The 1,119,880-nt window shown below is 40.9% G+C and overlaps 4 protein-coding genes, 3 long non-coding RNA genes and 1 other non-coding gene across 14 annotated transcripts; 4 read left to right on the plus strand and 4 right to left on the minus strand.

The window, feature by feature from the left end:
- Positions 1-45,828: 45,828 nt before the first annotated feature.
- DIPK2A (divergent protein kinase domain 2A) lies at positions 45,829-67,987 on the minus strand. Of its 2 annotated transcripts, none has more exons than XM_061419268.1 (3): positions 67,119-67,987; positions 51,435-51,738; positions 45,829-48,747 (listed from the first exon to the last, which is right to left on the minus strand). In XM_061419268.1, the coding sequence occupies exons 1-3, from the start codon at positions 67,773-67,775 to the stop codon at positions 48,416-48,418; spliced, it is 1,293 nt and encodes a 430-aa protein (XP_061275252.1). In that variant the 5' UTR covers positions 67,776-67,987; the 3' UTR covers positions 45,829-48,415. The 2 variants fall into 2 exon arrangements, with proteins under 2 accessions (XP_061275252.1, XP_061275259.1); XM_061419275.1 differs by lacking the exon at positions 67,119-67,987 and adding an exon at positions 66,927-67,017.
- LOC133249211 (uncharacterized) lies at positions 57,443-67,144 on the plus strand. The gene is made up of 2 exons (XM_061419289.1): positions 57,443-57,840; positions 65,141-67,144. Exon 2 carries the CDS (start codon positions 66,734-66,736, stop codon positions 67,142-67,144), a length of 411 nt encoding a protein of 136 aa, XP_061275273.1. The 5' UTR covers positions 57,443-57,840; positions 65,141-66,733.
- A 208-nt stretch (positions 67,988-68,195) lies between the features above and the next one.
- On the plus strand, positions 68,196-77,861 carry LOC133249222 (uncharacterized). 2 transcript variants are annotated; one of them, XR_009736876.1, is made up of 3 exons: positions 68,196-68,285; positions 75,822-75,914; positions 76,080-77,861. It is a non-coding gene; the product is annotated as an uncharacterized LOC133249222 (long non-coding RNA). The 2 variants fall into 2 exon arrangements; XR_009736878.1 differs by lacking the exon at positions 68,196-68,285 and adding an exon at positions 71,342-72,169.
- Positions 77,862-127,268: 49,407 nt separating this feature from the next.
- On the minus strand, positions 127,269-181,318 carry LOC133249237 (uncharacterized). Of its 4 annotated transcripts, XR_009736887.1 has the most exons (7): positions 180,730-181,311; positions 170,468-170,713; positions 159,129-159,287; positions 158,379-158,448; positions 158,207-158,263; positions 156,565-156,717; positions 127,269-128,979 (listed from the first exon to the last, which is right to left on the minus strand). It is a non-coding gene; the product is annotated as an uncharacterized LOC133249237 (long non-coding RNA). The 4 variants fall into 4 exon arrangements; XR_009736883.1 differs by having other exon boundaries at positions 158,379-159,287; positions 180,730-181,318; XR_009736885.1 differs by lacking the exon at positions 127,269-128,979 and adding an exon at positions 144,303-144,381 and having other exon boundaries at positions 158,379-159,287; positions 180,730-181,318.
- Positions 181,319-224,323: 43,005 nt separating this feature from the next.
- SLC9A9 (solute carrier family 9 member A9) lies at positions 224,324-893,461 on the plus strand. Of its 2 annotated transcripts, none has more exons than XM_061419306.1 (16): positions 224,324-224,681; positions 245,563-245,765; positions 278,510-278,587; positions 280,072-280,148; positions 410,010-410,125; positions 464,521-464,626; positions 543,584-543,727; positions 548,618-548,718; positions 570,103-570,191; positions 629,399-629,512; positions 631,075-631,186; positions 672,403-672,556; positions 758,148-758,203; positions 775,120-775,195; positions 890,382-890,487; positions 891,797-893,461. In XM_061419306.1, exons 1-16 carry the CDS (start codon positions 224,507-224,509, stop codon positions 892,010-892,012), a joined length of 1,923 nt encoding a protein of 640 aa, XP_061275290.1. In that variant the 5' UTR covers positions 224,324-224,506; the 3' UTR covers positions 892,013-893,461. The 2 variants fall into 2 exon arrangements, with proteins under 2 accessions (XP_061275290.1, XP_061275300.1); XM_061419316.1 differs by lacking the exon at positions 224,324-224,681 and adding an exon at positions 224,964-225,133.
- TRNAK-UUU (transfer RNA lysine (anticodon UUU)) lies at positions 516,666-516,738 on the minus strand. The gene has a single exon. It is a non-coding gene; the product is annotated as a tRNA-Lys (tRNA).
- Positions 893,462-965,001: 71,540 nt separating the features above from the next.
- LOC133249240 (uncharacterized) lies at positions 965,002-974,200 on the plus strand. The gene is made up of 3 exons (XR_009736890.1): positions 965,002-965,447; positions 967,089-967,208; positions 970,111-974,200. It is a non-coding gene; the product is annotated as an uncharacterized LOC133249240 (long non-coding RNA).
- An 83,102-nt stretch (positions 974,201-1,057,302) lies between these two features.
- Positions 1,057,303-1,061,431, minus strand: CHST2 (carbohydrate sulfotransferase 2). The gene is made up of 2 exons (XM_061419364.1): positions 1,061,342-1,061,431; positions 1,057,303-1,061,236 (listed from the first exon to the last, which is right to left on the minus strand). Exon 2 carries the CDS (start codon positions 1,061,052-1,061,054, stop codon positions 1,059,471-1,059,473), a length of 1,584 nt encoding a protein of 527 aa, XP_061275348.1. The 5' UTR covers positions 1,061,055-1,061,236; positions 1,061,342-1,061,431; the 3' UTR covers positions 1,057,303-1,059,470.
- Between the last annotated feature and the right edge of the window lie 58,449 nt (positions 1,061,432-1,119,880).

Consider the following 1,119,880-nt stretch of genomic DNA (forward strand, 5'->3'; position numbering starts at 1 on the left):
CCCAAATTTCCTTCAAGGTTGTTGCTAAAAAAGAAAAAGAACAAACTTCTGGGACTTCTCTGGCAGTCTAGTGGTTAAGAATTTACCTTCCAGTGCAGGGGACTCAGTTCAATCCTTGGTCAGGGAACTCATATCCCACATACCACAGAGCAACTAAGCCCTTGCTCTGCAACTAGAGAGAAGCCCACAACCACAGCTAAGATCCTGTCTGCTGCAACTAAGACCTGATACAGCCAAAAGTAAATAAATAATTAATATTTTAAAAGGATAAATAAGTTGGCAAGCTTGGGGTCTTAAAAAAGAAAAAGAAAAAAATTCTGTCCCTATCACATGTGTTCTCCCTGGTCTTCCACTTGGTTTTCCTTGACCTTCAGGTTCACATTCCCGTGTACACCCTGGGATCTGTACCGTCACTGGGCAAAAAGGCCAAGCCTGACTCAGAGCACACCATATTCTTACATGCTTCAAAACTAAGTCTTTGTCTCTAAGCTCATATGAGAAAGAAGTATTCTCCCTCTCAGGACATTATTTTTATACCATCAATGCCCCGGACAAATATCAGGTTAGTAAAATCCCGTTACCATACATCCCAATGGATAGAAACAAAAGCATCTTTGTACATGATCCTATCCTGGGTAGACTGAAGGAATGCTCTCGGCTCAGTCTGACTACATTCATTGCTCCCCAGCAAATCCAAGTTGGGGCAGAACAGAAAAGCCCCAAGTGTTAACTTTATGATCAACAGGTTTCAAGAACAAGCAATTTTACAAAGCACCCTTAGGCAGCAGTATATACAACTGTGTATAAAAACAATGGGCAATTTTAAAATAAAACCCAAATGCCAGGCATAAAAATGCATTTTTCTTACTTTACTCTGAAAGAATCCACCAGGGAGAAATTCAGCAAATAAAACCTGTTGAAAATATGAGCATTCCTGCAGGCTTATTTCCAGTGGGACATTAACACAGGCTTGCAGTAATACCTCTATTAATGAAGAAAATGTGTTTCAATGACACACAACTATTTCATAAGCAAGACAGAAAAAAAAATCAAAAAATCAAAAGACCTAGGTGTTAGCTTCAGACCTTCAAGTTGAAAGGTAAAAATATGACAAATAATATAGAAATATGACAAAATACTAAAGAAAATAGCATCAAATCTGCTGGAAAACATAAAATAGTCCTCCTACAAGTCAATGTTGAAGTAAATGATGAGAAATCATGTTAAGGAGTTTAAGAAAGAAACCTAGTATTAACCCTGTAGTTAAAAGCAGAAGGTTTAGGGGAAATTTGATTGGAAAAGATTCACCAGGTGATGTGTTAAAGGGCAAGACAGTCCGGGTTTCAGTAAGACCCTGTAGCAAAGGACAAAACTTCATCCAGCTCCAGATATCCCAGTAAATACCAGTGCTGACCCAGAAGAATAGAGGGATGAGAAGAGACAGCGAAGAGTAGTCTAGGGAAAACAATGAAGTATCATTCTTCCCCCTTCATTTGAATTTTTTTCATTTTTTTCTGACTTTTATTCAGATATAATTGACATACAGCACTATATACATTTAAGGGTGTCCCAGGTGGTGCTGTCTATGAGGTCGCACAGAGTCGGACATGACTGAAGTGACTTAGCAGCAGCAGCAGCAGGTGATGCAGTGGTAAAGAACCCACCTGCCAATGTAAGAGATGCAAGAGACGTGGGTTCAATCCCTGGGTTGGGATGATCCCCTGGAAAAGGACATGGCAACCCACTCCAGTATTCTTGCCTGGAACACCCCACGGACAGAGGAGCCTGGCAGGCTACAGTCCATGAGGTCACAAAGAGTCGGACGTGATTGAGCACATTACTATGACAACTATATACATTTAAGGTGCCCAGCATAATGATTTGAATTACACAAATCATTAAAGAACTGTCATAATGAGTTTAGTGAGAATCAATCATCTCATATAGATACAAAATTAAAGAAATAGAAAAAAAAACTTTTTCTGTGATGAGACCTATTAGTATTTGCTAAGAGTTAACAACTTTCATATGTAACATTCAGCAGTGTTAATCTGTCATGTTGTATCCCTAGTTCCTATCTATCTATAACTGGGAGTTTGTACCTTTTGACTATCTTCATCCAATTCCCCTTCCTCCGACTCCTTCATTTCTGATAACAATAAATCTGATCTCTGTTTCTATGGCTTTGTTTGTTTTTGAAGTATAATTGACCTTCTAGACTATGTTAGCTCCTGTTACACAATATGAAAATGAAAGCAAAAGTCACCAAGTCATGTCCAACTCTTTGCAACCCCATGGACTCTACAGGCCATGGAATTCTGCAGGCCAGAATACTAGAGTGGGTAGCCTTTCCCTTCTCCAGGGGATCTTCCCAACCCAGGGAAAGAACCCAGGTCTCCTGCATTGTAGGTGGATTCTTTACCAGCTGAACCACAAGGGAAGCCCATTACACCATATAGTGATTCAATATTTCTACACAATATGTCTAGTTGACATGTGTGACATGTCACACAAAGATATTACATACTTACCAACTACAGTCCCCATACAGTACACTTCATACCCAAAACTTGTTTATTTTGCTAGGGGAAGTTTGTACCTTTTAATCTCCTTCATCTATTTCTTTCCTCCACCCACACCCACCATGCTATCTTTAATAGAAGTGACAACTTTACTTTAATGGTCTACAGACCATATGACTTGAGTCTTTTACATACCTGCTTCCCAAGGTCTAATACTCTTTTAAGAGGAAACCAAATATTCCCCTTCATAATTTCAATGTTTAGGTATAAAACTTAAGTTTGTAAAACATTAAGTGCTATTCAGGGTAGGCACTCGTGAGTGCGTGCTCAGTCATGTCCGACTCTTTGCGACCCCATGGACTGTAGCCAGCCAGGCTCCTCTGTCCATGGCATTTCCCAGGCAAGAATACTGAAGTGGATTGCTATTTCCTACTCCAGGGGATTTTTCCCAACCCAGGGATTGAACTTGTGTTTCCTGCCTTGGCAAGCGGATTCTTCACCACTGCATCACCTGGGAATTCTGTTAAGGGTAAAATAGTCATGAAATACAAGAATCAAAACAAATGTCCAGGGACTTCTTTGGTGGTCCAGTGGTTAAGAATCTGTGTTCCAATGCAGGAGATGGGGGTTCAATCCCTGGCCAGGGAACTAAGATCCCAATTGCCACAGGGCAACCAAGGCAATGCACAGCAATGAGAGGAAGATCCTGCATTTGCAACGAAGCTCTCGTGGGCCACAATTAAGACCTGACACAGTCAAGTAAATGAATAAACATTCAACAACAAAACATAAAAATCAAAATGTCCACAAGGGCAAGCAGGGGACATAAATGAGTGAAGCAACTGAGGAGGGGGAATGATGAGTTTCCCATAAAGGGCACACTCCATCTGCAGAGGCCAGACACCCGCCAGCTTCAAGTTTGGGTGGTCAGGGGAAAGTCTGCATGGTTACAAATGTTGCAAGAGCTTCTGGTATTTCAAGACAGATGCTGACCCCTACTTTTATGTAAAATGTTTGTATTTTCAGAACATTGACAACTAATTCATTCCCATAAACAAAACAAAATATTCTGGGGCAAACAAAAGTTTCATGCCAAATTCAGGATATAGACTGCCATTTTATAATTTGCTCATCAAAAGGCATTCAGTCAACAAGGAAAGCTGATGGAAGTGAGAGTTATTAGGGTTTCTTCTCCTGGGAAAGTTGAGAGTAAAGAGCATAGGAGGGCATTGGTTTCACAGGATGAGGCATATTTTGACAGCCTCACCATTTTGTTCCTTGTAACCTTGGCCTTCTGTATTTAGATGGGACAAGTGGAAGCCAAGCGGTGCCATTTGTCAAGCCGGTTAACCACATACAAACTTTTACTTCCCACAGTTTTAATACTGCCAGTTTCATCATAAAGGAGACCAGTTCCTAGAGCTTTCACTAATCAAGGTATCACATTATGGTTTTTGACACAAAGTGTATTTATGAATCTCATGAGTTCCATCTAAATGGATGATTTTTTCCAAGATGTAGTGGACTGAGTATGGTTTTGGATCCTGCAGCCCAAACATCAATGAGGCTTTTTTTTTTTTTTAAGGAATTAAACTGTAATCTGCAATGCAGCAATAACTCACTACAGAGCTTTGGGCAAGAAGCCTGCCACAAATCGTCAGTCTGAAATGTTATTAACACATCAGCTACTAAGGTCACTGAAAGACCCTGTAGAAGTTTCTTTTACAGTTCTTAGATGGTGAAATATATAAATCATTTAACTGGGGCATAGAACTTGCCTTAAACAAATAAACTCAACATTTGTTATTAATCAATTTCCAGGAAAGCAGCAATCTGATAAATAGTTCTTAGGATAGTAAGAATCCTAGAGCTTAAGTTATACAGCAAGAGTCATCCTCTATGATACCCCAAGGTACCCATGTACTGCTGAGTAAAAGGAATATATACATACACACACACACACAGGCTTCCCTGATGGTTCAGATGGTAAAGAATCTGCCTGCAATGTGGGTGACCTGGGTTCGATCCCTGAGTTGGGAAAATCCCCTGGAACGGCTACCCACTGCAATATTATTCATGGGATTCTCCATGGACAGAGGAGCCTGGTGGGCTACAGTCCATAGGGTTGCAAAGAGTTGGACAGGACTGAGCAACTAATACACACACACACACACACACACACGAACACAAGGCAGCTAAATTATGTGTGTAGAGAAACGGTTCTCTTGGAAAAAACTAGAAACATTCATATGGTCTCACTATGAATTTTTTAAAGCTGGTACTGCTTGCTTACACACTTTTTGCACTCTGTTGTAAATTTATTTTATATATAAATAAGTATTTTCTCATTACCAACCATCTCCATTAGGATCTAGCAGACCATGAAATAGGCTTTGCAAGATCAAGCAATGCACTTAGGCCCAAAAAAACATTGTTTTGGCTTCTAGCTTAGGAACTCACGGAGAAATAAAATTTTACATAATAGCTTGAAGAACATATACGATATAATCCTTTCCAGTCAAAGGCATTTCTAAAATGGAAAGCAGATTATTTATAACTGTGAAAAAATAAATGTTTCTATCTACTTCTTCATCTACCTTTCTCATATTTCTAACTTACATTTTTTCCCAACAATCCATATTTAAAGGAGTGGTTTTTTCTGTAATCTAAAAATAACCCAAGGACAAAGCATCTTGAGATTTAAATCTTCTAGATTAAAGACCAAGTTAGTAATTAATTCACTCCTCCACTTGTTTTGAGCACATAACTTCCAACGATAATGTCACTAAGAATATTATGAAGTGCATGAGCAAGTTTGTGGCCACATCCTAGACACCATTCAGAAATGTCAATGAATCAAGTGTATATTCCATTAATTAGGTAAATGATGCCCTATAATAACCACAGCAAATATACACAGTCAATTATGGTTACAGGCATTCATTTAAATTTTTATTTAAATTGCATAAATATTTAGCACCTTTCACACAAGTGCATGTGCCGAGTGCCCAAAGTTCAAAAGGGGTATTTAAGTACTCTCCCAAAGAAACACTGGGGAGTTATATTTTTGCCTAGAATTTAAAGTGAGCTGTAAATGTAGTAACACAAACTTTTGCAGCACAAGTTCTCATGCCAAGTTTAAAAACTGGCAAAAACCCAGGGACCGATGTGAGAGGTTGACACAGTGGGAACAGCCAGTTTTGACTGGCAGAAGGCGTGCCTTGGGAAGCACAGTGAAGCACACACAGGGCACTTGTGTTCCGGCTCCTGTGAGCCCCAGAAAAGAGGCAGCGTAAGGGCCCTGGGATGCCTACACAGCAGAAGCCAGCAGTTCTGCAGCATGCATGACACATATCGATATGTTTATTTAACAGAATGTGAAAGAGAGTTTTAAAAGAACCGAGCTAACACTTGCAGAGACATTACTTTGCCAACAAAGGTTCGTCTAGTCGAGGCTATGGTTTTTCCTGTGGTCATGTATGGATGTGAGAGTTGGACTGTGAAGAAGGCTGAGCGCCAAAGAACTGATGCTTTTGAACTGTGGTGTTGGAGAAGACTCTTGAGAGTCCCTTGGACTGCAAGGAGATCCAATCAGTCCATTCTAAAGGAGATCAGTCCTGGGTGTTCTTTGGATGGACTGATGCTAAAGCTGAAACTCCAGTACTTTGGCCACCTCATGCGAAGAGCTGACTCATTGGAAAAGACTCTGATGCTGGGAGGGATTGGGGGCAGGAGGAGAAGGGGACGACAGAGGATGAGATGGCTGGATGGCATCACCGATCCAATGGACGTGAGTTTGAGTGGTCTCTGGGAGTTGATGATGGACAGGGAGGCCTAGCGTGCTGCGATTCAAGGGGTCACAAAGAGTCGGACACAACCGAGCGACTGAACTGAACTGAACACTTGAAGAAAAATGAATTAACCTGCTAAGTCATTTGGTTTAATACAGTATTTATGTTTGGAAGACCATATTTCAGAGTCAAAGATATTTTTCACATACTCCAAGGGATTTCTAAAATTTAAGTGTATTTAAATGTTAACTACTAATTTAATTAGAGGATTTCATTTTCAGAAAACTAATCAATCTTAAATTGATGCTGAGGCATCACTGGAGAGACTTGGCTGGAGGAGAGGAATGCGGCTTTGTGGGAAAAGATCTGGCTGGGGCCTCTCGGACTCAGGGATTAGTGTCAGCGCGATAGTGGAAGAGAGTTAGTTGGATGCATTAGGAACTAGGTGACATTACTAATAAAGTATCTGTGTCGAAATGTACTTGATGGAAGCACTCCTGAAGATCAAACTTCTGGTTTATAGAAAAACAGGAGCTGGATGAACAAGTTAAAGCAGCATTACAAAGGAAGCAATTAAACAAATTCAAGAAGCAGGGGTTTTTACAAGGCAACTAGCTCATCCACAGAAGGCAAGGGCACCCCACTCCAGTATTCTTGCCTGGAAAATCCCATGGACCGAGGAGCCTGGTGGGCCGCAGTCCATGGGGTCGCAAAGAGTTGGACACGACTGAGCGACTTCACTTTCACTTTTCACTTTCATGCATTGGAGAAGGAAATGGCAACCCATTCCAGTGTTCTTGCCTGGAGAATCCCAGGGAACAGGGGAGCCTGGTGGGCTGCCGTCTATGGGGTTACACAGAGTTAGACACGACTGAAGTGACTTAGCAGCAGCAGCAGCAGCAGCTCATCCACAAGTTAATACCATGGAGAAGCAAGGAAGGAAGGGAGGGAAGGAGGAAAACCTGGATGTTGTAAATAAAAACAAACAAGAAACATCACAGCCAATACACTGTGTGTTCCTGGTTAGGATCTTGGGTTCAGTAACTAGCTATAAAAGACATGTTAGGGACAAAACAGAAAATTGGAATATTGGCTCAGTACAAGATAGCGTAAGGCAATCATTATTCTATTTTTAGTTGTGATAACAGAATTGTAATTAAGTAGAAAACTGCAATCATTTTCTAAGAAATTCATTCTGAACTATTTAGGGATAAAATGTTAGGATGCTTATAATTTATTTTATAAGATTTCATATAAAATAGAAATATAGCAAAAGTTTCAATAATTGTAAAATCCCAGTAAGAGATATAGAGGTGTTTATATATAGTATTCTCTATACTTTTCAGTATGTTTTAAATTTTTAGTAATAAAAAATATAAACAAAACAAAAATTAGTGTTAAAGTAACGTCTTTTACTTTCCTTTTTTTTTATGTTTAAGGTGTACATTGTAATGGTTTGACTTACAAATATTGTGAAATGATTCCCCATATAAATTTTGTTAACATCCATCATCTCACATACATACCATGCTGCTGCTGCTTAAGTCGCTTCAGTCGTGTCTGACTCTGTGTGACCCCATAGAAGGCAGCCCACCAGGCTCCCCCTCCCTGGGATTCTCCAGGCAAGAACACTGGAGTGGCTTGCCATTTCCTTCTCCAGTGCATGAAATTGGAAAGTGAAAGTGAAGTCGCTTAGTCCTGTCCGACTCTTTTCGACCCCATGGACTGCAGCCTACCAGGCTCCTCCGTCCATGGGATTTTCCAGGCAAGAGTACTGGAGTGGGGGTGCCATTGCCTTCTCCGTTTTACTTTCTTAATTTTAGAAATTCAAAGCAGAATAGTTACTATATTGCATTTAACTATCTTTGTGTCCTGTAAGCCCTAATAAATAATTTTTGAACTTCTATTTATTCATACTCCTTAATGCTTTTCAAAAAATGCAGCACATATCTGGACTTTACCTGCTTAAACAGTATCTTCTATAGACTACTTGAACTATGTATTACTGTACTTCTCTGAAACACAAGTTTAAAAAATAAAGTATTTTAAAAGATAGCGAGTCATTCAATAACCATCATCCAAAATGGCCACTGCTAATAATAATATTCCAGTATTTTTTGGAGTACATAAATTTTGATATACTAAGATAAAAATATATCCAATTTTTTATTATGCTTTTTTACCTATATTGATACAAGTCCAATCATTAGGGTCTTTTTTTTTCTAAATATTATTTTAAATCATTTTAAAGCATTCTCCCAACACAGGGTAGATTTTATAACTACAGTGTGCCTACGCATAAGGAAAGAATTTTTAAAGTCAACACTGAATTATCTTTTCCATAGAAGAAATTCCTATTAAGGAAGCCACAAAGAGGAAAACCACAGTTAGTAGATAACCACCAAGCTATATTATGACTAGAATCTTGGCTCCAGGGCTTGTCACTCCCTACATCCAGCCAGAAATGGGAGCAGAGGCTTGGCTGTGTGTGTGTGTGTGTGTGTGTGTGTGTGTGTGTGTTAAGTTGATTCAGTCATGAATGACTCTATGTGACCATATGGACTGTAGCCTGCCAGGCTCTTTGTCCAGTGGGATTCTCCAGGCAAGAATACTGGAGTGGGCTGCCATGCTCTCGTCTTAGGGATCTTCCCAACCCAGGCACTGAACCCAGGTGTCTCATGTCTTCTGCATTGTCAAGTGGGGATCTTCACCACTAGCGCCACCCGGGAGGCCTCCATTCAAAGCTGCATAGTACTGACCATCCAATTTTATAACTTTAAACAACTTGAGGCAATTTAGTCTTGGGAATATGCTCCTTCAGGATGAAGTAACTGAACTGAGATAGTCACAAATATTTCTCAGGTGACTCAATGGTAAAGAATTCACCTTCCAATGCAGGAGACACAGCGTTCGACCCCTGGGTCAGGAAGATCCCCTGGAGAAGGAAATGGCAACCCACTCCAATATTCTTGCCTGAAAAATCCTATGGACAGAGGAGTGTGGTGGGCTACAGTCCCTGGGATCGCAAAGAGTCAAATATAACTTAGCAACTGAGTATATCACACAAACTTAGTAGAAGTAAGATTTAGCTCAACTTGAAGAAAGCATTGCATAGATATTTGAATTGAGAGTCAGGTATGAAGGCAAAAAAGCAAGGGAAGGGATTGAATTGGATAAGGATTTGAAAATGGGCATTTCTGGCAGAAACAACATAAGCAATGTTGTGGGGTTGTGCCAAGTTTGTACCAGAAACCAAACTATAGCAGAGAGTTTAGTCTGAGGAGATTTAAAAGACAACTTCTATCAGTAATATTAGACTGATAATAAAAGACCTTGAATGATAGTCAAGTTCAATTGGATTTCAAACTTCAAGTCACATACAGTTGCTTTGAGTTCTCAAGACAAAGAGAGCTACAATGAAAGCAATGTTTTAGTTAGATTAATCTGGCCAAAATGTGAGGTGTGATTTGACTTGGAGGTAAATAGAGACTAGGAAAGAGTGACATGCCTATAACAACGAGTCAGTGAAGGGCTGTAGCCATGGCACTAGGAAGAAAGGGACATTCCAAAGGAAGAGTAAACACGACTCCATAATTAAATAAGAGAGACAGTGGAGAGAAAAAAGTGAATGGTGCCTTGTGGACGTTTCCCTTAGTGACTGGGAGAGAGGCAAGTCACCAGTTGAAAAGAGGGGTGGGGAGATGAGAAGATCCAGATAAGATATGAAAGTTTGAACTGATAGTAGAACATGCATATGAAAATGTTCTATAGGCATCTGGAAAGATGAATCTGGATCTAAAACAAGTAATATCTAACAATAACGCAATGTGAAGAGTTTTGTGAGTGGTTTGTAGCATTCAGCATCTTAACTCTATAGGATTATTCTACAAGCCATGTGCTTAAGTGGTAACTAAAACAAAAGTGAAAAAGTCTTCATTCATTGATTGATTTAATAAATACACATTTATTTTCATCATGAATGACATACTACATTTACTCATCATCAATGACATTCTAGTTCCATTCCCATTAAGAAGATTTACAAGTGAAATGCAAAGTACATGAAAGTCAATCCAAGATAACTAGGGAAAATGTGCTGTCCTTCTATATGTTGCTAATTACTTGTATATTGAAAAATCATGACAGGTTATTTTCATATCATAGAAAGCATCAGTGTGATTCTATCTCCACAATCTGATAACACATTCATCCTTTAAACCTGTTAGCAAACCTAGTCTTAAAAGGCTATTACATCTTTAGTTACAGTTATATTAAATCCAGTTACAAAAAAATCCCCTGCCATCATCTTTGCTATAACTGTCAGTATTACTCAGCTTCCATTATTCACGATATGATTAAGTCCCATGAATCTATTCCAATTCTGTTACACAGATATTCATGGTGTTTCTGCTGTCTGTAACCCAGATAGGTCTTATAATTCACAAAATTGTCAAAAAAAAAGTGAATCAAAAGGACATTAGCATAAGGGCTTAATCATTCAAAAATGAGTGGTGTGGTAGCTCCAGACAGTCAAATCAATCACCTTTTCAGAGCTCTTTTCCAAGGGTATCAAATTCCTGATTTTCTTTATTCTGTGTGTGTGTGTGTGTATGCTCTGTCATGTCAGACTCTTGCAACTCCATGGACTGTAGTCTGCCAGGCTTCTCTGTCCATGGGGATTTTCCAAACAAGAATACTGGAGTAGGTTGTCATTTCCTACTCCAGGGGATCTTCCCAACCCAGGGATCAAACCCAGGTCTCCTGACTTGCAGGTGAATTCTTTACCACTATGCCACCTGGCAAACTCTTTATCCTATGCCTTGACCTAAAAGTCTTACCATATCTTTGTTAACATTTTTGTGTACAATGTTAATAAAAACCAACACATCAGAAATAACCATTTCTAATAGTTCATTAGTCAGCAGATATTAGCTGGATGCTTTCAGCTGCAAATTAAACTACGATTTAAGCTATCTCGGATAAGGATATGTATAGGTTCATACCCAGAATTCCAGAGGAAGGCATAGTGTAGGTCTGGAACAAGCCAGTAACTCCAGTCCTATTTCTCTGTAACTCACTAAGTCCTCCACTGTGAATTCATTTCATCCTTAGATTAGCTTCTGCATGGTGGAAAAAGAGCTGTGGCAGTTCTGAGCTTTTTATCTGCACCTCTGTGATGACCAGAGAAAGGGAGAATAACCCTTTTGAGTGGCTCTTTCTTAAGAGCAAGAAAATGTCTTTCCCTGAAGCACTTAGCAAACCTTTCTTTACATCTCATTGGCACAAACTGGGCCACATCACATGCTCATTTCTGCAGCAATCACTGACAAAGAAAAGGGATTATGAGCAGTCAGTGATCCCAGTCCCTAGAACGAGGGAAAGTTTTCTTACCTGAAGCCCATGGGCTTCAGGGGGACAAGGGGAGATATTAACAAAAAGGAGGGATAGGGGATTTTTAGGAAGAAAAAAGGAAGGAATGGATGCTGTGGCAGACCAATAGTTCTGCCACCAGACATAATTTTGTTTTCTTAAGTAAGGATTTTTGGTGTTGGGTAAAAGAGAAAATGAAAAAGAAGCTATCCGACAGTTCTCATAGTTACCTACTTCTCCTAATTGCCTTCAGTTTTCCTTTTTGTATTTTTCAAGATATTTGTCCTGTCATTACTCCCCATTTATCAGCCCAACTGCAAGTTTAATTTCTCAATAAGATTACTGACTAGGATACAATATACTGTTACTACTTCTTCCTAGCAATTTTTTTCAGGTATGTATTTTCCTTTCTTCTATTTTTAGAAATGGGGCTTCCCTGGTGGTTCAGTGGTAAAGAATTCGACTGCCAATGCAGGAAACTTGGTTTCGATCCCTGGGTCAAGAAGATGCCCTGGAGAAGGAAATGGCAACCCTCTCCAGCATTACTGCCTGGGAAATCCCATGGATAGAGGAGCCCGTCAGGCTACAGTCGATGGGGTTACAAAGAGTCAGACGTGACTGAGCGACTAAACGACAATAATTTTTTAGAAATGTTAGTCATTTCTAATATTTGGAGGGCAAATTCATCAAGAAATAATGACTTTCTATGCACCATTTCCAATACTAGATCATTTGAATACCTTTTCTAGGGGGAGTATGCATGATATTTTTTAAGATACAAACAATTTATCAAAAGAGATCTCACATTATCACTGCTAGAGTAAAAGGGGAAAAAATTTAAATACAATATACTTGAGCCTGGTCAAATTTAATCTTTTCTCTGTCTCCCATAAACTGCTTCTGAAAGGGTGTAGTTTTATCTATTGCCTTTCTTGTTCTCCCACTAGTATGAAGGATGAGTTCCCTTGGTTCCAAATCTGAAATATATTATATTACAAATGATAGCTACTATTTATTGAGCATGTAGAGAGTTATCTAAGTTCCTCCTCATATAAATTCTACATGATAAATATTATTCACTTAACTTATTCTCAAGAAAACTGAGTCCTAGAGAAGTTAAACTTCACAAAGTTTTCAGACTAATGATCATAAAATTTCAAATAATGCTTGTCAGATTCAAGGGCCTTCATGTTATTTTCATTGCATCAAATGGAATCTCAGCTCCAAATGCCCACCAACAATTTTTTTTAATTAAAAGTTGGTTTGTTCATTTTAAAAAAGAACAATTTTAGATTCACAGTGAAACTGAATAGAAACTGAACTAAAAGTACAGAGTTCTTGTATAACCTCTGTCCTCTCATATGCATAGCCTCCCCCACTATCAATATTCCCCATCAGAGCAGTATGTTTCTATCGATTCACACTTTTTAAAAATTATTTATTTATTGGTTTTGGCTGCACTGAGTTTTTCCTGATGCACACAGACTTTCTCTACTTGCAGCAAGAAGGGCTACTCTTCACTGCAATACACAGGCTTCTCATTGTGGTGGCTTCTAGTTTCAAAGCCTGGGCTCTAGGTGTGCAGGCTCATGATTTGTGGCACAGAGTGCTTAGCTGATCCTTCCCGGACCAGGGGTCAAACCTGCATCCTCTGCATTGACTGGTGGATTCTTAACCATCGGACAACCAGGGAAGTCCTTCATTCACTCTTTTTTTTTTTTTTCAATTTTATTTAATTTTTAAACTTTACATAATTGTATTAGTTTTGCCAAATACACTCTTGATGTTATACATTTCATGTGTTTTGGTATACATGCAGTTCAAGCACAGGGCTCTCCAGGTGGCGCTAGTCGTAAAGAACCTGCCTGCCAATGAGGGAGACTTAAGAGAGTAGGGTTCCATCGCTGGGTCCAGAAGATCCCCTGGAGGAGAGCACAGCAACCCACTCCAGTATTCTTGCCTGGAGAATCTCATGGACAGAGGAGCCTGATGGGCTACGGTCCATAGGGTCGCCAAGAGTCGGAATGACTTACGGGACTTAGCACACATGCACACACGCAATTCAAGTACACATCACTACAGCATACAGAATGGTTTCACTGCCTTAGAAATCCCCTGTGCTTTACCTATTCATTACTGCACCCTTGTACCCATGGCAACCACTGTTATTTTTACTGTCTCCAAATAGTTTTGCCTTTTCCAAAGTGTCATATAGTTGGGATCATACAGTATATAGCCTTTTCAGATTGTCTTCTTTTACTTAGTAATATGCAAAAAAGCAAAATGGCTGTCTGGGGAGGCCTTACAAATAGCTGTGAAAAGAAGAGAAGCAAAAAGCAAAGGAGAAAAGGAAAGATATAAGCATCTGAATGCAGAGTTCCAAAGAATAGCAAGAAGAGATAAGAAAGCCTTCCTCAGTGATCAATGCAAAGAAACAGAGGAAAACAACAGAATGGGAAAGACTAGAGATCTCTTCAAGAAAATTAGAGATACCAAGGTGACATTTCATGCAAAGATGGGCTCGATAAAGGACAGAAATGGTATGGACCTAACAGAAGCAGAAGATATTAAAAAGAGGTGGCAAGAATACACAAAAGAACTGTACAAAAGAGATCTTCATGACCCAGATAATCATGATGGTGTGATCACTCACCTAGAGCCAGACATCCTGGAATGTGAAGTCAAGTGAGCCTTAGAAAGCATCACTAAGAACAAAGCTAGTGGAGGTGATGGAATTCCAGTGGAGCTATTCCAAATCCTGAAAGATGATGCTGTGAAAGTGCTGCACTCAATATGCCAGCAAATTTGGAAAAGTCAGCAGTGGCCACAGGACTGGAAAACGGCAGTTTTCATTCCAATCCCAAAGAAAGGCAATGCCAAAGAATGCTCAAACTACCACACAATTGCACTCATCTCACAGCACACGCTAGTAAAGTAATGCTCAAAATTCTCCAAGCCAGGCTTCAGCAATACGTGAGCTGTGAACTTCCAGATGTTCAAGCTGGTTTTAGAAAAGGCAGAGGAACCAGAGATCAAATTGCCAACATCCGCTGGATCATGGAAAAAGCAAGAGAGTTCCAGAAAAACGTCTATTTCTGCTTTATTGACTATGCCAAAGCCTTTGACTGTGTGGATCACAATAAACTGTGGAAAATTCTGAAAGAGATGGGAATACCAGACCACCTGACCTGCCTCTTGAGAAATCTGTATGTAGGTCAGAAAGCAACAGTTAGAACTGGACATGAAACAACAGACTGGTTCCAAATAGGAAAAGGAGTACGTCAAGGCTGTATATTGTCACCCTGCTTATTTAACTTACATGCAGAGTACATCATGAGAAAAGCTGGACTGGAAGAAACACAAGCTGGAATCAAGATTGCCGGGAGAAATATCAATAACCTCAGATATGCAGATGACACCACCCTTATGGCAGAAAGTGAAGAGGAACTAAAAAGCCTCTTGATGAAAGTGAAAGTGGAGAGTGAAAAAGTTGACTTAAAGCTCAACATTCAGAAAACGAAGATAATGGCATCCAGTCCCATTACTTCATGGGAAATAGATGGGGAAACAGTGGAAACAGTGTCAGGCTCCAAAATCACTGCAAATGGTGATTGCAGCCATGAAATTAAAAGACGCTTACTCCTCGAAGGAAAGTTATGACCAACCTAGATAGCATATTCAAAAGCAGAGACATTACTTTGCCAACAAAGATCCATCTAGTCAAGGCTATGGTTTTTCCTGTGGTCATGTATGGATGTGAGAGTTGGACTGTGAAGAAGGCTGAGCGCCGAAGAATTGATGCCTTTTAACTGTGGTGTTGGAGAAGACTCTTGAGAGTCCCTTGGACTGCAAGGAGATCCAACCAGTCCATTCTGAAGGAGATCAGCCCTGGGGTTTCTTTGGAGGGAATGATGCTGAAGCTGAAACTCCAGTACTTTGGCCACCTCATGAGAAGAGTTGACTCATTGGAAAAGACTCTGATGCTGGGAGGGATTGGGGGCAGGAGGAGAAGGGGACGACAGAGGATGAGATGGCTGGATGGCATCACTGACTCGATGGACATGAGTGTGAGTGAACTCCGGGAGTTGGTGATGGACAGGGAGGCCTGGCGTGCTGCAATTTATGGGGCCGCGAAGAGTCGGACACGACTGAGCAACTGAACTGAACTGAACTGATGCATTTAAGTTTATCCCATTTTTTTAATGACTTTATAGTTAATTTATTTTTAGCACTAAAGAATATTCCGTTGTCTGGTGGTACCACAGTTTATTCATTCATTCACCTACTGAAGGACATCCTTAGTTGCTTCCAAGCTTGGGCAGATATGAATAAAGCTGCTATAAACATCTGTATGCAGCTTTTCATGTGATATGCTGTCAATCCCACCAACAATCTTCAGTCACTCCCAATCCCTACAAATCCATTTAAATTATACCAATTGTCACAAAAATTACCTGCAGACTTGTCCTCTGAGTGGAGTTTCTCAGGGATATAAAGAATTCTCTACATCCAAAAGAAAATGTTTCAGAAACACAGATGAGCAGTTAAGGATATTTTATGAGAGTTTATATTAAAATTATAAAAATGCTTAACATGTACTTCTTAACACAAATGACACTCCTGAAATATTGTAAAAATGCAATTTGAAGAATATTATTAATAAAGATTAGTTTTTACTGTTCTCCAGTCAGTAGAAATGAAAGTCACAATGCCAAAGGAAAAAGACAAAGAGGAATTATTTTACAGGAATTACTATTCCATCCCTCCTTGGCACATATTTGTGAGTGAACATATAAAGAAAAAAGAGAAGTCTATGCAAGAAAACACAAGAACCTTGTCCTCAGAGGCTTTATGTCTTGTGCTTCCATGGGAAAGCCAAATCATGTGATGTCTGTAGCACTAGAGGGCAATATAATTAATTCCAAATCATAAATCTCATTGAGGGTTAATGTCCAATATGGGCCAAAAAAATCATTTTAAAACAAGGACACATAAAATAAATTACATTTTCAGGACAATTTTAGGAGTTGAATATGAATCTGACTGATCATGTTTAACACATGTAAAATTTTATTGATAGAGTTCACATTATTTCAGATCATTATTTTTTTAAAGTATACAGACACATCTCAAGGATATTGTGAGTTTGGTGGCAGACCATTGCAATAAAGTGAATACTGTAATAACAAGTCACGTGAATTTTTTGGTTTCCCAGTGCATATAAAACTATGTTTACACTATAGTCCAGTAAGTGTCCAATAACATTATGTCTAAAAAAATGTGTATACCTTAATTAAGAAATAACACTGTTGGAAAAATGGCACAGAGAAACTTGCTCACAACATAGGGGTGACACAAACTTTCAAAGTGGAGCGGGCAGGCTAAACAAGGGACCCAGCCTCATGAGGCTATAATGCGATGCCCCAAACCCTCTCTGTGACAGTGTCAAAGAAAGTGGGAAGCAAAAACCTCCACACCAGTGTGGACATCCTTGTCTTGCATCATTTCTGATAAATCTGTTGTCAATTTTACCTTTATTCATCTATAGTTTTCTTTTTACTTTTCTCCTTTAGCTGTTTTTAAAATTTCCTTTTCATCACTCCTTCTAAATAATTCAACCTTGATATGACAATATAGTTTCTTCATGTTTCTTGTGAATGGGATTCATTGAGCTCTAGGATCCGCGGGTTTAAAATTTCAACAACTGTGAAAACTATTCAGCCGTTACTTATTTAAATATTTTTCTACGCCCCACTCCCTTTCTCCAGAAACTCCAAAGACAATCTTATTAGGCTGCCTGAAGTTGTCCCAAAGCTCACTAATGCACTTTTCTTTTATGTCCTTTTGTCTCTCAATGGTTCATTTTAGATATATTTTATTGTTATGTCTCCAAGTATACTAATCTTTTTCTTTCTTGTAATGTCTTATCTGTTGTTTATTCTATTCATCATATTTAAAAATCTCAGTCCTTCTGGCTTTCATCTCCAGAAGTTTGAGTCTTTTAAAGATATTCTATTTAGCTTTTTGAATATAGTTTAATGTCCTTATCTTAATCCAGTTCTGGGTCAGCTTCAACTGATGGATTTTTCACATCATAATGGGTCATGTATCTCTGCTTCATTAAGTGCCTGATAATCTTTGATTGGATGCCAGACGTTGTGATTTTTATATCATTGAAGGCTGCATGTTTTTTGTATGTTCTCGAATTTTCTTCTTCAACGCAGTTACTTGGGGAAATTTTGATATTTTTAGACTTTGCTTTTAAGATATGTTAAGTAGAACTAGAGTAACATTTAGTTTAGAGCCGATTAATTACTCTCCATTATTGAGAATTTCTGAGTAGTCAGTGCCCTGAATTGTGAGGTTTTATCCAGTGTGGCTAGTAAAAGCAGGCTCTCTTCTTAGCAGTGTGTGAATACCAGGTTCTATCACCTCTAATCTTCTTTTTTTTTTTTTTAATAGTTCTTTCCTTGAACTTCTTGGATGGCTTAGTGGTAAAGTATCTGCCTGCAATGCAGGAGACAAAGAAGATGTGGGTTTCATCCCTGGATTAGGAAGATACCCTGGAGCAGGAAATGGCAATTCACTCCAGTATTCTTGCCTGGGAAATTCTCTGGACAGAGGAGCCTGGTGCGCTACAGTTCATGAAGTTGAAAGGAGTTGGACATGACTGAACACAGCACACACATTTGTTCCGTGACCTTAGAATGTGTTGATTAGTACTCTTGAATACCAGAGAATTCTGCTGATTTCCGAGACTCTCGCTCTATGCAGTTTTCTCCTTTCAATACTGTGAACTCTTCCTGTTAACCCTACCTACCATAATCTCTCTGGACTCAGGGCAGCATCTCCTTAACTCAGAGAGTCCACTGTTCTCTGCCTCAGTCTCCTTTTTCTTCACCAAGGCCTAGAAACTCTCTCAGGGAATAAAAGTGCAGTTATGGCTACCTTCACATGCTTCAAATCTTTCAAAGATCTTTGCTTATCTGTCTTTGCTTATGTCAGTGTCTTGAAAACTATTTTTCATTTATTTTTGTCTTGTTTTCTTATTTGTTTAAAGCAGGAGATTAAATTCAATCTCTGTATTCTCTCTTGGCTAGAAGTAGAAGTTTGGTGAAAAGATCTTGAAAGAAACTAGATTTGGAAATTGTACAGACAGAAGAAAAAGAACCAATATCTGCCTACTCCAGTCTACCCTTCAGTGGGATTTGGCATTCTGATAGTCACCATTAACTAAATGTTCTTGTCTCCCTGTACCCCACTTCACCAGTTCTCAGAATACCTCAGCCTAAGGGAATGTGCTCTTAGGAAAGGTGCATATACTGGACCTAGATCCTACTCCTCTGTATAGGAGCTGGGTTTTTCTGAAAAGCCAGTGGAGATTCACTCAGCAGTTTCAACAGAACTTGGAACAGAGGATGCAGACTTAAGATTAGGACCTGGCATTTAACCTGTGAGGGCGTGAACTTCTTGAATGTGTTTTCACACCCACCCTGAGAAGCGCAGATGATCCATAGGTGCAAATTCCTCTAAGGGGAGAATTCAGGAGAGATTAAGCTAAAGTATCCCTTTTTCTAACACATTCTAGAATAAGCAAATCTTAACTGTGTTACTTAATTTCCTCCAGAAAGAACATAAATCAGAGATTCATAAATATAGGGAGAAGAGACTGTGGTAAAAGCCATGAGTTACTAAAGTTAGACTCTTTTGTTTAGTCTGAGATTGCTGAAATTGACATTCAGAGAACACAGTTTCCTGGTGGTGCAAAAACAAGTTTATTCTTAGAGAAAATCAATTAAAGAAGTGACCAGTATATAAAAAAGATTTTTAAAATAGATTTTCAGGCTATAATATAGACAAACTTGCAACATATTTTCAACGCAATGTTACCAAAATCTGCCATTTGAGTCGAAGTTCTAGTTGGGCTCAATAAAGGACAGAAATGGTATAGACCTAAGAGAAGCAGAAGATACTAAGAAGAAAGAATACACAGAAGATCTACACAAAAAAGATCTACACGACCCAAATAATCATGATGGTGTGATCACTGACCTAGAGCCAGACATTCTGGAATGTGAAGTCAAGTGAGCCTTAGAAAGCATCACTACGAACAAAGCTAGTGGAGGTGATGGAATTCCAGTGGAGCTATTCCAAATCCTGAAAGATGATGCTGTGAAAGTGCTGCACTCAATATGCCAGCAAATTTGGAAAAGTCAGCAGTGGCCACAGGACTGGAAAACGGCAGTTTTCATTCCAATCCCAAAGAAAGACAATGCCAAAGAATGCTCAAACTACCGCACAATTGTACTCATCTCACACGCTAGTAAAGTAATGCTCAAAATTCTCCAAGACAGGCTTCAGCAATACATGAACCGTGAACTTCCAGATGTTCAAGCTAGTTTTAGAAAAGGCAGAGGAACCAGAGATCAAATTGCCAACATCCGCTGAATCATGGAAAAAGCAAAAGAGTTCCAGAAAAACATCTATTTCTGCTTTATTGACTATGCCAAAGCCTTTGACTGTGTGGATCACAATAAACTGTGGAAAATTCTGAAAGAGATGGGAATACCAGACCACCTGATCTGCCTCTTGAGAAATTTGTATGCAGATCAGGAAGCAACAGTTAGAACTGGACATGAAACAACAGACTGGTTCCAAATAGGAAAAGGAGTATGTCAAGGCTGTTTATTGTCACCCTGCTTATTTAACTTACATGCAGAGTACATCATGAGAAATCCTGGGCTGGAAGAAGCACAAGCTGGAATCAAGATTGCCAGGAGAAATATCAATAACCTCAGATATGCAGATGACACCACCCTTATGGCAGAAAGTGAAGAGGAACTAAAAAGCCTCTTGATGAAAGTGAAAGTGGAGAGTGAAAAAGTTGGCTTAAAGCTCAACATTCAGAAAACAAAGATAATGGCATCTGGTCCCATCACTTCATGGCAAATAGATGGGGAAACAGTGGAAACAGTGTCAGAATTTATTTTTCTGGGCTCCAAAATCACTGCAGATGGTGATTGCAGAGACACATGTACCCCAGTGTTCATCGCAGCACTGTTTATAATAGCCAGGACGTGGAAGCAACCTAGATGTCCATCAGCAGATGAATGGATAAGAAAGCTGTGGTACATATACACAATGGAGTATTACTCAGCCATTAAAAAGAATACATTTGAATCAGTTCTAATGAGGTGGATGAAACTGGAGCCTATTATACAGAGTGAAGTAAGCCAGAAAGAAAAACACCAATGCAGTATACTAACACATATATATGGAATTTAGAAAGATGGTAACAATAACCCTGTATATGAGACAGCAAAAGAGACACTGATGTATAGAACAGTCTTTTGGACTCTGTGGGAGAGGGAGAGGCTGGGATGATTTGGGAGAATGGCATTGAAATACGTATAATATCATATATGGAACGAGTCACCAATCCAGGTTCGATGCACGATACTGGATGCTTGGGGCTGGTGCACTGGGACAACCCAGAGGGATGGTATGGGGAGGGAGGAGGGAGGAGGGTTCAGGATGGGGAACACATGTATACCTGTGGTGGATTCATTTTGATATTTGGCCAAACCAATACAATATTGTAAAGTTTAAAAATAAAATTAAATTAAAAAAAAAAACACTCAGTACTGTCATTGCAGAATGAAAGCAGCCATAGACAATATGTAAATAGATGAGTGGGGGGGGGGGTGTTCACAGAAAACTGTGTTTACAAAAACAAAGGGAAGAGTGTGTCAGCCCCCAGTCTAGAGCTGTGGTTGTCAGAGTGTGGTTCTGCACCAGCAGCATTAGTATCACCTGGGAATTGTTGGAAATGCAAATTCTGGCCCCACCCTAGACTTACTGAATCAGAAACTCGGGGGATGGAGGTCCAGCAATCAGCATGAAAATGAACCCTCCAGGTGATGCATGCTAAAGTTTGAGACCCTCCAGTCAAGAAAACAAACATACTTGTATCCTGCTGTTGTGTGAAAACTGTATACATCTTAATTATGTTGAATTGGGTCACAGTGATTTTCAGGTCTACTATACCTCCTACTTTTCTGTTCATTCTATTAATTTTTGAATTTTATATTGAAACTCCAACTAAAAAAATTTTAATTTGTCTACTTAAAAAAATAATTGTATTATATAGTGGAACTATATGTAACTTTGCTTTGTATTTTCCAAGTCTCCCATTAAATGTGCTATCATACTTTCACAATTTAAAAAATAAAAAGAAAGGAAAAAAAAGAAAAAAAATACGCTTACTCCTTGGAAGGAAAGTTATGACCAACCTAGATAGCATATTCAAAAGCAGAGACATTACTTTGCCAACAAAGGTCCTTCTAGTCAAGGCTATGGTTTTTCCTGTGGTTATGTATGGATGTGAGAGTTGGACTGTGATGAAAGCTGAGCGCCGAAGAATTGATACTTTTGAACTGTGGTGTTGGAGAAGACTCTTGAGAGTCCCTTGGATTACAAGGAGATCCAACCAGTCCATTCTAAAGGAGATCAATCCTGGGTGTTCTTTGGAAGGACTGATGCTAAAGCTGAAACTCCAATACTTTGACCACCCCATGCGAAGAGTTGACTCATTGGAAAAGACTCTGATGCTGGGAGGGATTGGGGGCAGGAGGAGAAATGAACGACAGAGGATGAGATGGCTGGATGGCATCACTGACTCGATGGACGTGAGTCTGAGTGAACTCTGGGAGTTGGTGATGGACAGGGAGGCCTGGCATGCTGCAATTCATGGGGTCGCAGAAAGTCAGACATGACTAAGCAACAGAACTGAATTGATCAGATCAGATCAGATCAGTCGCTCAGTCCTGTCCAACTCTTTGCGACCCCATGAATCGCAGCACGCCAGGCCTCCCTGTCCATCACCAACTCCCGCAGTTCACCCAAACTCATGTCTATTGAGTCGGTGATGCCATCCAGCCATCTCATCAGCATCATTCCTTTCAAAGAAATCCCAGGGCTGAGCTCCTTCAGAATGGACTAGTTGGATATCCTTGCAGTCCAAGGCAGTCTCAAGAGTCTTCGCCAACACCACAGTTCAAAAGCATCAATTTTTCGGCACTCAGCCTTCTTCACAGTCCAACTCTCACATCCATACATGACCACTGGAGAAACCATAGCCTTGACTAGACGAACCTTTGTTGGCAAAGTAATGTCTCTGCTTTTGAATATGCTATCTAGGTTGGTAATAACTTTCCTTCCAAGGAGTAAGCGTCTTTTAATTTCATGGCTGCAATCACCATTTGCAGTGATTCTGGAGCCCAGAAAAATAAAGTCTGACACTGTTTCCACTGTTTGCCCATCTATTTCCAATGAAGTGATCGGACGGGATGCCATGATCTTTACGGGATGCCATGATCTTTGTTTTCTGAATGTTGAGCTTTAAGCCAACTTTTTCACTCTCCACTTTCACTTTCATCAAGAGGCTTTTGAGTTCCTCTTCACTTTCTGCCATAAGGGTGGTGTCATGTGCATATCTGAGGTTATTGATATTTCTCCTGGCAATCTTGATTCCAGCTTGTGTTTCTTCCAGTCCAGCGTTTCTCATGATGTACTCTGCATATAAGTTAAACAAGCAGGGTGAAAATAAACAGCCTTGACATACTCCTTTTCCTATTTGGAACCAGTCTGTTGTTTCATGTCCAGTTCTAACTGTTGCTTCCTGACCTGCATACAGATTTCTCAAGAGGCAGATCAGGTGGTCTGGGATTCCCATCTCTTGAAGAATTTTCCATAGTTTATTGTGATCCACACAGTCAAAGGCTTTGGCATAGTCAATAAAGCAGAAATAGATGTTTTTCTCGAACTCTCTTGCTTTTTCCATGATTCAGCGGATGTTGGCAATTTGATCTCTGGTTCCTCTGCCTTTTCTAAAACCAGCTTGAACATCAGGAAGTTCACAGTTCACATATTGCTGAAGCCTGGCTTGGAGAATTTTGAGCATTACTTTACTAGCGTGTGAGATGAGTGCAATTGTGCGGTAGTTTGAGCATTCTTTGGCATTGCCTTTCTTTGGGATTGGAATGAAATCTGCCCTTTTCCAGTCCTGTGGCCACTGCTGAGTTTTCCAAATTTGCTGGCATATTGAGTGCAGCACTTTCACAGCATCATCTTTCAGGATTTGGAATAGCTCAACTGGAATTCCATCACCTCCACTAGCTTTGTTTGTAGTGATGCTTTCTAAGGCCCACTTGACTTCACATTCTAGGATGTCTAGCTCTAGGTCAGTGATCACACCATCGTGATTATCTGGGTCGTAACTCTAGTGAAAAAGTTAACCGTTGAGATTCACCAACTTCCCTACCTTCATCCAAATTTTACTCCAACTTCCCTCTCAGGGAAAATCCTCTTCTTAAATGGACATACATTTTTTCCTTTCATGAAATGCATTCCTCAGGAAGACTATTCAAAGGAAGACTAAAGAAAGAAAACTGTACAATTATGTTACCTTGTTTGAGTCCTATGATATTAAAGACATTAATAAACTTTATGAGGAAAACCATCATATCCTAACACAAAAATTCAAGCTTACCTACAGATATCCTACCTTTTCTTAGACTATAATTCAAGTATTTCAAATGTATAGATATGACTTAAAATAAATTCTTGTTTCATTAACACCCTCCAAGGTCTCTATTAGAAATTAAGTGTAATAGCCCCAAGCACTTCTTTGTTTCTCGAAACCAGCATTTCTCTTTCCCTGAATCTTGGAGATAGAGCACAGAGGTGTCTGATGTGCCTGAGGCCCCTTTACACTCTGAGCACATAATGTCCTCTCCTACACTATGACTGAGCCCCAACTCAGCTAATAAGTCTTGATTTCCCAACCATGCCAAAGCATAGGTATAATAAATAAGTACTTTAAGGCTCCAATAATGTGCAAGGGCAGATCCTCCTCTTACTGGACCAGAGAAATCTTCACTCTGCTGCAGAATCAAGATACTATACATCCCCAGCTCCTAGTACCACATACTACTCCTAGCTCCAACTCTAGAGCAGCAAATATGCTCCTAGTCATTTATGGAACACATATCTATTGTGCACCTGTTATGTGCTAGGCATCACACTAGACGATAGAGATACAAAGGAGAACAACTCAGAAAAGGCCTCAGATGTCACAAAGAGAGGAAGAAGGTGAGAACAGATAAAAGATGAGTAAACATATATGACAATTTCAAAAAAATAAAGCTTTAAAGGAGAAGAAACACAGTAATTATGGAAGAGTATCATAAATGTGGAATCGGGGTTTCATTAAATAGAATGGACAGGGAAGGCCTCTCTGAGTAGGTGACATTTGTGCTGAGGCAGAAGGAGGCAAGCCATGCGAGGAGTCCAGGGAAGAATCTTCTCTCAGGTAAAAGGACAGGAAGGACAAGCCAAGTCCCTGGTCCTTTTCTAGAGCCTCCAGATACCAGATCTCATGAACATTGACTTTCTAATCTGCCCTACTATGACACACTAGTTCTAACCCCAGGTTCCCTTCACATTGCTCATAAGCCTGAAGGATTCTCAAATTTATTGGAAGAATCACCATCGCAGGTCCAACCTTCTGTTCATGATCAACACTACAAGAACCACATTAGCTTTATCCTATCAGTTTATGTATACATAGTCTTTGAATGTCCTCCTAGCCAAGAGTTAGATCTGCACTCAAAGCACACTTACAGGAAGGAGAGACAAGAAATGGGGAGAAACTGATGTTTCCCAGTTCCTGGAGTTACTCCCTTTCTGAAGCCTAGCCACAGTCATGTCATCAGCATATGAGCCACTTACAATCAAAACTTTAAAAAAACGCACACAAGCTAGCTTGAATTACTTACAATCAAAGGATATTAACCATAATATCCCCTCCACTTTTCCCTCTGGCAGGCAAGAATTTCTATTTAATGCCAGTTCTGAACTCTACACCTAGTGATTTAACATAATGATGTGTGACCACACTTTCTCATTCATGTATTTTCTTCCTGATGGTAGAGAAGTTTCACTAGACAGTCTGTCATTTCTTAGATGCTGGTGGTTTGTACTATTTTCCAAATATAATACTGGAAGCATTTAGCCTTCAAATTTCCCAGCTGCTGTTTATTTCATATCTTTCATCTGATGGCTATGCACTTTGATAATAATGTGTCATTTTCCTGATTCTGTCATGTTTATATGTTTTTCTTAATGTTCATTTTGACATTAGAGTCATTTTTTTCCTATAAATATTTTAACAAATCTTATTATGTTTGCCTTGATAGCACTGAAAGTTTTGAAATGGGTTCTGTTGGAGCAAAATACCAATGCTCTATTCTTCAATCAGTAATTATGTGTAAAATAAATGTCACATTTTCCTTCTCACTTTTTAATTTAGTTCAGTATATTAGGGATCTAAGGGCTTCCTTGGTGGCTTAGATGGTAAAGAATCCACCGGCAATACAGGAGACCTGGGTTCAATCCCCGGGTTGGAAAGATCCCCTGGAGGAGGGCATGGCAACCCACTCAGTATTCTTGCCTGGAGAATCCCCATGGACAGAGGAGCCTGACAGGCTACAGTCCATGGGGTTGCAAAGAGTCGAACATGACTGAGCACAGAGACTGTATCAGTTTTAATCTCACATAGACCCCGGTTCGATTCCTGGGTTGGGAAGATCCTCTGGAGAAGGAATAGGCTACCCACTCCAGTATTCTTGGGCTTCCCTGGTGGCTCAGATGGTAAAGAATCTGCCTGCAGTGTAGGAGACCTGGGTTTGATCCCTGAGATGGGAAGGATCCCCTGGAGAAGGGCATGGCAATCCACTCCAGTATTCTTGCCTGGAGAATCCCCATGGACAGAGGAGCCTGGTGGGCTGCAGTCATGGGGTCACTAAGAGCCGGACAAGACTGAGCAACTAAGCACAGCACAGCACAAATACATAATCAAAGTAAAATAAGGAACAGATGCTAAACTTTACAGGGAAAGAAGCACTAGAAACTATTTCACAAATAATAATAATAATAATTTGGAATTTGTTCCTAATAACAAGTTTTCCTGAGAATACAAATCCTGCTTTTTAGTAGCCATCACCACTTTTACTTATAAGGAATAATTTCAATAGAAGAATTGTTGGAAACAAATAATTACTGGAAAGATTCAGACAGTTAAGTCACTTTCTTAGTATAAACAAATGATCCTTAGGTACTATTTCTAAGATGATTTTAGTAATCCATCTACAGTTGATTTAATTATACCAATAAATATTTTAATTAAAAGGTAAATCACATTTAGATAAGTGATGTTTAATGGAAACTCTAAAAGGAGATATTGGAGATGTAATGTGTTCATATTTTGGTATTCAAAGCCCGTAGATGGTGTATAATAGAATAGTCTAGTAAATAGGCAATTTCATCCAGATATACGTATTTTCAAAGCATCAGACCAGCCCATTTACCCCATTCTCTTTGAGATGTCCCCTGACACACTGGGCTGAGATGCTGGCAGCCAGTTTTGCAAGTGAAAATAAGAAAATAAGCAACTAAAATATATACTACTTATAAAAATTGTCATTGAGAAAAATAAACCAAGGAAGGGGGCTCAGTCATATTTAATGCATCTTTTCTACAGGGGAACATTCATGTTCTATTTTAAATAGGAGTATGATTTTATTTTATAAATATTTGAAAGAAATCTGATGAGACTTTTAATATTCAGGATCTAATAGAACACATAGCTATTTAGAGACTTAAAAAATGTGTAAAGGAAAAACAATGTTATAATGCTTTAAAACAGTTCCTGTATGGGACAAATTGAGAGAGTATCACTGATATGATCATGTACACTATTATGTGTAAAATAGATAGCTAGTGGGAAGTTGCTGTATAGCCCAGGGAGCTCATCTTGGTGCTCTGTGATGACCTAGAAGGGTGGGATGGGGAGTGGGTGGGAGGGAGACTCAAGAAGGGAGTGGATGTATGTGTATTTACAGATGATTCACGCTGTTGTACAGCAGAAACCACCACAACATTCTAATGCAATTATCCTCCAATTAAAAATAAATAAAAATTTAAAAACAGTTCCTATAAATAAAAAAAGCTTTACCAAATTATAGGGAATAGCATTTATTTGGCAACAAGATCATCCACATTCATCTCCATCAACACCACACCTCCTCCAACAAAGCACACATCACACACACATGAATGTTTATGAAAGCAAATATATTTCATTAAGTTAGTAAAATTACTCACAGGAAAACATGGAAAAATAGATCTGAAAAGAACTTTATCCCTTGGTCTTATCTTTCTGCACCAACCTGTTTCTCACACGAAGTCTGCTATGACCCACTGAAGTTTACAAAACACATCTAATTCTCCAGAAAGCTTTTAATACAACCATTTTGCCTCACACTCTAGTTATGCATGCTTACTTCCCATCGTGCTGATAGACTTCCAGTTCCTTAAAGGTGTAATGTTTATCAAAAGAGTATTGTAAAATATTTAACAACCTTTTAGTAACTTGTTCAATATGACTTATCCAATGATATAGAGATATTATTTCAGAACACAGAGTAGTTATTATGTTTAAAACAGGACTTCTAGAGAATTCTTAAGATATGATGCTTAAGTGTATCATAAAGACCACAGTCAGCTCATAAGAACTTGAAATTATAAAAAACTGCAGCTGAAAATATCCCTAGGAATAATTTAATCCTATTTCCTTGTAAGAGGAAAAAGATGAAAATCAATGAGAAGAAGTGATTTTCCCATGATTATTCAGCTCAGTAGTGATAAAGAGAGGCCTCACTCATAAATATTCAGGCATCTAAATCTTCTCTCTCAAAAGCTTGGCAAATGCTCTCAATTTTAAAATTTAATATTCTGAACTATTACAATTCAATGGACAAACTACATTTTTTAAAAGAATTGGATAGATTATCCTTAAAATACTGAAGTATGCTCTGAGAATGTATATCCTTAAATTTACCCATAGACGTCACAGGCTTTGTCATAGCTAAACAGCAGCGTTCAAGTCTTCTCTGCCAAATGATGTTTAACAGAAATAAAAACAGCCTTCACCCTGAGGTTGCAGCCATCCTGATCTTGGTGCCCCACTGTCTAAGATGAAGACATTCAGGTAGACATTGCAGTAGCTCTCAGCAAAGAACATCTGTTCTCAAACCCAAAGAGCTAATTCAACCTCAAGGATGAGGCATTTTGTTATGTCATCCTCCAGGTCTGACCTAACCTGAGAGATGAAGAGATTATTCACGGTGTCTCAGCTCTGGAGTGACAGGAAAAAAAACTAAAAATCGAGTACAGAAGGAATTCAAATCTGGAACCTTATAAGACAGTTCTTTTAGGGTCACAGCTTCCCTATGGAAATTACATTGGAGGTTTTGTCAAGGACTGCCTCCTGGCATCCTACAGAGTAAAGCACACAACTGAATTTTGTTTTTCCTCAGTAGAGAGCAAAGAAAATGTCCTAAACATTCTCTTTCCTTCCACCAGCATCACTGTTGGCCAGGCATGCACATATATATACAAGGCAGCTGCTCAGAGGGAAAAGGGGAAACTCAGCATTTTCCAAAAATGTTAACTTACAGTAAACTAAGGTGTGTGTGTGTGTGTGTGTGTGTGTGTGTGTGTGTGAGCTCAACCGTGTCCAACTCTTTGTGACTCCATGGACTGTAGCCCACCATGCTCCTCTGTCCATTTTATTTTCCAGGCAAGAATACTGGAGTGGGTTGCCATTTTCTGTCCTGCTCCAAGGGATCTTCCCGACCCAGAGAAGATGGAACTTGCATCTCTTGCATCTCTGCATTGGTAGGCAAGTGCTACACCACTGTGCCACCTGGGAAACCCAGTAAACTGGGGTACTAATGGTTTACTATGATGAGACAGCCCATTCTGATGGCCCTTTAAATCACTTGAAAGTGGTAAGGATGAACTTGCCCTTCTACAGATTTCAAATGTAAACAGACAGAAAAACAATAAAATAATGAACGTGTCCTACTTCTTCAGATTAAGCTTTTTCTGTCTTTAAGAATGATTTTTCAACAGCCTTCTTTTTGGAAACAGGCTGAAAACTGTTCCATCATTTCTTCCTGGTTTTGTTGAAGACATGTGGCGGGTAGGTGAAGGATGAGTTCCCTGGTCCACAACTCTTCTTTTTCCCAGTTTCTCATATATGTAACTCTCTGCACATTCATCCACAAACAGAAATGCCCTCCAAAGAAAGGACAACCTCTTAAAATGTGGCAACACATATGACCATATATTTTGTTGAGCTCAAGGCCTGGTACAAACTAACTTTTTAGTGTCAAAATATAAAATGGTGCAAGGCAAGTATTGAAGATCACATCACAGACATATATTTTTAAAGGCATCAAGTTGTCAGAAACTTGCCAAGAGGAAACAAATATCACACACAGAAAAAAATGTTGCCAAAAACTTGAACAAAGTTGAAAGATCTGCAGACCCATAAAATCATTTGCCAGTAGCACTAAATATAATCTGAGGTGGCATGTAAACTCAAAAGCTAATCTCAACTGATGGGTTATTTCCTAACAAGTGACTTGAAAGTATTTTAAAAGGAAACACAAAACAGATATGAACATTACTTTGTAGCAATGGCCAAAACTCAGAATTTTTATTAAAACCAGGCAGGAAGGGTAAATGAAAAACGAATGACTTGAATTCATAGTTTTTTTAATCACTCTTTATCCCTCTATAACACACCAAAAAGACAGTAAGTAAATGCTTCTTAATTAGTAAAAACACTTAAGGGGAAAGAATTGCTAGGAGTTTCTAAAGGGACCCAAAATACTATAATGTTTTCTTAAGGAATTTATTCATCCAAAAGTATGACTGCTGCTGCTGCTGCTAAGTCGCTTCAGTCGTGTCCGACTCTGTGCGACCCCATAGACGGCAGCCCACCAGGCTCCCCCGTCCCTGGGATTCTCCAGGCAAGAACACTGGAGTGGGTTGCCATTTCCTTCTCCAGTGCATGAAAGTGAAAAGTGAAAGTGAAGTTGCTCAGTCTTGTCCAACTTAGCGACCCCATGGACTGCAGCCCACCAGGCTCCCCCGTCCATGGGACTTTCCAGGCAAGAGTACTGGAGTGGGGTGCCGTTGCCTTCTCCGAAAAGTATGACATAAATACATTTTTCTTCAGGGACTGAATCACCTAGATATGTTTTTGACAGTCTGGACAGCTTGTCAGAATAATGAAAGTATTGCTAAAGATCTAGAGAGATTAACTATTTTCCCCATGATTGCCAAGATTCATCTAGATTTTAGAGATGGTAACAGCATACTTAAAATTGAGAACTTAGCTTTATGAATTCAGTTAAGAGTGAACAGATCATTTTCTCAAAATCATACTGAAATACCTGTACTTGAAAAAGTATACATCACAAGAAAAAAATTAAAATTGAGAGAGAAATTTAACGATGCTTCTATACCTTTTTACCTTAAATTTTTATTGTGGCTACCATTAAAAATGAGATAAATATTTTTTTAAACAACATTGCATCATGCCTTTTTATTTTCTACTCCTTTTTAATATTCATCACCCTAGTACTATGTGCATCAAAAGAAAATCCATTTTAAACATATCTTAACAGAATAATATGAGTAAGAGACCCTCAAATATTGGTAATATGGACTTAAATATGGAAGTTTATTGAGTGGGAACAGATCAAATGAGAAGTAGGCTATGAATTGCAGGGGCCAAGGTGCTTAGTCACTCAGTCATGTCCCACTCTTTAAGACCACATGGACTGTGACCCACCAGGCTCCTCCGTCCATGGAATTTCCCAGGCAATAATACTGGAATGGGTTGCATTTCCTCCTCTGTCCTCCTCCAAAGGATCTTTCTGACCCAAGGATCAAACTGACATATCCTATGTCTCCTGCATCAGCAGGCAGTCTTTACCACTGAGCCACCTGGAAAGCCACGCCCTATGCCATGAAAGAAGACTCAAACCAAGGCAGTGTTACAGGGAAGAGACAATTCTGACTCCACATTGGATCTGTTTCTTTTACTTTAACCTTTCCTTCCCGCTGCTTTTGTTCATGAAAAGGATACTGTCCACACATAATGGCCTGCCTCAGGGAACCCTGCCCCTCTGTCTGAATATTAAACCAAAATGCCTTTGTTCAGGACCCTGTCTACCTGTGGATGGCAGGAAGAAAGAAGTTAACACAGCCTCTCCCAAAGGCTGGGCTTCCCAGGTGGCGCTAGTGGTAAAGAACCCGCCTGCCAATGCAGGAAACCTAAGAGGTGCAAGTTCGATCCCTGGGCTGGCAAGATCCCCTGGAGGAGGGCATGGCAACCCACTCCAGTATGCTTGCCTGGGAAATCCCATGGACAAAGAAGCCTGGCAGGCTACAGTCCATCAGGGTCACAAGAACATGGATATGACTTAGAAACTAAACGACAACAACACATGTATGTTAATAAACATACATACATTTCCTAGCTCTGTGCACTGAAAAGGCTTAGAAGGAATGACACTCCAGTAGCAACAGTCACACTGAGGGCTCACTTGTTGCTTTCTGTATCATCCTCCAATTAAGGAACCAGGGGTCTTTGGAAAAATGGCTGTTTCTACGGCTGGGGCAGGGAATACAAGAGATGAACCTGGAGGGCTTTGTAGTGCCAGCAAGTAAGGAAATGCTGAAAAAACAAATGATCCAATCGTGTCAAAAAGACACAGGAGCCCATCTGAAGAGCTCTCAATGGCCAAAGCTAAAACAATTTAAACAATACAATAAATAATATAGCATTGGGTTGTCACTAAAATATAAAATAAATACCCAGAAGTCTGTACTGATATAAATAAATGATTAAATAAACAAATGGGGGAGAAGAGACAAATCTCTCACATGATAGAATTCCAAATAATTTATGAAGATACTTCTCTAAAAGATGCAGCTTAACTCCCTGCTGCTCCAGTAGTCTGTACTTAGTGACCTGCTTTCAAAGAATAGAATAGGAAAGCGAAAAAAGGTAACTTTACAGTGGAAAAACCTGGTAAAAACTACCTAAAACAGGTGATCAAGGTTGACATTCATCAGTGATAAGTCATGCTGGTAACATGAACTCTTGGTACGAACATCAGCCTTAATGCGACAAGAATGGTACTACACCTGTCTGGTCATCCTCCCCAGATCCCAAAACCCTCGTCTAACCATGAGGAAAACATCAGACAGTACCCTTCAAAATTGCCAAGGACATTAAAATCAAGGGAAGTTTGAGAAATTGTCATAGACAAGAGGAGGTTGGGGAGATGAGGACTAAAAGTAATGTGACATTCTGGAACAGAAATGGGACATTAAGCAAAAACTAGTGAAATCTAAATAAAGTATGGAACCAAGTTAACAATATACCAACATTGGGTCCTTGGGCTTCCCAGATGGCTCAGTGGTAAATAATTCACCTGCCAATGCAGGAGACACGGCTTCAATTCCTGGGTCAGGAAGATTCCCTGAAGGAGGGATGGAAACCCACTCCAGTATTCATGCTTAGAAAGTTCCATGGACAGAGGAGCTTGGCAGGCTACAGTCCATGGGGTTGCAAAGAGCTGGACACGACTGAGCACCTAGCACCTAGTGGGCACCTACTGGGTCTTTAGTTCTGACAAAATTACCACTGAGATGAAAAATGCTGATGATAGGGGAAAGCAGATGAGGGTTACACAGGAACTATCTTGTACTATCTTTGCAACTTTTCTGTAACTCTAGAAAGCTTAATAAAGCTTACTGATGTTTTGCAGAAACCCATACAATTCTGTAAAGCAATTACCCTTCAATTTAAAAATAAATAAAAACATACCTGGAAACCAATTCTTGGAGAATTCCTCTGGCTCCCACTCTCTGGCTTAAACCTTACTTACATCTGCTTTCCCAACCTTCTATCCTACAATCTGGAGTCTCTTAATTTGCCTAGCCCTTTGGACTAGAGAAGTCTGGATGACTCATGGTCTTCTAGTGAAAAACAATACACTATATTTGTTTTGTTTTTATTTGTTTGTTTGTTTTGGCCACACCACGCAGCAAGTGGGATCTTTGTTCCCCACCAGGGATCAAACCCAGGACCCTTGCAGTGGAAGCAGAGTTTTAACCACTGGACAGCCAGGGAATCCTGTATATATATATCACATATACATTTGAAATGCACACATATATGTATATGCATATACACACATATATAATCACATTACAAGTATACAAAATGAAAATATACTAAAAGTAAAAATACAACAGATAATGACTGCTAGCAACCCTCTACATTGCCAATTAGGCTTTTCTGAAATAAGAACCAAGTTTCACATGCTATTCAGAAACCTGTTTTTTTCCCCTAAGTGTATTTATGAAACTTAAGCTATAGGTATCTGAATCTATCTTCTTAAAGAAATTCTGTAAACTTCAGGCCCTACATATCTGTATTCACCCACTTCCATGTGAATAAATGTATCTCTGCATTATCATTTTAAGTGCCAGAAGGCATCAATATTTGACTGCATAGATGGACCATCCTTTTTTCAATTAATCCCTTAAAGAAATATCTAGCTTTCTAAATTCTTTACAATATCACCCAGTACTTGCCCTTGGGTGTTGAGTTAGGACCTCTAATCAGCTTCCTTTGTGCCCTGAAGCCCCACACTAACTTAAGGTTCCTAGTAGGACCTCTGCTCTTGGTGCTCCTGTCCCCTATAGGTCTTGAGGAGAGAACTGGGAGGAAATTTTGGAAAACAGAAAATAAGTGCAAATTCTTGAGCAGGATTCCCTGGTGGCTCAGATGGTAAACAATCTGCCTGCCAATGCAGGAGATATGGGTGTGATCCCTGGGTCCGAAAGATCCTCTGGAGAAGGAAATGGCAACCCACTCCAATATTCTTGCCTGGAGAATCCCATGGACAGAAAACCTGGTGGCAAAAGCAGGACATAGGGTGGCAAAAGCAGGACATGACTTAGTGACTAAATCACTTGAGGAGGAAATCAGTGAGAGGACGTTGTGTTTTGGAGAATATTATTATGACAATCATTTAATCACCAAATTAGTATAGCATGTGTGTGCTTTGTAAATATAATGCTCAGAGTAACAGGGAAAAGAAACTATGACAAATCTGAGACCGACCCCCTGAAGTGACAGATATAACCCAGGGACATGCTGCTAAGTCGCTTCAGTAGTGTCCGACTCTGTGCGACCCCAGAGACGACAGCCTGCCAGGCTTCCCCGTCCCTGGGATTCTCCAGGTAAGAACACTGGAGTGGGTTGCCATTTCCTTCTCCAAACCCCAGGGACATAAGATCCCTTAATATGGCTCTTAGGAGAGACAGTCTTTGAAATATAAATAAATAAATTGGAAATAGAGGGTCTCCTGAGAGGGCAGGGATAGAACATATGGGTAGGTACACTTCAAAGGGTAGTGCATAAATTATCTTTTCTCCTGTGAAAATAGGTGGCCCCAACATGCAGGAAGAGATAGGACTTTGAAGTATGCAAAATCAACAGAGGAAGTTAAAATAAAGCAAATTCATACCAGCAGCACATGGGATGGTTTAAGAGTTTAGGAATGAAGTTTTGTATGTCACTAACCAGACACCAGGGGCTTCCCTGGTGGCTACTCAGTGGTAAAGAGTCCTCCTGCCAATGCAGGTGATGTGGGCTTGATCCCTGGATTGGAAAGATCCCCTGGAGTAGGAAATGGCAACCTACTCCAGTATTCTTGCCTGGGAAATTCCATGCACAGAGGCGCTTGGCAGGCTGCAGACCGTGGGGTCGCAGAGAGCCGGACACAGCCGAGCAAACACACAGCATGCAACCAGATGCCAGACACGCTGAAGGAGCCGCACAGCTCCCGGCAGGGTCTCAGCAGAGCCCCCCGAGGCCGTGAAGGGCAAGACAAGGGAAAGAGGCCTTGTTCTTTCTACAACGGTAGGCAGGAAAGAGTGGTTGTGAAAGAAAGACTCTCAAATATGTAACTTATAGGGCCAGAGTGGCAGGGTGAAAAGGGCTGCGGGAGAGGGACAAATCCCATTTTTGCAGTTCACTAGCTCTGCGGCCTTGGGCAGGCACTTAACTTCTAAGGCCATAGTTTCCAGTGTGTAAAAAGGAAACCTTCTGGTACCTTTTTTCCGCAAGCTCCACGTCATCTCTGTGGTTTCTGTCTCTTTCTTTTCTTAGGCAGAGCCATTTAGCTCTTTTCACCTGCTGCTCCAAATTTTCAAAAGATGAATTATTCAGTAACTCTGGGTATAGGCTCATTCCTTAGATTTATTTACAATGGCTAATCCCTTTGTTTCTAAAGATATAATTAAGGAACCTCTGGGCACTCTTGCACTTAGTAAGACATACACCTCTGTGGACACTGTTGACGTTGCTCCTGGTTTCCTCACAGCAATTGCTGCACCCTTACCAACTCTGGGACAACAATGAAAAACTTTCTGTTCATCTCCTTAGTGCCAACCAGATATTAGAATTAAAAGATGTGTGACAGTTTGGCGATCTCTGAGCAAGTTAAAAATAAAAATCCCATGTTATCCAGCAATTCTACTCCTGTATATAACCTCCAACGGAGAAGGCGATGGCACCCCACTCCAGTACTCTTGCCTGGAAAATCCCATGGATGGAGGAGCCTGGTAGGCTGCAGTCATGGGGTCGCAAAGAGTCGGACAGGACTGAGCGATTTCACTTTCACTTTTCACTTTCATTCATTGGAGAAGGAAATGGCAACACACTCCAGGGTTCTTGCCTGGAGAATCCCAGGGACAGGGGAGCCTGGTGGGCTACCGTCTATGGGGTCGCACAGGGTCGGACACGACTGAAGTGACTTAGCAGCAGCAGCAGCAGCATATAACCTCCAAAATTGAAAACAGGGACTCAACCAGTCACCTGTAGGCCAACGTTCCATTCAGTATTATTTACAACAGCCAAGAGATAGAAATTATCCAAGCATTCATCAAGATATATAGATAATGTTGTAGAGACAAACAATAGAATGTTATTCATTCATAATAGGAATAAAAGTCTGCTATACACTACAACACGAGCCTTAAAAATATTATGCCAAGCTAAGGAAGCCAGACACAAAACGACAAATGTTGTATGACTCCACTTACATGAAATATCTAGAATAGACAAATTCATAGAGATAGGAAGTAAATTAGAAGCCTGGGGTTGGGGAAAGGGATAATGTGCAGCTGTTGCTTAATTATGTACAGAGTTCTGCTTGAGATGATGTAACATTTTTGAAATTTTGGTGATGGCTGCACAATATTGTGAATGTAATTAATAGCGACTGAATTGTACACTTAAAATACTTAAATGACAAATGTTTTATATATTTTACCGTAGAAAGAAAAAAAAAAGTCATGACACATTGGAAAAAAAGCAGTCTAATTCACCAGTTAGAACACAAGCATGTCTTTAAATGTTAATGTATCTGAATCAACATTCGTTTTACCACCTCTGTGTCTTACATTTGCTGTCTACCAGGCTGTGGTTGTGAAGTGGAGCCACTGCCTGCACATGTTCAAATGTGGTTGATACTCTGCTTATCATTGGAAAGGCTCAATCTCTTAACACTTCGGTTGACACACTATTCAAGAACCATTTAAGGAGAAAAATATGAGTGTTTTTCTTTTTTGTCTGAAATCCCATTACTTCTACTGGTAAGCTCAAGAAAGTTCCAGTATCAAAACCTAAAGAATTGGTGGCTATGACTTGGAAAAAAGTTCTGGACCCAGCACCAAAGCACTCTTTGGAGAAATGTGGCTGTACCAATGTACTTGATGACACAAAGGATAACATATAGTGTGGAAAAACACATACAGGGAGGGTGCTGTAGAGAAAAGTAAGTCAAGACAGTAGATGAATTTTGACTACAAAATGTTTTGCAAATCCCTTAGCCAATCAATTTTGCTTATATTTTCCCTTTTAAGTACACACTCAAAACGTCTAAACAAGCTCTTTCAGTACATAGAAAACAAAAATTCTAAGTGATAATATTCACTGGGACATAGCTTCATCAGCAATATTTTTTTAACCTCCCTCCCTTTAGGAATATATAAAATAAAGGCATCTTACAAGCAATGGCAGCTTAAATTTGATAAATGCAGTCATTGTGGCTAATAGCCAAAGATTAATATCCTTAATAAGATGAGGCACTCCTATAAATCAATAGAAAAATATGAACCAGCTTTTAAAAATGGTCAAAGGATAACAGCAATCAGTTCACAAAACAATTACATGGACATCAAAAATACTGGAAAGATGGTCGACCTCACAAGGGTTAGTGTTAGAGCAAGACATTGATTGACTCATTTCCAAGAGGAAGGACTGACTGAGAGGGACACTCCTGGCCTGTCTTCTCCCCTTCCCCAGTGACTCATCTAACTGGTGAGTTAGGAAAGGGAACTGGATATGTGTGGTTCAGACACTTTCTCTTTCTCCTTCCTTATGGGGTATGACTATCTTATGAATCGCAAACTCTCTGAGATGTTTTCCAAGGACAGACTAGAAGGTCTGTCATTTTCAAACTCTTCTAAAAGTGGGGAAGATTCATTATAGGATATAGCATTCAGAAAGCTGTTGTTATGAGGGATATAGGTCATGCTGTCCAAGAGCTTTCTCAATAGCACAGGCAATATTCTCTATCTTTTTGATTGCAGCATCTGTCTCTCAATTTACTCTAAATCAGGTAGGAAGGTAAAAGAGTATTATTAGGTCTCTCAAGCTTCATCAGCTAAGTATCAGTAGTAAGGGAAATAGTATTTTGCACATAATACTCATAAAAATAAAAATAAACCATTAACCTCCTTTGAAAAGTGAAAGTGTTATTCATTCAGTTGTGTCCCACTCTGCAATACCATAGACTGTAGCCCTCCAGGCTCCTCTGTCCATGAATTTCTGCAGGCAAGAATACTGGAGTGGGTAGCCTTTCTTTTCTCCAGGGAATCTTCCTGACCCAGTGATCAAACCCGTGTCTCCTGCCTTGCAGGCAGATTCTCTGCCATCTGAGCCACAAAATGGGGCTCCCCAACCTCGAAGGCACAGAGGTAAACGTTATCTTGGCCCATCACTCCTTACAGCATTTACAACAGTGTTTTATGAAATGGAATATAGTGACATAAACACAATTTCTTTTTCTTTTTTTCCAGAGGAGAATAATGAACTCTGGACAATGAACTTGGTACATTATACTTACAAATTATTCCTGGGTGTTATGAGATCAGGTCCTGCTCTTGGGCCCATGATACATTATTTTCCTTCCTTAAATTCAACTTATTTTCATGGATATGTATAGATATATTCACAAATAATTTAGGATAGGTCAGATAAAAGTGATAATGTTGAGGGCTAGGATGATAATTTGAAGCAGTGGACGCTAGGAATTCCCTGGTAGTTCAATAGTTAGGACTCAGCACTTTCACAGCTGGGGCCCAGGTCTGATCTCTGGTTGGGGAGCTAAGATACTGAAAGCTGTGTGGTACAGCCAAAAATATACATAAATATAAAAGTAATAGTGTTGGCAGGCAGTACGAAGCCCATTCTCATACAGTTTTGGGGAGTGTAAGTCGGTAAGTCTTCGGAGAGTTTGGAAGCTATGTTTTCATATTTAAATACAAATATCTTTGAGCTGGTATTCACTTTCTACAGAAGTACTTAAATATGTACAGTGTTATTTGTATAAAGATATTCAAAACAGTTGCGTTTAATAGAGAAAAATTGGATATGATTTCAGAAGAATGGTTATTTTTAGCAGAAGTACTATATAACAATTTAGAACAGAGGTTGGCAAACTCCTCCCATGGGCCAAACTTGGCCTGTTTTTGCAAATAAAGCTTTATTGAACACAACCATCACAAGTTTTTGTATTGTCTACAGCTGCTTTTGTGCTATAGGATAGAATTCAGGAATTGTAACAAAGACCACATGCCCTACAAAGCATCAAAGAAAATGTTTGCCAACCTCTGATTTAGAAAAATGAAGTAGATTTAGACTGATAGGTTCTGATTTTCACACACACACACACACACACACACAATCCAGTTGAAGACTAGTGTAATGCCTATTACATAGTATGATCTTCATTATATAAAAATCTGTATGTATGGTTACATCAATACAATTCAACACAGGTAGCATAAATAGCCATTGCTTATTTGAAGGAGAGAAGAGCTGAGGTAGGGGGAGAGAGGTGATTTCAGTGGGTGTATATTCTTGTATTACTTTTGGAAATTCTTACACAGGCATCCAAAAGGGTAAACAAAATGTCTGGATCTATCAAGCAATTTCTCTTTGCCTTCCAGCATCCCTAACCCTTTACTAAATCCCTAGTCTAGACTCATGTTGTGCCAAGCCAAGTAGAAAAACTCATCTGATTCTGTCCCATTTTTACTGGTACTATAGGGATGAAGTGTCCATTATTTATTAGTAGTAAATTTGCATATTTTTTCATATCAGCACCACTGTATTTCTTTTGAAAACTGTAAGGCTCAAGTTATAGATACTATACTGGTTTTATTTAATTTTGATCAGATAAAGAAAATTCTAAGTAAAACCATGAGCTGAAAACAAGTGGCTATACCTTTAAGTATCATTTTTTTCTGTAACTGAGATTTATTTAAGTAACTGACATTTTTAAGTAACTGACATTTTTCTTTAGATATTTCAAGGAAAGATGCAAAAATTAAGCTTCAAAAGTGATAATTTAACAAATAGTCTTGAAACAATTCCCCTCCCCCTGAGAGTTGGTGATTTTTCTTTCCCTTTTGATTATAATTATCCTATGAAACACAAGAGGGCTTCCCAGCTGGATCAGTGGTAAAGAATCCACTTGCCAATGTAAGAGACTCAAGTTTGATCCCTGCCTTGGGAAGATCCCCTGGAGGAGGAAATGGCAACCCACTCCAGGATCCTTGCCTAAAAAATCCCATGGACAGAGGAGCCTGACAGGCTATGGCCCATGGGGTCACAAAGAGTCGGACATGACTGAGTAACCAAGGACACACACATGAAGCCTAAGAACCTGGAAACTTAAATTTCTCATGCTGAATCATATACTTGGCAATTTCATCTAACCCACAGGATGTTTTCTAAAAATATCTGCTTCCTCTCCCCCTGCTAAAACTAGTTTAGAGCCTTACATTATAAAGACGTAAAAGGCATGGGTGCCTGTGCCATTGCCAGCTAGCAAGAAGTCAATTATTTAATCCTTGAATGAAGTCTCATCTTTCTCTCTGGGCAAACCATCAATGATTGTTATTACCATGTACTTGTATAGAACTTTACAGCTTACAAAGTGTTTTCCCATACATTACTGCATCTGGCCAGTAAACTTGTAGAAAGGGTCGGAGAGGACATTCTGTGTTTCTTTAATGTGAACGCTATCTCATAGATGTTAAATAATCTGTCCAGGGGAACAACTGGCAAAGTGTCAAGGAAGATATTCAAACTCTCTGAGAAACATCTAAGTATACATTTTTAGCAGTTCAAAGATGTCTATCTTTCTTTTTCATGGCCTTTTCTCAGATGACATCAGAGAAATTATTTTTCCACGGGGGACATGTGTTAAGTGTTTGAGATTTCTATTTGTGGCTTTAGTAACAGCAAATGTCTTTTTAAATGAGAATATTAATTTCAGAGGAAGACAAGAAAGAATTATACTCAAAACTTCATTACATCTAGGAGTACACCCGTATCGTTAACTAGTTTAAGACCAAAATCTGCCAGTAACTTCTCCTAATTGCTACCTTATTCTACTTCCCCAATATTTGAAAATTTGTCTGAAAAATATAAAAGAAACACAATAATACACTGTCCCAGTAACAGTAGAAAAAAATCAAAGTAACTCAAAAATATTGGCATTGATTTAAAAAAATTCTAAAAGATTGAAATTTAAAATTGTTGATGAGACAACTGAAAACACACCTTTCAAAGTTACCAAGTGATTATTTTAAAAAATGTAGATAACCTACATGGGAAGTCCTTAGAAGACTGTAAGTATAATTAAGTCATCCGGGTAGCTAAAAAAAGGGAAAAAACAAAGAATACATTTTACAAAAAACTAAAACCAATAATCAATGTCTTTAAGTATAAAAATTAAAAAATGTAAAAACAGTGAGACCACTCAATGTCATCGGAGGGCCACTGACTTTGTTCCAGGATTAACGTGAAATAAGCAGAGTATTGGAGAAGGCAATGGCAGCCCACTCCAGTACTCTTGCCTGGAAAATCCCATGGATGGAGGAGCCTGGTGGACTGCAGTCCATGGAGTCACTAAGAGTCGGACACGACTGAGTGACTTCTCTTTCACTTTTCACTTTCATGCATTGAGAAGGAAATGGCAACCCACTCCAGTGTTCTTGCCTGGAGAATCCCAGGGACGGGGGAGCCTGGTGGGCTGCGGTCTATGGGGTCGCACACAGTCGAACACAACTCAAGTGACTTAGCGGCAGCAGCAGCAAGCAGAGTATTGCTTCTGCTTGTTCTGTCTTCATCTAAAAGCCTACAGGTGACCCCTCAGGATTTTGTTACCTAAACACCTGAGATAAACATCTAAAAGGAAAGCTAAAATTAACTCCCAGGCCTGACTGAATAAGGTTGAGCTTACTTTAATGGTTTGTCACCTTACAAGGCAGACCTTATATAGTCTTAGAACCTGGAGTATAAGACATGATGTACAGTTTCAAGTTATCTATAGGATAAATAAAAGTGGAAAAAAAAAAATAACCCTGAAAGGCTGAGGTAGGTCCCAGAAAACAGAATGTTGTCAGCTTAAAGAAAAAAAAAAGCATAACAAGAGAGTTGCAAGTTGTTTTATTTGGGGTAAAATAGAGACTATAGGCCAGGAGACTGCATTTCAGATAGCTCTGAGAAACTGCTCCAAAGAGGCAGGGAGGAGGTCAGTATATATGTTGATTTGCTGAAGCAGAAATACATCAATAGAGTACGTATTTTTTGCGGGTTTCTGTCAGTCACAATGGACAACTGTCATCATGAAGGACTTCAGTGCTTTTCTAGATATGAGGTGATATAAGAATTAGGCTCATAAAATGGGCTCCTAAAATATCTGAAGAGCTGTCCTGACAGTTTTCTCCTCAGCACAGAGTACCTCATTTCTGCTTTCTACTCTGAACTCCTTTCAGAGGTTGTTGAATCACATGATTTAATCGTTGTAGAGGTAGATGGCAAGTACCAGTTTATAGTTGACAATATATCGGTAAACTCTTGTTGGCAAGAGTAATCTAAGTAATCTATATAGATCTATGAGAGGTCTAACATTTCAAGGTCAAAGCAAAAAAGATCTTACCCTTTTCTCTTTCTACTCTTCTCCCTAAGTCTCTCTCTTAACCCTAACTTCCTCTTTTTTAAACCTTGCATCTTAACTTGGATTTCTCTACTTCTCCTTGCCATCACAAAACTTTCCTTCCACTCATTTGTTAAAAATTGAGAATGCATGTAAATGTTCTATGCAATTATATTTATATGGTCATCTTCAACTATACGCTTCGGTTCTTAAAAGTTGCAACATGGTATAGAAGGGATTCCTAGGTGGCTCAGTGGTAAACAACCCACCTGCCAATGAAAAGAGACGCCAGAGATGCAGGTTTGATCCTTGGGTCAGGAAGATCCCCTGGAAGAGAAAATAGCAGCCCACTAAGTTTGCCTGGGAGAAGGCAATAGCACCCCACTCCAGTACTCTTGCCTGGAAAATCCCATGGACAGAAGAGCCTGGTAGGCTGTAGTCCATGGGGTCACTAAGAGTCTGACATGACTGAGCGACTTCACTTTCACTTTTCACTTTCATGCACTGGAGAAGGGAATGACAACCTACTCCAGCATTCTTGCCTGGAGAATCCCAGGGACTGGGGAGCCTGGTGGGCTGCCGTCTGTGGGGTCACACAGAGTCGGACACGACTGAAGTGACTTAGCAGCAGCAACAGTTTGCCTAGACTTCCCAGGTAGCCCAGCTGGTAAAAGAATCCACCTGCAATGCAGGAGACCCCAGTTTGATTCCTGAGTTGGGAAGATCCCCTGGAGAAGGGATAGGCTACCCACTCCAGTATTCATGGGCTTCCCTGGTAGCTCATATGGTGAAGAATCCGCCTGCAATGTGGAAGACCTGGATTCAATCCCTGGATTGGGAAGATCCCCTAGAGAAGGACATGGCAACCGACTTCAGTATTCTTGCCTGGAGAATCCCCATGGACAGAGGAGCCTACCAGGCTACAGTCCGTAGGGTCACAAAGTCAGACATGACTGAGAAACCAACAATTTGCCTGGAAAAGTCCATGAGCAGAGGAGCCTAGTGGGCTGTGGTCCACGGGTCACAAGAGTCAGACACAACTAAGCAAATGAGCACACACATTGCAGAGAGAACACTGAAGTCAACCAGAAAGTCAACGGTGAGCCATAGGTCTGCCACTATTTTTGTGACCAGTGGCAAATAACTTCAAAAGAAAGAGAACTAAAATGTCTTTATTCAAAATTTAGATATACAGCTCACTTAGCATAGTTACGGAAAAGGCAATGGCACCCCACTCCAGTACTCTTGCCTGGAAAATCCCATGGACGGAGGAGCCTGGTGGGCTGCAGTCCACGGGGTCGCTAAGAGTCAGACACGACTGAGCGACTTCACTTTCACTTTTCACTTTCATGCATTGGAGAAGGAAATGGCAGCCCACTCCAGTGTTCTTGCCTGGAGAATCCCAGGGACGGGGGAGCCTTGTGGGCTGCCGTCTGTGGGGTCGCACAGAGTCGGACACGACTGAAGCGATTTAGCAGCAGCAGCAGCATAGTTTCATGGTTCTTCCACATAATAAAGCCAGCACGAAATTAAAAGTGGATGAGATTACTCAAGACATCCACCTTATTTTTCAGTTGTTCAAATTTATGTTTCCACTTGGTTTTAAAATAGATTTGTTCAAATCAGGATACAAAGGTGCTATCTGCATTTTAACTTAAGTCTCTTTTAAGTTAAAGGGTCTCCCTCCCTTTTCTTGCAATTGGTTAACAATGCCAAGACATTTATCCTGTAGAATTATCCCTATTCTGGATTTTGTTGATCATATTCCTATGGTATTCTGTAACATGTCCCTTTGTGCTGTGTATTTCCTATTAATGGACAGATCTGGAGGCTTGATCAGATTCAGGCTTTCCGCCCCCTGTCAAGACACTTCATAGGTGGTGCTGGGCACTTTTATTTGAATTGTATTATAAGGCACATCATGAAGATTAACCAATGAGTTCATCAGGTGCTGCCATTTCATCCAAAGTTCCTCATCAGCTTTTTAATTAATATCTTCAGCAGCCATTGATAAGCACTGCCTAGCTCTTGTCAATTTATTAGGAATTTTAAAATGGTGATATTCTAACACTTATCTCCACATATTAACTACAATAATTCTATAAATTCTTCCCCTCAATTATTTAATTATCCTGGGATAAGGCAGGATAAATTCTTCTTTCTCTTCAGATTTCCAGTTTTCAGAATAATTCCTCAACATCTTTCCAAAGGTAACGGAGTTGGTTTGTTTTTGCCCTCTTTTATCATTTTGAATGCATAAGTTATATACTCAATGCATTGCATTTCATTTCAGTTTTTACTGAACATCAAAGTACTCCACATATATCACTAGTTGTTTAGAATCCCTCATTGGATCTTGAGCTTCTGAGAAAACATCTTCACGTTTCTGAAAGCTCTCTTGCTTTGGCAATACTTAGGTATTAATTTTTCCGATGTGAAATTTTTGTTGGAAGGAGAAAGTGCCTAATGTGCACGTATGAATCGAATGATCTCTCTCAAAATAAGCTGGGGCAAGCAGGCTGGAGTATAGATAAAACAAGTTTGGCCACCCATTGCTAACTTCTGAAGTTAGTATAAGCACAGTTTACTATTGTTCCTTGTATCATTCTCTTGTATACATTTGAAAAATTCCATAATGAAGCTTATAATTTCATTTTAGTAGTAAAACTGTAAAAAGTCATCAACTACTACAGAAAAACAGAAGACAAACATACCCTAAGTCTAGCTCACACCCAGTCAGATAGTTTCTCAAAATTATATGCAAGAGAAAAAAAAAAAACTTATCTATTTTATCTCACTTTACATTCAAGAAAAAGTTGTACATCTGAAGTTAAGAGATAGTCTGAAAAGTGTGGTTCTTAAAGTATTCTTTATTAAGATTATTAAAAGTTGTAGAAACAACTTTATATTATAAAGGCACAGGGAGACAGTTCTGGTAAAATATTCAAATTAAACAGTAACTTACAGTACAAAAGACAATTTTAATGCACATACAAACCCCAAATGTCTGATTCAAAAATATTTTACTGTGTCTATTAATGGGCAATGATTAAAAATATAAATTGCTACTGTATAATAAATATCTGATAGTGAACATCTTGATAGCAAAGTGAACAAAATATTTATTGCTTTTCATATATATATTTTTCCCTGTAATTTAAAATTCCTAATTCTTTTATTATCTTCTCAACTTTTCCAAAGATAAAAGAAATTCCACATAATCTCACAGGGGAAATGGTAGTTATCAAAAACTACCTCAAGAAGCAATCACTGCTGGCAGTGTTTTCTCACTTCCTGTTCTGCAATCACAGTCGCCCTTCCAAAAAGTAAGATAAATGTTTGCTAAACAGTAAGACAACTGCTCTAATGACTGGCATTCTAAGGTTTGTAATGAATACTTATACAAATATAAAAGGTGCTCCATTTTGAAATGTGTATTTTATTCGAAGTTTTGGGCAAGAGGCGAATGTCTGACAAGTAATTTTACCTACTCTCCTCAAAAGTTTTCCAAAGCTGTAAAAAGTCAGCTTAGTAAAATTTCCAGCACTTGAATATTTCTTTGAGGGCTAGTTGGCATATGTAATGTACTAATGTATTAAAATTAACATAATGCAATGTATTTTATAAGGAAGAGATCTTACCCTTCTTCCAGTTTTTAAACTGGGATTAATTTTATTGATTTCCTCCTGCTCTTTCTTTAGCAACTGTTATAGATAGTACAGGTAGAACGTCCATCACAACAGTAAAAGAACATGAAAGCAACATCCTAATGAACGCTATTTCAACTTAAGAAATACCCACATGAAAGTCTTTGATAATCACTGTAAAGTTACTTAACCATATGTCATGTTCAGACAGTGCGTAGCAGCTAGTAATGTACCTGGCACAGAGTTGATGCTCAATAAATAGTTGCTGAATGAAGGAAAAAGAAAAACTTGGCTTTGGTTGTGCATACTTTAATCACGTTCTGATTAGAATAAGATCAGTCTAGAACTAAATACTGCACACTACATCAAACTTTGCTGTAAACAAAAGTTACGATTTCAAACAGAAAAATATCACCTACATTAGCTTTAGCCAATTTATATATACATATATTTTAACTTTAAAAAACACCCGAGAGAAATTTCACACATTTGTTAATTTTTATCCACATACTTAAATTTGATGTTGTTGATGGTTAACAATTAGGTAATGGAGACCAAGTTGGACAGACTGGCTAATAAACCTGTCTGCTTTATAGTTAGAATTACTAGTCCATCAATAAATTAAAAAGTTATGATGCCAGATTAAACTCAAACAATGACTACCACGCCGATTTTTGCAAAACTACCACACTGAAGTTACAGAAATGTAACTGAAGTTACATACGTTTGGAAGCAGTAGCACAATTTTTCAACATTAAAGAATAACCAGGAAGATATGAATTTAATAATGACAGACTCAAAATATTGGAAGTAGGACAGTAAGAATAAGTAGGTGACCAATTTTAAAATCGAGGACTAGGTCTAATATTTCTTTGGCATATGCTTACTATCCTGGACAAGTTAGCATTTAAAAAATACTGGGTTTTTTTTCCTCTCAATTAAATTAACATTAAGGTATAGATTGCTAGTATACTCTTAAAGCATTTTAAGGGACAAAAATGACATTTTGCAACATATGCCAAAGTTCATATTTAGTGTACAGTTATAATTTATTGGCATAGAGGGATGTAACTGTTAAATAACCTTAAATGATCTCATGCAATGGTGAAGCCACAGAAAGTGGGAAGAAATATAAGTATTTACACAATAAAATATTCAGTTTTCTGAAAACTGAATTCTGTTTTTTCGGAAAAACACAGTAAACCTAGGAATCCTAACGGTAAATATGTACCGCATAGCACTGAATGAAAACTAGCCCAACTGTAAATGAACACCTATAGTAACCTGAATGTGTAAAATTTAATAAAAAACATAAAAATGGAAGAGAAAAAAAAAAAACCTACACATCAGAAGGAAAAAGTAGCCTATAAAACAGGCCATAATCTAACTTGATAATCAAAGTAAATAAAAGAGATTCACAAAATCATGACAGTAATGCAAACTAAGTCAAGTACCAAGTACCCTTTGATACACAAGCCAATGTAACTATCAGACTCATTTCCAATAGCTTAACAATACTCATTAATCCAGTCAGGCATTCAGGGGCTGAAGCGGTCAACAAGAGCTCAAGCCTCCAAAGTTTAAGAACAAACCCATCTGCAGAAGCAGCGCGTGATTTCTGAAATCATGTCTTATTTTGGTGGATGTTAACGTAAGATCTGTCAGTGCAAGTTTATCAGCCATTTGGAAGTATTACTTCCAAATGTCATTTTTCCGCATAGGTTTTGGTAGTTTTCGTTTTTAGCCAGTGCTATGTAAATGAAGAAAAGCAAAGACAAGTTCACCGTAGACTACCTCACATTGTTACTTAATTGTGCTAGATATTCACGCAGTTCTTTCGAAGCCTGGAATCTGCCGTAGCGCTTCTTTGGGTTTGCGCACTCATCCAGCAAGGCCTCGAGGCGGCCGTCTTTGGCAATTTCACTTGGTGGATCATGGAGGAGTCCTCCAGAAGTGCCACGCCACGTGGCGTGTCTGGATAAGAGGTTCTGACAAACAGCATAATAATTGTGGTCCACAGTGGCACGAGCACAAAGAATTTCTTTTGAAAATGATAAGCAAGCCTCCTTATCACAGTCATCAAATTTGCTTTCATACCATACATCCCAATTTTCAGGCTTATCTGTGAAAAGGGAAAGAAGGAGAAAGAGAAAAATACATTTTAGAAGGCTTTTCATTGTTTCCCAAAATGTAACATTTGACTAATGAACACAGTAATGTTGGTTCTTAAAACTATATTAAACATTTAAATATATTAATTTCTACACAGACATTTATAAGGAGTCCACCAAGGCAGGGGAGAAGGATCAGACAAGGGTCTCTCCATACTAAAGGCCAAAGGGTTCAGCTTAGAGTGAAATTCTCCATGATACAGAGAAAGTGCCACATGCAAGTCTGACATAGTGCTACATGAGTACAGAGTAAGCAGTTCCAGTGCCTTAGACTACAGAAAGCCACACAGGGAACAACTGATTGAGGCTTTGAAAGATAAACACGTCTGAAAAGAGGGAAAACAGCATGCTAGGCCCAGAGTACAGTATGTACCAAGGCATGGATCTAAGGGGTTGGTACAGATGGTACATTAAGGAAATAATAAATTCACTGTCGCTAGAGCACGAGACAGGTGACTGGGGAGGAGGCACAGGCAATGCTAGAGAAGAAGGCTGCACGTCCTGTGGTCATGACCACGATCTAATAGAAATGTACTCTGGGCTGAAGACTGGAGGTGCTAGGATGATGACAACAACTAAAGAAGGTCCAGGGGAAAAGGTCAGACTGCACAAACACTTGATACAAAAATTAACAGTAAAGTCAAAGGTTCTAATTGGATGACGAAGTAGACACTATTAAGATAATATTAATATTTTATACATACAGAATAATATAAAGTAGCTGTGAGGTGTTCAGTAGAAAGATCCATTCAAGAAACTAAAAGGCCACTATAGCGGAAGCATTAAGGGCACTGGAGTTATGTTAAAAATGAAGCAGAACAAGGCCAAGTCACATAGATTATTCTCTGGTAAAGTGTACGAATTTTAGTCGACAAACCACTGGAAGTCATTACAAGCGTTAAGGAAGGGAGTGCTAAGATCAGATTTATGTTTTGAAAAAGGAACTACCTGAGTAGGAGGAAACCAAAGGAGGAAATAATTTCAGAAAGCTGTTACTAATCAGTCACTTCACAAATTTGCCAATTGGGTGACTGCAAATAGTAACATGATCTTCTAAGTCAGGTTTAATGGGCTGAGAAATGAATGGACACTGAGGAAGTAGAGAAAGGCAGTAAGCAACTTTTAAAAATAGAGGGAAAGCAGCAGAGAATCTTATGCATACTTGTTTATGGGAAAGTAAGAAAAACTAGATTTTAAGAAGGAGGGTGGGAAATGAAGAAACTAACTGATGCAACAAGTTCTCAATGAAAGATCTATTTTCTCTGGAAGAAAATGTGTATTGCTTTTACTAGTTTAGATGATAAAGGGAAGGACATTAGGGAGTTGCCACAACAAAAACACAATCTCCCTGTAAAGGTCATTTACTAGAAAGAGGTAAGAAAAGAGGGTGAATAAATAAATACAGCCTTTTGCAAAGTTTCTATTTAGCCAGCTCTACCATGAGACATTTGAAAAGAATTAGCCAGAGCTAAAAAAGCACTGGAGCAATGCTCACTGTATGAAATGCCAAAGTACAGAAACTATATTGTATTCATCCAAGGTCAGGAATTAGTTGGTACAAAATTGTAACATGTATTCCAGGAATGCCCATGGTTAAAAAAAAAAAAATTTACAAAAAAATTATTTTTACAAATACTGGAATAATAATGTTGTAGAGTTTAGGCAAGTTGCACAACTCTGTGAATATATATATTAAAAAAAAAAAACTGAATACTTGAAAAAAAAGCACAGTTTAAGCTGCTGTAACTTCCACAAATGTATAAAGGGGTTAAGTGGGGAATGATGTACTCAGAGCAGGGCATCCACTCCCTGTGAAAGGATCTGCATGGCAGATAAGAAAGAATCAGAAAGTAGTTTTGTGAGTATGGAATCAGAACAAGGCATTGAGAAAAATCAAGTATTTAACAAGATAAGCTGAGATAATGTAAAATGTGTCAACCTAATACATTGCTGTTACACTCACTGCATTCCACAGGCGCCACAAACTTTTGGTCTCTTCATCAACAGACCCACATGACAGGAGGGGGTTAAAAATACAAGGCTTTTTACCGTGGAACAACAACCCTGCGGTTTCTTTTACTAAGTACATTAGTTACAGAACCACAGGCTTTGTCCTTGAAACTAAAATTCCTATGACACTTAATTTTCAAAACACTTTAGACATTCTGCCCACCTATCCAGTGAAGAGCTCATAAATAAATGAAAGCAAAGTTTAATGTCAAACCAGAGTTAGAGATTTGCAGTGCTAGGAATCATCTACATGGTTAAAAAGGAAAAAAAGAATCACTGGAGAGACCTCACAGAAAAATGAAACACAGAATATTACTGTAAGAGAATCCACAGAAAAACAGACTCTACAAAAGCAGTATAGTCTCTCTGGTAGCCTTTAACTAAATAAAAACTTAATACTGCATTAGAGTCCTAAACCACAGCACGCAGCAGACAGTATGGAAGAGACGTGTATGCACACACACCCCACACACAGTGTATCTGGGTCCATTTGAACCTGAAGTATATTTTACTATATATGGACAAACTGTGACTAAGAGTTGCTTTTTAAGGAGGAAGTTTTAAAAATCTGCATCATATAATGTAAACATTTGACATAGGAAAAAAAACCTACAAGTTATATACTTACTTTGTCTGATTAACCTTTTGTCAGCAACCAAAACGTTTTCAGCGTCCACAATGATTACCTTCCCATCTCTAGGACCAACTGCAAAATTGTCAAAGCTGACGTCCAGGAGGTAGAGTGCAAATTCAAAGTCATTGTTTGTGAGCTGCTCTGCTATTTCCATTAACTGCCAAGCGAGGTCAACTCGTTTCTCCCATGGTGCATTAAAGTAACTCCACAGTTCTTCTCCAACATAATTTACAGCCACCATTCTTCCACAAGCTCCAAGATATTTTGCAAATGGCCAACCTTCATCAGATGGAAAACTCTACGAAAGAATTATCTTCATTACAAGACATTCTGATGAGGATATCCTAGGTCTATCCCCAGATCCTCGCAGTAGAGATTTCTGCTAGGCATGAGCTTGGATTTTCTTGTTATATTCAATAGTTCAAAAGACATAAACATTTTTTTAATTGAGGTATAATTAATTTAAGATGTGATGTTAATCTCTGTTAAACAGCAAAGTGATTCAGTTATATGTATATATACACATTCTTTTAAAAAAAAATTCTTTTCCATTATGGTTTATCTCAGGATATTGAATACAGTTTCCTGTGCTACACAGTCGGATCTTGTTATTTATCCAATTCTATATGTAATAGTTGCATCTGCTAAGTCCAAGTTCACCCCCCCCCACCCCTCCCCTTCCCTTTGGCAAACACAAGTCTGTTCTCTAGGTCTGTGAGTAACTTTATTTCTTTTTTAACTCATACCATTACTACGGACTTGAAATTTTTTTAATAGAGCACCTCACATTATAAAGCTAAAATAAGTCTTGCTTATTGAAATCTCAGAATCAAATTGATCAACAAAACACAAGACACTTTATTACCAGATCTAAAAGTAGAGATGTTTTCCTTTATCTTTTTGATTCATGTACATACAATCAACCAAAACTTTCTTTTGAATGAACAGGACTGCACACCTATTAGCCAGCAAGTGTTACCAGGCATCAGGCACTCTGTTATGCTGGCAATAAGAGTGAACTGCACTGTCTCTAAAATAAAAATTTTAGAAGACAAATACCAAACAAATAACTATGAGTGTAATTAAGTATTAGTTACAAAAAAAATGGTTCTGGTCCTAAGAGTCTTTAATAGGGACCTAATCTAGTCCAGAAGCAGGCAGGAGAGGAATGCAGAGAAAGATTCTTGGGAAATGTCTTCTAATCTGTACCCACAGGTTGGTAAAGAGCAGTCTGATAACCTACAATGCAATCGCCACTCCAAGTATCTCTGATGCCAAGTTAGCTTTGTTTCCCTTTCCAATGTCACCCCATGTCTAATCACCTTAAATCCAACTTCAAAATTATTTATTCTCCTGATCTTGCCAAGATTTTCTAATGGATTTTTTAACTACTAGTAAGATTAACGGAGAAGGCAATGGCACCCCACTCCAGTACTGTTGCCCAGAAAATCCCATGGATGGAGGAGCCTGATGGGCTGCAGTCCATGGGGTCGCTAAGAGTCAGACACGACTGAGTGACTTCACTTTCACTTTCCACTTTCATGCATTGGAGAAGGAAATGGCAACCCACTCCAGTGTTCTTGCCTGGAGAATTCCATGGACGGAGAAGCCTGGTAGGCTGCAGTCCATGGGGTCCCACAGACCATGGGGTCGCACAGAGTCGGACATGACTGAAGCAACTTGGCAGCAGCAGTAAGATTAACATCCTAAAATAAAAGTCTTCCAGGATTATGAACAAGTTATTTTCAACCTAAGTAAAATGGCAGGCTTATTCTAAAGTACTCTGCAGTATTGTAACACCCAGCTACAAGTTGAAAAAAGAGCAAAAGGGTGGGAAGTAATACTTTCAACAACTGTTGGAAGATCACGTGACCAGAGGCATTTTTAAAGAGCTATTTTTCAGAATAGTGAAGTGAAAGTCACTCAGTCATGTCCAATTCTTTGTGACCCCCATGAACTATACAAGTCCATGGAATTCTCCTGGCCAGAACACTGGAGTGGGTAGCCGTTTCCTTCTCCAGGGGATCTTCCCAGCCCAGGAATGGAACCCAGGTCTCCTGCATTGCAGGCGATTCTTTCCCAGCTGAGCCACTAGGGAAGCCCTTTCAGTACAGTCCTTTCCTTAAATTAGAGGCAGATGATATTTACAGATTGCAGGGCAAACAAAGCAAAACACTACAGAATATAAATATAGCCTACTTCTACTGCTAAAAATTGAACAATCTACATAAGAGCCAGAGATGAGGCTCTTCTGGGAACTCAAGAAAGTAGGTGGATGATATTAATTTTACTCTGAGCTTTTATAAAATTGACAAAACTCAGTAACACTCTTAACTTTAAAATTTGTATCAACTTTAAAACAAAAGATTTATAGAGTCATACTCCATCCACAATTGCCTATTTTAATGTGTGCTTCCTTTTAACTATCAAATGTACAATAACTGTATTTGTTCTTTGTATATATACCTTTTCTGTTTAAATTTCAATATCTGCAGTTTTGTAATATAATACTAATTATGTAAATTAAAAATTTAGAGGTTAGTATGAATCTTTAAATATAGTAAATGAATTAATTCAATTTTGTTCACAGACAGTATCTACTGATTCTTTAGTAATTAGAGGAAAGCACATTTTTAATCTTACCTGAGATTTTAAAACTTCTTGTGGGCACTAGGGAAAGTGACAGATTGCTCATTTCCAATGTGACATGCGAAAATTGCTAACCACACATATTTTCAGCTTTTCCTCCCAACTTAAAATACCTCCATAATCTTGAAAATTTATAGGTAAAATGATTACAAAAGATTTAACTATTTCTCAGAAGTATTCATGTATAAAATCTGATATATAAAACAAAAGCACTGAAAATAACTAAGTATGTGAGATTATACAGTTTTGCAGTGCAAAAAATAAAAAACTCCTCCACATACACTATTGGCATATTATTCACATGCCATATTGTCAAACAGATACAAACATATCTTTGTGAAACTAAAATGGTCTTTGACAACAGGAGAAAAGGGAACCCTGCCAACATCTGCACATGTACAAATGCCTCCTTGTTTTTGGAGCCTTTCCAAGTGAACGACAGTCAAATATATACCTCATTACTCAAGTCCCTCATGGAAGAGAATAAAATATATGAACAAGTGTCATATTGAGCAACTTTATATTCATATAGCAATTTCTGACAATGTTAGCTGAAATCCTGTTCTGCCTCATTTTAGGAAGAGCACAACAATTCTTTCATATAATTTGCTACCAAATCTTTTGGAAGAACTTTAACAAATGAATTCACATCACTTGCTCATATGAAAAGAATTTTTCATTGAATAATCAAAAGTCATACTTCATTAATAAGAACAGAATTCTACTGAGCATTCTATTGAAAATGCTCCAAGGAAGCCAAAATATTTATAATTTGTATTTAAAACAATTCTGGCTTAGAACCAAATGTACCATGATCAAGCAGAGTTTGAGAGACAAAAATTTTAAGATGTTACCACTTGGATTTATTAAATACATCAAGCAGTAAGAAAGAAAACATCTTACTTCCTGATTACCAAACTTCCACAGTGCATAAAACACAGTAGCTAGGATAAGAAGTATACTGCTGAGGCTCACTTTTTTTTTTTTTTCTTTAAACAAAATCTTAAAAATCTGCCCATTATGCTGGGCAGATTTTCAAACTGCCTAACACAACAGGCACACAATTTCAAGTAACTTGAAATAAAATGTGTGTTTCATTTTTTACTTGTATTTTTACTTTACTTTTTATTAATGTATAGGTGATTTACAATATTATGTTAGTTTCTATTGTACAGCACAGCAATTGAGTTTTTATTCTTTTCCCTTATAGGTTATTTCAAAATATTGAGTATAATTCCCTATGCTAGAGTAGATTCTTGTTGGTTATCTATTTTATATATAGTAGTGAGTATATGTTAATCCCAATCTAATTTATCCCTCACCCACTTCTCTTTTGGTAACCATAAATTTGTTTTCAAAAGTGTGCAAGTCTCTGTTTTTGAAATAAGTTCATTTGTATCCTTTTAAGATTCCACATATAAACAACAATATTAATATATTTGACTTTGTCTTGCTTAGTTCACTTAGTATGATAATCTCTGGGTCCATCCATGTCGCTGCAAATGCCATTACTTCACTCTTTTTATGGCTGAGTAATATCACATTGTGTATATATACCACATCTTCTTGATCCATTCATCTGTAGGTGGATATTTAGGTTGCTTCCATATCTTGGTTATTCTAAATAGTGCTGCAAGGAACCATAGGACACATGTATATTTTAGAATTATGGTTTTCTCTGGATATATGCCTTGGAGCAGGATTGCAGAACCATATGGTAACTCTTCCCTGGTAGCTTCCCATATGGGCTTCCCTGGTGGCTCAGTCAGTAGAGAATCTGCCTGCAATGCAGGAGACCCGGGTTTCATCCCTGGGTCAGGAAGATCCCTTGGAAAAAGGAATGGCAACCCATTCCAGTGTTCTTGCCTGGAGAACTCCACAGACAGAAGAGCCTGGTGGGCTACAGTCCATGGGGTCTCAAAGAATCAGACATGACTGAGCGACTAACACTTTTACTTTCTTTCATGGCAACTCTATTTTAGTTTTTTGAGGAACCTCCATACTGTCCTCCATAGTGGCTGCACCAATTTATATTCCCACCAACAGTGTAGGACGGTTCCCTACTCTTCTCACACTCTCCAGCATTTATTACTTGTGGACTATCTGATGACAGTCATTCTGACTAGTGTGAGGTGGTAAGTCATTACAGCTGTGATTTGATTTTCCTAGTAGTGGTGCTGAGCATCTTTTCATGTGCCTTTGGCCATCGGTACGTCTTCTTTGGAGAAATGTCTGCTTAGATCTTCTATTTTTTGATGGGGCTGTTTGCTGAGCTGTCTGAGAAAATGTGTGTATTTTACAGGATTATTTACTAGTGGAAAAATGCATAAATACTTTTCATCTGAAAGAGAGTCTTTAAACCTGGAATGGTTTAAATTCTAACTGGATTGGAGGCACTCCAATTAATTGTTCAGGGTTTTTCATCAGGTTTGAATATGTCATACAGTATGCAAAGTTATAACCAAGTATTAGTTTAAGATTATACAAAGACACAAAATGGTTAAAAAACATATTACTCTATTACTGCTTTTTTTTTTTTTTTTTACATTAAGTGGGTGACCACCCGAAGAAAAAGTCTGAGTATTACTACCAATGTAATAATTTAAAATGGAAATTTAAGTATCAAGTCAAAAATGCTTAACTCTAAGATTTAAAGCAAAATTAAATGCTTTCACTGTTAATTGACACAGTATTTTGAATATGAAACCTAAGATATCATCATGTCTAGGTACCTTTTAGCTTAAAAATCAAGGTTTCAGAAACTACTAGGATCATCTTCATTTTATGAGAAAATAAAATATATACAATCAATATAGTAAAGAGACAATTCAGATATTTTATATTTTTTAAGATACATAATATTTTATAAACTTTCTATATTTAAAGGGTAAAACAGTATATAAGCAGAAAATGGACTTGAAATCACTAGTCTAGCTTCTAAGTTTCACCTTTACCTCTGAATCTCACTAGCTGTGTGATGGTGGCAAAGTCAAAACTTTTTAGCGCTTTAGTCTCTTCTCTGTAAAACTGGAATAATACTTGTCCCATATTCATCAGGGCCATCAAAGGGAAAAAAGTATGAAATGCTAAACTGTAAAAAGGCTCGGTGCTATGAGAGATGTCTAGTGCATCTACAAGCAGTAAATACACAGATTTAAAACTTGGTAATATGTATATATATAAACACAGCACTGTAATTTGATTTTCATTTATAATAGGTAAGTATCACAAAGTAAATTCTAAATGCTGACATATCTATCACATCTATTGATCAAAACCAAAAGTCACAATGCTTTGTGGACCCTTCATGTGACCAAATGGGATGTGCAATCTAAAAATTCTAGAGTTGGAGGGTACTCAAGTTTTAAATACAGTTCAACTTTATCAGCATATAACTTAAGTGAGTTGCCTCAAGTCACAAAGGTAGCAGGGCTTCCCTAGTGGCTCAGTGGTAAAGAATCCTCCTGCCAATGCAGGAGCCACAAAACACATGGGGAGCCGCAAGTTTGATCCCTGGGTCAGGAAGAACCCCCAGAGGAGGAAATGGTAACCCACTCCAGGATTCTTGCTGGGATAATCCCATGGACAGAGAAGCCTGGCAGGCTATAGTCTATGAGGTCACAAAGAGTTGGACATGACTGAGCATGCATACACACACACACGCAAGTATTAAGAGGTGAAGTCAGGCTAATACAATCCCTCAATCCCAACATTCCTGTTTCAGAAGTTTTCAAATTTTGGAAAGGTGACAGTACGTATGTTTCACATTCATATTATGCAATGCTTCAAGGACTTTGGGATAGCACCTTACAAGAAAACATTTTGCTGCAAAAATACCATAAGCTTATTCATCCCAAGTTGGATAAAGCACATGAATTACCTCATGTGTTTTCACATTTGTTTTTTAACTTGGCAAGGCCTATTTTTCTTCACTTTTTAAATCTAGAATTGCAGATAAGGTCAACTCACATTTCACTGACTACTATAAGAAGCTGGACTAAAAGGCAAAGAGAGTTACTGTGGAATGAAAATCCTGAATTAAAAAAATCCTATATCAAGCCTAACTCCATTGGAAATGCTAAGAGTTGCAAACAAAACATAATCCTGTTCTTAGCAAGGCTTTTTAGTCTGAGTTGGGAAGATGATTATAAACATATATAAATGATAAATTCTGGAATTTGTTACAAATCACAGAAAAGTACAGAAGATGCTGAGAAAGAAAAACAGGGACCTATTTTAAACTGTGTAGTAAAAGACAGCCTCCAAGTGCTACTTAGGGAGAACTCTAAATGCTGAGCATAATATTACACAGATTGGGGATGAGGCAGGAAGAATGTTGCAGGAATATGTTAGAGCCAGAAACTGTCTTCTCAGAACTGAAATTCAGAAAAAAAAAAAAAAAGGCCAAAGAAGCTGCAGTGAAATGAGGAGGGAATGGCTTGAGGTAATGGGGTCTGGACAAGGAGGTAGAGATTAGATCACAATCATGTTGGGAATTACAGAATAAAACACAAACTCCCCAACACGGTCTACATGCTATGAAAACACCAAACAAGTGTCAAATCTTTAACATTCAGAAACATATTACTTACTAGAGTTAATCAATATCCTGTGGTATATAACCTTTAATCAACAGCCACTGTCCTACCATATTAATTACATCATTTTATTCTATTATATAAGAATACAGTCCTGAAAAAAGGAGACATGGGATGTGTAAGTAAAACTGACAAAAAAAACTAAAGTCAACTCTAAAATGTTCATGTTCTATTATCTTTTACTCTCTTTACATGACCAAAAGTGGGGTTTGCATACTAAGTTTAAAAGATAGTAATTCCTCTAATACAAAAAATATGAAATATTTTATAGCCATTTATTATCTCACAACATGCCATTAAAAAGAACATAACTTTGCAGTTTGCCTAAAAAAGAAATGTGTTACACAACTGCAAGACTGATTTTTTTTTAAAGGAGAAAATTTCTAGTAAAAAGATAATGACTTGAAAAAAAACTCATAAATAATCAAACATATAGTCTAAAAATCTAGTTACAGGTTTTCCAAAGAACTGGCATTTCTACTCATACACACAATTTAAACTTGAGATCATTTCTAGAGAGTAAATTACCAAAAGCATACAAAATGCTTAGAGGTTCAATCTGAGCTTCAAAATTATTTTTAAAAGCCAAAATTTGAACAAAATCCCATTGTAGTAACGCATGTTATAACAGCTGTTCATAGAGATTAGTCAAATGTTCTGGTGACAGACTAATGTGTTCACAGTTTTGTGAACTGTCTAGAGGGGGAATACAGTAAAATTACTGGAATGATTTAATGGTTACCTAATTTTTGCTAAAATTTCTTTAAGACCTCAGCTTCTTAATTTATACTGCCAAATAGTAGCCAAAGTCCATTGCAAAGACTGTAGCATCTTAATAATCTCAAGATTTTCAAGTCACAGGATATGTTCCATTTGTTTCACTAAGTAATTTTCTGAATGCCATTTCCACCCACCTAGAATTCCAACAATATTAAGCAATGTCTTGAAAATAGCAAGGTTGTGTTATTTCACTGAATATCGTGTCCAACAGCTAGCTGTATCTAAAATAGGAAACTAATGTCAAAACACATCAATAACAAAAAAACCTACCAAGTTTAATAGAAACAACTCATCTTTGAGAACAAATATCTTAAGAAATATTCTTCCATACCACCAAAAAAAAAAAGAAACAAAAATTGCTTGGCCAATAAAATTTTAAATATATATTTCCTAGTCTCAACTGACCTCATGAGAACTAGCAACTGTGATTCATGTTTTTAAGTTGAAAGATATACCTAGAAACACTATACTCAAGTATTTCTAATAAACTGTCAAATGGGGGAAAATAGGTATAAGCAGCTTCTTTTAGACCCAATAACCTAAGAATGCTACTTCATACTTTCTTTAGTCAAGATCTGACTTCTTTAATCTGCAAATAGAATAGTACTAACTTCCCCTCTTCCCTTTAAGACACAAACTGAATTAATACAGCCCTTCAGAAGTATAACACAGTATCTGCTAGGAGCATAGTATCTCTCTGCATTAAATACCTGGTGCCTGGTTTTGAATGTGTATTCCTTTGTCTTAAATTTAATACGACCACAACAAAACTCTTGGTTCTCCCTCCCCCAAAGCCATTCCTTCTCTGGGCTTCCTCAGCAGTAGTTGCTTAGACCAAAAACCCTGGTGATATCCTTTATGTTTCTTTCTCTCATACAGTAACCCATTCCCATCATCAAGTCCTATCAGGTATTTCTCCAAAACATACCATATCTAACTGCAACCACCTTAATACATACCAAGCTTTCTCCCACAAACCAGGGCAAAAGCCTTTGATGCCTTAAACCATTCTCCACAAAGCACGCACTGCTAAAAACACATTTATTGTTTCCCACTGCTCTGAAAACAAAATTCTAAACTCATGAAGCATGTTTACAAGGTCACACACAATATGGACCTTGCCTACTTCTATGATCCTGTGTTCTACCAGGCTTTTCTACTCCCATGCTTGATCCTGCTTTGGAACCTCTGAATTTGCCCTCAGAATTCTGTACCACTGGCTTTTTCTCATCATTCACATCTCAGCTAAAATGTCACTCTTAAATTCTGACCACTGAATTTAAAATTGTATCTCCAATCCAATTCTCCATTAGAGGAATCTGCTTTGTTCTTTTTACAGTATGTAAAATCTAAGATTACCTTGCTCTTTATTTGTTTGCTGCCTATATCTAATGCCCCAGAAAGCAAAGAATCCACAACTGTGCCCTGGCCTGTCATCTTTACTACACCCTAAGGGCACAGAGGTCAGTTCCCAGTACTATTTGTCAATGCCGCACAATTCCTGTCAGATCTCCCTCAGATAACACATCTTTTAAGATTCCATCTCGGAGTCTATGAATGCCAAGAAAAACCTTGACTTAACCTCTATTTTTAAAATTATTATTTACTAATGTACTAAACAGAATTATTAACTTTATGACTTACAGAGAAAAATTAAACTATTTGGTTTATATTACTGAATCCTTATGAAACCTATGTTTATACAATAGTCATCATCATATGGGACAAATCCTTAATGCCCTTTTAATTACTATTCCAAAAAAACTACGGCCTGAAGTAGCATCTACATAGGTATTTATGATGTATGTATATATATGTAAAGAGGATGACATTTAAACATTTGCCATAGGAAGAGTAAAATTTATATATTTCTAAGACGGATGTCATGGTGTACTAAGGAACTTTCAGATCAGATCAGATCAGTCGCTCAGTCATGTCCGACTCTTTGCGACCCCATGAATCACAGCACGCCAGGCCTCCCTGTCCATCACCAACTCCCGGAGTTCACTCAGACTCATGTCCACCGAGTCAGTGATGCCATCCAGCCATCTCATCCTCTGTCGTCCCGTTCTCCTCTTGCCCCCAATCCCTCCCTTTACTCATGTCTAAAAGTGAAATAAGCTGATTTGCAAAGTAATAATATACTGTAAAAAACTTTACAATTAAGGATATTTTACATATATTATCTGAATAATTCTCTCCTTTAAAACAATTCATTGGATAAGTATTAACATTCCCATTTTACCCATTTAAAAACTCAGGGTATGAACCATCAAGTGACTTCGTGGTGGTCTAGAATGCTATTTCAATACTGCCATCACCACACCTCCTAGTCCCTGTGAGCATAACCCCATTTATCCTCAGAACTCAATTCCTCTGTGAAATCCTCCCTGGTATTTACTCCAATGAAGGTACACTTAGATGTCCCTCCCTAAATGAGTCATCTGACAGGATGCAAAGTATCTTTATTGGTAGGGCTAATTATACTATACTGATTTTAATTAGTCATTTATATACCTGCCAGCTACACACAGCTAAGCTACTTGCTGCCTGGAAAAGCCTTTTCAATCCAAATACCTTCTAACAGACTATTTACCAAACAAGCAAACAAACAAAATTCAGTTCTTCTAAGTCCAGGGCTATAAGTCCAAAGAGTTTCCAGCTGCTTCACAGATAAACTCCTGTAATCTATAAAAAAGACATAAAATGTGGATAAAAAATTTGATTACATAATTTAAAATCTTCCAAAGTCTATGATCAGGGTGAATAACTATCCTAATTTTATGCCAAGAATTTACTGTTTTAAGACAGTTTACAATCATTTACTAAAGTTCATTATGTATAGGGCTTATATTCTAAGGACATATTAGTTTTAGTGTGAAAAGTAAAGAAAGAAAACATGCCAGCATTCTGTGAAGAATAAGCAGCAATAACAGCAATATAGGAAGGAGCCAGAGACCAGAAGCCAGGAAATCAGAATAAAAACCAGTCTGATGATTCCCTGAAAAACTGACTCCCTATTAATGTATGAGAGGAATACGTGCTGACCCATGCAATGGAAATACGAGGGAAAATAGTTCAAATATTAGACGAAAAAAATATTTCTGCACTTTCAGAACTAACAATGGCCAAAAGATAGGAATATAAACAGAAAATAGGCCAGGGTATCAAATGATTTTGCTCCATTGATCTGGAAGTGTTTTCCTATGGATGATCATCTGTTTCTACAATCTTTCCAAAATAAAAGTCTTTTTTTTGAGACCTGGGTTATACACAGATGTTATTTTTTTGTTTGCTCTGTCACTAAGCTCAATCAAGTGTCAATAAAACCTCTATTAAAAAGAAGAAAAACAGAAGGAAAAAAAAACCCTCTAGATATAAGCTTATTCATTTATTAGATTAAAAAGTAATCTATTCAGTACTACCTAGTCAGAAACATCTCTGAAGCCTAAATCTGAGAGTGTGGTTACCACAGCAGCAATCATTGGTAGAGAAGCAGGTGGCCCCTTAAACTCTGGTTTGAAAAGAAACTCCTGAGACAAAGTCTGGAACATCCTTTCTAGGTGCCACTGCCCCACAAGAACCTTAGCTACCCTTAGCTCCAGACTATTTTCCTTTAAAGGTAGTCTCAAATTTTGATTTGTTTTAACCTGATTTCATCTGTGTAAAAACTGGGGCTAGGAAGACAAGCTTGAAACAGGGCTAGCTAATCTGGCCTCTGACCCGTATACGCTATCAGGAATCAAGTACCAAACCTGTGACTCCCTTCTAGAAGAGCTTAATCCCACCAGTTAAACTCAAGTTCAGAAGCAAAGTGACAACTTCAGGTTGAGAGTGTAAGAGTCACAGGGTGTTGAGGCTGAAAAGGAAAGGATCTAATCCAATAGTGTCATTTTATAGATAAGTAAAGGGGGTCCGACAAGAAGTTCACCAACAGTCCAAAGTAAAAAAATCAGCTAAATGGTCATAATCTGTTTACGTCAAAAAGTGCATCTTAGTACATCTTAAAGATATATTCTTCACCTACAGAAATTATTCTTAAGGGCAGACACAACATTCACTCCAAGTTTAATTGTAAAAATTCATCTTGTAATGCAGGAGTGGACTAAACTAGTGAAGTAAAGGCACGGTTAATATTCAAAAACATAACTATTTTTAAAGTGATCCATATTCCAGACAAGCTTCAAAACTGTTAACCAAGTGCATTAGATAATTAAGTTACTTTTACTTATTTAATATCTAAGCACTTTCTAATTATTGAGTGCTTACTATGCATCAAGCACTATATAAAATGCTTTCCATGTATTATGTCATTTACAAGAACTGAAGGTTTAAAATCTATAGCTTAAACAATGATAGTTACATACTTTAAAAATTAAAGAAATCCTATTAAAAACATGATTTAGAAAACAAGACAAAATTCTGCAAATAAGACAAATTCCCACATTCTTGCCCTTAAACAACAAAGAGCTTTCTTATTTCTATAGATAAGACCATCTTCACTATCTCTGAGTTATAAAGTCAGAGATAACATTTTGAGCTTCAGGAAATCCAGACAGCATTTTTCTCCCTCACACACTCACAATGTTTATAAATTCAAGAATAGGTTAAGTACAAATACTGGTAAAAATTTTATCAGTAACAGAAAATATCTTGCTATCTCGCGAAATACTTCATTTTTAACTATTCCAAGAATGCTGCTATACGTTGTATTACAAAGTCCCTCTCTGCATTTTTCCCCATAGAATTTATGGCAAACTTGTTATGAAATATACCTCTAGGTAAAGTAAAACTGTGAAGAGGAAAAGAAGGTATCGGTTCTAGCATTATCCTGCTGATGCTTATAATTTTTCCTTAGAGCTAGATAAACTGCTGTAAGCTAGTAAAACTATTCAACAATGGGCAAAGAGTCATACTTCTGTATCATTTCACATTGGGAAATCTACACAACAAATCTGTACAGCTTTACATAGATAAGTTAGGTCCATATCATATCTTGCAGACATTTAATACCATTCATGTCTCCTTTCAAGGCATAATAGAACCTTAGGTTTTTTACTGTTTCTTAAAATCTGAAGAGGCAAATTGAATGGGCTAAATTCACACATACTTTTCAGTTCTTTAGTACTGTATCAAGAGATTTTTAAATGTTTATTTTTGGAAGCATGTTTACTATATGGAAACTCTTGTTAAGAACAGCTTGATGAATTCAGTTTAAAATACTTTTTCTCCCAAGTAGTTAATTTGGGGGCAATATAAAAAAAACTAGTTTTTCACCAACTGTCCAAAAATTCAATAAGTAGCTCCCTCTCCTGGAAAGAGAAAAAAAAAAAAAAAGGGAGTTCCTCGTTAAGCTGTAAAACACACACTTGTACTTTTAAAAATATTTTTAAGAAACCCATGAACCCCAAAATATGTATAGAGTCAAAAAAATAAACATTCCTATGACTGACTGGTACTAAAGGCCTCAAATCTGTATTTCACACCACATGTAACTATAAAACTAAATTAACATTTCAATTTACAAACAGCCGTCAATAATGTTGATACATGTATTTTCTCATTTGCTAAAAACAAACTCTTATCCTATAATCCACCTAGCCACATGGTCAAGTGATTGTGTCCGTAAGTTTAAATTACAAAAATATAACTGAACTTTTTTTTTTTTTCAAGTTGTCTATCACTAAAGATGAAAAGAAGAAAAAGTTTAAGGGAAGAGTTAATCAGAAAACATACTTGACAATCTCAACTGTAAAGTAAATTGAAAATGGCAAGACAACTTCAAGCTTCAAAAACATGTATTTCCTAAATAAAGCATTTATCTCAGTGCAAACCAAATGTCAATATTTCTCATATTAAAGTGACATACATTTATAGAACTACATGTACAACATTCTTAAAGTGTTAGTTCTAACATCAGCAGAATCATCTGATAAAAACCTTTTAATATGCAGCTATTACTATAGGTGCAGAAAACGTGTATTATTAAGGAAGATCTTTACTAAATTTTTGGATCCCAGAGAATTTGACAGACTACTCAGCAAACTATATTGCTAGAGCTGTCTCCAGAGACCAAACTTGCTAACATAAACATCTATTTCTCAAAGAGAAAAGGCAGCTTAAATGGAAAAAAAAAAGTTTTAAATCAAAATGTACGCATTAAAAATGGACTTAGACTTTAGAGGCTGACTAATTTTGCAACTACCAAATAAAGTAATTTCTTCAAGTTTAACCAGTTTTATATCCTATTCACTGATAAGAGAGCAACATTTAATATACAATCTGTATTTTAAATAACCCATTACATACATCCTATGACTCCTTAAAATTTACTACAGTTTTATTTGAGGCAAAATACTTATTTTGTGTTAAAATTATTTGGCTACACTAATCAAACAATGCTGGTTTCTTTTGGCTAAGTTGGGCAGCGAAAAACTTGAGAAAAGCAAGCCATATAAATGAATAATGGACATTTCTATACATGCACTTTAGATTAAAAAAAAAAAAAATGCAACCCTGTACAAACCTCCTAGCCACTGGTGACATTCTTAGCAGCGCAGACAGGGCGTGAAGTATATCTAAATTACTTGGGATTAGTTTTATGTCATGTTCCCCCTGCCCCCACCCTTTGTATTTGAAATACAGCACAATTGGTATGGGGAAGGAGCAAGGTAACTTTCCCTGAGGTTATCAGGACAGATCACACCCCCACAGTTGCAACAACTGTCCAAGGACACCGCACTAAAGGCCAATGGGAATGTGTATAAACTCAATAACTTTCCCCAAGGTAAACAGTTTTGAGGGATTCTGTTTTCTTTTTTGGCTGTCACCGCCAGCAGAAAGATCAAAGCCTATTCCCTAAGTCATGAGAGAGCCAATACGTCAACCAGGAGAGGTGACTCTTCTGGCCCTGGCCTAACAGTTCACCTCCTCCCTGCGGCCAAATTACCAAACGAACAGAGAAGGTCACCGGATCAGCATGAAAATGTCCGTCCTGACACCCTCGCAGCCTCAACTCCAACGTGCCTTATTTTTCCTCTTCTTAATCCCACCCAAAGCACACGACTCAAGGATGAACCCCACCCCAACCACGATCCCCATTTTCCAACCTCATCCTCCCAGTCTGGCTGCCCTGATGATGTGCCAGGTGAATGAGCTAAGGAATAAAACAAAGACAGACTTCGGGGCCGAAGTTAGGGCAGCCGGCGCGGGGTACTAAAGAGGAGAGCAAAAAACACTTGACAAGAGTACTAAGAAAAAGGTCCAATGGTTCTTGAGCTCGCCGCGGAAGCGCAAGCCCGGGCGGATCAAAGCAGAAAGGCAGGGAGGGAGAAGAGCCCCGGGAAACTGGCCGAAGAGACATTTTGGGAGCGAACGAGAGACAAGCTCCCTCTGGCGTTGAAGGATCCGCAGTCGGATCGGAGATGCGCCCGCGTCCAGCTGACCAGAGCCGACTCACCCTTAGGCGGGTCGCCCTTCGCAACCCCGCACTGCGCCCCGGGTCCCCCTGCGCCGCCGCCTTCCCACGCCCGCCGCCGCGCCGCGCCGGGTCCAGACAGGGCGACCAGCGCGGGCGGGGCCGTTTCTCCCGACTCCCGTTCCCCGGCCGGCCCTCCCGGCAGGACGCTCCCAACCGGAACCCCGCGCCTACCTGTAGCACCAGAGGCTCGGGGTTGAAGGCCAGGGTCAGCAGCAGCTGCATGCGCTCCGAGTCCTTGAGGTTGCGGAGCAGGAAGCTGCCCGAGTCCTTGGTCTCGGCATAGCGGCGCACCAGGCGGTCGAGCAGGCGCTGCGAGGGGCAGTGCACCAGGTCGGACCAGCCCTCCACCGCCTCCGGCGTGAGCAGCCGCACGTCGCCGTTGAGGCGCGCGAACTCGGTGCGGGGCATGGCCTGGAGCAGGTCGCAGCGGGGCCGGCCGGTGGCCCGCTTGCAGATGCTCTGGTCGAGCTGCGCCAGCTCGCGCTGCGAGCCGAGGCGCTTGAGCACCACTCGGCGGCGGCCGCCCTCGCGGGGCTCGCCGTACTGCGCGAAGTAGACGTTCTTCACGTTGAGGAAGTCCAGCAGGCGCAGGCGGCCCCACGCCTCGAACACCACCTGCCCGTTGAGGAAGCGGCGGCACCAGCTAGTTCCGAAACACGCCGGGCACTTATTGAGCTGCAGGAAGCGCCGGTCGGCCAGCTCGTTGCGCTGCCAGGAGGCGAGCAGCGACGGCGAGTGCAGCACCATCAGCACCAACAGGCTGCCCAGCGCCGCCAGCTTCAGCGAGCGGGACAGGCGGCCCAGCTTCGGGGGCACCAGGCGCCACATCCCGCCCGCCGCCCGTCCGCCAGCACCCGGAGGGCGAGGGCACCCCCGGGGCGCCCCCGCCGCGCCGAAACCCGGAGAGCGACCGGCAGGGGCCCCCGGGCGAGAGGAGGAGCAAGGCGCGCGGGCTGGGGCGGGAAGCGGAGTAGGTGTGTAAGAGAGAGACGGAGAGCGGGAACCAGCCGAGCCGAGCAGGCTGCGACTTCTCCCAGTCACTAGTCTCCACAACTCTCGAGCTCCCTCCTCCGAGCTCCCCGCCCTCCGACTCCGGCGGCGCCTCCTCCAAGCCAGTCAAGTTATACAGCAACGGGAGGAGGGAGGGAGCGCAGGGACTCGACGGCCGCGCGCCCGCGTGCGCCGTGCGCGCACGCGCACTACTCGCTGGGGGCGCGAGAGCTGCGGCGGAGGTGGCCGCCTGCGGGACGAGCGAGGTCTCTGAGAAGAGAAAAGGAGGAACTCACGGAAGAGGAAGCTGGAATGACTCACACCGAAAAGTAGCAACAGTGTAGGAAGGTGGGAAGGATGAGGTGCCCGCGCGTCCCTGACGCCTCACGCCCCGGTTCGTGCGCGCTGACTCTCCAGAGGGAGAGCGAGGGGGCAGGGGGGCGGGGCTGGCGGGGCGGAGCTAGCGCGCCGCCGAGAGAGCGTCTGCGTGGGCTCCCGGGGGCAGCTTTGGGGTGGGGGGAGGGTTGCTCCACGGGGCGGAGCTCGAGCTTTTGGAGGCTGGGTAAACTCGCAAGCTCCTGTAGTGAAATTATTTAATACTTTTAGTAACAGTTACTCTTTTCTGATTGTTGCCTTTTACTGGGACCTGTTTTTTGCCGTTGTGCAAACAGTCAGCTTAGGGGGAAAAAATAAAGGAGCCGCAGAAGCCTATTGCAAGCCCCTGCCCTCCGCACGGCGCGCCGGGGGTGGAGGCCGAGTAGGCGGGGCGGCGTGCTCTCCGGGCCTTATGCGAGTGGGGGCGCGCGCCCGGGGGCGGGGCGAGGCGAGGCCGCGGCGGGAGCTCGCCTCCCCCCGGTCCCGCCCGCCGCTCACTCCGGGGGCGGGCCTGAGAGGAAAACGTGGGAGAAGGCGTGAGTTGTGGCGGGACTATTTAGGGGCTTCACCTTCGGCATCTGTCACGTCTGTGAAGACATCTTAAATTAAAGCTGAGTGGGCACCAGGAAAGAGAAGTCTGCGAGGCAGCGTGATAAAAAATGGCAAAGCAGGATGAAGAGAGAACAGACGCGGCCTGGCGTCGCCGGGAAATCTGCCCTAGCCACTGCGAAGGAGCTGGAACTAGCAGCTAATTTGCTCCCGCCAGCTTTCCCAGCCGGTTTCCTTCAACTGAAGGCGTTTTCTTCAACTCCGGGGAGTCTGTCCCAGGGCCTCCCTTGAGGCGCGGGCGGGCCCTTACTTCCCGTCTCGGACTCAAGCCTGCCCCAAGAGCCCCAACGCGTTGCTGTGACAGTAGCCTTGGGGACCCGGGCTGCCTGGTGCTCCACACCTGCACCTTGGTTCAGCTTCACGCCACGACTACAAAAATAACTCGGAAATCTGTAGCTCCAGCGCCTTATTTTGGTAGAAGTTTAAGGGAACCCAGACTCTACAGTAGCTGAAATATGCAGTTATAATGCTTTTCAGTTTTAGCGCTAAAGTGATTAAAATGAGCAGTTTTTCTGATGCACAAGTGATTCCTCATGCGGTGTTAAAATATCTGGGTTTTAACCGAGTTAATAATAGGGGTTGAACAATGATGTTTAGGAAACCCATTCACTGGCATGTAGAAATCAACTCTAGAAGGGCTTAATGAAAAAAGCCTGTACTGGTTTCTGTGTGGTGGTCTCAACATTGTTTACTTGTAAAAGGAAGAGCTATACTCGAGAAGTACTGTTGTAGTCAGCATTTTGACCTTCGTGATAAAAGAATTCAAACTTTGGGGGAAAAAAACATACTTGTACAACTAATAAATATATTCAGCGTAGAAGTGACTTTTAAATGATGTTACATTGACTCCAGACAAATTGGGCGGTTTTAGTTTTTCCAGTTTGTACAAAGTGACTTGAAGTTTGATAATGCTAAGGATTTTTTGAAGCCTTCGGCAGTAACTTGATTTAACTTACTTTCAGAGCATCCTATAACTTCATGAAATGTAGAATTATGAACAATATCTCCATTGAGAGTTTGGTGTGATTGGTCTGGAGATGTCAGCTCTGCTTCTGTCTCTGCTGATTTGTAAACTGGGCTGCTACTGCTGCTGCTAAGTCGCTTCAGTCCTGTCCAACTCTGTGTGACTCCATAGACGGAAGCCCACCAGGCTCCCCCGTCCCTGGGATTCTCCAGGCAAGAACACTGGAGTGGGTTGCCATTTCCTTCTCCAGTGCATGAAAGTGAAAAGTGAAAGGGAAGTCGCTCAGTCATGTCTGACTCTTAGCGACTCCATGGATTACAGCCTACCAGGCTCTTCCATCCATGGGATTTTCCAGGCAGGAGTACTGGAGTGGGGTGCCATTGCCTTCTCCAAGTAAACTGGGCTAGTTATTACTAAACTGCAAAATTCTTATCCCTAACATCCTTTCTTCCTGTCATTTAGATATGTTCAATCAATACTAGAGGATTTATGTGGAATTGCTTTAAAACAAAAGCACTACATGCATTTCAATATTTTTATTTAGAGTGAATGATTCCATTGGAATTATTGCCAGTGATAAAGCTGAGAGAATTGAGATATAATGCAAGACTATTCCTGGAGGAGGGCATGGAAACCCACGCCAGTATTCTTGCCTGGAGAATCCTATGGACAGAGGAACCTGGTACAGTACAGTCCACAGGGTCGAAAAGAGTCAGACTTGACTGAAGCAACTGAGCAGGCACCCAAGACTATCTAAAGGATTCAGCTCAGCTCAGCCGCTCAGTCGTGTCCGACTCTTTTGCGACCCCATGAATCGCAGCACGCCAGGCCTCCCTGTCCATCACCAACTCCCAGAGTTCACTCAAACTCATATCCATAGAGTCGGTGATGCCATCCAGCCATCTCATCCTCTGTTGTCCCCTTCTCCTCCTGCTCCCAATCGCGCCCAGCATCAGTCTTTTCCAGTGAGTCAACTCTTCGCATGAGGTGGCCAAAGTATTGGAATTTCAGTTTCAGCATCAGTCCTTCCAATGAACACCCAGGACTGATCTCTTTAGAATGGACTGGTTGGATCTCCTTGCATCCAAGGGACTCTCAAGAGTCTTCTCCAACACCACAGTTCAAAAGCATCAATTCTTCAACCCTCAGCTTTCTTCACAGTCCAACTCTCACATCCATACATGACCACTGAAAAAACCATAGCATTGACTAGACAGACCTTTGTTGGCAAAGTAATGGGTGCTTTTGAATATGGTATCTAGGTTGCTCATAACTTTCCTTCCAAGGAGTAAGCGTCTTTTAATTTCATGGCTGCAATCACCATCTGCAGTGATTTTGGAGCCCCCCAAAATAAAGTCTGACACTGTTTCCACTGTTTCCCCATCTACTTCCCATGAAGTGGTGGGACCAGATGCCATGATCTAAGTTTTCTGAATGTTGAGCTTTAAGCCAACTTTTTCACTCTCCTCTTTCACTTTCATCAAGAAGCTCTTTAGTTCCTCTTCACTTTCTGCCATAAGGGTGGTATCATCTGTATATCTGCATATCTGATACTTCTCCCAGCAATCTTGATTTCACCTTGTACTTCTTCCAGCCCAGTGTTTCTCATGATGTACTCTGCATATGAGTTAAATAAGCAGGGTGACAATATACAGCCTTGACATACTCCTTTTCCTATTTGGAACCAGTCTGTTGTTCCATGTCCAGTTCTAACTCTTGCTTCCTGACTTGCATATAGGTTTCTCAAGAGGCAGGTCAGGTGGTCTGGGATTCCCATCTCTTTCAGAATTTTCCACAGTTTATTGTGATCCACACAGTCAAAGGCTTTGGCATAGTCAATAAAGCAGAAATAGATGTTTTTCTGGAACTCTCTTGCTTTTTCCATGATCCAAAGGATGTTGGCAATTTGATCTCTGGTTCCTCTGCCTTTTCTAAAACCACCTTGAACATCTGGAAGTTCACGGTTCATGTGTTGCTGAAGCCTGGCTTGGAGAATTTTGAGCATTACTTTACTAGCATGTGAAATCAGTGCAATTGTGCAGTAGTTTGAGCATTCTTTGGCATTGCCTTTCTTTGGAATTGGAATGAAAACTGACCTTTTCCAGTCCTGTGGCCACTGCTGAGTTTTCCAAATTTGCTAGCATATTGAGTGCAGCACTTTAACAGCATCGTCTTTCAGGATCTGAAATAGCTCAACTGGAATTCCATCACCTCCACTAGCTTTGTTCCTGGTGATGCTTTCTAAGGCCCACTTGACTTCACATTCCAGGATGTCTGGCTCTAGGTAAGTGATCACACCATCATGATTATCTTGGTCGTAAAGATCTTTTTTGTACAGTTTTTCTGTGTATTCCTGCCACCTCTTCTTAATATCTTCTGCTTCTGTTAGGTCCATACTATTTCTGTCCGTTATGGTGCCCATGTTTGGATGAAATGTTCCCTTGGTATCTCATTTTCTTGAAAAAATCTCTTAGTCTTTCCATTCTATTGTTTTCTGTTGTTTTAAAAGAAGCTTAAGGCAAAGGAGAAAAGGAAAGATACACCTATTTGAATGTGGAGTTCCACAGAATAGCAGGGCGAGATAGGAAAGCCTTCCTCAATGATCAATGTAAAGAAATAGAGGAAAACAATTTAATGGAATACCCATCATATATTTTTTTAAAAAATGAACTTGCTCTTAGAAAATTAAAGTTTTACATTATGTCGTTATTATATCCCCTGTAGCTGTTGTTGTAGTTGTTCAGTCACTAAGTTGTGGCTGACTCTGTGACCTCATGGACTGCAGTACACTGGGTTCCTCTGTCTTCCACTATCTTCTGGAAGTGAAAGTGAAAGTTTCTCTGTCATGTCTAACTCTTAGCAACCCCATGGACTATATAGTACATGGAGTTCTCCAGGCCAGAATACTGAAGTGGGTAACCTTCCCTTCTCCAGGGGATCTTCCCAACCCAAGGATCGAACCCAGGTCTCTCACATTGCAGGCAGATTCTTTACCAGCTGAGCCACAAGGGAAGCCCACTATCTCACAGTCTGCTCAAATTTATGTCCATTGAATACCTAACATTCCAGGTTCCTATACAATATTGTTCTTTACAGCATCGGACTTTGGTTTCAGCACCAGACACATCCACAACTGACCATCGTTTCTGCTTTGGCCCAACCTCTACATTCTTTCTGGAGCTATTAGTAATTGCCCTCTACTCTTTCCCAGTAGCATATTGTACACCTCTGGCCTGGGGACTCATCTTTCAGTTTTGTATCTTTTTGCCTTTTCATACTGTTCATGGAGTTCTCATGGCAAGAATACTGGAGCGGGTTGCAGTTCCCTCCCCTAGTGGCCAAGTTTTGTCAGAACTCTTCATTATGATCCATCTGTATTCGGTGGCCCTGCGTGGCATGGCTCATAGCTTCATTGAGTTACTCAGGCCCCTTCACCATGACAAGGCTGTGATCCATCAATGGGTCCCCTGCAGCAGTGGTACTCAATTAGGGAATATTGCCTCTTGGTGGGGAAAGGGTACATTGGACAACCTCTGAAAACATTTTTGGTGTCATAACCAAGGAGTAGGGATTGGTATCTAGTGGGAAGAGGCCAGGAATATTGCAAAACATCCTACACTGTACAAGGCAATTCCAACAACAAAGAATTAACCAGCCCAAAATGTCAATAGTGATATACTATTGAGAAATTCTGACCTACAAAATTCTGCTGTTAGGTAGTAAGGTTTTAGGTATGAAAGCTTTATTGTTTAGCATTCTTTTCTACAGCATAAAAAGTGTGTGTATTTACACTTATTGCATATCTTGTGATTATAATGTTATGAACATTGTCAATTCAAAGAAACTTTGTATCATTACAGCTGTTACTAGTATACATCTGCTGAAAGTATAAATGTCACATTTTGAGCATTATAAAAATAATACTTCATTGAAATACATTTCTTAAGAGATTGGATTTTTTTATCATTTAGGTAAAGTTTTTACAGATGAGTATTATTTATTGCTGTAATCTGACAGAGTTCAACATAATTCTTTTTCTCATTTTCAACTTAAGAGATGTAAAGGCCAAAATGTCTGTTGATTTGAGAGGAGTTAAAAAATGTTACACAGTAATGTCCTTTAATAATTTTTATTCCTTCAATGTTGTATGCCAAAAATCATTACTTACAGTGGTTTATCAGAATATTTTTAATGGACATATCAGTTCGGTTTTCCAGTTTAGAAGCAAAGCATTGGAATCTTGATTTAGAAAATGATTCCTTACCGAGTCACTAATTTTCTCATTATTGACTGTTTAGTCCCCTCATCGTTATGTCCTAAAACAATATATCATAATAAATTTAGGATGCGTAAGAGGCATTCCTTTTGGAAAGGCCAAAGAGATAATTCTGTGTACTTAAGTACCTAAAATAGTGTCTGATTTAAGTGATTGTTTATTAGTAGTTGTTGTATAGGTGGATGGACGAACAACTGAAGTAATTAACACTTTAGGATTAAATACTATTGTAATAGTCCAAAGCTGGAAATGACAGCTGATAGCAAGGCTCAGACAAGTCTGCCTGCAATGCAGGAGACCCAGGTTAAAGTTGATGAGAATATTCTGAATATATTCCAAAGATAGATCTAACAGAATTTACTCAAGGTTTGGGTGAGAGTAAGAACAGCATCAGCTATCAATGCATAGTTTTTGTCCTAAACTACTAAAAGAGTTACCACTTTACTGAGGTGAAGAAGGTTGAGAGGAAAAGAATGAGAAAGATATTGCATTGGCCAAAAAGTTTGTTTGGGTTTTTCTGTAACATCTTGTGGAAAAACCTGATTGTCCTCCAGTTAAAAATAAATACAAAAAGAAAAACCTGAGCAAACTTTTTGGCCAATGCAATACAAGTAAGAGAAGGCAATGGCACCCCACTCCAGTACTCCTGCCTGGAAAATCCCATGGATGGAGGAGCCTGGTGGGCTGCAGTCCATGGGGTCGCTACAAGTCGGATACGACTGAGCGACTTCACTTTCATTTTTCATTTTCATGCATTGGAGAAGGAGGTGGCAACCCACTCCAGTGTTCTTGCCTGGAGAATCCCAGGGACGGGGGAGCCTGGTGGGCTGCTGTCTCTGGGGTCACACAGAGTCAGACACAACTGAAGTGACTTAGCAGCAGCAATACAAGTAAAATTTTCCATGTCCATTTACTTCAGTGCCACGTTTGTGTTTCTAAGCTTGATTTAGCTATTGAGACATACAGTTATCTATCAATGTATGAATAATTATTACTTTTAGTCTAATTGAAAGACCTGTGTCATCACAAAATGATGGGGTCTTTTCCCTGTTTTCAGTTCTGACACCTAAAATTGAAATGCTTGACAATGTTAACTGTAAGTCTTCCACTAACTAATGTTAATTATCTGATTTATGTATATTGTTAAAAGCTGTTCAGTGTTTCAATAACGTTTTAATCTCATTTTACTATATTTTAAATCAATGACATTATACACAGGTATTTTTTAGGATGGATTTAATATCAAACAGTTGGCTCTGTTGGATAAAAATAGACTTCTCAAATTCATAAACATCAAAACCATGATTTTGCTTGAGAACATTGAATCATAGTTTTTCTGACATGGTCAGAATAATTCAAATTAGCTCAAGTGGAACTGTAATTTATAATTCTTGATTTATATTAATTCTGATTAACATGCAATATTACATAAGTGTTTTCTGCCTTAACTAGACTAGTCCAGAGAGGCACATTTTCTCTTAGTAAATTTTTATTACTTCTGGTTTTTATTCCCCCAGTTTGTTTCAGCAGAGAAAGTAAGATATGCAAAGACAAAAAAATTAACAGCATTTCAATGAGAGATCACTTACTACCCTGTATTAAGATCTGTTGAAAAATTAAACCAAAGCCTATGTAAATTAATATTATTTTCTATTTTTAGGAGTTGGCGTACGTACTGGAAATGCCCCTTATCCAATTTCACCAAGTACAAGATTCTGAGGTTTGGGGTTCTTAGAGTCCTGTGGAGAGACAGGTACATACATATTAACTTTAACATGTTTGTGAGAAATGTGATGTAAGCAAATATTAAAGGATCATAAACAAGAAATTGTTATAGCTATAGACATTACCTTTGCATTGATAGCACTCCTTTTAGGAGCGTTCACTAATATAATTTTGCTTCTTTTTTCCTTCATAGTCTGTTTTCCTCATAAGCCTCACATTCTGTGACTCCTACCTCCCTGAATTTACTGATGATGTTCCTGCCATCTCTGCTGGATGATAATAACTACAGCCCAATGCTCACTCTTAAGCAAGCAAGCAAAAAGTTGGGAGAACCACAGCTGCCCTTTTCAGAGCAACAGCATCTTCTGGGTAGCTAATGCTTGGACTTCTAAGTAAAGATCCCTTCATGGAAACCACACGTATAGGTAAAATATCTGAGTAGTCTCCAGCCTAATTGTTGTGCTCATTTTATAAAAATCAGCCACAGCTGAGGAAGCCTATTTATGTCTTGTGTTTGAGTATCATAGTGTGTATTTAGTATTCAAAATTATGTGGTTGATATATGTTTTTGTTTTTTTCCTTATAAAAGAGTTTATAAACCCTTTAGGCAAATAAGTCCCATTTTGGGGACCTAAAGATTCTGTCACTAATTCCTGTGTGTGGGGTGTATATATGTGGGAGGGCATTCCCCACATCAGCAATTCTCTGACATCAGCTGGGTGTCCTACAATTTGACTCGATTCTAACATTATGTATTTGGAGACAGTATTAGATTCCACAGGTTAAGGACTCAGTCCCACAAGACCACCCTATAGTTCAGAAGAAAATTGTGAGCCCAGGTTATTACCTGTGCTTCTGATGACCAGCTACAAATCAGAGGTTCCTAGGACCCACTCCTTGGGTTATAGGTTAAGGAGTCAGTCCCCATAAGACTCCCACTCCCACTTCAGAAGCCAGTTGTGAGTCTAGGTTATCACCTATGCTTCTCACCATATGCCATCCTTGGATTTGGTTAATTTGCTAAAGTGGCTCAAAAAACTCATTTTATGTACTAGATTACTGTTTTATTATAAAAGGATATTACTCAGGAACTGCAAAATAGAAGAGATGCATAGGGCAAGGTATCAGAAAAGGACTCAAAGTTTCCATGCCCTCTCCGAGTGTGCCACTGTCCTAACTCTCTACCTGTTCGCCAACCCAGGAGTTCTCTGACCCATCCTGTTAAAATTTTGTGGAGACTTCATTCATAGGCAAAACTGATTAAACTTTTGGTCGGCCATAGGTGATTGATTCAACATCCAGTCCCTTCTTTCCTCTCCCCTAGGACAGAGTGGGACTGAAAAGTTCTCTGTTTGAATTGGTTCCCCTGGCAACCAGCAGCATCTTTAGGTGCTCTGCAAAAGTCACCTCATTAACATAGAACCAGCTGTAGGGGAACGGGGCTTGTTATGAATAAGATATCTTCACCTTGATGGCTCTGGAGTGATTTAAGGAACTGAGGACAAGAGATCAAGTATTGTAACAAAAGGTGCACACATTGCTGGCTGCTCAGGAAATTCCAAGTGTTTAGAACTTTGGGCCAGGAACCAAAGGCCAAATATGTATTTCTTACTATGTCCTATGACGTCTCTTATATGCAGAATCTAAAAAGAAATGACACAAATGAACTTATTAATTTAACAGAAACAGTCTCACAAACTTACAGTTGCCCAGGGGAAGGATGGGGGACTGGGATAGTTACAGAGTTTGGGATGGACATGTACACACTGCTATATTTAAAACCAACAGGACCTACTGTCCTACAGGGAACTCTGCTCAATGTTATGTGGCAGCCTGGATGGGAGGGGAGTTTGGGGGGAATGAATGCATGTATATATATGGCTGAGTCCCTTTGCTGTCCACCTGAAACTATCACAACATTCTTAAGTGGCTGTACTTCCATATAAAATAAAAATAACTATATCACAGAAACTAACTGAAGAGATGTCTTATCATCCAGTATAATCTAATTGTATAGTATGGCCAGTAGAACTGTGAGTTCTGAATAGAAATATAACTGATTGACCTGTCTATCCAATTTGACAGATTGAGAGGCTTTTTTCTTTCTCTTGTCTTCTAGGAGATAGTAAAGCTCTAGTAATTTTTTGAGAAGTTGTTACTGAACCGAATTTGGGTCCACTTGCCTGCCTTGTAGCAAAGCCAACCTACTGGCACTAGGTTGTAGGAAAGGAAAGTACAGTATTTATTTGCAGGGCCCCAACCCCTGTGGCTCACACAGTAAAGAATCTGCCTGCAGTGTGGGAGACCTGGGTTCGATCCCTGGGTTGGGAAGATCCCTTGGAGAAGGGAATGGCAACCCACTCCAGTATTCTTGCCTAGAGAATTCCATGGACAGATGAGCCTGGCAGGGCTACAGTCCATGGGGTTGCAAAGGGTTGGACACGACTGAGCAACTAACAAGCGAGGAGAAGGGCTTCCCTGATGGCTCCGCAGGTAAAGAATCCTCCTGCAATGCAGGAGACACAGGAGACATGGGTTTAATCCCTGTGTTGGGAAGATCCCCTGAAGGAGGAAAATGGCAACCCACTCCAGTATTCTTGCCTGAAAAATCCTGTGGACAGAGGAGCCTGGCAGGCTATAGTCCATGGGGTCGCAAAGAGTGGAACATGACTGAGCACACATTTCCTTGACACAAGCAAGGAAAAAGGGCTGTTTGTGTTCAAAAGACCCAACCCCCAGTGGCTTTCCTGGAAGGGTTTTTAAAGGCAACATTTGGGATGAGGGTTTCAACTCATGGACTTTCTTCTAATTGGTTAGTGGTGAGGTAACAGCATGACCTTTCAGGAATCTCAACCATCAGCTTTGTGGTTCCAACCAGGCAGGGGTCTGTGTACTTGTGGTCAGCATGTAGTCACCTTCTTCCATTTGGGTTGCTGCTAAGTCGCTTGAGTCGTGTCCGACTCTGTGCAACCCCAGGGACAGCAGCCCACTAGGCTCCTCCGTCCCTGGGATTCTCCAGGCAAGAACACTGGAGTGGGTTGCCATTTCCTTCTCCAATGCATGAAAGTGAAAAAGTGAAAGTGAAAGTGAAATCCTGCCGACTCTTAGCAACCCCATGGACTGCAGCCTACCAGGCTCATCCGCCCATGGGATTTTCCAGGCAAGAGTACTGGAGTGGCTTGCCATTGCCTTCTCCGTAGGGGGATCTTAATTTCTATAGACCAACAGGGAGATATTCATCAGATTGTTAGGTGTATCTCTTGAGGAAAAACTAGGTCTCTTTTTTTTCCACTATCATTACTTTTCTTGCTTTACTGCTTTTCCTTTGTTTCTGTATCCTCTCACTTCCCTAATTAGTAACAGTTTGACCCTGCTCTTTGGAACTCCGGGAAGGCCTAGGAGATTAAAGCCTTTTTTTGCAAACAAGAAACAGGAGACATGGAGGGGCTTTTGTACCCAGGAGGGCTCAGCAGGATCCTGCTCAATTTCAAAGTCAAGAATTAAAATTTTAAATCACATCAAAGGGATTAGAAATATTACATATTCCTTTATTATAAATAAGCTTCCTTGAAGATTTGCCTCCTTCTTAGAAAATACAAGTTTAATAATTGTAGATAAGTAAAATATATATATTTTTTAAAGTGATCTAATTAATGATAACAGGATTGCTAGAACTTATTGACCAACTGAAAATAGCAACTTAGTGGATTAAACTGAAATGTCAAAATAAAGTATGTTTTTATAGGTGTTACATTATTCTAACATAAGTGAAATTCACTCAGTCATGTCTGACTCTTTGCAACCCCATGGACTGTAGCCTGCTGGGCTCCTCTGTCCATGGAATTTTCCAGGCAAGAATACTGGAGTGGGTAGCCATTCCCTTCTTCAGGAGATCTTCCCAACCCAGGGACTGAACCCAGGACTCCCACACTGCAGGCGGATTCTTTACCATCTGAGCCACCATGGAAGCCCGTTCTAACATAAGGTAGCACTTAATTACAGCTATCAGTTTGCAGACCTAGTGGCAAATACAGTAATTGAAGTTCTAGAATTTATTTTAAAAGAAGCTTTAAACTCTACATAAGGGCAGATTTGATTTTATTTTATTTTTGGCTGTGCTGCATGGCTTGCAGGGTCTTAGTTCCCGTACCAGGGATCAAACCCAGACCCTAGGAGTGAAAGCCTCCAGTCTGACCATTAGACAGTCAGGAAGTTGCCAAGGGAAGATTTTAACTCTTTCTTTGGGTAAGGTTTTGATTCCCAAGTCTTTAAGACACTAGCACTTAGTATGGAACTGTAGATAATGAACAATAATTTAGAAAACAGTAATCTCCAATATTAGGAGAGAAAAACTAGCTCACTGTCAGTCTTAAAGCAATGGCCAATAGTAAATAGTAAACATTTTGCAGTAAAAATCATTAAATCATAACATGAATAATCATTTATTAATTGTTGGGAATGTTTGTCCCTTCTAAATTGACTACAAACTTGAAGTAATTGCAAAGGAAATTTCAGAGAAAATACTAAGAAAAAAATTATCTTAAAAAATTGCTTTAAAATTCCACAGGTGTTTTTAAAAGTCACAGCTTAATATGCAGGTTAATCCTCAGGAATACTATAGGTCAGCTTTCTAGAGATCTCCGAAGTGCTTTCTATTCATTATTATTTCTCCTCAGCATCATTATATCTTGCAAATTATAGAATACTTGACATCCTTAAACACCAAACTCTGTTTCCTCACTTACAGTGACTGCTAATTTCTGTTTCGGTACCCTTTCATATGATGCAGCCTGGAAACTCCAGAAATAAGCTTGGGCAAAATGGGGATTATCGTCCATATATTCTTTTTAACAGGGACATTGACCATTGTCCTGTGCTGACATTGTCCATAATCTGAAACAATTGATTCATATATTTTGTCCAGTTTTCTATTCATTATGTATGCATGTGCTCAGTTGCTCAGTCATGTCTGACTCTTTGTGACTCCATGGAGTGTAGCCCGCCAGGCTTCTCTGCCCATGGGATTATCTTGGCAAGAATTCTGGAGTGGGTTGCCATTTTCTCCTTCAGAGGATCTTCCCAATCGGGGATCAAACCTGCGTTTCCTGCATTAGCAGATGGATTCTTTGTCACTGAGCCACCTGGGAAGCCCTATTTTTTATGGCAGGAGGTTAAAATCTGGTTCCTCTTATTCCACCATAGCTGGAAACTAAACTTCAGAGTGTTTAAAAGAATTTTTTTTGAAATTACATTCCTGGAGAAGGCACAAACTTTCCAGCTTTACTACTAAATTATTTACCACTAAATTCAGTTTTAGAATGAACAGTTTCACACACATTTATGTCACTTGCTTGGTCCCTAAAGTTGGCTGAGTTTGCACTGATTTCTAGTGTCACCTTTCCAGTCAGCTTTCTATACTTAGACTTTTCCCTTTTACAACACGAGAGTTCCTACAACTGTTCAAGAAAAAATGACAAAATTAATACATGGGGCAATCCAAATCCAAACAGCAAAGGACATTTTCCCCAAAGAAGCCAAAAAAACCTGTAGAAACGTGATACCTAGGTACACTTGCTTCACAAAACAAAACTGAGCTGCTCTAAGATATTTACATTCAAGATTCTTGAGCTTTGCCCAGGAACAATAGATTGATGACTTGATTTACATTTACTTTACAGGCCACTTTGTGTCTTTCTTAGAGCAAAGAAATAATCTAAAGGTATATTTAACCTCTTAAAAGGTAGACATATTATAATATTTAGATGGCATTTTCCCCAGTTTGTATTCATCAGTGATTCAGAAGCATCTTGTAGTCCAGTCTGTTACCTTTTTGCATAAATGTAGTGAAATAGACAAATATTTGGTCTTTGTCTCTAGTTCCTCACACAAAACTAAAATTTCTTGAACTTCTTTAGTGATAAGCAGGCCTTTAGATCACTTCAGAATAGGGTCTGGTCACCAGAAAGGCCAATCTGTTGTCAGGGTAGTGTGTAATTTTCTTGGTTCTGTCTCACATCAGCAAAGATTTGAAATGGCAAACCAGTATTACAGCTTGGTTACAGCTCAGTTTTATTTGGCAAGCAAAGGATAGTACACCCTTGAGGCATGAAAGTGGGCTGACCCAAAAGGAGAGGCTTCAATCCATCCTGGCTTCCTCTTTTTATCAGTTGTCTCCCCCCCACCCCACCCCCGCCCCCGCCAGCCCTATGTAAATTGGGCTAGCCAAGAAGGGGAGTGTTTGTTTGACCTGAAGTTCTCACTCAGGTCCATGGGTTTTCTTTTGTTCCATTTTCATAGACTTTTCCCTTTCTTTGTCTTTTAGCCCCTGCTATTTTGGATTCCTTTTTCCTATTCTAACTACCTAGCACCATGATTAGAAGCTTGGAAGTTTTGTTGCCTGAAAACTACATAGATTTGCCTCTTGGAGAGTGCAAAAGACATAACCAAGCCAAAGAGCAGAGGAAGGATTTATTCCTTGCAGCAAGTGAGGAGGATAACAGGGATTTCTCCCAAAGCCTTCTCTCCCCATACAGCAAAATTGAGGAAGTTTTAAGCTAAGAGTATATTCATATTCATGAAAGGGCTTGAGTAGTGTATGCATATTCCTGAAGGGGCTTAAGCAGAGGAGAATTTCACACTGTATTGGGGCAGAGGTTGACCAGGTCCAGGCTTTAGTTGATTAAAAGACACAAATATCAGGAAAGGTCAGCATCATCTTTCCTTAGGTTCCACTACTCTGACATCTCAGCGTGTAGGTAGTTCACTGTCCTTCACCTGAATGGATAGTTCCTGTGAAACTCAAAGATATGTATCAGAGTGTTATGTATATCCCTTGAGGAGGAACTATAAATCTGTTTTATCACTGAACTGTTGCTCCTTGACCGCTTTTGCTTTGTTCCTACATTTCCTCACTTCTTTTAAGATTATTAATTACTGAGACCTGTTAGCAGAAACACACTGACTAAAACTGTCCACCCTGGCCAGGCACCGTAGTAACCATTTGCAAGGGTTGTTTTATGACTGGAGGTCCTGGTAAGGAACAAGAACTAATAAGCCACCACCAACTGGTAGAGTTCAGGAAAAGTCCAAAGGAGACACCATGTATCTGAGCACCTCCCAGAATCCTCCTCGCTGGCATCCATCTTGGCTGAGCAATGCGTGTACCACCAGGAAGGACTCTTGAGTCAAAACAATTAGTCAGAGACAACCTGGAAGCTAATCCTATTACCATAGAACCCGAGCCCTACTGCTCTTTGCCTGGGGTCCCCTTCCCAATTAACTCTCTTGCGTTGTCAGCAAGTGTATCTCCTCAGATGATTCATTTCCAAGTGTTAGACAAGAGCCCCGTTTGGGGCCTGGAAAGGGTCTCCCTTCCTGCAATAGACTTTGTGAAGAGCAAGTATTGTGGCCAGGCTTAGATCACAAAATGATTTAGGACAAAAATGGCTTCTCACATGTTTACAAAGCCACGCCTGGTTCTCTTTCGCTGGGACCCCTTACCCTATCCACTTACACTTTCAGTCCTACCCTCCAGCCTTCAGGAAGGGGGGAGGGGCTGGTGACTGGGTATTTACAAGTTTTCAGTAACTTAGTCATCATGCCCATATAATGATACCTCCTTAAAAACCCCTAATGGATGGAATCTGGAGAGTTTTTCATTTGATAAACTCATTGAGGTGCTGGGGTTAATGCATCCAAAAAAGGCACTGAAGTTTCCCATCACTGCCGCCATACGTTGCCCTACATACCTCTTCCATTTGACTGTTGCTGAGGTATATCTTCTATAATAGACCAGTTCAGTTCAGTTCAGTCCCTCAGTCATGTCCGACTCTTTGCAACCCCATGAATCGCAGCATGCCAGGCCTCCCTGTCCATCACCAACTCCCAGAGTTCACTCAAACTCACGTCCATCAAGTTGGTGATGCCATCCAGCCATCTCATCCTCTGTTGTCCCCTTTTCCTCCTGCCCCCAATCCCTCCCAGCATCAGAGTCTTTTCCAATGAATCAACTCTTCACATGAGGTGGCCAAAGTACCGGAGCTTCAGCTTTAGCATCATTCCCTCCAAAGAACACCCAGGGCTGATCTCCTTCAGAAAGGACTGGTTGGATCTCCTTGCATTCCAAGGGACTTGCAGGAGTCTTCTCCAACACCACAGTTCAAAAGCATCAATTTTTCGGCACTCAGCTTTCTTCACTGTCCAACTCTCACATCCATACATGACCACTGGAAAAACCATAGCCTTGACTAGACAGACCTTTGTTGCAAAGTAATGTCTCTGCTTTTCAATAGACCAGTAGTCATAAGTAAATGGTTTTGTTTTTTTTTTTGATTCTGTGAGTTGTTCTGGTGAGCTACCAAATCTATGGAGAGGGTTGAGGGAACCCTTGATATTTAATCTGCTGAGCAGAGATATGAGTAGCTTTTGCACACCATTTTTGGCCAGAATTTCAAGAGGGGGTGTCTTTTGTGAAACTGAGACACTTGTAGATCCTGATGCTAACTCTGGGAGTTGGTGTCAGAATTTAATTATTGGAAACCTAGGTGATACAAGAGTTAGTTGATATGAATAAACAACAAATATCTACTTTTAACAATGATAGTTGTTATGGGCTGAATTGTGTTTCCCAGAAGTTTATATGTTGAAATCCTAATCCCCAGTACCTCAAAGTATAATCGTAGTTGGAAATAAGGTCTTTAAAGCAATAATTAACTTAAAATTAGGCATTAGCATGGTCCTAAGCTAATCTGACTGGTGTTCTGGGAGTGGTTCTGACAAAGTGAAGCAGTTAGGGTAGGGGTTCCCTGGAGAAAGAGAACCAGGCATGATTTTCTGGACATAAGAGATGCCATTTGGGGCCTAAGTCATTTACTCTTATAGAAGAAGAAACTTGGACACAAAAACTGACACAAGGGAGCGTGCACACAGAGACAAGATCATGTGAAGAGGCAGTGAGAGTTCTGCCATCTGCAAACCAAGGAGATAGGCCTCAGAGGAAATCAATACTGCTGGCACCTTGATCTTAAACATCCAGCCTCCAGAACTTTGAGAAAATAAATGTCTGTTGTTTAAGCCACCCAGTCTGTGGTATTTTGTTATGGCAGTCCCAGAAAACTAACACAGTTTATTATTCCTTCTTCATTTCTATTGACATATGCTCATTTCAGGCCTGCATCTTCAGCCAGAAAATTGTAGGAGCACATTAACTGGTATCCCTGTTTCACTGTATCCCAGCGTGAAGATTTGAATTGTGATTTTCAAACTTTAAAGCTCAGTACATAAAAAAGACAAACAAACAAACAAAAAAACCTCAGCATGTAAAGCATATATCAGAATTAGTGGTATAAAAGGTCAAATGGAGGAAAATTGAGCACAGAACAAAAATACAAGTGGATAGAAAGTGTAAAAGACAAGATCAGAAAACTGAAAGACATAGATGACCCGACAGTGAGTAACAGGAGTTCCAAAGGGAGGAAGCAAAAAGATGGAGAAGTACTTCATATAAAAAAATTTTATATAGAAAAAATAAAAAGTTCCTGAACTAGAGAAAGATCTGCAGAATAAAAGGTCCCACTCAGCCATGACTGATGAAGGAAGACATTGTTGTAGAAAATTCGACTATAGACTTAAAATTTTAAATAAGACTTTGTCATTTACTAAGAATGACATTGCAGAAAAGGAGAGGAGTTCCCATCAGCTATAGCAAAGCAATCATAACTAATTTCTTAATACATAAAATTATCATGGTTTACTTTAAACACAATGAAAGCCCAATTCCAGGAAGTACATTACAGGCAAAAGGGAAGAAAGGACTTCACTGACCCTGAGAAAGGAAATATTGCCAGTCAGAAATTAGCAAACAAACTGTCTCCCTGAAAAATGTGCCAATATCATACAATTAGGAAGGATCATAGAATCTACTCATTAGTATCTTAAGGATCTATCATTTTGTTGAAATTTCAACTTCCTTTACATTCTGACTTTTAATAGTATCTTGCTATGGACATATTAGAAATAATGTAGTTAAATTTCTAAGTTCCAAGGATAAAGAAAAAGTCTGCCTTCTTTGGAGAAAGAGTAAATCTTGAAGGCAAAAGAATCAGATCACCTTTTAATTACGCCATTAGAAGCAAGAGAAAAATTAAGTATCATTTATATGGAGAAAAAGGACTGATCAAATAACTAATTCAGATATCATTTAATTGTCAATTTCAAAGAAAGTTATTTGGAAATACTTGAAGACAGTAGTACAATTAAAGAAACAGTAAAGGAAAGGACTGTAAATAAGCAACAAACAAAAAAATGTAGATCTCAGGACAGGAAGATGGACTAAATGAAAGAGTGATGAGCTCTAACATGTCTGTAACCTGAAGAGAATTCTAAACAGAAATGCAGGCTGGGTACGTATAATATGAGTCCTAATGGTCAGTTCTTGAAATAGACGTGGCATACAGCAAGACTACACTAATAATAGACTCTGAAAGTGAAAAGTGAAAGTGTTAGTCACTCAGTCATGTCTAACTCTTTGCAACCCCATGCACTGTAGCCCGCCAGGCTCCTCTGTCTGAGGAATTCTCCAGGCAAGAATACTGGAATAGTTAGCCATTCCCTTCTCCAGAGGATCTTCCTGACTCAAGGACTGAACCCAGGTCTCCTGCATTGCAGGCAGATTCTTTATTGTCTGAGCCAGGGAAGATAAGACTCTAGCTAAAAGTAATTAAAATAGGGCAATAAATCCTAGGAGTTTGGAGGTGAGGAGAGGAGAAATAAAAGTGTTTTAAATAGTTCACCGAGTGAAGGAACTGAGCACCTAAAAAGAGAATTAATTGTTGTTTTTTTTATTTTCATAAAGCCCTTACTTTTCATATGGATTTTGAGTAAATGAAAATTATAATCACCAGTTGAATGGAAAAGTATAGTAAAATTTCCAAATTAAAAAGAGGAAAAAGATAAGTAATGGTAATGATCAGACAGGAAAACTAATAAGGGAAATATTTAGAAGGAAATAAGGAAAAAGTTAAAAAATGCAAACAAGGTAAGGTGAAAGCAATAAATGACACAAATGGTTAAAGTCCCCAACATATAAAACAGAATCTCAGATTGAGTTGATAAAAACAAATCTACCCATGTATTCCTAAACACATACACACACATTTAAGCAAAGCAATGAAGAAATGTTTGAAATAAGAAATAGGATAAGAGAAAAGCAACTGCATACAAATGGAGGAAAGGCAACATTAATAGATAAAATAAAAATTAAAAGTATTAAGATAAAGATTATTCAATGATAAAAGGCTCAGTTTACAAAGAGATTATAACAATTATAAGCCAGTTTTTAAGTTACTATCTCTCAGCTTCATATTTACCCTTGTATATTTTGTTTTGTGATGTTAGCACTAGAGCTCTGGAAATTGCATTTCTGATTTGTCTACTTGCTCCCTGTTAAGCTCTGGCAATAGGAGAAATAAAGGGTGATCACAAAACAGAGGAGGAGGAAAGAAACTCTTTTTTCTTATACCATTTGCTTCTTGTTCCTATTCAGTTCAGTCGCTCAGTCGTGTCTGACTCTTTGTGACCCCATGAATCGCAGCACGCCAGGCCTCCCTGTCCATCACCATCTCCTGGAGTTCACTAAAACTCAGGTCCATCGAGTCAGTGATGCCATCCAGCCATCTCATCCTCTGTCGTCCCCTTCTCCTCCTGCCCCCAATCGCGCCCAGCATCAGGGTCTTTTCCAATGAGTCAACTCTTCGCATGCAGTGGCCAAAGTACTGGAGTTTCAGCTTTAGCATCATTCCTTCCAAAGAAATCCCAGGGCTGATCTCCTTCAGAATGGACTGGTTGGATCTCCTTACAGTCCAAGGGACTCTCAAGAGTCGTCTCCAACACCACAGTTCAAAAGCATCAGTTCTTCGACCCTCAGCTTTCTTCACAGTCCAACTCTCGAATCCATACATGACCACTGGAAAAACAATAGCCTTGACTAGACGGACCTTTGTTGGCAAAGTAATGTCTCTGCTTTTCAATGTGCTATCTAGGTTGGTCATAACTTTTCTTCCAAGGAGTAAGTGTCTTTTAATTTCATGGCTGCAGTCACCATCTGCAGTAATTTTGGAGCCCCCAAAAATAAAGTCTGACACTGTTTCCACTGTTTCCCCATCTATTTCCCATGAAGTGATGGGACCAGATGCCATGATCTTTGTTTTCTGAATGTTGAGCTTTAAGCCAACTTTTTCACTCTCCTCTTTCACTCTCATCAAGAGGCTTTTTAGCTCCTCTTCACTTTCTGCCATAAGGGTGGTGTTATCTGCATATCTGAGGTTATTGATATTTCTCCCGGCAATCTTGATTCCAGCTTCTGCTTCTTCCAGCCCAGAGTTTCTCATGATGTACTTTTTCCTATTAGCATGACTTTAATAAAGCTTCGGGGCTTCTCTGGAAGCTCAGCTGGTAAAGAATCTACCTGCAATGCAGAAAACCCTAGTTCAGTTCCTGGGTCAGGAAGATCCACTGGAAAAGGGATAGGCTAGTCACTCCAGTATTCATAGGTTCCTTGGTGGCTCAGATGGTAAAGAATCAACCTATAATATGGGAAATCTGGATTTGATGCCTGGGCTGGGAAGATCCCCTGGAGGAGGGCATGGCAACCCATTCCAGTATTCTTGCCTGGAGAATCCCCATGGACAGAGGAGCATGGTAGGCTACAGTCCATGGGGTGGTAAACAGTCGGACATGACTGAGTAAGCACAAGCACAATAAAGCTTCACTTGTTAGTAACATTTCCTCATCACAGCAGCAGTTGACTGTAGTTTTGCAGTCTTTCAAATACCATGCTGAATATGCCCACTCAGGGGAACCAACACCACTGTAGCTCTGGCTTCTCTTAGGGCTGGATCCCAATTCCATGAGTCCCTTCATTTGAACTCAGAATTGCCAGCACCAGCCAAGTACTAAACACTTCTTTAGTTTTCCAGATCTAGATATGGTAGTTACTTCCTACAGTTTTTAGCCCTGTAATGGTCAAGAATTTTTCTTTTGCCTTTTGGTACTTTAATGAACTTTTTATATTAAGGAATCTCACTTAAATAACTGTAGGATTCTGAGAAAGTGGTAGTGGAGACGTAACATGTTTGAGATCTTTGGAATTCCCACATTAAAAGACACTGCAGCTAGATTAACAAAGCTAAAAACAATATTTACAAAAAAGATAACAGACTATCCTCACAAACCTGAGAATACAAGCAGGTGAGAAAAGCCACCAGTAGCCACAAGACCCATGTCTGATCAGTGTCTATGTAGGGGGAAGCAATGTGAAGCCATGGGGCATCTGATGGACCTGAGGAGAAAAACTCCACATAAACTAAAACTTACTCACTGGGAATCATGGCAGTTCAATTTGAGAACAGCAGCTAAAACTGGGAGAGGTCTAGCATGTTCCAGTAGTCAGAACTAAGTCTTATTGCTGGCCCATTTTCATAAATTCTCATAACTGACAGGCACTAGAGTTCCCTTCAAGTACATGTCTCATACTGAAGAGAAACTGCTGAACTGAAAAAAAAAAAATTGTTCAGCATAGGAACAACTAGGACAAAGGGAAAAAAAGATTCAGATAAAATAGAGAAGGAAACAGAGCTGCCAACTACACCAAGAAAGCAATTATAGTTTTACTGCTATAGAAAAGCATAGAAAAGGGAGCTTGTGAGAAGTTAGAAAGCTATCTGGACCAAATCCAAGAAGTCATGCAAGTTAAATCCATGTAAAAATGAGCACTGGAAAGCTATTGATGTCAAATAACATACAAGTAACTATAAGATGACAGAAGCAGAATAACCCTGCAGTCAAAGAAAACACTAGAAACACATGCTCATCTTGTATGCAAATTGAAATGTTACATTTCAAAATGAAACAATGTTGCATAGTGAAAAGAACAAGATATGAAAAAACAGTAAAAAATCAGAAAAATTCAGAAACTAGCAAATAGAACTCATAAAAGAAAAAATATTTCAGAACTGAAGAATAAATTAGAAGAAAAAACACATAACACACGTACACACACAAAACCAAATACAACAAGTAATGGCTTACAGGAAATAGATCCAAGGGAGGAAATCTTTAAAAATAAATGAAGAAATAAAAAGGATTTGAAGGATAATGACAAATATTAAAGTTATAAAAAGAAGATATATCATACAGTTACAGGAATACCTAAAAAAAGAAAGAAAAAAGATCTAGGAAATAGAACAAATATTAAACGCTTGCTAAAAAATATTACTGTGAAGTATACATTAAAAGAACACCCTGTTACCTGAGAATATCAACCCAAAGCAACTAGACCAAGAAGTATTCTTATAAAGGTATTGGACTTAAACAAACAAACAAACAAATCATTGGGAATCTAACCAAAAGAACACGTATTTCATAAGGGCATCAAAATTATCATCAGATTTTTTAATAAAAATGCTTTATGCCGGAAGACATGGAACAACATATATAAGATGTGGGATAAAGTAAGTAGGATAAAACAAATGAGCAATTATGATATATTCTAAATCTATCATTACTTGTGACCTTGAGAGAAGATTCTCAGTGTGGAAAGGTGTAAAATAAAAAAGGTTAAGTAAAAACCCTGTAGTCCTGAATTTGAAAATTCCCAGGAGAAAATAAATCACCAGTGCAAATAGAAACCCTAGCTTCCAGACTATTCTTTAGAAACACTATTTTCTCTTAAAGGAAACCATAAAACTTTTTCAAGATATGACTGATCCCAGATCTACAGTAGAAAATATACTAGAATATCTTGAAGCATTTATAACAGAAAAACAATTTAAAAAAAAAAAAAACTACAAAGGTCATGTCACAAGGATTCAGAAATCAAATTGAGGCTCTAATTCACCACAGTTTGTAGAAAAATTACAATGAATTGAAGCCAATCAAGTATGTTTAAACCTCCAAGTTCATAGTAATATTAAATAACATTTTTAAAAGATTTTATTGTCACTGTGGTAAACCTCCAAAGATATACAGTTTTTAACTGTATGTGGAAAAAGGGTCTTTGTAGATGTAACTAAGAATAGTGGGATGGGGAGATTATCCTCAGTTATCCAGGTGGGTCTTAAACTTATCATAAGTATTCTCTTATGGAAGGCAGAGGAAGATTTGACTACAGAGAGAAATAAGAAAGCCATGTGATGGAAACATTGTCAACGAGAGAAGATGGAGGTAGGACCTGGACATGGGATTTTCACTGAAAGCCTTTGAAGTGAATGTGAAACCCTGCTGAAACCTTGATTTTAGTCCCCTAAGATTCATTTCAGCCTTCTGGCCTCCAGCATTGTAAGGGAATAAATATATGTTGTTTTAAAGCATCAGGTTTGTGGTAATTTGTTACAGCAGCCGTAGGAGACTATTATAGTGCCAAATCACTGTCTTAAAAGCAGATGAAAGGAAAGCAACATTCTTGTCACCCTGTCTAAATGAACCGTGAAAGTGAAAAGTGAAAGTGAAGTCGCTCAGTCGTGTCCAATTCTTTGCGACCCCATGGACTGTAGCCTACCAGGCTTCTTTGTCCATGGGATTCTCCAGGTAAGAGTACTGGATTGGGTTACCATTTCCTTCTCCAGGGATCAAACCCGGGTCTCCCGCATTGGAGGCAGACACTTTAACATCTAAGCCACCTGGGAAATGAACCATACCATTCACTATTTACCATACTTGGTAAATAGTAATGAGGTTGTGTCTTCTTATAAACTTATTTCAGTTAATAAAAATATTGAAGTGAAGTAGCTCAGTCGTGTCAGACTCTTTGCGACCCCATGGACTGTAGCCTACCGGGCTTCTCCATCCATGGGATTTTCCAGGCAGGAATACTGGAGTGGGTTGCCATTTCCGTCTCCCTGGGAACTTCCCGACCCAGGGATCGAACCCGGGTATCCCGCATTGTAGGCAGATGCCTTACCGCCTGAGCCACAAGGGAAGGTATGGATATCACTATTTTGCAAACATGAATGAATTAGTGAATTCAGACGTTGAACACAAATGGCTGCCAGCATCAAAACTGAATGAAAAGAGCTATAAGGGCCTTCAGATTAAAATTATAGTCTTACCAAAGGGATAAAAAGATAGTTTTATCAACTTCTGTATCCTGAAGAGAATTTGCAAGAAATAGAAAAAATAGAACATTTGAATAACACCATGAATACAGAATCAGCAAAATTCAGTCAGTGAGAAACTGGACAGGACAAGCAGCTTGTCTCTCCAGCAGGTAAGTAGTAAAGAAAAGAAAGCAATGAATGAAATACCTGTGTATAAAGAGACTTAGACAATTCAAGTTAACATAAATGGGTGAGTATTTACGGGTGCCCACTTTGGTGACTGAAAAACCATAATAACTCCAAGGATACAAATATTATAAAACTTGGGATACTGGATATGGGTGAGAGGGGGATGTGAGAGGGAAAGAGCACACAGAGAGACTTTGAGAATGGCTAGCCGATTTCTGTTTCTTGACCAGAGTGATGGTTACAAAAGTCTGCTGTAACATAATACCACAACTGGGTAGTTTATAAACAATAGAACCTTATTTTGCACTGTATTGGAGGCTCAAGTCCATGATCACAGTGCTGACATAGCTGGCTGAGGGCCTTCTTCCAGGTCACAAACTTTCCCTTGTATTCTCAGTAGGCAGAAAGGGCTAGGGAGCTCTCTGTTGCCTCCTTTGCTATGCTGTCACTTCAGTCGTTTCCGACTCTGTGCGACCCCATAGACGGCAGCCCACCAGGCTCCCCCATCCCTGGGATTCTCCAGGCAAGAACACTGGAGTGGGCTGCCATTTCCTTCTCCAATGCATGAAAGTGAAAAGTGAAAGTGAAGTCTCTCAGTCATGTCCGACTCTTAGTGACCCCATGGATTGAAGCCTAACAGGCTCCTCCGCCCATGGGATTTTCCAAGCAAGAGTACTGGAGTGGGGTACCATTGCCTTCTCCATGCCTCCTTTATAAAGCACTAATCAAATACCATTTGTGAAGGTTCCACCCTCCTGACTGAAGTAACTCTCAAAGACACTGCTTACTAATATCTTCACCTTTAGGAGTTAGAATTTCAACATATAAATTTTGGTGAGTACACAAAACTTGAAACCATAGCAGTTGTTTAACCTTATAGTATTATAATTCATAAGCTTCATTTTTTTTCTGTAACTTTATTTTATTTTACAACAAAAAGACAAAAAATAAAGCAAGTTTTATTTCAGACTGGCACACCATAAACAACTAAAAAATTGGAGAATATATAGGAACAATTATTTTCAGACTTTGGCAGCACGAAGCTGTGATCCTAAAGAGTAGGGAAAGCACCTAAGTGAGTCTTGCAATCATTCTACCTTTCTAACTGGAGGCATTTTTCAGAATGAAAAGCAAGAAGGGAGAGCATGGATAGGCCTGGGATATATTTGAGATCAGACCAGCCAAAGGTAGAAACATTAGTAAACAGTCAAGGCATTCAGCAGGGACCCCAAAAGGATGCTACCTTAGTAACAGGCTAAATTATGTCCATATTAAGGCTACTCTGTGCTGTGCTGTGTGCTCAGTCACGTCTGACTCTTTGCAACCTATAGACTGTAGCCAGCCAGACTCCCTCCGTCCATGGGATTCTTCAGGTGAGAATGCTAGAGTGGGTTGCCATGCCCTCCAGGAGATCTTCCTGACCCAGGAACTGAACCCATACCTCTGGTGTCTCCTGCATTGTAAGCAGGTTGTTTACCAGTGAGCCACCTGGGAAGCCCTAAGGCTAGACTAGTATCTCATAAACAAAACTACTTAAACTCAAATGGATGAATAATTGAGCCACACAAAAAAGCCAGCATTCTTTAGAGGAGAACTAAAACCCCCAATAACATGAAAATAAAATAAAAATTACTAGGAATGTAATTAATAAAAATAAACTCATGAAATAGATAATAATATTAGCAGAAACATTCCTTAAAATAGCAATTAGAAATACTTTAAGGAATTTTAAAGAGAGGAAAGAAAGATACAAAAGAAGAACTAAAAAGAACATCTAGACCTGAAAAATATGTCCAAAATGAAAAAAATAAAAGAACTTAATGGGAGATTTAATTTTAAAATAAAGGATCGGTGAACTTAAAGATATAGCAATTAACAATTGTTCAAGCTAAAATATAGAAAGCAAAAGGTCTGAGTATAAATGAAAACATTCACTCTGTGAGCTATAAGACAATATCAAGTGATCCAGCTTAAGTACAAATGGTGTTTCAAAGGAGGGGAACAGAAATATATTTGATAAAATAATGGTCAAATATTTTTCAAACTTCAAGGAAATTATCAACTCACAACCCCACAAAGCTCAGTAAGTCCCAAGGAGAGCAAGCTCAAGAAAACTATACCAAGGGGCATAAAATCAAACTGTTGAAAATCAGTGATAAAGACAAAAATTTAAATTAACCAAAGGGGAAATAAAGGCATGTTGTATGCTTTGGAATTAATGAGATGAGTTAGAATTGGTTTTTCTTTAAAAATACTGTCAGCTTGAGGGTGATGGAAACACATCTTCAAAGGACTGAAAGGAAAAAAAAAGGAAACTATTAATCAAATTCCATATCTAGTTCAAATATCCTTCAAATATAAAGGCAAAATAAAGACATTTTCAGACAAAACTAAGAAAATATGTCATTAACAGTGAAGCACTACAATGATAAAGGAAATTAATTTGGCTATTGGCCAAATTATTGGCTATATAGCAATAATGCTGCTGTTCTGCTGTTCAGTTGCTAAGTTGTGTCTGACTGTTTGCAACCCTATGGACGGTAGCCCATCAGGCTCCTCTGTTCATTCGATTTTCCAGGCAGAATACTAGAGTGGGTTGCCATTTCCTTCCCCGGGGGGATCTTCCTGACCAGGAATTGAAGCCAAGTCTCCTGTGTATTCTGCATTAGTAGTTGGATTCTTTACCACTGAGCCACCCAGGAAGCTCCCCCCACCAAAAATAATACCGGGTGGAAATCTGGATCTATACAAATATTCTAACAATCCATCAAAATGCAGAGATTTTCAGACTAGATGAAAAAGCAAGGCCAAACTTCATAGTTTCCTCAATAACCATTTATTTTTTAATTTAAATTTATTTTAATTAGAGGCTAATTACTTTACAATATTGTATTGGTTTTGCCATACATCAACATGAATCTGCCACGGGTGTACACATGTTCCCGATCCTGAACCCCCCTTCCACCTCCCTCCCCATACCATCCCTCTGGGTCATCCCAGTGCACCAGCCCCAAGCATTATGTATCCTGCATCGAACCTGGACAGGTGATTCATTTCTTATATGATATTATACATGTTTCAATGCCATTCTCCCAAATCATCTCCCCCCCTCCCACAGAGTCCAAAAGACTGTTCTAAACATCTGTGTCTCTTTTGCTATCTTGTATACAGGGTTATCGTTACCATCTTTCTAAATTCCATATATATGCATTAGTATACTGTATTGGTGTTTTTCTTTCTGGCTTACCTCACTCTGTATGATAGGCTCCAGTTTCATCCACCTCATTAGAACTGATTCAAATGTATTCTTTTTAATGGCTGAGTAATACTCCATTGTGTATATGTACCACTGCTTTCTTATCCATTTGTCTGCTGATGGACGTCTAGGTTGCTTCCATGTCCTGGCTATTATAAACAGTGCTGCGATGAACATTGGGGTACATGTGTCTCTTTCAATTCTGGTTTCCTTGGTGTGTATGCTCAGCAGTGGGATTGCTGGGTCGTATGACAGTTCTATTTCCAGTTTTTTAAGGAATCTCCACACTGTTCTCCATAGTGGCTGTACTAGTTTGCATTCCCAGCAACAGTGTAAGAGGGCTCCCTTTTCTCCATACCCTCTCCAGCATTTATTGCTTGTAGACTTTTGGATAGCAGCCATTCTGACTGGCATGAAATGGTACTTCGTTGTGGTTTTGATTTGCATTTCTCTGATAATGAGTGATGTTGAGCATCTTTTCATATGTTTGTTAGCCATCTGTATGTCTTCTTTGGAGAAATGTCTATTTAGTTCTTTGGCCCATTTTTTGATTTGTTCATTTATTTTTCTGGAATTGAGCTGCAGGAGTTGCTTGTATATTTTTGAGATTAGTTGTTTGTCAGTAACCGTTTAAATATAAAGACAATGATAGATCTTTAGTCATAAAAAAGATAAAATGGCTGTATTAATAAAGGACAAAATAAACTTCAGGTCAAACAATATTACTGAAGTAAATGATCCCATCTCAAAATAATTAAAGAATCATTTAATTAAGAGAACATAATTTTAAATATATATGTGTCTAATAACAGAGCTTCAAAAGATAGAAAGCAAAAGCTAAGAGAACTGAAAGGAAAAATAAATTAATCCACAAATGTTGCTGAACATTTCAACACAATTTACTAATTGATCAAATAATTTGACAGAAAATTTATCTAAGATTATAGAAGACATGAATAACAATATCACCCTGATTGTCCTAACTAAAATTATAGAAAATTATGCCCAACATGAGATATATCTTATTTGTGAATGCACAAGAAATGTTCCTCAAGATAGGTCATATGTTGAGTCACAAAAGAAGTTCCAATAAATGTGAAATAATCAAAGTCATATGGCATGTAATTTATGGACACAATTAAATTAATTTAGAAAGCAGACAAAATGTATCCAGAAGTAAATTCCTAAATATTGAGAATTAAATTACATCGTTCTACATAAACCATGATCTGATGAATAAATAACATGGTAAATTAGAAAAAAATGTTGAGCTGAATGAAATTAAATTATCTTTGAACTATAAAAAAAAAAAAAAACACATCAAAATTTGTAGGGTGCACCTAAAATAACTTACAGGGAAATCTGTACCGTTAAGTGCTAATGTTAGAAAAGAGGAAACATTTAAAAACCAAGGATAAGCTTCTATTTTAAAAAGTTAAAGAAATTAAACCCAACATAAGTAGGAGGAATGGAATAAGGACTGGAATAATAAATAGAAAATAAACAATAGAGAAAATCCATTGAACAAAGAACTGGTTCTTTGAAAAGGTCAATAAAATTGATAAACTTCTTTCCAGACTTATCAAAAAAAATGAAGGAAAACAAAAATTGCCAAAGACAGGAATGAAAGAGGACAAAACTCTATGGGGCTTACATACATTAAAAGAGTAATAAAGACATGTTTTGTTGAAATCTATGACTATTTATATAAAATAGCAATAGAAAATTTCCTCCTGAAAGGCTAAATTAACAAGATTAGCACAGGGGGAAAAAAATGTCCGTTTCCCATATTAAAAACATGAAATTGATTATTTTAAACTTTACACAAAGAAAATACCAGTCCCATGCTGTTGGACTGGTATATCCAAACAAATATTAAAAGGAGGACATCACTAATCGTATACAGACTTCTGCAGAAAATAGTGGTAATAAACACTTCCAATTCATTTTATGATGCCAACACTATTCTAATACCCAAAAACCAGATAGAAACATTATAAGTAAATAGAACTACAGACCAATATCACTTAGAACACAGATGCAAACATTTATATCAAATCCAGCAATATACAAAAATAATACATCATTACTAAGTGGAATTTATTCTAGGAATACAAAATTAATTTAATTTTCAAAAACTATAGATATTTAATTTTAAATGGGTCATTGATCTACCATAACAGTTAAAGCATCACAGAACTTCTGGAAGAAAACCTAGGAGAAAATCTCCATAGAGTTGGAGTAGAAAAAAGTTTTTGAGCTAAAACAACAGAAGTTCTCCCCATGGTATCAAATTTTAAAAATTGATAAATTTGGGGAATCCCCTAGTAGTCCAGTTATTAGGATTGGGCGCTTTCACTGCTGTGGCCGTGGGTTCAATCCCTAGTCAGGGAACTAAGCGCTCTCATGCTGTGTGGCCAAAAAGGAAAAAAAAAAAAAAAAAGATCATTTTATCAAAATTAACTCTTTTTCTTTTTAAAATGCTTTTATTGTAAATTTTATAGTTTAATAAATTATTTAATAAAATATTAAAAAAGTATTTTATGAGGTAAGCAATTAAAGAAACTGGGGAACTGGATACAAAGATTATTGAAAGTGGGCATGTGGGATCTGAAGTATAATTTTTTGAAGATAAATTGCAGGCATGAATGAGGAGAACATCCTGACTCCATTAACAGCTTGAAGTAATGCTCAATGTCAGGAAATTACTGCAGCTTTTAAAACTCTACTTGGCAGGGTAAGACCACACTTCATCCCAAGGTAGAATATGAGAGCAAGCTATATGTCTTAAACTACTTTGAAATCTACTAATTTTTTTACATTTATTTTCTGATTCTGACTTTCCTACTCATTCTCTCTTTTCCAGTTTCTTCTAAATTACTAGCTGTTGGTTTACAATGTTCACCCAGTTTATTCTTACTTAATTGTTTTTCCTTGCTTGATGTTTTTTTCTTGCTTGAAGCAGCTGTAGAGATACTCAAAAATCTTATGGTGATAACTGCCCCTTTTCTTTTCTTCTGAGCTTCCCACTCAGAATTGTTTTATTATCCATTTTCTAGGTGTAAACCTGTATTAAAATGTTTTTTTATTATGACACAGTCACAGTCTTGGTTTCTTTTGGAGTGGTTTTAATAAATGAGTTATTATTGTTTTTAGGTTTTGCAAATGTATCTTTTTTCCAGTTTATTGATATATAATGGACATACAGCACTGTATCAGTTTAAGGTGTACAGTGTAATGTTTGACTTAATATTTGTGAAATGATTATAATAATGAATTTAGTTAACATTCATCAACTTGTATAGATATAAAAAAGGAAAAAAATTGTGCATGTTTGTGTGACAAAAATTCTTAGGATTTACTCTCAACAACCTTCAAATGTGCCATATAGCAATGTTAACCACAGTCATCATATTGCGTATTATGTCCCTTGTTGTTCGGTCGCCCAGTCATGTCCAGCTCTTTTGCCACCCCATGGACTGAAGCACGCCAGGCCTCTCTGTCCCTCACCATCTCCTGAAGTTTGTCCCTGTCCCTCACCATCTCCTGAAGTTTGTCCAGATTCATGTCCATTGCATCAGTGATGCCATTCAGTCATCTCATCCTCTGACACCCTCTTCTCCTTCCGCCCTCAATCTTTCTCAGCATCAGAGACTTTTCACATCAGATGACCAAAATACTGGAGCTTCAGCTTCAGTGTCAGTCCTTCCAATGAGTATTCAGGGTTGATTTCCCTTAAGATTAACTGGTTTGATCTTGCTGTGCAAGGGACTTTCAGGAGTCTTCCCCAGCATGACAGTTCAAAGGCATTGATTCTTTGGCATTCTACCTTCTTTACGGTCCAGCTCTCACAATTATACATGACCACTGGGAAGACCATAGCCTTGACTATACAAACCTTTGTTGACAAAGTAATGTCTCTTTGTCAACACACTGTCTATGTTTGTCATAGCTTTCCTACCAAAAAGTAAATCATCTTTTGATTTCATGGCTGCAGTCACCATCCGCAGTGATCTTAGAGCCCGAGAGAGTAAATCTGTCACTATTTCCACCTTTTCCCCCTCTATTTGCCATGAAGTAATGGGGCCAGATGCCATGATTTTTTATTTATTTATTTTTTTAATTTTAAGCCGGCTCTTTCACTCTCCTCCTTCACATTCATCAAGAGGCTCTTTAGTTCCTCTTTGCTTTCTGCCATTAGAATAGTATCATCCATGTATCTGAGGTTGTTGATGTTTCTCTCACCTATCTTGATTCCAGCTTGTAACTCATCCAGCCTGGCATCTCTCATGATGTGCTCCACATATAGGTTAAACAAACAGGGTGAGAGCAGACAGCCCTGTTGTACTCCTCTCAATCTTGAGCCAATCAGTTGTTCCATACAGGGTTCTAACTGTTGCTTCTTGACCTACAAGTTTCTCAGGAGACAGGTGAAATGGTCTGGTATGCCCATTTCTTTAAGAGCTTTCCACAGTTTGTTATGATCCACACAGTCAAAGGCTTTAGTGAAGTCAGCGAAATAGAGGTAGATATTTTTCTGAAATTTCCTTGCTTTCTCTGTGATCCAGTGAATGTTGGCATTTTGATCTCTGCTTCCTCTTCCTTTTCCAAACCTAGCTTGCTAGGACATCTGGAAGTTCTTGGTTCATATAATGCTGAACCCAAGCATGCAAGGTTTTAACCATGACCTTACTAGCATGGGAGATGAGTGCAATTGTCCTAAGTATTATGTCCCTAGTACTTACCTAGCTTATAACTGAAAGTTTGTATCTTGACTGCTAACATCCAATTACCCCCCACCACACACTCCTTTGGTAACCATAGATTTGATCTCTTTTACTATGAATTTGGGTTTTTGGGTTTTTTTTGGTTCTATATATAAATAAGATCGTACTGTATTTGTCTTTCTCTGTCTGAATTATTTTACTTAGTATAAATGCTCTCAAGGTCCATCCATGTTGCTGCAAATGGCAGGATTTCCTTTTTTTTAATGGGTGAAAAAATATTCCATCATGCACATACATACATATCATATATATATATAACTTCATAACTTCTTTATCCATTCATCTGTCAGTGGATGCTTTGGTGGTTATCATGTCTGACTCTTTGTGACCCTATGGACTGTAGCTCGCCAGGATCCTCTGTCCATGGAATTCTCCAGGCAAGACTATTGGAGTAGGTAGCCATTCCCCTCTCCAGGGGATCTTCTTGACCCAGGGATCATGTGTTTCATGTTGCAGGCAGATATTTTAACATCTGAGCCACCAGGGAAACCCCTATCATGTCTTAGCTATTGTAAATAATGTTTCTCTGAACATCAGGGTGCATATATCTTTTAGAATTAATATTTTCATTTCCTTTGGATGTATTTCCAGAAGTGGAATCACTAGATCATATGATCAGTTCAGTTCAGTTCAATTGCTTAGTCTTGTCGGACTCTTTGTGACCCCATGAATTGCAGCACGCCAGGCCCCTCTGTCCATCACCAACTCCCAGAGTTCACTCAAACTCATGTCTGAGTCAGTGATGCCATCCAGCCATCTCATCCTCTGTCATCCCCTTTGCCTCCTGCTCCCAATCCCTCCCAGCATCAGGGTCTTTTCCAATGAATCAACTCTTCACATGAGGTGGCCAAAGTACTGGAGTTTCAGCTTTAGCATCAGTCCTTCCAAAGAACACCCAGGACTGATCTCCTTTAGAATGGACCGATTGGATCTCCTTGCAGTCCATGGGACTCTCAAGAGTCTTCTCCAACACCACAGTTCAAAAGCATCAATTCTTTGGCACTCAGCTTTCTTCACAGTCCAACTCTCACATCCATACATGACCACTGGAAAAACCGTAGCCTTGACTAGACGGACCTTTGTTGGCAAAGTAATGTCTCTGATTTTGAATATGCTAACTAGGTTGGTCATAACTTTCCTTCCAAGGAGTGTCTTTTAATTTCATGACTGCAATCAACATCTGCAGTGATTTTGGAGCCCCGGCCCCCTGCCCCCAGAAAAAACCAGTATGAACAGTATGAAAAGGCAAAATGATAGGATACTGAAAGAGGAACTCCCCAGGTAGGTAGATGCCCAGTATGCTACTGGAGATCAGTGGAGAAATAACTCCAAAAAGAATGAAGGGATGGAGCCAAAGCAAAAACAATACCCAGTTGTGAATGTGACTGGTGATAGAAGCAAGGTCCAATGCTGTAAAGAGCAATGTTGGATAGGAACCTGGAATGTTAAGTCCACGAATCAAGGCAAATTGAAAGTGGTCAAACAGGAGATGGCAAGAGTAAACATCGACATTCTAGGAATCAGTGAACTCAAATGGACTGGAATGGGTGAATTTAACTCAGATGACCATTGTATCTACTACTGTGGGCAGGAATCCCTTAGAAGAAATGGAGTAGCCATCATGGTCAACAAAAGAGTCCAAAATGCAGTACTTGGATGCAATCTCAAAAATGACAGAATGATCTCTGTTCCTTTCCAAGGCAAACCATTCAATATTACAGTAATCCAAGTCTGTGCCCCAACCAGTAATGCTGAAGAAGTTGAAGTTGAACGGTTGTATGAAGACCTACAAGACCTTTTAGAACTAACACCCAAAAAAGATGTCCTTTTCATTATAAGGGACTGGAATACAAAAGTAGGAAGTCAAGAAACACCTGGAGTAACAGGCAAATTTGGCCTTGGAGTATGGAATGAAGCAGGGCAAAGGCTAATGGAATTTTGCCAAGAGAACACACTGGTCATAGCAAACACCCCCTTCCAACAACACAAGAGAAGACTCTACACATGGACATCACCAGATGGCCAACAGCAAAATCAGATTGATTATATTCTTTGCAGCCAAAGATGGAGAAGCTCTATACAGTCAGCAAAAACAAGACCAGGAGCTGGCTGTGGCCCAGATCATGAATTCCTTATTGACAAATTCAGACTGAAATTGAAGAAAGTAGGGAAAACTACTAGACCATTCAGGTATGACCTAAATCAAATCCCTTATGATTATACAGTGGAAGTGAGAAATAGATTTAAGGGACTATATCTGATAGATAGAGTGCCTGATGAACTATGGACTGAAGTTCGTGACATTGTACAGGAGACAGGGATCAAGACCATCCCCATGGAAAGATCATATAATAGTGCTATACTATTTTTAATTTTTGAAGGAACCTCTATACTGTTTTCCATAGTGGCTGTACCAGTTTACAATCCCTCTAATAGTGCACATGGGTTTCTTTTTCTCTGCATCCTCACCAGCATTTGTTATCTTTTTTGATGATAGTCATTCTAACAGGCCTGACATATTATTTTTGGTTTTGATTTGCATTTCCCTAATAATTAGCCATGTTGAGCACCTTTACATGGACCTGTTGGCCATTTGTAAATCTTCTTTAGAAAAGTGTCTATTCTGATCTGTTGACCATTTTTTATTGGATTATTTGCTTTTTTTCGTTGAATTGTATGAGTTTTTTAAGTATTTTGGATATTAGCCCCTTATCAAATATCCAGTTTGCAAATATTTTTCCCCATTCTATAGGCTGTCCTTGCACTTTGTTGATCATTTCTTTTACCACACAGAAGCTTTTTAGTGATGTACCCTCTTATTTATCTTTGATTTTGTTGCTTGTGCTTTAGATACTTCTAAGGTAGTGCAGTGGTAAAGAATCTACCTGCTAATGCAGAAGACACAGGAGACACAGTTTCAATCCCTGGGGTGGGAAGATCCCCTAGAGTAGGAAATGGCAACCCACTCTAATATTATCGCCTGGAAAATTCCATGGACAGAGAAGCCTTGTGGGCTGCAATCCATGGGATCGCCAAGGGTCAGACATGACTGAGCACACATGAGCAGGCTTTACATGTCACATCCGAAAAATTTTTGCCAAGGATCTATTTCAAGAATTTTTTTTTAATGTTTTTTTCTAGAAGTTACATGGATTCTGGTCTTATATTGAAGTCTTTGGTCCATTTTGAGTTAATTTTTGTGAGCTGTAAGAGAGGGGTCTAATTTAGTTCTTTTAGTGAATATCCAATTTTCCCAGCACCTATTATTGAAAAGACTGTCTTCTCCATTGAGTATTCTTGACTCCCTTGTCAAATATTTGTTGCCATATATACACAGATTTATTTCTGGTCTCTCAATTCTGTTCCTCTGATAAGTGTGTCATTTTTATGCCAGTATCATACTATTTTACTTACTTAAGCTTTATAGCATAGCTTGAAATCAGGAAGTGATACCTCCCACTTTATTATTCTTTCTCAGAATAACTTCTGCTGTTTAATACACACCATTAGGAAAATGAAAAGGCAAGCCATACATTGGGATAAAATGTTATTAAATTTCATATGTATATATATGTGTGTGCATATAATTATACATGTGTAATACACATATTTATATTATAAATATATTTTATATAAAACTATAGGTATATACATAATATGTAAAATATGAGTAGTCATTGAACGCATGAAAGAATGTTCAGTATCAAAAGTTGTCAGAAAAATACAAACTGAAATGCAAATGAGTTATTACTACACATGTTTTCATATGGCTAAGATTAAAATAACTAGAAATAACAAGAGTTGGTACAGATGTGGAACAACAGAAACTCATACACTGCTGGAGATTGTGACACAGTACAAATTTGGAAAAGTATTTAGCAGTTTAAACAACATCCTGTTGTAGAACACATTTTTGCAAATAAGACAATGTCAATACACAGTCTAAAATTTTATCTTATTCCAAAAATAAAGAAACATTATATAGAAATTCATCCCAGTTACAATCAGTGCTAGAAGATGATGCAATATTATTTACTTTTTTCTCAGGAAAAGAAAGAACATCAGAAGAATTTAATAAAAAATCAAATTATTATATATATTTAAAGCCAACAGATAGTTTTCAAGCCTATAAAAATCAGAGGATAAATTATATTAACATTAGAAATAAAGCCACTGAAATCATTAGGAAGAAAATAAGCTTAAAACTAAACCAAAGACAAAACAAAACCTTAGAGTAAACAGTAAAAAGTTAAAATAAGAAAACAAAACAATTTGACAAAACAAAGAACAAACATATCTATCAGATCAATAAATTTAGAAAGAATAAACTCACCTACTGAAAGAAGAATCTCTTACATCAAATCATGGAGCTAAACCCAAATATAAATTGTAGGTTCCAGAGATTAATCTAAAGTCAATCTAATCCAGAAAGGGTGAAAATTAATAGCTGGGCACAGACATACATGTAGATGCCAATACAACAAAAATAGGTGATATTTGTGCATGTTTGTATGTGTTAGTTTTATTTTTTATAGAAATTGTTAGGTGGTAATCAATCCCATTTCTCTTTCCACATAGGAAGACTAAATTTCCTGGCCCAGACTGCGGTATGAATACAGTCTTGTGTCTGGATTCTAGACAATGTAGTGTGATAGATGAGATACATCCTCTTCCAGGGTTGACAGTAAAATGTTTCATGTGGTCTTCTCACTTTTTCTCTTGGTTAGCTAGCAGCAAAAGATCCAGCATAAAATTCTGAGAGGTTCATAGAAGCTGGCCTGAATTAATTTACTATTTTCTAAATAAAAGTATTTATAGAAGATAGTTTATACTTATTCTTCTAGAAAACATGGTCTTCCACACCAGAAGATAGCATCTTTGGAAGTGATTTCCTAGTTCTGGGGCCTTGATCTGCTTAAATCCCAACTATCAGACATCCTTAAGCTTCACGGGAAAGTAACATTGAAATATTGCTCAGTAGTGTAATATAAAAACAGTTTTTGTTTTTGTTTTTTTTAATGGAAGTATAGTTGATTTACAATGTTTCAGGTATATGATGAAGTAAGTCTGTTACACATATATATGTATACATATTACATATACATATATAATTAGAGAAAGAAATGGCAACCCACTCCAGTTTTCTTGCCTGGAGAATCCCATGGACAGAGGCGCCTGGTGGGCTACAGTCCATGGGGTTGAAAAGAGTCAGACATGACTGAACAACTAATACACACACACATACATATATAATATATATACTTTTTTCAGATTCTTTTCCATTATATGTTACTACCAAATACTGAATATAGATCCCTGTGACACAGTAGACCATTGTTTATCTATTTTATATGTAATAGTGTGCATCTCTTAATCCCAAATTCCCAATGCATCCCTTCCCCCTGCCATTTCCCCATATGTATAAAAAGCATTTTACTCACCTATTTTCCACCATGTAAAGTTTCTGAATCATCAAAGTCTTCTCCAACTATTAATATTTTCAAGGCAGCCCAACACTTTCATGAGAACGATCTAATCCCCATCATGTCCCTTTGTCTAATTTCTTTTTTTATATTGTGTACTTACTCTTGACATTTGGTTATGATTTTTGGTTCTTCCTGCAGCTTATTTCGGAGAAGGCAATGACACCCCACTCCAGTTCTCCTGCCTGGAAAATCCCATGGATGGAGGAGCCTGGAAGGCTGCAGTCTATGGGGTCGCTAAGAGTCGGACACGACTGAGCGACTTCACTTTCACTTTTCACTTTCATGCACTGGAGAAGGAAATGGCAACCCACTCCAGTGTTCTTGCCTGGAGAATCCCAGGGATGGGGGAGCCTGGTGGGCTGCCGTCTATGGGGTCACACAGAGTCAGACACGACTGAAGTGACTTAGCAGCAGTAGCAGCAGCAGCTTATTTCTGCCTAATTATGATCTTTTACATTAAAAATTAGTTGCTAACTTCTGATTACCACTTTTGTTACTGAATATATCTTTCTTGTTACTATCTCCTGGAACCACTTTTCAAATCTTTTAACCAGACACCATGATTTTCTCTCTCACAAAATGGAATTTCCTGTTTTTCCCTCTTAAAGTTTTAAAGAATTCCTAACTATGACATTTATAGATTTTTTGGTAGATTTTCTGGTGGTTGTAACTAGTGATAAAGTGATGAATTATATCAATGTATTAAATGGGTTTTGAGCAACAAAGTAACACCACATTTTAGATTTCAAAGTCCTATTGAACTGTTCTAAATTCTCAGCCTTAACCAAATCACTGTTGACAAAATGATGGATGTTATACTCCTTTAAAAGTTTCCTTATGGTATTATTTAAAGTTTCCTTGTCCTCCTCCCCCCATCTCTCTGAAGTGTCTGTATTCTTTGGCCCAAATCAAATATTGCTCTAGGAGTTTGGCAGCATAAATGACCTCTCCTGTCTTTTGACCCTTGGCTTGCATGAGGTTTAAAAGTACATCACTGGATGTTAAATCATCCTCTGTTACTTATAAAGCTGGCTCGTATTCTCCAAGTCTACTTGGCAGTATCTAGAATCTCCTAATGTTGTCTTAAAGTGAAAAACACAAAGCGTGCTTTATTGTGGCAAGCATAAACATTTTTTTTTTCACTTAAGAGTTGTACTACCGGATTCAATTTACCTTCTTGTTCCTTCTTAACTGCTTCAGAAAGATAGGAGACACAACCCCTTAGCCAATAGTTCCTAGAAAATAGTAAATCTTTCTAAAGTGCTGTGCCTTGTTAAATCTAGAAGATTTATTAAAAGTGGCTGTCTCACTTTTCTAAGGCTGCCATAATAAAGTACCATAAACTAGGTGGCTTAAAAAAAATTACCCCAAAAATCTATTGGATCACAGCTCTAGAAGCTAGAAGCCCAAAATCAAGGTGTCTGCAGGCCTATACTCTCTCTGAAACATACAGGGAGATCCCCCCCTTGCCTCCTCCTAGCTTCTGGTAGTTTGCAGCAGTTTTTGGCATTCTTTGGCTTGTCTATTTGTTACTCCCGTTCTCTGTCTTCATGTAGTGTTCTAACTGTGTCTCCTGTTGGAAGCATTCCTCCATTTAAAACTCAGACCTGTAGATTAAAAGATAAGGTTGTAGGTACAGGGAACAAAAATTTTGCTAGTGGATCAATATGAGTAATAATAAATGATGCCACTTCCATATTCTTCAGGAGACTGCTGCTGCTGCTGCTGCTAAGTCGCTTCAGTCGTGTCCAACTCTGTGCAACCCCATAGATGGCAGCCCACGAGGCTCCCCTGTCCCTGGGATTCTCCAGGCAAGAACACTGGAATGGGTTGCCATTTCCTTCTCCAATGCATGAAAGTGAAAAGTGAAAGTGAAGACGCTCAGTCGTATCCGACTCTTAGCGACCCCATGGACTGCAGCCTTCCAGGCTCCTCTGTCCATGGGATTTTCCAGGCAAGAGTACTGGAGTGGGGTGCCATTGCCTTCTCCATTCAGGAGACTGTTTATGTCTAAATCAGCATCCAATACATGGTATTGTTTCTTCCATAGACAGTATTCATAGGTCCAGGTATCTGGGGTATAAATGGGAATGAATCCTATTGCTATTTAATACAACTATTTCCATACTCTAAAAGCTGAACAATAATAGCTTTATTGATGATGAATTAAAATTAACTTCCTTTAAAAAGCTTTTAGTAATATATTTCAGAAAAAAACATCTACTTCTGCTTCATTGGCTACACTAAAGTCTTTGACTGTTATGAATCACAAAAAATTGTGGAAAACTGAAGTGATGGGAGTACCAGACCACCTTACCTGTCTCCTGAGAAATCTATACGCAAGTCAAGAAGCAACAGTTAGAACCGAACATGGAACAATGGACTGGTTCAAAATTGGGAAAGGAGTACATCAAGGCTGTATATTGTCACCCTGCTTATTTAACTTCTATGCAGAGTACATCATGAGAAATGCCAGGCTGGATAAATCGCAAGCTGGAATCAAGATTGGTGGGAGAAATAGCAACACTGCAGATATGCAGATGATACCATTCCTGTGGCAAAAAGTGAAGAGGAACTAAAGAGACTCTTGATGAGGTTGAGAGAGGAGAGTGAAAACCTGGCTTGAAACTCAACATTCAAAAAACAAAGACTATGGCACCCAGTCCCATCACTTCATGGCAAATAGAAATTGGAAACAGTGACAGATTTTATTTTCCTGGGCTGTGAAACCACTGCAGACAGTGACTGCAGCCATGATATTAAAAGACACTTGCTCCTTGGAAGGAAAGCTATGACAAACCTAGATAGCATATTGAAAAGCAGAGACATCATTTTGCCAATAAAGGTCCGTAGAGCCAAAGCTGTGGTTTTTCCAGTAGTCATGAATGGATGTGAGATGAAGAAGGCTGAGCACTGGAAGAATTGATGCTTTTGAATTGCAGTGCCAGAGAATACTCTTGAGAGTCCCTTGAACTGCAAGGAGATCAAACCAGTCAATCCTAAAGGAAATCAACCTTGAATATTCATTGGTAAGGACTGTTGCTGGAGCTGAAGCTTCAGTACTTTGGCCACCTGATGCGAACAGCTGATTCATTGGAAAAGATCCTGATGACAGGAAAGATTGAAGGCAAAAGGAGAAAAGGGTGGCAGAGGATAAGATGGTTAGATAGCATCACTGACTCAATGGACATGAATATGAGCAAGTCTGGGAGATAGAGGAGGACAGAGGAACCTGGCATACTACAATCCACGGGGTCTCAAAGAGTCAGACACTACTTAACAACAACAATAATCACTAATGTAAACACGTATAATACTTATACTGTAAATGTTGAAGGAGAGCTGAGTTCCAGTCTATTGTGTGCCTTATCTGAATTCTTTATAGTTCTTTTCTTTACCCATCTATCAGTGGTTACTCCTTAATTTCACCATCTCAAATACCTCATTTATCCTTATCAAGGATAGAGGGGAGAAAAAGATAAACTCAGTCACCTTAACAACTCAAGGAAAAGAAATAAACTAATACCATCAGAAAAGCAAGTTTAAAAATAAAAATTTTAGACTTTTAATTTTTGAGTTTAAAATACTTTGTGACTAATTTATCATAACAAGGTTATCATCATTGCCATCTGCCTTGAGTTCTTAAGTACTAGATATATATGGTATCTGCTAATAGACAAGAAAGTGGACAATAGTCCATGATTTATTTATAATTTCTTTCATGTACAATTTTATATTTATAAAATATTTTTACATACACTATTTCATTTAATCAAAAGACTTTAGAAATATATTTAGAAGTAGGCTTCTTCAAATGTGAAAACAAAGTTCCCAGGCAGCTAAACAACTTGTATTCAGTCATATAACTAGTTTATTGGCAAATATGAAACTCATAATCCTTTCTTTTCTAATATAACTCAGCTTTCTAATAACTTAGCTAACTGAATATTCCCTAGTAAATATTATAATAAAGATTAGTTGATGTATTACAATTCTCATTTTAACCTATCAAAAAATAATGCTACTTATATGAAATTCTTTCTAAAATATGTAATTGTATAAAACATCTAATTTTTGTGTATAATTTACTTATTATTTAAAGATACTTCTGGATTGTTTGAATATTAAAATATATGAAAAAACAATTTTAAGAAAAAAGGTAGTTACAGCTGAAAATTATCACTTCTTAGTCATCAGAAAGTTTTTTTAGTCATACTCTAAAATGGCCTCATGCATCATCCAATATAATTTGCACAATTACTCTTGTGTTCATCCCAGGGAAATTTAAAAAGTTGCAGGGGCAACGTTTCCTTTTATACATATTTTCTGTAGTAAAAGATTACAAGTCATCAGGTTCCAGTGTAGTTGAGAAGGTCAAGGTATAACTCCTAAAGAAAGTAGGAAAGGAAATGACCAAACCACTTTGTTTAAAAACAGTTAAACTTGAGGGGAAAAAAAGTACACTTCCATGTACTAGTGATGATCTCATTTATATCTGCAGCCTTGATTGTTCTTCTAAGCTCCAAATACACATATATGCCATTATTACCTATCCATTGGGATGACCTTTAAGTGCCTTAAACTTAACCTGGTCCTAACAGAACTCTTGTGTCAGTCTTTTAGTCCCATCTTAGTAGATGGCTAAAATCTCAGACATTCTTATTTCCTCTTTCCTTTACTCCTTACATCCAACCTATCTGCAAGAGCCGTTTGATTACTTTCAAAATACATACTGCATCCAACTATGTCCTGAAACCTCTACAGCTACCACCCTGGTCTAAGTCACCATCATAGTCTCCTAAATGTCTGCCTACTTCTACCAGACCATTATCCTACCATCCAGTCTCTACATGGAAGCCACGGTGATATTGTTCCAATGTAAATTAGACTGTGAATGTTGCCCCACAGCCCAGAATATGGCCCAGTATCTTTACCTTGGCCTAAGGACCTACATACCCTTGTCTAGTCCCATCTTATATCACTCACCCCACTACCATTGCTCCAGTCACACTCTCCTTCCAACTCTTCCTAAAAATACACCAAGTTTGCTCTGGCTTCAGGGCCTTCCTATTGGAGAAGGAAATGGCAACCCACTCCAGTGTTCTTGCCTGGAGAATCCCAGGGTTGGGGGAGCCTGGTGGGCTGCTGTCTATGGGGTCGCACAGAGTTGGACACGACTGAAGTGACTTAGCAGCAGCAGGGCCTTCCTACATGCTATTTCTTTTACCAATCACTGGATATCTTTGCAGATTCAGTCCTTCATCTCATAAAATGTCCCAGGGGAAGGTTTTCATGATTGCTGTATCTATAATGCTATCCTTTTACACTACTTAATATTTTTTTGATTCTTTGTCTCTTTTTCTTCATAGAAAGTATTTATTTTTTGTTTTCATATTGTCTGTCCTCCTGCAAGAAAAGCTTTGTCTTTTTCATGACTCCATCCCATGCCTTGTACAATGCCCAGTGCTTAGGCAGAAATAAATATTTTTGAATGAATGCAGAGATGTATTTATTTAAATATTCATAGTTTTATAATCAAGGCAAATAGTTTAATAGAAAAACACATAATACTTTCTTTAAAAGTTATCTTGCTTTGGAAAAATCTCAATTAGTTAAAATTGAATGCAGTTTGCATGTATGAAGAGAGTTGATATGCTGAGTGAATCAAGCATTAATGGGCACACCTGGTGGCAGATGTAGGTGTTGCAAAAATGAAGACTAAGAAACAGTTTGTCTCCATCTATAGCAGTGATTCTCAACCTTGGCCATACATTAGAATCAGCTGGGGAGGTGACAAAAATTTAATATCCAGGTCATACCCCAGAACAAGTAATTCAAAATCTTAGATGGTTGTATCCAGGGCTCTATTAACATATTTGAAAAAGCTCCCCCGCTGATTACAATGACAACTACAAATGAGAACCACTGATGTATAAGTTAGGGGATGTTTGCAAAACTATTCCTCATGTTGACAATAGTATAGAAAGTACTCAAATATTTATTAAATGAATTTATGAGTGAGTGAATGAATGAATGCTGCTGCTGCTGCTAAGTTGCATCAGTCGTGTCTGACTCTGTGTGACCCCATAGATGGCAGCCCACCAGGCTCCTCTGTCCCTGGGATTCTCCAGGCAAGAATACTGGAGTGGGTCGCCATTTCCTTCTCCAATGCAAGAAAGTGAAAAGTGAAAGTGAAGTCGCTCAGTCATGTCCAACTCTTCAGGACCCCATGGACTATAGCCCACCAGGCACCTCTGTCCATGTCCATGGGATTTTCCAGGCAAGAGTACTGGAGTGGGTTGCCATTGCCTTCTCCAGAATGAATAAATGGGTGAATGTAAAGGGTGTTGATAGTCAACTGAATTCTTGAAAATCATTCAAAGCTAGATTTAGCAAATAAAAGTACAGGATTCCCATTTACTTATAAGATTTAAATAAACAGAAGCTTTTTTCAGTAATCCATGTCCCAAATATTGCAGGGGGCATACTTATACTAAAAAATTTATTATATGCCTGAAATTGAAGTTTAATTGGCATCCTGTATTTTATGTTGCAACCTATCTACTGATTAGGGAACAGTTAAGGTTCTCTTGTAAAAATCAGCATGTTATTAAAATATTTAAAACAATTCACTGTTAAAGTGGTAATTTAATCTCTTCTATCATCAGCTATAAAAAGCTCCCATAAAACAGTCTATTATCCTTAAGAATAAATTTAATTTTGCATTTAAGCTATTAGTAATCATAAAAATTAGGTGAGTTATTGTGCATTATAGATTTTCCAAACGAAGTTAGAATTTAAATTCTTCAGTATCTATTTTTTGGAGAAGGCAATGGCACCCCACTCCAGTACTCTTGCCTAGAAAATCCCATGGACGGAGGGGCTTGGTAGGCTACAGTCCATGGGGTCCTGAAGAGTCGGACACGACTGAGAGACTTCACTTTCATTTTTCACTTCATGCACTGGAGAAGGAAATGGCAACCCACTCCAGTATTCTTGCCCGGAGAATCCCAGGGACAGAGGAGCCTGGTGGGCTGCTATCTCTGGGGTCACACAGAGTTGGACACAACTGATGCGACTTAGCAGCAGCAGCAGCAGTATCTATTTTTAAGCTATCAAATCTTGTACCAAGAGTAAGAAAAGCAAAATTCAGACTGTTTTTAAGGCCTATGAAGTACATTCTCAGCTTGACTTCTGAATAAGTGGCTGCATTAGGGTGCTGTGTCTTGAGTTCTCCACAGGTCCCGAAAGTGGAGAAAGACAGGAATCCTTCAGGGTCTAGACCTTTATTTCTCTCTAGCTATTTTCTGCTAGGGGGCGACAGAGGATGAGATGGTTGGATGGCTGTACCAACTCAATGGAATGGAGTTTGAGCAGACTCTGGGAGATAGTGAAGGACAGGGAAGCCTGGCGTTTTGCAGTCCATGGGGTAGCAGGACACAACTGAACAACGATTTTCTGCTCATTATACTGACCAGCTAAAACTAAGATTAAATAATAGTAAGGAACAATACTTGACTTTAATTCTAATTGAAACAAATAAGTTGAATACTTGGTCATGTAAGCAGAAGTATCAAAGGCACTGTCTTTTTCTTAAAGGATCCAGGAAAGTTCCAATTCTTTGTAAATGGCTGATAAACACCTTTCACCACCAGGTGGCGTACTCATTTGTTCAGAAATTCTCCAGTGAGTGAGTACCCCAAAAAAAGAATCGAATTCGAGGTTAAACACAAGTGGAAAAAATCGAATGATGAAAAAACAAAACTGAAGAAGCTGTTCACATTTCTAACGTTTTCTGTCCCCAGCTGAAGTGCAGAGTATGGAACGGTTTCTTTGCAGAATTTGCAGGAAATAGCTTGTTGAAAGTTGGTAGATGAAAATTTTGATTTTATTGGAGCACTTTAACTGTTTGAAGACATCTTCTTCAAAACTTGTCCAAATGTTGCAATAAAAGCCAAACTTTTGAAGCAGTTTTTTTGTTGTTGGTTATATGCCATTTCTTTGCAGAAATTCAAACCATCCTTAAATCTGATGATGGATTAAAAACAAACAAAAAAAGTAGGAGGGGAGAAGGTCTATTCAGATAGGAGTTTTAATCCCTAGTCTGAGACTGTTTCTGTTCAGTCCAGTTCAATCACTCAGTCATGTCCGACTCTTTGCAACCTCGTGAATTGCAGCGCTCCAGGCCTCCATGTCCATCACCAACTCCCGGGGTCACCCAAACTCATGTGCATCGAGTTGGTGATGCCATACAGCCATCTCATCCTCTGTCATCCCCTCTCCTCCTGCCCCCAATCCCTCCCAGCTTCAGGGTCTTTTCCAGTGAGTCAACTCTTCCCATGAGGTGGCCAAAGTATTGGAGTTTCAGCCTCAGCATCAGTCCTTCCAATGAACACCCAGGATTGGTCTCTTTAGGATGGACTGGTTAGATCTCCTTGCAATCCAAGAGACTCGTAAGAGTCTTCTCCAGCACCACAGTTCAAAAGCATCAATTCTTCGGCACTCAGCTTTCTTCACAGTCCAACTCTCACATCCATACATGACCACTGGCAAAACCATAACTTTGACTAGATGGACCTTTGTTGGCAAAGTAATATCTCTGCTTTTCAATATGCTATCTAGGTTGGTCATAACTTTCCTTCCAAGGAGTAAGTGTCTTTTAATTTCATGGCTGCAATGACCATCTGCAGTGATTTTGGAGCCCAAAATAATAAAGTCTGACACTGTTTCCACTGTTTCCCCATCTATTTCCCATGAAGTGATGGGACCAGATGCCATGATCTTCATTTTCTGAATGTTGAGCTTTAAGCCAACTTTTTCACTCTCTTTCACTTTCATCAAGAGGCTTTTTGGTTCCTCTTCGCTTTCTGCCATAAGGGTGGTGTCATCTGCATATCTGAGGTTATTGATATTTCTCCTGGCAGTCTTATTCCAGCTTGTGCTTCTTCCAGTCCAGCATTTCTCATGATGTACTCTGCATATAAGTTCAATAAGCAGGGTGACAATATACAGCCTTGACGTACTCCTTTTCCTATTTGGAACCAGTCTGTTGTTTCATGTTCAGTTCTAACTCTTGCTTCCTGACCTGCATATAGGTTTCTCAAGAGGCAGGTCAGGTGTTCTGGTATTCCCATCTCTTTCAGAATTTTCCACAGTTTATTGTGATCCACACAGTCAAAGGCTTTGGCATAGTCAGTAAACAGAAATAGAGATGTTTTTCTGGAACTCTCTTGCTTTTTCCATGATCCAGCGGATGTTGGCAATTTGATCTCTGGTTCCTCTGCCTTTCCTAAAACCAGCTTGAACATCTGGAAGTTCACAGTTCACATATTGCTGAAGCCTGCCTTGGAGAATTTTGAACATTACTTTACTAGCGTGTGAGATGAGTGCAATTGTGCGGTAGTTTGAGCATTCTTTGGTATTGCCTTTCTTTGGGATTGGAATGAAATCTGCCCTTTTCCAGTCCTGTGGCCACTGCTGAGTTTTCCAAATTTGCTGGCATATTGAGTGCAGCACTTTCACAGCATCATCTTCCAGGATTTGAAATATCTCAACTGGAATTCCATTAGCTTTGTTCGTAGTGATGCTTTCTAAGGCCCACTTGACTTCACATTCCAGGATGTCTGGCTCTAGGTGAGTGATCACACCATCGTGATTATCTGGGTCATGAAGATCTTTTTTGTACAGTTCTTCTGTGTATTCTTGCCACCTCTTCTTAATATCTTCTGCTTCTGTTAGGTCCATACCATTTCTGTCCTTTATTGAGCCCATCTTTGCATGAAATGTTCCCTTGGTATCTCTAACTTTCTTGAAGAGACCTCTAGTCTTTCCCATTTTGTTGTTTTCCCCTATTTCTTTGCATTGATTGCTAAAGAAGGCTTTCTTATCTCTCCTTGCTATTCTTTGGAACTCTGCATTCAGATGCTTATATCGTTCCTTTTCTCCTTTGCTTTTCGCTTCTCTTCCTTTCACAGCTATTTGTAAGGCCTCCTCAGACAGTCATTTTGCTTTTTTTGCATTTCTTTTCCACGGGGATGGTCTTGCTCCCGGTCTCCTGTACAATGTCACAAACCTCAGTCCATAGTTCATCAGGTACTTTGTCTATCAGATCTAATCCCTTAAATCTATTTCTCACTTTCACTGTATAATCATAAGGGATTTGATTTAGGTCATATCTGAATGGTCTAGTGGTTTTCCCTACTTTCTTCAATTTCAGTCTCAATTTGGCAATAAGGTGTTCATGATCTGAGCCCCAGTCAGCTCCCAGTCTTGTTTTTGATGACTGTATAGAGCTTCTCCATCTTTGGTTGCAAAGAATATAATCAATCTGATTTCGATGTTGACCGAGACTGTTTAGGCAAGGGCAAAGCCAGGCAAGCTACATTTTTATGCATATCGCTCTGACTGACATTTAGAAGTGAGGATATAAAAACCAGGAACTCAAATTGATTTTTTCTGGCATAGAGTGCATATGTCACTATGCTTTTTCACAAATATTACTGCACCTTTCTTTCTTAGAACTTGGATATGATATAATTGCAGACTTTGTCACTTTTCGGCAACACACATTATTTAAGATATCTACTGCAAATGTGAATGCAACTTTGGAATACAAAATTTCAGATTCTGTTCTATAGAAAGATTGCTGTAGGAAAGTGGATTCAGATGTGGAGTGCTTGGCTCTATTTTAACTTTTAGAAGTTGTCCTCATATTTACTTTGCAATTCAGTATAAAGGTTCAGTTCAGTTCAGTCACTCAGTCGTGTCCGACTCTTTGCGACCCCATGAATCACAGCACGCCAGGCCTCCCAGTCCATCACCAACTCTCGGAGTTCACTCAAACTCATGTCCATCGAGTCAGTGATGCCATCCAGCCAATTTATCCTCTGTCGTCCCTTTCTCCTCCTGCCCCCAATCCCTCCCAGCATTAGGGTCTTTTCCAATGAGTCAACTCTTCGCATGAGGTGGCCAAAGTATTGGAGTTTCAGCCTCAGCATCAGTCCTTCCAATGAACACCCAGAGCTGATCTCCTTTAGGACAGACTGGTTGGATCTCCTTGCAGTCCAAGGGACTCTCAAGAGTCTTCTCCAACACCACTTTTCAAAAGCATCAATTCTTTGGCACTCAGCTTTCTTCACAGTCCAACTCTCACATCCATATATGACCATTGGAAAAACCATAGCCTTGACTAGACAGACCTTTGTTAGCAAAATAATATCTCTGCTTTTCAATATGCTATCTAGGTTGGTCATAACTTTCCTTCCAAGGAGTAAGTGTCTTTTAATTTCATGGCTGCAATGACCATCTGCAGTGATTTTGGAGCCCAAAATAATAAAGTCTGACACTGTTTCCACTGTTTCCCCATCTATTTCCCATGAAGTGATGGGACCAGATGCCATGATCTTCATTTTCTGAATGTTGAGCTTTAAGACAACTTTTTCACTGTCTTTCACTTTCATCAAGAAGCTTTTTAGTTCCTCTTCACTTTCTGCCATAAGGGTGCAAAGTGAAGTACAAAGGTAGATGCTCTCAATTCAAAAGGTTATACATGAAACTGTTAGATTCCCTAATTACATTTGTGAAGTTTCTAACATATGCATATTTTTAGTGTATTAATTTTTTATTTTCTTAAACTAATGTCCATGGTAATACTAATAATAGCTACTTTTTGCTGAGGTAGTATAGTAAAGGTTAAAGTCAATGGCCCTGGGAAGTAGTGGGGGGTTCTTCCTAGTCTCTGACCCCAGCTCCGCCTCTTATCAAGTGTGTAACTTTGCAAACGATTTAAACTGGCCTGCCACGCTTCTCTTCATTGGATTCTTTAGGCAAGAGTACTGGAGTGGGTTGTCATGCCCTCCCCCAGGGGATCTTCCCCACCCAGCGATTGAATTCATGTCTCCTGCATTCCAGGCAGATTCTTTACCTGTGAGCCACTAGGTAAGCCCCTCTGAACCTTAAGAGAAGACAATGTCAAGTCTCCAGGCAGTAAATGTTTGGTAACTACCCTTCTCAGGGTAGAATTTGAAAATTAGAAGTTAATACTTCAGTTAACTCATCTCTGAATGACAGATAATAATAGTACTTACTTTTATGGCATTTGTAAGGATTACATCATGTAAAGTATATGACATACTGAGTTGAGTGACCTGCACATAGTAAGTCAATAAATGGGAGCCACTGTTTTATTGTTATTATTATTCTTTTTCAGGCACCGTATATACTATTTCATCAATAAAATTTTTATCCTCATTTTTTTAAGTAGAAACTTAGGCCCTAACAGCCTAAAAGGAATTTGAGCCAGCAATAAAACCTCAGTCTGGCTCCAAAGCCCCAGACCCTTTAATGACAATCTATCTGGCTCTAACCGGTAGCAATTCTGACATCAAAAGAGCTGACACTGAGCAACCAAGGAACAAGTTTTATTTCAGTTTAATTGTTCAGAGAAGGGAAATTTCTCATACCTTTTGCTGATATTCTACTACATAGTTACTGAAAAATACATTGTTTAAGTTTTGAGGCCTTTTAAAAAACTCATGATGATATCTTCTATCATTCAGACAATGAGATTATAGAGAATCCATGATCGAATAAAAAAGACAATATCATATTCTTTAAATACTCCAAAGTCTCTGGCAGATTTATAGACTTTATACTTCTTGGTGCATTTTAAGAAAACAAGAAAGCCGATATGAAGTATTTTGTACAAAAATGTTACATGAAATTATTATTTTTACCTATAATGCTTAATTTTTACTGCTAGTGTTTACAAAATGCACCTGGCTAAATATAAATGAGCCAATCAGTTGGTGTTCCAGATGTCTTGGGAAATATCCAGATGTTTTGATCTTAAAAAAGGATATTTTCAAAACAAACATTTTATTTTCCCACTTTTCAGCTGCATATGCTAGCCTAGCTATTACACAGGCTTAACTATAATTTACTTTTTAGTATGAAATAACCTGAATCTTTTCACAGAGAAAATCTGATTTTAAGAATATAAACTTAAAGTCACTTTGGAAACATTTTTGAAAATTTGAAAAGTAAAAGGACTATCTATACCAGGGATTGGTAAACCTTTTCTATCAAAGGCCAGATAGTAAATATTTTAGGCTTTCCCAGCCTAAAGTCTCTCCTGAAAATACTTAATGCTGCCTTTGTAGAGTTGGTGTGCATGGTTGGATTCCAATAAAGCTTTGTTTGCCAAAGCAGGCAACAGTGTGCTGTATTTGTCTGGCCTAGGTCTACACACTCTGAAGATACTAGATGTATTCTGTTTTGGGTAATACATAAACATCTGTCAACATAAATTAGGGAGAAGAAATTTCAAAAATGGCAGCCTCTGTCACTGTTTAGTTGGCCCTGAAGGTGTGCTGATTATTCTTTGTGGGCCCTCACTTCCTTGTTCTCCATTCTCTGTCCCTGGGGAGGCTGACCTTAACAGACTACATCATCACTGGACATTTGGGTAACACCAGTAAGGAGATAAGAAGCTAGAAGGAGGGAGAAATTCTTCCAACTCTGGAGTGTCTCACACAGACACAGATAAGTCACTGCCTACCAAACCTGGACTGCTCTGTTCCGAGTGAAATCCAAACAGTGCACAGGTCTTTCCCCTCTTCTCCAAACACAAGTGTTTTGCTTCTATATATATTCTCTCAGGACAACTTCCTGCTGATTCTCACTGAGAAAATAGCTGATACATCTGCTATGGCTTGAGTAACCCTGGGAATGGGTGGGTGGTGGATTTTTTATTAGAGGACTCCAAGTGTCTTTCCTGAACACTTGGTCAGTAAAGAGGCTGCCGGCAATGTGGGAGACCTGGGTTTGATCCCTGGGTCGGGAAGATCCCCTGGAGAAGGAAATGGCAACCCACTCCAGTATTCTTGCCTGGAGAATCCCATGAACAGTGGAGCCTGGTGGGCTACAGTCCATGGGGTCACAAAGAGTTGGACACAAATAAATGACTAACTTTCACTTTCAAGAAATACCTTAAAAAGTAAATAAGGAAGGAATTTATAAAGATAATACCAAAAGCTGCCCCATGGAAAATGAGAGTAAAAGAACCATTATGGAAATTCCTACCATAGAAAAAACTCATTATTCATAAGTTCAACCTTGATACTGGCAATGGACCAAGATTTAAAGCCACAGGTTTGTTATATTACCTCACCAAATGCCATTAGGGCTTAACAAGTGATGTTGTGTTTATTCATGCTTGATACCACATTTACTACTATTCTAGAAATATTTTAAATTACTCTCAGTTGTCAGGTGTTATACTGCCCATGATATAATTGTGAGATGGTGAAGTAGAACTAAAGCAGTGATTTTTTTCATGCCATCTTAATGACAATTAGAGAGATTACTAGCTTGAATAGCTATGTGTCTACAAAGGATCGGTTGTTGAAAAAAAAATCCCTTTAAAACTCTTTTAATGTGTCGTTTGTACTTTAATATACCCCGAAGTCCAGTTCTTGGAACACTAATCATGTGAATCTCAGTAAAAGAGTCATACTATGTGTGGGAGGTGCTTTCCTCGTGGTTCAGGTGATAAAGAATCTACCTGCAATGTAGGAGATCTGAGTTCAACCCTTGGGTTGGGAATATCCCCTGGAGAAATGAGTCATATTTTAACCTGCTCCTAAAGGATCACAATACACAGAAGCAGATTAAAGCCACTGGGAAGTACTGCAATAACTAACCAGCTTAACTTCCTGCATTAAATTTTTCCCAAGTTTACTTAATCATGAAATTTTATTTTGAACATGATTTATTAACACTCCGTGGAACTTATTTTAAGAAGTGCTGGTAAAAGTATTAAAATATTTGGTTTCAATCACTAGGAAAATTGCTACTATCAAGTGAACTTGATTATTTTTGGCATCTATCTGTTGATATGAATATTTAAAATTCTTACCTTTGGCCAGATTTATAAGGAAAAATTAAAAAGGGTTTTCCCCAAGTAATCTGGTAAATAACTTTTGCCCACCTCGAACTGTTAGACCTGCTGAGATCAGGTCACCAGTAGTGCTTGAAAATAAGTACTTCCTGCCTAAAACCAACATTTGACTCAAGTATTACCTCCACTTGGAAGCATTCCTGGCCCATGATCCAATTGCTTGCTCCCTCCTTTACATTTCCCTTACCATAATATTTAATCATTGTATGTGTTTATAGCCAGTGGTTTACTTATATAACTCCACTCCCATGGATTATAAAATCCTTGAGGGCAAAGACTATAATTAGTCATCTTTGTTCCTAATATCTAACGCAGTACTTGATTTTTAGTAGATATTTAATAAAGTGAGTTTCTTTGACAATTCTACAAGGTTTGAAGCTTCTACAGAAATAATTTGCATTCTCACTAGATACTGAAGCAGACATGTACCAGAATTGGTGTATACCAATTCATGACAGCAGATGGTCAAAATTGGAGAAATTTTGCCAGCCAGTTGATTTCACATTAGTACCTTGATATCAGGCCATGGTGAGAATATTTACAGGATAGAAATTGGCAAAAGCTGCAAATGAAGGCTTTTTTTATTTTCCTGGACAGCCAGTTGCTAAATATTTACCAGCACACCACTATATATGATATATTTTTATAATTTTTTGTTAAATGGTAATAATGATAAAATAAATTTTAAATGTTTTTTGATAGTAATATTTTTAAAATGAGCTGTTCTATCTCCTCATTTAGATTGTAAATTCTCTGGGGAAAGTGCCATTACTTTCTTTTCCTTTATTGCCCCAGTGCCTAGGAACTTACTACTACTGCTGCTGCTGCTAAGTCGTTGCAGTCGTGTCCGACTCTGTGCGACCCCAGAGACGGCAGCCCACCAGGCTCCCCCGTCCCTGGGATTCTCCAGGTAAGAACACTGGAGTGGGTTTCCATTTCCTTCTCCAGTGCATGAAAGTGAAAAGTAAAAGTGAAGTCGCTCAGTCGTGCCCAACTCCTAGCAACCCTATGGACTGCAGCCTACCAGGCTCCTCCACCCATGGGATTTTCCAGGCAAGAGTACTGGAGTGGGGTGCCATTGCCTTCTACTAGCACTGAATAAATAACTGTATGTGGAGGGGTTTATGTCCTAAGATTTTGTGTTTTGAGTAAACTGGCGTAGGGGAGGACAGGATTAAGAGTGAATGAAAAAAAAATGAAATGTTTTGAGTTGATCCTAACACTGAATTTTGTGTTTAAAATTTTGGGTGTAGCATATATTATTTTTCTCTTCTAATTTTAGATTTATTCTCAAAATCTAAATATATTGAAAGCATTATATTAAAACCAGTGACATAATCATAGCCACAGGATTATAATCTTAGGGATGTAGGATTTTATGGTGTTTGGACTACAGACAAAAACATATTTTAACTGCCACAGAACTGCAGCAAAATTAGCTGGAGTTGCAGAATTTCCTTAGATTTCCATTAAAAAAGAAAAAAAAAGAAAACTTACCTTAAAAGACTATTACTTTCCAGGGATATTAATCAACCTCATGAATTAATTTACTGTGTAGAATGTGATGAGAATTTCAATATAAGTTTTTGACCATGTGTGAAGAAAATGCTGCCTCCAAAATGTACCATGTAGTACTCATGCTTATGCTGTTACAAATAAAATAAATTTTTGAAACCAAAAGCATCTACATCTAGGATTTCACCTAAGCAAAATATGTATTTTTAAAATATTTTAAATTAAGGTATCTTTTACATGCAGTAAAATACACAAATCTTAAAGGGAAAGCTTGATGACCTTTTACAAACATATAAACCTCTGTAACCATCACCAGATCAAGGTATAGACATTTCTACCCTGCCAGAAATTTCTCTTCTGCTCCTTTCCTGTTGTTACCCATCTTTCTCATATTATCATTCTGATTTCTACCACCATATATTAATCTTGCCTGTTAAAGACATTTTTTTGTCTATTTTTGTTGTTGTTAACAAATATATAAAATGGAATGATTGCTGTCTGGGGACTAGTCTGAGGCAAAGGAATATAAAACAGACTGCTGCTGCTGCTAAGTCACTTCAGTCGTGTCTGACTCTGTGCGACCCCAGAGACGGCAGCCCACCTGGCTCCGCCGTCCCTGGGATTCTCCAGGCAGGAACACTGGAGTGGGTTGCTATTTCCTTCTCCAATGCATTAAAGTGAAAAGTGAAAGTGAAGTTGCTCAGTCGTGTCCAACTCTTTGCGACCCCATGGACTGCAGCCTACCAGGTTCCTCCGTCCATGGGATTTTCCAGGCAAGAGTACTGGAGTGGGTTGCCATTGCCTTCTCCAATAAAACAGACTATTTGATAATAATAATATCGATAAAATATCACTTTCAGGCATCTAGCAATGATTTCTTAAAGTGATTTTTAAAAATATCTTCCAACACTTTAGGAACACCTCAGGACTTGTTAGTTATTATGATATTATTTACTCTTTGCCTAGAGTTCACTTGAACAGCATAGCTGTTCTGCATGAAGAACTTTTTAATAAAAAGAAACTTTATATTCTCTGAGTTCATTGTTAGCGGACCAAGAGACCAAATTAGAAAGATACTTTTGTCAAGATATTTAGAATCTAATGTCTGTAGAACTTACACACCTTTCACCATTCATCACTGTTTGCTTTATTAGGCTTTCTCTCCTAAGTAGTATGTTTAAGGCCAGCCTAGGATTGAATCTGGATCTCCACAACACTTCCCTATGGTTAGCTCAGTCTAGTCAAAGAAAATGAATGATGTTTCCTTTGACAGTGGGCCACAGGGCTGTAGCCACCAAGCCACGTGCTCTTGCTCAAGTGGAACATTGTATTCCCTGAACAGATGGTTTCTGGGAAAAGCCCGAAGGGTATGATTTTTTGTAATGTATCTGCACAGGCAAGATGGACTTCAGAGTCTGGAAGGATAATAATTATACTTTGTATGGTCTAGGGTTTTTTTGCTTTCCAAGTTGCTTTTGAGAAGGGACAGAATGTGAATGGAATAAGTTCCTCAAGACAGCATTCTGATGGAGCTGCTTTCCTGACCTGCTCTCCAACTCGGAAAACCACAATTCTGTCTGTAATTGTCATCTGGGGTCTGGGCTAGAGGTGGACTATACCCTCTGTAACTTTAATCCCTTCATCAAATATTCCATACTGCCTATTGCTGTTGGCAATCAGCATCCTACCCAACCATTCCCCTAGTAGAGTATAACAAAAGCCTCATGAAAGAAAGAAATGATAATGATATCTGTTTCTTCCCTCTAATTATTTTTAATTATTAATCTATCCAAGAGACTCCTGTTTTCCTTCACAGATATTTGATTTAGCCTAGTCCTCCAATATCCAAAGATAAAATTGAAGCTAAAAAATTTAACCTGAAATTTTGCTTAAATATGATTTCCCTTTTGTCCTAATTATTCTTTTCAAACTTAATTTAAATGAATTCAATAAAGCAAATTCTTCTTGAGTTCTACTGTGTTCCTGGCACTATCCAAGTCCTGGGGAAGTCACAACAGATAAGAAGTTCACAATTTATTAGGCAGAGGTTCTCAGAGAGGTAGGAGTTACCAAGAAGGATCAGACCTGGGGATATTTTTCCTTTTTTTTTTTTTTTTTAATTCACAGTGAATGAGAATTTTGAGAGTCACATGTAATGAATATAGTGGTGTGACTTTCTCTCCAGCCTGCATTTTTCTTTTCTTAAAAACCTACCTGAATCTTTATTTTGGTAGAGACAACTACAATACCCCATACACCCCCGGCTCGAGGGAGAGACATGAAGTTCAGGTTCAAAGTAGATTTTATATTCTCTTGCTTGAATTTCAGTGATTGGCTGATGATTGTATCACCATGGGAGAGCCATGCTCAGTTTTAGGCTAGTGCATAGAAGATGGAGACCTAGAAAGGAATGACTCCTTGATCAAAACAATCTTGAAGCCCACAGAAACCCTAGACTTTCTAGTTACATTAATCAATACATCCCTTTTATTTTTAAATTTGTTCTTAGAGTAAAGCCACTATAATAAAGAGACTAAAAAAAAAGAAAAAAAAAACACAAAAATTTGTTGCTAAAATAGGATGGTAGTTTATTTCTTTCTTGTGTTATATTTTGATTTCACCACCTAAGGCTGACGAAGCAGTTCTGTTCCATGAGGCTATTTAAGGACCAGGAAAGAACTCCCCATCTATTCCTTTGCTATCACTAGCATTACATTATTTTGGGGGGGATAGCTGAAGCTGGGTCACTGCCATGTCTATACCCCACCCTATATGAAGAGGTGAAGGAGAAGCTGGAGAACATATCCCCAGTGTTTTTAAGGCCAAAGCCTAGAAATGGCAAACATTATTTCTATTCGCGTATTATTGGGCTAAATTTAATCACATGGCCCTACCAAACTGCAAAGCAGACTAGGCAATGTAGTCTCTAGCTGCCTGCCTAACTAGAACTTGATTACTAACAAAGAAGGGGGAAATAGATTTAGGAGACAACTAGCAGTATGTCACACAATTTACTTTTAATTTTCTGTTATTACATCAAAAGTTCTGAGATATCATGGACTTCCCTGGCAGTACAGTGGATAGGAATCCACCTGCCAATGCACATGGGTTCAATCCCTGATCTGGGAAGATCCCACATGTCATGGGGTCACTAAGCCTGTGTGCCGCAACCACTGAGCCCTCACAGTAGAGCCCACAAGCCACAGCTACTGAAGCTTGTGTGCCTAGAGCCTGTGCTCCACAAGTGAAGCCACCCAATGAGAAACCCGCACACTGCAGTGAAGAAGAGGTCCTGCTCACCACTCTACAGTCCATGTGCAACAATAAAGATTCAGTGGAGCCAAAAATAAATACATTCATTTTTGAAAAGTTCTGAGACATCATTATCATAGCATGAAAAATTCATGTTAACATTTTTATGTAATGAAGTAAATATTATAGAAACATAAAAGGCAAAGCATTTCCCCCACTTCGATCTTGCCTTAAGGATAAAAATTACAATTTTATGAAACTATTTGTAGGGTACACTTAAGCTATTAGAAGGTTCTTGGGGATATCCAATAATTTTTATTTGATCCATTGTCTCACAATTTCCTCTAACCTGGTCCATTATCAGCTTTCATTCAGTCTTTTGCTTTATTTCAAAGTACAGAGTCCAAAATGGTCTTTTATTGAATATTTTGAGTTGTCTTGCTGAGCACATACAACACTAAAATTTTTTTGCATTAATCATTGCTTTTATTTGTTCAAATAAGGGTACAGGAAAAGTTAATGGAATTTATAGAAAGGTGCATCAACCAACCAAAACTTGTCAATATTTTTTACGCTCTGGGCCATCTATGTATAAGGGGCTCATTTTAGTCATATAACTTCACTTTAAAATTTCAATAGTGGAATGTTTTAGTTAAAACCTGAGGAAACAATATTACAATTTTACTTGAAAAACATTTACTTCCTTTTAAAAAATGGCAGCATCCAAAGGTTTAAAGTGGACTTTATTTTTTAAGTTTATATATTTTTTAGAGTACTTTAGATTTACAGCAAATTTGAGAGGAAAGTACAGAGTTCCCATATACCCCTTGCTCCCACAAGTGCATGGCCTCCGTCTTTATCAATATCCCCCACCAAAGTGGTATATATGCTACAGTTGATTAATCTGCGTTTGACACATCATAGGCACCCAAAGTCCATGGTTTATATTAGGATTCACTCTTGGTGTTGTACATTCTGTGGGTTTCAGCATATGTGTAATGACGAGTATCTACTATTACAATATCATACAGAATAGTTCCACTGCCCTAAAAATCCTTTAAGCTCCTCTTGTTCATCTCTACCAACCTCCTGCTACTGGCAGCCAGTGATCTTTTTACTGTCTACATAATTTTGCCTTTTCCAGAATGTCATATAACTGGCATCATACAGTATGTAAGCCCTTTTCAAGCTTCTTTCACGTAGTAACGTGAATTTCAGTTTCCTTGACATCAGGAGATCTCAAATATAGCATCGTTCTTCTTTAATAGTCCAGCTAAAAGTTTTCATATTAAGAAACTTTTGTTTTCCCATTTAAAATATTCTGATTTCACATTAGATCTAAAGTGAGACTGTTAAAAGCTTTGGTTATTGATTACTGAAGTTTCCCAAGTAGCCTGTTTTTACCCTATTGACCTCCAATATTTTGTTTTCATAACTAGTATCAAAAATTTATTTTCCTACTAATGGGATTTCCCATGTAACATCACTTCTTTCCCTTTTCAAATCCTATGGTTTGTAGATACAAACATACACTTATATTTATTTACAAATATGTATACGTTTTGAAATTTTAAGATTTTAGTGTATTTAAAAGTGACAAGATGTTTTCTTTTACCCAACACCTCTTTAACAATTAGGTCTATGGCTATTACCTTTTTTAGTCATCTTCTGAAAAGTTCTTTTTAAAAAGAATTATTAGTGTACCAATAAGATGAATTATGGCAATAAGCAATACTTATATTATTTGTTAAAGAAAATTTTAATAAAGAATCATAATTATAAATCAATTAATCTTTTATTTGTTTAACACATACCATTTAATGATTGTATTGTATATTGTACTGGCATGTCACTAAATTTAATTCATACTGATTAACATAAAGGTAAAGAAGTAGAACTATAAAAGAAAATATTTATATTCTTTGTCTGAATTCCAGGTTGAGACATCCATTGCATGTCATGTATTATTTAAGTTTCCAATCTGAAATCATAACATAACATAATTTTATGTCTGGGAAATTGCGGAGGTTTGAAGAAAAATATATTTCTTTTTCAGTTGTTTTCCTACATTGACATGTGATTCTTAAATTCTTATTACATTCTGAAAGAGATTTATTCATCTGTAAAATAGTTCAAAAATACACTTGCATTTTACAAATTCTCTATTGCGATATTAGTGACAGATACATTAAACATTGGTCAACAGGTTCAGTGGTCTTCAGAGTAGGGCACCTGCACACCTTAATCACTATGCAAATTGACCCAGTGGTGTTAGGGAAGAAAATGTTAGAACATACATTCTTGTTACCTTTTGAAAATCTGATCCATTTAACATGGCTATTTTTATGAATGATTATATATAATATTTGTACAGGAACACATGTATGTTATTTATAAATAAATAATAGATTTAGCACTTCTTTTTTTCCTAATAGTATTGCCCAACTTAAAAATTTTGTAGATGCTGACTCTAGATATAAACATTATTGTTCTCTTTTGTATGGCTCATACCTCATATAGTGCTTGACACAGAGTAGAGATGCTCAGTAAACATTTGTAAATGCATAATTAATCAGAATGGGTAGAGAAGAGCTCCATGCATTATTTAAACCTGGGAGTGCCATGGAAACAGGCCCAATATATAAATAGGCAGAGTAAATGTTTTCCAGACTCTTTTTAGGACACACAGACTGAGTGGTTGCTGTGATACTGGATTGTTCCGGGAAGCACAGAGCCTTCTGAAATACATTCCTCCCTTTTTTTTAAACTTTCTGTAGAATTAGAACAAAAGCAAATCAACATAAGTGGTTGATAGGCTAGAATTCCATTTGAACTTAATGAAGAGGGGATTAGGGAAGAATTTACTATTGACTCTAAAAATATGGAATGGGAGCAAAATGAGGTACTGATACAGATACTTACAAAGCCATAACTTCTGCTAATGTTCAAAGCCCAAACTTTAAGAAGGAATATAATTTAAATTTGTCATGTATTTATATCTTTAAGTTTACATAGGTTTCTTAGAGTCTTTAAAATTAAGGAGAAACAGAAATTCAGGAGAGGATTCTTTTCAAAAAGGAATGAGTGCTTAGCTTCTCATACAGAAATGATAGCCCTATTGTTTAGGAGGGAATGGTAGTATTTCTGCAGTGTGGGCCTCAGCAAGGTGTAGGAAAGGAAGAAAATAAGATTACTTTTGTACAGTTGAACTTGGCGATCAAAGCAGACTATGTATGCAAAGTAACTAGAAAGATAAGAGTCTTGGCTGCATGAATTACCATGTCCAAAGGAAGACTTGCCGATAAGGTGGGGGATACTCAGTCAACGAGCACCTCCCTACCTAGTAGCTGGGCTTTATAGTATTTGATCTCCAATGAGTCTTGGTGTAGTTATGGATGCAGAGAATGTAAAGGGGATTTTTTGCTTTTGTTTTTTTAAAGCAAGACCATATTCCTTCTGAAGTTCAAGTTAGTGTTTCTGCTTGATCTGATTTCATCCCAACAAAGGGCCTTCTGAACAAATGGCCTTTTTCTGATTTGGCTGCTCACAAGGGCTCACCTACAAGGAGAAAAATATACTGATGATATGAATTTGGGTTTTTCCTGATTCTTATGACAGTGGTTTCTTAAAGTGAACCAATTAAGCAGTTTATGATGATGTTGGGGGTCCAAGCTGAGAAGGTGACCATGCTGAAGAGGCTGGCACTCCAATCTATGAGAGTTTTTGTCATGCATGAACTGGTGTTTTCTTCTAGTTCAAATATTACCTTAGGAACCATGAACCTTGCCCAGGTCTTATCATTCTTGATGAGGATAAAAGTGAAGTAATTGGCATTACAAAATGGCCTGAATCATTGGCAGTCCAATGAACTAGCCTTTGCTTAAAGAACTTAGTTTGGCTACTTCTTCTGTGTTCTCTCTCCTATACCCAAAAAGGAATTTGAACACAAAGCACAGAGTCCTTTCACTTCTGTGTAAGAGAACAAAGAAACTACAAAAATAGAATTATTGAATAACTTGGACATTTTTTTGAATTTTCTTAAAAGGGCTGCACAGTAATTTTTCACTATTCAGCATACAGCAAACAACCCTCCCTACCCCCCAACATCCCTCCCCCAAACACAAAGACACAAATATTAGCAGCTCTTCTTCTCCAGGCTTTCATTGTTGAGCAGCTATTTAAAAATGAGTCTCTTTCCCCATACCTTCTCTTTCCAAGTAGTTCTCTCTATCACCCACATACCCTGCACTTAACCCTCTGCCTAGACCCCTCCAAAATCCTGCTTGACATCTGGTTTGCCGTCCCCCCAAAATAAGGGATAATTTCTTATTTTAGCATAGGCATAAATTCTTTAAAAATATGAAAATAGCATATTGGGAGAAAATGATTACTCAGACCTTTGAATTAGGTAATAAATGACCTTATCACAGCTATAAAAGAAAGAGTTTTGAAAAGAATTCCAGGAATATTTGAAAGTATCTACTAATGAAGAAATAAAAGAAATGCATTTATTTTTAATATTACAGAGCCAATTGCTAGAAAAACCTTCTTCCTAATCTCAAACTATTATCCAGGTTACTGTATTTAAAAAAAATAAATTGGTGGTCTTTTATTTTTCTGTTATTATAACCATACTATAAATTCATTGTATGGATTTCTTTTTTCCCCAGCTTTATTGAGATATGATTGACATCTGTATTGATTTGATACATGTATATATATTGCAAAATTATTATCCCATAGCATTAGCTAACACCATCACATTACATAATTGCTACTTCTTTTTTTGTGGTGAGAATATTTGAGATTTACTCCCTTGAAAGAAAATTGAAAGTGTTAATCACTCAGTTGTGTCCAACCTTTTGCAAACCCACAGACTATAGCCCACCAGGCTCCTCTGTCCATGAAATTCTCTAGGCAAAAATATTGGGATGGTAGCTATTCTCTTCTCCAGGGGATCTTCCTGACCCAGGAACTGAATTCAGGTCTCCTGCATTGCAGGCAGATTTTTAAAGGTCCTTGTATGTTGTTTTTATTGTATTTTAAGGAAAACCACTTGGCTAGACTTGGCCCTATGTCAAGCCATGTGATGTTACTTTTCTTTGAACTTAATTTTCTTCATCTGTAATGCAGAATTAATATTTGCCCTGCTACAAGATTATATTATAAATATCTGTGTAATGAGGAAAATTTTAACAACTGGCACCATGGTCCTTCCTAGGGAGAAAGTTAGGGGACAATTGTATATATGCTGGAACGTAAGGTGAGAGTTTTGTTTTTTTTGCCTTTGAGACTGTTTATCCCTCCCATAGAGATAACAAATCTTAAATTCAAATCTTATGAGACATTATTTCAGAAGTTTCATGTTGGACGACTAACAATTGTTTGGGGAAGACCTGCCTGATACTGCTTCAATCAATGTTAATTTCAGTTGTTTATCAAGGTCACTCAAGAGACTCAGTTACAAAAAAAAAGGCAAAGAAATTTAACCCAGCTGTAATCATTATTCCCCAGTACAATCTCTCAATTGCAAGTGTTGAATGTCATTGTGAATAAGACTTAAAGGTCACTTTAAAAAGCAATAAATTAAGTGGTTACATTATGGAGAACACAAATAACAGGTTGATTCTTATGGTTTGGGATAAAATTTCAGTGCAAGCAGGCTGACTGGGTTAAATATGGTGTGTTTGTTGGCCACTCAGTTGTGTCCAACTCTTTGCACCCTGTGTCCTTCAAATTAGTTAGAAAGAAATGAGCTTAGTGAGTTTTAGAAAGCTGTGTTGGGTGACTCAACAATGGTTCTATTGGTGGCAAAGACACCATGTCAAATATGAAGAACTTGTCTCCCCAAGTCCTGTGGAGCTCCTGTACTTAAGTCCCATGGGCCTTCAAAGCCAACAGCTTTGGGGATTCCTCCTCCTGATGCCAGACCTTCAGGTTGGGGAACCTGACAGTCTCGGAACTCTCACTTTGGTGGGAGAAACTCTGCAATCTGTTCAATAAGTGGTGCCAGGAAAACTGTACAACTACATGTAAAAGGATGAAATTAGAACACCCCCTAACACCATATGCAAAAATATACTTGAAATGGATCAAAGAACTAAATATAAAGCTGGGTACTATAAACCTTAGAGGAAAAAGTAGGCAGAACAGTCTTCAACATAAATCCTAGCAATATCTTTTTGGATCCATCTCCTAGAGTAATAAAAATAAAAGCAAAAATAAATAAGTGTAACCTAATTAAACTTAAAAGCTCCTGCACAGCAAAGGAAGCCATAAACAAAATGAAAAGATGGCACACAGGATGGGAGAAAATATGTGCAAATGAAGCAAATGACAAGGGATTAATCTCCAAAATATAGAATCAGCTCATGCAGATCTACATCAAAAAATAAATAAATAAATAAAGGTCAATCAAAAAATGGGCAGGAGATCTAAATAGATATTTCTCCAAAGAGGACATTCAGACAGCCATAAAGCACATTAAAAGATGCCCAACATCACTAATTATCAGAGAATGCAAATCAAAGTTGCAAAGACATATCACCTCACACTGGTTAGAATGGCCATCATCAAAAAGTCTACAAACAAGAAATGCTGGAGAAGATATGGAGAAAAAAGAGAACCCTCCTACACAATGGGAGCAAATGTCAATTGGTTCAACCACAATGGAGAACAGTATGGAGATTCCTAAAAAAACAAAAATAGAACTACCATATGATCTAGCTGGGCATATATCCAGAGAGAATCATACTTTGAAAAGGTACATGCATCCCAATGTTCATTGCAGCACTATTTACAATAACCAGGACATGGAGGCAATGTAAATGTCCATTGACAGATGAATGGTTGAAGAAGGTGTGGAACATATATGCTATGGAATATTACTCAGCCATGAAAAGAATGAGATAATGTCCTTTGTAGCAACATGGATAGACCTAGAAATTATCATACCAAGTGAAATAAGTTAGAGAAAGAATCATGTTATTACTCATATGTAGAATCTAATTTTAAAAAACAAGCTTATTTACAAAACAGAAATAGATTTGCAGATATCAAAAACAAACATCGTTATGAAAGGAGAAACACTGGTGGGAGGGATAAATCAGAAGTTTGGAATGAATATACACGCTACTGTAGATAAGATAGATAACCAACAAGGACCAAGTGTGTAGTACAGGGGATTCTACTAAATATTATGTGATAAGCTGTATGAGAAAATAGTCTGAAAAATAATGAATATATGTACATGTATAACTGAATCACTTTGCTGTACACCTGAAACTAACCCAACACTGTAAATCAACTATACTCCAATTTTAAAAAGCAATATAGGTCTCTATAATGGATTCTTTTAAGTATGATTGTGTGATTAAATTGATAAGCTCAAAACTGTAAGTAGACATTTGACTATTTGTTCTATATCAATAATTTATATACATGTTTAAGTTGGCTAAAACTTCTTAAAGAGGATCTTCTCTTTTGGAAAATACATTCTTGGTCTCTTATATTCAGGCATATTTAGTATATTGATGAGCATCTTGTTGTAGAAATTGTGACTCTAGAGATGGAGAGACAAATTTGTTTACCCCTGAGGCAGGTAGAGATAGAACCTTCTGAAAGTATGGGCCAAGAATCTCCATGGGGAGAAGGGCCAGAGCACATTCCCCATGATGGAGAGACTGAAGGATAGGGAAAAAGCAGAGAGGAATATGTTCATCTGAAATTACCTGTGTGCTGAAAGATAAGCCCTTCCAAGTCTTCCATCAGACATAATCTTCAGAAAATTCTGTATACTTTGACAAGCTTTTGGAGAGCAGAATTTTCTGGGGAACTTGAGAAGGGAGATGTTTTGCATCTGAGTTAACACTGGAGCTAGGTCAGAAGGAGCCTGGTGGCCAAACTGACCTTAAGAATACATAATATTCTCTATCCTCTCACCTTGTACTTGTGTAAAACTTGAGGAAGGCTCAGAGACTTCACCAAGCTGAAGTCAGTTCAGCCTCTCCCAGACTACATGGGGACCCAGATGATATGTAGGCCATAAGCATGAGAGTTGGCAACACTAATTCACTTCATAAAGTTAAGAGCATATTATTATCTAATGTAATTACTATTGCCTTCTACCCAGTAACTTGTAATTACTCAGCCATAAAAAAGGAAAAATTTGAGTCAGTTGAAATGAAGTGGGTGAACCTAGAACTTATTATACAGAATGAAGTAAGAATGAGAAAAATAAATATAGTATATTAACACTATTAACAGACTATTAATCTGTTAGTATTAACAGATTCTATATATCTGGAATCTACAAAAATGGTACTGATGAACCTATTGGCAGGGCAGGAATAGACATAGATGTGGAAGAAGCTCTTGTGAACACAGAAGGGGAAGAAGAGGGTGGGATGAATCGAGAGAGTAGCACTGACATATATACACCATCATGTATAAAGTAGATAGCTAATGGGAACTTGCTATATAACAGAAGGAGCCCTGTGCTCTGTGATGTGCTAGAGAGCTGTGATGGGGTGGAGGTGGGAGGGAGGCTCAAGAGGGAGGAGCTTTACATATATATATGGCTTATTAGCATTGTCCTATAGCAGAAACCAACACAGCAGGGCAAAGCAATTACCCTGCAATTAAAAAAAAATTAACTATGTTTGATAAAAATACAGTGCAATATGTTCAATATGTTAACTTTGTGTAATTTTATAACTCATATTAATTTTATCTTATCTCATTTGAGCCCTATTTTTTAAAAAGAATATTTGAGTAATTATTAATTTGGAAATAAGTACTTTATGAAATAAATTATGGACCTAACAGAAGCAGAGATATTAAGAAGATGTGGCAAAATAAACAGAAGAACTATACAAAAAAGATCTTCATGACCCAGAAAACAATGATGGTGTGATTGCTTATCTAGAGCCAGACATTCTGGAATGCAAAGTCAAGTGGGTCCAGTTGAGCTATTTCAAATTCTAAATGCTATGAAAGTGCTGCACTTAATATGCAAGCAAATTTGGAAAAATCAGCAGTGGCCACAGGACTGGAAAAGGTCAGTTTTCATTCCAATCTCAAAGAATGTTCAAACTACCACACAGTTGCACTCATCTCACATGCTAGCAAAGTAATGCTCAAAATTCTCCAAGCCAGGCTTCAATAGTACATGAGCCGTGAACTTCCAGATATTCAAGCTGGGTTTAGAAAAGGCAGAGGAGCCAGAGATCAAATTGCCAACATCTGTTGGATCATCGAAAAAGCATGAGAGTTCCAGAAAAATATCTATTTCTACTTTATTGACTACACCAAATCCTTTGACTGTGTGGATCACAACAAACTGTGGAAAATTCTGAAAGAGATGGAAATACCAGACCACCTGACCTGCCTCCTGAGAAATCTATATGCAGGTCAGGAAGCAACAGCTAGAACTGGACATGGAACAACAGACTGGTTCCAAATCAGTAAAGGAGTATGTTAAGGCTGTATACTGTCACCGTGCTTATTTAATTTATATGCAGAGTACATCATGTGAAATGCCTTGCTGGATGAAACACAAGGTGGAATCAAGATTGCCGGGAGAAATATCAATAAACTCAGATATGCAGATGACACCACCCGTATGGCAGAAAGCAAAGAAGAACTAAAGAGCCTCTTGATGAAAGTAAAAGAGGAGAATGAAAAACTTGGCTTAAAACTCAACATTTGGAAAACTAAGATCATGGCATCTGGTCCCATCACTTCATGGCAAATAGATGGGGAAACAATGGAAGCAGTGAGAGACTTTATTTTGGGGGACTCCAAAATCACTGCAAATGGTGATTGAAGCCATGAAATTTAAAGACGCTTGCTCCTTGGAAGAAAAGCTATGGCAAACTTAGACAGCATATTCAAAAGCAGAGACATTACTCTGCCAACAAAGGTCCCTCTAGTCAAAACTATGGTTTTTTCAGTAGTCATGTATGGATGTGAGTGTTGGACCATAAAGAAAGCTGAGTACCAAAGAATTGATGCCTTTGAAATGTGGTGTTCGAGAAGACTCTTACGAGTCCCTTGGACTGCAAGGAAATCCAACCAATCAATCCTAAAGGAAATCAGTCCTTAATATTCATTGGAAGGATTGATGCTAAAGCTGAAACTCCAGTACTTTGGCCACCTGATTTGAATAACTGACTCATTTGAAAAGACCCTGATGCTGGGAAAGATAGAAGGCAGGAGGAGACAGGGACAACAGAGGATGAGATGGTTGGATGGCATCATCGACTCAAAGGACATGAGTTTGAGTAAGCTCCCGGAGTTGGTGATGAACAGGGAGGCCTGACATGCTGCAGTCCATGGGGTCGCAAAGAGTTGGACATGATTGAGCAACTGAACTGAACTGAATGAAGCAACTTTATTCAAAACCTTGATTGATGACTGTGTCTTGAATTTCAGACTTTTTATCTATTGCTATTAAAAAGAGTTTATTATTTGAGGCCTTGGCACAGAGAAGGGACTCTTCCCTAATCTTTAGCCAAATATCGCCTTAAGAGATTCTGGGGGAAAGAGAAGAAGTTGGGGCAGAGAAGGAAAGTGGAGAAAGAGAATAGAAAGAAGAAGAGGGGACAGAGAAAAGGAAGGGTGGGGAATAAAAAATTTGGGGGGAAATTTTCCAGCTCTTTGGGACTAATGGGCTAAACTGCTTCAGTTGCCTGTTAGAGGTGAGTGGCCTGCTTGACTACAACTCTACTTTATAATGTCAGCTGTGCTTTGTTAAAGGAAGCCCTACCCAACTAAGACAAAAAAGGGCAAAACATATGCCTGTTTCAGTTTTCCAAAGAAAACATAAGAATAACATTGACTTCCATGCACGTATCATCAGACATTTCGCAAAGGTCATCACAACCAGTATAAAATTAGATCCTAACTGAAGACTTACCTGGTACATCATGATAGTCATTTTTACAAACTGGGAAAGCAGAAGAAGGAAGGTGATTTGTGCAGTGTGACACGGGGTGATTTTGTGTGCATGTGTGTGTGTGTGTGTGTGTGTGTGTGGTTTAACACAATAAAAATTAATTTCTTGTTCCTACAAAGTCCATTATAGGTTGAGGGACTCTCTAGAACAGATACCTCTCCCCAGTGTGGGGGCTTGACATTGCAGACTGTTCAGACTTGTGGCTTCTCTCTCTGTATGTGTAAGTTCAGATGTTTGAACTTGAACCCAGACCACTGTTCCTTGTAAAACCCTAAACTTCTCTCATAACAGCCAGTCTTCACACCATGATGTCATTTGAAAATCTAATAAGGTTTTAATATCTTCATGAAAAATCAATAAAAGTATTTAAAGGGCAATTGTTAGACATATCTTCTAAAGATGACATATGGATTTCATCTTGCAAGCCAACTATGATCGTTTGGGAGGGGCTGCCAATCCTGTGTATTGACGAGGATTCTGAAGTCATATTAGGAAAGAAAACCAAAATTAACAATGTTAGCTACAGGCACAGGAAGTGGGGTGTACAGCATGTGAACTCAGGATGACAAATGCTACTCCAGCCCTGAGAACAGTATGGGGTCCTCTTGGTTGAACAAAAGAGTTTTCCAGTGGGAAGAACGAAAATATAAACAAGGTTAGCCAAAGACATTTTTAAAAATTCTGCTTTGAGTTGCTTCTCTCTGGTTGCCTCTCTCTGACCTTATTCTCTGTCAGTATGGAAAGTTGGAACCTCAAAATTAAATTCTAAAATATATTCCTCACATGAAGCTTTATGTATGTGGAAGATAATGAGTATCTGAAGGATAAGGTCTTCAAGATTTTACAGTAAATGCATAAGGATTGATAAGGAGAAGCAAAATTTGTTCAAGAACATTCCTAGCAACTGTTTCACGGTTGGTAGAACAACTGGATATATAATCAGGGAGTATACAACTTTGATTATAGTGGATTACACCAAGAGACATAATAATACTGCTATAATTACATATCAGTAGTTAGGCCTCAAATTCTTTTTTTAGAAAATAGCTATGAGTTTTGTAAAGCTACAAGTTTTACATAAATAGATCCAAGATAACAAGAAACAAAAGGATCAGAGTAAAAATCCTTTGTGACTAAGAATGTGGCATACGGTCCCTCCCCACTCCTCCATCTTAAACCTCCTCAAAAATAAGTCCTTCCTACACAGGACAGTAAACAGCAAAGCATATTTAGTTTTTAACTTAATTGTTTTTCAAGCATAAGATAGATGTCTGCTTTCAAAACAGATACATGCTTAAAATGATTTAAGAAGTTAAATAGCTCAAAAGAGACTGACCAATTTAGCAATATTTACTAACAAATAACTTCATATAACTGCTTTCCTTATGGAAGCTTATAAAATGCCACTTTATAAGAATGATGGAAGTTTTTTATTGCTATGGAAATAAGAAACATATAAAGATCACTTTAGAATAAAATCAGAATATGTTTTAATTCAATATTATTAACTTTTAAAAAGTTATGATTCTTAAAGCTAAAGTTTTTTCCAATTTTAAAGTGATTTTTCTTTTCTTTTTTTTTTTTTTTTTAACATCATTAGAGTTGAGATCTGTGTACTTGCCCTCCAAAGCTTGCACATAGGCTTCATACTGTTTCCACCTTAGAATTAATTCATCTCGTGCCATAACTTTGAAGTCTGTTTCACTCAGTCGAACCTTTTTGGGAAGAGGTTCTTCGTTGGTCATCTTGAATCCTCTCCAGACGGAGGCCGCGCCGGCGCCCGCCCAGTCACATAGGCCGACCCCACGCTGTCCTCTCGCCGCCCAGGCCGCCCGACCGCGCCGCCGCCGCCGGCCCCCGCGCTCCTCCTCCTAAAGTGATTTTTCTAAAGATATCTGAGCTATGGGCGAGATGATTGCTTCTTCTAGTATTTATGTTTCTTAGAAAACCTCTCTAGTAACATAAATAATAAAGTCGACTTCTAACATGGTTCTTTGTAAAATAAAGTTAATAACTAAATTATAAAATTATATACAGAAAAATTGAGCAACTATGTGACTCTAGCAAAAACAGTCACATTTCATGTAAAGATGAAGGGAGGAGGATTCAGACTGACTCAGTGACAGGCCTGACTCACTAAAAACATGGAACTTTCCTTTTTCACAAAGTTCAGTTCAGTTCAGTCACTCGGTCATGCCCGACTCTTTGAGACCCCAAGGACTGCAGATCGCCAGGCCTCCCTGTCCATCACCAACTCCTGGAGCTTACTCAAACTCATGTCCATTGATTCGGTGATGCCATCCAATCATCTCATCCTCCGATGTCCCCTTTTCCTCCCACCTTCAATCTTTCCCAGCATCAGGGTCTTTTCAAATAAGTCAGTTTTTTTAATCAGGTGGCCAAAGTATTGGAGTTTCAGCTTCAGCCTTCCAATGAATCAGTCCTTCCAATGAATATTCAGGACTGATTTCCTTTAGGATGGACTGGTTGGATCTCCTTCCTGTCCAAGGGACTCTCAAGAGTCTTCTCCAACACCACAGTTCAAAACATCAATTCTTCAGTGCTCAGCGTTCTTTATAGTCCAACTCTCACATCCATACATGACTACTGGAAAAATCATAGCTTTGACTAACTATGTAATATCTCTGCTTTTAAAGTAATGTCTCTGCTTTTTAATATGCTGTCCAGGTTGGTTACAACTTTTCTTCCAAGGAGCAAGCATCTTTTAAATTACATGGCTGCAGTCACCATCTGCAGTGATTCTGGAGCCAAAAAGAATAAATTCTGCCACTGTTTTCACTGTTTCCCCATCTATTTGCCATGAAGTGATGGGACCAGATGCCATGATCTTAGTTTTCTGAATGTTGAGTTTTAAGCCAACTTTTTCACTCTCTTCTTTCACTTTCATCAAGAGGCTCTTTAGTGTCTCTTTCTTTGAGTTCTGCCATAAGTGTGGTGTCATCTGAATATCTGAGGTTACTGATATTCATCTACTGAAAAAAAAAAAGTGAGGTAATAGTCAGATGTTACCTGCACTGGTTTAAATGCAAAGTCCCCCACTGCAAGGTTAGTGCCAGTTCTGGCCACAGAAATTTATCAGTACTAACACTCAAAAGCTATCTACTGTCAGTAAGAGTCACCTTAGCTTTCCAGCCCGTATTTGGTCAGGCTAATCTGCGTATATCCAATAATACCAAGAGTGTGAAGAACAATAAATTCTGGTGAAATAGTCATAGAATAGGAGCACTTTACTGCAGAGAGCAGAACCCCAGGCTTCTATGGCTGGATGGCCTTGCTCCCACAGCAGGGAGCCATTGCTCTCTTTTCTCCACACAAAAGTTGAGGCTCTAGCCAGAGATGTGGATTCCACTTGACTCGCACAATGCAATTTTCTCTCTAACAGCAGCCCAGACAGTTTCATGGGAGAGAGGAAGCTTTCATACCTACAAGGCAACCAATGGAACAATGCAGGTATCCACCTAGAGACCTCACCCGTCAGGAATATATGTATGAGGGAGGAAGTTGCATGTATTAATGGAAATGGCTCTACATTTGTAATTCTGTAACAACTGTAAGAGAATTATATTCCACTTAGTACATCAAGGTCGTGGATGTTGTACTGCCACTGTCTATCTGACCCACCAGAAGCTTTTAGGCAATAGTTTCAATCTCTCAGTACTTTGGAGTTCTTTTCCAGAAAGTCCCCCACTCCAAGGTTAGACTCTTCTGGAAATGAGAAGATCCCCAGTGATTATATTAACTATGGCAAGTCCTGCTCACCCCAAGTCCCAGTCCTGTGAGGCAAACAGGCCCACACTGATGGATCTGGGGAGACCCACTCTGGCTGATTCTGACAACTGTAGGACTGAACAGGGGCATTAGGAACTTTCATCTTGCCTGTGGTGGGCGGAGTAGGAATAGACATAGTTTTCGGTTTAGTATTCAGCAAATCTTGGGCCTCCATATATTGAAAGCGCTGGTCTTCCATGCTGATCAGTCCCTGCAGTGAGGGTCTGGTCAGTCTACTACTTCTGCCTCAATTTTCTGTCCAGCATTCCAATTCTCTGGAGAATTATTTACTCTAGTACAGCCCTTAAACCTGAGCAGAAAAGGCCCCCATCCTGAGCCTTGAACTTTGGGTAGCCTGCGTATCAGAAATATCAAATTGCAAAGATTATGAGAATGTTATTTTGGATGCTTGGTGATGATAGAACAAATGGGAATTATAAGAGAGGAATTTATGAACTGAACTGGGCATTCATCCAGCCCAGAAGATACAGCGCTGAGAACCCTCATTTGTGAATGTGATGGTGAGAGTGGGAAGGGGTGGATAGAATAAGATCACAGCCTCTGCCCTGGGGAAGCAGGGAGAGGGAGTAGTTGCTCTTATTTGAAGCTGGCCACTATTTATTCAAAGTTACACCTATGCAAACTGGATTCCAAAGATAACAGTTCTCCCTTCTTTTTTGGGAAATGTTAAAAATTCTACGAAGGAAAAAGTTCATTTGGGAAGGAGAACTTACTCCCTTCAATATTTTGGGGATTTTTTCTGTATCTTTGGGCTAAGGCTCAGTTTCTGCCCTGCCCTGCCTCACCCCAGCTAATCTGTGCTTGACCAGGAGACAGGCTTTATCCTTCAGCCATCAAGGCTTCAAGGCATTACCTGGGATACCAGTGGGAGAGGAGGTGCCTTGGAAAAGAATGTGGGCCACACACTACACTTTTGCCAGGCCCTCGTGCTGGGTAACATGATGGGGATTGAAATCTGCTTCTGAGAATCAGGTCATGGTCTGGAGTCTGACTCAATAAACTGACTACCTGGAAGAACAATGCTACTGCCTGGTCTTCTGGGTTTGAGTTGTTGCTGCCTAGGGACTTCTGTTGCTATGCCCGTCCTCCCTAGAAACCTCAGTATCTCAACATCAGCAGCACAACTATCTTGGATAACTTAGCCTGAGCTAATCCCCAGTTTGCCTTGGGATGTTGGATATTAAGCAAAATCAATTCTCCCTTAATCCTATTTCCTTCTAGGCCTGACTCCCTGGTAAACAAGATTTCAGGCCATGTGAAAAAAGATTTCAAAAACTGTGGGTTAGTCACTGTGGTTCATTTTCTAGGGCTGCCATAGCAAACTACCACAGACTGGGTAGCTTAAAAAAGAGAGATTTATTTTCTCACAATTTTGGAGGCTAACAGTTCAAGTTAAAGGAATTGGCAGGGTTGGTTTTTTCCTGAGCCCTCTCTCCTTGACTTGCAGGTTACTGTCTTCTCACAATGTCTTTCCTCTGTGGGCACATGTACCTGGTAGCTCTCTTCTCTTACAAAGACAGCAGTCAGATTGGATTAGCATCCACCCTAATGATTTAATTTTCACTTAATTATTTCTTTAAATTACTCCTTTTTTTCTGCCTCACTATTGCAGCTGGGACATCTCATTTCATCTCTTGCCCTCAGATTGAGATTTATACCATTGGCTTCCCTGCTTCTTAAGTCTTCAGACTCAGACTAAACTATACTGCCAGCTTAGGTCTCTAGCTTTCGAACAGCAGACATGGGATTTCTCATCCTCTATAATCACATGAGCCAGTTCCTCTTAATAAATCTCTCTCTGTGTGTATATATATAGGAAATATATATTGAAAATTGATTCTATGAAATCAGAGTGTTTCAAATACCTTAAAGTGTGGACACAGCTTTGGAACTGCATAGTGGGTACAGGCTGAAAGAGTTTTGAAGTTCATGTTATATAATGGCTACATTTTGAATGGATCATTAAAGGTCATTTTGGTGAGAGCTTAGAAAGGAAAGAATAGAGCTGTAAAGAAAACTTCAGTCATCTTAGAGAATACCTGAGTAATGCTTAACAAAATATTGGCAGAGACATGGATGGTAAAGACCATTGTGGTGAGATATCAGATGGACATGAAGAACATGTTATTAGAAACTGGAGAAAAGATAATCCTTATTATAAAATGGCAAAGAACTTGACTGATTTGTATTCATGTTGTAGTGTTTTATAGAATATAGAACTTGTGAACAGTGAAACTTGATATTTTGCTGAGGAGATCTCTAAGGAAAATGTTAAAGGTTCTTTCCGTCTGCTTACAGGAAGATGTGACAAGAGATAAATCTTTTATTTAAAAAATAGAATTGTTAAGCAAAAAAGAATTGGAACTTAAAGACTTGGAAAATTCTCAGCCTATCAATACTGCAAAAATGAGAACGTGTATTCTAAAGAGAACATTAAGGGCACAGCCAAGAGATAATTTGATAAGCAGATTAATGTGGATGTGAATCATGGACCTAAAGGACCATCTCAGCAGAAGCCAGACACTCTTGTCCAAGACAGGGGAAGAATGATACCCTGTCTTCCCAAAGTGATGCAGATATCATCAGGATTGTCACTTCCACCACAGGCCCAGAGTGAAAGGGGCTGCGGGGCAGAATGGTTTCAAAAGGTGAGTCTGCCTCTCCAGTTCAGATGGTCTAGAGTGTCCTTGTCCAGAGCCTCTGTGATAGGGCCCCAGTAGAACTGCAGCAGGGGCAGGGCCACTGCAGACAGCATGGCGTGAACAGCACCCCACTGAGTCATGGGGTGATATTGTTACCGCAGTGGGACCAGAGGGCAGAACCTTGAGCCAAAGAGGATTATTCCTGAGCCTCAAGGCTTAATATTACTGCCAGGTTAGGTTTTGGATTTGAAACCACTAGTCCTTAAGGTCCATGTAGTCAAAGCTATGGTTTTTCCAGTAGTCATGTACAAATGTGAAAGTTGGACCATAAAGAAGGCTGAGTGTCAAATAATTGATGTTTTCAAACTGTGATGCTGGAGAAGACTCTTGAGAGTCCCTTGGACAGCAGAGAGATCAAACCAGTCAATTGTATTTAGGAAGTCAATCCTGAATATTCATTGGAAGGGCTGATGCTGAAGCTGAAACTTTAATACTTTGGCCTCCTGATGCAAACAGCTGACTCACTGGAAAAGACCCTGATGCTGGGAAAGATTGAAGGCAGGAGGAGAAGCGGATGTCAGAGGATGAGATAGTTAGATGGCATAACCAATTCAATGGACATGAATTTGAGCAAAATATGGGAGATAGTGAAGAACAGGGAAGCCTGGCTTGCTGCAGTCCATGGGGTTACAAAGAGTCAGACACAACTTAGCAACTGAACTGCAAAAAGTTCATTTTTCTTTCTTACTTCTCTCTTTTGGAATGGCAATGTTCACCCTACCATTGTATTTTGGAAGCTCGCAACTTGTTTGATTTGAGAAGTTTAAAGTTGTAGAGGAATATACTTCAGGATAAATTTTACCTTCTGTCTCATCCATATCTGATTTAGATGATAAATTAGATAAGACTTTGGATTTAGACTTTAGTGTTGATACTGCAACAAATTAAGACATTTTGAGTTGTTGGGATGAAATACATGTATTTTGCACATAAGAACATTAATTTGGGGAGCTCAGGAATGGAAAGCTACCTACTGAATATTTGTGTTTCCTCAAAACTTGTATGTTGAATCCTAATTCCTAATATGATGGTATTCAAGGTGGGGACTTTGGAAGGTTATTAGGGTCGTAAGATTATTGCCTTTACAAATGAGAACTCAGAGAGCTCTCCTGCCCTTTCTTACTGTGTATGGACTTAGCAAGAAGACAGTCATCTATGAACCAGGTGGTAGACTCTCACCAGACAATAAATCTGCTGGTGCCATGATCTTGGTCTTTCTCTAGAATTGTTAGAAATAAATGTTTGTTTGTTTAAGTCACATAGTTTATGATAATTTTGGTATAGGAGCCAAAACTGACCTTTGTCACATTGATTTGGGGGGCAATGTTTTACCCTATAACCTCACTGCTGTGATAGATCGAGTCATTAATTTGTTCAAGTTCATACTTTTTATTAGAAAAGAGAAATAACTTCTAGGATCCTTTCATGCTGGGCTGGATACCAGAAGTCCCTGCTGAAATTATTTTTTCAGAAACACATTTTTGATTAGGGCTGAAAAGCAAGATTAAAGGTTATATTACCAGGTTAGTATGAGATTAATAGTATCCAAAGCACTAAATATTTATTCAACATGTATTTATTTGGTCCACTAAGTTGTGTATTAAGGCTCTAAAATTGTACTAGCTACTGAGAATATAACAGGAACCAGATACAATTATCATCCTCAAAAAGTTAGAGGCAAGCAAGATAGGAAAAACGTAATTACATTTTGAAAAAGAAAAAAATTGTTCCAAATCTGATCTGAAAAAGAACATGCTTTGAGTGATATACGTCATATTGTCCTTTTGGGAGAAATTATTACTTCTGATTAACTTTTAAATAATTTCCATACAAACTTTAATAGCTAAAATGTTGCTCTGAGGAATCAAGTAACTCACCATCCAGATGACTCTCAGTTGAAAGTCTGATGAACTTCTACCAAATATTCTTTCCTTCTTTCTCTGATTCAACAATGACTATCTAATCATTCTTTTGACTATAAAATCTCTCACCAAGAAAGAATCTTTAGCATATTCATAGGCCTTTTCCTCACAGCAAAGTTGTAATGAAACTTTGACACATGTTCATAACTAAATTGGCTGAAAAGCAGCACCAAGTGGCCCTCAACAGATAACTAGATGAAGAAGATGTGGTGTATATGCACAATGAAATATTACCCAGACATAAAAAGAGTGAAATATTGCCCTTTGCAGCAATGTGGATGAATCTGGAGAATACTATGCTTAGTAAATGAGTTAGACAGAGAAAAATAAATACTATATAATATCACTTTTATGTGGAATCTAAAAAATAATACAAATGAGATATATGTACAAAATGGAAACGGACTCACAGATATAGAAAACAAACTTGTGGGCTTCCCTGGTGGTGCTGTGGATAGGAACCCACCTACCAGTGCAGCGGCAAGGGTTAGGTCACTGCTTGGAAAGATTCTACGTACTGTGGAACAACATGCCCCGCAACTGCTGAGCCCACGCTCTAGAGCCCACAAGCCACAACCACTGGGCCTGTGTGCTGGAGCTACTGAAGCCCGAGAACTTAGAGCCTGTGCTCCACAACAAGGAAGCCACCACAATGTGACGCCCATGCACTGCAGCTAGAGAAAGCCCATGTGCAGTAACAAAGACTGACTGCAACCAAAAATGAAATTAACTCATTCATTAAAAAATCTTTAAAAGAAAAGAAAAGCCTAGGGTTACGAAAGGAGAGATAAATTAGAGGTATGGTACTAACAGATCCAAACTACTATGTATAAAATAGATAAGCAACAAGGATATACTATATAGCACAAGAAATTATAGCCATTCTCTTATAATAACCTATAATGGAGTGTAATCTACAAAAATACTGAATCATTATGCTGTATATCTGAAACTAACACAGTATTGTAAATCAGCTATACTTCAGTTTAAAAAAATAGAAAGAAAATTACTAAGCATTATAATAAAAGCACACAGATAGGGGAGGCATTTGAATTTGGGTTGTAAGAGTGGGTGAGGTTAGGGATGGGGAAAATTTTTCCAGAAGTGACATCTAAATTAAATACTACAGAGTGAATAGAACAAAGGGCTGTGGGGAGATAAGAGGAATCTAAGAGTAGTAAAGACAAGAAACCTAGAAGAGGGAAAACATTATCTGTATAGCAGGCCTGTCAGATAGGGCAGGCCTGCCCTATCTATGTCCCTTGGCTTGAAAACATCCTTGTTCTCAGGGCACTCCCACCTCTTTGTACCTGCATCTCCACCTGAGACTTTTCCCCAGGACAGCAGAAGGCCATTCTTTCCTCTTTTGGGAAATGCTGGTAAAAAAAACTTGAGGACTGACATCTCCAATAGCAGCCCTGAACCAATGACAGAGTGGTGCAGTTAATATGAAAACACCCTAGTTCCTTCTCCTCCTATCTCCTTCAAGTGGGATAATTCTGATAAGTTTCCCAGAATTTCCCCAGGGATTTAGTTCCAGTCCCCGCTTGTGGGTCTGGCTTCCTTTTCCTGTGCTGTTTTACTCAGCTCCCTACCAATGTTTTCCCTACTTTTCAAAATGCTTTCCCTCTAGCCCTTGTCACATGGTCTGCTCTGGGGAATCCAGACTATGCAGTCTTATTGAGTGAGTTGCAAGTGGCTGGACAACAGAGAAAATTTGTAATATCCAAAGAGGTTTAAGCAAGGTTTGGCCAGAGCATACAGGGCCCTAATTTACCAATTTAACATATAAAACAACAGAATGCTTGGGTAAGCTTTAATTTCAGATAAATACTAAGTAACATTATAGTATAAGTATGTCCCACCTATTGAAAAACTACTTATTATTTATCTGAAGTTTAACTAGGCATCCTGCATTTTATCTGGCATTGCTACACAATCTAGAAAGGATTTGGAGTGTTATCTATAGGGTACTTTGATTACAGCTTGAAACATGGATTTGGGAAAGGCTGGGGAGACCAGTGAGGAGGCCTGGGCCTGGAAAGGTCAGGGAGATGGGAAGAGTGAATAGAAAGCATAAGGGCATTTGGAAAGCTATCTGCACATCTCAGACTAGCTGCCAGGGCAACAGAACTCTCTCGCTGGACAGAATGGGAAAAGACTTCCAAAAAATGAGTTCAAGATGTCTGAAAATACCCCCCTAACTGTTTAGACAAAGATATCAAAGTAGCAGTAGAGGCCTCCTTCCCCTGCCTCACCTGTGCGCTGATGCCCATACAGTGAAGCACTCCTCTTTGGACCCAAACACCCAGCCCTCTAAATCAGACTGCAGGGACCCTTTGGGCCTAGACCACTTGTCCTAAGCTGTTCTGAAGACCTGCATTAGAATGGACTCGGCTCAGCCTTGTCCCCAGACAAGCCTCTGACCAGATCTTCTGGGAATTACCAGCTGTGCATGGCAAAGAGCACTAAGGAAAAGCAAATTCTCTTGTTGGTCATTTTCTCTTTGTTACTGTGGCTTTACCCCGAGATGGACCTTGCCCTATCTGATAATTCCAGCCATAAAGCCCACATGTCTCAGTGATCTCGCTGAAAATTCAACCTCATTATGGAGATGAATGGAGAGCATACTTTGCTTTATCATATGGCTTTCTCTGTGTAAAGAATTCTTCAGTTTCATTTCAACTTTCATGAAGGAAATTCTACTCCTGTGGGAATCTACTTCAAAAACAATATATTAAAAAAGAAGAAAAATGAAACCCATTTTACCAATGGTAGATTCTTTATCTGTTTCATACTGTTTCTTCAATTTGTAAAATGCGCACCAAAGACCATTAGGGAACATAATTTGAATTTCTTTATAGGAAAGTTAAACTGTTGAAAGATTAAAAAAAGAGAAAAAACTGCATCAAAATGAAAACAGGCCTTCATCATTTTCTAACACCTGAATTTGATTATAACTTTCATTTCTGGAATTGCATAAGGCTATTTCTTCAAACTAAATTGTGAATACTTGTGTCAGACATTAGAAAGGCATATGCATGAATGGTTATCTAGAAGTCATCTGTTTTCTACCCACATTCACATACACACAGACACCACTGTATGAGTGATTTGAGTTAGCATGTAACTGGGAAGGGTTAATTTTGATCCCATATTGTATCTGTGTCTGTAAGTTTAACCCTTGTTTTGCCGCTTTTGTAATTATAGCAAATATAATGATCTACCTCAAGGAACTCTGCCCCCCTCCGCCTGACCCTTAAACTAAAGTGCCTTTGTTTAGCTCACAGGGAGATAACCTGACCCTGCCCACCTGTGAAGGACTGTGACATTCAGGCGTGGCTCAAAAATTCACATTTGGGGGGCCAGAATACAGATAGCTGTGGCATCCTTATTTATTAATATGGCATGAGATATTCCATTCCACACCACCTATGAAATGGCTATCAGGAAGTGAAACTAGCACATTCTCCTACCTGAGCCTTGCCATTTTAGGAGATATTTGCAAGAATTAAATGGTCTTTTTACTTTGTTTCCCCTCCTCTCATCTCTGATCCATAAAAGAACCTGGCATCCAGGCCCCAACAAGATGGTTATTTTAAGACATTAGTCTGCTGTCTTCTTGGTGAGCCAGCTTTTCAAATAAAATCACATTCCTTGCCTCAACAACTCATCTCTCAGATCTATTGGCCTATCATGGGGTGAGCAACATGAGCTTGGATTCAGTAACAAGCAGAGCTGTTAATCACATTAAGCCATCCCACAGTAATCTTGGTTCCCTAGGGTCTCTGATCTACTCTGTGCCAAGGATCATTTTTATTATTTACATATAGTATATGTTTAATTCTCATAATAACTTCATTCTCTCAGAAAACCTTCTCTACTTTACAGCTGTAGAAACTGAGACTTAAAAAACTGAATAATTTTCCCAAGGTCACATAGTCAATAAATGACAGCTTTGTGCTGAATTTTGTCCCCTCTAAAATGTATGTATATTTAGGTCCTAACCTCTAATATGTCAGAATATAACTGTACTCCTTCCTCTGCCTTTTATTCTATTCAGGCCTTCACTGGATTGGATGATGCCCACCAACATTGAAGAAGGCAATCTACTTTACTAAACCCACAGATTCAAGTGCAAATCTCATTCAGAAATTCTGTCAAATTTACCCAGAAATAATATTTATTCATTCCTCAGGTACTCTATGGCTAGACAAGTTGATACATAAATGTAATCATCTCAATTGAAGAGACAAATAGACACAGAGAATCAAAACTAGCTAGATCAGCAACCCATGAGAGCCTGTGCCAAGGTTGGAAAATTTAAGCTATAATTGATGAATTGTCAGAGGCTTAGTGTGGACAAATTTGAGAATTAAAAACTCCAAAGAGACCCAATCATAGAGAGAACACACAGTATTGTGAGAGTTACCTCCAGGAGTTTCTACCAGGCCCTCATAGTGAATATCAGAGACAAATCTCATCATGCTTCCAGCAGTGGGAGGGGAAAAGGATTTTTCTGTATTTTCAAATACACCAGAGCATTCTGTTCTTTTTTTTATTTTAAGTGTTATTGGAGTATAGTTGATTTACAATTAGTTTCTGCTGTACAGCAAGGTGAATCAGTTATCAGTTCAATTCACTTCAGTCGCTCAGTCATGTCCAACTCTCTGCGACCCCATGAATAGCAGCACGCCAGGCCTCCCTGTCCATCGCTAACACCCAGAATTCACTCAGACTCACGTCCATCGAGTCAGTGATGCCATCCAGCCATCTCATCCTCTGTCATCCCCTTCTCCTCCTGCCCCCAATCCCTCCCAGCATCAGAGTCTTTTCCAACGAGTCAACAGTTTACATGAGGTGGCCAAAGTACTGGAGTTTCAGCTTTAGCATCATTCCTTCCAAAGAAATCCATTCAGAATGGACTGGTTGGATCTTCTTGCAGTCCAAAGGACTCTCAAGAGTCTTCTCCAACACCACAGTTCAAAAGCATCAATTCTTCAGCGCTCAGTTTTCTTCACAGTTCAGCTCTCACATCCATACATGACCACTGGAAAAAACAGTTATAAGTATATATATATCCACTCTTTTTATGATTCTATTCCCATATAGGTCATTAGAGAGTATTGGGTAGAGTTCCCTGTGCTATACAGTAGGTTCTTATTAGTTATCTATTTTATATATAGTAGTGTATATCTGTTAATCCCAATCTCCCAATTTACCCCTCCCTCCCACCTTCCCCCTTGGAGAGCATTCTGTTCCTAATGAATTTTGCCCTCAGGAGAAATTATTTTACCAGAACCTAACTTGCTCGGATTTGGTCAGAGCTTAATCTACTTGAAGGAAGGGAAAAACCAAATCCTACTGATTTAGCCTTGCATGTGGGAGAAACAGGAACATATGACTTCCCAGGTAAACTTCACCAAACATTTAAAGAAGAGTTGATACCTATTCTTCTCAAATATTCTGAAAAATTCAAGGTTAAGGAACACTTCCAAGCTTATTCTATGAGGCTAGTGTTACTGTGATACCAAAATCCAACAAAACACTCCAAAAAGAACAAAAACTTATAGGTCAATGTCTCTGATAAGCATAGATGCAAACTACCCCGCCCCAAATATTAGCAAACCAAATTCAACAATACATTAAAAAGATCATATGCCATGATTATTTGGAATATATTTCAAGGATGTAAGGATGCTTCAATACACACAAATCAGTCAATCTGATGCACAGCATTAATGAAATGAAGGATGGAACTCACATGGTAACTTCCATAGATGCTTAAAAAGCATTTGACAAAATCCAACATCCATGTACAACAAAACTCTTAACAAAGTGTGTGTAGAGGAAATATCTCAACATAGCAACAGTCATATACAACAAACCCACAGCTAACATTATACTTGATGATGAAAAGCTGAAAGCTTTTCCTCTAAGATCAGAAATAGGACGAGAATGTGATCTCACTGAGGCAGAAGATCAATGTTGGAAGTCTTAGCTACAGAAATAAGCAAGGAAAAGAAATAAGAGCATCCAAACGGAAAGGGAAGAAGTTTCACTATAGAAATATAACTATTTGCAGACAACATGATATGATATATAGAAAATCATAAAGATATCAAAAGACTGTTAGAACTAATAAATGAATTCAGTAAAGTTGCAAGATAAAATTAATATATAGAAATCTGTTACATTCTATACACTCATAACAAGCTATCAGAAAAATAAGAAAACAATCCCGTTTACAATTTTACTAAAAAGAGTGAAGTACCTAGGAACAAATTTAACTGAGAAGGTGAAAGACCTGTACCCTGAAAACTGTAAGACATTGATGAAAGAAACTGATAATGACACAAATAAATGGAAGAATATGTCATGCTCATGGATTGGAAGAACTAATATTGTTAAAAATATCCATACTACCAAAAGCAATCTATAGATTCAATGCAATTATTAAAATAATATCTTTCACAAAACTAGAACAAATAATTCTAAAATTTGTATGGAACTGCAAAAGACCCCAAATATCCAAAGCAAACTTAAGAACAAGGATGGAGGTATCATACTCCTTGATTTCAAAGTATACTACAAAATTATAGTAATCAAAGCATAATGGTACTGGCACAAAAACAGACATAAAAATCAGTGGAACAACAACAAAAAAATCAGTGGAACAGAATAGAGAGCCAGAAATAAACCCACACTTATATGACTAATTAATCTATGACAAAAGAGGCAAGAATATGCAATGAGGTAAAAATTAAGCTCTTGAATAAATAGTGCTGGGAAAATTACACACAAAAGAATCAAATCAGACTACCTTCTCACACTACACACAAAAATAAACTCAAAATCAATTAACAATTTAAACATAAGACCTCTGCAACCATAAAACTTCTGGAAGTAAACATAGGCAGTATGCTGTTTGACATTAGTTTTACCAATAATTTCAAGGGTTTTTTTCCCAAAGGCAAGGGAAACAAAAGGATGGGACTACATCAAACTAAAAAGTCTTTGCATAACAAAAGAAACTATCAAGAAAACAAGAAAGCAGCCTTCTGAATGGAAGAAGATATTTGCAAATAACATATCTGATAAGGGATTATAAAATCCATTTGTAATATGCAAAATATACAAAGAACTCATAATGCAATATCCAAAACAAAACCTGATTAAAAAATAGGCAAAGGATCTGAATAGATATCTTTCCAAAAAACAAACACAAATGGCCAACAGACACATGAAAAGATGCTGAACATTGCTAATCATCAGAAAAATGCAAATCAAAACCACAATGAGATATCACCACACCTGTCAGAATAGTAATTATAAAAAATATAATCAATAACAAGTGTTGGTGAGGATATAGAAAAAAGAAAACCCACGTGCACTATAGACAGAATGTAAATTGGCACAACCACTATGGAAAACAATATATAGATTTTTCAAAATATTAAGTTTAAAAATACCATACAATCCAGCAGTTCTACTCCTTGGTATTTTTCTGAAAGAAAACAAACCATTAATTTGAAAAGATATATGCACTCCTATGTTCACTGCAGCATTCTTTGCAAAAGTTAAGACATGAATATGGCCTAGGTGTCCATAAATTGTTGACTAGATAAAGAAGATATAGTATATATATATCTATAATGGAACGTTACTCAGCATTAAAAAAGAATGAAATCTTACCATTAGCAGCAATCTGGATGAACCTATAGGGTATTATGCTATGTGAAATGTCACTTATATATGAAATCTAACAAAACAAATGAACACACACACACACAAAACAGAAACACACATACCAATAAAGGAAATAAACTAGTTGTTGTCAGAGGGCAGGGAAGTGGGATAAATGAGCAAAATAGGTGAAAGGGATTAAGAAGTACAACTTCTAGTTATAGAATAAAAAAGTCATGAGGATGTAATGTACAGCACAAAGAATAGTATTGTGATAACTTTTACAGTGACAGATGGGAACTATACTCATAATGGTGATTACTTCATAATGTATAAAAGTGTTGAATTACTAGAACTGAAACAAATATTACTTCGTAAGTCAACAAAACTCCAATAAAAATTGAAATAATAGTTGTGAGATTTAAAAGGAAAAAGAAAAACCAGAGCTGAATAGCCAAGAACTGTGAGACAACTATAAAATGTAACATCTAGAAAGATTAGGAAGAGATAAAGAAACAGAAAAGAACATTGAAGCAGTTATGGCCGAGAATTCCCCAAATTATTGTCAGACACCAAACCAGATTCAATAAGCATAAAGAACATGAAACAGAATAAATGTCAAAAACACCTACACTTAGACATAGCATACTCAAGTTTCAGAAAATGAAAGAGCAAGAAAAATCTTGAGAGAAGCCAGAAACAAAAAAAAACCTTACCTTTAGAGGAGCAAAGAAACCTTGCAAGGAAGAAGAGCATGGAGTAAAACATTTGAAGTCTAGACAAAAACAAAATGAAAGAACTACCCAGAATCCTGTACACTGGAAGACTAGGCTTCAAATAAAGGAGAAATACTTTCTCACACAAACAAAAGTTGAAGGAATTTGTTTCCAGTAGACCTACCTTGCATGAAATATTACAAGAAGTTCTTTAGAGAGAAGGAAAATGATAAAGATCAGAAATTCAGATCTGCATAAAGGAACACCATTGAAGAATGAATTTGGGAAGATAAAATAATTTCACTTTTATTTTTAGTCTAACCATTTGTTCAAAATAATAAAAGCAACAATGTATTGAATTATAACTTTACATATCAGTCAGTTCAGTCGCTCAGTAGTGTCCAACTCTGCGACCCCATGAACCTCAGCACACCGGGCCTCCCTGTCCATCACTGACTCCCAGAGTCCAACCAAACCCATGTCCATTGAGTCTGTGATGCCATCCAACCATCTCATCCTCTGTCATCGCCTTCTCCTCCTGCCCTCAATGTTTCCCAGCATCAGGGTCTTTTCAAATGAGTCAGCTCTTCACGTCAGGTGGCCAAAGTATTGGAGTTTCAGCTTCAACATCAGTCCTACCAGTGAACAACCAGGACTGATCTCCTTTAGGATGGACTGGTTGGATCTCCTTGCAATCCAAGGGACTCTCAAGAGTCTTCTCCAACACCACAATTCAAAACATCAATTCTTCAGTGCTCAGCTTTCTTTATAGTCCAACTCTCACATCCATACATGACCACTGGAAAAACAATAGCCTTGACTAGATGGATCTTTGTTGACAAAGTAATATCTCTGTTTTTTAATATGCTGTCTAGGTTGGTCATAACTTTCCCTCCAAGGAGTAAGCGTCTTTTAATTTCATGGCTGCAATCACCATCTGCAGTGATTTTGGAGCCCAGAAAAATAAATTCTGCCACTGTTTCCACTGTTTCCCCATCTATTTGCCATGAAGTGTTGGGACCAGATGCCATGATCTTAGTTTATGTATAGATTTTATGAATTATGGCAATGACACAATGAATTGGAAAGAGAAATTAGAAATATTTTATTATTATAAGGTCATACACTATCTGTGAATTGCTACAGTGTTATTTGAAAGTGGATTTGGACTAATTGTAAATGTATCTTCACCAAAGAAGATATACAGATGATGAAAAGCATATGGAATGATGTTCCGCATCATATGTCACCAGGAAATTGCAAATTAAAGCAATGATGAGATATCCCTACAGACCTATTATAAAGGCCAGAATTTAAAACACTGACAACACCAACTGCCTGTGAGGATGTGGAGTAAGAGAGACTCTCACTCATTGTTGGTGGGAATGCAAAGCGGTACAGCCACTTTGGAAGACAGTTCGGTAGTTTCTTATAAAACTGAACATACTCTTACCATAATCATACTCTTTGGTATTTATTGAAAACATTTTTGTTGTTTACTTGATAAGTTGTGTCCAACTTTTCTGCAACCCTATGGACTGTAGCTTATGTCTACACAAAAAACCTGCTTAAAGAGGTTTAAAACAGCTTTATTCATAATTGCCAAGACTTTCAAGAAACTAGGATATCCTTCAGTAAGTGAATGGATAAATAAACTGTGGTACATCTAAACAACACAATATTATTCAATGCTAAAAAGAAATAAGATACTAAACCACAGAAAGACATGGAAAAACCTTAAATACATATTAGTAAATTAAAGAAGACAAACTGAAAGCTACATATTACATGATTCCAACAGTATGATACTCTGAATAAGGCAAAAATATGGAAACAGTAAAAGATCAGTGATTGCCAGGGACTGGCGGTAGTGGGGTGGGATGAATAGGCAGAGCCTATCCCAGAGGAATTTTAGGATAGAGCAATGATTCTGTGTGATACCACAATGGTGGATAGATGTTATACATTTGTCAAAACTCACAGACTATACACCACAACAAATGAAACAATGTGAACTACAGACTTTGAGTGACAATCCCTGGTGGCTCAATGGTAATGAATTTGCCTGCAATGAAGGACCTGCGGGAGACGCTGGTTGGATCCGTGAGTTGGGAGGTTCCCCTGGAGCAGGAAATGGCTACCTACTCCAGTATTCTTGTCTGGGAAATCTCACAGATAGAGGAGCCTGGCTGGCTACAGTCCATGGGGTTGCAAAAATTCGGATGTGTTTGAGTGTGCATGCATGCATATGTAGCCTAGGTTCATCGTTTGTAAATAATGTACCTCTCTAGTGTGGGAGGTTCATAATGGATGTGGTTGTACATGTGTTAGAACAGGAGGTATATGAGAGCTCTCTGTACTTTCTACTCAATTGTACTATGAATCTAAAATTGCTCTAAAAAAGGAGTTTATTAATTAAGAAATTTATTTGTACAGAGATTTTCTTTTTCCCCCCTTTTGTCTCCAAAAGCCTCATCAGATCCAGTCATTTCCCAAGGTGAGAATAATGGAAAAGGCCTTTTAGTAAAGCTGACTAAAAGAGCTGCTAAAAAGATCTTAACCAGGTAGTGTTTACCTTGCAGTTACTTCCTAATACAGGATTAGAATCTCTTTCCGTCCCTAGCTCTGTCTAGCTAGGAACAATCTAACTCAAGAGGTTAAACCTTTGGTTTAACCTTTGATTAAAGAAGAGAGTGGATTCTGAAAGATAGTGAAGAAAATATTGCATGATCCCATCTGTGTGCAATGTCCAGAATAGGCAAATCCATAGTGACAAAAAATAGATTAGTGGTAGTCAGGGTCTGTGGGAAAAGGGCCACAGCTAAGGAATGTGGGTTTTTGGAGGGAGTGATGAATATGTCCTAAAATTGATTTTTGTGATGGTTGCACAAATCTGTGACTATACTAAAAACCATAGAAGTATATTATATGGTTTATAATTTATATTCCAATAAAATTGTTTTTGAAAAAGGAAGGCAAGGCAAACAAGAGCTAAAATGACCAAGGAGTGGGAAAAAGGAGAGGGACAGGAAAGATAAAATCAAAAGGGGCAAAGTTTCCTGGTCATCCTGCAATGTCCAGCCTCAGAGGAATGACCACATGGGTATGCCTTAGCATTTTAAATTTTGAGCTTCAAGTTTTTAAGGAAATACAGACAAGAGTGAAGAAGTCAACTCTGAATCTCAGTGCTTCTGTGAGCCATGTAGAGACTGCAATAATCAACTTGAACCCAAGAGACAGTTTTGCACATGCTTCTGGAGTCTCTCTGTGTGCCTGTCTATCTAACGGTGGTTGTTTGGGATCCATCTGTTTTTACTACAAAGGGAAACTCACAGTAGAGAGTTACTTACTTTTGAATTCCTCTTGATGTTTTAAATTTTAAGGTAGGATCAAACATAAACCTCAGAGAACTGTGTACTCATATTGTATTCTTTAGTCATCATAAATTGCTTGTAGTTAGTTGGGTTTTGTTGTTTTGCCATCTGCCTCCATTGAAGAATGCACTGAAAAAACAATCTTTAAAATTCAGCATCATCTTTATTGAGTCCACAAGACCTGATACCAAAAGCACCTGAAGCTCTTATCAAATGCACAGATGCAAAGATAGTGAATTATAATCCTGAGACTGCAACCAGAATTATGATTCTATATGTTAACATATAATTCTATGTTAACAAAGGCTTCTTCTGTTGCATTTCCCAGCTGAAAACTACTGTGGTACATCACCTTTTCCTTCTTTATAACACCCCAGAAATGTTTTTGAGAAAAAAGTTGAAGTCCAGAAATAAAGTTATTTAGAGAGTGAGAAGGCTTGGATAAGATGGCAGATCTCTTGAGTCTTCACTCAGTGTTTTTCTTACCACACCATATCCATGTCACTTACTGATCTGCTAATTTTTAGGGATCAATAAAGGAGAGTCAGTGCTTCTCATTCCATGTAAATACTAACCTGAGGGAAATACTATGGCTTACCCAAGACTTTAGAATTAGGAAGACCTTACCAACTGAGATTAGCACATGAAAGGAGTTGGGAACTGCAGGGCCTTGAGTCATCAGGTGTGAAACAGTCCAGAAGTTCACAGGCCTTTGCTTCATTGCCTGCTGGGTTAGTCTGACCTTCCTCCAATCTATCCCTAAAATTCCAATCTCTCCACCTTTCAATGGGAGCACCTCTTAGAAATATGAGATGCCTTATATTTCTGTGGAGAAGCTCCATATGATATAAGCATTTTCAAAGAAAAGACAGTTCTTTGAAGAACATTTTATTGATGGGATTTTTCCCCCTAAGAAATAAAAGGTTTAATTTGAAAAGCCCAGATATTAGATGGAATTATTCATACTTTGGGGCTTCCAGGGACCAAAAAATGTGCAAAATCACAATACTCAGAAGGGTAATTTATTTATATTATATGTCAATTAGCAATATGTAGATGTCCCAAAATTGGTTATAGTTATATACTGCAATGGGAATTCCCTGGCCACTCAGTGGTAAAGAATCTGCATACAATACAGGAGACAGGGGTTTGATCCATGGGTCGGGAAAATCCTCTGGAGAAGGAAATGCCAACCCACTCCAGTATTCTTGCCTGGGAAATCCCAGAGACAGAGGAACCTGGCAGGCTACAGTCCATGGGGTCACAAGAGTTGGAAACGATTTAGCGACTAAACAGCAACAACAGATATACTGCAATAACTTCTAATCTGTTACTCATGTAATGACAATGACAAATTGCAAATTACAAAATGCAACAACAACAAACCTGATTCTTCTTGACTGAGACTGCTTCCATTCTGGTTCACTTATTCATTTTTTTCTCTCTACGCACACACTTGCACACACAAACAGGGCATTTCAGTCACTCAAAGCTACAGCAGTTTGGAGATCAAAGTCTCTACATGTTCAGGTTAGAAGTTCTCTTGAATAGTTAAAACTAGTGTGAAATCACTTAAATTTCCATAAATTTCATTTGCTTTTTTCAAGACACATCTTACCTGGCTCATCAAGATGGAGTGGTAAGGAAATTGCTTGAGATTAATATTCAAATGGTCCTAGAAATAAACCAACAAGTTGAATTAAAGGTAATATGCATTTGTAGCAATTGTTCAACTACTTAGATTCAGTTTTTTTGATTCCAGAATTTATGCAACTGAATATAGGGCCCACCTTACAGTTTGTGGTCTGCTCCTTAGATTGATAATGCTTTGGGTTGTATCATCGGTTTAAATTCTTGAGCCTTAAAGGGAAATAATGCAAATGTGACCAAGTTAGACAAGTTACCTTACTTCTCAGAACCTGTTCCCCACCTATTAATTTCTCATCTTTTAAGTTTGTAGTGAGAAATGGAGATCATTGATGTGAATCACTAAGTATAGTGACTGGCATATTAGAGAAAGTTATTGTTATTGTTATTAATGATACTAACAAAGAAACTTTTGCTCAGCCATGATAATAAAAAAAAATCAACTGGTTTTATAGCACAAATAGAACAATTTTAATTAGAAATTACTTTCCATTTCGTTCTACAAGCAGCACCTCTATTTTCCTTGAAATCCCTAAGAATTATCAAACAGTTCTGAGTATTTACAGTCCAAAATTTTCTGTAAAATTATGTATTGATAATATAGCATATTGACACAGCTTTTTTCAACATAATAGTGCCTCATTTCTGCACAAATAAAGTAATGTTATATTGACTGACACCTTTTGTAGAAGCAAATGTAGGAGCCAATGAATAAGCTGATCCATAACCTCTTTATTAGCAAAACTTGTTTTGATATCCTTTACTTTAACACATTTTGTAATGTGCCAAAATTTTCTTCTTCCTTTCTGGTTGTGTATGGTCACTTTTTGATATTCTTCTGGCATTTTTTGTACTAGAACACCTGTCACTAGCAATATATTTTTTTAATAGACCTTATTTTTTTTTAAGCAGTTTTAGCTCTTTTGACATCAGTCCTGAGGAAACTTTGATGCTATAGTTGCTTCCTTACTCCACCCGAGTTGGCACAGATGAGAAGATCACTGTTGTTGGTTGTAAGCTGCTTAGTTTTACAGCCAATGATGGTGACACAACTGCAAAAACCAAAATAAAAGAAATATTTCTTCCAGGTTCTCATGAGTGGATTATAGTATATATAAAGATAAAGATAATTGCACATTTTAAAATATTTTGTTGAAAATAAAAAAGCTGTAACCATAACAAAAGATCACAAAAATGGCAGTCAATGTTGTTATCTTTTTCTTCTGGTTCATCTAGTATTCAAAAATGAAATACTGGGTTGTCAGAGGTTACCGTGCCGGGTGGGGGTAGTCAGCCCAGAGGGCTGTGCCATGGCCTTCCGGAACATCGTCCCTCTGTCCCTGGATAGCCCAACCCACGCTGTGTGTGTGCTGGGCATAAAGTAAAAAAAAAAAAAAAAAAAAAATACTGATAATGCATATTGTGATATTCTATAACTTCTTATTAGGATGTATTTCCAGAAATTGATGTCTCTAAAATCAAAAGCTTTTAACAAGATCTACAAACATTAATATTGAAGTATTGTACTAGTTCTGACTGCCATAACAAGTACCAGAGACTGGATGGCTTAAATAACAGAAATTAACTTCTCACATTCTGGAGGTTGGGAAGTCCAAGAACAAGATGCAGGTAAAGTCAGTCCCTGGTTATGGCTTCCTGGATTGCAGGCAGCTGCCTTCTTGCTGTACCCTCACATGGTAGAGAGACAGACAAAGAAGGATCTAGCTTCCTCTTCTTATAGGACTACCAATCCTATTGGATTAGAACCTCAGTCCTACAACCTCATTTAACCTTGGTTACCTCCTAAAATCTCTATCTCCAAGTACAGTCACATTGCAGATTAGCACTCAATTCTATGAATTCTGTGGGAACACAATTCAATCCATAGCAGGTATGTTCCCTGGTAGTTCAGCTGGTAAAGAATCCACCTGCAATGCAGGAGACCCCGGTTCGACTCCTGGGTCAGGAAGATCCCCTGGAGAAGGGATAGGCTACCCACTCCAGTATTCTGTCCTGGAGAATTCCATGGATTGTATAGTCCATGGGGTTGCAAAGAGTTGGACATGACTGAGCAACTTTCACTTTTACTTTCTAAAATAGAATAGGAAGGGAGGGCAAAAAATGAGGGAAGGGAGAGAAATTTTTCAGGGTGTGAAGATATAACTGTTGGTGTCTTGGTCTTTTAAGCTTCTGAATGAGCTGCCCTTAAGTTTATGGCCTTAAGTTTTACCACTACAAGCAGCCATTAGCTGTAAGAAACATTTCCTGGCAGTCTGTCCCACACAAAGGTGTAAGCTAGCATCTTCTAGCAAGTTTCCACAGAATTCTCTGTTAGCTGGCATTGTTATAGCAACCGGAGTGCCAATGGAGGCAGTCATGGTCTTCATCATCAAGTATCACTATGGCAACAGGAGTCTCTGGAAAGTAAAAGTAAAGAAAAAAAAAAAAAAAACACCTTAAACTGTCATCTGGAATCAAAGAGGTTTGTGAAGGAAAAAAGGTGGAGGCTGAAATGAACATGAGGCTGGAGCAAGGGGCAGAGCAAAGAGAAATGATTGTACAGAAGCTGAACAAACAAGAGAGAAAGGAAACAATAAACAAAACAGAGGGCAGAGACGTGGCTCACATAAGAAATAAGGCAGGAAAAAACATATTCACACAAAATGGTGAAAAGTGTTCCCCAGTGAAGGATTTGTAATATTTATTGATTTAATAAACATAGGATAGTAAGGTCTATGTTGTTGGAACTATCCAGTATGTTACTATTGCTATTTTTTCATGTATTTATTTTTTAATTGAAGGATAATTGTTTTACAGAATTTTGTTATTTTCTGTCAAACATCAACATGATGTCACTATTACTATTAAAGAAATATTTAGAATGAGGCCACAAGATAGTAAGAAAGGATAAACCAATTTATGGAGTACTTTTGGCATAGCATCCTGCTGACTAGGAATTCTTGTAATACTTGATGTTCAGAGGCACCACACTTAAATGTGCTTCTTTCTTTATTGGACAATGTGATTGCTTCAGACGAGGGCATATTGCCATTTGGTCCATTACAAATATATATTTCCTTCATTAGAGGTTCTAAATGGATGTTGTTTTCCAAGAGAGAATTAAGGTAATTACTCTAATACTATTAAAAAGTAAGTGGTAATGTCATTGGGCATAAAACATTTTTCACTTAATATTTTCTATTTTATTAGTGCTCAGACATTGAAGTTTTTCATGGCCCAATATTAATTTTTGTAAAGGGAAAAAGATCTACGTTATGAAAATGTGTCACTAAATGTTGATACATTTTTTTTTAGAATTAAGATGATTTTGAGAAATGAGAGATTAAAGAATAAAAATAGAGACAGGAAAAGATGTGAGATGGTGCAATCATAAAGAAATAAAACAAAAGAAAAATAACAAAAGCTTGAGATTAAAACAGAAAAAAACCAGCAGTCTTGGTGCTTTGCAGAACTCTGTTCTCAAGAATTTTTGTTGTTGTTGTTCAGTTGCTGAGTCATGTCTGACTCTTTGTGACCCATGGATTGCAGCTCGCCAGGCTTCTCTGTCCTTCACCATCTCCCAGAGTTTGCTCAGACTCATGTCCATTGAGTCAGTGATGCTTTCTAACTAAGAATTTTAATAGGATTTTAATTTTTCCTGATTTTTACTTTAACGACAACTATTTCTTTCAAGCACCTGTATTTCATGTATCATTTGCTAACTTGATAAGGAGTGGTTTGTGGCCATTTCTCTTCTGCTCAGAAAAATGTCAGCTGCTTAACACTAGAGAGGAGCAAACCTCATCAGGAAGGCCCACATTTTAGTAGCCATTGGCCCCCATGACCTGTTCCCACTGGAAGTACAGACCAAGCTCCTGAGCAGATCATAGGAGAGATGCCCATCTGGTCTCTCAGATCCTTCCCCAAAGCTTGGATGACAGCAGTGATAATGCCTTTTTGTCAAAGTTCATGATTAGAAAACCAATGCAAAGTTTTTACTAGATGACACACACTTTCAAACAAAGTTTATTTTTCTTTTGAATATTAGTTATGTTTTAATTTTTCCCTATTTTTCTAACAACACATACACCAAGCATCATCATTTATAGAAAATGTATAAAGTTTTATGAAAAGCATAAATTAAATAGCCAATTTTTAAAATTCCAGATACTTAAGAAATGAAACAAAAGTGAGATAGCATGCAAACAGAAGTCAAATTATGGATTATAACTTAAAAAAAGAAACCTTTTTTGTGAAGTATAATATATAAGCACAAACTACCTAAAAATCATAAATGCATTGTTTGATGAATTATCACATAGTGAACATACCTGTTTAATCACCCAAATCATGCTGTGGAACATTATACTTTTCTAGTGGTTTTCTGATTGTGTCAGAAAAGAATTTTGACATATTTTAAAACCACATCCATTTACATTATAAGATGGATAAGCAAAATGAAAATATTCTATTCCATCTTCTAAGAATTTATTGTACCATGTGCAGAGAGAGACCCCTGCTGGAACAATTTTTTTTTAAAGACAATGTCTGAACCAACCCAAGGAAATTATTTTTTTGGGGAAAAAAAAGCTGCCACCAGTTCTTATAGCACCCTTGTAAAAATTAGAAGGTGCCCATTTTTTAGTACCCCTTACTTATCTCTGCCAGGAGATTGATTTACTATACTTATGTTAACAAATTAACATTTGTTAAGAGCAGCCCAGAGTACTGAACGGTGAGCCACAGTTCAGCAACAGATCCAAGAGAAACTGAAATAAAGAAGTTATTGTTCACAAATCCTGGAGGAAATGCCCAGTACATCTCAACGGGCCACATACAAGGGTCAAGTCAGAAAGAGAGAGGCAAGATCTTGGCACATACCTTGATTAAGCACTGGTGAAGTGCTTTGGGATTTCCAAACAAGGGCTAGATTGACCAATTCAAACCAAAAGAGCTGGGTTTTGGTAGGTCCCATGAGGGTCTTACCTAAGGGGCACATAAGGCTAACCAGGCTCTGGGAGGCAGGGGAAATCTGATCACAAGGGCTGTTGGAGAAGTCATGTGAGGAACTGTTTTTTGCTTCTGATTCTATTGTCTGCTGCTGTCTGGGGCAAATACTTGTATGGCAGATCTAGTGTCCATTTAAAGTTACAGTAGGCTTCTTGGGTGAACAAAATGGATGTGGAAGCAAGAATACTATAGAGTAGCTTAGCAAAATTCTCAATACCTTAGTTGAAACAAAACACATTTCTTCTATCTGCCAGAAAAAAGTGTTGCAATAACTCTAGGATGTCTGCAGTGGTAATGATGCCCCTTTATATGTGGTTCCCCTAAGGATTGCAGACCTGCATAATGGTATACAGGGTCTATGGTCATGAGAAAAAGATGCAATATGTTAGCATGCCTTGGAAATCCCCAGAAGTATTTGAGTGCGAGAAACTGCTAATGGAAGTAAGTTAGGACTGGCTAAAGAGAACATTACTACTTTTGTTTGCATGCATGAATGATGTTTTTAAACAGTCACACGGAATGTATATTAATGCCAGACTAGGCATTAATATAGATGACTACATAGACGCTATAGTCCAGTGCATCTACAGTCATCAGAAAGTCCCCTGTGAAAACAGTCTAAGACTTTTCCCCAGACACTTCTTTAAAAAAGAAAGACCAGATGTCTGGTCACCTTGTTCAAATCCAAAGAACTGGATCCTTGTTGACTCTGGCTTAATCTTCCTCTGTCCTGAAAGATGTAAGATGTCTAGCATTTTCTGTTTATTTCTGAAATCATCTATTCTTACTTTTCAGGCAGCAAAGAATTGGAACGCTAACTGAGGTGACCAATGCCAGGGCTAGATGTGAGAGCTGTCTGGTTGGCCTGTGGACTATGAAATGCAAAGAGATATGAATTCTGCTTTGGCGAATGGGGGTAGCTAGTAAGATTGGATTGATATGGAATATTTGATCTCATGGGGAAAATGGGAACAACAAGCATATGAGAAGCAGAGAGTCTAGAACAGATGAAAACTGATTTGGCAGGGTCAGGAGGTGAAAGTGGAGAAGATACCTTGGGTTGATGCTGCAAGAGAAGACAACCCACATGGAGAAACCCAAGGGAGAGGAGGGTACTACAAGGTTAAGCTGGTTCAGAGGGGAAATTTGTCACCTCTGTGATTGTTCAGAATCCAAACAGCATTTTTAAAAATTCATTTGGCTGCTCCACATCTTAATTGTGGCACATGGGATCTAGTTCCCTGATCAGGGGTTGAATCCTGGCCCCCTGCACTGGAAGCAAAGAGTCTTAACAACCAGACCACCAGGGAAGTCCCCAGAATCCAAACACTTTTCCTAGCTGAGGTTAATTCCAAATAGATGAGAGACAGGACTCCCCTTCTCACCAGAGGATCATAAATGAGGCAGGGGCACTCTCCAGCTTACTGACGTGGGACATGAGCATTGCAACCCAATATCAACCATCTGACTGCTCCAGCCTGGAAATGTGAAAGTTAAGGGTATGACACTGACATAGCACTGGTTCCCTAGACAAAAGGGCCTAGAAGAAAATCTTGGATGCCAAGTTGTTGTTGTTGTTTTAATTTGCCAGGGAAACAAGAGTGAGGAGAAAAGAAGAAGTGGAGTAGAGCAGGAGGAAAGAAAATACAAAGTGGTGGATTACAGATCTGGCCACAGCTTCTCAAGAAGATACCATTGGTAGCTTCGTTATGTGAGACACAACCACAGTGTGTGCCCAGAGGTCAGTCTCAGAACAGCCCAACAGGGGCAGAGAAGAGGAAGAACTACCAAAGTCCTCCTCATTTGGGTGTTAACTCTCCTGCACTTTAGGCTGTGTTAACCTGCTCTCAGGAGCAACTCTGGGAAAAGCTCAGCATTTGTGGACAGATTGGACCAGCCCTGGACCTGCTTTGGCCATGCAAAACCTAACCCCGTCTCCAGGGAGACTGATAAAGTAGATGGTAGTAGAGATGTGTTGACATTTGCAACAAAGTGTTTAGCACCACAGAAAGAGCATGAACCCTCTTTGGAGCTGGGTAGGCTGCAGTCCATGGGGTCGCTAAGAGTTGGACACGACTGAGCGACTTCACTTTCACTTTTCACTTTCATGCATTGGAGAAAGAAATGGCAACCCACTCCAGTGTTCTTGCCTGGAGAATCCCAGGGACGGGGGAGCCTGGTGGCTCCCATCTGTGGGGTCGCACAGAGTCGGACACGACTGAAGTGACTTAGCAGCAGCAGCAGCAGCAAGCCAGGCAAGTGGCTCAGGCCTGAGGGCATGAGGGCTCAGTAGCTCTGGGGTGGCACCAGGAGACAGTCAAGGAAACCAGTGAAGATTATTTAAGGACACATCTAGTGTCTCAAGGTGGCCATGCCAATAGCAATATGGTAACAACTGTCCCCATGACCGCAGAAAAATGTAAATGAGCAAACATTTTTTTAGTTTTCTGTGGTTGCTTTAGCTACTAGATTTCATTCCAATAAATCAGCTGTCAGCATGAATAACCAAAGTGGAGCTTTCTTGCTTACATCAGAATCCCCAGATATCCATCATGGCCATTTACCCTTTGGTTTGCTAAATGCATTACTCTCTACTTGCTCTGGATGGAGCGTGTGTGTGAACATTAGCATATATGCTGGGCTTGAGACAGGAAAAACTGTTTTTATGGCTCTAGAACAAATCACCAGTGAAATATTTTGGAAATTATTTCAAGTTTGTGAGATACTATATTAAAGAGTATGAAGAAAGGAATTACCATTTGCTGGGGGCTCATTCAATTCACCATATACATTATGTATGTTATTTAAGTATCAGAACAATTTTTGTGATAGGCATAAACCAAGATCCCACAGAAAGTTTCAACATAGAGTGGGCAGGCAGTCCTTAATTGCCATTTCTTAGACATCTAAACCTCTGTTTTATATAACACTCTCCTCCTTAGATATCTTTATTAATGTTTTTGCTGATATCTTTGAATTCTTTGCAATACTTCTAACATAGTAGGCCTTCAAAACATTCAGCAAATGGAGTTGGACTTATATGCCATATACTAACAAAAGCTGCCTTTACAGAGTACATAAAAAGCTACTTTGTATTCACTCTGCATGTTGTAGCAATGGATTTACATTTCCTTAGGGACCCTGATCAGCATAGCAATTGATGTCTCATCAAACCTGTTAAGAGAAGAATTTACCTGTCTGTAGATGTCTGTGCATGTATAAATCTTTTGTTTTGGAAAATGACAGTGACTGTGGTTACTACCTGCAAATCACTTAAATGACTGCTGTATAATTAGCAAGCATTTCTACATTGTGCACACACACAGTCTCGTTTGGTTTTAACCCATTGTTGCTATTTGTGTGCTGTTTGCACTTCTGTTTATGATTGCAAGCCATTACTTAGATTTACTTTCAGGCTTTATGAGACAGACAGGCATCTCTTGCCCCAACAGCTCCTGATGGTGCCACATATGTTCACTTAGTGACTATTTATGAAGCAGCTGCTGTGAGGGCTTTGGTACTATTGGCTCAAATGGATTCTAAACATTAACTTGATTTTTCACGGGGGACCTAGATTTTTCTAGTCTAAATTGCTGTAACAAGGAGCCCAATAAGCCAGGGGATTAAGGAAGATTATTTCTCTCATCTAATAGTGATCCAGGGTGGGTTGGTGAGCTGGTCCCCAGCTATTCAGGGACCCAGCTTCCTTCTCTCTGGCTTCCACTGGAGGTTGTCACCCTCATTCATGTGGTCAGAGGTGGGTCATAAGCACCAACCTGTTCCATTTCACAGAAGGGAAAAGTGGAAAGGAGGCTATATATAAAGGCTCAGGCCTGGAGTGAAGCACATCACTTCTGTTCACAGGGCATGGTCACACCTGGATGCAAAGAGGCCTGCCACATAGTAGTCCCCGGATAAGTGATCACATATGTAGGTACAACTGTGCTCATGTGCAGAAAGGGAAAGTGGAAATTTGTCTGTCACAGACACAGGACATTTGGAACTTCTTATGTTTTACAGCTGATTTTTTTGAGCAGCATCAATCACTCCCTTTTTATAATTACCATCACAGAGCCATTCTGAGGCCTCACTTTTGGAAATGAAGGTTTTGATGGCCAACTTCTCTAGAATTTTATGCTGGTCCAGGAAAATGACATTTTTCTTCCCGGTTTTGAGGCAGCACCTTCCCTTCATCTATTATTTCACTTTCCTAGATTCATTCCTAAGCCCAGATCACCCCACCTCTACCATATCTCATTGTTCGTGGAACTTGCTTGCTCAGAAATCTGTTATTGTTAAAGTTAATTCTTGTGGCCAGGTAATTTATTAAAATACCTACTGAGATATTAATTGGTGTCTTTATTTTCTGTTTTCAGAAAAATCAGAGAGATACTTATGTTTTTTTATTCTCTAAATATTTATTGCACACCTATTTAATTGAGATATAATTGATATATAATATTATTTTAGTTTTAGATGTATGGCACCATTCAATATTTGTAGATATTGTGAAATGATCACCATAATTAGTCTAGTTAACTTCCTTTACCATACATTGTTACAAAGGTTTTTTTTATCTTGTGATGAGAACTTTTGATTTACTCTCTTAGCAACTTTCAAATATGTAAAACAGTATATCTAACTATAGTTACCATATTTGATGTTACATAGCCATGACTTTCTAATTTTATAATTGGAAGCTTAAACTTTTTAACTCCCTTCACCAATTTTGCCCACTTCCCATCCCCTACATCTGGTAACCATCAATCTGAAACCTGTAGGTACGTGCTCATTTTTTTTTTTTTAATGTTCCACATATAAGTGAGATCATACAGTATTTGCCTTTGTCTGACTTATCTTACTTAATATAATGCCCTCAGGGTAAGATCTTATTCTTTTTTATGCTTGAATACTGTTCTTTTTTATATATACCACACTTTTTTTAATCTATTCATCCACTGATGGATGAACAGTTTGCTTTTATATCTTGGCTACTATAAATAATGCTGCAATGAATGCGGGGGTGCATATATTTCTCTGAGTTAGTATTTTCGATTTTTTTAGATAGATAAACAGAAGTGGAATTGCTGGATCGTATGGTAATCACTGCAGATGGTGATTGCAGCCATGAAATTTTAAAAGACGCTTACTCCTTGGAAGGAAAGTTATGACCAACCTAGATAGCATATTCAAAAGCAGAGACATTACTTTGCCAACAAAGGTCCGTCTAGTCAAGGCTATGGTTTTTCCAGTGGTCATATATGGATGTGAGAGTTGGACTGTGAACAAAGCTGAGCGCCGAAGAATTGATGCTTTTGAACTGTGGTGTTTGAGAAGACTCTTGAGAGTACCATACCATCTGCAAGGAGATCCAATCGGTCCATTCTAAAGGAGATCAGTCCTGGGTTTTCTATGGAAGGAATGATGTTGAAGCTGAAACTCCAGTACTTTGGCCACCTCATGCGAAGAGTTGACTCATTGGAAAAGACTCTGATGCTAGGAGGGAATGGGGGCAGGAGGAAAAGGGGATGACAGAGGATGAGAAGACTGGATGGCATCACTGACTCAATGGACATGAGTTTGAATAAACTCTGGGAGTTGGTGATGGGCAGGGAGGCCTGATGTGCTGCAGTTCATGGTGTCGCAAAGAGTCAGACATGATTGAGCAACTGAACTGAAGTGAACTGAACTGATGGTAATTTTATTTCTAATTTTTTGAGAGGCCTCCATATGTTTCCCATAGTGGCTGCGTTAATTTACATTCCTACCAACAGTGCACAAAGATTCCTTGTTTTCCACATCCTTGCCAACACTTGCTACCTTTTGTCTTTTTAGTAATAGTCATTTTAATAAGAGTGAGGTGAAGTCTTACTGTGGCTTTGATTTGCGTTCACTGAAGATTTGTAATGTTGAGCGTCTTTTCATGTGTCTGTTGGCCATCTGTATGCCTTCTTTGGAAAAATATCTGTTCAGATCCTTTGCTGTGCAAGATGCTTATGTGTTGTGTTAAGTGTTTATTTATTTATTTATTTTTGTTACATCCAGGCTTCTTCCTTCCTTGTCCTCAAGTTGGGGTGGAGTGCTATTTTTGAAAGCTAAAAACAAAAATTACCTAAGTTCTTGCTTTCAAAACTAAGTTATTGAATGCATTGTGCTAAGGTCAGTCATTCTTAAAATGTACCCTAGAATCAGAGTCATGTGGAGGATTTGTTAAAACACTTCTTTCTGGCCCTCTACATCAAGACTCTAATAATTTACATTTCTGACAATCTGCCTCTAGTACTGCTGCTGCTGATCTTAAGATCACAGAGAACCCGGGGAGAGAGGGAAGGCGGGGAGGAGAGTGGCCCAAGAGTACTTCAGAAACAGCATAAGAAAGGAAAGCAATTTCCTCAGGCTGAGAAGGGGTCAGAGTTCCCAGGGACCTGAGGCCTACTAGGTGTCCTGGGGAGATCCTTCTCCCTAAGAGAAGCAGTGCCCCTGACTTCAAAGGAAATGTGGGCTTTGCTAACGTGCATAACGAAGAAGGACTGAACTTCTGGCTGCTTCTCATCCTTTGAACTATTCTTTGCCGTGCAAGATCCCCAGGACTTTCCCATGACCCTGGCGAGTGGGCCTAATAATCCTGACACTGAATTTCCCAACAGCTCTGATCCATCAAGACTGAGATTGAATTTGAATAAATAAAATGCCATTCTTGCACATCTAGGGCTATAGGGTAAAATTCCTACATGTTTCATTGACTAAGTTACTATTGGCTTAAGGGACTAACTTTTCTCTTTGTCCCTGTACATCTTTCCAAGGCCACAGGGAGAGTACTTCAGAAGGTCACTTATAAGCTCTGTGACTTAGATCTAGAAGAGGAAGGAGCAAGAGAAAACTTCCTAAGCTCATGTCCATGACCATGATCCTCTGTCCATCCAGCACAGCCAATACAAGTGTTCTGAGGTTAAGAGGGAGGAGACCTGGAACCGCAAGACAGTTGACCTTCATTTAATCTAGACCTCAGGGCTACACTCTACTGCTACACTTCTATAAACTCTTTCTCATTAAAGTAGCACTGAAAATGTTTTGCAAAATTTATTACAGTTCCCCAATTATCCCAAACAAAAGGCTATTTTGTATACACCAAGATGTTTAAACATTTGTCTTAATGTTCTAAGTCAGAAATGTTTACTATCCAGACATTATAAACAAAGGAACTTTTTTTTCATACACTTACCCAAACAAAGTGTTTACTGGGACCAAGTTTCTTCTGAGCTTCTAATGAGGGAAATCTTCAAGGTATCTGGAATATTTCTTATAATGCTTTTCTCTGTCCATTCAAAATTATCCTTCATTTTAACTTTAGCCTGTTCTTTATTGACTGAAGTTCTAAGCATAGCCAAGAATAATATTTGTTTTCTGAATTATTTTCTGGCCATTTTCACAGAAACATGGAAGGAGATTGTCATTATACTTAAAGGACCTGACAGTAGAAAGAGAAGATGACATAAATAAGGCTTAAATACTTATCAGGTATTGATAGTGAGATAAATATTCATGAAAGAAAGCAGAAAATATCCCTATTATAAAAGCATGATGTTCACACTGGATCATTAATTCATATCCTGCTCTGTATAGATCACACAACTATTTGACACAGAACTTGCCAAGTTTAGTCTCAGACTTTTGGGACTTGAGTATGGCTCAATGGTTCATACAGTAAAGAATCTGCCTGCAATGCAGGACACCAGGGTTTGATCCCTGGGTCAGGAAGATCCCCTAGAGGAGGGTATGGCAACCTCCTCCAGTATTCTTGCCTGGAGAACCCCATCAGCAGAGAAACCTGGCTGGCAACAATCCATGGGGTTGCAAAGAGTCAGACACAACTGAGTGATTAACACTTTCACTTTTCACTTTCAAGCTCTACATTGTTTGCACAGAGGCCCTAACTCCTCACTTTCTGCACAAAGATGAACTCTGTCAAGTTGTATAATATATGGCTCTATTTAGTACTCTATTGGATGTGGCATAAATGGAATACAACATGCAGCACCCCTTCAAAAGGCAACAATGGATTATTATTTATATATTGTTATAGATTGGGCCTGATATGTTTGGTAGTTGCAGAAATTGATGACTATAAAAATAAACAAATTGCACATTGGGACCTCTATTGCTTCACAGTTCTAATTTCAAAATAAATTAGTCAAAAAATATCAACTTCTGCTATTGTAAATGTATCATTGGATCCAAAACAGGAAAGAGATATTGTGTATAGAGGGTAATTCCAAGTCAACCTCTATCCACTGTCATTTCAAGCTCTCTTTTTTGGTTAAAATGTAGAGAGCTCTTATATTTGCCATTTGAATAAGATATAGAGAATTCTTATATACTGTGCTAGGAAATGTGCATATATTTCTCATTTAATCTTCACAATAACTCTATGAGGTTGACACTTGTTTTAACTCTGACTGCCATAACAAAATACAATAGACTGGGTGCCTTAAACAAGAAAATATTTCTCACAGTTCTAGATGCTGTAGGTACAGACTCAAGGTGCTATCAGGGTTGTTGTCTGATGAGAGTTCTCTCCTTAGGTTGCAGACAGCCACCATCTCCCTCTGTCCTCACTTCACCTTTCTTTGGTACATTTGGATAGGGAGGACAAGCAAGTTCTCTGGTATCTCTTCTTTAAGGGCACTAATCCCACCATAAGGGCCTCACCCTTATGACATCATCTAAGCCTTAGTATCTCCTAAAGGCCTTATCTTCTAATATAATCATATTGGGCATGATGATTTCAACATATAACTTTTGAAGGAAATAATTCATGTCATAGCAGTACTATTATTATTTCCATTTCATGCATAGAGAAATCAAGCACTGAGAGGCTTAGTCAATCAGTGGAGGATCCAGGAATTATACCCATTGTGTCTCCAAATTCTGATCCCTGGAAGACCATACGACCTTCATAGAGCTATCCCTGGGACCTAATCTCCTAGCCTTAACAACTTGTTTCTGTAAATGAAACTGCACTTCCAATTGGACTTTTCAGCTTATTCAGGAGCTCATCCCTTTTCAGATTGCAGCCCTCCTGTCTTTTCAGGAAATGACAGTCAGATATCTCCTGTGGGCAATAATAATGAGCCTCAGTAAGACTGTCTCTCCACAGGTACCTGTCCTCTCCATCCGCAAATACTATGCTTCACCTCAGGCTGAGATCCTGGAACCTTCAAACCTCAGACTTCCTACTGGAAATGTTTATTGAATGTCTTCTGTGTTCTTGGCACTGTGCTTCATTTACCACCATGGGTGAAACAGCATATAACTAGTGAAGTATTATGTATGTATGTAACTACAAATTTTGATACATGTTTGAAGGTTTCAAACACACGTTTTTCAAAGGGAAAAGTACATCTTTCTCTTTTTACGAATGTATAAAGAAAAAAAATCCAAAACTTAGAAATAAAGGCAAAAACATAACTGTGTGCTCTTTCAAAATCATACTAGACTAGTGATTCTCAACCATGGAAATTTTGTCCCCAAGTGTCATTTGGCAATATCTGGAAACATTTTTAATTTTAGAAGAACTAAAGAGCCTCTTGATGCAAGTGAAAGAGGAGAGTGAAAAAACTGGATTAAAATTCAGCATTCAGATAACTAAGATCATGGCATCTGGTCCCATCACTTCATGGCAAATAGATGAGGAAACAGTGACAGACTTTATTTTTTTTGGCCTCCAAAATTACTGCAGATGGTGACTTCAGCCATGTAATTAAAAGATGCTTGTTCCTTGGAAGAAAAGCTATGACCAACCTAGACAGCATATTAAAAAGCAGAGACATCACATTGCCAAAAAAGGTCCGTCTAGTCAAAGCTATGGTTTTTCCAGTAGTCAAGTATAGATGTGAGAGTTGGACTATAAAGACCACTGAGCACCAAAGAATTGATGCTTTTGAACTGTGGTATTGGAGAAGACTCTTGAGAGTCCCTTGGACAGCAAGGAAATCCAACCAGTCCATCCTAAAGGAAATCAGCCCTGAATATTCATTGGAAGGACGGATGCTGAATCTGGAACTCCAATACTTTGGCCATCTGATGCAAAGAATTGACTCATTTGAAAAGACCCCGAGGCTAGGAAAGATTGAAGGCAGGAGGAGAAGGGGATGATAGAGGATGAGATGGTTGGATGGCATCACCGACTCAATGGTCATGAGCTTGAGTAAACTCCAGGAATTGGTGATGGACAGGGAGGCTGGCGTGCTGCAGTCCATGGGGTTGCAAAGAGTCGGGTATGACTGAGCAACTGAACTGATCTGAAGATTGGGAGTGGAGGTGCTATTGTTTACAGAGGGTAGAGGCAAAAGTTCTGCAGAACATCACACAGCATACAGCATCATACATCATACAGAATAACCCCCCACAACAGTTATCCAAATTTTCTGGCCCAGCGTGTCAACTGTGCTGAGACTGAGAAACCCCGTACTCTAGAGTATTGTCTACCAAGCCTGATTAAGGGTCACCTGGTGCTCCAGGGACTATAACTTTGATTTCCTTTTTACTGTTGATTAAGTCTTAGACAATGTAAAGTTGGTTGTTAACATATAGAAGATTGATAAGCTGCCAGTGATTTCTGTCTAGTAGAAAAGTTGTATTGCCCTGGTAGTCATTGACTAGTTTTTTTAAATCTAACTTTGCAGTTTATTCCAGCATTCTTTTTCTCTGAGTCTATATATACAGTTCATGCTCATTGTTTGTAGTAGTTATATTCTATAAAGTCACTGTGAATTCTGAATTAGTGAATACTAAACCATTGCTCCTAGAGGAAATATGGGGTTAGGTTCCTTCAAGCTTCTGGTCACATTTAATCAATTAAATCAGTATTTAATCTTGATTTGTATCAAAGTGTTTCTTTTTAAAGGCAACTTATTTAATGTATGCTCTTGATTCTTTTGGAGAAGGCAACAGCAACCCACTCCAGTACTCTTGCCTGGAAAATCCCATGGATGGAGGAGCCTGGTAGGCTGCAGTCCATGGGGTCGCTAAGAGTCAGACAGGACTGAACGACTTCACTCTCACTTTTCACTTTCCTGCTTTGGAGAAGGAAATGGCAACCCACTCAAGTGTTCTTGCCTGGAGAATCCCAGGGACGGGGGAGCCTGGTGGGCTGCCATCTATGGGGTCGCACAGAGTCGGACACGACTGAAGTGACTTAGCAGCAGCAGCAGCAGCAGCTTGATTCTTTAGCATTGAACTCTCACTCAACAGCACTACAACTCATGCCCCATCAAAACTTTATGTAACAAACAAAATTTCTCTGTGAGGTGTATCACAGCTTTCTTGAGTTTAGAAGTAATAGACAGAATCCTAACAACATATGTGGGACTTAATCTGAACAATAAAGTCACCAAGAAAAATACAAAAATGGAAAAAATGTGGCAATAAGTAGACCTCAAAAAAGACATTTGTTTACAATATGAGAACTGAAACAAGAAGGCAGAGTATGTGTTTGACCTTGGCTAGGAACTTATGTGTTGGGAGACTGGAATTTTTTGCCTCTCCTAAAATGACCTCTGCATGTCTCTGAACACTCTGCAAATGATGACAAAAGTAGTGCAAGTATTGATTTGGGGATTACAAATCAATTTAGTGAGCAGACAAATTTGCAACTATGGAATCTGTGAGTAGTGAGGATCTACTATATTAGTTTGTAACGTTCTATTTTGAAACAGCTTTTCAAAATGGATGTTAGTTCCTTCATAACTGAATTAAAAATTTGACACATGCTCATTATATTGGCATGAGTTATGTTTCTAGCTTTTTGAAAATTAAAATAGAAAATTTAACCCTTTTCAGGTGTCACAATTTGTTATTTAGATACAAATGCCCAGTGTTTTATGATGATTTAGCCTCTTGATGAAAGTGAAAGAGGAGAGTGAAAAAGTTGGCTTAAAGCTCAACATTCAGAAAACTAAGATCATGGCATCTGGTCCCATCACTTCATGGCAAATAGATGGGGAAACAGTGGAAACAGTGTCAGACTTTATTTTGGGGGCTCCAAAATCACTGCAAATGGTGATTGCAGCCATGAAATTCAAAGATGCTTACTCCTTGGAAGGAAAGTTATGACCAACCTAGATAGCATAATCAAAAGCAGAGACATTACTTTGCCAACAAAGGTCCGTCTAGTCAAGGCTATGGTTTTTCCAGTGGTCATGTATGAATGTGAGAGTTGGACTGTGAAGAAAGCTGAGCGCCAAAGAATTGGTGCTTTTGAACTGTGGTGTTGGAGAAGACTCCTGAGAGTCCCTTGGACAGCAAGGAGATCCAACCAGTCCATTCTGAAGGAGATCAGCCCTGGGATTTCTTTGGAAGGAATGATGCTAAAGCTGAAGCTCCAGTACTTTGGCCATCTCATGTGAAGAGTTGACTCATTGGAAAAGACTCTGATGCTGGGAGGGATTGGGGGCAGGAGGAGAAGGGGACGACAGAGGATGAGATGGCTGGATGGCATCACTGACTGGATGGACATGAGTCTGAGTGAACTCCGGGAGTTGATGATGGATAGGGAGGCCTGGCGTGCTGCAATTCATGGGGTCGCAAAGAGTCGGACATGACTGAGCAGCTGAACCAAACCGAACTGAGGGCAGTAGCTCTTCCAGGTGTATTTTAGGGACATAAGTCAAGTGGGACTGGACTCAGAAACAAATGTACATGGTAGACAGCTTGCTGTGTTCACAGTCTTCTGTCCCTTCAGGTGTTCCTGGCTAAGCCCCCTGTGTCTGACACCTATTTTCCTCAGTGTGAGTTCTCCCTCAGGAGGCTCTTAGCCGTCAGGGAAACAGGTTGCTACTGAGCCCACTGGATGCTTTCCAGAAATGCCAGGCTAAATTCAATCTGGGACTTTTAGGAAGAGGTGGTAAGCTAGTCTTTGAGGTCACAGCAAGGGTAAAGTCCAGAGGCTAAAGTCATGAAAGTTTCAACAAGGTTAAACCAAAAATAATTCTGAGGAAAAAGGCTCTCCACAGAGTGAATTTTCATTTTAGGGACCAAAGAAATTCTCTTTCATCATAGAACTTTCTGGAACCTAAAGAAATAAGGCCCAGGTAAATAAGGCCCTATAGTAAAATAAGTGTGCAGCATCTTCAGTATGCAATTGAAAGTTTATCAGAAGATTAACATGCAAATAGTCTTTTCCAGTAGGAAATGCTACATTATATGGTATAATGGGGCTGCTAAAGGAAGGCTGATATCTTGAGAATAAAAAGTAGCTTTATAATCACTACATAACTAGAATCCATATGAGTTTTATCTTTAAATACTATTATACATTTTTTTTGCTTGAGAAGTTTTAAAATTAAAAATAGTATTGAGGGCTTCCCTGGTGGCTCAGTGCTAAAGAATCTATCTGCCAATGCAATAGACGTGGGTTTGATCCCTGGTCCAGGGAGATCCCACATGCTGAGGAGCAAGTAAGACTGTGTGCCACAACTGTTGAGCCTGTGCTCTAGAGCTTGGGACCCACAACTACTGAGCTCATGCTCCACAACTGCTGAAGCCCATGCATTGTAGAACCTGTGTTCCAAAACAAGAGAAGCCTTGCAAAGAGAAGCCTGGGCACCACAGCTAGAGAGTTGCCCCAACTCGATGCAACCAGAGAGAAGCCAACACAACAACAAAGACCCAACACGGCCAAGAATAAATAAATGAATAAAGTGATTTTTAAAATAGTATTTTAAAAGTTCAGCAAGGGATAAAGTAACATCTTTTTTCTTTCCCTTCCCTTCCTCCTTCTTGTCTTTTCACAATCTTCCTTTTAGGCTTGTGATGATTCCTGGGTTGGTGTTTTCATCACTTTAAGCAGTGGTTCTGTTACTGACCTGTCTGGGTCTGCATTGGACCCCAACAAGGGTTCTTCTGCCCAGTGTCAATCGAGAAAATAGAATGAGACCAAGCTCCTTTCAGAAGCAAAGGAAAGCTATGTCTGATTCATGTTAATATTTGGCAGAAAACAACAAAATTCTGTAAAGCAATTAGCCTTCAATTTAAAAAAAATAAAAGAATGGAGAGGTACGAGCTTGGCTCTGGAGTACACTCTGTCCCTTACTGGATTTTGGAGGAGCTTCTGCATAAGGTTCTCCACTACAGAGGGGGGTTCTCCACTACAGAAGGGGGTTCTCCACTATGGATGGAGTGCTTACGGGTCCTTGTAGTTGTGTTGGTCACAGTGCTTCAAACTGAAGTGCTGGGCATCGCTTCTCTGTACCCAGTGTGCTATTGCCATCTTGAATTGCAGTGCTGTGGGCAGCACTTCTGCACACAATCTGCCAAGTTGGGGTGTGGTGCCTCTGAGCTGGGAGCTCTAATCCACAAGGTAGGTGCAAGACTTTGTCACCAAGATTCCATCTTATTCCCTTCACCCCAGTCCCCAGTGAGCTTCGCCCATGACAATTTTCAACCAGGAAAGATTTTTGCCCCTCAGTGAACATTTGGTGATGTCTAGAGATGTTTTTTGATAAAGGATGGAAGGGTGGTTAGGGAGTGGTTCAAAATATCAATAGTGCTGAGGTTTTGAAACTAGTCTAATCAGGGATCAGAAAACTGCTTCTGTAAAGGACCAGATAAGCATTTTAGGCCATACTCTGTTGTAACAACTCAACTCTGTTTGTAATTTGAAACTAGCCATGGGCAATGTGTAAATAAATGGGCAGCTGTGTTACAATAAAATTGTATTTATGGACACTGTTAAATTAATTAAGCAAGGAGGCCATTAGGCTGAGGTAGGTCTAATGCTGGGACTGCCTACATAAGCAAACCAAAATCTAAGCCTATAAATGCCACAAACATAGGAAATTGAAACCTAAAGCCAATCAACCACAAACAGCCAACTAGCCTTCAAGCTGTACCAATCAATAATTTCCTTTCTTTGCTTCCGCATTGCTCTATAAAAGTCTCTCCTGAGTTCCTGTCAGCAAAGCTGTCCTAACCACTTCTGGTTTGGCAATGCCCCATTTAAATCAATTTTTACTCCCAAATAAACTCTTAGAATTTTTAATATGAATCAGTTTATCTTTTAATAACATCAAAATTTGAATTTCATATAATTTTCACATATCATAAAATATGATTCTTCATTTGATTTTTTTCTTTTTCAACAATTAAAAAATATAAATGAAAAACCAATTCTAGCCTGCAACCATACAACAAGAGGTTGTGGGCTTGATTTGGTCACAATGATCCCAGTGAATAGACAGACTTTTCCTTCTTTTTTAAAGGAAGCACAGTGTTTTCATTCAGCAAAACCATTTATTCTTTTCTTTTTTTTTTTTTGCTTGCAGCATTTTAATGTATGATTTGTGTCGTGTGATTCAGTGATTCAGCTAAGAAGAGCTGTGGATGAAGAATAGCCCTTTTTATGTAAGCAGTTCTGTTGTGTTCTGGTCATTAAGAACTGAATTTTTAACAGACTCATAGACTGAGGAAACTTATTCTTTTTCTTAAGGGTTTATGATTTGCTTATTTAATCTTTGTCCCCTTTTCAGTTTTCTTGGCTTCTTTTGGCTCAGCACTGGATATTCCGAGTGAAGCAGACTCAATTTTCTGTGGGTCTGAAATTTCACCAGGGGTAAGTTCATTCAGATTCGGGGTCATTTACATTTCAAGTCTGCAATTTGATCTGATTATCACTGGCTGAAAAGAAACACCAAGGGCCTTTTAATGTGGGTTGAACTGGATAACCCATTCCAAGGGTTAGGTAAAACAGGGAAACTGGGAAGTCTGGAAGGTACTTGCTTTTTATTTCTCAGCAGGGGGATATCATGGGAGAGTCTTATAAACACTAATTTCCAAAGAACAACTGAGAAAAACTTGAGATTTTTAGTGAAGAACCAGGGACAGAGAAATGCTTCCTGCCGGGTTGAAAAAGAAGAATGGAAAAGGAACAAAAACGGGTTATTGTGGAACAGGCTGAAATGTGCCTGAGGGTGAAGGGTATAGTTATCATACTTCCAGTACTTTCTCTTTTCCTAAGTGATGTAAAGAGTACCTGAAAAAACTTCTAGAACTGATAAGAGTTTGTGAAAGTGCCTAGATACCATATAAAATATACAAAATTCATTAATTTCTCTGTTTACCTATTAGAAGACAGGATATGGAAAACAAAGGATCCCATTCTCAGTGTCAACAAAAGACATACAATAGCTAAGAATAAGCCTACCAGTAAGTGTGTAAAGCATACATAATGAAAACTATATTTTACTGAGAGGTATTAAAGAAAAATTGAATAAATGGAGAGCCGGTTCTCTGGCAGTGAGGCAGAACCATTAAGAGTAAAGAGAGTAAGGGATTTTTTTCAAAGATTAGACCTTACACGACTGTGGTAACCAGTTGAGAAATCCGTGTAGAATAGTTGGCTTTATGCATCTGGTGCTGACCTCATGTCAGCAGAGTTGGCAAATGGGAAAGAAAGGTGGTCTAAGGTGGGGAGAGCAGGGAAAGACTGGAAGTTGCTATTTTTTTCTTTTTCTTATCACCTCCAGCCTTAGTGACATGGGTGATCTGGAGGGTAACTGGGACCCTTCACCGTGGTGACCCTGGCACATGAAGCTCATTCTGAGAGCTGGAGGAGGAGATCTAGCGTTAACTGGTGGAACTTAGGTCCGGATGCTCTTCATTTCTTCCCTTCAGATATTTCTCTTAGTCAGTCCCAAGAGAAACAAAGTGCTGTGCTAAGTCACTTCAGTGGTGTCCTATGGACAACTCTTTGCAATCCTATGGACTGTAGCCCACCAGGCTCCTCTGTCCATGGGATTCTCCAGGCAAGAATACTGGAGTGGGTTGCCATGCCTTCCTCCAGGGGAGCTTTGCAACCTAGGGATCAAACCCAAGTCTCTTGTGTCTCCTGCATTGCAGGCAGATTCTTTACCCACTGAGTCACTTGGGAAGCCCATATAGGGGAGGAAAGTAAAGCATAGTTCCAGCTTAGCTAAGGTGACACTGCATAAAATGACCATACAGACTTTGTCTCTTGATGACGATGATGATGATATAGCAAATATGACATTAACTACATGTTACACACTTTTCTAGGTTTTTTACATTAACTCATTTTAACTCTCACCACAACTCTCTGAGGTAGGGATGATTAGTAGCCTTATTTTGTAAATGAGGAAACAGCCTTGAGCGGTTAACAGCCTGCTGGTGGCCACATAACTTACAAGTGGCAAAGTCATCATTCAAACCCAGACAGTCTGGAAAGACTGCACTTCTTAAAATGTTAAGTCTCCTCAGGTTAATGTATTTTAATACAAGCTGTTAAAATCCCAATGGGCTGGGTATTGAGAATTTGTAAGAATTTTTCTAAAGCACTTCTTAAAGCCTACATGTGAATACATGTGTATGTGAATACATACAATAAAACTCCAGTAACTGAAACAGCATATTTCCATATAAATCAGCAAAGAATCGAAGATAGCTCTAAACAGAGCTTAGTATACAAACCTAGAAAAGAAGAGCTGCTGCTGCTGCTAAGTCACTTCAGTTGTGTCTGACTCTGTGCGACCCCATAGACGGCAGCCCACCAGGTGCTAGAACATGACAAATGCATCCTTGAACAACTGGCTTCTGGAGAAGAATGCAATGAGACCCTCCTCTCCCTGTGACTCACTGTGACTGTGACATCACAGAGGGGAGGCAACATCACTTTCATACTTTCTCATGCCATCCTGGCAAACCTGCACATCAGCCCTGTTTCTTTCTTTCTTTTTTTTTTTTCCCCTGTGCACTTGAGAACTGTCCTGGGCAGATAGGTCCTACCATTTTTCAGCCATATTTAGATAATAAGTCTCTCTAGTCACATCAGTCATAATAGTAGGAGTGAAAGGGGGCAGAAAGTTTTGACAGGGAGAGCTCCTCTGCTATTCACTCCCCGGGGCTGTTGAATATGTTTAAAGTTGGCTCCTTATTATGCAAAAGTTTTCCGAAGATGAGGAGGGGTTTTCCCTAAAATACTTCTGCTGGATCGCTTTCACAGCAGATCCCAGGAGAGGCAGTGTCTCCTGACTTGGTTCTTCTACCTTAGCCTCTTCTGAGGTCTGTTTTGCCTCTTTTTTCATAACTTCTTGAGCAGTTGTGCAAGGTGACCAACCACCTTGGTTAGGCTGGGACTAAGGAGTTTCCCAGGATATGAGACTTTCAGCGCCAAAACTTCAACAGCCCTGAACAAACCAGAAGGATTGATCACTGTCAAAGTTCCCTTTTGAATACCTCTGCACAGCCGTGCCTGTCTACCTTGGCTCCTGAGCAATGAACACTTCTGGTCCACTATTACATCCTAAATACAGCTTTCTGAGTCAATGGATCACTATTCGTAAGAGACTTCCGTGTTACTCTGGTCCACTGTGTCCCCAGATACCAGGCAACTATACATCAAGCTCTCAGAGTGGCCTTCTAAAAGCCTCCAACAGGGCTTGAGGTGAAAGGAAAGAGAGCTACCAATCCCCGCCTTCAGAGTAGGTGTGGAACTTGCACAGACAACTCTCAGTAGAGAAAGCGGCCGCCTCTTGGCTTTTTTCACTGTCAGTCCTTGTAGGGGCTTTCTCTACTGCTGGCTCAGGGCCACACACTGGTGTTTGTCATTCTTTTGCAGTGCTGTTGAGGCAGTAAAGTTTAGCCATCCCACTTTAGCATGTGGGAGCACCTGACATGCACTTTTTTGGTCATGAATTTTTAAGCCTCAGAAAAAAACTGTGACACGATGGATTAGAGTTTTAATATTATATTTCATAAAACTTTTAAGCAAAAAAAAAAGAAAGAAAGGAAAATTTCAGGGCAAGAGAGGATAATGAAGTTGGAAAATAATTGACTTGATACATAGAATTGTTAAGTATCTGTACATCAAAAATTGTATACAAATTTAAAAGCTAAATGACAACCAAGAATGTATCTCCAACAAAGTAACAAATAAGAAGCTAATATACATAATTATGTAAACAAAACACTTTACAAGTAATAGAGTCCACATCTCACCACCTGTACCCCCAGTTCCCCTTCCCAAATCACTCCAGTTTTCTGCCCTAAAAAGCATAGCGATTTAGGATAATGGATACCTCTCTCGTCTCCTTATGTTCTATTCAGTACCAATAGTCCGAATAATCTTTTAAAATTGTAAATAAGATCCTGTCATAGCTCTATCTAAATTGTCTTTATGGCTTTTCTTACATTTAAAAATGAAATCCAAAGTCCTTACACACCATAGTGCAGAAGGCCTCATGCCATCTGGTGCTGGCTACATCTCTGACCTTATTCACACCCTAGTCCTCTGTGGGAGCAGGAACTTTGTTTATCAGTTATCTCTTTGTCCAATATCACAAAATGCTATCACTGAGAACAGCACCTAGCACAGAGCAGAGCACCAGTAAATATCTTTTGAGTGAATAAATGAATGGATGGATGACTGTAAGTAAAAAAGATCAATGAACTATGAGGAGTTTTCTAAAAGAAAGAATACTATGCATCATTGGTTAAGAGCACAAGCTGGAATCAAGATTGCCTGGAGAAATATCAATAATCTCAGATATGCAGATGACATTACCCTTATGGCAGAAAGCGAAGAGCCTCTTGATGAAAGTGAAAGAGGAGAGTGAAAAAAGGCTTAAAACTCAACATTCAAAAAACTAAGGTCAAAAAAAAAAAAGTAAGGTCATGACATGCAGTCCCATCACTTCACAAATAGATGGGAAAACAATGGAAACAGTGACATACTTTATTTTCTTGGGCTCCAAAATCACTGCAGATGGTGACTGCAGCCATGAAATTAAAAACACTTGCTCCTTGGAAGAAAAGCTATGACAAACCTAGACTGCACATTAAAAAGCAGAGACATTACTTTGCCGACAAAGGTCCATCTAGTCAAAGCTATAGTTTTTCCAGTAGTCATGTACGGATGTGAGAGCTGGGCCATAAAGAAAGCTGAGTGCTGAAGAACTGATGCTTTTGAACTATGGTGTTGGACAAGACTCTTGAGAGTCCTTTGGACTGCAAGGAGATCAAACCAATCAATCCTAAAGGAAATCAATCCTGAATATTCACAGGAAGGACTGATGCTGAAGCTGAAGCTCCAATACTTTGGCCGCCTGATGTGATGAACTGACTTTTTAGAAAAGACCCTGATGTTGGAAAAGAAGGTTGGCAGAGAAGGGTATGTCACAGGATGAGATGGTTGGACGGCATCACTGACTCGATGGACATGAGTTTGAGCAAGCTCTAGGAGTTAGTGATGAACAGGGAAGCTTGGCATGCTGCAGTTCTTGGGTCACAGAGTTGGACATGACTGAGTGACTGAACTGACATATACTGCTTGAGGACGTATATTTTTAGACAATTTGGGGGGAAAACAATTTGGAAATAATGTAAAGTATATGAAGTTCATATAATTTTAAGATTTAGAAATTTCAATTCTAGAAATTCAGAATATACATACCTATTGATCAGAAAAAGAAGCTTATTATAGCATTATTAGTCATAATAAAAAATTGGGAACAATCTAAATGCCCAACAATAGCAGAAAAGTTTAATACATGTGTGCTTATTCACATGATGGAAAGTTGCATAGGTATTACCATGATTTCCAAACAAATTTTTGCTTCAGATTCATCGCTAAGTAAACGAACAAAATACAAAACTTAATATATTGTATGATTATAATTAAAATGCTATGCTAAGTCACTTCAGTCATGTCTGACTCTGTGCGACCCCATAGACAGCAGCCCACCAGGCTCCCCCATCCCTGGGATTCTCCAGGCAAGAACACTGGAGTGGGTTGCCATTTCCTTCTCCAATGCATGCAAGTGAAAAGTGAAAGTGAAGTCGCTCAGTTGTGTCCGACTCTTAGCTACCCAATGAACTGCAGCCCACCAGGCTGCCCTGTCCATGGGATTTTCCAGGCAAGAGTACTGGAGTGAGGTGCCATTGCCTTCTCCGTATAATTAAAAAAAATATGTATAAATTAAAAATCTGAGCAAATCATTAATGTTACCATTGATTAATTTTGTTGATGGGATAAGTAGTGATTTAAATTTTCTTCATTATACTTTGTTTAAATTTCAAATTTTGTTATGTTTAGAATCAGAAAAGACTACAAAACTTACTTTTAAAATAATTACAATTGATAGAGAAACTACTGATCAATGAATGCTTGCAGTCTTTAGTATTTCCACAAACAGATGTGGGCCAGTGACATGATGATTGTGAATCAAATGTGCATAAAATTAATTTCCAACAAAACAAGGCCAGAGAACCTTATAAGAAGATTTCAGTTCATGCCTATGGCTCAGATATGCATAAAAAGGAACTTCCTCCATTTTATTCTACATTTTTTCATGCTTGTGATAGAAAATACTTGATTTGTCAGGTGAAGTTGTCTCCATCTCATACAATTTGAAATGGTAAATACTCCTTGCTATTCCATCTCTTCCTTCTCTGGTTGATGTAAATTTGGGGGTCATGGTTTATAGGTTTGCTCTAGAGATGTGTCATTTCATCCTTGCTGGACCTGGTTACAGTATTTCACTTCATTTGACCACTTGCCACATCTACCTCAGTGTCTCTTGACCCCTCAGTGATTGGAGTCCTATTCCATCAATTGTGAGAGGGAGGTTGATCTCATCTGGTGTTCGGGGCAGTGTTCGCAATTGATGCTTATAACAACTGTTTTATTGAACACATGTCACGTGCAAGATCATGTGTTCTAACAACTTAAGGGGCACTAGCTTGTGCAATTCTCATAGCAGCCAGCTCTGTGAGACAGATACGGCTAAGGAAACTGGCTCAGAAAGGGTAGGTACTTTGCCCATAGTCTATCACGTGTCAAAGACAGAATGTCCATGGACCTTGTTATTGCCCCCAGTTGTCAGGTCCCCTCTTACTGTGGCCTTCTCATTTGACCCTGGGTCTCCTTGGGACCCTTTCTTTACAGTTCCGGGAACCCTCGATTGCTTCTTCACAGGAGAAGTTGGGTGCTATGAGATTGTGCTCATACTTAGGTACAGGTCTTTACCTGTTCCCCAAGCATTGCTGCATTACCTTGCCTTGCCCTGGTGTGTTGGAGTCTGTAATGACAGGCTGGAAGTTTTCCGAGGATTCTCTCAGGAAAAGTAGGGAATTTGTCTTGCTGTCTTCAGTTTTCCAGAACCTGCCTTCCCAAGAACTTCCCAGAGACTCACTTTCTCCCCAGTCTGTTTTTCTAGCTTCTGGACAAGCTTTTTCCTTTGTGAGCTTTCTCCTTTTTCTTCCTTGTCTGATCTTCAGACTTTAGAACTTGATGAGTGATACCCAGGTGTGGGATATGTGATAAAATCATTAAAAAGTCAGGTTATTAGTATGAAAAAAAGTCTTACTAGAAAAAGAGTTCAAATAAGTCTTCCTACATGCAGTTTGTTACTTTTCTGGCTTTGTCTTTGTGATGAAGAGTTGAAGAGGAAAAAAAAAAAATTACACAAGAAAGGACATGGGTGATATTTGAAAACATTATCTTCAGCCCTGAAGGTCCATGCTATCCTGTCTGCCCCTATCGGGATGCACTTCTTCCTGTTTTGGTCAGTGGTCCTGCCTTTGCCATCCTGCCATTGCACACTCAGTAGCTATTAATATCTACATTCTGCCACTCATGATAGCATTTGGAAGGCTCTTGGGTTTCAAAGGGCCCTTATTTGAACTCCACACTGGTGAAAATAAAATCTTAAGCATCAAATGCTGACATCTTAGCCACAACTCACTTATGTGTTATGAGCGAAGGTGAGAAAAAGATCTCAGAGAGGGAGCCCATAGAGGGCCAGTGAGACCATCAGCATGTTGCCCAGAAGACCCTCTTCTTTCTAGTGTGAATGCTCTCATTGCACAGGGGCAGCACTGTGCTACCTGTGCAGGAATATTCGTTGTTGTTCAGTTGCTCAGTCTTGTCTGACTCTTTACCATCCCATGGACTACAGCGCTAGCTCACTTTGACGCTCAGCCTTCTTAATGATTCAACTCTCACATCCATACATGACTACTTGAAAAACCATAGCTTTGAGTCTAAGTACCTTTGTTGGCAAAGTAACGTCTCTGCTTTTTAATACACTGTCTAGATTTGTCATAGCTTTTCTTCCAAGGAGCATGTATCTTTTAATTTCATGGTTGCAGTCACTATCTGCAGTGATTTTGGAGCCCAAGAATACAGTCTGTTACTGTTTCCATTGTTTCCCCATCTATTTGCCATGAAGTGATGGGACTGAATGTCATGATCTTCGTTTTTTGAATGTTGAGTTTTAAGCCAGTTTTTTCACTCTCCTCTTTCACCTTCATCAAGAGACTCTTTAGTTCCACTTCACTTTCTGCCGTAACGGTGGTGTCATCTGCATATCTGAGATTATTGATATTTCTCCTGGCAGCCTTGATTCCAACTTATGCTTCATCCACCTTGGAATTTCAAACGATGTACTCGGCATGTAAATTGAATAAGCGGGGTGACAATATACAGCCTTGGCATACTCCTTTCCCAATTTTGAACCAGTCCCTTGTTCCATGTCCTGTTCTAACTGTTGCTTCTTGACCTGCACTCAGGTTTCGCAGGAGGCAGGTAACATGGTCTGGAATTGTCCACAGTTTGCTGTGATCCACACAATCAAAGGCTTTCGTGTAATCAATGAAGCAGAAATAAGTGTTTTTCTGGAATTCTCTTGCTTTTTCTATGATCCAATATTTGTTGACAATTTGATCTCTGGTTTTTTTCTAAATCCAGCTTGAACATCTGGGAGTTTTTGATTCACATACAGTTGAAACCTAGCTTGGAGGATTTTGAGGATTACTTTGCTAGCATGTGGGGCTTCCCTGGTGGCTCAGCTGGTAACGAATCCACCTGCAATGCAGGAGACCTGGGTTCAATCCCCAGGTTGTGAAGATCCCCTGGAGAAGGGAAGCCACTCACTCCAGCATTCTGGCCTAGAGCATCCTATGGACTGTATAACCCAGGGGGTTGCAAAGAGTTGGGCACAACTGAATGACTTTCACTTGCTAGCATGTGAAATGAGTGAAATTGTATGGTAGTTTGAACATACTTTGACATTGCCTTTCTTTGGGATTGAAATGAAAACTGACCTTTTCCAGTCCTATGGCCACTGCTGATTTTTCCAAATTTGCTGGCATAGTGAGTTCAGAAATACAGTTGCAGTTTAATGTATCTGTTTAATACTAGCAAGTCTTAGTTATCTTTCATTTTGTCCATATATCCAGGTTCCCGGTTATGTTTTACTTATGCAGGAGAAATAATCAATATTCTCTTTTCATATCAATGTGTTTAGACTCACATTATAAACTTCGTTCAAACATATTCTATATTTTGATACGTATTCTCCAGCTTGGGAACTTTCTAAGGTGAATAAAAGTGAACAAACAGGCATGCAAAACCCATAGACTATGTTTACAGTAGAAGAAAATAACCCGAAGAATCGCTTTTCACAATTCTTAGATAGTGTTACAAAACCGAACTTGGGTCCTCTTATCCACCACCCAGCAAAGCCAGTCTACTGACACCTCTTGGTGGTGAGGGAAAGTACAGTGTTTATTGTAGGTGCCATTCAAGGAGTACACAGGTGGCTCATGTTCAAAAGACCCAAACTTCTCAATGGTTTTCAGGGAAGCATGCTGCTGCTATGGCTGCTAAGTCGCTTCAGTCGTGTCCGACTCCGTGCGACCCCATAGACAGCAGCCCACCAGGCTCCTCTGTCCATGGGATTCTCCAGGCAAGAACACGAGTGGGTTCAGAGAAGCATATTTAAAGGTAAAATTTGGGGAAAGGGCTGCTGCAGGGTATGTTTCTTTCTTCTCATTTGTTGGTGGTAAGGTAACAGGTGGTGTTCCAGGAATCTCAGTCCTCAGCCTACTGTTTCTAACCAGTCTGGGTCCAGTGCTGGTAGTCGGCCTGGAGTAAACATTCTCCACTTGGGTGGGGACTTTCATTCCTGTGGAAGAACTCAAAGATAAGCATCCGATTGTTATGTATATCCCTTGAGGAGGACCAGGACACTGCTTTTTTGCTGCACAATTGTTCCTTGACTGCTTTTCCTTTGTTTCTGAATTCTCTCACTTCCCTAGTCAGTAACTGTATCTGCCATTTGGAGCTCAGGGAAGGTCTAGGAGGCTGAAGGCTTTTTCTTGCCAACAAGAAACAGGGACACAGAAAGGCTTTTATAGGCAGAAGGAACTGACCTCAGGGCCCTGCTTGCTTTTAATACCTTTACCATAATAATTTTAATCAAAACAGTTTTGCCTCAAAGTTGAGTCAACAGACAGTCCACACTCCTGTGAAATTTGATTCTTCCTGCTTTCAAGGGCTCAACTAAGTAGAGGAACTACTGCTCTTCAAGAAATCTCATCCTGCCTTAGAGACAAGTTCTAACTTAGCATTTAACAGTTTTCCTCTTCCTTCATTCTTTAAATATTGTCATGTGCATGATTCCTTAAGTTATTAAAAATAAAGAAAACTCCCCTCTTATCATTGGTTAGCTTAGAGGCATTGTAACATTTGAATCATGAAATTTTTAAAAAAGCAAACACATCAAGAAGACATTTCTTCTCTGATGTCCATTATTATAAGGTTCTTGCCTTATAGGAAGGAACTGTCTCTGTCTCTGTCTGTACCTTTGACCTCCGCACTCAGAGAGGCTTTGAAAGCCGTGGTTGCCAGTGGGTGAGAGCAGGTTCATTGCAGAGAAGCAAGATAATAATAATGATGATGATGATGAAGTTTTTGCTTCACTCTTTGGAGGACCAAGAGTCTGAGCAGAAATTCAAAGGAAAGGAAATGTGATTGCACAGAGGCTTAGCACCATTCATAACGAGAGAAATGCTTATTACTCAGATATACCAGTTTCACCCACTAGATTGACAAAGATCAGCAAGTCTGATAACACTCTCAGAGAACATTTTGGAAAACAGAACCAATACTCTCAAAATTAGTGCTGAGATTTGGCAAGATCTAGCAAAATTGCCAAAGCACATAGTTGTTGATCCATAAGCTTCATTCCAGTAGATTTACCCTATAAATATACTCACACACATGCAAAGTGATATAAAAGTTTACTGTAGAGTTGTTTTTAAACTTTTTTTATTGGAAACAATCTTAAATGTGTCAACTACAAATTGGCACTTGCCAAGAGCATTGCCAGCAATTGAACAAGAACAACAAGGGCATTTGCCATCTGCCTCTGTGGAGACCGAACCCTGTGCTGCAACTGCTGACCTTCAACACCCTCTGAGGGGAATTCAGGGTGGAGAGTGAGATTCTGCTCCAGGGAAACTTGTGCAATAGGTCTTTAGATAGATATTTCTGTCACGCAAGTGTATGTTCCTCGGTTCTTTGTCTCGTCACAACAAAGATTTGGAGCGACGGACATTAAAGCCCTCAGCGCGTCACAGCTCTCGGGTCTCGGACAAACCATGCTACAGCTCTTAGGCAAATCAGTGTTACAGCTCTATTTTATTTAGAAGATAGCAGGAGAGTGAGAGAGAGAGAGGGAAAGAAAAGAGTGCATGCACGCGGGAGAGAGAGTCCGTGAGAAAGCGCTTTGGCTCCTCCTTTTATATGTTTTTTCCTCCACCTGGGCCTGCCCTATGCAAATTGGGCTTAGCCAGGAGTGCTGTTTGTTCTGCCTGAAGTCTTCACTCTGGTCCTCGGACCTTCCTTGTCTTTTAGCCACCGCCATTTTAGACTCCTCTTCCCTATTCTACCTACCTAACATTTCCAAGAATCGATTTTAAGATCCCAATCCTTGCATCTCTCTTATCTAAAAAAAATCACTAAATCCCTTCATGGTGACATCAGCTCCTCATGACTAGTGAAAAACCTTTTGTAAAATAAGAGTTTGATTGCATTGAACGCCTCCTTCACCAAAATTTTATATATTGACCACCCTCCACTGCCTCTTTGGAGCAGTCTCTCAGAGCTATCTGAGGCCCTGTCTCCCAGGCTGCAGTCCTCATTTTGCCTGAAATAATACTTAACTTGCAACTCTCACCTTGCACATCCTTTGAGTCAACAAATGTTTATTAACAGGTCACAGGTTGAATACTACATCCTTACATCTGACTAAGCAGCTTTAAAAAGACTGAGAAAAATACATAGATACATAATGAGCTCTAAATATGGGTTAAAGAGCAAAGTACTGAAACAGGGGATACCATTGGTATAAAAGAGTTGCAGGGGAGCTCTTTATATATGTGCATTTTCTTATAGTGTCAAGAAATAGCCCAGGAAACTGATGTCACGTGTTCCCTCAGAGGGGACCCAAAGGTCTCAGGAGTGGAAAGGGAGTGACATTTTCCACTATATTTCTATCTATCTATATAGATGCAAACAAAAACACAAATTATTTGTGTTTGAATTTGGACCACACAAATACATTATCTATCTAAAAAGTACACACACTTTTCTGTATAAGTAGCAAACACTTTTACTTTTTAAGTAACTGTGAGCTGTTTCTTGTCAAGCCTGTATATTGTCACCCTGCTTATTTAACTTATATGCAGAGTACATCATGAGAAACACTGGGTTGGATGAAGCACAGGCTGGGATCAAGATTGCTAGGAGGGATATCAACAACCTCAGATATGCAGATGACACCACCCTTAAGGCAGAAAACGAAGAAGAACTAAAGAGCCTCTTGATGAAAGTGAAAGAGGACAGTGAAAAGGTTGGCTTAAAGCTCAACATTCAGAAAACGAAGATCATGGCATCCGGTCCCATCACTTCATGGGAAATAGATGGGGAAACAGTGGAAACAGTGTCAGACTTTATTTTGGGGGGCTCCAAAATCACTGCAGATGATGATTGCAGCCATGAAACTGAAAGACACTTACTCCTTGGAAGGAAAGTTATGACCAACCTAGACAGCATATTAAAAAGCAGAGACATTACTTTGCCAACAAAGGTCTGTCTAGTCAAGGCTATGGTTTTTCCAGTAGTCATGTGTGAATATGAGAGTTGGAATATAAAGAATGCTGAGCACTGAAGGATTGATGCTTTTAAACTATGGTGTTGGAGAAGACTCTTGAGAGTCCCTTGGACAGCAAACAGATCCAACCAGTCCATCCTAAACGAAATCAGTCCTGAATATTCATTGTAAGGACTGATGTTGAAGTTGAAACTCCAATATTTTGGCCACCTCATGCAAAGAACTGACTCATTTGAAAAGACCCTGATGCTGGGAAAGATTGAAAACAGGAGTAGAAAGAGTCAACAGAGGATGAGATGGTTGGATGGCATCCCCAACTCAATGGACATGAGTTTGACTAAACTCCAGGAATTGGTGATGGATAGGGAGGCCTGGCCAGAGAAGGTAATGGCACCCCACTCCAGTACTCTTGCCTGGAAAATCCCATGGATGGAAGAGCCTGGTGGGCTGCAGTCCGTGGGGTCGCTAAGAGTCGGACACGACTGAGCAACTTCACTTTCACTTTTCACTTTCATGCACTGGAGCAGGAAATGGCAACCCACTCCAGTGTTCTTGCCTGGAGAATCCCAGGGACGGGGGAGCCTGATGGGTTGCCATCCATGGGGTCGCACAGAGTCAGACACGACTGAAGCAACTTAGCAGCAGCAGCAGCAGGGAGGCCTGGCATGTTGCAGTCCATGAGGTTGCAAAGAGTTGGACACAACTGAACAACTGAACTGAGCTGAACTGAGCTGTTTCTACTCATAACACTTCTGACATAAAATGCATGGTTTTTCCAGCATCAACAAATCCTCCAACTATTCAACCATCGACTGGGTGTTCTATAATTTAATTTAATTCTAACACTAACTACCTAGAGTTAGCACAGAACCCATAGGCTAAGGGTCATTCCCAGGTAGTACTGACCCTACCTCAAACATCAATTGCAGGTCCCAGACCACCCTACTTCTGATCAACCAGTTATAAAGAGGGTGTTCCCATTATTCCCTCCTCGGGTTGATAATCTGCTAGTATAGCTTAGAAAACTTAAGAAACACCTTAATCATGAATACTGGTTTATTATGGGCTTCTCAGGTGGTGCTAGTGGTAAAGAACCTGCCTGCCAATGCAGGAGACATTAGAGACTCAGGTTTGATCCCTGGGTCCAAAAGATCCCCTGGAGAAGAGAATGGCTATGCTCTCCAGTATTCTTGCCTGGAGAATTCCATGGACAGGAGAGCCTGGCAGGCTACATACAGTTCATAGGATCGCAGAGTTGGACATGACTGAAATGACTGAGTGTGCATACACACACTGGTTTATTATAAAGGGTACAACTCAGGGATTAACTCAAGGGCTTCTGTTCCTTTCCTGTAGGTTAGGCAATGGTGCCAAAAGTTCTAACCCTCTAGTCATGCCTTGGTCTTTTTTGCAACCAGCCCTCATTCTGAACTTACCTAGGGTCCCTCAGTCAGCAGTCATCTCACTAGCATACAAGAGACACTCTATGGCTCCAGAGAGTCTAAGGGTTTTAGGAGTTGTATGTGGAACCACATACAAAGACAAAACTTACATTTGTTGTATCACAGTAACACAATATCACTTTACAGAGGATGTGACAGAGTATATTTTCCAAAAGTAGCTACATCAGTGTATCACACCTCACAAGCTCTTCTTATAAGATGATGCTGACGCTCCCCTTGAATCTGGGTGGGCCTGGAACCACGTGGAAGTGACTATTTGACCTTCAAGGTGAGGTCATAAAAGATGAACTAGCTGCTCCAGACTCTTCCTTGCTAGGGATGTTTGCTCCTGTAATCCAGCTACACTGTTATAAGGTAGTCAAGTAGCCCTTTAGAAAAGTTCTGTGAAGTTGTTTCCACCCTAGCCCCAACTGAGGTCCAGATGGCAGCCAGTATCAACTGCCAGACTTGGGGTTAAGAGAGTCAGCCCCCAGCCTTCAAGCCATCTCAACTGGTGCTGAGTAGAGCAGAGACAAACTGTCCCCTCCCAGCTCTGCCCAAACTTATAAGCAAGATAGATGATACATTGTTTTAAACTACTAAATTTTGGACGGTTTACTGTTACACAGCAATGAGTGAATAACTAGAACAGAAGATAAGTTGCTGGAAGGCTTTGAGTAGACCTCTGGAGCACTTTCATGAAATAAAGGAATGGTGAAGCTTGATGTTGTGCACAGCTAGAATCAGATTGGTCACTTCCACAATTTCCCCTCTATCAGTTTCTTGCCATGTGTTGGTCACTGCTGCTTCTCTTTTTCTGCATATTATTTTCTTAGATCATTTGATTTCACAGCACACTTTCCCAATCTCCAATTCCCAACTTGGCCCTTCAAGAACTAAATGCTTTCCCTTGTTACAGGTTTCAGTATGCTATAAACAACTTTGGATCAATCAAATGTGCCTATAGGGAAAGTCTTATAACATTTGGCCTAGGGGTTTGCTGGAGAGTTGGGGTTATTTTCTGAGAAGAGAAAACTGCCAAATGAGTAGCCCTCACTTTTGACTTTGGGTGATTATTTAGGGAAATAATAAATTGCTTTCTGTGTGAGTTTAAATCCCAGAGTCTCAAGCAAAATGAAGCTCTAATTTTATGATAGAAATCAGTGGCATGTAAGATTAGCTGAACAGGAATTCCTCTAATGGTACCATCTTGGATACTTCTATAAAATCATCAAGATCAACTAATTAGGGAGCTTTCAGGATGTCAATGGTAAATGTAAAGGGAGATTGAGAAGGACAAATTCATCCAGTGTGGCTTTATGTGTTAACTAATTTTACGCAGCAGCAATACATTATAGTTGTTAGAGACCTGGGCCCTGGAGCCAGATGGCTCTGCTCAGTGTGGCTCCAACACTGGTTGTCTTTACGACATTTAGCAAGTAATCTATGTGCCTCAATTTTCTCACCTGAACATTGGCTCTAATAACATTCCTGCCATACAACATTATTATGGGATTTAATAAATTATATGCTAGGCATTAATATTACTGTTTGGCACAAAAATGAGTCCTCAAGAAATAATGACTCTTGCTTTTGCATTTCAGACATCAGATATGATATCTGCAGAATTTGTCCTTAATTGTCTTTGTCATTAGAACTTATAATCCAGTTAAATTTATAAAGTGTGAGCAAGTCCTAGCCAAAACTTAGTTGCTAAAGGGAAATTGCTTTCTATTGCCCTTTGGTCCTTGTCTCTGTCCATATTTTGGAGTGGAGAGGTGTTATAGAATGGTAGATTGCCCCTCAGCATCAGTTCCAGCCTCCTGCACATATGTTTGGAGTCTTGAAGATACTCATGTACTAAAACCTACTTTCCTAAACTTCCACATAGGTGGTGTTCTGGATACTGATTAGACTCTTTAGTCAGATGCATTTATGCAAAGCCTTTAAAGTGGGTATGAGATGGGTGCCATCTTCCTGTTGCTCTGAATCCTTCTACTGGCAAATATGATTGTGAGAGATTTGAGTTTTTCTGGAGAAGTCCAGTGTCCCTTACTATTTCTGTGTGTACTGAGAGGCAGCTGTGAGGGGAGGCCAGTGGCTGCAGTTCCCTGATTCCAGGTCACAGTAGGTGGCAGTAGGTGGGTTTTGAGGTCAACCAACACAAACATTCTCAGCTGGTACAGAATCTGCCAGCAATGCAGGAGACCTGAGTTGGATCCCTGGGTCAGAAAGATCCCCTGGAGGAGGGCATGGCAACCCACTCAAGTATTCTTGCCTGGAGAATCCCCATGGACTGAGGAGCCTGGCGGGCTGCAGTCCATGGGGTTGCAAAGAGTTGGACATGACTAAGCGACTAAGCACAGCACAGCACAACCCAAACATAATCTCCTAAAACCCCACATTTCTGAACATATCAGAAGTAACAGCTCTTTTGGCTAGCCTGTTATATGATGTTGTTTGGGAGTGATTTCTCCAGCCCCTACACCAATAAGCACCCAATTTCTAACACTGTACCCTCTCAGCTCCTTTTCTTGCAACCAAACTGACTGATTCAGACAGGGAGCCACAGAGGCTGTCTTCCCTTGGCTGTCCTCTGTCAAGTGACTAATTTTTCCAACTTATTCCATATGAACTTGCCAAGCTTCTCTGTAAAATGGAGATAAACAGGAAAAGGAGGGTGCGGGCTGAGGAGCTGGATTGCTGATAAAGGACGATTCCTCAAAAAATAAGCAAGTTGATCACGTACACAATGGGGAAAGCCACTTATCCGCTGCAGCACTGTTACGGCAGTACGATGGGGTCGTGTAGCAAAAGCACCTGTGGTAGCCCCCAGGGTGATCACCCCCAAAAGAATTTCACTTGACTTTACAAGTTATTGTTAGATCTTTCCACTTGAGCAGAGTGATTCGGATCTGTTTTAATCTCAGCTGTGCCACCTTGAAAAACTTAACTTTTTAATGCCTGTCCTTTTTCATCAACACCAGTACTGGGTTCCCCAAATGTTCCCAGCTGCTTTCTTCCTTGCCCCTATCTCCACAGAGCATAGAAAGTTATACACTACTGCCCTCTCTTTTCTCGCCCTAGCAGGAGTCATATGATCCAACTCTAGTGGAACTCTCCCTGGAGTAGTTTCTAGAAAAGCTTTTGTTTTCCTTTAAAAAAAAAAAATATGGTTGTAAGAGTTTCTTCCTCCTTTCTCTCCTAACTTAAAAACATAAATGTAGTATCTGGAGTCATAGCAGCCATTTTGTGAACATGAGGTGACAAGCCAATTTACCAAAGATGATAGAGGGGAAAAAAAAAAAAAGTTAAGACCGTTGATGACACCATAGAGTCTCTACATTTGCCATGAATTTCTTACCCCCTGGGCTTTTCCTTAAGTGAGAATAATAAATTTCTACTGTTTAAACAAGTATTTGTAGGGTATTCTATTCCTTGTAGTCTCATTTCTATATATTTGTTATTTATACCTCTTAGGGATTTTGTGGGATCTAACAAGATAACTGGTATGAGAGTACTTTGGAAAACCGTAAAAAGAGAACTAATTTTAAAGTCCTGTTTTAAAGGGAATCAAATGTTTTCCGAGTAGCTTAAGGTAGAGGAAGTTTCAGTGAAATGATAAATGATTGAAATAAATATCCCACATATTTCTTTCAACAACTCAGATGAAGGCTTGCTTCTTTCTTAAATTATTAATAACCCCATTTAGTACTTTCAAAGTGCTTTGCTATCATTTGATATTTAAGCCTCAGAATTTCCCTAGCAGATTGCAAAATCTCATTTTACAAGGGTAAAAGTGAAAGCAAGGTTTTTCAAAGACTTTCTCAGAGACACACATGCCTGTGGCAGACTCAGAATTAAAAATCAAAGAATCTAACAGTCCGGTGTGTAATTGGCTTCCTCATATAAGTTTGATATGCAGGAAATGACACAGCCTAAGGAAGCCCTAAGGCCAAAGCATTTAAAGTTTCAAAGTATATGTATATTCAAGCTAAGGTCCAGCTAACCACATACTTTATACTCTTTATCCTTGTGAATAAAAGTCTTTATGAACAACATCAGAAGAGGGCAAGGAAATAACATCCTCTACCAGTAGTGAACTTAAAGTCTGTTTACACACTGCTCTATACATGTAATAGTTATGTGTGCCCCTCCCCCCTCCAATTCATATGCTGAACCTAATCCCCAGTGTGATGTGGAGCATTTGGGAGATGACTAGGTCATGATGGTGAAGCCTTCATGGATGGGATTAATACCCTAAAAAAGAGACCCCAGAGGGCTCTTTAATCCCTTCTATCGTGAATACAGAAAGATGGCAGTTTTTGAAACAAAAAGTGGTCTCCTTAAATATTGAATCTGCTGGTGCCTTGGCCTTAGGCTTTCCAGCCTTCAGAGCTCTGAGAAATAAATTTTTGTTGTTCATAAATCGCCCAGTCTACAATTTGTTATAGCTGCCCAAACTAAGGCACACATTGAAAGCATCATCCTACCATGGCATAAAAGATTAGATCATATTACTTTCTGAATGTACACTGTTATAAGCAGTAAGAAGGTGATTCCTTTGACACTATTTTGCCCCTATTTAAGTGGGCAAAATGTCTAACTGCCTATATAGGAAGTGGATTCATACTTTTAAAAGCAAGGGAAGAAAAATCATTAGTGATCAAAACTTCTTTCAGGATTGTGCTGCTGAGAATGTGCCTCCACCTTCAACCCAAGAAAATGTTCTGGTAATTTTTATCATATTTTGTTCAATGAAAGGAAACTTGGTCTTTAATTAATGGTGGTATTTTCAAGAACAAATTTATGCATTTCAAATCCTTTTATTCTAATTCTGATTTAGTGAGACTTACATGACATGAGATCAAAGAGAGGAAAAGGAAAAAAGAGTCCCAAAAGAAATGCAAAAAGTCTTAATAAGTCTATATTATTACGATCTTTATTTTCACATACAGAGAGGGATGATGTAGGAGTTTCCTGTCCCAATTCTACTACTTCCTAGCTGTGGGACTTCAGGCAAATGACTCCCTCTGTGTTTAATTTCGCCAAGTAGTAAATAGGCATAATGATAGTACCTACTCCACTGGTGGTTAAGAGGATTGCATGAAATAGTATTGTAACAGTAATGTTAGCTATTACTGTTGTCTGTAAAAACCAGGAAACAATAGGCACAACAAAGTCAGGGACACCTACAACGCATACTACAAAGCTGCAGGACCTGTGTCAAACAAATTTTGTAAAATACTAAAGGGTAGGTTGTTGAGAGATGACAGAGAGCACACTTAGATCCAGCTCTGCTGTTTCCAAGGGCAACAATGGTCACTGGATTGAAGAGGACACAGTTGAATTTGAGGAATCAAAAAGATGGTGCTCAGCAAGAAACAGGGATGTTCCTGAGCAGAAATCCACTGTAAATGGAGAAAATTACCAAAAATTATAAAGGGATTATTATTGGTCACAACAAGGAGCAGATGGCTTCCCAGAAATGTGCTTCCAGAAAGCCTGAATAGTGGAATTATGATTAGCCCTCTGGATTCTTGTTGAAGCTTGTGAATTTATGGGGGAACAGCACACACCCTGGGAGAGTGAGAATTTTGTTAAGATGTTTAAATCCTTGTGCCTGGTGTTTTAAAGGCTGCTGTATATGCACATTTTATATTAACTGCTTCTTTTTTTTTAAACAAATTAGGTATTAAATTTGTTGTTGTTGTTGTTGTATTTTTTTAATTATTATTATTTTTTTGGCCACACTGTGAAGCATGTGGGATCGTAGTTCCCTGACCGTAGATCTTGCTGTAGAAGTGCAGAGTCCTACCCATTGGACCACCAGGAAAGTCCCTGTAAGCAACGTCTTCTGCAGCAGTCTCATAATAATTAGAATAGAGGAGTGAAGTATCTTGCCTGTTTCATATAGCAGATATGTTTAGGATGCAGTGTAATTGCATTGGGGGAGAGATAGGAAAATGCAGCCAGAGAAGGCAAGTGCTTGAAACTGGTAGAATGAAACTGGCTAAACTCCAGGAAAATAAATGTTCCTAGCATATATGTCAGGCCAATCTTGGCTTCTAAGTTTTGTTACTTCCAGGAGTGCCCAGCACAGGACAAGACCCTTCACCAAGTGTCTGCAAGGTCCCAAGAGCATTTCTAGTATTTCCTGTCTGCCTCCCGTGTAGCTCAGTCTCTCCTGAGTAAGTGGACTGAAAGCGGAAGTAAGACAAAAAAAGGGTGAGGAAGAAGAGACAACAATGGAAAAGAGGGAACCAATGAAGAATACAGAGAAGTGAGAGAACACTGAGAAGAAGGGTAAGAGAAAGGAAAAGAAAGGAGAAACTGAGATAAAATATGGGGAAGAAAGAGAAGAAAGCATGAGACTGGGACAAGCACGGAATCACAAAGATGTCACCAGGAAGCTTGGACTGGAGTGTTGAGCTAGCGCTGGATACAGGAAAGGAGGGAGGAGACACTGTGTCAGGCAGGGCTTCCTGAGAGCAGAAGAGGTAGGATAAAAGGAGGCTAGAGGAATAACGGAGAAGGCAATGGCACCCCACTCCAGTACTCTTGCCTGGAAAATCCCATGGATGGAGGAGCCTGGTGGGCTGCAGTCCATGGGGTCGTGAAGAGTCGGACACAACTGAGCGACTTCACTTTCACTTTTCACTTTCATGCACTGGAGAAGGAAATGGCAACCCACTCCAGCGTTCTTGCCTGGAGAATCCTAGGGATGGGGGAGCCTGGTGGGCTGCCGTCTATGGGGTCGCACAGAGTCGGACACAACTGAAACGACTTAGCAGCAGCAGCAGCAGAGGAATAAAGAACACACTACTTGTTATCGCAGATGTCTACATCAATAATAATCTTTATATCTATTGTGTCAAAGCTCTTAGTGACATTGTGGGCAGAACCACATCCGACACTGTTTCAAAATAATGATGCCTTTTGGTGAGGTGGAGTGTATAAAGGGGAAGAGGAACTGGATCAATCATGAAGGAAGAGATAGGAAGCCAGGACAGTGAGACACCACAGGGAGATGCTGATGTTGAACCCTTGGGAATGAGGGTGATGCAATGCCTGTGAAAATGAGCAGGATGTTTACTATCTTTCTGCACAGATTAAGAAAAGGGAATAATTATAGCACTGGCTACACACAACACTTTCTTAAAGAAGAACATATTGGCATCTGTTTTATCTAAGATTGAGTTGTCACCTTGAGTATTTGGCATATGTTGTTTTATTTACATGTGATGTTGCATACTAGTTATTTATTGTTTTTTTAAATCAGGCTTTGGCTCCTTTGTATATTTGCTCTTTTTATTTTATGATATAAGTCATTTATTGCCTTATCCATACATTTATCAAGTTATCTCTTGGACCAGTTGTTCTCAATTTTTTTTTTTTTTTTCGTCTTCTTTGGAGAAATGTCTATTTAGTTCTTTGGCCCATTTTTTGATTGGGTCATTTATTTTTCTGGAGTTGAGCTGTAGGAGTTGCTTGTATATTTTTGAGATTAGTTGTTTGTCAGTTGCTTCATTTGCTATTATTTTCTCCCATTCTGAAGGCTGTCTTTTCACCTTGCTAATAGTTTCCTTTGATGTGCAGAAGCTTTTAAGGTTAATTAGGTCCCATTTGTTTATTTTTGCTTTTATTTCCACTATTCTGGGAGGTGGGTCATAGAGGATCCTGCTGTGATGTATGTCAGAGAATGTTTTGCCTATTTTCTCCTCTAGGAGTTTTATAGTTTCTGGTCTTACGTTTAGATCTTTAATCCATTTTGAGTTTATTTTTGTGTATGGTGTTAGAAAGTGTTCTAGTTTCATTCTTTTACAAGTGGTTGACCAGATTTCCCAGCACCACTTGTTAAAGAGATTGTCTTTAATCCATTGTATATTCTTGCCTCCTTTGTCAAAGATAAGGTGTCCATATGTGTGTGGATTTATCTCTGGGCTTTCTATTTTGTTCCATTGATCTATATTTCTGTCTTTGTGCCAGTACCATACTGTCTTGATAACTGTGGCTTTGTAGTAGAGCCTGAAGTCAGGTAGGTTGATTCCTCCAGTTCCATTCTTCTTTCTCAGGATCGCTTTGGCTATTCGAGGTTTTTTGTATTTCCATACAAATTGTGAAATTATTTGTTCTAGCTCTGTGAAGAATACCGTTGGTAGCTTGATAGGGATTGCATTGAATCTATAAATTGCTTTGGGTAGTATACTCATTTTCACTATATTGATTCTTCCAATCCATGAACATAGTATATTTCTCCATCTATTAGTGTCCTCTTTGATTTCTTTCACCAGTGTTTTATAGTTTTCTATATATAGGTCTTTAGTTTCTTTAGGTAGATATATTCCTAAGTATTTTATTCTTTCTGTTGCAATGGTGAATGGAATTGTTTCCTTAATTTCTCTTTCTGTTTTCTCATTATTAGTGTATAGGAATGCAAGGGATTTCTGTGTGTTGATTTTATATCCTGCAACTTTACTAAAGTCATTGATTAGTTCTAGTAATTTTCTGGTGGAGTCTTTAGTTTTCTATGTAGAGGATCATGTCATCTGCAAATAGTGAGAGTTTTACTTCTTCTTTTCCAATTTGGATTCCTTTTATTTCTTTTTCTGCTCTTATTGCTGTGGCCAAAACTTCCAAAACTATGTTGAATAGTAATGGTGAAAGTGGGCACCCTTGTCTTGTTCCTGACTTTAGAGGAACCTTTGGATGTTGCATACTAGTTATTTATTGTTTTTTTAAATCAGGCTTTGGCTCCTTTGTATATTTGCTCTTTTTATTTTATGATATAAGTCATTTATTGCCTTATCCATACATTTATCAAGTTATCTCTTGGACCAGTTGTTCTCAAATTTTAATGAGCATCAGAACCATCTGGAAGGCTAGTTAAACACAGATTTCTGGGCATTTCCCTGTCAGCATTTCTTGTGTATTCAGTGGTCTGAAGTGGAAGAGTTTTCATTTCTAACACGTTTCCAGGCCATGCTGATGCTGCTGGTCCAGACCTTGCTTTCAGAACCACAATATTTGACAAATAATAGTGTTCCTACTGGAGAAGGAAATGGCAACCCACTCCAGTATTCTTGCCTGGAGAATCCCAGGGAAAGAGGAGCCTGGTGGGCTGCCATCTACAGGGTCGCATGCATGCATTGGAGAAGGAAATGGCAACCCACTCCAGTGCTATTGCCTGGAGAACCCAAGGGATGGAGGAGCCTGGTAGGCTGCCGTCTATGGGGTCGCATGCATGTGTTGGAGAAGGAAATGGCAACCCACTCCAGTATTCTTGCCTGGAGAATCCCAGGGATGGAGGAGCCTGGTAGGCTGCCAGGGGTCGCACAGAGTCGGACATGATTGAAGCAACTTAGCAGCAGCAGCAATAGTGTTCCTACTGGATGCAAATTCTGTTACTGCAAAGATATTGAAACACAAGATGGTATTTCCAAGGATGGAATTCTTAGCATATAGAAAACGTTAGAAGCATTACTACACCAAATTGTCAGTTTGCTATTATATCAATAGTAAAAATCAAAGAGTTTTATGAATGTTTTCAGGAAACTTCTGAATTTGTGAGTCTCTGATTACATGACTCATTTGAAGTTCTGTCCTTACCACTGTAATTTCCTCAATTTTAAAACCTCAAACTTAAGAGTTGTGAAGGAAATATACCGGAAACTAACACAACATTGTAAATCAACTATACTTCAAAAAAAAAGTTGCAAATAAAAATTTCCCCTCTTCTTCACATGATTGCATATTGGCCCAGATAGAGGACACATTCACCAATAACTGTCCTCTCAGAATAGCCCTGGTGAGGAAGCTTGCTCTCCCATATCCACCTGAGCTGGACAGAGTGTGATACTCACTGGGCCATGTTGCCGTGTGAGGACTGTGCCCATAAAAAGAGGAGGGGGCCACCTTTGTCTCTGTGACTCCCTGAACTCTCAGGTGCCAACAGGCTTATCTGCACTTCTCATGCCAAGCAGTAAGCCCACCTGGGCAGCATTCTTCTATAGGCATCAGTCTGCACAAATTCAGACTCATCTTGCAATTGACTGGGTAAGTGGATGTAGGGTCCTTCTGCAACCTGGTCACAGCCCCAGGGTGAATGTGCAGATCTTAGATCTAAGATAACTTCAGGTCTAAGCTGCACACTCCAACATACTTTACCAGAAGCCCTGCTAAACCTTTAGTACAATTGACTGTTCTGTAAGTGTTTGCTTTATCAGTCAGCTCTCTGAAGGGGAGCAGAATAGAATTTTAAATCTAAAAGGCCTTTAAAATATAGGCTGGGAAACAAGTATACACATAAGATGGGCATGTGGGCAATAAAAGGCAACCTAAGGAGAGCAAATATCTCAATGTAGGACTCATTGGTGAGGTTTGGCCAGGCAGCTCACAGCGGTTTACACTACAGCCATAGCTGTTACAGCAGGCATGGGATGCTCAAAAGCAGGGTTCTGATTAAGTGCCTCCTCAAAATATGTGGTCTTCACTTGTGAGGCTTTTTTAGACATTTGTGGAAAACATGATTGCTACTTTCATGGTGTCTTTTTTCTCCGTAGAGCGCTTGGGGGCACAGGACTCTAACATGTTCATTCTGACCTCCAGTTTGTTAGGATCAGGCCTGAGTAACAGCTCTAAATCAGTTCTAAATCTGACTTCTTCACCTTATTTTAAATTACATCAAAAGTCAAATAGTCTTTTGGACTCATGAGGCTCCATTATAGGATTCTGGAAATATACAATCTCTACCTTTGGATTGCAAATTAGCTCTGAAATGGGTATGTTAGAAATTCTTCTCATGGGTGTGGATTTATCCCAGCTATAGCATCAACCATGGAAGGGTAGTACAACAGACAAAGTGGGATATGGAATTTCCCCAAAGGAGCTATGTCACATTTTTAAGCTGGAGTAGAGTTCAGAAGAAAACCATCCTCACTATTAGCCAATGGCTAGGAGGATCAATTTCAAGATTTCTTTCCAGGATACTCTGTCATTTAGAATTTGGCTTGCCAAGTAACATACTGAAGAGAGAAAAGTGGAAAGAGGTTTGATCTTGCAATCAAAACATCAATGAGAAAAAGTAAAAACAAAAATGAAGGCATACGCATTGAGAAGGTCAGTAGAATAGAGAATGAACTTTTATCTTTGATGAAAGATTGAATTCTTGAAAATAGATATTACTAGGGAAAAGGGAAATATTTTAGCTGTTATTCAGTCCGGGAGTTTGGGGAGCTCACAAAGTCAAATAAAGGAAATGAGATTGAGAGAGCTAACTGGATTAATTCTCCCAGTAAGAGTCCTGATAGAGAATACTGTTGACTTAAATTTTTATTGGAGTATAATTGATTAAAAATGTTGTGTTTTCTTCTGTATAGCAAAGTGAATTGGTTATACATACACATGTATGTGTGTGTGTTTTAGTCACTCAGTCACGTCTGACTCTTTGTGACCTCGTGGATTATAACCCACCAAGCTCCTTTGTCCATGGAATTCTCCAGGCAAGAATACTGCAGTGGGGTGACATTTCCTTCTTCAGGAGATTTTCCCCATCCAGGGGTCGAACCTGGGTCTCCTGCATTCTTTGCCTTCTGAGACTGCAGGGAAGTCCCATGCATATGCATATATCCAGTTTTTTTTAAGATTCTTTTCCCATATAGGTCATTACAGAGTATTGAGTAGAGTTCCCCATGCCATATAGCAGGTTTTTATTAGTTATCTATTTTATATATAGTAGTGTGTACATGTCAATCCCAATCTCCCAATTAACACACTCCTCACCCCCAGGTAACCATACATTTGTTTTCTACATCTGTGTTTCTACTTCTGTTTTGTAAATAAGTTCATTTGTACCCTTCTTTTTTAGATTCCACATGTAAGCGATATCATATATCTCTCTCTCTATCTGACTTACTTCACTCAGTATGACAGTCTCTAGGTCCATTCATGTTGCTACAGATGGCATTATTTTGCTCTTTTTTATGACTGAGTAGTATTCCTTTGTATATGTACCATATCTTCTTTATCCATTCACCTGTCAATGGACATTTTTGAGAGAGAAACGTTCCTTTCCTTTTCCTCTCCTCTCTTCTCTCCTGTCCTCCCTATCGCTTCCCTTCTCTTCCTTTCTTTTTCCTTCCCTTTGTTTTCTCCTCCTCTTTCTTATTTTTAAAAATATTTTAACTACAGCAATTTTCTAACATACACAAAAGAGTGAATGTATTCTGTTCTCTTCCATATGTTCATCTTGCAGCTCTACCAATTACCAACATACGGTCCTTCTCGTTTCATCCGTGCCCCTCCATTCCACCCTCAGCCCCTCCTTACCTGCTGGATTATTTTAAAGTTAATTTCAGGCACCATATGATTTCATCTGTATTGTCTTAAAGAAATGAGGATTTTAAAAAAAATTTTGGCTGCACTGCACAGCATGTGGGGCCTTAGCTCCTCAACCAGGGATCTAACCCACATCCTTATTGGAAGGCAGAGTCTTAACCACTGGACCACAGGGGAAGTCCTGAAATAAGGATTTTAAAAAGCAAAATTTAGCTGCAAGGTCTTTTCATGTCTAAAAATATTAATAATGACTCTAGGAGTTCATAAGCTATTATACCAAAGTTCCAGTATACAATGTTAACATACAAAAGTCAGTTGTTATCCTACTCACAAACAATAAGCAAGTGGAATCTGAAATAAAAAATGCAGTATCATTGGGAATTCCCTGGTAGGGTCCAGTGGTTAAGACTCCCTGTTTCCACTGCAGGGGTACACATTTTATCCCTAGTTGGGGAACTAAGATCCTGCATGCTGCATGATGTGGTGGGGGGAAAAAAAGTGGTATCATTAACGTTGACAGACTCACCTCAAAGAACTACTTAGCTGTAAATCTAAAAAATATGTACGAGATCTATGAAGAAAATCTTAAAAACCTGGTCAATGAAATCAAAGAACTAAATAAATGGAGATATATTCCATGTTCATGAGTGAGAAGATTCAGTATTGTCAAGATAGTTCTTCCCAACTTGATCTGTAGATTTTAGCAAAATTCCAGCAAGTTATTTAAGGAATTAGTTAGCATACTCATTCTGAAGTTAATGTGGAGAGGACAAAAGACCCAGAATAGCCAAAACTGTAGTGAAAGAGAGGAACAAAGTTGGAGAACTGAAACTACTCAACTTCAACACTAACTGTAAAGCTACATTAATCAAGATGGCTTGGTATTGTACAACATGGGGAATATAGCCAATATTTTATAATAACTATAATGGAGTATAACCTTTAAAATTGTGAATCACTATATTGTAAAACTTCCAGTGTGGTGAAATAATTTTTGTGGCCATTGTTTGGGAGATGTTCAGGGAAATCATAATGTTAAGACTCTCAGCAAAGATTTAGGGAAGATGAGGTACAGTGAAAGGGAGCCGTGGAGATTTAAAAGGGGTCAGTTCTGGACCAGGGTCAGGTGCTGAGCTGATGGAAGGCACTTTGGGTAGAATTATCAAGCTTGGGACAGTGAGGGTGACTGGGTATGTTTGAACAGTGAACACATTTGGCTGAGCCAGAACTCACTGATTTCATGCAAGGGATCCCAGAACAACTGTCTGGTTTGGAAAAAAAAAAAAAAATGAGGTCAGGAACTCTGACCTAGCAATAAGTGTTATACACGAGGAAAGAAAATTCAAAGCTTTGCTGAGCCTGCAGAATTTATGGAAGAAAAGGAAATGGAGCAACAAGGGATATCAAACTGCTGTAGGAAAAGAGGTAGCTAGAGGAATAGCTCTACTACTAATGATGTGGCGAAAGAGATGTTCAGGGTCTGAAAAGCCCAAAAGCCAAGGAAAGGTTAGGTTTTGGGGGAAAGCATATGAAAAGGAACAAAGTGATCCTCACCTAGAACTATCCACAGCTAGGGGTTTACTGAGGCTCATTCTTTATTATTATTATTTTTATTTTGAGGATTATTCTTTAAATGAGTTCATCAGGGTGGTAAGAGGGAACTGCATCTGTAATAAATGGCTCCTTCAATTAAGATTAGAGGAATTCCAGCACCAAATCTTTTCCAGTACAGGCTAAAACCCTCTTGAGTTTCTACTGTGGATGGAGAAATAGAGAAGGGAAAGACATTAAGATTATATAGAGTGGAGGTCATGAGTGTACTTAGAAGGGGATGAGGGCTACATCACTAGGCAGAGTTCAAGCTCTGAGAGGAACTGGATACTCCAAAAGCAGAAATCAAGAAGGAAATAAAACTATAGTTAAAAATTTTGAATTATACATAAAAATAGAATAATATATCATTCCCATCATGCAGCCCCAACAGTCATAAAATTGTTGTCATTCTTATTTTGACTATCCCTTCATGTGATTTTATGGTGGAGCATGTTAAAGGTCCAGATGTTTATCATTTAATTAATAAATAATTAGGAGGGTTTCACCATATAGGACAGATACAGAGCAGACCAATGAAGCCTTAGGTTAATGCAGAGGAGTGGACTAGAGGTGTCACCCTTGCACATTTCAAAGTTACAGAAGAAGATAGTATTTTATTTTTTAATGTTTTAATACAACCATAGTTGATTTACAATATTGTGTTAGTTTCAGGTGTACAGCAAAGTGCTTCAGATATATATATTTTTTTCAAATACATTTCCATTATTGGTTATTCCCAGATATTAGTTCCCTATTCTATATAAGAAATCATTATTGATTATCCATTAATATTTATATATAGTAGGAAAAGGAAATGGCAACCCACTCCAGTGTTCTTACCTGGAGAATCCCAGGGACGGGGGAGCCTGGCGGGCTGCCGTCTATGGGGTCACAGAGTCGGACACGACTGAAGCAACTTAGCGTCAGCAGCAGCAGTGTATATCTGTTATTGCCAAATTCTCAATTTATCCCTCACTACTCTTTCCCCTTTAGTAACCATAAGTATGTTTTGTACATCTGTGAGTCTGTTTCTGTTTTGTAAGTTAGTTAATTTGTATTATTTTTTTAGATTCCACATACAAGTGATATCTGACTACTTCACTTAGTATGATAATCTCTAGGTCCATCCACGTTGCTGCAAATGAGAATATGTCATTCTTTTTATGGGCCACACATATTCCATTACATATACTGTGCTGTTGTTCAGTTGCTCAGTTGTGTCCGACTGTTTGAGACCCTGTGGACTGGAGCATGCCAAGCTTTCCTGTACATAGATAGAGAGAGCTATAGATATAGACATCACAGGTGGGCAGTGGTAAAGAATTCACCTGTCAGTGAAGGAGATGCAGGTTTGTTCCCTGGGTTGGGAAGATTCCCTGGAGTAGAAAATGGCAACTCACTCCAGAATAGCTGCCTGGAAAATTCCATGGACAGAGGAACCTGACGGGTTACAGTCCATGGGGTCACAAGTATTGTACACAACTGAGCACACATGTGCACACGCATTTTATATATATCACATTTTCTTTATTTATTCTTCTCTTGAGGAACAGTCAGGTTGCTTCCTTGTCTTGAGTGCTGTGAACAGTTCTGTTATGAACATTGGAGTGCATATATCTTTTCAAATTAGAGTTTTTATCTTTTCTGGATATATATCTAGGAGTGATATTGCTGGTTCCTATGGAAACTCTAGCTTTAGTTTTTCAAATGACCCTCGATACTGTTTTCCATAGTAGCTGTACCATTTACATTCCCACCAACAGTGTAGGAGGGTTCCCTTTTCTGTTCATCCTCTCCAACATTTATTATTTGTAGACTTTTTTGAAGATGGCCATTCTGACTAGTATGAGGTGATACCTCATTGTAGTTTTGATTTACTATTCCTTTAATATTTGGCAGTTTTGAGCATCTTTTCATGTGTCTGTTGGCCATCTATATGTCTTCTTTAAAGAAATGACTAGGCCTTCTGCTCATTTTTTTATTGGGTTGCTTGTTTTTGTTTTGTTTTGTTTTGTTTTAATATTGAGCTGTGTGAACTGTTTGTGTGTTTTGGAAATTAAGCCAAATTACATTGTTTGCAAGTATTTCCCCCCAGGTTGTCCTCTTCTTTTGCTTGTTTATGGCTTCCTTTGCTGTGCAAAACACTGTAAGTTTGATCAGGCCCCACATGTTCACATTTACTTTCGTTTCTTTTGCCTTGGGAGACTGATCTAAGAAAATATTGCTCATTTATGTCAGAAAACATTTTGTCTATGTTTTCTTCTAGGAGTGCTATGGTGTCATGTCTTATATAAGTTTTTAAGCCATTTTGAGCTTATTTTTGGGTACGTGTGAGGGAGTGTTCTAACTACGTTGATTTACGTGAGGCTGTCCAGCTTTCCTAACACCACTTGCTGAAGAGACTGTGTTCCTTCCATCGTATATCCTTGCCTCCTTTGTTGAAGATTAATTGACCACACGTGTGTAGGTTTATTTCTGGATTCTCTATTTTATTCCATTGATCTATATGTCTGTTTTTATACCAATATCCATGCTGTTCCAATACTTAGCTTTGAAGTATTGTCTGAAGTCAGGGAGGATTATGTCTCCAGCTTTGTTTTTTCCTCAGGATTGCTTTGGCAATTCTGGGTCTTTTGCAGATACATATGAGTTTTAGGGTTATTTGTTCTAGTTCTAGGAAAAATGTCATTGGGTAGATTGATAGTGATTGCATTAAATCTGTAGAATGCTTTGGATAAAATTGCCATTTTAACAATATTAATATTAATCCTTCCCATCCAAGAGCATAAGGTATCTTTTCATTTCTTTGAGTCATCTTTGGTTTCTTTTATCATGTTTATAGTCCTCATTATATAGGTCTTTCACCTCCTTGGTTAGGTTTATTCCTAGGTTTTGTTTTTGTTTTTTAACCTAATTTTAAACAGGGTTGTCTTTTACTTTCTCTTTCTATTTAATTGTTAGTGTAAAGAAATGTAACAGATTTCTATATATTAATCTGTATCCTGGTACCCTGCTGAATTCACTTATTAGTTATAATAGTTTTTGTGTGAGTTCTTTAGGGTTTTCTATATAAAGTATCATGCCATCTGTATATAATTTTACTTATTCTCTTCCAATCTGAATATTTCTTATTAATCTTGTCTGATTGCTGTGGCTAGGACTTTGAATTTGAATAGTAGTGGCAAGAGTGTGTATCCTTGGCTTGTTTCAGGATTTAGTGGGAAGGCTTTCAGTTTTTTACCATTGGATATTATATTGGCTGTGGATTTGTCATAAATGGCTTTTATTGAGATATATTCTCTCTATACCCACTGTGGTAAAAGTTTTTATCATAAATGGATGTTGGTTTTATCAAATTCTTTTTCTATAAGGAGATAGCACTCTCAATGCTTCTCTCTAATGGTGAAATGAATTTCCAAATGAATTTCCCCATCGTTGCAGGAAATGTGGTATGGCCATTAATGGGCAATTTCTCCCATGTGGGTTTAAATTTGCTGGAAAGGATTTCTCGACCACATACCCAGATTGATGTCTGTGTTGGTTAGCCTGAAAACAAAATATTTTATCTATAATTGTGCTTTCTTCATGTGCCTGTCTTTCCCTAGGATACAACTCAGTAATGTTCTTGCAGATAACAAAGAACAGACCTAGACTGTACAGTTTACAAAACTGGGAACAAATAATTTTGCTTGGGATAAGGCTCTAGTGGCAAAGAAATTGCTTGCTTGTATTTTGTAAAGTTTGTTATAATAAGCTTGGTGCAGTGATTCTCGGGCACTGCAGAATGCATGAGTAATTTGTAACTGGGTAAATTCAACTTTGTAGCTGCTGAAGAAGCTATAATTATTCTAGTGCTTCAAAGATGGCACAAAATACTGCAGCTGCTAAAAGAAATCTGGCTCCATCACAGTTTGATAAATCCATTAAAACCAGAAAAATACAGAAAAAAATGTTGAATTTCGTTTACAAGGGGAAGGGGAATTTGATTTAGAATATTAGTACTCTCTTACTTTAACAATCAAATAATTAATATTCAAATTTGGGGTATTTGAATGTTGTTTGTATGGTGTGTTTTTTGAGTAGTTTTATGCTGGCATGTGGATCTTGTATACATTTTTGAGCTGTGATTTGCACAATGTGGATCAAAACAACTTCCTAAAAAAAGAATTGAATAGGAATGAGTTTCTACCCTTTGGTGTGGGGTGGAGTTTAGGCAAATTGAAAGAGTTCTTATCCTTCTTCTAGGCTTCAGGGCCAACAGTTAGATCACTCAACACACTGTCCCAGGAGGATGCAAAAGAAGCATCCTCATGAACACGGGAGCAGCATTGCTCAGACAAAATGCTGATTTCTATTCTGAAGTGGGTTGATCTGCTCTGGTTGACCGCAAGCCTGAAGCAAAGCCCAACGAACACCTGGGAAGAGTTCATGGGGGACATTCTGTTCCTATCCTCACATTCTCACACTGGTTCATACAGGAGGAAATGTCCACCTATGCTTCTGAACTTTTGCAAGTGCCATGAAGGAGCTTCTGCCTCACTCTTGATCACTTGGAATAAGAATGTTCAGTGGGTGATCCAGACGTCACATTGGCTGGGTCACGTCTTATTAGAGGAGTTTCCTGGGCTCAGGAGCAAACAAGTTTGAACTGTTCCTTTCTTTGATTTATACTGTCAAAGTGAGGTTAAGGGGTGATTGAAGCTCCAACATTCTTTCTTTCTTTTTCCTGCTGTGTTGCTGCAGGAGATCTCCCTTCTTAAAACAGGCTGAGTACATGGATGTGAATTCTGCTTTGCAGGAAAGGTCTTACATCAGCAGGTGTGTCTTTGAGTGTTCTCTCCTCAGCCTCTTTGTAGATTTGGGATGAGGTGAGAGACCTGAGGTCTAAATAACTTGTTCAAACATAGTTCACCAAAAATCTTACATTTTGTATGTGACTATGTTGTTCAGCTGTTTGTTTTGCCTGTATTCTCTTTTGATTAAGGTGGTGGCAGGGAGGAGCTCCAACAGAACAGTTCCATTTTGCACATGGAGATGAATCTAGCTATTATAGTAGATTTTGGTGGAATACAATAATATTTCAATCTGACAAGCAATTGACTCTGCTTTTTCCAAATTCAATATTTCTTAAATATAGTGCCTTAACAGATTAGGTTTACATAAGTTCAAAGTAGAGTTAGAAAGACTTTTTCACTTAAAAAAAAAAAAAGATTCTTCATTTAACATTTCAAAACAAATAGTTTATAGTTCCTCAGTTTTGAAGTTCAAATGTACTAAAGAAAAATTCTTCTTTTAGCAGGATACTAAGAGTGAGTAAATATTCAAAATTATCCTTTTTTTTTTTTTTTATTAATTTTGTTGAGGAACCTGGCAACCTGGATGAGCTGCTCTAACACAGTGTTCTCTGTTAAGCTTTAATTGAGATTTATAACTCCTGATAATGTTTTGAGGAACAGTTCTTTTCCCCATCTAGGGTCTTAGTATATCTGGGCTGCTATCACAAAAATACCATAAACTAGATGGCTTACACAGCATTTGTTTTTCACAGGTGTGGAGGTTGGGGACTGCACAATCAAGGTGCCAGCAGATGTGGTGTCTGGTGGAGACCCACTCCCTGGTTTACAGATGGCAGCTGTCTTCTAGCTGGGTCCTCACACAGTGGAGGGAGCAAGGGAACACTCTAAGGTCTCTTTTGTAAGGGCACTAATCCTCCCATTTGTGAGAGTTCTGCCTCCATGACCCAATCATCTCCCAAAGGTCCCACCTCCAAATCTCATCAAATGGGGACAGGTTTCAACATATGAATTTGGGAGGGGAGAGAATACAAACATCCAGCTAGAGCTTAGAAATGAAAATGGATGATTTAGGTATTTGGATCTTACTGAATAATTTAATTATTATTTATGTATCCATAAAGGAGTACATCAAGGCTGTATATTATCACCCTGTTTATTTAACTTATATGCAGAGTACATCATGAGAAATGCTGGACTGGAAGAAACACAAGCTGGAATCAAGACTGCCGGGAGAAATATCAATAACCTCAGATATGCAGATGACACCACCCTTATGGCAGAAAGTGAAGAGGAACTAAAAAGCCTCTTGATGAAAGTGAAAGTGGAGAGTGAAAAAGTTGGCTTAAAGCTCAACATTCAGAAAACGAAGATCATGGCATCTGGTCCTATCACTTCATGGGAAATAGATGGGGAAACAGTGGAAACAGTGTCAGACTTTATTTTTTTGGGCTCTAAAATCACTGCAGATGGTGACTGCAGCCATGAAATTAAAAGACACTTACTCCTTGGAAGGAAAGTTATGAACAACCTAGATGGCACATTGAAAAACAGAGACATTATTTTGCCAACAAAAGTCCGTCTAGTCAAGGCTATGGTTTTTCCAGTGGTCATGTATGGATGTGAGAGTTGGACTGTGAAGAAGGCTGAGCGCCGAAGAATTGATGCTTTTGAACTATGGTGTTGGAGAAGACTCTTGAGAGTCCCTTGGACTGCAAGGAGATCCAACCAGTCCATTCTGAAGGAGATCAGCCCTGGGATTTCTTTGGAAGGAATGATGCTAAAGCTGAAACTCCAGTACTTTGGCCACCTCATGTGAAGAGTTGACTCATTGGAAAAGACTCTGATGCTGGGAGGGATTGGGGGCAGGAGGAGAAGGGGACGACAGAGGATGAGATGGCTGGATGGCATCACTGACTCGATGGACGTGAGTCTGAGTGAACTCCAGGGGTTGGTGATGGACAGGGAGGCCTGGCGTGCTGCGATTCATGGGGTCACAAAGAGTTGGACATGACTGAGTGACTGAACTGAACTGAACTTAGCCCAGGTAACAAACATTCTTGCATCTACATATGATGAAACAACAAAATTATGATTGTAAGCTTTATCATTCTTTGTGAATTTTTATTATTTTTCCACAGCAATGCAGGTTATTTTTACAGAAATAAAATCACATGGTCCTATGACATTTCTTAAAACTGCTAGACTGGATTGAAATGAATATGTAACCACATATTGTTCATTTAAAATTTATTTGGAGGAAGACCATGATAGAGTTTCAGTGAAGTGCATTTTAGTATGTGCATATGCCAAATTACATAGCCTTCAATCATGGCATCCCACTCCAGTACTCTTGTCTGGAAAATCCCATGGGCAGAGGAGCCTGGTAGGCTGCAGTCCATGGGGTTGCAAACAGTCGGACACGACTGAGCGACTTCACTTTCACTTTTCACTTTCATGCATTGGAGAAGGAAATGGCAGCCCACTCCAGTGTTCTTGCCTGGAGAATCCCAGGGAAGGGGGAGCCTGGTGGACTGCTGTCTATGGGGTCGCACAGAGTTGGACATGACTGAAGTGACTTAGCAGCAGCAACAATGAGTCCCAGAGTAGTTTTAAACTTTTAGTTTAAAATTTAAACTTTAGATATGACATATCCACCACAAAGTGACATTTCAAAGCGAACTGAATTTCCTCTCCACAGCTGATAGGAGACTTTAATTCTGCCGGCCATTGGGCATGATTTGCCTTCTTATCTAAGAGACCTATATTGTTTGTCATTGAATTTATCATGTAGTTTTGTTGCTTTAAGCATAAATAAAATTTAACTTATGTGCTGCTTATGGGATGTTTTGGCCACACGCATAAGGTGGGGTTTCCCGGGTAAAGAATGCACTTGCCAATGCAGGAGATGCAGTTTTGATCCCTGGATTAGGAAGCTCCCTTGGAGAAGGAATGGCAACCTACTCCATCATTCTTGCCTGGAAAATTCCGTGGGCACAGGAGTCTGGCAGGCTATACTCCATGGAGTTGCAGGAAAGTTGAGCACAACTTAGCAACTGAACAGCAGCAGCAGCATAAGTTGTGGTATTAAAGTTTCAAAGTGCATAGACCCTACGAATATATGGATGAAATGGGAAACGGATTAGGGTAAAATTTTATTTCTGAAAAATGGTATTTCCTAGTCTTTGTGCAATCTTCCTCAGTTGGGATTTTTGGGGGCCATCTCCTGACTAAATCATCTGCACCCAAATCCTTGTCTCAGGCTCTACTTTTTTTTAGGGAACCCACATTGAGATGTCCTCCAACAAAGGCTGTTTTAAAGACTGCTTTTTAAATTAGATTTAGGAGGGACTGAAAGAAATTTCTGTCAAAGTCTGCTTGGCATTTGTGTACTTCATTTCAGAAAAATATTTCCAAGCTTACACAACATCACCTTGTTAGGAATTCTGTCTTCTCTGTACCTTTCACTGGAGAAATATGTAGAGGTAGGGAAAGGCGAGGGGCATGGCACCTTCCTTTGTTAGTTCATATAACATTTTTTATAATTTAATAAATAAATGATAGGGCAAACTATCTTTTCGCTAATCAGGTCAGAGTTATTAATTTGTAAGACACAGAGTAGAAGTTACTTCCAAGAAGATTGTGAATTCATCATGTGGATGCTTAGGTCAAAGAAATGCATTTTTCAGGTCTTTGGTTGCAGGAAGTTTGCATTACAGCAAGCTGCAGCTTGGAGTGTCAGTGCTCCGTCTTGTTCTCCCATCCTTGGCTTCAGAGCTCGTACTTCTTCCCAACTCTGAAGCCTCCATCCTGGGTTGTAGCGGAGGTTTTAGCCACTGTGGCTGGCCTGCGTTTACTCTGCCTTGTGGAGAGCAGACAGAGACCGAACACAATAAAAAGCCAATGGGTGATTTTTTTTTTTTTTTTCACAACTGACCTGTCAATATGTTTAAGACAGAAGTGGGGACCAATGGAGTGAAACATTTCTTTTTTAAAAAACATTTTAAAAACTGAGATATAATTAGCATGTAACCTTTATCATTTCTTAAAAAAGGTTCTCTCTACAAAAGAAAAGGGGATGATATCCCATGGATAGACATCTAGGGACAAAGGAAGAGGAGAGACAGAATGAGAAATCAAGGGATATTCAGGTGGGACCCTCCTCTGAGGCTTTAGCTGTGAGGCCCTGGCCCTTTGATGACACAGAGATGATGCAGCTGGATCACAGGCAAAAGGCAAGACTTGCCTCCCTGCAGCTCTGTATAGCTTTGAGATTCTCTGATAAACAGTACTTAGACCCAGAGGGATGGGATGGGGAGGGAAGGGGGAGGGGGTTCAGGATGGGGAACACATGTACACCCATGGCGGATTCATCTCAATGTATGACAAAACCAATACAGTATTGTAAAGTAATTAGCCTCCAATTAAAATAAATAAATTTATATTTAAATAAAAACCTTAAATAACAAGTGGGACCCAGTGTGTATTTGCTGGCACAAAGCCAACAAGTACATCTAGTGCAAGTGCAAGCGGATTCCCCTGTTCTCTGCTCATCACTGGTTTGGGGACCTTATTATGTATTCACACACATCTAGCATGAAAAATCCAGAGACAAGGCCTCACTGGGAAAGCAGTAAGCTCTGTTCCCCAGAGAATAGCTGGAACCTGATAGGGTAGAAAAAGGAAGAGGTCTTCATTTATACATACATTTCTATATATGAGTTGTTTTACAAAATTATACAGGACCTCTCATTTTCACTTGTTTTCAGTGTTCTTTATTTCACCTTGCCACCAGAATGAAGAACAGTGGAAAGAACATGCACTTGAGAATTATGTCCTAGGTTCACGGTTCTTAGCCCGATAGATTTGGACTCTTCAGAGTCTGAAGAGGAAAACCAGTTATTAGTGAATTTCTTTGGGACTTACTATTGTCCAAGCATTTATCATGGAATTTAACTTTCTGTGAAAGTTTTGAACCTTCATATCTCTGGAGAAATCTACTGATGGGACTGGTTCATATTGTTCAAATTACTGGCATTCTTATGCTAAACATGTGACTTCTGGGGAGTAGGGAAAGCTAAGATGTGGTAAAAGATAAACTAAGGCATGTTAAAAATTTCAAGAGTGTATCTGTGCACACGTGCACGTCAACTTTCAGTTCAGTTCAATCACTCAGTCGTGTCCGACTCTTTGCGACCCCATGAACCGCAGCATGCCAGGCCTCCCTATCCATCACCAACTCCCAGAATCCACCCAAACCCATGTCCATTGAGTCGGTGATGCCATCCAACCCATCTTATCCTCTGCCGTCCCCTTCTCATCCTGGCCTCAAATCTTTCCCAGCATCAGGGTCTTTTCCAATGAGTCAGCTCTTCGCATCAGGTGGCCAAAGCATTGGAGTTTCAGCTTCAACATCAGTCCTTCCAATGAACACCCAGGACTGATCTCCTTTAGGATGGACTGGTTGGATCTCCTTGCAGTCCAAGGGACTCTCAAGAGTCTTCTCCAACACCACAGTTCAAAAGCATCAATTCTTCGGTGCTCAGCTTTCTTTATATTTATAGACCAGGTCTCTCAGTCCATACATGACCACTGGAAAAACCATAGCCTTGACTAGAAAGACCTTTGTCGACAAAGTATGTCTCTGCTTCATAATATGTTGTCTAGGTTGGTCATAACTTTCCTTCTAAGGAGTAAGTGTCTTTTAATTTCATGGCTGCAGTCACCATCTGCAGTGATTTTGGAGCCCAGAAAAATAAAGTCAGCCACTGTTTCTACTGTTCCCCCATCTATTTGCCATAAAGTGATGGGACCAGATGCCATGATCTTAGTTTTCTGAATGCTGAGCCTTAAGCCAACTTTTCACTCTCCTCTTTCACTTGCATCAAGAGGCTCTTTAGTTCTTCATTTTCTGCCATAAGGATGGTGTTAACTGCATATCTGAGGTTATTGATATTTCTCCCAGCAATCTTGATTCCAGCTTGTGCTTCTTCCAGCCCAGCATTTCTCATGATGTACTCTGCATAGAAATTAAATAACCAGGGTGACAGTATACAGCCTTGACATACTCCTTTTCCTATTTGGAACCAGACTGCTGTTTCATGTCCAGTTCTAACAATTGCTTCCTGACATGCATACAGGTTTCTCAAGAGGCAGGTCAGGTGGTCTGGTATTCCCGTCTCTTTAAGAATTTTCCACAGTTTATTGTGATCCACACAGTCAAAGGCTTTGGCATAGTCAATAAAGCAGAAACAGATGTTTTTCTGGAACTCGCTTGCTTTTTCCATGATCCAGCAGATGTTGGCAATTTGATCTCTGGTTCCTCTGCCTTACTAAAACCAGCTTGAACATCTGAAAGTTCACGATTCACGTATTGCTGAAGCCTGCCTTGGAGAATTTTAAGCATCACTTTACTAGTGTGTAAGATGAGTGCAATTGTGTGGTAGTTTCAGCATTCTTTGGCATTGCCTTTCTTTGGGATTGGAATGAAAACTGACCTTTTCCAGTCCTGTGGCCACTGCTGAGTTTTCCAAATTTGCTGGCATATTGAGTGCAGCACTTTCACAGCATCATCTTTCAGGATTTGAAATAGCTCAACTGGAATTCCATCACCTCCATTAGCTTTGTTCGTAGTGATGCTTCCTAAGGCCCACTTGACTTCACATTTCAGGATGTCTGGCTCTGGGTGAATGATCACACCATCGTGATTATCTGGGTCATGAATATCTTTTTTGTATAGTTCTTCTGTCTATTGTTGCGCCTCTTCTTAATATTTTCTGCTTCTGTTAGGTCCCTACCATTTCTGTCCTTTATTGAGCCCATCTTTCATGAAATGTTCCCTTGGTGTCTAATTTTCTTAAAGAGATCTCTAGTCTTCCCCATTCTGTTGTTTTCCTCTATTTCTTTGCATTGATCACTGAGGAAGGCTTTCTTACCTCTCCTTGCTATTCTTTGGAACTCTGCATTCAAATGGGTATATCTTTCCTTTTCTCCTTTGCCTTTTGCTTCCCTTCTTTTCACAGCTATTTGTAAGGCCTCCTCAGACAGCCATTTTGCTTTTTTTCATTTCTTTTTCTTGGGGATGGTCTTAAATTCTGTCTCCTGTACAATGTCACGAACCTCCGTCCATAGTTCATCAGGCACTCTGTCTATCAGATCTAGGCCCTTAAATCTATTTCTCACTTCCACTGTATAGTCATAAGGGATTTGATTTAGGTCATTCCTGAATGGTCTGGTGGTTTTCTCCACTTTCTTCAATTTCAGTCTGAATTTGGCAATAAGGAGTTTATGATCTGAGCCACAGTCAGCTCCCAGTCTTGTTTTAAACAGCCTTGTCTAACTCAGTGAAACTAAGCCATGCTGTGTGGGGCCACCCAAGATGGACAGGTCATGGTGGAGAGGTCTGACAGAATGTGGTCCACTGAAGAAGGGAATGGCAAACCACTTTAGTATCTTGCCTTGAGAACACCGTGAACAGTATGAAAATGCAAAAAGATAGGACACTGAAAGATGAACTCCCCAGGTCGGTAGGTGCCCAATATGCTATTGGAGATCAGTGGAGAAATAACTCCAGAAAGAATGAAGCGATGGAAGCAAAGCAAAAACAACACCCAGTTGTGGATGGGACTGGTGATAGAAGCAAGGTTCAATGCTGTAAAGAGCAATATTGCGTAGGAACCTGGAATGTTAGGTCCATGAATCAAGGCAAATTGGAAGTGGTCAAACAGGAGATGACAAGAGTGAACATTGACATTCTAGGAATCAGCAAACTAAATGGACTGGAATGGGTGAATTTAACTCAGAAGACTATTATATCTACTACTGCAGGCAGGAATCCCATAGAAGAATTGGAGTAGCCATCATGGTCAACAAAAGAGTTTGAAATGCAGTACTTGGATGCAATCTCAAAAACGACAGAATGATCTCTGTTTTTTCCCCAAGGCAAACCATTCAATATCACAGTAATCCAAGTCTATGCCCCGACCAGTAACTCTGAAGAAGCTGAAGTTGAACAGTTCTATGAAGATCTACAAGACCTTTTAAAACTAACACCCCAAAAAGGTGTCCTTTTCATTATAGGGGACTGGAATGCAAAAGTAGGAAGTCAGGAAATACCTGGAGTAACAGGCAAATTTGGCCTTGGAGTACAGAATGAAGCAGGGCAAAGGCTAACAGAGTTCTGCCAAGAGAATGCACTGGTCATAGCAAACACCCTCTTCCAACAACACAAGAGAAGACTCTACACATGGACATCAACAGGCGGTCGACACTGAAATCAGATTGATCATATTCCTTGCAGCCAAACATGAAGAAGCGCTATACAGTCAGCACTTCAACTTGGGCAACACCAAACTGACAATGATTAGGAACATTCCACCAATGGAAGCTTAGAGGGAAGTTTTTATAGAAAAGATGGGGAAATAAGCAAGGACACTATTTGACTTGCTGTAGATTACCTGGTTACCTTGTTTGGGAAATCTCCGTTGGCCATTTGTGATTGGTTGTTCTTAAATTCCTCAGATTTGAGCTCATTGACTCTGGCTTAGGTTTGTTCTGCATGCATAGGTACCAAGACGTTGGAGTTACCCTGGTCTAATAGTGCCTCATTTAACCACTTTAAGTCTTCCCAGGTGGTGCTCGTGGTAAAGAATCTGCCTGCCAATGCAGGAGACATAAAAGATGAGGGTTTGATCCCTGGGTCAGGAAGATCCATCCTCTGGAGGAGGAAATGACAACCCACTCCTGTATTCTTCCCTGGAGAATCCCATGGACAGAAGAGCCTGGAGGGCTACAGTCCATAGAGTCTCACAGAGTTGGACATGACTGAAGTGACTTAGCACTGCAAAATCACTTTAACAGATGGATTCATGGCAAGTTTGAAAATAGAACTTTGGTTGGGTGCATTGTGTGGCTTTCAAGTAAACTTAGTTTAAGTCTTGTCTTAGTCTATTTTATAACCTTGGGGCAAGATATGAAACTCCCCTCTCACTAGTCTCAGAGAGGGTTAAGTATCAGGGAAGAGGACAAGAGAGTGAGGAAATGGGATTTCCCTCAAACTCAGGGCCTGGGTTGACTTGAGAATTTTCTGTTAAGCCCAGTGGTTGAGAGGGTAGGGAATAGGAAACTCAGCAGCTCTTACACTAGGAAAGCATCCCTTCTTGATCCTCTGAGCCCACAATCTCCATTGTCCTCTCCAAGCAAAGGACCCCTCAAGTGATTGGCTAGATTATGGAACACATTCTCTGGGTTCTAACTGGTCAGATTCACTAATAGGTGAGGTTACTCTGCTATACAAGGTTATTGGCTTGGAGGCCTCATTAAGTTTTTCCTTCCATGGGACTGGATGGACAAGCTGAGGCAGGGCATATTCACTGCATAAACTGGACCATCCGGCTTTTCTCTTTACTTTCTTCCTCTTACCAGCATGTTGCACCTTGCAGCAAGAACCTCTGACTCAGTGGCCAACAGGTGTTAAGATCTGTAAGAGACAAGCAACAATTCCTCTTTGAGCCTTATGTTTAAGTTTTAAGTTCTATCCCAACTTCATTAGAGACCTAGTACTAAGGTTTATGTCACCAGCTAATAAAATAGTGCCTTAATTTTTAACTGACTTTTTTTTTGTGTGTGTGCTGAATATCTCCCTCAGGAATCTCATAAACAACAGTCATTTTTGATGGTACCAGATTCGTAAATTTGGGGAATCTTAAGGTTGACCTATTGTCCTGGTTTGCTTGTGTCTGAAGAGTTTCCTGGGATGTAGCACTTCTAGTACTAAAACCAAGAAAGTTTCTGACAAGCTAAGATGCATTAATCACTCTAGCTGAAATTCCATCTTTTTTTCCCAAACTTTATTAGACCTTTACTTCAGGAGAGCAAGATGTAAAGGAAGGAAAAGTGCTTATCAAATAGTCAATTATCAACTAGGAGGCTATGCGTAATAACAACACAAAATATTTTATATTATCTAATATATAATTTTTTATATATGTTATAACATGAAAAAATAAAAAGCAAAAAAATTTGAACATAAATGTTTAGCTCTAACACATCAACATTTGTTTGTTTGTTTTTCTTTTTGGTCTCAAGCAAGATTTCCTCGAATTTTACAGCAAGTTTTCCTCACTCTCTTGAGTCATGGCTGTGGATTACAGCTGTGAAATGCCATTGTAATACCATTAAATCCAACCTGTAAATTTAATTCTTACAGGCTGTGAAAACTGGGTATATTACCAACCCTCTCTGAGCCTTAAGTGCTTCACATATAGATTTTCTATAAATATTATATTAAACTCAATTAAATTTCCCAGCATATTTCCTGGTTCGTGTGTGTCTGCATGCCAAGTTGCTTCAGTCGTGTCCGACTCTTTGCAACCCTATGGACTGTAGCCCGCCAGGCTCCTCTGTCCATGGGATTCTCCAGGCAAGAATACTGGAATGCATTGCCAGGCCCTCCTCCAGGGGATCTTCTCAACCCAGGGATTGAACCTGCATCTCTTACATCTCCTGCATTGGCAGGATGGTTCTTTACCACTAGCACCACCTGGGAAGCTCTTCCTGGATCATGAATATGTGTATGAAAGTTGCTCAGCCATGTGGACTCTTTGCGACCCCATGGACTATAGCCTGCCAGGCCCCTCTGTCCACGGAATTCTCCAGGTAAGAATACTAAAGTGGGTAGCCGTTCCCTTCTCCAGGAGATCTTCCCAACCCAAGGTTCAAACCCTGGTCTCCCAAGTTGCAGGCAGATTCTTTTCAGTCTGAGCTACCAGGGAAGCCAGGTTCATAGTAGATACCAAATTAATATGTGCTCCTAGTTCATTTTCTCATTTTTCTTGGCACAGAAGAATATTAAATGATATCCTGTGAGGAAAACACAATATAGGGGGAATTCAAATACTTTTCTGAATTGAAGAATTGGAAAAGATTCTTAAGTCTACTTTTCAGTTTAATGAAAAGAAATTTTCCTGATGTTAAATAGTATCAGGATTAGACAGTGGAATAGTGAATGCATTCCATTACTGGAATAAACCAGGGGCCACATATTCAAGTGACTGTGGAGGCCATGCAGGGAACATAAAAATGAGTGAAAAAGGATGAATGGGACTGTGGCAGACAGGTACCCCTCAGCCCAGATTGTGGCCACATGAGAAGGAGTCCAATGTGACAGATCCTACCAGTTTTTCCTAGAGAAACCATGTGTTTGACTTTTTTTTATGTGAAACATACCTTTTTTCATATGTTTACATCAAGTTTAGGATTTTCTAAAACAGTGTATTAGCCAATCAAAACATTCCATAAGCCTTTAATCCTCTCACTGAGTTGCTTCATTGAGTAAGAGAGTGAAACTGGATGTTGTAATAAGACAACCAAAGAAAGTTAATTCTGCCCAGATGGAATAATCATCATTATTAAAAGTAGCCAAAGCAATTAAATGATGACAGAAAATTTTTAAAAAGTTACGAAATTGTCAAGTTTTGAACTTGGGTATCTTGTAAATCTAATAACTCAAGGCTAACTTTGTGGGTTTGCAAAATTATAAAGGTTGAACCTGCTAGCAAAGCTTGGTAAAATGCTTGCAAGCATTATCTGACAGATTTCAAAACAGTTTGAATATTAGTCATCACAAATAAGTCTGCCAAAAAGGGTAGTGTAAAACATCTGCAGCCCACATAAATACCCCCTGCTGAGTTAAACTCAGGAAATCAGCTTCAAAAGTTGCAGGAGGCAAAGAAGCTGAAATGGCAGAATTTTCTACTAAGTGGTTGATAGACTTTCTATGTGAGTAAAACTGTTGGGGAGGAACCAGTGAGCTTTCAATATATCCTGTGTTTAAACTTCGGCTTTTGGTGACAAGATATTCTGAAGCTCTATTGGACTTATCCTACTTAGTGAATCCCTCACACGGTATAAACTGAATCCTAATTCTGTTGAGTTAGGGGATGTTAGACGACTATTAAACTCCTGAGCTACAATAATTTTATGAAATGATGAAAAACCTCACTTAACTGCATTTAATTGTACTGCAGAACCAATAAGGCAAACGTATCATCACAGTTATTAAGAAAACAGCAGAGCCTAGAGTCTTGAACTTTTTCAAAAAGCATAAAATTTTAATTCAAACAGAACTAACCTGCCAAAGGCAAAATGATCTGAAGAATCATCACTGTCTGTGTCCTGGAATCCTGGAAACTTCAGTGTTAGTGGCAGACTATTCTTCAGTGAGCCACATCGTTTTGCCATAAGACAGAGGAGGTTTGTGATCTGTGGCAGATTCTGTGAGTCCTGAATGTCTGGATCAGGAAGTTTATAAAGAGAAATCCACTAATGTGGCATTACTGGGAATGGCTGCATGGTTTCTTCCTTCAGAGATACATTTCTTTTCTTTTTTTTGACTCAATACATAAAAACAGCACAGCTGTAGAGAGGAGGACAAAATTCTTTTTGTCTTGTGTTTTCATTTATTCTTGTTAAAAGAAAAACAACTGATTCAGGTTTAAATACTGTTGTGGTGACTACCAGTTATGTAAAACCAAACAGAGAGAGAGAGTGTGTCATATACAAAATTATTTTCTTCTCAATTAAAAAAAAAAAAATCCTTATGAAATCATTTTCAATCAGTCCCCATCACATTGCTAGGCTTTGGTTGGAAAGGAAAAATCTTGCATATGAATGAGGTTATGATTCAGGAATTGGCTTTTTGAACTTAGAAAATGTTGCTGATGTAAGATGATCTGTTCTATTATTAATCTACAATTCACCAGTTATGCAGCTTAAGAAGACTTGTTCTAAATGATAAGATCATGATTCGATATTTCAGAACAACTGCTAGCAGGTTTGTCCAATATGAAAGTTAATTTCTTGGAATGAATCATTTAAAGACAGTAAGAGTCGATGATGAAACCACTCTCTGGAGTTTGAAAAGAGACGGGGCTGCTTTAAGAGAGAAACAGGAAGTTGTAACTAGAAGCCATCTGAATACTAAGCCAAGGCAGAATGCTCATGAAGTAGCAACTTAAGTGGCAGTGTTTATCCTGAAATCCTCAGGCAGCCAGACCGTCTTAGGCAAATCTTGATAAAATAGTCCTTGTCCAGGTTTTTATCTAAGGAATCCTGAGAAGACTGGAGAATGGAGAGAAAGCAAAGATTCATGTCAGAGAAGGATGAGTATCAGTTTCAACATCAGGGAGCGGTGGAGCTGCTTGTCTTTAATTTTTTACTCATCCTTACCATTTTGACAATCTGGTTATTTAAAAATCATCGATTTCGCTTCTTGCATGAAACCGGGGGAGCGATGGTGTACGGTGAGTGCAGAAATTGTAGGATTGATGTGAAACTTGTTGCTTGGGCGTAATTAGAGACGTGCTCAGATGGCAAAGTACCAAAACTGGAGAAAATGTGCTGATTGAAATGTCATTAGCTTGATGAAAGGTGCTGCAGCATAATGAATGCTCATCTCTTTCCAGATGAGCTGCTGAAATTTGCCTTGTCACAAAAGTAAATGCCACAGTCATGTTCTCACGAGGCACATAATGCGAGTCTGTTGACAGATGCGGGTCCATTGTCATGTGGGAAGTCAAACCGGGCTAGTTGTTTGTTTTTGTAATGATAGATATTGGGAAGTGATGGCTCTGCAGTCCTCTCTCTCTGGAGAGGCTGATGAGCATTATAAAGTTCTAGAAATAACATCACTTAAACATGTATTGAGAAAAACTCGGAGAAAGCACAGAGTTTCAAGAAGAAAACTTGCAGAAATGTATGTATTCCTCCCCTCCTATTGAAGCAATTTTGTTCAAATCTACTTAAATTATATGAGTGTTTTATTTTCTTAAAATACCAAGAGTTTCTTTATGCAGTGCTCTTCATTTCTTAGCCTGATTTCATACTTTCTAATTAACAATTATTAGTATTATTTGCTAAGTATCTTCTTTTTTTTTTTTGGAGGTACGGACAAGATGTGGAAAAACATTTAACCTTTAAACTCCCGAGGTATTGCTCTTTCTGTGCAATTTACCATATCATTCCTTTCAGAAAGTTTATGAAAACATGACAGAGATTATCTAGTCTGTATTCTCATCTTTTAAAGTAATGGGTAAGACACTGGTAGTTTTAAAACTGATTTGGTTTATGAAATAGTTTTCTGTACCACTCTTATCTCTGCCTGATAATGGATAGGAAATTTGAACACAATGGAAATGGCTGAGGTATTGTTATAATTCATAAAAGAATATACTTTTATATTTCACTTCCCTTATTTTGGAAGTTCTGAAGCCTTTTACACTCCTGAGTTTCAGGGAATAGGATCAGTGCACATCTTATATGCTAACAACGTGACGTCCTGATAATAACAATATACAGTCATGATTTGAGACCATGAGAAACCCTATGCCTTAATTGGATCCAACTGTGAGATATTTGAGCTAAGTAGTTTTAGGCTAAGCAGAGTAATTTCTTTCAGGAGACTGATGTGCTGCTCCATTCAGAGAACAGTTAGGTTCTTTCCATTGAGGGTCTTAAAGCACACAAAACTCTCATTTGAGGAGAAAAAACTCACAATCAGGTTTAAGAGAAATAGTCAAAGAAAGTGATACCACTCGATGTAAAGCTCTGGGTGCCAGTCACTGCCCTCCTCCATCATCACTGGACCAGGCTTTCTCCTGACTTGTCTAATAAATAATCAATGAGGATGTGGGATGTAATCTGAGAAGTTAGAAACAATGTAATACCTAGCATTAAATTATAGGGCGATTTATAGTTTAGAAAAACAGCACAGGTTTTAAAATAACAAACCTTTATTAGAGGGAAGGATTTCTTCACAGCCCTGAATTTGATTGACCATGACTCATTTACCAATTAAAGTTTATCTATGATGGAGATACTGTTTTGTAAAAGTTTTGATTAAATTTTGGTGACCTATTAAAATTCAACATACTTTGTACTCACAACACGTAAATGTAACTTTTACTTTGGAACATGAAAATTCCCAGGTTAACTTTAATACTTAAACAGCTCCCTGAAGTACTTTTAAGTTATGGTTAAACTCATAAAATATTAGCACATTTACTGCGTAGCACAGGGAGCTATGTTCAATATCTTTTAATATGCTATCCTGGGAAAGAATTGAAAAAAAAGAGTATATATACAAATCACTTTGCTGTACATCTGAAACTACCAATATTTCAAATGAGATGTAGTTTAATAAAAAGAAAAATAATTATCACATGGAACATTAGTTGAGATAGCATTTCTCTTAATTGCTATTCCTAAGGCAGTTTAAGCTCAAGGTTGTGTGAGATTAAGTTGAGCTATCTGATTTCTGTCCCTCTTTCATAAATTTTTTATACAAAAGTTATTGAAAGCAAGTTCTGAAACAGTGCAATGTATAAGGATATAAAAATTATGGAGACATGCACATATATGTGTAACTATCCCATTACTAGAAATTTTAGTATCCTTGAGTTATCTTGAACTGTATAAATCAATGAAAAGACTTTTAGTGTTGCTTAATGTTTTTGTTGTTGACATAGAATTATAATTGTTGGAATTTAAGGAGATCTTAGAGGTTATTTTCTCTAGCCACCTCATTATACAGAGGAAGAAGCTAAATCTCAAAGAAGTGAACTTCCCCCAAACTGAATAGCCACTCATAATAGCACCCTTGTGCTTTTGAGTACTCAAAAAAGCCTTAACTGATAATCCATGAGAATAGTCTATATGGATAGCACTGGTAATATCTGTGTTCTTTTTCAGGGATGATATAAATGTTATAGGTAAAATAATTCATAGGCAGTTTCTCTCAACGATGTAATAAAATCATTTGAATCTACAACAAAGAAACAAGATGGAACATTCTGATAAACTTTTTTAAATGGTAAGGGGAAAGGAGGTACCAAGTGAATGAATCTCCCAGTAGCTACAAATGAATTTGAAATTCATTTATTGGGAAGAAGTCAGAAATTATAAGTTCAGTATCTTCATCTCATGGATGAGGAAATTAAGACTTAGAGATGTGAAAGTCATGAAAGTAGCCAATACACCTGTAGCTGTAACCGACCTATGGCTTGGTTACATATTCACGTAACTGAGCTGATAGGCCTCTATCTCTTTTAAGAGATGCTGAAGATGCTTTAACATAAATTCTTTCAATGATTGTCCTAGAGAGAGGATGTATCTGTGAGATCCAGATGCATCCTCACATTGTTTACACTTTCAACATTAGTCAGAGAGATTCTATTTTCCAGGAAGTCCAAGAGAATGAAATTTCAGAGTAAGACCATGTAAGCCCTCATCGTCAAAGTATGGAGACCAGGGTTCTTGCTAGAGTCCTGTCAGAGGCATGGTGATAATCAATGTGGGAGAAAAGAAACAAAACTGTGGTTGAAATCAACTTTGAACTTTTTTTTTTGGCTATTCTGAGTCTTGAGGCCCTTGTTGTATGCAGGCTTTCTCTAGTTGCAGCAAGCAGGGCCACTCTAGTATGAGGGCTTCTCATTGTGGTGGCTTCTCTTGTTGCAGAGCCCAGACTCTAGAATGTATGAGTTTCAGTGGTTGTGGGACACAGGGTTAGTTGTCCCACAGCTTGTGGGATCTGCCTGGACCAGGGATCGAATCTGTGTCCCTTGCATTGGCAGGCAGACTCTTAACTACTGGACCACAAGGGAAGTCCCCACATTGAACTTCTAAAGGTTTTTTTGTCTTAGATGAATACTTGATAGTAAACTGTACTTTAGTCATCTCCATCTTTCCGACAGATATACTTGTAATGAAACATCTAAGATTGCTTGGTCCTGTATCTGATGCTTATCAATGAATTTGACCAGTAGTTCCCCTACTGGACAGACTAGTGCTCTTACTCTCATCAACTATCTGTATAATGTGCCATTTTCCTCTGTGTCAAGAATCATAAATATTTTCTAAGGCACTGGATTTCCTCTAATACTTTAGCCCAGCCAGCATGTTACCTTTCTGCAGGCATCCCACTGATATGTATCTGTTATCTTTTAGAAAACACAATAGATGTTGGTTCATTTTATCTGTATATTGTTGTTCAGTCTCTCAGTTGTGTCTGATTCTCTGTAACCCTATGGACTGTAGCAAGCCAGGCTTGCTTATCCTTCGTTATCTCCTGGAGTTTGCTAAAAGTCAAGTCCATTGAGTCAGTGATACCATCCAGGCATCTCATCCTCTGTCTTCCCCTTCTCCTCCTGTACTCAGCCTTCCTGGGCATCAGGAAATGAGTCAGGTCTTTGCATCAGGTGGCCAGTGTTGGAGTTTCAACTTCAGCATCAGTCCTTTCAATGAATATTCAGGACTGATTTCCTTTAGGATGGACTGGTTGGATCTCCTTGCAGTCCAAGGGATTCTCAAGAGTCTTCTCCAACACCACAGTTCAAAGGCATCAATTCTTTGGCGCTCAGCTTTCTTTATAGTCCAACTCTCACATCCATACATGACTACTGGAAAAAGCATAGCCTTGACTAGATGGACCTTTGTTGGCAAAGTAATGTCTCTGCCTTTTAATATGCTGTCTAGACTGGTCATAAGTTTCCTCCCAAGGAGCATGCATCTTTTAACTTCATGGCTGCAATCACCATCCACAGTGATTTTGGAGTCCAGAAAAATAAAGTCAGCCACTGTTTCCCCATCTATTTGCCAAGAAGTGATGGGACCGGATGCCATGATCTCAGTTTTCTGAATGTTGAGCTTTAAGCCAACTTTTTCACTTTCCTCTTTCACTTTCATCAAGAAGCTGTTTAGTTCTTCACTTTCTGCCAAGAGGGTGGTGTCATCTGCATATCTGAGGTTATTGATATTTCTCTCGGCAATCTTGATCCCAGCTTATGCTTCATCCAGCTCCGTGTTTCTCATGATGTACTTTGCATATAGTTAAATAAGCAGGGTGACAATATACAGCCTTGACGTACTCTGCCAGGGTCCAGCCCCAGTGGATCCAAGGGTTTCGAAGGGGAGACGGCTTCGGCGATCAGGAAACAACAGCTTACTTAAATGTTAATTAAAGATATAAAGAGTGGTTAAATAAGGATAGCTCAGCGAGGAAATTCAGTGGAGAAAAGAGGCTGAATAATTCAGCCAGAAGGTGAGAGAAAGAACGACATGGGGAGACCAAGCTTCGGTGAACAAGGCCTGCACTTTATTTTTCAAAGTAGTTTTTATACCTTAAGTTATGCATAGAGGATAATGGGGGACGGGGTAGAGTCATGCAGTAAGCCAGGCTTTCTTCCTGCAAACTTATCGTATGCAAAAGATTAGGTGATTTGCATCATCTTCTGGCCTGGAGGCCTGTTAACATTTTAAGACCCTTTCTTCAGAAAACTTATTTTTCTCTAAAGGTGATTAGTCAGGCACCACCCTCCAAAAGCATTAAATAAAGTTGCATTCCTACAGAGCAAAGGTGTGGTGGGCTATAACAAGAAAAAGAATTAACTCAAGGATCCAAGGTTACAAACATTAAAGCTACTACTTACACCAATCATATTAATCAATACACTGCCAGGGACACAGCAGGTAAGGGATATGGAGACTTAGCAGTAAACATTGGCCCAAGAAGTGAAAAACTCTTCACCAATACAATTTCTAATCAATCTTTTAACTGCTCAAAGGAATCTGTATTTAGACAGTTTAGAACATCTCATGCCTCTCACAGTTGGGAGGCTCTGAGCTATCACCTGTGGCCGGAAAAACTATTCAGGCAGGCTAGAGGACTTCCAAAGGAGTTTGTAGGTTGAAACACTGTCACACCCAGGAACTTTATTAACTGGAACTGTAAGTTAACTCTTTTTGTCAGAGAGAGGTAGTGGGGGACAGCCCCCCGTAAAGTCAGAGGTGTAGGTGAGAGCACAAAGCAGAAAGTAGGCAGACTCTGGTTTTGGGGGTAGATGCTCGAGAATTTCCAGGGGGACTCCTGAGGCTCGATCTCGCCTTTGCGTGTGCTGAGCCTCCTTCCTCATGACCTTTGCCGGGGCGGAGCTCCTGCTCCCGGCAGTACTCCTTTTCCTATTTGGAACCAGTCTGCTGTTCCATGTCCAGTTCTAATTGTTCAAGGGTCCTGCTGCTGCTGCTGCTACTGCTAAGTCGCTTCAGTCGTGTCCAACTCTGTGTGACCCCATAGATGGCAGCCCACCAGGCTCTGCTGTCCCTGGGATTCTCCAGGCAAGAACACTGGAGTGGGTTGCCATTTCCTTCTCCAATGCATGAAAGTGAAAAGTGAAAGTGAAGTTGCTCAGTTGTGTCTGACTCTTATCGACTCCGTGGACTGCAGCCCACCAGGCTCCTCTGTCCATGGGATTTTCCAGGCAAGAGTACTGGAGTGGGGTGCCATTGCCTTCTCCGGTTCAAGGGTCCTAGGATGCTTTTAAAAATTAATGGTAACATTTTAACAATATTTTTGCTTCACTGATAACAGTGGTTGGTAATTGTGTCTCATGACATTCTACAATTCTCATTATTTCAAAATTGAAGGACTAAAATCCATAACTGATTTAACGTATAAACCGTGATGATATTCATTTAAATTGGACTAAAAGCTTAGAAGACTACTAATGGTCAAATATTGATTGGCAGCAGATGGTGCACTTAGCGCTGCTCACTTAGGGCCCTGTATCCCCTTCTCATTGTTCATAAAAGAAAAATTGCTTCTTGTTCTCTGATAGCATTAACAATTCCATTATACATCACTGGCAGCTCCCTTACTTTGTAGGACATTCCTAATGCCATGCATTTGAGGGGTGGGATCTGAACTTAGAAACAAAATAGTTTAAACCTCTTAGAATTCTGCCTTTGATTTCATGGCCTTACAATATAAGAAACAGTTTCTAAATGCACATGGAAATCTTGTTTAGTGGGCTGAAGGGAAAAATTAAGCTACAAAATTTAGATTTTGAATTCATTAAAGTATGTTAAACTATTGGGCTTCTCAGGTGGTTCAGTGGTAAAGAACCCACCTGTGAAACAAGAGACACAGGGCCCATCCCTGGGTTGGGAAGATCCCCTGGAGAGGGAAATGGCAGCCCACTCCAGTATTCTTGCCTGGAGAATCCCATGGACAGGGGAGCCTGGCAGGCTAAAATTCATGGGGTTGCAAAGAGTTGGACATGACCGAGTGACTAAACAACAGCAACATATTAAACTACTGACCTATGTTCCTCTAAAAAGATATTTACCAGTTTAATAGGTCCCATTGAGTTCACTCAACATCCTGTTTTTCAAGATTTAAAGAAAATATAGTTCATAGTCAATCACTAACCCTATCTTTCTTCAACAATCACAAGGCATTCATTTTACCCTGGCACTGCTTGGAGGCTCCTCAGGACAAGGCTGGGCTGTTGGACATGGTGTGGCTGTCCCCTACTGATCCATTTCACTCTGCTGCGGTCCAGCCCTGCCTCCATGACCTCCAGGCCCATAGGAGACGTTGACTGCCACTTTATACCCTTCTCCCTGCCTGGAAGCCCCGTCTGAGGCTTTTTCCTTATTCAAATGTGGCCTGCTTTATGGAGAAAGCGTTGGATGCTCTCTTGTGGATTTGAGTTTTAAATCCTTATGATTTTCCTTCTTTCTTTCTTTCTTTTTTTTCAGTAGCTAAATGCATTACTTTGGGCAAGTGACTTAATTTCTAGCCTTACTTTTCCCACCTATAAAATGAGGAGGAAGTGAAATAGATGATCACTAACCTTCCTTCCAGCTGCAAAAGTCCTTCAAAATTCAGGTCAAGGCTGACTTTTTCCATCAGGCATCTCAGTTATTCCAACCCAAATCAAGACCTTTCCTCCCAGAACCAGCCTATAGTGACATCCAGGTCCTTCTCCCAGGCAGAATTTTAGTTAGTGTTATATTGTCATTCTTAGTTCTTCCAATCCCTCTCTGATTTTGTATTGTGTGCTCAGTAAATCCTGTTGAATTCCTGTTAGAAAGTTAAAGAGAGAAAGTTATCCTGTCAGAACAGTGAGGGCTGGCTGTGGATTTGAGGGTCTGTGGATGCATGTCCTATGAAAGTCAGAGTGGCTCTGGTTTAATCTGAAAGGGTCTGCAGGAAAGGAAATTACGGTTAAGGGCCTAAGGAAGGAAACTTGCTTTCCCCTTTCATTTAAAAAAAAAAAAAAGGTTGGTTTTAAGGACGCCAGAGATCAGGGCAAGGTTTTCCATGCTGTTAAGTGTTAGCCAGAGAAAGTTTGAAAAAGTGGAAAAAATTGAAGGCAAATTGCTCTGTGTAGGTTTCTGAAAGTTGATTTTAAGAAAATAACCTCCTATGTATTCTGCTGTGCTCCTGAATCAGCAGGGAGCTACAGAGAAAGCTCTGAGAGCAAACTGTGTTGCCTCAAAGAATCTTGTCTCAGGTTCTACAGACTAATGGGAGATCACATCAAGAAAATGAATTTATGATTTGAACTGTTTATGGAGATATTATATGTAGTCTGAATTAAAATTATATGGTCAGCAAGTGGGGACATGAAGAACAAACATTTGTTAGGGTTTATTATAAAATCAGTCAGTTCAGTCACTCAGTTGTGTTCGACTCTTTGCGACCCCATGAACCACAGCACACCAGGCCTCCCTGTCCATCACCAACTCCCAGAGTCTACCCAAACCGATGTCCATTGAGTCGGTGATGCCATCCAACTATCTCATCCTCTGTTGTCCCCTTCTCCTGCCCTCAATCTTTCCCAGCATGAGGATCTTTTCAAATGAGTCAGCTCTTCACATCAGATGGCCAAAGTATTGGAGTTTCAGCTTCAGCATCAGTCCTTCCAATGAACACTCAGGACTGATCTCCTTTAGGATGAACTAGTTGGATCTCCTTGCAGTCCAAGGAGCATCAATTCTTCAGCGCTCAGCTTTCTTCACAGTCCAACTCTCACATCCATACATGACCACAGGAAAAATCATAGCCTTGACTAGATAGACCTTTGTTGATAAAGTAATGTCTCTGCTTTTTAATATGGTGTCTAGGTTGGTCATAACTTTCCTTCCAAGGAGTAAGCGTCTTTTAATTTCATGGCTACAATCACCATCTGCAGTGATTTTCGAGCCCAGAAAAATAAAGTCAGCCACTGTTTCTACTGTTTCCCCATCTATTTGCCAAGAAGTGATGGTACCAGATGCCATGATCTTAGTTTTCTGAATGTTGAGCTTTAAGCCAACTTTTTCACTCTCTGCTTTCACTTACTTCATCAAGAGGCGCTTTAGTTCCTCTTCACTTTCTGCCATAAGGGTGGTGTCATCTGCATATCTGAGGTTATTGATGTTTCTCCTGGCAGTCTTGATTCCAGCTTGTGCTTCTTTCAGCCCAGCATTTCTCATGATGTACTCTGCATAGAAGTTCAATAAGCAGGGTGACAATATACAGCCTTGGCGTACTCTGTTTCCTATTTGGAACCAGTCTGTTGTTCCATGTCCAGTTCTAACTGTTGCTTCCTGACCTGCATACAGGTTTCTGAAGAGGCAGGTCAGGTGGTCTGGTATTCCCATCTCTTTCAGAATTTTCCACAATTTATTGTGATCCACACAGTCAAAGGCTTTGGCATAGTCAATAAAGCAGAAATAGATGTTTTTCTGGAACTCTCTTGCTTTTTCAATAAATAACATATAATAAAAAACAATAAAACAAATGACAATAATAGCTACCACAAATGGCATTTGCTGTGGGAACTATGCTCTCATAAGTACTTATATATATATTAACTCATTTAACCCTCACAATCACCATTTTATAGATGGGGAAACTGAGGCACCCCAAATTAAATAACTTGCCTAATGTCACACATCTACTAGATGCCACAGCTGGGACTCAAGCCTTGGTAGTTTGGCTCCATGAGGCCACAGGGTATCACAAACATGGGTGTGTGTGTGTGTGTTACAGGGAAAGATATTACCATTTTTTTAAGTTACAGATGCTGAAACAAACATTCAGAGACATGCTGTGACTTGCTGGTAACCACCAGGGCTGAACTTCAAACCCAGGACCATAAAACCCATGTTCTTTTTCCTGAATCACACATTTAGTTCTAGGAAGATTGCTGTTATTCAGTTAAATGTCTACTCTGTGCCAGGTGATAGTTCCTTAGAAAGTTTATAGAAGTAAGACAGAGAATGAAAGATCTAACTTTATACTAAACCTCATTGCTAGTCATCACTGTATCCATGCCAAAATAGGCCTGAAGACCTTCAGTTTGTATGTTAGGAAACAGAAACTCAAAAAATTTACAACTATGGCCAAGGTTTCCCACAATAATTGGCATGAACACCATTTTTGGAAGCTAGTGCTCTCAAATTCTGGCCACAGTTGACTACTCATCGAAGTCTTCTGCTGATATTTAGCTCTCCCATGAAGTCAGGAGTGGGGAGAAGTAGGGGAAGGAAGGTATTAAGTTTTCTTTTTTACCTTGAGGCCTCAGAAACAGTATACTGTCCATAGCAAAAAGCCCAGGATGGAAAACAGATGATAAATCACTTCAGTCATGTCCAACTCTTTGTCACCCTATGAACTGTAGCCCACCAGGCTCCTCTGTCTGTGGGATTCTCCAGGCAAGAATACTGGAATGGGTTGCCGTGCCCTCCTTCAGGGGATCAGCCTGGGGATTTAACCCATGTCTCTTACTTCTCCTGCATTGGGAGTTGGGTTCTTTACTACTAGCATGGGAAAGACAGTGGGAGCAACATTGTGAAAGTGTGTTATGCCAAGTAGCTAGGTTGCAATGTCCCAGGGAGAGTGATAAGGCTGACCAAGAAACACTTGCTCCAGCATCAGGGTGGGTGGTGTTGCAAGTCCACAGTCATTCTGGTTTTAAATGCCTATCGTTGTTGGAATGGGTGGGGAAGATCCTGCAAATGCCTTATTTATGTGGAGTGGGCAAAGTAGGCTTTCATAATATGTTAGGTTAATTGAGTTAAATTTTTGGAAGAGATTGAAGATAAAATTGATTATACGTCTGGACTCTCCAAGCTTGATGAAACCTATGTGCATGAACCTGAGGTGACATGGATATTGATAGAGTTCTATGACTGTGATGTCAATCATACTGGTAGAAACTGTTGTCTTCCAGGATAGTACTTGTCACAATAGGGTCCCAGGACCAGCAGCATCAGCATTATCTGAAAACTCACTCGAAATGCTTATACGTGGGCCCCAGCCCAGACTTATTAGGTCAAAAATTTGGGGCAGAATCCAGCAAAGCAGTTTTTCAACAGACCTTCTAGAGGGTTCTGACGTGCCAAAGTACAACTACTTCATGTCACTCCTACTTTTGTTTCTTTTGTTTTCTTTTATATTTTTTTCTTTCTCACTTCATTACCCTATTGTGACAAAAAGGGGAGTTTGGGAGACAATCTCCATGTATTGGAGAGTCTGTTCCTCTTTCACTATCTATAATACTTCATGAAATTTCCACCTGTGGTCTGAGAAAAAAAAAAAGAGACTGTTTTTGTGTAAACATTATAAAGTAAGAAATTAATTTGTTTTAGTCAGTGTGTATCTAGTTTGATATCTCTATTTTCGTATTTCTTCTGTAAACTTGCAAAGCTGATTTCATGGAAGCATGTTAGCTCTGTATAAGCTGGTGTCTGAGATAGTTTCTAGAGAAAAGTTACCTATAGTGCTGTGTTAGGAATCCAGAGTGCTGTGAAATGTGTGTGTTGTGTGTTTGTGTGCTTGCATGTGTGTGTTTGTGTATGTTGTGTGCATGAGTGTGTTTGATATACACCAAGGAAGGAAGTGTGCGTTGAACAGCCTACCATGGTAGAAGAGCTCATGGTTGGGGTTCTGTCATTTCCCATATGACTCTAACCTGTGAGGAGACAGAACTTTGAATGGATGAGGCATCCCAAGGTGGAACAGCTTCATGGAGACCACTTTCCCACCTTGGGATATCATGGGATACTGTTGCTGGCAGATGCCCCAGACAGACTTGTTCTGAAATCCTATGGGATGCTTTTTCTCAACAAGTTGATAATGAGCCAGCACCAAGCAATAAATTATGTCCCTTTTAGCAGCACCCACACTTTCTTTTAGTCCTTTGAATTTAGGAGGTTGGTGGGAGGGCAGAGAGAGAACAAAAGCCCTAAATAACAGAATGCACTGTGTATTTTTACTTTTGGTCCTATCCCTGACTAATCTTAGTGTAAAATTAAACTGCTAGAGGAAAATGTTAGGGAATGCATTTAGCATTTGAAACTCAAACCCACATCATCTCTCTAAATCAGTGTTCTGACAAAGACTTTGATAAGATGGTAGAGGTGGATAAATACCAAATAAACAGTTAAAAACTGTGGAGATGCCAGGTAATGTCTAATATTTGTGAATCTCCACATTTGGATCCCTAGTTCATATATATTTGTTTTAATCTGAGTGACTAAAATAACATCTTACATTCCCTGCCTTAAAGAGTCTCCTGCTGTAAAAAGTCTTAAGATTGGTAAAGAACACTCTTTCTTCCTTGGGCTTTATTTTATTCCTGTCATCTTGAAATTCCTCTACTCAAATTCCTTTGCTAAATTCTTTTTCACATAAATATACACCAATTCTGATGGTAACTTTCTCTGCAGTTGCCCACTGTATCTCATTTCTCTTTTCTCTCTTCTGATAATTGTCTCCAAATGCTCTTTCCTCTGCTCCAAAACAGAGCAAATCTGCCTCCCCCAAAGCGGGTTACCCTGCCTTTCCTCAGGATCTTCTCGGGAACCATTTCTCCTTCTTGAACAGCCTCTGTTTCTCAGTTGTGCTGGGACCCTTGGCCTCACGTGCCTGAGTGGGCCACCCCAGTTGCTCCAGGGTCCTGATTAGGACCCTGCTCATTGATTTCCATGGGCTTCTCCCTAAAAAAGTCCACACCCTCTTCTCTACCTGGCAAACCCTATGCATCCTTAAGAACCTTTTCTGTAAGGCCTTCCTTAATGCTTTCGTGGGGCAGAGTTAGGGTTCCTGGGGACTTTTATATTCACTTAAAAATTATGTCTGTTAGCATGTATTCAGCTGTATAGTCACAGAAATCCTGACTCAAACACTCTTAAGCAGTGTGGTCATTTATTATCTTACATAGCTGAAGCCTAGAGGAGAGTAATCTTCAGGGCTGGTTGACTCAGCAGCCTGCTATTGTGTTCAAGGACCCCGGCTCTTTCCTTTACTCTGCTATTCCTGGTGCTGACTTCCATGTCAGAGTGAGGGTGAAGTGGACATGGCAGTTTCTACTGTCCTAACCAGGCCCAATAATAGTCTGAGGCAGAAGACAACTCATCTCTCTTCTGCCTCTCTCTTAGGATGACAAAGCTTTTCTAGGGAGCCTCCTAGCAAGCTTCCCTTCACATCTTACTGACTGAAATAGAGTCACATGCCTTCTAGTACCAGTGGCTCAGATGGACAAGTATCCTGCTGCAATGCAGGCGATCTCCAGGTTCAATCCCTGGGTCAGGAAGCTCCCCTAGAGAAGGAAATGGCTACCCACTCCAGTATTCTTGCCTGGAGAATCCCATGGACAGAGGAGCCGTGGGATTAGCTGAACAAATCAGGGTTTTATTGGGATAAAGGGGAGATGGACATAAGTTGTCAGTCAACAATATCTGATACCCTTATCAAGTTGAAATATTATATTATACACCTTAAGGATTCATCTTTTTTTGTAGGGGACAATAATTCATTTATCTAGATTATTCTTAGAAGCCACTCAGTGCATAGAGTGAAAGAAATATAAAACTTGATTCTTCTTCAGACTTCATGTATTAATTGCATTTTCTTTCAGTTCAGTTCAGTTCAGTCCCTCAGTTGTGTCCGACTCTTTGCAACCCCATGAATCACAGCACTCCAGGCCTCCCCGTCCATCACCAACTCCCAGAGTTCACTCAGACTCACGTCCATCGAGTCAGTGATGCCATCCAGCCGTCTCATCCTCTGTCGTCCCCTTCTTCTCCTGCCCCCAATCCCTCCCAGCATCAGAGTCTTTTCCAATGAGTCAGCTCTTCACATGAGGTGGCCAAAGTACTGGAGTTTCAGCTTTAGCATCATTCCTTCCAAAGAGATCCCAGGGCTGATCTCCTTCAGAATGGACTGGTTGGATCTCCTTGCAGTCCAAGGGACTCTCAAGAGTCTTCTCCAACACCACAGTTCAAAAGCATCAGTTCTTCGGCTCTCAGCTTTCTTCACAGTCCAACTCTCACATCCATACATGACCACTGGAAAAACCATAGCCTTGACTAGACGGACCTTTGTTGGCAAAGTAATGTCTCTGCTTTTGAATATGCTATCTAGGTTGGTCATAACTTTCCTTCCAAGGAGTAAGCGTCTTTTAATTTCATGGCTGCAGTCACCATCTGCAGTGATTTTGGAGCCTCAAAAAAGTCTGACACTGTTTCCACTGTTTCCCCATCTATTTGCCATGGCATCTCCCAGATGCCATGATCTTCGTTTTCTGAATGTTGAGTTTTAAGCCAATTTTTTCATTCTCCTCTTTCACCTTCATCAAGAGGCTTTTTAGTTCCTCTTCACTTTCTGCCATAAAGGTGGTGTCATCTGCATATCTGAGGTTATTGATATTTCTCCCGGCAATCTTGATTGCAGCTTGTGCTTCTTCCAGCCCAGCGTTTCTCATGATGTACTCTGCATATAAGTTAAATAAGCAGGGTGAAAATATACAGCCTTGACATACTCCTTTTCCTATTTGGAACCAGTCTGTTGTTCCATGTCCAGTTCTAACTGTTGCTTCCTGACCTGCATACAGATTTCTCAAGAGGCATGTCAGATAGTCATATTCCCATCTCTTTCAGAATTTTCCACAGTTTATTGTGATCCACACAGTCAAAGGCTTTGGCATAGTCAATAAAGCAGAAATAGATGTTTTTCTGGAACTCTCTTGCTTTTTCCATGATCCAGCAGAGTTGGCAATTTGATGTCTGGTTCCTCTGCCTTTTCTAAAACCAGCTTGAACATCTGGAAGTTCACGGTTCACGTATTGCTGAAGCCTGGCTTGGAGAATTTTGAGCATTACTTTACTAGCGTGTGAGATGAGTGCAATTGTGAGGTAGTTTGAGCATTCTTTGGCATTGCCTTTCTTTGGGATTGGAATGAAAACTGACCTTTTCCAGTCCTGTGGCCACTGCTGAGTTTTCCAAATTTGCTGGCATATTGAGTGCAGTACTTTCACAGCATCATCTTTCAGGATTTGAAATAGCTCAACTGGAATTCCATCACCTCCACTAGCTTTGTTTGTAGTGATGCTTTCTAAGACCCACTTGACTTCACATTCCAGGATGTCTGGCTCCAGGTGAGTGATCACACCATCGTGATTATCTGGGTCATAAAGATCTTTTTTGTATAGTTCTTCTGTGTATTCTTGCCATCTCTTCTTAATATCTTCTGCTTCTGTTAGGTCCATACCATTTCTGTCCTTTATTGAGCCCATCTTTGCATGAAATGTTCCCTTGGTATCTCTTAATTTTCTTGAAGAGATCTCTAGTCTTTCCCATTCTGTTGTTTTCCTCTATTTCTTTGCATTGATCGCTGAGGAAGGCTTTCTTATCTCTTCTTGCTATTCTTTGGAACTCTGCATTCAGATGCTTATATCTTTCCTTTCTCCTTTGCTTTTCACTTCTCTTCTTTTCACAGCTATTTGTAAGGCCTCCTCAGACAGCCATTTTGCTTTTTTGCATTTCTTTTCCATGGGGATAATCTTGATCCCTATCTCCTGTACAAAGTCATGCACCTCAGTCCGTAGTTCATCAGGCACTCTATCTATCAGATCTAGTCCCTTAAATCTATTTCTCACTTCCACTGTATAATCATAAGGGATTTGATTTAGGTCATACCTGAATGGTCTAGGCTCCTAAATTCTCTCCAGTATCTTGTGGCATTGAAATATACCTGTGTAGTCATCTGATTATCAGATGTATGTGTATAGTTGGGCTTGTTGCTTTATGTTACTCCAGAGAAGTACCACCCCTACAGAATAAGGATCTGACGGGAGCTTGCTGTGTGTGCCATGCGGGTGGCAGTGTGTGTGACAGTGTGTGAACACAACTGTTGGTCTGAACATAGCCAAAGAGGTTTCAACATGTGATGTTTTCAAAACCATTCTGTAATCCATTTTATTATATATAAATATAACCATTGTATGTCAAAGTAAATCCCCATCCATATTTCTCTTAGAAAACACCCTTTTAGGAGGACATTTCAGCGTCATGTAGAATGACTGTCAGTAAGATGCAGGGGAACTGGTTATGAAACGCAGGCTTAATATAAGAAGACACTTAGGAAACACCTGTTGTACCTTCTTCTTACCAGAAATTAGGATCACAGGACTGGGCAGAAGGTAGATTAAAGTATTTTAATATTGTATGATCAGAGCCATATTTTGTTCATTTTTATAACTCCTACAAGTCCTAGAACAATTCCTGTCATGTCTATAGCATAAAAGCAGAAGGAGGGAAGAAGGGAGGGTTTTTTTTTGTTTTTTCATATTTTCAATATGAAGAGTGGAGAGTCAGTTCGGAAAGATGAGGCTCACATTTCTAAATGCTTCTCATTTTGAGTGCTCATGAGGCTCTTTTTTGTCCTTCCCTCTTTTCTCCCACAAACATCACCATGTCCACTGTATGTCAGGCATCTGCTATGAGAATTATACCGCAAGCAAGCTCTGTAAGGATGGGAACATCACAGCATTTGGTGTGATGCTCCTCACATGTGACATTTTAAAATGCTGGTCCCTGACTGACTACATAAACTCAGAGGAGTTTTCTTCTTGAAATCTCCCTTTTCGTCTTGAATCCAAGGGAGTTTGTGAACTTGGAGAAAGTTGGGCTGTAACTGCCTAAAGTGTTTGGCATTTCAAGAGGGAAAAATAGAGATGAGAAATAGCACAGCTTCTGCCCTAAACTGTCTCCTTGTCTAGTGGTGACAAAGCCGAAGTCTGCATAGCAATGCTGAACAATTTATGTCTTTATATAACATTGGACCCAAAAGGGTGTGGTTCAAACTGTAAGTATTCAAAGATTAGGGAACTTAGTACAGGCCGCATCAGAGCCCAGGTCTCCCTGCTGGGACTTGGGATGTTCTTTGTTGGACTGTGAGTACTTTAGGGATGAGGACTGTTTGTCCAGCTCTGACTTGGGGGTTGTATGCTGCTGGAGCAACGCCAGGGCTCACTTGAGAACAGCTTCCCACCGCTGTCACTCTAGTTACCCAGAAGCTCAGACTTGTAGACCCAGGGGACACATTTGGACTAGAGTTTCTGCTTGAAGAAGGTAATGCCACCAGCCGGCCAGGTAACAGAGCTCAGCAAAGTGTCATACTTGGAGGATAAACCTGGGACCAAGGCTGTGTGCACATGTGTTGGTGATATTGTTTTGCTGGGAGAGGCTGCCTTCTTTTCTCCCTGGGCAGGTGGGGTCAGCTTCATGACTTACCAAAGAGACTGCTGGTTTGTGTCTATAAATCATGGTAGATAGTCTCCTCTTTCCTTCTTCAGCATACAAGTGGCTGATACTTTCTTTATCCTGTATCTTTGTGGGGGTGTAAAAACGATCCCTTTTCATTAGCATTTTCTTAGCAGTCCTTCTTTATCTGTCACCTACTCTAATACTGGGTAGGAGCGTGTTCACTCAAGACTCCACATTTGTGTCAAGATACAGCTAAAGCTGTGAGTGATTTAGCTAAAGCTAAAATTGTGAAGCTCTGTGAGTAAGTAGTCTGGCCTCCAACATTAAGGATTTTCTAGTTGCTGCTACTGCACACAGATGGGTGGATGTGTTTGTTAACCAAGTTCATAGGGAAGCTGCAGCTCCTCCACTGATCCTTATCCTAGGCTAAGATGACTCCTCTCAACCCTTGGGGTAGGGGAGAAGGAGGGCCAGGGTCTTTTGTCTAGTGTGTTAATTTGAGTCTTCCAAGAAGCAGATACTGGAAAGAGATTAGTTGTGCAAAAAATTTATTAGGGGACATTCTTTTGAGGAAAAATGGGGAGGGAGACTGAGGATGCTAGGCCAGCTGTCAGGCCTTGGTGCAGCCCCAACCAACTCCTGTGGAGAGAGGGAAGGACAGGAGGCTGGGGAGGAAAAGGTTTAAGCTGCAGTCCAGCTTTAAAAAAGGTTTGACAAGGCTGTTACACAGTCTTTGAGCCTGGGGCCTTCAGAGGCCTGCTTAGTGCCCCTGATGAGATCAGTCATTGGCTGATTTCTTAAGTGCCTCCAGTTGCCTCTTCTCAAAGGCTGGACCCAGGGATGGCACAGAGGGCCAGGCATGGCCATTTAGGTTTTGATTCACTTGTTTTTATGACAAATTCTTGTTTTCCCTGCTTAGGAAAGAATGATGGACACTTCATGTTTACTCCTGTTATTGTACCGAAAGCACATTGCAAAAATAAAACGACTCACCCTTTGGGAATTTCAGCCCTTATCAACAATATAGTTTCTCTCTATTCAGGTGCACATAGTACCTTGTTTCTCTTCTATATTTTCCACTAAGCAGAAAGCTTAAGAGGTCATAGTATCATGGTACTTGCCAAGTGACACTTAGAGAATAAATTCTCCCTGAGATTTCACTAGAGTGTTGGAAAAGTGATGTTCTCACACAGGCATCCTAAGCCATGCGCAGAGTATATGGTGTGTCTTCCCTCCTCTTTCCCGACTAGTTTTATTACAGTCATTTGACGCTGCACGTGAGGGCTGCTCACTGCTCTGTGATAGGTCAAGTGCTCATGGTGGTTACAAACCCATCACTTATTTTTTTCTTTCTGACAAAAGTTAGCATTAAATATTTCTCACTATTATGGGGGAGTGGACCAAATAGCGAAGCAGGAATAAGTAAGATAAAAATATTCTTGACAGAAATCTGCTTTCATTCTCACCTCTCACTCAAGTTTTCTGCTTTATCACCAGAGTGATGGCTCTTACATGAAAATGTGACTTTTACTGTCCTGCCTAAAATTTTACAACACTGTCATATTACCACTGGGTTAGAAGTAAGAACTCCTTAGCAGGACAGAGGAGCCTCTTTATAACCTGGCCCCTGTAGTCTAGTTTCTCTCTCTTTCTCTCTCTCTCCCTCTCTTCCACTTACTCTCTTCTTACAATCCACTGCTGATTTCCTAAATCCATCAGATTTCTCAAGTTCCTTTGTATTTATATGGTATAATGTTAGGTTGTCCTAGTGATCGTTAACACAGAAGCACTCACATTTCAGTGAGTGCACAAGAGAAGTTCACCTTTCACTCACATAATGGTCCAGTGCAGGTTTTCCTGGTTTGTGGATGGCTTTCCCCCACCTGGTGTCTCAGGGACTCAGGCTTCTTCAGTGTCGTGACTCTGTCTACCTACAGTATTGTTTTCCCCCCTCCATGTCCATCTGATAGATGGCGAAAGAGAAGGGAGAAAGCACACCTACTTCTTCAACACTTCTGTGGCACACATCACTTTTTCTTATAATCCATCGGTGAGAACCCATCCAAACTCGAGACAGCCAGAAACACAGTCTCTGGGTAAGCAGCCACTCCCTGACAACTATTCCACGTGCTGGTGAATCAAAATCCTGGGGAACATTTAGTTGTCTCTGCTGTTACTCACGTGCTGCTACCAACATGTGCAGCCTGGATCCCAACTCATTCCCTGATTCAGCTCATCTGGACAAATCTTATGTGACCTTTTAAGATTCATCTAAAGCTTTGCAGCATTCAAAGGGCTTTGGAGTGTCTCCTCTCTGTACTCATATAGCACAGAATCCTTACCAGCTGTCATAGCGCATGTCATGTTGTATTATAATTGTTTGCTTATGGATCTTCATTTCACAAACTTCAGCTCCTGTAGGACTGGGAACTGTATCTTTATTTTAAATCTATAAATGTCTGGCACAAAATATGCACCCAAATATCCACATTCATTTATTTAATGTGTTATTAAATAAATGAAAGGCTCATTTATTTAATGTGTTATTAAATAAATGAAAGGCAATTAGATGACTTGATTCAGAGAAGAATGGCAAAACCCCCAGCATTTGATTTTTTTTAAAGAGTAAACTGTGGATTTATCCTAAAACAAATACATCAGTTCTAATTTTAAACTGAGGAATGTGTACACTTCTAAAGTTTCTTTGCTTTTTTTGTTAATAAATCCATAATATTAAGAGAATTCACATTTATCAGATTACCGTGAGCATCCAAACAGTTTATAAACTTAAAAGCCAAAGATTGTCACTTGAGTCCGACACTTTGCTAAAGGAATATTGTGTCATTAAAATGTGTTTGGCTGCAGGTAAGGATAAACTTGACTTTAAATAGTTTGAAAAAAATTAGGAAATGTGTTATGTCACATAATAAGAAGTCTAGAGTTAGGGTAGGGCTTCCCAAGTGGCACAAGGGGAAGGAATCCTCCAGCCAATGCAGGAGACACGGGTTCAATCCCTGGGTGGGAAAGATCCCCTGGAGTAGGAAATGGCCTGGAAAATCCCATGAACAGAGGAGCGTGGTGAGCTACAGTCCATGGGGTCGCAAAGAGTTGGACATGGCTGAGCGCCTGAACACACACTCAGATTAGGCTCCGGGGTAGGTTGATCCAGGGCTCAGTGAAGTTACTCAGGACCTAGATTCTGTCTATATCTCAGTCCCACCATCCTGAGTGTTCTGACTCTGTCCATGGACTGTATCCCCTTAAGGTGACAAGATACCTGCCAGCAAAATGTGGAGAAATGTATTGCCTTGATCATGTCCTGAGGGCGAGAGAGAATAAGAAGACTTGTCCCCTAACCGTAGTACATACGTGCTGCCTACTAGGCTGATGGGGCTCTCTCAGATATGTGCTCATCTGTGGACCAGAAACTTTCTCCAGGGGAATTCCATCTCCTGACTGATGAGATTACTCAGTATCTGTCACAGAGCCAAGGTTTTCTTGAAGCAATTGGATGGAAAAAAAGAGGTGGGTAGCTCTTCTCTCCAAAATCTGTGGGTCCATTAGGAAGAAAAAAAGGAGAGGTACTAAGTGTCCACTGCAAATACTGTAAGAATACAATCTTATCGACTCACAAAGAGTCAGACATGACTTAGTGACTGAACAACAAAAATCTAGTGGATTGGTGCCAATGGAAGGGTAAACAATTTTCTAAGCCAGGTAATGATCCTTCCAAATCGTATATTTGAAAACATGGAGTAATAAACATTTTAGATTATGTTCTCCAGTACAGTTATTTATTCTTTATTTTAGGCCTCGTAATGGGATTAATTTTACGATATGCTACAGCACCAACTGATATTGAAAGTGGAACTGTATATGATTGTGGAAAACTGGTCTTCAGCCCATCAACTCTTCTGATTAATATCACTGATCAAGTTTATGAATATAAATACAAGAGAGAAATAAGCCAACACAACATCAATCCTCACCAAGGCAATGCTATACTTGAAAAGGTAAGGACCCCTTCTATCTGGTCACATATTTTTGCTTCCCAGTGTAAATAATTGTGTCATATATAAGCCACCATAGAGAGTGCATTCACACACATACATATGCCCCCTTAAACACCATACTCATGGGGCAATTTCATTTACTAAGTGGTTAATGTCTTGATATGCTCTTATTGTAAGCTCGGTTGTCTGTATGTTTCTTCTAGAAGTTGAGAAAGAGTGCTTCTTATTATAACTGTTTTGCAAACCACAGTTATATTAGGGAAAAAGATAACAATAATAATTCAGCTGACTCTACCTTTAATGATACTTGATTCAAGTTTTCACACGTGTGTTTTAAGTGTCACTGCATATATATATATTGTGGTTGTTGTATATGTTACCAGCTGGCTACGAAGTTTAAATCTCCCTTAAGCCAAAGGGAAAATGAAGGAGAACGAAGACATTTGCACTTGCAAACCTTGATCTAGAATCTGACTTTTAGCTGCCAACATAAAACACTGGCCCCTTGGCTGTTTATAAATGCACTGACACACAGTCGCTCTCAAAAGATCTTGACTCCATCTGTCTAGTTAGAGAATCTTAGATTGAAAAAAGAAAAATCGTGAAGTTATTCACCTTCTAAAAATGGTTTTATTATTGCAAATGTGTTAACCGCTTCAGTTATTTTGGAAGAGAAAATTTCTTTTGCTCTCAGGACTCTGGGTTAGAAAACAAGTGAGGTGACCTTTCTGCTGCCTTGAGTGTGGCTCAGTCTTTGTAATAAAGTGAATTTGTGTTTAATAACACAAGTGCATGCTAAGAATCAGGATCTCGCATGACTTATTCTAGCTCCTTTTGTCAGAGCTGAGTACTTCCTTGAAATTATGGAAGTGCATTTTATCACTTTTATTCCATACAGATTTAATTTTCTTTTAAAATACACTTTTTTTCCCCTCTCCATTTTGAGAGATCTGGGGCGGGAGGGGAGATACATGACCTGCCATTTTTCCTCATTCAAGAGGAGTAATCTTTAGTATTTTTTTCACACTATCTCCCAACTAGCAAATTTCTAGATTAACTTCCTCCTAGCACATGGAAGGGCTCTGGAAAGTCAAACTGATTATAATACTAACCTAAATCATGCTTAGGGAAGTGAAGCACAAGAAAAAAAATTAAATAATGTTTCTGAAGTAAGCAGGAGCAACTTCTAGATCTTTGACTTTCTTGAGTGATCTCTTCTGTGAGATTCTTTCTATTCCCGTGAACAGTGGAAAATAATCTATCTTGAAATAAATAATTTTTTAAAGTGACCTTGTTAGCAGCATAGGATTTAAACAGCCTTGTCTGTTTTAATTTTCTTAGTACCAGAATTTAACTTATTTCCCTTCTCACTCTCTTATCTGGTTTTTATCTGCATTTCTAAGCAGCACTACTTCTTCAAACAGGTTTGAGTCCCATCCCCCACAAAGGTGCTGATAATTATCTCTGTCATTATAGCAATTTGTTTTATAACAGGACTGCCAACAAGCACCTGTTCAGAAATTCTGTTATGGTGTTACTGACATATTGATTTTTATCAACAGCCAATTACAGTGTTTGCTTTTAAAAAATTAAGGCAAGAGATGGAGAAAAATATGGAGCCTTCTTGGTTTTTCCTCTTGGTTGGATTTTGAGTTCTCACATGAAATGTTGAGTTGACTTTGAATGGTTCAAGTATTTTATAGACTAACTTCTAAAGCATGTGACTTATTGAATCACAATTAGCATTTTTTCCTCTGGGCATTCCAGGCTGGCCATGGGGCAGCTCAGTACCCAGGCTAAATCCCCAAGTCCCTTGCTGGTGGAATAAGGAGCATCTACTGATACACTTACCTTATTAGACAACTTTAAGTAGAAACGATGTTTTTAATAAATAACCAGAGTATATTTTAACATACATTTGTTGCTTATGTGCTAATGTTGGGGGACCCTACTTAGTCTGTGAAAATGAAATGCTCATAGTCTGTCTTCCTTACTGAGAATTCTCCACTGCATGCAGTTATTCATATGAATCAAGCAATTGCTCAGTCTATGTCAGATGCAAAAGAATTCCAAACTGAGTCCAGTTTTTGAAAGGTTTAACATGGAGTTACAGAGGTAACATGGAATAATGGGGAAGAAATTCAGGACCAGAAAGACCTGTCATCTATCTTTAGTAAGTTCTTTGAACTTCCTAAGCTCCAACTTTCTTATTTGTAAGGTGGGTAGATTAGAACGGTTTTGTAGGTTGTTTCAATGTTTAAGTGAGATGATGTATAGAAAGTGCCTGACTGCCATAGGCCTTTTATGCTGCATGGCCCTCACTCCTTGTTACTGTTTCCACTGCCACTTCTAATACCACCGCCGATACCATCGCCACTGCATGACTTTTAAGACCACTTAAGTGCTACCATTGCTACTTCTAGATAATATTGGAATGCTTAATGTATTCCAGGGATGAATGGAATATATGTTTTTTTCCTCATTTATTTAATATCTTTGGGGGAGATAAGACCAACATATAATATATGTTAGCATATGATTCAGTTCTAAATTATATAGACTGTGAGTTTTCTTAAAACTTTACAGATTAGTTGTCATAGATATTTGAGCTTGTTAGGGAGGCTTCCTGGAGGAGGTGGCACTTGAGAGGGCTTTCAAAGGTGGGTGTGTCTTGGATAGGCAGCAGGATTGAGTTCAGAAAGATCTGGGCAGGATTGGAGGATGAGGCTGCACGAAGTGGTTAACTAGGTGGGAAGGGAAGAGGGCCTCGTGGATTCTTTGGGTCAATAGAATCTGCTTGATTTATAGGAAGAGTGTGAAGAGAAGAATCTAAGGTTCCAGGGTTTCAAGCCTGGCTGGGAGAATATGAGGGTCCCAGGATAGTGGGAAGGGAGAGAAAGATTTGTGGAAAAGGATGGGTGAAAATGACCTGTGGATCTGCAATTAGAGAGAGATCATCTAATTCAGAGCAAGAAAAAGACCTGATTTCATGATGTTGAACTCCGTCATTTAATAGATGAGTAAACGAACTTGAGCACTAAAATTGATTTAGTGCTTTACTCGGTGATTTTCAAATTTGTCTGAAATTTGGAATCACTTGAAGCTTCAAAAAATTCCGACACTTGTATTCTGTCCCTGGGTTGGCGATTTTACTGGTTTGGGGTGTAGCCTGAGCACTGGAAATTTTGGAAGATCGCCAGATGAGTCTAACGCACAGGCAAGTTCTGGAGCCACTTATTTAGGTCCTATGTTATGTTTGGGTGAATATAGTGAGGAAATAAATGCCGTGTTTCTGCTTCTTCTCACTTCTACTGCTGCAGATCTAACAGCCCGCTTTACACACAAAGCACTTTTCTCACTTCAGGACCTCTACACATGTTGTTCTTAGCATATGTTGTTTAAATTGGTCTTATTTCTGCTCTTTGGATGTCAGAGCAATGACAGGAATACTTCCTATTCCTGGAATCTTGAAATACCATCTATTCAGAGAGGGCTTGTCCTGTGATTTTCTCACATTGCATCCCCTCTCTCTCTTTTGCCCTCTCTCTTGTTTCAAAGTACTTTTAGCACCATCTGAAATTTTACATGTATTTTCTTGCTTATTAATTATAATTCTTACATCATCTGATGTCCACTAGATGGTATACTTCACAAAGCAGGGTCCATGCCTTTTTTTATTGACCAATGTGTCCCCAAAGCCTACCATAAAGCCCAGTGCATACTGCTGCTAAATAAATAGTTTGTGAATGAATGAATGAATGACGGAGGAATCTGAGTGCTTGGTAGAGTATATGCTGCTGCTAAGTCACTTCAGTCATATCCGACTCTGTGCGACCCCATACACGGCAGCCCACCAGGCTCCCCCGTCCCTGGGATTCTCCAGGCAACAACACTGGAGTGGGTTGCCATTTCCTTCTCCAATGCATGAAAGTGAAAAGTGAAAAGTGAAAGTGAAGTCGCTCAGTCGTATCCAACTCTTAGCGACCCCATTGACTACAGCCTACCAGGCTCCTCCGTCCATAGGATTTTCCAGGCAAGAGTACTGGAGTGGGGTGCCATTGCCTTCTCCAGGTAGAGTATATACAGCTGGAAAAATTGAAAGATATTATCTTGGAGTTGGTAGGAGAATGTCCTAGACACTTAGTGGTTGAAGAGACTAAGATATTATATAATCTTAGTTGTGTTCATTGCAGCCATGAAATTAAAAGACACTTACTCCTTGGAAGGAAAGTTATGACCAACCTAGATAGCATATTCAAAAGCAGAGACATTACTTTGCCAACAAAGGTCCATCTAGTCAAGGCTATGGTTTTTCCAGTGGTCATGTATGGATGTGAGAGTTGGACTGTGAAGAAAGCTGAGCGCTGAAGAATTGATGCTTTTGAACTATGGTGTTGGAGAAGACTCTTGAGAGTCCCTTGGACTGCAAGGAGATCCAACCAGTCCATTCTAAAGGAGATCAGTCCTGGGTGTTCTTTGAAAAGACTGATGCTAAAGCTGAAACTCCAATACTTTGGCCACCTCATGCGAAGAGTTGACTAATTGGAAAAGACTCTGATGCTGGGAGGGATTGGGGGCAGGAGGAGAAGGGGACAACAGAGGATGAGATGGCTGGATGGTGTCACCGACTCGATGGACATGAGTTTGAGTGGACTCCAGGAGTTGGTGATGGACAGGGAGGCCTGGCGTGCTGCAATTCATGGGGTCACAAAGAGTCGTGTCTGACTGAGTGACTGAACTTAACTGAGTTGTGTTCATATAGATATAAATTCACATACAGAGAAATTACATGGTGGGCCCAGGGTCCCAGTAATTGTATTACTGGTCAGAGGCAGAACTGAGGCCCATAGCACTTTACTCTGAGTACTGAGTAGTTTATCAAATTGCATACCACTGGACAAGCTCCGGAGTGGCCTTGTGGACAGAGAAGGGCTGAGGCCTGAACAATCTGACACTGAGATGTGTGGGGGGAGATGAGGACCAGTACTAGAAAGGGAAGATTTACAGAATTGCAGAAACAGGCCTAGCACAAGGGTGTCACGGAAGCCACTGGTGTGGCTGCACTGGGTCCTTTTCTTTGTGGTGCAGATTAAAGGGAGTACTTGGCCTTTGTCTCTAAAAGTTACAGGATGAGGAAGTAAGTTTTACTCTCAAGATGCAGTTTAGGGGCTTGGATGAAATTTCTGACTTCAGGATTTGAAGAGGCTGGAATAAATTCTTGAGCTATATAATCATCTCTTGGAATACCAATAAAAGCACATGTATTTCTGGGATGGTTAGGCCTTGACGTGCTTGGAAACAGCACTGGGCTTGATGGCTCCCTGGGTTTCTTCCAATAATATGGTATAAAACTGGAAAATAGGAGAGCTGTTGGCATCTATATAAGCAGCAGTGTACTGTGCTTTCATACCACATTGTAAACATATAAAATTTTTAAGAATTACCATATGCCAAGCTTCTTTTGTTCATGCTCAATACAGATAAAAGTGTAGAGAAGAAAAAATATTTTCACTTAAAGATGTGTGAAAACAGTATTTTTCTATATATTACGAGCAGCTGATGATCTCAAAACAATCTTCTGAGAGACTAAAACTAGAATTATGTTGATTTATATCTATTCAGTTGACATTTCCAGAACTGTTTGTCAAATTGTTCTGTGGATCCACTATATCCTTTAGTAATTTTAATTGAGTAGGGCCTATATTCTATTATATAATATCTTTACAGACATTAATTTGTTACAAAATATTTAGGAATACAAAAATGTCTACTAAGTATTTTCTGAATTTAACATCAATAGGAAGTTAAAACTTGTTTTTGAAAAAAGATCTGTCTTTCATTCCTTCAAAACAAATGAACTGATTTCCATCAGTTTTGATTCTAAATAGGAATGATCTCAAGGAGTTTATTAGTAAATCTGGGGGAAATGCAGCATATGAATAAGTGAATACATATACCACAAGACAGCTATCAAAGCAGTGGGTCAAATACCATAGACGTTCAGAGGGGGTGACGTTATTTCTTGTTAGGGTGATAGGCTAAGCACCGAAGAATTTATACTTTTGAACTGTGGTGTTGAAGAAGACTCTTGAGAGTCCCTTGGACAGCAAGGAGATCAACCCAGTCAATCCTAAAGGAAATTAACCCTGAATATTCATTGGAAAGACTGATGCTGAAGCTGAAGCTCCAATACTTTGCCGCCTGATGCAAAGAGCTAACTCATTAGAAAAGACCCTGATGCTGGGAAAGATTGAAGGCAGGAAGAGAAGGGGATGACGGGGGATGAGATGGTTGGATGGCATTACTGATGCAATGGACATGAGTTTAAGTGAGCTCTGGGAGATGGTGAAGGATAGGGAAGCCTGGAGTGCTGCAGTCCATGGTGTCACAGAGTCAGATATGACTGAGCGACTGAACAACAACAAAGGGCGATAGGAATGATTTTGAGGAAAGATTGACTCTGGTAGTGATGTATGTAGTGTTTGGAGGTTGGAGAGTCATTCCAAGCATGGGTAGGAAAAGGGGTAGAGACTATTCCGAGAAAGAAAGTCACTTCTAAGTTGTTGAAGTATGGAAGATCAGTGAAGCATAGGGTGGGATAAGGGCAGAGTCTGGCTACAGAATCACTTAAATTCCAGGCTGAGTAATGCCCACTGTATTTGTAGTCAGTGGAAGAGTGCAGTGTTGACAAAAGCAAAGAAATAGGCTGCTGTGTACAAGGTAGAGAGTGAAAGCAGAGGGACAGCTAAGTTTGAAGGTTGAATGGTAACCAAGGGGCAGATAGAAGAGAAACAAGGAAGGAAGACACTGTAAAGTTTAGATCGGTGGGGCACGAGGAGGAAGGATGAAGAGCTAATTCTGCTGTTGTGTCTTGTGGGTTCATAGAAAGTGGCAGGACAGAAGTGGGTACCTTAGAAGTTAAAGGAAGGAGCTGTTTTATAGTGAAAAATCACAAATATAGTTTAAAACTATGATGAATGAATGAATCAATCTTATTTATTTATTTTTCATTGATTTAACACATTATGTTTTTCTACATTGAATTGGAAAGGTCAGCAGACCATTTGGCTAGAAAAGTCTTGCAGACCTAGTAGATTTTCAAAAAGTTGTCAGCACAGTTAAATTTATACTTCCTATAATTTATAAATCAGTTGACTGTAGTGTGAAAAGTCAAAGGAAACCCCAGTGAAAAGTTTGCCAAACCTTCACTTCCTGTGTGACAAATGACACTATCATTTGGTAACGAAAGTTATTTTAGGGCAAGTTAAACTTCCAAGCAATCTGTCTTGTCTACTGTTTCAATGAAGAGAATTATCAGGGAAATAGGTAACACTGAAGCTATTATCAATTGTGTTCATAGTACTGTGTATTTTTGAGATATTGACGTGAGTCTGAGTGAACTCTGGGAGTTGGTGATGGACAGGGAGGCCTGGCATGCTGCGATTCATGGGGTCTCGAAGAGTCTGACACGACTGAGCGACTGAACTGAACTGAAGGAAGTCCTTACAGCAACAGTAATTATATGACTTTAAAAAAATAACTTTGTATGTGCAGTATTAAAATATCAGTGTCTGATATTTTCTCACTGTCCAACTTTTTCTGAAGATGATTTTGACTGTTTGTGGTTCAGAGTCTTAATTCTCACATATTTATTTGTAAACTATTTTTGTTCTTTCCAGTCTTTCTTTTTACTTGATTATTCTGGCTGCAGAGTCCAGAAGGCAAAACTCTTCTGCTAACAGGGACAGCTTGATCAGAAAGAGTTATTAGACCATGAGATGAATATGTGCACTTAGTGCTGGGACACTTTGGGGGAGGATAAAGAAAAGACAGGAAAGGAATGTCTAAAACTGTTCTAGCCACAATGAGAGAAGCAAGTGTCACGATAAATCAGCACTTGGGGTTTGGAGAAACCCTTGTAGAATACTATCAATTATATCTCCACTCTATAGAGATCAGGGATTCATGATGTATGTTTCTCTATCAAGACCAGTCTTGATTCTTACATATGAGATGGTCGCAGGGAATCTCAAGTTTGGCAGTGCATGGGATGAGTCTCTTTGGATAGACTTAGATACTTTTATCATAAACCTTCTTTAAGAGATTTATTGTTAACAAAGAAACCTAACATTTTTAATTCATTTTATCTATTTTCTTCCACCTTTGTTCAACTTTCTTTGTAGAATTTTGACCTGATACATGATTTCAGAAATGTCTCAAGACTCAGTATTCCGTTGAACTTTTTGTTCTATTGAGATAAATTAACATATAAGATTATGTTAGTTTAAGCTGTACAACATAATGATTTTATATAGCTACATAGATATCTATCTATAGGGCTTCCAAGGTGGCGCTAGTGGTAAAGAACTCATCTGCCAATGCGGGAGATCTAGGAGATAGGAGTTCAATCCCCTGGAGAAGGAAACGGCAACCCACTCCAATATTCTTGGCTGGGAAATGCCATACACAGAGGAGCCTGGTGGGTTACAGTCCACAGGGTCACAAAGATTTGGACACAACTGGAGGGACTTAGCATGCATGCACGCATGCATATATATCTATGTATGTGTCAAATGCAAAATGATTATCACAATAAGGTTAGTTAACCTTCATCAAGTCATGTAGTTACAAATTTTTTGTCTTGAGAACTTTTAAGTTCTTAGCAACTTTTGAATATACAATGCAATGTTATTAACTATAGTCACCATGCTGTACTTATATCCTCAGGATTTATTTATTTTATAACTGGGAATTTGTATCTTTTGACGATCTTCAACCTTTTTTCCATCCCTCTTCTCTCACCTCTGGCAACAGTCAATCTGTTCTCTGTTTCTATAGTTCTTTTTAGACTCCAAATAAGTGAGATGATATAGTTTTGCCTTTCTCTATCTTATTTCACTTAGCATAATGTTTTCAAGTTCCATCCGTGTTGTTGCACACAGTGGAGTTTCCTGCTTTTGCATGGCCAAATAATTCTATTTCGTGTTAATCCAATTATCCATCAATGGACACTTAGGTTATTTCCATGTCTTGGTTATTATAAATAATGAGACAGTGAACATAGGAGTGCAGCTATCTCTACAAGATTGTAATTTCAATTTGGGGGGATATATTCTCAGAAGTGGGATTTCCGGATCATAATGTAGTCCTATTTTTCATTTTTTTGAGAAACCGCCATACTGTTTTCCTTGCTGGCTGCACCAATTTACTTTCCCATAAACAGTGTGCAAGTGTTCCTTTTTCTATTCCACATCCTGTGGAATAGAAAGATAACACTTGTTACCTCTTGTCTTTTCTATGATAGGCATTTTAACAAGTGGAAGATGATATCTCCTATTTCTTTGTGCTTCTGACTTGCATTTCCCTGATGATTAGTTCCATTTGGTTTTAATTTAGTCATTGAACAACATAAATTTTCTGTATTCATTTAGTCATTCAACAACTATTTATTGGACACTATTCATATGCTAAGTACTCGTTTTAAGTGATGCAGATACAATAGTGAACAAAACAAAGCCCTCACTCTCATGGTGCTCACATCCTAAGGGGGAGCTAGAAAAGGTACAGTCCAGTATAAGTATTTATAATCCAATGTCAGGAGAAGACATGTGCTATGAAGCCAGGTTAACAACATGAGAAGATGTCAAGAGAAGTGTATTTAGATATGCTTTGCAGGGAAGCCCTCATTGAAAAGGTGAATTTGGAGCCTAAATTATGAGTAATGAATGAATGAATGAATTTGGGAGTAAGCCACACAGAGATCAGGAAGAAGAGAACCAAACTAAATAATAGAAGATGTCTTTACTTTCTTGAGGTCAGTTTTTCCCTTTGCCAGTTCTTTGCTGTATTTTCATGAATATCCAAGATCATTTTGTCTATAATAGAAGTTCTGGAAAAATTATATTCATTGTGATTGAGAAAGGTGGAGGGGAAGTAGAGAGATGTCAGCTTGGAATGGGCAGTGAAAATACAGAAAATGCAGAAATAACAGACACGTCATGCCCCAAAGGCTGGCAGTCTTGGCCTAACATCCAGGCCACTTTTGCAGTCTTGTCTTTAGAATGCATAGTCCAGATATGAAGTTGTTTTGTGACAGTTTAGTTGTAACTTGGAGCACTCCAAATGCGAGATTAGTAATTACCCTTGTTGTTGTTTAGTTGCTAAGTTGAGTCTGACTCTTTTGTGACCTCATGGACTGTAGCCCCCCAGGCTTCTCTGTCCGTGGGATTTCCTAAGCAAGAATACTTGAGTGGGTTGCCATTTCCTTCTCCAGGGTATCTTCCTGACCCAGTAATTGAACCCATGTCTCCTGCATTAGCAGATGGGTTCTTTACCACTGAGCCACCAGGGAAGCCCAAGAATAACCCTAGACAGCTCTGTTAGACAGTTTGGGTTAAGTCCTTGCCACCTGGAATGCAGCTTGGCTTTTTCACACAGTGGTATGGACGCAGCACTCAAAAATCCTTCTGACTTCCTATCTTCTTCACAGTTCATCACACATCATCACTCAGTGTTCTAAGGAAGCTGACTACTGGGACATTTATTTGTAGCAGGATTGAATTCCAACCAGATGTCTAGTTTTATTTCTTAACAAAAAACCTAGCTATTCAAAATAATGTAGAAGCTGCTGGTGGCAACGATCTCTTGGATGTCATGTGATTAGAGCACAGATTGTACTGATGTCTCTCACACTCACTCTTGGATGGCAAAGAAAAGGAGTCATGTGAAAGTGTATGAGCAGGATGAACACTGGCCTTGGTGTACTTCCTAATGTGACAAAACTGGATAAGAGGAGAGTGGCTATGGAGTAAAGGGAACGCGTCTCAGGTTCTGGACTTTGAGCCCAAGAAAGTACCCCTGACCACCGTGGGGAGAAACAGCTGATATGCCCACCCATCTCCCAATCACGCCTTCCTCCCGACTGATGCCTGGTTTTGGACCATCTCAGGTCATCCATTTGCCTAGTTCCAGAAAGGCCTTAGTGGCATCACAGACACTTTTTAGGAACTACAGGAGCCAGCATGGCAGACTGCAACATGGACTAGCATTTTGGGATGTTGAGTAGCCATCCACTTAGATATCAAAGTTTCCTGGTAGCTCAGATGGTAAAGAATCTGCCTGTAGTGCAGGAGACCAGATTCAATCCCTGGGTCAGGAGGATCCCCTGAAGAAGGGAATGGCTACCTATTCAAAGGATAGGTTTCCAAAGCTATTTTAGGGAGTTGTGGGTGACTGGGGGCTCTAAAGCTATTCTATTTCCCTGTCCTACTCAGTTCAAGATCATGGTGAAACATGTTCCGTGAGAGGCAATCTTTAAAAACAGACTTAAAACTTATTTGATAATATTTTCTGTATTTACTAATGTTTTATATTTATTGTGTGTTATCTCAGAACAAAGTATTCCTCATAAGAGACCTTTCCAAAAAACCGCAAAATATTATTCTTTTAAATATCAACACATACATGATAGGAACTGGCATGTGTGAGACAACATAATATGTTAAGAGCCCCATTCTGCAATCAAAATCCTTGGGTTTAAACCTCTGGTCCACCTTTAACCTGCTGGGTGATCTTCAGCATCTGACTTAATCCTTGATGCCTTTGTTTTGTCAAATGAGGCGATACTAGTACCAACCTCAAAAAGTTATTATGAAAACTAAATGAAATAATTCATATAACCAGCTAATGAACTTTAGCATTAATAAATCCTCAGTAAATATTACTTGTTATTATTGAGCATCAGGTACTTGCCAAGTAATTTAAAACACTGATTTCCAAAGTTTGATACATGCATCAGTTAAACTATTGAGTATGTGGACCTTATATTTGCCCATTTATTTATAAATGACTTGCAAGTGCTGTTGTACAATGTATTGTATATATTATAAAGTGAAAGTGTTAGTCACTCAGTCATGTCTGACTCTTTATGACCACATGGTCTGTAGCCCACCAGGCTCCTCTGTCCATGGAATTCTCCAGGCACGCATACTGGAGTGGGTAGCCATTCCCTTCTCCAGGCAATCTTCCCAACTCAGGGACTGAACCCTGTCTCCTGCATTACAGTCAGATTCTTCACCATTAGCGCCACCTAGGAAGCTCAGGTAATACTGCTATGAGAAAAGAGTATCAAACTAGAATTTTTTAAAGGATGAGAAAAAATACAAAAAGTTTTTTGCACACTTAAGTGGATCATCTTGTTCACTTCATAACATATATTCACCTCAACTTAAAGAGCAATAAACAGGTCATATTTTATTAAAATTTTATTTTTACTTTATTTTTGATATTTTTCTTGAAAATAATTTTCTTGAAAAATTTTGCTTTTTTCTGAAATCTCACTGTATTCTGAGTCTCAGCAGTACCGATATGCACATGGGCTCTAGGCCTGAGGCAGGGATGCTTTTAGGGGTTGTGAGCTTTGTGGAAACATTCAGTCCCACCCCAGGAGACCCCACATTACTATACTTCAGTATCTAGTTCTAACGTCTTAAGGCTCCAGCTGACGTTTGCCCACTATATCTTAGCTCAGATGTAAATTAATATTTATGTCTATGATGTTGGGTTACTGTCTATCTCCTCACTAGACTTCAGGAGGGCAGGGACCAGCTCTGTCCATGGTCCACTGTGTTCCCAGCTCACAGTAGCATGCCTGGCACCTGGTTGATACTCTGTGGACCCTGGCAAGTGAGTGGATGATATAATGAAGTATCTGTCTCTGCTTGTCAGTTGCTACTTCTCAGTGCCACTCTGTCCTGTCTTCGCTGTTGGCCATTTTATTCCCAAGCATCTATCACAGATTTCTCCTCAGAGTGAAGTATCAGGGCTCTGTGATGGTTTTTTAGCTACTCAGACAGTTGAATTGTTGGCAGTCTTTTTTTTTTGGTGGTGGTTGTTTATTTATTATTGTGGTATAATTCCTTAACAATGTTGTATTGGTTTCTGCTGTACAATGAAGTGAATCAGCTATATGTATACATATAGTAACCTCCCTCTTGAGCCTCCCTTATCTCCTCCCCCATATCACCCCACTAGGTCACCACAGAGCACTAAGCTGAGCTCCCTGTGCTATACAGCAGGATCCCACTAGCTATCTATTTTACGCACAATATTGTATATATGTCAATCCCCATCTCCCAGTTTATACCCCAGTCCCAACCCTCCATGTCCACTCATCTGTTCTCTGCATCTGTCTCTATTGCTGCCCTGAAAATGGCTTCCTCTGTACCATTTTTGTCTAGATCCCATATATTTGTGTTAATATATGATATTTTTCTCTTTTCTGACTTATATCACTCTGTATGACAGACTCTAGGTCCATCCATGTCTCTACAAATGACCCGATTTCATTCCTTTTAGATGGTAGCCTTATCTCCAAATAATTGATCAAGGATAGAGGGAGAGGGAGACAAGGAGCTGGGCACAGGAGAGACAGAGAAGGAGGGAAAAAGGAAGGGAGAAAAAGAGATTTCTCGTGAAGATTTATAGTATGAGTACATACAACTTAAAATGGATCTTTCAATTCCTTTCCTGTTTGCTTTATTCCTTCTAAAACATTCAATTTAGGCAAGACTGCACATTTATCATCGCTGGTCTCTCGCGAGCAATTATATAAGGGTCCATCCAACTGCATTTCCTGGTTCTTCTCTAAGGTCGTTAAGAAGCTCCTCATTAATAGCTTACACAGCCCGAAGGCAGGGTAAACATAAGTGGCACAGAGGGCTGAGAACAATCAGAAGGAGTGAGGACCTTAAAGAAGCTGCGCATTTAACTGGCTTGTCTCCTGATGCTATTTAAGCCTGTCTTGTGTTAGGGGTCTCCCAGCTGCTCCTCTCAGATCCATTTTTAGTTATACTAAGTCTCCTACATACGAACCTTCAAGTTGTGAGCTTTCAAAGATGTGTATGTGCATTTGTGTGTCCAATCATGTAAGTTAGTTCATGTGTCTGGTGTACATTGTCGCATGTGTAATCCTCTGCCAGAGATTGTGCATTTGTATACTTTATAGTACTGTAGAGAGTATAGTAGTACAGTATCTTTATGTCAAGCCCAGGATGTCTGTAAGCAAGCATAAAAACAGCAGTGATGTATCTAGTACTACTGTGCTTTTCAGGGTACTATACTATAAGATTTAAAATGTTTGATCTTTTGTGCTTTTTGTTTATGTATTATTTGGGTGAAACGTATTCTAAATCTCTTACGGTACAGTACTACACAGCTGGCTGTGGTAGTCGGGTATGTATGGGCTGTGTGCTCAGTCATGTCTGACCCCTTGCGACCTCATGGACCGTAGCCCACCAGGCTCCTCTGTCCATGGGATTCTCCAGGCAGGAATACTGGAGTGGGTTTCCATTTCCTTCTCCAGGTAGTTGGGTACTAAGTAACTTTGTGTACTTATAAACATGCTCTCAGATCAGGACTCAACTATATGTAGGTGACTTACTGTGTAAGGCTAACTGGACATGGTCTGATTTACAGAGTTCTGCCTCAGGTGGAGAAGGCAATGGCACCCCACTCCAGTACTCTTGCCTGGAAAATCCCATGGATGGAGGAGCCTGGTAGGCTGCAGTCCATGGGGTCGCTGAGAGTCGGACACGACTGAGCGACTTCATTTTCACTTTTCACTTTCATGCATTGGAGAAGGAAATGGCAACCCACTCCAGTGTTCTTGCCTGGAGAATCCCAGGGATGGGGGAGCCTGGTGGGTTGCCGTCTATGGGGTCGCACAGAGTCAGACACGACTGAAGCAATTTAGCAGCAGCAAGCAGCAGCCTCAGGTGGAGGTGTGTTGAATGAGGATGTCTCACAGATTCAGTTTCTTTTACTGTTGTTGTTGTTTGTTTGTGTCACATGGCATACAGGGTCTTAGTAGGGACCAGGGACCAAAGCTGCGCCCCCTGAAGTAGAAGTGCAGTACCAGTCACTGGACCACCAGGGAACTCCCCTCTACACCATTCTTTCTGACCATCAAGTTCCTAGAGGACTCAGAGGTAGAGTTTAGTGAGCAGAATGGTTAAGTGAGCTTGAGATCAATATCTTATGAATGGAAGAGGAAGGAAACCAGAGAGGGCCAAGGGAGAAGTTAAGCTATGACGCAGGCTTGACAATTTTGTCTAACTCCTTGGCAAGTTCTGAAGTTAGAGTGGCTCTTCAGAGTCCTCTGCCATTGGACTGAGATGGCCTGGACTCTAAAACACCAAATCATTTTGTCTTTGGATGTGGGCCTCTCTGGAAAGGGCATGACTTTGTGTGGGGCAGTTCTTTTCAGTCTTACCAATCTCTGAAGGTAAGCAGCAGAGGTGACAAGGCCTTCATTGGAGGAAAAGCCCAGTATCTAACATATTGTAACCCTAATAGGGGAGGAAAATCTTTCTTTCTACCTGTCTAGGTTTTTGCCTTAGGACCCTTGTAACAAAAGACAGATGAACAAGAGAAAGACACACAGAAGTTTATTTCATATAGGCCTGAGAGAAATCTAGAGAATGAGCAGTCCAAAGAGCTGGCTTAGAATTCAGGCTTCAATACCATCCTCAGCTAAGATAAAGAAAAGTGTGTAGGGGTGGCAAGTTTTAGGAAGGTGACCTGGAAATGTCTGGTGAACAAGGGTAAAACTGTTGTGCAGATTTAAGTCTGTGCCTTTTTTATTGATAAATTTCATATGATTTAGACTTATCTTTCTCTTCCTGGTATCAAGCAGGAGACACCCTTACAAATGGAGGTTTCCTTGATGTAAATTTCCCTTGCTGTTGTTGTTGTCCAGTTGCCCAGTCGTATCTACTGTTTGCGACCCCATGGACTGCAGCACGCCAGGCCTCCCTGTCCCCCACCATCTCCCAGAGTTTGCCCAAGTTCATGTTCATTGCATCAGTGATGCTGTCCAGCCATCTCATCCTCTGACATCCTCTTCTCCTTTTGCCCTCGATCTTCTCCAGCATCAGGGTCTCATCCAATGAGCCATCTGTTTGCATCAGATGACCAAAATCCTGGAGCTTCAACTTCAGCATCAGTCTGTCAGGCGAGTGTATGCTCCTCGGTTCTGTCTCATCTCAACAAAGATTTGGAGTGACGGACATTAAAACCCTCGGTGCGTCACAGCTCTCGGGTCTTGGACAGACCGTGTTATAGCTCTCAGGTCTCGAACAGACAAATCAGTGTTACAGCTCTGTGTTACAGCTCTATTTTATTTAGAAAATAGCAGGAAAATCCATCCTCGAGGCATGAGGGCATGTTGACCCAAAGACGTGAAGAGAAGAGAGCCTCAGCATACGAGAGAGAGACCCCTGGCTCTTTGGCTCCTCTTTTTATATGTTTTTTTCTCCCCCTGGGCCTGCCCTATGTAAATTGGGCTAGCCAGGATTGTTGTTTGTTCTACCTGAGGTCCTCACTCCGGTCCTTGGACCTTCCTTTGTTCTATCTTCGCAGGCTTTTCTTTTCCTTGTCTTTTAGCCACCGCCATTCTGGACTTCTGTTTCCTATTCTAACTACCTAACAAGTCCTTCTAGTGAATATTCAGGGTTAATCTCCTTTACGATTGACTGGTTTGGTCTCCTTGCAGTCCAAGGGACTTTCAGGAGTCTTCTTGTGCAGCACAGTTCCAAGGCATCAATTCTTTGGCATTCTGCTTCTTTACAGTCCAGCTCTCACCACTGTACGTGACCACTGGAGAGACCATAGCCTTGACTCTATGAACCTTTGTCAGCAGGGCAATGTCTCTGCTTTTCAACACACTGTCCAGGTTTGTCATCGCTTTCCTTGCAAGAAGCAATCATCTTCTGATTTCATGGCTGCAGTCACCGTCCGCAGTGATTTTGGAGCCCAAGAAGAGGAGGTCTGTCACTACTCCACCTTTCCCCCTTCTATTTGCCATGCAATATAGGGCTAGATGCCATGATCTTAGTTTAATATTAAGTCTTAAGCTGGCTCTTTCACTTTCCTCCTTCACCTTCAGTTCAGTTCAGTAGCTCAGTCGTGTCCGACTCTTTGCGACCCCATGAATCGCAGCACACCAGGCCTCCCTGTCCATCACCAACTCCTGGACTTCACTCAGACTCACATCCATCGAGTCAGTGATACCATCCAGCCATCTCATCCTCTGTCGTCCCCTTCTCCTCCTGCCCCTAATCCCTCCCAGCATTAGTCTTTTCCAATGAGTCAACTCTTCCCATGAGGTGGCCAAAGTCCTTCACCTTACAAAAGGGTAATTTCTAGTCTGTTTTCAGAGCATCTCCTTGTCTACTCTTTCTCAAAATAATCAGTTCAAAATAATTCTATGTCTAAAAGGCAAGTTTTTTTGGGAGGTTATGTAATAGATTCTGGTCTCCTATACCCTCCACAGTGTGAGAAGCTTTATATATTTACGTAGGTCATGTGCTCAAGCTGCTAAGTCACTTCAGTCGTGTCCGACTCTGCGCGACCCCATAGATGGCAGCCCACCAGGCTCCCCCGTCCCTGGGATTCTCCAGGCAAGAATTCTGGAGTGGGTTGCCATTTCCTTCTCCAATGCATGAAAGTGAAGAGTGAAAGTGAAGTTGCTCAGTCTTGTCCGACTTGTAGTGACCCCATGGACTGCAGCCCACCAGGCTCCTCCATCCATAGGATTTTCCAGGCAAGAGTACTGGAGTGGGGAGAGTACCCAAATGATGAGTTAACACACAGCTGAAGTAAAAGAATGCAGTGGAGTACTAGAACAGGCTTGTCTGTTCTCTGAGAGCTGATTATTTATTTAATATCCATAATCTTACAAGCCAGTTGACAAACATTGGCAGCTTGAAATGGGTCATGGTGGGAGTATTTAGAAACCATCAACTGCTGCAAATCCAGGCTTGTAGGCTTTTTTCTCTCTCCAGAGAGATGATTTACTAACATACCACTGAATATATGCCTACTCTTTGCATTTTTAGGAGAACTGGAAATATCCACACACCTCATGTTTCATCTCACAAAAAAGTTTTTTCTCACATGAGGCTTGTCTTAAAATCCCACTGTTAGAGATTCCTATCTTTAGCTTGAACCAACTGCTTCTAGGGTGATACAGAGAAAAGCATAAGGATTTTGTCTTAGTCCTTTTTGTCACCTGTAACAAAAATACCGTATCCTGGGTGACTTAAACAACAAACATTTATTTCTCACAGTTTTAGAAGCTGGAAAGTTCAAGATCAAGTCATCAGCATATTTGGAGTCTGGTGGGAGCTAACTTCCTGATTCATAGATGGCTGTCTTCCTGCTGTGTCCTTACGTGGCGGAAAGAATGAGAGCCCTCTCAGTTTTCTTTTATAAGGACATTAATCCCCTGTATGAGAGTTCTATCCTCATGACCTAATCACCTCCCAAAGGCCCCACTTCCTAAGACCATCATCTTAGGGGTTAGATTTCAACATATGAATTTTGACAAGACATACATATTCAGTCCATTGCAGTTTTGCAATTATACCTTGGGCTGAATCCTATCTCTGCCACTTCTAGCACTGAGACCTTGGAGAAGTTAACCTCTCATATTTTTCTTTATAAAACAGGGATTGATCATATCCACTTTACAAAATGAATGAGAAAAAGTTGTTAGAAGTGCTGTAAATATTACTCTTCTTCCTTAACATCTGCCCTTGGCAAGCATGGATTTCCCCCTTGGGACAAAGTTTGAAGTAGTTATGTTGAAGGAAGTTTGGTATTGTTTTTTAATGCATCATTTTTAAGGTGAAAGCACTGTTTGAAAAACACAGCATTTTAATTTTAAATCAAGCTGTTTGGCATCTATTTTCTGCTGATTTCAGCTCATCCCCTCTACTTCCCCCAAATCCCCTCAAGCATGCCTGCTGTGACTGGTCCTTGCTGATTCAGCCCTTCCCTGTCCAGCTTCCCCAAGCCAGTTGCTCCCTGCTGAGGCCTTATGATGGGGAAGCTGCATGCACAATTCAAAGCTAAGGACCTAAAAAGATAATGGAAACTCAGAAAATTGTAAGGCAAAAAGAAACTCTGTGGGACTGTGATATTCCTATATATAATGAAGGTCAGAAAGCAGTTTCTTTTGCTTTATAATATTAAGATTGGCCAAGATGAATATCAATTCCAGATGGAGAGGGAATCATTCTTGATGCACAGGCTTGTCTTTCCTTTTGAAATCCTCACCCAGGTATTGAGGGATGAATACTCTTGGTGAGATGAAGAACCAAGCCCTTCTCACATTCACCTGTTGTTTTCTCTTCCCTTGTTGATATGAAGCCAGGAAGTCCCCTTGTCATGTTAATACCACTTCTAGTGGGGTGATGGGAGGTAGGAAACTCACAGCAAAGGGCAGGCCTATAGGGGACCAGCAGCCAATCCAAGCTATGGATAAGGAAATAAAGGCCAGGAGTCTGTCCAGAGTTAGCAATAGAAAACCTTATCATTTGATTTTCAAGCTAGAACTCTTGTGTGTGAATGAGGGGCGTGAGTATTAATTAAGTCAGGACAACAGCTACTACCTGGGACTGTTCTGGTTAAGCTGGAAGGTATAGTTACCTTAGTAAAGAGTCACAAAGGTAACAGAGGTAAGTTCACATGTCAAGAATCTTGTTCCGAAACATAGGAGACTCTGGCCATTGGTGTCTAAATGCTGTAGCAATGACTTGGAAAATGGAGGTGGTCTTTTTGTATTTGCAGCTAATGAGGACACATCCAGTAGTGGGGTGGGTAACCTGAACCCATAGGTGGATGGAAGATGGAATATTTTCGTTAAGAAGGTAGTCCCTGGAGCCATATTACTTGGTTCAGCTGCTTCTTACCAGCTAAGTGATATTGGGTAAGATGGTTGGTTTCTCTGTGCTTCAATTATCCGTTCGTAAAATGGGATATCCCTAACTACTTGGTAGGATAATTGTGAGTTGCAAATGAGAAAAACTTGTAAAGCACTTAGACTAGTGCCTAGCTCATAGTAAGGGTTCAAAGTATACTATTAGTTTTATCATTATTGTTATCGATAAAACAATGGACTCACAATTAGAAGCTAAGATATGAGTACAAGTCTTGATACTTACAAAGTCTGTAACTGTAAAAGTCATGTAACTGTGTGGGATGTTCACAGTACTTACCTCAAACAGTCGTTGCAAAGAAAATATGAGAGTCTATGTATGAAGGTGCTTTTAAAAAATATATATATATTACTTACTGTTACGATTAATTGACAAGTGGTAATAGCAATCTATTAGTGAGGAAGACAGACTCTGAACTTCAGCTCTGCTTAAATTACAATAAATATGCCTTCCCTTTTCAAAGATTGTTGTTATTTCCATTTTAGTCTCACCATGTTTCCATGAGGTGAACAGATATCACCCCCATGTCTCAGAAACTGAGACTCTGAAAACTTATGTGACTTGGTCATGATTGATCTGTGGCAGAACTGGTCTTAGGAAAAGGTCTTCTGGCTCTGAGTTCAGTGTACTTTCCACAACTCCATGCTGCCAAGCTAAATATTTAGAATTATATAAATGTTTTATTCTAAATTCTCCACTTAAGTTTGCCTGGGTTTGTAGACATTACCTGGGTTTCCCAGGTAGCGCTAGTGGTAAAGAATCCACCTGCCATAAGAGATACGGGTTCGATCCCTGGATTGGGAAGATCCCCTGGCAACCCACTGCAGTATTCTTGCCTGGAAAATCCAATGAACAGAGAAGCCTGGAGGGCTACAGTCCATAGGGTCACACAGAGTTGGACAGGACTGAAGCAATTTAGCATGCCTGCACACACATAGACATTACCTACCTCCGATAAAATATCAATGTTTATATCTGTCATTTTTGCACGTATAAATTTCACAATAGTGTATTTCTAACTTCTGGAATTTCAACTACTTCAAAAGTCACCATGGTTTTGTGGTATGATAGTCTCACAATTTCTCAGTGATATTAATAATTCATGATTATCATTACAAGGAAAAGTATTTACATTCATTTTACATTTTTCCTATGTGATTTAAATCAGGTGGTCTCTAAAACTTTGTAACTTGCTTTATTTATATTCAAACCCTAACCTTTCCTCAGGCTTTTAAAAATTTAGGGTAAACAGCCAATTGTAAAACCTTAGGAGAAAATATATCTAGTCATAAATATAAATATAGTCAGGATAAGGAAAGATTTTTTAAAGATGTTACCAAAAGCTGAATCAAAGTAAAAAATGGAATAAATTTTACTACATTAAAATGAAAAAAATCGGCATGAAAAAGACACCAGTGACAAATTTTAAAAAATGTTAAAGGTTTAAGAAGGTAAGAGAATAGAAGAATATATTTGAAATGTAAATAACCAAAACTGAATAGTAACCATATTGTGTGAAGCATTAATAAATGAGAAAAAGTCATACTGGGTAAAAGGTATGATCCAAAAACTCATTAAAGAGATGTCACAAAAGACCAAAAAAGACACAAAATATACTTATTTCGTTAGTAATGGGAAATGCAAAGAAAACAGTAATATTAAGCAGCCCTGATTGGTAAAAATTGGAAATTTGTTAATACTAAGCATTGGTTAGAATGTGGGAAAATGCTCCTACACTCTTCTATAGAGTGTAAATTGGTGTGACCACTTTAAAGTAACTTCAGTCTAGTAAAGTTGAAGATTCAGCATCCAGCAATTCTACATTTAGTGTTTTCCACTTCTAGAGAACTTCACAAGCATTATATGCAAAGGCTTAAGTGCAGGAATATCTACTGCATTATTTCTAGTCATAGTAAAAAATAGGAAACAACCTAATTGCCCTCATTCTCTTGTTAGAGTAGGGAAAAAAACAATCATGATATATTCTTCCTACAGAAGGCTATACTGCAGTTAAGCACATGGACAAGATCCACTTGTAGTAATACAGATAAGTTGTAAAAGAAAATTCTAAATGTAAAAAGCAGGATATAAAAGGTTGGTGTTGTGTATTTAGTCACTTTAAGCCATGTCCAGCTCTTCTGTGACCCCATGGACTGTAGCTCACCAGGCTCCCCTGTCCATGGGATTTCCCAGGCAAGAATACTGGAGTGGGATGCCCATTTCCTTCTCCAGGGATCTTCCTGACCCAGGGATACGACCTACGCTTCCTGCATTGCAGGCAGATTCTTTACCATTGAACCACCAAAGAATCCCATATAAAAGGCTATTTATAGCTAAAATTCTGTAAAACTTAAAGATGCACAAATAATAGTAATCATTGCTATGGATACCTGTATATGAAGTATAAGAACACAGTCATGGAAGAAAAGAACACTCTCTAACTTCAGGGTATTGGTCACTTCTGGGGAAGGGGGAAAGAAGGGTCTTTAACTCTGACATATCATTTAAAACTTGTTTAAAGCAAAGTTAAGAATATACTGTAATAAAAAGAGGAATAGCTCTGGTCTAGAATTTTTAAGTTCAGTGGTGCCTCTGAGTGACACCTTGACATTTCACATGTTCCTTGAACTTTCTAGGGGACAATATTAGGTCAGGGTCTGCTTCAAATGAAGCAGAGGAATGCTTCATTCAAAGAAAATCTTAAAACCCTTCTCAATGTGTAAAACAAATCAAAACTGCTCAGGCAGAACCGGAGGGCAGAGCCAGGGTGGAGACCAACACTCTTGTTCCCACGTCCCATCACCACCACTCCCTCCGCAGAGCCCAGGAATTGACAGAGATCAGTTTGCAGACCCTTAAAACAGGGGACCTCTCAGGCAGGTTCTCCCTTTGACTGCCTGTGGCTCTGTGTATTCTTAATAAACAGCCTGCATGAGGTAGAGCCTGTTTCACTGAGGAGTCCCTGCCACATATATGGGCCCAGCAGGAAACCATCTGGGGAACAGAAGAATACTTTTCACTGTGAATAACTATCTCTTAACCTGGCTGCTCCACAAATTTGAAGTTTGAGAGAAAGATTTCTTTCCATATTTTTTTTAAATTAATTCATTATCATTTTGCTGCTTATATTGCTTCCTTGGGGCTTCCTTGGTTGCTCAAACTTCTGCAGTGTGGGAGACCCAGTTCAATCCCTGGGTTGAGAAGATCCCCTGAAGAAAGGAATGACTACCCACTAGTATTCTTGTCTGGAGAATTCCATGGACAGAGGAGCCTGGTTCAGGCTACAATCCATAGGGTCTCAGAGTCAGATACAACTGAGTGACTAGCACACACACACACACACACACACACCCCACTTCCTTACCTCCCTAAACTTAAGCCTTCATCATTCTTTGTCCTGATCTGCTCCTTTGCTTCCTTCTTTCTTAGCCTTTATCCTTTTGTTTTTCCTTCATCTCCTCCTAGAGCAAGTTATTGGACTCCTGAAAGTGCTTGACACTCAACCTCCCAAATGAAGGTTCTAAACCCATTCCTTCTACGTTCCCATCACTCACTTTTTCCTTTACTCCCTGTATCCATTTCTTGATTGGAATCAATCGAAAAGGATTGACAACCACTTCCTAATTAAGAAATTCAAAGGATTCTCCTCAATCTTTGAAATTCTTTTCTTAGTCATTGATATTGGGCTGAAGAGTCAGTGGCTCCTTGGTTATTCATCTCCTCAGTCAGTTCAGTTCAGTCGCTTAGTCGTGTCCGACTCTTTGCGACCCCATGAATCACAGCATGCCAGGCCTCCCTGTCCATCACCAATTCCCAGAGTTCACTCAGACTCAGGTCCATTGAGTCAGTGATGCCATCCAGCCATCTCATCCTCTGTCGTCCCCTTCTCCTCCTGCCCTCAGTCCCTCCCAGCATCAGAGTCTTTTCCAATGAGTCAACTCTTCCCATGAGGTGGCCAAAGTACTAGGGTTTCAGCTTTAGCATCATTCCTTCCAAAGAAATCCCAGGGCTGATCTCCTTCAGAATGGACTGGTTGGATCTCCTTGCAGTCCAAGGGACTCTTCAAGAGTCTTCTCCAACACCACAGTTCAAAAGTATCAATTCTTCAGCACTCAGCTTTCTTCACAGTCCAACTCTCACATCCATACATGACCACAGGAAAAAGCATAGCCTTGACTAGACGGACCTTTGTTGGCAAAGTAATGTCTCTGCTTTTGAATATGCTGTCTAGGTTGGTCATAACTTTTTTTCCAAGGAATAAGCGTCTTTTAATTTCATGGCTGCAGTCACCATCTGCAGTGATTTTGGAGCCCCCAAAAATAAAGTCTGACACTGTTTCCCCATCTATTTGCCATGAAGTGATGGGACCAGATGCCATGATCTTCGTTTTCTGAATGTTGAGCTTTAAGCCAACTTTTTCATTCTCCTCTTTCACTTTCATCAAGAGGCTTTTTAGTTCCTCTTCACTTTCTGCCATAAGGGTGGTATCATCTGCATATCTGAGGTTATTGATATTTCTCCTGGCAATCTTGATTTCAGCTTGTGCTTCTTCCGGCCCAGCGTTTCTCATGATGTACTCTGCAGATGCAAAAACACAGGTTCACTTTTGATTTTCTATTTTTTGTTGTTTTCAGTTGATCAGTTATGTCTGAATCTTTTGTGACCTCATGGATGTTAGTCCACCAGACTCCTCTGTCCATGGGGTTTTCCAGGCAGGAATACTGAAGTGGGTTGCCATTTCCTTCTCCAGGGGATCTTCCTGACCTAGGGACTGAACCCACATCTGCATTGCAGGCAGATTCTTTACTGCTGAACCACCAGGGAAGCCACTTACTATTTTTGCTTCTCTGTTTATTGAGTTTCAGGTAAGTAACAAATAATTGAGCAAAGCATATCCCAAATGCAGTGCTAAGAAACTGTTTTGAAAAATTATTGCTTATCTGAAGTTCCCATTAAACTGGGTGTATTTTTACTTGCTAAATCTGCAGTCTTGTACAGGGAAGAGCACCTCCTTCTTATACCACACTTCTCCTTAGTTTTCTGTGGCCCTGACCCTCATTCTGCTTGTCTCGTGATTGCTCACTCATTGTCCTTTCCCATGATAGTACCACCTCTTCCCATCCCAGGGTCTGTTCTTGATTTTCTTCTCTTTCCTATAGTACTTACTCCTTCAAAGGTCCTGCCTATACTTGACAACTCCTTTCCTCTATGCTGATGATTTTGAAACGTTTCTCCTTGGCCCACCTGTCCCCAAGCATGTATTTCCAAGTGTGTCACAGACACCTCAGACTCAAGGAACCAAGACTTCAATTAGTCCTGAGCTTTCCTGACTCCTCTTACCTCTGCCAAGTCAGCTTCTCTTCAATCATTTTTTATTCATCCATACTCCTAAGTACAAAAATATGGGTTCCTTCTGTTCTTTTTTATTATTATTTTTGCCTCTCTATTTTACCTGCAAGCTCTGCTGCTCCTCCTTGCCATGTGCCTGGCTTATTCTCAGTAAATATTGTTGAATGGATGAATGTCTCCTGGGTCTGTTTCTTTCTTTCCATTCTGTGATAAACACCTTCATTCACATTGTTGTTACCTTGTGCTCATTCTGGCAACCGTGGCCTGATAATGGTTTCCCTTCATCCAGGCCAATACTTAGGGCCCTTCAAACCAATCTACCTGAGACATCTTTTTTGGGGGGAATTACTTCAATTTATTTTTTGAGTAGGTAATGCATTCATGTGGCTCACATTCAAAAGGTACAAAAGGGTATGTTGAAATCTTAAAGTTAATGATACTTAAAGTTATTCAGTATCATCTCTTATGCCAATCTGAGTTTTTAGTTGATAGTATTTATTAAAATTTTTGTTGTTGCTGAGGTAGAGTTGCCCATCTGATTTTGAGCTAGTTGAGACATAGATACAGCAATGAGAAAGATGGAGATCAAAAGCTAGGTAAAATAATGAGGCTCAGTTTGTAAGCTGGCTTGCTCATCTTTAGCCCCAGAATTAGAAAGACTTATCAAACCAGCCGCAGATCCAGCTGGACAGAAAGCCTTCCCTATGTTTGGGAGGAGCTAGGGGCATCCACTTTGAGCAAACAGGCTGATTTCAACATGGAGAGAGAGGAGGCTGAGATGCACACTCTCAATTTCTTTTCTCCAACTTAGATTGGTCACTCTCTGTGTCCTGGGGAGGATGAGTGAACTATGATGAAATGAGGGCCAGGAGTATTCAATTCTGTACAGCGCTCCCCAGCTGATGTGCTAATGGATTACAGCTGCTCCACAGGCTTTAAATCCCTTCATCCTTGGGCTGAGAATGGTCAGAGTCCCAGTCTCATCCTTTTAGCCCTGAATTGTCTTACCAGGACCCTAATTTCCCCACAGTTTCCTCCACTGACCAAATATAATCACTTTCTGTGTGTATGTAATGATGGCAAAAATCCTGGATGCACTGCACTAAGCAGCAGTCACTCTGTATCTATAGATAAAAGCCAGGCCGAAGAGAGTCATCCTTCCCTAAGTAAATACAGAAAAGCCTTCTCCAAGCCACCACCCTTCCTGCCACCAAGTTCTAATCCCTGGTCTCCCCAGAGGCAACTGATTGTATATATATATATATAGAACATGGTAACAATGGTGGTTTAGTCACTAAGTTCGACTCTTGTGACCCTATGGACTATATAGCCCAATAGGCTCCTGTGTCTGTGGAATTTTCCAGGCAAGAATACTAGAGTGGGTTGCCATTTTCTTCTCTGGGGGATCTTTCTGACCCAGGGATCGAACCCAGGTCTCCTGCATTGCCCATGAATTCGTTACCATCTGAGTCACCAGGGAAGCCCCATATATAACATATATGATAGTATATATACAATTTCCAATAGTATGTGTATGTACACACACACACACATATATAATACGCAGGTAAATATTCTACACTTCCTCCTTTTCCACATAAATCTTGGAACAGGCCAAATACTTTAACAGACTACCCCCAAATCTCAATGTGAGGTGAAGTGAAAGTCATTCAATCATGTCCAACTCTGTGCAATCCCATGGACTATACAGTCTATGGAATTCTCCAGGCCAGAATACTGGAGTGAGTAGCCTTTCCCTTTTCCAGGGGATCTTTCCAACCCAGGGATCGAATACAGGTCTCCCACATTGCAGGCGGATTCTTTACTAGCTGAGCCACAAGGAAGCCCAAGAATACTGGAGTGGGTAGCCTATCCCTTCTCCAGTGGATCTTCCCAACCATAAATCAAACCCAGTGTCTCCTGCATTGCAGGCGGATTCCTTACCAACTGAGCTATCAGGGAAGCCCAAATCTCAACAACTTAGTACACTAAAGTTTATTTATTGTTTGTGTTCAAATCCACTGTGGCCTTTGCAGTCTTCTCCAGAGGCCAGTAATCATTTCCAGCTTCCTTTAATCTAGTGGCTCTGCCACTCCCTAGTATTTGGGACCTCTGCCAGATGTTCTCTGGGAACTAACAATGGCAGAAAGACAGAAAACATAGGAGATCTAGGGGATTTTATAGACCAGGGTTGGAAAGGTCTCTAAAGACAGAGAACATAGGACATCTAGGGGATTTTAGAGACCAGGGTTACTTATATTACTGTTATCCATATTCAACTGACCTTTGTCATATGTCACACATGATGACAAGGAAATGTAGTCTAGGTATCTGTCCAGGACAGAAAAGAAAAGAAGTGTGGTGAGAACATAGCAAGTTTTATTACACATGCCAGATGGACTGTTTTACACCTTGCTGTTTTAGCTTCACAACAAATTTTAGAAAGCAGCTATATCAGTTCCTAGACAGTTTCCTCAGCCTTTCTAACAGTTGCATAGTATTCAGTTTTACAGATTGTAGTTGACCCTTGAACAACACAGGTTTGAACTGTGTGGGTCCACTTATGTGCAGATTTTTTTCAATAGCAAATACCACAGTCCTACATGATCCACAGTTGGTGGAATCTGCAGAGGCAGAATCATAGATAAGTAGGAGTTGCAGAAAGAGAAGAATCTCGTATACAGAGGGCCAACTGTTAGTTATACCCAGATTTTCGAGCATGGGGAGTCGGCACTCCCCTACCCTGATCAAGGCTCAACTGTATACTGTGATTTTTTAACCAGTCTGTGGCTCAGCCATCCTCAATGTTTTCTTTTTTTCCCATTCATCCATCTGCAATGAATACTCTTGTCCTTATGTCATTCCACACATTTGCAAGCATATCTGTGGGATAAATTCTCAAATTAGGTGTTGCTGAATCAAACAGTATGGATATTTGACATTTTGATAGCTGTTGCTAAATTACCCTACTAAAAAGTTACACAAATTTATACTCTCAATAGCCATTTTATTGTTTAATCTTGCTGGGTAAAACATTTCTACTTTTCTCTGTGTTTGAATGAATATTTCTGTGCCTCGTGCTTCCAATCCTCAATCTATTGTGTCAATAGTTTCTTTCATTTCAATTCAAGAACAGAGACCATTTCTTGAGAAACAATCAGTGTTGGGTACCACGTAGACCCCTTTACATCTCTTATTACATCTAATCATAAAAAGCAAGTCTAGGAGGTAGGCAAATTACAAATGAGGAAACTGAGGCTCAGAGAGATTAAGTAAGTAGACAAAGCTCATCTAATTTGTAGGTGGTATATTTTCATTATATATTTTGAAGTTATTCATCTTTTACCCTCTCTGGTACTTCTCACACCAAAGCATAACCTAGGGCAGAGGAAAGGAAACGCTCATTCTTATGTTGTCTAGAGCTGCCTTCCCTAAGCAAGCCAAGATTTCTTTGAAGTCTTCTATATATATTAAAAATGCATGCAAGTTTTGATTTTCACTTTTAAGTATATCTGCATGCTTAAAATATTCAAAATATTTCAAACTACTTGCTCTTAAGTATAACTGAAACTTCAGGAAGCCGCCAGTTTCCCCTGTGGCTTGGTGAACCCTGGCCCAGTGCTCCCAGGGCAGACAAGGGAGCATGGTTTTGTATGTTGGTGCCCCATGGAGAGGCTTCTATTCATCCTTCAAAACCCAGCTCATGTGCTGCTTCAAGATCAAGGCTCCCTGCAGGGTCAGCAAGCCCAGAGTGCTATCTGTCTTCTAAAGAACTCTGGATTGCAGCAGAGAAGGGGCTCACTAGATTTCTAATGAACAAATCATTGCAGATAAGCAAACACATTATTGTGTTAACTACTTTTATTTTTCCAAAGGAGTCGGGAATTGCCAAAATAATGAAGCCTATTTCTGAGTGCCAACCTCTCTTAAACACTCCTAAATCTTGGTTTAAGCAGTTATGTTAGCCCGGTTCTCAAATGAAAAGCACACGTTTAGTTTGCCCAGGCATACACACCCCGTTCCCAGTGATATCCCTGTCACATTGATTGACACCGGGCATGCCTTTCATTTCTTCTCCTGTCTCTGGAAAAAGGGCATAATTGCATCTGCCAGCTACCACGCAGGAATGCTGTCAGAGTTGATGAAACAATGTTTTTAAAAGGCCTCTTTGGAAGGAATATGCCACATAAATCACAGTCCCCCATTAAAGTGGTTATTTTAGTGCTTATTTAGTTAGTAGTTGCATAGAACACATACTTTTCCCCAGGTAATTCATATTGAGTCACTGGATACCTTAATACTTAAGCCCAAACAGAATTTTGTATCTATAACCTTCTGATGACCTTGAGAGTTGACCTTGGTAGCTTTCCTTTCTACTCTTGGAAGTGTTCAAGTTGATTATCTCTCTGAATGTATGTCTGGGCCATTCCTAGCCAAACACTAGTGCATATTTGAGATAATAGATAAAACTACTGCACCCTTGTAGTACTTGGACATATTGGTATTTTTCTGCCTCATACTATCTGATATTTTAAGAATTGAATCCCAATATTTTAAAATCTCAGATTTCATGACGCCTTCATAATTCTACCATTTGAGTGGCGGGTCTGTTGCTCCAAATTAATCATTCCTTATGTAGGGCGATAAACCATCTAAAAACTGAATGGTCTGAAGTTTTAAATTCTAGTACCTGTCTGTAAATATACTGTCCCATATTTACTGGCCACAGAAAAATAAAAATTTCAGTCCCTCCGTTCCAGTAGTCTCCAGTTCAATTGCTCAATAGATCATATGACCCATGGCTACTCTATTGGGCAGGACAGTAACAGAATACTTCCACCATCACACAAAGTTCTGTTGGATGGTAGGGTCTCTAAAACTTGTATTTTAAGAAAAGTGTATTTAGCTTTCTGTCCTTCCATTACACACCTCTCTTAGATTTTTTTTCCCCCTCATACTATAATGAAAACTTTTAATTGTTTGGGCTTTTAAACCAGTCTCACCTCCAAGGCCATGATTTGAACACAAAGTCTGAAGAAGATGGCATGTGGAACCGCCATCTGGAGGCTGGTGCAGTGGCAGATCCAGCCATTTCTGAGAAATTATCTGGGTTTGGAGATACTCCCAGAACTCTGATTTAGCAGTTCCTAAGCTTATAGCAAGTCTGAAAGGAACACAAATCTGTTTTGTATATACAAATAAATCCTCGTACTCTGCATGCCATTCTCAGCCTGCCAGTTTCATCTGGCTGCTCCAGAAAATATAATTCAATAGCACATTAGTTAACCTGCATGCAGGGAATGGGGCACTCTGATTATTGAAATGTTCTGGTTGAGTGATTAACCTTATTTTTGCAGAAAAACTGCAGAGGCGAGGGATTTTCTGCCCAAGATGTTGTGCCACTGTAATCCTCTCTTCCAGATGATCACAGATCACAGCTATATGGCTTCACTCCTCCAGAACACAGAAATACATCTCTTTGCAAAAGCCTTCAAATATGCAATTGATAGACTCTTGAAGAGGCCTCAAAAATAGATCAATAATGGTGTTTTAGATAATCTTAGAAAAAAAGAGTAAACTTAGAAGGAGAAGTAATCTCTTTGCCCAAATGTTGCACAGCTGTAACACTTAAGAGTTCCTGACAATGGGGCAGTTTCTTCAAATCATATAACTTTACCATATTAATTCAGATATTTCCTTTTCTTTAGTAATGAATTCTTAAAAGTGCTTGCTAGATGTTAGGCAATGCTGCAAGAGCTTTACAAGTATTAATTCACTTAATTTTTCCAACCACCTTAGAAATTAGGTATAAAATTATTGTATTCATCTTAAAGATGAAGAAACATGAGAGGCACAAGAAAGCTATGGATGGGCCAAGCTGATCTACCCGAATACTCACTGGTCCAAGAGGTTGTGGCATCAGTGAGAGAATAACTAGGTTTATAAGTGGGCACCCAACTGAGTTACATGGCTCCTACTTCCCCAGCCTACCCCTTCCCAAATATTAGATGGGTAGAGTCAAGGAGCCAGTGTGGGGAAGGGAGAAGAGGGACTCTGGCAATGCTCAATTAGGCCCAAAGTAAATAGTGGAGTTAAGAAAAGCTTTTCTTAATTTTTACTTAAGTAATTCATACCTGTGATATGTAAGGTTTTTAGGGATATATATATATATATATATATAAAATTAATTCCCTGGTGGCTCAGATGGTAAAGAATCTGCATGCAATGTGGGAGACCTGGGTTTGATCCGTAGGTGGGGAAGATCCCCTGGAGAAGGGAACGGCAACCAGTGTTCTTGCCTGGAGAATTCCATGAGTAGAGGAGCCTGGTAGACTACAGTCCATGGGGTCGCAAGAATCAGACACAATTGAGTGGCTAACATTTTCACTTTTTCATAATTCACTCTATTTTACTAGATTTGACTTTCAAAGGCAATTAATTTTTTTCCCAATTGAGAAAAACGTATCGAGCAATAAGCTAGCCCTGGGAGGGTGAAAGCAACACAGAATTGACCAAAGCATCACTGTGATCCTTGATGGGTCCCCAGTCTAGTGGAAGAGACAGTCAAACAGAAACTGATAAATTATGTTATGAAATATATGCTACAAGGGAGGGTATAGAATGCTGAAAGAACACAGAAGAAAGTACAGTCGGTTTTAACTGCGGAAATCAGCATGCTTCAGAGAGAAGTAGTTTTTGAGAATCAGCTTCAGAATGAGCAAGAATTCGGGCAAAAAAGTATAGAAAGTGTAGTTGTAAGACCTGTACGTCTGAAAGGTTTTGATGAGTGTTGTAATGGTAAGAAGGCCTTAGTGGAGAAATAATGAATGGCAGTGTGTGTGTGTGTGTGTGTGTGTGTGTGTGTGTGTGCGTATGAGAGCGAAAGACGGAGTGTGAGAGAAGTAGAGAAGAGGATGAATCTAAGGAAGCTTTTAAAGATTAAATTAGTTTTCATTTTCAGACTACTCAGCACAGAGCATGTATTGGATTCAAGAATTTCTACATCTCATTTCATTATACTTCACACTAAGGAATTTTTGCCAAGTTTATTTTACCATTTAAGTAAAAGCCAATAAACAAACACTAGAAATATCCTGTTTCTCTTTCAAATGTGTTTTTCCAGAGTCTGGAAAATATTTTGAACTTTGGAATAGGATAAAGTAGGGAAAACTAAGACTAAATTTCTAAAAATGTTTTTATTTGGGAAAATTTTAAATAAATCCTGTCAGAAGCTAAAATGTTTGAACGCTACCAATCCCCTTAACCAGAAAAAAATAAAATAGAATAAAAGCTTTTAAAATATGAAGAATGAATAGCTAATCAAAATAAAAGCAAAAAATTTTCTTTGCCTAGAAAGGTTTCATTCAGATTTTATGTTGTTCATATTAGCTACAGAATGGAACATAAGTTTTACATTTAAAATATTACTTTATAAGTTATACTCAATCATAAATTTCTAAGTTTGCATTTTCTCTTATTTTTATCTCTACTAATTTAATAGCATGTTGATATGTCTCATACAACTTTAGCAAAGACAACTGTAACTTTTTTAAAATTTATTTTTATTAGCCCAAAAGAGCATCTTCCTAACTACATATTTGTCTTTTTTGGCAGATGACATTTGATCCAGAAATCTTCTTCAATGTTTTACTGCCACCAATTATATTTCATGCTGGATATAGTCTAAAGAAGGTAAATATACAGTGATTGTTTTCTTCTTTTATCATTAAGTAGAGAATCTTGCCAGCACTAATGAAAAAAAAAAAAGCATCATTTTATTTTACGTTTTTACCTATTTGGTAAAAATACCATTATCTTAGATTATGTGATGCAGATTCAAATCTGACATGCTTAGAATTCTAAACTGGCTCTGTCCAGTATACTGATTGATAGTCACGTGCAGCTATTTAGCCCTTGAAACTTGACTAGTCTGAATGAAGATGCACTTTAAGTATACAATATGCACTGGATTTTACAGGCTCGGTATAAAAAAAGAATGTAAAATATTTCTACAATGTTTTATATTTATTTCATGTAGAAATGATAATTTTTGAATACATTATATTATAAATGTTCATTTTACTTTTTAAAAACTTAATATGACTACTAGAAAAGTACATATGTCATTTTATTTTTTTACATATGTCATTTTAAATGACATATATGGTTTACATTATATTTCTATTGGGCAATATTATTCTAGATGATTATAACCAGAGTTTGCATTTAATTAACATTGAGTTTATAGAAAGTTGAGTCTCGCATTTTTTGCACTTGCAAAACATGACTTATGTGTAGCCTCAACATGTACATTTCCTAAATTAGTAATTCACACCAACGTCTACATGCTAGCCTCCCCAGGGCCAAAGATCAAGGCTCCAGTCTGAATGAGTTTTGAGATGCAGAGTTAATGTGGTTGCTTTCCTGCTGCCCACCCCTAACTCCAGAGATTCCTAGGGCTCTCCTCCCTTTGGCCTGTGGGCTTCAGCAGCCTTTACTTGTTCAGTACAGACTTGATTTTCTTGTGTACTTTGGGCTCCCTCTTGCTGTCAGTTCTGGCTACTTAGCTACCATTTACAGAACTGGAAGGGAGTTTTTCCAAGCAAGCGTTTGAAAAGATTTAGAAAGCTGGATTTATTCCGCTCATCCTTCTTCATCCAAGCCCCAAGACTAAGCATCATTTTGTGTGATTCATTAAAATAAACTGTTGTAGGTGATTAAGGTTTGGTTTCATCACTTTCAGAAAAACAGTAAATCAGAGATCCAATAAAAGTCAAACGGCAACTTAAATCTTTTAGAACAGTATATTTAAAGTGCTAAAGGGGTTTCAGTGACAACAAAACTTCTTAAAAACTCTGTCTTCCTTTAATCATTCCAGAGTCCTGCCTGACCACTGCCCCAATCCCTTCCTCCTCTCTCAGGGCCAGCCAGTTCTGGCCTGTCACTTTCCAGATGTATTTTTTCCCTATTTGTTGGCAACCTCTGTCCTTTACAGTGTAAATCAGTTAAGTTATCTTTGTACAATAAGGCCAGCAACTGAGGCTCCAAAAACAAAATCGGCCTTAACAGTGAGGAAAGGGAGAGGCTGTGAAAACACATGCATTTGTTTTTATTTCTTGTTATGCTAAGAAGAAAAAATCTGATGTACTATATGAAATCTATCTTTTCCTCCCCAGAGACACTTTTTTCAAAACTTGGGATCTATTTTAACATATGCCTTCTTGGGAATGGCCATCTCCTGCATCGTCATAGGGTAAGTGACATTTGGAGCTTAAGTTCCAGAAGGCTGTGGGGCCAATCTCACATTTCCTGGCCTCACACTGTGTGGGTGAATTTTTTTTTTTTTTTCAGTATATCACATTTTGACACTTTTTTTCTGACTCAATTCCAAGGCTTGCATGTCTTCTGAGAAACACAAGGCTTCAAATCAAAGCAAACTAGAATTAGATTGTTGAATTTTCTCTGTGAGTTTTGAACTTCTGACTTAGACAATGTGGCTAATTTGGTTTGAATTATGTGAAGCACATTGCCTTTTTTTGGCATAAATAATGCAGATAAGCACACACTGTATTCTTTTTCCATCTTTGCAGGATCTTACCTGTATTTGGCAGGACTACAATAGTAATATATGTCAGGGGTTTTCTTTCTAAGGGAAAGTTAACAAGAGAGCAGTCTGAGACAGACATTTCTAAATATCAGCAGAGTTGTTTAATGCTGGGATGGCTTTTTGGTCGATACACTGTAGAATGCAGACTTGTTTTTTTCTCATTATATTTTATTGGTTATGCTGTGAGCCCCAAACTCTGGCTTGCAACTCATCATAAAGCAGAATGTGGTGCAAAATGGTGAAGCCAATCCAATTCACTTACAATTCTATCCAATACATTAAATCTCCACTGTAGAAAACACATCCAGCTGCTCTGACTATGATGGTGTGGATGTCTTAAATTGTCTAATGCAGCCAGTTCTACCCTGAAATTTTACTGCATACAGCTGTTATATCCCTAAAACAAGAAACTGAGGCTAAAAACACACATTAGTCACTCACCCAGCCCTTTCCTTATGAAGTGTTTAGTGTGTGTCACTGGAAGGCTAAGGAGCTATCATTACTTGGACCTGAAAATGGGGAGTAGGGGGGGTTATGTTGAATTCGCTCTTAAATTTTTATTGGTTCAAGCCTAGAACAACTCAGGCTACATTATATGAAAATGTCCAGCATGGTTAAGTTAGTGAGGAAGCTGAAGATTTTAACAGCTGAAGCTGGAGGCTTGCAGAGATGTAGACTGGGGACCCTCATAAAGTCTGGACAACTAAGGGGTCTATCAACTGTTTGTGACTGAGAGTCACAGTGCATTGGATCCTTCTGGAAACTTGTTCAAGGGAGGGCTTTTCTGCTCTGTGAGTATGCCATAGCTAAATATTCAAACTTTAAAGCTGGCAAGGGCCTCAGAGATCTGTGTGATTAAACTCTTCCTTCTGAAGATGAGAAATGTAACATCTTGAAAGGCTAATTAATTGTTTCAGTCTCACCATCTATAAGTAGTAGGACCTTGGTCAGGACAAAATTAAAAACTGCTGCTCTTGATCCAGCAGCTCTTGCTATCACCCTCTCTTTATTTAACAATTTATCTTTAATTCCTACACATCCCTAATCATTGTTCCTATACCTCGACTCAAGACTCTGAGATGTGTAAACTTTCAACAGATACTTATCAGTTTATAGCAAAGATTGATTTTTATCAGTTCTATAATATGGAAATCTGAAATTTATAATAGATCTAAATTCTAAACTTGTAGCCAAAAGTATGGCATAATCAGTTTCATTATTACTCTGTTTCCTTGCATAACTGACTTCAAGTATACTTGTTTGTGCATTTACATAACATGCTTTTGCTATTATTAAAACTCTATACATCTCTTTTGTAAAGCACAATATATAGTGTGTGTGTGTGTGTGTGTATACTAACATGCATGCATTGTATGTAATTGACTTGTTCTTAAAAATTTCAGTTCAAGAGATCCAGTAATATGTATTTATTGGAGCTGAGAAACTCTTCTAATTGATTTTTAAGGCCACAGTTAACCATTTATAATAGAAAGTGATTTGAGTAAGATATGCAGCTTGGCAAAACCTTTAGAACCATGTTCTTTGCTTGAACAACAAAAATTTATAGGGTGCCTTCCTAATGTGGATCATTAGATTGAAATGCAGAAGGGATAGATAAGTTAAAGATTTTAGGATCTTATGCAGCAAGGTAAGGGAAACCCTTAAAGAGCTTTAGCTCGAGAGTGACAAGATCAGATTTACACTTTGGGAAGGTCATTCTGGTGGCCATGTGAAGTGGGAAAAAGGCAGCAAGGGGACTATTTCTTGAGACAATTTCCAAGCTAGGTTGGAAATGATGAGGGCTTAGTATCAGGCAGTGGCAGTAAAGATGGATATCGAATCATCAATTTATTGAAATCCTGAGAGAATGAGGTCATGCAGAGCAAGTATGTGGAGTGAGAAAGGTAGGTATCTGGGCAACAGCACTATCTGAAGAAGGGGAGAGGTGCCCACAAAAGACTACGAAGTACTGGGCCAAATAAACAGGAAGCAAACCAGCAAGGAATGTCTGGAAAACAAAGAAAAAGGTAGACGGAGGGTGGACCATGTCTAACACAGGAGTGGTTAAGTGGGACAGAGGTAGATCTCCATTGGATTCAGTCCCTGGGAAATGATGGGTGACTCCACACTTGTGCGATGGGCAGAAATAGAGGAAGAACACTGGCAGGTTCGATTGCTCAGGGTACTGTATGATGACAAACAATCATTGTTTTATGCTGCTCTCCAGAAACAATTTCAAAAATTTTGAAGTGAAGTTAGTGGTGGTTTAGTCACTAAGTTATGTCCAACTCTTGTGACCATATGGACTGTAGCCCACCAGGCTCCTCTGTCCATGGGGTTATCTAGGCAAGAATACTCGAGTGGGTTGCCATCTCCTTCTCCAGGGGAACTTTCTGACCCAGGGATCAAACTCATGTCTCCTGCATTGGCAAGCACATTCTTTAAAACTGAGCCACCTGGCAAGCCCCAGCTTAATTTATAGGTATGCTCAAAACATTCCATAAGCAGCACCTAAGATAAATTTTATTTATGCTTAAAGCAACTAAATTACATAATAAATCCCACGAGAAACAATATGGGTCTCTTAGATAAGGAAATCCCCCATTTCCTTCTTCAGGGGATCTTCCCAATCCAGGGATTGAACCCAAGTCTACTGTATTACAGGTGGTCTCCTGCATTGCAGGCGGATTCTTTACCAACTGAGCCACCAGGGAAGTTCACTGAAGGCAAGGCCCACACTTAAATTCAGACCAAAATGATACTTTCATAATTTGGTAACTCCCATTTTGTGAATCACTCGAATTTAAACTTAAATCTTAGAAAACAACCAGTTCTATTCTCCTGATAAATTAATAGTGACAAGAACAATACAACAAACATTTATTGAAAGCTTGATATGTACCATGCCCTTTTAAAAACTGCTTTACAAGGATTATTTCATTTAATTCTCCAAATAATCCTATTAAGTAGATACTATTATTACCCTCATTTAACAGTTGAGACAGCTGAGGTTCAGAGAATAACACGGTATAAGTAGTAGGGCTGATATTAGTAACCAAATAGTTTGGCTCCTGAGTCATATTCTTCATGCCAAAAAATTGCTTTACTTCTATTTTTATTAGCACAAAACATTTAAAATATTAAAATAAAAAATAAAATGGTAGAATAAATATTTACTAACATGCCACATGTTTCTTTATTTATCCCCTTAAAAGTTCTCATAGACATGAGAGATTTTTATCAAGAATCCCATCTAAAAAGAAGTCCACATTTTTAAGGGGAAGAAGGAATGCCTGAGTTTATGCAGATATATTTATATTTGGATAAAATAGGCAAGAGGAGGGACTGAGGACAATCAGTTAGAATGGAGGCTGAGAATAATTTTAAAAAGTGGGTAGATCCTGGGTAGTGATTTAGTGAAGAGGGATGAAGAAGTTGGATTTTACATACTATAAAGTGTGTTAGTCCTGGTGGGTATTAGGAATATTGTGCAATTTTCCATGTTGGAGATCAGTCTCACAGAGTGATGTAAGAGAATGTGGGAACTGGAGTGCTGGAGAGTCAGCTGACAGATGCCCGTGAATCTCAGGATCAGAAATGTATGAGGATGTGAAGATCCTGAAGAGTGATTGTGGAATATGCATGAAAACTCAGCCTGTGGGCCATGATCTTCTCCTGGTAAACCCTGTAACCAAACTACAGGTTAGTGCTAGAGCTGGACTCAGATGTTCTATAGGATTTGAGATTGTTGAGTCCATTTAAATGAAAAAGCTCTTAAGTTTTATTAACTTCATTTCATTTAAAAAAAGTAGGTGTAAGTCATCTTTCAATTTACATGGGAAAGTTTAACAATATCCCCCTGGGAATAAAGTCGAAGAAATTTTTAAACATTTTTTTAAGGTTAAATTGTTCATCTTTTCTAGTTGTCTCCCCCATTTTATCACTTAAGAAATATTTAAAATATGTCTCTGCTTTTAAATAAAATCCATGTATTTGAATTATTTTGCTATTCGTTTCCTCCAGCTTTGAGAGCTATTCCTTTACTGTTGACTCAGTGTCTCCACTTTCATGGTCACATAGGTGTATCATCACAATGCCAACCTACCTAGGGTTTACTGGCATCATGTTTATTTTTGTCCTAAGAACTGATCAGTGTCTGTGAAACACTTCTTTAAGAGAATTGAAAATGATATACTTTTAGCTTCTCTGTTAAGGACAAATTAAAACAAGTACCACAGCTTAAAAAAATATTTTGAAAAAGGGGGTATGAATCTAAATGATGAAGAATGGGGTGTTAATTTTAAGAAAAGCTCACTTTTTAAATTGCATTCCATGTGCCAGACATTGACCTATGCTTTTTACAAGTATTATCTCATCTTATTCTCATAGTGCCCCTATGAGACAGGTACTATTATCATCTTTCTTTTACATGCAAGGATGCTGAAGTTGAGACTTGCTCAAGGTTACATAGCAAGTAAGTGGTAATAAATGGCACAGCCTGTCTGACTTGAGAACAATACTCTTAGAGTCTCTTTGTCTTCCTCCTAAGATGAGGCATTGTATTTCCTACAGTGTTTTGCAATTAATAATTAAATATGCAAGACAAACCAAGCCCTCAGTAATTTTATATTTTCACATTTATCGTTGTTGCTATTTGTCACTCAGTCATGTCTGACTCTTTGCGACCCCATGAACTGCAGCATACCAGGCTTCCCTGTCCTTCACTATCTCCCAGAGTTGCTCAAACTCATGTCCATGAGGCAGTGATGCCATCCAACCATCCCATCCTAGCAATTATGAAAAATATGAATGTTTGATAATGAGCTATGAATATAACTGCAGTGTAGAAATTGAACCTGTCCTTTCTTACTGGAGATAGTTGGAAGGATGGTATGACTTCATTTTACTTCCTTAGAATTGCTGGATTTGGGGTAACTCACTCTGGAAAGCCTGGATTCAGGTGTGAGGTTGTTTATATTATTCGTATCAACATTCTTCAGGAATGTTGTTTTACCTGCTGGACTCTCTAATACACCACAGAAGCGTGCCTGACACAACCCTCTTGTGTGATCATGCCCGCTGAGCTGGGGCTTGTAGGCCTGAGCACCCATGGAGCTAGTTATGGAATCAGTGTTTCTCTGTCCTTGAAAGGAATAAGGTTTGTTGATGTTCAGCAGTCTCAAAAGGCTGACTCCTAAACCTGGAAGAAGGGACAAGGGTCTAGAATCAAAACCTGAAGAAGTATGGTTCATGGATGGGGCCAATATGTCAGTGCCTTAAGCTCTAACGCTGTAAAGAGAATGATTTACAGCAGTTCTTAGTTACTAATCCAGTTCTTAACCCAGGAAACACAGACCATTAGATGTGCGTAGAAGGACTTCAGCAAGGCAGTCAACCCCCTTAAATCATCCATGAATTTTTTATGAGAGAGAGTCTATATAGATTTCACTGTTTCATCAGCTTTGCTAGGGAGTTTTGTTTTTTTTTTTCTAATTTTATTTTATTTTTAAACTTTACATAATTGTATTAGTTTTGCCAAATATCAAAATGAATCCGCCACAGGTATACATGTTGCAGTTCCCAAAGAAGATGTTTTTCAAGAACCTAAGCAAAGAGAGAGCTGGGAAAGGAAGGATTTTACACATCTCCATGTTTAATTAGAACTGAAGAATTCTCTAGACTGCATTCAGGGTAGCTCTAAAGTCCGAAAATATGTGTGCTATTATTTTATCTGGACTATAGAGTAATAACAATAAACCAACTATTAGGTATTTGCCTGTGTTCCCAGACTTGGTGGCCATTCTGTATCCATGCCTAAGACTGGAAGTGCCGGTGGTAGGGTCTACAAAATGATATTCATTTTTACAAATGAAAAATCGTCTCCAAAGCAATTGTTCCTTGTAATTTTTGGCAATTTAATTGGAATGATATGAAATTCTACTGTAGTCTTTATTTTTATTTTCCTGATTGTTAATGAAATAGATTATATTTTCATATGATACCTGACCAAACTTTTTATCCATTTTTCTAATGAATTGTTTTATTATATTTTTATTATTGTTGTTTTATCATATTTTCATTATTTTGCCTGGTTTCCTTATATATTCTACATGATGATCTGTACTTAGTTACAGATGCCACAAATATTTTCTTCCAGTTTGTGTCTTATGCTTTTACTTTTTTCATGATTCTCTTAATGAACAGAATTTTTAAATTTTAATATAGTTAAACTTATAATGTTTTTCTTTTACAGCTAGCATCTTAAAATTTTATTTACTAAATCCTTCCTGGCCCCCAAACCAGAAAGATATTTTCTTCTAAAGTGTATTCAAGTTTTACCTTTTGTAGTAAGTCCATTTTCTGAAATAGATTTTTGTGTATAATATGCAGTAGACATCTAATGAATTTTTTTCTCTCTCAAAGTGACAACTAATTATTCTAACGTCATTTATTGTTCTGCCCCACTTTCCCCCCAGATCTGCAGTGCCTCCTGCGCTGTGTTGTAGTTTCTGTTTGGGGCCATTAATTCTTTCTAATTGATCTCTAATCTCTCCCTGCACCAGTACCACACTGTCCTAATTATGATAGCTTAATAATTAGTCTTTACCCTTGTTCACGAGCACCTTGTCTAATATTATTTCTTTACTCTAGAATATAAATTTATTCCAATGTTTACATTTATGAGTAAATAATTTTAAAATTTATAAATACATTCTTACATACTTTGTACATATTTGTATATCTTATATTTCTTTTTTTTTAATTTTATTTTATTTTTAAACTTTACAATATTGTATTGGTTTTGCAAAATATCGAAATGAATCAACCACAGGTATACATGTGTTCCCCATCCTGAACCCCCTCCCTCCACCCTCCCCATACCATCCCTCTGGGTCGTCCCAGTGCACCAGCCTCAAGCATCCAGTATCGTGCATCGAACCTGGACTGGCGACTCGTTTCATACATGATATTCTACATGTTTCAATGCCATTCTCCCAAATCTTCCCACCCTCTCCCTCTCCCACAGAGTCCATAAGACTGTTCTATACATCAGTGTCTCTTTTGCTGTCTCGTATACAGGCTTATTGTTACCATCTTTCTAAATTCCATATATATGCATTAGTATACTGTATTGGTGGTTTTCTTTCTGGCTTACTTCACTCTGTATAATAGGCTCCAGTTTCATCCACCTCATTAGAACTGACTCAAATGTATTCTTTGTAATGGCTGAGTAATACTCCATTGTGTATATGTACCACTGCTTTCTTATCCATTCATCTGCTGATGGACATCTAGGTTGCTTCCATGTCCTGGCTATTATAAACAGTGCTGCGATGAACATTGGGGTACACGTGTCTCTTTCCCTTCTGGTTTCCTCAGTGTGTATGCCCAGCAGTGGGATTGCTGGGTCATATGGCAGTTCTATTTCCAGTTTTTTAAGGAATCTCCACACTGTTCTCCATAGTGGCTGTACTAGTTTGCATTCCCACCAACAGTGTAAGAAGGTTCCCTTTTCTCCACACCCTCTCCAGCATTTATTGCTTGTAGACTTTTGGATCACAGCCATTCTGACTGGCGTGAAATGGTACCTCATGGTGGTTTTGATTTGCATTTCTTTGATAATGAGTGATGTTGAGCATCTTTTCATGTGTTTGTTAGCCATCTGTATGTCTTCTTTGGAGAAATGTCTATTTAGTTCTTTGGCCCATTTTTTGATTGGGTCATTTATTTTTCTGGAATTGAGCTGTAGGAGTTGTTTGTATATTTTTGAGATTAGTTGTTTGTCAGTTGCTTCATTTGCTATTATTTTCTCCCATTCTGAAGGCTGTCTTTTCACCTTGCTTATAGTTTCTTTTGTTGTACAGAAGCTTTTAAGTTTAATTAGGTCCCATTTGTTTATTTTTGCTTTTATTTCCACTATTCTGGGAGGTGGGTCATAGAGGATCCTGCTGTGATGTATGTCAGAGAGTGTTTTGCCTATGTTCTCCTCTAGGAGTTTTATAGTTTCTGGTCTTACGTTTAGATCTTTAATCCATTTTGAGTTTATTTTTGTGTATGGTGTTAGAAAGTGTTCTAGTTTCATTCTTTTACAAGTGGTTGACCAGTTTTCCCAGCACCACTTGTTAAAGAGATTGTCTTTAATCCATTGTATATTCTTGCCTCCTTTGTCAAAGATAAGGTGTCCATGTGTGTGGATTTATCTCTGGGCTTTCTATTTTGTTCCATTGATCTATATTTCTGTCTTTGTGCCAGTACCATACTGTCTTGATAACTGTGGCTTTGTAGTAGAGCCTGAAGTCAGGTAGGTTGATTCCTCCAGTTCTATTCTTCTTTCTCAAGATAGCTTTGGCTATTCGAGGTTTTTTGTATTTTCATACAAATTGTGAAATTATTTGTTCTAGCTCTGTGAAGAATACCGTTGGTAGCTTGATAGGGATTGCATTGAATCTATAAATTGCTTTGGGTAGTATACTCATTTTCACTATATTGATTCTTCCAATCCATGAACATGGTATATTTCTCCATCTATTAGTGTCCTCTTTGATTTCTTTCACCAGTGTTTTATAGTTTTCTATATATAGGTCTTTAGTTTCTTTAGGTAGATATATTCCTAAGTATTTTATTCTTTCTGTTGCAATGGTGAATGGAACTGTTTCCTTAATTTCTCCTTCTGTTTTCTCATTATTAGTGTATAGGAATGCAAGGGATTTCTGTGTGTTGATTTTATATCCTGCAACTTTACTATAATCATTGATTAGTTCTAGTAATTTTCTGGTGGAGTCTTTAGTTTTCTATGTAGAGGATCATGTCATCTGCAAATAGTGAGAGTTTTACTTCTTCTTTTCCAATCTGGATTCTTTTTATTTCTTCTTCTGCTCTGATTGCTGTGGCCAAAACTTCCAAAACTATGTTGAATAGTAGTGGTGAGAGTGGGCACCCTTGTCTTGTTCCTGACTTTAGAGGAAACACTTTCAATTTTTCACCATTGAAGATAATGTTTGCTGTGGGTTTGTCATATATAGCTTTTCTTATGTTGAGGTATGTTCCTTCTATTTCTGCTTTCTGGAGAGTTTTTATCATAAATGGATGTTGAATTTTGTCAAAGGCTTTCTCTGCATCTATTGATATAATCATATGGTTTTTATTTTTCAATTTGTTAATGTGGTGTATTACATTGATTGATTTGCAGATATTGAAGAATCCTTGCATCCCTGGGATAAAGCCCACTTGGTCATGGTGTATGATCTTTTTAATGTGTTGTTGGATTCTGATTGCTAGAATTTTGTTAAGGATTTTTGCGTCTATGTTCATCAGTGATATTGCCCTGTGGTTTTCTTTTTTTGTGGGATCTTTATCAGGTTTTGGTATTAGGGTGATGGTGGCCTCATAGAATGAGTTTGGAAGTTTACCTTCCTCTGCAATTTTCTGGAAGAGTTTGAGCAGGATAGGTGTTAGCTCTTCTCTAAATTTTTGGTAGAATTCAGCTGTGAAGCCGTCTGGACCTGGGCTTTTGTTTGCTGGAAGATTTTTCATTACAGTTTCAATTTCCGTGCTTGTGATGAGTCTGTTAAGATTTTCTATTTCTTCCTGGTCGAGTTTTGGAAAGTTGTACTTTTCTAAGAATTTGTCCATTTCTTCCACATTGTCCATTTTATTGGCATATAATTGTTGATAGTAGTCTCCTATGATCCTTTGTATTTCTGTGTTGTCTGTTGTGATCTCTCCATTTTCATTTCTAATTTTATTGATTTGATTTTTCTCCCTTTGTTTCTTGATGAATCTGGCTAATGATTTGTCAATTTTATTTATCCTTTCAAAGAACCAGCTTTTGGCTTTGTTGATTTTTGATATGGTCTCTTGTTTCTTTTGCATTTATTTCTGCCCTAATTTTTAAGATTTCTTTCCTTCTACTAACCCTGGGGTTCTTCATTTCTTCCTTTTCTAGTTGCTTTAGGTGTAGAGTTAGGTTATTTATTTGACTTTTTTCTTGTTTCTTGAGGTATGCCTGTATTGCTATGAACTTTCCCCTTAGGACTGCTTTTACTGTGTCCCACAGGTTTTGGGTTGTTGTGTTTTCATTTTCATTCATTTCTATGCAAATTTTGATTTCTTTTTTGATTTCTTCTGTGATTTGTTGGTTATTCAGCAGCGTGTTGTTCAGCCTCCATATGTTGGAATTTTTAATAGTTTTTCTTCTGTAATTGAGATCTAATCTTACTGCATTGTGGTCAGAAAAGATGCTTGGAATGATTTCAATTTTTTTGAATTTACCAAGGCTAGCTTTATGGCCCAGGATGTGATCTATCCTGGAGAAGGTTCCATGTGCGCTTGAGAAAAAGGTGAAATTCATTGTTTTGGGATGAAATGTCCTATAGATACCAATTAGGTCTAACTGGTCTATTGTATCGTTTAAAGCTTGTGTTTCCTTGTTAATTTTCTGTTTAGTTGATCTATCCATAGGTGTGAGTGGGGTATTAAAGTCTCCCACTATTATTGTGTTATTGTTAATTTCTCCTTTCATACTTGTTAGCATTTGTCTTACATATTGCGGTGCTCCTGTGTTGGGTGCATATATATTTATAATTGTTATATCTTCTTCTTGGATTGATCCTTTGATCATTATGTAGTGACCGTCTTTGTCTCTTTTCACAGCCTTTGTTTTAAAGTCTATTTTATCTGATATGAGTATAGCTACTCCTGCTTTCTTTTGGTCCCTATTTGCATGGAAAATCTTTTTCCAGCCCTTCACTTTCAGTCTGTATGTGTCCCCTGTTTTGAGGTGGGTCTCTTGTAGACAACATATGTAGGGGTCTTGTTTTTGTATCCATTCAGCCAGTCTTTGTCTTTTGGTTGGGGCATTCAACCCATTTATGTTTAAGGTAATTACTGATAAGTATGATCCCGTTGCCATTTACTTTATTGTTTTGGGTTCGAATTTATACACCATTTTTGTGTTTCCTGTCTAGAGAATATCCTTTAGTATTTGTTGGAGAGCTGGTTTGGTGGTGCTGAATTCTCTCAGTTTTTGCTTGTCTGAGAAGCTTTTGATTTCTCCTTCATATTTGAATGAGACCTTGCTGGGTACAATAATCTGGGCTGTAGGTTATTTTCTTTCATCACTTTAAGTATGTCTTGCCATTCCCTCCTGGCTTGAAGAGTTTCTATTGAAAGATCAGCTGTTATCCTTATGGGAATTCCTTTGTGTGTTATTTGTTGTTTTTCCCTTGCTGCTTTTAATATTTGTTCTTTGTGTTTGATCTTTGTTAATTTGATTAATATGTGTCTTGGGGTGTTTCTCCTTGGGTTTATCCTGTTTGGGACTCTCTGGGTTTCTTGGACTTGAGTGATTATTTCCTTCCCCATTTTAGGGAAGTTTTCAACTGTTATCTCCTCAAGTATTTTCTCATGGTCTTTCTTTTTGTCTTCTTCTTCTGGGACCCCTATGATTCGAATGTTGTAGCGTTTAATATTGTCCTGGAGGTCTCTGAAATTGTCCTCATTTCTTTTAATTCGTTTTTCTTTTTTTCTCTCTGATTCATTTATTTCTACCATTCTATCTTCTAATAAACTAATCCTATCTTCTGCCTCTGTTATTCTACTATTTGTTGCCTCCAGAGTGTTTTTAATTTCATTTATTGCATTATTCATTATATATTGACTCTTTTTTATTTCTTCTAGGTCCTTGTTAAACCTTTCTTGCATATTCTCAATCCTTGTCGCCAGGCTATTTATCTGTGATTCCATTTTGATTTCAAGATTTTGGATCAATTTCACTATCATTATTCTGAATTCTTTATCAGGTAGATTCCCTATCTCTTCCTGTTTTGTTTGGTTTGGTGGGCATTTATCCTGTTCCTTTATCTGCTGGGTATTCCTCTGTCTCTTCATCTTGTTTAAATTGCTGAGTTTGGGGTGTCCTTTCTGTATTCTGGCAGTTTGTGGAGTTCTCTTTATTGTGGCATTTCCTCGCTGTGTGTGGGTTTGTACAGGTAGCTTGTCAAGGTTTCTTGGTTAGGAAAGCTTGTGTCAGTGTTCTAGTGGGTGGAGCTGTATTTTTTCTCTCTGGAGTGCAATGAAGTGTCCAGTAATGAGTTATGAGATGTCTATGGTTTTGGGGTGACTTTGGGCAGCCTGTATCTTGGAGCTCAGGGCTGTGTTCCTTTGTTGCTGGAGAATTTGCTTGGTATGTCTTGCCCTGGAACTTGTTGGCCCTTGTGTGGTGCTTGGTTTCAGTGTCGGTATGGAGGCGTTTGATGAGCTCCTGTCAGGGTTTGGACTTAAGTCTCCTGCTTCCAATTATCAGTCTTATTTTTACAGTCGTTTCAAAACTTCTCCTTCTATACAGCACCATTGATAAAACATCTAGGTTAAAGATGAAAAGTTTCTCCACCGTGAGGGTCACCCAGAGAGGTTCACAGCGTTACATGGAGAAGAAAAGAGGGAGGAGGGAGTTAGAGGTGACCCAAATGAGATGAGGTGGAATCAATAGAGGAGAGAGTGAGTGTGTTTTCCTTAGGCACCCTCTTGCACACATGCACCATGTATAAAAATGTTTGTATCAACATTATTCATAATAGCAAACACTTTTAGACAACTCATATTTCATGAAAAAAAGGAAAATAAATGTATATAATATTATACAGCACTGAAAACAATGAAAGAAATAAAACTGCTGATGCCAATGTAGGCGAACCTTGGAAACAATGTAAGATCAATAAATCAAGCTCCATGTTACCTTTTTATAAAGTTCATAAATGACCAAGATTAAACAATGTTGTGTAAGCATACATGCATATAGGTGAGAATGCATATATGTATATGTGTAGCAAATAGGGAATTAAGATCACAAGATTCAGCAACGTGGTGATTTCTGGGAAAGAGGGAAATGAATGGGATGGAAAGAAACACACAGAGGAAATAAGTTATTGGTAATATTCTGTCTCATGGCTTGAAGTGGGTTTCCTGGTAGTCAGTATGCTATTATAATTTATAATTTGCATATATATTCTATATATTCTCCTCCATGTGTCAATTATATTAAAAAGAAAATAAAAGGGAAAACAAGTTGAAGGGGCTATCTAATAGGTTTATGAGTATAAGCAGCTTGATTATGCTGCTTACTTCAAGAAACTCTGATTCTTCTATTGTTTCTCTTTGTGTGTGTTTTAATAAGAAGAACTCTGGTTGGCCGGCAATAGCAGAGATGCAAAGTGCCAAAAGTGTATTTGCCAGTATCCCCTGGTTAATTCTTATCAACTACAAAGCTCTCTATTTTCCCTCTCTCTTATCTGTCTCCACCTTCTCTCTTGTTTCTCCCCGCTCTCTTCCCCTCGTTCCCAACCATGTTTTTCTCACTGTCCCCTGAGACTCTGGGCTGCTGCTCTCTGAGACTCCATGTTCAGGAGGCTGCAGCCCAGCAGAGCTCAGGAGGCTGTGGGGAGTCTGACTAGAAGGCCCCATGCCTCTTCAGTGCATTCATTTACTCTCTGGATGTGGAGTTGGCACAGTAATAGCTGTCACTGCTGTCAGAGAGAAAAATAAATAACGCTGCTGCCCTGACACAGCCAAATAAGAAAAAAATAATCTCTAATCTGTCAAGGACAGCCTGAGCTGCTTAGCAGTGTGGTTTCTCATATCCATATCACAGCAGGCACGGGCTGTATTTCTGGGAGCAAAGAGAAGAGTGAAGTTTGTTAGGAAAAGAAACACAAGGCAGGTTAGAGGGGACGCTGGAGAAATCAGAGATGTAGTTTGGAGGTGATGTCTTACAGCCATATGCATTAGTCCATTTAGTCCTTCTATCACAAACCTGAAGTTGTGGGCAATAAGGATGACAGCACAGGACAGAGAAAATAAACAGATTCTAAAAGGAAGAGAAATGTGGAAAGTCATGTGGAAGGAACAGAAGGATGTGTGAGATTGTTGACATGAAAGAAGAGAAATGTCTTATAATAAGAAAGCATAAAAATAATTCAAACAAAAAAACATAATAATTCAAACATACTCTATTCTGAAAAAGAATTTACCTGACAAGTCTCATTATTAAATAACTCATTCTAAAGATCCTAACTATGGGATTCCTTTTAAATGAAATATTTAATTCTTTGAATTATCTAGTTTATCTTCATCTCCAGGACCCTTGGGTACAATGTCAAACATTTTTTTCAATTTGACCAAAATCTGATGGAGGAGCTACAGTAAATGTGGCACACATACACATACCCCACATCACATGCAGAAAAGGGTTAAAAAAAAAAAAAAGCTAAGGGAACTGTATCAGTTATCTATTGCTTATATAACAAACCAGTCTCCAAACTTAGTGGCATAGACAGCAACTGTTCTCTCTATGTGTGCTCAGTCACTTCAGTTACATCCAGCTCTTTGCGACGCCATGGACCATATCCCACCAGGCTCCTCTGTCCATGGATTTTCCAGACAAGAATACTGGAGTGTGTTGCCATTTCCTCCTCCACAGGATCTTCCCAACCCAGGGACTGAACCCGCATCTCCTGCATTGCAGGTGGATTCTTTTACCACTGAGCCACTGGAAGCCCATTAGTTCACAGTTATGTAGCTCAGCCATTTAGGTTGGAATTGGTTGGGCAGTTCTCAGACACTCATCTGAGGTCATTCATGTGACCAGTCATCTGGGATTTGACAGGGAAAGGGTGGTCTAATATGTGCCTCCCGGTAGGCTAGCCATGGCTTTTTCCCATGGTGGTCTCAGGGCAGTATTCCAAGATGGTGGGGACTGAAGTGTAAGACTCTTAAGGCTCAAGACCAGAAGTCTTGCAGTATCATTTTCACTGCATTGTCTTGGTCAAATTATCATAAGAGCAGCCAAGATTCAAAGCAAGGGGAAGTAGGCTCTTGATGCAATATGTGATAAAGTCACATTACAAAGGGATATATATATACAGGGATGGAAAAATTATTGTGGTCATTTTTGTGAATAATCTAGCACAGGAAGGAGCTATAAAATATCTTCAAGATAAGAGCTTGCATTTAAAAATGGGGCTCAACTCATTGCTATTTGCCTGAAACTATCACATTGTTACGGAGAAGGCAACAGCACCCCACTCCAGTACTCTTGCCTGGAAAATCCCATGGATGGAGGAGCCTGGTAGGCTGCAGTCCATGGGGTCACTGAGGGTCAGACACGACTGAGTGACTTCACTTTCACTTTTCACTTTCATGCATTGGAGAAGGAAATGGCAACCCACTCCAGTGTTCATGCCTGGAGAATCCCAGGGATGGGGGAGCCTGGTGGGCTGCCGTCTATGGGGTCGCACAGAGTCGGACACGACTGAAGCAACTTAGCATCACATTGTTAACTGGCTCTACCCCAATACAAAATAAAAAAAGTTTAAAAAATGGGACTCAAAACTTGTTATGAAACCTATGGCTACAAAATGAAAACATGGTGGTGAATCAAGTCGACCTTACAAGGGTTAACTCATTGGCCTCCTCTGTTAGGCTTCCTGATAGCCTGAAACCAGTAACAATGAATATGTACCCTGATGATCTGAGTGACTCATGAAGAAGTATCTTATAACGTTCTTTGTTTGTACATAAAATGTCTATGGAAAAATATGCATAAAGTTCAAAGAAAATAAAGTGGAGAACATGGCTCACTAAGATTTTATGCTACCAAAAAAACGGCATTCATGTTAAACTGAGCCTTACTCAGCTACAGTGGGGAAGTATGAAAAATTTTTATTTAACTTGAGAATTTCAATTTCTCCTTAACCACAAGTGATGCAGAAAATGTGGAGGCCATGTTATCTGCAAAGGCAACAGTTTCTGTTGAGGAGGTTTCTCTCATGACTGCACATCCTTGTGAAAGGCTGTCATGTCAAGCCTGGTTTGTATCCTTGTTTGTCTGGCTGGTCATGGTGCTCTGGGAAAGGGCGGCGCTTTGGGGATGACTAAAGCTTGATCTTGGCAGCTTATTCATTTTTCTTGAACAGCTTAAGAAAAAATAGGTTAAGGAGTTATGCCACATGGCCTTTATTGCACTTTTTCAAGGCCTGGAGGATTACCTTAGAATGAAAACCCATGAATTCTTCACTGACTATAAGCTCCATTGCCAAAGCTGTCCAACTTTCCTGTGCTCCTCCCCATGGTCCTTTCCCCGCATCCCCAGAGGTAAATCTTATACTGAATTTTTACTTATAGTTTTTCTATATGCTTTCAAAATTTATGAGAACTGTATCATACTTTGTCATCAAGCCATTTTTTCTTTTTTTTGCCCACTCATGACTTTTCTAAGATTCATCCATTTTATGGTTTTCAGCTGTGGTTCATTCACTGTCATTGGTAATATGCAAAAGTGGGAATATTTCATGCTTTGCTGCTGCTAAGTCGCTTTAGTCATGTCTGACTCTGTGCGAACCCATAGATGGCAGCCCACCAGGCTCCCCCATCCCTGGGATTCTCCACGCAAGAACACTGGAGTGGGTTGCCATTTCCTTCTCCAATGCATGACAGTGAAAAGTGAAAGTGAAGTCGCTCAGTTGTGTCTGACTCTTAGAGACCCCATGGACTGCAGCCTACCAGGCTCCTCCGTCCATGGGATTTTCCAGGCAAGAGTACTGGAGTGGGGTGCCATTGCCTTCTCCAATTTCATGCTTTACTTATTCTCTTATTGATGGAGTTACTTCCATCCATGAATGTTCTTATACAAGTCACCTGGGGCCCTTGTAAAAGATTCTTTAAACAATGAACTTAGAGTGATATGTGCAATACCAAATTCTTTTTCCAAAGTAGTATTCCTACTCCAGCTGGTCCTGTTACTTCATGGCAAATAGATGGGGAAACAGTGGAAACGGTTAGAGACTTTACTTTCTTGTGCTCAAAAATCTCTGCAGATGATGACTGCAACCATGAAATTAAAAGACGCTTGGAAGAAAAGCTATGAACAACCTAGACAGCATATTAAAAAGCAGAGACATTACTTTGCCAATAAAGTTCCATCTAGTGAAAGCTATGTTTTTTTCCAGTAATCATGTATGGATGTGAGAGTTGGACTATAAAGAAAGCTGAGCACTGAAGAATTGATGCTTTTGAACTGTGATGTTAGGGAAGACTCTTGAGAGTCCCTTGGACTGCAAGGAGATCCAACCCGTCCATCCTAAAGGAAATCAGTCCTGAATATTCATTGGAAGGACTGATCCTGAAGCTGAAACTCCAATGCTTTGGCCACCTGATGCAAAGAACTGATTCATTTGAAAAGACCCTGATACTTAGAAAGATTGAAGGTGGGAGGAGAAGGGAATGACAGAGGATAAGATGGCTGGATGGCATCACCAACTCGATGGACATGAGTTTGAGTAAGCTCCAGGAGTTGGTGATGGACAGGGAAACCTGGCTTGCTGCAGTCCATGGGGTTGCAAAGGGTAGGACATGACTGAGTGACTGAACTAAACTGAACTGATTCCTATCAGATGGTATAAATGTTTCCATTGCACAGCACGCTCACCAAAGCTTATTATTGTCAGACTTCATGATCAATCTGTCTAACCCTGTGACAATATCACACTATTTTAATTATCACTGCCTTCTACTAATTAACTCTTGATATTTAATAGGAATAATCTGTCCCCCCTCCCCACCACACACACCCTGCAATATTCTTCCTCAGTGTTGTGATAGCTATTTGGATCTTTTTTTACTGTAAACATTTTAGAACCATCTCATCAAATTCTTTGACTCACTATATCAATATTTTGATTAGAATTACATCAAATCTATAGATCAGTTTAGGGAAAATTGATGTATTTATTATATTGTTTCTCTATTCTTAAACTTTTATATCTCTTTTTACTTAGGTTTTCAAGTCTTCCAATAAGAGTCTTGCATAAATTTTACAAAATTTATTCCTAGGAATAGTGTATCGTATTATAAATTGTTTTATTTTCAACATTTTATTTTCTTGGTGTTACAATTTAACAATCTTGATGAGCAGGAAAATGGCCCAGTCCCAGCTGGCCTGGAGCTAACAGTCTATAAGGGAGGCAGACATTCATGAGGGAGTCACACATTCATGAGGGAGTCACACACACACGGAAGAGCACAACTGCCATGTGTGTGAGCAAGGAGAAGTGAATGGTGCGAAGAGATCAGAGACTTGGAGGATCTGCTTGAGAGTTGGGTCAGGAGTGATATGACTGTGATGCGAGAGGTAAGGGAGCTGTGGGAGCACACTGAGGGGACCAAGAGAGGCTTCTGGGAAAATGACCAATAACCTGAGACCTTACATTTATTCCAGAGGACACCAGGAAAAGATCTGGGAGAAGGCATGCCAGGCAGAGAGGATGTTATGTGGGAGGCCAGAGTATGGATAGGAAGCAGTAGGAGATAAACAGGGAATTTATCCCAGGGACTAGAGACCTTGTTCTGGAGGTTGGACATAACTCTGTAGGCTGTAGAGAACTACAGGAGATATGCCCTTTTATATTTTTACTCAAATTGGAATATGAAAATGGGTGAGAGAAGGTCAAGATGGGAAGCAGAACAGTTAGGAGGTGATGCTACTTTAAACCTGGGCTGCTTGGGAGATGGAATTGATAGTACATGGCTATTGCCAGATTTAGAGACATAAAGGCCATCATGGTAACTGTCAATTTTCTGGCTTCAGCCATAAGCTCACTCTGAACTTGTCAAACCTAGCACAATTTGTACCTCATGTCCAAATGAGTGCTATCCCCTTCCATCCTTATTTTATGTTCGCTGGTAGAATTAAACTCTTGGTTATTATGCCCTTACTTTTAGTAAAAGTCAAGAACTATATTGCCAAGTGAATTAATGAAAAGATTTGGAAAATGTATATCATTTGGCTGACAAAGGGGTCATAAAAATGACAAAAGTTACAACAAAAGCTAGCTTTTGGTGCATTTTTTGTTGTTGTTTCTGACCTTGAACTGACCATTCTGCATTTATTATCTCATCTAATCTTCACAGCAAACAGCAGAAATGGGTAATTTCTATTGTTCCCTTTTTGTAAGTGAGAAGCTTGCAGCTTGCATCCCTTAAGTAACTGTTCCAAAGTATGACTGACTCCAGTGCTTGTATGCTAAACTCATCCTTGTAACTTAAGTTGCATCTTTGAACCTGCAGTAGCACCGGGAGCTTGTTAGAAATGCAGAGTCTTGGGCTTCATGCCAGACTTCCTGAATCATAATCTATATATTGGGCTTCCCTGGTGGCTCAGACAGTAAAGAATAAGCTTGCAATGCTGGAGATACAGGTTCGAACCCTGGGTTGGGGAGATCCCCTGGAGAAGGGAATGGCAACCCACTCCAGTATTCTTGCTTGGAGAATTCCATGAATAGAGGAACCCGGCGGGCTACAGTCCATGGGCTTGCAAAGAGTCAGAGATGACTGAGCAACTAACACTTTCACTTTCAATCTGTATGTATATTAATGAAGTAAAGTGAAAGTTGCCCAGTCGTGTCTGACTCTTTGTGACTCCATGGACTATACAGTCCATGGAATTCTCCAGGCCAGAATACTGGAGTAGTCATTCCCTTCTCGAGGGGATCTTCCCAACCCATAATCAAACCCAGATCTCCTACATTGCAGGTGTATTCTTTACCAGTTGACTCACCAGGGAAGCCCAATATTAATGACAGCCCTGAGTAAATTTGTTATACCTCACTTCCAAACCAGTAGTGAGATTTAATATCTTACTTAGGGATTTAGTAAGAACAGGCTATAGGAATCAAGATGATTTTAACTTATGTTTAATCCATATTACCCAGGTGTCATTGAAACAACCAAATTAATTTTAATTTCATAATTCATGTCCTCAAGATTTATATAGCTACCTATGTCAGTGCACATGTTCAGGGCAAATATTGTATGTGTGGTATATAGAGTATAATTGGTAGATTACTGTTAGTTGGGCACACAGAGCCATCTCAGTGAGAAACGCTCAATGTGCTGGTCTAAGAGTTTCAGTGTGGGAGGTGCTCAAGCTGATTTAGCAATTACACTCTGATGTCATTAAAATGAAATGGCTCCAATAAAAGGAATAGAAGTCAATCTTAACTACAGTTCTGAGATGCTTTATTGCTCTATCTCATCCTTACTTACTAATTCTCACTGTGTGAGAGGTAGCTATAAAGGTTTCCAATAGGCAGGCTACATTATCAACAGAATCATGAATATGAATGACGACATCATTGTTTTAGCTTCAATGAGCTATTTTAAACTTGAAGGTCACTGCTACTGGATGATAGGTACCTATCATTTATTTATACACAATTCTTGATGACTTGCCCTGTTGTTGCACCTCCTTCCTCCATGTGATTTCAACATCTATATGAATTTGACCTGCTTTTGACTGGATTTTTCTTGAAGCCTCTGTTCTAGTGTTTGGTGAAGTGGATTACTCAATCTTTTCTTTTAATTTCTGTAGGATAACATTTCATTTGGTCCCCTTCTTTGAATAAGGTTTACAACTATGAGAACTATCAACTGTAGTGATGATAGATGCTTGCACTGAAGCGAGTTCTGTCTCTGGGTTGGGAAGATCCCCTGGAGGAGTGCATTGCAACCCATTCCAGTATTTTTGCCCGGAGAATCCCCATGGACAGAGGATCCTGGTGGGTTATAGTCGATGGGGTCAAAGAGAATCAGATACAACTGAGCATGATCACCTCACTGAGTATTTACTTTGCACCAGTTACTGAAATGTACTCTACACACATTAAACTTATTCATTACCCCAATCTCCCATTTAAAGGTTTTTCTCACCACAGGAATATATGTTTTTATATTGTTTATTAAAACAATTTAAAATTTTCCTTAGAATGTGAAGAAGTTTAGCATAGTATTTTTATAAATATTCTTATTTATAGAATAGACTTTGCTGAACTTTTGCTAATATGCAGTAGAAACTTAGGGTTCTTAATGAAGAAAGTCCTCAAGGATGAAAAGAATGAAGCCTATTATAGACTATAGACTTTAATAATAATGCATCAATATTGACTTATAGTACTGGAAACTGGAGGAGAGTTAAGGGATATATAGGCACATATTTTAAGATTTTTTTTTTTAGTACTTTCTACTCAATCTTTTTGCAAACCACTCAAAAATAGAGCCTATTAATTTTTAAAGCATCCACATTATTAATCTCTTACAATCTCTTTCTTCTATAACACACAGAATATACCAAATATTTCCCAAGGCCCCAGTGGTTCGCTGTTGTATGAAAACTAGAGGTTCTTATCCTTCTCTAAACCTAAAACTCTAACTCTTTTTGGCTCCTGGACTCTAAAAGCCTACTCAGCCTGTTTTAATGGTAGCATCTAGGTTTACCAGTTTGGCAGTGGCCCTACTACGCTTCATCTCTATTACAGTATTGGGGTCCTAAGAATAGCACTAAAAGCTGAGCTCTTTATGGCTACTGGGAAACTTTCCCTCTGGTAAGTTTCCATTATATGGTGGCCACCTTCCCAATCCCTTAGAATAGTGCTATGAGGATGATGCTGTCTTAATCGCCCAAGTTATATCATATTTCTTCTATTATTTTTGTTTTATTTTTTACATTTTTGAATTATTTTTTAATTGGAAGATAATTGCTTTACAATGTTGTGTTGGTTTCTGCTCTACAACAATGTAAATCAGCAATACATGTACCTACATCCCCTCCCCCTTGAGCATCACTCTCCCATCCCGCTTCTCTGGGTGATCACAGAGCACTGAGCTGAGCTTCTTGTGATACACAGCAGCCTCCCACTACCTATTTCTTTTACACGTGATAGTGTATATATGTCAGTGCTACCTTCTCAGTTTGTCCTATCCTCTCCTCCCCACGCTGCGTCCACCACTCTGTTTCTTCTTACTTCTCCTCTTTAAGTGTCCAAACTACACTACCGACAAGTCATGATTGAATACAAGCTTTTCATGGGAGTGATCATAGTGTATCATCAATCCCTGATTGACTGTGATTCACTAATCCCATTTCTCAAGATCATTTTCTCCATGGCTATGATCATAATATCTTCATTATGTTTTTTGGTTGCATGTAATGTGCCAATGTTTTCTTCTGTCCAAAATATTAACAGTAATTTAATCATCTGTTGCTAATTGATTCTCTCTCTGTGTGTAATGCATGCTTTCTGTTTCAAAGTTTACTTATGTATTTAATTTTTCCTGTTGATTTTGAACCACTTGGCTTCTGTTATTGGGCTGTCCTCTATTCAGGTAACCTAAGAGTTCTAACATATATAGATAAATCCCTTACATGATTGTGAAGGCATTGCTTTTAATTTGCAGCAAAAATGTATCTATACTAAGTTGTGAATTAAAGGCTTCTACTGGAATCAATAACCTGATTATTGATAACTTATCTACTGTGCTTCACAGGGCTAAATACAATTACAGCCTTATTCCAGCAGAGAGAAATTAAGAGTATAGGAAAAGGCAAACAGTATCCTCTAAGAGTGGAAAGTAAATGGAGACTCATTTGGAAGAATGTTAGTGGTTATTGTGGATGGCACAAGGTTTAGGAAAGAATTTTACTTTAAAATGACCTGTTTTTATAGGACTGATATGTTAAAAATATGGACAAAATTTACTATTTTCATAGTTCCCTCCTCACAAAATGTATTCATTTGCATTTTATAACAACCACACCAGACAGGCAGGAACAGAAATTATCCTACTTTATGGATAAGAAGTATTTGTCAAAACTGGTAATGATACCTATTTTTTGTAATTCCTAGATCTCTTCAAATGCTCTTCATTCTTGGTTAAGGTCTATCCCAGTTTTGAAACCTACTCTCTTGTTGATCATTCAATACAACAAGGAAAGTTTGAGATTTAGAACAAACATGATAAATAATAATAGTATATTGCTATGCTATGCTAAGTCACTTCAGTCGTGTCCGACTCTGTGTGACCCCATGGACAGCAGCCCACCAGGCTCCCCCGTCCCTGGGATTCTCCAGGAAAGAACACTGGAGTGGGTTGCCATTTCCTTCTCCAATGCATGAAAGTGAAAAGTGAAAGTGAAGTCGCTCAGTCGTGTCCTACCCTCAGCGACCCCATGGACTTCAGCCCACCAGGCTCCTCCGTCCATGGGATTTTCCAGGCAAGAGCACTGGAGTGGAGTGCCATTGCCTTCTCCGAATAGTATATTACATATACTTTATGTATATATGTGCATATATATGCATATATACACATACTTATACACACACACACACACACACACACACACACAGACACACCACGTTCAACTTTTAATTTTTTTTAACTTCCCATCAAGCCAGCTGGGATGTAAGATTTTGCCCCAAAGACATCCCTAAGCCAGATGCGGAAATGAATATAAATCCAGTGAAATTGTTTAGGACATTGGAGGTGTAATTTCATATCATTGCAAGAGTCCTACATTAGAAATAGTCCTCTGTTCACAGAGGTTTGGAGAACCGTATTTAGTTAATCTCTGGAGGAAATTACATACACAGAGCATGCAAGTCAACCAGCATTAACTCACCCAACTGCAGCCCAAATTATACTTTTCAGGAGCTGTGCCTCTAATCTTTACTTAGATTCAACTGTTCTATTACTTCCACTGATGTGCAGTTTAGCTTGGCTACTTCGAATGAATAACTCTTTGTAAGCAAATTGATTTTCCTGTTGGAAAAAAGTACAGAAGTTTCCCCAAAGCTTTTTCTCTTTTTCCTTCTAAATTTAACTAACTTTCCACAAATCAGATTAGGGAAAATACAGCTTTTTTAAAGATATTTTCTTTAGAAAATAAAGAGTTGCCTGATGATTTCCAACCCTCTTTTTTCTCTTCTTCCCTGCCTCCCAGATGGATATGTTTACAAGGGACATACTTAGTTAGGCACTGATATTCAGTTCCAAAAGCTGTTCTCTGACTCCATTCCTCCCATATTGAATAATTTCAGCATTCAGCAAGTTATGGGGTTTTTCTTTTAAAGTTTACAAGATGAAAGGGACTTTACTTAAACCTTGAGTCATTCATAGCTGTTTAGATACTTTGAAACATATTTTGAGCAGTGTTAGTACTCTTCCAACAGTGTAGTTATGAGAACATATCAATTTTTTTACAACCTTGCTATAAGAAGAAAGACCATGAGCAAAATTCTACTGAAAGTGTTGTCTGCAGACCCATACCAATCTGTGAGCTGAGTGCTACTGGATTGGGATTAATAAATGCAAAAAGTGAGAATAAGCATATAGGAACATTAACAGTCCCTTGATATCTGTTGAATAATAAAATATCTGGACTTGAATTTTGTGCAATGTAAAAATATAATTTATGGAACTCTAATTTTTATTGCATTTTATAAAATCAGTAGCAATAACTTAGAAATAAGAATAATAGGCTAATTAATTAATACTCATTTACCACAGAGAGTTTAAGAAGTAGTGCTCAGGAAGGTCAATTCAAAGATGTCCTTATGGTAGGGGTATTTCATATAGGAAAAGAAAGTGGTTAGAAAATGATTTCTAGGTTATGGTTAAAAAGAAGTTTGGTTAAAGTTCTCTGGGCTTCCCTGGTAGCTCAATCAGTAAAGAATCTGCCTGTAGTTCAGGAGACCTGGGTTCAATCCCTGGGTCAGGAGGATCCCTTGGAAAAGGAAATAGAAACCCACTCAGTGTTCTTGCCTGGAAAATCCTATGGACAGAGGAGCCCAATAGGCTACAGTCCACGGGGTGGCGAGAGTTGGACACAACTTGGTGACTAAACCACCACCAAAGTTCACTAGGTGGATAACTAGTTTCTCAGAACAAATCTTAATTCTATTAAAGTTTATCAGAAAATTACTTAACCATTTTTAAGATGTGGCATTTATTTTTATAGGAGATTTTCAATTATACACACACACACACATATATATATATATATAAAATTCAGATAAACTTTGCTTCAAATTTTCTTTTATCAGAATCAGGGAGGAAAGAGGTCAGTTTTGCTGAATACTTGAAATCTAACTTAAGTATATTTCCTCCTGACATAAGCTTCCCATATTGAGTGAGTTTCTTTGAGGCAACTGGGCTTGCTTCATGTAATTCTGGCTATCCAGTTTTGACTGAAAATGGATGCTTTCTAGGAAGGGCCCAGTAGAACTGAGCTGTAGGTACAATCTCTGATGGGTACACCAACAACAGTCTAGATTTTTAAGAAAGACAGAATGGGGCCAAGGAAGAGGTGACAAAGTGCCCTTTAGGGACTTACCTGATGGTCCATTGGTTAAGATTCTGTGTTCCCACTGCAGGGGGCCAGGGTTGGACCCCTGGTCAGGAACTAGGATCCCACATGCTGCAACTAAGCACGTGTGCCATAAAGAAGACTCGCTGCAACCTAAACAAGGGAATAATCAAAATAAAATTATTTTTTTAAATGCTCTTTAGTAACCTCCTTGGTACCCCAAAGAACTAAAGGAATGCACCATTCACCAGGTAGATATTCAGTTCCTGAATGTTATGAGTTGCTTCCCCAAAAGAAAAACTTTATATTGAGAATATATCTTAGCTCTCTCTTAAGTGAGTTTACAAAATTCTTATGATGAGAAGTGTTCAAATTTTTCAATCTTTCTAAAATGACAAACATACTCAGGGATGGTTTTTTTCTCAGTAGAAGCAACAATCCTACCAAGGTGTGAAATTCATCATATTGAAAGGGAAATAAAATATTGCTTTAGAACATCACTTATAATTAAAAAGAAATCTGATCTAGAAAATTATCCCCCTCTCAATTTTTATATTTCAACATCTAATGATATTTATGAGACTTTTTGTTTTATTACTATGAATTTTAGTCTTTTTTTCTTCAAAGTCCCAAGAAGAAGTTATAATTATGGAACATAGCTTTTATTTTAAATGGCATATCCCTACTCTGTCCTTTGGAGAAAGAGAGGTGAAAACTATACAAATTGCATTCCTTAGAATGGAAGAGTTGATTTTATAATTCTTTATAATTTATTTTCATCACCAGCCTAGCTGTTCACATTGTTCCAGGTGTTCAGATGTTTTCGTATTAGTTTGCAACTTCACTGGATAAGTCCATTAAATCACTTTGAAAAACATTTCAATACTAGGGGAAACTCCAGGGTTTGGTGATGGACAGGGAGGCCTGGCATGCTGCAGTCCATGGGGTCGCAGAGTTGGACACAACAGTTCAGTTACTCACTCGTGTCCGACTCTTTGCGACCCCATGAACCGCAGCATGCCAGGCCTCCCTGTCCATCACCAACTCCCGGAGCCCACCCAAACCCATGTCCATAGAGTCGGTGATGCCATCCAACCATCTCATCCTCTGTCGTCCCCTTCTCCTCCTGCCCTCAATCTTTCCCAGCATCAGGGTCTTTTCAAATGAGTCATCTCTTCACATCAGGTGGCCAAAGTATTGGAGTTTCAGTTTCAACATCAATCCTACCAATGAACACCAAGAACTGATCCCAGGGAAAAAAACCTTTTAACATAATTTGATTTGAAGAGATGGAAAAAATTATACAATTGGCACAAAGATATACATAAAAGATCTAATGATGATCTTTATACCTGCTCCTTTTGAAGGATAGGATTAATACATAGGATAGGATAATACATTAACACATTATTATATGTGTTAAAATCCTTTCAAACCATGTTAAATATACACATGTTTTGAGAAAGCAGAAAATATAGTTTTTTTTTTAAATTGTGATGTTTTATATTTAAAGAACATACATTTGAATTTTGAAGATTAGATTTTATTTAGAACATGATAAGGATGTGTATTTTTTCAGTGTCCTAAGAATTTACATATAAACTAGATTCACAGCACAAAACAAATTGATAAAGCTTCATCCTTTGCTTTTTAACCAAACACCCATGCCGAGTTGAAGCCAGATTTCAGCAGTGTTTAAAGGCAACACAGTGTGTTATTGTAAGTTTAAATTTCAAATTCATCTCAAAGTTACAATTTTTTGCCATTGGAAAGAAGAATTGGAACTTTAAAAAGGTCTGTTTCAATAAGCAGATGTGAAAAGCCATTTTGGTAAATTTATTTGCAGATTTCAGACTCAGGCAAACCTTAAACATGAGAAGAATGGAGTGTGGATTATATTAGAATGGATGTTAAACAGGAGGGGGCAACTGTCACCACCTAGGAAGCTGAAACTCCATTCCAAAATCAACAGAATGAAATAATTATATATGGTAAATGATACACCAGCTGGAGCTCCACAGTCATTGGCTTTTATATTGTGCCCTCTGGTGGGAAAATGTATAAATCACAATTTTAACAGTTACGAACTGAGAAAACATGTTTATTGTTTCTTACTTCTGAGCTTTATGTATAATCAAACTTTAGCTTAAGGGAGATTGCATGATGATTTTTTTGTTGTTTTTTGAGGTAGAGTTGCCTTAGGTATCAACTAATCCAACCTCCCAGTTTTACCTGGAGATAATAAATAATTTAATCAAGGTTAAAAAAAAGAAAAAAAAATTTATTATTTAGGTCTCCTGTGTCCCAGGAAAGTATTAATTATTGAATATCCTTTAAGTGCCAGACCCTATATAAGCATCATTTCATTTAACTTCATTAACGCTGACATGGAACAACAGACTGGTTCCAAATAGGAAAAGGAGTACATCAAGGCTGTATATTGTCACCCTGCTTATTTAACTTATATGCAGAGTACATCATGAGAAACACTGGGCTGGAGGAAGCACAAGCTGGAATCAAGATTGCCGGGAGAAATATCAATAACCTCAGATATGCAGATAACACCACCCTTATGGCAGAAAGTGAAGAGGAACTAAAAAGCCTCTTGATGAAAGTGAAAGAGGAGAGTGAAAAAGTTGGCTTAAAGCTCAACATTCAGAAAACAAAGATCATGGCATCTGGTCCCATCACTTCATGGGAAATAGATGGGGAAACAGTGGAAACAGTGTCAGACTTTATTTTTCTGGGCTCCAAAATCATTACAGATGGTGACTGCAGCCATGAAATTAAAAGACGCTTATTCTTGGAAGGAAAGTTATGACCAACCTAGATAGCATATTGAAAAGCAGAGACATTACTTTGCCAACAAAGGTTCGTCTGGTCAAGGCTATGGTTTTTCCTGTGGTCATGTATGGATGTGAGAGTTGGACTGTGAAGAAGGCTGAGTGTCGAAGAATTGATGCTTTTGAACTGTGGTGTTGGAGAAGACTCTTGAGAGTCCCTTGGACTGCAAGGAGATCCAACCAGTCCATTCTGAAGGAGATCAGCCCTGGGATTTCTTTGGAAGGAATGATGCTAAACCTGAAACTCCAGTACTTTGGCCACCTCATGCGAAGAGTTGACTCATTGGAAAAGACTCTGATGCTGGGAGGGATTGGGGGCAGGAGGAGAAGGGGACGACAGAGGATGAGATGGCTGGATGGCATCACCGACTCGATGGACGTGAGTCTGAGTGAACTCCGGGAGTTGGTGATGGACAGGCAGGCCTGGTGTGCTGCGATTCATGGGGTTGCAAAGAGTCAGACACGAATGAGAGACTGAACTGAACTGAACTGAACGCTGAACTTAGCCCTGCCCTATTACCTTAAGATCTTTCCTGTGCTAAAACATCACCTCCAGTCTATTCATATTTGCCAATACAAATTTTAAATGTTATTTGTTTCCTTTCCCCTTTCAGAGAGGGATCAAAGAGGGGCAAGACCAGCAGAGCAGGAAAGGGTCCCAGGAGGTGCTACTCTTTTCAGCTAATGAGACTAGAAGCCTGAGACCTGGGGTCCTTCACACAAATTAGCAGTGGGACTGGGAAATCCAACTCCAGTCACTTATCCTGGGCCAGGTATGGACAAAAGTCCATGGCAGTGACCCACAATGAGGCTTGTGAGCTGAGAAAGCTGAGCAGGTAGGTGAGAGGAGGCTGATAGGGTCCAGGGATCAGGGACAGGGTCGCGGGAACACAATGGGGCATTTTCACCCATCCCTGGGCTTGTCCACATGTGCTAGGTCAATTTGGAAGGCTCAGAATTGGCCAATGTGTATATACTATGAACATTTTTAGAACTAGAAAATGTTGCAACAATATGTAGTTCAACTTTTAGATTTTTTTAAATTGCCTTTTTTTCTGTATAACATGATACATGTATGATACACATAATAATATAATAGCTCACCTTACAGGCCATCTTTTGTGCATGTATTTTATTCCAAGTCTTTCATGTATCTTAACCCATTCAGTCCTCATATACATCTCATGGAGTGGATGGCATTTTCGTCCTCAGTTTGCCAATGAATAGATCAGAGCCCAGCCCATGACAGACATCACGTGGACAACACTTGTGAAGAATTAAGGCTCAAACTCAGGCCAGCTGGCTTCAACCTATGCTCCTAACGAATATGCCATGCCTACATGAAATTATGAAGCATAATAATAAATCAGCTATAACCCTTGGTTCAACTTTTAAAATGGACGGCATCACTGGTAGCAGGGAAGGCCCCAACCAGTGAAGATGCTTTTCTCAGAATGGCTAAGTGACTGTCCCACAACTCGTTATTATATCTTACTGAGTTTAAAACTCAGCTGTTGAGTTTATATGGATGCTACATAGTAGCTAAAGTAGAAGTTTACTAGTTGATTTATTATTTACTGAAGCCAAGAAAATAGAACTTTTGTCTTCCATGCCTTTCTGCCTGGAGAAGGGAATGGCAAACCACTTCAGTATTCTTACCTTGAGAACCCCATGAACAGAATGAAAAGGCAAAAAGATAAGACACTGAAAGATGAATTCCTCAGGTCAGTAGGTGCCTAAAATGCATCTGGAGATCAGTGGAGAAATAACTGCAGAAAGAATGAAGAGATGGAGCCAAAGCAAAAACAACACCCAATTGTGGTTGAGACTGGTGATGGAAGCAAGGTATCATGCTATAAAGAGCAATATTGCATAGCTACCTGGAATGTTAGGTCCACAAATCAAGGCAAATTGGAAGCGGTCAAACAGGAGATGGCAAGAGTTAACATTGACATTTTAGGAATCAGCAAACTAAAATGAACTGGAATAGGTGAATTTAATTCAGATGACCATTATATCTACTACTGTGGGCAAGAATCCCTTAGAAGAAATGGAGTAACCTTCATAGTAAAAAAGAGTCCAAAATGCAGTACTTGTATGCAATCTCAAAAACGAAAGAATGATCTCTGTTCATTTCCAAGGAAAACCATTCAATATCATGGTAATCCAAGTCTATGCCCTGACCAGTAATGCTGAAGAAGCTGAAGTTGAATGGTTCTATGAAGACCTACAAGACCTTTTAGAACTAACACCCAAAAAAGATGTCCTTTTCATTATAGGGGACTGGAATGCAAAAGTAGAAAATCAAGAAACACCTGGAGTAACAGGCAAATTTGGCCTTGGAGTACAGGATGAAGCAGGGCAAACACTAACAGAGTTTTGCCAAGATAACACTACTGGTCATAAACACCATCCTCCAACAACACAAGAGAAGACTCTACAAATGGACATCACCAGATAGAAGGTCAACATCAAAAGCATGTTGATTATCTTCTTTGCAGCCAAAGATGGAGAAGCTCTATACAGTCAGCAAAAATAAAACCAGGAGCTGACTGTGGCTCAGATCATGAAATCCTTATTGCCAAATTCAGACTTAAATTGAAGAAAGTAGCGAAAACCACTAGACTATTCAGATATAAAAGATCTAAATCAAATCTCTTACAATTATACAGTGGAAGTGAGATATAGATTTAAAGGACTAGATCTGACAGACAGAGTGCCTGATGAACATTGTACAGGAGACAGGGCGCAAGACCATCCCCAAAAATAGAAATGCAAAAAAGTAAAATGGCTGTCTGAAGAGGCCTTACAAATAGCTGTGGAAAGAAGAGAAGTGAAAAGCAAAGGAGAAAAGGAAAGCTATATTCATTTAAATGCAGAGTTCCAAAGAATAGCAAGCAGAGACAAGAAAGCCTTCTCAGTGACCAGTGCAAAGAAATAGAGGGGAAAACAATAGAATGAGAAAGACTAGAGATCTCTTCAGGAAAATTAGAGATACCAAGGAAACATTTCATGCAAAGATGGGCTCGATAAAGGACAGAAATGGTATGGACATAACAGAAGCAGAAGATATTAAGAAGAGGTGGCAAGAATACACAGAAGAACTATACAAAAAAGATCTTCAGGACCCAGATAATCACAGTGGTGTGATCATTCACCTTGAGCCAGACATCCTGGAATGTGAAGTCAAGTGGGCCTTAAAGCATTACTATGAACAAAGCTAGTGGAGATGATGGAATTCCAGTTGAGCCATTTCAAATCCTTGAAGATTATGCAGTGAAAGTGCTGCACTCAATATGCCAGCAAATTTGGAAAACTCAGCAGTGGCCACAGGACTGGAAAAGGTCAGTTTTCATTCCAATCCCAAAGAAAGGCAATGCCAAAGAATGCTCAAACTACAACACAATTGCACTCATCTCACATACTAGTAAAGTAATGCTCAAAATTCTCCAAGCTAGGCTTAAGCTATATGTGAACCATGAACTTCCTGATGTTCAAGCTGGTTTTAGAAAAGGCAGAAGAACCAAAGATCAAATTGCCAACATCTGCTGGATCATCGAAAAAGCAAGAGAATTCCAGAAAATCATCTATTTCTGCTTTATTGACTATGCCAAAGCCTTTGACTGTGTAGATCACCACAAACTGTGGAAAATTCTCAAAGAGACAGGAATAGCAGACCACCTGACCTGCCTTTTGAGAAATCTGTATGCAGGTCAGGAAGCAACAGTTAGAACTGGACATGGAATAACAGACTGGTTCCAAACAAGAAAAGGAGTACATCAAGGCTGTATATTGTTGCCCTGCTTATTTAACTTCTATTCAGAGTACATTATGAGAAACGCTAGGCTGGATGAAACACAAGCTGGGATCAAGATTTCCGGGAGAAATATCAATAACCTCAGATATGCAGATGACACCCTTATAGCAGAAATTAAAGAAGAACTAAAGAGCCCTTGACAAAAGTGAAAGAGGAGAGTGAAAAAGCTGGCTTAAAGCTCAACATTCAGAAAACGAAGATCATGGCATCCAGTCCCATCACTTCATGGCAAATAGATGGGAAACAGTGGAAACAGTGGCAGACATTATTTTTTTCGGCTCCAAAGTCACTGCAGGTGACTGCAAAACCATGGAATTAAAAGACACTTATTCCTTGGAAGAAAAGTTATGACCAACCTAGACAGCATATTAAAAAACAGAGACACTACTTTGCCAACAAAGGTCCATCTAGTCAAGGCTATGGTTTTTCCAGTGGTCATGTATGAATGTGAGAATTGGACTATAAAGAAAACTGAGCGCTGAAGAATTGATGCTTTTGAACTGTGGTGTTGGAGAAGTCTCTTGAGAGTCCCTTGAACTGCAAGGAGATCCAACCAGTCCATCCTTAAAAAAATCAGTTTTGAATATTCATTGGAAGGAGTGATGTTGAAGCTGAAGCTCTAATACTTTAGCCACCTGATGCGAAGAAGTGACTCGTTTGAAAAGATCTTGATGCTGGGAAAGATTGGAGGAGGTAGGAGAAGGGTATGATAGAGGATAAGATGGCTAGATAGCATCACCAACTCAATGGACCTGAATTTGAGTAAACTCTGGGAGTTGGTGATGGACAGGGAGCTCTGGCGTGCTGCAATCCATGGGGTCGCAAAGAGTCAAACAGGATTGAGTAACTGAACTGAACTGAACTGCCTTATATGTGGGGATCATCCCATCCACCCCTTACTTGATTTTAAACAGACCTGAATCTTACTGCATTTGCATTTGGAAGACTTCTAGACTCAGATAAGTACTCACTAATGAACCAGTTGATTCACCAAGCATATGTATAACACCTACTAGGTGGCAATCACCATGCAAAGGACAGGGCAACAATTAGTAGTGCACTCTAGTGGCTTGTACTAGTTCCCAAAAGCCAACTGTTAACAATTCAGGACTTTTGTGAGTCAGTTGTCAAGTATATCCATTATCAAAAATTAAATTATATGAATGTACAAATATATAAATTATAATAAAACAAAGTTAATAAATGGTGAAACTTATCAGTTTCTCATCTTTTGCTACATTTTTATTATGCATGCTCTTGAGGTTATTTAGAATTGTATGGTGGAAAGAGTATGCTAGCAATTGTGCTTTTTTTCCTACTCTACTTCAGAAATCTTACACTGGTCGCTTGAAATTCCCCATTGTGCGTTTATGTCATAGAAATCATCAGATGCTATAAACCAGGGCTTTTCTTCTCAAATAGCTACTTTTTCCACTTTTAGCAGCACACCATCAGATACAGTGAAGATTAATATACAATCTCTACTAAAAAAAGTAGAGATCTAATATAACTAGTTATTTGAGCAATGTTAGTGTTAGTCGCTGGAGAAGGCAATGGCAACCCACTCCAGTACTCTTGCCTGGAAAATCCCATGGGTGGAGGAGCCTGGTAGGCTGCAGTCCATGGGGTTGCTAAGCATCAGACACGACTGAGTGACTTCACTTTCACTTTTCACTTTTCACTTTCATGCATTGGAGAAGGAAACAGCAACTCACTTCAGTGTTCTTGCCTGGAGAATCCCAGGGACAGCAGAGCCTGGTGGGCTGCCGTCTATGGGGTCGCACAGAGTTGGACACGACTGAGGCAACTTAGCAGCAGCAGTGTTAGTCGCTCAGTTGTATGCGACTCTTTGCGACCCCATGGACTGTAATCTACCAGGCTCCTCTGTCCATGGTGATTCTCCAGGCAAGAATTCTGGAGTGAGTAGCCATTCCCTTTTCTAGGGGATCTTCCGCACGCAGGTATCAAACCCACGTCTCCTGCATTGAAGGCAAATCTTTACCACCTGAGCCACCTACACACACTCAATATGAAAAAAGAAAGGAAAATAGCTGAACAAATTAAACACCAAAATCCACCAGGGTCTCCAACAATGATAATTTTATACTGTTACCTTTTAACATAGTTAAAATCAACTTCATTTCCATATTTCTCTGGAATTTAAAGTTGGAAATACAGAACTGATGCCATGCTTCCAAAATTGAAATCTGTTGGGCAGGACCTCTGAAGGGCAGTGGTAAACGTTTCTAGTCACAGCTCCAGTCACAGTTTTCCACAGACTGGACTTTGGAGCAACCAGTGAGCTTGCTAATTAGCACTTCACAACAGTGGTCACCACTCTAGTTTTGAAGTGAAAAGACTTTCTGAAGGTTTTAACTAAAAACAATGGGGGTTAAGTGCTACAGTTCCTTCCAGAACTTGTTCTCCCTTCAGGTTATACCCGGCAGAGAGAATGCTCGGAAACATCCACTCGGTCTGCGAGCTTACAAGATGAACTGCTCGTGACCAATCTGGAATTTGAGGTCCTTCTAACTAGAACTTTCCTTCTTAAATATCTATATTCAATTATACTGACTGTCCTTAATCCACAAGCTTTAATGTACCAGAAAGAAACTTTTTTTTTCATGGAGTTTGGTTGCTTTACTTTTGGCCCCAATTTTTCTCTGGTGTGTGTGTGTATGTGTGTGTGTTTCTTTCCATTGGAGGATAATTGCATTACAGTCTTCTGGTGATCTCTGCCATACATCAACACACATCAGTCATAATTAGAAATATATCCCCTCCCTCTTGAGCTTCCCTCCTGCATCATTCCACACCTTTAAGGTACTCACAGAACACCAGGCTTGCCTCCCTGTGTTATACAGCAGGTTGAATGTTAATGCTGCTTTCTCAATTTGTCTTACCTTTTTTCTTACCTCAATTTCCTTCCCCTGCTGTGCCCACCAGACCATACTCTACATCTGTGCCTCCATTTCTTCTCTGTAAATACGTTCATCAGTACTATTTTTCTAGGTTCCATATATATGCATTAATATATGATATTTGCTTTTCTCTTTCTGACTGACTTCATTCTGTATAACAGGCTCTAGGATCATGCACCTCATTAGAACTGACTCAAATTCAATTTGTATGGCTGAATAGTATTCCATTTTATATATATAATGAAATACTATATACATCTGTCAGTGAACATCTAGGTTGCTTCCATGTCCTGGCTATTATAAATAGTGCTGCAATGAACATTGGGGTGCATGTGTCTTTCTGAAAGTAGTTTTCTCAGGGTATATGCCCAGTGGTGGGGTAGTGGGTCATATGGTAATTTTATTCCTAGTTTGTTAAGGAACCTCCACACTATCCTCCATAGTGGCTATACCAATTTACATTCCCACCAGCGTGCAGTAGGATTCCCTTTTCTCCACATCCTCTTAAGCATTTATTGTTTATATATGTATATTTTTTATAATGGCCATTCTTTTTTCTTTAATAATTCTTTTAAATTTTTTAAAATTAAGTTATGAAAGTATGATAACACAGTTACAGGAGACTTGGAAAATACAGAAAAAAAGTTACATTTAGTTCCACTATATGTTACAATTATTTTTAAGTGGATAAATGAATATTTTTAGTTGGAGTTTCAATATCAAGCTCTCTATTAATTCTAGAATTAATAGACAGAAAAGCAGAAGGATATAGTATTCCTGAAAAGCTCTATGAACCAATTCAACACAAATCTTAAGATTTATACAATTTTCACTCAACAGCAGAATACAAATTCTATTCAAGTTCCCATAGACTATAAGCCAGGAGACACTGGAACATATCCAGGGACATAAAACAAGGTGCAAAAATTTCATGGTATCTAAATCATATGGAGTCTATTCTCTTATCACTGTGGGATCATGTTAGGAATCAACAGGTGATGGCCATTCTGATTGCTGTGAGGTGTTCCCTCATTGTAGTTTTGATTTGTATTTCTCTAATAATGAGTGATGTTGAGTTTTTTTTATATGGTTATTGGCCATCTGTTTGTCTTCTTTAGAAAAATGTCTGTTTAGATCTTTTGCCCAGTTTTTTTTTTTTTTTTAATTAGACTGTTTTTCTGATATCAAGCTGGATAAGCTGCTTGTATATTTTGGAGATTAATCCTTTGTCAGTTGCTTCATTTGCAATTATTTTCTCTCATTCAGAGGATTGTCTTTTAATCTTGTTTATTGTTCCCTTTGTTGTGTAAATGTTTTTAAATTTAATTATGTCCCATTTATTTTTGTTTTTATTTCCATTACCCCAAAGATGCTACCAGAAAACTGCTAGAGCTCTTCATATAGTTAAGACAAAAGATATAAAATTAATACACAGAAATCCCTTACATTCCTATACACTAACAATGAAAAATCAGAAAGAGAAATTAAGGAAACAATCCCATTCACCACCACAACAAAAAGAATAAAATACCTAGGAATAAACCTACCTACCTTCCCTGGTGGGTCAGACAGTAAAGAATATGCATGCAATGTGGGAGACCTGGGTTCGATCCCTGGGTCTGGAAGATCCCCTGGAGAAAGGAATGGCTACCCACTCCAGTATTCTTGCCTGGAGAATTCCATGGATAGAGGAGACTTGTGAGTTAAAGTCCATGGGTTCCCAAAGAGTCAGACACAACTCAATGACTAACAGCAATAACTAAGAGCAGCAACAAAAAGACAAAAGACCTGTATTCAGAAAACTATAAGACACTGATGAAGGAAATCAAGGATTACACAAACAGATGGAGAGATATATCAAGTTCTTGGATTGGAAGAATCAATATTGTGAAAATGCCTATACTTCCCAAAGCAATCTACAGATTCAGCACAATCCCTATCAAATTACCAATGGTATTTTTTACAGAACTAGAACAAAAAATTTCAGTTTGTGTAGAAACACAAAAGACCCTGAATAACCAAAGCAATCTTGAGAAAGAAAAACAGAGCTGGAGGAATCAGCTCTGACTTTCTGACTTCAGGCTGTACTACAAAGCTACAGTCATCAAAAGAGCATGGTACCAACATAAAAACAAAAATATGCACCAATGGAACAATTTAGAAAGCCCAGGGGATAAACCCACCTATGAGCGCCTTATCTTTGACAAAGGAGGCAAGAATAACAATGGAGAAATTCCAGCTTCAATAAGTGGTACTGGGAACACCAGGCAGCTGCAAGTGAAAGAATGAAACTATAACACTTCCTAATGCCAGAAAGGCCAGAAACTATGTGTAAAGCTCTTACTGGAGAACATACACAGTATACTCTTTGACATAAATCACAGCAAGATCCTCTTTGACCCACCTCCAAGAAATTTTCTTTACTTTTTCTCTATAACTAAAATTAGTTTCTATTTTGAGGTTTTACTATCCTGTCTGGATGGCTGAAACTAAATCTCTTCCCTATGATCATGTCCAATACTAGGAGACTTTGGAGCCCTAAGGTATCGTGGGTGGGAGAGCATCCTCTAGGCATACTAGCTTTCACAGAGACACCATAGGCTGGACTTCAGGCATTGGTCTACACGTTTCACTTGTATATTCTCCCTGTCCTAGCAGCAAAGTCTCACTAAGACTGCCTGCAATCTGAGTCATGTGTGTGCCACCCTGGAACCCATGAAAAACATTCTGCTGCCCCCATCCCCAACACAAACACACACACACACACACACACACACACACACACATTCTAGGGCTCTTCTGAGGCTGCCTTGGACCCATATGACCAGGTTGGAAGCCTAGCTGTGGTTTAGCAGACCATCTGGCCATCCACTAGCACTTCCTCTTCCATTTCTGCTGCCCAGAATGGAGGCTAGTCTGGAAAGGAAGCTGGTTCTTCCTCTCTTGTCAATTCAGGAACAAATGTGGTCAGTTCTCCAAGTGATGACAAGAGGCAAAAAGAGTCTGAGTAGTTTCCACTACTTTCACAGCCAAAAACGTGACAAGGAATGGCAACAAGAATAGAGAGGAAATCATAATGTCTTATTAACTGAGTCCACTCCAATGTCAGTAAAATTCCTCAGTTATAACTGAGGAGTTTCCTGGGTTTTCAATGACACGTTAGCCTGAAATGGGACAGTTCAGAGTAGAGGATAAATTTCCATTCAGTGTCGTAATTCTCGAGCTTGAGATCTCAGCCTTTCCCCCATGGCACCTACTGTTTGCAAGGTCAGAGTGTCTGTCTATGTGTATGTGTGTGTGACTAATAACAACCGTATTTGTCTTTAAAAAAAAAAAACAACAAACAAGCTTTATTCAGTCTAGTTGCTCCATCACTTCCCTTCCTTGGTACACACCACATACTACATGCAGTTGAATCAGAATCCCACCTAACATGTCATAAGAAGAAAATATATATCATAAAAATATCTCCTCCTTAACCTGACTGACATTCAATGAGCATTGGTTGTATGTAGAAAATACTCCTTTTCCAGTTCCCTACAGATGTTCTCATCAGCCGTTATAGTTCAGGCCTGTTCTGAGATCTCTTTGCTTCTTTGCATTGTTGTGTTGTATGAACAGAGTATTTGTGTCCCCCTCCTAAAATTGATATGTTGAAACCCTAAAATGCCCCAAAGTGATGGAATTTGGAGGTGGGGTCTTTGGGAGGTAATTAAATTTAGATGAGAGCATAAAGGTAGGATCCAATGATGCAGTTCTTGTTTTTATAAGAAGAAGAAGAGAGATTAGAGCTTTCTCTGCCAATGTGAGGAGAGTGAGAAAGCAACTTGTCTGCAAGCCTGGAAGAGGTCTCTCACCAGGAATGGAATCTGCTAGGACCTTGATTGTGGACTTCCCAACCTCCAGAACTATGAGAAATAAATGCCTAAGCCACCCAGTGTATGGTATTCTGTTATAGCAGCCCAGCTAGAAGATTATATAACATGTGCTTGGAATCAGGTCTGCAAGTGAAACATAATAGGGAAAGCATTTTCCCTCTATAAACCTTTTGATCTGATTGTTGACATTTTGATAGGTGAAAAATATTAACTTTTAGTTTTCATTTATATCTCTTACTGTGAGTAAGGCTGAGTATTTTTACATTTGTTTAAGAATTGTTTATATTTCCTTTCAGGAACCATCTTCATAATTTTTATCTATTTTGTCTTTTATTAAGTTGTATGGGCTTCTCCGGTGGCTCAGATAGCAAAGAGTCTGCTTGCAATGCAGGAGATCTGAGTTTGATCCCTGGGTCAGGGAGATCTCCTGGAGAAGGGAATGGCTACCCACTCTAGTATTCTTGCCTGGAGAATTCCATGCAGAGAGGAGCCTGAGGCGGCTACAATCCATGGGGTGGCAAAGAGTTGGACACAACTGAGTGCCTAACATTTTCAGGAGCTCTTTATACATCAACAAGACCATCTTCAGTGATGTGAGCAGCAAATAATTTTTCCAGCTTGTCATTTGTTTGTAATAGGGCTTTCTTTTCCAGGAAAATATATATATTTTTTAATGTCACTAATGTTATCAATACTTTATTTTGTGGATTTAGGTCATTCTTACAAAGGCCTTTCCCAGTCTACATTTTATTTCATTTCTTTGTTTTCTCTAAGTGTTTTCATGTCTGTTTATTTGTATTGTAGTAATTATTTGGCCTATCTTCAATTTCTGGAATAAAAGTTGTGATGTAAGGCTCTAACTTTATCCACCCTCTATCCAACTCCCTGCCAAACACACACACAGTATAGTTACTCATTTATTTCTAAGGCATTTGTCTAACAACTCATCTTTTGCCCACTCATTTTAAATATTATTTTTATTAGATACAAAATTTGCACATTTATTTGGGTTTAATCCTGAATAGTATACTCTGTTTTATTTGTTGTTTTTTCCCTAAGAACAAGTACCTCACTATCTTAATTATTATGGCTGTAAAATATGTTTTAATATATGTTAAGGTTAATGTCTTTTCTTATTTTTCCCCAAACTTTTCTGACTATTCTTGTTTGCTTATTTTCAATATTAGCTTATGAATCACCTGTATGGTCTTGAATCAAATTCATCTAGAATCCCACCTGTTCTTACTGGAATTGTATTAAATTGATAAATTAACTTGTGAAAAATTTACATATGAGGTCTAGTCCTCATCTTTGAGAAATATGATATATTGCAAGTATCAATAATTTATTATGAATAGTAAAGTATCAATAAGAGGAAATAATTTATATCTTTATGTAGTTAGAATGAATTTCAGGCTACCCATAAGCATGCATGCTTACTTGCATGCAGATACAATCTTTTCTTGAGTTGGGGAAAAAGACCACCGTTGCAACTAGTTCCCTAGGAGTTCCACACACCTCTTGACATCTCTTATCTCTGTACACAAGAGTGTGTATTCTTCATGTAAGCATCATCCATCCTTGTGTCACAGTGGGGAGAAAAAGGTTTTGAATTTTAGCCAGGGCATATGCTCTGACTTATCTAACACAGATTGCTGTGCTTTCTTGACCTTTTCCTTGAGTACTACCTTTTTCAGATCACCATTGTCCTAACTAGCCACTATATTTTTATGTTTTTGCATGTTTGCACTTTTTATTTATTAGCTCACATGGAATTTCAAGTTAGCATAGCTTCTTGGAAATTTGGCAGCTACAAGGCTACCTTTAGAAAACAGCAAAAGACAACATTTTTAATAGTGTGGAAAAGAAACGGTTCTTATCATTTCTAGTGTTTTTGCCCAATTTTGCTTTTGTTTTAGAGGAGCAAAGAATCGGACATGACTGAGCGACTGAACTGAACTGAACTGAACTTAGGGAATGAAGAATGAAACATTAAATAGACTAGGCTAGTATCAGCAACTGAATTCAGTATGGGCTTGTTTTCACTAACATTAACATGGATAAGGATGGTATAAATGCCCTGATTCACATAATAGTAAGAGCTGAAGAAGCTATTCTCTATTTTTAAGATTATAAATACAATTTTATTTTCATTAACTTTTACAGCTTCTCGGTTCCCCTTTAATTACTAGTAGTAACAATATTTCTTATCTACTGTGTGTCAGTTGTGAGTAAGCATTTTACTTACATTTTCTCCTTTAATCTGATAACTCTATCATGTTGTTTCTTCCCACTCTGTAGATGAGGAAATCTAGGCTTAAAAACGTTAAGTAATTTGGTTAAAGTCACACAGACAGTAAATGGGAAAACTTGAGTGAATACTTGAACTCTTAACCACTAATCCATGCTTAACCTTTTATAACAGAATAAAACACCTTATTATTTTAAAGTATTTATATTTTAATTTGAAATATTTACACAAAGTGCCAAAAAATAAACATTTGTACTAAATGTTGCATAGAGGTATATAATCTCATTTTAAATAGCATTAGTACTTTGGAATTGGAAACTTTACCAAGACATCCCATTTCCTTTTATTTCCCTTATTTTACTGAATGAAGACATTCATGGAGCATTAATATGCCATGCCATTTATTCAGCAGTTACTTTTAAAGCATGTATATAGATCTTCCCTGGTGTTTCAGACAGTAAAGAATCTGCCTGCAGTGCAGGAGACCTGGGTTTCATCCCTGGTTAGGAAGGATCCTCTAGAGAAGGGAATGGCTACCCACTCCAATATTCTTGCCTGGAAAATTCTATGGACAGAGAAGCCTGGTGGGCTACAGTCCTTGGGGTCTCAGAGTCAGACACCACTGAGTGACTTACACTTTCACTTTTTTTCATCATGTATAGAGCACTGGATATCTCAGTAGCCTCACTGTAATGAATCTGTGTCTATGTGTATGCACGCATGTTTGTGTGCTCAGTCATGTCCGACTCTTTGCAACCCGATAGACTGTAGCCTGGCCAGGTTCCTCTGGCCATGAAATTTTCCCATCAAGAATACTGAAGTGGGTTGCCATTTCCTTCTCCATTCGCATGCAAGAGTAGGAGTTATTTCCCTTGAAATTGCCCTTTGGTATCTGAAACACATTTCCTCCTGTGTTTTGTTAGATGAGATACACTCCATCCACTTTCAATACCTCATTAAGTAGCGTTCTGTTACTAGATTCATATGCTCAGAGGAATGTGTTGCATCTGATTCTGAGAGAACAATGCTTCATTCTCTTTAAAAAAAATGGAACAAATTTTCTTCAACATCTCTAATTTGGGGACAAAATACAGGGCAGTTTGTTGTCAAGATTAAATGAACTAGTATATATGTAGTTCTTAGAATTATGTGAGACTCATTTTGTCCCCTCAGAGAGTAGTGTTCTGATTGCTTATTAACATGGCCATCACTGTTATTTATAAGTAGAAATGTTTATTTTTTTTCCTCTTGACTGAGAGTCATTGAGAGACAGCAGCCCTTCAGGTGTGTAACCTTAGTTAGTGTCTAGCAGTTAATGGGTGAATGTTGTATGAATGCAAGAAGAGGGCATGGTGTGAAGAATAAGAAGGGGAAGGAAATGGTAAGAAATGTGGAAAAGTCTAGCTGGAGGAGGGGTAGCAAGCAGGATGGTTATAGAGAGGACCTGTACAGCTGCCATCTATTTACCTTTAATTACCTGCCAGAAACTTTGCAAGCATGAGAATTTATACCAGCTCTCTTCAAGAGAATATATATTGGTCATTAAAAAATTCTGAGGGAGTGAGAGGCTTGAAAGATATAATTACTGTCTGTGTAGTTAATTCTAAATCATTAAGCTTCCCATTTATAATCATTTAGTTATAAGATAGAGAGGTGTCACAGAAATGCATGAAGTGATAAAGATGATTGGGAAACCAGCCATCTAAATGGCCATTTCATTAAGGAAATAGGCTGTTATTTTTAAACAGTCAATGAAATTTTTTTTAAATCATGCTGTGAAGGATGAAGGAAAATTCATACTTACTATTGAAAAAATTCTAAACCTTTCATGGGTATAAAAACAAGGCTGCACTAAAAGTTTCCTGCTATGAAAGAATAGAAACAATGGAACATATTTGTTGAGAGTCCATGATGTTCATTCCAATGGGCTCAAATGCTACAGGTATTTAAGAGTTAAGATGAGTTCCTGGCCATAGTGAAGTCACTCAGTCGTGTCCGGCTCTTTGTGACCCCATGGACTGTAGCCCACCAGGCTCCTCCATCCATGGAATTTTCTAGGCAAGAGTACTGGAGTGCGTTGCTGCTTCCTTCTCCAGGGGATCTTCCCGACCCAGGGATCGAACCTGGGTCTCCTGCATTGCAGGCAGACGCTTTACTGTCTGAGCCACCATAGGGAGCTTTCTAATTGAGGTTAATGAGATGTTTGTTTATGTAACTATCCTTCCAAAAAAAAAACAAAACATGATAGTCAGTTAAGGTAGCCCTTGAAGTCAATTTGTTTTTTCACTTTCTTGCCCTTTCTGTTTGAGTAACAGAATCATATGAAGGGCAGTGATGGAGGATCATCCACATCGTCAAAGGTCTCATTGCCCAATCTTGTCTGAAGATATCCTGGCATGAATAACATGCATGAGGTTTGATCAAGTTATTCTAGTTAAACATCAATTCTTTCCTTCTGTCCCCTGCAAAAACATCTAGAGATCTGATCAAGGGGCATACCTCCTGAATGGGACATATGCTTTCAACACCCTAACCATGTTATTAGCATAATTCTCATGAAGTATTCCTCAGCTCAGACACACTCAGATCATGGTAGTATTAAATGCTACAGACATGACTTTCTAACTGCATACAAGAGTTGTGGGCATGACTACCATGCATAGTTTCTCAAAGCAATTGGTATACTGAAATAATAGTTATGGGACATGTGGATAGACTCCTCTAGCCTATCCCTCCACTTACAGCCAAAAAATCCCAATACTTACTTGTAGAAATGCAATTTGCAGTTCCTTAATATTAGCAATCATCCCACTATTTTTAAATGTGATGAGAAGGAAATCCTGTTTGGTAGCCATTCTCTTCTGGCAGAATCCCTCCCTTCCATACATGTTAGTTAATAATGGTTTTATTGATTCTGGTCTTGTGGCCTGATACTATATCCTTTTCAACTTTCTTAAATGTCAGCTTAGCTTCAGCGTGGAGGATTTCCTCACTTTTGTTCCCTCTAGTTCTCATTTTTCAAACTCCCATGCTGCTACAGTTCTTCTTTGCCCTCAGGAGACCATTTCTCAATAAGAACTTCCTCTGGTTAACCCCTAAACCATCTCAAAACATAGTGTGCATCCTCTATCGGTTACCTATTGCCTCATTAATGCTGCATAATGAACTACTACAAAAACCAGTGGCTTAAGGTACTAGTAGCTCAAGAATCTATAGGTCAGTGATTCAGGCTTTGCTCTGTTGGCTGGTTCTTCTTGTATCACTTGGTCTCAAACATATGTCTGATATTCAGCTACGGTGACAAGAATGATTGGGCCACTTACCTCTCATCTTTGAGCAGGCTTGCCTGATACATCTTTTCATGATGGTGGCTGTGATGTGAGAGAGCAGAATTGTGCAAGTACCTTGTCAGGCTTCTGTTTGAGCCAAGTCTACTAACATTCAATTGGCAAACAAGTCACAGGGCTGAGGCTATAGGCAGACTGGAGAGCACTACAAAGTGACGTGGCAGACAGATGGGAAGGTGAGCAAGTAAGGCCGGTAATGTAATCATTACACCATAATATGACAGGAAAGTAATACTGAATTTGACTACACAGAGCTCAGGGTGACTATGAAGCACAAATTTATGTCAATGATTTATATGAGCAATCACAGACATATCTTTCATAGATAGCAGTCTTTTTACCAACTGCCAACTAATGCTTTTTGGTTTTGGAGTCAAAAAACTATTATTATATGAATTGAATGCCAATTTATTTAATAAGTATTTATTTACCAAATATGATGTGTTGGTCATGAATAAATGGCTAATCTGTTGAACAACATACTTAAACAAGATCCCTACTGAACCCCAAATGGATAGTGTGACAGACTCATAGAATCTAAACTCAAGGTGTTAAAAAAGAGGGAGCCCTCTTGGTTCAATGAACTCTCAGGGATCACTGGTAATGAACACAAGTGCCAGAAATGAAATACCAGACATGAAGAAGAGAAAATGGGAAATTCAGGGAAGGAAGTCTTAGTCTTTCTGTATCACTGGGGTGGCCATGAGGCAGTAGCTACACCTAAAGGTTTTCTGGAAGTTACTCTGAAGGCAGCATTTAGCTCTGCTTGTAGAAGTGTAATTTGCATTGCATATGTTTTACCTTTAAAGGGAAAAAAGATTATAAGTGGTCTGTCTGGAAAATGACATGCTATCATTGAAATTTCTTCAGTTGGCTGCACAGAAACAGTCTGTCTTCATCCTGAGAAGTAGATGAGAACCCATGATTTATTATGTCTCCTTAACCTATCTGAGAGTACTCACATCATCTCTTAGATACCATATTAGCAACTTTCTCCATCAAACTTTTGATGAGAATTAATGACTGGGAGAAAAATGACCTTTCCTGGGCAACTGTCCCCTTATCTTTCCCTAACTATTCAAAGTGGATTTTTTTAAAAGCAGTGCCTTCCAATATAAACTTGGCAAAGGGAAGAAAGAGCCCAACTATCTTGCTTAGTCTATGACAAAGAATGGTTTTCAGAGGTTAGAGATCTTAGTAGAAAAGATCTCTTAATAGTAACCTGGGAAATGTGAACTCTCCCAGTTAAAAAGAAGCAATATTGACTTATCATATCAGACTCTCAATAAATATATTCTGTGTAGAAAAAAAAATCACTCATCTGATTTGATGGCCCCATTTCCTCAAGTTTCTTCTGTTTTAGAGCTTTTACAACAGAGTTATCATCTTAAACATTCCACTAGGTGGAGATCCTGAGCCATATTCCACGCTTTATGACAAAAATGAAGAAACATGAAAAATATTTTATTTTGCTTTCTACTTCATTTTTCATGGCTTTTTTCCTTTTGAAAGATTGTGGAGTACAACTATTTATTGGTTGCTATATTAAAGAAAATCTGGCATGTACAAACAAGCTCTCCAAAGACTTTTAGTAACACCTATCACACAAGATTGAATTGATACCAGAAACTAGAAGTATAAAATACCATGATGGTATTTTTTTGTGAAAAAGAAGACAGGTTTTTGTTCTTTGTTTTGGAACCACAGTGACCAAATCACACACCTACTATTTGAACTTATCTGTTTATAAAGACATTTACCTTAAATCAGATTAAGGGATTTTTTTTTTTTTAACTCAAAATTTCTCTGTCCAGAGTCTAGTAAGATGAAGTCAAGATGGAAAAAAAGTAGACGGGTGTAAATTTCCAAAGCTTGTGAACTAAAGGCTCACTTTGGTAATTGACACAGCTATCTGAATGTCATTGTGGGTTATATCTCATCACATTATCCAGGTTCTGAAGGAAGAGGGTGGGGAACTCCCATGGCTCACAAGAAGAGAAAATGAATTTCCATTTCTGCCCACTGTATAGAAAGACAGTAGAGAAGCTGCCACCGAGAGCCCCAATGAAAAGCTAGCTAGGTCTTCTAGAAGCATCTGTTCTGTGCTATTCTAAATCATTTCAGCAGTGTCCAATTCTTTGTGACCCTATGGACTGTAGCCTGCGAGGCTCCTCTTTCCACAGGATTCTCCAGGCAAGAATACTGGGCTAGATAGCCATGCCCTCCGCCAGGGGATCTTCCTGACCCAGGGATTGAACCTGCGTCTCTTACGTCTCCTGCATTGATTGTCAGGTGGGTTCTTTACCACTAGTGCCGCCTGGGAAGTGCAGAGCCATCTGAGGACTCTCCAAAATATCAAGAAACCTTTAGGACTAGTTTTATCCCCTTTCCTATTTTTCAAGTGGAACCCCAAAACAGAGCTCTGTAAATGGCTATTCTACTGGCTGCTTCTCATGTGAATTGATCTGAGTTTCTCAACCGTAGGTTACCTCTTAATGTTATGAAACTTGTAAAAGCCACAAAGCCTCTTCAAAGAAGTGAAATGTAAAGAGCTTTAAATCAGGAATGTCAGCTAACTCAGGATCCAATGCTAACCATGCCCCTAAACTGTGTGACCTTGCTCTTTAGGCCTCAGCATCCTTATCTGCAAAATGAGGACAATGGGGAGAAAGTCTCTTTGTTCTATCTGTTTATCCACAAGTATATTCATTGCTTGGGCAAGTTCAGGTCAATTTGAGAAAATAACTATGGTCAGTATCCTTGCTTCCATCTCCCTCATAACAACATAGTTCATGTGGGAAAGTTGCCTTGGAGAGCATCACACTATTTAAGCAAACCATTGCAGTTTTATTTGGGGGTATAAAAGTCAAGCTTCTATCTGGCTGTTTTAATTATTTATCAAGGATTACAGTAGAATTCGATTTTAATGAAACTGGCAGACTATCAAAATAGCCCAAATACCACTAAAATTAAAGTCCACTCTACAAATAAAAAGGGTATTTATGGTATTAGATGTGATGGTGGTGATGACTATTGTTATCATTTTAAAAGCCATTTCTATAAAGCAAAAGTGTAGTGTACACCCTGTTCCCAGTATTTCTAGTAGGAAGTGGAAGTCTACTAGTGTCTGTGATATTATTATTGTCCTAAGACTAAATCTCAGAGGGATTTAGGAAAGTGTTCCTCATCTGAAAGAAGACAGAAAATGTTGATGAAAGGGATACATGCTTAAGGCAGTAAAGTGCATAAGAGGAGATCAAAACTACAGATTGGAGATCTCTTTGTTGTTTTAGTTATACCTCTTTGGTTGTAAGTGACAGAAACCAATTCAGGGCAGGTTTGGCAAAAAGTCGGTGCTCATTATGAGAACGGAAGGTATCTCATCAAATCTGATGGCAGAAAGGAGCTGTTCTGGAAAAGGGGACTGGACATATACTAAGGACCTAGGCAATGCTCCCTTCCTATCTCTGTTCTGTGTCCTTCCAGTCATTCCCCATCTTCTGCCTCTAAGTAGACCTGAAGGGAAGGAGGCAGACACCTGGTAGTCCCTGCACTGCCATTTTCTCAGCATAAAAGACTGATCCAAACTGACTGGTTATTTCTATCTGAATTCCAAATGATTGGGGCAGGGGAAGAATCTGAATGGATAACTTGGTGCCAGGTGCCCACCTTGACTTGAACAATTCTGTCCTGGGGAGGGGCTAGTTGTACACAAGGCTTCTGGGGTGTCCACTCTTGGCAGAGGGTAGGGATAATTCTCAAGGAGTCTGTCATCCTGGGAGTAACAGAGAGTGTGAGATGTGAAATGAGGCAGGGTCACTTGACAGTTAAAAGCGGAAATTTGGAACCAGATGCCCGCCTTCAGATTCCCATTCATACCCACGTGACTGAGTTGAACAAGCTTTTTAACCTTCTCCGCCTTAGTTTCTTCAGCTGTCAAATGAGGATGCCTGCAGTGTTGAGATGAAAAAAGTTAATTCATCTATTTATGACATAACATTGCCTACAGCATAACTAATGAATATTAGTTGCTGATATTATCATAATTATTAAAAGGTACTGAGGTCTTAAAAACACATCCAGAGTAATTTTGAATCAGTTCTGAAGCTGTTAGTGACCTCTTATTTTGCAATCCTCCCTTCTTTGTCAATAAGCAAGGACATTACATTTAAAAGCCCATCTTTATAACAAGGCTTAGAGGGTTCCTTCCTTCCCCCTCTTCCACCCTTCTCTCATGTCCCCTCTCTCCCTTGCAATGCATATCCAGAATACTAGTCTTTGCTTCTTTGCTAGAACCAAGCTTAGTATCAGTTATACCTCCTGACCTTTCACTGTCCTGGTTATTCTACCTGGCTTTACCTATATCTGACACTCCTCTATTTTGAATTTTTGAAATTGTCTTGACCCAGAGGGATGGTATGGGGTGGGTGGTGGGAGGGGGGTTCAGGATGGGGAACACGTGTACACCTGTGGCAGATGCATGTTGATGTATGGCAAAACCAATACAAAAAAAAAAAAAAACCAATACAATATTGTAAAGTAAAAAAATAATAAAATTTTAAAAAAATACTAAAAAAAAAAAAAAAGAAATTGTCTGACACCTATATTCCCACCCCCTCCTCGGTTCATTTCCTATTCTCTGTTAACAATTTTATTCCAAACATCTTCAAATCTGCATATCCCTGAGACCCTTTTTTTTTTAAACCTTTTTTAAAGATATGAGTTTCTCTGGTGGCTCAGATGGTAAAGAATCCACCTGCAATAAGGGAGACCGGGGTTCAATCCCTGGGTTGGGAAGATCCCCTGGAGAAGGCAATGGCTACCCACTCCAGTATTCTGGCCTGGAGAATTCCATGGACAGAGGAGCCTGGCAGGCTAAAGTCCATGGGGTTGCAAAGAGTTGGACATGACTGAGCAGCTTTCACTTCACTTCACTTCACTTCAAAGATGTAAGGGTCATTACTCCAACAGGGAGACTCTCAACAGTCATTAAGTCCTTATAGGCAACAATATTCTCCACTCAGAGAAAATGAAAAACTGTACTTTGAGAATTGATGCCAGATTCACACAGGATATTATAACATGTGATCATTCAAAAGTAGTTTCTATTTCTGAATGAAACAGTATATCAACAGATGTGTTAACTAGGTTGACTGGTAAATGAACAATGATTTGGGAATACAAAACTCTGTCTTACATGAGTTTTTCGTTTAAAGAAGCTAATTATATCCATAACAGCAACCTTGGGTTACTGTGGGTTGTTGACCATGAGTTGGCAATGGCCTCATTATGTAGAATTGGATGTTATAAATGGTAGTCATTAAGACACGATTCTAACTTAGTTTAGGGACCAAAGATATGAATGCAAAGTTTCTCAAATTGGGCATTCTGGGAAAGTTCCAAGGTGATGGAAGAGGATGAAAGGGAGCAGCTTTGAAAAACTGTGCAGTGGTAGCAATAATAAAAATCACTAGTCCAGCCTCCTTCCCCACATACTTTCCCTGCTGTTTCCTTTGCCTAGTGACTGCATTGACTTGTCCTTTGATCAGTTTCTCCTCATCTCATTATCTTCATATTTCCTGCCAACCCCTTTATAGTACCCTTTCTAATCTAATGTAAAACAAAGGAAATGATCCACTATTGTACTGTTCTCCTTAAATCCTGAAAATCATGTTATGAATAAGGAAAAATATGAGGTGAGATATAAAAATATAGAGAGGCAGAATAGTTTAGCCATGGAACCAGACCCTGGTTCTTACTTTTGGGGTGAGGTGGGAAATGCATTTGAAATTTGGGATGTTGAGGGGAACACTCTCATTTGCCTGAATGCTTCTATAGCTTTTGATTCCTGGGAGACCTGCATGTCCATAGACTTGCAACACACAGCAAAATCCTGCACAGTGAAAACTTATTCCACTCCAAGTGCCAGCATTTCCACTGTTGAGCAACTTTAGTGGGGTGAAATAGGTTGATTATTTAGAGCAGGGGTCACAATATAGCCATTGAGCCAATAACCGTGGTCAACAGGTATGTTTTGTCTGCCTTGAGGCTTGTTTTATAAAAAAATTAAATGTGAATGGTGGGAAGGAATATTTTTCATTTCCCCATAAGACCCACCCTCTACCCCACCTGCTGTGGTTTTTTACCACTTCATTAATAGCACCCACTTACAACTTGAATTTGCTTGGTGATTTTGGTTTAGGTGTCACAAATCTGTATTTTTGAAAAGAAAAGAGAACCCCAAGTTCTCCCAGTTACTGTTTTGATTTTCCTCCTCCAGCATCATAAACTGTTTGGCCCTGTGGACCTGACATTGTTCCTGGAGACAGTTTTGGGGATATCAGAGGAGCCTTTATTCTCTGGTTTGTCCTGTGCCCTGATATGGATCTCTTGGTTCATCCTGCATCTTACCTAAATCCCTATAGAAAGCACTTGTGTTTTATTACATTTGCTTATACATTATTTATATCTTTTAAAAAAGACTTTGAGTCAGCTTACAGTAGCAAGACAAAAACAGAAACAGGACCATTTAAGAGATCAATTAAAAGGAGAACTACTAGGATTAATTTGATACTTGAGTCAGACATTTAATTTAAGTCTGTGCTTTGGATTAATCAAAGAATAGATTATAGAATTGTCTTGCCCAATTAAGGGAAGCACGCACCTTTGTTTGGAGAGACAGACCTCTTGTGCTGATACTGAAGTCTGCAAATATGTTATTGCACAAATTCTTATAATGTGGTAATTCCTATGAATATTTTCAGCCTGTCTCTATTTATTATTACAAAAACAGATTATCCATTCAATAAACCAACAGTCTCCCCAGAGTGCCTTGGTTTCTTAGGTTCGAAGGTGTGGAGGACCAATGAATGGTTTTGAGAGTAAGCACTTTTAAAAATCTTTGCCTGCTTAACATACACAGGGTAACGATTATAAGGTAAATGGATGTTTGTTATAAAATTTGTTAGGCAACAGAAGCATAGATATTTTTAAGAAAGAACTCTAAATACACGGGACTAACATGAGACAGTGTATGAGAATGACAGCTGTAAATCTCTTTTCATGTAAAGCCCTTGCCTGGTGAGTCAATGGCTTTAATTGGTTTATTCCAAGGATTTATAAAACCTGGATACTGCCACTGTTCTGTGAAGAAGAGCTTTTCTTTCCTGAATACTGAGGTCTAATTATGGGATTGTGGCCTTCATGTTTTGTAACCACAGGTACAGAAAGGCCTGTATATATTTTCTCTTTATGAGACAGTGTGATGGATGAAAAGTGATTTGTTTGACTTTGGGTGCAGAGATTAGAAAGAGGTCCCAATTGGTAGCAAACGGTGATTTAGAGACTTGGTCCCCGGAGTCCCCACTGCATCACCAAAGACATGCCACTGAGCAGGTTTCTCAGTTCTCCCAATAGTGTCCTTTTGTCTCCCCCATTCCCCTTTGTCTTTTTCTTACAAAGAGAAATTTACAGCCAAATTACTTTAACTTGCATCTTAATAGCCAACACAATTCTCTCCTGCTCATTCTTTGCTACATTTTAAAAATTACATACACATACATGCATTCATGCATATTTGCACATGTATAATAGATATATTCGGCATAATATAGATTTGACATTATATTCTAAGTGACTTCAAGCTATTTTTGGAAATCAGAGGAGTATATATTATAAATACATTAGATACGTAATAAATTATGATTTTTTAGTACGTTTACATTTTAGAGATCCTGCCATATTTCTGTCTCCCACCTGACTGTTTAACAGGACTGTTTAACATGTGGGCACCTAGGAGGCTCACAATAAATATGTCTTGGATTTCTTGAACCCCATTGCTTCCAATAGGAGTCTAACACAGTTTCAAAACAGGTCTTATAAATTTTACTTTTTTTTTTTTTTTTTTAGTTCTACCAGTTTATTGTTACCAACCCATCTCCCTCCACCCTCATGCCTGCATGCTCAGTCATGTAACCCCGAAGACTGCAGCCCACCAGGCTCCTCTGTCCATGGACTTTTCCAGGCAAGAATACTGGAGTGGGTTGCCATTTCCTTCTCCAGAATTTTACTATTAAATTACCATGACCTAGGTTGCATACTCATTTATGCAGTCCCTCTTTCCCTGTGTCCTTGACTAATCTGTAAAGCTCCTCTTTGCTCAGAGATGCCCATGAATATGTTAAATGCTTGAGAACACACTTGTAGTCATTTCAAGGAGTACCCTTTTGGAAGAATCAACAAATCTCATAGATGTGTATACTAATGTGGATATAAATGTGTTCACCTTGAGAAGCCAATGCAGTGAGCCTTGGCATTCTATGGAGAGGGGATGTGTCTTCAATTCATTCAAGGGTGGCCTGGGGGCAGCTGGAAAGAGCCCACAGGCTCCCAGTTCTCCCTGAGAAGGGCTGGAAGCTCCTAAATCACCCATTGTACAAACACCTATTCACTGGCAAGATGTGGTTATAAGATTCTATGTCCACAGCAAGGTTTTGATGGTGTTGTAAACCACTCAAGCTCAGCTCTTGTAATTTATAGAAACATCAATTCCCCTCAAGGGAATTACAGGCTGATAATTACCATTTGTCCAGGTGCCGTAAACGTCAAAAGACCCGGGTTTCTCCATGGCAGAACTAAATATTATCCTATGTTGCAATAATAGTGTGTAGGGGGGGCAGAAAGCTTTTCTAAAAATTAAACAGCCTAACAGACAAGAACTGTGCCTCCCAGATGAGGTTCTTTTGCTACACATATTCCCTCACCTTTCCTCTTTCCACCCTTGTCTTAATCCCTGAAAATTCCTTCTTTTGGAGGAGCTTCTGTGATAACCAGCTCTCCTTTGAACATCTCAGGAAGCTTCTGCGTTCATCACAGGCTTTGTCTCAGGACTTCTGGCCCCGTTTCCACCCCTCTGTTTTCCCCTTGTCACTTTGCTCTCCGGCGCCTGCCTCTGTCTGACTCGTCCTTTTCAGTGGCTCAGCTTTTTCAGCCACTCGACCACATGGGGAAAAGCCTATTCTGTTCAGGGACCCACTGAGGCTTCCACATCAATAAGGCAAATTGATGGCAGGTTTAACACATTTCCCAATTATTGTCTGCAGATGCTTTTCAGAACAAACAATCCCCAAAACCCTTCACATGCAAGAAAACACTCCCCTGGCAAAATGATCTTGTTGGGAGCTTGAAAAGGAAAACCCCGACAAAGGAAGAATAGAAAATATTCATTGGCAAGAGTTTCCTGGCAATAGACCTTACTCCTGTTCAGAGGGATAAGAGCAGGAAAACACCCCAAAGCATCACAGCCTGACACTGGGGTTGCCATATTGGAATTAGCTTTTAATGAGAGAGGGAAGCTGCAAGAACACTTTATTTCATCAGCTCAGTGGCTATGTTTTTCTATATTTTCTATTTCCTTGGTCTCACTTTTCCACTATTGTGGATTCAGGTGACTAATCCTGACAGCTGGTCGTCTCTTTTCCATACTTTTATCTTGAGTCCTGCAGAGATGATTTCTGAAAGGTCTGTCCAAAACTGTGGAGGATGGTTGGGCTTCAGGCCCTTCCCGTGGCCCCTAGGAAGAGAAAGAGAGATCCTGAGATATCCAGACACGCTTGATTACGGGGGAATGTTCAGCACTTGTGTTGGTCTGTTCCCTGGTGGCAGGCAAGGTCTTGGGAGTTATTTGCTTTCTCTCTTTGTAAAAAATCAGTAACCCTTTTTCCTTCCTCACTCTCCATAAAGAATTAGAGCATATACTTAGACAAAACTACAATTCAAAAAGATACATGCACCCCTATGGTCATAGCAGCAGTATTCACAATAGCATGGAAATGACCTAAATATCTATTGACAGAACAATGGATGTTGTACATAAACACAATGGAATACTACTCAGCCACGAGAAAGAAAGAACGTCATTGGCAGCAACACGGATGAACCTAGAGACGCTCATACTAAGTGAAATAAGTCAGAAGGAGGAATACAAATCCATACGAATTTACTAATATGTGAAATCTAACATACCATCAAATCAACATACTTGTGAAACAAAAACAGACACCGATATAGAGAACAGACGTGGTTGCTAAGGGCGGGGTGGTTTAAGGGAGGGAAAGAGTGGGAGTTTGGGAGAACAGAGGCAAAAGATTATATATAGGATGAGTAAACAAAGTTCTACCGTACAGCACAGGGTACTATATTCAATATCCTGTGATAAATCATAATGGAAAATAATATGAGAAAGAATATATACATATTAGTGAGTCACTTTACAGAAGAAACTAACACAGCACTGTAAATCAACTATACCTCAATGAAATTTTAAAAAAGATCAACTCCTAAAAGAAAAAAAAATTGTTCCATTATCTTTTTTTATATCTGTTATTATTACACACCTTTCTGGGAAGCAGTGGTATGCAGGCAATGCCAGCAAGCCTGAGGATCAACAAGACTGAAGGTCTGAGAAGACTGAGTCCCCTCCCCGCTCAGCGGTGCCCATGTACAGCAAGCGGCCACCAGGGTTTGAAAAGCTCTAGGGGCTGCAACAGTGGAGCGTCGGTCCTGGAAATCCTCTAATGTTGCTGTGGGTGGTCACTCTTCTGAAACTCACCTGTAATAACCTGTTAGGGTCCTAAAGGAAACCAGGAAAGAACAAAGACCAGTGGTGCACCAGGCCCAGGGGAGAGCCTCCATCAGCTTCCTCTCTCTTCCTCTCTTGGAAGAAAAATTCCACCTTATTTTCCCACCCATCCAAAGAAGGGGCTGGAGCTCTATATGGTTACAATTAACAGAAAATGGTGTGTGTGTTGGGGGTGTGGGGAAAGTAAAATTTTCAATCGATATTTGGTGTCTCTGCAAAGTTCCACAGTCTGTTACTTCCTAACTTGCATGCATGTAGAGTCAGTAAAGTAAAAGATCCACGCGTTTTTTTTTTTCCCCCCACATAGACCAAATCCTAATTTCAAGGAGACAGAAAAAATCTTCCAAATATGGCAAAATGCAAAGCGAAACTACAACCAAGGGGTGGATGTGAGCTTTCTAAAAGCAGAGCAAAACTTCTTGGAGCCATTCTGCTCAAGGGAGTGGGGCAAGAGAAGGAATGAAGGCCTGAACTTCAAAGAAATGTAAATAAAACATTCCTCCTGCTCTGATTTTAATCTCTTTGTTGGCTGCTTTCTGTGAGAGGGTGCCTAAGTGACTGTATTTGCCTACCCCTTCAACAAATCAAAGCTTTTCAGAACAGGATCATCAGTGGGGACTCCTTACCCCAGGCAACTGTAATAGGTGGTAAATATTAATTTCAGAGGAAGGCCTTTGAGCCTAGAAGTGCAGCAACAATGTGCCTCCAAGGAGCCACTTCTTTTCTTTTCTGTATCCATTGGAAGCAGGTTGTGGGAGCAAAGCTTATCTCCCATTTTTTATCCATTTTAACAATGCTCTGCCTACTGCTAGTTAAACTGAGCTGCCTTAAGCTCAATACAAAAAGCTCTTTTCAGAGCATCTAACAGATAACTTTAAAAAAAAAAAAAAAGGAATCTTTTCACACAGCCTTCCTGGTGCCCTTTCAAGAGATATGGCTGTGTGCAGACAGCAGGCCTGAGGTGGCTTTTGGGGACAAAGGCAACACCAAGAATTAAGTCTACGCTTACTCTTTAAAGTTGTCACCATCTTCTTGTCTCTACCTTCTGCTTTTCCTCCAGTGCCCACCCTCACTCCCCGCAAGTGGGTAGGCCCATGCTGGCAGATTTGATGATGGTTTTTCTTTGCACATTGGTCAGTCACGCCTGGTGAGGTGAGGATCTCCTGTTTTAAATCATGTCTCACCTTCAAGTTGAAGTGAAAGTGAGTCGCTCAGTCCTGTCTGACTCCTTGAGACCCCATGGACTGCAACCTGCCAGGCTCCTCAGTCCATGGCATTCATCAAGTAATTGTGTCTAAAACCCACAGTGTCATCTGGAGACCCACTAGACCACCTGTAGTGAAGGTGATAAAAAGGAGAATTCATAACAGGCAGGGTGGTGGCTGGATTCTGCTAGAGGTCTGTGAACAGTTTGTTTCCATACCAGCCTTGCTGAACATGGATTTCTGTTCTCTCTGCTAATGAGACAGGTAAGGGCAGGAGAGGAGCCCTTTCTGCTGCTGCTGATGAGGAGATTTCTGAGAACACTGGAGTTTATTTTAAAATCTCTGAACCTCCCTTTGAAGTAAGGCTTCTTTGAAGTCACTCTGAAGTTGTTTCTGAAGAGCTTGATGAGTGTCTGAGAGGTGATTAAAAATACTGTGGATGGAGGAACAGCTTTTCCTCCCAACCTGAGTTGTCCTTTTCTCTCAACAGCAGGCCAGGTTGGCGAGAATGATTTTTCACTAGTCAGACTCATTGAGGATGCCCCTGGCTCTGGTCCAGAATCCACTTGACTCAACTCAGTCTGAGGGGAGAGGAAGACATTGCCCACTTCATTTTGGTCTTCAGTGTGGCCTCCTTCTCCCCCATACTTCCAACTACTTTCCCTCATATCCATCAACATGTGCTTACTGATGCCATGCCCACCTTGTTAACCTGCCTTTGATCAGTGTCATGCCATTTACTTCTTCTGGAAAGGAATTTTCTGTCATCTCTGTCACAGGCCAGTTTCTCAGGAAGCCAACTCTGCAGAAGACGTTAGTGTTATGATGCAGGCCTGTGGAGAAAGGATGGGGTGGAGGGAAAAGCTGAGCTACAACACAGTTCCAAGAAAGGTCTCACCTTACCTTAGAGGATGGGAGGCCCTGGAGCCAAGATGGCCCTTCAGAGTTGTCCCAAACTGACACAAGGAGGCCAGGCCTTTATCCTCTTTATATTATTAAATGCAAGCTGCCCCTGGAAGGAAGTATGCCCTTGCAAAAGGTGGGTCTCTTCAACCAAGGCGATCCCTGTAGGGGCCTGACAGCAGCAGGAAAATAAGTCCTGCGTTCCTGAAGGGATATGAGGCCGTGCCTCACATCTACTATAGTCTCCATGTTAAACCATCACGTGGGCCTGCCAGAAACATCCTACTAGTGATTTAAAGGCGATAGGTACTTAGAAAGAAGGATGCCCTCCAGTAGCGTGCATCCTCCTGTTCATATAGCGGGAACCTGATTGAGCAGTGGCAAGAAGGGCAACCTCGATACAGTGTCACATTGGGGTCCCAGCTAGCCTGGCTTCAAACACAGAATTGTCCATAATGATGACTTCCTATTTTATTGAAGTAGCATCTGCTGTGCATCTCCTCCAGCAGCCCTGGAAACCGGTTCTGCCAGCTGCAGAGGAGAGAGCCAACAGCTAGACACAACAGGAAGCTTGGATTTCAACACAGAGAAAAAAATATAAATATTTATCTAATCACATAATTAAAGAAAATCCACTGTTCCTGTACAGTTGCTATCTAAATGGCCCACTTCATTAAAATGCAAAAGTTTTGTGAATTACTTTAAAATATTTCCTGAAAATGTTCTTCCCTTCATGGATTTATTTTTTTTAAAAGAGGAAACAAACCAATATATTTAAAAGAATACATTTTTATTTAAGTATATATTTTGTGTGCCATATGTATATGTATATGATTATGTTTTGCTTTTACTCTGTACCTTCTTCCCACTTTACTACAGAATGGTTATCAGTTATTGGCACTTAACAAAAACGTTACCAAACAGTATTATGAAACATTTTCTTCTCTGCTGTATTACCAGGTAGCGGGTAGATTCATCTACACAGGTGAGGAAAGTGGAGAGCTGAATTATTCAATGACTTTGATTAATGTTTATGTCAGAGCCGGAACTAATGTATCAGTAATGGGGAAGTTCAATTAGTGCTTTAATTAATTAGATTCCTGTTTTTAGCTCTAATGTGAAGGATAATTATTTGTTAGATTTGCTTAGGACCTGGGTGAAGGCCTTGATTACAGGTATCACCAAAAATATGGCGCTGAGTTTGGGGCTCTTTGAAGAAATGTGAAGCTTGTGAAAATAGAAAATGTCAGTGAAAATTCAAACACATTGTCATTTGCTAAGCCATTAAAGGCTTAGAACAAAGTTCAAAATAAATAGATTTAACTGAAGATAGGATTATAAGCAAGACCTCTTAGATACAATAATTGTCTTCTATTTGAATTTAGGGCCACTTTGACTATAGTATCAAGACAATACAGTCTTATGCACTTAACCAAGAAGCTGACTTGAGACACTCTCTCTCCCTCTTTCTGCTGGCTAGGAACTTTTATCCTTACAATGATAAATCTACTAACAAATATCAAGATCACAGAGGTGTAGTCTTAACAAAAAATGGAGTAACCCCTGCAGAGGAATCTGCATGATTTAGATTTCTCCCGGTTCTCACTGCTAGGATTTAATCACATCTGAAGGGCAGAGTAATTTTGATGCCTAAGCATCTACATAGATTCCCCTTTGTTCCTTATTTTAGTCTGACCAGTATTTCTGAAACATTAAGGTGTGCTCAAAGATTACTGAAGTATGTTCTTAAAACTAGGATAGTTGTACCTCATGGACCAATTAACAGGCATTCAAGGGCAATTTTGGCTGAGAATTATAATAAGAAGCACATCAACGATTTAGCCACTTGGGTCTAATGTGAACTAAAGATCAAAAGTGTTGTCCCAACTAACTAGCTGTTCTCCTCAACTCTAGCTTTCAGATGTAACACAAATATTAGGCTTCTGATAAAGTATTGAGCCTTACGAATGATTTGCTTTTTACCTTTGAATGAAGTAGAGAACATTAAATGTTAGACCCATAAAGGAGCATGCCTAATCTCTGGCATCTAGGAATGTTTCCCTAAGTGGGAGAAAAGGAATTCCAACTAAGTCTCCAGAAGTAGAATTCTTAGCCTAGTTCTTTAATGCTGTGGGTTGTCTTTGAAAGTACTGTAGTGTTTCTGAAATGTGATTTTGCAGTGAATTTTCTTCTTAACTCTAACTGTGGATACATTTTTCTAAAAGGAAGAAACAAAGAATAGAGGAAGAAAACATCTTGATTGTGCGTGATAAAGAGTGACACCATAGCTATCTGTTTTTAACATCTAAAAAGTTTCAGTTCTTTTAAAACAGGGCAAAGAGATTTATGTAGCATTTATGAATATCAATTTAAAATAACAAGCAAATACATGAAAGTATGTGTTCACAATATTTACAGTAATAAAATACTTTCAATTTTTAAATAGTCTATACTTGTCTTTGAGAACCACATGAAAGTCTAGAAGGAAACCAAAATTTAAAAACTTAAGTTCAGAGAGAGGGAGAGGGTGGGGAGATTTGGGAGAATGGCATTGAAACATGTGTAATATCATGAATGAGACAAGTTGCCAGTCCAGGTTTGATGCACGATGCTGGATGCTTGGGGCTGGTGCACTGGGACGGCCCAGAGGGAGGGTATGGGGAGGGAGGAGGGAGGAGGGTTCAGGATGGGGAGCACGGGTATACCTGTGGCGGATTCATTTCGATGTTGGGCAAAACTAATACAATATTGTAAAGTTTAAAAATAAAATAAAATTTAAAAAAGAAAAAAAAAGAAAAATCATCAATTCAAACTAAAAAAAAATACATATGCCATATTTAACTTTTTTATAAAAATGACACTTCTATTATTTGTGTGCTTGTGTAATGCTACTAGGTACATCTTTATCTTTATGTTTGGTTTTTTTTGCTCTACAATTTTAGTTTTATTCCTGTCTTCAGTTAGTACCTTCCTTTTTTTAAATATCTTCTTTTACTGCTCTTTCAACTATTTTATATAATTGAAAGAAATCTCTCATATTTTATATTACCCCTTTAAGACTTCTGAAAACTTTTTTATGAAGAAAGTGTGTATATGTTTGTGTGCATGTGGGTATATTTGGGAAGGAGGATAGTGGCACCAAGCAAGCAAGTAAATAAACAAAGACACCTTAAAATATTTTTGTTGTTGTTTAGTTGCTAAGGCATGTCTTTGCAATGCCCTAGACTTCAGCATGACAAGCTTCCTTGTCCTTCACTATCTCCCAGAGTTTGCACGAACTCATGTCCATTGATTCATAGATGCCATCTAACCATCTTATCCTCTTGTTGCCCACTTCTCCTGCCCTCAATCTTTCCTAGCATCAGGATCTTTCCCTAAACACACACACACACACACACACACACACATATATATATATATATATCTTTTCTATGTTATATATATATATGTATACATGGCCCTGCATCTCTTACACAGCTATACTTTGATAAACAAATTAATGCAAACAAGAAGAAAGGCTGTTCTTAGATTTCATATGTATTACACGTATGTAATTAACATACATATTCTTGGGGTTATTAGATGTGCTTCTCACTAACAGGAAAAAAATGATTGATAAGATGTGACACTTGCTTTCAGGCAGCTCATGGTCATAGGAAAAGACAGAACAGTATACAACCTATCACTCACTGTTCTATGAGATAGTGAAAGTCACTCAGTTGTGTCCGGCTCTTTGTGACCCTATGGACTGTATAGTCCCTGGAATTATCCAGGCCAGAATACTGGAGTGGGTAGCCTTTCCCTTCTTTAGGGGATCTTCCCAACCCAGGGATCAAACCCAGGCCTCCGGCATTGTAGGCAGATTCTTTTATCAGCTGAGCTACAAGGGAAGCCCTCCAATGAGATAAGTTCTGGAAATACTTGTGCTTAGGCCTGAAGGAATTGGAGAAGGAAATGGCAACCCACTCCAGTGTTCTTGCCTGGAGAATCCCAGGGATGGCAGAGCCTGGTGGGCTACCATTTATGGGGTCACACAGAGTCGGACATGACTGAAGCAACTTAGCAGCAGCAGCAGCAGCTGGCCTGAAGGAAGAATAGGAACTCCCCATTAGAAAGGTCCTCTCTGTTATCAAGGCAGCAAAATCCAAAGCAGCATAAGTATAATAGTCAAGTCTCCAAGGTCCATTGGAGGAATAGGTTCTTTCTGTTTATGATGGGAAAGAGAAGCACCGGGGTACCAGTTAAGGCATGAACATTCCTGAAGCAAGGAAGAGGTAGTGAGCCCAGAGAGTCATCAATCACATATCTTGTCAAAGGGATGAGGGTGAAGAAGACTGGCATTTATTAAAAATCTCATGTGAGATGACTGACAGGCTCATTGAGCCCTCAGAGCAAGCCTATGATAAGTGTTCATTCAGGATATAGTTATGAGCACAACGCTATGCTAGGCACTGAGAATACAGCTGGGAAACAGCAAATCCCTGTCCGCACAAGGCTTCCACTTCATCAGGAGAATCAGTCAATAAGGAAACCGACTAGTGAACATGTGATAGCATGACCCTGGGAGGGACACTCAGGAAATGATAGTTGATCTGGGAAGTGCTTGGAAGAAGGGGTCTAGGCCTGAGGCAATGTGACGGAAGAACATTCTATGCAAATACAAAGGCCCCCAAAATGGAAATGAACAGAGAGTCTTCAAGGAACAAAGGAAGGAAGGTGGGTCTAGAGTAGAGACTCTGAGGTCACTACAGTGGGGAGGTGACAGGCAGGTGAGGCTTCATGAACTTACAGGATGTGCCCAGTGGTGGAGCACAGATTTGAGGCCAAGTCTGACTCCAAAGCCCCAATTCTCTCCTATTGGATCCTCTCCCCTGTTGGTTGTAGTAATGTGCCAGGAACTTGTACAAGCACTCTGATCACGGAGTTCAAGAACGCAGAATGCTTTTTCAACTGGCTATCCAACACTAGGACTTGTGCAAACCAGAGGAAGTCCCAGACCTATTCCTGGGTCTCTAACATTTGTGGGGCCCAGGACAAGAGCGTAAAGAGACGCTCACATATGTGCTTAAATATTTTAAGTTAAAAGGCAAGGAAATTCCCTGGGGTCCAGTGATTAGGACTCCATGCTTTCTCTGCCAAGGGTGTGGATTCAATCCCTGGTCAAAGAACTAAGAGCCTGCGAGCTGTGCAGTGTAGCGAAAAAAGAAGAAAAAAAAAGGAATGGTTAAAAATAAAATTAGTAAAGTTAAAAGGAAGGCCAGAAGACTGCTAAATACACATTCACACTTAAACCTTGACAAATATACCTTTATAATGACCTAGAAGATCTGTTCCAATTTGCAGTTCTCAAGATGCCAAGTTCAGGGCCAGAATACAGGGGCAGTGAGAGTGTGAGTCTCTGACCTCTGACTCCCAGCCTACTTTAGGTCCATCTCAGACTCAGGAAAAGGACCCACAGAATCCCAGGAGCTGGCTTGGCACCATTACTGGCAGGGGATCCTGGGAGTCAGAGCCAGTGTGTACCCTAAACATGGGGGTTATGTGTTCAGTGTGGTCACATCTCCTTGGCCTGTGAGCCTTTTACCATGTGAAAGGAGAAGAGACAAGGTCGATAGCTGGGGCTCTAGATCTCGAGTCCTTCCTTGGCCAGAGGATCATTTTACCAGATCTGAGAGCAGTGCTGCCTACCCAGTGAGCCTAGAGGTGAAGTGGGAAGCTACGGAAGACAGAAAGCAGACTAAACCCCCAAATATAATTCTTTAAAAATGTAACTCAAAGCATGCTGCTGCTGCTAAGTCACCTCATTCCTGTCCAACTCTTTGCAACCCTATGAACTATAGCCCACCAGGCTCCTCTGTCCATGGGATTCTCCAGGCAAGAATACGGGAATGGGTTGCCATGCCCTCCTCCAGGGGATCTTCCCAACCCAGGGATAGAACCCAGGTCTCTTGTGTCTCCTGCATTTCCTGGTGGGTTCTTTATCACTAGCACCACCTAGGAAGCCTAACTCAAAGCACATTTCTGTATTGCTTTCTATGACTGCTGTATGAATTTCTACAAACTTGGAAGCATAAAATAACAGAAATCTATTCTCTCACAGTTCTGGAGGCCAAATCCGGAAATCAGTTTCCCTGAGCTAAAATCAAGGTCTCAGCAGGCCTGCTTTTCTGCTAGGAGTTCTAATGGGGAATCAATCCTTTCCTTCCTCCAGTTTCTGGTTGTGGTAGCGGCTGGCATTCCAGCTTCCTGTGGCTGCACCACTCTGATAGTCAAGGCCAGCATCTTCGAATCTCTCTTCTCCATTTTCACCTCTCCTTCTCTCTGTGTTAACATCTCTCTCTTCCTCTGTCTTATAAAGATATATGTAATTGCATTTAAGACCCATATGAATAATCTAGAATAATCTCCCTACTTTGAGATTTTTAACTTAATCATAACTTCAAAGTTCCTGTGTCCATATAAGGTAGTTACCAGGTTCTGGTCATTAGGACCTGATCTAGGCCCATAGTTCAGCCTACCACAGCACTGTCTTTGATGGTTCAAGTTGTAATATTGGTCAAAAAGAATTAAAAAGTATTACTTTTGAGGTAAAAAGCAATTAGATTTGTCACATAATTTAATGTTGTGTTAGTTGCTCAGCCATGTCTGATTCTTTGTGATCCCATGGACTATAGCCCACCAGACTCCTTTGTCCATGAAATTCTCCAGGCAAGAATACTGGAGTGGATAGATATTCTCTTCTCCAGGGTATTTAATATAGAGAGATAAATATTTTCATTTTGAATATTGTCAAGACCATCACCAGGGAAGACAAAAATTTTCTATTTGGTCATCTTTTTCCGTGGTTAGGGATGATAACTGATAGCAGATGACCAAGAAAGCAAAGATTTCTAGCCAGTTGTTTTCCAGTTTTTTGTTTTTTTTTTATCAGCACTATTTTTATTTAGAATAGGCAGGTGACAAACCTGTCTATTTCCACCACACTGGAAAGAAATTATTCAAACACTTAAAAAAATGGTGAATGTACTCAAATAGGCAGGGCTTGATGGCAAAGCTTTTTCCCTGAGAATTTGAGATAGGAGTCTTGAATTCCATTCAACATTTTAATTAAACAAAAAACATTTGAGACACTACTAGATGCCAGGCGCTGGGCTTTGGAAAGAGAAAGATAAATTATATCCCATACATGTCCTCCAAGAGCTCACAATTTAGTATGTGTGAGAGGCACAGAAACAAACAATTAAGAAAATGAAAACACAATGTGTTATGTGCTATGAGAGGGATGATTGAAGTGCTGAGGCTAAAGGTTCAAGAGGAGAAACAAGAGAACCCAGGAAACTATCAGATATACAAGGAGCACTCAATAAATATCTGAATGATTGAGCCACTGCTATCTCCTTCCCAACACCTCCTCTACCAGCTCTGAGTTTAAGTTACCATCATCTCTTGTCTGAACCACTCTATGCCTTCCAAATTAGTCCACCAGATCTATTCTCATGCCAGAAATCCATGGCTTCTTTGCTTAAATCCTCTAATTTTTTCTCACCAAATTGAGAATAAGATTCCATCTATTTGCCATGGTCTGAGCAACATAGTTTAGCCCTGCCTACCTTCTGATTGTTGCTTCTGTTCAGCTTTCTCCAACCACACCAGCCTTCTTTCTCTTGCTGGAAACTTAATTATTCCTGCCTCAGAGCCTTCTCTTCTTGAGGTTTCCTTTGTTCTATCTTGGCTTCTGTTTAACCAGTCTCTGCTCAGGTATTCTCTATTCCCTGATAGAGGAATTTGTCTGATCACCCATTGTATCGGTTTCCAAAGTGATTTCCTGTGTTTATTTATTTTCTTTCTTTTCTTTTCAATTGAAATGCAATTTCCATGAGGCAGGACCTTGTTAATCTTATACAACGTTTTTCCCCATTGTTTGTCAGAAGATAGATGTAAACTTTGACCCCTGCCATAATATGAAAACTGTAAATCTATACTGCCCCAAATCAAGGCCTTAATGACAAGAATTGCCAGAAAAATATACAGCAAACTCCAGTGTTCTAGGTATTGGTGACAGTATTATCCTGATCCTTTAAGTAGGCTTAAGAGTTAATCCCATAAAGGCTGCATTGCACAGCTGTAAAGTTTTCATGAAAGATGATTTTCGTTTTCTTTCCAGACTTCTAGGCTAGTCATTGGGCTAGAATTATGACACAAAAGTAAATATGGACTTAAAAAAATACAGGATCACTTTAAAATGAGAATAGTCCAGGAGATAAAATTGTGACAATTTGAATTCATTATTTGAAAATCTCCTTGTTTTCTTTCTCTGGAGGCTTTTATCTGCAACAATAAAAATATCTGTAAATGCTTTGCAATCAGAGAAGCTTATTATAAAAACATATCTCGGTTACTTGAAAATGCTCACTGGTCAGTACTTTTCATTTATCAGTCTCTATGCAGTGCTTTGTCTGAAAGCTCCATCTCTCTCTCCTCTGAGTTATTGCCTGAGCATCAGACTAGTGTATTTTGTATGCCAGTTATATTAAATTGGGGGTTAAACTGAAAAAGCTCCTTTGTGGAAAGGTCAAGCTCTCTTTAAAAAGCTCTGGCATTCAAAGCTAAAGCAGTAAACAACAAAAGAGGATGGCAAAGTTGAACAAATGGGGCTTAATTGGCTGTTAGACTTGGACTGATTTAAAAAAATAAATGCCTAACTTTGCATCCTGGGTATCCAACTCTAAGGTAGTCCCCCTTAGTGGGCTCACTTCAGATAAATATCATCTAATTCCTTTCTCATTAAAAACTTCCTCTGGATATTGGCACAGTGAATACCTGCCATAAAAGGCTACCCCTGGCTCATCCCCCTTGCCTCTGCTTCTCCACTTAATCAGACTTAATCATTATTCATTTGCCTAATTCAGGAAACATTTAAAGCTGTTTTTCTCTTAATCATTTTGACTAAAATAGCTACAAGACCAGTGGAGATTTTTTTTTTAAGCCCGTTAAAACCTTTAGAGCATAAAATGGTGAATTCTAATTATTATCTAATAACAGGGGAAAAAAAGAAACAGGAAGTTCTTTTTAATGGCAGAGGAACACATGCAGGGCCTAGGCAAGCTGCGGAGCGAGTGGGGTCCTGGGGAGAGAGGAGCCATTTTCTATTCTTGTGGCGGAGCTCTGCAGGGGTTTTGAGTTAGGGACGACTGTGTGGGAATGACTATGCAGGTCACTGTCATTTTTGATTAGCACTGCCTGGAGTCCTGCGACGAGGGAGACACATTCAGGGCCTGGAAGAGTCGGTCTCCCCAGGCAATAGGTGCCACGAGGGATGTCTTTGACAGGTGTGAAGTAGCCATTGCCAACGTTCCTAAAGAGGATGGGGCAGCAGCAGGTTTCTACCAGCTGAGCGGACGTCTGGGAGCACCAGAGCCTAGAGCACAACTGGGACTCTGGGATGCTCTGAAGCAAAATTGAGAACTGGCATTAACTTGGAGGCATGAAAGACACTGAACTTGTCAAAAATTGCCTTGAATTCTATATGGCTGGTGCCTGGGACTTGGTTAAGTATTTAATTGATGTTGCTATTATTATTACTATTAATCATATTAGCTACTCACCACCTGCATCCACAGAATCAGAAAGCCTAGATGGTCATCTGGTCCATCAAACCTCTGCCTTTAGGGGCTTAAAAGTGTCAGAATATATTAAAGTTAAACTTCTCACTTGCATTCATGTCTAAAGAATTACACAGCCAAAGGAAAAAAAAATATTCTCCTCACCGTCATGCTTTCTGTCTCGAAACAGGAAATGCCACAGGAAACGGACACAGGAACCAGCACGTACTAACGCCTTTCTACAAATTAAACAGAGCTGACCCCTGTGAAGGGGTGCAGCCTCTTACCTAGGCCATGGACTGTGTAGGCAGAGTGGGAGTTGGGTTGCAGCCTTGACTCACCCACCTAAACTGGTATAAATTGGAATGAGATGAACAGAACCTCCTGGGAACAGGCAGCAGGCTCTCTTAGAGAGCTGCGATATATTTATTTTCATTTTTTAAATAATAGGCTATATTTTAGAACAGTTGCAGAGTTAACAGAAAAATTGAGAGACAGTACAGCGTGTTCTTACTATGTCTCCCGCTATGCTCCCCACTTCGAGGTTTCCCTTATAATTAATGTCCTAGCATTAGTTTTGTTAAATAACAACAATTCAACTGAGTAAATTTTAAAGATCTGATTGACTTTATTGAATGAATCATGAGTCAGGTAGCAACCCCTCTACAAATAGAAAGGACTCTGAGGAGCTGTACAAAATGGAAGGCTTTTCTAGGCAGAGGGTGGAGAGGAGGAGGTTTCAGGCTTAGGTACCTACCTGTGGGGGATGGAAGGGGACACGTGGCACATCACTTCTTTGGTTCTCACTAGAAAATTCCAGACTGATTGGTTGAGACTACATTCCTGGGAAAGGTTGCAGCTGCAATTAGGGTAGGTATTAAGTCTTTATTCACAGATGTGAGGCTTGCCACAAGTGACTCCATTTTGGGCCAGTTGTTTCCTTTACAATAGTTTGGTACATTTGTTACAGGCTTTTCAGGGGGCACAGTGGTAAAGAATCCACCTGTCAGTGCAGGAGACACAAGAGACATGGGTTTTATCTCTGCGTCATGAAGATCCTCTAGAGTAGGAAATGGCAGCCCACTCCAGTATTCTTGCCTGGAAAATTCCATGGACAGAGGAGCTTGGTGGGCTCCAGTTCGTGGGGTCGCAGAGAGTTGGACATGACTTAGCAGCTGAACAACAATGAACCAACACAACAATACTGATATATTCCTATTAACTAATTTTCTCTCCAAAAGGGAGAACCATTTACTTAATTAATTCCAAAATATGTACAGCAGTATCAGAGTTTTTAATTCATATGTCCATGAAACAATTTTGTCAGCCAAAGTATTTATGTACAGTTCCTTTTGCCTTTAGTTTTAGGTCAGCCTTTTCCCCCTTCTTTTTTGAGTGACTTGTTTCATGTTTGTGATACAGCTAGATACTCTTATCTCAGTCTGCATTTTTTTCCTGAGATTCCTTAATGAAGAGATGTGATAATTTAACACATTAATTAATCTCATGTTTACCAAGCATATCACTGGTGGTATGCAAGATGATTTTTAAATAGACCTTTTTATTTTAATAGCTATGCATTTATTTTAATTTGTACTAGAAAAAAGTATTTAGCCTATCAAAGCTATGATTTCATGACTATTATTGATTAGAACAAAGGTAAATATATTTAATTTTCAGACTGGGTCATACTAATGAAAAATAGCAGAGACAGGGAAAGGCCTAAGTTGGGGAAAAACTGAAGTAATTTAGTTTTTTAATTTTAGTTTTTTCACCAGGCCCATCTCTATCCTACCACAGCCAATTAAGAATTCTACTTCAGCTTCAGATTCTCAACCTATAACAACCTATAACATTCTCAACAGTTTGAAACAATAATCTGGTGTACAGATAATAATGATCTGTTACACATTCTATACTTTCTCTTTTATCTCAAGTAGTGATGCTGCTTTCTCTGATCTGCTGCTGCTGCTGCTGCTGCTAAGTCACTTCAGTCAGGCCCAACTCTGTGAGACCGCATAGACGGCAGCCCACCAGGCTCCCCTGTCTCTGGGATTCTCCAGGCAAGAACACTGGAGTGGGTTGCCATTTCCTTCTCCAATTCATGAAAGTGAAAAGTCAAAGTGAAGTCGCTCAGCTGTGTCCGACTCTTCCCGACCCCATGGACTGCAGCCCATGAGGCTCCTCCATCCATGGGGTACCAGAATGGGGTGCCATCGCCTTCTCCAATGCATGACAGTGAAAAGTGAAAGTGAAGTCGCTCAGTCATGTCCAACTCTTCGAGACCCCATGGACTGCAGCCTATGAGGCTCCTCCGTCCATGGGATTTTCCAGGCAAGAGTACTGGAGTGGGTGCCATCGCCTTCTCCACTCTCTGATCTAGTCTCATATAATTTTATGACACATGAGGCAGCTCTCAATTCATAACTCTGGCCAACTTCTCACTAAGTTCACAACTTCTTCAAATGGTATAACCTATAGAACTCCAGGATATTGATGTGGCAGAAGCTGGATTTCATCTGACTCGTAAAGAAGACAGCTCTGATTGACAACACTAGCTTTCTAACTTACCTTATGGAAACCAAATTGAGAGAAATAGCATCTCATTGGAGCATCAATAGGACCAAGATACCTTGACATGAATAGGAATAGAGATGTGAAAACTAGGCAAAAAAACCTTAGAGGATTTATTAAACACAGATTTCTAGGTCCCACTCTCGGAGAAGGCAATGGCAACCCACTCCAGTACTCTCGCCTGGAAAATCCCATGGATGGAGGAGCCTGGTAGGCTGCAGTCCATGGGGTCGCTAAGAGTCGGACATGACTGAGCGACTTTACTTTCACTTTTCACTTTCATTCATTGGAGAAGGAAATGGCAACCCACTCCAGTGTTCTTGCCTGGAGAATCCCAGGGACAGGGGAGCCTGGTGGCCTGCCGTCTATGGGGTCTCACAGAGTCGGACACGACTGAAAGGACTTAGCAGCAGCAGCAGCAGGTCCCACTCCAGAGTTTCTAATTCAGTAGGTATAAGTGGGCCCCAAGAATTTGCATTTTTAACAAATTTCCAGGAGATACTGAAGTTTGGATTACAGGAACCATACTGTGAGAACCATTGGTTCAGGTGCTCAAGCAGTGGCTTAATGGAAGCAAAAGAACAGATTAGCCCTTTATATGTTATTATGTGCTAAGTTGCTTCAGTCATATCTGACTCCTTGCAATCCCAGGACTGTAGTCTGCCAGGCTCCTCTGTCCATGGGATTCTCCAGGCATGAATATTGGAATGGGTTGCTATTTCCTTCTCTTCTATGTTATTATAGAAAATATAACTGCTTGAAGGAAAATACAATTTTAAGTATCTAAATGAAATTAAACTTGAATTTGGAATTTCCTTAATTTTATTGTGGCCATTGATCTCAAGACCAGGTAAGGTTAGTAAGAAAATATTAACCTATAAATTTAATAAATGTGACAGTTATCAGCATCATCATCTTTGATTCCTTTCATGACAGATTTTAAGTAAGTATTGGATAGTTATTCTATTTGGGTTTGACCTTTTTAAAATTGGGAATATTTTTGTTGTATTTTTCAAGAGGATTGATTAATAGGAGCAAGTGGTTTGGGCAATAAGAAATTTTTTTTCATTTTTTTAAATTTTGTTTAGTTTGAAAACATACTTCAAATTTGCTTCATTTTCTCATTTGAAGATTTTTTAATACAAGTTAAATATCAAAGAAATTTGTTGCCTGAGATATAGTAACCTAATTTGTAGGAATCTCTCTTTATGGTACAATACAAAATGCAGGTAAAGTTTGGGAGCATTATTTAAGAGTAAAAAATGGAATTTTGTCTCAATCTCCAATATTAAAGGAATGTTTAAATATGTTAAGTAAAATGAAATGTCCTGTGACTCTTATAAGTTAAGGTATAAATAAAGAAAATCATGTACCATATGAAAAATAGCAATTTGCAACATTTTGTAAATAGTATGAGTCACAAAGGGGCTATCCAGGTGGCACTAATGGTAAAGAACCCCCCTGCCAGTGCAGGAGATGTAAGAGCCTCCGGTTCCATCCCTGGGTGGGGAAGATCCCCTGGAGAAGAAAACAGCAACCCACTCCAGTATTCCTGCCTGGAGAATCCGTAGACAGAGGAGCCCGGTGGTCTACAATACATGGGATGACAGAGTCAGACATGACTGAATCACTTTGGCACAGCATGATGACACATGGGTCACAAATGGGTTAAAATACATAAAAATTAGATTGGTATAAAATGTATTAAAGTTATATACAATTTTCATAGGGCTTAAAGTGCTGCCTCTGGATGCAGACTGTATGAGCATAAACCTCAGCTCCACTTGGTAGCCATGTGCCCTTGAATGAGGCTGTTAGTCTTTTTGTTCTCCACCATGAAATGGTACAATGGGAAATATATATTTGATCTCTGTCCTGGGTTTCTGGCACACAGCTTCTAAAACCTTTAGAAGTTTTAGAGTGATAGGCGTGTCTTTCATTATTTATAATAAGCTCGTTTCAACTGTACCTGTGTTTGTGCTTATGAGGTAACTCTTGCCGTCCTCTAGATAGTTTCAGGATGAGGGTTGATTGACAGAAAGATCAAGGCATGATTAGAAGCCTGGACTTTCAGCTCTGCCGCACAACCTCCAGGGAAGCGAGAAGGGCTAGAGATAAAGTCAGCCACCAAAGGCCAATCATTTAATCAACAAAGTCTTTGTAATAGAACCTCCTTCCAAGCCCTAAATGATGGGTTTCAAATATGTGTTCCAGGTTGGTGAACACACCAGGGTACTGCAGGGTGCTGTGCCTGGAGACAGCTTGGAAACTCCGTGTCTTTTCACCCCAGCCCCTATCCCCTGCCACCCCACTGCCATTACACCCCACTGCCACTATACTTGCCTTGTACATCTCCATTTGGCAGTTCCCAAGTTGTGTCTTTTATAATACATCAGTATTAGTAAGTAAAAAGTTTTTAATGTGTTCTCTGAGCTATTCTAGCATGTTATTAAACTGAGAGGGGGCTGTGGAAACTCGTGATGTGTAGCTGGTCAGATCAGATCAGATCAGTCGCTCAGTCTTGTCCGACTCTTTGCGACCCCGTGAATCGCAGCACGCCAGGCCTCCCTGTCCATCACCAACTCCCGGAGTTCACTCAGACTCACATCCATCGAGTCGGTGATGCCATCCAGCCATCTCATCCTCTGTCGTCCCCTTCTCCTCTTGCCCCCAATCCCTCCCAGCATCAGAGTCTTTTCCAATGAGTCAACTCTTCACATGAGGTGGTCAAAGTACTGGAGCTTCAGCTTTAGCATCATTCCTTCCAAAGAAATCCCAGGGCTGATCTCCTTCAGAATGGACTGGTTGGATCTCCTTGCAGTCCAAGGGACTCTCAAGAGTCTTCTCGTATAGCTGGTGGGTCAGAACTAAAAGTGACTCAGGACTTGTGACTGGTATTTGAATTGAGGAGTGTCTTGTGGAACTGAGCCCTTTAACTTGTGGAATTTGATGCTAACTCCAGGTTGATAGTGTTAGAATTGAATTGAGTTGTTGGTCATCCAATTGGTGGCCAGATAATTGGAGAACTGGTTATTGACCTTGTAAAATACCCCAGGAGTCATATTATTATTTAGCTATAACACTAACCATTCATTTAAGAAAACAGATCCACTCTAGATATTTCAAGCAGAAAAGATGTAATAATATTTGGGGTTTACAAAACTGTTCAAAGGGCCAGAGAGGGAAGTCAAGAGGGTGGCCACTAGATTTTACAACTGTGTCCCAGAGATCCCACCCAGTGGTGAGGGACTGTAGGAAACCTTGTTATCATCCAGTTACGCATATGTCCTATGGCATGTGACTGGAAGGGGATTCAGAAGACATTGAAAGATCAATTTCTCTCAAGGCTCACATATCTGTCATTGAAGGAGGAAGAAGAATGAATTCTGACTCCTCTTGTCTCCCAAATCTAGTGCTAGAGTATTTCACTAAATTGCAAAATGTGAATTACATGTAGAACCCAAGTGATAATGGAGTCTAGGACACGTAGTTCTTGGTCTTCCAACCCCTCAGACAAAGGGATAAACACAAAGATCCATGGGAATATTATAAGCTAATCACTTAAAATAGTTTTAAAAATCCAGCATATTATCTCCAAGGGTTTTGGGGGGACTAAATTTAGAGAAATTCACGAAAAGTATTAGCATGAAGAGCACATGAGCACATTTTAAGTATTAAGTTAGTGTAAACATTCTTGATAATGATAATGATTAGGAAGTGAGGGAGATGATGGATAATCTCTTGCTCTATACTTTTCCCATAGTTTCACAGTTTCTATAGTAAAAACTTACTATATATTTAGAAGAAAACTAAATAAAACCAGCATAAATGCTAGGAAATTATATTTTCTGTAGGTATATATAAAATATTAGTATAGAGTACCATATTAGAAGAAATTATATATAAATTCATAAGCAAAGTATATTTTCTACACAAACCAAATACATTGACCTTCACTCCTGCACGTATTTGAAACTTGAGATTGAAACATGCCATCAGCACAATCTTTACTAGCTTTGCCATGCATGGGAGTTTTCAAACTCTCTTTGGTAGGGTTCTTATTTTAGTTATTGAGTGAACTCTGAATTAGGCCTTTATTTCTGTGATTCAAACTTAATTATTCTACCTGCTGTCTTCCAAAAATAAAAGTGCATCCAATTCCTGTGAGAACATCTTGGTAAAAATTGGAAAAGGCAAATGACTAACAGGAAGAACATCAAATGTACCTGGAACATAAAGAGTAATAGGAACATGAAAATAGCTAATTTTTCAGTGAACCCAGGGAGACAATTCCAGTTAAAGGACTAATTAAAATACTGGGACAGAAAATGTTGTTTTCATGATGAAATGATGTAAAGACTTAGAAAGAATGGTGCTTCCAGGGCAAACCTTAAAATACGACCTTCTGCCTTGACATTTATAATGTGGTGAAGTCTACTGAGTTATTATTATCATAAATCTTTAATAATATAAAATATTATAACCTGGCATTTTAATCAAAGAGTATTATTAGAATGACTCAATATCTGAGCTTTGCTCTACTTAGTGCATTAAAATAATTCTTTCAAATACACCAATTATGATTGTTGGAGTAAGTGGAAAATAATTTATTTAGGAAGTAACCGCATTCTAATGTTCCCTATCCACTGACTCAGAGCTGATTAATACTTTACAAACCAGATGTGATTAGCTGGCAGCCTGGCTCAGAAGATTCATCTCATTACTGGCCCATTATCCTGTTAGCCCTTTGCTCAAAAACTGATTAGTGAGCCAATTAACTATCCTCTCCTTAGTGTACAGGAGCATAGCATTATGGTGTGTTCATCTTTTACAGATGTCACCTACCATCATCATTTATTTTGCATGTCATGAGAACTAAGAACAATGAGAAGAGAGATTTCTCAGTCTTAGACCTTCTTGCTATGGGTTAAAACAAAACACCAGAAATTTAGATAAAACTTGAAACAGGGAGTAAATAGTTACTTCCACAGAGCCCCCCTGTTTAGAGTATGCTCTGTGTCTGTTCAACATCTATTGAATATTCACTTCCACTAAAATATTGCTTCTAAGAGGGTAGGGTTTTATCCTGATTACCTTGGAATCCACATGCTGAGAATTTTGCCTGCCATATAATAGATGTTCAATAAACATCTGTTGAATGAGTAAGTTAACACTTGACATGATGCTAGTGTATAATGGCAAAAATAATTAGAAGAGAAACACATGAATTTACTTAAATATAGGGTAGTAGGTGACAAATTATAAGATAGGAGCAAGGAAGACTGTGAGTCAGTTCAATTCAGTTCAGTTGCTCAATTGTGTCCAACTCTGTGACCCCATGAATTGCAGCATGCCAGGCTTCCCTATCCATCACCAACTCCTGGAGCTTGCTCAAATTCATGTCCATCAAGTCGGCAAAGCCATCCAAACATCTTATCCTCTGTCATCCCCTTCTCCTCCCACCTTCAATCTTTCCCAGCATCAGGGTCTTTTCCACTGAGTCAGTTCTTCCCATCAGGTGGCCAAAGTATTGGAGTTTTAGCTTCAGTATCAGTCCTTCCAATGAATATTCAGGACTTATTTCCTTTAGGATTCAGTAGTTGGATCTCCTTGCAGTCCAAGGGACTCTCAAGAGTCTTCTCCAATGCCACAGTTCAAAAGCATCAGTTCTTTGGCACTCAGCTTTCTTTATGGTCCAACTCTCACATCCATACATGACCACTGGAAAAACCTTGGCGTTGACTAGATGGACCTTTGTTGGCAAAGTAATGTCTCTGCTTTTTAAAATGCTGTCTAAGTTGGTCATAGCTTTTCTTCCAAGGAACAAGTGTCTTTTAATTTCATGGCTGCAGTCACCATCTGCACTGATTTTGGAGCCCCCAAAAATAAATTCTCTCACTGTTTCCATTGTTTCCCTATCTATTTGCCATGAAGTGATAGGACCAGATGTCATGATCTTAGTTTTCCAAATGTTGAGTTTTAAGCCAACTTTTTAACTCTCCTCTTTCACTTTCATCAAGAGGCTCTTTAGTTCTTCTTTGCTTTCTGCCATAAGGGTGGTGCCATCTGAATATCTGAGGTTATTGATATTTCTCCCGGCAATCTTGATTCCAGCTTGTGTTTCATCCAGCCTGGCATTTTGCAGGATGTACTCTATGTATAAGTTAAATAAGCAGGGTGACAATATGCAACCTTGTTGTACTCCTTTCCCTATTTGGAACCAGTCTGTTGTTCCATGTCCAGTTCTTTTGCTCCTTGATCTGCATACAGATTTCTCAGGAGGCAGGTCAGGTGGTCTGGTATTCCCATCCCTTGAAGAATTTTCCACAGTTTGTTGTGATTCACACATTCAAAGGCTTTGGCATAGTTTAAAGCAGAAGTAGATTTTTTTGGCACTCTCTTGCTTTCTTGATGATCCAATGGATGTTGGCAATTTGATCTCTGGTTCATCTGCCTTTTCTAAATCCAGCTTGAACATCTTGAAGTGCACAGTTCACAAACTGTTGAAACCTGACTTGGAAAATTTTGAGCATTACTTTGCTAGCATATGAGATGAGTACAGTTGTTTGGTAGTTTGAACTTGCTTTGGCATTGCCTTTCAATAGGATTGGAATGAAAAGTGACCTTTTCCAGTCCTGTGACCACTGCTGAGTTTTCCAAATTTGCTTCCATACTGAGTGCAGCACTTTCACAGCGTCATCTTTTAGGGTTTGAAATAGCTCAACTGGAATTCCATCACCTCCACTAGCTTTGTTCATAGTGATGCTTCCTGAGGCCCACTTGACTTCACATTCCAGGATGTCTAGTTCAAGGTGAGTGATCACACCATCATGATTATCTGTTTCATGAAGATCTTTTATATATAGTTCTTCTGTGTATTCTTGCCACCTCTTCTTAATATCTTCTGCTTCTGTTAGGTCCATACCGTTTCTGTCCTTTATCGAGCCCATCTTTGCATAAAATATTCCTTTGGTATCTCTCATTTTCTTGAAGAGCTGTCTAGTCTTTCCCATTCTGTTGTTTTCCTCTATTTCTTTGCATTGATCGTTGAGGAAGGCTTTCTTATCTCTTCTTGCTATTCTTTGGAACTCTGCATTCAAATGGGTATATCTTTCCTTTTTTCCTTTGCCTTTCACTTCTCTTATTTTCTCAGCTATTTATAAGACCTCCTCAGACAACCATTTTGCCTTTCTTTTCTTAGAAATGGCCTTGATCACTGCCTCCTGTACAATGTCATGAGGCTCTGTCCATAGTTCTTCAAGCACTCTATCAGATCTAGTCCCTTGAATCTGTTTGTCACTTCCACTGTATAATTATAAGGGATGTGATTTAGGTCATACCTGAATGGTCCAGTGGTTTTCCCTACTTTCTTCAATTTAAGTATGAGTTTAGCAATAAGGCATTCATGATCTGAGGTGCAGTCAGTTCCCAGCCTTGCTTTTGCTGACTGTATAGAGCTTCTTCATCTTTGGCTGCAAAGAATAAGATCAATTTGATTTTGGTATTGACTATCTGGTGATGTCCATGTGTAGAGTCTTCTCTTGTGTTGTTGAAAGAGGGTGTTTGCTATGACCAGTGTGTTCTCTTAGTAAAACTCTGTTATCCTTTGCCCTGCTTCATTTTGTACTCCAAGACCCAACTTGCCTGTTACTCCAGGTATCTCTTGACTTCCTACTTTTGCATTCCAGTCCCTTATGATGAAATGACATCTTTTTTGGGTGTTGGTTCTAGAAGGTCTTGTAGGTCTTCATACAACCATTCAGCTTCAGCTTTTTCAACATTACTGGTTGGAGCGTAGACTTGGATTACTGTGATATTGAATGGTTTGCTTTGGAAACGAACAGAGATCATTCTGTCGTTTTTGAGATTGCATCCAAGTACTGCATTTCAGATTCTTTTGTTGACTATGAGGGCTACTCATAGTCCTGTAAGTCAGAGAGAGACTAAATTTAGTGTCAGGAGGAGGTGTTTGGGGTAGGGGCAGAGCAAACTTTCCAGGGATGAGGATGCATAGATTTTAAATAATTGTCAGGAAGTCCACAAGCCAAATGGAAGGTTCCAGGGAAAGAAGACTACATATATAAAGGTATGGCTTCCTGGCAAAGAATCATCTATTAGAAATATCTCAAGGGAAATTATCAGTATAACCCACACTGTTTTGAGGTTTCATGGTTATGATTTTCAAAAAGAGAAATGATAAGATCTAGAGAAAGAACAAATAAGTTGTAAGGGGAATCTGAAAATGGCACATTAAAATCATTTTTGAAGAAACTAAAGTTTAGAGAGACTAAGTAACTTGCTCAGTGTTAGACAGGTAGCAAATGGGAAATCAGGAATTTGAACTCATCTCTAACTCTGACCTTTGCTGACAAAGGTCCCTATAGTCAAAGTTATGGTTTTTCCAGTAGTCATGTACTGATGTGAGAGTTGGACCATAAAGAAGGCTAAGTGCCGAAGAATTGGTGTTTTCAAATTGTGGTGCTAGAGAAGACTCTCAAGAGTGACTTGGACTGCATGCAAATCAAACCAGTCAATTCTAAAGGAAATCAACCCTCAATATTCATTGGAAGGACTGATGCTGAAGCTGAAGCTCCAATACTTTGGCCACCTGATAAGATGAACCAACTCATTGGAAAAGACCTTGATGCTCAGAAAGATTGAGGGCAGGAGAAGAAGGGGGCATAGAGAATGAGATGGTTGGATGGCATCACCAACTCAGTAGACATGAGTTTGAGCTAACTCTGAGGGATAGTGAATTACAGGAAAGTTTGGCATGCTTCAGTCCATGGGGTCATAAGAGTTGGGCATGACTTAGTGACTGAATGACAGTTACTCTCCAACCCATGATCTTACTAACTCTTGACAGCATCTGTGAGGCATCTGCTTAGTTCATTTTTTCCTTGAATTACTATATGCCTGAGAAATCAAATTAGTTATTCAAAGCCTTATTTCCTGAGTATGAAATGTGTGGTTTTTTCCCTAAAGGAAGCCTACTGTTTGAATGTTTTCTAGAATCCGACTTTCATATTAGCTTTCCACAGGTTCATTGCTTCATTCTTTCAGTCAGCAGTCCCTAGCTCGTGTATGCCGGATGCCATTGAACACTGACTCATAACATTCTTTGTCCTGGGCTTTATGCAGCAGACGATGAGAAGAGTCTTAATTTCCAACTTTACTTTATCAGGCTCACTGGAGTGTTAATGCAAATCTAATTTGGCAGATAGCATATCTTTTAAATCTACAATTCCAAGGTTGAACGAAATATAAATTGAGTAATTCTTGGAGTTCCCCAAAGGGCAGGAGTTCTTTTATTTGAGGCCTTTGGGGTCTAATGTCTACTTTGCTGCTTCACATTATTGATTGCAGAAGCTTTAATCATTATTAAGATTTTCATTTAGGTAGTTGGTCCTCAAAAGTCATTCCGGTGATTGCTTTCTCACTGAGGAATGGGGAGAAAGAAGAGAGCTTATTTTCATTCTTATATTACCAGCAGGGCAAGAGATATGGCTCTCAAATGCGTTAAAGTTAATTTTGTCAGGAATTGCATTCTGTATCCTAGCAAACAGGTCCTTCCTTCTACACAAAACAAGTGTGTGACTCTGAGTCCACTAATTATTGTCATTTGTTAAATGAAACTGATTGAGCTATAGCCAGATTAAATCGATGCATCTTTACCAAAGTGCTGGCCATCTTTAGCCATTTAGAGAGGGAAAGTAGAGCAGAGTATGGTCATGTTATTCCACCTTAGTTTATCTCCTAACTCTGTCATCTCTGTGTCCTTGAAATGTTACTGAATCTCTCCATGATAGAGTCTGCTCATTCACAAACCTCCCAGCAGAGTATTTATGAAGATTAGAGACAGTGCCTGCATGTAAAGTAACCAGAACATAATCAGTAGTTAGTGAGTGCTAAGTGCTGATATTATTATCTGGGAACTCATTAGGGTGGTAGCACATATACATGGGAAAACATGAGAACATTGAAAAAGAGTTAGAGAAGAACCACAAGATTAATTTGAAGGTTGAAGAATGAGCTTTGGAATAGAAGGCTAGGGAGACTGAAGTTTGTGATGTTATAGACAAGAAGGAGAAAGATAATTCATTGTCTTTGAGGTGTTGAGCAATATGAAGTGTTATTATCCTAAAGACAGCTATCAGCTGTTTGTTATTTAAATGAATAAAAAGTAGGAAAATTGGAGTCTATAGTATAGAATGGGGACTAAAGGTCAGGTGAACTGTTCCCACAGTGTTTGCACACACTAGACTCTTGATACACTGGTTGAATGAAAACTTACATGAACTAATGAGCAAATTTAGAATAATTTTCTAGCACTTATGTTTCTTGAACATAGATTATTACTGAGAGGGGTTAAGGAACTCTTCTATCTGGTGAAATAAAGAGATCAGAGATGTGATTAAAGAGAGGCCATCAATTGTCTTGAAAACATTGTTTGAGCTGTGTGCATATGTATTCACTATAGTTGTATATTGATTTATTCATTATTTTTTAATATGTTAAATATTGCATAATACATTTAGAAATAAAATATTATTATAGATTCAGGTGTCTTACTCTCCAATACTTTGGTCATCTGATGCAAAAAGTTGACTCGTTGGAGAAGACCCTGATGCTGTGAAAGACTGAGGGCAGGAGGAGAAGGGCACGACAGAGGGTGAGATGGTTGGATGGCATCACTGACTCGATGGACATGAGTTTGAGCAAGCTCTGGGAGATAGTGAATGACAGGGAAGCCTGGCGTGCTGTAGTTCATGGGGTCACAAAGAGTCGGACACGACAGAGTGACTGAACAACAACGCAGGATAGAGTCTTTTGGCGGTGAGGCTTAGTGATGAGAAGGAATGACGGGAGAAAAGGATGCCAAAGTGCTCCTTTTGGCCGCACCTGTGGAATATTCTGATCCAGCTGTCCAGGATTCAGCATCCAGGGGCTGGGCCACAGATACACATTGTTCCACTGCTCTAGTGGTCTCTGCCCCAGGATGGAGACTGCTGTAAAGCAGGAAGCAAAAGCATCCTGCTGGAGACAGCTCACAACTCCTGAGGTCTTTCCCAGGAGAAGCCAGGCTGGCTCTGAGCACATAACATGAGGGGATGTGACCTCATGCTCTCCTCTTGGCATCTCATTGGTCTGCAGTGGTGACAACTATCATCAGGATTCTGTGTTTTCCTATCAGATTAGGAAAAATTTAAACTCGTGCTCAGAGGTAGTTAAGTGTCAAGTGAATGAAAATAGGGCATCTTTCCAAATACTAAAAATAAAATTGTAGAGAAATATGATCAATTAACAGTTATGAGTATTATTGGTTCGAGTAGATAGACTTTCCTCCTTTTGTTTCCACTGGGCAGTTGCTTACAGCTTTGGCTCCAATTTGGTCTTTCTCCCAGAGTACCTTTTGGAATAGTCTGTTCAGTGATCAAAATGCCTGTAAGTTACAAGCAGTTATTGTGTATCCTGGACCCTTACAAATGGAGGGCCAAAAGGAGACCAGTTATCCCTGTTCTTCCTTCCTCTGAATTGTGAACCCCTAACTTGTGACCATCAGCTTGCTCTTCTTTCTCCCCTGATGCCTGTCAACATCTTCTTTGTGGCTATCCTGAGTATAAGACCCATGAGTGGTAGGCAGTAGGGACAGTGTTCCTTCATTTTTTTTTAATTGTAAAAATATATATATGTAACATAAAACCTGTCATTTTAAACATTGTGAGTATACAATTCAGTGGCATTAATTGCATGTCCAATGTTGTACAACCATGATCACTATTTTCAAATCTTTTTAAGATACCAAATAGAAACTTCTTAATCATGAAGTAATAACTCTCCATTTTCCCCCTCTCCAAGCACCTGATAACCTCTAATCTATTTTCTGTCTCTATGAACTTCAGTTCAGTGGCTCAGTAACATCCTACTCTTGGTGACCCCATGGACTGCAGCATGCCAGGCTTCCCTGTCCATCACCAACTCCTGGAGGCTACTCAAACTCATGTCCATCGAGTCAGTGATGTCATCCAACCATCTCATCCTCTGTCGTCCCCTTCTCCACCTGCCTTCAATCTTTCCCAGCATCAGGGTCTCTATGAACTTACCTGTTCTATAATAGATATTTCATGTAAGTGGAATCACACAATATTTTTTCTTTGGTGCCTGGCTTATTTCGTTTAGTGTAATGCTGTCAGGGCTTATCCATATGGTAGTGCATGTTAAATGGAGAAGAAGATGGCAACTCACTCCAGTATTCTTGTCTCATCCTCTGTCGTCCCCTTCTCCTCCTGCCCTCAATCTTTCTCAGCATTGGGGTCTTTTCAAATAAGTCGGTTCTTCGCATCAGGTGGCCAAAGTATTAGAGTTTCAGCTTCAACATCAGTCCTTCCAATGAACACCCAGGACTGATCTCTTTTAGGATGGACCGGTTGGATCTCCTTTCAGTCCAAGGCACTCTCAAGAGTCTTCTCCAGCACCACATTTCAAAAGCATCAATTCTTCAGAGCTCAGCCTTCTGTATGGTCCAACTCTCACATCCAGATGTGATGACTACTGGATAACTACTGGAAAAACCATAGCTTTGACTATACAGACCTCTGTTGGCAGTGATGTCTCTGCTTTTTAATACACTGTCTAGATTTGTCATAGCTTTTCTTCCAAGGAACATGTGTCTTTTAATTTCGTGGCTGCAGTCACCATCCACATTGATTTTGGAGCCCAAGAAAATGAAATCTTACACACCATTTCCAATTTTTCCCCATATATTTACCATTAAATGATAAGACTGGATGCCATGATCTTAGTTTTTTTTGAATGTTGAGTTTAAAGCCAGCTTTTTCACTCTTTTCTTCCACCTTCATCAAAAGGTTCTTTAGTTCCTCTTCACTTTCTACCATTAAAGTGGTGTGCTCAGTTGCTCAGTCATGTCCAACTCTCTGTGACCCCAAGGCTGTAGCCTACAAGGCTCCTCTGTGCATGAAATTCTCCAGGCAAGAATACTGGATTGCCATTTCCTGCTCTAGGGATTAAAGTGGTATCATCTGCCTATTTGAGGTTGTTAATATTTTTTCCAGCAATCTTGATTCCAGCTTGTGAGTCATCCATCCCAGTATTTCATGTGATGTACTTTGCATGTAAGTTAAATAAGCAGGGTGACAATATAAAGCCTTGACACACTCCTTTCCCAATTTTGAACCAGTCCATTTTTCCATGTCAAGGTCTTACTGTTGCTTCTTGTCATGAATACATGTTTCTCAGGAGGCAGGTAAGGTAGTCTGGTATTTCTATAAATACATACCTTCCCATGTATACATATATATGTATTATATATACATATAATCTGTCCAAAATCTCATGTATAAAAGCTATGTAACTTTATTTTCCATAATTTAAATCAACATTAAACCTGAGGGCAAAAACAAAATCTTGACTAGTTATATTAATCTCAACTAATTCAAGGTTTCAATTAGTCAATCTAAGTTATCCTCAGTCAGTTCAAGATATTCTCTATTTTCTTGAGGATTCTCTAAATTCCAGGAGTTATGATGTTGGACTCCTGGAATTTAGGAGAGAAATGGAAAGTCAAGTCATGGGTATTTCATTGTTTTCTGTCCACAGTCCATGACTAGGTCTGAACACTGGGTAGTTTCTCATCTTTGGTTCAAATAGATGACCAGTATGTCTTCATTGTTTGTACACTAAGACCTCTTAGGTCTGTTGGTGATCATCCTGTCTGTTTACCAAGAATCACACCAGGGTACCTAGCAAAAGTTGCCTTAGATAGGTACCTCATGCCCCTATTTCTACCTGACACCTCTCAAGGCAGGTTCCACCAACGACCACCTCCATCCAGTGAGGTGGATGCCTTCACTAGGGCCTAGCTAGAAAACAGTCCATACAGCCTGTACTCTTGGATTGCCCCAAGTCTATCTGAAGAGTGGCATCTCTCTTCCCATCCCTACTCCTACCCTGCAGCCAGGGAAAAACCCAGGTGTAAAATCTTTTCTTCACCCTCCTCCCATCCCCATCTCTTCTCTCCTTCCAGTTTCTGTCTCTGATCTGGATTTGGTGCTAGGATATAGAGACTACAAAAAACCTGCCTGTGGCTGAGATGGCATCCTCCCACAACTGTTCATTATGATTGAATCCCTCAAGGACTTGCTTTGGTCATTCAAAACCTCAGCTTCTGAGAAAAACTCAAGCCATTTTCTCCCCAGCCTTTGTCTATTTTAAAGTTCAAAATCTGAGAATTAGAAAGCCAAAAGCTGAGCCGAAGTGAAACCAAAAATAAATAATAATAGTTCATGGACAGACTATTTGGGGGAAAAAATCAAATATCCAGTTGATGTAGAAAATAAGACAAAATGTAGTCTTTACTTACTCATGGGTCAGCTGATGGTTGTGAAAACTTTTTAATCCTTGTTTCACCATTCCAGATGCTAGTTACCACTCAGTATATTCAGTCTAAGACAGCCATGTGTTCTCACTGAATTTTTTCTAAGGATAGTCATGCCGTATTTTACTACTTCTCTTATCTCTGATCCAAATTTCATTTCTTTGAAGTTCACAAACTGGTCATTGTTATTTTCTATGTGTAAGAAAAGCTCCTTTAGAGAAGATAGCTCAGCAGTGCCTTGAATTCCTAGGAGGTGTGGCCAGGGAGGAGGTTAATGAAGTATTTAGATGGATTCCATTGAAGCATGGATTTATGTGTTGTAAACTGGACATTAAACATTTAAGGAAGGCTTTGTTAATGAGAAGTTAAAGTCAAAGTGGTCAGAGGCTATCTTCAAATCCCCACTCACAATCCCCATGGGTCTCTCTGAGATGTTCACATACAAAGCTGAAGGCAGTGTTGCATAAAGCTCTTTCTTTCAGGCTAACATGATAAACACATGCTTTCATTTATAAGAAAAGGGTTATTAATGGTACGTGTGGGGTATCAGTCACATAAAGAGAGAAGGATGAAGAGCTGCCCCACTCTTCTTTGTAAACTCTACATTGTCCATGATTAGATAACAGATTAGACACAAATTAAGACATTTACAGACAAAATACAGAATAGAATTTAGAAGGTCAAAATAAGAGGCTTATGGATTTTTCGCAGAGAGGCATAAACTGCCACCAAGTTTCAGACAAAGTGAAACACTTTAAATTCATAGCACAGCATGCTTATCTTTTGAAGTGTGAGATCTGGGCCTTCTGTTGTCGTCAAGTTCATCCTCTGAATCAGTGACACATGCTCCAATAAACATCAAGTGACAGCTCCTAGTCACTAACCAACACAGGGTTCCTGGAGCGAATCCAATCCTCAAGAACAGAAGCCATGTAAATAAACTCTGTTGGGCAGGTCATGCACTGAGAGCGAACCAGACTAAGACATCAAGGAAATTCCTGGACAGATTGCTATAGCTGAACAGATGGCAGGCAAGAGGAGTGCTTAAAGGAGCCACTGGAGCACAATTTCAAGTGATGTCTCACATCGTTTGATGGCTGGAGAGTGATAGAAGCAAGCAGATCATGGGGATATATTATCACTTGGAAAGGAATGATTTCGTTCAAAGATGACCTGGGCAAAAGACACAGTAGATCTCCTCAGAAAAGGGCAATGGATATGGAGAGGTGACTGCAACTTGGACACCATGGACCTATCCTGGGTCAGAAGTATAGCAAGGGTGACTTTTTCACATCTCAAGAGTCTCATGTTCACTGTGGGCCACTGCATCCCAAATTATCTTAACTGTAAGAATATTCGATATTATCGGAGGCCAGGTATATTCAAGCACTTCCTGGCTCAGAAGTATGGTTGAGAACATGTTATGAGGTTGAGCCTGCAGGTAGGAGGATGAGTGAGGACAAATTGTGGAGCAGGAGAACCAAGACACAGAGGGAAGATAGTGAAGGCTGCTGAAAGCAGGAGCACTGTCCTCATCCTGTGATGGACACTGCATAGGCCCGGGCAGGAGCAGTAGAACTGGGGATGCACATTGTATAAGGGAGTCAGTTGGGAATTATGACTGCCCAGCATCCTCTCTTCCTCCCCTCTGCTACCAGAACCTCTATTCTGTTTAGGCAGCTACCCATTATCCACATGGCTCTGAGGATGGTGATCTCCTCCCTAGTTCAAGAGTAAATCTCTGTAGATGTGACTAGACCCCTTGCCAGAGACTGGTTGGGATTGTGAACTAGTTCTAGCTGGTGAAACTTATGGGGGAAATCTCTGAAGGGCTTCTTTGGAAAGGTGTCCTCTCCCCTAAGGGGAGATAGCCCTTTCATCTATATTTAAGGGTTGGAGGGGCTTCCCAAGTGGTGCTAGTGATAAAGAACCTGCCTGCTAATGCAGGAGGTATAAGAGATGTCGGTTCAATCCTTGTGTTGGGAAGATCCCTTCATAAGGGCATGGCAACCCACTCCAGTATTATTGCCTGAAAAATCCCATGGACAGAGGAGCCTGGCAGACTATGATCCATAGGGTCACAAAGAGTTGGATGCATCTGAAGCAACTTAGCATGCATGTGCACTTAAGGGTTGAAACACCTTGTTTCAACCATCTTGTGACCACAAAAGAACCAGCATATGTTGATCAAGTGAAAATGGCTGAGCAGGAAAATTACCAATATGAGTCAAGGGTTTTTTGGTCACTGTACCTATAGCATCTTAATTTCTAGTTTTTTTTTTTTGTTTTTTTTTTAAGTCAGGTTAACTTTTCTGAATGTTTAGTAGAAGTCTAAGGGAGGGAAGCTGGCTTTGTTTGAAAGGCTCTGTCTTCTGCTCTGCTCATCCATCCATCTGTCATTTATTCTGTGCTTGCAATATGCCAGACATTTAGATGATTACTGAAGATACGAAGATAAAGTGGAAATAGCCCTGCCCTTGCAGTGCACAATAGTCCTTTATTATCAGATGGTATTATTATATGTGTCTTGTAAGATAGGGATGTACAAAATATCTTGGTAGTCCAGTGTGGGGAGTGATGAGCTCTAATCTCCAGATTAGATGTAGAGTAGGACAGAGATGGATTAGAACTTGCCCAGCAGAAAGTATGTTTCAGGGAGTAGAAACTGAAGAAGTGAATAGAGGTAGTAAGAAAAGCCCAATCACTTCACTCCAAGATGTAAATCCATGCAGAAAGGCAGGCCATATAGAAGTGGACTGTCTGCATCTTAAGGGAAGCCCAGAAAATGGTGAACAAAATAGTCAGTTTACTTATTTAGATGCTGCAAGAGGAAGAAGGTAGGTTTGAGAAAGTATGAGGGATGTTTTATAAGACTAATCCTTGCTCTTGAGTTACACAGTCACACCAAAGTCCCCCAAATACCCTCCTTTCAAAGGTGTTCCAACAAGTGAATATGCTTCATGAAGCCTTTGTGACCTCCTTTCTGCTTCTAATTTTCAGAATTATATAGGGCCACTCCCCTTGGCCTTAACATGTGCACTTCAGTTCCAAAAGCACTTATGTATTCAACCACTTGCTATATGTGATATAATTTGAAGAACAAGATACAAATACCAGGATTTGTACCCAAATAACTCACAGGATTGAAAAGAAAACACACACATAACACACACCTATCATAAAATAGAAAGCAATTATAATAAAAGTATGTGCATAGGTGAGATCCTTGAGGGATACAATGGAGAGAGATTGACTGGGTACAGAGAATAGATTATATTTCTGTTGGTCCTGAATGATAAGTAATGGTAGGTGTTTCTAAGTTGGGAAGGGACTTTCAGATTAAAAGACCAACAAAAACAAGGAAGCCCATAAGAAGAGGACATTTAAAGTGAGAAGATAATCTTCTAGGGGACAAGAAGTTACAGTGAGGTGAACTGGATGGCGTTAACACAGAGGAGTGGATGAGCAGAGTATATCATGAGAAATGCTGGGCTGGAAGAAGCACAAGCTGGAATCAAGATTGCCAGAAGAAATATCAATAACCTCAGATATGCAGATGACACCAAACTTATGGCAGAAAGTGAAGAAAAACTAAAGAGCCTCTTGATGAAAGTGAAAAAGGAGAGTGAAAAAGTTGGCTTAAAGCTCAACATTCAGAAAACTAAGATCATGGCATCCAGTCCCATCACTTCATGGCAAATAGGTGGGGAAACAATGGAAACAGTGGCTGACTTTATTTTTCTGGGCTCCAAAATCACGGCAGATGGTGATTGCAGCCATGAAATTAAAAGACACTTACTCCTTGGAAGGAAAGTTATGACCAACCTAGATAGCATATTCAAAAGCAGAGACATTACTTTGCCAACAAAATCCGTCTATGGTTTTCCCAGTGGTCATGTATCGATGTGAGAGTTGGACTATAAAGAAAGCTGAGCACCAAAGAATTGATGCTTTTGAATTGTGGTGTTGGAGAAGTCTCTTGAGAGTGCTTTGGACTGAAAGGAGATCCAACGAGTCCATCCTAAAGGAGATCAGTCCTGGGTGTTCATTGGAAGCACTGATGTTGAAGCTGAAACTCCAATCCTTTGGCCACCTGATGCAAAGGGCTGACTCATTTGAAAAGACCCTGATGCTGAGAAAGATTGAGGGCAGGAGGAGAAGGGGACGACAGAGGATGAGATGGTTGGATGGCATCACCAACTCAATGGACACGGGTTTGGGTGGACTCTGGGAGTTGGTGATGGACAGAGAGGCCTGGCATGCTGTGGTTCATGGGGCCGCAAAGAGTCAGACACAAGTGAGCGACTAAATTGATTGATTGATTGAATTGAGTGTTTGAGAGAGGTGACAAGATGAGAAAGAGCTTACAGACTAGTGAAGATACTGTATATATTTTTGAGGAGTCTTCATTTAATTGATTTTGTATGTGTCAGGTGTCTCCCATGTGCCCAGGAATTTTAGGATCCACAGATACAAAGACAAGTCTTAGTCCATACTCTCGAGGACATCTGGACCAATGGAGGAGTCAGATGTATAGATAGCAGTAAGGGGAGTCATTGTTTGAAGAGCCTTGACCTTGTACCACACTCTACTTCAGTTATATGATGTTTGCCTCACAGTGTACCATGAAGTAGATACTATTATTCTGGTTTTACAGACAAGGAACTGAGGTAAAGCATAGCCAAATAAATTTTCCAAGACCTGACAGCTAAAACAACAGGGAATCTAGATTCAGACTCAGGTCTGTTGGATTCCAGGGTCAACACAACGATGGGGTTGCAAAGAGTCAGACACGATTGAGTAGCTTTCACTTTCTAAGCTCAATAGAGTGGTACTTAACTCAGGCTGAGGATCAAAGGAAGGCTTCCTTAAGGAGATGACGTGTAAGCTAAGTTTTAAAAATTAGAAGCACTTGGCAAGGTGATGAAGGGAGGACATTCCAGGCAGAGGGAAGAGCATAGGCAAGGATGTGAAGGTGTGAATGTAGGGAACTATCTGGTGTTAGAGCGAATTAGGTGTTGGTATCACATATATTATGAGGCAAGAGGGAAAGGAGATGAGTCTAAATATGTAAGCAGCAGCCAGATTATGGATGACCTGTACATTATAAGGAGGAGATGTTTTCTATTCTAACATGAGAAAAAACATTTCTTTTTCAACCATTTCACCATCATTGGCTTCCTGCAAAATATCTCCACCATACTAGTTATTGAAACCATTATGTACCCGGTTGTTAAAACTAGACTTTTATAGTCATCCTTGATTTTTTTCATACCCCAATCCCCTTATCTAATGAATCAAGAGTTAAATGAGATCATTTCTCCCTTCTAAATATATTTCTAATCTTCTCCCCACTCCATCCCCACTGCAACTTCCCGAGTCCAAGCAACTCAGTCTTCACCTGGATACAGTGAGAGCCTTCTTTGTGACCTTGCATTTCTGCTCAGCAACCACAGCAGTTTTCTAAAAATATCACTCAGACCACCTACCTCCTCATCCCTGCTTGAAATCCTTCTGTGGCTTCTCTTACATTTCACATGAAACCCAGATACCTTACTATGACTGGCAAAGCTCTGCTTTCCTTTCCAAGCTGACCTCACCCCTCTGTCTCTTTCATCCATTTTGCTCTTCTTCCTTAAAGACTTTAGAATACGCTCTACCCCTTGTCTTGAGGCCTTTGTCCATGCTGGACTCCTGCCTGCAAGGATCACCTTCCAGATCTTGACATGACTTCCTCCTTGCCATCCTTCCGATTCCAGCTTAAACGATGCTTTTGTTGATGCATCCTTCCATTCTCCTCCATCCCACTTTGATTTCTTCTCCATTATTGAATATTGTGATTTTCTTAGCATTCCCACCACAAGCAGTCACCATATATTTTTCTTATTAAATATGTCTCTTCTGTTGCTCTCTAAACTTGCAAAATGACAGAAGTTTGTTATTTTGTTCATTCTACCCTGAATGCCTAGCCCAGAATAGTCACAGTCCTTAGAAGTATGGCTGTCTTCCATTGTTTAATAACAGCTCCACCAACTAACAACTGGAGACTTAAAACAACTTTAAGGAACAGTATGAGATATAGAAGAATATGGAGAAGAAATAAAATTTGTGTAGGAAATACAGGGAAGCATGATGATAAATTCAATTTAGCAGGCATGGGGAGAGTGACTCCTCTGGACAGTGCCTGGCACAAAACAGCCATCAATAAATATTTGTTAAATCAATTAATGTTAGTTAAATGATTGAATCTATTGACATAGATGAATAATCCAGTTCTAACAGACCTCATAATGACAAGTTAAAGTAACAGCCCAAGTTGTGCATGTATGCATGATCAGTCACTTCGGTCATATCTGACTCTGTACCCCTGTGGACTATAGCCCACCAGGCTCCTCTGTCCATGGGATTTTCCAGGTAAGACTGCAGGAGTGGGTCGCTGTGTCCTCCTTTAGCCTAAGGTGAGTCACTGTCAAAAGCATTTTCTTCATCTGTGATGGGAAAGCACTCAGTGAATTAATGTTTTATTTTCTCAGCCGTTTTTTTTTTTTTCTTCAATATACAAATCTGAAGCCAAGATATAAGTTGTTATGGAAGATGAGCCCTGCTGGCCGTATCATTTTGGCAGGAGAGAGGGATAAGTCTTTTCCCTTGGTGGTAAATAGAATACAGTTCACTAAGAGTAATCTAACACAGTGACAGAAACAAGTGTCAAACCTAAAGAGTGTCCAGAGAATCTTTGGTTCTTGTAGGCTAATCATGGATGGGGATATATTTTAACTCTAAATTTTATAATTCAAACAGCACGACACACCAGGTCATTGGAGTTGGATTTGAAAACATAGCGACGGTTCCCTTGATGCTCCAAGTAGGACTTACAGAGAGAGTGTTTAATAATGCAGATTTTCTTTACTCTTCCCCTTTGATATTTGGATGTGCAGTCTATGTTTGAGCTGCCTTGGTTAGAAACAAAGATAAGATTTTAGACAGTTGTATCCTCTTCTCACAGTACTCAGAAAAAAATTTTTATCCCTGCTTATCAGACAAGTATTTATTGAATATCTGCCATGTGCCAGACAGTGTTAATTAAAATTTGTTTCTCCTTTGTCATGTTAAAAATCTAGGCCTTTGTCATTGTTTGCCCTATAATTACGAAGGTGATTTCTTTTCTTACTATTCATGGTTTTGTTTTTACAATTACTCAGGACTTTTTGTAGGGGTATGGGGCCTCATGTGTAAAATCTTTTAGGATTCATCTCAAAACTCAAGTGATTACTAAAGAGTCCCACAGATGGAGGAAGTCCAGTCTTCAAGCACTGGGATGAGACCTTTAAACTTTCTGCTGGAATGATGGATTCCTTGAGAATTAAGTAAAGATAACTACTATCTTCACTATTGTATTTCCAGTTAAGCACATTCTCCCAGAGAATTCCCCTCAAGCATTTCAGAAAGGAGGAACTTTTTTTTTTTTTTTTCAGTGTTTAAAGACATTATTTAATCTGGCTCAATACTTTTTTAAAACTCTGACTACAAAAATATACATTCACCTCTCCCTGCCTCCTTCTCAACATACTTATAGCTTATTTATGGACAAGTAGCTTATCCACTGAAGAGACACGTCAAAGACTGTATTCAGTCAGGGGCAAACACAAGTCCCATAATGATGAGACAGAAGATTAACAATATATGTGATTATCTTTTCTTTTACCTTTTAAGATGAACGTTATCATGTATAATCTTCATACAGTAAAAGGCACTCATTTTATGTGTACAGTCAGATGAGTTTTAACAAATGTAAGCCCATTTAAATACCATCTCAATCAATATGAAGAATGTTTCCATCATCCCCAAAGTTTTCTTGGTGCCCCTCTGTAGTCAGCCACCCTCAACCTCATCATAGGCAACATTGATTAGGGCTCTATTTCTATTATTCTAATCACTGGGCAGAATAAAGGACAAGACACATCTCCTCTACATCTGTGTCTCTATTCCTGCTCTGGAAATATGTTCATTCATACCATTTTTCTAGATTCCAATGTGTTAATATTCGATATTTGTTTTTCTTTTCCTGACTTCATTCTGTGTGACAGACTCTAGGTCCATCTACAGCTTGAAGCTCTGTGATGACCTACATGGATGGAATGGTGTGGAAAGAGAGGTCCAAGAGGGAGGGGATATATGTATACATGCAGCTGATTCACTTCATTTTATAGCAGAAACTAACACAACATTGTAAAGAAACTATGAAAGTGAAAATTGCTCAGTCATGTCCAACATTTTGCAACCCCATGGACTATACAGTCTATGGAATCTCCAGGCCAGAATACTGGAGAGGGTAGCCTTTCCCTTCTTCAGGTGATCTTCCCCACCTAGGGATCAAACCCAGGTCTCCCACATTGCAGGCAGATTCTTTACCAGCTGAGCCACAAGGGAAGCCCAAGAATACTGGAGTGGGCACCTATCCCTTCTCCAGGGGATCTTCCCGACCCAGGAATTGAACGGAGTCTAGTGCACTGCAGGTGGATTCTTTACCAACTGAGCTATGAGGGAAGCCATGAAAAGCAACTATACTCCAATTAAAAAAAAGAGAGAGAGAGAGAGAAAAGAAATATCTCCTGCCTTATAAGTCTTATAGAACAATGGAAATAATGGAAACCAAAAAAATTCAGTAGCAAGATAGTCATATACTCAAGAATCACTGGGGTAGGGAGCAGGCAGAGCTGGGCTGGGAGGAGGCCTAGACTAAGCAATCCAAGGCTTGGGTTCTTTCTTGTACAAACTCTTTTTCTAACCCCCTGTCTTAGTTTTCTACTTATAACCTGAGATACTTGAACTACCTGACCTCTAAAGGCCCTTCTAGTGTCCCACCTTTATGTTTTACTTATAAGGAGGGAATGCTCAAGTCCCTGGGACTGCCGTTGGTGTGGAAGTCTGTAATTACTTTGTGACAGGTAAAAAAGTCTAACTTCACTTGCCAAATACATTTTCATAAAAGTTAATTTTTTTAATGTTTAGTATATTAGGCTCTTCTCATCAGAAGCAATCAATGGAGTTTTATTTAGTCTATTTACATAATTTGAAATAATTGAAGGAGCAACTTTTTGGTTCAGTTTGAGAAATATGTTAATTGATGTTTCCTAGCCAGGATATTGGCTTCCCTCATAGCTCAGTTGGTAAAGAATCTGCCTGCAACAGAGGAGACCGTGGTTCAATTCCTGGGTCGGGAAGATCCACTGGTGAAGAGATAGGCTACCCACTCTGGTATTCTTGGGCTTCCCTTATGGCACAGCTGGTAAAGAATCCGCCTGCAGTGCAAGAGTTCAATCCCTGGATTGAGAAGCTCCCCTGGAGAAAGGAAGCTAGGTTCAATCCCTGGGTTGAGAAGCTCCCCTGGAGATCGGAAAGGCTACCCACTCCAGTATTCTGGCCTGGAGAATTCCATGGAATCTATAGTCCATGGGATTGCAAAGAGTCGGACACGACTGAGTGGCTTTCACTTTCATTTTCAGCCAGGATATAGCTGCTAGAGATGGCCTTAATTCCCCATGATCTGCCCTGCTGGCCGGTCTCCTTTACTTAGAGGTGGCTTTCCACAAAGTTAAATCTCCAGAAGTTACAACTCAGACAGGAAATGAGATGGGGGTGAAGGAAGAGGAAAAGAGATCTCCACAGTGGTCTTCAATTCTAGCAAGGGTAAAACTTCCATCCCGAAAAGTGAATAAATAATTGGGCAATTATTTAAACATTGTTATAGCTTCTCTGACTGATAGGAGTGTTTTATTTTTCTTCAGTAGGCTTCTCAGACTTCCATGAGTTAAACTTCTCAAATTCTAATCACCTGGGAATCTTGTTAAAATGCAGGTTCCAAGTCAGCAAGTCTGGGGAGGGGTCTGAGATGCTGCATTTCTAACACACTCCTGGGTGGTGCAGATGCTCCTGGATCAAGGACTTGGACAGGTGACTGGAGTGGTGAGATGTCAGATGGGTTACCTTTTCTGGATAACTGATCGACTGAGTCCAAGTCATAACTCCAAGTTACATATGTTATTCAAGGTGCATAGTTTGGAAATGTCAAATTATTCAGGAACCATGCTTCCTAGAAGTTGAGTCTACTATAGAGTCAGCCCTCTGAAAATGTCATTGAAATATACATTTTTCCATTGGGCAACCAACCCACTAGTTTAACCTTTTGGTCAGAACGTGTTTCATCCTTTGGATTAACATGAGAAATAGGAAAATTCTCTCCTGCCCTAAAACTTGTATTCAGGAAGTAGAGGCCTCATCCATTACCATCCTGGCTTTCTGATGGACTTAAACTTGAGGCAATGGCATGTTTGGATCCCTCTACCCAGGATACTTGTTTTTAGCGTTTAGCTTCTAACTCTCTGTGTGCAGGAGTCTGATCAAATTTTTGTCCTGACTGTGGTTTTCAGGAACACAAGTTTTTTTTTTTCTTCTGTTTATTGGTTTGTTGATTTCTAAAAGCAATCTTTGTCCCATCAATCACTTACCAGGGAGACATATTATTTTTATCACCTAAAGAAGACAGATACTGCAACTCAGAGCAGATTTATATGTTGTTGGATTTATTTATCTGCAGGGGTACCAGAACTCAATCAGCCTGTGACTAGTGAGGAGTGAAGTGGACAGTAATCAGCAAACTGTAGTCAGGAGGCCTGGGAAAAAGTTAGGAGACAGTCGTGTTATTGGTGTCCTGAGCCCTGTTTGTACTCAGCAAATATTAAAATACCAATTTTCAAAAATAATTGGTCCTTGGGTATTTCTAAGTTATTTCTAAGGTATTCCTAAGAGAATGAGTAAATAAATAGAAAATAGTCTTGGAAAACATAATACAAATAACTGCCCACTGAAGACAAAATTGACCAAAATGAAAAGGACATTGGGAAGGAGTTGGGGAGTAAAAAGAAAATGTCCTTTTCCCAAGGAAGCCAACAAAAGGAAAAGAAAATTAAGGCCAGAGGACTTTGGATCAGGCAGAGAGAGAGGGAAGCGTACATTCTGTGTGATTCTACAGTTTGTATGGGACTTCAGGAAGCCAGATCTTTGGTACACTGGCTTGGCCCTGGGGTGTGCCATCAATTTTATTGATGACTACAATGGCACCCCACTCCAGTACTCTTGCCTGGAAAATCCCATGGACGGAGGACCCTGGTAGGCTGCAGTCCATGGGGTCGCGAAGAGTCAGACATGCCTGAGCGACTTCACTTTCACTTTTCACTTTCATGCATTGGAGAAGGCAATGGCAACCCACTCCAGTGTTCTTGCCTGGAGAATCCCAGGGATGGGGGAGCCTGGTGGGCTGCCGTCTATGGGGTCGTACAGAGTCGAACACGACTGAAGCGACTTAGCAGCAGCATGACTCATTTTAACCTGCAGAAAACTGATGAATTTAGGAGGAAGGAGAGTGTTACCAGATTTACATCTGACACAACTTCACTTTATTTCCCAATCTTAACCCATTAAATTCTTTAAAACTTAACACGATACTGCCTTTCTTCATTCACTTAAAAAAATTGTTTTGGTTTACAAAAATCTTTGTAAAGGTTATGTTTTCAGTAATACTTTTGTTTTAGACACTGACTAGTCAGAATGCTGAGATGAAAAGTAAATCTTCTGTTGAAAAATTGATATGTTTTTCCTAGGCTCTTCTTCATATGTCTTTGTCTGACTTCCATCCAACCCTCAGTGTTAAAGGTCACCTCAGAAATGGCTCCCCACTGTGTGGGGATTTCTCTCCCTCCTCCCCTGTCCTCTGTCTCCACTACTGCTGAGCCTTACAACCATAACCACCAGTGATTCAGTGCCTCACTTCTTCCCAAGGCTGGTAGTAAAGTATAGTAAAGTAACTATAAAGTTACTGGGGAAAAGTTAAGGGGATGGGGTTAGAGCAGAGTTACCCACCTCAGAGCCACTGTTGCAAAGCCTCTCCCCAGGACCTAGGATGGATTACTGGGGCAGCGCTTCCCCTCCACTCTCTTTATTAACCACCTCCTTCTCCAGAGACTCCCTTCCTACACCTTTACAGGCATCCTCAGATCCAGAGAGTGGAAACTCACCACTTCTAAGTGTTTCTTTATACCATTACATTAAAAAGATACATCAGTGGAAGTTGCTAGCATTTCTCCTCCCTATATCTGCCCACACAAGGAGGTTCTGACTTGGTCCTCTCCTGTAGCTCCCTCCCACCAGCTCTGAGGGTGTAGCATGTGGTGGTGGCAGATGGAAGATATAAGGGAGAATTTTTAACAGGTATTGTTGGGACTTTTGAAGGTACAAAAATTATACCTGATGACCTGACTGTACTTTTTAGGTATAAAAATTATCTTATAACAAAGATAAAGCTTAAGGAAAATACTTAAGAACTGAGATATATATGGGTTATTGTGGAAAAATATTAAGTCAGCCCTCCCTGTACCTAAACAGCTAACATGTTCATTTCCCAATTCTTCTGCCTGCCTAGACTGAACCTAGAAAAGAGATGAACATAAGAACCTAAGAAGACACTTTTCAACACTGCCCATTTTCATGTTGAAGGCTCAGGGATAGGTGGGTGGGGTGGAAAGGAGGGAGGAGATGAGACTGCTGGAAGCAACAGAAGGTGGAGGTGGAACAGGATACTTTGCAGTTATGAAGGGTGTGACAGGACACCCGTGGGCCCAGGAGGCATTTTGAGGAGGCTTCCTGACATCTCTGTGTGTATGGGTTGAATTTAAAAAATAAAAAAAGTAAAAACTCTGCACCTGCTCATTTGCTTTTTCCTTAGCAAGTGAGGCCCGAGGCATTGGCAGCCAAAGCCATTCTCCTCGGGTGGCCTCCAGTCTCACAGTAAGTCCTGACTTCAATTGCCAGGCAAAGAACAGCAAAGAAAAACTCTAGGTCTGGGTAGAGATCTCTCTTGCTTTTTTCAAACTATTTATCATGTGTATAGCTATATGGATAGAGCCTTTGGAATATCTGCCTTATACTTCCAGTAGAGCAGCCATACCCAACCTTTTTGACACAAGGAAATCGATTTTATGGAAGACAGTTTTTTCCACAGATTGGAGTGGGGGTGGTTTTGAGATGATTCAAGCTCATTACATGTATTGTGCACTTTATTTCTATTATTATGACATCAGCTGCACCTCAGATCATCAGGCATTAGATCCCGAAGGTTGTGGACCCTTGCAGTAGAGAACCCAAGTGTGGCATATTTGTGTGTGTGTATACCTGCATATCAGAATCTTTACAGATATCAATTAAGTTTAATTTAGAACACTTATTTGGAAACCTTTTAAAAAGACTGCCAGATATTTAGGGTTAGGAATTACTGGCAAGCATGAGAAAAAAATAGATTAACTGTTTAGTCATATAATTATTGGGCATCTACACAGTAGTAGGAACAGTAGTCTAAGCAGTTTTTCAAGATGAAACTTCAGGGAGTCTCCATGTAAGAGGGTCTCTGATTCTTTGATTGAAAGTATTACCCTTTTTTACCTGCATACGTATGAAGGGATGAGTGAAAAAGGGAGAATGATATCCCAGAATGACAAGAGGTCATACACAGAAGTAGGATTGGAGAGAGTTCAGTATTGCTACCAGAGTATGGCTTTTTTTCATTTCAAAATTTTTTTTTTCAAGCAGTGCTTTATTGGGGCACCTTCTACAACAGTAGGCAGCAGAAACAAACATTATTTACCTGTTTTCTAAGGGGGATGGTGAGCCAGTTCCTTCTATGTGGTGAGGGTAGGGTTGTGGCCAGGGGTCAGGCTGGAGGGGTGGTTAGGTATTTTGCCCACCCCTTAGGTAGTGTTGCTTGCAGGGGGCATGTGCAGTATCCTGCTTTTGCTCCTGACCCCCTTATCATAAATGTTTTCAAGAAGCAATTATTCATCACCTCTTAAGTGCCAGGAACTGTGCTAGGTACGAAAATAAGAGAAGAATTAAATACGGTGCCTGCCAAGGGAATCCACAGCCTGGTTACAGCAAGTAAACAAATGTTCCAAAACAATGAGATAAGCTACACCTACCAGGGGTCCCAAAGATTTTGACAGGACTGAGTGAGCACACACACCAGGGAATCATGGATGGGAAAAGAAAGGAGAGAACACTACTTTGGAAGACCCAGTGTGAATGGTGGATAAGTCCAGATGCCTTCCCAAAGATAGTGGCCCCTGAATTGAAACTTAGAGAATAAGCACCAAAGAAATGATGCTTTTGAACTGTAGTACTGCTGCTAAGTCGCCTCAGTCATGTCCGACTCTGTGCGACCCCATAGATGGCAGCCCACCAGGCTCCCCCGTCCCTGGGATTCTCCAGGCAAGAACACTGGAGTGGGTTGCCATTTCCTTCTCCAATGCATGAAAGTGGAAGTGAAAGTGAAGTCCCTCAGTCGTGTCTGACTCTCTGCGATCCCATGGACTGCAGCCCACCAGGCTCCTCCGTCCATGGAATTTTCCAGACAAGAGTACTGGAGTGGGGTGCCATCACCTTCTCCGAACTGTAGTACTAGAGCAGACTCTTGAGAGTCCCTTGGACAGCAAAGAGATCACACCAGTCAATCCTAAAGGAATATTCATTGGAAGGACTGATTGCTGAAGCTCCTATACTTTGGCCACCTGATGCAAAGGGCCGTCTTTGGAAAAGACCCCGATGCTGCGAAAGATTGAAGGCAAAAGGAGAGGAGGATGGCAGAGAATGAGATTACTTGATAGCATCACTGACTCAATGGAAATGAATTTGAGTAGACTCTTGAAAACAGTGAAGGACAAGAAAGCCTGGCATGCTGCAGTCCATAGGGTCGCAAAGAGTCAGACATGATTTACCGACTGAATAATAACAACAAAGATTATTTCAAGGGCTGTTCAAGGGTAGGAGTGGTGGAAGTGGAAGGTATTCCATGTGAAGGAAACAGCAGGTACCGAGGTGCTATTTTATCAGCCCTACATGTTGTTCAGCAAGGAACATCATGTACATATTTGAAAATATTTTATTTTCAAGTAAAATATGGACCCTTGTATTTCTCTAGTACCACCACCTTCCACATTGTTAAGACTCTTACCATCTCCCAATTAGGAAAAATAACCAAATACTCAAATAAAATAGTAACTAGATTAATTAAGGCAAAGAAAATTAAAAGCTGAAGATCCCAAAACTGTCTTTTAAATGAATTTCTTCCATTCCTGAAAGGGCTTATTTGAAAGCTAAAGAATATATTTTGATTGCTTGTGTTTTTATTAAAGATACAAAAAGAGACTTTTTCCCAAGTGAAAACAGATTGTAAATTCACAATTGACTTTACCATCATCTAGCATCATGCCTGTGCATTTGGTGCCCCTGGGCTGCAGCAGCCCACATGCCTCCCCATAGGAATGGAGGTGCCTTGGGGGAGCTGTGAGTCCTGCCCAGAGATCTTATAAAATAGAAAATGGCAAGTCACCTGTCTGCAGGAGGAAAATCTGAGCCCTTTATCTGCTCAGATTTGTATTCATGGAATACAAATTCCCACAGTTGGAACCTCTCAGTAGTGTGCATTGTGTTCTATAAAGAAGCAAACATGAATGGAAAGAACACATTAAGAAATTAACGTCCAGAGCACATTAGCATGGATTTTTAAAAATCTTTTTAAGATTCAACAGCCATTTGTTTGGCTACCTGCTGTGTAACAACCTCCCAGGTCGGTTTTGTTATCCTCATCTTACAGAGAAGGAGACTGACTTTCTGAGAGGCCAAACTGTCCTCATTCAGTTCAGTTCAGTCGCTCAGTCGTGTCCGACTCTTTGCAACCCCATGAATGACAGCACGCCAGGCCTCCCTGTTCATCACCAACTCCCGGAGTTCACTCAACTCACATCCATCGAGTCGGTGATGCCATCCAGCCATCTCATCCTCCGTCGTCCCCTTCTCCTCCTGCCCCCAATCCCTCCCAGCATCAGAGTCTTTGCCAATGAGTCAACTCTTCGCATCAGGTGGCCAAAGTATTGGAGTTTCAGCTTTAGCATCGTTCCTTCCAAAGAAATCCCAGGGCTGATCTCCTTCAGAATGGACTGGTTGGATCTCCTTGCAGTCCAATGGACTCTCAAGAGTCTTCTCCAACACCACAGTTCTAAAGCATCAATTCTTCAGCGCTCAGCCTTCTTCACAGTCCAACTCTCACATCCATACACAACCACAGGAAAAACCATAGCCTTGACTAGACGAACCTTTGTTGGCAAAGTAATGTCTCTGCTTTTGAATATGCTATCTAGGTTGGTCATAACTTTTCTTCCAAGGAGTAAGCGTCTTTTAATTTCATGGCTGCAGTCACCATCTGCAGTGATTTTGGAGCCCCCAAAAATAAAGTCTGACACTGTTTCCACTGTTTCCCCTCATTCAAGCAGCTACTAAATAGCAGTGTTTGGAGTTGAACCCAGAGTTTCTGACTATAGGTCAACTGTTCTTCCCCTATATTCAGTTCTCACCTTGAAATTCAGAAAGCAACATCCTCAGGAATGGAATTCATGATTAAATAATTTTTATAGGAGACACGATAAGGAAATTTTCAATGCATAAGATACCTGGGTGGGCTGACCCAGGTGAGCTGCTGCGAGGCTGGGCCAATTGTGGTAGTCGCTCAGTTGTGCCCGACTCTTTGCAACCCCATGGAATGTAGCCTGCCAGGCTCCTCTGTCCATGGGATTCTCCAGGCAGGAGTACGGGAGTGGGTAGCCATTCCCTTCTCCAGGAGATCTTCCCCACCCAGGGACTGAACCTGGGTCTCCTGCATTGCAGGCAGATTCTTTGTTGTCTGAGTCACCAGGGAAGCTCATGGAGGGTCAGGGCAATAGCAGAAGCTGCCTGTCCAGGCAGTAGGTGGGAATGGGCTGAGAAGGCCTGGAGCCCAGGCATCTCACCCTGGGAGGGGTTCGGCTCCAGGTGAGATGTGCTGGTACAGCAGGGCCATGACTGAGCCTGGTCCAGTCTCACTCACACTTCGCTGCCTGAAAGCTCTTAATTCCATAGCAAGGGCAGAAATGTTCATTCTGCAGGGACTCTGCTGGATACCGCTTCAACAAAAACAAGAAAGAATTATGAAAGGAAAACATTTTCCCCTGAGTTTCTTCTCAAAATTGTATGTGTGGGGGAGAGAAATATTTAAGAGGAACAGAAAAATGTAAGTAAACAGCGCAAATCAAACCAGTAGGCGAGCTAGCACAGCCAGCACATCCCAAGGCTGAAAGAGGAAAAAGGAGTTATTCCAGCCTTATGTTGTTCTCTCTGAATGTTTCTTTTTTGTTCTTGATGTTTTCAAGTCAGAGGCTTGTAAACTTGCCAATTTCTAAGAAATGGCTTCGGTGGGGTATGCTGTCTTTCTTCCTCTTCTTGGCTTCAGTCTTTCTTTCTCCCCTGTTTAACTCCCCATAATCTATTTAATCTGGAGCTTCTGTGGCTTGAATTTCCTTCACCAATAGGATCTTTCAGTTGTCATTGAACTTGATTAGCTGCTTGATTCTTAACCCTTGAGAACGTTACATTGTGATGTGTGAACCTACTAACCCCGCCACTGTTTATTCAACTAATCATTCTTTCTCTCTTTTTCTGCAAAAGGGTAAAGCCACCTTGCCAGAGAAAATGTGTTCTTTCTGGACTCGCTTGCATCCTTTTTAACAGTGACATAGCTTTCTAAAATGGAGAATTGTGTTGATAATGAAAAAGACTTTCTGGAAGCAAAGTTGTCTTTCAAAAAGAGAATGTATCTCAGTTCCAACTAGCATATCTGAATTTAGACACAAATTCAGAGGGGGATTAGGCAGGGGATGTAACAATGGAAGCTACCTAGATATAAAAGTAGTTCAGACTATGGCAAGATAGGGAAGCAGGAAGCCACCATTCATTTCCAACGGGCTGCTTCCATGAGGGAACAACAGTCCAACATTGCTGGATCTTATTTTCCAAAAGAAGCTCGTAGTCTGAATTTTTTAAATTTATTAATTTTTAATTGAAGGATAATTGTTGTATAGTATTGTGTTGGTTTCTACCAAACATCAACATGAATCAGTCATAGGTTCACCCATGTTCCCTCCCACTTGAACATCCTTTCCACCTCCTCTCCCATCCCGCCCCTCTAGGTTGTTACTGAGCTCCGGTTTGAGTTCCCTGAGTCATACAACAATTTCCCATTGGCTATCTATTTTACACATGGTAATGTATATTTCCATGTTACTCTCCACACATCCCACCCTCTCCTCCCCCAGCACCCCCAGCCGTGTCCTTGTAGTCTGAATTTTTATGTGTGGTCTTTTACTCTTAGCCACTAATCCTAGCGATTTTCAAGGCATTCAACTGCCACTCAACAGCCAGCTTAAAGTCTCTGTGGTAGGTGAGAAATGAAATAGACATGCCATGCCGGGATAGCACCATTCACTGAAAAATACTGACCTTGTGTATAGTTTGGGCTCTTGCTCCTTGTAGTGTGGTCCATTGACCAGCAGTATTCATATCACCTGTATTCAAATCTGAATGTATCAGAATTCAGAATTTCAGACCCCACCCTACATCTGCTGAACCAGAGTCTACATTTTAACAAGGTCTCTACGTGTTTGGTGTGCACATTAGAGTTTGAGAAGCATTGATATCTGTGTAAGATGATGACTAGTGTAATGACCACTTCGATGTTCTTGAAGTGGTCTTCACCTTGTTCGCCCATCCTGGAAGGCATCAAGGAAGCTTGGTTAAGTTCTAGGAGCCACAGACTGTAAAGCAGCCTAAGGCTGTGATTCATTTGCAGTTCTCTCTCCCTCACCTCTTGCCCATCCTCCTTTGCCCCACCCCGGGTCTCACCAGTTGTGGTTGGAGAAAACCTTTTTGTTGCTCCCCACAGATGTCCCACAGGGCTTCCCCGGTGGTGTTAGTGGTAAAGAAACTGATTGCCAATGCAAGAGACATAAGAGACACTGGTTTGATCCCTGGGTTGGGAAGATCCCTTGGAGAAGAACATGGCAACTACTCCAGTATTCTTGCCTGGAGAATCACAGGGACATAGGGTCACAAAGAATCAGAGAGGACTGAAGTGACTCAACATGCATAGATGTCCCAGACATCCAAGTCAACAGGAAAAGAGCCACAAAAAAGGCTTTAGCAACCTCCTCTACTTTCACTCTGTAATTATCTCTCCCTTTTCCCCTTTGTCTGCTGTACATTCCCTTACCTACCACCTTCCCCTTGGTCATCCATCATCTTGCTTATTTTTTGTTTGGTTGTTTGATTTTATTTTGTTTTGTAGCAGCCTTTGGTCATCAGCATTTGAAATGACAAGCCCATGCTGGGCTGATTTTCTAAACTTGGCCTTGTATTCCCTTGGGATGTTTCTCTGTGCGGCCTTCCTCCTTTCACAACCACAGAGCAGGAGAAACACGCCTGAGTTTAGCATAGGGTTAATGGTGACCACTCTTCTCTATTTGTCAGGAGTCTGGAATGAAGTGCTTTGATTAATTTCTTCTTTGATGTGAACTGATAATTAACTGGAAATGCTTAATAAGAAATTAAGTTTGTGTTTTTTTTTTCTGAGAAATATGAAATTTGAAGAGAAAAAAAACTCCATTTTTCATTTGAAAATAACTCAAAGTAATACCTGTGTCAAATCCAGCCAACTTTCTTGTGGTGGCTTGGTGTGCAGTAACAGAAAATAAATTACTCTTTGGGGTATAAACCTCATATTTTAAAAATCCATGTAATTGAAGATAGTCTCTTCAATTGACAAATAATCTATTGTGAAAAGTATCTTTCCAAAGATTGTTGTGGTTGTTGTTTTAATGTCATACCTCCCCCAACTTATCTATGACAGTGAGAGGATAATCTATGGTTTGTGATGGTTCTAATCACTCTGACTGGGGATCTTTCACTCCTGCCTTGGCCTTTCTCTCTACCTCCCCTTCTACCCCACTCTCACCAACCCTCTTATTTGATAAATAATTATTGAGCACCTGTGTGTAAGCCATGGTGTTACAGACAATAAAGAATCTGTCTGTCTATAATGGGGGAGATCTGGGTGCAATTCCTGGGTTGGGAAGATCCCCTGGAGAAGGAAATGACAATCAGCTCCAGTCTTCTTGCCTGGAAAATCCCATGGACAAAGGAACCTAGCAGGCTACAATCAATGGGGTCACAAAGAGTTGGACACAACTGAGTGACTAAGACATATGTGTAAGTGTTCCAGGGATTGGGAAATGGCTAATACAGGGATGGCTCCTATTCTCATCCTAGCAGGAAAGACAGATATCAGACAGTCTGTTACCCAATTAACCATTTAATTTTATGGTGAGTGCTTGGAAGAAGGATAGCATTACAAAAGCTTCTATTAGGCAGATCTGACTCTTGCAGAAGGATCCAGAAGAGTTTCCATGAAAGAGTGATGTTTGAGGACTATTTAAAAGATATGTGGAGGGCAAAGAAAAGACCTAAAGGGTAGACCAGTTTCCCAGGGCTAGTAATGGGGGGGGGGGGGTACCATTATCTGAGGAGGAAAGTGATGAAACCATACTAGAATCTGAAGACATCTGTGTAGACAGGACCAACTGAATGGAGATGTGACCTTTTTTGAAGGACAAAGAGCACATGCAGACCCTGAAGGGAGAGAACTGAAAGGGTAAAGAATAAATATCCCAACCTTACTCTTGTTTCCCTCCCTGGACTCCTGCCTGTGTCCCTCTACCCCTTTGCCCTGTTGGTCAAATCTAAACAAAATGCAGAGATTAAGAGGAGCCCATTGATGGAACCCATACATATTAGCCTCTTGGGATACAGAACAGGAAAGGATGAAGAATGGACCTGGAAAGGAATAACCACCACAAGTATTTTGGCCTTTAATCTGTGAGCAATGGGAAGTCATGAAAATGATTTTAACATAGAAATGCATGGTCAGATTTGTGTTTTACAATGATTCTGGCTACACATTGGTGGGAAGTGAGGGGATAAAGGAAGACAATTTCAGCAGGCATAGAGATAGCTGGAGGAGATGTGGTCTAGGCTAGACAATGGATGTATCTGAAACCAATTCAAGAGATAAACAACAGTTTAACAATGGATTGCCTGTGGGGAGGGGCATGGGAAGGAGAGAGCTAGAGATGTGTCTAAGATGACCTCCAGTCTACTGGGTAGGAGTTGCTGCCTTTGCTGGAAAAAAAAAAAAAAAAAATGGAGACACTGTAATAACCCCAGTGTTCTGGATAAGACCCTAGTTTAGACTCAAAGCTAGTGAGTTTGAGGTGCCCACAGGTCCTCCCAGAAGCCAGAACAGGAGCCTGGGTATTAGATAAGGTAGAGAAACTGCTAGACATCCTGTTCAGAGTCATCTAGGAAAGAAAAATGAGTGGTTCCCCAGACTTGAGGAATTAAATTACTTTTGTGGATGTCTCTTCCCATCTGCTGGGAGGGCTGAGGCATTTGACACAGACAAGGATAACTTCATCTGTTTTCATTCTAATCCCAAACTAAACGTTTGTGAAAAAGCTACTGTCAGGTTAGGAAAAGAGTACTGGTTAATCAAATCAGTTCCTGGTGCCAGATTTTAGGTCCCATCAAACTTGTCTTTATCTGTACTTTGACAACTGACTAAATGCTAAAAAATATTGTCAGTTACAAAGTTTCCCATCTTCCTCTCTTGGTCTTTGCTTTCATTTTTTTTTCTTGAGATTTTAATAAAATCATTAAGTTCTAGAGTTAGAAATTATCTTAAAATTCATTTAGTTCCACCTCCTAAATTCCCTCCCTCAAGTACACCTGTATCCTTTTTATATAATAGACTAATATCATTTATGCATAGAATATTTAAGGGATGCTAAAGCTCCTCCAAGGAAGGAAACTCCTTCCCTCCCACAGTACTGCATTCCTACCACACTTTGGACAGGTTTTCAATAGGTTGATCTGACTCTTTGTAATGTCCACCTCTCTCCCTCCCTGCTTTCCCTCTAGTTTTCTGGAGGAACACAGGTTAGATTCTCTTTCTCTCTTCTTACGACCACCCTCCCATTGCAAACTCTGGACCCCATATTGCTTCTTGGTCTTCTCTAGGTAGCAAACCCAGCTCTGCATTTCTTGCCCATCTAACATGTTTCTAACCCTTCAGTAGCTTAAGTGGCATTTTCTAACAGGGTATTTTGAATAATAAAATATTTTAGCTAAGATGTGACCAATGTTGAATACAGTGGAATTAGTCTGCATCAAGGTCTGCACAAATATACCTCCATTGATATAGGTGTCTTTTCCCTCAACTACTTTTGCCATAGATCTGCCTTCTCTTCTCTTATCATATCACTAGGCTTTGGGATTTTTGTGATATTTGTTTGAATATCTTCATTATGTGGGTGACTAAACACTATTAATCTATTTGTGACCCCCTGGCAAGCTGCTCTTCACCATCTTAAGCTTGGCGACTTGCTTATTTTCTTAAGGGGGACCCAAAACTGGATGTGATGGGGTCAGGAGAGGTGGTCTTTCTGATGCGTGCTGTGGCAATGACTCTAGATCCGGTTTAAGAATCATTTAAAGAAGTAGTATCTTTGCCAGTGAGGTTTTGGTAAACTCCTATAGTGAAATTAGATGAGAACGTATGTTGCTATGCTTCTTTTGGTAGCTCCAAATCTGAGTCTTTCTCAATTTGCTGATTCTCAGAGGGAGATGTTAATGCTAAATGGCCTTTTGTGTTTCTAGACAAAAGTAATAGCTGACAGAACTAAATAAACCCTTGGGTCATTCAGCAGTGGTTCTCCGGTAATAATACGAAAGGATGAATTTTTATACCTATTTTATGGATAAGGAAATTGAGGGAAAGTTGAGATAAGTAAATTGCCTAGTGTCAAAGAGCCTGAAAGTGGCAGAAACATTATAGATATAACTTAATAGATATTAATAACTTAATAGATATTAATAACTTAATAGATGTTAACAATCTGTTTATTTCTCTACAGACCCAAGTAGATTGCTCATTATCTTTTATTTTTCTTTCCATTTTATGCTCAGCACCTAGCAAGGTTCTGGGTATATAGTTGTTATTTTTCAGTTGTTCTGTCATGTCCAACTCTTTGCAACCCCATGGACTGCAGCATGCCAGGCTTCCCTGTCCATCACCAACTCCCAGAGCTTGCTCAAACTCATGTCCATTAAGTCGGTAATGCCATACATCCATTTCATCCTCTGTCATCCTCTTCTCCTCCTGCCTTCAATCTTTCCAAACATCAGGGTCTTTTCCAATGAGTTGGTTCTTTGCATCAGGTGGCCAAAGTACTGAAGCTTCAGCTTCAGCATCAGCCCTTGCAATGAATATTTAGAGTTGATTTCCTTTAGGATTGACTGGTTTGATCTCCTTGCAGTCCAAAGGACTCTCAAGAGTCTTCTCTAACACCACAATTCAAATGTATGTGGGTATATAGTTGGCACTCAATTAAAAATGTCTTGTATGGCTTGATATTTAAATTTGATTCTTACCTCTCCCTCTGAGCCTCATTTTTATAAAGAAGATGCTTATTCCATCTACATTATATTTTTAAAGATTAAATTATGCTTAATCATATCCGGTGCAATTCTTCTCAAGAGGAATGGAGTTATTAAGAAATCAAATTATGAGCTATTGGCCATGTACTTGGGTGAGTCATCTGCATATGGATCATACCATGTCTGTCTTACAGCAGAATTAAATGCCCATTCAACTCCAGTCACATGGGAGCATGCCCAGCTGTCTACATCTTAGTTTAATGCCTGGTAGAGTAAAGCAAGTCCATGTATCAGGTGGATGGGGTTTAGTAAACAGTGGTAGGGGCACAGGTGCAGAGTAAGTTATATCCAAATTCATGGTTACCGGGGAGAAGGATGGGTAGAAGGGATAGTTAGGGAGTTGGGGATGAACATGTACACACTGCTATATTTAAAACGGATAACCAACAAGGACCCCTTACTTAACACAGGGAACTCTGCTCAATGTTTTGTGGCAGTCTGGATGGGAGGGGAGTTTGGAGGAGAATGGGTACATTATATGTAGGCATGAGTCCCTTTTCTGTCCGCCTGAAACTATCACAACATTATGTTGTTCAGTTGCTTGGTCATGTCTGACTCTTTGCAACCCCATGGACTACAGCAAGCCAGGCTTCCCTGTCCTTCATTATCTCTCATAGTTTGCTCAAATTCATGTCCATTGAGTCACTGATGCCATCCAACCATCTCATCCTCTGTTGTCCCCTTCTCCTCTTGATCTCAATCTTTCCCAATATCATGGTCTTTTCCAATAAGTTGGCTCTTCTCACCAGGTGGCCAAAGTATTGAAGCTTCAGCTTCAGCATCAGTCCTTCCAATGAATATTCAGGGTTGATTTCCTTTAGGATTGACTGGTTTGATCTCCTTGTTGCCCAAGGGACTCTCGAGAGTCTTCTGTAGTACCACAGAAGCATCAATTCTTCAGCTCTCAGCCTTCTGTATAGTCCAACTCTCACATCTGTACATGACTACTGAAGAAACTGTAGCTTTGACTATATGGACCTTTGTCAGCAATATTAAATTTTTTAAAAATTGTTTTTTAAAAAAGTGAGTTATATCAATTATCTGGTGCTGTGTACTGGTGGATAATTGTCAGAAATGTTCCCATAGATTGGTCAGGCTGGCCCCGTGTAGATCTAGCCATGGAGTCTGGTCATTTAATATTACAGCAGGGAAACTTGGGAATAACAGGATGTGTGTGTTGAAAATGTGTGTGTTGCTGGGGTGATGGGGAGCAGCAGCAGTGATCCAAGCTCAGGATCGATAAGGGAATACATAATTTCCTTATGGATCTAAATATTTTATTATTTTCTAAATGTTTTCTAAATCATTTTGGTGATTTCTTCTATGTTTGATTAGTTGGTAAACTCTGTTATTAGTAGAAAAGCCCATGAGGACAACCTGTCTCTAGGCTCCAAAAAATGATTTGAAATATTGCAAAAGAAATACACATTACAACTACGAAGGGATTTCAAGTAAAAGCTTGTATTACATGCGTCATAAGCAAAACGGGCTATCTGAAATTCTCCATTCTAGATCAAACGGTTTTTAAAAATATATTGAAGTGGTTGAAAAAGAAGAATCAGGGCAAGAAATGAATGTTTGATTTTCATCACTCTCAAGATAAATTGTTCATTCTATCTTGTTACCAATAATGATAATATATTTTAAAGCCATCAATCAAACAGTAAATAGTGTAACATCTTACTCTGAGCTAAATATGTTTTAAAAATCTACATTATTTATGAACTTGCTACTTGCTAGAAAATTGATCTGATTGGAGAAAATCCAGAGAGTTGCATTTTCTTGTTATTTACTTTCTGTTGCCACCAGCAGTTGGCTTTAGGGTTCCAAATGGTACAGCTGAAGAACATAAATATGCTTTAGGGAATATGAGAAAGGATGAAAAGTTTTCTAGGAATAATAGATTAGGCAAGTTATATTCAGATCACAGATTCTAATCCCTTTGCTGAAAGGGATTAGAGATGCTCTCCTAAGCAACTGAGCATCTACGGAAACTGCGAGTTCTGGTAAAATGTCTTTAGGAAAAAACTGGGCGTCCAGTTCTGGCTCCTCTATCAACTGAGTTCAGTGTGAATTTGACCAAGACCTTAGCCTAGGTGGGCCATGGTTTATATCTTTAAATAGGGATTCTGAATTGAATTTTTTTTTCTGGATCTAAATAACTGTTCCAAAGTGTTTCTCTTTCAAACCTGAAGAAAGTGGTAGAATAAAGACTGTGAAGTGGCGAATAGGTTGCTCAGGTCCTTGTGACAGTTACTCCCTCTGTGAAAGTAAGATGATGGAGCTTGACTTTACCCACCTCCCAGGGGGAGCAAGGAGGGCAAGAGCAAGAGAGGCAGCAGCTGTGCATGTGCTTTTCCTTTTGATAGCTTTATTTATTTATTTAGCTGTGCTGGGTCTTATTGCATATGGGAATGGGATCTAGTTCCCCAAGCAGGGGTCAAACCTGGGCCCCCTGTCCTGGGATTGTGCAGGCTTAGTCACTGGACCACCAAGAAAGTCCCTGTGAATGTGTTTTTAATGATGAAGAGTAATGGTCAAGGGCCCAACTGTACAGGGTAGTAGGCTTCTCTCTTGTTGCTTTAGGCTGGATGAATTTCATAGCTGTAGATATGTTGTACAAGTTTCAGTTCAGTTCAGCTGCTCAGTTGTGTCTGATTCTTTGCAACCCCATGGACTGCAGCACTCCAGGCCTCCCTGTCCATCACCAGCCCCTGGAGCTTGCTCAAACTCAGATCCATTGAGTTGGTGATTCCATTGAACCATCTTATCTTCTGTTGTCCCTTTCTCCTCCTGCCTTCAATCTTTCCCAGCATCGAGGTCTTTTCCAATGAGTCAACTCTTCCCATTAGATGGCCAAAGTACTTGAGATTCAGCTTCAGCATCAGTCCTTCCAATGAATATTTAGAACTCATTTCCTTTAGGATTAACTGGTTTGATCTCCTCGCAGTCCAAGAGACTCTTAAGAGTCTTCTCCAACACCACAGTTCAAAAGCATCAGTTCTTTGGCACTCAGATTTCTTTATAGTCCAGCTGTCACATCTGTACATGACTACTGGACAAACCATAACTTTGACTAGACAGACCTTTGTTGGCAAAGTAATGTCTCTGCTTTTTACAAGTTTACTTGTTGGTAATAAAAAATTCTATGTATATATGGGTATATACATACACATATTTGTACTGCCATCAGAGCTTCTAAGTTGAAGTAGTTCAGCTGAAAACAAAGAAACCAGTTGCCTTTTTTTTTTTTTTTAATAGGCACAGTATTCCTTTGATGGGCTTCCCTGGTGGCTCAGATGGTAAAGAATCTGCCTGCAATGCAGAAAATCTGGGTTTGATCCCTGGGTCAGGAAGATCCCCTAGAAGGAAATGTCTACCCACTCCAGTGTTCTTGCCTGCAGAATTCCAAGGACAACATGCAAATTTCTGCTAGAATTAAAAAAAAAAAAAGTTAAAAGAAAAATTTGAAGATTCCCTTTACCACTTTTGAAAATGGTAGAGCACTGCAGTGACCAGCTTCAGATGTGATGAGACCAAAGCAGTCATCCTGTGTCAGTGAAGGCCAGGTCTTTGTACCTAGGACAGAAGTGTCCGTGGACCTATAGATCAAAGGCATAGCAGCAGTCTGTTAACTTTTACATTTTACTGGGGAGACATTCTTTCACTCCCTCTTCCCCACCCCTTTTCATTTTCTTCTACAAAGAGCTCCAAATTGGAACTGAAATGTAACAGTACCTTGATTCCTAATACACTATTCAATAATTCTCATCACTCATCCACAGATCAGCAGGGAGACCAAGTCACCATGCAGTGGGTATTAGGTGCTTAACTGTATGTGATCCCGTATTAACTGCATGTCAGGCAGGCTCCATTTGTGACTACAAAGCGCTTCCTCCTTAAAGAGTACACAGTGAGATCCAGAATGAACACAAGTGGCTGAGTGATTTTGCTTAGTTAGCAGCCTCCTCATTTACAGTCTGTGACTCAAAGTGTGGCATGGGACAAACAGCATCAGGACCTGCAAAATATCAGAAAGGCAGAATCTCAGGCCCCACTCCACCAGCTCATCCCTTAGCTCGTTGGTCTGGATACTAGAGACATTATGTATTGATTTAAAACAGTAGTTCCCAAACTTTTTGGCATCAGGGACTAATTTCATGGAAGACAGGTTTTCCATGGACCATGGGTGAGGGGATGGTTTGGGGATGATTCAAGTGCATTGCATTCATTGTACACTTTATTTTCTAATCTAACACTGCCACTGATCTGACAGGAGGGACTGATCTGTGGCCTGGAGGTTGGAGACCACTGATTTAGAAGATTTGTTCTAGATCTGGCTGCATAGTCAAGCAATATAAGAACTTTAAAAAATACTGATGACTGGGTCCCACCTACAGAGATTCTAACATGCTTGGTCTGGGATGTAGCCCGGGCATCATGATTTTTCAAAACTCCCTATATGATTCTAATATCCTATGTATGCACCAAAATTTGAGAGCCATTGAATTAGACTATATGGTAATTCATAGTGGAAGAATCTATTGGGTACTCACCCTGAATTACCCAACTTTCATTGTCCACACTTCATGTGTTGACACCTACTGTTTTGGGGGCCATGTTAAATTTTCCATAGTGACCACCCCTTTCCGTGACCACAATTCATGTCTGACTCTGTCAGTCCTTCAAGAAATATGCATCTCCAATGCTTTCTTCCCCCAGACCATGGTTCTCCTTTCCTCCCCTGAACCCTGTATGACTTTAGCTTTCTTCCCAAACGTGTTATTTTTCACTTAGCAGTCCAATTATTCACACACACAGTTTGTCCCTTTTCCTAAGCTGTCAGCTCCCAGAGGGCAGAAGCTGTATCAGATTCATCTTTGTAACCCTTAGTGTCTAGAAAGCTGGGTAATGTGTGAATAGAATGGAGATGGGAAAAGAGAAAGCAGAAGGCAGAATAGAACAGATGTGCGGATTCTCTTCAAATTAGTCAAGTAAGATAGTACACAAAGGACACAAGAGTGGAATTTAGAATCTGAATGAAAGAAGGGAGATTTGTTAACCACATAAAGGGACAGATAATGTGGATACAAGTTGGAAGAAGGATGGAAGCAGGAGAGAATGATGGCATCCAGTAAGCATTAAGTGAGGTTCTCTGAAAGGGCAAGGCAGGAGGCCCAGGTTATAGAGAGAGGCGAAGAGCTGAGGTTCCTCAGAGCACTTTAAGGGCCAGGCCACCCCAGGTCCTGACACAGGCTGACCAGCTCTGCAAGGGAGGTTGTCATTTAGGGTCCATGATGCCTTTAGTGTGACTGTGTCCCACACTGCCTTCATCATTCCTCAGTCTTCTCAGAAGCAATCTTCTTTCAGGCCCAAATGAGCCAGCATGCTCCCAGAAAGTGGATATGAGTAGACATGAAGTCAGGATGCCTGGTCAAGTTCTCACCTGTGTGTAGTTCACCTTTCAGTAGATCTCAGCTTCTTATGCATTTCAGCATTGCAACTTACATCCAATCCATATGCATGCTTGAAATTTGTATCATTTTTCCTCCAAGAACTGTGAAACACTTAATAGGAAGGAAGCTTGTTTCCCTGCAGGCACCTCTGTAGATTGCTGTTGGGCCTCCAGGGAAGACCCAAGAAAGTGACATGTTGACAGGCAAGTGGGCAGTAGAGTATGGGAAAATGGACTCACTTAACTCTGTTCCAAGGGTCTCAAGATCCCAAAGCCTTATACCCCAGCTATGGTTAAAGACAAATATATTTCATCACAACTGCCTCTCTGCAGTCTTTCCATTCTTACAAATCATAGTGACCATGTTTTTTTCTAGGCCCATAGGAAGCCTGATATAAAACTGACTTAAAGGAAAATCATGAAAGGCCTGGTGCTTTCCATATCCTGTTACAGTCAAATTTGATGCTGAAAAGCAAGGTCTTCTAGGCCATTCCTAACTCTTAAAAAGCTGGTCTCATTGTGTATCATGTCAAAAACATTCTACCAAAATAGTATAATTGTACAATAAGGATTGGCAGTATCTCACCATGACTGCATATGAATGTAACTTTTCACTCAATAATCCTATTTATATCAATTTACTTTGAAGATTCATCTTCAAAAATTGAAACAAAATATGCACAAGTTTATTCATTGTAGTATTATTTATAATAGCAAAATATTGAGAACAATCTACATGCATATATGCAGAGCAGATTGATAGAATAAGTCACTATATGTCCATGCAATGGAATAATATGCAGCTATAAAAATGAGAAATATCTCTATAAATTGATATGAAGTGATTTTCAGAGTATTTTTTTTTAAATACAATTACTTTTATTTGTATTATTTAAAATAATCAGCACCTACTTGCAATGTTTCACAATATTTTCTTTCATTCTTTCAAAGATAAAATCTCTGTCAAGAATAAATACAACCGGATAGTCACAAACCAAAAAATATTTTTGCAATCCATTTTATGTATGTTTCATCCAGGTAATACTCCATAGATAAATACATTTTTGCAATTGGTATAGTCCACATTTTCTGCAAAGCAAGCTTTTTTCCCTTAGTGGTGAAGAATCCACCTGCCAATATAGGAGGCACAAGAGACACGGGTTTGATCCCTGTGTCTGGAAGATCCCCTGGAGTAAGAAATGGTACCCCGCTACAGTGTTCTTGCCTAGAAAATTCCACGGGCAGAGGAGCCTGGCGGGCTATAGTCCATGAGACCACAGAGAGTCGGACAAGACTGAACAACTGGGCACACACAATGGAAACAATTATCAAACAGTTGAATTGTTTATCAGTGGTCTGTTTTGTTTTTTTTTTTTTAAATAAAGAAAAGAGGGCGTCAAAGTACCAGAGTTCAAGAGTATGAAGAGCTGTCATGTAACACTGTTTACACTATTCATATGCAGTGGGTAGTGTTAGAGTGAATGAATGGGCTTGCTCAAAGCAGGTTTATACTTTCTATGACAAAATAATTAGTGATTAGATCTGCCTTTTTTTTTTTTTTTCGTTTCATACATGACATTTCACATGTTTCAATGCCATTCTCCCAAATCTTCCCACCCTCTCCCTCTCCCACAGAATCCATAAGCCTGTTCTATACATCAGTGTCTCTTTTGCTGTCTCGTATACAGGGTTATCGTTACCATCTTTCTAAATTCCATATATATGCGTTAGTATACTGTATTAGTGTTTTTCCTTCTGGCTTACTTCACTCTGTATAATAGGCTCCAGTTTCATCCACCTCATTAGAACTGATTCAAATGTATTCTTTTTAATGGCTGAGTAATACTCCATTGTGTATATGTACCACAGCTTTCTTTATCCATTCATCTGCTGATGGACATCTAGGTTGCTTCCATGTCCTGGCTATTATAAACAGTGCTGCGATGAACATTGGGGTACACGTGTCTCTTTCCGTCTGGTTTCCTCAGTGTGTATGCCCAGCAGTGGGATTGCTGGATCATAAGGCAGTTCTATTTCCAGTTTTTTAGGGAATCTCCACACTGTTCTCCATAGTGGCTGTACTAGTTTGCATTCCCACCAACAGTGTAAGAGGGTTCCCTTTTCTCCACACCCTCTCCAGCATTTATTATTTGTAGACTTTTGGGTCACAGCCATTCTGACTGGTGTGAAATGATATCTCATAGTGGTTTTGATTTGCATTTCTCTGATAATGAGTGATGTTGAGCATCTTTTCATGTGTTTGTTAGCCATCTGTATGTCTTCTTTGGAGAAATGTCTATTTAGATCTTTGGCCCATTTTTTGGTTGGGTCATTTATTTTTCTGGACTTGAGCTGTAGGAGTTGCTTGTATATTTTTGAGATTAGTTGTTTGTCGGTTGCTTCATTTGCTATTATTTTCTCCCATTATGAAGGCTGTCTTTTCACCTTGCTAATACTTTCCTTTGATGTGGAGAAGCTTTTAAGTTTAATTAGGTCCCATTTGTTTATTTTTGCTTTTATTTCCAATATTCTGGGAGGTGGGTCATAGAGGATCCTGCTGTGATGTATGTCAGAGAGTGTTTTGCCTATGTTCTCCTCTAGGAGTTTTATAGTTTCTGGTCTTACGTTGAGATCTTTAATCCATTTTGAGTTTATTTTTGTATATGGTGTTAGAAAGTGTTCTAGTTTCATTCTTTTACAAGTGGTTGACCAGATTTCCCAGCACCACTTGTTAAAGAGATTGTCTTTAATCCATTGTATATTCTTGCCTCCTTTGTCAAAGATAAGGTGTCCATATGTGTGTGGATTTATCTCTGGGCTTTCTATTTTGTTCCATTGGTCTATATTTCTGTCTTTGTGCCAGTACCATACTGTCTTGATAACTGTGGCTTTGTAGTAGAGCCTGAAGTCAGGTAGGTTGATTCCTCCAGTTCCATTTTTCTTTCTCAAGATCGCTTTGGCTATTCGAGGTTTTTTGTATTTCCATACAAATTTTGAAATTATTTGTTCTAGCTCTGTGAAGAATACTGTTGGTAGCTTGATAGGGATTGCATTGAATCTATAAATTGCTTTGGGTAGTATACTCATTTTCACTATATTGATTCTTCCAATCCATGAACATGGTATATTTCTCCATCTATTAGTGTCCTCTTTGATTTCTTTCACCAGTGTTTTATAGTTTTCTATATATAGGTCTTTAGTTTCTTTAGGTAGATATATTCCTAAGTATTTTATTCTTTCCGTTGCAATGGTGAATGGAATTGTTTCCTTAATTTCTCTTTCTGTTTTCTCATTATTAGTGTATAGGAATGCAAGGGATTTCTGTGTGTTGATTTTATATCCTGCAACTTTACTATAATCATTGATTAGTTCTAGTAATTTTCTGGTGGAGTCTTTGGGGTTTTCTATGTAGAGGATCATGTCATCTGCAAATAGTGAGAGTTTTACTTCTTCTTTTCCAATTTGGATTCCTTTTATTTCTTTTTCTGCTCTGATTGCTGTGGCCAAAACTTCCAAAACTATGTTGAATAGTAATGGTGAAAGTGGGCACCCTTGTCTTGTTCCTGACTTTAGAGGAAATGCTTTCAATTTTTCACCATTGAGGATAATGTTTGCTGTGGGTTTGTCATATATAGCTTTTATTATGTTGAGGTATGTTCCTTCTATTCCTGCTTTCTGGAGAGTTTTTATCATAAATGGGTGTTGAATTTTGTCAAAGGCTTTCTCTGCATCTATTGAGATAATCATATGGTTTTTGTTTTTCAATTTGTTAATGTGGTGTATTACAGTGATTGATTTGCGGATATTGAAGAATCCTTGCATCCCTGGGATAAAGCCCACTTGGTCATGGTGTATGATCTTTTTAATGTGTTGTTGGATTCTGATTGCTAGAATTTTGTTTAGGATTTTTGCATCTATGTTCATCAGTGATATTGGCCTGTAGTTTTCTTTTTTTGTGGGATCTTTGTCAGGTTTTGGTATTAGGGTGATGGTGGCCTCATAGAATGAGTTGGAAGTTTACCTTCCTCTGCAATTTTCTGGAAGAGTTTGAGCAGGATAGGTGTTAGCTCTTCTCTAAATTTTTGGTAGAATTCAGCTGTGAAGCCGTCTGGACCTGGGCTTTTGTTTGCTGGAAGATTTTTGATTACAGTTTCAATTTCCGTGCTTGTGATGGGTCTGTTAAGATTTTCTATTTCTTCCTGGTCGAGTTTTGGAAAGTTGTACTTTTCTAAGAATTTGTCCATTTCTTCCTCGTTGTCCATTTTATTGGCATATAATTGTTGATAATAGTCTCTTATAATCCTTTGTATTTCTGTGTTGTCTGTTGTGATCTCTCCATTTTTGTTTCTAATTTTATTGATTTGATTTTTCTCCCTTTGTTTCTTGATGAGTCTGGCTAATGGTTTATCAATTTTATTTATACTTTCAAAGAACCAGCTTTTGGCTTTGTTGATTTTTGCTATGGTCTCTTTTGTTTCTTTTGCATTTATTTCTGCTCTAATTTTTAAGATTTCTTTCCTTCTACTAACCCTGGGGTTCTTCATTTCTTCCTTTCCTAGTTGCTTTAGGTGTAGAGTTAGGTTATTTGTTTGACTTGTTTCTTGAGGTGTGCCTGTATTGCTATGAACTTTCCCCTTAGGACTGCTTTTACTGTGTCCCACAGGTTTTGGGTTGTTGTGTTTTCATTTTCATTCGTTTCTATGCAAATTTTGATTTCTTTTTTGATTTCTTCTGTGATTTGTTGGTTATTCAGCAGGGTGTTGTTCATCCTCCATATGTTGGAATTTTTAATAGTTTTTCTCCTGTAATTGAGATCTAATCTTACTGCATTGTGGTCAGAAAAGATGCTTGGAATGATTTCTATTTTTTTGAATTTACCAAGGCTAGCTTTATGGCCCAGGATGTGATCTATCCTGGAGAAGGTTCCATGTGCGCTTGAGAAAAAGGTGAAATTCATTGTTTTGGGATGAAATGTCCTATAGATATCAATTAGGTCTAACTGGTCTATTGTATCGTTTAAAGTTTGTGTTTCCTTGTTAATTTTCTGTTTAGTTGATCTATCCATAGGTGTGAGTGGGGTATTAAAGTCTCCCACTATTATTGTGTTATTGTTAATTTCTCCTTTCATACTTGTTAGCATTTGTCTTACATACTGCGGTGCTCCCGTGTTGGGTGCATATATATTTATAATTGTTATATCTTCTTCTTGGATTGATCCTTTGATCATTATGTAGTGACCTTCTTTGTCTCTTTTCACAGCCTTTGTTTTAGAGTCTATTTTATCTGATATGAGTATTGCTACTCCTGCTTTCTTTTGGTCCCTATTTGCATGGAAAATCTTTTTCCAGCCCTTCACTTTCAGTCTGTATGTGTCCCCTGTTTTGAGGTGGGTCTCCTGTAGACAACATATGTAGGGGTCTTGTTTTTGTATCCATTCAGCCAGTCTTTGTCTTTTGGTTGGGGCATTCAACCCATTTACGTTTAAGGTAATTACTGATAAGTATGATCCCGTTGCCATTTACTTTATTGTTTGGGGTTCGAATTTATACATCATTTTTGTGTTTCCTGTCTAGAGAATATCCTTTAGTATTTGTTGGAGAGCTGGTTTGGTGGTGCAGAATTCTCTCAGCTTTTGCTTGTCTGAGAAGCTTTTGATTTCTCCTTCATACTTGAATGAAATCCTTGCTGGGTACAATAATCTGGGCTGTAGGTTATTTTCTTTCATCATTTTAAGTATGTCTTGCCATTCCCTCCTGGCTTGAAGAGTTTCTACTGAAAGATCAGCTGTTATCCTTCTGGGAATTCCCTTGTGTGTTATTTGTTGTTTTTCCCTTGCTGCTTTTAATATTTGTTCTTTATGTTTGATCTTTGTTAATTTGATTAATATGTGTCTTGGGGTGTTTCGCCTTGGGTTTATCCTGTTTGGGATTCTCTGGGTTTCTTGGACTTGGGTGATTATTTCCTTCCCCAGTTTAGGGAAGTTTTCAACTATTATCTCCTCAAGTATTTTCTCATGGTCTTTCTTTTTGTCTTCTTCTTCTGGAACCCATATGATTCGAATGTTGTAGCGTTTAATATTGTCCTGGAGATCTCTGAGATTGTCCTCATTTCTTTTAATTCGTTTTTCTTTTATTCTCTCTGATTCATTTATTTCTACCATTCTATCTTCTAATTCACTAATCCTATCTTCTGCCTCTGTTATTCTACTATTTGTTGCCTCCAGAGTGTTTTTAATTTCATTTATTGCATTATTCATTATATATTGACTCTTTTTTATTTCTTCTAGGTCCTTGTTAAACCTTTCTTCCATCTTCTCAATCCTTGTCTCCAAGCTATTTATCTGTGATTCCATTTTAATTTCAAGATTTTGGATCAATTTCACTATCATTATTCAGAATTCTTTATCAGGTAGATTCCCTATCTCTTCCTCTTTTGTTTGGTTTGGTGGGCGTTTATCCTGTTCCTTTATCTGCTGGCTATTCCTCTGTTTCTTCATCTTGTTTAAATTGCTGAGTTTGGGGTGTCCTTTCTGTATTCTGGCAGTTTGTGGAGTTCTCTTTATTGTGGCTTTTCCTCGCTGTGTGTGGGTTTGTACAGGTGGCTTGTCAAGGTTTCCTGGTTAGGGAAGCTTGTGTCGGTGTTCTGATGGGTGGAGCTGTATTTCTTCTCTTTGTTCAGTCGCGCTGTGGGGAGGGAGGGAGGGATGCTGCAAACAAATAACACTGGCGTGCGCTCGCAGTGCCTCAGCCACACTGGGTCTGCCCCCGCTCACGGCGCGTGTAGCCTCCCTGCCCACACTGCTCGGGCTCTAGGTTGTTCTGCCGGGAACAATCTGAGGCTGGCCCTGGGTTGCATGTACCTCCCAGGTCCAAGCCGCTCAGGTTCAGGCACTCGGGTAGTCCTCAGAGGCGCAGACTCAGTTGGGCCTGAGTTTTGTGCTCTTCCCAGGTCCGAGCAGCTCAAGTGATGAGCAGCTCAATGCTGCGACTTATCGCCTCCCCGCCACTCGGTTATCTGGGTGTAAAACCGGCGCACCTTCTCAGGCAGATGTTAACCATCCAGACCCCCAAAAAGTTTTAGTTAGCAAAGAAGCCTGCTTACAGTTTTATAGATAATGTCTCTCTGGGGCTGTGATTGCCCCCTTCCGGCTCTGGCTGCCTGTCACCGGAGGGGGAAGGTCTGCAGCCGGCTATCTCTGTTCAATTCTTTGTTCAGTGCGCGGGCCTGGCGGTGTCTTAGGTTGGGGCTGGCTTTTCGCGTGGTAGATATCCCACAGTCTGGTTTGCTAGCCCAAATTATTTTGCTCAGATAGTGTTCAGGGTATTCAGGCCAGATTCTTACTCTAAGCGATGCAGCTGCGCCTCCCTGCCCAGCCCTCGCTTGCTAATGGCGCGTGCAGGCGTCTGCGCTGCTTCTCCGCTGGGGGAGTTACCGTAGGACACGCAATCTTCGAGTTTTAATTGTTTATTTATTTTTTCTTCCTGTTATGTTGCCCTCTGTGCTTCCAAAGCTCGGCACAGATTCGGCAGTGAGAAGGTTTCCTGGTGTTTGGAAACTTCTCTCTTTTTAAGACTCCCTTCCCGGGACGGAACTCCGTCCCTCCCTCTTTGTCTCTTTTTTTGTCTTTTATATTTTTTCCTACCTCCTTTCAAAGAGTTGGATTGCTTTTCTTGGTGCCTGATGTCCTCTGCCAGCATTCAGAAGTTGTTTTGTGGAATTTACTCGACGTTTAAATGCTCTTTTGATGAATTTGTGGGGGAGAAAGTGTTCTTCCCGTCCTACTCCTCCGCCATCTTGGCTCCTCCTCTTCAGAGTATTTTAAATAGAAGACACAAGTACTATGCTATATTTTTGTAAGAAAGTATGGAAAATAAGAATACACAACCATTTTTGCAAAAGAAACATAGGAAGGATAAATCAGAAGTGAGTGAAACTGATCATCTGAAGGAGGTGAGTTGAAATAAAGAAGAAATACCAAGAAAGAGACAGAGATGTCTCTAAATGTACTGTTTTTATAGTTTTGATTTTTTGACCCATGTAAATATTTTACCATACAAAAAATAAAATGAAATTATCAAATATGCAGAACGATCCTAAAACTGAATATAAACAGAAAGAAATAAACCCATCCAAATATTAAATTTGTAAGATAACTATACAGAAGGAAAAAATCTAATATAAATAATTTTTGGTGATAGTAATTGGACTATACTTCTCAATGAGACATATTCTAAAAATAACTGTGAAGAAATTTTGAAACTTTCTAACAGTATTTTTTTGGTATTCACATGAATGTAATAATTTCAAAATCATTTGCATATATCACAGCAATGAGCAAAGGAGTAAATATATTGGTATCGTTGAGAACCAGGGAGGTTGAGAACTTGGAGAAAATCATTGTGGAGGAATGTGATACAAAGAAAGAATGGGAAAAAGAGAGGAAAAATCTGTAGTATTGGATTGGAATTATAGGTGTTAATGGGCTTTCCTGGTGGCTCGGATGGTAAACAATTCGCCTACAATGCAGGAGACCCGGGTTGGATCCCTGGGTTGGGAAGATGCCTTGGAGAAGAGAACTGGCTACCTACTCCCGTATTCTTGCCTGGAGAATTCCATGGTCAGAGGAGCCTGGTGGGCTACAGTCCATGGGTTTGTAAAGAGTTGGACATGACTGAGCAACTAACACTTTCACTTTTCACATAATAAAGATAACAAATATTTCCATCATTAAAAAAAAAAATTCTACCAGAAACAAAGAATGTAGCAATTGACTTTTTGAATTTGAGAAGTCAAGGCAAAGATATCTTAAATTTTCCACATAATACTAAATGCTAAATAGTAGTACTAAATACTAAAAAGTACAAAGGAACATATGTCAAAGTCTCATTTCTATCCTTTGCTGGATTTTCTTGTCTGTAATATCTGTAATATAAGATTCATGATGGCTGCTTAACTGGTGTGTGTGTGTGTGTGTGAGAGAGAGAGAGAGAGGATATAAAAAATAGAAAATGCATTAACATGGTAGCTCTACAGAGTAAGAACTCAACAAATGCTCATATGTTCACTCTCTTCTTCCTTCACCCATTTTTATTTCTATTATTTTCATTCCTTCTTAAAATCTCAGGGCCAGAGAGCCACCTACCCAATGACAGATAAGTGCCTTAAGAAGAACTAAAGTTTGTAATCCCATGAACTGTAGCCTTCCAGGTTCCTCTGTCCATGGAATTCTCTAGGCAAGAATACTGAAGTGGGTTGCCATTCCCTTCTCCAGAGAATGTTCCTGACCCAGGGTTTGAACCCAGGTCTCCCACATTGGCAGGCAGATTCTTTATTATCTGAGCTGCCAGGGAAAGCAAGAAGAGAGTAGGGGGGTAGAAGCCATGGACAAAAATGTGGGACTACAGTCATCTTTATGATGACTGTTGCAAACATTTTTGATTGGTCAAATGTCCTGGCATAGAATTTTCCTACCTCAGTACACACTTCTGCTGTTGACAATGAACGCTCCCCTCATCCCTCTCTTCCTCCTACCCCCATCCCATTCCCTTATCAGCCTCCTCTTTCCACACAAGGACAGAAAAGTTGGATGCAACCTTTCCCTTCATCTAAAACCTGTCTCCCTCTACCCCTTTCAGAGGAAAGAGGATCAAGGGCAGGCAGTCTGCAGTCTTCCTAGTTCCTTGTCCAAGAACTGGACAGGGGCTCGCTTGTCACCATGGCAAAGCTGAGTGAGGCTACTTGATCCCCCATTTTCTTTTAAGTTGTCCACAACCCACCCAGTTGACTCCTTCATCCTATTCTTCTCTCCAGTTTTCAATAAAACAGAAGGAGACACAAAATCTTGGGACTGGTGGGAAAAGTAGAATGGGCCAAAGAGGTCATCTAGTTTGTGAGATCTTAGTTCTTGATTTAGCTACAGTAGGGCCCACAGACTTCATGGGTTTCTTGGGGCAGAGCGACCCATACTGGTTGCTGAGGTAAATGCCATAAATAGAACCACAAAGGAGACAGGACAAGCCTTTCCCCATCACCTCTGCCATGAGCAATAGATGGCAGATGGTTCTCCAGATTGCTAAAGCAGAGGTTTCATTTCTTTGTCCGTTGGATTGTGTACTGTTCCATAAAGAAACTACCTTTAGTAGGAAAGGGATTCCCTGGTGGTTCAGATGGTAAAGAGTCTGCCTACAATGCGGAAGACCCAAGTTTGATCCCTGGATCAGGAAGATCCCCTGGATAAGAAAATTGCAACCCACTGCAGTATTCTTGCCTGGAAAATCCCATGGACAGGGGAGCCTGGTTGGCTATAGTCCACAGGTTCGCAAAGAGTCAGACATGACCGAGCAACTTCACCTTCACTTTTCTTAGTATGAAAGATTTTTAAGGGAAAAAAAATCAGTAGTTTGGGCATCTCATGTATAGGTAGGGCATTACGGGCAGTCTCCTTACTTGAATGTGTATTTCACATTCAGCAAATATGCTACTTTCTTCTCAAAGTCTTTCCTGTGTCCCCAAGGGAGCTGCTTCTCCTCTGGGAATTGAACGCCCTTGATGTGCACCTCTCCTGCAACACTTAGCACTTTCTGTCATGTATTCTGCTTTTGTAGGTGACTTGTCTCTCACTCCTGAGGATGTAAGTCATGGCTGGCTTATTTTTGCATTTCTCATAGGCTTTAGTAAAAACTTTTATGACAGGAAATACTGTATATGTACATATGTATGTATACACACACACACACACACACATATATATAGAGAGAGCATTTACTATCATATATACACACACACACACACAGAGAGAGAGAGCATTTACTATCATATATATATATATATACACACACACACACACACACATACACACACACACACACACACATGCATACATACTCAGTGAGGAACAATGACAAAGAGGAGAATCATCTCTATGACACCTGTAGGAGTCGCCCATGGTCCTATAGACCCTCTAAGGTTCATATAATTTCACCCAAATTCAGAGACTCACCATTTTGTGCCACTGATCTTGACAATGCAGAATTCTTATTTTGTAACTCTTTTTTTGTGTGTAACAGATGTTTGTGAGCATCTGTGAGATTTGAACCTCTTCACAACTTCTTCCTCATATCTTTTATATCAACTCAAGTCTCATCCCAATCTTCCTAATGGAGAAAGACCTGACTCCCCTCAAAACCAAACTCCCCAAAGGATGTTGCCTGTCTCAATTTCCTCATTTTCTAATCTCACTTTAGTTCCCACATTCCAAATGACCCCAAATAAAAGGGCCCTCTTCTCAGCACTCAGCTCTATGCATCGTTCCTCCTTGAAGCACTCTTCTCCTGACTCCTATGACACTCTACCAGATTTCCACTCATGTCTCTGTTGACTGATTCTTGATATCCTCTGCTCCTCATCATCTCTACCTCATCTTCAAATGCTGGAGTTCCCAGGCCCCAGTCATGGGTCCTCGTCCACTTTATGTTCTCTTCACTCTTTCATCCACACCCAAGGCTGCAATAACACATACCACACAGTTCTCTCATATTTGCTTTTAAGCAAATCTTCATTCAGTCCAACTCCGAATGCCCTACAAGCTAGAAGACCTTGGAAATCCCACCCATCCCAGTATTGATTAATTATGAATTCTCTCATAGAAACAGAACAGATTGATGGTTGCAGGAGCAGAGGGCAAGGGGGAGATGGGAGAAGTGAATGAAGATGGTGTAAGATGCAAACTTCCAGTTGTAAAATGAATAAGATCTGGGGATGTAATATGTATATGGTAACTATAGTTAATAACACTTTCTGGTGCATTTGAAAGTTGCTAAGATAATAAATCATAAAAATTCTTCAAAGTTCTCAGCACATAAAAAAACAGACTATAACTGTGAGGTGATGGATATGTTAATCAACCCTATTGTAATCATTTTGATATATACATATATATAAAATCATCATATTGTACACCTTAAACTGACATAATGTTATATGTGAATTATATCTCAATAAAGCTATAAAGAAAAAGAATTTCTTATTTTTCCAGTGGGATATTGCCCTTGAATGTGTGGCAGAAAAAAATAAACTGTGAGATTGAAACTATCTAAAATGTGAATAAATAAATGGAGAAACAACTTATCCAGAGGAAATGTTTTGAGTGTAGAAATAAGAAATCTAGGTGCAGATTATAATCTTTGTATTGCTTTCATATTCTGTTGGTGCTGTGCTTTCCCACTGCAGAGTGAGGTCCATGCAATGGTCAGTTTCACGTGCCTTCACAGACAAGGATGTGTCTCTTCTGACAGTTAACAGGCCTGGTCCATACAGCTGTCTCCAAACTAACAGCAAGTCCCCTTGCTTGTCTCTAGCAATTAAAAAAACTGCCTTTTCTAGTGGATCTATTCATAGCTTGATCAAGATTGTTTTTTTAAAAGAAGATGTATTCTCAAAAAAAAAAAAAAAATTCCTGAGAGAGACTGAGATGGCACACTTAAAAATCATCCAAGCAATTGAGCCTTCTGGAACTTTTTGTTTTGAAACATTTTTGCAGCATGCCTTTAGGTGTGGAGCTTTAACAGTGTGAAACAAGCTCATGGAATTTAAAATCAGTATATGTGTCACAAACACTCAAGTATCTGGAGCTTTGTGTAGAGCATTTCCCCAAATTCTTTTTTATCCAATGCCTTCTGTTGGCATAAATTATATGACTGCCATCCTGTAATACTCTGTTCTTTGAAGGCAGGTCATGGATTTTCACCTTTGTATCCTCCATAGCATAAGCACTCTGCTTTTTAAAGAATAATTCTAAGTGGCTATTTGTTGAAATCAGTGTTATCAGCAATTTTGCTTTGTATATGGAAGTTCTTCTGCTTCTGCCCTTCTCTGTGGCCTATGAAAGTCACTCAGTCATGTTTGACTCTTTTTGACCCCATGGACTGTATAATCCATGGAATTCTCCAGACCTGAATACTGGAATGGGTAGCCATTTCCTTCTCCAGGGGACCTTCCTAACCCAGGGGTTGAACCCAGGTCTCCCACATTGCAGGCAGATTCTTTACCAGCTGAGCCACCAGGGAAGCCCTCTCTGTTACCTGGGATGTCCCCCACAGACTGACCCCAGAAGGATATCTCACTTGGTTTCATCTACCATCTTCACAGCATTGCATGCACTGGACTTCACTGGCTCCCCTCTCCCTACCAGACCATATGTTTCCTGTATCCTGAGCCATCTGAGATGCTTCCTGTGAAGTGTTGATAGAACATGCTGCTCTACGAGAATGTGGTGGTTGCTAATGGGTTCACTTTTTAATTCTCCCAGTTAATATAGTTATAACTAGTTGGTTACAATAATGTAGCAACAATAGCAATAGTTAGCATTTATTATAAAAGTGCCTGGCATATAACAGATACACACCAATTATTGACAGTGTAATCACCAGTGACAATGACCATTGTTATTAATAATAGCAAAATGATCATATTGAGCTCATACTGCACTGGGCTGTTTTTCTCTTGCCTATCTCAAAGAAGATATTGGAATTATAGTTATTTTGTGTTCGAGATTTGATTTGGAGTTACAAGTCATTTAATTTTTTTTAAAAGCATACAAACTGTGTATACAGGGGTGTGTGTGTGTGTGTGTGTGTGTGTGTGTACATGCACACGTGTTTCTCTTCATTTCAAAGCAATTCCAAAGCTTTGTGGAATGGCGGTTATGTATGCAGGTTTTGGCATCTAGCTGTGCTTGTGCTTAGTCACTCAGTCGTGTCTGACTCTTTGCGACCCCGTGGGCTGGAGCCTCCACCAGGCTCCTCTGTCCCTGGGGATTCTCCAGGCAAGAACACTGGAGGGGGTTGCCATGCCCTCCCCCAGAGCCTGGGTTCAAATTCAGCTTTGTCACAAGCTAACTTCTGTGATCTTTGGCAACTTAACCTCTCTTTTTAAAGAATAGCACTTTCACCTTTGTAAAAAGGAATAATTATAGTATCTAGCTCATAGTATTGTGAAGATTAAATGACATAATGAGTGTCTGTTGGGTCATACAATAGCACTCACTAGTGTACATTGCTTTTCTTTTTATTATTACTGTTATTTTAAAAGAACTGGAAAATACAGAAAAGGAAAAAAGAAAATAGTCACATACAATTCCATTTTAATACACAGTAGTAACATCCCAGACTATGTGCTTCAGATCTTTTTCTGTTTATAGATATGCCTATGTTCAGTTTTTGTAAAATTAGAAATTATTATATATCACCACTTTATAAGTTTACTTTTCTTTGCCTAATATACACTCTTGTATGTTGTATTGAGTTGCATATTAGTTCATTATATGTGTGTTCTGTAATTTATTCATTGGACATTTAGATTGCTATGAATTTTTCACTCATGAATACCAGCAATGTGAAATAATCTAATTACCTTTGGGGTTGTATTCAGATTAATTTCTTGGTAATTTATAGAAAATCATTTAATAAGCTATAGATATAAAACATTTAATACTTTTAAATAAATTTGAAAATTGGCTTTCATAAAAACTTTAATTTTATTTTCATCAATAGTATATAATGTTTTTAGTTTCCATGTAACCTTGCCAAGCCAGCATAATATATATGCATGCATATATCTTATCTTACCCAGTCTAATGACTTCTATTGAGCAATATGGGGCAAGTTGTTTTAATTCTGAGCCTCAGATTCCTAACCTGTAAAATTAACTAACGAGAGTAGAATTCAGAAATACAGTCACAGGTTCTAAAGTTGATATTGATTGCAGAGCCTCTCCGTGCTCCATCTGGGAAGTGTAGCTCAAATGAGAAAAGACTGTAGTGGAGTCGGGTTAACACCAGATGAGGCTGAGGGGATGACTGTCAGCGAGCATCTCCCTGGTGCTGTCATGACTGCTCAGAATGTCTCAGTGTTTATCAATGTTCATCAGACATGCATATTCTAATTCAGAGGGTGATGTGCATAACATATATAATTAAAATCTATTTTATTTTATTGCCAGCTGCTTTGCTTTAAAATGCATGCTCCATAAGGACAGAGATCTTTGTCTTATTTATTGATGTATTTTAAACACCTAACACAGAGCCTGACATGTAGTAAAGTTTCAGTAATAAATATCTATTGAATAAGCAAATAAACTGAATGAAGCTACCCTATAGCTTTCCAGAGGCTTCACCCTCTGGTAACCAGCAGAATGCCCTCCCCAGGATAACCGTAGATGAGCTGCCATGACTGGGACCTCTTTCCAGAAACCACTGCTATGTCCCATGACACAGTCTTTCTCAGATGTGTTAATACCTGCAGACTGGTTAATATCCAGCCTCCCCTTCTAGAATCCACATACTTCACAGAAATATTGGGTCTTTCTACTTGAACTCATGTTGGTTGTGTTAATGGTTTGACTCAAGAGGAGTATTATTTCCAAGTTCCTAGGGACCCTTTCATTGCTGCCCCTTAGTACTATGTAGAACTACCACTTTATGGACTAGTTGAGAGAATATTATATGATATAACATATAGTAAGAAAGATAGAACCGTTCATCTAAGCAATATGCTGTGGTGGTTAAAAACCCAGGACCCAGAGTCAAATTTCCTCAGTTCAAACCTGGATTCCAAAATTTAACAGTTCTGTCAACTTCAGCAAGTAACTTGATCACACAGTGTTCAGTTTTCTCATCTGTAAAATGCAGCTCGTACCTACACTATAGAATCGATGTGTGGGTGAAATGAGTTAAAACATATGAAGAAGTAGAAATAGTAAGTGAATATTATTACTATATCTGTAATAATTGCATTGAAAATTTACTATGTGTCAAAACCCAAATTTATATTACTTCAGATAGTCTTTAAAGCAACTCTGTAGACTGACCATTATTGTTATTCATAACTCATGAATGAGGATATTGAGGTTCAGAAGGTTTTAGTAATGCTCTAAAATCACATAGCTAGTGAATGGTGGAAACTGGGTTTAAATGCAGATGTGTATGAAATATTCTCTCATGGAGAAATTTTTCTTAGAATTAAAATATCTACATTCTCACTGACATTACGATTTTCTATTATCTGATTTATAGTATTTTTAGTCATGCTTACAACCCTAGAACATTTTTCAAGAAACTAGCTTTACATGAATGTGAATATCTAAGCAACCATCTGTGGGTCTGAGGGTCTATTGTTTCTAAAGACTCTTACAGTCACTTTTAGTGATTCAACTGTGGTCCAGTTTATGCGTGTCTGTATTTCCTTTCCTAGGACTTAGAAAAACTCAGTCAATTAAATAGTGAAATACAATTTAAAAATTATAAGGTGACAAAAGATGACCAAAACCAGATAATTTGCATTCCATGGTGCTGGTTTGGTAAACATTATAATCTCATCAAAAGAACAGCTATCCTTGAAGATCAAAATGCAATGATTTCAGGATTCATTCAGCAGTGTGTTGAAGTTACAGGCACGCTAACCCAACAGTGATTCTGTGGGTGTGGAAGTGCCCTGACACCAGCAGTTGTAGAGACTCATGCACTCTAAAGTAACTGGTTGACCAAGGGCCCTGTGAGTGGCCAATATCCTTCTCATCACAGTAACAGACTTGAAATTTGAACCCTTTTCAGATATCCTAGCAGACAAAACAATACAACTGAAAAGTAATCCATTTAAAATGTCTGTGCACCTCTGTATTTGTGGGCATGATTTGCTATGCCATATTTCACGGATAATTTTTTATACCCCTGAGATACGTGTTTTCATTGAAGCACACTGTAAAACGTTGTGCTATCTTTTGCCAGGGGAATGAGTTGTGATATTTGGTAGGCAGTGTCCTGAGAACTAGCATTGCTACAAATTAGCAGAATAGCGGTAATTTGTGCATCCTGCTTATTCAGGAAACCCATTAGAATGTTAACTCTGATGGCATGGGTTTACACAGGATTCAACTTGATGTTTAAAGATCCTTTTTTCTCCTCAACAGGTTAATTATGTATGGCTTTGTGAAGGCTATGGTATATGCTGACCAGCTGAAAAATGGAGACTTTCATTTCACTGACTGTTTGTTTTTTGGTTCACTGATGTCTGCTACAGATCCAGGTAATTGCCCAAATAATATGTTTTCTTCTTTCTGAGAGTCAAACATTTAAATTGAATTTTTCTCTAAACAGCATCACCCGAGTCAACATAATAATTCCTTATTCCTTTTCACCTGCAGTTGACATATCTGTTAGTGATTTTAAAAAGCAGGTGAATATTCTAACAGCTCTCAAAAAATGGTTCTCAAAGAAACTTAAAGTAATGGGGAAGACTCTTTGAAATTCTCCATTGTCCGCTTCCCTAGAACATGTAGCCATCTTGACTTATGGCTCTTAATTCTTCTCTGTTTAACTTGTCTTCTTTCAAAAATGCTCCATCGCAGTGGTCCCCAACCTTTTTTGGCAGCAGGGACCAGTTTTGAAGAAGACAGTTTATCCATGTACCAGCAGATTGGGGGGTGGGGCGCGGTGAATAGTTTGGGGTTGATTCAAGCATCTATTAATGCCACCACTGATCTGACAGGAGGTAGAGCTCAGGTCATAATTCCAGCAATGGGGAGAGGCTGCAAATACAGATGAAGCTTCGTTCATTCAACCACTGCTCACCTCCTCCTGTGCGGGCCAGTGCCTAACAAGCCATGGACTTGGTACTGGCCTATGGCCCAGGGGTTCAAGACCCTTGCTCTATTGAGTTAAATGGTAAGATAATTTTGAAAATTGATTGCTATATGTTTCAAGCATATTAAGAATAGGGAAAATAGTAAAAAGAGTTTTCATATACCTTCATATTATCAAATTATGATAATAATCAAATTTGGCCAAAGTGTTTTATCAATATCCTCCTACATTCCTTCTCACTATAACTAAATTATATTAAAAACAAGTCTCAGACATCATATCATTTTATTTGCAAATGTTTTAAAAAATGACAGTTGTCATTATGAAACCTAAAAATATTAACAATCTTAATATTATCAAAGTGCTATCCTCTGTTCAAAAAGGCAGAATTTTCTTATTGTCATTATCATTATTAGTTCATGTAGTAGTTTGTACAAATTAGAACCCAAATAAGGCTATACATTACAATTGATGGATATGGCATCTAGTATTTTTTTAATCTATATGTTACCCTTCCATCTTCTATTTTTCTTGTCACTTATTTATTGCAAAAAGAAAGACAATTGTCTATGGTTGAATTAAATATGATTGCTTAAAATGTTCCCCTAGCCTCAGGATTTCTTGTAAACTGATGGTTAAATCTAGAAATTGAGTCAGATCAGGGTTCATTTGTTTGGCAAGATTACTTGCGTGCCCTGAATCTCTACAGAGTCACATCAGGAAGCACAGTGTTTGGTGACCCAGCCATCAGTCTGATCCATCACACTGCTGAATTGCTGCTCCAGCAAAGACCACCGGAACACACCTGTAGTTGAATAAGACATGTTTATTACATGTTATAATGAAGAAACTGCTCACCAGAGGAACACTGGGACCTCTCAGAGCGTGTTAGAAAGGAATTGTTATAGGATGTGGGCTAATGCTTGGTGATTTTAGGGAGGGCTTAAGGAATCGGGGTTTTTCTCTGGATTAGATACTGTCAGAAAGCACGAATGACTGGACATTTTAGTAAATCTTCTCTAGCAGGAGGAAAGACTGAATAGAGCCGAAGCCTACAATTGGTAAAGAAACAGCATCACTCATAATAACCAGGATAGGGATGCTGTGGTTTGGACAGTGTTCATTATTTGGGTTTAAATGTGATTACCCAGTAGTCTTGTTTTTGTCTTGATTCTTTATGGTCACAGAGTGAACTTGTCTGATGTTTTATGTGAAATTGTTTACACTCAACAAGAGAACAACAAGGCCCAGCTGATAGTAACAGGCCAGCTCCCACATACCAGGGGCTGCTCCTCTCTTTCTTAGAATAGCCCAGCAGCATTGGCACCATGTGGCACCTTGTTTTAAATACAGCACCAGAGCTGCTGAATCAGCTTCTAAAATTTAACAATATCCTCAGGTGGTTTATGAATGCATGCATGCTTGCCTGCTCAGTCACTTCAGTTGTGTCCAACTCTTTGTGACCGTATGGACTGCTGCCTACCAGGCTTCTCTGTCGATGGGATTCTCCAGGCAAGAATACTGGAGTGGGTTGCCATGCCTCCTCCAGGGGATTTTCCCAGCCCAGGGTTTGAACCTGCATCTCTTGCATCACCTGCATTGCAGGTGGATTCTTTACCCACTGAGCCACCTGGGAAGCCCCAAGTGGTTTATATGCACACTAAATTTTGAAATTTAGCTAGTCAAATCAAATCCCAGTCATGGGGAAGTTCTGTAATCAAATGACCTTCAACCAGACCAATTTACCTGGCTCCTGAGAAATTTGTATGCTGGTCAAGAAGCAACAGTTAGAACTGCACATGGAACAATGGACTGGTTCAAAAGCAGGAAAGAATCACATCAAGGTTGTGTATTGTCACCTGACTTATTTAACTCATATGCAGAGTACAGCATGTGAGAGGCTCAAGCTGGAATCAAGGTTGCCAGGAGAAATATCAATAACCTCAGATAGGTAGATGATACCACCCTTATGGCAGAAAGCAAAGAGGAACTGAAGAACATCTTGATGAAAGTGAAAGAAGAGAGTTAAAATTTTGGCTTAAAACTCAACATTCAAAAAACTAAGATCATGGCATCTGGTCCCATCATTTCATGGCAAATAGATAGGGAAACAATGGAAACAGTGAGAGACTTTATTATCTTGGTCTCCAAAATCACTGCAGATAGTGACTGCAGCCATGAAATTAAAAAAGACACTTGCTCCTTGGAATAAAAGCTATGACAAATCTAGACATTATATTAAAAATCAGAGACATCACTTTGCCGACAAAGATCCGTATTGTCAAAGCTATGGTTTTTCCAGTAGTCACATACAGATGTGAGAGTTGGATCATAAAGAAGACTGAGTGTCCAGGAATTGATGCTTTTGAACTGTGATGTTGGAGAAGACTCTTGAGAGTGCCTTAGATAGCAAAGAGATCAAACCAGTCATTCCTAAAGGAAATCAACTCTGAATATTCATTGGAAGGACTGATGCTGAACCTGAAGCTCCAATACTTTGGCCACTAATGCAAACAGTTGACTCATTGAAAAAGACCCTGATGTTGGGAAAGATTGAAGGCAGGAGAAGAAGGGGATGACAGAGGATGAGATTGTTGGATGGTATCACTTACTCTATGGACATGAGTTTGAATAAGTTCCAGGAGTTGGTGATGGACAGGGAAGCCTGGTGTGCTGTAGTCCATGGGGTTGAAAAGAGTCAGACACCACTGAGTGAGTGAACAACAACAAATTTTAGCTAATGACGTTAGTACCCATCAATGATTATGTTTAGTCTAGTATGTATTAGGGGTTATAAACTAGTGCTGTGTTAATTCTATCCTACCTTTTTGCATGTATTAGCTGGTACTCTCCCAAAAGAAGTAGTTTTCCAGATCAACAATTTGAGTGCCTGTGATATTATTTAAACAAAAAAATTCAGGATAAATTATTGATCTTTGTATTTACTAATTTTCAAAATAATGAATTATTTCTCTAGCATCTCCCACATATGATCAAGGAAGTAAATTTTTCCTTTTCTTACTTTTTTTTTTTTTTGCTTTACTTTTTAAAAAAATTTATTTATTTATTTTAATTGGAGGCTAATAACTTTACAATATTGTAGAGGCTTTTGCCATACATTGACATGAATCAGCCATGGGTGCACATGTGTCCCTCATTCTGAAGCCCCCCTCCTACTGCCCTCCCCATCCCATCTCTCAGGGTCATCCCAGTGCACTGGCCCTGAGTTCCCTGTCTCATGCTTCAAACCTAGACTGGCGATCTATTTCACATATGGTAATATACATGTTTCATTGATATTTCATTGATCTGATAGAGTGCCTGATGAACTATGGAATGAGGTTCGTGACATTGTACAGGAGACAGGGATCAAGACCATCCCCATGGAAAAGAAGTGCAAAAAAGCAAAATGGCTGTCTGGGGAGGCCTTACAAATAGCTGTGAAAAGAAGAGAAGCGAAAAGCAAAGGAGAAAAGGAAAGATATAAACATCTGAATGCAGAGTTCCAAAGAATAGCAAGAAGAAATAAGAAAGCCTTCTTCAGCGATCAATGCAAAGAAATAGAGGAAAACAACAGAATGGGAAAGACTAGAGATCTCTTCAAGAAAATCAGAGATACCAAAGGAACATTTCATGCAAAGATGGGCTCGATAAAGGACAGAAATGGTATGGACCTAACAGAAGCAGAAGATATTAAGAAGAAATGGCAAGAATACACAGAAGAACTGTACAAAAAAGATCTTCATGACCCGGATAATCACGATGGTGTGATCACTGACCTAGAACCAGACATCCTGGAATGTGAAGTCAAGTGCGCCTTAGAAAGCATCACTACAAACAAAGCTAGTGGAGGTGATGGAATTCCAGTTGAGCTATTCCAAATCCTGAAAGATGATGCTGTGAAAGTGCTGCACTCAATATGCCAGCAAATTTGGAAAACTCAGCAGTGGCCACAGGACTGGGAAAGATCAGTTTTCATTCCAATCCCAAAGAAAGGCAATGCCAAAGAATGCTCAAACTACTGCACAATTGCACTCATCTCACAAGCTAGTAAAGTAATGCTCAAAATTCTCCAAGCAAGGTTTCAGCAATACGTGAACTGTGAACTTCCTGATGTTCAAGCTGATTTTAGAAAAGGCAGAGGAACCAGAGATCAAATTGCCAACATCCGCTGGATCATAGAAAAAGCAAGAGAGTTCCAGAAAAACATCTGTTTCTGCTTTATTGACTATGCCAAAGCCTTTGACTGTGTGGATCACAATAAATTGTGGAAAATTCTGAAAGAGATGGGAATACCAGACCACCTGATCAGCCTCTTGAGAAATTTGTATGCAGGTCAGGAAGCAACAGTTAGAACTGGACATGGAACAACAGACTGGTTCCAAATAGGAAAAGGAGTTCGTCAAGGCTGTATATTGTCACCCTGTTTATTTAACTTATATGCAGAGTACCTCATGAGAAACACTGGACTGGAAGAAACACAAGCTGGAATCAAGGTTGCCGGGAGAAATATCAATAACCTCAGATATGCAAATGACACCACCCTTATGGCAGAAAGTGAAGAGGAACTCAAAAGCCTCTTGATGAAAGTGAAAGTGGAGAGTGAAAAAGTTGGCTTAAAGCTCAACATTCAGAAAATGAAGATCATGGCATCTGGTCCCACCACTTCATGGGAAATAGATGGGGAAACAGTGTCAGACTTTATTTTTGGGCTCCAAAATCACTGCAGATGGTGACTGCAGCCATGAAATTAAAAGACGCTTACTCCTTGGAAGGAAAGTTATGACCAACCTAGATAGCATATTCAAAAGCAGAGACATTACTTTGCCAACAAAGATCCGTCTAGTCAAGGCTATGGTTTTTCCTGTGGTCATGTATGGATGTGAGAGTTGGACTGTGAAGAAGGCTGAGCGCCGAAGAATTGATGCTTTTGAACTGTGGTGTTGGAGAAGACTCTTGAGAGTCCCTTGGACTGCAAGGAGATCCAACCAGTCCATTCTGAAGGAGGTCAGCCCTGGGATTTCTTTGGAAGGAATGATGCTAAAGCTGAAACTCCAGTACTTTGGCCACCTGATGCGAAGAGTTGACTCATTGGCAAAGACTCTGATGCTGGGAGGGATTGGGGGCAGGAGGAGAAGGGGACAACAGAGGATGAGATGGCTGGATGGCATCACTGACTCGATGGACATGAGTCTGAGTGAACTCCGGGAGGGAGTTGGTGATGGACAGGGAGGCCTGGGGTGCTGCGATTCATGGGGTCACAAAGAGTCGGACACGACTGAGTGACTGATCTGATCTGATCTGAATATACATGTTTCAATGTTAAAGTATCATATCAATACATGGATTTAAACATAGTTGATATGTTCCCATCTACTACAGCAATTATACTTTTTGATGAGCAAAATATTCCATTTTTGACAACTAGGGGACTCTTCAGATTTCTCCTACATCCTTTTGCCATAAACCAAAGTCTTTCAGACATTTCTTATTTTGGTGCAGGACTAGACGTTCCAACCTTATCTTGTATGTTTCCTGTACCCTGACGTGGAAACAAACATTTCTGTAAGAAATCTTGGTTCTTTATAAGAGGGAAATTTATTTAGAGCTTAAAATGTGGGCACTACTTGTTTTCATTGCTATTGCATTAGTCATTGTTTCTAGATATTTTTATTTGTTTCGAAGGAGAAATAATATCACAAGTTCATATGAATATTGTTAGTTTCAATTTATGTTTACTTAACTGCCTTGAATTTACTTTGCATTTAAATTTTTCTTCTGCTACTTTTCTTCTTTCTGTTACATTAATATAATTTCTTATGTCCTTTAAATATATTTTTTCAAGGTTACGATACACATTATCACTAAAAATATGACTATTGAAAACTGCTTAGATTTCATTGCAGTTCTTTTTAAACTTTATATATATGCCACTAGGATGAATAGCTAAAAATTACTCTGTTTTAAGAGTTCTTCAAATAATCCTCTATTTTCCACAAGTCAAATATACAATAATGTTCATGTGCTTCACTTTGCTTTTAATTTCTGTTTTAAAATTAGATTAAATATCTACAGAATTCCAAAATGAAAACAGTAGAAATGAAGAGAAATCTAGCTTTTATCCCTGTCCTCTCTACTGTGATTTTTCAACCATTTTGGCTGGTTTTTAGTTTACTCTTCTGCTTTAAATCTAAGCAAATATGCATGAATACACCCAACCAGGCACCCATGGTTCATCACCTTGCTGTTCTTTAATTAGCAGTATTTTGAAGAGTAATCCATAGCGACATATAAAGAGCTTTTTCATTTTCTTTTATAGCTGCGGAGCACTCTATAGTTTATTCAACCAGTTGTCTGTTGATAGACATTAAGGGGATTTTTTTGTCTTTTGTAGTTAATGGTGTAATAAAAAAACTTTAATAGCTTTTAGCATTTTGCCACTGTTTCTTTGGGACAGATTTCTAGAAATAGGTTAAAAAGTATTTGTAATTTTCCTGGATGCCAAATTCCTCCCCATAAAGTTTGTACCATTTTCCATTCAAACTAGCAATGTATTCTAGTGTTACATGTTCTGCACAGCCTTGCCAATGCAGAATTCTGTTACAATTTTTAATTGTTACCCACACAATAGGTGAGGGTTTTTATTTCTCTGTGGTTTGACTTATTGCTTTTCTTATTATGAGTAAGATTGAATATTTGCTTATATGTTTAGGGTACATATGCATTTTTCTTGCCACAAACCAAATGCTTTTAAGTTGCCCTTTTCCTGGTAAGGGCAGGATATATTGATATATTGATATATTTATTTTTCATGTTTCAGAAGCCCTTAATATATTAACCCTTTGTCTATAATTTAAGTTACAAATACTTTTTTAAGTTTTTTTTTAATGTATTATTTTGTTTATGGGATGTGGGAGTAAAAAGCACTTATTAATGCCTGATGTTGACCTGTTTTCTGGAAGAAGGTGAAATGAAAGTATGTCTCAGATTTGGAGCCTGAGGTATTGATTAGAGGATCATAGCTGCAGAGTGGAGTATGGGGATAGACCACTTCATCTCCAGGCCTGGAGACGACTGGCCATGAAGTCATTGCTGGAACATTTCCGCCTATTGACTCTCAGTGCCAGGGAAATGTAGAAGTCCTTTGGCATCCGTAGAAGCAAGACCCGCAGATAAAGTATTTTGAACCCATCAGTGACTTCTAGTTTGTTAGAGTTGTTGGATACTTTGTTTTTCATGGTCAAGTCCCACTTTAGGTCCCTTTTGAACAAATCTGCATGTTGAAAAGCATTGTATTCACTGTCTCTTAGTTCCAGCGCTCACGGCCAAGTTGTTGCCGTCTATGGAACGACTCAGCCAGCTCCAAGCACAAGCTTTGCTCCTCTGTGACTAGTGATCATTCCTGAGGTTATGTTTACATGACACGGGAAAAGTGATTGAAACAGAAAAAAATATCTAGCTCAGTAAGATGGCTATTAATCTGTATAGTATCAAACAACTGAGCTGACTGACTTTTTTTTAAAATACAGAATTGACTCACAGCCACAAAGAGAATCTTGGGAACCAAGTCCACTTTTCAAGCCTGGCACAGACCAGCTGTGCAACTCTGGGCACCACTTTACCTCTCTAGATTTTATGGGTTCCTGGAAGTGGAAGATATTCGATCTCCTCTTTTCCAACCACTTCATTTTACAGATGAAGAAACTGACTTTTCATCTGTAAAATGAAAAGTTTTGACTAGAGCCCTTTGCAGCTCTAACATTTTGTGATTCATAAGAATTTCTGTGACATTTTTTAAAATTTTAAACAAAGTTTTTTTTTTTTTTTAATAGTAGTTCAAAGTGAAGCTAAAGCCCTTCACCCAGACTTTTTGGAGTTCTAACCCCAACTCAGCAAATGTTAGAGAAGATCTCACATAGCAGAGACCCACAGATGAACAGAAATACTTACGCTCCCTTCTATTCTGGGAATTAATTGTTATATTAAAACACACTGAGTATACTGTCTGCTAAATTGGTACAATTTAAGATCTTCAACAACCTTTACACACCTAGTTAATCTTATCCCACAATTACACATTTATTGCCTAAATTATTGTGACTCACTAATGAGAACCTATGCTTGTTCTCCAGGTCTGATTTTTCTTGGCCTTCTTTAAATTCTTTCCCATTTAGCCTTAGCTAAATCTTAGATAGCTATTATTAACTATCCATATTTTTCTTTTATAGATACATATTTAGACTTAAATCTAATTCTTCCTCCATGTTTCTGACTCTCTTCAGCCAATTTTCAGTTTACCTCCAGTTAGGATGATTTGGCCATTATTTGATTGATTTAACTTCCTCCTTTCCTCTCTGAAGTTAAATCGGGGTCGCTAAGAATCGGACATGACTGAGAGACTTCACTTTCACTTTTCACTTTCCTGCATTGGAGAAGGAAATGGCAACCCACTCCAGTGTTCTTGCCTGGAGAATCCCAGGGACGGGGGAGCCTGGTGGGCTGTCGTCTATGGGATCGCACAGAGTCAGACACGACTGAAGTGACTTAGCAGTTAGCAGTTTCCTCTCTGATGAAGGTCTTATTAATGATGTAAAGGTCATCAGCATCCCTTAACAAAAAGAGTGGATAAGTAAAGGCAGAGGCCCCAAAGAGACTGTGTGTAAGAAATTGCAGGGTAGAGGAAGAGAGAAAGAGGGCTTGGTCACTGAACTAGCTCATACTCAGTTGTGTCCCGTATGTGTGTGCTCAGTTGCTAAGTCATGTCTGACTCTTTGTCACCCATGGACTATAGTCTGCCAGGCTCCTCTGGCCATGGAATTTCCCAGGCAAGAATACTGGAGTGGGTTACCATTTCCTCCTACAGGGGATTTTCCCCTTCCAGGGATCAAACCTGCATCTCCTGTGTCTCTTGCATTGGCTGGTGAATTCTTTACCACTGAGCCACCTGGGAAGCCCCAGGTTTATGTAGACAATGATAATAGGAGGATGGGGAAGGGGAGAGAAACAACTGATAACATGGCAATACTGTACAGTAAAATTCCCAGCAACTGGAAATAGATGCCATAGTTAACATCCTTTACTTTACAAATGGTCAAAGCCTATCAGGAAACCCTCTGGCCTAATATTATCCTCCCGTCTCTTTCCTCATTGACTTGGGTTCCAGTTTGGTACATTTAGATTATCTAAGATAATTATTTTTATTATTAAGTTTGAAAAATCCCTTTATATGGAGTGGGTGAGACAGAGAGGTCATCAATGTATGTAAAGACACTTGGGAATCACAAAGTACCTGTGTGCTATTCTTTAAACATGTCAATCTTATTTTTTATTACTGACTAGTCAATTTACAATATTATATTAGTTTCAGAAGTACAACAAAGTGATTCAATATTTTATATATTATACTCCATTTAAAGTTATTGCAAAATAGCAGTTATATTTCCCTGTGCTGTACAATATATCCTTGTTGTTATTTTATGCATATTAGTTGGTATCTCTTAATACCATACTTATATCTCGCCCTTCCTCCCTTTTTCCTCACTGGTAAATACTAGTTTGTTCTCTATATCCGCAAGTTTTTTTCTGTTTTGTTATATACATTCACCTGTTTTACTTTTTAGACTGTACATATAAGTGATAACGTGGGCTTCCCTGGTGGCTCAGACAGTAAAGAATCTGCCTGCAATGCAGGAGACCTGGGTTCGATCCCTGGGTTGGGACAATCCTCTGGAGAAGGGCATGGCAACCCACTCCAGTAATATGACCTGGAGAATCCCCATGGACAGAGGAGCCTGACTGACTATATAGTCCATGGGGTCAGAAAGAGTCAGACATGGCTGAGCGACTAATCACATAAGGGATAGCACAGTGTACTTGTCTTTCTCCGACTTATTTCACTAAGCAGGATACCCTGTAGGTCCATCCACACTGCTGTGAGTGGCAGAAACTTTTTGGTGGCCAAGTAACAATCTGTTGTGTATATAAACCACATCTTCTTTAACCATTTGTCCATAGCTGGACACTTAGGTTGCTTCCATAACTTGGCTATTGTGAATAATTGTGTTATAGATATTGAGGCACATGTGCCTTTTGGAATTAGTGTTTTCTTTTTCTATGGATATATACCCAGCAGTGGGATTGCTTGATCATATATAGTTCTACTTTTAATTTTGGAGTAATCTTCTACACTGTTTTCCATAGTGGCTGGAACAGTTTACAATTCCACCAGCAGGATACTAGAGTTCCCTTTTCACCACATCCTTGCCAACATTTGTTACTTGCAGAATTTTTGATGATGGCCATTTTGGCAGGTGTGAGATGATATCTCATTGTAATTTTGATTTGCATTTCTCTGGTGATTAGCATTGTTGAGCATTTTTTCATGTACCTATTGGCCATCTGTATATCTTCTTGGAAAAAAATGTCTATTCAGGTCTTCTGCTCATTTTTTAATCAGGTTGTTTGCTTTTTGATATTGAGTTATATGAACTATTTATTTATTTTAGATATTAACCCCTTATTGGTCATATCATTTGCAAATATTTTATCCCATTCAGTAGATTGTTTTCTTTTTGTCAATGTTTAAATTTGTTGAAATTTAAACTGTTGAAAGCTGTTAAATTTAATTAGGTCCCACTTGTTTATTTTTGCTTCTATTTGTTTTGCCTTAGAAAACAGATCCAAGAAAATTTTGCTAAGATTTATGTCAAAGAGTGTTCTACCTATATTCTTTTCTAGAATTTTCATGGTTTACATCCTTATAGTTAAATCTTTAATTCACTTTTAGTCTGTTTTTGAATATGGTCTGAGGAAATGTTCTAATCTCATTGCCTTCCTTGTAACTGTCCAGTTTTTCCAGCACCACTTACTGAAGACACTATCTTTGCCCCATTGTATATTCTTTCCTCCTTTGAATTGAAGTCACTGACTCAATTCCAAAGTGTCCAACTCTCTTCGAACCCATGGACTGTAGCCTACAAGGCTCTTCTGGCCATTGGATTTTCCAGGCAACTGGAAACTCCATTACTGGAGTGGGTTGCCATTTCCTTCTCCAGGGAATCTTCCCAACCCAGGGATCGAACCTGGGTCTCCTGCATTGCAGGCAGACACTTTACCATCTGAGCCACCAGGGTGCCTCCTTTATCATAAATGAATTGGCTCTAAGTGTATGGGTTTATTTCTGAACTCTCTACTCTTTTCCATTGCTCTATGAGTCTGTTTATGTATCAGTACTATGCTATTTTGATGACTGTAGTTTTTTGTAGTCTGAAATCAGAAAGTGTGATACCTCTAGTTTTGTTCTTTTTCTCAAGATTGCTTTGACAATTCTGGATCTTTGTGGTTCCATATAAACGTTACAATTATTTGTTCTAGTAAAAATGCCATGGGTTTGTTAATAGGGATTGCATTAAATCACTGCTTCAGATAGTATGGCTATTTTAACAATATTACTTCTTCTAATCCAAGAGTATGAGATATCTTTCTATTTACTTGTATCATTTTCAAATTCTTTCATCAGTGTTTTAGAGTTTACAGGGTATAGATATTTTACCACCTTGATTTAGTTTATTCCTAGATATTTTATTCTTTTTAATGTGATTTTAAACAGTATTATTTTCTTGCCTTCTCTTTTTGATAATTCATTATTGATGTATAGAAAAACAACACATTTCTGTATATTAATCTTGTAACTCTACTAGATTCATATATTAGTTCTAATAGTTTGGAGACTTTAGGATTTTCTGATAGAGTAAGATTTCTCATGATAGAGTACCATGTCATCTGCAAATAGTGACGATTATACTCTTTCCTTTCTAATCTGGATGACTTTAATTATTTTTCTCGTCTGGTTACTACGGCTAGGACTTTGAATACTGTGTTAAATAGAAGTGGTGAGAGTGGACATCCTGTCTTTTTCGCAATGTTAAAGGAAAAACTTTAAGCTTTTCACCTTTGAGTATGATGTTATCTGGGACACACCAGAGGCACAGTCTGGCTGCTGCCTCTGGGCATTTGCATTTGTTGTCTCTTTCTCCTCAATTTCTTCAGGTCTTTGCTCAAATATCACCTCAATGAGATCTTCTCTAAACATCCTATCAAAAATCATACACTTCATTCCCCTGAACACAGTTGACCCCAAATCATTGTTTTTCCCCACATTTTCCTTGACTTATATTCTTATACAGCATTAATCACTGTTGATCCATTATTTATTTCCTTATTTTTGTCCCCTTTGAAAGAGAAGCTTTTTTTCTATTTTTTCTGTTGTTTTCACTCTTCTATTTCTAGTATTTAGAATAGTAGGTTTTCAACAAATGTTTATTAAATTGATGAATAAATAAATTTGTGGAAGAAACTGCAGTGTGGAGCTTGAAAGGGTATCTCTTCTCAAATATGAAACGTGAAGCAGGTGAATGTCCCAGCTCACTGTTGGAGATAAGGAGTCTCATGGCCCCAGGAGGGACAGTGACTCAAAATGAAGGTGGAACTCCTAGCACATAGCTGAACTTCAAGCACAAGCTGGGTGGAAATATTAGTTTCTGTCCTCAGGGAAAAAAAAAAAAAGATATATTCAACTAAAACAAAAATATGTGTCTTTATTCTTGTTCAACCATACAGCCAGTATTTATTTCCCGTTTTTCATTGTTGGTCAGTGGTTTAACACTTTCCAGAAAGCACCAAGCCATAGGTTGTAGACTAACAGAAGCAGTTATAATAGTGTGGAATTTTTTTTTCTTCGGTCAGAAGATGTCCAAAATAGGAGCTTCCTTCAGGAAAAGGAAGAACTCAGCACAATACCTTAAATATTAATCACCCAGAAGATGCCAGAAACTCATGCTGGTATTTACAGGACTAACATTTCTTCCAAGGTCTGCAGGAAGCCATTCATTCAGGCACACGTGGACTGTGCATTATTTCACGTCATCAATTTTCCTGTTTCCTATTTGGATTAAAATGTCTTCATTTTATATGATGCAGCTGCATTGAGATTCAAATACAGCTGTGCTATTCTTAATTCCAGAAGTATTAGTCCAGTATTTAAAACTAGAAAAGAATTCTTACTTTGTAGAATAGTCCTATTTTTTCTCAATAAAATTAATCCAGGTTGTCCTGATTTAGGTAACCTCAGACAGGGTTTACTCGTGTGTTCCTGTGTCCAACATGGTGGCCAGAAGCCACATGTGGCTACTTGAAATAATACTGGTCAAAACTGACAGGCTGTATATATAAAATACACCCTAGATTTCAAAAACGTAATGTGAAAAAAGTAAAATATGTCACTAATAATTTTTATAGTGATTATATTTTGAAATTATAACATTAATTGTATATTGAGTTAAATAACATATACTATTAGAATTCAGTTCAGTTCAGTTGCTTAGTGGTGTCTGACTCTTTGAGACCCCATGGACTGCAGCACGCCAGGCTTCCCTGTCCGTCACCAACTCCCAGAAGTTGTTCAAACTCATGTCCATAGAGTCGGTGATACCATCCAACCATCTCATCCTCTTTTGTCCCCTTCTCCTCCTGCCTTCTATCTTTCCCAGAATCAGGGTCTTTTTCAGTGAGTCAGTTCTTTGCATCAGGTGGCCAAAGTCTTGGAGTTTCTGCTTTAGCATCAGTCCTTCCAATGAATATTCAGGACTGATTTCCTTTAGGATGGACTGGTTGGATCTCCTTGCAGTCCAAGAGACTCTCAAGAGTTTTCTCCAACACCACAGTTCAAAAGCATCAGTTCTTTGGCACTCAGCTTTCTTAATAGTCCAACTCTCAGATCCATACATGGCTACTGGAAGAACCATACCTTTGACTATATGGACCTTTGTTGGCAAAGTAATGTCTCTGCTTTTTAATATGCTGTCTAGGTTGGTCATAGCTTTTCTTTTAAGGAAACTGGAAAGATAGAAAGTGAAGTTGTTCAGTCGTGTCCGACTCTTTGTGAGCCCATGGACTGTAGTCTACCAGGCTCCTCAGTCCGTGGTATTTTCCAGGCAAGAGTACTGGAGTGGGTTGCCATTTCCTTCTCCAGGGGATCTTCCCAACCCAGGGATTGAACCTGGGTCTCCCAAATTGCACGCAGATGCTTTGCCATCTGAGCCACCAGGGAAGCCCTCTTTTCCAAGGAACAAACGTCTTTTAATTTCATGGTTGCAGACACCATCTGCAGTGATTCTGGAGCCCCCCAAAAATAGTCTCTCACTGTTTCCATTGTTTCCCCATCTATTTACCATGAAGTGATGGGACCAGATGCCATGATCTTAGTTTTCTGAATATTGAGTTTTAAGCCAACTTTTTCACTCTCCTCTTTCACTTTCATCAAGAGACTCTGTAGTTCTTTGCTTTCTGCCATAAGGGTGGTGTTATCTGCATATCTGAGGTTATTGATAATTCTCCCGGCACTCTTGATTCTAGGTTGTGCTATTAGAATTAATTTTTCCCATTTCATTTTACTTTTTTAAGGTGGTCAGTATATAATTCTGAATTACATATGTACCTTACATTATATTTCTATCAAACAGCACTGCTATAGAGCAATATAGATAGGGAACTGTTTTAAGACAAAAGTATGATTTTTCCCAGCTTTGTTGAGATATTATTGACATATAACATATGTACATTTAAAGTGTACAGGATGACGATTTGATATTCATATGTATCATGAAATGATTACCACAATATGATTAGTTAACACCTATCCCCTCACATAATTACCTTATGTGTATGTGTGTGTGTGGTGGGGGTGGGAGGGGTTATTATTCAAGATCTGCTTTCTTAACAATACTCGAGTATAATACAGTATTATTAACTATATTCACTGTGTTGTATCTTGGATCCCCAGAACTTATTCATCTTATCATTGAATATTTATACCTCATCTCCTCTTTTCCAGACCCCGGCAACCACCATTCTACTCTCTGTTTCTGCAAGTTCAGCTTTTTTCCATTTCACACAAATCGTGTTCCTTAATAGAAATTCCACAATTTAAAGTTGAGCAGAAAAATTAAGCACATGTAAACACACTGCACAAATTATGACTTTTGGTGAAATACAGGCACTTTATTTTTACAAGATTGAACTAATATGTCTGAAATTTTCTTTCTAAAGTCTCTTTTCTTGGTCTTATTTTTCTTCTCCAACACATAGTAACCCATAAACTAGTTCACACCCGTGTTTCAGAAGCAAAGCAAAAAGAAATAAGAGTAAATATCTGTCTGATTTTAAATATCACACAACAACCTCTGACTTGAGAGAAGCAGATTAAATAAATTCCTGTCCAAATGTCTCAATTGTGTTCCTTTCCCTTAGTAGGACGTAAATAATAAGTTCTCAAAGTCTGACAATCTGAGTTGTTTTTTTAATGCCCATTACTGTTTTGCTTTATGTAGCTTGTCAGAAACTCAAGAAACTTGACATTCATTTTGTTAGCTCTGTTTCAAAGTAATTTGATGCGTTTAATATCCCTAAATTGGGTGGACTCAATATCAGGAATAAATATTTATCCCAAAGTAATAAAGAGGCTACCTGTGTAGCCTGTGGGTAAAATATGGTTGTTATTCTTTTTATTAAATTTAAAAATCAAGTTGATGTAAATTATTAGTTCAGTGCTCCAATTAAAGTCAAAATAAACATAATGCTTAATAGAATCCATTGGTTTTTCTTTTTTTGTTTTGTTTTGTCCATGCCATGTGGTCTGTGGGATTGTAGTTTCCCTAACCAAGGATGAAACCTGGGCCCCCTGCAGTAGAAGCGCAGAGTCCTAACTACTGGACTATCAGGGAGTACCTGAGAATCCATTTCTTTATTGACTTTCCTATTGGCTCGGATGGCAAAGAGTCTACCTGCAATACAGGAAACTCAGGTTTAATCCCTGGGTCAGGAAGATCCCCTGGAGAAGGGAATGGCAACCCACTCCAGTATTCCTGCTAGAGAATTCCATGGACAGAGAGAGTCTGACAGGCCAGCATCCATAGGGTCACATAGAGCCAGACAATACTGAGTGACTTTCACTTTCATTTCTTTTTAAATAATATTTAATCACTAGAACTAAGAAAGCATCTACAGATGTATCAAAGTACAGAAGGTCTAGTGAGTTTTGCACAGTGTACAAATAAATATTTATTGAATAAATGCAATGTCATTGAATATTGGTTAGAAACACTGTCCATGGCATGTTTAAATCCCCATTCTGTCTGACCCATTTGAGCCCCAGTTAATGATAATAATAAGACTTATTTTAAAGGTTCTTTATAAGAATTAAATGAGATGACAATTTTAAAACCATTAAGTTGTCATTTTTATGTCATTCTAAGCTAAGGCTGGTATTTTACCATCAGCAAGCTGTTGCATATTTTTGCTTATTTTCCTAGTAATAGTAGTGGCTTTCCATAAATCTACATACTTATTTAGTTACTTCCCTTGACTGACTCATTTGGTCATGAGTTGGGAGTGTAATATATAAAATATGGCTATTTTGCTTCGGATAAAACACAAATAAGGGCACAATAAAGGACAAAAATGGTATGGACCTAACTGAAGCAGAAGACATTAAGAAGAGCTGGCAAGAATACACAGAAGAACTATGCAGAAAAGATCTTCATGATCCAGCTAACCACAATGATGTGATCACTGGACTAGAGCCAGACATCCTGGAATGTGAAGTCAAATGGGCCTTAGAAAGCATCACTATGAACAAAGCTAGTGGAGGTGATGGAATTCCAGTGGAGCTATTTAAAATCCTGAAAGGTGATGCTGTGAAAGTGCTGCATTCAAAATGCCAGCAAATTTGGACAACTCAGCAGTGGCCACAGAACTGGAAAAGGTCCGTTTTCATTCCAATCCCAAAGAAAGGCAATGCCAAAGAATGTTCAAACTACCACATAGCATTCATCTCACACGCTAGCAAAGTAATGTTCAAAATTCTCCAAGTGAGGCTTCAACAGTACATGAACCATGAACTTCCAGATGTTCAAGCAGGATTTAGAAAAGGCAGAGGAACCAGAGATCAAATTGCCAACATCTGCTGGATCATCAAGAAAGCAAGAGAGTTCCAGAAAAACATCTACTCTGCTTTATTGACTACACCAAAGCCTTTGATTATGTGCATCACAACAAACTGTGGAAAATTCTCAAAGAGACGGGAATACCAGACCACCTGACCTGCCTCCTGAGAAATCTCTAGGCAGGTCAAGAAGCAACAGTTAGAACTGGAAATGGAACAACAGACTGGTTCCAAATACGGAGAGGAGTATGTCAAGGATGTATATTGTCACCCTGCTTATTTAACTCCTATGCAGAGTGCATCATGTTAAATGCCAGGCTGGATGAAACTCAAGCTGGAATCAAGATTGCTAGGAGAAATATCAGTTACCTCAGATACGCAGATGACACTACTTTATAGCAGAAAGCAAAGAAGAACTAAAGAGCCTCTTGATGAAAGTGAAAGAGGAGAGTGAAAAAGCTGTCTTAAAACTCAGCATTCAGAAAACAAAGATCATGGCATCTGGTCCCATCACTTCATGGCAAATAGTTGGGAAAACAATGGAAACAGTGAGAGAATTTATTTTCTTGGGCTCCAAAATCACTGCAGGTGGTGGCTGTAACCATGAAGTTAAAAGATGCTTGTTCCTTGGAAGAAAAGCTATGACCAACCTAGACACCATATTAAAAAGCAGACATTACTTTGCTGAAAAAGGCCCATATAGTCAAAGCTATGGTTTTTCCAGTAGTCATGTATGGATCTGAGAAATGGATTATAAAGAAAGCTGAGCACCAAAGAATTGATGCTTTTGAACTGTGGTGTTGGAAAAGACTGTTGAGAGTCCCTTGGACTGCAAGGAGATCCAACCAGTACATCCTAAAGGAAATCAGTCCTGAATATTCACTGGAAGGACTGATGCTAAAGCTGAAACTCCAATACTTTGGCCACCTGATGCGAAGAGCTGACTCCTTGGAAAAGACCCTGATGCTGGGAAAGATAGAAGGCAGGAGGAGAAGGGGACAACACAGGATGAGATGGTTGGATGGCATCACCATTTTGATGGATATGAGTTTGAGTTGGCTCCAGGAGTTGGTGATGGACAGGGAAGACTGGCATGCTGCAGTGCATGGGGTCACAAAGAGTTGGACAAGGCTGAGCAACTGAACTGAACTGAAAACACAAATATATTTTTAGATTTATATTTCACAGGTAGAAGATAGCAATCTGTGAAAGCAAATCCCAGACCTTGTCATGTATCCTCATATATATTGGTATGCATATCTGTAGTTATGAACATTATTTTCACATGACCATGAAGTGATTATCAAATCTGCGAATTTTCCCATAATCCAGTGGCATTATCTAATACCCAGTCCACATTCACTTTCTCTAATTTTTTCCTTTTACTTCAATCAGAGCTTCACATTTGACTTCTAGGTATTATATATCTGCGTTCTCTTTTAGTCCAGGACAGTGTTTCCCTCTTTCATGTCACCACTTTTTGTGCTGTTGAGTTATTGAGGATGTTGGTCAGCTGTATAGGATGTCCCACAATCTAGATTTGTATATTACCTTACCACAAGTGTCATTTTATTTTTCCTGTATTTCTATGTTGAGAATTAGTTCAAAAAAATCTTGATTAGATTCAGGTTCACCAGTTTTTCCAAAAATATTACATGGCGGGGGCGGGGGGGTGGTTCTGTATAGCTTATGTTGCATCACATCAAAAGTTATACATTCTCTGGGTGTTGACTTTTAGTGACCAGTTGGGTTTAAGTGGTCATTACCTGATTCCATGTGATTAAAGACTTGCAGTATGGATATTACCTGGAATTATCTGGGTTGCCTCAAGCTTCTCACCTGCAAGCATGCTCAGGCTTGTCTGACTCTTGGCAGCTCTATGGACAGTAGGCTGCAAGGCCCTTCTGTCCATACAATTTTCCAGGCAACAATACTGGAGTGGGTTGCTATTTCCTCATCCAAGGGATCTTCCTGACCCAGAGACTGAACCCTTGTCTTCTGCATCTCCTGCATTGGCAGGAGGATTCTTCTGCCACTAAGTGACCTGGGAAGCCCAATCACATGGGTCTGTAAAAGCTAGAGAACCTTTCCTGGCTATGATCAGGGATAGATGTGACTATGGAAGAAAGATACATAGAGTGAACAATTTTCTAGATTTGAAGATAAAGAAAAGGGGCTATTGACCAAGGAATGTGGAGGATGGTCTCTAGAAGCCGAAAAGGACAAGGAAACCAATTCTTCTTCAGAATCTCCAGAACGTCCTGCTGACAACTTGACTTTATTCCATGGAGACTCATGTTAGACTTCTGACCTCCAGAACCATGAGAGAATCCATTTATGTTGTTTTAAGCCACTGAGTTTGTGATAGTTTGTTATAGCAACAATAGAAAACTAATTTTTAAGTGTTATGAAATATATAGCTAGATTTAAATATCTTGAATTATCTCATGAAACTTTTTATAGCTTCTCTCTTAGACCAAGTATCAAGACAATATCTCCACATTCCTTTTAGATGATATAAGGAATTCCTTTTAGATGACAGAATGAATAATTTGAAGTAATAAAAGTGTAGGATATTTTTGCAGAACGAGGCTTTAGAAATCATTTAATGTAACACTCTTAACTTTACAAAGACCGAACTAAGGTTTAGAGGTGAATGACTTGATCCTAAGACAGTCATGTCAAAACAACATTATAATCACTCCAAAAAATTTATGAAGGTCTGCAGTGAGTTCTGGGAAAGTGATGGCCTTAACTTGACTTCTTTGCTTTAGTTACACACACCAACCTACCTGATTTTGCTAAAATCAAATAGATGCCTATATGCAACCAAGGGCTGGTGAAGCAGTGAGCTCAGCACAGGTGAGATAGCAAGCACTGAACTTTCTCTACCATGAGGAGAATGAGCATCTAGATGCCATCTTCACAGATGTTTCAGATGGCCACTGGAAAGCTGTGAATATTCACCAAAGATTTGGGTTTGCAGAAATCTGTGGGTCTTGGTGAGGAAAAAGGAGGAATAGGTTGAACAGCTCGCTCCTGTGTTAGTGAACTTGGTCTCCTCGATTGCTGGGCAAGGGGGTAGCCTTCTCACAAGTGCCTGAGGGTAGCCCACCTGCTTCTACGCCACTGGCCGAATTTCTGCCACTTGTACTGTGCTGTGCGTAGTTGCTCAGTCATGTCCGACTCTGCAATCCCATGGACTGTAGCCTGCCAGGCACCTCTGTCCATGAGGATTTTCCAGGCAAGAATACTGGAGTGGGTTACCATGCCCTCCTCCAGGGGATCTTCCCAACTCAGGGATCGAACGCAGGTCTCCTGCATTGCAGGCAGATTCTTTACCGTCTGAGCCACCAGGGAAGCCCACTCTCTACCCCTTATGCTATGCTAAGTCACTTCAGTCATGTCCGACTCTGTGCGACCCCATAGACGGCAGCCCACCAGGCTGCCCCGTCCCTGGGATTCTCCAGGCAAGAACACTGGAGTGGGTTGCCATTTCCTTCTCCAATGCATGAAAGTGAAAAGTGAAAGTGAAGTCGCTCAGTCGTGTCCAACTTCTACCCCTTACAGGACTGCTATTTGTAGGGTAGTCCAACAGTCTTAAGCTCCAATAACCCAACAAAGAAAAATAAAAACACAACATTAATTTTTATTAGCCTGAGGGAGGAAGATCAGTTGAAACAAACAGAGCACACTAAATTACTGAAGTAGTCAGAAGACAATTTGAATAACATTCTTATGAGAAAACTTAAGAGGGTTGGGGGGCGAAGGGGGGCAGATAAAATTTATGATTTTTCAGAATAAACAACTGAATAGATAAATTAAAAGATGATACAGTTAAGACTTTCCCTTCACAACAATTATCTGGCCCCAAATGTCAATAGTTCGAAAATTGAGAAACCTACATTAGCTAATTTCTTGGGTCAGGGTTTAGACCCTTGGGGAGAGACAGCATTGGTAATCTGCCAGCTTCAGGATTTGTATGGAAAGAGAACGCCTAAAATTCTCCGTAACTCGTCACCCCAGGAGATCTTTTGTACTGGTGTGATATTACTGTCATGAATACCTGTCCTAGTGTTTAGCTAATTGTGTATGCTTTGTGTGGCAAGGACCTGGGCAATAATTACTCCATGAAAAGCAAATGAGCCAAAAGGGTGGGGCTTATATATATATATATATATTTTTTTTTTTCCTAATTTGTCTTTTCACTGCTGTGTCTAGCTGCCTTTTCTGGAATCTGATGGACCCCTCCCACCTCCCTCACCTCCCTTTCACAAGCTACAGTTCAAAACCACCTTCTTTCTTCCTGAGGACTTCTCATGGTTTTTGTTGGTATTATCATTATTATTTGTTTGTTACAATTCCATTTTCTTTGTATAATCTCTCTATCAGTGATTTGGGGGAAGAAACCAGTAGCTTACACTAGCTTATCGTCTTGGTGATAGGAAGAATGTACGATAAATATGCCACTTTTACCTAAAATAATATCAAAATTTAATGCAATTCTCATGAAAATCTAACATTTTAAAAACTGGAACTGGATAAAATTATCTTAAAGTTTATAAATTAGAATAAAAGCATGAGGGCAACTGCCTAACCAGATGTAAGCATATACTACAAAGCTATTATAATAAAATTAATATGGTGCTGGCCTAGGAATAGGGAGATCAGTGGGAAAAAAATAGAGGATCTAGAAACAAGTCTTAGTATAAGTGAGAATTTGAGGAATCGTATTTTAGTTCAGTGGGGAAAGGACTGTATATTTAACAAATGGTACTTGCATAAATTGCTGGCTATCCATTTAGAAGATTTTAAAATTGGATGCTTATCTAACCATCTGCAAAAATATACCCAGCAGAATTAAAATGTAAATGAAAAAATAAAGTAAATGAACTCCTGAAATAAAATCTGTACATTTATATTTGCAGATTATTGATAAGGAATTTCTACTTAACAAAGAATGAAAATCCAGAATCTATAAATAAAGAATAGACATATTTGACTTTATAAAATTGTTTTAAATGAGAAAAGATACCATAAACAAAGACAATAGACAGGAAATAGCTTGGGGAAGAAAGCATTTAAATATAGAGGACAGCGTATTCCTATGTCTACTATATTAAAGCACTTAAAAAGTGACAGTCTGGCAATAAGTAAAGGAAAAATGGGCAAAGACAATAAAGAAGCGATTCATAGAAGTGGAAATCCACTTGGGCCACAAATGTGAAAAGTTATTCAAACTCATCAGAAATCATGGAAATGTAAAATAAAGTAACAGCATATCACTTCACCCCGAGCAGTTTGGCAACAATTATAAGGCCAAGTAACAGTCATGGCTGGCAGGGAGGCAGGAAAAAAAGTGCACTCTTACACATTTCCACTGGAAATTTAAATCATGAACAGACTTTTGGAAAGCAATTTGGCAACAGCTATTAGAATTTAAAATACATAGCCTCTTCTCCCAGTGATCTGACTCCTGGGAAACTGCCCCACACAAGTAAAAAGTCTAGTTCTTAAGGATATATGGACAGGGATGTTTATTGCAACTTTTTTTTTTAAGTGGAGAGTGGGTTAAAAAAAGAAGCGTAATGAATCCTGCAATAAGGTGATCTACCCAATGTTGTGTAGCCATTAAAAAGATAAATTAGTGTTCTTCAAGCTAACTTGAAAGTTTTCCAGGAGACATTGTTGACTATGTAAAGCAAAATATGGTAAAGTATATATTATTTATGATTCAAATTTTTTAAACAACAATCATCCCCATATATTTATGTATAGATAACTAACACCCATGCCTGTATTAGTATTTACATATATATATTTATATATACTTGTAAATTCATTTAAAAATATGTAAATACATATTTACATATATATATATACACACACACACACACACATACAGCAGGAATCAGGAGGTATAACCATAGAAGCTGCTTTTTTTGTCCATTGCTCCTTTAAAAATATTCTTTTAAAGGGCTACTCCTTTCCTACCTGCTCAAAAACTTTTGGCTTTTAAATTTCAATCAGAATGTCAATTCACCAATGAACATGTCCAATATCATGTAATATTACAAATTTTCAATTTAAGTTAAGACTTTGCCCTACCTTTCCTAGCCCATTGAAAGCAAATATGGTTGGGGTCTTCTCTCTCACATGTGTCATCTACCCCTTGCTAGATGCTGTCCTGACTTCTACAAGATGGGAGTATGAGATAAGGAAATCTTTTATTTGATTAATGATGAGCCACCTGGGCTTTCCAGGTGGCGCTTAGTGGCAAAGACCCCGCCCATCACTGCAGGAGATATACGAGGCACAGGTCCAATCCCTGGGTTGAGAAGATCTCCTGGAGGAGGGCACAGCGGCCCACTCCAGTATTCTTGCCTGGAGAGTCTCATTGACAGAGAAGCCTGGTGGGCTACTATCCATGGGGTCCCAAAGAGTCAGACACGACTGAAACAGCAGCACGTACACGTGTAGCACATGCAAGCCACCGTTAGAGCAACTGGACAGCCACATCCCATCAGACTTCTCAGGTGAGAGTCAACCAGTATCCCACTGTACTCTCAAACTCCAGGGGTCACATCTTAAGCTGTCTGATTGTCGAGACAAAGACACTTTTCATTGGATCACGGTAAGGTCAAACACCCCCAGCTCTCCTCTTACTGGAGTGTGAGATTCACAATTCACAAGTGGCAGAACACCATTCACAAATCTTTAGCCTGCTAGGCTAAAGTCTAGAGACCCTTTCACCTTCTTAAGGTAGGTGAGAAGTTTAAAGGAGTCATGTAACTGGTTTTTGGATAAGTACTTTAAAATTGAGCATCTCACTATGGAAAATGTGAAAATATGTTTTCTTTCCTTTCAGTTGAAACTTCTGATTTAATCTGTTATAAATGCATATGTATATGATTATTATAAACAGACTTCTCATTTGAAGAGATATTGTTGGGACATATACTAGATTGTAGAGTTGGATTATTTGGGAAGGAAAGGAAGAGATGGGGAAAGGCAGTCATGCGAAATAGGAAAAAAAAAAAGTTATTAAAACAAAGCAAACAGGGCTTCCCTGGTGGGGTGAAGAATTCCCCTGCCAATGCAGGAGACAAGAGTTTGATATCTGGTCTGGGAAAATTCCACATGCCTCCGAGCAACCAAGCCCATCTACCACAACTATTGAGCCTGTGCCCTAGACCCCGGGAGTCACAACAAGAGGAGCCACTGCACTGAACGGCTGGAGCAACTCAGGTAGAGAGAAGCCCTCACTCAAAAAACGTAGCCACCACTGGAGAAAAAGCCTGCACAGCGAGAAAGAGCCAGAGCAGTCAAAAATAAAATGAAGAAATAAAAATGTTAAAACTCAAAGCAAACAAATAAACAAGAGTATTTACAACATGACATTTATAGCAAAGGAGAAAAGAAAAAATATAAGCATCTGAATGCAGAGTTCCAAAGAATAGCAAGAAGAGATAAGAAAGCCTTCTTCAGCAATCAGTGCAAAGAAATAGAGGAAAACAACAGAATGGGAAAGACTAGAGATCTCTTCAAGAAAATTAGAGATACCAAGGGAACATTTCATGCAAAGATGGGCTCGATAAAGGACAGAAATGGTATGGACCTAACAGAAGCAGAAGATATTAAGAAGACGTGGCAAGAATACACAGAAGAACTGTACAAAAAAGATCTTCACGACCCAGATAATCACGATGGTGTGATCACTCACCTAGAGCCAGACATACTGGAATGTGAAGTCAAGTGGGCCTTAGAAAGCATCACTATGAACAAAGCTAGTGGAGGTGATGGTATCCCAGTTGAGCTATTTCAAATCCTGAAAGATGGTGCTGTGAAAGTGCTGCACCCAATATGCCAGCAAATTTGGAGAACTCAGCAGTGGCCACAGGACTGGAAAAGGTCAGTTTTCATTCCAATCCCAAAGAAAGGCAATGCCAAAGAATGCTCAGACTACCGCACAATTGCACTCATCTCACACGCTAGTAAAGTAATGCTCAAAATTCTCCAAGGCAGGCTTCAGCAATATGTGAACCGTGAACTTCCAGATGTTCAAGCTGGTTTTAGAAAAGGCAGAGGAACCAGAGATCAAATTGCCAGCATCCGCTGGATCATGGAAAAAGCAAGAGAGTTCCAGAAAAACATCTATTTCTGCTTTATTGACTATGCCAAAGCCTTTGACTGTGTGGATCACAATAAACTGTGGAAAATTCTGAAAGAGATGGAAATACCAGACCACCTGATCTGCCTCTTGAGAAATTTGTATGCAGGTCAGGAAGCAACAGTTAGAACTGGGCATGAAACAACAGCCTGGTTCCAAATAGGAAAAGGAGTATGTCAAGGCTGCATATTGTCACCCTGGTTATTTAACTTATATGCAGAGTACATCATGAGAAACACTGGACTGGAAGAAACACAAGCTGGAATCAAGATTGCTGGGAGAAATATCAATAACCTCAGATATGTAGATGACACCACCCTTATGGCAGAAAGTGAAGAGGAACTCAAAAGCCTCTTGATGAAAGTGAAAGTGGAGAGTGAAAAAGTTGGCTTAAAGCTCAACATTCAGAAAATGAAGATCATGGCATCCGGTCCCATCACTTCTTGGGAAATAGATGGGGAAACAGTGGAAACAGTGTCAGTCTTTATTTTTCTGGGCTGCAAAATCACTACAGATGGTGACTGCAGCCATGAAATTAAAAGACGCTTACTCCTTGGAAGGAAAGTTATGATCAACCTAGACAGCATATTGAAAAGCAGAGACATTACTTTGCCAACAAAGATCCGTCTAGTCAAGGCTATGGTTTTTCCAGTGGTCATGTATGGATGTGAGAGTTGGACTGTGAAGAAGGCTGAGCGCCGAAGAATTGATGCTTTTGAAGTGTGGTGTTGGAGAAGACTCTTGAGAGTCCCTTGGACTGCAAGGATATCCAACCAGTCCATTCTGAAGGAGATCAGCCCTGGGATTTCTTTGGAAGGAATGATGCTAAAGCTGAAACTTTGGCCACCTGATGCGAAGAGTTGACTCATTGGAAAAGACTCTGATGCTGGGAGGGATTGGGGGCAGGAGGAGAAGGGGTCGACAGAGGATGAGATGGCTGGATGGCATCATTGACTCGATGGATGTGAGTCTGAGTGAACTCCGGGAGGGAGTTGGTGATGGACAGGGAGGCCTGGCGTGCTGCGATTCATGGGGTCGCAAAGAGTTGGACACGACTGAGCGACTGAACTGAACTGAACTGATGCACCCATATGGAAGCACATCTATGTATGTAAACAAGAAAATTTCAAATTTTCATAGAAATGGGAAAATGAAAGGATTTTTAATATATTGTTAGTAAATTACTATGATGTGTACTGAGAAGATGTTAAAGGCATATGTTCAAACTCAATATATTATGCATAGCATGAATTTTAAAAAATTCAGTGACTACATACATATTATGTAAGCCACATATCTTGACTTGCTCCAGCAACTAAAGTGTGCTAAGAATCCCAGGTGCTTGATGAAGCCCTTAGCACTGGGTTTTCATTTTTACAAGGAGACTGCTGGCTCATGTTAATTGAATTTACAATATTCATTCTGGCATTATCCTGTCTGAAGTCCAAATTAAATGCATGGATGATAATTCATTTATTGAAATTAAAACCCAGGAGGAATATAGATACAAAGTCTCTGCTTTACTAATATCAAGCCCAACTAGCTCCTACTTGATAAGTGTTGTAGCACCATGTTATTTATATTGTGGGGCACTAGGAGATCAATGGCACCCCACTCCAGTACTCTTGCCTGGAAAATCCCATGGATGGAGGAGCCTAGTAGGCTGCAGTCCATGGGGTCTCGAAGAGTCGGACATGACTGAGCGACTTCACTTTCACTTTTCACTTTCATGCACTGCAGAAGGAAATGGCAACCCACTCCAGTGTTCTTGCCTGGAGAATCCCAGGGACAGGGGAGCCTGGTGGGCTGCCGTCTATGGGGTCGCACGTAGTCGCACACGACTGAAGCAACTTAGCAGCAGCAGGAGATCTAAGGTCTAGTTCAGATCCTGCTACTAACTTACAAATTCAGGTGCAAATTCACGTGCCCACTTGAGCTTTCTGGGCTTAGTTTCTTCATATATATTTGCTGGGAGGAATCAGAAGATTGCTGAAGTCACTCACTTTCTGTTTTCTATTAGTGATCCTCCAACTTGAGCATAGATAAAACTCCTATGTAAAATGCATGTTGCCAGGCTCTGCTTCCAGAGATTCTGATTCAGTAGGTCCAGTTGGGATCCAGAACTACAATTCTAACAAATGTCCAGTGATACCGATGATCCTAATCCAGAAGCCTATGAGTATCAGAATTGATGAATGAAATATTTGCATTTCTGAGTATACCTGGTGAATCTTAGAGAGTGAAGTAGGCTCAGTACTGATGTTTTTCAGTTCAGTTCAGTTGCTCAGTTGTGTCCGACTCCTTGTGGCCCCGTGGATTGCAGCATGCCAGGCTTCCCTGTCCATCACCAACTCCTGGAGCCAACTCAAACTCATGTCCAGTTGCATCAGTGATGCCATCCAACCATCTCATCCTCTGCCATCCCCTTCCCCTCCTGCCTTCTGTCTTTCCCAGCATCAGGCTCTTTTCCAAGGAGTCAGCTCCTTGCATCAGGCTGTCAAAGTATTAGAGTTTCAGCTTTAGCATCAGTCCTTCCAATGAATATTCAGGACTGATTTCCTTTAGGATGGACTGGTTGGATCTCCTTGCAGTCCAAGAGACTCTCAAGAATCTTCTCCAACACCACAGTTCAAAAGCATCAATTCTTTGGTGCTCAGCTTTCTTTATGGTCCAACTCTCACATCCATACATGACCACTGGAAAAACCATAGCTTTGACTAGAAGGACATTTGTTGGTAAAGTAATGTCTCTGCTTTTTAATATGCTGTCTAGGTTGATCATAGCTTTTCTTCCAAGGAGCAAGCATCTTTTAATTTCATTGGTTCAGGCACCATCTGATGTTTTTAGGCTGAGGTACATACCAGTACACACAGTTGTAGGACATTTGTGTAATTCCAAGCGTGGCAAAACTTACTTTATAGTGTAATTGTAGTAAAGACAAATATTCACTGCAATATATGTTCCCTCCTCAGAGAATGTGAACTGTAGAAGTCCTAGCTCCCAGAAGATCACAGAAGTGTAGAAAGTGCTGCTAGAAAACCTCTGAAACTTCCACCTCTGTTGACATTCTTCCTTTCTCCTGGCAGTTTCCATTACCCAGCTTTCCCAGCATGTACTACCTAAAGTTGCAGCTAGGTGTCACTCTAACTCTGGGGAGGGTTGATCTAAGGGTTAGAGGTGTGAGCCAGGGCACTGGGGAATACATTACCAGCTCCTATGTGTGTGGGTTAAAGCATTTAAGAGAGCACCTTGTCCACATAAAAGGAGCACAGCTTGGGATGGATCATAAACTTTCAATTCCAAGAGGAATTGTCACTAAAAATAAAATAGGTACATGAGGGTGTAGGTTGTTGTCCAGTTTCTCAGGTGTGTGCAACTCTATGGACTGCAGCACACCAGGCTTCCCTGTCCTTCACCATCTCCTGCTTGCTCAAACTTATGTCCATTGAGTCAGTGATGCCATCCAACCATCTTGTCCTCTGTCTTCCCCTTCTCCTCCTGCCTTCAATCTTTCCCAGCATCAGGGTCTTTTCCAATGAGTCAGCTCTTCGTATTAGGAGGCCAGAGTATTGGAGCTTCAGCTTCAGCATCAGTCCTTCTAATGAATATTCAGGATTGATTTTCTTTAGGATTGACTGGTTGGATCTCCTTGCAGTCCAAGGGACTCTCAAGAGTCTTCTCTAGCACCACAGTTCAAAAGCATCAATTCGTCAGTGTTCAGCCTTCTTTGTGGTCCAACTCTCCATACATGACTACTGGAAAAACCATACCTTTGACTAAACGGACCTTTGTTGGCAAAGTAATATCTTTTTTTTAAATATGCTGTCTTGGTTTGTCATAACTTTGCTTCCAAGGAGCAAGCATCTTTTAATTTCATGGCTGCAGTCACCATCCACAGTGATTTTGCAGCCCACAAAAATAAAGTCTGTTACTGTTTCCATTGTTTCCCCATCTATTTGCCATGAAGTGATGGGACCAGATGCCATGATCTTAGTTTTTAAATGTTGAGGTTTAAGCAAGTTTTTTTTTCCCTCTCCTCTTTCACCTTTATCAAGAGACCCCTTAGTTCCTCTTTGCTTTCTACCATAAGGATGGTGTCATCTGTACATCTGAGGTTACTGATATTTCTCCTGGCAATCTTGATTCCAGCTTGTGCTTCATTCAACCTGGCATTTCACATGATATACTCTGCAAAGAAGTTAAATAAGCAGGATGACAATATACAGCCCTGGCATACTCCTTTCCCAATTTGGAACCAGTCCGTTGTTCTATGTCTGATTCTAACTGTTGCTTCTTGACCTGCATACAGATTTCTGAGGAGGTGAGTGAGGTGGTCTGGTATTCCCATCTCTTTAAGAATTTTCCAGTTTGTTGTGAGCCACACATCAAAGTCTTTAGCATAGTCAATGAAATGGAAGTAGATTTTTTTTTTTTTTAATTCTCTTGCTTTTTCTATGATCCAGTGGATGTTGGCACTTTGATCTCTGGTTCCTCTGCCTTTTCTAAACACAGATGGTATAGAAGAGTTATCTAAAAATGAGGTCAGTATAGGGCCTTCCAGTGGCTAGATTATCATGGATATTGCAAGCATCTGTTCATTAAGTTAGGATCAGTGTCATGGATGAATGGAGCACCACACTTTAGTGATTTAGCTTCTTTGAACTTCATTTTCCATGTCCTTAAAATAGATACTGCAACAACAAAACATCAAGTACCTTCAATTTCTTCACATAATTCTTGTGAGATCAAATGAAATGTTATTTGTAAATTGATAGGTGTTATTAAACAAATTTTTACTAATGATGAGTTTCTCTGAGTCACTTTATTGACCATTTAGATGACACTGTCATAGCATTCTTACTTGTTTACAATTTAACATGAAATTGCCAGATATCCATTCTTTTCTTAAATAACCATGAGGAAGCAATTGTTTTCTTGTGATATTCCATTACTTCTCCACCCACTGTCATGGTAAATGTTAAATATAAAAAGTTTAAAAAGAAACAATTTAATTGTACATATCTTTGTGTGACTTCTGGAGTGGATAGCCTATCCCGCCTCCAGCAGATTTTCCTGACCCAGGAATTGAACCGGGGTCTCCTGCATTGCTGGCAGATTCTTTACAAACTGAGCTATGAGGGAAGCCCTAATAGCATCTAGTGTACCTTATTTATTTATTTTTATTGAAGAATAATAGATTTATAATGTGTTAATTACTGCTGTACAACAAACTGATTCAGTTATATATATATATATATATATATATATATATATATATAATCCTTTCTAAATGTTCTTTTCCATTATGGTTTATCAAAGAATATTGAAAATAGTTCTCTGTGCTATAGAGTAGGACCTTGTTGTTCACTCATTCTATTTGTAGAATCTTACATCTGCTCACCCCAACCTCCCACTACATCCCTTCCTCAAACCCTTCCCCCTTGGCAAACATCAGCCTGTTCTCTCTGTTCATGATTCTGTTTCATAGATGAGTTCATTTGCATCACATTTCAGATTCCATATATAAATAATGTCATATGGTATTTGTCTTTCTCTTACCGAATTACTTCACTCAGTATGATAACCTCTAGCTGCACCCATGTTGCTGCAAATGGCGTGATTCTGTTCTTTTTGTGGCTGAGTAGTACTGCATTGTGGAGAAGCCAATGGCACCCCACTCCAGTACTCTTGCCTGGAAAGTCCCAGGGACGGGGGAGCCTGGTGGGCTGCAGTCCGTGGGGTCGCTGGGAGTCGGACACGACTGAGCAACTTCACTTTCACTTTTCTCTTTCAAGCATTGGAGGAGGAAACGGCAACCTACTCCAGTGTTCTTGCCTGGAGAATCCCAGGGACGGGGGAGCCTGGTGGGCTGCCGTCTCTGGGGTCGCACAGAGTCGGACACGACTGAAGCGGCTTAGCAGCAGCAGCAGCACTGCATTGTGTGTGGGTAGCACATCCTCTTTATCCAGTCATCTGTCAGTGGATAGTTAGGTTGTTTCTGTGTCTTGGCTATTGTAAATAGTATTGATATGAACATAAGGATGCATGTATCTCTTTGAATTATGGTTTTGTCCAGATAGATGCCCAGGAGTGGAATTGCTGAATCGTATAGTAATTCTAATTTTAGTTTTCTGAGACACCTCCACACAGCTTTCCATAGTGGCTCCACCAACTTATATTCCCATCAACATCTAGGAGGGTTACCTTTTCTCCACACTGGTTCCAACATTTATTATTTGTAGATTTTTTTGATGATTGCCATTTTGACTGGTGTGAGGTGGTACTTCATTGTAGTTTTGGTGTGTTTGTTGTTTAGTTGCCAAGTTATGTCTGACTCTTTGCGATCCTGTGACTGTAGCCTGCCAGGCTCCTCTGTCCATGGGGTTTCCTAGGCAAGAATACTGGAGCGGGTTGCCATTTCCTTCTCCAGGGGATCTTCCCAACCCAGGGATCAAACCCACGTCTGCTACTTTGGCAGGCAGATTCTTTACCACTGAGCCAACTGAGAATCCCAAGGCTTGGTTTGCATTTCTCTAATAATTAGTGATGTTGAGCATCTTCTCCGTGTGCCTATTGGCCATCTACACTTTGTCTTTGGAGGAATGTCTATTTAGGTCTTCTACACATTTTGGATTAGGTTGTTTGTCTTCCTGTTGTTGAGTTGTATGAGATGTTTGTATATTTTGGAAATTAAGCCCTTGTGTTGGTCACATCGTTTGCAAATATTTTCTCCTATTCTGTAGGTTGTGTTTTTATTCTGTTGATGGTTTCCTAGCGTACATTATTTAAATATTTAAAATTCAGAGTAGTTTCCCTATGCTTCCAAATGCTGCTCCTGGAGTCATATCAGGCATTCCAAAACGTATTATAAAGGCTTGAATACTAGCTTCTGTTTTGGAGTATATAGATCATGGAATAATTGAGTATCTGTGCTCTAGCCTTTTATTACCTGCTTACCCACACCTCTTCAACCCATTCTAAGCCTATCATGAATTATAAAGCCAAATTCAGATCTGTGTTTGGATTGATGCTTATCTGCTTTTTCAAGCCAGTTCTACTTCTCTAATTAAAGGCTTCTTTTCTTTGTAATTTGACTCAGGGCCACACCTTAAGTTACCTACTATAGCTCATCCCACATAATGTGTGTCTACAGTCACCATTGACCATAGCTACCCTCTGAGTTCATAGGCACAAAATATTACTTCTCATCCTACAGGGCACCCAAGGGTAGGGTTTTTCTCTTTAATAGATTTTCAAACTTGGCAAAATGATTATTATTGTCTCCTCAGCATAATCAGAAGCACTGGACAAATGAGCAGCATTGAGTTTTCATCTTTAAGAATCTTCCAAAATGAAAGGCATTTTTGTACACCGTACTTGCAAGTCACTATTTTCATTTAACATTTAAGTTGTAGGGGAGAAAAGCCACCTTTATTCTTTAAAGTTTGCTACAGTGTAACTATTCCAGAGGCACGTGAACTATCTTACCTTTGATCGTGTTGATAATCCGAAGACCCTTTCCGTTTGGGGTTACTATGGTTACGGCTGCATGGGTGATGTGTGAGCTACACTGCTGTTTTGATAAAAATAGGTATTAACTACCAGTCAGAGTGCTTCTCATTTCACAGTAGTTCTTGCAGAAGAACAGCATATTAAAAAAAAGAGCGGGGGGAGGCGAAGAAAGAAAAAAAGCCTGACCAGAGAAGCATGAAGGAAACTCTGCGTAAATAATGGTGATTGGTCATGTGTATAAAAATATTTTTAATTAAATTCTTTTTAATTAAACAGGGCATTTTGCTGAATCCGTCTCTGTTATTTGCACCAAGCTTAGCCTTGAGGAAGATGGCTGATTAATAGACCCAAGAACCTATAATTAAAAACAGAACTGTTATTTTTAGAGAAAAGCCTCTCCAATAAGGGTGACTTAATTGGGCTGTCTCTCATATTTTTCATTTGTCTTTGAACTCTCTGGTTAAAATTTTGACTTTTTTTTAATATATGGGAGGAACGACTATGAACATTGTCATAATCAGAAGTCTTTTCATTGTTTAGTCTTGTTTTTCTTAGATCCCTTTGACCACACACTCCCTTCACTGTCGTTTCTCAATATTTAATTGTGGCCTTTTATTTCTTTTGTTATATATTCTTTTTACAATCCTATATTGTTCTTTTTCTTCTCTGGCCCTCTCTGTCTCTCCACTTCAGTTTCAGGATACACCAAGTTTGTGGTTTCTCATCACTGGAGTTATCAGCATTCTGCACAGAAATTCAAGAGAAAGCTGAATAACTTTCTCTCCTCAGACAAAAAAAAATAAGATGTAATGTACAAAGCAGTCCCTTCAGCACCAGGGGTGGCTTTGAGAACAAAGTCAACATTCATTTAATATCTGCTAAGTGGCATAGAAAGAGATTGAGATGGTTTTATGCCTGTATTATCAAAAAAAATACTCACATAGAGTATACGGTTCATGTCCCTAAATCACCTGCTTAGTTATTGGTAGAGAAACTTGTATGAGTCTACTTTTATTATTCAATATTTGGTAGAGAAGTATTGTATTCATATTGCTGTGGAAGAAGGCTAGCAGTGGGAGATCATTTGAGGTCTTTTCATATGCTTTCATTATATTCCAAGGGGAAAAAATTACACCGCTGAGGATATCTGAGGATATTAGATCAGCATTCTTCCCATTGAAGGCAGCGGTCTTCCAGAGACTGCAGACAGACCAGCCATTTTTACTAGGCAATCTTTGCTTCAAACCTGCATAAAGTGTCATTTAGTAGTATTTGGCTGCATTTTCTGTATCTGTCCAATTCCATGTTATGAAAGCATCAGTATAAAAAGTCTCTATATAAACCTAGGTCTATAAAATGCCATCATATAAACCTAGATTCTATTCTTGAGCAAATTTACCCAGAAATAAAAAGGGCAGCTTGAATTTATATTACGTATCTCTTTCAACAAACTCAAATAGCTTTCACATGCAGTATTTCAATTACTTTCACATTGCTTTCTTGGGTAGAGAGGATCCATTTCTTAGGTGAAATAATTGAGGCACAGAGAAATGTTGGGTTTTTCTTAAGATTTTATAGTAAGTCAGTGAAAGATTGACACAAAAGCCAGGACTTCTATTTTCTTAGATGACTATGTTTTTTGTAAGACACTAACATCTGTGTGATCAAAATAAATTATTGACTTCAGCTAACATTTGACCAGCTCTAAAGTCAGTAATGTCCTTATTATAACCATTAAAGCATCTGTGCACTTGAGTCAGTATTTAGAGTCCAAAGCTACCAAATAGTAACAAATGAAAAACTCTATCTGAATGTTTCTACCTGGAAAGTTTATCAGTTAGTGATAACCATTAACAGTGTACACATATATCATCTAATTTGATCATTACCACAGCCAGTCGATTATCTACATTTTAAGAAACTTAAGATTCTAAGTACCAGGCCCATAAGTGGCAGAGATGGGAGATAAAGTGTATTCAATATTCTTTGTCCATGCATGCATGCTAAGTCTCTTCAGTTGTGTTTGACACTTTGCAACCCTCTGAACTGTAGCCCGCCAGGCTTCTCTATCCATGAATTCTCCAGGCAAGAATACTGGAGTGGGTTGCCATGCCCTCCTCCAGGGGATCTTCCCCACCCAGGGATCCAACCCGCATCTCTTATGTCTCCTGCATTGGCAGCTGTGTTCTTTACCACTAGTATCAGCTGGGAAGCCCATTCTTTGTCCTATAGCACTGTTATTTCTCAAAATAAAAAAGTAATGTGACAGTCAAACTTAGCACAAATGAAACCCAATAGTCAAGATCTCACTTCTGATTGATTTCATTTAACAAACATTTATTCAGCACCTACTATGCACTAGATAATGTAGGAGTGACTGGGGAAGGGAGAAGCAAAACACAGATCCTGCGTTCAGGAAACTCCTGTCTAAAGGCAGATGTAAATGCAATAACTAGCACTGAGTTTAAAAGATAAGACAGAGGTAGTCAGGCAGCTTTTTAAGCCCAGAGGAAGGACTCCATGAACTCCTGCATCACTCTGCAGGGGGCGGATAGAGAGAGTTCTGGGAAGACCTTAGGATCTCCTTCATTTCAAAATAATATTTTGCTTGATTGAAAAAGATGACATGTTAGTCAGAGGAAACACAAAACATGTTTCCCTCCTATACGAGATGGCTCTATGAGTAGGGTTTTTTAAATTGCCATTCAGGCCACAGATGACATGACTTGCTGAATATTAGCAAGATCTTCCTAGGCTCAGACTCCCTTTGGGGGTGTCCTGCCTTCATAGTCCTGGGGGTCAGGGTCAAATAGAGAGCACACACAATTGCTATTATAACAGCTCTCTCCTCCCTTATGCAGAAGAGTCAAGCACATGATCATCTGTCCTTGATACTATTCTGCACCTGTTGCTCTGCAGTGCTGTGCCCAGGTTCCAACATAATAGACAAAATAGACACTCTCCACAACTGGGATCTACAATTTGGAGTTTAGGTCTGAGAGCCACAGAATTTTAGCTTTGGAAGGACCTTAAAGACAACCTCTCTCAGTCTCATTTTTGGACAAGGATCTTGAGACTCAGAAACGTAAAATAGGGACTTCTGTGGCGGTCCAGTGGTTAAGTCTTCACCTTCCAATGCACAGGGTGCAGGATCGATCCCTGGTCAGAGAGCTAAGATCCCACATGCCTTATGGTCAAAAAAACAAAACATAAAACAGAAGCAACATTGTAGCAGCTTCAATAAAGACTTTAAAAACATCATCAAAAAAAGAAAAAAAATATTTTTGAAAAGAAAGAGAAAGTAAATATAGGAGTAGGTGTTCTTTCCAAATGCAGAGATTCGAGCAGTAATTTGGGAGAAAGGGAGGGAGGCAGAGAAGAGTCTTCATGACTTCTCTGCTTGATAATATCTATTTATCTCTCTTAAAGGCATTTTTGAGTATCAAAGGGGAAACACACAAGTAGAAGGTGTCATTCCACTTTTTAATGGACAAACCCGCTTGATGGTTTTGATGACATGAGTAATAGCATTAATAATAACCACCATTAATTGAGCTACAATATGCCAGACATTTCACATAAATTATCTCACTTAATCATTCTCCAAAAGCCTATGAGGGAGAGAATATTTTTATCTTCTTTTTGCCAGTGATGCTTCCTGAAAGCTTAGTGAGGTTAAGTAACTGGCTCAAGATCACCAAGTTCATTTGCATTGCAGTTGGGATCTGAACATAGGTTGCTTTGACATCAGAGTCAAGTTCCCAACCATTACCTCTACTTCTACTTTGGGACAGAGTTGTGAATAGCAAGGTCTTGGCACGAAGGTCTTGCTTCAGAAATTGGAAGCCTAGTTATTTCCAGAACAGAATTAGAGAATATAATGGGTGACAACCAACTGTATACATGCCTCGGGATATTGAAAGTGGATAAAGCAAGACTCCAGGTGTTCTGAGGGTGGAATTTCAAGAACACACTGAAAAACCATTTGAAGCAATTCAGCAGCTCCATGGACAGCTGGGAAACAGCTGTGGCTGACAGACCTCTCTGGCTCGCTGCTTTAGGGGACAGAATTGCTCTGTTTAAATGAAAGCAGCTCATTCTCAGCAGTGCTCAAAGACAGACCTGCAGAACAGAAGTTTGGAAAGTCAGTGTCCAGCCCAAACTTTCCATTTATGTGTTAAAGAAGATATTGCATATTGTGGTGAATAGGATTTAGAAAGTTTTAAGACTGTTTCCTTGGACAGTAGGCTGTCTGGCTCTCTTTAGGGCTCGGCTTGGCTGAATGAGGTCAAACTCACAGGGCAGTGAGGCAACTGGTGAGTCATAGTGAAGGCGGCACTCACTCTCAGTCAGATAAGTGCAGAGTCAGCACCTCCACAAACTAAAAGTGGGCACCTCCTGATGCCCAGGAAGATGCCCAGGGAGCCAGGAGAGCACCGTAAACAGGGCTGAGTTCCCTTGCTCTACAAAGCTTCTCAGGGGCCCCAGGGGTTAGGATTCCTTGAAAAGTAATTTTCCTCCTAGAACACAGCCTAGAAATGATACGGACTGATCTTTTATCTGGGTTTTATAGATAAGAAACATTGTAGTGGTCAATGTATTATTTTGAGCTGAAATGTACACAGCTTTTCATAACAAGCGCTATCAGGTCAGTGAGTTATCGAAAAAGTCCCTGATCACAGTGGGAGAACAGGAGAGAGGCAGAGCTGGTCTGATCCTCAAGGAGTCAGACACGGGGAACACGACCTTCAAGTTTCATTCATTCATTTATTTAATCACCAGAATTGCCTGTTGCTTGCCAGAAACTATTGAAGACATCAACAAATATATAGATGAACAACCAATATCAGTGACGAACAACTTTTTATCCAAGAAGACCAATTCAAAGAAAAGCTAAAATGCTTGCAGTCTACTTTTTTGGGAGTTTGTTTTTTTTTTTTTTTTAAATAGTGCTTTCACATAAGGAAAGGCATTTATCTGCAACTGAACTTCTGCGTTTTTATTATTTTCCAATCCAGAATGAATTTCTGCAGAGGGCTAAAATTTCAGACATGACAAAGCTAGTTCATAGGGCAGTATCTGATGTAATAGATCACCATAGGAACTGGTTTCCTTTTCTTTCCTTGAATGTCTTTGTAAACCACTTAATTCCAAAGTGTGGCTTGTCTCTAATAAAAATGGCAAGCAGTGGCCACATTTATTCTTCTTTGAACTTTTATTTTTTTTTTTTTGTATTTTGTAATTTTTATACAATAAGCATGAATAAGAAAGGATAAAAAGCCATCTTGAAAGTTGGCCAAACTTAATAAAGAGATAAACCATGCAATTCAGAGTCTCTTCCCACGGCCCAGGATGCCATATGTGAGCACTCCTCTCCCCCTCCCTTTCTCCCAGAACTTCCCCCCAGACTGTCGAGCCCTCTATGTGACATGCCACTGTGGACCCTTCATATCTCTCCGAGCACTCTCTTTTGCGTTGGGGGAGACTAACTTCTAGTTTCTCTTTGACCCCTCCAGCCCCTCTCTGCCAAATTGTACCCTATAATGCCAGAGAGTTTTCCACTGTAAATAAGTTACATTTTTTTAGGATATACTTTATTTAAATACATATATTTTTTAATTTTTACAATGTTGTATTGGTTTCTACCATATAACAACACAAATCAGCCATAATCATACACACACTCCCTCCCTCCCCCCTGACCCCATCCCTCCACGTCATCACAGAGCCCCAGGCTGGGCTCCCTGTGCTGCACAGCAACTTCTAAACAGCTATTCATTTTACACCTGAGAGTGTCTATAAGTTGATGCTAAGATAAGTTACATTTTTTTGTTCAATACAAACATAAGTTTCTGGCTAAGTGACGATGCCATTTCTTGAATTTGGTAATTCAAGAGCAAAAGCAACAGATTGATGAAGGCTGGTTAGACGACAGGGCATCTACAGCACCTCCATACCCAGTGCCAGGCACACAGCGGTGCTTAGTAAGTATTTGTTCCAGTAGAAGAACTCCAGGTGGAGTTGTCTTGCCAGTGGCTAGATACGGGAGTCTGTAGTTGAGGAGAAGGGCTGGGCTGGAGACGGAGACAAGTGAATGTGGATGAGATTCTCGCAGAGACTTGGTGGAATGAGGAGGGAACTGAAGAATTCTTGGGCAGCATTTGTGTCAAAGGGGTGGGTTTGCCAAGGAGAGAGAGAGGGGCTGGAGGGGTCAAAGAGAAACTAGAAGTTAGTCTCCCCAACACAAAAGAGAGCGCTCGGAAAGATAAGATGGGTCCACAGTGACATGTCACATAGAGGGCTCGACAGTCTGGAAGCCCAGGGGGGATGTTCTGGGAGAAAGGGAGGGGGAAAGGAGTGCTCACATATGGCATCCTGGGTCGTGGGAAGAGACTCCGAGTTGCATGGTTTATCTCTTTATTAAGTTTGGCCAACTTTCAAGATGGCTTTTTATCCTGTCTTATTTATGCTTATTGTAGAAAAATTATAAAATACAAAAAAAAAAGTTCAGAGAAGAATAAAAATGGCCACTGCTTGCTTTTCTCACGAGAGTGGCTTTAGGACTTTTGGCTTGCTCTTCTCAGTCTTGGCTGGCCCGACTGTGCTAACCTTCCACCCTGGTTTGGGCTTCATCATTCCCACCTCAGCACCAGTTCTTCACAGTGTAGCTCAGATAAAATAAACACCGGAAAATAAAGTGATTTGATGAGCTATAAAATAATACATTCTGAGTAAATGATTGATCTGATGATTGCACCAAGGGAGACACACATAGATAATCAGCACAGGGGGCCTCATGGCAGAAACATTTGCAAATCCACAGCCTTCTCATCAGTTCAGGTTTTGTCCTTGCTAAAGTATGAGCTAAAAGATGGATTTGTCTATGTGACTTCTTGTCTTCTTCGGGGGGAGGTAGGAGAAGGGAGGACTGAAGGGCCCTTCTACTCAGTAACTCATGTGTTGAAAAGTCAAATGCCTGGGAGTTCAGGCTGCCTACCATTTGTAGTTCCTCTGGTGAGAGGGGATCAGAATGCATTCATTTGTTAGGGCTGCTGTAGCAAATTACCAGAAATGTTGCAGCTTAAAGCAACACAAATTTATTATTGTACAGTTCTGTAGGTTGGCTGGTTGACCTAGGTTGGCTCAACTAGGATCTCTACTACACTCTTGAAAGGCCAAAATCAAGGTGCTGACTAGTGGGGCTCTCATGGTGAAGCTCTAGGTTCATTCCATTTGTTGACCGAATCCATTTCCTTGTAGTTATAGGACTGAGATTCCTGCTTTCTTATCTTGGCTCAAAGAGGTCTCTCTATGACCCTCACAAGTGAGCCCCTGCAGCTCAGAGTTAATAATGGCATGTGGACTACTTCTCACACTTGGAATCTTCATGGCTGCTGGCCCCCCACCCCCACCACCCTTTTTTAGTCTCTCTTCTGCCTTCTCTTCAGCTGCATCTCTGACCCAGGGAAACAAACATCTCTGCTTTTGAGAGCTTGAGTAACTAGGTTGGACCACCCAAATAGGTTCAGTTCAGTTCAGTCGCTCAGTCGTGTCCAACTCTTTGCGACCCCATGAATCGCAGCACGCCAGACGTCCCTGTCCATCACCAACTCCCGGAGTCCACCCAAATCCATGTCCATCGAGTCGGTGATGCCATCCAACCACCTCATCTCTGTTGTCCCCTTCTCCTCCTGCTCTCAATCTTTCTCAGCATCAGGGTCTTTTCAAATAAATCAGTTCTTCGCATCAGGTGGCCATAGTATTGGAGTTTCAGCTTCAACATCAGTCCTTCAAATGAACACCCAGGACTGATCTCCTTTAGGATGGACTGGTTGGATCTTCTTACAGTCCAAAGGACTCTCAAGAGTCTTCTCCAACACCACAGTTCAAAAGCATCAATTCTTCGGCACTCAGCTTTCTTTATAGTCCAACTCTCACATCCCTACATGACCACTGGAAAAACCATAGCCTTGACTAGATGGACCTTTGTTGGCAAAGTAATGTCTCTGCTTTTTAATATGTTATCTAGGTTGGTCATAACTTTCCTTCAAAGAAGTAAGTGCCTTTTAATTTCATGGCTGCAATCACCATCTGCAGTGATTTTGGAGCCTAGAAAAATAAAGTCAGCCACTGTTCCCACTGTTTCCCCATCTATTTGCCATGAGGTGATGGGACCAGATGCCATGATCTTAGTTTTCTGAATGTTGAGCTTTAAGCCAACTTTTTCACTCTCCACTTTCACTTTCATCAAGAGGCTCTTTAGTTCTTCTTCACTTTCTGCCATAAGGGTGGATCCAACATAATTTGCCCATTTTAAGCAAACTTTAATTACATCTGCAAAGTCCCTTTTGCCATGTGAAGTTATATATGCACAGCCTCTGGGGATTAGTTCATGGATGCCTTTCTGGGGGAGGTGGGGGAGGGGTTGTTCAGTCGCTCAGTCATGTCTGACTCTTTGCAACCCTATGGACTGCAACACACCAGGCTTCCCTGTCCATCATCTCCCGGACCTTGCTCAAACTCATGTCCATCGAGTCAGTGATGCCATCAAACCATCTCATCCTCTGTCATCCCCTTCTCCTCCTTCCTGCGATCTTTCCCAGTATCAAGGTCTTTTCTAATGAGTTGGCTCTTGGCATCAGGTGGCCAAAGTATTAGAGCTTCAGCTTCAGCATCAGTCCTTCCAATGAATATTCAGGATTGATTTCGTTTAGGATTGATTGGTTTGATCTCTTTGCAGTCCAAGGGACTCTAAAAAGTCTTCTCCAACAACACAGTTCAAAAGCATCAATTCTCCTTTATGGTCCAATTCTTACATCCATACATGACTACTGGAAAAACCATAGCTTTGACTATATGGACCTTTGTGGACAAAGTAATGTCTCTGCAGGGGTGGGAGGGGGCACTATTCAGCCTACCCCACAGAGTGATGGCAGGAATGATTGGACTCATGATATGATCCCTCTCCTCCTATTTTCCCCACCCTGCTGTGTCACACAGACCCAGTGTAGCCTCTTAATATTACTCTTGTTCACCCTTAGCAGCTTTTCTAATCTACTTAGAAAGCAGAAATAGGCACCCTCTACTCTGAAATCTTTCTGTAATGTCTCTCAGGGTCATTATCCACAGATTGGGCGATGATGGAATACCTGCTTGTCTCATGTCTTTTTGTAGCAAGAGAAAACTTTAGTTGTGAAACCCACTTATATAAATGTGTACCATGATCATGACTCACATTATCATATTTTTCCTACAATTTTTGTTATGTGTAATGGGTCACAGTGATATTTTTACCTCCCATTGTTGACCCATTCAGGCTTTGTCTGCTTTATGGCTCCACTGAGCTTTTCTCTGAATTTATTTCATGATTTGTAGGCAAACCCTTGCTTACCACGTTCGTTTTTAAAATGGCAAAATGCTTAAGTCATAATCCTGATTGGAGAACGCTTGTACAACAGGGTAAGTCATCTTCACTCAGATATTGAACAGACTACAAAGATTCCCCATTAAAACTGCACCATGGCTCATTAAACCCCATTGGTGAGAAAATTGGGTCTTTGTTAAATGTTTATGTTCTGTGCTAATGTTAAATTTAGAATATTTCTGTTATAGGTACCTTTGGGAAAAATTCTAAAGCACCAGCTAAAGTGCCAAAAGATATTAGCCATAGTTCCCAAAGAGAGGTTCTGGAAAATATCTCCCCACCCCAGTGTTTATTCCCAGGTTTCTATCTTGCTAATCTTTATATTTCTTTTTTGTTTTTCTTTTCTTAATATCAAACCTTGTGATATTCTGATTACTTTTTTATATTCTCAGTAACTGATAAGCTCTGTACTTCAGGTTTTAAAGCAAAAGAGGGAGTAGATTATCTGGAACTATGTTTGACCATGTTTGAAATCAAGGAAAGGACATGTGATTGTCAGTGTTTTTAATATGCATCCGTATGTTGAGGAAATAATCTCTGTCCACAAAGCACTTACATTCCAAAAAAGGACTTAAACGAATGCAAATACTTATGACAGAAATGTGATTCCAGAATGTGCTGTTTTAATTAATCTGAAAAGAATAATTTCCCCTCATGTAATAGTTATTAGAAATCCTCTACATACATTCCAAAAGAATCAGTTGGTTATTGTGTGGCAAAAGTTATTTAGAGCTAGAGAGCCTTTCTCAACAGGAATCCAACAAAAGAATTAAATTCCACTGAAAATGATTTGGGGAACTATTTTCTCATTTCTCTCAGAGATGATGCTTCATAAGTATCATTCTGGCTGCACAGGATGTAAATTGATTCATTACATACAACAAATGTCTTTGGACAGTGGTTCTCAAGCTTTTTGGTGTCACAAGCCTTTTAAAATTCTTAAGAATTAGGAAGGACCTCAAGGAGTCTTTTGTTTGTGGGTATTATATCTATCAACATTTATCATGTTAGAATTTAAATTTTTTAACATAATTTCATTGATCTATTTAAAATAATAATCATGAACAATTTACATGCTAAATGATACTTTTTATAAAAACTGAATTTATTTCTAAAACAAAAAATTTACTGGGGAGAGTGACACATGTTTGCAAGTCCTCTTACTGTGTGGTGTGACAGAAGACAGCTGGATTCTCACATTGGTTTCTGAATTCAGCTGCACTAACACACATCATATAACCTCTAAGTTCCACTCTACACAGATAAAATAACAAGAATGAAAAATGCAAGTAACTCTGTCATAGTATTCTGAGATAGTTTTGACCTTGGGAACCATCCTGAATAAGTCTCAGGAACTCCCAGGTGTCCCTGGACCATACTTTGAAACTATTGCCCTGGGGCATTGGAACTGGTTTCTCCCAAGTATCTCTAGGGGAAAGGGCTGTAATGATGTGCTAACATATGGTATTTTCTCCACCACCTACTCAGTACCAAAATAACATATCATATTGATGGCCAAAATAAAATTGAAATGGTTTAGGGCTAAATCATTCATGATGGTCTGTGTAACTTCTAATTTACAATATTGTTGTTTAGTTGCTAAGATGTGTCCAACTCTTTTGAGACACCATGGGCCTGTAGCCTGCCAGGCTCCCCTGTCCATGGGATTTTCCAGGCAAGAATACTGGATTGGGTTGCTATTTCCTTCTCCAAGGGATCTTCCCCACCCAGGGATTGAACCCTCACTCATGCACTTCAGGAAGATTCTTTTACCGCAGAGCCAAATGACCTCAATGAAATAACATCTAGTGGTTAACTTTCTAGATCTGGCATTGTTTCTCTGACCTATTTCAGAAGGGTTAGGATTTCTAGTTGTATTTCTAGGATATGACTGGCAAAGCTTGATCGGCAAAACTAGTACACTGATTCTCTGCCAAGTCTTCACTGAGAAGATTGAGGCTCAAACTAATTTCAGTCTTCCAGCATACTAGAATACCTCAGCTATTTTGGAGCCTCTCCTTGTAATCTCACTATGTACAATATTTCAGAAAAGTGGGAAGAGTTACAGGAGAATTTCTTGTATACGAATTATAGGAGGGAAAAAAAATCCCACATTTTCCCAGTAATCACTTTTGGAAATAGAAATTGCTGCTTGGCTTATGAGGCTACCAGGGGTCTCCACCTGTCAGCCTGACAAGGTTCCACTGCACAAGCCAGAGACGTTTTTGATTCTCCATGTGTCAGGGACAAGTGTCATACATACTGATTTGCACAGAAAACCACAGAGAGCACTCCCAGGGAGAGCCAGCATTTTGACAAGGCTGAGTGATGACTTAGAGCAACAGGGGTAGGAACTATTGTGTGACGCTGTCCATAGACCCAGGCAGAGCTTGTGCAGGTTGCTGAGAGTCCCTATATTAAAATAGCATTTGAAATTTAAATTCCTTGTAAAACACCAAGAAAATATGGGTCAGAGAGCTGTTAATGGAGATCTAGTGAAGGAACTGTCACTAAATCACCCTGAAGACTTAGAAGTGACTGAAAGAGCATTAGGAAAGAGGTTAGTTCAAAAGATAGTAATAAAAAAAAAAGTAAGACATTATTCAAGTCAATATATTGAAGTAACAAATGGGGTAAGGTGGTCATTATCTGAATTTTTATCTCTAGTTATGGTTATTGCATTTGAGATGAGAAAATATGAGTTCTCTTCTTTTTCCTTTGTTTTCAACTTTATTTCTGCTTATTCTGTTCAATCTGTATTAAATTAGAAATTGAAGAGAAAGCCTCCATTGGCTTTCTACTCCATAGGCTTCCCTTTATCACAAGCTTCTCAGAAGTGCCATCCATACCACTGCCTCATTCATTCTCCCAAGACCCCTCACTATTTGACTACTGAAACTATAACATATTCTCAGAAAATGGTTGAATCATTATTGTCGTTCATTGAACCACTATTATCTCCCGTAATTCAATGGCGTGTCTCAACCATCCACTGCTCTTACATGGGAGTAGGTGTGTGTGTGTGTGTGTGTGTGTGTGCGTGCATATTTGAGCATAAGGTTATATATGCTTGCATTCCTTACTACCAATTCAGGAAACAAAACAGATTTTTCTCTAGCTAAAAAGTCAAGTATGAGGAAGGAACCCCAAACCCCAAGCTGAGTGTTGAAACTCACCACTAAGTGATGAGAACTAACTAAAGTATGACAAAGGTAAGCATGACACAATTCCCTGGTAAAATCAGAGGTCAAAGAAATCAGACTATGTCTTCTCCTCTTCCTCTCCACACGGTGTCTGGAATGTTCTCCTCAGACTATCCCAAGCAGTCTGATCAAACTATGCATGGCTCTTCAGCTGAGCCTCGGACCTGGGTTGTCCTTACAAACCCAGCAAGGTGCGAGCAGAGCCAGTGTGAGCATGTCCACAGCTGTTCCAAGAGGTTCTCTCTTGGGAAGAGGTACCATGAGAGTCTTGGACATTGTGTGTGAGACAGCCCTGCCAGCGAGCTAATTATATGCATTTTTCAAAGCTCTCGGCTCAGCAGTGAGAGTGGGTGGCTAATTTCCTGACTCACCTATTCAACTCATTTGTGGTCCCAGCAAATATTCCCTCTTGTAGAACACACTGCCTTGTTTTATTTCAAAGCTGTTCCATTTCTTCACAGGGTAGATAGGAATGCCCAAAGTAAGAGCTTTCTCTTGTGTGGGACAGCAGTTATGCAGTGGAGTTCAGTTCTTTGTGCGAAAAGAATTGTGGGAATGTCAGAACAGTTTTGAACAAAACTGGATATTCACTTAAAAGCCTGTCCTTCCAAAGGCCCAAAGCTCTCACTGGAAAGATTCAGAGTCCATCCTAGCACTGGGTAGACTTCATAAGTGGGGAGGTGGGGAAAGAAACCCAGGGCTTTACCTCCCTATTTGTGAGCCCAGGAAACTCTTGTGCCTGGGAGTGCAGACAAGCTGCAAGTCATCTTCAAAACTTGGAAATACAAATAAGGAGACTAAACTCCGTATTAGTAGAACTTCCATGATAGAATTTTCTAACTTAAGAATAACTTTCCACCAACAGTGTAAGAAGTTTCCCTTTTCTTTACACCCTCATCTGCACTTCCTGTTGGTAGATTTTTTGATGATGGCCATTCTGACCAGCATGAGGTGATACCCCATTGTAGTTTTGATTGGCATTTCTCTAATAATGAGTTATGTCGAGCATCTTTTCATGTACCTGTTGGCCATCTGTCTTTTCTGGAGAAATGTTTATTTAGGTCTTTTGCCCATTCTTTTTATTGGGTTGTTGGGTTTTTTTGATATTAAGATCCATGTGCTATTTGTATATTTTGGAGATTAATTGATACAGCCACTGTGGAGATCACTATGAAGGTTCCTTAAAAACTAAACAGGTAACAACAACAAAAAAAAACTAAACATAGAACTACCATATGTCCCAGCAATCATACTACTGGGCATATACCCTGCTGCTGCTGCTGCTGCTAAGTCGCTTCAGTCGTGTCCGACTCTGTGCAACCCCATAGATGGCAGCCCACAGGCTCCCCCATCCCTGGGATTCTCCAGGCAAGAACACTGGAGTGAGTTGCCATTTCCTTCTCCAATGCATGAAAGTGAAAAGTCAAAATGAAGTTGCTCAGTCGTGTCCTACTCTTAGCAACCTCATGGACTATAGCCTACCAGGCTCCTCTGTCCATGGGATTTTCCAGGCAAGAGTACTGGAGTGGGGTGCCATTGCCTTCACCGGGGCATATACCCTGAGAGAACCATAACTCAAAAGACACACATACTCCAATGCTCATTGCAGCATTATTTGCAATAGTTAGGACATGGAAGCAACTTAGATGCCCACCGACAGATGAATGGATAAAGAAGACGTGATAACTATATATAATGGAATATTACTCAGCCACAAAAAGGAATGAAATTGAGTCAATTGTAGTGTGTGGATGAACCTAGAGCCTGTGATACAGAATGAAGTAAGTTAGAAAAACAACTTTCATATATTAACACATATATATGGAATCTAGAAAAATGGTACTGATGAATCGATTTTCAGGTCAGAAATAGAGATGCAGACATAGAGAACAGACTTGTAGACACAACAGGGGAAGGAGAGGGTGGGATGAATTGAGAGAGTAGCATTAACATATATACACGACCATGTATAAAATAGACAATTACTGGGAAGCCGCTCCGTAGCACAGGGAGCTCAGCTCAGCACTCCGGGATGACTTGAGGGGTAGGGTGGGGGTGGGGGTGAGACCGAAGCTCAAGAGGGAGGGGATGTATGTATACATATGGCTGATTCACGTTGTTCTTCAGCAGAAACTCACCCAACATTATAAAGCAATTCTATTCCAATAAAAATTATAATTTTACTTGTATTCCACACAAAATTCTGGTAAAAGGAAAATGTTGGTAATTCAGACTCCCAATTGTGAACTTCCCTGGTGGTCCAGTGGTTACGACCCTTTACTTCCAAGGCAGGGGGCACAGTTCAATCCCTTGTCAGGAAACTAACACCCACATGCCTATGGTGCGCCAAAAAAACAGACAAATAAAACTCCCAACTGAAGCCTTTTTGTTTTGATTCTATTCAGGATCTTGACTCTATCCTATCAGGAGAAAGAGGTTACTTAGCAGAGATAATCATCAGTTCCCTCCCACCACCACCTGCAAAGTTCAGACATGGTACAAATGTGAACAGCTACATACTATTAGAGGGTACATCTCTGCCATTCTATCATGATTAAGGATCTACTCATCTAGAATAATGAAATCGACTCTATGCCTAGTAAAATGGAATCTGGCTAATTGTCATGCTGATTCATGGCATTTTGTATTTGTTGTCTCTTTACCCTAAAGCTAGTTGTTGAGTTCAATACTCCTTTCCCTAGGATAATCTTTAGTAAATAAAAATCTGTTCGTGATGGATATGGTTTTCAGCCAACTTGCTCATGCTTAGGATCAGTTCAGTTCAGTTCACTCAGTCATGTCCGACTCTGCGACCCCATGAATCGCAGCACACCAGGCCTCCCTGTCCATCACAAACTCCCAGAGTTCACTCAGACTCAAGTCCATCGAGTCAGTGATGCCATCCAGCCATCTCATCCTCTGTCATCCCCTTCTCCTCCTGCCCCCAACCCCTCCCAACATCAGAGTCTTTTCCAGTGAGTCAACTCTTCGCATCAGGTGGCCAAAGGACTGGAGTTTCAGCTTCAGCATCATTCCTTCCAAAGAAATCCCAGGGCTGATCTCCTTCAGAATGGACTGGTTGGATCTCCTTGCAGTCCAAGGGACTCTCAAGAGTCTTCTCCAACACCACACTTCAAAAGCATCAATTCTTCGGCGCTCAGCCTTCTTCACAGTCCAACTCTCACATCCATACATGACCACAGGAAAAACCATAGCCTTGACTAGATGAACCTTTGTTGGCAAAGTATTGTCTCTGCTTTTGAATGTGCTATCTAGGTTGTTCATAACTTTCCTTCCAAGGAGTAAGCGTCTTTTAATTTCATGGCTGCAATCACTATCTGCAGTGATTTTGGAGCCCAAAAAAATAAAGTCTGACACTGTTTCCACTGTTTCCCCATCTATTTCCCATGAAGTGATGGGACCAGATGCCATGATCTTCGTTTTCTGAATGTTGAACTTTAAGCCAACTTTTTCACTCTCCACTTTCACTTTCATCAAGAGGCTTTTTAGTTCCTCTTCACTTTCTGCCATAAGGGTGGTGTCATTTGCATATCTGAGGTTATTGATATTTCTCCCGGCAATCTTGATTCCAGCTTCTGCTTCTTCCAGTCCAGTGTTTCTCATGATGTACTCTGCATATAAGTTAAATAACCAGGGTGACAATATACAGCCTTGACGTACTCCTTTTCCTATTTGGAACCAGTCTGTTGTTTCATGTCCAGTTCTAACTGTTGCTTCCTGACCTGCATACAGGTTTCTCAAGAGGCAGATCAGGTGGTCTGGTATTCCCATCTCTTTCAGAATTTTCCACAGTTTATTGTGATCCACACAGTCAAAGGCTTTGGCATAGTCAATAAAGCAGAAATAGATGTTTTTCTGGAACTCTCTTGCTTTTTCCATGATCCAGCAATTTGATCTCTGGTTCCTCTGCCTTTTCTAAAACCAACTTGAACATCAGGAAGTTCACGGTTCACGTATTGCTGAAGCCTGGCTTGGAGAATTTTGAGCATTACTTTACTAGCATGTGAGATGAGTGCAATTGTGCGGTAATTTGAGCATTCTTTGGCATTGCCTTTCTTTGGGATTGGAATGAAAACTGACCTTTCCCAGTCCTGTGGCCACTGCTGAGTTGTCCAAATGTGCTGGCATATTGAGTGCAGCACTTTCACATCATCATCTTTCAGGATTTGAAAGAGCTCCACTGGAATTGCATCACCTCCACTAGCTTTGTTCGTAGTGATGCTTTCTAAGGCCCATAGGACTTCGCATCCCAGGATGTCTGGCTCTAGGTCAGTGTTCACACCATTGTGATTATCTGGGTTGTGAAGATCTTTTTTGTACAGTTCTTCTGTGTATTCTTGCCATCTCTTCTTAATATCTTCTGCTTCTGTTAGGTCCATAGTATTTCTGTCCTTTATTGAGCCCATCTTTGCATGAAATGTTCCCTTGGTATCTCTAATTTTCTTAAGAGATCTCTAGTCTTTCCCATTCTGTTGTTTTCCTCTATTTCTTTGCGTTGATCACTGAAGAAGGCTTTCCTATCTCTTCTTGCTATTCTTTGGAACTCTGCATTCAGATGCTTATATTTTTCCTTTTCTCCTTTGCTTTTCGCTTCTCTTCTTTTCACAGCTATTTGTAAGGCCTCCCAGACAGCCATTTTGCTTTTTTGCATTTCTTTTCCATGGGGATGGTCTTGATCCCTGTCTCCTGTACAATGTCACGAACCTCATTGCATAGTTCATCAGGCACTCTATCTATCAGATATAGGCCCTTAAATCTATTTCTCCCTTCCACTGTATAATCATAAGGGATTTGATTTAGGTCCTACCTGAGTGGTCTAGTGATTTTCCCTACTTTCTTCAAATTAAGTCTGAATTTAGTAATAAGGAGTTCATGATCTGAGCCACAGTCAGCTCCCGGTCTTGTTTTTGTTGACTGTATAGAGCTTCTCCATCTTTGGCTGCAAAGAACATAATCAATCTGATTTCGGTGTTGACCATCTGGTGATGTCCATGTGTAGAGTCTTCTCTTGTGTTGTTGAAAGAGGGTGTTTGCTATGACCAGTGCATTTTCTTGGCAAAACTCTATTAGTCTTTGCCCTGCTTCATTCCGTATTCCCAGGCCAAATTTGCCTGTGACTCCTGGTGTTTCTTGACTTCCTACTTTTGCATTCCAGTCCCCTATAATGAAAAGGACATGCTTCTTGGGTGTTAGTTCTAAAAGGTCTTGTAGGTCTTCATAGAACCGTTCAACTTCAGCTTCTTCAGTGTTACTGGTTGGGGCATAAACTTGGATTACTGGGATATTGAATGGTTTGCCTTGGAAACGAACAGAGATCATTCTATTGTTTTTGAGACTGCATCCAAGTACTGCATTACGGACTCTTTTGTTGACCATGATGACTACTCCATTTCTTCTGAGGGATTCCTGCCCACAGTAGTAGATATAATGGTCATCTGAGTTAAATTCACCCATTCCAGTCCATTTCAGTTCACTGATTCCTAGAATGTCGACATTCACTCTTGCCATCTCTTGTTTGACCACTTCCAATTTGCCTTGATTCATGGACCTGACATTCCAGGTTCCTATGCAATATTGCTCTTTACAGCATCGGACCTTGCTTCTATCACCAGTCACATCCACAACTGGGTATTGTTTTTGCTTTGTCTCCATCCCTTCATTCTTTCTGGAGTTACTTCTCCACTGATCTCCAGTAGCATATTGGGCACCTACTGACCTGGGAATTCCTGTTTCAATATCCTATCATTTTTCCTTTTCATACTGTTCATGGGATTTTCAAGGCAAGAATACTGAAGTGGTTTGCCATTCCCTTCTCCAGTGGACCACATTCTGTCATAACTTTGTATGGTTATACCTTTAAAATGTTTTTTTTAATTTCTCTTTTGCTGTGCTGGGTCTTCACTGATATGCAGGTTACTCTCTAGTTGTGGTGCGAAGGCTTCTCACCATGGTGACTTCTCTTGGGGAGCACAGGCTCTAGGGCACTTGGGCTTTAGGAGTTGTGACTCCCAGACTCTGGAGTTCAAGCTCCATAACTGTGGTGCACGGGCAAAGTTGCTTAGCGGCATGTGGGAACATCCCAGACCAGGGATGAAACCCATGTTCTGTCCATTGGCAGGTGCATTCTTTATCACTGAGCCACCAGGGAAGCCTCTAGCGATAGCCTTTTACTTCTAGCTTTCTTATTGAAATTTCCATTTGAAATTCCATCTGCCTATTTAAGTCAACATATCAAAAACCAAACTTGCAAAATTCCCCTGCCTACGAATTTCTCTTATGCAGCCCATTTACTGCCTGCCCAGGGTTGAAACCCAAGTCTTGCTGTCTCTCAGGAACCAAGACCTACCCATTCTTCATCCCAAATATATTGTGGGTATTATCGCTTCTGCTCTATCCTCCCTGACATTATCTTTTCACTCACTAAAGCTTACCATAGTCTAGCAACATGCTAGGGGTTAGAGACCCAGAGGGAAGGTGAGAACCAATGAGTAAGTAAAATACAAAGCACTGTCGTAACTGACCTATGAGAGCCCACGGTGGTGGATCTTCAGGGAAGAGCAGGATGTACGAGAGTCGAGGAGCCTGAATCTAGGACTCTTCCAGTCTTGGTACAACTCATCTCTTGCCAGAACATTCGGGAAAGCTTCCAGCCGCATGTCCATTCTGTCCTATACCCTGCTGCCTAAACTTTATTTCCAGGGTTTGAATCAAGCTATGGCACTCTGTCACTAAAACCCTCCCATTATGGCAGGACAAGTGCCAAACTTATTGACCCTACTTACAAAACAGTCCAACTGAGCTTTTTTTTTCTCCCCAGCACTCTCTTAGACAACACAGTTATTAACCTCACAGTGCATGAAATAGGAAAGGAAAGAACAGAAATGAAAATGCCCATTCTGCCTTAAAAATATATCATCAGTATCATTTTCAACCACCCTCTTTTCCCGTTTGGTAGTCCACTCAGTGGATCATTCTCCTAATGATAGCTGTTCACACTTTGCATGACTGTTTCAAATATCAAGATACTGAATAGTTTTGGTGAACACAGTTAGTCAGTGTGTGATTACTCACTGCCCAGGTATATGTCCAGAGGCTCTGTATGACTATACGGTATATAGGAGCCATGAAGCAGACTGCTGAAAATGAACCTTAGGCCCTGCTCTTAGGAACATTGGGTTCATCTGTATAGATGAGTGTGATCTTGAGAGAATGAGAGCCAGGTGCCAACCACCTCTCCCTTCACAGGAATAAGCCGCTGCAACAACCTTCATTCATTCACTCACTCAGTCATTCACAAATCAAACACTTCTTGAGCATGTGCCAAGAAGTGGTATGTTCTGTGATCCCAAAGTCTGGGATCAAAAAGGAGTGACCCAGATATTTACTGAGGGATCAGAGGGCTGGGGGAAAACTTGCTGCTGCTGCTGCTGCTGCTGCTAAGTCGCTTCAGTCGTGTCCAACTCTGTGCAACCCCATAGACTGCAGCCCACCAGGCTCCCCTGTCCCTAGGATTCTCCAGGCGAGAACACTGGAGTGGGTTGCCATTTCCTTCTCCGATGCATGAAAGTGAAAAGTGAAAGTGAAGTTACTCGATCGTGTCTGACTCTTAGCGACCCCACGGACTGCAGCCTGGCAGGCTCCTCTGCCCATGCGATTTTCCAGGCAAGAGTACTGGAGTGGGGTGCCATTGCCTTCTCTGGGGGAAAACTTGAGAGGCTTTTAAAGATTGAATAAAGGTTTGGGGGTTTTTTGTAGCAAAAAGTGTGTGTGTGTATGTGTGGGTTTATGTACTTAAGGGAGGAGAATGGTAGCATCTGGATGAGAAACAGATAGCTGCCCTGCTAAAGTGAACACAAATGCCAAGGTAATTAGAAAATGACACACGGTATTCAGGAAATTCTGACAAGTTCAGTGTGGCTGCTGCTGCTGCTAAGTTGCTTTAGTAGTGTCCGACTCTGTGCGACCCCATAGACGACAGCCCACCAGGCTCCTCTGTCCCTGGGATTCTCCAGGCAAGAACACAAGTGGGTTGCCATTTCCTTCTCCAATACATGAAAGTGGAAAGTGAAAGTGAAGTCGCTCAGTCGTGTCCGACTCTTCGAGACCCCATGGACTGCAGCCTACCAGGCTCCTCTGTCCATGGGATTTTCCAGGCAAGAGTACTGGAGTGGGGTGCCATTGCCTTCCCCATCAGTGTGGCTAGAGGGAGGCAACAGAGCAGGGGCAGGGAGAGCAGATAGAGATGCTGGAAGGCAAACAGTGCACAGATTATAGAAGACTTGTACCAAGGAGCTCAAGCTTTCTCTGTAAGCAGTGGGGAGCCCAGAGAAATCTTTTAAGCAGGGGAGTGACGGATGAGGTTGATGTTGGTTAAAGGTTCAGTATGTATATATTGATGGATTTGAGAAGATGAACATTTAATGAGTGCTTTATACAGGTGACCACAGCCAAGGACAAGTCTATGGCCACATCCCAGCTAACTCTGTATATTTGTGTGTGTCTCCCCTAGTGACGGTGTTGGCCATTTTCCATGAGCTGCATGTCGACCCTGACCTGTACACACTCTTGTTTGGGGAGAGCGTGTTGAATGATGCAGTCGCCATAGTCCTTACATAGTAAGTACCAGAACTTGGCTTGTGCTTCTTTGACCAAGTGAAAGATGCTTCAAATATGGTGATAATTCCTAGGGGCTTTAATAGTATCTTTTCTCTTATATCATAGAGATAAAGGCAATTTCTAGCTTTTAAGGAATAATTACCACTGAAGAGCTCCAGTAATGTGTACATTTCATTGTACACTTAATTTCTAACACTATTAAGTTTCATGTTTCCAGTCTATGATAAAAAGCTACTCAGAGGGTAATGCTTTTTTTTCTTGGTGTATATATTTACCTGATTCACTTAGGGTTCCTAAAATGCACATAAATAAGCTTTCTTCATTTTATTTATTTATTTATTTTGCATTCTTCATTTTAAATCAGTATCATTTAATTTTTTCAAGTCATTTTTCCAGATAATAGACTAATAGAAACCATTGTATGTATAAGAATTTGGGCAAATCAGAGATAGAAGTTGAGAGTCATAAATCTCTATTTATCAATGCAAATGTCATGCATTATAGGAATACACACATTCTAAAATCATCCACGTGATAAGTAAAACTGATGAACCTTCTGCTAACAGGTAATATAATTTCCCTTTCATTCTGGAGGAATTTTCATTTCAGGATGAGAATTAGTGCTCTCTTCTCACCTCCCCTTCAGGCACTCACCATTTATATTTAATAAATGCCATTTTGGTGGCTTTCACTATGTCAGAGGTCTCTTCTTGGTTTTAGATTAAGACTAACATTTTGGGCAACTGTCAAATACCCTAAAGGAAAGTATCCATCTAATAATTAACTGTGACAACAAGATTCAATTCAGTGTGCTAATTACTTTGAATGCATTTGAAAATGTATTGCAAACTAACAAAGGATTTTTCAGTCAGACCTCACAGAGCAGTCTAGGCAACAGCAGAGCAGCACCTCTCTTTTTTTCTCCCAGCTGACATTTCTCAAGTCTGTTATCCCAAAGTTACCACTGTATTCAGCAACGTTCAGGAAAGAGTCAAAAAAAAAAAAAAAACCTTATATTTCACCTGGCTCCCAAGAAGTGCCTTTCCTGCTTTTAAGTAAAATATCAGTGAGTCCAAATTAAGAGCAAAAGTCATGGCACATTCACAAATGCCAAAGGATGCTTATAAAGAAACACCAAGAACAGTTCACTAAAACATCAGGAATCTCTGTCCAAGAAATACTAGTATTAAGGGAACATTTGGAGTAAAACTTGTTTAAAATCTGCTGAGTCTCTCATCTTAACTTCCTGAACTGCCAAGTTGTAAAAGGCCAAGCAAAGCGAAATCACTAAAGCACAAATGAGCTTGGGAAAGAATCGTGCAGCTACAACCAAGGAAAGGTTTGGCCTTTCTGCTTTCAGCACGACCATTCACAGTAGTTTTCCATTAAAAATGCAGACTCCAAGGATGAATGTTGATGCTGCTGAGCACAAGCCTGGAGGACATCTGGAACAATCCATTTAATATCGCCTCGGGTCCATAGGTGGTTATTAACTGGCAGTGCATTTTCTACTGCCCTACCCGTGCATTGCATGTTGTAACAAAATGTGTTTCGCACCATATCAGGATCCCTTCCTTTCTAGGCACCAGACACTTGCCATTCTAACCAAAATCTTGTGCTTCCCAGCTTTGACATTTCAGGTATTGTACAGAGTGACCCCAATGAGTTTTAACTTTAAAATAAAGGTAAATCCTAAATTAGGAGTTCTTGACATGGACACTGCCACACATTGAAATCTGCAGGCTCTTTCTTCCACCCAGTGCATGCGGATTCCATCGGCCCCTCCCGGGAGCTCTACTGAGCATTAACGCACAGCTGTCCCTCTGCATCCACAAGGGACTGGTTCCAGGCCACGTGTGGATACCAAAATCCACAGGTGCTCAAGTCCCTTATATGAAATGGCACAGTACAGCCAATCCTTTCCACCCGCCAGCTCCCTGTCTGCAGAGTCAGCTAACTAACCTCAGATTGTTGGATGAGGAACCTGCGAATTCAGCAGGCCACTTGTACTTAGGTTACGCTGGGTCTGGACTCTGTCCACCTCTCCTGTCTATTAATTACTTGTCTCATCTTGCACAATTGTCCATGTGTTTCACTCTTCACTTTTCTCACATGCGTCTTAAACTTAGTTTACAGCCCATATGACAGTCTCATTTTATACATCTACTTACCCATACATTCCCTCTCCTTTTAATGCTGCACCCCACCCTCTCTCTTCCAACTATCTTCTATTTACCTTGCAAGAGCCCTACTAAAAAGTTTTCCATGACCTTCAGACCAGAAGTTCAACATTTGTCTCTCCATTTTCCTCTTTCTTCACTCTAAACTTCACATAGTGCCCAGTCAAGTCTCTGACTTGTAACCTATGCTTTTCTTTACCTGCATTAAGCTCTCTCTTCACAGCTCCTGTTTTTGGCTCATCAAGTCTTTTACCACATACCTCAGACTCCTCCTCTGGGAACCACTAGCCCACATGCTAAGACCCTACCCTTCCTTTCTGTGTGCCTAATTCTCTGCCAGCTCAGCAGTGCACTCTTAGGTTTACATGTATATTTGCATCTCTAGATAGTAACATCTGAAGATGGAGTCTTTGCACTTGAAACATACATTGAAAGAGAAGATGAAAATCTGTTTTGTATTTTCCCTTTTTCAGTTCCATCTTTGTGTGGTTTTGAAGTTTAAGAAAAGAGATAGAGTTTTTTATTGTATCATGGAGAAGAAAAGACACATTTTGATGTGAAATCAAGTACAGTAAGGGACCTAAATCATCGACCACTATGGCCTTTGCAGTGACTCGAGCCTCTTTGGAATGGTCATACACTTTCATTTACCTTCTCATCTTCCAACAGCAAATCTCCTTGTTTAAGTACCATCCTCTTAATATTTAAAAAAGTTTTATTGTTAGTTTTGTGACAATACTCTGTTCTAGCATTTCTCATTCAAATACAGAGTAATTTAGCCATATTTTAATTTAAATTGGGCTTGCCTGGTGACTCAGTGGTAAAGAATCTGCCTGCAATGCAGGAGACACAGGAGATGGGTTCAGTCCCTGAGTCGGGAAGATCTCCTGGAAAAGGAAATGGCAACCCTTTCCAGTATTCTTTCGTGAAAAATCCAATGGACAGAGAAGCCTGGTGGGCTGCTGCTGCTAAGTCCGTCCAGTCGTGTCTGACTCTGTGCAACCCCATAGACCGCAGCCCACCAGGCTCCCCCGTCCCTGGGATTCTCCAGGCAAGAACACTGGAGTGGGTTGCCATTTCCTTCTCCAATGCATGAAAGTGAAAAGTGAAAGTGAAGTCACTCAGTCATGTCCAACTCTTCGAGACCCCATGGACGGCAGCCTACCAGGCTCCTCCACCCATAGGATTCTCCAGGCAAGAACACTGGAGTGGGGTGCCATTGCCTTCTCCGCTGGTAGGCTGCATAGGGTCACAAAGAGTTGGACACAACTGAGCATGTGTGCACACCATAACGCCATAGTTTAAATTAGCTTTTCTGTGCTAATCTAAGTAACAGTTATAATACTTTTTCTTAGGCTAAATGTGCTCTGAATTTCAAACAACTACTGTAATGTATAATTGAATTTGATGATCACAACTCCTGAACATAGCAGTGCATGGTGGGTGGTGTCCCTAAGACTTAAAATGATCCAGAGTTACCTTAAGATAAAAGTAACTTTATTTAACAAAAAGTTTTGGAATTAGCTCTTCTCTGCTCCATACGATTGTTCCAAGTATATAGGGAATGTCAGGCCCAAACATGTATGCATAATGGCTCATGAATGAATTCCACATGATGGATTTGCATTTCTAAGAATGCGTAATAGACTATGAAGGAAGGCAAAAGATACAATTAAGACATCTTAAAAGATGTGTGTTTTTGAATCCTGAACAAAGAGGCAACATGGTAGGGTAGAAAGAGCCTTAGATGTAAGTCAAAAAGCTGGTGTCAGGATTGTCATGAATTAACTGTGCAGTTATTACCGTTGACATGGAATCAACCCAAACTGGAGTAAACACAAGGGGAATCTGTGTGAACTGAGGTAACTGAACAGCACGAGTAGACGTGGCTCAGGAAAGGGCCAGTGAAACAAACACAGCTCTCTCCTCACTCAGCCTCTTCAGGGTTATCTCACACACCTGGTCACAGATGGCTGCCAGCATCTCCCAGGGCTGTATCTTTAATCAGGAGAGTAGGGCCAGAATCTTTGTCCCATTATTCCCAGAAATAATCTTGGTACATCTTGTAGGTTCTGATGCCATTCCAGACTCACTTGAGGCCAGGGAGATGTGCTGAGTTTACTGTCTCGGGGTCTAAATCACATTGTTCATGAATTTAAGGCAGTAATTGGTTTTAATTGAAAGCACATGAACTGAGACTGGGGCAAGGTGGGATTATCGCTCAGAGTAATACTGCCACAAAAAAGGAAGAGTGGGGACTCCCCTGGTTTTCCAGTGGTTAAGAATTCACGTTGCAATGCGGAGGACATGGGTTCTATCCCTGGTCGAAGAACTGAGATCCCTCATGCTGAAGGATAACTGAGCTCACGCTGCTACAGCTAGAGAGTCTGTGCACTACAACAAAGATACCACGCAGCCGAATTTTGTTTTTAATTTAATTTAATAAAATTAAATTTAAAAAGACAAGTGGATGTTTGTTGCTGTGTGTGGCAACTAAGACCCCATGCAGCCAAACTTTTTCAAAAAATAAAATTAAAAAAGAAGAGTGGAGGCTGATCAGAAACAAAATAAAACTGCAAAAACCATGACGGTGACTTTATATGACCATAAACTTTTCACACTTGTTTCCTTACCTATATTATGTAAGAATACTTGTTCTGTATACATTACAGAATTATTCTGGGCAATAAATAAAGCAATATAGTTGGAAAGGCTGTATAATCTATATAATCTACGTAATCCGTGCTTATAAGTATATATATACTTATAATTTATATAGTCACGTAAATCAATATCTTTCATTCTACTTATACATATCTCTGGTTTCAGTGAAATGACTAAAGAAAGATCTGCTTCTAGTGAAGCATTCCTTCATAAATATGACATTTTATGAACCAGGGAATAGAGAGAATAACCATTTTTACATGTGATTTCCCCCATTAGGAATGAATGACTTAGTTAAAGCACACAGTCTAAAATCAAGAACTAGAAGTTGAAGTATATTATTTAACATTATATAGGTTCTCACAACCAAAGCTGATATTACTTGTGAAAGCTAATTGGCGGAGGAGAGAGAAAAGCAGGGCTATGTTACCTGAAACACCATGTCTCTCACAGGAAGAAATCAATTTTTACATATGGAGTTGATAAGTCAAGAAATGAAAGTGTGTGTGTATATATATACACACACACATAAAGTCTGAGTTGCAGTGCAAAGGCCACAGGTTCGATCCCTGGTTGGGGAACAAAGATCTGACATGCTGTGGAGCAACTAAGACCTGACACAGCCAAATAAATAAATGTTGGGCTTCCCAGGTGGCTCAGTGGTAAAGAACCCTGCCAACGCAGGAACTGCAGGAGACGCGGGTTCCCGGAGTCGGGAAGATCCCCTGGAGAAGGAAATGGCAACCTACTCCAGTATTCTTGCCTGGAGAATCCCATGGACAGAGGAGGTTGGTGGGCTACAGTCTATGGGATCACAAAGAGTCAGACATGCATGCAGAATCACAGGGCAGCCATCCGAAGAAATAAAGACATAAATGGTTAAAAAGAGATACTTTTGCTATGTACGACAATGATAAAAGTGAAAAGATAATTTAACTCTATTTTGTATCCTTTCATACTATCTGAATGTTTGTATGCATTTGAATTAATGTATTCAAACTATTCTTCAGGTGATCAAAATAAAAGAAAAGCCAATTTATTTGATGAGAATAGAGTCAATCAATCCTAGCAGGCAAAAGTCACTACAAACAAAATTAAATGATGAAAGATAGACCAGCGAAAGTAGTTTCAACAGACACACTGATGTCTTTCAAATATGTATTATGATTGTCAATCTTTTTAGTATACCAAGTGTAACTAAATCAGGTAACTAGTTCTGTTACCTGAGGTAAATTACTTAACCTCTCCTTGCACCAGATGTGTGCTTTATAAAACAGAGATGGTGATATTAATAGCACTTACCTCATTGGGTAGGATTAAACAAAAAGCACCTGGAATAGGGCCTGACTTATAACATTCAGTAAGCACTAGATATTAGCTTCTGATAGTACTCCTGTTACAAAAGACCAATAAAGAAAAAGTAAATGTGATAGAAAAATGGGCAAAAGATGTCAGTAGATAATGAACAAAAGAAGAAACATAAATGGCCAGTATTCTACTGGCCATTTAATTATTTATATTATAGTAATTAATTTTTTTACTTATTATAATTTTTACTTATTTTTTACTTATTATAATTTATTGTTATTATTTATCATTTATTATTATTACTTATTATAATTATAATTATTATTATTTATTATTATTATTATAAATTTTTACTTATTATAATTTACATTATAATAAGATCAGCTTCACTAGTAATGAAACAAATTAAATATCATTTTTTGCCTAGCAAATCTTCAAATTTTCAGAACTCAAGAGAGAACAGTCATACTTGGGGTAAATCAGAGTTTGGGGAAATGGGAACCCTCCCCCATTACTGATAAAAAAAGAGAAAAGGAATAGAACATTGATAAAGGCAGTTTGGCAATATTTATAGTCATTAGAATTTGTGAACACTTTCACCCATTTACTTCATTTCTAGAAATTTGTCTTAAGCATTTAAGGGTATGTGTAAAAATTTCTTCATGAGGATGAGTGCATTGCTTTGAACAAAAAGGTGTACTTAAATTACTAGTTGGTTGAGTAAATTATATTAAAATCATGAAATTCTATGCAGACATTTAAAAAATGATAGAAAAATTATTGATATTAAAAGATATTCACAATATATTTTGAGGTAAAATAGGAAAATGTTACTTTTATATATTTTTAAATACTTATTTTTATTCATTTATTTGGCTGCACCGGGTTTTATTTGCCACATATGGGCTCTTGCTTGAGGCATATGGAATCTAGTTCCCTGACCAGAGATTGACCCCAGGCTCCCTGCTTTGGGAGCATGAAGTTTCAATAGCTGGACCACAAGGGAAGGCCTGAAAAAAATTTAAATGGTGTATACTATAAGACCTATTAATTTTTGGTTAAAAAAACCACAGCCGAATTTATGTGTGTATAATTATAATATATTATAATTTATATACAAGATCAAAGTGTTAGGTGGGATCACAGGTGATTTTTATATTCTTTTTTGCTTGGATATAAATATATACAATGATCAGCTTTGGTCCAATGAATTGTCCATTAACATACTTGATAATTGGCAATCTTCATTTAAATGTAGATTCTAGAGAGCTTTAAATCTGACATTTTTCTACCCATGAAGGAGAAGGAAGAGGACGATGAGTGTTCTCAGTCATTTATCTGCAAAACTGAAGTACTGCCAGTATTGTACTGAAATATCTTCTTGTGAAATAATTGCACAGTGTACAAATGCTTCCAGATTTTCTTAAAGATAAAATCAGAACCTCATTAAACAGCTGGCTGTTGGATGATAATAAATACATGCTAGGTTCCTTCATTTTCTGGTAAGCAAATGCTTACAAGGAAATTCAATGTAGATTATTAAAAGAGGGTGGGAAATGGAGCACTGTTTTCTTTTTTTAAATAAGAGTGTTACGCTGCTTAGAGGTTCTTACTAGAAAATGTCATTTAAAGTGTGACACTGGTGAATGCTTGGCACTTAGCGTGAGTGACATTTTGAAAGAGCACATTTCTTATAGTGCATGCATCTTAAGAGAAATTTAAAATGGAAATTAATGGGATGGCTGTGAGACTCCAAGTGCCATGCAACTAACAGGAACCTTGAGATGTCATCCAGTCTTTCAGCAAAAATGTACTGAGGACCTATAAGCAGACATTGTGCTGAGCCCTGATGATGTAGAAGGATGGGCACAGCCACCTATCCCTGCTCTCAACTTAACTCCTCAGTGAAACAGGTGAATGATAGCTAACGCAGGATTTAATATGTGTAACAAAAACTTGCTCTAAAAATTATCCCAGAAAATAGCTCTGTAGAGATGGGTTCTGAACATACAGTGCTAAGGAAATCTATTCTTCCTCTTGGTACCAGCATCTCTACGTAGATTACAAGCTCCTCGAAGGCAAATAGGTGGTTCTCCATCACCCACGACATGAAGCTAATTATCTGGAAGTTCCTCAACCTTTCAAATACAGATGGGGACATTTTACTAATTATTAAAATTAAAATTCATTCCAGAGGATGGGTGTTTAATATTCTTCATATCTCTTCTTCTAAATATGTGAAAAGCCTTATTTGTTATCCTCATTAGCTCTAATTCCCCCGTTTGACCCGTAGCTGTAAACAAAGAGGTGATAAGAAGATGTCTCCTTTGGATGAGCATGGACCAAAACTGTTATTCCAGCCAGAAAGTGCAATATTTCTCATAAATCTGCTTAACTTAAAAACAAATTTCTTGTATCTTGACATATCTTTCTGAGGATAAGTTACTTTTATATTTACCTTGGAAACTGATAATCAGCATGAAATGCATTTATTCTGATGCCTGTCTGGATACTGCTGGTATACATAATTGAAAAAAAGAAAAAAAAGTTATGGTCCTCTTGGCTTAAGGCTCCTTATCCTGGCAGGGAGTTCCATGCCAACTTCATCTTTTGGACACCAGGTGGCGGCACCTGGTAGGGATGGAAAGGGGTCCTGGTATCTTTAAGAAGCAACTGGGAGGCAGAGCTCAGCTGACCTCCAGCTTCAGTCAGAAAGCCCAGCGTGTGCTGCCACACCCATGCCTGCTACAGCAGCCTTGTTTGTTTTTTCTCATTCCTGATCCCTGGTTCCTGTTTCCTGGATCCCTGGTTCCTGGCTATGACTCTGGAACCTCCCCTACCCTGCCTCTTAATGTCCCTGTTCAGATGACAGGAACTGACCTTGGCTTCATCCTGGGACTCCATCCCTTGTCTCTCAGATTAGATCTGACATTTGCTTACTATTTCTCCGAAACTCAGAACTGGCTTTGCTTCATGTCAAACCATGCACTGCAAACTGACCTACCAAGAATAAATAAATAAAAGAAATCCATGTTGATGGTATCTTATTTCAGTCCCACTATAAGTTAGTTTATTGGTATGTAAATCAGATGTAAGTGACAGAAACCCAATTCAAATTAGCTTAAGCAAAGGATTTCACTGGCCTATTTAACAGGAGTTGAGCTGACTCTGGACATACCAGGATTTAGGGGTTCAAATATCATTGTCTTCTTTCTTGGCTCTGATTCCCTCTGAGTGCTAACATCATTCTTTCCTACTGCAGATAGACTGCACAGATATATGTGTACATATCTATGCACAATAAAAATTTATATATATATATATATACACACACACAGACTGCAGGAAAGGGTAACTGATGCTATCTCCAGGCTTATATTGTTCTAGCTCAAAATAACACTTAATTCTCCCAGTATTTGCATATCAGCCACAGAGAAGGACTCCTGTTGGCTCTGCTTGTATCAGAAGATCACCTCTAGACCAATCACACAGGACTCCATGGAAATTAAACATGGTGACTGGCCAGATATGAATGATATCCTCATCCTTGTGGCCCGTGGCATGGAATCTACTATTAGAAGAAAGTGACTGAAAAGACCAGTTTAATCCCAGAATAACAACTACTGATTTCACAATAATGGAATGTTCAGGACATAATGAACTGAAATGAAGCAGATAGGCCCCATGCCTTTACAAACTTAAAAAAAAAATGCTTTATCTAAAAAGGCAAAAAAATATCTTCTAAATGTAGAATTTATTTGAAGAAGAGGAAAAGAAATTCCCTAAGTGTAAGAAACAAGAGAATCAAGGCTACAGTGGGAAGCTGCCATTGTCGGTAGCCACATGATTTTGTGTGGGATATAGACCCAGAGGTTTGGGAGCTGGAGTCCCATTTCCCTGTGGAAATCAGAGCTCTGTCTTATAAGCTCATTCATGATAATATACTTGTGCAAAGCTCTTTGAATAAAGCCTGCAGTCTCAAAGTGCTCTCTCCATCACAGACTCTGTCCATCAGCCTTAAGAAATGGTGAGGACACTTGCCTTTTGGATTTTGCATCAAAGTCCCTGATCCAGGAAGTTGTGTACAGGAAATACAAGCCAATGAATTAAGATTAAAAGTTTTTAGGACTATTGAAACTCCTGCCCCTGACTTATTTTCCTTCCCTTATTTCTAAATATGCTAAACTTCTCTGAAGTGATACTATCTCAACTCAGAAACATGGAAATCCCACAGTAAAAAAACGCTTCCTGAAAATAAATTCACAGTAAAAATTTACAAGCCAAGGAAGGAAATGACTCCACTATGAAGAAAACCCAGGAGGTAACCAAAAGTAAATCAGAACAAGCACTCTAAGGAACTAAACAAAAAATATAAAATATTGAGATATATTATAAAAAATGAGCATATTAAAGTGACTAAAGAGATAAGTGGAGGAGCAGAAAACAAGTTAGGAAAGAATAAAAAAAGAAGAAGCGAAAGACTGTTCCAAAATGAAAAATGCATATATTGACATTAAAAACTAAACAGATGAGATAAATGTCCTATTAAATGCAGATGGTTAATCAAAAGATAAAATTTGCAAATGAACCAGGATGCAGAGCAGAGTTAATTTGTGGCACTACTTGAAGAAATAATGGATGGTAATTTTCCAGAATTGAAGAGAAAAATTAAGACATCACATTATGTCCAGAACTGGATAAATTAAAATTATCTCACATCCAAATATATTATAGTGAAGTATGAGATCATCAAAGACAAAGTGGAAATCTGAAAAGCAACCAGAGAGGAAAGATGAATTGCTGACAGTGGAAAACAATTTAGAAGGCAGCAGTTTTCTTATTAGCATTAATAGTTGCCTGAGGACAGTAGAATAATACGTACAAAGTACCGAGGGAAAATAATCTATAAACAGGGTTCTAAATAGCCTACAAACAAGGTTACCATTCTAGGGAAAGAATGAAATAAAGACATTTATAGATTAAAAAGAGTTGACCACTCATGGATAATCAGTGATAGAAATAAGAAACTGAACTAAATAGGAGTGGGAGACAGGAGTGGTGAGCAAAGAAATTGGTGAAATAATCATAAATCTAATCAGGAATGACCATGGCAATAATAATGATGATTAGTGGAGTAACTTATGTGAGAACTAGCACTCTATTATTCACTACAATATTCAGAGGTAGTAGACATTGAATGTGATTGGACTGGGAGATGATGCTGAGTTCAGGAAGTAGAAACACAGCAAAAGAGCTGTTTTAAAGCAATCCAATTTTCACTCAAGCAGCCGTGTTCATTAAAATATTTATCAAAATGGCCGAAGAGTATGACAACAAATGATCCTTCTCAGCTGGTTTAGAAATGCTGAAATCAGTTTAAATGGGCTATGAAACTTTAGGTAGTCTTTAATACTTTCAAACTGTATGAAGTATTTCTTCAAGTTAGAAAGCTGGTGAAGTATCTTTCTTGGGATCCTTTCATTTTTCTGCTCAAGATTATAGGCTGTCTCCTTTGTACTTCTAGTGTCTCGAGTGTGGGACTCAGCAGGTTTTCTCTGGATGCTGTCCTTCATCGTTCTCATTGTCTTCCTAGTTTTCTTCATTCTTGGTTCTGATTGCCTCACGTTCCTTATTGTCAGATTTTATGATCCTCACTAGGAATTTATCTATTCAGTTCTTACCAAGTCCTGGGAAGAGGTTACCTCCCTGGGTGGAAAGCAGGGATGTTTTCTGCCACATCCGTTCTTGATATGCTGTGTGATGGAGATTCTTTAAAATATTGTCATTTATATCCTCAAGTAACTTTGAGTTAACATTCTAGGCAACAAACCAGTTTTGAGAGAACATTGGAAGGGATAGTTTTGTCTTCTGATGTACATTGTTCACTAAATCACAATGAACAATGTATGTAGCTCCTTATTCATTTTTGCCTCTGTTTGAAATTTTGGTTCTCTCTACATAAAAGAACCTGATGATCTCTAGTCCAGGCTGGGATGACCAGCCATGTACTAAGATAATGATTTGTGCTAAGCAAAGAATGTATGAGGCAGAGGCGGACAGCACGGCACTGATATAAAAAAAGCACCAAGAAATTACTGATCCATGGCCCAGACTATCCACATTAGCTTGATCAGTTCATTTTCTTTCTATAGTCAAGTTATGTAGGAAGCTGAATCATAATCAGCATCCACTTTATTATTTACCACAGGAAATTGCTGTCACTAGGATTTCAAGCACCCCAAAGATCATATGACAAAAGCAGTCTCCCTATAGGCTGACCTGCGTAAAAAGATAAATATCTAGAGGGTTGTATGATCAGCATGGGAACAGATGAAGAAGAGTAGATTGATGAATCATTTGTTTATCTGCATCTTTCACACAATAGGTACTATTTCCCCCCCACCGGAGGTAGTAGGCAACCACTCGCCAAATCCATTACCAACATTTAGGATAATTTAAAACTATTCAAAGTATGTTAGCATAACTAAACCTTACTCTCTCCCCACTACATAAAGCTGGGACTGTCACTCACAGAGTTTGTGTGATTCTTCTTGATTCTTCTGTGACTAATCAGTCCTTCTTCAGGTTGATAGGTTGCATATTTGTCACTACATCTGAAAGCCTTATCTCTATTTAATGTCCTTGAATACCTGATAGGGGGATTGATAGAGATTCTCTCTCCTCTGTGTTGTAACCTGTGACATACATTCGCAAGACAGTGGACTAATGATAGGCGACAGTTCATCACTAGGTATCTGGGACATCTCTGAGAAGAACCAACCATGACTTTGGCTACACGGGAAGTAAAATTTCCAGCGTTGTCAAACTGGCTTCTGTTCATAACATGATTTGAAACACTGCCCATTCAACTTTTGGGGAAGAGGCTACGAAGTCTTTTAGAATCTCAGAGAAGGGGTCATGCATCTGAACTTCAGGAACTCGTGGTTAAGATGTTTTTGTCCTAAGGCGTATTTATTTCCGGTGTGTTTTAAGCTTGAATTCTCATTTTGAACAACCAAAAAAATGCCTTTTATTTTAAGTGATCAACTCTGAATATTTTTTTCCAGGAGAAACATTTCCAAAGAACAAGGGGTCAAATCAGTATGCAGTCATAATTTTGATCTAAATTAAAAGCTCTCTTTCAGCCCAGAGAATATAATCTGTTCATATTACTTGGGCTCCATAATGAATTTACATGGCAGGCTTATTGCAGGTTTTATGTGGGCTCTGCCTTGCTGGGGCATGTGATGCTCAGGGAGTCTGATTAAAATTTGGGGAAGGAGCAGCTGTTCAACTATAGAGGTGAACTCAGGGCCCGTTTTTCAGAGCATGACTTTAACGCCTGACACCCTTGCCAGCTATTGGATGATAAATTAACTGTCTTTAATGCTCAGTTCCTGTGTTAATAGCTTTAAAAGATCAGTTGTTTATGGGAAAGAAGTTGAGAGCTCTTATCAATTTTCCTGTCCCAAGGGTCCTCAAATACATCATTTTTTTCATTGCTAGAATGGCAGGCAGTGTTTAATGGGAAAGGAAGAAATTCTTCCAGCATTTAGTCTACTCTTCATTGGTTAATGGCAAGAAGTTTCTCATTTCAAAAGATAGTGGAGTGAGTACCCAGTGAATTCTTACATAAAACAAAACACATAAAACTCAGACCATGTGATTGCTGGTATTATCCTATAGGATCAGAATCATGATGTAATTTCATCTGATTTTTCTGAAGCTACTTAATTCAACTGAACATGTGAAAGTCAAATTCTGAAGCCTGTGTTGTTATTGTTTAGTTGCTCAGTTGTGTCTGACTCTTTGCGGCTCTGTGGACTACAGCACACCAGGCTTCCCTGTCCTTCACTATCTCCCTGAGTTTGCTTAAACTCATGTCCATTGAGTAGATGATGCCATGCAGCCAGCTAATCCTCTGTCATCCTCTTTTCCTCCTTATTCTTTCCCAGCATCAGGATCGTTTCCATTGAGTCGGCTCTTCAGGTGGCCAAGATATTGGCGCTTCAGCTTCAGTATCAGTCCTTCCAGTGAATATGCAGGGTTTCCTTTAGGATTGACTGGTTGGATCTCCTCACTGTCCAAGGGACGCTCAAGAGTCTTCTCCAACACCACAGCTTGAAAGCATCAATTCTTTGGTGCTCAGCCTTCTTTATGGTCCAACTATCACATCAATACATGACTACTGGAAAAGCTGTAGCATTGACTGTACGCACATTTGTCAGCAAAGTGATGTCTCTGATTTTTAATATAGTATCTAGGTTTGTCACAGCTTTTCTTCTAAGGAGCAAGTGCCTTTTAATTTTATGGCTGCAGTTATTGTCCACAGTGCTTTTGGAGCTGAGAATATAAAGTCTGTCACTGTTTCCATTGTTTCCTCATCTATTTGCCATGAAGTGATAGGACCGGATGCTGTATTCTTCATTTTTTGAATGTTGAATTTTAATCCAACTTTTTCACTCTCCTCTTTCACTTTCATCAAGAGGCTCTTTAGTTCCTCTTAGCTTTCTGCCATTAAGATAGTATAATCTGCATATCTGAGGTTATTGATATTTTCCCCTGCAATCTTGATTCCAGCTTGAGCTTCATCCAACCCGGCAGTTCGCATGACATACTCTACATATAAGTTAAATAAGCAGGGTGACAGTATACAGCCTTGATGTACTGCTTTCCCAATTTTGAACCAGTTCGTTGTTCCATGTCTGCTTCTAACTCTTGCTTGCTGACCTGCATACAGGTTTCTCAGAGGCAGGTAAGGTGGTCTGGGGACATCTCTTCAGGAATTTTCCACAGTTTGTTGTGATTCACCCTGAAGCCTGTGCCATGTTGCTTATTTTCAGAATGGCCGTTAAATGGTTAAATCTTATCTAGTGCCATTGATGTGAGCATACTATCCCTGATGTCACTAAATTAAAGTGAAAGTGAAAGTGTTAGTCTCTCAGTCATGTTGGACTCTTGTCGACTCCATGGACTGCAGCCCACCAGGGTCCTCTGTCCATGAAATTCTCCAGGCAAGAATGCTGAAGTGGGCAGCCATTCCCTTCTCCAGGGGATCTTCCCCACCCAGGGATAGAAGCCAGGTTTCCTACACTGGAGGCAGACTCTTTACCACCTGAGCCACCAGGAAAGCCCCATTAAATTAAGTCCTAACCCTAATACATTGGGAGTTTACCCTTTTTTATCTTTTACCACATGCCCACCCTCATCTCCCTACTTTGTTTTTATGGACATCAGAATATCTTCTAAGTGGAATCAATTTTTAATTATGTGACTGTTGAACATGCAGATTTTCAGACATTACTTATTATTCTAATAGCAGAGTCTGCTTTTAGCCTTTTCATTAGCAGGTTTATAAGGACAAGTTATAAAAAGTAAAAAATACATACATGTAGGCACTCAATTTTATTTGGAGTTCTGATAAAAGTTTTGGTGAAAGAATTTTAACCTTAGAACATACTTCACTTGTGAATCATGTGTTTTTCTTTCTGCATGAAAAAGTGAAGGCTGATCTGAGGGTCTGGATGATGACTCTATCATTTACTAGCTTTATTCCACTAAGCAAGACAGTCAGCCTCTTCAAGTCTGCTTATTAATGTCATCAAGGTGTACACGTCAGTTTACACATCTATTCCAATTTAAAATATAAAAATCTATTGGGATTTTAGAAGTAAAATTGATTATAGATTATAAAAGCAGAGAGGATCAACACCATGGGAAAACAAAATTAGAGAAAACAAAAGCCCAAAACATAACTATTTACTAAGATAGGAGAAAAGACTATATATATCCCAAAGATAAAGGTAATTTGAAATTTTAAAGAAAACTTAAAGAACTTTGAAATATAAATGTCAAAATAAGTTACTTAATAGATAAGCTGATATGACTGTCTACGTAAGAATACAAGAGACTCAAATGGAAAATTTTAGAGAGCTCAAAAATCTGGCTGGACAGAAGACTGATACACAAAAATCAATAGATTTTTCAGACTTCAGTAACAACTGATGATAAAATGCCATGGGAAAATTATTTTGTTCACAATAGCATTCTAAAATCTAAAATAATTAGAATAGCTCTAAATAATAAACCTACAAGATATATAAGAATAAAACTCTTAACTTTAGTGAAGGACAAAAGAAGACAACCTTAATAAATCAGGAACCTTTCTATGAAATAGGTTGGGAAGATTCAATATTGTAAAATAGTCAACTCTCCCCTCAAGTAAACTGTACCTTCAGAATAATCTCCCTCCTCAAATACCAACAGCTTTTTTTAAGGTAATTCTAAAGTTCATGTGGAGCTTCTGCTTAAGACAGCAGAATAAAATATTTTATTCTACTAAGCTCTCTCAAAACAAACTAACACTATGAAAAACATTGGAAAATAGAGAGGGAATTTTCATAACACATGAAACAGAGAAATAGTCACAACTCTAAACCACAAGCTATGAAATATTTGCATATGAAGTATTGCTGCCAAATATGAAAACTTGAACGAGAGATGGAAAGTTGCTGAGCCAAGTCACTTCCTCTCAGACCTGACCGCACATCACATCACTGAAAAAACCAGCTAATATTCCATTGTTGAGAACACAGATAAGATCAGGTTGGATGGGCCAAGGGAGAAATGGGGGGAAAATAATCTGACCCTTCAAAATGCAAGAGGAGTAGAAATCATGCTGACCTACATTCTAGTTTCGCAGCTAAGGCATTGCAGGAGGCTATTTGCATGGAGGGAGGGAGGCAACAATTTTCAAACCAAAACACAGCTTTTCTGCTACCCTTGTATTGGATCCTCCAACTTCTTTAGAGCTTCCCCAACTGATACCACTGAACCTGCTGTGTGCATGCTCAGTCGCTGAGTAGTATCCAGCTCTTTGTGACCCCATGGACTGTAGTCCACAAGGCTCCTCTGTCCATGGGATTTTACAGGCAGGAATACTGGAGTAGGTTGTCGTTCATTTCTCCAGGGGATTTTCCTGACCCAGGTATCCAACCCACGTCTGTTACATCTCCTGAATTGGCAGTCAGATTCTTTACCACTAGTGCCACCTGGAAAGTCCCCGAATCTGCTGAGCTCTGCCCAGTCTGCAGATCTGTAAACCAAGCAACTGACTGTTGTTTTAAAACACTAAGTTCTGGGGTGGTTTTTTGCACAACAATAGATAAGCAGAACAAACCCAAATTAACATTGTAATTGGCTTCTTCTTACTCAACTCTATTCTACGCATCCCCCCATAACCCTGAACCAAATTTTCTTTAATAAATGGCCAGTCTCTTAAAATTAGTAATAATCAAAAAGGAGGAAGTAGGACATGTTCATCAAAACTGCAAAATTTTTAAAACTTCAAGCCAAAGAAAAACCCTTGCATGCATGATAAGTCATTTCAGACTCTTTGCAACTCTATGGACTATAGCCTGCCGGGCTCCTCTGTCTATGGGATTCTCCAGGCAAGAATACTGGAGTAGGTTGCCATGCTGTCCTCCAGGGGATCTTCCCGACCCAGGGATCGAGCCTGCGTTTCTCATGTCTCCTGCACTGGCAGGGAGGTTCTTCATCCTAGTGCCACTTGGGAAGCCCAAGAGAAGAACCCACAACCGCCTCCCCCACAGTCAAATTTACCAAAATATCCTAGAAAATTTTAGGCAAAACTTTCTCCATTATTATGAAAGACAACATCAACTTTTTGTCTCTAGATGTAGATATACATATACGATTCAAGGTTTCCTAGAAGAGACGTAAAATAACCAAAGGAGATTAAAAGTGGACTGGCAGGACTCAGGAGGAACCTAGAGTGATAAATACAATTACTTAAAAGATTAAACTTTGGAAGCAACAAAAAGACAATGAACTTCTCTGAAAACACTGTCAGGGACATAGAAGACGGGTCTGAGGAAATAATAAAAAGCAAAGTAGAAAAGAACCTAGGTATGACAATGACTATAGGAAATATAGTAGAAATGGATGGTAGGTAGTTAAGTGATTTTGAAGAAGAATGGAAGAAGAATGGACATTAGTTAAAAACACAGTAAAACGATATTCTCCAGTATTCTCCAATACAGTGATGTAGTAAGTGGATCGAAAGACTTGAAGGGCCCACTGAATGCCAGGAAAATTTCATTTGGAATCATCATGATGATGAGATAATCTGGCAAAGTTATTGAATTTCAAGTTTAAAGAAAGAATTATGGGGACATCTAGGCAGACAATTCAAGTCACCTACAAAAACAGAAATAATGAGGTTGGCCTTGGACTTGACTACAGTGACATTCAATTTCAGAAGATGGAAAGGCCGCACATTTTCACTTCTGAGGGACAGAATGTGAAACTCAAGCCAAATTGTTCTTCCAATATAAATGCAACAGATTAGGTGGGCCAATGAGCTGTTCCTTTGGGAGAAAAAATTAAATACCTAATTCACATCATACCTAAAAAGTAATTCTAGAGGGATACAGAGCAAAATGTTAAGAAAAAAGTATGAAAATACTAGGAGAAAATTCAAAAATTAATTCTATAATTTTGAAATGTTGATAAACATTGAGTCTTTATAAATAAGACTCAAAACTTAAAAACAGTAAAATAAAAAATCAACTGACTTGATACACAAATTTTAAAAAGTAAATAACAGCATAGATAGGGGGCAATTGACAGACTAGAAGAAAATATTTGCAACATCTTGACAGTCTTAATATTTTAAATGCCCAAAGAACACCTACATATTAATGTGGAAAAGGTAATACAATAGAAAGTTGAATAAAAAATATAAACAAATAATTTGCAAATCTCTCTCTATATGTGTGTATATACATGTATTAATACATATACATACTTATAGTCAAGTAAAATGATTTGTATTTAAAAATGGAGAAAATACAAATTCAAATGAGACGTTTTACATCCATCGATCTGGCAGGAATTAAAAGGTTTTTTTCATGTTTACTTCAGTGTTCTCAAGAATGAAGAGAATCAGCTGTTGTTATATACTTTTGCCAGTATCACCCAACATTTTAAATGCACCCAGTAAAACTACCTCCAGTAACATAACTCAAGAAATATTTGCTTATGCGGACAAAGATACCTTTATGGTCATCAGTGTAATGACAACAAAGCTGTAAACAGTCAATGATGTCTTTTCATAAGGAAGAAATTAAGTATTTTGTGCTACATACAAACTAGGGAACAAGTCGGAACCTCTAAAAAGTAGATGACAGAAAAATCTCCAAGGCATTTTTACTTACAAAATAACATTTCTGAAAAAATGCATATTTATGATAGCATTTATGCAAAAGTGACATTTGTATGTGTGTGTATGCTAAGTCGCTTCAGTCGTGTCCAACTCTTGGTGACCCTATGGACTCTAGCCTGCAGGCTCCTCTGTCCATAGGATTCTCCAGACAAGAGTAGTGGAGTGTAGGATAGAATAGTGTGTCCATAGGATAGAATAGTGGAGTGGGTGGCCATACCCTTCTCCAGGGGATCTTCCTGACCCAAGGATCAAATCCATATCTCTTATGTCTCCTGCATTGGCAGGCAGGCTCTTTACCACTAGCACTGCCTGGGAAGCCTGACATTTGTGTGCAAGTGTATATGAGAGAAATGTAAGGGAAAGGCTTTCACATTTTACTCTATATACTTTTGCATTGCCTTAATCTTTAATACAGAGAGTATATTTCTGTTTCATTCTCACCTGTTGCCTAGTAGAGGTTTTAAGTTGTGTTTACTGCTACATTTCGAGCACCTACAAATGGCATAATAGTTGGCCATCTGTTGTAAGTAGGCCTCTGTTTAATGAATGAGTGAACAGGGATTTGATGTCGATCCAATGGGAGGGTGGTTGTAAAAGGCTTGTATAAGCACAGGTATTTGTGTGATAGAAAAATTGATTGTACGTTAAAAGAATGAAACCCTAGAAATGTGTGGCTATGATTCCAGAACAGTTGATTGAAATTTTAAATCTTTGGCCAATCCATTTAGATCATTTTTGAAGTTCCAAATCCCTAAACACATAAAAATGTTTAAGGTGTATCAGATGTATCCATCATGAACTTGACCCATGAGTATATATTTACATAAAATCAATTTTTTTCCCTTCATATTAGTGACAATGCATTTCTAAGTAGTTTGTGAACAAAGCAGATAATATGAATTTGTGATGGTCTAGGGTACAAGACACGGAGAAGGTGATGGCACCCAACTCCAGTACTCTTGCCTGGAAAATCCCATGGATGGAGGAGCCTGGTGGGATGCAGTCCATGGGATCGCCTGGTGGGCTGCCATCCATGGGGGTCGGACACGACTGAGAGGCTTCACTTTCACTTTTCACTTTCATGCATTGGAGAAGGAAATGGCAACCCACTCCAGTGTTCTTGCCTGGAGAATCCCAGGGACGGGGGAGCCTGGTGGGCTGCCGTCTATGGGGTCGCACAGAGTCGGACATGACTGAAGCAACTTAGCAGCAGCAGGGCATAAGACAACAAAGAGTGGTGGTGGGGCCAGTGATTCAGTGGAAAGTACATGCTTCCAAAATGACTTGAGATTCAATTTTAATCCTAAACTTGGTGATAACCAAGCATAACTGGAGGTGACCAGTTTGAGATCCTGGGTTTAACTGACAAAAAGCATCCTCTTCCATTAGAATCTTCTCATTGTCACCTCCATTCAAGCCATCCTCATTTCTACCTTAATTCTTTTGCACCTGTCCTTTTGTCAATTAGGAATTTCCTCCCAATGTTCTGTCTCCAAATTGTTATTGTTTTGCAAAGCTTAGATCACACCCTTCATCTCCAACAAACGTTACCAAGAACCGTCAGCCCTAGATGCCTTTCTCTGAACCCCCAGGGAAAGCTTTATTTGGAACCATAGCCTCTCAGAGTGAAACAGGGCGTTAAAGGTCAATCAATCCAGTCTCAGGTAAGACTGCCTTCCCACGTGACCAGCAGGAGGTCATGCCACCCAGAGCTGGTGATGGAGGGAAAGCAGGGCAACTCTGAGGAACAACTCATCTCCTGCCTGATTCCCTGTACCTTCAAATTCTTTCCCGGGGTCCTGGTCTTACCCCCGGAAATCCTGTAGTAACCAGCAGCCTGGTTTTGTCGGATTTTCCATGTTGATTGCCAAAGTGTGTGTGTGTGTGTGTGTGTGTGTGTGTGTTTTGATGTGAATTTATTGCCCAGGTTTAAAAATCAAGAGAATTAGCATAAAAACCCAGATTTCTGACTACTTTTGAAAAAGCTGTTAGCTGTACTAAGACTAAGACAGCATAGCTAACATTTCCCCTGACCAGAATTAGCTGACATGAGGAAACCACCACCCCTTCCCTTTAACCCTGCACAACACTTCAGTTAGTCATTGTTCCCACCACCCCATGTGGCCCCTAAATTGAGCCCAGGAAGCATCTGCCATTGGCTAGTGAGTAGGCACAGTAGCTTTGTACAGGAGAGATAAGAGGAAAAGCATTATCTCTTGTGTTTCTGTCTCCATCAAAGGAGGAAAAGGAAGATAAGTCTCTCCTCCCTCATTCATATTACCTGCCCAAACTCTGTGAACTTTGAATTTGCCACCTTAGTATTGAACACCTTCTCTTTCGTATGAAAGCTATTTATATATTGTGTGTGTTAGTCAGTTAGTCGAGTCTGACTATTTGTGTCCCCATGGACAATAGCCCCCAGGCTCCTCTTTCCATAGGATTCTCCAGGAAAGAATACTGGAGTGGATTGCCATTTCTTTCTCCAGGGGATCTTTCTGACCCAGGGATCCAACCCAGATCTCCTGCACTGCAGACAGATTCCTGACCATCTGAGTTATAAGGAAGTCCACATTTATATATTAGAAAAAGTAAAACTATTGAAAAGAATTGATTGTTTTCTCCTCTTCAGATCCCTATTTCTGTTCAACATAAAACATAATTCTGATTTCATTCATCCTCCTAGTTGCTGTACTGTGAACGAGTTTGCTGCTATGTTTTCAACAGTGTATTAGAATTGTTGACCCAAATTCAAGGATTTATTTTTAATTCCTACCGAATTTTGTTTGGATTTATGCAAGGGGCTTGTCCTCTCATCAGAATCTCATGGAATAATATGGAGAAGTTAGAGTTGATAAGAAGGAAAATTAAGTAATTGGGTATTGATTTAAGTAGCAATAAAAGTCAATATTTCTAGTAGCTGGGCAGAGAGCTCTATTTAGGGACTTTTTCTGTTCAATATTTTTCTTAGTGACTGAGATGGAGGAACAGATTGCAGGCTTGTCAAATTTGCAATTGATATTAATCTAAGAGGTATAACAAATATACAGAGTACTATGTTGAGATTACAGGAGATAATAACAGGCTGGAGAAATAGACTACCACATGTACTTAAGATTATTAATAGCTTGACATAATTAGTCTCTGGATTATTAATTATCATATCATAATCATCCTATCTCATCCATCTCATCCTCTGTCGTCTCCTTCTCCTCCTGCCTTCAATCTTTCCCAGCATCAGGGTCTTTTCCAATGAGTCAGTTCTTCGCATCAGGTGGCTAAAGTATTGGAGTTTCAGCTTCAGCATCAGTCCTTCCAGTGAATATTCAGGACTGATTTCTTTTAGGATTGACTGGTTGGATCTCCTTGGAGGATAAGATGGTTAGATGGCATCACCGACTCGATGGACATGAGTTTGAATAAACTCCAGGATTTGGAGGAATGGGATGTGATGGACAGGGAAGCCATGCTGCAGTCCATGGGGTCGCAAAGAGTTGGACATGGCTGAGCAACTGAACTGAACTGAATCATCCTATCAGATTGCTTTGTTATTGGTTATTAATTGATGAAAAACCTAGGTAAGAGCATTTCTAAAGAAATATACTTTAAGCAAAGTCCATAATATTCAGAAAATACATTTGGGTATGAATTTATTTTTTATTTGTTCAAATAAGCAAATTAAAAATTGAGCTTTAAATCAGAATTCCATTTCTTCCCCTTAGATTTTCACATAATGAACTCAGCTCTTGGACTGAAAACTAATCTCTGATCATTTTTCCCATGAACTGCATTACCATTAATACAGTAGATATTATTTTAAAAATCTCAGATACTTATCAAAGTAGAAAGAATTTGCCTTGGCGTCTATGACGAGAAGAATGATTCTGTGCTCTTATCACAAGAGTCACTTCTTTCCCCCAAATGAACTGATCTTCAGAGCAAAAGGACAGTTCACTTGGGTATAAGGTATTTGTGGTTATCCTGGAAGTTCCCAGATGACTACATTTCTAGAATTTACCCTTTTTAGGGGGGTCCTTCCTCTCATCTAGAGTATCTCTGCTATTCTTGAGACACACTGGATTAAACAATTGGTTGTTTTGTGTTTGTGTCTTTGGATCTTTTTCCTCCACTTGTGTTAATTGGTTTAGGGAGTTATTTAAATGCATCTGAATTTTCTCTAGAGAATTCATTTTACTTCCAATTGATTTTGAGGCATTTTATTGATGAGTAACACAAAGACAGTTATTGTAAAGGATAACACAAGGTTGTCAATTTTTTTTTTCTTTTTTTCCCCTGGACAAGATGAGGATAAATGGTTGTTGAATTCAACAAAAATACATATTTTTGTTTTTTCATTGAGCCTTATATTAGCACTGAGGGAATAAAAATGGTATACTTGAATTATCTTCCATCCCTTTGCTAAGTATGATTTCATTTCTGCTATGCCTTGTCATCCTCAATTGGTTCTTTAGACTGGTTGGTCCATGAGAGTGGAGAATGCTTTGGTCCTAATCACCACTGTATCCCCAGTGCCTGACTCGTAATAGACACTCAGTGAATACTTGCTGACTGGATGAACATCTTAGGGTCTTTGAACATGCTATTCTTTTTTTTTTTTTTAATAAATACTTTACCCCTCCCACACCTACAATAACATCCCATCATGCCATCCTCTTCCTTTCCTGGATTGCTTCTTTTTTCTGTCCATCTCAAATTAAATACAGTGTCTAGAGTTAGCTTTGCTTGACTATCCAATCTAGTATATCTCTCCTCTGACTCACACACACACACACATACACACACATTTTTTACACTGGTAGAATTGCCAGATTTAACAAATAAAAGTGTAGGACCCCAGTGAAATTTGAACTCCAGATAAATAATGACTGCTTTTAATATATGTAAGTTTAATACTGACAATCCTAAACATGGTGCCCTGATCATAACACTTTCCATGATTTGCAATTATATAGTCATTTACTCATTTATTGGCTATTATCTATTATTTCCTACTATGTTGTAAATTCCATGAGAGCAGAGACCATGTCTATTTTCCTTACCAACATGTCATTATCACTCAACGTGGTTCTTTGCACTGGTAGATGTTCAAAACATATTTGTTGAGTGAGTAGATTGGAGATCAGGTGAGCTATCAAGCTTAATAAATGATTTTTCTGATTGATGTGTTGAGCAGAAAGAGAATTTATTGCTTAGTGCTTTCCCCCCAGCACAGGTGACTGATTGCAGTCAGTTACATTTAAAGAATATTACCTTTTTCCTTTGATGACATCACCAAAAAGATGACCTCTCTAAGTGCAGATGACCCAGAGGAAACAGAAATGATCATGGATTTACCCCAAAGAAATTTTGATTAGTATACCATTGACATTGCAGCTCCACGAATGATGGTATTTATGTCTGTTTTAATGTTTTTAGCAAAAGAAAAATACTTAACTAAGCTACATTTAAATTTTCTATTTTATTTTTAATTACTTTGCACAAGAAATTTCAAATGCATTGATATTGGAGAAAATAGGATGGTTTACCGACAACATTTCAGAGATACATTTGAACATACTCTTTGGGCCTGATTTATATCATCTATAAAATGAGTGTTGATTAAATGCCTCTTATTTTAAGTAGTGAAACTCTGATATCCCAAAGTATAGTTTAGAAGATAACTTCATAGTTCAGAAAATGATTGTTCTAACAAAAATAGTCAGTTTGAATGACTCAAATAGGTCTCTATATTCCATTTTACTAATCAGGAATATTAAAGGGTAAGCTATTATGTTACTCTCTCTATCCACTTACCCTTCCATCCCTCCATCCTAATCAATTTATCCCTCAGAGAATTAGCTTCAGCTCCCTAGGCTCTCACATTCTAAACAAAACCATGTTCCTTCTAAGAAGAGAGAAAGTATTGTTTTCCTAAGAGTGAGTAGAAGGGATTAACATATCCTTAGGGAGAGCCCCAGGGTAGAATGCAGACCACATTACATTAAATAAATAAAACACATTAAATACAGAAACATTAAATCAGTGATGGCCTGTCCTCCTGACAGCTCACAGTTTAACTGGAGATGGAAATGTTCACCACTGAACTTGTATATTACCAACTCCCTGCTAATTTTTTAAAAGTTTTTTTCTCATCTATTTAGTGTTTAGTATGTATTTTGTATTGATAAGTGATTTGCATATGCCATCACATTTAATCCTCCCAACACTATATGATAGATGCTTCTATCCCCATTTAATAAATGAAATAAACCTAGATGTAGGGATGTTAAATTACTTGCCTAAAATTCCTTGGTTAGAAAGTGGCAGACCTTAGATAATAGACCCACTACACAGATAGTTGGCACAATTTGAAGTGACATAAATAGGACAGATGTCAAAAGAACAGGGCTCTGCAAGAAGACCCTTCCTTCAAATGAACCAAAGGATCATGTCTTGACTCCCAGACACAGGAACTGATCTCGGGTGGCCTTGGCCTGTGGTGGTTTGAAAGCTTTGGCTCCTGGCCAGAGACTGAGGTTGGGTTGCAGCAGTGAAAGCACTAATTCATAGCCACTTGACCAGTGGTCAGTGATAAGGCCCTGGCCCTTTGGTTTTGCAAAACAAGAATTCCCATGGAGATAGAATGGAGCGAAACAAAGTGTTTACTAGGAGGAAAAGAGTCCAGTATGTGTGGATAGACACAGGTGGACTCAGAGAGTCACACCCTAGTGGTAGTTTAAGTCACTTTTATGGGGCATTTGTTCTGGGTTACCTTTAGCCAGTCATTTTGATTTGCCTGGTTCTGAGTCCATATTTGGTATAACTCAGAATCCTCCCGTGTGTACACACATATCTCTCAGCCAAGATGGATTCCACCAAAGAAGCCAATGGGTAGGTAGACTTAGCATCAGTCCTCCTTTGACCTACAAGAAGCTTTCTAGTCAGGAGGGTTTCCTTGACTGTGGGAAGGAAAAATATGTGGTCTCTTATCTGTTATCTGGGCATCCTCCTCTTTCAGTTGTCCTGCTATTCTTATCTTAAAGTATTGGTCCCAGGGAATGAATCTCCAGTTGCTTATTCTGGGGGTTGGGGGGGTTGGTGAGGGAGACATCTACCTCCTGCTTCAGAACCACTGAAAGAAAAAGTTCTCCCAGTCTTGCTTCTGTTCCTTGGCCAAGGCACAGCTGGACACCCCAAAGATTGCCTGGGTTGAATCCCTACCTCTACTATTTCCTAATCATCCTAAAAATGTTATGCAACCTATTTGACCTGCATTGCTGTCATCAACAAAATAGAGCTGCAACTTTTATGATAATTTAATCAGCCTGGTTCTTTGTTAAGTATAAAACACCATGAAAATGGTATTTATTATTTGGCTTCTTTGAATGGGTCCACAAGTTGTGGAGAGACTGGGAAAGAAAAGGCCATTCTTAGAAGTGCTTCACCTCAGTTCTTCCCCAAATCTCTGGCCATGAGGGTGGCCCTCCAGAGTCAGCTGGGGGATAGTGGAGATTAAGAAGGACTAGTTTATCCTCTTACCCAAAGCTATTGTCCTGGTAAAATGAGGATTTGTATGCCTTTCCTCAGGATTGACACAGCATGACAGTACAAGATGAATTTTTATCTGGGGCAATGCAAAATGTTGCACACATGCATTCCACTAAATAAAAGGTTCTGTAAAGATTTTAATATTTGAATGCTATGCATGGAAAATATGAGTATATTATGTACAAAATGCAAATTTTTGCAAATTTGAAAATCCCATTTTTATTAGACAAGCATAATGGTTCTTGTTTGCTTCAAGTAAGCTTCCTTTCTAAATATTAGTTACTGTTTGGAGATGTTTTCTTTCTCTTTCCTCCATACACAAACAAAATGACTCTGCTTAGAGCAGTTATCACAAGTTCTCTCAAACGGCGAGCATTGTCTGAGATTTTGCTTCAGAAACTGTAATCTTTACAGTGACCGCATTTTCTAGGTTTCCTTTTTAACCTCTTTGCTTCTCCCCCTGTCTTCCAGTTACTCCTGTGGACTTTCTTCCACATATCTCTATAATATTGATAAAGTATAGGGCTTAGAAAATTGCCTCAGCTACTCTTCTAAATGAATTTGATAGAGGTGTGTGGGTTGTTGAGGAAAAATCTTTTCTCTTCTCTAAGATGCAGTTCACTGTCATGATGAACTTGATTGGGGAAGATACCACAACTTTCAAAATTCAGGATGCTGTGATTTGACTTCTTTCAATGTGATGCTTCATGGAAACTGCCATTTCTTATTTGTCAGAGAAATGACCTGAATGCTCTGTGTCTTTCATTCTCCATTTGGTCAAAATCTTTAGAAAACCCTATTGATTACTTGTTTGATTGTTGTTGTTGTTTTCTTCAAATGAACACCTATTTTGAGATTATCTCTCCATGCTACAAGTGAAAGTAGAATTTCAGTCCTCCTTACTACTTCAGTTCAGTTCAGTTCAGTTGCTCAGTCGTGTCCAGCTCTTTGCGACCTTATGAATCACAGCATGCCAGGCCTCCCTGTCCATCAGCAACTCCTGGAGTTCACTGAGACTCATGTCCATCGAGTTGGTGATGCCATCCAGCCATCTCATCCTCTGTCGTCCCCTTCTCCTCCTGCCCCCAATCCCTCCCAGCATCAGGGTCTTTTCCAATGAGTCAACTCTTTGCATGAGGTAGCCAAAGTATTGGAGTTTCAGCTTTAGCATCAGTCCTTCCAAAGAACACCCAGGACTGATCTCCTTTAGAATGGACTGGTTGGATCTCCTTGCAGTCCAAGGAACTCTCAAGAGTCTTCTCCAAAACCACAGTTCAAAAGCATCAATTCTTCAGCACTCAGCTTTCTTCACAGTCCAACTTTCACATCCATACACGACCATTGGAAAAACCATAGCCTTGACTAGGCGGACCTTTGTTGGCAAAATAATGTCTCTGCTTTTCAATATGCTATCTAGGTTGGTCATAACTTTCCTTCCAAGGAGTAAGCGTCTTTTAATTTCATGGCTGCAGTCACCATCTGCAGTGATTTTGGAGCCCAAAAAAATAAAGTCTGACACTGTTTCCACTGTTTCCCCATCTATTTCCCATGAAGTGATAGGACCAGATGCCATGATCTTAGTTCTCTGAATGTTGAGCTTTAGGCCAACTTTTTCACTCTCCTCTTTCACTTTCATCAAGAGGCTTTTTAGTTCCTCTTCACTTTCTGCCATAAGGGTGGTGTCATCTGCATATCTGAGGTTATTGATATTTCTCCCAGCAATCTTGATTCCAGCTTGTGCTTCTTCCAGCCCAGCATTTCTCATGATGTACTCTGCATATAAGTTCAATAAGCAAGGTGACAACATACAGCCTTGACATACTCCTTTTCCTATTTGGAATCAGTCTGTTGTTCCATGTCCAGTTCTAACTGTTGCTTCCTGACCTGCATATAGGCTTCTCAAGAGACAGGTCAGGTGGTCTGGTATTCCCATCTCTTGAAGAATTTTCCACAGTTTATTGTGATCCACACAGTCAAAGGCTTTGGCATAGTCAATAAAGCAGAAATAGATGTTTTTCTGGAATTCTCTTGCTTTTCCGATGATCCAGTGGATGTTGGCGATTTGATCTCTGGTTCCCCTGCCTTTTCTAAAACCAGCTTGAACATCTGGAATTTCACGGGTTGGTGCAAAATAATTGTGGTTTTGCATTGTTGAACTTTGCTGTTTGATATTGGAATGCATTCTTAAATAAAAATGGTTATGCTATATTTCATTTTAATGTGCATTTCTCACTTTTATTTGCTGATGACTTTTTGCTTGCTATTTATTTCATATTTATTTTAGACTATGGAAATGATGTTAAACAAAAAGCAAATTTGAGCAATTTTCTTACTCAAGTTCAAAATGAATCATAAAGCAGTGGAGACAACTTGCAACATCAGCAATGCCTTTGGCTCAGGAACTGCTAATGAACATATAGGGCAGTGGTGTTTCAAGAAGTTTTGCAAAGGAGATGAGATCCTTGAAGATGAGGAGTGCAATGGCCGGCCATCAAAAGTTAACAAGGATCAACTGAGAGGAGCATCAAAACTGATCCTCTTACAACTACACAAGAAGTTGCTGAAGAACTCAATGTGGACTACGCTGTGGTCATTTGGTATTTACAGCAAATTGGAAAGGTGAAAAAGATTGACAAGTAGGTGCCTCATGAGCCAACGACAAATCAAAATGTCACTGTTTTGAAGTGTCATCTTCTCTTATTCTGTGTAACAACAGCCAACCATTTTTCAATCAGATCGTGACATGTGATGAGAAATGGATTTTATAGGACAAGCTGTGAAGACCAGCTCAGTGGTTGGATGGAGAAGAAGCTCCAAAGCACTTCCCAAAGGCAAACTTGCACCAAAAAAAAAAAAAAAAGGACATGGTCACTGTTTGGAGGTTTGCTGCTGGTCTGACCCACTACAGCTTTCTAAATTCCAGCAAAACCATTACATCTGAGAAGTCTGTTCAGCAAATCAATGAGATGCACCAAAAAGGGCAGCTCCTGCAGCCAGCATTAGTCAACAGAAAGGGTCCAATTCTTCTCCATGACGATGCCCGACTGCACATTGCACAATCAACGCTTCAAAAGAGATGAATGAATTGGGCTATGAAGTTTTACCTCTTCTGCCATATTCACCTGACCTCTTGCCAACTGACTAGCAGTTCTTCAAGCATTTTGACAACTTTTTGCAGGGAAGATGCTTCCACAACTAACAGGAGACAGAAAATGCTTTCCAGGAGTTCATCAAATCCCAAAGCATGGATTTTTACACTACAGGGATAAACCAACTTATTTCTCATTGACAAAAATGTATTGAGTGTAATCGTTCCAATTTGATTAATAAAGATGTGTTTGAGTCTAGTTTTAATACTTTAAGAGTAACAGTCCAAAACCACAATTACTTTTTCACCAACCTAATATTAGGTAGGAATAGATCCTTCTTGGAAAGCTCATGAGGGTCTTTCCACCAGCAGGCAAGAAGTGACTTGTTTGTTATGCATCTAAGGAGGCTGAGAAGAATGATGTGTTAGTCACTGAGTCGTTTTTAACTCTTTGCAACCCTATGTACTATAGCCTACCAGGCCCTTCTGTCCATGGATTATCCAGGCCATTATACTGGAGAGGGTTGCCTTCTCCAGGGGATCTTCCCAACCCAGGGATGGAACCCAGGTCTCCTGCATTACAGGCAGATTCTTTACCATCTGAGCCACTATGGAAGTCCTAGTAGAGAAGAATGATGAGCTCCATTTATAGTCCTAGCTTGGTCCTGAGGCAGGCACATGGATTCAGTTTTGGAGACAGAATTAGGAAACAGGCACATGGATTCAGTACTATCTCCGAGCCCTTGTAAGGTCTCTGAAAGTGAAAGTGAAGTCACTCAGTCATGTCCCACTCTTTGCGACCCCATGGCCTGTAGCCTACCAAGCTTCTTGGTCCATGGGGTTTTCCAGGCAAGAATACTGGAGTGGGTTACCATTTCCTTCTCCAGGAGATCTTCCCGACCCAGGGATTGAACCCGGGTCTCCCGCATTGTAGGCAGATGCTTTACCGTCTGAGCCACCAGGGAAGTCCTGTAAGGTCTCTATATCTATCTATATCTTCCAGACTTTCCAAATCTGGGATTGTACATTGGACCCCAAGACACTAGCAATTCCATTTCTCCCTTTGACTACACTCATGTTCTACCCCTACCTGTAATGGAAGGCCACTGGCCCCAGATAATTTTTATAGTCTCTTCCAAACTGCTTCTCTGCCCCACCTCAACACCTGACATCCCCAACACTCCTGATGCATTAGCTGTCTTGACCCAAGGCTGGTCAATCAACCACACAAAGTAAGCTCTATGCTTTATTGATTTTGGGAATCTTGAGAATCCCCAAGTGGGATTTCAAAAAAATGGTCAGTGTTAACACTCTTCCCCAAACCATTCTAGTGGTTAGCTTTTGTCAGTCCAGTACCTAATCTCTCTGAGATGTTTTCCTTCTTTATGGAATGGGGCTAATTTTACATCAGTCAGTTCAGTTGCTCAGTCGTGTCCGGCTATTTGTGACCCTATGGACTACAGTATGCTAGGCTTCCTTGTCCATCACCAACTCCTGGAGTTTGCTCAAACTCATTTCCATCAAGTCAGTGATGCCATCCAACCATCTCACCCTCTGTCATCCCCTTTTCTTCCTGCCTTCAACCTTTCCCAGCATCAGGGTCTTTCCCAGTGAGTCAGTTCCCTGCATCAGGTAGTCAAAGTATTGGAGCTTCAGCTTCAGCATCAGTCCTTCCAATGAATATTCAGGACTGATTTCATTTAGGATTGACTGGTTAGATCTCCTTGCAGTCCAAGGGACTCTCAAGAGTCTTCTCCAATGCCATAGTTCAAAAGCATCAAGTCTTCGGTGCTCACTTTTCTTTACTGTCCAACTCTCACATGCATATGTGACTACTGGAAAAACCATAGCTTTGACTAGATGGACCTTTGTCAGCAAAGTAATGTCTCTGCTTTTCAATATGCTATCTAGGTTGGTCATAGCTTTTCTTCCAAGGAGCAAGTGTCTTTTAATTTCATGGCTGCAGTCACCATCTGCAGTGATTTTGGAGCCCAAGAAAATAAAGTCTGTCACTGTTTCCCTATCTTATTTTCCATGAAGTGATGGGACCGGATGCCATGATTCATTTTTTGAATGTTAAGTTTTAAGCCAGCTTTTTCACTCTCCTCTTCTACTTTCATCAAGAGGCTCTTTAATTCCTCTTCGCTTTCTGCCTTAAGGGTGTTGTCATCTGCATATCTGAGGTTATTGATATTTCTCTTGGCAATCTTGATTCCAGCTTGTGCTTCATCCAGCCCAACATTTCACATGATATACTCTGCATATAAGTTAAATAAGCAGGATGACAATATATAGCCTTGACATGCTCCTTTCCCAATTTGGAACCAGTCCATTGTTCCATGTCTGGTTCTAACTGTTGCTTTTTGACCTGCATAAGATTTCTCAGGAGGCAGGCAAGGAGGTCTGGTATTCCTATCTCTTTAAGAATTTTCCATAGTTTGTTGTGATCCACACAGTCAAAAGCTTTAGCATAGTCTATGAAGCAAAAGTACATGTTTCTCTGGAATTCTCTTGCTTTCTCTATGCTCCAACAAATGTTGGCAATTTGATCTCTGGATCCTCTGCCTTTTCTAATTCCAGCTTAAACATCTGGAGGTTCTTGGTTCACATACTGTGGAAGCCTAGCTTGGAGAATTTTGAGCATTACTTTGCTAGCGTGTGAGATAAGTGCAATAATGCAGTAGTTTGAACACTCTTTGGCATTGCCTTTCTTTGGGACTGGAATGATTGAATAAATGCAAGTGGGGATGTATGCAAATACAAGATTCCTTTTCCAATCTTGTGGCCACTGCCGAGTTTCTTAAATTTGCTGGTATATTGAGTGCAGCACTTTAACAGCATCATCTTTCAGGATTTGAAATAGCTCAGCTGGAATTCCATCACCTCCACTAGCTTTGTTCATAGCGATGCTTCCTAAGGCCCACTTGACCTCACACTCCAGGATGTCTGGCCCTAGGTGAGTGATCACACCATTGTGGTTATCAGGTTAATTAAGATCTTTTTTGTATAGTTATACATATATCATGCACTTATTTTAATGATGATGATAAATTATTTATAGCATCCAATATATAATAAAAACTCAACAAATACTGCCTGCTGCATTTATTTTACCATTACTATTGGCTCTGACTTACTTCCTGTGATTGTTTTAATATTGATACATGAACTTAAGCTTTCATAGCCATTTTTTAAAAATTTCAGATATCTGGGTTCACAGCTGCCTTTTGAAAACCTGAGACTGTCATAAATTATATAGTATCTGAGAGCACAAGTACCCCACCTGACACATAAAAGGATCCCATAAATGTGGAATCTGAATTGATAGTTCTACCACCCACTGTGAGAGTGAAACGTTTTCAATGTCCTAACTATGGTTGGCATTTTTCCTATACTAATAAAGAGACCAAAAAAGAGAAAACCACCTTAAATCACCCTGGATCTCTCATGAATGCCATGTGAGCAAAGACATGATCCAGTCATAACACATTCAGAGAGCAGTTTCTCCTGATTTTATTAGGCAGTCAGTAAGATGTACCCTATTGTCTGTTGGAGGACTGTGAATTAAAGTGCCTGGAATCAGAAGAGAGCTCTGCATAGTCTGTTTTCTCCTGAGCTAGAGGATCTCTGAACATGCTTTGTGGCTCATTAGAAAAGAGAGTTGGAGAAGGAAATGGCAACCCACTCCAGTGTTCTTGCCTGGAGAATCCCAGGGACGGGGGAGCCTGGTGGGCTGCCGTCTATGGGGTCGCACAGAGTCGGACACGACTGAAGCGACTTAGCAGCAGCAGCAGCAGCAAAGAGAGTAAGAAGTGATTGAGAGCCAGACAGACTGATCAAAGAACTAAATATATAGCTTACCAAATGACGTCCAGTAAGAGTGGTGGTTGGGTGGAAGGGGATCAGAAATTGATAAAAGCTTACCACAAGTAAAAAGACTTGTTTAGACAAAAACTGAGCCTAGGAAACACTAGGCTTAACCCTCAGAGGTGGTGTACTCATCACATGGCTTGTTGAAGACGCCCCCAAAGGAAACAAAGGAATAACCCACACTCATTCAAACTACTGGATGCTGCCCCAGAGCCGACGGACAATGGAAACCACAAGCAGAGGTAGGGCTCAGGAACTATAGGAGGAGAATTATAAAATCTGAAGAGGGGAGAGATACACTACTACACAGGAAAATCCATTATTAAAAATGTTAATTCCCCCCAAATTAAGTTTAAAATGTAATACAATTCTCAAAAGTAATCTTTTTCTAAAACTGGATACAATTTATATAGAAGAATAAGTGAGTTATAATAATATCTAAGTTCTGAAAAATAAAGCATAATGAAATGATACAATTACAATTATTGCAATATGGTACCAGTGCAGGAATAGATAGGTCAAATAAACAAAATAGAACATCCAGAAATACACGTGTATCTGTGGACATGCATGCACACGTGTCATATGTTTAAAGTAACAATTCAGTGAAAAATGAAGAAGATGATGAGGTTGGGACATTTTGCTGGCTAATTATAAAAAGACAGGAAGAAAATATTACAACTCTACTATCATACCTTACACAAAAACAAATTCCAGATGACACTGTAAAAAAAATGTACATAAAATCACCAGAAATACTGACTTTACTACAACTTAATACTACCTAGTAGCACTTAATAAATATTTGTGGTAGATCTCATGGTCATAAGATTTAATTGCAAAATTTGAGAGGTTTTAATATACTTTGAAGACTGGTCAGCAAGGCTTCAAACATTAAAAGTACAGTAACTTTCATAAATTCTTTATGGTTCTATATTTAATTTTCTTGTTAGTAACTTTTTATCCATAACTGCCAGAAAATTAATCATTGCTATTGATATTTGGAATTCCTTTTACACCCTTTTCAATTTGAAGGTGCATTTTGAAAAGAAGAGAAAAAAGAAAAAGATAGGCATAACTCAGGGCCCTGGCCCCTCTGCCTTCTTAGACATTAATCCTGTGACTAACCACAGCAGAGCTTACAGAAGGAAAGGTAATTGATCACAGTAAAAGCACCTTGCCATAAGAAAATGTTTTGTATCTTTTCAATACTTCCTGGAGTCAAGGAATCAAACTGAGAAGAAAATACAAGCAGTATGTTATTGGGAGACTATTGCAATCAGCACAGCTGCTTCCAAATTGTTTGTCACATATTTCAGCCCCTGCTGAGTTATTTTCTTTTTTTTTTCCTACATTAGGGGGGAAAAAAAGTCCATATTGGTCTGATTTAGCTTTCTTAAAGTGCTTTAGGTTTCTAAGGCAGTTCTTTAAGTAAGTTGCTAGTAAGGAAACTCCTTTTGTTTACATATAATGTTCAAATTGAAATCACAGTCTTCCTCCCTAAATGGCAGGCTGGAATATTTCAGCGAGAAGTGTCATAGAGTTTGCCCTCTGGCATGTATGAAACTATAACTAGGTGTAAATTAGCTGGGGATTCCTGTGCATGTCATTTAAAATCTGCTCAGACTAGTTGCAGGGATTTTGGTCTGTTTTTCTATAAACAAAAGGATACTATGAAATGGAGGTTTGATAAACAGACAGTTCTGTTGGAGAACCTTGAAATCGCCTCAAAGAAACAATTATTAACCTCTGTTTTCAATTCTGCTTCTGTACTGGCAATCTGGCATCCTAACCCCGGGGTTTCTCTTGCAAACCTGTCAGAGTACAAGGGCTCCGCCCTGAAGGTCAGTGTGATTGCAAGCCAGACCAGATGCTTGCTCATTTATATAAGATTAGCCCATGAGTGGGAGAGACTAGACTAGACAGGCAATAGGATTGCCTAGGATTTGCTTCTACCTTGCAGACAATATTCTGTCTAACTGGGCTGCACTCATGCATATTCACAAGGGTTCAGGGTTTGGGACCTTGAAACAGGCTGAAAATGCAAAGTTTAACAGCTGTGCTGCTATACGCAGTGCTACACACGTCTCTTCAAGCTCGTGCTGCCAGTGGCCATCACTGTCATGCCTGGAGAGAACGCCAGTGTAGCCCTGCAGGGATGCACCCTGTGCGGGGCAGGCTGGGATGCTGTTTGGGGTGGAGTCCAGCACTCATCACCTGTCTTTTAGATACTTCTAACATTGATGGGCTTCCCAGGTGGTACTAGTGGTAGAGAACCCTACTACCAATGCAGGAGACAGACTAAGGCTCAATCCCTGGGTCAAAAAGATCCCCTGGAGGAGGGCACGGCAACCACTCCACTATTTTTGCCTGGAGAATCCCATAGACAGAGGAGCCTGGTGGGCTACAGTCCTTAGGATTACAAAGAGTAGAACACGACTAGCGACTTAGCTGGCATGCAACACTGATGATCGACTGGAAACTTTGACTTAAAAGTATTCGCTATGCTATGCTATGCTATGCTAAGTCGCTTCAGTCGTGTCCGACTCTGTGCGACCCCATAGACGGCAGCCCACCAGGCTCCCCCATCCCTGGGATTCTCCAGGCAAGAATACTGGAGTGGGTTGCCATTTCCTTCTCCAGTGCATGAAAAGAGAAAAGTGAAAGTGAAGTCGCTCAGTCGTGTCCGACTCTTAGCGACCCCGTGGACTGCAGCCTACTAGGCTCCTCCATCCATGGGATTTTCCAGGCAACAGTACTGGAGTGGGGTGCCACTGCCTTCTCCAAAAGTATTCCCTGCTTATCTCCAGTTGGTTCATGTCGACCTCTGTAATATTGCTGTCCTTAACCTCTTACTTTTTCCAACTCAGATTCACTCTGAATCAACCCAGTCATGCTCCTAAGCCCTAGGACACTTCCTTGTCATCTTGCAAGACAGGATCCAATTTAAAACTACTTTAAAGACCAACTGACTACAAATAAGCTGATCTTTTGAATACAATAATATTTTTCCATAAATGAATATTCCATTTTTGTTTGTTTTTTTTTTCATGTAGCAGCTTGATTTTTGAAGTGCCCTAGATCAGGAGAAGGCAATGGCACCCCACTCCAGTACTCTTGCCTGGAAAATCCCATGGATGGAGGAGCCTGGTGGGCTGCAGTCCATGGGGTCATTAAGAGTCGGACACGACTGAGCAACTTCACTTTCACTTTTCACTTTCATGCATTGGAGAAAGAAATGGCAACCCACTTCAGTGTTCTTGCCTGGAGAATCCCAGGGACGGCAGAGCCTGGTGGGCTGCTGTCTATGGGGTTGCACAGAGTCAGACAGGACTGAAGCGACTTAGCAGCAGCAGCAGATCAGTTTTACAGTCCTTTGTTCTCCTCTGATTACTTCTTTTTGTTTTTTGCTGTTTCTTCCACCTTTCTTCACTCCCACACCACCCCATCTCCCAGAATACAGAGGAACTAAATGTTAAAATGTATATATTACATTGAAAAAGAACCTAAAAACTCAATAGTTGGGGGTTATGCCTGCCATAATTGTTTGAAAAAGTTTTTAATGGATTGAGGGTAAAAAAAGAAAAAGAATATTTCCCTTCAGTCTATCATGACTTTATAGCTTTTTGTATAAAAGGCATGAGGCAGTATTTAAGGAGACCACAGAACAGGCCTCACTGCTGAGTAGACACACTTGACTAAGAATTAACTCCAATTTTATAAATTAAAAGAAAGTATCTAAAAGGCCAAGTCTAAAAGATTTTAGTACTTTTCCTTTTTTGTGTTTTTATTTCTTTTCATCTATACATAAAAATAATTTATGTACCTTAGATACAAATCATAAATTGCAGAGAAACAAAAAGATATACATCAGAACCCCCACCATGATCCAACCTACTTAGAGACAACCACTATTATAAATATACCATTTCTTTGCTCATACATATGTAAAACATATACATATATACCTTATTCAGAAATGAATATTATACCATATTTAGTGTTTGAGAATATTTAACCAGTCATCTATTGTTGGATATTAGTTTTATTTGTGAGTGTGTGTGTTTTGATAAATTTTTCTATTACAAATAGGTACAATAATAATGATAGAAATAGATATTGAAAATTTAAGGAAAAAGAAAAAATATTCTGGAAATTGACAAGAATATTTAAAAATAAAACATGATAAAATAAGCTGAAGGAGCACCAGGTTACCTGTTTGTGGGTAAAAACGTGTTTTTGATTATTATATTCAGCAATTCATTCTTTTGACTGAACTATCTTATTTAACAAATTTCTTGTGAACTATGTCCAATCACCTTTATTGGGTCCCATTAAAGTTTTGCTGCAAGTGTCTGTCTCTCATGAGGATTCAGAGAGTGATTCATCCTGAGCCCCAAGTGTTCTGCCATTTAATATGTTTCAGATCTATTATATGCTCCTTAAGCCTCTGATTCTTTCCCCCTCCTTCCGAATTTCTTCAGGCGTTGACTTATAGTAATACCCAAGTCATCACTTATAAATTGACTTTTACACAATCAACCAGACTTTAACATACCATCTATCCTAACTTTACCTTGTTTTTTAATTTTTTTTCTGCTCTTTGAAATTGGCAATATCTTTTTTAAAAAAATTTTTGGAGTATAGTTGCTTTATAATGTTGTGTTTGTTTCTGCTGTACAGCAAAGTGAATCAGCTATACATATACATATGTGTGTTCTCAGTTATGTTCAACTCTTTGCAACCCCATGGACTGTAGCCTGCCAGGCTCCTCTGTCCTTGGGATTTTCCAGGCAAGGATACTGGGGAGTGTTGCCATGTCCTCCTCTAGGGGATCTTCCCCACCCAGGGATCTAACCAGCGTCTCTCCTGTCTCCTTCGTTGACAGACAGATTCTTTACCACTGCACCACCTGGGGAGCCTTATATATATACATGCTGCTGCTGCTGCTGCTAAGTCGCTTCAGTCATGTCTGACTCTGTGCGACTCCATAGACGGCAGCCACCAGGCTCCCCCGTCCCTGGGATTCTGCAGGCAAGAACACTGGAGTGGGTTGCCATTTCCTTCTCCAATGCATGAAAGTGAAAAGTGAAAGTAAAGTCGCTCAGTCGTGTCTGACTCTTAGCGACCCCATGGACTGCAGCCCACCAGGCTCCTCCATCCATGGGATTTTCCAGGCAAGAGTACTGGAGTGGGGTGCCATTGCCTTCTCTGATATATATACATACATCCCCTCTTTTTTGGATTGTCTTCCCATTTAGGTCACCACAGAGCACTGAGTAGAGTTACCTGTGCTATTCAGTAGGTTCCCATTAGTTATCCATTTTATACATAGTATCAATAGTGTGTGAATGTCAATCCCAAAGTCTTCTTAATCTTTTCGTTAGTATCAGATAAACCACCCTTCTTGCTAGAGTGACTGTCTTCACTTGGATTCTCATCCCTTTGTGTCCATTTTAAGGCTTTATCTCTAAGCTCATAGCTTCCTCTATTTTGTGTATCACTTATTCTGTATCATCTCCTTTATTGTTTTCTTTAAGCTATGCCCTTATTTCCCCTCCTTAAATAGAACTTTTGCTTGTCTCTATGTACTTTTACTATGAATGTATTTTTCTTCTTCCTTGCATCACCAACACGAGTACATGAATTGTACTACTCTACTTTCTCAAAGCCCACCTTAACCCCTGTAAACTGACTTCCATCCCACTGACTCCCATCCCACTGACTCAACAAGCCTGTCTCACCTTTCCTTTTGGTTCTATCCAAGCTGTGCTTTACAAGAACTTGGCCTTCTTCTCTGAAGCATCAAAAACTGTTTAAGCACCTACTCTTTTAGGACTCTCCCCACTTGCATTTATTCAAGGAGATTTGCTCAACTGTATGTTCCAATTTTGAAATTTTCATTTCGGCTCTTATATTTTTCTTTCTAAAAGCCCTTTCTTGTTTTTGATTGTTTCTTTTTCTAGGGTCCTATTCTTGTTTCATGAATGCAATATTTTCACTTGCCTCAGAATACTAATAATAGGTTTTGGAAGATTAAGGCCCAGGAAATGGGCTAGAAGCAAGTCTAGACTGTCAACTGGTGAGTCTTATTGTAGGCTAATTGGGGAATCTGGCCTTTATTTGGGGGCAGCTCCAAATCTAAGTACCTGTGAATTAGTGAGCATCTACAAATAGTCCCTCTGCTGCTGCTAAGTCACTTCAGTTGTGTCTGACTCTGTGTGACCCATAGACGGCAGCCCACCAGGCTCCTCTGTCCCTGGGATTCTCCAGGCAAGAACACTGGAGTGGGTTGCCATTTCCTTCTCCAATGCATTAAAGTGAAAAGTGAAAGTGAAGTCACTCAGTCGTGTCCGACTCTTTGAGACCCCATGGACTGCAGCCTACCAGGCTCCTCCGTCCATGGGATTTTCCAGGCCAGGGTACTGGAGTGGGTTGCCATTGCTTTCTCCAATAGTCCCTCTAACCAGAGGTATAAGTAGATTACTATCATGCTGGGAGTACCGCATGGTAAAGGATCTAAGGGCTCTCACAGTTTGTCATATGGGCTTCTATTTACCCGACCTCTATTCAGTTCTGTATCCCACTCTTCCTCCTCTGTGCCTGCTGTCCCCAGTCTAGAACCTCCCTGCCTCAATTTCCTCAGTAAATCCTTTACAGGTGGAGTGTGTGATAATGGCTGACTGCTCAGAGAAACAGACTGGATATTTTAAACTTAGTAGAATGATGCTAAAGCTTATCTGGAAAAATAAACATTCAAGGAAAATTCTGAAAGTCCTGAGTAACACTCAGGTATAAGATCTACCAGATACTAAATGTATTATGAGACTCTAGCCATCAACGTTTGTGTGAAGGAAAAGGCTGGCAGCTTTATGGAAAACTGCTGCTGCTGCTAGTCACTTCAGTCGTGTCCGACTCTGTGGGACCCCATAGACGGCAGCCCATCAGGCTCCCCAGTCCCTGGGATTCTCCAGGCAAGAAAACTGGAGTGGCTTGCCATTCCCTTCTCCAATGTAGGAAAGTGAAAAGTGAAAGTGAAGTCACTCAGTCGTGTCCGACTCTTCGAGACCCCATGGACTGCAGCCTACCAGGCTCCTCCGTCCATGGGATTTTCCAGGCAAGAGTACTGGAGTAGGGTGCCATCGCCTTCTCCGTATGGAAGACTAGAGTTAGAAAAATCCACACAAACATTTGTGGGAATTTTGGATATGATAAAAGTGGCATATCTTTAGGGAAAAGAGGATACTTATTACAACATTATTTGTAAAAACAAAGAATTTAAAATGACCTAAATGTCTACCAATATAGACTTGCTTTAATAGATGTGATAACTTTATAGAATATTTGCCACTGTCGAAAAGAACGAGATAGTTATATATGAGCTAATTTGGTAGATATTCAATATATTACTTTAAGTTAAAAAAGCAACTTACTGAATAATACCTATGATATTATTTCATATTTATTCTAAAAAAATGAGAGTTATGTATTTGGTAATCCATGCATAAAAGTTCTAGAAGCAGAAGAAATATTAATAGCACTTCTGGGAGTGTGAATTAAGAGCCTGGAGAGGGAGGAAGAGTCTTTCACTTTTCATTTCATACCCTCTGCACTCCGAATTTTTTTTTTTTCATTTTTTCCCTATGAGAATACATATTTCATACAGCCAAAATTTTGCTAAAAATTAATAACTACAACACTGCTAACTTGCTGTCCAAATACTAGATTGTGAAACAGTGTTTAAATGTAATTGAAAAAATATTGATTCTAAGCTGGCTTGCCCTATGGCAAATTGGCCCATGATCTGAGATTTCTTCAGGCTTGTCATTATCCTATATTTTTGCTTACACTGACTCCAGCTGCCAGTCATCATGCTTTCTTATTTCTTGGAACACTCTCCACAGTTTTTATTTACTCAGTCTGTTGCAGCATAAAAGTTTCCCAGATATCTGTTCTCTTAGGTCATTTACTACACTTGGAGCAAATCTGAACCTGAACAGATTGATTGAAAATAGACTTATCTTCATCCTTACTTTAACTCACTGGAGTGTGGAAATAGGTTGGATAAGGAAGTTATAGAACACCGCATACAACAGACATAATAAAACATGTTCCATCATAGATTACTAGAAAATTGGCATGATTTCACATTTGTTTTAGAGAAAAATATTTAAAGTGATTCAACTACATAGATGTATACAGAAAAAAATGTACCCATTACTCAGATTTTTTTCCAAAAGATTGATTTTACCTTAAGACTCTTTTTTAAGGAATAAAAAATATAACTACTATTTAGTCCTTTTCCTTCCAATTCTCTTCCTTCCCCATTTTCCTTCTCCCTGAAGGTAGCTACTACCCTAAAGTCATTGCTTGTCCTTCTCAACCATTTCTTAATTATGTCCTATGTCTGTATGTATCTGTATATATTATATAACACATTTCTGTACATTTTATGTAAAAATTTACAAAAATCGTATTTTAGTGTACTTATTTATTTCAATTAGGTTGTGTTCAGCAGCAAGTGACAGAAAAATACGCTATAGGATACTAAATAATGAGTGTTATTTGTCTCACAAAACAAGAAGTCTAAGGAAAGTGGGTCCTGTTCTGATCCCATGGCTCAGTGGCATCATCAGAGAGGATAGTCATGTCATGCGTCACACTCTGCACCATCCCTGGGTAACTCTTCACCTGCTGGCTAGTTGTCTATGAAACCTCAGTTCATATTCCAGGGGGGACAGAGAGGAAAGGCACACTCAAAACCTTTTTCTTTCTAACTTTTGTCATTTTATTTAGGAAAGGAAAAACACCCAGAGAGAATTGCATTCATCTCATTTGCTAGAACTGATATACCTTTTGCTGCAAGAGGGGCAAGTTATCGAATATTTTAGCTTTTCAACTTCCTTAGAAAAAGTCACCAGGAAAAAGGGGGACTGTTAACTCTTGAGTGGCTAATCATGATGTCTGCTATGTTATTCTTTTAAAACTTGCTTTTTCCACTTGCCATCATCTTTTTTTTATGATTTATCCATATTCGTAATTCTAGGTATAATCCACTCATGTTAACTACTGAGTTCATGATATAAATATATTAAAATTAAATTTTAATTAAAAATTTTATTTAATAAAATATAAATGTATTAAAATTTGTGTATTTTCCTATCAATGGGCCTTTAAGTTGTTGCCATCTTTTTGCCATTACAAAATTAAAATCTTTGTGTGTGTGTGTGTGTGTGTGTGTGTCTTTGTGCTCATGTGAGAAGTTTATGTATAATATTAATGTAATACATAATACATATATTACGCATTATATGATGTACAGTTTACTATATATTATTATATACAAAATATGTATATCTAAATGGTGAAATAGGCCAGTAGAGCATGTCATTTTCATCTCTGTTTGCACACACAGATGCATGCACACATATACCTTACTTTGTACTTTTGATGTAAATACTTTTCAATACTTCCTATTTTCTCCTTTTCTGCTTTCATTTGAATTATTGAATGATCTATGTCTCTTTTATATTTTTGTTCTACAGTGTGAAGTGATTCATTTCAGTTTCTTTTGTTACCTTTGTCATTATCCTTAAATTTTAAATATATAATTCACATAGCATCTGTAATTAACAAAGTCCAAAACAAATAAATATCTCTAGCATCATCCTGGATAACACCAAAAAATGAAAATGCTTTAACTCTTCTTACTCCTTCCATCATTCATGTGATTAATTATGCATTATTTTAATTCCACCTCATTTTTAATCAAATAATTATTGTCGTTACAATTAATGCTTATTTTGGTTTATCTTACATTTAATAGTTTCTTTCATTAACATTGCTTCATAAACCTGCTCTTTCTTCTGTGTCCAGCTTTCTTTTTTCTAAAACTTTTCCTGTAATGATTATTTTACTAAAGGCATGAGATTTTTGGCAAATTACTTCAGTAGTAATTTTCCAGTAAATTATTAGTCTTTGGCTTAAATTTTTCTTTACTTTGTCCTCACTTTTGAAGTACAGTTTATCTAGCCATAAAATTCGAAGTTGACAAATATTTTCCCTCAGAACTTTGGACGTATTAGAAAATTGTATTTTGAACTTTGTCACTATTGATTAAAAATATACTCTGTGACCATCATCATTTTTAAAGCTGATCTGTCTTTTCTCTCTGGTTGATTTTGGTTTTCTTTTTATGTATTGTAATTGTGCAGTTTCACTACAGCATGTCTAAGTGTGCCTTCAGTTCAGTTCAGTCACTCAGTCATGTCTGACTCTTTGCGACTCCATGAATCGCAGCATGACAAGCTTTCCTGTCCATCACCAACACCCAGAGCTTGCTCAAGCTCATGTCCATCGAGTCGGTGATGCCATAGAACCATTTCATCCTCTGTCGTCCCCTTCTCCTCCTGCCTTCAATCTTTCCCAGCATCAGGGGCTTTTCTAATGAGTCAGTTCTTCCTATCAGGTGGCCAAAGTATTGGAGTTTCAGCTTCAGCATTAGTCCTTTCAATGAATATTCATGATCGATTTCTTTTAAGATTGACTGGTTTGATCTCCTTGCTGTCCAAGGAACTCTCAAGAGTCTTCTCCAACACCACAGTTCAAAAGCATTAGTTCTTCGGCCCTCAGCTTTCTTTATAGTCCAACTCTCACATCCATACATGACTACTGGAAAAATCATAGCTTTGACGGTGAAGTAATGTCTCTGCTTTTCAATATGCTGTCTAGGTTGGTCATAGCTTTTCTTCCAAGAAGCATCTTTTAATTTCATGGCTGCAATCAGCATCTGCAGTGATTTTGGAGCCCCCCAAAAATAAGGTCTCTCATTGTTTCTAATGTTTCCCCATCTATTTGCCATGAAGTGATGGGACCGGATGCCATGATCTTAGTTTTCTGAATGTGTGCATTAATTTTAGTTTATTCCACTCAGAACTTAATATGATTATCCAATTATATAAAAATTCTCCTAGAATGTACTCTCTCCCTTGTCTCTTTTCTTTCTTTTAAAACTGTTATTAGATATATGTGGGATCTTTTCAATTTATTCTGCATGTGTCTTATTATTTTATTTTTTTTCCCTATTTATATTATTTGAATGATTGACTCGGATCCTGTTCTCTAATTCTCTTTTGAACTGTGTCAGCTGAGTTTGGGGGGCTTCCCTAGTGGCTCAGACAGTATAGAATCTTCCTGCACTGGGGGAGACCTGGGTTCAGTCCCTGGGTCAGGAAGATCCCCTGGAGAAGGAAATGGCAACCCACTCTAGTATTCTTGCCTAGAAAATCCCATGGACAGAGAAGTCTGGTGGGTTACAGTCAGTGGTGTCACAAAGAGTTGGAAATGACTGAGCAGTTAGCATTTACTTTGTAGATTTTGGTTTGTTTCTTTTTAAAATTGGCTATGTATTTTCATTATGTTATATATATTAATGTATTATTAATTATTTTAAATGTAGCTGTTTAAGAGGATATTTCAGACTATGCTGCTGTTTCTGTTTGTTTTGGTTCTAGTTCTCCCTTTTTAATTTTTTTTCCTGCTTCTCCTTCACAGTGGTTTCTCTTTCTAAACTACGTATATATTTTTAAATCTTTTTATTAAACAAAGTTAGAATGAAAAGTGAAGGATATTGCTTTGAATTCTCTTTCCGGTCAGTTAAAGAAAGCACACAAATTTGTCTTTGGTGAGGGTTTTGTTTTGTTTTTTGTTTTTTTTTTGTAACATCAAGTGGGGCTTATTCTTGCTTTCCGTTTTCCTTTTGTTTCTTACTCTTGGGAATTTCCATTTCTTTATTTTGCATTCAGCCATGAGTTCAAGAAGCTGTTATAGTTTATGTATAAACTTATATGCACTAATACAGGAAGGGACTCTATATTAGTTTCATTCTGCTGGATGCATGAACCACCTATTAACAACTTTCTGAGGGCACCTAACTTCCCTAACACTGCTGTGTCCTCCCGTCAGCACTAGGCGATGTCATAAAGTCATTGAAAACAAATGCACATCTTAAAAGTGGTTTCTGAACAATTTCTTAATATGTGCCAAAGATAACATCTGCTAATATAAGTGCCTAAGGCTGAAGTTACAAACATACGTTCTACTGGTCATAACCCACGTGCAGGCACATGTTCAGTCCACACAGTGTTCAAAATCTTGTTTTCATTTCTAACATTTAAAAATTAGCCAGTCTTACATTATGGTTAAGATTTTCAGTGTCTCTTACAGACAAATAAAAATAACCAGAAAAGCATGCCTGTGCTACAACTGAAAGCAGGGAGTCCTCAGCCGGCCCTCATTTGCACAGCTAGTTCCTTTACGTCATAGGCGTGGCCTTGCTGGCACCTGAGTTTGTAGCTTCTGGTCTGAAGAAGTACAAAAATTTGTGGAGTGCCATCAAATAACTTACCATTAAGCTCCTAATAAATATGCAAAGGGCTGATTAATCTGGTTAGTTGCTGAATGCTTTAGTGTTTAGGCACTTTAACTCACTAAGGTCAGAATGACAATCTGCTCTTTTGACGCAGTCCAGTATTTTGGCCACCTCATGTGAAGAGTTGACTCATTGGAAAAGACTCTGATGCTGGGAGGGATTGGGGGCAGGAGGAGAAGGGGACGACAGAGGATGAGATGGCTGGATGGCATCACCAACTCGATGGACGTGAGTTTGAGTGAACTCCAGGAGTTGGTGATGGACAGGGAGGCCTGGCGTGCTGCGATTCATGGGGTCGCAAAGAGTCGGACACGACTGAGCGACTGAACTGAACTGAACTGAACTGAAGGGAAGCATATTTATTTGGGGGAGTAATCCGAGGTCTTGTAAAGAAAACATACTACTAATTGAATAAATGTAAACACAGTGGGTTCCAATGTGGTTTAGACCAACAGAAAAGAGCAGAAAAGGCTTTCATTTTTGCTTTGTATTGGTGCGTTTGTATCTTTGTGAGGTTTCTGGTTTTTCTGGAAGCAGGGCCTCCAGAATTCTCTCTAACTCTTGTTTCAACCAGCGGGCCCCTTTTTGGAAACGTGACAGGATCTGTGGATAATTAATAAGAATTGGACACGTTTCTAATTTTAAATTATTCTTTCTTTCTAGTTGTGCAAGAACTCAGCAGTATTACCGCTGAGTGGGAGTGCTGTACACTGTTTTTAAATAGCTTTATTATTCCCTTGCAGGTTAGCTATTTATTAATTTGATCAGTACTCATGTGGAAAAAATGGCCTTTATTGTGCTGCCATCTCTTCCCTATACACTGTGTTCCCTGGTAGTCAGAAGCATATTACTTGTTTTCACTTGTACCCCATACACTTCCACTTTCATTTCACCCCTACTTGAGCCACACTAAGCTTCTCACCATAATCAAGATGAGTCTTTTTTAAATAATTATTTTATTTACTTTTGGCCGCACTGGGTCTTCATTGCTGCACACAGGCTTTGTCTAGTTGTGGTGAGCGGGCGCTCCTCTCTAGCTGTGGTGCATGGGGGTTTCTCTTTAGTTGTGGCGCACAGGCTCCTCAAAGCAGTGGTTTCTCTTGTTACGGAGCTCAGGCTAAAGGGCCTGGGCTCAGTGATTGCAGCTCAGAGCCTTAGTTGCCCCCTCAGCATGTGGAATCTCCTGGACTAGGGATCAAGTTCATGCCCCCTGCACTGGCCACTGGACCACCAGGGAAATCCTAGATGATTCTTGTTTTCCCTGAGTAGTAATGCCAGCCTGTCCCTCTTCATTGAGTCTAGTTTTGGTTTTGTCCCAAGTCAGGAATCATTTGTCTCTCCCCAACACTTTCATCCTGCTTTATTCACCCTGTGATGAACAGGACTGTCAGCTGGTTTTATGACTGGCTCTCCATGTAATTGTTCAATACTAGATTTTGAGCTCCTTAAAAGGAAACCTTACTTCTTGTCTTGTTCGAACATCTTTGTATTTCTAGGGCCTGCTACCCTGCTTTGCACCTAACGATTACTCAACAAACTCATAGTATCTGAATTAGCCTTAATTATATCCACAAAGGACTTGAGTTAATTTATGGGACTAAGGAACATTTACTTTCAAAAAGGGTAATAAGTAAAAGATAAGACATCTCTTAAATAAGAAGATGAGTATCTGGCACCAATTAGATACTTAGTGCATGCATGCTTAGGCATGTCTGACTTTTTGCGATCCCAAGGACTATAGCTCGCCAGGCTCTCTGTCCATGGGATTTCCCAGGCAAGAATACTGGAGTGGGTTGCCATTCCCTTCTCCAGGGTGGCTTCCCTACCCAGGGATCAAACCTGCATCCCCTGCATTGGCAGGAGGATTCTTTACCACTGCACCACCCGGGGAGCCCATAACTAGATACTTAATTTGGCATTAAACTTTGTTCAGAGCTTCCTGGCAGCAAAGTGAAAAGGGAAGTATGTCAGTTTACACGGTTCTCCAAACCAGCTAAAGAAAATACACAAATTATCTGCCAGTGTTGTTATTGAAACGTGAAAAGTAGGGTGACATAATAGACAATGTTCTTGATTGTAGTCTTATGAAAGACACAAAACTATCCTTCAAATTGACCTTTTAAAAAGCTGCCAACTACAAAAGCTAAAAGTAAAGCAGTAATCCCTAACTACATAAAGCCACTGCTATTATATAATAGTTCTTTAAAGTTGTTTCCTGATGATCTGATGTGAAACCAAGTTAGACTTAACAAGTTACTTAAGTAACTATCAAGTATCCATTGCTGGGTAGCAAATTACCCAACAACTTTGTTACTTGATATGGCAAACATTTATCACCACTGAGACCCTCTGGTTCAGGATCTCTCATGACTTTGCAGTTAAGCTGTTGGCCAGCACTGCAGTCTCTGAGGACTCCACTAGGACTAAAGGATCCACTTAAAGCTCACTCACATAGCTGTTTAACTTCCACTTCACACGTTCTCCTCCATAGGGCTGGTCATGACTGAACTTCCCCTTCAGAGAGCAATCTAAGAGAAAGACTGAAAGATTATGGCATAATGCATGTGAGAGAAAGAAAGAGCAACCCAAATGGAGGCTGTGGTAACTGTTTAATCTCAGACGGGATGTACTATCACTTCTGTTGATCACACAGACCAGCATTGGTACAGTGTGAGAGGGGACTACACAAGGGTGTTGATACCAAGGGTCAAGAATCACTGCAGGCTATCTCAAAGGATGGCTGCCATGGCAACCAAGGATGTTTGGTTCTCGTGTACTTGAGATGGTCCTTCTCACATCTCAGATGTGACCACGTGTAAGTAGTGTATGAAGACCATTCAAAGTTGACTCCTGTGGTTGCAAGTCAATATTTACGTGTTGATTAATGAGAGACATACATACTTCTTTGGGCTTCTCAGGTGGCTCAGTGGTGAAGAATTTGCCTGCCAAAGCAGGAGACACAGGTTTTATCCCTGGGTTGGGAAGATCCCCTGGAGATGGGAATGGAAGCCCACTCCAGTATTCTTGTCTGGGAAATGCCATGGACAGAGGAGCCTGGAGGGCCACAGTCCCTGGGGTCACAAAGAGTAGGACACAGCTGAGCACGTACACGTGTATACTTCCCGTCCCAGGAGACAAATGCTCCTTGTACAGGGTAGAAATACATAGACCTGATGTGAGTGTTTCTTTCCCACCCTTGCAGTGATAAGACCAACAGTTTCCATGAAAGATAGCTGATTATTTTGAATTACTTACAAGAGCTGCACATAGGTTTCTGCTCATAAAATATGGAAGAAAACTCTTGGCTTTAAAACCCTTAAGCTCATGCGCGGTCACAGGCATTCTCAGCCTCTGCTATTTCACATGCTTGATTTTTAGTAGGACTGAATCTTAAATGGTCCTTGGGGTGAGAGTTAAAGAAGGGAACCATCTTAAACTGTGAAAGGGACTTCCTTGGAGAAAGCCAGGTACTCTTATCATCCCCATTATACAAAGGGATTAAGTAATTTACACAGTGTTACAGAGCTAAGCATCGGTTATATTCAGCCAGGAAAAAAGAGACTAGGCTGTCTTACTTTAGACTACATGCAGAATTGTCCCACCTGTGCCTATATTTCCTTTAGCCTTTTAAAAGGATTTATTAAGCCATTAAAAATGAATGAAATATTAATTAAAAAGCACACAAATGCTAGTATTAAATAGAGTTAAAGTTAATGTACTTAAGTATTAAGAATTTCTAAAGGATAAAAAAATTGCTTAAATTCCCTTTAAAGGGAGCTAATGAATGTTTGGAACAACTGACCTGGTACAGATGGCTTTCGTCGCCAATAACTTCTCAAGGGGCAGACTGTAGCTAAGATCTCACCGTTGTGATCTTGAGAGGTGTTGACCTAGAGCCCTTGGGTCTGAGCCAGAGCCTCTAACAGGGTCAGGAGCACGCACAGGAAGGAGGCCTGTGGCTGCAGGGCCAGCTACGTGCTGCTGGTCTCATAATGAGTAAACCGGCGAGTTTTCAAAGCAAACTGGTCCAACAGGCCTCCCCAACTCTCAGCCACTTTGAAACATTAAATAATACAACAGCAAAGTTAATTTTTTTATATGATAGCGTTAAGGACAAATAAAACCTGCAGGAGTAATAAGTTTTTAAAAATTGAAGAAAGGTATTGTGGAAAAATTTTCAAATAAATAGGAAAGAGAACATGGGAAAACTGTTTTCTATAGGTTGAAAATGTAATAGAGGAGAAGTTCTCCAGAAAATTTCCCCAGCAGGGCCTCAAGTCTTAGTCAGGGCAGGGTCAGGGGTCAGAGGGATGGTAATAGAGGTTCTAGGATGCTGGGGGTGGAGATGAATGTGGGAGCAGTGGGGATGATGGTCTTGAACCCAGTGGGGATTCTGCCAGAAGAATCTGCAGATCCCCCAGAAGAGTCTGCAGGGGGAACAGTGCTTTTGTGCAAACGCATGGACACCTTCCATCGAGTTCAGGTGCTTTTCAAAATATGCAGAACTGGGTCTTCCTTCTGGATGACTTTAAATGACAGCTAGATAACAGGCTCAATAAAGAACCCCTAAAAGGTGTGCTTTGCAGGCCTCTGGGCTTGAGAACCTGGGAATTAGAACACCTGGTCTGTTAGCTGCAGTTTTGCTCACACCACGGCACTGGCTCCAAATTTCACCAGAATACTTAGGTCCTCTTGAGTGGAAATAATGAGAAACCTAGTCTAGCTACATGTCATCTATCAGACAGCTGATTTAGAAGATTCTTTTTGTGATAATTACACTTCACCATTCACGAAGTCTTCCTACATCTATTGTACAATATGATTCTTATGACAACCCTGAGATAAGTAAGGTAAACTAATGTAATTATCATATCTTTTTTACAAATGAGGCGACAAAGGCAAAGAAAAGTATCAGTGACTCCCCAGGGTGTCATATGTAACCATGGTGTTGTGTGTACCACGCATGGCCTCTTATCCCCACCCCCACATCCCCCACCCGCCATCCCCAGCAAATTCACTGTAAGGACACCAGTCCTGTAAGCTACTGTACTCAGTTAAATCACTGCCTCCAGGGTAGCAAAAGTTACTCTCAAACCCCGAGGGTCTGGCACTAACCCTGCTCCCTTCACAGTGAAATTTGAAAGCAGTGGTTAATCCACCATGCTGTAAATTAGCAATAGAGTGGAAAGGTTCAATACATGACTTTGGAGAATTGTTGATAGCTCAGTTGGTAAAGAATCCACCTGCAATGCAGGAGACCCCAGTTCAATTTCTAGGTCAGGAAAATTCTCTGGAGAAGGGATAGACTACCCACTCCAGTATTCCTGGGCTTCCCTTGTGGTTCAGCTGGTAAAGAATCCTCCTGCAATGTTCGATCCCTGGGTTGGGAAGATCCCCTGGAGAAGGGAAAGGCTACCCACTCCAGTATTCTGGCCTGGAGGATTCCATGGACTATACAGTCCATGGGGTCGCAAAGAGTCAGAAACGACTGAGAGACTTTCACTTTCACTTGAAAACTATCATTCAGTTCAGTTCAGTTCAGTTCAGTCACTCAGTCGTGTCCGACTCTGCCAGTCCATGGACTGTAGCGTGACAGGCTGTACATAGGTACACAAAATGCTAAATTAATCCTGGAAGTGGTATGATACAGTAAAAGAGCAGAAGTTTTAAAGAAAGATGTTCTGAATTTATTTTGTTTATTTTTTGGTGCCTGGATAGGGGCATGAACCCTGGACCCTCAGATTAAAAGTCTGATGCTCTACCAGCTGAGCTACCTAGGCTATTAAGAAGACGTTCTGAATTTAAACCCTGGCTTCCCTGTTCACTCTTTTTGTTTGTTTGTTGTTTGATCATTTTATTTATTTATTTAAAATTTTTCTGTTATACTGGGGCATAGTTGACTAACAGTGTTGTGTTAGTTTTAGGTGTACAGCAAAGTGATTCAGCTATACACACATGTATCTATTCTTTTTCAATTCTTTCCCCATTTGTTGTTGTTTAGTCCCTAAGTCGTGTCTGCCTCTTTGCAACCTCATGGACTATAGCACACCATCGTTCCGTCTCCTTCACCATCTCCCTGAGCTCGCTCAAGCTCGTGTACATTGAGTCAGTGATGCCATCAAACCATCTCATCCTCTGTCACCCTCTTCTCCTTTTGCCTTCAATTTTTCCCAGGATCAGGGTCTTTTCCAAAGAGTTGGCCTTTTGCATCAGGTGGCCAAAGTTTTGGAGCTTCAGCTTCAGCATCAGTCCTTGATTTCCTTTGGGATTTACTGGTTTGATCTCCTTGCAGTCCTAGGGACTCTCAAGAGTCTTCTCCAGCACCACAATTCAAAAGCATCAATTCTTCAGCACTCAGCCTTCTTTATGGTCCAACTCTCACATTCGTACATGACTACTGAAAAAACCATAGCTTTAACTCTAGGGACTTTTTCAGGCAAAGTGATGTCTCTGCTTTTTAATACGCTGTCTAGGTTTGTTATTTTCCCATTTAGATTACTTCAAAATACTGAGATCCTTGTTGGTAATCTCTTTTTAATATAGCGATGGGTACATGTCAATCCCAGGCTTCCAACCTATCCTTGCCTCCACCTCCCACCCTCATCCCCTTCCCCAGCAATATTCACCGTTTAAAAGAATTCAGCTGAGTCACTTAACTTTGCTTAATTTCAACCCCTAAATCTACATAATGGAGCTTTCATGACAAAGCATTTCATTGGAATATGAAGAAACTCAGATAAGATATTGTCTCTGAAGTCACTTTATAATTTTAAATTTTGAATTATTTCAAATCTGTTTGGGGAGGGTAACAGATCATTTCCAATCTCAAAAGATTGATTGTTGGTTTTCATATTTATTGTCTCTTTGCCTCCCCATGCACCCCCCCCCTCACTTATATTGACCGACATATCACCATCATCTACAATAGTGCCAGGCACTTAGTAGGCACTCAGCAAATATTCGCTGAATGAATAAGCATGAAAACCAATAGAAATAATCATATTGGAATTTAATTAAAGAGAAGAAATTTTGAAAGATAGACTGTCTCCCTCTAGCTTCCCCAGGTCTAAGGGAAATGAAATGTGTGGTTAAATACACTGGCATCATTTCCACTTACATCTCCAATCGTCGCTTTCTTATACCCAGTTAAAATAAATCACACAGAGCTTCCTCCCCGTACTGTTTTCTGATCTTCAGCAAGCCCTGCCAAGAGCTAGAAACACAGCCCAGTGGGTCTCTTCTCTCAGCCCTGGGCACAGTGAAAAAAGATGGTTTGAAGTATTTGAAAGCATTTGTTAAAAAAAAAAAAAAAAATATATATATATATATATGTATGTGTATATATATGTATGTATATATATTTCACCCTTCTGGTCTATTTAACATTCTGTATCGCCCATATTTCATTACCTTAGCTCCTTGCAATGACTATGAAATCATTTCCCAATTCTTTCCTTATCCATGGTTGCTGGTCAACTTGAGTGACTTCATACTGATCAGTTTTTCTGATTTACTGAGAGTTGAGTTTTGGGACAGTCCTCTCAAATCCACTGAGGAACAAGAATGTCACCAACCTCTGTTCCTCATTAATATTAAAAAGCTAATAACATTTATTAGCGTTAAGGATTGACTTAGCAATGTTAATATTTAAATCTGATAAATTAATGAGTTCTACTTTTGTTTATTTTTTGCATGCTTAAAGAATTCTAATCTGTCTAGAGGAAACTTCTCTGTTTTAGTTACTTTTCAGAGCAGCAGAATATCTGCAGGCAGCACTAGGGATATAGGTAAGAAGCCAAGAAAACCATAGTTAGAACAGTTATTACTTGCTAAACTCTGGATGAGTGACTTCATTCTCCATATTTCCTTTGATTTCTGAGGTTTTTTAAAAAAGAAAAGAATGAAGAGAACCACTGATTTCCTAATTTGCAATATAATGAGAAGACAAATGAAATATTTTGATTTCTTACAGGTCTCAAGGAACCACAGGAGTTTGTTTTATTTCCATTTTATTATATATTTTATTATGGATGACATTGAATATTTCAGGGCACTGTGAAGTAACGTGGATTCCTTTTGCCTCCAAGCCTAGTCTGTGGTCAGCCTCAGCATCGTTTGCACTGCAATAGCACAAAGGAAAGAAGTGGTATTTTGCTAGGTCACAGAGAGTGTCAGTGCCAAGTCAGGACCAAACACAGGCAATTGTTTAGCTCATAAAGCCCCACAGCTTCCCGTGGATTATTTGTGGGTCACATCTCAACCTTATGTTTAATAACCACTACCACCACAAAGATTGCTGATTACTCAGATGTTAAGCACAGCCATTATTTCTTTGCAAATAAAGGCTCTCCTCAAAGAATAAAAAGACCACTTGTGCTTTCCAAGTAAAATCCTTTTATTATTAGATTCTGGGCATTTGGTGACTTATACCATATAATATATACTTATAATTCAATGATCTTAATAATAACAAAATAGCTATAACTGATTGTTTGATAAAATACAGAGAATTCCAGAAACATAGCTATGTTTTTACAAGATAAATCATAGTATGAGAAAATTTCTTTTCAAACCCTTTTCCCATGAGGCATATGGTAGACTTTCTTTTCCCACTTTGCTGCTCAATCCCGCTCCTGTCTTGTGTGACAGCAAGAACTATCCTTTCAGCTTTACAAAGGGAGAATTAGAGAATTAGTTCAAATTTTGTTTAGAATGGGGGATTGAGGCTGCCAACATTTTTTAAATGTATTTATTTATTCGGCTGTGTTGGATCTTAGTGGCATCCTTCAGGATCTTTTGTTGCAATGCATAGACTCCCTAGTTATGGCTCATTGGCTCAGTAGTTGTGGCACGCAGGCTTAGTTGTTCAGGGGCATGTGGGATCTTAGTTAACCTGACCTGGGATCGCACCTACATCCCTTGCATTGCAAGGAGGATTCTTAACCACTGGAACCAGGGAAGTCCCGAGGCCACCAACATATTGAAGCTACTCACATCATTCTCCAGTGGCTCAGTCAATAAAGAATCAGCCTGCAGTGTGGAAGAACTGGGTTCAATCTCTGGGTTGGGAAGATCCCATGGAGAGGAAATGGCAGCTCACTCCAGTATTCTTCCCTGGAGAATCCCTGTGGACAAAGGAGTCTGATAGGCTACTGTCCATGACACCACAAAGATTCAGACATGACGGAGTGACTAGGCAGAGCCCGTCATTCTCAGCCTCTGGTTTGCCATGCAAATCAAGGCAACAAAACAGCAAAAGTGTCCTGCCCCTTGAGAACCATAATGTCATTGTTAAAGAATACGGCAACTCCCCAGGTATCAACTGTTTTTTATATTTGTCTTCATTGATGCCTACTGCACCCCACACAGAGAAAACCAAACTTTTTTCCCTTTTGAAAGACCAGGACAGCAACAGGCTGCGCGGTCTCCCCAAATGGAAATTGGGGAATTATTTAAAATACATTGCATTGACTCCCTTGCAGCATTTTAATAACACATAGGTGTGGTCTATGGAACTTCAGATAAGTCCTGAGCGAGTGCTATCAGTAGAGTTTGCTTCTGGAATGTTCTGGGAGTAGCATGGAGATTTGGGGGATGAGGCTCTCTTTTTTAAGGCAGCTACTGGAGAAAATTATTTTAATAACAATGACCTAGTGCTAAGTATCTGCCTGGGAAAACTGGGGATAAGTTGAACTCGCACAGCTCTAAGTCACCCTCCAATAAACCCTTATGGGGTCAGAGCCACAGCCCCATCTTTAGTTCTGTTTGGACTTGTACACATGTCCCTCTCATTCTGGCGAAAGGCAGTAGCATCATTCCATCTGGGCGTGTTTTAGGATGCCTCCTGGAAACAGCTGTGTTGCCTGTCTTTGTGTGGATACAGTATTTTTTAAAATGAAAATCACCATGGCAACAGCTGCAGTCACTTATTACAGAGCAGTGGAAGTGATGCTGGTATTTGTGAGGAAATCTATGCTCTCAGAATAATGTGCCCCTTACAATGGAGTGGATTTTTCCTGCTAACATTACCATTAAAAAAAAAAATAAAAAAGTGTAAGAGTGTGTGCAAAAGAAATTTACCAGGGAACTGGAGAGTTCAGGGAATTGGTAAGCAAGAATGGAGCCTTTTATCTGTGGCCCCTGAGTTAAAATCAAACCATTTGCTATTAGCTCTCAACGCCGGGGTTCTAGGGAGAGCAGCGCTTGTTATTTGTTTTTGACTCCCTGGTATCTAATATGGCACTCTAAATAGAACTGCTTAATGATGGTGATGATTAGAGTTAATTGAAGCAGTTTTCTGCTGCTTTTAGCAACACACCTCCCTTAAAGGGTTGAGGAATCTCTAAATTGGGGACTGTAGGAACCAATGTGCTCTCATCTCAGCCAATAAGTATAAAACAGTTTAAGTTTTGTTTTCTTTCAACTCAGTTCTGAAATTAATAACATCTTTCATAGGCCCGTGCTTAATTTTCTGGCAATTTCTATTTGCTAAGCATTAAGAAGGAGAGTGAAGAGGAAGCTAACAAAGAAAGATATGCCTTGACATATGTTCAAGACTCTGTTTATTATGGGGGAGCATCTGTGTGCTGAGTTTTGAATGAGTTTTTCATATTCCCTAAGTGTGATGTCACATCATTTAGTGATCAAGAACATAGACCGTGTTCTTGATGGACGCAATCAGATAACTCAACAGGGAGCACTTAACTATAAGGAAAGAGAAGAGTGATACCGACTGTGGGTAATTTATGGAAATAATAAAACCTCAAAAGCTGAGGTCTCTAAGACTACAGATAAAGGAGCTTTGAGCACAGCACAAACATCCTTCAAAAACAAAATCCTTTACTCCAAAAAACTCTAACATCTGATGAGATGTTTCAGGTGTGCAAGTAGGATGGGTGGGCAGGAGAGTGTGGTTACTTATGTCTCTGAGTGTGCATGTGTGTTGAAAAGAGAATACGACTTATATTATGTGCTTTATCTCTCATAGTGTTCAAATCCCTTAAAGAAAAGTTATTGCATATATTTTTTGGCTGTTGGGCCCTAAAGTTTTAGAGTGTATATTTCACTACCAAAATTATATTTCATCTAAACTTGGTTAAACTATGTTGTGCAATGGTTTGTTTTCTCCCATCACTCAGAAGACGCAGAGAAGCCCAAGGAGAAAGTTTTTTGCCCTGGGCTATCGGAAACATATTGTAAAAAGGCTCCATCTCATCCTATTCCTGGAAATGACTGCAAAACAAAAACGTTTCCCCCTTTAAGCCCAGTCACAAGGGATTGTTTCATTTTTATTAGAAGACAAGGAAGCATATTAGAATCCACTGAGCAGCAAGCAGTATGTCCATCTCTCTCCTTTCTGCTGTCAACTTTGTTTCCCGTTCAAGTCAACCAAGCAACTGTTACACAAAATAAGCCCGAATTTGGGATTAGAAAATGATTGGATAGAGTCTCTCCAGAAAAATCTTTAGTGCTTATGATTTACATCCCCCTCTTATTTCTACATCCACAACTGGGTGTTGTTTTTGCTTTGGCTCCAACTCTTCATTCTTTCTGGAGTTATTTCTCCACTGATCTCGAGTAGCATATTGGGCACCTACCGACCTGGGGAATTCATCTTTCAGTGTCCTATCTTTTGGGGGTTCTCATACTGTTCATGGGGTTCTCAAGGCAAGAATACAGAAGTGGTTTGCCATTCCCTTCTCCACTGGACCACGTTTTGTCAGAACTCTCCACCATGACCTGTCCATCTTGGGTGTCCCTACACAGCATGGCTCATAGTTTCACTGAATTAGACAAGGCTGTGGTCCATGTAATCAGATTGGTTAGTTTCCTGTGATTGTGGTTTTCAGTCTGTCTGCCCTCTGATGGAGAAGGATGAGAGGCTTATGGAAGCTTCCTGATGGGAGAGACTGACTGAGAGAGAAACTGGATCCTATTCTCTAACCCAGGTCTCCTGCATTGTAGGGGACTCTTTAATCCCTGAGCTACCAGGGAAGCCTGGGGCATGCTCAGTAAATCTTTAATCCAATTTTCTGTCAATGGGCGGGGCTGTGTTCCCTCCCTGTTATTTGACCTGAGGCCAAACTATGGTGGAGATAATGAAGATAATGGCAACCTCCTTCAAAAGGTCGCATGCACACACTGCCACACTCAGTGCCCCCAACCCTGTAGCAGGCCACCACTGACCCACGCCTCCACTGGAGACTCCTGGACACTCATGGGCAAGTCTGGGTCAGTCTCTTGTGGGGTCACTGCTCCTTTCTCCAGGGTGCTGATGCACACAAGGTCCTGTCTCTGCTCTCCAGAGTCAGTTTCCCCAGTCCTGTGTAAGTTCTGGCAGCTCTGTGGTGGGGTTAATGGCAACCTCCTCCAAGAGGGCTTATGCCATACCCAGGTCTACTGCACCCAGAGCCCCTGACCCTGCAGCAGTCCACTGCTGACCCCTACCTCTTCAGGAGACACTCAAACACAGTTGTCTCAGTCTCTGTGGAGTCTCTGGGTCCTGATTTCACCCCTCCTACCATCTTGCTGGGGCTTCTCTGCCCTTGGATGTGGGGTATGTCCTCACATCCACGCAGCCACCGCTCCAGTGCCACACAGTTGCAGCACCACTCTGTGAATCAAGACAAATTGGAAGTGATCGAACGGGAGGTGGCAAGAGTGAACATTGGTGTTTTAGGAATCAGCAAACTAAAATGGACAGGAATGGGTGAATTTAACTCAGATGACCATTATATCTACTACTGTGGGCAAGAATCCCTTAGAAGAAAGGAAGTAGCCATCATAGTCAACAAAAGAGTCTGAAATGCAGTACTTGGATGCAATCTCAAAAATCACAAAATGATCTCTGCTCATTTCCAAGGCAAACTGTTCAATATCACAGTAATCCAAGTCTATTCCCTGACCAGTAATGCTGAAGAAGTCGAAGTTGAGCAGTTCTATAAGGACCTATAAGACCTTATAGAACTAACACCCCCCCACCAAAAAAAAAAGATGCCCTTTTCATTATAGGGGACTGGAATGCAGAAGTAGGAAGTCAAGAGATACCTGAAGTAACAGGCAAATTTGGCCTTGGGGTATAGAATGAAGCAGGGCAAAGGCTAGTAAAGTTTGGCAAAGAGAACACACTGGTCATAGCAAACACATCTTCCAACAACACAAGAGAAGACTCTACACATGGACATCACCAAATGTCAATACCGAAATCAAATTGATTATATTCTTTGCAGTCAAAGATGAAGAAGCTCTATACAGTCAGCAAAAATAAGACTGGAAGCTGACTGTGGCTCAGATCATGAAACTCTTACTGCCAAATTCAGACTTAAATTGAAGAAAGTAAGGAAAACTACTAGACCATTCAGGTATGACCTAAATCAAATCCCTTACGATTATACAGTGGAAGTAACAAGTAGATTCAAGGGATTAGATCTGGTAGACAGAGTGCCTGAAGAACTATGGATGGAGGTTCATGACATTATACAGGAGACAAGTGATCAAGACCATCCCCAAGAAAAAGAAAGGCAAAATGGCTTGTGAGGAGGCCTTACAAATAGCTGTGAAAACAAGAGAAGCAAAAAGCAAAGGAGAAAAGGAAAGATATACCCATTTGAATGCAGAGTTCCAAAGAATAGCAAGGAAAGATAAGAAAGCCTTCCTCAGTGATCAGTGCAAAGAAATAGAGGAAAACAATACAATGGGAAAGACTAGAGATCGCTTCAAGAATATTAGAGATACCAGGGGGACATTTCATGAAAAGATGGGTACAATAAAGGACAGAAATGGTACAGACCTAACAGAAGCAGAAGATATTAAGAAGAGGTGGCAAGAATACACAGAAGAACTATACAAAAAAGATCTTCATGACCCATATAATCACGATGGTATGATCACTCACCTAGAGCCAGACATCCTGGAATGCGAAGTCAAGTGGGCCTTAGGAAGCATCATTACGAACAAAGCTAGTGGAGGTGATGAAATTCCAGTTGAGCTATTTCAAATCCTAAAAGATAATGCTGTGAAAGTGGTACACTCAATATGCCAGCAAATTTGGAAAACTCAGCAGTGGCCACAGGACTGGAAAAAGTCAGTTTTCATTCTGATTCCAAAGAACAGCAATTCCAAAGCATTCTCAAACTACCGTACAATTGCACTCATGTCACATGCTATAAAGTAATGCTCAAAATTCTCCAAGCCAGACTTCAATGGTATTTGAACCATGAACTTCTAGATGTTCAAGCTGGATTTAGGAAAGGCAGAGGAACCAGAGATCAAATTGCCAACATCCATTGGATCATCAAAAAAGCAAGAGAGTTCCAGAAAAACATCTATTTCTGCTTTATTGACTATGCCAAAGCCTTTGACTGTGTGGATCACAATAAACTGTGGAAAATTCTGAAATAGATGGGAATACCAGACCACCTGACCTGCCTCCAGAGAAATTTGTATGCAGGTCAAGAAGCAAGAGTTAGAACTAGACATGGAACAACAGACTGATTCCAAATAGGAAAAGGAGTACGTCAAAGCTATATATTGTCACTCGCTTATTTAACTTATATGCAGAGTACATCATGTGAAATGCTGGGCTGAAAGAAACACAAGCTGGAATCAAGATTGCCAGGAGAAATATCAATAACCTCAGATATGCAGATGACACCACCCTTATGGCAGAAAGTGAAGAGGAACTAAAGAGCCTCTTGATGAAAGTGAAAGAAGAGAGTGAAAAATTTGGCTTAAAGCTCAACATTCAGAAAACTAAGATCATGGCATCTGGTCCCATCACTTCATGGCAAATAAGATGGAGAAACAATCGAACCAGTGACAGACTTTATTTTCTTGGGCTCCAAATTCACTGCAGATGGTAACTGCAGCCATGAAATTAAAAGATGTTTGCTCCTTGGAAGAAAACCTATGACCAACCTAGACAGCACATTAAAAAGCAGAGATGTTTGCCAACAAATGTCAGTCTAGTCAAAGCTATGGTTTTTCCAGTGGTCATGTATAGATGTGAGAGTTGGACTCTAAAGAAAGCTGAGCACTGAAGAATTGATGATTTTGAACTGGGTGTTGGAGAAGACTCTTGAGTGTCCCTTGGACTGCAAGGAGATCAAACCAGGAAATTCTAAAGGAAATCAAGGACTGAAGCTGAAGCTGAAGCTGAAGCTCCAAAACTTTGGCCCCCTGATGCGAAGAACTGACTCATTTGAAAAGACCCTGGTGCTGGGAAAGATTGAAGGTGGGAGGAGGAGGGGATGACAGAGGATGACATGGTTGGATGGCATCACTGACTCAATTGACATGAGTTTGAGTAAGCTCTGGGAGTTGGTGATGGACAGGGAGGCCTTGCATGCTATAGTCCACGGGGTCACAAAGAGTCGGACACGACTGAGCGACTGAACTGACTGACATTTCTACACTTCATCTAAACCAACCTAATCAGTTTATTCATGACATTGCATTATATCTTACTTGAGAGTCTCAAGAGGAAGGTAACTCTAACAACTTAATTTTCATTAAACTAGGCGAAAAGGAAGGACATGCTGATTCAAATTCTGATGCAGGAAAGGGAATTTAAGCAGCAATAAAGAAGGAAGACAATCATCTTCTTCACAAGAAGTCAGTACTTCTCCTGGATTTGGTAGCCTCAGGCAGATAATTTGATAACAGTTGTCAGTGGAGAAGGAATCACCGTTTGGCATGAAATGCATCTGAGTATAATTAATTTCTCATTAATAAATGTATTGAATTTTGTTGAACCACCTCTGAAGCCAAAGATATAAGATTCTATTGGGAGACTCTTGGGTCTGCAAAAGGATCAGGTCTACCTTTTTCTGTGTGCTTAGGTCACAAGAAACCACTGCCCCAATTCTTGTGTGGTTTAAAGCACAAGTCATGTGTTCAAAGAGAACTCATCAAGACTCACATTTCTGGATGACACCTGTTTTCACGTTTGCCTTGGTAGGTCGGCTTCCTTCATTTTGCACCCAGAAGAGTCTCCATTTGGTATGACATTCCATTCTGATAGAAAAATAATGTTTTGATTATCCAGAAAATTTAGTAGCAGCCAAGGACAGATATGCTACTTCCTGCCAGATAACAGGCAAAACATCTACCCTTCAAACAAAAACATTTTCTTAAGCCTTTGGGAAGGACTGGAGAACAGTTGACTGTATAAGTTCTTCAGTTTCAATATCCCTTTGGGCTTTTTTTTTTTTTTTTTTTTTGCTGGTTTGCTATTAAGTAGACATACAAAGAAAGAATTAAAGAAATATACAGATGCTTTAAAGATATCACTTCACCTGTAAAGATTACTTAAGGGAAGAACTTACCTATTGGGATCACCACATAAAACTAACCTTTTAGTGATGCACAAATTTGCCTACAGTTTACTGAGGGTGGTCAGGGAGAGAGGGGGCAACCCAGGAGGTTTAGAAACAGGTTCTAATACAGGTCCTACCACTTACTAGCCATGTGTAAGGACATGTAGCTTAACCTTCCTCAATGTCCTCAATTTCTCCTTGTAATATGTAGATAACATTATCTCTCCTGTGGGGCTATTGTCATCCGCTCCTAAGTCATGTCCCACTCTTTGCAACCTCATGGACTGCAGCACGCCAGGCTTCCCTGTCCTTCACTGTCTCCCCAAGTTTCCTCAAACTCGTGGGGCTATTGTAACGATTACAAATAACATATACAAAATGCTGATCACAGTTCTGGCTTGCAAGAGGCCTTCAATAAATGGCAGCTATTAGCATTGCAATGTGGAAAGCACAAAGTCCAAGAGAATGTTAACACAGAACATTTTGCAGGAGCAGACCACCTATGCTTTCTAAATTCAGTATTTAAGACTCTAAAATTATGTTGGCTTTGCACGGACTGATCACTCAACTGACCAACAAACTGCTTTTGTGTATCTTGCTGGTTTATTTTGTTATGGTTAGAAGAGAAAGAAGTTTTGTTTGTTTTTTTTTTTTCTGTCATCATTTTGGTAATTTATTGAGTTCTTTTTTTAAAACCAGAAGTTTGAAGGCAGGGCATTTTAAAAGTAAATAATTTAATAGAAGCAATGTTCTCTTTCCTGTCCAGTGTCACCTACACAGACTGGTTGGTGCCAGGGCCTAAACTGTCAGGCAGTTCTAGGGCAGAAGATGGCAGAGGCACTTGTCCAGTTCCCTGAGACTTTCCATTTCATTACAGTCCCCAAATTCTGGCATCAGGCCTGTGGGGATTATCATACTCTTCCTGTGATGAAGCTACCTAGGGCCTCACTATCACATCCCATATGCATCCGTGGTGCTGTAATCTCTAATTATGCAATGACCTCCTCCTGATAATGTTTCATTAGCATTAAGTGATAAAGCAGGTTTTTCACATACAAAACCATGGATTTTGCTATTTCTCAGAACAAAATTTTTAAGAGTCTCTCTCTCTCTAACACACACACACACACACACGATGGGTATGACTGCAGCACAGTCCTCTATTGTTTTCATCTAAATGCCATTCTCCTCTCCTATCACTCATTTCTGTTTCCATTTGGATGCTTTCTAATAAAAGCCCTAAAGCATTTTTTTTAAAATTGGGTTTTCCAAAAAGGTCGGGATAGGTTTGAATAAAAATCTAGTGAATAGATTTAATCCAGAGGAGACAGTGAGGTATAATTCTGCCCTTTTTCTCAAAGACTTGGTGATTTCTATATCCCCTTAGTCCCACTTAAGTAAAGTTCAACACTAGCCGGTAGCATACTCAGTAAGTGGTGGGTAGGATGATAATGCAAGAGAGCTGACCAAAGAAATACAACAACAACGGCAAAAAACTGGAGAAAGAGACAGACAGACAAAGAAAGAGCTCCCTTCCATAAAAGGAGCAAGTGGGAATTATTCAAAAGCAGCCTTCACCACCTGCCACTTGCCCTTCAAATTAAGAGGAGCCCCACCTCCTGCACCTTGTACCAGCTCCTCTTTCTGACCCACACTGGCTACCAGTTTCTTCCCTTACAAACAGTATGAACAATTCACTAGTTTTTAACCCATCTCAGAAACAGACAGCTGCAACCCAAATGCATTTTGTTACCAGCATGTTACTTATTTCACAACTAAGCCATCAAGGCACATTTCTCTCCCAATTCCGTTTCTCCCGTGGGTTCTCATGACATATAAATAAAGACATTGGGTCTTTTGGAGATCTTGCCCTGGGTGCAGTAAACAAAGCCTGGGAGCTGTTGTGTCTCACACATTCTGATAGACCTGTGGAGAGTCAAGCCCTGGTGGTGGTGGTGATAGTAAGTTCAGGCATGTGACTTTGGATGTTTTGAATCAATGAAATTGACATAAGCTAGACCATGAACCGGAACCGGAGAAGGCAATGGCACCCCACTCCAGTACTGTTGCCTGGAAAATCCCATGGATGGAGGAGCCTGGTAGGCTGCAGTCCATGGGGTCGCTAAGAGTCAGACACAACTGAGCGACTTCACTTTCACTTTCCACTTTCATGCCTTGGAGAAGGAAATGGCAACCCACTCCAGTGTTCTTGCCTGGAGAATCCCATGGACGGAGAAGCCTGGTAGGTTGCAGTCCATGGGGTCTCACAGAGTTGGACACGACTGAAGCGACTTAGCAGCAGCAGCAGCAGACCATGAACAGAGAGGATTGATTCAAGCCATGGTTAATTTATGCTTCACGGTGTTATCTGCTATACTTCCTCTGTCATTTATTCCCCTGTAAATACAACTCTCAAAACCTCACCTCTCTCTGCAGAGATACTTAGATGTCATTATTTACTCATGTTCTCCCATTGCCTGCTAGCCCACAGCAGCCATGTAAGATCCCTACCAGAGCAGAGAGTGTGCAAAAGGCCATGGCTTAAACACAGGGTTTCCCCCATGATCCCACTCCTATTCCCTGTGCCTTGCTCGGGTTAGCTGATTCTCTGATCTTACCTTCTGCAGTTACTGTTGGCCTCAGTTTCTGACCACTCCCTCCTTGGTCTGCCATTAGTATTTGCGTATCCCCACTGCAGTGATGTGTAACCTTTTTGAGGTCATGGACTAAATGGAGAAGATGTATGAAAGTTAAGGACTGTCCTTCCAGAAAAGTGCGAGCGTGCATTTATGCGGCTTCACAGCCATCCCTGGTCTCCTTTGATCATTAATTCCCTGGCTGCGTTGATTGTTGTTTATATATTCACTGTGGCTTGCTCACCTGATTCTAACTTGAAGCATTGCACTGACCTGTCTCCACCCCAATCCTCAACTGAGTCTTCCAGCCTACATTTCCCCCAGCTTCTGAGCTTTTGTCTACTTGAAGTGAAAGTAAGTGTATGTTGCTCAGTCATGTCTGACTCTTTACGACCCCATGGACTGTAGCCCACCAGGTTCTTCTGTCCATGGAATTCTCCAGACAAGAATATTGGGGTGGGTTGCCATTTCCTTGTCTAGGGAATCTTCCCAACCCAACAATCAAACCCAAGTCTCCCACACTGCAGGCAGATTCTTCACTGTCTGAGCCACCAGGGAAGCCTGTTATCTTCTGACATGTGCAAAAACCATCTTCTTGAATCTTCAGACTGTTTCAGGGCCCAAGGTCCTAGCCCTAGGAGCTTCACAGCTGATCAATGACCTTGGTAAATGAAGTGTTCATCCTGGTGCTTGGCATCTGACTCCAAGTCTTAGCAACTACCTTTATTACATGGGTGGGATAGACCTATTAATTACCTGAGTTAGAAATCTCTCAATTTGTACAAGTTGTATTGGCTTAGAGATTCAAATATACTATAAAGTCTACATCCTTGTCCCAGACAAAGCTGTGTCCTGAAGATGCAGTATCAGAGATGACTCTACTGTGGAACATTGCATTCTGCAATATATACTTTACAGCAACTGCTACACACATAAAATGTAATTTAAAGGCATTATGTGAAAGGAAAACCCTCTTTGGTAAGATTTATTGGTCCACAGCTCCCATGCCTCAAACACAAAATCAAAATCTGTAGAGGAGAGGCAACTGCTTTGGTAAAATGCATTAGTTTAAGAAGATAACTGTGCTTTGCCTCGAAAGATAAATTTGTGCTCAAGTGAAATTATCTGCAACTCTAAAACGATGGATGCAGATTCTCAATTAAGTTGCGATTTGGGATGCAGATGCTCACTTAATTGCTAATAAATAGAAGAACAGGAGAAGGATCTGGGGATATGAGTTGATCAGTGCAAATATTTTCTAGGAGTTGGCTTGTCACCAGGTGAAACTCCATCAGGCTGTCTCAGAAAGCTCTTTACAATCTGAGTGAGTTTGTTATACACAGGAATGAAAGGTGCCCAGATTAGGAAAGCTTTTCATAGGACCTTATCTATGAAAAGTCCTTTGACCCAACCAGAGGCAGCTAGCATTTCATTCAGCCCCTCATCTTTGTCCTCAGCACACATTTTTGAAGCACTGCAGGCTCCAATGCAAGAAAGTGCCTGTTTTTGAATTCTTTTCATCTCTATGTGGCTTGCAGTGAGCTGTGGATTGATGATTGCCATGAAAGCAAATGCCATAGGTTTCATGACTTTTCCTTGATTGTTGCTGATCAGCAATTCCACACAACTTTATTAGATACTTTCTATTCATGATTTTTTTTTTCCTGCTTTACATATAGCAATGAGGTAAAGAATCTGCCTTCAATACAGGAAACACAGGTTGAGTCCCTGGGTTGGGAAGATCCCCTGGAGGAGGAAATGGCAACCCACTCGGGTATTCTTGCCAGGAAAATTCTATGGCCAGAGGAGCCTGATAGGCTACAGTCCATGGGTCACAAAGATTCGGACACGACTGAGTGGCTAACAGACTTAGCAATGAGATTTCTGTGGTATGTCTACCTTGGCTACTAGAAGCTCAGCTCTGTTGGATTTGCAAGACAACCATGGATCTTTTGGTCTTAACTATTGTTAGCAATTTACATGCATCTCCTTCTTTGATAATATCCCAGAAATCTTCTGCTTTACAAGCCTCATTAAGAAAAAGATGAATTCAGCATTTGATCTAACTCTAAATGTATTACTCATTCCACCTCAAAAGAGTCTTGAAATGTTCTGACACATTAATTGGAATTCTAAATGCGCTATATTTTTAGAAATAAAGTTCAGTTTTTATTGACTTCTTTTGAGAAAATGGTGAAAAACAGAGTAATCACTCTAACAATAATATTAATACAAATAACAGTAACGGGTTAATAACAGCTATCATTTATGGAGTGCTTTCTATGTTCTTAGTAGAAGCACTGTACGTATATTAACCCAATGAATCTCCACTCTGTGAAAGAGGCACAATTGTTATCACCACTTTTTAGATGAAGACACTGTAACACAGATAATTGCTATAAAGAGACAGTAGTCACACAGGGTGCACAACTGTGGGAGATGATGTGAAACTTGAGCTGGTGCTGGCATGGACACCAAAAGACTCAAAGTGGATGTAGTTTCATAACAAGCTCATTTCCAAATGCAGAAGAGGCCTCCACGAAGAAGTCCTGGCCTGTAAGCAGCATTGGCAGTCAGCAAAACCACTCATATCAAAACGATTGTGTTCACTAATGCAATTTCTTTTATTACAAATTAGCACCATGCCGTGTGTGCGTGTGTGCTCAGTTCTGTCCGACTCTTTGCGACCCTATGGACCGTAGCCCACTGGGCTCCTCTGTCCATGAAATTTCCAGGCAAGAAAACTGGAGTGGGTCGCCACATCCTTCTCCAGGGGATTTTGCCGACCCCAGGATCAAACCCGCCTGTCTTGAATCTTCTACATTGGCAGGTGGGTTCTTTACCAGCTGAGCCACCAGGGAAGCACTAGAAGTCTAAAAATCTTCAGAGTAGTCCTTGCCTCCATCCTATGAAGGTGGAATGTTTGTTGAGTTATTTATCTGTGCACGCATTCAGGCAATGAATCCAACTGCTTCCACTTTCTATTGTATTGTAAATGGGCTTTCACTAGTGAGACCTGAGCTGAGTGCCTACTAGTGAGACCTGAGCTGAGTGCCTACCATTCCAGGAAGAGTTAATTGGGGCAACTAATTTACCATCCCTGAGTCTGTTTATGCCCAAAATGCAAATACATGCTTCATTAGATTGTTAGAAGGATTAAATGAGGTGAAATACACAGTTACTTAATTTCTCTAAGGGGCTTCCCTTGTAACTCAGTTTGGTAAAGAATCTGCCTACAATGCAGGAGACCTGGATTCAATCCCTGGGTTGGGAAGATCCCCTGGAGAAGGTCATGGCAACCCACTCCAATATTCTCGCCTGGAGAATCCCATGGACAGAAGAGCCTGGCAGGCTACAGTCCATGGGGTCGCAAGAGTCAGACATGACTTAATGACTAAACCACCACCACAATTTCTCTAAGCCATAGTTTCCTCCTCTATAAAATGCAAATCAAAATAGCACCAACTTCAGGGAGTCACAGTGAGTGTTAAATGAGATAATGTTTATTAAAATGTTTAACCAGCACTTGACACGTAGTGAATGCTCCATGGTGGAAAAAAAAAGCAGGGAATAATAAGCATTTTGAGTGCTCAGTCAAGGTTGGAACACCTGACCCCCTTCTCCATTTCAGCCTTGGGGATTAATATTTGGTCTTTCTTGTGCATATTAATCATTATATTTTAATTTTAACTAGCTTTCCATCTTTAGTGACTATTAACCTACTTTTCCATCTTTTTCTATCTATTATGACTATAAGTTTCACACATCAGAGTACTCTTTGGAGCTAAGGTTTCATTAGTGAGGATTAAAGCAACTAAAAGTTGGAAACGGGTTGAAGTTCACATCAGATCATGAGAATTAGTCCCTCTCTCTCTCTCTCTCTCTTTTTAAATAGGCTCACAGTAGTGGGATTCAAATTCTTGTTTCTGCTTTAGTAAAGGAAGAAAGAAAATGAAATAAGGAGAGTATTTGCAAGTGACTTTTATCTTTAAGACTATCTCAAATTCACTTTCCTCCCAATATTAGGTATAAGAAAAAATTTCTCAAAGCCTGCAGACTAATTCAATTCTGACAAGACTTTTCAGGCTAAATTGCAAAGTAATTTAAGATCTCCTTTCAAAGAAAATGCACATATAATTCATAACAAACCTCGTTTTACTCTTCTTCCCTTTTAACCAATTTTAAGCTCAGAGCTCTCTTCGTCACTTTAGAGTTGGAACTTAATGGACCAGAGCCACTTAGGAATCTGTCAAAGACTTTATTCCCTGCTGAAATTTGTAACTGTTCTTGATGTCATGATCAACCTGGCTCCAACCTAAATCATCAGCGTCTTCCTTGCATCTCCACTGACTGCCCCTTGCTTGCTGAATGCCCCTTGCTCAGCCGTTTCCAGTGGCAGGATCTGGGTAGCACAGAAAACCAAGTCCCCTATCCCTCACCTGAGAGTTCTGGAAAATGCTGAAAATAGAGAGTCATTAATTCTGGGGGCGGGAGGTTCCTCAAGGCCATGTTATCCAACAGTCTAGTGCATGAATATTCTCCATAGCACCCTGACAGGTAATGGTTTCATTCTGTGTTTAAGCATCTCCAGTGACAGAGAACTTACCTTTTAAAGATCCCATTTCATTTTCCATCAGATCTAAGAGTTAGGAAATTTCTGAAATAGAATATAAAGCTGAAATCCTTCTCCCTCTGATGCTTTACTTGTAGACTTTATCTTTCCTTCTGGAAACATAAAGAATGAGGCCAGCTCACTGTACCTGTTTCTGCTAAATGCATCTATCATTTAAAATCTTCTCCTTCCTTACATCCTCTTCCCCACCATCCTACTCTTCCCCCTGTGATCTGCTGTGGTTTTTCAGGTTTCGTTCAGATGGTGGTATCCAGTCCAATGAAGAAAGGCCTGGTCTGCTGCAGCCGTGGGAGAGTACAGCGAGGTCATGCCCACTCCTGTCCAGCTTCCTCTACTCCTACTAACGCAGTCTTCACCCGGAATGCTCTATAACATGCTCCCCTACCCTGAACCCTCCATTAGATGCCCTTTCACCGTTAGAGGAAAATCTAAGTCCTAACAATGTCCTGGAAGCTTGCATAAGACCTGGTCCCAGCCCCATCTCAGCCTGTCTCCTACCACCCTTCCCCGGCCCATTTCCCTCTAGCCATACCGCCTCTGCTTCCGAGACTAGAAACCCCTCCCATCATCCTCATATAGGACTCCATTCAATAGTGCTTTTCAGAGAAGACTTTCCTGACCACCCTAACTAAACCAGCACCCTCATCACTATCTCTTCCATGCCTTCATGCTGCTTCCTTCTCTTTTCTGTCTCTGTCCTTAAGTCAAACATCTATTTGCTTAGCTATTTATTATGTTGTTTTCTTCCCTTGAATGTCAGGAACATGAGGTCAGAAGCTTTGCTGTATTTCCTGCTGTATCTTTACTGTCTAGAACAAAGTCTGCATGTAGTAGGTACTCAAGAAATATTTGTTGGTGGGAGGAATCTGCTAATTCAGTCTGAGATTGTATTATTCTGAGGGCAGCCACGATATACTAACTCATACTTCCCACAGAGTTCTCTTTGTCTTTTTTTCTGTTGTGCCAGATATCAAAATGGTATTCGTCGAGGATTTGGAAAATCACTCTTTGGAGTGAATTTGGATTCTTAGTCAGCAGTCATGAACCAAACAATCCCTTAGAAGCTGAAAGAGTTAATTAACGTGCCTCCCCAAACACAGCTCTTTGCCCTACAGGGTCTTTAGCCCTGGGGAAGGTAAAACCCTAGTTCTAACTCAAGCTCAGCACACTTCTGGCCAGAACCTCTTATTATTAAGAGGCAGCTCTTCTAACCTCCCAGGGTGCCTGGAATGCCCCCAATTCCTGAAGTCATTATGTTTTACAGCAGGTTCTCTTGACAGAGCTTCAGAGGCCTTTGGCAGAACATAAGCCAGAATAATGGGTGAGCAGATGCCAGGATGAATTCTGATGTGTACACACAATTCTTGGCCCCATAAAAATCAATTCCTTATTCATAATTAAGCAACTTCTTGAGAAAGGGCAGGTTGGTACAGTTATTAAAAGATAAATAATAGATAAGGATCCACTTGTTTCTTTTTAGGGGGACGATAAAAATTTTAAACGCAAAATAGCACTGTAATTAGTTTTTCTTCTACGCTGCTTCTTACCTGTGACACTCAGGGCCAACCAAACAGAGCACTTTTTACAAATTTCCATCACCCCTCTGTGTTGTAGTTCTCCTTAAAATGTATCCTTCAGAGCATAATAATAGGCAACTCTAGATAGCTGGGGAGAAAAGAAACTAGAAACACCCAGAATAAAGGTCACAAAATGTGTCAGCCTATGGGCTTTTTCCTGTTTTCCAAACTGGGTGTAAGGAGCAGAACTGAAAACACAAGTAGCTAAATGCATCCATTCTAAAAGAAGCAGCAGGGCTCCCCAGCAGTAAGAAACACGTACCTCCCAACAGGCTTCACTGGCAAAGAATTGGCCTTGTTTCCTCCAATTCCTACCCCATCTTCTTGGTCTCAAAAAACTGTATGAAAGGGGGCCTCCTTGGAGAGAGGGCAGTGTTTGAGGTGTGAAGCTGTTATCCCTCCCCATGAGGGAGCTTCCACTCCCCTAAGTCAAGTGGAAGGGACCCCATTAGAATCACCCAAACAGACGAGGGCTGCCTGCAAGAAGAAGACTTCCAGCTTATCCCCAGCGGAGGAAGCTGCAGAGAGCCTGAGGCCCTCTCAAAACAGAGCAGGGAAGGGAGTTCTTGGGTGTGGCTTCTTGGAGTAGAGATGCAGAACACAGGGACTGGCCTACAGATTGCTGAAGGAATCAGCTGGAACCCTCTGTGTCAGCACGGCTCCCTGGTTTGGTGTGTCTGGGGAGTGGGCAAGGTGAGCCCACCCAGAGCAGTGGTCCATGGTCCCTGGAGGGAGTTCAGTGCTGCCCCAAATAAGAGGACTACAGATCAAGAGAAAGGTGAAAGCCACTGATCTGTCCAAGTGGCCCCTAATCCAAGCCATAGAAAAGGGCTGGGAATGTGTATAACTGGCGGGGCAGAAGGAAAATTGAGTGGCCCCTGGCGGGGCGGGACGGGATTCTTAATAAAACGGAGGTGTCACTGTGAAAGTAGGGACCTCCAAGAAAGGGACCAAGCAGGAACAAGAGTGAGATCAGGGACCCTGTCCATGGTGGCCAAGCAAAAGGTGGACAGCTTGGCTCCCTGTCCTTCCTCCATGTCTCTGACACTAGGGGGCGCTGGTGCCCAAGTGGGAGTAAAGGGACATGTCTCTCCTCCCTTTCAAATCATCCTGCTCTCTGCTTTAGAATATTCTGCAGGGAGAAGAATCTTGCTTTGAAGATTTAGGTTTGAAGCTAGACAGCACTAAGTTTAGATAACTGAAAAGAATTGAATAATGGAATTTGACCAAGACATCATTAATAGAACTATATATCCAGCACAAAGAAGGATTCCATACAGTACAATGGGAAGCAGTGATTAGGAAAAAAAAAAAAAAATTCCTATATATGTCCCAACTAATCAAGAACTCTGTAATAAACTTGGGACAGTGGTTTAAATATTTTCTGTTAGGGATTAAAGATTTGGCAGAGAAAATGGAAGTGCCTTTGGTATATCTTTGGCTATGGTAATCATCTTCCCATTTTTTTCTTGATGACATTCATAGAAATTCTAAAAGGAATGCAATCTATTTGCTTAAAACTTTCCTTTTAAAATTTTAAAGTGGTATTGATTCATGTTAACAGGAGAAGTGAGACTGAACTGGGAGACACAGAAGTCAATTGTTCCAATCAGGCACTCAGGACCATGAGTGGCTTGTGGGAGCTGGGAGGGCCAATCAGAGGGACAGCATCTTTATGAAAGAATGGCTGCCCGGGAGCTGGAGGTTGTTGAGTAGTGTCTGTGAGTAATTATGGGGAAAATAATGTAGCAGTAGCAGTGCAGAGTAACAGGAGGAAGTGGTGATGGAGACTGGGTGGTCCTGAAAAGATTGTAAGAATCAGGAGAGATGACTCAATAGGATCCAGAGTGGGGAGATGCACAGCATTTTGGAAGGGGCCATTGGCAGCAGGGAGAGTGGTTCCATTTACAGACTGCTGTTCATATATGATCTCATCGTCACTCTCAGCATGATTGCAACACTTTTCCCCCTGCTTCCTCTTCTTCTTCTTTCTTCTCCTCCGTACCTCTTTCTCCTTCTTCCTCATCAGTGGCATTTATTGAGAACATACACCACATTCCATTATATACAAAATGATTTGTAAGATCAAATGATACCTGATACCCAGAGATTCTAGACCAGGGACTAGTCAGTGTGAGACAGTTAATGGCATCTCAATTCTAATTTGCTTGAGGTAGTACTGATTGGACATCTAGTTTGGGTTACTTCTTTTAGAACTAAACCAATCTCTCAGTTCAATAGAAAGAGACAGAGGGAAACAACAGACAATGAAGAAGGACAAGAAGAAGCAAAAGGAGAAAAAGGAGGAAGAGGACAGAGTAAAAGGAGGAGGAGGAAGGGTTATTTGAAGAAGGATGACTTACCTAAGAAATGCTTATCTAGTTTTGACTTTGTACCAGGTACCATTTCAAATGCTTTATAAACATTAATTGATTGAATTCTCATAGCAACCTTATGTGATAGGTATATTTATTATTACCATCATTTTATTATCATTTTTAATCATCATCATAGGAAACTGAAGGGCATATAGTCTAAGTAATTTGGTCAAGGTCACACAGCCAGTAAGTGGCAGAGCTAAGATTCTCACTCAGATCTCAGATTCAGGTACTATGCTCTTAACGCTACCTAAGCTGCCAGGGGGTTCCCTGTAGGAACGTCGGAAAGATGAAAAGATGGGCTGTTGAGAACACTGGAGTTTCAGTCGTGTCTGTGAACCTTAAATGATACAGTGAGCACTGTGATCCTTATTCATGTTGCTCTCTTCAAAGAAATGTAGGCTATTTCATCCATTTCAAAAATTTTGAATAAAAGATACGTACATTTATTTCTGAGACTGGATGCAATACACGATCATCAAACTAGTTTTTGCTGAATAATCTGTTCCTGAACAGAATGAATCAATAAACTGGCCTTATTTCCAATTTATAAGATGAATATTTAAACACCACTGTGTAGTTCTGGTCATGTTATTTTCAAGGATATTGGTTGTATCCAACTCAAATATTCTTTTCCAGAAATCTGCATATCACAGATCTACCTTCACCAGATTATGCTATAAACAGTGCATCTTCAGAGAGGTGTCCCATAGAGCAAGCACCACAAAATCCAGTTCTTCTTCCCCACCTCTTCCCAGTCTGATATTTGCCCCCACTAATTGTTCAAACGGCTCCCTTGGTGCACGGGAGGAGGGATTTACTTTTTAAGTCCAAAGTGCTGAAACCAGCAGTAGGGCTGGCTGGAACGTGATCATCCTTCCTCTGTCAGGTTGAGGTTGGAAAACTACACATGCTACCCAAACTCTTGGTTGTTTCTGAAAACACCCTCTGTAGCTGCTGCTGCATAATCTAGAGGCTTTGTGTTGCAGCTGAAAACTGGAGCCCAGAAAGATGCCTCCTTTGCCAGGGTGTCAAGACTGGAGGAATAATTTCCTAAAATCCGGGCAGTCAGAAGAAATTCAACATCCCTGGGCTATAAGGCCCCTTCTTTCTTGGCTTCATCCCTCACCAGAAGCCAGAGAGTTTTGCCTGCAGATTGTCCCCCGTGAAACCTGGGGAGATGTGACTCAAGCTCGGTGTACTGGCCTGTCCTTGTCCTGGAGCACATCGTTGTCCAGGCTGCTGAGGATGCTCCTTTCTTCCTTCATCCATGGAGCCAAGAGCTCCACACAAAACCAACTAGCATCACTTCTATGGCCATTTCCTCCCTGGAGACCCTTCCGTTCCCATGCAGAAGCAACTAGGTCCTCTGCAGCACAGTGTGCTGGGAGGGGAGCCGCACCCCATCAGCCCATGCCTGGAACCAAGGCCTGGTTCAGCCTGCGCACTCTGCTGTCTGTCACTGTGAGCCTGTGGAAGGTCTTAGCATAATGATGATGCAATTATGGTGGTGGTGATGATGATGGGCAGAATTCTTTGAGAGTCTTATTTTTTGTGCACATTATCAGCACTCAATGAATGGCCCTACAACCTATAAGACACATATATAAGAGTTTTGGGGTTTTTTTCCATCTCATTTATTTATTTGGTCTTGTAGCATGTGGGATCTTAGTTCCCTGACCAGAGATCGAACCTGTGCCCCCTGCAGTGGAAGTTCAGAGTCCTACCCACTGGGCACCCTAGGGAAGTCCATATATATATAGGTGTTTAAATATACTTCATATCCTTACACATTTCTGGAGCACAAGTACTACTATGTCCATTTTATAGACTTTGAAACAGAACCTGAGTGATGAAGTAACTCACCCGAGGCCATACAGCCAAGAAGGATCAGATCTTTGAAGCTCAAGTTAAGAATCTCAAATGTCCCCTTCAGGCTTGAATTGGTGACCTTAAAAGTAACCACAACAGGACAACATATTGTTGCTGTTCAGTCGCTCAGTCATGTCCGACTCTGCAACTCCATGGGCTGCAGCATGCCAGGCTTCCCTGTCCTTGACTATTTTCATTATATCTACATATCATCACTGCCTAATAAAAATCTGTAGATGATGATTTATTTTAAAGATGACTCATTTTGGCAAGACTCCTCCCTTCCTGCATTTCTTCCTTTTTCCCCTCTGACTTCCAGTCAGCCTGCCCTCATTTCCTCAGACTTTGTATAGTCTGCCATGGGCCTGTGTCCTGGGCATACAAAGAACAAGACCCAGACCAGATCCCGCAAAGCTTAAGTGCTGGAGCAGAAGCCAGACACGAAAGCAGGTTGCCAGGAGAAGCCCTGTCTCTTGCTTGCTCATAGAATGGGAGAGGGGGTGCTGTTGCCCCACACAACATCCAGCATGTTCTGCACTCTGCCTGCATTTGTGAGGGCGCTGCTCATGTCCCATCCGGGCGTGAAATGTAAGGCTCTGGTACCTGAACTCCAATTGCCTTACATCACAGCCACACTCACTCAACTATGCTGACGCGGGTTTAGGTTTTCCTTCTAACAAATCACTTTTTCAAGGTAGAAAGAAGAAATCTACATTTGGAACTTAGTGATCTTTATTTCCCTGACTCTTAGTTGCTGTATTTTATTTTTAAAAAGGCAAGGGGAGGAAAGATAAATATATGCGCCCTAATTACCTGGCAGAGATGCTATCAGATCAAACACATTTATAAGGCAGGCATAAGAGGACTAAGCATTATGTAAATGCGAGGGCTTTTTGTATATTCTTAACGTGGGGTTTAAAGTTTTGAGTGATGCCATCTACCTGCCTTTACCCTCCACCGGGGCTCATACACGTGCTCCCAGTCTCCTGACATAACTCTATGCTTCTACCTTTCTTGTTGTTTAGTCACATTTTGTTTCTTTTGCAACCCCATGTACTGTGTAGCCCAGCAGGCTCCTCTGCCCATGTGATTTCCCAGGCAAGAAGACTGGAGTGGGCTGCCATTTCCTCCTCCAGGGGATCTTCCAGACCCAGGGATCGAACCTGCATCTCCTGTATTGATGGGCAGATTCTTTACCATCTGAGCCACCTGGGATTCCACCCTCAATTCTCTGACTCTTTGTCTTTGCTACCACTCCAGTGGGAATGGCGCTGGGAATGGCAACCCACGCCAGTATTCTTGCCTGGGAAATCCCATGGACAGAGCAGCATGGCAGTCTATAATCCATGAGATTGCAAAAGTCAGACATGACTGAGCAACTAACACTTCGGTTTTGCATTTGAATAAAAATGAGTTAGTTTAAAAACAAACATTACATAAATAATCATACAGAATATGGCCAAAAGATGTGATGGTGCTACTTCAAACTGGGGAAGCATCAGGACAGACAAAACTCTTCTGGGGAGTGTGAAGGTAGAGATGGGGGTGAAGAGATGCTTGTTCTAAGGATCAGATTTGCTGGAAGCAACCTTAGGAATTAATAGAATTATTTACAAAAGAGTGTGACTGTGCAAAAACCTGTGTTTCAAAGGCAGACTGCAACTGAAATGTTTTCTCGTCACTATCATTTCTTCATTGAAATGAAGAAATATGTTCAGATCAACTCACACACACACAGCTGTGGGCACTGAATTTCAGAATGGCCCTGGGTTTTATACCCTTTCCCAGGACTGTCAGCCACAAAGGACCCAAATGTGGGTTTGCGTTTCCTTTTTTCCTGCAAAGCACAACACTTTACAAAAAGAAAAACACTTCAAAGGCAATCCCTTTCTCGCATACATTTCAGGGCTCCATTTGAGATCCGCATTTATCTTCCTTATCCAATTACGTGATCAAAGCAGAAGTGTTTGGCCTACTTTGGGGTTTAAAGACATCCAGGGAAAAACTAGAAACATTTAAAACTACCTTTTTTATGCCACACATTTTCCTGGAGGAGAATTGGAATCCACTCTCCCTGCTCTCTCTTAACTCTCTTAGTCTCCAGACACAAAAAGTCAGGTCAGAGAGTTAAGATACTTTAATTGTCCAAGCCATAAAAGATTCAGTTACATCTCTGTAAACACCTGTCTAATCTCAAGTCAGTGTGTCTGGTATCCTCTTCGCCCTCCACAGGGCTACTAAGTTCCTTCCAGAAGCTGCTGAGAAACTCTTGATTTTGTCTGATTAGTTTTAAAGAATGTGTATTAAAAAAAAAAAAAAAAACCTGAAAAGGGGCTTTATTAGTCTCCCCAACACTACTGGGTCTAGCACATCTGTCATGTTAATGCTACAAGATGGAGCTCATGTTTCCTAAAATAGGTCACACCTTGTCCTTTACATCAACACTGTAGGGTTTGAGGCCCTGGCTGAAAAAAACAGCAAATATGACGTCTTCAAAAATATTTCAGTGAACAAACCACCTATTGGTGGATTGATTTTTCTCTGTGGATATAAATCTGTTGTCAGCCCCTAGAATCGGGGCATAAAAGATGACCTCAGGCAGCTGCTGCCATTTGTTTCGGTGGGAAAATGAGGGTTTTTGTCTCTCCCCAGAGGTTAATCCTGTGATGCTCTGAATGTCGTCTGGGCTCTGTTTCTGAAGGGTTACACTGGAGAGGAGCAATGCTTTGTGGTTTATGACAAGATCACGGCAGAATATTTTGTGCACGCTGTGATTTGTATCGCCCATTTGTGCACAGGCCATAAAAGTGCACTTTTTATCAGGAACATTTGTGAATATATAACAGCACGAAGACATATGGCCACTAAATAATTCACAGTTATCTATCTCCTCAGCAGATTCCATACATACCTACCATGTTTTAATGCCTAGTTTGCTCAGAAACAATATTCTTTACGACCCTTCCAATATAAAAATGTTTACTGACTGGCAACAATATATGGATACCAGGGGATTGGGCTATAAGGAAGGGGAAAGCTTTCTGCCTTCTCGCCTCTCCTTGTCCTCATCTGTTGCCACTGAATGCTTCCATCCGGCACCTAACCTCATAGGAGAAGGTGTCTTTCCCAAAATTGGATGCTAAATTCTGACTTCTGGTGTTTGGGCCATGAGATAGGAGTCCCTGACTAACCTTCACCCTCTTCTCTTTTCAGTTCTATATCCATTTACAGTCCCAAGGAGAATCCAAACACATTTGATGCTGCAGCATTTTTCCAGTCCGTGGGGAATTTCCTGGGGATCTTCGCCGGCTCGTTTGCCATGGGGTCTGCATACGCTGTTGTCACAGCACTGATATCCTTTGTCTGTGTGTGGGAAGCTGGGGACTGTTAAGAGCAGGCAACATCCTTGGGATGTTTCTGAGGACTAACAAACTCCAGACCAGGAAATGGCTAGATGGTCTTGTTGAAGTGCAGTACAGCACCACTGGGGCCATCTTGATTCTGAAGCACAGGCTCATACCAGTGGAAGAGGGGCCCAGGCTCTTTTCCTGCCCAAGGCCAATTCTAGCACTGCTCATACTGTCTGATCCCAGGATATCAACAGTCTTAAAAAATTCCCACCTAAGAATACAGGTGGCCAGGGGGATATCAGGCTTGGCTATATTAAGATCAAGAAGAAGAAGTGAATATCCAAAGTCAAGAATAAAACAGGATTGACTCAAGAGTGACATAGTAAGTATTTTCTGCATCCTTTGTAAACTCGTATCAATCGCTAGTTCAGAAGGTTGGCTAAATCAAGAATCACTGTGGGTTTAAATGAGTATCCATAGCTATTTTATGAAAGAAGAACAGCAAGCAACTTAGAAATGATGCTTGCCATATCCAGGCAATTGTGTCATCCCACTCCCTCTTTTTCAGCACAGAGGTGGGAGGATGGGTAGAGTTCCTAGAGAACTTGAGTCAGGGAAAGAAGCTTGTCTGGTGGTCTCCTCACTCACAGCAGTTACATGGGACAAAAAAGTCAGATTCTAGGAGGAACCAGAAGGCTAATGTCAAGTATGTGGGCTTAACAGAGTTCAGAGAGAGGAAGCAGGGCAAAGGATTAGAGATCTTTGGGGGAAAGAGAAGGACTAAAGGAGAACGGTGGAAGAGAGGTCAGGGATCAAGGCAAGGAAAGCAAAATGTTGGACTCTTTTTCCATGAGGACTGACCCAACAGTTCACTGAGCAACTGCTAAAAGGCTAGGTTCTACTAAAGCTTTCTCAGGTAAGTCAGAATATGAATAAAACATGGACCCTGCCTCCAACTAATGACAGGCTTGGAAAGACAAACTCTACAGAAAGAGTTGGATAGAAGGTGAGTGCTAAAGCTGCAGCCACCTTATTAAGGTTATAAAAATATAAGGATGAGGCCACCGTGTCTGGAAAAGTCCAACAGACTCTTGGCCAATTTGATGATTCTGGAAAATAACCTGAAAAGCAGGATTTACATGCTGGGGAGGGGACTCAGGCTTGACCTGAAAGATAGGTAAGATGCAGGAAAAGACCACATAGGTAGTTCACGAGAAGATCAGCATTCACAAAGGTCAGGTGTGGGCGGCACTGACATGACCTAGAGCAGTTGTCCCAGGGAGGACCTTAGAGCTCGGGCTGGTGCACAGTGCAAAATGAGCAGACACAAGTGTGAAGGAGTCAGCTTGTGGAGTACCTTGGAGTGCCACTCAAAGGAGCCTGAGCATCTCTCTATAGTCCACAATATGCGATTCAAGTTTTCTCCAAGGATCATGACACACTGAAGGTCTTGTGTTTAAAACATAAATAAGGAACTGGTATGAAGAATGAATGAGAAGAGGAAGATTGAAATCAAAGAGAACTGTGATCATGACCTGTAGGAGAAAGTCAGAAAGGAGGTCAATGTAGAAGACCCTCTAGGACTCAGTGATTGGTTGGTTCTATGAGATAAACAAGAGGAGAAAATCAAAAGACCACCCCAAAGTTTTGTCCTGGAAACCCTGGAGAATGTCAACTCCATTGACAAAAGTAAGTCAGAATAGGTAGGGTTGATTTCCAACAAAAAAGCAATGATTAACAATCTACCCAGTACTGGTGATATGTCAGGCCTCCTGACGTATCACCTCCTACTTGTTTTACATGTAATACATCATTTAATCTTCACAATGGTCATATCACACAGATGCTGTTTTTCCAAAAAAAAAAAAAAAAAAAAGCTTAGAAAGCATAAGCCCAAAGTCATGTAACTAGGAAGTAGACCCAAGGTCAAACCCAAGGAATGAAACCAAGAGACAGACCATGCCCAGACCACACTCTTGATCACTACTCCTCTTTTTTTTTTTTTTGCCTCATAATCATTAAGGGGAATTACAATGGAGGTTACGTGTTGTTTGGTGTAGAGAAATAGTAATGATGATAGTAATGATAATGAGGAACTAAAGAGCCTCTTGATGAAAGTAAAGAAGAGAGTGAAAAAGCTGGCTTAAAACTCAGCATTCAAAAAACAAAGATCATGGCATCTGGTCCCATCACTTCATGGGAAATAGATGGGGAAACAGTGTCAGACTTTATTTTTTGGGGCTCCAAAATCACTGCAGATGGTGACTGCAGCCATGAAATTAAAAGGTGCTTGCTCCTTGGAAGAAAAGCTATGACCAACCTAGACAGCAAAAAAGGAGATATTACTTTGCCAACAAAGATCCATCTAGTCAAACTATGGTTTTTCCAGTACTCATAATGGATTTGAGAGCTGGACCATAAAGTAGGCTGAGCGCCAAAGAATTGATGCTTTTGAACTGTGGTGTTGGAGAAGACTCTTGAGAGTCCCTTGGGCTGCAAGGAGATCAAACCAGTCAGTCCTAAAGGAACTCAGTCCTGAATATTCATTGGAAGAACTGATGCTGAAGTTTAAGCTCCAATACTTTGGCCACCTGATGCAACGAACTGACTCATTGGAAAAGACCCTGATGCTGGGAAAGACTGAAGGCAGGAGAAGAAGGAGATAAAAGGATGAGATGGTTTGATGGCATCACTGACTTGATGCACATGAGTTTGAGCGAGCTCTGGGAGTTGGTGATGGATAGGGAAGCCTGGTGTGCTGCAGTCCATGTGGTCGCAAAGGGTCAGACACGACTGAGCAACTGAACTGAACTGAATAATAGTGAGAAGGTTAGATGGCATCACCAACTCAATGGACATGAGTCTGAGCAAACTTCAGGAGATAGTAAAGGACAGGGAAGCTTGGCATGCTGCAGTCCATGGGGTTGCAGGGAGTGAGACAAAACTTAGTGACTGAACAATAGTAATGATCACAACATTTTGTGAATGTCTAGCATGTGTCTTTATATATATCTCCTCATTTGAATTTACCCTATAAGACATATTATTATTATTCCTGCTTTATACATAAGGAGATTAAGTATTCATAGCTCACTCTGAGTCACACATGTCAGTCATAATGGGCATGATATTAATATCATCTTATATATGTTGAGAACCTTACCAAGTGCCACCTATTATCTTTTATATTTTGCATAGATTATCTCAGAGAGTTTTTATAAGAATCCTGGCAAGGAGATACTATTATTCTCTCAATTTTCAGCTGAAGAAACTGACGCATAATTTTAGACAACTTGTCCAAGGCCACACAGCTAGGATATTTTAGGGCCAGGACTTAAACCCAGGCTTTCATCCCCAGGGATGGCATGAAGCAGAAGAGCTAAGATTGGAAGGTTTCTCTGCCTGATGTGCAGGAAATGTATGAACACATAAGTGAACAGATTTTGATAAGAGAAGGGAAAAAATTCCTGGAGACTGGAAGTCTGCCCTGACATTGGATCAGATCTGGGGAAAGGGGTTCTCCTCCTGATAAAAAATTGCTTCTACATCCTTACTGAATCTCTTTCCAGAAAAGAGGTTTCACAAAACAGATTCACTTAAATTACACTAATTGAAAAACTTACACATCCCTTGTCACATGCCAGGCACTCTTCTATATACCTAGAAGGTAGGTTGTACTACTTATGCCCATTTTCAGATATGGGAACCAAAGCACAGTGTGGCCAAGGTACACATCTAAGCTGATACAATGAATATGAGCCCAGGTAGAGTTGCCTTTTAGAGGTCATGCTCCCAACCACGATATAATCCTGGTATTGTGTGCTTTCTAAGACTTTACAAAACATTTTTAATAATGTCATCTCATGTTACTCTTCACACTGTGGGGATAGGTATTATTCTTATGCCAGTTCACCTTGGATACAAATAAGGCTCAGAGAGGTTATCATACTGGTCAGAAATCATACAGCCAGTGACTGGCAAAGCCAGGACTCAAACCCAGATCTTGAACTCCAGAGGTCATGCTTTTTGCTCCCCTGCCTGGCTGCTAAACATCTCTTAAGATGGAATCTCTCTTAGATTTTTTTCCAGAAACATAAAATTGCAATGTAACATTTCCTTGTCTGTCAGGGCATTTTCTGCCTAATGGTGGATACAACTGCAGTTGTAGCCCTTTACCATCCATCACATACTCCTAATCATCTCCCCATAGCCCATTCTCTGCAAGGCTTAAATCACTGTGCCTTTGTTCTATTTGCAATTTATAGATGATTGGCCAAGTGTCATCTTGGCCAAAATGAACAATTGCCCGTCAAAGGGCATCTTGCTTGACTTAGAAATAATACACATTTTCCTCTATCCTACTTATGCAAAGAGAGCCTGGGCAGCTTCCCCATCACTGAACAAAAATGCTTCTCCTGATCCAGTTTCCATCCCTAAGAGAAGAAAAGGCTCTTCAAGGTGATCTGTCCATAGACCAGCATTCCCTGGGGAGCAGTGGCCTCGGAGGCCACTCCTGGGAGTGACCGGCTGGCAGCATCTCCATGAGACATGCTCTCTTTGACTTTATTTTTCCAGATCTGCCAGTCTCCTGAAGGGCACACGCAAAGGGTTGAGGCCAAATTTAAGGGGTTTTGTGTCTCCACTTAGCTGACTTCATCCTCTTAGTAAGACATCTTTTTTAGTCTCAAGACCACTTTGCGTTTTTACAGCCGTGTTCAGCCCCCAATGAAGCATGACTCATGCGGGCCTTCAAAGGGAGTCTCAGCAAGAGAAACAGTCAGGTCTGAGAATTGGTTCTCTCCTCTAAAACTATCACCACCAGAGTTTTCTCAGCCAAGAGGGAGATTCATTCATAAAAGCAGTTGTTGTTTCCCTTAACGCCTCTTTGTCACTTGACCAAATTCACCAAACTGTGCGAGTTCCCTATGCTGGAAACGGGCCTGTTTTTCCTCCTGTCTTGGAGCGCCTTTCTGTCTGCAGAGGCCGCTGGCCTAACAGGTCAGTGCTTCGTCCTGGGCAGCCCACCGCATGTGTGAATACCTGTGTTTCCCGCCCCTCACCAAGCCCCCCTCCCTGACCCTGCAGGAGGTGAAATGGATTGTGTCAGAATCAGCCTCTCCTGGGAGGAGAAAAAAAAAAAATGCATCCATTATATGACAGCTCAATCCAATCGGAAGTCTCCAAAGTGCCGATTCCTCTTCTCCTTGCTGGTCAGGAAGGGGACGTTGAAATCTACGAATGACCAATGTACAGATGGTCGGTTTTACACACAGGAGTCTCCGCTCAGTGTGAAGGGACGCCCGGCTGCTTTGTGGGAATGAGTGCTGGCTTTCCACTGGCTGTTAACAGCGACGCCCACGTAGGCTGTCTCTCCGGGTGTGCGCCTCACCATACCCAACGATATTTTAAAATCTGTGCCGGTGGCACACCAGAAAACAAGGAGCTAACGCGGTGGTTTCGGTTCAGTGTCTCTTACCGTAGAAGGTCTATATGTAGAGTCCTCTGAGATGGAACGGTTGATGGAGAAAGAGGCAGTCCCTAAGGTCCCCCGGGAGGAGAGGGGAGGCCCGCGGGCGGGGGCCAGCAGCTTGCATCCCGTATCTGAATTCTGCAATTAGATTGCCTTTCTGCAATAGCGAGGGTTTACGCTTGGGTAGCTGCAACGATTGGGTGCTTTTCCATGTAGAAGAATCACCGTGGCTCTGAGCAAAATGTCAGAGCTATTTCTTTCCTTTGGCCTAGTCTCCTCCTTCTCCCGGGTTTGAGTCCTGGATCCCTTGCTGTTTGCCACATCTAAATTGATCAGATGGTGAGACCCCACCCCCTGAAAGCACTAACTGGGAATAAGGTGTGCCTCCGGGGTACTCGCATTTTAATAGGTGGTACTTTAAGTGTAAATAATAATGAAAGTTGATACAGAGAAAGCTTACAATGAGCCAGGTGCTGACTAACTGCCTTTCATGGATGTTTGGATTAATTTACAGAAAGACCCAACATTAGGGACTATAACCAGTTTACTTGGCCAAGAACCAGTGGAGGAGCTGGGATTTCAGACTAGAAGCCTGGGCATCCAGAGCCTGGGCGCATGGGCACCAAGCACTGCGACCTTGAATGAAATTATATCTTTGGAATATGAGGCAGGCCTTCAAGAGGAGGAGGATATTTGGGGTCCCAGGGGCCTGCCTGGTCCCCTTGCTTCTAGGCTGGTTTGGGCTTTACTATGAAAGCCATGGCAGATCTTTTTTTGTAATGATAATCTGTTGCTCCAGGCATCTGACCCACCTTACTTCATAGCCACAGGGAACCAGGCTGTTGCTACAGGCTTTGATAATGTTTGTTGCTGATACAAACAGCCACCTGCCAGCTTTTATGACCCTAAAATCAAGACTACATTACCAGAGTCCACCCAACCAGACCATGTATCATTCCAAACCACTCTAACACAACATCCATTGTATTGGAGCTTTGCCTTGTTATTAGAAAGGTTGCTAAAGAGCTTATGCATTGCAAAGAAAATGGATACTTAGTGTCTCTTAAATGAAATAATGGAGTGAAAAGTTTACATAGGTCATTCGGAAAGTTGTTCCCTTTCCTCCACATTTTATGCCCTTTTCAGCACTTAACATGGTATAAAATAATGTAAGCAATGTTAACAATAAGAATACATATTTGACCTTCTGAAAAGGTAAAGTATCTTAACTCACCTGATATTTTTTAGTCTACAGTTTAACATTGTAATAGAACACACAAACATACACACATATCCCAATGCCTAAGATTGTTTCTGTGTGTGAAAACTGTCTTATTATTTCATGATCCGATTCAGCAAGATCATGTTTTCTTAACTCATTTTAAGATTATGGTCCATGTATAAATTATTGGTTTATCTGCGCCTTGCTCTTTTGCTACACTTTGGACCCGATATCCTTATTGGATACCATGCAGACCTCGTCTAAAGAGCCAGTATCATGAGTTGAGTGGATGCATGCATGGGCTTTAGTAGCAGAAAGACCCAAATGCCCACAGCTATACCCAGGGGAGCACTTAACCAGAACAGAACTTCAGATTAAGCAACAAGTCAGACAGGTGTTTGATACAAATCAAACTTTTTAAGTGTGAGCATTTTGTACTGCTAAAGACCAAGCCTGCTTAGTCCATATTACTTATGTGTTTGCTTATTACTTGATCCCTGCCTATTTCTAAATTGGCTTAGAGGCAACTCATAACATGAACCATGCATATCATGGGACCATTTAGTTGAGGCTAGACACTCAAGTGCTTTGGGATAGAGTCATTCTGCAAAATGAGACAGCTGTTCATTGCTGTGGTTTGGCAATAAATATGGCTCTGAGCTTTCTGGCAGCCAAAGCCAGAAGAGAAACATGAGTTGTACAGGAATAACACAGTATTATAAAAGGAAGTCACAATTATTTATAAAAATGGGTATGCTTTTTTTTGCTAAAATTTTAGGTGAATTTATCACACACATCTTTATATAAGGGCCTTTGAGCACCATAACGGACAATGTATTGTTTTAGGAAAGATGGAGATCCGTTCTTTATGTAGTCATTTCTCATATCAACCTTCAATAAAATCTGACAGTGTGGTATTAAATTACAATTCCCTGGGGATATTTCATGTAATAGAAAAACCCTTTCAGTTCTAATCCACAAGTAAACTAATATAATACGAAGCTAAAAATGTAGGAAATTTTTCAAAAAATGCTTAATGAATAAACAGATGATGATGAATATAGTGAATGAAATGAAATAAGATATAAAGAGTGTATGAGTTTCTGCAGTAGTAACCAACCATCCTGGGGCTGTGTATGGGTTCCCTAAGAATACCTCATGTATGTCCTTGAAATGGTGCTTACACACAATAGTTTCTCAGCAGAATTCCCCCAACCCTGCCATTGCTAGGTGGGGGCTAGAGAATGCCAATCAAGTGAGCACCCCCACTTCACCCCTTTTATTGGTTCCACAGATTGAATTTTCATCTAAGATTTCATCTGGGGGCAGGGGAAAGGATTTCTGTTGCTTTAAACAGAATAATATTTTTAAAAATCTTTTCTTACTACCAAGATAAGGCATTTTTCTTGTAGAAAATTTGGAAAATGTAGATTTACTGAAGGAAATAAAATTAGAGTTACCTGTATTCTCACTGGAGAAGGCAATGGCACCCCACTCCAGTACTCTTGCCTGGAAAATCCCATGGACAGAGGAGCCTGGTGGGCTGCAGTCCATGGGGTCGCTAAGAGTCAGGCAGGACTGAGTGACTTCATTTTCACTTTTCGCTTTCATGCATTGGAGAAGGAAATGGCAACCCATTCCAGTGTTCTTGCTTGGAGAATCCCAGGGAAGGGGGATCCTGGTGGGCTGCCATCTATGGGGTCGCACAGAGTCAGACACGACTGAAGCGACTTAGCAGCAGCAGCAGTATTCTGACTGCCTATTAATAACTATTGTTAGTATCTGTCTGAATTCATCTATGCTATGCTATGCCAATGCAGGAGACATGGGTTCCATCCCTGGGTCAGGAAGAGCCCCTGGTGAAGGAAATAGCAACCCACTCCAGTATTCTTGCCTGGGAAATCCCATGGACAGAGGAGCCTAGTGGGCTACAGTCCCTGGAGTCACAAAGACTTGGACACAACTGAGCATGCACACAATATGTGTATCTAACTATATTTTTATTTTTAAATAATGATTTTTTTTCACTTGACAATTTTATAGTGAATATTTTCATGATATTAAATATTCTTCTATATTATTTTTTATGGCTGCCTAGTATTATACTGAAAGTGTTAGTCACTCAGTTGTGTCTGACTCTTTAAGACCTCATGCACTGTACCTGTCAGGCTCCTCAGTCCATGGAATTCTCCAGACAAAAATACTGGAGTGGGTAGCCATTCTTTTTTCCAGGAGATCTTCCCAAACTTAAACCAGGATCTTCTGCATTGCAGGCAGATTTTTTACCTTCTGACCCACCATGGAAGCCCCACTATAACATATTAACTTGCTATAATTTATTATATCAACCTTTTGATCATTTATAGTTTTCAACATTATTAATATGATTGCTGTGATCATCCTTTTAGCTTGATATATAAACTTCTATTTATATAACTACCTAAAAATAAAAATCCTGGGTTAATGAAAATGCTAAAATTTTAATGTCTTGGAAAAATACATCCAAGTTATCCTTCAGAAAATTTGTATTCCTTTATACTTTCACCAACAATGTAAGAGAGAGCTCATTCACTCACATCTTCACCCCCTGAACTCATATTCCCTCCTGCTAATTTGATAATCAACTTCCATTTCATTCTGATTTAAATTTATATATTTTCACTGAGGAAAGGACTTTAATTATATATCATCATTGGCAATTTATATTCCTCCCTTGGTGAACTACCTGTTTATGCCCTTTGTCCTTTTTTTTCTACTGAAGTGTTTATCTTTGTCACAAATTTTAGAGGCTCTTTATTGAGTCAAAAATATTAACTGTTGACTATCTTGTAGGCTACAAATGCCCTCCATTCATGGTTTTGTCTTTTAAATATATTGTATTTTGTTTGTTTTACATAAGGGAAAAGTTTGGTTTAGACATTTTGAAGGTTCATATGGTTAATTTTTTCTTTCCTTAGAAAGTTCCAAGTTTTATTAATTTCTGCTCTTTGTCATTGTTTAGTCACTAAGCTATGTCTGACTCTTTTGCAACCCCATGGACTGTAGCCCTCCAGGCGCCTCTGTCCATGAAATTCTCCAGGCAAGAATACTGGAGTGGGTTGCCATTTACTTCTCCAGGGGATCTTCCTGACCCAGGGGTCGAACCTGCATCTCCTGCATTGGCAGGGAAATTCTGTACCACTGAGCCACCAGAGATATAATTTCTGCTTAAGAAGCCCAATATTATTAATAATAATTTTTACTTTATTTTTATTTTATTTTAATATGTGTCTGGTTTTTTACACATTAGAATCCAAACTGGAACTTGTTTTGATGTGAGGAATATGAGGTGTGAGATATAGCAAGGATTTGATTTTCCTCCTAGATTGTTATTCACTCATCCTAATACCTTTCAACCTTAACCTATGAATTTTTAACATAATGTCCATGTATGCAGGTACATATATGTGTATATATGTTCTGGCTTTCTGTTATTCCACTGAGCTTTTAGTCTTCACTGCTTTCATCATTTCAGCTCCATGGTTCATTTTAATGGTTAATAGATCCATTTCTCATTCCCCTCCCCCATTTTTAAGAGCTTCTTTGCTATACTCACATGTTTATATTCCAGAATCACTTGAAAATAACATTATGTCTCAAGCAGAAAATAACTTTAGGACTATGGTTAGGGTTGTATTAAATTTTTAGTTTAATTTGAGGAGGAGTGATGTTTTTACAATGTTGAGTCTTCCCACAGAGGAATATGTTATGTCTCTCCATTTATTCAAGTCATCTTTTATGGCCCTTAGTAAATTTTTATAGTTGTCTTCGCATTAGACCTACAAATTTCTTGTTAAGTACTTTTTAAGCTATTTTATATTTTTGGCATACTATGATGAATGGAAACTTCTTATATGATAGTTTCTGCATGGCTATCGTTTATATGCATCTAGACCTCACTATGCTATTTGATTTACTATCTGCAGCTCTGAAATATAGAACCTGAGCTGATGTGTAGAATTAGGATTGATGGGCCAAAATTATATTAGACTATCATGTTCATGAGAGCTATATCAGCACCAGCAGTGTGGCTGAAGCATTCTAGGCAGTCAATATCTTTTGAGCAATGGAATGAATGATTTTAGCTCAACAAAAGGAAAAATTTCTAAAATGTGAGTAACAGACTGTGTCTAAGTTAGTGACTGCCTTATCCCTGATAATAGTCTTTTCTTTTTCTGTATTATTTATTTAACGTTGCACTGGGTGCATTGCTGCACACAGCTTTCTCTAGTTGTGGTGAGCAAGGGCTTCTCTGTGTTGCGGTGCACAGGTTTCTCATTTCTCTAGGTGCACGGGCTTCAGTAGTTGTGGCCCATGGGGTCTAGAGCATGGGCTCAGTAGTTGTAGCACATGGGCTTTGTTGCTTCACAACATCTGGAATCTTCCCAGACCAGGGATCAAACTTGTGTCCACTACATTGGCAAGCGGATTCTTATCCACTTTACAACCAGGGAAGTCCCTGATAACATTCTTATGAATTCTTTATGACCACTGGTCAAGGTATTTCAGAGCAGTTTCATACATCAACTAAAGGGTGTATCATAAATTACATTAAGCTGCAATTTCATTTCTCTAACTCTTAACTGAAAATGGAGACATGTAGACCCAGGGAAACAAGAGCCTAGTCTACAAGAATATGGTGGGCATATGTTGGCTTTGGCAACCCAGCATCTATTCTCACTTTCACTGGTAGTAGCATCCTGATGTTACTGAGTGAACTACCTTTCTCCATCAGATACCATCTTGTTAACCAAGGTACCCCATCCTCACCTGCCAAAGAGAAAGGGGGCATCTGAAGCAAGGTCAACCAGACACTCCTTCCTGGGGGTGTGAACCTTTAGGAGGAAGTTAGAAGGATGTGTAACTGTTGGCACCCGGACTTTCCAACAGAAAAACCCTGTTGGGAATCTCTATTCCTGCCATAGATCCCTGGAGCTGCCTTTATGCTTCTCCCCTCCAATAAATTCCCTTCTGGTCACAGTTGCCAGAATTAGTTTTCACTGCTTGCAAACAGAGAAATCTAAATAGTACAAGGGAAGAAATAATCCATGAGGGTATTTCAACAAAATAAGCTGTGTAACTTGGTGACACTTCAGAAGGGAAAAGAGGCTCAAGGACAGCACAGCCTCTAGGCTTAGATGCTTGGACTGTCTTATGCCAGGTGCATGGTGATACACAAACAAAAGGAATCAAGCTCACAAAGACAGTTTTCACAGTGTTCATTATTCTTTTTCAATTCATCTCCTTGTAAGATTCATTATGAACACTTCAGTGTGTGTGTGGGGGGCTCGCTCATTACCACAATTTTCTGCTTTCACTTTCAGTTGTTACTAATTTGATGATGATCATTTGATTTATTTTGATCATCTTTTGCTTCAAGGGCTACATTTGCAGCCGCCTCGTCTCAGTCTCTTGGAAATTGCACCTGCAAATGTTCAGTCGTCACATAGAAGAACTTAGTTTTATGGAAACAAGTGGCTTTTAGACATGCAAATGAAGGTTGGCATTTCTATTACCCAGAGGTCTGATACTCTGCTATTGGAAATATACAAGCGCAGTCTGAGAAAAGTTTTATGTAGGAAGACTGGGCAGAATGTCAAATGCTAGTGAGAAGTCTTTCTGGAAGATGAGGGTGTGTAGATAGAAATGGAATTTAAGGAGTCTTCACAAGCCACAAGCTGGGACAGCAGAGAAGGAAGAGAACGTATGTACAAGTGTCTGCCCTGATTACAAAATCAGCCACTGAGGGGTCTCAGATTTCTAACTCTTCTGCTAATTTGCGGAAGGATTGGAAGAAGTCACCCTATTAATTGGTATGTCAGTTTTCTTTATTGCTGAGGTAAAAGGATTTTATCATTTTGTAGTGGAAGGACATTGCACACATACACACAGAATGTGGCTTTTGAGTAAATACAGGACCCATGGGACCCTCTCTATGAGGTACCTGGTACATATGCATACCTAAATTCTGATCAAGTAGAATTTTTCTTGGCCAAGTTTTTAAAAGTCATCAGGTTACTGAGTCATTATTCTAAATTGAACATGGGAAATAATTCAGCAGTATTATTTATAGCATAATCTCTGGTGGAATTGAATCCTGTCACAGAAGCCACTTTTTCAGTTTATAAAGATAACCGAAAAGCACAGCTGGACAGGTTGTTTGAAAATTCATTTTTATAATCTGTTTCCCAGCTGAGACTTTGGTGGTCAGGTTTTTGCCAGAAGCAAACTTTCAGGGACTGTCATTAAACGCTGGAAGAGTAAGATTTCTAATGGCAACATTGGCACTGTGTCTAATGATTTCTCTGCTTCCAGGCACTGCTGTAATAAAGGCAGCTTCCATTTTTAGGTTCCTGGGGCACATTTTATGTCTGCTGGAAGTGAAGAGGGAGGAGGGAGACAGTTGGCATTCCTCACTTTCTCGTATAGAAAGTTAAACAGTATAACCCATCATTTACTCAGGTTAAGATGGTTTCCATCTAAGAAAATAAACATGTAAAAATCCGAAAGAAAGAAAAAACAGCCCTGATTACTAACCAATGCTATTGGGCTTTATAGTCTTGTTCTAGAGAGTAAAAGACTGAAAAAATTTTTTTGAACATAGAAGAGTAAAAACGAGTGACTCCCTGGCCCATTTACTGAGGAATTGACCAAGATGTCTGAGAGAGAGCACTCAGCACACACAAGCATCAGGGGCAACAGAAAAAGTTAATTCATTCCAATCCCATCACCGAGGTTTGTTCTCCCATTGGTTTCAAATGACAAGGGCCTAATTACATTGTCATGATAAGGAAAAGCTGACACTTGAAAGCTCGGGTCCTGCTTATCTGTCAGGTCAGCTCTTGAAAAGCTTTTGGAGAGTAAGTAGTCAGGAAAAGCAGAACCTGGGAAAGTCTTTCTTTCTTTTTTTTTTTTTTTAATAGACAAGGAGGGAAGATTTCCAAATGAAATGACTATTACTGGGCATGTTGCAACTTTACTTGGTCTGAGTAAGTAAGCCGGCTCATTACTTCTCATCTCCATCATCTCTCAGCTTGGCAAAAGCTTGTCTGAAACTCTTAAGAAGGCTTCTAGTTCAGAGGTGAATGTGTTCCATTTGTCCTGCCACTGAACGCATTGCATGACTGGATGGGAAATACGTTTCTAGATCTCAGTAAGTAAATTCCCGGGAGAGAACTTAGTTTGCCTTGTTTCTCAAATCAAGTCTGGCCAGTTTTAGCTTCTAAATACATGTCATTGGCTGACACCTCAGCTTCAAACTGTTCTTGCTTTCATATTGACAGGACCATATGAGTCCAACTTATTAGCCAACAATTCAACAATAAATGAGGTGTATTGAGTGTTTTCCAAGCCAAAAAATAAAGCCGGAGGCTCAAACTATTTATTAGGCATTCAAACTGCAGCAATAGACACCCAAAATTCTCAAGGGGGGTTGTTAACCAGCTCGCTGAACTGAGAGTGAACACTCAATGACACCATCTCAATAAACACAGGTGTAAAGTATATCTCCTCGCATAAGATCTCATTAACTCACACCTGCACTTTCTTGAACCAAATGGCCCCTGGTTTCAGTATGCAAATGACTTTGCACATGTAACTTGAATAGTGAACAAATTTACCTCTGTTTTCTTCACTGTAAATATTTTCCGTCATTATTTAACATCTCCTCATGGTGCCAGCAGGCACAGGGAAAAAAGAAACCTCTTTCTCTGTTGCTCATGTTCTGCCCAAGCGTGCAAAAATTTGTCCGAAGATAGATGGCACAAATAATTAACATACAGGTGAAGGAGAAAGAGGAGTCGAGGATACTGGGAATTATATCAAATGGATCAATGGCTCATTTCAGCAAAATGGGGTATATAAGTGAATGAATACATGTCGTAGAGGGAGACACAAAAATTAGTTCATTCAAAAATCTGGGCTCTATGCAAGTGTGGAACCTCCACACATAAAGGCCATTGAGTGTAGACACCTGGAATGAGGCTACTTACTGGAGCCTTAGGTGACACTGGTATGTCCATGTATTAGCTGACTCCAAGGAAATGAGAACTGAAAAGCAGTAAGCCTGACAACACCAACATTAAGGTGGGAAGTCAGGGATCTAAGTAAAAGGGTGTTTTTCTTCACTCTGGACCTCAAATTAATTTGCCTAAGTACTCATTACTACATTGTTGAAGGAATTTTTGTTTGTTTTAAATGGAAATTTATAAACCTTGCAACATGGACGGAAAGTAATCTTGAATGCATTGGAGGATCTAGAAATAAGAACATAATTTGTGGTGTTTTCTATATTGATATTCTCATATCCCATAGACTCATGTTTCATCTGCCAACTGTAGCATTGCGCAATATGGTGAATTAGACCGTAATTGTACTCTTGGCAAATTTGGAATCCTTCATATTCCCTAAAGGAGATTTCCATCTTGTTAAATCTTTGACTTTTCAATTCTAAGTTCATGTTCAGCAGTGGTGTAGGAAAACGGTCAGAAATGTCTCTTTTTACTAGATCAAAAATAAATAAAAGTGTGGCATGGAAAAATAGCCCATCAACCTTAAAACCCCTCAGAGTGCCGTCTGAGAGCAAGTCAGAGTTTTTCTTTCTCACTTGTTCTCTTTCTGTGTTCTGATGATATAATCAATATTTCCTGTCTAAAAACGCAATATTCTCCAGTCTTAGAAACCCCTCAAGTCTTCATTTAATGTCAAAGAAAATCATGCTCCATGTGACAGATGTTTATTTTTCAGCTTCTGTATCTGAAGGCTTCATCAACTTTTAATGAGAAAAGAACTACTGAATAATGTTATCAGCAGCAGAGACTATATATAGGTGACAATAGTCTTGAATAAGAAGATTTAAATATTAGAAGAAAATAGACTCTGCCACTAATAAATCCAGATAAATGTCTATTTGTATGTGAGGATCAAAAATAATTTCTCCTGCTTTCTCTTTTTAGAGCAGATAAATATTTCTTGAAATAGAGATTTATTCCTTTGACAGACCTGCCTTTGAGTGTCTGCTGGGCACTGTTATAGGGTTGGGGGCAATGCAAAGAGGGACACGATAGACCCAGCCTTTGAGAAGGTCCAGGTCAAGAAGGGACACTAGTAATTTAGTTGTCAGGAAGCCCATTGGAAGCTGTGGTGGCCCCATGTAATTGTTCAGTTCTGTATACAGTAAGTCCCCTACATACAGACCTTCACGTTTCAAGCTTTCAAAGATGTAAACGTGTTCAGATGTCCAATCATGTAAGTTAGCTCAGGTACCTGGCATGCATTGTCACATGTATGCATCCTTGTGCTTTTGTGTGCTCTACTGTCTAGTACTATACAGGGTAGAGTAGTACCATATCTTTATTTCAAGCCCACGATGTCCAGAGGCAAGTATAAAAGCAGCAATGATGTAGCTGGTACTACTGTGCTTTTCAGGGTACTGTGCTGTAAGATTAAAAATGTTTGCTTTATTTTTTGTGTTTGCTTATGTATTATTTGTGTGGAAAGTATTAGAAACTTATTACAGTACAATACTATATAGCCAGTCGTATTAGTTGGGTACCTGGCTAACTTTGTTGGACTTAGGAACAAACTGGACTTATGAAAGCACTCTCACGAGGGGACTGATTTGTGTTTGGGGGAATTTCAGTATGCAGTCCTTGAAGCAAATGTAAAAACAATAATTCAGGTCATAGATATTTAAGATAGGAAAGTGCTTAGGGATCATCTAGAGCAGTATTTACCAGAATTTCTTGATCCTACCCACTCCAGTGTTGTGGCCTGGAGAATTCCATGGTCACAAAGAGTTGGACACAAATGAGCAACTTTCACTTTCATATACTTTCTTGATCCTTATTGGAAAAAAAAAAATAGTTTATCATGCCCTTATCTGCACACAGCATATTTTTGTCCTCAAGGGCACTTATATAGTTTAAAATATATAGACGTGGGAAGAGGGTTCAGGATGGGAAACACATGTACACCCATGGCTGATTCATGTCAATGTATGGCAAAAACCACTACAATATTATAAAGTAATTAACCTCTAATTAAAATAAATTAATTAAACTTTAAAAATACAATACACAGATGTTCTAATTAGTAATTATGAAGTTATATTTTCTCCTAACCTTCTGTGGGTTTCTTATATACCCAAATTTAAAGAACACTTATGCAGACCATCTTTTTTTAATTCACTGAAAACAATGGACAAGGCAATGAATTTGAATTGCTCTAGTTATTCAGCTAGTTAGGTATCTGGACTATGCCAAGTAGATCCCAGGTCTCCTGGCACAGATTGTAGTACATTTTCTCTTACATAATTTGCAACGACACAATGAACCTTCATATCATGTAAACATATGTTTGTACATACATGTGTGTGTGTGTGTGTGTGTGTATATAACACTAATGCTCCCTGACAGGGTCCAAAAGAGGGAATCACAGAGAACAGTGTAAATGGTGTTCTGTTAACCAAAAGGAATTAATTGTCCTCTCAAAACTGATCTCTCTAGAAAGAACTTACTTGCCAGCAGAATCATCATTCTTCCCAAAGAATTATGGACCTCCTCCTGCTGTTTCCTAAACTTCTTTGCTTGCCAGTAATTTGAATTTAACTGTGTACCTCTTTGTGGTTTCTCAAACAGCTCTTTTAGTTAGTGTCATAAAGTATTGGTTCTAGTCCTTGCTCAAAATTGCAGAAATGAGTCCTTGCAGACAGCTCTTCAGGGAGCTTGCCCACCACTGAAAGCTCACTGTGCAAACTGAAAGGCAATTTTGAGCACACGCATGAGTCAGAAACTCTTATCATTATTTTCTCTAAGTCATTTCTTGATTTCTTTCAGAGCTCCTTATTTATTTTAGTTCTCAGATACTTCTGAGCATGCTCCACTCCCCATGGACCTGGATGTATGTACTTAGTTCTATTTATCATTGCCACGGGATCCCATAAATACAAGTTGAAACCAAGACTTTAGACATGCAACCCAGCAGTTGCATTAAGGACCACTTGTTTTTCAGAAAAGATGGAAACAGAATGATCAGATTTTACATCTGCTGGGAAAGAAAATGAAGTAATGTTTTGCCAACAGAAGATTGTCATACTTTATGCTTCATAATTCTATTTTGTGAATACTAGCAGTAATAAAACATATAAGAGAAATGCTTTCATACTTGTGATAATTAGCTTGACCATTGTTAAAAAGTATTTCTTTATTTGGCTGTGTCAGGTCTTAGTTTTAGCGTGGGGATCCTCTGTTGTGGCGCACGGACTGTAGTTGTGGTGCACAGGCCTCGCTTTTCCTCAGCATGTGGGATCCTGGTTCATTGACCAGGGATTGTACTCATGTCCTCTGTACTGCAAGGCAAATTCTTAACCACTGGACTGACCACCAGGGAAGTCCCTACCTTGACCATTTTAAACATAGAACATATTGTTTCTTTTAAATTTTGTATTTAGAAAAACTATGATGAATTAATTCAATGTGTATTTATTGCCTAACCTATAAACAGATTCAAACCCAAAGTGTGCAAGTAAGCTGCCTGTTCATGTATAGTCCACACAGTCTCCTGGCTGTCTCCCCTCACTCACATTGAATTCTCTACCACTGATTCTACACCCTCCCAAATGTTCTTATTCAAGACCTAAATGCCTCTCCATCCTTTAGGAAAACTTTCTTCATCTCTCTTCTACCTTCCCCAGCCCAAAAGAAGTCACTGCCTCCCAGAATTCCTATTTTGTTATCACTTACTGCATTCTACCTGCTATTAGATGTGTCTGTGTACATGTTGTCTCTGCTAGGAGACATAAAGGTAGTTGAGGTCTAGGATTGGGTTAATTCATTCTGGCATTTCCCAACAGATGGATAGCATTTGAATGGATGGATAGCCAGTACCCATGCGAACTCGTGGGCTTCCCTGGTATCTCAGTGGTAAAGAATCTGCCCTCCAGTGTACATGATGCAGATTCCATCCCTGGGTCAGGAAGATCCCTGGAGAAGGAAATGGCTGCTCACTCAAGTATTCTTGCCTGGGAAATGCCATGGACATGGGATTGCAAGAGTCAGATACAACTTAGCAAGTAAACAATGACAAGTTAACTTGCAAAAATCCAGTACCTTAACTGTAGTGCTACTGAGAATTGTCTAAGTTTGAGTTACAAGACTAGAGATCTCCTCAAGAAAATTAGAGATACCAAGGGAACATTTCATGCAAAGATGGACTCAATAAAGGACAGAAATGGTATGGACCTAACAGAAGCAGAAGATACTAAGAAAAGGTGGCAATAATACTCAGAACTGTACAAAAAAGATCTTCACGACCCAGATAATCACGATGGTGTGATCACTCACCTAGAGCCGGACATTCTGGAATGCTAAGTCAAGTGGGTCTTAGGAAGCATCATTACTAACAAAGCTAGTGGAGGTGATGGAATTCCAGTTGAGCTATTTCAAATCCTAAAAGATGATGCTATGAAAGTGCTGCACTCAATATGCCAGCAAATTTGGAAAATTCAGCAGTGGCCACAGGACTGGAAAAGGTCAGTTTTCATTCCAATCCCAAAGAAAGGTAATGCCAAAGAATGCTCCAGCTACTGCAAAATTGCACTCATCTCACATGCTAGTAAAGTAATCCTCAAAATTCTCCAAGCCAGACTTCAACAGTACATGAACTAGTTCCAGAAAGACAATCTATTTCTGCTTTATTGACTATGCCAAAGTCTCTGATTGTGTGGATCACCACAAACTGGAAAATTCTTCAAGAGATGAGAATACCAGACCACCTGACTGCCTCCTGAGAAATCTGTATGCAGATCAAGAAGCAACAGTTAGTACTGGACATGGAACAACAGACTGGTTCCAAATAGGGAATGAAGTACATCGAGGCTATATATTGTCATCCTGCTTATTTAACTTATATGCAGAGTACATCATGAGAAACTTTGGGCTGGATGAAGCACAAGCTGGAATAAAGATTGCTGGGAGAAATGTCTATAACCTAAGATATGCAGATGACACCAACCTTATAGCAGAAAGCCAAGAAGAACTATAGAGCCTTTTGATGAAAGTGAAAGAGAAGAGTGAAACAGTTAAAGCTCAACATTCAGAAGACTAAGATCATGGCATCTGGTCCCATCACTTCATAGGAAATAGATGGGAAACAGTGGAAACAGTGACAGACTTTATTCTTTTGGGCTCCAAAATCACTACAGATGGTGACTGCAACCATGAATTTAAAAGATGATTACTCCTTGGAAGGAAAGTTATGACCAACCTAGACAGCATATTAAAGAACAGAGACATTACTTTGCCAACCAAGGTCCATCTAGTCAAAGCTGTGGTTTTTCCAATAGTCATGTATGGATGTGAGAGTTGGACTTTAAAGAAAGCTTAGTGCTGAAGAAGTGATGCTCTTCTCCAACTGTGGTGTTGGAGAAGACTCTTGAGAGTCCCTTGGACTGCAAGGAGATCCAACCAGTCCATCCTAAAGGAAATCAGTCCTGAATATTCATTGGAAGGACTGATGCTGAAGCTAAAACTCCAATACTTTGGCCACCTGATGTGAAGAACTGATTCATTTGAAAAGACCCTGATGCTGAGAAATATTGAAGGCAGGAGGAGAAGAGGACAACAGAAGATGAGATGGATGGATGGCATCACCAACTCGATGGACATGAGTTTGAGTAAACTCTGGGAGTTGGTGATGGACAGGCAGGCCTGGCATCCTGCAGTCCATGGGGTTGCAGAGTCGGATGAGTGAGTGACTGAACTGACTGGGTTACTAGGAGTGAGGAGTACATTTCTACCTGCTTCTTGATGCAGGAGATAATGTGGGAGAGAAGGCAACAGACAATGATTAAAGACATAGAATGTGTGAGATGTACTAGATGCTTTCTGTTTCTTCCCCTAGCCACTGGCTGAATAGGAAATATTGTGGTTATACCTGGAATGTGTTTTTCTGAGTTATTTCTCCTTTTTATGTCATCTTCCTTTCACCTACTTCTAGTAATTAGAGCAAAACCTTATATTGGTATTTAGGTTACAAATCATTTTAAAATCCATCGTATCACTTTATACTCAGAAGAGACCTGTGAGACAGGTGGACAGGTACTATCCAAATGTGAAAATTGTCTTGGATGGCTGAAGCCCTTGGCCAACATCACCCGCTATATATGGGTCTGGTCAGAGAACAGCATCCTGGAGTGGATGGACACGTGAGGGTCTGAGAGGCATGGGCCACACTGTCATTTTATAACTCTTCATTTTACTAACCAAATCTACTATTTTTAGAATGTTCTCTTTGGCTATATTTTTTCATTTTTGTTTATTTAGTTTTTAATTCTACTGTTTTGGGGTCCATTTTTATGTCTTTTGTCTAGATTCTTGAGGTAAATAGTCCATTTTTTCTCAAAATTTTTTTTCTAAATAGGATGCATATAAGACTATAATGTTTCCTCTGAATAACCCTTTGGTTTTATCACATTGATTCTGGGGGGAAAAGAAATGTTTACCTTACACTTATTTGTACATAAGCTAAAAATTCAACTTTGACTTCATCCGCAAATCCAATTTTGTTTAAGAATACAATTAAAAATCCCTGATGGATACATTTATGCAACTATGCTATTTGTTAATTTCCAGTTTTATAATATTGTGGTCAATGGATATGCTTTGTTTGTTTGTTTGTTTGTTTTTTGGAGTGGTAAAGAATTTATTGAGCTATTTGATAGTAAAATATATCATCAGTTTTGTTCCATGTGAGTAATTTATTTTACATCCCAAAGTTGCTGAGAAATTATGATTTCTTAAATGTTCTTAATGGACAGTTGTTCCATGAAGCTAAAATTACTTCATAGAATCTTGTTAATACTATTAATATAAAGTTACAGAAAGAAAAATGGGGAATAAGATGCAAAAATATAATTTAAAAACATGTTTTTATAGCTAGCAAAAGCAATTTACAAACTTTGTAAATGAAAAATGAAAAAAAAAGGCAATTAAAAAACGTATTTCTTCTTTGGAGCAAACTTTTCATTGTTCCAAGTTGCTAAAAGAGCAATATTAGGCACAAGTCTCTCTTTTAAGGACCATACACATTCAAGGCCAAAGCACAGCAAAGGAGAGTTGACACTAATACCAAAGTGTTGGTCAGCAGAGATTTGTCTCAAAGTGGGATGATAAAAGACCAGTAGCATGGACATCCCATTTATACAATGAACGGTCATATAAATGCAGAATCTTGGGCTTCGAGATCCTGAATCTTCACTCCAAACCTAGGGAAGTAGAATCTGTATTTAACAAGGTTCCCAGATAGTCTGTTCATTAATAGTCCAGTGGCATTAGGGTAAAGTTCTGAAACTTCTCTTGCCTAATGCGGACTCTTGGACCACAGTTGACCCACAGCCAGGTGGGGTCAAGTGCTTCTGATGTGCTGGGTGGTGAGCAGGATAAGCTGTGAATTAAGCTTATCTTGGAGTGACAAGCAACACAGAGGGGTGAGGAGCAGAGGTAAGAGGGAAAAAAGGAAGCGGGTTCCTCTGAAGTGAGCCGTGTATGTCCCTTCCACACAGCCACTGGGGTTTGCCCTTTTCAGAGCTCTCTGACCTGAAAGTTTGTGTTCTAGAGATTTAGAAACATTTTCGACACAGAGGAGACATCCTGAGTTCATCTTTAAACTTCATAGCTTATTTGAAAAAAATTTATGTTTTTTCATACCTTCAAAAAATTGAAGGTATGCTAGTGATATGTTTTAAATTTTTATTTTAGAGTAGCTGTCTGTCTAAACTTGAAAGAATATTTGAAAGTCTCTAAGTTTATCTTGTCTTTACTTTTTGAGAAAGTCAGGCTGCCTGTATTCAAAGTATCTAAATATTTCCTTTAGAACCAGTATTATTGTCTTGACCTGAACTTAAAAACAAACAAAAAAATTAATTGAGGTATTAATCCTACTGAATTAATAAAATAGTATATAAGAAAATGACAGATCCACAGAACTGTAGGATATCCAAATTTCTACAACACTTTATGTAAAAAATTCTATAACAGCTCTGGCAGATGATCATTCAGCTCATACATTTCAAATGATAGGGAACTTGTCACTCTTCAAGGCAGTCACTCCATTGTAGGACAGTTCTCATATTTTGAAAAATCATGTGATGGAGAATCAGAAAACATATGTCCAAGTTAACTTACTCCTATCCCCAAACCACTTGCTCCAATCTAGTGGCTCAAACTAGAAAAAAAATTCCAATTACAGGTCAGATTGAAATAAGCCTGAGCCCAGTCCCCAGGGATTTGGCACAGGATCTCATGTGCAGCTGGCATCTCCTATTGTCCCAGTTATAATAAAGAGAACAGAGGTTGAATCTTATTTTCAGATGACACACCTTCAGAGAACCATCAAAGTTTAGAATAGAAGGAACCCACAAGAGAGTCCTGGTCGGGGTTCAGTCAGGAAAAGAGAAATCAGCTGGCTATTAACAGAGTTTAATGCAGGAAATTGGATACACAGAAGATAGAGAGCTGCAAAAGTGAAAAGGGGGTCACTGAAGCAACGCACAGGTAGTCATTGCAGGAAGCAAGTATGATGCCTCAGACAGGAGGAGCAAAGGGAAGAGAATCTAGAAACTCCTAAGAAAGTGTCATGGAGCTGGGACCCAGCCCTCAGAGGACACTGTCTGGCTGTTGTTCCTCCTTCCTCTCGGCTAGGGGCGAGTCCCAGGAGGCTGGTCTGGAAGTGAAGGGAACAGAAAAAATGAGAATATCCAGCCAGCTCAGATATATAATCTTCATCATCAAATCTCTATTTCCCTGGGGCATCAGAAATTATATTTTTAGATTGCTTAAGATTACCTTAAAATATTCACAGATGGTCTAAATACAGGCAGAGAAGTACAGGGGCTCTGTGAAATTTTGAATCTCAGCTCTGCCACTTTCAAGGTGATCTTGAGTAAATCACTTTGGTTTCTTGTTACCTGGTGATAAGAATGTTCATTTAGTTATTCAACAAATACATGGAGTACCTACCATGTGCCTGCCATTGCTCTAATGGTTGGGGACCAGTGAATCACTCTGCACTCAATGAGCTTTCCATTGCCGTGCAGGAAGGCAGGAAATAAACCAATAAATATATAAAATGTTAGGGGGCAGTAAATAATATAAAAAAAATAGATCAAAATAAGCAAGTAGAGAATGACAAGAGGGATATTTTTACAGAGTGCACAAGCAAAGACCTGTCCAATGATGTAACATCTTAAGGAAAGGAGGGAGGCATGTCGAGATCTGGAGAAGAACTTTTCAAAGAGCAGGAACTGGACGTGCCAGGGTCCTGCAATGGAGCCTGCTTAGCGAATTCATTGAGTGGCAAGAGGAGGAGCCAGTAAGAGGGATCAGGAGCTGTGGGGAGGGGTTGGGAAGTAGACTAGATCCTACCGAGCCTGTTCATCACGGGGTTCCATTGCTGAATTGAGAGCAGAGGACCAACATGATTTGAATTGTCTTAAAAGTGCTGGGTTGAAGACAGACTGTGGCAGAGGCAGCAAGGGAGACAAAGGGCCATGCAGGAAGCTGTTGCTGTCATCTAGGCAGAAAATGATGGTGGCTTGGTAGCGGGTATTAGGTGGAGATTGAGTTGAGAAGTGATTGCATTACAGGTAACTTTTGAAGGACAAGTCAACAACATTGTTGGTATACAGAGAGAGGAGAAGTAAAGGGTGTTCTCAGAGTCTGGGCAGCAAGAAGAATGGAGATGTTACTGAGAAGGGAAAGAAAGATGGAAGAGGTGATAAGTCATGAGAAGTCTGTTATGAGATAATAAATTGATGAAATAAATAAGATGATGTAAATAAAACTAGTGTGTTCCTTGCTCACAGTAAGGTTTGGCCAATCTTAGCCCCCTTATCTTTTTTCCTTTGTTACCTATTTATGTTCTCAGAATGCATTTGTGAGCTATCCACACACCCCTCCCTTTTCACTCACTACTTCTCTGCAGATCAATATACAGTCAAAACATTTCCATGACAGGCAGAGGTCAGCTAAACCTCACCCAGAAAAACCTCCAACAGACTGCAGAATCAGCAGAGATAGATACATTTTTCAAAGAAAGGAAGAAAAATATCTGATGCCAAAACAACATGCATGGCAATCCTCCTAGTTCCTCAAAGTCCTTGAAGTACTTCGGTACCTAAAAGTTTCTCTGGCACTGCTTGTTTTTTAATAGAAATTCTGTGAAGAGTGAAATGTAATATTTCATAGGCATTTTTCTTTGAATTTCTGAAGAGAGACTAGAAAACTGAAGTTACCAAAAAAAAAATCTATTTAAATGCTTACTGCATATAAATCTCTTGGCAAAATTTCCTGGTTGTTTTTATTCTTTTTGTCTAAAATTTTGAAGCATAATATTAAAAGGAAATAAGTGATGCAAATGTATTAGACAAATATGTCTTAGCAATATTTTATCAAAAGCCAACCCCCAAAATAACAAACATATAAATAGAAGCATACAGTCAACATACAAAAAATATGCTTGGTTCTTTAAAATTCTTTACCGCAGATTCATTTGAAATGTCAATATTCAGTTCACATATCTCTATACTCTTAAGAGTCATCAGCATTTAATTTATGAGTGTTTTTAGTGGGAAAGATTCTGCTGTTTAAAATTCAGTTCAATCCCCTTGGTTTGAGTTGAGGAATACTTACATCTTGTGTTTTTCCCAAAGCCCTCCTATAGAGCCCCCCCAATTTCCCATAATTAATCAAATCTTTAATCCAAGGTAGGAAGCAGCCCCCACCCGCCTTCCCCACCCCAGCTTAGGGGCAACAACAGAGAATAACAGAGCCCAGGGACAAATAACACGTTTGTCCCATGGTTGCTGCTCCTCTGTTCCCCAGGAACCGTGTATGTATGGCTTCTAGTCTCTGTGTGGCTTCATGCAGCATTTGAAGCTGGGTGTAATGATGGCTTATGAAATAAATCCTACAACCAGCCAAAAAGCAGCTGAGGGCCCACTGGGGACAGGAAGCACACAAGAACAGACCAGCTTGCCTCAAGGATTGTGTGCCTTGAATGTGTTCATGAAATTACCCAGCAGTGGAAGGACAAAGTCCCCAGCTTTGCCAAGGAGACATAGAGGCGAACAAGGACCTCTTTCTGTGCTTGGCAAGGAGGAGCATGGGCAGAGGCAACTGAACCCTTGTAGACATCTTAGGTTTATGACTCACGGTTGTTAATACTAAATTGCGGTATGATAGGAACTTCTCAGGCTCCTCAAGGTACACAGTGGAAAGCAAAGTTCTCAGCAAATATGCCAGCATTTCAAATGCAGCAAAGTAGTTGGCACTGGCTGTGAGAGGCCTGGAACCGACTACACAGTCTTTTGTTCATGGGTTTCCAAGTATAACTTTCCTAACTCATGACCAGAAAATAATTTATCCCCAGGAAGAATCTACTTATTAATGCTTTTTTTTTTTTTTTTTTTTTTAAGCTTTAATCCTATAAGTCCCCTGTTTAAAGCAGGAGCAAGGTTTACCCAGGTTTCATCATTCTAATTATTAGCCATTTTAACTCTCCTGACACCAAGTCTGTTTTCTAACTGGGATAGCTCTGCCCTTTGACTTAGATGGGAAAGAAAATTGGTTTTGACTGGTATGTTTTTAAATTTCAGGGATAGTCGCTGTTCTCTTCTGTGGAGTCACGCAGGCACATTATACCTACAACAACCTGTCATCGGATTCCAAAATGAGGACTAAACAGGTAAAAGAAAAAACTCACTACAGGCTTTGTCTCTTTTCTCAGTGTAATGATTACGGAGCAATTCTGGCAGTGCACTCGGAAAGAATTTCATTAGCAAAGGAAGAAAGCAAGCTTAAGGCTTCATTATAGGTTGGATATTTATAGATTTTTTTTTTCTTCCTTCAGGATAACTATTAACAATTCTCTTGGTAAGCAAAAATATAATAGTCTTTCCCTCCTGAGAAATGTGGAACATAGACTGTCAGTCTTGAAGATGAAAGGCCCACAGTCAGTAATAATTCACAGTCACTTACATCTAAATGCATTGTAAAGCATGTGAGATTGGGTAGTTATATAGAGAGAAGGAAATGAAGAAGAAAGACAGGAATGTTTGGTCTTTAATTGGGTGCTTTTGCTTCCAAGTAAACTCAACTGCCAGTTGTCGCACAAGCAGAATGTATCTCCCATATGCCAGGAACACATCTGTTTCAATATTTGCACATAAACACTCAAAGATTCCTTCCACCAACATTTGCCACATAACCACTCTGTGCCGAGCACCATGCTAAGTACTAGGAATAAAAGGGCAGGTAATACACGATCCTGCCTAATGTGGTTCATTTTCAAGTCTGTTGAGGAGGATCAAGATATGCAATGAGCAATTAATGATCCACAGTGTGGTAAGTACTGTGATAGAAATATCTGTAAAGGTTGTTTGAGGAAAATTCAATAGGGCCTCCTCCCATAGTTAGGATTGGGACAGTGAAGAGAAAGTTTCCAGAGATGATAAGCCTGATCTGGAGCTTGCAATGGTGAGGGATGAGAGGGTAGTAGGAAGGATATTTGAGGCCAAGGTTGTATTAATATCATGGACCAAAGTTTTGAAACAGTTGACTGAGCATTTTAAATAGTTCTAAGTGCCTGGTGAATGGGGAAGGGCTGAAGTTATAGTGGAATATAGTGTGGTAGAGACCGCAGACACAGCCAGAGGCCAGCTTATGGAAGGACTTTCATACCTTATGAAGAAGTTTAGACTTTATCCTAAAGACAATGAGGAGTGGCTTAAACAACAGAAAGTTATTCTTATGTCCCAGGTGGTGCTGGTGGTGAAGAACCCACCTTCCAATACAGGAGACATAAGAGACACGGGTTCCATCCCTGGGTTGGGAGGCTCCCTTGAAGGAGGGCATGGCAACCCACTCCAGTATTCTTGCCTGGAGAATCCCATGAACAGAGGAGCCGGGCGATCTATGGTCCACAGAGTCACAAAGAGTCAGACACGACTGAAGTGACTTAGCACACAGCACACGGTTCTGGAGGCTAGAAGTCTGAGATGAAAGTATAGGCAGGATTAGCTGCTTCTAAAGTTTGTGAGGAAGAATCTGTACTATTCCTCAGTTTTGACGTTCTGGTGATTTTCTGACAAACTTTAGTGTTCTTTGGCTTATAGATATATCATCCTAATCTCTGCCTTCATGTTCACATGACATTCTCCCTATGAGCATGTCTGTCTCTAAATTTCCCCTTTTTATAAGGATACCAGTCGGAATAGGGACCCACCCTACTCCAGTATTACCTCGTCTTGGCTTAATTAATTACATTTTTCAATGACCCTATTTCCAAAATCATCAGATTTGGAGGTACTGGGTGTTAGGAATTCAACATGTGAATTTGGGAAAACATCACTAACAGAAGTCATTGACGTATCTTAGGCAGAATAGTTTTAGGATGATTGAAGTTCCATTTTAGAAATATCACTGTGACAGGCAAGAAGAGTGTGGATCAAGTCACACTTGTATCAGCTAGCTTTTGCTGTGTAACAAGCATCCCAGTGACATTCAACAATACACATTTGTTTATCTTGCATTTACAGGGTTCATCTCTTTTCACGTGGGTTGATCTGGGTGGCTCTTCTTGTCTTAACTGGACGGATTCACTGAGTTTGGTGGGGCTCTGTTCTAGAGTAGGCTTGGCTGGTACACCATAGCCAGTCCTGCATATCTGTCATTCTTCTCCTGGCAGAAGAACAAACCCCAGTGTACAGGACCATTTCAAGCCTTTACTTGCATCACATTTCCTAAATGTCCTATAGACAAAGGAAATCATATAGCTAAGCCCAGGTTCAAAAGGCTGAGCAGGTCATTAGCCCACAGTGGAGAGCACTGCAAAGTTACATGACAAGGATCATAGATATAGAAAATGTATAGAATTGGACGAAATGATTGCAATCTGTCCCCAAATGCAAATGGAGGTAGACAGGTTCCCATACTAGGTCTAATGATGCTGAGAACGTCTGATATGATATTGGGGCAGTGGGAGTGGAAAAAGCCAAAAAGACATCTCAGCAAATGTATAATTGGCTGGGAATTCCCAAATAGTTTTCAAAGACTTATCTTCAAGTTCTGTAAAATGGCTATTGTTTTCATTCTCTTTGTCATGTCCCAAGCTCAGCTGGACCTGAACCCAGCTCCCACCCACCCAGGGACTTTACAAGGTCACTCTTACCTCTCTGCTCATCAGAAGACTCAGAAGATACAATTGCAGAAATTTTAAGGACCCCCAATTTTTAAAATTGAACACAAAAAAGTATACCAATACCTAGAAATATCTAATATATAACCTTCCATCTAGGATCCTTTTAATTATGGAGACAACTAGCATTCTCTAGAGTTTAAAGGGCAATCTCTTGAGCTGGTTTTTCCTGACCTCATATGGTTCTCTGAATATTTGTATTCTGGGAAACTGAACTCTGTTTAGGGACTTGCACTTTTAAGTCACACTATCTAGATTGCTCAGCAGAACTTCAAAGATAACTCATCTCATGGCGAGTCAGCAGCCCAGCACCTAGGGGAGACAGAGCCAAAATCAGTGCCCCCACAGCCTTCTGTTCTCCTCTGAGTGGCTTGACAAGCACTCCCTGATGGGCTGCCAGCATCCATTTTTATAGCAGTTCCCTTTAGGGAAGGAGATTTTTGAAAGTTCATTCTTCAACATCCAGATAGCTGCATCCCTCCATCTTTGTTCCCCCCATTACCTTCTTTCCTGGTGCCTGGTTCATTGTAGGAGCTTAATGAATGCTAATTCCCTTCCCCTCCCTTCTCGTACCTTTCTCACTTCTTTTATTCCGGGAACTCTCACTTTCTATTTATTTTTTTCTCTCAATATATGCATATGTAGCATGTGTGCGTATTCATACATGAATACATATGCATGCATCTACACACATATTCCCCAATCAAGTACATAGAGTCTGGGGTCACCATTTTTTAAAACATGAGATTGAGCCTTTTAATTAATGTCACAGATCAGAAGTTCTTGGCCACATCTGCACCAACGTAGCAAGCAAAGTTTAAACTCCATGTGGGAAACCAATTACAAATTGTAAAGAAAAGCTGAAGCAGATATTATAGAGGTAGCCACTGTTTCCTTTCTGAAAGGGGCAAAGGTTTAGAAGGCATTAAATGACATGGTTACAGAATACATTATCTTCCTCTGCATCTCCCTGAGTTGTGTTTATTATCAGTGGGAAAAGTGGCCCCTTTGCCTCCATCCCCAGGACTGTTTAATGGGAGTGAAGGAAGTCAATTAACGCGTCTAGGGGAAACCTCTGAAAATCAGCTTTGTGTTTTAAAATCCTTAGGTAATATAATTTACAAAGGAATTTTATTCATGGACTGTGCCTATACCAGCTAATCAAACAGCTACAACCGGAGACAAAGACTTTTGAGAATTAATATATCCTTTATAGCTTCAAGAATTAGAGTGCCTCTTTAAAAATGCAGTTTTACATTAAAATATGTTTTGTACTTGATAATGACCATCTAGATTCCGGTGAATTGCTTTTCACTGCAGTCCATGAACATGTAACATCCCTGTGTGTTTAGGCATAAAGCAGCTTAATAGAGACACTCTGGTGCTGCTGCTCACCATGAGGATTTTTCATAGCAAAGCATTTGGGGAAAGAGTATATGAACACTGGCGGCAATCAGTTTTCCTGGACTCAGATTGGTTTGCTTATTTTAGGGTGTGCACATCTAGCCCTAAAGACAAACACATACTGACTCTTGACCTAGAAACGGAGAACCTTCAGAGATATTTGATATAGACATCAGCACATGGCACTCTGTAAGCTGAGAGATTTCACCCTGAACCATCCAGAAAACTGCATACACATCCCCTGACCCCACTCACACAAGCCTCAGCCTGCCTCTCAACCTCTTCCTCCCTCATACCCTCACCCACTAGCCAGGCCTGGGGGCTGGTAATCTGGGCCAGACCCCAGGGTGTTTCCATCAGCTGTCTCTTCCTTGCTTGAGGCTTACTTCCAAAACCATGTACTTCTTTTTTTTTGCAGATTAAAGGGTGTCCTTTAATTTTCCCTCCAACTTCCTATAAGGTTTTGGATTTTTTAAAATTTGTTTTTCAAGTATAGTTGATTTACAGTGTTGTGTTAATTTCTGCTATACAGCAAAGTAATTCAGTTACACACAGATATACATTCTTTTTCATATTCTTTTCCACTCTGGTTTATCACAAGTCTACCGTCTCTTTTAACTAGAAATTCTCCTTCCTTTCCGGCAGTTTTCACCTAAAAATTACTCCCAAAAGATACACACGAGCATATAATATTAAGTGAAATAATTAACATCTATGATGCATCAACGGGCTTCCCAGATGGCACAGTGGTAAAGAATTTGTCTGCCAATGCAGCAGACACAGAAGACTCAGGTTCGATCCATGGGTCAGGAAGATCCCTTGGAGGAGAAAATGGCAACCCACTCCAGTATATTCTTGCCTGGAAAAGCCCATGGACAGAGCAGCCTGGCAGGCTACAGTCCATGTGGTCTCAAAGAGTGAGACACAACTGAGAAACACAATGCATTAACAGATACAAAGTGAAAGTGTTAGTTGCTCAGTCCTGTCAGACACTTTGCAACCCCATGAACCGCAGCCCGCCAGGCTCCTCTGTCCATGGAATTCTCCAGGCAAGAATACTGGAGTGGATAGCCATTCCCTTCTCCAGGGGATCTTCCTGACCCAAGGATCAAAACTTAAGTCTCCTGCATTGCAAGCAGATTCTTTACCATCTGAGCCATCCGGGAAGCCCAACAGGTAAAAAAAAAGTACTTATTTCATTTTTACTCACTTCTTTACCCAAGAGGTGGCTCTTCTTATTATCACTGAATACCTTCATTCATTCATCTAATATTTTTTAAGAGCCTATTTTGTGCCAGCCACTCTTCAAGATGCTGAGATACAAGAGTGGATAAAAAAGAACTGTTAGTAGAGGAGCTTTAGAGTAATCAAAATAAATAAGCATACAGTGCATTCATTGTCAGTTACAAGGTCAATAATAAAGCAAGAAAGGGAGGAAGGACTGTGTGTCTGGGAAGGTGGGGTTGCTATATTAAACACTGTGGCCAAGGAAGGCCTCAAAAAGAAGATGATCCTTGAAAGAAATAAAAGAGGGAACTATGTGGATATTTGGAGCAGAGCCATCCAGAAACTGGGAACCACATACACAATGGCACCGTGGGACAGAGTGACAAGTGTGGCTGAGGTGGAGTGTACCAGGTTTGTAAGACAAAATCAGAGCAGGTCTTAGAGAGCATGAACAAGAAAACAAGCATGTTTTCTCACATCAGAGGTTTTTAAGTTTAGGCATGGCGTGATATGACTTAAATTTTACAAAAAGAAAGGTGCCATGTGTTAGCTAGAAAGGCTGCAAAGTGGCAACATTTGAGGGCAACCGAGAACCAAGGATAGGTTTGTTACATTTGAGATGTATGCTGCTGCTGCTAAGTCACTTCAGTCCTGTCTGACTCTGTGTGACCCCATAGATGGCAGCCCACCAGGCTCCCCCATCCCTGGGATTCTCCAGGCAAGAACACTGGAGTGGGTTGCCATTTCCTTCTCCAATGCATGAAAGTGAAAAGTCAAAGTGAAGTCGCTCGGTTGTGTCTGACCCTTAGCGACCCCATGGACTGCAGCCTTCCAGGCTCCTCCGTCCATGGGATTTTCCAGGCAAGAGTACTGGAGTGGGGTGCCATTGCCTTCTCCCATGTATATATTAGGCCACAAAGTAGAGATGTTGATAGTTAGTTGGAAATAGAATTCTGGAGTTCAGGAGAGAAGTCTAAGCTAGAAATGTAGAAGTCACCAGATAGAGATGATATTGAAAACATGAGGTTGGATGAGATCGCTAAGGGAGTGACAGGAGAAATCCAAGAACCAAGCCTTGAGGTTCTCCAGTGGTGGTAAGAAATCAGAAACCAGCAAAAGGAGACGGTGAGGGAGTAGCCAGTGGGGAGAAGGAAAACCAAGAAAGTATTGTGTCCTGGGAGTCAAATGAAAAGAGTGGCTCAAGAAAGAGCCTAATGAGTGATGCCAAATACTGCTGAAAGGGAAAGTAAGATGAAGAGCATGAACATCATTGATATTACTGACAAGAACCATATTGGTGGAGTGTCAAGGTAAAAGCCTGAACGTAATGGGTTCAAGAGAGAAAGGAAAGAAATAAATTGGAAACTGTGTATAGACAAGTTTTTCAAAAAATGGGGAGCAGAGAAGTGATTGCTGAAGGGAGAAGTGAGGCCAAAAGATATATCTTTTTATTTTTGGATGGGAGAAATAACAGTATTTTTGTATGCCAATGGGAATAATACAGAGTAGAAGACCCTGTGTTAGAGGGTTCACCAAGACTTATCAGTGGGAGAGGCAAATTTTAAACTTGGATTTTTTTTTTTTTTTTTTAAGATTTATTTATTTGGCTGTGTTGGGTCTTTATTGCTGAACACAGGCTCTCTCTAGTTGCAGATTCTGGGAGCTACTCCTCATTGAAGGGCGCTGGTTTCTCCTTGAGGTGGCTTCTGTTGTGGAGTATGGGCTCTAGGGTGCGTAGTAGGGTCAGTAGTTGGGGCTCGTGGGCTTATTTGCTCTGTAGCATGTGGGATCTTCCCAGATCAGGGATCGAACCTGTGTCCCCTGCATTGGCAGGCAATTCTTAACCACTGGGCCACCAGGGAAGCCCAAACTTAGATTTTGTGACTTTGTAATTCAAATTATTTTTGCCTCTTACTGCATATTCTTTGATTAGTAGATAGGTTTAGTAGCAATTGTGGGGCTTAGCATCATTTATCCAGTAACCCTTGAGTGGATGGATAGGTGAATGAATGAATGTTTAGCTATTTTATTATATTTTCAGCTAATTAATCATTTATATTTAATTCTATCATCTTTGAAAGTCTACCAATTTCAGTGGATTTTAATTTTTTTTTTAACTGAAATATAGATTGGGATGGACATAGACATTTTCATTCATTTGTTTTTGAAAAGCCAGATTGTTTGCCTAGCCTTTATGGACAAACAATGACATCTCCATTACAGCACATTCTTTCCAGATGCTTATTTCATTTCCAGTCCCTCCAGATGATATTTCAATCACCAATTGAATGGCAAAGTAGCAATGCAAATCCAAATTTAAATTTCCAATAAAAAGAAAAAATGTCAATGGGAGCCAAATTAGACATGATAAGCATGACCTTGTAAGAAAATCCAAGGAAAATAACAGGAATGTGGGGGAAACAAGATGATATGGTGAAAAGAACACTTAACCAAGAGGCCAGAAAGATAGAGTTTGTCTAGACAAGACAAACAACACAAGTTTTACCCTTGTCTCTACAACTAATGGCGAGGTCTTGGATAATTAATTTAGCACCTATGAGCTTCAGTTTTCTCATTTGTAAAGTGAATGATTGAACTCTGTGACTGAGTTTAAAGGATGATGCTCTAAACCTAATAACTCTCTGACCTGACATAGAGCATAAAATATGCATCTGATTCCCACTTCTAGACTAGGATTGGGCAGTGATCACTTGATTACAGGGTACTGCATAGAGATGAGAGGATCCATCAGTTTGTCATTGCTCTGGCCAACAAGTCACCGGGTAAGTTGTCAAATCAAATCCAAGGGCGAAGCAATCAAACACCAAAGTCCCTGATTTATCCTGGGGTGAAACGTTTCACTGAGGCCTGGATAGTTCTTCCTGGAAAAATTCTCTGTTCCTACATGAGTGATTGTAATGGGTTCTTCAAAGAATGCCTGCATGCTTAGGGAAGAGAGGACAGAGTTTACATTGCTACCACTCAGTCTCAGAGTCTGACTGAAGGGCTTCTCAGCTTTCCATTTCAAGCATGGATTGAATGTGGACTAAGCACCACATGCTTCAATGACAGGTGCAGTGCTAGAATCCAGGGAGACAAGGGAAATAAGACATGGTTCTCACCCTTAGTAGCAGTAGTAGTAGTGTTAGTCACTCAGTTGTGTACAACTCTGCGACCCCATGAACTGTAGCCCACAGGCTCCTCTGTCTGTGGGGTTCTCCAGGCAAGAACACTGGAATGGGTTGCCATTTCCTTCTCCAGGGGGATCTTCCTGACCCAGGGATCAAACCCAGGTCTCCTGCATTGCAGGCAGAATCCTTACAATCTGAGCTATAGGGAAGTCCTGGTTCTCACCCTTAGGAGTTCCTAATATAGCAAGAAGCACATGCATGCACACAAATGCACAAACAAGAATCACAGATTTTAACATAGAGGGATGGCCAATGTGTCATGAGAACCAGAGGACTGAATTGCTTTCTGGAGGCAAGGTGTTCATGGAAAGCTGATTGTGGGTTAGGTATTTTAGAGAAGGGTGTAAGGATAATTAGGAGATTATCATTCAGATTTCATGGGAAATGAAACTAAAAAGAGTGTGCAAAATCATACAACTAAGAGTGAGCTTGATAAGTCTCAGAGGCAAAGAGATGGCACACTCTGCCCCGGCTCAGGTTGCCCTGGGGAAGTAGACAGGGTTGGGTTTGGCCTGCTGGTGTATGTTGTGGAAAGGAGAAGGTGTGGGAGAGAGTTCAGGATTAAAATGGAAAAGTGAGTTCAGGTGGCCATTTCAGTGTCTCACTCTGCTACATTTAGGAAAACTGTCTTCATACTTGCTTAGACTTTTTGACATAGAGATGATGATAATAATCAGATTTGTGCCTTACAAAGATAATGAAGGTAGCATCATGGAGGAAATGACATCAACCTATGACATCAATCTCCCTGTTCACCACATTTCCTTTTGATAAATACTTACATATGTAACATCTAAATTTATCTTAACCTTCTCTGGCTCTAGATATATTTTTGTCTTGCTAATCTCTTAGGATGTTGTGGTCTATGTGAAAAGTTTGTGGAAATTTACCATTTGGTTTTGTCTTGAACTTACGAGTTACTGATTAAATGAATAGATGAATGAATGAATTAAAACCATTCATATTCCAAGATTAAAAATAGGGAAAATAATATCTGTTAATTAATGGTTTATTTAATCCTGATATGATGCATTAGTTTAACTGTGATGAGTTGGATGTACAAAGCAAATGTCTAAGGTAATCTTTAGATATTGAAAGAAAGATCAAGTATAATTCCATTGCTTGTGTGAGTTTCCTACAGTGTGCTTCTGCCTTATTGATTTGCATTACAGTGGTTTTTGATTATGGTTTTGTGCAATTTTGCTCCATCACTTCTAACAAAAGCAGGCACGTCCCATCCCAGTTACCTGTTTGAGGCACAGTGCAGAGAGAAAGTCGTGGGCAACAATGCCCACGTCTCCCTGGCTTCTGAGAAGTAAGATTAAAGATATCTTCATAAAGCATAGAATTGCCATTTTTAAAAAAACTCTAATTACATTTCTTTTGTCAAGATTTCTACCACTTTTCTTCTCCCCTTCATTCAAAGTACATTTAAAAATACCATCCTAGAAGGGTTGAATTCATAAATGATGGCAAAGTGTTTAAATTTCTCCTTAGCTAAGCTGGTGATTCTTTTCAATGAAACTCATTATATTGAATAAAGGACATTTAGTAGTTCAGCTAATAAGTGTTCTTTTAAATGCTAATGAGAGTAGAACTCCCACATCATGGCAAGAACACACTGTACTTTCAGTGCCCAGAAAGAATTAATGTCTGTGAACCCCTAGTTAAGAAACCTTATGCCACAAACAACTTGGATAATAGTAGGGGCCAAAAATGACCATTAGGCACCCTCAGTAGTAGGTGTCTCCTATGTGCCAGGTGCTGGGGCCCAAGGAGAAATAAAGCCAAGTAAGACGTGAGATGCACTTTACCTTAAAAATGTTTCATGTAAATTTTTTTCTCTGATAAAGATATAATGGTACCACGTCTTCTTGATTAAATTTTAGTTCTTTTTACTTTTTTAACTGCACATCTGTGTTTATTTATCATAGTATATAATTGCAGTAGAAAATTTTAAGTCATAAAATCCAACAAGTTCAGAGAAAGGTGGGACAATAAAGATAAACATTTAAACCCAGATATTGGAAGAAACTGAAGCCCAAAGAAGTTCAGTGACCTGAGGGGTAGAGTCAGTTCTTTAACCCAGGGGCCAACCTGAACATAGATCAATGCTCAAGGGATATGCTAAAAATACACAATGCTGCTGCTGCTGCGTCGCTTCAGTTGACTCTGTGCAACCCCATAGATGGCAGCCCACCAGGCTCCACCGTCCTTGGGATTCTCTAGGCAAGAACACTGGAGTGGGTTGCCATTTCCTTCTCCAATGCATGAAAGTGAAAAGTCAAAGTGAAGTCACTCAGTCGTGTCCGACTCTTAGTGACCGCATGGACTGCAGCCTACCAGGCTCCTCCATCCATGGGATTTTCCAGACAAGAGTACTGGAGTGGGTTGCCATTGCCTTCTCACAATTAGTTATCTATTGCCGTGTAACAAATTACCCCAAAATTTATCAGTTAAAACAACAAGCTTGTACTATTTCATATGGTTTTTGAAGGAACAGAGTCTAGGAGCATTAGCTCAGGGTCTCACATAAGGTTGCAGACAAGCTCTTGGCCATGGCTACAGTGTACGAAGACTCAGCTGGGTGTGGAGGATCCACTTCAACATGGCTCACTCATACAGTTGGCAGAAAATGTCAGTTCTTTACCATGTGTCTTTCCCTGTGGCTCAGCTGGTAAAGAATCTGCCTGCAATGCGGGAGACCTGGATTCAATCCCTGGATTGGGAAGATCCCCTGGAGAAGGGAAAGGCTACCCACTCCAGTGTTCTGGCTTGGAGAATTCCTTGGACTGTATAGTTCCTGGAGCCACAAAGAGTCAGACACGACTGAGAGACTTTCACTTCACCATGTATCTTCCATGGGGCTGCTAGAGAGTCCTCATTGTGTGAAAGTAAGTTTCCCCCATAGCAAGTGAAACCAGTGAGAGAGAGCAAGAAGAAAGGAGCAATGCCTTTTATTCACTAGTCTCTGAAGTCACTCACTGTCACTTCTGCCATATTCTGTTTTTAAAAAGCAAGTCACTAAGACCAGTCCACACCTAATGGGAGGGAAATAAACCCCTAAATAAGTAAATTATTTAAAATAATTTAAATTATTTGTTTAAATAAATAAATAAACTCTTGAAAGGAGGAGTATCAAAAATTGTGAAAAATTACTTTAAACCTACCATGGAACTTGATGCCATTTTGGGAAGTAACTTTTTGATAATGGTTTCAATTTCTAAAATGATTGAATATTTAGGTTTTCTACTTCTTCAGTCAACTGTACTTTCTTAGTAAACCACCTATTCTCTCCAGAGTTTCAAAAATTTTAATAACAACAATTATTGAGCATACACTATTACCAGGCATTATAAGTATATATTTCATTTAATTATTTCACTTATTATTCACCAAAAATCCATGAGGAAAATACCACTAGTTAGATTTTGCCAGCCTTAGAGAAGGTAATAAGGTCACCCAAAAGCTAGAGTTGTGCACCATAACCCATTATTATTTTTAATGTCTTTTTCATATATTTGATTATAGACATTTCCTGTAGAAAATGATTTGTATGTATTTCTCCCTTTAACTTAGAAACTGCATATTATACTGATCATTTTAAGAAACAGCACTTGGGTTTATTTATCTTTTTGACTACCATGTTCTCTGATTCATTCTTTTATCACTATCATTTTCTTCCTTTCCTTGGGCTTCTCCTCTTCCTCCCTGTCCCCTTTAATAGATGACAATGAACACAAGTCACCTTGTCCCTGCCAGCCAACACTCCTCCCTTTACTCTTCATTTCCTTTCTCAGCCTTAACAACGACCCAAGATGGCCTTAATATGTAGAACCAAGAATGACATTTTTTCCCCACCAAGTATTGATGCTATCATATCTATCCTAATCACCTCTTTATCTTCTGACACGTGCTTTATTCCATTTTACCACTGATGGGTTCCTCTTTCTTCAGGATTCATCAGTGTTCCACGTAGCTAAGAGTAACTGAATATTGTTGTTATTTTCTTCCAGTTCTTCATCTTGCTCATAAAGAGCTCTATACCTGAGTCACCTGCCAGGACTGTCTATCTCTACCCCAATAGGCAACATTTTGGGGATTCATATTAATTCACCATGACATTTCTTGCCAACACTGTTCCAAGTCTTCTCTGCATTTTTGTCTTATCTTCCAAAACTCTAAGAAAGTTTTGTTGTTGTTCAGTTGCCCAGTTGTATGTGACTCTTTGCAGAGTCCCCATGGACTGCAGCACACTAGACCTCCCTATCCCTCACCATCTCCCAAAGTTTGCCCAAGTTCATGTCCATTGCATCTGTGATGCCATCCAGGCACCTCATCCGCTGATGCTCTCTTCTCCTTCTGCCCTCAGTCTTTCCCAGGATCAGGGACTTTTCCAGTGAGTCAGCTGTTTGCATCAGGTGACAGAAAGAAAGTGTATTTACCTCATTTATCATTTTCTAAAAATTTTACTACATTTGCTGCATTAAATTTTACTACATTTCCCCTCAAATAATGGTTTCATATTCTTTACCACTATGTAGAGCTTTAGCGTCTCAGAGAGGGATGGTCCTCTCCCTTTCTTTTACTCTCTCTTTTGCCTTTTGTCTCATTCTCTCTTTTCTCTCATTTCTTTCACCTTTAGAAAACAAAACAAAAAAAAATTAATGCTTGAGTATCAACACATAAAAATATATGTGATTCATGCCCTTCTATGTATAAGTCTGATTCACTGCTTAATGGAAAAAATTTATCTGTACAGGATTTAAGAGATCAGCTAGCCGTTCTGATGACATTCAAGACAGATGGTTGCTCATTATTACCTCAGAACTTCTAAGAATGGCAATGGCATAACCCCCTTGAATAGTCCATTATAGTTTTATCACCCTGCTTAATAGGTGTAGGTATGAAGGGCTTTGATCTCATAATGGCATTTGGGGATGATAAATGGAAATTACTGTAATTTTTCTACTCACTTTAATTAAATTTTATTGATGCAGCACAGAAAATACCAAGGCTGAATATATGCACCAGAGTGTGTGTTTGTTAAAGAATACTGCCAAATTTAAGGCTGCCATTTTCTTGATGGTCTTGAAAGATGAAGCTAATGGATTTAGTAAAATGTTAAGACTTTGTGCAATTCCTTCAGAAGAGAAATTGAATTGCTTCTGGAGGCATTGCTCAAAAATCCAAAGAATCTCATCAGTGGAGAAAAGATATAGAATTCCAGAGTACCTGAAAGGAAAATCTAATAAATGAGAGTAAGAGTTTGGTTTTAGGAAAGTCACTTAATGCAGTTGTTCTGGGTTACATTGAGAAAGAACTTGATTGGCATCAGCAGTGACCAATCCATTCCTGAGAGAGAAGAGAATGTCCCTTATAATGGACCCAATGAACACGCAAGTACAAAACTATTCCCAATGTATTTTTCCAAAGGTTCCAATAAAAATTATTCTTGAAAACATACTTTTTTCCCTGATAGAAAAATAAAGGAATTCTTCAGTTGGGAAAGAATGTCTAAGGTAAGTGAATTTATACAACTCTTCTCTTCCCCAGAGATCTGTAAAAATGTGGTGTTTGGGACTCAGATTGGGGGAAAAGTGTTATTTGGGGTTTCTAGGACAATGACTTCAGACCTCAGCACTAGTCATCCTCTGACTTGCTTTTCTTTTCTAAAGATGCTGTTCTAATGATACCTTTGGAACCTACAACAAAGGAGCAAGGTGTAAGATCTCTCAACCAACTAGAAACAGATGGGGCTCTGGGTTAGGGCTAGAGTTTCAGTATTCTGAGTTCTCGGAGAAGGCAATGGCACTCCACTCCAGTACTCTTGCCTGGAAAATCCTATGGACGGAGGAGCCTGGTAGGCTGCAGTCCATGGGATCGCTAAGAGTCGGGCACGACTGAGCGACTTCACTTTCACTTTTCACTTTCATGCATTGGAGAAGGAAATGGCAACCCACTCCAGTGTTCTTGCCTGGAGAATCCCAGGGATGGGGGACCCTGGTGGGCTTCCGTCTATGGGGTCGCACAGAGTCGGACACGACTGCAGTGACTTAGTAGTAGTATTCTGAGTTCTGACACAGCAGGTTTCTGGACTGTTAGCATGAAGTTCTATAAGCAGCCCCTGGGTCTTTCCTAGGGTCACAAGGAGAACTATATCTTAATGGTTTATGTCCTTCTGTAGGTGTTCCCAAAGGTGCTGTGTAGGCTGGTGTCATAATGATTCAATTTTACGACACCATCTGTACCCAGTTCTGGCATAAGGTAATGATTTACAGCACCCTCTGAGGGAAGCACCACCATTCTTCCCCTTTGTGCTGATTTATTATTTGGTTTTTGGTTTGCTTTTATGGTACCATGTTGAGGCAAGTGGTCTACAGCGGTCCTTTGCTTCATCCAGGTTTATTTGAGACAGAAGAGTTTGAGACCATCTAACCTTAGGCTTCAGTCCATGGGGTCGTGAAGAGTCGGACACGACTAAGCGACTTCCCTTTCACTTTTCACTTTCATGCATTGGAGAAGGCAATGGCAACCCACTCCAGTGTTCTTGCCTGGAGAATCCCAGGGATGGGGAAGCCTGGTGGGCTGCCGTCTATGGGGTCGCACAGAGTCAGACACAACTGAAGTGACTTAGCAGCAGCTTAGCAGCAACCTTCCAGGGAAAAGTAGTATGATTTTAAAGGAACATTTCTGGCTTGTTTGGCCCTACTGAATGTTAATAGCTGGCCTCTTGCCAGGATTAGATACACACCCTATGGAATAAAGCAAATTTCCTTGAGGGTCTTCCTTGGGGAAAAATATACCTATTTAGAAGCTCCAGAATGTTCCCCCAGGCACGAACACAGGCATCTAGCCTGATATCTGATTTGTCAAAGATCCAGGCAACCCAAGGGAAGGAACCTGAATTTTATTCCTAACTGGGCTTCAGGCAGGTAGTGATATGGGCTTCCCAGGAGGCTCAGCAGTAAAAAATTCACCTGCCAATGCAGGAAACATGGCTTTGGTCCCTGGGATATCCTGAAGAAGGAAATGGCAACTCACTCCAGTGTTCTTGCCTGGAGAATACCACAGACAGAGGAACTTTATGGATTAATTTCATGGGGCTGCAAAGATTCGGACACAGCTTAGTGACTGAGCATGTATGCATATGCAGTAATATATGTGTGAGGAGGGGTTTAATGACAGATACAGAGGGAAATAGCCAAACTGTTAAGAAGGAAATTCCTATAAATGGGAAGGCATCTATTACAGCCTGACAATCAGCATCTTTTCTTGGGACAGTGTGAGAATGGAGGCGGTCCTCCCAACATACCACCTACTGGCCTGCCTACATTTTCTGAGGACAAGAGCACTGATTGGTAAAATGGGGAGCAGAGAACACAACTTCACGACACAACTTAGCATTGTGTCCCTGCTGGGACCCTCCTCTATTCCCAGAATATTGGGTGATAAACTAGAAAGAATTTAAGCAGATGTCCAGATAACTCCAGATATTAAAAAGCAGAGACATCACTTTGCTGTCAAAGGTCCTTATAGTCAAAGCTCATGTTTTTGCAGTAGTCATATATGGATGTGAGAGTTGGACCATAAAGAAGGCTGAACGCAGAAGAATAGATGCTTTCAAATTGTGGTCCTGGAGAAAACCCTTGAAAGTCCCTTGGACAGCAAGGAGATCAAACCAGTTAATCTTAAAGGAAATCAAACATGAATGTTCATTGGAAGGACTGATGTTGAAGCTGAAGTTTCAATACTTTGCCACCTGTTATGAAGAGCCGACTCATTGGAAAAGACCCCGATGCTGGAAAAGATTGAAGGCCAAAGGAGAAGGAGGCAGCAGAGGATGAGATGGTTAGATAACATCACTGACTCAGTGGGCATGAGTGTGAGCAAACTCTGGGAAATCCTGATGGACAGAGAAGCCTAGAGTTCTGCAATCCATGGGGTCACAAAGAGTCAGACACGAGTTAGCGACTGAACAACAACCACCAGATAACCTTACTAAGGGACCATCTCTAAAAGAACTGGATACAAGAAAATGAAGTCCTCCCCTACTGGTTGAAGCAAGAGATAAATGAAAAGGCCAGGAGGCAGCAGAAACGGAGTTTAAAGTGCTAGTGGCAAAAATAGCCAGTGCCCCCAGGAGTGAAGCCTTCCTAGAATTGCAGGAGGCAGGCAGCAGCAACGCAGGCCGATGGAGAGCATGCTCAGCAGCTGGGAGTAAAGTGAGAGGTTTACCACGGGTGTGACTGAGCAGAGTGAGCACGTGGCCCACTAGAACTGAGGCATGGCAAGTTCTAGACTCTGATCATAGTTGCCACCCCTGCTCCTTCTTCCTGGAAGCTCTTAGGGCATCATTCCCAACACTAAGACTCTGTTAGAATCACTGAGGAGCTTTTACAAGTCCCAGATGCCTGAGCCCTATGTCCAGGAATTCTGATTTATTTACTCTGTGGTGGGGCTGGGCTACAGTATTTTTTAACTCTGAGTGATTTTAACTCTGGCTTCCCTGGTGGCTCAGCAGTAAAAGAATCCATGTTGCAATGCCATAGACAGGAGACATGGGTTCATTCCCAGGTGGGGAAGATCCCCTGGAGGAGGGCATGGAAACCCAATCCAGTATTCTTTCCTGGAGAATCCCTGGTGGGCTACAATCCATAGGGTCACAAAGAGTAGGACACAACTGAAGTTACTGCACACCCATGCACTCACGCAAGTGATTCTAATGATTGACCAAAGTTGAGAACCTAGAAAGACACTGGAAGGGAAGGACTGAGGTCCTGGCAGGTGGGTTTTTGATCCAGTGCACAGAAAACAGCCAGTTCCTGTGACTTCACGTGGGGTGAAAACTGCACACCCTTGGGCTTGAGGCCCTGGCTCTTCAACCAGGCTGCATAGTGGAATCACCTAGGAGTTGTATCAGGTGCTGCCCCCAGGGATTCTGATTTAATTGGCATGGGGTAGCGTGGCCCGGGCGGCAGAGCTGTTTAAAGCTCCTTGGGTGGCTTTAATGTACAGCGATGCTTGAGAACCAATGACTTGTGGGACATTAAAGGCACTCATGAAACTGCCCTTTGAGATGCCTACAAATAGTCAAGAGAAAAAGAAACTCTGGAAGGAATTTTACATTCCATGTGAGTAGGCAGAGGCTCAGAGCTATCAAGATTTAGAAGTTCATACAAATGCCTTTATATCAATATTTGTAGTCAGGATGTTTCAGGGACATTACCCAGATAAGTATTTCCACAGTTCTTAGATCTGGGAAGGCGGTCAAACCAACAAGCCGAAAAGAACAATTGGCAGACCCCCTCACAGGGTGACTTACTCACCTGTCTTAAGCAGACAAATGGAGGTTTCACTTTAAGATTCACAGATTCGCTGTAGTAAACACAATGTACAAAAGTGTTACACTACATAAAAAATGGGACTTCAACTAGAATGAGCTGTTTAAGGGTATCTATTTCACTACTTTCGTCTTTAACTTGGGCGAATGCAGATGTGATTAATACTTACTGAATATCTAATAGGTGCCAGTCACAGTCTAAGGTGGTTCAGTGAAAATTAGTATATTTAATCTTCCTGACAACAAATGGTGAGTTAGGTCTCAGCAGCAGCTATTTTACTGACAAGGAAATGCACACAGAGATCACTCATTTACCTGGGATCACACAACAAACATGGGTGGGTTTAGAACAGATCCCAAGTTTTTTTTTTTTTTTTTTTCCCACCTCACCAAGCTGCCTTTCTCCATCTCTACTAACTGACTTAAAAGTATCTCACAGTTTAATTCTCATTTGCCAATTTTAGTTCCATAGGATCATTTACTTGTGATGGATTTCATAAAATACATTTGGAAAGTTGCTAAGTATAGGATCCATATGAATCTAGTCTTACCTACAGAATCTAGACTGACCTACAGTATTTAGACTTACCTCTGAAAGTGTTCGGAGAAGGCAATGGCACCCCACTCCAGTACTCTTGCCTGGAAAATCCCATGAATGGAGGAGCCTGTTAGGCTGTAGTCCATGGGGTCGCTAAGAGTCGGACACGACTGAGCAACTTCCCTTTCACTTTTCACTTTCATGCACTGGAGAAGGAAATGGCAACCCACTCCAGTGTTCTTGCCTGGAGAATCCAAAGGACGGGGGAGCCTGGTGGGCTTCCGTCTATGGGGTCGCACAGAGTCGGACACGACCGAAGTGACTTAGCAGCAGCAGCAGCAGCATGAAAGTGTTAGTTGCTCAGTCATGTCTGACTCTTTGTTACCCCATAGACTGTAGCCTACCAGGCTCCTCTGTCCAATAGTATCTGTAATTTTAAGATAGAGAATTTTTTCCACCTAAAATTATTTGAAACCTCAGTAAGTAATATCTTCTTAGAGTCAGTAATCTTGACAGTGTTGGAATCAAATCTATAATTTCATCAGTTGAGGAGGTTGCATTCTTAAATGACAGTGATTCTAATTATTGTACTCTACCATGTATGAATTGGGAGAAATTGCCATGTCTGTTTCCCAAAAGCTATGGCTTAGGTATACTCTGATAATTTTCAGAACTGTGCAAAAGAAAGTGAAATGTTTTCTATTGGATGGGGTAGACACATGTAAAGAAGAATCAAATGTGTGTTTAAAGTTATAATCTATGTGCAATTATAGTACATATTTAATAATTTTAGATTCTTTAACATTCTCAAAAGCTTTCATCTTAGACCACCTTATTCTACTCACTGAATCCCTGCCCCACAAAGAACACATTTGTGTCATAAATTATAAGTACTCTAAAAGCTCATATGACCATAAGGAAGATAACCCTGTCTCTGGCCTGCTAGGTCACTTCAGTTGTGTCCAACGCTTTGTGACTCTATGGACTGTAGCCCACCAGGCTCCTCTGTCCATGGGATTCTCCAGGCAGGAATACTTGAGTGGGTTGCCATTTCCTCCTTCAGGGAATCTTCCCAACCCAGGGATAGAACCCAAGTCTCTTATGTCTTCTGCATTGGCAGGCAGGTTCTTTACCACCAGCACCACCTGGGAACCCTCAAGGAACATACTCAACTACTTAGGAAAAAATGCTGTTTCCAAAGTGTGTATTAGTACTTAATGTCAGCAATTCACACAATGTTTTTCAGAGTTCAGTTCAGTTCAGTTGCTCAGTCGTGTTCGACTCTTTGCAACCCCATGAATCACAGCACACCAGGCCTCCCTGTCCATCACCAACTCCTGGAGTTTACCCAAACTCATCTCCATTGAGTCAGTGATGCCATCCAACTGTCACATCCTTTGTTGTCCCCTTCTCCTCCTGCCTTCAATCTTTCCCAGCATTAGGGTCTTTTCAAATGAGTCACCTCATTCACATCAGGTGTCCAAAATATTGGAGTTTCAGCTTCAACACCAGTCCTTCCAATGAATATTCAGGACTGATTTCCTTTAGGATGGACTGGTTGGATCTCCTTGCAATCCAAGGGACTCTCAAGAGTCTTCTCCAACACCACAGTTCAAAAGCATCAATTGTTCAGCACTCAGCTTTATTTAGAGTCCAAATTTCACATCCATACATGACTACTGGAAAAATCATAGCCTTGACTAGACAGACCTTTGTTGGCAAAGTAATGTCTCTGCTTTTTAATATGCTGTCTAGGTTGGTCATAACTTTCCTTTCAAGGAGTAAGCATCTTTTAATTTTGTGGCTGTGGTCACCATCTGCAGTGATTTTGGAGCCCCCAAAATAGTCTGCCACTATTTCCACTGTTTCCCCATTTATTTGCCGTGAGTGATGGGACCGGATGCCATGATCTTAATTTTCTGAATGTTGAGTTTTAAGCCAACTTTTTCACTCTCCTCTTTCATTTTCATCAAAAGGCTCTTTAGTTCTTCACTTTCTGCCATAAGGGTGGTGTCATCTGCATATCTGAGGTTATTGATATTTCTCCCAGCAATCTTGATTCCAGCTTGTGCTTCCTCCAGCCCAGTGTTTCCCATGATGTGCTCTGCATATAAGTTAAATAGGCAGGGTGACAATATACAGCCTTGACGTACTCCTTTTCCTATTTGGAACCAGAGTTTCAGAGTTAAGCAAAACAAAATATTCATTGACAATGTCCAACTGGACATGAAAATAGAACACCCTGGTATCATTGGCAGAAGGTGATAGCATTGAACCTGACTTCAGGTTTCTGTTTATAACATGAATTTTTCTTCAGAAATAATATGTAGTAATGGATTCTGTGATATAGAAACTTCTTTGGCAGAACACTACCATGTTCTAAGCTGCCTTAAGATTTGCTCCAATCTCCATGTTCATCAATATCTTAATGTTAATTTGACTTGAATGTATATATTTTATGCCTTCTCAGGACTTTTAGTTCAGTTCAGTTCAGTTCAGTTCAGTTGCTCAGTCGTGTCCGACTCTTCGAAACCCCATGAATTGCAGCACGCCAGGCCTCCCTGTCCATCACCAACTCCCGGAGTTCACCCAAACTCATGTCCGTCGAGTCAGTGATGCCATCCAGCCATCTCATCCTCTGTCATCCCCTTCTCCTCCTGCCCCCAATCCCTCCCAGCATCAGTCTTTTCCAATGAGTCAACTCTTCGCATGAGGTGGCCAAAGGACTGGAGTTTCAGCTTTAGCATCATTCCTTCCAAAGAAATCCCAGGGCTGATCTCCTTCAGAATGGACTGGTTGGATCTCCTTGCAGTCCAAGGGACTCTCAAGAGTCTTCTCCAACACCACAGTTCAAAAGCATCAATTCTTCGGTGCTCAGCTTTCTTCACAGTCCAACTCTCACATCTGTACATGACCACTGGAAAAACCATAGCCTTGACTAGACGGACCTTTGTTGGCAGAGTAATGTCTCTGCTTTTGAATATGCTATCTAGGTTGGTCATAACTTTCCTTCCAAGGAGTAAGCGTCTTTTAATTTCATGGCTGCAGTCACCATCTGTAGTGATTTTGGAGCCAAGAAAAATAAAGTCTGACACTGTTTCCACTGTTTCCCCATCTATTTCCCATGAAGTGATGGGACCAGATGCCATGATCTTTGTTTTCTGAATGTTGAGCTTTAAGCCAAGTTTTTCACTCTCCTCTTTCACTTTCATCAAGAGGCTTTTTAGTTCCTCTTCACTTTCTTCCATAAGGGTAGTGGTTTCTTTCCTAAATGCTTTCCTTGGTTGTGATTTATTATGATGAATTAAGTGAATCTGTAAAGTTAGACTTTAAATCTGCTTTTAAAAGAGAAATGATTTTATTTCTGTTGTTCATCTGAATATCCTAATGATATATGCAATCAAAGCTACTTTTTCTATCATTTTTTAGAGGCTTCCCTCAAACTAGAAATTCCAGTTTTTAAAAAATGCTTTTTGATTTTAAATTGCAACAGACACTTCAGTTTATGCCACAGAACACAAAAGTGACTAAAAGTTCTTTTTAGTAAAATGTTAGTTGTACCATTAGTTTCTAAATAACTTAAGGTTGCAGTTCAAAGAAAATCTCATTCCAAATTTACCTACTCAAAATGTGTTTTTCTGATCCCAGTGTCCAGCATTCCAATTCTTCCACCAGTTTCCAAATGTCAAGTCAAGTAACCAATAGAGTTGATAAAGAAACACTTATATCTACCCTGCTCATCATCATACAAGACTTATGTGGATGCCAGGATGCTCACCTCTGTCCTGGGAATAAACCCTAGCTCTCTGGACCCAAAGAGTGTGGGGTTTTAAATTAACCCATGATGTTTAACATGAATCAGCGATCCTCCTGCTAAAATATGCCCACTACCTGCATCTAATCACTGCAGATGGTGACTGCAGCCATGAAATTAAAAGATGCTTACTCCTTGGAAGGAAAATTATGACCAACCTAGATAGCACATTCAAAAGCAGAGACATTACTTTGCCAACAAAGGTTCGTCTGGTCAAGGCTATGGTTTTTCCTGTGGTTATGTATGGATGTGAGAGTTGGACTGTGAAGAAGGCTGAGCGCCAAAGAATTGATGCTTTTGAACTGTGGTGTTGGAGAAGACTCTTGAGAGTCCCTTGGACTGCAAGGAGATCCAACCAGTCCATTCTGAAGGAGATCAGCCCTGGGATTTCTTTGGAAGGAATGATCCTAAAGCTGAACTTCAGTACTTTGGCCACCTCATGCAAAGAGTTGACTCATTGAAAAAGACTCTGATGCTGGGAGGGATTGGGGGCAAGAGGAGAAGGGGACGACAGAGGATGAGATGGCTGAATGGCATCACCGACTCGATGGACGTGAGTCTGAGTGAACTCCGGGAGTTGATGATGGACAGGGAGGCCTGGCGTGCTGTGGGATTCATGGGGTCGCAAAGAGTTGGACACAACTGAGTGACTGATCTGATCTGATCTGACCTGCATCTAAAAAGCATTATTACCTGCCCGTAGGGGAATGATTCCAGGGCCCTGGAGGAGATGCCCAAATGCAGTGCCTCTGGGAGAAAGCCATGACCACAGGAACATCAGACTTCACAGTGGCCATGTTGAGAAACCCCGTAAAAAAGAAAAAAAAAATCACATTTTGTGGTCAGTTAACTTCATAAAGTCACACTTTACCTTTCAAAGTTTGAACTAGGTGAACAGAGGCATGATTTAATTTGTGGTTCTGATGCATAGAAGCTACACATCATTTAAGTTTAGAATTTATTTTCAAGTGTTTAAAAGCACCAGTAAATCATTTTTCTGTATTACCAGCATTCAGATTTACCTGATCCTTGAAACGTTGTTATAGTTTAATTATTATGAGCTGGTCTTGAGTTTCAAAGTATCATTTGATAACTGATTTAATTTTCAAGATATAAAATATGGGCTCTCTTCCTACAAATAGAACTGCTTTTTTTTAAAGAGAAATATGGTTAAGATAATTATTACACTCAGTTTTTATCATATGAAATCTTTAATAAGAAAAGCTTTTTTTGCTGTAGCTTGTGAATTGTTCCAACTTGCAGTATATGATTCCATTTATTCGTAGATGCTTATGTTAAAAATTGCATTATATTTTAGACAGTAGGTTAGGTGGACTAAACCCAGACATTTATTGCATTATGGGGAAGATCTATGCAATTATTTTTAGAAAAATATGCATAATATCTCTTCACCAATGTTCACCTCATTAAAAAAGAAATACCATTTCACTTTAGCTACAAAGACCTTTCATTGACAGAGGCATGTTGGCTACAATGATCTGTTGGAATTCTTTTTTTTCTCTCTCTCTCTCAGATACATTTTTAAAATACCTCTACCTCCAGATGATTCAAAATATATGATACTTAAAGATGCAGGTTGTTTTTTTCATGGTTATGCATCAGTAACGCAACAAAGGTCAGCTTTGCTCTGTTTTGCATGTGATATGCTCGTGTGTCTGACTATTTCCACCTGTCTAGACTCACTTACTGCACTTTTCCAGATTTCATTGTGTTTGTCCTTTTCAAAGCATCTTGTGCTGCGTTAGAGCCGTGACTTTTTGAATTATTAGCACTGGTACAGTGCCTCCCAGAAATGAGACAATATGAGTACTGAATTATCCTGTGTGTCTCCAAGTCGATTCCCATACAAGCTTGGCATCTGAGAAGCAGGAAAGGTGGGATAGCTAACACTGGACATAGGAGACCTGGCTCTTGGTCTGGGTCTGCTCATGCACTGGTGGTGTGCCCCTACACAAAAGATTCTTTTCTTTTGTACTATTTTTTAAGCTTTTTAAAACTTACTATGCTATAGGTGATGTTCCAGGCCACAGTATAGATATCCTTCATTAAAATGAGGCTTGTGGAATTATCCTGAATACCAATTAAGATACCAAAACAAAATCATTTGGTCTTGTTTTTCTTACAACTTACCATCTATACCCACATTTTGTATTTTATAGTGAGTTAAGCTATTAAGAGAGGATGAGAAGGAACTCAGTGAAGGAAGGTTTGTGTAGACTGACTCTTCAGACAAGCTTCCCATATATCATGTCTTCCCTGGTTTAGTGCCTCTTCTAGCAGGAAGATGGACTGTGGACCATTTGAGGTTTAGGTTCTTTCCTTCCCTCATCTGAATCCCAGTTCCCAAGGACAAGAAAAGTTGCCCTTACTACTCTTTCTAAGAGCATCAAATAAGGAAAACTCAGCTGAATGCACTGGGTTCTGGAGAGTCCAGAGCAGAATTCTCAGGAGAGAGGAATTTCAGGGATTGCAGTTTGCTTTGGTAGCTCAGATGATAAAGAACTCACCTATCAATGCAGGAGACCCAGGTTTGATCCCTGGGTCAGGAAGATCCCCTGGAGGAGGAAATGGCACCTTACTCCAGTATTCTTGCCTGGGAAATCCCACAGACAGAGGAGCCTGGTCGTCTACAGTCCATGGGGTGGCAAAGAGTCAGACAGGACTGATCAACTAACACTTTTCCTTGCCAAGAGAGCATTCAAACTCTGAAGAGCTCAATGAGGCCAGGATACCCAAGAGCAGGCCTGAGGGGGTGAATCCAGCTCATTAGTGAATGCAGATAATGATAGCTTCTGTTTTAATACTTGATGGCACCGGAATCTGTAACAGTGCTCAGCAAATAGCTGTTGACAAGGGAATAGAATTGTTGTGAGGATTAAATTAGCTTTCACACATTTCGTTTTCACAGTGTTTGTGGCACTTACATGCATGTTAGGTTTTGTTTTGGTTATTTTGTTTTGTTTTATTTTGTTTGCTTTCTAAGTGCTAGAATTAGGACTCATAATACATCTCTCAGTTCAAGCTTCTGATCTGTAATGGAATTATCTTATTCCACGAAGTCAAATTTAAAATGCTAAAAGAAGATAGGTGGACATAGACAAATCCTGAATCACGTGAGAGCAATTTTTCAATGAATTTAGATAGCGTAGCTACCAATCTGAAGCTGGTTAGACCAGAAAAAGGTGGTGAAGAAGGCACATCTTGACAGGATAGCAAGAGTCTAGGTGTACCCTTTAGGCAGCTGCCTGATTCTTGTCTGTTTTCTACCTGTGGCGACTATTTGAATAGCGTTTTGAAGACTTCTGATAGGCTTGAAAAAATGTGTGGGCAGTCTTCTACCTGGTCAGTGAGGAAAAGCCTTGACCAGATAAAATAATTTGAATAGTCTTCCAACCATGATAATTTACTTATATATTAGCCACTTCTTGTTTGTTAGCCAAAACCTCTCCCTTCCTCAAAGGCAGGTTTTCCTTCCCTTCTGCTTGCTCAGAGAATGTCACAGACTCAGTGAATGCGGGCTGAAATAAACCACAAGGCTGAAATGAGGCTGTAGCTGCCTTCCAGTCTCTAAGAACAGGTAATACTCAGACTAGCCTCTGGGCAAGGCCAACCCCAGGTTTCTCATTCTAACTTCTTCATCCTGGACTCATGGGGGTAGCACCCTTCCTCTCATCATAAATTCAAACCAAAGTAAGACAGACTTTTCTTTTGTGAAATAAACTAGAAATACAGCATCAGATATAGTGTCCAATTCTTTTTAGCCTTTCATTTGTTGAATTCTTAACTTTTTAATATATAATCAACAACTTTATAATTTATAAACACTATATGTACACGTGTACATGCTGAGTTGCACCAGTTGTGTCCAACTCTTTGAGAGTCTTTGGACTGTAGCCCACCAGGCTCTTCTGTCCATGGGATTTTCCAGGCAAGGATACTGGAGTGGGTTGCCATGCTTTCCTCCAGGGATTCTTCCCAACCCAGGGATCAAACCTGCAGCTCCTGCATTGCAGGCAGAATCTTTACCACTGAGCCATCAGGGAAGCCCATAAACACTATATAACTTTATATAAATATCATGTACTTTATACAATTCTGTAGCTTTCCAGTCTCTCTCTTGAAGCCTTGTAACCATTCATAGGTCACAGAGTCCTTGGACTTGAAATCTATGACTTCTATTTTCATCTTTGTTAAAATGTACTTCAAATTTTCTTAAGAGTTAAAAATTGCTTCTCTAGTGTGTTCAGTTCATCCAGTATATAAAATTATCCAACAAAACAAAATCCTTCCAAAATTCACTCACAGATCCTTTTACAGGATGACATTCCCCAAACAAAACTTCATAATGCCCTTGTTTTATCTAAATCTCTTGAGAGGATTACATATCAAAAACAATTAAAACTTCAGTAGAAATGGGGTCAAAATGCTTCAGATGAATAAGAAATCCTCTAGATCTATTCTAAAAGCCAATGAACTTGGATTTTTTCTCCCTCCTGTGTTTTTATTAAAAAAAATTTTTTTTAAGTTTAACTTTTTTTTTCTTAACTATCTCAGTGTTGCAGTTTAGGTCATGAAATGTGGACTTTCTTCCAGAAAGGCATTTCCCACCATAAGTGAGATATTGTGGTTGTTGCTCCAGAGGCTTGGCTGGGTCTCTGAGTCTCAAGAGTTAGATTCCCCCAGGGTCCCTGCACCCTGTTCAGAGGCTCTGTCTGCTCCCTCCACAGCCCTGACTCTCTCCTCCTCCTCTGCTTTCAGATGCATATGTTCTCCTTCAGACTTTTTTCTTTTCCTTCAGAGTTAATACTCTTGCTGGCTTTATATTTTCATTTTTTCATGCTGTTGATTTCCCCCATGATCATGAAGATTAACCAAAGTAAAGATAAATTTCTGGTTTGACAAATTGTGTAAACTCTGGCACAGAGTGCATACTCAAGAAATATCTGTGGCATTTTATTTCTTTTGAGTTAAAGGGACAAGCTAAAGTTTAAAAGTTCCCTCCATCCCCTCCTAGCCATGTTAGGACTTTTTACTAGTTTGGACCATATGAAGTTGTGGCTCTTTGATGATTCTGACCTACAGAAATGACAACTTCATATGATTCAACTCATACCATGCTGCTAAGCAGCTGGGTGTTCGGTTTATAAAGAGCTCTCACATGCAAGACTAGGTAACCAACCAATGGTCTTGGTTAACCCAGCACTGAGGGGCTCCCAGGATACGAGATTTCAACTCTATAACAGGAAAGGAAGGAGTTAGTCACTCAGTCATGTCCAACCATGGTCCCCAAAGACTGTAACTCACCAGGCTCCTCTGACAATGGGATTCTCCAGGCAAGAATACTGGAGCAGGTTGCCTTTCCCTTCTCCAGAGGGTCTTCCTGACCCAGGGATCAAACCTGGGTCTACCGTATTGCAGGCAGATTCTTTACCACCTGAGCCACCAGGGAAACCTCAGCAAACTGGGACTAGTTGGTCAGCCAACTCATTACACTGCAGTCAAAATTCTGTTTTCTATGCTTCCTTGTTTCCTAAATGTGTACAAAAAAGAAAAAAAAGAAAAAAAAAAAAGTCCAAATTTTTCATAATAATATTAGGTTGGCCACAAAGCTCATTTGGGTTTTTCCATAAGGTGGAAAATGAACAAACTGTGGCCAACCCAATATAATCATCAATAAGATTTATCAAAAGCCCACCATGTGCAGACACCTCAGTCAATCTGTGTAATCTTTCCAATAATTCTATGAGGAAGGAAGTCTTCTATCTTCATTTTCAGTTTCAGTTCAGTCGCTCAGTCGTGTCCGACTCTTTGCAACCCCATGAATCACAGCACACCAGGCCTCCCTGTCCATCACCAACTCCTGGAGTTCACTCAAACTCATGTCCATCAAATTGGTGATGCCATCCAGCCATCTCATCCTCTGTCATCCCCTTCTCCTCCTGCCCCCAATCCCTCCCAGCATCAGGGTATTTTCAATGAGTCAGTTCTGCACATGAGGTGGCCAAAGTATTGGAGTTTCAGCTTCAGCATCAGTCCTTTCAATGAACACCCAGGACTGATCTCCTCTAGGATGGACTGGTTGGATCTCCTTGCAGTCCAAGGGACTCTCAAGAGTCTTCTCCAACACCATAGTTCAAAAGCATCAATTCTTCGGCGCTCAGCTTTCTTCACAGACCAACTCTCACATCCACACATGACCACTGGAAAAACCATAGCCTTGACTAGATGGACCTTTGTTGGCAAAGTAATGTCTCTGCTTTTCAATATGCTATCTAGGTTGGTCATAACTTTCCTTCCAAGGAGTAAGTGTCTTTTAATTTCATGGCTGCAGTCACCATCTGCAGTGATTTTGGAGCCCCCCAAAATAAAGTCTGACACTGTTTCCACTGTTTCTCCATCTATTTCTTATGAAGTGATGGGACCAGATGCCATGATCTTCGTTTTCTGAATGTTGGGAGTTAAGCCAACTTTTTCTCTCTCCTCTTTCACTTTCATCAAGAGGCTTTTTAGTTCCTCTTCACTTCACTAGTTGGTAAAAGGAGGCAAAAAAAAAGAATAACCTGACGGGGGTTATGGAGCCTGAAGTCGTAGAGCAGGGAGCTGAGCACAGGGAATCTAAACTCAAAGTCAGTGGTCTTTAGTATAGTACACTGGTTCTCATTAGTTATCTATTTTAGACATAATATCAATAATGTATGTATGTCAGTCCCAATCTCCCAATTCTTCCCACCTCCCCTTTCCCCCTTGATATCCATATAACTGTTCCCTATGTCCGTGTCTCTATTTCTTCTATACATGTCCAGCTCTTAACGTGAGAAGCCACTCTCTGTCCACTAGGACCACCGCTCCCTACAAACGGCTTCATCTATGGTCCATAGCCCCCTCCCCTTGGCTCTGCTCCCACTACTAAGGAGCAAAGGAGAGGAGGGCTAAGCATCACCAGGTGGGCAGGTGGCTAGGTTGTGGAGAGTACTGAATCTTGAAAGTCATGCTGAACAATTTGGCTTTTACTTGATCAACAGTAAGGAGCCAGCTAAGGCTGATAAGCAATGGCATGAGCACACTGTTTTAGGAAGGTAAGTCAGAAGATCAGCTGGGGCACGGAGTCTCTCAGATTGCTTTCATTAGATGAGCACTGACAAACTCTGATGCAATGGTGCTCACCACATACTATGTTGAACCAAGGCAATTAGTCAGTTAAATGAAAAACATCAACCTAATCCAGTTACATCAGCCTATGATAATGTTCCCTATTTTCACTCTCCAATAGAAAATGCTCACAATAAAAAGACACAAGTTGTCAAGTTTTGTTGTGTCGATTAAACACTTTAGCTGTATCGGATCTTACTGTGTTCTAATATCGCTAATATATTTAGTTAAAATGTAGTTTATTAATCTTATGTTAAGCCTAAAAGGGTTTGCTTCCCTGGTGGCTTGATGGTAAAGAATCTGCCTGCCAATGCAGGAGACAATCTACAATGCAGATTGTAGCCTGGTGGGCTATAATCCATAGAGTCACAAAAGTCAGACACAGACACGACTTAGCAACTAAACCACCACCACAAGGCTTGAAAAGGAGTGACTGAACACACATCATGCTATCTATGAAAATCAGTGAAAACCAAAAACAAAAATGAAAATGTTAACACTGTGAAGGGGAAACGAGTGCTGAAATATGTTACCAAACCATGTTATCACTGTTCTGTGATTATTTGTGGATTCTAAGTAATTTGCCTAGAACTGCATGGAAGGAGTTTCAGAAAAAGAAATGTAAAAACCTGCTTTAAGTTAAGGAAATATCTCCCCAATGGATACATGTATATGTATGGCTGAGTCCCTTCGCTATTTACCTGAAACATTGTTAGTTATACCGCAATACAAAATAAAAGGTTTAAAAAATAAAAAGACAATAACTCCCCCCACCACCACCCTGGTCCCTATAATGGGGCTGTTGTTGTTGTTCATTCACTAAATTGACTGTGTCCAACTCTGCAACCCCCATGGACACAGAGAGTCAGACACAGTCCGACTGCCAGGCTCCTCTGTCCATGGGATTCTCCAGGCAAGAATACTGGAGTGGGTTGCTATTTCCTTCTACAGGGGATCTTCCTGCCCCAGGGATCAAACCCACGTCTCCTGCATTGCAGGTGAATTCTTTACCTCTAAGACATGAAGGAAGCCCCTATTATGGGATAGATCTGCTTTAAGATGAATGAAACAGTTTTCTACATCCATATCCATAGTTCGGCATGGGTGTCTGAGCCCCTCACACCACAGGAAGCTTGATATATATTTTAACATGTGAGATAACATATACTTTGCACTGAGACTTTCTTGCTAAACTCAAGATCCTTACAATGGCTGCCAACTCCTAATATTTCAAAGACTGTCTACATTAATATCTTTCAAAGCCCCAAACCTTGGCAAGGAACAAAAATTGTTTTTGAATCTGCTTCAAGAATTAATATTAGAGAATAGGAGGTTCTCCTCTCAGCAAATTGAAGCTGAATAAATTGGTCTCTGTCTCTCCTTAGAAATGGAATTGATTGCTGGAGGTGAATGCTGCTGCGAGGAGGCAGGGTGCAGTGCTGAGGAGGGAGGACGCGTGTGGGCTAGAGGGGCCTTTGTTCTCTTAAATTATTGGCAGATCTGTTTCTTCAAACCCCCCAGTATAGATGCAGGAAATAAGTATATTAGCTTGGAATTACATTAAAAACAGCTGGAGTGGCTGGACGATCACTGCCTATTTTCTCTGATGACTGTGTGCCCACAGAGTAGCCTGCTCCCAAGCATTTCTGGGCGGCCGCTCACATCCTCGCCACTGTGACAGATGAATGGAAGCAATCCCGCGCAGACCTGCATTCGGTCTTTTCCTTGGAAAAAGACAACAAATCCAAGAGACTTTTCCTTGTGGTGTTTCTGGCATCTGCTTTGTCACTCCCTGCCCCATACCAGCAGCGATTCTGTGGTTTGAGGATTTGGTGTAGTTCTCCTTGTGAATTTAAAAGACTCAGAGTTCAAAGCCACCTCCCAAAGGTTCTGGTAATGGCTTTGTCTTTATTTTTTTCTATTTATAAAAATGACATAATTCTTGTAATCTACCAGTAAATATCAAACAGAATAATGAGACTAAAAGAAAATCTTACTTCCTAAAAGCAGCCACTGTAACTGCTAATATTTTGGCAGTTTTTTCTCCCAGTCTTTCTTAGCTGTTTTAATTTAGCCAAGAACAAACTGTGTGTGTACAATTTTGTATCCTGAACTGTCTACCTGACTGTTATAACCTAAGCATCTCCCATTAATTCTAAATCTTCTTTGTTTTGTCATTACTGGTCAAATAAGTGTATCTAGATCCATCTATTGGATTAAATAGAAAAAAATAGAATAGAAAAATGGAAGAAAATATTGGATTTTCTTCTCCTACAACCTGTGGATTTTTATTATTTCATGCTTTCTTATTTATGTATCAAATTAAATCATTGACACCATCTAAGTGAAAGGTGTCTTTCAAAGGGATAAAGTGTTCTTCATTATAAGCCGAGCAATATGCTCTAAGGTTGTACTGACATTTGAATGCTAATTTCTAAAACAAAAGAAGAAATGGTTCCCCCAAGACACTCACAGAGCAATAAGAAGATTAGAGGGAGATTTGAAGGATGAGACTCATATGCTACTTCAGCATTCCAGAAAAAGCATCCATCACTTAGCTGACACAGTCAGGGTCCTCACTTGTCACTTACCTGCTGTATGATCTTAAATATGTCACTGAACTTCCCCACAGAGGCTTTATCTGGGAAATGGGAGAAATAATACTTGCTTCATATACGGACTATTTTTTTTTTTGTTTCATCGCTAAGTCGTGTCCGACCCTTTGTGACCCCATGGACTGCAGCATGCCAGACTTCCCTATCCTTCATTATCTCCTGGAGTTTGCTCAGGGAGGTTTAGCATAATCTAGTATATAGTCTCGGAGAAGGCGATGGCACCCCACTCCAGTACTCTTGCCTGGAAAATCCCATGGAGGGAGGAGCCTGGTAGGCTGCAGTCCATGGGGTCGCAAAGAGTCGGACAGGACTGAACGACTTCACTTTCACTTTTCACTTTCATGCATTGGAGAAGGAAATGGCAACCCACTCCAGTGTTCTTGCCTGGACAATCCCAGGAACGGGGGAGCCTGGCGGACTGCCGTCTGTGGGGTCACACAGAGTCCAACATGACTGAAACGACTTAGCAGCAGCAACAGCAGCAGCAGTATATAATCTGGAGAAGGCAATGGCACCCCACTCCAGTACTCTTGCCTGGAAAATCCCATGGATGGAGGAGCCTGGTGGCCTGCAGTCCATGGGGTCGCTAAGAGTCAGACATGACTGAGCGACTTCACTTTCACTTTTCACTTTCATGCATTGGAGAAGGAAATGGCAACCCACTCCAGTGTTCTTGCCTGCAGAATCCCAGGGAAGGGGGTCCTGGTGGGCTTCCGTCTACGGGGTCGCACAAAGTCGGACAGGACTGAAGTGACTTAGCAGTAGCAGTATATAACAACTTTTTAGCATATAATCAATATTTGTTGGAGCTCTGTCCTTATTATTCAAAGTGAAATCTTTTCATAGTAGATTTGTGTTAATGTAAACAATATAAAAATAGAGAAGTGACATTTTCAAAGGCCTTAAAAATATAAGAACCAGTTCCTTAACTGCATCCTCCTATAGCTAGCATTTTTTTAAAACAGATAGCCCATATTTTGCCTAGGCTGACAATTTTTTTTTGACATCTGTGTAGCACTCAGTATACTTTGTTCATCTTGGTTGACTATGGATGTAGATTCTCAAGAAATTTAATTTCATTAGTTGATCATAATGATGCACACTCTGGAAACCCTAATGATTAGTGTAGATAGAATTCTAGGGCCTTGTTTCGAAAAGTGTATGCATAAATCGCTTTTAGTACAGTCGAGCATTTTCAAGACCATTATATACATATAAAGAAACCACATGGCTGCCACATATTCATTCTTCCATGATTATTACAGTTGATCCACTTCCTCCTCTTTCTGCACGTTCTTCAGTCCCATGCCTCCCTTGCCTTCAGCTTGACTGAGACAACAGGCTATCAGTTGGATGGGGAATCTATTAGCCTCCGTCCCTCGTCTGGGTTCAGCCTCTACCCTTCTCTTCTGTGAGGGCAAGGACTTGGATGTCCTCAGGGACTCGGTCATCTTCTTCTGCCCTTGTGTCTTCAACCTCTCTACCCCTTCTAGCTGTTTCTCCTCCGCACTGTTTTTCATCACCGACAACTGATCCAATCTTCAATCCACCGCTTTCCATGGTTTCTCTGAGACACTCAGTCCTCGCCTGATCTTCCTCCTCTTTTCTGGTCTTCTCTTTTCACTCTCCCATCTGCTCTGCTCAGGCATCAAAATCTACATTCAGAACGGACCCCAGGGAATTCCATGGCTGTCCAATGATTAAGACCCTGTTGTTTCACTGCCATGAGCCCAGGGCTCAATCCCTAGTCAGGAACTAAGATCCTGCAAGATGTGAGGGAAAGCCAAAAAAAGGAAAAGGTAAAGGACCCCAAAACCATGTCCTTTGAGCATGTCAAAGAAATGTAACATTACTGTTGGACTTCATTGTTTGACCTGAGTAAAGGAGACATCCATATTATCCATATTCAACTTTTTCTTCTCTTTATATAGCTTATGTGGCAGAAATAAAACTAAATGTATGTACCATCAATCTTTTGCTTCTCATTGCCTTCTTACCTAAGAAACACACAGTACACACAATCTTGACATGATTTGTTGTCTTTCAATGATTAGTAATTAAGAATCCCTATGTGCTAGACTTTGAGGGATTACAGAAAAATATAATGGTAACAGTTACCCTCACTGAGCTCCTCATGTTTGCCGGGAGGTTTACGTAACAACAACTTGGCACAGTAGGATTAAATTCTCCAGTTCTACATGGAATAATGTTGAGGCTTCAAGTTTTCAAGTTCACACAGCTTGTAACCAAAGGGCTAGAATTCAAGCTGTTTCTTTATGACACAATACTTTCTCTTTATGACTCAACATTAAATGTATATAACAGCTCCTCAGAGGTACAAATTATGAGGAGGGGTGATCACTGTGGTTAGCTTTGAGTTTTGATCAAATTAATCATGTGGGGTTTTTAAAATTTATTCATTTGTTTTTCTAAAAACTAAGAAAAATATGCAGATCTACAAAACTTGAGTTTTGAAAAAAGTAAAAATGTCACTCCTATCCTCATTTTTCATTTCAATTACATATCAATTTTTGTCCTGCCTCATAAAATCATGTACTTTGGAAGCAAAGATAAGCATTATTTTATGAAAATACATTCAGAAAAGTTAAATGCTGGCCTTTTGCTGGTCATTCCTAAGACCTGTAGAATAGGAATGTTTACATGATTCAGGAGGTGTTGAAACTGTGTCTCCTGAAAGTTCATTAATTATGGACATTTTCTCTTTTTCTCTCCATGGAATTCTAGGACTGGAAAAGACCTTGTTATGTAGCTCCAATATAAAAATAAACAATGACCTGAGAATAGAATGTAATTGGGGCAGGCCTAATGAGAGTCAGGAGTATGCATAATGAGAGGCAGGCAGTGGGCCTAATGAGAAACTTTACAGACTCTGTTTCTTTCTATTACCCCTTTTCTATTTTTCAGGGTAATCTGTTAGGCTCTGTTTTACTGAAATTTTCAGCATATTTTCCCTTATGCTTTCTTACAAGTTTCTAATGTAGTGAATATAATGGCGTGATGTGGTAAGGTTTACTGTAGTGTAGGTAGATATCCAGAGCAGTGTTAAAGTAGCAGAGAAAAATCCTTGTTAGATCTGGTGGTTCTGTGCCGTTCTGGTGCCCAATCTTTTCTCATCTTGAAAGCTAATTATAATTGGAGGGAATACCAGATGCTTAAGGGCTTTCTCCTAGGTCAGGAAAGACAGAAAGAGATGATATATGAAGTTGAACTGACAACATGAGATAAAGGTGGAGTTTATGGCTGTTCCCAAAATCAATGGAAAAGAAAGCTGTGATTAATATTAAATCCTTGTCACATCATGCCAGCCCATGGGGTCGCAAAGAGTCGGACATGACTGAGAGACTAAGCACGTACAGCACATGTCATGCCTAGCCTAGGTTTTGACCATTCCTTTATAACAAGACTGTAAATCCCTCTATTCAACTATTAACTCCTTGAAAATATGAACTGCTTTATTCTTTGTTGTATCTGCACTGGCTAGTACAGCTTTAGCATAAATAATTAGTCAACCAATATTTGGAAATAAATGGAAAATAAATTAAGAGAATATAAATAATTATTTTAAGCTATTTTGAAGTCTAATTTCTGGGCTAGACTTGTCTCACAAATAATTCTTAAATGTGAGCTGTGATACCTACAATAACTCAGAAAATATTGGTAGGGTTCTAGGTGGGAAAGATGTATCCCCTGAGAAATTTGACCTCATATTTGACCTTATGAGAGTCTATGGTTTAAATTTATGTTACTTATGATATCCACAATACTCAAATTTAGAAATAAATTTAAAATGTGGTCCAGTTGGAAACAGCCCTGGAACAACTAGCAAAAACAAACCAAAGCATCTTTGGCAAGCTACGTTCCAGATGAGGGCCACAAAGATGTCACCTCTGCTAAAAGTCCACCAACACTAGCTCATAGTCCAAAATCAAAAATATATAAGGAAACAAACCACCACGAGACACAGTATAAATAGCAAATAATAAAATTAGATTCTAAGATTTTCATATAACAAATAATTGGATAATGATTGCAAAATATATATTTTAAATGATTAAAGAAATAAAAGAAACAAAAATGAGAAAAGAAAATAAATTATTAAAATAAGAAGCAAACATATCAAAGAATTTTAAGTTTTTAAAAGGCAATATTAACAGAAATTCACTTTATGTAAAATACATATGTTATAATCAAATGCATCACTTCCAATCCAGCAGACAAATAAAGAAGAAAAAAGTCAGCCAATAAAAAAGCAGGCAGAAGATGAGAAAAACAACAGCAACAAAAATCCAAAGCATAGAAAAGACAGGGTAATTTGAAAACAGACAGTAGAAATAAAATAAAAACACATTAATAGTAAACAAAAGGTAAATGGACTAAACTCATAAGTTAAAAGGAAGGGATTGTCATACTTAACTTTCAAAAATTTTTATCAAGGTATAGTATTCACAAGGGGAAATGTGTGTAACTGCACAGCTTGCTAATTTTTTGTGAACTGAACTCACCTGTATAAATAGCACCTGGGTCAACAAATATTACCAGCATCTCAGAAGTCTCTCTCTTGCCTCTTTCAGTCATTTCCCTACTCTTCCCCCGAAGAGCAACCACTATCTTGACTCTAACAGCATAGATTAATTTTCTTTTTATTCCCAGTTTAAAGATGTATAAATTTGTATGCAGGTCAGGAAGCAACAGTTACAACTGGACATGGAACAACAGACTGGTTCCAAATAGGAAAAGGAGTTCGTCAAGGCTGTATATTGTCACCCTGTTTATTTAACTTCTATGCAGAGTACATCATGAGAAAGGCTGGGCTGGAAGAAACACAAGCTGGAATCAAGATTGCTGGGAGAAATATCAATAACCTCAGATATGCAGATGACACCACCCTTATGGCAGAAAGTGAAGAGGAACTCAAAAGCCTCTTGATGAAAGTGAAAGTGGAGAGTGAAAAAGTTGGCTTAAAGCTCAACATTCAGAAAACGAAGATCATGGCATCCGGTCCCACCACTTCATGGGAAATAGATGGGGAAACAGTGGAAACAGTGTCAGACTTTATTTTTCTGGGCTCCAAAATCACTGCAGATGGTGACTGCAGCCATGAAATTAAAAGACGCTTACTCCTTGGAAGGAAAGTTATGACCAACCTAGACAGCATATTCAAAAGCAGACACATTACTTTGCCAACAAAGGTTCATCTAGTCAAGGCTATGGTTTTTCCTGTGTTCATGTATGGATGTGAGAGTTGGACTGTGAAGAAGGCTGAGCGCCAAAGAATTGATGCTTTTGAACTGTGGTGTTGGAGAAGACTCTTGAGAGTCCCTTGGACTGCAAGGAGATCCAACCAGTCCATTCTGAAGATCAGCCCTGGGATTTCTTTGGAAGGAATGATGCTAAAGCTGAAACTCCAGTCCTTTGGCCACCTCATGCGAAGAGTTGACTCATTGGAAAAGACTCTGATGCTGAGAGGCATTGGGGGCAGGAGGAGAAGGGGATGACAGAGGATGAGATGGCTGGATGGCATCACTGACTCGATGGATGTGAGTCTGAGTGAACTCCGGGATTTGATGATGGACAGGGAGGCCTGGCATGCTGCGATTCATGGGGTCGCAAAGAGTCGGACACGACTGAGCAACTGATCTGATCTGATCTGATATGTAAAGCAACATACAAAACTTTTAGAAGACAGTCTTTATGATCTGAGTTTGGAAAGACATCTAAAGCACAAAAACATATATAAAGGAAAGAATTGATCAGTTTGACTTCACTAAAAGAAAGAACTTTTGTTCATCATAAGACATAAAAACAATAAATAATCTAGTCACAAAGGAGAAAATATTTGCAATTTGAAATATAACCACCAAAGGATCAGTATCCAGAATATATAATTCCTATAAATCAATAAGAAAAAGGTAAACTACCTATTGACTTGAAAACTAGATAAAGACTTAGATATTTCATATGAGAGGAAACCTTAATAGCCATTAATATAGCACTAGATATTCAACATCAGTGGTCATATAAGGAATTCAAATTAACCTGTAACCACCAGGTTGAAAAAAAATGAAATATTATAGTGATTAAGGGTACAGAATCTGGAGTTGTCCTGGCTGGGTTCACACCCCATATCCGCATACCTAGTTATGTGCTCTTGGGCAAATTATCACACTTCTTTGGGCTTCGATTTCCTTATTTATGAAATAAGGCTATTAATTCTTCCTACATTATAGAGGCATTAACCTCATTAATATTGTTTTGTTTAGGCCAAAATCCTTCTTATCTTTGACTTCATCTTTGGCCTTCAGGAAGTCCTCTCAGTTCTATTTTTAAAATATATACAGAACTTTCTCTCTTTACCACTCCTATCACTACCACTGTGGTCCAGATTCACTGATACATCTCACCTGGACAATCACGATCACGATCTGAATGGCCTTTCCACTTCAGCACTGACCTCTGTAGGCTATTCGCAACACAGGAGCAAGAATGCCGGAGAAGGCGATGGCACCCACTCCAGTACTCTTGCCTGGAGGCTGCAGTCCATGGGGTCGCTAAGAGTCGGACACAACTGAAGCGACTTAGCAGCAGCAGCAGCAGCAGCACCAAGAATGCAAGTGTTGAGGCATTTTCAGAACCATGTCACTCAGTCACTCAAAACCCTCGAGTGCACTCCCATCTTGCCCTGTAAAAGCCAAAATTCTGACTACGTTCTTCAAGTCCTTCAGGTTCCTAGATCACCTTGTTTCTGGTTCTCACTCTGATCTCCACTTCTTCCATTCTGTTCCTCCGTTCCAGACACGCTGGGTTCCTTGCTACTTGCTCTAATCAGAATGCTCCTCTTCCCCATGTCCACCTGGCTTGTTAATTTACTTCTTTTTTAAGTCTTCACTTTATCTTTAAGTCAGTGATAGCTCCATTGGGCACTGTTTAAAATTTCAACATCACTTGTTTTTGTTTTTTCCTCCAACCTCCAATGAGGGGACACCAAAGACCAAAAATAAGCTGGAACTATAGAAATTTCTGGGACAACGTTAGAAGCCAAAGGAAGTTGTTTGGCCAACATATTGAATAACCCTACTTTTTCCTACTTAGCTTGGCTACATGGCATATCAGATCATTTCTAACCTCTGTACTTTCCCTCTCCAATTTTCTCCATCAGGCTTACCCTCTCCTGGGGTGGCAGGGTCTAACTCAAGTGTTCATCCCTTCAGGCCTGAGTATCAGGGACTGCTGTCTAACACTTGTGGTTCTCATCTCCCTGGCAGCAAAGTGAGCTCCTTGGGGGAAAAAAAAAACTTGATATCTCCTTTTTTGCCTTTTTTTTTAACCTTAGTTCATATCACTAATATACTATATTTTAGCTGTGAAACTAAAACATAACAACAATCTTGTTTAGTGTTTCCTCTACAGAATTTAAGTTCCAAAAGACAAGGATTTTTTTGTTAAGTTTGGTTCACTAATGCATTTTCAACACCTAGAATAGTGGCTGGCACACTGTAAAGCCTCAATAACTTTTTGTTGAGTGAATACATAAATGAATGAATGAAATGAATGCCTAGTTCGAGCAAGAGTATAAAGCAACTGGAAGATTTACACGTTGTTGGCAGGAGTGTAAATTTGAATGACTTTGAGGAGTAACTTGACAGTACTGGTAAAGCCAAAGATGGATGTCCCTTCTGACTCATATGTTCGAGGCCTGGTAGATACTCTTTAGTTAAATGCTTCATATGGGCAGCAGGAGACAGGTATGAGAATAGTCAAAGTTCCACCATTTGTAATAGAATAGGATTGGAAACAACCCAAATGTTCATCAACAGTAGAATGGATCACTGCATTTCCATTTTTTATACTGTATAGCTAGAAAAATAAGTGAATTAGGACTATAGCAAAACAACACAGATGAATCTCAAAAACAAAATATTGAGCAATATGTTCAATGTGATTTCACTTATATAAATTTGAAAAACATAACAACAAAATATGTTGTTTAGAAATAGTAAGATTTTCAGGCAAAACCAAAAACATAAAATTTAGGACAGTGATTTCCACAGTGGCAGAAAGGAAGAGATGGAATCACAGAGGACAGAGAGCAGTTCCGAAGCGTAAAATCCATGTTTTCTTTTTGTTTGTTTGTTTTATTTATTTATTACTTTACAATATTGTATTGGTTTTGCCATACATTAACATGAATCCACCATGGGTGTATATGAGTTCCCCATCCTGAACCCCCCTCCCACCTCCCTCCCCATCCCATCCCTCTGGGTCATCCCAGTGCACCAGCCCCGAGCACCCTGTATCATGCATCAAACCTGGACTGGTGATTCATTTCACATATGATAATATACATGTTTCATGTTATTCTCCCATATCATCCCACCCTCACCCTCTCCCTCAGAGTCCAAAAGACTGTTCTGTACATCTGTGTCTCTTTTGCTGTCTCGCATACAGGGTTATCGTTACCATCTTTCTAAATTCCATAATACGCGTTAGTATACTGTATTGGTGTTTTTCTTTCTGGCTTACTTCACTCTGTATAATAGGCTCCAGTTTCATCCACCTCATTAGAACTGATTCAAATGTACTCTTTTTAATGGCTGAGTAATATTATATTACTTTACTAGCATGTGAGATGAGTGCAATTGTGTGGTAGTTTGAGCATTCTTTGGCATTGCCTTTCTTTGGGATTGGAATGAAAACTGACCTTTTCCAGTCCTGTGGCCACTGCTGAGTTTTCCAAATTTGCTGGCATATTGAGTGCAGCACTTTCACAGCATCATCTTTCAGGATTTGGAGTAGCCCAACTGGAATTCCGTCACCTTCACTAGCTTTGTTCATAGTGATGCTTTCTAAGGCCCACTTGACTTCACATTCCAGGATGTCTGGCTCTAGGTCAGTGATCACACCATCGTGATTATCTTGGTCATGAAGATCTTTTTGTACAGTTCTTCTGTGTATTCTTGCCACCTCTTCTTAATATCTTCTGCTTCTGTTAGGTCCATACCATTTCTGTCCTTTATCGAGCCCATCTTTGCATGAAATGTTCCCTTGGTATCTCTAATTTTCTTGAAGAGCTCTCTAGTCTTTCCCATTCTGTTGTTTTCCTCTATTTCTTTGCATTGATTGCTGAGGAAGGCTTTCTTATCTCTTCTTGCTATTCTTTGGAACTCTGCATTCAGATGCTTATATCTGTGGTGTTGGAGAAGACTCTTGAGAGTCCCTTGGACTGCAAGGAGATCCAACCAGTCCATTGTGAAGGAGATCAGCCCTGGAATTTCTTTGGAGGGAATGATGCTGAAGCTGAAACTCCAGTACTTTGGCCGCCTCATGCAAAGAGTTGACTCATTGGAAAAGACTCTGATGCTGGGAGGGATTGGGGGCAGGAGGAGAAGGGGATGACAGAGGATGAGATGGCTAGATGGCATCACTGACTCGATGGACATGAGTCTGAGTGAACTCCGGGAGTTGGTGAGGGACAGGGAGGCCTGGCATGCTGCAATTCATGGGGTTGCAAAGAGTCGGACACGACTGAGTGACTAAACTGAAATGAATTCAATATTACATTGTGTATATGTACCACAGCTTTCTTATGCATTTGTCTGCTGATGGACATGTAGGTTACTTCCATGTCCTGGCTATTATAAACAGTGCTGTGATGAACACTGGGGTACACATGTCTCTTTCAGTTCTGGTTTCCTCAGCGTGTATGCCCAGCAGTGGGATTGCTGGGTCATATGGCAGTTCTATTTCCAGTTTTTTAAGGAATCTCCACACTGTTCTCCATAGTGGCTGTACTAGCTTGCATTCCCACCAACAGTGTAAGAGGGTTCCCTTTTCTCCACACCCTCTCCAGCATTTATTGCTTATAGACTTATGGATAGCAGCCATTCTGACTGGCGTGAAATGGTACCTCACTGTGGTTTTGATTTGCATTTCTCTGATAATGAGTGATGTTGAACATCTTTTCAGTGTTTGTTAGCCTTCTTATGTCTTCTTTGGAGAAATGCCTGTTTAGTTCTTTGGCCCACTTTTTGATTGGGTCGTTTATTTTTCTGGTATTGAGCTGCAGGAGCTGCTTGTATATTTTTGAGATTAATTCTTTGTCTGTTGCTTTGTTTGCTATTATTTTCTCCCATTCTGAAGGCTGCCTTTTCACTTTGCTTATAGTTTCCTTTGTTGTGCAGAAGCTTTTAACTTTAATTAGGTCCCATTTGTTTATTTTTGCTTTTATTTGGGATGTGGGTCATAGAAGATCCTGCTGTGGTTCATGTTGGAGAGTGTTTTGCCTATGTTTTCCTCTAGGAGTTTTATAGATTCTGGTCTTACAATTAGATCTTTAATCCATTTTGAGTTTATTTTTGTGTATGCTGTTAGAAAGTGTTCTAGTTTCATTCTTTTACAAGTGGATGACCAGTTTTCCCAGCACCACTTGTTAAAGAAATTGTCTTTTCTCCATTGTATATTCTTGCCTCCTTTGTCAAAGATAAGTTGTCCATAGGTGCGTGGATTTATCTCTGGGCTTTCTATTTTGTTCCATTGATCTATATTTCTGTCTTTGTGCCAGTACCATACTCTCTTGATGACTGTGGCTTTGTAGTATAGCCTGAAGTCAGGCAGGTTGATTCCTCCAGTTCCATTCTTCTTTCTCAAGATTGCTTTGGCTATTCAAGGTTTTTTTGTATTTCCATACAAATTGTGAAATTATTTGTTCTAGTTCTCTGAAAAATTGTATAGACCTATGTTATATCATTTATTTTTATGTTTCATAGTTATAAATATTCTACATTATCTACTTTATATATAATAAAACTAATTTAAAACAAAAATTTAATGAAAATGATTAAAGAAAAAGATAGACAATTCACTGAATAGGAATTCCCATTGGTCAAGAAACAGGAAAAGCTGCCCAAACTCACCATAAATCAGGGCTAGAAATAAAACAATATTAAGGTAATATTTATGAAGCTGGCAAGCTTTTCAAAAGTTATCAAACTAGATGTTTTTCAGGTTTTAGGGAAACAGATATTCTAATAAACTGCTCATGAAAAGGTAAAAAAATATACTCACTTAGAGGGCAATTTTGTTTTATCTATTAAATTAGTGATGTGTAAACCTACAGCCTGGAGAAGGCAATGGCACCCACTCCAGTACTCTTGCCTGGAAAATCCCAGCGGTGGAGGAGGCTGGTAGGCTGCAGTCCATGGGGTTGCTAAGAGTCGGACACGACTGAGCGACTTCAGTTTCACTTTTCACTTTCATGCATTGGAGAAGGCAATGGCAACCCACTCCGGTGTTCTTGCCTGGAGAATCCCAGGGACGGGGGAGCCTGGTGGGCTGCTGTCTGTGGGGTCGCACAGAGTCGGACACAACTGAAGTGACTTAGCAGCAGCAAACCTACAGCCAGCAAATTTTCAAAATGGTACCATTTTTCCATCAGAATATCTTCAAAATAATACCATTTTTGGAAAACATACAAAAATAATATTTTAATGAGTATATCTTTCTAGGTAGAATAGACTACATGGGATGGGGCCAGGAGGAATAGTCAAAGGGGTCTCTATCTGTAATGTTCTAATTTTTTTTAAGCATGTTTATGTATTGCTTGTTTAATTATGTTTTCTTTTGCAAAAGAAACACAATTAAAGCTGCATACCAAAATTTGCAGCTAATTAAATGTAGTACTTAAATGAAAATAGAGCATTTATAGCCTTTAGTGTTTATATTAAAAACTACAAAGAACTTGAATGTAATGAGTTAGAATATCAACTTAAGAGTGAGAAAGGAACAAGCAGAACAAGTCCAAAGAACAAAATTAAGTTAAAAATAAAGATAAAAGTAGAAAAAAATAGGAAAAAAAAAACTGCAATAGAGAAGATCAACAAAAACCAAAAGTTGTCTCCTTGAAAAGACCAATAAGGAGACTTCTCTGGAGGTCCCATAGACTCTGACTCCCAGTAGAGGGGGCACATGTTCAGCCACTGGGGAGGAACTAAGATGACACATGCTGTGCAGCCTAAAAATCAGAACAATAGCAAAAACAAAACGAAAAAACTGAAAAGGCCAACAAAATAGACAATAAGGCAAAAAAAGAGAAGAAAAATTAACAATGTTAGAAAGGAAAAGGAGGGCATAATCACAGCTGCTGTGGAAATTACAAAGATAAGAACATGTCATGTAAATAAACCTAAAAGCTTAGATGAAATGGACAATTTCCTAGAAACGTGCAACTTATCAAAACTGTCTGAAGGGGGAAGAAGCTACATAGACCTTAAAGAAATTGAATCTGTTGCTAAAAATCTATTCACCAAAAAATACACAAAGCCCAAGTTGTTTCATAGGTGAGTTCTATTTAACTTTCAAAGAACGGATCATTTGATTTTTATATAACCAGTTTAAGAAAAAAGATAAAGGAGGAATGCTCCTCAAATCATTGAATGAAGTTATTATAATACTCCTGAAATAAAAGTCAATGGCTGTAATAAAAATGAAAAATACATGTTGATCTCACTTATGAACATAGATGCAAATGTTGTGAACACAGTATCAACAAGATAAATTAATCAATGTAAAAACAAGCACATTATGACTGAACTGGGTTTATCCCAGGAATATTAAGTATCCTCTAATATTAGCATATTGTAAATATAATTTGGGCTTCCCCCAAATTATAGTGGTAAAGGTGCTAATGGTAAAGGACCCGCCTGCCAATGCAGGAGCTGCAAGAGATACAATTTCCATCCCTGGGTCAGGAAGAACCCCTGGAGGAGGGCACGGCAATCCACTCCAGTATTCTTGCCTGGAGAATCCCAAGGACAGAGGAGCCTGGTGGGCTACACAGTCCATAGGGTTACAAAGAATTAAACAAAACTGAAGCAACTTAGCTTGCCCATGAGTATAATTTAACAAATGAAAAGAAAATATCTCTATAGATATAGAAAAAACATTGAATATGAAAGATTCAACACATATTTATTTTTTAAATTCTTGGCAAAGTGTAGAAGGGAAGAATTTTATTTATGGATAAAATGTATCTGATAAAAACCCATAGGAAACATCACACCTGGTGGTGAACCTTTAGAAGTTTAATCTCTTTAAAAATTTTAAAGTATTCTTCTTTTGATGTATGTTTTGGCTGTTCTCTATATCTTTTTATCTTAAGCAGTAAACATCTTGATGTAATCTATGTATACTTAGAACGTTGTTTACTTAGGAAAAATTCCAAGAAGTAGAATTGTTTAGATCAAAGTTTAACATCCTATAAATTGTATTATATTTTCCTAAATATCCATGAAGGAAGATTGTGCAAACTTACAGTGACAAAAGGAAATTTCCAAAGGAATTTGAAATAATATAAACTTGGAAAATAAAAAGGAAGTTCCCTTTTTATTCATTTCAATTATTCAATAGATATCACTATTGAGCATCATGATATGCTAAACTCTCTGCTGGGAGTTGGTATTCAATGACAAACACAGCAAATATGCTTGGTGCCCTTCTGAAGTTTGCAGATTCGTTTTGAGGTCATCTGCCTATCTTCTTTAAGAAATTACTTGTGTGTGACTTACCCATTTTTCTGAGTTTTCAGTTTGATTCTACAGAAGCCAAAATTCTAGGGTCTTCAGTATCTGGAATATAGAGTCCAAGAAATGAGATCTCTTCAGGTAGAGTAACTTTGTTTTCCAAACCAAAAATTGAATGGATGGTAGAAAAGCACAATAGTACTTAGATGGGGACAAGGGAGCAAAGTATCTGAAAACAGGTCCGTCCCCGAAAAGTCTGAAACGTATGATTTCCTCACCCATGGAAAGGGAGGGAGTGCTTACACACAGAGAGGCTGGGGACATAAACCGCAGGCTACATCATATCCCCAGTTTTGCCTTGAGTAGGTTCTACAGTGATTTGGCTGAAGTTAAACTGGCGTGCTGCAATTCATGGGGTTGCAAAGAGTCAGATACAACTGCGAGACTGAACTGAACTGAACTGAAACTCAGAAACCACTATGGAGGAGAGCCCTTCAATAGCATTTATCATTCTCAATCAGCAACTTTAATTTTATTAATAAAAAATAATAATAATAAAAACCTCACCAATGACAAGAGAGCAGACTAGCTTTAGCTACTCCTTCCTCCCAAATCAGACGTGAATAAACTATGTAATTGAGAGAAAGCATGGAACCAAGCAAATCATAAAAAGTATAAGAACACCTGGAGAGGTGAGAGGTAGTCTTGATGTGGTGTGGAAAGGGGCCACATCTGCACAGCAGCCAAAGCAGGAGCCCGAGGAGAGGATCGGTTAGAGATGTGAACTTCTGTGTTCACTATTGCTCTCATTATTTTGGACTGACCTTCATCCGCCTCATTGCAATAACCTCAGGCATCAATTGTCGTATCAGGAGTAGCGTCTGAGTTGTGAAGATGTTGATGAAGGTGTAAGATGACCAGTTGCCCTGCCCTTGAGCATCCTCTCCTCCATCTCCTGTGCCTCTAAATTCCCAGGCTGATGGAAAGTAACCTAGAGAGACTGCCTCTTGCCAGTGTTGCTATGTTCTAAGGATTTAAGGGTCAGTCCCTGACAGAGGAATTGCCAGAGGAGTGAACTCAGTTTAATTTGGGGGTGATCCAAAATCTGATGGTGCTGGAGGCTTTCTCCACTGTGGAGCACATCCCTTCCCATCTCCTAAAAATCTCTGAAGGAACACTCTAGTGTGTGTTCCTCCTAACATTTCTTTGTAACATTTGGGGACAGGGTTGACCCCAGAATTATATGAGCTCACAGGCCAAAATAACCAGATGCCCAAGGAGCACCACCAATGAAAAACAGAGTCCAAAATCTGGACATAGACCACAAGAAGCAAAATTATTGAAACAGGCAAGCTGATAATTTAAAATAGGCATATTGAAGAGATAAAGAATATGAAAGATAGATATTAGATAAAGATATTTAAAGATAGATAAAGATATTAGATAAATATAAAATATTAGAGAATAGTAGTAATTTGGGACAGATACAAGATGTTGTAAAAATATTAATATGGAAAATATTAAACAAAAAATGTTAAAATAGAGAAAAAAGGATACTACTTTTATCTAAAAGAAAATCGAAGTGAAAAGTTGCTCAGTCCTGTCTGACTCTTTGCGACCCCATGGACTGTAGACTGCCAGGCTTCTCTCTCCATGGAACTCTCCAGGCAAGAATGGAGTGGGCAAGAATTCCTTTCTCCAGAGGATCTTCCCAGGCAAGGGACTGAACCCCGGGGTCCTGTATTACAGGCAGACTCTTTACCATCTGAAGCACCAGGGAAGCCCGAAACAAAATTGGAATTAGTTAATTAATGGAAAAGGCACTTAAAGCAAGGAATCATTTTTAAATGACACAAATACCTTTGACATTTTTCACTTACATAAATGCATCTTAATTTGCCAATCTTTTGATAGTCAATGCTTTTTCTTTGAATCTTAGAGTTCTAGGATGTCTTTCTTGCACAAAGCACACTCAAAATATATCTACCAGAACTTCCAGTTTCTATTTCTGTGTCTTTAATTCAGAGCCAAGAATTAAAAGACATGCGCAAAGTATGTAAGTTGAGTCTTTCTGTATTTCAGTGTATTTTTGTAACATTTTACAGTTGTCCTGCTCACTACTAATTTAGTAGCATTTTCTATGCAACTAATTTTTACCACGTCTTTCCTACACATTTAACTTAGTGTTTTGAAAAAACAATTCTTTTTCATAGTCACGCTTAATCTGCATAGATAAATTAACCGTTAGGATTACCAGTTTAAAGCAAACATATAAGACTTTGGGAGTAATGGAATTGACTCTTGTTAAGCCTAAAAATTTATGTGATGGGTGTAGGAGTGACCTGGGCAACTGGAGAGTAATCTGGTGCCATCAGCATTTGCTGTGCAGAAGGCATTGGTTGCTGTGCTTTCTGGCACAGTCTTTCCCTCCATATATGTTCATGATTTATTTTGTGTACAAACTCATTCTGAACATCATCAAAAATACACATGTAGCCAAAAAGAACTTTTTGCAGGATCTTTGTGGGATAACTTTGAAGTGCCTAAACAGTTTGGAAACAAAATAAAAGTAGCTCTAAAGCACCAAAGTAAGTCAAAGCTAAAACTTTCATTCAGATTAGATTTTTGCATGCATGGTTCTTATGTGAAAATAGAACTGCATTCCTTGGAAACAAAGAGAAATACATTCTTGTACTGTAATAATTCATAATTTTTGACATTTTACCTATATTGTCAAGGATGTGAAGTAGCTTCAATACCAAGAGACCTTAAAGAGGGGGCTTAATGAATCTTGCTGAAGAAGAAAACTCAACAAAGTTAATCAGTGTAAAATAAGAGTTTTCTGGAGTTCAATACAAGCAGTGACAATCTACCCTCACCACACTTTAACTCTCACAAAGAAACAAGTCAAGCAAGCTTAATTTTCATCAGCTATTGATTTATAGATAGTCGTGTCTTCATAAAAATCATTTGGTCGCTGTTTTCTAATTAAGTGGCATTATTCAAATGTCATTTTTTTTTGTCTTCATTTTCATTGATTTCTCTGATTTATAAACTCTTTCACATGTTCCAATTTCTTATCATGTTTAACACAATCAATGTTCTACTCTAAGCTTCAAGCCTTCTATTGAATGCCTTTACATAATCTAATCTGCCATAGTTCAGAAATTAAATTCAAACTCTTCTTCATAATAAAAATTATTTTAATCTTTTGCGGTAATTTTTTCTTTCCTTTGTCAGTCAAATTAATGAACTCTTTAACCATCTGGAAAACAAAAAATTAAGAGCTTGAATATTGAATATTACTATTTACATATAGTGTTATATACTTGTATCAAACTTAAAATCATTTTGAAATACACAAGAAAACAATCTGCATTCTAAATTGTAAAATATCTACCTCCACGTATTGTACAAAAGATGACCCCAAAGCAAAAAGAAAAGTTGAACAAAGAGTTTGGCTATAGGCTAAATAGCAAATCAGTTGAATTAGTCTTCAAATTATTTTCCCTCAAAAATAGAAGATGGGGTAAGAATGGTAAAATAGTTTTTTGTTTTCTGAGATGTTCTGGTTACTGTTGTACCATTATAGTAAAGTGCTCAAAATTAGCTAATTCAGAAAGTTACCAAAGGGATTCAAATATGATAGATACACTAACAAAAATGACAGTTTTTATTGGGAGTAACATAAAGTGAAGCAAAGAAACTGGAAATTTTCAAGTTAGTGATATAACTAAGTATTATTCCAAACCATGCTTCTACTTCTCAAAATTGAGGCAAAGCCTTTCTCAATTGCTTTGGCTCTAGTGTTTTCATTTGTCCCGATACTCTATGCATTACACTGTGAAATAGCTGATCATAAAACAACACTGAACAGTGTCCTCAGTCCTAGGCACTGTAGTTTGCAACACTTTCATCAAGGAAATGGGACAGCATAAAGCTCCCAGTGTTGTGGCTCAATATTCAATTTGTTGCCAGTGACGAATCTTCATGTAGAAGGACCACACGGTCCTCATGGTGGATGGAATGGTGTAGTTCCAGTCGTGTTGTGGATGCTTGTCCCTCATGCCAGTGGCAAGGGCTGGGGTACTGGTATTCAACTCAGAGACCCACCTAAAGAAATGAAATCATTAGATATCTTCCTTTTTATATACATTCTTCATACTCCCATTCAAGAAAGAAGTCAGCATAGGCTAATAATAAAGATAAAAAGACACACAAGATGAATAAGAAAGGAGATTAAGAATAGCTGAATGTAGAAAGTAGAAGAAATGGATATTAACCTTTAAAACTTTGGATAATATGTGTATTTTATCAATGCCTAACAATATCAATGTTTCTCTTGGTTTCACTAAGAGTTTTTTTTAAGCATAGTTTTAATTTCTTCAGAGAAAATATATTAGTTCAACTAGTTAATTTTCTTTATTTATTGGCAAGGCCACTGAGAAATTAATTATGCTGTGCCATGTCTCCCTTTTTTTCCTCTGAAAGACAATACTATTAGATTTGCTGCGAAGATCCTTCTGGAGGACATTTATTTGAACATAATTCTGGTCACTGTAGGCCCCCAGCCCTTGCAGATATTCTAGACTAGAGGCCCCATGTGCCAACTACAAGCTTCTAGCAAAATGTTTACTTTCAAGACAAATAAGACAGTAGAATGAAAAGTGGCCGTTGCTGTCTAAACTCTAAGATTTTACCTAAACTGCAACTCTTCTGATAGAAATCCTCTTTCTGCTGTTAGAGCAAGCAGGATGAAATACTTGACTCTTATTTTTTATGAGCTGAAGAAGTAGAAGTAGGAGAAGCAGTTGAAAGTGATAAGAGAACCAAATTTCAATTCAACGAAAGGAAAGATCTTCCAACAGTAGTGCTCTTTGCAACCCTATGAACTGTAGCCCATTAGGCTCCTCATCCATGGGATTCTCCAAGCAAGAATACTGATGTGGGTCACCATGCCCTCCTCCAGGGGATCTTCCCAACCCAAGGATTGAGTCTGCATCTCTTATGTCTCTTGCATTGGCAGGCAGGTTCTTTACCATTAGTGCTACCTGGGAAGCCCCTCTAACTGTTACAGATATCCAAAAATGCCATTTGCTTCCTTGGATAAGAGGTGAGGTTTCTGCCTTTAGCCGTGTTCAATTATAAGCCAGAGAGCCCTAATCAAGAGTATTGGAACAATCAAGCACTGGCTAGACGTCTGGTCTACATACATCACAAAGTAACTCTGGCTTTGAAATTGATGTTCCTATATTTTAGGCTATGTGTGTATGTGTGTGTGTGTGTGTGTGTGTGTTTCCAGTCATTGAAATAGATCTAAGACCAGTCTTCTGTGGGGAACTGATATTCCTGATCAATATCATGATAATAAGCACTTTGAAGTTGCAGACTTGAGAAGATATTCTTAACCTAATGGTACATTAACTTAAATGCAACCTTACAAAACTCTGTACTTATCCCTTAATAGCCTCCCAAAACAGAGAGAATCAAAAGTAGAAAACCTCCAGAAATAAGAATACTATTATCAGTGTTTACTGGCTAAAGTAATTTAGCAGACTCATAGAAAATAACCTTCCCTTTAAGTTATAAGCTCAAGGATTTCAAGAAAATCTGACTACAGTATTTATTCAGTTTAATGAAGCTCAATTCCTTGTAGCTGTAACTACATTTCTTTCCTATATTAGCTTTACTTACTTAATGATGCCTATTCATCTTCTTAAAATGTGTTTTGCTGTGTTTTTATAGGCTGTGCTTTTGGAAGTCTCATGTTTTTAAAAAGTCAAATTAAGTTTAAAGGAAGACAATGAAAAATACAGGGGATGGGAGAGGGCTGGATAGCAGCCAGGAGTGCATAGGGAACCCCAAAATTCTCAAAGAAATGACAAAGATGCAGCTCTCTGAACACTCAAGCCCTGTGAATGGCCTTTACTACAGGACCAGTAGAGCCCTGACCTTGAAGCATCTGATCTTGGATTTGAAGCCCATCTCCTGCAAATAGGGCAGAGACACTGCATGAAGTTTGTCTTATTTTAGGACATAGATAGATATAGATATAAAAACACACAATATATGTACAGCAATATTATAAAACTGTGCAATCATTATATAAGACACAGTCCAGAAATTTCTCTAAGGGGAAAAGAGGTGACAGGAAAGGAGATCTGTCTTGATGTTACAAAGGTATGGCAAGACCTTTGGTTTTACTTTCATTTTTTGAGAGGAGGAAAGGGTTAGAAGGATTGGATTGGAAGGGATGGTAAATAGACATTGTGGGGAGAAAAGTATCCCCCATCTTAAGTCACCCCCTGCTTCCACAGCTGCTGCTGCTGCTGCGTTGCTTCAGTCGTGTCCGACTCTGTGCGACCCCATAGACAGCAGCCCACCAGGCTCCCCTGTCCCTGGGATTCTCCAGGCAAGAACACCGGAGTGGGTTGCCATTTCCTTCTCCAATGCATGAAAGTGAAAAGTGAAAGGGAAGTCACTCAGTCGTGTCTGACTCTTAGCGACCCCATGGACTACAGCCTACCAGGCTCCTCCATCCATGGGATTTCCCAGGCAAGAGTACTGGAGTGGGGTGCCACTGCTTCCACTAGTTGGGTACAAAGAAATTTACCTTTTAGTTTTCTTTACTTAAAAAAAACACATGATCGGAATTACAGATATCTTCCCAACCAACAAAGAACTGCCCTGATGATCAAACAAGATGTATGAAACTCTGCTCTGTAGACTCTAATGTGTTTACAAGCATTCACCAATACTATTATTAACTGTCATTAACAAACATCTTGCTGTCCCTGAACCTGGATCTTGTCTAGTGGAGAGGCAGTGTAGTCTGGCAGAGGGGGTGTGGACTGTGGATAAAACTCAGGACAGCTCAATTCTTCCCTTTATTGTGTTTTATGTGGACAAATGCATTAATATGGTCAAATGCAGTTGTCCCAACTGTAAAATAGAAATAATAGTATCAATTTATGAGTTTTCTTGTTATAATAACATGAATTTTTAAATTTTTTGAAAGCCTTTAACACATTCCCTAGCACAAATCCTAAAAAGTGAGTCCCATTGGCATTATTACTATTTTAGAAGTATAATAGTAATACTGATATTATTTTGTTGTTGTTATTTAGTTGTTACGTCATGTCCAATTCTTCTGCAACCCTATGGACTATAACTTGCCAGCTCTTCTGTCCATGGGTTTCCCCAGGCAAGAATACTGGAGGGGGTTGCCTTTTCCTTCTCCAGAGGATCTTCCTGACCCAGGGATCGAACCCATGTCTTCTGCATTGGCAATTCTTTACCACTGAGCCACCAGGGAAGCCCACTGATATTATTACAATGTCCTAAATCTAGAAAAGGACCTCAAAAGATTGCACTTGTACTTACTTGTAAATCTTGTACTTATAAAGCTTTGGCTTCGTAAGGAGACGCTTCACTCTGGGTACCATGATCTTGACTGGCAAGAAAGCTTCTGTCCTGGTGGTAAAGATCACAGGTCTTCAGCACAATTCATCTCCTATGCTTACCTCTAGACCCCATAGGAATTATTGGGTTCATCTTGAACAGATTCCCTCAGGATTTAGGACCAAGCAAGTATTATAATCCCAGGAGCAAAAGTTTATAATTCTAACAGAATATATTATAATGTTTGTTTGCAAATCCCCCCAATATAGTAATAAAAATTGTTTACTGGTACTCTAGTTGGCTTCTCATGTGTCTCAGTGGGTACAGAATCTGCTTACAATGCAGGAGACACAGGCAGATGTGAGTTCAATCCCCAGGTCAGGAAGATCCCCTGGAGGAGGGTATGGCAACCCACTCCGGTATTCTTGCCTGGAGAATCCCATGGACAGAGGAGCCTGGTGGGCTACAGTCCATAGGGTCACAAAGAGTTGGACACGACTGAAGCAACTGAACACACACACAGCCCGGTTTGTTCAGAATAGTTGTAGATATACCCAATAACTTATAAAAAACGAAATCTGAAGTATTCTCTAAAGAAGGCTCCCAGTTAAAAATAAAGGCAAATTTTATTAACAAAGAAAAAAGCTAATCCCAGGACAAAATTATGGAAAAAATAAAAGAATGCATTTAGTTCTTACTTTACTTTCACTTTTATTACAGTTTTATATGTTCTTTAACATCCAAATTAAAATGAATTTCAGTGCATTACTTGGACAAGTAGATGAAGGTCAGTATGTTGGGCCAAACTTTACTAAGTCAAATAGAGGCCACTTTGAGGAGTGAGTCCATGTGAATTTAATTAGTGTTAGTTAATCTGGGTGTAGTGAACTGCTGTAATATTTCTCACATGAACCAGAGTAATATGATAGTTTCGTTCTTTCACTATTAGGAGAAAGAATCAATCAGAATTCATAATAAACATACTTTATAAAACAGATATATAATAAAAAAGAAATGCTTCACCATGGCACCAGGTTTTCCTTCCCTTCCTTTCATGTTTAGAGTTGGTATGATTTTTTTGATCCAAAAGAATTCAAGTTCTGGAAGATTCTTTGTGTAAAAGGTTGTAGTAATACTTGAAAAATGATCATATGTAAAATCTTCAGTATAGTCAATATCAATTCAAGATAAATAAATAAATAAAACAGATATGATTTTTTTCTTACTTTCTATTAATTACAATAAGTAACACCAAATTAAAACATAGTATCAAAGAAGCCTGTAAAAAAATGATTTGCTGACCATATTAAGTTGTATAATTAACATAGGCATGATTACCATGAATTTTTAGAGCTTTTAAAGATAGATTGTCCTCTTATGCAGTTTAAATATTCCCCTAGTCTTGTTTGCACTATTAACTTGCTTCTTTTTCCTGAAGAAAAGCTTTCCCAAGCAAATATTATTTTAAACCTGAGTCCCCGCCAAATGCTAACAAACTGTGAATTAGTGGAAATGAAACGAATGTTGTTTACTGTACTAGATAAATAAAATGTTAATTCAAGTTATTTTTCACTGACCCTGAGTGGGAAAGAAGTGGATTCAAGGTTATTCATATTGAATACTGTATCAACTATTTTGACATTTGTTGTTATTATTGTTACTACTCTTTTTGGTTTTGGGGTAGAGTTTGTTCTTTATTTTTTCAAAATTGACCAATAAATCTATTTCCTCGGTAATTGACTACTCTGGGCCAGACTGGGGCAATGAAGGTTTAATGACCAAATTGGTTGCTTCTGTCAGCTTGGCCAGTAGTCTTTTTGGCACAGAGGACCAGTTTTGTGGAAGACAAGTTTTCCATGGACCAGAGGATGGGAGATAGTTTTGCGATGATTCAAGAGCATTACATTTATTGTGTACTTTATCTCTATTTTTATTATATCAGCTCCACCTTAGATCAACAGGCTTTAGATCCCAAAGGTTGGGGACCCCTGCAGTAGAACTTAATGTAGATTCTCCTTCTGAAACATGTCTTTAGGAGATTTTTGCATGTGAAATACAAAGTTGAATTTGCCCACACATTTTCATTAAGTGCCCCAAGAAGGAAGTTATTATGAAGTTAAAATTCAGAGGAATTTTGTTACATGATATAAATAGACAAAGGAGTGCTAATCAGTGCTACCGCCTTGCTTTGAAGGGTATCTTTCTTAAAATTCTAACAACCAGCTACAATTTAAAATGAGTCTATCAAATTGTCAAAGGTTTTTTTTTTTAATTGATAAAAATTAATTTTGGCAAGAATATGAGGAAAACACAGCCTCCACACCATTGTTAGAGATGAAAATTGGTATAATCTTTCTGATAGGCAGACTGGTAGTATGTTGAAAAAGTAAAATTAATGTCTGTCCTTTGACAGAAGTAGCCCATATCTGGATATTTCACCTAAGGAATAGTCACTCAGCTGAGGAGAGAGGTTTGTATAAAGATGCTTATTGCAGTTTTGTTTATAAGGAGAAAATCTGAAACAACCAAATATCTAATAATGGATAATAATGGACACAGTGAAATAAAATTTGATATGAAGATACAAAGAGATTGTGCTGCCATTAAAAACTGTTTAATAAATTCAAATTTATTGCCATGGAAAGAGGCTTATAAATATCATTGAGCTAATGAAAGTAAATTATATAAAAATACAGTCAGATTTATGTAGCATTTTGCATGATGACTGCCCTAATGGCTCAGTATAAAGAATCCTCCTGCCAAGGCAGGAGACACGGGTTCAATTCCTGGGTCAGGAAGATCCCCTAGAGAAGGGAAGGACTACCCACTCCAGTATTCTTGCCTGAAGAATCCCACAGACAGAGGAGTCTGGCGGGCTACAGTCAATACGGTCACAAAAGAATCAGACACAACTGAGTGACTGAGCACACACACAGATAAGGATGATTGATAATTTCCTAAAACTAAAAAGATGAAGAATTGTGTGAAAGCAAGGCTAAAGAAAGAAAATATTTGGGAAATATCTTATTCTACTCTATTTTTTTAATTTTCATTTTTAACTGAAGGACAATAGCTTTACAGTGTTGTGTGAGTTTCTTCCATACAAGAGTGTGAATCACCTGTAAGTATATGTAATCCCCTCCCGCTGAAGCCTCCCCCCACCCCTTCCATGTACCCATCTAGGTCATCACAGAGCACTGAACTGAGCACCCTGTGTTACACAGCGGCTTCCCACTAGCTGTCGCTTTTACGCATGGTAGTGTATATCTCGGAGAAGGCAATGGCACCCCACTCCAGTACTCTTGCCTGGCAAATCCCATGGACGGAGGAGCCTGGTAGGCTCCATGGGATCCATGGGGTCGCTAAGAGTCGGACGCGACTGAGTGACTTCACTTTCACTTTTCACTTTGATGCATTGGAAAAGGAAATGGCAGCCCACTCCAGTGTTCTTGCCTGGAGAATCCCAGGGACGGGGAGCCTCGTGGGCTGCCGTCTCTGGGGTCTCACAGAGTCATTCCGACACGGTTGAAGCAACTTAGCAGCAGCAGCAGCAGTGTATATCTGTCAATACTTCTCCTTCAACGGGTCCCACCCTCTCCTTCTGCTGCTGTGTCTACAAGTCTCTTCTCTATGTCTATTCTGGTCCTGCAAGTAAGTTCATCAATACCGTTTTTTCTAGATTCCATATATATGTATTAATATATTACTTCAATATTTGTTTTTATTTCTTGTAGTTTAATTCAGCTTTCTTTTTAATTCTGAAAGTAATATGTTTGCAGTAAAAAATTAATACAAACGTCAAATGTCTGTAAAGTGAACAAGCTGTTTGTACATGTGTATGTTAATACACTTGATGGATTCATCCATATACAAACATATTTTTTGTTTCTTTAACTTACTTTTTTTTTATGTCTCACATTCAGAAGTCCTAACTCAAGCTAATAACAGCTGAATTCATCACACACATTCCTGAACCAAACACACTGGTCTGAAAATGGGTAAAGAAGTGGACCCCAGAGACAAAATGGGGTACAACCACTAAGAAGAGGCTGAATGGATCCTAGTCAGCAAATGTCCTCTCTAGAGTAAAATACACTTGGGATGGGAACCCAAGAAGGGAAGGACCTATACATTTAACCTTGATATGTGGTTATTAAAGCTATGACAAACCTAGACAGTGCATTAAAAAGTAGAGACATCACTTTGCCAACAAAGGTCCATATAGTCAAAGCTATGGTTTTTCCAGTAGTAATGTTTGGATGTGAGAGTAAGACCATAATGAAGGCTGAGCATCAAAGAACTGATGCTTTTGAATTGTCGTGCTAGAGATGACTCTTGAGAGTCCCTTGAACAGAAGGATATCAAACCAGTCAATCCTAAAAAACAACTCTGAATATTCATTGGAAGGACTGTTCCTGAAGTTGAAGCTCCAATACTTTGGTCACCTGATGCAAAGAGCCTACTCATTGGAAAAGACCCTGATGCTGGGAAAGATTGAAGGCAGGAGGAGAAGGTGGTGACAGAGGATGAGATGGTTGGATGGCATCACTAACTCAGTGGACATGAGTTTGAGCAAGCTCAGGGAGATAGTGAAGGACAGGGAATCCTGGTGTGCTGCAGTTCATGGGATCACAAAGAGTTGTACACAACTTAACAACTGAATAACAACAGCAATGTGATTAATGTCAAAAACTGAGTAGTCTCTCTGGACTGAATATCTTCCCCCATCTTCCCCCCCAACAAATTCATTTGTTTAAGCCCTAATCCTCAATGTGATGGCACTTAGAGGTGGGCCTTTGGGAGGTAATTAGGTCATGAGGGTGGAGTGCTCATAAATGGGATTAGCACCTTCAGAAGGTGAAACAGTAGAAGGAAGTTCTCCCTTTCTCTCTGCCATGTGAGGACACAGCAAGTAGGTTGCTGTTTGGAAGCCATCAAGAGGGCCTTCATCAGAACCAAATTGCCCAGCACTTGGATCTTAGAATTTCCAGCCTCCAGAACTATGCGAAATGAATTTCTATTGTTCAAGTCACCCAGTCCATATTATTTTGTTATAGCAGCCTGATGTGTTATGGCACATAGGCAGCAGCCAAATCTCACATTTTGAAAAAGTAAAAATATAATGAAATAGAAAAGTGTCCCCCATCTCCTGTATTTTCCCTCATATTTTCACATTGTCTGTGGCTATTTGGGTTACAGTGTTTGTTTAGATGGGCTGGCCTAGAATGTAAAGTGAGTGCTCAGGATAATTGATGATCACTACCGCTGCAGAAAGACCAGCCTGTACCGAAAGAGCTGTGTCTTTTTAATCCATTCTTTCTATTACTGGTTTTAAATAATGTGTCTGACAAGATTCTGCTTTCTTTCTGTCAACTGTCAGTGAACAGGTATTGGGCATTATTTGTGGGGCTGTAAATACATTACATGAAAAAATAATGAGTCCTTAAAAAGTCAAGAGAAATGCCTCCAGAGACGTTTACCTCACATGGTGATTTATGTAGGTCTGGGAAGGAAGTTTCAGAAACTTCCAAAGGAAAAGTCTGGAACATAAACTAATTTCTCTTCCAAATCTGCCTTTGCTGTAGCCCCTGGACATATTTCCCTTTCACTTCTAACCTGGAAGTTGGAGAATGTTTCTCATGTTCAACTTAAATTGTTTAGTTAATGGTCTAAGAATAACTCTTGGGAGCATCCCTCAGCATAACATGTTATTACTCTATCCCTCTGACTGAATCTGATGTATCTATTGTGTTCTTGCTGAATAAACTGATCCCTGGGATTAATCATTTTCTTTTTACCAGCTAGAAATTGTAGACATTTAATGGATATACCTACATCAGTCAATTTAATGAGTCTCATTGTCCGAAGTTTGAAATATACTGATCATTCTAATGTTGAAATATAGTTCACATTCATCCTTACCACAAGTTTCTAAGTTCTCCAAGTTTGTCTCTCCTGCCTGCCTGAGGAAGATAATTTAGCTAAAGCTTTTTTTTTTTTTTAATATAGTTCTTCCAGGGTCTGAGAACTCAAGTGCACCTTCTGGGTGATGTACAGCAGGGGCTAAAACATTCTTGCATGGTTCACTACAGTGCACATTAACCAAATCACGTAGTGTCGGTTTCTGCTAAGAGGGACTGTTCTGTCATCTTGGTAGGAATTGTGCCACTGAGGATCATGCTGGTAAATCTCAGCCTGGGATATCACTGACAGCCTTGCAGTTGGAAAGGAGGCTGAGATGCTGACATGGATGTGGCATCTGTCCCTGGGCAGAAAGGCAGGGTAGTCAGCTGGCCTGGCCAGGATGGGCAGGTCCCCTGTGCCTCTCCAGAGGCTGAGCCTAGGGATGGCCTTCCCCATACAGGAGGACCATCTAGTCACCAAACACAGCACAGGAAATTAAATGGACTCAAAGCTGAAGCATAATTCATGGCTTTTGTTCTCTGTTTTGTTTCCAGTTGTTTGAATTTATGAACTTCTTGGCTGAGAACGTCATCTTCTGTTACATGGGCCTGGCACTGTTCACGTTCCAGAATCATATCTTCAATGCTCTTTTCATACTTGGAGCCTTTGTATCCTTTGAAATACAGAACACAAGGAGAAGAAAACAAACTACTTAACTTTAGGGATTATTCTTTTAAATTGTTCATTTTCCTCAGATTTACTGCAAAGTTCAAATTCAAAACATGTAAGTAATTTGAGTTAGAGGAGAAAAGCATCCTAAGAAATATTGGGGCCTTTATTAAATGTCTGTGGTTCAAGATATAAAGTTTGGAAATTGCTGAGGAAAATAAAGGGAAAAAAACTGAAAAAGGAAGACATTTTTTGAATATTCAAAATATGTTTAAAATATGAATCATTTACATAAAAATTATGTCAATCCATTTTTTATGTTTAATCTGCATTAGAACGTATCAGAAGACAGCCAGGCCTTAGAACATTAGAAATACTTTCACTGAAAGATGGTAAAATCTTTTTTCCAGTGAAGACTTTGTAAAAAGGATAGACAGAGTAAAGATCAAGTCAAATTACCATGATGGATGTGCTTTCACTATCTTAAGCATTGTGCACATGTAAGTTTAATAAGACAGCCTCTTTCCTGTAAGTAAAAGAACAGGTAAAGTCTAGACCTCACTTTTAATGCAGGGGGCTTTTCTTGCTCTAGGTCTGGGGTCTAAGCATTCCCAGAGGGAATGGATGTCTATCAAAAAAGATACTGAGCCACTGTGGATGTTCCCAGGGATAGTCAGCAGCTGTTATCCTTGTTCCTCGTTGGAAAATGGACAGATGCCCTCTGGGATCACAGGTAGATGATCCTAACAGCCAAGAGAGCCAACTCCTCTCCGGAAGCCCTGGTCCAACTAGGCACCAGCCCTGGCCTCTTGTTCCCTTTTCACTGAGTGGAGAAGTGAATTTTCAAATTCCATCCAAATCTTAGAAGGACACTCCCTCTTTCCCAAATAACTCCTCCCATTTGAGGACAAACTAGCACAGACAATCAGGGAAGATGTCCAAGATGTCAAAAGGGGAGAGATGACTACCACCAGTATTTTCATAGATTTTTTAACCTGTATAGCTTGGATTTTAGTGAAATGCCTCTTAAAGCAGAAGTTGTTTTATACATTTAGACAGGCAATTCCTCTCGAAATTAAATTCACTAAAAGAAAAAAAAAATAAGTGAAGCTTGCTAGATTTAGAGAGTATAAACTGATGGAAAGTAAGATGATAATCGTGAGCCAAAGCACATTTATCCTTTCTCAAGTGCTGCTTGAGAGGATAATGGCACAGCCTCGGAACGGTCTCTGCCTCACATTTTGCAGCAGAATTGAGCGTAGAGTCAGTTATCAGCCACATAAATGTGATGAGAAAATTTACAGCGATTGAAATGGTATTGGGTTAACAATTTTAAACCAAGTATATGTTCAAAGAAGAGAGTCCTCTATTATTTCTGGAAAGGAACTGACATTGAAAGATGAATTTTGGAAGCAGTTTGGACATACATGTATCTACATGTTTATTCCTATTTTCTGGGTCATAATATAGAGAAGCTTAAGGACATAATATTTAAAGCCCAAGGACTATCACACTTATGGCAGCAACATTTTCCTCAATGTTTCCCTGCGCTTATCCACAGGTAGCAATTTTTGTAGCCAGAGCCTGCAACATATATCCCCTCTCCTTCCTCCTGAATCTAGGCCGGAAACACAAGATCCCCTGGAACTTTCAACACATGATGATGTTTTCAGGTATGTGAATTTTGTTGTGTGTTCGTGCAACTTTTCTCTCATATTTTTTCCTTGGACTTGGGAAACCATGTACACTGTACATTATACTTAGAGACTTCTTGGGGAAGCATAACTTCTCTTTATCCCATTGTACCTACTTTCATGCTGCTATCCATACAGTCTGTGCACCAGTGGCATTTCTTTCCAGAAATAAAATGAAATTAAAGAGAATCTGGTTAAGATACCCACGCGTTTCAATATCTGCCCCAAACTGGCCAGAATCTAGCCTAGAATAGCCACTGAACTTTTCCCTGGCCTGTGCTCAGTCACTCAGTTGTGTCTGACTCTCTGGGACCACATGGACCACAGCACACCAGGCTCCTCCGTCCATGGGGATTCTCCAGGCAAGAATACTGGAGTAGGTTGCCATGCCCTCCCCCAGGGAATCTTCCCAACCCAAGAATCGAACCCAGCTCCCCTCATTGCAGTCGGATCCCTTAACTGAGCCACCAAGGAAGCCCTTTCCTGACCTATTTCAGATCCATTTTCAGTTGGAGGAATTTGCATAATTGTTTCACAAAATGCAGACCTACAGATAAATAGTGTGTAAGTGGTGCCGTTTCTGTCCATTGTTACGGCTCCTTCTCCTTAGAAGCCTTGCTGCTTCCCTATGCAAAGCTGCAGGAAGTTTTCATGGTTAATACAGAAGCAAATCACAGCCAAGTATGATCAGTTATTAGTTGAGAAAAGCGTTAATAGCAATTCCACCAAATACCAAGAGCTGTCCTACACACAGGTGGATGAAATCAGCAAAATCTCTACTCTCAAACCATACCTGAAGGCCCCTTTTTCCCCAAAGAAAACAAACAAAATGAACTTGCTGACCCTGAACTGCTCTGGGGACTGCGCTTCTTTATGTTCAATTAATTTTCCTACCATCAGCCTTTTCTTATTTGAAGACTTTTCCCCTTACAGGTCTTCTATGTACTTGTACACTTATGTTACAGTCGGAGGCAGTTCACTGATAGGTACATGAGAGTAAAACAAAGCTTCACAACAGAACAAACAAAATGTGGGTTATACAGGAGGATATGGAAAAAGTGAGAAAAACTATCATTTACTGAATATCTGCTATTTGCTTCTCATTATAAATCAATCCTAGTGAAGTGAAAGTTAAAGTCGCTCAGTTGTGTCCAACTCTTTGCAACCTCATGGACTATACAGTCCATGGAATTCTCCAGGCCAGAATACCAGAGTGGGTAGCCTTTACCTTCTCCAGGGCATTTTCCCAACCTAGGAATCGAACCCAGGTCTTCCGCATTGCAGGCAGATTCTTTACCAGCTGAACCACAAGGGAAGCCCAAATTAATCCTATGAAGCAGATATCAATCCATTTTCTAGATGGAAAAAATGAGGTTCAGAATCTCAAAAAAAGTTAAGTAACTTGGCTAAGGATGAAATCATTCCTAAGCCAAGGTCTGTGAAACTTCACCTCAAAACCCAACAAATCCAAATTTTTAGAAGTAGGAATAAGAGCTTCCCCTGTGGCTTGGCAGTAAAGAATCTGCTTGCAATTCAGGAGACACAGGTTCAATCCGTGGGTCAGGAAGATCTAGAAAAGGAAGTGGCAACTCGCTCCACTATTCTTGCCTGGAAAATCCCATGGACAGAGGAGCTTGGTGGGCTACGGTCCATGGGGGTTACAAAGAGTCGAACACAACTTAGTGAATGAACAACAACAACAACTAGGAATAAAAGGCTTGTTTTACCTTCACTTCCCTCCTAGCCTGTTCCACACAGTAAAAGGTGGCAGCTCCCAGGTTGACAATGAGTCGTTTAATCAAGTGCAGGCAAATGGAGATCCAGAGTTTTAAAATGTCCTCCTGTAGGCCTCTGACAGTGCTTCCCTACATTTCCAGATATGCCGGTGTGGCATGCCCGAGACAGAGAGTCATACAGAGTGTATTGTACCAATCAGTTCAATTCAGTTCACTTCAGTCACTCAGTCGTGTCCAACTCTTTTCGACCCCATGAATCGCAGCACGCCAGGCCTCCCTGTCCTGTTGTACCAATAGGTGATCTTTAATTTAAAGCAGTGATGACCTTTGGTAATGATTAACTCTTATAATGGGACAGCAAAACGCAGATTGGATCACATAAAGAAATTGGCACTGGGGCGCATTTTTGTAAAGCATTTCTAGGAGTTGGGAAGCACTGTTCCTTCTTTTCCATCAAAATATCAGTAGCTTCACTCTGGAGAATTGTGGTTTATTTTTAAAACTGGGATATTATATTTTAAACAATGCTTTATTTTACAAAGAAGATTTTGAGAAAAGTACAAGGTTTAAACAGCTATCTTGGGATGTGAAATGTCTGCCCGAATAACCTCGTGGCTTGCTGGTTTTCTGGATTTGGCATCTTTTGTGTTTGCTTAGCTGTCAAATTGGAGCTGCATTAAAATCTGAGGCCAGCAGTATAGTATATACGGCCAGGGGATGTGAGGAAGCCCAGAACTTGGTGATACCTTTATGATATTCTAAAGTGGGGAGTCAGCGAACTAGGGCCTTTAAACCAAATCTAGCCCTCATGAATTTTGTAAATAAAGTTGAACATAGCTCTACCTCTCTTTATATAATACTGTGCTGCTTTATGCTGTGCATGCTGTGCAAAGTCACTTCAGTCGTGTTGGACTCTGCAACCCCATGGGCTGTAGTCCACCAGACTCCTCTGTCCATGGGACTCTCCGGGCAAGAATACTGGAGTGGGTTGCCATGCCCTCCTCCAGGGAATCTTCCTGACCCAGAGATCCAACCCACATCTTGTATGTCTCCTGCATTGGCAGGCAGGTCCTTTACCACTAGCACCACCAGGGAAGCCCCATCTTTATGCTACAAGGGCAGAATTGAATGTTGCAGTAGAAACTATATGATTTACAAAATTAAAACATCTACTACCTGGCCTTTGTTCTAAAACACCTTCATCCTCTAGAAGGAAAACTACAACTCCATCACATTAATGGGATTGGAGTTAATAGTTTAATTAGGAGAATATCCATCTGCCAGGTCCTATTATTAAGAACATTGACTTTTCTGCTATAAAGCTATCTTCTTAGCTTTAAAATGAGGAAATTGCTAGGTTACATGGTTATGTAATTGAATCATAGATGGTCAACTCTAAAATCACTCTGTACCTTTCTAACACCTTTTGTGGGTATGTTTTGAGACTCATCTCCAGGGCAAGATAGGCTAGGCATTATTGGTCTCTTTCTGTGGATTAAAAAAGAGAAGGAAAGAAACGCATGGAGAACTTTGGAGTATCTTGCTCACAACCTGGCAACTAGTTAAGAGATGAAATTGAGACTTAAACCTGGGCCTCTGGACTTTGAATTTCGATCCTTCTCATCTGCCTTGACAGGACTTCAGATTTACCCTCCAGGTCATGAGAACAGAAGTTAAATCAAAGCTCTGCCCTTTCTAGAACAGGCAAACTCCAGCATCCAGTTCACAGTAAGCCACCCATGTGAGCGACACCATTCCCCTAGCCGTAGGCTCAGTTCTATGTTTTACCCACTGATCCCCATCAGAATGTAGGAAGGATCAAGGGAGTTCACCATGTGGAGGGCAATAGTTTTCTTCAAAAGAGAATGCTCCAGACTAGGCTTTGATTTTCTGCATGAATCCTGATATTCCATACCTCATATTCCACACCTCACTCAGGACCTAAAGTTTTCAATGTATTTGCTGGGAAATAAAGAATTTAAAAGATAAACTTAAGGTAATGTAAGCCAGAGGAGGAAGTGAAAAAGCAGATCTTTTTCTGGGTATGTGGACACCACAGCTGCTGAGATCAGAAAAAAACGACCGACACCCTTAAAGAATATTTGCATTATAATGTAGTTTAATGTTCTTAATTATGTCCAGAGGGGTTTTGATCATCCAGTGAGAAGGAAACTTTAAAGCTCTCTGGTGGGACCTAGTTGTCCTTGCCTCACTGAGAAATGAAGATGGAGCCTCTCTTTACACAGCTCAAAGCATTTTTCAGAGTCCTTCAGATCAGATCAGTCGCTCAGTCGTGTCCGACTCTTTGTGACCCCATGAATCACAGCACGCCAGGCCTCCCTGTCCATCACCAAATCCCGGAGTTCACTGAGACTCACGTCCATCGAGTCAGTGATGCCATCCAGCCATCTCATCCTCTGTCATCCCCTTCTCCTCCTGCCCCCAATGCCTCTCAGCATCAGAGTCTTTTCCAATGAGTCAACTCTTCGCATGAGGTGGCCAAAGTACTGGAGTTTCAGCTTTACCATCATTCCTTCCAAAGAAATCCCAGGGCTGATCTCCTTCAGAATGGACTGGTTGGATCTCCTTGCAGTCCAAGGGACTCTCAAGAGTCTTCTCCAACACGACAGTTCAAAAGCATCAAATCTTCGGTGCTCAGCCTTTTTCACAGTCCAACTCTCACATCCATACATGAACACAGGAAAAACCATAGCCTTGACTAGACGAACCTTTGTTGGCAAAGTAATGTCTCTGCTTTTGAATATGCTATCTAGGTTGGTCATAACCTTCTTTCTAAGGAGTAAGTGTCTTTTAATTTCATGGCTGCAGTCACCATCTGTAGTGATTTTGGAGCCCAGAAAAATAAAGTCTGACACTGTTTCCACTGTTTCCCCATCTATTTCCCATGAAGTGGTGGGACCGGATGCCATGATCCTCGTTTTCTGAATGTTGAGCTTTAAGCCAACTTTTTCACTCTCCACTTTCACTTTCATCAAGAGGCTTTTGAGTTCCTCTTCACTTTCTGCCATAAGGGTGGTGTCATCTGCATATCTGAGGTGATTGATATTTCTCCCGGCAATCTTGATTCCAGCTTGTGTTTCTTCCAGTCCAGCATTTCTCATGATGTACTCTGTATATAAGTTAAATAAACAGGGTGACAATATACAGCCTTGATGAACTCCTTTTCCTTTTTGGAACCAGTCTGTTGTTCCATGTCCAGTTCTAACTGTTGCTTCCTGACCTGCATACAAATTTCTCAAGAGGCAGATCAGGTGGTCTGGTATTCCCATCTCTTTCAGAATTTTCCACAATTTATTGTGATCCACACAGTCAAAGGCTTTGGCATAGTCAATAAAGCAGAAATAGATGTTTTTCTGGAACTCTCTTGCTTTTTCCATGATCCAGCAGATGTTGGCAATTTGATTTCTGGTTCCTCTGCCTTTTCTAAAACCAGCTTGAACATCAGGAAGTTCATGGTTCACATATTGCTGAAGCCTGGCTTGGAGAATTTTGAGCATTACTTTACTAGCGTGTGAGATGAGTGCAATTGTGCGGTAGTTTGAGCATTGTTTGGCATTACCTTTCTTTGGGATTGGAATGAAAACTGACCTTTTCCAGTCCTGTGGCCACTGCTGAATTTTCCAAATTTGCTGGCATATTGAGTGCAGCACTTTCACAGCATCATCTTTCAGGATTTGGAATAGTTCAACTGGAATTCCATCACTTCCCCTAGCTTTGTTCGTAGTGATGCTTTCTAAGGCCCACTTGACTTCACATTCCAGGATGTCTGGCTCTAGGTCAGTGATCATACCATTGTGATTATCTTGGTCATGAAGATCTTTTTTGTCCAGTTCTTCCGTGTATTCTTGCCATCTCTTCTTAATATCTTCTGCTTCTGTTAGGTCCATACCATTTCTGTCCTTTATCGAGCTCATCTTTGCATGAAATGTTCCTTTGGTATCTCTGATTTTCTTGAAGAGATCCCTAGTCTTTCCCATTCTGTTGTTTTCCTCTATAAGGAAGTAAATGACAATGACCCTCTATCTAAAATGGGTGAAAGTGAAGTTGCTCAGTCGTGTCGACTGTTTGCCACCCCGTGGACCATAGTCTACAAGGCTCCTCCATCCGTGGGATTCTCCAGGCAAGAATACTGGAGTGGGTTGCCATTTCTTTCTCCAGGGGATCTTCCTGACCCAGGGAGTGTGAATTTATTTACACAGCCCCTCTCATCACCCAGCTACTCATTCCACAGACAGTTCCTTACAGGCTCCCTTAGGTAAGTGTTTGGATGAACTGAGACCAAGCTGAGAACCCTGCCCTTAAGGTGGCTTGCAGTTTCAGAGAGAGAACTTGGCTTTGGGCCAAGGTTCACTAAGCCCTTGCAGCACAGATGGTTCAAAGGCCAATCAAATAAGAGCCAGAATTTCTGTCTTAGTCAATTATACCTGCTATGTGACAAAGCCTTTTCCTCCATCATCTTTACTTTCCTCTTGTACATGACTTTTTGGCACTGGGCAGGAAGAGGGCTGGTGATGCTTTAGAAGTAAAAGTAGATTCACTTGTAAAGTTAAAGGAGCTTCAGTTTGAAGCTCCCCAGGTCACTGTTCCAAGACCCTGGGATGAGCCCTACCAGTGTGTTCTGATGGTATATAAAATCTGTTAAAGATATTTCTGTCTCATTTTTCTTAAAAAGGGTCCCAAATATATAAGTTTCAGGCCCCATAAACCTGAATCAGCTCCTATCTCCATTCTGGAGGCACCTGAAGATGAGAGTTTGCAGAGGGATCCCGGGCTCATTACTTACCTCCTGGTGGGGAGGGCCAGCACACAGGGCCTGCAGTGAGCACTGAAGTACGGGTTGGAGCTTCGTAGATGGTGGGGGTTCAGCAATGTTCTGGGAGAATCCTCACATTGTTCCTGGATGATGACTGTACTGCCACTCCACCACCCCCTGCCCTCTCCCCTCAATCCTCCACCTTTGGCTTTTAGAGCCAGTTAAAGTAAGCAAAGCCACTGTCAGGACCCAGGCTGAATTTCTCACCTAGCACAGGCCCTTTGCTAAGTCGCTTCAGTCGTGTCCAACTCTTTGCGACCCCATGGGCTGTAGCCCACCAGGCTCCTCTGTCCATGGGATTCTCTAGGCAAGAATACTGGAGTTTTCCAGGAAAACTCCAGTATGGCTTGCCATTTCCTCCTCCAGGGGATCTTCCTGACCCAGGGATTGAACTTGTGTCTCTCGTGTCTCCTGTACCACTGAGCCACCTGGGAAGCCCAGCCCCTACCCGGTTTATTTTGTATAGACTCGGAGTCCGCACATGCGCAGCCTTGGAACTTAAAAATGAGGAATGGTCTCAAGGTCAGGAGGAGTGTGGTCTCTTGCTTGCTCAGTCTTGAGAAGCTTTTAATAATGCAAATTCTGGGTTTTTTGGTAGCTAGGTTGCAGCTCAGAGTCAGTTGGGGAAGTTTACCCTGAGACATTTTAAGACCTTCTTTAAATTCAAGGCCAGGAGTCCGTCTCTGCTCTGTTGTATCGTGTGACACCCAGCACAAAGGGCTTAAGAGGACTGCTCAGCATCCTGCCCCCCTCCCCGAAACTGTCCCTGTCGTGCTCAGCACAGCCCCAGTTAATGCTTAGAGTGGGCAGCCCCACCCAGCACTCAATTCATTTGAAACCGAAGAGGCAGGCCTCTGTGGTTTAAATTAAAGGAGGAGATGTGCTTTGCACAAATTAGCTTTCCTATTGATATGGTGCATATTACAAAGATCAGGCCTCTTGTTTTAATTCAAATTCGTGTGCTGCAATTTTTATTTAATTTAAAACTAAATACGAGCCAAGAATTGCTAGAAGGCGGGGAAATACCAAGCCCAATTGAGCCCTGGCAGCCTTCCTGAAACCAATGTAACCACCAGGAACTGTAGACTAGTGGGTTGTGGAGGCTCGTGCAGAGCTGCTCTTCCGAACTGGACAGAAGGGAGGCCCAGAGTCACCCGGGCAGGTTGAAGGAGCCCAGCAGTGTGTCAGAAGACATGATTTGCCAATTTATCCATTTCTGTTGCACTTTGAAGAGACTCTGTAACCCTGAAGTGTCCTATCCCATGAACTCAGAAGGGTTTTAACCCGGAAAATGTGATCGCAGTATATGGATATAACATAAAACCTCATCCATGAGTTTACATAACCATAAAGACAGCAGCCCCAGGTGTGGCCCGGCTTTGCTGCTAATGTTGTTTGTTGCTCATTTGCTTGCCCACCAGCACTCATTAGCATCCAAATAGCTGTTGGCACTAAAGAACTAAGGGGAAGTCATGGAAGAAAAACTTTAAATTAAGAAAAATTTCCCATCAGCATTTATCGTCCCCCCTTGCTAGTGAAAAGACTGCCATTACTATTCAAGTTTTGGGAAACACTGTGCTCAGTATAGAACCCCAGTGTTCTATAGAACAGCTTAAGAACTCTGCCCACGTGTAGGTGAGCATTTTTCTCTGTCTTTTTGGTGAGCTACTGATCAGGCTGTGGTCAGAGCCAGTCTGAGACTTTGACCCCAAAATGGCATTCCCTTGTTGACATTCAGTTACAGGAAGGAAAAACACATAAGTGAAGAGACTAGGTTATTGTTTCAGCAGTACCTAGTAATAGGACTCTCTGCTGCTGCTGCTAAGTCGCTTCAGTTGTGTCCGACTCTGTGTGACCCCATAGATGGCAGCCCACCAGGCTCCCCTGTCCCTGGGATTCTCCAGGCAAGAATACTGGAGTGGATTGCCATTTCCTTCTCCAATGCATGAAAGTGAAAAGTGAAAGTGAAGTCGCTCAGTCGTGTCTGACTCTTAGAGACCCCATGGACTGCAGCCCACCAGGCTCCTCCATCCATGGGATTTTCCAGGCAAGAGTACTGGAGTGGGGTGCCATTGCCTTCTCCAATAGGACTCTCTATGACCACCTAAATAAATGGAACCATATTAAAACATCAGACTGTCCCACACAATTACCAGCCACCATGTAAAAGGAGTACTTCCAGGCTTTCTTGATCCTTTGAACCCAAAGCTGTGGTCCTGGGACCGGCAGCTATGACATCACTTGGGATCTCTTTAGAAATGCTGATTCCAAGTCTGCCTTCTGATAAGATCCCCAGGAAATTTCTGTGCGTGTGAAAGTCTGTGAAGCGCATCCCAGAACATAATCACAGTGCATGGTTTCTGTTCTGAACCTCTCTCTTCAATCCATTCCCCTCACCTTATTCACTTTTGCTTTAGACCCTTCTGTGATGCCAGTTTTGCTTCTTTTTTTCCATTTGCCAGTCTTATCAGCAGAGCAATGTTTACCCAGTTACCGAATTTCCTCCAGTTCCTCAAGCATGTCGAGATCTTTCCCACCTCCACTCCCCGAACCTCAACCCCTGCCATTTACTCAGGTTCTTGGTCTGCCCTGACCCCTTTCCACACCCACCACCTTTACTCTTTTACTCAGTAATTGGTTTTATCCTTCGCATCTTGGCTTAGACATCACTTACTGTAGGAAAACTCTTTCTGCTGTTGTTCAGTCACTGTCGAGTGCGACTCTTTGCAACCCCATGGACTATAGCACGCTGGGCATCCCTGTCTTTCACCACTATCTCCCAGAGCTTGCTCAAACTCATGTCCATTGAGTCGGTGATGCCATCCAACCACCTCATCCTCTGTTGTCCCCTTTTCCTCCTGCCTTCAATCTTTCCCAGCATCAGGGTCTTTTCAAATGAGTCAGCTCTTTGCATCAGGTGGCCAAAGTATTGGAGTTTCAGCTTCAGCATCAGTCCTTCCAATGATTATTCAAGATTGATTTCCCTTAGGATTGACAGGTTTGATCTTCTTACAGTCCAAGGGACACTCGAGTCTTTTCCAATTCCACAGTTCAAAAGCATCACTTCTTTTATACTCAGCCTTTTTCATGGTCCAACTCTCACATCCATACATGATTACTAGAAAAATCATAGCTTTGACTAGATGGACCTTTGTTAGCAAAGTGATGTCTCTGCTTTTTAATGTGCTGTCTAGGTTTGTCACAGCTTTTCTTCCAAGGAGCAAGTGTCATTTCATGGCTTCAGTCACCATCTGCAGTGATTTTGGAGCCCAAGAAAATAAAGCCTCTCACTGTTTCCATTGTTTCCCCATCTATTTGCCATGAAGTGATGGGACCAGATGCCACGATCTTAATTTTTTTGAGTGCTGAATTTTTTAAGCCAGCTCTTTCACTCTCCTCTTTTACCTTTATCAAGAGGCTCTTTAGATCCTCTTTGCTTTCTGCCATAAGGATGGTGTCATCTGCATATCTGAGGTTGTTGATATTTCTCCTGGAAATCTTGATTCCAGCTTGTGCTTCATCCAGCCTGGCATTTTGCATGGTGTACTCTGCATATAAGCTAAATAAGCATGGTGACAATATACAGCCTTGACATACTCCTTTCCCAGTCGTCTAGGTTGATGTCCCTCACCTCTGTTTCTGTAACACCCAACACTTCTCCTCTCCTAGTACCCATCTCATTCTACTATGATTTTTGGTTCACTCGACTCTATGCTTCTCTAGACAGGGAGCTTTGTGAGGCTAAATGCTTATTTATTGGGTTCACTCTGTACACTCAGCACCCAGCCCACTACTTGAACCTGAGTAGCCTTCTACAAATAAGTGACAGATAAATAGTCAGATGAATGAACAATTTAAAACAGTGTCTCAGTCAGCCAGTCAGTTCAGCCACTCAGTCGTGTCCGACTCATTGTGTCCCTGCACTGCAGCATGCCAGGCTTCCCTGGCCATCACCAACTCCCAGAGTTTACTCAAACTCATGTCCAAAGAGTCAGTGATACCATCGAACCATCTCATCTTCTGTCGTCCCCTTCTCCTCCCACCTTCAATCTTTCCAAGAATCAGGGTTTTTTTCCAATGAGTCATTTCTTAGCAGCAGGTAGCCAAAGTTTTGGAGTTTCAGCTTCAGCATCAGTCCTTCCATTGACTATTCAGGACTAATTTCCTTTAGGATGGATTGGTTGGATCTCCTTGCAGTGTCTACACAACAGTGTCTACACAACTTAAATGGAATACTTCACTAAAATGCCACTTAAGGACTCTCCATTCCTGTTCTATTAGCCTGGGAAGTTCAGAATCCAAAATCGCCCCATATGCAGCTCTCAGACCAGGCTTGCCCAATTCTACAGGTGCAAGCCAAGCAACAATACACTTAAGGAAAGAGATCCACAAATAAAACCTTTTGTTTTTGAAATGGAAGTATTTTTCACCTAGAAAAATACTGAGTCTTCATAACAGTAGACATTGTTAACACTTCCTTGTAAGTAAGTAGTGCTCTGATATGAGACTGTTTTTCAAATCTTCACTTGCTTTGTGTTGGGGGATGTTTTTGGTTTCCAATTAAAAACTTTAGATCTCATTTAAAACCCTAAGATTTTTATATGAGCCAAGTGATTTGAATCAAGAATCAGGCTTAGCTTCAGCTTAGGAAAAAAAAAAACAAGATTTCTGTAAACGTATATGCAAGGGTTGTCTGAGAATCTGAGGCTTCTCTAAGCAAGAGGACTCTGTTTTTGTTGTTTTTTGAAGGGGAGGGGAGGTGCACTGCAAAGCACACAGGATCTTAGTTCCCCACCCAGGGATCAAACCAGGCCCGGACAGTGAAAGCATGGAGTGCTAAGCACCAGACTTCCTGGGAATTTCCAGCAGGACTTTTTCTCTTCTTGTCTCTTCCTTTTTCATTCTTCCAGAGAAAGACAACCTGGATGACATCATCACAGCATCAAGCATTCCTTGCCAAGGCTTCCTCTTCAAAGCCTCCTCCCCCAGAGTCCAGTGTCCTCTCCTGTTCCCGAGCTACATCTCCTTCCAGCTCCTGGTGTATCTCGTGCAATTAATTAGGGCACTATCTCTTCCTTACCACTACAAGACCACTAACCAGCTCACAGGGCACAAGCTCAGGATATTTGTTTTCTCCACTAGAGAAGATGAACCACATCAAGTCCCCAGCTCTCACTGAAGCCTGGGGCGGGCATGAGTGGGCAAGTGGGCAAGTGGAGAAGGTCTTCTGAGGTCTTCAAATAGGAAGGAATGAGGAATGAGTCATGAAAATGTTCTAACCAGTGTATCATGCAGTCACAAAAAAGTCATCGTAAATAATGAATAGCCACGTGCCACAGTGCTATGACAAAGTAGACAAACGCAGTAGGCCCATATGAACTGAATATTCCATTAAGTCTGCATGTGTGCTCAGTCACTAAGTCATGCCCAGCTCTTTGCAACCCCATGGATTGTAGCCCTCTAGGCTCCTCTGTCCATGGAATTCTCCAGGCAAGACTACAGAAGTAGTCTGCCATTTCCTTCTCCAGGGGATCTTCCCAACCCAGGAATCAAACCCAACTCTCTTGTATCTCCTGCATTGGCAAGTGAGTCCTTTACCACTGAGCCACCAGGGAAGCTCTCCATTAAGTCCTCATGTAGTTTCAAATGCTGAAAAAGAAGTGTGAATATGGCGAATTGAGAACATCTGAGAACTAGCTTCAAACTACAGCCAGTCCCATAGTTTTCTCCTATTATTAGGTCAAGATAGCATATTCTTCACTTAGTTCCCAAATAAATTTAGAATAAAAGTTATGAGCCACTGTATTTTTAAGCAGAATATTAGATTCCTCTATTTGGCAGACAATAATATTTTCTAAGGGAGAGGGCAATGGCAACCCACTCAAGTATTCTTGCCTAGAGAATCCCAAAGGCATAAATAGGAACTACTGTTTTGGTAAAATGCAGAGGGCTCATGCTTTAAAGCAGTCTTAGCCATGGGGAGTGGTGTGGTTAACCCTCTCCAAACCTCAACTCTCTTGGCTGTAAAATGGTGTTTACCATAGTTGGTCAGTGTTGAAAACCAAACTAGAAAATGTATATAAAATGCCTGGCACAGGGATGGCCACTTAGGAAACATTCAACAATTGGGAATTTCCGTCATTTTCTTTAACCACCACAGAAAACGATAGCCATTAGTGCTTCATAGAGACTTGATTCATATAAACCCACAACTGTTCTCAGAAAAACCTTCTATCAGAGATGAAGTTTTTTATTCCTAATAAAGTATGACTGTCAGATCACTACTGAGGACCTACCTGTGCTAGTGCTACTGACATACCCATGGATGGCAAGAACCCTCAATCCCTTCATTTAAGGACAAATGCTGATCTTCTGCTTTTAGTTCCAGCAGCAACTTATTCCGGGCATTAAGACGTGAAATGTTATAAACTCAAAGTGAAACTCAAAGTAACAGTTTTTGTGAGGAAAATATATTATAACCCTCTCTGGGACACTACCCTTATGGTAGAATCTGTCATCTTTATGGCAGATGACTCCACCCTTATGGCAGAAAGTGAAGAAGAACTAAAGAGCCTCTTGATGAAAGTGAAAGAGGAGAGTTAAAAAGTTGGCTTAAAACTCAACATTCAGAAAGCTAAGATCATGGCATCCAGTCCCATCACTTCATGGCAAATAGATGAGGAAACAATGGAAATAGTAAGAGGCTTTATTTTCTTGCCTCCAAAATCACTGCAGATGGTGACTGCAGCCATGAAATTAAAAGACACTTGCTCCTTGGAAGAAAAGCTATGACCAACCTAGACAGCATAATAAAAAGCAAATACATTAGTTTGCCAACAAAGGTCTGTCTAGTCAAGGCTATGGTTTTTCCAGTAGTTGTGTATGGATGAGAGTTGGACTATAAAGAAAGCTGAGTGCCAAAAAATGGATGCTTTTGAACTGTGGTGTTGGAGAAGACTCGAGAGTCTCTTGGACTGCAAGGAGATCCAACCAGTCCATCTTAAAGGAAATCAGTCCTGAATATTCATTGGAAGGACTGATGCTGAAGCTGGAACTCTAATACTTTGGCCACATAATGCTAAGAACTGACTCATTTGAAAAGACCCTGATGCTGGGAAAGATTGAAGGCGGGAGGAGAAGGGGACAACAGAGGATGAGATGGTTGGATGGCATCACAGACTAGATGGACATGAGTTTGAGTAAACTCCAGGAGTTGGTGATGGACAGGAAAGCCTGGTATGTTGCAGTCCATGGGGTCACAAAGAGTCGGACATGACTGAGCAACTGAACTGAATTGGGACAAGTTGACACATGCAAAATGTCACTATCTACTTAAACATTTATTGAGTGTGAAAAAGTGGTAAGACCTTGTAGATTACCCAACCACGCTATATATAGAGTAAGCCAAGAAGAGCATGCCAGCCCCTGAGAGACTCTGAGTAATGAAAGGGGACAACCCAGAATGCTTGTCACCTCTCCCTATATCTCAAGACAAGGTCTTAGAAAGATACAGAAAAATAAATAATCTTATTTAATTTGGGGAACTTATAGGTGCATTTCAGTTTTTCAGGCATGTCACAGGTATCACAAATATCTGACTGATAGTTTTAATCAAGTGAAACTGTCTACTGAGGGGGAAAAAAAATAGACTACATTGTTTTTCCCTGTTTTCTGCCTGAATTTGCTTCCTAATTGCTTGCTTGTTTCTGACATTAGGTTGACATAACCTTAGAAAACTATCAATACACAAAGCAAGCTCAAAAAATAAGTCTGTCTGTGCCATGCATAAATCCCTCTAATTCCACCCTCAGGTTCTGTGGATAGAGTTCAGAAGAAGTCAATAAGATTGATTCAAGTAAGTTATATGTGCAAATGAGCAAGAAGCAGTTACATTTGAAAATGCCTTGTGCTAAATTTTCAATAGAGCCATTATGTCAATTAGGAATTTTCAGCATTTGCTCTGATATACTGGGGACCTTCAAAAGCCGTTTGGGCAACCAAATTCTTCACAGACAGACCAAACCTCTGTGAATAGGGATGGGTTCCAGACCCACTGACAGGTCTCCCACTGACCCTCTTCCAAAACACTGGGAACTTTTAAAGCCCTGTGGTCACATGAGAGGGCAGAGGGAGACACCAAGGCAGGTGCCCTGCCTGTGAATAACGCCTTGCCCACCCTTTATAAGACCCTCAGTCCCCCTCACCAACTGTTCCCTCAGTGCTTGAAAACTGCCACTGGACCTTCAGGGAGCTGTTTTCAATTCTACAGGTAAACATGAAGCACACATGTTAACAACTATCTCAAAAAGCAAGCCCTTCAGAACTGTGTGCTTTCCTTTCCCCAGCAGATTTCTTCCTTCCAGTTTTCTTCCTGGCAGGAAGCTCGATTTGTCTACATGGGGAAATGAGGGTCTTGAAAAGTCAGAAACCTATCATGTTAGAATAGGGCGGCTTGGGCTCAGGTGGGGGTGGGGGGACAGCACAATGGCGGTGATGTGGGGAAAGGGAAACAGAGACTGACACAGAAGGCACAGAAAGAATTAGGGAGGGAGAGCGAAAGGCAAAATATCTTTTTCAAAACGTTGCCTCAGGTTGATCTTCTGCCTAGGAAAGGGAAGACAATTTTCTTCTTCACATCTTTCCTAAAAATTCAAATTCTTAAGATAATCATGATTTTTTCATCTTTGTTATGGATTACATACTCAGTTGGGAGAATGAAACACAGATTGAATAACTATTCATACCATCTACTATGTAACCTTGGCCTCTCCATCTCTCCGAACCTGTACTCCCTCATCTGTTAAGAAAATACCTGTGATTCTGCAGGGACATATAAGAGAGAGAGACATGGGGTGAGCAGATATACAGAATCCTCTGGTAGACTAAGCTGTGGAGCACACAGTCTCCCCAAATTCAGTTCTTGAAACATTGCAGTAAATCCTCTCTCATTCAAGTCATAGATCAGGGTTGATATTGCTGGGGGAGTATGTAATTTCCTCGGTTCTGTCTCGTCACAACAAAAATTTGAAGCTACAGACCAGTGTTACAGCTCTCAGATGGACGAGTGTTACAGCTCAATTTTATTTAGAAAGTAAAGGAAAATACATCCTCGAGGTGTGAGGGCATGCCAACCCAAAAGACGTGAAGAGAAGAGAGGCCCCCAGCCCAAAGTAGGCTCCTCTTTTAATATGTTTTTTCTCCTCCCCTTGGGCCTGCCCTATGTAAATTGGGCTAGCCAGGAGTCCTATTTGTTTTACCTGAGGTCCCCACTCCAGTCCTTGGACCTTCCGTTGTTCTATTTTTGTGGGTTTTTTCCTTCCTTGTCTTTTAGCCACCACTATTCTTGACTCCTTTTTTCCTATTCTAACTACCTAACATTTCCCCCCTCAAGAGACAGGATGCCCAATTCTTTGGGAATAGGGGCATCAAGGTCTTTCTGGCTATTTCCTGCTGAACTGGGACAGGGAGGGGCATTAGGCCTCCCCCTCTTGCTAGTCTCAGGCCTCAGAGTCCTTATAGCAGTGTCCATCTAAGGGTGAGTGATATTTTCTGTGGTCGGCTGTAGTTTTATATATTCTTGTTGAACTGGCACTGCATGTTGTAGCTTGTTGACCTGGACAGAGACAAAATGGGTTAGAAAATTGATAATACATGGAGCAATCACAAGCAGCATCAATATGTTGATGACAGGGACTAGTAGGGGTATTAGCCAACTCCAAATTTCCCATTTCCAGGAGGATCCCCAAAGAGAGATTGTAGCCACCTGGAGAACTCCCCAGCTCATTCTTTGAGATCCTGTGGGGTCTGAATGTTTTTCTTGAGGACTGTGAGACTTTCTTTAACTTAGCTGGAGGTATTTACCCAGAAACAACATGTCTCATTCAAGATGGCTCAAGTCCCTCCTTGTTCAGGGATCAGAAGATCTACCTCCTGTCTGTTTTGAAGTACAACCTCTGGCAAGCTCTGCTGGCTCTTCAGAGCTGTCCTGAGAAATCTTATCCCCAGAAACTTAATTTTGGGGTGTTCATTAGAATGGCACTCATTTGTAATTCTGATTAGGTATCTGAGATTTCCCAGGGGCTAACAGGTGTATTGAGTGTCCTCCACTGTTTTTTTCCACAGCTTGACTCGTGAGTAGTGAATCCAGGAGTCATGTCCTGGTACCTTGACTGCTGTGGGCGTAGAAAGTATTACAGGGTAGGGGCCCTTCCACATGGGCTGGAGTTGTACCTTTGGGGACCCATCTTTCCAGACTTTAATTAGGACTTGAGTCCCTGGAGCATATAGTGGTGACTCCTTAGAATCTTTTGGGTCTTGGTTCATACCCCACAAGCGTATATCCTGTTGGAATTGCCCAATGGCCATGGTATAAGACCAGAGGGTCTGAGCCTTTGGATCTAGGAAGAGGTCATTGACATAAACAAAAGGTCTCCCATATAGCATCTCATAAGGACTAAGACCAATCTGTTCCTTAGGGGCAATACGGGTGTGGAGGAGAGCTTTGGTAAAACCTCCTTCCATCCCAGTGAGGTCTCCTGGGTTATATTTTTTATCGCTGATTTTAAGAATTGGTTGGCTCTGTCTACTTTTCCTGAAAACTGAGACCTCCAGGCACAATGGAGATAATAAGTAATGCCCAATGCTTTAGAGACCCCTTGGATGACCTTAGAATAAATGATGTCCCATTGTCACTTTGTAATGACCTGGGTAGACCAAATCTCAGAATGATTTCATGGAGCAATTTTTTTACCACCTCCCCAGCCTTCTCAGCCCAGGTGGGAAAGCCTTCAATCCATCCTGTGAATGTATCTATCATGACTAATAGGTATTTATACCCTGGAGAAACTGGCATCTGGGTGAAGTCCATCTGCCAGTCCTCTCCTGGGTAGGTCCCACATCGTTGGACAGACTGGGCCAGCTGGGGTCTTTGAGCTCCTTGGGGGTTATTTAATTGGCAAGTGGGACAAGAGGAGACCACTTGCCTTTTAGTCATTTGGAGGCCTGTTCCTCTGAAGGACCTTTCTAGTAACCTTTGGAGGGCCTTCTCCCCTAAATGAGTGGTGGCATGTAAGGAGTTAACTAACTTTCATTGGAGGTTCCCAGGCAGAAAAAGGAGTCCCTCCTTTTGGAGCCACCCCATGTGATCTTCTTGAAAACCCTCACTCTTGCCTTTAAGAGTCTCACCTTCAGTATACGAAGGAGTTTCTGGCAAATTAGTTTGTGGAACTAATGACCTAATAGGCAACTCCTATTAGGTCATTGTTCTGTAATGCTGCTCTCTCAGCTGCCTGATCAGCTGCTTGGTTCCCTCATGCCACTTCTGTGCTCCCTTTTTTGTGTCTTTTGCAATGGGAGACTGAAACCTCAGCAGACAGATGGACTGCCTCCAAGAGCCTAAGGATTTGATCACCATATTTGATTGGGGACACTCAGGTGGTCAAGTGGCCTCTTTCTTTCCAAATAGCAGCATGTGCATATAGCACCAGAAAGGCATACTTGGAGTCAATGTAAATGGCCACTCTTTTTCCTTTTCCCAGCTCTAAAGCTCAAGTCAGGGCTATGAGCTCAGCTAATTGGGCTGAAGTACCTGGTGGCAAAGGTTTAGCCTCTATGGTCTCAAAATTGGAGACTACTTCATATCCAGCTCTTTTTTTTTTTTTTTTTCCATCCAAGACAAAGCTGCTTCCATCAATGTATCAGATTTCCTCAGGATTGGTCAGAGGATCTTGTGACAATCCCTCTCGAGGTTTTGTCTGATGGTCCAAGGTTTCTAGGCAAGAGTGAAAAGGGAGAGAGCCCTCAGGGGTAGGCAAGAGGGTGGCTGGGTTAAGAAACTCACAGGGGGATATAGTGAGGCCTAGATTTTCCACCAGCACTACTTGATATCTGAGGATTCTTTGATTGGACATCCATAAATGGCCTCTCCCATTTAGGAGTTGTTTCACTTGGTGGCTGGTAAAAATAGTTAGTTTGCCCCCAAATGAGAGTTTTAAAGCATCTTCTACCAGGATTGCAATAGCTGCAAGATTTCAAAGGCAGAGAGGCCAGCCTCAGGCGGTTGGGTCAAGCCTGTTGGATAAGTAAGCTATAGGCTCAGGTCCCAACATTTGAGTTAGCATTCCTAAGGCTATTCTTTCTTTTTTGTGGACATAAAGTTGGAATGCTTTTTCTGTGTATGGCAACCTCAAGGCAGGTGCTTGAGTTAAGGCTTGTTTTAGTGTAGCCTCTTCCTTCTTTTGAGAAGTTCCCCACAATATTAACATAGGGGTGGAGGATGGATACCTCTCCTTCAGATGGTGATTCAGATGTTACCAAGCTCCTTCCATCTTGTGGCATCATAATCCCCTAAGACAAGGGTTCTAAAAATGTAGTACCTGGGCCAGCAATATCAGCAACACCCAGAAACTTGTTATAGATGCAGATCCTCAGGCCCTACCACAAACCCCCTGAATAAAACAATCTAGGTGTTGAGCCCAGCAATCTCAGATTGAACAGGTCCTCTAGGTAGTTCTGGTGTACTTAAAGTTTGGGAACCACTGCTATAGGGACTTATCATAACTTATAACTAGCTGGTGGAAAGGGAAAGAGAGACCAGGGTAGGAACAGCTGTTTCTTAAAAGCCTTGGCCCAGAAATGACATGCCTCATCTCTGGTCTCATTTCCCTGTTGAGATCCAGTTTTATAGCTATTCCTAGCTGCAAGAGATGCTAGCAAATGTACTTTATGCAGTTAGAGCAGCATACAATGGATACCAGTGGACATACATGGATACATACATACTTACCTGGATACTATGGATACCAGTGGACAGATAGCTATCTTTGCCAAAATAGCTCTTTGTAGTAGCAATAAGATCAAGATTTTTAGCTTTGGTCCTATGAGAAAAAAATCCAGTGTCTAAACTAGGGCTTCTTAAACCAAGCAACTATTGATATTTTGTTGTTCAGTTGCTCAGTCATGTCTGACTCTTTGCAACCCCATGGACTGCAACACACCAGGCTTCCCTGTCCATCACCATCTCCCAGACCTTGCTCAAACTCATGTCCATTGAGTCAATGATGCCATCTAACCATCTCATCTTCTGTCATCCCCTTCTCCCTCTGCCTTCAATCTTTCCCAGGTCTTTTCCAATGAGTCAGCTCTTTGCATCAGATAGCCAAAGTACTGGAGATTCAGCTTCAGCATCAGTCCTTCTAATGAATATTCAGAGTTGACTTCCTTTAGGATTGACTGGTTTGACCTCCTTGCAATCCAAGAGACTCTCAAGAATCTTCTCCAATACCACAGTTCAAAACCATCAATTCTTCAGCACTCATCCTTCTTTATGGTCCAACTCTCATGTCCATACATGACTATTAGAAAAATCATAGCTTTGAGTAGATGGATCTTTGTTAGCAAAATAATGTTTCTGCTTTTTTTTTCTCTCTCTTTTTTTCTTTTTTTAATTTTATTTTATTTTTAAACTTTACAATATTGTATTAGTTTTGCCAAACATCAAAATGAATCCGCCACCGGTATACCCATCCTCCCCATCCTGAACCCTCCTCCCTCCTCCCTCCCCATACCCTCCCTCTGGGTCGTCCCAGTGCACCAGCCCCAAGCATCCAGTATCGTGCATCGAACCTGGACTGGCGACTCGTTTCATACATGATATTATACATGTTTCAACGCCATTCTCCCAAATCTCCCCACCCTCTCCCTCTCCCTCTCCCAGAGTCCATAAGACTGATCTATACATCAGTGTCTCTTTTGCTGTCTCGTACACAGGGTTATTGTTACCATCTTTCTAAATTCCATATATATGTGTTAGTATACTGTATTGGTGTTTTGCTTTCTGGCTTACTTCATTCTGTATAATAGGCTCCAGTTTCATCCACCTCATTAGAACTGATTCAAATGTATTCTTTTTAATGGCCAAGTAATACTCCATTGTGTTTGTACCACAGCTTTCTTATCCATTCATCTGCTAATGGGCATCTAGGTTGCTTCCATGTCCTGGCTATTATAAACAGTGCTGCGATGAACATTGGGGTACACGTGTCTCTTTCCCTTCTGGTTTCCTCAGTGTGTATGCCCAGCAGTGAGATTGCTGGGTCATAAGGCAGTTCTATTTCCAGTTTTTTAAGGAATCTCCACACTGTTCTCCATAGTGGCTGTACTAGTTTGCATTCCCACCAACAGTGTAAGAGGGTTCCCTTTTCTCCACACCCTCTCCAGCATTTATTGCTTGTAGACTTTTGGATCGCAGCCATTCTAACTGGCGTGAAATGGTACCTCATAGTGGTTTTGATTTGCATTTCTCTGATAATGAGTGATGTTGAGCATGTTTTCATGTGTTTGTTAACCATCTATATGTCTTCTTTGGAGAAATGTCTATTTAGTTCTTTGGCCCACTTTTTGATTGGGTCATTTATTTTTCTGGAGTTGAGCTGTAGGAGTTGCTTGTATATTTTTGAGATTAGTTGTTTGTCAGTTGCTTCATTTGCTATTATCTTCTCCCATTCTGAAGGCTGCCTTTTCACCTTGCTAATAGTTTCCTTTGTTGTGCAGAAGCTTTTAAGTTTAATTAGGTCCCATTTGTTTATTTTTGCTTTTATTTCCAATATTCTGGGAGGTGGGTCATAGAGGATCCTGCTGTGATGTATGTCGGAGAGTGTTTTGCCTATGTTTTCCTCTAGGAGTTTTATAGTTTCTGGTCTTACGTTGAGATCTTTAATCCATTTTGAGTTTATTTTTGTGTATGGTGTTAGAAAATGTTCTAGTTTCATTGTTTTACAAGTGGTTGACCAGTTTTCCCAGCACCACTTGTTAAAGAGATTGTCTTTAATCCATTGTATATTCTTGCCTCCTTTGTCAAAAATAAGGTGTCCATATGTGCATGGATTTATCTCTGGGCTTTCTATTTTGTTCCATTGATCAATATTTCTGTCTTTGTGCCAGTACCATGCTGTCTTGATAACTGTGGCTCTGTAATAGAGCCTGAAGTCAGGTAGGTTGATTCCTCCAGTTCCCTTCTTCTTTCTCAAGATAGCTTTGGCTATTCGAGGTTTTTTGTATTTCCATACAAATTGTGAAATTATTTGTTCTAGCTCTGTGAAGAATACCATTGGTAGCTTGATGGGGATTGCATTGAATCTATAAATTGCTTTGGGTAGTATACTCATTTTCACTATATTGATTCTTCCAATCCATGAACATGGTATATTTCTCCATCTATTAGTGTTCTCTTTGATTTCTTTCACCAGTGTTTTATAGTTTTCTATATATATGTCTTTAGTTTCTTTAGGTAGATATATTCCTAAGTATTTTATTCTTTCCGTTGCAATGGTGAATGGAATTGTTTCCTTAATTTCTCTTTCTGTTCTCTCATTGTTAGTGTATAGGAATGGATGTCCTGCAACTTCACTATAATCATTGATTAGTTCTAGTAATTTTCTGGTGGAGTCTTTAGGGTTTTCTATGTAGAGGATCATGTCATCTGCAAATAGTGAGAGTTTTACTTCTTCTTTTCCAATTTGGATTCCTTTTATTTCTTTTTCTGCTCTGATTGCTGTGGCCAAAACTTCCAAAACTATGTTGAATAGTAAAGGTGAAAGTGGGCACCCTTGTCTTGTTCCTGACTTTAGAGGAAACACTTTCAATTTTTCACCATTGAGGATAATGTTTGCTGTGGGTTTGTCATATATAGCTTTTATTATGTTGAGGTATGTTCCTTCTATTCCTGCTTTCTGGAGAGTTTTTATCATAAATGGATGTTGAATTTTGTCAAAGGCTTTCTCTGCATCTATTGAGATAATCATATGGTTTTTATTTTTCAATTTGTTAATGTGGTGTATTACATTGATTGATTTGCGGATATTGAAGAATCCTTGCATCCCTGCGATAAAGCCCACTTGGTCATGGTGTATGATCTTTTTAATGTGTTGTTGGATTCTGATTGCTAGAATTTTGTTAAGGATTTTTGCATCTATGTTCATCAGTGATATTGCCCTGTGGTTTTCTTTTTTTGTGGGATCTTTATCAGGTTTTGGTATTAGGGTGATGGTGGCCTCATAGAATGAGTTTGGAAGTTTACCTTCCTCTGCAATTTTCTGGAAGAGTTTGAGCAGGATAGGTGTTAGCTCTTCTCTAAATTTTTGGTAGAATTCAGCTGTGAAGCCGTCTGGACCTGGGCTTTTGTTTGCTGGAAGATTTTTGATTACAGTTTCAATTTCCGTGCTTGTGATGAGTCTGTTAAGATTTTCTATTTCTTCCTGGTCCAGTGTTGGAAAGTTGTACTTTTCTAAGAATTTGTCCATTTCTTCCACATTGTCCATTTTATTGGCATATAATTGTTGATAGTAGTCTCCTATGATCCTTTGTATTTCTGTGTTGTCGTGATCTCTCCATTTTCATTTCTAATTTTATTGATTTGATTTTTCTCCCTTTGTTTCTTGATGAGTCTGGCTAATGGTTTGTCAATTTTATTTATCCTTTCAAAGAACCAGCTTTTGGCTTTGTTGATTTTTGCTATGGTCTCTTTTGTTTCTTTTGCATTTATTTCTGCCCTAATTTTTAAGATTTCTTTCCTTCTACTAACCCTGGGGTTCTCCATTTCTTCCTTTTCTAGTTGCTTTAGGTGTAGGGTTAGGTTATTTATTTGACTTTTTTCTTGTTTCTTGAGGTATGCCTGTATTGCTATGAATTTTCCCCTTAGGACTGCTTTTAAAGTGTCCCATAGGTTTTGGGTTGCTGTGTTTTCATTTTCATTAGTTCCTATGCAAATTTTGATTTCTTTTTTGATTTCTTCTGTGATTTGTTGGTTATTCAGCAGCGTGTTGTTCAGCCTCCATATGTTGGAATTTTTAATAGTTTTTCTCCTGTAATTGAGATCTAATCTTACTGCATTGTGGTCAGAAAAGATGCTTGGGATGATTTCTATTTTTTTGAATTTATCAAGGCTAGATTTATGGCCTAGGATGTGATCTATCCTGGAGAAGCTTCCATGTGCGCTTGAGAAAAAGGTGAAATTCATTGTTTTGGGATGAAATGTGCTATAGATATCAATTAGGTCTAACTGGTCTATTGTATCGTTTAAAGTTTGTGTTTCCTTGTTAATTTTCTGTTTAGTTGATCTATCCATAGGTGTGAGTGGGGTATTAAAGTCTCCCACTATTATTGTGTTATTGTTAATTTCTCCTTTCATACTTGTTAGCATTTGTCTTACGTATTGTGACGCTCCCATGTTGGGTGCATATATATTTATAATTGTTATATCTTCTTCTTGGATTGATCCTTTGATCATTATGTAGTGACCATCTTTGTCTCTTTTCACAGCCTTTGTTTTAAAGTCTATTTTATCTGATATGAGTATTGCTACTCCTGCTTTCTTTTGGTCCCTATTTGCATGGAAAATCTTTTTCCAGCCCTTCACTTTCAGTCTGTATGTGTCCCCTGTTTTGAGGTGGGTCTCTTGTAGACAACATATGTAGGGGTCTTGTTTTTGTATCCATTCAGCCAGTCTTTGTCTTTTGGTTGGGGCATTCAACCCATTTATGTTTAAGGTAATTACTGATAAGTATGATCCCGTTGCCATTTACTTTATTGTTTTGGGTTCGAATTTATACACCATTTTTGTGTTTCCTGTCTAGAGAATATCCTTTAGTATTTGTTGGAGAGCTGGTTTGGTGGTGCTGAATTCTCTCAGTTTTTGCTTGTCTGAGAAGCTTTTGATTTCTCCTTCATATTTGAATGAGATCCTTGCTGGGTACAATAATCTGGGCTGTAGGTTATTTTCTTTCATCACTTTAAGTATGTCTTGCCATTCCCTCCTGGCTTGAAGAGTTTCTATTGAAAGATCAGCTGTTATCCTTATGGGAATTCCTTTGTGTGTTATTTGTTGTTTTTCCCTTGCTGCTTTTAATATTTGTTCTTTGTGTTTGATCTTTGTTAATTTGATTAATATGTGTCTTGGGGTGTTTCTCCTTGGGTTTATCCTGTTTGGGACTCTCTGGGTTTCTTGGACTTGAGTGATTATTTCCTTCCCCATTTTAGGGAAGTTTTCAACTGTTATCTCCTCAAGTATTTTCTCATGGTCTTTCTTTTTGTCTTCTTCTTCTGGGACCCCTATGATTCGAATGTTGTAGCGTTTAATATTGTCCTGGAGGTCTCTGAAATTGTCCTCATTTCTTTTAATTCGTTTTTCTTTTTTCTCTCTGATTCATTTATTTCTACCATTCTATCTTCTAATAAACTAATCCTATCTTCTGCCTCTGTTATTCTACTATTTGTTGCCTCCAGAGTGTTTTTAATTTCATTTATTGCATTATTCATTATATATTGACTCTTTTTTATTTCTTCTAGGTCCTTGTTAAACCTTTCTTGCATATTCTCAATCCTTGTCGCCAGGCTATTTATCTGTGATTCCATTTTGATTTCAAGATTTTGGATCAATTTCACTATCATTATTCTGAATTCTTTATCAGGTAGATTCCCTATCTCTTCCTGTTTTGTTTGGTTTGGTGGGCATTTATCCTGTTCCTTTATCTGCTGGGTATTCCTCTGTCTCTTCATCTTGTTTAAATTGCTGAGTTTGGGGTGTCCTTTCTGTATTCTGGCAGTTTGTGGAGTTCTCTTTATTGTGGCTTTTCCTCGCTGTGTGTGGGTTTGTACAGGTAGCTTGTCAAGGTTTCTTGGTTAGGAAAGCTTGTGTCAGTGTTCTAGTGGGTGGAGCTGTATTTTTTCTCTCTGGAGTGCAATGAAGTGTCCAGTAATGAGTTATGAGGTGTCTATGGTTTTGGGGTGACTTTGGGCAGCCTGTATCTTGGAGCTCAGGGCTGTGTTCCTTTGTTGCTGGAGAATTTGCTTGGTATGTCTTGCCCTGGAACTTGTTGGCCCTTGTGTGGTGCTTGGTTTCAGTGTCGGTATGGAGGCGTTTGATGAGCTCCTGTCAGGGTTTGGACTTAAGTCTCCTGCTTCCAATTATCAGTCTTATTTTTACAGTCGTTTCAAAACTTCTCCTTCTATACAGCACCATTGATAAAACATCTAGGTTAAAGATGAAAAGTTTCTCCACCGTGAGGGTCACCCAGAGAGGTTCACAGCGTTACATGGAGAAGAGAAGAGGGAGGAGGGAGTTAGAGGTGACCCGGATGAGATGAGGTGGAATCAATAGAGGAGAGAGTGGGCTATCCAGTAATCTCTTCCTTATGTGCACTCCACAACTGGACCACTCAGAGTTGTTCATGGAGTTATACAGAGAAAAGAAGAAGGAGGAAGGTGACAGAGGTGGCCAGGAGGATAAAAGGGGGAATGAAAAGGAGGGAGACAGATCCAGCCAGTAATCAGTTCCCTAAGTGTTGTCCACCGTCTAGAACACACAGAAATTCACAGAGTTGGGTAGAGTAGAGAGGGTTTAGGGAGGAGACACAGGCGACCTGGTGGAGAAAAAGGAGAGTCCAAAGGGAGAGACAGCAGTTAAGTCAGTAATCTCGCTCCCTAGTGATAAATGGGTACTGAAGATTGGGTTCTTAAAGGTACAAAATTGGTAAGAAATACATAAAAGCAAAAATTAAAAATCTAGAGTAGAGTTTGGAATTTCAAAAATACGATGTTAAAGAAAAGAAGAAGGAAAAGAAAGAGAAAAAATGAACAAACAAAAACAAACAAGGTCGTGAAAATTATAAAGAAAATATAGGTACAAAATTGATAACTAATACCAAAAAGCAAAAGTTAAAAATCTAGAGTAGACTTTGAAATTTCAAAAATACAATGTTAAAAAAAGAAGAAAAAGAAAGAGCGAGAAAAAAAAAAAAACAAGAACAAACAAAGTCACATAAATTATAAAGAAAATACAGGTACAAAATTGGTAACAAATACCAAAAAGCATAAATTAAAAATCTAGAGTAGAGTTTGGAATTTCAGATATACAATGTTATTTAAAAGAAGAAAAGAAAGAAACAGAGAAAAAGAAAAAGAGAAAATAAAAAAGGGTCACAGAAATTATTAAAAAAAAAAAAAAACTGTAGGTACAAAATTGATAACAAATACCAAAAAGCTAAAATTAAAAATCTAGAGTAGAGTTTGGAATTTCAAAAACACAACGTTAAAGAAAAGAAGGAAAAAAAACAAACAAGGTCAAAAAAAATATAAAAAATGTATATATGAAGTTTGCTTTTAAAAAAAATGGGGTCTTCTTTTTTTTTTTTTTTTGCAAAGTAATCAGTTATAAAAGTGAAAATTAAAGGAATAATAGAGGACTTAAAAAAATTTTTTTAATTAAAAAAAATAGAAAGAAAGAATGCTCGTAAAAATAGTAAAAATATATCTAGGACTTTCTCTGGTTTTGTTGTGAGTATTACAGGTTCAGTTCATTTTTGGCTAGTTCCTTGGTCCGACTTATATTTCTCAAGATCTATAGGCCCCTTCCTATGTAGTTGGTACTAACCACAGGGTTTTAATCTATTGCCTGTAGCTTCCAAGGCTGTTATAGCTTCTCTCTGTTATAGCTTCTTCTGTTTGCTGGTCTCTTCAGTGTCTGGTTTCCGCTCTGACACAAAGGGGATGGTGGAGGACACTTTTTTTTTTTTTTTTTTTTTAGGCTCACTTGTTCAGTTGCGCTGAGGGGAGGTAGGGAGGGATGCTGCAAGCAAATAACACTGGCGTGTGCTCGCAGTGCCTCAGCCACACTGGGTCTGCCCCCCATTCACGGCGTGCAGCCTCCCTGCCCACGCTGCTCAGGCTCTAGGTTGCTCTGCCGGGAACCATCTGTGGCCGGCCTTGGGCTGCCTGCACTTCCAGGTCCAAGCCGCTCAGGTTCAGGCACTCCGGTAGTCCTCAGAGGCGCAGACTCTCAGTTGGGCCTGTGTTTTGTGCCCTTCCCAGATCTGAGCAGCTCAGGTGATGAGGTGTTTGGCGCAAGCGATTGCTGCGACTTATCGCCTCCCCGCCGCTCGGTTATCTAGGTGTGCACGAGCACACCTTCTCAGGCAGATGTTGACCGTCCAGACCCCCAAGAAGTTTTAGTTAGCAAAGAAGCCTGCTTACAGTTTTATAGATAATGTCTCTCTGGGGCTGTGATTGTCCGCTTCCAGCTCTGGCTGCCTATCACCGGAGGGGGATGGTCTGCCGCCGGCTATCTCTGTTCAGTCCTTTGTTCCGTGCGCAGGCCTGGCAGTGTCTTAGGTTAGGGCTGGCTTTTCGCGTGGTAGATATCCCACAGTCTGGTTTGCTAGCCCAAATTATTTCACTCAGATAGCGCTCAGGGTATTCAGGCCAGTTCCTTGCCGTGCAGCCCCCGCCGCGCCTCCCTGCCCAGCCCCCGCTTGCTAATGGCGGATGCAGGCGTCTGCGCTGCTTCTCTGCTGGGGGAGTTACCGTAGGGCTCGCAATGTGCGGGTTTTAATTGTTTATTTATTTTTCCTCCCTGTTATGTTGCCCTCTGTACTTCCAAGGCTCGGCACAGATTCGGCAGTGAGAAGGTTTCCTGGTGTTTGGAAACTTCTCTCTTTTTAAGACTCCCTTCCCAGGATGGAACTCCGTCCCTCCCTCTTTTGTCTCTTTTTTTGTCTTTTATATTTTTTCCTACCTCCTTTCGAAGACTTGGGTTGCTTTTCTCGGTGCCTGATGTCCTCTACCGGCATTCAGAAGTTGTTTTGTGGAATTTACTCGGTGTTTAAATGTTCTTTTGATGAATTTGTGGGGGAGAAAGTGTTCTCCCCATCCTACTCCTCCGCCATCTTAGCTCCTCCCCCTGTTTCTGCTTTTTAATATGCTGTCTAGGTTGGTCATAGCTTATCTTCCAAGGAGCAAGCATCTTTTAATTTCGTGGCTGCAATCACCATCTGCAATGATTTCCGAGCCCAAGAAAATAAAATCTGTCACTGTTTCCATTGCTTCCCCATCTATTTACCATGAAGTGATGGGACTGGCTGACATGATCTTTGTTTTTTGTATGTTGAGTTTGGGGACAGATTATTTCTTTTTCTGGAGTCTGTCTTGTACATGGTAGGAGATTTAGCAGCACCCTTGGGCTCTGCCCAGGGATTCCATGATGGCTCAGATGGTAAAGAATCCAGCTGCAATGCAGGAGACACAGGTTCAATCCCTGGGTCAAGTAGATCCCCTGGAAAAAGAAATGACAACACACTCCAGTATTCTTGCCTGGGAAATCCCTTGGACAGAGGAGCCTGGCAAGTCCATGGGGTCACAAAGAGTCAGACATGACTACTAGCTAACACTTTCACTTTTCACCTGGGCTCTACCCACTAAATTAACAGTAGTGCCTCCCACCTTCCAGTTGTGGACAAACCATAAATGTCCCTGCTGCTACTGCTAAGTCGCTTCAGTCGTGTCCAACTCTGTGCGACCCCATAGACGGCAGCCCATCAGGCTCCCCCATCCCTGGGATTCACCAGGCAAGAACACTGGAGTGGGTTGCCATTTCCTCCTCTAATGCATGAAAGTGAAAGTGAAGTCACTCAGTTGTGTCCTACTCTTCGCGACCCCATGGACTGCAGCCTACCAGGCTCCTCCGTCCATGGCATTTTCCAGGCAAGAGTACTGGAGTACTTGGTGCCATTGCCTTCTCCGATAAATGTCCCTAGATATTGCCAAATATTCTCTGAGGGACAAAATCACCCAAGATGAGAACCACTGGTCAAACAGAAAACTTATGAGTTGATCCTTGGAACACAACCTGGCCATAAGTTGGGGGTTACTGCTCACAGAGTGTGGACTTTCTTCTGATCTCTGTCAGCCTTTCTGAAACCCTCCACTAAAGTTTTCAGCTAGTGGCAAGGATTATTCCACAGTTTCCTACATCCACCTTTCTTACATAAAAATAAGCTTCCCAAGCCAGAGGCATCTATGCATGTAGACTCAGAGCTGTGACAGAGCTAATCCTTCTGACAATTACCCTTCCTGGCTGCCTAAGGTGTCCAAAAACAAACTTCATTTTATGCAAAAATATACTAAAGTTACAGCGCATTCCTCAGTGGCCTTAGGTTTAAATGCTTCAAGTTCAGGAAGAGAGATGAAGGAAAGAAGGTTCTGCTTGTCTGACACAGGCTTAGTTTCCAGAAAAACTCAATTTATTTTTGAATGCAGAAGGCTTTTTCACTGAAACAATCTGTTGGTTTCACTTCCATGTGATAAAACGATGTTGAACTGAAAATGGGACTGTGTAACAAGGTGGTACTATCTTGGAAAAATGTATTTTGAAAGCAGACTGACATTTTTGCTGAAAGTAGTTACCCTTTGCAAGGTCATGGGACTTCAGCAACGGTAAAAGCAATGCATAATTCAATTTTAGATCCAAACTATGGTTTGATTTATCAGATTAATGATAAGAATGTGTTAAATCTTTGAAATCAATCCCTTCACAGTACTTGAAGTGAAGGGGAAAAAGAGATGGCAAAGAATTTCCCAAATGGAAAGAAATGCAGCAAAATAACTCATTTCAGGGATATTTGTATTAAAGAACGGGTCAGTTTCTCAGGGACATTTCTGCATCTCTGCCCAACTACTCATTTTCCTTTGGGTTCCACTTGTGCTTCAGATGCAAAGTATGACCTTTCCCTCGTCCATTCTCTCATGCATTTATCCAATGCTTGCTTGCATGATAAGTCACTTCACTCAAATCTGACTCTTTGTGGCCCTATGGACTGTAGCCTGCCAAGATCCTCTGTCCATGGAATGCTCCAGATTAGAATACTGGAATGGACATAAAAATTCAGATGGTGTAATTGTAATAAATGACAAGCAAAAAAAAAAAAAAAAGACCTGGATTAAAGTGGAGGGCAATTAGATGGCAGGATCATGACAGCCTTTCTGACGCCTGAGATGATGAGCAGCCAGGGCATAGGGGAAACTGAGGGGAAGGCAGGAAGGAGAAATGAGGAAAGCCTAGGAGCACCCCTCAAGGTTGGAGGAGCAGCACAGAGGCCTTGAAACAATATAAAACATGGCTTAAAATAAACTTTATCTTCCCACATTTTTTGAACTCCAAACTTTCCTCCTGTCTTCTTACTGTCTCCAGTAAAAAGACCTTTCCCCTGAACTCCAGACTCTTAGATCCAACCACCAGCTCAACCTCTGCACTTACATGACTACTAGGCATCTTGGATTTTGCCGGGCTGGAATATATCCCTTGATCTCCCCTAGACACCCAAATCTGCTCTTCTCACAGAATTTTCCTCAATTCTTCCCATTGCTCAGGCCATAAGTTCTTGGAGTTCTCTCATCTTCTCATACTCCTTGTCCAACTCATCAGCAAATATCATCAGCCTTTGACATTATTCCAGCACTTATGATGCTACTGTTGCAGGAAGGCGGACCCCTTCCAGGGCCTGAAAATGGGCTCTTGTCTAACACTTGGAATGAATTGTCTGAGAAGACACATGTACTGACAAAACAAGAGATTTTATTGGGAAAGGGCACCCGGGTGGAGAGCAGTAGGGTAAGGGAACCCAGGAGAACTGCTCTGCCGCGTGGCTCGCAGTATCGGGTTTTATGGTGATGGGATTAGTTTCTGGGTGGTCTTTGGCCAATCATTCTAATTCAAAGACTCTCCTGGTGGTGCACACATCACTCAGATTCGGAGAAATGGACGGACACGCGGTGTCTCCTTTCGACCTTTTCCGAACTCTTCCGGTTGGTGGTGGCTTATTAGTTCTGTATTCCTCATCAGGATCTCCTGTCATAAAACAACTTATGCAAATGGTTACTATGGTGCCTGGCCAGGATGGGGGGTTTCAATCAGTGTGCTTCCTTCCCCTAACACTACCATTCTGTTCTGATCCACTTTTACTTCTCATATGGATTATGCAGCAGCCTTCTCACTGACCTTCTGCCTCCAGTCTGAAGATCTGTTTTTCAGAGCCAGATGGATCATTTTGAGCATAGAATAGGTCATATTATGACCCTGCCGAAAACCTTCCTGAAGTTCTCCATCTCAAAATAAAATTAAAAAGTCATGCTGTTCAAGAGCCAAGCATGATCTGGCTCAGTTACCTCTTTGATGTTATCTCTTTCCACTCTCCCCCAAAACTTGCCCCCCATTCATCTTGCTCCAGCCACACCAGCCCCTTTGTTGCTATGTGAATATTGCTATGTGAATGTATCAGGCACATCCTTGCCTCAGGGCCTTTGCACCTACTGTTCCAGGAGCCTGAAGTGTTTTCTTCCAGATGCACACATGGCCTCTCCCTCATTAGGGTCTATGCTCAAATGTCACCTAACCAAGTGGCTCTCCTAATCACCTTGAAAACTCCGACACTTCACATAAATACATCTTCTGTCTTCTTACCCTACTTTTGTTTTCTTCACATTACTTTTTGCCTCTTTTTTAAACTAATCTGGAAGCCCCTTTAAGGCAGAAACTATCCCTTGCTTTCTGCTACCCCCTGGAGCCCAAATGAATGCAAACGCACAAGAATGTCAGCACCTCATACCTCCAGGGTTTAAAGCCACTGCAAACATTCAATTCAAAAGCATTCACTGAGTTTCATGTTTTGAATACTATGAGAGATATAAAGCTGCGTAAAGAAGTTGTAATCCCAACCTTTTAAAAGATTAATAATTGAAAATAAAGAATAGATCACATTAAACTACTGATTCATCTCAGACTATCATTTAAGAATATGAGTGGCATGAACAACATGTTTTATAGGATTTCTAAGAAAGAGAGAGCAATATGGCCTGGAGTATTCCAGAAAAACTTCATGGTGTTGGTATAGAAGCAGAAAGAAGTTAGTTATGGGCTTAACAGTAGGATCATTGCAAAGTGCATACTCAGTTGCCCTGTCAAGCTCAACTCTTTGAGGCCCCATGGACTGTAACCCGCCAGGCTCCTCTGACCATGGGATTTCCCAGACAAGAATACTGGAGTGGGTTGTCATTTCCTTCTCCAGGGGATCTTCCTGCATCCACTCCAGGGATGAATCTGCATCCCCTGCATCTCTTGCACTGGCAGGGGGGTTCTTTATCACAAAGCCACCTGGAAAGCCCCATGGCATAGAGGCAAGAATAACAATTATTTCTGGGGAGAAGGAAAGAAGACCACCTTGTTGGTATGCAAAGCTCTCAGTGAACGAGAGAAGGCAAACAAGGAAAGAGGGGGTTGAATTTCTGATTGAGGGGTTTCTATGGGCTGTAGGAAACCACTTATGGTTGCTGGATCAGATTACTGAAGGAGTCTTTGGGCCTAGTAAAGAATACAACAATCTCAAAGGCCCTTGCTGAGTCATCTAACTTGGAAGAAAACAAAACAGGACTTTAGGTCCCACCCTGATGCTCCAGGCCAGTTGCATCTATCTGGGACTTGTCACCCCCTGTCCAGAAACCTTCCACCCCTTACACCTGCCCAGAAGACTCATCACCCCCTGTCCGGAAACCTTCCACCCCCTACACCTGCCCAGAAGACTTATCACCCCTGCCCAACTACAAATGTCATCTCAACTAAAGAATACCCAAAACATCCAGCCTGATTAACGTTTCCCTTATTGCTTCCACAAACCTCCCTATAAATATGGAACCTCCCTAATCCCTCTTGCCACTCAGCCTGGTCATTAGGCCGACTGTCGCCCCTCCTTGCCTGAATAAAGGTAGCCTACTTCTGTTGAGGTCGTCTTTCCTTTTCGGCCTCGGCCCGAACTATACCTTACAATTACCACCTCATAAAGTTAGATTTTGAGGAAATTGTTTAGAGGGACATTGATAGTTTAGAAGGAGGGAAGGGTGAAAGCTGTGAGGCTAAGAGACCAGAGAGTCAGTCAGCGGCACAGTCAGAATGTGAGGCGATGGGCCTTGGACCAAGGTGATACAGAGGGAAGGAAGAGGAGTCTTTGATGTCAGCTGATTCATTCTCTGCTGGATACAGATCTCTAGAGTTAGGGCAGTAGCATGAGTGACTCATACATGTTTAAGTTTCACAGCTGATTGTGATGTGTGCTCCTGACTAAAGACCGTAAGCTAGTCTTAAAACCTCCATTTAGTGATGAAACAACACAGATTCAGATAAGGCAATCTGCTTATGATCATGCAACCTGTCAGGACAAGTCGGAACAAATTCCAGGTCTCTTGACTCTCAGTATGAGCCAATAAATAGTAGAATAGCAAAAGCCAAACTTGCAGAAACTCGACCACTCCACTAAACTAAGAGGTATCGATCACTTTTCCATTTTTCCATGTAATCTGAAACCATGAAGAATCAGAACATTCATCCATTCATTGATCTTTTATGTGCTTGGCATTGATGTGTCTGCATAAACACAAAGCCAGCCAGTTACAGTGTAATGTCCTAAATCCCCTAGACCAATCTCAGCTGGTACTAGGAATGTCAGTTAGCCTAATCCAGGCCCAGATCTCAGAGGAGGCTTCATGCAGAAATCAGAGGCTCAGCTGAGCTCTGAAGATGAGTGAGAATTGGGTGAAATTTGGGTGAGTTATAGAAGAAAGAACTAGAGAATATTTGAATGGGAGAAAAATGATTCAAGTATAGAAAATCAGGTATGCAAAGATCTCTTTTACCCCACCATTGAATTCAGTGTCTTAAACATTGCACATTTGTTGACAATGACGTAATTTGGGCCCTCATGCAGTTTAGCAGTCTTATCTTTTTCTTCATCAGGGTATACATGCAAAGCATACTTTTCATACATCTGATGGGCTTTCCAGGTGGTGCTGTTGGTAAAGTATCTGCCTGCCAATGCAGGAGATGCAAGAGATGAGGGGTTCAATCCCTGGGTCAGGGAGATCCCCTGGAGAAGGGCATGGCAACCCACTCCAGTATTCTTGCCTGGAAAATTTCATGGATAGAAGAGCCTGGTGGGCTACAGTCCATGGGGTCACAAAAAGTCGGACAAGACTGAGCACACACGCATATATCTGATACACTTTGTCATAGTTAACCTGTTGAAAGAGAGTCATTTTTGTAGGACCATGAGCCCTGGAATACAGGAACCCAGGCTTCCTCATCATTGCATCCCCCCACTCTATCTTGGGTAACATGTAGCACAGAGTGAGTCCTTAATAAACATTTAGGTTTAGACTGTTGCTTTGCACTTTTAGTACTCCTTCGGGGGTACTTGTATTCCTGTGACTTAAATGTTGCTGTATATGACCTTCACCCTGTTCAGAACACATCTGCAAATTTATAATAGATTAAGTTTCACTTTTGCTGTTTGAAAATAAACAGGAAGCTGCACATTTTCTGCAGTAGGGGTCCTTGCCCAAAAGCATTTCTTGGTTCAATAGTCTTCTATTGTTATGAATAGAACATCAATATAATTAACATAAGAATCCCTTAGAGGCCAATTTTAAATGAAACCACATTTAATTGCAGGTAATTCTTTTATTTCCCAAGATGATGCTAACTTTCCAACTGAGTATGTGAAATATGTCAAGTCTCTGAACAGTAAACCCATCTAAAACAAAATGATAGAGTCTGTCAATCCCCAAAAGTATAGAATTATGTTAATTAGTTGGCCAAAACAAAGAGAAAAAGAAAAGTAAATCCAAAGAGTCAAAGTACCCATAAAACAAAACAAAACAGGTTCTGACAATGAGTTCAGAATTTCCTGGTTTCTAAGCAAAATGACATGTGTTCTTTGCAAAGAGTGTTTTGCTAAAAGAAACACCCAAGTGAATACTAATCTTCAATTTCTAGTATTTTGCTAGTAGCCTAAGTAATTTATTTCAATCCTAAAGTCCTCTGTTTCCCAAATCCATGGTGTGAAGAAGTTAAGTGTGCCCAGAACCTCCAAATAGCAGATAATCAGCACATATTGCTATGGACTGAAATGTGTTTCCTTCCCAGGTGGCGCTAGTGGTAAAGAACCTGCCTGCCCAATGCAGGAGATGCAGGTTCATCCCTGGGTCCAGAAGATCACTTGGAGGACGTCATGGCAATCCACTCCAGTATTCTTCCCTGGAGATTCCCATGAACAGAGGAGCCTGGTGGGCTACAGTCCATAGGGTTGCAAAGAGTTGGACACAACTGAAGCAATTGAGCACACACACATACAAATTCATAAATTGAAGCCCTAACTTCCAATATGATTTAATTGGAGACAGAGGCTTTGGGAGACAATTAGATGAGGTTATGAGGGTAGATAGAGCCCCTATGCTGGAGAAGGCAATGGCACCCCACTCCAGTACTCTTGCCTGGAAAATCCCATGGATGGAGGAGCCTGATGGGCTGCAGTCCATGGGGTCGCTAAGAGTCAGACACGACTGAGCGACTTCACTTTCACTTTTCACTTTCATGCATTGGAGAAGGAAATGGCAACCCACTCCAGTGTTCTTGCCTGGAGAATCCCAGGGACAGGGGAGCCTGGTGGGCTACGGTCTATGGCGTCACACAGAGTTGGACACGACTGAAGCGACTTAGCAGCAGCAGAGCCCCTATGACGGAAGTAAGACCCTTCTAGGAAAAGACACCACAACCACTGAGCTTGCTCTTGCATGGCACACAGGTGGCCTTCTGCAAGCCAGAGAGAAAACTCTCACTAGAACCTGGCCATGCTGGCACCCTGATTGTAGACATTCTGGTTTGTACAACTGTGACAAATATTTTCTATTGTTGAAGGTACCCAAACCATTATATTTTATTATGTCAGACTAAGACACTAAGACATGTATGTATTGAATGAAGCGATGAGTGACCATTGATTTGACAATTGTCTAGGCTCTAAATGTGTGATCAGTAACTTTGGCAATCACAAAGGATGAGTGAGATATAGATAGCCATTCCCATCTAATGTTCTAAATGAGCTTCACTTTGTCCACTTAGTGACCTCACCTTTCTCAGTTCCGTGCTTCCCCTGCCACCAAGTCATCTCATGTGTTGTTGTTGTTTAGTCACTCAGTTGTGTCTGACTCTTTTGTGACCCCATGGATTGTAGCCCCCCAGGCTCCTCTGTTCATGGGATTTCCCAGGCAAGAATACTGGAGTGGGTTGCCATTTCCTTCTCCAGGGCATCTTCCCAAACCAGAGATCCAACCGGCATCTCCTACATTGGAGGTGGATTCTTTACCACTGAGCCACTGCAGAATCCCCCATCTCATATGTGGTATGGGCCATATTTGCAACGTGCACAGCAAAACGTGACACACCTTTTAGGTGGTCATTATATGGAAAAGACCTTCTCTTATAGAGCCATCTTGGAGTTGTTTCTTCAGTTCAGTTCAGTTCAGTCACTCAGTCGTGTCTGACTCTTTGCGACCCCATGAACCACAGCACGCCAGGTGTCCCTGTCCATCACCAACTCTTCTTAGTATGTCACAAATATAAATACAAGACAGTGGCTGAATTTTTTTTTTTTTCTTTATGAGATCTCTACATTGCATCCCCTGGAAATATAGTTTTATGTATAGAGTACAGATATTTTAGAAGTCAGAATAACATATATTTTTGAGTATATCTTTGGATCAAGAACTGCTCAGGTATAGATAATTTAGATTTAAGAGCCTAGTTGTGCTAGTTTAACATAATAGCAATTTTAGGAAGATAAATGATTACGTTCTTCCTTGTCCTTGATAACTAACATGAAACATTTACAATAAGTGTGATATAGCAAGTTTTAACCTTTATTCCAGTCTCTATTTGTTTCTTTATCACAAAATTCAGAGTAAAACCAAAACAAAATAGAACAAAACCCAAACAAATACACATATACATATACACAAATATTCAATAAAATGAAAACAAATACTTAGATTCTCATCACTTCAATATTTCTAACACACACCACTTCATTTAGGGTAATGCCTTTTTGTGGACATTTCTGGCAATAGGAGCTTGAGAGAAAGAAAACAAAAATACCACCTTTCATCTCCAATCTTGTCCTAATTAAACACTGTTAGGAGCTTTACCTTAACCTATAAATTTTCTCCTCAGATATAGAAGGCTGTTGCAAAACTGTTTGCTTCTGTTCTCATTCCCTAATGACACCATTTGTATTTCCTGGAGAGAACATTATTGAAATATTCTCCAGTAAGAAGGGTTATTAATATCTTCACTCTCTTCTTCCCAGCTGGGTCTCAATGAATGAACATCTCTGATGGGGAACCTTTCTTCTTGAATATAGCCATATAAGTGTTGAGAATTTCTGATGTATTAGAACTTTTTTTATTAATACCTACTTCAAATGTTATCTTCCTTATCTTCAGGCCATTTCCTTGTCTACATGGAGATTTAGAATAATTTTCTTCTTCCATTACATTTTGTTCCTTGAAGGTAATTTTATAATCAGAGTGCATGTTCCTCTCTCTTTCTGAGGCTTCCTTGTTTCAGGCAAAAATATATTAAGTCTCTCTAGTCTAATTCCCTGAATCTTGTGTTATGCCACTTGTCTCTTGTATATACTCAGCATGGAGATAAGAAAGGAGTATTATGTTAAGTTGGGAACCCAAGGATAAAAACCAAGATAGTTACAGTTTTCCTCATCCTATCCTGTATCCAATTTCTAAAAGTCTTTTAATGTATGAATACAGATTTAGAAATTTAGAAATCTAGATGATACAATAAATACTTTAAAAAATAGACCATTAAAATATTATGTATGTAACTTAACCTTCCTATAAAAGTAACAAAATCACTACATTTGACTTGCTGTCATTATAAATGTTTATTTGCCCTATTACATGGTATTACAGAGCCTGTAAATCTCTTATAAGTCTTGTGTTACCCAAGACAGATTTTCCATTTTAACATTTTTTATTTTACTACTTGTACTTTTATTTACTCTTCAAAGTCTACATCTGTTTTTATAATACCATCCCATTTTGATTTGAAATTTTCACATTTAATCTTCTGTAACCTCTCACAAGTATATTTAATGTGGATTCATAAAAATTCAATTAGCATATTATTATTAAAGAGGAAAAATGAAGCAAAAAATCAAATTTTAATATGTCAGTTCAGATTACAGACTTTGTAAAAGTACATTCTCAGGCTGGAAGAATTCTTAAATGTGATTTAATTATTTACTCATTTTCAATGATCCATAAGCTTGGTTTTCCTTGTTGTCTAACACATTTGATTTTTCCAAAAATTATGTGTGCCCAGAAAGACTTTTTTTGGTAAATACATACAATATTTTTTTAATTGCATGGTAGAGTATTTAAAATAATTTTGAAAATGAAAAATAAGAATCACTCTACCTGATATCAAGTCCTACCATATACCTACAATAATCATGACAGTATACCATCAGAATAGGAGTAGACACACAGATCAATGGAACAAAATAGAGAACCTAGGAATCAAGCCAACAAATCCGCAGAACTGATTTTTGAAAAGGGTACAAAAGCAATTCAATAGAGCAATTAAATATCCATGGACAAGAAAAGAAAAGAAAAAAAAGACTCTCAACCTAAAACTCACCACTTATGCCAAAATTAACTTAAAATGAGCATAGACTTAAATGTAAAATATAAAGCTATGTAACTTTAGAAAAAAATTTAAAACATAAGGAAAAATCTTTGAGACCTAGAGCTGATATAGAGTTTCCAGTGCTGTGCTTAGTCATGTCTGAGTCTTTGCGACTCCATGGACTGTAGCCTACCAGGCTCCTCTGTCCATGGGATTCTCCAGCCAAGAATACTGGAGTGGATTGCCATGCCCTCCTCCAGGAGGTCTTCCCAGCCCAGGGATTGAACCCAGGTCTCCTGCATTACAGGCAGATTCTTTACTGTCTAAGCCACTAGGGAAGACCAAGAATACTAGAGTGGGTTCAGTTCAGTTCAGTCATTCAGTCATGTCCGATTCTTTCCAACCCCATGGACTGCAGCACGCCAGGCCTGCCTGTCCATCACCAACTCCTGGAGTTTACCCAAACTCATGTCCATTGAATCAGTGATGCCAGCCAACCGTCTCATCCTCTGTCGTCCCCTTCTCCTCCTGCCCGCAATCTTTCCCAGCATCAGGGTCTTTTCAAATGAGTCAACTCTTTGCATCACATGGCCAAAGTATTGGAGTTCAGCTTTAACATCAGTCCTTCCAATGAACACTCAGGACTGATCTCCTTTAGGACTGGTTGGATGTCCTTGCAGTCCAAGGGACTCTCAAGAGTCTTCTCCAACACCAACAGTTCAAAAGCATCAATTTGTCAGTGCTCAGCTTTCTTTATAGTCCAACTCTCACATCCATGCATGACCACTGGAAAAACCATAGCCTTGACTAGACGGACCTTTGTTGGCCGAGTAATGTCTCTGCTTTTTAATCTATTGTCTAGGTTGGTCATAACTTTCCTTCCAAGGAGTAAACATCTTTTAATAGCCTATCCCTTCTCCAGGGCTCTTCCCCAACCCAGGAATCAAACCGGGGGCTCCTGCATTGCAGACGGATTCTTTACCTGCTGAGCTAGTAGTTCATAGACTTGACTGCAGATAGATGATTCATAAAAAGAAACATCAACAGATTAAAGGTCATCAATAGAAAGCTACAAAGTGGGAGGAAATATTTGCAAACTATATAGCCAACAGAAGACTATTATCTAGAATATATAAAGAACTCTCAAAATTTCACAATCAAAAAATCCAACAATTCAATGAGAAAATGAGATAAAGACACAAAGAGCCATTTCACCTGAGCAGGTATACAGATAACAAATGAGCACATTAAAAAATATTCAATACCCAAGATGGGGTGGGGAACATGTATATACCTACAGCTGATTCATGTTGATGTATGGCAGAAACCAACTCAATGATGTAAAGCAATCATCCTCCAATTAAAAATAAATTAAAAACAAGAATAAAATATTAAATTCCATTAGGCAAATGGAAATTACAATCCCTATAAGCTATCAGAATGACTAAAATTTAAAACAGAGACAACACTAAAGGCTGATGAGGATGCAGAGAAACTGGATGACTTATATATTGCTGATGAGAATGTAAAATGGTAGTGTCCTTCTAGAAAAGTTTGGCAATTTCTTTTAAAACCATGCAAATACCATATAACTCAGTGATTGTTCCTGGGAATTCATCTCAGAGAGTTGAAAACTTATGTTCACATACACAGCAGCCTTTTTTGTAACAGCCAAGACGAGGAACTACCCAGACGGTCTTTAACAGTTAAACAAACTGTGGAACATGTATACCATGGAAATACTTACCACTCAACAGTGAAAAGAAACGAACTATTGACACATTTGACCACCTGGATGAGTATCCAGGGAGTTATGCTGGGTGAAAAAAAAGGCCAATTCCAAAAGGCTACCTACTTTACAATTCCATTTATATAAAATTCTCGAAATGGCAAAATTCTAGAAAAGGAGAATGGATTAATGGTTGCCAGATGTTAAGGAGAAAGTTTGTGGGAGAAAAGCGGGTAACATGAGGGATCTTTACAGTGATGGGAATGTACTGAATCTTGCCTGTATCAGTGTCAAAATCCTGGTTGTGATGTTGTTACTTGAGTTTTGCAAGACGTTGTCTTTGGGGAGGAAATGGGGAACAGGCACGCAGTAAGTCCCTATTATTTCTTACAACTACAGGTGAGTCTACAGTTATCTCAAAATTAAAAGTTTAATTTTAAAAAGAAGTTGTGTTTGTCAGTAAATGGTAAATATAAATTCAATGAAATGAGAATGACACTTGTATAGATGTTTACTCTCCTTCCTTTGGTGTTTCTCTGTAAGGTTTGCGAGGAGCAATAGCCTTTGCCTTAGCTATTCGGAACACAGAATCTCAGCCGAAGCAAATGATGTTTACCACCACGCTGCTCCTCGTGTTCTTCACAGTCTGGATATTCGGAGGAGGAACAACTCCCATGCTGACTTGGCTTCAGATCAGGTGGGTGACGCTGCTTAACAAAGGAAATGACTATGAGGTATGATTGTGCTGTTCCGTTTCAGATGTTGCTGACTGGCCAAGAGTACAGTGGCCTGTGTGTGCATTTACTTTCCCTGGGGTCAAGTCAACCTTCAATGACAAGGTGAAACAATATGACTGATCACCAACAGAACTGACTTTACCAAGAGTTCTAGAAATCTCAGGATGATGTCTGTTCACAGTCTACCGTCCCTAGAAGTGACTGTCTTTATCTATGAGTTCTTCCATTCAACCAGATTTATTGAATACGATGTGATATGCTGTGGAGTTGACAAAAATGAGTAAGACACCAGTCTTGTCTTCAAGATACTTATGATAAAATGCAATTTATACAGAAAAGGCTGTGATACGAAGGAAAAAGTGTTTTGTTTTTAATTCCTATAGCACTTAGGATAGAACTGAGGACACAGGAAATGCTCAAGTGTGTTTGATTATTCAGCCATATGTTTAGCCAGAGGGATGCTATAAACACAGATTAGACAACTTCTCAAAGGAAAATGGGGTCAAGGCTTCAGTCAGGGGCCGTTCAATAAGCAGTGCTTGGAAGATGATTGCTATGAACCCGAAAGATGCAGGTAGTAGACGATATGATGAAAAATGAATAGCTTGTGGCAACTGCGTAAAGGGACAAATCTGTTGTAAAATGCTCTTGTCTTTATTTAAGTGTTTCTTTGACCTGGATCCTCATTTTCACATGCCAGAATGTAACAGTGCTTTACGTAAATCACATTTTATTTCCCAAAGTCATACACCTTGATGATCCTGCAGCCCCTCCCTGGTCCCCCCTATTCTCTGTGAGGCAAATCCATACCCATCACATCCGACAGGATAAGATTCGTCTGACTGGGAAGGGGCTTCCAAGAAGATTATTTTCAGACCAAGGACTCTGTTATTCCAGCACCAGTGTAGTGCCTGGCACATAGAAGAATTGAATAAATAATTGGTACATGAAAAATTAGCTGGATATAATAAACACACATATATTTCTTTTGTTAAGCCTTTACTAACAGATTTCTACCCACTTGACAAATAGATGCAAGAGCAGGACTAACGAGTTTAGGATAAAAAGCTTATCTTTATTTTTTTTTATTTTTTTTTTTTTTTAAGTGGCTTACTATTTTATTTTCTACAATCTTTTTTTTTTTTTTTTTTATTCTTCCAATTTTATTTTATTTTTAAACTTTACATAATTGTATTAGTTTTGCCAAATATCAAAATGAATCCGCCACAGGTATACATGTGTTCCCCATCCCGAACCCTCCTCCCTCCTCCCTCCCCATATCATCCCTCTGGGCCGTCCCAGTGCACCAGCCCCAAGCATCTAGCATCATGCATCGAACCTGGACTGGTAACTCGTTTCCTACATGATATTTTACATGTTTCATTGCCATTCTCCCACATCTTCCCACCCTCTCCCTCTCCCACAGAGTCCATAAGACTGTTCTATACATCAGTGTCTCTTTTGCTGTCTCGTACACCGGGTTATTGTTACCATCTTTCTAAATTCCATATATATGCGTTAGTATAATGTATTTATGTTTTTCCTTCTGGCTTACTTCACTCTGTATAATAGGCTCCAGTTTCATCCACCTCATTAGAACCGATTCAAATGTATTCTTTTTAATGGCTGAGTAATACTCCATTGTGTATATGTACCACAGCTTTCTTATCCATTCATCTGCTGATGGACATCTAGGTTGCTTCCACGTCTTGGCTATTATAAACAGTGCTGCGATGAACATTGGGGTACACGTGTCTCTTTCCCTTCTGGTTTCCTCAGTGTGTATGCCCAGCAGTGGGGTTGCTGGATCATAAGGCAGTTCTATTTCCAGTTTTTTAAGGAATCTCCACACTGTTCTCCATAGTGGCTGTACTAGTTTGCATTCCCACCAACAGTGTAAGAGGGTTCCCTTTTCTCCACACCCTCTCCAGCATTTATTATTTGTAGACTTTTGGATCACAGCCATTCTGACTGGCGTGAAATGGTACCTCATAGTGGTTTTGATTTGCATTTCTCTGATAATGAGTGATGTTGAGCATCTTTTCATGTGTTTGTTAGCCATCTGTATGTCTTTTTTGGAGAAATGTCTATTTAGTTTTTTAAATTGGACCAAGTGGCTATGTGTAAGCCAAATTCAAGGGGAAAAGGGCCTTTTAAAGTATTGTGAATATTGCTAAACACTTAAAAGCGCTTTGACCAAAGGTCGAAATGGAGAGTGTTTTGAAATGCTTGTTGAACTATTTTCTAACCATGTAAATGTGACCTGCAATTTCTTTCACAGTGGTAGCTACTTGTAGGCTCCTCTGGATGAGCACAAATATTGCATTAAACACTATAGTGTCGGCTCCTCTGTAAACTGATAGTAAGATAATAGTGTGTTCAGGTTTCTGGAAAATAAATTCAGTAGGTGGATCCATGCATGGAAAAATTAGGACTTGGAAAGCAGAAGTTAGAGGATACCAATCCCCACAAGAGAAATATATTGAATGCTCTATCAGGTAAATTAGAATATTCAGAACATAAAGTGGTGCTGGCAACATTTTCTTTAAAGTAATTCAAATATAACTTACTTTCTATTATTGTGTTTCTTTACCCTGAAGGATTTGTCCCCAAAGCAATAACGTGTTTTACCCTAAAATATTTACCGAATTCTCCTATGCACGCGTGCGTGCTGAGTTCCTTCCGTTGTGTTCCACTCTTTGCAATGCTGTGGACTGTAGCCCACCAGGCTCCTCTGTCTGTGGGATTATCAGGCAAGAATACTGGGGTGGGTTGCCATGCCCTCCTCCAGGGGATCTTCTAGAACCCACATCTCTTACATCTCCGGCATTGACAGGCAGATTCTTTACCACTTTTTTGAAAGGCATCCATTGGCTTCAGATAGATGTCATAGCTTATGCAGTCTCTTAACAACTGGACCAGCAGGGAGAAGGTAATATTAAATGGGGCCTTAGCCGAGTTAGAAGGTTTATCAAGTTATAGTACAGTGCCTAATAGAGAAAGATAGTAACATTAACTGTAGCATCCACAGTAGGAGTCCTGGAGGTCATCTTAGCCCAGTGTGTTATGGCCTGCTGAGAGGCACAGTATGGAGTTGCCAGGTCATGGAAATGCCCCAGTGAGAACTAGCTCCAAATGGCCCACAAATTCAATGCCAGACCTATCCACCAGCCAGAAGGGAAGAAGAGTAAAAGTTAAAACCATAAGCTTTCAAACTCAAATGAACATCAGAACCACCTCGAGGGCTCATTAAACTCCAGATTGCTGGCCCCAGCCTCAGAGTTTCTGATCCAGTAGGTCTGGTTCAGGGCCTAAGAATTTGTATTTTAACCACACTCCAGGCAATGCTGATATGGCTGGTTCTGAGACTACATTTTGAGAACCACTGGTTTAGACTTATAACCCCACGTGGAAATGGGGCTACCTTGAGGAGAGAAATTCATTGTGCATTGATCAAGAAGGAAATAGAACATACTAGAATAAACATAAAATAATAAGACCATAAGTTAGTGTGTGTTCAGGCACAAGCACAACACACATTTGGTTTGACCGTGTAATAGCGGTACTATCGTATGCTCTACTTCCATCATGGTTTATAATGCTATCAAAGAAATCCTCAATTTCATTATAGCTTTTAAATATAGTTGTCCATCATTTACACTGTATGTAGGGAGACTTTGCTTGTTTACAGAGAAACATCTCATTAACCATCTTTGATGTCAGATGCTTTCCATGAAATGCCAGAATGTTAGCAAACTGGGGCTTCAATCAAATGACACATAAAGGGGAACCCAAAGGGCAGGTATGCAAACATGACATAGAATGAACTCAAACGTCCTCACTTGGCTATGATTTATTTATACACTTTGCCTTCCCTCTTATATATATTTTACATTCAACTTTTTTTCTTTTTAATTATTAGGTATGTACTTGAGGATTTTTTTTTTGTCCCTATAAATCTGTCATTCAGCTGCAAACTATCACAGTAAGATGCAGTTTTATGTAAGGTAAAAATTGGTAACATTAATATGAATTGCACTTTGATAGAAATAACTTGAAATGGCAATGACTTAAGCTTAGAGAAACTCTATGTAAAGAATGATCTTTACATATGAAACAAATTCTCCATTGGCTAAGTCTTATCATGGGACTTCCCCGGTAGCTCAGATGGTAAAGAATCTGCCTGCAATACAGGAGACCAGGGTTTGATTTCTGGGACAGGAAGATCCCCTGCAGAAGGATATGGCTACCCACTCCAGTATTCTTGCCTGGAGAGTTACACGGACAGAGTTTTATTAATAATAACAAAATACTTTTAATGCAGCATTTTAATGCATTTAACACAGAGACCTTTGCTTCTTAAAATTCTAGAGAAAAAGATTCCTCCAGTATTATTTTGGAGGTTTTCGTGTAAAAGCAAGCAGAATGGTCTCTTGATTAGAATCCAGGTCTCCTCCCTTCTGTTAAATACATTAATCCTGGTGCTTAGGAAAACTCAGCTCTCAGTAGCCAAGGACTAGCTCTGCTGTTAGCCAGGAAATAAGAGATCAAAGGTGTCAGGTTTTGCCCTACAAGGCCAGTAAACAGTATTATCCACCAAAGAATCACACATGTTTACAAAGAAAGTTCAGAGACCAACAGAGTAAAACTTTCTGGCAGTGAAACTCCAGTACTTTGGCCACCTCATGCGAAGAGTTGACTCATTGGAAAAGAGTCTGATGCTGGGAGGGATTGGGAGCAGGAGGAGAAGGGGACGACAGAGGATGAGATGGCTGGATGGCATCACTGACTCGATGGACATGAGTTTGAGTGAACTCCGGGAGTTGGTGATGGACAGGGAGGCCTGACGTGCTGCAATTCATGTGGTCACAAACAGTCGGACACGACTGAGCAACTGAACTGAACTGAACCCTACTTAGTTAAGAATAGGGTGTCACATGGAGTTAATGGAATGAGAGCCCATTTGTTGTTCAGTCGCTCAATCATGAATGACACCATGGACTGCAGCATGCCAGGCTTCCCTGTCCTTTACCATCTCCTGGAGCTTGCTCAATCTCACGTCCATTGAGTTGATGATGTAAGCAAACAATCTCATCCTCAGTCATCCCCTTCTCCTCTTGCCCTCGGTCCTTCTTAGCATCAGGATCTTTTCCAGTCAGTTGGCTCTTAGCATCAGGTGGCCAAAGTATTGGAGTTTCAGCTTCAGCATCAGTCCTTCTAGTGAATATTCAGGGTTGATTTCCTTTAGGACGGACTGGTTGGACCTCCTTGTAGTCCAAGGGACTCTCAAGAGTCTTCTCCAACACCACAGTTCAAAAGCATCAGTTCTTTGGTGCTCATCCTTCTTCATGGTCCAACTCTCATATCCATACATGACTACTGGAAAAACCATAGCTTTGACTATACAGACTTTGCTGGCAAAGTAATGTCTCCTTTTTAATATATTGTCTAGATTTGTCATAGCTTTTCTTTCAAAGAGGAAGCATCTTTTAATTTCATAGCCACAATCACCATCTGCAGTGATTTTGGAGCCCAAGAAAATAAAGTCTGTCACTGTTTCCATTGTTTCCCCATCTATTTGCCATGAGATGATGGGACCATACCACAGTGAAAACACTTCCTAGCTTCTCCCAGATAGGAATGCCAGATTCATCTCTTCAACACATCTCAGCCACAGTGCAGAAAGCCTAGTTTACCAGAGCAATTCAGAACTTGTATTCCAGACAGTATGAGAAAGTGCCCCCAGCAAGATGACTTATACAACTTCCAGATTTTAGCTTCCAATATCACAAAGAATAATAGTTGACTTTTATTGACAATTTATTCTGTGCCAGATATTAGAAAATAAAGTGCAAGATAAAGCACAAAACCTCGCTGCAACTCTGCCTCTAATCTGTGAAATGGAGATGATGGTAGTAGCTTCCTCCTAGAGTGGGTGAGGCCTGACGAAGTGGCACAGTCGCATTGTCTGGCTGCAGAGTCAGACTCCAAGGCCAGGCAGCCCGAGCCCAGGGCCTGCACTCCCAACTAGTTCCTTCTTCTGCCACTGAAAATGCTATGCTATGCTAAGTCACTTCAGTTGTGTCCGACTCTGTGTGACCCCAGAGATGGCAGCACACCAGGCTCCCCCATCCCTGGGATTCTCCAGTCAAGAACACTGGAGTGGGTTGCTATTTCCTTCTCCAATGCATGAAAGTGAAAAGAGAAAGTGAAGTCACTCAGTCGTGTCCAACTCCTAGCGACCTCATAGACTGCAGCCTACCAGGCTCCTCCATCCATGGGATTTTCCAGGCAAGTGTACTGGAGTGGGGTGCCATTGCCTTCTCCGGCCACTGCAAATAAATGAGCTTAATCCTGATGCCAGCAATCTACCTTGATTAACAAATCCTCTGGGGAAAAAGAGATGTACTTTTATAACCAAGACAGGCCAGTTAAAAACAAATACAGGGAATCTTCATCCATCATGAGTGATTGGGTTGACTTGCTCACTCAGCACAGAAATTCTTAGATACAAATTTTCTCCTTGACCTAGAAAAGTTAAAGGTAAATAAGGCCAGCCCTGGTCTCAGGTAGCCAAGGAGGGAAGTTTGTCTACCTCAGTTGTAGAAATTTGAAATTAGAGGCATTTGTTACCCTCAGGCTCATTTCCCAACCCTATTTGGGATTCCATCAGCCCTCCATCAGCCTCTTTCACAGATCAGACAAAAAAATTGCACATCCTGCTCTGTGTCCATTGCAGAATGAAAAACTTTTAGGTAATACAGTGTCTCCGCTAGCATTATTTTAGTTAAGTCTTTAAATTGTATTTGGGGTTTATGTCCTCTTCTATTTTATGTCATCCTAGAATGATTTTTTCATCAAATGTCCCCACTGACTACAAAGTTTTTAATATCAGTCACCATAGGAATGCATACAGAGGTAAAGAGAGAACTGTCTTTAGTAATATTTTTTAATCTTAAACAATAATGAAGTTAAATATACCTGCTTACATACTGATTTCCCTTATTGCTGAGGTGAGGAAATGACAATCTAATGTAATAGAAGATCAGATCAGATCAGATCAGTCGCTCAGTTGTGTCCGACTCTTTGTGACCCCATGAATTGCAGCACGTCAGGCCTCCCTGTCCATCACCAACTCCCGGAGTTCACTCAGACTCACGTCCATCGAGTCAGTGATGCCATCCAGCCATCTCATCCTCTGTCATCCCCTTCTCCTCTTGCCTCCAATCCCTCCCAGCATCAGAGTCTTTTCCAGTGAGTCAACTCTTCCCATGAGGTGGCCAAAGTACTGGAGTTTCAGCTTTAGCATCATTCCTTCCAAAGAAATCCCAGGGCTGATCTCCTTCAGAATCGACTGGTTGGATCTCCTTGCAGTCCAAGGGACTCTCAAGGGTCTTCTCCAACACCATAGTTCAAAAGTATTAATTCTTCGGTGTTCAGCCTTCTTCACAGTCCAACTCTCACATCCATACATATAATCAAATTCCCTTCATATCCAGCTGGGTTCTGCTTGGTTTTCTTTTTGGCATCCAGAGTCTTATGCATGTTTAACAATTTATTTCACTGGTGAGTTAACATAGTAATTAAGCTCACACACTGTGAGGCAGACAATGTGGGTTCTAATCTTGCCTCCCTCTCCTACTAGCTGTGGGACCTTGAGCAATAATTTAACCTCTTTATGCTTCAGTTTTCTTATTTGTAAGCTTGAAACAATAATAACTTCCTACCTCTTTAGATTTTTATGTGGATTAAGTATTGCATGTGTAAATTTAAGGCACACAGTAAGTGCTCAATAAATGTTGTGCTGTAGTTATTTAGTCGCTAGGTCGTGTCTAACTCTCTTGTGACACCATGGACGATAGCCCAGCAGGCTTCTCTGTCCATGGGATTTTCCAGGCAAGAATATTGGAGTGGGTTGCCATTTCTTTCTCCAGGGTTTCTTCCCAGTCCAGGGATCGAACTCGAGTCTCCTGCATTGGCAGGTGGATTCTTCACCACTGAGCCACCAGGGAAGACCAAATGTTGCTGCAACACTACCCAAATCACCACCTATGAGCCTTGCTTATCTAAACATCCTTTTTCTGCCTATGGCATGTGTGTATATATATATATGTATATATACACACACACACACACGCACACATACACATATACACACGTATATATACACATATATGTGTATATATATGTGTATACGTATACACATATATATATACACATATACACACACACATGCATACATACACATAAAGAGTTATTAATTAATTGTATTTATGAAAGCATGGCTTACATGGGAAATAGAAATAGTCTCTAGGGAGTTTATTTCATTTTATGTAGTGACTAGATTCATCAATCTTACAGGCAGCTCCTATTTCTGCATTCAAAATAATGAACCTCTTAAAGAAAAATGCTCACAAAAAGCGTAATATTTATCCAACAACTCAGAAAGATTCTTTCTGGAACATGCTTCTGTTTGCTTCTAAGTAAAATAATCTTTGTCTCAGATCTCTTCAGAGATTTAATTTGCACCATTTCATTGATATATATTAATTTATTATTTTGCATTGATTTTGTACCAATTTGTACATTTTGTATCAGTTTGTATTAATTGACAAGTCTGAGAAATACCCTCTGTCTTGTAACATGGAAAATGAGTTTACTCCTATGAATGTAAACTTATACTCAATATTCCCCACCTCTAACTCCCATTTAAAATTATGTTCTATTTTCTGTAGGCTTTTCTAAATATTGTTTCAGAACTCCAAATATTTATTGCTTAAATTAATTTAGTTTGATATATTTTATTAAAATTATTGGATGACTCTAGTAACCTGCTGTTAACCTAAATATATCCTGGGTTTTTAACAAGTGTGGAGAGCAGCTACTAGATTTACCTTCAGTGCCATCTGGGTTTTTTAATATGTTTCTTTCTGCATACTGAATCTTCCCAGTTCCAGAGATAATAGACTTTATCCTCACATCTGCCAGCTATCCTCCACTAGGCATGCGCTTATCTTCTTCAACATGCTCTTGAGAACATCAGTATCAATAAGCTTCACCCATTTGTGAGGTTTACCAAACAATGAACATTCTGCTCTATTGAAGGGTATTTATTAGCCTGCTATCATAAAATGTGATCAAATATAGGTGCCTTACTTTAAGTAATAAATGTGTCGTTGTTACTGTTGTTCAGTGGCTGAGTTGTGTCCATCTCTTTGCAACCCCGTGGACTGCAACATGCTAGGCTTCCCTGTCCTTCACCATCTCCCAGATCTTGCTTAAACTCATGTCTATTGAGTGATGCCATCCAAATACCTCATCCTCTGTCATCCCCTTCCCCTCCTGCCTTCAATCTTTCCTGGCATCAGGATCTTTTCCAATGAGTCAGCTCTTTGCATCAGGTGGCAAAGTATTGACACTTCAGCTTCAGCACCAGCCCTTCTAATGAATATTCACGATTGATTTCCTTTAGGATTGACTGGTTTGAACTCTTTGCAGTCAAAGGGACTCTCAAGAGTCTTCTCCAGCACCACAGTCTGAAAGTATCAATTCTTCAGTGCTCAACCTTCTTTATGGTCCAACTCTCACATCCATACATGACTACCAGAAAAACTATAGCTTTGACTATATAGATCATTATTGGCAAAGTGATGTATCTTTACTTTAGATAATACGTGAAGTCTGAAAAGAATATTTTAAATACAATAGATGGAACTTGTGACCCAAAAGGCTATAGAGGGGATTCCAGTTTGGGTCAAGACGGAGTAACCATGCTTAATCCCTTCTGTATCTTTCTCTGAATGCAATTAAAATCTCTAGACAGAATGCCTGTAGCTGTTATCTAAGGACTTTTAAGAGTAAATGATGGATTGGGGAAGGAAACAAATTCAGAGTACTATTAAACCAGTGGTGAATTTCCCTTTTTTTTTTCCCCTCTATGGCTTCTCAACCTGAACTCAAAGCAGTTTAAAGGTCAGAATTGCACAATAAGGAAGAGAGTAAGAACCGCAACAGAAGTGATCTGTTTGGGCATAAGGAACAGGACAGGGGACTGTCATGGGTTAGAGGAGTGGGGAATTCCCTGGATTTGTTGTTATTGCTTACTTCATTGTCATTTCAATACCAGGCAGAGCTGAGGCAGCAGCGGTAATGATGGCAGCAGCGCCGGTTGGATGGACCCCAAATTCCCAGTCAGGGGAACTAAGATCCTGAGGCCTCACCTGAGGCCGCAGGAAGAATTCCCATGGCATTATTTTCTCTCTTAATCTTATCACTGGTTGACCTTGAAAACAGGCCCAATATTGCAGAAAAGTCATGGGAAAACACGTAGAAGCACAGGGAAACAAAAACCCTGGGCTTTAGGAAGCCAGAAAATGTGGGGGAAATTGTGGTGTGGAGGGAGCACAGGAAAGTTAAAACTGTGTATAAACTTTTGGGCTCACCTCCAAGCTGCATAAGCATATATCTGACCCTAAACATCACACCAAAGCATTTGAGAAATGAACTGCAAGAGAGAGCATCACTCAGGTCCCATATATACACTGCACAGCTCACATGAAGGGCATGTATGGATCTTAGATCAAAATGTAAACTATAAAACTTCTAGAAGAAAACATAAGAGACAAATCTTCATGGCCTTAAATTAGGCAAAGGAGTCTTAAATGTTATACCAAAAGCATCACATACAAAATAAAAAAAGTGATAAATAGGACTTCATCAAAATGAATCTCTTTTGCTTTGCAAAAGACGCTGTTAAGAGCATAAAAATGCAAACTACACACTCAGACTCTGAGAGAATGCATTGCTGATGGGAATACAAAAGAGTGTGGCCAATCTGTAGATCACTTTAGCAGTTTCTTATAAAGTTAAACATACAGTGATTATAGGAGTCAGCATTCCCTCTTCTAGACATTTAGCCTAGAGAGTAAAGTGGGGATAACAGAATCTGTCTCTGAAGATTAAACATGTGAACATTAAGTAAAAAAATACATGTTAAAATCCTTTGAGCAGAACTGAGGACTCATTAGTAACTATTTTATTCACAGCTTTTATTAGAAATGTCAGATAAAGTTTAATAGTGTTTTCAGCATATATTCAGATAATCACATCATTTTTTTTCATCTGGTTTATTGATGTATGAGGTATATTGATTGCTATCTTGATATTGAATTATATTTACAATATCAGGATAGTTATTTTTTTCCCCACAGTTCTGCTATCTATAATAATAGCCGAGGTTAGTCTATAATTTTCTTTTTTTTTTTTTTTTGGAAGGAGAGGGGGCTCTCTTTATTTAAAGTTTAAATAGTGTTAAGGATGTGCTATATTCATAGCATGAGCTAAAGACTTCTATTTTTTCATGGTATTAAATGAAAGCATAGAGTAGAAATGATCAGGTTTTTAAAGAGAAGTTAGGAGTCAGCTGTAAAACCATCTGGCTCCTGGAGTCCTTTTAATAGTAGGTCTTTAATCACCTTTCTGGATGTGAGAGTTGGACTGTGAAGAAAGCTGAGCACCGAAGGATTGATGCTTTTGAACTGTGGTGTTGGAGAAGACTCTTGAGAGTCCCTTGGACTACAAGGAGATCCAACCAGTCCATTCTAAAGGAGATCAGCCCTGGGTGTTCATTGGAAGGACTGATGATGAAGCTGAAACTCCAATACTTTGGCCACCTCATGTGAAGAGTTGACTCATTGGAAAAGACCCTGATGCTGGGAGGGATTGGGGGCAGGAGGAGAAGGGGACGATAGAGGATGAGATGGCTGGATGGCATCACCGACTTGATGGACATGAGTTTGAGTGAACTCCAGGAGTTGGTGATGGACAGGGAGGCCTGGCGTGCTGTGATTCATGGGGTCGCAAAGAATCCGACACGACTGAGCAACTGAACTGAACTGAATCATCTTTCCAGTGTCTCCTATGGTAATTGCTGTATTCAGATGTAAGATTGTGATTTTTTTTTTTTAGCTCAAAAGTGGTCAAGGATTGGCAATTTCATATGGTTAAATGTAGTAGTAAAATGGATATCCATATGACCTTTACCTAGTTTTATCCACTGTTAATAATATGCCCATTTTGCTTTCTTGCTTTTATAAATACATATATCACATATATTAAATGTGTTTTTATTTGCTTTTTTTTATTTTTCACTGAATCATTTAAATGTAAAAACAGACATCATACACTTCTAATCTAAGTACAGGAGAATGAGTCTTTGAAAAACAAGGACATTCTATTAGATTACTAAAATACCATCACTGTATCTAAAAATATTAAAAACAATAATGTTATCAGTATACACTCAAATTTTCCCAGTTATTGCAAAAAAAATATCATGTGTAGATGTTTTTTAATTACATGATCTGATAGAGGTTATATATTGTATTTGGTCAGTTTTCTTTTAGTCTCTTTAAATCAGTTTCTCTGCTTGTTTTTTCCCCCATGGCATTGATTTTTAGGGAAAAAAAAAAGGTCAGTTGTTTCACACACTATTTCACATTCTGGACTTGTTTGTTTCCTTCTAGATCAATTAATATGTTCTTTTCTCTGCTATATTTCCTGTAAACTAGAAATTAGGTCAAGGCTTGAAATTCAGGTTGAACCTTTTTGGCGAGAATTTCCACTGGCAAATGAACAAGTCTTTCACTCATTAGGGGTATGTTTCAGGTACACCTGTTGGTCTGTATTATTTGACATGGTATCTGGTAACCCCTTGTGGACGTGGTTAGTCCCAAACTGAGATATACTATCCTGGGTAGTAAACTGTGTCCTCTCAAAATTCATATATTGAAGCTCTAACACCCAGTATTACTGTAGTTGGAGACAGGGTTTTTAGAAGGTAATGAAGGTTAAGTGGGATCATGAGAGTAGGGTTCTAGCTGATAGGAGTGGTGAACTTATAAAAAGAGAGATGGATTGCTGTCTCTCTGCACATGTGCTCCAAGGAACACAGTGAGGACATAGGGAGAAGGTGCTGTCTGCAAACCAAGACGTAAGCCCTCACCAGAGCCTAACCATTCTGGCAACCTGATCATAGACTGCCAAAACTGTGAGAAAATAAATGTCTGTTGTTTAAGCCAAAAAGAATATTCATTGGTAATGCTATATACTTAATAATGTGTATTTCCCCCAAAATTAATAATGTACATTTCATATCAATAGGCACATAAAGTCAACTTGTCCCACTACTGGTGATGCTGAGTTTGTTCATATGGTTATAGCAGTAACTTCCATTGTAAAAGTATAGTTTTAACTCTGTAATTAGTTTTTAACCTATGGGGCAACACTTGAGAACTGTGTGAATCTCCTGTTTCCAACATTCTTTTAGCCATTGTTTTTGCATCCATCAATGATCTCTGTCTGATTCAGTGATTCATTTGAGATGACTGTTTTGATTTCCTTTGCAAGGTGATTTTTTGTGAGTTTCCTAGTTTACCAAATGATCACAATTTTGATTACCTTTTTTATTAGTAATATTTATTTCTAATACATTGAATTATAAGAATGTTTTACCAGTAACAATTCTACTTTTAAAATATAAGATTTTTTATAATCAAATATGTGACTGATTTGGGTGTATATTCCATGGACACACACCAAAAAAAGTATTTTTGCTCTTTTTAGGGAAAAAGTTTTGTACATATGTATTGAATTTCTTGATGATGTTACTCAAATTCCCTACATCCTTATCTATATTTTCACTAGATATAGGGTTCTGAAAGAGATACATTAAATTCCCCAGTAGAATTTTTTGTAATCAAAGTCTTACATTCTAATTTTATATAGTCTTTCATGAATCAGTATTTTTTATGTGTTGTGTGTAGTATACCACTTTATGATAGGGACTCTTCAAATTGCCTGGTATGTCTTTCTCATCCCAGAAATGAAGCTTAAATTGGTTGTATCCTTCTTATACGTTCATTCCCCTCTTCTATTCTCTAGTTATCATAATGTGACATCCTAAAATAAAGAGTGAAAGCAACACAGAAAACTCATTTTCGTTAGTACTAGACAGTGGGAACGCCTTCCTTCCTCCATTTCATTTTGGTTATAAACAAGCAGTGAGCTAGTAGATTTCAGTGTTTTGATCAACATCATTTCATTCCCTGAAGTCCTTAACTTCTCTTTAGAAAATAAAGTCTAATTTTTAATCTATTATCATCTTTTACCTGTTAGTATGCATTTTAAACCTTAATGAAATGGTTTAAGAAAAATTACTGCATAAAATCCGAAGAGTTGCAATAGAACTCCCATTTTGCATTTACCCTAAAGATCAATTGCAGAGCCCAAATATGGGATTTTAACTGGAGTTTTTAAAAATAAGTGCTGAGTTCTATCACACAGAATCACTTCGAAGAAATTGGTTAAGACAGGAAATTGCCCATTAGAGGCAAAATGTGCTTTAATGCAGAGTTCATTGTACTCAGTACATGGAATGTTTGGAAGACTATTAGCACTTCTTTTCTTTTCTTTTTTTTAACGGGAAGCATGTTCCCCATGTCCCACTGCTAGATTTGCAGTGCAGAGTATAACTGACCAGTAATGAAGCAGTCCCCATGCTTGGAGATGAGGGTTGAAAGAATGTAACAATTGACTTCTCTGGGCATTGGCTGCTTATTTCTTATTTTCTGCAGGATTCAATGTGAACATCAAAGGTCACCACATGTCTCCTTGAGCTTCTTTGTCTCTCATTCTCCTTGGGCACAGCACCCACATATGAGCCCCACCAAGTAAACGATCATCTTTGTTTGGAAAGTTGCAGCTAAAATGCTGGTTCAGTTCTGGGGCCACCACAACCTGGATTTCCTCACCTGCTGGCCCTCGCGGGGCTGTGCCAGGAGAGTGCAGCTGCCTGCCTGCAGCCTTTGTCCATGTGGGTTGTGATTTATTCTGGTCTAGCCAGCAAAATAATCCCATTCTTTTCTTTTTATTATTTTACTGTCACCATGGATCTACTCATTATTATACAGCACTCTTATGTCAAAGAGATCCTCAAAGAAAGGGAGAAAATATAAATGTTTGAAACAGCAATCTTAATTCTATTTTTCATGAACCATTACCAGACATTTAAGCAAGTATTTAATTTTTATGAGTATAAACTAATACATGCTTATTATATAAAATTTTAAAAACTAAAAAATTATTAAAAAAAATAAAATTCACCTGAAGTCCTTTTATGCCAAGATAATTACTAACAATAGTACATTTCTCTATTAATCTATAGATGTATAGATTTATAGATCTATAGGTTTTTTGGTAATCAAATTTTTTTTACAAAACTCAGATCTGTTATTTTTTTACTTAAAAATATAGCATGATAGCTTTCCAATTTTATTAGCTATCCTGTGAAATTATGTTTTCAAGGACTGAATAACAAAATAATATGAATATGCCAAAATTATTTATTATTTATTAGAACATATGAACCTAGAATTATTTTAAACAATTATAAATGATGCTGTGATTATTTCATACATACATACACACATAAAACTTCTTATATCTCTGATTTTTTTTTTGGAATAAAAATGAAATTGAGGAGTCAGTGGTGGAATATTTTATAGAACTCAAAATATATTTTGCCAAATTGCTTTCTAGTAAGGTCAATGGCAACCCACTCCAGTACTCTTGCCTGGAAAATCCCACGGACAGAGGAGCCTGGTTGGCTGGAGTCCATGGGGTCGCTAGGAGTTGGACACGACTGAGCGACTTCCCTTTCACTTTTCACTTTCATGCATTGGAGAAGGCAATGGCAACCCACTCCAGTGTTCTTGCCTGAAGAATCCCAGGGACGGGGGAGCCTGGTGGGCTGCCATCCATGGGGTTCCTCAGAGTCGGACATGACTGAAGTGACTTAGCAGCAGCAGCAGCAGCAGCAAGGGCAGATGAATTTAAACAACAATGTAATCTATTCTTTCACTGGTGACTTTCCAACCTATTTCTTGTAGTCCAGGATTATTGCATGTTTTGAGGATGCCTAATCATTTTCTAAAATTTTGTCCTGATTTCAGAAGTTCATTTATTCTAGGTCTTCAAGAAGATGTTCCTTTTTCTTCACTCTGTAGAACATCTTGATAAGCTCTGTGCGAATTTTCTTGCCTCTGCTAGTTTTTGAATATGGAGAAAGCTTTCCAAACAGACTCAGTATTTGCCAAGAGACAGGTGTGTGGATTGCCCTGGTTCCCCTCAACACCCATCTGGCTGTTTGTCACCTTACCTTCTGGGAGTCATAGCAAGCAAATCAATCTGCAACAAATTTAACCAAAACTCTAGGATCAACCAAACACTCATCTTGAAGCTACGCCCTATGTGTGTAGAATTTTCTGTCATCCTCACTGCTCAGTCTTCAGGCCCTCTAAATGAATGCTACACACTCTACTGTCATCTCCCCACTTCCATCCTTGGGTACCACTTTACATATAGGACATTTATACTCCCAAAATGCAATGTGCCCTTGCAAATGCTGACCTCTGTCCCTCATCCTTTCATTCATTCATTCACATTCATTCAGTGAATATTTATTGAGTTTCTACTCTGTGCCAGCCACCAGATAAAGCACAGAAGAGACAACAGTCCCTGCCTTTGTGTAGCTGACACAACACTCCTAACTCCCACCTTCCACCCACCCTGTGACCTTTTGCTCTGGGTTTTCTGGTTGATACAAGATCTCTAAATTGGTGCAGGTAGTGGGGCTGAGGACAAAGTGTGTTTCAGCTGTCTTGCACACACAGGCCAGGATGCTGTATTCCATGAAGTGGGATATGGGTGGGGAAACGCCACTGGTTGCTCTTCATAAAATAGCTTATGATTATTGAAAGCTCCTAGGAGATTCTAATGCTAACCTGTCCATTATTTGAGGTTTTCAATGGGATTGGAGTTGTCTCCTCCTCTGGATCTTCAAAAGCATTTAAGTATGAAGTTAGGAGGGATACGTTAGGTACTGCTAACTTGAAACCATTTTCAACAGTCACACAAGGCATTTATAATCTTCCAGTTGTGCTATTTCTTTTTATCAAGGTAAATTTTGAGGCAGTTGTTTTTGGAGATTTTGTTGTTGTTGTTCTAGTGGTAAAGAACCCACCCACCGGCCAGTGCAGGAGACTTCAGAATCCGATTCAGTCCCTGGGTCAGAATGGTCCCTTGGGGAAGGGAACAGCTACCCACTCCAGTATTCTGGCCTGGAGAATCCCATGGACAGAGGAGCCTGGTGGGCTACAGTCCATGGGGTCACACAGAGTCAGACATGACTAAAGCAACTTAGCACAGCACAGCAACCGAACAAAAGAAACACAAAACTACAGGAGCAAATTTTGTATGATGAATATAAATAGTATAGTTTGATACTTAATATTTCTGCCTTCAATCCTTCAACAGAAACATTTGGCTGTGATTTTTTTTTTCCATCACTGATCCAAATCTCAGTAGGACACCAAGGTGAAGTGAAAATCTGGCCTGTGTTTATATCTTATAATTAACTTCTTTTTGGATTGTTTGGTGTGTCCCATAACTTCTAATACATGCTATAAAAATATCAACATCTTAATTTTGTCTTCTGCCCTGTGTATTTGCGATGGTGGTGGGTGGAGGGGCTTAGCAGGGAATATGGAAGTAGTTTCAAGTATGTTGTTGTTGTCGTTCACTTGAAAAGTCACGTCTAACTCTTTGTGACCCCATAGACTGTAGCACCACAGGCTTCCCTGTCCTTCACCATCTCCCAGAGTTTGCTGAAACTCATGTCCATTGAGTCGGTGATGGCATCCAAACATCTCCTCTTCTGTCTTCCCCTTCTCCTCCTGCCTTCAATCTTCCCCAGCAAAAGGTTTTTTTCCAGTGAGCTGGCTCTTCACATCAGGTGACCAAAGGATTAAAACTTCAGTATCAGTTCTTCCAATGAATATTCAGGATTGATTTCCTTTAGGATTGACTGGTTGGATCTCCTTGCAGTCCAAGGGACTCTCAAGAGTCTTCTCCAGCACCACACTTCAAAAGCATCAATTCTTCAGGGCTCAGCCTTCTTTATGGTCCAACTCTCACATCCATACATGACTACTGGAAAAACCATAGCTTTGACTAGATGGATCTTTGTTGCAAAGTAATGTCTCTGATTTTTAATATGCTGTCTAGATTTTAATACACTGTGTCGATTTGTCATAGCTTTTCTTCCAAGGAGCAAGTGTCTTTTAATTTCATGGCTGCAGTCACCATTTTCAGTGATTTTGGAGCCCAAGAAAATTAAGTCTGTCACTGTTTCCATTATTTCCCCATCTATTTGCCATGAAGTGATGGGACCAGATGCCATGATCTTCATTTTCTGAATGTTGAGTTTTAAGCCAACTTTTTCACTCTCCTCTTTCACCTTCATCAAGAAGCTCTTTAGTTCCTCTTTGCTTTCTGCCATAATGGCAGTGTCATCTGCATATCTGAGGTTATTGTTATTTCTCCCGGCAATCTTGATTCCAGCTTATGCTTCATCCAGCTCAGCATTTGCAGTGGCCCCCATTATTCCATCAAACTGTTCTTAACTGTCATTTTTTTTTTTTTTTTGCACACACTTGGGGGCTTGTGGGAATTCCCCATCCAGGGATCAAACCCAAGCCCCTTTTGTGGGAGCATGGTTTCCTAATACTGGACCACCAGGGAATTCCCTGTTCTTACCGGTTTTGATGCTCTCCTACATATTGCTAAACCCAGTGGTCAAGTCTCACTTTTCAGTTTATTGAACCATCAATATTTAACTCAATCAATCCTCCTTCTTACTTGAAACCTCCTTCTTCACTTGGATTCTTGGACATACTCCTACTTTTCCTAATACTTCTGGACCACTACTCAGCTAGTCAGTTTTTGCTGCAGGGACAATAGACCAAATATATCAATGACCTGCAACCACGAAGATGCTTCTTGTTCAAGTTACACAACAGCTAGGAGTCACCTACAGGTCTGCCTGATGCTACTGGGTTCTACTTAGTTGCAGCTCAGCCCTGCTCAACTCCTCTTGGCTACAGGTTGGCTGGAGTTCTACCATCTGTTTTCTCATCCTTAGACCCAAGCTGATGGAGCAGCCTTATCTGGAACATGCTGTTCTCTCATGGCAGATGACAAGAGAAAGTCTCTAAAAGCTTCTACTTGGACATGGTGTGTATCATGTCTACTCACATTCCACTGGGCAAAGTAAATCTACAAGTCTCATTGACTACAGGAAAGGAATAACACAGATGAGGCTTGCCCCTCACCTTAAGCCCCTGAGATGTGCTTCAGAAAGACCATCAACAAGCTTGATAAGTGTCCCCAGACGACTGAGAGTTCCAGTGTCAAACCTGCAGCCTGGTTCATCTGAGAAATCTGAAGGGCCAGGAGCTGGCTGAAGCAGCCTGCAACAGAGTGAGATCCACGGTCTGGGAAGTTGATACATTTCCACCAAGAATACATCTAAGCAGTGTGTTTTCTATTGGTTGATAGTGTGGTGGAATAGACTTCTATTCAATAGACTCCATTCCATTGCATGGAGTTATCACAGACTTAGCCCTAGAATGTCAACTGGAGAGACCAGAGATTACAGCAGAAGAAAGTCATGGCTATATAGTTGGATGTTCAGGGGCTGGGGGAGAGGTGGATAGAATGCACAATTCATGTAGGAAACCACAGAAGCAGAGAGCTTTCTGGGTTTCCTGGAGAGCCCTCACAAATGCCAACAAAGGTCAGCTTTCAACATCCATCACAGCCAAAGAGAAGTGGTGCCAGCAAATGAAACCTTTCTTGCCTGGTTACTTCTCCTCCTTCTCCTGTCCCCTAACCTTGGAGAAGCTAGGATAGCAAGGGAATAGATTAGGAAACAGAAGGGGGATCAAAAGAAAGATGGACACTTCCAGCAAACCCGAGCTGGTGAAGGGAACTCACTTGGAATGAAATTCAGATTCTGATATTATTACATGCGACTGAACATAGTTAACATCTGAGACTATTTCTGTGATTACAGGTGACCAAAGGATTCTTTGTAAAATTATTTTATTTCGAATAGGAAATGTATATATAAGATACAAAATTTGAAAGGTACCAAAGGGTCAATAATGAAGTGAGTCTGCTCCGCTCTATTATACTGCGCACACATGTATTTTATTTGAGTAGAGTTGATTTACAATGTTGTGTTAATTTCTCATGTACAGCAATGCGGTTCATATATTTTTCATATTCTTTTCCATTATGGTTTCTCACAGGATATTGAATAGAGTTGCCTGTGCATTAACAGTAGCACCGTGTTATTTATTCAGTCTATATATCATAGTTTGCATCTGCTAATCCCAAACTCCTCTGTCACCATGCACCCATCCTCCCCACTTGGCAACCACAAGTCTCTTCTTTATGTCTGTGAGTCTGTTTCATAAATAAGTTCATCTGTGTCATATTTTAGATTCTGCATATTAGTGATATACGTGATATTTGTCTTTTTCCTTCTGATTTCAGTTAGTATAATCATCTCCAGGTCTACTCATGTTGCTGTTAATGGCTCTTTCCATTCTTTTCATGGCTGAGTAATATTCCACGGTGTATCTGTACCGCCTCTTCTTTATCCATTCATCTGTCAGTGGACATTTAGGCTGATTCCATGTCTTGGCTCTTGTGAGTAGTGCTGCTATGAACATAGACATGCATGTATGTTTTTGAATTACAGTTTTGTCAGGATATATGCCCAGGGATGAGATTGCTGGATCATATGGCAACTCGATTTTTAGTGTTTGAGGCACTTCATACTACTTTCCGTAGTGGCTGCACCAATTTACATTCCTGCCATCAGTGTAGGAGGGCTCCTTTTCCTCTACACCCTCTCCAGCATTTGTTATTTGTAGACTTTTTAATGATGGCCATTTTGACCAGAGTGAGGTCAAAATGGTTATTCGTTGTCATCTAGATCAAAGGACTATTTTTTAAACTATCTGGGAGTAATAAAAAGTTATAGAATCAGTTCCACAGAGGGAAGTGTTGAAGCAGAGATGTGTATATGCATAGTATATGTGTGTGTGTGTGTGTGTGTACGTGTGCACATGAACACATGTACACGTGTGTGTTGGGTGGAAGGGAGGGAGACCTGATGGAGGTGCTTTCTTTCTTGCTCCATAAGCCACATTCACTGCAAGGGCTCTTGGCCCCTGACTGGTTGCTTCCATCAGCCTGGGTTTTCTCTGTACTAAGAAGTTGCATCATGACTTTGAGGCGACTTCACAGACATCTTTGATTGTGAGACTCCAGGAGGCCAGAACCTTAGTTTACAGTTGGCTGCCCTTGCATTTGACCCTGTTTACGTAAAGGAAATCTAGGCATCTGGCCAATTCAGGACCAAAGAATTTTGCAGTGAGGGTGTTGATCTTCACTTCCTTTTTTCATTTATAAATGCAGTTGGGAGCTGATTTCAATGTGTTTTTAGGAAGTCAGTAAAAACATTTAGGCATAACTACCACTGTTTTATGAAATTTCATCTATTGTTTTGACCTTGCCTGGGCTTAAATACGGAAATAAAAGGCCTGGTATGGCTGTGGGGGAAGGGAGGGGCATTATATCATTACAGCACCTACTTCAGGTCAGGAAACTCCAAACTGACCATCCATTTCCTACTTTACTAAGCCAAGGAATGCAATCGAGTGTGTGACCAAGGGTAACATGATTCAGGTTAAGAACTGGGTCTATGGAATTTGTTTCCTGGCCGAGAGAACTCCAATTCAATTGCTGCTAGAGTTAAGTGGAAAATAAATACTTTTGCCTTCACTAGAACTATTGTTACTTTTAAAGACTTGTTGCGAACATAAGATCAAACTTAAACATGATAGCATGGATTCTCCTTATGGGAAACTAAGAGAGCCCTGGAAATAGAGCCTTCCACCCCCAGTTCTGCTTGTGCTCCATGACTGAGCTTGCATATCACACCTCAGTCCTTACACTTGAGAGAGAGACTGTTTCTCATTAACACTCAGCATTGGACAAATTAAAAATGCCCACTTAGACACAGGTTTGACTAACGTAGTCTTATCCTTATGTGCATTTATTTGTTTATCTAGTTCTTCATTTCTTAAGATGCCATCCTTCACAGAAGCACCTGGGGCTACAAGCAGCATACTAAAACAGTAATTTAAAAAGGTAGAACATTACAGAGCAGCAATTGAGAGAGCAGCAAAAGAGGTTACATCATAAAACACTATTATGCTTAAAACCTGAAAGCAGGATTCACCTCATCAGTATAGTAGGCACCCAGGCAAGCAGTTCTGGAGCCCTACAGTGGCTTTGAGAACTCATACATGGGAAGCACATGATGATAAAATTACTCCAAGTTTTACCTCAAAATGTAATTCTCCAACCCTCCCCACCTCTGCCCTACTCTGTTCACCTGTGGGTCGTCTGTTGCACACTGGGCTTCACGTGTCCGTTCAGCCGGAAAGAGTTACAGAGAATTCAAAAACCCCTTTCTTTCCCAGAGGCTGTAACCAGAGTCCTTAGTCATACTTTACACAGCTTAAATGGCAGTTGATGATGCTTAAGTACTGGAAACAATCAAAGGATCATAACCTCAGAGAACATTCTACCAACTGAAGTAGGAGAAAAACCTTGTCCTTCATCACCAGCTCCTGCCCCACCAGGCCCCACAAACCCACCCAGTTTCCTTATGCAACCCCGTGGGCCCTCTCACCCAGTCACACACCTAATCCAGCCTAGGATTAATAACTGGCCTCACCACTCCTGTTTCTCTTTCCCCTTTTAACAAAGTGTACTTGAAAGATGTGGCTTTTAAAAGTTAGGATTTGCTTGGGTAGCAAGCTGCTTACAAAAGCTGATCACTCTGTGACAGGTTGTTCAGTGAGTGAGAGCTTGGTGAGCATTCTGAACAGGGAAGCTGAGAGTGGATCCCCTCCATTATGTTGATCCAGGGGCATCAAGATGCTGTTCTCCAACACACTGAGTCCTTTCAGAACCCCCTCTGTAGGCTGTTTAACTTGTTTGTGTAAAGGATCCTGTATGTCCATTTTGGCTCATATAGTACTTAAAAGGCAGCATCCGCCGTGCGTGCCAGTGTCTGCCTCTACAGCCTGGCTCCCTTCCACCCTCCCACCCCTTCTCACTCGAGCAAGGCCGAACCCCTCAGGGTGCTCAATTCAGTAAATAGAATTCCCAAGAACAGCATCTTTATAGTTCTGGGCTGAGCTCTGTAAAATAACAACCCACAGAAGTTATGCCAGGCTTATTTTAAAGCCTCTTCTATATGAACGTATTTAAACAGTTTCAATTTTGCCAGCAAAGCTCCTCCGGAGGATGTACTATTCAAATGGTTTTCTACCACAAAGTCCTCTGAAATCATTCTGAAATTCCATATCAAAGAGAGAAAGCATCTCAATGTTCAGTAAAGACCCTGCCTTGGGAAGCAAAGGCTTGCTGAGGCCCTTGGTGAGCGCCGCCAGCTAGCTTCCTATGGCTTATTTCATGAAGAACTGCATGTACCCAATGGGGTGTGCCACCGCTCTGCCAACAATAAACAATAGGGCCATCTCCCAGAATTCAAACCACATTAGCATAGTGGCGATTAAACAAATCATTAGGATGCCTTAAAGGACCTTTGGATTTCCTACAGGAAACATTATGAAGTCACTGTGCTTTCAGAGCTCATAAAATCCTTAGGTGGGTCTCGCCCGCAGAGGAAAATGGCAAACCAGAGTCAAACACATTCTCCCCCAGCATCAGCCTGTGTTCCCCTTGTTTCCTGCACCATTCACCCCATCTTAACTGTCCCTTTCCTGCTGTAAAACACAGTTTGAAGGTGGCTTAAGTGAGCATGAAGACAAAAAACTTGCACTGGCTAATCGTGCTGCCCGGGGAAGCCCACAAAGTCAGGGGCAAACTGAATTTGGCACAGGCGTAACCTCTGAACTTCTGACCCCATAAAGCCATTGTGGGCAAAACCTAGACATGGGTGCCAGAGCTTTAGAAGAGCCACCTCTGCCCCTAGCATGACTGCTTCTGCTTTGTCCTCATGGCCACACCTGCCCCAAACTTCTCTTCACTTCAGAGCCAGGGCCCTGTGTTCTCTGCCCACCCTCTCCTTTCATTATCTGGTACTTTGGGTACTCTGGGTGGAGGGCAGAGAGGTAAGGCATAATCCCCAAAATTGGCCCCAAACTAGAGGTACAGTTTACACATGAAAGCCACATGACTCCACAAACTAGGGTGATGGCTGTTGTTCAGCTGCTAAGTCGTGTCCACTTGCGAGGTCCCTCCTCCAGCCTTTGCTCTAGAAACCCCTAGAGTTCAGGCTGCCCTTTTTGCCCTAATTCTTCTCCCTACTCTGGGCTTCCCAGGTGGCAACTAGTGGTAAAGAACCCAGCTGCCAATGCAGGAGATGTAAAAGACGTGGGTTCGATCCATGGGTCAGAAAGATCCCTGGAGAAGAGCATGGCAACCCACTCCAGTATTCTTTCCTGGAGAAACCCCTAGACAGAGGAGCCCGGTGGGCTGGAGTTGCAGAATCAGACATGACTGAGAAACTAACACTTTCACTTTCTTCCTACTCCACCTTCCACCTGATGCTGATTGTGGCGACTGCTCATCCACAAACCTTCCCTGGTTCCACGTAGAATTGACCCCTCACTTACCATATCTCCACTGGACTCTGAAGGTACACCAAGTTTAGCCAGAGGCAGTGCAAGGCTGTAGCTAGGAAGACAGGAGGCCGACAACCACGATACTAAACCTAGGTCTCTTTAGCTGTGTGACTTAAAGCAAGCCTTTCTGTGCCTCTGTTTTGTCAACTGCAAGAATGTGAACAATAGCACCTACTGTGCAGAGTTGTTGTGAAAAATTAACAAAATTAACAGAAGAGACTCTGAATAGTGTCTGGCATGTGATAAGTTCCTATAATTGTTGTATATGATTACTGCTGCCACTCCTGTTAGGCTATATGATTCCCCGGGGTATAGGCACTGCACATTTATCTTTATATCCCCACCTCCTTGAAGCTATGGGTAGCGCAGAGTGGACAACCATAGAAGTTTATGAAATACAAATTGAACAGCTGCATAAGGGACTGACCAACAAGTGAAAGGACCCAGGAAGGACAGACGGAGCAGCATCTTATTGCAGCAATAGCCCTGGGCCCAGAACCGGGATGCCTGAGTTCAGCTAATACGGCTTGACTTTGCTCAATCAAATGAGCCCCTGAGTCCTCCAGCAGTGGGACTCCTGGAAACAAATGATGGGGTGTGGCTCTGAAGACTGGGATCCACTCCCCACTCAGGGGTTCAAGATCCATTTGACTCTAACATTCCCTGCCTTGGTTTCTTCAACTGCCAAAGACAGGCATTGGACAGACCAAAGGGTCCCAACCCTGTGGGCCATTCTGGGCTAAGGGCTTATACACTAGAGTTCTTACAGTTTCCTGGGAGACAGTTCCACTGTTTGGTGTGAGGCTGAGGATCAGAGTCTTAAAAAAAAAAAAACTCCCCAGGTGTTTGCAAATCTCAGACACAGGTTTCTAAACAGCTAGACTAGATGACTTCTCATGCCAGAAGGCAGAGGTGGCTGCGGGCCATACCCTGGAATGTACTATAGCACCACACTCCTCCCTGGGCTTCTCTGGTGGCTCAGATGGCAAATAATCTACCTGTGATGCAGGAGACCCAGATTCAATCCCTGGGTCGGGAAGATCCCCTGGAGAAGGAAATGGCAACCCTCTCCAGTATTCTTCCCTGGAAAATCCCAAGGGAGCCTGGCAGGCTACAGTTCATGGGGTCACAAGGAGTTGGATACGACTGAGTGACCAAAAAACAGTATACAACCATACTCCTCCCCAGCCCCTACCTCACCTGTGCATGCACATACATACATACGCACACACACACAAACACACACCAGGGGGATGCTAGGTAGAGCCCATCTCTGCTCTGCTCCTAAAACACAGAGCCTTGCGCACTGTCCAATCCCACATCAACTTCTGCTCCAGGAAGGCAGTGCAGTATTGTTACACTGAAGCCACTTTTCTGTGGAGACTGGTCTCCAGCCCCTAGCCCCTCCCCAGCACACACCTGACAAGTGATGGAAGGAATGACCACCTGCGATTGATCCATGCAAGTCCTAAACTGTTATGAACCTGGTTAATTGTTTTGCTTGTATAAGCACATTTTGCTTCATCCATTTGTCATGCTGAAGGAAGGTTGTTTTATAAAAGGAGATTTAATTAAATGTTTCATCCCAGCCCAGGCTTTCTCTCCACATCTGCATTATGCTTGTGTCATATTTTCCCTGGAGGGCAGGAAAACAATTTAGTGAAAATGAAGGATCCATTGATTTACTATTGAAAAAGGAAATGCCAAGCTAACAGCTCCCCTCTATAATTTTCTAGTGACCATAAGCAAGAATCCAGCCATTTAACTTCCAGACGTGTGTTTCCTGATGCTTTACATCCTTCTATACCATTCGTGTGATTCTGTTTATGGCCTTGCTCTTGATTGAAATTATTTCTTGAACACTCTTAACAGCTATTTTTCTTCCCTGAACAGACAAGATGTTTCTAGTAATTAATATCCTTTCATTGTTTCCACCTCCAGGCTGGTGACTGGGGGGTGGGGAATCTTTCTTTCCCCAAGACCCTCTCAGTGGGATCATAATAGCCTCCCACCGTTTAGCCACAGATCTCCCTGTGAACAGAATTTAACTTGACCTACTTTTCTGCCTGTTGAGCTGCCTCAGGCCTCAAATGTTCTCCTAGCAGAGATCAGCGATTTTCTGGGTTAAAGTCTTAGATCTTCAGCTCAATACAGTATCCCAGCACCTCAAAAGAAGCAGGTAGAGGAGGCCGAATGTGACAAGACCTGCGCTGGGTGGCCTGTTCCTCCAGCCACCCTGTGTCTGCTGATTATCATCCTGGAAACTGAACCTGTGGCCAAGGACCAGGACAGCTCTAGAAATTTCATTCTGAAGGGAGGGAGTTCATGAGTGAATGCAGAAAGGAATGTGGGACTAGAAATCAGGAAAATATGTTTGCCATAAGGGGCACTGTGTCTTTGGGCACAATCTGTCACCTCTGAGGGTTTCAGTGTCCCTGCCAGTGCTAAAAGTCTGTGATTAATTCACTCAGTTTCATTGAGCATCCGCTAAGCAGCAGCTTCTGTGGCTGGAGCAGTTGGAACCAGACCCAGTCCTGCCATCATGGAGTTCCAAGTCTAGTGGGAAGAATGGGCTGGAACAAATTTGAGACAATACTCTGATTAGAGCTATACATGTAGGGCACACAAGACTATGAGACATCGCCAGGAGATCTAGCTTGGCACCTGGCTAGAGAAAATCCAGGGAGTGGAGGAAGGCCTTTAGAAAGGAGTGACTTTGGGGTGAACTCACAAAAGATGACTTAGGGACTTCCCTGTGGTCCAGTGTTTTAACTTTGCCTTCCAATGCAGGGGCTGCAGGTTGGATCTCTGGTCAGGAAGGTAAGATCCCACAGGCCTTGTGGCCAAAAAACCAAAGCATGAAACAGAAGCAATATTGTAGCAGATTTAATAAAGACTTAAAAAAAAGATGTGTTAACCAAGAGGAATATGACTCAGGCAGACCCATGCAGACAAAGGAGCAATGCTACCACAGACTTGTCAAGCACCCTGGCTGAGGATGCTCATTTTCCTGTGCCAAGCATCTGTCTTCTCTCCAGTTGCTCTATTAGGAAATGCACCTGCAAACCTCTGGACTGGAGCTGGTCAGCCAGAAAGCACTTATACCTAATTAGTCACAAGCTGCTATCCATAAAGAGGAAATGTTTTATTTTACTGCGTTAGACCAAGGATGAGGGCAGCTGTACTTCTCACTGTCACCTCTTCCATCTGCCCAACAAAGAAAGGAAGGGAGAGGACAGCACTTCTGCTCTGATTTTCACAAATCATCTGACCAAATCACAAGTGGCTCATCAGAACAGGACAGTAGCTCACCTCTCAGTTGCTGATGGACCAAACAAGATATAACTGAAGCTGTCTTGCATTTATAGCACTGTCCACCCAGGGCCATCAAAATGTTTTGTGAGCGTGACAAGCAACAGGGTCTCATGCTAATGCTAAGTGCCCTCATAATCAATGTTCACAGGCCCAAGTCTGGCTTATTAGCCAGTTGGGGTGGGGGCGGGGCATGCCTGGGACGGGGGCATGAGCTGAACCTGCCAACCGAGACCAGACCCTGTGCCCACCAGTCAGGGCTTTCTCCATGGATGCCGAGAGTGAGCCTCATGAAGACTCGAACCTACTTCTCCGCATACCAGGGGAAGCCCCCACATCCCTTGTATCTGGAGAGACAATGTGAGGGCTGATTGCCAGGAACCTGGAGCAAGAGAAGGGCGGAGAGAGACTAGAGGCAAAGAGGGAAAGGCCCGGCCTGAGGGTGAGGGAGGCTGAGGAGGAACATGGGCTGCATCCACGGGGTGATTAGTTTCGAGTGACATAAAAACTGGCACAGTCATCTTGAAGGACTGTTGTCAAGGTCTGTGACTTGCCTTTCTACAGCATTCCTCCTGCTCCTACCTCTGTCCCTACTATGTCCCTCTAAGGGAGGACATACTAAAAGTGTGGTGCAGTCCTGTTTGTTTATAGTTGTGTTTGTCCTCCAGGGGTGTTAGTGGTCTCACTAAGCAGGGTAGAGAGATGGGCCCTCACGTGCCATTTTGGGCTGAGTGGCACTCAAGCTCCAGGCCCACAGAAGAGATCTAAGTGGGGCTTCCAGGCACCTCTCAAATCCTGCCACTCCAGGGCCTGCTCTGGAAATCTGCCCTGGGCTAGCATGCCCCTGGTCCTTTCATTCCAGAGCTCTTGTCTCCTGGGAAGCTTGATGTCATCGATTCATTCCTTGAAGATAATTCGGTAAAAATCTAATGTGTCAGGCAATATGTTAGACTCAAAGTGAAGACATTTTTCCTTGTTCTGACTTCTGAATTTCCCAGATTTTCTATGGTGAATCTGCGAATTTTTTTGGACAATAAGATTTGCTATAGAATTAAAATTGAAAATGGAAATATGTAAGCTAAGCAGTTATTGTTGTTGCTGTTTAGTTGCTAAGTCAGGTCTGAGTCTTTTGCAACCCCATGGACTATAATAGCCTGCCAGACTCCTCTGTTCTTGGAATTTCCCAGGCAAGAATACTAGAGTGGGTTGTCATTTCCTCTTGCGGTGGATCTTTCTGACCCAGGGATTGAATCCAAATCTCTTACCTCTCTTGCCTTGAGAGGCAGAGTCTTTACCACTGAGCCACCTGGGAAGCCCAAGCATTTATTAGAGAAAAGCAGATTATTATTACTTTTAAAAATACTACTTGAAACTCTTACTTTAAAACCTTGACTTTTATCCTCTTAACCAAGAAAATACAAGGCTATTGGACTCCAACTTTCTCACCATCTACAGATGCCTTTCTTCCAACTCAGAGAATCAGGTTCATTGGGTTTATAGTGGGGAAAACCTCCTTAAGAAGCAAAGATATAGTCATGCAGGCTGTCATCAAAACATTTGCAAGATCAATGGTTAAAAGAGAAAAGACATCCAAAAATAGAATTTTCAAATATAATATAAAATATATTAAATATGACAAGATCAACAGGGATAAATATTTTTAAAGGTGTCTTAATAAGATCTAAGAGATGCCAGTAGAAAGTGTTTACTCCAGCTGAAGGGTGGGAAAACTTGATGGCAAACACGGTAGCCATGCTTGAAAGGAAACAGGGTCCAGAGCTGCAATCAAGGTCAATATTGGGTGATCAAGGAGGGGGTTAACATGAGCTGTAGAAGAGAGGTCAGAGGAGGAGGCTCATGGGATGGACCACATGAGCTTGGTTAGCTAGCATGAAGCCCAGGAGACATAAAAGATGAATGTAAGGTTCATGAATCCAGCTCTCTCAAGCTGGATGGAGGGTGCTGGGAGCCAGGCAGAAGGATTTGATTCTATCATCAGAGGCCCAGGTGGCGCTAGTGGTAAAGAACCCATCTGCTGATGCAGGAGACATTAAGAGACTCGGTTTCAGTCCCTGGGTCAGGGAGATCCCCTGGAGGAGGAAATGGCTACCCACTCCACTCTTCTTGCCTGGAGTAATCCCATGGACAGAGGAGCCTGGTGGGCTAGAGTCCATGGGGTCACAAAGAGTCAGAGATGACTGAAGTGACTTAGCCTTCACCATTTCGGAGGCATTGAGATGATGGGGGCTCTTCCCAAGTCAGACTGGTCCAGAAGCAGAGGTTATGGATCAGGGTGAGGAGAGATGGAAATTTATGAAGCTGAATCCAAAGAAATAAGATGAATACCTGACCTAGGGGAATAGCCATATGAATGGGGAGAGGGAGCAGACACAAGAGGCAGCTCAGAGACAGAATTGGTAGATTCTGGAGAAACAAGGATTTTTCTTCAACCTGTGCCCTGATATTGGATGGGGCCAGCAAGCGGAGGTTAGTAGTTGCAATAGAACTCGCAAGGAAAATTACAGCACAATACAGAGGCTGGAAAGGAAAATTACAGGATGTTCTTCCATGAGAACTTCTTCAGTTCAGACGCACAAGAGGAGATGCCAGCATAATGAAAGCTAAACATAGGATTTCCAAGTAAGCAAGAAAGATAACTTACAAGACTTCTCTTTCTGTCTCCTTTCTGCCTCTCTTATTTTTTTTTAAAGTCATATGTGCTTGCTCAGTCACTCAGTCATGTCTGACTTTTGCGACCCCATGGACTGTAGCCCACCAGGCTCCTCTGTCCATGGGATTTCCCAAGTGAGAGTACTGGAATGGGTTGCCATTTCCTTCTCCAGGGATCTTCCCAACCCAAGGATCAAACCCAGGTCTCCTGCATTGGCAGACGGATTCTTTACCACTGACCCACCTGGGAAGTCCTTTTTTAAGTCATCAGTCACTAAATATCTATAAAGCAGTTACAGTATGTAAAAAGCCAAAGAAACAAAATTTAACACCTCATTCCTAATCTCAAATGACTCAATGTATTTGCAGAGATAGAACTTCATCCCCATGTCAACATAACATCATACACTGTAGTTCATAATAAAGGCCACCTTGGAAAAGATGCTGAAATGTGAATCAAACTTGAAATGTTACATAAATTAGGAGGAACTACGTGTGTGTGTTGGGGAGGGGAAGGCAAGTATCATAGTATAGCGCTACTCTGTGCATTTATTTGACTTTTTATCTTATTCTCCTGCCCATATTTGCAGGGAAAGAATAGAGACACAGACACAGAGAATAACCGTGTGGACTCAGTTGGGGAAGGAGAGGATGGGACAAATCGAGAGAGTAGCGTTGACATATATACAGTACAGTGTGCTAAGTAGATAGCTAGTGGCAACCTGCTGTTCTCCTTAGGGAGCTCAGCTCGGTGATCTGTGATAACCTAGTAGGGTAGGGTGTGGGTGATGGGAGGAAGGCTCAAGAGGGAGGGGATATATGTTACTTATGGCTGATTCACGGTGATTACAGCAGAAACCAAAACAACATTATAAAACAATCATCCTCCAATTAAAAATTTTTTAAAAGAGAAATAAATAAAACCCAGAGAGGTTAAGCAACTTGTTCAAAGTCACACAGCCAGTAAGCTGCAGAGTTAGGAGAGCCTGATTCAAAGGCCCGGTGCAACATATCACCCTCCAGTGAGGCAGAGGTCAGGTAGGGAGGCAGCTGGAGGCAAACGATGTGCAAAGAGAAGGAAGATGGAGGCTACCTAAATTTCAAAACCATTGAAACACTGAAGATTTGGTAGGCATCTCCGCACTTACTTTACTTTCCAGATGGTTTTAATAAGGGTTTCTGAAAGACTCCTATTGCTGCCAAGAATCTGCACATTTCCTCAAGATTTGGGGCAAAGTAGGACAGCAGCAGGACAAGATATTAATGGAAACACATGAGTAAATAGAAGATAAACGAGTTACTGACTGAAGTGAGTGTGAGAGTCAAACAGGTTTAATCCTTGCGCTGTTCTATGTCTGCCTCCTGGGGTTCATAGGGTTAAGAGACACCAACCTTTTATACTATCAGCACATCTTGATTAATCTGGCAAATGCTATAAATCAAGGGACAGTGTGAAATTGGACACTAAATGTATTGGACGTTATTATAAAAAGAGAAATTGGATAATTTCTACTCATTTCTATCCGAAAATGAAAAACCGCCGGGGTAATGAATCTCCTTGATCTGCTGAAATGCCTATCAGTTATAAAGTACCTTTCCATCAAAGAGATATGCGAAGTCATAACATGCAATAAAAATTATTCACCACAGAATTTTTAAATAAAAGTAAATAAATCTCCATGATGCTTGTGCTATAAATCCCCCCACCCCCCACCCCCCACCCCCCAAAAGACCAAGTTACCATCTCTGTTTTAAAAAGCCATAAAGTCAAAATCAAGACACATCTGAGTAAAGGGAGGACTTCACTGCCATTTCAGAAACTGTCTGCCCTTCCATGAAGTCAAGTGCCAACTTATCAGGACTGCATCTTATGGCCAAGTCCAGTTAGATTTTATTGAAAAGAAATGCTAGCCCAAGAGTTTTATTTAAATTCTCACCTTTATTGTTAAGTTCAAAGAAAGTTACAAGGGCTGCAACATCATCCCCAAGGGAGCTGGCTGATGCTGTTGGTCCAATCATATCATACTTTGGATTCTGATTTACCGTAGGCAGAAAGGTGAGCGTGCCTTCAGCTGGGGCAGTATCAGTCAGCCAGCCTCCATGCTCAGGGAAAGAATACTGACTCCTGGACAGCCTACTCGTAATAACCTCTTTCTTTGTGAGGTTCCTCAAACCCTCAACCCTATCTGTTTCCCTTTTCTGTATAAATTACTGATGTGATTGTAATGGATTAACCCTCCAGAAAGTAATGTTTGAAATCTTAATTCTTCCTTTATAGGATAAATATACCCTCTACCTATTAGTGAGACTAGTTTAAGTGGGGTAACTGGGATGGTAAGCACTCATCTAACTGCAGACTCTTCGGGGGCCAAGATCATATCTTTTTTCCCACCACATCCCCAGGACCTGAGAGTGTATGGCACGTGGTAGGTCCTCTGTGCCATATTGATCTAAATCAATTTATTCATATACTCAAAAATATTTACTTGCAAAGCACTTTTCTGGGCATTTGAAATAAGTCAGCTATCAAAAAAGAAGACAAAAATGCTTTCCCTCAGGAAGCTTTCCTTCTGGCAAGAGGAAATAAAGCATAAGCAATTAGCACAATAGGTAAACTGTATAGTATATTAGACAGTGATGAATGCTATAGAAAAAAACAGAGTAAGGGAGAGTAGAAGGCTGGTTATAGGGAATGGAGATGGGTTGCAGTTTGAATTAGGTGGTCCAGGTAAGTCTAAAGAGAAGGTCTCTTGAGCAAAGACTTGAAGAAGGGGAGGATGAAGAGCTTTCTGGCAGAGGGAGCCACTTACGTAGATTGTAGGTGAGATGCGCCTGACACATTGAAGGACCAGCAGTGGGCCAGTGTGGACGAAGAGTTAGAGTTAGGTGGTGACACTGGAGAAAAGATGGGGCAGGGGAATCATAAGACCCTTATGTGCCATTTTTAAGGACTTTATCTTTTACTTTGAAAAAAATGAGGAGTCACTGGCAGATTCTGCAAAGAAGAGGGATGTAACTGACTAGTGTTTTAAAGAGACCTCTTGTCTACAGTGAGAATACACTGTAGGGAGGCAGCAGTGGTGGCTAGGAGTCAAGTCAGAATCTGAGCAAATCAACAAGTAATATGTGGTTTTATGTGTTTTGGTGAGGGTACGAACAAGGCTAGACTTCAGAGCAGGGTGTGCGATCAGTTCCCAGGAGGACTTCTCAGGGCTGTGATATTTGAACTGGAAGAAAGGGGTTTTGAGAAGGGAGGGAGGTGGCAACAGGTGAGATGGGAAGGGTTTTGAGGTATCAGATTGCAAAAGGCCTTGAATCTCAGGGTTTTTACTTGTTATGATACCATAAATATACCCAACTATATACCTTACACAAACAGGGTCTTATTTGTCTCATATACAAAGAAATCTGAGGATCAGTCCAGAACTAGTGCAGAAAATCCATGATGACAGTGGTGACCAGGCTCTTTCCATCATCCTTGTTGGGTTAGTTTGTCATGGTTATAAGATGCTGCCACAGATCCATGTTCTCAGAAGGAAGTGGGGGGAGAGTGTGTATAACACACGAATCTGACACCGCCTCTATTTAACCAGGAGAGCAAATCCCCCAGAGGCCCCATCCAATAGCTTCTGCTTATGTATCTTTGGTCTGGCTGGGTCACGTGACCATCCCTACCTGGAAGGTGGCTGGACAGAGGCTGGTGGACCAGGTGTGTCCATGACTAACAGCGCTGCCACAAGCTCTTAAGGCAGCTGATGCAAGTGAAGAGGATACTTTCCCAGAACCCAGGAGCAGCCGCACCACCTCCCACGTGCTGGAGGCAGGTTCGGTGGAAGGGGAGTGGCCTAGATGTGCCCGTTCCCCACCACGCCTGTCATCGCCCCACCCCCTCCACAGGGGCCCAGGAGGGCCAGCTGGGCTTCCAAGTCCTCCTTTCCTGCGTGTCTGTGAGCATCGCCAACTCAGCAGTGGGCTGGACATCCATGCTGCCTTTGGGATCTGTCTCTCTGTGGAGAAAAGGGATATATGTGTATACTTAACACTCAGAATTTCCCTAAGACTCCAGGGCTCGCTTTTGTTTTGGCAGAAGGGGCTTCTGTCCTTTGAGCCTAAGTGATGTAGCAAGGAGGCACCCATGTGAGGCGACCTGGGGCTGTGCCTGACTGAGCCACATTGTGAGTCTGCAAAACTTGACCTCAGTGGCCAGAACCAGCTCTCCCCGACCCCAGGTGCCTGCCACCCATCCCTCTTCACCTTCTTTCCAAATCTGTTCTTCCTAGAGGCTCTGACAAGGTCATTAACCCTGAAGTGTAAATGACTCATAAGACAGAAAATATCCCCTCCCCTAGGTGTGTTCTCATTTCAATAGCTGCCAAGTCCCTGTGCCTCAGGCCTAAGCATGGCATGAATAGGGCATCAGAGCACTGGTTTCTATTTCCAGCTCTGCTGCTCACTGTCCAGTGAATCAGTATATCTTGTGGGCTTCAGCTGCCTCATCTGTAAAGTACCAGGTTTGAAGGAAATGACCTCTAAGACCAATGCCTGTGTGCGTGCTAAGTTGCTTCAGTCATGTCTGACTCTTTGCAAATCTGTCCATGGGATTCTCCAGGCAAGAATACTGGAGTGGATTGCCATGTCCTGCTCCAGGAGATCTTCCCAAGCCAGGGATCAGACCCGCATCTCTTGCACTGGCAGCAAGTTCTTTACCACTAGCACCACCTGGGAAGTCCCTAAAGCCCATACAGCCACGTAGTAAACACTGGACTCTGTGACTCTGGCCTTGACTGCGACTTAGCTGTCAGCATGGATGCAACCTTCATCCTACACACTGTTGATCAGGACCCCACACACTCTCTCTTCCTCTTCTTCAGCCAGGTTACACCCCTTCCTCCAAGACCTCTGTCTGACTTCCTCTACAAGTAGGTATCTGCAATGTGGACAGCCATGGAGAGGAGCTGCCTCTTGGTGAATCCACTAGACCATCAACCTGTTGAGGGCAGGGACGTGTCTGGGTCACCATGGTGATTGTGGCATCTACCAAAGGTCTGGCACACAGCAGGCATTCAACATGTTTGTAAAGCTGAAGTGTTCTAACTGTGGTTAGAAAGGCAACAAGAATAACCTCGTCCTCCATTTCTCTCCTTCCAAATAGACCCAGTGGGCTTTGCAATCTGCCATTACCTGCCTTCTCCTCTGCTCTCTTCCTAATGCAAGGCAATGACTGCCTTACATACAGTCTTATTAGGGAGTCCCAAGTTGACCTCTCACCTCAAACATCCTCCAAACATCCTCACAGCCTACAGAGCTGCCCAGGTCAGCACCCAAGTCAGTTCCCTAATTTAAAGGTACTATTGCTTTGATTGTTCCATTAATAATAAATACCCGTAAACACCTTTTCAAGTTTTCCCAGTGTTCTCATTTATTCTACCCCCTCTCTTGGGAGAGGTAGTTTCGCAAGCTAATATCAAGCTGTGACTTCTAAGAGATGAGCTGACAACCAGCTAAGAGACCCTGGGGGGTACGGAGCCACAGGAGACATGACTGAGGGAAATATCAGCATTAAGTGCTAGTAGCTGGGCAAGGAATGAGGATAAAATGAAATACTAGGAGGCAAGACACATTTCAGCAACATCACACTGTTACTCTGTGCCAGCTAAAAGCATAATGCCAGGCTTGGTTGCAGTAACTATCTCCAGCCCTAAGTTTTCTGAAACCGTCATTTTCTACCCACCCCTCCTCCCACCCTACCCACCTCATCATAACAGAACATTTGTGCTTGTTGAACTACTTGACCTTCTGTTGTAAGCTGCCTCAACTCCTTTTTGTAAAAGGATAGCATATGGGTAAGAAGTACCTTCTTTAATAATTATTAGAGACTGTTGCCCTGATGCACCAGGAAGAAGATACAAGAATAGTTTTAAGGGAGGAGGGTTCAGGATGGGGATTGTGTATGCCTGTATATATACGTGTATGCCTGTATACGTGTATGCCTGTAGTGGATTCATTTTGATATATGGCATAACCAATACAATATTGTAAAGTTTAAAAATAAAATAAAATTTAAAAAAAAATAGTTTTAAATACCTAAAAGTGAAAAGTGAAAGTGAAGTAGCTGAGTTGTGTCCGACTCTTTGCAACCCCGTGGACTGTAGCCCACCAGGCTCCTCCATCCATGGGATTCTCCAGGCAAGAGTACTGGAGTGGGTTGCCGTTTCCTTCTCCAGGGGATCTTCCTGACCCAGGGATCAAACCCAGGTCTCCCGCATTGCAGGCAGATGCTTTAACCTCTGAGCCACCAGGAAAGCCCTAAATACCTAAAAAATACCCTAAATTTCTAAGTAATAATAATAGTTTTAAATATGTAGCCAAATATGATGGCTTCTTTTCTTAGAGCATGAGATCGCACAAAGAGGTATGGCTAACTCCAATAATCTTGTGTGCATAAGCATGTTACACAAGCATAATTTTTGCCACTATTACTAGGGGTACACTTTCTAGGCATTTAACCCACTTTGTGCTTCAGCCTGGCTCGCAGTAAGCAAATGGAACATTTCCCAGGACTCTGATCAGTGTGGATTGTCAATCAGGATATGAAGAAGTTGCTTCTTAAATCTCTTTGGCTTCATTTTTATGGGTTTAAAAACAAACAAAAAAAACCTGGTTCAATCTTGCTTCAATAGTCATCATGTTTTGTAGACATGAGTAGACTGTAGTGGCTGAAAACGTGGGCTCTGGGGCCAGTTGCCTGGTTTGAATCCAGCTCTGTCGCTCACAAGTTTCATAGCCATGGCCTAATTACTCAAGCTCTTGGCACCTCCCTTTTCAATTTCATAAACTGGGGACTATAATAGAAACTACCTCAGAGGGTCATTGTGAGGTCATTAGCTGAGTTAAATTATGGGCAGCATACACAGTACTTAAAACAGTGCCTGGCACATAATAAGTGCCCTATAAGTGTTAGCTCTTATGATTATGAATAGTCATCTATTGTTACACTTAACAATTTCCATTTCTAGTGCCATTTTCCAACATGGCATTGCTTAGTATCTAAATTATTAGCTGCTTTCAAATAGGTTGTCCATGTAAGGGTAATCATAAAATTTCTATTTGACCTTGAGCAAAAATAGCTCTTTGTATGTTCTGCATGCGTGTGTGTGTGTTTGAAAAACATTAAGACTATAAGCCTATATTGAGATAAAAGAATTTATTTAAGGATCAACAAGAGTAAAAGGTTGGGGAAGGGGCAAGAAAATTGGGGCTACATTTCCCAGAAATGAAGAATCAATGAACTCAGAGATGGATATTTTAAGAAAGGAAACTGATAGGTTTCTACAAGATACTTCTCATAAACCCAGATCAACTTGGAAATTTACAGTGGCTTGATTGTGAGGGACGAAAATGGTTCCACACTACTGACCAAATCTAGAAGGGTTGATTAAAACACTTTTTCAGGAGTTCACAGCCTTGGAAGTAAAGTCCCGGCTATGACCGGAGCCAGTAATAGCCAGTAAGCAGCTAATTACATTATAACATGTGTTTTTTAATTGTTAATTATAATAAAAGAAGAAACAACCCAACAATAATTTGCCAGTTCGTACATCTGTGAAGTTTAAATGGGAAAATTGCCTCTTGTCTCAGCAAGGATGTAATTGATTCTTGGGCACTTAACAATATAATACCAGTTGCTGCCTGTTCTTTCTTCCTTCAAAGAGCTGACACCATTATGTCACTGATATAAATGGAATCTTGAAGATGCATCAAAAATTCTCTGCCTTTTGAGAAAAAAAAAAAAAAGCAGCCAGTGTGACTCTTTAGTTCAGAACAGGGGCATATTCAAGTAGGCATCCCAGGGTCAAGGTTAAAGTTCAGCCCAGCTGGAGATTTTCACTCTTTTCTATGGGGTGAGGTGGAGCCCATTTTGTCATGTTAGCAATGGTCATTGTGAACCTCTAAAATGTTTGAAAGTAACATTTTAAAAGACTGCCAAATGAGAGAGCAAAGAGGCTTTGTCAGAGCCCATCTGCTCTCATGTCAACTAAAGCTAACTGAAAAAGAACTCAAGGTTCTTAAAACCGAATTTAATTAGTGGAGATGGACCAAAAAATTATGCATTGGGAGGTAACTAGCAAAATATTAGCCTTACTCCCCACCCCCAATCTCAGCTCCTCATATTGCATTATTCCTGCTTGATATTAATTATTCAAAGGGAAGAAAAGGAATAATTTCCAAGAATCAACATCAAAGTGCTATCTGTGTTTCCTTCCCAACAAGAACATTGTTTTAATTTCAATTTTTTAATTTCAATTTTTAATTGAATTAGCAACTCTTGGTAGTGGATACACTTTAATCCTTTATAATAGGCCCTGTGTATATATTTTGAAACTTCTTTAGAAATATCTTGTCAATGTATAATCACTTTTTCTTTATATTAATGCCTAGATTATTCCTAACACAACATTTTGGCCTGATATGATAATTATGTATATATATTAAAAAAAAAAACTAATCCCTATTGGGCCCCACATCAAAAAGTGTATATCCAAAGATTACAAACATATCAGTGTTATTTTAAACTCTCTCAGTCTGTGAAATCTACAGCTTTCTGCCTGAATAATAGGATTGACCACAGAGCAGATGTTTTCTAGCTGAATTCTATTTCTAGCTGAACAAGTCAGGAAGAATACACCAGATCTCTCTCCCTGGCATATGCCCTGAGGGGAAAAGATCACAGAGAATCATGTCATTGCCTACCAAGTAAGAAAAACAACCAGTAGTGTTAAGAACTGATTGTATTAAGTACTTCATTGTTGCTAACTCACAGGAAATCTATGTAGGTGCTTTTATTATCCCCATTTTGCAGACCAAGAAAGTAAGTCACTGATGATTTAGGCCACAAGTCATGTGGCGCTAGTGGTAAAGAACCCTCCTGCCCATGCGGGAGACATAAGTGACGTGGGTTCAATCTCTGGGTCTGGAAGATCCTCTGGAGGAAGAAAGGGCAACCCACTCAAGTATTCTCGACTGGAGAATCCCACGGACAGAGGAGTTTGGTAGGCTACAGTCCAATGGGATCGCGAAGAGTCAGACATGACTGAGTGACTGGGCATGTACATGCATCACATAGCTAGTGACAAAGCTGGAATTCAAATCCAGAGCCTAAATAGTGTTTTTAACCACTTTACTATAACCCCTGCATGCACTACCTATGTTCCTCTTTACTGTTGCTTTTGTTTTGAGATTTTTATTGTGATATTTTTATTGTAATCTACAGGCAGACGGCTGTAGATTTCACACAAAAAATAATAAAAATATTATTTTTATTTGTTTTGATATTTTTATTGTGATATTTTTATCTTGAAAAATATCAAGCAAATTTCTTTTTCTCAAAAGGCAAGCAAAAAAATAGTTGCAAACACAATACAAAGAACTTTTATTTCCTGGACCATTTGAAAGTCATTCACCTGATAAATCTTCACCTTTAAATACATTAATTAGCATGTAATTGCAATAAACCAGATACTCTCCTGCGTAACCACAACACAACCACCAAGATTAGGAATTTAACATTCAAAATATTTCTTTGGTCTAATCCTCAAACCCCATTCACATTTCACCAGTTTACCACTAATGTCCCATAAAGCAAAAGACTGCAGTTCAGAATCATGTCTGTTGCAATTTTTTTTGTCACATCTCATTGGTCACCTTTAATCTGGAACAGCTCCTCAATCTTTTAAGTTTCATGACCTTGATGCCTTTGAAAATTACAGGCCAGATCTTCCATAGCGACCCTTCCTTTGGTGGGCGACTGATATTTCCTTGTGATTAGGTTCAGATTTTGCACTTTTCATGGAAATATGACAGAAATGATGCTGAGTTCTTCTCATTCATGCTGTCAGGGACACAAGTCCTGGGCTTGTCACATTGCTGGTAATCTTCACTTTGATCACTAAATTAAGGTGATGTCAACCAGGTTTCTCCACTGTAAAGTTACTCCATAATTAATAAGTATTCTGTGAGGAGATATTTTGAAGTTACATAAATAGTCCAGTTCTTATCAACTTTCAAGCCATTCATTTATTTATGAATATCAGCGAAGGCATGTGTTTTTATTTACTCAGTTGTTATAATGTATTACTATTGTTATTTATTTTGATGTTCCAATTTTCTTCTGTTGGCCTGTTGGGAGTTTCTTCAACCTGTCTACTTTGTTTTTTTTTTTTTAATTTTTCCACCATTTTTAAAGCACTTCCTTGCTAATTGACACAATGAGATGTTCCAGGCTCATCTTGTACCTTCCTCACTGCAGCCTTGGCATCAACCATTTCTCTAAAGATTCTTGGTTTCTTTTAATGAAGAACGGTGTTTAGAAACGAAGATGTGGTGTTGATGTGCTCATCCTGGTGCTTTAAAGCTGGCCCTCTGGGTAGAATTTAGAATCTGTGTGTGGCTATGTATGCCTTTATATATGAGTTCACACATGCCTTCAGTGCTCGTCTAACACCATTCTAGTTTTTCCCTCTCCATATCTGTAGGTCCCTTCTCTGACAGCAAGAAACCTAACAGCCTGTGCTCTTAACATCCTGCTGTATTGTTTGCCTCCTGGGGCCTCAAGAAAATCGGACTAAAACCTAGGATTGAGTCCTGGGCTTCCTTTTCAATAGCTAGGTGACTTAGCGATGGTTTGTCATTCTTCATCTGGAAAATAGCTGTGACCATAATACCTATTTCAGGAGGACGCAGAGGATGGAGATCAGAGCAAAGGGCCTGGGGCCAGACTGGCTGTGACACTCACTGGCTGTATGGTCTTAGGAAAATGACTCAGCTACTCTGAGCCTTATTACTTCACTTTAAAAATGTAAATAATGAGACCGCCAAACTCCCAAGTGGTTGTGATATTTATCGTATACAGAATTGCTTGGAAGAGTGCCTGGTAGATAGAAACAATTAATAAATAATTATTCCCTTCACCTTTCTCCTCACCATAACATTAAGCAATAATAATAATAAAACAACTATAATTATGCCTATACAGAGTAAAAGATGCCCAACACAAGTTAAAATGATCATGTAATCTCTTAAGTACTGTCCAATGAGATAAGCTTCTAAAATAGCAACTGAGTATAAAAAGTTGCATTTTTATGGCATTTTCACCTTCTCTGAATATTTCCAAGGCATGATAAAAAAAACTATGAGTAAGAGATGACTGTGCTAACAATAAAGGGTGCATTTAAGAAAATTTTACCATCATGTTTTAACTCTGAGTAATAATAAATAATGATGGCTTTGGTTGATTGAATGCATCTTGTATTAGGAACTCTGCAAACTCATTGCTAATCCTTATAACATCCCAGCAAGGAAGGGCTTTTCATAGACTAGAGAACTGCAGTTTGGAAAACTTAATGTCTTCCAAAGGCTACCCAGCCAGTAAATGAGTGGGTCCAGATTGGATCCAATGTGTGAGGGTCTTCAGACCATCCAGGCACTGTCACATTACTCCCAGTGAAAGCACATGCCCAGGACATGACCCTGCCCACCTGATCTGTGGAACGCTGACCATGCCCCATTTAGTCAGAGACAAAATAGCTAACAACGAGTTCAGAACAGCACTTCCAGTTCCCAGCATTCCACATTCCCCATGCTCCAGAAATTCAAGAGCACAATGATTAGAGTTTTTTGGCATCTTGTTGCCAGAGTATTTCTGTCACACAACTAGAAGAGTTGGCATCTGCTCAGGGACCAAAGAGGCTCCCACTGAGAATGAGATAAATTCAGCATCATCGACCTGTTCTTTTTCCTTACATAGCTTGTTTTGCACAGGCTCTTGTGTCTGTGGGGGTTTACCTGGATCCTTTTTGTACTTTCCCTATCCATTTGTCTGATCCCCAGCTAGACTGAGTTCTGAGGATACAAGGAGAGCATTTTGGTCATCTTTATCTCATTTGTGCTAAAACAGGGCAAACCTTTCATAGATAAATGTTGGCTGTCGGGATAGACGGTGCTTGTGATCATTATCCTTAATAATGTGAGGAATAAGGGGGTTACATGCAATGATATGGAAGTAAGGAAATAGCCTAGTTGGAGGTAAGTAGATCTAGTCTAAATTTTATCAGAAATCAAATATTTTAAAGACACAAACTTTCTAACTTCTTTCCAAGAGAAGCATAGAGGATCAGAGCATGGAGTCCAGAACAAGGCAGCCTGGTTGAATTTTAGGTCAGATATTTCTTCACTGTGTGACCTCATGCAGGTTACTTAAGCTCCCTTTGTCCTACCTGTAAAATGGGGTTGTTGTGCAAAATGCATGTGTTCATATGTGTAAAGGGCCTGGCACCTGGCGAGTGCTATGTCAGTATGAGCCTTCGTTGTCATCTTCTGCCTTTGTTGCTTTGGTACAAAGAGATTAAGACCCTGATAGGGTAATAAGAAGAAAACATAGGACCCAAAGCCACATAAACTACAAAAATACTTTTTATCCAAAGCATTCTACAAATTAAATTATCATAAACTGGTCATTTACACATGTGGTCTCAGGGGCAAGGGACAGGGAAATGAGAATGAAGCTGCAACAAGGTGAGAAGATGCTAGTATAGTTCACTTCATCATTAACATAATATATTATGGAAAAACCAACACAATCATTGTGTAATGCAGACATTAGTGCAGCATGAACGCACACCCCTGCAAGGAAGGACAATCGATCAGAAAGCAGCTCCGTGCCTTCTCCCTGCAGCACCCTGGGCTGCTGGAGGTTGCAAGAAATTCACACAATCAAGCCTTTGTTTTCACTTTAAATTCATGATCTCGAGACTCACATTGGCACTCAGTATTACTCAGCAAGCTTGCTAGATTTCTCTAGAAGGGTCATTTTTCCCCCTCTCTTAGACATCTAATTCATTCCTTCTCTAGCCCTCACCAGCCTCCCACAGCCCCTCCTCCACACTCTGCATGAGCTGATGACCTTGTTTCGGGCTTCACAGAGAAACAGAAGCCAGCAGGCACACACCCCTCACCCTCCACTACCAGACCTGCCACCCCAACTTCTCTTGCTCCCATCTTCTTTGCCCAACGCAGTCAAGAGAATTTTCCTTAAGAAGCACGTGCCTAGGACCGACTGAACTGCCCATGCTTCAGTTCAAGGAACTGCCCTGCGTCCCCTGCTACTAAACTCAAGCAAGAAGAACAGAAAAAGACAATAAGAGTCAACACTGAGTGTTTACCAGATGCTAAGGTTTTTTTCATACATTAAATTTCTTGATTCACCACAATAAGCCTACAAGATGAACGGTATTATGGGCCCCATATTACAGATAAATAAAAGGCACAGAGGCTAAGTAATCTTCCCTAGGTCACAATACCACTAACTGGTGAACTCAGACATCTGGCTTCAGAGACTGAATTCTTACACTGGTACAGCCTCACCATGAAGCATGGGTGGCAGATACAGGAAGAAGAGGTAATAAATTATGAATTGGTGGCATTGGTGAAAGGAGATCAGCCCTAGGATTTCTTTGGAGGAACTGATGCTAAAGCTGAAACTCCAGTACTTTGGCCACCTCATGCGAAGAGTTGACTCATTGGAAAAGACTCTGATGCTGGGAGGGATTGGGGGCAAGAGGAGAAGGGGACGACAGAGGATGAGATGGCTGGATGGCATCACTGACTCGATGGACGTGAGTCTGAGTGAACTCCGGGAGTTGGTGATGGACAGGGAGGCCTGGCGTGCTGTGATTCATGGGGTGGCAAAGAGTCAGACATGACTGAGCGACTGAACTGAACTGAACTGAACTGAATGGTAAAGAACCTGCCTGCCAATGCAGGAGACATAAGAGACGCAGGTTCAATCCCTGGGTTGGGAAGATCCCCTGGAGGAGGGCATGGCAACCCACTCCAGTATTCTTGCCTGGAGAATCCCATGGACAGAGGAGCCTGGTGGGCCACAGTCCATGGAGTCACAGGGTCAGACACAACTGAAGCGACTTAACACACACATGTCAATCTTTCTGTGCTCAGAACAGACCCTCCTGCTGGGTCTCCTTCCTTCCTGGGGGTTGAGTAAGAATTCACCAAGTGGAACGCCATGGTAGAGGAACACAAGAAATGCGCGTAACAAAGCTCCTTGCTCTAGAGAGTAAGACCGCAGAATCCTCCTACTCCTTCCTCTGAGAGTCTCCCATCATCTCAGCCTCTGTGACCATCACACAGAGCAAAGTTGTGATCGTCCCAAAGTTAGAGTTCCTCTGGGCCCTGGAAATTACTCTTCCACAGGTGTGGGGAGAGCCCTTGAGGGGTTTCAGTCTCCTCAAGCTGCCAGAACAAAATAACAGAAATCGTAGTTTAAACAATTTATTTCTCACAGTTCTGGAGGCTGGGAAGTCCAAGATCAAGGTGCCAGCATATTCAGTTCCTCGTAAGGAGCCTCTTCCTGCCTTGCAGAATCGTCTTCTGACTATGACCTCACATGGCCTTTCTTCAGTGTGTGCTGGTGGACACAGAGATCTTTTCCCCTCTTCCTCTTCTTTGTCACTGTTGCTGTTGTTCAGTTACTCAGTCACGCCTGACTCTGCGACCCCATGGACTGCAGCACGCCAGGCTCCCCTGTCCTTTACTATCGCCTAGTGTTTGCTCAAATTCATGTCCACCGAGTCGGTGATGCTGTCTAACCACCTCAGCCTCTGCTGCCTTCTTCTCCTTTTGCCCTCAATCTTTCCCAGCTTCAGGGGCTTTTCCAATGAGTCTGTTTCCTCTTTTTATAAGGCTACTAATCCTATGGGATTAGGACCTCACCCTTATTTAACCTAAATTACCTCCTAAAAGCTTTATTTCCAAACACAATTACATTGAGGGCCAGAGCTTCAATATATGAATTTTAGGGGATTCAACTCAGCTCATAGCAAGGAGTGTTTCAGAGCCTTCCGCTATAGTTGCCACCACCTTGAGACCAGTAGCGCAGTCATCCAGCTTGGAAAGAGCCTCCTAACCAAGCAGAAGACTTGCCCCTTCCCCTCCTTAAGGCAACCTCTCCCTGAACTCTGAATTCTACCCTCTCTCACTTCTTAGATCTTCCCTCCCTTGGCCCTCCCTTCCCTCTTTTCTGTACCATCAACATCTCCCTTTGGAGCAGAGGGCTAATACCAGCATCCCAAATGTTGTCCTATGCCCTGCCCTCCTGCAGCACTGCTACAAGAATCAGGAAGAAACCTGAGCAAGATGTCATTTAGACTCTTCAGTCTAGCTTTTATAAAGAAATGGCTTGATCGTCAAGCTATAGTAGATATCTGATATATACATATATGTATTTATAAAATATAGATCTGTATTATCTGTACTAAATGTGAGCATGTGCACATACATACACATGCCAACATACACAAATACACACATGTAGATATATACAAATATATACACATGCACATATATGTATAGATTTACACATGCATACTCCTGCACATGAAAATATACTCACATATGCACAGACATGCATACAGATATATGCACATATATAAAGGCATATACAACTTTACCCACATAGGCACATATACACAACACATACAGTCACATATACACATACAGACATACACATATGCACACGTAGTCTTGAAGAGATTGCAAAGAGGAAAGGAGAGATTGGAATGCAATTATAAAAACAAATGGTGTAAAAGCCAAAAAGAAAGAAAAGATCAGACTGAATCTCTACCTTCCCACTAAGTACTCACTGTTCCATTCTCAGCACATTTTTCCGGAACCTGCTATGTATCTGGCCCTGAGTGAGGCACTCGCCCTTGCCTTCAAATGGCCCATTTAAAGCAACAGCGTGCTTAATGAGATTTGTCAAGGGGGCAATAGGCTCCTTTCCAGGAAGAGCTGGAGTATATTCTCACCCAGAGAAGGCTGCTGCTGATGCATGTTCACAATAAACACACACGCATCCACACACTCACTCAGTTGATGCTCTGGTCTCTATAACTAGTACCTTCAATATGACTTCCTGAGCAAGAGCAAGAAAATGCACTGTGAGACCAGCTACTTCAAGGGACCTCAGGCAGAAAAATGATGAAAGCAGCCAAGATTAGGCTGTTGCTTATCCAATAGCATCATTTTTGCTCATTCCCAGTCACACAGAGGTCTGGTGACAGGTGAAGCATTCTTCAGAAAGTTCTGGTTGGTCTTTCCCTCCACAGGACACTCTTCTTTCCACACAGTAACTTAGCACAGTAGCTCCTGGTCCCCTGTGCCAAGTCCAGCTTCTCTAAAACGTGGGAGTCTGTGGGCAGGCGAGAGGAGGGTGAGTCCTGCTTCATTATAGTCAGCCGCCTTGGGAAAGACATCTCCCAACTCCTCTTGTGCATTCTGTAGGACTGAACCTTGCTTGAATAATCATTCTACTTCTTAACATGATGCATCTGTCAAGTGTCAGAGGCATTTCCCTCTCCAGCTTATCTTTGTAATGGTTCATGTATGACCCTATGTACCACAAGCTACCAGGCTCCTCAGTCATGTGGATTCTCCAGGCAAGAACACTGGAGAGGATTGCCAAGCCCTCCTCCAGGGGATCTTCCCAACCCAGGGATCGAACCTGCATCTCTTGTGTCTCCTGCATTGGCTGATGGGTCCTTTACCATTAGTGCCGGCTGGGAAGCCCTCATGTATGACAGGTCTTATAAAAAGTGAACCTCTGGCCTTCAGCCAGCCGTCTTCTACCCGATGAAGCTGCATACTCCCAGGCAACTGAGGACAAGGCTCTGCGTGACATTCAGTGGTTGTGACTGACCACAAACCCAGTTACTCCACATCCCATCCCTTTCCTTACAATAGCACCTCCATAGGGTTGTAGAAAATAATTGGAACTCCTTCCCATGAGCTTCAGAGGCCTTTTCTAAAGGTGCAAGTCTGTAAGCTGCTGCAGAGGACATCAGTTCTTCTGTTAAACTCCAGCATTCTACCTTAATTTAAAAAATAAAAAAAGAAAAGCTCAGGATTGGTCCACCCATGCCCAGTTCAATCATTTTCCATTGTCAGTTCAACACGACAAAGATTAAGCATTCATTTCATGAAAGACGCCGTGAGAAGAGAGAAAATAGACCCAGAACCTGTCCTCATGTTATTTAGGATCTGGTGTGGGAGAGGCAGAGGCGTTTACAGGTAATTTGAGAAAAGTCTGGTTGTATTAAGTGCTGCTACTGGGGAACAACCAGGAGTAATAGGAGTACCAAGGAGGGAGAAATAAATTCCAGTTGAGACTTCCTGTCAAAGGTGGTATCTGAATCAGAGAACTAGGAGGATGCCAGAAGTCAGAGACAGGGAAAGAGGTGAGACTTCCATATGAAGGGAACTGTACATTGATCCAGAAGGGGACCGCATGACATGGGGCTGGAGAAAGTGAGGAGTTGGGTATGACATAAAGTTCAGTGCATCCTATTTAAGGAGAGTACAGCTCCAAGGCCTAGGGTTTGGATGTCGTGCTTAGGAAACAGGGAGCCACTTAATGGTATTAGTATTGTCATGCCTACATTTTAGAAAGATAACTTGGAATCTGAGAAGGTGACTGCCAGAAAGAAAGCATGGACTTGGCCCCAGTCCTTCTCAATCCCTTCTCTAGAGTCAATAGAAATGAAATTAGAGTCAGAGTTCAGAGAATGCACCAAGGGAGAGCATGCTGGGGACTTCAGACTCCATGGCGATGTCGACTGAAAAAAAGAATGCCCTGTGAGAGTTGTGAGTTAAGTTTTATTAGGGGCAAAATGAAGACTGTAGCCCAAGAGACAGCACCTCAGAGAGCTGAGGAACTGCTCTGAAGAGGTGGGGGTGGGGGGAGGTCAGTACATATGTGATTTTGGTGAAGGGAGAGTACATGCAGTCAAGCACACATTTTTGGCAGAAAGTTACTGCTAGTCATGAGAAGCAGATGTCTCCATTAATGATTTTGGTGCTTTTCTAGATATGAGAAGGTGCAAGAATTTGAGCTCATAATTTTCCTCCTGAAAATAACTATCGGAAGGCTTGTTTTGCCAGTTTTTCCCAGAACACAGAGTGTCTTGTTCCTGATCCCCACGCTGAACTCCTTTCAAGGGTTGTTGAAGGTCAGCTGCTGCAGTGGCTCATAATTTAATCTTTGTAGAGGTAGACGGTGAGTGTCAATTTGTAGTTGGCAGCAGCCAGCAAGACCTGATGACCAGTAGCAGAGGAGGAGCTATACAGTGAGGACCTTGAACATTGTGACTCCCTAAAGAACCCCATCTGGCCGATGTCTTTCTGACCTGCTTGAAAGGGGACTATGTCTCTCCTGACTACAGATGTTGAATTCAAAGAGGTCACAAACTTACACTCACACTCTTCAACCTACATGGGGCCTCCCTTGTGGCCTGGATTCTGTTCTATTGAGAGAGAATTTGACCCGCATCTCAGCAGACAGTCGGGCTTCCCCGGCAGCTCAGACAGTAGAGAATCTGCCTGCAATGTAGGAGACCTGGCTTTGGTCCCTGAGTTGGGAAGATCCCCTGGAAAAGGCAATGGCAACCCACTCCAGTAGTCTTTCCTGGGAAATCCCATGGACAGAGGAGCCTGGTGGGTTACAGTCCATGGGGTCACAAAAGAGCCAAACATGACTGAGCAACTAACAAAGCTTCCAACCAATCTCAGCAGAAGGTAACAATTTGCCTACTTGCTGGCCATCAACCCACAAAAATGGACACTGGCATGCCTCCTGCCCCCTGCTCTGCCATTGCTGATAGAATTCCCCAACTGGCTGACTGGCACAGGTATTAAGGGAGCCCACAAGATCAGGAAGTAATGAAAAATTACAACCCACTTCAGGGGACTCTGTAGCCAGAGAGAGAAAGACAAGGCTGAGCAAGTAGAGCTGGCAACTTCATTTACAGTAGAACTAATGAAAGGGAGAGAGGGGACATTAATAAAAGTAATTAGAACAAGATATAATTAGAGCACAGAAAGGCCTGCTGGAAACAAGAAGGATGTTTCTGAATTTTCAAAGTTCAGTAGACAAATTGAAAAAATGAATGTTCACTGCTGAGAATAGAATTCATGTTCTGAGAGATCAAGACACAGAAAACTTGTCCCCAAAGTAGAACTCACGTGGAACAAGCAAAGAGCCGTAGAAGACATATCCAGAGGATCTACCGTATTAACATAAGAAGCAACAAGTGCACACACAATACGCAAGTAGTGGGAGAAAATGTCCCTAAACCTGGACCTTCAGATAGAGAAGATGAGTTAAGAGGGGAAAACAGCAACAATAAAGCCTGAGACATATTCTAGTGAAATTTCTACATGGCCCTGCCCCCCCATGGGCCTGTGTCACCAGTCTAGGGCTACAGTTGGCACATCAAGGTGATACATAAGCAACACTATGTTTCTTCCCTGGTGGCTCAGATGGGAAAGAATCTGCCTGCAATTCAGGAGACCAGGGTTCAGTCCCTGGATGGGGAAGACCCCCTGGAGAAGAGAATGGCTACCCAATCCAGTTATTCTTGCCTGGAAAATTCCATGGACAGAGGAGCCTGGCGGGCTACAGTCCGTGGGGTTGCAAAGAGACACGACTGAGCAACTTTCACTCACATAATATATTTCACAATATATATTATATATATATATATATATATATATATATATATTCACTCACTGAGTCTAATATAATAGGCTGATCCCAGAAATGTATGGCCTAACTCTAGAATGAGAGAGAAGAAAGCTCTATGCTTTCCACCCATCTCCTCTGCCACTCTGTTCACAGGGACTGTCCGGGCAGATTGGGGCTGGAGGGCAGGGGCAGACAGAAACAGGCAGGGTCAGCATTTCCTCAATCAGGCCTCATTATTCAACTCTAACGTCCTACTTAGGGAACAAGGGAGCTTCTCAAGAGACTTGTTCCGAAAGTAATTAAACACAACTTCACAGTTGTAGCTCAATGACTATTAAATACAGCTTTAGCACTTCAGCTCAGTTTATGTTTGTCCTTCAGTCCTGCCCCCGCATCCCAGAACCCCAGCAGCACATCACTGAGAAATCTAGACCTTGGGAATCAAATAAAAGAATCATTGGTCAAGATCTCATAATATTCAGATAACTTTTTCAAACAAATCTTGTAATAAACATTCTGGATTGCGTCCAAGTCAATCTTCCTTCATAACTTCTATAAAAGCAGCAGGTCAATCATAATATTTGTTTGGGAGGAGGGGAAAAAGCCAGACAGTGAAGCATAAAGGAAAGATTTTTCTGTCCTATGCCTCTACTTAGTCCAGCTTTGTTTTCCCTTTAATGTAGAAGGACAGCTTCAGGCAAAGTAGGTGGTTTAGTTGCTAAGTCATGTCCAAATCTTTGTGACCCAATGGACTGTAGCCCACCATGGTCCTCTGTCCATGAGATTTCCCAGGCAAGAATACTGGAGTGGATTGACCATCTCCTTCTCCGGGGAATCTTCCTGACCCAGTGATCTTGAACCCGGATCTCCTGCACTGTAGGCAATTTCTTTACCAAGTGAGCCACCAAGGAAGCCCTCAGGCAAAGTATATTTGCTTAACTCTCTACCACAAATTTGTGCCATGTTAATTTAGTCTTTTGGTGAAGAGGTTTAACTAGTGAATGAAATGGAAAGGTTGAATACTGGCAGCTGATTTTAATTACACTTTTCTAGCACTTTGATTGGGAGAAGGCAATGGCACCCCACTCCAGTACTGTTGCCCGGAAAATCCCATGGATAGAGGAGCCTGGTAGGCTGCAGTCCATGGGGTCGCTAAGAGTCGGACATGACTGAAGCGACTTAGCAGCAGCAGCACTTTGATTGAGTCTATGCTTTGTTGCTGAGAGGCTAAGTCACTACTCTGGACTCCCAGAGATTCTTACAATATAGAGAGCTCAGGTTGGTGTTTCAGCTATGAACCTGTGTCTGAGAATGTCTGACCAGTATCCCAAAATGTTTTCTCCCAAGTTCAGGCCATGGAAGATCAGATCATTATGTTTAGCCACCACTCTTCAATCAAAAGAAATAGCAGGACATCACATCACTTACAACTGAAGCCCAAGTTTTTCTTTGAATTACTACCATTCACAGGCACATCGACCTGACCTCATTCCAAATGAGCTCACACCATGCTCAAGGAACATAAAGCTACAGATTCCCAAAGTAGTTCTGAGAACCACTGATAAATCACTAGAGAAAAATGATATTCCTGAGCCCAGAATTATCTTCCCTCATTCTTAGGAAATTGTCAAAATACATCTGGGCTGGCATTCTCTTTTCTTCTTCTTTTCCTTTTCTTTGTGTGCAGCTCTTTTGTAAAGTTGGTCCTCATTTCTCCTGGCTGGTGATGCTTATCAGCAGCCCAAATAAAATGATGGCAAAATGGCCTTATTCTTCATCTTTTTAAAGTTGCACCTATTTCTATAGAGTGAATAATAGCATAAATTTGGAAATTTCACCAGGATTTTTCTTCTCCTTTATGTGCTAAGATTATTTTTCTCATGTGGTACCAATGCTTTTGTCTCTTTGCATCCACTGAAAATGAACTTTTAATAATGCTCCAGAGTAAAGGGTCTCTCGTAATAGGCTTACAGATTTTGAGGCATGAAGCATTTCATCTGAAGAATTTCACATATCTTATACTCTGAAAGGTACTGATCAAGGTAGTTTCAGTCAAGGTCATTTATTGAAGAATTGATTGCTATTGAGATATTCTTTTCATGTCTCTGTGCTTTCTTTGAGGACATCTTACATATAAATTGGATGCAGTGCTGTTATTCTATCAGCATCACTTCTTAACAAGTCTTAATAACATGATTAGCTGCATGTCAGCCTATTAATCATTGAGTACCCTCTCTCTGTCCTAAAGCAGAATGTGAGACCTTTGATTTTAGTTCCCTGATACCCAAAATGTGATCCAAAGGCCAGCAGCAATCTTATCTCCTAAGAGCTTGTTAGAAACTCAGAATCCCAGGCCCCACACATGCCTACTGTTGTGGACTGAATTGTGTAACCACCCCAAGTTCATACGTTGATGCTAACTACCCCTCCCCGCAATGTGACTGTTTTGGAAATAGGGCCTATTAGGAGGTAAAGTGTGAAAGTGTTAGTCACTCAGTGGTGTCTGACTCTTTGCAACTCCATGCTGTTCTGTCCGTGGGATTCTCTAGGCAAGAATACTGGAGTGGGTTGCCATTTTCTTCTTCAGGGAATCTTCCCAACCCAGGGATTGAACCTGGGGCTCCTGGATTGCAGGCAGGTTCTTTACCATCTGATTAAGATTAAATGAGGTCATAAATGTGGGGCCCCGATCCTTTAGAATTAGTCTCCTTATAAGAGACACTGGAGAGCTTGTACTCTTTCTCAACACACACACACACACACACACACACACACACACACACACACACATACATACAAAAGAGGTCACATGAGCACATAGTGAGAACCCAACAATGGGCAATCCAGGAAGAGATCTTACTAGTAACCAAATCAGCCATTACTTTGATCTAGGACATCCCAGCCTCCAAAACTGTAAGAAATAAATGTCTGTGGTGGAAGCCACCCAATCTATGGTATTTTGTCATGGCAGTCAAGCTGACTAAAACTCTTCTGGCTCAAATTCTTCATTCTAACAAGGTCCTCATTAAATTATGAGGATTACATTATTACAAGATGCATATTAAATTATGAGAAAGACACTGCTTATTTACCTTGAAAAAGAGAGTGTTTATCCCTATCCCTTATTATTTCATTTTCACATAAGTTCAGTTTAGTTACTCAGTCATGTCCAACTCTTTGCAACCCCATGGACTGCAGCACACCAGGTCTCCCTGTCCATCATCAACACCCGGAGTTTACTCAAACTCATCTCCATTGAGTCGGTGATGCCATCCAACCATCTCATCCTCTGTTTGTCCCCTTCTCCTCCTGCCCTCAGTCTTTCCCTGCATCAGGGTCTTTTCAAATGAGTCAGCTCTTCGCATCAGGTGGCCAAAGTATGGAGTTTCAACTTCAGCATCAGTCCTTCCATTGAATATTCAGGACTGATTTCCTTTAGGATGGACTGATTGGGTCTCCTTGCAGAACAAGGGACTCTCAAGAGTCTTCTCCAACACCACAGTTCAAAAGCATTGATTCTTAGGCACTCAGCTTTCTTTATAGTCCAACTCTCACATCCATACATGACCACTGGAAAAACCATAGCTTTGACTAGACAGACTTTTGTTGGCAAAGTAATGTCTCTGCTTTTGAATATGCTGTCTAGGTTGGTCATAACTTTTCTTCCAAGGGGCAAGCGTCTTTTAATTTCATGCCTGCAGTCACCATCTGCAGTGATTCTGGAGCCCCAAATATAAAGTCTGTCACTGTTTGCACTGTTTCCCCATCTCTTTCCCACGAAATGATGGGACCAAATGCCATGATCTTAGTTTTCTGAATGTTGAGTTTTAAGCAAACTTTTTCACTCTCCTCCTTCACCTGCATCAAGAGACTCTTTAGTTCTTCTTCACTTTCTTCCATAATGGTAGTGTCATCTGCATATCTGAGGTTATTGATATTTCTCCCAGCAATCTTGATTCCAGCTTGTGCTTCATCCGCACTGGCATTTCTCATGATGTACTCTGCACATAAGTTAAATAAGCAAGGCCTTAACATACTACTTTTCCTATTTGGAACCAGTCTCTTGTTCCATGTCCAGTTCTAACTGTTGCTTCCTGACCTGCATACAGATTTCTCAGGAGTAAGGTCAGGTGGTCTGGTATTCCCATCTCTTTCAGAATTTTCCACATTTTGTTGTGATCCACACAGTCAAAGGCTGGCATAGTCAATAAAGCAGAAATAGATGTTTTTCTGGAACTCTCTTGCTTTTTTGATAATCCAAAGGATGTTGACAATTTGATCTCTGGTTCCTCTGCCTTTTCTAAAACCAGCTTGAACATCTGGAAGTTCATGGTTCACATACTGTTGAAGCTGGCTTGGAGAATTTTGAGCATTACTTTACTAGCGTGTGAGATGACTGCAATTGTGTGGAAGTTTGAACATTCTTTGGCATTGCCTTTCTTTGGGATTGGAATGAAAACTGGCCTTTTCCAGTCCTGTGGCCACTGCTGAATTTTCCAAATGTGCTTGCATATTGAGTGCAGCACTTTCATAGCATCTTTTGGGATTTGACATAGCTCAACTGGAATTCCATCACCTCCAAAATTCCAATAGCTTTGTTCATAGTGATGCTTCCTAAGGCACACTTGACTTCACATTCCAAGATATCTGGCTTTAGGTTGGTGATCACACCATTGTGATTATCTGAGTCATGAAGATCTTTTTTGTATAGTTCTTTTGTGTATTCTTGCCACCTCTTCTTAATATCTTCTGCTTCTGTTAGGTCCATACCATTTTCGTCCTTTATTGTGCCCATCTTTGCATGAAAAGTTCCCTTGGTACCTCTAATTTTCTTGAAGAAATCTCTAGACCTTTCCATTCTATTGTTTTCCTCTATTTCTTTGCACTGGTCACTGAGGAAGGCTTTCTTATCTCTCCTTGCTATTCTTTGGAACTCTGCATTCAAATGGGTATATCTTCCTTTTCTCCTTTGCCTTTCGCTTCTCTTCTATTCACAGCTGTTTGTAAGACCTCCTCAGACAACCATTTTGCCATTTTTCATTTCTTTTCCTTGGGGATGGTCTTGATCCCTGCTTCCTGTACAATGTCAGGAACCTCCGACCATAGTTCTTCAGGCACTCTATCAGATCTAATCCTTTGAATGTATTTCACTTCCACTGTTATCATCACTATATAACAGGACTGGGAAACTCTTGGAGGGCACAAACAGAACTTTGTGTGCACCAGGACCCAGGAGAAAGAAGCAGTGACCCCACAAGAGACTGACCCAGACTTGCCTGTAAGTGTCCAGGAGTCTCCGGCAGAGGCATGGATTGGCGGTGGCCTGCTGCAGGGCTGGAGACACTGAGTGTAGCAGTGCATGCATGGGACCATGCAAGGAGGTTACCATTATCTTCATTACCTCCACCATAGTTTGGCCCTAGGTAAATAACAGGGAGGGAACACAGTCCTACCCATCAATAGAAAATTGAATTAAAGATTTCCTGAACATGGCCCCACCCATCAGAACTAGACCCAATTTCCCCCTAGTCAGTCTCTCCCATCAGGAAACTTCCACAAGCTTCTTACCCTTCTCCATCAGAGGGCAGATAGACTGAAAACCACAATCACAGGAAGCTAACCAATCTGATCACATGGACCACAGCCTTGTCTAGCTCAGTGAAACTATGAGCCATGCTGTGTAGGGTCATCCAAGATAAACGGGTCATGATGGAGATTTCTGACAAAGCGTGGTCCACTGGAGAAGGGAATGGCAAACCACTTCAGTATTCTTGCCTTGAGAACCCCATGAACAGTATGAAAAGGCCAAAAGATAGGACACTGAAAGATGAATTCCCCAGGTCAGTAGGTGCCCAATATGCTACTGGAGATCAGTGGAGAAATAACTCCAGAAAGAATGAAGAGATGGAGCCAAAGCAAAAACACCCAGATATGGATGTGACTGGTGATGGAAGTAAAGTCCGATTCTGTAAAGAGCAATATTACATAGGAACCTGGAATGTTAGGTCCATGAATCAAGCCAAATTGGAAGTGGCAAGAGTGAATGTCGACATTTTAGGAATCAGGGAACCAAAATGGACTGGAATGGGTGAATTTAAACTCAGATGACCATTATGTCTACTATTGTGGCTAAGAATCCCTTAGAAGAAATGGAGTAGCCATCATAGTCAACAAAAAAGTCCAAAATGCAGTACTTGGAGGACATCTCAAAAATGACAGAATGATCTCTGTTCGTTTCCAAGGCAAACCATTCAATATCACAGTAATCCAAGTCTATGCCCCGACCAGTAACGCTGAAGAAGCTGAAGTTGAACAGTTCTATGAAGACCTACAAGACCTTTTAGAACTAACACCCAAAAAAGACGTCCTTTTCATTATAGGGGACTGGAATGCAAAAGTAGGAAGTCAAGAAACACCTGGAGTAATGGGCAAATTTGGCTTTGGAGTACAGAATGAAGCAGGGCAAAGGCTAATAGAGTTTTGCCAAGAGAATGCACTGATCATAGCAAACACCCTCTTCCAACAATACAAGAGATGACTCTACACATGGACATCACCAGATGGTCAATACTGAAATCAGATTGATTATATTCTTTGCAGCCAAAGATGGAGACGTTCTACATAGTCAGCAAAAACGGGACCAGGAGCTGACTGTGGCAAGACCATGAACTCCTATTGCCAAATTCAGACTTAAATTGAAGAAAGTAGGGAAAACCACTAGGCTGTTTTCCCATGGAAAGAACTTAAGCCATGGAAAAACCTTGAAATGAACCTTAGACTTGGTTAGGCTCTGACTTTTTGGTTCAGAAGACCTTTGCCAGCCCCAGTTTGCCAATCTCTGAAGCAAAGAGAATCCTGGTTCTATTGTTAAGTGGAAAGTGAAGTGAAGTGAAGTCGCTCAGTCATGCCCAATTCTTTGCAACCCCTTGGACAGTAGCCTGCACCAAGCTCCTCCATCCATGGGATTTTCTAGGCAAGAGTACTGGAGTGGGTTGCCGTTTCCTTCTCCAGGGAATCTTCCCGACCCAGGGATCGAACCCAGGTCTCCTGCATTGTAGACAGATGCTTTACCGTCTAAGCCACCAGGGAAGTGGAAAAGGTGCTCCTTAAAAACAAACAAACAAACAAAATGCTGTGCATCTGTGAGCCCAGAAAGTTACATGCCCTTTTCGGGAGAAGTCTATAAGAGGGTCAGCAGGAATTGTATGGTGCAAAACTGAACAAATAGCAGTTTTTTGGATTATAACAAAAGCTTCCCATCCTACAGGTGCCTTTATTTTTGTGGTGTCCACCTGCTCTTCAGGGGGGTGGTTTCCTCAAGTTTACAGGGCCAAATTGTTTGGAACCACATTTACTCCATTTCAGAAAACCTAGGTAATTTTCCATTGGATATCAAGAAATACTTGTTCCTTCCTTCCTTCCTCCTTGGTGTTAATAACATTTTGTGAGATAGGGTGCTAGACCAAACATTATTAATGGACAAATGTCTCTTTCTCAAAAAAGAACATTACAAATAGGAATTAGTATCTAAGATGACAAATGAGCAAGAAATACGTCTTTACTATAGAGTGGTACCAGGAAAATCCAGGCCCATTTCTGGAGTAGGGGAAAAGAAGGTCTCTACTCTCTCTAAGTCTCTCTTCTACCACAGTAGTGGGAACATCCTAGGGCAGGCTTGCCACCTTTTCTTGTATGGTTTATGAGCTAATAATGATTTTTACATGTTTAAGTGGTTGAAGACACATTTCTTAAAGATTATTTCTTGACATGAGAAAATTATTGGGAACAAAAATTTCAGAGTTAACAATCAAGTATTGGAATATAGCCATTTATTCTTTATATATCGTCTATGAGTGGGTTCATGCTACAACCACAGAGCTGAGTAGTTGCAACAGAGTATGGCCTAAATTAGGGCTTTCCAGGTGGTACAGTGGTAAAGAATCCACCTGCAAATGCTGGAGATGCTGGAGTCGAGGGTTCAAGTCCTGCATCAGGAAGACCCCCTGGCATAGGGAATGGTAATCCACTCCAGTTTTCTTGCTGGGAAAATCAATGGACAAAGGAGTTTGGTGGGCTATAGTCCGTGGGGTTCACAAAGGGTCAGACCTGACTGAGCACATGGCCTAAATCACTACTGGCCTCTTACAGAATACATTTGCTGACTACAGTTCTAGGGGAATTGGACTGGGGGTCAAGTAACAAAGTCTAAATTTTTTCTAGATAAGGTTTTGGACGGTTGGTGATAATCTGTGGTGAAAATGATGATGCTTTTAATTTAGACTTTATTTTAAACATTAGTTGGATAGCTTAATCGCAGAATCAATTCCCTGGAATAGGCTTTTGGGGCCAAACAGTATGTGACTTTCAATATTGCCTATTTGTTCTGTTCAATGCAAAACAGTTGCAGTGATTTCTTAACACCACTGACAGTTTAACGATATCTTTCCTTATGCTATGAACTAATGCCTTCCTAATGCCAGAGGATGTACCTGATTTAGTCCCTCATGTTTTTTCCTCACATTATAAAGTCCAGGATAATGTGGCAAGCCTCCCCTAAATTTTCTATTCTTTCTTTGTCATCACCATTCTGACTTCTTGGTCAGTAGTGACAGCAAAATAGAAATCCCTCTTGTTGCTTTCATTTTCTTCTAGTATAGTAATGAAATTGTCAGCAGGGAAAACCAAAAAATAATCAGGTGCCCTATGTTTAAAAAAAAAAAAAACCTTATACTTCCAACAGATATCTGGAGCACTGCACAGACATACCAGCTACAGGAGCTCTTCATTCACAATACTAAGAGATTAGGTCAAGGTCTCTACCTAGCCTCTAAGTCTGTATAATACTCCCAGAATATAATCCTTCCACTTCCCTTTCATCCATGCAGAAACATTCTTCATCTCAATTCTTCACTAAGATTTATTTATTTTTCACTTAATTGTGTGTCTTTAAATACACACACATGGGCTTCCCAGGGGGCATTAGTGGTAAAGAACCTGCCTGCCAAAGCGGAAGACATAAGAGACATGGGTTCAATCCCTGGGTCGGGAAGATCCCTGGAGGAGGGAATGGCTACACGCTCCAGTATTCTTGCCTGGAGAATCCAATGGACAGAGGAGCCTCGTGGGCTATGGTCCAGAGGGTCACAAAAAGTCAGACATGACTGAAGGGACTTATTAGCACGCATGCACAAACACACACACATTTACACACACAGTGCCATTCCTCTAGTCTTAATGTTTCTTTTGAGCCAGTCCTGTTTTTCCACTAGTCTTAATCAAGTCGTGTATCGTCCTCAACAAAAATTCATAATACCAAGAAGAAAGAAGAGAGTGTTTATTGAACACCTAATGTTTTCTAGTAAATACACTGGGTGCCTTGTCGCTATCTCTGAATGTGATGTTAACTCTGCAGAGCAGGTCCTATTATCCTCTTTTTATAGATGAATAAACTAGTATTCATAGAAGGGATGTTTCTTGTCCATGGTCACACAGCTAAAAGGAGTGGGGCAAAAATTAAAACCTAAGTCATCTTGGTTCCAAAACCATCAGGCATGGTAGCACAATGTGTACCTAAAGCGTGACACATGTGCATACAGGAGTATTTTAGGAGGCGCAAGGATGAACTTTATTTTTTTAAGTTACACATTTGTGTTTAAACCCTAATATAATAGAAAAAGCAGTAAAGAACCTGCCTGTAATGCAAGAGACCACCTGCAAATCAGGAGACGCATGTTCAATCCTGGGGTCAGGAAGATTCCCTGGAGAAGGAAATGGCAACCTACTCCAGTATTCTTGCCTGGGAAATCCCATGAACAGAGGAGATGGGCAGGCTACAGTCTATGGAGTCACAAAAGAGTTGGACACAACTGAGCAACTAAGCACATAATAGAAAAAAAAAAATCAATATTTACCATCTAGGTCCAACGTGCTTTTGCTTTTTATATTTAAAACATTTACAAATAATTTTCAGGAGAATAAAAGGATAGTGAAAAACAACTTTATCCAAAATTTTCATAAAGAATACAAACATAAAACAATTTTTGTTATATATTTTTCCTCTTTCTAGATACATAAAAGAGAGAAATCTCAACATGGCAACATTCTCTGAATTCAGTTAATTTCTTGTCAACTATCATGCACACCCCTGAAACATACTCCAGATTTCAAACATATCACTAAGAGGTTCTAGCTTATCATTATTTATAGGCCTTCTTTTTGCATTTGCATCACAAAAGTGGAAAAATTTAATATTTTTTAAAATTTTTGATTAATCATAATTTTGTTGAAAAGGTCATATTTTTAATTCCACATTATAAAACATTTCAATCTTAGATTTACAACAGCAGTTAAAGTAATAATACCTATTGAATTGTTTTAATTTTCTTTATCTATATATCTGATTCAGCCTTTGTCTACTTATGAATCATATCAAATAATTTTGGCTCTAAAACATCATAAAAGATAAAAGAATAAGGAATATATTCTTTTAGAAACATGGGATAATCCAAGTTCTTGTTGCAAAATATTACATGATAAAGTTCTTCCTCTTCAATGACTAAATTGATGAGAATGCCATATTTCCTTTGTTCTCGTAGAATTATATTCATCACTCATGGATTCTGGAGTTTAAAACAATTCATCTAGGATATTGTTATCGGAAGAATTATGGTCTAAGATTTAGCTAATACAATCAATTTGACCATCATCCTTAGAGAATAGAGTTTTGCTGTCTCTTTGCATTTGTCTTCTCATTTGTCTAATAATTGTGAAATGTCTTCTATTGTAAAATCTATTGTTCTTATCATTATGGGTGAGAAATGAAAAAATTCTGAGTTGTGTCCAGTGAAAGCAGACTATGACTACAAACTCCTCTGTCTTCTGTAAGACATCTTTTATAGAAGATGATGCAATACTTTTCAACAGAGGATGCAATACTTGAGGCAACATAATAAGAAAGTTAAGGATAATAAAATAATGACTCATATGCCTGTTGTACCCAGGAAATCCCATCAGTTTTCTTGTTTTCCTATTAATTTAGTATTTTTAGCATCTTTTGGAATAATGAGTAATGAGGACATAATTTCTAGAATGATAAAATAGCAAAATTTCAAGACAGAAAAAATAAGATCACTAAGACTTTATAACATATTTTAGCTTTTTAAAAGGTCCAGTGGACCTATAGTGGGATAATTTTTTTTAAGTGGTATTATTTTATGTTTTAATATGTAAGATTTCTCTCTGGGCTTTGGAAGACTTATAAGAAGAAAAATGCTGTTAAATAGCAATACTTACAAATAAAATGACTCAAAACATAAGTTAAATTTAGACCCAATGAATGTTGATGGTGTACGGAGGATAAAGGGATATATAAAATATATAGCTAGCATGTCAAACCATGATTTCACAGATACTATTGCTTAAGATAAACTAAGCTTGTAAGACATCAGTTGAGCAGGACTTCCAAAACAGAAATAAACTACATAATTTGTCCAGGCAATCCACTAAACAAACTAATAAAAAATAGCAACATCATCATGCCCTAGGGGTGGGAGATGGGGCTAACCAGAATCCAGAACTGGTACAATATATATCTATAATGTCTATTTTTGACAAAATATTATAAAATATGGAAAGAAACAAGATAATGTGTCCCTTGAATAGGAAAACAACAACAAATAAGCAAATAAAAACTGCATTTGAGGGAGCCTGGGTGAAGGAGACAAATACTTCAAAGCAGCTATTATAAATATGTTCAAACAAGTAAAACCATGAACCATGTTTAAAAAAAATTAAAGGAAAAGTAGGATGACCATGGCTCACTGATAGGGAATATCAGTAAGGACATAGAAATCATATTGAAACGTAGAAATTTGGACGTTGAAAAGTACAACACTTGTTGAAATGGAAAATTCACTACAGGGGTTCAACTGTAGACTTGAACTAGAAAAAGAATCATCAAACTTGAAGGCAGATAATTAGAAATTATACAATCTTAAAAACTAAAGAAAAGAGTGAGGAAAAGTGAATAAATCCTCTGAGACACCATCAGGCACACAAACAAGCTTGTAATGAGAGTCCCAGAAGGAGAGGAAGGGCAGAAAAATTATTCAAAGACGTAACAGTGAAAACTTTCCAGGTGTGATGAAAAACACTGATCGAAAACATTCAAGTTCAATGAAGTCCAAATAGAAAAAAAATGAAAGAAGAACCAACTCTAGACATATTGTAGTCAAAATGTTGAAAGTAAAAGACAACGAGAAAATCTTGAAAGCAACAGAGAAATCATGATTTACCACATAGGAGAAAATTCCAATGACATTACAGCTTACTTCTTATCAGAAACAAGTAGTCCAAAAAACATTTGATAACGTATTTTAAATGCTTCAAGAAAAAGAAACCGTTAGCCAAGAACACTACATCTAGCAAAATTATCTTGCAAAAGTGGGGAAAGCATAAAGACATTCCAAGATAAACAAAGACAAAGAGAATTAATTTGTAGCTAGCAAACCTGCCTTACAAATAATATTAAAGGAATTCTACAAGCTCAAAAGAAATAACACTAGACTGTAATTTAATCCATATGAAAAACCAAAAGTACTGGCAGAGGAAATCACCTATTAAGTATAAAAGACAACATAATTATGCATTTGTTTTCCTTCCTTCTCTTCATTAATTAAAAGATAGTAGGGTTAACAATATCTATAAAATTTAACTCTTGGGGCCTGTAGCATATAAAGATATATGTTTGACAATAATACAAAGGGGAAAGAAAGAAAGGACACTATATATTTATATATATATATATATATATATGTATACACACTGAGCAAAGTAGTGAAATGAGATAATAACTCAAGTCCACAGGAAGAAATAAAGAGTACCAGAAACAGTGAATAAGATTAATATAAAAAGTTTGTAAATACATTTTTTGCTTTCTTCTTAATTTCTTAAAATGACGTGAGATTATATATAGCACATTATAACACTATACTGTTGTGTTTGTAAGATATATAAATGTGATATATATATACATTGTATTAACAATATAAAAGAAGTGAGAAGGAATAGAGTGGAACAAATTTTCTATATCTCACTGGAATTAATTTAGTATAAACATGTAGTAGAATCTGATATGATGTATATTGTAATTCCCAGAGCAACCACTAAGAAAATTACTCAAAAAATATTTTGAAAGTTATTAGAGGAGTTAAAATGGTACACAGAAAGTATCCATTTAATACAAAAGAAAGCAATAATGGAAGAACAGAGAAATAAAAAAACACATACTTGCAAAGTCACTTCAGACATGTCCAACCCTTTTCGACCCTGTGGACCATAGCCCACCAGTCTCCTCTGTCCATGGGATTCTCCAGGCAAGAATACTGGAGTGGGTTGCCACTTCCTTCTCCAGGGGGCCTTCCCCACCCAAGGATCAAACCCACATCTCAGAAGTCTCCTGCATTGGCAGGCGTGTTCTTTACTACTAGCGCCACCTGGGAAGCTCATGAAACATGTAGAAAAAACAGCAAAATGCAGAGGTAAATATGACTATAGCAATAATTAAATATGGATGAACTAAATCGAATGAAAAGGCAGAAATTATTGGACTAGATTTTAGAAAGATAAGATCCTCCTAGATTCAAAGATACAAGTAGACTAAAAGACAAAAAATGGAAAAAGATATACCATAGACATATTAACTGTAAGAGATCTGGCTGCTGCTGCTGCTAAGTCGCTTCAGTCCTGTCCGACTCTGTGCGACCCCATAGAGGGCAGCCCACCAGGCTCCCCCCACCCTGGGATTCTCTAGGCAAGAACACTGGAGTGGGTTGCCATTTCCTTCCCCAATGCATGAAAGTAAAAAGTGAAAGTGAAAGTGAAGTCGTGTCCGACTCTTAGCAACCCCACGGACTGCAGCCTACCAGGCTCCTCCATCCATGGATTTTCCAGGCAAATTTCCAAGAGTACTGGAGTGGGGTGCCATTGGAGCTGTATACTAATAGAAGATAAAATGGACTGTCTCACACACACACACTTTGCTAGAGATTTCTTTATAATGATTTTTAAAAAGGGCCAATTATTAGGAAAATATAACAATTTTAAAAACATGTTCTTAACAACAATGCCCCAAAATACATGAAGCAAAACTGACAGAATGGAAGAAAGGTTAAAGAAAAATATTAAAGAAATAATGTTAGAAGTTGCTTTCAGTAATTTAAAAAATGAGAAAGGGACTTTGTGAATTACTGCAGCTTGAGAAATACCACCCCATGCCACATTGCAGCCATACTGTTTTCAAATTTCAAGTTCACTCTGTATTGTTATATCCTGACACCTCAGGAAATAGGTATCTTCAGCTAATCTCTTCATTTTAATCTTTCCTTCTCCTAAAAGTCCATTCTCACCAAAGGATAAAAATGGTTTTAGAATCTCCCCCATCATTGTTCATCTGCTTATTCAAGGTAGGCAACATACAAAGTTGAAAGGAAACAACCTAAATTTTAGAACTGTTTTACATCTGGGCTCTATTACTTACAACCGAATTACCTCTTCAAAATAACCTCTGTGACTCTTGACGTTCTCATTTTTTACATGTGATGTAGGATGAGACCTTGGAAGAAAAGCTATGACAAACCTTGACAGCATATTAAAAAGCAGAGACATCACTTTGCAAGCTATGGTTTTTCAATGTACAGATGTGAGAGTTGAACCTTAAAGAAGGCTGAGCACCAAAGAACTGATGCTTTCGAACTGTTGTGCTGGAGAAGACTCTTGACAGTCCCTTGAACAACAAGGAGATCAAACCAGTCAATCCTAAAGAAAATCAACCCTGAATATCCATTGGAAGGACTGAAGCTGAAGCTCCAATACTTCAGCCACTTAATGGGAAGAGCTGACTCATTAGGAAAGACCCTGATACTGGGAAAGATTGAGGGCAGGAGAAGAGGGTGACAGGATGAGATGGTTGGATGGCATCATTGACTCAAAGGCCATGAGTCTGAGCAAACTCCAAGAGATAGTGAAGGACAGGGAAGCCAGGGGTTCTTCAGTCCGTGGGGTTGCAGAGTCAGACACGACTGAGGGACTGAACAATAACAAAGGGTGAGACCACCTGAAGTCCCTTCTGAGCCTTACATGAACTGTTTTCACCAAGCTCACCATCAGGAAGTCAAAAGGACCCAGATTGCTGAGGTGGTGAGATCCACCTCACTGCTTATCTAGATTACGATTTCAGCTTCCAGAAAGCCTTCTGTGAGCTTTTAACATTTTCTATAGACTTTAGTAGTTTAAGATGGAGAATTTAATAAAGCACATTTTGCCTTTGGATGTAATAAGAGGATTTGGTTCTAGAACACTTTTATGCCTCCTGTTTAGGTCCTAATAAGTCTGTGAAATGATCTACGTTCGTAATATCTGCAGTCAGCAGATTTTAATCTGAGCCAGTCTAGGGCTGGGAGCCTTTATGTCAAGTTGGGCATGAATATGCAGATGCCCTAGAGAAACAGTTAAAAATGCAGTTCCAATTTTTATGGCTGGAAACAGAACTCTGTGTAAGATTTGTTTATTATACTCAGGAGTTCCTTGAGAAATTTCATGTCTCTACAAAGTCCCTAGTTCAAAGTAAGAACTTTCTGCATCTACATGCTTATACATGTGAAATATTCTATATTAGCCTGAGTTTTGGCAGGAAACAAGCGATACATTCAAATTGATTCATTTAAAGGAAGTTAATAAAGGAAATATTTACAAAGATATGGGCTGGCCTAAGAAAACCAGCAAGGGATAGTGCAGCACCCCAGGACTAGGATCAGTGGAGAGCAGTTACAACCTGTACCTGAAAGGGCAGGGAAAGGGAGGATTGGCCAGAACCCAGAGAGAGTAGCTGCATAGAGCAGACTGACAGCAAGGAGCTGAGGCTTTGGGAGAGAGACACAGTTAACCATGGTGACCTAGTAAGAGGGAGCCTGGAATAAATACCCTGTCTTCATTCACTTCCCTCCTTCCAGTATATTGGAAGGAGTACTTCCCTGCAGCCGCAACCAATCCGGAGTTAGAGGGCAAGAGAACACTCTCGAGGCTGTTCATATTGGTGAGACTCCCAGATCACAAGACGATGTGGAGGAGGAGGGAGAGAGGACACTGGGGGCAAATGGAAAAAGTCACACAGTTCCCAAATCCAGGGATGCGGGCAGCAAAAACAACTGTGAGTTTCTCTTATCCAAGATCAGGACTACAGTGAGGCAATCAAGGTATCTAAGATTTATAATTTAAGAAGATGCTCGCTCTCAGGATCAGGCTAAGGTTGAGCACTTGCCTGATGGGGTCACCTAGTGCCAGCAAGCAGAGACTTGATTACCAAAATAAGACCAGATTTAGCCGGAGAATTGGAGTTGTTTACAAAATAATTAGCAGAGGGGATATATTACCTTTTGATATGTAAGTATAAAAAAATTGTTAAAAAGATTTAAAAATATCTCTTCAGAGACTTTAAAACTATTTCCTCAGAGACTTTTAAAACTTCTCTTTAGACTTTTCCCCAGAGATCCAGGCAGATAATACACTAGTTATACATGAACTGTCCAGAAGCTAGTGTGTTTAATGGCCTGATGTTGGCATGAAGCACTGGATTTGGACTATTTTGTATGGGTGTGTTATTGATTCCAACTGCACATTTTTTAACATTCTATCATTGCTGAAGTCAATCTTGTCTTATAATCAATGGAGTCAGAAGTGCAGTTAGTAGCATTTTTCTTCTCGTTTAGTTGCTAAGGCATTTCCAACTCTTTTACAACTGCATGGACTGTAGCCCACGAGGCTTCCCAAGTATACAAAGTAATAGTGTACCTTGTAATTGATGGCATCTTTGATTTGGTGAAATTTAGTGTCAGTACTTTGAGCATCTAGTATGGATTTCATATCTAGCATGTAATAATGGTCATGATATATTCTCAACAGGATTTCATGAATGAATGAATGAACAATTGAGCAAAGAAGGGAATGAATGAAAGAGTCCTCCTGTCCTAGCTGATATTTCCTTTTAGGGCTTGGATAGTGTGGTGTCGGGAAAAATATTAGTTCATATACAATAGTTTAAGCTATCATCGGGCTTCCCAGGTGACGTTAGAGACAAAGAACCCTCATGCCAGTGCAGGAGACATAAGAGACACTGGTTCATCCCTAGGTAGGGAAGATTCCCTGGAGGAGGGCATGGCGACCCACTCCAGTATTGTTGCCTGGAGAATCCCATGGACAGAGGAACTTGGCAGGCTATAGTCCATAGAGTCGCAAACAGTCAGACACAACTGAAGCGACTTAGCACTCATGCAAGCTATCATCATGATCTTCTGGAATGATAGGCTAAAAAAGCCTGAATGTGGCATTAGCCATGAGTATTCACTTAATGCTCATTATTTCATTTTCTGCCAAATTGATGCAAATTCTGTGTACATGCTATACACTTCCTGTAGTTTTCATGATAACTTGAAACTGTTTTACAGCAGATTTTCACTCACTCATCTCATCTTCCTCTTTATCATCTGCTCTAAGATAACTCTTTCCAACACCTTTTCGTTAATTTTCAGCTCACATTGCTGATTTTACCCTCTGAATCTGAAATCAAGGTGCAGTTTCCAGTGTCATTCTATTAATAGCATTAACCATGAATTCTTTAAAGTTTTAAAATTTCATTTCCTTTTAACACAGTCCTGCATGCAGGCATACATTTTAGTCTCATGGTTAATAGCAGCTGGTTTGGCCAGAGAAAACATGATTCTTCTAGTGATTTGCTTTAATCCATTACTGCAGGAAACTAACATTATTTTCTTCTTTTTGATGAGTCATGTAGTAACAGCTTCCTATGTTAACCAATATCTCTTCCTGTCAATTAAATTAAGATATTTATTCATTTTTAGCAAAAAACAATATTGAGACTGGATTTTCTGACTTAACTCTCTTCTGGAGATAAGCTTTTCATTAATACATTATGTCACAAAGCTGAATATTAATTACTAATAGGATCATATGGCCTTAAAAAGTGTTAACCACCCCAAAAGACAGTAGGATTTCAGTTGTTTTTAGAGGTTATGTATCACCATCTACTTCCAATTTGGGGTTTAAGTAATGGTTTTGGCAGCCATTATTTACCCCAAAGCTGTTTCCTTTTCAATTTTAGTGATTTATTAGTGTTGGTGAAACAATCTCCTTTGGCTATTTTTTTCATGTTTACATGTGGTTAATAATTCTGTACTATCTGCAGAATGTTGGTGATGGATAGCCAGAAGCAACAGATTTACTGGTGCAAAATTATTATAGAACTCAGTTCCAATGCTTTTTAATGGCTAAGTTAAAGAAACGTGTTATAAATCTTTTTAAAATTTTTAATTATTAAGATACATGGTATTACAATAACTTCAGATCATCTTCTCAACCTCCATATGCTTTAGATAAAGCATGCATTTTATCTGACAAAGCACTCCATTAGCACTCAATGTATGCACGTATGCTCAGTTGCTTCAGTCGTGTCTGACTCTTTGTGACCGCATGGACTCTAGCCCACCAGACTCCTCTGTCCACGGGATTCTCCAGGCAAAAATAGTGGAGTGGGTTGCCATGCCCTCTTCCAGGGAATCTTCCTGATCCAGGGATCAAACCCACATTTCCTGGGTATCCTGCATTGCAGGTGTATTCTTTACCACTGAGCTACCGGGGAAGCCCATAAGCACTCAATATATATTGGCTATTAAGCTTATAGCTGCTTTTTCGTACTCTTCCTTACTCCCATACTCCATTGTGCCCTCTCTCGGTACCTTGGTGACCTTTTGGCTTTTGTTCTTACCTCTTTCTGTTCTCAGGAATAAGCCTGGTCCAGTCACTTGTACATTGTATGAATACAAGTCCAAATATTACCTCTACCAAGTCCTTGCCTTTAAGTCTAGTCTTCAGCTGGGAATGAAGCACTTTATCTCATCCTAAGGAAGTTCAGGCATTAGTAGTTAGAGATGGTCATGATTTGGAGTAGTAGCCTTCTCAAAACATCTTGTAGATTACCTACAAGAGTTAAAACCAAGAGTTAAAGCCATGGGAGCCAAGAGTTAAAGCCAATTTGGGATGAAGAATTCAGGACAAGCGACTGGAATTATACCTTTTGCATCAATTGTCTTGTAGATAAATATCCTTCAACTTTGCAAAGCTTTATTGTTCTCTTAGAATTATTTCCAGGACATCATCCCACATAAATGTCTCTTGCTCATCATTTACTCCGGCTGGGTCAACTTCTCTCCAGGATTAGTGTTTAGAGAAATTAAATAGTTCGCTAAATGTATGTTCTGTATATCTCCCCCTCATTGTCAAAGTCCATTCTTGTTTCGTCTGGATGATTTCTCATGGGTAGAGTATATTCTTTGCAACAAGAAAATATTCCCGTCCAGGGTCCTTCCCACTGACGTCTGAGCATATCAAAGAACGGTGTGAAGCCTTGCTCTGAGGGGACATCCAGACCCACATCATACACCATGTGTGGTCTTTCCTGGAGAGCAGGGTTCAGGCCACAGTTCCGCCTGGAGTTCCTTACAGCGTGGGCTGGTTTGGAGTGAAGGAAGGAGATGTACTTCAATATTGTCATGGGAGCCTATTTGTTTGACTGTGAAGTAACCTCGATAGTTTCCAGGTTTTAAGTTTTCCACTTCTCACTCAGACAGCTGGCAGTCTGGGATTTATTTTCAACCACTTTGGGTTTCACACCCACATTGAAAGCAGGCTGCTACAACCACTTTATATTCAGTAATAAAGTATCTCTCTTTTTTCTCATCCAACATCTTCAGTTTGACATTGAGAAGACACCCCACCTGATAACACACTAGAATTTAAACAAGCTAATCCACTTGAAAGGATGGTTTTTCTTCAAAGGGGATGAGCACTTGGCTCTGATAAATCCCTAATTGCCCAGGCAGGGCACCCAGAGAGAAGCCCTTAGGGAAGAAAGGGCAGATGCCTTGATAAGTTATTGCATCTGTCTTCCCACCAAAGTGTGTCAGTGTGCTTCCAACTTAGGTCAAAAGAAATTAGTCTGTATGTTCAGTCTCAATCCGCTTTCTAATTGACTCTTATCTGTAGCCTGAAATTAGCTTACATCTTGGCAGAACTAAAGACTCCAAACTCAAGGGAAGTTTTGCCAAATTTATAGAACAGGATGTAGAGCTGCCTTTGTGTCTATGACACGTACTTGTTTACTGGTGTTTATTTTTCAAATAACATAACGTTCTCAGCATACTTTTATGTTCCCAAATGTACTTCTAAATTTTCAGAGTGTAAACACTAGTCCCATGACTCACCTATGCATCCAGAGCTCGCCTCTGCTTCTCAGTGTTTGCACTGTAAATAAGCCTCCACCAGAACGGAAGTCACATGGAAATGGACTTTAAGGTCAGGTGATAAAGGGTGAAACACAGCTCCATTGTGGAGATAATCACAGTTCAATCTTTATCCAGGAGGCCTAAGCACCGAAGACAACAACATTCACAACCACCACAGCCGAACAGCAGCTACCACTTCTGAGCGCTGTCTCAGTGAAGTCCTGTGCTGACCCCTTACACACATCAACTCACAACACCCCCGCGGAATAGTTACTATTTACATTTCATTTCATGGAAAGAGAGGCACAGCTTCTGGCCTATAATCACACAGAAAAATGGTGGGACCAGCTTGTCAGAGTGTCTGACTCCTAATGATCATGTTATCTGCCTCTTGTTAGCTGCTAGCTAGTACTTTGAGTACACTGTGTCAACACACAATTAAAGAGAGAACAGATCCTTCTCTAGTCTGATCAGCCTGACAGTGACTCAAGAAATCTGTGCTGCATCCATAGTCTCATATAAAACAAATATCACATGGGCAATCATGGGACATCAAGACAGGAATGTGACATGAAACCTTGATCTAGCCGTTTTCAATTTGGGGATCAGACAAGTCCCAGGGATAGAAATGTGTAACCCAGCAGAGCATACTGGAGACCAACAGATGACAGTGTGTCCGTGTGCTGGTGGAGACCCAGAGTGACAGCTCTGTTCTCAGCAGCATCCCCAGACTTCCCAGTATCTTGCTCATCCACGTGAGTTCACAGTCACATCAAATACTTCATGTCCCCAAATTATGGAACCTCCCTTTCTCCCTTCACTTCAGTGGCAGATATATTATTTTATCACTCTCCAAATTTAACATCAGAGTTGCTTCTGAGTACACATTACCCTGTGAGCTCTAAATCCAGTCTTCTGATAGAAATGTCAACTGTCTACCCAGTTACTGATCAAGGGGACTCGCTATCACACCTCTGTGATATCCATCATTCTTTGCTTAAAAGCAAACAAGAAATGGTGGAGCAGGTAACTTTTCTTGATACTGAGCTCACATGGACTACATCTGAGTAACCTCCATGTGGTACTGTCCCGTGTAATCGATATTAATCCAAACTACAATTTTTCTACATCTATTGCCACAGCCTTCATCCAGAAAATGTTTACCTCTTTTCAAGACTGTGATAAATTACCCTCCAGAGCCTCTTTCCTAAGCCTCTCTGTAGCCCTTCTTAAATAAGACGTCCAAACTGTCTTCAAATACTGAACGCAGTGCACCCTCTCCAGCTTCCCATGAGCATTCCCAGTCCACTGACCTTGGCCTTGAAATGCCCATTTCCTCTTATGATTCAGCCTCCATTTCAGACAAGCAAATAGTTTAAACTGTTAAGAGGGAGGGGCTGCTTTTCTCGAGCTTATAAGAATGTAGAAAGCTGACCTTGCTTCACTCACAATAGAAGTGCTCAGAACTTACTGATGCTGAGGTTCAGTTCCAGCTTCCTAATAGGATATGCCTCAGGGCACATTACCAAAAGGGAGACATAGGGGAGGTAATAAATTAGGAGATTGGGATTAACATATACAAAGTGCTGTATGTAAAATAGGTAACTGTATAGCACAGGGAACTGTACTCAATTTTTGCAATAACCTATATGTGAAAAAGAATGGATATATACATATATATATACACGCATGCATGCTCATGCTCAGTTGTGTCTGACTCTTTGGGACCCCATGGACTATAGCCTGCCAGGCTCCTCTGTCCATGGAATTTTCCAGCAAGAGTACTGGAGTGGGTTGCCATTTCCTACTCCAGGGGACCTTTCCAACCCAGGGATAGAACTTGCGTCACCTGCATTGGAAGGCGGATCTTTTACCAACTGCGGCGCCATGTAAGAGACATACATATGTATGTCTTCCCATATATATGGGCTTCACATAAACATATATGTATGTATACATAACTGATTAACTTTTCTGTACAACTGAAACTAATACAACACTGTAAGTCAACTATACTGCAATAATTTTTTTTAAATGAAAGAAAATCCACACATATTCCTCCATATATGGTTAAAGGCAGGGGTGAACCATTCAGATATGCTGAGTAGAAACTCAGAATCATCTCAGTAGATTCCTCTCCTTCCCTCCAGGTCAGTCCACCATATATCACAACCCCCTGCTCCTTCATATACAAATCTCTCAAATCCATCTCTTCTCCACTACCGCTATCTTAACTTAGACTCTTGCACGGACCATTGCAGTAGTCTACTAAATGACCACTATACCTCTAGTTTATTAATATCTCAATTTTGCCAGTGGTTTTCCAGAACATGAATGTGATTGTTTCAACCCCTACTGCCTACAGGAATACGAAACAAAAAACACCCTCCTTAGCATAGCATTCAGCTTGAACATACAACATTCCAGATGTTCCACATTCCAGATGTTCAAGCTGGTTTTAGAAAAGGCAGAGGAACCAGAGACCAAATTGCCAACATCCTCTGGGTTATCAAAAAAGCAAGAGAGTTCCAGAAAAACATCTACTTCTGCTTTATTGACTATGCCAAAGCCTTTGACTGTGTGGATCATAACAAACTGTGGAAAATTCTGAAAGAGATGGGAATAGCAGACCACCTGACCTGCCTCCTGAGAAACCTGTATGCAGGTCAAGAAACAACAGTTAAAACTGGACATGAAACAACAGGCTGGTTCCAGATCGGGAAAGGAGTACATCAGGCTGTATATTGTCAACCTGCTTATTTAACTTATATGGAGAGTATATCATGTGAAATGCCAGGCTGGATGAAGCACAAGCTGGAATCAAGATTGCCGGGAGAAATATCAGTAACCTCAGATATGCAGATGACACCACCCTTATGGCAGAAAGCGAAGAACTAAAGAGCCTGTTGATGAAAGTGAAAGAGGAGAGTGGAAAAGTTGGCTTAAAACTCAACATTCAGAAAACTAAGATCATGGCATCTGGTCCCATCACTTCATGGCAAAAAATGGGGAAACGATGGAAACACTGAGACACTTTATATTTGAGGTTCCAAAATCACTGCAGATGGTAACTGCAGCCATGAAATTAAAAGACATTTGCCCTGTGGAACCAATAACACTGAAGAAGCTGAAGTTGAATGGTTCTATGAAGACCTACAAGACCTTTTAGAACTAACACCCAAAAAAAGATGTCCTTTTCATTATAGGGGACTGGAATGCAAAAATAGAAAGTCAAGAAACACCTGGAGTAACAGGCAAATTTGGCCTTGGAATACAGAATGAAGCTAAGACTAATAGAATTTTGCCAAGAAAATGCACTGGTCATAGCAAACACCCTCTTCCAACAACACAAGAGAAGACTCTACACATGGACATCACCAGATGGTCAACACCGAAATCAGATTGATTATATTCTTTGCAGCCAAAGATGGAGAAGCTCTATACAGTCAAAAAAGCAAGACCAGGAGCTGACTATGGCTCAGATCATGAACTCCTATTGCCAAATTCAAACTTAAATTGAAGAAAGTAGGGAAAACCACTAGACCATTCAGGTATGACCTAAATCAAATCCCTTATGATTATACAGTGGAAGTGAGAAATAGATTTAAGGGCCTAGATCTGATAGATAGAGTGCCTGATGAACTATGGACGGAGGTTCGTGACATTGTATGGGAGACAGGGATCAAGACCATCCGCATGGAAAAGAAATGCAAAAAAGCAAAATGGCTGTCTGAGGAGGCCTTACAAATAGCTGTGAAAAGAAGAGAAGCGAAAAGCAAAGGAGAAAAAGAAAGATATAAATATCTGAATGTAGAGTTCCAAAGAATAGCAAGAAGAGATAAGAAAGCCTTCTTCAGCAATCAATGCAAAGAAATAGAGGAAAACAACAGAATGGGAAAGACTAGGGATCTCTTCAAGAAAATCGGAGATACCAAAGGAACATTTCATACAAAGATGGGCTCGATAAAGGACAGAAATGGTACGGACCTAAGAGAGGCAGAAGATATTAAGAAGAGGTGGCAAGAATACACAGAAGAACTGTACAAAAAAGACCTTCACGACCCAGATAATCATGATGGTGTGATCACTAACCTAGAGCCAGACATCCTGGAATGTGAAGTCAAGTGGGCCTTAGAAAGCATCACTATGAACAAAGCTAGTGGAGGTGACGGAATTCCGGTGGAGCTATTTCAAATCCTGAAAGATGATGCTGTGAAAGTGCTGCACCCAATATGCCAGCAAATTTGGAAAACTCAGCAGTGGCCACAGGACTGGAAAAGGTCAGTTTTCATTCCAATCCCAAAGAAAGGCAATGCCAAAGAATGCTCAAACTACTGCACAACTGCACTCATCTCACATGCTAGTAAAGTAATGCTCAAAATTCTCCAAGCCAGGCTTCAGCAATATGTGAACCATGAACTTCCTGATGTTCAAGCTGGTTTTAGAAAAGGCAGAGGAACCAGGGATCAAATTGCCAACATCTGCTGGATCATCAAACATTCAAGAGAGTTTCAGAAAAACATCTATTTCTGCTTTATTGACTATGCCAAAGCGTTTGACTGTGTGGATCACAATAAACTGTGGAAAATTCTTCAAGAGATGGGAATACCAGACCACCTGACCGACCACTTGTGAAACCTATATGCAGGTCAGGAAGCAACAGTTAGAACTGGACATGAAACAAATAGGCTGGTTCCAAATAGGAAAAGGAGTACATCAAGGCTGTATATTGTCACCCTGCTTATTTAACGCATATGCAGAGAACATCATGAGAAACGCTGGGCTGGAAGAAGCACAAGCTGGAGTCAAGACTGCCGGGAGAAATATCAATAACCTTAGATATGCAGATGACACCACCCTTATGGCCGAAAGTGAAGAGGAACTAAGAAGCCTCTTGATGAAAGGGAAAGTGGAGAGTGAAAAAGTTGGCTTAAAGCTCAACATTCAGAAAACGAAGATCATGGCATCCAGTCCCATCACTTCATGGGAAATAGATGGGAAAACAGTGGAAATAGTGGCAGACTTCATTTCTGGGGGCTTCAAATCACTGCAGATGGTGATTGCAGCCATGAAATTAAAAGACGCTTACTCCTTGGAAGGAAAGTTATGACCAACCTAGATAGCATATTCAAAAGCAGAGACATTACTTTGCCAACAAAGGTCCGTCTAGTCAAGGCTATGGTTTTTCCATTGATCGTGTATGGATGTGAGAGTTGGACTGTGAAGAAAGCTAAGCACCGAAGAATTGATGCTTTCGAACTGTGGTGTTGGAGAAGACCCTTGAGAGTCCCTTGGACTGCAAGGAGATCCAACCAGTCCATTCTGAAGGAGATCAGTCCTGGGATTTCTTTGGAAGGAATGATGCTAAAGCTGAAACTCCAGTACTTTGGCCACCTCATGTGAAGAGTTGACTCATTGGAAAAGACTGTGATGCTGGGAGGGATTGGGGGCAGGAGGAGAAGGGGACGACAGAGGATGAGATGGCTGGATGGCATCACTGACTCGATGGACATGAGTCTGAGTGAACTCTGGGAATTGGTGATGGACAGGGAGGCCTGGGGTGCCGCGGTTCATGGGGTTGCAAAGAGTCGGACACAACTGAGCGACTGAACTGAACTGAAATGAACTGCCCCATGGAAGAAAAGCTATGACTATCCTAGACAGCATATTAAAAGGCAGAGACATTACTTTGCCAGCAAAGGTCTGTCTGGTCAAAGCTATGGTTTTTCCGGTAGTCATGTATGAATGTGAGAGTTGGACTATAAAGAAAGCTGCATGTCTAAGAATTGATTCTTTTGAACTGTGATGTTGGAGAAGACCCTTGAGAGTCCCTTGGACTGCAGGGAGATCTAACCAGTCCACCCTAAGTGAAATCAGTCCTGAATATTCATTGGAAGGACTGATGTTGAAGCTGAAACTCCAATATTTTGGCCACCTGATGTGAAGAACTGACTCATTTGAAAAGACCCTGATGCTGGGAAAGATTGAAGGTGGGAGGAGACAGGGACAACAGAGGATGAGAGGGTTGGATGGCATCACCGACTCAATGGACATCAGTTTGAGTAAACTCTGGGAGTTGGTGATGGACAGGGAAACCTGGCATGCTGCAGTCCATGGGTCACAAAGAGTCAGACACGACTGAGTGACTGAACTGAACTGAAGCATAGCAGTCAATATCCTTTACGATTTGGCCTCAAATTACTTTCTGATTTCACCCAGAGTGACTCTTCCCTCCTCAACATACATAATAACTCTCACAGTCTACTCGTACAGTTATTTGCTATGTCCTAAATCTACTTTGCTCTTTTAAATTTCTAGCCCTTTGCCCATGCTGTGCGCTCAGTCTGGAGTGCCCTCCCTCAGCCTCTCTTTCACTAAATGCTCATGTGTTGTGGGTCCCGGTCTATTAACAGTGATGCTCTGAGCTCAGGATGCCTAAGGCACTAACTCACCATACCCTTCATAGAGACCCCACAGACGTTTCCCCTACTTGGGTCAACATGTTGGCTAGACCAGCCCTTGTGGTCTCGGTTATGATTGCAGGACACACACTTCCAGAGACTATCAGGGAATTTTAAGGAACAAGACTCATTGCTCAGAGGGTATATGTGGCACTCCTGAGGCCACACAGCAAAGTCATGGGGAGAGAGAGAGAGAATAGGGATCTGGGGCTCTGTCTTTATTAGAACTGAGGGTGGAGTATCTAGGTTTTTGGGTGCTAACTCTTTATTGGCTAATTAAGCTGGAATTCGGGGGAAAACAGAATCTCAGTCACTCAAGCAGTCAGTCCAGTCCTCTGGGTTATCCTAGACTTTCTGAAAGAGGGAAATTTATGGGTGGACGCAGCCTAATTCCTCACTGGTTGTTTTGCTAGGAACTGTGTCATTTAGCTGGCAATATGTTTATTGAAGATAGATGTCTTTAGAAATGGATGCCTCAACAATCAAAAGCTTAATGTCAGACACTCACACTACACTCCCTTTTCAATATCCAACTCCTCTTTGAAATGTGCCCAAGCCCTTCACAACCCATCTTGGCTGGACTCTGTTGATGAATTCCAATAATTCCGTGTACAGTGCCTACCTTGCTGTACTTTAGTTCTTTACTTCCAATGTCTGTCTTTCCAGTTACATCTGGGGTCATTGATGGCAGGAATCCTGTCATTGACTTATGTATCTTAGCTTCTATTATTCATTGGCTTCCCTTGTGGCTCAGCTGGTAAAGAATCACCTGCAATGCGGGAGACCTGGGTTTGATCCCTGGGTTGGGAAGATACCCTAGAGAAGGGAAAGTCGATCCACTCCACTATTCTGGCCTGGAGAATTCCATGGACTGTATAGTCCGTGGGGTTGCAAAGAATCGGACATGACTGAGTGACATTCACTTCACTTCACTTCATCTATGATTTATAGACAATCTATTCTTGGTTTTAATCTATTCTGTATTTGCCATTCAATTTGTTGTTGTTAAGTTGCTAAGTCATGCCTGACTCTGTAGCACTGTAGCCCACCAGGCTCCTCTGTCCATGGGATTTCCCAGGTGAAACTACTGGAGTGGGTTGTCATTTCCTTCTCCAGGGGATCTCAACTCAGGGATCAAACCAGCATCTCCTGCATTAGAAGGCAGATTCTTTACCACTGAGCCACCAGGGAAGCCCCACCATTCAGTTTAGGGTATATCAATTTCTCCCTAATATCAAGAACATAAGTTAATGTTTCATAAGTGCTTCTTAAGTGGCAGCCAACATTTTACACACTTTATATGTATTAACTCATTTTATTCTTATAATAATCCATACATTGATATATATTTATCTCCATTTACAACTGAGAAAGCTGAGGTTTAGAGAGATAAGTAATTTGTCCCAAAATTATAAATGCAATAAATCCTAGAAGTGAGATTTGAACCTATACAGCCTTGCTACAGACTCCCAACTCATCTAATTACTGTGCTGCACAAAGTAAAATGAACTGGGATTTTTCCAATTATATTAGCCTATTTTTGTATTTCCCCAAAACAAATGTAAAATATTTGAGTGTTTAATTATATTAATTTTGATCATACACAAGCCCGACTAATATTTATTCAAATAACATGGGGTGGGGTTGGGGTGAAGTAGCAGATTGAGTCCCCATATGATGTTCCCATGGCTACACAATAGTCTCCAAGCCTCAGCGGGTGTCTTTCAGACTCCTCCATTGTCCTCCCCTATTTGTTGTGCTCAATATCCAGTCACTCTTCCCTTACTGAAAATGTCATTTTTTTTACATTCAGCCATCAAATACAGTTCTTAAAGGAAATGGTTTCTCCTCCCCCACCACCTGGCCCCGTCAGCCACGGGGGTGGGGGAGGGGGTGCTCAAAAGAACCAAACTGAACAGTAAGACTATTGGAATTCACACAATGAGAGTAAACCCTGGTAATATTTCACTGCCTTTCCGGAGGTGCTAAGTGATAAGGATCAGAATGGATTTTGTTGGCTTTAATGGGAAAAGTGAGCCTTTTGTTAGTTACTTACCTTGCTTCCCCTCTAAGGAAAAACCCAACTTTGGAGCATTCGTTTTGCCGTGATTGGATATGGGAGCATCCTGAGACTTCAATATGTCTAATAAAACTCTCCAAAGAATGGAGGTGCCCTGGGAAGGGAGGGATGCCCAGAGATGTGTCTGGCTCTGAAAACAGCACTGGCTGCTTGCTGTAAATGAGGAACCTGGAGTGAGATGTTCCAGGGCACAGCTGGGAATATGTGCAAAGCTCATTTTCATTTTCATTTAAATACCATAGAGGCAGCACTCAACTTGCTTAAAATTAAAAGGTACATCAAAAATGCAAAACATGGTGTAAAATTTTAACCAGTCTTTTTAGTTGCTTTTTAATCCTTTACTGGCTCTTCATATTCTCTGTATTCAATTCTCTATATTATTAGACATCTTCTTGGGCTGTGTGGTAGTTCCTCCATCCACCCTCAGCTTCCCTTTCTAAAGTTGCGTGTACCTTTGTGGTTATTTATCCACTAGCTTAGTTATTCTTGGGCTTCCCAGGCGGTGCTAGTGGTAAAGAATTAGCCTACCAATGCCATAGACAAGAGATGTCGGGAAGATCCCCTGGAGGAGGGCACAGCAACCTACTCCTGTATTCTTGCTTCGAGAATCCCATGGACAGAGGAGCCTGGCGAGCTACAGTTCACGGGGTCGCAAACAGTCAGACACAACTGAAGTGACTTAGCACATAGCACATTGCCTATTCTTTGTAATAATGTACTGTTTCCTTTTTACCTGCCTTCTCTTTGCTCTCTTTCTATCCATTCTTCCCTTCCTTCCCTTTGCTCTCTAAATGCCTTCCTTTCCTTCTTTGTTGCCCTCTCACCTCCCTAGTCTACCAGTAAATTGTGAATGAATTCCAATGTGGGAAGCTCCATAAATAGAACTGATATTTTACTGTGAAACCGGAAATCCCTGCTGTGCCCTGGCCACTACCTATAGCTCCACTGTAGCTGTTAGTTTCCACCAGAGGGTTGCCCAGTGCGGAATCGGGAACTAAAAAGGCTGAGCAGTGAGCATGGCAGTACTGAGCTCTGGCCCCGCTGATTTTAAAAAGCACCGATAATAATAAAAATAATAACCTAGGGATTTCCCTGGAAGTCCAGTGTTTAAGACTCTACCCTGCCAGTGCAGGGGACACGGGTTCAGTCCCTAGTCGGGGAACTAAGATCCCACATGCCAGGCAGTGCAGCCAAAAGATAAAAATGAGCAGACAATAAAGAGGTTCTGGAAAGAACGATTATTTGTAAATAATAATTACATGGATAATAGCTGCTAACATGTCTTAAGAGCTCAGTAGGTACCAGGCCCTAAGCTAACACTTAACAAGTGTTTTCATTTAATCTTCACCATAACTCTAGGAGAAGGAAATGGCAACCCACTCCAGTATTCTTGCCTGGGAAATCCCATGGGCAGAGGAGTCTGGTGGGCTACAGTCCATGGGGTCGCAGAGTCAGACACGACTAAGCACACACACACAACAACCCTAGGAAACAAGTTCCATCATTATCCCCATTGTACTAGCCAGAAAACCTAGGCAGTGAGCAATGCAGGTCACACAGCAAAGAAACTCTTAACCGGGTCCACTCACCCCTCAGTGGCCACGGGGTGACCTTGGGTCTGGGATTACAGCCAAGACTGCTGTCTCCTGAAGAGCGCTGGCTAGCCGCATGGCTGGCTCTAACCTCAGGTGAAAAGAGGGTGGGCCATCAGGACAATCACAGGTGTCCCAGGAGGGGTTCTGTCAAGAAGCAGAGGACAGAATAGAAGACGTACGGCTACTTGCCATCAGAGTCAGTGAAAACTTTAAGTGATGGCACATCTGAACAAAGTTAGTGCAGCAAGATGGATAGTCCATGATGGTGATCAGAAGAGGAAGGGCAGGAGGGGGAAGTTCAGAAAAAGAGGCAAGGCATCACAGATGGCCAGAGATGGCCAGCCTGGCCCAACCACCAACTGGAGTTTACAGAGGGTGTTCGGTCAATGGAAGAGGCACTGATCCAGGCAGGGCCAGAGCACAGGGGCCATACTGGGCACTGAGGCTCAGAAACAAGGACATGTCCAGTTACCAGCCCTGAGGCACTGCCTCCAGGTCAGATGAGCAGAAAGCTTAGTTCAAGGCTGGGGGAAAGGTGCTGAAGAAACTGAGATATCCCCTCAGGGGTTGTACTTTATCCTACACACCCGTGATCTCACCTGGGGAGCTTCTGTATACACATGTGATGCCACATGCCAGGGTGACGTGGTGTCTTCTTTCTAATAATCTCTCAAGATCCCATAGTATGTAGGTGATCTTATGCATAAAAGTGAGGGGACTTAAGGGTAACCCTTTACGGGGCTTCTTTCACAATCTGATTTGCTTTCTCAAAGAAGAGAGTAAGAGATACGTGTGCAACTGGCATGTTGGCTTAACCCTGGGGATGCCATGTGAATGTGCCATGTACACTGATGCCAGTATACACATCACAATTGAGAAAATTGTGCAGAAAATTGCCCTTGGAGGCAATGTGGGGGTGGAGGGAGTGTGGGGGTAGACGGTTGGTCTGTGGGTGTGCAGGGTGTAGCAGAAGACAAGCTATTTTCTCAGAAGCCCTTCTAGAATGCTTCAATTATATTATGTTGTCACATACATGTATGTATTATAAACTTAAAAAGAAAAAAATGTACTAAATCTGACCGTCAGGTTGTCATACTAAATATATACACCTATGGCTAATATGGTTGATGTATGGCAGAAACCAAATAAATTTTTTTAAATATCCTATGATAAGCCATAATGAAAAAAATATAAAAAATAAAAAGGTGAGCACAGAGTTAATATGCTGACATATTGTTGCAGGCAGGAAATCTAATTGGCAGATACAAGAATTTCAAAAAGAAAAAGAATAGTAGCCAGGGACCATTTAATATGGGCATAAAGAGGTTCACATGCCTCTTGGAAATCATTATAACACAGTGAGTGTTAGATTTTATGGGGCCGGTGGCGATCCTGAGACCTCCAGTAAAGCTCCGAGTTACCCCCATCACACTGTGTTTAAGGAGGCAGGGAGCCAGGTAATATATTTTAGCAAGATTCCTATCAAAAGAAGCCAAAATCACCAGTGAGAGAAGGCTTCACTCTTAGGTGCCTTTCCTTCATAGCCCTTAAATTATAATAAACATTTTAGATTTTTAAAAAATTAGATCTACCCAACTGTATGCCCTGTGAGGACAGGGACCACGTCTTCTCTGTTCTCCTAGTTGCCCCAGAGGGAAATAACTCCCACTCACATAGGGTTCTGTTTCCTCAAGCCTCATGAGACTTTTTTTAATATTTATGTATTTGGCTGTGTCGGGTCTTAGTTGGAGCACACAGGATCTACATTGCATCAATACAGAACCTTTAGTTGCTGCTCGGGAGCTCCAGAGGATGCGGGCTCAGTTGCCCCACAGCATGTGGGATCTTAACTCCCCATCCAGGAATCAAACCTTCATCCCCTGCACTGGAAGGTGGATTCTTAACCACTGAACCACCAGGGAAGACCCAAGTTCCCTGAGATGTTTAGTCTGTTCTAGGCAAGAAAGACTGCAGGCCTGGCCTCGGGAGCAGATGCTGAGCTTCCATGAAATGGGAGGTGTGGGAGGAGATGTGTTCTTCCTCTGAGAACAGCAGATCTCTTGGACTCCCGAGATGCTCTTCACGGAGTCCCGCATAAAACTGAAATACATAAACTGTCCCCTCTTCTTCCTCTCTTCCACCTGGCTTCTGGAATAACTGAAACTAGCCTGGTCTACTGTGGTGGCTGCTGGGGAGGAAAGCCTAAACGTCAGTGGAAAATCTCAGTGCTGCCTCCAACTTTAAACGTTGGGTTTCTTGTGAAATTTGACTTTTGTTCCTTCCAGTTTTCTAGACAGAGAACTGAAAAAAGGGGCCCTAAACAGATGCAGCTATGGAAAGTCCAGGGCCCTCAGTCCAGTTCACTGCCTGCATGGGTGCTGGTTAGCTCTTGGGGCTGGGGAGGGGTCCAGGCTTACTCAGTAATAAAGGCTCCTGCAGAAGCTCAGGTCCACCAGAGACATGAGAAGGGGGGCCTGGGGCCCCACTGTTCACAGAGGCTGGGCTCAGGTCAGGCTCATTGCCTAGACTCACCTCAGAAGGCTGGGCCTCAACTCCCCTCCATTCTGCCTCCCCTACTCCTTCCTCCTTTCCTTCCAGGATCCCACACTCTCTATCCTCTTCCGGCCCCCTCCTTCCTCTCCCCCCTCCCCACTTCCTCCCCCCTCCCCCTCCCTCTCCCTCCTCTCCTTTACCCCTCCCCCTCCCCCCTCTCTCCCCTCCCTTCTCATCCCTCTAGGCCCCTCCTTTCTCCTTCCTGACCCCCTTTCCCTCCCTCCTCTCATCCTTCTCTCCCCCCAGCTTCAATAAAACAGGTCAAATAGCTCTTTCTACTCTAAGAAAATCAAAGGTTAGCCTCCACCAGAGGCTCTTTCCAGTTACCTGAAGTCCAAAAGATTCCACACCCAGTAAACAGCTACCTACTTCCCCCACCCTGGGTTAGCGAGAAGGGGCCCTTCAGGCCCAGAGGCCACTAGTCTTTGAAGAATCAGAGGTGTTTGCAACCGGCGCCTCTGCACAGTGGCCTTCCTTTCACAGGCTAGCACATCAGCAGGACTGGTGTTGTCCCCCTGCCTCCCCTCCCCCACCCAGAGAACAGAACTGGAGCACTAAGGAAGAATTTCCGGGAGCAGGAGGGCTAGGAAAGACTCCAAAGCGCTGGAGGTTGTGGTGTTCTCAGGAAAGGCTCTGGCCGAGCTTGAGCAGGTGGCTGAGGCCCTGAGCCACCACCCCCCACCCCATCCTGCCTGCCACAGGCAGAGGCCCACTGCCCAGAGCAGAGGAAGTTCAAGCTCCAGGCCCTCACGCGCTCCGGCCCTTCCAAGGCCCTGGGAAGAGCCCCAGCATTGTGTTCCCAGGGTCCTATGTTTTTGTAAGATTTGCAAAAGGAATAGATTTTAACCACTGTTGGGTTGGATCGCTGTTTCTTTCTACTACCGTCTCCTCTCGGTCTTACTTCGCCCCGGTCAGATGGCTCTGGTGTGGCCCTGGGCATCTGGGGGGTCTGACCAAGGGGAAACTGAACTGGGAGTGCATTCAGCTTATACTCAGTGGGGTTTTGTGGTCTGCTGTCACTCTGTGAAGGGCAAGTCACTGCTGGTCCTACTGCAGGGACTGCTCACAGGACCAGCGCCACGAGGCTGAATCCAAGTTGAATGTGTTCTGTGGTACCTGGCTTCTCAAGTCTATGGTTAGCGGAGGAAAAACAAGGCTTGAAATGTCCTGAGCCAGAAGCTAATCTGTGGAAAACTCTTCCAGTTGTGAGATGTGTAAAATTCTAAGTGGAGGATTCCGTTCTCATCAATGCGCCGTCAAAATGGAAATTCAAGAATACTTATATTCAGTGATGCAGCACTTACACTGATAAATGTACTGGGTAGTAGTGTTGACGAGAATCGCTTGAAGGGAAATTTATCAGAAATCTTGTCTTTTCAGGGTATTAATCTTTAGCAGTTTTGCACACAGCAAGTATGTCTGTGTAAGGAAGCACGCTATAATGACTCCCAATTATTAATAATTTCCATCAGTCTTGCTAGAGGAAAGACTACCTTATCTTCCCATTCTCTCTTATACAAAGTCATTATATCATGTAAACAGAGTAAGAAAGTATGCAGGCAAAACTCAGGAGGAAAAGTTATTTTACAGGTATATCAGACAGTAAATTAGTTAGAACATTATACGTCTTATAAATTTCGAGATGTCTGTTGCACAGATTTTAAAATTATTAATTGTGTTACAATTTATTTTCTTGTTGTAAAGAGTCACTTTCATACCTCATTTTGTATTTGTATTTTTGCATTAATTTGCTCAAAGAGAGCCCCCTAAATCGTATAAGTCCCACAAACCTGGATCCTCCCTACTGCCAGCCTCCATGAGCATCTGGATGAAAGATCAGATTTTTCCCTAAATAAAATATTGTAAAGCAACTAAAAAAACCTTTTGTTTGTTTGTTTGTTCCTGTCCTGGGAAGCCTGCTGCAGCCCGGGCCCCCACATCCCCGGAGCAGTGTGGTCAGTGAGTCCTGCCAGAGAAGCAGGTGGCCCTCCCTCCAGGAGCCCTGTTTGGGGGCCCTGGAGGTCTTTCCCTGAGGGCTTCGCTCCCAGATTCTCTTGCTGGGAAAGACAGCAGTGGGGAACAGCTGTCGGTGCTCCATTGCACCAGCTGTACAGAGGCCCAGCTGTGCAAGCTCTCCTGTTCCCATAAATCTATTTGATGTTCCCTGGACTCAGGGAGAGGTACAAGGGTTTTCTGCCAAACCAGTCCTCTGATTCGTACTGTCTTTGGTTCAGGTGGTCTGACCTAAGAGACTGTCTCGTCTCATCTGCACAAGACCCTTACCAGTTCTCTCTTCTCTTTAACAGGGTTGGTGTGGACCTGGATGAAGATCAGAAGGAGGAACCCTCCTCACACCAGGCAAGTCAAAAAAGCGGAGGCATAGAGAACAACAGCCTGAGCTGTTCTGTTTCACAGCCAGGAAGCCCCATTCTAAAGGGGGGCTATTTTCTCAGATAAAGCAAATCAGATGACTATAAAACACGTGGGAATTCAGGGTGTCTATAACCTTTGTATCACCTCTAGAGTGCTTAGGACCAGCAGACACTTGTGCCTTCTTTGTGGCCTCAGGAAGCCTGGAAGCTGCAGTGTGGGAGCAAAAGCACAGCTCTTGTCATCAGGCAGCCTGGAGTTCAAATCCCTGCCCAGCAACTTGCTTGCTGTGGTCATTTCAGTGAAATTGATTTGATGCATGTTCAACACATGTGGGGCACAAAACAGATGGGCCTGCTTCTCCTGCGTGACTTCTCATTTATCAGGTTGAGGTATACAGAAATACAGAAACGTTAAAAATCTGCAAAAGCACAGCCTGAAAATCCTAAGGGAAAATAGTTCAGGACAACATGCTGTCACCTCAAGTAAGAGAAGTGTAGTCTCCAATCTCTGGGCTTGAATCTAACATCAGAGTAAAATCTATCATTGGCAATTTCGCTTTAGTTGTTTTTCACTTGGTACCCAAAGTTAACAACTGTGTAGCCATGTTGCACCTTTTGCTGAAATTGCAGGTAGACAGACATGAAATCCCAGGTAGAACAGCATCATAAATAAGTGATGCTGCTTAATGAATCGTGTCCTGATCCTATCTGAATTTGAAGAGAATCCATCTCTTTTATCTCGTGGCTTCTCCCTACCATCACATCAATGAGACACAGCTGGTTAGTGCTGCCAGGCAAGATGCTGCCGCTTTCCTGGTTCACACAAAGAAGGAAGGATGTTATGCTCTACAATAAGGGCTGGAAAATTAAGTTGGCAATGATCCGGCTCATATGCACTTTGAATTTCTTTTGCCACATGTGTTCCAAGGTCAGGCTAGTGCTGTTTTCACTGACTTTATTGCCCAGGAAAGACACCTAACTGCAGGACTGAGCCCAGCAGGGGTGTCAGCACACTGGGATTAGGCCCAGAGTATTGACCTTGGAAAGGTGATCAAAACCGTCTCCTTACACTGGTGGGCTGTAATGAGTCAGCAGGAAGGGCTCCTGGTTAGGATTTTCACAAAACATTTTATCTCATGCAGGTCAACTAATCCCTTCTCCTACTTTCAAGCAAAGCTTTTATCTAAGTTTTGTTCTTCTCCTATATCTTTTTCTTTAAAAAAAAAAAAAAGTGATATAATAAGAAAATTGATCAAAGAAAATTCTTCATCTTCTTCTAACTAACTGCCTAATACTTTACAGTTACATGTAATTATTGGTAAGATTATCTGCTAGCTTAAATTTTTTCTTTTATAATTTAAATGTATTTTATTTTCGCTCATTCACACCATTGTCAATTTAGTAACAATTCTTACCTGAAAATACTTTTAATCAGTTGAAAGTACTTTTTTGTTGTTCTTAGAGAAATGAGATATACCACATAGTACAGTGAAAATTGTACCCCAGTAGGTGAGTGACAAAGAATCCAACTGTCAATACAGAAGACGTGGGTTTGATCCCTGGGTCAGGAAGATCCCCTGGAGAAGGAAATGGCAATCCACTCCAGCACTTTTGCCTAGAAAATTGCATGGACAGAGGAGCCTGGCAGGCTACATGGGGTTGCAAAAGAGTCAAACATGACTTGGAGATTAAACAACAGTGAAAACTGCATGCTATTTGGATCTTCGGCAAGCTTTTTACATCTTTGAGTCTTAATTTTCCTATCTATATAACGCAAATGATAATAATGTCTACTTCTCCAGGTTGTTAAAACAATCAAGTGAAATTATAGTTATGAAGACTACCTAACTTAATCTCATTAAAACCATCTTATCTCATAAACTGTTTGATGAAGCAGCTTATACCACCACATATGATAAAATAATAGTGAAATATTTTTAAGAATTTTAAAACTCAGTTTAAAAAATTTATAAAAGCAGGAAGACGAAAACCAGAGAAGTAAAAAAAAAAAATTGTAAATAAAAGATCATAAGGTCCTATATACTTGCTAAAGTTGAGCCACAAGTAAGCTTGTTGGTAGCCAAAGAGGTGGGAAAGGAAGTAATAATTAGCAATATACTAAGTTATTATACTTAGAAAAATTACACTCACTCCCCAAGCTGTACAAAGCTTCACAGACCACAATGCTTTAAAAGAATTTTCTCACTTGAGGCTTCCTGTAGAGGACACGTAAGGAGCTGTCTAACTAACTTGCATGTAATTTGCATGGTTTCTACTGCTCTTCTGCTGCTTAAAAATAGTTTTAATTTTAAGAAGTGTCCTGGAATTGTTCTTATTTATGCTGCTTGACTACTAAGATGACTACATTTCAGATAAAGGTTTTCATCACATTTTGCAATAATTTTTATTTTCAATGTCAAGTACAGGAAACAGTGGGCTCAGACCACAAGTAACAAACCACAGTGTCCATGCAGCTGCCATTTAGCCTGGACAGAGGGGGTTTTGGGGGACTTTTCAAACCATGTGTCAAAAACCTCTTTGCCCTCATTTTGCCTGACAGCTCTTTGCTTATTATCAGCATCTGTTGCTCTGACTATAGAGCATAAACTTAATTCTTAGGAGGACTGTATTTTTCCACTCAGTTTGCATTTTATTAAATTGGCCTTGCGTTAACAAACAGGTATCTTTGCAGTGGTCAACTTCTGAAAACAAGACTTTATTCTTAGTTGTTGTTCAGTTGCTCAGTCATGTCCAGCTCTTTTGCAACCCCATGGACTGCAGCTCGCTAGGCTCCTCTCCTGGGATTTCCCAGGGCAGAATACTGGAGTGGGGTGCTGTTTCCTTCTCCAAGGGATCTTCCCGACCCAGGGAAGAAACCCGTATCTCCTGCATTGGCAGGTGGATTCTTTACCACTGAGCCACCAGGGAAGCTTGCCTTATTCTTATCAGAAGCTAAATTTTTTCAGATAATTATGGCAATTACTGATCATAATTTTGATCACTCTCAAAATCAATAATAAGCATATGTAATGACATGTACATATCTTTGAAGGAATTTCCTCTTTCTCTGTTTCTGGAGAGTAAAATAGCCTTTGGAAAGTAGAAACTTGCAGCTGTGACTACCCAGCCGTGTCACGATTTTCCTTTTTGCCTTGTAACACCTCGGAAGTGTGAATGGTATTACATTCTTACCCATTCCAAGCCCAGAAGCTTTAGAAAGCATGTTCCACAAGCAGATACTAAACTTTAAATATATACTGTATGCAAATGTGCCACTTCAAGAAATGAAAGGTATTGCAGCTGTGAAATTTATTTCTCTTAAATGTAAAAAAAATAAAAATAAAAACACCCTCAGACAAACTCCCCCCCTTTGACAGGAAGTTGGAGACCCATTGGAGCACCATACCTGCCTTCTTAGTTCAATAAAAAAATCCCTGCTACCCAAGAAGGGCCACCACTATGGCTTCTCCTTTTCCTGCTTGCTATCTTTCATGATCATCCTAATATTTGTGGAGTGCTAACTATTGTTGTTAGCACTTCTGAATGTTAATACTTTAGCTGTGTTAACTCATTTACCCAGATAAACCTGTGGGTAGGTGCTATTATTATACCTGTATTTTAAATAAGGAAACTGCACACAGAGAATTTAAATAACTTGCTGAAGGACACATAGTGAGAAGAGGTGAAATTCGAACCCAGATAATCTGGTTCCAGAACTTCCACTCTTAATGGATGTGCATGCATCTGTTCATCCATTCATTCATTCATTCATACAAGCCACCATGTCAGGCAGGAATCTAAGTGTGAGGAGGAGGCACCAGTTACCAATTCAAAGTCACCCTCACAGAGCTTACACTCTAGTGGGGGACACAGAGAAGAAAGTAGTAAACCTCTATACACTGTCAGTTCAGAGAATAATAACAACAGAACAGGGAAGAGGATGGAGAACAGCAGAGGAGAGGCTATGGCTGGCTTCCTGTCTGAGGAAGTGGCCTTTGATTAGATACCTGAACAACGTGCAGAACTGAGATGTGCACATAGGCTCTGGGGTCAACAGGCCAGGCAGAGGGAACAGCAAGGATGACGTCACAGTGGGTTACGGTGTGCTCCATACACCGCAGGCATACCATGTGGCTGGAGCTGAGGGAGCAAGGTGGAAGCAAATGGAGAAGGTGTGGGAGAGACCAAGAGGGGCCAGATCATTGGCCATGGTGGTGGATCAATGAAAGAATGGGAATACCAGACCACCTGATCTGCCTCTTGAGAAATTTGTATGCAGGTCAGGAAGCAACAGTTAGAACTGGACATGGAACAATAGACTGGTTCCAAATAGGAAAAGGAGTTCGTCAAGGCTGTATATTGTCACCCTGCTTATTTAACCTATATGCAGAGTACATCATGATAAACGCTGGACTGGAAGAAACACAAGCTGGAATCAAGATTGCCGGGAGAAATATCAATAACCTCAGATATGCAGATGACACCACCCTTATGGCAGAAAGTGAAGAGGAACTAAAAAGCCTCTTGATGAAGGTGAAAATGGAGAGTGAAAAAGTTGGCTTAAAGCTCAACATTCAGAAAACGAAGATCATGGCATCCAGTCCCACCACTTCATGGGAAATAGATGGGGAAACAGTGGAAACAGTCTCAGACTTTATTTTTCTGGGCTCCAAAATCACTGCAAATGGTGACTGCAGCCATGAAATTAAAAGACACTTTTAAGGAAAGTTCTGACCAACCTAGATAGCATATTCAAAAGCAGAGACATTACTTGGCCAACAAAGGTTCGTCTAGTCAAGGCTATGGTTTTTCCTGTGGTCATGTATGGATGTGAGAGTTGGACTGTGAAGAAGGCTGAGAGCCGAAGAATTGATGCTTTCGAACTGTGGTGTTGGAGAAGACTCTTGAGAGTCCTTTGGACTGCAAGGAGATCCAACCAGTCCATTCTGAAGGAGATCAGCCCTGGGATTTCTTTGGAAGGAATGATGCTAAAGCTGAAACTCCAGTCCTTTGGCCACCTCATGCGAAGAGTTGACTCATTGGAAAAGACTCTGATGCTGGGAGGAATTGGGGGCAGGAGAAGGGGATGACAGAGGATGAGATGGCTGGATGACATCACTGACTCGATGGACGTGAGTCTGAGTGAACTCCGGGAGTTGGTGATGGACAGGGAGGCCTGGGGTGCTGCAATTCATGGGGTGGCAAAGAATCGGACATGACTGAACAACTGATCTGATCTGATCTGATGTATGATGGAAGCAAAAACTTTTAGGTTTGGAACTTAAACCAACTTTTTTAAAAACTCATTTTTCTTCCATTTCCAACTCTGCCAACTATTATTGTTCAGTTTAGTTCAGTCGCTCAGTCATGTCTGACTCTTTGCGACCCCATGAATTGCAGCACGCTAGGTCTCCCTGTCCATCACCAACTCCCAGAGTTCACCTAGACTCGCGTCCATTGAGTCAGTGATGCCATCCAGCCATCTCATCCTCTGTCGTCCCCTTCTCCTCCTGCCCCCAATTCCTCCCAGCATCAGAGTCTTTTCTAATGAGTCAACTCTTCGCATGAGGTGGCCAAAGTACTGGAGTTTCAGCTTTAGCATCATTCCTTCCAAAGAAATCCCAGGGCTGATCTCCTTCAGAATGGACTGGTTGGATCTCCTTGCAGTCCAAGGGACTCTCAAGAGTCTTCTCCAACACCACAGTTCGAAAGCATCAGTTCTTCAGCTCTCAGCCTTCTTCACAGTCCAACTCTCACATCCATACATGACCACAGGAAAAACCATAGCCTTGACTAGACGAACCTTTGTTGGCCAAGTAATGTCTCTGCTTTTGAATATGCTATCTAGGTTGGTCATAACTTTCCTTCCAAGGAGTAAGTGTCTTTTAGTTTCATGGCTGCAGTCACCATCTGCAGTGGTTTTGGAGCCCAAAAAATAAAGTCTGACACTGTTTCCATTGTTTCCCCATCTATTTCCCATGAAGTGATAGGACCAGATGCCATGATCTTCGTTTTCTGAATGTTGAGCTTTAAGCCAACTTTTTCACTCTCCACTTTCACTTTCATCAAGAGGCTTTTGAGTTCCTCTTCACTTTCTGCCATAAGGGTGGTGTCATCTGCATATCTGAGGTTATTGATATTTCTCCCGGCAATCTTGATTCCAGCTTGTGCTTCTTCCGGTCCAGCGTTTCTCATGATGTACTCTGCATATAAGTTAAATAAGCAGGGTGACACTATACAGCCTTGACGTACTCCTTTTCCTATTTGGAACCAGTCTGTTGTTCCATGTCCAGTTCTAACTGTTGCTTCCTGACCTGCATACAAATTTCTCAAGAGGCAGATCAGGTGGTCTGGTATTCCCATCTCTTTCAGAATTTTCCACAGTTTATTGTGATCCACACAGTCAAAGGCTTTGGCATAGTCAATAAAGCAGAAATAGATGTTTTTCTGGAACTCTCTTGCTTTTTCCATGATCCAGCAGATGTTGGCAATTTGATCTGGTTCCTCTGCCTTTTCTAAAACCAGCTTGAACATCAGGAAGTTCACGGTTCACATATTTTTAAGCCTGGCTTGGAGAATTTTGAGCATTACTTTACTAGCGTGTGAGATGAGTACAATTGTGCGGTTTGAGCATTCTTTGGCATTGCCTTTCTTTGGGATTGGAATGAAAACTGACATTTTCCAGTCCTGTGGCCACTGCTGAGTTTTCCAAATTTGTTGGCATATTGAGTGCAGCACTTTCACAGCATCGTCTTTCAGGATTTGAAATAGCTCCACTGGAATTCCATCACCTCCACTAGCTTTGTTCGTAGTGATGCTTTCTAAGGCCCACTTGACTTCACATTCCAGGATGTCTGGCTCTAGGTGAGTGATCACACCATTGTGATTATCTTGGTCGTGAAGATCTTTTTTGTACAGTTCTTCTGTGTATTCTTGCCACCTCTTCTTAATATCTTCTGCTTGTGTTAGGTCCATACCATTTCTGTCCTTTATCGAGCCCATCTTTGCATGAAATGTTCCCTTTGTAACTCTAATTTTCTTGAAGAGATCTCTAGTCTTTCCCATTCTATTGTTTTCCTCTGTTTCTTTGCATTGATTGCTGAGGAAGGCTTTCTTATCTCTTCTTGCTATTCTTTGGAACTCTGCATTCAGATGTTTATATCTTTCCTTTTCTCCTTTGCTTTTTGCTTCTCTTCTTTTCACAGCTATTTGTAAGGCCTCCTCAGACAGCCATTTTGCTTTTTTGCATTTCTTTTCCATGGGGATGGTCTTGATCCCTGTCTCCTGTACAAAGTCATGAACCTCATTCCATAGTTCACCAGGCACTCTATCTATCAGATCTAGGCCCTTAAATCTATTTCTCACTTCCACTGTATAATCATAAGGGATTTGATTTAGGTCATACCTGAATAGTCTAGTGGTTTTCCCTACTTTCTTCAATTTAAGTCTGAATTTGGCAATAAGGAGTTCATGATCTGAACCACAGTCAGCTCCTGGTCTCATTTTTGCTGCCTGTATAGAGCTTCTCCATCTTTGGCTGCAAAGAATATGATCAGTCTGATTTTGGTGTTGACCATCTGGTGATATCCATGTATAGAGTCTTCTCTTGTGTTGTTGGAAGAGGGTGTTTGCTATGACCAGTGCATTTTCTTGGCAAAACTCTATTAGTCTTTGCCCTGCTTCATTCAGTATTCCAAGGCCAAATTTGCCTGTTACTCCAGGTGTTTCTTGACTTCCTACTTTTGCATTCCAGTCCCGTATAATGAAAAGGACATCTTTTTTGGGTTTTAGTTCTAAAAGGTCTTGTAGGTCTTCATAGAACTGTTCAACTTCAACTTCTTCAGCGTTACTCGTTGGGGCATAGACTTGGATTACTGTGATATTGACTGGTTTGCCTTGGAAATGAACAGAGATCATTCTGTCGTTTTTGAGATTGCATCCAAGTACTGCATTTCGGACTCTTTTGTTGACCATTATGGCTACTCCATTTCTTCTGAAGGATTACTGCCTGCAGTAGTAGATATAATGGTCATAGTTACTAAATTATCTGACTCTTTTGCGACCCCATGGACTATAGCCCTCCAGGCCATTCTGTCCATGGGATTCTCCAGGCAAGAATACTGGAGTGGGTAGCCATTCCCTTCTTCAGGGGATCTTCCCTTCCCAGGGATTGATCCCAGAACTCCTGCTTTTGCAGGTGGATACTTTACCACTGAGGAAGCCCTGTCAACTGATTAACAGTTAACTGCCAACAATGAACAAGGAGGTTAATTTTCATCTTTTAAAATATAACTTTATTTTTAATACTCTGTGCTCTCTTAAGGCTAACTTCCAATTTTATTTTTGCTTCTGAAAATCCCTTCACTGAAATTCTGATGTTTGTTGTCATTCATGCTTGTGTGTAACCTGGGTAGATCAGTTCTGGTCACCATAGCTTAAGGAAGTCAAAGCAGAGCTGAGAAAGGTCCAGAGAAGGGCAGCTTCAATGAGCAGAGGGGGTTTAAAAGAATCAGGATTTCTCCAGCAGAAATGACTAGCACCGCAAAGGGCTGCAACGAAGTGTCTTTAAAAATATGGAGCATGTGAATCAGGTGAACAAAGACTTGTGTGCCAGATCCCAGAAAACCATAACCTAGAACATCCTTAAATCTGAAAAAGCTCATTTGGAGAAGAATAAAAGTACTTGTTCTTCTGCACAATTGACACTTAGTGCTCAGAGTCATCTGGAGTTACGAGACTGGAAATACAAGTAGGTTCAGCAGGGAAAGAGATTCATTAACAGATGGTAGGGTCCTCTAGTCATTAAGTAATATTTAATTTTGCCTTGTGAATATTTTCTAATATTTCTAACAAACTTATAGGAAACAGGATAAAGATTCCCACAAGTATGTTCCTCGGATTTAGCAATTATCAATATTTTTTTCATACTTGCTATTGGAGTTGGCCTCATAGAATGGGAATCCCATGGTACATACCAACAAATATTTCAGAAATAAAATACTAGCCTCTAAAGGGCTTCCCTGATAACTCAGTTGGTAAAGAATCCATCTGCAATGCAGTAGACCCCAGTTCAATTCCTGGGTCAGGAAGATCCCCTGGAGAATGGATAAGGCTACCCACTCCAGTAATCTTGGGTTTTCCTTGTGGCTCAGCTGACAAAGAATCCACAATGCGGGAGACCTGGGTTTGATCCCTGTTTTGGGAAGCCTCTAAAATTGATCTGATCCATATGAGAGTTTTTTTTTTTTTTATGTTATTGCAACTAATAGTTCTGTATGAAAAAGTAAATGACTGTTTCAGAGCAAGTATCTTGAGTTTTTTGGGGGCCAACACTGAATTTATTTTGATTTTACTTGTTCATGCTTATACACTGAAAAGAGTACAACCTACCCACTACTATTTTTACTGAGTAAGACTAAATTCCATGTATATACATATATGTCTTACCTGAAGATTCTATAATTTCATGCTTTAGAAAGCAAAAGCAATAACAAGGAAGAGGGAGCAGAAGATGGTAGCTACTATTTAGTGGTTAGGCACCATATATAAAATCACATTTAGTCTCTAACTTGACCAATCAATATACATATTATAAACCTCACTTTTTTAAGAGTAAAGCTTTTATTTAGTTAGTTATGGCTGCACTGGATCTTTGCTGCTGCGTGGGCTTTCACTAGTTGTGGCAAGCAGGGGCTATTCCAGTTGCAGCGTGCAGGCTTCTCATCACAGTGGCTCTTTTACTGGACAGCGTGGGCTCTAGGGCCTGTGGGCTTCAACAGTTGCTGCAGGGGGGCTCAGTAGTTGTGGCACATGCGCTTAGCTGCCCAACGTCACGTGGGATCTCTCTGGACCAGGGATCAAACCCGTGTCCCCTCTGCTGGCAGATGGATTCTTAATCACTTGACCACCAGGGAAGTCCTAAACCCTATTTTATAAAGGATGAAATTGGAGTTCCAAGAATTGAACCAGCTTTCCGAAGACAACATAAAAATTCCAGCCACTGCAACAATACCCAAACTCAACTTCTAGTTCCACAGCTTACGAAACTGTTGTTCTCAGCTTGAATTGTTTTCTGCTTGCACTCTACCTCTTCACACCACCATTGGGAAAGGGCCTCCTGGCAGAACAAAAGGAGAATATAGGGCTCTTTTCATTTGTTTTCCTTCTTTCAAGGGTCACAGTCCTTTGCTGCCTGAACTCTATTACATATTTATGGCACCAGTTATTCTACCAGCCATTATGTATTTTGAAAGTAGTTTTGTAAGGGGAAACATTGTTCTGTTTCATTTCACTTTCAGGCAAAAATATAACACTCTGTTCGATTCAGTTCAGTTGCTCAGTCATGTCCAACAGGCCTCCCTGTCCATCACCAATTCCCGGAGCTTACTCAAACTCATGTCCATGAGTCGGTGATGCCATCCAACCATCTCATCCTTTGTCATCCCCTTATCTTCCTACCTTCAATCTTTCCCAGCACTCAAATCACAAGTCTAAATGCAAGACCCTAATCTATGCTATGGTGTTCGTGATTTGGAGTACTGTCATTGGGGGATAGCATGAGCTAGGATCTTCTTGCTCTGAAGTACCTTTTCAACTCCAGTGCCTTTTACATGTAGAACTTACAATTCTATTAGTAGTATGTAGTTGTATCAGACTTCTACAGCTGCACAATAAATTGTCCTGAAAATTAGTGGCTTGAAATAACAAACATTTATTACCTCACAGTTTCTATGGGTCAGGAATCTGAAAGCAAATTAGCTGAGTGTTTCTGGTGCAGGGTCTCTCCTGAGGTTGCAGTCAGGATGTCAGCCAGAGTTAGTCATCTGAAGGCTCGCCTGGGACTGAAGGATCCACTTCCATGTTGGCAGGAGGCCTCAGTTCCTTGCTCACTCTTCAAGGAGACTCAGACCCTTACCACATAGATCTCTCCACAGAGCTGCTTGAGTGTCCTAACGATATGGTAGCTGACTTCCCTCCAGTGCTTCAAGACAGACAGCAAGGAGGAAACCACAATGCCATTTTATGACATACTCTTGGATATCACCATCGCTTCTGCTCCATTCTGTTGATTAAAAATGAGTCACTAAGTATGGTCCACACTCAATAGGAAGGGAAATTAGTCTCCATTTTTTTAACTCATGTCTACTATTTATTGGACAATCTGTGAAGCACTGTGCTACAAAGGGCTTCTCATGGAAGCCCTATGAGGTAGGGATTGCATCCACATCTCACAGAGAAGACAACAGTTTCAGAAGAATAAGCCACTTGCCTCTGATCACACTGCAAGGGAGAAAGGCTCCATCTTTTAAAGGAATAGGTACCAAAGAGTCTGTGAATCTATGTTTTTAAATCACCAAAGTATTATACTTACCTGAGCTGATTTATTTTCACTGAATTAACTTGAATCCTTTGTACAGACAAAATTATTTTTGAAGCAGTCCCCATCCTTTTTTTGTGGTAGTGAAACCATGAGTTTAGCCCATCTGGTTATATATCTGTGATGTCTAAGTTTCCTCTTAGCAGTTTTATTCATTCTTATCTGGTTGTTTCCTTCATTTTTTTTTTCTCCCTAAGCATGTATTTTCTGACTATACCTTCTTGGGAACATTTATGAATTTATCATGGTGTGGGGAAGGTAGAAATGTTTGCATAAAATACTCGATATGTGGAAGCTAAGAATTAATTTTACTTTTTAAAACATAAATTTGAAAAAAATTTCCTTTTGCCTCTCAATTGTATATGCCCCCGCTCTTCAGAACCCAGAAATCTTTCCCTTTAGGGACAGAGACTCTAGTCCTCTTCTTGGTCATCATAAAATCAAGGCAATAAATTTGAAATTATCACATGAATACATTCCAAACTGGGGGAGATGGCAGGGCAAAAGTACTGCTATCAAATTCTATTCACACTTACTACTGGAAAAAGTGCTCTGGAACCTTAAGGGACCCTACAGACTTATTATGATAATTACCTGTCATTGTCATCATTCTGTACAACCTCCATTGACTTTAGTATTGAATACGAAATCTTGAGAAATAGAAAGGAAAATCTTCTCTCTCTTAATCCACCGAATCCCCATGAAGTGAGGAGCACTCCCATATGCTTAGCCCAGAGCAGAGGTTCATCTGGTTCACTTAGCAAAGGTCCCTCGTTTGAATATTGATAGAGGGATGTATTTACATTGGCTTAGTTCTTTCTCACTAAGGTTAATACAACAAACAATCCCCTCTTGCTTCAGCGTCTGGTTTTCAAAGATTTCTTGCCAGAGCCTTTTGTTTTCTCTCAGGGGTCCAAATAAGCATAAAACAAAGAGTACCTTCATAATTTCCCTCTTGCTCCCTTTCTAGGGTGTTGCTAGAGGGGTCACTTAAAAGACAACTACTCACTCCCTACTGTGCTCCGCCACTTCCCAACCTCTGATCTATTCCCTTGTTTAAGGAGAAAAAGGAAAGACACCAAATGCCCCCGTCGTTTGTACATTTTCCCAGAAACAGAGGATAATAAAGGAACCCAAAATTGCACATATATCAAACACTCTGCCTCTTAGAAGTATCAAGGGCAAATAAAAGCTAAGATTCAATGCCCTTGAATCTCCAGTTCCCATTTACAGCTGTGAAACATGAGGCTCACAGTTGGAAAGTGTATCATTATTATTGAATGGGAGACAGTCGAGAGAACTCAAATCTTGGTCTTCAGTTTCTGGATCCTCCGCTCGTTCCAACATGTGTGCCACTTCCTCTCTGGCATCCAAAAACTCAGAAGAGAAGATATATTGCTAACAATAAAGAAAATATCACCATGTTCCAGATTTTTCTGATGACTGCTCACATCCATTGTCCTGGGGTGTGATCTGGTCTCAGCTTCAGAATGATTTAGGTAAATTGATGCTACCTGCTGTCCTCTGCCCATCTGGGCCCTCCCAGGGGCTTGCCCTCTGTGCTGCCTCATCAGATACTTCCCATGTTCCTGGGTGGCTGCAAAGGCTGGCCTTCCCTTGGAACATTTATCTTCAACCCCCAGTGAACAAGCAGAGCACGTAGTGGACTAACTCATTTATTTCTCCTCATTTATTGATGGCCTTTCATAACCAAGTTATTAAGTCATCAATAACTTCAGAGAAATAAATGAATGGATCCAGAACTGGGCCAACAGATATTTAAGACATACTCTGAACATTTTATCTCAGATCAGCAGAAAAAGTCAATGCTTGGGTCCTCACTGGTATTTTCCTTACCTGGAAACACATGTTCTATATTTTATTGTAATGGAAACCCAGTATATTTCTCTATAAAGTAGTGAAATGACTAACATCTCCAGTATCCCAAGTAAATTAAAGTTTGAAAAATAGATTATAAGTGTTAACATTTTTTCCCAAAATACCATCTAGTATGTGTTGCTCTCATCAGCTGGCAAAAAAAAAAAAAAAAAAAATAGTTCTGGAATATTTGCCAGAAATAGATTATAAACTTTCAGGAGTGTTTGTAAATTCTGATATTCCCCTCAGGAGATAAACTAAAATGAAAAGGAGATGGAAAAGGGAGTGAAAGGCAGGGAGGGTTTCTAAGACCCTGAGAAACCCTTGAAACCAGTATTTAGGAGTCTAAAGAAATTTATAACACTAAAGTTAAGTTTCTATACAGATAACTTTCCGACATGTCAGTGGTTCAGCCACCTGAGAGGAGCCATGCATTTTCATTATGTTTGGGGGTATATACAGCTGTTCTGTCTCAACCTTGGGTTGAGACATTTGCTCTAGTTTGCTCTTCACTAACCCTGGGACCTCACGATGAGAATCTTGGCTGCTGCTGAGAAGCCACAAGTGTGGTTGGAAACCTCTCTGTGCCACAGTTACCTCAGTTTCCTCATCTGTAAAGTGGGAATAATAATATACAAGCAGCACTTTGAATAGTGTCTGGCACATGGTATCTGTTCAAGAAGTGTCAGCTGTTATTGTTGTTGTCATTAATGATAATACAGTATTTTCCATATGCTTAGGACCTCAGAAACCAGTCAATCTAATTTCCTCAATTCATTTTACAGACAAGGAGACTGCAACCCAAATAGCTTATCAAGCAATGTACATTCTTTTCAACATTTAAAGGCTGAGTGAGAGACCAGCAGAAAGAACATCATCTTTGTTTTTTATTAACTTTTTATTTTGTATTGGAGTATAGCCTATTAACAATGTTGTGATAGTTTTAGATGGACAGTAAAGGATACTGTCATACATACACATGTATCCATTCTCCCCTAAACTTCTTTCCCATGCAGGCTACCACATAAAATTGAACAGAATCCATTTTGTATATAGCAATGTGTACATGTTGATCCCAAACTTCCTAACTATCCCTTCCCCACTCCTTCCCCCTGGCAACCAAAACTTTGTTCTCTAAGTTTGTGAGTCTGTTTCTGTTACAACATCACCTTTAGAATCCATGAGTCCTACATTCAAATACTAGCGCTGCAGCTTGCTCGCTGTGTGACTTTGGACTCACCTCTTCTCTTTGAATCTCGCTAGATCCTCACTTGTAAAATAGGTATAATACAACTTACACTGATGGATTGTGTGAAAACCGAAAAATAATGACTGAAAAAGTTAATGATTGGATAATGTGACCAACACACTGCCTAGGAATTAATGAGCATTCCATAGCTGAGGACTATTACTGCAAATGTCATTCAACTGGGCTACTGCAGAGTAGGGGCTAGAAGCCTGGGCCCCTGATTGCCAGCTAAGCTCACCACTACACAGCCCACCTTAGCTGAGAAACAAACAACCAAACAAAAAAACAGAAATTTGCTTAACTCCTTTCTATCAGTTTTCTTCAATGACTATCTTGTCATCAGTGGATGTTACTAGCTATCAAAATTAACTATGCCTCTTGATGGATTAAATTTATAACTCCTTATTGTTCTTAAAAAAAAAAAAGAAAGCAAAGAAAGCAAGAACTCCCCAGTGTTGTCCTAGAACTTTTCTACCTAGTTTAGTTTAGGGAGAACAGTTTTACTCTCCCAGCTGTGCCCCAGCTGCTGACCTGTTTGAGAGATGGTGACTCAGAAACAGCTTGCAAATGTTCCAAGATGATGAAGAAAACACTAAGTATAGCAACAACTTTGCAAATCTGACACCTTTTGCAAGGTAGAAATAGCTAGAGAAAGGTTCAGGGAAGAATGGAAATTGAACTGGACACCCTGGTTTCCTTTTAGTGGAAATGTAATGAATAAATTCTAACTCTAGATAACAGGGCATGGCATTCCAGGTGTATCAGAAAACAGATCTATGGAACTCAAACATCCATGGAAAGATCATGGATGTCCCACTGAGGAGCTTGGGGGTGGGGCATGAGGTCAGGTAAGTTTGAGAAAAGCTTCCCTCTCAAAAGTTTACAATGCTCACTTATAAATTAAAGATTCTAAAAATTTCTATAAATAGCAATCCTGCTTAACATGCTCAAACCCACCTTTTCCTGAATGATTAGCACAGGATTTCCATCGACATCACATGGAACAGTGGCATGCTAAGGAACGCTATTTAGGAAACTGTTCCGTGTTGGAAATCAGAGGTCTTCAAACACCAATGAGAAAGCCTGCCTGTTTGGGTTCTCATTCTATTGTTGAGTTTCAGTTTCAATCATTTTAGACAGAGTTTAGATGGCTGCCTAGAAAGGGATCACACTTAAGCTTTCTTACATCCCCATTTCGTTTGTGAGGCATGGAACTGAAGCCCCTGCTGTGATATGTGTTTTGGAGCAGAATCCAGCCTTTTGTGTTCAGTTATTTATCATTAACCATCAGTGGTACTGTCTGGAGAGGGGAATAAAAAGTAAATACATTAAATGAAGCAAATTAACTTAGATTCATCTAAAGGCTGGCTTTGGAGCACCCAGTGGTTTGTCACTGTCTTCCATGCATCCTGATTTCTTGAGAATGTTCACTTACTTGTGGACTGTGAACTCTTGAACCATTTGGGGATGGAAACCAAGGGTCCAAACAAAGCAATGAAATCCATTTTAATATATAAATGCTTTTAATGATGGAGATAATTGCAACTGATTGAAGTCTGGAATTTTCTTTTCTTAATATGTGAAATGGGATACAAAGAAAAAGATTAAATGTCACTGAATCTCCTTCATACCACACTGCAATGTTCATTATCATCCACCTTTATAAAGTTCACAAAAATTTTTCACCTTTTCCCTTTTTCTCCCATTTTTATCATCTACTGTTACATAATCACCCACCACATGCTTTCTTTTTGTCCTTCTTAATTCCTTTTCTTTGTCCCTCCCACTGTGGTCCTTTTGGAAAAGAGAGGGGAGGCAAGGGGGCTGGGAGATAAACACATTCAGTTATTATAGGCTTCTTAACAAGAATGTCTATTTCAAAATTTCAGAATTGAAGGGAAAGATATCAAGAAATTAACCAGGGCCTTTGGTAGTGATCTATCGAAAAGAAAATGAATGAAAACTAGTTTAACAATGATTAGACTGTTAGCCCTTTAGTCTTGACCTTTTGGTAAATCATAAATAAATACCATCCAAATTTGAGAAAAGTAACTGCCAAATTCCCACAACAGCAATCTGACAGAAATATCATTTTTATTGGTGTCAAAAAAGTGGCATTTCTAAGCTGTTTAATAAAACAGGGATTATTAAGAAAAGTAAATGTTGAATTATGCCACAGGAGTCTCATCCATATGGCAAGATCTATGAGCTAATTGCTTGGCAGCTGCTTCACCATTTAGATAAAAACGCCTCTACCTGGAAAGTTTTTTTTTTTTTAAGTGGTTTAATTTGATATATAGTTAAAATATACTGAATACATACTATATATTAATGTTGATATGTCAGTATTTTATATTGATCATTTCTCTAATGACTTCTTCTACTGTCCCTTCTCCAGGAAGCAAATAATTTGGGTAAAAGCACGACAAAATCAGAGAGCGCCTGGCTCTTCAGAATGTGGTACGGCTTTGACCACAAGTATCCTTTGGTAATGATCATCTTCCAGCTCCTTCTACACGGCAAACATGAACTTTGAGCACCTCATCACTGAGGTGTGTGCCTCTGCTCGGCAAGAAACACCAAAAGGTAAAGTTAATTTGTGACCAAATTAACCGAAAGGATGATTTCAAATAATCAAAACGTGTGTCATTTATACTTACGTGTTGGAAAGAGCTAACGTGAAATCTCTCAGAAACAACTGGATTTGGTGTGTGTGTGACAGTCTACAATTTCCTAACGCCAGATGACAAAATCGTGGAGTCTTGAAAAATGGACCTATCTTACTAATTTTACTGCTCATCCCTTTGTAAAAATATCGTATTTCTGGTGGAGTCAGTCAGGATGACAAAGCTCCTTCACCCTTCTGCTAGGAACCCATTTATCTGGTTTTGTTTCATGCTGTAAAAAATGAAAGGGGAGGGGAGAAGGGAGAAGGAATGGTCCAAGGAGAAGAGTCCCGTCATCACACTGTGAAATAATACTACTTTGTTTTCCAGGAAACACTTGAGTAAGTTTTTTTTTTTTTTTTCCTAGTGAAGGGCAATTTTAAAATTCTAGCAATCAGTGTAAACATGGTGGCTCGATACACGTTGCCCTGTGACTCACAGGGCTAAGAAGTCAGGCCTGGAGGGCTTTGCCATTGTGAGTTGCAGTAAGCGGTCCATCTCTAATCCCAGGCAAAAGCACCACAGAAGAAAGGAAAGAAATGCGCTGAAAATTGAATGTGTTGGGTCTTTGTAGTTAGTTTTCCACAGTCACAAATCCCGCTCCTTTCAGGGAGAAAATGTCAGTCACTGGGTGATTTTAAAGCAGCTTGGCAGTGATTAAAGCCACAGCAGATCAGTGGGAAAGGAAGAAGAATTAAGAACGGGTAAAAGAAAGTCAAAGAATAAGATGAAGAAGAGGTAAAAGTGGAAAGGGAAGAGGAGGCAAGAGAAATACAGGAAATTCACAGCAAAAAGGAAAACAAATTAGAGGAATAACTGCAGAAAAATACAAGTACTATTGACTCGAATAATCAAAAGTAAATCAAGGTTAAAATTCGAAAGCAACTCTGGGAAAGTAGAGCATTCCAAGAATTATGAAGTAGAGAGGTGGAAGGTAGAGGCTTTCTGAGACTATGGTTTTGTTTTTCCGTATTCCTGTTATCTATGGATGAATACCTTGTCCTGCTCAGTCTTGAGCTTTCGTGGCAGTGTGGGCTGCCTGCACCCTAAAAGTGGCCCATCTTGGCCATTAACTGCCTCCAGGAGGTGCTGTACCCCATTAACCACTCACTGGTCCCTGGCTTTTAGCAGGTTATGCAGGTTTATGCTCCAGGTGTGTTTCTTCTAGAAATACATCTCCCCTGCCATTGCTTAGGTATCAATAACCAAATTTGTAAGAAGTTGTAAAAAGCTGGCTAAAGAGTACATATAACGGCTGCTTGGTTATGACAAAATGTACAGGAAGACAATGTTTTGGGGTTCCTGGACCCGAGATCTGACTTGTGTGAACAGAGGCTTCCCCATCCATCCAAGCAATGTGCTGGATACCAGCTCAGTGTCCTACAACTCGACTCAATCCTGACATTGCCCATCTGGATACAGTGTCAGATCCTCTCAGGTAAGGGCTTGGTCCCACAGCCCTCACCACTTCAGATGCCAGCCACAAGCCCAGGTTGCTACCTCTGCTTCCAATCTATCGGCTACAGGTTGGAGGTTCCATGACCTCCTCCTTGGGTTTGATTAATTTGCTAGAAAACTTCACAGAACTCAGAAAAACGTTTTACTTACTAGATCACTGGTTTATTATAAAAGGATATAACTCAGGAAAAGCCAGATGGAAGAAGTGCACAAGAGAAAGGACACGGAACCCCCATGGACTCTATGGGTACACCACTCTCCCCAAATCTCCGCCTGTTCACCAACCTCTAAATTCTCCTCAGCTCCATCCTTTTGAGGTTTTGTGGAGGCTTCATTGCATAGGCACAATGGATGAATCATTGGCCCTTGGTGACTGAAATCCATTACCAGTCCTTCCCTCTTTCCCAGACGTGGGGAAGGCAGGGCTTGAAAGTCCCAACCCTCTAATCACATGGTTGGCTCTCCTGGTATCCAGCTCCTGACCTTAGATGGGGTCCAAACGTCACCCATTAACATAACAGAGGATGCCTTTTTGCTTTCATCACTTAGGAAATTTAAGGGTTTTAGGAGCTCTGAGACAAAACTAGGGATGAAGACCAAATTGATATTTCTTATCATAAACCACAATATCACAAAACGGCAAATCAGAAATTTGATAAAAGGTGGTTCTGTTCAAATTCTGACAGTGTTGTAAGGAATGCTTTACAATGAAGAAAAGAAATAAAATGGAAAAAAATAACTGGGAGACAAGAAAACGAAAGTGGCAACCCTCCCCAAGTTGTATCTTAGAGCAGTACACTAAATTCAGATGACGTCATAGACTTTGTCCCACGTTTCACCAGGGGATTATTTCCATGTGATTATGGGCAGACTAGCAAAAAATGAAGGCAGACTTAACACTCTTAGTAATATCTCTTCTCATGGTAATTTGTCCTCCTGTGCATTCATTCTAGAAATTGCAGGACGACCATCACTGCATAAATATATTTTCTCTTAGACAACAGAGCTTTTATATCCCAGTTGTGCTCTGAATTCATACCCAGAGAGTAGCAAAACCTACAAATTTCCACTCTGTACACTCTTGATTTATCTGTATTTTTATAGATAAATTATTCTCTTGGCATTTATGTTCATTCTGTTGTCCCCCCAGAACCCAGGTGCTGTGCCCCCATGGACCTCATGGGTAGGCTATGCCAGGTGCGATCAGGGTACAGCTGATCTCCCTGTTCCAGGGTCAGGTTGCCTGGCTCAGGCCAAAACAGAAATTGTGAGGCCGAAAGAAATGGACCATGCAGTTTGGAGCCGCTCAAGTTTCATTTTAGTAAAACTGCATCCTGCAAATGAAATGTCATAAAGAATTACTGGCAAAAGAAAAAGAAGAATAAATGAGCCTTTGTATGTACCTTTATCAGTCAGCATCCTCTGGAGAAACAGAATCAGTAAGGAGTACACACGCACACTCGTATACATACGTACACCTATACACATACACATACGCATGGGTTTACTTCGAGGAAATGGCTTATGAGTTTGTGAGGGTGGCAAGTCCAGAATTTGTAGGGTAGGCTCTTAATCTAGAAACTCTCAAGCAGGAGCTAAGATTCAGTAATCTTGAGATAAAATTTCTTCTTCCTCGGGGAAACCTTATTTTGCTCTTAAGTCCACTCAACTGATCAGATGAGACCCACTTATGTTACTGAGGATCATCCCTTTAAAGTGAACTGACTGTAGGTGCTAACCACACCTACAGAACCCTTCATAGCAACACCTAGATTAGGGTGTTGTTTTTTTAATTGGAGTATAATTGCTTCACAGTGTTGTACAGTAACATGAATCAGCTATAAGTAGATATACATCCACTCCCTCTTGAGCCTCCTTCCCACCCCTCGAGATCCTCTTACAGCACCAAGTTGGGCTCCCTGTGTTATACAGTGGCTTTCCACTAGCCATTTATTTTCCTGTGGTAGTTTTAGAGTTTGATTGAATAACAAGGTAGTCTAGTCAAAAAAAGACATAAATCTTAAGTGTCACAGTACTCAGTTCACATTCAACTATTGTCCAATATTCAGACTCAAAGAAGAAACATCCTCAACTCACCATCAGTATCAATAAAAAACAAGTCACCATTGCTCATATAGTTTTGTTTTCTTTTTTTGCTTTATCATAGCATAATTAATATACACTATTGTTTTTGTTCAGTCACTGAATCATGTCTGACTCTTTTGCAACCCCATGGATTGTAGCCTGCCAGGCTCCTCTGTCTGTGGAATTTCCCAGACAAGAATTCTGGAGTGAGTTGCTATTTCCTTCTCCAGAGGATCTTCCTGACCCAAGGACTGAACCTGTGTCTCCTGTGCAAGAGGTATCTCCTGCCCTGCATGTGGATTCTTTACCTCTGAGCAACCAGGGAAGCCCAGTTAATACACATGCATTCCTATAAAAATTTTCCAGAAGCTACAGAAGAATAAAAATGATAAAAATTAGCATTCCATAAGGATGAACAATGGCCAAGTACTGTGTTGAGTGCTTCACATTATAATTTCATGTCACCTCCACAGCTCTGAAGGCGGGTAGGAGGGTCTAAGGGTATAATACCACACAAATGGACTACTGATTGTGTCCACCTCTGATGAAACAGCCTGAGCTCTCTCATTCAAGAACATTGCTGGAAGCCTATGGTGCCAAAATTGATGATTAATTAAGATTGCATTATGATTCCCTGTGGGCAGCAATTCTGAGTCATGCGATGCAAAGCAGAAATTGAGAGGGGGAAGATGTTACTGCACACCAGTGCTTTGCCATCAAGAACATTATTTTGTTTAATCCTAATAACCACCCTTTCAGTTTCATTCTCACAAAGCCTCTCTTTGAGGTGGAAGAAACAAAACCTCAAAGGACTTAAATAGCTTTCTTAAGGTTCCATACCTAGTGTCGGTTCCATGGTTCAAGCCCAGATCTATCACAGTCTAAAACCCATAAATACCCTTAAATGAACTTTATCATTAACAACTCTGTGTCCTTGATAGCCCTTATTTACATGCAAACCCCATCTCCATGGCTTCAGAATGTCACTATTAAAGCAGTGACTATTATGACTGCTCACACTGTATCGTGCAGAGCTCACATCTCATACATTTGTTGACTATATATGGGGTGATGCTTTGAGAAGACTCTTGAGAGTCCCTTGGACAGCAAGGGGATCAAATCAGTCAATCAACCCTGAATATTCATTGGAAGGACTGATGCTGAAGCTCCAGTACTTTGGCCACCTGATGCAAACAGCTGGACTCACTGGAAAAGACCCTGATGTTGGGAAAGATTGAAAGCAGGAGGGGAAGAGGGCAACTGAGGATGAGACAGTTGGATGGCATCACCAATTCAATGGACATGAACTTGGGGAAACTTCAGAAGATGGTGAGAGACAGGGAGGCCTGGCTTGCTATAGTCCATGTGGTCACAAAGAGTCAGACACGACTTGGTGACTGAACCCACACAAGGTTAGGGATCCTGGTAGGTCACCCTAAGGACCTACCACCCTACCACTGAGGAGTCTCCAAGTTTCTGAATCAGGTTCTCAGCTTTTCAGAGGCAGAGTTCAATATGCCAAAGACTCCAAGAATGGCTTAGTTTCATAGAGATGGATGCACTCTAGCCAAGCTCCAGGAGGGACAAGTAGAAAGCAAACGTCAAATTCCTAAATCATCATAGGTATCCTCATGGCAGGGAAGGAAATTCTTTTTTCTTTATTTCTTTACTTTTAAATCTATTTTCGGCTGCGCTGGGTCTTCGATGCTGCACATAGGCTTTCTCTAGTTGCAGTGAGTAGGGGCTACCCTTCACTGCGGTGTGCAGGTTTCTCACTGTGGTGGCTTCTCTCGTGTGGTGCACAGGCTGTAGGGCATGCGGGCTTCAGCAGTTGTGCTCCCAGGCTCTAGAGCGCAGACTCAGCAGTTGCGGTGCAGCTGCTTAATCGCCCAGTGATATATGCGATTTTCCCCATAAGTGATCGATCGACACACGGGATCAAACCCATGTCCCCTGCATTGGCAGGCAGATTCTTAACCATTGGACCACCAGGGAAGTCTGGGGAGGGATAGTCCTTCCCAGCCTTTGGAAGGGTCAAGTCACAATCTGGTCCCTGATGTCCCTCTGGCCCCCTCTCTTCGTCTTGCTCACTGGCTCACTCTACTCCAGCCCCCGTGGCCTTCCTGAGATGCACCAAGCACCTCACTGCTTCAGGGCATTTGCACTGCTCCTCTTCCTGCCCTCTCACTTGGGATACTCTTCTCTCAGACATTCACATGCCTCCCTCCTTCACCTCTTTTATCCAGCTTGGCAGTGAGACCTTCCAGGTTCCATATTTAAAGTAGCTGTCCCAAGAGAAGCACTCCCCCACCCCTTCCCTGCTTTGTTTTTCACCGTTATGCTTATTACCATCTGACACTGTGTGTATTTTTTGTATTTGTTATAATATTCTCCACCAACCAGGATATATGCTTTTTGGGGACAGGGATCTGAGTCTGTACTCAAGGCATAGAATAGTATTTAGCACACCATGAACACTCAATATATATTCTTTGAATGAATGAATCAAGCAAGCAAGTAACATTTTCTATCCAGGGCACCTTCATTCTACACACTGATGTAACAGAAAAATCCAATTAATTATCTGAAGGTTGCTAAGTGTGTATGAAAGCAGAGCAAGGCAGAGCAGGTAATCTTAGTTGTTTTCATCCAGGCTGCCTTTTAGCCCCAAAAAGCACACCCCCATGGACACCCACCTCTCCCCTAAGCCTCAGTGTCCCTGGCAGGGACAGCCACCACAGTCCACTTGGATCCCTATTGCCTCACTGATCTCCTTCCTATGGTTGGTCCATCTCCCTTAGGTTTAATTAGTACACCTGATCTCGTCTAGGCAAGCCTGGCTCTGGCTTAGAAGCCATTGTCTGTCTGAGAGACTGTATCTTATCTCAGCAATTGTGTATTGATTTTATTTGTGTACAGAAGTCAGAACTTTAGAGCTACCTATCATCCTCACTGACAATCTCTTATAATGAGAAGAAATTGATGCCCCCTTATTCAGATTTTAAGACACCGGATAAAACGGCTCGCTTAGATTCACAGTGTTACAGCTGGTGTGGGAGTCGTAGGTTGCCCCGTTCAGTGGTGACTAACAATGCTACTGGACTGTCTGCTTCCTACTGTCTCTCTGTTTTATCATTTATCGTCTCTCTCCTTAAGTATGTGTATATATTTATTCTACAAATGTGAATGACAGAGGATAAGAACAACCTTTTCCAAAATAAAAAGGGCAGCCTAAAATCATTTTTAGCACTTCCTGTATGCCGACAACTGCCAAAAATAAGGAGTTATCCTGTGGTTGCCAGCATTTTACACAAAGAAAGCCCAAAGATAACAATGGATTGGCAAATTGACACAGTAATAGAATTACATAAAGTCACGTGGATGAAGACTTCCTTCCCATCACTGGTTTGAAATGAACTGTGCACTGAGATATTACTAACAAAATATAAGACCCATGGCAGACGTGTGGATGCTGTGGCATTTGAGTTTTCCATTAAAAAGGCTGGCAAGAAAAGTGGCAGATGCCAGACCCCCTCCTGGACCAAAGGGTGACAGATTGCCTTCTAGGAAAAGTCTAACGTGAACATCAGGATAATCCAAAATGATGCTTGGAACCAGGTATTTAATGGACTTAAATGGAATGGCATTGTAGTCTTAAAAGAAAAAAAAGAAGGGAAAAGAACACGTTTCCTCTTAAAACTTGACAGAATTCATTATATCCCACACAGACGTGCTTATTTTAAATCATAGGTATGAATATTGTGAGCAGCAATTTCCATTTTAAATGATGATCACTGCATTGCAGTTTTTTCTTACTCTGACTAGCTGAAGCATCTATGAATTATTTATTGGATTGGTGCTGTGGCCTTGTGAATGACTTGAGTTTACTTCGCAAAAAACTCTCAGAGAAACAAGGAATATTAGCTCTGTGATTCCTGTTTTATAAATGAGGCAACTGAGCCCAAACGAGGGAAAAGGCACCTCCAAGGTCAGTGAAGGACTTGGAGGCAGCATTCATAATCAACAAAGAGTGGGCTGTGTCCACTTGAAGAGTCCACGGGTCCCTGTTCCAGGAGTCCCTCCACTGAGCATTAATATGCGTGTGATGCTATTGCTGTAAGTGTGCCTGGCCTACAGTTGGCGGTTTGACATGATAGCTTCTTGAGTAGCTCATCAAAAACTTGACCAGTCTGTAAGTAGGGTGTGTTTTACTTTAAGCAGAAATCCAGAAGGATAGCAGAGGATATAAGTAAGATGCTTTTTGTTGAACTTATTGAGTGCCTACTATGTGCCAGACAACATACTAGGTAGGTGTGAGGCCAATAGCAAACGAGGTAGGCAAGGTTGACTTTCCTGAGATCTTGATTATTTGACTCATTAAAATCAGTCCTGACCCCAAAGCTCCTTGAAATGCCAGGTGATCTATAGTGCGGGAAAGAGAGACATTGTCACCACCAGAGTTTAATGGGGGGAATTTTTTAGGGAGCCATAAATTAAGATAATTTGTCACCCTTACTTGTAAAATGTAACCAGATACCTCCATAAGTGGTTTCAGAAAGCACCAAAATTTCATACTATTTGAAACAAATGTAAACAATCAGCTTTCTGAAGACTCCCTCTAAATACATCCCTGATGGTATCCCATGTGAGGATGTACATGGCATCATAACTGCTTCCCTCCCAGGATGCTGGCTGTAGGAAAGAGCTGAGCTTCAGCACTGTGCAGCCAGCCCTATCACGCAGGTGGTTAATCCCTTGGGTATGCAGCTTGGTTTTGGTCATCCTTGTCCTCACAAATGCTAATGTAGAAAGATCTTGTAGATAACCTTTGATTCAGCACTTAAGTGTAATGAAATTAAAATTCACTAAAAGAAAACACTAGCTTCCTGGATCCTTGTGTTCCTTGACTGCTTGGTGAGAACCAAAGTAGGGGGATGTTATCAGTACCTGGCAACAGCTGTCTTTGTTCAGGTCATAACTTCACTCTTCCATAATTTCTTCTTCCATATCATGGGAATAATAGACACTATGCTCTGTTTTGGTTAAGTCCATTGGAAAAGTTGGCTAGTTATTTACTCAGCTTTGTACTGATGGCAATTTGTTCAATCATCTCTCAGAGCCAAAACATGATTAAAACAGTTAAATTGTGCAATTTTCTTCAGACCCTGTGGCCTAAATATGTTGAAGTATTCCATAACTGGACTGAAACTTTTCTGGAGTCTTGACAAGTGACTACAAGCATGACATTGTGAATTGCTGCCTGAACATGTTGCCTAACCTACTGTGATTGTGGAAAGTTGTGGATCCCAAGATGATAATTGAGTTTTTTACAATAATCTCAGGATTCTGTAAGAGTTTTGGCATCCTTGATTTGTTTTGCTTTATCCCCTGTAAAAGTTTTAATATAATTCTGTTAAATGAGAATGCTTTCTCATTTCATCTTCCCTGTAAGCAAAATGAAAATCTGAATTTATGCAAACAGGAAATCAGGTGACTCCTCCTATTCTAAAATAGATTCATAAAACAAATTTCTTTAAATCCATTTTTTTTTAAAAAACCTTTTTTTTCCAAAACAACTAGTTTTATTGGTTTCTGTGACGTTTAAGATGGACCTGTCTCACTGTGGCTTCTTCTTTGTCTTTGGATGTGAGGCATCTTTTTTTTGTGGGTTCCAGCATCCTCTGTCAATGGTTGTTCAACAGCTAGTTACAATTTTGGTGCTCTCTCAGGAAGAGATGAGCACAGGTACTTCTACTCTGCCATCTTGAACCAGAGGTCCATTTTTTTAATATCTTTTGCGTACTTTCTCATTGCAAAGCACAGTGTAAGGCTTTCCTCTTTTCTGTTTACTCATGTATTCATTACATGTTTATCAAGAGGCTACCGTAAGTCATGTACTATGTTGGGCATGAGGAATATAGCTGTTGACAAGTTCTCACAGAGCTCACATTCCAATCTGGTTCTGTTTTTAAGTTTCTGATTTACAGATGTCTTCCCAGAAAATGATAATGGTGTAAAGAAAGATAAACGTCGACATTCTATTCTTGGTTCTTATCAAATAGAGGAAGGTCTGGCTCAGGGTCAGGGTTTGTGGATTTATTGTAGCTTACTCACTTACTAGATGTGTCCTTTTAGGAAGTTATGTACCCTCTCTGGGCCTCAGTCTCTCAGCTGAAAAATGGGACTAATCCAAGTCCTTACCTTATAAGTTTGTTTTGAGGATTAAATGAGTTAACCCAAAGCACTCAGCAAAGTACACAATAATGTGAGCTGTATTATTGTCATCACTACCTGTTGATGTCTGTTTCTCTTAAAAGAAGTCATCATGTAATGTAATTCGTATTCATTGCCATTTATTATTTCTGGGTGACCAAAATATCCATGATCGTGTAGGCCTGTAATAATTTTTAGTTGCAACAGCCATATTTTAAAACAATAAGAAAGCCTCAGTATCCATAAACAAAAGCTTCCGCTCGGGTTGTAAATCAAATGCAACTCTTCTGACTCAATTTGAGTCAATGGACATGCTGGGCGTTCGACACCTCCTTGTGTCTCCTGTGATGCGCATGCGATTATTTCATTTACGATTTTTCTAAGTTATAGTACTTCATCCCATAGTTATTTTTCTGGAAATGACACCATAGAGAGCAATTTTGACTTGACCGAGAAGTGCAGCAATTTTTCTGCCCACAATGGAAGCTACACAAACCTTCAATGATAATTATTCCTCTTGTATGTTCTTGTGATAAAGGAAATCTTTTAATTGCACCTGTTAGGTGAAGCCATCATGTTTTGTCATTAGCGTTGCAATGTTACATTTGAAGATTTCTAGGCCAGTACGTACCGGCGCATTTTATTAGAAATAAAGAAGAAGGAAAAAATGTTAAGGTTGAGAAAAAATATGTATATATTATCTTAATGTGATCAGTTGTGAACTTAGTTTCAGGATTTCATCCCCATAGGGGAAAAAAAGAGTATTTTGTTTAAATTGTCTTTCATTGCTACTTGGTCACTCCTTCTCAATCGCAGGAACCAAGCCATTTACAGGCTGACAACAAATCCATGTGTTATCTGAGACATGTTAGCAGCATGAGCCTTGGTTGCTATGGTTCACATATTCTCACCTGATAGGGAGACAGAGGCCAAGTCTATTTTGTGGGTGGCAGATACTCAGCCCTGATCTGCATTTGAAGCTGCCACAGACATAGCACAAGGCATGTGGGCAGACATGGCCCTGCTCTGATGAAAGTTCACTCCACAAGGCGGATGGTGATGACATATTCTCAGCATATGTCACGCCAACTCATAAATAAGAATGGGTAAAGAGGTGTATGTGCTGGTGGCAAATGGAGGAAGAAACTGTGGGAGAAATCACTACTGTTCTAGTCCTGTGGGAAAAAGTCCAGGGAGGAACTGGGATTTCTTAACATGAAATTAAACAATGGGAAGGGAAGAAGAGTATTCTGAGCAGAGGGAATACCGTGGAGGGAGGTCTCATGACAAGTGTGGCATGAACAGCTCATAGAAGCCTGAGTAAAGCTGCCTGAAAGACAGAGTTGGGAGAAGAAAGAGGACATAGTCTCCAGAGAACTATAGTGTCAGCCCATGGAGCAGAGGAGGAAACTCTTATTCCCTACACCTAGTGCAATCAAAATTCTCTCTCACTGGGACTTCCCTGGTAGTCCAGTGGTTAAGACTTCACCTTCCAATGCAGGGGGTGTCAGTTCAATCCCTAGTTAGGAAACTAAGACCCCCAAATAAACACAAAATAACTCCATAAAACAGATGTGATGTTGTAACAAATTTGATAAAGACTTTCAAAAATGGTTCACATTTTTTAAAAATCTTTAAAAAATTCCCTTTCATTGGTATTAATTTTTTTTCTTTGTTTGGTTACTCAGATGGCTAGCAGTAGGGTAATGTGTCACAGGCTAAAGAAACTTGAGAGTTCCTTTTCTGGCACAAATCTGATTCATCTGCTGACAGTCATTTATCAGGTACCTACACATTTAATGCTTCCAGAATTAAATGGAATTTTAATATTTCCCCTGGAAAAAACAAATATGTTGTTTAAATTACCTTTAATCATTTTAACTAAATTTAGTTTTAATACTTCTTTTACAGAAAAGAAAAATATATGAGTATGCTTTCTGGCTTCTTCTGAAGCCACAGAGATAAATAAGAAATGGTGGTTGCCCTCAAGATGCCATAACGAGGTAGAGACAGGAGCCAGCACTCTAAGAACTATATTAAAGTTATGAGCAAAAAGTATTATGGAAACCAGAGGTGTGTGTAACCAATTCGCCAGTTTTGGAGAATCACAGAATCTGCACGGAAGTCACTTTGAAACCAGAGGGAGAAAAAAAGGGGGGAAGAAAGAAAGAATCTGTAAGGAGCTGGACTGAGGATGTGAAGGGCATTCTGACAGTCAAACAGCTCAGGCAGAGGCACAAACAGGGTGTGAGATGTTTGGAAAATGGTAAGAGTTTCAGTGCAGCTAGATCAGTGGGGAGTGAGACTAGAGAGCTCTCATGTGGACAGATTGGGCTGGACCACACGTGTCATAGTCAAGAAGATGGATTTTATCTAATCGTCAGTGGGAGACCAAGGCCTGGCTTCAAGCACAGAGTCGCACAGTCCGTTTTGCTATAATGAGAACTCACAGCTGTGCGGAGGGGGTGACAGGGAAAACTGTAAACTTAGGACAGTTCTGGACAGTTGCTCTCAAGAACACCCACCTGTTTTCTGGGTGGATGAAAATGAGGACAGGAATGTTCTTATTCTTCTTTGAAAAACATTTGGGAACATTTGATACTTGTTTCAGGGACTTCCCTGCCAGTCCAGTGGTTAAGATTCCGCCCTTGCAATGCAGAGGGCGCTGGTATGATCTGGTTGGGGAACTAAGAGCCCACATTCCTACCCAGTGTGGCCAGAAAAACAAATAAATAAATTATCACTACAGCCCTATAAAGTAGGTCATTTAAATATATGTGTGTGTGTGTTTCAAAACCAGGGTTCTGTAACAACCTAGAGGGCTGGGAAAGTTGGGAGTTGGGAAGGAGGTTCGAGTGGGAGGAAACATATAGGTACATGCGTGCTAAGTTGCTCAGTCTTGTCCAACTCTCTGGGACCCCATGGACCCCATGGCTACCCCATGTAGCCCTCCAGTCTCTGCTGTCCATGGGACTCTCCAGGCAAGAATACTGGAGCCTGTTGCCATAGATCTTCCCAACCCACAGATGGAAACTGCATCTCTTGCGTCTCCTGCATTGGCAGGTGGGTTCTTTACCACTAGTGCCGCCTGGGAGGTCTCAATATATGTACTGATGCTGCTCAGTCGCTTCAGTCGTGTCCGACTCTGTGCAACCCCATAGACAGCAGCCCACCAGGCTCCCCCGTCCCTGGGATTCTCCAGGCAAGAACACTGGAGTGGGTTGCCATTTCCTTCTCCAACATATGTACACCTATGGCTAATTCGTGTTGATGTATGGCAGAAATTTAACCAATATTGTAAAGCAATTATCCTTCAATTAAAAATAAATTTAATATATTTATGTTTCAAAACAAATATGTTAAAATAGAAAGGTGTCATTTCATTAAGAGATTTTTTTTCTTTAGCTTCCATTAAGGAAAATGATCTGGTGGTGAAATTTTTAGGGTGTACCAGGAGGTTTTCTGGTTCAAAAGCCAACTGACTCACCTTAGCTTCTGGTCTTACAGTTACCTTCCCATGGTCAGAATCGGGAGCACCTCTGACAGAAAATGTCAGATTAAAAATCACTTTCAAAGAAAAGGCTGTTTTCTGTTCCCAAACTGATAAACTAGAATGCCACCAGCCTTCAGGCCACACTCAGCCCTGGGGTTAGCCACTTACCAGTGGTAACTGATGCTTTTGAATGTAGGGGAAGAAGCACAGAGAGCTAACCTTTTTCCAGAGGAAACAGACACATCCTCAAAACATTGCCTTTGACATTCATTAAAGCCATTTCCTTGGAATTCCTTGAAGTCCACCAGTGTGCTGAGTTTCGCTGACCTGCTGCCTGTAAACATAGCCAGAGCTGCTTTCCAACTTACAAATAGTGTTTAATAGCTGGAACAGGAAAGACCACACGTAACTGCTGTGTCCCTTTCCTCACTACCCTTTCCTGAAGCCACAAACACCTCTCCCCACATCCCTCAGCACCGGCAGCTCTTGGTTGCAGGTGCCAAGCTCTTTGCTTTTCCTTCCCCTGATTCATGTAGACAAAGGTCATACTTGCAGCTCCCAAGAGAAGGCCAGGCTGCCTGCATGCCCTACGAGAAGAGGAGACCCCTCTCAGAAGCAGGGACCCCACATCTTAAACAGCAGAAGCCCAGAAGCCTGGTCTTTAGTTTAACCAATTCTTTTTCCTTTATTATTATTATTTTAAAAAATTTTTACTCTCAGTCTCAAGTCCTCGGGCCTTCTCTGAACTGCAGTGTTCAGAAGATGAACATTATGGTAATTGGTGATTGCACAAGCACTTTGCAAACATCAAGTGCTTCATAAAGTTGAAATGATACCAAATCCAGTGACAGTTTTATAGGCCTGAAGGCCCTCAGACTCACTACGCAGATATAAACAAAGAACTTTATTACATTTTTATTATTTTTAAATTCTAGCTGATTTCCTGCTCTATTCAGGATTATTATGAGCACACCAGTCTCTTCTCAGTCCACAGATAGGCCTTATTGAGAAATCTTTCTCCCCAGATCTCTAGCGCTCACAGTCCCATTCTTCTGAAGATGATCCACTGTGAAATGGATGCATCCCATTCCTCTATCAGTTAGCCTGTTAAGAATCCCTGTCCTTGCATAATCTCATGTACACATGGAAGCCACGAAAGTCAAACTCATAAAAGCAGAGAGTAGGGTGGCGGCTACCAGGGGAAATGAAGAGATGCGGGTCACAGGGGGCAAAGCTTCAGTCATGCGGGATGAGTAAGTTCTAGGGATCTAATGTACAGGATGGGGATTACAGTTTGTAATTCTGTACTGTGTACTTGAAATGTGCTGAAAGTGCACATCTTAAGTGTTCTCACCACCAAACAGAAAGGTCACTATGTGGGGTGATGAATTTGTTAATTAGCTTGTGATAATCCTCTCACAGTGTATTATTGTTGTTATTCAGTCACTCAGTCATGTCTGACTCTTTGTGACTCCATGGACTGCAGCACGCCAGGCTTCCCTGTCCTTCAGCATCTCCCAGAGCTTGCTCACAATCATGTCCCTTGAGTCAGTGATGCCATCCAACCATCTCATCCTCTTTCACCCCCTTCTCCTCCTGCCTTCAATCTCTCCCACCATTGGGGTCTTTTCTAATTAGTTGGCTCTTCGCATCAGGTAGCCAAAGTATTGGAGCTTCAGCATGAGTCCTTCCAGTGAATATCCAGGGTTGATTTCCTTTAGGATTGACTGGTTTGATCTACTTGAAGTCCAAAGGACTCTCAAAAGTCTTCTCCAGTACCACAGTTCAAAAGTGTCAATTCTTTACGATGTATATGTATATCAAAATATCACTATGTACACCTTAAAATATATAGTATCTTTATTTGTCAACTATTCCTGAATAAAGCTGGGGGGAAAAAAATCTCTGTTCTTGACCCCCCAGCAAGTAAAGCTGGTGCTCTTGCTCTCCAGCTGAGGCCTTCCTTCCTGGCCTTGCCTTTGTATGAGGCATTTGTGTTCCTAACAGGAACTGCAGCTTAAACCCCCAATGAACACAGTTCTCTTACTAGTTCAGTCTTTGTACAAATCTTTGAAAATTTGAAGATCTGGCTCGTAGGCCTGCCTCTCAGCTGTGGAACCTCAGGCTCTAGGCCTGTTCAGAGCCAACATTTTCTGATCTACAAAATGAGTATAATCATATCTGCCGCATTTAGTAACTACAATTTTCCAATGGAATAAGGTAAGTGAAACCACTTTGAAAACTCAGAAATATCAAACAAACACAAGATGTGCTTAGTAAGTTTTTCCGCATGAAGCAAAGGTCACACGTGAAGGTAAGAGTGTGTACCTGGAACAGACTGAAGACAGCAGCTTGGCCCATGTAGGGCTGGCTGTAAGAGAGGAAGGGATTAAAAGGCTTTTCTTGGGGAAACCTGTGGAGATTTTGAGCATCACATCAGGTGAAAATGTCTGGATTTGATTCAGCAGCTAATGGAGAATCGGATGATCTGTAGACAGGAGTGACAGTCTTGTTTTAGAAAGACTGATCTAACAACATTGACTAGGGGAAAGAAACAAGGCCCTAAATGGAACTAGTTGCAATGGGACTAGAAAAAAAAAAGAGGTAGATGCTAGAAAACCCTGGCCCCCAATCCATGGAATTTGATGCTGCGTTACTGAGGACATCAGTGCTGCAGAGAGGAAGACCCAAGGAGGTGCAGTTTTTAGGAGGTAAGGGGCTGCAGGTAGCTGGGGTGGAGGGGCGGAGGAGGGGGGGTGGTGGTGGTGGTCCAACCCTCTGCTTCTGCCCATCACAGAAATGGGAGGCAGGAAGACTACAGGAAGTCCCCTACATACAAATGAGTTCCATTCCAAGAATGTGTGCCTAAGTCCAATTCATTCAAGTTAGCCTACGTACTCAACCAACACAATAGGCTATATAATACTGTACTGTAATAGGTTCATAATACTTTTCACACAAATAATACATAAAAAACAAACTTGAACAATAAATAAAAATTATTAATCTTACAGTACCTTCAAAAGTATACTAGTACAGTACAATAGAGGGCTTCCTATGTGGTTCAGTGGTAAAGAAACCACCAGCCATCGAAGGAGGTGCAAGAGATGCAGGTTCAATCCCTGGGTGGGGAAGATGCTCTGGAGAAGGGAATGGCAACCCACTCCAGTATTGGAGCCTGGGAAATCCCATGGACAGAGGAGCCTGATGAACTACAGTTCATGGGGTCACAAAAGAGTTGGACACAACCTAGCGGTTAAACAACAGCACAACAGCTGGCCTACAGGGGCTGGCATACACTTTCTCTTTGCATCTTTGAAAGTTCGAAACAAAGTTTCGTAGATAAGGAACTTACTGGATCCTCTTGGGGAGAGGATGAGTGGTTGGTCGCAGCTCCCCCAGGTAGAAACCTGTTTATTAGAACTTGCACCATGTTCTTATTGAACCTGTTCTTTGGGACAAATGAGCCACTGGGCCAGTCTTGCCTGGCAAATACAGTTCTCTTGACCTCTGAGTGAACTTGGTTTGTTCTCCTGAGCTGCTCTCTTACAGGGAGATGCTCTACAATTAAAATTCTACTCAAAAAGAGGCAGAACACTTATTTTTAGTATTTTATGAAAATTCAGTCTCATCAATTTATCTTCTATTTGCAGACTTTGCTTAAATTAAACCTCAGGTTAAGTTATGTTATGAATACAGCCCTGATACCATATCCTACCAAGTCAAGTTCAAACTCATTAGCCTGGAGCAGCATGGGGGTGAGTCTAATAGTTAGGTTTGGTTATCTGTTACTTACTAGCTGTGTGACACTGCAGAATTTACTCAAAGTCTCTGAACCTTAATTCCCTAATCTGTAAAATGATGATGATGATCACGATAATAATACCTATCCCTCAGGATTGTTGTAAGTTTCGCAATGTTAAACATATGTAGCATAGAGCTTAGAAAAAAATAGACCCTCAATAAAAGGCTGCTATTGTTACCCTTATTCAGGGATATGAATTGATGTGTTCCACCCTCCTTCCTAAACACACACTACAGCTTTCCCTAATTCCATGAGCTGAGGCTTAGCCAGCCCAAGGAGAGGGGTTTCTAGGGCTGACCTGGTAGCACCTATTTCTGCAAGAGCAAAAAGGCAATTTTTACTGCTCCTGTCTGTTAAGCCCACCCACAGGCTCTTTGGACAAAATAACTTTGTTCCAGCTCAACAGTGGTCCAAAAATGCCCCGTGTCCCTCACTGGGAGTAGGCGCACAGAGGTAGGACCACTCCACGTGTATGTACCACTTCGGTCACCCTGTATCCGGGGGTTGGGGAAAGACAGGGTTCCCATGGCTGCAGTCTGCTGAGACCCGGGGCAGCTGACCTCATCCTGCCCCATGATCAGAAGAATCCTTGGGGAATCCCATCTGGCCATGAAAATAAAATGCTTATGTTTCTATCATAAAATATGATTGCAAGCATTACATTCAAGAAATTAAGTGAATAGAGTATTCTTTGTGAGAAAGTCAAGTATTCACCAGCTAAACCAGAAATCATATTCAAAGAGTATGCAGCTGGGCCCCAGAGATCACAAAGCAGCAAGATTATGAGTCATGTGTCCTGGTTTGGGGTCCTGACTTTGAAGGCTATGTAAGCTTGAGGTAACCCATTCCAGCCCCAAGTCTCTTCATCTATGAGGACCTGGAATGCCCCTTTCTGTTCTTCATTTGGTTGTTTTTTTAGTTTTTGCTGTGCCGTGAGGCATGTGGAAGCATGCCTACCATGAGTTCCCTGACCCAGGATGACCTGAGCTCCCTGCAGTGGAAGCATGGAATCTTAACCCTGGACACAAGAAAGTCCTCTATCTTGTTCTCCAACCAGGAAGAACACTCCCCCAACACAGAGCACTGTTCCTGCAAGTTCAGAAATCCAAGGCTTTGACAGCCCATGATACCCACACAGTATCCCCCACATTTTTTTTAATAGGCTTGGAAGCTAGAATTTATTTTTCAGTCTTGCATTGTCTATTTATGCTTCCAACCAACACCACATTGCCCAATAAAAGTGCTTAAAACAAATTCTTCTGTGAGAAATGGGTCCCCCCAAAACTCAGTTTTATGAAAAGGAGTGTATATTCTCCCACGGTTGTGTGTGGAGAAAGGAAAGACACCTCTGGCTCCCTGTTGTATGTTTGGAATCTACTCTCCATGAATGGGGTGCACTTGTCATGCTTTTATCCTTGCAAACTTAACAAGATGTAATATCCCCTTTGGATGGCATGTAGTACATAAAGGTGTTTTCTTACACTCCCAGGAAGTTAATAATTGACATGGTAACTTCCTATGATTCAACCAAAGAAACATACATGAAAATGAAGGAAAGAAATGGAATTAAGTCCAATAAGCTGTTGTCAATAGCTGCTTACATTTTTCATCAGCTTTCAGGAAGAACGGATTTCACCCTATTTGTGATAGAAACAAAGAAAGAAATCTTATATCACTTCTGACAAGCCATGAACTCATCTTTTTTACGATGCTCCTTAAATTGTCACCTTTCAAATATTTTTTTCTAACTGGATCTTCATCAACTTGATTCTGAAATAATTCTTTCAAGACAGAGTTAGAAATAGCTTCTCTGCTAAGGTGGGTTGTGGATGAGAAAGGGCAACTGACCACAGGGGTGGCTTTTCTGTTCTAGCACAGAGCAGGAGACCTTCTTCCCTTCTTACAGAAAAAGAAACTGAGGTTCAGCAGAGATGGAACTAAAACCCATGACATGGGACAGCCCCATCCGGGGGCCCTTTGCTTATCTAGTGTTTCATCCCTGTGGACTTGCACTATTTGATTTCTGATTTAGCTGGAAACATTTACATTTTCTTATAACAAATTCTTTTTGGAGGAATTTTGAATTTGACTTTTATTCTTTCACTTATCTGTTTCCTTGAGTGATTTTCTTGATTTCCTCTTTTGTCTGGCTCATCAATCCATTTGTTAACACAAACAAACAAAACTATTTCTGCTCTTTTCCCAAGCTACCATCTGATTAAACCATACATAAAGCTGCTTCTCTATTAAAGCCCTCAATGATTAGTTGCCATGCTTGTGAACATTCTTGAACTAGTACTTGGCCAAATTCAAAGATGAAATATATCTTGGATGTTCCTCGCTGAGAAAAATGCTATCCATTATCTCATAGGCTCATAGATGGACACATTCTGAGAGTCTAGCAATTGCTTCAATATGCCCCCTGCTAGATTCAAGTTCATGTCCTTGAATTGTTAGATGCTTTTTGTTTATTTGAGGTTTAGCTGGTGAGAAGAAATTCCATTTCCTTTCATTTGCTATTCCAAAATAACTAGGCATTTTCCTTTCTGGAAAAAAGGCAAGTTAGCTTTGCCCTTGGCCATGATATTACTTATTATTTGGTGAAGGAAACTGACAACAGTCATCTGAAAAGTTTTCTGGAGATTGTATGCAATGGCCTTTCTCACGATTTTTCTCTTGTTTTCTAATAGCTAGTGTTTTCCTTTTCATTTTATCCAAAGGTTTTAATAAAAATAATATAATACAAAAAGGCCACAGAGTACTGAGAAAGATATGAGACTTTAACATGATCATTTTAAGTTTTTTACAACATCAAGTATCAGTTTTCTTTCTCAATTAGCTCAGCATTCATTTTGCTGAGAATAATGGAAAAACTAAATGAGGTTCCCCTTTGAGTAAAGTTATGCTTTTCATTCTCTCCATTTTTTTCCTCATGTGGTCTCCAGTTCTTTGTATACATCCTTTACCTTTGGGCTTCCCTGGTGGCTCAGATGGTAACGAATCTGCCTGCAACGCAGCCTGCAATGCAAGAGACTAGGGTTCAATCCCTGGGTCAGGAAGATCCCCTGGAAAAGGAAATGCAACCCATTCCAGTATTCTTCCCTGGGAAATCCCATGGACAGCGGAGCCTGGCAGGCTACAGTCCATGGGGTCACAAAAGAGTCAGACAGGACTGATCGACGGACACTTTCACTTTACCCTTAGCAAAATAAAAAGATGAGAACATTTTCCCCACAAATTTATTATGCTGAGAGAGTTTTAACTGGAATATAGGGAGAAATCTACATTCAAATAAGGATTTATACAAATCTGAACTGGTCTTTGAAATCTGTTTAGTCTATACTTGGACCTTCCTACAAATTTGAAGGGAGAGGGAATAGTTAAAATTGGGCTTAGTTCTCTTTTGCCCTTTAGTTTAATTAAAAAGAAATTCTTTATTCAGATATTTATAACATTAAATAAGACATTATTTTTCCTCCTTCTGAAGACAAGCTGTTTTAAGAGTGGCATGTGCATAGATGAGACCCTTCTTTGAGATTCCAGCTCACTAAGGTCTATCCTTTCCCCAGTTGTCTACTTACCTAGATTGGAATCCATGCCCCATCGTTTCAATAACACCCTTACAAGCCCTCTATATTCCTCTACGTCTGTTGTCCTTTTGGTACGCCCATCTGGCAAAACCCAAGCATTGATGAACCCAACCCTCTACTTTTAGGGGAAACTGCACCTGAGTTGCTGAGACTAGTTAGAGTTACATACCTGGGAAGACTGGTTCCCTTATAAACTGTTAATCACCAACCTCACATGACTCCATACCGCTCAACTCTCCTACTTCACACATTGCATAATTTTTATCTTTACTTTTTCGAGCCTACATCTGCACTCCTCAAACTTCAACTCTCCAACTTCCCATCTCGCTGTCACCTCTCCCCTCCTCCTTCACAGAGAATAGAAGCCCTTTGATGGGAACTTCTCCCAGCTATCTGTCAAACATTAAAACCAACCTACTTCTATACTTTCACTTTTCTTATATTGTCAACCACTCCTTCTCAACTAAATACTTTGAAATACTTTTTTAAATTTTTTATTTTATTTTGGAATACAGTTGATTCAAAATGTTGTATTAGTTTTGGATGTAGAACAAAGTGATTCAGTTATACATATACAAGTATCTATTCTTTTTCTAATTATTTTCCCATGTGGATTATTACAGAATATTGAGCAGAGTAAACTAAGATCATGGCATCTTATCCCATCACTTCATGGCAAATAGATGGGGAAACAGTGGAAACAGTGACAGACTTTATTTTGGGGGGCTCCAAAATTACTGCAGATGGTGACTACAGCCATGAAATTAAAAGACGCTTACTCCTTGGAAGAAAAGTTATGACCAATCTAGATGGCATATTAAAGAGCAGAGACATTACTTTGTCAACAAAGGTCCATCTAGTCAAGGATATGGTTTTTCCAGTAGTCATGTATGGATGTGAGAGTTGGACTATAAAAAAAGCTGAGTGCCGAAGAGTTGATGCTTTTAAACTGTGGTGTTGGAGAAGACTCTCGAGAGTCCTTTGGACTGCAAGGAGATCCAACAAGTCCATCCTAAAGGAAATCAGTCCTGGGTGCTCATTGGAAGGACTGATGTTGAAGCTAAAACTCCAATACTTTGGCCACCTGATACGAAGAACTGACTCATTTTAAAAGATCTTGATGCTGGGAAAGATTGAAGGTAGGAAGAGGTGGGGACGACAAAGGATGAGATAGTTGGATGGCATCACCGACTCAATGGACATGAGTTTGAATAAACTTCAGGAGTTGGTGATGGACAGGGAGGCCTGGAGTGCTACAGTCCATGGGGTTGCAAAGAGTCAGACACGACTGAGTGACTGAACTGAACTGAGTGGAGTAACCTGCACTATACATTAAGTCCTTGTTAATATCTATTTAAAATATAGTAATGTGTATATGCTAATCTTAAACTTCCAATTTATCCCTCCCCCCAACCTTAAGTCTTAACTATTTCACAACTACAGTAGATAAAGAATCCACTTGCAATGCAGGAGACCCCGGTTCAATTCCTGGGTCGGGAAGATTCCCTGGAGAAGGGAATTCTCCTTCTGTGAGTAAAGAATACTTCACTCCAGTATTCTTGAGCTTCCCTTGTGGCTCAGCTGGTAAAGAATCCACCTGCAATGTGGGAGACCTGGGTTCAGTCCCTGAGTTGGGAAGATCCCCTGGGGAAGGGAAAGGCTACCCACTCCAGAATTCTGGCCTGGAGAATTCCATGGGGTCGCAAAGGGTTGGACACAACTGAGCGACTTTCACTTTCATATAAATACAACCTCAAGTAACCTCACAACACCTTCATCAATCATCTTCTTTGACCTTCTCTTTTAAAGTCAAAATTCTCAGAAAAATTGACAATAGTCACTGTCTCCATTTGTTCTCCTTCTATTCAATCCTTGCCCCACTCAGTTCTGGCTTCCGTCTCAACCACATTACTAAAGCAGTTTTGTTAGGCCCACAATGACCCCCATGTTTCTAAACCATTCAGGTATTTTTTAGTCCTCTTCTGACATGTCTTTTTAGTAGCACATGATACTGTTGATAGCTCCCTTCTTGTCATGCATTTCTCTTGTCTTCCCTGACAGCACTCTCTTTGAGTTTCCTCCTGTGTCTCTGGCTAGACATTTTCAGGCTCTACTTCCTATTCCATTAAGTGATGGAATTCATCAAGTTTCTATCCAAGGCCCTCTTCTCTTCTCATCCTATTCTCTATCCCTAAGTGTCCATGTATGTTTTTGTTATTCAATCACTATATCATGTCTGACTCTTTGCCACCACATGGACTGCAGCACACCTGGCTCCTCTGCCCTCCACTATCTCCCAGAGTTTGCTCAAATTCATGTCCATTGAGATAGTGATGCCATCCAACCATCTCATCCTCTGCTGCCCGCTTCTGCTGCCTTCAATCTTTCCCAGCATCAGGGTCTTTTCCAATGAGTCAGTGCTTCACATCAAGCGGCCAAAGTACTGGAGCCTCAGAATCAGTCCTTCCAATGAATATTCAGGACTGATTACCTTTAGGATGGACTGGTTTGATCTCCTTGCAGTCCAGAGAATTCTCAAGAGTCTTCTCCAACACTGCAGTTCAAAAGCATCAATTCTTTGGCGCTCAGACTTCTTTATGGTCCAGTCTCACATCCAAACATGACTACTGGAAAAACCATAGATTTGACTATATGGACCTTTGTCAGTAAAGTGATATCTCTGCTTTTTAATATGCTGTCTAGGTTTGTCATAGCTTTCCTTCCAAGGGGGAAGCATCTTTTAATTTCATGGCTGCAGTCACCATCTGCAGTGATTTTGGAGCCCCCAAAAATAAAATCTGTCACTGCTTCTACTTTTTCCCCTTCTATTTGCCATGAAGTATTGCTCTTGGATTAAAATAACAGGGAAACAGAGAAAAGTCACAAATTTAAACCTCTGTGAAACTCCAGGTACATAGATGTAACTTACTTGATAACCCCACGCATAGGCCTTAAACTCAGAAATTTCCCCTCCAAACTTAATCCATGTCTAGCATCCCCTCTATTCTGTTTTGCAGCAAAAAGTTCAAACATTTTTCTGGAGACTCTCTCCTTGATCTAGCTCTTATGTAAATCACCTCTCACCAGTTTTACTACTTTCAAAATTTACATTCAGGATAGCTTAGAACATTCTGATTGTTACTGTTCACTTAAATTTTTAAAAAAGAACTACCTAGCACCTTATATTTTCCTCTAACCTCTTCTAACACAGTGAAACAAGAAAAGCTTATAAGTGGGAAATGGTGTAAATGTAAAATACTGCACAGGATCAAATATTTTTTGAAAAAAAATTACATGGCAGGAAATTTTTTTTTTTTAAAGAGAAGCAACATTAATAGTGGGCATCATGCTTGTCACCTTCTCAAAGTCAGGGTCACTAAGTTACACAGAAATGAGAGCACATAAAGGACTATAGTTACACCAAGAATTTCAGAAGGTCTAAATAGATTAACGTCTTATCTTAGATACATACATTTCTTCCATTTGGTGGAGTTGTAAAATGGAGTTTTAAAGTTAATTTTCTGATCATAAAATCTTAAAAATGGGCCTCCTTATCCTATCATATTTCTCAAGAGATCTGGAACATGGCCTGTAAAAGAGATGTCTCAATATATTTTAAAATACTATCTTTAATTCTAAGCAGAAAGCACTAGAAAGTTAGAGTGAACATTTACCGTTTTTCTTCTGGTCCTGACTGTTTATACCCTAGTAAAGAATGATAGATTCTTCTGCAAAGCCTCCTGAGAATATGGAACTAAATGCATCCAAATATTGAATTGTTTGGAAAAATAATAGTTACATTTCTGCAGATAAACCCTCTACCTCTATTGAAAGCTAAGTATTCATAGGAATATTGATAGGAGCTTTCGCAAATAATATGCCTCCCTCTGCCAAAATACAAAGCAACCTCCATCAGTTAATAATGAGCATGACTAATTATTAACCTGAATAACACATGACATCAGAGAAAACTGGCATAAATTATCCCAAAATGAACTGTGAGTGAATCTGTCCACTTAATGAATCTAATTTACATGATTCTTCTCCCTGCTGTTCCCTTTGTAAATAATCTTTCATTTAAATCATTTCCAGCCCCAAAGCTGAAATCATTATTCTGAGAGTTATGTGGGATTGATGGGTAAGCCATTCTTTCAGCCATAACTTGCAAGCTGTTCAGATCATTGATCACTATACCTGGCTCCTGGTTTGGATACAATTTTGCTCGGGTAGTCAGCTCAGGACCTTGTTCAGAGCTCAGATCATAAAGAGAGGCTCTTTAAAGAGACCGAGAACCAGGCTTCAGAGGCAGCGATGTGGGGTAAACACATGTATATCCTCTGTCATTTTTAACTTACAAATAGCAAACAAAAGCGCCTCCTTTTATACAAAACCACGAATCACCTTTGACATCATCAAAAGAATCAATGGTAGTCACACCAACTTTCACAGCCCTCCAAGGTCCAGCAGACCCTTTATTCATTTTGGGGGAACCCAGTAGGGACTCCTACCATTTTTCTTTATAGCATTTCTTTGCTGAATCCTGGACCACATTATGAAGCCATGTTATTGATTTTATCACCACTTGTGGCAGTTCTCTCTTAGCAGTTAAAAATTACTTTTTTTTTTCTCTTAACATCTTGCTAGAACACCTCATTCTGAAAATTGGCTTACTCTCACCCTTCATTCCCACACTTTGCCTGGAAAAAGAGAAGGATTTTAAAAGACTGCCCTCCCGTGCCTGTCACTACAAAGTGAAAAATCAAAAGGAATTTAATATTTCCTGTCACACGTGTGCTCGTGTGTGCATGATCACATGAAATTAGTCCCTCCAGTGTAAAGAGGAAAAGAACCAAGGAGAAAAGCATCCATAACCTCTTTGGGTATTAAGTCTATGGAATGTGCTGTACAGTCAAACCATCTATTAAGGTCAAAACCATTATCTCCTCCTCTGGGTGTCTAAACTGCCCATAGCAGTCATTTCAGCGGATAAAGGAATAAAGACTAGGAAATGGGATAGTTGCAGATTTGAGAAACAGTCAAAGTGTCAGTGCCATGAATGGCAACACTACCACTTGTATTATTACAGTCATTTTTATATTACCAGCTTTTGAGGATTATATTATCTAGTATATGAAGATTGTTTGGGCAATTTGTTCAAAGAGAGATAAGATAGAAGGAAGGGTCTTTTCACAAAGAGAGGCATGTTTGTGTGTGTGTGCATGCACATGTGTGTGTGTGCCTGTATGTGCTTTAAAGACATACAAGGTACACCATACCTGACCTGAGTGATAAAACAGATTGCCCAATAGGAATTTTTGCAGCTAATTTTTAGTTCACTTGGTCTTTTGAAATAAGATATGTTATAGTCTTCACAGGGGTATGTGTCTATAAGCATTGTCTGACTTTAACAACTTGCTCAAGTTAATCTTGACACGTTCAGTGTAAGCTGGATGGCCTTGACAGCTGTTTGGCCTTGAAGGTTATTTTATTTGTGACTGTTGCTCTAGTGAAATGACTGATGCTGAAGCTGAAGCTCCAATACTTTGGCCACCTGATGTGAAGAACTGACTCATTGGAAAAGACCCTGATGCTGGGAAAGATTGAAGGCAGGAGAAGGGGACAACAGAGGATGAGATGGTTGGATGGCATCACCAATTCTATGGACATGAGTTTGAGCAAGCTCTGGGAGTTGGTGATGAACAGGGAAGTCTGGCATGCTGCAGTCCATGGGGTCGCAAAGAGTCAGACACAACTGAGCGACTGAACTGAACTGACTGCTCTAGTGGCTAGTGGATAATAGCATTGGGTGGGGTGTTTTAAATCTAAGGTAGTTCAGTGATAAATAGGAATATGTCCCCAAGAGGTTTATGAAGTGTTTCATGAGGAATCTTTCAGCTCAATAAATTCTGGATCAGGGCCTGCTGGTCAGAAGGAAGCATACGTTCTGGTGTTGGTCTCACTGAGAGTTCCCTTCCTAAGGGGTCAACAAGCACCTTCTCACATGGTCTGCAAAGCTCCTGGATGTGCTAAGTGAAATGTGAAACTTAGAAACATAGTTTCCACATTCGCCTTTGCCTGCCTCCTACTGACATGGCTGGATAGCTGAGCCATGCCCATGACATGGCTTAGAACACACTGTACATGCAGAAGTGTATTTACCAAGAATCAGTGACATTTAACTCTAAGGGCCCTTCACTGGAGGGAGCCCCTTGTAAAGAATCTGCCTTTATTTTATACCCAAAGTTTATATTCTTTCTGTTAGGGAGGGTCCCCCAGACTGGCAAACCTTTGTGCTCCACAAAATCTGGATCCACTCCCATTCATTTGAGGAAGCAAGATAGAGAAAATACAACAAATATTAGTCTTGAAAAAAAACTTTTTCAAGCATTTTACAAAGCAGATGACAATTTAAGTATTTATTTTATCTTTGGCCACACCACACAGCATTGGGGAGCTTAGTTTCCCAGCCAGGGATAGAAACTTGGGCCCCCTGCAGTGGAAGTGCAGAGTCATAACCACTGGACCACCAGGGAAATCCCAAATTTTCAGTCTTACTGTAGTAATATTTGTCACATCACTGTGAAAGATTTCAATCTCCAGCACCCATTCAGCACTATTTTCTGCATTTGTTTATTGGAATAGTTTTGGTAAAAGAATATGTTTTCAATTTACTTGAGCAGGGTTCAAAAATTCCTTGGAAAGTGTAACCCTCAATTTGGAGCCTGAAGCTAATGTTATTCCTCTCCACACCTCTCCCCAAACATCTTGCACAGCTTCTCCTACTCCTCATACTATAGAAAGTACCACCTTGTTAATTCTTGAAAATTGTGCTTAAATTCACAGTACTCAATCATGTTTATTACAAGATCTCTTCCAATACCTTTCAATCTTCAGTCTAACTTTGCATTGTATAGCTAATGACCTAGAAGGACTCACTTGCCCTCCTTTGCCACTCAATCCAGTTATGAATTGATGATTATTTTTACATCTCACTCTGGATCCCCCAAACTGCCCCAGACCACAAATCCTTAACTTGCTTTGGAGGCCCCCAACTGGTGCTGTCTCACTTGTAGGTTCTCATGACCAAAGCTTCATGGGAGCTAGGCACCTGTAAGCCCTCCTCTCCAAAGGGCCTGCACAATAGAAACACTAAAGAACAGTGAAAAAGAGCCTAATTAAAGGGAATTACCTCCGAATCAGACCAAATTAATGCTATCCTGAGGTAAGCTCAGAGAAAAGAACTGATTATATTCAATGTAAATGCCAAAAGGCACTTGGGCAGAGTTTTCAGCTTGTAACATAGTGGGAGGGGCAGTCTTAAGAATTTTGTTAAGGATTTCTTAAAGAATTTTTTTGGAATTCAGTACCCTTTTCAGGTTTAATTACGATTCTGCTCCCAGAAAGAGTGATAAAGTTCAGATGATTCCAACAGCACAAAACATGTAGAAACGAATAAAACCTTTGGTCCTGATGACTGACAAATTTCAATAAATTCCTATCTCTCTTCTTTACATTCCTCCTACCAAGTCATTCGTACTGGCATCTTAGAAAGAGAGAAAGAAAGGGTACCCACAGACAGGTGTTTGGACCTCAAGAGATTCTTTACTAAACAGAGATTAGATCTGAGAAGAATCCCTTTCCTGAGTACATTCTGAAATATAGACATGTATCATAAGGGAAAATAATTATCATGAATTGCATCTGAAAAAGGATTGGTGCCTCCTTTCCAGAAGAAATCTTTTTTTTAAAATATTTATGTATTTACTTGGCTGCATCAGTTCTTAGTTGTGGCATGCAGGATCTTCCCTGCATCATGCAGAATATTTCCTTATGGAGCACGCAGTTTCAGTAGCTCCATGGCATATGGGATCTTAGTTCCCCAACCGACCAGAAATCATACCTGCGTCTTCTGCATTGCAAGGCAGATTCTTAACCACTGGACCACCAGGGAAGTCCCTCCAGAAGAAATCTTCAAGAGTGTGTAAACAGAGAGCGCTGGGAAAACCCAAACCAAAATCTCATTGACGAAGTGTCTTCAAAGACTCTACTATAGAGTGGTTGTATGGGAACCCAGCTTGGTTTTCTGCTGAGAAATTCCAGCTACTCATCAGTACCTGTTTTCTCATCAGGTACCACCATGCCTGGCACAAAGCAAGTGTTCTAGTAAATGGCTAATCGGCAGATAATCAAAAAAGTCCTTCAATTAAATAGTAGTAAAAACACAAATGTATTTCATCAAAAGGCTTGCTCTATTTCAGGCTGGTGTTGGGCATTGACTTTTGACCTCTGTCCATTGCTTTATTTCTTTATTTGCTTTGCACTTAATTTTTGCAGTTCAGCATGGCTGTGCACAGAATCTGGAAACTAAGTCTGTATTATGCCAGTCAAGCATGAAATTATAGCTTGTTGGCTGATAGTGCACAAGGGTTCCTAGGAGACTAAGCATGAGATAACAGTACTGAGGGCTTCTAACAGGAATTTGATCAACCATTATTCCAAGACACTTATTATTTTGTTTACAATTTCATGATGCACAAGTTCTCCTGATGTGTCTTTAATGCTTTTCAGAATTCTCCAATGCCTTAGTCTTTGACCTGATTGCTTTTTTCCATGTCAGTTAACACCTTTTGGGGGAGCTGTAATTGTATGTAGCACACTCCATAAGTCAGGCAGCACCCATTCTTTTACAGAAGCAGTTGTCACTTCCAAAGTCATATTAATAATTGTAAGAAAACAGTGAATTGAGCAACAGCTGTTAACATTAACCTAATGATCAGAACTGAGCACAGCCAAGCTTGGCTTTGGAACAGAAGAGGAAATTACCAGTGTAGATGTGAATGTTAAGAATTTCGGAGAACACCTCAACAATCTGCTCTTTTAGTAACAACTATTGTTCAATGGGCATAACAAGGGTTTTCAATGATGGGGCAATACAATGTGATAGAGAGCCTTAGGAACAGCAGTAAAAAGGATCTGAAGAGTCATTTATTTGTGTTAGAAACAAAGCAGTGTGTCACTGCAGAAGGAAGGAATGTGACATAAAGGGAGGTGGGCGGGGAGGAAGTTTGTGCATTGAGCAAGAATCAAGCAGCCTGGAACCCAAGCAGATCTTCATCCAAGGTTTGAGCCCAGTAGGTGAGCAAGAGAGCTGGAAACTGCATTTCTACTCCCTCAGTTGCTCATCTCCAGTGAGGGGGTAGGGTAACAAATTATAATTAATTACAAAAGCAAAAGATAACAGCCAAGACACACTAGCAGTAAAGGAAGCTGGGGACACCTATCCAAGGAGTGGTGTGATGAGCCTCCACACCAGGAGAGGGCACTAGTGAGCATATTGTGAGACAGAGCAAGGTGGGGTTCCAGGGAAAATAATCACTGATGATGATTGAGAGAGAAGCCATCCACCAGCAGATAGTGGCATAGGGAAGCCAAAATTCTGTCCCTCAGGCTGTCAGTTGACACAGAGCTTTGTGTAGGAGGCATCAGGAAGCTTTCAGTTATGGAGTCTGAAGTTTTCCAGCATTCTCAGCCATTCCATGGCTATAATTCCAACAAGGCCTAATAGAGAAGAGATTGCATGGCATTCTTTCATGATATAACCTAAGGTGGTATGACTTGTGGAACTTCAAAGGTCTTGGGATTCAAAACACATGTGTTCAGACCCCCATCTCTTTTGATTAATATTGAATAACAGTGACCTAGAAAAGTCACTTTTCAAATCTCTGTTTTCTAATCTTCCAAAGGGGAAGAAGCTATTGTCATAATGGTAAAGTAGCAAGTAGTATGCCCACGTTCATGATTATTTAAGTAACTTGACAACCCAAAAAAGATGTCCTTTTCATTATAGGGGACTGGAATGCAAAAGTTGGATGTCAAGAAACACCTGGAGTAATGGGCAAATTTGGCTTTGGAGTACAGAATGAAGCAGGACAAAGGCTAATAGACTTCTGCCAAAGAACACACTGGTCATAGCAAACACCCTCTTCCAACAACACAAGAGAAGACTCTACACATGGACATCACCAGATGGTCAACACCAAAATCAGATTGATTATATTCTTTGCAGCCAAAGATGGAGAAGCTCTATACAGTCAGCAAAAATAAGACTGGAAGCTGACTGGCTCAGATCATGAACTCCTTATTACCAAATTCAAACTTAAACTGAAGAAAGTGGGGAAAACCACTAGACCATTCAGGTATGACCTAAATCAAATCCCTTATTATTATACAGTGGAGGTGAGAAATAGATTTAAGGGACTAGATCTGCTAGACAGAGTGCCTGATGAACTATGGATGGAGGTTTGTGACATTTTACAGGAGACAGGGATCAAGACCATCCCCAAGAAAAACAAATGCAAAAAAGCAAAATGGCTGTCTGAGGAGGCCTTACAAATAGCTGTGAAAAGAAGAGAAGCAAAAAGCAAAGGAGAAAAGGAAAGATATAAGCATCTGAATGCAGAGTTCCAAAGAATAGCAAGAAGAGATAAGAAAGCCTTCTTCAGCAATCAATGCAAAGAAATAGAGGAAAAGAATAGAATGGGGAAGTCTAGAGATCTCTTCAAGAAAATTAGAGATACCAAGGGAACATTTCATGCAAAGATGGGCTCAATAAAGGTCAGAAATGGTATGCACCTAACAGAAGCAGAAAATATTAAGAAGAGGTGGCAAGAAAACACAGAAGAACTGTACAAAAAACATCTTCACAACCAAGATAATCATGATGGTGTGATCACTCACCTAGAGCCAGACATCCTGGAATGTGAAGTCAAGTGGTCCATAGGAAGCATCACTACGAACAAAGCTAGTGGAGGTGATGGAATTCCAGTTGAGCTATTTCAAATCCTGAAAGATGATGCTGTGAAAGTGCTGCACTCAATATGCCAGCAAATTTGGGAAACTCAGCAGTGGCCACAGGACTGGAAAAGATCAGTTTTCATTCCAATCCCAAAGAAAGGCAATGCCAAAGAATGCTCAAACTACCGCACAATTGTACTCATCTCACACGCTAGTAAAGTAATGCTCAAAATTCTCCAAGCCAGGCTTCAGCAATATGTGAACCGTGAACTTCCAGATGTTCAAGCTGGTTTTAGAAAAGGCAGAGGAACCAGCGATCAAATTGCCAACATCCGCTGAATCATCAAAAAGGCAAGAAAGTTCCAGCAAAACATCTATTTCTGCTTTATTGACTATGCCAAAGCCTTTGACTGTGTGGATCACAATAAACTGTGGAAAATTTTGAAAGAGATGGGAATACCAGACCACCTTATCTGCCTCTTGAGAAACCTATATGCAGGTCACGAAGCAACAGTTAGAACTGGACATGGAACAACAGGCTGGCTCCAAATAGAAAAAGGAGTACATCAAGGCTGTATGTTGTTACCCTGCTTATTTAACTTATATGCAGAGTACATCGTGAGAAATGCTGGGCTACAGGAAGCACAAACTGAAATCAAGATTGCTGGGAGGAACATCAATAACCTCAGATATGCAGATTACACCACCCTTATGGCAGAAAGAGAAGAACTAAAGAGCCTCTTGATGAAAGTGAAAGAGGACAGTGAAAAAGGTGGCTTAAAGCTCAACATTCAGAAAACGAAGACCATGGCATCTGGTCCCATCACTTCATGGCAAATAGATCGGGAAACAGTGGAAACAGTGTCAGACTTTATTTTTGGGGGCTCCAAAATCACTGCAGATGGTGACTGCAGCCATGAAATTAAAAGACCCTTACTCCTTGGAAGGAAAGTTATGACCAACCTAGACAGAATATTAAAAAGCAGAGACATTACTTGGCCAACAAAGGTCCGTCTAGTCAAGGCTATGGTTTTTCCAGTGGTCATGTATGGATGTGAGAGTTGGACTGTGAAGAAAGCTGAGTGGCAAAGAATTGATGCTTTTGAAATGTGGTGTTGGAGAAGACTCTTGAGGGTCCCTTGGACAGTGAGGAGATCCAACCAGTCAATCCTAAAGGAGATCAGTCCTGGGTGTTCACTGGAAGGACTGATGTTGAAGCTGAAACTCCAATACTTTGGCCACCTGATGCAAAGAGCTGACTCATTGGGAAAGACCCTGATGCTGGGAAAGATTGAGAGCAGGAGGAGAAGGGGACGACAGAGGATGAGATGGTTGGATGGCATCACTGACTCAGTGGACATGAGTTTGGATAAACTCCGGAGGTTGGTGATGGACAGGGAGGCCTGGCTGCAGTTTCTGGGGTCGCAAAGTCGGACACAACTGAGTGACTGAACTGAACTGAACTGAATTGACAGCCTATACAAAATCCTCAGGCTGCTGCAAGTCATTTTTTTTTTAACATAAAGGTGATTGATTGCCCTCAATCATTCTGATTTTTTTTCCTCCAGCAAGTGGCTGCTCTGAGTAGAAGCAAACACCAGAAAATCCATCTCCTGGTTTGGGTGCAGTCAGGTGTATCATTGTTTTTAAAGTATTTTTCAAAAATATGTGTATGTATGTTCCAAGTTCTGTACACACACTGTGGGCTGGGAATGAGTTAAATCAAAAATAAATGACTAGGCAGAGCTGACTGGCTGCTGCTTGCTCCCTCTCCCTCCCTCTCTATGGGTTTCACAGAGGTGTTTGTTAATATAACACTGCCCTGTCTGCCTGGCAGGAGTTTGAGTCTGACACAGAAAGCCACAGGTCAAATTGGGCCAAAAATGTTTACAGTGCCCTTCCTTTTGCTACATTTTTGGTGCAGGCTGAAATATTACACAAAACAGGATTCAGTCTTATTTACAGTGAAACCTCTTAAAATGGATTTAGGCACAACTGAGTTGACAACCATAATACTTTGACATTGCAGTCAAAAATGAAAGCTCTTTTCTTCCTTAAAACTTTCCAAGACCACTAAGATGATATAGCCAGTTTGCAGCCTGGCACAAAAAAAAAAAAAAATGCATTCCTTACCTTCCCCAAATACATGAGTATATATTTAATAAACCTTTTATTTAAAGAGATCCATTGTTATTGTTGTTACTGTTATCCAGTAGCTGAGTCATTTCCAACTCTTTGTGACCCCATTGACTACAGCATGCCCTGCTTTTCTGTCCTCCACTATCTCCCAGAATTCACCCAAATTCATGTCTACTGAGTTGATGATGCCATCTAACCATCTCATCCTCTGCTACCCCCTTCTCCCTTTGCCTTCAGTCTTTCCCAGCATCAGGGTCTTTTCCAAAGAGTCAGCTCTTCGCATCAAGTGGCCAAATTTTAGAGCTTTAGCTTCAGCATCAGTCCTTCCAATGAATATTCAGGGTTGATTTCCTTTAGGATTTACTGATTTGATCTCCTTGCTATCCAAGGGCCTCTCAAGAGTCTCCTCCAACACATCCATATTAGACTCTTCTATACAAAAGTCACTTAACTGGCATTTAAGGATCCCTCCTTGTTTCCTTTACCCTTTTCTTAAGAATGAAAAAGCAAAAAAACATGTGGTTCTCCTTCATGGGGTCATGACTGGCTCCACTCTGGCCCTGGCAGAAGCAGCAGTGAGTTCTGACCTTCAGAGTAGCCAGACAGATACTCCTCTGCCAACAGAGAGGATGAAAGTCTAGGAAGGAAGGGATATGGCTACAAGGCCAGGGTTTCCAAAGACTGGAGATTCCCCTTCCCACTACTTAGTTCCCCAAGAACCTTATCAGGGTTTGCCAAGCTGCCTATAGAGCAAACAGTAGTTTCTAAACATGGAGGCAGCTCAGAATCCCCTAAGGCTTTGGTTAAAAGTTAAGATCACTGGTCCTCTTCCTGAATATTCTGATTTAACCAGTATTCCATGGGACTCTGCTATAGTAGGTCACCAGGAAAGTTTTGGGAAATTCCAGAAATCATCTGAAGGAGTTGCCCTATCGGGTTCCAGTATGTTCTGACTGCTGTGCCCATTTTACAGAAGAGATCACTGAGGCTCAAAGTCACAAAGCAAGAAAGGGGCCAAACTGACTCATGAACCAAAATCTGTTAGAATTCCAGAGTCCACACCCTGACTCACTGTGGGACAGTCTCTCCAAGTGCAGTGGGTGACTGTCAACTTACTTCCTCTGCTGCGGATTCTAATAGTTTTCCACATGTCAGCTTCCAACAGCTCTCTGCTAATATATGCTGTTGAAATGGAATAACCAGCATTGTTAATCAGAAACCTTGTTTTTAAACCCATTTTAAGTCCATGGTCATGGTATAAGGGCATGTAGGTAGATGCAGATCTCTCCCAGGAGTCAAGTTCATGGGCTTTGTGACACCTCTTTTCCATTTGTGCTCAGGCCACTTTTTCAGACGTGCATGGGGTGAAAATTGGATTTCCAGACAATTAAAAGAAGTCCAGTTGATTGACACATGTAAATGCTTACCAAGGGATTTCTTATATCTAGCGCTGTGCTCTTCACACCAATTATAGCCTTCTTTTTTTCAAATATATAATTAGTAAAAGCAAACTGCTCAGGTTGAAGGCGGAATGAATATCTTAGAGCCTAGAGTCCAGCCGTTTCTCCACTGACCTTCTCCTCCTCCCCGTGAGATCCATTCCACACACCAAGGAATCTTGGGGCCCCACAGAACATAGCTGGAAAGCCAAGGTTCTAGTGTCTCCTTCCAATGATTTAAAAAAAAAAAAAAAGATGCTAATGAAATGCAGAAGATTTTGCCAAGAGAGTAAATCATAACAAATGAATAAAACATCTCTTACCTGGCTCCATTGTTAGAAATTAATAAAAACTGATAATTCTAGACTTTAGACTTGGAGTTAGGGACTTCTGCAGTCTGTTGTATGTTCCTGTGCTGGTGGCCTTTATTACCAGGGCAAGTCATGGGGCTTGCCTGGCTGCAGTAACTTGTGTCTCCTCAAGGCCTATTTTCATGGTCTATCGCCAGACCAGGAAGCAGCCCACTGGACTTAGATAAACGTTGTCAAACTAAACATGTTCAGGGCTGCTCGTTACTATAGCTGCCTTGGTTGTGTAGGGAGATAAGAGAACTGAAGTTTCAGACCAAGTAAGAATTTAGTGTTTCTTGTGAATAACTAGTTTCCTGCTTATGAGTTCTGAGATGATTCTGATAGAGCAATAATTGGATTAATTGGGTGCAAAATAAAAACCTACTTACTTGAAATGAACTTGTGAAAGAGACAAATCCAAGTTGTATATATATTTGCAAAAGGACATTTAAAATTAGCGAATGTGTCTGTTAATTTGAGAGGTTCGTTGTGCTATTGGTTCACAGAAATTACAACCAAGCAAACACACCTTGTTAGAGCAATGACATGATATACTTACAATGAGGATTTAGGCCAACCAGAACACAAAGTGAGAGCACAGTTCCTGGTAGGTGGGGATTACCTTGTCCAGACCAGAGAGAGACATTCATGTTCCCATTAGGCCTCCATAAACAGACTACAGTCAATGTAAAAATCACCCATTTCCTTAATGCCATTTGCAGGGCTAAAGGTTACAGGTTTAGAGGTTAACATACTAAGTGAAGGAAGTCAGACAGAGAAAGACAAAACCATATCATATCACCTATGTGTAGAATCTAAAATATGACACAAATGAAACTTATCTGTGAAACAGACTCACAGTCGTAGAGAACAGACTGTGGTTGCCAAGAGGGAGGTGGGTGCGGGAAGGATGAATTGGGAGTTTGCGGTTAGCAAACTGTGGCTAAATAACAAGGTTCTACTGGATGGCATAGGAAACTATATTCAGTATCCTGTGATAAACCATAATAGAAAAGAATATAGAAAGAGTATGTATGTACACACACACACATATAACTGAATTACTTTGCTGTGCAGCATAAATCAGCTATACTTCAATACATTTTTTTAAAATATCACCCATTTTCTGGGCCACACGGTGAGCCCAGACTACTTGCCAGAGCAACAGGCTCAAGTTTTAGTTCTCAAAAGTGAACTTGATCATACCTAAGAGTAACAACACACTCCCCACCTGCTCTTATTTCTTCTAATAAATTTCCTGTGTTTTACATGTGATTTACAGTAAAGTCCTGAAAGTAAAATGAAGGAGTAAAAAGAATATAACTCTTGTCATCAGATTACCCTGTGATCGTAGCAAGTTACTTAAGGTCTCTAAGATGTGGTTACTTCAGCTGTAAATTGGGGATAATAAATACATATTTAAAAGATTAATGTGGGGATCAAATGAAATTATATATTTGCATATAAGTTAGCAAACACATAAACACACAGAAGGCTATCAAGAAAGCAGAGCCATTATTATTAATAGTTATACTATTTGAATAAATGCCAAACAATGGCAAATCCTTTCCCATCTTCCCCGAGCCATCTTCTCCCCTCTCCACAATTGTCAGGAAGGAAGATGAAACCTCTTATGTTTAATAATGTTCTCAACTAATACCCAGACAAGTGGATTTCATCCCCTAGGTACACATGAAATCATTTGGGTTCATTGGTTTAGAGTGCGTCCTAGGTATAAGATATTTTTAACAAGCACTCAAGTATTTCAGTGTACAACTAGGGTTGAGAACCAATGGCTTAAACTACTGAACACTCCAATCCATTCTCTAGTGAAACGGGCTTTCCAACAGTCAAGTCTGACGCTGTTATTTCTATATTCAAAAAGCTTAGATAGCTTCCTTTGCCTAGTGAATATAATTTTCCTGTGTTCCAATCCAGTAAGGTGGAGGTGGCTTCCTAAAGCCCTGTGTAGAGAAGGATTCCCTGGGCTGGCCTGGGCTCAGCGGGAAAGAGCACCATTCATGACAGGCTGGGGATATCTGCCGTGGGAGTAGAAACGGGGAGCGCTGGGATTTGCCCAGTATATGGAATAAACGAAAGCGCCAACATGACATTGGAGATCCTGCAAAAGGTTATTTCTCTAGTTCCATTTCCTCCCTATGAAGCCACAAACTTTATCCATAATCAGTTTCTTATTTCCTTAATTTTCCTCCCAAGCATGAGTCCTTAACTCCATGACTTGACTCATACTATTCCTTTGCTAGGAAAGGAAAGGGCCTTGCCCTCCTCCCACCCCAACGTCACCACTGCTCAATCCCCTAATCCAGCTTCAAAATTCAGGCTGAATGTCACCTGTTCAGGGAAAATTCCTATGACTACACCAGATATAGTCTCTCTCTCTCTCTCTCACCTCTATCCTTGTGAAGCATTTTCCCCTATTTTTATAACTGACTTTGTCATAATACCATATGGTAATTTACTCTATGTTTACATATTCAAATCCCCCAGTGTTTGAAGCATATCATTAATGCTCAGTAAATGTTGATGAATGAGTGAATAGACTCCTTGGTGGCAGATACTATCACTGCTTACTCATCTTGTTCCCAATGCCCAGCTAATAACTGACACGTAGTAGGAATTCAGAAGTCTGCTGAGCAACTGAGCCAGTGTCTAAAGGCTCTGCTGCCATCCATATGGCACCATGATCTGGGCTCATTCTGAGTCACAAATCACAATCTGCCAGAAAACTTCCATCTGGAGTGATCACTCCCTTCAGCAGCTTTTCCTTTTAGTCTTTAGGCCTGTTTTGTTCTCTATTCAACAGAAAATAATTGAATGCTAGCACTGACTCAAAAATAACTTTGGAAGCTATAAAAACTGTAAAATGTCTATTAGTAATATTGTGCAGGATGCTTTATGACAGTCCTGCTGGGGGCCATCCATCTAGTTCTCAGGGTTTCTTTATGCATTTCTGTTGCACATGTTCTTCTTATCCACGTGGTCAAGGCAGCCCACCAGCCCCTCACACCCCCTCTTGTGTGCAGCACAGCCTTGCTGACTGCTCAGTACAGACAAACTGATCAGATGTCTATGGTAGGGAAAAGGAAAGTGCTCAGGGTTTGCTCAGGATTATCCCTAATCAGTTAATGTTGTGCAGAAGAAGTGTTTAGAGCAAGAAATGGCAACCCACTCCAGTATTCTTGCCTGGGAAATCCCATGGACAGAGGACCCTGGCAGGCTACAGTCCATGGAGTCACAGAGAGTCAGGCATGACTGAACAACTGAGCACACACACAGCATAGCATAGAAGAAATCATTGCATCTGGCCTTTCTAAAGCCCCCCACCTGAAACATAAATGCTGTCCTCTCTCCATTAACTAAAGGTGAAATTCTGCCCACAGAGAATCCTTTTGCAAGCACAACCATGCTGAGATGCACAAAGAGTTAAGCTTTCTTGATTCCTTGTGGTTTACTCATTTAAATCAGCATCGCCACAGAGCAGAAACTATTCTGGCTCCATGCATAAGTGGAACATCTAATATAAAATTACATTATAGTGAAATATGCGTTAATGCAAGCCTCATAAAGTGCTTTTCATGTTCTGTGGGCATCCAGAAGTTGAAAATGACTATAATCTTATTTTAGTTGCTGCTCAAATGATGATTCATCAGGTTAACACGCTTAATTAAAAGTCACATTTGAAACATTCAAAGGGATAGTTAGTTCGCTATTGACATTTGCTATAACATATTTAAGCATTGTGGAAACAAGACAATGGAATGTGTCACTCCTGCTAGGAATAGAAGGACGATCTTTTATGATCTTCAGGAAACAGCGTGTGCTTGACATCCAAGAAAATGTAACTAACCGTATCCTAAAGTATTAGCCATTAATAATACATTTGTGCTTTAAGAGATAATCTCAAAATAATATCCAAACCACTTAACTGTCTACTTTTAAATGAAAATGAATGAAAAAGGGGTATGTCCAGACGCTGTTTACTCTGCAGCAGGTCTGATTAGTTGACTGTTGGGTACAGTCCTCAGAAATGGACAAAGCCTGTCCAGAGACTGTCGCTTTCCATTTCTAATGATGCACCTGTTTCCAGTATTGAACGTGAGACTTAAAGCTAATAAAGTCCACTCCCCCCAACTTGACACTGAATTTAAAATAAAATGACTGAGCTCAATTCATTCACAAATGTCTTGACAATAGTCAAAACGCCCCAACAATAATGCTTTATCCTTTTCTTCTCCTGCCCTAAAGCCCATAGTGGTTTACAATGCAGCTGAGCCGCCCTCTGCTCGCCTTGGTCTCACCGACAGCTCTGGCCAGTTCTTCAGGTTGCACACAGATCCTCACGTCATCATCTGTTTCCTTCACTCCCAGGACTCAAAGCCTGGCACGGTGGGTCGTAGTCCAGGCAAATTCCACTTTTCCACGAACTGAGCCTCCAGCATTTTTTAAAAAGTATTTTGAAAGCTCTTTCTCAGGATTTCCTCCTAATTACCCTGTCTCCTGCATTAGGGAGAAAAAACACAGAGCCAAGTCTGGGGCTGTACAGGTGCTGAAAAAAGCTAGGGGAAAGGGAACCCTACCCAGGGGACCTGGGTGCAGGCACCACCAGTGAGGCCCCCACAGCCCCCGTGGAGAAGGAACCTGAGCATCCTGACGGGGAGCTGCCGGAGGCTGGGAGATGAACAGAAGGGCACTCCCTGGGCCAGGAGGCAAGTAAGCATGTCTCCATCAGTCCAAGACCCTTCCAGGCAAGAGGATCATCACCCTGGGCACTGGGAGGCACAGGGTGGTGCACACAGGCGTGCCCTGCTTCTCTGGTGTTAACCACCCTCCTCCCAAGATCTGGATGGGAAATTAAAATTGTTTTGCTAATCCATGATTTTAAATCTCGTGTCAACAGATCTGTGCTACCAACACGAGAGGGAGTTTCCTTTACAGGGTCTAAAAGTTACTCATTTTTCATTTTGGCTACCTTGTTCCTCAAGGCTCTACTGAGTACCCTTCTCTGCCCCTGGTCTCAGCTTCTCACATTCTTTCTTTGCTCACCCATCAACTCCCATACTGCCCCTTGTGCTGCAACACACAACCATATACACACAACCTTCAAGGCACAATAAATTACCAGATCTGTGAAAGGCTGTCGTAAATAGGAAACACCCCTTATGCGTTAGGGTTTATATGGAGCAATGTGTTGTTTGGATAATGGCTGTCCTGAGGCTTAGAACAGCTCCCTGTCCTTAAATGGCTGGACTCTTGAAAGTTAGTTATTAACATGGATGGACCTAGAGCTTGTCATATTGAGTGAAGTAAGTCAGAGAAGGAGAAATATCATATGCCATCCCTTCTATGTGGAGTTTAAAAAGAAATGATACAAATGAACTTACAAAACAGAAAGAGACTCACAGACTTAGAGAATGAACTTACTGTTGTGCAGGCAGGGGGAGGATAGGCAGAGGGGATAGTTAGGGAGTTTGGGATCGACATGTACACACTGCTATATTTAAAATGGATAACCAACAAGGATCTCCTGTGTATCACAGGGAACTCTGCTTAATGTTATGTGTTAGCCTGGATGGGAGGGCATTTGGGGGAGAATGGATACATGTACATGTATGGCTGAGTCCCTTTGCTATCTACCTGAAACTATCACAGCATTGTTAATCAGTTATACCCCAATACAAAATAAAAAGTTTAAAAATAAATAAATATAAATGCTTTGCTGAAACGACTCCCCAAAAAAGAAAGTCAACTGTGCAGAATACTAAACAGCACAGAGCATGCATACCTGCAGACTGGCAAGAACAGCAATTCCAAAGAGAGAAAATCCAGGTACCATTCTAACAATCCTTCAGGTCCATGACAAGTAGGGTGATGGGGGGTGAAGCAAGCTCATCAGAGGGAACAACCAGGATTCCTCAACAGTCCAAGCTAACTGGTGGCAGAAACAGGAAGAGCCCTGTGTACAAGTTGCAGAAGCTGGGAAAATTCCAGGAATGGTAACAAAATTATTTCCAGGTGGAAAACAAGAAGTTCTGGTAAAGAGGATCACAGGAAGCTGGGCTGTGAGCACTGTGTAGGCTTTTTTTTTTTTTTTTTTTATTTTATTTTTAAACTTTATTGTATTGGTTTTGCCAAATATCGAAATGAATCCGCCACAGGTATATATGTGTTCCCCATCCTGAGCCCTCCTCCCTCCTCCCTCCCCATACCATCCCTCTGGATCATCCCAGTGCACCAGCCCCCAGCATCCAGTATCGTGCATCGAACCTGGACTGGCGACTCATTTCATATATGATATTATGCATATTTCAACGCCATTCTCCCATATCATCCCACCCTCTCCCTCTCCCTCTCCCACAGAGTCCATAAGACTGTTCTATACATCAGTGTCTCTTTTGCTGTCTCGTATACAGGGTTATTGTTACCATCTTTCTAAATTCCATATATATGCGTTAGTATACTGTATTGGTGTTTTTCTTTCTGGCTTACTTCACTCTGTATAATAGGCTCCAGTTTCATCCACCTCATTAGTACTGGTTCAAATGTATTCTTTTAATGGCTGAGTAATACTCCATTGTGTATATGTACCACAGCTTTCTTATCCATTCATCTGCTGATGGACATCTAGGTTGCTTCCATGTCCTGGCTATTATAAACAGTGCTGCGATGAACATTGGGGTACACGTGTCTCTTTCCCTTCTGGTTTCCTCAGTGTGTATGCCCAGCAGTGGGATTGCTGGATCATAAGGCAGTTCTATTTCCAGTTTTTTAAGGAATCTCCACACTGTTCTCCATAGTGGCTGTACTAGTTTGCATTACTGTGTAGGCTTTTGAATCAGGGAGATGGAGGAAGAGGACTTTGGGGGACATGATCAGGACATCCTGACTCCAGTGTTGTGTCAGCACCCCTTCAAGATGGCAGAGTTCACCTGCTTCTTTGTGGTTCACTGTTACTGTGTTCTCAGGCTGTTGAGAACAGTTCTATGAAATAATCTTTAAAACCATCAAAGATCTGGAAACCAGAGGAGCTGCAACTACTTTTATATATTTCTAATCGCTAGACTTTACTTTTTGGAGCAGTTTTAGGTCTGCACAGAGAGTATAGAGTCCCCATATACACCATCTCTCTCTGCATGTAGTTTCTCCTGTTATTATTAATATTTTGCATTCATCTGCTATGTTTGTTCCAACTGATGAGCCAATATTGATACATTATTATTAACCAAGGCCATAGTTTACATTGGGGTCCACTCTTTGTGTTGTACATTTTATAGGTTTTTACAAATATAAAAGGACATATGTCCGCCATTACAACACATGTAATAGTTTACTTTCTAAAGACAGCTCAGACTCTGATTTATAGATATCTATCTACATGCGTGTTCAGTTGCTTCAGTTGTGTCCGACTCTTTGCAACCCCATGGACTGTAGCCTTCCAGGCTCCTCTGTCCATGGGATTCTCCAAGCAAGAACACTGCAGTGGGTTACTATGCCCTCCTCCAGGGAATCTTCCTGATCCAGGGATCGAACCCATGTCTCCTGCATTGCAGGCGGATTCTTTACCGCTGAGCCACTGAGGAAACCCAGATATCTATCTAATACTGATTAAAACCCACATAGACAGGGAAAATGGATAGTACTTGTACACAGAGCAGAAATGTCTGTGTAGAAAAACTCCCTCTGCTGACACAGGTTGCAATCCGGAAGAGAGGGGCCTTGCAGAACCTTTCTTTTCTTACTAAAAATAGCTCATCTAGGTTTGCAACTTTTAGTGGAACCTGAACATTGGGGATTGGACTAGTTAGTGTTCAAGGAGTTTAGAATGAATTTGGAAGAATTGGTATTGCTCCTCATAAAACTTACTACATGCCCTTGATTTTTCCCCTAGATAGCTTGGAAAATCTAGTTACTACTACATTCTGGAACAGTGTGCCAGCCCACCAAAATTTTGAGGTCAGAATGTCCTAATAATCCTGAGTTATATTCAGAGTATTACCCTCAAGTACATTGAACAGAAAAATATTAGAGGCTATTTCTCTATCTCCAGTAGGTGACCGTAGATGGAGGATGTTTGTGGAAGAACTAAGAATGCTTAAGGCAGGGGAGAGGGGTGATAAAGGAAAATACTTCCAAGTTCAAATGATAGGAAACAAGAAAAGCCTCAGGGCTCAAGAAATGGAATCAATGTACTAGTAATAATAAGAGGAGCTGGAACAAGTTAAACAGACAAAAGCTATGTCTCCTCTTGAATTAAAATTCACAGCTGTTCCATATGGCATTGTACTCAGGGACTTTTTGAACTGTCTGATCCAGTGTCTAAGTTGGTTTTCTTCTTTATTCCCCACATTTAATAGGCAAGTTCCTTTACTGTTCATTCACCCCACTCTACCCTCACCCCCACGTCTACTTTTATAGATTTTTTTTTCTATCATTGTGGGAGGTGGTGATTTTTTAAGAGAGGAAGTTTCGCTCTCACTTGGATTTATCATTTGCAATTTTGGGAGACTTTAGACTTCCTTCCTCTTTCTTTCCTGTCTGAAGGAGCCTCCGTGAGTGAGAGTTCTAGTTGAAATTCTGGAGAAATATGTTTCCAGCTCTCCACTATACTCTCAGAATACTCACAAGGGCCCTTTCTGAGCTTTTTCAACTAAAATTATCCTTAAAAGACTTATTTCTGAACGTGTGTCTGCTGACAGATTCAAGGGGATCATTACTGCTGATGAAAAAAATTACTTTATTTCACTGCAAGACAGATGAATGGCCCCTATCACCATTGGTAAGAACTATGAGCACAAGGCAAGAGAAAATGGACCACTGAGAGAGCGACATGTGTGCCTGTTGATTTAAGTGCACAAACAAATAACACCTTGTTGATTCTACAAATATTTACTTAGTGCCTACTAAGCACCAGGCCAGCTTCCCAGGTGGCTCAGTGATAAAGAATCCACTTGCCAATGCAGGAGGTGCAGGAGACACAGGTTTGAATCCTGGGTTGGAAAGATCCCCTGGAGAAAGAAATGGCAACCCACTTCTGTATTCTCGCCTAGAGAATCCTGTGGACAGAGGAGCCTGGTCAGCTCCAATCCATGGGGTCACAAAGAGTCAGAAATTAACCAACAACAACCTCTGGACACTATTTAAAGCTGTAGATGAGATCACCTAGATAGATGGTGTTTGGGGGAATATAGGAGGGCCCAGGACAGACCCTCTAAGAATACCAGTTTTTAAAACTAAGTAGAAGATGGGAGTCTGCAGAGAAGGCTACAAAGGAGAGACCCATGAATAGAAGAGGAGACAAGAGAGTACAGGGTCCTGAGAGTTCAGGCAGCAGAGTTTGGAGAAGGGTGGTCACTGTGCTGGGGGCTGAGGGACACAGAGAAGGGTACTCTGGAGTCGGCGCCACAGAGGTCACTGTTTGACCTTGACTACAGCAAATTCAATAGAGTGACAGGAGCAAAAACTAGGTGGAGGTAGATGCTGCTGCTGCTGCTGCTGCTGCTAAGTCGCTTCATTCGTGTCCGACTCTGTGCGACCCCATAGACGGCAGCAGTGAAGAAAGATAAGAAAGTGATACAGTGAGCAGAAACCAACTCTTCCGGGTATGTGGGCTCTAAAAGGAAGCAAAGAAATGGGGCAAAATGTGGAGGAGAGTTAAATATGGAAGACACCAGATCATGTTTGTCTGTAGCTGATGGAAATGATCCAGGAGGGAGGGAGACAGCAGTGCTGAATGAATAAAAAATCCATTCCCTGAAAAGATATCAGAGGATGGAATCCTGATCCCAGGAGGAGGGCCTGGCCTCTGAGAAAACAGGACAAACAGAAGAAAGGAGCAGAGGAAGAGAGGGCAGGCCAGGCAGTGGGAGTTTGTTGATGGGACGGGGAGGTGGTTCCATCTGTTATAGCTAATGGCTCCTCTTATTTTCAATAGAATACATGGTGAGGTCGTCAGCTGACAATGAGGGTGGGGCAGAAAGCTAGAGGAGAGAAACGCAAGTCATTTCAGGGAAGAAAAGCACATCTTTTTGTTTGTTTTTTGCCCAACTGCACAGCATGCAGGATCTTAGCTCCCTGACCAGGGGTAGAACATGCGTCCTGTACATTGGAAGCACAGAGTCTTAACCACTGGACTGCCAGGGAACTGGCAAGTTCCCTGAAAAGCAAACCTTACTTAAAACAAAAGCAAAAACACCGTAGGGTCATCTAGCTCAGTTAAGTACCCACAAGCTTCCCAGGTGACACAATGGTGAAGAATCCACCTGCCAATGCAGGAAATGCAAGAGACTCGCATTCGATCCCTGGGTCAGGAACATCCCCTGGAGGAGGGCATGGCAATCCACTCTAGTATTCTTGCCTGGAAAATTCCATGGATAGAGAAGCCTGGTGGGTCACAGTCCATGAGGATCTCAAAAGAGTCGAGCACAACTTAGCAATTAAACAACAACAAACAGCCTCCTAAAGAGTCGGACACCACTGAGCACACATATACTGGACTTATGCTACAACTCAGGTGAATGATTTTCCCCAAAACTGTCTAAAGAGAGAAGATCTTTTTTTTTCCCCTTCCTCCAGAAGAAGCCTGTTTACCTGCCACACAACATGTCCCTGTCCAGGTGTTAACACTAAGTTGCTTCAGAAGCACCTATAGAACTAGAAACTCCCTGTGAAGTGAAACCCTAACACTGTATAGGTTCCTGGGGAAAAGAAAGATCCAGGATGGCTGACAGAGAGAACTGGACACACGGAGAAATGTCTTCTAATCCTTCCCCGCTCCTTCAAAGTATTCTTTTCTCCAATAATTGGGTACAAAGACAGTCAAAATCTCTCACTGCACATCCAAGATTTTTATGTTTTTTTTTTCCTTTTCATTATCATGAACAACTTTTTATTGAATTTCCTATGAATATTCACATGCAAGCAAACACATGAAGTGCTTGCAGAACAGTCGCGTGTCATAAGAGCAAACCAATACCAAGAGCCTCAGCCATAAGAGAGCAGATTCCTCCTTTCAGAAGCAGGACATTAAGCCAGGACACTGTGATGTCTCAGGACTGACTGACGGTACATCTCTACATTCTGGAAGCTGTGTGAGCTGCAGCTGATACACCCTCTGTGTCTGCCCTACGCTCATCCTGAAGACAGAGATCAGATCTGCAGGATTCACTGTCAACGGTTACTGACAAGGAACCATAAACGGCTTATTATTGTCTCCTTTTGATGCCGCTGCTGATAGTCCCGATTGGCACAAGCCATGGGCTTTCAGAGATTTAAACACAGCGCAGAGCCCAAGGGGAGGTCTCGTCCTATGGAACTGGCCAAGGCCTTCCAGGTGTGCCTGTGTTGCTCAGTTACTCCTGCCCACAGCCCCGTTGCTCTTAGCAACGGGGAAGGCAAGCCTTTGATCCTGATTTGCATGTGTGGCATATAAGTCAGGGCCCTGGTCTTTGTAGCCTGTGGTCAGAGACACAGGAGTGCCAGAGGGACTGCCTGGCTGACCTGGCCAGAGCAGAACCCACCCTGACCCTAAGCTTCATCTGAATCAAGGCCAAAGACAAGATTTGGGGTTATGGAGGGAGAGGAATGAGCGACGTGATTGCCTGTGTTCTGCAGATCTGTTAACAAACTCTTAGCAAGGGCAATATTTCAGGCACTTCCTGGGGTTCAAAATATCCAGTGCTTAAGCCCTGTGCTGGGTATCTGACATGCATTTTCCCATTCAATCTTTACACTGTGGTTTATAGCTGAGAAGAAGCTGGGGTGGGAGGTGAAGTGACATGGTGACATGGCCAATAAGGACAAATTCAACCAGGGCCAATGAACAGCAGGCTCAGAACTGCTCTCACCACTGTGGAAGAATAGCTTTTATTTTTTTTTAAATTTTTTCCTGGTCAGTGAGAAGAGACAGAAACACATTAAAAGGGAAAGAGCAGGTTGTCCATAATCTGACCAATCAGGGCAAAGGCTTTGGGGAATTTTTGCATATTTTCCCTAGAAGATTTTTGATGACATTAAGAAGATTAAGCTGACAGCCATGTGCAAGGTGGGAGAAGCAGCATTTAAGAGGCTGCCGTGAGGGCATTAATGTAGATTAACGGAGAAGCAGCTACAATTTACTCAGCATCCACACTGTCAGCAGTGCTTGAGGGTCTTTCTTTACACGTACGCTGTCCTCACTCAGCCCCCCAGACACAGGTATTGCTTCCAGAAATGGGGGAACTCACCCAGCAGGGTCACACACTAGTACAAGGGAGGGCCCTGACCGCAGTTACAGCCCAGATCAGTCTGACTGCAGAGCGCTTTCCCACCCGCCTGTGCGGTTGGAGCTTGCAGGACCCAGAGATGCTGTGGGAATGGAGGGGATGACCTAGACCAGGCTCACTGGGGCCATTATTACAATGACCCCACGATGCTCCCACTTCTTCAGGAGGTCTCGTTCAAGGAAGGCTGCTATTACTCCCCTGGCCCCGTCTCTGCCTTTTCCCAGGAAAGCAGAAGTTTTAATCCTAGTAAAGGAGAGAGGTGGTGATAACAGCAAAGGAAGTGACTTCCAACCTAACCAGTTACCTCCACCACCAAGAACAGACCGTTCTCACACAAGTATAATACAAAGAAAAATGAATACATTGGGATCAAGTATAAAGGGTCAATTAAATAACCAGAAGATTAGCTAACCATTTTCTTAGGCTGCCAAACTGAAGACTAACATAAGCCAGGTTCAAGAATCCTTTTTAAAAAATATTAGTTTCCTCAGGTGCATATGTATGATAAGTGGAGCCATATGCTGACAACGAAGCAAACATAAGCATCTTTTATGATTACAGCTGTGTGAAACCCATGCCAGGCACTCTGGTCTGGAAACCTTCTTTCTTTTAATCTGTAGGCATCCTAGTTCACACTAATTAATACCCTGAAAGTAAGCCTTGGAATATCTAGTTTGTATACACACACACACACAAGGCCTAGATCCACTGAGGAAGAAGAGCTCACAGGCGAAATGAGGCACAGAGCCTGACTCCTCTTTCCCTGATTATATTAGTCAGGATTCTCCCGAGAAAGAGAAGCAGAAGGAGATATAGACACATATTTACACATGGGGAGGGCAAACTGCTTTACTCAGTTTGCTGATTCCCATGTTAATCTCACCCAGAAACACTCTTACAGATACACCCAGAATAATGTTTGACCAAATTTCTGGGCTCCCCATAGCCCGGTCAAGTTGACACATCATAGTAATCATCATGCTGGTGAATTATGTAAATAAAGGAAAAAGTCAGACTAGATCAACCAAGAGGTCAGGGCTCCTCCACTGTCTTCCAGAAAGCAAGAGGCCAGGACTTCTCTTCTGAAAAGTCAGTGGAGGAGCCAAGCAGCTTCCCCTTGTGACAAGCCAGGATGAAGAAGAAGATGGTCCACCTGGAACAGAGGAGGGATTCCTAACTCAGGGTCCAGACCCAAAGCATCATCCAGATGTATGTACATGTCCACCTGGAGAGATTCCATAACATCCTCAGATGCTCAAAGGGTCTGTCACCGAAACAAGTCTAGGAATCACTGCTCCGGAGTCTTCCTAAGGAGCTAAAATTCAGAATCAAGGACCTTGGCATTCCAAAATTGCTGGACGTTTTAAACATTCCTTAGTTACAAGAAGGAATGTACTTGCGAGCAATGGATGTACTATTTCGGCTGACTCTCTGGGCCATGGTGATTATGATTAGTGTGAGGGGAAATGTCCTAGAGCATAACTGTGTGTCAACACAGTGCGAGGGAGGCTCCAGAGGGAGAGGATATATGTATGCATATAGCTGACTCACACTGTTGTACAGCAGAAACTAACACAACATTTTAAAGTAATTTTATTCCAATTGAAAATGTTTTTAAATTTTTTTTTTTTTACTAACTGATACACCGATGGCAGTGTCAAAGGGATCCATAGCAGATCCCTTAATCTCACTGGAAACAGAGAATATAGACCACACAAAGTGAGAACTTGAAGCTCCAAAATGGAGGTCAGCCAGTCAATAGGTAGCTAGTGGTATCCATGACAACAAACATGCCAAGGGAAGCTAACCCCAGGAGAAAGGCCTCCCCAAACATGAAGGATTTCAGGGGGCCATATCAGAAGAGCAGACAGATCCACCCAGGTCAGAGAGCTCCTTGGCACAAGGGGAAAGCCTCCGTAAATTCCACAGCCTTCCCTTTCTTCCCATCCATGTCTCTTACCACTCTGACAAAGCTGCTGTGAGACTACCTTGCTCCACAGTGGAGGCCATAAGTAAACTGAGCTTCCCAGCAAGCGTGAGGAGCGCTTCCTGTCTCATTCCCCGAGGGGTCTCTTGTTGATCTGTAATAACCTTCATGTATTGGTTTCCAGGGTTGTTGTAACAAAGCCCCACAAACTGGGTGGCTTAAAACAACAGAAATGTATTCCCTCACAGTTCTGAAGGCCAGATGTTTGAAATCAGTGCTTCATCAAGGCAATGCTCCCTCCAAAAGTTCCTGGAAGGAATCCTTCCTCCCCCTCCTAGCTTCTAGTGGCTGCTGTCAGGCGATCTTTGGCATTCTTCAGTTCATAGATGCCTAACTCCAATCTCTGCCTCCATCTTCACATCATCTTCTCTGTGCACTTGTGTCTCTAGGTACAAATCCCCCTCTTCTTATAGAGACATCAGTCATTGGATTTATGGCTCACATGATCATTTTAACTTGATCATATCTGCAAAGACCCTATTTCCAAATAAGGCCATGTCCTCTGGTACCAGGGGCTATTATAGAACATGTATGTGTATTTTGGAGGGGCTACAGTTCTTCAGTACTTCAAATACAGCCTCTTCTTCTAAACAGTAGCTTGTCATCATTGAACTGGTAGCTTATAGAGAATAAGCAGTAAATTCATCCAAGCAATGTTTATTTAACAACAACTACACACCAGGCCAGTCCCAGGCACCGAGGATACCATAGTGAATAAGATGGACAAGGAGCCTTCCCTCTGGGAACTCACAGTGCTCTAAAGAGACACAGAGTATGAATACGTAAACAAGCCAAAGAACTTCAGAGGGTGGTAAGAACTGTCACCCCAGCTGCTCCAAAGTGGCCATTCAGGGGGCAGAGAACTGGGGAGGGGTGGGCGCCAGTGATAGACAGCTTGTGTTTGTAGGGCATGCCATAGCAAAGACCTTGAAGCAGTGGTGCTGATGAATGATACCTACCCTCAGGGTGTAGGTAGATTAATTAATGTTTGTCAAGTGGTTTGAAGATCAGAGTTTTTCACTGCTGTTCCCAAGAAGTCAGTTCCCTTAGAAAAAGAAGCCCTCTCCCAGGGCACTGGCTGCTCTCCTTCTGACGGGATAAGATCTTCCCCATGTTTTCATCTGTCAGAAGGAAAAAAAAAAAAAAGGTTTGTTTAATTAGCAGGCAATGTTTTTCGGGAAACAGCTTCTGTGAATTAGCAAAGAGCCTGCAACTCCCAGCATATTATTATCATTTGTCTTCCCCCCCCCCCGCATCTGACATTTGCAGTCTGTCGCAAGTCACAAATTCCTAAAAGATAGATGTACTGAGGGGGAAAGCTAAGTGGTGAGCATGACACACCACTAAGGATTTCTGTTGCAACTGAAATTTAAAATCTTCAGGAAACATCTGCAAGATTATCGGGGCAAAGGGGCGGCAGAGAGAGTGGAAGCCTGGAGGAACGATGGGTGAATGCCTTGCTATATTTTGCATTTCTGTTTTCTCAGTCTGACACAGGCTGATAATCCTTCCCTGTCCCTTTGCTCCCCTATCATATTTATCACTGGGGTCAGTCCTGTCACCTGTGTCTCCTGCTTATGCCTGATTCTCAAACAGGCATCACAGTCTAAGTGAGGATCAGGAATGACAAAAGAGACTCCATGCCATGTTAGGGAGAAGTGGTGGGAACTCCAGCAAGTCCAAGGTTCATGCCCCATAAAGGGCAGCCATTTGTGACCGAGAGGTTGTTTTGGTTACTTTGGTCCAATGCACGTGTCTGGTGGTTAACTATTACATTCACTGACTAATGGTGAGGTCTATATGGAGCTTCAAGTTCTGCTTGACTGCACTATGCATTCTGAACAAGCACATCGCTTTTCCTCTCCGTGTTGTTTCTTCAGGAGAAAAATGCCCCTGGTGACATTTGTCTCATCTTTACTTCACAGGGCTAATTGAATATTACTTTGAGTTCCCCAAAGAAATAATATAAAAATGCTGCTTAGCTCTCTTAAAGACAGCAGTAATGACAGCTTCTTCTCAATACGATTTTATGTCTCCTCTTCCCTTTGAAATAATCCCAGTCTTGACCTGTTGAAAGAAGGGTGAAATACATTTAGCAGCATTTTCTTTTTTTTATTTTGTTTTTATTTAATTTTTAAAATTTTTTTAATTATTATTTTTTTTTTACTTTACAATATTGTGTTGGTTTTGCCAGACATCAACATGCATCCACCACGGGTGTACATGTGTTCCCCATCCTGAACCCCCTCCCACTTCCCTCCCCATACCATCCCTCTGGGTCATCCCAGTGCACCAGCCACAAGCTTCCTGTATCTTGCATCGAATCTGGACTGGCGATTTGTTTCTATATGATATACACATGTTTTAATGCCATTCTCCCAAATCATCCCCCACTTCCTCTCCCACAGAGTCCAAAAGACTGTTCTATACATCTGTGTCTCTTTTGCTGTCTCGCATACAGGGTTGTCGTTACCATCTTTCTAAATTCCATATATATGTGTTAGTATACTGTATTGGTGTTTTTCTTTCTGGCTTACTTCACTCTGTATAATAGGCTCCAGTTTCATCCACCTCATTAGGACTGATTCAAATGTATTCTTTTTTAATGGCTGAGTAATATTCCATTGTGTATATGTACCACAGCTTTCTTTATCCATTCGTCTGCTGATGGACGTCTAGGTTGCTTCCATGTCCTGGCTATTATAAACAGTGCTGCGATGAACATTGGGGTACATGTGTCTCTTTCAATTCTGGTTTCCTTGGTGTGTATGCCCAGCAGTGGGATTGCTGGGTCATATGGCAGTTCTTTTTTTTAATTTTTTTTAAATTTTATTTTATTTAACTTTACAATATTGTATTGGTTTTGCCATATATCAAAATGAATCTGCCACAGGTATACATGTGTTCCCCATCCTGAACCCCCCACCCTCCTCCCTCCCCATACCATCCCTCTGGGTCATCCCAGTGCACCAGCCCCAAGCATCCAGTATCATGCATCGAACCTGGACTGGCAATTCGTTTCATATATGATATTATACATATTTCAATGCCATTCTCCCATATCATCCCACCCTCGTATGGCAGTTCTATTTCCAGTTTTTTAAGGAATCTCCACACTGTTCTCCATAGTGGCTGTACTAGTTTGCATTCCCACCAACAGTGTAAGAGGGTTCCCTTTTCTCCACATCCTCTCCAGCATTTATTGCTTGTAGACTTTTGGATCGCAGCCATTCTGACTGGCGTGAAATGGTACCTCATTGTGGTTTTGATTTGCATTTCTTTGATAATGAGTGATGTTGAGCATCTTTTCATGTGTTTGTTAGCATCTGTATGTCTTCTTTGGAGAAATGTCTATTTAGTTCTTTGGCCCATTTTTTGATTGGGTCGTTTATTTTTCTGGAAATTGAGCTGTAGGGATTGCTTGTATATTTTTGTAATTAGTTGTTTGTCAGTTGCTTCATTTGCTATTATTTTCTCCCATTCTGAAGGCTGTATTTTCACCTTGCTTATAGTTTCTTTTGTTGTGCAGAAGCTTTTAATTTTAATCAGATCCCATTTGTTTATTTTTGCTTTTATTTCCAATATTCTGGGAGGTGGGTCATAGATGATCCTGCTAGCAGCATTTTCTAATCAGTTGGTAAAACAACCTCAGATATAGTTTCTGAAAGTAGACTATCTAATAAAAAGTAAAAATAAAAAGATGACCGCATATCAATATCCAGCCCCACCAGTGGTTGTAACAATCTTCTAGAAATCCCATTGGGTGGCAAAAGCCCATAAAGAGTTGGGATGGAGAGAGAAGGAAGAAATGAAACACAGAACATATCAAATCTCTAGAAATAATGAATTTTGTAGACATTGCTTTCTTTAAAATAAAGAAAATATGTGCCTGCTTTCTGCAGTACCCAGAGGACCTGTCTTGGAAAACACTGCTGGGAAGTGTGGTTCATTAAATCTCGTCTTTTTCCCTCTGCCGTCCCTCTCACCCTCCCCTTTACCTCTCCCTGCACAAACAAACACCTCGCACTCTCCTGTTGGTGTGGGAGTCACGAGGATTTTTTTTTAATGATTGTTTTAATTGTGGTAAAAGTCACATAATACAAAGCATACTATTTTAACCAATATTTAACTATATGGTTCAGTGGCAGTAAGTACATTCACATTGTTGAGCAACTCTCACTATCATCAATCTCCTGAATTTTTCACCTTTCCAAATTGAACTCTGTCCCCATTAAACACCAAGTACCCCCTTCTCCCTCCCCCACCGCTGGCCCCTGGCATCTACCAATGTCCTTTCTGACTGTATAAATTTGACTATTCTAGGTACCTCATATAACAGAATGGGGGAGGGGCGAGAAGAAGGTACAATCTGCTTATGGGACATACAGTAACTTTAAAAATGCATTCCAATATACATTAGGAATTGGGAGGATTTTGACTGAAGAAAGCCATCTTATCTCAGTAACACTGAGACATCCAGCCTGAGAGAAAAGGGAGGGACAAATGAGGTGGGAGTTTCCCCTCCTTGGCCCTGGTTGGACAGAGCGAGTGGGCAAACTCCTGCCTCCTTTCTCCTTTAGGGGCAGGAAACAGTGCTTTTAATCATTGAGGAGTCTGCATGAGGTTGGTTATTTGAGAGGAGTTCATTTGTTTTTCTCTTGGAAGAGATCTGCAAGTGAGATTTATCCATGTTGGTAACAGTGGTTAACCTCACTGGAGTGCTGGCCACGTTTAGGGCCTCATTCTTAGCATTTGCCCGTATTTAGTCCACATAACAGGGCAAAGTCCACCTGAGGCTAGAACTAAGATTGACTCCTACGCCCACCACTTACTATCTGTGTGATACTGTGCCCACACCAGCTACTTGCCCTCTCTGAGCCTGGGTTTGCTCATCTCTGAAATGGAAATAAAAATCGCTTCTTTCATGGGAGGGTCACTGGGAGAATTAGGTGCAGTAACACTTGGCAGTTGCTTTAAGGGCTCAATATGAATTTTGTTGTTAATATCGTCAGATTTCCCTGGTGGTCCAGTGGTTAGGACTCTGCACTCCCAGTGAGGGGGCGAGTGGTTCAATCCCTGGTTGGAGAACTGAGGTCTCACATGCCGCATAATGCAACCTAAAATATTGATAATATTGTCAATACATTATTCTCTACTCATTCCTTGGTGTGTCATTACATCCAGCTGATCCCCCACAGGGCTGATTTTCCCCTGTTCCATCCATGTCAGGTGGTGTGGATTCTATCAAAAGTCAGTGAAGTGAAGTCGCTCAGTTGTGTCCGACTCTTTGCAACCCCATGGACTGTAGCCTACTAGGCTCCTCTGTCCATGGGATTTTCCAGGCAATAGTACTGGAGTGGATTGCCATTTCCTTCTCCAGGGGATCTTCCCAACCCAGGGATCGAACCCAGGTCTCCCGCATTGTAGACAGACGCTTTACCATCTGAGCCACCAGGGATCAAATGTCAAGAGTGCAGTATTTTGTACTTACATACCTGATAGGGAGTCTACTAAATGTTTCATTAATTAGTATTATGGTGTCAACATCAGTGCCATCTTAAATGCCCAAAGCATGTCACTGAACAGAGTACTGTCTGCCTGGCACTCTGTTGCATGCCAGCTCTTCTGGGAATGGAGGAGAGGTCCTCTTGCCTGGAATGGGAGTTTGGTAATAACTTCCCATCCTGTATATTCCCAAAGATCCCCATCTAGCCCCTCTCAGAGCACTGAACACAGAAAGTTGCATTGCCTTTCTGTCTCCCTCACATAGGAGTGAGTCTGAGGGAAAGAACTATGTCATAATTATGGTTATATCACCACTGACCAGCAGGCTCCTTGACACGCAATCATGACACACACAAACATTGGGTGGCTCGATGGAGAAAACGAAATAAAGCTGGCAACGTGCCCCATGTAGCTGAATTTTTGGTCTTGTGAGTGGCGAGTGATTTTCAATATTTAAAGACGGGGGAATTTTTTTGCCTGTGCAGTTTCAACAACGGGTCATTTCCTCCTCATCTCTAGTGTCAAACTCTCTGACTCCCCAGCCTCAGCATCCCTCAGTGCTGGGTGCCTCAGCGAAGTGTCTACTCACACTCAGATACCTAGCACGGAACCTTCTGGCTGTAGCTTTGGGCAAGGGAACTTAGGTATCACCATGTTCCCTCACTGCCTCCTGGCTTTTTTGTGTATATATATAAATTATTGATTGATTTATTTATTGATTTATTTTTGGCTGTGCTGGGTCTTCATTGCTGCTCATAGGCTTTCTCTAGTTGCCACCAGCGGGGGCTACACTTTCTTGTGGTGAGGCAGCTTCCCATTGCAGTGGCTTCTCTTGTTCACCTCAGGAGTTGCTGCTCGTGAGCTTAGTTGCACCTCGACATGTGGAATCTTCCCATACCAGCGATCAGACCTGTGCCCTCTGCATTGGCAGGCAGATTCGTATCCACCGGACCACCAGGGAAGTCCTCACCTGGCTTCTTTCATCAGCCAAAGGTCCCTCCTGGCTGCCACTGGAGTCCTATTGTCCCCACCGCATTCCCAGGCTCTGTATCTTCTCCGGGACCTTCCGCAGAACATGGCCATGGCATCACATTCACTCTACAGGCACGCAGTTAATAGGCACTTTAGCATTACCCCCAGGGAAGCTTTAAACATTGGCTTTATTTTAGCTCTGCCCAAGTGGGAATTCTTCCAATTAAAGAAGGTAATATAAAAGCCTAAAACTGGTACAGACAATAAGTGTTACTAAGTCTCCTTGACCAAAGGACAAACAACACCCTAGGTCTTTATTAGCTTATGGTTCCTGAGTCATGATCCTCACACGTGGTTTTAAACAAACCAGGCAGGAAAGGGAGGAAGTGGCATCCTTCAGTTCTCCTTGGGGCTACACGGACGTCGCCCAGGGCCGATCGTGTACTTACTCTGCGCTAAGCACTGGAGGACAGAGCGGACGGCCAGGTTTTGCTTTCTCATACCGCACAGCAGTACATCAATTCTGGAGACGCCAAGAATGCTTTATAGAGCTGAGCGGGACGGAATCACCCCAGATGGAGTGTGTTGCTGCTAGAGGCTCTCACCACCCATCAGCCCTGTCAAGATGCACCAACTATCTCTTTGCCAAAATATAATTTTAGAGAGATCAGAGCTCGGTAATATGTGCCCAGTATACTGGGAATAAAATGTGACTTCCACTAGTCAGATGACCAGAAGATGTACTATAACTTGTCTTTGCTGGGGCCCTACAGCTGACCGTGTTTTAAATTTAATTTATTCTCAAAAATTGATTTTCTTTATTTAATTTGCCTTCTCTATCGGGCTTTCTATGAAGACTGCCCATGGTATAGCCATTAATAACCACAGGACTCTCTGAAATTTCCTTGAGTATCACCCCTTGAGGTTATCTGTTTCTGTGAATTCCACTCTTTAATTCTTTAATAAGAGCATTCCAAAAACCAAACAGTATTTTATGTTTAACTTCCCAAGTGTTGAGGGCTTCCCTTGTGGCTCCGCTGGTAAACAATCTGCCTGCAATGTAGGAGACTGGGGTTTGATCCCTGGGTTGGGACGAGCCCCTGGAGAAGGGAACGGCTACCCACTCCAGTATTCTGGCCCAGAGAATTCCATGGACTGTATAGTCCATGGGGTCACAAGGAGTCGGTCATGACTGAGCGACTTTCACTTTCACTTTCTTTCCCAGGTGCTGAAGGGCTATTGGAAATGGCACTTCCCATCGCCTATCAGCTACTCACTGTCGAGTCACTGTCAAGTGTTGTCATAGAATCCTTAGGGCTGCTCTGGAGTTCATCTCCAAGAGTGTAACTCTTGCCCCAAAGTGGAGCGAGCTAGCCTGGCTGCATCTGTCTCAGGCAATGTTTTGCGTGCAGCTTCACAGACAGTGCCAGGGAACTTGCTTAAGACCAGTTAAATCCGTGATAAGCAGCCTGCCAGAAAGAATTGAGATTCGATTTATCTCTGCGATGTGGGTGACCAAAGCCTCTAGAAGGGCTGGCCGGTAGAGGGAAGGCAGGGTTAAAAGAAATCTTCCTGGCTGGTCTTCAGCTGGAGAAACTTCTTTCCTTCAATCCCTTTAGAATGATTCGTTTCCATGGAGTTTTGTTTTAAATTCTGAGTTCATTTGTAGTGATACTTGCTAATCAATTTTAAGTGGAAACAGCTGCTGTGTGTCACACACAGTGCCCCTTCAAACCCTGAAAAAATATAATTCAAACCATCCTCTCCCCACCCCCGAGCTGACTCACAGTGAGCACCCCTATGGTTCCATTAGTCAGGTTCCTCGCCTTCACTCCATGGGGCCAGCCCTCTGGGGGCAGGTCAGAGGGAGAAGAGGGGAGAGGTGTGTGAGCAGGAGGAGTGGGGATCCTGACAACCTGTGGCATAGAGCAGCTTGTGACCTCAGCAGTCAGGAAGGTGATGCGCAGGAGGCAGCCAGCCATGCTTCTCCTTCCACTCGTCCATGACATGTTTTATTGAACAGCTACTATGCGCTAACAAACTATGCTGCCTGCTTGGGATGGAAATGAGAAGATGCAAACCCTGTTCTGGAGGAGCTCATGGTCCAGTGGGGAGACAGGGGTTAGAAAGTCATAACTCAGAGAGTTGAGTCCCATGATGGAGGTGGCGTAAGGGCAACGGGAGCTCCAGATTGGTCCCTGAACTCACTGACCACCTCTCCTGTGCACGCCCACATCCTCAGTCTTATGAAGAGCCCGGTCTGGCAGTGTGGTCAGCTTCAGGCCTGGGACTGGCATGGTCACTCCCGTGTGGGAGCAAGGCAAAGTGCTCTTCCCTGCCTCCCCGCCCTGTGTTCCTGCACTTCCCGTGAGTGGCAAGCACGTTGTAAAGGCCAGCATCCCTCCCAGGGCCATTCTCCAGGACCATCCAGGAGAAGAGAGATGAGCTGCTTTGCCTCTACCCAAAAGGGGAGAAAGGGGAGACCCAAGTGTGCCCCCAAAAGCCAGGAGGTCAAAGACTGTGACTTTGCACTCCTTCATTGCTCTCAGGACATCAGTTCAAATTCAGTTCAGGCACTAAGTCAAGTCTGACTCATTGCAACCTCATGGACTATAGCACACCAGGCTTCCCTTTCCTTCACCATCTCCCATAGATTACTCAAACTCATGCCCATTGAGTCAAATGATGCCATCCAATGATCTTGTCCTCCATCATTCCCTTTTCCTTCTGCTTTCAATCTTTTCTAGTACCAGGGTCTTTTCCAATGAGTTGGCTCTTCACATCAGGTGGCCAAGGTATTGGAGCTTCAGCTTCAGTATCAGTCCTTCCATTGAATATTCAGAGTTGATTTCCTTTAGGATTGACTGGTTTGATCTCCTTGTAGTCCAAGAGACTCTCCAGAGTCTACTTCAACACCACAGTTTGAACGCATCATACTTAAGCACTCAGCCTTCTTTATGGTTCAATTCTCACATCTGTACATGACCTACTGGAAAAGCCATAGCTTTGACTAGATGGACTTTTGTCAGTAAAGTAACATCTCTGCTTTTTAATACACTGTCAAGGTTTCTCATAGCTTTTCTCCTGAGGAGCAAGCATCTTTTAATTTCAAGTCAGCAGTCTGGAGGTGATGGAATTCCAGTTGAGCTATTTCAAATCCTGAAAGATGATGCTGTGAAAGTGCTACACTCAATATGTCAGCAAATTTGGAAAACTCAGCAGTGGCCACAGGACTGGAAAAGGTCAGTTTTCATTCTAATCCCAAAGAAAGGCAATGCCAAAGAATGTTCAAACTACCACACAATTGCACACATCTCACACGCTAGTAAAGTAATGCTCAGAATTCTCCAAGGCAGGCTTCAGCAGTACATGAACCATGAACTTCCAGATGTTCAAGCTGGTTTTAGAAAAGGCAGAGGAACCAGAGATCAAATTGCCAGCATCTGCTGGATCATTGAAAAAGCAAGAGTTCCAGAAAAATATCTATTTCTGCTTTATTGACTATGCCAAAGCCTTTGACTGTGTGGATCACAATAAACTGTGGAAAATTCTGAAAGAGATGGGAATACCAGACCACCTGACCTGCCTCTTGAGAAACCTATATGCAGGTCAGGAAGCAACAGTTAGAACTGGACATGGAACAACAGACTGGTTCCAAATAGGAAAAGGAGTATGTCAAGGCTGTATATTGTCACCCTGCTTATTTAACTTATATGCAGAGTACATCATGAGAAATGCTAGGCTGGAAGAAGCACAAGCTGGAATCAAGATTGCCAGGAGAAATATCAATAACCTCAGATATGCAGATGACACCACCCTTATGGCAGAAAGTGAAGAACTAAAGGGCCTCTTGATGAAAGTGAAAGAGGAGAGTGAAAAAGTTAGCTTAAAGCTCAACATTCAGAAAACTAAGATCATGGCATCTGGTCTCATCAGTTCATGGGAAATAGATGGGGAAACAGTGTCAGACTTTATTTTTCTGGGCTCCAAAATCACTACAGATGGTGACTGCAGCCATGAAATTAAAAGACGCTTACTCCTTGAAAGGAAAGTTATGACCAACCTAGACCGCGTATTAAAAAGCAGAGACATTACTTTGTCAACAAAGGTCCGTCTAGTCAAGGCTATGGTTTTTCCAGTGGTCATGTATGGATGTGAGAGTTGGACTGTAAAGAAAGCTGAGCACCAAAGAATTGATGCTTTTGAACTGTGGTGTTGGAGGAGACTCTTGAGAGTCGCTTGGACTGCAAGGAGATCCAACCAGTTTATCCTAAAGGAGATCAGTCCTGGGTGTTCATTGGAAGGACTGATGTTGAAGCTGAAACTCCAATACTTTGGTCACCTGATGCAAAGAGGTGACTCATTTGAAAAGACCCTGATGATGCAAAAGATTGAGGGCAGGAGGAGAAGGGGACCACAGAAGATGAGATGGTTGGATGGAATCACCAACTTGATGGATATGGGTTTGGATGGACTCCAGGAGTTGGTGATGGACAGGGAGACCTGGCTTGCTGTGGTTCATGGGGTCACAAAGAGTCGGACATGACTGAGTGACTGAACTGAACTGAACTTAGTCACCATCCACAGTGATTTTGAAGACCAAGAAAATGGGTTTCTCTATCTGTAGACTGGGAGTGACACTGGAAACATGTGGGAAAGATCAGGGAGAAAATAGAAGTATGGATGTTCTGGTAAGAGAGTGTGAGGACATCTCATTACAGGCAATAAGCCATGTTCCTGGCAGTTGTAGCTCCCGGACAGAGCAAGACTATAGCCTAGATCACTCTGCCCATCCCCAACCAACTGGACCCTGGCTGTATTTTGTGAATTACACATGGAACTAGATTCCCATGGCTTCCAGGGGACCAACAAATGTAAAATGTAAAAAAACAAATGTAAAAAGAGGTAGAGACAGGATTTAACCTGGGGGGGAGTGGGGGGTGGTACCATTCCCTATCACTGGTACCATTCCCTATCACTGGGCCCCTGCCCTCTTTTGAGTGTTCGGCCTTAGAATCAGTAAGACACTGCACTGCAGCTTTTCTACTTACAGTGGAACTGAGGCTCCATTTCCTCAAATACAAAACCACCAACAGCCAAACCTACCTTGAAGAACCATCCTGAAGTTTAACTCTGAGGGTCCATGTGATCCACAGTAGAAAATTGATTAATTCTAAAGTTTTTTCTTTTAACCTCCTTACTCTTCGTGTTGTTTCTTGTTTAATATTATTAGCTTCCTGAAAGTCTCACAAGATGAATTAGTTAGTTCTGTTGCCCAGAGAATGACCTGAGAAAGATATTTGAAAAAAGACGAAGTATCATCTTAACATGGAGAAAGGAATGGCAAGCCACTCCAGTATTCTTGCCTGTAGAATTCCATGGACAGAGGAGCCTGGCAAGTTACAGTCCATGGGGTCACAAAGAGTCAGACATGACAGACACATACACACATCATCTTAACAAGAGCTTGCAAATATCATATATTAAGGGCTTCCCAGGTGGCGTTAGTCGTAAAGAAACTGCCTGCAATGCAGGAGCCACAGGAGATGTGGGTTCGATTCCTAAGTCAGGAAGATCCCCTGGAGAATGAAATGGCAACCCACTCCAGTATTCTTACCTGGAAAATCCCAAGGACAGAAGAGTCTGGCGGGCTATAGCCCATGGGGTCACAAAGAGTCAGCTATGACTGAGTGAGAAAACTTTAATTAATTAAAAATATATGGAATCTAGAAAATGGTACAGATGAACATATTTGCTGGGCAAGAATAGAGACACAGACTTAAAGAACAGACCTATGGACACAGTGAGGAAAGAGAGTGGGACAAACTGGGAGAGTAGAATTAACGTATACACACTATTGTCTGTAAAATAGATGGCTAGTGGGAATCTTGCTGTATAGCACAGGGAGCTGAGTTCTGTGCTCTGTGGTGACCTAGAGGGGGAGGGGAGCGGAGGGAAGCTCGAGAGGGAGGGGATATATGTATACTTACAGCTGATTCACATTGTTGTACAGCAGAAACCAACAACATTTTAAACCAATTATCCTTCAATTTAAAATAATATAAAAGTGTGTTCTCTGAGATGGAGATTGATGGGAGAATTCTTTGAGTCAGGAATGTAAGGCAGGGGTTATGTGGCATGAGAGGCCATCTTGCCCTTGCTCTAGGCAAGGTCAGAGGTGAGAGGGGGACAACATCAGTCCCAGATGTCTCATATTGTTAGAAAACAGTAGCCAGCTGCACTGAAGGAAGACACAGCATGAGGGACTCAGTTTCAAAAGTGAGAAGACCTTCCAGGAAGCTGGGGATGCTACCCCAAGGAATAAGTTGCCCGAAGGTAGGTATGGAATATCACTGCTCAGCCAGCTGTATAAAGCAGAAGAGGTTTTCATCCACTGGACAGAAAGGCAGGATGATGGAACAGATGACTGCACTGGGTCCCGCCTCATCCTCAGGCCTGGTGAGCCAGTGCCTAGTTTGGAAAGGCCATGCTTACCCCTGGTGGACACCAAATGGCTCACCTGCTTCTCTTCTTTGGGACGGATTCAGAGATAGTCAGATGGAGGTTGGAGCAAAGAGTTGAGAGCAGACTTTTTCCAGAGAAATGCTCATGCTTCCAAAACCTGCAAAGTCAGACGTTTTGTAGTGGTGCTTTGGTGGCATTACAATTGAAGGTTAGCTTTTCAGCAACCATTTCTGGGTTTCCACCAAAGTTCATTATGGCTCCTTGGGCTCGATATTGGGTTCAGCCTTGTTGCAATATATTTCCAGCTTTTCACCACTGCCCCCCACCCACACACCCACACATCTATCCTTGTTCAGCAGATGACAGAAGTAGGTTACACCACATCCTCTTTCATAGAGAAAAGGCAATCAGTATTTTCCTGGGGTATTTTGATTCTCTGTAACTTAAAAAGGATTTAACAAGTCAAATGGTCAGCATACAGCTTTTGTTTCTCCATGAAGATTGGAGCTAAATGCTTTTTTCACCTTCTGGTAGACAAATAGTATAGAATGTCTCTCATCCCTCAAAAGTACTAACTCATTTAATATTTCCTCAAGGTTAGGGAAGTGTCATGTATGTTAAAAACATTTCCTCAGGCTAAACTTAGGAGAATCTCAGAGAAACTAAATCATGGCATGGTTACTTTCGCTCTTCAGTCTCCTCAGGTTTAGGGCTGGAATTCAGTACACAAGGGAGCAAAGTCAGCCAGAGCAATAGCTAGAGACAAAAGAATATTCTCCCCCACCACTGTCAACATAATTAGAAGAGACATTTTTCCCAAATATTTTTATTTTATGTAATAAGATCTGGTATATCATGTGTTTCTCATCCAACTTTACTCATCCTGATTCCACCCACCCCTGCCTCCCACCGCCATTGCTGTTGTTTAGTTCTGCAAGGTACTGAGTTGGCCAAAATATTCATTCATGTTTTCCATAAGGTGTTACAGAAAAGCCCAAACAAACATTTTTGTCAGTCCAATAAAAAGTGTAGCTATTGTTAGTAGAAGCATCTAACCTGCCTGGGAGTGAAGTCTGCTTTTGCTGGGGTCCTAGAGAAGAATTTCTCATAACCTGGAAATGCTAAATTGTTTTAAGATGGAATTGAATTGGAATAAGAAGTCCCTGGGTCAAGCCCCACATCTGCCACTTAATTGTCTGCCCTTGAGCAAGTCATTCTTTCCTATGGTTTTAATTTCCTTATCTGTGAAAATGGGAACACGTACGTCACAAAACAGATATTTAGAGCAGATGAAATACTGTGTTCTCATTAACTGTTAAGTGTTGTACCAATATATAATAATGCATGATATTTCAATGGTTTGTTCCATTACACTTCCCAACTAACACTAAGAGAAGGTCATAACCAATAGGGAAAGCAGGCATGTTTATTTATTAATGTAGAATATTTCTGAACCCATACCAAAATAAGATGTCATTCACTTCACCAGCCGTGTAAGGTTTTTCCTAGATATACCCAAATTATCAAAACCTGGACTACCAATATTGATTTTGATTTTTGGCTCTCAGCAGTGTTTCACTGTCTTTTGGGTTCACCGAGCCATCCTTCCCTTTATTGCTAAGAATAAACCTTGCTAAGAGAGAGGACTTCCCAGGTGTCCATCTTCCTGCCAATGCCAGGGACAATGGGTCTGATCCCGGTAGCACCCTAGAGCCTGTGCTCTGCAACAAGAAGAGCCACCAAAATGGCCCATGCACTGCAACAAAGACCCAGCACAGCCAAAGATAGATAGATAAAATCATCTGCAAAAAGAGAGAGAGGCCAGGGCAGGTAAGAGTCCAAGCCACTCTAGACAAGGCAGTTGACCAAGGGCCAATTAAGTCACAAGAGACTTGCTTTTAAAGAAAAGACCACCCTCTCCCCCGGACCATGTTGGGTAGGTAAGGAGCCAGTTTTTATCCTGGCTGAACTGGACAGGAAAAGTTCTCTGGAAACCAAGTTGTTCACACAGAGAGCTTTTACAACCTAGGGCAACTCCACCTTTCTGGTTGCCCATTTCCTGATCACTAAAATAAGACACCTACGGACAGTTGAAATCCTCCCAAAATAAAAATCCAGTTTGACTGTGGGACATTCTTAGCCCTGAAGGATTTTAGGCCTAGAGTATTTTTCTAGAACTTAAATTTTCTTCTGATTATCTATTCATGAAAATTATGAGTACCCGTACTTATTCATGTTTACAGAATCACATGAGCCTAAGAGACAAATTCTTACAGATACACCAATTCTCATCACTGCCCTCTCCTGCACACACAGGAGTTGCCCCCTAGTTTTCCTTCTCCCTCTAGCGGTCCCCAACCTTTTTTGGCATTATGGACCAGTTTTGCAGAAGATAATTTTTCCATGGATTGGCGGGAAGGGATGGTTTCCAGATGATTCAAGCATTTCTCATTTCTTGTGCACTTAATTCCTATTTGCACTTCCCAGGTGGTGCTGGTGGTAACGTACGTGCCTACCAATGCAGGAGATGTAAGAGATGTGGGTTCAATCCCTGGGTGGGGAAGATCCTCTGGAGAAAGAAATGGCAACCCACTCTGGGATTCTTGCCTGGGAAATCCTGTGGACACAGGAACCTGACAGGCTACAGTCCATGGGGTCACAAAGAGTAGGACATAACTGAAGCAATTTAGCACACTTAGCTTTATTTCTATTACTATAACATGAGCTCCCCCTCAGATCATCAGGCATTAGATCCCGGAGGTTGGGGACCACTGAGAATGCTCCATCGACCTAAACAACTATACCTACCCTTGCAGCCCTATAATTTCTACAACTAGGAAGCATCACTGTGTTCGGATGGGGGCAGGAAGCAGAAAGTATCCATTTCTGAAATTGGTGCCAGCCTAGATTCTAAATTGGGATTTATTTTAAGTGCAAGACGTTCTGGGTTTGTTTTGTAAAGGCCACCCCACCCCCACATTTCACTACAAGATTCTCAGCCCTCATGTTGGCCTGATACCAGCCGAAAATTTCATAGCAGCCCCAGATTTCTGTGACTTTCTTCTAGAAAGGAGATCACTACACAGCCTATGGAAAAGGAAGACAGTGTTCCCCGGAAAGTGCTCTTAGTTTACAAACCTCATTCACAGGCTGAGTCATACTGGTTGGCAAATCACAGTTGCTTAGAATGTGAGCCTCTAGGCTTCCTTTCTAAGCTACTTGAAAATGGAGAGAAGGGGCTACTGCCCTATATCTCAGTGAATGTTGAGAGCGGTGCAAAAAACCCTTTCCCATTGACTCAGAAGCATCTGTCAGTTCAGGACCACTGAGGCAACAGAGGGGCAGATTAAACTAAAAGCAAAAAATTTAGTCTTCAATCCCCCTGAAACAATACACGCTTGATCAGGCCAGTTTGATGTTTGACCACATGAGCCAGTTCATGTGAAAAGTACAACCTTAAATTTTAAAAGATATGACTCAAAAAGTAAGCTGGATCCTTTGTCCAGCCAGAGCTCTCCCCATAAAAGGACCAGCATGAATAAGGGCAGGCACAATATTAGGGAGTAAGAGCATTTCCAGAGACACAGAGAGGTTTTTTTTTGGTCTCTAATTCTCACCCCTGGGAAAAGTTCAAAAATTTCCAACTACCAGGCACATGACCAGATGCCCCATAGTGAGGTCTGGTGGGAATTCACATGGACCAGACCCAGGGAATGGCTGAGAACATTCCTTCCTTCTTTCAAACTTTTCTTTTAGGGGGATGATTAGATATCCCCCAAAGACCAGTTGAGATAGAGGGAAACAAAAGGTTAAGAAGATGTGCTTTTAAAGGAACATCTGTTTATTCACCCTGGAGTACAGAAACATGAGAAGGAAGGGTCTGGGAATCCTATGCTCAAATAGGGAAAGAGGAAACCGTCTTCCTTACTAAATAGAAATGACTGGAGAAATCGTGAAACCAAGCCTGCATCAGATGTCCTGGGTTGGAGAAATGGGAACATACTTGAAAAAAATATACAGTGAAGCGTGGAGGAAAATTTACCTTTTTTTTTTTTTTTTAGCTTTTCTACTTTTTTGTTTTTATGAGAAAATTTTCAGAAAAGAATTATTACAGGAATTTCCCTGGCAATGCAGTGGTTGAAACTTCACCTTCCAATGCAGGGGATATAGGTTCAACCCCTGATTAGGGAGCTGGGATCCCATCTGTCCTACGACCAATAAATCAGAATGTAAACAATATGGACCTAGAGTCTGTCCTCCAGAGTGAAGTAAGTCAAAAAGAGGACAACAGATACCATACTATTAATGCATATATATGGAATCTATAAAAATGGTACAGATGAACCTATTTACAATGCAGGAACATAGATGTAGAAAATAGACAGGTGGACATGGGCGTGGAGGGTGTGATGAATCGAGAGAATGGCATTGCCATATCTACACTGCCATGTGTAAAATAGACAGCTAGTGGGAAGATGCTGTGCAACCCAGGGAGCTCAGCTTGGTGCTCTGTGCTGACCTAGAGGGGTGGGATGTAAGGGAAGCTCAAGAGGGAGGGAATGTATGTATACAGATGCCTGAATTCATTCTTGTACAGCAGAAACTAACACTAACATTGTAAAGCAAGTATACTCCAATTAAAAATATTAATAAATGAAAAGAAGTTTAAAAAAACAATATTGTAACAAGTTCAATACTTGTTGAACTTGTAACTTCTTGTAACAACTTGTAACTTCTTTTAACAACTTGTAACATGTTACAACAATATTGGAACAAGAAGCAATATCGGAACAAGTTCAATGAAAATTTTTTAAATGGTTCACATTTTTTAAAAAAATCTTTTGAAAACAAGAATCATTGCAAAGTATGATTATAAAGATGTCTTCTGATGTGTCCTTAGTCGGGAGAGAAACAGTCTCATCGTCTGGAGGACCAGGGCCTGATTCCTAACCTCCTCCCTCTCGTTCTATGGCTCCTGGCGAGGCAGCCAGCCAGCCCAAGCCTCAGACTGCTCACATGGAAAATGGGTTGACCTTTGAATTAGAGGAACTTTATTTATTTTTTTTTTTTTTAGCATATCTGATTTTACCTGTCCATTCCTGTACAGAAGAAATCACACAATTATGCATGATTAATAAAAGGAATGTAATGTTTCTGCTTAACATTTGAACATATGGATTTTTCTTTTTAGGTGACATCTTTTAAAAAAAATCTTAGTTGATTTTTTATAGAACTTGTGAATCTTTCCAAATCATACTAAAGTCATGATAGACTTTGCCAGCCAAAAGAAGTAAAATATTATCATAACAGTAAGGCATGTATATAAGGAAGCTTCCACAAGGAAGTGTGCAAAATCACTAAATATCTTTCTAAAGATTGGTTAAATATTGATACAGAGTACTTGTATACTAGTTATAAGTGTTTTTAAAAAACAATTTTAAAAGATTGCAATCTGATAAAAACAACAAAGTTAAATCACTTCCTAAGTCAGGAAACTCAAATCTATCCAGAAATATCTTATTAAGCTAAAGAAGTCCTGAGAGAAATACTCAACAGTGTCATAATCACCTCTGAGAATATATGATTCTTTCCTGTTTACTCACATTACTTCCTTTCTTCAAACCTCACTTCTGATCTGCCTCCTCCACGAAGTCTTCCCTGATACTGAGTCCATTCACTCATGCCATTACTCTGTTTTTTCTGCCCCCAGATCAATGCCAATGAATCCAAGCTCTTTATCTTTTTTGTATGGGTTTCATGGTTACAGATGTTATTCTTAGTGTTACCTATGTTGAAAATGCATACCGTCTACATTTACACTTTCAGTGAGTTCTCTCAATTGATTATAAAGATAAACAACTAAATAGTGCTTTAGTTTTTTGAGGAACTTTAGAAATCAGCTCCGAACCCTTGATTTATGTATTCAGGGTTGGGAAGAGAGATCCGTTAATATGAAAGGAGCTTGAAGGCCAGATAGAATCTCAGCAAACCCAGGGAGGGAGAAAGTTCTTTCAAAAGAACATTAAGACCCTGTATATATAAATGTCATGGAGTTGGTCAAAACAGATTTAGAGCTGGTAAGCCCTTTAGAGATTTCCTGCAATCCCCATGTTTTATAGAGGGAAAAATCTGAGCCTAGAAAAGCTGAAGTGACTTACAAAAAAATCACCCAATTTACATTATGTCAAGGTAAGAAATCAGGACCCTGTTCTGAAAAGAACTGAGCAAGCCAGGGGGAGCCCAGGCCAGACGCCAGAAACAATCACCCACTCCTTCTGGACATCTTCCCTGGGCCAGGCACCATGCTCAGTCCTGTCAATGCTCTGGGTCATTAAGTTGCCTCAACTCTGGATGGTGTTATCTATAACCAGCACCAGCTTCATGGGCTTAAGATCAGGGGTGTTGCAAATAAAGCCCCCTCTCCCACCGATTCAGAAGGGCCCTGTGCTCTGTAGTAGTGTCTTGAATTTCTTAATAAGTTTTGAATAAAGGACCCCGCATTTTAATTTCACGCTGAGCCCGACAAATTATGTATCTGGCCCTCATTATCTCCATGTTACGGGTGTACCAACAGAGACTTAGAGAAATTAAATGGCTTACTTTTGGTCCTGGTCATTCATGAAGATGGGGGCACAGACAGAGTCAGCAGGCAGTGTGAAGGTGACCAAAGGGATTGGCTACATGGATGCTGTGCTTTCAAAGCCCCTTTGGGATTTCCCTTCCTCTGCTGTCTCTGAGCTCTCTGTGCTCTGAGGAGGGTGACCGACAATTCGAGATTGCATTGGGACTGCAGGGGGTTCCCAAGACACGGGACTTTCAGTACTAAAATCAGGAAAGTCCAGGGCAAACCAGGATGACTTGGTTACCCTACTGTCCAGTTGCTGGCTTGGGGCTCTGGAAGCTTCCCAGACTTTGTCTCTTGTACCATGCCCTGTGCCCACTGGCCCACACATATCTCCTCTAAAGCAGGCTCATCCAGAGCATAGACTGGAGACCACAACCCGAGCAGAGGTAGGCAGCCAACTGGCTGCTATTATGAGACTGGGGACCAGGCAAGCGAGTCCAGAGAGACCAGTCTGTTTGGGAACAGTCAGGCCTCAATCTATATTCAGAGACCCAAGCCAAGCTAAAGCCAGTGTGGGTGCAGACAGTCAAGAGGAGAAGGCAACAAGCTGGAGCCAAGCCCCGAGGCACAGTCTCAGGGGATCTTCAGTTTACTCACTCTGTGACATTGGGGAAATCACTTACTTTGCTGAGCCTAACTCTCCTTATTTGAAAAACAGGAGACACATTACTAACTTCACGAGGTCATTGTCAAGATGATTGATCTATAGATGTCTATACAGATATAGATAGATAGATGAATGGATGGACAGATAGGTAAATAGATAGATTGATTTATACAGTATGCATTTCAGTATGGTCACCCTGAAAGTCTCAACTTAGACTTATTTAATTCCGTAAGTGGGCTTCCCAGGTGGCTCTGAGGTAGACTCCACCTGCCAATGCAAGAGATGCGAGTTGATCCCTGGGTCGGGAAGATCCCCTAAAGAAGGAAATGGCAACCCACACCAGTGTTCTTACCTGGGAAATCCCATGGACAGAGGAGCCTTGCGGGCTACAGTCCACAGAGTTGCAAGAGTTGGACACGACTTAGCGACTAAACAATAAACAAAATATTCCCACCAAGGCTGATGTCGGGGTGGAAATGTGAGGTCACTGAATACAGAGTTGGCTTGTGCCAAATCTGCTCTAGGGAGCCTACGTCAGCACTTTACTGAGCTCCCCTCTAATGAAAGAACAAACCTTAACACTGAAAGTGTTACAGAAGAGAAAGGAGAGGGGGAAATGGATCAATGTAATTTCAGACAGAGAGCAGGGAAGACCTCCTTGAAGAATATTTCTACTGAGACCTGGAGGATGCATAGACATGACCAGGGGAAGGAAACAGCATGTTGCCAGGCCAGGAGGAAAGAAAGAGAGGAAGCGAGGAAAGCATGTCTGAGAAAAGCGTAAGGCAGGAAAAGACAAGGCTGGAGGAACAGAAACCAGACAGGGCAGGGGCCGAGTTCACCAGGCTCCCAGGCTGGTTCTATGCTAAAGCAAGCACGGGCATAGCACTTACAGTGTTTCAGAACCATCACCCAGGCTAAGTGTGGTCAGTGTTGAAAGACAAGAGGGCAAGCAGGGAGACCAGACAGGCCAGGGCAGCATCCCTGATGGAAGATGCTGGTGTCCTGGCCCAGGCTTTATATATCTGTTTTAACTGGTATTTATTGAGTTTGTCCACGTAGCTATACCTGTGCGAGGTCCCGGTGATTCACCAATGAGAACACTGCCCCAGTGTTCAAGTGTTCAAGCCTTCTCACTTCTCATGCAAGTGAGAAACTGTTTTAAAAGATGTAATAATAATGAACTCTGGAGTGTTTACTTCTTGCCAGGCATCGTACTTTATATTCTTCATACATTGTTTCATTTAATTCTCAATTAATTCTAGGGAGTAGGTCTAAATACCCTTAATGCCTAATACCCTTTCTTGACATATTAGGTCATAAACTGGAAGCAGGTGATTCATGGTGCAGGTACCTGGGTTTCTCTGGAAGGCAGATGGATGCTGACATGATGGTCGAATGGGATCAGGTGGTACAGGGAGCCAGCAAACCCCTGCTATCCTGTCCAGCACCCTGCTTCTGCCCTTCCCCACAGCCACCCCAAGGGTGCAGTAGAACCTTCCAGGAAGAAGTACAGCTAGTGTGGGACACTAAGGAAGACAATGCCCATGTTTGTCATGCCTCATATTAGAATGTTATGAAACTCCACTTCTGTGATTTTTCAGGTCATTCACACCAAAGAGGATAAAACAAATCTTCATAATCTGATAAAACTACCAAATATACTACAAAGGAGGTTTTGTTAGACTATTTCGCTCATTTGCAAGTAACTATGACTCTGACAAATAGCAAACATTCTTCTCCACCATTTGACAGCTGAGAAATTGAGACAAACCAGGAAAGAAGCTGAGGAGATGATTCTATAACTTGAGCTGTGTTTTTCGCCAAGCCACTTCTGGTTAAAAATATATTTCTTTTGTCTTCAGTCATTTCTTTTTGATGGGGTGATGGGCAGTTAGTTCGAATCAGAGGGCTTAAATAGAATTGACCTTTATTGACCAGACCCATCAAATCCACCAAAAGATTTCCTTGAGACCACTCCACTCTGCAGTAGTTGTGTTTTCATTGGCAGCCTCTTCCTTAGACTTTCTCTTCCTATCAGTTCACTCTCCCCCAGCATCCCTGTCATAACAAGAGCAGAATCCACATAATCATGAACTTTTATGAAAACAACCAAACTGCTTTCAGGACCTTGAGGTCAGATAGACCTGGTGTTATTTCTTTTTTCCAATACTTATGAGCTGTGTGACTTTGGGAAATATACTTAATGTCTCTGAACCTGTTTCCCAACTGTAAAATTGCATTACCTCATATGTATGATTGTCAAGAAGAATAAATGAGGTAAAGAATATGAAGTTCTTAGCACTCAGTACATCTATTACTATTACCATCACTGTCAGGAGCCACGGCTATGTAACAAAATAATTGTGATTCAGTGAGAGGTTTGGAAGAGGAGGCAAGGGTCACCCACCAGAACAGGATGAGAAGCAACAGAAGAAATGCCTGATGGAGTTTCTCAAAAAATTGGCCTCAACTCTCCCTTTCCCAATCTATCCAAATGACCCATATCAGTTGGCATTAGGATTCTTAAGCAGATATTGACATAAAAACTGTGACTGCCTTTTTACTTCCTGAGCAAAGGAAAAGAAAATTGTTTTCTCAATCCCAAAAATCTAATTTTGACATATGGTCCAAGATCAAATATCAAAATATAAAATATACTTCAAAGTTGTGATCCTTAGACCCAGATCAACTAGTCAACCCTGACTTGGAGCTGAGTGGCCACCAGCAGGAGGAGCTGGAATGCCAGTGTGTGTGTTTCTGTGTGTGTGTGTGTGTGTGTGTGTGTGTGTGTGTGTGTGTAGGAGAGTTGTGACCTATGGATGGCAATTCTGTTCACTGAGCTTGCAAATAGTCAACCCTTAGAAAAAAATCTGTGTGCAAAAAAAAAAAAAAAAAGGAATTTTTGTCCTGGACTTAAATTTTAATAGGAATACTTGAGAAGAAAGGGAAAGATGTTAAACCAAACTTAAAAAAAAATACTGATAGATGGATTTTGTATGTCTGAGGAAACATTCTCAGAAGTCATTATTGTTCACATTATCTTTATTGAGAGAAATCTCAGAAAGACTTCATCTTATCAGCAGTGATAATGCTAATTTATTGGCTTCTCTGAAGCTAGACCTTGGATGTCTCATTCATGAGTCAGCCTTGGCTGGACTCTTATCAAGTCCGTCAACTTGAAACCAAGTTTTTGACTGAGGCCTGAATGCCACCAACATGAAGCATAAATATCCCCTCTAACCCCCAAATGCCTCTGTTGTAGAACTCCAGATGACTAAGAGACTTTGGGTTCCTCTCTTGGTTTCATATCTTAGACACAGGATGCAGTTTTTCACTGCTGGAGAAAAACAAAGGCATTTCCCAGGCACAGCCATTAAGGTGGGTGTTTCCTGGATGGCTCAGCCACCAGTTATTCAGAAGATTAACCCCAGAAATTGGATTTTCAAGGCTCTTTCTCATCTCTCTCCTCCCTGAGGCCATCTCTCTGTTTGGTAGAAATCTCACCTGTGTACAGAAGACAGGAAAAGGAGAAAAATGTTTAAGAAATTCCATTTTCTTCTCATAAGCAGACCTGGAATGAAGTTATGTTGAAGTCCCAGACCAAAACCAGTGGTTACACCATCCAATGGCCACTAAGAGCTGACTGTCTTAGTTGCTGTCTTCCCACGGAGATCTAAGATATCACTGAGTCCTCTTCCCCTCCCCCTAGTTTCCCTCTTGCCCTCTTTTCAGTGGACAATATAAATATTTTCTGGAAATCAGTGCCAATAAATGCCCAACGGAACATTTTTTTGGTTCAGCCTCACAAAGACTAACCTGGTATAAATAAAGTCCTTCTGTTAAGAAATGAAGCAACTGGATTTTTTAAAGCACCAATATAGGGGCCCAAGGGGCATTCTGTGAACTGACCTGAGCCCAGTCCTTTGCAGCTTTAGAGGGAGGTGAAGAGGCCTAGCCAGTTCTGCAAGGAAAACCTCACAGGTCACTGAGGCCTGAGGTCCAGGTGAAAGCACAACAAAATGGAATCAAGTTACGGTTCTGTCATTAACTATGTGACATGGAGCAGGTCATTTATAAATACCCCTCTGAGGCTGAGTTTGTTCATATATATTAAAAAAAAAAAAAAAAAAAATTCCACATGTCATTCCTGCTTCCCACCAGACATTATTTCCTGTAAGGTGACATCTGCCTCTGAGCCTGGCATTCAGGTTCCTTCATGACCTGGTTCTTCCCACCTGTTCTAACCTCATCTCCACCGCTTGGTCCCCTGTTCACTGCCTTTACACAAAGGCTCTAGCAATACTGTAAATCAGTTTCCCACCTCTGCTCCTCTCACAGGCTATGCCTGCTGCCCTAAGCAGTTCTCTCCCTTCCTTCCACCCACCTTCCCCCACTAAAACCATCTGGAAGAGGGGAAATTGTTCATCTTTGAAAACTCAGCCCAAATATCACTTTTTATGAGCAGATCTCCCCAAACACTTCTGTACACACACCCTTCTTTTCACCACAAACACACACACACACACACACACACACACAGCCTCCTCCTAGAGTCTCTGACTCTGTGACACACATCTTGTTTTATCCCACCAACACTTTTCTTCAGCTCATCTGCCCAAGACCTCAAGGGCCCCTTTTTCCAATGTGCACAGCGGCTGCCAATAGGCTGGCAGTGGCCCTGGGGGGTCCCTGGGGACAGGAAGGCGGCTTCAGAGTCTGTGTGTCACACCGACCGGAAGTGTCTGGAAGTCGGAGGGGAAATGCCTGGAGATGCAGTGGAGGCTCCGCGGGGAGGGGCAGGATGCTGTGGCTGGAAAGGGAGGCCCGGGGGGAGGCTGCCAAGGAGTGGCCCGGGGGTTAGTAGGGGTTGTCAGGGGCTTAACTGGAGGTGGATTTGTAAGGTGGGAGGGGCTGGAGAAGGATAATTGAAAACAAAGAGGATTATGTAATTTGAAAATATCCGATTCCAGAAAATGTCCTGAATGCCGACAGTGGCCCACTTCACTCTCACTGGTGTGACTGCCCCAGTCAGACCTTCGCCACTTGTGTCTGTCCTCAGTGAAGGGACCAACTGTCCTAGCTCGTGGGAGGGTCTGTCCTCCCCACGGCTCTCCCTCTCCCCCACCTCCTTCTTCCTACTTTTACTCCCTTCCTCTGTCTTCAACTTCCTTCAGTCTCTAGTCAGTCACTACCTTTATTTCTTTCTCTCTGGTCATTTCCTCCCTTTTCTCTGTTTCAGCCACCCTGCCCCACCCCACCTCATCCCCTTGTCCCACATAAACCTCACCCAGGCCTCCTGGCCTGTTCTGCATCTCCTGATTCCCTCCAATATTTATTAGCATGAATACCTTATTTTTACCTACTTTTCCCCTTCAATATAATTTCCGTTCTGTTTCCTGAAATCCTATGGCTTTTCTTTTTACTTGTTTCTGCCACTTCATTCATTAGATGGTCACTTCTTAAGCACCTACTCTGCTCCCTGCAGTGTGCAGAGTGCTAGGGAAACCAAGATGGATGAGCCTGTTTCATAAAGCTGAAGTACAGACAATCACCCAGAAGTGTGGGCTAGGGGACCAAGTGGGCCATTGGAAAGTTGTGGGATGTTTCCATTGGGGAGGTGGAGAAAAAGCCCGACCCTGCCAAGCCTGCAAAACCACAGCTTTTTAAAAACCGTTTCCACCCTCTTGCTGACTTCTCCGAGCCTCTGGGGTGTATTAAGCCTAAATTTTGTATGAATAGAACAGGAAGCAATTGGTACCCTTATGAGAGAGAGATAGAAAACTATTGTTTAAATGTGACAGATTTTCACAACTCACTAAGTGTGTATTATGCACAAAGGTCCAAATGGAGTCAGCAAATCAGAACAATTCAGGAGAAGTGCGTGCGAGTGTCTGTGAAGGCGCAGTGGACCATGTACCAGTCCTGTGGTCACTTTGTAGGATTAGCCAGGTTTCAAAAACGAGAAAATGTGGAAACATAAACATAAAAAGATTTCCCAAGGTCGCGCCGAAGGTGGTGATGGAGGGAATTAGGAACTGAATACTCTCCTGAGTCTATTTGTGAGCTACTGTACAAATGCAGCTTCCTGAATACAGATGTTAAACAGGTTTTTGCCTTTAAAATAAGAGTAAAAAAGATTCTTATTTTGGCCATGTTTCAGTGCAGATCTCCTAGGGAAAAGGGGGTCCATTTGAAGGGAAATTAATTGCTTTAAGCTCCTAGAATATGAATCAAATGCAACTTCTCCCTTTGCCTTACTAAAGAGTACTGTGAACCTTAGAGAGTGGTTCTCAAACTTGACTGCTCATTAAAATACCTGGGAGTTTTGAAAACCTTAAGCTCAGGGCTCACCCTGGACCAAGTCAGAATCTCCGGGAGTGAGACCCAAACATCATTATTTTTTAAAGACTCCATGGAGCCAAATTTAAGCTCCAGTGCTGTCGACACTGTACACATTGGGACGAGCTGAAGCTTCAACTAGGACTGATATTTTCATCCCACCCCTAGAGAGCAGGATTTAATTGGCTTGGAATATGGTCTGGGCTTAGAGGTCGCCAAATGATTCCAATGTGCAACCAAGTTCAAAAGCAACTGCTGAGGAGACTTGCCATGCAAAGTGTAAGTCCGTGGGCCAGGAGTGTGGTCCACTTGCGCTGCTTAGAAATGCAGGTGCTCAGGCTCTACCCTAGACCTATTGAGTCTGAATCTGCATTTTAATAACATTCCACAGTCATATGGATGCACATTTGAGTTTGAGAAGCATTGTTTTACAGCAATGCCCCTGACAAAATTAAAAAAAAAAAAAATTACAAGGTAAAAAAGTTTTTACATTTCTAAACAGTGAAGATTTGCCTCCTTCTTCTAATAAGGTCCAGAATAGGCACAAGAATGAACTGCAAAATTTGAGAAATGGAAATAATAATAGATAATGATATGCATGATACCTAATGTTTATTAGCATTCACTCTATGCAAGGTACTTTGCATGCCAGGCCCTCTACATGTACTACTGTGTTTGATATTTACCACAAACCTATGATATAGATGGGCTTCTCAGGCAGCACTAGTGGTAACAAACCCACCTGCTAATGCAGGAGACATAAGAGACAAGGGTTTGATCCCTGGGTTGGGAAGATCTCTGGAGGAGGGCATGGCAACCCACTCCAGTATTCTTGACTGGAGAATCCCATGGACAGAAGAGCCTGGCAGGTTACAGTTTATAGGGTCACAAAGAGTCAGACATGACTGAAGAGACTTAGCACACACACGTGATACAGATACAAGCATTGTGCCCATTTCACAGCTGACCAAACTGAGGCTCAGACCCAGGTGAATAGCTGTAAGACTGCACAGATCAACAGATAGAGGACCTACCCTAGGATCTCCATAACTTGAAAGCACTTGCTCTTAACCACTTAGTCTGACTTTCCCAACCAAACACTCAGGGTGGACTACACATGTGCCGATATAAAGATCCCCTGAGCCCTCCATCAGTCTAGTAGGGCTTGGGTTGGCCACTCACTACAGAAAAAATTATTAGGAAGCTCTGGTCTAAATTATGCTTTTTCCAAATTATACTTTTTGCCTTGTTGTTGTACAGAGTGGAAGCCCTGTCTCCTAGGGTTTACATGACTTGCCTAAAACCAGGATGGGTCCAGAGCCACGGGGTCCCAATTGCCTGCAGGACTTCCCTAGTGGCTCAGACGTTAAAGCGTCTGTCTACAATGCGGGAGACCTGGGTTCGATCCCTGGGTCGGGAAGATTCCCTGGAGAAGGAAATGGCAACCCACTCCAGTACCCTTGCCTGGAAAATCCCATGGAAGGAGGAGCTTGGTGCAGGCTACTGTCCGTGGGGTCGCAAAGAGTCGGGCATGACTGAGCAACTTCACTTTCACTTTCACTTTCACTCCTCCCACTAAGCAGCATTTCTCCAAGCATGGTCTCCAGACCAGGGGATCAACATCACTTGGGAATTGTGAGAAATGTAAATCTTCAGGACCCACAAGCCCTCCAGGCCGTCCTGATGTTTGCCCCTTTAAGCACCAGCATGCTGAGGCAAGCGGCCCCCTGGCCCTGCAGTGTGCTTGCTCACAACTCCTGTGCTTAAGCCCCTGCCACAGGCTGCAGCTTCTCCACAAAATACAGATGTCTTAAGGGGCTTAGCCTGGACCTAAGCTGAAATTTACATGCTGATTTAATCTTCTTAGGGCCTTCTTTACCTCTCAGGAATGAATCATAATGCTCTAGAAAAGAGAAAGAAAATAATGGATAACAGATAAAATATTAAGCACTCTTTCCATGCCTTCAGCTCACTTTCTGCTAGGGCAGCAAACACGTGGGTATCAGAAAAGGAAAAAAGAACTACCATTTCCTGAGCACCTAGAATATGCCAGGCGTCAGGCACCAGTGATACAGCATATATACTCTGCTCACCTCTCATGTCATTGATAGAGTGAGCTCTGTCTGAGAAATAGGGAAACTGAGGTTCAGAGACTTGAAGTAACCTGCCTAAAACCAAAGTGGTGATGGTAGCCCCAGGGTTTTTCTGGCAGCCTGTATTTTATGTTCCTTACTCTCCAGCAGGAAAGGTAAAGAGCTTAGGGCACACTCACTATCTGGAATGATTGGATCTCAGAATTCTCAGAGCAAACTCCCAAAACAGATCCGCCTACTCAGAGCCCCGGGATGCCTCGCTCAACAACCCTCTTCTGTGTTCTGTGTTCTCGCTGCACTGTGGAAGCTGCTCGCAAAGCATAAGAATAGATCAGCCACAAACAGTGAAATAATTCAGCTGTGCCTGAGCACCCTAAACACTTAGAAAGCTATTCTTAACTGGCAGTGTCTGTTTCAAGGCAGCAGGCCCTGTGTTGTCAATGCCCTGCTAAGCAGCCTGAGCTTCACCCTTCAGAAGACCAAGGAACCTCTTTGCCACACCTAGAACTTGGGAAATGAACTCCCAAGAGAAAGGAACACATGAAGATCTTGATAGCAAGCAGGTCTTCCCCACATCCCAGTAGGAGCTGATGTTCATGCCATCAAGCGCAACAGGCTCGGAACTATGACCCAACATTGTTAGTTGCTCACTCATGTCCGTTTCTTTGCAACCCAATGGACTGTAGCCCACCAGGCTTTTCTCTCCATGTGGATTCTCCAGGCAAAAACACTGGAGTGGGTTACCATTCCCTTCTTCAAGGGAACTTCCTAATCCAGGGATTGAACCCAGGACTCCTTCGTTGTTGGCAGATTGTTTACCGTCTGAGCCACCAGGAAAGCCCAATGATCCAACAAATGAAACAAAAAGGAAATTGGCTGATTCAAGCACAGAATCAGATGGACACCTGGTTAAAGGTTAACATTGGCTTGTGGATCCAGACTTCCTTTGGGCTTCCCTGGTGGCCCTAGTAAAAAAACCCATCTGCCAATGCAGGTAGACATAAAGACTTGGGTACCATCCCTGGGTTGGGAAGATCCCAGGAGAAGGGCATGGCAATCCCCTCCAGGCATTGCCTGGAGACTCCCATGAATGGAGGAGCCTGGCAGGCTGCAGTCCGTAGGATCTCACAGAGTCAGACATGACTGACATAAGTGAGCATGCATCCATGCACAAACTTCCTTCATTGTCTGTTTGCCCCAGCACCTGCCCAGCACAACCTCAAAACAATCTCTTTCCAAGCACTATGTTCATCCACAGATTAGACACAATGGGTAATCTGAACCCCAAGATGTGGGAAGCCCTTCCAGCACTTGGTCCAAATAGATCAATTCTATGGAGAATTCAGCAGGCAAAACAAAAATTTCAACTCAACCTTTCTCATTCATGCAAGAAGAAAGCCATTTCCCACTCTGAGTAATTTTGTTTTGAATTATACGCTTTTGCCAAAATGCAGGTCAGTTATTTCTGTAAGGGCCTCCATGGGCCATTTTCCCTCTTGTTGGAGGTTAAGTCAGGGACTCTTTGAAAACCTGCATCCAGCCCAAGGGTTACCACTTGTTGTCACTACTGGGACTCCAAGTTCCACTTCATATTGTCCTTTCCAGGTAGGTACACCACCACCAAGGCTGACTCTCTGGTTGAAGTCAAGAAAAGGTTATTCAGACATGATGGGCAATACCATATTATTAACAACTGTTGGTCCTTAAAACAGGAGTGATGATAGAAAGAACCATAATGGTAGTAGCCACATGCCAGAAAGTGTGGGGGCTTCATTTCTTAATGGGCAAAGAAGCATTGCTGTGAGCAAGTGTGGGGGGAGGCAGGAGCTTTTTTGCATGTTTTGATCAATTGTTCCATTTCATATTATGAAAAGATGTTGCTGTGTAATTATAGTAATGCTGGAAATGGTCTGAAGCACAATTATAATCTACTTGAATAGAAGAGAACAAAAATGGCCTAGAAAAGTGTGATTTGAAAGGTTAGCTAAATGATGGATATGAGAGGCTGTTGGTACATTGTCAGTTTTAGCATCATCTACAGATTGGTGATGGGGGCAAAAATTTTTTAAGGATGTCTTAGAGTCAGTTACATTTACTGAGCATAATCGTGTGAACTATTTAACTTCCCCCAAATCATTTATCATTCCCATGTAACAGATGAGAAATCTGAGACTCTGAGTGGTTAATGGGTTAGCCTGAGGTCATAGAACTGAATAGTGGCATGGTAGACTTTTTTTAAAATATTTATTTGTTTATTTGGCTACACCAGGTCTTAATTGCAGCATGTGGGATCTTCAGTCTTCATTGCAGCATACAGGAATGTTTAGTTACAGCATGTGGGATCCATTTCCCTGACCAGGGCTCGAACAGGGGCCCCCTGCATTATGAGTGCAGAGTCTTAGCCACTGGACCACCAGGGAAGTCCCAGCCTGGTAGATTCTTAAATGCAAGTCTCTCTTCTTTTCGCTTCTATTGCTTTCTGTATCAGGACACCCACCTTAAAGTGCCTACAGGGACAAGGCAGGCTGGACAAATAAAAGGAGCTACCAGACTTGAGGGGAATAAAAGAAATAAAAACAACCGATACAGGGTCAGGGAGACATTAGGAATAGGTGAGGACTACAGCAAAGTGGAAAATGACAGACAACATCTAAAGTGAACAGCTGATATTCAGGACCATCTGTCAGCTTTCAGGAGAGCAGATCCAATTGCCAGATCTGCTGATTGTTCAGATTTTTATATAGGGTTTCCTGTTAGTTTGTTTTAATGTTAGTGCACAAAAAAAAAAAAAAAAACCTTAAACATCAGATGTTTACCTATTCCATCAACAGGCGAAACAAAACCTAGCTGCAAACTAATTTTGGTTCATGGGCTTCCAAAGGTAACCAGCTTTTTCTTGACCAATAACAAATTATTAAATTTTATCACAGATAGGATTTCAATCAGTGATCTTCTGATCAGCATTTCCATCTTGTACATGAAAAATTTTCCAATGAGTGATACAGATTAATTGAAATTATAAATATTAATCCCCATGATAATGTTGCTTTTGACATAATTCTATTTCCTACATGGGGTGTGTATAGAAAAAACATGTTGTCCAATCAATGTTAGCATCCCAGCAGGAGTGTGACCTTAAAGCAAGTAACTCAGTCTTTCTGAGTATTGTTTCCTCATCTGCAAAATAGAGGCACTGGCATGTGAATTACAAAATTTTTTTTTTAATTACAAAATTGAAATGAGATTTAAATAAGGCAACTATTAGAAGTTATAGTACTCAAAGCCTATCAGAAAGAGCTTGGGCAAGGCCCTAGGAAAGCTATAACCATTTGAATTCAGAGTTCCAAAGACTAGAACAGAGAGCAAAGAAAGCCTTCTTCAGTGATCAATGCAAAGAAATAGAGGAAAACAATAGAATGGGAAAAACTAGAGATCTCTTCAAGAAAATGAGAGATACCAAGGGAACATTTCATCAAAGATGGGCTCAATAAAGGACAGAAATGGTATGGACCTAACAGAAGTAGAAGATATTAAGAAGAGATGGCAAGAATACACAGAAGAACTGTACAAAAAAGATCTTCATGACCCAGATAACCACAAAGGTATGATCACTGACCTAGAGCCAGACATCCTGGAATGCGAAGTCAAGGGGGCCTTAGGAAGCATCACTACGAGCAAAACAAGTGCAGGTGATGGAATCCAGTTGAGTTATTTAAAATCCTAAAAGATGACACTGTTAAAGCGCTGCACTCAATATGCCAGCAAATTTGGAAAACTCAGCAGTGACCACGGGACTGGAAAAGGTCAGTTTTCATTCCAATCCCAAAGAAAGGCAATGCCAAAGAATGTTCAAACTACCGCACTCATCTCACGTGCTAGCAAAGTAATGCTCAAAATTCTCCAAGCCAGGCTTCAACAGTACATGAAATATGAACTTCCAGATGTTCAAGCTGTCTTTTAGAAAAGGCAGAGGAACCAGAAGTCAAATTGCCAACATCTGCTGGATCATGAAAAAAAAAAAAAAAAAGCAAGAGAGTTTCCAGAAAAACATCTACTTCTGCTTTATTGCCTATGCCCAAGACTTCATGTGGATCATAACAAACTGGAAAATTCTTCAAGGGATGGGAATACCAGACCACCTTACCTGCCTCCCGAGAAATCTGTATGCAGGTCAATAAGCACAGTTAGAACTGGACATGGAACAACAGACTGGTTCCAAATAGGGAAAGGAGTGCATCAAGGTTGTATTTTGTCACCCTGATTATTTAACTTATATACAGAATCTATCATGCAAAATTCTGGGCTGGATGAAGCACAAGCTGGAATCAAGATTGCCAGGAGAAATATCAATAACCTCAGATATGCAGATGACACCACCCTTATGGCAGAAAGTGAAGAAGAACTAAAGAACCTCTTGATGAAAGTTAAAGAGGAGACTGAAAAAGTTGTTTTTTTCATGAAGTCCCATCACTTTGTGACAAATAGATGAGGAAACAATGGAAACAGTGGCAGAATTTATTTTGGGGGGCTCCAAAATCACTGCAGATGGTAACTGCAGCCATGAAATTAAAAGACACTTGCTCCTTGGAAGAAAAGCTATGACCAACCTAGACAGAATTTTAAAAAGCAGAGACGTTACTTTGCCAACAAAGCTCCATCTAGTCAAAGCTATGGTTTTTCCAGTAGTCATGTGTGGATGTGAGAGTTGGACTATAAAAAAGCTGCGTGCCTAAGAATTGATGCTTTTGAACTGTGGTGTTGGAGAAGACTCTTGAGAGTCCCTTGGACTACAAGGAGATCAAACCAGTCAATCCTGAGGGAAATCAGTCCTGAATATTCATTGGAAGGACTGATGCTGAAGCTGAAACTCCAATATTTTAGCCACCTGATGTGAAGAACTGACTCATTGGAAAATACCCTGATGCGGGGAAATATTGAAGGCAGGAGAAGAAGGGGTTGACAGAGGATGAGATAGTTGGATAGCATCACTGACTCAATGGACATGAGTTTGAGCAAGCTCCAAGAGTTGGTGATGGACAGCGAAGCCTGGCATGCTGCAGTCCATGGGGACACAAGGAGTCAGACATGACTGAGCAACCGAACTGAACTAATTGAAGGCCCTAGGGGTTTCCACTGCCCACCCTCATCCATATACTCTCCCTCTTCTGTAAATTTTCTTTTCTTTCAGCATTTGGACAACCCAGTTAGAACATAACTTATATTCTTTAAAAATTAATGTAAAATATAAACTGGAATGTCTGCTTTTGTCTGAAGCAGGCTCCACCACTAGACTTCTGTGCTTCCTTGTCACACACTTACTGGGTACCTTGTTTGGCAAGAATCTTCCCTTCTTGTTTGATATATGATATACTGGAAAATGCACAGTAAGGATTTGAATCTTACTTAGTTGTTGGTGGTGGCTCAGACGGTAAAGCGTCTGTCTACAGTGCGGGAGACCTGGGTTCGAGCCCTGGGTTGGGAAAATCCCCTGGAGAAGGAAATGGCAATCCACTCCAGTACTATTGCCTGGAAAACCCCATGGACAGAGGAGCCTGGTAGGCTACAGTCTATGGGGTCACAAAGAGTCAGACACAACTGAGCGACGCGACTTCACTTCACTTCACTTACTTGTTGTTTAGTCCAGTCGCTAAGTCACATCCAACTCTTCGTAACCCCAGGGACTGTAGCCCGCCAGGCTTTTCTGTACACAGGGTTTCCCAGCCACGAATACTGGAGTGGTCTACCATTTCCTTCTCCAGAGAATCTTCCTGATCCAGGGACTGAACCCACGGTTCCTGCCACAATCCAACCCATCTCCTGCAATGGGAGCAGATTGTTTACCACTGAGCCTTACCTTACTCTAGAGGAAAACCCAGATTTTTCCTTCAACAGGAGGGGAGATCCAGTTCTTTTCTGCTGCATTTCTTTCCTGGAAAGTGGAAGTGAAAGTTGCTCAGTCATGTCCAACTCTACAACCCTATGGACTATACAGTCCATGGAATTCTCCAGGCCAGAATACTAGAATGGGTAGCCATTCCCTTCTCCAGGGGATCTTCCCAATGCAGGGATCAAACCCAGGTCTCCTGCTTTGCCAGCAGATTCTTTACCAGCTGACCCACCAGGGAAGCCGTTCTTTCCTGGGAGTCCCCTTTATTACTCACACAGAGCCCTACACTTCTGATACTTCCTGTCAGCAGAGTGGAGGGAGGGTTGTCCGCAACAATGAGCAGGTCTTGGACATCAGCTGGATGTCCTACCGTTTAGCTCTGTCCTGACACTGTCTACCAGGAGATAGCCTCAGATCTCACAGGTAAGGGCTCAGTCCCACAAAACGGCTTCTCTCACCCCCCATTTCACACGCCAACCACAAGTCCAGCTTATCACCTGTGCTGTGGATTGGTGGTTCCAACAGCTTTCTCCTCAGATTTTATTAACTCCCTAGAGAGGCTCCCAGAACTCAGGGAAATACAATAAGTCCCTTACATACAAACTTTCAAGTTGTGAACTTTCAAAGATGCAAACATGTGTTCCATTAGCATCAGGTAGGAGTGAAATTGCAGCTTGCTCTCTGTCTCCCATTGCTGATGATCCTTCAGCTCTACCATCTTCCAGTCAGTATCTTTTCTTGCCTCTTCACTTGATGCCAGCCCCTGTATGCCAGCTGTTATATGGTACTACCATACTTTTCAAGATACTGTACTGTAAGATTAAAATGTTTTCTTTATTTTTTGCTTTTTGTATGTATTATTTGTGCAAAAAGTATTAAAAACCTATTACAGTGCAGTACTATATAGCCAGCTGTGTTAGTTGAGTACCTTGGCTTACTTTGTTGGACTTAACAAATAAAATGAACTCACTCTTGGAATGGAACTCATTTGTATTTAGGGCGCTTACTGTACTTACTTACATACCAGTTTATTAAAGATTATAAAAGATGGGGCTTCCCTGGTTGCTCAGTGGTAAAGAATCTGCCTGCCAATGCAGGAGATGTGGGTTCAATCTGTAAGTCAGGATGATTTCCTGGAGAGGGAAATGGCAACCCACTCCAGTATTCTTGCCTGAAAAATGCAAGACAGTATTCTTGCCTGAGAAATGCAAGTATTCTTGCCTGAGAAATGCACAGACAGAGGAGCCTGGCCGTCCATGGGGTCTCAAAGAGTCAGACATGACTTAGGTACCAAACCACCACCAGTGCGCTCATCACTTAGGAATTTATAAGGGACTCAGGAGCCCTGTGTCAGAATCCAGGGTCAAAGACCAATATAAATATACATATTTTTTTATACTATCTCACACTTAGTATAGGTATTTGTCAGTTGAAAACAGACAGAAAACCAAAGCTCCTACCTCTTTCCCCTTTCCTGCATCAGTTGCCTAAATTCAGCACTCTCTTTTCCACTGTAAACAGCAACAGTTACAGGAGCAGGTGGCAACTGGGGTTTAGTTTTCTTTAGTTTTATTTAAGGTTAAGTGAATCCCACAGCAATGAAAAATCAATATTGTATTTGGTCAGATAGACATTATTAAAGCACCTAGATTAAATGGAACATAAATAATAGTCGATTGATTTTTTTTAATCCAACTTTTTGTAATTTGGTTTACAAGAAACAGTTATTCACAATGCACCATGTGCTTGACTTGACTGAGTATATTCTACGTTTTATATGAATTTACATTTCATCATCTTATCTTATTTGTTCTTTTTATTTTTACAGATGTATGTAAGAAAAGAGGTTTATAATTTTTTTTTTTAAATCTCTGGTCCCTAATTAAATACTTGATTTTAACAAGAAATACCTCCTACCAGAGTTCAGACACTTTTAAAACATGGACTTGTGCTCAAAGATAGGATTCTTCAGTATTAGTAAATTTTGCAGAATCATATTTTAAAACCTGATCATGGAGATTAAACCACCTTCTGATCTTAAGACTACCCAATTCTCGAGTATCACATTATTCAGGAATTTCCAATTCCAAACCAAAGAAGATATCAGATAAGCTCCTATGATTGACAGTAACATACTAAAATTCACAGCCATCAACCTCAGCCTCAGATCACATTCAACAACAGAAAGTGAACTTGGACAATGACAGGCAGTCCTCAGGTGGGTTCTGCTCTCAAGGTCTTCTCTCCCATAAGCCCTGAAGATCTTGAAGCAATTATCAGGAAAATGCCAATTATTCCAATAACAGAACAGCCATAGAATGATAAACAGCATGAATTAGTCTCCCCACCTGAGCCATTCCCCAAAGTATCTGTTCATGACAGTTTTCCTATCTAAAGGTGTGATCACCAACCTAACTTTATTCACATACTATTGATTTTTGGCAGAGTGAAGCCAAATAATACAAAAATAGTGTAAAAATTGAAGAATACGTTCAGATGCACATATCTGCCAGACCACTTGTTAAACTCTGCCTGAACCAGAGCATATAAGTAGGTCGTTGAAAGTCAATGCAAACCAGGGCAGCTCCCTTGGCAGGAGACATTAACCTGTAGGAGGAATCTTGCAGACAAGTGATACGTTTTAGCCGAGCAGCTGTATATTTTATTTATGAATTGATATAAGCATACAGATATATGAGGAGAGGGATGCATACTGTATGTATTCTTAAACACATTTCAAAACAAAGATAGATGGGAACAGAGATTTATACCCACACATTCTTCAGTTTAAAGGTTTTCTTTTCCCACCTCTACCCCCATCCCGTCCAGAATAATAATAATCAGAGCTCTAATTATAGTCCTGGGGCCTCAGTACACTTGAGTATCTTCCATTTTGTGCCCCCGCAAGTGTAGCTTTGACCAGCCCCAGGCTCCTGGCTCAGAGAAGACCACCCATGCTACAGCCAGAGACAGCAGTGCCTTCTAGGCACAGAGGGATCAGGGATTCACATGACTCACTTGGTCTAAAAGGCACCGGCTTCCCAGGTGGCACAGTGTTAAAAAAAAAAAAAAAAAAAAATCTGCCTGCCAACGCCAGAGATGCAGGAGACACAGGTTCAATCCCTGATTCATGAAGATCCCCTGGAGGAGGAAATGGCCATCCTCTCTGGTATTCTTGCCTGGAAAATCCCATGGACAGAGGAGCCTGTAGGGCTATAGTTCATGGGGTCACAAAGAGTCGGACAGGACTGAGCACACACACCAAAAGGCACCAGGTTCTTTCATTTTGGGAAAAGAGGTCCTAAAGGGGGCAGATTTCCCTTCCTAGGCATCCACTTGGACGTGAACCCCATTTTAGACAGTGGAACATGTGTTTGCTTCAAGTTATGGAATGAGAGGTCACGAAGGAATCTTCTAGATCATCCAACCCACAGATTTGATTTTACAACTCTGGGCCACATAGATGCAGGGAAGCACAAACAGAGGACCTCCACATGGCCTGAAGGAGGCAGGATGTAGCAGAAAGAACATGGGTTCTGGAGCTAGGTCAACTTGTGTTCAAATCATAAGTGTAGAAACTGCATCAGATCTCTAACCTTTCTGATCCTCAGGTTGCTCCCCTGTACAATGGAATAATAGCATCAACCCACAAGCTGTCATCAATAGTGCAGAAATCTAAACCGCTCTGAAAAAAAAATTCCTAATTCATTTGGTAGCAGAGTCAGCCCAGACTGAACTTACTTGGAGGTATAAGCTCCCTGAAGGAACAAGGCTACATATGGTCATTCTTTATCCCATGGCAGCCTCTGTGTCTTCATCCTATGTGCTCAATGAAGAGACTGTGGATGCTTCTAGTCCCCCCACCTCCTGCCTGCTGTTCTGGTTAGTAGCAGGTTAGGGCCAAGAGGGAGAAGGCAATGGCACCCCACTCCAGTACTCTTGCCTGGAAAATCCCATGGACGGAGGAGCCTGGTGGGCTGCAGTCCATGGGGTCGCTAAGAGTCAGACATGACTGAGCGACTTCATTTTCACTTTTCACTTTCATACATTGGAGAAGGAAATGGCAACCCACTCCAGTGTTCTTGCCTGGAGAATCCCAGGGACGGGGGAGCCTGGTGGGTTGCCATCTATGGGGTTGCACAGAGTCGGACATGAATGCAGCAACTTAGCAGCAGCAGCAGGGCCAAGAGAATGGCTCTTATTCCTAGGAGCAAAATCTAAACATCTAAAGCAGTCTTTAGTAAGGCACAGGGAGAAGTCAGATTGATTCATGTTCTAGAAGCTTAAAGTAATTCATTTCCCAGAGGATGGACCCCCCTCTTCCCTAGAAGAGTCCCCTGGCCCTACCCTCACTGGCTTTGAGCCACAGTATAGGGCACCAGCCCCCCTCCCGACTCCCTTGCAGCACCTATTAGCTCAACTACAGAGCTTCACAATGGCATTCTCTGACTTTTTCCCCCCTTTTAGATTGGAAAAGGGTCTGTGAAAAAGGAGGAGTTTCAGCTTGTAGTTTCATGAAATTTTGTCAGTCTATAATAAATAATTAATTTGAAAGAAGGAATAGTATCTCAGAAGGAAAAAATATATATATACTGCAAAAAATTTTGTTCAAGGCAGACATTTAAACCTGCTCCAAGGGAACAGGGTTTAACTTTTGGGTGCCATCTTTTTTTTCTCCTCCATCAGTGAGTGGTTATAAGTTGGGTGTGTGCTTTTCTTTCCTGATGTCTCAGGAACAGCCTCATCTTCTTCCTTTTTGAACGCTGACCCGTGAGTTTCCCTTTGGGTGATGGACAGAACGTTTGACTTTGGTGCATGGCCAGGCCAGTCTCACAAGTGAGTGCAGACAGAGAGATGATGTACCATAGAGAGGCAGAAAGATCCTGCTCGAAATAAGCCCTGCCCCCCAGCCTTCTATCACTCAAGCTGCCCTCCCTGGAAGCCAGAGGGTGTTAGTTAGCAAGAAACACCTAAGCAAACACCCCTGGGTGAAACTAAGCCTCGTCAATTAGAGCTTTGGTGAACAGACTGTGACAGCCAAACCCCACAGGTGTGAACGCTGAGGAAGTGGGATGGGAACAGGGTGTGAGGTCACGGTGGGCACAGCTCAAAGGGAGTGTGGCCAGGTGTGACAGACAAGCTTCACCAGCCTCGTGGTTTCCTATGTTATTTTCAGGCAAGTCAGCCTCCTCCTAGGCAGCCTGTAGGGCCAGTGTGGCAGGGTGACATGGTTCCCCCAACTCTAAGCTCTTTTGTCCTCTGTTTGAGTTTATGCCATTCCAGTCTACATGCAACAGACATTTTTTTGAGTGTCAACTGTGTGCCAACTGGTCTAGGCAATGGGGAAAGATGAGTAAAGTACTGGCCAGGCCTTGAGGGACACAAAGCTTTTATCTACCTAGAGATGCTGGAAAGCATGACTTTATTGGTTCTCAAAGCAGGTTTCATGGAACATGAAAGTTGGGAAATAAGAGAGGCTAAGAGGGATAGATTGTGTATCTAACTAAATTTCAGACACACTGCTTATTTCACAGTATTTAAAAGAGTCTAAGCGATAAAGATATCTGCAAAATTTCCAGCTGGACCCAGTAGCCATTTATCAATTAACAAGTCCTCACATCCTAAGGTGCTTATCCATCAGGAAACACACTTCGGGACCTGACCCATCTATTTCATCTCAGCCAGATGTGTTTTGGAATTCAGTATTTTGAAAGTGTTAGCAAGGCAATATGGTATTTTCTGTGCTATTGTGATGTCTGGGGACTTCTTCAGAGGAGAAACAGAAAACCTAGGTCAAGTAGACATCAAGACCTAACAGCAGGTTTGGGGACGAATGACTTTACATCAGACCCTGGAGTCTGAGACCATGTGACCAGACTCCTGTTTCTTTATCATATTCATCCCTTCTTTTATTTATTTCTAATATGCATTGAGCACCTACTATAGAAGCAACTACATTGAAAACTGGGTATTCTCTGTCATCAGGGACCTTGCAGTCTACCGGCTAGGGCTGGGCTAGGGGAGACCCAGGCAGTTAACAAATAATTTGAAGGTGTGATAAATGCCATGATTAGGGTCATTGAAAAAGACCCTGATGCTGGAAAAGATTGAAGGCAGGAGGAGAAGGGGACAACAGAGGATGAGATGGTTGGATGGCATCACGGACGCAATGGATATGAGTTTGAGCAAGCTCTGGGAATTGGTGATGGACAGGGAGGCCTGGCGTGCTGCAGTCCATGGGGTCACAAAGAGTTGGACACGACTGAGTAACTGAACTGAACTGAACTGAGGGTGACCATGCACCCTAGGTTTGCCTGGGTCAGTCCCAGTGCACACCTGTTGTCATCATAACATGTCCAAGTACTCTCTTCGCTCCCATAGTTGTCCCAGTTCTGACATTAGATCACAAGATCCCTGTAGTTACAATGGGTGCAGGTTGCGGAAGTCCAGAGTAGGGAGGGTCAGGGGAAGCTTCTGGGAGGACCTGACCCTTGAGTCCTGAAAACTGAGGAAGAGGAGCCATGGACAGTGGACTCAGCACTCAGGTGGAAGGAATAGCAAGTGTGAAGGCTGAGAAAAGATAGGATTCAGCACATGTGGTTACACTGAAGGAGGCAGGAGCCAGATCTCAGAACCCCAGTTGTATCATGCTAAGAAGGTGAGACTTTTCAGGGCCATGGGAAGCACTTGATGGGCTTGTAGGCAGAGAAGTATCATGGTCAAGTCAACATTGCAGAAGAACCGCTCTGGCTGTGACTGGGAGTGGAAGTGATGCAGTGAGCTGGGGGCAGTCAGCAGAGACCCTAGGGCAGTGAAGTGGCTGTTTTAGCCACCCAGGAGAAAAGTGCTGGCAGCCTGGGTGAGGACCACAGCTATGAGCTGGAAAGAAGTGAAAGGATAAATGGATGGATGGGTGGATAGATGGATGAATAAATGGATGGATGCATGCATGCATGCATGGAAGGATGGATGGATAGATGAATGGATGGATAGAAAGAAGGCTGGGTGGAAAGGGAGATCTTTGGTAGGCAGAATAGACAGAACCTGGTGATTGACTGATTGACTCTGGTGAGGATGGAAGAAGAGAGATTTGAAGGTCAACCCCATGCTGGCGCATGAAACTGGTTGATGGAGTCTTCTTCAGTGAGACAGAGAGCATACAGGGAGGAACAGGTTTGGGCAGATGAAGCCAAGGAAGTCAATTTTGACCAGGACAAATGTGAAGTGTCCTCGCTGTGTCTTGGCCTTTTCTAGAACTTCAGGGCTGAAAGGGTAAAGACAAAGGGGCATTTTAAAAAGTGACTCACAAACATTCTTGAAACTGAATGAAACAAAAAGCCAAGTCAAAGTGTACAGGAGCAGCCTTGTTACTGGCACAACATGTCACTGGCTGCTGTTGTTCGGGAGGCAGTGAATTGAGCCTCTAATGCCAAGCTCCTCTGTTTAGCCCTGCCACAGAGCAGGTATAGACAAGGGCCCTGTGAGCATCCCTCCCACCCACCCAGAGTGCAGAACCTTCTGCTTCCAGCCTGTGCTACCAATGCCAGCCCCACTGAACAGACCAGCAGTTATCAAGTGGTTTCAGCCCTTCCTCAGGCGGAGACAGGTTTACAACTGACAGCAAAGTGCACTTGAAGCCATTAGCCAGCCCCCTGGGCCATCCACCAACACTGTCAGTTCTCTTGCCACTGCTTTCCTCCTCACCCCTGGGGCCGCTGTACAGTTTGGATGAGGGCAGAAGCAAGGGGATTGGGTTTCCTTTTGATCAGAGAAGATCAAAGCTTAAAACTGCCCTGGAAGCTCTTGGATCTTCCAAGGTCATTAGAAGTTCTCTACTTGACTGTCCAATCCATTTTGTCTTTAGGTTCTTGGTGCAGGGTTTATTCATATTATCGATAATGGGCATGGTCTGATGAGTTACAGTGACTGCATGGCTGTAATGGTCCTACTCTTTCCAGGGAAAGAACAGGAAAGATTACTTCCTGGAACACGGCTGCCTATAGAGCTGTGCTTGATAGTGATGCTGTAGCAGGGATAAAATTATCTCACCAAAAACTCTCTGGTCCTGGGACTGGAAGATCCTGTTGTCTGAAACCCTGAGCCCTCAGCAGATGTATTAGTCACCCCCAAAGTCTCCTGTTGTAATTCAGAGGGCCAACCTTCGCATGCAAAGCAAGAAAACTCCAAGTTCAAGTTTCACTTCATAAGCTGTTATAGTGACCCAGGGTCAAGCTAAACCCTTTAAAGAAAGCCTAAAAAGAATTCTTGGCCCTGAAAATGCAAACAAGGAGAACCTGAACAGTGTATTTACATTTTACTTAGCAGTCCCAAGAAACCCACGAGCATTTGGGTTTTATGAAGTGTGATGTGTTCCTTAGTTTTTGTTATAACAGGAGTCTAGGCTTAGCTTTTTTTTTTCCATGCTCTCTCTGTGTATAGTTGGAATTACAATCATCATAATCAAGCATTTAAGCAAACGAAAATAATCATTTGAAAGCCATTTTCCATAAGCACTTTAGTTCTCAGTTCACTACAATTCTGTTCAGAGGAAAATGTTCCATTTTTTTTCCTATTGTAGTACTTACTGTCAGCAGTAGAAGCAATGACCAGTTCTCCACATATAAAATTAATTCCATTTCAGCTTTTCTGAATAAAAACAAATCAATCAAAAGCCTAAATGTGTTTTTCTTTGAGGTAGGCATTTTTTGGTGTGACAAGCCAGAATCTACTGGAGAATAACATCTTAGTGATACTTAAGTATAAGCACTTGGCATCATTTTGTGCCCTTCTGGAAAAACCAAATTGTTTACCTCTGAACATTTTTTAATCTCTAAAATCCCCCTTGGTATCCACTTCGTGAGAATTCTCCTCACAGCCTACCATTCCTAATTAAAGAAGTGCAAAGATCCATAGATACAATGATTCTATAAACTAACTCACTATTATTCCATCACCACTGAAGGACAAGGTGCTGAGCAGAAAATGGGGAAATGATTGTCCTGGGCTCCTTGAATAGCAGCTATGGGAATTATTCCAAACCCGGGGGAATAGCTGCACATTCAGCTCCTTCATTGTGCCAGCAAAGAGAGTGAGTTTGCAAGGATAACTCAAACCAGTGTGTGATCTGCTCCCGGTTCTTCTTTCCACTTCAGTCACCTGTGAATCACAGAAATGAGACACAAAATCACAAGAGGAGCTAGCAATGGCAAGCACAGGAGGAGAAGCTCCTGGAGGATAAAGAAAAGAGAAAAGAATTTTTCCCTCTGGTTCATAGCACCCTTTGATGTCTGCGCCTTAACAGGCTATTTTTTGAGTCATCAAATTATTCACAGTTTGCCTTATTAGCACTTTTCTAAATGGGCAGTGGAAGACTGCTGGCCAAGCCCAAGGTCAAACAGAATATGGCAAATAGTATCTGTTTTGCCTCCTTCTCCCGGTCACTCTAATGGCTTCTCTACAACTGCCTTGCCTGGGCCTCCTCTGCTTGCCAAGATTACCTCCCATCCCACACCAGCTCAGCTACTAAAACAGTGTAGGCACTGAGAGATGGAGAATTTTGCTGACACATACTTTGTGAGGTCCAAAAATCCAGGGTGGGACTTCCCTGGTGGCCCAGTGGATGAGAATCTGTCTGCCAATACAGGGGACACGGGTTCGCTCTCTGGTCTGGGAAGATCCCACGTGCCTTGGAACAACTAAGCCAGTTGTCCACAACTACTGAGCCTGAGTACCTAGAGCCTGTGCTCTGCAACGAGAAGCCACTGCAATAAGCCCACGCGCCGCAACTAGAGTAAGCTCATGCACAGCAACAAAGACCCAGCATAGCCATAATAAATAAATAAAAATAAATAGGGGAGCCACCTTTTGCTTTAAGACTTCTAATGACTCTGTGGGTCGGGAAGATCCCCTGGAGGAGGGCATGGCAACCCACTCCAATATTCTTGCCTAGAGAATCCCATGGACAGAGGAGCCTGGTGGGCTATGGTCCATAGGGTCACAAAGAATAGGACATGACTGAAGCGACTTAGCATGCACGATGACTGACGTGAGCTATAAGGACTCAAGTGTGGCCTGCCTTGGCACCAGTTTTCACAATCTATCAGACACTATGAAGTTTGATTCTGAAGGATTTGGACTTAATCTGATTTATCTGCCTCCTGAAGGAAACCCTGGGAGATGCTGATGTGCTAGTTATCTGAAGTCACTGAAATCTGGTGTGAATGTTTCCAGTTCCTCTTATATCCAGACTGCATCCCTAAACTGGGAAGAATCAATGAAAGAAAAAGAATGCGAGTCCACTGCATGAAACAATACAGCCTCAGCCTGAGCAGGAACATCCCATTAGGGCCCAGCCGAAGGCAAGTGTGGGGGCTGGAGGGGAGGTCACCGGGCTGTAAACCTCCATAATCGGCTTGACCCCGGGAACCACCTGAACTGAGAATGCCTTGGCCTCCTTTGCAAGTGTCAGATTTAGTCCAAGGGCTCCTGACTCTGCTCAGGAGCTCTGAGCGGCATCAGGAGCCCTGTGGTTCTGCTGACTCCAACCGAAAGAGCTATAAAATGCTTGGCTTGGCCTCCTCCAAATCCTCAAGAAGACTGCAGAATCTCTATGTCCAGCGACACTGTGCTCACGGCCCCAGGCCCTGGCTATAGCCCTCAGCAGGTTCTGGGAAGGTTTATTGAAACTCCATCCCTTCACTACCACTACCTCCTCTAGAGCACACACTCGTCTTCCTTTGAAAACACTCTCAAAATCAGCCACAAAGAACAAGCCCAGTTAAGAGAAAATAATGACTCCTGTTCAATCAGTGGATGGCTCATGGAAGATGAAAACACCCCGACTTTTAGAGTGACTAACTGTTGAAGGTCCTTGACTTCCCTTTTCTTGGTTGAAAGAGAAGGAAATTTTTCAGTTCTGAGTACAATGTTGTTGTTTAGTCACTAAGTCGTGTCCAATTCATTTGCAACCCCATGGACTATAGCCCACCAGGCCCCTCTGTCCATGGGATTTCCCAGGCAAGAATACTGGAGTGGGTTGCCATTTCCTCCTTCAGGGGATCTTCCCCACCCAGGGATCCAACCTCTGTTTCCTACATCGGCAGGCGGATTCTTTCCCACTGACCCACCCAGGAAGCCCATTACTAACCTCTATATTCCAATCTCTCCCAAGTTCTGGTTATAAGTCACATCTTATACTCCCTCACTGTGTATTCAATTCCTCCAAGCCTCAAAACTCTATAGCTCATGAATAGAATCTCAAACATGAGAGAAAAGGGGAGGGGGAGACAGCCCAGCTCCTCTTCCAGGGTGTCTCTGCTTTCCTCTTCTCTTCTTTTCCCTCAAGAAACCAAGGATATGCGGGAAAAATTATTAAAACTCCAACCATTGCAAATGGAAGTCTCTAGTAAACTCCTCCATGGCAAATCCTTTCACACCGATAATTCTGCCCCAAACCCATGAATCATACCACAAAGTTCGTGGGCTGCAGTCACTATTAGGTTGACCGCCTCAGGTATGAATGGTGCAGAAGCAGCCTCAGAGAACACAGAAAAGAGAAGGTCTTTTATAAGACACACCTCTATCACTTCTTTTGTGCTGTTTTGAGTTCCAGAGTCAAGATGAGAGATAGTTAGGCTGGCTGGATAGCAGCCCTAGTGTGCATTCCGGCTTCATCATCTCCTAGCTATGTGGTTTCATCTCCCTGGGCCTCAGTTTCCTCATCCATAAAATGGGGATAGTGATAGAATTACTTCCTCAGATGAAAGGAGATCATTCATGTGGAGCACTTAACACAGAACTTCCAACATACTTAATGTTTAATAAATGCTGAGCACCATTAATATTGCAGTTCTGAGACTGAGGGCCAGAGAAGCATGAGCTTGCTGCTTTTGATTCTAACGCAGGTCAGAAACTTGACAGTGTTGCACAGAATGTGAAATTGGAGGGCAGGAGTAGCAGGAAATCACCCATACTGTAGGAAGACCCTTTGATCTTTACCTTCTCTATCCTATTTGTAATCAGTTGATAGGGATCTCAAGTCAACAGGGATCTACAACTCACACAGAGCTAAAGGATGCAGCCGATTTTTATCACTCAATTTGTCAGTGTCACTCATTAAGAAGGCTTTATTAGGCTTGGCAGATTAAATGATCACTTCCACGTGGGAATGGGGCAACCCCTCAGAGCACAGCCACATAGCAAGGACCCTCCCTCTTTGCAGAGTGGTTCCCATGAACTTAAAATTCTTGTCTAAATACCAAGGTCCTCTTAAATAGGGGAAAATCCCATAAAATCTAATTTCCTTACCAAATTCCAGTTCCTAAGATTCAAGTTGAGCTGGAAATGCCCTCAAAGTAATCATATTTCTGAGACGCTGCCAATATTTCTCACCCATGCCCCTACTGAGTAGGGAAAGTTCTCTGTCCTGCTAAAATATTTATAGAGGAATTCTGACTGAAGGTCACAACCAATTCAGCCTTACCAATTCCTCAGGGTGATTTCAGATTGGGTTTCAAAAAGAGGCCAAGAGCCAAGCCCCACAGAAATTTCTGGAGCTGGCAGTAAACGAATCTTTCACAGAACTCCGAGCCACGGTTGGGTATTAACAAGGAGAAAAGAACAATTATCATTTGGGACTCCAAGTGCCACTTTATGTCACTTTAAAGAATGAATAGACTTCCAGTCCTACTCAGCTGTCTGCTCACAATTACAAAGCAATGGTAAATAATCGTGGCAAATGGAAGGTTTGATTTAGGAGAGTGAAATTGTATAATGACTTGGTGTTTTTTTCTTCCTTTTTCTGTGGCAAGTGGGACAGCTCCTGCCACTAGTTTGGCTTATATCCAGATCTTTGACTCACATATACACACAACAAAAAGACCTTGGAAACTTTTATTAAAACAGACATACAAACACGGAGCAAAGCTACCAAAAACAGTTTTAATTATTTTTACAAAGAGGGAATAATCATATAATGTGGCATGGTTTAATTTGCTCTCCAGTGGTTTTATTTAGCCGAAGGATCATATTTGTCTACGACAATAAGATTTTTGAACGGTTTTAACAGAAAGTGCATCTTTCCATTTTCTGTGTGCTGGTTTCTGAGGAGGCCCCCTGAGCTCTGCTCCTGAGAAGATGTGTAGATATAGTGAATATACAGGATTTCTCTCCTTCTGCACCCCGTAATTCACTGAAAGAGCAGCACAGGTTTTACACTCACTCTGAAAGGGGTCCAGAGCCCCGGCAGGCAAGACTTTGATCTAGCGCCCAAAAGCATCTTATCCAAAGATGCATTCATTTAATCTTGCAACTCAAGAGTGACAGACCCTTCCAAAGTGGTTTGGGAGGACCAAGGGGACAGGGCTGGGGCGCACGAGAGGCACTCACAGCTATGCCCAAGGAGCCAGTTATCTGTGATACCCAGTCTCGGGAGAGAAGCTTTGCCTCTCAGAAGGCAGGAGGGTCGAGGTAAGGCATTCCAATGCAGGCAGACTCCTCTAGGGATTTCCAGGTAGCGGCAAGGTTCTGTGTACGGAAAAGCATAACGGCAAACAAGAGCTACCCTGGGGAGATCCAAATCAGCTGAAACCCATGGCTGTGGTTTTTCCCACCTTTCCTTCTGTGGCCAGTCCAGCCCTACTCATCCCTCACACCCTCCTCTCAAAGGCCCTGTCCAGTGTCATTTCCCATGATGTTATTTCTTGCCAGTTAAATCCCGAATAAGGTTCGGGTTTCAGATAATACCCTTTCCAAAAGAATTTGCATGTTAACAGAAAATCCAAAATATGTTTCAAATCTTAATTTAATTCAACAAACATCAATTGAAAGGACTCATTCTGTCTGCTGAGCATTAAACACTGCAGATACAGAAAGGAATGAGACAATGTTCCTCCCTCAAGGAGCTCACAGTCTAACAGGGGAGGAGATATAAAGTCAAATAGTTCTTATATATTACAATAAATATAATCAGAAAGTTGACCGAAGGCCTATGGGAACCACAGCTTAAAAAAAAAAAAATCCCTAGTTAGTATACAGGAATAGATAAAGAAGAACTTTATGATTTGCCGCATGTAACAAAAATCCAAATAACAATAGCTTTATCAAAATAGCGGTTTCATCTCATGTAAAAGAAGTCCAGTATTAATCAACCTACAGCTGGTAACAGACTTATAGAATGTCATCAATATTCCTGTGGTCCTCCTATCTTTCTCTTCAATCATCCTTGGTATACAGCTTCTATCATCAAGCTTATCTCATGGCCCCAGAATGGCTGCTGGAGCTTCAGACGGCACATACAAGTCTCAGGCAAGAAGAGAGAAAGGACAAACTTGATGCTCTTTGGAGAGCTTGCCTAGAAATTCTACCCAACAAACTTCTTCCATTTCATTGGCCACCTAATCTACTGAGGAAATAGAACCTCTTGCCACTGTAAGGGAAAAAGGGAGACTGGATATTGGATAGGCAAAAAGCAATCTATCACTTAGACTTTAAAGAATAAATGGACCTCCTCCAAAGACAAAGTGAGGAAGGACATTCCCGGTAAAGGAAACAGAACATGCAAAGAAAAAAATCTATATAGTATTTGGTAAATATGGAAACTGTGAGTAGCCTACAAAGCCTTCCAAGTCTTTGTAAACCAACTTTGCTTTTTTAAGTTAGTGAATCTTCTAACTTTGGGGTATGTATTATGGTTATTGTTATTCATAGGAAGCTCTTTATTCAGAAGGAATTTGAGGGGGGACCCCAAGATGAAAAAGCTAAAAGAGAGCAGCTCTGGCCCAAGATGGGAATGGAGGAGGAGAATTGAACTTTAATAATTAAAAGGTAGAGAGCAGAAAGTCCTAGGAAAGGAGTAAATAAAAGATCAACAATTTCAGAGGGGCTTCCCCGGTAGCTCAGTTGGTAAATAATCCACCTGCAATGAAGGAGATCCTGGTTCACAGTGACAGTTGAGTTGTATCTGAAGGAATGTAGGATTTCCAAGTGCCAAAGTGAAAAGAAAAACTGTTCAAATGGAAGGAACATCATATGCAAAGGCCCAGAGGTTCAGTGACACATAAACAGGAATCAGTGCCTCACAAGTATGGGGAATGGAGTTGAGAAGGTGTGTGGTATCAGCAAGGGATAAGGAAGTTCAAGTATCTAACCCAGGACATAGCCATGGTGGAGGCCTCTGATCTCACCCCTTGACAGCACTGTGGTAGCAGTCAGGCATTTGTACTCCAACTTCTTTTAATAATAACTGGGATACATTTGTAATTTGGGTTCTCAATACACATAAGCTATTGATATTAATAAAATGTAGCATATATGAGGCCTGAATCTGGATCCACATCTATCCAAAAAGCAAAAAAATCCCACAGAACACTACTCAGTCACCTTTGGAATTAGTCTGTGGTGCCTCCCCATCAAAATTATTGCATCCTAACTCTCTAAGTCTCAAATCACACAACTACTCAGTCCTTAAGTCACCCAACCCTGGCACTTGAAACCCTGAGGAGAGACTGCACTAGTGTATGCTCACCCTCCTCTATGGGCGTCTCTCTCCATCCAAACTTTGGGGCTGTTAATGTGGCAGATGCTTTGGGGAAATGATTTGCAAACTGTACAAGGCTATCCATAGTAGGTCAGGGAATCATTTCAATAACTCAAGATCAACATTTCTTCAAAAAGAAAGAAAAGAAATATGCAAGAATACCACATTAGAGTAGGACAGACTACTCTGTAGTAACAAACACCTCCCAAATCTCAGTTGCCATCAAACACTTTTATTTTTCTCTTACTTAAAGACTGCTAAGGATGCAGATGACCCTCTAGAGTGGCAGTCCTCCGTGTGGCCACCCAGTGATGCAAGCAACTTTGATCTGTGACTCCACCGTCTCAACCTGAGACCTCCTTGGGTCACCATATCAGGAAGAGAGTCAGCTGGAGGGATGCTGGCTTCCTGTGTTTCAGAGCTGAAATGATACTAGTCACCATGACCAGGGGCTTCCCAGGTGGCACCAGTGGTAAAGAACCCACCTGCTAATGCAGGAGACAAGAGATGCTGGTTCAGTCCTTGGGTTGGGAAGATCCCCTGGAGGAGGGCATGGCAACCCACTCCAGTATTCTTGCCTGGAGAATCCCATGGACAGAGGAGCCTGGCGGGCTATGGTCAATGGGGTTGCTCAAGGTCGAACACAACTGAAGCAACTTAGCACACATGCATGCATCATGACCAGAGCACATTGGTCAGAGTTACTGATATGGCCCTAGTTACTTCAAAGAAGCCCGTGTACCTTCTTCAAAGATGCTGATGTACCAGAAAGACAGGAGACCTGGGTATTGGTGCATTCTAGTAATGCCCAAGATAAGCAAATAGAGGACAGAGAGAATGGGATAGGGTAGGATGGGGGAATAGGACTAGGAATAAAAAAAATAGGAGTAGGAATAGATCCAAGTGGACCACACAACTATCTTTAGTTTTATGACTCTGTAGATGTTAGGACATGTACTGAGAAGTAATTGTAAAATGCATTTCCAGGTAGGCGTTAGAGGTGGGGAAAAAAGTTTGCAAGTGACTGCAGCTGAGAGAAAAATGTGCCTGGAGAGGAAAGTGAGATTATTTATGACAAGTGACCCTGTAATAACACAGGGCTCTCCTCTTGTGTCCTCTCAAAGGAAAAAGATTTTCTAATGTCTCCTGAACAGGCTTCATTCCACAGCTCAAAATAACCCAGCATTGTATATCCCGATTCCCAAACGTGCAAAAAACTCTGTGGATTACAGCAGTCAGCATTGCTGGGGAGTGTGTGTGTGAGAGAGAAAGAGAGATTTGTTTTCCTCAAAGAGCCAAGGGATGTGCATTCTACTAGGAGTTCACTAAATGCCCAGGAAGAGGCAGTGTCTTCAGAGTACAGAAAAGTGGGATTCGCCTCAAGGACAACCAGGGCTTAGAAGAACACAGTGATGAGAAACGGCTGCTCTAAGGTGACCTTAAAAGCCCGATGCCCAACATGAAAACACCTCCCTTCCGAGCAAGTGTCTTACCCCTGTGGAGGCAGGTCATTCCTACGTCAGGTGCCTTGGAATGTAAGTGCTCCATCTGAAGCCCTGCTGACATGAAACAGTGAGCCAAGCCTCCCTGGGCACTTCTGTGCAGGACACAGCTCCTAGAACACAAGGGAATCTTCTGGGAGTCAGTGTAGCAGCCAGCAGAAGAAACAATAGGAATGTAGGCCATGTTAGCGGGGAGCAAATTGGGGGACATTTTAAATATATCTCTAATACCTACAATTCCTCAAAGGACACAGCGAAAACCAGTAATAATAATGTTAACTAATATTTGTTGAGCACTTATTATGTGCCCAGACCTGCGCTTTTTTATCTCACTTAATCCTCTCCCCTATGAGATCACTATTATAAGCTATTTCCATTTTATGGATGGCAAAAATGAGGCTCAAAGAGCTTAGGAAATTGGCTTACTCACAGATAATAAGAGTTGTGATTCAAACCCAACCTGTCTACTCCCCACAAATAAATAAAAAATACACTGAAGACATGGGATTATTCAGAAGAAGCAGGAAGTTATGAGCTAAATTATATCCCACTCCCCAAAAGGTATTTGTCATTGTTCAGTCACTAAGTCATGTCCAACTCTTTGCAACCCCATGGACTGTAGCACACCAGGCTTCCCCATCCTCCACTATCTCCCAGAGTTTGCTCAAGCTCATGTCCACTGAGTTGGTGATACTATCTAACTATATCATCCTCTGCTGCCCCTTTTTCTCCTGCCCTCAATCTTTCCCAGCATCAGACTTTTTTCCAGTGAGTCAGCTCTTCACATCAGGTGGCCCAAGTATTGAAGCTTCAACCTCAGCATCAGTCCTTCCAATGAGTATTCAGCGTTGATTGGTTGACTGGTTTGATCTCCTTGCAGTCCAAGGGACTCTCAAGAGTATTCTCTGGCACCACAGTTTAAAAACATCAATTCATAGGTGCTCAGCCTTCTTTGTGGTCCAACTCTGACATTCGTACATAACTACTGGAAAAACCATGACTTTGACTATATGCACCTTTGTCTACAAAGTGATGTCTCTGCTTTGTAATATGCTGTCTAGGTGTTTCATAGCTTTTCTTCCAAGGAGCAAGCGTCTTTTAAAGATAGATTGAAGTCCTAACCCCTCATACCCCACAATGTAAGCTTCTTTGGAAATAGGTGCTTTGCAAATATAATTATTTAAATTAAGACTAAGTCATAGTGGAATGGGATGGGGCCCTAATCCAATAACACTGGTTTCCTTATAAAGACAATCCTGTGAAGACCCAGGGGGACAGCATGGGAAGGTGAAGATAGTGATATAGGGATGTACCTACAAGGCAAGGAACACTCAGGAGTTCAGGCTGTGACCAGTATCCAGAAGAGAGGCAGCGGCCAGCTTGGCTCTCAGAGGTCTCAGAAGGAACCAGCCCTGCCATACCTTGATCTCAGACTCCTAGCTTCCAGAACTGTGAGACAGTACATTTCTGTTATTTTAAGCCACCCCATGTGTAGACTTTGTGATGCAGCCCTGGTAATCAAAGACACAAGGTAACTGCAATCTCTAAATAATTACCTAACCAGACCTACTGGAGCATCATGAGTCTCCTTAGTAAGGAGAAAATAGAGGCACCAAGAGTTGAAGACATTTGCTCAAACTGAGAGGCAGTCACAAGCCAGAACCTCAGCCATCTGTGTTCGGTGTCTGCTGCCTTCCTCCCCGTGAAAGCATTTGAGAGAGTCAGTTCCTAGGCAGGTTGATAGGGAGTCTAGGGGTCCCCAAGGAGAGAGGGGTCTGGAATTCTCAAGGAGGAAGAAAGGACAAACTTCTTTTTCTTTCTCCACATTCCTTAGGATTATATAACAATAATGTATCCTGCCTAAGGACAGTCTTTGGATTAAACCTTCTGTTTTCTTAAAATGTAAATTATGGGAGTAGGTCTGATGAGGTCTTTACAATCTCCAGACATTCTTTGGATTATATAACTTCATTGTTAACACTAGCAAGCGGGTACTCTTTCTGCCCTCTTCTGATGCCTATGTCAGAAGCTTTCTCTATCTCCTTTATACTTTAATAAAACTTTATTACACAAAAGCTCTGAGCGATCAAGCCTCGTCTCTGGCCCCGGATTGAATTCTTCTCCTCCGGGGGCCAAGAATCCCGGTGTATTCGCGTGATTCAACAACAACCTTTCACATTGAAGGTAGTTTCCTCTTTAGCTCTGTGCTCTGAGCATCCTGACCCATGGTCCACGTTCAAGCTGTCAGTAGGGAAGTGACTATTCCTATTTCCCCGAAGCAGAAGATGAGTACATGGGGGCTCCTGCCCATGTCCACAGGAGGACGAGTCCCCCTCAGGCATACATTCTATTCTTATGTCCAGCAAAAGGGCCCAGGCTCATGGATGAGCCAGAGAGGATTCGGGCAGGCTTAGGCACCTCCATATTAAATATGAACTCTGGGGTAGCTAGCTGAGACTCCAGCACTCACAAGACCACATTCAATCAGTGTTGGGGGGTTGGGGCAGAAATCAAATAAAAATTTCACTCCAAACCAGAGTGGAGACTCGGAATGCTGGTGCAGAGTCACTTCTCACAGCCCAATTCTTCAAAACACCGCAAGGCAAGTGACCCATAAAGCCTCTGGTTGAAATCACCATGAGCTAACAGAGGGGGTCTGGGTCTTTGGCAGCACTTCCCCTAACGACCAGAAGGCTAGGAAAAGCCAAGATTCACTCTGTGTGAGTAACTGCAGCATTCATCTCCACAACTGTTTTCTGTCAAAACAATGAGCCAAGTGTAACCTTCTCCATGGTGCAAATGGACTAAACTGCAGCTGATAGGCAGCAAAGATTCCTGGAAATCTGTGATCCCATTCTGTGCCCAAAGGGAAAAATCTTCAGGACACAATAGTAGGAGGAGAAGCAATGGTAGTAAAAGTAACATTATGGTCATTGTTATCATTGCACAGTGTAGCCCACAGATGTGGCACGTCCACAACCAGAGTCCTTCAAGAGACAAGATGTCATTCTGCTCCACATTACTTAGACCACTTAGTGGTTTTCAAGGGGTTGTTATTATGCAGATTGCTAGGACCCTACCCAGGGGGTCAGGGTCAATGGGTCGGAAATCTGCATTTTAAGAAGCAAAAAGCCATTGTAATACAAATATCAGGTGACCACACTTGGAGAAACTCCAGGTTTAGACTTTCTTTTGTATTTAGATCCAAGGCTGTGGATCAGATGAGCTCTCAGGTTTCTTTCCCTCCAGCCTCATGATTCCAATATTTCCCTCTGTTTATCTTGTGTCCACTTGCCCTACTTACACCAGCTGCTTTGGTATCCTACAACTGTCTTCTTTCCTTTAACCTTTCCAACAAATTCCACTGCCCTTTCTCTGCCCCTAGATTGTCTATCTGGAGCTGATAGAATTAATATTTAATAGGAAATGGCACCCCACTCTAGTACTCTTGCCTGGAAAATCCCATGGACGGAGGAGCCTGGTAGGCTGCAGTCCATGGGGTCGCTAAGAGTCGGACACGACTGAGCGACTTCACTTTCACTTTTCACTTTCATGCATTGGAGAAGGAAATGGCAACCCACTCCAATGTTCTTGCCTGGAGAATCCCAGGGACAGAGGAGCCTGGTGGGCTGCCGTATATGGGGTTGCACAGAGTCGGACACGACTGAAGTGACTTAGCAGCAGCAGGTAGACCTTATAGATACCAGTGATAGAAACCAACTCCCTCTACAAATAGGATAGCAACCAGGTCATTTTTTCGGTCTTTAGTCTGCCCTAGTCCTTAATACTTAGTTGCCAGTTTCCTAGCTCAGGATCTCTAGGGGAGCATGGATACATTTTAAGGTATCTCTAAAATGTCCTGTGAAATTGTATGCAAATGATGAGCACACAGGCATTTTTTTGCTCGCCCAAGACCAGGGGAGGTTAAGAACCATGATTCCAGGTACCACTGGGCTCACCTGGTGTAACATAGGAAGTTCATTCTGGTAAATCAAACCTACAGTGGTTGAATTATGGAAAATTCCAAGTTAGCTTGGGCAATTCAGACAGAGTACAAATGTACTGTAGATTTACAAATCTAGCTAGACCACATCCCCATTCATTAATAATGTGCTGCTGCTGCTAAGTCACTTGTCATGTCTGACTCTGTGCGACCATACTATTAATAATTACCAATGATATAAGATCAAATAAAATACAGTCCTGGAGGGTTCTGGGAAGAAGACAGTGGCAACAGCAGTCTTTCAATTTCTGGAGCAGTCAAGACCCTGAGAGTTCTTAAAATTACGCACAAATGATGAGCACATGGGCATTTTTTTCAGAGGGCTCCCTTCCAGGTCAGTGTGCAGCATTCAGGAGAAAGGACCTTGGAGTGGCATCGAAATTGAGCGGCATAGAGATGCTAGCGATGATTGGAAAGGCAAGGTCCACATCAGCTGATGGGGGTGTAGGGGGAGGCAGTGGGCATAGGAAACAGGGCAGGAAAGCTCAGAATGCAAGCTGCCATGTTTACCACTATATAAACACAGCAGAAGAGGGATCCCTGTGAAGTCAGGACAGCTTTCCTGAACTTAAAGAACGACTGCCTCATTCTTTAAGTTCAGGAAAACTAATTTTGCATAAAACTGAACAATAGAAAAGAAGTCAAATCCCATAGAGACTTATTATAAGGGAAAAAAAGAGGATAAGGAACAGAATAACATCTCTACAAATAATGAAAAAATGCCAGAAAGATGTACCCATAAATAGATCAAAACTATAACATACTATATTAAAACATACTATATTTTAACTAGGTTAAAAGACATTAAGAAAATGATACAAGCTATGAAAGAACAAAATAAATCAGAATAAGAAAAAACTCTGGAGACAATTTAAAAGTTTAAAAACATATATTTCAGAAATGAATAGCAAATCAGAAGGGCTACACAAGCAAATAAACACAATGGATAATACCTTAGGAGAAATTTCAGGTAAAAGGAAAGTGTTTTAAGTTAAAAAGAAATGAAGAAAAAAGATTTTAAAGGTTTAAGAGAAAGTGACAAAAAATGAAGACAGGTAAAGAAGACTGAACATTCAGACAAAAAAGAATTCTTGAAAAAGAAAAGAAAAGCAAGGAAACAAGAGAAGTCCTAATTCAAGAGAACTTTCTTGAAACACAACACACTTAACACACTGGGAACTACATACTGAAAGAGCACACGATGTACATGAGACTATCAATTAGGAACAACAAATATCAGGGAAAATTAGTGAAATTAATGAACTTAAAAAAAAAAAAAAAGTCCTTTGGGCATCTGAAGAAAAAATACATGGTTTATAAGGGAAAGAAAATTATATTTTCATTAGACTTTTCAGGGGCAATTCCTTACGTCAAAAGAAAATAAAAACATATTTAAGTAATCAACTGAAGAAAGCATAGGTCAACAATTTTATTTCCGGAAAACAGACTTGCAATATATAAAGGGCACTATTATCAATATGCACGAACTCAGAGAACGTTCCCATGAATCCTTCCTGAGGAATCTACTAAAGAACAAGCTTCAGACAATCCAAATGACTAGAAAGACATTGACATAAGGCCTGAAGGTGAGCATTAAATATATAGTTACCTGTAGAGCTCAGATTTAATGAGGTCTGAGAGAGAATATAGAATGTAGTGGTTATATGTTCTGACTGTGTAAATATAGCACAATTATGTATAGCTGTACTGTAGATTTTCTTTATTTAATAAGCTAGAATGGCAGACAGAGAAGGCAATGGCACCCCACTCCAGTACTCTTGCCTGGAAAATCCCATGGACGGAGGAGCCTGGTGGGCTGCAGTCCATGGGGTCACTAAGAGTTGGACACGACTGAGCGACTTCACTTTCACTTTTCACTTTCATGCACTGGAGAAGGAAATGGCAACCCACTCCAGTGTTCTTGCCTGGAAAATCCCAGGGATGGGGGAGCCTGGTGGGCTGCCGTCTATGGGGTCGCACAGAGTCAGACATGACCGAAGTGAGTTAGCAGCAGCAGCAGCAGAATGACAGAAGGATAAGCAGAAATGTTTAAATATTATAAAATATCCATATTCTGTAATTATTATGGTGGTATTATTATTATTATGAGATTACTATAATACTATGTATAAAATAAATGAGTCATTATAGGATATTCTAATTTTATCCATTTCCTATATACTTGAGAATCATAAATTCTTGAACAGAATTGGAAGTATCCATAGGAACTCATGAGATATATAACCAGTGGTGTGGTGAAGCTGGTTTACAAGAGCTGGTAAGAACAGGTTGTACACATCTTGCCCAGATCAACATTTAATGACTGCATGTTGATATATTAGAATAAGCCATAGTGGGAGTGTTTACACTGTGGAAATTGGGAAATGCTACAAATCTGCCCTTTTTTTCTAGTGAGTCAGTTGTTACACATTTACCAGCACCCCATTGTATACTGCAACCCTTGATGCCCAGATTGTGGTATTAAATAACCATCTCTCAGTGAAAAAACACCAAGGAATGTTGTAGAAATAGCTGGTTTGAGGTCCAAAACAGGAAATGTACAAGATGAACCTACAACTTGTCATACAGATGACAAGGAAGCTATCAAATATACTAGCATTATGTCAATAGGACTCAGAAGCCAATCTGAAGATTCCCATTGACCAAAAAGCTTCAGTTTGAGCTTCAGTGATGATAATAATGTCAATCAAATTCATTTAAATTCATTACTTCATGATGATATTTAAGCAAAGAAAAAGTCATTTTCAGGGAGTCATAACCAATCATTATCTGGAAAACAAGTAAACAGAGGGAATAAATCAAACATTTATTTTGCCCTTCCTATATTGACTATTCCACCGAACATTCCAACAGGACAAATGAAAAATGTCTCTTTATAAAAGTATTCTACCTAATAAAAGAACAAAAAGATAAAATTAGAATTTCACTGTTTGCACATCCCAGTGAGCAAATAGATGTAGGTATGACACGTCAGTGGCTGCTGAGATCACACAGAGAGAGACAGCCAGATATGCTGTGCCTTCTTGAGTCTTGCTGAAGGGAGAGAATAGAATCTGCGTCTGATCCCATCTCTGGATCCAGCTGGCAATTTGAAGGAAATACGAAGGGCAGAGGAACATGATGGGTTGCACATGAGTTTACAACCAGCAATTCAGACTATGGGAAACTCCACAGGTCAAATGGCCCAAGCTCTTCAGCAGATAAATTATAAAGAAAAGGGTGGAAGAGTAATCTATAGATTAAAAGACATAATACATTTTTTAAATAGGCAAGACCAAACTGTAGTGTGTCAGAATGCACATTTAAGTGACAAAACTATAATAAAAACTCAAAGAAGTGATTAGTGTAACAGTCAGGATACAGTTACTTTTGGGGAAAGGAATAAGTTTTGATTAGGATGAGACACCTGGAAAGGGCTTCAAGGGTTAGGCCACATAGTTCTGTTTCCTGCAATCTGGAAGCTTCCACTAAGATACAATACATTAGGCTTTTGAGGTTTGATGTATCCCTTTTTCATTTTACAATAAGAGGTTTTATTTAATAATAAATTTCTTGCCCTCTGGCTTTCCAAGTGATTCAGTGGGCAAGCAATTCAGGAGATGTGGGTTTGATCCCTGGATCAGAAAGATTCCCTGGAGACAGAAATGGCAATCCACTTCAGTATTCTTGTCTGGAGAATCCCATGGATAGAGGAGGCTGGTGGGTTACAAAGAGTTGGGCACGACTGAACAGATTGAGCATGCGCACACACACATCCTTGCCCTCAGGGAGCTTAGAATCTAAAGAGGGAGACAGAGATGTAAACAGTTAACTTCAGGACAATGTGATAAATGCTATCAGGCGAGTATGTACACATTGACCTTGAAGGGAGACCAAATAGACACTTGAGTGGCAGAACTCAAAGATCAAGTTGAAGGGGGTTACAGTCACTCCTAGCTAGCTTATTCTAGACAGTTCTGCTTACTCATCAGAATGTTTATCCAGACTTCCGTTCTGCCCCAGCAGTTACCTAGGGCCATTTCCTTGAGAATGGTAAAGGTTAGGATTGTCAACCAAAGGTATACATGTTCATCCGTGTGTGTGAATAGCAGGTTTCTACCTTTTCCTTGATTTTAAACCAGAATTTCATGGATAGCCTAGGAGGACAAGGTGCCATCTTGATAGATTGTTCTGGAAATAGAGTGGTTCCTGGGACGGGATCTCATCCCTATGTTCCCTGTGAGTGCCTGGTGCAGAACTGAAGTCAAGCAAGAGAGAAGAGAGTGATGAAACAGCTTAAAGAGGAGGGCTTTGGTTGGACTCTTAAAGCCTTCCTCCAACCTGAACCTCAAGGACAACTTAGCAGAATGGTTGATCACATCCTTAGGCAAGATGGCAAGACAGTGAGTGTCTAATTACAGAATCCAATAAATCCAAAGGAAAGAGGGGGCACACACTCAACTTGTCAGCCCCCATTTCCCGTGAAACAAAGCATAAAGGGTGTGATTTGTACATTGAAATCAAAGAAAGACAGGATGTGTACAATTTGGGGATGTCCTCTGCTAGTTCTGTTCATGGATGCTGAGTAAAGAACCATGTGGGGTCTCAGCAAATGGGACGTAGTTTTATGAAGGTGAAAAGTGAAAGTCACTCAGTCGTGTCTGACTCTTTGAGACCCCAAAGACAATGGGCAAAAAATGATGATTTAAAATAATCAAAACATTTTACAGATGAGCCTGTTTATAGGGCAGGAATAGAGACACAGACATAAAGAACGGATGTGTAAACACAGTGAGGAAGGGGAGGGTGGGAAGAATTGAGAGATTGGGATTGACAAACACACACTGCTGCTGCTGCTGCTAAGTCACTTCAGTCGTGTCCAACTCTGTGCGACCCCAGAGACGGCAGCCCACCAGGCTCCCCCGCCCCTGGGATTCTCCAGGCAAGAACACTGGAGTGGGTTGCCATTTCCTTCTCCAGTGCATGAAAGTGAAAAGTGAAAGTGAAGTCGTTCAGTCCTGTCCCACTCTTAGCGACCCCATGGACCGCAGCCTACCAGGCTCCTCCCTCCATGGGATTTTCCAGGCGTAAAATAGCTAGCTAGTGGGAAGCTGCGGTATAGCACAGGGAGTTCAGCTTCGTGCTCTGTGACGACCTAGAGATGTGGGATGTGAGTGGGAGGGGAGAGAGCTTCAAGAAGGAGATATGTGTATACATATGGCTGATTCATCACTTTGTTGTACAGCAGAAACCAACAGAACATTGTAAAACAATAATACTCCAATAAAAATTTTAAATAAATAAAATAATCAAGGCAAAAATGAACAGAAGAGAGAAATCAATGTCACCATGTACTTTGGAAGTTAGTTCAGTTAAGCACCAAATTTAGGTCTGGACCTGCTGATAGCAGATGCATTTTCTCTTTTGGCCTGAGTTAATTGTCTTTCCTATTTCACACGTGTTAAATTCTGGGTAGAGCTCCAGCTTTTACTTACATCTCCTAAACCAAACTGCTATTCCCAAACTCATGCCCTTTAAAGATGAGAAAAGTCATTGGTTTTTTTCCCCCCCCTAGAGCCTAACATTTCATCTCGATGTATTTCTAACTTATTAGAAAAGCAAAACTAGCTGTACCAAAAATACCCAGTGGGGAATATCTCTCTCTCTCCAAACATATACTAGAACCTGATAAGAAAAATAACCCAGTTTGCAAAATCAGCAGTAGGGGTTTTCTGGAGATCAAAAGAGTTTTCTTACTATTTTAATAATTCCAGTAACCCTGGTGATCTAGCCACTTTCCAGACCCTGCTCAGCAATGAAGAACTCAGAAAGTCACTGATTCCCCCATTCCAAATCAGTTATCCAATCAGATGAGACCTGTTACTTGGTGTCTCTGTAACAGAAGGAAGATGCTCAATGTGATGGACATGTCTGGGATCTCAAGCCCAACTGGCTGGATTCCACTGAGCAATTCTTTTATTCTCTTTGAACTTACTGTCTTCATCAATTCAACAACTATTTCTTGAACATCTAAAATATATCAACCACTGTACCAGGTGAAGTGGACAGCCCTACCCTCAAAGTGACCACCACCTAGAGACAAGAATATATGGCAAAAACACTTTGCAGTCTATACAGTGACAGTCGCTCAGTCGTGTCTGACTCTTTGCAACCCCATGGACTGTAGCCCACCAGGCTCCTCTGTCCATGGGATTCTCCAGGCAAGAATACTGGAGTGGGTTGCTATTCCCTTCTCCAGGGGATCTTCCCAACTCAGGGATTGAACCTGGGTCTCCCACACTGTAGGCAGATTCTTCAGCATATGAGCCACCAGACTGTAACTGTTAATTTTCTTATGTGGGTACCCCATTAGCTTTGCACATAAAATAAAAACATGTGAGTCTGTGAAGGAACAAATGAATGATCAAGCAAGTGAGATACGATGGCTGTTTTCTAGCCACTTTATCTTGTGCCGTTACCACATGGTCCCATTGGTCTAATATCTTAGTCCCAAGAAGTCCGTTTTGACTTGACCTTCCTCAGCCTTTTATCCTCAGGAAATCCTCATCTGTTGGCTGTCATCTGCCCCCTTCATTCTTCCCTTGGCATAGTCACCCAGAATCTACCTCCATCACTCAAAGCGCCTTTGAATATTTCCCTAGACCACAAATTCAATAAACATCCATTGAGCACATAACATTATATATGGCAAGCTCTGGGCAAACTAAGATGTTGGCAAACATAGATCCTGCTCCACGTGGTGTCTGTGGATGGCACTTACACATTCCATTCACTGCCACAGGATGTATGTGTTATTCCTTTGACCTGAAGCTACTGAGACACAGCCAGAATGGCATCATGAGTTTCCTAGAAGAAGAGTTTTATGACAACAAATTATCCTACCTCTCACCTACCACCTGATACCAGCCCCCCATACAATAATGTTTAACCCAAATAGCTATTTTTGGTACAGGAGCAGTTTAAAGTTTCCGACCACTAAGTACTAGCTTGTGACTCCTGATACCACACCAAGGGCTGAGTGCCATTCTCTCATCTCTACCTTAGCATCATTTCTCCTGTGTTATGTGAACAACAATCAACACACCACTTTCTCCAAAAAGTATTATTTAAGAAATAATTTTTTTTATAAAATAGTATTTGAATGGCATGTGAGAGAGTCCAACACCATTTTCCCACATTATATCAGCTAACATTCACAGCAATACTTGAGGCTCACAGGGGTCAGTCACTAGACCATAGGTCATAGAGTCAGTGAAGGGGCAGAGTTACCAGTTGTACGCAAGTCTTCTGAGTTGGGAATCCCAGAGCCTGTCCAGAGGGACCAAATGGTAGCCCATTTGGTCCAGGCCTCACATTCACAGAAAGCCACAAAGTAAGTGATTAAGTGTTAGCTCCAATAATAAGACTCAGAGAGTTAAAGAGATACCTCATGGAGGGCAAGAGGAGAAGGGGACAACAGAGGATCCAGAGATGGTGGGATGGTATCACTGACTCCAATGGACATGAGTTTGAGCAAATGGGAGATAGTGAAGAATGCGAAAGCCTGGCATGCCACAGTCCATGGGGTCACAAAGAGTCGGACACAACTGAGCCACTGAGCAATGACATCAAGATGAAAAGAAGAAAATGTTCATTATGCAATTTTAAATTTGTGTTTTCCTTTGGTGACATGGTTTTGGAATTTTGATTTTTCAGTATATTGAGAATCTCAAACAATGGAAGTTTCCCAGGCCTCTCCTAAACTTAGAACCTTGACAAACCCCATTTTTACTTACACAGTCTCGCTAAAAGTGTTGCTTATTTGCTGTCACTTTTCCTTCTGGAAATAAAATTGGCTGGATTTTCTTTGATTTATGTGCTGTGCTTGCTAAGTCACTTCAGTTGTGTCCAACTCTTGCAATCCCATGGACTGTAGCTCCTCTGTAGAACCCCAGGCTCCTCTGCCCATGGGATTCTGCAAGCAAGAATACTGGAGTGGGTTGTCATTTCCTTCTCCAGGGGATCTTCCTGACCCAGGGACCGAACCTGCGTCTCTTGTGTCTCCTGCATTGGCAGGTGGGTTATTTACTACTAGCGCCACCTGGGAATCTGTCACTTTTCCATCTGGAAATAAAATTGGCTGAATTTTCCTTGACTTACATTCCACTTATATGTTTGTGTGTGTGTATATGTGTGTGTGTGTGTATCCTCCATCTCAGCTCCCTATTAAAAAAAAGTTTTTCCCCTGACTTTTGCACACCATAAAGCCTATTTAGACCACATGCTCCTGCCTAAGCGGATCCACAGCTCACCAGCAGGGGTGTGGTCTGTGAGCTTTTCTCAATGAAGAACCAACTTGTCACATACTCAATCCCACCCTGAGAAATTCCCTTCTGCTAGCATATGATGTTTGTGGATGCAGATAGCAAAGGGAGCCTCTGGATTACTTAAAATCATCATATATTTAGGCCTCAATGCCTTCATCCATAAAATGAAGGAAATAACACTCTGTAATAAAAATTAATGGAAGATCATCAAGAGCTTTCCAGAGTTGTAGATAGACTTGCAAGATGTGACAGGCAATGCCAGGCGCTGAACTTTTATATCTTCCCCATCCTTAACTGAGCACAACAGCTGAGCATCTGAAAGGAGTCATCAAGTTTTCTGCTCATAGTTGCAATCACAGACCCTCTTAAGTATCTCTTCAATCGCTCTCCTCACATCGTAACTAGGCTGTGTTCATGAGCCTCTCCTGCTTTGTCCCCACTGTGGGGGTGAATGATTCAAAGCCAGAGGCCAGTAGATTCCTGGCCTCCGCCAGCCGCATGCCCCTCTGTCCCACACACTCAGGGCATCCTGGAATGATGGAGTGGTGTCATCCACCCGTGGATGGGCTCCAGTAGAGCCTCCACCAAGGTCTTCTCTTGAGTGCCTGGGGGTGAGTGTGCATCTTCATGAACCAACATTAAATGCTTTTTTTCCCCCTCTCCCTATTTATTATAGCATTTCAGAAAGTTGACGAGGTGAACTATTCTCCAGCAGAGGAAATAATACAAAGCTTGAAAGTTGTTTCTGATGGAATGGTGAAATAATTTCATTACCTTTCTGGGAGGGAAAAAAAAAAGGCAACATGAGGCGGCAGCCTCTAGGGATTTCATTATTGCTAGATTGGAGGGAAACCTAAAGGCTTTAGATAAATAGGTTTTTCTTTTAACTCGTTAGAGCACTTTGGGACGAAGAGAGGAGAAAGACAGGTATTAGACAGTAGAATAAACCTAGCTCCAGCTTATTTACATAATTTTGTATGGCAATGCATTGATGTATGAAGTATAAAGTGACTGTGTTGAATAGTGAAAATAACTATTTTGGCAAAATCTGTGTTTACTACCCAGTTCTCAAATGAGGAAATGTTTTATGAAATGCCTCTTGCTTTTTTGTGTGAAAATTACTAGTGGTTTAAGCTGTGTGTGCAGTTTTAGGAAAACACAATCTTTTATGCTATTATTTCAAATATTTATTAAGAATATATTCTCTAAGCAGAGGAGACATTGAGTAGGAGAGGCGAGGAGAAGAGGACCACTTACACCTCTCTGACATTGGCTGGTTCGGGTGTCATTTCCCCATGAGTAAAGACTACCAGGAGGGCTGGGAAAGTGTGGGGATCAAAGAACATAAATAGCAAATTTGTGCAGGCCACATTACTTCCTCAGTGAGAGGGTAGGGGATTTGAAGGTAAAAATAACTATCTTTCACTGCATGCAAAGTTTTGTGCTATGTGAGAAACTCAGTCCTGACTTCCTCTTGGCAAGTATTCCTTAACAGGCCTCACAGATACCTGAAACCAATTCTAACCCACTCTGGTCCTCCACTGACCACCACGTTACCTGAATGGTGTGGCCCAATTTCCCGACTGCTCACCAGTCCTCAGGCCTATGGGGTGAGTAAACATCTCGTGAGGGACAGGCTTGGTGAATACTGATAAAACCCAGAACCTTGGGGCTATTTCTTCCCTCCTTGAGGAGGAAGCATACAGTTCTTAAAATTCACTGCACCAAGAAGCTTCTCTCTTTTCTTTTCCATTGCTGCTGATGTGGGCTCATTCTTCTTTTCATAAATGCAATTTTTTACTGTCACCAATATTTTTAACCATAAAATGAATTTAGAAAAATATAGACTAAGTAATGTGAACTCACAAACTGCTGTTTTGAGGCTTTGAATATCAGGCCAGGTGCCTTATAGCTGAAGGGAGTAGAATAAAAAAAAATGCTGAGAAGCAATTAGACTCCCTCCCAGTACATCAGAGTGTCAGAGATGGGAGAGGAGCAGAATCTTGGAGTTTGTGACACCCTTGGAGGTGGCCGACCCCATGTCTAAACAGAGAAAAGTCATCTCAGATCTCAGATGTGCTCAAAACACAACAGCCTGAGCCGGCGATTCTCAAAGTGTGTCCTTGGACCAGCAGTTTCAGCCTCACTTGGAAATTTGTTTTAAACAAAGATTCTCAGGCCCCACCTCAGAATAGTATCTGGGCTTCAAGGAGTGATTCCAGTACAGGCTGAAGTTCGAAACCACTGACCTAAGATCACCTAACCAGGGCTCATTCTACAGGGAATTCTGTGATGTCTTCCCAAAGCCAATGAAAGAAAACTTGAGATTTTAATTCCTTTTCTGCAAGGGGAGGACAACTTAATTGGCCAGATCTAGTTGGTTTCCACCATTACCCACCATGGAAACTTCCAACCACTTTTAGCCTTGGGATACTCATCCCATTTGAAACTTTTCAAAGAAAATATAGCAGACATTGAGTTAAAATATTAAAACCAATACTGGTGCATTCCAAAACCAATATTGGGAATCATTCTGTACTCTGAGGTCAAACGATTCTAAAAACTCCTCTCATCCAGGTTAGATACCCATTCAAAACATCGATAGCATTTTATTCTAACTCCTCTTTAGCATTTTATTTAACCCACAGACATGCTCAATTGGCACACGTTCTCTTACTGATGAGACTTGGAGACTTCTTATGATTGTGTGATGATGTCCATCTTCAAGGTCATCTTAGAAATGTTTCACAACTCCTGCAGACATGGAAAAGGTTATATGCGGCATACCAGAAACTTCAGCCAAGTCAAGACAGGACAGTGTAAAAACGAAAATGAACATCCTGTTCTCCTATACTGCAGGACTGCCATTGTCTTCTGCTTTTATCAAGTGAACTCTCTCTCTTTCTCTCCAAAATCTAGGAACATCTCAAAGAGGATGATGAATGCATCGTAAACCAGGACGAGCTTGCCATGAATTACCAGGAGCAAGGCACCTCACCCTGCAACCCTCCCAGGGAGGACCAGAAAGCTTCACCCCAGACTCCAAGCAAGGAAAACATTTACGAGGGGGACCTTGGCCTGGGAAGCTATGAACTCAAGCTTGAGAAAACTCCTAGTCAATCCCAGATGAACTGATGGGCGTGAACAGCGCAGACATGATCACAGGTCATGCAGGGCTCACTGAGGAATATAAGCCAAGCTGATGAGGCCAAGTGCATGGAAAGAGGCTGGAAAGTATATGAAGGGCAGAAAGGAGAGATTCAAAACATACATCCTCTGGTGCCCACAGAAATGAGAATTTATTATCATCCCTCTATATTAGGCAACTGATTTAAGTTTTAGACAGTGCCATTTTTATTAATGAATTGGGGAAGGTGGGGGGGTGGGGGGTGTGGGGATAGGAGACAGGTGGCTAGTTGCTGGAAGGATGAAACAGTTGTTCTTGTGTCTGCAAGGTATTTCTTTCTGTGTACAGCTCTCCTGACCCTTCCCTCAGATTTGAGATTCTATTCCCTCATTAGGGAGAGGTTTAAAACTCTGTTTAAAAAGAGTTTCTGAGCTTAAACGCGTGGCTCCTAAGCTGAAGGGAATACCCATGTATTCAGGAAGTGACACGTTTTCATGTTTAGAACCTAGGGTCCCACTCGCTCCTAGTGATCCAGGGCTATTTGTGCAGATAAGTGCTCCACACCACTGCTGATGGCCTTGGTGCGTGGGGACCCCTGTCCTCCTGGGCATCATCTTCAAGCGGCTCCTGCCGCTACTTGAAGGGGTGGGTTCCTGATAGCTGGGAAGCACTCCGCACTAAACGCAATGCCGCTTTCCACCTTGGCGGGACCCCTTCCAGGGACAGTGGGGTTCTCTTCCCCGCACCAGGTTTCAGCTTTCCTATCCTTGCTTGCATTCGAGTCACTTCCTGGCTCTGTGGCAGGTCCTTCTGTCTGTGGGGCGATGAGATCCCATAGCCCAGGCTCCTCTCCAGTTATAGTTCCACCTGAGAACAGCCGCGCGGTGCGGGAGCTAGAAGAGCAGGACTGCGCATGCGCAGAGCCCCCCCACCCGGCCCCCGCCCTCACCCCCAGCAGCGCCAAGGACACAGCATCAGCACCCTCCTCACAAGACGTGGCTCGTGGCCCGTGACGGAGAGACCAACACAACAGCTTTTAATTCAGCTGCACGACCTGTGCCTTTATGCCATTAAGATACCTCAAACCCAGCTTCTCTTGAAATAACAGATGTTCATATCAGACCCCAAAAAGGTCAGCCCAAAAAGGGCAGCCCGAGTCATAGGTGCCCAGGTTCTGAAGAGTCTGCATCTGAGGGTGAGCATCTTCGTGGGGCCCAAAGCTTGAAAGTAACATATGCTTTGCTGACGAGTCTTTAGGCTTTCGACACGAACCATGGAGGTGCCGGGTACGCCGCTATGCACAGCAATCCTCTTGCTTTCTAAACGGTAGAATCCAGGGCACAAATTATTTTCTACTCAGCTAAGTATATCCTGGTCATTCCAGATAAATATGGCAAGCGGTAGAGCATGAAGTTTTCTAATTTGACTTAATCCTAATAAAACTTTGTTATAAAGTACGATTGTGTTCCCTAGTACATTATTTTAAAACGTCCTTTACTGTCCTGGGACTTACCTTGTAGCTCAGTCGGTTTACCGACTGCAATGCAAGAGACCCAGGTTTGATTCCTGGATCTCCAGGGAACATCCCCTGGAGAAAGAAATGGAAATCCACTCTAGTATTCTTGCCTGGAGAATCCCCATGGAGAGAGGAGCCTGGCCCGCTACAGTCCATGGGGTCATAAGAGCCGGCCACGACTTAGTGACTAAACCACCATCTACTGTCCTTGCTAATTGGCAGTGCTAAGCCCTTACTCTTGAAGTGCCAGGTAAAAGGTGATGCAAGGGAGATGCAGGCATCCTCTGGCCAGGAAGAGTCATGGGAGTTTCTGGCCGAGTCAGTGATGCATGCAGAGAGCAAGAGGCTGGGAGGACATAAGGGAAGGTGGAATCAGACAGAGGAGAGCACCTCCTCCTTTCACAGGACAGGGGACCAGAAACCAAAAAGAGCTCCAAAAATAGGGGAGGAGGGACTAGAGGAGAAAGGACCAAAGGAAGGGCAAAAGAGAAAGGTTCATCTTAACTTCTGCCTTTATCATGTGAAAGGAAGGGACGGGAACTCATATTTTGTTTCTTTCCTTTTGCACGGAAAAAGACACACCAAGGAAAGAGAAGATCCCCCTGAAACAGACAAATGTGAGTGGGGGCAGAAGTGGAAAGGAGGGAGAGAAATATGACATGCTGGATAAAAATGAGGTGGGGTGAAGAGGGAAAGATACACAGTCTAACCCAGCACCAACTTGCTAAGATGGCAGAGTAAAAATAGCCTCCTAGCCACAGGCAAAGCTCTCTTCTGCTTGGAAAAAGAATCTTTTTTCCAGCTAAACATCCTGAACCGTTACCCACAGGAGATTGTGCATGTGTGCTCAGTCGTGTCTGACTCTTTGCAACCCCATGGACTGTAGCCCCACCAGGCTCCTCTGACCATGGAATTTCCCATGTAAGAATACTGGAGTGGGTTGCCATTTCCTTCTCCAGGGGATCTTCCCAACCCAGGGATTGAACCTGTGTCTCCTGCATTGGCAGGCAGATTCTTTACCTACTGTGCCACCTGGGAAGCCCCACAAGAAGATTGAGGGCTTCTTAATCTGGGTTGGACCACTTATCCCAGTGACTCCAGGTAGGTATGATATTGGGAGTTTGAGGAAATTGTGTCCCACCCCATAAGACAGAATTCTAGCTTCAAGATGTAATAACCAGCCTCCTTCCCTCTGAGTCAGCCCAAGACCAGAACAGAGGCTAACTGGTGAACCAGCTAGCAATTTATAAACCCCAAATTCCCTTTTTTCCCCTGTTGTGAAGAAAAATAATTTATGATCTTAAGAAATGCTCTGTGCTTTGATTATAGCATCTGGGTTATGCAATTCAAGCCTATTATTTACTTCCAGTTTCTAGTGAATAAAAAAGGCAAAGGAGCTTTATTCAAACCACTAATGCTTGCATTCATTATTAGAGCTTTAAACAGCACCCTAATTAATTGGTTTATGGTTCTTCTTTGAACTTCTTACCATATATACGTCACACATACACACACGCGCACACACACACACAGTAGCTCTCACTGTCAGGGTCCCAGCTAACACCTCTGTAGTTTTCTGCCTGGTACTCAGCACATGTCTGAACGAGTTTGAAGCCCGGTGGCAAATGCTGTCATGGTCTTCATTCATAAAGTTTCTAGAAACTTCTTGGAGGACAACTTAATGGTATAAATCAAAGCTGAAAATTCAAATACTCTTTGACCCACCAGTTTTATGGGCAAAATTTTGATTCCAGATATTTGAGGATTTTGTACATACAAAGGATATTTATTAAAACAAATGAATTGCTACCCTGGTTAAATAAAACATGCCACAGGCATCTCATGAAACAGCATCATATGTACTGATATGGAATCATCTCCAAGATATATTGCTAAAGAAGAAGACCAAAGAAGAAGAAGAAGAAGCCAGTATGACTGGCTCTTAAGAATTGAAGAGAGACCTAACAGTTTTGTATCTTTTGGGTTTTGTACACTGTTCAGTTCAGTTCAGTTCAGTCACTCAGTCGTGTCCAACTCTTTGCAACTGCATGAATCACAGCACGCCAGGCTTCCCTGTCCATCACCAACTCCCGGAGTTCACTCAGACTCACGTCCATCAAGTCAGTGATGCCACCCAGCCATTTCATCTTCTGTTGTCCCCTTCTCCTCCTGCCCCCAATCCCTCCCAGAATCAGACTCTTTTCCAATGAGTCAACTCTGAGGTGGCCAAAGTACTGGAGTTTCAGCTTTAGCATCATTCCTTCCAAAGAAATCCCAGGGCTGATCTCTTTCAGAATGGACTGGTTGGATCTCCTTGCAGTCCAAAGGACTCTCAAGAGTCTTCTCCAAAAAAAAAAAAAGAGTCTTCTCCAACACCATAGTTCAAAAGCACCAAATCTTCGGCGCTCAGCCTTCTTCACAGTCCAACTCTCACATCCATACATGACCACAGGAAAAACCATAGCCTTGACTAGACGGACCTTTGTTGGCAAAGTAATGTCTCTGCTTTTGAATATACTATCTAGGTTGGTCATAACTTTCCTCCAAGGAGTAAGCGTCTTTTAATTTCATGGCTGCAGTCACCATCTGCAGTGATTTTGGAGCCCCCAAAATAAAGTCTGCCACTGTTTCCACTGTTTCCCCATCTATTTCCCATGAAGTGATGGGACTGGATGCCATGACCTTGTACACTGTAGATGCATTATTTATTCAAAATAATAATGAGAAGAAGAAAATTCCTATGAAATAACACATTGAGGTGCTGAGCTAAAATAGGAAGTACGGACTGGAAAAGCTATTTTACAACACAGTCTTTGAGACCTTGAGAATACCAAGTATAGCATCAATAGTACCAAGAGCTTCTGGTTTATTCATTTGCATCATTCAACACATATGGATGCAAACTATATTAAAGGTCTTTAAAATTCAAAGACATGTGACTCAGTCTCATCAAATATCTAGAAAAAGACAGACACTATAAGGTATCTAGACATATGATAAAGGTATAGTAACCAAAACACTGTAGTATTCGCTCAGAAATAAGCAAAGAGAACAAGAAAATCTGCTACAAAGGACAGAACAAATTCATGACCTGTATTTAGAAACTTAGTTCATAAAAAATGTCATTTCAACTTGGGAGAATAGATGAACAGACTATTAACCAATAAACAGTATAGACCAATTTGACATTCAGTATGGAAAAAATAAGAAAATTAGGTAATACTCTGAACATACACAAAATTAAATTCCAAGTAACTTTAAGAGTTAAATGGAAAAAGTAAACCTGCAGGATAACAAAAATATAAAATAAAATATGGATATGCATACGGATGGTCTTCCTGAGAAAGATACAAACAAAAAACAAAGAATGACACATTTGACTACACAAAAATATAAAATTTCTTATAATTAAAAACACAACAAGCAAAATTTTTAAATGAAGCAGAGAAAACTATACATATTCGTTGTTTGTGTGACTAAGGATTATTCTTCAAATTATACAAAGAACTCTTACTGATGCATGAGGAAAAAAACATTTCTGAATACAAAAATATGTCAAGAGTATGTAGAATCAGATATCCAGACTTCTTCTTTTATGCTTCCCTGTAGAAAAGAAATGCTTGGCATTTATGCATGAGAAGGTATACAAAATGATATTCATTGTGACACAGTTATTACAAAATAGTGGCAGAGATGGGGAATATCCATCAGTAGCAGGGGTTAACTAAACTGTATTATACCCGTATTCTGCAGCAGTTATACTCTCTGTAGAGATGGACCTATACACATAAACTCACATGGAAATATTTTCAAGATAAATTGTTAGTGAAAAAGTCTGGACTGACTCCCAGCAGACTGATAACAAGATGAGGAATGAGAATAGGAGAGCTGAATCAAGAGAGCCTTTTGGTTTATCTGCATTACTTTTAATTTTCACAATGATATTATTTTCATATATAATCAGCTCTTGCAGCTTTGGCTTCAAGATGGGGGAAGGCGGTGAAGGTGTGGTCAAGAAAGTTGTCATGGAGGAACTTACATCTGAGGGAGGTCTTGAAAGATGAGAGTGTTTGACCAAGCAGACATGATAGATGCTGAACTATGGGGCAAGAGGTGGGGTGGATCCTGTATTAATATTTCCAGTATTAATAGAATATGGAAAAGGCATTCCAATCAAAGGAGAGAACCTGGGCAAGAGGCAGAAGGGTGTGAAGCAGAGGGGTGTGAAGCATTAGAGGAACTATACATCATTCCACATGGTACTATTCATGTGTTTGAACACAGAAAAATGGAAGAATAAAAGATAATTCTGGAAATGTAAATCAGATAAAGTAGCCTGAGCCATGATCCTTTGAGAATGGGGAGCTATTGAAATATTGTAAACAGGGAAGAAAATTACATGCATTGTGAGGAGATGGAATACCAGGAAGACTGGGTATTGGTACAATAGCTCAGTTAGGACGTTATTATTTCACTGGCCCAGGAGAGAGACGATGAGAGGCTCAACTAAGGCAGAATCCAGGAGGACAGAGAGGAGGCAGCTTCTAGACGGGTTTCAGAACTAGACTCAACAAAGCTGGTAACTGGATATGGAAGGTGAGGAAGCTGGGGGAGCGCAAAAGGACCCCATATTTAAGGTTTAGGTGACAATAGGTTGATGACTCCATTCACCAAGGGTTTTAGAAGGAGGAACAAAGAAAAGCTGATGAATTCAGCTCTGGATATGCTGAGTCTGAGGTTCTTAGGCAGAGCTTCATGGAGCCATCCAGAGGTTTACAAGAATCTGAAGTTTAAGGAAAAGGTCCAGGCTGGAAGTATGTGTTTGGAAGGAGAAGGTGTGCCTCGGAGCTTCACTGAAAAGTTTCTCAACTGCTGCATGATTTTCCTCACCTCTCTCTAAGAAAGAGATTCTGATATGCCCTCCTCACCAAAGGACCATGTCAGAGTCTCCAAGAGGACAAGCAGATCTTTCCTCAAAAGGCCCCATAGATGATCCTTACTCAATCCTTGGGGAGAACCAGTGACGGTAAGAAGAAAGGGAATCAGACAGAGGCTGAAAGGTGCTCCATTCAGTGGATGGACAGAGCATGCACCTGTGAAAAGAGCCCTGGACAAGCCCTCACTGAGAATTCAGGAAGCGCTGCATGCCCATGGAACAGGGAACTAGCTTGGACAGACATTCATCTCTACTGCTACTGTGTTCGTGGTCTTGTACCATGACCCTGCCTCTCCTCAGCTATGATAGTTTCACGTGTCAACGTGGCTATGACATAATCCCCATTCAATCAAACATTAATCTAGATCTTGCTGTGATGCATATTTTCAGATGTAATTAACATCTGCCCTCAGTTGACTAGGCCAGCTAATCTGGGTGGGCCTGCTTCAGTCAGTCAAAGCCCTCATGAGTGGCAAGAAGGTTTCTGAGAAGTTCTGCCTATGACCCCAGTGCCACCTCATAGCAGAGACTCCCAGACCGGGTACCCTGATAGCTGACTTGCCAAGCTATGTCCCCCTTCACCTGGTCTCTCCACCCTCGTTTTCCCCTCCCCCCTCCTTCCAGATTGGAACAGAAGGACAAAGAAGGCTAGAAGAGGAATGTATTTCACAAAATAAATGAAACAGATAGATTACCTGATCAATTCAAATGTTTTTGAAAGCAGCACTTCAGAGATTTGTTTCTTATCAGAAACCATACAATATTCTGATTTACACATGATGTTGCCCCGATTTCTTACCCCTTCTCCATACATAGCACAGTTCAAGGATAGCTGATGTTTATAGCATGGTCCTGAAGTACAATCTCAAAGTACTTGTGTGATTAGCCAAGAAGCCTTCAAGTGTGTGTTTGTCCTTCAGAGCAGGCTTGGTGTGGAGGAGGTTGCCAGGAGTAAGACGCCTACCTGTGGAAGCTTCCATATGCTTCCCAAATATTGGCCATCAACCTTTCATTCATTCAGTTTAACAAACATTTATCAGATACTTACAATATACGGCTGATAATCAAAGTTAGGAATTGCCAGTGTCAGCATCATTAATGGGATCAGTAAAGATGGGACAGATAAGCAATGGTGAGTCCCAGAAAGCACATTAATTCAAAGACATATTGGCCCATTGCATCACCCCATCATGCAGATTGATTCGTTTTAGCAAAGAGTGAGGAGGAAAGAGAAGCTCCAACAAGTCAGGCTGGAGATAAAGGAGGGAACTGGGCCATACAGGGGTCAGTGTCTCTGCATCTCAGCATCCTCCTCTCTGCCCCCTCTCCCCTGGGAACAGATCAGTGGGAAGCAAACAGCTCAGCAAGGACCAAGTGCAAGAGACCAATTCGAATGCCCCCAACCTCAAGATGTGGCCTAAGCAATGCAGTTATACGGTGGAACTCACCCTTCAGCAACTGAAGGTCTCCAGGGAACCCTCGGTTAACCAAAGTCACCAGGCCACCCTCCCTGAAACCCTGCTGTCCACTCACCATCTTGCAGATGGCCAGCATTCAGGAGTGCTGATTTATCAGAACTGAACTGAATTCAGTCCTGGGTTGGTTGTACCTGGCATCATGCCATCATTTTCCTAGAAAAAGGAAAAGTGTCAAAAGGAAGAAAAGGAAACAAATATTAGTTGATTTTTTGCTATAGGCCTCACTTTTCCATATACAATATCTCATCTCAACCTACAACCACTCTGGGAGCATCACATTTAAACCCCACTTGATGTGCATGGACCTGGGAAACAGGAATGTTAAGTCCTGGCCTTAGATCATGTAGTTGACTCATGGCAGAGGGGAGTTTTGAACCCAGAAGCCTATAGTTTCAAAGATCCTGACTTCTTCCCCAATCATACTGGACTGCAGGCTGACACAGCACAAGACTGTCAATAGACACTAAGAACCCTTGATGTCCCAGCATCAGGGGTAGAAAACCAAACAGATGTATCTCAGCTTCATGGAGTTTACAGTGATCAGACAAGTATATTTTTAGTGGTTTTATTTTAAGTTTGTTTATTTATTTTTGGCTGCAGTGGGTCTTCAGTGCTATGCATGGGCTTTTCCTAGTTGTGTTGAGTGAGGGTTTCTCCTGTTGCAGAACACAGGCTCTAGGCAGCACGTGGGCTCAATAGTCACAGCTTGAGGACTCTAGAGTGCAAACTCAGTAGTTGTGGAGCAGGGGTTTAGCTGCTCCTCAGCACGTGGGATCTTCCCAGACCAGGAATGGAACCCATGTCCTCTGCATGGGCAGGCAGATTCTTAATCACTGGACCACCAGGGAAGTCCCAGACAAGACTTATGGTACTGGTTGGACACCAGATGGACCAGGAGAGCTTTACAAACTCCTAATGCCTGGATCCACCCACTGGATCCTGACTTGACTGGTCTGGGCTGTAGCCTGAACATCAGGATGTCTTAAATCTTCCCAGATGATTCTAATGTGCAGCCAAGGTTGCAAACCACTAGATGAAAGGGACTTTGGAAGTGGTTAGAGATGTCATCCAGTTGCAGAAAATCATCAAAGGGGAAGTGGTGGTTGAGATGGGCAGTAAAAGCTGGCAGTGTGGGGGAGACCATCTAGGGAAAGGGAGGAACAGGGCAAGATGTGACAGCAGGGGGCATGGACCCATCCATGGCGTCCCACGTACTGGGGTAACAAGGAAGCACACGCTGGCTGAGAGGCAGTTGAGAGGTGGTGGGGTACTGCTCTCATTTTGTGTCTAATTCTGAACCCGGGCTATAACTACGCGCATAGCCAAGACCACTGTCCAGTTAGAAAAGCACCAACTCACAAAACCTGTGAATCATCAAGTTCTAAATCCCTAGCAGGCAACACATTTGGGAGCCACAGCTGCTGCCTGAACAAAAGAAAGAAAAAATAACTGCTCCCTTCAAGCCTCCGTGACCGTGCAACGTCATCCACCAAATCATTTCAAATTGTCTCCTTTTCATAACACTGGGTCCAAAGATATGAGCTGCATCCAAGCTGGCCTTGGTCCCCAAGTGCATCCTTTTGCTGGTAAAACCTTGAGCCAAGGTTTTTTTTTTTTTTGCTTGGTAAGACCAAGAGCCAACCTGGCCCTCACTGTCCCCCACAATCTGTGCCAGCTAGAAGTGAAGAGATGACTCTATTCAGTCAGCACAGCAAACGCTTCCTTCCCTCCCTTCTAGGCTCTCTGGCTGGTCTAATAATTAAAGTGACATAAGACAGATACACAGGAGAAAAACAAATTTTGTACAGTGGGAGCCTTGTAAAAATATGAGATTCCCAGCAGTCAGGTAATTGAGGTTTAAACACCTTCCTGAGCTAAGGAGAAGGGAGGAGGGACCTGGGTTTCAAAGGGGGAAGAAGATAATTCTCAGGAAGATGGGAAGAACCAAGGCTTGGGAACAAATGTTTTGCCACACCATACAGATGAGTCTTTTGAATATAAAATTCCTCTCTGCTAATAGCTCTCTTCCTGGTACGGGCCTCTATCTAAATTCTTTTAAGCAGCTTAAAGGGGAGGTAAAAAGCTCTTCCTGAGTCTGTGTGCATGCATGGTAAGTCGCTTCAGTCATGTCCGAATTGGTGGGACCCCATGGACTGTAGCCCGCCAGGCTCCTCTGTCCATGGGATTCTCCAGGCAAGAATATTGGAGTGGGTTGCCATTTCCTCCTCCAGGGGATCTTTCCAACCCAGGCTTTGAAACTGCATCTCTTATGTCTCCTGCATTGGCAGGCGGGTTCTTTACCACTAGTGCCACCTGGGAAGCCCCGTCCTGAGTCTGCTGAGTCCCATTGTCTTTAGCTGAAAATACTCCACATGGCAAAGTGGCACCTTCCAGGCGGCTCATTCTGTCCCCCCATTTCCTGTTCAGCTGGTGTGGCTGCCACCCTTAAAAGCCTGCAAGGCTGCTGTTCTTTATTAGGAGAGGAAGAACACCCTCCTGACATCCATCTTAGGAAGGGGTGTCTAGAGCATCACCTCTCAAACTTTCATGTACATTTGAATGCCCTGATGGTGGTGGTTTAGTCACTAAGTTCTGTCCAACTCTTGCAACCCCATGGGCTGAGCCCTCCAGGTTCTTCTGTCCATGGGATTCTCCAGGCAAGAATACTGGAGTGGATTTCCTTCTTCATGGGGATCTTCCTGACCCAGGAATCAAACCCAGGTCTCCTGCATTGCAGGCATATTCTTTACCAAATGGGCTACCAGGGAATGTCCTGAGGACTTGGTTAAATGCAGATTCAGATTCCGAAGTTCTCAGATGGGACCTGAGTTTCTACATCTCCAGCCAGCTCCTGGTTGATGCTAATCTGCCAGTCCCTGGACCACACTTTGAGTAGCTGGGGGCCGAAGCAGTGTTTCTCAGGCTTGGACTCAGTTAACAGGCAGTCTTTATCTGTCAAAGGGTCTGCAAGCAGTTTGGCGATTTTCAGAAATAAAGTGACAGAACGATTCGATTCATATGAACTGTGATATTAACTGATTTTCACAAAAATCCTTCTATTTTTCAAGTTTGTCCATGTCTCGTAAGGGTGGTATTGCTTTTTCCCCCTAGTTACTCCTCACTTCACTTTTCAATTATCTAACCCTCAGTTTGGAAGGCACAGCTCAACTTGACTAACATCTTTTCTCATGTGGGAAAAATGGCTATGTTTGTCATATACGCATTTCGGTCATCAGTACTGTGTCACCATATTCCCAAAAATGGATCATGACTCCAAAGTAGTTCATTGGAGCATAAAAGTAGGGATAGAAATAGTTATGTAAATACTGTGATTCAAAATGTTATATATATATATATATATATATATATATATATATATAATAGGTAGCAAACAAGACTCAAACGAGAGCTTGGTTCTGTGGTTCCAGCAGCTAACCAGGCAGGTGAACCCATAAGATGACGACTGCAAGTAAGCAGCACAAAGAGAAAACATCTGAAATTCAGCTATCAGGTCACCCTTCCCTCAGAAGACATCATCTTTTACAAAATTTGTCAGAGGAGAACATAAAGCTTTACCTTTACTTCAGAGCACAGAGGGAAACTCCTTTTGCCTTCTATGGTAAAACCCTTGTATCTTTTTTAAATACAAATATACAAAATAATACATTTCAACACAAAATGTGTACTGGAATGCACAATTTTTTGTACACAATGTACTAAATGTGTACTGGAATGCACAATTAACAAATGTGGCCCAAAGCTGAAGACGAGTTAGAGTTATAAGCCACAGAATCACGATTCAAAGTTGTATGCCCCATAGCAAAAAATGGATCAAACTATACTTTCACCAAAATGTGTATTAAACCAGTTTAATTATAAATACTCTGCTTAGAGGGAAAACAAGAGTAAACATCAGGACGTGATTCTTGAGGTGAAAAGCCTACATGATCTTTGAGTTTGTAAGTGGGCATCTTCAGTTGGGCAATACCACCAATGAAAAGAATATGAATCAGCTCTATGCTTATGTGAAATAAAGTTTTTTTTTTTAAAAAATGCCCTGTACGTTTTTATTCTCTTTGTTACTAAAAACCTCTGCTACAGAAAAGACTCAATTTTGAAATGATTATTTTGTTCCTAGTGAGGTAGACCAAGAAAGGTTTGCTTGAGTCATGCTGACAAAACAGCTATGTGGCCAGGGAGGCCTTTGCCGGGCAAATAGAAATGTGCATATACACACTGCATCATTCAGAGAGAAACTCGATGGTCACCAACTTTTATTCTACAAATATTTAACGAGTACCTACACTATGTCAGGCACGGTGGCAGGTGCATAGGATCATGAGCAAACAAAGCAAAGTTTCCTATCCTACTAAAGCTTACCTTCTAGCAGAAAAAGACAAATTTTAACAGTGACTGTCTGGAAGATGACCAAGCAATAGCATCATTATGGGGAGGAAATAGAGCAGTGCAAGGCAGGTCAAGAACACAAGGGGGCTTCCCTGATGGCCCAGGGGCTAAGACTCCACGCTCCCAATGCAGGGGTCCAGGTTTGATTTCTGATCAGGAAACTGGATCCCCCGTGCCGCAACTAAGGATCTTGTGTGCCACAACGAAGATCGAAGATCCTGAGTCCTGCAACTAAGACCTGGCACAGCCAAATAAATAAATAAAATTTTTAAGAAAAGGATGAGGAGAAGCATGGAAGTTGGGGTTTTAAATAGGATGATCAGAGTCAGCCTCTCTGAGAAGGTGGCATTTGAGCAAAGACCATGGAGAGATACCTGAAGGAAGAGAGTTCTAGACTTGTTTAGAATGTTCAAGGACAGCAGTGAAGTATGTGTAGCTAGAGGAGAGCTAGTGAGGAGGCTTATGGAAGTCGAAGTCAGGGAGGAGATGAGTAGGGAGAAGTAGTTCATATGTGTTCCTATAAAAATTTCTGGTGGACCCTTAGTGAAATGAGAACCAGTGGCAGGGGCAACACATAACTGGCAAAATCTGGCTGCTAAAATGACCATTCCATCTGCTGTGATGAAAACAGACTTTAGGGAGGTAATGACACAAATAAGGTATTTTGGTCAGCTGTTGCTGCATAACAAACAAGTTCAAAAATCTCAGCTATACAAACGGTATGCATGTATTTAGCTCATGTGTCATGAGTCATTGTTGGGGAGATCTGTTAATCCAGATTGGATCCAGCTGGGGTGGCTCCACTGGTCTAGCCTGCTGTACCTCCCATCCTTGTCTGGGACCAGCAGGCTAGACCTGGAATTTTCTTTTCATGAGAATCATTGGCATGTAGATGGTATTGTAAGCCATAATAGTGATGTAACAAAAAAGTTACATATCAAAATTGTGGCCACCAAGTGTAGAGTTTCTCAGTGTGACATGTTAAGCATGAACAGTAAATACTCTGACTCATCAAAACACTCTGACTGTCAAGGAGAAAGGAGCTCACAGGGTTTTGCTTTTTTTTTTTTAACGGTTGATACGATTTTTTTCACTTTATGACTCTGGATTCCAGTAGAAACGTTTCTATAACTAATCACTTCAACTGTGTTGCTCAAGGTATTATCACAGGTGCACCTTCCATGTCTTGAACATCCTGAAGCTATCACTTCAGAGCTGAAATGCCATAATTCTTAATATTGGAAATGAAACATCAGATTTTTAAGAAACAAACAGTTGTGAGGACAACTCCATCCCTGCAAGTAACTATTTGTCTAAACAATTTCTCTAGTCTTCTGATAGAAACATATGGCTTATTAATAGATATTAAAAACCCTATCTGAATATTACAAAAGAATGTGAAGAAAACTGACAAATAAAACCAAAGAATACATGAGGAATCCATTCCCCATCATCCTCCTTGTTGAAACATCCCTGTTTTCACAGTAGGACTAATTGACAAGCGGGCTGATGGGCCCAAGATGATAATGAGAAAAAGCCCTGTAACTTGGGGTTCTTGTCCTTCCTTTTCAGATATTCAGAACTATCTGACAGAGTCACCCTACACATCCCTCCATTACCAAACACATAATTATGAGTAAGGGTTTTCAAATTTAGTAGAAATACAAACCCAAAAGCAGTAGATTACAGGGGATTTCATTTGTGCCCCAAACTCTCCCCCACTGAATAGATACATTATACATGTCTGTATATGTATATGGACATACATTAGTGATGGATGGTAGACTATATCATGTCTCTTGCCGAGACAAAACTATTGTTTCACATTTCAAATGCATTTTCACTTTCCTTTTTTAAAAAAATTGTGTTACCCCTTTTTTCTATGAAAATAGTGGCCCATAGACACATCAAATGGCTTCTAGGTTGTCGAATACTAAAAAATACATGCCAAGAAGCTGAAAATAAACCCAATTCAGTCACTCACCTACCACCTACCTACCACTCACCTACCAGTCAGGTTATACTAAGTACTTTTGACAGATAGGCCCAGAAGAAGTAGGAGAGGCTTTCCATTTGAAGGGAAAAAAAGTTATTCCCAATAATTTTCAGTCCACAATACCCGACGGTGCCAATAAGCCAAGCTAGTTATAAGAAAGATGAAATAAGTACAGCCATAAAAACAGTGACCCATCCACATTAAAAAGAAAACACACACACACACAACTCCATTTAACAGCTCAATTGAGATGACCTCTGGCCATCACACTTGTTCCAATGACAGCTCCTGCCTCCAACACCCACTAGACTTGGCCTTCTCCCGTGGCCTGGAAATGACAAGGGAATGGTGAGCTTTCTCTCTCAAGGCATCAGCATTTCATAAGCACTTATGGTGGCTCTCACCTCAAAAGAGCTCCTGCTCTGAGGGGTGAACTTTTCTCCAGCATATGTAATTAGCCCAATGATGCATCTCCCACAGTGTTCTGATCCTCTGGAGGGAAGCATTAGGAGGTCAAGTTCAAGCGAGGAAGGCAGGTAGCACAGCTGCCAAAGAAGAGAACAAGCCCTCTGTGGAGAGGGGGCTGGACCCCTGAAGGTCTCTGAACAAACACTGATGCCCTGGGAGACAGGACCATCATTCGAACCTGATGGGCTGTGACTAACGCGTTGACAGGGGTGGGGTAGAGGACAGAGAGTGCGTGATTAGGCAGACTCCTCCCCTTCTGCCTTTCCCAGGAATTCTGAGCCAGATGAAGGCAGAGCCGGTGGTGATGGGAGAGAAAACAGGGGAGAGGAAAACCCAAAGCTCTGATAGGACCCGCCCCTGAAGGATGTCAGAGTCATTGAGGGTGTAGGGGGTGTGCTGTTGTTTCAACATAGTAAATGTTAATTAAACACAATTACAAGAAGCCATACCCAACCACACCTGAAATCTCAGCTGATTGAAGATGAGCAAGAAATCTTCTTGCTCAGCTAAGCAAGGGCTTCCCAGGTGGTGCTAGTGGTAAAGAACCCGCGTGCCAATACAGGAGACATAGGAGACATAAGAGAGCCTGGGTCCACTTGAAGAGGGCATGGCAACCCACTCCAGTGTTCTTGCCTGGAGAATCCCATGGACAGAGAGCCTGGTGGGCTGCAGACGGTGGGGTCGCAGAGAGTCGGACACGACTGAAGCGATTTAGCACATAGCCAAGCAAAGTTGAGTTAACACAGCCACACAGAGGAGAGGGATGCTGGGACTGAGTGCCTTCACCAGTTGAGCTGTTCCCGAGTGTTCCATGTGTTTCTCTGTTCTAGATAGCTCAGAAACAGGAGGATTTAGCACTGCTGCAGAACACAGAGAACCACAACTTGAGTTTCTCAAGTTTTGAAGCTGAATTTTTATGCTTTTGAGAGTTCTGATTCAATTTCAACACTTCAGTCCCTTCCCTGTTCAGGAATTTGGGGAAGAAGATGAATACACATCCTGACTCCCTCACAGACATCCTGACTGTGCTCACGGGTCAGTTTCCTGTGAAGAGAGTAGACAGCCCCACTCCAGGGAAAGACAGAACCACACATGTGTATAAGACATGGGAGTGACCATAGGACCCAGCAAACATTCAAGAATAGACTTGCCCTCTGAGACACCACCTGTGAAACCCATACATAATGCATGAGTTCAGCCATCTGTGGAAAGAAACCCAGAAACTGTAAATGCGTGACTAAAAAGATTGGGAATATTCAAAACTCCAATCAAGGGGACCAGAGTGTAATTTTCAAGAAACAAAACCAAACTGTAATTGTAATTTAGAAAAATCAATCCTAATCAATGGTATTGTACCCAGTTTAAGCACAGTCTCTGGAACATACAGGGAATGCTTGGCCTGGAGCACATAGAGGGGGAGCCCAGAGGCCCCCATCACTGACTGTTTATTCAGCCCCATCGGGCTTGATGAGAAAGATCCCAAAGCCAGTATCAGCAAGGAGATGTGTCCTGCTATGGTACAGGGTTGACACACCAGGCTTGTCCCTAGAGGAGCCACGGTGGGTTTCTGAGGGCCTTTAGGGGCCACCACAGGTGGGGAGGAGCCCCATCCCTGATCCACCCAGAAGGGCTCTCCCTTGATAACGCCCACAAACTAGACTTCCCCAAACATTTTTAAAATTTTGTTTGTTTTTAAAATATTTATCTGTTTATTTTTGGCTGTGCTGGGTCTTCATTGCCCTGCACAGGTTCTCTCTAGTGGCAGCAAGGGGGCGCTTCTCTCTAGTTGCAGAGTGGCTTCTCATTGCGGTGGCTTCTCTTGTAGTGCAGCACAGGCTCTAGGGCACCCGCTCTTCAGTAGCTGCAGCCCAAGGGCTCCAGAACACGGGCTCAGTAGTTGTGGTACACAGGCTCACTTGCCCCATGGTATCTTCCCAGACCAGGGATCAAACCAGGTCCCCTGCATTGCAAGGTGGATTCTTAAGCACTGAACCACCAGAGAAGCCCACATTTTAAAAAATTTTTATTGGAATGTTGATTTACAGTATTGTAAATAGTTGATTTACAATAGTATGTTAATTTCTACTGTACAGCAAAGTGATTCAGTTATACATGTACATATACCCACTCTTTTTTATATATTCTTTTCCCATATAGATCACAACAGAGTATTGAGTAGATATCCCTGTTTTATACAACAGGTTCTTGTTAGTTATCTATTTTTATATACACTAGTATGGAGCATAGCCACTGTAACAAATTACCACCAATTTAGTTGCTTAAGTGAATACAAATTTGTTATCTTATAGTGCTGCATACGTGCATGCTAAGGTACTTCAGTCATGTCCAACTCTTTGCGACCCCATGGACTATAACACACAAGGCTCTTCTGTCCATGGGATTTTTCAGGCAAGAATACTGGAGAGGGTCTTCCTGACCCAGGGATCGAACCCGTATCTCATATTTCCTGCATTGGCAGGCAGGCTCTTTACCACTAGGACCACCTGGGAAGCCCCATATTATAGTGCTAAAGAAGTCCAAAATCACTCTCACTGGCCTAAAGCCAAGGTGCTGGCAGAGTTGATTGCTTCTGGAGGATCAGGAGGAGAGTCTCTGCCATCTTCTGCTTCTTGAAGCAGCCACGCTCCTTGGTTCATCACCCCCTCCCTGCATCCCTCCAACCTCTTGCTTCTATGATCTTATTTTCTTCTTCTGACTCTGAGCCTCCTGATCATTCCTCTTAGAAGGACCTTGTATTTACATTGGGCCCACAGGATAATCCAGGATCATCTCTCCATCTTGAAATCCTTAATCATATCTGCAGAGTCGAAAGGTAACATCCACGGGTTTCAGGGATGAGGGCCTGGGTATCTGTGGGAGCCATTGTCAACCAAAACAGCATCACAGCTGTGGGTGATGAGAAAGATAAGCTGAGGCATATTAAAATTTTAAGAGTATTTGAGTGTGTATGCATGCTAAGTTGCTTCAGTCCTATCTGACACTTTGCAACCCCTATGGGCTTGCAAGGTTCCTCCGTCCATGGGCTTCTCCAGGCAAGAATACTGGAATGGGTTGCCATACCCTCCTCCAGGGGATCTTCCTGACCCAGGGATTGAATTTGCCTCTCTTATGTCTCCTGCATTGGCAGGCCAGGTTCTTTACCACTAGTACCACTGGGGAAGCCCCTCATTTGAGCAAAAATCTCTTTTATTTGGGCAGCACCAAACCAAAAATGGTTAAGTGCTTGGCAGACAAGAGCCTAAGGAAAGACTTACACCAAGAAGGTGCAAAAGCAAAGAAAGGGGACTATTTGATTGGCTATAGCATAAAGTCTGGTTGGTGCTTTGTGACTGCTGTCCCTACTGTTTCAGTTTTGTAACCAGGAGGTACTTACAGGCTCAGGTCTTGGTTGGCTTACACTGGCTGTCAAGATGTTGGCGTCAGTCTGAAGGCCTCCTTATTTGATTAATGTAACAGCTGGAACAGGAGTAAATGGCACAACTGAAATGCAGTTGATAACCTTAAAGACTGAGCTCCAAAGGTCTGCATTCTAGAAGCCAGAGAACTCTTTGTACCTTAAACCTTGTTTCTGATTCAGAAAGAAGGTGCACGTCTGAGGAGCGCTGGCATGAATCCATGTGAGACACAAGTCACCACAGGACTTTAGCACAGACCAGCAGAACTCCCAGGACTGGCACAACCTAGGAGAAAATATGAACAGCACCAACAGACATGCCAAGCCCCAGCCAGCTCCACATTTATTAATTAGTCATTACTCCAGTACTCTTGCCTGGAAAATCCCATGGACGGAGGAGCGTGGTAGGCTACAGTCCATGGGGTTGCAAAGAGTCGGACACAACTGAGCCACTTCACTTTCACTTTCGTTACACTAGATGCTCAAATTAAGGAGCATCCAGTATGTTTAGGGTCTGTGTGGGTTTATTTTACAATATATAGGCTGGATGAAAAGCTGTGCTCTACACTGTATTCTTAATTATTCCTTCTCATAACTTTTACAAAGTTACAAGTAAAGATGCCTTTAGATCTTTTTTAAATTAATTTTTATTGGAATATAGTTTCTTTACAATGCTGTGTTAGTTTCTGCTGTACAGCAAAATGAATCAGCTATATATATATATATATATATATATATATATATATATCCCTTTCCTTTTGGACTTCCTTCCCATTCAGGTCGCCATAGTGAGAAAACTCCTTTCAATCTTATCAAGCAAGTAACCTGACCAGAGGTCCCAACTAAAGCTGCTGGCCACTATGCCAGGGCTTGAGCTCAGGTCAACACGACATTTGATCTATTCTTGTTGACTGTGACTTACTTTTTGATGTCAGCCATGCTTAGAGTACCTCCATAGCCCAAAATATCTCCCCAATATCTTCACAAGCCTATGATGAAGACCTGCTTCTATCGAGCTTGGCTTCCAAACTGGGTCTGTCTAGATACAGATTTTCCCTCTTTTTAGCTGCATGAAGGTGAACTTAACCTTTCTGAATGTTGGCTTCATCATGTATAATATATGGGCTGTAATCTCGACCTTGCAGGTTATTGTGATTGTAATGAATAAAGTAGAAGTACAGCTAACATGGGAATATAACACTCTATACATAGGAGCTATTTGTTATTGTTATTCTTTTCTGAGTTGTGAAACAAGGATAATCACATGCACACAAATGTGTAAGAATGAGGTAACATGTGTTAACACCTGACACAGCACCTGGAGCATAGAGGATGTTCAGTGATAATTCATTTCCAATGTCCTCCTTCCCCATGTTCTTCACAATCACCTAAAGAATAGGTGCTGGCTCCAGAAATATTATACCAAATGGAAACACTTTGGTGGGAATGTAAGCTGGTGCAGCCACTATGGAACACAGTATGGCAGTCCCTCAAAAAACTAAAAATAGAACTACCATATAATCCAGTAATCCCACTCCTAGGCAGATATCCAGACAAAACTGGAATTCAAAAAGACACATGCACCCCAATGCTCATTGCAGCATTGCTTACAGTAGCCAAGACATAGAAACACCCTAAAGGTCCATCAACAGGTTAATGGATAAAGAAGATATGGTATATATGATTAGATCAATACATATAATGAATATTCCTCAGCCATAAAAAAGAATGAAATAATGCCATTTGCAGCAGCATGCATGGACCTAGAGATGATCATATTAAATGAAGTATGACAGAAAGAGAAGGATAAATGCCATATGATATCACTTACATGTGGAATCTAAAGTATGACACTAACTTATCTACAAGACAGACTCACAGACTTAAAGTATAGACTCACGGTTGCCAAGTGGGAGAGTGGTGGGGGAAGGGATGAATTGGGACTTTGAGATTAGCAGATGCAAACTATTATACATACGATGGATAAACAACAAGGTCTTACTGGATAGCACAGGGAACTATATTGAATATCCTGTGATAAACTATAATGTAAAAGAATACGAAAAGAATGTATATGTACATGTAACTGGAGCACTTTGCTGTACAGAAGAAATGAACATAACATTGTAAATCAACTACACTTTAATAAAATAAGTTTTTAAACTCTGTAAATCTTTTACCTGAGACCACCCTCTGGTTGGCTCATCAACACAGATTCACTTTTCAGATGAGCTCGTCATCAGCACTGCCTGGAGAGCCTGTCCCTAAGGACACAGGAAAGACTAGGTTTAATGGGCTAGGCCAGGAAGGTATGCAAGAAAGTATTCGCTAAGGACCTCTTATTAAAGGATCCTGTGAGTAGCAGAAACACAGCATTAAGAAGCTTAAGAAAAGACAGGTAGGATGAAAAATCTGTTGACTCATATAACAGAAAAGCCCAGTGGGTGTATCTGGTAAATATGTCTCGAGCCAGATTCTCCAAAGATGTCGTCGAGAAGTCATGCTCCACCTCTTGGTTTTGCTTTCTTCCAATTTGTTTCCTTGTCTGAAGAAGCTACCCTCTTCTGCTTCTACCCTAGTCCCCAGGTCAGCAAAATGGACAGAGGGAGCCCCTTTCTCAAGAGTTCCAACAAAATGCCTAATTTGGGATTCTCTAGACCTCGGTGGTTCCGTGGTAAAGAATCTGCCTGCAATGCAGGAGCCACAGGAGACACAGGTTCGATCCCTGGGTCAGAAAGTTCCCCCGGAGAAAGACAGGGCAACCCTCTCCAGTATTCTTGCCTGAAGAATCCCATGGACAGAGAAACCTGATGGGCTATGGCCCATAGGGCCGCAAGAGTCAGACATTACTGAAGCGACTTGGTATGCACACACACATCAACTTGGCTAGGGTGACCAGCCCTATACAAGACACTGAGGTTGAAGCAATAGAATATGCTGTTGGCCAGGCCGAGGGGACATGCTCACCTTGGCTCTAAAACGCATGGATGCTGAGAAGGCAGGTGAGTTTACGCTTCCCATCTGAGCTCCATCGACTGAGTGGATAATGAGTAGCTTACCAAAGAGAGAGAACAGTGCTAAGATTACAAGAAGCAGAAGTAGATGCTGATGAAGCAAAACTTTCCAGAGGACTTGAGACATTGGCAGCCTAGGTTAACTGAGCAACACAAGGTCTCTGGCTGATACAGCAGACCCTAGATATGGGAGGAGAGACTCATGACTTCCAAGCAGCTCTTCTGCTTACAGGTCTTGCCCTGTCTGCCTTTGATTGAGTGGATTACCACATCCCATCAGTCTTTCCAAACAGTCTCTGAACTACCCATGACTCATTTTCTTTACAACACTCTAGAAGATCTTACATTTTCAGAGTGTGAATCAAGATCTGTCTGGGGTCAAATTCAGATGAACAGCCACTCGACCTTGCCACCCTGTCCTGGACAAGCTGTCATGGGCAAGGAGGAGGGCAGAGAGCTGGTCACTGACCCCTTTACGTGAGAAGCCTTGTCTCTCAAGGCTTTAAAATTGGGTAATAAAAATGAAATAATCTTAAAAATCAGCTTGTTGATCAGATCCTTGTGTGGGTCCCCACTAAAGCTTGCTACAGTGAAAAATGCCCATTTGTTCCTGACTCCAGGCATCCTGGCTCTTAATCAGCCCTAATCTCCCACAGTTCTGCAGTTTTCCTCCCCTGTTACTAAATTCCCTTCTCATGAAGAACTTTGTCAAACACTTCTGGAAAGACTAAATAAATTAAAGCCACTAGTCCCTTTTATCCATGGCTTTATTTCAAGGACTTCTGACATGTTCAAGAGGCATAATTCTACTCACTCCAAAGGCATGCCAGCTTGTTCCATTCAATCAGGTACTTCAGAAGACTTTTGAGTGATTCAGTTTGCCTTATCCATCTCAGCCTCATTACAGAGAAGTTATATAATCCATCTTTAATTCCCAAGGATGAGATGCCTTCTTCAGCATCTTCAGAATACAATCAGTGCGTTCTCAGTCGCTTCAGTCATGTCCAACTCTTTGTGACCCTACGGACTATAGCCTGCCAAGCTCCTCTGTCCGTGGGATTATCCTGACAAGAATACTGGAGTGGGTTGCCATTCTCTTCTCCAGGGGATCTTCCTGACCCAGAGATCAAACCCATGTCTCCTGCATCTCCTGCTTTGGCAGGCAGATTCTTTACTACTGAGACATGTGGGAAGCCCACAGAATACAATCAGATCAGATCACTCAGTCGTGTCCGACTCTTTGCGACCCCATGAATCGCAGCACGCCAGGCCTCCCTGTCCATCACCAACTCCCAGAGTTCACTCAGACTCACATCCATCGAGTCAGTGATGCCATCCAGCCATCTCATCCTCTGTCGTCCCCTTCTCCTCTTGCCCCCAATCCCTCCCAGCATCAGAGTCTTTTCCAATGAGTCAACTCTTCGCATGAGGTGGCCAAAGTACTGGAGTTTCAGCTTTACCATCATTTCTTTCAAAGAAATCCCAGGGCTGATCTCCTTCAGAATGGACTGGTTGGATCTCCTTGCAGTCCCAAGGACTCTTAAGAGTCTTCTCCAACACCACAGTTCAAAAGCATCAATTCTTCGGCGCTCAGCCTTCTTCACAGTCCAACTCTCACATCCATACATGACCACAGGAAAAACCATAGCCTTGACTAGACGAACCTTTGTTGGCAAAGGAATGTCTCTGCTTTTGAATATGCTATCTAGGTTAGTCAAAACTTTCCTTCCAAGGAGTAAGTGTCTTTTAATTTCATGGCTGCAGTCACCATCTGTTAGAGATTTTGGAGCCCAGAAAAATAAAGTCTGACACTGTTTCCACTGTTTCCCCATCTATTTCCCATGAAGTGGTGGGACCGGATGCCATGATCTTCGTTTTCTGAATGTTGAGCTTTAAGCCAACTTTTTCACTCTCCACTTGCACTTTCATCAAGAGGCTTTTGAGTTCCTCTTCACTTTCTGCCATAAGGGTGGTGTCATCTGCATATCTGAGGTTATTGATATTTCTCTCAGCAATCTTGATTCCAGCTTGTGTTTCTTCCAGTCCAGCCTTTCTCATGATGTACTCTGCATATAAGTTAAATAAACAGGGTGACAATATACAGCCTTGACGAACTCCTTTTCCTATTTGGAACCAGTCTGTTGTTCCATGTCCAGTTCTAACTGTTGCTTCCTGACCTGCATACAGGTTTCTCAAGAGGCAGGGCAGGTGGTCTGGTATTCCCATCTCTTTCAGAATTTCCCACAGTTTATTGTGATCCACACAGTCAAAGGCTTTGGCATAGTCAATAAAGCAGAAATAGATGTTTTTCTGGAACTCTCTTGCTTTTTCTATGATCCAGCGGATGTTGGCAATTTGATCTCTGGTTCCTCTGCCTTTTCTAAAACCAACTTGAACATCAGAAAGTTCACGGTTCACGTATTGCTGAAGCCTGGCTTGGAGAATTTGGAGCATTACTTTACTAGCGTGTGAGATGAGTGCAATTGTGCAGTAGTTTGAGCATTCTTTGGCATTGCCTTTCTTTGGGATTGGAATGAAAACTGATCTTTTCCAGTCCTGTGGCCACTGCTGAGTTTTCCAAATGTGCTGGCATATTGAGTGTAGCACTTTCACAGCATCATCTTTCAGGATTTGAAATAGCTCAACTGGAATTCCATCACCTCCACTAGCTTTGTTCGGAGTGATGCTTTCTAAGAGGCCCACTTGACTTAACATTCCAGGATGTCTGGCTCTAGGTCAGTGATCACACCATCGTGATTATCTGGGTCGTGAAGATCTTTTTTGTACAGTTCTTCTGTGTATTCTTGCCACCTCTTCTTAATATCTTCTGCTTCTGTTAGGTCCATACTATTTCTGTCCTTTATCGAGCTCATCTTTGCATGGAATGTTCCTTTGGTATCTCTGATTTTCTTGAAGAGATCCCTAGTCTTTCCCATTCTGTTGTTTTCCTCTATTTCTTTGCACTGATCGCTGAAGAAGGCTTTCTTATCTCTTCTTGCTATTCTTTGGAACTCTGCATTCAGATGTTTATATCTTTCCTTTTCTTCTTTGCTTTTCGCTTCTCTTCTTTTCATAGCTATTTGTAAGGCCTCTCCAGACAGCCATTTTGCTTTTTTGCATTTCTTTTCTATGGGAATTGTCTTGATCCCTGTCTCCTGTACAATGTCACGAATCTCATTCCATAGTTCATCAGGCACTCTATCTATCAGATCTAGGCCCTTAAATCTATTTCTCACTTCCACTGTAGAATCAGAATACAATAAATGTGGCTTAAAGTAAAAATAGAGCAAGGTCCTTACCTGTTTAGCCATGACTCTACAGAGCCTGCATTTAAGGATAAAATAGGTCCATACCAAATTGGCAAGATAGCCAAGAATATTGGTTCTTCGCCCTAGTTATAAATAAAATCATTTAAGGAGAATTTTAAAAAAATAACCACTCCAAGCTTCACCCCAAACCATTTAAACACAAATCTCTGAGGTTGGGGCCTAAATTCTGGAATTTTCTTTTAAATGTCCAGCTAAGCTAAGAACTGCTGCTTAGAAGACATTGGGGTTCTCAAGATGTGGGTCCAGGTCATCACTTCTGATTCATCCTCAAGCTGGTGTAACCTGGAAAGAGTCTGCAAACGTCCTAGGAGCTGTGAGCCCCATTCACTGGGTCTTGAGCACCTGAGGGTGATGAACCTATGAATTAAAGGATCCCAAGGTCAGCTTTAAAGGAGGTCATATATATGGGATCTAGAAAAATAGTGCTGATGAACCTACGTGCAGGGCAGGAATGCAGATGTAGAGAACGCACATGCAGGTCCAGAGGGGACAGAGAAGGTGAGATGAATTTAAAGAGTAGTATTGACATCTATACACTAGCATGTGTAGAATAGATGGCTAGTGGGAAGCTGCTGTGTAACCCAGGGAACTCAGCTCCCTGTGGTGCCTTGTGATGACATAGAGGGGTGGGAGGAAGGTCAAAAGGGAGGGGGTATAGTTATACATACAGCTGATTCACTTTGTTGTACAGCAGAAACCAGCACAACATTGTAAAGCAATTATAGTCCAATGATAAAATAAAATAAAAATTTTTAATGAATTTGTTGTTGCTGTTGTTCAGTCATTAAATCATGTCTGACTCTTTGCAACTCCATGGACTACAGCATACCAGACTCCCTTGTCCTTCACTACTGTCTCCCAGAGTTTGTTCAAATTCAGGTCCATTGAGTCGGTGATATTATCTAAACATCTCATTCTCTGCTGCCCCCTTCTCCTTTTGCCTTCAGTCTTTGCCAGCATCAGGATCTTTTCCAGTGAGTCAGCTTCACATCAGGTGGCCAAAGTATTGGAGCTTCAGAATCAGTCCTTCCAACAAATATTCAGAACTGATTGATTTCCTTTAAGATTGATTAGTTTGATCTCCTTGCAGTCAAAGGAACTCTCAAGAGTCCTCTCCAGCACCATAGTTCGAAAGCATCAGTTCTTCAGTGCTCAGGCTTCTTTATGGTCCAACTCTCACATCAGTACAGGACTACTGGAAAAAACCATAGCTTTGACTATTCAGATCTTTGTCAGAAAAATGATGTCTCTACTTTTTAATATGCTATATAGGTTTGTCATAACTTTCCCTCCAAGGAGCAAGTGTCTTTTATTTTCACGGCTTCAGTTACCATCTGCAGTGATTTTACAGCCCAAGAAAATAAAATCTGTCACCGTGTCCACCTTTTAACCTCCTATTTGCCATGAAGTGTTGCAACCCAATGCTATGATCTTAGTTTTATTGAATGTTGATTTATAAGCCAGCTTTTTCCCTTTCCTCTTCCACCCTGATCAAGAGGTTTTTTAGTTCCTCTTCACTTTCTGCCATTAGAGTGGTATCATCTGCATATCTGAGGCTGTTAATATTTCTCTCAGCAATCTTGATTCCAGTTTGTGATTCATCCAGCCCAGCATTTCACATGATGTACTCTGCACAGAAGTTAAATAAGCAGGGTGACAATATCTAGCCTTTCTTAATTTTGAACCAGTCAGTTGTTCCATGTCCGGTTCTAACTGTTGCTTCTTGTCTAGTATACAGGTTTCTCAGGAGACAGGTAAGGTAGTCTTGTATTCCCATATCTTTGAGAATTTTTCACATTTTGTTGCAGTCCACACAGTCAAAATATTTAGCATACTGAATGAAACAAAAGTAGATGTTTCTGGAATTCCCTTGCTTTCTCTAGAATTCAGAAAATTTTGGCAATTTGACCTCTGATTTCTCTGCTTTTTCTAAACCCAACTTGTACATCTGGAAGTTCTTGGTTCACATACTACTGGAGTCTAGCTTGAAGGATTTTAAGCTTATTTTGATAACCTTACTAACATGTGAAATGAGCGTAGCTATATGGTAGTTTGAATATTCTTAGGCATTGCTCTTTTTTGGGATTGGAATTAAAACTGACTTTTCCAGTCCTGTGGCCATTGCTGAGTTTTCCAGATTTGCTGACATATTGAGTGCAACACTTTAATAGCATCATCTTTTAGGATTTGAAATAACTCAGCTGGAATTCCGTCACCTCCATTAACTTTGTTTGTATTGATGCTTCCTAAGGCCCACTTGACTTCACACTCCAGGATGTCTGGCTCTAGGAATGACTATATCATTGTGGTTATCTGGGTCATTAAGACCTTTTTAAAGGAGGGCAAATCTCCTGTACATATGAGAAAAAAACTATTCACAAAGAAAGATAGTGACAGGTAAAGGATGTCTGTTCGTGAAGCTATAAAAGACACAGAAAAGTCTCAGAGTGACACCATGTCTAGGCCTGGATGCTTGTTCTTCCCAGACTCTGACACTTATTTGCTATATGACCTGCCTTGTCATGTTCATCCACTTGAGGAATGGGCATGGCCTTCCTGGCCCTTTAAAGATCCTTTAAAGAGGGACTTGCCTGGTGGTCCAGTGGTTAAGAATCCACCTGCCAATGCAGGGGACATGGGTTCCATCCCTGCTCAGGGAACTAACATTCCACATGGCACAACTACTGAAGCCCTCGCACCCTAGAGCCTGTGCTCCCCAACAAGCGAAGCCACCACAGTGAGAAGCCCCTGAACCACAACTAGAGAGTGGCCCTGACTCACTGCAACCAGAGAAAAGCCCGCACAAAGCAACAGAGACCCAGCACAGCCAAAAATTAATTAATTAAAATTTCTTTAAAAAAATCCTTTAAAGAAACAAGAGGCATTAGCTCTCATCTAAAAATAATTTTTGACCTACAGTAATTATTTTTCTGGGCTCCAAAAGCACTGCAGATGGTGACTGCAGCCATGAAATTAAAAGACGCTTGCTCCTTAGAAGAAAAGCTATGACCAAACTAGACAGCATTTTAAAAAGCAGAGACATTACTTTGCCAACAAAGGTCCATCTAGTCAAAGCTGTGGTTTTTCCAGTAGTCATGTGCGGATGTGAGACTTGGACTGTGAAGAAAGCTGAGCGCCAAAGAATTGATGCTTTTGGACTGCAAGGAGATCCAACCAGTCCATCCTAAAGGAAATCAGTCCTGAATATTCATTGGAAGGACTGATACTGAAGCTAAAACTCCAATACTTTGGCCACCTGTTCCAAAGAACTGACTCATTGGAAAAGACCCTGATGCTGGGAAAAATTGAAGGCAGGAGGATAAGGGGACAGCAGAGGATGAGATGGTTGGATGGCATCACTGACTCAATGGACATGAATTTGAGCAAGCTCCAGGAGTTGGTGATGGGAAGCCTGGTGTGCTGCAGTCCATGGGGTCGCAAAGAGTTGGACACAACTGAGCAACTGAACTGAACTGAATGAGAAAACAGGCTGTGGATGTTGTTAATGGGAGAGTGGGGCAAGTCCTCCTGGTAAATGCTACCTTTGTCCCCTCCCCATTACTCTACTTTCCTATTTACAGAAACAGAGACAAAACTACTGGAAATGTATCAAAATAGGTTATGGACAAATTAAAACTCTCTAAGTGTGCTGAAAATAAGTGCTTTGAAAGTTAAGTTGATCACAGCTACTCAGAGTTGAAATATGTTCAGGGTAAAGCAGAGAGAAGTCTCCACAATTTGTTTAAAAAGCACAAAACCTCACAAGCTTTCAAAGAGCACCCCACATCTACAGATGAATTCATGCCTTGTCAAAATTCCCTTTTTGTTACAAAGAAGCAGGCAATATATTATAAAGTCATTAACCATGACAAGGCCTCTTGACAATAAAAAACTGGTACAGAAACGAAATGCTATCCAGTGAGAAAGACCAGAGTCAGAACTGACTTATACACGCATCTTGGGTTTCATGCTTTCAGAGTCTTCAGTACTCAGAGGTCAAGTAGCTGAGAAAGTAGACTTCAGCTCTTTATATGATCGCTGTTTTCAGGACAGAACTTGGGAAGCAGGCTGGTTAATTCCTCCCATGCCCGGGAACCTGGCCCTAGTGGGCAATGTTATTTGATTCTGCAGAACACAGGAAGTAAATGGGTTTCTCTCCATGTGCAGGTAACCAACCAGCCAAGATGGAACACCAGCAGTTTGTCTCACAATGTCATCCCCTGCGGCAAGCACTTAGATGCAGACATCATATCTTGAAGAACCATCTACCTTCTTGATTTATTACCATCAAAATGATTCATTTCTTCCTTCCTTCTTCTAGTGACTCTTTCAGGAAACATATTGTATTTGTATGGTATGTCAAACTTAATGCTCTGTATGGTGAGTAAGAGCTTTTGAAAAAAAAATCCCTTCATTCAAGGAGTGGGGTAATCTAACTGAAAGTGGGATCTGGCTGCCCGCTGCTCAAAAGCCATTAAAGAAGTAAGGTTAGTGAAAAGGAAAGTTTGCTTTAGTTTGGATACGCAACTGGGTGGCAGGGGTCGGGGAGAGTGGAGTCCTGTTTAAAGGTCGATCCCCCGGCCCCTACCCCACTGACAATCAGAGAATAAGAGCTTCTATAGATGGAGAGAGGGCCTATATGCAGAAACAGCACAGTCAGCTTTGACAGTCATCTTGGAATTGGTTGTACAGTGGTTTGGTCAGCGTCATCTTGATTTTTTTGTTGCTGTTGTTGTTCAGTCGCTAAGTCATATCCAACTCTTTGCAACCCCCTGGACTGCAGCACGCCAGATTCTTTTGTCCTGCACTATCTCCCAGAGTTTGCTCAAATTCATGTCAAAAACAAAAGGATGTCCTTTTTATCGTAGGGGATTGGAATGCAAAAGTAAGAAGTCAAGAGATACCTGGAATAACAGGCAAGTTTGGACTTGGAGTACAAAATGAAGCAGGGCAAAGGCTAACAGAGCTTTGTCAAGAGGACACACTGGTCATAGCAAATACCCTTTTCCAACAACACAAGAGATGACTCTACACATGGATATCACCAAATAGTCAATACTGAAATCAGATTGATTATATACTTTGCTGTTAAGGATGAAGAAGTTCTATACAGTCAGCAAAAATAAGACTGGGAGCTGACTATGGTTCAGATCATGAGCTCCTTATTGCAAAATTCAGGCTTAAATTGAAGAAAATAGGGAAAACCACTAGACCATTCTGGTATGACCTAAATCAAATTGATCATTTTAAGTACAATTAGTCTTCAGTTCTAGGGTTGATTTGTTTCCATTTCTTTGAGGCTAGCTCTAAGAATTGTGGCGGCTTACGTCATGGCAACAATCTGGTCATCATGTAGTTAACTTCTTCCAGCTGATGAGAGTTTCAGTATTTACAAGACAGCTCACAGGATATGGCTCTGAATATTATCTAGAGTCCTTGAAGAGGAAATAAAGGTCTTTGACTGTGCTTACTGACTAAACTATTACTATTTAGTCTTGTTTGACATTTTTCCTCTATTTCTGCATTTTTTCACTTCTGTGGTTAAAATTATTCTTTGGCTAAAGTTTTTCTACAAACAAAAGGTAGCCTGAGGACATGGGGACAGGGACCACAGGATCCTGCTCTGTTTCAGTAAGAGCTGTGATGAAGGAATCCCTAAGATGCGATGTGTGATGAGGGGGAACCAAAGCCAGATTTGAGACATATAGTTGGGAAAGGCTTATGGGAGTATCAACTGAGCTGAAAAGAATAGCCCAAAGAAAAACAGTGAAAATGGCATTCCAGGCAGAGGGAAGAGGTTATGCAAAGCCCAAGAGATGTCCATGGATCAAGAAGTGCGTTTCAAGCCATCCAGTACATGTGGAGCATGAGGAATTTGAAGAGAAGGAAAAGAGATGGAACAAGCAGGAGGGGTGGACCGAACCAGAAAGGGCTTTGAGGATCTCATTAACGGGGCTGGATTTTAAAGAAGGTAACGTGGACCCACAAAAGATTTTAAACAGGAAGGCATGGCAACCTACTCCAGTATTCTTGCCTGGAGAATCCCATGGACAGACGAGCCTGGCAGGCTACCGTCCATGGGGTCCCAAAGAATCAGACATGACTGAAGTGATTTAGCACACATGCATGAATGGGTAAGAGCAACATGGTGAAGGATGGATTAGAAGATGGAGAAAATGGAAATGAGGAAACCAGCTGGAAATGCTCATTGCATAAAACGGTAGAAATCAAGGGGCACCAGGACAGGAGGCAGGAGGAGAGAGTCAGAGAGAAAGCAGGGATGGGGATGAGTCTGCTACTGTATTGGGTGACTGGGGGATGGTGGTGAGAAAGAAACCTCAGAAGAAAGCGCATTTGGGGAAAGGACAGTGAGTTTGGTTTCAGTCTTAGTCATAAGCTGGGCCCCGTCAACTGTATGCATGCTTGTTCAGTTGCTTAGTTGTGTCCGACTCTTTGCGACCCCATGGACTGTAGCCCGCCAGGCTCCTCTGTCCATCGAATTTCCCAGGCAAGAATACTGGAGTGAGTTGCCATTTCCTTCTCCAGGGAATCTTCCCCACCCAGGGATTGGACCCATATCTCCTGTGTCTCCTGCGTTGGCAGGCAGATTCTTTACCACTGAGCCACCTGGCAAGTTAATGTGTCAATGTGGGATTGGGAAGAGAGGCTTGATCACTGTAGAAATACAAAACTAGGGGTACAGGATAGAGGGAGATGTGATTCCCTGCAGAAAACGCTTATGAGATGAGAATATGGTCCAGCAAGAATCCTGCCTCCCAGAACCTAAGGGTTGATAGTGATGGACTCTGTAATTATTAATAAGGAACTTAAAACCCCTTAAATGCATAAAAACAATGTACCAGTGCTGGCTACCATTCATGGGACAACTAGCAGTTTTCCAGGCAGGGCATGAGTAATCTCATGTCATTCCCAAACAATCAGAGACATGTCTCCCATTTTTATGCTCATTTTTCAATAAGCAAACCTAGATCTGTAGAGGTGAGGGGACTTGCCCCGGGTTATACAGTCTAAGGGTAGGAGGAGAAGGGGGCAACAGAGGATAAGATGGTTGGATGGCATCACCGACTCAATGGACAGAGTTTGAGCAAGCTCAGGGAGACGGTGAAGGACAGGGAAACTTGGCGTGCTGCAGTCCATGGGGCCATAAGGAGTTGGACACGACTGAGCGACTGAACAACATACATTTGAAGTGAAGGAGCCAGGTTTTGCCCCTAGTTCTATAGTTAAGTCATGTCCAACTCTTTTGCAAGCCCATGGACTGTAGCCCACCAGGCTCCTCTGTCCATAGGAGCACAGAGCACAAACCTTCCACATGCAAAGCAAATGCCACATGCTATTGGCAAAGAGAAAAGAACTTTTTTTCCCCTCTGCTTCTTACCAAGACAAGAAGTAAAATGTTACAAATGCAAATTTAGAAGAAAAAAAAAACAATGATTTGGGGGCTAGAAGAACCAAGAAAAAAGGCATGGTTTACTAAAACAGAAACTGCCTCTGCAACCAGCCTGCTGGTGCTGGGGGCAAAAAGAGTGCAGTGTGGAACAGGCCTCCATCCGGTCCTCCCTTTCTAAATCTGACAAGTGCATGCTGACATGTTAGGATGCTTCGCACCACATAACAAAGAACAGGATGCAGGGCGGGTGGGCCAGGGACTGAGATGATGAAAAACACATACTTCAAGCAGAGTGGAGCTTGGCTGAAAGGGCACTTTTTTTTTCAGCAAAGCATCTGAACTGAGAGCATCTTTTCACTTACTTGACATCAGACAAGATGGTTCTCACACATTTTTTCCTTTTTTTTCCTCCCCCTGGAAAAAATGTATCTCCACAGGGCAGTCTCATCTTGAGCCTGGTTTTGCTTTCCACGATGTGTAGCATCCAGACCGAATCGTAGCAGGAGCCTGATCTTGTCTCAGAGAGGGAGGCCTGGAGGCCCATTGTGCCCATCAACCCCTTCAGCAGAATCCCACCCAGGGTTTTCCTCTTTGATTTCACGCTGGGTCCCATCATTTCCGGATCTGATTTTTTTTAAGGTGAGTGTTTTCCTTACTAACTCAAGACTGGCAAACCGGCTCCCACTCTCTATCTCCCCCACATCTCTCTCTCCCTCTCTCTCTCTCACATACACACACACACAGACACACACCCATCTTCCTTTCCAGCCACATCTTATTGCCTTGGCGAAGAGTGCAGTGAAGCAGAAAACAAATGTAGGAAGTGACAGACGACACAAGCATTTGTCCAATTAGCAATAAGAAAATCACAAGCACCGGTGGTGACCATTCATGTCGAACAGCCAACTCAGCAAAGAGCCCCGCTCCATGTCTCTCTGATCTAATTAGAACCACTGGGGCTGTGACTGCCCAGCCTGTCCCTGCATTTTTAGCCCACGCAGGGCAGGTGCCCGAGCTGGCCGATAATGAGAGATGTGAAACCATCAGTAGTTTTGATTAAGCCACAGACTACCAATTTAGATGTACCATACTTCACAGAGTCCAAGACAGGCTTCCCCACCCCCTACATCAAAACATCTTTAAAATCAACATGTGACTTAGAATGAAGGCAATCATGGGATAGTCCTCATGGTTTCTGTGTGATGAACTTAGTCCCAGCTGTTCATATTGTCATCATTTCAGCTGAGTTCAAAGCATGGTTGTAAGGACAGGTAAGGAGGTTCAGTGCTGTTTAAAATGCCCTCCAAAGAGTATCCTATATTTTGGCATTTTCACAATGACCTATTGTGGATGCAAAAAGAAACAGACAAGGGGGCTGTAAATTTGACATTTGTGAAGCAAATATTTGTTGCTACAGGAACAACTGCCATTTTATACTTTCTCACAAAGCAACAATCAACTGCTTTGAAGACCTCAAAAAAGACGAAATTTACAAGAAATGAAGCAGTTCTATTTGCCCCATATCCCGCAAAGCAACAGAAAGCAGGAGAAATTGACAAATCCCTTGGAAAAGATAAAAGAGATTTCACAGCAGCCAGGCTAGTATGACTAACTCAAGAGCCATGCAGTACTGTTAAGACATTATGTGAGAGTTTAAAATAAATTTTTATCTTAGACGTTCACAAGGTAATGGTGAATCTGGTACTCCATGGTTTCTTAGGTATGATGAAATATAGTCTGTTCAGAATAACTTTGACCCCCAAGAAAACACATAACTATCCTCTAAAGTGCTTGACAATTTGAAAAGGGTAAGTTCACAGTTCAGGAGAGTGGCCACTGTAGACGATGAGAGACACAGACAGGGCTGAGCACCCAAAAGCATCACCCTCGCTACAGAGAATGCTGTTGGTTGTCATCCACTACCCTATCTTCCTTGCTAGCACGATCCAGGGTTGATTCCAGGCTGAAGGGGCCTTGTGCTTCAGAAAAGATTTGGTCCTTCCCTACTCCAGAGAAGCTTCATAAACCAATTCCAACATGATGTTTCCTTCTCTTTCTCATTCGTTGTTTTAAGGGTGACATGTGACCCAGTTCTGATCAATAAGATGTGAAAAGATGGGAGTGGAAGTGTAGGGAAAACTTCTAGGATTAAAAAAAAGATACATGAGAAGAAAAGAAAGGTATCTTTTCTACCTCTGGGCTTAGTGATGGCTAGAGCTACTGCAGTCAATTTGCAAGCACGAGGAAAGCTAACTGAAGGACAAAGACACACACTGAAGACCTAAGTCCTTAGTGACATCATTGAACCCCTTTCTTAACCAAGACTAAACACTGGCTTCTGGTTATGTGAGATATTAAACATCTGTAGTGTTCAATCCATTGTTAGTAGTTGAGTTTTCTGTTCCTTTCACCCAAAGTCATATAATTGGTACACTCCTGCCTCCCCACTACTGTGGTGATGCCACCTTCCCTTCTAGGCTTCTTGAAACTCCCACTTGGGATGAACCAAGAGAAGTGTGGACTCTGAAATGAGCGAGGTGACAGTCCTGCTCAACTCTAAGCTGGGCTAGTCAGTCAACATAAGATATACTCATTTATTGGTGGAAGTGTGTGTGCGTGCATGTTAAGTTGCTTCAGTCATGTGCAACCCCATGGACTGCAGCCTGCCAGGCTTCTCTGTCCATGGGATTCTCCAAGCAAGAATACTGGAGTGGGTTGTCATGCCCTCCTCCAAGGGATATTCCAGATCCAGGGATCGAACCCAAGTCTCCTGCAGCTCCCACATTGCAGGTGGATTCCTTACTACTGAACCATCAGGGAAGCCCACCGGTAGAAGGAGAACACATATTAAGAAGAACCTGACAAAACAGAGCTGAGGCCTGCCCAAAGGAAAGCAACTAATATTTGTTATTTTACTGAATAGATTTGTCAAATGAATAACAAAGATTATGAAGTAACATCAAAATCACGTGAGAAAGGGAAAGCTGGAGAATATTTTATCCTGGGGAAAAGAAGCCTTGTTTGGGATGAGGAAGAAGGAGCCAGTCTTCAAGGAACTGAAGGGATAAAGTATATGAAAGAGATGATGTTATTTAAGAATAGAATACACCATTGTCATTCATTCTGACATTGTTTAAGAATAGAATACACTATTGTCATTCATTCATTCATTCATTTGTTCAACAAAGATGACCCAAGTTGCTGCCCAACAGCCAGAACTCGCCTTCATGAAACTTATGGTCTATGGGGCAGATGGATGATAAGCAAACTAATCATTACAAAATACAAAATGTGCAAAGAAGGAAATGAAGTAAGGTGCTGAATTAGAAAAGAAGAGCAGAATTCTAAAGTAAACAGAACAGTAAGAAATGATGTTGCTAAGGCCATGATGTTTAAAGTGAAGCCAAAACACTGAAAGGAAGACCGTTCAGAGAGCAGGGGGAAGGATATTTAAGGTGAGATAACAACGGGAGGGAAAGAACAGGAAAATGATGGGAGGACCCATAGCATATAGGGCTTTAGGCCATGTAAATGTCTGACTTTTATGTTGCTGAATACAAAGAAAAGCCATTTAAAGGTTTTTAAAAGAAGAGAGGCCTAAGTCAAGTTAAAATTTCAAAAGATCATTGGCTGGGGCCTGAAGAATTATTTGAAGAGCAGAGAGCAGTTGGAGAATATTGTCCCTGTTCAAGGGGTTGCTGCTGGGGGCTTGTACAGAGAGTGCTGGCAGTACAGAGGGGAGACACATTCAAGACAAACTGTTTAATTCTAATAAATAGGACTTGTTGATGGGGGAGGGGGCAGGAAGAATGACTCAAAGCAAGAAATCAAGGGTCATTCTAGTTGAAACAAATTGGTGGATGGTGATACCATTTATCAGGATAAGGAAGAAAGCAGGTCAATAGGTCCAGGAGGGTGAGGAATGGAACATTCAGTTTTGGTTTGGGGAATTTTTTTTTCTTTTTTTAAATTAAAGTATAATTGATTTACAATGTTGTGTTAGTTTTGATGTATAGCAAAGTGATTCAGTTATACATTTTTTTTTTCAGATTCTTTTCCCTTATAGGTTATTACAAAATATTGAATATAGTTCCTTGTGCTATACAGTAGGTCCTTATTTTTTATTTTATGTATCAGTTCAATTCAGTCGCTCAGTCGTGTCCAACTCTTTGCAACCCCATGAATCGCAGCACGCCAGGCCTCCCTGTCCATCACCAACTCCCGGAGTTCATTCAGACTCACGTCCATCAAGTCAGTGATGCCATCCAGCCATCTCATCCTCTGTCGTCCCCTTCTCCTCCTGCCCCCAATCCCTCCCAGCATCAGAGTCTTTTCCAATGAGTCAACTCTTCACATGAGGTGGCCAAAGTACTGGAGTTTCAGCTTTAGCACCATTCCCTCCAAAGAAATCCCAGGGCTGATCTCCTTCAGAATGGACTGGTTGGATCTCCTTGCAGTCCAAGGGACTCTTAAGAGTCTTCTCCAACACCACAGTTCAAAAGCATCAATTCTTCGGCGCTCAGCTTTCTTCACAGTCCAACTCTCACATCCATACATGACCACTGGAAAAACCATAGACTTGACTAGATGGACCTTTGTTGGCAAAGTAATGTCTCTGCTTTTCAATATGCTATCTAGGTTGGTCATGGCATATATATCTTAATCCCAACCTCCTAATTTATCCTTCCTCACATCTTTCCACTTTGCTTTCTATGTCCATGGGTCTATCTATGTTATGTATACACGTTCGTTGTATTGCTTTTTTTAGATTTCACATATAAGTGGTATTATATGATATTTGTCTTTCTTTATCTGACTTACTTCACTTAGTATGATAATCTCTGGATCCATGCATGTTGCTGCAAATGGCATTATTTCATTCTTTTTACGACTGAGTAATAATCCATTGTATAAATATACCACATAGTCTTTATTAGATGGTCAAAAGGCACATGAAAAGATGCTCAACGTTGCTTATTATTGGAGAAATGTAAATCAAAACTACAAGGTATCACCTTACACCAATCAGAATGGCCATCATCAGAAAGTCTACAAATAACAAATCCTAGAGAGGGTTTGGAGAAAAAAGAACCTTCCCACAGTGTTGGTGGGAATGTAAATTGGTACAGACACTATGAAGAACTGTATGGAGGTTCCTTAAAAAACTAGAAGTAGAGCTGCCATATGATCCTGCAATACCACTCCTGGGCATATATACAGAGAAAAACATGGTTCAAAAGGACACATGCACCCAAATGTTCATGCCTCACTGTTTACAAAAGCCAAGACATAGAAGGAACCTAAATGTCCATCAACAGATAACTGGATAAAGAAGATGAAACATTCAGCTTGGGACATGTTAATCTGAGATGCCTGTGAGGTAGCCAAATGGAGGAGTCAAGATGGCAGTTGGATGTATGAGTCTAGAGCTCAGAGAATTAGAGCGAGAAGGAACTACAAATTTGAGAGCCTGCAGATGGTATTGGAAACCATGGGAGAAAGATAGATGAACTCATATAAGGCAGCAGTATACAAGGAAAAGGAGGGCTTAACACCGTGCTGTATGAAACTTAGAGATGGCATAGAGGTGGGGTAGAGGCGACAAACCTAGACAGCGTGTTGAGCACAGAGACCTCACTCTTCCAACAAAGGTCCGTCTATTCAAGGCTATGGTCTTCCCAGTGGTCATGTACGATTGTGAGAGCTGGACCATAAAGAAGGCAAAACACCAAAAAATTGATGCCTTCTAACTGTGGTGCTGGAGAAGACACCTGAGAATCCTTTGGACTGAAAGGAGATCAAACCAGTCAATCTAAAGGGAAATCAACCCTGAAAATTCTTTGGAAGGACTGATAAGCTGAAACCAGTATTTTGGTCATCTGATGCGAACAGCCGACTCACTGGAAAAGTCCCTGATGCTGGGAAAGATTGAGGGCATCAGAGGATGAGATGGCTGGATGGCATCACTGATGCAATGGACATGAACTTGGGCAAATTTCAGGAGATGGTGAGGGGCAGAGAGGCCTGGTGTGTTGCAGTCCATGGGGTCGCAAAGAGTTGGACACTATTGGGCAACTGAACAACAACAAGAGGTGGGTTATCCAATAAGTAGGGGAAAAATCATCTAAGAGAAGAGCCGGAAAAGTATTCTATCATGGATGTCAACAGGGTATCTCAAGAAGGAGTGAGCAGTCAGTTATTAAGAAAATCATCTGAGGGGTCAGTAAATCTATGACAGAATATAGGAGACATTGAATTTATAAACTAGAGGTTGCTGGTAACTTTGACAATGGAGTGATGCAGACAAAAACTAATGGGAGAAGGCTGACCAGTGAATGAGAGGAAAGGAAGTGGAGATGACTTTCAAGGACAACTCTCATAAAGCCGGCTATGAAAAGCCTCAAGAGATACAAGCCAAAAATAACAATGATTACAATGAGAAAAGCTCATTGATGGAGCACCCACTATCAGCAAGCAAATTGTCCCTAGTCTTTACAAGGACCCTACATAGTAGATACTATTATGTTTTACAGAAAATCAATGAAGTTAAGAACCAAGCCCAAGATTATATAATACGTTATTCATTTTCTTTGCTGTGTAAAAAAATTATAAAACTAGCAGCTTAAAGTAACGCATTGATTATTGTACAGTTTCTGAGAGTCAGGAGGTCAGAAATGGCTTAGCTGGGTCCCCTACAGAGCTGATATCAAGATGCTTGTCCAAGATGAGTTCTCATCTGGAGGCTTGATTGGAGAAGGTTCCACTTCTAAGCTTTCTCAGGCTGATGGCAGAATCTACTTCCTTGTGGCTGTATACAATTCATTACAGCCTAATTTTTCAAAGCCAGCATTGCAGATAGAGAGATGATCTGCTACAAACATGGAGTCTCATATATCATAGACATTACATAATTATGGGAGTGACATCATCTTGGTTACATGCTGCTGCTGCTGCTGCTAAGTCACTTCAGTCGTCTCCGACTCTGTGTGACCCCATAGACGGCAGCCCACCAGGCACCCCCATCCCTGGGATTCTCCAGGCAAGAACACTGGAGTGGGTTGCCATTTCCTACATAACATAATGTAATTACCCATGTAACAGGAGTGACAATCCATTACTTTTACCATATTCTGTTGGTTAGAAGTAAGTCACAGGACTCACCTATACTCAAGGAAAGAGACTTACACAAAGCCATGAACGCCAGGAGACAGGGCTCAAAGACTCATCTTGGAATCTCTTCAACTCATACAGTTAGTAACTGTCATGAACTAGAGACCAGCTCTATCTTGTTCCAATATCCATTCTCTTTTACTTTAGCTATGAAGCCTCAAAAATATAAAGTAAGTTTCTAAAAAGGTAGAGCCTTCTGCAAATGGAATAGACTGACTGCAGAGGACCTAGCTTCTCTGTCACTAGAGATGTCCATGTTCAGGACCAACACTATATGTAAATGTAGCTGAAGGGGCTTCTGCTTTAGCAAGGATATCAGGGGGCAAGATGGGGAGGAAGCTGTAGAGTCAGGTGACTTCCAAGGTGTTTCTCAACCTTGCAGCTCTGATTCTTTCAGGCACATCATAGAATCACAGAATCTTATGGTTGAACAGAGTCTTTGAAATGAAGCCTCTGCATTTTACAGATCAGGAAACTGAGGTTAGAAAAGCCAAAACTTGTTTCAGGCTCAGCAAACACTGTTGGTGATAGAAAATAAATGGGCTTAATACTTGTTTTCAAGAAGCCTATAATCTAATTGGAAGAAAATAGCAATATGTATGTGTGTGTGTATATATATATATATATAACACATGATAGACAATAAACAAGTCCTGTGATGGAATATAATTTCAGGTACTCCAAAAACCCAGAGGAAGAGAGGAAGCTCAGGAGGAGGCAAGTTTGTGGGGGCAGATGATAAGTTTAGATTCACACCTGTGGACACTGCATACTTAAAGGACATCTAGATGGTGATGTCTGGTATTGGGCTTCTCAAACCTTAATGTTCACACAAATTCACCCAGAGACTGTGTTAAAAAGCAACTTCTGATTCTGCAGGTCTGGGGTGGAACCTGAGATTCTGCATTTCCAACCAGCTCCCAGGGGGTACAGATGCTACTTGTCCTCAGACCATAGTCTGCGTAGCAGTCTAAGAAGGTGGTTAGTAAACGTTCTTGAATATTCATTCTCCATTCCTTCCCCCCTCATCCCATTCTCCTCTCTCTGAAAAAGGGATAAGACCAGAGGTTTCTGCCAAAATGAGAAAGAGAGACACAGAATGCAGGGATTCCCAGGTAGGAGCACCTCCACCAGCAGCCACTGGAGATAGCCACATTACCTGGGAATGCCTTTTAGTCAATGCCAAGACTTCATCTACTATTCTTACCTTCTAGTACATTTACTGACTTTCCTCTCTAAAGAAATACAAAAATGAATAAGTCCACTGATGCAAGAACTTAGTAATGCAGATCAGCAAGCCTGATTAGCCAGGAACTCTGGGCTTGGTGGTATAATACATTTCAGTGTAGAGGGAGAAAACCAAAAGTAGGTAGGTAGGGGTGACACAGTAAAAGGAGAATCAGGGCTGAATGGAGAAGAGGCTAGAGCTAAAGGACAGTCTCCTAAGATGTCCTTTTCCATTTTCAAGATAGCCCATGACCCGATCGAAATGTACACCCTGCAATATTTAAAATGCATAAGCAACAAGGACCTACTGTATAGCACAGGGAACTCTGCTCAATGTTAGGTGGCAGCCTGGATGGGGAGGAAGTTTGGGAGAGAATGGATCCATGTATATGTGTGGCTGAGTCCCTTTGCTGTCCATCTGAAACTATCACAACATTCTTAATCAGCTATACATCAATAAAAAATTAAAAGTTAAAAAAAAAGAGCCCATGACCCACTCCATATAAGTTACAAATGCGCTGAGTCTACCATCCTATGGAACTATTTTCTCCGTCAGACACTCTCGGCCCAGTGCTCATGTCATATGAACTCTTCAGGGACCTACAAAAATGTTTGAGGCCAGGATATAAAATCATTGACTCCCAGATGTGAAAAGAAAGCAACAAAATACAAATTAATAAATGTTTATTGCCAAAATATGACATTATTTTAACCTCATTAATTGTTCAGTTTAGTATTCATAAAAGTCCCATTACAGCTGAAAAACATTTATAACAGATTTGCTCACTTTGTAAAAACACCTGAGTAGGCATGAGGATTGCAAAAAAAATCCTAGCAAATTTTCAGTTAAGTAAGTTTCCAGAAGCCAGTAATTTCTAAAGAAATCTTTGGCCTATTTTACAGCAAAAAATATATATATATTTTTAATGCAAGGTTTGGGTGTGTATCGATACCATTATGTCTGAATGCAGTCTGAAACCTAGGACTGATGTTAGAATGTGACAGTCCTTTGTGAAAAACTATAAACCAAAAAAGAAAGATGGATCTCCACCTGAGAATAATTGTCCAAGTAATAGAATCTTTAGGGTCTCATTCAAAGCCATCTAAGGATAAAAGAGACAAATTCATTCAGTCATTGAGCACGTACTATGCGTCAGTCACAATCCTAAGGCAAAGCAATACAACAGTAAAGAAGTTAGATAAAGCACCAGGTAGCAATGTAAGGTGAGTTTCCCTGGTGGCTCAGCGGTAAAAAATCAGCCTGCCAATACAGAAGGCGCAGGGTCAGGAAGGTCTCCTGGGAAGGAAATGGCAACCCCCTCCAGCATTCTTGCCTGGGAACTCCCATGGATAGAGGAGCCTGTTGGGCTACAGTCCATAGGGTCTCAAAAATGTCGGACAGGTCTGAGAGACTAAATAACTAGCAATGAAATGCAAGAGTACCCGGAGATGGATCTCACTGAACCACGCCCAACCCATCCACCTGAGGCAGGGCTAGGTAAGCCCAACAGGATGCCTGCAGTGGAAGGCCACCTTGTTTCCTCAGAGAGAAGAAAGAAAATTTACATTAAGTGCCCACTTTGTGCCACAACGCTAAGTGCTGTGTCATTCTTTCCGGTTGACCCCCCTGCCCGCGGCTCAGTGCGGTCTCTTAATTCACATACAAACAGCAAGGGAAGTGAACCCCTCGCCAGATCAGACAGCTAGTTCCCAAGTGGGTTACTCAGGACTCAAGCCCAGGCCTCTCTAACCCCGAAACCACACTTCTTTGCTCAGACACCCCTGCTCGGGAAATTCCCAGAGCTGGTGCCCGGTCGGTGAAAGCCAGAGACAGGGAGGAGGTGGGGGTCTTTGTCACTTCCGGGGGACACGGGCCCCATCCAGGCCCCCGGCTCTGTCAGAAAACCCCTGAAGGAAGCCTTGAAGGTTCTGGATATGCTCGGTCTCTGCACTTAAATAAACACCTCTCTGGCCCCAGGCAGGTAATCTGGCATCAGGGGAGACTCTCGCCCCTGCCCTCGACAGCACCTCTAGTCTGGTGGATGGTTACCTGTGGCGCCAACGATGCTCTGCCTTGGGATCCGAGCTGTGTTCTCCGCAGCTTCTTTCCTCTCTGGGGGTCCTTGGCTCCCCCAGCCACCCCCAGGCCTGAAGGGACAGTGGACAGGCCTCTCCCAGGCTCTCTGCGCAGCCGGCCTTTAATCTCTCCTCCCCGCGCCCACCGCTCATCAGGTGATGCGGGGCCTGCTATCTCCCAGGAGCAGACTCCAGAAGCACCAGGAATAGGACTTCTATCCAGAGCAGCTGGCCCTTCACAGCTCTCACTTCCAGGCATCCCACTCAAGGGTCCTCCTGTGCAGGCTGCTAGAAATGGTTAATGACCCCACAACTGTCTCGGGTAGCCCTTAAAAGTGGGTAGAAAAAAAGAAGTCAGGCTTCTGCTTAGTTTCCTGGTTTTTCTTCCAAGTACTTCAGTATAAAGGAAGTGTTAGTCCTTCAGTCATGCCCTACTCTTTTGCGACCCCATGGACTGCAGCCCACCAGGCTCCTCTGTCCATGGGATTTTTCAGGCAAGGATACTGGATCGGTTTGCCATTTCCTTCTCCAGGGTGAAGGAAGAGGCAGCAGTATTTACTTCCACACTCCCCCCCACCCACCCCACCCACGGTCCTGTGAAAGTGCAGTTCTAGGGAGTTGGGGGTAGGGGGTGTCCTAGACTTGATATTTGGGCTCTTTCCCACTCCCTACCTGATAGAAATCAGTCTTCCTGTCCTTCTAGGGGCTGCAGGTGCTGCAGTAAAGACCTGGTCAGAAGCTGCTGCTGCTGCTGCTGCTGCTGCTAAGTCGCTTCAGTCGTATCCGACTCTGTGCGACCCCATAGATGGCAGCCCACCAGGCTCCCCGCCCCTGGGATTCTCCAGGCAAGAACACTGGAGTGGGTTGCCATTTCCTTCTCCAATGCATTAAAGTGAAAAGTGAAAGTGAAGTCGCTCAGTCGTGTCCGACCCTTCGCGACCCCATAGACTGCAGCCTACCAGGCTCTTCCATCCATGGGATTTTCCAGGCAAGAGTACTGGAGTGGGGTGCCATTGCCTTCTCTGGGCCAGAAGCTAAAGCTAATCAAAGCAAGGGAAAAACCATCCTGTCTTATAGCCATAGCAATGGAGCCCAACTGATGTCAAAATACCCCCACAGAAACTCTCTCTCCCTCTCTCTGTCTCCAGCCAGCTTTTTTAGCAGACACCACCAGTCACCTACTCAGCATGGCTACTCCTTCTCTTCCTTCATTGTGTTTAAAGCCTCCTCTCTTTTGCAGCTAGGCAGATGGGAAGATGACAGCTCCCCTTCACTCTATGAGGACTTTGGACAGGGTGACTCCAGATATGGTGGCCAAAGTAGAGTTTCCAAATAGGTCCATCCATTGAAAGAGACCCTACAAGTCTCATTCCTTTAATCTACTTGGGATTTATTTTTATAAATGATAGTAGATATGAACCCTTTTTAATTTTCTTCCAGATGGATAGCCTGTTGCACTTGCATCATTTATTAAATAATGCATTCTTCTACTGAATCAAAATACCACATGTTCATATGTAAAATCCTCCTAACAGAGGCAAACTATTATATACAGGATGAATAAACACAGTCCTATAGCACAGCAAACTGTATTTAATATTCTGTGATATACCATAATGGAAAATAATATAAAAAGAATATAAATGTATGTATGCATGTATAACTGAGTTGGGCTTCCCAGGTGGCGCTAATGGTAAACAACCCGCCTGCCAATGCAGGAGACATAAGAGACTTGGGTTCAATCCCTGGGTCAGGAAAATCCCCTGGAGGAGGGCCTGGTAACCCACTCCAGTATTCTTGTCTGGAGAATCTCATGGACAGAGGAGCCTGGCAGGCCACAGTCCATAGGGTCGCACAGAGTCAGACACAACTAAACGACTTAGCACACATGTATAACTGAGTCACTTTGCTGTACAGAAGAAATTAACAGAACTGTAGTTGTAAATCAACTGTACTTCAATATTTTTTTAAAATCCTCCTATAAAATGGGACCTATTTCTGAATTGTCCATCTGTGTTCTGATCTAGATAGCTATCCCTCTGCCTGTATCATACTGATTTATTACAGTGGCTCTTTAGTTAAACAGATGCCCCCTTATTCTTCTTTCTACAATTTTGTTGGCTCTTCATAGGCATTTTTTTCCTCTGTATGAAATTTAATATCATGATCTGTTATCCTCCCAAAAGCCCTCATTGGAATTCTAATTGAAATTGCATTGACATATTAATTGTGACATAATTGATTTTGTTTGATATCAATGCTTCCATCCAAGAGCATAAGTTTTTCCATTTATTCAGATGTCGATCGTCCTATCTCATATTATTTATTTTACAGGTTCTGTATCATTCTTACCTATATTTTAAATTTTTTGTTTACTAGTTATCAATGAAATGTTTTCCCATTTCCATGTCTTACTTCTAGAATAAAGAAAAGCTTGTATCCCACATCACCAAATTCTTTTATTTCCTCTTAATTCTCTATGAAAATTTTTTATTTTACAAAATTTTAAAACTAGAATTTCCTTGTTTTTCTAAGTGTAGAATCATATGATCATTTACCTCTTTTTTCCTCCAATGTTTATACATACTACTTTATAATTTTGTCTTTGTATATACAATAGAATCTCTAAAAATAGTGATAAAGGTAATCATTGGCACCTCTTTTTTATTTCATAGATTTTCTTTCATCATTTCAGTACATGGAGTGATGATTTTGTTTTCAAAGATAGTCCTTTGTTTTAATTGAGGTTCAGTTGACATATAACTATGTTAATATCAGGTACACAACATATGATTCAATATTTGTATATATTGCAAAATGATCACCACAGAAAGTCTAATTAATATCTGTCCCCATACATAGTTACAACTTTCTTTTCTTTTGATGAAAACTCAAGAGCTACTCTCTTAGCAACTTTCAAATAGGAAATACAGTATTATTAACTATAGTCACCATGCTGTACATTACATCCCCAGGACTTATTCATTTTATAACTGGAAGTTTGTACCTTTTGACCTTCATTCATTAATCATATTTAAATAGCTTTTCTTAATTGCTATTTACTTAGAGGGTTTTTTTTTTAGGAATAACTTCTGGGGTTATTTTCAGTCAATTTTTTTTTCAATATCTATTGCTCTGATCATATGGGTTTTCTTTTATTTGCTGATATGATTAATTATTGATAAATGGGCTTCCCTGGTGGCTCAAATGATAAAGAATCTACCTGCTAATGCAGGAGAGCTGGGTTCAATCCCTGGGTCGGGAAGATCCCCTGGAGAAGGAAATAGCAACTCACTCCAGTATTCTTGCCTGGAGAATTCCGTGGACAAAGGAGCCTGACAGAATACAGCCCATAGGGTCGCAAAGAATCGGATGCAACTGAGCGACTCACACACACACACACACACACACACACACACACACACCCTGGCCTTTCCTCCTTGGTTATAATATACCATTCATTTGATACTTTGCTATATTTATTTGTATATATTAGGTAGGTCAGTTATATCTCTCAATCTTTGAGAAGTGGCCTTATATAGGAGACACCCTATGGGGCCCAGCACCATACTCCCCTCTGGTTGCCAGAGCTTTACCTTCTAGGGGTGCCCCTTATCTGGGTTGCGTGGACTTTTCTGTTGTGATGAGGTTGACTTCTGTGGGCCCATGGGTCATTGAAGTTGGCACCCAGCCCAGTTGGCTCCCAGGTCCTGCCTGATGTGGTGGTTGTCAGCCAGGTCAGGTTCCAGTGCAACTGGCTGCACAACCCAAAGTGTCTAGAGCTGGAGATGGCCCATGGCTGAGTGGGCTGGGGATGGCCCATGGGTCTATGGGGCTGAGTCCCAAGGCTGGCGCCAACCTGCTGGTGGGCAGGTAAAGCCCCTGGCATTGATAAGCCAGAGGGAAGACTCCAAAATGCCACCTGTCAGCACCAGTGTCCTCAGGATAGAATGAGCTCTCAAAAATGACTGCTGCTAGCATCTTTAATCCAAACTGCCTCCTGTCTCTCTAGGAGGCTTTCCAACATTGGCAAGTGGGTCTGACCCAGGCTTCAGAGCAGCGCCTCTGCACGGGGACTTGTAGCATGGGATATCCCTATGTGCATCCTTTAAAAACGGCGTCTCCGTTTCCTACGTCCCTGTCCCCACTTTAGGCCCCAGTGGCCTTAGAAGCCAGACATTTGGAGCATTCATCTTCCCGGTGCAGGGCTCCCAGGCTGGGGAGCCTAATGCGGGGCTCAGACCCCTCATTCCTTGGGGAGAACCTCCAATTGTGATAGTTCTCCTGTTTGCCTGCCCAGGGTGTGGATCTTGACTATACTGTCTCCACTCTGCTTACCCATCTCTCTGTGGTTCCTTCTTTATATCTTTCAGTTCAGTTCAGTCCAGTCACTCAGTCGTGTCCGACTCTGTGCGACCCCATGAATCACATCACGCCAGGCCTCCCTGTCCATCACCAACTCTCGGAGTTCACTCAGACTCACATCCGTCTAGTCAGTGATGCCATCCAGCCATCTCATCCTCTGTCGTCCCCTTCTCTTCCTGCCCCCAATCCCTCCCAGCATCAGAGTCTTTTCCAATGAGTCAACTCTTCACATGAGGTGGCCAAAGTACTGGAGCTTCAGCTTTAGCATCATTCCTTCCAAAGAAATCCCAGAGCTGATCTCCTTCAGAATGGACTTGTTGGATCTCCTTGCAGTTCAAGGGATTCTCGAGAGTCTTCTCCAATACCACAGTTCAAAAGCATCAATTCTTCAGATCTCAGCTTTCTTCACAGTCCAACTTTCACATCCATACATGACCACTGGAAAAACCATAGCCTTGACTAGATGGACCTTTGTTGGCAAAGTAATGTCTCTGCTTTTCAATAGGCTATCTAGGCTGGTCATAACTTTCCTTCCAAGGAGTAAGTGTCTTTTAATTTCATGGCTGTATTCACCCATCTGCAGTGATTTTGGAGCCCAGAAAAATAAAGTCTGACACTGTTTCCACTGTTTCCCCATCTATTTCCCATGAAGTGATGGGAATGATCCATGGCAGATGCCATGATCTTCATTTTCTGAATGTTGAGCTTTAAGCCAACTTTTTCACTCCCATCTTTCACTTTCATCAAGAGGCTTTTGAGTTCCTCTTCACTTTCTGCCATAAGGGTGGTGTCATCTGCATATCTGAGGTTATTGATATTTCTCTCAGCAATCTTGATTCCAGCTTGTGTTTCTTCCAGTCCAGCGTTTCTCATGATGTACTCTGCATATAAGTTAAATAAGCAGGGTGACAATATACAGCCTTGATGAACTCCTTTTCCTATTTGGAACCAGTCTGTTGTTCCATGTCCAATTCTAACTGTTGCTTCCTGACCTGCATATAGGTTTCTCAAGAGGCAGGTCAGGTGGTCTGGTATTCCCATCTCTTTCAGAATTTTCTGCAGTTTATTGTGATCCACACAGTCAAAGGCTTTGGCATAGTCAATAAAGCAGAAATAGATGTTTTTTCTGGAACTCTCTTGCTTTTTCCATGATCCAGCAGATGTTGGCAATTTGATCTCTGGTTCCTCTGCCTTTTCTAAAACCAGCTTGAACATCTGGAAGTTCACAGTTCACGTATTTCTGAAGCCTGGCTTGGAGAGTTTTGAGTATTACTTTACTAGCATGTGAGATGAGTGCAATTGTGCAGTAGTTTGAGCATTCTTTGGCATTGCCTTTCTTTGGGATTGGAATGAAAACTGACCTTTTCCAGTCCTGTGGCCACTGCTGAGTTTTCCAAATGTGCTGGCATATTGAGTGCAGCACTTTCACAGCATCATCTTTCAGGATTTGGAATAGCTCAACTGGAATTCCATCACCTCCACTAGCTTTGTTCATAGTGATGCTTTCTAAGGCCCACTTGACTTAACATTCCAGGATGTCTGGCTCTAGGTCAGTGATCACACCATCGTGATTATCTGGGTTGTGAAGATCTTTTTTGTACAGTTCTTCTGGGTATTCCTGCCACCTTTTCTTAATATCTTCTGCTTCTGTTAGGTCCATACCATTTCTGTCCTTTATTGAGCCCATCTTTGCATGAAATATTCCCTTGGTATCTCTAATTTTCTTGAAGAGATCTCTAGTCTTTCCCATTCTGTTGTTTTCCTCTATTTCTTTGCATTGATCACTGAAGAAGGCTTTCTTATCTCTTCTTGCTATTCTTTGGAACTCTGCATTCAGATGCTTATATCTTTCCTTTCCTCCTTTGCTTTTCACTTCTCTTCTTTTCACAGCTATTTGTAAGGCCTCCCCAGACAGCCATTTTGCTTTTTTCATTTCTTTCTCTTGGGGATGGTCTTGATCCCTGTCTCCTGTACAATGTCACGAACCTCATTCCATAGTTCATCAGGCACTCTATCAGATCTAGGCCCTTAAATCTATTTCTCACTTCCACTGTATAATCATAAGGGATTTGATTTAGGTCATACCTGAATGGTCTAGTGGTTTTCCCTACTTTCTTCAATTTAAGTCTGAATTTGGCAATAAGGAGTTCATGATCTGAGCCACAGTCAGCTGCTGGTCTTGTTTTTGTTGACTGTATAGAGCTTCTCCATCTTTGGCTGCAAAGAATATAATCAATCTGATTTCGGTATTGACCATCTGGTGATGTCCATGTGTAGAGTCATCTCTTGTGTTGTTGGAAGAGGGTGTTTGCTATGACCAGTGCATTTTCTTGGCAAAACTCTATTCGTCTTTGCCTTGCTTCATTCCGTATTCCAAGGCCAAATTTGCCTGTTGCTCCAGGTGTTTCTTGACTTCCTACTTTTGCATTCCAGTCACCTATAATGAAAAGGACATCTTTCTTGGATGTTCGTTCTAAAAGGTCTTGTAGGTCTTCATAGAATCGTTTAACTTCAGCTTCTTCAGCATTACTGGTTGGGGCATAGACTCGGATTACTGTGATATTGAGTGGTTTGCCTTGGAAACAAACAGAGATCATTCTGTCGTTTTTGAGATTGCATCTAAGTACTGCATTTTGGACTCTTTTGTTGACCATAATGGCTACTCCATTTCTTCTGAGGGATTCCTGCCAGCAGTAGTAGATATAATGGTCATCTGAGAAATTCACCCATTCCAGTCCATTTTAGTTCTCTGATTCCTAGAATGTTGACGTTCACTCTTGCCATCTCTTATTTGACCACTTCCAATTTGCCTTGATTCATGGACCTGACATCCCAGGTTCCTATGCAATATTGCTCTTTACAGCATCAGACCTTGCTTCTATCACCAGTCACATCCACAACTGGGTATTGTTTTTGCTTTGGCTCCATCCCTTCATTCTTTCTGGAGTTATTTCTCCACTGATCTCCAGTAGCATATTGGGCACCTACTGACCTGGGGAGTTCCTCTTTCACTATCCTATCATTTTGCCTTTTCATACTGTTCATGGGGTTCTCAAGGCAAGAATACTGAAGTGGTTTGCCATTCCCTTCTCCAGTGGACCTCTCCACCATGACCCGCCCGTCTTGGTTGGCCCCACAGGCATGGCTTAGTTTCATTGAGTTAGACAAGGCTGTGGTCCTAGTGTGATTAGTTTGACTAGTTTTCTGTGAGTATGGTTTCAGTGTGTCTGCCCTCTGATGCCCTCTTGCAACACCTACCATCTTACTTGGGTTTCTCTTACCTTGGACATGGGGTATCTCTTCACGGCTGTTCCAGCAAAGCGCAGCTGCTGCTCCTTACCTTTCACGAGGTGGGTATCTCCTCACCACCGCCCCTCCTGACCTTGAACGTGGAATAGCTCCTCTAGGCCCTCCTGTGCCCCTGCAGCCACCGCTCTTTGGATGTGGCGTTGCTGCTCCAGCCGCAGCCCCTGGCCTCGGACGTGGGGTAGCTCCTCTCAGCTCCTCCTGAGCTGTCGCAGCCTGGCACTCTCGGCTGCTGCCCCTGACCTCGGACGTGGGGTAACTTCTCTTGGCCGCGCTATGTGACAGCTGACAGCGCTCTATCTTTAGTTGTGGAAAATCTTTTCTGCTAGCTTTCAGGTCATTTTCATCAATGGTTGCTCTGTAAACAATAGTAATTTTGGTGTGCCCATGCAAGGAGATGAGCTTAAGGTCTTCCTGCTCTACCATCTTGGCCACATCTTTCTCTATAAATACTAAAATGGTTATTTAAATATCTACATAAGAGCCTCAATTTACCTCTCACAAAGCCTAAAATATGTACTACCAAGCCTTCTACCAAAAAAAGTTTGCCCTGTTCTTGATTTTCAAATAGGTTACTGAATAGTTGCATGTGCAACATAATGATATTCTCTTACTAGATTTTTTTTGGTGTGAACCATTTTTAAACTCTTTATTGAATTTGTTACAATATTGCTTCTGTTTTATGTTTTGGTTTTTTATCCATGAGGCATGTGGGACCTAGTTCCCTGACAAGGAATCAAACCTGCACTCCCCACATTAGCAGGCAAAGTCCTAATCACTGGATCACCAGAGAAGTCCTTCTCTCACTATTTTAACCCACATTCTCTGTTAGTTCTGTCTCTTTTCTTACTCCTGTGAAGTGAAAGTGGCTCAGTCATGTCCAACTCTTTGCGACCCCATGGACTATACAGTCCATGGAATTCTCCAGGCCAGAATACTGGAGTGGGTAGCCTATCTTTTCTCCAGGGGATCTTCCCAACCCAGGTATCGAACCCAGGTCTCCCACACTGCGGGCGGATTCTTTACCAGCTGAGCCACAAGGGAAGTCCTTTTTTACTCCCAATCTTGTATATTTTGTTCTCCCACTTTTGTTCTGAATCAAGCTCATGAAGAGATTATGTATACATTACCAATCTTTGCAAAAACCTAGTTTTGCATTTATTTATACATTCTACTCTTTCAGTTTTCTATTTCATAACTTTCCATTTTGGCTGGGCTGCCACATTTCATTTTTCGGGACACCACTAAGAAAAATAAAACACTTCCACACTATCTAGAACATAAGGCTTTCTTATCACTTAGAATGTTTATTTTGTACTTATAGGAAGAGCTCTTTTAGAGTCATTAGGCATAAATTTTAATCATATTTCTCCTATGCATCCATAAAAGAAAATATAAAATCACTGAAGATACTTCTGAGATGTCTTCTGATTGAGAGTCCAGCTCTTTTAAATCACCACCCACTCAATCATCAATGTTCCAAATTTTCTGCACAATTTTGTCCTCCGTGGGGGTGACACAGCATTTCCTAAAGGAATGTTCCACTACTGTTTCCAAGATTTTTCTTCCAAATTGCTGATACTAGCTCTCTCTTATTGGAAGTGTCATTCAAAGTATTTAAGGTACCAACCAGTATTCACAGCCCTTCTTCAAACAGCCCTTAAATGGTTTTTTGACTGACATCCCAAGGGATTTCAATCATGCCACCAGAAAGAACGGCCAAGTTCTTACAGGCACAGGTAATAAGAGGTCACATGGCTACTGGTCAACAGAAATTGAAGACACATTCTGATTTAAGAGATGTCAAAATAAAAAGGGAAGCAGGCCTTAGAACTGATAAAATATGGTAATCCTCACTTTCTGATTATTTTGAGTTATTGTATCTTTTTCTAAGATAGGCAATGTTATTTTCAGCTCTTCTATCTCCAGGCAAGACTAATGGAATGGGTAGCCATTCCCTTCTCCGGGCTATAATAATAAAGATATTTAAGGCTATGAATTTTTGTATGACAGTAGTTTTTGCAGTGACTACTAGGTTTTAAGGTAAAGTATTATATTCATGTGTTTAAATAGATTGTAACTTCAGTTTTGATTTTGGATGGTACCAGGTGTCTTCTGTTTATTTTTATTCTCCATGTAGTGGTATTTTGATTATTTTCCAATCTTTGCTTTTAACCGTTTTGAATTAGGACAATACAATTTGCCTGTAAAATCTCTACCTCTTAAAATGTATTAAGATGAGCTTTTTTGGTAACACATAACTAGTTTTGGGCTTCCCCAGTAGCTCAATGGTAATGAATCCTCCTACAGTGCAGGAGCCATAGAAGATTTGGGTTCAATCCCTGGGTCAGGAAGATCTCCTAGAGAAGGGCATGGCAACCCACTCCCATATTCTTGCCTGGGGAATCCCATGGACAGAGGAGCCTGGCAGACTACAGTCCATGGGGTTGCAAAGAGTCGAACACAGCTGAAGAGACTTAGCATGCATGCAACTAATTTTATAAATTTTTATGGGCATATACACTTATGATTTTACCCCAAAGAAATAAAATTAAAGTTAATTAAAATAAAATCCACTAAGAATTAAAATCAGTTAGATAATTTTCATTCAATTCCTCATTGTCTTAATTTTTTTTCCTACTAGTTATGAAAACAAATAATTAAGAAATCTGGAGAAGTTTGGAGCTTCTGGGTAATAGGAAACTTAAGTGTGTCTGGGGAGTAAGGTTCTGTTTTAACCACACAGGTGCAGCCACAATATTAGAAGTCAGAACAGAGCTATTTCTCTGGGCTCCTGACTGACAGGTTCCTGAAAAGAGCTTCTAGGATCCTGGTAATACTCTGAGTTAGTTTTTATTATTATCATTTATGTGCCAGTTCCATGGATATAGTCAATCTATCAAAATTCTACCATTTTTATAAATTTATTTCTATATGTTATTCTTTTTTAGAATTTTTTTAATATAGCACCACAAGGTAAAATTATTTAATGCCATTTCTTCTTTCTTTCCCTATTCCCCATTCTCTTCAACAAATATTGATGCAAGGGAAATATTAATTTCACCTTTAGACCTGTTTTGGGAAAACTGCTTTGTGTTTTGGCTCCTTCATTTTTCCCTAGGTCTTTTCCCATATATCAGTGAAGACAGTTTTAGTTCAGTTCAGTTCAGTCACTCAGTCGTGTCCGACTCTTTGTGACCCCATGAATCGCAGCACACCAGGCCTCCCTGTCCATCACCAACTCCCAGAGTTCACTCAGACTCACATCCATTGAGTCAGTGATGCCATCCAGCCATCTCATCCTCTGTCGTCCCCTTCTCCTCCTGCCCCCAATCCCTCCCAGCATCAGAGTCTTTTCCAATGAGTCAACTCTTCGCATGAGGTGGCCAAAGTACTGGAGTTTCAGCTTTAGCATCATTCCTTCCAAAGAAATCCCAGGGCTGATCTCCTTTAGAATGGACTGGTTGGATCTCCTTGCAGTCCAAGGGACTCTCAAGAGTCTTCTCCAACACCACAGTTCAAAAGCATCAATTCTTCGGCACTCAGCTTTCTTCACAGTCCAACTCTCACATCCATACATGTTTATTGGAAAAACCATAGCCTTGACTAGACGGACCTTTGTTGGCCAAGTAATGTCTCTGCTTTTGCATTTGCTATCTAGGTTGGTCATAACTTTCCTTCCAAGGAGTAAGCATCTTTTAATTTCATGGCTGCAGTCACCATCTGCAGTGATTTTGGAGCCCCAAAAAATAAAGTCTGACACTGTTTCCACTGTTTCCCGATCTATTTGCCATGAAGTGATGGGACCAGATGCCATGATCTTCGTTTTCTGAATGTTGAGTTTTAAGCCAACTTTTTCAGTCTCCTCTTTCACCTTCATCAAGAGGCTTTTTAGTTCCTCTCCACTTTAATCTACAGTTAATGCACTATTTCTCTGACTGAACTTGCTCACACAAAGCCTTATACAGGTCAGGAGAGCTTTCTCCATCTTGTCTTCACGTAAACTTCAGAGTAGCAGAGAAAGAGTAATGCCGAGGGTCCACCTGGCTTTTAAGCCACTTCCACCCTCATTGGATGTCCTGAACCTAACAACCATAAGGGGCCCAGAGGAAAGGAGCTATCATTCCGTGCCTGGTGACATGCCTTAATGAACTGCAAGAGCATGTTTCATGTGTCAACCCTGCAGTCTTCCCAGCTGTTCAAAAATCTTTCTTAATCCTGCAAACCAGCTCTTAAACTCATGAAACTGATATATTAATCCTTTTTCCTTTGTCATAAAGCCAAACGATGTAAGTAAACATTTTGCTTTGTTAAGAAAAGACTTGTGGTTACCAAAGGAGAAAAGAAGGGGAGGGATAAATATGGGATTTAGGATTAACAGATACATGCTAATATGTATAAAATAGATAAACAACAAGGATCTGCTGCATAGCACAGGGAACTATACTCAATATCCTGTAATAACTTATAATGGAAAAGAATCTGAAAAAGAATAGCTAAATATACATAAGGGCTTCCCTGGTGGCTCAGCAGTAAAGAATTCACCTGCCAATGCAGGATATGTGGGTTTGATTCCTGAGTAGGGAAGGTCCCCTGGAGAAGGAGATGGCCTGTATTCTTGCCCAGAGAATCTCATGGACAGAGGTGTCTGGTGGGCTGTATAGTCCATGGGGTCACAAAGAGCTGGACATGAATAAAGCAGCTTATCACACATGCACGCACAGCATATAGCTGAGTCACTCTGCTGTACACCTGAGTTGTTGTAAATCAACTATACTTCAATAAAAATTTTTAATTTAAAATTAAAAAGAAGGCAAAAAATTCCGGTGCTTGTTTCTAGTTAGGTTTGAAGTGGGAAAGAGAGAGTTTTGATCACCTATGCTTACTTATTTAACATCTCTCATTTTTCTATGACATTCCTTAGCATTTGTCCAATTGTACCTCTGATATTCTCATGGAATCCATTTAAGAAAAGAATCAGACTCATGAGTGGCTTGATCAGTTTCTATTCAAACCCATCCTGTGGGGCCTAATTTTCCCCCGTTCACTAGATGAAATTTAAGACAAGTCTCATGGTTTTATGTTCAATTATCACCAATTTTTTTAAAAAAAGTTTTCCAGCTACATATAGTTCATGAAAATAGTCTCAGTTCAATAATTAAAATATCTAGTCTTACAGAATAGTCACAAGATTCAGTTCTATTTATAATGACATCTTTTTCCTAATAGACATGCTTTGAGAAGGAAACAGGTGTGGTCAATTCTTTTCTGTTTCTTCATCTTGAGTTTCTGTTCCCCACCACTCTCTAGGTTGTGTTCACCTCTTCCAGGCTTAGAGAGCAGGGAGAAGCCAGGGCAGAAATGTTCTTATTAGACAGATACTATCATGGGCTGCTGCATGGGGAACATACAGCAAGCCTGGAATAAACCTGAGCTATTTTACTCAAAAACGAAATGCATCAGCGTGGCACTGATATGCCATGGTGTGATTAATAGTGTCACTTCACAACCATGTGTCTGAGGAGTTCGGGGTGTTTTGTACCAGCTTGTCAGCATTGTTTATTGATAACAGTGAGGTTGGTGAGTTGCACCTGGTCTTGGTGAAAGCCCCCAAAAGTCTCAGCCATCAGGGCTGATTGCATAGCAAAAATATACCCATGTGACCAGCAGAGTATGAGAAACCCTGGTTCAGACTCTCTTCTGGGCTCCATCCTTCCTCAGTATTCTGCACACACATCAGTGGTTCCTGAGCTGGGGTGGGGGTGGGGGATGAAACAGAGCTGATGTTCTGTTTCATCCTTTTCCTGAGTGAGCTATAGATTGTTAAGTGCTGACTATGTGAGTCCTGTGAGTCTTTAGCAATCCCAAGGAAATCAACCCTAAATATTTATTAGAAGGACTGATGCTGAAGCTGAAGCTCCAGTACTTTGGCCACCTAACGCAAAGAGCCAACTCATTGGAAAAGACCTTGATGTTGGCAAAGGATGAAGGCAAAAGCAGAAGGGGACAACAGAGGATGAGATGAATAGATAGCATCACCAACTCAATGGACATAAATTTGAGCAAACTCTAGGAGATAGTGAGGGACAGGGAAGCCTGGCATGCTGCAATCCATGGGGTAGCAACTGACAAAACAAAGTGTTTTGAGGGGTGCTTTTGTGGGTATTTCACAGGGTCCTCCCAAGACTGGGTTTCTCCCACAAGCCTCACCCAGCAGGACCCAACAGCACCCTCTCTGGACTTCACTTTGCCCTTCCAGGCAACCTTCCTGGTTGGCATCTAAGTCAGCCCTCCCAGGCAACATCTGGTCAGAAGGAAACATACTTTCTTTGCTCCAGTCAGCTTTGGGAGTGGAAATCATCCCGTCTGCAGCAACTTCTTTTCATTCCTCTCTCAATAAAGCAAAGCAACAATAGTCTCTTACCTTTTGATGACTCACACATCAATCCATCAGGACACATTGTCAAATTCACTGGTGGGCCTTTTGAAGACCTTCTCTCTGAGCTTGAGGTCAGAGAAAAATGTCCCCCTTTCCAAATAAAAATTTCTTCTAATCTCTATTCAACCCTTCTATATTCTTGATGCTGAGAGGATACACATTTCTAAATAGTACTGGAAACTTCCTGCAAGTCCTGCATGGTGGTGTCATTCCCCATTTTGTAATGTATATTAATTTCAAGTCTTGAAGTCCTGGCCAAATCTGATAGCCATAAAAATAAATGTTTTATTTCAACATCCTATGACACTGCTCTAAGTGGAAAATCAAGATTTGAACCCCCAATTAGTTGATTCCAAGTGCCTTATTCTTTGTACTGGGCCAGACATTTAAGTCAATTTAAGGATGCTGTTTAGAATTTACTTAGAACATTTTGGATTGTCTTCATTTTGGTCTTGGAAAAGATGTCCTTTCAAATGTGTCTGTGCCACATCCTTCCTTTCTCAGTGCATTTTGTCCACTTTATTCAGAGATGGAAAACCAAAGGAAGTTTTTAGGTTCCCTTTCCTTGGTCAAGTGGAAAAATTTAATTAGCTCCTCTGTTCAATGAATAGTGTGTTTAGCTGTTGTCAAACATAGTTTTGTGGTATGAATCCTTCCTTAGAGAAATGGTGAGGTAGAGTGGAACACAAAAATTAAAAAAAAAAAAAAATACTTTCTCAACGATGCTTTGAAAAAGCATTTGAAAGCGTTTGCCACTGGTTACTGACTCTAAAGTCTAAGATTCCCAAATTTTCATTTCCAATTGGTGTCATATCAATAAATGTGCTAATCTCCCTGTGTTCTATGGTAGATATTGCTATATTCATTGTGGACAGTAAACTCAAGGCTCTCTGGCACCTCTTCTCAGTCTGAGTTTTGGCCATGTGGTCAGCCGGTCAGAAGTCATTAAAGAGGCATCTTCCCACGTTTAATTATTCCCCCAACCCATTCCACCCAGCTCATCCCACAGTTGCTTCATAATAGAAGTAAATAGAGAGATGTATGCGTGTTCCTACTTAGTCGTATCTGACTCTTTGTGACCCTATGGACTGTAGCCCGCCAGGCTCCTCTGTCCATGGGATTCTCCAGGCAAGAATACCGGAGTGAGTTGACATTTCTTCCTCCAGGGGATCTTTCCGACCCAAGGATGGAACCCAAGTCTCCTTCGTCTCCTGCGTTAGCAGACAGATTCTTTACCACTGAGCCACCTGGGAAGCCCCAAATGGAGAGATAATATTGTGCAAAACACAACACTTCCTCTTTTTTCAATACAAAATAATCAGTCTTCCCAGTAGTCTTTATGCAATGACATAAAAGAAACATCAGGAGTTCTATCCAGAAACAAGTTTGTAAGGATAGCCCCACAAGATCTTTTGTGGTGGTCAGTGGTTGAGACTCACACTTCCATTGCAGGAGGCATGGGTTCAATCCCTGGTTGGGGAACTAAGATTCTGCATACTGCATAGGACAACTAGAAAATAAAATAAAAGTGTATTTTTTGAAAAAAGAAAAAGCTCTGTGGTAAACAGATCTCTTTGGGCCTAAAGAAGGCAGTTAGGGCTTCCTTGGGGGCCCAGTGGTTGAGTCTGCCTTGCAGTGCAGGAGACATGGGTTCCATCCCTGGTCCAGGAAGATCCGACAGGCCTCAGAGCACCTAAGCCCATGAGCCACAGCTACTGAGCCCACCTGCTGCAGCTTCTGAGACCCATGTGCCTAGAGCCTGTGCTCTGCAACAAGAGAAGCCACCACAATGGGAAACCCGCTTGCTGCTACTAGAGAGCAGCCCTTGCTCACCTCAGCTAGAGAAAGCCCCTGTGCAGTAACAAAGCCCCAGTACAGCCAAAAAAAAAAAAAACACCAAAACAGAATAAATAATTTTTTGAAAAGGAAGGTAGTTTTAAAAAAAAAAAAGAATAGCCCAAAACATAAATCTCAGGCAGATATAGAGTCCTGCCATGGCAAAATAACAGGCTGGGTTTCTGCTCCTGAACTTTTACCCTAAAAGCTTTCAACTGCATTGTTTAAGTAAAACCTTCATGTTAGCTACTCCTATTTCAGAAAGGCTTGAAGTAATTTTTTCTATAAATTAAAAAAATTTTTGATTGTTATAAGTTCAAAAAATTATGTTAAAAGTGTGAACACTTCCTCTCCACCCCACCTCTTAAGAAATCAAAGTTAGAAGTTTGGCCATATACTTTCACACCTTTCTTCATGATCATTTAAACATCGTCAAGGCAGATCAGATTCTTTCACAGTCTAGTCGCTCAGTCGTATCCATTTTTGAACCCATGGACTGCAGCACTCCAGGCTTCCCTGTCCATCACCAACTCCCAGAGCTCGCTCAAACTCATGCCCATCGAGTCAGTGATGCCATCCAATCGTCTCATCCTCTGTCGTCCCCTTCTCTTCCTGCCTTCAATCTTTCCCAGCATCAGGGTCTTTTTCAGTGAATTAGTTCTTCGCATCAGGTGGCCAAAGTATTGAAGCTTCAGCTCCAATAGTATTCTCCAGTCAATGGCTGTTCAGAAGTTAGTTGCAGTTTTTGAGTTCTCACAAGAGAAGATGAGCCCAAGTCCTTCTACTCCACCGTCCTGTAAGAACAGATATTCTTTCACATATACTTAAAAATCATATCATCCTATACGCATTACAACCGAATTTTTTTTTTTTTTTACTTATGTAAGGTATTAATAAGCCTGGCTGCAGATAACAGAGATCCATGTTAAGAAGACAGAAGTTTCTGTCTGACTTATCGATTTCTAGGTAGAGGGTCAAGGGGCCTTGTGGAACTCTGCTCCAGACTATGGGCCAGGCAGCCAAGGTTTTCTATCTTGTTACCCATGCGGCCCAAGCAGTACTGCTATTCCACACGGCCTCAGTTTGCCATCACGGTCATGTTCAGGAAAGAAGATGGAGGAAAGAAGGCAGAAAGGAAATGCCCCCACCCCTGTAATTTCAGAACACAGCACAGAAGTTGCCCATCTCACTTCCTCGTATTTCATTAACTAGGATCTGGTCATGCTGACTACACTTTGCTGCAAGGAAAGCTGGGAAATGTAGTCTTTTCCCCTGGCAGCAATGTGGCCAGCTAAAAATCCTGGAAAGGGTTAGACTTACCAGAGGAGTGGGGGTGGGGTAACGCATAGCCTTTGCTCTTACTGTAATACATATCACTAACCATATCAAAAGTCAATGTTTTTACTAACTCAGTGCCGTGCCTTAGTTGCCACATGTGGATCCAGTTCCCTGACCAGAGATTGAACCTGCATTAGGAGCTCGGAGTCTCAGCCACTGAACCACCAGGAAAGTCCCTAACCATTCTTTTAATAACTATTCTTTTCAATAATCATTCAATTCTGTAAAGTGTGAGTGATCATACTTTATCCAACAATCTTCCTATTTCTGAAAATGTGCCCTATTTCCAGGCTTTTGTTTTCTCTTGGCCATAACAGGCAAGACTATTGAATTTGAGTGAATATTTATCAAATATATTTAAACAAACATGTCTCATTCTTACCTCTCCTGGACTGACAGGTGGAGGGACTGTCAAGTCTCTCTTCTTCTCTATTAAAGAACCTTGAGAAAAGATGAAGAAACTCATGTGAAAGGCCCTCTTGTTGTCCTTTGTCTCTGCTACTGCTGCTGCTGCTAAGTCGCTTCAGTCGTGTCCGACTCTGTGTGACCTCATGGACGGCAGCCCACCAGGCTCCTCCGTCCCTGGGATTCTCCAGGCAAGAACACTGGAGTGGGTTGCCATTTCCTCCTCCAATGCATGAAAGTGAAAAGTGAAAGTGAAGTTGCTCAGTTGTGTCTGACTCCTAGCGACCCCATGGACTGCAGTGCACCAGGCCCCTCAGTCCATGGGATTCTCCAGGTACTGGAGTGGCTGCCAGTCCCTTGTCTCTAGGTGTTTGTTATTCCCGTCTCAGTGAAAAGAGCTGTTGAAGATCACGAAAAAGGAACTAGACACATGTCCTTAACTAAGAGGAGACTGCCTTTAGGGAAGAACAATGATTTTGCTTAGTTTCTTCAGATAATATGTTGTGTGCTATACTCTGGAAGGTATACCCTTCAACTTAATTTAGCCTTCAAAGCTGAGAGTTTGTAGCTTTGGGATTCCTGGCAAGAAAACAGCTTTAGGTTTGAACAGGGATTCTCTGTAACCTGAATACACGGCCATAAAGCAGTCTTGGGGGATAAATTAAAAACAAAAAAGGAAACGAAAGAGAGGGAGAGAAGGGAGGAAGGGAAAAAATCAAGAAGCAACATCCAGGCACCAGAAGTCCATTTGTGAAAATGGGTCTCTGCTAGTTAAATCTCTTTGGTTTTAAGTCACAGACAATAACTCAAGTCAATGTAAAGATATAAGATATAGGAGACTTCCCTGGGGGACCACTGGTTGGGAGTCCACCTGCCAATACAGGGAGCAAGAGTTCAATCCCTGGTACAGGACGATCCCACATGCCATGGAGCAGCTGAGCCCAGGCACCACAACCACTGAGCCCACATGCCTAAGGCTCAGGCTCTGCAGCAAGAGAAGCCACCACAGTGAGAAGCCAGTGCACCTCAACCAGCGTAGTCCCCGCTTGCTGCAGCTAGAGAAAGCCCTCGCACAGCAAGGAAGACCAGAGCAGTCGATTAAATTAACCAATAAGTTAATTAACTCATCCTTTAAGACATGGGAATAAGGATATAAGATATAAGAATTCTTATAAAGATATAAGAATATTTAGGAAGCAAAAGGAAGATCGATCTGGAAGCCAAAAAGAGGACAGCTCTATGGAATCTGCTTCTATTTTCCCACTGAAGACCAGTCTTTAATGCTTCTCTGTGATAAAGTGAGCAGAAGGGGAATGTGTCCCAGCTTCTGAGACCCTGTCCTCTAGCTTCAAAAGACCAGAAAAGACTGATGAGGTCATAGTCTCAATTCAAAGTTCCCAGGACAAAGAATATGGTTGATGCAATGTGGGTCAGGTGCCCATCCTAGCTCCAATCAACCATGGTCAGAAATGCAGCATCAGGAGAATAAATATGGCAGGCAGGATGAGACCCCTGTGAGGATAGGAGTCTTTCTCCATGAAGCATGAGCTGGGAAGGTGACCAGGTACCTACTCAGATTAAAGGTCAAGCCAACCACCTACTCAGCTGTTTCAATAAGGGAAAGATAAAATACTCTGTGTGCATGCATGCTAAGTCTCTTCAGTCGTGTTCAACTCTTTGCAACCCTACAGACTATAGCCCGCCAGGCTCCTCTGTCCATGGGATTTCCCAGGCAAGAATACTGGAGTGGGTTCCCATTTCCTTCCCCAGGGGATCTTCCCAACCCTGGAATTGAACCCACATCTCTTATGTCTTCTGCAGTGGCAGGCAGGTTCTTTACCACTGGCACCACCTGGAAAGCCCAAGATATTCTACCTCAAATAATTATAAATTGCAGTGTGACCCAGGCCATCTCTGGACATGTTTCTTGGATTCAAAGTGCAAATGACATGGTTAAGGATGAAATAAAACGGATGCATCAGTTCTTGTCCACAATCTGTGCAAACCTTAGCGTTCAAACCAATAGATTAGAAAAAGGTCATTAGTGATGGCACAATCACCTGAACATTAGTCCATTCTCCAGGAAGGGAGGCTTGCCCTTGTCTCACCACACTCAGACCCAACCATCAGGAAAGTCATTTCAACCTTAGACATATAATGACCTACTTCTCCTAGGGAGGTATAAGCCAGTACAAAAAGGACAGAGACATCCAATTTAGGAATGATCCTTCCCACACAGAGCATGGAGGGGAGCTGCCTGGACCAGGGAAATGAACTGTTCTCCAGGACCCATAAGCTATCCCCTGTGGCCATTCCTGTAGGTCCACCCATATGCCTCTGTCACCTGGGGAAAAAAATCACAATGTGAGAGTTATGAGTTAAGTTTTATTGGGGGCAAAATGAGGACTATAGCCCAGGAGACAGCCTTTGAGAAACTGCTCCCAAGAGGTAGGGGGAAAGGTCAATATATATGTGATTTTGGTGAAGTGGGGTACATGCAGTCAAGCACACGTTTCTGCAGGTTTCCCCTATCACAAGGACCAGATGTCACTATGAATGATTTTACTGCTTTTCTAGATATAAGGAGATGCAAAAATGGGGCTCATAAAATCTGCTCCTGAAAATATCTGACTCTCTGTTGGCTTGTTCTGCCAGTTTTTCCCAGAGCACACAGAGTGCTTCATTCCTGATCTCCACCCTAAACTCTTTTTCAGTGGGTGTTGAAGGTCTGCGGTTGCAATGGCTTAATCCTTATAGAGGCAGTGGCAGCTGCCAATTTTTAGTTGGCCCCTCTTTCTTAGACTTCTTTGTCCCAAGTCTGCTAATCTTTCTCCTGCTGGGCCTCTGACCGATCAGTCAGGTCGTTTGCCACTGCCCAGGAGTCCATTCATATTCTGACCTTGAACCATTTCTCCTTCCATAAAAGTACAGACTGGATGCATCACTCAAAATTCTGCCCTTTGAGGGGGTTTGGTTCTTTATCAATTATTCTTTTTTCTGCCATTCCTCCCAAGATGTTATAGTTTTCATTTACAGTTGTTTAAGGTATTTGGGCTAGCCTTGGGGCTCAGATGGTAAAGAATCTGCTTGCAATGCAGGAGATGTAAGAGATGTGGGTTTGATCCTTGGGTTGGGAAGATCCCCTGGAGTAGGGCATGGCAACCCACTCCATTATTCTTGCCTGGAGAATTCCATGGACAGAGGGGCCTGGCAGGCTACAGTCCATGGGGTCGCAAAGAGCTGGACATGACTGAAGCGACTAATACTTTCACTTCCAGGTGGCTCAGTGGGTAAAGAATTCATCTGCAGTGCAGGAGATGCAGGAGACATGGGTATGATCCCTGGGTAGGGATGATCCCTGGAAGAGGGCATGGCAACCCACTCCAGTATTCTTGCCTGGAGAATCCCATGGACAAAAGGACCCTGGCAGACTACAATCCATGGGGTTGCAAAGAGTTGGACATGACTGAAGCGATTGTGAGTGCCAATGTTTAACTCACACGTGTTGAAGTCAAGACAAAGGATGAGATGGTTGGATGGCAATCACTGACTTGATGGACATGAGTTTCAGTAAGCTCCAGGAGTCAGTGAAGGACAGGGAGGCCTGGCGTGCTGCAGTCCCTGGGGTCACAAAGAGTCAGACACGACTGAGCGACTGAACTGATGCTTAAGTTATCTGTTGTTGAATAATGTTACCACAAAATATGGGATTTAAAACAGCAACTAGTTGATTACTTAACACAACTCTGTGAGTTAACATGGGCCTAACCGGATCATTCCTCTGTTGATCTTGCTTGGAGTCTCTCATGCAGATGCAGCCAGATGTCAGCTGGGGTTGGAATGTCCAGGATGGCTGCATTCATGTGGCTGGCATCTTAGCAAAGAGGGCTGCCAGCCTGGGACCCCCTCATTCCATGTTTCCTCTTCATGTAGCTTCTTTATATGGCAGCTGATCCCAAGAGCAAGCATTCCAAGAAGACAAGTCCCTATGTGCAAACTCATATCAAGCCTTTGCATGCATCATGCCTACTCATCACCATTTTCCCAAGCTCAGATTCAGTGTTGGAGGAGACAACGACCTCAAAGCTGGTGCATTCAGGGCCACCAAAGCTACTGCTCGATTGACCATTAGGAGTACAGCAGCTGCCCCAAAGGCTTCCACTTTGCCTTTTCCACTACAAGAGCTCTAAACTTAGAGCCAAGGCATAAATATGGTGGTTCTGCAAACTATCAAGTATGTTTGTTCCAGGGAAATAACTTCTGGATGAGTCCATGGACTCAATGTACTCTATGAGTCAGACCTACACTATTAAAGAGGAAGGGACCCCAGGTATAATTTCTAAGACTGTTGGACTCTGGTGCCAACAGTCTTAGAAACGTTTGGGTATCCCCCTTTATCCTATGCAGTTAACTGAGTAAACAATTAGAGGCTCTCTGGGGAATCATTACCCAGAGGAATTATATCGTATTCCCCTGATGTGGTGTTGCAGAGCCATTCCTCCTAGGAACTTTGCCTATCCTGCATTTGACAAGTTCTAAGTCCAAAAACTGGCTCAGGGGCTTCCCTGGAAGTCCAGTGGCTAAGACACCACACTCCCAATGCAGGGGGCCCCGGTTCAATCCCTGGTCAGAGAACTAGATCCCACATGACAAAACCAAAAGATCTTGCTTGCCACAACTTAGACCCAGAGCAGCAGAATAAACAAATATCTTTTAAAACAAAAACTGACTCAGGCCTGGAAACTAGACAAGGGATATTGTGAATTTTTATTAAATTAGTTCCTTCAACCTCCTGATAATCTAGCCTTGATTTCTTTTGATCCTATGGATTGAGCAATCCTTTGTGGCTGCCCATCTATTTCACCTGCAAGGTTGCTACAAGTTCAGTTCAGTTCAGTTCAGTCACTCAGTCATGTCCACCTCTTTTCGACCCCATGAATTGCAGCATTCCAGGCCTCCCTGTCCATCACCAACTTCCAGAGTTCACCCAAACTCATGTGCATGGAGTCGGTGATACCATCCAGCCATCTCATCCTCTGTCGTCCCCTTCTCCTCCTGCCCCCAATCCCTCCCAGCATCAGAGTCTTTTCCAATGAGTCAACTCTTCTCATCAGGTGGCCAAATTAATGGAGTTGCAGCTTCAGCATCAGTCCTTCCAATGAATACCCAGGACTGATCTCCTTTAGGACGGACTGGTTGGATTTCCTTGCAGTCCAAGGGACTCTCAAGAGTCTTCTCCAACACCACAGTTCAAAAGCATCAATTCTTCGGCACTCAGCTTTCTTCACAGTCCAACTCTCACATACATACATGACCACTGGAAAAACCACAGCCTTGACTAGACCGACCTTTGTTGGCCAAGTAATGTCTCTGCTTTTGAATATGCTGTCTAGGTTGGTCGTAACTTTCCTTCCAAGGAGTAAGCGTCTTTTAATTTCATGGCTGCAGTCACAATCTGCTGTGATTTTGGAGCCCCAAAAAATAAAGTCTGACACTATTTCCACTGTTTCCCCATCTATTTCCCATGAAGTGATGGGACCAGATGCCATGATCTTCATTTTCTGTATGTTGAGCTTTAGGCCAACTTTTTCACTCTCCTCTTCCACTTTCATCAAGAGGCTTTTTAGTTCCTCTTCACTTTCTGCTACAAGTTACTATCTCCATCGCTCTCAGTAGGTCAGGGCTTCTGACTGCCATTTTGATCTTACCATTAACTATGATTTTTGTTCCCTCCTCACAGCTTCCCCAGTGGCTCAGAGGTAAAGAATCTGCCTGCAATGCAGGAGCTGCAGGAGATGCAGGTTTGATCCTTGGGTCAGGAAGATCCCATGGAGGAGGGCATACTAACCCACTCCAGTATTCTTGCCTGGAGAATCCCATGGACAGAGGATCCTGGTAGGCTACAGTCCAGTCCACAGGATCGCAAAGAGTCGGACACAACTGAAGCGACTTAGTATGCACGCATTTCTGATGGTGAAGTACTGTGGATCCTATCAGCCCCTTTGTTAGCGCTGAACTAGGTGCTCCAACAGCACCACCTTCTATTAACATCAGCACTGGCCTTCAGAATACAGCCACCACTGAACTTCTCAGTGATGTTCATGTCCTTCTGACCAACTCAACCTTTATTCTTCTGGCTTTCTCATGGGATGTAGTCCACTAGTACTTTTTTAAATCCTTACTTAGTTTATTCTCTCTAGCGCGCTCAATTCTCTGAGCCTTTGATCCCTTCCACCATCTGCCACAGAGTTCTGGAATTTCTACTCCATGTAGTTAGACCATCACTTTCTCCAAGCTTCTAAGAGCATTCTAAGAGCTTATCAGTCTCACTCCCCAGGGTCCTTGCCAAGGTGTTAAATCATGGAATCCTGTGAGGTGTTTCCCTACCTATAAACTCCCCTTTAACCAACCTTGTACTTCCTCCTCACCTTCATCCCCACTTGATCCAGCCTCCCATGCATACTCTTCCAACTCTTGGTACCACATGCTGACCAGGTACAGCTGCTCCCTCTCCTCCCCCAGCAAGCACATCTCTTCTTTGGTCAGGTGATACTGTGACCTAACTCTAGCTATTGGTCTAAAGAAGAGGTAGAAATAGATCCTGGGAGTGGCTGGGGTATGTTGCTTTTCAAGGCAGAGACTTCCTCCTTGTCTTCAAGAAAGGGGCCACATTAGTCTTTAATAGTGAGGACTTTGACCGTGTCTATAGGCTCAGAGACTCAGGAGATTCTGGAGATTAAGAATCTAATTACATCAACCCAGGTGACCCCATTCCAAGTCGCAGAGTCCCACCTTTCTCATCAGGACCCCAAGGTAGCTGTCATGCCATGTTTAAGAATTCAACCTCTTCTGGATCACCATCACTCTTAAAATTAGGTCTTAGATTTGATGATGCTGAGTGTTTTCTGCCCTTTGGCTACAGAAAGTGAGAATCTTTCCATATGCTGCCAAGGAGGCCCTCTGCTTTTCACCCTTCATCTGAAATGGGTGATGAATCACCCTAAGCCTTTCCTGCTTTCAGTGCCTTGATATCTCCAACCACCCACTATTCAGTTCTATAATCCTAAAAGAATATTTGCGTTCCCTGAACCGCTTGACTGCTGAGCTATTGCAACTGCTAGTGAATTCCCTTCCACCAGTATCCCATCCCAGTTCCCCACCAGCAACTGCGCCACATCATAGGGGGCTACTAACAGTGATGGGGTCCTCCTTGCCACCTAGCAAGTGATCCAGCTCCAAAATCGTGTTTTTCTTTTGGGCAGTTCTTTTTTAAAATATTTATTTAGTCTCATCCGATCTTAGTTGTGGCATCTGGGATCTTCTGTTGCGGCACACAGGCTTCTCTCTAGTGGCAGTGCCAGAGAGCATGGGGGCTCCAGCGTGCAGGCTCAGAAATTGCAGGGCACAGGCTGTGTTGCCCCAGGACATGTAGGATCTTAGTTCCCCAACCAGGGATTGAACCTATGACCCCTGCATCGGAAGGTGGATTCTTAACCACTAGACCACAGGGAAACCCCCAGAATCCTTTCTTTTGGATTCCACTTGCTAGGACTATGTCTGATACCAACCTTTGTAGGTGAGCTTCCTGGAAAAAGACTCTGAAATTGAGGTTGATTAGGGTGTCTTATTGGAAACAACTCCTATAAGCAAGTAAGGAAAGCAGAATGGTGCGAGGTGAGAGAGGGGGTGGGGTGGGTATTTGAATTGTGATTCAAGGCAGGAAGACCTAAACCAATCCATGGGGAGCTGTGGAACTAGAATAGCTCCTATATCGAAGATTTTCAATATTGAAGCAAAGGGATCAACCTTTGTACCTCTGCACCGACCTCCCTCTGTCCAAGGACAGTTTCTGCTGAGCCATCAACAGGCAACACACCTACCTGCTGAGGAATGTGTTCCCCAGTTTCTAAGGGAGGAGCTGGAAAGCATATCACAGCATCCACCACACAGCCTAAAGAGAACTCACTACACAAACCTGATCTTGTAAATGCACTTATTAATAAAAATGAGATTCTAGGAAAGCATAACTATGTTTTAATAAGACTTAAAGATCTGGTCAGTAAACAATGATGGCAGGGCAGTGAGAAAGACAACAAATATCGGAAGCCTAAAAACATCATGAACCTAAAATCTCATGACTAGCAAGATGAACAGTTAAAAAGTGGACCAGCCAGAGCCATTGACCAGGGTTCTGGTTTAAATCATCTTGAACTTAAAAAACAGGTCCTGTATCCAGACCAAGAACCAATGGTCCATCCCAGAGCCTGCCCTCTAAGTTGGTCTGATGAAGTTATTGTTACCTTGGGAAGGTATAAGAACACAAGTGAGAATGAAGATACAGATTTGGGTAGAAAACACTGAAATCAATAAAACACTGAAATCAATACTGTAAGTAGAAAAATAGGCCTGCGATCATTGTGATATTCTCTGTGTTTTATCCACCTCTTGGATGTTTAGAGCATTTAGGAGAATCCTAATACAAGGACCTGTGAAGATTTACTGTGTGAAAGCATTTAATCAAATAAATTTCTAAGTTTCAGGGGGGGGATATCTTCTCAAATTCATCAATTTTGATGTATTAGTTGTATCAAATAGCATGCAACTCTTTAGAATCAGGAGGAAATGGCAAACCACTCCAGTATTCTTGCCTGGAAAATTCCATGGAAAGAGGAGCCTGGTGAGCTATAGTCCATGGGGTCACAAAATAGTCAAACATGACTGGAGCATGCACACACACACGTATTTAGAATGTTAATTATTTAATCACTTCTAATGGTTATTGTTTTATAAAATCCAAAAAGTTCATAAATTGAGCATGAAAGGAAAGATAGGTAGTAGCAAGTATTCCTCTCCAAACATAAAAAGCCCTTCAGATAGTAAATAATAAAATCAATAGAGAAAATATAACGAGTCGTGTCCCCAGGGTTGGCATAGAATGTATAATTTGATATATATTGGTTTTGCTGTAACCACAAAATTCATTCTCTATATTTAAAAGACACCACTCAAGGGACATGCCTGGTGAAGCAGTGGTTGAGTCCATCTTGCAGTGCAGGGAACACAGGACTGATCCCTGTTTGGGGACTAAGATCCCACATGCCATGGAGCAACCAAGACCACTCGCCACAATGGAAATCCTGCTTGCTGCAACCAAGTCCTGCCACAGCCAAATAAATAAAATAAAAAATTTAAAAAAGCACAACCCAACGAAAGGCAGTTCAAAGCTAAATATAAGTAATTGGATATCATCCACGACTTCTACCTCTTTCTGTCTGTCATTCCCATTTGCCAGACAATTGTGAGCTGACTCTACACGCAAACACTGATGGAATTCTCTTGGTTGGCTGTGATCCAGGAGGAGCTTTTTATCTGCCTCTCAGTCAACCCCTTCCATCCTCTGCTCTTCCTGGAAGGCAGCAGAGAGTGTGCCAGCATCCCAGCAAATGTCAGCTGGAATTGGTTATTGTTGGTGACTCTATCCAAAGTCATTTCCACTGATAAGCTTGCTTGACTCCCCAGGGTGGAAGAAAACCAGAAAAATCAACACAAATTCAGAATGATTTTTGTATGATACAATAAATAGAAAATGCAAAACTACTGACACTTCAGAGAAGCCAAGATCCAGGCAAAGATTCAGATTTGAAAACCGGTTCCCTGTTTTTAAGTACTCTGGCTTAAAAGCACTGTCTCCTAAATACTCAAGTTTCCAAAATGCACACTGCGCACTTAAAATGAGTCTCCTGGATGTATTCAAACAAACCCCAATGAGCTTATTCCCTTTCCTCTGTAAAGCATTTTAGCTCTGCACCTGCAATGGGAACTTCCTGTCCTTGGACTCATAACCTCTCACGGAAGTTTTTAATCCTCATGTAGAATGTAGGTGTGAGAGCTTCCTGCTGACCTGACTCAAAGCCACTTTGACGTCCAAAAAAGTGAGCACACAGTGCCCACTCTGTTCTCACGGATTTGTTTGTGTTTTGGGGTTTTCTGTTTTGCTTTGTTTTCAACTCTTGATTTCCTTTTGATTTTATGTTGAGTTTTACTTACTTTTTAAGTCCCTTTCCTGAACCAGCTCATCATCAAATATCAGCCAAGTTGGCCTGGAGTTGCCCTAGTAGGGGGGACAGGGTAGCCGGGGGGTGGTGAGCAGGATGTGTGGTTGATGCCAAGCCTGACTACCATCCTTCAGCACTCCTTCTTCCCAACAGATCCACAAAACATGGAGACTATTGTCCCCTGGAGAAAGAATTTCCTTGTTCTCCAAGGAAACTTTCCCCAAAGCGCTGTGAAGGAGAGGAAAAATCTCTGATCTCCAGGGGCCTCGATCCCAACCCCAGCACTGCCACTAGCTGGCTGAAGACCTTAGGCAAGTCACCTCCCCTTTCTGTGTCTGGGTGCTCCTTGGTAAAATGAAGGCACAAGATTAGATCATGTAATAAGAAGTCTGGCTCTTTTATGATCAGCAGTTGGAATTGGCAGTTTGGTTTTCTTTTAGCCTTATATCTTTTTTTAAAATATTTATTTATTTATTTTTGGCTGTGCTGGGTTTCTCTCGTTGTGGTTCGTGGGGGCTACTCTTCATAGTGGTGCCTGCGCTCCTTGCGGCGGTGGCTCCTCGAGGCGGTGGCTCCTCGCAGCGGTGGCTTCTCTTGCTGTGGAGCACAGGCTCTAGGCCCATGGGCTTCAGTAGTTGCAGCATGTGGGCTCTAGAGCACAGGCTTCGATAACTGTGGCACATGGGGTTAGTTGCTCCTTAGCATGTGGGATCTTCCCGGATCAGGGATTGAACTCACGTCCCCTACATTGGCAGGTGGATTCTTATCCACAGCGCCACCAGGGAAGTCCTGGAATTGACAGCTTTTAACTTTCCCTTTCCCTCTTCCCCTTCTGCCCCACATCTGGAAAAGCTGAAAAGAAATCCCAGATGTTCCCTCCAAGGACTTTCAAGTCACTCAAGCTTCTGCCAGCACATGGGAACCCAGTTCTATCCCCAAATGGCTACAAAAACCACAACCAGTCTCCCATTCCTCAGCTCTCAGGCTATTTTTGGAACCACCCAGGACTGACGCTGCTCTCCCCGGAGTGCCTCATTATGTGACTAGCAAAGTTTTTCGTCCCCTCTTGAGATGTGGCTTAATCAGTCTCAACATTTGAACCAAATTTAGTACTGAAGTGTATCCATTTCTACAGGGTGGTCACAGCAGATGGCTTCCAAGACCTTTGTTCTAAAACAACACTTCCAGGAGAAAAGAAAAGTTGTCTGCATGTGGAAATGAACAGTTTCTAGTGACCTTGAAAAATAAAAAGATGAAATCAACTTTAATAATACAGTCTACTTAATCCAATATAGCCAAAGTATTAGCATTTTCAACACATAATCAACAAAAAAGTATTAAGGAGATATTTTAGCATTATTTATTTTCATATAGAAGTTTCCAGCCTCTGGTGACTTTTTCGTGCTACTGCACATCATCATTTGTACCAGCCACACTTCAAGTGCTCAAAATTCACAGTCTTGGCTACAGTTTTGGACGGTACAGTTCTAAGAGATCCTAATGAACCATTGTTGTTAATAAAAGTGTTACTATATTCATCAAAACTAAGATGCCACAATTATGAAATATGTTCATATTCATGTCATATAAAATTGTAATTATAAGGCCATAAATTGTCAAATGAATTCAAAATTCAGAGATATTAAAAAGTGTACCTTAGATATTTAAAGTGTACCTCCAAATTGATTTAAAAATATATATTAAATGTATATACATAATACATATATATATAATATGCATAGTATACTCATATACTATACGTATTATATATATATACCTTAGAAGGGATTAAAATATATATTTAACATATATACATTATATATATTACGTGTATATAATGTGTGTGTTGTGTATATATATATATATATATATATACACACACACACATATATGGTTGGTCAAAAGTTTCATTAGGATTTTTCCTTAAGATCTTATAGAAAAACCCAAAAAAACTTTTTGGCCAACTCTATGTATACTAGTTTTCCATAAAAGGCCAGACATCTGGGTAAGCTGTGAGGTGAGAAAATCAGTGTCTTTGGTGTTCTTACCCATTTCTACCAGATTCTCTCTCTCCCCTTTGACCCTCTCCACTTAGTTCCTGCCAATCCTTGCTTTAATTATCATTTAGTGATGAGTGAGCACTCACTGATAAGCACTCATTGTATTACAGAAATCCTTGATATGGCACTTATATTTTCAGAGAGGACATTTTATTGAGCCCTGTGCCATGCAATGAGCTCATTTAATCCTTCCAGCAACCCTGATTTAAGCATTATTTTCATTTCCATGGGGGTGGGGATGGGGAAGAGCAGACTCAGGGACCCAAGATCAAACAGTATCTAGATGGCAAGTTTGGCTTCAAACCTAGGTGTATCTAACAGCCCAGGTATTTTCTCTGTAACCAAAAAAGGTGACTCAGACAGTAAAGAATCCACCTTCAATGCATGAGACTTGGGTTCAATCCTTGGGTTAGAAAGATCCTCTGGAGGAGGAAATGGCAACCCACTCCAGTAGTCTTGCCTGGGAAATCCCATTGACAGAGGAACTTAGAGGGCTACAGTCCATGGGGTCACAAAAGAGTCAGACACAAGTTAGTGACTAAACAACCACCACCAGGATGACAAGTAGGGTCCCAGAAGGCAACACTCCTTCCTAATAAGACCTCCTTATCCCTTCACAGATGCCTGAGGCTGGCACTGTTGACGGCCTCTCAATCACAAACCCCATCAGATGTCAGCTCTGGCCCCAGCATTTGGCCACCTGTGGTGATTCAGCAGGTTTCCTCTGCAAGTCTGCAAGAAGCATTGAAACCAAAAATTCCCCTTTAAAAATAATGCACTATCCTGAGCACCACGGAAATGCCTCAGTGAGCAAATGCAAATGCACACACATAAAGAAAGGACTGAACTGTGCATTTCTGGACGTGAGACTACACAGTTGAATGGCTATGGCCCATCACTCAGGACACAGGGTCTACACAAGCTGCCGTTCTCAGGAGTCCGTCGGTCACAGCTGGGTAGATGTGACTTGTTTTTCTTTTCTATACTTGACAGCAGCATCCCAAAGACCTCAGTCAGGACTGAAGGGCTACCTGGCAAGCCAGCCGGATTGAATTCCAACCCAGCTCAGCCAGCTGAAATGTGAGAAGTGGGTATTCTTCGGGATAACCAGGATCAAGGCAGCACATAGCATAAACAATGCTTTGAAACACACAAGCAAAGAACTCGTCAACCAAGGCTCTCAGCTGAAGGTGTGGGTAGGTGTCAAAACTGCTCATCATTCTTACAGATAATTTAGAAAGGTACAGAAAGAATGACTATTATGTTTTGCAATGTCTGGGGTTTCTGATGTGACCATGGGAATGTGTGGAGTAGTGGGGTGGAGGGGAATCAGCATAATTATCTGAAGTTTTTTTCACTCAAATAATCTGGTTCCTGGGTGGGAATGACTTAAAGGCTGAGCTCAGCTGGGATGGTTAACCAAAATGCCTATGCATAGCCCCACAGAGTGACTTGGGTTTCCTCACAGCATGGTGGGCTCATAATAGCTGGACTTCTTTCATTGGGCTCCCAACGTAAATGTTTCAATGAACAGGGGGGAAGCTGTATCACCTTTTATGAATCAGCCTAGGAAGCCATCTAGCACAATTTCCACAATAGTCTATGGGTTGAATCAGTCATAAGCCCACCCAGACTCAAGGAGAGATTAAAAAACTCTCTCTCTCAATGGAAGGAGTATCAGAAAAAAAAAAAAAAAAAAGACCTATTTTTTAAAGCCAGTACTGTTAGCAAAAAAAAAAAAAAAAAAAGCAGGGACAAGTAACAGTAACAACCTTCAGATCAGAAATGAATTTCATTTTCAAAAAACAATCCCAGAATAACTGCAATTTTAGAAAACTAACAACATTTTGCAAACCTTGCTAGAGTGGATTTTCTTTTCAGCCTTGAGGTTGCAAGACAGACCACCTACCCACCGACTTCATCTATAATTTAGCAGTCAGGCAAGTACTTTTCAAAATATATGAAGAACACATTCTCTACTCCCTAGGAGTTGAAAAGTTTAATGAGAAAAAATGAGCTGGTTTACAGATTCTTTTCTTTAGCCTTTTCCATTGGTTGGAAGTTCTGCATGCTTCCTAGCTAGTTCTGCCACTCATGTAAAATGAGCCCAAGTTCATTTTACTGTGTTTGCTCTAGCTTAGCCACCTGTAAAATGGAGCTAGCCATCCCTGGAGAGTGGGTTCTTGTGGCTCCTTTTCTCTATTTACAACAGACTGTCAGGTCCGTGGAGACTGTGCTGTTTAAATGCAAAATGTTGCGACTATCATTTCATTACTTGAAAAACTAAATAGCACAAGGATGCTTCTGTTGCCACGTTGCTAGGTAACCAACAGATCTCCCTGTCTGCACTTAAATGTCGAGACTCACTGCAGTTTTGCACCAGGGCAGCCCTTCTTAAGCTGAGATGAAGGTGAGAGAGAGAGGTGGCTGACCTAGAGTCAAATTGCTATGGACATCACTGGGAAGAGAGGGGATTTAGCTCCCAAGTACCGTGGCAGGCTCCACTTGATCTTTGAATCTCACAACTCAGCTCATAGTATCAATGCTAGAGATGGGCTCAACAACAAGACAGGCTTAGTGCTGACAAAGTTGAGATTGCTTCTCTGAAGGAGCCAAGCCCACATCCACTTCATTTTCTGGAGAGTAAGGGTTGTGATAATCAAATTAAGAAGCAGACAATAATACCTGGAATGTCTTTCATATACTCAAGGCATGGCATTGCCTATCTGACACATGTGACCACATTTTTTAAAGGGAGGAGAAAACAATCATATGCTATTAATTGTTGTTTAGTCACTACATCATGTCTGATTCTTTTCCAACCCCATGGACTGTAGCCCACCAGGCTCCTCTGTGCATGGGACTTCTCAAGCAAGAATACTGGAGTGGGTTGCCCTTTTCTTCTCCAGGGGATCTTCCTGACCCAGGGATCAAATGCAAATCTCCTGCATTGGCAGGTGAGTTCTTTACCACTGAGCCATCAAGAAAGCCCATTAATTCTATTTATATGAGCCATTAAAATATTCTTTCTGGGGCTGAGTAATCTTCTATTGGCAGTCCCAAGGCAGATGCTATTGGAAATGCCTAAAGGAAGATAATTTCTCCCAGATATGACATTTAGACACAATGGCAAGTAACCACACACACACACACACACACACACACACAGAAGGAGTTCTCGCCCAGCATAACTCCAGGTAAATGCTATTTACTGAATATACTCTATGGCTAAAGAAAACTTTCCAGAAGCTTTACCCTGGTGAGTCTTTGTCTCTTTAATAACAATTTAAATCTGGCAGCAGCACCCCCCACTCTCAAAAACCCAGGGATATTTTCTCCCTGGCCATGCAACCGTGAAGAGTAATTTTAGAAAAGTCTGAAATGATCTCATCAATGGGGATGTGATATTCAGTATTCATCTGAAATCCTCTACCCATCTGTTTCCTTCTAGAGCAACATGGGAGAAAAAAACAAGGAAACCAATAAAGTTGTTACAAATGAATAGGGGAAGGAGGGAAGGACAGAGGAGGGGAGTGAGAAAGTAAAATGGAGACAGATGGAAATCAAGCTGTTGTAGAATTCTGCTGGGGCAAGGCAGAGATGGGAGTGGCGATGATTCTTCCTCAGAAAACCAAGAAGTTCGCTAATCTGTCACCAAGGATGCACTGGGCAATTGTTCCAGGTACTGGGGAGCCACAGCAGAGCCCTGGCAGGGAGGTACAGTCAGGACAGGAAAACCAGTAAGCACGCAAGTCAGTGCATACTTACAGACGGCATGGGAGCCAGGAAGGAAACCCCCAGGATGCCCTGAGCAAATACAGCTGAGAGAACTGATTTAGACCTGCTAGAAGTGGAAGACCAACCTCAGTTGGTGACATTTGCTCTTGAGAAACACTGGGAGCCTGTGGAAGGCAGTCAGGAAAGAGGCGGAGCTCTCTCAGGCTGCTCAGCATCAGGACCAGACCTCAAAGGCAACCGGAAGCGAAAGCGGAGCTGGTCTACTGCTCTCACTCTATCTGGACCAGGAAATTCACAGGAGCTGCAACCTGTGGGCTGGCTCTGCACTCCCCCGCCCCGCCCCCATCCTTTCCCAGGGCTCCCAGGGAAAAGAAACCTTCTGTTTGCAGGGTGGTTTGTAAATACTCCCTCTTTCTTCCATCTAGAATGAAGCCAAAGAAATGTGTCTGTTTGCCTTTCTAATTTGACATATTATCCTCTCTTTTACTCCTTGTCACTTTTCATAGCATTTTCATTTTTCTTTCATGCACATGAATCCCCCTCCCCTTAGTGTGTAATTAAAAGCTTCCCCAGAATCCAGTTGTAAAGAAGGCTTCACAGTAAGCTGTTTTGCACAATGAAATGGGACAGGATCTCGGTGTATACAGACGGGGTGAATTTATTCTTTTAAAAAACAGAACAAAGGAAAAGAAAAGGAAGGTTCTGGACTTGGGAGAAAGCATTTATTTCTCTTGATGTTGAAAGAGTCCCTTAAGAGGACTCCGAGAAACCTCAAACAGGACTACATCAATTAGCTGCAAATTAAGTCAAAATGATATAAACTTTGTGGGAAAGATTTAACAGTGTATCTTAATCCCTTGAATCATTTTTCTTAATGCAGCATGGCCACAACTTCCAGATGCTGGTAGCCTGGACAGAGACGAGAGGCAACATGCACAAGGACTGGCAGCGTTTATTCAGTCACAGCTGCCATCCTGCAATAAACATTCTATATGCAAATCGCCTCAAGTGACTCTCCAGAAATTGACTAGTTTCTTATGATGTAGCTTAGCACCAAAAGAAATTGAAAACATTTTTATGGCTTATGTCCATAATACATTCCTTCAGTATGTGCTGTGTTTTTATCTGCCAATATATTAAACTCTTCTCCTGCTTGCTTAGGCATCACCAGTTCATTTTTTTGTGTGACAATGGGAAAAAAAAAAAAAAAACAGCTTGCCAAAATATCCATCTAAATGAGAGCTATTAATGGCCATCACCAAACTGCGGTCAAGCTTCCTTTGTTCTTGAAACTGAATTGCTTTCAAAAGCAATAAGAAAAGTTGTGCAGATTCAAACCATTTATGATGTAGAAACTAAGCCCCATTTTTCCAGGGATGAAAGGTCTTGGGTGGACCCAATGCTTTGCTCTGAGTTATTTTGTCCTGGCCATAAAGCTTTGGTCACTTCTTTGCAACAGAATTTCCATCGAAGTTTTATAATCCAATTAATGAGATCAAGCAAAGCCACTGTCCTTCGTGTTTTCTTTTTAATGGTGAAGTGAAGATGATTGTGTTTTTGTTTTGTGAGTTCCAAGGGGGTATTAAATGCTTGGTCATGCTCTTAGAAGCCTCATTTTCCTTCTAATCCTGTTGCTCTTAAGAAAAGTTTGGCAGGGACCTTCAAAGCAGCTCCATTTCTTTTGTTTCGCTTCCCTGGAGCTTTGCAAAATGGTAACAGTGCCCACGGCTCCATGCCTCCAACATGAGGCCCACCTCCTCCCACTGAAAGCTCACATCTCACCCCTGCTTCAGAACGGCAACAATGGCATGATGGGGTGGTTTTAAATTTGTCTTTATCACAGCACTGAGCGCTAGAAAAGGTAAGAAATGAAACTAATTCCATAGTGCGCACAGTTCTTCTGTTTCTTACTGACTTTCATCTAAGGAGCAGTAGGTGGATGCGTTCAATCACAGTTCTGTGCGTGCCCGTGGCCGCCAGTGCTGGGAGCTAGAGTTAACATTCTCTTCCTGGAAGGGACCACTTGCTGTACAAATTTTGCAACACGATTCATGCAGTTATGCACTGCTGTTGCTGGAGAGGTCTTAGAGAAGTCTTCATCAAATCTTCCTCACTTTACAGGTGAAAACACTGAGACCTAAAAATGCTCATCATTCAAGTTCATACGGTCAATTGGTGACAGAGCTGGAGCAAGGATCCATTTCCTGATTGCTGGTTCAGGACTGCTTGGGTCGAATCACACTTCTGCATGATTTTATAGGTTTTTCAAAGATATTATGTTGTAGATATTTTACTGAATATATAGCAAGTTAGCTATTTGAGTACACAGGAAAATAAACCATGTTGGAAAAAGAAGCCTAGATAGTGAAAGATGCTATATATGTGTGCTCAATCACTTTCAGTCACGTCCGACTCTTCGTGACCCTATGGACTGTAACCTGCCAGGCTCCTCTGTCCTTGGAATTCTCCAGGCAAGAATACTGGAGTGGGCTGCCACGCCCTTCTCCAGGGGATCTTCCTAACCCAAGGATCCAACCGGTGCCTCCTGCATTGCAGGCAGATTCTTTAACCACTGAGCCACCTGGGAAGCCTGAAAAGATGCTACTTGTCTTGAAATTAATTTGCAGGCTTAATATATTGGGGCTTAGAAGTGTGCAGGCTTCAGCAGTTGCAGCACATGGGTTCAACAGTTGTGCCTTCTGGGCTCTAGAGCACAGGCTCAATACTTGCGGCACATGGGCTTAGCTGCTCCATGATCAGGGATCAAACTCGTATCTCCTGCATTTGCAGGCACATTCTTAACCACTGAGCTACCAGGGAAGCCATGGAGAGAATTCTTAATCCATAAAAGTCACATATAATAAAAGAGAGACATATCAATAGAAAAATGGCAAAAAGACATGAGCAAGAAAAATTACAAAAGAAGACGTGCAAATAGGATAGATAGATAAATATTTAGTTTCAATATCAATAACCTCAGATAATATCCATATCTCCATAGCAATAACCTCAGATATGCAGATGACACCACCCTTCCAGCAGGAAGTGAAGAGGAACTGAAGAGCCTCTAGATGAAAGTGAAAAAGGAGAGTGAAAAGGCTGGCTTAAAACTCTACATTCAAAAAATTAAGAGCATAGCATCCAGTCCCATCACTTCATAGCAAATGGATGGGGAAACAGTGGAAACAGTGACAGACTTTATTTTCTTGGGCTCCAAAATCACTGCAGATGGTGACTGCAGCCATGAAATTAAAAGACACTTATTCCTTGGAAACGGAGAAGGCAATGGCAACCCACTCCAGTACTCTTACCTGGAAAATCCCATGGGCAGAGGAGCCTGGTAGGCTGCAGTCCACAGGGTCGAGAAGAGTCGGACACGACTGAGCGACTTCACTTTCACTTTTCACTTTAATGCATTGGAGAAGGAGATGGCAACCCACTCCAGTGTTCTTGCCTGGAGAATCCAGGGACGGGGGAGCCTGGTGGGCTGCCGTCTATGGGGTCGCACAGAGTCGGACACAACTGAAGTAACTTAGCAGCAGCAGCAGCACTCCTTGGAAGAAAAGTTATGACCAATCTAGACAGCATATTAAAAAGCAGAGACATTACTTTGCTGACAAAAGTCCGTCTAGTCAAAGCTATAGGTTTTCCAGTAGTCATGTATGGATATGAGAGTTGGACCATAAAGAAAGCTGAGTGCGGAAGAATTGATGCTTTTGAATTGTGGTGTTGGAGAAGACTCTGTTGAGAGTCCCTTGGACTGCAAGGAGATCAAACCATTTCAATCCTAGAGAAAATCAACCCTGAATGTTCATTGGAAGGACTGATGCTGAAGCTGAAGCTCCAATACTTTGGCCACCTGATACAAAGAACTGACTCATTGGAAAATATCCTGATGCTGGGAAAGATTGAAGGCAGGAGAAGGGAATGACAGAGGATGAGATGGTTGGATGGCATCACTGACTCAATGAACATGAGTTTGTGCAAGCTCTGGGGGTTGGTGGTGGACAGGGAAGCTTTGCATGCTGCAGTCCAGGGGGTCACAAAGAGTCGGACATGACTGAGCGACTTCACTTAGTCTCCATAAGAATAAAGAATAAAAAACACAAAAGAAAAACATTGAAAAACATGTTCTCTTGTCATGTGGATAGAAAATCTTTTCTCCTACTCTATTTTTAAAGATAATATCAAGTGTAGATGTTAGTTCAGTCAAAAGGGAATTCTTACACAATAACAACAACAACAAAATGTATTCCTTGATACAACCTCAACAAATGGACAATTTGGCAGCATGTATCATAAACTTTAAAATGTATTGAAACACTTTGGTCTTATCTGCCATTCTAAGAATTAATCCAGGAATAAGAGGTGGGGGGGCAGGAGGAGGTGGGGGCTTTATGAATGAGGATGTTTCTCATAGTATGATTTATAGTACAAAAACTAGAAATGTTCCAAAAATCAAAAGTATAAAATAGTCAAATAAATGGTACTGTAGCTATATAGTAAATATGATGCAACATCAGTAATCATATTTTGAAGAATATTTAAAGACATGAGCTATAAATTTTTCTAAAGACAAATAAAAACTATACACACTCAGTTCAGTTCAGTTCAGTCACTCAGTTGTGTCCGGCTCTTTGCGACCCCATGAATTGCAACACGCCAGGCCTCCCTGTCCATACACACTATATGCTACCTATTTCTTCTCGAAAAGCTGGAAAGATATACATCTAAATTGTAACCTTTTCTCTAGTTGATAGAATATTGTGTGATAATTTAATATTTTAAATTCTGAATTTTTCAAGTTTTTCACAGTGATCTTATATCACAAGATAAAAAATGTTATTAGTAAAATAACACAAAATACCAAGTTAGGAAGAGACCAGAGCTGGTCCCAGGTAGCATACCCAGCCCCTTCTCTAGACAATATAGATTTAAACATTGCTTTCTATTCTTGAGTCCAGGAGGTGTGCCATGCTGCTAATGGTTGTGGCTGGCCAGTGACTTTGTAGATGCCCAGGGATTGGAGGAGATGGTTTTAATCTCCTGACCACTCTCCTGACCACTGAGTTTTAAGAGGGAGAGAAAAAACTCACCATCATCAAAAATCCTATAAATGGAAGAAAGCAAGATGTCCTTCAATAGGTGAATGTATAAATAAACTACAGTATATGCAGACAAGGAATATTATTCAGCCCTAAAGAAGAATGAGCTGTCAAGCCATGAAGAGCTATGGAGGAAACTTAAATGTATATTACTAAGTAAAAGAAGCCAATTTGGAATGGCTCCATAATATATGATTCCAAAAATATAACATTCTGGGAAATGCAAAACTATAGAGACAATGAAAAGATCAGTATTTGCCAGAGCTTTCCTAGGAGGCTTGGTGGTAAAGAATCTACTTGCCAATGCAGGGACTCAGGAGACGTGGGTTGGGAAGATCCCCTGGAGGAGGAAATGGCAACCCACACCAGTATTCTTGCCTGGAAAATTCCATGGACAGAGGAGCCTGGCATGCTGCAGTCCATGAGGTCAAAAAGAGTAGGACACGACTGAGTGTGCACGCACATTGAAAAGAGGGAGTGATGAATATGTGGAGCACAGAAGATTTTTAGGGCAGAGAAAACACTCTATGTGATATTAGAATAATTCAGACATTTGTCCAGACCTGTAGACTGTACACCACAAAGAGCAAACCATAATGTAAACTATGGACTTCAGGTGATAATGATGTGTCAGTGTAAATTCATCAGTTGTAAAAAATGTACCAGTCTGGCGGGAGATGTGGATAGTGGTGGGTGGAGGGCTGCTACATATATAAGGAGAGAGGGGATATGTGGGAGACCTCTGTAACTTACCTTCGATTTTGCTATGAACCTTGAACTGCTCTAAAAATTTTTCTTTAGAAACAACAACAAAAAACCCTTTAGGGTGGCCTTGTACACAATCAACCACATTAAATACTAACCCATGCCCGAACCACCACTTAAAGACAGACTTCCCTTCTTCACATCTATCCTGCAAGCCACACATTGACTTTTTATAATGTCTTTTTCCCTTAAGCCTTCCCACAAGACTCACTTTATTCTGGCTTCACTTGGATAAAAATACAAAGGGTTATATAAGAAGAGCAAGCAGTGTGAGCTGCCCCCGGAGTATGAGTAGCTGAGACATCTTTCTGAAAGGGAAGGGTGGTGGGATCTGCTGTAGGAACAGAAGAAACTTACACTAATGTCCCATAGTAGAAAATCTAGTCCTCTCATTACAAATAGGAACAAGCAGTCAAAGCTCAACAAACAGATGAGGAAATAAACAACATGAGAGAAATTCTATGGCAAACAGAGCAACTGATTATCAAGGATGCATGGACAGATTAAAGAAGACGCCACATCTATCAAAATCAAAAAGGACACTTGAATGTGTGCAGAGACAACTACAACCTTTTGGGAATTATATAATTGTCAAAAGAAAAATCATAGGAGGACTAGAAGACAAAGTCAGGCTAGATTGTAGATTAGAAAGAAAGAAGGAGAGGTTTATAAAGGACAGAAAGAAAAAAACTAAAGCAATATGGTAGAACTAAATTCACTCTGAGAATTACAACACCAGTCCAGCAGGAACTCCAGAAGGAAAGGGGAGGAAAAAAGAACAGGAAGGAAGAAAGTCATCAAATAAATCATAGATGAAAATTTCCCAGTGTACAAACAGAGGTCTGGGATATACCAATTACTGAGCAAAAATACCCACACTTAAACATATTCTTAGGAAATTTTGAAGCATCAAAGATAAAAACTTCCAGAGGGAAGAAAATATCTACAAAAGAATTGGCATCACCGACTCTACTAGATGCTGGAAGATAGCAGAGCAACACTGGCGAAGTTCTCATAGGTTATTTCCAACCTATATTTACAGCCACTCAAAATCAAGTGTGAGGGCAATATAATGCAAGAACTTAAATAAACAAAGACTCAGAAATTTTACTTTCCACTTACCCATTCTGAAAAACTTACTTGTGGTTGAACACCAACAAAAACTTGTAAAAGAGAAAGACATGGACCAAACCAGAATTTCAATACAATGTCAAGATGATAGTAATAAACTGTATTACTGACATAGTATTACCACTATGCAGCAGTAATAAACTTGAAAGTTTAAATTGAAGCAGGAAGTCAGAAACCCTCACACAAAACATCCTCAATTTAGAAAAAAATAGATTTACTTCAATAATAATGCAATTAAGAAATTTCATATGCTTACTAATCAGGCAAAGACATCACAAAGTGATTAAAGTCTCAGTTTCCAAAATTAGACTGCTTGGTTCAAATTACAAACTATGTGTGTGACCTTGAGAAGTTACTTAAATTCTCTTTGGTTCAGTTTTCTTGCTTCAAAAATGAGTATAAAAACAATTTCTACTTCATGGGGTTGTTGTGGATATTTAATGAAATAATACATGCAAAATATTTAGTGCATGAACCCTCAGTAACTTCACTAAAAAGATTTTATTTTATTGTTATAATTTGCATATCAACAAGAAAAAAAGAGGCAAATAGAGATTTGGGGAAAGAAAAAACAAAATGGTCAAAAAAATCATATGTCAAAGCAAATTAAACCACAGGGTGACTTTAGCAAGTAAAGGAGTATGGAGTGGACAACAGAATTAATTTGACCTTGAAGACTGGATTTTTCTCCTTTGAGTGCCATGGGTTTGGTGATTTGGGATTATTTTTCCTTCTCTACAAGTCTAATCAAACTACTTGGTTCTACACTGAATAATATTTACATAATCATCGTTTGCAATTGCCATTTAATAGTATTCGATTTTAAGAAACTAACCTATCGTCAAAGCACAGAAGACTTAATTATAGTTGCAGATCAGAATATAAATGTAATAAACCTTGATCATGTAAAAGTAATGACTGAAGCTGAGAGGGGAGGGGACAGATAAAAGAGGAAGGAAGTGTTGGTGTAAATTTCCTCTTCTTCCATAATGGAGAGTCAAGAAGTAGCAGTTTACATGTATTATTTATGGTTTAAAAGGTAACTAAAGGAAGACGTTTTAAACAATAATGCAACTTTTTAAAATGGACAAAGAGGGGTGAAGTGATGGTAATATGGTAAACTCCACAAACACCCAATACAAAGAGCCAACTCACTGTAAAGACCCTGATGCTAGGAAAGATTGAAGGCAGGCGGAGAAGATGACAGAAGATGAGATGGTTGGATGGCATCACCAATTCAATGGACATGAGTTTAAGCCAACTCCAGAAGATAGTGAAGGACAGGGAAGCCTGGCATGCTGCAGTCTACAGGGTCGCAAAGAGTTGAATATGACTGAGCTACTGAACAATATGGAGAAGGAAATGGCAACCCACTCCAGTATTCTTGCCTGGAGAATCCCATGGACAAAGGAGCCTGGTGGGCTACAGTCCACGGGGTCGCAAAGAGTCGGACACGACTGAGCGACTTCATTCACTCACTCACTCACTGAACAATAATAACAAACTTCAAAACCAACTTACTTCTTGGGAGTGAGACCCAGATGGGGAGCGGGCAGAGGTGGGGATAAACAGGGAATGGGGAGAGGGAGGGAGGTCCTGAGCACAGGCAGGATAATTTTACTTGTTTTATGCCTTGATGCTATTTAAAAATTTTCTCATGTGCTTGAATTACTCATATAATTCAATAAATGAAAAAGAATTAGTCCATTGCTCTGGTGGCTGGCTCAGACCATGAAAAGTCTGCCTGCAATGTGAAAGACCTGGCTTCAATACTTGGGTCAGGAAGATCCCCCTGGAGAAGGGAACCCACTCCAGTATTCTTGCTTGAAGAATTCCATGGACAGAGGAGCCTGGCAGGCTGCATCCATAGGGTCACAAACAGTCAGAGACGACTGAGCAACTAACACTTTCACTTTTCACTTTTTTCCAGTTAGTTAAGAAATATTTACAGGTACATCCTCTGTGTCACTCCTTGTCTATAATCACAAGAGAAAGTCCTTGCTCTCAAAAAGCTAACACTCTGGTGAGGAAGAGTAACAGTAAACATGGAATTTTATGAATATGCACATTTTAGACAGTGATGCTAAAAAGAAAATGGAGTAATGTGATACAGAGTCTACAAGGGGCCACGTGAAACCTCCTTTATTTACTGTAAACAAAGAAGATCTCTAGGAGGAGGTGAGTTGAACTGAATTGTGAATGATGCCCTCAGAGCAGCCACACAGATGTCTGAAGAAGTATCACATTCAAAGGGCTGGGACTGGAAAGAGAATGTTCTCAGGCTAGAAAGGCCAGTTGGAATGAGTGGGTAAAGGGGAGGCTGAGTATAGGAGGTAAGTTTAGAAATTTGGCAGGAGCCTTTTCAGCCATGATCAACCATTTGATTTTGTTCCATCGCAATGCAAAATCATTAAAGGGATTTAAGAAAAAGAGTAAAATGGCCTGATATTCACCTTAATAAGTTGTTATGCATGAATGCTCAGTCGTTTGTGTCTGACTCTTTGTGACCCCCATGCACTGTAGCCCACCAGTCTCCTCTGTCCATGGGATTCTTTATCCAGGCAAGAATACTGGAGCTGGTCACCATTTCCTTCTATAGGGCCGGGGATCGAATCCGTGTCTCTTGAGTCTCCTGCATTGGCAGGCAGATTCTTTGCCACCGAGCCACCCAGGAAGCTCCTTAATAAGTTGCCTGTCATTTTAATTAAGTTGTCATTTGAACCAGGCAGTCTGATGCCGTAAATTTTAACCACACAGTGATGCCTTTACTCAACTGGTAATAAAGTAAGTTGAAAAATGAAGGCAGGGTGAGCAACTACAAGATGTTATTGTGGCTTCAGCTGAGGTGATAGCAGTGGAAATGGTAAAGCAGGCAAATTCAAAATATTTGAAAGTACAGTGGAAGGACTCATGGATGGATTGATGGATGGATGAATGGATAGAGAAAATTAAGGAATCTGTTAGGACTGTGGGATGTTTATCATGAGAAATAGAATGAATGGTGATGGCCTTTGCCCCAGTGGGAAGTTGAGGAACAGCAGTTGAGACTAGGAGGAAGGGGTTAAACCCATTATTCTGTACAGCTAATTTTGAAACCCCTATTAGACATTCAAGTAGGCAGCAGGATATACAAGCCCTAGCTAGAGATAGAATTTAGGATTCATCAGAGGATGGACTGTATTAAGACCAAGAGATTATGTGTGATCACCAAGAGAGAGTACAAATAGAGACAAGAAGGCATCCCCAGAGATCAAGAAGTTGATGTTAGAGACAGGAAGGAAAGATACAGGAAAGAAGTATGTAATGAGGTGAAAAAGGATGGAATAGGCACAAGTGGAAGGGTTTGCTTTGGATGGGATCAGGGATTCTGTCTCCACTTCAACAGAATGGAAAGCAAGGACTATGAGTTCCAATTCTTATAAACTGATGGATGTGATGGTAGGAAAATGAGGTACTTGTCATCTGATTGCACATCAAAATTGTAAGGTGATGCTAACCCCAGGGTGGGCTAGAGGAATAGAATGATGTTGGAGATTTAAGGAAGGAGAAGAGGTGTGAAATGGTCTTGCTGGAGGGTGGGAGGGTGAATATCAGGAAACTGTGTTGAGATTGTCTAGAAGTCTTCAGAGATGATTTGAGACTCATGATAATAATAAAAAAGTGAGAATAGTTAGAAGGTTGTGTGATCTTTCTTCAGAAACATTCAGATATTCAGGTGCAGACATGGAGTCAGTTGATGGGTGGGCTTGACCAGCTCAGGAATATTACCACGCAAGAAGAAAGGGAGAGAGGATACAAGAGGTATCAATACAAACCCTTCCAAAGGAGAAATTGTAATGCTGTGTCATAATTAAGTTGTTTCCAAAGATAGCATCAACAATCCTCCCCCACCCTTTCCACGTGCTCTTTTGCACTGTAATCCTGCCCCTCAGAGATCAAGTTTATTTCTGCTCCCTCTGGATCTGAGTTCACCATATGTTTTGTTACAAGTAATGGAAAGCAGCAGAAGTGATGCTGTGTAACTTCTGATGCTGTGTGACTTCTGCAGCTTCTAGCTTTGCTAATTAGGATATTCACTCTTGAGATTCCAACTGCTGTGTAAAGAAGTCCAAGGTGGACACCTTCAGCGCAGCATGAATTGACAGAGACGGAGAGAATTATCCTACCATCACCACCAAGGTTCCAGACCTGAGACGGAAGCCATTAGGGACACTCCAATCTCAGTTACCATTTGACTACAACCTCATGAGAGATTCCAGCTGATGCCACTGTGAGCAGAAGAACCATCCAGTCAAGCCCTGCTCAAATTTCTGACCCTCAGGATTGTGAGCAAATAAAATGCTTGTTGTTTTGAACCACTAAGCTCTGGGGTGATTTCTTACACGGCATTACCTAACAGAATCAGAAAGTGTTCCCCCAGTTTGCTGCCAACTCCACTGAAAGGAAAGGAGGATTTCGAGGGATGTTACTATAAGTGGAATAATAGGGTCAATAAAGTTGCTGGATTTGAGGCTTCCATGAGTCAGAGGAATTCAGTAGAGAGTTGGAGGGACTTCCCTAGTGGTCCAGCAGCTAAGACTCCAAGCTCCCAGGGCAGGGGTCCCAGGTTCTATCCCTGGTTGGGGAACTAGACCCCACGTGCCACAACTAATAGCTCACGTGATGCAACTGAAGATTCCAAGTGCTGTGACTAAGGCCTGGTGCAACCAAATACAGAAAGAAAATTCTAAAAAATGCAAAAGAGGATTGGAAAAACAGGAGCTGACACCAGAGAGGGAAGAACTTAAAATCCACATTTGGAGATAATGCTGTTGTAACCGCAGCAAAGACCTCAGGAGTGAGTACCCGTGGTAGGACAGGGGAACCAAGGAGAGGAAGGATCAGAATGGCCAGAGTGTTGAGTGTCTGCGGAGACATTAAGGTTGCCAGGAATGTTAACAGGGAAACAGCTTACTACACTGTTTAAGGGTGTTTGCTCTGGAGCCCAGCTGTACTTCCAGCCCTGACTCTGTCACTAACTGCGTGTGATCTTAGGCAAAATAGATTTCTCTCTGTGTCCCAGCTTACTCATCTATAGAATGAAGATGACGATAGTATTCCTCTCATAGTTTTACAGGATTCAAATAAAATAATACTTTTAGAGAGCTTAAAAGAGTTCCAGGAGAAAAAAGAGCACTGGATAAATACTGTCACTGTCGTTATCATCAGCAGGAGAGATAAAGACAGCAAAGCCAGTGCTGGAGGCACCCAGGACTGAGGTCAGTTAATGACAGCAGCAAGGTGGGGTAGCAGGTGGTAACATCTGATGCTGCGCTTCAAAGGGTCTTTGAAGTTGGAAGCAAGAGCCATGATTAATTAGAAGCAGTAAAGGGGGGTAAGGAAGAGACTTACCCTTTTTCCAGGCTTTCAGATCCATGGGGTATGAAATCAAAGTGTCTCCTTGAGAGGACTGCAAAGGAGACAGAGTCCCCAGGGGGAGCCAGGTTTTAGTTAGAGTGAGAAGGTAAAGGGAACATTCAGGGGAAAAGATGAGAATTTATGTCTGATAAAGACAGAGCTCCAAAGGGCATGGTGGAAGGATTGGGACAGACATCAAGGCATGAAAGGGTCAGATTTTAAATGTGTGGAATAGTGTGGGGATAAGGGAACATGCAGGTGAGGGAAGGGTTATCATATGGGAAGTAAGGAGTAACGAAAAAATATTTGTAACCCACAGGGGACTGATCCAAGAAGTCTCTAAAAAGAAGTATGGAAAGATCCAGAACCAGCTGGCCATCTTTGTGGCTCAAAGTGGTGTGTGGGTCTAGGGGATGGGAGGGCTCCTCAGAGCTGTTCTGCTGGGCAATTCAATTTCTATGCAAGATTTTAAAGGTATGGGTGGGGGGAGGGGTGGTGAAGAGACTGTTCTTCCCATCTCTCCCTGGTGGGAAGGGCAAACAACCAGAGCATCCATCTGTGATCCATTCTTGGAAGCCCAAAGGGTTTTTATTCTCTTCCTGGCCATAGGGGCTAGGCCACATGATCCTGGATGATTGAATGTTATCAGGTGCTTAACATGTCCTATGGCAAAAGAGGAACTAATATTGCCCTTTACTGTATGTCTCAGTCTGTCTGGGCTGCTAAAACAAAATACTATAATTTGGGTGGCTTATAAACAACAGGAATTTATTTCTTGCAGTTCTAGAGGCTGGGAAGTCCAAGGTCAAGGCACCAGTAGCATCAGAGTCTGATGAGGGCTCACTTCCAGCTGTCTTTTCACTGTGTCCTCACATAGCAAAAAAAAAAAAAAAAAACCCACAGGAAGCTCTCAGAGGTCTCTTCCATAAGGCCACCAATTCCACTGATGAGCGCTCCACCCTCATAATCTATTCATCTCCCAAAGTGCCATCTCCTAAAACCAGAGATTAGGAAATTAGGTTTCAACATATAAATGTTAGGGGCACACAGACATTGTCCATGGTTCAGGATCTTTATTTTTTTTTCTTTCTTTTTTTAAATGTATTTATTTTTAATTGAAGGATAATTGTTTTACAATAATGTATTAGTTTCTGTCATACATCAACATAAATCAGCTGCAGGTATACTTATGTATCCTTCCTCTAGAACCCCTTACCCACCTCCCACCCATCCCACCCCTCTAGGTTGTCAAAGAGCACTGCTTTGAGCTCCCTGAGTCATACAGCAAATTCCTACTATTTTATGTACAGTAATGTGTATGTTTCCACGCTCCTCTCTCAATTCATCCCACCCTGTCCTTCCCCCACAGTGCCCACAAGTCTATTCTCTATGTCTGTTTCTCCACTGCTGCCTTGAAGGTAGGTTCATCAGTATATAGTTCAAGTGAAAAGTCAAAGTGTTAATCACTCAGTCATGTCTGACTCTTTGCAACCCCATGGACTATAGCCCTCCAGACTCCATTGTCTATGGAATTCTCCAGGCAAGAATACTGGAGTGGGTTACCATTCACTTCTCCAAGGGAATCTTCCTGACCCAGGGATCAAATCCAGGTCCCTGCATTGCAGGCAGATTCTTTACAGTCTGAGCTACAGGGTAGTCCCATGTACCACACTAATACACGATTCAGTATCTTAATGCAAATCAGAGAGAGATACTCTCCCCTGGCAGACGCAGCCTCCAAGGTACATGGCTTGACCAGCACACAGTGCTTTATAGGAAGAAAAAGCCTCTGCTTCCTGCAAGTAGGCACAGCCTATAGCAAGGACATCAAACCTAATACAGGCTTGGCCAGGCGTCCCCTTTATAATGTACAACCTGCACATAATATTTTGTGACACTGGTTGGAATCTGACTAAATGTCAACTGCACAGGGTTCTTGTGTTGTTTCTAATTATGCAAACTTGAGTCAATCGCTGTCCTTTTCCAAGCACGGTTAGGGATCTTATTTGGCTCATATGACAAATGCATAGGCTGGACTAATTCAATTCACATATATTTAAATGCTATAATGTGTTTGGCTTGTACCAGGCACCAAAGATGCCAAGATGAATTAGATACCCATGGTCTTGGGGGGAGAACAGACACACAAACATCTAGTTTCACACTGCAATTCAGGTGCTATGACAAAAGTGTGCACGGGTATCCATGGAAGCAAAGAGGAGTCCCTGTGTCTCCTGTCAGATATGTGACAAGTCATGGCCAATGAAATATGGAGTAGAAATGAAATCACTTCAAGCAAAGGTGGTGAAAATCTTCCCCCAACCCACTCCCACCAATTCTCCAGTCTCTTTCTATCCTGGTACAATGCTCTTGGGGAGGCCTCTTGTTGAGATGGTGGAACCATATAAGACCAAACATCCCGGATCCCTGAGAAACCACATGACAGATGGCTGCCTGGGACACACAAAGGACTTTGTACAAGCAATCATTAAGCTTACTCCATTGAGATTTGGGTGGTTATTTGTAACAATGACAAAATCTAGACTATCCTGACTGATGTTGGAAAGAGGTAATTAACAATGGATGATGCCTAAATTGCTCTCCAAGATGGATGGGTCTGATGAACTGCTGGGCTTTTGTTCAGCTGAACATCTATGCAAAACTATTCAACCAATGTTGAATTATTCAGGAAAACAGAGGATGGCTGGACACACTGTCCCTATACCCCTCAATCTCGTCACTCAGATCTCCTCCAAATAAATGCAGTACAAAATATTTAATTTTTTTCCTCTGGGGACCTGTCCTCCCATACTCCCTGTTCTTGTGAACTAACTCCAGGATGGGGGGGGGGTATACCTGGCCAGTTGTGGTCCCACATCTTCTTGGCCACAATGGGAATATGAACCAAGCCAGGCCATAGAGAGGAACCCAAGGTATCTGTCTGGAGAACCGCCAGAGGAAAAGATTTCTTTCCTAAGGGGTGGTTACATGAATGGGTTTAAGGCTGGAATTGTTAGACTGAGTTTATCATGGCATAAGGAGAATCTTCCTCAAAATGAAGACAACTCAGAGGAGAGCAGAGTCAGAAAAGAAGAGAGACAGTGGCTAACTGATACTGTTTCTCATGTCAAGATACCCACATGTAATAGTCCAGTCTCAGCACAGGAGCCACCAACCCCAGCTTGTGATCCATGATGCTAAGCACAAACTCTGGCACGGACTTCCTCACCTCCATCCTCAAGGATAGAAATGAGGCCATAAGCTCATGTGCTCTGGATATGTCCACCCGCCCCTAGTCTCCACACTCTCATTTGGCAGGAAACAAGAGGGGGCTCCAAAGCTCTGCATGATCCTGGGAAGACCCCATACATCTTCCCTGCCCACTCCCACCACCAACACTCACAGCTTCAACATCACTATCTGCTGTAGAGACCATCGGGTTTAATTCCATCATACCTCTCATCCCTGTCTAACAGCCTCTACAGATGTGTGACTCCAGACCATCCCTTACACCCCAGCCCTCATCCCAGGAATCCTCTACTCAAATTCTCCCTCCCACCCCTGCCTAACTCCTGCAACTTCCACACTGTGTCCTCTGAAACTCACTAAACATCAACAAAATCCCACATCTCAACATCTTCTGAACATCTCTATCACCTCCCTGCTCCGATTGAAACCACCGTTCATCTGAAGACAATGCCCCCGCTTCAACCCTCATGCGTTGTGGGCTGTTTTCTTTCTCACAGTCCTGGGGTTGTCACAGTCACAGGGCCTGGAGATGGACGGGGTGACCTGCTTGCTCCTCACTGACATCTCACTTCTTCTAAAAATCTTCCATTTTTGCACAACCAGCCTGCAGCCTAGGTGTCCACTACTTCTCCTGTTGAGGTACTCTCCAGACCTTCATCACACTCCCTCATTCTTTAGTACTCTTAGCTACAAGTTCACAAATAACCTGGCTATCTTAATACTTGTTGATTTCAAGATCCATGTAAATGAACCCTTCAATATTCTGGCTTCCCAATTCCTAGACCTGCCCTTCTTCCCATGATCTTTTCCTTCTCTGCCACTGCTGACCTACTTCAACTGCCCAGTCACACGGTCACCCCCTAAATCTTGTCAGTATCAATAACTACATGTTTTTTGTAATCTTAGTTTAAATCTCCTGCTGCCCATCCACCAATTACACCACTCGCTCTGGCACCCCAACTGCCACAACTCCTTGACCCACCAGGATAAAAGCATCGATCCTACTATTTTCGTTGCTTATTTTCTTGCTTCCCTCTCTACAAAGCTTAGCAGCAATGAGTCACCCCTGTAAGCATTTCCTTACCTTTTCTTCACTTCTTCTCATTCATCTGGGGAAACCACAGCCTCAATTAAACCCCACACCCTTATGGATAAAGACTGGATGTGACTGGACAAAAGCACATAACCAGGCTTGATCTTAATTTCAAGATCATTATCTACAGCCCTTCATGCTCCTAGATTTCTCCTGTCTCCTCTCTTACAACTTCCAATATCTCCCCCCCATCCTCCCTCTTGGTTAATGACTTGACTTCCAATTTCTCTGAGAATATAGAATCAATTGGAGAAGAATTTTCACATGCTCCTACCATACCCTACAGTGCATAAACCATCCATGCTTCTACAACCAATTTCTTTCCCCTCCCTTCTTAAGGCCCACCCAAAGATATTACTCCAAGATTTACCCCATCTTTTCTGCACCATTTTTTTTCTTTCTTTGCTAGAGTGTTCATATCTGCATATACACTTGCCCTAATACTAAGCATCTTTTAAAGACAAATCCTTAATAGGACTCTGTGCTGTCACTGCTGAGGACCAGGGTTGAATCCCCCATCAGGGATCTAAGATCCTGCAAGCTGCATGGTGCAGCCAAAAAAATAAACACATAAAGATAAATCCAACACTATACATGGAATCTAGAAAGATAGTACTGGTGAACATATTTGCAGGGCAGCAATGGAGGCGCAGACATAAGGAACTTGTGGACACAGCTTAGGAAGGAGACAGTGGGGCGAACTGAGAGAGTGGTAGCATGGAAACACACACATCACCAGATGTTAAATAGCCAGTGGGAACTTGCTGTATGACTCAGAGAACTCAAACCAGTGCTCTGTGACAACTGAGGGGGTGGGAGTGGGTGGGAGATGGGAGGAAGGGTCAAGACGGAGGGGACATATGTATAGCTATGGCTGATTCATGTTGATGTGTGGCAGAAACTAACACAATATTGTAAAGCAATCACTCTCCAATTAGAAATAAATAAATAAATCCTTTAACTCAGCTCCCCATGCCATCCCAATACTCTGCTTCACAGCAGAATTTCTCAAAGGAGTTTTAGGGGGTTTGGGGGTGAGGCATTGTTTGTTTTTATACCCACTGCCTCCAGATCCTCTTGTTGCCACCTCTCTTGGGCATGCTAAGTCACGGCAGTCGTGTCCAACTCTTTGCACCCCCACGGACTATGGCCTTGCGCCTCCTCCAAACTTTCAGCCTCTCTACTTCACCAAAACAGGTCCTCTTCTCTGAAGTTATACATCTACTGTTGTTGAATAAATGAGTCCAGGGGTCAATTCCTAGTTCTCATCTCAACAAAACTGTCAGCAGCATTTTTTCACAGACGGTCACAGTCTCTTTCTTGATACATGTTTGCCCTTGGTTTCCAGCATACCACCCTCCCTTGGCTCTTCTCTTTCTCCTGTGTTCATGATCATCTCATGTCCCTAGCTTGGGGCTCAGACCTGAGACCTCTTTTCTCCTCTCTTTACACTCAGCCCTTTGTGATCTCAACTGATTCATGATTTAAAATACAGTAAGAATCTCAGATCTGTGATCTCCAACTCATCCCTCTGCCCGAACTCCAGATTTACACGCACACCAACCTACTCAGTCTCACCACTGGAGTGTCTGCTAGGCCTCTCCAACTTAACTTGTCCGAAACCAAGTTCTTGATCTGCCCTCCCCAAACCTCCCCAACCTTCTCCTCCTACCACCTTCCTATCTCAGTATATGACAATCGCATCCTCTTGGTTTCCCAGCACAAACACCTCAGCATCGTCCTTGACTCCAAGATTTTCCCACATTCTGTATCCAAGCCATCACCAAGTCCCGTAACCTTCAAACACTTCTCCTTACCTCCATGGCCACAACCCAGCCTCATCCACCATCATCTAACGCTTGGATTATTACAAGAACTCATAGTGGTACTTTTACCTTCTGCCCTTGCCTCCTTACAGGTATACTCAACACACCAGCTCTGTAAAATGTAAGGCCTCTGACCCCAGAGACAACACTATACTGCATTTGTAAAGAAATACAATAGTCCCTTTGTCACTTTGATTTCTTTCCTGAAGGACTTTTATGATATTTTATAATAACTATCAACTATTGTGAAAAAGAAAAGATATTAAGAATTAGGCAAAATATATTTGGTATGTTTTAACAATTTTTCACAGTTTTGAAACAGAAATTTATGAATTATCCTCCTCTATTACATTATTGGGAATCTCTGATGGCTAATTGATAAATTACATTTACAAAACTAGAGAAATGTTCAAAGTATGTAATGTAGAAATAAATTACTGTTGGACTAAACTGACTTTTATTATATCATGAAAATAAATAAAATGTAAGGCCTCAATACCATGTCTCTGCTAGACTGCTCCAGTGGCTTTCAGAGGGCGTACCAAAGCCCTAACAGTGTCCAGCAAGCCCTTACATGACCTGGCAACTTGTCTGACCCATACCCCCCTCGCTCTTTCTGCTCCCATCACACTACTCTTCTCTGTCCTCAACCAGGCCAAGCACACGTCCACCACAGGCCTTTTGTACCTGCTGTTTCTTTGTCTCTGAAATACGTACCTGACTTGCTTCCACATTTTCTTTATTTGTCCTTAAATGTCTCCTTGTTAGAAAGAATGTCCCTGATGCCTTGCCACATGAAACAGTCGTCCACCCAAATGCTTTCTACATGCTCATCCTGCTGTTTTTCTCCATTCCTCTTCTTGTCACCTAATAGATATATTCACTTTTTGGATTCTGTTCCCTGCTATATTCCTGACATTTAGACCAATTCCTAGAACATCAATATTTGTTAAATAAATGAATACATTTGAACCCTCACTCCATTGTATTTTATGTGCATGAACTTAAGTATATGGCTTAACCCTCTAAAGTTTAATCTCTTCATCCATAAAATGATATCAAAACCTATCTCACACTGGTGTTGCTACAGTGACTGACATAATGCATGTGAAATAGCCTCTGTTGAGCCAGTACTTAATAGGAGTCACATGAGGAGTTTCTACCATCATTGTGGTCATCATAAGTGATGTTGCTGCTGCAATCCGTGGTCAAGAATTCCATTTCAAACACCATATATAAATGCACACGTGTGGAATCTAGAAAGTTGGTTACTGATGAACCTATTTGCAGGGCAGCAGTGGAGATGTAGACATAGAGAACAGAATCATGGACGTGGTGGTGGGGCAGCGGGTGGGACAGATAGAGAGGGTAGTCTTGAAATATATACGTTATGGTATATAAAATGGATAGCCAGTGGGAATTTGCTGTATGATGCAAGGAATTCAAAGCCGGTGCTCTGTGACCACCTAGAGGTGGGGGATGGGCTGTGAGGTGGGAGGGAGGTTCAAGAGGAGGGGACATGCGTGTACCTATGACTGATTCATGTTGCTGCATGGCAGAAGCCAGCACAATATTGTAAAGCACTTATCCTTCAATTAAAAATAAATGTTTTTTTAAAAGAATTTCATTCTAAGAGTCTCCAGAAAACCCTCCTGACCAGTTCTAGAAACTTCGGGGGCCAAACACAATCCCCATCCGTGCCCTTTCCCAGCCAACCCTCAGACAAATGTCCTTCAGTCCACCTACAAGACACATGCTCGGGACTTCCCTGGCAGTCCAGTGGTTAGGACTCTGCGCTTCCAATGCAGAGGGCTCAGGTCCCATGCCTGGTCAGGGAACTAAGATGTCACATACCAGTGGTAAAAAAAAAAAAAAAGGCTCAGGCTCATGAGTCCCCTAGAGCCCACTGTGTAGAAATACTTTAGCTCAGAGAGAAAATAACTCACCTCTATGACACCAGTTCCATCTTCCAGGACACAGGGTGGTATTCTGTGCAATGAAAGCCATTTACTAAATAGTCCTCTGGTGCCGTGGAAAAGTGAATTCATTTTGCACGGGTCACAAGTTCACTTCCAGAGAGCAGTTTCCTCCCTGCCTGAGCAGAGCCAAGTCTAATGAAAAATTGAAAGGCAGCACTGAGAGTGCCTGCAGACAGCGGTCCCCACCGTCCTGGGCTTTGGGAACCCAGTTGAGGGAGACAAACAGAAGCAATAATGACCATGAGAAAGCGGAGTTGTTCTCTGTGCTGCTCTTGAGACTGTTGGGACCAAAAGATTGGGGGTGGCATGATTACCACCAGGCTGGGGTAAGAAGAGAGGACAAAGCCAGAGGTGCAATAATACCATAGTCAGAACCAGGTGTCCAAAATGCAGTGAACTTAGACCTGACTGTATTGAGAGAGAGAGAGAGTGTATGTGTGTGTGTGTGTGTGTATGAAAGAGAGTGAATACAGTGTTCTTAACTGCATTCTTACAACAGGGTTGGGAATTCCAGCCCCCAGATGTAGACAAATTAGAGGACGAAGTGATACGATGACTACAGAGCCTTCAATAAATAACAAATCTCCATATCAAGTCCCCCCCCACATCTGTCATATTTCTGTGTTTTAAAAAGATCTCCTTTTCACATATGTGTGCACACTTCATAGCTGCTCTTCTCAGATAAGTAACAGAGTTTCTCACCAGATCTGGATTTAGAATCTGCCCTTTTTGAGCATTTAGAAATCACTCTAAAATGTCAAACAAAGGAGGCATTTGAGGAGACATCGGCAGCACACTTGGGGAGGGCAAGGGAGCTTCATCACAGGCTTCCCAGGTTCTCATCTGAAAGTGAAAGCGAAGTCGCTCAGTTGTGTCCGACTCTTTGTGACCCCATGGATTGTAACCTACCAGGTTTCTCCATCCATGGGATTTCCCAGGCAAGAGTACTGGAGTGGGTTGCCATTTTCCAGTGGTCATGTATGGATGTGAGAGTTGGACTGTGAAGAAGGCTGAGCGCCGAAGAATTGATACTTTTGAAGTGTGGTGTTGGAGAAGACTCTTGAGAGTGCCTTGGACTGCCAGGAGATCCAACCAGTCCATTTTGAAGGAGATCAGCCCTGGGATTTCTTTGGAGGGAATGATGCTGAAGCTGAAACTCCAGTACTTTGGCCACCTCATGCAAAGAGCTGACTCATTGGAAAAGACTCTGATGCTGGGAGGGATTGGGGGCAGGAGGAGAAGGGGACGACAGAGGATGAGATGGCTGGATGGCATCACTGACTTAATGGACGTGAGTCTGAGTGAACTCCAGGAGTTGGTGATGGACAGGGAGGCCTGGCGTGCTGCGATTCATGGGGTCGCGAAGAGTCAGACACGACTGAGCGACTGAACTGAACTCAACTGAACTGAAGATCGGGAAGAAATCCAACGGTGTTATCCACAAAGGGAAATGTCAATTTAGGAGATTATTAGAGACCTTAGAAGGTGACTTTAGACAGTGCAAGCTAAAAGACAATCCTCTGTATCATTGTTTCACTTCTCAGTCATTTTTTTCAGCCTCTATTTGCTTGCCTTCTAGAAATCTCAGTCAATGCTTTCATTTTAAGGAACCCAATTAAAATTGTACAACACTGCTTCTACAGGATGTTACTAAGTATTTTGTGGAAAAAAATTATCCTTTGGTCAATTTAACTTTGTAAATTCTAGGTTGAAAAAGGTTAAGGATATGTCTTCCCTGCATATTTTTTGGTACTTTTAACATGTGTACTGTATATCTCAAATAATGGATATAGCACGTGAAGTTCTCCAAACTTACTTGATGATGGAAGCCTCTTTACAGGGAACATCCTATAAGGACACATGCAAGGAACACATTTTAAGAAATGCTAGTTCAATCTTTCCCTTTTATTGGCTCAAAGAAGCATTAATGGATTCTCTTGTGGCAAAATTCTGATCAACAGTCTTTTGAGAGTTGAACACTTAAGTACTGGCCACTTTTGAAAAATCTTACTTTAATTGTTTGGTAAACATTTCAATTCATGAATATGGAAATATGAACCCCACAGTAATGAAATTACTCAAGCCTCCATTGAATGCACACAGCCTGGCCTAGTGGTTCAGGCCACAGACTCTGCAGGCAGAGTTCCTGGGTTAGAATTCCAATTTTAATCTCATTTATTAACTGTGCAGCCTCGTGTTAGGTACTCAGCCTCTCTGCCACAGTCCACACCTGCCCCACGTGTATAATGAAGACAATACTAATAATGGTATCTACTGACAGCGCTGCTGGAAATTTAATGAGTTAAAAATTTTATAGAGTACTTAGAATGGTAAACACCAAGCTTTTGAAAAGTAATATGTGATATCAATCATTTCAAACTCTCAGGAACAAAATGGTACACGTACCCTTTGAAACCGTAAGACTTATCCATTTCCCCTCTCCACCTAAGAACTGTCCCATTTTCTTGTCTTATATATGTTTATTTTTATTTACTTAGTCTGTGGTGGATCTTGGTTGTGGCATGTGGGATCTTAGTTCCTGGGTCCCACTGCGCTGGAAGCTCAGTCTTAACCACTGGACACCAGAGAAGTCCCAGAACTGTTCTATTTTCAACATGAAAAAGAAACAATGGAAATTTAAGTTAGACATTTTAAAAATGTTGACTGGAAAGCTATACAATATTCAGTTGTAGAATGAGAGACTGTTCAGTTTGAGCTATTTTAGAGAAAAATACCGAATTTGAATTAAACACAACTTAGCCTACTATCTGATCTTTCGGCCTGGAACCATTGAAATTTTGTGGAATCAGGTGTGCAGACAAGTTTGTATGGGTGCTTTTGTACACACTGGGCAATAACATTTTTAAGACTCTGGTATTCGAAACTGCTAAATTGCTGAATCGAAAAAATAACTACTGTGCCATGAAACCATAGTCATATCAATGTCATAAACCCTTCACGAGCAAGCAGATTTTCAGGACATGACTAGACTCACTGTTTTTTGGCATGTTGATGATTACACATCGAGAAATTCATGTCCCAGCACCAGCCCCTTCTTCCCTCACTTAGGTCTGAACCTTTGTGCCCTCTCTACCCTCGTCTATCTTGTCCCTCATCAGCACAAATGCAAACTCTGCATTAAAATAATCCTTCAAAATGCCACAGAGCATGCCAATCTCATAGACTCATATTCTCCCAAGCTGATTTCTTCAAAATAATTTTCTGTTTTTAAAGACATGACTGAAAGTTTTTTGGCAACCCACTCCAGTGTTCTTGCCTGGAGAATCCCAGGGATGGGGGAGCCTGGTGGGCTGTCGTCTATGGGGTCCACACAGAGTCAGACATGACTGAAGCAGCTTAGCAGCAGCAGCAGCACCCTTGATTTGGGAAAGGTATTAAAAAAATTTTTTTTAATTGAAATAGAGCTGTTTTATGATGTTGTGCCAATCTCTGCTGTATAGCAAAGTGACTCAGTTATACACATATAGATGTTCTTTTCTTACATTCTTTTGCATTGGAGTTTATCACAGGATATTGAATATAGCTCCCTGTGCTATATAGTAGGACCTTGTTTTTTATCCATTCTATATATAAAAGCTTACATCTGCTGACTCCGCCTCCCACTCTGCCCCTCCCCAGCCCCCTCCCCCTTGGCAGACACCAGTCTGTTCTCTGTCTGTGAGTCTATTTCTGTTTTGTAGATAGGCTCATTTGCGTCATATTTCAGATACCACGTATAAGTGATATCCTGTGATATTTGTCTTTCTTTTTCCAACTCACTTCACTTGGTATGATAATCTCTAGTTGCAGCTCTTTTGCTGCACATTATATTATTTAGTTCTTTTTACAGCTGAGTAGTATTCCATTGTACAAATATAACCACTTTATATTACGCAAATCTAGTAGGCTGAAGCACCAAATGAAGCCTATAAACTTCCTTGAAATTCATTATTGCTTGCAAAAGTGAGTGTATGTGTGTTGTGTGTGTTGTGGTTGGTTGCCTGCCTTCCCCCAGGTCCATCCTGACCCTTCTGTCTACAGCAGTTACAGCTCTGAGCCCTGGGGACCAACACCCAGGGCTGCATCAACCAGGCTTCGCTGCCAGCTGGCTCCTGGGTGGGTTTGGCCAAGAGAGACAACTTAAAAGAAGGCCACATCCCTCACTGACTCCAGCGTGCGCTGGCATGACGCAATGCACTCCATGATGCTCTGTGTCCCTGGGGCAGCAATGGCTCTGCTGCTTGTCTCTGGGGGTCTCACCATCCATGCTTGTTCCCTTAGCCCCGTTCACACCCTTGTAGGCAGCATCTTCTTTTTGTCTGTTTATCAAAGTTTTAAAATTTTTATGTTAAGTTATATTTGATTTACAGAGGTTTTCCAGGTGGCACAGTGGTAAAGAATCTGCCTGCCAATTCAGGAGACAGGGGTTCAATTCCCGGGTTGGGAAGATCCCCTGGAGAAGAAAATGGTAACCCACTCCAGTATTCTTGCCTGGAGAATTCCAAAGACAGAGGAGCTTGGCGGGCTACAGTCCATGGGGTCACAAAGACTCAGACGTGACTGAGTGACTGAGCAGGTGATAGTTGACTTACAATGTTGTATTTTCAGTGTACACCAAAGTGACTCAATTATATATATATGTATATTTTTTTTCTTCTTTTTCAGATTCTTTTCCCATTTACGTTGTTACAGTATATTGAGTAGAGTTCCCTCTGGTATATAGTAAGTCCTTGTTGGTTATCTGTTTTGAAAATAGTAGTGTGTGTACAATAATCCTAACTTCCTAATTTACTCCCCCCTTTCCCTTTTGGTAACTTTAAGTTTGTTTTCTAAGACTGTGAGTCTGTTCCTGTTTTATAAATATGCTCATTTGTATTATTTTTTAGTTTCCACAAACAAGTGATATTATATATTTGTCTTTCTCTAACTTATTTCACTTAGTATGATAATCTCTAGGCCCATCCATGTTGCTGCAAATGGCATCATTTCATTCCTTTTCATTATAAGCAGCCTCTTCTTTGCAGTCTCTTGAACTACATGAATGGAATTCTATTTATTGCTGGGATCCTGACTGATACAGAGTCTTACTAAAAATATAATATTTTTATGCAAATTATAATTTTTAATGTGATTATTAAACAAAAATAGTATCTTTGCATATACATATAGCCTCAAAGGTAAGAAAAAAACAATTATTGTTTCTATTAAGCTCTACCACCCTGGTGAACAAGAGACCCTCCTACAGGGAGTTATACTTATTTACAGATGTCTTAACTTTCACTAGAGTCGGACACAACTGAGCAACTTCACTCTCACTTTTCACTTTCATGCATTGGAGAAGGAAATGGCAACCCACTCCAGTGTTCTTGCCTGGAGAATCCCAGGGACGGGGGAGCCTGGTGGGCTGCCGTCTATGGGGTCGCACAGAGTCGGACACGACTGAAGCGACTTAGCAGTAGCAGCAACTTCTAAAAACTCAAGTAACATTCCTGACTGTTAAATGAGTTAAAGCTACCTCATAAATAGCATATACTTACAACTCAGAGACAGTTTTTTAGCAAAAATTAAAAATGTTTCAAAATGTATAAATTAATGTTCTCCAAAAATAAATAAATAAAAAGCTCAGGTTGAAACTTTTAACTTAAAATCACACAAAAGTTATCAACTTTAGGAAACAACCTGTGTCCCTCCCTCACCCTTGCTTTCTCTCTCTGCCTGCAGTTCTCCAGATCTCTTTACGGCTGGCTTCTACTTATCATTTAGATCTCAACTTGATAGTGACCCACCTTCTGCCTCAGTAGCTCAGTTGGTAAAGAATCCACCTGCAATGCAGGAGACCTGGGTTTGATCCCTGGGTCAGGAAGAGTGGAGTGTAACCCACTTCAGTATTCTTTTTTGTTTTAATTAATTAATTTTCAGTTCAGTTCAGTTGCTCAGTCATGTCCACCTCTTTTCGACCCCATGAATTGCAGCATTCCAGGCCTCCCTGTCCATCACCAACTCCCAGAGTTTACCCAAACTCAGGTCTATTGAGTCGGTGACGCCATCTAACCATCTCATCCTCTGTCGTCCCCTTCTCCTCCTGCCTTCAATCTTTCCCAACATCAGGGTCTTATCAAATGAGTCAATTAATTTTAATTGGAGACTAATTACTTTACAATATTGTGGTGGCTTTTGCCATACATTGATATGAGTCAGCCATGGGTGTACATATGTCATCCCATCCCAAACCCCCCTCCCACCTCCCTCTTTATCCCTTCCCGCTGGGTTGTCCCAGTGCACCAGATTTGAATGCCCTGTTTCGTGCATCGAACTTGAACTGGTGATCTATTTCACATATGGTAATATATATGTTTCAATGCTATTCTCTCAAATCATCCCACCTTTGCCTTCTCCCACTGAGTCCAAAAGTCTGTTCTTTATATCTGTGTCTCTTTTGCTGTCTCGCATATAGGGTTGTCATTACCATCTTTCTAAATTCCATATATATGCATTAATATGCTGTATTGGTGTTTTTCTTTCTGACTTACTTTGCTCTGTATAATAGGCTGCAGTTTCATCCACTTCATTAGAACTGACTCAAAAGTGTTATTTTTAATAGCTGAGTAATTGTGTATATGTACCACAACTTTCTTATCCATTCATCTGCCAATGGACATCTAGGTTGCTTCCATGTCCTAGCTATTGTAACCAGTGCTGCAATGAACTTTGGGGTACACGTGTCTCTTTCAATTCTGGTTTCCTCGGTGTGTATGCCCAGCAGTGGGGTTGCTGGGTCATATGGCAGTTCTATTTTCAGGTTTTTAAGGAATCTCCACACTGTTCTCCATAGTGGCTGTGCTAGTTTGCATTCCCACCAACACCCACTCCAGAATTCTTGCCTGGAGAATTCCATGGACAGAGGAGCCTGGCAGGCTACAGTCCACAGGGTCGCAAGAGTCAGACATGACTTAAGGGACTAAACCACCACCACCGCATGCCACCTCAGCATTCTAATTTAATCCTGTACATCGTTTACTGTTTGGTTTTGGGAAAAGCAAGTAATTTTTTTTGCTATTTATTTGTTTGTTTGTGTACCTTCTCCCCACTAGAACATGAGCTCCCCAACAGCTGAGACCTTATCTATTTTATTCACTAATATATCCTCAGCATTTGTCCTATAGTAGATGCTCAAAAACAAAATTGTTAAATGAATTAATGAATGCATTGGCATTTTATAAAAGATAAGTGAAAGAAAATACTGTTCCTGCTCTCAAGGAAGTCATAAATGGGACAAAGAAACACATCTGGAGATTTATAGCAGAAGAGCATGCTGCAATAACAGAATACACAGAGTCCCACTGCCAACTACAGCAGCAATCAGCCCACTGAACAAACTACAAAAGTGTGATAAAATGAGAAAAAAAAAAAAAAAACCTGTTTGAAGACATTGGAAACTCTTAAGCCAGGATTTGCAGGAACCCAGAAAGAGGAGAAACTCACTGAGATGGGTCCAACACTCCATACCACTTTTTTCCTTAGGGTATTTTCTGGTACGTACACATTGTGTGTAAGGGTTAAAAAGCCAAGCAGAAAACAACTGCTGAGAGACAAAAAGCTGAGCAGCGCTTTTATCATCTCACAGAAATGGGAAGACAAAAATTGGAATTCAGAGCCAGCAAGACAGCCAGGACTTAAGGGGCCAAGATTCAGGAGGGAAGGGAAGCCAAATGGTGAACCCAACAAGCTGAGCCGCATTTCTCCCAGAGGCATTTACGATTCACACAAAGCAATCAAGGAGTGGCGGGTAGTGGTTTCTAAGACTATAAGAAGCTGGACAGAGCTCTCAGTGGCCCCAAAGTGCTGGAAGATTTTTTTAATTTTCTCTGGAGGAAGAAAGTATTATTTAGCAGGAACAATATTTCCTTTCACTTATCTTTTATAAAATGCCAATTCATTTATAATCTCTGCATTGTTTATGCACATATCTAGCATTCAATAAAATATAACCAGACATCCAAGAGAGATAACCTAGAGGCAGAAAAGACAACAGAAACAGACACCCTCCTCCCAACAATCCAAGGAGTTATTTGAATACTTTAAAAACTCCTGTGATTTATAGGTTAATAAAAATAGATGGCAAGATTGAGAAATTCACCAGAGAACTCAGTTCAGTTCAGTTGAGTTCAGTCACTCAGTCGTGTCCAACTCTTTCGGACCCCATGAACCGCAGCACTCCAGGCCTCCCTGTCCATCACCAACTCCCGGAGTTTACTCAAACTAATGTCCATCAAGTCATTCAACCATCTCATCCTCTGTCGTCCCCTTCTCCTCCTGCCCTCAATCTTTCCCAGCATCAGGGTCTTTTCCAATGAGTCAGCTCTTCACATGAGGTGGCCAGGGTATTGGAGTTGCAGCTTTAGCATCAATCCTTCCAATGAATACCCAGGACTGATCTCCTTTAGGATGGACTGGTTGGATCTCCTTGCAGTCCAAGGGACTCTCAAGAATCTTCTCCAACACCACAGTTCAAAAGCATCAATTCTTCAGTGCTCAGCTTTCTTCACAGTCCAACTCTCACATCCATACATGACCACTGGAAAAAAAACATAGCCTTGACTAGATAGACCTTTGTTGGCAAAGTAATGTCTCTGCTTTTTAATTAGAACCTACAAAAAATTATCAAATGGAAGTTCTGAAACTGATATCAGAAATTGAGAACTCAATAAATAGATTTAGTAGATTAGACACAGCTGGAAAAGGGACTAATAATTTGGAAGATAGGACAATGGAAATTATCCAGAATGAAGTACAGAGGGAAAAAAAAAGATGCAAAATATTGAAAGAGATATAGGGGACCCAGTAGAAAAAAATCTAATATAAGGAATTAGAGTCTCAGTGAGAAGAAGGCAGAGCAATATTTGAACAAAAAATAAACAAGAATTTTCCAAAGCTGACAAAAGACATCAAGCCACAGATTCAAGTAGCCCCTCAAACTCGAAGCAGGATAAATACAAGAAAAATACACCGTGAAAAACCAATTGCAAAGAGAAAAAACTTGGAGGAATATGCAAAATATTATGTTATATTATATTATATAAAAGGAAAAAAAATGATTTTGCTTCAGAGGATCAGATATTCACAAAGGAGGTAACAATTGATTTATTAATTAATTAATCCAACAAAAGATTCATTGAGTCATTAGCATATATCTATCGCTAAGTTGAATCTTGAAAAAAATGAAAAATAAAAATGACAGAGTCCTTTGTCTCTTGGAGATCAGGTCTGGCATACAAAAGAGACAGAAATGGCAAACAGAATCTCCAGAAAGCCTTCCAAAAAAGGTTGTTTTTAAAACAGAAGACAAATGTTTGGGGCAGGCAGGAGCGAGGGGCTAGGGGAAGATACAGGACATTTGCATGTTGCTTTCATGGAGACTCTAAAGGTGAAAACAAGCGAAGCAAAGTCACAGTGAGCATCTCTTTGAGCAAAGTGGGTTGTCTTTGGGCATTCAATGTGGGGAGATGGTGGGGAGTTGCAGAAAACGAGGCTGGAAAGTTTTGTTGGAAACAGATTCAATAGGAAGTGGGGGGACCCACCACAAGTTTTCAGCTGGAGAAAGGCATCATCTGAGTCTTTCTTTAGGAAGAGAGCCTTGGGAACGTTATGAGGGTGTTTTTGAGAGGAAATCAATGACAGCCTATGTGACCAGTTAGGACAATTCTTTGTTGTCATGACCCAGGCAAGCAAGAACTATGGTGGTGGAAGTAGAAATGGAAACCTAAAAGCATCTTCTGTAGACATTTCAAAGTCAGAATCAACAAGACTCAGCCACCACGGATAGGAGGAGACAGAAAAATAAGACAAAGTTGATTCAGGCATGTGGAGGACGTCACGCAAGGGTTGCTTGCGGAGAATACCATGAAGTCACTGTTAGCATGTTGAGTTAGAAATTTCAACAAGACTTTTCTGAAATATTCATTAGGAAGGTAAAAAGTTCAGTCTAGAGTCCAGAAGCAAGATCAGGAGCTGACACCAAGCTCTCAGAGACCAGAAGGGGAAGATGGCATAGCAAGAGCTGTGTAAAGACCAGTAACTCCAAACCAAACACTGAAGTACAGACGATCCTAACAATATATTCTTGCGTTTCTTATTCTGAGATATGTGAAACTATGTTAAGTGAAAGAAAATCATTAATATGCTCATTACATAGGAAAACACTTTGAGAAACAAATCCATTACCCTTCCAATTTTGTTTTCCACAGCCTTTTGCTACGCCGCATCCCAGTTTTTTCTGCTTACACAGCAGAAACACTAATGATGTGAACTGTACTTAAAAATGCTTTCCAAGTCAGCTGGTTGAAAGCTTCGGTATGAATAATGCCAGAGGCACCAGGGATTTAAAGACTACATTTCTGCCACCTTTTTAAAATAATGCACATCAAATTAAGAAAAACACCGCTTAAAACCGAGATGAAGTTTTCATAATATTAAGCAACTACTTTGATTTAGGTATATACACACATATACCTACGCTGTTTACAGTCACTGGGGATATTTTTTTCTCTGCTATCAGTCATTTGGTTTCTCTCATTTCAGATTTTATTTGTGGGTAAGAATATAACTTTATTAGTGAGATTAGAAAGATTTTTGCAGCCTCCACATTATTGCAGAAGACTGAAGTTCAGGTCAAGAATAACAGACTTCCTTTGCTGTAGAAATTCTCTCACAGGGTTACACCGGATGCAACTTGAACTTTTGCGTTTTTCAGCTACTTGTGGTTTATTTCTTGAAAAGTCTGTTGATCTGCTTTAAGTCCCCTGAGGACTACAGAGAAGCAAACTCAGTTAATACTCACACATTTGGTCTTTGGAGATGATTCCCCCAAATTACTTGCCTACACCCCTAAAACCCAGCACTCTCTGGTAACTGCCCCATAGCTAGTCTAATTAGAGAGTAAAAACAATTAGTAGTTACCGACATGCTCGACATTGCTTCATGTGACAGGAAGTGAGGGAGCAGTGGAAGAAATGAGCTTTGAAGCAAATGAAAGACAGACGTTATTAAAGAAACAAACTAAAAATAGCTATAATCAAGGGCTGGAGAAGCAGCAAGTATTAAATGCTGTAAGATCTTCTGTAAAGGACTAATGTGTGTGGACTGCAAAAACCTGAAGGCTTCATGAAGAAGAGCGAATTTAACCCTGGAAACATTCATGTGTCTCTCGCATACTCTTTGGTCTGAGTATAATACGTGTGCTGCATCTTAGCCAACCAGCCAGGGGAGAATGAAGTATCACAGGCCTGGTGTTTAGAGCAGGCTGAAAATGCAAACCCTCTGCCTCACATATTCAAGTAAATGGTTGAAACTCTTTCTTCCCTCATTCCCAAGCCCGCATGTGTGCAGCCCACCCCACTTCACACACACACACACACACACACACACACACACACCCCAACATGAGTGCCTGAGAAGGCATAAAGAGATGAAGCCACAAGAAAGGTATAAAGTTCCTTGTAGGCCGGATATCTGCAGCCTTTTACATTAACAGGGAAGTTGCAGTCTGATTCCAGACAATCTCAGACAAGATGGTGGCATGATGGAGCTGTCCAAAACCTCGTTCTATACCTCCTCCAACAGCTCTCCTCTCATTCTCTTTTAGCTTCTCTCTGAAATTTTTCCCCTGCAGATTCAGATCTCATGAGTTATCATTCACCAAATATTTACTAAGCACCTATAAAGTCTTCCACATGAAGTGGATGGAATGTGTGTACCCCATGAAGGATGAACGGACTGCCAAGAAGTATACGATCTGTAAGGGAAGCAGACAAAAAATTCTAAGGCTGGCAGAGAGTACTGGGTAATAGAATTGTGTGCAGAACCAGCTATAGGGTGATGTAGACATGGGGACTACAAGTACAGGAATTTTGCGAAGCCTTGAGGTACTCAGATCTGCAGGGAAGGGAGGAGGGGAGTGCTCATCAGCCAGTTAACACAGAATCTGCAAGAGAACCACTTTGAGAACTGCCTTGTGGTCAGCAGGGGGAGGGCACCCAGATGACACTCAGGGGAGAGGAGATCTCATTAGACTGCATATGAGAGAGAAAGGTAAATCTTAGAACTGTTAAAAAAATAAATAAATAAAAAAGGTGGGGATGGTGGGGAAAGAGGAAAGGGAGCCACTGATGATACACTTGGAAAAAATTCAGTGTTTGTCCAATAAAATTTTCCTGAGCTTTCATTCTGCTGAAACTTTACCTCTCTTCCTCTAACTCCTGATGTGTGATGTTGTCAAAGTAGGGACTGGTTTCTATCTGAACAATCCCTAACGGAGAGAGGAATGAATTGGGAGGCTCAAGGAAGACTTTATGTAGGAGGCAGCATCCCAACCCAGCCCAATGGGTCGACTTTTAAAAGATAGTGATGAAAAAAAAAAAAAAAGATAGTGATGGGAGGACAGCCAGAAAGGAATCCATGGCAAAGGTGAGTAGCACATTCAAGAAGATGCATGGACTCCAGAAGAGCTATAATATCCACATGAAGGGTAGGATGGGAAAATTTAGGAGTCCAGTCTGGAAGACTAGCCTGGCACTAGTTCCTGGAGCCTCTGTGTACCAGCCTAGACTGTTCACATGGGCACTGGGAAGTTGCTGAAGGTATCTGAGCAGGAATGGGGACTTGATGCCACCAAAAATTCCCCAAAGCTACTGATAAATACTGCCTCAGGTCCTGCCCTCCTAGAAATATTTATATTTCAATTTAAAACTTCCTGGATCTCCTGTGTAGCACAGAGAGCTCTGTTTAATAGTCTATAATAACCTAAATAAGAAAAGAATTTTAAAAAGAATAGGTACATGTACATGTGAAACCAAATCACTTTGCTACATACCTGAAATTAAAACAACATTGTTAACCAGCTAAACGCCATATAAAATAAAATTTAAAAATTTTTAAATAAACTCTCTAAAGGCAAAAAAAACAAAACAAAAAACGTGTTCACTTATCCAAAACTATAGATGTCAAGTGAGAGAATATCTCCAAAGTATGTATCTTGGGACAGGGTCCCCAGGTGGTCCTCAAGTCACTGCTTCCACACCAGGATGGTCTTCCTTGAGGCCGTGAGACAAAGACAGTCTAGCTGTAAGTCTCCCTACCCTTTTTTCCCCTGAGACACCCAGGTCAGGTGACAGTCATAGACAGCCTACTCCCATGGGTGCATCTAGGCTCACGTGAGAAACCAGCTCATCAAACAGCCTGAAGCAAGCAGGGTTCAAACAGAAAGCAGCTTTGTTTTTTCCTCCAGCCACTGCACTCAGATCTGCCTGATCAGACTGCCCTCCTTTACGCCTTGACATACTTGAATGATGCTATATCTTTCCCGTCACTGCCAGTTCTAAGAACAAGCCTCATTTGGTCATTAAGACTCACTCTCAAGCCTGGTCCAGTCAAAATTGAAATCAGCCCCATGCCATCCACTGCCCTTTCACACCTCCTCCACCTCCACGCGGTCCTCTTCTGAGGCGGGAGCAGGGAAAGGGGATGGTGCTAAGTGGACAAAGGGGCTACCAGATCGGTGCTTTTGTGATGCAGTGTTGATGCCTCCGGGGAGCCCCCATCCCAGGCTTGGAAGGAAAAGCCAAAGCCACACGCTCACTTCATGATCCCTTTGAAATTCTCTTCTTCTCCTCCTAGAGACTGGAAGTGGTTGTTGGTTGAAGCTCACAAGGCTGGTTTGGCCCCTCTTAGTAGGTGCTGCAGGGACCTTGCTAGCAGCAACTCCCTAGGAATTTATCATCCATTCATTATCGGCTCTGGGCCTTTAGCTGAATTTTTCAAGACAGCAGAACTGTCATTTAGCATCCGATGGGTACTCAAGTTACCACTCACTAATTGTTAAAAAATTTTCCCTCCCACTCATTCATGGACCATACCAAATGTAAGTCAGTGAGAATGAAATGATTAGACAGAAACGCCTGAATCTACTCTAATTTATTTTTTAAATATATTGCTAGCAAACTTGGATGCTATAAGCATGACTAATAAGTTTGTTTTGACACACCTCGTGACTGATGTTTTGCAACATAAATGGAAACTTCCCTTGCTGGGGACAACTATAATTTTATTTCAAGTGAGGGACTCAGTAGAGAGAGGCTCATTTATGCAGATATGTAAGTTCTAAGATTCCAGTGTTAAGTATTCCTTGGTATTGCTAACTCTCATGTCATGTGGGCAGGTAAAGGAATCCTGGATGATTGTACCTTGGATTGATTGATTTATTTATTTATGCCAAACTGAGGCATGTGGGATCTTAGTTCCCTGAGTAGGGATCAAACCTATATCCCCTGTGTTGGAAGCAGAGTCTTAACCACTGGACCACCAGGGAAGTTCTGTACCTTGCATTTCTGATTCACCTCTCTGACTGAGATGGGGAGGAAAGTGATAGAGAATCACAAGAGTGGACAAGGACCATGGCAGAGAGCACTGGAAAAGACCCTGAGGCTGGGAAAGATTGACAGCAGGAGGAGAAGCGGGCAACAGAGAATGAGATGGTTAGATGACATCACCAACTCAATGGGTGTGATTGGAGCAAACTCTGAGAGATAGTGAAGGCCAGGGAAGCCCGGTGTACTGCAGCCCATGGTGTAACACAGTCGGATGCGACTTAGCAACTGAAAAGCAACAACAGAAAGCACGTGGCATAGAAGCAGTATTGATGGTTTCAAATATGCAGCCTTCACAGTCCACTCTGTAGCATTTTCCAGCCACTGATTTATGAATTCCTTTGGTCTCTGTGGTCTAATGTGTGGTGAACCAGCATTATAGGAACTGCCTGAAAGACCCAAATGCACCAGTGTTTAGACCCCGGTACCCATTCTCACACTTTGGTCCTTTTCCTGATTAGGGCCTTAAGCGTCACAGAGATTTATTGGATCACTACTGCATCCATTAACCTCTGCTTCTGTGAGCAGGCAGAGGTTGGTAAAGGATGGCCAATTTTTCTTAATTTCTCATCTGCTTCTCTCTTATCAAAAATATTTACAGTCACTGGCAAATCAATCAAGCAACAAATATCTAAGAAGTACCCACTAGGCACAAAGCCCTGTAGGGCTGTCCTGCCCCTACCCTCATCCTCCCAGTCCTAAGGAAAAGTACAAGCTAGTCTACCTCTAAGACTAGGGAGACAGGATTCATCCAATGATACTTTAGCTAACAGTATATTCCCTTTAGGAATGAACTTCAGGGTTTGATGTGGGTCAGGAGGGAAGGAAAGAAAAGAGAAAGCTCATCAAGAGGTAGAAGAGATCACAAATTTCTAGTGGAAAAATGTTCAATTGATAGTTAGAAAGTAGAGATGATGAAGGATTAAGGTTCTTAAGAAAAGACAGGTCAATGATAAAGTCAGTTCTAAAATCATAAAGTATGACTCATGCACAAATCAGATTCGTCCATTCAGTAGATTGGGTCAAGTGACTTCTAAGTCCTCATTATTGAAAGCATGGTCCTAGGCTGGCAGCAGCAGCATCACCTAGGAACTTGTTAGAAATGCAGGCTCTCAGCTTCCATCCCACAAACAGTGAATCCAAACCCACACTTTAGTAACATCCACAGGTGACTCACAGGCTTGTTACAGTTTGAGGAATTCTGGTCTGAGTGCCAAGCATTGGCTATACATGTATCTACAAACGGAGGCCAGGAAATCTGTTTCAACAGATCATTCTGAGCTACCGAGAAAGAACAAGTCCTAAGATTGTCCTCCTCTACAAATCTAGAGAATTCTCAAGCGGCTGGTGCCTCCCATCTGGTACCTAATTCCTTCAGTGGGAGACTGCTATGGCAGAAGAGCCCCCTTTTCAACCACTGGGACAGCAGAAGAAATGCTGAATGAGAACTCAGAATGCATTTTCCCTGTTGAACAGTGTTTGTTACTTGTCGTTATTTGTTCACATGATTTATACTTCTCAATTAATTTATATAAAGTATTTATACTTTCAAAAATTATCTGTAACAACTTATATATTCAATAAGGCTATTCAAATACAAAGAAAAATCAGACATTAGACAGGAAGAAGAAGCAAAAGGAAATGCTTCAAGCACCTTGAATATCATGATTATTTAAACTAAGCAGTAGTTATAGTTTGAGGTTGCTGGTAGCCAAACCAAAAAGAGAAACATGATGAGTTCTGAAACTATCATTATCTGAAAATTACTACCCAAAGGAGGTAAGAGATATTTTTGAGAGATCAGTGCTAGGAGGAAGAAGTTAAATATGTGAAAAAAGAAAGATTAAAGACACAAGTCTGACTCCAAAATCTTTAGACAAAAAGACTTCAGATGGGTGTCAAGAGTAAATGTTTTGTATTTTATGTACATCCTTCAAACTCTGCCTAAAACTCTTCAGGATAAGAAATATGTTTCCTAACACTTTTGTCCCCCTACTGAGGTCCTGAATACAACCTGCAAATTCAATACTAGTGAAAATATATTTCCTTCATTCCCTCTCCATTACAGACTGAGAATTTAAATCACTGAGACTTTCAAAACTTTTTCAAGTGTTACATTTTGTTTGACTTTCACAACCTTCTGAGATTATTTCCTCTGTTGAAGAAAGCAGACCCAGGAACTTCACAGCACTTGCCTAACATGACATAGTGGGTCAGCTCTGGAAGTTAATCTGAAATCTATATCTGCCAACACCCAGTCTGGTGTACTTGACTCTACAAGTTGCCCATTCTTGGAAGTCAAGATTTAATTCCAGTGAGCAGCCCCCAAATCATTTCCAACTACCAAACAGCATATTCTTCAGGGAAGGAACTCTTCAAGACAAGAAGAAGATAGATCTGTAATACATTGCAAGGCCAGTGACTTCCTGTACTTAGGAAGCTCGTTCTTAAAAGAGTCAATGGGAGAGGGCTCTCCAGCTAAAAGATTCCTGCATTCATGCACCTGATAGCTCAGCTGAAACCCTAAGAGGAGGTTTTTAAAGTCTAAAAATAACTGCTAGAGGAAGGGAAAAGTAAGTCCACCATAATTAAAGAAACACAGCCAATGGAAGAGACGTCTGCTGGGGTGGGCCACTCAGCAACAAGCTGGTTCTGCCAGAATATAATTCAAGAAAAGGTGTCCACATCAAAACTGAAACTGCAGAAAAACAGCGTGAGGATGAGCTGTGCAGGAGGGCAGGCTGGTCACAGAGTGGATGACCACAGAGATTCAGAATACAAATAATGTGATATCCACTGCAGGGAGAACCCACGCCACTCCAGGAGAAAGCCTTCAGAGTCTCCTTGCCAGGAAAACCAAGCCAAGAGCAAAAACATCTCTAGTTCCTCCTCTCCTCACCACTAATCCACCACTCAGGCAAACAAATTGGACACCTGGGACTCTGAATAACAGATACCAGCTCATGATGCTGCTTGAGTGCATCTGTGAATTTACCCTGGGGGCTGTTTAGTGACTAACCATGTTTCCCTTTTTGTTGCTGTGGCTAGGAAGCTCAGAGCCTGCCTGAGGTTCAGGACCAAATAGTGTCTATTTCTTTGTGGCTTTGAATTTACACTTATTTCCTACACCATTTTATCTGATTCAGTTCAGTTGCTCAGTTGTGTCTGACTCTTTGCGACCCCATGAACCACAGCACACCAGGCCTCACTGTCCATCACCAACTCCCGGAGTTTACTCAAACTCCTGTCCACTGAGTCAGTGATGCCATCCAACCATCTTATCCTCTGTCATCCCCTTCTCTTCTCCTTTATCTGGTAGGTGACCATTTTTATAACTGTGTTAAATTTACTTTGGAATGAGGTGGGATAAAGATGAGAAATGAATAGGAAGGAAGAAAAAAGGAAGGATCCATGACTCTGTGTGTGTGTGTGTGTGTGTGTGTGAGGGAGAGAGTGGGGGTGGGGGAGAGAGAAAGAGAAGAGGAGAAAGAAAGAGGATATGTGTGAGTTAAGAATTCAGGTGCAAATAAACAAACAGGACCTAATTAAACTTAAAAGCTTTTGCACAGCAAAGGAAATCATAAACAAAACGAAAAGACAACCTATGGACTGGGAAAAAATATTTGCAAACCATGCTGCTGACAAGAGATTAATTTCCAAAATATAAACAGTTCATACAACTTAATATCAAAAAACCAAACAACTCAGTTAAAAAATGGGCTGCTGCTAAGTCGCTTCAGTCATGTCTGACTCTGTGTGACCCCATAGATGGCAGCCCACCAGGCTCCCCTGTCCCTGGGATTCTCCAGGCAAGAACACTGGAGTGGGTTGCCATTTCCTTCCCCAATGCATGAAAGTGAAAAGTGAAAGTGAAGTCGCTCAGTCGTGTCCAACTCTTAGCGACCTCATGGACTGCAGTCCACCAGGCTCCTCCGTCCATGGGATTTTCCAGGCAAGAGTACTGGAGTGGGCTGCCATTGCCTTCTCCAGAAAAAAATGGGCAGAAGATCTAAATAGGCATTTCTCTAAAGAAGATTCACAGGTGGTGAACAGGCACCTGAAAAGATGCTCAATATCATTAATCAGTTCAGTTCAGTTGCTCAGTTGTGTCTGACTCTTTGCGACCCCATGAACTGCAGCACGCCAGGCCTCACTGTCCATCACCAACTCCCGGAGTTCACTCAAACTCACGTCCATCGAGTTGGTGATGCCATCCAGCCATCTCATCCTCTGTCGTCCCCTTCTCCTCGTGCCTCCAATCCCGCCCAGCATCAGAGTCTTTTCCAATGAGTCAACTCTTCACCTGAGAAAGTATTGGAGTTTCAGCTTTAGCATCATTCCTTCCAAAGAACACCCAGGACTGATGTCTTTTAGAATGGACTGGTTGGATCTCCTAGCAGTCCAAGGGACTCTCAACAGTCTTCTCCAACACCACACTTCAAAAGGATCAATTCTTCGGTGTTCAGCTTTCTTCACAGTCCAACTCTCACATCCATACATGACCACTGGAAAAACCACAGCCTTGACTAGACAGACCTTTGTTGGCAAAGTAATATCTCTGCTTTTTAATATTCTGTCTAGGTTGGTCATAACTTTCCTTCCAAGGAGTAAGTGTCTTTTAATTTCATGGCTGCAATCACCATCAGCAGTGATTTTGGGCCCCCCAAAATAAAGTCTGACACTGTTTCCACTGTTTCCCCATCTATTTCCCATGAAGTGGTGGGACCAGATGCCATGATCTTAGTTTTCTGAATGTTGAGCTTTAGGCCAACTTTTTCACTCTCCATTTTCACTTTCATCAAGAGGCTTTTTAGTTCCTCTTCACTTTCTGCCATAAGGGTGGTGTCATCTGCATATCTGAGGTCATTAATAATTAGAGAAATGCAAACCCAAACTACAATGAGGTATCACCTCACACTAGTCAGAATGGCCACCATTAAAAAGTCTGCAAATAAGAAATGCCAGAGAGAATGTGGAGACAGGGGAACCCTCCTACACAGTTGATGGGAATTAAATTGGTGCAGCCACTGGGGAGAACAGAATGGAGAGTCCTTAAAAACTAAAAATATAATCTTGCAATTCCACTCCTGGGCATATATCCAGAGAAAACTTAAATTCAAAAAGATACGTGCACCCCAATGTTCATAGCAGCACTATTTACAATAATGAAGACATGGAAGCAACTTTAATGTCCATCAACAGATGAATGGATAAAGAAGATGTGAGATATATACATATATATATATACACACACACAGTGGAATATTAGCCACACACACAAAAAATGAAATAATGTCATTTGCAGCAACATTGATTAACCTAGAGGTTATCATATTAAGTGAAGGAAGTCAAACAAAGACCAATATCATATCATATCACATATTATGTGGAATCTAAAAAAAATATACAAATGAACTTGCAAAACAGAGACTCACAGACATAGAAAACAAACTGATGGCTACCAAAGGGAATAGCAGGGTGGGAGGGAGATAAAATTAAGAGTCTGGGATTAACATGTACACACTGCTGGGGACAGCACAAACCTGGGCACCCAGAGCTCAATGCCCCTACCCTGGCTTATGAACTCAAGACCCAGACATTTCCCCAGTCAACAAAATTTATTCCCTGCCTCCTTCTACTCACCCCAGGCTTGGCTAGGATACTCTGGGCCTTTCTTTCCTTTACCTAAAAAGGTAATTCATTATTCCTTAGGAGTAATATATCATAGCGTTTGGTTTGAGAGGTTTATTTATTTATTTGGATTTAAGACAAATGAAAAGGAGTCTGCTTCAACTTGGCTGAATGGACCAAAATGGAAACAAAGACATCAGAATTCCCTTTCCCTCCCCAGTCCCGATCTGCTGATTCACCAGCGCACAAGCCTCCTTGCAGAGGATATGTACCTTAAAAAATGATACAAATGAATTTATATACAAAACAGAAAAAGACTCATAGACACAGAAAACAAATTTATGGTTACCGAGGGGGAAGGGGGAATAAATTTGGAGTTTAGGATTAAAATATACACACTACTCTATATAAAATAGATAACCAACAAAGACCCACTATATAGCATAGGCAACTAGACTCAGTATCTTACAATAATCCATAATGAAAGAGAATATAAAAAAGAATATATATGTATAATTGAATCACTTTGTTGCACATCTGAGATTAACACAAAATTGTAAATCAAGTATATTTCAATTAAAAAAAAAAACTCAGATACTGAAAAAAAAATTTTTAAACGTATACACACTGCTATGTATAAAACAGATAGACAGTAAGGACCCACTGTTACAGAACAGGGAATTATACTCAATATCTTATAACAACTTATAATGGAAAAGAATCTGAAAAAAGGCAGATTTTATATACATCTGAATCACTTTGCCATACACTTGAAACTAACACAACATTGTAAATTAACTATTGTTGTTGTTCAGTCGCTAAGTCGTATCTGATTCTTTGTGACCCCATGGACCACAGCATGCCAGGCTCCTCTGTCCTCTACTATCTCCCAGAGTTTCTCCTGGAACTATACCTTAATGAAAAATCATGCCTTAATAAATATATATATGTACATATATATATCTGATGCTGGGAGGGGTTGGGGGCAGGAGGAGAAGGGGACGACAGAGGATGAGATGGCTGGAGGGCATCACCAACTTGATGGACATGAGTTTGAGTGAACTCCGGGATTTGGGGATGGACAGGGAGGCCTGGCGTGCTGCGATTCATGGGGTCACAAAGAGTCGGACACGACTGAGCGACTGAACTGAACTGAACTGAACTGATATCTTAAAAAAAAAGAGTTCAAGTGCATCATTGTGAGTAACGATAATAAAATCAAAACATCTCCTAAAAGTCCCCCGTGAGTCCATAGGAGCCTCTAGGTAAAGATGGTTGACAGAGCTACCAACTTATTGAGGAAGCAGATCAAAACTAAAACTACTGATATTGTTGTCCATGCCTGTAATACCCACAGCCACCATTTCTGAGTAGTTACCCTGTACTGTGCCCTTTGCAACACTGTCCTTTTTTATTTAGCAATAATTTACATACAGTAAAATACACGTGTCTTAAGTGTTCAACTCGAGTTCTGACAATTCTATACACTCTTGTAACCACCAGTCCTGCAAAGATAGAAATGAGCTCCCCTCCCCAGGCTTGCTTGTTACTTTGCGTAACTTTAAAGTCAGTTCCTTCCCGGGAAGACAACCAACATTTGATTTCTATCGCTATAGATTCATTTTGTTCTGTCCTAGAATTTAGCATAAATGGAATCATGCTATTTGTTCCTCTGCTTTCTTTCACTCAACATAATGAGATTCACCCATGTTATGTATCAGTAACTTGTTTTTTTGTATTGCTTTATAGTATTCAATTACATGGATATACCAACCTACGCCAATATTCTTGCCTAGAAAATTCCACGGACAGAGGAGCCTGGAGGGCTACAATCCATGGCGTCAAAAAGAGCCGGACACAACTGAGTGACTGAACACATTGCTGCATTGTATTCTATTACATGGATATACCATGATTTGCTTATCTTTTCACCTATTGATGGACATGCAGATTGTTTCTGGTTTCTAGATATTAAGAATGAGACTGCCATGAACATTGTTGCACAAATCTTTCAGGAACATATCTCTTGGATAGGTTTTCATATCTCTTGGATAAATATCTATAAGTTTAATTATAGAGTTATAGGGTGGATTATGCTTAACTTCCTAAGAAATTGAAAAACAATTCTCCATAATGTTTGCACCATTTAAATGTCGACCAGCAGCATATGAATGTTTCAGGTGTTCTACAACTTGGTGTTATCTGTTGTTTTAATTTTAGTCATTATAATGTATATCTAGTGGCATTTCATTATGATTTTAGTTTGCCTTTCCCTGATGAATAAAGATATTGAATATCTTTTCACCTATTTATTGTTCATTCATATATCTTCCTTTATGAGTTTCTCTTCTCAGATCTTTTATCCATGTTTTTATGGGGCTGTTTGTCTTCTTATTGGTGAGTTTTGAGAGTTCTTGGTATGTTTTGGATACAAATTCTTTGTGAGATCTATGCTTCCCTAGTTGCTCAGATGGTAAAGAATCTGCCTGCAATCCAGGATCGCTGGGTTCCCAGAGGAGGAGATGGCAACCCACTCCAGTATTCTTGCTTGGAGAATTCCATGGACAGAGAAGCCTGGCGGACTACATGAGGTCTCAAAGAGTAGGGCAAACTGAGCGACTAATACACACACACCATGCAGATATATGTATTACAAATATTTTCTTATTTTCTCCTAGTCTATGTCCGACCTTTTTATTTTCTTAACAGTATCTTTTGATGAGCAGAAAATTTTATGGTTAATGCTTTCCATGTCCCAACAAACAAGTCTTTGCCTATCCCAACATAACTAAGATATTCTCCTATGCTTTCTTTTAGAAGATTTATGGCTCTGATTTTATATTATGTCTATAATCCATCTCAAATTAATTTTGAATGTGAACTTGTAGGAGTCGAGGATCATTTCCCATTGTAGGGCTATCCAGTTGTTCCAGAATACTTTGTCGAAAAGGTTTTCTTGTCTTGCATTGAAATAACTTGGCACCTCCGTCAATTACCATGTTACATATTTAATCTTCACAAGCCTGCGGTGTATTTTCCCCATTTTAGAGATTAGGAAAATGGAATACTATTCAGACATTAAAAAGGAATGAAATGCTGCCATTTGCAACAACATGGATGTACCTGCAGAGTATTATGGTTAGTGAAATATCAGATCAAGAAAGACAAATACTCTGTAATGACTTATTTGTGGAGTTTATAAATAAAACAACTTAGTGAATATAATGAAACAGAAACAGACCCACAGATATAGATAACAAACTAGTAATCACCACTGGGGAGAGGATGGGGGAGGGGTATTATGGGGGTAGAGAATTAAGAGATACAGATTACTATGTATAAAATAGATAAGCAACAAGGATATATTGCATTGCACAGGTAAAGATAGATTTTATAATAACTTTGACTAGAGTGTAATTTGTAAAAGTATTGAATCACTATGTTATACACCTAAAGCTAATGTACTCTTGTAAATCAATTATGCTTCAATAAGAAAAAGAAAGTCATAAACTCCCTTCAAACATAGTTGTCTCCAGAAAACTGTAGTTTTGTCATAAATATGAAACATGTATGTTCTGCTGGGACACAGAGAGATTACAAAAGAGACTGAAGCCTGAATTATGGGGCACTGTCAGAAAAGGAGACTTCCAAGGTTATTGAGCTGCTGTGAGATGTAAGGTTACTGAACCGAGCTGCTGGCCACAGATGCCCACACTGGAAGTTCAAAGGGCACCAAGAAATGCAGCTAAGAAGCAGCACCCTTGCAGGGCAGGTTGTCTGGGGGTAAGAGAAGCCACAGCCCACGCAGAGGGTGATGTGGTTACCAAGTTAATTCTTCAAAAGAGCCTGCCCCTCAGAAGAGATGATGGAGCAATTTCCATCTCAAAGACACTGTCAGCAGGAAATCATGGGGTGACCCGAGCTAGAGGCTAAGCTCTCCAGGGAAGAGGGAAGGCAGTCTCTAGAGAAACACAGAGGTGATCCATCATGAAGACAGAAGGTCAGTGTCCACAAATTCAGGAGGGATTAAAAACAAAAGGGCAAAGCTCCTGATGAAAAGTGAAATCTAAGCAGTAGGAACAGAAACTCCAGATATAGAAGCCAATGAGGAGTTTCACTTTAAAATCTCTTTGGCGGGGTCTGAGGAACCACCCTTCCTATCAGGACACAGTCAAACATTCTTATCTCTACAATCAAAGTGGATAATTCAGCACATCTCTGGGAAACAGAGAACAACGGATTTGGGCTTTTTAAGAAAGAGCTGTCTCTTGCTCTAGTCCTCTAAGTTATTAGAATATATCTTCAGTCCTACCTTCAGAGTTCTACAAATAGAACCTTGCAGTTAATGACAAGGCTCACCATTTCAGTAGCTCGTGAGAAAGTTAGATTGGTGAATCAAATCAGTGAAATGTCTCTTCAGGTCTTTGTAATCTTTTATTATTCTCTGAAGAAAATAGAAACAACATGGATTTTCTCACCAGATAAGAGGCAATTTGGTTAAAATACATGTGCAAACACAGGAACTCAATTACCCACACAAATGAAGGGAAGGACAGGTAATTCACAAACAGCCATTAAGCCACGTAGTATCAACAGCCACCCTTTATTAACGTGGTAGGTTTAATGTGGTAGGGCAGGCCCTATGCTCAGCACCTCACATACAGGAATTTAATCCTCGGGAAATTCTGTGATTGGGACTTCCCTGGCAGTCCAGTGGCTAGGAGTCCATGCTTTCACTGCAGGAGGCCCAGGTTCAATTCCTGGTCAGGAAACTAAGATTCCACACACCACACAGTAAGGACAAGAAAAGAAAAATTCTGTGATAATAACAACAATGGCAACTGATATAAATACTATTTCATTTGTTTCTCAGACCAAGAGTGGGAGGGAGACACTATCATTATCCCATTTAATAGATAAGGAAAGAATTTAAATACACAAAATAAATGTAAAGACACTAAATATAGTTCCTGTGATCATGTAGCTAGGGATTGTGGACCATGGAATCAATCCAAGTGTCTGATCCTGTTATCTGTATCTTTAACTACAAGACACTCCCCACATTTAACAAATGAGGTGACTGAGCCCTAGAGAAGATAGAGCTCTGGTCCTCCTAATTTCAAGTCTCCATGCTCAAATGGATTTTCACACCCAACCTAACTTCTATTTGCATTTTTTTGAGGATTTCCTAAAACAGGAAATCCCAGGGCTTCAAACCAACACCCAAGCTCCACGGTAAAGGACCATCTCAAGAGAAGCCGGATGGGTATCTGAGTGATGCACCCCAACCTACACACCACCCTGAAGATGGCCCTGAGCACCTTTTGGACAACAATGTCAACCATGTATCATCATTCGACTCCCACTTACCCTGGCAGGGAGAGGAGAACTATTTAGGACTTACAGTGAATACATGTAGGGAACATAGGGAAAGATAGTCTATTGCTCCATATTTTTTTTTAACAATAAATTAACTTAAAGCTCACAGCTGATGGAAGAAAGTTGAGTAATGGAAGAGAGTAGTGGACACCAGCTGTTGGCAGTTTACCTCCTTCTCCCCATTTGTGGGTTTTTATTCAAAGTGTTCTGCCTTTCCACCACCCAGTGATGGCATGTGACTCAAGTTAGACCAATAGATCAATCCCAGAAATTCAGTTTTAACTGGAGACATGCAAAGAGAGGTTTCTTTTTTGAATTGAGTCACACTGGATAGAGTGACCATTGGTTCCTACTATGAGGTCTCCCAGAGCTTCTAAATCCCTATTCCTCTGTAACAGGGTCCAGCAGCTTTCTCTTCCGTTCTGTGAGCAGCCTCCAATACATTCCTTTTCAGCTAAGGTAGCTAGGGTTCTTTTTGGTTGCCTGCAACCAAAAACCCTTAAATGAATCTCAAGTTGGCCAAGAAGAGGCATCCCTTGACATGGTGAATCTCAGCATCAGAATCTACTGCAGAGATCAGAAAGTGACTGACTGACTGATACAGGGAAAATGAATGGAGAAATGGGGCTGTTTCCAGAGACAAGAAGATGAAAGAATAGGCTCTAGTTTTGTTGTTTCTAATTACAGAGTTTTTCACCCCCTGGAATTCTCTGTCCCTTGCATGATTCACACCTTCTATGGTTACTCATCACTTAAGCCCATATATTTTTCATCCTGTGAGAAGTAACTCAGCTGTCTAGAGCATGATGCTAATGAGGGCCGCACTTCTGACTTGACTTTTGTGGGCTGGTTACCTTAGTTCTGAGTCACAGACAAGAATGACACTTGAAACCCAATCAAAGTTCTTTTAACATTTCATGGGGCTGGAAATGAAGTTGATGGACAACACTAATCGCTGTCACAAATTCAGGTTCAGCTCATATTTCTTAAAACTCAGAGCCATGCCAGGTAGTGCATTAGGCACTTCACAGGCATTATCTCATTGACCGTCAAGCAGGCACTCGTAACAAATGCATCCAAGTGGATTACAAATGAATGACATAACCATGTTGAAGACCAGTGAGGAAGGAAGGAATGAACTAAGCAACTTTGGAAAACAGTGTCTTAACTGGATACTACAAGGCTAAAGACATAAAGAAGTTTCTCTAGTTGGTAACTCTGCTACTCACAGGAGTACTGGGTTAGCAATTCTAAAACCACGTTGTGTGTATGCTAGGAACACATAAGAAATTATATTGCTGATGATAAGAACCAAATTTCCTACTGCTAGAGGAAGAAGTGACAAATAAGGAAAGAAGGAGGTGAGAATAATCTGTTATGCTAGATGACCGTGGGAGGTTAGCAACATGAATTTATTGCTAAATTTTTGTGGTTAAAATATACACAACAGACAATTCAGTGGCATTAACTACATTCACATTGTTTTGCAACCATCAACATTATCCATCTCCAGAGCTTTACTTAATATCATCCCAAAATGAAACTCTGTAACTTCTCAGGGTCTCATTGGTCGGTTCTTGTAGTGTCTTTGGTTTTGCTACCATGGCTCATGGTTAATTGGAATACATATACAGCTACAAAAATATAAAAAGGAATATAGATATATCTATGTGCATATGTTAGAATACACACACATGTGTCCTAGCTCAGACTATCTTCTGAGAGATCCTAGAAATAGTAATAACTAGTAGCAATGAGCACAACTGCTACCCTGTTCTTGGTCTCTAATACCATGCTACCATAAAAGGAACTCTCGCCCCTTGGAGAAGAGGTTGATTCCAGGACTGCAGCAGGAAAAATATGAAATGAACTTGGAGCATTTCACAATGGCAGAAAGTTAAAAAGTGAGTTTTTTACCAAAAAATAAGAAGACTGTAAGGGCATATTAAAAAGCACAGGCACCAACCTGAAAGAGCAAAAGCTGGAACAATTGGTGCAACAAGATAAATAACAATAGTATTGGATCATAACTGAAAGGTTAAAATAAATGTTCTCTGAGTCTATAGTGTAATAAATAAATGGTTGAATGAATAAGTAATAGATAGGAAAGGACAATACTTCCTTACAGAAGAATTGCAATAAATAAGTGTAAGAGGAGTTAGAGAAATAGTAAATCACTATCAGAACACCACTGCAGTACCCACTGGAGGCAAAACCCACTGATGGTTATTAAAATTAGTGAGTTAAAATTTAAGGAGAAACACGTGTATACCTGTGGCGGATTCATGTTGATATATGGCAAAACCAAAACAATATTGTAAAGTTAAAAAATAAAATAAAAAAAAATTTAAGGAGAAACAGGATATTTTTATAATTTCCAACTATCTCCCCCAAAATAAATATTTATTCATTTCAAAGTTAAATGCAGTCATTTTAAAGCAGAGAAAGCACCTTAGCCAAATGATAAAGGCTAACATCAGTAGTGATGTCATTATGACATCATGCACCCTCCAATATGACCCACAGACAAGGGCACATCACCCCAGTGGTATTCATCCCAATAATCCACAACTCCAGTCTAATCAGAAGAAAATATCAGACAAACCCAAACACAGATATATTCTACAAAATCTCTGATCTGTATTTTTCAAAAATATCAAAGTCATGAAAAACAAGGAGAGATTGAAATATTGTCACAGATCCAAGGAGACTAAAGAGGCATTATACTTAAGTGCATCCTGGACTGAATTCTGGAACAGACAAAAGGTGTTAGAAAAACAGGAAATTCTACAATCATCTGTAGTTTAGTTGGTAATATTATGCCAATGTTAACGTCTGAGTTTTCATAATTATGCTACAGTTCTGTAAGATTTTAACATTTGAGATAGCCTGATAAAGGATATACAGAAGCTCTCTGTACTACATTTGCAACTTCCCTGAAAGTCTAAAATTATCTCAAAATTAAATATTTAATATCTCAAAATTAAAGATATTAAAAATATCTTTAGATATTTTTAAATATCTAAAGAAAAAAACAGACACACGGAATGAAAATTATGAGAGTCCTGAGACATGACCTTTCCAGGCAACAAGGGAACACTCATTTTTCATGAATTAGGAACTCACAGTGGGAGTTCACCGTTTCTCCCCACCAGAAGTATAAAGCCCTCAGGGTCCGTTGATGAGGCAACGGATTTAGGAAGCACTATGGCATTGGCCTGAGGCAGATCTGAGTTTGAATTTGGGGAATTTGTCAGGGAAAAGTTGTTCCACATCTCTGAAATGTAACGTTTCCAGATTTGTTGTGAATATTAAATGAGGTCATACTTCAGAAAGCACTTTTCCACAGTAGGTATTCACTGAATATCATTTTAGGGACTTCCCTGGTGGCCCAGTGGTTAAGAGTCTGCCTTGCAGTGCAGGGGAAGTAGGTTCGATCCCTGGTGGGGAAACCAGGATCCCACATGCCTGCGGAGAAACTAGGCTGGTGTGAGTCAGCGCACCACAGCAAAGACCCTGAATGATGCGACCAAGACCCAGCACAGCCAAATGGATAGTGAAAATCCTTTCTTTCCTTTGCTTCTGCTTTAAGCGTGTTAGAATATGAAAAGAAAACAAGACGTGTTCCCTGTTATGTCAGGGTCTTATAATCCAGATTGGGACAAAATGTACACGGGTGTAAAATAATGACCAAAGAACGGTTTCACACTCTGATACCAGTGCTGCATTCACCTGGGAGCGGGACCGTGTGTACCAGAGCACAGTCCACACGAAAGGAGAGACGAGAGAAATGTGAGCCAGCGTCCCCCGGGCCGCCTTCGAGAGCAGCGGGACTGCCCTGAGCCTAGCGTCCGCGGACGAGGACTGGGTGGGGCTGGGGTGCAACTGAGCCCCCTTCTGGAGAGGGAAAGCAGCAAAGGCGAGAAGACAAGTACGCGTGCGTGGATGCAGCTATTTCCACTTACTTTCCCATTATTTTTGCAGATAAAACAGACCACTGGGAGATATGTTCATTTGGAGCACAGGATGAATGTGAGGAAACAACAAACCCTCTTGACTAATTTAGGAGGAAGCAGAATTCTGGAGAGCTGAAATGCAGCCCAAGTTCTTCTGGATGCTGGAGGCAGAAGAGACTGTGGCCGGTTAGTGAAGAAAAGTAGGGCTCAAGGGAAGCACGATTTAGTTTGAACTGTATTTGATATACAGAAGTGAGTTTCTTTTGTTTTATTGTGTTTGTTTTAATCGAAATATAATTGATTTACAATGCTATGGTAGTTTTAAGTGTACAGCCAAGTGATGTGTGTGTGTGTGTGTGTGTGTGTGTGTGTGTATTCTTAGTGAATATATGTCTATCTAAGAACTGATACTGGTATAAAGTAGATAACTAATGAGAACCTACTGTGTAGCACAGGGAACTCTATGCAATGCTCTGTGGTGACCTAAATGGGAAGAAAATTCAAAATAGAAGAGATAAATTTACACACATAGCGGATTCACTTTGCTATACAGTAGAAACTAACACAATATCCTAAAGCAACTATACTCCAATACTCCAGTACTTTTGCCTGGAAAATCCCATGGACGGAAGAGCCTGGTAGGCTGCAGTCCATGGGGTCGCGAAGAGTCGGACATGACTGAGCGACTTCCCTTTCACTTTTCACTTTCATGCATTGGAGAAGGAAATGGCAACCCACTCCAGTGTTCTTGCCTGGAGAATCCCAGGGACGGGGGAGCCTGGTGGGCTGCCGTCTATGGGGTCGCACAGAGTCGGACACAACTGAAGCGACTTAGCAGCAGCAGCAGCATACTCCAATAAAAATTAATTTTTAATATATATATATATTCTGTTTTCCAGATTCATTTCCCTCATGGGTTATTACAAGATATTGAATACAGTTCCCTGTGTTATGCAGTTGCTGTTGTTGTTTAGTTGCTAAGTTGTGTCCAACTCTTTCGTGGCCCAAGGACTATAGCCTGCTATGCTCCTCTGTCCATGGGATTTCCCAGGCATAAATACTGGAGCGGATTGCCATTTCCTTCTCCAGGGCATCTTCCAGACCCAGGGATCGAACCCAGTTCTCCCACATTGCGGGTGAATTCTTTACCAGCTGAGCCACAAGGGAAGGCCAAGAATACTGGAGTGGGTAGCCTATCCCTTCTCTTCCCAACCCAGGAATCAAACTGGGGTCTCCTGCATTGCAGGCAGATTCTTTACCAACTGAGCATATAGTAGGTCCTTATTATTTACTTATTTTAAATAAGCACCGAAGAATTGATGCTTTTGAACTGTGGTGTTGGAGAAGACTCTTGAGAGTCCCTTGGACTGCAAGGAAATCCAACCAGTCCATCCTAAAGTAGATCAGTCCTGGGTGTTCATTGGAAAGATTGATGTTGAGGCTGAAACTCCAGTACTTTGGCCACCTGATGCGAAGAGCTGACTCATTTGAAAAGACCCTGATGCTGGGAAAGATTGAGGGCAGGAGGAGAAGGGGACAACAGAGGATGAGATGGTTGGATGGCATCATCAACTCGGTGGACATGGGTTTGGGTGGACTCCAGGAGTTGGTGATGGACAGGGAGGCCTGGCGTGCTGCGATTCATGGGGTCGCAGAGTCGGACACGACTGAGCGACTGAACTGAACTGAAACATGGTAGTGTGCATATGTTAATCCCAGACTCCTAATTTATCCCTCCCCTCACCTTCTCCCTATTGTAACCACAGTTTGTTTTCTATGTCTGTCTCTTTCTGTTTTGTAAATAAGTTTACTTGTATCCTATTTTTTTTTAGATACCACGTATAGGTGACATCATATGAGATTTGTCTTTGTCTGGCTAACTTCACTTAGTGTGATAATCTCTAGGTCAATCTGTATTGCTGCAAAAGGCATTATTTCATTCTTTCGTATGGCTGAGTAATATTGCATTGTATCCAAGTACCACATCTTCTTTATCCATTCATCTGTCGATGGAAATTTACGTTGTTTCCATGTCTTGGCTATTAGAAATAGTGCTGCAATGAACATTGGAACGCCTGTATTTTTTAAATTAGTTTTTCCAGATATGTGCCCAGGAGTGGGATTACTGCATCATATGCTGCTGCTGCTGTTGTTTTTCAGTCGCTCAGTCATGTCTGACTCTTTGTGACTCCATGGACAGCAGCACGCCTGGCTTCCCTGTCCTTCACCATCTCCTGGAGCTTGCTCAAACTCATGTCCATTGAGACAGTGATGCCATCCAACCATCTCATCTTCTGTCATCCCCTTCTCCTGCCTTCAGTCTTCCCACCATCAGGGTCTTTTGTAATGAATTGGCTCTTCGCATCAGGTGGCCAAAGTATTGGAGCTTCAGCTTCAGCATCAGTTCTTCCAATGAATATTCGGAATTGATTTCCTTTAGGATTGACTGGTTTGATCTCCTTGCAGTCCAAGGGAATCTCAAGAGTCTTCTCCATCGTACGGTAGCTCTATTTTTAGTTTTCTAATGAATCCATACTGTTCTCCATAGTGGCTGTACCAATTTACATATCAACAGTATAGGAAGGTTTCCTTTTCTCCACACCACAGCATTTATTATATGCAAACTTTTTGATGATGGCCATTCTGACCAGATTGAGGTGATACCTCTTTGTAGTTTTGATTTGCATTTCTCTAATAATCATTCCCAAGAGCATTTCTTCATGTGCCTGTTGGCCATCTGTACATTTTCTTTGGAGAAATGTCTATTTAGATCTTCTGCCCATTTTTTGATGGGTTTGTTTCCTTTTTTTTTTTTTTTCACAGAAGTGGTTTAAGCAGAGGAGTCCTATGATCATAGCATGGAATATTAGGCAGGATTCTGTTGCAAGGAAATAAAAACCACTTCAGCAATTTTAAGTGGAAAGAAAATTAAGTGTCTATAAAATCATTGAAAAGGCTGGAGACTTGGTCTCTAGGCTGTCCTATTAGAGGGAATGTAAATTGGTAAAATCTTTTTCAAAAGCTGTTGAATGGCACCTATTAAATTGTACATATGTATTTTTTAAATTTTCATTGTGTATCAGCATATCATTGATTTACAGTGTTGTGTTAATTTCAGATGTACAGCAAAGTGATTCAGTTATACATAAACATATATTAATTATTTTTCAGATTCTTTTCCCAATATTTTAATATCAATATTTCAGAATATTGAGTAGAGTTTCCTGTCCTGTACATTAGGTCCTTGTTGAATGTATATATATATATATATATATATCATATATTATATATATAATATTTTATTTAGGAAATAAATAAATAGAAAAATTCAGTTCTAGAAAAGAAAATTATGTATAAACACAAAAAGATTTACAAGATTGTTCATGGGAGCATTTTTTCTACCAGTGAAAAAAATTTTGTCTACTTCCTAAGTGGAAGAGGTTAATAAAGCATGATACGGAATACTGTGCATTCATTAAAAGAATACATCGAGCCTTCATGGGAAAATCCCCCAGACATACTGTAAATTGAAAACCAAGTCACAAAGCAAAACTCACAGTATGTCCCATTATTGTGTTTTTAAAGTACTTGGACCGAACGAATGGAGAGCAGGGTTCACAGTGGGTGTCTCTCAGAAAGAAAGATAGTTGGGAGCATGCTCTGGAGAAGCTGTCGTGTTTCCCTCTGAATATTCCTGCATTGTTTAATATATGAATATTCATGTATTCATATACTAGTAGTGTGGTAAAAACATGAGGAATTGGTCCCCTCCTCCAAACCTCTTGTTAAAACACAATAAGGAAAACAATGCTGATCCTAAGTTGAATCATGATAGAGATAGATGAGAAGTACCATTCTTCTCATATAAGAAATGGACTGTTATCCATCTCAAGTAGAAACAATTACTGAAAGTCAGCAGCAAGTCAGTTTCTCCTTTTGTCCTGGTGAGTTGGGAAGAGGAGGGAAGAATGGAGATTTCATTTTTCCTTTATGTGCCAAATACATATGACTTTAGCATAAGGGATGCTTTGAAAGACTGGCAGCAGAGCTCTGAATCCATTGGAAGACTGAAAATTGTGAGTTTAGAAAGCAGAAGAGGGCACACCAGACAGCCCAACAACATACACAAGTTCCCATCTGGGCAGAGTGTGGTCAGGTCTCCCCCACCAGGACCAACACCACCCACCTCTGCCTGCCACAACATATCTCCAATGGCCCCTGCATCCTTGCCTCACTCCCTGAAAATCCCAAGCCCTGGTGGAAGCATCTTATTGACCAAGCAAGCAAGGAGTAAGGAAGGGTATCTGTTCCTCTCCTTGATTTAGTCATGGGCCTTGCCCATCCCCAAGACGCCAACAAGCAGAGACACGTCCCAAATAAGAAGGGCACTTTGGTGCTGAGAAAACAATGACAAATGTCAACCACATGTGGGGAGTTCCACTCAGATTTGCTTGATTGTTGAAGAGATGCCCTATTGGCCTGTCCATTTGCCTTGGTCTAACGATTTCATTTGCTTTGGATTTTCATTTATTTCAAGTCAGCTGAGCACTTCACAAACCGCTTGAGAGAAGGAGGCTCCTAGAGAGGAAGTGGCCTCACTTCTGAAGAAGGCATCGGTGGCAGCATCCATGAGACAGGTATTTATGGAGCTGAGAGCCAGAAGTGGTGACTGATGCCCTGTCCCGCAGCATTCGGTTGAAGCAATGTGCCCCATGTCAGGATCCCCATTGCATCAGGAAATGAAGCAAACAATTGGGAAGTGTATAGGCTGGCTGACTGTGGGGGCCAGCGGGTTGTAGCCACGCCTTCAGCAGACTGATGGGTTATACTCCAGAAAAGAGTTATTCAGCCTAGACTAGGGAGACAAAAAAGAAAATTCAATTGAGGTTCATAAAACTTATGAAGCATATGCTGAGAAGTGCCTCAGCAACTCACTCTCAGCCTTGTCCCATAAATAACACAAGGACAAAGGGAGAAGGAAAATGAAATTGGAGACTAGGAAAAAAAATCTCTTTCACACACCCAGGAGTTTAGATGAGGCATGCTCCTCCAGCAGGCAGTAGAGCACACAGGATGGCAAAATGTCTTTGGACAGGCCCATTTCATTTGATTTTTTTTTTTTTTTTTTTTTACCACTTTTGGCCTTTGCAGGTATGGGGTATTGGCACTTCTTGATTTAGAACGCAATTATATGTTTATTGGAAAAGGAGGGGCCAGGACGATGATGTGTAAGAGCAATTTGTAAATAACCATATTCATTTCTGCATTTCACCCCAGGCTCTCCATGTGATCCTCATCAATTCAGGAAAGGAAATATGTGAATTTCTTTAATCCAGGACATCTCTGGGCAGATGTGGACACAAGTGAAGAGAAATCTGAAGGTTTGGTCACATCTTGGCAGACCATCAGAGTCCTCGCTTGCTGACAGCTGAAGGAGCAGGCATAAGCTGTTTTCAGCACTTTCTCACTTTTATCAAGCCACAAGGAAGAGTGGGTGCAGCTCCTGGTAGCTGCACCCCAGGAGCCTCTTGCCTGAAACCACTTTTGTCTTTCTCATCTAGTAAACCAGCAGCTAAGGCAAGGGGGCTAATTGAGATAATACAATTACCTCGGAATGTATTGGTTACTGAATTTCTTTTTTAAGGGGCCAAGAAAAGCAAACAGGACCATACGGCTCTCTCTTAGGCCATTCTCATGGCTTTAGGCCATCACTCCCTGTCAAAATGAAGGGACGAGAACTGCCTCTGAAATCATTAAATGCAGAGAGAGCAATATTTGTGTGGCAGACAGAGCCAAGAAGATGCTGGGGGATGTGACCAAAGAGGAAAAGAGCCAAGGCAAGAAATCAGGCTAAGCAGGAGCAGAAAGAACCCTGCCAGTCCTGGAGACATAAGTGGCCTGTCGGCGTCCTCACAAAGGATTGCTTCAATTTACATTTTTTTAAGGAACAAAAGACATAAGAGGCCAGATGCCATAATTTCAGACAAAGCAGTAGCTAGAAAGGCCAATTCTCCTACAGAGAACTAGACTGTATATTGTTCTCATTATCCACTCATATGCCCTTTGCTTTCACATAAAACCTAGTGCCCATTTCCAAAAGGGGAAATTTACTGCTGTCTACAAGCCCATTGTTATGGAAGCTATTTGTATCAGTTAGAAATATCTGCAGATGCAGATAAAACGACTATCAGGGACTTAAATAGGTAGAGATTTATTGGTTTTATGCGAGAAGCAGTCTTGGGGTTTGCACTCTCACAGTAGCTTAGAAACTCAACACCGGCATCCAGATTCCAGGTTCTTCTCTTCATCCTGTTCCACAAGCCTTGTATCTTAAGCTTCTGTTCTCATGCTCGTTGCCACATGGCTCCAAAATAGCTGCTTCATCTTAAATCATCACATTTAATTCCAGGCAGGAAGCAAAGAAAGAAACAGAAGGAGGAAGCATTGTATCCAGAAGGGGAATGTTTTTCCAAAACTCCTTTAGAAGCATTCTGCTTACAACTTGCTAACCAGAATGGTGTCCCATGGCCACTCTTAGCTGCAAGGGAGTCTGAGAGGTGGGCATTTTTAGTGAAAGGAGTGACTATGGAACACCATAATATCTCAGTGAGCTCCTGACCACGGGTCACCGTCACAGTTGAAACCCTCTGAAAATCAGTCTTTCTCAGAGGAAAAACAAATACCGTATATTGACGCACATGCATGGAATCTAGAAAGGTGATACAGGCGAGTCTGTTTGCAGGGCAGTGATAGAGATGCAGATGTTGAGAATGGGCATGTGGACACGGGGCAGGGGAAGAGGAGGTTGAGACAAACTGGAACAGCAGCATTAACACATATACACTACCATGTATAAAATGGACAGTTAGTGGGGAGCTGCTGTGTAGCCCAGGGGGCTCAGCTCAAGTGCTCTGTGCTGATCTAGAGGGGTAGGGTTGGGGGATGTGAGGGAGGGGATATATGTAGACTTACAGCTGATTTATTTCATCATACAACAGAAACTAACACAACATTGTAAAACAACTATACTTCCCCCCGCCAAATAAAAGTTAGTCTTTCTCTGCCTCCAATCCTTGATCTAGACCCTTGATCTAGACCCCACCCTGTGTCCCTGATATATGCATACATGCTAAGTCACTTCAGTCATGTCCAACTCTTTGAGACCCTATGGACTATAGCCTGCCAGGCTCCTCTGTTCATGGGATTCTCCAGGCAAGAATACTGGAGTGGGTTGCCATGCCCTCCTCCAGTGGATCTTTCTGACTGAGGGATGGAACCCGTGTCTCTTATGTTTCCTGCATTGGCAGGCAGGTTCTTTACCGCTAGCACCATCTGGGATTCATATGTCACATCAAATGTCTCTTGCTCAGGGAGGCTTTCCTGGCCACCTTCCTTAACATGTTTAGTTTTTCCTTATTCTCTATTTTTCTGCCTGGTGCTTCTGTTACATGTCTAAAAGCTCCTTGAGAGCAAGTATTCTGCCAATACTATCTCCTGTGCCTGAACCAGTGCTTGGCATAGAGAAGATGTTCAATAAATGTCAGCCCTATAACTTTGAAGCAAACATTTATCAAATATCACCAGGTATGATTCTCAATGCTTTACATATATTAATTCACTTAAACTTTACAGCAACCCTATAGGTAAATGCTGTCATCCCGTTTTTCAGATGAGAAAACTGAGGCTCAGAGAGGTTAAAACTGAACAATAAACACAGAGCTGGGACTCAAAGGCAGACACAGGCTCCGGAGCAAAGATGTTAGCCACTGCTTTATTCTGCCTCCACCTTGTAGAAGTTTTCACAACACAGTCAGGTGGGTTGTGGCAGTACCCGTCTACTCTTCCCGACATATTATCCTAAGATTTCATTCAACTCAGTAGTTATCCCAACTTCTTTTTTTTTAAGTCTTTTTTTAATGTGAACCATTTTTAACATCTTTATTGAATTTGTTACAGTATTGCTTCTGCATTGGAAGGTGAAGTCTTAACCACTGCACTACTAGAGAAGTCGCTGTCCTTAGTTCTTAATCTTTTTCTCCCTTCTCTCCATGGCTAGACGTGACCCCAGGCCTCCTTTAATGCTTCATGAATTGGGCACAAAATAGGCGCTAGTAAACATTTATTAACAACTTGTTATTGTCTTTAAATGCTTGGGAGAATCATCGTTTGTTGGAAATAACCTACATTTTTAAAGCCAACTGTAAAAATAGTTATACTTTTCTGTTCAGGGAAGTTTCCAGAAGGGTAGATGTAATTCATTCAATACCTACTTTATGCTAACATTGTGCTGGATGCTGTCTGTACGTTCTCATCCTTTCAACTATCCTGTAAAGAAAGCAACATTTTTTCCATTTTTGAGATGAGAAACAGAGCCTTCAGGAGTTTCAGTGAATTGTCTAAAGTTGTGTCACAAGGAGCAGGTGGAGGAGCAGTATTCCAGTTCACCGGGTTTCACCATCTTGTGAAAGAATTAAATGCCTTCCCAAGCCTGAGCTCCTCACCAGGGAAATGTGAGGCGGTAAACTTTCAACCATGGACTCGAAGGAAATCAAGATCCATAAGAGAGTTTAACAGACAGAACTCTATCCCCCTAATGAAAAGGTATTACTCTCCTTCCAAGAGTTGTGCTGAGAGGTAGGCATTTCTGAAACAACCATAGAGCCAGTTCACAAATCATGCAAGGAAAGGAGCATTATGACTCGACGGTCTCATCGTATATGCCCAGCTTCTCCCGGGGAGAAAGCTCGCCTTATTCACAGCCCCTTTCTGCAAAGGACTTTTAGCTCTAATCCAAAAATCAAACCCACCTTCAAAGGATAAAGATTGACCCATTGGGACTTCCCTGGTGGTCCAGTGATTAGGACTCTGTGGGTTTCATCCCTGGTCAAAGAACTAAGATCCCACAGGCCAAGGATGACACAGCCAGGAAAAAGAGAGAGATTGGCCCATCACTGGAGATGATGACAAGGTTGTAATTATCTCCAATTTACAAGGGAGGAAGCACAAACTCAGAGCTTGATTCCATTGCCTGAGGTCATTCATTTTGTCATCAGGGGAGCCCAAGCTTGACCCCTCATCTTAGGACACTGAACCCATGCTCTTTGTCCATTTCTAAGAGGCACTTCATTGTCTAGGACGGGATATAGAGTCGAGGAGACAGAGGAAGAGGGAATATGTGACAGGCGTTGGTGGCGTCATTGGAATCAGCCCACCTCAGCTCAGGCTTTGACTGTGGAAGATGCCACATGGATGTGTGTTAAAAAGCTGTTGATTTACTTCACAACTCCTGAGATGTCATTATAGTCACATATAGTGACAACTCCTGAGATATTATGTGAAGGCTTGGTGGTTCTTGTTCACAGGGAAAAAATAGTAGGCCCTCTCTGGTAGAATGCATTCCCCCTGGACACTGGGGTTTAGAGATTTCTATTAGTAGGATTTCTGCTCATCTCCTCAGTCTAGCAAGTGGTGGGATTGAAGAACCTCCTGAATCCCATGGGTGACAGGCCACCTGTCAAAATGGCTTGGAGCTTTCCATGGGCTCTGGAGTCAGACAGACCTGCGTTCAGTTCCCATCTCTGCTCCCCACCAGGTGGATAACTTCAGTCTGCCCCACCAGCACAGTGGGGAACTGGTGCACTCTTTGAGAGCGGATGTGAGGGTTGGATGTGCTCATGATGCAGAGCCTTGAGCACCCCATAGGCACTGAGCAAGCTCGCCAATATTTCAGCTGGAAACAGAGGATCCCAGGGGAGCCACTTCCACCCAGCTGTGGGGCCTTAACAGGGCAGAGGAGGCAAAAATTGCTCTTCCTTCAAAGGTCAGGAAGACATTGCCTAGAGGGACCCTGACTTCAGATCGAACCACGTGAGCTCCCTGAATGAATCACTAGAGGTGTGTGAGCACCCCTGCCTCCAGCCACAGCCAGCGTGGGCGGTGTTTGCCGAGGGACACTGTCCCTCCCAGGAAGACAAGGGAGGCAAAGAAAACACCCAAAAGCAGCTTGTTTGCAAAGCAGCCATCCAGAATCTAAGTACACATTTTCAATAAAAATGCACCAAAAACACTGTTTTTCTTTGTTGATACCGTTTCTAGCATTGAAACGCTGTCTAAGAGACACATTACCATAACTGCAGTCACCCTCTGTGCACAGAACCTGCTTCTTTCACAAAATATAATTATTCCCGCTCTCCAGGCTTTTAGCAGAAGATTAACTTGTAACAACTTAAAAGGTCAAAGCTGAGATCAAACTGCCTGCGTTTTAATCTCCAAAAAATGTAAAGTGGGCCAAAATTTCAAAAACAACAAGCACGGCAGGTAGACTATATATTCATGAAGAGTTTCCCATGACATCTGAACTGATCCTTGGAAAACAGGCTTTGCGTCAGAGAAGCAGATGTCATCTCTGATGAGGTATTTGCCGTGGTGCGGTAAAGGCTGATGCTTTATGGAAAAGAAACAAGCAAACAGAATAGAAATATCACAGGCTCCAAAACACGCCACAGTTGAAATGAAGGCTGTCTCCAGCATGATGGCTGCGATGATTTATCCAGCCAAATGTTTAAAATAAATGCCTCGATATGTTTGTATTGATTGTCCTTAGTTTTCACTGACAGAAATTGTGTCTACTAACTCCATCTCTGGGTAGAGGAGTCTAGATTTGGGGCTATAAATTCCAACAATGGCCACCATAAACCATCCTGAAAAAGAAAAAAAAAAAAAACAACCAAGCTCCACTTTGCAGAGAACGAAATGCATTCCTTTCCACATGGCTGTTCTTCAACAAGAAATAATGAAGGAAAACAGTGCTGAAATGTGCTGTGCCATTCTTAATGGCATTTTAATAGTTTAAATTAGGAGCGAAAGGCCACTCGGCATGCGGTTTTGCATAAACATTGCCCTTTCGTGATATTAATTGGGGTGAGGCGAGACGAGCTAGGAGAGAGACGTCAGATGGCAGAACTCAGCGTGGGCTCCACTGGGAGGTGGCCGGTGGCATTGGCTCCTGAGAAGCTACAACCAGACCTGGATACCAGAGTACAGCAAATCCTATCAGCACCCCCGAATTATGAACTGACTTACAGCATGAATACACTCCACAAGCAGTTGAGAGCTTGCTGGTCTGGACTCTGCAACTGCTTAATTTATGTAATATTCAGCTAGGGAAGAAAACTTGGAAGTAAGAGGAAAATGACTCTTCTCTTACCACCAAAATCTATCTTTTCTAATTTCTACAAAGAGGATGATCATGATCATAAAATTCCAAAAGACAGACAGCTCCAGGGACGTTTGTTGCTGTTGACATTCAGTCACTAAGTTGTGTCCAACTCTTTGCGACCCCAAGGACTGCAGCACGCCAAGCCTCCCTGTCCCTCACCGTCTCCTGGAGTTTGCCCAAGTTCATTTCTATTGACTCAGTGATGCCATCCAACCACCTCATCCTCTGCTGCCCCCTTCTCCTTCTGCCTTCAATCTTTCCAGCAAGAGGGTCTTTTCCAATGAGTTCCAGGGCCATGTGGGGATTCCAGGTACATGCAGGTTTACAATTTGGGAGGTACCTAAGACCATAGCATATGAATGTAGGAGGCACAGACCTGTTTCTTCCAGGTAAAGTTGATGTTCCATGTACAAATTGACACAAGCGTCAAGAATCCATTTTAAGATTTCAGCATTCCTGTTCTAAACCCTGGGGATGTGCCCATGACCAAAACAGACAAGGTCCCTGCTCCTGCTCCCAAGGGCTTCCTATTCTAGCTGCCCAAGTGTCAAGTGTACCACCCTTAAGTGTACCACCCTGAACAAAGGTCCGTCTAGTCAAGGATATATTTTTTCCGGTAGTCATGTATGGATGTGAGAGTTGGACTATAAAGAAAGCTGAGTGCCGAAGAATTGATGCTTTTGAACTGTGGTGCTGGAGAAGACTCTTGAGAGTCCCTTGGACTGCAAGGAGATCCAACCAGTCTATCCCAAAGGAAATCAGTCCTGAATATTCATTGTAAGGACTGATGCTGAAACTGAAACTCCAATACTTTGGCCACCTGATGTGAAGAGCTGACTCATTTGAAAAGACCCTGATGCTGGGAAAGATTGAAGGTGGGAGAAGTGGACGACAGAGGATGAGATGGTTGCATGGCACCACCAATTCAATGGACATGAGTTTGACTAAACTCCGGGAGTTGGTGATGGACAGGGAGGCCTTGCATGCTGCACTCCATGGGGTCGCAAAGAGTCGGGCATGACTGAGCGACTGAACTGAAGTGTCAAGTAGACAAATCAACCAGTAGAGTAATATCAGATCATGATGAATGCTACAAAGAAAATAAAAGTTGGGCAGGAAAGAGTGCCTACGCAGTCAGGGAAGCCTTTCTAGGGAGGGCATATTTAAGCTGAGACCTGAATGGCCAGAAGGGAACAGCCACATGGAGAACTCAGGAAACAGCATTCAGGAAGAAGTTACCATAAGTGCAAAGGCCCTGGGGTATGTGTCTTGTTGCCTTCCTTTCACCATCAAAGCAGGTCCATGTCATGTCAGATCTTCCCATTGCAGCATTTCTTGAGCAGACGGTCTAGCTCTCTGGGGTGGAACATGGGGTGAGCATGTTTCTAATACAGAAAATGAGCATCTTTTTGAAGAAGTAAATGGAGTGCTAAAGAAGCATAAGGGTACAGGATCCCAGGAGGGTAGGAAAACATAAGTGTTGTTTTCAAGGTGCAAGAACTGGTTTGCAGAACCCCCTCTGAACGCTCTAGGGCAATTACCAATAGAAACAACATAGGAACTCAAAATGTAGGTGGGGTTGGGGGTGGTCCTGAGAAGATGTTTGACAAACACCAGATTGTTTGTGAAGTTTTTAGCAGATTATCAAAGGACAGCATATTCTGCTGCCAAATTGGCTGATCTGGGTCAGTCATGAGTTTTCCTGTGCCCCACAATTCTCATGATGGCAACAATACCACTCTTGGGTGTAATCTACAAGGTAGATTTGGTATTGAGGATTATCCCCTGGAGAAGTAGGAGCCAACAGGAAGAAGAGTCTCTGTGTGCTGGTGTGAGAAATGACTTCCTTCATCAAGAGCTCTGGATGAAGAAATGAAGCACCCAAGCGGCTTCAAAAAGGTATCATAGCAACTCCCCTGGTAATCCAGTGGTTAAGACTCCATACTTCCATTGCAGGGGACACAGGTTCGATCCCTGGTTGGAGAACTAAGATCCCCAATGCTGCATAGTGTGGCCATAAAAAAGAAAAAAAGAAAGGTTTTTTTAAAAAAAAACTATTTTACTATGCCTCAAAAGGCTAAAATGGAAAACTTGAACGGACCTTATTTTTTCAAAGTATAATTTTAAAGGAAGAACTACTCATAATAAGCACTCTTCCATTGAAAAGGTCCCGTGAAGCACACAGGAGGTAATGAAGATAACTGGATGTCCTTTCCAAGCCTGTTAGGGATGTCCTTCTCTTTGAAGCTGGGTGACATGGTCGAGTCTGGTATACATCCTGTTCAGATGTCTCTCTTGAACAGCAATGACTTTTATAATCACAGCCCAGGTTTGATCATATCAGGAACTGCTCATCTTGGGGGGAACTGGCTCTAGACAATAGCAACGGAAAATTTTCCTTTTAAAGAATATAATTCCTCCGAATTTCTCTTTTGAAATCTTTCATTTTTCCTTCTTAACTTATCTTTTGTCACCAAATGCATCAAGTACAATGTAGAAAAGTCTTTGACTTTCTAGATAAGAAGAATTAGGTGTTTTGATCTATATGATTGCTCTAACTGCATTACCCATGTGGGAAATTGTTAGCTAGGTCAGCATGATTGAATCATGTTCCAGGGGTTTCTTCACTGCACTCCTGTTTGATCTATAGAGTGAATTTGATGAGGAACCCATAGAAAATGAAATAGAGACATCCTTCACCAAAACAGAAGAGATTAGCTTTTGTACTGGGAGATTTGACCTTGAAGTTCATAAATTACCTGTTGACTATGCCTATAACTATGATATACTTTGGAGGAAGGAGTATTAGCTATGCTGATTTGATATGACTCAACCATCTTGGCAAATGTATTACAAACTGGGAAATTGAATTTCTGACTAAAGCTGTATCTACACAACAGCACAATTGTTTAAAAAAATGAAAAATGTAGTTAGTTGATCAGGATCTAACTATGCCAAACAACTAGCCAAGCTGATTTTTGCTTTACTAAATTGACCTGGAGCTTGAGCAAATGGGCTGAGTCAACCAGGTGATAAGGCATTAAGTAGATATAGTCTATTCACACCAACATGTACATGTATATCATCAGAGTTAGATTTTCCATAATCTATTTTCTTTTCAGCTCTAGTAGCAATAAATTTTGATGCTCACAGGTAAAAAGATGAATTATTAGAACAGCAAATATTCAATAAATATTTGTTGAAATGTAGTAAATAAGCATAAATATGCACACTGATATTTCTGTAACTGTTAGAACAGTGACTTATATCTCAACATCACACAGGGCATAAAACTAAATTGATAATAAAGAAGTAACTGAGCAGAAAAGTATGAAAAGTGGCAATGTGCAACCAAGTCCTCTTTTAGAGAGGCTTACATTTTGTTCTGGGTGATTACCAAATCTAGCCCTCAGATCTTAATTTTTAAATAACATTGTCTAATAGAAGAAATCATGGCTTCTTGGATAAAAGGCTGATTCCAGGACAGGGAAAGAAAATCCAAAGATAAACCTGGACCATCTTATGGTGTCAAAAGAGAGTAAGAAATGCTCAAAAAATGATACAAATATATTGAAATGACACAGGAAGCAAGTGGCCTATCTGGGATAATTTCAGCAATAAAATAATGATAGTAATAGAATAGAATAAAATAAAAGTTACTAATCTGTGCTGATATAAGTAATTGAATAACCAAATAAATGAGAATGAAGGAAGAGTTCTTTCTTCTAGTATAATTCTAATTAATAAATGTAGAAGGAGTGATGGAAATAGAGAATTTGGCAAATCAGTTCAGTTCAGTTCAATCCCTTGGTCATGTCCAACTCTTTGTGACCCTATGGACTGCAGCATGCAAGCCCTCCCTGACCATCACCAACTCCCAGAGCTTACTCAAACTCATGTCCATTGAGTCGGTGATGCCATCCAATCATCTCATCCTCTGTTGTCCCCTACCCCTCCTGCCTTCAATCTTTCCCAGCATCGGGGTCTTTTCAAATGAGTCAGCTCTTCACATCAGGTGGCCAAAGTATTGCAGTTTCAGCTTCAGCATCAGTCCTTCCAATGAATATTCAAGACTGGGCTTTAGAATGGACTGGTTGGATCTCCTTGCAGTCCAAGAGTCTTCTCCAATACCACAGTTCAAAAGCATCAATTCTTCAGCGCTCAGCTTTCTTTATAGTCCAACTCTCACATCCATACATGACCACTGGAAAAACTATAGCCTTAACTAGATGGACTTTTGTTGGCAAAGTAATGTCTCTGCTTTTTAATATGCTATCAAGGTTGGTCATAACTTTCATTCCAAGAAGCAAGCGTCTTTTAAGTTCATGGCTGCAGCCACCATCTGCAGTGATTTTGGAGCCCCAAAAATAAAGTCTGCCACCGTTTCCACTGTTTCCCCATCTATTTCCCATGAAGTGATGGGACCGGATGCCATGATCTTAGTTTTCTGAATGTTGAGCTTTAAGCCAACTTTTTCACTCTCCTCTTTCACTTTCATCAAGAGGCTCTTTAGTTTTTCGCTTTCTGCCATAAGGGTGGTGTCAAATAAGGATGGTGTGGTATTTGGCAAATACCACAGTAATAATTGTTCCCAGCAAGGGTTATCAAAGGGATAACCCATAAGTTATTGATGCCTAAAATTAATAGGCACAAGTATGAGATACAAGATGTTTACATGATCTCAGCATATCCCCTTAAAAACCTACTAGTTACAGAGAAGAAAATAGTAATTTCACAATGGAGAAACTTCTCAGACACTACCTGAACCACGTTTTCAAAGTTAATGTCTCCAGATATGATGGTGATTTAGTCACTAGGTCCTGTCTGACTCTTGAGACCCCATGGACTGCAGCCCACCAGGCTCCTCTGTCCATGGGGATTCTCCAGACAAGAATACTGGAGTGGATTGCCATGCCCTCCTTCAGGGGACTTTCCCAACCTGAGGAAGGAACCCAGGTCTCCTACATTGCAGGTGGATTCTTTACCATCTGAGCCACCAGGGAAGCCCAAGAATACTAGAGTGGGTAGCCTATCCTTCTCCAGGGGATCTTACCAAGCCAGGAGTCGAAACAGGGTCTAACACATTGCAGGCAGATTCTTTACCAGCTGAGCTACAAGGAAGCCCCATATTTGCACTCAGTTCAGTTCAGTTCAGTCACTCAGTCGTGTCCAACTCTTTGCGACCCCATGAATCGCAGCACGCCAGGCCTCCCTGTCCATCACCAACTCCCGGAGTTTACTCAGACTCACGTCCATTGAGTCAGTGATGCCATCCAGCTGTCTCATCCTCTGTCATCCCCTTCTCCTCTTGCCCCCAATCCCTCTCAGCATCAGAGTCTTTTCCAATGAGTCAACTCTTTGCATGAGGTGGCCAAAGGACTGGAGTTTCAGCTTCAGCATCATTCCCTCCAAAGAAATCCCAGGGCTGATCTCCTTCAGAATGGATTGGTTGGATCTCCTTGCAGTCCAAGGGATTCTCAAGAGTTTTCTCCAACACCACAGTTCAAAAGCACTCAGCTTTCTTATGTTAAATAGCTAGCTAGTGGGAAGCTGCTATATAGCAGAGGGAGCTCAATTTGGTGCTCTGTGATGACCTAGAGGGATACAATGAGGGGCAGGGTGGATCAAGAGGTAGGGAATATATGTATACATATAGCTGATTAGTTGGATCATGGAGAAAGCAAGGGAGTTCCAGAAAAACATCTTCTGCTTCATTGACTATGTCAAAGCCTTTGACTGTGTGGATCACAACAAACTGTGGAAATTCTTAAAGAGATGAGACCAGACCACCTTACCTGTCTCCTGAGAAACCTGTCTGTGGGTCAAGAAGCAACAGCTTGAACTGAACATGGAACAACTAACTGGTTCAAAATTGGGAAAGGAGGATGACAAGGCTGTATATTGTCACCCTGCTTATTTAACTTATATGCAGAGGACATCATCAGAAACGCCAAACTGGATGAATCACAAGCTAGAATCAAGATTGCTGGGGGAAATATCAACAACCTCATATATGCAGATAATACCACTCTAGTCACAGGAATTGAACAGAAACTAAAAAGTCTCTTGGTGGTAGTGAAAGAAGAGAGTGAAAAAGTTGGCTTGAAACTCAACATTCAAAAAACTGAGATCATGGCATCCAGTCCCATCACTTCATGGAAAATAGAAGCGGGACATGTGGAAGCAATAACAGATTTTATTTTCTTGTGCTCCAAAATCACTGTGGATGGTGACTGCAGCCATAGAATTAAAAGATGCTGGCTCTTTGGAAGAAAAGCTATGACAAACCTAGACAGCATATTTAAAAGCAGAGACATTACTCTGCCAACAAAGGTCCATATACTCAGACTATGGTTTTCCAGTAGTCATGTAGGGATGTGAGAGATGGACCATCAGGAAAGCTGAGTGCTGAAGAATTGATGCTTTTGAATTGTGGGGCTGGAGAAGACTCTTGAGAGTTCCTTGGATGGCAAGGAGATCACACCAGTCAATCCTAAATGAAATCAACCCTGAATATTATTTGGAAGGACTGATGCTGAAGCTGAAGCTCTAATATTTTAGCCACCTGATTTGAACAGCTGACTGGAGAAAGATACTGATGCTGGAAAAGACTGAAGGCAAAAGGAAAAGGAGGCAGCAGAGGATGAGATAGTTAGATGGCATCACTGACTCAATGGACATGAATTTAAGCAAACTCCAGGAAATCATGGAGGACAGAGAAGCCTAGCATGCATGGGGTCACAAAGAGCTGGACATGACTTAGCGACTGAACAACAACAACAACGCTGATTCACTTCATTGTATAGCAGAAACGAACAGCATATAAAACAATTATACTTGAATAAAATAAATGTATAACCTGAATTCAATCATCTTGAAACCTGGACAAATCCAGTTAAGGAATATTGCACAGAATAGCTGGCCAGTACTCTTCCCAACATGTCAAGGTCATGAATGACAAAGACTAAGGAGCCAGTTGTCACAGATTAAAGGTAACTAGTAGACATAACAGCTAAGTACAACAGGCTATCCCAGATTGGAGCCTGGACCAGAAAAGAGACATGTGATGGACAACTGGAGAAATATGATAATGGTCTCTAGCTTATATAACAATATGACATCAATGTAGATTTCCTGGTTTTTATCATTTTACTGTGGCTATATGAAATGTTAACATTTGGTGAATCTGGGTGAAGGAGATAAGAAAAGTCTTTGCAGTATTCTCACAACATTTTGTAAGTCTGAAATTATTTCAGAATTAATCAGCAAAAAATAAAGAAAATGTTTAGAACTGCTACCATTGCAGCTGTGGTTGCTGTTGCCAAGCTGGGGACAGCTAGCTTTGTAGAGACCAAACTGTGTAGTCTGTCAGAGCCAAGGATCCAGCCACCAACAAGAGGCAGCAGTAAGCTGAGAGTGCAGGGTCTGGATTAAGCTTAAACTTTGCACTAACCTATTAACCCAACCGACACCTCTAACCACACATATATATACCCATGGGTGCTTCAGACCTCACCTTGCTTCCTGCTGCTGCTAAGTCGCTTCAGTCGTGTCTGACCACATGTATATATACCCATGGATGCTTCAGACCTCACCTTGCTTCCTGCTGCTGTTAAGTTACTTCAGTCATGTCTGACCACACATATATATACCCACGGATGGTTCAGACCTTACCTTGCTTCCTGCTGCTGTTAAGTCACTTCCTGCTGCTGTTAAGATGCTTTAGTGCGACCCCATAGACAGCAGTCCACCAGGCTCCCCCATCGCTGGGATTCTCCAGGCAAGAACACTGGAGTGGGTTGCCATTTCCTTCTCCAATGCATGAAAGTGAAAAGTGAAAGTGAAGTTGCTCAATCGTGTCCGACTCTTAGCGACCCCATGGACTGCAGCCTACCAGGCTCCTCCGTCCATGGGATTTTCCAGGCAAGAGTACTGGAGTAGGGTGCCATTGCCTTCTCCGACCATGCTTCCTACTGCTCTCCAAATGGAGAACAAACTCCTTAATGGTGCTTTGAACAAGGTACTTTACCTCTTCATTCTCCATCTGTAAAATGGGGCCATAAGATTAAGCCAGTCATAGGGCCATTGTGAGGATAACATGAAAAGTACTTAGCATGGAGTCTGACACTGAGAAAGTTCTTGATGTGTGCTGGCTGCTCTACCATATTTTTTTCTATCATTATCATCATTATTATTATTCTGCTTGCAAAGACTTACAAACAGCCCCACTGGAGTCTAGTTCCACAGGAGCAGGTACTCTGTCCAGCATGGTGATCTCAGTAACCCCAGTTTCACACAATCCCTTCACAGAGGAGACATTCAATTAGCATGCCACTCAAAAGGAAGAAAGAAACATCTGGCCTAGCTTCCCTCTTGAATTATTTTGAACAGAAACATAGCTACTTTCAAAGACACTCAGATTATCAGTAATTTAAACAAGAGAGTTTATTTTTCTTCCACAGATCCATCTGAGCATAAGCAGCCCATGGATATAAGATGTTTCCAGGAACAGGACTCAGTCTTCTGTTGGGGCAGGGCCATTCCCAGAAAGCTCATGACCTCATCCACATTCTTGCCCACAGGAAGCAGGCAGGAAAGGGCAGGAGGAAGGACACAGTCTTTAAGCGCACAGCCAACAGGATATACAGTCACTTCTGTTTCCTTCTCACTGGCCACAACTTAGGCATGGGCAATATCCAGTTGGAAGGGAAGCTGGGACATGTAGTCTTCGTTCTGGGCAGTCATGTGCCTGGCTAGCATCTGGTGGTTTTATTACTATAGATGATCAAAACAGTCAATCTTAAAGGAAACCAGCCCTGAATATTCACTGGAAGGACTGATGCTGAAGCTGAAGCTCCAATACTTTGGCCACCTGATACAAAGAGCCATCTCACTAGAAAAGACCCTGATGCTGGGAAAGATTGAGGGCAGGAGGAGAAGGGGGTGACAGAGGATGAGATGGTTGGATGGTATCAACAACTCAATGGACATGAGTTTAAGCAAACTCTGGGAGATGGTGAAGCACAGGAAAGCCTGGTGCAGGGCAGTCCATGGGGTCACAAAGAGACATGACTTAGTGACTGACAACAACAACAATTACTGTAGGTGAAGAGGATGATGCTATTGGGAAGCCACCAGCCATCCTGCCAATCCCTCCCACTCTAGATGCCAACCCCACTACTCTTCTCCTAGGCCTTTGCACCCACTGTTTCCCCTTCTTGGTGCCCTAGCCTGATCTCAATTCCACTCTTTTTAGAAAACCCTATTTCACTTTTCAGACCCTTAAAGAGACATCACTTCCTCTTGGAAGCCTTCTAGCACCCCACCACCATCCAGTAGGGATCAGGTCCTCCTCTCTCCATCCAAGTTTGTCTCTGCCCCCGAACTTATCCTACCACGGCACTTGGTGCTGTACCTAAAGTGTTAATCTGTCTCTCTACTACAATGTACAGTCCAAGAATGCAGAGAACATGTCTGTCTGTGTCCCTTGCACATTATAGTACTTTAAATTTCTGCTGAATTATTTTTATGTACTTTTGAAAATCTGCATTTGAATTTCCAAGCTACTGTTGCTTTGCCCCCAATGGAAGAATATTCTTGGCATAAACACAACCACGCTGGACCCAGGCAGCTAGGAGAGAAAAAACTAGTGAAATCAGACCTGCTACTTAAGAGAGGAAGGAATCCAGATGCCGTGAGCCCCCACAGGATCCTGGGAATGTTTGTCTGCTCCTAACTCCTGTTTACATCCGGCTGACCTAGAGCACAACGGAGCCCCATCATCAACACCTCCCTCTATGAAATCAGTAAGACTCGGGGGCACGTCTAACTCAGGACAGCACAGGCTTGTTTCCTGGTCAAAAAGCGATCAGGTGGCGATACCAGGACTCTGCTGGTTGAAGTCACAGCACAGATGGCTTATGAACATGAAAAGGCTGTTTAATGTTAAAAAGCCTTTGATTTTTTTTTCCAGATTAATTCCTTCAGTGCCTGCAAGCTGTACCCAAAGCTATGAGCCAGGGAGAAAGGGCATTTCAACCAAAACTCTAAACATCCTTGCTTGGTATCATTTCTGTGAGTCCCAAATCAGGGTCTTAAATACATGTTTGTGGATTCGCTGTTTGTTTTGGTTTGTTTGAGGTAGGGGAGTGAAGGATACGGCTGTAGGCTGCTTTCCTTGCCCAAGTGTCAACAAAGGGAATGAGAAAATATTAAGCTCAGATGGAAGAATAAGAAGTTAACATTTGCAAATGTCTTAAAGGTTTCACTGGAGGGTTCTTCATTCACTCCTCCCAGCCTTTTTAATCAATACTTTGAAAGCAAGATGGAGAAGGAAATTGGAAGCCTGGTCATTCCTCAGTCTGGAGCATCTTTCTGAACAGAATAGGGACTGTGAGTTTCTGGCAACCAAAGGAAAGTCCTAGAAGAACACAGCTAGTGACATTCTCCAGTCAAAATGTTGGATTGTGGGTTCAACACGTTTTCTGTTTGTAGCTTTTGCTTTGGGCACAGAAACGATGAGCCTCTGCTCTGTCTCCTCCACAGTGCAATTCAAAAAAAAAAAAAAGGTTGTCATTTGCAAAGGATGTTTTATTGAAGGAAACCTGACCTTAAACCTAATCCTAGGACTTCCCTGGAGGTCCAGTGATTAAGACTCTGCCTTCCAATGTGGTGGACATAGGTTTGATCCCTGGTAGCGGAAGGAAGATCCCACATGTTGCAGGGCAACTGAGCCTGCAATTCACAACTAAGACCCAACACAGTCAAAAAAAACCAAAAAACCTAATCCTCTTTCTTTACTACCAGGCTTACAACCCCTGTTCATTGTCCTTTCCTCACTGAGTACCATTTCCTTTATTTCCAAATCAGAGGTTTAAACAAGACTGTTGATGGAGGACTTGCTTTTGTTCGTTTGAAGAATAGTTCTTTCAGTATGAGACCATTGAGCACTCTAAGTATTGAGCTGTACCAAGAATTTCATCTCATTTAATTTCCTTGCCAATGTTATGAAGTCAATAACAACACAGGGTTCAAAACAGTCCCTAGCTCGTAAATGACGATGTCATCTCATCTGACACCCCCACCTAGAAAAGGAAACCAAAGATACAATGTTTTCTTTCAATACTCAAGGAAAGTTAAGGGAAACCCAGGAATTCTTTCTTGAGGAAGTTAATAAGCCCATGGATCATTCTGGGTCCTTGACTGCTACTAGTCTATGATGTCACCAGCTTATAATACCACTGTTAATCAAAATCTACCTAACTTCTTGCTTCTTACTAGTCATTCGATGTGCTCAGTTGCCTCAGTCATGTCTGACCCTTTTTGACCCCATGGAATGCAGCCTGCCAGGCTCCTCTGTCCCTGAGATGCTCCAGGCAAGAATACTAGAATGGGTTGTCATTCCCTTCTCCAGGGGATCTTCCCCACCCAGGGATTGAACCCTCATCTCCTGTGTCTCCTGCATTGCAGGTGGATTCTTTACCCACTGAGCTACCTGGAAAGTCATTCAATAGGCCAGAGCGACTTCTGTGTAGTCCCTGGCTAACCAAATCTGTGCTCCGCAGCCATCCCTGTCAGTGAGCACAGAGCTATGACATGAGACAGTTGCACTTGTCATGCACAGGCAATGTCTTTATCCTTATTTTAAAGTACATAATACTGTGGAAGATGACAGGTTGGCGATTTTTTTTTCAACCTGCTATGAACATCACAGGATATTTTTGTAATGTCCTGAGGACTCAATCTCTAAAAACCAACATCCACATGTGACTAAGTTTTCAACGTGCTTTATTAATAAGGGGGTCACTGAGGTCCCCTGCTCACATGTCTGATTAAGAAAACACTTAATAAGTCCTCCTAAATCATTCCACATCAGCTGATTCTCAATGGCACCAAAAGAGAAATAATTGCTTTCTTCTTGCACCCAAATAGGACACTGCCATGAAACTGTTCATTTGATTCCAAAGAGAGATGATACATGATGATGATTCAGTTCAGAAATTAGATCTTAATTGGGTCTCTGGATTAAACAACTTGAAGTTTTCTTTTATTTAAAAAAAAAAAAAAAAGTCAAAAACAAAGATCCTTCTGTAATTACCCACAGGTAAGGAAGGAGTTGTGTGATGTTTTCCTCTTCTTAGCAAATCATTTATTCTATTATAGGTTTTCAACTTAGAAGGTCGTTAAATTGATCTGAAATAAGAACTACAAAGTCTTTAACTGGGAAGATGAGTTGCATGCGAACACCTTGGGCTCTGAGCTGAGAAACTGCTGTTTCTCCTGGCTATTGGCTGTGTGACTGTGTGCAGATTACTCCACTTCTCTGAGCCTCATCTGTGAATGGGGCTGAGAAAAGTGGCTATCTTAGAGGCTCACTGGCTGGATGACATATATACACAGCACAGTTGCCAGAAGAGTACACTCAGTCAAGGTCAGCAAATTGTTATCATCCTCTGAAGGTCAAGGAAGGAGGATATTTTCTACCCATTCGCTGCCAATACAAAGTTGCTTTTGAAAAGTGAACCAGGGACTTCCCTGGTGGTCTAGTGGCTGGGACTCCACACTTGCAGTGCCAGGGCAGGGGGTGGGGGAAGAAGGGGTTGGTTTCTCTCCCTGGTCAGGATCATACCACATGTTCCAACTAAGACCCAGTGTAGCCAAATACACACATAAATAAACACTGTTAAAAATAAATAAAAGACACAAGATTTTCTTTTAAAAAAAAAAGTGAACCAACCAACAGTTTGACAAATCTAAAAGAGCTGGTACCTCTCCTGGACCAAAGAAAGTGAAAGTGAAGTCACTCAGTCGTGTCTGACTCTTGGCGACCCCGTGGACTGTAGTCTGCCAGGTTCCTCCATCCATGGGATTTTCCAGGCAAGAGTACTGAAGTGGGTCACCATTTCCTTCTCCAGGAAGGCATTGTCTATGCCAGCCAGCTGATAGTGTACTCAAGCCCTAACCTGTTAGGTTGCCGCTGCTGCTGCTGCTAAGTCGCTTCAGTTGTGTCTGACTCTGTGCAACCCCATAGACGGCAGCCCAACAGGCTCCCCGTCCCTGGGATTCTCCACGCAAGAACACTGGAGTGGGTTGCCGTGTCCTTCTCCAATGCATGAAAGTGAAAAGTGAAAAGTGAAAGTGAAGTCGCTCAGTGTCTGACTCTTAGCGACCCCATGGACTGCAGCCTACCAGGCTCCTCCATCCATGGGATTTTCCAGGCAAGAGTACTGGAGTGGGGTGCCATTGCCTTCTCCGACCTGTTAGGTGAGGTACCACCAAGTACATGTGTACGTACTAAATCACTTTAGTCATGTCCAACGATTTGTGACCCCATGGATTGTAGCCTGCCAGTCTCCTCTGTCCGTGGGATTCTCCAGGCAAGAATACTGGAGTAGGTTGCCATGCCCTCCTCCAGGGGATCTTCCCAACCCAGGGACTGAACTTGTGTCTCTTATATCTCCTGCATTCCCAGGCTGATTCTTTACCACTGGCACCACCTGAGAAGCCCAGGGACCACCATGTAGGTGCATTCAAGCCTAATGTGGGCGTTTAGTCCCACTTTGCTCAGTTCTAATATGTTAGAAGCTTCCTTAAAAATACATCTACATGCTCAAGGACATATATGTATATATCCAGATAGATGAATGGATATGAGATATAGGTAACTATCTATTGTCATGCTCTGGATTTCCCCCACGTTCTGAGGACTGGCCTCAGCCTTCGGCAGTGAGAGTCTGTGTTACCAACTGTGTCAAGTTCTTGCCCCATAAGTGTTCTTCCAGGCTACAGCCAGTTGAGCCTGTTCCACCATATGTTGCATTTAGGCTGTGATGCCTTTGTAAGCCATGTTGGCTGGCAAACATTATGGAAATAAAGGCATTTAAACTGCCACAAAGAAACAAAGGATGAACAACATGTTGGATATTAAAATGCAAGTTACCGCTTGGGTGTCCACTGGGACACTTTCATCAGAGTAGGTAGGTAATCATCTCAAAGCCAGGAGGAACTCCTGGAAGTCCTTAGATATTATCATCAGGCATCATCATATCACTGCAACCCAGAGGACTGATCCACAACTGACTCTCAACTCTATTCTGGAGGCTGGAAGAAATAAAGGCCAAAGGTCTGAAGTTATCCCATGTGGTTCAGAAAGCCTGGAAGAGCAACTGCCAATGGCAATGCCAGGACCACGTCCCCCTGGGGACAATGCTGACTCAGTCATCACTCTCTCGTCCTGGAGAGCAAACCGCAGCTAGGAAGAACATGACTGTGTTCCTTGCCTACCCCCAGCTTGAAGTCTCCAACCAGCTGTTTTTAAACAAACTCTTAAATTACAGAAAAGAAATGACTCATTCTTTCTACCCTGTCTTATACAGAAGTTATGCAAATAATTTGTCACATATACTTACATATAGAACATGCATATGTGATCCTTAGATGAGACGCTATAGATTTACTCAAAATTCATGTTATGATTGTGTGAAAAACTCTTATGGTAGAACAATATTCTTATTAAATGAGGTGAACAGAAGCCAGAAAAGAAGAAAAGATGAGCATTGCCATGTTTAACTAACATCTAATCTCTAGAGGGTTTGGTGAGACAAGTTTTCTTATCACCTGAAAGCAAGCTAAGAAGTGAGAGTATTTGTCATTTTTTCTGTCATTTATACAATGCTTGTTTGCTTTTGGTCCTCCAAAAAAATGCACTCACAAAGACTGAACATCAGACTCTGGACCCAGCCATGTGGCTAGGATGCTGCAGGATGGAAGCCCAGAGTTCATTTTGACATGTAGTATTCTCTTGACTGTGACAGATTTCAGGCTTCAATTAGCTTTCTTCAAGCTCCCCAAATCAAGAAGAATCTGGTGGGCTGTTAACATATTCATAAGCAAACAAATGTTTGGTCCTTTGGCAGGTGGCCAGGATGTGGTGCCAGGGAGGGGTCCAGGCATCCATAGGGCAACCAGGGGGAGCTTTCACATCCCTCACTCCATGGGCCTTGACCAGCTGTGGATGCTGCTCCTGTTTTTCTGAGCACCTTTATCTGTACATTTATAGAAGTGAGCAAGATGCCCGTGGAAAGAAGCCTGAAATACACCCGAAATCACTTAACTGATGGGGTACTGCTTGTGCAAAACCACTCCAGGCTAAATGTTGGCGCAATGAAATTGCCTATGGGTCTGCCTCAAACTTGAATGTGAACATCAATCACCTGGGATCCTGTTAAAATGCAGATTCCAATCTGGCAGGATAGGGAGAGGCTAATGCTGCGGACCCGAGGACCCCATTTCCATTTGCCATTAAATAAGCATGGTTTGGAGGCATCTCAGGTGCCAGGCATGGTGCCTTCTGCTGGAAACACAAAGATAACACAGGGGGCCCTGCCTTAGAGACGCTTGTGTCATAGGAGAGACTGCTTACAACACTCTGGGAAAATTCAGCATTCGTTTGGATTCTTTGCATTACAAGGAAGAAAACCCATCCAAAGCAGTTGAAGTGCAAAGGAAATAAAACTGGCTCCTGTAATTGCAGAGCCCAGGAAAGGTGATTTCAGGTTCGGTTTGAATCAGGGCTAAAATGACGTCACAAATACCTAGTTTCTCTTTCTCCACCAGTACCTGGTTTCTCTCTCTTTCAGCTCTGCTTCCTGTGGTTTGGCTCCTTTCTCCTGAAGGTAACATGGATACCCATCCATATTTCTTCTCCTCTTAATGAGAGTGCCTGCTTATCCCAGAAATCTCAGCAAAAATCTCAAGGTATCTCATTGGCTCTAGTTGGGTCCCGTGTTCACCCCTTACCCAATCACTGTGTCTGGGGAAGTCAGAGTTCCTCCATGCAAACCCTAGCATTTAGGGTGGAGTTAGCTCCAGCAGAAACACATGTACTAAGAGAGCAGGAGGCATGGATTCCTGAAAGAAAATCAGGGGGTTGGATGCTGAGCAGCCAAAAGCCCACAGTCACCACACAGAGGTGTGATAGAAGAAAGTGCATAAAGAAAAACACTGCTACCTGATAAGTACTGTCGACAACGTGCAAGTGTGTGTGTATGTCAACAGCCGTAGGCAAAGTGCACAGTTTGTGGAAAGGACTACTGATTGGTTTCTTGGAGGCCTTTAACACGACATTCTCCTACCTCCACTCCAGCCATGGTGTGCTTCAGGCACTCTAGAAATATTTCATTCACTGCTTCAGTGCAGGAGATGTGACATGAAAAGTATGGTTTAATTGTTTCCAAGATTAAAGTTGGAATTTAGTGAAGTTGGAATATAGACCAGATTGACACACATCGAATATTTTAAAGCCAGTACAAAATACTGTGTAGCTGAGTACCAATTTGTCCTCAAAGAAAGGAGGCATTGGGGTAAGCTGGGATAGAAGCTTCCACAGACATGAACACACAGATGGAAATAATGAGCTAGCTTGTGCACTGGGACATGAAAAGACCAAACTAGCTGTAGAAGAAAATGGGGTCAACTTCAAACACCAGGGATAAATGCAAGATTTGAACTCTCAGGCCAATGGCCTTCTCTCCACCATGGCCGAGACCACCATGACATGGTGAAAACCCATCTGACATCCTGGCCTATTTCAGCTTCTTAACATCTTCACTTTCAATCCAACCCTTGGCCGAGAACCGCACCATCTCAGAAATGTGGGTCTCAAGAATTCCTGACCACTTGTTATACATTCTATCCCTCCAGAACTGTATATATATAGAAATGTATATATAGAACTGTATGTGTGTGTATATGCATATATATAGTATATGTATATTATATATGATCTCAAATCTTTGTCATCATTGAAAGCTTCAACCCAGTACCTCTCCCACTTGTTCCCTATCCATTACCCATCATCCAATCCACCATCTTCTCTACACCTAAGCTTAACAGTTTAGGTGTAGAGCAGCAGAATGTAGCTATAGAAACAGGCAACCTTTAAATTCATTGTAGTCTCAAACGCCCAGAATAGTTACAATGATGATGATGTTCATGATGGTGGTGATATCATTAGCACCTTACATTTATGAAGTATCATTATGAGGCAGCCTTATTGTCAGTTCTGAGTCAGTAAACACATAATTCTCTTTGGCTTAATTTAGCTCAGTATTTCTCAACGGAACCACTATTTGCATTTGGAGCAGGACAGTTCTTCATTACCAGAGACAGTCTTACGCACAACGGAACATTCAGTAACACTGCTCCCCACTAATGCCAATGTCATGGCAACACACACACATATATACACACACAGTTCTCCAAAGGCTGATCCTCAATTTTGCCCCCAAGTAGATTTCAGGGACAGTTGAAAACCAATGGCTAAATGGACAGAGTACCAATTTGGACATGAAACTGCCATTTACTGTATTTTGATCTTGAACGAGCTACTGAGCCTCTCTGAGAATCAGTTTCTTCTTCTATAAAAGATGGATCATAATTCTACTGCTGCCCAGTGGTAGCAAGTTTCCAATGATTGAATAAAATATTAGTGAGAATATTTAGTGTATTCATTAGGATTGTATGTGACTGTAACAAAAAAAAATTTGACAATAGCAGTTTAAACAATTAGGTGTTTATTTTTCCACACCACAGGTATTCTGAAGGTTAGTGATCCATGACTGGTACTGTGGCTTCATGATCGCATCAACATACCTGTCTTCTGTCTTTCTGCAAGTGGCTTTTACGTTATGACCGCTTCTCAGTCACAACATAGAGACCTCCCTTCCAGACTCCAAATAGACCAACAGAAAGGAGAGAGGAAGGAAAGAAGGAAGGTATGAAGACAAAACAGGCAAGAAAAAGCTCTATCTCAAGAAAAATGTAACACCTAAAATTCCCCAGCAAATTTCCATTTGCATCTCATTGGCTGTCGCGGGATCATTCCTACCTACAAGGGAGACTGGGAAGTATTTTTAGCTGAGCGTTTTGCCTCCTTGAACAAAATTAAAATTCTGTGAGTAAGAAAGAAGAGGAGAATGGATAGTGGGTAGGAAACCAGTAATATCTGCCATACTTAGTAAACTATAAAGTAGTATATTAATAGATGTGTAAGATGGCATTATTATTAGAGCCTGAATAAAAGTACATTACGAAACATGCTATCTCTATGAATTTCATTACTTGAATTAATTCCCATCACTTAAATAAATGAGCATTCTTATTTACATCCAAAAGCATGGCAGCCCAATTTACTAATAAGTCCATGGCTGCCCATATTTTAACATAGTAATGCAAAGCAAAACATCTTTAGTGTGCTCTAAAGAAAACTGGGCCCTGATTATTCAAAGTAACAGGAAAATGTGGAAGTGTTAGCTGCTGTTATGTCTTATTCTTTTTGACCCCATGGATTAGTCCTCCAGGCTCCTTTGTCCGTGGGGTTTTCCAGGCAAGAATGCTGGAGTAGGTAGACATTCCCTTATCCAGGGGATCTTCCAGACCCAAGGATCGAACCCAGGTCTCCTGTATTGCAGGCAGATTCTTTACCATCTGCGCCACCAGGGAAGCCCAAGGTAGCAGGAGATAATAATAAAGTATATAAATGAATACAGAAGAGCGTTTATTGGTTTAAGGCCACCTGGCATTTATTCCCTTACTTGTGATCATTGCACCCTGATTTTCTTGTGAAAAACTACTTTCCCACAATGTGTGCAGGTTGGTGGTGATCTTGGGTGACCTTGGCCTGCAGTGGCTTGAAGCAGGATCTCAGTTCCCCAACCAGAGACTGAATCCAGGCTGCAGCAGAGACAGCACTGAATCCTAACCACTAGACCACAAGGGCCAGTGGCCAGTGACAAGGCCCTGGCTTGTCTGCTTTGGAGAAATGAATTTCAACAAGGAGACAGGGGATTTCCTGGTGGTCCAGGGGTTAAGAACCCACCTTCCTACGAAGGGGACTTGAGTTCGATCCCTGGCCAGGGAACTAAGATCCCACATGCCATGGAGCACTGAGCCCAAGTGCTGCAACTAGAGAGCCCAAGTGCTGCAATGAAGACCCAGCACAGCCAAAATTTCTAAATAAAAAAGATAGAGAGAGTAGTAAAATAAGTACAGTGTTTGTTAGGAGGAAAAAAGTATGTGTGAATAGACGTACACAAGTGGGCAGAGAAAGAGTCGCACGTCTGTGGCAGTTTAGGTCACTTACATGGGGCAGTTCTTCCAGGTTTCCGGTGACCAGTCATCTTGTTTGCCTGGTTCTGGGTCCCTGTTTGGTATAACAGTATCCTCCCCTGTGTGTGTGCATCTCTTAGCCAAGATGGATCCCAGCACAGAGGCCTGTGGGAAGGTTGACACCACCTATTATGGAGTGGTGCTCCTCCCTTTTGGACCCCCAAGGAGACTTTCTGTAGTCAGGGGGTGTCCTTGACCTCAAGAATCAGAAATATGTGGTCTCTTTATCTTTTATCTGGGCAGGACTCAGCTCCTCTCTGCCCCTGACAGAATCTTGGGGGTACTGTCCACAGGGAACAGACTTCAGCTGCTCAGCCTGGCGTCCACACATCTCCTGCCTCCGTGGGACTGTCAGTCAAGGTGCCCTGATCAGGTGCCAAGGAACAGACATCTGCCCCAAAGTCAGCTCTGTCTTCCAAGACATTGAATTCTGAATGTGTGAAGCAAAGCAAACAAAAGCAAGAGAAAGGGGAAAGGAGAGAGTAAGGGAGAGGGAGGGAAGGAGGGAGGAAGGGAGAAAGGAAGATTAGGGGAAAAGAGAAAGCCAGGGCATCCAGCCTTGCTTTCGAGCTGTTCTTCAGGTCCGTGGCCTCCCCATATCTTTTCCAGTTAATGTCCTGCTTTGCTTAATGTAATGGAGTCAGGTTTTCAACCAAAGACCCTTAACTGGGACCTATGAGAATGACAAGGGCAGACCACCTGAAAACTCAGCTATTTGCTTTGGTTTCAACCTCATCTCTTACTAAAGCTTGACCAGAATCCCAAAGGACACTTCTCTGATTCCCAGACATTCTATAGCGTTATTGTGAAATACTGGAGTGGCCAAAAGATGGTGGGAGCCAAGGAAATTAAAAATTCTTAGGGCAGGGATGTGTCAGAGAGCCCTTGATTGGGAATCAGGAGCTGTTGATTTCTAGTTTGTGTAATTTCTCTGACTGTGGACACAGAGAATGTCTTTCAGCCTCTGTGCATCTCAGTGTACACACTTGTAGATACCAGAGCTGTCTCTATCACATCACAGCTTTTATAACATGCCAGTATTTCCTAACTTTGCTAGGTTTCCACCTGCCCACCAAGTTCCTACCTGCAAAGCCCAGAGTACAAGCCATATATCCACCTCCCAGACACCCCTACTCCTTGAGCAGAGCTCACGCCACCTCATCCTTGAGATTTTAAATACGATAGCCTAGAAGCCCTGTGTCACAGCTGTAGAGAAATTTCCCTCCCCACCGAGTGCCTCCAGGGACAGCTGTGGTAAGCCCACACTTCTGCAGATCAATTCTAGCTCAAGTTCTGCTTCCTCTGAATTTGCAATCGCCTCCCTGCCTTTCACCTCCTGGTGTTTTTCACCCCATGTCATCCTGGGTGGCACTACTCTGATCTCTTTAAATCACCACGCAGTCATGAAGAGCCTGTAGCAGCCTTTGCTAGAGGTTTAGGAGTATTTGGGGCTTCCCTGGTGGCTCAGATGGTAAAGAATCTGCCTGCAATGTGGGAGACCTGGGCTTGATCCCTGGGAAGATCCCCTGGAGAAGGAAATGGCAACCCACTCCAGTATTCTTGCCTGGAGAATTCCATGAAGAGACACCTGACTGCAGTCCATGGGGTCGCTAAGAGTCAGACACGACTGAGCTACTGACACTTTCAACTTTAGGGTAACAAAGGCAACCATCCTGCAGCTGAGGGCAAACACCTCCATGCTGAACAAGACTCTTCCTGTCACTAGCCATTCCCTTCTCTTCCGGGGCCAGTCCCTTCTCTTCAGGGACCATCACTCCTTGGTCTCCAGCATCCCTTCACGTTACTTGTCTCCTATTATTCCTCCCTCAAACTCTTCACCTCTCCTTTCAAACTCTCTCAATCCCCAAATTTCCTGTTCAGATTTTATATAGCTTCTTCCCACCATCAGAATGGCCTTTTACATGTTTTGCTAAACAAAGGTCATTCTAAGAGGAATTTTGACCAACAGCACTTAAGCCAAAAATTCTTTCTGCTAAAAAAAAAAAAAAAAGTATCTCTAATGATACTGATAACACCTGTTCCCTGGCTGAAGGAGTAATGCTTCCAGCATTTAGGAAGCATTTCTCAGAAAGCATTTGACTGGAACAAAAAGCTTTGCTATTTGGCTAATATCCTTTTTATGGAAACCATGTGAACTCTCCTGTACCAAGCAAAAAGAAAGAGGCTTTGTCACTTAGTAGCTGTGTGACCTTAGGAAAATTATCCATCTAAACCTCTATTTCCCTTGCGTAAAGTGGAACATGCCATCATCTCATCACAAGCAAAAGAATATTTTCTATTTCTCTAATTTTGTGTCTTTATGAGACAATGGATATTCACTAAGCTTAATGTGACAATCCTTTAGTGATGTATGTAAGTCAAATCATTATGCTGTGTGCCTGAAACTTACACAGCGATGTATGTCAATTATTAAGTGAAGTGAAGTGAAAGTCGCTCATGTCTATAATGACCCCTAAATGAACAATTTTTTTTAGGCGCTTGAGACATAAAGTCAATTTTTTTTCTTCTGAAGTTGTACCCAACTCTTTGTGACCAAAAATGTCATACCCAACTTTTTTTTTCTTCACTCAGTCGTACCCAACTCTTTGTGACCCTATGGACTACACAGTGCATGGAATTCTCCAGGCCAGAATACTAGAGTGGGTGGCTGTTCCCTTCTCCAGGGGATCTTCCCAACCCAGGGATCAAACCTGGGTCTCTCACATTGCAGGCAGATTCTTTACCAGCTGAGCTACCAGGGAAGCCTAAGAATACTGGAGTGGGTAGCCTATCCCTTCTCCAGTGGATTTTCCCAACCCAGGAATCAAACTGGATCCTCCTGCATTGCAGGCGGATTCTTTACCAACTGCAATTATACCTCAGTAAAATTGGAAGGAAAAATGGGCACAATAATAATAGTTACTCCATAGGATCGTTATAAGAGTCAGACAGAATCATACTTACAAAGAATTTTGCATAGTGGCCAGCCCAAAAACAAATGCTCTACAAAGGTGATTGTTTTCACCATCACCATTAGGACACTTGAAAGTGAAATTAAAATGGTGATAGAAAGTTATAAAGAGTACAGCACATGGAGAAGTCACTGGGGAAATGTAAAACTATAAATGAAGACTTAACCTAAAAAAGTGCACTCAGAGCTCACATTCTAGAGGGATACTCATCTCAACAGCAAGGTTATTTTAGCTCAAAAACAGAGCTAAAAACTATAAATGTGAATGCCCATTCTTTCAAAGAGAAAATGTGTTTCACTTCTATTTTGCTTTTAGAAAGAAATAACATAATACCCTCCTTCATCTAAAGATGCTGAGCACCAATATAAGAACATCAAATATCTTAATTCCTCCCAGGAGCTAGTTCAATCCTAGAGAGAATAAGGTTTTTCCAGAGTAACTGGGACATCTGAAAATGGAAATGTAATATTCAGACTTCCGTATCATACCTTGAAAATTTTCCAGTCCCTGAAAAAGTTAAAAGACAATCATACCAGCGGTGAGAAATGCATGTCAAAATAAATACACAGGCTCAGCCTACATTATAGCAATACATTTTCCTAGTGGGCCCTTAAAATTGTATCATTTCTACATGCACCCCAGGGTTTACAGAAGCACAATTTACAATAGCTGAGATATGGATGAAACCTAAGTGACCATCAACAGATGAATGGATAGCAAAGATGTGGATACATACAAGGGAAACCTACTCAGCCGTTAAAAAAAAAAAAAAAAGAATGCAATTTTTCCATTTGCAGCAACCTGCAAATGGACCCAGAGAGCACTATGCAGAGTGAATTAAGTCAGACGAGAAAGACAAATAGTGTATGAGCTCACTTCTATGCGGAATCTAAAAAATACAACAAACTAGTGGATATAACAAAAAAGAAGTGGACTCACAGATATAGAGAATGAAATAGTGGTAACCAGTGGGAATAGGGGAGGGGAATGTAGAGGTGGGGAGGCAGGAAACAAAATATCAGATGTCAGCTGGCCTCAGGATGCACTGCCCAACATAGGGAACACAGCCAATATTTTATAACAACTGTAAATGGAAAGCAACCTTTAAAAATTGTATAAAAATTTTTAAAGATGTGAAAAATATGCACATATATTATGCTCATAATAAAACTGTATCATTTTGTTTGACTGTAACTTAGCTGTTACCTTTCTTCGGGGGGGCTCCAAATTATTGTTGTTTCTGTTTCAAACATTTAATAAGGAAGGACCCTATTTGAAGCTTTCCACGGATCTTTTTGGGAACTCCTTTTTGTCCATATTAATTTGTCTTGCCTTTTCTGCTTCTGTCTAGCACACACATGAAGCTCAGCCCATGGAGAAATGTCACATCTTAACTCAAAAGCCTCTTGGTCACTGTCTGTCTGGCTTCTTGGGTGACCCCTTTTATACAGCACTCACTTTTCTAAATTAATGTTTTTTAATTCACTTTATTGTTTATTTAATTTTTTGGCTGTGCTGGGTCTTCGTTGCTGTATGAAGGCTTTTCTCTAGTTGTGGCGAGCAGGGGCTACTCGCTAGTCACGATGCCTGGGTTTCTCCTTGCAGTGGCTTCTCTTGTGGAGCACAGGCTCTACAGCCTGAGCCCAGCAGTTGTGGCACACAGGCTTAGTTGCCCTGCCGCATGTGTAATCTTCCCAGACCAGGGATCAAACCCAAGTCCCCTGCATTGGCAGGTGGATTCCTTACCACTGGACCACCAGGGAAATCCAGCACCCACTTTTTAAAGACTTCCAAGCAAGATGCTGCTTCGATGTTAGGAAGACACACACACAAACAGGATCCAGTTTCTTTTCTCTTAAAGGACCATGACTAGGAGAGGAAGTAGATTATTAACGACAACAAAAAATACCAACCTGCAAGGACACATACCAACAGATCTATGCGTAGATCTACGCAGCCAGAGTGAATAGGGGATAGAAAGACACTTCTGCATCAGCTGATAAATAAAAACTTCAAAGAGACCCAGGCTCTTTAATAATAAGCAGAAATTCACAAAATAGAGAAGACACAGAAGCCAGGAGGCGGACAGAGTATGGAGAACTTTCCCCAAAGGACAGCAGCACATACTATACCTACAAAATAGGTAGCCGCCGTACCTGGCATACTGAGAAAGCAGAGCAGCTGGCTCAGCAAACCCTGCACCTTACTCCTTGAGTTGATTGTAACTTGACCTCCTGCTTTTCTATACATAGACTCTCCCTCTCTATTATACACAAAGCAAATGCAGAAGGAAGTTCAGAAGGAACTGGTAGTTTCAGAAGGAAGGGAACATTGTCATCAGCAGAATTCGCCAGCATCCTCGTGCTGAGGACAAGGAGGTCAAGCTCTCCATCCTCACGCAAGACTGTCTGACCTGTTCTTATGGGAAGGGTTCCTCCAACAGCTAAGTATACATAAAGTTATAGAAAATAACTTCCTGAACTTAAGAAAGAAGTAAATATTCAGCTCAAATGGGCTTGGTGAATACTAGACAAAACTAATAGAAAGGGACCAGTTCCTATGGAAGCTTGACATTTTGGTTTTCATAAAAAGAAGATGGGGGGATGGGGGAGAGAGTAAAACAAACCAAAAGAATGAACAAATTAGTTACAAGGAAAGAAAAATCCAGACCAGAAGTTAATAAAGCAACATCCATCCTGAGCAGGATTGGTCCCAAGTGGTCTCAAGTCCAACTGATGACTTGGAGGACCTTGTCAATCACTGGCAGCAATCATGGAGGATTATTTGTCATGTATGCACTCGCTGCCTTTGAATTCAGCATACAGAGTACACTTGTCTCCCCAGGATGTCTGTGATTTGATGATAGTTACACATGATACCCTGCACCCACTTTCCAGGAACTTGTAGGTCACCACTGTTAATCCCCTCCTATAATTAAATATTTCATCTCTGTCTCTGGATGCAGGACTCACTTCGTGGCAAACAACCTGTGTAGTTTGTGGGCCCCATGCTCAGAACTGCCCAGGCTTGGTTTAATTCTCTGCTGCTGCAGAGTTGAAATGCTTCATCATTTTTTTTTTATGCTTTATCATTTTTTAGCAAGAGACCCCACATTTTCATTTTGCATGGAGCCTCACAAATTATGTGGCTGGCCCTGTCTGGAGGGCTCACTGCCTCAAGGTGCATTTCTATCAAGACTTGTCTACACACTCGGGATGGGAGCCATTACCAAATGGCTCTGAGTATAGCTTTTGTTACAATGATCGTTTTCACCCTCATTTACCTGGCAGGGTGACTGTCATCAACCTGAAAGTTCAAACAGCCCCCAGACACTTCTGACGTCTGATTACAAATAACTGGTTTGGTCAAAAGTTAAGCTTTGACCTTGGCCATCCTCTATCATCCTGCCAGGTACACAGACAGGCCCTGTTTCTTTAAGGCTCCTCTCAAGTTTATAAACAATCCCACCCCCTCAACACTGGTTCATAAAGTTTCCCATTCTACAAACTTAATGTGTTATTCAGAACCGAATGATTTCCTTAGCATAATTTGATAAAGGGTGTGCACAACTGCATCAGATGTAATAAAAGTCAAGCCCTGTAATTTCAATTATTAAACACTTGTACTAGAGCCTGTACCCGAGGAGCTCAGTGGCTCGTACTTGAACTGCCAAAGTAGCAGCTGGGTTGCCAGAAAGAAGGGAAGGTGCAGAAAACCAGCCTGTGTTCTCAGCCATGACAGATTTGTAAGGGTCCTTCTCAAGATGAGTGACCAAAGGGGTCTAATAGACTGTACATTTACCTCAGGACATCTCATCACATGGCTGAAATCATTCCTCAGATTGCAACTTTTGTTTTCTACATGTCCACCTTGGATCCTGACACAGAACTGTCACCAGCTCTGATAGATTCATCGCCCACACGCTCTCAGAGGCCTGAGAAAAGTGTCCCTCCCCACACGCCCATTTGCTGGTATGTTAATAAAAGCATGCTCTCTTCCAGACCTCGAGACAGTGCAGAAACACACTTGTATGTGCAGGAGGGTATGTGTGCTATGTGTTGGGAGGGAGATGAAGGAGGTCAGGGGAGGCTGAAAAGTGACACCTTGTCCTTATTCACAACTACAGATAAGACACGCCTTCTTACTTCCCTCTTAGTCTTTCTGAAGTCATCTCTAGAGACTGGGTTTCAAACAAGATTTTTATTTCATTGCTCAGACCCAGGGTATATTCATTTAATGGCCTCACTTAGATTTACATTCATTTCAGACAGGGAAATTCAGCCACAACTCTCCTGTGTGCAACAGAAATCCTGGACAGAACTGGCCACAGCCTGCATGGGGACAGGCATCCTTTGTCTCATCCAGCATCTACAATAGGACCCAATTCCTGCAAGTAACTATTCCCTGCCCGGGTGAAATTCACAGCACTCAGGACGGAAATAAACGTCACAGGCTTCTAGCTGGTGAATAGCACAGGAAGCTCAGCTCGGGGCTCTGTGATGACCTAGAGAGGTGTGATGGCAGTGGTGGGAGGGAGCCTCAAGAGGGAGAGGATATATGTATACATATAGCTGATTGACATTGTTGTACAGCAGAAACTAACACAACATTGTCAAGCAATTATACTCCAATTAAAAAAAGAAAAACCACAGGCTTCCGCAATCATGAACAACATCCCAGCCCTCCCTTACGGTATCAGGGCAGCATTTATTCTGCAGATATGTTCTGATCCCTGCCTTTTATCTTGTTCATGGAAAAAACGAAGAATAAAAGTTGAATTCCTCATTTGGAAACTTTTCTCTCTCCCCATTCAGAAATTCTAATTCATCAGAGGGAAATGTTGGTCTATATACAGCAACACCCCCCTGCCCCCCAGGGCCCCTCAACAACCAGGAAATCTTGAAAGTGTTCCTAGCGCCCATGCCTCACATTTAAATAGAACCTAAGATCCACTCTCTTTAGCAAACTTTGGTGAACAGCCTGGCACTTTCTCCAGGTAATTCATTTTCCCACTCTTCCCCTTCTGAGCACTTTCAAAATTGGATAGTTACATATTTCACTCAGTAAGTACTTATCAAGTACCCACTGTGTAGTAGACATTGAAGGGAACAGGATTTGCCCCAGTCCCCGCCCACAAGGTACCCATGGGTCAGTCTGAATGAGGCCTTTGAGTGCCTCTGAGCTCCTTGAAACTCAAGCACCCAGCCTGGGCTGCTGCCTTTTTCCAAACTCATATTTGTTGGCTAAATGCACTAAGGAGACTTCGTTTTACAAATAGAGCTTTCTAATTAGCAAAGGCATTCCAAAGTCAAAGGGGTAAGTCAGGTGTGCTATGGGTTGAACAGAATTTGAAAATAAAAATCACTCTGATAACCTGCTCTGAATACCTCCTCCTGCTGATGGACTTATTGCCAAGCTGAGAACAGTGAAAAGAACCTCTTTCACGTTTGCTGCTTCAGAAATGGTCCCAGCTTAGTTGCAATCTGTTGTGACATGAGTCTGCGAGCACCAGGGACTGACCAAGACTGATTAACGCCCAAAACTGCTTCCCTCCTTCTCAGACCTGTGGAAGGTGAATGTCACTAATACGATGATCTCGGCTCTTAGTAGGAACACCACCTGTCTCACTTTCCTAGAATGCAGCGAGGTATAAATCTCCAGGAGCAACAATTCACCCTGTCAAATTACAGAGCCCAAGAGCGGCAGAGTGGAGCAAAGCAGCCGCTACAAAACAAGAAAATTACAGGCAGAAGCTCCGTTCAAGCACAGCAAGGGGAGAACTGTTGGTGTTCAGCTCAAAATTTCATCTGAGCAGAGACCACGAATGTGCTGCAGGCTGCCAAGCCTCTACGTGACATCTCATATTTTTTAAACGCAAGATCCAAAAACATCGCGATTTCATTTTAACGCAATCAAAGTCCAGAGAGAAGAATGAATTCCACTGCTTAAAAATGCTTCACTCGAAAACTAAGCATGAATTTTACTGTGATTAAGTGAAAAGAGTTGATTCTAATGCCACATGAAATTTGTTTTTAAATGGTTCTTTTATTCAGAGCGGTTGCTTTTTAATGATGTTGTCTTAATTTTCTGCTAAACCTGTTTCATCTCTAGTCATCCAACATTAATATTTATTTTGTTCATTTACTTTTAAAATATTCTTAAAGCTGTTACAAATATTCTACTGCTGCTGAAGATAATTCAGCATAGGCGCTACCATGAAAATATCATAGAAACCATGATCAATATGTTATAGCTGTAATCTGGCTTAATAAACACAACACTATAAACAATTTTAGTAAATTAAGAAATATCCATTCTAGAATGTGTTATAAAATCAACTGCTGAATACATCCTTTTTTTAACCTCTGTGCTTCATCCCGGAATTAACAGTGTAGTTAGATTTCACATTGTAATGAAAATTATACTTAAAAATCATCTTGGGTTAAAGTATTTCCCATGTACATATTCCTTTCCATTCTATTTTCCTTAAAATAAAACCCTCAGCATTTAACCTATACAGATTGGCTTGCACAAATCTCACAATAAATTACAGTAAAATAGCTATGATGAACTTGAACTTGTACCGTATTTAATGTAATATATAACTACACTCTGGTTCCTATTTAGGCTTCATAACTTTATATCATAACACAACATTCTACAGAATGCTTCAGTACAAACGGGCTCAGGACGGCAGCAACACCATTACCATTACAGGAAAACTGCAATGGTTTTTTTCCCGTAGAAAATACCAAATCCCAAAATCCAACCTACTAACTCATAATTCACTTTCATTTCTTCTTCCCCATAATTTGCTTTCATATCTAAAAGAAGCTCTTGGTTGAAGCCTTATAATGTCAGAACATATAGCTACTTCACAATTTTACTTTCAGGAAACATGATAAAGAAAAGCAATGTGCCCCACAGGCATCCTAAGTAAACTATTATTAATTCACATTCTCTTTTCATTAATTTGGCTAGGAAGCCGGGAATAGGGGGGATAGCCTGTGGGCGCCCTTACAGTTCTCAGATCAAAAACTTCCCTTTTCATATGCCTCCGTGGACTGTGTCAGAGGCAGAAACATTCCAAACTCAGATACTTGCGTCACTTTTCTAACCAAGGAACTTGTTGACTACCATTGCCAACAAAACATTCACACTAATTTTTGAGGTTTGTGTTCACACCATCAGATGGTTTTTGAACTATATACTTATCTCCTAAGAAAAAATTCTAAGACCAAAACATCGGTCTCTGGTTCAAGGTTTCTCAGTGTAACTCCAGGGTAATCAAAACCAAATGCCTTCAAACCCTCAAGGGGTTACTTCTTCCTTTCTGTGCCCCAAGTGGAAAGTAGTGCCATGCTTTTTCCTCCACTGCCCTGCTTGTTTTTTGCCTTTAGAATTTGAAGATGTGTTCCCATTCCTGGACACTGGACAGGCTACAATTTACCTGGGAGAAAACAACTCCAAGGTAGGGATCAAGGAGTCAGAGGCTGCTCCCACCCATCTTAACTGTTTTCTAGGAAACAGATGGGGGGAAAGAGGGTGGGAACAAGGGAAGCAGATTCTGTCTGAAGCTGCACAGGACAAGGAACACAGGTAAATCCAGAGTAATGGAGGCAAATATTTTTTAAAAAAGAATATTATTTATTCTCTTCTTTATTAATACTCATGTATGACCTTTGCTTTTTACATATAAGTCTACTTTATAAGAATGCCTCCTTGGTTTAGCATGCCCAATGGGGCTTTCACTCCAGGACCACTTTCCCTTTCTCCACCCACCCCTCCCCCCACATCCAAAGACTCTTCTACACATTCACAGATACCACGAAAATTTTGTAAACAAGATTTGCAGTTACCCGATCTTGATTTAATCAACATCCCACTTCAAAATGGAAGGCAGGTAGGGAAGAGGGGAAGAAAGGGGAAGAAAAAGGTAGAGGAGAGAGAGAGAGAAGGGCAGCTGTGGTCAGAACTTTCAAGTCGCCTTTTCTGAGATGTGTGTGCATTGTGGCTATTTCTTGAAATTCCATGACTCAAAACATTGACAGCAAGTGCCTGTGTATTTATATTATGTATCTATAACAGAATATGTGGGCTTCCTCAGTTTGGATCTGGGCTGATTTTGTTGAAACACACCACAATCCTTCTGTGGGTGTCTCCACAGGGAGTCAGGTCTCCCCGGAACCCCTCTCAGAGTCGGGGTTTCCGGAGCAGGGTCTTGCTGAGGTCTTTGACCTCCTCGGGGCTATTGACCCGCTCGTAGCCCAACACGGCCATGGGCTGGTAGCAAAACTCCTCCACCTGTTTGATCTGCTGGAAGGTGAGGGCGGTCCGCCAGGCGTTGGCGGCCTGTGTGGCGTTGCGGGCTGACACCACAAAAGGCTTGGAGGAGGAGCCTGAGCCACTAGTCATGTTGAGTGCAAACTGCTCCATTTCGGGGCTCACCAACAGCCCCACAAAGTCGTACACCCTCCGCAGGGTTTTGACGGGGTCTCCCACCAAGTCCTCGTACCGCACCACCAGGTAATGGCCCTGCAGCCAGTCAGGGGGCTGCAGGGCCGTCTGCAGTGTCTTGGCCATGCTGTTGCAGATGACCTCCATGGCGCCAAGCGCGTGGTAGTCTGCCGGCCCTCCCATGCTCTCCTTCTTGACGCCCAGTTTGTGGCCGGGGGCCTCCAGGAAGGGCATGCGGTGGGCTCGCGGGTCCCGGCTGCGCACCACCTGCAGGCTTTCACGGATGAGACCGTGGCGCGAGCGAATGCGTGAGCTGGCCACAGCGCGGGGGTCCCGCACCAGATGAATGACCTTAAGGTCCAGGGCCGGGTCTCGCAACAGTGGCGCCAATACCGCCACGTCGAAGACCCGAACGCCCTTGATGACCAGCGTGCGGTACTTGCGGCACTCCTCCTCGAAGCGCGCCAGGCGCTGCGGCGGGCACTTCTTGCACACGCGGTCGTCCACCAGTCCCACGACCTCCTTGCGGTAGGCGGGGCACAGCGGCGAGGAGCACACCACCTTGTTGGTGGCCGCACCGAAGATGCCCAGAGTGGTGAGGTTGCGCCCCCCGCTGCCGGCGGGGCTGTACAGCTGGAAGACCGAGAGGTCGCAGCGGTAGAGAGCGCTCAGCATGTCCCGCGCCGCCCCTTGCAGGGAGACGGCGTCCCCTGGGTACAGTTTCTGCCACACATGCCACACTGGCTCGTAGAGGAAGAACACTTCGGGGTTCTGGTTGAAAAGCTCGCCGAAGAAGGACGAGCCTGAGCGCCACGTGGTGAACACGTACACCAACTGCCTCTTGTCCCCGCCGCCCCGAGTGCCATTACCTGGAGGGGCTGCGGCCCTTGCCGCCGCGGCCGCGACTGCCGGAGCTGCCTGGACTGCGGCGACGGGAGGGCGGTATGGGGTCCGGGGATCCAAGCGGGTGTGTGCGCGGGGCGGCACGGCTGGAGGAGGTCCTGGACGCCCCCAGCCGCCCGAAGCCGCCCCCGCCCCGGCACCCAGCGACCCGTCGGGGCTGCACTGCTGCAACGGCTCCTTGTGCCACTTGTAGTCCAGGAGGTTGAGCATGGTGAGCACCAGCAGCAGCGCGTAGCCCGCGCAGAGCACCAGCGCCTTCCTGCGGAACACCTTCATTCCGAGCGGGGACGCAGGCCAGCGGCGACCCAGGCGCCGGGGCCACGGCGGGAGCAGGGCGCGCGGCCCGGCGGCGGGCGCGGCTGGGAGCAACCCGAGGGGCGCGCCCGCGGGTAGAGCTCGCGGCGGGCTGCGGCTCATCACAGGCACAACCCGGGCCGGCAGCGCGGCGGAGGCGGCCCTGCAACCCGGGAGGGGGACTCAGCGGCCCCGCTTCGGGCGCTGGGACTTGGGCCGCGGCTCCGAGGCGGGCGCGGCAGCAGCGGCGGCTGGTCCCCGGCGCCCAAGACTGGCTCTCCCATGGCAGCGGCTCCGAGAAGGACCTGCGAGGGGAAGCGGAGTAAGCCGGTGCGCCCCAATTCTCCCGCCAGCCGCCTCCTCCGGCTAAGTAACGCCCACCCTCCGGTCTGCCTGGCTCCCCAGCTCACCTGGAGCCGCGGGCGCGCCCCGGGGCGGCCCAGGAGCACGGCCCGGCGTTCAGTCCTGCTGTCACTCGTTCCTCGATTTCTCGAGAGCTGTTTTCCGCCTGGGATCCCCGCGCCTCCGAGGGGGCCGCGCGAATTGGCAGCCCAAGCCTTGGGCAGACTTTCTGGGCAGCGGACGCCCTGCGGCTGGGGAAGGGAAACTTTCACAGGGCCCGGAGCCCTGCTCTGTGCTCTGCCGAGTTCAGTGCGCCCGGCTCCAGCGCCGTCTCCGCCGCCCTCTCGGGACTGTAGCTTCCTTCCTCGCTCTGGGGGGTGAAGCTGGCCGAGGGAGATGGGGGCGGGGGGGGGGGGGGGCTTATACTGGACCCGGTTCACGGCAAAGCAGCTCCGCCTCTCTTGCTCTCAGTCTCTGCGCCCCGAATCTTCCCATCTGTTTAGCGGTGGTAGATGGGGCGCAGCGCGACCCTGCAGCCGCGGCGGCAGGAGCCGCTTCTTCCATCACCAGGAGGATGCCCTCCGGGAGGGCATTGCCGGCAGCCCCCGCCGCTTCTCAGCCTCCGACCGGCCCGGAAACCCCCTACATACACACAGCTCTAGGCAAAGGAACTGGGGTCTGCAGCGCTGTCTTGCCCGTCCCGCCCCCGGCACCAGGCTCTTCTGACCAACGAGGAATCCGGGCAGAGAAAACCCCCGCCGCAGCAGCAGCCGCCGCGCGAAAGCAGCGCCCAGGAGGATGCAGCTACGCGCCTCTCCCTACGCCGAGCGGCTGCAACGCGCTCGGGCCAGCCTCTGCGCGGCTCCTGTCAGCCCGCGCCGGGTTGGTGCGCGCCGCCGTCTGTCGCTGCGGCTCCTCCCCTTCGCCGTGCCGCCCGCCCCCTCGCAGCGCCCAGCTCCAGTCGCCGCCTTGGGGGTTGAAGATGCGGGGCCCGATTTACAGCGGCGTCGCTTGGGCCTCCATACGCTCGGCTGAGGCCGTAGCCATCCTAGCTCCACGCACCAGGGTACGGATGCGGGGTTCGGAGCGCTTTGGGCGCCCGGACCTCTGGGAAACTTGGATTCTTGTGTGTGCTGCTGCCGGGCTCAGCCGCACATTTTTGCTCTCGGAAAGAGTTGGTGACAAAGTTTGGGCAGAAATCCCCCAGTGGCTTCCCACTCCGCTCTGCCCCGCCCGGGTCGGCGCCGCCGGCTCCCGGTAGGAACCCAGGACGCACCCGCGCCTCGGAGCGCACCGAGGATGCCGAGCACCGCTCTCGGGCTTCCCACTCCCGGCGCGCCCATTTCATCTGGCCTGAGGCTTCTCCCTCACCAAGGAAGTAATAAATCTTTCTGGCCCCGGGGTCAAAGAAGAAGCTTCAGTTTTCCAGTGGAGTGTGCCGGCGGGGCGTCTTCTCCGCGCTTTCCTCTAACTATGGAGAGGGCCTCTCTGGTTTTATTACGCCCCCAGCAGACGCCCTCGGCATCTTCGCTAGTAATGACGCGCCCGCTGTGATTGATGTCCTCGAGAATTGGGGTGATAGGGGGTCGTGGGGTGACTATTTGTTCCAATTTACAAAAATACTTGTTTTGCTTCTTGGTTTTTAGAGACGCGATCAAAAGATTTGACCCTAAAGGAAACGCAGTTGTTGAAAGTAGATCATTTTAGGTTTAAGTACTTTTTTTTTTTTTTAGATAATGAGGAACAGCCCCCTTCCCCCTCTCTTTCTCTTACCGACAGAGACTAAGCCATAGCTGACTTTCAGCCACAAAATGGGGACACTTATAATAGCCTCCTGTATTTGAATGGTGATGAGGAGTTAGATGCCCGAATGATTAATCCCCAAATGATTCAGCCCTGGGCTGAATCGCTCCGAATCCCGAAGGTTCTTGAGGCTCAAAGTCCGCTGGTAACTGATCTCCTGGAGGCATTTTGCTGCTTCCGGTCGTGATGGAGTTTTTAAAAGTTTGACAAAATTGCTGCACGTTTATCTTTATACTATGTGGGGCAGCCTTTCTCGGCCAAAGGATACTTCTAAATTTAAAATATTGTTGTTTGCGCCATTATTCTTCAGTGAGTCTTACTGAAGTACGAATCAGTACTGTAGTACTTACTGAAGTGCAAGGAGTCTTAGAAAGTGACTTAATTCATAGGAATTTTCAGGGTAGAAAAATGTTCCAAGAACTTGATTTAGCCTCGTTTACAGAAATATGCAGAAAGCCACGGGTAGAGTTCAGAACCTTTTCTTCGGGGTTCTGATAAAGTGTAAGGATGAGACATTTCTAGGACAGACTTTTTAGAAATGAAGGGAGGGAGCATGAAGGTGGAATTTTATAGGTAGCCTTCTCAAGCAGAGTGGCATTTCCCCTGGGAGCACGTCAGGATAGACAGAGGTTTTTAAGCCCTGTTTACAGATAGTGAGAGTTTCATGGAATGACTTCCCATCTCTCCATTTCTGGGCCCACCCACTTCCCTTCCCCTGCTCTCTCTACCCCTCTCCCTTCTTCCCTCTGCTCTTTCCCCACAAAACTGGCATGATACTGACACATGAAAGAGTGGAAGAGAGGGAGTTGGAAGGCAAGGAAATCTCGAGATTAGTATTCAACTTGGTTCTGAGAAAAATATTTTCTAATATTTAAAATTTTGTCCCTGGCTTTGTGGTTACTCAGAAAGCTCAGTGAATTGCAGTTATTTGATGTAAGGACCCCTTTTAAAACTATTGTTTGCATAGAAACGATTTTGTCTGCAATTCTGTAACACTTTTCCAAAGTTGGCAAAATAGTAAATCCTTTTGCCCGACATCCCCACAGGGAATGCTCAGCTGACATCAATTTACAGAGTCCAGCAACTCCACCCTCTCCTTGCTTGCAAATAATTTACCATTTTGCACCGTGTCATGATTAATGCCAAACTTCGTCACGACTAATGACATCCAAAAACATGATAATCCCTTCCCTTCCCTTCCCACATTGGTTCAGGAAGTCCTTTCAATTGTTTTAATCCACATATCCCTGTAAAAAGTAATGACCGAGACATGTTAGAAGTCATGTTAGAATGGCCAGAGGAGCCAGTCAGGGCTAGCCTTAATTTCAAGGCTAGCCTTAATTTCAGCTCACTGTTGAATTTACTGCAATTGAGTCTTTTCTATGAGGCTCCTCAGTCTACTCTCTGCTGTCTGGGATGTGGGAAGGAAACTGCTGCTGGAAACTTGCTGTAGCATTTACCTAATCCTGGACAGAGAGGAGGTCTAACAGTCTGTGGAATGTGGCGGAGAGGTCTTCCCAGACCTTCCTCTGTAGTCTGAATTGGGAGACAGCGTAAGGCTGGGTTACCTGGCCAGTATCTGGCCAGGCCTGTCTGTGTCCCTGTGGACCCACAGCTTCACCCCTGGGGAACGCCTACCACTGGGCACCAAGATCCACTCACTCACTCATTGTTTCAGCAAATACTTATTTCCAGTGGAACTTGAGTGCACAGAGTTGGATTCATCATAATCCTTGATTTAAAACATGTTGACATCATTAGTTCAAGGGTCGCCCTTTTCTTTTTTTATATGGTTTTAAATAGTATGACCATTAGCTTTGGACTCTGGCCTTCTTCCATCTGACCAGATTCTCATTGTGAGCTGTAGATACTCTCATGTTAGATCTCCCTCTTGGGTGCATTGATTTCATTTTGAAATTCATTTGTATACTTCCATTCTGTTGATTAAAGTGTTCCAAAAGTTGAAAAAAAAATAAATAAATAAATAAATAGTATGACCATTAAATGAATGACTCCCCTGGTGGCTCAGACAGTAAAGCGTCTGCCTATAATTCGAGAGACCCGGGTTCAATCCCTGGGTCGGGAAGATCTCCTGGAGAAGGAAATGGCAACCCACTCCAGTATTCTTGCCTAGAAAATTCCATGGACAGAGGAGCCTGGTAGGCTACATAGTCCGTGGGGTCGAAAAGAGTCAGACACGACTGAGTGACTTCACTTTCTCTTTCAAATAGTATAATGAATACTCATGAGCCCATTATAGAGCCCAAGAGCCTCCAGAGGTAAACAACTCTGCTTAATTTAGTTTAAAAGTTGAAACAAAATGGTCAAGTTCAAGGTGTGGGGGACCAGAGTGGAGGCTGGGGGCGGGGGGGCGGGTTGCCTTATGTCAAAAAAGGAAATAGCCTAAATAGTGTTATTTATGAAGGAAATAGTGTTATTTATGAAGGAATTCTTTTGAGTTTCCACCTTTAAATTCTAGTATGTAGCCCCCAGTCATCCTGAGGAACTCTAGCTCTTCATCAACACCAGTGACCTCGCCACTCACACACCTCCACTCCCACCCCCTATGCCCCCCAACAGTTCCCCCACCTGTGGAGGGGCATAGGGGGTGTGTGAGTTCCCCCACCGCCCCGAGTCTTTCTGCAAAAGCCCGCTCTGCAAAAGCCCACAGTTCGCCCACCGCCCCGAGTCTTTCTGCAAAAGCCCGCTCTGCAAAAGCCCACAGTTCGCCCACCGCCCCGAGTCTTTCTTCTCTGCAAAACACTTTACTACTCTCTTCCCTTCTGACACTGCAGCTCACCAAATGTGTGGATTCTGTGACACCAACTGGGTGTCCAGCAAATTAGCTCAATGCCGACACTGTTTACCTGGAGAGAGTGTCAGATCCCAGAGATTTAGAGCTCAGGGCCACTAGACTACCCACCACGTGCAATGTCAATCACAATCCAGATTATCACCTGGGGTCTGACCAGCCGGCCGCAAGTAAGAGGTTCCCATGACCTTCTTGGGTTCAATTAATGTGCTAGAATGGATCATAGGACTCTGGAAAAGTTTACTTTTATTGATTTATTATAAAAGGATATGATAAAAATACTGACGAACAGCCAGATGGAAGAGATGCACAAGGCGAGGTATGTGGGAAGGGGCGTGGAGCTTGCACGCCCCCTCTAGGCTCACCCCTCTCCCAGCATCAACACATGTTCACCAGCGTGAGGTTCTTTGAAACCCTGACTGTTAGAAAGTATGGAGGCCTCTCAGATAGTCATGACCAATAATTAATTCCATTTCCAGCCCTTCTTCCCTCACCAGAAGGAGGCTTCCCCCACCAGATGGAGGCTAGTGGGCAAATTCATTGTTTCTAATGTGACTTGGTTTTTCTGGTGACCAGCCCCCATCCAGGAGCCCACCCAGAGTCACTTCAACAGAGCAAAAGATGCTCCTAGTACTTTTTTTTTTTTTGGTTTGGACCGTTTTTAAAGTCTGTATTAAATTTGTTACAATATTGCTTCTCTTTTATGTTTTGGTTTTTTGGCGCAGAGGCATGTGGGATCTTAGGTCCCCCACCAGGGATGGAACCATCACTCCCTGCATTGGAAGGTAAAGTGTTAACCACTGGACCACCAGAGAAGTCTGCAGTACTCTTATCACTTAGGAAATTGCAAGGGTTTTAGGAGTCTTGTGTCTGGAATCAGAGACATAGACCAATATATGTATATTTCCTATTATCTCATGCTAACATTGATTGGGCCGGTCACTCATAACCGCTGATCTCTTTTATGATCATTTAATTATAACCCCCCCATTCAAAAAATAGCAGGAATGTCAAGTAGCCCACAAAGATAAACACAAGAAAATTGATCAAAGGGGAAAATAACATGAAACCAGGCATATGATCTGCACAACAGTTCATTTCATGAGGTCCTATGTAGTTCCCTGGCGGCTCAGACAATAAAAAGCATCTGCCTACAGTGTGGGAGACCTGGGTTCGATCCCTGGGTTGGAAGGATCCCCTGGAGAAGGAAATGACAACCCACTCCAGTACTCTTGCCTGGAAAATCCCATGGATGGAGGAGCCTCGTAGGCTACAGTCTGGGGTCGTGAAGAGTCGGACACAACTGAGCGACTTCACTTTTCTTTCAGTTTATGTACTTGTGGGCAATAAGTCCAAAAATTGACTCTGAGCTTCCTAGTAGGCATTGTAAAGAAGGAAAGTTGCTCATGAGATTGACAACTTTGCCTGACATAGAGAACTAAGGTAATGGTTTCTCTTCTTTGTATCGTAAGCTTGATTCATGTGATTTCCTTGTTCACTGCTTTATTCCTAATACTAGTACCATATCTGGCATATGTGTTCAATAAATACCTGTTGGCTGATTACTATGGGTCCTTAAAAAGGAATTATGCAGTATGGAAAGTGTACTATGTCCTTAAATATCTATGATCTACAATAATAACAAGTGAAGAGTTGGGGCAGAAGGTACCAGTTCTTATTAGCCCAGTCAATGCAATCTTCCCTGAACTGAGTACTGATGTGTTTATGAACACACTTAATGGAGTAGAACTGGGAGCTTACAACATGCCTTGCTCTGACCACTGGCTTTTGTCTCCAGGCTGGAGCTCCAGCTTACAGGAATTGCTCCTTGGAGCAAACTTGTTCCATCCATGGAGAGCCTACCCATCCCTCCAACAGTTGGATGCCTGGAGATTAGTCCTCCCTGTATCCTGGGAGAGATAGCCAATCTGCTCACTGTGGATCTTCTAGACCCATCTCTTACCTGGTCTCAACCAGTCAGGAGAAATGATTTTCACTGATTCCATAAAAAAACACAACATTTGAAGAAGCTTTGCCATTGACATTTTAGTGTACGATCAGAAGTACTTTAAAAATCATCAACCAGTCACCAAAATCAACTGTCACACGGAAGCAGAGATAACGTCACACGGGTGGAAACTCCATGGGACATCCACAGGGCTGTACAATTATAGAATTCTGCTTAAAACAAATAAAGGGCTGTCTAGTGTAAAACCCCCATGCCTTCAATATGACTTCTAACCTCAGGTACCACAGTCTCTGATAAAAGGCTGTCAGTTGGAAAACCTTCCCTTTATTGACAGAAGAAATTAAGTTCCTTGAGATGTAGCAACAAGATATACAGCTCATGTACAGAATTTGAAATCGGCCCTGGATTCAGTTCCCTTCAAGTTTACTTACTGTTTCCATGTTCTCAGACAAGTCATGTCATCTCCCTGGGCCTCAGTTTCCCGTCTATAATACTGGGATCATAATAGCCATCTCCTTGAATGACTAGAAAAAGCCAGAGTGAGTGCAGAAGAAAGGCGCACTACATGGCTCAGAGTGGTTAAGACATGAAAGCTCCTGCCAATACCCCAGGGAGAAGGCATCTTCTTCTTAGGGGAGGAATTAACCCCAGAAGTCTGCAAGAAAGAAGCATGCCATATCACTTTTTTGAAAAATATTTATTTGGTCGCACCAGCTCTTAGTTGTAGCATATGAGATGCTGTGGGATGTGGGATTTTTAGTTGTGGCATTCTGGATCTAGTTCCCTGACCAGGGATCAAACCCAGCCCTCCTGCATTGGGAGTGCAGGTCTTAGCCACTGGACCACCAGGGAAGTCCCCTTATCACTTTCCTACCCCCTTTTTGGTAAAGACATTTGGGAAACTGGTTTGGTGAGGGCTTTTTTTCAGGGTGGGAAGTGTTCTGGTTGAGGTTTGTAGGGGCAGAAAAATGGAAAATGATTCAGTGATTAACCGAGAGGATAAGGCCATCATGACCTGGAGTTGACCTTGGGGTTCATTGGTCTTCACATTCCCTAGGCTTTGCTGCTTAAAATAAGATCAGTGGATGGGCTGAATCAAGGTCACCTGAGAGCTTGTTAGAAATGCAGAATCTCAGGCGCCAGACGGCTCCCATCAGAATCTGCATTTTAATAAGATCGAAAAGTGACCGGTCCACACATGAGAGTTTGGGGTGCCCAGCAGCCATTCTGGTGTTAATGGGCATAAACACCTAAATAAGGAACTTAGGGTCATGAAGATGGATGGACCGGTGTTTCACTTCCTTTTCCATTACATAAGATTATCAGGTGGCTAGGATAAGCTCCTGGATCAGTTGCTAGCAACATATGAATAATGGGGACTTCCTCCCCACAGTCCAGGTACAGCCCTAGGCCAGGATGTGCAGGCAGTGAGCAGAGTCTTTGTGAAGAATACAGCCATTCACAACCACATGAAGGCCTGTTCTTGGCACAAAAATAAGAAAAATAATACAAATTTCCAGAACTTGTCCATCACTCTCAACTTCTGTATTGACCAAAGCCATGGATAACTGCTTTGCTGGCATTACCTAGGAAGAAAAAGATATTATGGCCGCACTTAGGGCTTCCTTGTTGGCTCAGATGGTAAAGAACCTGCCTGCAATGTGGGAGACCCAGGTTCGATCCCTGGATAGGGAAGATTCCCCTGGAGGAGGGAATGGCTACCCACTCCAGTATTTTTGCCTGGAGAATTCCATGGACAGAGGAGCCTGGCAGGCTATAGTGGGGTCGCAAAGAGTCAGACACAACTGAGTGACTAACACCCTTAGTAGCAGCACATCATGAACTCAGTTTTTTCTGAAGAAAGATAGGTGTTCTGGACACGTCCTGAGTCTCATGGTACAAAAGCAAATTCCATTCTGAGCAATGTTGTTTCTTGTAGCTTACAAACTATTATGCAGAAACAGCGATTTTCCACAGGTGACCTCTGTGCTTAAGTGTGTAATTTCCATGGTGTGTCGGGTGAATGAAGAGGAATGTAGCATTTTATGCTTATATTGTTTGGGCAGTCACAAGATAGAAAATCCAACTGGGGAAAAAAATTGGAAAAAGAAAGTAGGTCTCAACCTAGATAGTTTCATTTTGCATCTCCTCAGTCTACAGTTGGTATTCCACCCCCCTCCAACTCCTGTGGCAGCATTTGAGTTCTGAATTCCCAAAGTTTTATGTCAACTCTTTATACACTGGCTCAGATCTTGCCTAGTTACATGCTGAAAAGTTGGATGCAATTTTTGTCTCAGAATGTAACATCTCATTAGTTTTCAGATTATATATCCTTGTCCCCCGACAGATTTCTTTCTCAGTCACGACATAACATGTGGTTTTATTTACTTCAAAGGAGCAACCTTTCAGCTAAAACTCGGTTTCTGCCACATCCATTTCAAAAGCACAAACTGTTTGTTGATTTGTTGAGCTGTTTCGTTCCCTTCACCTTGTTAGCTGTCTATTTTTATGCACGATTTCATTGTTAGGACACAACTTATTATGCAGAAAAATTTCTTCTGCAAATCCATGCTCCACTTACAGTTTTGGGAGACAGTCTACATTTTAATGCCACAGGTCAAATTCCAATCCAGTAAATGTCTAAACTCCTAGTCTTCAAACAAAAATATATCATTCTCTTCATCTCCAGCCAATGCCCCATTTGTCATTTATTTCAGGATCTAACTGACTCGATGAAATTTCAGTACAACATAAGAAATTAGGAATTTATTGTACCATGAGTTTTTATTTTTATGACTAACATCTGGGTTCATCCAGATTTATGTTTCCATTATCATTTTAATGATGGATGTTTTGTTTATTTGCCCCGCCAAATCTCCTCTGCTCAGAGCATAGGAGACTGGTGGTCACTGCTTTGTATTCATTACAGAGAAGCAACCTTCAGCCATTGCCACCACCTGGATTCTATACTCAGAGAATGAAGATTTGACAGACAGCATCACAGCACAGAGCATTGCACGAGACACAATGGCAGTGCCAACGAAGTGGGAATAATGGTCACTGATGGCAGAAGGAAGCCATCAATTAACATGCATGGTGCTGCTCTGGCAGCTTGTGGGTCCCTGACCTGTTACCTGTGGCCCATTATGAGTGAAAGCCACAGCACATCATTAACTAGCCCAATTTGCAGCATTTTTGTCAGAGTCACCACATCAGAGCACTTGGGTACCCATCTTTCAAGTTTCGCTCTTCTGTATGCTGTGCTGTGTTGAAGAAGAACCCAAGAGAGAGAGTGCCATTTGGTATGTTTTGGCTGAAAGGCATTGTTTCTGCACACAGCTGGATTTGGCCAACTCTGTTGGCCATCAGCTTGGGTGTTTATGGCTCTTATGAAACTCCCATCTCACTCAGGCAGGCAATTGTTTACTTACGTTCTGCTGGAAACCCCTAGAAATACGTGCTCAATTGCTGCACATGTGCCCACAGCTTGCCCACAGTCCCAGCCTGGGTCAGCAATCTTTTACATCCTTTTAAATAACCCATTCAGACTATCCCCTAACAGATTATTATCCATCTGGTAGTTCAAGTCAAAGTGCTGAATAGGCACTGTGTGCTTTGGGGGCTCACATTTAGTCTAATCCCATGGTTCCTCCCGATTCAAAAAGTCTTTATTTACCTACCAGACTCCCCAAATCACCTATTCTTGCTGTCAGTAAAAGGTAGATAATGCCATTTGTTTGCATAATCATGGTTCACTTTCAAAGCAATTTACAGGTGCTAGTCCTTAAAACCTCCCACCAGAGAAGGATAGAAATTTCAGGAAGACTGGAGATGAGGCACTAATTTCGTCCAAGAATAGCTAGGTCCAGTAGAATTTTAGCATCCTTATTTCATGGTGTTCTCCAAGGATGCCTGGCCCTGCATGAGGTTTATATAGAAAGCATGAACAGAGAACTGAGAAAAGCTCTCTCTCCATCTTCTCACATCCAAGCAGTCTCCTCTCAATCTCTCCCACAAAAACACCACGGAACTGGTAGCAAATATGCATGTAAGCCTCATGGGCCACGTGAAAGATACATGCATGTGCTAAACCTGCCCTTAGCTGGGATTGCGCTGGAGACAAGGAAAGGGGAAGTAGCCCAGTGGTGTGGCAAGTCTGTGACCACAAGAGGGATGCTGATTCCGTGCTTACAGGGTTCTGACCTCTAGATTACAGGCTCTCTCAAATGGTCCAGGTACCTGCGCAAAGTGAGGTTTAAACACTCCCCTCCCCCAACTCACACAGTCATTATCTCCAAGGGCAGGGGCCTGGAAAACCCTCCAGCTGATTCTGATGCACTTAAATGGGGCAGGGCCGGGGCCGGGGCGGGGGCGGGGGCGGGGGGGGGTTGCTGTCAACTGCAGCACACACCTTGACTCTCAGGCTTTCGTAGTCGTTTCCCCATTTTTCGAGGCCCGTGGCTCCAATGCTAGTCTCCATCCACAGATAGACAGGCAGAAAAGGCTCTTCCAGGGAGACTTCTATGATTACTACAGGAAGAAGCACAACCATAGCCCAGAACTCTGTCTGTGGCTCATGTTTGAACCACTGAGTTATCTGATCAAAGATATATGTGCAAGTCTTACTTCTTTTTGGGCAATTCCCCAAACTTCATTCATTCCCCTTCTACTTTCATTCCTTCTTGTCATGTCCAGAGACCACCTGCTGTATTGTTTACTTAATATTTTTTTTTATCTGAATCACTGTTCAGAGCTAACCTATATTTATTTAAGTAGAAATTTTATTATCACTACCACAATGGAAAACCATTATCATTTTTTACAAATGAAAGTAACCAAATATAAATGTAACCAAAAAAGGAAGTTGTTACATTCTAGTTAGATTATAGCCTGTAAAAGGTTTAGACATGCTCTCCCTTTGTTTATTTTACTTTTTTGTTTTGTTTTTAAGAGGAGGGGAATATTAGCAGATATTAAAGACAGACCAGCTGCAGACTAAAACTGAAAATTACTCCTCATTTTCCTGCAAACAATATGACATGCCATGAATGCTAGGGTTCCTAGTCTTTAAGAAACACTGCACCAGAAATGGAAAGTTTCTCAAAGACAAGAACTGTATTTCATGGGAAATGTTAACAATTCAAAACTAGACAGATTGCCACTTAAGAAATCGGTCTGAACATTTTATAATACCATCATGCACGTCTTTAAAACTGCCTTAGGACTTAGCACAAGTGTTTTGCATATGGAGGTACTGAACAGATATTTTTTGAGTGAATAAATGAGGAAATGTACAAACATCTTGGCTGTAAAATTGATTTTGTAACTTTCCTCCATTTAACTGCTCCATTAACCTTTAGCAGTTCAGTTCAGGATCTTCCTGGTATAATACAAACTCTACCCCATGAATGCCTTCCCCTGTGTGGTGAAATCCAATTACACAATTCAAGTAGACAGCACTTGATTTGCATGTGATTAATGGAGGCCAAAGTGGGGTTTTTTGTTTGTTTGTTTATTGCACCTTCTGTCTTGTATGCCAGATCACCCCATTCATTTATGTTAGGTCATGAACCACACAGATTGTTGGAGCCACTGGTTGGTTTTTTGGTTCAGGTTTTGGTTTAGGATTGCATGTGTCATATTAAGCCTCCAGTCTCTAGCTTCTCTGTTGCTGAAGGTTTGTCTTTATGCCTGTGCAGGTCAAAGCAGTTTCACTCAACCTGCAGCCCTGGCTACAGCTCACTGAACAGCTTCTTCATGCTATTTCCTTATTAACATAATAAACATTTCCATTCCAGGCTCATGAGCATTGCAAAAGATGCTAGCAAATTCCATGCACCCAAAATCTGATAATTCCTTTGAAACACTTCTGTGAACTATATATACAATTTGCTTTCGTTGTTAAGATTTAGAGTTTTAAAAGTGCTTTTAAAAACTCTCAGTTCGTTTTTAAGCATATCTAGGCCTCCTTTCAAAATAGTATATAATCAATTATGTTCAAACATCAGAGCCACATGGGTACCACGCATGCAGTTACAGGGAGAAGAGAAAACACATTCTGCTTGCCATTACATTTGGCATTTTTATTCATGCAAAAGACTCATATATTCAGCACATATTTTTGAGCACCTACTAGAAGCATGAAGTCAACATGATATCACCATCTAAATAACAAACAATATAAATAGCCCTTTTCCATGCTAAATCTTGTTCTGACCCACTTTGGGGTTGCATATTGATATCACGTTTTCCAGAGTGCCATATGGGGTGACATATCCAAATCCTTAAAAAATGTTCTACTCAGAAGGTACTGCTTCCACTAATGACAAACTCAGTTATTCGGATCAGCATAGCCACTTACTATAAAATTTGATGGCGTCAACTGAAAACAGCACAACCTAAAAGCTGAGAATTCGTTTTATTTGGCAGACAAAAGCTGAGGACGTAAGCCCAGGACACAGCTTCTCAGGTCTGAGAGACAGCCTGGGAGAGGTAAGGGAGGAGCCAGGATATATAGGGTGTTTCGCAATGAAAGACCAGGTAGTCTGAACATAAAAAAATGACTGTTATTTAGATAAAATCAGATGTCTCAAGTTAACAAATTTAGCACTAGCCTGCATATGGGGAGATAAAGCGTCTGGGATCATTGAAATCATTTCTTTAATAAGCACCTTAGCTCTCTGGGGCTGGTACCCTGTGCTCCCTCATCCTGAATCACCGAGGGGGATGAACCGTAGGGGGTGGTTTCAGTGGCTGAGGGCTTGGCAGCGGGCAGCATGTTTGTCACAATCCTGAGGTCCCTCAAGGTTCACCATCAGGGAGGCTGTAGTGGCTTGATGGCTGCAGCATCCTTTTTTACTGATTTATTTCATTCACAGTGGATGTATAATGAAGAGAGGCAAGAAAAGCCAAGCAAAGCTCGAAGAAGAACAAGTAGGAAGATTTGCATGCATGCTCAGTCGTGTCCGACTCTTCGACCCTATGGACTGCAGCCCACTGGGCTCCACTGTCCATGGGATTCTCCAGGCAAGAATAATGGAGTGGGTTGCCATGCCCTCTTGCAGAGAATCTTCCCAACCCAGGGATCAAACCTGGATCCCTTATGTCTCTCCGGCTTTGGCAGGTGGGTTCTTTACCACCAGTGCCACCTGGGAAGCCCCAGGAAGACTCGCTATTGTAGTTATCAAGACTTAGTACAAATCTCTTATTATGAAGACAGTGTGATATTGATGCGGGGTAAAATAGGCCATGGACTGGAATATAGACCAGGTAGTTCCATCACAGACTCATGCATAGATGGATCTGAGCTGTGACAGAGCTGCTAATGCAAAAGGGTAGAACAGAGACAACCTCTCAATACATGATGCTTGGACAATTAAACGCCCATATGGAAAAGATGACATTGGACACCTATCTCATACTATACATAAGGCTCAATCCCAACTAAATTACAAACCTCAGTGTGAAAGGTAAAACACTGATGCTTTTAGAAGACAATGGGAAAGAATAGCTTAATGATCTCAATAGAGAAAAACATTTTAAACATACAAAAGCACTATCCATAAAAAAACATGTATTTAACTACTAAACAAGTATTTAACTACTACTAAAAATAAGAGCTTCTGTTCATCAGAAAATAGCATAAAGGAAATGGAAATATAAATCATGGAGTGAGAGAAGGTGTTGCAATACATGTAAGTTTCAAAGGACTTCATTCCATGTTACACAAAGAACTCCCACAGCTTGGTAAGAAAAAGGCAGGTAACCTAATAGGAAAAAACTGCAAAAGATTTGAATAGGCTCTTCACGAAGGAATAAACTAAAATTGCCTATGGACACAAAAAGATGTTCAGTCTTATTAGTAATCAAGGAGATGTGATTAAAGACCACAATGTGGTATTACTACATACCACCAAATTGTTAAAAACATAAAAAATCTGGCAGTGCCAACTGTTGGTGAGGATGGGAACTCTTATTCACTGCTGGTGGGAATCATAAACTATTGCTATTTTGGGAAAAAAAGAGTTTGACATTGTCTAGTCAACTTGAAAAATTTCATCCCTATAACCCAGCAGTTCTACTCAAAGGGCATATTTGCAAGAGAATCTTTGGACCTGGGCATTTTTTCAGGAGATAGACCAGAATCTTCAAAACAGTGAATCCAAATCATCAAAATAGATCAACAAATTATACAAACAATAGAATATAAAATAAAAAGAAATGAACTAGAGTATAAGCAAAAATATGAATCTTACATTGTTCAGTGAAAAACAAGCAAGACACACTGTATTATCTCATTCTTATGAAATTCATGACCAGTCAAAATTATACACTGTATTCAATATATATGTATATATGACATATATATGACAAAATTATATCATTTTAATCAAGAATATGCTTTCCACAAAAGTCAGCAGTGGTTATCTCTGTGGCTGCTGCTGCTGCTAAGTCGCTTCAGTCGTGTCTGACTCTGTGCGACCCCATAGACGGCAGCCCAACAGGCTCCCCCGTCCCTGGGATTCTCCAGGCAAGAACACTGGAGTGGGTTGCCATTTCCTTCTCCAATGCAGGAAAGTGAAAAGTGAAAGTGAAGTCGCTCAGTCATGTCTGACTCTTAGCGACCCCATGGACTGCAGCCCACCAGGCTCCTCCATCCTTGGGATTTTCCAGGCAAGAGTACTTGGAGTGGGGTGCCATTGCCTTCTCCGAATGGAGGAGAAAGCAAATGTTGATTGAGGAAGCATGTGGGGTGCTTTCAGGGAACTCATGGTATTACATCTCTCAACTTAGGGACTTCCCTAGCCATCCAGTGGTTAAGACTCCACACTTCCACTGCAGGGGGCTCGGGTTCAATCCTTGGTTGGACAATTGACATCCCACATGCCACATGGCTAAACAAAAGACCAAATACATTTCTTAACTTAGATGGTGGTACATAGTGTTTACCTGTGTCAGTATTCATTATAATGTATATTTTATGTGCCTTTCTTACATGTAGTATATTTTGTAAGATAACAGGAAAGAAAGGAGAAGAAAAGAAAGTAGACCAAAAAAAAGGAAAGAAGGAAGGAAGAAAAGATGGGAGGGAGGGAAAGAGAAGGAAAGGAGTGAGGAAGGCAGAAAATGAGAATGATCAGAGGCAGAAACACCGCAGTGCAGAGCCACCTGACCACAGACAGGCTGGTGACTCAGCTTTGATCGTGCAGTTGAAGACGATCCCCTAGGGGATGGCAGAACAAGAGGGAGGGAGCCTTGGTCCCTGAATGACCACACGGAGCTCAGCGGGCTCCCAACCTCGAGTCCACCAGCCTGGGCCCTCACCTTGGAGAAATAAATGTCCATCTTCTTCAATCCAGCATGTTGTGAAATGTGTTTGTTACACCAGCATTACCTTCCTACCATAACTAATACAGCTATCTATCTCCAAATCAGGAGATTTCACATAAAAATTCAGATTTCCGTTGAAAAATCAGAAGCTCTAGAGACCCTGGACTGTATTCTCCTAAGATAATCTTCCAGAGCCAGCCGAGTGGTGGCTGTCCGCTCAGAGGGGCCGAGTAGTGATGGACAGCTCACCAGAGCCCCCACCTGGTGTGCTTTATTCATTTATGGTACCTGCCTAGCTTCTGAGAAATGTGCAGTCTCAGCATTAAATGCATTTTTTTTTTTTCCCCTTCTATTTTTTGGCCGTGTGGCACGTGGGATCTTACCTCCCCAACCAGGGGTCAAACCCAGGCCTCCTGTAGTGCAAGTACAGTGTCTTAACCACTAGATGCCCAGAAAAGTCCTATTAAATGCACTTTTATCAATCTGTTCTGTTCCACAGATTTCATTCGCCCCCCCCGCCCCCAAGATTTTCCCAAGCTCCTCATTCCAGCACTGCATTCTCATCCCTGCACTCATGTACTCCCGGAGCCCACTTCCAGGCCCTGGCTCCACTGGTCCCCTTGCCCAGGGAAGCCAGCCTCCTCCTCCTCTCTGCTCAGGCAACCAAACACACACACACACACACACACACACACACGGCTGCTCAGGGCCCAGTGACCTCCCATGCTCTAGGCTGCTGGGACACAAGTAAATTGTCTGTGCTTCTCAAAAGATCATAGAATGTCAGAGCCAGAAAGAACCATAAGAAAAGGAGAGAAAGAGTTGTAATGAGAGTGTTTGAAATGACAAAACTAATTAATGGTCAATTTCTGGATGGAAAAACCCAGACTCCCCAATACTTAGCCCTTTTCACTCCATCTCATTCATTAATTTCTCCAAGCCAGAGCTTCACACGCATTTTTTTTTTATCATAAGGCACAGTAGGAAACCAATTTTACCTTACAACCCTGTACACACACACACCCCCACAGCCACTCATGCGCACAAGTATACCACTCATAAAACATAAGCGGTACTCTGATATTTTCTAGTCTATTCTACTTTTTAATACTGTCCTTAACCTCTGAATACTCTTCATGACCCATAAATTGTTTACAACCCACAGTATGAAAACCAGTCTGCTCCATGATTTCTCCTTGGCCAGGTAGCAAGGAGCTCGGCTTGTCTCCAATCTTTGATCAGTCACTTAGGGCACTCAGGCCTTGGGAAAGTTGGCTGACTTCTTTGAGTCTCTGTGTTCTCACCTGTAAGATGGGATAATAATGTTCACTGAGTTGTAAGGAGTCAAGACAATGTATACAAGTATTTCGGAGAAGGCAATGGCAGCCCACTCCAGTACTCTTGCCTGGAAAATCCCATGGGCAGAGGAGCCTGGTAGGCTGCAGTCCATGGGGTCACTAAGAGTCAGACACGACTGAGCGACTTCACTTTCACTTTTCACTTTCATGCATTGGAGAAGGAAATGGCAACCCACTCCCGTGTTCTTGCCTGGAGAATCCCAGGGACGGCGGGGCCTGGTGGGCTGCTGTCTATGGGGTTGTACAGAGTCGAACACAACTGAAGCGACTTAGCAGCAGCAGCATACAAGTATTTGATCACAGCGCCTCCTGTATAACAAGTGGTCCATAAACAGTGGCTGGTCATCAGTTTTTCTTTGTTGTTTTGAATCCTATTCCTCAAATGCATGGCAGTTTTCACCAGAGCATCATGGCACCCTGGGAGCCGCTGTGTACCTACTAGGATCTCAGCAAGTACATCAAGGACAGTGCCCTGTCACCTCTTTTGTCTTTGCCTTTAAGTCCCAACTTTAGGAATCAGCTGGGAGAGTCCAGATGGAAATGAGGAGGAGGAAATGTAGGAAGAAGGGAGGGGAGGGGCAGAGTTTCCCCTCTTCCTATACCTGTGATCAGGAGCCACCCATCCTCCCAAACATTGATTTAGAGGCTGGCAGTACTGCAAAGAGTCTTCAAGGTGACCAGAAAAGAATTCCTCATGTAGGGCCCAAAGGGGACATTGCCTAGCAGCCGCAGGAAGGATGGGTTAGAACAGTTCCTCAATTTGAGGAAGGGCAATTTTGGGGAAAGCAGCTTTTTTTTTTTTTTTTTTGGCCATCCTATGGCATGTGGCATCTTAGTTCCCCAGCCAGGGATCGAACCCATGCACCCTGCATTGGCAGTGTGGAATCCTAACCACTGGAACACCAGGGAAGTCCAAAGGCAGCTTTTAAAAATTGCATGCACAGACACATGGATATGTGCACATACCTACATATGCACACACTGAGTCATCTGGTGAGAGTAATAATATAATATGGTGCAACAGCCCATTTTACAGATGAGGAAGCTAAAGTCCACAGAGTAACTGACTGAAGGTCACATGCTCACCCGAATTTGAGCCAGGGACAGGGTTCTTTTCTCAGCCAACACCTTTTCCCCTGTGCAAGCACCAGCTAGCTGCATGCTTTCAAGCTTCATTCAGATGCCACACTACCTCTCTCCCCCGATACAGTCAGGTTGCTGCTGCTAAGTCACTTCAGTCGTGTCCGACTCTGTGCGACCCCATAGACAGCAGCCCAACAGGCTCCCCCGTCACTGGGATTCTCCAGGCAAGAACACTGGAGTGGGTTGCCATTGCCTTCTCCAATGCATGAAAGTGAAAAGTGAAAGTGAAGTCGCTCAGTCATGTCTGACTCCTAGCGACCCCATGGACCACAGCCCACTAGGCTCCTCCATCCATGGGATTTTCCAGGCAAGAGTACTGGAGTGGGGTGCCATTGCCTTCTCCACAATCAGGTTACACATTGGGAAATTGCAGCCGTTACAGTCAGCAAAAACATAGTCAGACCAGGAGCTGACTATGGCTCAGACCATGAACTCCTTATTGCCAAATTCAGACTTACATTGAAGAAAGTAGGGAAAACCACTAGACCATTCAGGTATGACCTAAATCAAATCCCTTATGATTATACAGTGGAAGGGAGAAATAGATTTAAGGGCCTAGATCTGATAGATAGAGTGCCTGATGAACTATGGAATGAGGTTCGTGACATTGTACAGGTGACAGGGATCAAGACTATTCCCATAGAAAAGAAATGCAAAAAAGCAAAATGGCTGTCTGGGGAGGCCTTACAAATAGCTGTGAAAAGAAAAGAAGCAAAAAGCAAAGGAGAAAAGGAAAGATATAAACATCTGAATGCAGAGTTCCAAAGAATAGCAAGAAGAGATAAGAAAGCCTTCTTCAGCGATCAATGCAAAGAAATAGAGGAAAACAACAGAATGGGAAAGACTAGGGATCTCTTCAAGAAAATCAGAGATACCAAAGGAATATTTCATGCAAAGATGAGCTTGATAAAGGACAGAAATGGTATGGACCTAACAGAAGCAGAAGATATTAAGAAGAGATGGCAAGAATACACAGAAGAACTGTACAAAAAAGATCTTCACGACCCAGATAATCACGAGGGTGTGATCACTGACCTAGAGTCAGACATTCTGTAATGTGAAGTCAAGTGGGCCTTAGAAAGCATCACTACGAACAAAGCTAGTGGAGGTGATGAAATTCCAGTTGAGCTATTTCAAATCCTGAAAGATGATGCTGTGAAAGTGCTGCACTCAATATGCCAGCACATTTGGAAAACTCAGCAGTGGCCACAGGACAGGAAAAGGTCAGTTTTCATTCCAATCCCAAAGAAAGGCAATGCCAAAGAATGTTCAAACTACCGCACAATTGCACTCATCTCACACGCTAGTAAAGTAATGCTCAAAATTCTCCAAGCCAGGCTTCAGCAATATGTGAACCGTGAACTTCCTGATGTTCAAGCTGGTTTTAGAAAAGGCAGAGGAACCAGAGGTCAAATTGCCAACATCTGCTGGATCATGGAAAAAGCAACAGAGTTCCAGAAAAACATCTATTTCTGCTTTATTGACTATGCCAAAGCCTTTGACTGTGTGGATCACAATAAACTGTGGAAAATTCTTCAAGAGATGGGAATACCAGACCACCTGACCTGCCTCTTGAGAAATTTGTATGCAGGTCAGGAAGCAACAGTTAGAACTGGACATGGAACAACAGACTGGTTCCAAATAGGAAAAGGAGTTCGTCAAGGCTGTATATTGTCACCCTGTTTATTTAACTTATATGCAGAGTACATCCTGAGAAACGCTGGGCTGGAAGAAACACAAACTGGAATCAAGATTGCCAGGAGAAATATCAATAACCTCAGATATGCAGATGACACCACCCTTATGGCAGAAAGTGAAGAGGAACTCAAAAGCCTCTTGATGAAAGTGAAAGTGGAGAGTGAAAAAGTTGGCTTAAAGCTCAACATTCAGAAAACGAAGATCGTGGCATCCGGTCCCACCACTTCATGGGAAATAGATGGGGAAACAGTGGAAACAGTGTCAGACTTTATTTTTCTGGGCTCCAAAATCACTACAGATGGTGACTGCAGCCATGAAATTAAAAGACACTTACTCCTTGGAAGGAAAGTTATGACCAACCTAGATAGCATATTCAAAAGCAGAGACATTCCTTTGCCAACAAAGGTTCATCTAGTCAAGGCTATGGTTTTTCCTGTGGTCATGTATGGATGTGAGAGTTGGACTGTGAAGAAGGCTGAGTTCCGAAGAATTGATGCTTTTGAACTGTGGTGTTGGAGAAGTCTCTTGAGAGTCCCTTGGACTGCAAGGAGATCCAACCAGTCCATTCTGAAGGAGATCAGCCCTGGGATTTCTTTGGAAGGAATGATGCTAAAGCTGAAACTCCAGTCCTTTGGCCACCTCATGCGAAGAGTTGACTCATTGGAAAAGACTCTGATGCTGGGAGGGATTGGGGGCAGGAGGAGAAGGGGACGACAGAAGATGAGATGGCTGGATGGCATCACTGACTCGATGGACATGAATCTGAGTGAACTCCGTGAGTAGGTGATGGACAGGGAGGCCTGGCATGCTGCGATTCATGGGGTCACAAAGAGTCGGACACGACTGAACGAATGATCTCATCTGAACCTTCTGTTCCAAAATTTTTGTAAGAACCTGAGCTGGTTTTGGTTAATTTTTGTTTTTTAAATTTCTGGAGAAAGTAACATTGATGACATGAAGTAGAAGTAAAGCCAATCTACCAGCTTCTCCATGCCTGCAGCTCTTTGTGACCCCATGGATTGTACCTGCCAGGCTCCTCTATCCATGGGATTTCTCAAGCAAGAATACTGGAGTGAGTTGCCACTTCCTTCTCCAGGGGATCTTCCTGACCCAGGGATCGAACCTGTGTCTCTTGCATCTCCTACGTTGGCAGGCATATTCCTTACCACTGAGCCACCTGAGAGGCCCCAAAGCATCAAAGTGGAAATATCTCTGCTGGTAATCTTTTCTGAAGGCACCATGTTGGCCATGTAAAAATTGTCTCTCTTCTCATCCTCACATTTGCTTCATTTGGTTCAGGAAACCAGGAATTAACCACCAAACTATTAAAATATGGTTGAAGCACTGACTGATGAGAAACCAAGTAATTTCGTTGGCAACTCGCACTGCTGGCTCCCCACCCAGCCTGAGGAAACACTGACTATTCAGGCCATAAAGTATGAGCCAGGCCCAATCCACTCAGTCTGCAAAATGCAGGAATTTTTCATCCACTGAAGGCTGAACAGCAGCCCGGGCTCTAAGTTTCTAAGCTTTCGTCAGTTTAAGTTAGGACTCTAATGCAATTTTAATAGGTAGTGATTTTATTTTGTATCTAATGAAATCAACGGAGCTTGAAAATAGAATCAGAATTTGGAAGATAATGAGTCTGTTAGCCTGGCTGCAAGCGTCTCTGAGCGAAGGTACAGTATTTAAGGTACGAAGAATAGCCCGCTTCCGAGGAGACTTTTATTAGCTTCATTAGGTGGACATCAAATGAATGATTTCATAGCAGATCTAATTAACCAAAGAATGTGCAGAGGCTGCATCTTCTTCCTGATAATTGGGCATTTAGACGCAAGGCATATTAGCTACCTTAGAAATTCAGCATACAGATAAACTTGATAGATTCTTTCTGGGAAAAGTTTCAGTGCAGGGGGCATTTAATAGCAGAATTTTTAACAACTCAAGATAAAAACTTTCTAACCTTTTGGCTCCTAATGTTGGACTAAGGACAATGGTCGCACCCATCCCTTCCTCAGCTACCAGGAAAGGCAGCATTGATGAACAGAAATTTTGCGGAATCCCTGGGAAAGGGTTTGACTGCAGGAAAAAAGAGCAGGGGAGGAGGCAGTGCCAGAGAGTAGACAGAGGTGTAGGATGCAGGTCTGCCTAAGGGAGCCCTGGAGAAGTTGTGCCAAAGACAAAGGGCTGTCTCGAGGTGAATCACTGGATGGCAGAGAAGGCGTTGAGGACAGTCAGGGCTATGGGCAGTGCCCACTGAAACAGAGCCAAGGCCAGCCGGCCAGAGTGAAGCGCTCACCCAGAATGCAGATCTCCTACTGATGGCCAGGCTTCCCTGGTGGCTCAGTTGGTAAAGAGTCCCACCCCCTTATTATGAAAGCACCAGCCTCTTGTTTCTGGAAAACAAAGCCACACATCAGCAAAGCCAACTCATATCTCTCATATCCACTATTGAGAGCTGCGGGAAATGGCCAATCAGAACAAAAGAAGAGAGATTAATTAAATCTATGATCACCAGTATTAAAAAAACAGAAAACAGAAGGAATGGTGGGAAAGACTGAAGAACAAGTTGATGATTTTAGAGGTAGAGTCAAAATCTCCCAGAGTATATAGAATAAAAAGAAAAAGAAATTTAAAAAATAGGACAGGAAAGTAGAGAAGGACAATATTCATGCAGTTTGACGTGTATCTGATAGTAATTCCTGTAGGAGTGTACGGTCATTACTGAAGAGAAGAAATAATCAGAAACAATAATAAAAGATCCACTGAAAAGAAAGATGTGACTTTTCATATCGAAAGCTCTCACCAAACAAGATTAAGGAAAAAGACCCTAACCTGGAGACACTTTACCAACATTTCTCACTCCAGAAATGAAGAGAGAAAATTCTAAAAGCTTTCAGAAAAAAAAAACAAAAAAACAGACTTCTTTGGTAAAAGGAAAAAAAAAATCAGGCTTCTTTAAGCAACACTGGATTCTAAAAGACAATCATGAAGTATATTTCATATTCTAATGAAAAATAAAAATTTTAGAGAATTTTATGACCTGGCAAATTGAATTAAATATTAGAGTAAAATAAAATATTTCTAGTCTAACAAGTACCAAAAGATTTACCATGCACACACTTTATAAGAAAGAATGAAATAAGCAAAATTAAACGAAATAAAACAAATCTACATCATGTAATGGGCAAACATTGATTATAATTTCATAAAAGTTGATGTCATTATTAGTGTCCCCATCTTTTAGATCAGAAAACTGAGAAACAAAGGGGTAAAGTAAGTTTCTTGAAGTTACACAGCTAAGAAAGAAATGGAGTTTAGATTTGAACCAGGCAATTACCTTCCCGAGTAAGCTATGCTTCCTGCAAAAGCAATGCTTTTATTCCTCCAATATTTTTAAGTGCAATTGGTTTTGAGAATCATAGCTTGTGCCAAAAGGGATTTTAAAGATGTAGGTAGACTGTCACAACAATGTCCGCCCTGTCCCCTGATTCACATCTTTTTGCGGTGTCACTTTGATACCCCCATCTAGGCCTCCATCTCCCCACTCTGTGTCTGGGCTGACCTTCTCTGTTGCTTTGAGCAAGAGAATGCAGCTTGTGCCACTTTGAGCCTAGGCCTTAAGAGGTCATGCAGTTTCCAGCCTCCTCCTCTCTGAAGTCCTGTGACCCACATGGCAAGAAGAACTCCAGGATGAAAGCTCACATGGAGAGACGGGCCAGCGTCACAGGTGTCCCGGCTGAGCCCAGCCCCTGACTGATGCCCCGGGTGAGTGGTGCGCATGTGCCAGACCAGCAACCCAAGCCCGGTCAGCGCACAGCACTGGAAACAATCCTTGGAGGCCATTAACGTGTGGTGTGGTTTGTCAGCAGCCGTAAATAACTGGGACAGAGCTCAGATAGCACAGCCCACTAATTTTACAGCTAAGGAACCAGAGGTAAAGTGATTCACCATGTCCTTAGAGATGAAATTAAGATAGAGCCACTGTGACTTACTGGCTGACCCAGACAGAGAAAATGCCCATGCTAGCACTGCAGGGTTTGCATCCACGCTGCCCTGGAAGGCGAGCAGCCAGCTGGGTGCAGGTGTAGGTGCAGATGGAGCAGAGTTCCAGCTGCAGACTGCAGCAAACTCACTCTCCCCTCCCCTCCCCTCCCCTCCCCTCTCCTTTCCTCCCCTTCCCTGCCTTGGCAAAGCCCCTGAATCCTCAAGCTTAGTGTGGGAGGGTGGGCAGTGAGGGGCGGAAAGGGGCCAGTCTGCAGATGCTGGCCGAATCCCTGCTGTATCCGTGGAGCCTGAGCTCAGGGGTTGGCAAATGGGAGAAACATCAGCAATCATGAAATGGATCCCCTCTCGATGACCTGAGGCTGAGCTGAGAGGCTGCGGAATTGGGGTGATCCTCCCTATCCATCCTCTTCTTGGGGGCAAGGCAGGCTGAGGAGCCCCAGACCTGCCACAGCCACTGCCCTGAGCTGTTTGGCCAGCAAAGCCAGACAGGCCTGAGCTGGGGTGGGGGTCAGGGGACCCTGAATGAGACAGGAAGGGAAGGGGGGCGGGGAGAAGGAGAAGGAGACAAGAAGCCCGGGGAGGGCTCCAGAAGCTCCCTTTCTCCCATCCGTGTCAGCTGACCTCTCCACCTGCCCACCAAGAAGAGGAAGATGGTGGATCATGTGGGGGGTCTCAGAGGGGTTCAGCTCCACCTCTCCTGCAGGGTCCTGGCGTTGTCTCCCTGAAAGCTTCTTTCCAGTGTTGACCACATCCAACCTCTCCTCTCCACAGCCTGCCTCCCTGATAGCACAGAGGGAACTCTCCAACTCGTATCAGCAAAAACAAGACAAACCACTCCCCCACCCATGAGATTTCTTTTCCCCAAACCACAGACACCTGTACTATCACTTCACGCTTTCTTTTAAAAAATGACTCACTTTTTGACTTAGATAAATGTATCCTCATTCTAAGCAATAATACTCATGACACTGTGGGCTTGATGTGCTGTTTATATATAGTTTTCCCCAATATACATTAAAATAATTACATAACTGAAAAATGTAAATGTTGTTTGTGTGCCACCTCAGATCATCCCACTGACTCCATCACACTCTGAAGCCACAGTGAGAACCGTGTCACAATACTTGGGATGCAAGAAACAGGAATGGAGTCTGCTATCAGCAATGAAAGGAGATTTTATCAGAAAGCTATAGGGGTGGTTTGGGGGAGGGGGGAAGACAGTGTCACAGGAGAGAGGAAGGCAGAAGGAAGTCCCAGACCCCCAAAGGACAGAGCCAGTCTGGTCAGGGACAGAGTGCCCAGGAAACTGTGTTCCAGCCCCACCCAAGCACACCCCCACTGGAGTGAATGGCCCCAAGCATTTTCTGTCTCTAGGTCAAATGAAAAAGTGATTCAAATTCCAGGGAGGGAGTTCCATTCGTCCTACCTGGGGCCTTCGCTCACCTCTTGGCTGTTGGTTCAGGTGCAATTATAAAATGGATGTTGCACCATCCAAAAAAACCACCATCCGCTCTTGCTTCCCTCTTAAAATTACCTCAGCAGAAATATTCACGGGTAGAATATTTTACCAACTTTACACTAAAGATGGAAATAGTTATGTGTCTTTTCCTCAGACTTGGTTCTTTGGGGGAATTTTTATATTAATTAGTTTGATGTTAGAGTCTTTTAGGAGGAAGATTGGGTCAGAGGGGACATTAACAACGCTACAATTGTCCAGGTTTTTAAAATAAATCCAATTTAAATAGATTAAAAGTACTTTTATCATCACAATTTACTGATCACCTGGACCCAAAAGAAATTCCTTCTGTCTCCCATTTGAAGACCAGCTGCTTCTCCTCATTTAACTGGAAAGCTCAGAGCCAAATTTTGGTCCACTGATGGGAACTGTGTTGGTGTTTAGCCTCACTCCTTTTTTATATATTCATATTTGTTTTTCTTCTTTCCATCACTCCCTCCTAAATTCTACCTACTTCTTTTTATGCCATATTGCTTGCTTTTTGTATCCTTCAAAAGTAAAGATACACAAATAGGCTATATAACAAGCTGGGAGGTGATAATGAAGATGCAAAAGCAATACACATGCACGACAAAATGTTAAGCTGGGCTTCTCTTGGTCTCAGTTTTGCCCAAAGTTCCATATGATCAAGAACAAATTAACGGGTTGAAGAACATAGAACACATTAAGATACCAAAGGCTTATTTGTTGCTCTTCAGTCACTAAGTTGTGTCCTACTCTTTGCAACCCCATGAACTGCAGCACACCCAGCTTTCCTGTCCACTATCTCCCTGAGTTTGCAGAAACTCTTGTCCATTGAGTCGGTGATGCTACCTAAACATCGCATCTTCTGCTGCCTCCTCCTCTTTTTGCCTTCAATCTTTCCCAATCTTTCTCCAATAAGTCAGCTCTTCCCATCAGGTAGTCAAAATATTGGAGCTTGATCTTCAGCATCAGTCCTTCCAGTGAATATTCAGGGTTGATTTTCTTTAGGATTGACTGGTTTGATCTCCTTGCTGTCCAAGGGACTCTCAAGAGTCTTCTCCAATCACAGTCTGAAAGCATGAATTCTTCAGCACTCAGCTTTCCTAATGGTCCACCTCTCACATCCATATATGACTACTGGAAAAAACCATAGCTTTACTAGACAGACCTTTGTTGGAAAAGTGAAAGCTTTGCTTTGTAATACGTTGTTTAGGTTTGTCATATCTTTTCTTCCAAGGAGCAATCATATTTTAATTTCATGGCTTCAGTCACCATCCGAAATGATTTTTGAGCCCAAGAAAATAAAATCTGTCATTGTTGCCATTTCCCCCATCTATTTGCCATGAAGTGATGGGACCTGATGCCATGATCTTAGTTTTTTGAATGTGGAGTTTTAAGCCAACTTTTTCACTCTCCTCTTTCACCTTCATCAAGAGGCTCTTTAGTTCATCTTCACTTTCTGCCATTAGGGTGGTATCATCTGCATATCTGAGGTATGTAATCTTTCTCCTGGAAATCTTGATTCCAGCTTATGATTCATGCAGCCTGGCATTTTGCATGATGTACTCTGCATATTGACTATGCCAAAGCCTTTGACTGTGTGGATCACAATAAACTGTGGAAAATTCTGAAAGAGATGGGAATACCAGACCACCTGACCTGCCTCTTGAGAAATTTGTATGCAGGTCAGGAAGCAACAGTTAGAACTGGACATGGAACAACAGACTGGTTCCAAATAGGAAAAGGAGTTCATCAAGGCTGTATATTGTCACCCTGTTTATTTAACTTCTATGCAGAGTACATCATGAGAAACGCTGGACTGGAAGAAACACAAGCTGGAATCAAGATTGCCAGGACAAATATCAATAACCTCAGATATGCAGATGACACCACCCTTATGGCAGAAAGTGAAGAGGAACTCAAAAGCCTCTTGATGAAAGTGAAAGTGGAGAGTGAAAAAGTTGGCTTAAAGCTCAACATTGAGAAAACGAAGATCATGGCATCTGGTCCCATCACTTCATGGGAAATAGATGGGGAAACAGTGGAAACAGTGTCAGACTTTACTTTTCTGGGCTCCAAAATCACTGCAGATGGTGATTGCAGCCATGAAATTAAAAGACGCTTACTCCTTGGAAGGAAAGTTATGACCAACCTAGATAGCATATTCAAAAGCAGAGACATTCCTTTGCCAACAAAGGTTCGTCTAGTCAAGGCTATGGTTTTTCCTGTGGTCATGTATGGATGTGAGAGTTGGACTGTGAAGAAGGCTGAGTTCCGAAGAATTGATGCTTTTGAACTGTGGTGTTGGAAAAGACTCTTGAGAGTCCCTTGGACTGCAAGGAGATCCAACCAGTCCATTCTGAAGGAGATCAGCCCTGGGATTTCTTTGGAAGGAATGATGCTAAAGCTGAAACTCCAGTCCTTTGGCCACCTCATTCGAAGAGTTGACTCATTGGAAAAGACTCTGATGCTGGGAGGGATTGGGGGCAGGAGGAGAAGGGGACGACAGAGGATGAGATGGCTGGATGGCATCACTGACTTAATGGACGTGAGTCTGAGTGAACTCCGGGAGTTGGTGATGGACAGGGAGGCCTGGCATGCTGCGATTCATGGGGTCGAAAAGAGTCAGACACTACTGAGCGACTGATCTGATCTGAGCTGATCTGACTCTGCATATAAGTTAAATAAGCAGGGTGAGTGACAATATACAGCCTTGACATATTCCTTTCCCAATTTTGAACCAGTCCATTGTTCCATGTCTGGTTTTAACTATTGCTTCTTGACCTGCATACAAGTTTCTCATGAGAGAGGTAAGATGCTCTGCTATTCCCATCTCTTTAAGAATTTTCCACAATTTGGTGTGATCCACACAGTCAAAGGCTTTAGCATAGTCAATGAAGCAGAAGTAGATGTTTTTCTGAAATTCTCTAGCTTTTTCTATGACCCAACAGATGGCAATTTGACCTCTGATTCCTCTGCCTTTTCTAAATCCAGCTGTACATCTGGAAGTTCTCAGTTCACATACTATTAAAGCCTAGCTTGAAGAATTTTGAGCATTACCCTGCTAGCATGTGAAAGGAGTGCAATTATGCAGTATTTTGAACATTTTTTGGCATTGCCTTTCTTTGGGATTGGAATGAAAACTGACCTTTTCCAGTCCTATGACCACTGCTGAGTTTTCCAAATTTGCTGGCATATTGAGTGCAGCACTTTCACAGCATCATCTTTTAGAATTTGAAATAGCTCAACTGGAATTTCATCACCTCCACTAGTTTTGTTCATAGTGACGCTTCCTAAGGCCCACTTGACTTTGCACTCTAGCATGTCTGGCTCGAGGTAAGTGACCAACCACTGTGGTTATCTGAGTCATTAAGAGCTTTATTATACAGTTCTTCTGTGTATTCTTGCCACCTCTTCTTACTATCTTCTTCTTGTGTTAGGTCCACACTGTTTCTGTCCTTTATTGAGCCCATCTTGCATGAAATGTTCCCTTGGTATCTCTGATTTTCTTCAAGAGATCTCTAGTCTTTCTCTTTCTATTGCTTTCCTCTATTTCTTTACATTATTCACTTAGGAAGGCTTTCTTATCTCTCCTTGCTATTCTTTGGAACTCTGCATTCAGATGGGTTATCTTTCCTTTTCTCCTTTGCCTTTCATTTCTCTTCTTTTCTCAGCTATTTGTAAGGCCTCCTCAGACAACCATTTTGCCTTTTTGCATTTCTTTTTCTTGGGGATGGTCTTGACTACTGCCTCCTGTACAATGTTACGAACCTCCATCCATAGTTCTTCAGGCACTCTATCAGATCTAATCCCTTGAATAATCTATCTGTCACTTACACTGTAAGGGATTTGATTTAGGTCTAGTGGTTTTCCCTACTTTCTTCAATTTAAGTCTGAATTTGGCAATCAAGAGTTCATGATCTGAGCCGCATCAGCTTCCAGTCTTGTTTTTGTTGACTGTATAGAGCTTCTCCATATTTGGCTGCAAAGAATATAATCAATTTGATTTCGGTATCGACCATTGGTGATGTCAGTGTATACAGTCATCTTTTATGTTGTTGGAAGAGGGTATTTGCTATGACCTGTGCGTTCTCTTGGCAAAACTCTGTTAGCCTTTGCCCTGCTTCACTTTGTACTCCAAGGCCAAACTTGCCTGTTACTCCAGGTATCTCTTGACTTCCTATTTTTGCATTCCTAAGTCCCCCATGATGAAAAGGACATCTTTTTTTCAGTGTTGGTTCTAGAAGGTCTTGTAGGTCTTCATAGAAAAATTCAGCTTCAGCTTCTTCAGCATTAGTGGTTGGGGTATAGGCTTGGATTACTGTGATGTGAAAGGTTTGCCTTGGAAGCGAATCAAGATCATTTTGTTGTTTTTGAGATTGCATCCAAGTACTGCATTTTGGAGACTCAGTCAGTAAAGAGTCTGCCTGCAATGCGGGAGCCCTGGATTCAGTCCCTGGGTTGGGAAGATCCCCTGGAGAAGGAAATGGCAACCCACTCCAGTATTCTTGCCTGGAGAATTCCTTAGATAGAGGTGCCTGGTGGGCTACAGTCCTTGCAGTTGCAAAGAGTCTGACACGACTGAGCAACTAACCCTATACTGATACGGTCCATCATATAAACATATCCGAAGACCGCATTTTGGATTCTTTTGTTGACCATGTGGGCTACATCATTTCTTCTAAGGGATTCTTGCCCACAGTAGTAGATAGAATAGTCATCTGAATTCAGTTCGTCCGCTCTGGTCCATTTTAGTTCACTGATTCCTAAAATGTCGGTGCTCATGCTTGCCATCTCCTGTTTCACCACATCCAATTCACCTTGATTCATGGACCTAACTTGCCAGGTTGGTATGCAATATTGTTCTTTACAATATCCGACTTTACTCACACCATCAGACACATCTGCAACTGGAAGGCTTATTTATTACTGTAATATTTGTAAATATAGCTCTTTTATTTATTAAAAAATTTTTTGGCTGCACAGTATATGGGATCCTAGTTCCCTAACCAGAGTTCAAACCCTGAACCCCTGCAGTGAAAGCACAGAGTCTAATCACTAAATTACCAGGGACATCCCAACATAGCTCTTTTAAATGTCAAATAAAGCTGAAATTTATAAAATTTTTAAAAAGAACAAATCAATAGGCATCAAATACTGCCTGGATTTCACAAGTTGGTACTCAGCGACCCCCTCCCCCTGTACAAGTCTTGCCAAAGAGGGGCTCAAAATTTGCAATCCTTAGCTCAGTGCCACCTGGAGTGTACTAAAAGGGTGAAGCTGAGAGATGAAAAAATTTATGAGAGAGATGAGGAAATACTTCTCCCTCTCCTCCTATGGGGAGAAGTGAGAGGCTTGGAGGGGACAAGATAAGAGAACAAGTGGTTTCTTATGAGTCCTCATGACTCCTACGCTTTCAACACACCAGTTCTGCAAACTCAGTCTTTTTTTTCCCTCCATTTTTTGGCCACGCTACACAGCATGCAAGATCTTAGTTCCCCAACCAGGGATTGAACTTGTATCCTCTGCAATTGAAGTACAGAGTCCAAACCACTGGACCACCAGGGAAGTTCCTGAAAACTCACAGACTTTGAGAGCATACATATCAATTCTTCACCCAGCATTGGTCCCAGGGTCCCTGGATACAAGTGTACCTGATATCCATGAGAAAGTCTATCATGGAAATAATGAAAACTCTCACTTGAGATTGGACCCTAGAATTGGTCTAAATCTAGTAAAACGCCACTCCATCAAGATGCCTAAAGTCCCCCTAGGGGATCTTTGGATTTTGTTTCTTGATCTGGGAGCTTTTCGAGCTTTCCTTTGTTTGCATTGGGCTGGGGCTGGACAGCTCTTTTGAGACTAAGGACTGGAAAACTCCTTTCCTTTTCTCACAAGACGCTGACAGAGGTCACTGCCCCGTAGCTGTCTGGTGTGTTCAGAGTCTGAGGAGGGAATGGGGGAAGGAGAAAGTGGGACCGGGAAGCAAGGAAATCCCAAGTTGTAACCCTTAGAAAAGCCTGAAACACACTGATCAGATTCTCAAGCCATAAATCACACGGTGAGGTCCTTGCCTGACTTCTCCGTAGGCTGAGAGGTTCAGCAGCCTTACTCCTTCAAGAACTGTAGTAGGTAAGCACAGTGTTCACTCGGGGGACGGACGCACTTCACCTAATTGGTAAACGCTTCGAAATTCGGTGTTTCTACGTCTCCTTAAGGATAGGTTGTACTGAATATTCAATATGTGTAGATATGGTAGGAAGACGACTGCGATTGAAAACAAGTGGTATGAAATTTCAGCAGATCAATTCACTCCAGGTTAAGTGTTTTATTACAATCACAGAAAAACTAAGAGATTCAAAGAAGAGGCTCCAAATAAACTCTTTCTTAGCTTTCTGAGTTTATGGCTTGAGAACATTATCTTTTCTAAAAATCAAAACCACAGCAAATGAGATTATTTTTTGTCCTCTAATTGTTTAATTATTCTTTTGTTCTTCTCTGAGACTTTGCCCAATAGCTAGAAAAACAAGAGATCAGGACATCCCAGGGCTTCTTATCAATGCTACACACCAAACATTCCCAAATAACCATCTATAATAAACTGTTAACCATGAATAATTTAATCTGAGAAATAAATATATTTAATTATAAATGTGTGGTTTAGAGATAAGCTTGCTCTCAGCTTCTTAAACTTTTTATTGTTTCCCAGAAATTTCCCAAAGACAGATGTTGAAGAAGGACTTTTCAATAAGATATTTTTTGGTGAATTATCAACTCGTTAAAGAAATGGGCAAAAGATATGAAGAGGCACTTTGCCAGCAACCAGATCCATTTCCCATATTTGGAAACTTCCCCAACATGAGTCCATTCCATTGAGAAGCCAGAAGGGGGCTGAAGTTCTTGCTCCCTGGCTCTGCATGGAGGGCCCCGCACTGTGACCTCAGCTCCACTAAGTAGCCTTGCAGACACAGAACAGAGGACAGTCCAGCCTGACAAGAGGACTGCACCCTCAGCACCTCTTTGCCCACCCATTCTCTGAGTCTGGCTCACTGCGTTCCTGGTGATTCTAGGTGCTTCCCAGTAACTCTTTTTCTCCCCAGTCAGCACTAGTTGGTTTCTGTTGCCTTCAGCTAAAAACCTTGGTTTATTTGACAAAGTTGTAGAGAAAAGGGAACCCTCCCTACACTGTTGGTAGGAATGCAAATTGGTGCAGCCACTACAGAGAACAGTATAGTGGTTCCTCAAAAACTTAAAAAATAGAATTACCATATGATCCAGCTATTCCACTTTGGGTATTTATCCGAAGAACACCAAAGCACTAATCCAAAATGATAGGACTTCCCTGGTGGCGCAGTGGTTAAGAATCTGCCTGCCAATTCAGGAGACATGAGTTCAATCCCTGGTCCAGGAAGATTCCACATGGCTTGGTGCAGCTAGGCCTGTGTGCCCCAACTACTGAGCCTGCATTCTAGAGCTCTCAAGCTGCAGCTACTGAAACCTGCTCACCTAGAGCCCATCCTCTGTAATGAGAGAAGCCATCACAAGAGAAGCCTGAGCACCACAGTGAAGAGGAGTCCCCAGATGACACAATTAGAGAAAGCCATCGCACATCAATAAAGACCCAATGCAGCCAAAACATTTTTTTTTTAAATTATACACGCACTCCAACGTTCATCACAGCATTATTAACAATAGCCAAGATGTGGAAAGAACCTAAGTGCCCATTAACAGATGAATGGAGAAAGAAGATGTGGTGCATATATACAATGGAATACTACTTGGCCATAAAAAAAACATGAAACCTTACCATCTGCAACAATATGGATGGACTTTGAGAGTGCTGTGCTAAGTGAAGTAAGTCAGAAGGAGAAAGACAAACATTGTACGATTTCACTCATATGTGGGCTCTTAAAAACAAACAAAATAAGTGAAGAAATCAAACCAAATAAAAACAAATATGTAGATACAGAGAATAGAGCAGTGGTTTCCAGAGAGGAGGGAATAGTGGGAGGAGAGTAAGATGGATAAAGGGGATTGACTGTATAATCGTGGATGGAAGCTACATTCCTGGCAGTGAGTATGCTGTAGGGTATACTGAAATAGAAATATAAAGTTATACACATGAAACTTATATAACATTATACACAAATGTTATTTCAATAAAAAATTAAAATTAAAAAAAAAAAACTGAGCTGTTCATTTTGAATCAGGAATGTGAGAACACTATACTCATACAAGATGCCAGACTTCAAATGTGCCTCGGCTTCCCACCTAAAACTTGGAGCTACTCACACCAGCTTGTTTCACTGAATTTGTGAAAAGAATAACTTTAAAAATGCAAACATTTTTGGAATTAAGTAACACGGACAAAACACACATGTGTTTTTTGAACCAGCACATCGTATTAAAAGAAATGAAGGAATTCCCTGGTGGTACAGTGGATAAGAATTTGCCTGCCAGTTCAGGGGAAGGACACAGGTTCGAGCCCTGGTCCAGGAGGATCTCACATGCCAAGGAGCAACTTAAGCCTGTAGTCCACAACAACTGAAGCTGATACACCTAGAATCTGTGCTCCACAATAAGAGAAGCTATCGCGGAGAGAAGCCTGTGCACACAGCTGGAGAAAGACTGTGCAGCAATGACGACCCAGTGCAACCAAAAATAAATATATTAATTTTTAAAATACAAAAATAAAAGGAATGCAAATTTCAAAGCCAGAGGAAAGCAAAAGGCTCAGTGCAGAAATGCTGCACAGAATATTTGTGTTCTAGTTTCTTCAGGACGTAAGTGGAAATCCAGCCTGCGCTGCCACCTCGGAATTTATGGAGCCACCTAGGAGAAAAAAAAAGTGTTTTTTCACAGACCCAATGATGCCATCTAAGACTTTGAAAAGCATCCCACACAGCCATAATTCTACCCGCGTGTCACAGCATCTCTGTGTTTCCCTTCTCTGTGTCTTTTTTAAGCGGCTGAGATAAATACAGAACCTCAGTCTCTTAAGAATTCATCTGTTGGAGCCTTTTTTCCTCTCACCAGCTGTAACCTCCAATTGTCGCATCCATGGTAGAGGCTGGGGACATGGTAATCAAGTCACAAAGAATGAGCCCAGAAGGAAAAGAGAAAGCAGCCCGCGTGAGGAAACCCTTCACATCAGAAGCCCATTCTTAAAAGAAAAGGTCACTTACCAGGAAAATTAAAAAGGAAATGATCATCTGGAGACTATTCCTTCATTAAGACTTTCTTTTAAAGCCCTTAAGGTTGAGGTATCCATAACCTTCAGAGAATATCACACGCTTTCATTTGCAAATCCATCCAAGGGCATCGTGTCCCCTCTCACTGCAAATATGTTGTTGATGAGGAGCAAGAGATGGCCCTCAGTGACCCCACGGCGAAAAGGGAGCCCCAGGGAGTACAAGGCATCAGACCATAACACGCTGTTGGGAAATGGAGGTAACATTTTCTGCTGGCGTCAGTGACTTGGAAAGTCAACTCTATTCCACTGAGCCTTTTCCCTGCGTTACGATGCTCTGACCTCATCTTCTTTTCACACCTGCAGCCTGAGGACAATTCTGTGCGTCAGTCTCTCACCGGTCTGCCCTCTGTACATCAGCAAGAGGCACACGTGTGGCTGCGGCACCTGGCCAGAGGCAAACCCAGAGATTCCTTTTAGAAGGTGCTACCAGAAGATTGTCAAGGTCTGGGCCCCCAGAAGGGAGACCTGCAGAACCGCTGCTGTCTGCAAAGGACAGGATCCTAGGTGGGGCAGAGAGAGGACCCCTGGGCTCACCCTTAGAGGCTGAATTTGTTCACCCTCCACACTTTATTTAAGCATAGTTTGTTGATTTTTTAATAATGTTATTTGTCTGCTTATTTTTGGCTGTGCTGGGTCTTCATTGCTTTGAGAGGGCTTTTTTTTAGTTCCAAAGAGCAGAGGTTACTTACTCTTTGTTGTAGTGTGTGGGCTTCTCATTGAGGCGGCTTCTCTTGTTGCAGGGCACAGGCTGTAGGGCGCACAGGCTTCAGAAGTGGCAGCCCACGGGTTCCATAGTTGTGGCTTCTGGGCTCTAGAGCACAGGCTCAATAGTTGCGGCTCACCGGCTTAGTTGCCCCACGGCATGTAGGATCTTCCTGGACCAGGGATCAAACCTGTGTCCCCTGCGTTGGCAGGTAGATTCTTTGCCACTGGCTCACACTCTTGGAAGGAATGCCCAGCAGACAGACAGATTCACAGGCGTGCATAGGATTAGGTGAAAGGAAGACAGCGTGGTGAGGAAGTCCAGTTCCCATCTCTCCCTGCAGTTCTGAAGTCACCAGCCAAGCATGGTGCCCCCAGGTCAGCCTCAGGCCTGTGCAAGGGGCCTGGGTGCTCTGGTTCCCAGAGTAGGGGATACTGGGCACCCCAGGTTGCCCTCAGCCGGTGGTGCCCCTCACTCAGGCACAGTGAAAGATGGGCACTTCCCTTGCGTACATTCAAAATGTGTGCAGCCTGAGTTTCAGCCACTACAAGTTCAAAGGCCTTCAGCTCTCCTTGGCCCTACAGACCACTTGGATTCAACACTAGGCCCAACACATCCTTGTAATTTCCATCCTATATGGTCCGTCCTGACTCTTCAGAGAGTTTAAACCATTTGTGTTAGCATTTTCCAACATTATTCCTAGATGAGACACAACTTTATTACCATCTCTAGCTGCCCTTTCCAATTCTAATATTCTCGTATTCTGTGCATCCCAAGAGGTCCTTTTCCTGACAAAGATATTTACCTTCAATGTGTGTAACTTCCAGGAGTCTAAAATATGATCATAAAGCTATTAGCTAACACAGTGTTTTTTAGCTTCTCCAAAGCAGAACTCCCATCATTAATAAGTCTTTTAGTATATTCACCTCTGGGTAGCTTTCCTCTATCCCTCTATGCGAGGAGGACTTATTATATTTTGGATCCACCAGGGGATCACAGAAATGAAGTCTGCCTAGCATTTTATTAGCCCAATAGATTATGTTCACGATGGAGATGGAGAAAAAAACATGTTAATACCCCCAGGAGACTTGTAATGGTGCAAAGCTTTTCCTTTAGGCTGAAGTAAGAGGCAGAAACCTCAGCCTGGGCAAGAAAAGAGTCAGGCTCCTGTGTCTTCTCTCTTTGGGGGTCACTTCAGCCCTTCAGAGGCCCAAAGGTTTATGTTGTTCTGGAAACTGGCTCTGAGAGGCGTCCTGAGGATCAGAATTGGTCTAGATGGGGGTCTGATGCGCACCCATCAGAACACACAGGATGGCTGGTGGGAGCACAGATTGCTGGGCCCCAGCAGAGTTTCTGGTTCTGTTAGTCTAGGGTGGGGCCTGAGAGTTTGTATTTTTAACCAGTCGCCAAGGATACTGCCCCTGCTGGTCTGGGAACCACACTCTAGAACCACTGGGGTTCCAAGATGGCTCACTGTTTTAGGACACTCTAAGGGGGCCAATAAAGGTCCGGCTAGTCAAGGCTATGGTTTTTCCTGTGGTCATGTACGGATGTGAGAGTTGGACTGTGAAGAAGGCTGAGCGCCGAAGAATTGATGCTTTTGAACTGTTGTGTTGGAGAAGACTCTTGAGAGTCCCTTGGACTGCAAGGAGGTCCAACCAGTCCATTCTAAAGGAGATCAGTCCTGGGTGTTCTTTGGAAGGACTGATGCTAAAGCTGAAACTCCAAAACTTTGGCCATCTCATGCAAAGAGTTGACTCATTGGAAAAGACTCTGATGCTGGGAGGGATTGGGGGCAGGAGGAGAAGGTGACGACAGAGGATGAGATGGCTGGATGGCATCACCGACTCGATGCATATGAGTTTGGGTGAACTCTGGGGGCTGGTGATGGACAGGGAGGCCTGGCGTGCTGCGATTTATGGGGTCGCAAAGAGTCGGACACGACTGAGCGACTGAACTGAACTGAAGGGGGCCAATGAATACACACTCTGAGAGCCGCCCCAGTCCAGCTGCTCCTAGGGTCCCCACTGCCCACTGCAAGCCCCCACTTCAGGAGTCCCCAGACAGGCCCTAGTCCTATTCACTTTGACCTCAGGGCCAGGGATTTCCATGCAGCAACCCCAACCCCACAAGAAGAAGTGCTCACTGGCCCTGCCCCTGTTTTCCCCTCTGCCAGGACCAGCCACATAATGTATGGGGTCCAATGTGTGTGTTAGTTGCTCAGTCATGTCCAACTCTTTGAGATTCCATGGACTAGAGCCTGCCAGGCTCCTCTGTCCATGGGATTTCCCAGGCAAGCATACTGGAACAGATAGCCACTCCCTTCTCCAGGGGATCTTCCCAACCCAGGGATCAAACCCCAGTCTCCTACCCTGCAGGCAGATTCTTTACCATCTGAGCCACCAGAGAAGCCCCAGTGGAGCCCAATGAAAAATTAAAATGGGGGCCACTTATTCAGGGGGGTTCAGTTTCAGTGACTATAGAGCATTAAACCAAGCATGCACACTTCTGCTCAGGGCTTGGTCTTCAGGCTTCCACACAGCTGGCCGGTCAGCGAGTCCTAATTCTTTCTCTGCCCATCCCTCCATCTCAAGTCTCTACACAAGAACTCACTCTCCTTCCACACCACATCCCACCTCCTTGACTCCACAACTCTGCCCTCAAAAAAGGGGTATTGATATATTTCCAGAGAAAAACTTAAATACCTGTGCAAATTATAAAGCGTCTCTCCAAAATCACTGCAGATGGTGACTCCAGCCATGAAATTAAAAGACGCTTGCTCCTTGGAAGAAAAGTTATGACCAACCTAGACAGCATATTAAAAAACAGAAATTTTACTTTGCCAACAAAGGTCTGCCTAGCCAAAGCTATGGTTTTTCCAGTAGTCATGTATGGATGTGCGACTTGGACTATAAAGAAAGCTGAGCACCAAAGAATTGATGCTTTTGAACTGTGGTGTTGGAGAAGACTCTTGAAAGTTCCTTGGACTGCAAGGAGATCCAACCCGTCCACTCTAAAGGAGATTAGTCCTGAATATTCATTGGAAGGACTGATGCTGAAGCTGAAACTCCAATACTTTGGCTGCCTGATGCAAAGAACTGACACATTGGGAAAGACCCTGATGCTGGGAAAGATAGAAGGGGGGAGAAGGGGACGACAAAGGATGAGATGGTTGGATGGCATCACCAATTCAATGGACATGAGTTTGAGTAAACTCTGGGAGTTGATGATGGACAAGGAGGCTTGGCGTGCTACAGTGCATGGGGTCGCAAAGACACAACTGAACGACTGAACTGAACTGACATTTCAACATAGCAATTCCACTCCAGGGGACTCATTTGTCCTCCAGTGGACAGATGGCTTGAAGTACACTCCCAGTGCTCACAGGATGTTCACTGATATGGTGTTCGTGTGTGTATGCTCAGTCGCTCAGTTGTGTCCGACTCTTTGCAACCCCATGGACTACTCTCCAGGCTTCCCTGTCTATAGGGTTTTCCAGACAGGAATACTGGAGTGGGTTACCATTTCCTCCTTCAGGGGATCTTCCTGACACAGGGATCGAGCTCTGAACCGGCAGGCAGATCCCATACCAACTGCACCAAAGCCCACGCAGTAAGGAAATTGTCTTTGTGTGTGTGTATGTGTTAGCACATGAGTAGGAAAAAAGTCAGAAAATCTAAACAATAAATTGTTAGCCATTACCATCAGGAATTTTCACTTTACACTCTAAATTTTGAATTTTAAAATTACTTCTTTTATTATTAATATTTTTTAGTTTATAGGGAACTAAAGGCTACTTAGTCCACCAAAACTGTTTTCATCCAGAAACTTTTCTTTTACAGGCAAGGTTTTATTGGGGCCCCTGCTCCAGCAAGGTGGAGCAAGAACATATAACAGGTTCTCTTGCTGGCTGGCTCATTGAGAGGGGCAAGCTTATTCCTTATATGGGGTGAGCATAGGCATGTGTTCAGGGTTCCGGCTGGAGGGGTTTGGCCACCTCTTTGGTGGTGTTGAGTGCAGGGCATGTTCAGCATCCTGTTTTTGCTTCCAACACCATTTTTGCTTCTGGCTCTTCAGAAATGGCAGTTGCGGATTTTTTTGGTCTCTTTGTATCCTTTGTCCAGAATGTGAACTAACTGCACACACACACAGCTATTTTCGGTCCCATACAGTTTCTCTGTATTTTGTTGCTGGAGGAGAGGTTTGCCCAGGTACAAACAATGCACACTGCAGCAAAGGGTCTCAGGTCCCAAACTGTCTCATTCCCCGCCGAGAGACTCTTCACCTTATTCTTAAGGGATAAGGGGCCGAAGGTCTCTTCTGAAACTTCTTCCTGCTGGACAGGGGCTGTAGAGCCCAGCCTACCCTAGAGGTGTAGACGTCCCTTGATGACTATTCCAAGGACCTGCAGGGACCTCGGCTGCTCTCTACTGGAATGGGTTGAACTCCTCGAGCCATTGTGAGTCTACCTTCATGCTGTTGGAACCTAAAACACAAAAACTTAACTAAAAGCTTAAACAAACAGGGCCCAAAATAGACATTATAGGGCCTAGAAAAGGAAGGAACCGGGTTATCCAGAAACCCAGACCACCAGCCAGTCTGCTCCTCCCCGAGTCCCCCCTTCCTTCCAGCCTGGTCCCTTTTTGCTATTATGACATACATCGATCCCTGTAACTCTCCACCCACTGCCATGAAACCTCTCAGGTGCCCGGTCCAAGCAAGACTACAGCTGAATCTGCTGTATCTAAATATGCTCAGTTCTCCCAAAAATGGGTTCCTGTAAAAACCCAACATGAATATTGAAAGGAGAAGGAGCATTTATGGAATGTCTTTCAGATCTTTTGCCCTATTTAGTTTTCACTCTGGGTATGAATGTATTCTGTCTTTAAAATATTTTAATTTTATTGGAGTATAGTTGATTTACAATGCTGTGTTAATTTCAGGTGCAGAGCAAAATGATTCAGTTACATATGTACATATATTTATTCTTTTTTGGACTCTTTTCTCGTATGGGTCATCACAGGATATTGAATAGAGGCCTCTGTGCTACCCAGTGGGTCCTTGTTGATTATCTATCTTATATACAGTAGTGTATGTGTGTTTATGGGTGTATTCTTATCTTCAGATTGAGATTTTTAGAATAGAACAGGATGCCCACCCTCAATCAAAGTTGTCTCAAGCTCCATCCCAAGTTGAATTTTTTAAATTTTGATTTGTTATTCATCATGGATTTTTTTGCAGCAATTTTTATTATTTGGCCACACCCCATGGCATTTGTGATCTTAGTTTCCCAGCCAGGGGTTGCACCCATGCCCTCTGCAGTGAAGTCTTAACCACTGGATCGCCAGGGAAGTCCCTGAGTTTTATCTTGACCAAGGGCCTCCAGCCTCCTTGCCTCCTAAGACTCTAAACCATTCGTCTTTCTTTTTCTCAAGTCAGTTGAGGTATTAGGGTCTACTTCAGTTCAGTCACTCAGCCAGGCTGACTCTCTGTGACCCCATGGACTGCAGCATGCCAGGCTTCCCTATCCATCACCAACTCCCAGAGCTTATTCAAACTCATGTCCATTGAATCAGTGATGCCATCCAACCATCTCATCCTTTGTTGTCCCCTTCTCCTCCCGCCTTCAATCTTTCCCAGCTTCAGGGTCTTTTCAAATAAGTCAGTTCTTCACATCAGGCGGCCAAAGTATTGGAGTTTCAGCTTCAGCATCAGTCCCTCCAGTGAATATTCAGGACTGATTTCCTTTAGGGCGGACTGGTTGGATCTCCTTGCAGTCCAGTGGACTTTCAAGAGTCTTCTCCAACACCACAGTTCAAAAACATCAATTCTTCGGCACTCAGCTTTCTTTAGTCCAACTCGCACATCCATACATGACCATTGAAAAACCATAGCTTTGACTAGATGGACCTTTGTTGGCAAAGTAATATCTCTGCTTTTTAATATGCTGTCTAGACCGACCCAGACTTGCCTATGAGTGTCCAGGAGTCTCCGGTGGAGGCGTGGGTCGGTGGTGGCCTGGTGCAGGGTAGGGGGCACTGAGTGCGGCAGTGTGTGCATGGGACCTTTTGAAGGAGGTCGCCATTATCTTCATTACCTCCACCATAGTTTGGCCTCAGGTCAAACAACACTGAGGGAACACAGCCCTGCCCATCCACAGAAAATCGGATTAAAGATTTACTGAGCATCACTTAAAGCTCAACATTCAGAAAACTAAGATCATGGCACTGGTCCCATCACTTCATGGCAAATAGATGGGGAAACAGTGTCAGACTTTATTTTGGGGGGCTCCAAAATCACTGCATATGGTGATTGCAGCCATGAAATTAAAAGATGCTTACTCCTTGGAAGGAAAGTTATGACCAACCTAGATAGCATATTAAAAAGCAGAGACATTACTTTGCCAACAAAGGTCTGTCTAGTCAAGGCTATGGTTTTTCCAGTGGTCATGTATGGATGTGAGAGTTGGAGTATAAACAAAGCTGAGCGCCGAAGAATTGATGCTTTTGAACTGTGGTGTTGGAGAAGACTTTTGAGAGTCCCTTGGACTGCAAGGAGATCCAACCAGTCCATTCTAAAGGAGATCAGTCCTGGGTGTTCATTGGAAGGAATGATGCTAAAGCTGAAACTCCAATACTTTGGCCACCTCATGCGAAGAGTTGACTCAGGAAAAGACTCTGATGCTGGGAGGGATTGGGAGCAGGAGGAGAAGGGGATGACAGAGGTTGAGATGGCTGGAAGGCATCACTGACTCGATGGACACGAGTTTGAGTGAACTCCTGGAGTTGAACATGACTGAGCGACTGAAGTGACCTGAACTGAACTGAGCACGGCCCCTCCCATTAGAATAAGACCCAGTTTCCCCTGCAGTCAGTCTCTGCCATCAGGAAGCTTCCATGAGCCTCTTATCCTTCTCCATCAGAGGGCAGACAGAATGAAAACCACAATCACAGAAAACTAACCAATCTGATCACATGGACCACAGCCTTGTCTAACTCAGTGAAACTATGAGCCATGCTGCATAGGGCCACCCAAGACAGACGGGTCATGGTGGAGAGTTCTGACAAAACGTGGTCCACTGGAGAAGGGAAGGGCAAACCACTTCAGTATTCTTGCCTTGAGGACCCCATGAACAGTATGAAGAGGTATTAGGGTAAGTAATGCTAACAACAAACTCCCACATCTCAGTGGCTTAACACAGAGGTTTATCTTTCCCTCAACAAGGTCTAATGTGGATGTTCCTCGGTGGTGGATGGCTTTCTCCTTGGCCATCCTGGGCCCCAGGTCCCTCCATCTTCTAGCCCTTCCTTCCTTTGGGTTCTCAGCACAGGGATAGTGTAGCGGGCTACAAGGGAGATTTTATGGGCCAGGCCTGGAAGGGAAGAGTAGAAATCACGTCCCTCTGGTCACATCCCAGTAGCCACAGTTTAACCGCATAACCCCACCTAACTATGAGGGAGCCTGGGATGAGTGGTGTAGTAGACACAATATAGGCCCAAAGATGTCCCCAGAACCTGTGTTCTATGTGTGTGTGAGTGTGTGCTCAGTCATGTCTGACTTTGCAATCACATGGACTGAAGCTCGCCAGGCTCGTCTGTCCATGGAATTGTCCAGGCAAGAATACTGGAATGGGTTGCCATTTCCTACTCCAGGGGATCTTCCTGACCCAGAGGTTGAACTTGTGTCTCTTTCATCTCCTGCATTGGCAGGCGGATTCTTTGCCACCAGAACCACCTGGGATGTGACATGCCAAAAGGACTTTGCAGATGTGATTAAGTTTAAAATCTCGTGATGGAGAGACTGTCTCGGATTATATGGGTGGGCCCAATGGATTACAGTGTCCTAAGAAGAGACAGGCAAGAGAGTCAAAGTCAGAAAAAGGAGATCTGAGGGACTTACCTTGTAGTCTAGTGATTAAGACCTCACCTTCCTATGCAGGGGGTTCAATCCCTGGCTGGGGAGTTGGGAGCCCACATGCCTCTCAGAGAAAGAACCGAAACATAAAACAGAGGCAATATTGTAACAAATCCAATAAAGACTTTAAAATGGTCCACATAAAAAAAATCTTAAAAAAAGAAAGAAATCAACTTAAAAAAGAAAGAAAAGAAAAAAAAAAGGAGATATGAAGATGAAAGCAGAGGTTGGAGTCACATACTTGAAGGTGCAGGAAGTAGCCCAAACCAACATGGCTCCTCCAGAAGCTAGAAGAGGCAAAGACAAGCTTCCAGAAGGAACGAAGTTCTGCCAACACCAGGATTTTAGGCTTCTGAATTCCAGAACCGTAAGCGAAAAAATTTGTGTTGATTTAAGCCACCAAGTTTGTGGTCATTTGTTATAGCAGCAGTGGGACTAATACACATGTCCAAAGGAGGAAAAGGCAATCGAATTTGGAAAATAACAGCTGCCTTTTCTCCAGGAGGAGATCCAGGCTACCCCTTCTACTGCTTTCTCACCTAGCCTCCAGCTCTGGCCGGCCTCCCCGACTCTACTTTATGCCAACGTCTTTCCTCCTCAGCTACCCAAAAGGTTTTCCTAAATTATAGGTCAGAGAGAATCCCTTTTGCTCAAAAACGCCTGTATTTCCTATAGAAGAAAGTCCAAAATTCTCAGCCTCTCATTCCAAGTCGGCTCCTAACTGCTTTCCCACAATTGAGGGGGGAAACCTGGGCCTGTGAGAACCCATGACTAGAGGTCAAGGGATAGGGTCAACGGGGCCAGTCAGGTGCTTGCAGTTGGCCTGGGCTTACCTGCTCCCTCCCCTTCAGGCTCCATCACCTAACAAGACAGAGAGAGAAAGCCAGGGGTGTGCCTTCCGGATGTGAGGAGCAGTTTGAGAAAAGATGCTTCACATACCGATAAATAATACAACCCAAAGGCGCTTGTTCTGAGTCTAAATAATTGAAAGGGCAAACTTTAGGCAAATTTTCATTGACCTCCGTGGTTACTGGGAAGCCAGTTCTTTAGCCTGCAAGGCTGGACAGTCATCCCTGCCATCAAGCCCCATTCAGTGAAGTCCTTCGTGTGAAAAGTGAACTGCAGTCCTCCCAGTGATGAAACGCCTGAGGGTCCACCAAGGAGACTAGAAGTTTCGAAAGATCCCAAGCCCCCGCTTGTAGCTGGACTGTTTGTGAGCACGATGGACAAAGCTCGGGCAAGATGAAGGGGAGGCACCATCACGTCCACTGTCGCCCCGCTGAGTCTTCTCAGCCTGGGGTTTGTGTCCCCTCCCCCATCACTTGCTGGTAGCGTCCCCGCCCCAACTCCAGGCTGTGCCTTGTGCTCCGTGCCCCCTTTCCCCAGGCCCTGTGGTTTCCATTTTTTTTATTTCCTTAAACCTGATTTCTAAAAGCAGGATTTCTGGGTCAAAGAGTATGAAAATATTCAGGGTGTGGTCAAAGTGCATTTTTAAAAGTTGTACCAATTTCAAGTGCAGTGAGCAAAGAAAGAGAATATCAGACATGGAGATATTTGTATTTTTATAAACATTTTAAAATAATTTCAAATATATTTTTGCTATTTTAATTGGCAAGAGGAAAAAAAAATAGCATTTTGGAACTGGAATGAACCTCATTTCCAATCCAGTGGTTTCCAAACTTGGCTTCATAACAGAATTACCTGAGGAGTCTCTTAATGAGTTCCATATTGTTGAGAAAGCTTGAGAAATGGCTATTTTAGGTCTGAAGGTAAAAAAAATGTATAAGATGAGTCTGGAGAGTTTGTCATTTCAGAAAATAAGGAAGCTATGAAAAAACCAATGTCTTGTGTCAAAAAGTCTCAGGGTTAAAGCACATCAAATATCTTAAACCTATGAGGTTATAATGTTAATAATAATCATAAAACTTTAATGGTCACTTTGAAGGATGTAATGCATCAAAGAAGATTTTGAGGGACTTTCCTGGAGGTCCAGTGGTTAAGATTCCATGCTTCCAATGTAGGGGGCATGGGTTTGATCCCTGGTCAGGGAACTAAGATCCTGCATGCCATGTGGCAACACCAGAAAAAAAGAAAAGAAAAAAAAAAGATTTTGAAAACTGGAAAATAAAGGGAAAGAATCCAGCATTTAGGCTGCCTTTCCTATCTGAACTGTAGACTAAGCAAATAATAGATGAGGGGAAGTTTTTTGCATCATCCCAGCTAACAAATGAAAAAGGAATGATAAACAGGGTGTCACCATATACTGCTGCTGCTGCTGCTGCTGCTAAGTCGCTTCAGTCGTGTCCGACTCTGTGCAACCCCACAGACGGCAGCCCACCAGGCTCCACCGTCCCTGGGATTCTCCAGACAAGAACACTGGAGTGGATCACATATACTACTATAATGAATTAATGGACACAGGCAATGACCATCAACAGCTGCTAATGCCACAAAAATATACACAAGCAGACCCTAGTGAAAGTCCACACCACCTCTTATGACGTTTCCTTGCCAAAACTTTTTTTTTTAATTTAAACTTTTTATTTTCTATTGAGGTGTAGCTGATTAACAATGATGTGACAGTTTCAGGTGAACAGTGAAGTGAACGGACTCAGCCGTACGTTTACATGTATCCAATCTCCCCTAACTCCCCTCCCATCGATTGCCAAAACTTTTGAACTTACATCAAATCAAATTATTGCTTCACCGAAAATAAACATGGTGGAAGAAAGAGGTGCAATCAGCAAAAAACAAACTACGGGAAAATCTTCAGGACACACACCTAAGCTTCTTCGACAAAAGCTTTAAAGTGGAAAAAAAAATTAAAAAGAAGGACACCAATGGATGAAAAGTTACTTAAGAGTTACATTGACTTCTCAGGTAGCTCAGCGATAAAGAATCCGCCGGCCAATGCAGGAAATGTGGGTTCGATCCCTGGGTCGAGAAGATCTCCTGGAGAAGGAAAATGGCAGCCCACTGCAGTATTCTTGCCTGGGAAATCCCATGGACAGAGGAGCCTGATGGGCTACACTCCATGGGGCCACCAAGAGGCAGACACTTAGTGATTAAACAGCAACAGCAAGAGATCAATAGCCAGTCATAATATAGGACGTTTTCTCGGATTTCAATTCAAACAAACGGGGGGAAAACTTTTTTTAATAAGACAATTATGGATTTGTGAACACTGACAGGATTTTTTACGATATTAAGGGATTACTGTTTATTTTTCTCTGGTGTATAATGGCACTGTGGGTATTTTTAAAGTCTGTATCTTTTAGAAAAACATACTAAAATATGTATGATTGAAATGACGTCTGGGATTTATACAGATTAAAGAGGCTGTGAAATGATATTTGTTGACACCAAGTGATGTAGTCGAGGGGATTCATTATACTATTTTCTTGACTTTTGCGTATATTTTAATTTTCCACGTTAAAAGAAAAGACCCCAGACCTGCCGAACCAGTGTCTCAGTGCTGGGACCTGGAATCTGAATTCTGAGAGCTCCCCAGTGATTCTGACGGGCTAGTCTGTGGACTGGTGTTTGGAAAACAGTGGTTTGACAGGACATTTCTTGCCTAAGCTCACACACCCAGTTCATGGGAGAACCCAAGATGCCTGACTCCGGTCCAGGATCCTTTTCAGAATAATAGGCAGCCTCTTGAATGCAAATGCCCTCGCTCCTCAATGTCTTCCCCTCTTAGGCAGCAGGATGCTTTGACCCAGTTCAAATGCATGTGGTCAGAAGGCACCCCAGGAGTTGTCCAAGACTTTTCAGCACTTTGTAATCATCTCAAGGAGCTACCCGATCCACAAGGACCTCTGTGTCTTTATGAAAAAGGAGAGGGACTTTTGAGCCACATTTTGCACAGGAACTCACATTTCAGAACTTCCCCAGTTGTCTTCCTGCATTCACAGTCTAACAGTAGCAACATTTCCTGTGTCTGCAACATCTCTGAATGAAAACCAAAAAGCAACAGGACGCAGAGGATTTTGTTTCTGTTGGCCTGAGAATCCTGAACAGAACAGGGAATATTCATCACGAGATGAATTAGAAGGTTGGAGGTAAAGGACAACACGGGAATCTGGGGGACTTCATGGTAACTGAACATAAGCTGAGCTAAAGAATTGGGTAAATTCAGTCTTGGTGGATGAAAATAATAATAATAATAACGGTCAAGGACTTCCCTGGTGGTACAGTGGGCGAGAAACCAATGCAGGGGACACAGATGCTATCCCTAGTCCAGGAAGATCCCACATGCTTTGAGGCAACTAAGCCCCTGCACCACAACTACTGAGTCTGCACTCTAGAGCCTGGGAGCCACAACTTCTGAGCCCACAGGCTATAGCTACCGGAGCCTGAGCTCCTGGAGCCTATGCTCTGCAACAAGAGAAAAGCCAACGCAATAAGAAGCCCGTGCACTACAATGAAGAGTAGCCCTTGTTTGTGCAGCCAGAGGAAGACTGCATACAGCTATGAAGACTCAGTGCGAGCAAAAATAAAAAATTTTAATAAAAATAATAATGATAATAATGGTCAAATTGGTTGTGAAAAGCTGTGAAGAGAGAGAGGGGGGCCTGTGTGGTTTTCTCCTGATTACCGGAGATGTGAGGACTTCTTCTGGACCTTTGGTAAAGAGGGTAGAGGCTAAAGCAGGGTTCACTGCTATGTGACCCCTGTTGTTAAAGAGACAAACCCACACCACAAGCACTGGCCCCTCCCTGGCCCAGAAGCTGGGGATGTATTATCGCTAATGGCAACCAGGGTAGGAAGCTTCAGAGGTGTGGTTCACCCTTCCACCTTGCTACGTACCATGCTTGATGTTCAATATTGCTTCTCTTTAGATTAATCAAACACAAGATTAGGAAGATAAGAACCTTAAAGTTCAATTTTTTATTCTAGTAGTCATGTATGAGTGTGGCTCAGATGGTAAAGCGTCTGCCTGTAAAGTGGGAGACCTGGGTTCAATCTCTGCGTCAGGAAGATCCCCTGGAGAAGGAAATGGCAACCCATTCCAGTACTCTTGCCTGAAAAATCCCATGGATGGAGACTGAGTGACTTTACTTTCACTTTCAGTCAGGTATGAATGTGAGAGTTGGACCATAAAGGCAGCTGAACACCGGAAAATTGATACTTTTGAACTGTGGTGCTGTAGAAGACTCTTGAGAGTCCCTTGGACTGCAAGGAGATCAAACCAGTCAATCCTAAAGGAAATCAGTCCTGAATATTCATTGGAAGGACTGATGCTAAAGATCAAGCTCCAATACTTTGGCCACCTGATGCGAAGAGCTGACTCACTGGAAAAGACCCTGATGCTGGGAAAGATTGAGGGCAAGAGGAGAATCGGGTGGCAGAGGATGAGATGGTTGGATGGCATCACTGACTCAATGGACATGAATTTGAGCAAACTCCGGGAGACAGTGAAGGACAGGGAAGCCTGGTGTGCTGGTCTATGGGGTCAAAAAACAGTCGGACACGACTTAGCAACAAAGTGCAGGAGGATCTTGCAGTATTTCACAACAAGTCATCTGGGAGGAGGGCAAATTTCCTCCTAACACTCTTCAGGATACAGTAGAAAAATGGAAACCTGCCTAAGTGGCTCCTGGTCTGGAAAACAGGACACACAGCATTGCTTAGCTTGATTTTTCTCATGTACCTACCAAAGATTTCTTCCTTTCTATCTCCCCTGATCCATCTTCTATAACAACTCTACTCAGACACATACATACGTGGAAAACTCACTTGCCAAAACTGAAAAAAAATTGAAAGCAGCTGAAGCCAAAGACTTACACTTAAGTTATTATATAATTTCTCTCTTCTAAAAATAATGTAAAATAGTGGTTTTTAAAAAATTGAGTTACAAGAGATTCATATGGGGCGTCTTTGGCCTTTTGCCTCAGATGTCAGAGAAAATTAGTGCAGCTCTAGTAATATGCTGCCACTCAGTATGGCTCCTGCAAGTGGAATTGCTTTAGACCTACACACTTTTCCAGATGACTGGACCAGTTAGCTCACTCATCTATGCAGCTTGCCAAAATCACCCTCTGTTTTATAGATTCCAGAAATCTCCCAGCTGGGAGCAAGTAATTTCTTCCAATTTGAATTATTTTTTTTTTAATAGTATGTCACAAATTCCCAGTGCTGGCAAAGACGTGGTGAAATATCCACTGCCCAACATTATAGAAAGTCTAAAACAGTACATTTTTGGAAAGAAAGTTGACAATAGACATCACATGAGCTTTAAAATACTTATATTCTTTGACCCAATTATTTCATATCTGGGAAGAATCCAAAAGTTCTTTTTAAAGAATGAAAACAAAAATGTTATGCATGGTGATGTTCATCACAGTATTATTTAGAAAAAAGTGGAAATAACCCAAGTTTCTAATAATAGAGTCTTGGTAAACTACACTAAATGATTGTTTGTAGCCATTCAAGTTATTTGTTTTTTAAACACTGATGACTGGAAAGCTAGGTCCACCAAATGCCCCCTTCCTGGAATCCAAACTTCAAGTAGAAGAACCCAGAGGCTGATCAAGGCTAGAGCTGTGATCCTTCCTGAGGGGGCCTGGCCAGACTGCCCACCACTGTGATTCCAGCTCTCTCACCTGCTGCCCTCCTCGGCCTCCTGACTCCCACATCCAGCTTTCCATCTGGCCCTGTCAGCTCTCTGAGTCTACACAGCCTTCCACTGAATCCCTTTTGGCTTAATTTAGCAAGAGATGGTCTCTATGATTTGTGCCCAAGGACTCTGACGCAACCCATCAAATCAGATCATCAGATCCCAAAACATTTAGTTGCCCAATCAGTTTGAAAGTGTTTTCCAAAGTCTGTTCAGTGGAATTTTAGCCCTTGGAGATCAGATAAGTTTGGGAAATAGGACATCAAGTCTCCTGTCTGGGGATATAGTCCATAGTCAAGGTTCTGAGAAGGACTGCTGTAAAGAAGCCTATGTAGCCCGATGTTTCTCAACTGCTTTGACCACACCACTCCTTTCTCCAGGTAGCATCCATTAACACCCAAAAGTGCAGCAGGCAGTAGTAGCCACAGGGGGGAGTGAACTGTAGATACGAAGGAATGCTGATGCAGTCTACTCAACTTGTAATTTCCTCAAATACCAGACAGACAAATTTTATTTTCTGGGCCTCCAAAATCACTGCAGACAGTGACTGCAGCCATGAAATTAAAAGACCCTTGCTCCTTGGAAGGAAAGCTATGACAAACCTAGAAAGAGTATGAAAAAGCAGAGATATCACTTTGCCAGCAAAGTCTGTATAGTCAAAGCTACGGTTTTTCTAATAGTCATGTATATTTGTGAGAGCTGGGTCACAAAAAAGGCTGAGCACCAAAGAACTGATGCTTTTGAGTTGTGGTGCTGGAGAAGACTTCTGAGTTCCTTGAATCGCAAGGAGATCAAACCAGTCAATTCTTAAGGAAATCAACCCTGAATATTCAGCAGAAGGACTGATGCTGAAGCTCCATTACTTTGGCCACCTGATTTGAAGAGCCAACTCATTGGAAAAGACCCCGATGCTGGGAAAGATCGAAGACAAAACGAGAAGGGGTTGGCAGAGGATGAGATGGTTAGATAGTATCACCAATACTCAAATGCATGAATTTGAGCAAACTCCAGGAGATAGTGGAGACAAAGGAGCCTGGCGTGCTGCAGTCCATGGGGTTGCAAAGAATCAGACACAACCTAGCGACTGAACAACATGTACCAGCCTGAAAGCAACAGGGGTGCTATATCCGGATCTGGCTCAATTTGTCTAAGAGAGGTCAAGTGAAGTTAACCTTAAAGTGAATGCTTAGCCTCTGTGGGGAAGAAAGGAATCACAAGATCCAAGAAAATGGTAAGACGAGAGGTTGAATTATTTATCAGAGAACTGCTATGTGCTCAGGGCAATGCTAGACACTTCACTTACACGATATCATTTAATCTTCACAGCCAAGAGCTTCCTAACTAGGTTACCTGTTTCTTCTCTTGCTGCTGTGCACAGTGGCCAGTGATCTTCTGTAGCTACACCACTCCCTTGCTTAAAACTGTCAAGTTCTTCCTAGCCTCACCTCCTGTCATGCCTTCCTTTCCTCAACTGGAGCCACGTTGACAGCTTTCCCTTCCTGCCCAGATCAACACTGCTTCCTCCTTAACACAGTCGTTCCTGCAGCTTCCTCAGCCTGGAACACCTGGTGCCCTATTTTCACTTAGCCAGCGCTACCTTCTTACTCAGGTCTCAGAGCAAAATTTACCAGCTCTGCAAAGCCCTCTTTGACTGCTGCTGCTGTCCGACTCTTTGCAACCCCATGGACTGTAGCCCACCAGGCTCCTCTTTTCATGGAATTTGACAGGCAAGAACACCAGAGTGGGTAGCCATTTCCTCCCTGACCCAGGGATGGAATCCATGTCTCCTGCTTGGCAGGCGGATTCTTTACCACGGAGCCACTTTTGGCTACCTACCATGCATCTAAAAGAAGCACCCCTCACCCACTTTCTGTCTCGCCTCCCTGCTTTTTTTCAGTACCTTTTACCATTGGAAATGGTCTTATTTGATTTACTCTCTGGCTCTTCCTATTAGCATATAAATTCCATAAAAAAGACCTTATTCTAACATCACCCTACACCCCCTGTGCCTAGAACAGTGCCAGATGCAGAGTAAATACTCAATTTGTTGATGAACCCAGTAAAGTGGATGGTGTGCTCATGCTGATAATGAAATCGTGACCATGACCACACAGCCAGGAAGTGACTGGAAGCCACTGTTTGCTACAGGACAAAGCTGAAAGAAGTCTTTGCAGTCCAGGGATTATGTTGTATGGTTTGGCCAAATCCTGCTGGGCTACAAAATACAAAGAGCTGGGTTCTCAAGGAGGTACTCGGCTTTTGTGAAGTTTCTATCAAGCCCTCGTGGAAGATGCTCAAGGTCAGAAATTCATCTTTAGAAATCACATTCCACCCAAAATAACCAAAGAGCTCTAAGGTCTTGAGGTATCTGACAACTAGACTCATTCAGACGTGAGGTGATGAAAGTGATTATATCTAACACGTTGTGCCTTTGCCCCATCCAGTCTTGTTTATTGCTCTGGGCAGTATTTGGGTCAGAGGTAAGTATCTGTACAAATTAATCAGAGAGAAATATCATTTTAGGCAAGATCAGATATTTTAACATATTTACCTTGTTGTCTTCAACACATTCTGCAAGGAAAGAACTGAAAGCTTCAGACAAAGTGGGGAGAAATAAAAGTCCTAGAAGGCAATCAGAAGAGGGAAGGCAGCAGGCAAGTCCTCTATTTTCTCCAAAAGCACATTATATCCTCCTCTATATTCAACAGAAGGGTCTGTTGCAAGAGGTACACTGTCTCCCACATAGATATAAGGAGCTCTGCAAGGTCTTCAAGGGCTTTTGGATTCTCAGTGGGTGCATGTAGGACATCAAGATAAACTAACAAAAGGCTGAAATCTAGGACAAAGACAGGTGGGTAGGTATTAGTGTACTCAGGCACTAAAAATAACTTGAAGGCTTTTTCCATATAATCCAAGTTTTATAAGGATATATGAAGTACAAGGAAAGCCACACTTGTGGTAATCTGAGTAGCTGAGAATTTTGAACTTTGTGATAAGCTATGGTACCTAAGAGAATCATCTTGACTCTTCACACTTGTTGTGGCTCAGTTGCTAAGTCATGTCTGACTCTTTGTGACCCCCATGGGCCGCAGCACACCAGGCTTCCCTGTCCTTCACTGTCTCCTGGAGTTTGCTCAAACTCATGTCCATTGAGTCAGTGATGCCACCTAACCATCTCATCCTCTGCTACCTTCTTCTCCTCTTGCCCTCAATCCTTCCCAGCAGGGTCTTTTCCAATGAGTCAGGGTCTTTTCCGATGAGGGTCTTCCCAATCAGGGTCTTTTCCAATGAGTCAGCTCTTCACATCAGGTGGCCAAAGTACTGGAGCTTGATCTTCAGCATCAGTCCTTCCAATGAATATTCAGGACTGATTTCCTTTAGGATTGACTGGTTTGATCTCCTTGCAGTCCAAGGGACTCTCAAGAGTCTTTTTCAGCACCACAGTTCAAAGGCATCAATTTTTTGGCACTCAGCCTTCTTTATGGTCCAACTCTCATATCCACGGACATGATTACTTGAAAAACCATAGCTTTGACTATACAGACCTTTGTCAGCAAAGGTCCTACTCTTCACTCGGAAGGACACTATCAGTGTAAGTGCTATGATTGTTAATGATGTTAATCATGAAGACTATTACAAGAGAAGCTGTTCTAGAAATAGCAACAGATCTAGAATTATGCAACTTGTGAATGGCATTATAAGTTCTAAAACACAAGCAGGCAGAATAATGCTTTATCTTAGCACCAAAACTTTCTCATTCTTCATACATTGTTAGTCATGGTTCTATTATGCACTAGAAAAAGAATACATTAGACCTCATAATACATGAAGTAAAGAATATTCTGAGGTTTCGACAAGTTCCAATCAAGACAGCAAACAGGTAAAAAGATCATTCCTGGCTTAAAGACTTTGTCTAACAAACGCCTAGTATTTGGGCTTCCCAAGTGGCGCTAGTAGTAAAGAAACTGCCTGCCAATGCAGGAGATATAAGAGACATGGGTTTGATCCCTGGGTCAGGAAGATACCCTGGAGGAGGGCACAGCAACCCACTCTGGTATTCTTGCCTGGGAATTCCCATGGACAGAGGAGCCTGGTGGGCCACAGTCCATGGGGTCTCAAAGAATCAGATACTGAGGTGAAGTGGCTTCAGTTTGAAAGCCACTTAACACTTAACAAGCCACTCAGCATGTTAGCAAGCATGCTTTAGGGCAATCAAGTCAGAATTCAACCAGTATTTTTATACGTTGAAACCTCTTGAGAAGTACTCGAGTGGTATTTCTGCTTTGTAGCACACATATATAGTATTTGGCACAGACCTGGACAGGCTGCAGATTTTTCTGGAGAGCATACATTCTTAAAATAAGAAGGATATATCAGGGGAAGTTGAGGATAAGCACCCTATGAAATACATAAGGTACATATGTAATCTTGGAATTTAGAGTTTAAAGTCACATTAGCAAAATATTATAGTGATTGGAGACTATAAAGATTTAAAAAAGCCTTAGAACACCTTTTGTTTTTTGACACAGCACTGCACCCTGTGAGGGAGGCCTATAATAGGCCCAGATACCTAAGCTTCCCAGGGGTGAGTGAAGAGTTTGACAGAGCCTATATTAAAATGTTTTGTTGTTCTTCAGTTGCTAAGTCGGAGAAGGCAATGGTAAACCACTCCAGTACTCTTGCCTGGAAAATCCCATGGACGGAGGAGCCTGGTAGGCTGCAGTCCATGGGGTCGCAGAGTCAGATATGACTGAGCGACTTCACTTTCACGCATTGGAGAAGGAAATGGCAACCCACTCCAGTGTTCTTACCTGGAGAATCCCAGGGACGGGGGAGACTGGTGGGCTTCCATCTATGGGGTCGCACAGAGTCGGACACGACTGAAGCAACTTAGCAGCAGTTGCTAAATCCTATCCGACTCTTTTGCGACCTCATGGACTGTAGCCCAACGGGTTCCTCTGTTTGTGGGATTTCCCAGGCAAGAATACTGGAGGAGGTTGCCATTTCCTTCTCCAGGGGAATCTTCCTAACTCAGGGATCAAACCCGAGTCACCTGCATTGGCAGGCAGATTCTTAACCCTTGAGCCATTAAAACCTTAGCATGGCTAACCAACTGAAAAGCATCTTCCTTAATGTTCTTAATAATCTGCTCACTCCCAATAGCTATTGCAGCAATAAAACAAAATATGCTGAAAGAAGAAAAACGATCTAATAGCCCTTCATGTAATAGAACTATTTAGATGCCAAAGTAGCCAATGGATAGTGAGGTACTCTTTTTGATTCCAATGTTTCAGTGATATGGAGGACCAAATAGTGTTTTTAATCAAAGTTTTGCTCTTCTAGACTCTTGTTAGCGCAGCTGCTGAGAACTCCAAAGATCGTTACCAATGTTCTGAAGACATATTACTGTGTAGTTGCTAAGTTGTATCCGACTCTTTGCGATCCCATGGACTGTAACCTGCCAGGCTTCCCTGTCCATGAGATTCTCCAGGCAAGACTATTAGAGTGGGTTGCCATTTCCTCCTCCAGATCATCATCCTGACACAGGGATTGAACCTGCATCTCCTGCATCGGCAGGCAGGTTCTTCCATCAGTGAGCCACCAGTGAAGCCCCTAAATCTATGAGTTTGTTTTCTATTTTGCATGTGCATTCATTAGTATTGTTTTTAAATTGCACATAAGTGATATCCAGCATCATACAAGTCTCCTCCACTCTTGGCTGCCCTAAATCCAGTGCAATGCTGTGGCAGAGAGGTGGTGGGAATGGAGCATTACCAGGTAGATAATGGGATCATTCACAGGAAAGCCATCAGCATTTCTTCCCAGTGGATAGTCGTGATCATTGAGCATGGAGCGCAGTGTATGAGTAGGGCTCTTAAGGAGTCGGGGTAGGGACAGAGGGTGGACTAGGAGTTCCCGAAGCTGTGATGGAAGGGAAAGAGGATTAGAGAGACCAGACTCCCCCAGTCCTGAAACAGGCAACCCAACACTGAATCCCAAATACCTGTCCATTGCTGGAAGATATTAGTTACAAGACACACCCTCTCTGTGCCTCAGATTCCTCCTAGAAATAGTCTATTTGCTGCCTGATAACTGCACTTGTGTCCTCCCAGTTACCACCCCAAGCTCTGCCAAACTCATTCACTGCACTCATAAGGCGCTTTCTCCAATGTGAACTCTCCGATGATCAGAGACTGGATTTATCAAGAAAAGATTTCCTGCATTCACTCTACTCATAAAGTCTTTCTCCACTGTGAATCTCTGAAGATACTGAAGGCCGGAGCTGGCCGTGAAAGCTTTCCCACATCCACTGCACTCATTTTCCCTCCAGTGTGCACAGGAATTGAGGTGGTGCATTTGATTAAAGGATGTACCATCCTGAGTAAAATTTAAAGTATAATTTCCTTTTCAAATTCTATATAGTTTGAGCTCGCCATTCTAAAAGGAGCTTTAGGATACATTTCTTGTTTTGGCATAATCTGAAAATACAAACTGTAACTTGCAAACATACACAAAATACAGGAGTCCAATTACCCTCACATTACTAACCTTGGCAGTCTTCCCTCATCCTATTCCCTGGCCACTCCTTCTGTGAATACTGCACACTGCTGCTCAGCTCTGGTAATTTGTTTAACTTTTTTTTTTTTTTTACTTTGCATTTGGGCAAAGAATCCAGCGCCTCATCCTATTTTATACTATTTCCCAGGCTCTTTTCACATATACCCTATTTCAACTGTTTACATTTGGATTTTCCATTATGAGCTTCCTTTCAGAAATCTTGGTTAATGGAATTCTATAATAAACGACAGTTTAAAAGTATTTTTAAAAATCTACTTAATGAAAATGTCTTTCTCAAAGATTAAGAATTAAATGTCAACTGTAAGTAGTAAAGAATCTGCCTGCCAATGTAGGATACGGGTTCAATCCCTGGGTGGGGAAGCTTCCCCTGAAGAAGGAAATAGCAACCCACCCCAGTATTCTCGCCTGGGAAATTACATGGACAGAGAAGCCTGGCGGGCTATAGTCTGTGGAGTTGCAGAGTCAGACAGGACTGAGTGACTAGGAACAGCACAAATGCAAATCAAGTACAAAAATGTGTCTTATAAAGGTACCAGCACTATAGAACTGTAGTTTTGCTGTTTTAGTTAAAAAGATGTTCCCATCATTAGTTTTCAGAACACTAAAAGTTTAACTACCACTGCATGATAACTACACACCAGTGACTTACATGTTATTTCATCCTTACAATAAACAGGCAAGGTTACTGCCATTTTATAGATGAAAATAGATTCCAAAGGATCACAAAGCTAGTAGTAGGAAAGAGCTGGTATTCAAGTATGAAGCCACAGCCCAGCTTCTTCCTCTTTCTCCATTACGCTATGCCACATCTCATTCAAAAGTCAGAAAATAAATCTTTAAAGTTTCATGCTCTGTGTTTTCTAAGGATAGGGAAAAAACTATAAAAATATATAAATAAAACAAATGCTTTTCCCCTCCTCTGTGGCAAAATTAACACCTAATCTAAACACTGAGTATACTAAATGGCAACATTTTAGTTTCCTTTTCACCAGGCAATGAAACTAAAAAAGCATTCGAATAGTCATTTATATTAACAGCTTCAAAATCACACATTTTAAAATGCTAAAACTTGTTTTTATTTATGTTTTGGCCACACTGCACAGCATATAGAACTTAAGTTCCCGCACCAGGGAGTGAACCTGTGCCCCCTCCAATGGAAGTGTGGATTCTTAACCAATGGACCACCAGAAGTCCCTCAAAACTCACATATGCTTTGAAAGTGTATTTTGTACTCCAAATTATGAAGTGAAATCATATCACACATAATCAATCATGTAAAGAGAACACAGCACAAAAAATGTCTAAAAAAGTGGTAGTTGGCATATCTACTTGGTATTACTTTGTTTTCTTTTTTACAGTTTTTACTCGAAATAGAAAATGCTAATGTGCCATTTGGGAAAAAACTTTTCTAATTTTAAAAGCAAATACAGAAACTTTCAAGAAAAAGTAGGCTTGAAAAAAGAACCAACTCACATGCTACCACATGGATGAACCTGAAGGAACACTATGCCAAGAGAAATACGCCAGTCACAAAATGACAAGCTCTGTATGAGTCTACTTATTTGCAGTATCTGGAGTCGTCAAACTCACAGAAACAGAAAGCAAAATGGTGGTTGCCCAGTGTGGGGAGAAGGGAATTAAGTTGTTTAATACATAGAGCTTTAAGTTTGTAAGATGAAAAGTTCTGAAGACAGGTTATATAACAATGTGAATATACAAACACTACTACACAAAAATGGTTAGGATTTTTTTTGTTTCTTGTGATTTTTGTTATGAGTATTTTATCACAATTTAAAAAATTTAAAGGAACCAGTGAGTTATTTTTAATGTGATGATACTACAGTTATGTCTTATGTCATTTAGAGACTAGTAAGTGGATCATCTGTAAACTGATGGGCACCAGGGAAGCTCATCCTATTATTCCACTTTCATGTA

This window comes from Bos javanicus, chromosome 1 (assembly GCF_032452875.1).
Source record: "Bos javanicus breed banteng chromosome 1, ARS-OSU_banteng_1.0, whole genome shotgun sequence".
NCBI classification, from domain to species: Eukaryota; Metazoa; Chordata; class Mammalia; order Artiodactyla; family Bovidae; genus Bos; species Bos javanicus.

Excerpts from the sequence above, each read along its gene's own strand:
- LOC133249211 (XM_061419289.1), top strand. The coding sequence starts at position 66,734 with ATGGTTCTTGAGCTCGCCGCGGAAGCGCAAGCCCGGGCGGATCAAAGC.
- DIPK2A (XM_061419268.1), bottom strand. The coding sequence starts at position 67,775 with ATGTGGCGCCTGGTGCCCCCGAAGCTGGGCCGCCTGTCCCGCTCGCTG. Across the intron at positions 51,739-67,118 it reads CCGAGCCTCTGGTGCTACAG|AGTTTTCCATCTGATGAAGG; the intron begins GTAGGCGCGGGG and ends ATTCTTTCGTAG. Across the intron at positions 48,748-51,434 it reads CAAAAGGTTAATCAGACAAA|ATAAGCCTGAAAATTGGGAT; the intron begins GTAAGTATATAA and ends CCCTTTTCACAG.
- SLC9A9 (XM_061419306.1), top strand. The coding sequence starts at position 224,507 with ATGGAGAGAAAGCAAAGATTCATGTCAGAGAAGGATGAGTATCAGTTT. Across the intron at positions 245,766-278,509 it reads GCAATGCTATACTTGAAAAG|ATGACATTTGATCCAGAAAT; the intron begins GTAAGGACCCCT and ends CTTTTTTGGCAG. Across the intron at positions 548,719-570,102 it reads AGAGGCCGCTGGCCTAACAG|GGATAGTCGCTGTTCTCTTC; the intron begins GTCAGTGCTTCG and ends TTTAAATTTCAG.
- CHST2 (XM_061419364.1), bottom strand. The coding sequence starts at position 1,061,054 with ATGAGCCGCAGCCCGCCGCGAGCTCTACCCGCGGGCGCGCCCCTCGGG.